The sequence below is a fragment of the Ictidomys tridecemlineatus genome, chromosome 5, assembly GCF_052094955.1.
Source record: "Ictidomys tridecemlineatus isolate mIctTri1 chromosome 5, mIctTri1.hap1, whole genome shotgun sequence".
Taxonomy (NCBI): domain Eukaryota; kingdom Metazoa; phylum Chordata; class Mammalia; order Rodentia; family Sciuridae; genus Ictidomys; species Ictidomys tridecemlineatus.
In genome coordinates, this window is record NC_135481.1 from 103710302 (window position 1) to 104863734 (window position 1153433).

Consider the following 1153433-nt stretch of genomic DNA (forward strand, 5'->3'; position numbering starts at 1 on the left):
AACCATTTGTAAATGATTTTTTTATATATCCTCTTAAATGACAATGAGCTAAACTTAGTGGTTAAGCAAATGGTTTTGGAATCAAACCTGATTAGTTTTCTCCCTTTATTTTTGGACATTCTGCTTAACTTTGGAACATACCTCCTGGGACTCCTGTGCCTCAACTGAAGAAATGGAAGAAGTAATAGTACCCTTTTCTGAGGATTGTGAGCCCATAAAAAGAAACAATTATTCAAACACAATTACTCAGTCGCTGTCAATATGTCAAAGTGCTTGGTAAGAGTTATGGGAAAATATTTCAAATTCTTATAACTGAAAACACTTAAAATTTCCAGTTATAGGCAGATTTGAGTTGTTAGTAATTTTTTTTTCTTTTGGTATTGGGAATTTAATCCAGGAGTGCTTTACCACTGAGTTGCATCCCTGGCCCTTTTAAATTTATAGTTTGAGACAGGGTCTTGCTAAGTTGTTCTTGAACTTGCAATTCTCCTGCTTCAGCCTCCTAAATTGCTGGTATCACAGATGTGTGCCACAGTGCCTCGGGAGCTTTCAGTAATTTATATGTAGCAATATATAGAAGGAGGCTTTGACATTCATGCTGCTTGATTTCATTAAAATTGATGGTTGCCTCTGACAGTCCACGAGAAGGAGCAGGTAGCTTGAATTTCCTTTTTTTCCTTATTCCTTCTCATCCTTCCTGTCTTTTTTTCTTTCCTTCTTTTTGTCTAGGGAAAACAACACTTTCTAAATTGTAGGGCCTAAACACAATATAAGAGGAAAAAGCTTTTGATGGAGTCTTCTTATAACAAAACAAACAAACAGAGTCAGCAAATATTCCATCTCTTTATTCCACAGCTTGAGAAAGTTACATTAATATGCAATCAATGATGGTAACATTTTAGGATAATCTACATGCTAAAACATTCTTGTGTCATACATCAAAATTGTCACCCACTGTGATATCTAAGCAATGGATGAAAGAACCAGAAATCTCACTGATTATCATTGGAAGTGAAACACATTTTCTTGATAAATTTCAGCACTAAGACTTTATTTTCTTAAAATAAAGTTGAATCAGTGCAGAGAAGAAAACTGGTGATGCCAAAAATAAATAAAAACAAATATTTGTACTTTTTTGTGTGCTCACTATGTCTCCTCTCTGTGAATAACTATAGACTTAAATTTCTGGCATGTAGAACATTTCCCATTGCCTTCCATTCTTACCTTCTTTTTATGTTGCAACTTCCTCCAACCTGGCAGAATTCAGTAGTTATGGGAGAATAAGGGATATTATTTTCTGAGTTTTCCAGAATCTTATGTTAGACAACCCAAATTGGTGTCTCCATCTAGCCAAGTATCTGATGGGCCTCAGTGTCCATGAGGTTGGAGAATGAGGGGTAGGGTACATCTCTTGCTCACCTTCATTTACCTCAAAGGCCAATGTGACTTCTGCAGTTCATGCATCTCACCCCTTATACAACCCCGATTGAGGATGATCAAGGATACAGCTGGGGACAAGGAGGGGGTGTTGATATTTCACTATGTGAACAAAGCCAGTACTACTCTGGATGTTCCCCTTTATTTTGGTCTGGGCCTTCACAAATAACGGAACAATACAGTTGCCCTCCCCAAGGGATTTTGTTTTTTTGTTTTTAGGTATACTGAGATTTAAAAAAATTAAAAACCATGGGCATTTGAACACTTGCTATAAACTAGGGCTATGGAAGCTGTAATTTGAAAAGTCTGTGGGTGACAATGTTGTTTAAGAGGGGGAAGAAGAGATAATTATGGAAAGAAAAAACCCCAGACACATGTATCTGGAGCTGCTAATTACATAGATGGTTAATTTAAGTCACTGTATCAGAGTGAAATCTCCTATGACTCAGATCTTAAAGCAGCAGCAAAGTTACCACAGATCCTGGGACACTCTGGCATAAGTTTTGGTGGAATTAAAGTAATAATACTAGTAGTAGCTGATATTTATCTAATCCTTACTATATGCCAACTACTGTGCTTTTTATTGTTTTATCCTATTTATTGCTTAAAATAAACCTTTACGATAAGTATTCTGTTACCATTTCCCCCATCTGTCAGATAAGACAACTGAGGCATGCAGTGGTCACTTATCTTCAGTGCAGACTGAACCTAGGTCTTTCTGACTACAAAGCCATCATTATTTATCAAGAGCTTTTTCCCAAAGAATATTACTAAATTTATGCAGATAAGCAAGTTTATTCAGGTTGCCAAAGTGAACCCAGAATAGTGGGTTCAATAAAACAAGGGAACTTTTGCCACAGTCTGTCTGGGCACAATTCAGGAGCCACTTGTCAAAAGAAACTAACTTTATTTTTAGAACTACAAACGCCAAACAAAACAGCTCCTCAGGAAAAAACCCTCAGAGCCCAACTGCCACCACAGGCTTCCACAAGCCTCTCCCCCCCACACCAGCCTCTCCACCTCCCACAATCCTCCTGCTCTTGAGGCCGATTGGCTGGGTTGTGTGGGCGGAACCAAAGAAGTCCCCCAATGAGCAGCTCCGTGGAGGAGCCAATCAGCTAGATGTTGCTGGGGCCGCTGTGAGCCAATCATCAGCTGGCAGTTGGAAGTTTGCTGGGGCCCCTTTGGCTGTGGCTCTCAACAAGCTTCCAGTAATTTTTATGTAGCAGTATATAGAAGGAGGCTTTGACATTCATGTTGATTGATTTCATTAAAATTGATGGAAGCTAAAAGAAGTCTCCACTCCATCATTTGCTTTTGTATAATATCCTTAATTATTGTTCTTACTATTCTGGAGCTTTTTATTACTGTTAGTCAACTTGAAAACAGCAAAACGTATTTTTAAAAGAATTATTTAGAAAGCAGTAAGGATGTTATTCTTTTTTTTAACATTTATTTTTTAGTTGTAGATGGACACAATACCTTTATTTTACTTTTATGTGGTACAGAGGATTGAACCCAGTGCCTCACATATGCTAGGTGAGTGTTCTTTCCTCTGAGCCACAATCCAACCCTAAAGATATTCTTCTTTACCAAGTTATTAATATAATATTTTTTATAGCTAAACTAAATCAAAATTAAATCTGTCTTTGAGATGCTTACCTTAAAGAGGTGTCTAAATGAGTAATTTGGAAGAAACCTTCCCCAAGGGAAGGTAAAGACACGAATGACTTATGTGTCTTTTGGACTCTAACTTTCTTTCCATTCTTCTCTCTCCCCCACAACCCCTGCCCCGAAGCAGTTTAGAATCAGAGGGATGTGGTCACCCCATTTCTATGTTGATAGTGTCTTTCTCCATGTTAAGACCAACCCCATTTCATCTCTTTAAAATGTATTCACTGGTTTCAGTACAATGACTTTATTTTTTTTTTTAGCATCTCAAATATTTATACCAATTTGTCAGCAGCAAGTATCAGTGACAGGCGGAGATAAAGTATTATTTATGCTGAGATATCCAATTTTTACTTGTTTGGCTGCTTTCTTGAAAGATGATGCTTTGGAAAATAAAATACAACATTTATCATTGTTTGGTTGACTGTTGGGAGGGGGAGTTTGCTCTCTTTGCTGTGACCCAGTTAGTTCACATTGCAGAGCCTTCATATTCCCCTTCTTTATAATTTTCCCCACGCCACCCTTGTAAGCCCCAGCCCAGGAGAGACATTTGAAAAATCATTATTTGAAAAGCAGAACAGTGCTAGGATGAACTATTTTAATACAATTGCAATCCGTTTCAAAGATAGATAAAAATTCATGATTTTTTGGGTTGCATGTGGACTACAACCTCACATGCACTATATATTTGGGGATGAGAAAAAGAAAGAGTGTGAATGTCTGATGGGAAAACAAAGATGGCTGATGGAGTTCCAAAGGGAAAGCATGGGGGATTCTCTATATTTAGCCTTTATCATACCACTATTTCTTATGGAATATTCTGAAAATAATTTAATTTATTCATTTATTCAGCTAATATTTGTCAACAACTCCAACTAGATGCCTTTACACTCTCTGATTCTTGACTTAAGATTTGATGGATTTGATGGATTTGAACAAACCATTAAAATTATCTTTGTGCTGAGTTCAATTTTATTAAACTGTTTAGGGCTTCCCTCTTTTCTGTTTTGCATGATGGTATGATAATTGATTATTTCTTGAGTTTGGATCTTTCTTGACAGTAACTTGCAGATGACATGTGCAATATGTAATTTATTATGTCGGTTTCTTTTTGAGCATTTACTTTTAGTCTAAAAATCCTAAGGAGGACAGATAACCACAGTCAACTGCTCAGTGTACAGGGCTAACATTATGAAATCTCTTTACATTACATTTTTTTTTACCCTACCAGTATTAGACTTCACAGGAAAATTGGAACTGGGCATAGCTTTTTACATTTTTGAGATGTGGCAAAACCTAGGAAGTGGATTTAGTTAACCTTATTTTAAATCAGTTACCTACCATTTTGGTCCATTGAAAAAGAAATATCCCCATGAGTGACATGGTACAAAGAGAATAGAAAATTACACTTTTTGTTTTTGACAATTTACTCAATTAATTGGCCAATTTTGACTTGGTCCACAAATTATGAAGGTGACGTTGTCCTAAATGCTCTTGGTTATTTTAAAGAGCAAGACTAAGTTCTAGCTAATCCCTGAGGAGCTGGGTGATGTTAACCAGATACTAAAACAATTTGAAAAACCTTGACTGGCATGTAAGTAAATTCTAACTCTTATAGTCTAAAGGTCTTGAGGAATTAATTTATAAATCTTCATTAAAAGCATAGGAAACTAAGTCTAGTAAACTAAGTAAAAGTGAAGCTTAAGCTTATTGAGTAACTCACAGGATTACCAGGAGAGCACAAGAATAGAACCCAGAATGAGTTTTCTGAACAAGCCCTAACAGTGTGACATTGAATACCTCTGCTTCGGCTGCCAAACACCAACTTCTAACGCCATGACTACTAATTCTGGACCAGATACTCAACCTGGCATCTGCCACAACACTGGTTGCCATGAATAAAGGGAGTTCCTCGTCTTTCCCTTGTATGCCACTATCTACTGGGTCAAGATTCAGTTTTATGTAAATCTGGTTGGAAGAACCTTGGTCAATATCTGATTTCTAGCAGAAAGGGATTCTAGAAAAATATTGCCATTTCTATTTTCTAAAGGTGGCCTTTATGGTCCACTAAAAACTAATAATTGTGGCTGAGCAGCCTAAATAAGCGATGAATTGGAACTACAAGATTCTAAATAAATATTTTCCTGTTAGCCTTATTATCTGTATCTGCATATGTTGGATATTGTGAAGGAATTATAGGCTTTATATTTTGGGGCTATTCTCTATAAAATTATATTTATTCAACCAATCATCCAATTTTTGTCCTTTTATCTCATATTTTATGTGAAGAATTCCTTAATTATTTCATTTGAATTTTCCCTTTTTAAACAGAAAACTAATGGACAGAAGTGAGGTTACTTGAAGAACAACATTTTAAAAGATTTTCATATTTACTATGGGAAGCATTCTAGCAGGTGAGAGGACGTTTCCTTGTTCTAAAAATCTTAGTGTTTTCTAATCAAAATACTATTTGAGAAAAGATTTCAACCTCTTGAACTATATTAAACAGGAAGAACACATAGAAAACTTTTAGTGAAGCATCACTGAGATTAAGTGGCATGATAAAACATACAGAATTGAAAAAAAATATGGATATCCCAATATAAACAGAAATCCAGCTGGGAATGTGTTCTAAAACTTCCATGTAGTCCCTCAATGAACAAGCAAAACAAAGTCCATGCTGCTGGCTTGGGTTCAGAGCCACACTTTCTAGAAGGGGCCACTACTTCAATCACCAACAACTTTAGAGTGCAGGGAAGCATCATTTCTCTACTTTGAGAAGACTGGTTACCAGGAGGAAGGACAAGAGGTTAGGGATTAGATCTGGCCTCCTAAGACGCATATTATTGGTTGGTAATCAGACTTAATTTAGATCCACATACCAGGGACTTTATGGTCTCAGGACCACTGAACTCCAAGACTTGTGGAATGGACCTCATTTGCCACAACACCTGTGCTCAACTCAATTGAAAAGTTTTGATTCATTATGCCATTTTGCAATGTTCAAAAACCTTTCACAGGTCTCATTCCCCACTGGTGGTGTGAGGGTCTACTAGATGAATATCAAATAATAGATGAAGTACTAGAGTTGATGAATCAAGCACAACCTCTTCCTCAGTGCTTGCAAATGCCACCTGATATAATGTTTTCATCACCTGTGACCTAAGGGTCAATTCCTTACAATGGAAGACGCCCACTGGGGAACAAGAAGAAGTTCTACATGTTTCTCCATTGGTATTTCTAGTTCCACTAGGTTAGGTCAAACTCATTTCTATTAAAGTTTATGGTGATAAAACAAAAAAAATCAATGATTTTCTCACTCTTCCCACAAATTTTTTTTAGGGATGCCTGTGGGTCATCTGTAGTGCAACAGGAGACATTCAGGTGGCATCTAGGTGGCCCTGGTGTCTACCTCTGATTTAGCTAACACACTACTACTTTTATCTTTAATAGTGAGACTTCATTTATAAAAGAGAATTCTAATTTAAAACAGGAAAAAAATCTAGCATAAAGAAACAATTCAAAGTATTTCTTCTTCTTTTTTCTTTTGGTACAACTTTTTATACCAAATGCTCTTTGCTTTCAGGATAATAGTTAACTCATGGTGTTTACTACAAATCAGACACTGTTCTAAGTGATTTGCATATGTTAAATTCACTTAATCCTTAAAACAACCTATATACTGTTTTTAGCCCCTACTTTATAGGTAAGGAGTTTATAGGAACAGAAAGGTTTTGAGGTCTTGCCAGAGTGATACACCCATTGCATGACAGAGCTGGTATTTGAACTTCAGCAGTCTAGTTTCAGAATTTATCTGTTAATCTACTTTGTTCTGTGTTTTTCTGCTGTTTTCCATTCTGTGTTATATTATTTCTCCATACACTTTCTTAGAGTGTATTTTTAAGTAATAATATGATTTTGGTTTAAATGACACTCTTAAGAAACAGGGACTTACTATGGATTTTAGAATGGGATTTTCTGACTATTCAACACAGCATCCTGCACAATTGTTATTTATATCAACAAATTCTTGGAAGTGCATTAAAATATTTTTTGTAGTAAACTGCTGGAGGAAGACTTATGAGTATGGCATGATTATTTCCTCAAATCCTTTTAATAGCCGTGATTAGAAGGCTATTATATTTAAAGCCTCACATATTTGCATATTTCATGCCTTGAAGTTCAGTAGAAGGTGGTCTCTTTGTATTTCTCTCTGCTTTCTAAGAATGTACCTTTCAATTTTCCCTGGGCCTGTGTGTCTGCCCAGATCAAAAGTGTTGCTCACAAAACATAGATGTGTGACAAATGAGATGACTTAAGTATAGCTGTTTAAAATCTCCACATGTATTAATTCATAAGTGCTTGCGTAGCACGTGCAGGGTGCTGGGTTGGATCCTCAGTACCACATAAAAATAAAATAAAGGTATTTGTGTCCAATTACAACTAAAACAAACAAACAAAAAAAAAGTCCATGCTCCCATCTTTCAGACTGTTGTGACGCCTGGACTGGAATTCAGATCTGTCCTACTCATCAGGATAAATCAACAGAGAAATGCTCTGATCTGTGTATCTGCCTTTCTCTTTTGGTATTGTCTTTCTTTCTTCTTATCAGGACCTTCCTTGGAGTATGAAAAACGAATTGCTAATTTCTCAGGAAGGCTTGTGACCCAGTGAAATCATTCTGGATAGCTTTCTCCTACAATACTACAATACTCGTTTTTTCCTTCAATACTACAAAGTTGTAGTTGCCAAACACTGAAATATGAACGGAAGGAAGCAGAGATGGTGGTGAGAAGAAAGAACAGCTGGCCTTTAGTCAGAGCTTACATGCATTTTGCTGGAATCTTTACGTACATCACCATGTCTAATCCTCTTGCCAGCATGTCGGGGAACATACATGGAGTCAATAGATGAACAATGATGCCAGGAAGTAAGATTTTAGTTTTCTATTTCCTGAATAAGGAAAATCATGTTTAACAGGATGAAATAACTTGCCTGAAGTTCCATACAGCTAACCTGTTAGGAGTTGGTTCTGACAAAAATAGCTATTGGAGCAATGCGACTATTTTTCTTTTTCTGCTTAGTTTTAAACTTCAAGGGAATGGAACGTGAATAGAGATGAGTTCAGATGTGTTTGAAGGACAGAGGGGAGAATGGTGTCCTCCCTTTTGGTGGAAATTTGATTCTACGTGAGAGTTTCTATTAAACATTCTCTAGCACCAGGTACATATGGTTCCGTGACAGGCTCTAGAAACCCCTCTTCACGGGGGCTTTTGTTACCTAATAAAAAGAAAGCTTTGCCCATCCCCCAGCTTTCAGTTCTCATCTTCATTTGAGAACAGTCAGAAGTTTATGTTGCGCTTACCTCAGGGACCAGTAGATGGCAGCAAGAGCCCACTCTAGACCTTGGGACTCTTGCTCCTGAGCTCCTGCAAACTGTGAAGCAAAATACAATCATCCACCTCCTTACCTGACACATTGGAGGGGCTGGTTTTCCAGATCACACATGTCTTACTGCTTTTGAAAATAATCATGTGGAAAGACTTTTCATTGTGTTTGTTGCTACATTTCTGCACGGTGGTGACTGTCAAGCCAAAATCAAACTAATAGCAGGAAAAAAAAATAATAATAAAGAAAAAAGATGACGACTCAGTGGAAGTGCAAATAATTTCCATTAAGAATGTCCCTCATGGGTTTTCAAAGAAGTTTTCATCACCAAATCTGATCAGTGAAGCAGTCTTGTTCATAAATTATTTATCAGTCTTCCCTCTGTCTCATCTTTCCCTCCATCATAACAAGCGAAATCCAACTTTGGGTGCATTCTCTTTTAGGAACATATGGAGAGAAACATTTCCCAGCCATCCTCTACTATCAGAAATTAAGTACAACAGTAATGTTAACCCTATACAACAAAAGGTGTTTATTTCTTTTAATTAGAGCTTTATTTTTGAAGTATGTTACTTGTGGTATTTAGTATTTAGCATTGTGTTAGAATTTATTTGGTATTCAGCCTACTGCTGGTTCATTTATCTGGGCAACATGCTCTGGATTTTATGGATGAAAGAGTGTGATTGGCCTGAATTTGAAATAGATTTGTTCCTTGACCTGGGGGGAGAGGGACCTTTGGTGTAGGTACAGTGCTCAGGTATTCGACAAGCAAATAGCCTCTCTAAATCTTTGTTCCATTTTCTTTAAAATGAAAATACGAGTATTTTACATGATTGTTAAGAGGACTATATAAAATGAAATAAGTTAATGCAATGAAGCCCGGGCTTTGTACATTCCCCAAGTTCACAGCTGTGTCAATGGAAGTGAGGAGTGGTGGCTAAGATCCCTGCCACTTTCAAGGGTCTGTGTTTTCATTAGCTCCGTCCTATTTGACCCTGACCGCAGAGTTGCAGATATTCCTTCTACAAAGGGAAGGCACTTGAAGATGCCAAGATGAATGTTCTAGAGGATAAGAGGTGGACTCACTGTGGAGAAGTCTTCTTTTTATGACTAAGAGGTAGCTATGGTTCATCTTTCTCAAAAATTTATCATCCATCAGTGAGACATAATGGCAAAAAAAGAGGAAGAAAAATGGTACCAGGAGGAAGAAAAATGAAAAACAAAGTTTCTGAGGGACTAACAAGGGTCCAATCATCATGATCTGTGCTTGATCTATAGAAAGTTGTCCAGGATTTGAAAAGAGAGGAACTGATGTTTAAGAACTTCAAGAACTAGATAAATTGCCGTATGATATAGAGAGTCTTTACCCCAGAGTCTCTCACATTTTAAATTTTGTCATTTATTTTGGAGTAAAATCCTGCATCAGGAAATAACATCATTCCCTCACCAGTGCCACTCTGGCAACCTATCTTAAATGATTTCCCCCTTCCCCCAGCATTTTGATACAACCCATCCTTTCAATACCATAGCATTTCACAAACATTACCATGCTGCCTAAGTTCCATGTTGCTACAAGCAAGCAGCTATTCAGAGGAACTGACTTGCGGAGGATTGCATGACTTCAGAGTTAGGCTATCAGAGATCTCTGAGTATTTCTCCTTACCACTGCTGCCAGACTACTGACATAGCTACAAATACAATTTGGAAATAGTGATCAAACAGGAAGACTTTGAGGGTGGAGTGAACCTGTGGGTTCCAATCTGCATCGTCATTCCCGGGCTGTGTGACTGCAGCAGTGTTGTCAGGGAGGATGGAGGTGATAAGTCACCCTGGTCAAGGGAGCTGCATCTTTACTGCTTACACATGGTTACTGTAGTTCATCTTTATTCATCTACCAATGAATATTTATTAAAAATAAATAAACAAGAGCTTGAAGAGGAAGCAGATACTTTTGACAAAGACTTTAAAGAAAATAAGAAAGACACTGTCATCATTTTATGCACTGAGGAAGTATGGAGAAAATTACCTAGGATCTGAACAAAAAGGAAATCAAGACCAGCTTGGTATTAAACCCTGGTTGAAATGCTGGCTTCTAACCAGTCAAGTTGGCCACCTTTAAGAGCCTCTTCATCTTAAGATGGTACCAATTATTTTGAGTACAAAATGAGCTTATGTTCATTGTTCATCACAGTGCTGTTGCACAGAGGTGCTTGATAATATAGGTTAGTGTAGAATGAGATGGACATCATTTTCCTAGGTACATGTATGACTGCACATATGGTGTCATGATACATCGCATACAACCATAGAAATGCGAAGTTGTGCTGCAGTTGTGTAAAATGAATCAAGTGCATTCTGCTGTCATATATACCTATTTAAAATACATAAATTAATAAAAAATACAGGTTAGTAATTTCAATCACTACACTATACCACTGCTACTGTTAGAGCTCTTGTCTGTGAGAACTTGGAATTCTTGCCAAGGGCTGAAGGCTAATTTGACATTGAGCATTCAACTTGTTCATATTTAATTTAATCAAGAATAAACTTTCAAAATTTCAATGAAAGGTGCTTTTTCTAAAACAAAACAATTTTCTTCCATAGCAAATATAGTTGTAGCTTACCTTTGTTCTGGTCTTAGTCTTGAAACACATTCATGGGATATGTATACTGTAATTGTTTCTCTTTGACAGTTATTGGTTATGAGCTGGATTTTCTACCCCTTAAAGTAATCTTAATAATGAAAATAAAATAAACCATTATGACATAGTACTCTGAACAATTTTCTGAAAATTAGTACTTATTTAAACACGAAAAAATATGGTTAATATTTTTGATATTGTATATATTTTTTTTGATGAAGCACTGAAACTTTTGACTCAGTTTTACCTTATTTGAAAAAATTTGGGAGATTCACTAATCCTGTTACTATTTCGTTTTCAGCATTTATCACATGCCAGATGTAATAAAATATGTGGTAAGCATATTGAATTATACAACCTTACTAAACTGTGAAGTACATGTTATTTCTGCTGTATAAAGAAAAAAGCTCCACACGTAATAAGCAACTCAAGGTCAAGTCAGCACACAGGTTTTCTGACTTCAAAGCTTGTGTTTATAACTACTGCACAAATCTAACATTACTATGAGGATTGCCTCCATATCTAACATCCTGTGATTGCATTTAAAGTGCTCTTTACTATAGTAGGTAAAAGTGTTTTGACATATGCCTTCAGCTGGAGGGGGAACAAGACAACTTAACGAAAATAAACATAGTGTATCAGGTATAAATTTACACATTACCACTCAGGGGCACAAAAATATAGCTTCTTCGTTTTCCTACTTCAATTCCATTTTGTTCTCAAGTTCCCTCAAGCTGTCTAGAGCAGACGAGGTATTTTCTGGTATTCTGGTATATTCAATCCAAACTAGTTGAATTTGAAGCCATTTTTATTTTAGTTGGAAGCATCTCCACTCTTGAGGGGAAACTCAATATTTCAGGCTTCCGATACCTCACCTTTATTCATCCCTTCTCTTTTTCTTTGTAACACTGGGATCTGGGAAAAGCCATAACTTATAATCATGGAGGGGAGAGGTGTCTTTGGTGTCTTTGTCGCTCCTGGATCTGTGTTGGCCACTGTTGATAATGAAACTATTCTTACTGGTCGTTGGCATGGTCTTATATCTGCTATGGATGAACAAGTTTCATGAACTCTGTATATTATTTGCTCTTACTATATATATAATGCAGTGGAATTTGGGCTGTTATTTATCTCTAATTTGGGGATGTGGAAACTACTGGATCTTCTGCAAGCCATGAAGAGTTGGGCAGTGGAGAAATGGGATAACCTCTCAGCGCCTGTCATACCATACCACACCTTGATGATGGCTACTGCCCTGTGTCCCTGCTCTATGCAAAATACAGAGTGTTCATGGATAGTTGAATACAGAAGCAGCATCAAGCCCTCAACTTGTTGCTTTTAAGCCTCTCTCTGTTCCTGCAGTCCACTTGACCCCCATGTCTTAGGCTAGGCAGAGCCTTTCCTTTTATTCATGGGAACTTTCTTTATACCATATCCCATCCCTTTCCTACTCTGCAATTGCTCTATGTTTATGCCTTCCTGCTTTGCTTCTGTTAGGTAAAAATTCAGCTGAGTTTTTAGGAAACCATATTCTCTTATATGAGGCCTTGCTTTCAGGAATATTGTTTAATTATGAATCTCTGGGAGTCGACTTTGATGAAACAAGAATTTAGAAATGGCTGCCTTGCTCTTGGCATGTCTGTCTAGCCCTGGAAGCAATTACAAATGCCTTAACTATAATTCGTTGAAAGTCTATAATTCTTGAACAATTGGAAACAATTAAGAGTCTTAGGAATAGCAAAGAACCCTTGCTCTCCTAAAATTTGTGTTCATCTTCTTTAGCACGGAGTTTTCACTGGAAAGCAGATATTCAACCTACTTCGGTACTTCCCGCTTACCCTTGTATGAAAATGTGCTCATAGCACTGGTTTTTACTGGAGAAATGAAAAGGAGATATTGTATTCCATTCTGGGTTGACATGGTAAATACATGCATGCGCCTCTTCCGTCCACAAGCTGAAAGTCAATATCAGTGGCGACCTTAGGAATCCTGTGTTAATACTAGTTGATCATCTTTCAGCTTGTGTTGCAGTATGACTATACATAGTGGGAAATCCCTGTCTACTTTCTTGTTCAGTGAAAAATAAACTTTTGTGGTTAGACACTTGAGATATTGGGGTCTAGTTCTGTACCAGGTAGGTCTTCTTCAACTAATGACACAAAATTGAAGAGAATATTGGTATAACATATTTTAAAAAAATTATTCCTGCTAAATAGTCAAGTAAAAATTCCTTAGAGGAATCAAGATGTCTTCAAAAAGAAAAGAAAAAGCCACCCTCTCCAATCTCTATTTGGACTAGACGTACCCATTATACATTGATGTTGGATAGAAGTCAGAGTTTGGCTAACTCTGGCTCATGGCCTGTTTTCATGTGGCTTATGGGCTAAGAATAGTTTTTACATTTTAAGACAGCTGTGCAAAAAAGAAGCAAAACAAAGAAAAATATGTGGCCGAGATCATATGATGCCTGCGCAGGCTAAAATATTTACTGTCTGATCCTTTACAGAAAATTTGCTATCCCCTGGAGTAAATGGTGAAGAGGCCAATGAGCTCAAACTACACAGCACAGGGAAGACTTCTCTGAACAGAAGGAATTAAATATTCTATTCTGAACAGAAAAACTTAAACCTCTGTTCTGGCTTGAACTCTGATGTCATGATTTAGGCCTTTGAAACAGATAGGAGCTATATGGAAATTGTACCCTTGACCCAACAACCCCAGTGGGAAAGTAGAAAGATTTGTTCCATCTTCATTTCTTATGTCTGTGGACTAAAAGCAGCTTGACTTGTTCATATAATTGACTGATTACTTTTGAAGCTGATAGTAAATTTGGTACTATCCAGACACAGCCAGAGAGGAGAAATTGCTCATTTTTGTTTATTTTGGATTGGTGACTCCCTAAACCAAGGCCAGTGACTTTTGGATTTATAGGGTGGATGAAACATTTTCAACACTTCAATAAGGAAAAGAAATTCTCTCGAGGCTCGAGTAACCGAAACATAGTGATGGTCTTTTCTTCCTCTATTTATAGCCCCAGAAAAGCCAAGTGCATTTGTCCAGAATAATCTAGATTAACCATCAGGCTCTAAATTTATTAGAAATATATGACTTTCAGTAGGTTTGCAGCCAAATCTGCCCATTTTATCCCTCTGGGTCATTGATAATAATTAAGAGGCTGTTCTTGTGGCTTCCTAGGGGGACCAAAATCAAGACTGTATTATGATTTAACGTCTGCTTCTGATATGTGCCAGTGAGCAAGATTTGTTTAAGTTGGCAGATTTTAAAGCTTGTGTGAAATATTTTTTATTTTCCTGCCGCTAATTATGTTATGATTAAGTTACATCCACTGGAGTGTAATTATCTATTGCATAATATTTTTTATGCGTGGGTCCCTAGAAATCCGTCACTTCCATAGTGCTGACGCAGAGTTTGCTGCACCTTCTTAATGATAAAACTTTCTTTGACACACTTCAGTTTATCTTCTTATCCCTGGGAACTCCTTAATAATCATTTTCAAAAGAATAAAATTCTATCCTGGGCTGTTTATCTGGCAGATCATTTGTTTTTCTTATGGCCCTTATGAATTCTAGGGTAATCATAAAAATAGACGGTCCTGAGTGGGAGAGGCCCACTCAAACCTGGTACTTGGAACTTTCACCAAGAGATGGCACAGAGGGTTCGTGGCTGTTTTCTTTTCTGTTTTGAAAGTTTTGAGCTTTGTCAGGGTCACAGACCAATGAGATTCTTATATAAGTTTTATAATTGACACTACATATTTCTTTCTCTCTTACATTTTATTTCCTTTTTTGTTTTATATAGTTATAAAATTTCATTTGCTCCTGAGGCTTTTGGTTAGTTTATTGAATGGGTGGGGTAATGTTTCCCCCAAGCCATTTCCATCTTGGATCCTCTTCTCCCTTTTCAGTCCCAGTTGGATGATGAAGGCCATTTCCCTTTCTTATCATTTGATTCCTGAGAATCTAATATAGTGCCTGGCACCTAACAGAAATCCACTGAAAGAATTAATGATGGACATCTCTCCCCTTCAGTGGTTTCTGAGAGTCTCCTCATTTTCCTCTCTGGAGTTTGTTTTATATTTCTAGAAATTGAGTAGTTAGATTAGATCAAGTTCTAATCTTTTATTCCTCTAAGTTCTTGCGAATTTAAATATGCATCTTGTGATTGATTTAATGTATTCATTCAGTTGTTCAGCAAGTATTTATTATGCAATTACTGTGTGCAAACACAGTTGAAAAGGTTCCCAATCTCATGAAACTTCCATTTTTTTTTACTGTGAAAGGAAACTAAATAAATCATAGAATTATTAGTGATGAATCTGCCAAAGAGAATGAAATCAAAGTGTTGTGAAAGAGCATCACTGGGTTGATGCTAGATCAGGGGTTTGGAGAAGGCCTAAGGAAACAGCATAAGCCAGCCTTGCAGGGATGAGGGAGAAGAGCATTCTGAGCAGAAGGAACAGTGAAGGTAAAGTTCTGGTGGCGGGAATGAGAATGACACATTCAAATAAGGCCAATGGAACCTGAGCACATGAGGTAAAGGAAAAGTGGAAGCTTTGAGCACTGTTTGGAGGTGGGTGGTTGGGTATCAAAGTCAGGTGGGGATGTTCTAAAAGTAAAATAAATAATTCATCATGGAAACACTAGTAAGAAGGGTCTTTGGAAAGCATTCTTGGGATAAAGGACACAAGATTAAAAATTAATTCTTGACTTTAGTCCATCTTTTATATTAACATCCAAGTAAGCAGGACAGACTTTGTACTTGTCTAGGCTACAGCACAAAATATCTTTAAAGAGGGACCAGGAAATAAAAAAAAAAAAAAAGGGAAGAAAGAATTCTACAGCATTTAATCCAAAATGGATTCACAGGGGAAGGTCTTTCTTCTTGAAAGCAATTATACTTTACAACATGTTCTTTTCCCTGGTGTTTCAGCTTCCCATGATGCCTGACTTCATTAAAGCAGACAGGAAACAGAATTTTCTGTGATGTGCTGGTAGAATTATATCTTCTGAGCTGCAACTAATTGTTTTGATAAAAACAAAACAAAACTAAAGAAAACCATACAAACACACACAATGTAACACTATCTAAGAAGATCCATGCTTGCTTGCATACTGGCCAAACTGGAAAGAAAACAAACATGAAAAATAACAAAAACACAACACATTGCTTATCTGGCTCATTTTGTTAACATAAAAAAATTAAATGAGGAGGGGACAGCTTAGCTTAATGAGAGATCAGAGAGCCGTTAGAGAAAAACTCCACTGCAGCTTTATCATGTCGTTCTTTTCTTGTTTCCATGGTTCTTCTGTGTGTGTGTGTGTGTGTGTGTGTGTGTGTGTGTGTGTGTGTGTGTGTGTGTGATCTCAGGCAGGTCATTTGCTTATTCTGTTGCTTATTCTGTTTTCTCACTTTGTAAAATGGGGATAGAAATATTTATTGAGACCATATCCCAAAGAATACTGAAAAGTTAAAGTTGTGGTGAAAAGAGGTGGAGTAACTAAATTGATACGTATCTTCTCCATCTTTCAATAACAATGAGATTCAAAGTAAGCCAAGTACTTCTTGTATAGCAGGGAGGAGGATTGGGCTCAGTCTTAGCTTTGCCTCCAAGAGTGAGGGTTTGATCACATTTCCTCCATTCTGGGACCCCTGGCTAGGACAATCAGGATTTATGGGAATCTCTGCTCTGAGGCTTTGTAACTATATACATAGATCATTCATATTTTTATCATGTATTTTGAAAATAAAACCCCAGTGAACCATGACTTATCTCCCAATATTCTGACAGTTGTAACCCAAGATAGGAAATGATTCTGTAAGAGATACTTGATTAGGGGTCTGTTTTTAAAGAACAAAAGGTTTTATGTTCACCGAATCATTTTGACTTCTTGTCACTATAAAAAGAAAACAAAAATCATCATTGGGATTAGAGGGACGATTGGTCTGTTTGAGATTTTTGCTTCTCAAGTGTGGTCTATGGAACAGCAGCATCAAAGTTACCTGGGAGCTCATTAAAAGTGCAGAACCCCAGACTTGCCACATCAGGACCTTCAGTGTAACTGGAGTCCTGGGTGAATCCTTGGCACTTTAAAATTTAAGAAGCCTGATTTTAGATGAGTGTCCAATCAGGATGGTTATTAGCAAATTGTTTTTCTAATTCCAGAGTAGACATGCTGACACTGAAGGACACAGAGCTGCAGAACTCTGCTTGCTCTTGTTTGAGACCTTGAAATTTGACTTCTGAATCACTCACAAACCCTGTAGTATTAAAGAAATAATGCTCTTCCTTCAACTTCAGAACTGAGCCAACTACCCCTGTCTAATGCTCAGAGTGTGACCCTGCATTAAAAGGCAGCTTGCTTTTGTTTTCTGAGATGATCCATGTTGGGGGAAAAAAAATCACCTCAATTCTTCATCTAAAGGGTATAGAATTTGAAAAGCAATCTCTCTTTTCACTCGTTTTTAAAGTAAAATTCAAAATGATTATTTTTTTCCTGCTATGCACACAGTGAATACAGAAGTGTATGGGCGGGGGCAGTGTAGGAAAGGAGACAGGTAAATATTGGCCTCTAATTGAAAATATACTTATTTTTGCTCTGTGTTTGGAGTTTCAGGGCATTGGGCTCAGCAATGATTGTCTGAGGTGGATATTGCTTTTCCAATTATTAAGCCTGAAATTGAATAGGTGATTTTTGTACCCCAGGAATGGTGAATTCACCAAAGAAAGTAAAAATGAGGAACCTGGGATGCTGTTCTGTTGCTCATTATAGCTGAGGTCTGCTATGTGGCTCTGGGAGATTAGAGGTACTTTCAGTGATCACTTGGATGCTTCTTTCTTAGAGAAAAATGACCAGCAAATCTCAAAAGAATGCATACAAGCAATGCTCTTGACTTAAATAGGAGCAGACCACACAATGCAGAAGAAAATCTTACTGGCAAGAAGTGGAAAATCTTCTGAAGTCACAATGGCAATATTTGAGTTGGGCAACAGCAGAAGTCAACAGACCTTGGGATACAGCTATAAAAACTGAACATGTCTTAACTGAGACTGTATGCACTGTGAATCTAAAGACCTCATTCCTAAGGTCAAAGGCTAAACCTATTTTAGATCTTCATTATATATTAGATTTCCTAGAAGAAGGATCTGGAGATATGCTAGTCAATCTGTTTTGTTTTATAGATTAATGTTTTAAGTCCCAATAAGACTGAATGACATGCCAAGTTCGTGGAATTGGCACCAGATTTGGGACAGAATTTAGGTTTCTTGAATTACAAGGCATCATAATTTTTGATACATGAGAAAATACAAGAGAAAGTTGTAGAAGGATATAAGATATTGGACAAGGTTAAGCTACCATGAAGATCCCCCAATTATGAGAAGCTGGGTTCAGTTGTCCAAGATTTCAAATTTCCATGTGCTTAAAAACCAAAGTCAAGGCAAGCTGATTTTGACCTTTTCCAGCTTGGTATATGCATGTGCAAAAGTCTCCTGTGACAAAGGAACATCAGTGGACACCTTCAAATTGAACTGGTATTAGGGAAACCTACCCAAGGTGGAGTGTGCTGAGGGTTTTTCCATCTTTGTTTGTTCAACAAATCTATCTTGACTGTGAACCAGCATTTAAGTTAAGTAGTAATAGTAATATAAAAACAAGGCACATACTCTATCCTCACAAAACTTACAATCCAGAAATGCAGATGGATAAATATGCAATTTATTTTATATATATGTATATATATATATATACACATACATACATACACACACACACACACACACGCAAATATATATGTATACACACGTATGTATGTGTGTGTGCATATATGTGTGTGTGTGTGTGTGTGTGTGTGTGTGTGTGTGTGTGTATCATTGAGTTGCTTAGGGCCTTGCTAAGTTGCTGAGGCTGGTTTTGAACTCACAATCCTCCTGCCTCAGTCTCCCAAGCAGCTGGGATTACAGGTGTGTGTTATGGCACATAGCTTAATATATTTTTTGAAGTCTTTGTCTGGAACTGTGATTGTCTGTATTTCAGGAACAATATAGACTGAGTCTCCTCACTCAAAGAGCTCCTAGAGACCCAAGTCAGCAGGCATTAAAGAAATTCACAAATAATCAGTACTTTGATAAAGTGTTACATCTGAGTTAAGAGTGCTCTGAGTAGGGGCATCTGTCACAAATGAGGACTAGGAGGGATCAGGAAAATCTTTTACTTGACTTTCATCCACGAAGCAGGAGATACAGAGCTGATAGAGTCCCTGGAGGTTAAGGAGCCCTTTTCATAAACCATTGAGAATACAAACAGATGCAGAGAGACTTATTTCCAGTACTTGAAACAATGCCTTCTCACTAGGGCCCTGGGAGCAGAATGAGGCAATCACCTCTTTTGATTTCTTTGGCTAGAAAGGGAGGATTTTTGGCCCTTTCCCCAGAAGGCTGTTTTCCACATTCATCACTTTGTGTGACAGCTTAGTCTTGTGATTAGCAGGTACTGACTGGAGCAGGAAGCATCCTGCTGGATGTAACAGGGCCACAGGGTTTATTGTTTGGGGCTGTTTCCATTGGGATAATGGAGACTTGAGATAGCTTGTTTTTGTTTCTTCTCCCAAAATGCTTCTGTCTGCAGCTTTGGGATTCTGAGTCAGACTCTAAAGTATCATTAAGCTTTCTGTGGAGTCTGTGGATGCTGAATAGAGAAATTCAAAGATTGTTTACAGATGAGGGAATTGAAGTTCAGAGAGGTGAGGAGGAGCCAGCCAAGGTGAGATGAGGAGTGAGGGCCTGAGCTGCAGGACCCCAGACTCCTGTCTCTTGAACCTGGTCCAGACTTTACTTCGTACAGATTCTATCCAAATTTCCAGTCATTTTCCAAGCAATTCATTTGCCAAACTTGCTCCTGGAGACATACTTCTGCGATGTGTGTGTGATGCAATTGTCTTAAAGCAGAAAACAACATTGATAACAGGAACTGGATGTTTTTCATCTTGGCATTTTCAATTCCTTTTTTAAAATTTACATATTTTATTTACTTTTTTTTAGTTGTAGTTGAACACAATATCTTTATTTTATTTATCTGCGTTGAACCCAGGGCCTCGCACATGCTAGGCGAGCGCTCTATTGCTGAGACACAACCCCAGCCCCTAGTATTTTCAATTTCTAACAGTGCTGGCAAGTATGAGGTTTTTAACATTATATTTTATAATTGAAAAACACCAAGATAATATCAGTCAACGGAGCCTGGAATCTTGTCTCCTCAAATGCCACCAACAAGCAGTGTGCTCTTAGCTTTTCTAAGATTCTGTTTCCTCAGCAATAAAAAGGCAGTGTTCATCCATTCATTCACTCAACACATGTTTATTGCTTACTCTAGTCTAGCTCCACAGTCTGTGAATGGTGATGGAATATATAGTTCCTGCTCATTTTTTCTGTCTATGAAATGCAGTTAAAGATTTGATGTAACAGAACAGTTACTTCATTAGTAAAAAGGAGTCAGTTAAGTGATAAATTATAAAAAGCACCTCAAACATTTTATTTTTTGATTGAGGTGAAATATGCATGACATAAAGCCTACCATCTTAACCATTCTAACCTGCACAGTTCAGTGGTATTAAGCACATTCAAATTGTTATACAACCATTACTATCATCCATTTGTAGAACATTTTCTTCTTCTCAATCTGAAACTCTGCACTCATTAAATAATAACTATGCTTTCTCTCCTCCCCTTAGTCCCTGAAAAGCACTGTTTTGTTTCTGTTTATATGATTTTTATTACTGTGGGTGCTTCATTTAAGTGGACTTTGTGACTAGTTTATTTCACTTTGTATAATACCTCATGATTAATGTATATTGTAACATGTCAGAACTCCTTTCCTGAGAAAAAAAGGAATATGTTTCATGGCATGTATATACCACTTCTTGTTTATCCACTGATCCATTGACGGACACCTTGGTTGCTTTCAGCATATTATTTTAACTCATTGTGTTCCGTCATCCCAGATGTGGACCATGTATAAACACTTAAATATAGTATGCAATATAACTGTACAACAAGGATAATATAGTATATCATATCATATCATATCAATATTAATTTATATAATACATATAAGCTCTAGATTATGATTTTAAACCTATTTGAATGCATTTGTGTCATTGTAAGCTGAGTTATTTATAGCAACTGGTATTTTTTATTTTTAAAACATTTAATTTTCATGGAAATAATTCTTATGCATATGCATATGTCAGTAGTTGTATACAACTTAATTGAACCATGTAAGCATAATAACAAGTATATCTGACATCAAAAAGTGTGGGGACAAATGCATTTGATTCTTGGTGCCCACAGATCTTGGATAGCAAAACCCAAAAGACTGCAGACCTGTCAGGAAAGAGTTACCTAACTGAGAATGATCAGCATCCATTGGATATTTTTTTCCAGAAGGAATTGATACATCAGTTTAATCCAACTGACCACCTTAGAGGATGTAGTTTTAAAGAATATTGGTTGTTTAAAAAAAGGGTCAGTGCTACTAAAGGGTTATCACAAAAGGGTACAGAAGCACGTGGCTTCTGAAAGCTTAGTGTAGGGACAATGGAGGTATTAGCCAGAGAGAGCTAGGGCAAAATTAAAGGAATGGCACAATGGTATAAGACAGGGGATGCATGCTAAAAAATAAAAAGAAAGAGAAAGACTGGACTGCTACCTACATGAAGGTTACCATCTAGAGGCAAAGGAGGATGTTTTTCCAACACACAAATGCATGTTCTTCTGTAGGAGATTTGAGAAACAGAGGCTCTAAGTGAACCTACAGTGGGGAGGTAATGTAGCATGGGATTGGCAGTGAGGGGTCAGACAAATGGTTCAGCAACATATTGAAAAGGCTAAAGGTGAATCAGAAAAAAAGAGTACTTCAGGAAGAAGAAACACATGTGCAACAGTCATGTGACAGGAGGCTTTGGGGCAAGTAAGAGACTAAAGCTGGAGAATTGGGCAACTACACAGAGGTTCTGGAGCCACAGTAAAAGGCTGTGAGATTTGGCTGGATGATTTCTAAGCACCTTTCTCATCTCAAACTCTGTTACTCCCCAAATGTCACATGTTAGCCTATTCCTTCTTGCTTGTCTCCATTCTGCAATTGTAGTTTTTTCAAGCTTTTAGGGAGTCAAGAATGCACTTCAATTATATGGTAATTCCTATGTTCTATAGGATTCAAATACTTTGTCACAGAAAGTGAATCTCTGGTGACTTAAAAGAGAAATGAGCTCTTTTTAATGCTTTTTTTTTTCTATAGCTTCACCTTGCTTAGAATCAAGTTCACGAAGGCATCCAATACAGTTTCTTGAGTCCAGATGAGACCATTTTTACTGTCTGCTAAGCATGGCTGAATCCTAATTGCTTGGGTTACCTCAAATGCAGGACACTCATTGCCAACAGCTAACGGGGGCTACGCTTCCTCATTTCCCTTGTGCATAGCTAGTGTCTCACACTTGATTGAGTGATGGCAGTTGATGGTGGTCTACCTTGCTCTATTGGTTTAATTTCCCTGGTAGAATAGTTATACCTCACTTACAAAAGTTCTTTTCCTTAATATCTTCTATGTGCCCCAAACTTTCTCCTTGTTATAAAAATGAAAAGTTAATAGAAACATTCTAGTGCCCACACAAGATGGTCAAATGTTATGATGGGTTTTGTTGCTTTTTAAAGACAAAATAAATATTGATTCTAAACATTTCACTATTTATTTTGGGTATCCCATCAGGGGCCACCAAGGTGAGCATGAGTGGTATTATAAATCATCAATAAAAATAACATTGTTTGATAGTATAATTATGGAAATACTAACTGGTGACAATGCAAGCAGAAAAAAATAACATTTGGTCTGCTCCTAAGGCCAAATTATTTTCCTTGACTTTATTTTTACATGAAATGCATTTTAAAATCCGATCCTTCCTAAGATGTTACAGCTTAACTTATGGGCTTAATTGTGAAATTCACTTCCTTGTAGATTATCATGGACTCAATCAACTTGATTACATTGGAACCTTCTAGTTGCCTTTTAGATTCTCACATGTGTTTCTATAAAGCCAGGTGATGCTGATGCTTGGATAATGAATGTATCCTTAGCATTTTCTAGCCTTATGAGATGACTCTCAACTGTGACAAAGTTCTTCTATACCTCCAGTGTAGAGGCTGTCCCTCATCTCACTGTGATGCTCTTCCTCTCCCTTGCCTGTTGATCACCAACTCGTCCTTTAAGGCTCAAGTGTCATCTACACTGTGAAGACTCTATATCCTCTTCGGCATAGATTCATGCCTCTTTCTCCTGTCCCCAAAATTACTCATCCTTTATCATTACACATATAAATGTTATTCATTCAATAGTTATTGTATTATAATCTACAGGGCATAGGGGTACTAAGAACTACCTCAATCAGTTTATTCACAGGTCTGTGCGGTCCTCAAGGCCAGAGTCTTTCCCTGACTCTGAGTAGGAATTCAGTAAATGCTTGTTGAACATTTAGATCAGTGCTAATAAGTGCAGCTAAGCATCACTGAATCATTAATTTCACTTAGGGCAAGTACCTTACTTTTGCCAATTTATTTAAAGTTTGGAACAATCCTTTGATGTAGATATCATTACATCCATTTACCTTTTAAAAATATCTGAGACATACCAAGGTTAATTAGATTGCCCAAGGTCATCTGGCTACCAAGAGGGAAAATCTAAGCTTTGACCCCCAGTTCTGTGTTATTCCAAAGGCCATAGGAGTTGCCTCCCACTGATATGATTTATGTAGAAATCATAGAAGCAGCTGGACAGAAAAAATGCAAATGGTGATTAATAATAACACATCTGAATAACTCTTTTCCATTTCCATAGTATTTTAACATACATTACCTCATTCAATTAACAATTCTAACTTTAGTACACACATACCACCTTTCCAATTTATAGTAATTACAAATAACATACAAATAAAGAAAGCAATATGCAAATTTTAATATTCAGAGATAACATTCAGCTATATTTTTCATCACTATTTTGGTGTACATTATATGTCTCTCTTACCCTTTTTTTTGTGGGCATATGATACTCTCTGCACAATGTTTCTTTGATAAAATATCAATAAATTTTCTTACATTCACAATATTTCATAGTATTCCATTTTGAAGTTCTGCAATAAATTATCTTGTTGGAATCTATGATGAGACTGTCCCATTTTGGTTCCTGTGGTTTTTGCTTCCTTGTGATGCTGCACTCCAGTGTTTTTGCCCCCAAGGGGAGAGTAGTTGGACCACTTGTTGCTCTATACTGATTACTCTTTTGCTCATTTGCATATGCTTTTTATTATTATAATATTAATAGAACAGTAGTGAGCTCTGACCACAATTCTGACTATGTTTGACCCTCTGCTCCATTAGGTTAAACTCCAGCTATGTTACTGATACAGTCCCCTCTGGAGCCAGAGTTAAGGCAATCCATGCTTCTTCCTTCTGCTTCTGTCAGGTTCAGTGTTCTTAATTTGGCATTCAAGACTTCTAACTATGTGGGTCCAGTTTACCCATTCCCACCCTAGTCCTTAATAATTCATTACAGGGAATACCGTGTCTCATTCTTTTGCATTAGGTTCTTGACTTGTGTGTGCATATTTCTTGGGCTTCAAGGACTTAACCAATTTTACATTTTGGCAATTAAATTTAACTCATTTTATATTCAACTGAATAAATTCTTGTTTTGGTGAACAGAACCCCTCAAATGTTGGGTGTTTGCAAATATTACTTAGTTTTATTGTAGAAGACTGTGAGATCTATAGGGTGAATATTATCTTCATTGCTCATTGTCAAACAAGGTTAAGAAATCTCAAGATTAAGTGATTTAGCTAGAGACATTAGGTAGCAAATGGTAGGTTTAGAACTTGACCAAGTTCCTCTGGCTTTAAATGTGAATGTCTTACCTTTAGTTACACTATAGCTAATGGCAAATACTATTATTAAAAACTTTCATACTAAAGAAGAAGATGTGGGTATTATTTTTGTTATTGAGCTACATTGTATTCTTAGTTTCAAATTTTAAATGAGTTAAAAAGTGGCTAACTGGTTATAACTAAGTTCAGAAACTAATGAGAATTTTATATTCTAACTCCTCTGTTAATGAGATTTCAATGAGAGTTCATTGCCTGCCTTCAGGATAGGTTCAACTTTATTGATTGATTGATTAATTGATTTTATACCAGGGATTGAACCCAAGGGTGCTTAACCACTGAGCTACATACCCAGCTATTTTCATTTTTATATTTTGTTTAAAGACAGGGTGTTGCTGTGTTACTTAGGGCCTTGCTAGGTTGCTGACATTGGCTTTAAACTTGTTATCCTCTGGCTTCAGCCTCCAGAGCCACTGGGATTACATATATGTGCTACCTCATCTGTCAGGTTCAATGTTCTTAATTTAGCATTTAAGACATTTAACTGTGTGGGTCCAATTTACCCACTCCCACCCTAGCCCTTAATAATTCTTTACAGGGAATACCATGTCATTCAAACTTATTTCTGTACTACTTCCCAATACTTCTTGGTTTCTTGATCTTTAGTTCTTTCTCCTCTGTTTATCACCCAATAAATGCATTCTATAACACAGTGTTTAGTGCAAGACAACTGTCATATCCCCAGTGAAGCCTGCCCTTACCAGCCTGGGTGAAAGAGATCATTTATTTCCTTTGAGTCAGACAGGATTTGACACTTTTTAAATTATTTCTTTATGTGACTTGTTGAATTAGTTATATAAGTATTTATAAATGAATCACTTATACTTCAATGGTATTTTACAGATCCTACCTGAGAGAATTGTATTCTGTAAAAATATTTTTGTTTGGCTACAGTGAGGTTACAGGGTAGGACAACCTTAAGCAAAGAGGTAAACTACTGCTTCATATGAGGCTCAAAATTCATTGTATCATTTTAAAATACCTTCCTTATTTCCAATAATGTCTGAAATGTCTTGTGGGAGTAGTCATGGCAGCCCTTTGAAAGCTGTTTTAGAGTCTCATATTTTATGTCAAAATACATTATGGATGGTGCTTTCTGTGTTACCTAACAGAGGAGTATAAATGTAGTGAATTAGAATTGTATAGTTTTTTTTGTATCAGTGTCTGGGGCAGACATGGTGTTTTTCTCAGCTTTTTCATGGCTGAGACTAAAAGATCTGACAATTGTAGAGGAGGAAGGGTTTATTTGGGGGCTCACGGTTTTAAAGGTCTCAGTCCATGGACAGCCAGCGCCATCATGGCCGGAGAATATGGCACAGGGAAACAGCTCACATGATGATCAGGAAGAAGAGAGAGAGAGATAGATAGATAGATAGATAGAGAGAGAGAGAGAGAGAGAGAGAGAGAGAGAGAGAGAGAATCCATTGCCAGATCGAAAATATATGCCCCAAACCATGCCCTCAATGGCCACCTCCTCCAGCTACACCTTACTTGCACCACTTAGTTAATCCCTATCAGGATTAATTCACCAATTGAGTTAAGAGTCTCACAATCCAATAATTTCTCCTTTGAACCTCCTTCCATTGTCTCACACATAAGCTTTTCAGGGACACTCCACATCCAAATCATAATGCATGGCTGAGTCTTCTGTAAGACTGCAATCCTATGGTCTTCCAGGGATAGGTCATACCTAGAGACTTGAATTGGGAGGTATTTACTTCCCAGTTTCTGAAAATTGTTGGTGGGTTTATTTCCGTGCAGCTCTATCATTCAGAGCAGCTAATTTTCTCAAAGCCAGCAATGCATGGAGAAAGACACTAAAGTGGGTACGCTAGCACAACAACCTTATACAACATAACAATCAGGAGGTCATGTTCTCTTTAGTCATATTTGTATTGGTTAGAAGTAAGTTACATTCCTACTTGCACTCAGGGACAGGGGATGATTCTAGGGCATAAATATGAAAAAGTAGAGGTTGGAGTGGGGAGGGCTACTTTGAAGTCTGTCTACCACATTCTGTTCTCTAGCTTCCAGTGACTCATGTTCCTTCCACATTCAAAATACTTAATCATCTCCAAAGGTTCTCAGGAGTCATATCTTGTTTTAATATTAGTACAGAGTAAAAAAACCAAAATCTTATTATATAACCTAGCATCAGAAGCCTGTACATAATTTGTTAATTACAGTTTCTAAGGCACAACTCCTTTCTGCCAGTGGACCTGCAACATAATAGAAACAAGTGTCTGTCCCTAATAGGACAACAAATCTGAGTGAGTCAGTAAAGGATAATAGATGCCAATGAATTTGGTTCAAAAAGGAGGAAAAGGTAAAGTCATTATGAATCACTGGGTAAATGTTGGAAATTCACTGATCAGTTTTCAAGGTTGAGAATGATTTTCTGTGATTCCAGACTCTGCCTCCTGGCTCTTGATTCCATCCTCTGAGGCAAACTTCCTTTTTTTATTATTATTTTTTAAAATTTAAATATGACAGCAAAACACATTAAAATTCACATTACACATATAAAGCACAAATTTTTTTATATCTCTGATTGTATACAAAGTATATTCACACCAATTCATGTCTTCATACATATACTTTGGATAATGATGTCCATCACATTCCACCATCATTTCTAACCCCATCCTTCCTCCCTTCCCCTCCCACCCCTCTGCCCTATCTAGAGTTTGTCTATTCCTCCCAATGCTCCCTTCCCCTAACTAACTATGAATCAGCCTCCTTGTATCAGAGAAAACATTCAGCATTTGGTTTTGGGGATCGGCTAACTTCACTTAGCATTATCTTCTCCAACTTCATCCATTTATCTGCAAATGCCACGATTTTATTTTCTTTTATTGTTGAGTAATATTCCATTGTGTATATATGCCACATTTTCTTATCTATTCATCTACTAAAGGGTATCCAGGTTGGTTCCACAGTTTAGCTATTGTGAATTGTGTTGCTAAAAACATTGATGTGGCTCTTTCCCTGTAGTATGCTGTTTTTAAGTCCTTTGAGTATAGAACTAGGAGAGGGATGGCAAGAGGGATGGTGGGGAAAAAGGTACACTCATACACTGCTGGTGGGACTGCAAATTGGTGAAACCAATATGGAAAGCAGTATGGAGATTCGTTGGAAAATAGGGAATAGAGCAACCATTTGACTCAGCAACCTTCCTTTTTTTTCTTGAAAGGTAACGTGTTTGCCACTGAGTTTTTATCAATCTAATTCCTGCAAGTGGAATTTTAGGAGTTTGACTTTTCATTTTATGCTGTCTCTTGTACTCCAAAGTGGAAGTGTCTCTGCTGAAATAACTTTTTCAAGAACCTGTGGTTCTCCTGTGGATCTTAATGATGTTCTCTCTATTACACAAAAATGACATGTGCAGATCTTTTCAAGATAATTTGTGCTCTAATCTGAGCTCCTATTGAGAGGGCTGAGGCAGTGTGGTATTTGAGAGGGTCTCTGAAACAGACCCTTAATCTTTTAAAAGAATCCCTTATTTAACTGAATACATTGACTTTTTGATCTCTTTGATCTTTCTAAATTTGTAGAAAAGCATCTATGGTCACTTCCTCCAGAACATGCTTTCTCAACTTGGCCATCTTTTGCTCATTTGGTAAGATCATCAAGTCCTGGTTTCTTTTTGTTATCCATTCCCTTAATTTATATTTTATGCATTTTCATTGCTGTTTAGAAGTGTCCTTTTCTAAATAACCAAGGCTATTATATTAAAGTTCTGTTTACTATATCACCTGGGAAACAATTTTCTTAGCCACTACATAGTAAGGATCCACTTTCCTCTAGATTTCAATATTTTATTTCCTTCCTTCTGAACCCTTACTGGTAATATGCCCCCGTACCATATTTTTTACTGTCTGTCTAATACCATTTCAGTCTTCTCTATTAGACTCCTCAAATTCTTTCAGCCTCTGGTACACACTCAGTTTTATAGATAATTCCACATTTTTAGGTATTTGTGATAGGAGCATCTATCTTCATCACAAGTATGAAATCTAATTAGTTATGTGTGCTGTGCACAAGTTGCCACAACTCAGGCTTTAACCACAACTTGTTTCTATCTCAGTTTTTCTATGTCATGATTTTGAGGATGGTTCTACTGTGTCCCCTGCAGAGCTACAAATGATCATCTAAGGCTGGGTTCTCATTTGGAGACAGAGGTCATAGGGCCACCTTGGAGCATCTATCAATTTTGCAAAGTGTCTTCTATGAGTATCCTAAACTGACTTTGGGTAAGGTCCTTTCCAGGTAAGGTGCTTCCTCAATATTATACTTTTGCTTTATTATGTATGTAAAAGAGTATGTTTAATCTGAGAAACTCTCTATATTTCATATGATATGTGATTTCAATTATATATGAAATAAATGAACAAATGATTAATTAGTCTATTAAGAAAAACTAGACAAAATATAGGTGAACATTTTCTGACCCTGCATAATGAATAAAGCTTTAAACATAAAGAAACGAAAAAGGTTAATAAATAAGAACAAAGTATGGATTATTGTGTAAAAATATTAAAAATTCTGATTGTAAGCTGATAAAATGTTTTAAAATAGTGAGACAAGTGTTTGTGGTAAATAACAAAACATTTATATCAGGAGCACATAGAAAGCTTACAGATTGCAAATAGGAAAGAATATGAAACAAATCACAAAAGAGGAAATATAAAGGGCTAGTAAACACATATATTTATACACATATTTATTTTTGTTCATAATTTAAAATATAAAGTGTCAATAATATTCTCAACCATGAAATTAATAAAATAAGATTCAAACTGCTCCAAACTAGTAAAGAGAAGGCAATTGGACTTTTTCTTGCAACTCCGAAGAATGGAAAATTAGCATTACTGTCTTGAAAGCAATGTACTAATCTATTCCAAAAGCCTCATAATTGTACTTATTGTTTTACCTAGTAATTCCTTTTCTAGAAATATCTTTTAATGAAATAACCAGCAAGGCAGAAAAAGATTTATGTACAGTAATGTTCTTTGAAGCACTGCTCGTAATAATAAGGCATTAAAAATAACCTAAACATCCATCAAGAAGAAAAATATTGAGTAAATTATGGAGTATCTATGGTATGGAATATTGTGCAGTCATTAAAATGATATTTTAGATGAATATTTAATGATGTGGAGAGATGCTTAGGTAAGAAAAAGACAGGATGCAAAATTGCTTATGACGTGGAACTAATATGTCAAATAGTTTATTATTAGGAAGAATATTTGAGGATGTTAGAAATCATTTTCTTTGGGGTATGGAGTTATCCCTGTCGTACAAATGTTCTCAATGAAGAGCTAATTGTCTCATTTTGGAGCCTTTACAAGGTTTGCCAGATTATATGCACTTTTCTATATATATAATATAGCAAAAAGTTAATTTTGGAGAAGCACCTTAGCTGTAAATGACCTTACTCAAAGTCAGTTTGGGGTACTCATAGAAGTCACTCAAAATTGGTGCAAATGGAGAAAATAAATAGACTTCATATGTAGTGATTATTCTCAGTTGTGACCTTACCATTGCCAGGGTAGAATGGCATGATAACTAATTCCCAAGTATCAAGACCACTTTAAAAAAACAATAAGGTGAGTAAGGTGTAGTGTTTTGTTTGTTTGCATTATGAATACATTATGTTACCCATGAGAGGAATCAGAAAATAAATATCTTAATTACATGAACGGGTACTTTTGATTTGGGATAAAATATTCAGTGAGCATCATAAACATTTCAAAATGTTTACCTAAAACAGTTTAGTGAAAGCAAAGATGAAGTGTGTCAGGTCATTATAATAGATGAGTACATAATGAGTTTAGATAAAACTATTTTAAAGACTATGAGAAAGAATTTTTTTCTATATTTCATATGATATGTGATTTAATAGGCATAAATAATTAAATTGAGACAGTAAATAGTTTAGGTATATATTCAAATATTCCATTTATATCCCTAATAAGTAAACATTTAGGTTGGCTAAAAATAACAGCCTTAAAAATTCTTATTTATCTTCTCATTGTAAAAATGGAGAATTGTCTGATGCAGTCATGCATGCCATAACTTTTCAGTCAGTGATGGACCTCGTATACAAAGATGGTCCCATAAGATTGTATCACTTAATGACATCAGAGCCATCTTAGTTTGTACTCTATGCCATTTACACAATGATAAAATCATTTAACGATGTATTTCTCAGAATATTTTCCATCATTAACTGACCTATCACTGCACAGAGGCTCACTTTGTATCTGAAATATACTGTTTTATATTTGTATTTTTTCTGCAAAGATGAGAATAAAAAGTCAACAGAAGTTTATATAATTTGAAAAGGAATTTGATGTTACAAATATCTAAGGAGAAGGAAACATCCAAATTTCCATTCTAAATTATTAAATGGATTTCAATTTTCTCACACAGATGGCTTGGAATTATGTAGAAGAGACACAGAAATTCTAGGGAACCTAAAGTGGTAGAGAAAAGAAAGAGGAAAAATAAATACAGAATTCTATGAATGCTGGAGTTAAGCTTCTCATTTTTTTTTTTTTACAATTGTTTAAATTTATGACTTGTTCTCTCATTCGAAGCTGGTATGACTTTTTTCCTTACCATTAAATCTAACACTTAGAACTTTTATTTATTATGTAATGTTAACAAAAATCTAGAAAGACTGTTTTCTCCAGAGAGGGTAGTGCAGCCTCAGGAGCACATTCAGCCGTTGATCTAGAGATGAAAGTTGGGCCTTTGGATTAACTGAGATGGTAGTGGTAGCCTTTGTGTTGTGACCTTCTTTTTTGTAGGTAAACAGCTCCAGTCACATAGCTAAAATTTGGTTGTAGCCAAATTATCTGGAAACTGCTCATAATGAAGATATTAATTTTCTTCTAGATATATTTACAAAAATGATTTCCATGTGAACTTTTATTTTGCTTTGTGTTTTGACTGATAAAGATAGAAGTAAGAATAGTCACTTAGCCAAGCCCAATAGTGGACTAGTGTTTTCCCTCCCTGGGGAGTTGGATGGGCTTGCTCTCTGAGTGCCTATTTGGAAGATACTCCTCTCATTGCAAGAGTAGAATTTTTTAACAATCAACTATTGCAACTCAGAGTTAAACTGAGAATAATAGGAGAAAACAGGATCCTATGCATGTCTCATCTTTCTAGCCTCAAAAGTCTTAGCCTTATCTTACTGAAAATACAATAGAAACAGTTGGAAGAAAAAGGGATGTGTTAAAGGCTTTGGGTCCAAACATTGGGGCCTGAAATACATAAAATAAAGGATGACACAAAGTTGTATATTATAATCTTTGGCTTGATTCTCATTTTTTTTGTATGTTCTCCAGGTCTTTTCTTGACTTTAAAATAAATAAAAAAAAAAGTTTTACTTTAAAGAATAACACTAAAATTGAATATTCCAGAAAAAAACTTTCCTAGTACCAAACAATAATAAAAAAAAAAATTATGCCTTTCTTCAGTCTTCTGCCTCCTCTCCTCTGCACAAAGCAAAAAGAATTAGGCGCAGCATGCTGTTCTTCCCATTAATTACCAACTTTTGGTTAAAACACAGATAAAGACTTTTGTCAGACAAATAATCTTTTGTTCTCGAGTTATTTATACCTTGAACAAGCTCCAAATAATGGATTATCCATCATATCTTCACAGGGGGCTTGAACTTTATTATTCTCATTTAAATGTCATTTCCAAAGTCTTTTCATTTATTTACATTTTTCAAAAAAATGCATAAGAATGTCTAGGTTTTGCTAATTGATTATAGAAATATCTTTCAAAATTATATTGATAATAATGGCACTATTAGTTAATATATCTCTTGTGTTAGAGAAGGGATAATTAAGAACAGAAGTTTTTAAAGGCTTCAAAGCAACTCGGTATGTCTATTAATCTTTTGATATCCATCAAATATTGTGTATTAAGTATTTCAACATACTAATTTAATTTTTAGGGAGGAAAGAATTAGCAGCTTATCTAGAATCTATTGGTTTCCTTTACTAAGACAGTTATTCTTTCTTTTGTTTGGATGTTAGTTTGGATGTTGAGATGCTGAGACCTCCTGGTCATCATCCATGATATTCCCTAGCTGCAATATCTAACTATGATTACTTTTAGAAGGATGTACCCGATATTTATGGAGTAGACTATGATAAACAAACATGGAATGTATTGATTTAAGTGGAGTGGCCCCCTGGAAGATGTTAGGTAAGACATACAATGATTATAAAATGGAAATATATCATTATTGGGCAAGATCTTTTTTGTGTAAGTAATGCTTCTATAGGTATCACTTGTAGACCCTTATGTCAAATATGGGCCACGGTATGTCCTTATGTACACTTATAGTCCCTGCTTTTCCCCTCTCTGCCTATACTTTGTGATTACTTATATGTATAAAATTATTAATATTTGATATCTTTGATTTTTGTGAGTCTTGACATTTCAATTCTTTGTGACATCTCAAATTCAGACCCAATTTAATGCAGAGGGAAGACAGAGAGACCTTAGCTGTATCAAATAGGTGACAGAGGGTAATCCCAACCAGAGCCACCCTGAAGAGTTGTGCAGGTTGGGTGGAAAAGTATTTTCACTGCTGAAAATTCTTACTATTATGCCATCACACAATGACTAAAAATTTAGATGTTAGCACAAAACTGTTCTTTACTTTTACTTTTAAGTTTGGTTTCATCCAGAAGCAAACCCTGAGATTCAAAGTATTTGTGAGGTGATAGGAGCACCCATAGAAACTGGAGGAAGTGATTGAGACAGTCATTAAATGCTGTGCTATTGAGCCATCTTTAACAGTGGATGACTAGAGTTTAATCACATGGGGATGGTCTAGGAATTGATGCCAATCAAACACTTAGAGTTTCTCATCTCAGGATTAAGGCAGCTGAAGTATTTACACACTGAGAGTATTGCATACTTGCTAAAGGATTTGCTTAGTATGCTTTCGGTCACTACAACAAAATATTTGAGACCTGCTAATTTAGAAGGAGGAGAAGTTTCTTTAGTTCACAGTTCTGGAACCTGGGAAGTTCCCAGAGAATAGTGGGGGCATTTGTTCCACATCTGGTGAGGGCTGCATCATAACATGGTAGAGGGCAGACTATGGTAAGACAGAGCAAGCATATGTCACCATAGGTCTCTCTGCCTCTTCTTAAAAAGCCACTCTCCCATCATGAGGGGGGATTCCACCCTGATGACTGTATCTAATCCTAATTACCTCCCCACGGCTTCACCTTCAACCACCATCAATATATGAATTTGGGGATTAAGGTACCAATATATGAAAATTGAAAGACACATCCAAACAATAACAGTGCTATTCTCAGGGACTACTTTTTTCCAGAACTTCTGGTCTGCTATTCTTGAACATCATGGTATTGCCCAAAACACCTCTCAGATACAGACACATTGATACTGGAAGTCAGGAGTCTCTGGAGCTCTTGTTCCAAGATTGTCTACATATTGTTCAAGCAATCTTGTTGACCTCATCTGCTCCACCTGGTTGGCCATAATAGAGTCTCTGTATTCACTCATTCAACAAGTATTTATATTTGTTCTGAGAATAGGAATGAGATGCTGAGAGATGCACAACAAACAAAGTTACTACGGTATGAGGTAGTAAAATGTATTCTTAAGAAAAAAAAATGAGGTTTCTGTGGTAGATTAAAAAATTGTCCCCAAAAGATTTCTTTCCTGGAACCAATAAATGTTACCTTGTTTGGAAGGAGCATCCTTGCAGCTGTGATTAGAATAAAGACTCTGAGACAGGGAGATTATCCTAGATTATCCTCATGGATATTGAATGCCATTACAAATATGCTTAGAAGAGAGAACAGAGGAGGACTGGACATGCGCGCGCGCGCGCACACATACACACACACACACGGAGAAAGCACTATGAAGACACAAAATACAGAAGGAACTGATGTAGTCAGAAACCAAGCAATACTAGTGGCCACCAGAAACTAGAAGAAGCAAGGAATGAATTCTCTCTTAAAGTAAGTACAGGCCTGCAGACACCTTGATTTGGACTCAGTGAAACATATTTATGGTTTCCAGGACTGTAAGTGAATGCATTCTCTTTTTTAAAACTACTGAGATTTTTTTTATGGTAGTTACAGGAAACTAGTTTTTGTGGTTTGTATCTGAAATGCCCCCCAATGGTTCATTTATTTGAAGACTTGGTCCCCAATGGGGCCTTTACGAGGTGATTGCATCATGAAGGATCTAACCTCATTAATGGATTAGTCTGTTGATAGATTAATAACTTAATGGGCTTTGGGGAGGTGGTAGAAAATTTAGGAGGTAAGTCCTACTTGGAGGAAGTAGGTCTTAGAGGGCATGCCCTTGAAGGATATATTTGTCCCTAGTTCCTTTCTCTTTAGCTTTTTCTGCTTCCTGGTGAGCAAATTTGTTCCACCATACACTCCCTGCTCTGGTGTTCTGCCTCACCATATGTCTAGTAACAATGCACCCAGTGACCATGGACTGAAGCCTCTGATACTGTGAGCCAAAATAAATCTTTACTTCTTTAAGTTGATTTTCTCAGGTATATTGTTATGGCAAAGTAAAGATGACTAACAGATTAATTCACAGGACCAAAAGAAAAGCAATTGGCTAGATAGTTGATCTGAGGGATAATCTGTCACATACAGGGGGCATTAAAACAAAAATTTGATTGAAAGTAAGGGAGGAGTCATCTAAGAGAAGGACCGTTCAGGGAGAGGGGCAGCAGATACAAAGATCCTTAGACAGGAGTAAGTACATTATGTCTGATGAACATCAGGGAGGTCAGTGTGGTGGAGTGAAGAGAGATAGGGGAGAGTGGCCAAATGTGGGGTATACTAGGAAATAGGGTCTGGATCACGTTAGGATTTTGCAGCACCTGGAAATTTATTCTTTGTGAAGTTGAAAACAATTGGAAAATCTTTGAGAAGAAAAGTGAAAGTGACAAATTTTGAAGTCCTCTGTCCCACTATATGGCCCCCTGCCTCAGTACATCAGCTGTTAGGTTTCATGCATTTTTCTTCTCAGTAGAAATAAAGGAGGTGCTTCCAATCTTTTGAAGTTCTTGAGGTGAAGGATGTGCAGAGAGAGTCTCCCTAGTTCAGTCCAAGCGTGAACAATCTTCAAGGCAACACAAGTTTCCTCCCAGGAAGGTTTCTCCCTTCCTTTAGCTTAACTCCTCTGCATTTTATCCCAACAGACTCCTCCACGTTGCCCTGTATTTCCATAGCCTGCCTTTTATCATCTTTGTCAGGGTCCAGGAGTGATGTGGCTATGAGTCTTGACACAGATAGGTAGGATAAGAAGGCTGGGGATGAGAGAGTAGGGATGAAACAAATAACCACCCACGCAGCATCCCTAGTTTAAGCATTGGCATGAGCTTCACTACATAAGCATGTGTCTTTTCCTAAACATGTCTGGTGTCATAAACTACCTATAAGGCTATGAACCAAATCTCTGTGCATGTTATGTCCCTTTTAGTATCTAACGCATTGCCTTATGTAAAGTGGTCAGTACCTATTGACAAATTTGTTGTTGATCAGAGTTGAATGCTCTGAGAGAGAAAAAGGGCTAGGTTATGACGTGTAAGAAACAAAACTCATGAATCCTTTATAAAGCAGACCCCCTACACAAATCAGGTTGTAAGAACTGACTGTATTAGACCTTTGTGTTCTTGACATTGAACACCCACCTTCGTCTCCTCCACATGGATGCTCAAGAGAAAGTTACGTGGGTGTCTTTCAGTGTCAGCTGCAGGGTGGCCTTTTCAGTTGGAGTAGCAGAGCTGACTCATTAGCAGTGGTAAATCTCAGAATGACATTAGTATTATCTCCTCCTCTCCACCCACTTCTTCAGACTCAACACATTTTTGGTGAATATCTACTTTTTACGTATTGAACATTCAAGTCAATTTCTCATTGGCCAGATAACTTCAATGCATTTATTCTTTATCTGCTTTATTCCACAAATTTTGAAGCAATTTATATCAATGTGAAGTATATACACAAAGATAAAGAAAAAAATACAAATGTTAGAGAGTGTGATACAGATTAGACTGCAATACAAAGAACACAGGGAATCACAGCAGGAAAAAATCAGGAAAACCTTCTCAGAGGCAATTAATCTATGATGACACTCACTTTCATTTATTCAGGTCCCTGGATTTTATTTTTCTTTAGTTTTCTGCTGAGTTGCTTTTGGACTGATGGCATAAAGGGAATGTTTGCCTTTAACTAATATTCAAATTTTTCATCATGTTTATTTCCAAAGAGAGAGAAAATCAGACACTCCTCTAAAAGATGGGAATGCACTATCTTGCTTTGGTAAAAAGCCTAGATACTTCAGAGAGCACACACAACATTTTAGGATATTATCATAGAAATAGAGAATAGACTTTGGGAGGAGAATCAGAGTTATTCAGAATGAAAAGAAAATCAGGAAAATGGAAGAAATTTCGAGCAAAAGGCAAACTTTTTAAAGGCTCATACTGTGAAAATAAATTACTGTGATCAAACCCGTTCAAAGCTGCTTTTCGTTTTGAAGTTTTAGAACAGGGACAGATCTTAGAGTTCACTTGGTTCAAACCCTTCATTTTACAGATGACAAAGCTGGGACCCAGAGAGGTTAAGTGATTTGCCCATGACCACATCGTCATCATGGTGTGAAACCATACCTGCAGTTAAAGTCATCTGAATCTTGATTCCGGGCTCTTTGTACCACTGCTCACTGTGGCCTCCTGCTGATATCATTTCGGAAAGGAGATATCCAGATACCTCAGCAGCAGCATGGACCTGCAGAAAGATGAGTGGTGCTGGCTGCACAGAAAAGCTGGAGACCAACAGGACCACTGGCAAAAGCTCTAAGACAGTGTGTCAAACTTTGATAGAGTTTTGGCGGAAAGCAAGATCCAGAGACACTCCAATACTTAGGGCAACGAGAGAACCACAGGAGTATGAGTTTTAAATGATGGAGTCTAAAGTTTGAGATCATGACTTTTATTTTCTTTTAAGAATAGTCTCTAATGGTGAGTTGCAGGAGCAAGATATATACCCAAAGGAAGACTCTTGGAAGAACTAAAATAGTATATTGGAAACTCAGAAGCCTAAGTAAAATTAGAAAAAGGTTAACTAAACTCGTGATGGAGCTCAGGTACCCAGTATTGAAAACTTCCAAGTCCCCATTTTATGTGACAGAGAAAGTTTGAGACTTGGAGGAAAGACAGTAACCAGGAATGACTTCTGACAATTAAGTTACTATAAAATCAACAATTATCCCTTGTGTGTATATGAGTGTGGTTGAGGCTGATATTATTTCTTTCTCTTATTAGAAATGACCATTTAGGAGGAGGTGGTGAGCATGTAGATTGGAGACCCACTTAAACTTAGCTGATGGGGACTGTGGGAGGTAAAGGTTGACATCCTAAGGCATATGCATACTGTTTCATCTGGGATGCACTTGAGTACCAGTAACACATCACCTGATTGAAACCTTTTCAAGCTGTAGGAATAGCGTTATGGTTTGGATCTGGAATGCTCCCTCAAAAGCTGATGTGTTGAATGCTTGGTCCCCATGAGACAAGGTTCAGAAGTGGGGCTCTTAGGCAACCAACGATTGGATTATAAGGACTCTGATCTGGATTAATAACTTGATTAATACATTGATAACTGAATGGACGACTTGGAGTCTAAGTCAGAGAAAGTAGATTGCTGGGGGGCATCTTTCTCTCTCTCCCTTCCTCCTTCCCTCCCTCCCTCCCTCCCTCCCTTCCTTCCTTCCTTCCTTTGTTCCTTCCTTCCTTCCTCCCTCCATTCCTTCTTGCCTCCCTTCCTCCTTTTCTCCTCTCTCTCTCTCTTCTGGTTACCATGAGCTAAGGAGCTTTCTTCGGCCATGCTCCTCTGCCATGATGTTTCTCCACTGGAGCCGACTGACCATGCTCTGCATCTCTGAAACCAGGAGTCAAAACAAATATTTTATCCTCTAAGTTGTTCTTGTCAGTATTTTGGTCATAGCAATGAAAATCTGACTAACACACAGATGCTGATATTTTTACTTAATGAGAGGTCTGGAGACAGGCAGTCCCAGGGTTATTTTTGGAGACTCAAAATTTAGTTGTTCAGAAAGCTACCCTACTATTCCTAAGATATTGGTGACTCCTTTCTTAATTGCAGCTCCAGCCATCAAATCTTTATGTGATAGCATTAAAAAAAAAGAATGGAAAAGGGCGGGGGGACCTTTTCTTTGCATGATTCTCTTATCATCAAAAAAAAAAAAAAAAATTTCCTGAGAGGTAGTTTTCCTTGCATTTCACTTTATAGAATTGGGTCATGTGACGTACCCAGACCCACTACAGGCTAATGTCACAGGTTTGCCTCTTAACTTGCTTAATTCATAATTATCTCCTAGGACTAGACATATTTTTTTACTCAACAAATATTTGTTTCTGTGAGCATAGAAAATTGGGAAGAAACTAAAAGTAATCTGCATTTAGTTAACTGATTTAATATTTCTAAAAGTTTTTAAAACAGACTTGACTATATATATTGTCTGATCTATATAAAATTGACATGAGAAATTAAAAATTTAAAGCCAGTTTCCAAGAGATCCATCCATAAATTCAGAAGCCTCCTTTTTGACTTAATGCAGTAATAAGATGTTGAAAAGTTAAAATAACAATAACCACAACAAATATTAGCACATATCTTCTTTCTCAAATCAAAGTTAAATAAGTCAATATAGATGAGGATGAAAATCATACCACATTCCCTTTTCTGTCTCATATTTTCTCTTAAACTTCTTTTTCAATTCTGATCATAGTTTAGCTAATTAAATACAGAACATTTCCATTTTTATATTATTTTTACATGAATTTTTTCATTTCAACTGTTTTTATGTAAGTATTTATTTGATGAAATTTAAAACTAACAACCATGTTTCTAATTTATTTCATCAATAAAAGAAAAATAATTGAATAAATGGATTGTATAGTTACCACTTTTATCCCAGTCAATATATTATGTAGTCACCAAATCCTGCAGCTAAATTCTACCCTTTAGACTAAGATCATGTGACTGAAGTCTAGCCAATGAAATGGCAAGGGAAGAACAATATACTTTCAGTTGCATAGAAAATTCTCCATTGTTATGGATTGAATTATGTAGGGGAGGTCCCTAATCATATATGAGTTATATCCTTATTAGAAAAGGAGAATGCCCATGTTAAGACACAGAAAACCAGGAACAATGCCATCGACATGGGGGACAGATTGAAATGCTGTACCTAGAAGATAAGAAATGCCTGGGTTTCCAAAGCTGGAAAAGTCAATGAAGAATCCTCCCCTAGAGGATTAGATAAGGGCATGATATTGCCAATATTTTGATTATAACTTCCAGTGTCCAGACTGGGAGAGAAGACATTTCTATTGCTTGTACTCACAAATATTGTGGTAATTTTTCATTGCAATTCTAGCATCTTCCATGATCTATCTCTCTTCTATTACCAATTGGATGAATGCAAAGATCATAAAATGGTGCAGTTACTCATTGGAAGAAGCTTCAATCACTAAATAATTAGATCAATGTTATTACAATCATTTTGCGTTGAATAATGGTATGTGAGAAAAATAACCTTTGTTGTGTTAAGTCCTGACATCTATTTTTTTTTTTGGGGGGTAATCTTAATTAGTCTCCTTGATGGATCATATTTTAAAGTCTGCCCTAGAAGGATTGTGAAATTAGGCAATCACAATGTAGATTATGCTAGAGGTCCTATCTTTTTAGATATTGCAGATGGAATTATTCAAAGAATTCTATAGGTCACCCGACTTTTTTTTTTTTTTTAGGAGGTTGTGTATTGTTTTAGTCAGATTTTCACCACTGTGATGGAAGGAACTGACAAGGAAAATACTGAAAAGGAAAAGTTTATTAAGCTTATGGTTTCAGAGGTTCAGTCCATGTTCAGCCAACTTCGTAGCTCTGAGCCCATGCTGAGGCAGAATGTCATTGTGGAGGGGCATAGAGGAAGAAAGTAGCTCAGGACATGTCAATAAGGAAGCAGAGAGAGCTCCTTTTCACCAGGGACAAAATATAAACACCAAAGGCACAGCCCCCCCAATGACCTACTTTCTCCAATAACACTGTAGACACCTATAGTTATCACTCAGTTAATCAATTTCAGTGGGTCTAATCATTTCACTACTGAAAAACTCTTATCTCACACATGAGCTTTTGGGGGTACCTCATATCTAAGACATAACATGCATCAATATGGGGCATCTTTCTGTCTCAGATCCAGTGATCAGGTTGTTGTGTCTCATCAGCTTGAGTGATGATGTGGAGAAGGAGATTGGTTTTGATTTGTGAACATGAAGTTACGCTTTCATCTCCTTTAGTGTTGTGAAAATGTTCAGCTCCTTTAACAGCGTTGTTATTTTCTTCTGAAATTATAGTGGAGAAGAGGAAATTACTATTTATATCTGAAAAATTAAATTTTTTATAATATAATCCACAAATGTAGAAAATTGCACAAGCCTCCTCATCACATTCTCTTATCTTCACCGTACAATATATCTTAGGAAAGTTTTGGGGGTTAAATATTCTATATGATAACTTTTGTTATTTTTGTTTGGGAATGCAGAAAGGTAAAATATTTAAAAAAATATTTCCTGATTTAGCCAGATGCCACCAGCAAGGAATGTCACCGGACCTATATTCAGCAATTAGGACTTGATACCCTCACTGATCATTCACAAGCTGTGTGGCCTAGCAGGAATTTGTTCCGAATCTGGTCTTTCTTTTGACAAGGGATGAGAGAGACTTTTGAAAGTGTTAGAGAAGCCAAAGTCAGAGATTTGCAAGTGTTTCTTCAAAGACTAATCCAAGAAGCTTTTTCCCAGAGTTGCTCTATCTTTATGTATTTCACATGCGGAGAGGTGAGGGGGAAGAAAGTAAAATAATGTAGCCACTATGGAAAACAGTTGTATAGTTCCACAATGACTAAATGCTGAATTACTGTATGATTTATCAATTCCACTCTTACACACATAAGCAAAATAATTGAAAACAGAGACTTAGGCAGATAATTTTTACATGAATGTTCATTGCTGCATTATTCACAATAACCAAAAGGTGGAAACAACTCAATGTCCTTAAACAGATGGAATAGTGAACAAAATGTTGCATGAATGTTATTCAAACATAAGAAGAAAGTTTAAATATAAACTGTGATATTCAGTAATATGGAAAATATGACACTGAGTGAGAAAGGACAAATGCTGTATAATATGATTCCACCCACATTTGGTCTGCTATATCTATGAATTCCATATTTCAGATTCAACCAACCATGAGTCAAAAATAACTGCTGACCACATACAAGCTACTTTGGTCATTGTCTCCTAAATAATATGGTATGACAACTATTTACACAGCATTCATATTATATTAGGTATGTAAAGTAATCTAGAGATGTTACATAGTATATGGGGGGATGTGTGTAGGTTAAATGCAAATACGCCACCATTTTAGTAAGGGATTTGAGCACCACAGTTCTTAGCATCACTGGGGGTACTGGAACCGACTCCTGACAGATATGTAGTTACAACTGTACATGAAATATCTAGAATAGGTAAATTTTCAGAGACATAAAGTAGATGAGAAGTTACCATGGATTAGTGGGGAAGATAAATGGGGAATCATTGCTTAGTGAGGACAGAGTGTCTGGAATGATGGAAAAGTTTTGGAAATAGTTATGATAGTTGCATAGTATTATGAATGTTATTTATGTTATTAAATTGTACATTTAAAGTGGTTACAAATGTTGAATTCAGCAGTACACTCCTATAATCCAAGTGACTCAGGGGGCTGGGAACTGAAGATTGCAGATTTGAGGCCAAACCTTGGCAATTGTGTGAGACCCTTAAAAAGAAAAAAGGACAGGGTTATATAGCTCAGTGTTAGAACCCCCTGGGTTCACAGTCACACACACATAAAGGTTCAAATGACAAGTTTTATGCTCTATATGTTTTGACACAACAAAAAATTAACAATAAAATATATTTTTGCAATTAAACAGAATAATGGGTGTTAAATATTCTCACTCCAAAGATATTATACATACTTGAGGGGGTGGATATGTTAATTAGCCTAATTTGCTCATTCCACAATATATACATGCATTGAAATATGAAAAAGTACTCCAGCAATGTATTCAACTATTTGTCAATTAAAAATAAAATAAAACATTTTTTAAAAACCAACAAAGAAATTGACCAAAGGAGTTTTTCATCCATGAAGACCATTATGACTTTTATTTTCAGAGCACAACCTTTTCTAAGGATTACCAAACTCTTCTGAAATTCGTATTTCACTAGGTGTAAAGATAATTCTACCAAGTCAAGCAAATTTATGGTCAGTCCTGAGTCTCAAAAACAGAGCTGTGCATTGATGTCATTTTGTAGCAAATAATAATTATCTAATAAAGACCCAGGAACTATACTGAATTAGCGATTATATCTTAGGTCAGTAGCAGTTTTGCTGCAAAACTGCTTTTTTTTTTTTTCTTCAGAGAGAGCACATGTAGGTCCAAGAAGTGAGGGTGCTGTTGTGTCTCTAAATATTGAAAGTTCAGCCAGGCCCAGTGGGGTATGCCTATAATTCCAGAGTTTGGGAAGGCTGAGGCAGGAGGGTTGTAAGTTCAAAGCCAGCCTCAGCAAAAGTGAAGCACTAAGAAACTCAGGGGGACTTTGTCTCTAAATAAAATTCAAAATAGGGCTGGGAATGTGGCTCAGTAGTTAAGTGTTCCTGAGTTCAATCCCTGATACAAAAAAGAAGGAGGAGGAGGAGGAGGAGGAGGAGAGGAGTAGTAGTAGTAAATAAAGTCCAGTAGGATAAATGGTGGTGAGGAGGCAGGATGAGACACTTTGAGGTTTTCTTTTCTTTTCTTCCTTCCTATATAAGTAAAAGCACTTTTCCTGAGGAGGAGAATTTTGGATGTTTTATAAAATGGTTGATGTTGCTACGTACTTTCTTGAGAAATTATCCTTACCTTTGATAGTGCCCAACAATAGTGATTATGATTTATAATCTTCAAAGAAGTACATGTTCTTTTATCTTTTCCTTAGTGTATGGTCGACATGTGTGGTGGTTGCCCGAACCTCTAAGTGGATAATCTGGAATATGTTTTCCCCTTCCACATCCCTTTTCTATGCTTATGTTCAGAATCTGTCCACTGACAGCCTGATGAGGAAGGTTTCTTTTATGAGACTGATTGGAACATTGAACAATCAGAAAAACCTTTTATTCTCTCTCTCTCTCTCTCTCTCTCTCTCTCTCTCTCTCTCTCTTTTAAAACTTTTTTATATGATGATGCCCTGTCATTAACTAAATCACTTTTCATTGTTTTGTGTCTTAGGGAAAGAAACTTTTAGACAGATTTCCAGAACCATGAAACAGGTATCAGAAAAATTTACATTTTAGTATTAATCAGGAAGAACATTTGAGTAGTTTATCATTTACCAGTTATAAAGCCTCACATAGCAAAATGGAATGACTGTTCATTTTTTTTCTTGTGCTTTGTGAAATACTATGATATGTCAGTATAAAAGGATGTATTTTGTTTTTGTTAAATAATTGACAATGGGGAAAAAGGCAGTGTTGCTCCCTCTTTAAGGCTATATTACTGCATAAATGTTCTGGGAAAGAATTTACCAGATCTGATAGTTCACTATTAACATTCAACTTTTGCGAAGTGATCACTCTATTTGGCTAAGAGTGCTCCCCAGCCCACCATGCTACTAAATTCAATGTATATATTGAAGATTAGACTCTAGATTCTAAATTTCCAAGAAGTGCTGGGCCCCATTTATAAAAGATAGGGATATGTATCTAAATTGCCATTATCAAAGAATCCTATAGAAACACCATGGTGAATTACACTGGCTAACCTAGGATACATATGACTTTTTTTTGTCTGAATAAAAATAGGCTTTTTAAATGCCCACATACTTTCAAAATTTCATCTCTCTTACTCCAGTTGTTGAGCCTCAAAACTTGCTGGAGGTAGAGGAGACATCAGAGAATTTTAAAAGGTGTAATATTGAGTTAGTGCATGCCAGCTGGGTTATTTCTCCTTAAAGGAGATGGAACCAACAATAAACGTAAGATCACCTTTGATTGTGGTGATGTTAATTATAGTTAAAATTTTTAAGTGCCTATTAGATAGTACTAAATTTCTTGTACTACTTACTTGACACCTCAAAAATGATCCTGCAAAATAAGTACTGTTAGGGTTTGGATGTGAGGTGCCCCTAAATCCTCACGTGTGAGACAATGCAAGAAGGTTCAGAGGAGAAATGATTGGGTTGTAAGACTCTTAACCCAATCAGTGAATTAATCCCCTGATAGGGATTAACTGGTAAGCAAAGGGGTAGCATGTGGTTGGAGGAAGTAGGAATTGGGGGTGTGAATTTGGGGTTCATATTGTATCTGGCAAGTGGAGACATTTTTTTCTCTACTTCTTGATTACTATATGAGCTGCTTCCCTCGGCCATACTTTTCCACTATGGTGCTCTGCCTTACCTTCCACCTTGAGGAATGGAATGTGCTGTCTATAGATTGAGAACTCTGAAACCATGTGCCCTCAAATAAACTTTTTCCTCCTCTACAGCCTTTAAGTCACAGCAGCAAAAAAAGCTGACTAAAACAAGTATTTTGAAGGAAAATGTACATTGTTCTGCATGATTATTTAAGCAAAACATTACTCTAAAATTGTTTTGGAGGAAAAAAAACTTTAAGTGAAAATGTAAAGATGCCTATCCACTAGGACAGTAGAAGGGAGGATATTCTTGGTAAGTGATAGAGGGAAAAGTCCGGAGGGAGTAGGAAGTTGCACAGCCTATTCAAAACACAGAGAACTGAGTCGAGTAGCTGGAGACTAGTAAAGAACAAGGAGAATGACTTCAGACAAGTTGGCAAGGGCCCGATCATGCAAGATCTTAGTCTTTGATCCATCTGGGAAAATTTGTTATTCATATTAATCATTGCATACATGTTGGCTATGCTCTCTACTGTATTGAGTCAGATAGGACCTTCTGCCATTTTTGTTTCTTTTCTGATTACAACAAAAGCAAAACTTACCCAAGTCTTTGGTGAGTGCAGTAGATTTTGTTAGAATTAGGTCTACTGATAAAGTTCTAGTGTGGTCATATAAATAAATTAATATTAGATGCCACCATTTTTCAAAATATCTCACAGTTGTATCTACCAATGTGGGCTCTAGCCTCTCAAAAGTTTAAAGTAGGTGTCTTTCCATGAGGAATTCTCTCTTTTAACTTTTTTTTCCATTTGACTTCCCCCTTTCTCTTAACTTCCATTTCTATCCTTTATTTACTGGTTAGCACACATCTGTTCTGCTCAGTTTGAATACAAATCAGTTTAGCAATATATATATATATATATATATTTTGTTATCCACAAGACCTCACCTTCCATCCCAAGTGAATTCACTGGAAAAATAACTTTATCAAACAATGGCAGGTGTCTTTCTATGAGGAATGATGATATGTTAATTGCCTTTTTTTTTTCCTTTGGTTGTGCTAAGGATTGAACCCAGGGCCTTGTGATATGAGGCAAGCACTCTACCAAATGAGCTATATCCCTAGCCCAAGATAATTGCTTTTATCCTCATACCTATAAGTTATAAAATTTCACTCTTAATAAATCATATACACAAAAAGGCATGCAAAAGACTACCTATTTCTTGCCTTTGGTGGTCAATCTATTATTATGAGCCAAGTTTTATAAACAAATAAACTAGGTAATATTTTGGTTGTACTCTCATTAAAATTATTCAAGATATGTTACTTCCTTGGTCCATTATCCATAATCTAATGACATGCAAGTTCTCTATGTTTATTATATTATCTCTATATTTATCCATTTTGACAACTTGTTGTCTAATCATACCTTTATAGCAGTCTTGCTCTTTGAGTTTTCCTCTTGGTGTAGAAGCAAACCATAGTATCCTCTCTGGCTTAAGCAGAAGATGATATAAGCTATAGAACTTTTAGGTAGCCCATACATTCTCAATATTGCGGGATTACCAGTCTCAAAGGATAGTAGAATGAATTGGGTGTTATTACTCTATGTACATATATGATTACACGATCAGGGTGGTTCTATATCATGTACAACCAGAAGAATGATGTGTATGAGGTGTCAAAATGCATTTTATTCTCATGTATAACTAATTAGAACAAATAAAGAAAAGGGATGGGGTGGGGGTGTGGCTTGGTGGTTAAGTGCCCCTGGGTTCAATCCCTGGTACCAAAAAAAAAAAAAAAAAAAAAAAAATTCAGAAGGCAGAAATTAAATATAAATCAAAGGATTTAACTTAGAGAGCTCAAAGTTGGATGATTCCATTTATTGAACATTGTGAGCATGTGCCACTTGTGGTTACATGATCTTTTGTGAATTTCCTTCCTTTGTTTGGAAAATTCTTACATTATGAATATCATCATACCAAGGTGGAAGTTAGAAACTGTTTTCAAAACTTTCTTTATTGCTGAGTTACATTGCAGGAGACAATTTTCTTGCCCCCAAAAGGAGTAGAATGAGGAAATAGCATGCCCAGAATCAATCTTTCCGTTAGCATGATGGCAGACAGGTTGAATTCTTTAAAAGGAGTCATGGAGCTTTTTGCTTCCAATTTGAAGTGTCTTCATTTAAGCCGCAGTATTGCTGCCAAGAGGCGGGAGCCAGAGCATTTTTGCTGCAACAACTCTAATGGGATATAATTGGGTCTGATTCTTGGCGACATAACTTCCAGTTTTACGGCTGCAGCCTCCAGATTCTCTCCAGCTAATCTTGCTCCCCTGCCAGTCTCTATTTCCCAGTGTAGTCAGAGTCATTCTTTTAAACTGCAAATCTGATAATATTGCTCCCCTAATCAAATCTCACCGTGGCATTTCTCTGACCTGAGTCAAAGCTCCTAAGGAATTATCTTCCCAGGGCTGCCATAATAAATTACCTTAACCTTGGATCGCTTAAAACAAAAGAAATGTATTCTTCCTGGCTCTGGAGGCTAGCAGCCTGAAGTCAAGGTGTTTCCAAACACTACAGGGAAGACTCTCTCTTGCCTCTTCCTGGTTTCTGGTGGTTGACAGCCACCCTTGATGTTCCTTGGGTTGTGGCAGCATAGTTACGATCTTTGTTCTTTGTGCCTCCTTCTTCGCAGGGCCATCTCCCCTCTGTGTGTGTTTCTGAGTCTTCACACGGTGACCTCTTCTTAGAAGGAATCCAGACATATTGAATCAGGACCCACCCTAACTCAGTATGACCTTGATTTAGGCGGATTGACATCTGTAAGATGTTCCAAATAAGGTCACATGCACAAGAATTGGAGATTGAAACTTCAACATATCTTTTGGGGGAACAATTTTAAACCATGACAGTGGCCTATAAGATAAGCCATGGTGTGGCACCTGTGTGCCTTTCCACCCTCGTTTGTTCACTTTCTTCTACACTGATTCTATGATCCATTCACTCTGGACTTCTGCCAGTTTCTTGAAAACACTGTGTTATTATTTCATGCAAGTAGATTCCTTTCCCTGGAATACCTCCTCTGTATACCCCCTATACCCCTCAGTTTATCAATTCTCTGCATCTTTTTACGTATTTCTGACATCCTACTCTAGCTTAGATGTCTCTTCTTCGTGTTTTCATAGCTAATGGGACTTCCCCATCATAACACATGTCATATTTTATGGTGATTATGTGCCAAAATGGCAGCTCCAAGAAATCTGGGATGATATCTATTTTCTCAACAGTAATTGACTTTCAATAAGAAGAAGAAACTTGGCAACTCTGGTAGTTCCCAGGCTCTTGTTGGAATAACCTAGTGGCTGTTTTGGTTAATTTTTTTTTTTTTTTTAACACAGGGACCTCTTAAAGGAATATATTGCCTGTCTTAGAAGGTTGTCACACAAACTTCCTACAGCCTCCTCTGCCTAGGAGTCACCTTGATTAATAGCTCTGTGGCAGTCTCTTATTAGTAAACTTTGTCCTCTAACAACCTAATGAAAATGCAATTCTGTAAAACACTTTTTAGACTTTGCTCATTTCTCTTTGATTTATGAAAGTTGTTTTATGACTTCATTTTATACTAGTCATTACAATGATAATTAATCTATTACTTTCTAATTATTATAATCATTATTAATTTCTAGCAACACCAAGTCATCAAACACCAAATATAAAATCAGTGCTTTGTGCAACCTCCATAGATTTACTGGCGGTTTAGATGAACTGCTTAGCATTCAAGACTAAGATTCCTGATTCCCTTTCTATATTCTATGTCAATGCCTCTCTCAATTACTCACAGTGAAAGAGAAAGGCTTGGTATTCCTCAAATGGCAGCTAATAAAAAATATTTAACATTCATCTTTGGCTTCTGCTTCTGTTCTATGGGTAAATATGAATATGTCTGTTCCTGAAATTCAAAAACATATATGAAAAAACACTAATTTAATATTGAGTCTTATTCTTTGGATGCTCCTGACCTTTCTGCTACCCTTCTGGTTCTCAAGAGAAATGTATTTTTATGTTCTTATCTTTTTTTTTGTTTTTGCTCTTTCTATTGTACTGTAGATTGCGTAAGGAATTAAAAGGACAGAAGAAGTTCAATTTTCTGCTAAATTAACTTAGGAAGTTCTTGAATACCAGCATTATTTATATAATATTTCACAGGGTAACAGATGTTTTTAGCAGTGTCATTCACCAAAAAATTGCTAAATGTTGGAATCCCACATGACACTCGCCACAATGATGCTGACCTTGGCATTCACTGTAATCCATCTAATCCATTTCAGTATTTGCTCAACCACCACATAAATGTACATACACACAAACATGCACATACATGTTTAACTTAAATTGCACAGATGCAGAAATCATTTGTTTTCCACTGTTGTTTTAGTTTAATAAGTTAGTGAATCAACATAGGGACATTGAGATGAATATTAAGAAGTAGAACTGCTCTCCATTATTCCCCCACTGGATGTTTTGCATCCTCCTGTCCCTCTCTAGTTCCATGAATCTGCAGAATGGGTCAAATAATTGGTTGGTAGGTGGGGATAGGATTTGTATAAAAAATGTGATGCGGGGCTGGGGATGTGGCTCAAGCGGTAGCGTGCTCGCCTAGCATGCGTGCGGCCCGGGTTCGATCCTCAGCAGCACCACATACCAACAAAGATGTTGTGTCCGCCAAGAACTAAGAAAAAATAAATAAATGTTAAAATTCTCTCTCTCTCTCTCTCTCTCTCTCTCTCTCTCTCTCTCTCTCTCTCTCCCCCTCTCTCACTCTCTCTTTAAAAAAAAAAAATGTGATGCCTTGGATAAAGAAAATATGGTTTTTAAATGCAGTAAAATATTTTTCATCCGTAAAAACCCAATCAATAAATGGGCCAAGACCTGTACAGACGCTTCTCAGAAGAGGATATAGAATCAATCAACAAATACACGAAAAAATGCTCATCATCTCTGGCAATCAGAGAAATGCAAATTTAAAACTACTCAAAGATACCATCTCACTCCAGTAAGAATGGCAGCCATTATGAAGACAAACAACAACAAGTGCTGGTGAGGATGCGGGGGAAAAGGTACACTTGTACATTGCTGGTGGGACTGCAAATTGGTGCAGCCTTGGAAAGCAGTATGGAGATTCCTTGGAAAGCTGTGAATGGAATCACTAATTGACCTAGCTATTCCTCTTCTTGGACTATACCCCAAAGACCTAAAAACAGCATACTACAGGGACACAGCCACATCAATGTTTATAACAGCACAATTCACAATAGCTAGACTGTGGAGCCAACCTAGATGCCCTTTAATGGATGAATGGATAAAAAAAATGTGGCATATGTACACAATGGAATATTAGCACCAAAGAATAATAAGATCTTGGCATTTGCATGGAAATGGATGGAATTAGAGCAGATTATGCTAAGTGAAGTTAGCTAATCCCAAAAAAATCAAATGCCGAATGTCTTCTCTGATATAAGGGGGGTGACTCAAAATGGGGAAGAGAGAAAGAGTATGGAAAGAAGATTACCTCTACATAGGGAAGAGGGGTGGGAGAGAAAGGGAGGGAGAAAGGGAATTGCATGGATGGTGGATGGAGACCCTCGTTGTTATACAAATTACATGTATGAAGATACGAGAAAAAAGAGAATACCCTATATTAGGTAGAGAGAAGTGATAGGAGGAGAAGGGAGGGGTTGGGGAGATAGGAAGTATAGTAGAATGAAACAGACATTATTATTACTGTGTGCATATATGTGAATGCATGACCAATGTGATTGTGCAACCTGTATACTCAGAAAAATGAGATATTATATCCCATCTGATTCAAATGTATGATATGTCAAGGCCATTGTACTGTCATGTGTAACTAAGTAAAACAAATACCCCCCCCCAAAAAATTCAGACTTCAGTTTCATGTATGTAAATCCTATATTTTTTTTAAAATTAGGTTGTTTTGGCACCTTCAATGGCTCCACATTAAACAAATTAAGAAAAAATGAAGACTATTCTGCCATTTGAAGCCATGTGGACCAACCTAGAAGACATTATATAAAGTAAAATAAACAAGTCAAAGAAGGATGAATATTAAGTGACTGCACTGGTGTGAGATATCTAGTATAATCAAACTCATAGAATAAGAGAATAGAATGAAATGTTAATTTCCAGGGAACTGAGGCAGGGGAAATAGTTATTCAATAGCTATGATGCTTCTGTTGTTCAGGATGAATGAATTCTAGCAATATGCCATTACAACATATTACTTACAGTTAACAATATGGTATTTTGCACTTTAAAATATGTTGTGATATTAAGTCTTCTTACCAACACGCACGCATACATGCAAACCCATAATGGTGCACTTGGAATTTGGGGAGGTGATAGGTACAGTGATACCCTGGTTGTTATAATGGTATCATCGATGTAGACTCATTAAATGTGTGAAATTTTTATATCAATTTGTGGTATTCAGCTTATTGCTGCTGTTACCAAAATACCTGATGGGAGCAACTCAGAAAAAGAAAGATTTATTTTGGCTCATGGTTCCAGACTTTTCTGTTCACAGTCAGGTGACTCCATTGCTTTGGGCCTGTGATGAGGCAGAATATCATGACAGAGGAAAGCTGCTCAGATTATGACAGCCAGCAAGTAGAGAGAGGAAGGGCATGGATAAGATATAGTCCTAAGGGGACACACACACACACACATAATCTACTTCTCCCAACCACAGCCTATATGCATACAAATTACCACTTAGTGGTCCATTGAAATGATTAATCCACCAAATGATCAATTGGCTGGTGTGGCTAGAGCCCTCACCATCCAATCATTTTCTAAAAACACCCCCTCTGGACACTGCTGCATTGGGGATAAAGTTCTTAGCACATGAGACTTTGGAGAACATTCCAGATATAAATCATAACACAGTTGTGTCTTAATAAAGGTTAAAACATACCTTAATGTACCTTAAAGGTTAAAACATATCTTAAAAATAAATATTTTTATCATAATTGATACATAGATCTCGAAGATACTTTTGACATTGTATTAGCTATTTCAGTAAGACCTTATTGTTTAGTACATATGATAGAAGACATGTATCATACTACAAATTATTTTCTTTAAAATTTTTTTTGTTTCCTTTGTAATCAGTTATATTTTATGCATTCAAATATATTATGCTGTCAACAGAATAACAAAGGGATTCATGGAATAAAATGTTTAAGAACTTCTGCTGTAGGCACTGTAAGATGAATTTTTTGATACTTTAATCTTATTTGATAGGCATATTTTCTTGATGCTTTGACAGCTTCCAATATAGAAATTCAAGGGCTATCGTCAGCATGGTTTAGGTGCCATGACCACTCCTGTGAGATCTCAGATGAAAATTCCCATATCCCTCTTTATTCTCAAGACAGTTCCCATCTCCAAACTCATTCTGGCTTCTAGTTGCACATTTGCACATTTACCCCTTCTCTTATTTTAATTGATTGCAGTCATTTACCTTGTAAGCAGTGTGAAAATCTGGGTTCAAGCCCTGCCTCTTTCACTTACTAACATTTTTAGGTAGCTACTTAACCAATCTGTGCCTCAGTTTCCTCATTTGCATGGCTATATTCTTTTATTTATTGGTGCTGAAAATTAAATGAATTAATAATTTGAAGTGCTTAGATGGGTATCTGGCAGGAAAATAATCCTATGTAAGTGTCTGCTACTAGAAGACTCTCTTTATAAGTTTTATAACTGTGTAATAGATAACTATAATTTTAAAAGTCAAGGTAGTGTTTAAAAACGGAAGCCCAGTATTATATGCCACATGAGATTATCTTTGCTTTGCCCTTATTCCAGCTGCTGCTAAGGCAACCAGCAATTTGTGGGCTCTTACTGACACATGCAGATCCATCCTGATAGTACTTCATGTCTTTCTCATGCTACAAACCTCTCATGTTGTGCATTGGAACTTTTCTGTTGATGTAGAGATTTGGAGGCCCTATAAGTGTACCTGTACAGTTAAAAGCCCAAGTCAGAAGCATGGGGTAGTTAATATCCTAAAGGAAGTTGTTTATGAATGTATTTTCCATGTTTATTGGAGTCAGAAGAAGTTCTTTTCCAGAAGTTCTTTTCTGGATTTGAGTTTGTTTCAATTCTCCCCAGTGTCTCTGATAGTACCATTTTCAAAAGGCATGCAGAATGTCTGATTTAATGACAATGTTGCTTTACATCAAGGAATCCATTGGAAAGCACAGAAGAAAAGGAAGATATTAGCTATTGTTTCTCCTATCACCCAGAATTGGCCTAATGGCATGATAATGGATTGTCTATTCAAGATTTGGCTACGCTTCTAGGTCAAAGAAAACAACTGTAGTTTCTGGGTTCAGACCTCCAAAATGCAGTACATGAGCTGAAATAATTTCCAATATATAGTTCTGTGCTTCAGTAGCTAGAATATATAGCTGTAGGAACCGAAGGTTGGAAGTAGAAAGGTCCATTCACAGTAGCTCCCAGGGACCCATTTGGTTTGGAAATTTGTGCTTTCCATCCCATAACTTAAATCTCTGTTCCAACAGTGTTCCCAATTCTCAGAAAGGTACACTTCCCTTAAGAGATAGCAAAGAATTTATTTGATGAACTTGAAACTGAGATTAACACTTAGGTTTTTCAAGCTTGTCATGCTAATGGACCAGCCAGCAAATAAGGAAGCTACTGAGCTAATGAGATAATCATCTTTTATTGCTATGGGGAAATAGGGTTAGTGCTACATAATGACAGGAAGGGAGATGTGTGTCCAGAACCTGAGGGATTCATCTGGGCATCCCTTGGTTCTTCCTTGACGAGTAGTAATGGCGAAGACACAATTCTATTATTCATAGCCCAACAAAGGCAAAAAATTTAAGGGTAAACTCTCCATGCAAACTCACATTCAAAAAAAATGTGGTTCACAAATGGTTTAAGATGTTGAAAAAGGAGTAGAGTTAGAACACCTAAGGAAACTCTGAGATGCTTTAGCACTTGATTCTGATGTGGAATTTAGTGGCACACTATTTAATAACTATATATTCTCACCATGTCTGCAGAATAAACGTGGATTTCCTGTCAGTTTGATAGGATAATGTGAATATTTTTGTTTCATTTGTATTTTTGTGCTGGTACCCTGAAGTGATTTGGGTGGGGGTGGGCCCAGAACAATTGTTTGATTAATTAATGCCTGTTAATTCATTCATTAGCTGTTTTTATTTCCATCCACACCAAGTGAGTTAAAAGCTTGAAAGGAAGAAAAAAAATTGGGGCAATTGCCCATTATAGCAATTCACGTTAGAGTCACTGATAAACAGTCTAATTACCTAGTTTTTCCATGAACTCTGGGTTTTAAAGGGTTTTATCAGGACTATGCTAAAGTGTTCTAAAGTAGTCAGCTTGTTTTTTTTTAATAGTTATTTTCAAAAAGACTTTCATTGTTTAAATATTTTTCATGTAAACACTATTTATATTATCATTTTGACAAATTATGGGGTGAAAGTACAGGGTTTTCATATAATAAAATAAATTGCTCATGCAATTCTATGACTTCTTGATGATCACATAAGCAAGATAAAGAAATTGAGCTTAAGTTCCAGTTCTATCATTTTCTAAGAAAATGATGTGAGCATGTTATTTTACAATTTTGTTTATCATTAAAAAGGGAATGACTTCAATAATAAAACAAAAAAAAAGAGTAAAAAACTTTAACACTCTGAAAGAACCTGTCTTCAGGCAAGTTATGAACTTCACTGTGTTTTGGTTTTCTGATCTGTCAAGCATGGATAATAGCATCTACTTCACAGAACTGTTGTAAGGACTAAGTTAATATATATATATATATATGTATATATACATATATATATGTATATATATATTAATATATATATTAGAATATATATTCTAAGTAATATATATATATATATTACTTAGAATTGTCTGGCATGAAATGAGGAGTGTTTTCCACACCAACACTGTGCCAGCTATTTCCTGTATATTATCTAATCTATTTACCCCTGAACATTTGTTGTTATTTTTGTCACCTGATTTATAAATGGAGAACCTGAGTCCTAAGGAGATTAAGTTACTTGGTAAAGGTTTTGGAGACAATAAGTGGCAAAATCAGGTTCTTTTCAATTATATGGCTTCCCTAACCAGCACTTGATTAATTTCCTGCAAATATTCTAAGAATTTTATGAGATAACTGATGCAGAAATAATAGGGGCATTGTGAACTGCTGTACATAAATTAAGGTTTAAAATATTATGCATAAATAGTGTGGTTATTTTATAGTTACTATTTATAAATTCTCCAATTGGCATTTCAGTGACAATACAATGTTTAAGGAAATTGACATCATATTTTATTTTTTAGAAATTTAGCTATTTCTTAATTGGGGCGTTTTCTTAAATTTATTCTTTGAATAATTTTGTTCCTCTTATAATTCTAGAAATGGATTTGGTCTCCAACCCAATAGGGTAATATGTTGGGTTAGATTCTAGTGTCAATACAGCCTTGTGTGACAGGGAAGGAAACTGAGGCAGATCAATGCTGTAGAACAGGAAATTGGTAGGGGACATAATAAATCTGTGAATGTATTTAGGGCTCTTTTGAGATAAAATAGATGCTAATGCCACAGAAAAAAGAACTCATTTTCAGTGCTGCATAGTTGGTGGTATGGTTTGGATTTGTGGTGTCCCCCTCCCCCTGCCCTCCCGAATGCTTCTGTTAATACAGGAATATTCAGAGGTAAATGATTAGATTAGGAGAGCTGTAAGCTAGTCAGTCCATCCTGGTTTGAATGAACTGACTGACTGGGTGATGACTCTAGACAGGTAGGGCATGGCTAGAGGAGATGGGTCACCAGGGGTGTGCCCTGGAAGGGTACATCTTCTGCAGCCCCTTCCCCTCTCTCTCTGCTTCCTAACCCTGCCATGAGTTGAGCAACTTTCTTCCTCTGGCCCTTTTTTCCACGACATTCTGCCTCACCTTGGGCCCAAAGCAAGGGAATCAACTGTCTATGGACTGAGTGAGATGTCTGAAACCATGAGCCCCAAGTAAACTTTCCTTCATCCAAGTTGTTCTGACCAAGTATTTTGGTCACAGTGACTCAAAAGCTAACTAAAGTAGTTGCATTTATTTATCTGTTTTGCAAATGTGTTGATACTAGGGAAATTTGTGGGTGACAGACTTGTGAAATATTCTGGATCAAAGTGCATTCAGATGTAGAAGCGACTTTATAGGGTTGTTTTAGAGAGTGAAGAAATATAAGAAGAAATAAATAAGAGCCAGGAACACAGCATCTGACACACAGTCATCACTCACTAAATAGTTATTGTTAACTATATTTCAGTGAGGCTTTCACTCTGCGAGAAACTTCCCCATTATTTCTGGAAGCCACAAGGGCATATCCCATGTGGTGCTCACAGAGAAGTTTTCTCAGTATGACATCATGGTTTTCCACTCCCTACTTCCCTTGTTTGCAACCTGCTTCCAGATTCTTCATAGCCTTCTGGGTTATAGGAGCCTCCTCCCCACTGCCTTCTCATGGCGGTTTTCCTGTTGGTTCTGAAGTGCGCCATGATCCTCTAATTGCATGGTGGTTGTGTGGAGTATCTAGTGTACTGATGAGGCGGTGCCTCCCTCCTTTGAGACTGAACTCATTTCTGGTGTCTCAAAATTCTGGCAGCAAAGTGACTACCTCATTTCTCAGCATTTTACACATAGGCATAAATCTTTTAGGTTGTCTTGCTCATGATCTTCAAGGGTGGAAGGATCAGTATGTGGGGGGTTTCCTTGTAAGGCAAATTTGGTTGAAGGATAATGTTCTGTCCTTAATTTTGCTTCTTTGCCTGCCAGGCTTTCACTTTTCTTAAAATGAGTGCCTTCCTGGAAAGCCTATCCATTTCTCCTATGAAAATGGAAAATGCAGACCCGAGATGTGCCCCTTCTACATACCTTTCAGATATTTCTTAAAGTCATTAGTAAATAGTTCTCATCATAAAACCAAATCTGAGCTCCAAAAATGGAACATGTCCAGTAGCTAGACAAGAAAGGGTATTTATCATGGTAGAAGACACTGGCATTTTTTTTTCATTTGAATATTTGTAAGTAGCCTCTTTTTAATTCTAGTAGAGGTTCACTTTTATGACTTAGGGTGATATTGCTTAGTCTAATTCTTTTGTCAATAAAGAGCTGTTTTTATTGAAGGTCATTTTTTCTTTAGGTTTTCTTCTAAACAACACAAGTAGATCATGTTGCTCACTCTCCTTCAGGTATAGGACAATTTGTTCTTCTCTTTTGTGGGTTTGAATATATGATGGCTATTAATGTTTGTGTAGAAAAATGGTGAATACTTTGGAGTTTGTTGTAAAAATAGCTCTAACTGATGAGTTTGTTGGATGCTCCACATTTTTAGGAGGAAGAAGGAGATTTTCATACTTTGTTAGGTATGCTTCGGGCAGAATCCATTTGCAAATAATTTGTTGTTAGTAAGTTATGCAGGGCAAAGTTGAAACCAAGAAACCAGAAGAAACTCAACAGGCACTAAATATTTGCTCTTGACCTTGTGCCACTGTTGATCCCATCATGACAAGGCAGGGGCATGTTTGTTCTGCAATGTCTATTCAGAAATCTCAGTTTTGTACCAATTCTAACTTTTATCAGCAACTCAGTAATATTTATTTCATAGCCTTCATCTACCTTGTTTAACTACAATAGTACAAATAATTTGATGATAAAGACCTTGAATGTTTAGAGTATTTTATTTTTCTAAGGTGTTTATTCTATAAATGATTAAAACAAATTATTGGGTTATGAGTCTATTTTTAATAACATGCAAGAAATTCAGTCTCACTTGTTTTTTTGAACAACCACAGGATAAGTTGTCTATAAAACTATAGTAGTATCTGTAACTTTTCCTAGATAAAAAGAGATTTAAAACCTTGCAGGTTCAAATCTCGTAAACCCAAGATAACTGACATTATACTCAAAAGCTCAAACTTTTTTTTCTTTTACTAATCAATGAATATTTAGTTACAAAGATTTGGTCGTACCTCTCACCCCAAAAAGACCCATGAAGAGGCTTTTTCTTATTATTTTAAAATATAAAATATTCTTTCTAATTCCAAGCCTTCCTTGACTTAGCTAGCTCCTCTGTATTTTTCAAATTCTAGCTTACCTAATGTTTCTTACAGAAGCCTCTTTCTGGATCATAATTTTAGGTGTGCTAACCTCATATATATTCCAATAGGGCTGCTGACTTCTTAAAAAAATCTCCCTTATCATATATATCATTTGTATATATAAATTTCATGTTTACATCTTATTTATTGGATTTCTTTTTTAGAGCAATCCTCCTCGAGGAAACAACTTAAATTTCAAATAAGATATAAGAAAATAGTGTCCTGAAGACCCTGCGGGAGCCACACAAGGCAGGCAGATTGTGGAGGAGAGGTCAAAGTTGGCAAGAAGAAATCAGATCAGAGGAGTTTTTAGTCTTTTGGCTTTTATGCTTCGGGCAAACTGTTATGGTTTAAATCTGAGGGGTCCCCAAAAGCTCTTGTGTGAGACAATGCAAAATGTTGGGAGTGACATGATTGATTGGGTTATGAGAGACCTAAACTAATAAGTGCATTAATCTTTAGATTTGGAAACTGGGTGGTAACTGTAGGCAGGTAGGCCCTGGTTAGAAGAAGTAGGTTACTGGGGTCATGACTTTTAGGGTTTATATTTTGTCCTTGGAGAGCAGGACTCTCTTTCTCTCTGCTTCCTGTTACCATGTACTAAGCTGTCACACTCCTCTGCCACACCATTCTGCCTCATCTTGGGCCCAGAGCCATGGAATCAGCTGTCATGGAATGAGACCCCTGAAACTGTGAGTGCCAGATAAACTTTTCCCCCTCTAGTTGCTCTTGTCAGGTACTCTGGCCACTGCAAAGAAAAAGTTGTAAACAAAGACAGGGTACCTGAAGTCTTTCTGGTCCAATGAACAGACAACAGACTGGGGATACATTAACCATACAAAAGGAGGGGGTTGTTTTTGATATGAAGAGAAGCAGATTTGGAAAGCCACAAGTTATGTGTAAAAAATGCTCTTTCAATCTCTGACTGATCCCTGGCTCATGACTCAAAGCTTCCCAAGTAACAACAAAAGGCAGAACAGAAATTGAGACAGAGTTAGCATACTGGGTGCATGCTACTCAAGAGACAGAGTTAGCATACTGGGCGCATCCTCATTAATTTTTGATAATAACAAAGCATCAGTACTTTTGGGGGGAACTTGATAGAATCCTGAGTCCCTACAACATAGTATTCACCATGTCTGGACACAATACAAAATTATTCACTATATGGAGAATAGACTCAAAAGAAAAGGAATTCAGGAAAGTTAGATCAACTATAAAATGATCCAGATGATGGAATTAGCAGAGGCAGATTTTAAAGTAGTTACAGAATTATACTTAATGAAGTCAATGAAAATAAGCTGATAACACTTGCAAACACAGGAAATCTCAGAAAATAGAATGTGATGGTTAACCTGAATTTTTCACTTCATTGGATTATGAGATGTCTGGGATTAAGAGACTTCTGAGTGTGTTGATGAGGTGTTTCCAGAGATGATTGGCATGTGGGACAGCAAACTAAGTGAGGAGACCCACCTTAAATGCAGGAGGCACAGTCCTATAGGCTTGAGTTCCAGATGGAACAAAGGATAGAAGAAGGAAGAAGCTGCTTTGGATGCAAGTTTGAATCTTCTTGATCTGATTTGTGGATTGTTGTTGCCATCAATCATGGGCATTGAACTCGAGCTCCAACACTCTTCCCATGTGATCTCTGACCCGCTAGAATCCAGCGAGTTTTCAAGCCTTCAGTCTCCAACAGGGCCTACATCATTAGTCCCTTTTTTTCTGAGCCTCCATCCTCTTGGCCTGAGCAGCTTCTGGTTCCTCTAAATTTCCCCTGTGGGGATGGCCATTGTGGGATCACCTAGCTTCTGGTCCTATGAACCAATCTAATAAATCTACTTTCTAATCACGCCTATACATTTCCTGTTCTGTTTCTCTGGAGAATCCCAATACATAGAAACAAATGAAAAGTCTAGAACTGCAATAAAATAACCAAGTTAGAATTCCCTGTGTATGCTCATTAGGAGAATGGAGATGCTATTAGTGAATTTGAATATAAGTTACAGAAAGTGAACCTTAAGAAAAAAAATGAAAAATTTAACAGATCCTTTGGGATTTGTGAGGGCAATAATACTAATAATAGTAAAAATGCATAGCATAATTGAATTGTTGAAAGCCCATGATAAAGAGGAAATCTTGAAGCAGCCAAAGAATAAACGACCTTTCACATACAAGAGAAGAAAAGTTAATCTGTGATAAAAAAAAATTAGAACAGTTAAAGTTAATCTATGATGAAAACAATCAGAGGGATGGGGATAGGAAAAGTCTGGAAATAGACATGAAAAAACCTTGGGGCTAATACGATAGGTTTGAGTTGCATAAGTATGTGCGTTTGTTAAGATGGTAGGTACACAGTTAAATTATAATTAAATTAATATATTTAACTGTGTGAAATTTAAATTTTAAATCAAAAGTAAAAAAAAAAACAACTAGAAAATAAACCATCTCTCCGAATGTGAGGCACTTTGTTCTAATCATTGTATTCCTTCTGCTGACTATAATTTGTGACATGGAAGTAGATGCTCAGTAAATTTTCCTTGAGTTAAATTTAATTCTACATATTTATTTTTTTAAATCTCTACTGACTTAATGCAGCTGAGTAGACAATGACCAAATTCCCAGACAATGAATACAAGAATGAAACAAGGAATCTGTATAATCAAGGGCATCATAGGGTAACAAGAATTCATAGTTGTTGTGGTGTGAACTGATAAAAACAATCATTAAGAGTGTAAGTTATAGGTTATAGATTAGTAAAAAATAGATTATAGATATAAGATTTTGATAAGTGAGAAAAGTGAGATAAAGCAAGACCTGTCATAGACAGGCCTAAGACCCCATTTGCTGCCTTCTATTAAAAAATTTTTTTAAAGAGCTGTTTCTGAGAAACTGAAATGAAAGCTTTTTCTCCTTATAATATATTGTTTTCTGTACTGTATACCCCACAAGATGTACTCAACCCAGGATATGGTGGTCTTGGTGACCCAAGACTTTGAAGTAGATTCTGGCTCCCGCTAACCACCTGCTCAAACTCAAGATACGGTTGTCTAACACCTGCTTGAACCAAGATGCAGTTAACTGAGTTGCAGGTTAACTGCTTTTTTTTTTTTTTTTTTTTTTTTTTTTTAGCTTCTGTAACTTGCTTGCTTGCTAACTGGAAAATTCCAGTCCTGCTTAGGGCTTGCAGGTAACTACTATTTTAGCTTTTGTGATTGGTTTGCTAGCATGATGCTGAGAAAAGCCCCTGAGCTGTGGTTTTCATCCTTACATTCCTGTTAGTCTGTAAACAAGTCAAGATGGCTCCTGGCATTTTGCAGAGGGAGTGGTTTGTGAAGTAACGCCAGCAAGCCATTAAGTGTGGAGATTCCTTATTGGTTGACTGCTGTATCTAGTTTATGTTAATTAAGATAAGCTGTGTGGAATGTATATATACCCCTCCGGTCCTACAATAAACGGCTCCCACTCCTACTGTATGGATCTACACAAGTTGTTTGTCACCCCCCCCCCCCCCGGTTTTTTTTGCTGCGGCCGGACTGCGGCAGATGGTAGCCTGTACCAGGAACCCCGGGACACTCGGGGGTAAGTTGACGAGAAAAAGCTGCCCATCCCTAGATAGGAAGGGAACAAATCTGCTCGTCCCTAGGCAGATAGGGCGATAGGAAAAATGGCCATTTTGAGAAAATGGAGAAGATTGATGCAGTACGTTTGTGTCTTGTTTTGTCTAAGTATATTGTATTGTCTTTGTGACGAAAATATGGAAGGGGTGAGAAGTAAATTACTAAGGGAAGAAGGCACCCCAGTGGAACCAAGAATAGTTAGGGCATGTGTTGATGGAAGCCCAGGAACTCTAATCAGAAAGAAGAAAGTTCAGAGGAGGAAGGATTATCAGGAAAAAAGTTGCGGCAAAAGGCTATTACTGAATACTTTTTGTTACCGGAGGGTGCGTGAATTGGTGCAGACCTGACCCGGAGGCACATTCTCTTCTTGCTCCCTGTGCCCAGTGGCAATTTGAGTCCGGAACACTCCCTGGACTCTCTCCGGGGCCATCTGGGGCTGCCCAGGACACTGAAGGCAGAAGATGGCCCACGTCCCTGAAGTTTCATCATTTCCAAGGCCAGTGACTACAATGGTTCTCCACACCTGGAAGCCAATGAATAATGAGCACTATTAAGGCTTATTTATTAAGGCTTATTTCAAATGTAAAAAACCTTGAGATAATGTACTAAATTGTTCAGAAGGTTGTTTTCTTAGTGCCTGCTGGAATACTATAGGATTTTCTTTAGCATCATTGTTGGAGTTCCTGCCTTCGTCCCAGTGCTGGTGAGGACGAGGGTGAAAGAATTTCCAGTGTTGCTGAGAACCAGACAAGACTTCGGATCAAGCTAGCTGCCTGCAGAACTTACCTGGACTCTGGTTTAAGCTAGCTGCCTGCAGAACTTACCTGGACTGTGATTTACCTGGACTGTGAGTTAATCTATTGAGACACTGCTTTACCTGGACTGAGACAAACTGTACACAGGCAGGGAAATTGCTGTTCTCCCACGGAGCTGCAGTCTCTATAAGTGGGTGACAGTCCCTGGCCAGGTAAATAAAGCTCTCTTTGATTTGAATTCGGATTTAAGAGTGTTTTCTTAAGTGGCTCCTCATAACATAGTGTGTGTAAATGTGTGCAATGTAATAGCATATTATTACATGATAGCACATGTTACAGTTTATACTGTTTTAGAATTTATGTTGCCCTGAAATAGGACAGAAGAGGGTAGACACCCGAGAAATTTTCAGGATTATTGACTGCAGGGTTCAGAGATGGCTCTCACCTAAGAATTCTTCCTCTGAACAAAGATTTGGGAAATTTTTTGAACTTTATACCCACAGTGAGGAGGCAGACATAGGTTCACATGACATGTGCTTTCTGTTCCATCCCCTACACCAGTCACAGGTTTCACAAGTTTTTACCAAGAAAACGGAGATATTATCTTTTTTTTTTTTTTTTTTGTATAACAAGTTTGCAGACTAACTGTGTCATGCCGCTTGTGTGGAAACCTGGCATTTAGAAGAAAGAGGAAATTACCAACCACAATAACTTCTGCAGACATCCTGCTGATCTGACAAGAGGAGAGGCCTAATTATGGCAAGGGTCTTTTGGGTGGGGGGGTTACTGGTCTGCTTCAGCCCTATATCAAGTGTGTAGTGTTAAGTTAGGAGCTTATATATATTAATATTATATATGTTAATACATGATCTCAAAGAACATATACATTATGTATAAGAACACTGCCAAGTAAATGCTATTCATTCTCCATTTTTTTTTTCTAGCTGACCAAATAGAAGCTAAACACAGGTCAAGGATCAACATTATATGACAGATAAATGAGTAGTTGTGTCAGTTGGTATTGTAAGCAACAGTTCTTGATACAGTGAGTTTAATGATGACCTACATGTACAGATGTGGTAGGATAGGGCTATTAAAAAGGAATGATGAAGTACCCTCTAGTAATCTTAGGAACCATTACAACCCCTTAGGTCTGGAGGGACCAAGGCAGGAAATAGTGTTATTAGCCCCTGGTGATATCTGGAACTATGGAGGAGTAGAAGGGCGGTGGGGAATCCAGTCGTGGAGGCATGCAAACAGTGCTCCTGCCAGCAACATAGTTTAGAAGAAGAAAAAGACAAAATGATACCCAACCCTTATCATTCTTGCCTTCTTAGTTCCTGAAGTTGGTTCCCAATGGTTCAGTCCACTGGACGCCAACCTTCAAAGGAGCTCTTGGGGCCAGCCTCCCAGGATACAGAGCAGGTCAGAAAGGAGTACAAAATGGAATGGGGATGGGAGGTAACTGGAAATTGTCAAGCTCGTAGCTGTACCTGTATCGGATTCATTCCCTTACGTCTTATCTGCCCATGTTCTTTCTTACATATCCCATTAACTTTCATTTTAGACACAGGAATTTTAACCACATTTTTTTTTCTTTTTTTCTTTTTCTTTTAATGGCTAGAGATTTGTTGAACTAGGCACTTCCAGTTTCTTTTCTAGCAGTCCGAGGTCATCACATAATTTCTGATTTTAAAGAGAGAGAGGAAGACGGTAATAAAACACCATCACTTAGGTTAGTTCTTGGATCATTAGCTCAGATACCCCTAACCATCTCTCAAATTCAGCACACACTTATCCCCAGGTTAGTGAACTCTTTTAGAACTTTCATATGAATGCAACTGAGTTACTAATTAAATACCATAAGGCTCACTGACGGATGGTTACTCTTTAGTGTGACATTTTAGAGCATGGAAAAGGCAAGGACTAAGATAATTGTTCTCCAGCTTGCTAAATGTAATGCAGCTAAGAAAAAGGACTAGGGTGCAAGGTCTGACTTCAATTATTTCCAGCCCAGCAGGTCTTTTAGAAATGTGTTTTAGAACTGCCAGCCCTCTCCAATTGTCTAGGCTGCATTAGACTCAAACTTTTCCCTCATGAAATTCAGTTGAAGATGCAGGAAAAAAATGGAATATTCCTTTCTAAGTGTTAAACAACTTAATTAGTCTCACTGAGTTTCAGTTTGCTGTAGGCAAAATGTGTATCTCATATGATGGTTGTGAGATCTGGGATTTTTTTTAAGTGCTGGGGATTGATCCCAGGACCTTGCACATACTAGGCAAGTGCTCCATCACTGAGCTGTATCTCCTAGTTTTGATTATGAGATTTAATGAGATTGCAAACCTAAAGTGTTTATAGCAGTGCCTGCAACATAATGAGCACTAAATAAGCATTAGGCATCATCATCATCATTATGATTTTTCTTTGGCCTTATTTCGATGATGAAGTCAATCGTTTTTCTATGTCTTCTGCTTGAAGGATTAGGAAAGCAACTCAAGCCTGGCTGACCAGAAATCCTCAGCTGTTGCTTCAAAGAATGGCCATTAATATCCAGTGGCTGCCATAACACATTGCCATAAATTTGTTGGATTAAAACAACAGAAATTAATTTTCTTACACTTCTAGAAGCCAGAAGTAAAAAATAAAGGTATCAGCAGGGTAGTTCTTTTCTCTAACAGAGGATCTGTTTTATGGCTCTGTCCTACCTTCCCAATGTTACTGGAAATTCTTGGTGTTCCTTGGCTTAGACAACCCACTCCAGTCTCTTCCTCCATCTCCATAGCACCATCTCCTCTGTTTCTTCTTCCTTTCTGTATTTCATAAGGACATGTATTAGTGGAGTTAGGATCCACCTGGCTAATTAAAGACTATCTTATCTACAAATGCTCAGTTTAATTATATATGCAAAGACTCTTTTTCAGGAGAGTCTTACAGGTTCTAGATAAATATTTCTCTTGGGTATCACCATTCAGATGGGTACTTGGTCCAAACAGGACCCAGCTGTGGTCATCAAGGTCATCTCCTAGACAGCCTGCAAAGAACTGAAGATGACATTGAGGAAAGTAGGTCCAGATGATGAGGCAACTTTGAAAAAGAAAGAGAAGGGGAGGGGAGAGAGACAAAGAGAATGAATCAAGGGAACGTCTGGATCCAGCTGAGTCCTAAGTCATTTCTACCTCTGGGTTTCTCAATTCCATGCAAACTAAATTTGTTTTTAATATGTATATATGTCTTGTCCGTCTTTGTTTAAAATTGGTTTTTAATACTTATCTTGAAAGAATTATGAATATACAACTTCAAATACTATCCAATTTAGTTCCTTCTTCTACCTAATTCAAATAGGAGGGGGAGGGGGCCTTTTAGAAGGAGCTTCCTGGTGAATGTTCACTTCAGCTGAAGTTAAAATTGGGAAGACATTAGCCCACTTACACTGTATGGTAGTTTCCTGCTTACCTGTGTCTCTCCTTTGTGTGCTCAAATCCTGTACTGTTCCTTGAAAAAGTGGATAAAGTCTTTGCATGTATTTGTTATAATATTATAGCAAATCTATATAGCAAACCTATGAGACAGATGATATTATTCTCACTTATAGAATAAGAAAAAGGAAGCTCTAAAAGTTTGTTTTGTCCAATTCCTTGTAATTGTAAATGACTATTTCAAACATTGACTATGTTTTCTTCATTGCTGTATCTCAAATATTTGTCCCAGGGTTTGGCACTTAGAGCAACGGTTCTCAAGGTGTATTCCTTAAGAGGCAGCATGAACATTGCCAAGGAACTCCTTAGGAATGTACATTATCAAGCTCTATGTATACATACCAAGTCAAAAACGCTGGGAGTGGGACGCCACTCTAGGTGATTCTGGTGCATTAAATTTGAGGATCAATGAATGGGTTATATTCACTAAGTGTGGAAAACAATGAAAATGTGGACTAGAAATCTGGAAGTCTAAGTTGCAGGGAAAAAAAATAGCATAGAGTCAATCGTTTTCCAAGAAATAATATGATTTTTAACATTAGTATAACAGAATGTTTGCAGGTGCTCTAAAATTACTCTTTTCTTACGTGATCTCAGTTAACAGCTGAGTTATTCCTTTGTGCATAGAGTTCTGAACCGGCTTTCAGTTGACCTCCCTGCCTTCCAGAGAATGGAGGACTCCTGTCTCTTTGCATCTGTGGTCCTGAATTCTGTTTTTGCTATCTCACAGCCATTCCTTAAAGCACCAACTTTCCAGAAAAAAAAATAATCATCTTTTCACACCATTTAGGCCATTGCTCACCTAATGGGACATATAATGTGATGAAATTGCCAACTGGTGGCTCAGATACGGGACAGTTCCCAGGAGTATAATTATACAGGCTGTTATTTAATATTTTATCTGTACCTAGTCCAAAGGCATGTCTATGGAGTTAGTTATGTTATGACAAGCTATAGGTTAGAACTGAGATTTTTGACACTTTTAAATGGCAGAAAGTAGAATTACTAGATTTGGGGGTAAAAAGCCCAGCTATTTGATTTTAGAGAAAAACTCATTATAGATGCAGGCATACAACAGAGAGGATAAGATTTTACTGAAAAACAAAAAGTAACAAGTAATAGCTCAAAATTTGAAAATTTGGTAGAAACATTTGTTTAGAAAACAATGTTGCGTCTTATGAATGTGATATTATATGTGGAAATGATGTAGAATGGACAGAAAGGTTTTTTTTTTTTTTGCAAAAAAATTAAAATTATCTATTTCTAGGAAATCTCAGGATAACTTAGACCTTTTATATACTTACTGGCCCTCCCTATGGAACATTGAAGTCCTACATTAGTCAGGATAGAATAAGGTTGTCGCAAAAACAAATGGACCTGGAAGTATCAGTGATTTAACAATAATAATAATAACAGAAAGATTAATTTCTTTTTGGTTCTATATGTTTGACACAGTTGGTAAGGAATTCATCTCCACAGACCTTCTAAAATCCATGCTGTTGGGCAGCTCTGATGATATATAGTTTCATCGTTTGAACATGAACCTCCAGTGTTACCAGGGCAAAGCAGACGCTCTCCATTGACTCTTCTATTTTCTTATCTGGTTCTGACTCTTCTTACTCTCCACTCATTGGTTAGAATTTATCAATGGTCTCACTCAACTGTGAAATACTTGGAAATATGAGGCAAGTTCATGGAATTTTTGGTGATTAGCAAATGTCTTTGCCCAAAGTACCTACTTGGTAGGTTAATCTGATCTTCTAGTCCATCCTATAGCTCAACTATATGGGCCTGATAGGACTTCAGGTCAAAATCTTCAACTCTCATAGTAAGTTGTCCCTATCTTCTTGGATAGCCAGAACCTATGGATTTTCTTTCCATCGCTGATGTCAGGCTTCTGCCAAAAAGCTAAGAGATAAAAAAAGTTGCCTAAGGACTTACAGGGGCTTTTTCTCCTATTTCTCTAGGACTAAGTAACTTCTTAGAATACAATTAAATACCCAGGAAGTACCATTTCTAGACCTGGTTAACTTCCATAGATATAACTTTGGTGAGTTAACTTTTATATAATGCCTTCACTGTTGATCTGCATAACAAATGCTCTAAATTCCTAAATGCCTTTTGCATAAAGACCTGTGGGATACCATTCTTTTAGGAAATGCAGTGGAATGCATTGGAACAGATGTAGGCTTTGGACTAGCTAGTTAGTTCTGGATTTCAGTCCCGAGTCTGGCAAGTTTTGTCTGTCCCACTGCAGAGAACTAAACTGAGGGCTAGTCCAGGCTTATGGAATCAGGTGTCAAGTTTGAGTTACAGTTCTAACTTAATCTTCTATGCTTTGATTTACCCATCTGTAAAATCATTTGATTTACTTCTCTGTAATAACAGCAGCTATTATTATCATGAAGATTTTATTGGTTGATATGGGTGAAGCCCTTAAAACAATGCCTGGCATATAAGAAGTACTGTATTGGTTAGTGTCTGCTATTAATACCTCTGGTTATTGGTGATGAGTTTTGCTTCCTCCCATGTTAAATTATAGAGAAGCAGGCTGGGGCAAGCATATAAAGCAGGGTTTATTTTAAAAGGGGTAACACAGACTTCTCTTGGGAGGGAGAAGGGGGCCATAGCTGATATCCAGGTAACCCCAGAAGTGAGGTGTTCTGCCCTTTTTATATGTCCTAGACTTCCTTTGTTCTCTTGTTCTTCCTTTTATTCTCTCCTTCTTGCCTGTGTGACAAGGCTCAGGAGATACTTGGTGGGATGGCCAAAAGGTGAAAAGCAGATAGGCTGGGAAGGCCAAGGTGGAGTGATCTGGACAGGAAGGGAGCGTGATTAACAACTTTTATAACTCCCTGTAGGGAGGGACAATCCCTGGGACAGGTTACCTTAATAACAAGTTGGAGCAGGGACAGGTTATGTTGATAAGGGAGGAGGAAGGACTCTGAAGGCATTTCATTCCCTCAGGGGGCAGTCTCCAACTTCCCAGACCCACTCCAGTTGGCCTCGTGATCCGATCTATACTGATTGCCTCTTTTAATTCTGGCTTCATTATTATTGTAATTAAATGACTTGATGTTTGTAAAGAACTTTTTACACAGTAAATGCTTTGTTACATTGAAACAGCACAAATTTAGACATTTGTGAAGATATCAGCTCTTTTATTATTAGGCATGTTCAATGTAAACCTTTGCAGCTTTCTCTCTTTGCCTTCTTAAGGAAATTCAGAACAAGATTTAATGCCCCGTCATAATATCTGCATATCATTACATATATTGACCTATACATGTTTATATAGAATCCTGCAATATACTTTTGAAAATAGACACATTATAATTTTTTAAGTAGTAGAAATATACCAAGACCAAAATACTTTTTAAAACATTATGCAATTATTTCATTTATTTATTTATCTATTTATTGTAAGGCAGGTAGGACTGAAGAACTTTATGCTCTACACTGTCACCTGTCTCGCGGAGCCAACGGTTGTAGGAGTGTGAGACTTTTTTATTTTTTTTAAAGGAAGAAGCTTACTGAATAATACTTTTAAAAATACAAATTAAGTACCTGAAGGTTTTTCTAAAGTTTTTACAGTTATTGACAAGCTTTAATGATTGCTACTCAAGCAATTTTCCTCCTCCCACGCCCTGTGTCAGTCACCATTAGACAAACTGTTGTGCACTCTAAATCCTGTTTCTTCCAGAGAAGTTCATGGGATTAAATTCCCCACCCATCATATGTACAAAGGGGGAAGTAGAACTTGGGGCATTTGTTTCTGATCATATTGGTTTCATTTGGACTGGTTTGATTCCTTTGCCGAGTGAAGAGGCACAGTTCCAGAGAGATATGCCTGCTGGAAAGAATTCAGCAAAATGAAAGAAAATATGGTCTGTGGCAGGTTGGATGTATTGAGTTCTTAGGAACTGTCAGAGGCCAAGTATATAATAAACTTGAGTAAATGACAAGATGATGGGGAAGAATAATTGTCCAGGGGTTTGTGGTGGGTATAAACACCTAGGAGAAAGAAGAAACGGAGGAGAGGGTTTCCGACAGCATGGCTGGGAGCAATTGAAAGACAGGAGGTTCTCTTGCTGTTGAACTCTAAGCACTTATTGTTTATACTTTTCCTTTTGGAATTAGACTTTTTTTTTTGTTATTACCCAGAACATTTCCTGTATGGTTTTGTTTTCTCACCCAAACTTTTACCTGTGTATGTCTTATTTCCAAAATATGATTATAAATTTCAGATGGCAGGAATCACAGCTATCCTTCTTTGTCTTCCTATCAATGAAGAAATCACATGGTTCTAATCCTAGCCGTACTATTCACTAGTGGTACATACTAGGAAAAGTTATGTGACTTTTCCAAGTTTTCATTTCTTCTGCAAAATGGGACAAATGATATCCACAAAGTAGAGCTTTAGGGAAATTTAATGATATATGTAAGGCATATTAAGCCAGATGTAAATGCCAGTTATTATTATTTTCCCCCCTCATAGTGGGTGATCCAGTACATATTATATAGTAAGTATAAACCACACTTAAAAGCATTAGTCAGTCCCATATACAGTGTGTAAATGATGTATAAATATATAGTTTATATGTCTATTCCATTCTTTATATATAGAAATATATAAAGTAAATTCATGTAGCCTATTTACATATTATAAGCTTCAACAACCAGTCACAAACTTTGAAGCTCTCCTTTTTAATGTAACATATGCCTATGCCTATTTTTTTTAAAACATACCTGTTTCCTCAGAAAATGAAATTAGTCTTAACATTTCCCTCTTGGGGGAGGACTGGATAAACCTATATGCCAATCTTATGGTCCAAGATTTGGCTGCGAAGCTGATTTGACTTTATCTTTGTGTCAGGAAAACACCAGGATTAACCAAAGCTAAACTAGGTCAAGTTGTACAAATGGACCATGGGAAGCTAGCTCTCTTTAATGCAGAAGGTTATAAGGAGGTGGGTTGATGTGACATAATGTAGATTTTTTATTTCCAGTTGCTATTTCTATAAGATCTTTCTTAATTGTAGAATCTGAATTCAGAGAGAACAATCAGCTATCAGTAATTTGCTTTTAAACTCTCTGCAGAGCTGAGAAATATTTTTTTTTTCTTTAAGTACTCTCTCTTCTGTGAAGGGAATGAGGCAGCAGAGAGCAGGAGGGTAGGGAGCTGGTTTGCATGCAGTGTGGACAGGCAGATCAATCAGGCTTGAGTGAGTGTCTAATCAGAGGCCTGTGGTTCACTGCAGTGGTGGCTGAGTGCTACCTCCTTGCCAATGGCATCTTTGGTTTAGAGACGCTATTGATTGCTCCTTTCCCCTTCTCTACTGGGAGAGTTTCCGGCTGCAAGGTGATGTCAGGAGAAGGGCAAGAAGAGTGTTTTGTTAACTGTGCATGGGGATTCAGAGCAAGCCTCTGGTTTCCCATGCAGCAAACACAATGCCACTTACTGCAGACTCTTCAGAATGGCAATGAGTTGGAGATGTTTGAGTGAGGAGTGATGAGCTGAGGATGCCAGCAGAAGGGAGGGAGAGTGATTCAGTGAGTGGATTAGAAGTGGATTCAGTTTAGACAAGAAAACAGTGGGCAGTGCTCTGAAGGAGGTCATGCTGAGTGCATTAACTCTGCCTAGAAAAAACAGGAGAGAGTTTTTGGTTCAAAGAGGGTTTTTTTTTTTTTTTAATTTTCTGGAAAAATATAAAATCTGGAAATGAGGCAGCATCCAAGAATATATTGGATCTATTTGTAGCCGCTGCACATAAATCAATATTTCTATGTGGACATTGGCAAGAAAGCAAAAACATTCTTCGAAACTGAAAACCATCAGAGAAGAAACCTAAGTTATTTGAATACGAAATCAGGGGTGAAAAAATGTAGAATTTAATTATTCCTGATTCAGGGTTTTCCATGAGGATGAATAATTGAACACAATCAAGACATTTTTTTCTTCAAGTCAGAGACATAGTGCTAGGGGCGAGACTCAGTGGGAGGGAGACAAACCAATTTGAGATTATAAATGAGGAGATAACATAAATTTGTATATTGAATGGTTATAAAAATCAGGAATGATTCTTTACTGTCTGATTGTTGTTAAGCAGTTTTGAGTCATATACATAAAATGAGACAAATGCAGACTCCACATGCTAGAAAGTAGAAAACTGTGAGAGAAATGGAAAGCATTTTTAGAATGAAAGACATGAGTTCAAGTTTTAGGTCAACTACATAGTGTGTTGCTCAGAATTTCTCATTTTTCTGAAATTCATTTTTTTTTACAGGTAATATAGGGATACATTTGCTAGCTATTCTCCCTCCCACTTTCCAAGTCTGCAATTATTTTTCACCCATCTCTGTCCTGCTCTGGGCTGGAGATGTTGACCTGTGTCATTGCACCCTTAGGTTTTCCTGCTGTCTGACTTCAGACTGAAATTAACTCATGGGAGAAACCAGGAGCCATAGAAAGAAGAGCTCCTGTTGAATGGACCATGTTCTGGTTCCTCTTTCAGTTGGTGTCTAGTAACTTTATTTTCTCTTTTTGCCCATCATTGGGAAGGTCAGGTAAAACCTTCTCACTGCTAATCACTGAGTGTCTCACATCCGTTGTCAGTTCCCTTAATCTTGTCCATCATACATTCATTTGAACCATCAGAGGTGAATCTCATTTTCTGAAGAAACCCTGATGGATACTGAATGCTTATAGAATTTTAAAGAAAATGTCAAAAAGGATCTGCCCAACAAATACAGAAAAACATATGTAATCATTTCTTATAAAGGCTGGTAGGGGCAGGGCATGGTGACACACGCCTGTAATCCCAGCAGTTCTGAAGGCTGAGGCAGGAGGACGGTGAGTTGAAAGCCAGCCTCAGCAAAAGCGAGGTGCTAAGGAACTCATTGAGACTTTGTCTCTAAATGAAATACAAAATAAGGCCAGGGATGTGGCTCAGTGGTCAAGTGTCCCCAAGTTCAACTTCCAGTATGCCTCTCCCCCCACAAAAAAGGCCAGTAGGTTTTATTCTGTGAGTTCTCATACTTGGTATGGTAGGATGTATCATAGACCTCAAAGAGATTAGGTCCTAATACCTGGTACGTGTGACTGTGAATAGATATGGAAAAGGAGATCTGGAAGATGGAATTAAGTAAAGGACCTTGAGACTAGGAAGGTTATCTTGGATGTTCTGGTGAGATTTATAAGCCACCACACATGCCCTTTGAAGAGGCAGGCAGGAGCAAAATTGAGATGCAGACACTGACCAGTGATACTATGCTCTGTCACTGGCTTCAAAGATGGAGGGAGGGACCAAGAGTCTACAATTATGGGGAATGTAGCTACAGAATCTGGAAAAGGCAAGGAAAGAGAGGCTTCCCTAGAGCCTCTGAAAGAGGCACATTCTGAAGGCACCTTGATTTTGCCCAGTGAGTTTAATTTGGAGTTCTGACTTCTGAAATTATGAGAGAATAAGTATGTGCTGTTTTAGGTCCCTGCATTCTGGTCTTGTATTACAGAAGCCACGTGAAACACACAGTGAATACACTACCGTTCAGAGATTAGCTTTCAAATTGCAGCTTCAGAATGAGGTTCTCAGTTACCACATCCCTTTTGGAGAGGCACTCCTGTGAACCACAGTATGAAATTGATGAATAAAATCGCAGTGATGATTCAGTAACTTCTAACTTGAGATACAACTCTCCTGTTGGCTAGTAGACTTGTTTAAATGAGCATTTCATTTTATTGCTATAGGCATGGCAGATAGGCTGGGGAAACTAGTCCATCATTGAGGTACGAGCATACTGACTTATAATGAAAAGATTAAATCCTGACACATAGGTGAGAATGTTCAACATGCGTACAAGCGAGCTGTTTTTCTCTTGCTAGCAGACAAATTAAGAAAGACAGATCATAACTGAAGGTTGTTTGTAGAACATTGACTCTGAACAAGGGCAGTTAGATTAATTACTTGCTGAAAGAGAACAGGATTGGACATCCCAAGACTTGCCCAAGTTTGGAACTGGACAATTTTGAATACCTGGGTCTGGAATTCTGTTGCCCACCTTCCATCTAGGAAAGGCCTTGCCAATGGGATTGGGATGACTATGTTTTATCTGTAAGGATCTCTCACTCTGCTCCATGGTCACTACCAAATTAACCTCTGTGATTCCTTCTCACAGATGGTGAGGTTTGGTGACCATACCTATTTGTGGATGGTTTGATTTGTGCTAGAATCAAGTCCTGCTGGCTCAGGATCCATTTAAAGTAGTGTTGCATATCCCCTTATTTGCTGTCATAATATTAAGTGAAAAATCATATTTTCTTTATTTTCAAGTTATGGTGGGGGAATGTGGTTCAATGTTTTCTATACACAGATAACAAATCTTGTCATCAGAAGAGTTAATGTACATTAAAGTCTCTGCTGTGTACTTTATTGACAGCAATCAATAAATGTAATTTCTTGTACCCATGTTCTCCAGTGTCTGGAGTGTAGTAAGGATGTGTCAGGAGGTTAAAATTCAGAACGGGAACCTCAGAACCTGTCATCCTCTGATGATCTGAAACATCTCGGGGAGGCAGAAAATCCACCATTTGAAGCTCTGCTTCTTTGTTCTTTTGATAAAACATATATTGTTCATGAGAAAAATCTATTTTTTTTCCATTCCACTCTGATCTACCTACAGAGATACTTTCAGGCAGAAGCAAGATTTCATTATTTCAGAGATCTGTGAAACTTTTAGTAGGCAAACACATCTTTAAAAGATAATGTCTCTATTTCTCATGCTGATGCATTATAGAGAATGGAAATTCAATAATAAAGATATTTCATTTAACTTAGAAGTTTATAAATCAGATCATTGTATGATAGTTATCTTTTCCCCATTTATATTATAATTTCTGAAATATACTTTTATCAAAATTAAACATTCATCCCTAGGAATGTAGGAAACTTAGAAATATATAATCAAACAGGGTGTGGTGGTGCATGCCTGAAATTCCAGGTAACTGGGAATCCGAGGCAGGAGAATTGCAAGTTCTAGGACAGCCTGGGAAATTGAGCAAGATCCTATCTCAAAAACATTTCAAAAAATAAATGGCTGGGGTTGTATTTCAGTGGTAGAGTGGTTCCTTAGCATGTGTGAAACCCTTGGTTCAATCCACAGTACCACCTACACACACACACAGAAAGTATATAATAAAACCAATAGTAATAATTTTATAATAAAATATTCTCTCAAAGTATCATATATAATAATATGCTTAGGACATAGTATAGCAGAAGGAAATGAGCTCAGATTTCAGAGTAAAACAGATTTATGTTAATGCTAGTTCAGCACAATATACTTTATCTCTGAAGTGGAGTTGATAAATAAAATCAGATACATAAATAACCTAGGTGATGAGTAGGCATTGTTAATAATAAACATAACAATTGCCCACGTAAAAAATAAGACTGATAAGCTCAGTAATGTATAGGACTAAAAAACCAACAATTATTTATGGGAAAAGAAAAACAAACCTTTTATGAAGAAACTCATGATTATTTTTTTCTTTATTTTCAAATTTAAAAAAGTTTTAAAAAGTCTTTCCCCCTGTACCTATCTTATTCCTATCTTATACTATTACCTGTTTTCACTAGACATTTTCAGTGGGGAAAAAGCTATCATAGAAATACTGTATTATGCTGATTCTTACAATAAGGAAGCACTATTTTTTTTTCTTTTTTTAAATTTAAGAATCAGACAGGGAAGCATGCATTTTGACATCATGGAAAATTCAGATGCCATTCCAGTTTCCGGAGGAGGGAGGTTCTTATTTATTTATTTATTTTTTTAAATCGTACCACAAGATAAGGAGCTAAATCACTATTGGGTGTGACTTAGATACAAGAAATGGAGAGCTGTGATAATGAAAATGAATTTTATTGTCATTTGTAACTAAAAAGAAATAATAAAAAGAAAAAAAAAGCAGTGTGGTGACTGGAAAGAAGTTCATAAAAGCCTTTGTTCACCCAAGTATCTGTATCTCAGGACAAGAGCTCATTTTTCCATCTGTCCTTCTTGTGTTACTGGGTGCAACCCCCTTAATAAACAGAGCAAAACCAGTTGGACAGTTATCAATATTATATACTTACCTTTTGAATTTGTTGTACTTTGAACAAACTTTAAATTTGTTGTATTTATTTAATAACTGATGAAACAGAGGCTTGGTTGGTTTGATAATATTCCACGTTAATTTGGTTGAGCTCTAGATAAGAGTTTCTTTTATTAGGAAAAAAATTGGCTCAACTATTTATAAATAAAGTGGATGGAGCAAAAACAGGCAATGAATGAAAGTATTTGTCTAATAGCATAATGTTAAGATAAATGATTACACTTCCTTTAATGACTAAAAGGAGTTTATGTCACAGTAAATGTCACTACTGCAGAAAGATAATCCAGGCTACTATAAGTAGCCTTACTGTGAGTTCCTTGAGTTAAGACAGTTGTGAACTTTTAGCATATTCTCTTTCTTTCAGAGTTAAGGGGTGGGCACCCTGTGGAGTCTGTGAATTTATTAAGAACTGTGGCCACTTTTTTATTGATGGTAACTATCACTGAGGAAACTTGAAAATGAAATTCAAAATTGAATTGAAGCTAATAGAGTAGCATCCTGAATAGCAAATGTGCACAAAAATTATACTTTGTTTCCAATTTCATACAATATAATGTTTTGCATTTACCTAAATTGATAATTCAGATTCCTACACAGAGATTTTTGATGATCTCCATCCCACCAACAATCCCTACCCTCACTATAATCCCTACTCTCTCTATTATCTTTTTGTTTTCAATTTTCCGAAATCTAGCTCTGAAACCTCAAAAGGCAATAGGAATAGAAACCCCACAGAGGTTATGAGCTCAGCTTTGGAATTAGGTTTGTTTCTAAATTCTAGCCTGGCTATTTCTGAGTTGTGCAAACTTTGACTTGTTACTAAGCTATAGTTCCTTCATCTGTACAACACACACATAGAATCCACCTCCAGAAATAATTGTGGTGACTTGATGACTGAGTGTAAATATCCAAGTCCCAAGCCTGGCATATAATAAGCACTCAATAAATGATAGGTCAGCTGTGGCTGTCATCAATGCTAACCAAAGTCTACTTTCATAACCAAGTGCTTTTAGGTTTAAATTCCTTCAAAATCTTCACCCTGCTTTATCCATTTATTCATTTACTTAATCATTCAATACATATTTTTGATTTTTTATTGATTATTTCAGGAGGACTCTTAATACATCATATAACTAAGTACAAAAGAACCATTAGAAAGACATTGAAAAAGGCTGAGGCAAAATGGCCAATGTTCTTATAATCTCTTCTACTTTTCTGTGAAGGACAGTCATTGATTTAACCAAAACTTCATTTGTCATGTATTATATCGCATGTTCTAGAATACGGATCGCAAAGAAAAGTTGCTATGAACTGTGTTTTATATGGATTCTTTGTTTGTAGGAATTGTTCTTCACAATTATTTGACCTGCATGAGTGGAAAGCCAGTTAATTGTATGTTTGTCCCTGATCTCCTGCCTCAGACTCTGAAAATAAAGGATCTGAGTTTGTTGTTTAAAATGGCATCATTTGCTTTGGACCACAGAGGTGTGCCAAGACCTGAGGCATAAAATGAACACCAAAGAGAAAAAGGAGTGTGTGTTCCACAGAATAGGTCACAGAAGAGAATCTCTCTAGGCTGCAGAATTCCTAAAAGAGAACTGAAAACTGGAGAGAAATCTCTTTACAACATGCCCAAAGGGGCATACTTAGAAAATATCTTCTTTATTTTTACTCCATATATTTAAATGTTCCTCTTACCACGAGGTGGAGGTGAAAACACAACCACCACTCTTACACAAGAAATGGAGCCCTTAGCCAAGGCTGTCTTGATGTGACCTTACATTTCCCCTAATTACTTTCCTTTTATTAATCTTGATCTGCCTATTATGATAGTTCCAGTACATTATGCTTCTAATGACATTGCCTGGGAAGATCAGGAGTTCATTAAACATTTGGAATGCTCCTGAGCAGATGAACTTGTGAAAAAAATGTAGTATTATATTTACAAATATCATAAGCTGGGGATATAGCTCAGTTTGTAGAGTGCTTGCAGCCCTAGCAGGTGGTCATGGACTTCTTCTTGTACAGAAATCCTTGGACTGGACCTGGCTGTTCACCTTCACATCAGTTCAGGTAATGCTAGGAAAAGATGGCTGTGGAAGGGACTGTATGCTCCAAAGCAGATACTGGTATAAAAGAAATAAGCTGTACTGAACAAATGTATTGTGTGTGGGGGGGAGTCAACAAAGGAAGGAATATAAAAATAAATATAGAAGTAAGTACCTTTTTGGCATAGGGCAAGACTCATGGTTCTATAGACCTATGCATTCTGGGACTGTAATTCTCAGTAAGCAGAGAGCATAGTTTAAGAAAGTTGATTCTATTTTTTTCTTTGTTCTTTCTTTCTTTTATCAGCCTAAATTCAAGAGGCTTGAGCTCTTAAAATATTCCAAGTCTTCAATAAGTTATTTTCATTCATGTGTCATGCCATTCTTGAAGGTACCTTTGAGAATTTAAAAAAGAAAATGAATTTTCTTTCCAGGAAACAAACAACAACAACAATAACAACAAAAAAGAAATCAGCATCTGCATACACAGATGTTCACAATTATTTTCAGTGGTTATGTGAGTACATTCTTGGTCTTACTAGCATATTGCCAAATCTCCTTTATAATCATAATTATCAAAGGTCCATTAAAATATGTAGATACCCTGCCTTATCCTGGTAGATTCTGATGAATAGGTTTGAGAGCCAGCCTAATATGTTTGAATTATTGTCCTACATGTAAAATGAAACTAAATAGAAAGAGTCAACAGGTGTGAAAGAAAAGTAATTAAAGACTTTGCAGCAGTTTTTATGCTGTCAAGCCTAAGCCAGAGGAGAATGGATGCATAAATGAATTGGCTATTTGAAAAAGATGTTTCTAGAGTTATATTTTCATTATTTCTCATACTGCTCATAAGAGTCATGAAAAATAGAGTAGATAATGGAAATCTATGGGCAGAAGGAAGGTTTGCAGAATGTAGTGCAGAAGGGATGTTGCAAGATGTGGCACAGGGCAAAGGGACTCTTTCTACAGCTGGTTGCACATGGGGAGTCCCTGGGAGGAAAGCCAATCTGGAGATACAATATTGCTAGACAATGATAGTGTGGATTTCCTTTGTCAATGTGAGTAGTGGAGTGAAAATACTTAGGGCATCTAGAATGTGAAACTAATTAAGGAATCTTGAAAAGATGGTCAGTGATAGGGAAATCCTAAACAATATTTTCCAATGAAACAAAGTAAAAAGAAAACTTGTAAACCAAAGTCCACAGATTTGGCAAGATATGTTTAAAAATTTTTCTTCATGGATTCTCATCAGGAAACAAACTGTAACATTTGCAAGACTTGGTTTTTCACTTCTTTACAAGGAAAAGTTGTAAAGTACAGAGTATTAGGCTGAATATTAGACATGGAAGATCCTTTGAGGTCAAAATGTCTACCCCCATGTGTTGATTTCTTTTCTCTTTTCCAGTTTAGTAGTAAATGCAAAGATTAACTCTCATTTCATTTTCTAATATTAATTAATATTTTAAATGTTGCAAATTTTTATGTGATGAAAAGAACACGTAGGGATTTTCTTTTCCTCATTGGCAGAAAATTTCTGTAACTTTTTCCTGTTAAGTGTCACTTGTTGAGGGAGAAAACACAGAGATATTTTATAGCACAGCTAGTATAAGAAAATTCATTGAACAAGTTTATATGTAAAAGGTGGGGTTGCAGAGTATTATGGAGAATACTACTCTGAAGAGACACGGTATATGGGTTCCTGTTCTTTGGACCCGAAGCAGAAGCATTTTATTTCTCTTCTGAGAGCTTCAGTTTTTATGTATGCACATAAGAAAAAGTTTTGTGTGCCTGGTGGGTGAAATGCTAAATCTGGGAAAATTACCCATTCTTTCAGTAGACATTAATTGAACACTGATTATATTAAAGTATGATGGGAGGTCTTGTGTATACTGATGTAATTATGATTTGGCCTTAGAAAATCTCTGGGTATGGTGGGGCAGAGAGATGGCAGGGGAGAAGAGGAAGGAAATAGAGACAAGTAATATGGACCTCTGAACTACTCTGGGATGAATACCTTTAATTGTTCATACCCCACCTGATAAAAAACCAGGACTTTGGATTATTTTCCCCAACTTTGCCCTCTTTAAAGCAGCTTGGAGATGTTTTCACCCATTTTTTTCTGTAGAAATCGAATGTAGACATTGACTCTGGGGCCCTTGCTGCTCTGCCACTGCAACTGATTTTTAAAACGGACACTTTTCTTTCTCTTCTCTTCTCCCTGCTCCTCCCTAATCTCTCCACTTCCTTGTTCTCAGGGGAAACAGGATGATCTTTCTTCCCCATTTTAGGCAGATGTATTTCTGAGTTTCTCCTTTGCTAGCAAAGAAAAGAGATGCACATAATTCCTTGAGAAGGGGTCTTTGGGTATTATAGGATTTCTAAGCTTTCTTCAATTACATTTTTGTCTTAGTCTATTGTGTGTTGCTGTAACAGAAAATCACAGACTCAGTGATTGATCAAGGAAACACATTTCTACCTTACAGTTCTGGAGGCCGGGAAGTCCAAGATCCAGGAGCTGACATCTTGCAAGAGTCTTCTTGTTAGAGTGAGAGGGAGCTGAACTCTTCCTTTTATAATGAACCACTCCAGGGACAAGGAGCCCAATCTTATAACAGCATCAATCAATTCTTGAAGGTAGGGCCCTCAGGGACTAATGAACACTTAAAGGTTCATTATATTTTGATGTGGCAACTGAATTCCAACATTAGTTTGAGAGAGGAAAATCATTCAAATCATATAATTATTCTACTGGTCCTCTCACCAGACTCACATACTCACACATGAAATACATTCTTTCCCTCTTTATCGCTCTGAAGACTCAACTCATTTCAGAGTCACCTTGACAATTCCAAATCCAGAATCTCATCTGAATCAGATATGGGTGAGGTTCAGGGCACTATTCATCCAGAGAAGAATTCCCTCCCAGCTTGAGCCTGTGAAATTGAAATAAGTTATCTGCTTCCAAAACACAGTGGTTATTGGAGTAAGGATAGATATCCCATTCCAAACGGAAGAAATAATGATAAAGAGATGAGTAACTGTCCCTACATAAATCTAAAAGCCAACAGGGAAAATAGCATTGTCTTAGCACTAAAGAAGAATCTTGGATCCATGCTTGTATCCTGCAGACACTGATGAGGAAGCCTCTGTTGTGTGCCATCCCCGGATGGAACAGCAGAGGGGCAAATGTATCCCCGAGAAGGAATAAAGCACATAAAGGGATGTTGGGAGCTGCGAATGAATCATTGCTTTGAACTCTGTGAACCTGAGCAGTGACATGCCTCTCCTGGAAATACTATGGTGCTAAGGTGCCAAGGGAAATGCCCATTTGCAGATGACTCCTCTTCATAGGGAGAATTCCATGCTTGTCATGGAATTTGCTAGTTCAAAAGCCTTGAATTCAAATCCTAGCTCCCTGAAGGGAGAAGAGATGGGTGCAAACTGATGCGCCCCAACTAAGCTCTTTTGCTCACGATTTCCTCCTGTTTACCTCAAGAAGCCTTTTCACAGTGAGTCCCTTTGATGTTTAAAACTTATATAATGTACATGTGGAGGCTTGCTCATTGTTGAATCAGAACCCATCAGGGCTGATCTACCCACAGAGTCCCACTTTACACCTATAATTGAGTCTTTGTCTTTATTTCAAATAATTTCTTTCTTTTTTAAAAATATTTTTTTAAAAATATATATATTGTAGATGAACACAATTTCTTTATCTATTTATTTTTATGTGGTGCTGAGGGTCGAACCCAGTGCCTCACGAGTGCAAGGCAAGCACTCCACCACTGAGCCACAAACCCTTCACATAATTTCTATTTTCCCAATCCACCCAACACCTGTGTTAGAGAACTGTTCACTTGCCCTGCAGGTCTGCTGATACAGGGACTGGACTTGTTTCTTTATAATCCATATCTGAGAAAAGGAACCCAGCTACTCCTACTAAAGTGGCATTATTCCATTCATGACGGTGGAACCCCCATAATATAAATCACTTCTTAAAGGCTCTGCCCTTAGTAGTGGTTAGAATGACCATTACATTTCAGCATGATTGCGAGTACTCAAACCGTCTCAGTACTGTACTGATCCTGTGAGTTCCTCATTTAAAAATAGTGTTTATTAGACTCTTCTTAAGGTGCCCACTTTGTACCAATTGTTTACCTTTGGAAGCATGAATGACGCAGACGTAAAGGACATTTAATTACTTATATTGTAAGTGAATCCTATCTAAATATTGATGGGAATTTTGGGAACACACACATATACATACCATTAAGAGGAGATAACTTAGAAATACCAGTAGTTGGTGCTTTGGCATTAAGTTAAAGGGAGTGGTACTATCACAGGCACACAGTGAGCTCTTTGAAGTTTCAGGCAAATGAAATAAGATATTTGTGCTAGGGCTGGGGATGTGGCTCAAGTGGTAGCATGCTCGCCTGGCATGTGTGCGGCCCGGGTTCGATCCTCAGCACCACATACCAACGAAGATGTTGTGTCCAACGAGAACTAAAAAATATTAAGAAAAAAATTTTCTCTCTCTCCTCTCTCACTCTCTCTTAAAAAAAAAGTTCACTTTCTTAAAAAAAAAGATATTTGTACTAAAGGGAATTTAGTCCAATAACCACATATTGTAGATGACAAACAGACCTTGTAAGAGGCTGACTTGCATATTGATACCCCATTTTTTTAGTGTCAGAAGCTCAAGTGTGTGAGATCAACAGCTGAGAATCCTATTGAGGCGGCTCCATAAATTAATTAGGTTGCTTGATCTTGTTCTCCATCAAGATGCTATAAACTTCTCCTTTTTCAGCTTTTCCTCAAGTTTTCTCTTTCACTTGATAACTATTTTTTTTTTTTGCACAAGATAGGCCAGCTTGCTTGCTTGCTTTCTCCATATTTCTCTCACCCTTTCTTAAAAAAAAAAAAAAAAAAAAAACTCTTATTTTGTAAGGATCTTTCCAGAAAGGATGAACAAACACAAAGCTAACTTTGAGATATGCAAACATACTAGCTTATATTGGCTTGCTTCCGCAAACCAACTTTGTTTATACTGTGCACGGGTTTCAATCTGGTGCTTCAGGTACATTCCATAGGACATTCACCTTTGTGATCTGGCAAAAAACAAAACAATAAAACAAACCAACCCTCAAAACTGAGAATAATTAGTTCATGGTTGCTAAATGGTTAAAGGCCAATTGGGTATTTCTCAGTATAGCTCAAGGGTTTTCTTCATCATTATCATTTGAGATCTTTTTAGTAAAAATACACCAACCCCAAAAGAATTATTAATCAAAACTGTGTAGGGGTGGTGTCGAGAGCCACCTAAGTTTGAAACTGTGATAGTGGGTTTGGTGGCAGAACTTTGAAATTAAATACATCAATATCATTGAATGCTGTAATCTGATGTTTGTTTGGTTGTTGGTCAAGAAATTCAACTTCTTAAGAAAGACAATGGATAGTTTGGTTTTGGGTGAACAGATAAATTAGGTCCCTGTGTACTTTGAGCTCTGTGCCTTTGGTAACTGACTTGGTTTTCTAGCAACAATAACTTTCTAACTAAGCGGGGCTGAGTGGAAAATACAATCACTGATTGATGGCCAGAACCCTGCGGTGTTTTGAACCTTTAAAGAAGCTAAGACTGGTGGCTGATTGGTGGTTGAAAGGGGCTAAATGTTCTCTCCTGGAGTTCAGGGAACCAGCTGCTTCCTGAGCTGGTGAACAGAGAGAAAACCTTGAGGCAGAAGAGCTTCAATTTGCATGAGATGTACTAAGCAAGCCTCCCATTAGCTGACTGTTGCCTCTCTTGATGACTACCTGAGGGAAGAGATGGGGGTTGTGAACTTTGAAGTGGATTATTAATTATTCATGCCTCCTTCTGCCTGATGGAGGTAACCTGCATCTCAGGAGCCAGGCCCAGAATTCATTATCTTCCTGTCGATGTTTGCAATAAAAATAACACTGAATATTAATCCTTTCACCTTCATTCTTAACTCCCCCTTCCCTCCTCCATTCTCAAGACAAGTTATGCAAAATGCTGCCTCTTCCTTAATTTTCCTCCTCCTGACATCATTTATTGTTTATTCAACTATTTGGAGGTCCATTAAACTGAAAATTAGTTTCAAGGGCTAGTTGCTTACTTGAAACTCCCCAGAAGGCACTATTTTTTTCTACCCAGATTTTCAATTTATTTTTTAGCATGTTGGTGATCATCGTGACATGATTAGTGAGTGACTTGTCACCTGTCCCTTTTTTATTTCTCTGCTTTGAAATGTTAAGAGTTTTAAACATTTCCTTTCCCTTGAGTTCTCTAGAGACTTTACTGTCATGTCAGGTTTAATCAGAGTTTTATATAAAAAGCAGAAGACTTGAGCCCCTGTCAAATGTCGCCTGTGTGTGTGTGTGTGTGTGTGTGTGTGTGCACATGCATATGTATGTGTGCCTTTCACATCTGCCTGTATATTACTTTTTTAAAATCCAATAGACAGATCATTATATCTGAAAAATTTAAGTTGATTAAGTGGAAGATTGTTAAGTCCTAATAAAGAAAAATCTGTCTATCACCTGTTATATTGAGAAAAAGATTGATTCAGAGGTGGATTAAGATTAATTTGCAGAACGTTTGGTGTGAAGATTTTTAAATAGGAAAGAAAGAATGTAACACAAATATTACCATGATATAATAATATGAATTGAATAAATGTAATGACAGTTATGGAGTTAATGCTAAAAAATATATGTGGCAGTAGTTCTACTTCTTGGCTTTGTTCTAGCTTTCCTTTTTTTCCTACTTTGTATTCTCTCTCGTCAGTCATCTTTTTCTTTTTAAAAAATTTTTATTAACTAAAAATTATACCAGAGTGGCCACTATGTTTTATCCATTTTTAGGGATTTTTAAAATCTTTTTTAAAATTTTATTTATTTATTTTTATGTGGTGCTGAGCATAGAACCCAGTGCCTCACACATGCTAGGCAAGTGCTCTACCACTGAGCTACTACCCCAGCTGTTAAATGCATTTTTTTTAAAAAGTTTTAAAATTTGTTTTAATTAGTTATTCGTGATAGTAGAATGCATTTTTGCACTTTGATATAGCATACATAGATGAGATATAATTTTTCATTTTTCTGAGTGTACATGTTATAGAATCACTTTGGTCATGCTGTCACATATATACATAAAATAATAATGTCTGTTTCGTTCTACTGTTTGTCCTATCCCCACATCCTCTCCCTTCACTTCTCTGTACCTAATCTAAGGTAAATCTCTATTCTTCTCTAGTGCCCCACCTCCTTATTGTGAATTAGCATCCACATATTAGAGAAAACATTTGGCTTTTGGTTTTTTGGGGGATTGGCTTATTTTACTCAGCATAATATTTTCCACCTTTATTCATTTACTCACAAATACCATAATTTCATTATTCTTTAAAGCTGAGTAATAGTCCATTGAAATTTTTTACCACATTTCCTTTATCCATTCATCTATTGAAGGACAACTAAGGTTGGTTCCATAGTTTATCTATTGTGAATTGAGCTTCTATAAACATTGACATGGCTGCATTACTGTAGTATACTGATATTAAGTCCTTTGGGTATAATAGGAGTGGAATAGCTGGATCAATAGTGCTTCCATTCCAAGTTTTCTAAGGAATCGCCATAATGTTTTCCATAGTGGTTGTACCAATTTGCAGTCCCACCAGCAATGAATGAATGTACCTTTTCCCCCCATCCTTGCCAACATTTACTGTTGCTTGTATTCTTGATGATTGCCATTCTGACTGGAGTGATATGGAATCTTAGAGTTAGTTTTGATTTGTGTTTCTCAAATTGCTTCAGGTGTTGAACACTTTTTCATATATACTCAATTGTATTTCTTCTTCTCTGAAGTGTCTGTTCAGTTCCTTAACCCATTTAGTGATTGGATTATTATTTTTTTTTTGTGTTAAGTTTTTTGAGTTCTTTATATATCTTAGAGATTAATGCTTTATTGAAGGTGCATGTGGTAAAGATTTTCTCCTAATTTATAGGATCTCTCCTCACATTATTGATTGTTTCCTTTGATGAGAAGAAGCTTTTAAATTTGAATCCATCCCATTTATTGATCCTTTATTTTACTTTTTGCACTTTAGGAGTCTTGTTATGGAAGTCAGATCGTAGGTTGACATGGTGAAGATTTGGGCCTATTTTTTCTTCTATTAAGTACAGGGTGTCTGTTCTAGTGCCTAAGTCTTTGATCCACTTTGAGTTGATTTTTGTGCAGGGTAAAAGATAGAGATTTAATTTCATTTTGCTACATATGAATTTCCAGTTTTGCTATTTAGGTGATCCTGAGCAAATGGCACTTTTTTCTCTAAATTGTAGTTTTCAAGTTATTTGTTTATAAAAAAGAGAATAATAATATTGCTTACTGTTTGAGTAAACTGGAAAACTTATGGAAAGTTCACGTAAGATTATTGTTTTCAACTGAATGTTGGTTTTAATCAGAATTCATATGTTAAAATCCTGCCACCCATTGTAACGGTATTAGGAGGTGAAATATTTGGAGGAAACTAGCTCTTGGAGGTAGAGTCTTCATCAATGGGATTCGTGTCCCATGGAAAGAATTCTAGAGAATTCTTGTTATTTTTATTTAACATTTGAGAAGGGAATAAGAAGTTTGTACTTTGCAACTGGGAAAAGGGCCCTTACTAGAACCCAACAATACTGGCATCTTGACTTAAGAATTCTAGCAACCAGACCATGAGAAATAAATGTTTGTTTTTTAAACCCAACAGTCTGAGGCAATCTGTCACAGCAACCTAAGCTAAAACGATTAAATTCTTAAAAATCCCCATTTACACTTTGTAAGTCTCTATACAATGTTACTTTCTTTTAATTTTTTTCCTCATTTTTCTCACTTGTCTTCTTAACCTTGCTCTTTTTCCCATCCTTAAGTATCAGAGGCATATATTTTGCCAATCAATGGTATAAATGAGTAAATAATTCTTTTATAAAACTGTGTGTAGTTTATTGAATATTGCATATAGGCACCTAAGCCAAATGTCATATTAAAAATTACTTAAATTGACTATACTTAAGTCAAATTAGGGGAGTGAATAATTTCTTTGTTGATTATTCACTTGATATTTTGGTACATTAGCTAGTTAGCTTGGATAACTATTCTTAATATGAGCCCAAGGTCATGTTTTAACCTTAAAATTGATTTGGCAGAGAAACTAATTCCATTTGAGAATTTTATCTCCAATTCTGTCACAGATTTTGGTTGAAAAACTGTATGTTTGCTGAAACAATGATTTTTCAAAGTGTGTTCTGCAGAACCTTTGGGATTTGAAATGTCCTCCTCTTATTCAGTGACAAGGGAGTGGAACTGAGGGATTTGAGGACTATAAGGGTTTTCCCCAACCCATACTGATTTGTCAGAACAACTTTCCTTATGTTAAACTCATTTTCATGTGAACTTGTTTTTGAGGAAATAATTTTGCTGCTAACAAAATGTTTAGACTTATCAAAATGATAAGTAGGAGGAGATAAAGATTCTGAATGAGCTCAGTGTACTGTATATTAGAAACTGGCTCACCTGTTTCCAGCCTGATTCCAGAAAGAAGTATATTAAATGCATTGGCTGTTTTATACATTTAGAAGGCCATTGGATATGTTGTCCCAGGTATGGTGGCTGAATAGTGAACTATTTTTAGAACCTCGGCTTTTATAACTGCTTATGACAGAGTCACTACATCTTGCCAATGATTCAACTCAAGTAGAAAAACACTTACACCCACACTTTAATATGTTTTCTCTCTCACTTGATTTATAAACTTGGCCTTTATAGTTTGAGAGCCAGGAATGTGATATAGACTTGAGACATAAATGATGAGGTTGTTTATTATTCTCTTTCTTCTCCAAAGAGACAGATCAGGCAAGAGTTAGAAGCAAGAATTGTTGGAATGGCAATATAAATGAAGAAGCTTCACTGGAAAAGAACTCAAACCTTCAAATTTTCAATTTATTATTTTTTACTGAGCCATCCTTTACTTGTATTTCTCTAAATGTATGGTCTTAGCCATTTGTTTTGATTAAGATAATGGTATCTTTTTTACTGATTGTATTTGATTTCTAAGTAGATTGTCATTTATTGAAAAACAAGAATCAGTTCTTAGCAGACTAGCAGAATAACTGGGAAAACAACTACATTTAATGAGTACTTACTTTGAATCAGAAAATGTGATAGGCCTTTTGTTTCCATCATGTTTTTTAATCCCCAGAATTCCTGTAAACTATTCATTAATGTGACTATGAGAAAATAAAGACTTTCATATAGGACACCATAGATAATATTTGGTGGAACAGAAATAAAATCTCATTCTATCTGACAAAATGAAAAAGAAAGAAAGAAAAAGTAAAAAATAAAATAAAATAAAACAAAATTTATATAGTCTACAGTGTTTCACTGGTATACACTTCAGAACCCTGGACAGCTCCTTCAAAAAACAATCTGAACTAATCTTTTGAAATCTAGTCATAAAGTATGAGTCAGAATAAGGCAACAGAGTAAAATATCTCCAGGTTTCTTTAAAACTAAATGCCTCCTAATTAAGCAAGGAATTGATATGGGAGTCAAGTTGGAAATCCTTCCTCGTTTCATTTGTGTTTTGACATGGAATAGTTTGGAGTCAAATGAATGTTACGAAGCCCTGTGAATGACATTGGCAGGGATAGGGTGATTCTTGGAGAAGACTTCATAAAGAATGAGTTTTAGAATTTTTCCTTACTATGCCAGAATTAATATGATAAAGATTATCGAATGCTTCTCCCAGCTAAAGTACTAGTGAGGTCATAAATGATATTTTTGTGAAATAGAGAGTAGAATTGTTCCAAGATTCCCACTATCTTTCTCTTGGAATGAAAGTTTACAGAGAGAAAAAACCGCTGACTATCTAGTCATTGGTAAACTTTTCAAAGCAAAGAGTAAAAGGTCCTTGTAAGATTCTTGGTCTGTAAAGATGATTTTCTTTCTAGCTCATACCATTAAAGAGAGGTCTCTTTGATACTAATTTCTTTTCTGACTTTAAATAATGTTTACATCTTACAACCTCTTTTCCTGGTTATTACAAACTTCTGTCTTTCTATCTACAATTTGGGAATTATGAATACATATCACAGATATCATCCCAAAAGGTAAGGTTCCATTAATAACCACAGATCTGGGAAATGGCATACTGAAAGCTCCAAGTTTTTCTCCCACTAACACCTTTTTTTTTCATCATTTCCAAGTTTTTAAATTAAATCATGAGTAAGTGCAGCTGCACTCTGAATTAGGAGTTTTTGAGTGCTAGGCAGTTTTGCTGTCTCTCTGGGACAGACATTTTCTGATTCCAGTCTACTTGTTGTATCAGATTATTGACTGAGAAAACAAGAGCTTAGGGAATTATTGAATAAAATTCAAGACAAACAAGGAAGCCTAGGGAAGCATTAGTTGTTGATTGTTCAAAAAAAAAAAAAAAAAAAGAAAGGAAGAAAGAAAGAAAAAAATGGGGAGAAAAAGAAAATAATAAAAGTAATTTTCTCTCTCAAGATTTTTATTTATTTATTTAATATTTGGGCCAAATCATACATGGGAAGAGCAATATCTGTTGAATATTTTTGAACTACAATTTTTAAAAAATCTGTTTTATTAATTTAGTTTTTTCAGTGTTGGGGATCAAACCCAGGGCCTGGTACATGCTAGGTAATTGCTCAAACCTTGAACCACATCCCTAGTTTCTAGTTACATATTTTTATTCCTGTAAATTAAAATTTGTGTGTGAGCTGTAATTTCTGTATTTTTCCTTTTTACACAAATCAAGTAGAAATTTAGGTTACCAATTGTTAAGGTAAAAGGAAATTATCATAAAGATTTAGGGAGAAGAGAGAATGTGGATTATGAAACAAATCTGAAAGGCAGAGAGTTTCATGGGAATTAAGATAGTTCCCATGATATGTTTCTTGGAATATGTATGTTATTTAAATAATTGCTGCAAAATTTTTATGGAGGAGAAACAAGTACATTCTGGATTTAATCAGGCTCCAAATCATAGAAATGCCATTGAGAGCCTTGAAGGACACAGCAGGATTTGTCTCTTCTTATTAATTAGACAGAGTTGCTAAAGCACTTTAAGGATGAACGGTGTTATATACACAGTAGTCTTGTTATTGGAGGCGTTTCACTAGTATACACGTATGAGTCCGTGTATACTAGTGAAACTGATAAATCTTTCCTAATCTTCATGGGCTGATTTTCTGAGCTGTGTATGTCCCTTATGTTTTTGAAAGTCTTATTACATTTTAAATTGCAGTTTAAAAAAGAACTACACAAAGATGAATACATTGCAACTCTACTTTTGAATCATTATTATAGTCTAGCCTAGAAGATATACATGCATTATTTGGCTTAAAATATATAAAATGTTGATAATTTTTATTTCAAAATTTAAAATTATCTTCGATATTATTATCACATATTTTAGTTATCTTCCCTACTCTGTCAATACTTTTTCCTTCTTTTGTAAACTTAAGTAGTGTAAAGCAGAATAATAACAACTTAATGGCCTACTTCAGTAAATAAGAGTTGAATATCTATTGGTGGTAATGAACTTTTATTACTTTCAATAAAATGTTCTTTATTTTCCTTTTGTGAAAGCAACAGAAAAAATGAGAAGTATATTTGCTAGGTTAAGAACATATAAACTAAAATCTTGGAATTATCAGGAATGTGGAATTCCTGACCTCCTTCTTTCTGAAAAATTTTCTTTGACAATTTTTATATTAGTTGTTATAGATATTTTTGGTTGATATGAATTGACTTTCAATTTGCCAGTGAGTTTATTCTCAACAAGACCCTCTTCATTTCATTAAATAAATATTTTATTTGTTTTATAATATATTTATTTAGGCTTGTTTTATGATATATTTGTTTAGGCTAAAGGATCTCTATGTTAATAACTTTTTAACTCAATAATGTATTTCTTTTAATTGATCAAATAATTTGCTTTAGTGAAAAATACTTGTGAAAACACTCAACATTGAACATTGAAAAAAAGGGAAATATTTCTCAAGTATAATAAAATCCATTCTTATAATTTTCATTTTGTTGACTAAGGATTTTTGATTCAGTTGAGTCTTCAAGAAAATAATTCTAGTTTTTTTTGTAAAAATTAATCTAATCAAACTTACTTTTATTTTTATTCAAATTATTTTGATTTCATACATAACCATTGTTTGAATGACTACTCATAAGAAAGAGACCAAGGAAAAAAAAGATTCCCTTTGAAATGATGAGCCTGTCATGATCAATGTTACTGCTACTGTGACTATGTTCTATTTTTTTTCCTCTAATTTTTATTGTTGGTTGTTCAAAACATTACATAGTTCTTGACATATCATATTTCACACTTTGATTCAAGTGGGTTATGAACTCCCATTGTTACCCCGTATACAGATTGCAGCATCACATCAGTTACACATCCACTGTTTTACATATTGCCATACTAGTGTCTGTTGTATTCTGCTGCCTTTCCTATCCTCTACTATCCCCCATCCCCTTCCCTCTGTGACTACGTTCTAGAGTCCAGTCATTCAATCAAACATTAGTCTGGGTGCAGAGGGCCATGCCTGTAATTCTAGATGCTTGGGAGGCTGAAGCAGGAAGATTACAAGTTTGTGGCCAATCTGGACAATTCAGTGAGATTTCTGTTTCAAAAAAATAAAACATTTGGGGATAGAGCTTAGTTGTAGAGTGCTTTCTTAGCCTGGGTGAGGCTGTGGGTTCAATTCCTAATACTACAAAAAGCAAAACAAATTAAAAACCCCACAAATATAGGTGTTGTTATAAAAATACTTTGTAGATGTGATTAAAGTTTATAATCAGTTTACATTAAGTAATGGAACTTGTTCTGGGTAAGCTGAGTGGGCCTGATCCAATCAATTGGGAGGCTTTAAAAAGGGAACTCGGGTGTCTCTGAGAAAGAAAAAATTCTGTTTGTGGACTATTGGTATCTCTAAGTGGGTTTCTTGATGATCTGCCCTACACAGTACTACACAAAGACTTGGGTTCTTTTTACTTGCCATAGTAGCTCCCATAATCACCATCAAAATTTCTTGCAGTCTCTCCCTGTTTCTTTTCCTTACCCCATAGAAACAGGGAGCATCTGGCTACCTATCAATCTATCATCTATCTATTGTGAAGCATGTCTTGGTTTTTTTTTTTTGTATTTCTGATATTACCCTGATGTATGCAAATCTAATAAACTATTACATGATAATTATCACCAAAATATTCACAAGTAATTCATAAACAATGATTAATAAAACCTCCTAACTTTCTTGTGAAGTAGGGTGTATTAACTATGTGTTTCTTGGTCCTTAAAAGCTTGGAATCTGCTGACCCTGGAACAGCCTCCCCTTCCATGGCTAGTGAGTTCCTACAGATATTAAAATACCCACCAGAAAGAGTGTCTTTCATCCTGTCCAGAGACCACACCACTAACCACATCCTCTACCAGGCTCTCATACTGAGGCCCACTATTCCCCTATCCTGGTTATAGAAACATTCCATTCCTGTTTCTATAAAATAATATTTGAGACTGGGTCATTTATGAAGAACACAAATGTATTTCTCACAGTTCTTGAGGCTGGGAAGCCCAATCAAGTGGCCAGCTGGTTCAGTTGTCTGGTGAGGGCTACTCTGTGCTTCCAAGGTGGCATCTTATTGCTGTATCCTACAGAGAGGAAGAATGGCTCATCTTCACATGGGGGAAGGAAGAAAGGCAAGCAAGATGAAATCTCTCCCTCCAGCTCTTTCATAAGAGCACCTAATCCCATCCATAGGGGCTCCACCCTCATGATCAAACCTCCTTTTAAAAGTCCTACTTCTTTATTATATCACCTTGCAACACCTGAATTTTGGAGGAGACATCTTCAAAACACAGGAGCCAGGGACCTGACAACTAGAGATAATACCTGAGCCCCAAAAGCCACTGACATTATTCAAACTAGTGAACCCTAAGCCTGCTTAGCCTGTCTTTCCTGTGAAACCAGAGTAAAGGTTCATCTTCACATTTTCCCAGATCCCTCTTCTTCCCAATGAACACAGGTGGTTGGTTTCCTGGGCAGATCCCATGGTGTGGAATGCCCCTTCTCAGAATCTCTGAGTAGCTATACTAACCTCATGCTGAATCTGCTTTCATACACCAGTTGGTAAATACATGCCACTATTTAGACTGGGATATCTGCCAGGTCTTTGATTTTGGAAATATTAATATTTCTGTATGGAAAAAATTATGCAATTATTTGACTACTTAATATCAAAATGTCTTTCCTTTTGAAATGAATAGAAAATTGGAAGTGTTAAAAAGAAACTATTAAGCATAAGAAAGTGAAACTTTTAATCTATTTGAATGTTCATTAAATTTAATTTAATTATGAGAGAAAATAAAAAGCTAAATTATGTGAAATCCTAGAAACCTATAATTGAATACAGTTTTTAAAAGGTGAGGTTTAATGATAAATTTATAAGAAGTTATTAAACTGTGGTTTGAGCAATAATTAATAATGTTAAAACTGAATATTTTTAATGCTTCCTTGTCCAAGCATAGCACTAAGAATTATGAATACATTGTATAACATGATCACTACACAACCCATATGAAGTGTGTATCAACAACTGTGAAAGGTCTGAGATTTTCTCTACTTACCGACTAATAATTTAGCATGACATAGATTCATAAGTGCAAGCAGAAGATGTAAGACTCTTGGTGAGAAATAAAGAATTATTTATTAAAGAAATAGCAGGAGCCACGGGATCAACACTGCACCAGTTCCCTAAGTCCAATTCCCATCAGGTCATTTGGTGAAGACCAGGGGATTCTTGGGTTACATTATAGGAAAATTCTAGGTTCAGTAATTCCCATCTTCCAAAGGGTCTATAAGGCAAACCAGCTAGATTTTTGCCCTGAAGGGAAACATTATTGCCCTTATTCTGGGCAGCAAAATATCACCTCTACCCTGGCACTATCTCTATTTTCTAAGATTGTTCGTTAACAAATATTCTTTTTTTTTTGGAAACTATCTTTCTTTCTTTCTAATACATGTCAGTGGAATGCATTACAATTCTTATTACACATATAGAGCACAATTTTTCATATCTCTGGTTGTATATGAATTATGTTTCCACCAATTCATGTCTTCATGCATGTACTTTGGATAGTGATGTCTATCACATTCTTGAAAAGATAATTTGGTACAAAATATTATCAGGGCCTTGAGTCACAAGACAGCTAGAAATATGAGGGACTCAAGGGAAATTATCTTCAACAGTATATGTTTTATTATTTCCAATTTAAAGATAAGGAAACAGACTTGGAGATCTTATGTAATCTGATCAAGTTGTAAAAATTTGTATCAAAACATCACTCTAGTGATCTAAATCCAAAAGGAAGTTTATAGTTCTGCCTAGCTATTGATAGGATTGGAGCTTACCAGAAATTCCTTTGTTTAGAAACATTCCCAGTTATGGTTTACATTTTACTACCTGAGAAACACACACACACACACACACACACACACACACACACACACACACCACACACGCACAATCAGCCTTTTAATTCTAGACTCAACCCTTTGCAATTTTTTCAATCCTAATGTTAAAACCAATTTCTTCTTTACATCCAATTTCCCCCCAACTCAACTGAAATGTTAACTTTCTAAAGTACTGATATTAATTTGTGTAATCTGTAGAAAACCCAAGTCCATGTTGTTACCCTTTCAAATAATTTTAGAAATTGGATAAACTCAAGAAAAACACTAGCAATAAGCCGAGATAGTTAAACAATTTTCTGAAGATAGAATCTTCACTTAATACATGGAAGTATATTACTTTTGCTTTTAGATATCCAACTATCAAGTAGTTTGTTCAAAATGTACTGCACGACTGGAGCTCCTTATGTAAGCATCAATGTTGATAGTGTTCAGGAAGATGATCAAGACCTCACTTCCTATTAATTGGGAATGCCACCGTGGAAGTTTAACATTGTGCTGATGTGTGATGAAAGGAGAGAAGGACAATTCTTAGGCCTTGGGATGACAGAGTCTACAGTCCCTAAACAGGTCTGTCTCCATGATGTGGCCTGAGTGAATTTGTAAGTAAAGAAAAGCAAGGGAGCTTTCTTTCTACTCTTGTTTATTTATATTATTTATGTAAATTGCTCTTGGAATTTAATTTTTGCTCTAAATTGCATGTAAACCATACTTACTGTGAGTGTTAACGAATAAACCCAGCCCACTCAGACAAGATTGGGCGTATTCAGGGTGATATGGCCCTAGATGCAGGCTACTCAGAAGAATAGATAATACTTTGAACAATCCCAAATTGAGTTATTGGGATTTTTATATTTTCTGGACATTATTATTTAAAACCAATTTCTGGATTCTATTCCTATTAAAAGACACATTTCCCTTCTTCTAAATATTATTCTTATTCTATGGTGAGAGAGCAAGTTATGTATCATATTCTTGGGAAATGACATTAGATTGCAGAGTAACTTCTAAGATGTATACATGAACTTGGGGGGGGGTAGTTTGCAACTATACTAATCTACCAATATATACACCATGAGAAGAAAGTGCCCCATCATTTTCATTCAAACACAAAGAGTACCACCGTCCAACCAGAATATATCAATTCTCCATGAAACTAAATATACACATTCCATTCTGTGCAGGGTACATGCAATTTCAGTTGAACTCAGCAAAAAGTTCTACAATACTTTGGGATTTATTGAACAAAATTAACCAGTCATGTTTTCTGAAATACAAATTGTGTTTCTTATATACAGATTAAAATACCAGCAAACACTTCAATGATCTGATCAACTGCCCATAAATTGTGAAAGGTCTCTATCAAATCAGTCCTATCATTTAAATACTCTTCATTTCTGACCTGTGAGAAGAGTCGAGCCTGAATGAAATTTTCTCCAATTTGTGTAATGCATTTCAGAGTAGGTGTCTCTATTTTCAGGCAATGTGTAAGACAGTAACTGAGATATAACAAATTATATCAATTGTGAATTTTTATAAGAATAAAATACATGAAGATATACCAGATATAACCCCAACTTATTAATCTATAATGATACAAATCAAATGCAATTTTGATTATTTATTGGATGTAGAAGAGAGCTAATATTATGAGACCTAGGTTCTTTTTTATGTACATATTATATTTTTTAAAAAGGCTGACATAAATGTTTTGAGATTTCACAGTGAGAATCAGCAATTATTACCACTCTTTTCCCACTTCTGAGGGTAAAGGACATTATCATAAGAGTGTTAGCGATTTCAACTGTGAAGAAATCACCATCTGAGGCTTGAAAAGGATGTTGGGGAGGCTGTAGAATCAAATAATGTTGGAAACATGGAGGTGCAAAATCAGGAAGAAGGAAGCCACATAATTAGAATTGTTGAATGAAGCTGAGTGGGGAGTCTGACATGGGTAAATAAAATATGATGAGCAAACAGTAATCTGTAAAACCATGGAAATAGATTCCCAAACTTGGCAGAGGTAGGCTGAGAAAACCTAGGCACTCATTCTGAAAAATGTGCATGCATATGTTAAACAGTAATGAAAGGAGCCCCCTCTGTGGTTCACCCCAGCTGCAGTGGTTTGTCGTTTTCAATAAAAACTTAATGCCTCTCCCTGAGAATGACTGCGTGCCCTGGTTTATAAAGGGATAATGCACTAGCCTTATTTCCAGTGTCTGACAGATCAGCAAATACACGTAGACACAGCTGCCTATTTGCTATTTACTACTACGGTAAATGGCAAACCATAAAATGCGATCTGTTTAAATTGCATTTTGCAAACAATCCTTACTTGGTGCCATACACTCTGTGAAACATTATTATTATTATTTATGAGGCACCGTTAAAGGTGCTTGGTGCTGGGAGAATTGTGGATTTCTTTACATTTAATTTTGTAGAAGGAAGGGTCCCAGAGATTATTTTGTTGGGGGATTTCATTTTATTGTAGAGGGAACTGAAATATTGCAATAACTTGACCATGATTATGTAGATAACTGGAGTTGTAGGCTCGCTATGAATGCAGGCATCTTTAATTTTTAAGTGGGACTAAAATACTCGTGTTCCTATATTGTAACATTATTGTTAGAGAAAATAAAATTCTCAAGGAGAATAATAATAATAATAGTAATAATAATAATGATTGTCATCATGAGTATTTTTAATGTCATTAAAAAGAACACATGCATATTAATTTTGACCTATATATATAGATGTATATGTACAGATAGAGATAGTAAATTACATGTGGGGTGTGTGTGTGTGTGTGTGTGTGTGTGTGTGTGTGTGTGTGTATGTGTGTGTGTGTATGGCTGTCATGGTTCAGGTATTCTGCTTTGGATAACCTTATCCATTAACGATAGGTTTTCAATATTTATCACGTGAAATGTTAATGGAGATGGAAGGAAATAGAAGATATGGTCTCTCCTTCTATTATCTGAGATAAAGCACACACAGAGAAAAGCACACACATACTGTCTGCACGCTTACATGGTTTTTCCCAAATGAATACACTCAATGTATCTGAATGTTTTTTTTCCCCCAAATAATATTTCCTATGTTTAATGCTTTAAAATCAGGGTACATGGTCTTCATATTTTCTATTTGAAAGAGGAGAAGAACACTTATCTATGGTTAGCTCACTATTAAGAGCAAAGGAGAAAGCTGAGGTGAGCATGCCCAGTTTATTCCTCAAAAACCTCCCTTATCAATTAAGTCACCTGACTTGGGAATGAGTGATAAGTATAGAGAGGTAAAGAGTGCTGTGCTAGTGGGCTCACTCACGGAAGGAAACATCAGGAGTGGGGAAGATGTTGGCTCATTAGAAATGTTTATTTATTTTTATGTACTTATTTTCATCCATTCATCTTTCATTTAGAACTAACCCACTGAATAATTCAGCTACTTTATTAATTCAGTAGTTTCTGGGAAGGAGGAAGGGAACCTGAGACTCACATGGCCTGTACAATTGGTACAACTGGATTTCATCTCCAGATTTTTCTCTGTTTGACTCAGTGGAACCAGAGTGCCCTTCACTCAGTGCTGCAGATGCCTGGCATGGCGTGCCTGAGTTTCTTCTTGTAAACTTTAGAAAGCCTTGCTTCGTACCTGAAGCTTAATTTTGCTGGATACAGAATTCTTGGTTGGCATCCATTGTCTTTCAGTGTTTGAAATACGTTGTTCCAGGATCTTCTCGCTTTCAGCGTCTGTGATGAAAAATCCGTTGTTAACCTTATTGGTTTACCCCTGAATGTAATCTGCCTCCTTTCTCTTGTAGCTTATAATATTTTCTCTTTGTTTTGTATATTGACTATCTTCATAACTTCATAACTTCGGTGTCCTGTATGCATCTACAATTTGTATATCCGTTTCCATTTTTATTTCTGGAAAGTTTTCTGTAATTATTTCATTCATCAGGTTACTCATTCCCTTGGTTTAAATATCTGTATTTTCCTCTATCCCGATGACTCGTAAGTTTGGTTTTTTTTATGTTATCCCATATCTCTTGGATGTTTTTCTCGTGATTTTTTACCAGCCTTTCTGAGTTGGCTAGACTCTTTTCAAGATAATATATTTTGTCTTCATTATCTGATGTTCTGGCTTCTACTTGCTTCACTCTGTTAGTGATACTCTCAATTGAGTTTTTAATTTGGTTTATTATTTCCTTCATGTATGAAATATGATATGTCAAGAGCTTTGTAATGTTTTGAACAACCAATAAAAAAAAAGAAAAAAAAAAGACCCCAGAAACCTCAAAAAAAAAAAAAATAGAAAGCCTTGCTTCATGAGAAAGCCAACTAATGCAGGTCCTAGAGATAATGCTACTTTCTCAAAGGACCTAAAATTTCTGATAAAAAAATTATACTTCTTCCTAATTTCCAATACTTTCACTTTATATTTTTACAGTTTTGTTTATTTTCATCGGACTCTAATGAGGTGGACATGTATAGATACTTACATTCAAATAATATCTGATCTGAAAATACCCTTTCTCACTTTTAAATAAGCTCTCAAACTTTATTTATTTGTACATTTTGAAATTATAGTCTAAATGAAATAACAATGACCTGATTTTTCAGGTTTAAAAAAAATAATATTTTCCCCCTGAATTATTTGAAGACCCATATCCAAAGAGTGTATAGTTTGGGCTCAATATTTCACTTTCCATATATAGTTTTTATTCTAATTTATTCTAACGTTTTTACCTACAATTTTCCCTTGACATATTCTAAGCCATTTGTGTTTTTCTTGAATCTTTATATTTCAAAGTGAAAGGTAGCACATCATTATCATTTTGATCTACCCCTCACTTTTCAGTAAAACCAAAAATCATTCACCTGGCCCATGAGATTCACAGACACGGAAGCTTATCAGAGGTATTACTGAGAAACCAATATTTTCCTAGCTGGCATTTATTTCCCTCATTCACTAAGCTATTAAACTCTGTCATGTTTAAGTGTTTCTTTCCTTAGTAAAAAAAAGAAAAGAAAATATGTATTTGACTCTTGTTGGGCTTTGCTTTCCCCTAGATATGTATATCAAAAGTTGAGGAAATATTAAAAAAACAAAACAAAACATGAACTTTCAGCTTTGAAGTTTAGAGAGCTGATACAGGAATGTTAGTCAGGTAAACAGAATTGAGGTCATTTTATGACTTCATTTTGTGGCTGGGTGATGTGCAATTACAATTTTCTAAGTTTTATAATGTGTCTCCATCTGCAAATTTGAAATACTGTCACTTGTGAATTATTTTGAGGGTAGTTACAGCTATTATAGTTAATCACATCAACCCAGGGTAGTTTTAAATTTGAGTCTCAGATACAATTATTTGAAGATATACATCACAGTCATGGAAAATATCTTTCCCTCTCAAATTTTGTTCTGTTCAGTAACCTGGCATTAACTTAATCATTTTTCAGTGCTGCCTACCTCATTCTGGCTTTATTTTTGATGCTTGACCTGGTTAATATTGAAATATTTACCTGGTTATATTAAAAGTCAAGAGAATAAAAGTAAATGTTATGATTTGTGTTTATCTTTTCTCAGAACAAAAAACAATGGATAAATTCAGTAGGATAAAATGGAAACTTTAGAGCGGTTGCCATTATCTATCAAACAACTGAGTCTTTTCTTTTTTTCAGTAAGAAAGTATTATTGGAAGTTGATTCATACAAGGTTGTGTGTATCCACCCTTAGGGACATATCCTAGTCAGTATAGATTAACAAAATCTGCTAACATTGGGCATCTCAGTGGCAGGAAGGGATTTTATTGCAGTCAGTTGCAAAGAAGCATCTTCCTTCCCAAATGTGAAAGTCAATTTTCATTTATGAATGGAAGGGAGGTTGGAGTAGGGTTTGAAGAAGAGGACAAAGCAGAGATCCTGAAATCACAATAGATGCACCAGCTGCAGGCAAGGTCTGGGAAGAGTAAGTAGGAATGTGCTGGAGTTTCTAAGAATGATATTTCTGCAAGAAATAAAAGGGAGGTAGGAGTTTCCCTTAAGGCATTTCATTTTTATTATCCCATTGAATGAAGCAGGAGGTTGACAGGGAGGGGTAGATTACATATTAGTGATGAGTTTGGGAATGCAAGAAGGTAAGGAACGGGTCAAAAGAATTTTAGTTTACTACAACAAATGGCTGTAGCAATTCAAATAGTACATACGTTATTTTATATATCCCCACCATATTTCCCAGAGACTTCATGTTCTGCAGATGTTGTAGCTGGATTCCTGAAACAGAAAAGACAGCTAGTTGCAGCATAGGCTGGTGTACCACTGGCTTCAGAGGTTGATCTTGGTATGTACATAAATGGCATGGTGGAGGAAGATGGGACAGGTATATGTTTGTCTGGTTTTTAATGTATCCAACATAAGAGTCATTTATAGCTTCCAAAAGTTAATTATTCATGTTTATTTTCTTGTGTAACAAATAGGGTCATGTACTTGAAAGCAGTACTAGTGGCATTGCTACTACAAATCTGTAGACCCCACAGAAACTCCTACCAGACCACAAGTTTCCTGGGGAAAAGTATGAATCTCTGCATTCCCAATGTATAATACTGTGCCTGATACATAACACATTTCTAATACTTTGTGATTAAAAGAATTAATAAATTGAGTCAGAATCCAGTCTCATGGAATTGGGTAGACCTTTACTTTCAAATCCTTTCCTATTGGAAGATTCCATTGAATTTTTGAGGTGAGAAACGGATGCCACCTTGTGTACAGTTCAACCACAGAGATATTGACACCATTTTATTCTGTTGCTTTAAGTGAACTCTGGGGTAATTGGACATGGTCCTCTTGATTAACTGATTGACAAGTAATCTACAAATGACTGCCTGGATTGGCTTATCTACACAAAACTGGTCTGACTCACTCTATCTTGTCCCTTCTTCAGACTCTCAAGATAATGAGATTCTCAGAGTTGCATTTACTTCAGAATAGAATGCTAGAAAAGGGAAATTAAAATTATTTATAAGAAATACTGGGAGGAAAAAAAATTCCTACAATTCTTGATGGCAATGATAGGAGACTCATTTAGAAAAGCAAGTGCACTAATCAATTTATAGTTTTGCTGGTAGAAAAGAGCCAGCTACCTTATTCATGGCCTAAGCATTTTTCTCTAATGTTTTAAAAAATTATGAACAGATGACAAAATACTTCATGAGTAACACATTATGAGGATTGAACATACATGTTTATATTTCATTGTTTTAATCTAATCTAATACAGCACACAGCAAAGTCCTTCACACACATTTAATGGCATGCATAATCATGATTGTGCTGCATAATAATTAGGTATTAGTGATAAGAATTTCCCATAAATTACTATAATTAGTATTACTCTTATAACACCACAGTGATTTTTTTTTTAGGTTTTCCCTTCTAATTTTGTTAATTCTTTAGTATCTATCATCAACACAAATGTCAGCAGTTTCCCTAATGCCATACATGACTTAATTATCATTATTCTTTGCCCAGAGTAAGGTCACAATCAATTTCTGTTGGAACGAGTTGAATAAAGTCCTCACATAGTAGCTAACATTCAGTTACAAGTCAGATAAGTAGCATTTACTCTTCAGAGCTTGGGTCTCTGTATATTCCCAAGGATTAATGCTATCTTTCTCATTCTTACTCTTCTACTCCCTCTTTGATAGAAACATGAGTTTCAGTTCTTAATCAGACATAGGTCAGTTAATGCTTAGCTGGAGCAGAAAATGATGGTCATTGATCAATGTGTTGCTCTGTAGCTCACAGCTCAGGGAACTAGTTCAAAGACTGAACAATGCATGAAGCAAAGGGGAACAATGACAATGTATTCTTGGTACCAAGTATCTGGGTATGTCTGGCTGAGAAATAAGAGATTAATTAAGGTCACCAAAATATTATTGGTTCAAGATTAGCAGAGACCTGGGAAGGAAAGTCGACTATTTAGATACCCTGTGACACCATCTCCATGAGCAACTAGAGACTCAGTACAGGACAAGGAAGATGTTAAGGCTTAGGTAACCTTGGCCTGGAATGGCTGTGGAGTTAGGAGAAAGCCTTTAACTTCAAAATACTTCCTCCTCTACCACTGGCAGGAAACAGAACTTCCTGGGCACTGTTTACAAAAATTACGAATATTCAAATTCTTAACAATATTTATGCATAAATGATTTTCAACCAAACCTTAAAAATGAAATTGAATCTTTTCTTGGATAGTTTAGGAGAGGAGACTAAGAGGAAATGTGTGGAGCAGGCAGAAATGCAGGCTGGGCAAATGTTGATGTCACCCTCATCCACATGACCCAGCCTCTGGTTTCCTTAGTGTCTTCAAAGCAGCTGTATAGAATGATAATATTTTGCTGCTTCTTGATGGGAAAAATTTACAAGGCATGGAGACACTAGGAAGCTATTAGTTTCTTATTATTGCTATAAAAAATTACTGGCTTAAAACAACACAAATTTATTATCTTTTGGTTTAATAGGTTAGAAGTCCAATGAATCCTTTATGGGACAAAAACAAAGTATTGGAAGGGTTGCATTTTTCCCTGCAAGCTTTAGTGTGGAATCCATTTCCTTTCCATTTCCTTACCATTTCCAGCTTCTGGAGATTGTACATGTCCTCGACTTGTGGCCCCTTCCTCCCTCTTCAAAAGTAGCAGGGAAGCCTCTCCACATCCCTCTGCCTCACTCTCACTTATTAGTGATTACATTTAGACCAAACACATAATGCAAGATAATTGCCTTGTCTCAAAATCTTTAATGGCAACTGCAAAATTCCTTTTTTTGTGTGTAAGGTAACACATTTATAGGCCTGGACATTTTTTGTTGTTGGTGGTAGTGGTGTGGAGGGCTGAAGAAACTCATCATTGGTCTGACCCATGGAGATCTAAAATTCCTTAACAAGCTCTCAGAAATTCAAAAGCTATGATAGGGGACTCCCTCCCTTTGGTAGACCAGCCTTCTATTTTTCTAACCTTCTTATGGCCCTTTTCACATTAACATTCATTTTGTAATGGGAAACATTTGCTTGCCTTCTGCTCAATGCAGAAACAGGTTTTTGATCATTGAACTACTATCTTTGCCAAGTTCCCATCCCATAGATTATTCTGCCTGAGTTTCCTCTCATGAATGATTCAGGTAGAAAACATGGAACTAAAAATAGGAATAAAGATTTCTACAGAGACTATTATAAATTAGAAACTGTTTAAAATACTTTATACATATCGACTCATTTAATTTTCACAATGCTCTTTTGGGAGAAGAGCTATAATTGTCACCATTTTGCAGATGAGTAAACCGAGGCCTAGAGAGATTAAGTAAATTGCCAGAGTCCTCATCTGGTAAATAGCAAAGCTGGGATGCAATCGAGGCTGTATGGCTCTGGAGTCAGAGCTTTAAATCACTATACTGTGACTATTACTTCTCACTACACAGAGCTAAAGTTTAATTCAAAAACCCTGACAATGTCATACTAAACTAAAAACCAATGCTGGCGAGAAGAAGGGGGGAGGGAAAATGAAGTGGAGGTTTGAGTAAAAAGTGAGCATGCTCACTCACACACATACACACACACACACACACACACACACACGAGAGGGAGTGGAAGGGAGAGAGGGAAAGGAAGAGGGAGATTGATAGGAAGATACAGAAACAGAACACAGAAAACAGAGAGAAAAAGAAGGAGAGATAGAGAGACAGACAAACACAGAAAAAGAGGGAGAGAGGGAGATTGGGCACATTAGTTATACTCCCAGTAGCTAAGTATTTATAGAAGAGCAGAAGAAGGTCTCATGGTCATCTTGGACTAATGGACCCCAGTGCATTACCAAGAGGAGCAATGAGACTAGTGCAGTGAAGACCTCCCTGTCCATGAAGACCTCCCAGCCCGTGGCCCCCACACCCACTATCTCTGCTCAGACTGGGGAAGACATAGCAGTTCTTCTCTCAGATTAATTTCCCCCTAAGAACTTCAAGATGTTGAACAAGTCCTAAACAGTCCATCTCTCTCTTACAAAGGTATTTAATGTACAATTAAAACACATACCATGAACCAATGAAAGGTAAGGCCTTACTCTAGTTAGATAACACAATATAGAAGACTCAGTCTAATAAAAATGATTTGGTTTGTTGCTTGGTCATACTTAACAGTGTATGCAAATGTCACTCCATAATTTGCATAGGAAAGGTAAACAACACATTTTTTTTTCAAAGTTTCTTAATTTTATCCCCTAATAAAATAACCTTAATTTTTTTAAACTGACAGATTTAAAAAATTTTTAACTCTGATAAAAGTCTTCATATATTTTTCCCTAGTAATATGTATATGTAATTGAATGTTTTATGTTGATGTTATTTACAGCATGATTTAACACCCTTTGGGATAAATATTGACCTCAAACTCCTCATTTTCTTTTTTTCCTGTAAGCATAGTAATTTTTAAAATTGCATCTACAGTTTTTAGGGTTCAGCTCTACAGTGAAAGTAAAGCTATTGCTTAAAGTTCTTCCTTCCCTCCTTCCTTCCTTCCTTCCTTCCTTCCTTCCTTCCTTCCTTCCTTCCTTCCTTCCTTCCTTCCTTCTTTCTTTCCTTCTTTCTTTCCTTCCTTCCTTCCTTCCTTCCTTCCTTCCTTCCTTCCTTCCTTCCTTCCTTCCTTCCTTTCTTTCTTTCTTTCTTTCTTTCTTTCTTCCTTCCTTTCTTTCTTTCTTTCTGCAGTACCAAGGATTGAATGCAGGGAAGTCTACAATGAATACATAGCCTAGCTCTTTTTATTTTTATTTGGTTAAATTTTGAGTCCCTGTCTCACTAAGCTGCTGAGCTTGGCCTCAAACTTGTGATCCTCCTGCCTTGGCCTCTCAACTTGATCAGATTCTAGGTGTGTGCCACCATGCCCAGTTTAAAATCCATTTTAATTATTTAAAAAATATTTTAACACTTGTTTCTCTGTGATATTTTTCCTTAGTGGCCCTCCTCATGTGTAATTCATATTATACAGTGACAAACTGACAATCACATATGCACCAAGATTGATAATGTGAAATACATTATTTGTATCATTCTCATGGGTGGAAAGGCCTGAAGAAGCCTGACAGTATGGCTAAGATCCCTGCACATTCCAACAATAAGGAGACAAGGAAGTAGGAAGGGAGAAAGGATACTTCTGAGATTTTGCTAATAATAATGGCAACCCTCCCTCACCCTCACCCTTTGAAGATCTTTCCTCAAAGTCAGAAGATCTTCAGATGATTATATCTAAGGTACATTTTTCAAAATGAACTTTTGGTTTTAGAATAATTTTTGATTGAAACACATTTACAGTGTACCCCAAAGTTGCCTTTTTTTCCCCTTGTTCGAAGATGCCATGTTATCTAGCAGTAATCTGTTTAAAAGCTAGTGAGTGTATATGAGCAAATTTCCTAAAGTAAAAAAAAAAAATAGACATTTGTTATAGTTTTATCCAAATGTAAAGGCTTGGTCCTCAGGATGGTGGTATTGGGAAGTACTATGGATCTTTAGGAGTTGGGGCATTTTGGGAGGTCATGGGATCATTGAGGGCAGGACCTGGAAAGTGATGTGGGAGCCTACCCATTCTCTTTCTCTCTCTGCCTCCTAGAAAAACTCTCTCCTGAGTGTTTTGCTTCCACCATGATGTGACACCAAAAAAAGGCGAGTGAGGGAGGATTGCCATTATTATTAGCAAAATCTCAGAAGTGCAAAGGCTTTGGGTTGTCTGATCTTGAACATATTCCTTCAGTAACATGAGCTAACATAAAACTCTCTTTGCTTCATAGACTTATGAAGTTTCAGGCATTTTGTTATGGTGGCAGAAATATAACTGATACAATAGTATATTTACAGTTTCCCAAAATATGTTTTCCAGAATCAGGGCTGGCTGTTGATTTTCTATCAAATAAGTATTTAGGGATAAGAATGCTGAGTGGATTGTTACAAGATATGGTACCCAGATACCACTAGCACTTTCACTTATTGGTTGTTAGACTTGTAACTTCATGAATCTTTTTTTTTCTGTATTAAAGGGTTTAAATTTCATGATTTCAAATGGTCCATGTAACTCTAAAATTCTTTGATTATATTTCATTTGTTGAAATATAAATATCTCTACAATGAAGAAATCTTGTCTTCCTTCAAATCTACTTTGAAATGCTGTGGTATCTATAGGTAGTATTTATGCCCCTGCTTAACCTGTTAGATTTACCAACTTCTTAAATAAAAGATGTTCCATATAAAGAACACTAATCATTGATTCATAATGACTAGATAGCAGAAATCCAATAATCAATGAATTTTAATCTTAAAATATTAATTCTTAGTCACTCACTCAGTGGTTAAAATATTTAACAACCTCATATTGGTTCTGCATTAAAGCTGCTCTTCAACACAATAGCTATTTCTGAAAACGCTTGGATGTGGAAAATAATTGCAATTCTATTGAAGCTATTAGAATGAATTACAATTGGATTTCACATAAAAGATTTTAATGCTCAGATATTTCACATATGTTTCTAGGTAAAGGTTTTTCAAATAAAGCTGTTTTTTTTTTCCTCAAGAAATTTTATGTGTGACTCAGATTTACCTCCAGTTAGATCAGACATGCTTGCCTTTTTTCTTTTCTTTTTTTTTTCATTTGCTACTTAAATTGCTTTTAAGAATATTATAATATTGTAGTCATTTTGTAAAAGTAAGATGGACCCCAGTCAAAATTTGGTCTAGAAGTCAAGATTGATGATACCACATGCATACCAAAAGAAGATGAAAAGATGCTAGTACCACAGTGAGGCTTTCCAGGAAGAGCAGCCCTCTCAATGGGAAAATGAGGAAGGAGACTGATTTGGGGCTTTTATGGGCTCCTAGAAACTGGTTTTACCTTCCTAACAGTCATAGGAGGGAACACCAAAGTTTTGTTGTCAGATTGACCAGATCTGGGATGAAAGGATAAGGGAAAGGGGGAGGCTTAAAAAAGTTACCAACTGTCAAAATATTAAAAAAAAAAAATGATTCCAGGGTCTTGATTATTGTCATTGTCATTCATATTAGAAACTATCTTTACAATAAACTTTCTCATCTGTTGTTATTAAAATAAAGGGCAAATTAAATATGCTTCTGTTTTAAAAAATAAAATTATTTATAGCATGGAATAGTGGAAGAAAGGGGACTTTAAAGCCAAATAGATGCAGAATGTAATTTGATGTCTGCTAATTGCCTGTTGCATCAAGTCAGGATTCAGTGCAGGAAACAGAATCCACAGTAGGTTTTTAAAGCAGGAGGGAGTTTAATGCACGGGATTAGGTATTTAAAATTGTTAAAGGGGCTGAATGGATAGACTGAGCTGTGTTCTTTGGAGATACTCCAAGAATGATAGCAAAGCACTACGGTAGAGGCTGCCCCCAGAACTATGCTGGAAGCATTCCTTCTGCCATCCCAACTGCTTTCCAACATCAAAGAGATTGGGCAGTGGCACTGGACTGCTGCTGTAGGAACAGCAACTTACACTGTCAAGGTCTTGCAAACCAGCAACAAAGGTGAGGAGATAGCCTTGACTTCACTCCTGTTGCCTAGTTCCTGCATACTTCCACATGTCAATTCACCCTACCTGATGGGGCTCCTGAGAAAAGCAAACCTGAACACAAGGTGAAATGAAAGTTGACCAAAGCAACCTAGAATAACTTGTACGTTCTCTGTGTGAATTAGAACAAGTGTTTAGACTTTTCTTTCCAACAAAATGGATCATGTACCTAGAACAAATTTCCATTCAAGGACTAGAGATCATGTTTTTCTTTCCTAAACTTAGTGACTAGGGCTCTACAAAAAAAAAATTAGAATGACAAAAAGCCTATAAACCTTGATTAGATTAGGTGTCCCCCAAAAGCTCGTGTGTGAGACAATGCAAGAAGTTTTAGAGGTGAAATGATTGGATTATGAGAGACTGAACCCAATAAGTGCATTAATGCCCTGATAGGGATTAATTTATGGTAACTGTGGGCAAATTGAGTGTGGCTGAAGGAAGTTAGTTAATAGGGGCATACCCTTTGGGTTTTATGTTTTGTCTTGGTTAGGGAAGTCTCTCTTTCTCTCTCAATCTCTGCTCATTCTCTTTTGTGGTGCCATGTGCCAACCTACTTTCTCTGTCATACTCTTCCATTGTGATGACTTGTCCCAACCTGAGCCCCGAGGAATGGAGCCAACTATATGTAGACTGAAATCTCTGAAACTGTGAGCTCCTAAGTAAGCTTTTTCTCCTCTAAATGCTCTTTTTTCAGGTCTTTGGGTCACAGCAGTGAAAAATATCCCCCAAACAATACCCTTTTAACAAAAAATAATAAATTGTGGAGATGTGAAATGCAAAAGAAAAAGGATTTTGAACTATGGGTGGTAAGTTTTGAAGAAAAGACTAGGAAATGGGGTGTGTGTGTATACACATGTGTTTGTGTATATTTATATGCATAGACATAATATGTACATATACATGAGGTATGTGTTCATGTATATGTAACTATATATTATATATGCATAGATATGTATATATACATATTATATGTGTGTAATGGTCACAAAGCTTTCCAGGGATAAGAGATTTATGGCAGTCTTCATTTTTAAGAATTTTCTACTTGTAGTTAGAGAAGGGAAGTTCTGTGAAAGCTTTTCTTCTCTACACGTGGTAGTAGTTGGCCAAATAATCATAGGTATTATTATGACTATATTGAACTATTTCAGAAGTTCAGAAATCATTACACTAAGTGTTAATGAGCACTTGCAAGGTATGCAATCAAAGAATTTTTACTTCAGTATGGTCCATGAGACTGTGTAATCCAAACCCTAATTTTATAGATGAATAATCATAAGTAATATTTCAGTTTATGTCTCATCTTCAAAGAGGCCTTTTACAAATTTGTAATTTGTTGAGAGCCACACTCATGCTTCATTCTATTTATATATGTATTCATTCACTAAATCAAGGGATGCAGAATATTTTGTGCTTGGCACTGCAATTGCTTTGTATACGGAAGAGAAATGAGCATACTAGATCCTGCCCACGAGAGCTTTATAGTTCAGTAGATCAGAGATATGTTAAATAAATAATCACAATTGTAGTGCATTTACTGTGAAGAAAAACTATAGTTTTCTGAGAAAAAAAAGACAATAAGTCAAAATAGGTTCACCAGATTTAGCAAATAAAAATTCAGGATAAGTTTGAAGTAAACTTAAATTTCATATAAATAATGAACAATCTTTTAGTACCAGTATGAGGGATTGAAAGTTATTTCTTGTTTATCTAAAATTCTAATTTAATTAGGAGCCCTGTCTTTCATTTGGCAAGTCTTGAAGAGGGGTGGGGAGTCCAGTAACTTAGAAGGGACTGGTGAAAGAAGAACTTGAAAGATGTGATTAAGAAGAAGAGATCCAGAGAATTAAGAATGGTTATTCATTGGCCAACTGAAAAGTGGTAGAAAAAGATTTGAAAGCAGAAGAAATAGCATATGCAAAGTCTCTGAGGTGGAAAAGAGCTTTTCACACTGAAGGTATGGAAGGAGAGTCAATGCTGCAAGTGGGAAGTGACTAAGAAAGAGAATGTTCCAGAACGGGACTGGAGAGGTAAGCAGGGTCAGACTGAGCAGAAAGTGTGCTTTCTTAAAACACTGCTTTATTTTGACTTATAAAGCCTTTTAAAACCATGTTGTATAGAAGGTCACCCGCATATAACATGTAAGATTGAAGCTCTTCAGATTAAAGGCTGGGGACTAGGAGTGTAGGGGTATTTTGAGGATCCAGATCCCTATATTTGCTCCATAGTTTTCACCCCCTGAAGGAGCAGCCCTTCAAGGTACTAAACTAGGTAAGTTTCAGAACACCAATCATGTCCCCTGCAACTAATACCCAGAGAGGGGAAGCAACTTGACCCAGGTTTAATGTTTCTGGTGAAAACATCAGCTCAGACCATTCAGTGGTGAGGAATGGGAAGCATCTATATTCATCTCTACAGTTAAGATAATTTGAACCACAGAGAATCAACTTAGCACTTGACTTTTGGAAATTTAACTGATGAGAGAGAAATTGGTGTCACATTTTACAATGAGCGCCGCCCTGTGGTGTATGTTAGGAAACTCATGAGTCATGTAATTCTAATATTTGAGTTCCAAAGAGTCTACTTGACCTACACCAGCTCAATCCAGGCATCTCCATGGAAAGAGGTTAATGTTCAATCACTTCACACAATTACTCCAGGCACTTCTCCTGGTGCTTGAAACAGACAATGTCCCATTTTCCTGCCTATAGATGAGGACAGGAAGTTCAGTGAGGCAAAGTGATTTGTTTTATGTTAATCAGGCTTAGGGACAGAATTTGAGTCCAGCCCTGTTTGTCTGCAAAGCAGAAACTGGGGTCTGAGGGAGGTCTGGTTTGAGATACGTCCTTCCTGCTTAGGAAGGCGAGTCTACAGAAGGGACATCGGTTTCTATTTTGCATGTAAGAGTTTTATTTATTATTATTATTTTTTTGTGTGACTGACTTGCCAGAGAATCAACATTCAGGCTTTAGAACAGGTTGTCAATTTCGCATCTGTGAAGATTTTAATTTTCTACAGTCCTTGGGGTGTCAGTCATCTGACACTCTGGGAGGAGTTTTGTCTTCACCTCAGGATCCATCAGACTTCCTGTGGTGGTGTTATAAACACAATCATTAGTTCATGATCACAAAGCACTTCAAAACACGTTTTTACTTTTCATTTCATTTTCATTTAAAAAAAAATCTCCAAATTTTGTACAGAGAATTTGGAATGTTACATATTATTTTGAAACTATGAATATGATTATGATTATTTTGTTCTATGTAAGATACTAGGTAAGACAACTGAGGAGTAATAATAAATGAATAAATATGCAAATTGCACCAACCACATGATCCTGGGTTGAAGCTACTGGCTTTTTATTCCCCTGTCCATCCCAACCCAGAGAGCTAAATCTACTGACCTGTTAAGGCTGAGCAACTGTCTAATAAACAATCTAGATTGGTTTCTCCTACTATCTGCTTCAGTAACACCTGGCCCTTCATTTTCAAATTTATTACTTTTCATATTTATTCATGGATTAGTTGCTGATATCTGCGTTCTCTTCCTCTATAGTTATCTTTCTCAAGTTCTCAGGGAAGGTTCTTAGATTCATTGTTTTATCCTCAGGATTTAGCAGGGTGCCTGGTGCTTAATAAATCTTTTAATAATATGTTAAAAACTCGTAAACACACCTCTCCTTTACTGAAAAAAATAATAGGTAGTGATTCTTGCCTTTTGTTGATGGAAGTTATGAGATGTCTTTCCAGAGCCTTCTTATTTATGTGGGATTCATCATTTCCAAAATATGTTAATTCCCCATTTAAACAGCAAATGTCAACTTTTATTGTGTACTTACCATTTGTCAGACTTTGCACTATTTTACAGAGAATGTTTCAATTAATTCTTACATCTCAAAGAGGTAAGTCCCATTTTATTTTTTAAACTGATAAAGAATCCTTTTAAGAGTGACAAGCTTCCTTACCCAAGTGCACAGATTTAATTGGCAGCAGAATGCAGTCTCAGACAGGATTTTTTTTTTTATCATTCTAGCCTGAGTTTGCACTCTTAACCACTAAAAACCATCTGCTATTTCTATGTTCCCACTAAAGATGAGCAATGGAATTATCCAGTGAAGATACTTCTTCTCCTCTGGTAAGAGTCTGAAATGATCTCAGCTGACTTGAGCTCTGACTTGATGTGAGCAAGGCTTACTTGATGGAACTGGACAAGCTATTTCCCCAACAGCACTATCCATGCTTTGAGAGCCCACATTCCGGCTGCACTTGTTTAGCAATTGGCAGAGCTGTGACTCCAAATTATCTCGTGCATGTTGCAAACCATTTAAATTGTCATTGTAGGATTTTGCCTATTAGCAAAATACCATCCGGTGAATACTGATTATGTAAAATAGCCCAACTGCCTGGTGATAGGAAAGCAGTAACTTCTTGAACATAGACTAGCAGAATAATTGCTCTCTTTTAGTAAATTATAAGGCAGTTAGTTGCATGCATAATAGTCCTTTGTAAGGGGATTCAGGGTATATTCATATTTTGCCACATGTTGGTAAAAAATAAATAGGTAAAGTATTTAAAAATGCTTCATTGAACATCTAGATGTTTTTGTGGTAGTTAGGGCTAAAGAGAGTGAAACATGTCTCGTTTTGCATTCTCTTTTTTCTTTAGTGGCTGCAGTATTTCTATCAGACCTTGAGTTTGCCCAAGAACACCAAACACAGTCGTGGCAGGGGACTTAGTGCTTAACCAGCTGGTCCCAAAGGAAAGTTCTCTGGTAAAATTAGGGACATTAACTAACTAGTGACTGATCAACTGAATTACTCGCTTTAAACTTCATCATTTTCCCATTTAAAGTAATTTCAGTCTGTAAGAGCAAATTATTCTCATCATATCCAAACACTAACACATGTTTAGAAAGCTTGTGGATCAGAAAACAAATAGGACACAAAACCAACACCAATGCCTCATCAGAGACATTTGCACACTATTTTATATAATCATTGCATTTATATCACTCTCCCCACAGACACGAGACAGAACACATATTACGAAGTGAAATACCCTACCTTTGTTTAATTTTCCTTTTTTTTCCTCCATCAGAAACTATACTAATTAGATATAGTTGGGACAGATACCACTTAGGAATTCTGGGTGGTATTCCTGGAAAAGACTAATTCCAAGGAGATCACAAACTTAGGAAACAACTTCCTTTAGGATCAGAATTCCCCACTCACACTGATCTGCAAAGGCCTGACTGAATGGAACTTGCTTGTGGTAAATTAAAGATGGTTGCAAATTCTTTACTACACTGCCCCTTGAGAGATGGAGTTCAATTCACCTCCCTTGAACCTGGGCTCTGTTAGCAATTCACTCCTTCAGAGGAAGTGGTATTGTGAGACTTTCACAGAAAGGTCATAAGAAATCTTGGAGCTTCTGTCCAGGTCTCTCAGAACCCTCTTTCTAAGATTCTTAAGCTGTTGTGTTAAACGGGCCTGAATACTTTGGAATGATAGGGAACTGTTCTTACATGAGAGTCCCAGCAAAGCCCAGTCTTCCGTTCAGAATTTTTAAGGCCCAAGTTTTAAAAATTTCAATTTAAGTTTTATCTTTATTCAGGTATGGTGAGACCACTAGATCAGGAGCCAACTGCTATTGAAAGAATAGTTCATTACTCATTGTTCCCACGAGGAGAAGGCACATCACTTCAGGCAGGGCCACATGGAGGAGATACAAGATTTGGTAGAAACAGAAGGAATGAGGAGAAAGTGTAAACGTTTAGGATTGGTTAATTTTTAAAATAATTTCAGCATGCTTTGGGTGTAGGAGCAACCCAGGTTGTCTGCTATGCGACCTTGAAGTAATTAGGACAGGAAAATTTGGGTAGCAAGCGTAAAAGCTCTGTGACAACTGACCAAGGTGGATGGTTTTGTATTAGTTTGTCTGCATATTGAAAGTTACTCTCATGGTGAGATAATTTGCTGTCTCTGTTTACTTTGGGAAGAACTGTCTCTGGAGTCAGCAAGACTACAGATGCCAGAACATCAAGAATACAGAAAATAACAAATTTGGTATATATCACCAGAAATGCAAGTGAAGCCATCTTATCCTCAAGGCCAGTCTGTTTGCTGACTGAATCTTACTGAAGGTACTCTACTCACACTCTGTGCAACTGAAGAGATCACCTTGCTGTCTTACCCAAGTTTCTGACCCACAGATAAATGTGTTGTTTACAGTCATCTTGTGTGTGGTAGATTTTTATACAGTAATGGTTATCTGAGATGTTGTACCACAACTTAATACTTCCTCTAATTTCTGTCCCCCACACTGAAAATCCATTTAAGTGGTATTCATTCTTAACCAATGCAAAAACTCAGCAAAATTTTAACTAAAGGAGATTTCTTGGAATCTTTCATCACAAGTATACTTAGAAAATATAGCTAACCTGGTTTCCTTGAATGATTTTGGTAAGTAGAAAAATCACATACAAAACTAAAATAATGCAAATGAAAAATAGAAATGACATCTGGGTTTCTGTTTCATAAAACCATAACATTTTCAAATGTGAAGGAGCCATGGAATTCATATATCTTTTTCGAATTCACTTTGTCATAAAGAAGTGGGTGGGGATTCACTGTTGTTATTAGCGAACACGGACCATGAAGATAGTGGTAATGTTGGAAAGAGTGAGATGCATATGAAGAAAACTAATGCTGTCTCTGTTTAATTACAGAGGGTCACAGGGTTCTCCAAATAGTCACTGCACTGAGAACTTCAGAAAAGTGTCTGCTTTTCCCTGTCCCATGGCTGCCTCCATCTGGAGTTTAATATGCATTCATCTCTTTTCTATTCCAGGGGGGATATGTAATGAAAATCTCCATATTAGTCATCAGCTGTCAACATTGGCAAATTTCAATTACCATCCTCCGTAGCAGTTCACACTAGAGAAGGAAATCAGGATGGCACACTGGGATAGCACACTTGTGACAGATCTATTTTAATTGCCTTTCTTATCCACATTTAACCTCTATCATTTTGACAGGAGAAAGAAACTCACAGAGGAGGTAACTTTTCCTGCCAGTGATCAAGGGGGATGGGTTGGGGAAACAGCCTGCTAGGAAGAGACTAGGCAACATCCGTCAATATATAGACCCGCAGTGATTGCTTGGGGATGCTTTCTTTCCCCTATGAGGCCTAAAAGAAACTTTCTGTTATCAAAATACTTTGCATTTAATCAGCTGCCTGGATGGATCTTCCTGCTGATCATTCCATAAATTATTCATTGATGAAAAAGACTTGGCAAAATTTTTTTTGTTTCATTTTCTGAAAGATGAATTTTCAAGGGCCCATAGCAGGAGTTTCCTTTAGTGAATTCTTGTTCCCTCTAATAATTCTGCTCATTTAAAGTCCTGATTGCAGCTTAATGGTTACATCACAGGAGACCCGTCAGGATCTGGTCAAGTACAGTTGTGCTCTCTTGCTTTTGCTTTTTCCTTTTTCTTTAATCCCAAAGGGTCTAAGTGATTTTCCTGAAACAAAGAGGAGGGTTTTTTTTTAATTGAAACATGTTAGTAAAGAATTTATGACCTCCAGTTTTTCATGTACCCATTTCACAGGGGATTTTTCTCTGTGGATTCTGTTTTCTGATTTCTGACTTGATCAAAATTAAATCAAAACATCTTCTGCAACAGTAATTAGGTAATAATTGTTTGCCTCTGACTATGCAATACAGATCATGTAACAAGATTTTTAATCTTCTTAAAACTTCTATGTGGTAGCAACTATTATTCTCTCTACAAAAGACACAGTCAAAGATTATAAGTAGCTCATTCAGGATTATGCACCTAGAAAGTAGTGCTTAAGTTTCGTTTTCAGGGAGTCTAACTCCAGAATTTGTATTTGTATTTCCAATCTCTCTGCTGTGTTATTTAGTGGCAATCCATGTCTTCATTGTTTCATTAATCATTTGAATCATTATAACTGCCCTGCTGAAGAACAAAATTCTTCCTGGGACCTGAAAATTCATTAATCCTTTGAAAACTAGACAAAGAGGATGCTGTAGTTCACCTAACTTCAGGCAAAGACTGTAAGAGCTCAGCCAACTCTCACAAAGAATTGAGAGCCCCAAACAGCTATATTGGGGAACACTACCAAAGACACTTATAGCTTTAGAAAAGAGTAAAACCAGTAGAACCAGATGGACCCAAAGGGGAAAGAAGTATTTGATATCTGTGACTCCTCTGCAGTCTTCACTAGATTCGGAATCACAGCAGTAGCCTGGATACTCTGTCTTTTGTATCCACTTCTCTCCCATTCAGTTCATGTTTGAGCTGGACCTAGAGGATAATAAGGGCTGCATTCACACAGAAGCATACTAAGGGAGCACATGTCCTCCTTATTTTTAATCCTTGAATGGGACAAAATTTGCTAGTCAACAATATTTACTATCTATGCAGTATGTAACTAAAGGAATGTGAAATGTTGTAGTTTTCATGAAACTTTAGAAGATCAAGCAGATGCCTCTTTCAACAGGTGAAAGAACTGAAAAACAAGAATAAGGTGTTAACAAATTTTCAATTTTGAGAAGGTGGCTAGGGTAGGATGGATAGCATATACAGCCATGGATACCAAGCCCAGAAAAGCCCAGAAGGAGGCAAATTACAATCACTTATTAATCATAATGGAATGAAAGAGGTTAAAGAGATAATTAAAATCTTTCCTCTGAATAGAGATTGCAACCTATAAGTTGAAAGAATAGCCTTTGCAGAATTTAATAGAACTCTTGCTAATTATTGAAAGGGTAAACCTCAGCATTTGATAGGGTATTCCTTTTTAAATGCAAGCAAATCAAAACCACCCCAGGGGTATGTGAATTAACTGTGCTCATTAATAAACTGTAAAATGCTTTATATATAAGACAATGTATCAGACAAGCTGAAGACCAATCTATGAATGTACATAGACTTCCTAGTGCTATGATTCTTTATACCTCTTTAGGACATATTGCAAATGAGTTATAATACAATTCTGGAAATATCAGCTCTCCTTTGGTGCAGCTTGGTATAACTGAGAAGTGTAACACAGGATGCCTTTAACATGATTAATATGGAAGCGCAGATTTGAGTGATTAACATAATAGTTATCTGTGCGCCTCTGAGTAAGATACATAAGATACATTTGTCACATAACTCTCCAGCCACTGGAACCTCAGGCTTGCAGAGGAACTCACATGTATTGAGTACATATTATACGTTGGGAAATGTCTATGTTCTGCATATCACTTAATTGAACTCTCAAAGAGAATCTTTCAATAAGGTGCCATTTGTACAATTATGTATATAAGGAGACTGAGACTCTGGGAGCAGAAGGAAAAATGCCCAAAAGTTGTAAGGCTGAAACTGCAGAAGTAGAGTTTAAACCCAAAGTCATAGGTAAAGTATACATTTTCCACTACTATATTAAGCTGTCTTCTAGGGTATAGGCATTTCCTCCACATAGTACATGCTTAATAAATGTTTGTTGTGTAAATTCTGAATAATCAAGCCATGTGTTGTCAATGGATATGAACTGTTATTCCAGAGAACAAGTAAACGTAAAATGAAGTAAAATTAAAAACAAACTGGGAATAATAACGATACACTAGAAATAAACATATATCAGTAATAATGTGTAGAAACTAATTGGAAAATGCTGCTATTGAAACATAGAATTCATGAAGAGACACTTCTCAAAGAAGAAATCTTTGTTTTTTAAAATATTCTGGTTATAATTTTCATATATATATATATGCACTTCATATATGATGTGTGTGTATATATAAGCATATATATATATACATGTGTACACACACGTATATATCTCTCTTCAGAAAAACATTTTATATTTTTTCATTATTATATACTAGAAGGTGCCTAAGAAGCATATTTATTGTGGAGTAATTTTACTGCCACATTGCAATACATTTTTCTTTCAGTAATAAGGCAAGTTAAGCACATTTTCAGGTAATTATTTTCTGACAGACTATGCTGGCAACCATAAGGTTCCCCCAAAGAAACTGTCCTCCAGGGTAATGTTCTTATCTAGGTCCTCAAGATATTTTCAGGACTGACAGCATGTTCTCAGGAATAAATATCTCATTCAAGTAAGGCATGCTTGACCTTGAGAAGCAGCTGGGGATTTGGAACATCGAGCCATGTGACTTCCCAAAGGCCACAATCAATCTATTGCTGACTACAGTGTTGACTCTGTATCATTTCAAGTTTGGACAAAAAAAAGAGGCAGAAGTAGCTTTTGACTTAGTTGATTTAGTTAGAAGGGCCCCTGAAGACCAGTTTGGATGGCAGGGAAGTTAACCCACAGGCTCTCTGTTAGGGATGATTTAATTAAGTCGCTTCAGTTGGCATCTACATAATGAAAAGTGAATTGTGTCAAATTGCAGGGAAGCAATGTTACATTCAAAACCTGCTCCTTACTCTTTATTGCCACCTGGAAAAATATTTCTATTTACCTTATTTTAGATTATTTTCAGATCACTTCTCAGATATCTTTCTTCCTTATTTGTTCCTTTCAAGTTTTGTGTATTTTTAAATTTTATGATAGTAGGTTTTCAGGCAGCTAAAATAAATAAAAATGATAGCATGCAGAAATATGCAATATTTGGTTGATTAATATGTGTAAGACACAAAGATTATACGTAGGTGTGTGTGTGTGCATATATATGTAAATTGGTATAGTATATAAGAGATTGACACGTACATACATGTACATATGTTTTATGTATGCACATAAAATATGAACGTAAAACTAAGTCATATAATAATCCTATGAGTTAGTCTACCATTTATATTTCACAGATGAGTAAACTCAGTTTTAGAAGCTCCAAAGTAAAATTTCAAGGTTATAGACACAACAAAAGGTAGATTTAAGTTTTCAAATTTAGTCTTTTTTTTTTTTTAATTCATGATTATCCCAAGACTCTATACTACTACCCTTCAGCTTAGCTTGGGAAACAACTACAATGTCAGGTGAGTTGTCTCTTTGTCATGTTTCATCAATTTGAGTTCCCTCGTCCAACAGCCGTTTATTTTTGCCACCAATGTTTCATGGCTATCAGAGATGCTGATACAATACGGGCTTTTCTCTGTCCTCAACCTTTTTATGAAAGCTGAAATTCAGTGTGTGATGTCAATTATGATCATCACTAGCATCTATGGTTCAGCTATGTCATATTTCCTTTATTGATCCAAACCAAGCCATTATTTTTTTTCTCAGGGAGTCATAAGCACAATCTAAGTCATTAAGGTTTCTGCTCTTGTCCCCTTAAGCCAGAATTTTCCATCAGGCTACTCAATTTCTCTTGGTCTTTTTGTCCCAGTTTGCTTTCTTCTGTGACATTCTTCAGTTTAGTTTCTTTTCTTGCCTTGATGTTCTTGGGATTGGTGCTCAAAACCTTTCTACTTTCAGATACAGAAGCACCCAAATCTGAATGGTTTTATCTGTCTTATTTACCCTTCTTAGAGAGGTAGACAACAAGAATAATAAAATAATGAATGTTTCATTACCTGTTCTTAAAATACCAATAAACTTGCTTTTTTATTTTTATTTTTTGTATTTCAGAAGAATTCCTGGATTCAGTATCTTCTTACTTGAATAGCAATATACTCAGATTCTTTCATACTACATTTCTTCTCCATTGAAATATTTATTTCAATTCCCTATACGATAACTACAATTGTATGTGTCTGTCACTATATGTTATAAATTCTTTATAGGCAGGAACACTGTCTAATCCATCCTAGCCTTTACGTCTTCTGCACCTAGCATACGGCCAATGAGCAGACATTTAGTAAAGATGGTTGGTGCAAATCCTTTTCTTAACTAATTTACATATTCACTATTCTTTGGAGACACAATGGCAACCCAAATTCGACAAGTTCTCTGGCCTCATGGGGTTTATAACCTTCAAGTTTTTTCAGAAAGGGTAGACAGAAGAAAGGGGGAAGGCAAAGAAGAAATAACTAACATTACATGAGTGGCTATCGTGTGTGAAATGTTAGCTGATGTGTGCTAGCCCATTTAATCTTTCAGCAATACTACATTACAAAAGAAGTAAATAAACTTTTCTTACTAGTTGTGTTATTTGATAATATGAACATAAAACTAAGTCAAACTATTAACAAGGATTGAAGAAACTTCTTTCACCCTCCAAATTCCAGTGGAAGGGCCTACTAGGAGATACAAAAAGTCCCTGCATAGCTATTGGAATGAGAACTTAATTCTTGATGCTTAGACCACTTTCTTGAACTGAAAAGTTATTTCTATTATCTTTCCTCTCCACAAATTTTAAACTTTAGAAGTAAGCTTGGTCAAGATTGTTTTGGGAGGAAGACCACCTCCAGAAAGCTATACATATATATATATTCATTTGACCCATGGTGTTGAAATAACTCTTTTGCCACATGCTTGAAGTCAGGCTCCCATCTCTTGGCTGCAAGTGGAGTTGTAAACACTGACTCTGAAAGGTGCCCTCCTTTGCAAATGAGACAGAACTTACTTTAAAGAAGGTAATGAATGTGTCAGGTTAACACAATTGGCAGCAGTGTGATTAAATTTGGGAGGCAGAGAGTCTCAAACCAGGCCTGATGGAAAGTATAATACCATGTTGTGCTAAAGGTCTTTTAGCAATTAGAGAGACAAGATGACTAGGATCTGTTTACAGATAAAAAGAGATCAACATGGAGTCTTAGGACTTTGATCACAGAATCTTAATGAGCCAAATATTGATTTGGTTTATAAGCAATCACAAGAACCCAAACTGTGCTTAAGTAGAGTAGATGGGAAGAGATGAATAAGCTACTTGCTTGATTCCAAAGAGAAGGTAAATAATATATGCTACTGAAATATAAACTATAAGGCATTGTTGAAAAAATAGGAAATACAACAAGAGGAACTACTTTGAAGGAAGTTCTATCTTCTCATTGATGATAGTTAAGATGAAATATGAGATAAAAAATTTAGTATAATTGAATGCAAGTCTGTGTTCTGTGAGTTTCAACCCTTTGGGGCTCTAGTGCCATTAAAATGCAAAATGTACACTAACTTTTACAACTTAGAGTTTTGGAAGCTTTTGTAAAGGCTTTAATTTGTAAAAAAAATTGTCTTCAAATTTTAATGATTTTTTTCTAATGTAAACAAAGAATCACTTTCAAGGGTTGCCAAAGAATAAAACAGTTTTACTAGTAATTTTTAGTATTTTTTTTAAATAATAAAAGCAAACATTTCCTAAATGCTACCTTCAATAGATTCAGAATATTAAAAGTGTAAATGCCAAAACAGCAGGTTATCTGTGATGTAAAGGAATTAATTTGGGGAAGAAAAGCAAAGTTTAGAAATAGAAGGCAAAAATTAAATTGCCATACAAGGACACAAAGGACTTAAGTGCCATAGAAGAACAATAAAAGTACAAGTATAAAGGGTACAAATAATCAGCTTTGCATGATTTTATATTGTTGAGACTGACATCCTGGGATGTCAAAATGATGCCAAAAGAACACTGAAGCACATAGTATATTCTGTACTAGTCTTAAGCACCTTTTTGTAGGGTGGTATTTTTTATCCATAATTTGAGTAGAACTTGAAGAGAAAGTTTTTAAAAAACATCTTTGATCATAGATGCACTTAAAATACTTATAAAACTTACAGACACCTTACTATGAAAGGACATATGTGTTCCTGCACATAACATTTAAAATAAAAACTATGTTTTCTATGTCAATGACCATGGATCCTCTAGAAGCAGAGGATTGATTAGAGGTGAGGTCTATGGGCAATAACAGGAAAGGAACTAGGGGAAGGAGCAGACGCAGGTCTAACTCAGGTGAAGGAAAAAGAAATTGAAAGGGAGATTGGGTGGAACCACTTTAGACTGTGGTATAGTTCCGAGAAGGTTCATCATGGCTACCAGAGAGTTCCCACATTGAGGAATTGGCTGGAGATATTACCCATCACCCAGGAACAAGCATACCTTAATATCCTTTTCAGGCTCAGAAATTGGCTGGGAGAAGTGTGTGGGATGTGTGCGTTTCATGGGAACACATTAATGAATACCAGGGCAGAAGTCAATTACATTCCCTGCAGTGGAGAACTTGAAAGGCACATTTTCATGATCTCCACACTCATGGGCCCCTGGGGAAAAACCCTGGGCTTTAAGGAAAAGTGAAAGTTTGGTTAGAGAGATGAATTTTGCAAGATAATTTTCAAATGTGTGTATATGACAATCTACAGATAATGAGTTAAAATCGGATCCCAGATATCAATTCAGAAATCCAAATATACCATGGACCTTATCAGATATTATTGATATCATTTGTTTGTTAGAACCTGCTCTAGGCTAGATGTAGTGGTGAACAATTTATATTAATTCAATGTGAGGTACTATTATATCTGATTTCATGGTTTAAGAAATTAAATAATTTACCCATTTATCTAGAAACACAAATATAATCTCAAATTATTTTGTATCTACTTCCAATATTTTTCTACTAACAAACCTGTACAATATAGCAGCCTCAATGGACCATACTACTTTGAGATCATACTACTTCTAGAGGAGTAATAGACTTTGGCATGAAGTTCAATCTCTTTATGAAAAGTCCTCTTCCCCAGTCTGTGAAAGGTCATCACTATTCCTTCCAATCTTGTTTTCTGGCACTGTATCAAGGGAGGAAAGTAGAGCACAGAACTAAGGTAGAAAATAAAACCCATCATAAGGTATAAAGAGATCAAGGCAATGATACTGAAGATTTAAAATCCACCTCAACATACATTAAAGAAAGATATGGAAAACGCATGTATGCTGAAGGTAGTGCAGTAAGAAAAGTCTTCATTTGTAGCAGGAAGATTTAGATTGATTATAAGGAAGAATTCCTTTTTAAGATTACTAATCAAGTGAAATATATATAAATTGAAGGTGAATATGTAAATTGAGAAAAAGGATAAAACAGTATATATTATTTTAAAGGGTGCCACTTCAGAGGATGTACAGGAATAACTCCTTTGTGACAATGGTGCTTTCAAAAAGGATAGCCACTTGGTCCACTGGCTTTCAAACTTGTTTTTACTATCATGTATAGTGAGATGTATATTTTACATAATATAATACACATATGCACACACACATAGCTAACTAGTTATCTGCAATACTTTTTATTTTGTTGATTTTGTTCTATCATATTAAAGAATGCTGGTCACAGTCAATTGATTTCACTACCTCTTAATAGCTAAGCTAATGATTTGGAAGATGATAAGCTCCCTAAAGACAATGTATCCAATGACAAGAATCATGAGACCACTGAGGAAAGAGAGAAGAGATGGGGAATAGTTTTGTGGTACCCTCTTATCAAGAACTTATGGACTATATAGTAGAGATATCTATTTTAGAATGAGAGAAGGGATGGATGATTCTAAGTTATATAGATACTCACCAACTTATAATCGGGTTATATCCTGATGAGGCCATAATAAGTGGAAAATACCACAAGTCAAAAATACATTTAATTCACCTAACCTTCTGAGCATCAATAGCTCAGCAGCATCATATGCTTGTGGGACTGACTATGAGCTGTGGCTGCTGCTGCTACCTAGAATTGCAAGAAGGTTTTGAACTATCTATTGCTAGTGTAGTAGATCAACACTCAAAATTTTGAAGTTCTGTTTTTACTGAATGCATGTCAGTTTTGCACCATTGTAAACATTGTAAAATTGTAATTCCAACCACCAAAAAGCAGAACTGTTGTGTTTTCTAGAGAATGGTTTTCTATGGGCAACAGCCACTGCTGTTCTGTTCTCTCTATCCCAGGTATCACTATAGGATGCTGGGAAATACAAAAAGATAGCCTGAGCTAGCATGGAAGAACTGGAGGATGCTTCAACACTGAAAACAGGAAGACTTCCTTGGGAAAAAAATGGCTGAATTTAGGGCTAAGTTATTAAAGCAATCTGAGCCTAAGGCTCATTACCTCTTTTCTGACATAACAGAATCAGAGGTTGAAGAAGTCACTATAAGCCACAGTGGGGATAGAAGAGCAAATGTCACTGAGACCAAAATCTTTGTCCTGCCAAAATCAATTGGTTATTTTTTCAATAGAGAAAACGAATCATACTTTGCCAAGCGTTGAGCATCCAAAGACAAAACACCTAGTCGCTGACCTCAAAAATCCCACAAGAATGGGACTTCAGATGGTGATTCAGTGTGTGACTCTCTCCTTATCTGCCTGCCCTCCACACCTGAATGCTGATTCCCAAGCTCTGTATGGCAATGTCTCTTGACTTCTAGTTGGGTTGGCCCAAAGGAAAAACAAAAGAGATGATTGGAAGGCAGGAGAAGAGAGGTTCGGCTCTTCTCCCCTCCTCCCTCCTGCTCTGGCCTGTGTTTTCTGGTTAGGAAAAGCGTAGCACCAATGACATGGTGTAAGAACCCACAGTTTTTGTGGGACAGCCTTTCCCCCATTGCTTCACCTCTCAGTGCTACAGTAACACTTTTTGTTCCCTTTGCTCTTTCATACCTTTGGGAACTAGTAAAAGTCTCACTCTTTCTAAACTCTAGGTTCTTAATCCCTTGCTTGACTCATTAACCCTACTGACAGCTTTGTAAATATATTTTCAATTCCCATGAGCTTTTTGAGTACTATTCTGTGCCTGTCAAGACTTTCCATATTGTAGAAGTCATCCATAATATGGGAACAAAAAGGAGGAGTCTCATGATAGAGAGATGCTACACTGACCTTTATAGAAAGATTTTTTTTTTTTTTTGTACAAGCAGAGATGGTGGGTGTAGCTGTTAAGAAAGGCTATTTGACATAGGGTATTGAGAATGTAACACAGGAGTAAGATAGTTAGATGAAGACTTTACAAAATTTAGCCTGACATATATGTTCATTCTGATTTTTACCACTGTGTCTCTTTCTTTAACATTTTGGCTAAATGTCTTTGAGTTCAACAAAATGTTATCACTTTGAAATGTCCATGAGCTCATTTCATATTATTTACTGGTGAAGAATAATGATGTGTTTAAGGACATGATGTGCTTGTAGGCTGGACCCTGGAGCTACGTCCTGGGGAATGTTTTATTATTAATACGAAGTTTGCCTTCATTGAGTATAATACCCTCATTTCATTAAAGACTGAAAAATGGGCACATGTGCTAATGCATGTAGCTGAGAGAGTTTCCTGTGTGTTATTCTATCTGTTTTGTCTTGCTTGGGTGCTATGACCTTTTTACCTTGATCCATTTGACAGGTTGGCTAATTTAGCATGAAACAGTAGCAAGCTATCTTCCTGCACACCGGAGGAAGACATGGGCATGTTAGAGGGAGCTAAACTAACGTGAATCCTTGACCTTCTCCTTTAACTAGGGCTCCAGTCCAGTGAGCTCATTACAGGAAAATCTGTTAGCATCCCTCACATGTTGGCAGACATCTGGCACTGAGCACATGCTGCCAGCCCACCAGGGGATTGGGAGAAGCCCAGTTTGTGCATGACCCATCATTGCTAAATAGCAAATTCCTGTAGTTACTTGCATCACGCAAAACTGCTCAGTGCACTTTAAAGAGAACCTTTTGAACCTCACACTCATTATTTTTTTCCCTCTTTCTTTCCATTTTCTGACTTCTGTGGCGAGGCTCCCTAAAAGTCTCATCATATGTGCTCATACTTTGGGCAGCTAGTGAATATGGATGTTGTTTGTGCTAATTCTTGCAGCTGTAAAAGCCTAGATGTGGAAGAAATGCCAGTTTTTAGCCTCAAGGAAACTTTCAGTAAATAATGCCACTTAGATCTTGTTGAATTCAAAGGGGACATTGGAGTACAAAGAAATGAGGCATGTGGTGTGTCTTTCTCTCTTGTTCTCTAAAAGGAAAAGAAAATGAAAGTTAAGCATGGAGTTCCTTTTCTTTCTTTTACAGAATTAAATATATGATAAAAACTTAAATGTTTATGGGATAAAACAACTGCACTTCTGGTTTATATAGATTTTTTTTAAATTCTAAGTCATTCATTGGTAATTTTCTGCCAAATTCTCCTGATGGTTGTCATTATCTTTGTGTAAAAAGAAAAACGAACATGTTCTAGTCCACCCAGGTCTGTTATCCAGGACGATGGCATAAAGCCTAAAGTTATAGATGGATACAGCTTTTAAAAAAAGACTCAAAGAGATTTCACCTTATTTTAAGAGATGGGGTTAGGGTATATGATTTTTCAGTTTAAGCATTCTGACTTTAATCTTCAGATGAGCCATTTAAAGGTGAAACTAATCTAAATTATAGAAAAATAAGTATGATCAACAATGTAGCTGGCATTATAGTTATTTAGTAGAAGTCACTGATGTAATAGTAAACCTGCCTTCAGGGGAGGGAAAATGTTCTTGTTTGTAGTGTTCGCCAATTTCTGTGATGTAAATATTCCCATTTTGGCCATTTCAAGCTCCCCACAACTTCAAAAGTGGCTTAAAAAATTATAAATATTTAAAAATTGACTCTTGTGAGTGAGAAATTTATAGTATCGATACATGATCTATTTTAGTCAGCTTTTTCACCACTGTGACTAAAAGACCTGACCAGAAAAATTGCAGAGGAGGAAAAGTTTATTTGGGGGCTCAGTTTTGGCAGTCTTAGTCCATAGTAGGCTGGCTCCATTCCTCATCAGGGCTCCAGTTATATATTGATTTTTAAAGTGCACATCACATATACCAGGACTGGAACTATTAAAACTGAGTAGAATAACCTTAATACTCTGTGTTCATATAAATGCACACTCACATAAATACATGCACACACACTCCCTCTCACATATATGGGCAACATGAAATTGCACAGGAAGTACAAGTTACCATTTCATTTAATACTGTCAAAATTCTCAACTCTTCATGGTTGGGAATTGTCATGTCTACAGTAAATTCTCTGCTACCTTTTCAGCAATATGAGGCGTTCTCCAAAGAAATGATGTTGGAGGGAACTATAATTAAATTCGACAGAAGTTTAATGTATTGAAGATTTAACATTGATTTGATTTTGTATTTGCATTCTTAATGTATGCTTATACTTGATTTCCCTAACTGGGTCTGACACCTTCACTGGAATACTTGTGAAATAGAAAAGAATGGCTTACATGAAATATGACAGCACAGTTGGGAGCAGATGGAGGCTTTCTGAACTTATGTGAGATGGCATCTGAAGAGCTGGCAACTGCTGGAATCAATACGCCCATTAACTCAAAGGGAAATCATCACACCCTTGAGATGAGCTGATAACCCCATGCACTATTCTTCTCTTTTCATTGATGATAGCTTTTGGGCTATGTGGTGTACAGACAGCCCGCTTGGTATATCAAATCACATGTGATATAACCCATAAAAAATGAAAGAGGACAACCTTGCGGAATGATGGATGTAGTACCACAGAGATTATGATGATGAGAGGAAGAAATGATACAGATTGTTGGAAGCATTACATACCATATCTCTGTGAATTTAGTGTAAACATAAAACACATCAATTTCTTTTTCTCAATAGTTGCTTCCATTTCTTTATTTGGTCATAGAAGCACCAAAGTCTGGGGAACTAGGTTGCTATGCATTTCTTGTATTTTTTGCCTATTGTCTTGATTTACTTGGCATATGTGTCCTGTTTGAGCTCCTTGAATGTCAATTTCTGTAATCCTAAGACATCTTAAATGATGCAGTTAATTAATCTCTGTACTTTGTTTAAAGAAGGTTTATTAGAGGAGGAAGCTCTTGAGCGGGGGCCTTTATGTAATTGTCATGTGATTTTTGAGTGTACTAGGTTCAGGTAGGTTTGGAGTTAGGGGGCCTGCAGAGCACGCCATTGTCAGTTGATAGGAGCCTGAGTAAATAGGGGAGGGTAGACATTTCCTAGAAAGACCTTGCTTGTACAAGCATGCAGAGTTCTGAGTAGTTACGTTTTCTTTGGCTTTTTATAGCATAAGTATTATTAAACTGTCCCTCTGAGACTTGTTCCTTGAAGTTCCTATCTCCTGACAAATACCATCCACAGCATGACAGAACTTGGCAAGTCACTTCTTTGTGGGCAGAAATTATAGTCCCTTTAAGAACTCCCCCGAAAGTTTAATTTCTAAAGAATTATGAACACTTCTCCAAGTGATAGTTTAATACAAAAGACTATTAGACCATAAATATCCAAATCATTAGGAATACTCATTAAAAACAGGAATTTTAATGAGTAGGAATTCACCTACACGAGAAGGCTTAGAACTCATATTTTTAATAAGAAATTCAGATAATTCTTAATCATCCAGCTATAACATCCTCATATGATTTTTCTTTATGCGTTTCATCCCAATCTGATTATCTTTGATATTGTTAAATCTATACATAGTCTTCCTTTTCTAGGCATAATATAACCTGTTCACTAAGGAGAAAGGAAGAAGAAGTTCTACAACTCCTGCTTAGAAACTCAGGAAATAATAACAACAGAAGTTACTAATAAACAAACAGATGAACAAAAAATAGAACTTACCAATAAAGGAAACGGTAGAGTTGTCTAAGAAATTGATTATACCTGTGTGTGTGCACATGCATGCACACGCATGTGTGCTTACATATGCTTAGTGGTTATTTAAGATAGATGGATATAAATTAGCTGTCTATTGTTCTATACTTCTGCATATTAACTACATAACAATATCTATTGATATTGAGAATTTGAAGGTCCATGTGGCATCTGAGAAAAATGTTTGAGAGCAGGTCTTGAAATGGGTGCCAGAGTGATTTGATTTGAGCAATGAATGCCTCAGTTTGAAAGCTGTGTGTTAACAATTTTTAAAAATATTACAGAAGAATTTCATGTGTTTCATTCATCCAATCATTCAATATTGATGCTTTTTAGAAGGGCCTTTAAAAGCATTTCTAAAGAATGACCTCAATCTGAGCTTCCCACAGGGTTCAATTCTATATCCCAGATGCTCTCGTGCTGTGGAATATTTTGTGCTTCATGGCATGTTTTATTTAAATGCTTCAAAAGATCTTATATGGACAATGCAAGAGTATGTATGGATATTTATATGAAAGACATTTTATTTGCTGATGTTATGATATTTAATTATGTGTTCTGACTCAATGGGGCTGCCACATGGCTTTTATTTGTGGAAGAAAGAATGCACCCTCTGAAGCTGGGCTCTAGCCCATGTCATTGGTGCTAAGCTTTTCCTAACCAAACGAAATGTGGGACACCGAATGCTTCAGGTTCATGAGTTACAAAGCTGTTTCTGAGACGGGGGCCTGGGAAGTTGTTGGTATGCAAGAGAAATAGTGCAGTTGTTATGAGTTGAACAGCATGGGCCATTCTGATTTGGATTGCATGTTTATGGCAAAGTTGCTACTGGAGGCTGTATAAGCAATGTATTAAAGAGACTCTCAAGACTCCTTCATCTGACCATGTATATTTTTCATATTATTGCAGTTCATCAGTGGAGATGGAGTCCATAGTGGAAAGAATCATTTATGGCCAGGTAGTCCTGAGCTAAATTCTGTTCCTCTTTACAGAATCTGTGACATTGGTCAGTTATTGAAACCCTCTTAATCTTTGATTCTTCATCCATAAAACAGGAATAAGCACAAATACACAGATGAAAAATTAAATGAATTGAAGTATGTGTCAAAGGAAGAGAGTCATTTACAGGCAAGACCCTTTTGAAAGGATGAACTTCATTGATCGATGTTCAAATCTGAAACACAATTGCATTTGTAGGATAAACTCCTCCTGATGCATTTTCCATTTATATTTTGCCAGATTTGATTTGCTAGCATTTTGTTCAGGATTTTCTCCCCTAAGCTTATAAAGCATATCATTCTGTAGTTTTCATATGACATTTTTGTCTGACTTAGTATATTGGCTTCATATGAATTCATAATATTTTTTATTTGCATTGTATTTTGGTCAAGATTGTCATAATTTCTTTCTTAAATGTTTGATGGGATCTTATGAGTGAAGCCACCTGGACCTACATTTTTTGGGGGAAACATCTTAAACAACTAATTTAAAAACAAACTGTGCCTCTTGGCCAGAGACACTGTTGCTCTTGCCCCCTGAGTTGGAAAGGATGGGAATAATAGAGTGTGGAAAAATTGCAAATTACCTTTCTAAACCAACATAGCAGTGGTTTTTCATGAATAAATGCTTTTCAAGTTGTTGTCTGCCATTGGTCATTGTCAGATTGTCACGTGATCATTTTGAGTAATTTCAGTCCATGTTCTGCTTCAGGGCATCATCTGATTCCTTCATGATGCCTTTGCTAGAAATAAAATTCTCTGATTTTAGAATTTATTTTTTAATAGGCTTTAAAGTAACTACTTTAGACTCTCTAGCAGCAAGCTTAGGATCAGGCAAATAATAGGAACTCAATAAATATGAACTTCCTTAATTCTAATATGAAACACTGAATATACATGTTGTTAAAAACAAGAGAGCTTTCAGATAAGCAAGAGAGGTAAAATAATATCTGCACTTTAAAGATAAGTAATGGCAAGCTGCTTCTAACAGTCCTCGAATTTTTCAATAAAGATACTTAAGTATCTTCAATATCGTTGCCACACATGTGTATTTGCCAAAGTTATTTGAAGAGATGTCAGTGGCAAAAATCTTAATGAGGTTTTCTACCATTTTACAATTCTGTTCTTTGACTAATTCTACATAATTCATGGAGTGGAACTTTGTCAGTTTTTGAATATTATGTCCTATTTCTGGGAATGAAGTTCTATTAAATTTCAACACACCTTCCCTATCAAGAAATCTTTAGTCATACTTTGTTTTGGAAGCTGTCGAGGCTCTGAAACACTGTCTTTTTATAATTACAAAATATTAATTACTCAATGGAGCAACAAAATTAAAATTGAAGGTACCTTATGAACAAATTAACTGTATAAGGGGAATCTAAGATACTTGAGAAAGAAATGCCAACCAACAAAATATAACTTGGGGATATAAATTAATAGAAATCATTAATGATTTTTTTTAATGAAGAAGAAAGTTCATATTATCAGAGTAGCTGCTGAGAGAACATTTACATAAAAACTTTGGGAACCTGCACCTTTTAATAGAATCTTTCTTTAAATCTTCTGTATTTTATAGATTTTTAGTGGTAGAAAATACAATTAATATACAAGAAGATTTATATTATGATTATTTAGGAATGACGAAAGAGTTGCCTAAAAGTTGCTTTGAGTGGTCAAAACTTAAAGTATGGACATCGTCGTTTACACTCAACCATTGAGCCAAATTCCCAGCTCTATTTTGTATTTTATTTAGAGACAGGGTCTCACTGAGTTCTTAGCACCTGACTTTTGCTAAAGTTGGCTTTGAACTCTTGATTCTCCTGCCTCAGCCTTTCCAGCCACTGGGATTATAGGTATGTGCTACCACCACCTGGCTCTATTACTCTTGATAGAGTGCTCTTAACCATTAAATTTTTTAATAGTTGGTTATTTCAACTATTAAAATTATTTAATATTATTATTATTTCAACTATTAAAAATATTCAATTTACTAGAAAATTCTATATTAAATTATTTTTAAAATAAAGCAGAAAATGGAAAGAGAAAAGAAGAGACAGAGAAGGGGGAGAGAGGGAAAATAATGGATATATGAAAAGAGTTGTATCTTATGAAAATTGTAATCTAAATGATTTTATTATGCAAGGTAAGAAGATCTTTTAAAAAAATCTGTTAAAGATGTACCTTGCAAAATGTGTTTTTTATTTATTGGAACCTTTGGTTCTTATATTACAAAACCATATTTAAGGTTAGATGAAGTGGAGAATATATTAAGAAAAAAATGGAAAATGACTATTTGTCTTATTTATCTAATAATAATAATATTATAATTAAAGGAATTTCCACTGCTTTCCATAGTTTTAATTGTTTTTAAAAATTTTTTCTCTACCATATGTCTATGATAATATTTTTAACTTTTTTTTTTGCTTTTGCTCTCCTGTCCCTAAAATAGATTAAAATTAGTACTTGCTGGGTTGCAAAGTCATCGATTAAAAAATGTATAATTCTTTGAAATTTGAGGTGTATTATTATTTTATTTTCATCTTTCTTTGTTTTATCAATGCCAAAACCAATGTTTTTTTTACTAATTTTTTAACTATGTTTATACAACTATTGATATTGTCTATTAATTGTGAAAGCTGATTCATCCAAATGTAGCAGTTAATCAAAATAAAATCAATTTGGCTGAATTTTTGTTTGTTTCAATCAAGAAAAAAAAACAACTAACTTTGAAAGCAACAAAGATGGATTTGCATTCTGCCATTTACCATATTTGTTGAGGTTAATAGTTGAAAAAATCTTGAAAATAATTTTAGGAAAAGAGCATTTTGTAACAACTTGATATTATCTATTTTGAAAATGGATATTGTTTTCTTAGAAGTGGCATATGAAAGAACTCAAGTAAAGGCAGCTTTAAAAAAATAAAGTGAGGAGCTTTTCATGTTTACTCATTTTCCTTACTGAAACTAGAATTCAGAAATATGAAATAAGATTGAATATTTTTCTTGAATGCTTCAAAAGGTATTCGAATGTGCATCTTTTAAAATATCTTACATCGAATGATTCATTGTTCCCACTTGAATCTGGCAGCTGATGTGGTTCACAGTTAGGAAATGTGCATTTTGAGGTGTAAAGCAGTGGAGAAAATAAGAAAATGACATAAAAATGTAGTTTGGAAACCAAGTCATTCTAGGAGCTTGCTATAGTTTGGATCTTGAATGTCCCCCAGAGGTCCATGTATTAAATAATTAGACCCCTGGATAGTGCTATTGGAAGATGATGGAAACTTTAAGAACTTGAGCCTAGTGTGAGGTTTTAAGTCATGCCTCATGCCCTCAACGAGGATTGAAGGATCTCAGTTTCTTCCTTTTTTTTTTTTTTGTTGTTGTTGTTTCTAGTCTATAAGGTAAAGAGTTTTCCTCTTGCACATGTTCCTATCATTTTGCATTTGCCTTACTGCAAACTCAAAAGCAATGGAGCCAATTTCTTGTGAATCAAAATTTCTAGAATACTGAACCCAAATAAATCTTTTTTTTATAAGTTGTCTCAGATATTTTGTTATAGTGACAGAAAACTGACAACCAATGGAGTAGTATACAAATCCTGAAAAGACATAATTTCCCTCCTATGTGAATGTTAAAGAACATTTTTAAGTCTCATATCTCTTAACAATTTGTCTTTCATAGACATGTTTGCATTGCCTTTTCTCTCACCACATTCTAAGTAGAACTAAAATCACACTGACTAATGCTGAAATTTCAAATACACATAGCTTTAAAACATTTAAAATGCACCACAGTGTTTTAAAGTTGCTGGGTATCCACCTGGTCATTAACATGTAAATTACTGTCTTAATTAGAATACCATCTAATGAAACACTTTGCAGTGTATATTTCTAAGTGTTTTTGAGATAATTAAAATTATCTATTAGATTTGTGTTGCAGTTTTCTGTTGCCTAGAAAAAAGATCTTTTAAAAGCTGTCCCCTTTCTCTTAATCCTACAAAAGCTAAAAAAGAGAAACAGATTGAGAGATAAGATCAAATGTTCTCAGTGCTTACCCTATAAAAAACTAACAAGGACTATTGATGATTTTTGTCTGTGGTATTGAAAACTGAATTGAATTGAACAGTGTTTTATTGCTTGACAGGCAGAATAATGACCCAACACAAAAGGGAGATTTCTTTTTGTCAATTCCCTAGTTTCGAAGCTAGCTGTTGATTCTCACTTACTTTAAAACTGCTTTTAATTCCTTGTTTGGGTGCAATTTCAGCCCCTGAGAATTTTGTTTCCATCTTGTTTCTTAATCCCTACAATTTTATGGCTCTTTACCACCAACACTTATCAGCAATAGAGCTAACTTGGGCTGGTTTGAGTATATTTTTATCTAACCCCACTATGATACGCTGTATCACCCAGGGGACAGAATGCCCTCAGACAATAGGGATATCTTAATTTCTTCCTCGTGTCTAGCAATACCTATCATGGTTGAACACGTACATGTATCAGACACTGAACTAAGACTGAATGAGCTTTACTTCCTGTAATCTTCATCTCCACCTCATGAAGAAGCTGAGGTTGTCATAGGAGAGAAAAATGGGGCCCGAGATAGTTTCTAGAAAGTTAAGTGGCACTGGGAGAGCTACAATTCAGGCTGAGGTCTGAATCCCCCAACAATGCTGTTAACCACTACTCCTGGGTGCCTCCAACATTGGATAGTATCAAGAAATGCACTCATCCATTCTGTAGGAAAACAGTTTTCTACAGTCTTCTTTTGGATTTTCAGAGCTTTTACTCAAGATACATACTTTTCAGCCACTGAGACACATCAAATCCATTTTATCACCTATTTCCGTCTTCTGTAGTGAATCGTTGACTTTCTTCTTCCTTCAACTTTTTCACTTCAAAACCCCAACTTTTTGTTCAGAAACTCTCTGCAAAATAGTTTACTCCAGGTTCCTCTGTGGAGCACCCATTTTCTCAAGACTACCTAGTCTGGCATTGCCTTTCTTTGCTTCTTATCCTGAGGCTATTTTATACCTAGAGACTAAAGATCAAAGTTATGGACTGTACCTTGATATTCCTTTGTAGGGTTTCTGTTTCAGCCAGTGTAAGATGAGTGGGAAAGAAATGGACAGTTACTTAAAGATATTTAAGGGAAATGATGAGGGGAATGGGAAGAATACCCTTGAAATATTATAGAACTAAATTTGATGAGTAATTGTCTATCATTAGAGTATTAATATAACAGAGATGACAAAATTCATGTAATGTTAGCCCTCTTGTTTTATAGTGATGCCTCTGGAGTTCAGAGATGGTAACTAACTTGTCAAAGATTTCTGGCATGGTTATTGGTAAATTTAGAATTAGCTTTCTAGATGAAAAAAAAATGTTCTGTTACAATACACTATTTACTCGTAGTGTTTCCATTGATTTTATCTGTCCATCCATTCATTCATCCATCCATCCATCCATCCTTCAACCTGTGTCTGTATTCAGGACTTATTTATCAAGGACATGCTATGTGCATATTATGTGTACTAGGACCTTGTGAGAGACAGCTATAACATGAGCTTTGTTCTTAGTGATCTAGCAACTCTATGTGATTCTGTGATTCAAGACACTCATATAAGTGACTATATAGCAAGTGTTAGCATAATAATTCACTGTGTTGGTCAGTAAGAAACCAACATGTATGATATGAGAGCAAAGCAAAGCACTTGCTTTGCGTAGCCCAACTTCTGTGATTAAGTCATTGTCTGTCAACCTAGGAAAAGGGAAACCTGGCTCAAAATTAGGAGGTTCTAGGCAGTAGACAAACAGTAGGAATCCTTGAAGGAGCTTTCTGTAGGCTAAGAACTCACTCTGAGGAGGACCTAATTGCATTCTCATGAATGTTTCATGAGCTTGGGTCTGGGGAAAAAGTGGCAGAGACAGGGAGAATTGAAGGAATAGTGTTGGTTATTCTAAAAATTCAGTGTGAACTCAGGCAAGAACTAATGTACTTTAACCAATTGGTCAAGAGACTGAAAGAACAGAATCTATTTTTTCATAAACCATCCCCTAGGGACTGATTAAAGATAGTAATTTTTTTTTAAAAGTGATTCACATAGTTTGATACATTTAGTCCTTAGAATTTTTTCTGGAACCACTGTGGGCAAAATTATTATTCATGTCTTTTTCTGAAACTTGGGATAAGGACTGTGGCTTTAAAGGTAGTAACAGACTGCTTATTAGAGACAGTTGAGATTCATTACATGGGGGTTGGTATTAACATATGAACTTATAAGGATGTGGGTGGGTACGAATCTCTTATTGATTATGTATTAATATAATCATTTATTCCAGAAAGATGGTGTGAACTATCCAAACATTGTAAGAAAACGAGTGATTTAAGATTTTCCTTCAGAGTCTATATTTTTTTCTTCTCACCCATTTTAAATGAGAATTGAAAAGTTAAGGAAGCCATTTAATCATTCAGATATTATATCTATTTTAAACCAACTTTTGGTATATAAGGATGTATTTGGTTATTTTAATTAACTGTTTTGTGTATTTTTGAAAATTCATTAGGCTAAGAATACTGTCTCCTTACAATGTTGTCAGTTATCCTGTATATATTAAGATTTTATCCTCATGCCTCATAAAATTTCTAGGTTTCACCTAACCTAGAAGTTCTTATCTGTTTGTCATTGTGAAAACTTAAAAGTCTGATGAAAAGTGCAGGGTCTACACCCCCACAGAGAGAATAAATATAAAAACCCACAGGAGACAAAGACCTATCTCAAACCCTCTGAAATATGACTTGATCCTTGTTTAAGAACCTCTGACAAAGCTCTTCAAAGAACCCACTCACCCAGGACAAACAAATCATTACACCTATGAGAAACGAAAAGAAAAAAAAAATATGTGGGCCGTTTTAAGAGAAAAGCTCAAAATGGCAGATAATAAAGAACTAGGGGTAATTTAATTAAAAACTAATTAAAAATATCAATTTAATAGTTCTTTCTCATATGCTTGTTTGTATTAACAAGGATAATCTATTCTTAGACTGAGAAAATAAACCTCAAATCTTAGTGGCCTAACGAGAGCTTTAGTTCATCTTTGTGGCACGAAGGATGAGGAGGCTTCACACAGATGTTCTAGGGAATCAAGCTCCACCATCTTGGGGTTGCCCAGTGAGGAAGGAGAAACCAGAGGATTGCATTAATTTTTTTCACTGTCTTAGCCAAGTAATTTTAATGCCACTTCCCATGAACAACAGCAACTTCAAGGGGTCCGGAAAGTTAAATCCTCTATTGGCTATATTCTGATGGAGAGGATTACCAGGTCTGTGTACACATTAGAGTGATTCTGTGAGAAGCAAAAAGAAGCATTATTCCTACTCTCAAGATCTCTACCCAGGAGGATAAGATGAGTATAGCAAAAAGGATATTAACAATATAAATAAGATTAAAAAAAATACAGAAAAAAATTCATGCTACAGGAGAAGTTGCAGAAGGAAGTTCCTTAAAACTTGCTTAGGCTAATTGAAATGTACCCGTGTTGTTCTCAGTTTGTGTTGAAGAGCAAAACTTATAATGGTAGACACTGATATCTCAACTCTCAGGAATCTTTTTTGAAGCCATCTTTGAAATTGGTGACGTTCAAATTCCAGGTTTTCCTGTTGTACTTTGTATAACACGTTTTGCTTCAAGGGAGCTAAGAATTGCAGTGCCCAAGATAGCAAACTTTTTCTGTCCTTACTTTTCTCTGATGATGTTAATTTATTAACACAATGTTCTCACATAATAGATGATGCCTGAATGAAGGACCACGGCATCAAAATTCAGCAATATGCTGTCAACTTGCAATTTTTGCTATTCCAAATATTTCAGCATCAGACTTCTTAGTGAGCCCAGAGAATAACAAATAAGTTCCAAGAAAGACTAATGCCTACCATTTAAGGAATAATCTACTGTATTTATTTCACATTCCTCATTCTGGCAGGAAAAAATCTTTCCAAGCCCACACGCATCCATGTACTCTTACAGGGATCAATAGGTACAATTACTTCCCATTTACCTAGGAATTAAATGTCCAGCAGTTCAGCCTTCTTGAGCATATATATGAAGTCTGCAGAAATGAGCTCCAAGTAGTGAGAAAATTAGCCATTAAGGCTCACATACTATTTCATGGGCATATTATAGAGGAACTCTTAGAAGTTTGTATAAAATCAACCTTAATTTTCAAGTTTCATTGGTCTCCCCACAAACTTCCCATTCATAAGAAGTAGCTTAGGTTGAAATGAAATATATAAAGCAATGCTAGCTAGACTAACACGGTGGCAAATGAAACAGAGGGAGAGGTGACAGTTAATTGTCAGAAAGGCCTGTTAGTAACACTGAAAGCAAACACCAAAGCTCCAAATCAGAACAATTTATCAAGTCATGTAACTAAGATTAACACCAGTACAGTGTCCTTCAGTGTGGTCTGATTGGGATGTTGGTTCTATTCTGTGACCACTATATTCAGTGTCATCTTTAGTTTGGTTTTTCATAGTCCAGGGTCGTGGTGGTAATGGTAAGCTTCTTTTTGTCTTTCATACAGGTGGAAATCTTGTTTTTGTTTTTGCCATATCTGAGCTGTTACCTTTGGCCTAAAGCTGCCTTTGTATTTGTGTGTGTGTGTGTGTGTGTGTGTGTGTGTGTGTGTGTGTGTTTTGCAGCAGATTGAACCCAGGGCTTTGTATATTCAAGGGAAGCACTCTATTAACTGAGCTATATCCCCAACCTGCCTTTGCATCTTTTAAATCTGGCTTTTTTTTTTTAAAGAAAATCTTTAAAAAATTTTTTTTTTAAAAAGGAACAAAAGAAAAATAAAAGGGAAAAGAAAATTCTGTGAACAGGGTCAGTCCATTTTGGCTTTCAGTGTTCTGGTGGTGATCTTGTCCTTCTAATGCCTAACACTGCATCTCGGTCCACAGTGTTCAGCATGGCTTGGGAGATGGTTTCAAACAGGTGTTCTGGATCCATGTTGGGCTCCCAGAAGGACTTTCATATCTATACATTTGCTCAGAACAAGTGCTACTAACTATTAAAGTCGTTGGTCTCCTTAGGTCAGCCAATGAGGTCTAGAGAGCAAATGAAGGGCTTAGGTTTAACCCAGTGATAACTGGCTCTGTGTAGTAGGGGCCACATCTTTTCTCATAGAAGAGGTTGGCCACCATGCTCATGAGGGTATAAGGCTTAATCTGCTGACCTTCCTTCAACTCACATAGGTTTAGCTGGAACTCGAGGTGTGGGCAACTGTCTGGACATCTGTGGTGAGCCCTGCCAGGCCAATGTACAGCGGGCTGCACCTGGATCCCCCTGAAGCACCTGTCTGCAGCGATGGCCACACAGTTCTTCTCCTTCATGATTATGATGGCCCTTCTGATATAAGCCATCATAGACATGATTGCTGTGTACTGGGACCGTGATCACTGCTGCAGTTCCAGTCTGAAGCTGGCCTTAATGTTTCTCTGTACATGGTGTAAGCAAACCACAATCTATTCTAACAAGCAGCTGAGTCTCAGCCAATCACACTGTAAAATTATGCTGAAATAAGACAGATGAGTGCTATAAACAGTTGGGCTATCTCTAGATCTTACTCCTGTTTTCTGTAGATCACTGGCTATAAATACAACCTGCTGTGTGATAGAACAAAGAATTCTGAACCATTTTTGGTCTAGACTGCTGTCTGGTCCTACAATCATGAACATAAGCAAATAAGAATTAGAGAACTAGATTCATTACAATTTTCTTTTAGCAGAACAAATCAATTGCTTTGGTTAGGACAGAGTCACATTCTGATAATGTCATTCTAGAAACAATGACTGTCACAAAAGGAAATCATTGTGATTGGGCATGCCTTGGAATTGGGAGAGAAAGGTCAATGACACCCCCTTTTGCTCATATCACACGATTGATATTCAGGAGAGGTGGTAGAACAATGTTGGGGAGAAAACCATAATATTTAAGACAAAAACAGCAAGCAAGAGGAAAAAATAAACCTAATAAATGATGAAATTCAGTGGTTGCGGCCGTTTAGCTCAGAAAAATCTATCTTTTGCAGTAGCTGCTTAATACAACAGCATACAATAATTCACCCTTCTAAAGATGACATCAAAGAGCAAAACAATGTGAAATTATAATCTCTATATTCTTTTTAGAATTTTCTAATGTCCTCGTATTGAGAAAAAGTTCGATAGAAAAGGAACAATTAATCACTTTTTTTTTTTTTAATTTCAGGTTCATGTTTGATCTCATTTCTATGGAAGGGAGAACATGCGCAGACTTAGAGAAAAGTCCTTAAGTGCCTATGGAAGAGGGATGCTGTTAAGTGTTAGACTTATGTTGAAAGAGTCCTTACAGAGAAGGCAGACGAGATGGCTGCCTGAGCGACACCACATATCACTGGTCCAGTCGTCCACATATCACTGACAAAAAGCTGTCTCCATGGGACAAAACCCTCAATGCATTCTTCATGGGAAGCTTCACTCTTTTTACCAGAAGACAATTAATTACAAATGTTTCTGCCCTTGGTAACAACAGGATAAGCCAGTGTGGCCCTGTGTTAGCACTCTTTCAGAAATAAAAAGAAAGCAAAAATGCCATGGGTAGCAGTATCCATCAGGGTCCTGTAGGAAACACATGCTACCCAAAATTGCTTAATTCACAGAGTTTAAAAAAATAAATAAAATAAAAAATCCAGATAAGTGGCACACAGCTGTAATTCCAGTTACTTGAGAGGCTGAGGAAGCGGCATCACAAGTTCAATAGCAGCCTGGGCAATTTAATGAGACCCTGATTTAAAATAAAAGCAAAAAAGGTTGGGGATGCAACTCAGTGGTAGAGTACCCTTGGGTTCAATCTCCAGCACCCAAATATAAATAAAATAACATCATGTAATATAAAATAAATTTTCGGAGTTTAATAGAGAATATTCACAAAGCTATGGTCAGTATATAGGTAACCACACGGATGGTGTACTTACCCTGGAGCTGGTAGCAGTAGGAGTTATTGATTCTCTTAGGCCCAGAAAGGGCAGGTGGAGGGTGCAGTTGCTGCCTGAAGAAGACTTCTCCATAGGACTGTGGCTTTAGTTCTAGGAAATCCAGCCTTGTGTGAGCCCCAGGGTAAGAAGTCACGAGAATCAACATTGCAATCTCATCTTCCCTTTTGCTCACAGCTCCTGCTAGTGATCTGCATTTGCTAAATTTAACCAAAACTCAGAAGAGATCATGAGACTGGAGTCTCATGGACACAGAACAAGCAGAGAAGAATAGAGAATAAAATTGAGGACCCACACAATAATTACCTGGCATAGTAACATCCCTGGCCTTGTATCTGAAAAATGGCAGTTCAGGATTCAGATAATTTAGTTTAATTTAAAAATCCTCAGAATGATAAGATCCATCTAAAATTTGCGTCAGTAAATAATCCAAATATTATATCTTAATATTTCTTCTTCACTGATCTCTAAGCCATTCAGTGTAGTTAACCTCATGAGTTGGTCTGGTTTTTGTTGCTCTACTATATGATTTCCATAAAAATAAAGATCCTTAGATCTCTAATGCTCTGGTGATTGTGATACAAGCAGAAACATTGTGTGGCCCAAATGTCTATAAACCGAGGACAGTTAAATGATTCAAGAGGTAATACTCAGAAGGTAGGGCAAGGGATAGAGGGGAAACTGAAACAATAAGGTCTTTCCTAGGACTAACTTCTATGTTCACTCTTAGCAAAGGCTGGGAAGGTTGAAAGGCAAATATAAAAATGAGCAATCACAATATACACTATACAGTAATGGTATTGTAAGAAAGGGTGGTGGCATGTGCTGTATAAAGGCGCGATTCCTCCTTGAATGAACAGGGAAATGGACCACAGTTAGCGCATATGAAATTCCCCATCAGATCCTATTGACAGGGGAGAGCTCCCTGTTACTAAACTGGCTATGGCAGGATCAGGCTAACTTCAAGGTCTGAGCTGGTGCCAGAGGATGCCCATAAGCTGTAAGCATCTCTCCTGGGCTCCTGGCACTGATGCAGCATCCTTTATCAGGGTATGTGAAAGAATTGTTGCAAGTGGGCAAAGAAATTGGTGTGAGGTGAATAGAAGATTATTGGTCCTTTCTAGCCAGTTCCAGCACATGGGAAATGGCAGTGATTGCCTTTAACATTTTACCACATATCCTTGAAGAGTTCTAAAGTTAATCAATATTTATGTACCCTCTCCAAAGTAACACATCTTAGTACTATAACTGAGATTATTTCCATTCTCTATTTTAATTCTACCATTTTTAGAAAATAATTAGCCATTAATTTCCAGGATAAGGTTTGATCAGTTTATCTCTTATCTACACTTTGCTTATAATCTTTCCTAAATTAATATCTTACTTCAGAGGTAGTCTTTTTTTCTCTGAGGTTCTCTATTTTTGCCAGGTATGTAATTCTGAATGATTTTATCTTTCATTATTTTGATTATATTATGATATAATAATTGCTGTGGAAAAGTTAGCAATCTTTTTAAAATGATTGTCCTTTTCTTTTGAATTAGTCTTTTTTTAAAATTTTTTTTTAGTCATAGATGGACACAATACCTTTTATTTAATTTTTTATGTTGTGCTGAGGATCGAACCTAGTGCCTTCCACATTCGAGGTAAGTGCTCGAATGAGCTACAACATCAGCCCCTGAACTAGTCTTAATATTTAATTCTTTCCTTAATGTTTTGCAGTATCATTTCAAGTTGTTTATTCATGGAGTTCTTTTTGTTTTTTCTGCTTGGTATATATTGTTTATTTTTTGATTTATTAATTCCCAAATCAAAAAATAAACAATATATACCAAGCAGAAAAAACAGTAAAAGACAATTCTCAGTCACTATATATTCAAATATTGCTTAATCCTCATTCTCTCTTTTAGGATTCTCATTAGGCATATTTTAGATTTATTTCTGTTCTCAATATTTATCAACTCTCCTATTTGTCATATTTTTATCTCTCTGTGCTGTAATATATGCAGAACTACTAGTTCAATAAACATTATTCAGATATGTCTATTCTGCTCTACAAGTTGAGTTTTAATTTCAACTAATTATATTTTGCATTTATAAAACTTCAGGGTTTTAAAATTAATATGTCTACTCTCTTAATTCTATTGTTTGTCACAAATATTTAGACAAAGATAGTCTGTACCTGATATTTCCCATGACTGCCCATGTCTGACTATTTTAGGGACCAGTACTGTGTCTTTTCATCTTTTGGTTTTGTTGACTTTCAGTCATGATGTTCTGTTTTCTTGTAAATTCAAAAATGTTTGTTAGCGAATTTATATTTGACTGAGTTTAAACTTTGGGAAGGCTGAAGGTCTACACTGAGAAAGTTGTTCTTTATAGAACATCATCATTTGTCTTTGCTGGAAGCCAGAAGGCAATTCTGAGTTGCCATTACATAACCCCCAGTATTGCTCTTAGCTTACTACTAGAATCTCAGTTTACCTCCTAACTGGTGCTGGCTCAAGGTCTGGTATTTCCCATTTCTCCTCCTTTTAAAAAAAGTATTTTATTTTCAGAGTAGTTTTAGATTCATAACAAAATTAAGAAGGTTCAGAGATTTCCCATATATACCCTGGCCCCACACATGCACAGCCCCCCCCCCGTTATGAATATTCTTCTAATTGGGTACATTTCTTACATCTGATGAACTTACATTGATGCATCATAATAACTCAAAGTCCCCAGTTTACCTTAAATGTTTGTTCTTAGGAATTGTATATTCTATGGAATCTAACAAATTTATAATGACATGTGTCCACCATTTCATTAGTTTAATGAAACTACAGTACCGTAATGGCAAATCCTTCTGTGTGCCACCTTTCCATCACCCCCAAACTGTGACAACAATTGACCCTTTTTTGTCTCCATAATTTCACCTCTCCAGAATATATATATATATGTTTTTTTTTCCCCCAGCAGCATAAATCGTAATACCTCTTGGGGACTTTCCTTGCCTTTTTAATTAAACATTTTGTATTTAAAAATCTTGAATCTAGGTAATACATATTTACTCACTTGTCAAAAGGACCTAATGGTCTTAATTGATTAAAGTAATGTACAAATAGAAAGATAAAGGATTCTGTGAATAAATTAAAGATAACAGACACAGAGTTGGGAGTCAGTTTCTGAAGTGCTGCTGGCTGAGTCCTTGGCTGCTGAAGTTCAAAGAGGCCCTGGGACCTCAGAACAGACTTTGTTTGGAAGCTGGCTTCTTAATACACGAGGTGATCTGAAACAGAGGCTCCATTTGTTTTCCTGCTGAGACACTGCTGACTGATGGATTGTGTTCTCATGAATGCAGAACTGGATTTGAGTTGTGTGGGTACCTCAGACAGACCAAGGACTGGTGATGCTTCAAAGGGAGATTCTTAAATCTGTGTTCAACACTGATTTAGATGAAAGACAAAAGCATTTTGGGGACATAGTTGAGGAGAACTTGTGGTGGTATGGCCTCCATATTTCCATTCATTTAACATACCAGGAACCCTGCCAGGATCATGTCTTCCCTCCTTGGAAGAGACTTAATGATTCTCTCCTGGTCTGTCACTATGTTGCTCAATGACCTGTGCTACCCTAACCCCCAATGGAGTATCAAAGTGTTTTTTTTTTCTATTTACATATGTTTCCTTATATTAATTCTGGTATATAATTTTTTCTCTACTTCATTATAATACAGTGGATTCTGAAACTTCTGTAAGTTTTTTAGACTCTAATATTATTTCAGCATCCCTTGTAGATGTCCGGTTGGCCAAGGATCAATCAGGACCCATGTCAAGATCAAATTTCCATATTCCTATGCGCTTCATTGTCTTTAGCCAACTCAGCATCCTCACCTCCCTGAATCTAAGGTCTTCTATGCCAGACTGCAGCCCACCTCCATATACTTGTAAGGTAAATTCTGCATTCTTGTTCCCCAGAGAATTGGGCAGGTAGCAGCGTGGGAGGGCAGGAGGTCTGAGCTAGACTCCAGAAAAGCTTACGAGAAGCACTCACCTCACTACTGTGCACTGAATTTGATGGGAACTATATAGTTTCTTAAGATTGTAGAGTTTCTGGGCATATTCTTGAGGCACCCACTTTAATGCTATGGAATGAGATAATTTGCAACTGTTCTATTCCCTTTAATTCTAGCCTTTCTAAGAGCTATATAGGACTCACGTGCCCTGTATCAAATTGCTTCATATGCATTAGATTCTATACATTTCTTATAGCCATCCTCTGAAAGGCTGTAAAATTGCATCAAAAAGCAGATATTTCACAGAGTGATGGATAAAGAATTTATACGCAGGCTCCAATCTTTCCTTGGTCAAAGGTTTTCCCAAGGAGAATTAACTACTTTCATACCTTCAAGCAGATCATTGTCCCTTTAAATTAATAGTAAACCCCAGGGACAGGAGGTGAAGGGTGTGCAGTCTAGGTAAGGCAGGAAACCTCAGGTTCCAGACAGGTGACTTCTCAAATGTTCGCATTGCAGGAAGACAGCTAGCCAGCTCTCAGACATCCTTCTCATCAAGGACTAATCGCAGTAACAAGGGCTCTGCTCTCATGATCCATTACCTCCCAAAGCCCCCTCCTGTAAATATTATCACACTGGGACTTGGGTTTCAACATATGAATTTAATGGGACCAAATCAGTCCATGACACTGACCATATAATTGGCTAATTTTCTTTCTTCTCTGTGAACATCCTGTTTTCTTAACCATTAGATAATTATGATGATAGTAACTAGTAACCTGTGGAATTATTCTGAGGGTTAAAAGAGGTAAAGTATGTAGCATACTTCACATGGTGCCTGGAACAAAATAAATGCTGAATAGATTTTTTTCATGATCATGATTATTCATTGTTTTCCAGAAGATAGTGATTCCAATAAGAGGAAGGATGGGTAGCCCCATGGGGTTTGCTGCTCTTGCATATATAACTTACCATCACTAACACCTTTACTTCAGCTCTGTTCTAAAACTTAAAGGCACCAAAAATTATTTTGCTTTCTCTCTCCTTTCTCCTACAGAGGTTTTTCAGGGATGTGACTACTAGAAAAGGAGTCTTATATTCTCAGTGCAAAGCAAATGAGTGAAGCTCAATTGTTCACATCATGCAAGATCATGATTTTTGTGGGCTAATTCATTTTTGATTTAAATATAATTTGGAAACAAGGACTAGAAACCCAGATGCAATGAGCAAAGGCTCATGGTGTTGGATTTTAATTCTAACAGCCTATAAAATGAAATTTCCATATAAGGGAAAACATGAGCTAAAAAGAAAGTAAAGTGATAAAAAAAACTATGAAGATCTATATGGTAAGATATTAAAATTGAGAGACACCCAATTTAATGAGCTCTTCTTCTTTCTCATCTGTAAAATCAGATTTGGGATTTGATAATATTTACTGGACCTGTTTAGTCTATACTGGTCTTGAACTGTGAATATTTCACACCAGAGAGTTGGTATATTAAAGTAAATTGAAATTACACTAATCAGTTAATTCTGTTATTTATTGCCTCTGTGTAGAGTTTCACACTGCAATAGGAAGCTATAAATTTAAAGGAAAGCTATTTACTGAATAATAGAATTAATATAAAATAGCAAATTGTCAAGATTTGTGATTCCTAGTCTTTTGTATTTTAGGTATTTTTTTTGCTTCCAAAAGAAAAATGTGGTCAATTTTCTTCTCTGTGTGCAGGTGAAAACACTTTCCATCACTTTCCCTTTCCTACCCTGCTTTGTATATACAACACTCTTCTTACTTGAGGGCCTGTTAATCATCCATTATCTGAACCCCAGAGCAAAGTCTTTAGAACAAGTGGAAATTCTCTCCTTGCAAAACTTTGCTAACATTTTCCTTTTAGAGAAAGTTGGTAGTAGCGAAACCTCTTGGTATGCAAGACCTGGAGCTGTGTATGTCTTTGGAGCATCTGATATACCTAAAATTTCTAGGATAAAACAGGAGATGATTCTCTCAGCTGACTAAATTTGTCTGCTCACATCATTAAGTCTGTGCAACAGGTTCTAGTTAAATCCTGTCTGTTTAGAGTGCATTCCATACTATACCCTGGCTGACACAGTTCCTGCCGTGACACCCTATAATTTCAGAAAAAATGACTCAAATTAGTCATTTGATGTCACAAAGGAAAAAAAAATTGTTGATTGCCTAAGTTCTCATTTTTCAGCTGGTTTCTTTGATTTCATTTATCGACACGCATGGTGTATCATCTAGTGAAGTCTCTCCAGCTTCTCTTGATTTTGAAGAATTATGGCAAGACAGCAGATTCAGAGGGGTGATAAAAGATCTTCATTTGAACTCTTTGAAATCAGTTGCATTTGCTGCTTCCATCCACAATTTCCATATTCAGGAGGAAAAGTTGCCACATTGCATTCTTTAAGAATTCAGAGACTGTGAGGAAAGATGCATGTGGACTGTTTAAGATCTTACACTCCCTCATGTGGCTTACACGTGGCCACGAAGGTGAGCCAGCTATTGACTTCTTAAAACACTCTCTTCAGTCAGAAATCTTAGGTTTCTCTTTGGCTGCTGGATAACTGACTTCACCCGACTCTTAAAGTTCGTACTATTTTGTTTATGAATCTTTTTATCTTCCTCTTTCTTTTATATCCTTTTTTTTTACCTTTAATTATGTGCATTCCTGATACTAAGATCTAGAAGATGTACAGGGGCAGCTATTAACAGACATTCATTACCAAAAGTTCTCACTGTTAACTACTGGTGAACAATCACTGAGTATGTGTCCAGGAGTTTATTTTTTTATTTTTTATTTTTAAAGATCTCTTATTTTCTTCTTACTCTTTTGCTTTCTGTAGGTTCCATGGTAGGCCTTGCAAGGACCCACCTGGTATAAGTGTGAAAAAATAATGCTTCCTGTCTCCATTTTATAATAGTTATGGTGCAACTTACAGGGTTCTACACAGAAGTACTTTGGGTCCTTAAGATTCTTCAGAGTGGAGAATTTATACATTTAGGAGATATTTAACCTGGAACATTCTTCTATGAGGCAGTTTTGTGGAATTTCTAGAGATTCTTCTTTTTGCCTCCATTGCTGGAAATATTTCAAATATCTTTCCCTTTATGTGAATGGACGCATCTTTTTGGCTGGTGATTTATTATTTGATTCCTTCAGAATCAAGACATTCCTTTGGCGGAGGACTCCACTCCATTCCAGGCATTTTTCTTAGATAGAATTTCAATAGATATTTTTCCAGTACTTCCCAGTATAACCTGAAAATTTTGGGAACAGAAGCTGTCCCCAAATTAGCAATTTCCCTTTCTCTACCATCAGAGAAGTTATGAAACTACAGTCATTCTCCTAGGCTTCTCAGGCATGTTGTCCGTCTACTATGTACTCCATGTTTCACTAAAAGCAGATAAATCACTCCAGCACAACCCACTGAAGCTGCCTTTCCTGGCATTGTGGAGTCCCTCTGAGCCTTTCTAAGGTATGGGTAAAAAACTCCTAAGTCCCTGAGAGCTCTCTCCCCAAATTCCTTTTTAGATCCATCTTCTCTGAACTCTACAATCTTTATAAAAGAGGATGCGAATTTGAGCTAAGGGTTGAAAAACTTTATTGCCTCTTGTTGGAGAGTCTGGATTAAGAAATCGTTAGCAGTTAACACCTATGGTTTTAGGCTCTTATTTGATTTTTTATTATTTGTTGTATCCTTTGTATATAACAAGAGTGTAAGCTACATATTGGTCTAATTCTATTTGAGTGCAACCATTCTCATTTAGTTTTCTGGTTTTCTTTAGAAATCCCTTTTGTGATGTATGCGGATTGAATAAAAGCTCATTGAGGAATGCAAGATGGTGGGCCAGAGGGAGGCATCATTCTGTGTTGCTCGCTCCATGACTTGGGACTCAACTAGTGAGAATACTGATTCTATGTGAGCAATAGAGGATGCCTTCCCAACCTCCAGCTGCTCCTCTGTAGGAAGCACTGCCTTGTGCCCATGCGTGGCTCCAGGCCCCAGCATCAGAGTAGTACTCCAAACTACTCGCTCTCGCAGGACTACCAGGTACCCAAGCAGGACCACTGGCATCAGCACCTGTGCAGAAGTTTCAACCACCTACCGAGCAGAATCCCGATGCTGCTTCCACCCAGCCCCTACCCACGCTCAGAAACTCTGGCTGCCACTCTTGTGTGGACCTACATTTACCAAAGTAGGGCTCCCCCCTGGTCGCCTCCATATTGGGATTTTGCAGCAATAGAGACAATCCCCTATGAATGGTAGCCTGCCTGTACCAGGGGACATGGCACAGGCTCCAAGCTGCGAGCCATAACACTGCATTCCACAGTGCTCACCTCTGAATACACCTTCCAAAGCCATCGCCTAGTTCCCCTACAGACCCCTGACACACTATTGCTGAAAGCAATGGCCTCCATCTTGGGTCACCTTCCCCACCATCTTTAGTAGGGGCAACTCCCAGTTTGGAACTCTGGCTGATCAAGTACCCTATTTCTTACTTGCCCCTCTTCCCAGCAGCTGCTAAACCAGCACAGTGACTGCCCAATACAAAATAGTTCTCCCCAAAAGGTATGCAACCACCAAAGCCAACACACAGGACCTCCAGAGAGAAAGGTTCCTTATTAGGAAATAGAAAGGGTGGAGATGAGTGAGAGAAACTTTAGAGATTAACATAGAGACCAGGAGCTATGAGGTATACAGGCAAGATAAGGAGACAAGACCAGGTGCCCACATCACATGAGCAGGTCCCAAAGGAGATCCTTGAGGTGCAGTCTCCCTTTGGTGACCACTGGGTGCCACACCCCACCTCCAGGTGCCCTGCACCCAACACCAATCTCTCACCCTGGTAACATTCACCATCTTGAGAACAGAGATACCAGCTAACAACAGACAACCCTGCCTATTGGATGAGAAGGGAAACAGGAAAGATACTGATTTCCAACCAAACCTATCCTTGTTTCTTGCTTTGAGATTTTTTTTCTTCTTCTCCCTTTTTATTATCCTGCCCTCACATCACCAACATATGTGAAACCAATACTTTGCATAAATTAGGATATGAGGACTTGGATATCTGAATAGTATATTACAGTTGTGTTGTATATTCTTTTCCCCCCTTTTCCCCCATTTTTACTATTTAACATTAAAATTTTTTTTCTTAATATATATGTGTGTTTGTTTTATGTACTCTACTGTCTTCCCACTTACTAGTCTACTCCAAATTACTTCCTCTTTTTTCTTCTGCTACTAATCTTCTTCTTTAGATTGCTCCTTCACACTTCCTAAAATATAATAACTCTATATCCTCACCTCCTACCTCTTCAGTGTATTGTCCTACATTTCACCCCCGGTCCTTTGTAAACCTGTTTGCAAATCTACTGATTATATTGTAGATAATAATTGAATTCACCATTTCTGTATACTGTGACCAAACTGTAAACATCTTAATAGCAACTATTTGATTTAAAGTTCTATATTGTGTGTATTGGGATCTGTTAACATTATCTTTACCCTCAAAGAAGAGGTATTAGAACCCTATAGGGGCACTATAAACCTATAGGGTAAAAATGGTAATGCTATGGATCCACAGTGCTTGAAGGGAAGACACAGGGTCAACATGAATAGACAAGGGAAGAAAGTTTCTTGAACAAATCAAGAAAACACATTATTAGAATCCATGGCCAACACAACAGAAGAAATGACAGAGAAGGAGTTCAGGATGTACATAATTAAAATGTTCTGTGAATTAAAGAATGATATAAAAAAGCAAGTACAGGCAGCAAAAGATCAAATATAGGAAGAAAACGTTACCGCACTATGTAGATAGAGGTTCTAAGAAAAAAAACAAACAGAAATCTTTGAAGTAAAAGAAACAATAAACCAAATTAAAAGTTCAATTGAAAAATCACCAAAAGATTAGGCCCCTTATAAGACCTCAGACAAAGAATAAAAAATATATAATCTTGAAAAGAATGTAGGCCACACAGTGAAAATATTAAGAAATCATAAGCAGAACATTCAAGAAATATGAGATAGCATAAAAAGACTAAATTTAAGAGTTATTGGTATACAGGAAGGCACAGAGTTCCAAACCAAAGGAATGAACAATCTATTCAATGAAATAATATCAGAAAATTTACCAAACATGATGAATGAATTGGAAAACCAAATACAAGAGGCTTACATGATGGCAAATGTACAAAATCACAACAGATCCACACCAAGGCACATTATAATAAAAATGCCTAGCATTCAGAATAAGGAGAGACTTTTAAAAGCCACAGGAAAAAGGAATCAGATTACATATCAGGGAAAACCAATTAGGTTAAGTGCAGGTTTTTAAACCCAGACTCTGAAAGCTAGAAAATCCTGGAAAAACATATATCAAGTTCTGAAAGAAAATGGATGCCAACCAAGAATCTTATATCCTGCAAAATTAAGCTTTAGATTTGATGATGAAATAAAAACCTTCCACGATAAACAAAAGTTGAAAGGAATTTACAATTAGAAAACCTGCATTACAGAACATCCTCAGCAAAATATTCCATGAAGAGGAAATGAAAAACAACAATGAAAATCAGCCGAGGGAGGCATTACACTAAAGGAAAAACTAATCAAGGAGAAACCAAGTCACGTTAAATACCCAAAATAAACAAAAATGGCTGGGAATACAAATCTTATCTCAATAAAAACCCCTGAACATTAATGGCCTAAACTCACCAATCAAAAGACTTAGGCTAGCAGATTGAATAATAAAAAAATGACTCAACAATATCAACAATATGCTGCCTCCAAAGATGCATCTCATAGGAAAAGACATACACAGACTGAAGATGAAAAGTTGGAAAAATTATATCACTCCTGTGGACTGTGGAAGCAAGTAAGGATTTCCATACTTATAACAAGTAAAGTAGATTTCAAGCTAAAGTTAATCAAAAGGGATAAAGATAGACATTTCATACTGCTCAAGGGACTCATACACCAACAGGACATAACAATTATAAATATTTATTTCCCAAGTAATGGAACATCTATGTTCATCAAACAAATTCTTCTCAAGTTCAAGAGTCAAATAGACCACAACACAATAATTCTAGGTGATGTTAACACACCTCTTTCACCACTGGATAGATCTTTCAAACAAAAGCTGAAAAAAGAAACTATAGAACTCAGTAATATAATCAATAACAGAGTTAACTGAAATATATAATTTATTCTTCAATGAGTGAATACACTTTCTTCTCAGCAGTACATGGATCCTTCCCTAAAATAGACCATATATTATGCCACAAAACAACTCTTAGCAAATACAAAAAGGTAGAGATACTACCCTGCATTCTATCACATCATAATGGAATGAAATTGGAAATCAATGATAAAATAAGAAATAAAGTTCACTCCAACACCTGGAGAGTAAATAATATGCTACTGAATTAACAATGGGTTGCAAAAGCCATCAAGGAGGAGATTTAAAAATTCTTAGAGGTAAATGAGAACACCTATACAACATATCAAAATCTCTGGGACACTTTGAAGGCAGCACTAAGAGGAAAGTTCATTGCATGGAGTTCATTCCTTAAATAAATAAATAAATAAATAAATAAACATTCAACAAATAAATGACCTACCATTACATCTCAAAGCCCTAGATAAAGAAGAACAAATCAACATCAAAAGCAGTAGAAGAAGGAAATAATTAAAATCAGAGCTTAAATCAATGAAGTTGAAACAAAAGAAACAATTGAAAAAATCGAGAGAATAAAAAGTTGGTTCTTTGAAAAAATAAATAAAATTGACAAATCCTTAGCCATGCTAATAAAGAGGAGGAGAGAGAAAACTCAAATTACTAACATACATGATGAAAAAGGAAATATCACAACAGACACTAGAGAAATACAGATGATAATTAGAAATTATTTTGAAAATTTTTTCTCCAATAAAATAGAAAATACTGAAGGCATTGACAAATTTCTAGAGTCATATGATTTGACCAAATTGAATCAGGATGATATACACAATTTAAACAGATCAATTTTAGGTGATGGAATAGAAGATACCATCAGAAGCCTTCCAACCAAGAAAAGTCTAGGTAGGACCAGATGGATACACAGCTGAGTTCTATAAGACCTTCAAAGAAGAACTAACACCAATACTCCTCAAATTATTCCATGTAATAGAAAAAGAAGGAACACTTCCAAACTCATTCTATGAGGCCAATATCACCCTGGTTCCAATACGAGGCAAAGGCACATCAAAGAAAGAAAACTTTGGACCAAAATCTTTAAAAAAAAACATAGATACAAAAATTCTCAATAAATTTGTAGCAAAATGGATAAAAAAATATTAAAAAGATAATGCACCACAATCATGTGAGTGTCATCCCAGGGATGCAAGGATGTTTCAACATTTGAAATCATGTAATTCATCACATTATAAGGTAAGAATCATATGATCATCTCAATAGATGCAGAAAAAGCATTCAACAAAATACTGCACCCCTTCATGGTCAAAACATAGAAAAACTAGGGATAATAGGAATATATCTCAACATCATAAAAGCTATTTACGCTAAGCCCCAGGCCAACATCATTCTAAATGGAGAAAAATTGAAAGCATTCCCTATAAAAACTGGAACAAGATAGGGATGCCCTCTTTCACTCTTCTATTTAACACAGTTCTTAAAACACCAGCCAGAGCAATTAGATGCAAAAAAATTAAAGGGATATGGATAGGAAAAGAAGAACTCAAATGAGCATTAATTGCCAACTATATGATTACACACCTAGAAGACCCCAAAAATTTCACCAGAAAACTTCTAGAACTAGTAAATGAATTTAGCAAGTAGCAGGATATAAAATCAACAGCCATAAATCAAGGCATTTCTGTATACCAGTGACAAATCCTCTGAAAGGGAAATGAGGGAAACTACCTCATTTATAATAGCCTTAAAAACAAACAAAACAAAACAAAAAACCTTGGGAATCAACTTAATAAAAGAGATGAAAGTCTTCTACAAGGAAAACTACAGACTACAGAACGCTAAAGAAAGAAGTTAGAGAAGACCTTAGAATTTGGAAAGTCCTAGCTTGTTCTTCGATGGGCAGAATTAATATTGTTAAAAATGACCATAATACCAAAAGCAATATACAGCTTTAATGCAATCCCAATCAAAGTCCCAGGACATTCCTCACAGAAATAGAAAAAGCAGTCATGAAATTCATCTGGAAAAATAAGAGACCCAGGATAGCTAAATCAATCCTTAGCAAAAAAAAGTGAAGCAGGTGGCATCAGTGTACCAGACCTTAAACTATACTACAGAGCTAAAGTGACAAAAACAGCATGGTATTTGCACCAAAATAGACTTGCAGACCAATGGTACAGAATAGAGGATACAGAGAATAACCCACATAATTGCAGTTATTTTATATTAGACAAAGGTGCCAAAAACATACATTGGAGATAAGATAGTCTTTTCAACAAGTATTGCTGGGAAAACTGGAAATCCATATGCAACAAATTGAAATTAAACCCCATCTCTCACCATGCATAAAACTCAATGCAAAGTGGATCAAGGACCTACTAATTAAACTAGAGACACTTCGCATTAGAAGAAAAAGTAGGCCCAAATCTCCATCATGTCAGATTAGGCCCAGACTTCCTTAACAAGACTCCTATAGCACAAGACATAAAATCAAGAATCAATAAATGGGATGGATTCAAAATAAAAACTTTCTTCTTGGAAAAAGAAACAATTAGTGAGGTGAATAGAGAGCTTACATTTGGGGAGCAAATTTTTACCACGTATACATCCCATAGAGCACTAATATGTTGGATATATAAAGAATTCAAAAATCTTAACACCAAAAAACACAAAAATCAAAAACCAAATGCCAAATAACCCAATCAAGAAATGGGCCAAGGAATTGAACAGACACTTCACAGAAGATGATATACAATCAATCAACAAATATATATAAAAAAGTTAAATATCTCTAGCAACTAGGCAAATGCAAATCAAAACTACTCTAAGATTTCATCTCTCTCCAGTCATAATGACAGCTATTTTAAGAATACACGCATCAATAAATGTTGGTGAGGATGTGGGGAAAAAGGCACACTTATACACTGCTGGTGGGACTGCAAATTGGTGCAGCCAATATGGAAAACAATCTAGAGATTCCTTGGAAAACTTGGAATGGAGCCATCATTAGATCCAGCTATCCTACTCCTTAATTTATACCCAAAGGACTTAAAAACAGCATACTACATGTAGGCAGCCCCATCAATGTTTACAGTAGCACAATTTACAATAGCTAAACTGTGGAACCAACCGATATGCCCATCAACACATGAGTGGATAAAGAAAATGTGGTATATATACACAATGGAATATTATTCAGCAATAAAAGAGAATAAAATCATGGCATTTGCAAGTAAATGGATGGAGGTAGAGAATAAATTCTAAGGAAAGTTAGCCAATTCCCAAAAAACCAAATGCTGAATGCTTTCTCTGATTTAAGGATGCTGATTCATGATGGGTTTGAGGGAGATCTTGGGAGGATTAGATGAAATCTAGATAGGGTACAGAGGTGGGAGGAGAAGGGAGGGGGGCAAATGGGTAGAAAAGATGGTGGAATGAGATGGACATCACTACCCTAGGTATATGTATAAAGACACGAATGGTTTTAGTATACTTTGTGTACAAACAGAGATATGAAAAATTGTGTTCTATAGTGTAATATGAAATGTAATGCATTCTGCTGTCATTTGCAACAAAGTAGAATAAAAAGTTTTAAAAAAGCTAATTGAACAGATAGACTGTAAGATTCTTAAGATCAGGAACTGCTTTGGCCACCACTTGTGTTCAATTCACATCTTTTAAGCTGTTTTTTTCATTCCAATTATTGCTGTGGCATAGAAATTAGTGCAGGTATAATTGGATTGCATCTTGTCTTATTTTTACTGCAAATCTTTCATTTTTGGTCTCTTTATCTGCTATTTCCAATCGAGATACCTGTAAAAGATTTGCTCAGCCATTTGTATATATGCAGAAGAAAACTAATTTTCCATGGGACAACCCTTAGTCACTGGGATGAAAATTGCTCTTATATTTCTCAGGTGAGCAATTCGGAGGTACCCGTGGTCTTCTGAAGTTTCCTAGTGTAATTGTACTCTAGTTGCTCACTAAGCTGCAATCAGCTCAATGAGGCAACCTTGAGTTAACTTTCCTCTAGTTCTCTATCTTACTCTGTCCTTTCCTACTTCAGTTATTTGGGATTCTTTCCCAAATTAAAATTTATATCTTCAAGCTCTTATTGCATAATCTTGTTTGGAGGGTCCCAGGCTAAGACCATAATTTTTGTTTCCTTTTAAAAAAATTTTTTTTTTCACTGAAGCAATCTAAGCTCTTTGACCAGTGTCTGGGACATAGTGAGACTCATCAAAAATGTGTTGAATAAATTAATGGATTCCAACAGTGTGGTTCCAGAGGATGAACAGGCAAAGCGGTCTTCCTTGCAGAAGGCCTTCTTGAGAAAGCCTATTCCTTCATGGGTTGTGCTACATCTTAAACTGATCATGAATAATGGGTGCAGTCAGGATCCTTGTGATGTATTATCTGAAACATGCTGCACGGCTCTTCTCAAATAGAGGGAGTTGCCTCTTCACACTAGCATCAGGCTCTCAAGGAAAATGATGTTTTACTAGGTGAATTATAGCTGTCTAACACCGAGTCCAGCATGATGTATTGTTCTTTGCTCATAAATAATGCAAAGATGATACCAAGCAAAGATAGAGGCCAGTGATTTACTCCACATAACTTTTATGTAAACCTCATAAATTGTACACAGTGGTGTCTATAAAATGTGACAGCGGCTGTGGCACTGGATCCTGTTGACAATGGCAAGCATTTCACACATGGAGAAGAGGAGCTGAAGAGAATACTTCTTTCCAATCCCCTTGGGGTCTTTCACCAGGAAAAAGCAATAATACTTTCCAATAGAAAAGGAAGAGTCAAGAATTAACAACATTAAAATTTATGTAAAAAAAATCAGGGCTACAAAATGACATTATGTGAGGTCTCATCATGAATAAATTTGTACAAAATTTTATCACTTCCTCTTACAAAATTACAGGAATCTTAAACACACGGACATAAATCGACTTCATTTTTTCTCATTTCTGACACGATTTATACAAATTGTCAACATTCACATATACACTTCCATATTTATATAATATCAGAAAACCTTACCACTTCCACCCTAATGTGAAAGATTTGGTTTTGACATTTATGAAAAGTAGAATGTTAAACTTTTTAGTATTTAATTTCATCGTATTTATTAGTTAAATCGGTAAAGAAAGACACATTGGCAAAGAATTTTAGATAAGGACTGGAATGTAATAACTCTGTCTTCACCCTTCCCTAGACCCTGGAAAACCACAAGTGTGCAATGAAAACGAGGCTCAGAGAAATCATCAGGACTAATGTTTAGAGGAGCTGAAACTTTAAATATGATTAATTCATTGAAAGTTTAATGAGAAAGATATGGATTAGGTATAGAACATGAACAACTAATTCTAAAATGGGGAAAGTCAGAGTAAACAGGGGTAACAACAACTCACACACCCCAGCATAAGCTCAATACAGTGGAGTCTGTTCCATTCTAAAGGTACTGAAATTTCCTGATACAAGAAGTAATATACCACAGTGAAATTTCCAGAACTTATTTGTCTAGATTTATTCAACCTTTCACCTCAATTCTGCCAGACAGCTTCCACGACAATTTCTCTTTTCTTTTTCTGAGGTTCCAAAATCCTTGATGGAATGAGAAGAGATCACAGAGATGTAGCAGAAGCTTAATTAGCTAAATTGACTGAGATAATATTGTTAATTATTTCTGTAGACATTTGGCAAAGGTTAACTTTTAAACTTAAGTAAGAGATGCTGTCATTTGCTTCTAAACAAGAGTGCTGACTCTAGTAAGGAAAACAACAGCAAAAGTCACTGCAGCCTCGTCTGTGGCATTGACCTTCAAAAAGATCGTTTCCACAATGAGCACTGAAGGCTTTGCCTCTCCCTTTGATTGGTATCTGGAATCAAGTTTTGCTTTAGGCATTTTCTTATAACAAACACTATTTTTCTAATTAATTAAAAGGAAACATGACTGCAACATTAAGAATGGGAAGCATCAATATTGAAAATCCAATTTCTAGCAATGGTGTGCAATTACAAAGAAGCTACACAGTTTAGCTATCCTTGATAAAATAACACAAGTTATATATAAAAAAAAGTTCAGCTTCCAAGTCTCTGAAAAAAAGTACCACCATCACACCTTGAAGGTTGACCGTTTTATAGGCTGGCTGTTTGGAATTATATGTCAAAAAAAGCTTAGATATTGCTCTTCATAAATGTAATGTAACTTTCATAGACAAGTATTCATTAAAAAAACATAATATTAAAGATTATTTTCTTAGCAAGTTCATTATTGGTAAAGAATTAATGTTAAAATGTCCATGCTACCCATATGGATTTTCAGATTGAATGCAATCCCCATCAAAATGCCAATAATCTTCATAGAAATAGGAAAAAATATTTTAAAATCAAAAAGGTAGAGAGAGTTTACTTTTACTGGGTATGATATAAATAAAGAAGAATTATCTGGGGCTAGGATTGTGGCTCAGAGGTAGAGCTCTCTCCTAGCATGCGTGAGGCACTGGGTTCGATTCTCAGCACCACATAAAATAAAATATATTGTGTTCACCTACAACTAAATATTAAAAAAGGAATTATCAATAAATTTAGATCTTCCTAGTCTGTGTTCCTGTAACTAGTCACTAAAAAAACTATCCACTTATCCATAGCAATCCTTAGATTAAGTCATCAGGTATATTTATTTGATCCCTACCATATATATGATAGGATGTGGGAAATAGCTAGTGTAACTTATGATCTGAATTCAAAGAGAACAAAAAAAATTCACCTAGTGAGTTATGATAAATGCAAATGACATAAAAAATATTTTAGAATTACTTCACATCTGGATGAATTACATGTATAATTACTACTCTCTCTTCAGTCTACTTTTCAACCAATTTTTGAATCTCATTGATACTTTTCAACTATTTTTTTAAAGTAAGTTTCCCTCTCAAACGTTTTTAACAACTCCCCATTGCTGGTTGGTAAATTATGTACTTAGTTGTACATGAAAAGTAATTATGTGGAGAAGCTCACAGCTTGGTGTTGGGTGACCGTTCTTCATGGGTCTCATTTTTCTGCTCCTGTTTTGAGCAAACAAGCTTTGTTCCAGATTATCTTTCCAAGAATGTTTGTGCAGTGAACAGCCTTGGAAGATACAGATAGTCCCTTCCTTTAGTGCTAATGGCAGGCTTTTTTTTTATTATAAAATATAATGATCTTTCTTCGGGTCAAAAGGCAGGAACTTTACTATGTAGTAAGAAATGTAGTTTTTGTAAGCTGCTTTCTCTCCTGTAATGAAAGGAGGTGTCCTCTGGACTTATTTGCATTTCTCTGCTAGAATTTGGATCTAAAGGGGTTGGGGCTGTGGCTCAGAGGTAGTGGCTCAGTGGTAGAGTGCTTCCCCCCCCACACACACGCGCACACACACACACACACACACACACACACACACACACACACACACACATACTTTTCTGGTGAAAAGCCTGTAGCTGAATTGCTGTCACCTCATAGACTTCTTCAGGGAACACAGAAGATCCTGGAGGTTGTCACGGGCATAGAGTATTCCACAGAGGTCCACCATGCAAGACTTGGAGACTGATAACTAATGGCTGGAAAGCAAACATGACTGCAACATTAAGGTGCTGAGGATGGATCCTGGCTTCGATCCTCAGCACCACATAAAAGTAAATAAAATACATTTATCATATATATATATATATATATATATATATGTTAGTGTTGTGGAGAAAAGAAAATTATAAGAGTACATATGAATGTACTCTTAAAGAAAAAAAGAATTTGGATCTGGAAGATCAACAACAATGCTGCCTCCGTAGCTACTGCGATTTCTGTGAGGAATTGAGTCCCTGTTTTCTATCTCAGGTGCCCTCCCTTCTGTTTGGACCCATGGGCTAGCTCATTAGCTCAGCCTTTCATGGCTCTTAACATTTTGATCCTCCCACTTGTTTTGTTTGTTTATTTAAAGCTCTTCTTGACTGTCTCCACCTGAGGGGGGAGGACAAAAATGGCCCTGGAAAAATTAACCTTCCGCAGTGGCTTTTTATAACAGAGCAGAGCTAAAGGAGTGAGAAAGTATGTGATGAGGAGGAGGATGTTATTTTAAAAGTATAAAACTTGGAATTTTCCACAATTTGTCCTGTCTTTCCAGGCCAAGATTCAGTCTCCTTATTCATGCTCATATATATATGCACACACACATTTCAATTTTATTATTTATATATGTGAATTCACGATCATTCTCACACTGATTTGTGTGACTGAGTTTCATTTTACTCAGATTCTTTCCAAATTCAACTCTTTTTTATTCTATAATTCATATTCTTTTAAAATTCGTATTCTTTTCCCCATACCATCTCTGGGTGTGCCTGGACATGTGATCAAACATAAACCCTCTGTGCACAGAGGGTTTAGCCCTGTCTGGCCCAATAATTCCAAAAATCTTTTTTGATGACTCAAAAGCTGCAGGAAAGTGTTTTTATTATTATTTTTTAAAAATTATTATTACTTTAATTTTGGTGACATATGGGTTTAAGAAGAGTTTATTACATTCTTGTTTTGGTGACGGGGGTAAAGAATCTACAAATTGTGTTGTCAGTGTCCCTTGGATCTTGTTCTGTGCTGTCCAGTGGCTGGTTTGTTGTCCCCAAACTGGTCATTACCAAGTTGAACTGCTTTGCCTGGCCTTCTGTATGTGTTGTGCAAGCACAAAATCCTTAGGTGTGCGATCCAGCCATAGTCATCACTCTCCAAGTCCTTGTATGGTGGACCTCTGTGGAATACTCCATGCCCGTGACAACCTCCAGGATCTGCTGTGTTCCCTGAAGAAGTCTATGACAGCAACTCAGCTACAGGCTTTTCTGGTGTGTGTGTGTGTGTGTGTGTGTGTGTGTGTGTGTGTGTGTGTGTGTGTGTGTGAGAGAGAGAGAGAGAGAGAGAGAGAGAGAGAGAGAGAGAGAGAGAATCCCTACACTCCTGTTCTGTGCTCTCAGTGAAAGGTAGGTTTTGAGTCTTTCCCCTGCTACACCGAGGAAATAACTGCTACCCTTGATAATTTTGGTGTGTTAAAATGCATCAGGACGTTGTGTTTTCCTTTTCTCCCAGATGAGAACAACTTCACAAGCTACTCGACACAGGAAAAAGGTGTCCCTTCTCCAAGACGATGTGAAAAGGACACAGCAAAACTCTGTGATCTAAGCATGGCTTTTATAGGTTAGTGTTGTGCAGAAAAGAAAATTATAAATGAACTTGGTGAAGAAAAGAAAATTTTAAATTACCTTAACAAAGTTTGGCTTTTAACACTATTATCTTATTTCATAATATGATTTTTGGCACAAAAAGCTGAAGAACACTTCCTTCTTTGCATTTCTTCCTTGAAAGTCTTAATTCCCCACCTTGGCATGTCTCCACTTTCATTTAACCACTCAAGGCAGAGAAGTACCTTTGAGTGACTAGCAACAGACTTGTTCATTAAAATGGAAAGAGGAAGATGATATATTTCATGAAAATATTATTCTCTTTATAGTTGTTTCCAATTTCCCAATCTCTTTGTAATCGCATCCTTTGATGCTTTCTCCTGCTCTTTCCAGCAACCTGTGAGACCTCGACCTGGTTCCCTTTATCTACCCAATACTATACCTCTTTTAAAATTCTAATTCAATCTCATTGCTTCTAGGAAGAATTTTCTTACCATTCCAGGTTATGTTTATTTTATTCATTAAATAGAAAATCCCTGGTTCCCTATGGTTTAAGAATCATTTTATTTAGCATGATAAATTTATATGGATGTGTCTCAGGGACCACCTAGAGAGAAGACACCGTATTTCCTGTCTTCACATTTCTAAATTTATCTGTCTGATATGTTCTTGATACATTATTTCATTTTAAAATATGGAGTAATATAAGGTAAAAAAAAGTTAAAATATTTTAAAATTTCAGATTTTTTGGATTAATTTGTAATTAACAATAGGTAATAGTGACCTTATAATAACTCAGTAATTTTCACATCTTACATATTTAATTTAGGTACATCTACTTGTGTATTATGCTAATTATATCATAGGTTCTTTGAAAATAGTGGCTGCGTTTCACCTTCCTGTTTCCTCTGCACCGTTTAATTTGCACACAAGCCTCCAGGTTGATACTATTTGTGATATTGCTTGGCCTTACTATGCTGAAATTTCAGAGTAACTTAGGGAATAAGTCTATTGGACTATTTTTGTAGAGCCTTATTGATTTGATGGGACTTTGTATAGGCCTTCAAGGATGCATAAGGTTTGAAAATATAACTATGAAGGGGAGAAAAATTTATGAAGTATGACAACCTGAAAAAAGTTTTGGAGCTGGAAGAAAAAAAATCAGTCATGTAGCTTTGTATTTTATAACCATATTCTGGTTAGAATGCTTCCTAATCTTCTAAGTAGAGTAAAATACTGGTGGTGTGTCGTTATAGAACAGACTCTCTTAAATATTTGCTGTTTATCACATATTTTTCAGTGTTGTTTGGAGGATAATTGACAAATAGTCATTGTATATATTTAAGGTATACAAAGATTTTTGATATATGTCTACAGTTGTACAATGTAAAATTATCATCACAATCAAGGTAGTTAACATTCCCATCACCTCATATAATTATGATATTTTTCTTCTTCTGTGGTAAGAACACATAAGATATACTTTCCTAGCAAATTTTAAGTGTACGATGGTGTTGTTAGTTATAGTCATCATACTGTCTATTAGAGATTTAGAGTATATTTATCCTGCATAAAGGAAACTTTGTTCACTGTGACCACCATCACTCCATTCCCTCACCTCCCATTCCATAGAAACAACCATTTTAGTTACTGTTTCTATGACTTCAGCTGTTTTTTCTTTCACATATAAATGAAATTATTCACTAGTGTCTTTCTGTATCTAGATTATTTCACTTAATATTATATTCTCTAGGTTCTTCCTTTTGTTGCAAATGCAAAACATTCTTTTTTAAAGGATGTTTAATATTTTATTATATGTGAATTTATGCATGAGATTTATTGAGTTCATTTGTTTGTACAGAAGTTTTTTGGTGTCTTTAAGATTGTCTACATATAGGATCATATCAGAGAAAATTTAATGTTTTTTAAAATATTCAATTATTTATTTATTTATTTATTTTGCATTACAATTCTTAATACACCTTGATACCACAATTTATCATACATTTTTTTTTTCAATTTAGGTACTATTTGTGATTTTGCTTCATTTCATTTAATTGTCTAATCTCTCTAGTTGGAACTTTGAGAATTATGATGAATAGAAGTGGTGACAATGGGCATTTGTATTTGGTTCTAGATTTTAGACAAAAGGCTTTCAATTTCTCACTATTGAGTATAATAGTAGTTACGGGATTCTCATAAATGGCCTTTGCTGTTTTGAGGAACACCTTTCTATACTCATTTCGTGGGGAGCTTTTTTAAATGGGTGTTGAGTTTGCCAAATCTTTTTCTGCATCTATTATATTTCCTTTGGTTAGTGTGGTGAATCATATTAATTGATTTGCATTTATTGTGTCATCCCTTATAGCCTGTGATAAATCTCACTTTATCATAATGTGATAATGACAGACCTACCCTGATTTTCTCTTAAAATTTGGAGCCATCTCAGCCATGAAAAGTTAATTTCGGTTTTACTGTAAATTACTGCAAATTCTGAACTAGCTTGGAATGCTTGCCCGGGCCTTGAACTCACCCATGCCTGGCTCTCTGACCAGATAGCAGCCCTCTCTGAAACTTTAGTGACACCTCATAAATCTTGGCCTTCCTTGGCCAGATAATGACCCTCTCTGAGGCTCTAATGACCTTTATTAATTCTGATGTCAGGGCCATAAAAATGTAAACTAGCCTTTGTGTTATGCTCCTCAAAGTTTTGTTATCTGTAACCTGCCTTTGTGTAACTTTCTGGGCTATAAAGCTAGGCTGCAGGAAAGATGCGGCTGCTGTCTTGTTCCCGCGGTTTTTGTTGGGAGAGGCAGCCCAGCCTGGCCGGTCAAAATAATAAGCTTGCTTAAATTTGATTTTAATTGGAGTCAGTGGTCTTTTCTTGCATCCTGGTCTAACAATATTATTTTGTGTATTTTTTCACCTATGTTCATAGGAATATTGACCTGTTGTTTGTTTTCTTGTGGTGTCTTCATCTGATTTTGATATCAGAGTACTACTAGTCCATAAATTAAATTTGGAACTGATCTATTTTCTTGTATTTTTTGATAATGTTTGATAGAATTCACTTAGAAAGCCATCTCATCTCAGGCTTTTCTTTGTTGAGAAATTTTTAACTTACTACTCATTTTCTTTTGTTAGTCCATTAATGCTTTATATTTCCTCTTAATTCAGGTTCAATAGATTGGGTATCTCTTCTAAGAATTTAAACATTTCTTCTACTTTATCCAATTTATTTATTGTTTGGGGAAGTATCTTAAAAATATTCCTTTATGGTTCACTTTAGTTCAAAGGCATTGTTTGTAATGTTTATTACTGTATTTCTGACTTTATTTGTCTTCTCTCTTTTTTAGGGTAGTTAAATAAAAATTGTTTATTTAAAATTAAACATAGTTTTATTGTTTTTCTGTACTATTTACTTTTCCCTATTTGATTTATTTCTTATTAAATTTTCAGTATTTTTTTTTCCTTCTGATAAGTTAGGGCTTATTTTGGTCTTCTTTGCTAGTTCCTGGAGGTGTAAAGTTCGGGTGTTTATATAAAATCTGTTTTTTTTAATGTAGATATTTATTGCTATGAACTTTCCTTTTAATATAGCTTTTGTTGCATCCTATAGGATTTTTTTTTCATTTTTTGGAAGATATTTTAAAAATTCCCATTGATTTTCTCTTTGACCCAATAGTTAAAGTTTATTGTTAATTTCCATACCTTTTAAGAATTTTCTAATTTTCTTACAGTTATTGAGTTGTTGCCTTATTCCATTTTTGGTTGGAAAAGATTCCTGGAATGATTGTGAACTTTTCATATTTCTTAAGGTCTTTTTAGTGATCTTACATGTGATATTTTGAAAAATGTTCAAAGTACTCTTCAGAAGTACATTCTAATGAAGTACAGAAGAATGTGCATTCTACTGTTGCTTAGAAAGTTCTGTATGTCTTTTAGGTCTATTTTTAGGTCTATTTTGTTGATCAATTTGGCTGTTTCCTTATTGACTTTCTGTCTGCATGATTTACTCATTAGAAGGAATAGGGTGCTGAATTATTTTACTAGGATTGTATTGCCTATTTCTCCCTTTAGCTCTGTTAATATTTGCTTTATATGTTTAGGTTTTATATTGTCTGATATATATATACACACACACACACACACACACACACTATATGTTATGCTTTTGTTGATCCTTATGTTATTACATAATTTCTGAATTCATCATTTGTACAGTTTTTTGGTCTGAAATAAGTATAGCCACTGCTGCTTTCTTTGGTAAATATTTGTTTGAAATTCCTTTCTCACCTCCTCACTAAATATCAGTTTATACATGTCTTTAAATAAAATGTGAGTCTTTTGTAAATAGCTACTCTATATGTCTTTTGATTGGAGAACTTAGTTCATTTACTTTGAAAGTAAGTTTTAAATAGGTAGGAACTTTTGCCATTTTGATAATCATTTCTTTTTTGTTTTATAATAATCTTATTCCTCACTACTTCTCTTGTCTTAAATGTTTTGGTTGATTATTTTTGTGTGGTAGTATTCTTTGATTATTTTCTCTTTGTCTTTTTATAACTCATGTATATTATTTCTTATGGTTTACATGAGTTCAAACCAAATATTTTATACCAGTCTGTTTAATCTACCAACTTATCTTCAACTGTGTACAGGTACTCAATACTTCCCCTCTCTCACAATTTATATAATTGATGTTAAATTTTACTTCTTTTATATTGCTTTCCATTAACAAATTTTTTGGGGTACAATTATTATTCATACCATTTTGTCTCATAATTTATGCATCTATGTTAAAAGTGGTTTATGTGCAAACATTACAGAACTATAAAATTCTGTGTTTCTCTTAATTTTCACCTTTAGTAATGACATTTATATTTTTATATGCTTTCTTGTTTTTGTTTTCAAACTTTTTATTTCAACTTGAGAAATCTCTTTCATCAAATGTTATGGTAGCTTTAGTAGTGATGAACTCCCTCAGTTTTTGTTTGGAGAAGTGTCTTTCCTTATTCATCCTTTGTTGGATAACATATTTTTGCTTAGTTGTTTATTTTGTTTGTTTTCTTCCAGTACTTTGAAATGTATTTTCCCACTTGCTCAGAGCCTGCAATGATTCTGCTGAGAAATATGCTGATGTTCATACAGAAGGCTCTGTTGTATGTGACAAGTTGCTTTACTCATGCTGCTTTCAAAATTCTGTCTTTGACTTTTGAAACTATTATACTATATCTAAGGATATGTGAGCTTTAGGAAGCAAGATGCCTATTTTTCTTCCTGGATTTGGAAACTTTTCAGCCATAGTTTCTTTAAATTACATATTTATCTCTTTCTTTTTCTCTTCACCTTCTAGTACTCCTTTAATGCATATTTTGTTCTCTTGTTGATGGTGTCTCATAGGTTTTCTATGATTTCTTAAATATTTTTTATAACTATCTTTTTCTTCCTTTAGCTGGGTCTCTTTTTCTCTTTCCTTTCATTGATTCTTCTGCATGATTGAATCTGTTGTTGAAGTTCTTTATTGAATTTTTTATTTATTTCATGCTCTAGCTTCAAGATTTATTTGTTCAGTTATTTTTTTATGGTTTCTATTTTTTTTTTAAAAAATAATCTTCTTACTTTGTTCATGTATTTTAGTTCAATTTGATTTAGCCGTGTACCTGTGGTTCTCTTATAGCTCTCTGAGGTTCTTTAAGAGGATTATTTAAAATTCTTTGACAGGATTTGAATCTTCATGTCTTTGGGGTTGGCTACTGGCACATTTTAGTTTCCTTTGGTGGTGTCACATTTGTCTGATTTCTCAATGTTCGTGTAGTTGTGCATTGGTGTCTGAGATTATGAGGAAGTAAACACCTCTACAGTCTTCATAGACTGATTCTGCTAAATAAAGGCCTTTTGCTAGTCCCTAGACAGGTGGGACTGCCTCCAGGACTGTAGTTGAGTAAGGTTAGAGCTGGGTCATTTTGCTCTTAGGTTTTCAGTTGAATCTGGGAGAATTTTACCTTGGGGTACGGGTGGTTATGGTTACTGTGAGATTCCTGGGGAGATGGGATTGCCTCTGAGACTGAAATTGAGCAGAGCAGAGTTGAGTGATGGACCACTTCTGGATCACCAGTCAAGTTTTTAGATGACAAGCATGTTATCAAGGCACATATGGTTGTGGCTCATACTCAGTTGCTTAGTGAGTTTCTTGCTGCCTCTGGATCTCAGTAGAATGGGATAGAAGCTAGATCACGACCTACTTTAAGATCTACAGTTAGGACTGATGTCAGTGGGCCTATTTTTGGATATTTCTTTCTGGATCCCTAGGCAGGCTGGACAATCTCCATACTGTGGCAAAGGATGAGTCACAGGACCACTTTAGTGTCCGCAGTCAAGATCTAGGTTATTGATACTTTCATTAGGAGGATGAATGAGTGTATATCTCACCGGATACCTGAGTGGGCAAGACTGCCCCAGGACCACCTTGGCACAGGGCTGGATCTTGGTCAGAGCTCTGCTTCAGTGTCTACAATTGGAATTACAGTTAGTGGTCTTGACAGTAGGGCCGAGGATGTGCATATCTCCTCTGGGTTTATGAGTAGGAAGTGTAAGGGTCCGGCGAAGCGTCAGAGAAAGAGACCACCAAGAGACCACTCATGCAATTGGCAGAAGGGGATTTATTGAACCAGCATGCTGGGGCTCTGTGCCCACTCAAGAAAGGAGAGCAGCCCAGAGCCCAGAACAGTGGTTGAGCAATGCTTAAGTACACTTTTTGGGGAGGGCCGGGGCTTTGCATACACATCATAGTCTCCTTTAACAAATCACCATACACCGCGGGAAAATCAAACAATAATTCTTAGACTTGATTAGTACATTCATTGGCAGGAACAGACTGGGCAGGGGTGATTGGTCACTTCTAAGCGGGGTACACATTCAAACTGATTGGTTTTGGGGCCTGGATGCCTACGTGCCGGGCTACTCAGAGCCCTTAGTTATTAAACAGCCAGTGGATCAGGAGGAATATTTACTGGGCAGTTCAAGTATTGTCCTAACAGAGGAATTTAACAATACCTGGTCCTTCACTTTTTAACTCAGGCCCTGCAGCTTGGAAACTTTACAATGCCCGGTCTTTTACACTTTAACTTTTACACTTTAACTTCAATTTCTTTTACTCTTACAGGAAGTACTGCTTCAGACTTCAGTAAATCAGGTCTGCAGTCAGGTCATAGTGATGTTTAGGATCCAGCTGAGTCCAGAGTTGATGAGTATTTTACCATAGGCACAGGTGGGAAAATCTTCTCCCAGATTCCTTGGAAGATGGAGCTCCTAATAGGACTGAAGCCAAAGCAATTGGAGCCAATCACACGGGGGAATGGAATTAATTTCAAATTTGTACTATAGCACAGTTGATGAGGTTATCCCCTGGTCATGTGCCTGCATTCTTGAAGCAGTCTTTTGTGTCTTTTAACTTTTGCTAGTGTTTTTCAATCTCCTAAGGGTCCTAAAAATCTTCCAAAGGCACTTTTTCCATGGATGACTGCCCACTTGTTGTTTGGGGTGGGGGATGAGCTAAGGATCTCCTATTCTACTATCTAGCTAAAATCACTTTTCTATAAGCAAATATCTTACTTGGTTCAAAATAATCATGTGTGGCTGGACCAATGAGTCTGTAATTAGCAAAGATTTCTGTCTCTTTCTTTCTTTTTTTTTTTTTTCCTTTTTTTGTAAAATGACAACATGTATTTTTACTAGTTTGAAGCACCCATAAAGATAACTTGAAAGATCCTAGCACTTCAAAACTGGAAGGGTCTTTTGAAAATATATTTAAATAGATGCTGGAAACTCAGTGTCAGAAAGGGCAAGTGAATTCTCCAAGGTCATACAAGTGGTAAACAGCAGAGCAGGGACTCCATGTGGGTCCCTTGACTCTCTGAACCTATATTCTCTTTCTAAAGGAAAACTTCTTCTCCAACTGAGATGAAATATGAGAAATAACGAGAGGGTTAGGCAGTTTGAAACACAGAATGCTCTAAACGCACTATGACAACACTGCTGTCCTCAGGAAATTAGAAAGCAATTTAGAAAAATGAAATGGGTCAGACGAGCTGTCACTGAAACAAAGGCTGTGGATCAACCAGTAAATCAGTAACTGTTCCCTGTGCTTGAGAGTTTCAACCCTCGGGGTGGGAGGTAAACCACGAAATAAATTTAAAAAGATTTCTACTGAGTGTTTCTTGGGAAATTCTGAAGACATTTATATTAAACTCTCTACACCTTTAATTTCCTGTGCAAAACCAGAATTGCACTCACTCTTCTCATGTTTTAAGAGGGTTATTTTGTATCACATTTAAAAAAAAATATCATAAAGCAATTTAGCAAGTGGTGGGTGGAGGGGATTCTCTTAGCAGAATTCAGAAACTCAGATAGGATTCTAACAAACACTAAAATTTCCTTGTTCTGTTTCAGTTTATTGACATCTAGCTGCTGTCTCTTTCTTCCTCTCAGGATTCTAGGGAAGAAAATTAGCCAACAAGATACAGTAGCTGTGATTTAACCTGTGTTTCATATGCAATTTTAATGACAGCTTTACATACACTACTCAACCCTCAGTACACTCAGAGGTCAAATCAGCATTTAAACAGACGTTCTAAATGGAAATGAGGGCCCAGCCATTTATTCATGATCAGTTTGATAGAACAGCAATTCTCCAAATCAGCTCGAGGTAGCAGGAGCCCAGAAAATCAACAGCAACCATTGATTTCTTCGCCCACTTGATTTTAGCAATTGGACTTCAATTGCATGAAAACTCAGGGAAAAAAAGACCTTTTGTGCTATTTTAGTCAGTCGTATATGTACTGATCAATGTGAATTGTGCATTGGTCTATGAATATTATTTTGACTTTGGGTGACTACATCTCCAATTAGTGTGCGGGTTCCTAAAAAGGTTATTTTGACTCTTCACTGAGCCTAGTTAAGTGCTATGAACCTTGTAGTAAACCTTGAATTCCAAGCAGCTGTCAGATGGCGATGGTGAAATTGCTGTTGACTCTGTGCTGATTTCTGGAGTGGATTTGTATCCTATCTAAATAAATGAGCATTTCACTATTAACCACCACAATACTGAGCAGATCTTATCTCAGGATGATGAATCAGAGTGCAGCAAAACATCAGTTACCCAAGACTGTGTTAGGCCGAATTTCAGGTTCCTCTGTAAAAATGTCAGCAACCTATTCCCCAGAGCCTGTGACTGACTAATCTACAAACATGGCAGGAGAGAATGGACGCTCAGCTGGGTTACAGTCATTGATCAGCTCACCTTAATAGAGAAGAATTATGTGCACTATTCCAAGTTGAGCCCTGGTCTTCACAGAGGTCTGTAAAAGATGAGAAGGTAGGGGTGTGGGAGTGATTCCATGTGGGACAGGTTTGATCAGCCAGTGTTGGCTTTTAAATAAGGAAGAAGAGGCCAGGAACCAAGAGATGTGGCTGACCCAGAAGCTGGACAAAACTAGATTACACATTTCCCCTAAAGTCACTAGGATGAATACAGTTCTGCCAACACCTTTATTTTTGCTAGTGAGACTATTTTCAGATTTCTAACTTCCAAGAACTGTTAAATAGAATGCATTTTGTTGTTTTACATCAGAAAGTTTGGGATATTGTGACAGCAATAATGGAAAATGAATATAGGTTATGTGGACTCCACTTATCTAGGTTGACTTAATTGCAGGCATAAATACTATTATGTGATTTCTCATTTATTCACTTTAACTGTGCATAGTTTTTTCTTTTTTCTTTTTTTTTTCCATTGCAGAGGATCAAACCTAGGGCATTGCTTATGGTAGGCAAATTCTCTACTACTAAGCTACACTCCAGTCCTATATAAGCATTTTCTGAATAGAATATACTATACAATGTAACTTTTCAAAGTCTGCTATTACAAACATGCTGCAGTAGCCTCCTCTGAAAGCTTCCTTAGGCTTTTATATGAGGATTTCTCTTGGATATTAACTTGACATAGAATTACTAGGATGTATGAAATGTCCATTTTCAACTCAAACAGATACTGACAAATTGCTCTTTAAGTGGCTGGACCAAATTACAGTCCCACCAGCATTATAAAATTTTGAATTTCTTTATACTCTTGCCTGAACTAGTCATACACTGCTTTTTTTTTTTTTTGGTACCACTGAGCCACATCCTCACACCTATTTTTTTTTGTATTTTATTTAGTGAGATATCAGTTGCTTAGCACCTCGCCATTGCTGAGACTGGCTTTGAACTTGCAATCCTCCTGTCTCAGTCTTCTGTGTCCCTGGCATTACAGGCATGAGCCACCACCAAGTGCCTACTAGTCATACAATTTTTTAATTGAGCTGATATTATGGATTTATATTATAAGTTTCTACATGTGATGTTATATGAAAATTTCAGTTAGCTTCTGACATGTAGTGATGTTTTTAAATATCTCACTTAGAACTCTTGAGTGGGTTTCTTTTTCTTCTTGAGAAGTCAGATTCTTAATGTGGTGCCCTGTTTGTCCAGCCTCATCTCTCCCCACATTGTGCCTTGCCATTTATGGTCTAGTTGTACAAAATGTCTTGTGCCTTTGTGCCCATGTGCTGTTGAGTCTTGATTTTAACATTGTTTTTGTCTCTTTCTTCAACTTGGAGATTCTAGGTTCATCCCTTTCTTTAGTGTGAAAGTTACACAAGATTGGTTCATTGAAAACCAAACCAAACCAAAACAAAATGGCAGCAGGAAACTTTTTCTTTCTTTCTTTATTTGGAATCTGTGTCCAGTTTTTGTTTATCACAATGCATCATCATGTTAAAACATTCTAATACATAACAAAAGTGCATGGCTCAAATATCCAAAATATTAAAAGGTATAAAGTGGAAAATCCAGCTTCTATCACTTTTTCTCATCTGTTTAGTTTCTTTTCTCTTTGAAGGTAATGATTAAGTTTCTGTTTGTCCAAAAAGTCTCTGTACATATGTGTGTATGTAATATTTATATGTATGTAGCTTATGTAGATGTAATTTTCTTCTCACCTTGTTAAGTAGTGATTTGGAAAGTCTCTTTCTGTGAATTAAATCTTTGGATAAATCCCTACAGAATATGAGGTGGCTGGATATGGGAAGGTTCTGGGGAACCAAAGCAAATATCTAGAACACAGACCATGAGGCAGTAGCAATTGTTCCTGCCCATGTTCCAGAATAGTAAGAATGCTCATGAGAGAGTGGAGCAAAGAAAAGACTAATAAATGATAAGGCAACAACACTAGCAAATTTCTATTTTTACTAAAATATATTAGTATTGCAAAGCATTTTACTTTGTTCTGTAACCCAATCTTTTTTAATGTCAATTAAATATGATATATGCTTTGCTGTTCCATAACAATATTTTGGGGGGTACTTTTAATTTTTATGTGTGCATTATACTATTTGAATTTGTTTCATTTTCTCCATTTTTGTATGTGTAGTTCTGATATTTAAGAGGGGGTGCATTCAGTTAAAATAATAAATTTTTGTAATAAATTCAATCCTTTTTTAAAAAAATAAAGAATTGTTGTAAGTGATAACCCAATTAATATATTCTCCTCTCTTTTACCCTTCAATTTTGATCCATTTAAAAGGCTTTTATGATTATTATCATGGTGGGGCTAACTGCTCTTAGTACTTTTATTGTTTGATCTGTCAGCTTTAAATGACATCCTTTGACTCCTGTTAACCATCCAGTGCTCCTGCTTGTCCTGTTTACCATAGTTTTCTCATAGTTACTTCGGGAGACTGAACATTGTCATGTGGTAATTTTTCCAGGAAGACTCATGGGAAACATGTTTATTCGATTTTCATACATTCACCACTAATTTCCCTATAGCCCTTATAGCAGAGGAATCATTGGACTTAAGGCAATTTCCTTGGCTTATGTTTCTTAAAGTTAATTTTGATAGTGGTTAATCTTACAGATTGTGATTATTTCTGTGGATCTTTCTATTATTCATGTTTTAATCTTTTCTTCTGATAAAAGAAATTCTGAAGTCCATACATCTTTGTACCCACTGATGTGGGTCAATTTTTTCAGCATAGATGTACTTTCTTAGCAAGTATATTCAGAATTATTTTATTTCAGGAAAAAATAAATTATGAGTGTATTTTTCCAACAAATTTATTTATTTGAAGGCCCTACTGAGGTGTATGCTGGATTCCCCTTTACCTGTCTTCTCCATTATTTTCCCTCTTTTCCATTTTTGTTTCTTTTTTTCCATTTCCTCTTACAAATTTGCTGTTATTTTTATCCTTTCTGCCTTTACTACGCTTTCTTCAAAACTTTCTTCACTCCTCTGCGTGCCTTCCAGTTTCATTTTACTGCTCTGTTGATTTTACTTTTTGTCGACTTCTTTATTATCTATTATTTCATGTTTTATTTTACTCATCCTATATTTTCTGACGACTTTGATTTCTACTTTGTGATATTACTCCAAAGAGGCAAGAGTCATCCATTTTTCAAAATCATGATAAAATGTTTGCTGACAGTTCTCATTGGATTCCTGGATTCTTTGTCAATAAATTTGTTGTTCTGCATTTTGCATTATTTTAGGTTGAATGGAAAATAAAACTGCTAAATGTTGTTGACAGGTGCTACAGCGAAAGTATGTTGTTTCTTTTTACTTTGCTTATGCTGTTGAATTTTTAAGATCTCAATATATCTCCAATTTTTTTCTGGATTTACTTTTTGGCTTTAAGTGCCTAACATCTGGTTTTATTGACTTAGTTTCGTTTTCTGAATTGATACACATACTTTTTATATGAGGGCATTTAAGATATGTTACCTAGATTCAAGCTGGAGACAGAGTTCTCTATTCTCTAGATTCCTTCCTTGGACCAACATCTGTTCAGAATTTCATGTCTACTCAGGTTTGCTTCATATACTACTAGGCTCTTCGTTTCTTTTTTCTTTTCTTTCTCTTTTTTTCTTTTTTTTTTGAGAATGGGGAACATATATATTTAAAAATTTTTTATTTTTATTTTTTTTATCCTCCTCAGTCTCTTTGTCTTTTCTGTCTTTTCAGAAGGAGGTCCTAAGGGCACGTGTTCTAAGAAATAGAACACATCCTTATCCTGTGGATAGTTGAATCAGCTCTTTCAATAGAAAAGTCTTTTTTTTTTTTTTTGCAATTGACTATATTGATATTAGAAGCCACAAATGAAAAGCCTTCGACTGATTCTTACCTTGTTGCTTATAAAAGTGACTTTCTTCATAAAAAAATAATAATAATAGTTGCTGAGCATGGGGGCACACGCTTATAATCCTAGTGGCTCAGGGGGCTGAGACCGGAGGATCACGAGTTCTAACCAGCCTCAGTAAAAGTGAGGCGCTAAGCAACTCAGTGAGACCCTGACTCTAAATAAAATATAAGATAGGGCTGGGGATGTGGCTCAGTGGTTGAGTGCCCCTGGTTCAATCCTCAGTACCTCCCCAAAAATAGTTATTTACATTTTGTGATTATATAATATCTCACAACTGTAAATCGACTTTGTATGCACTATCATGATTATTATCAATGTGGTAGAAACTATAAACCCCATTTATTGGTAGGGAAACTGACATGCAGTTACTCAAAGTCATATAGCCAGTAATTAGTGGGGCCTAATTACATATGAGGTGTCCGGTTATAAAACAAAGCAAATATCTAGAACACAGACCTTGAAGCAAGTAGCAATTGTGCTTGGGGCTGTCTGATAGAATCCATTTTCTACCCACTATGCCATACTGCTTTACTTTATTAACTCTACTCTGTTTTATATTCTAATTTATCTAGAACTTTTTTTCCAAAATCAGGAGAGTGAAATAGATGCTCTCAAATATTTTTTCCGCCTCCAATATTTTGAGATTCTGGGCGAGATCTTCATTTTGTCTGTATTTTATTTTAAAAAAAAAAGGGTTGATTTTTTATTTTTCATATAGGGAAGCTAGGAATCCACTTTTAACCCTACTCCTGGATATATGGGCTTTCCCACATCTCTAAGGACCCCATCTGAGTTGCTGATGATGAGATGCCAGATAAGGATCCAGTTTGTGACAAATCGCTTCTCCCTGAAAACAGAAGCTGCTGTCTCAAATGAATTAATATTGCAAGCATATTTCTTAGAACACATGCCCTTAGGACCTCCTTAGGAAAGGGGGCGATTTATCTCAGTGGAGAATCTGCTAACCTTCTAATCAGTTTTCCTTCAATTCTTCATCCGCTTGTGTGCTAAATTTAGGGGATGAGTCCATGCAGCAAGTCTCAACTAAACACAAATTCAAGGCCATTTTGTATTCCTGGCCAGTCCTCCTCATAACAACTGGCCCAAGAGTCACAAATGACAGGCAGTCCTAAATTAATCCTATTGGGGCTGATTCTCTGTTGTTATAGATTTCTATGCCGCCAGCTTGCTGCTTAGCAGCACAAGATCTTGCTACCAATGCAGATGCCTCCTTGGCCTGTCATTGTCAGATCTGCTTCAAATCAAACATGCAAAGCATCGGGTCTCATTTAACCCAGCTCTTTTCCCCAAAGAGCTCCTCAGAAAGTGATTTCTGTGGAGGAAAAGACTTTGACTCATCTTTCTGTGTCTTGTGAGATCTGTACTTCATGGAAATTTACAAGCAGGTGAGCTCATCATTAAAACCAAAATAGAACAGGATTTTTAAAGTCTTGGATGATGTTCGCTATAGGATACTTTCTGCCTCCTTTTTTTTTTTTTTATTAGCCAGTTTGTTTAGGAAAATGATATAAAGTGAGGGGTCTAGAAAACTGACAGCTTCTCTGCTTGTCTCTGACCTGGGTTGTGTGTGTGTGGGGGGTCTTCTCTTCAGGAGGCTCCCATTCCTTCACTTCCTTCCCCTTTTGTTACCACCATTTATAACTTTTGTCTTAAATCTTATGAGAACGTCTAGAAACAGCCTTTTATATTCAGTCTAGAGTTGATACTTCACTACAGAGGAAAGCCCACCTTGCTGCAAGTGAGTCCTGGGTTCTCACCTCTATGACCCCGAGTAACTCTCAGCCCTCTTGTCTTTTTCAAACATACCTGCCATTCCAGTGATTTTGGTGATCTCTAAGTCCCTACCAACTTTAAAATTTCTGTGATCCTACTCATCATAAAGAACTACCATCTTAATCTTAGCAGCACATTAACATAAGTCATGAAAACCTTAGTTTCTAAATAGCTGTCTATCATTCCGAATTTTTTTTCTCACATGTAGTCATTCTGGATTGACAGCTAAATTTCCCATCTCTGGTTTGGAGAGTTCCCTGAATGGGAAGTAGAAAGAATAAGATCTGATTTTAAAATAATTCATTTTAAGACTATCAAAATTTTATTTTTGTTGTTGTTGTTGTTGTCGTCTTTTGTAGATTGAATTTTGGTCCGAAGGTCTGCTGGGCTGTTTCACTTGCAATAACAATTCAAAAAGTTTCATTTTTCACATAAAGATATTGATTGGTTACTCAAATAGAAGTTACATCTATTTTTTTTTTCAATTAAAGACTTGAGGGGGTGTGTACTTATCCTGCTGGTTGACAAAATAAAGCTAATTCCATGGAGTGGGATGGCATTTGCACATATAAAACTGCCATGAAAGAGAAGATAAAGGAAAATAGAAAATTTTGAATTTTTGAGGTTTTTTTTTTTTTTAATCCCAAATGCAAATGAGCCACTGTCCTAGCACAGGGACAACTATTTATAAGATATTATTGTATCTTTGGGCAAAAGATACTGATTCTAATCCAGACCCCTGCTTCTATGTTCAGGGTGTGTTCTTCTCTTTTGTTACTCAAACCACTATTTTAAGCCCTGTTCCCTTAAACTTAGGCAAGAAGAACTCCTTTCCTAGACCCTGGGCCTTAGAGGATCCTGCTCTGGTTTCCATCTGGCTGAAACCAGAGGGCATAAGACAAAGAGGGTGTCCACATCTGGTGTCAGTACTTCCCCCGCCACATTGTCCTATAAGTACCTAGGCTCCGTCAGTTTCCAGAGCCTGCGATAGTCTACTAGTTAGTCCTTCCACCTGAAGGCAAACAAAACTACCAGTTTTCTCACCTTCGTGTCCAGGGACTTGAAGGGATTCCACTGAAGACAGGAGAGTAGAGTGCAATCATTACCATGAACAACTGAGCTGGGAAGATTTAGAAAATTGAAGAAGAATTAATTGGTTAAGAAACACAGGCTGTCTGACTCCCAACATGGTTTGTAACTCCACTGACCTTGTTAAAATACTAAAAGAGCCTTCCACCTGTAACTTTCAAAGTTATCTCCCTAAATTTGGCTCCCACTTCCGTTGTGTGGCCCTGTTTTGACCCTGATCTTGATCCTTGGTTGGGCTTCCTGAATGGTGACTGCTGCCTGTGGCTCATAGAGACACAGCCTATATTATAGAAAGAGTGTAGGCTTTGAGATTGAAAACATGAACAGGTGACAGAAGCAGAAGTTTACAGAGGGCGTTATTATTCAAGTTCTGTTTAGGCTTCGATTTCAGCAGGGGGAGTTGGAAGGAAGGTAGGGTTAGAAGTTTAGAGGTGAAATGATTGGGTTATGAGAGCCTTAACCTAATCACTACATGGATCCAATTGATAGGGGTTAACTGGGTGGGGTAACTGTAGGCAGTAGGATGTGGCCAGAGGAGGTGAGTGAGTCAATGGGGACGTGACTTTGGGATTTATATTTTGTTGTGGTGAAGGGAGTTCTCTCTGCTCCTTGGTGCTCTCCTCTTGACCTGATTTTCTCTACCACATACCTCTGCCATGATATTCTGCCTCAACTCACTTCCCAAGGAATGGAGCCAGCCATCTATGGACTGAGACCTCTGAAACGCTGAGCCCCCAAATAAATCTTTCCTCTTTAAAATTGTTCTTTTCAGGTCTTTTGGTCATAGAAGAAAAAAAAAAAACACTGAATAAATCAGCCACTGTTTACCAGGCCAACAATATCTCTAATGTAGGAAAGAGCAACATGTGGGTAACTTATAAACTATCATGGTATGAAAAATGCCAAATATAAACTAGAAGCACAAACTGCAATGAAAGAAAAGAGAGGGAGGGATTAACTTTAAAGCATGAGAGGAGTTGTCACAATTTGTTGAACTCATTGGTGCAGACAGATATTCTTTATTTTCTCCTTAGGTACCATCTACTAAATTATCTAGAAGGAATCTTAATTATATAACACATCCTGGGTTTTTTATTTTTATTTTTTTTCAGTTAGAGAAATGATCAATTAGATCTTTCATTTTTTTTTTTCTGTGAATCATCTTAGCAGTCTCCACTTAGAAGCAAAAGAACCAATTTTTAGTTATGTTTCCTCCTCTTTATTTTTTGACAGGTAATTTAACCATGAGTTGATGGCTTTCTAGCCTAAGGAAAGAGTCATTTCCTTAACATTCTAAACCTAATTATGAATTCTATTAACCTTTGTAATTATGTTTTCTAATTTCAGGATGAGACAGACAGACTTGCAGACAATGGATTTCCTGAATAATATTGCATTTACAAAAGTATGATTTTTTTTATCAAAGAAAAAACTCTATGGAAAATTAGCAAAAATGTAAAGTGATGCATGAAAAATCACATACTTTTTCCCTCTTGGAATATCAACTTCTTGAAGTTTCTGCAGTAAGCTGGTTAGAAAACAGTTTATTAAGGAATGACAGGGTGACTATGATTTCCAAGCTCTCTACATCTATCAGGCAAAGTGATTAAACCTGTATCTATCATTCAGCATAATTAATCAGTAAGACACAACAGCCTATGTTCGTGTGCTGATTAATCTGTAGTTCAGGTGCATACATCTCAGGCTTCAAGTTCATATGAGAAATACATCCATCAGTGCTGCCACATGCTTTGGTGTACCCTATTGCAATTATAAAATAGTAGGGCTTCTTTAAAGAGGAAAGAGTTCTTCAATGGCTGCTAAACTAAAGCCAAAAATCCAGAAAACAGATTTTTTGTTACTTATTTTAGGTTTTTCCTTAATCATACCATGTAATTCTCTACTTCATGAAAACATCTCTCTGCTTAAAAGACTTAGATTCATTTAATATACCTAAGGGGCACAGTAATATAACAAGGTCTTTGCCCCCAAGAAGTACCCAGTCAGTGGTTCAAAGGTCAACATTGTAAGAAAGGTACTACATTAGCACCAGAAGGAGGCGTAACACTTTGTAAGACAGATGCCCTTATAGTTAGTTAACAGAGTGTCTAAATAACAGTTTAAACACATGAAATATCTTTAAAGGTTACAGCAAAATGTTTAACTTTGCTTATATAAAATCCAAATATTTTCTTTGGGTGGGTAACCAGGGATTGAAACCACGGGCACTAAACTGCTGAGTCACATCCCCAGCCCTTTTTATTTTTTTGTTTAATTTTGAGATAGAGTCTCTTTAAGAGCCTCCCTAAGTTGCTGAGGCTGGCTTTGAACTTGTAATCCTCCTGCCTCAACTTCCCCAGCCATTGGCATTAAAGGTGTGCACTGTCACACACGGATCCAAATGTGTTTTGATAGCAGAAGAGATCACAGTGGTCACCTGGTTCAATTCAATCTTTTCACATATTAGATGTCAACATCCAAATGCAGGGTACCTTTTTATAAAATAGATACTGAAATGATTTGATATAGCTTCAACACCAATTTTTTTAAAAAAATAGAGGTTTTTTTACATATTATTTTTAGCACTTTTTTTTTTATTGTAATTATTTTAACAACTCAAACTACACAGAAGTTTAAATCTTTCATATTATTTCCACAGGTATAGAAAGACAAATACATACATATATATATATACATATATGGTTTTCAAAATAAGTTATAAGATTATTGAGGTCTGATATACACACACACACACACATACATATATATATATATATATATATATATATATATACACACACACACAAACACACACTCACTTATATAATGCAATAATTATAACTAATAGTACTGTACTGTGTACTTGAAATGTGTTAAGAGATCCTAAGTGTTCTTACTACACACACACACCCAAAGTTAACTATGTGAGGAGATTGGTATATAAATTAAATTGATTTCATGACATATATGTTTATCAACTCATTACATTATATACCTTTAGTATATGCAATTTTATTAATTAGGCCTCCATAAAACTGGAAAAAGTGAGTGATTATACTTTATATATTGTTTAGCTTGTAAGCATTCCCTTAGTTTCCATTTCTAATGCTTTCATTTCAATCCCACTTTCTAATATACCTATAGGGTGCGTCTAGGTTTCCTCCAACCTAAACTGTCAGTTTTATGTTAAGCAAAAAATAAGCTCTTTTTCATGGCAGGTGTTATAACTGTCCTCTAATGATTTTCAGTGGATTCTTCATTCTCTCCCGTAATATCATTGGATATTGGGCTCTTAGAAGAAGGAAAAGACTAGAAGGGTTTCTGGATGTAGGACTCTATTCTACATCCTTTGTACGGCTGGTCTGGTGGTGATGATTTCTCTCAGCTTTCATTTGTCTGGGATTCTTTAGTTTTCCTTCATTGCTGAATGATGGCTTTGCTAGGTGGTACTCTACGTTATCACTGTTTTTCTTTCAGTATTTGGAATATTTTATTATATTTCCTCCTGGCCTGGGAGTTTTCAACTGAGAAATCTGCTGTTAGTCTAAGAGGTCTCCCCTAAATATGACTGGGGCCCTCCTCCGGCTATTTTTAGAATTCTGTATTTGTCTTATACTTTTGACAGTTTAAATATACTATGTCATGGTGAGGATCTTTTCTGGTGGTCTGTTTGAGGTCCTATGGCTCTCCTGTAGTTGATGTCTACCTTTCCCAAGATGAAAACAATTTTCAGCTATTATTTCATTAAATATATTTCCTATACCTTTTTCTTCCTTTCACCTTGGAACTCTGAAAAATTAAAAGTATATTCATTTGGTAATGTCCCATTAAGTCTCAGGGGCTATCTTAGTTCTTTTTTTTTTTTTTAATTGGGATTTGGGATATTGACAAAAATGTGTCTACAATTTCAGATATTTTTTCTTCTACATGACTCAGTTAATTGTTAAAGTTTTAAGCTGTTTTTGTTGTTGTTGTCGTTGGTACTAGGGATTGAACTCAGGGGCACTCAACCACTAAGCCATGTTTCCAGCCCTATTTTGTATTTTATTTAGAGACAGAGTCTCACTGATTTGCTTAGCACCTCACCATTGCTGAGGATGCCTTTGAACTGGCAATCCTCCTACCTCTGCCTCCTGAGTCACTGGGATTATAGGCAAGCACCACTGTGCCCAGCTTAAGCTGTATTTTTATATGACTTTTTGAGTTATTTCTGAGATTTCTGTTTGGTTCTTTTCCACGGGTTCTTTTCCTTTTCTGAGTTTTCTGTTTGGTTCTTTTCCAGGAGTTCTTTTCCTTTTCTGAGTTTTCTCATTCATATTATGCACTGTTTTCCTAATTTCACTGAATTGTCCTTCAATATTCTCTTGAATCTTGTGGAATTTCCTTAGCACTCTTTTGAATCCCTTATGGAGCAAGTCATCCATGTTTTTTTCCTTGGAGTCTATTATTTTGGAGTTAGTCATTTTGCTCCTTTGAGGGCCACATGGTACTTTGTTTTTTTATACTTATGTTGTACCTATGTTGAGATTTATACACTTGGTGGATCAGTTATTTATATTGCTTTTAGAAGATGGCTTTGGCAGTAAATGACCTTCTCCTGAAGATGTATCTTCGGGTGTTGGTACATTACCTTTCATTCTACTTGGTCACCCTAGGGTTTTTTCCCTGTATCTTTTTCATATATAATCAATGGTGTGGGGTATGTTGCTAGTGACAGTGAAGTCATGGAGCCCTTTTGTCTCCAGGGACAGCATTGGACTGGAGGTATTCTAGCAACCCAGGTGAGTGTTATGTATATGACACTAAAAGTGTTATGTACACCCTCTATGTGGCTGCTCTGGTAATAGGTGTGGTAGAGCCTGGGAGATTGGATGCCTGGGTGCCATGGAGTGCAATGGACATTTCCTCAGAGGTGGAAAAAGTGGTGAAGAGTGTGGAGCATATGGCCTGATGTCTGTTTCAACTTTTCCCCAGCAAAAGGAAATTCCACTGGGTGGGAACTCAGAGTAATGTTCCTAATGTGCTCTATTCTACTCTATGCTTGTTTTCATAGGTCTCCATCCCTAACAGGGTCCCTGTTTCTCCCTCGCTGGGTTCCAGTTTTCTTCCTCAGACACTTAACTCAAAATAAACTAATTATTTGTTGTCCTGTCTCTTTTTAGGCATTAGGTTTGTACTGGACAGTTCTATTTGACCATTCTGGTAGTCTTGTAACTGCTTAATAGCTTTGGGAAGTCTAACCATTTTAAAAAATGTTTTATCTTTCCTGAAATCTTTGTTTTACTGATGTATATATATATATATATTTTTGAGAATGCTCTTTTTTTTTATTATTGGTCGTTCAAAACCTTACACAGTTCTTAATACATCATATTTCACAGTTTGATTCAAGCGGGTTATGAACTCCCAACTTTACCCCGCATACAGATTGCTGTATCACATCAGTTACCCTTCCATTGATTGACATATTGCCTTTCTAGTGTGTAATGTATTCTGCTGTCTGTCCTATTCTCTACTATCCCCCCTCCCCTCCCCTCCCCTCCCCTTTTCTCTCTCTACCCCTTCTACTGTAAATCATTTCTTCCATTTATATTATCTTGTCTTACCCCTCCTTTCCTCTTATATATCATTTTGTATAACCCTGAGGATCGCCTTCCATTTCCATGCGATTTCCCTTCTCACTCCCTTTCCCTCCCACCTCTCATCCCTGTTTAATGTAAATCTTCTTCTCAAGCTCTTCGTCCCTACCTTGTCCTTGTTTACTCCCCTTATATCAAAGGGGTCATTTGGTATTTGTTTTTTAAAGATTGACTAGCTTCACTTAGCATAATCTGCTCTAATGCCATCCATTTCCCTCCAAATTCTATGATTTTGTCATTTTTTAATGCAGAGTAATACTCCATTGTATATAAATGCCACATTTTTTTTTTATCCATTCATCTATTGAAGGGCATCTAGGCTGATTCCATAATCTTGCTATAGTGAATTGTGCTGCTATGAACATCGATGTAGCAGTGTCCCTGTAGCATGCTCTTATTAGGTCTTTAGGGAATAAACCGAGAAGGGGAAAAGCTGGGTCAAATGGTGGTTCCATTCCCAGCTTTCCAAGAAATCTCCATACTGCTTTCCAAATTGGCTGCACCAATTTGCAGTCCCACCAGCAATGAACAAGAGTGCCCTTTTCCCCGCATCCTCTCCAGCACTTATTGTTGTTTGACTTCCTAATGGCTGCCAATCTTACTGGAGTGAGATGGTATCTTAGGGTAGTTTTGATTTGCATTTCTCTGACTGCTAGCGATAGTGAGCATTTTTTCATGTACTTATTGATTGATTGTATGTCCTCCTCTGAGAAGTGTCTGTTCAGGTCCTTGGCCCATTTATTGATTGGGTTATTTGTTATCTTATTGTCTAATTTTTTGAGTTCTTTGTATATTCTGGTTATTAGGGCTCTATTTGAAGTGTGTGGATTAAAGATTTGTTCCCAGGATGTAGGCTCCCTGTTTATCTCTCTTATTGTTTCTTTTGCTGAGAAAAAACCTTTTAGTTTGAGTAAGTCCTATTTGTTGATTCTAGTTGTTAACTCTTGCGCTATGGGTGTCCTATTGAGGAATTTGGGGCCCGATCCCACAGTATGTAGATCATAACCAACTTTTTCTTCTATCAGATGCCTTGTCTCTGATTTAATATCAAGCTCCTTGATCCATTTTGAGTTAACTTTTGTGCATGGCGAGAGATAGGGATTCAGATTCATTTTGATGCAAATGGATTTCCAGTTTTCCCAGCACCGTTTGTTGAAGATGCTATCCTTCCTCCATTGCATGCTTTTAGCCCCTTTATCAAATATAAGATAGTTGTAGTTTTGTGGATTGGTTACTGTGTCCTCTATTCTGTACCATTGGTCCACCCGCCTGTTTTGGTACCAGTACCATGCTGTTTTTGTTACTATTGCTCTGTAGTATAGTTTGAAGTCTGGTATCGCTATACCGCCTGATTCACACTTCCTGCTTAGCATTGTTTTTGCTATTCTGGGTCTTTTATTATTCCATATGAATTTCATGATTCTTTTATCTATTTCTACAAGAAATGCCGTTGGGATTTTGATTGGCATTGCATTGAACTTATAGAGAACTTTTGGTAATATCGCCATTTTGATGATGTTAGTTCTTCCTATCCATGAGCAGGGTATATTTTTCCATCTTCTAAGGTCTTCTTCATCCCGTATGTTAGTAATTTGAGTTCTCTCTCTTCTTCTCTTCGTTAGTATGGCTAAGGGTCTGTCAATTTTATTTATTTTTTCAAAGAACCAACTTTTAGTCTTGTCAATTTTTTCAATTGTTTCTTTTGTTTCAATTTCATTTATTTCAGCTCTGATTTTAATTATTTCTTGCCTTCTACTTCTTTTGCTGTTGTTTTTCTCTTCTTTTTCTAGGATTTTGAGATGAAGTATGAGATCATTTATTTGTTGGTTTTTTCTTTTTTTGAGGAATGAACTCCAAGCAATGAATTTTCCTCTTAGAACTGCTTTCAATGTGTCCCATAGATTCCGATATGTTGTATCTGTGTTTTCATTTAACTCTAGGAAGTTTTTAATTTCCTCCTTGATGTCTTCTAAAACCCATTGATCATTCAGCAACCTATTGTTCATTCTCCAAGTGATGCTTGATTTTTCCTTCCTTCTTTTATCATTGATTTTCAGTTTTATTCCATTATGATCAGATAAGATGCATGGTATTATCTCTACCCCTTTATATTGTCTAAGAGTTGCCCTGTGACATAATATATGGTCTATTTTTGAGAAGGTTCCATGTGCTGCTGAGAAAAAAGTGTAACTACTTGATTTTGGGTGGTATAGTCTATATATGTCAATTAAGTTTAGGTTGTTAATTGTGTTATTGAGTTCTATAGTTTCCTTATTTAACTTTTGTTTGTAAGATCTGTCCAGCGGTGAGAGAGGTGTGTTGAAGTCTCCCATGATTATTGTATGTTGGTCTATTAGACTCTTGAACTTGAGAAGAGTTTGCTTGATGAACACAGCTGCACCATTATTTGGGGCATATATATTTATGATTGTTATGTCTTGTTGGTGTATGGTCCTCTTGAGCAGTATGAAGTGTCCTTCTTTATCCCTTTTGATTAACTTTGGCTTGAAATCTATTTTATTAGATATGAGTATGGACACTCCTGCTTGTTTCCGCATTCCATATGAGTGGTATGATGTTTCCCAACCTTTCACCTTCAGTCTATGAATATCTTTTTCTATCAAATGCGTCTCCTGTAGGCAGCATATTGTTGGGTCTTGTTTTGTGATCCATTCTACTAGCCTGTGTCTCTTAATTGGTGAGTTTAAGCCATTAACATTTAGGGTTATTATTGAGATATGATTTGTTCTTCTAGCCATATTTGTTTATTGATGTTACTAAACCTGATTTGTTATCCTCTTTGACTACTTTCCCCCCGTTTACTGTCCTATCTCCCATTGTTGGTTTTCAATGTTATTTTCCATTTCCTCTTCCTGTAATGTTTTGCCAAGGATTTTTTGAAGAGATGGTTTTCTAGCTGCGAATTCTTTTAACTTTTGTTTATCGTGGAAGGTTTTAATTTCATCTTCTATCCTGAAGCTTAATTTCGACGGATACACGATTCTTGGTTGGAACCCATTTTCTTTCAGTGTTTGAAATATGTTATTCCAGGATCTTCTAGCTTTCAGAGTCTGTGTTGAGAGATCAGCTGTTATCCTGATTGGTTTGCCCCTGAATGTAATCTGCTTTCTTTCTCTTGCAGCTTTTAAAATTCTCTCCTTATTCTGTATGTTGGACATCTTCATTATAATGTGTCTAGGTGTGGATCTCTTATGATTTTGCACATTCGGCGTCCTGTAGGCTTCTAGGATTTGGGATTCTGTTTCATTCTTCAAGTCTGGGAAGTTTTCTCGTATAATTTCACTGAGTAGTCTGTTTATTCCTTTGGTTTGGAGCTCTGTGCCTTCCTGTATCCCAATGACTCTTAAATTTGGTCTTTTGATATTGTCCCATAATATTTGGATGTTCTGCTCATCGTTTCTTAGCAGACTTGCTGAGCTGTCTATGTTCTTTTCCAGTTGAAATACTTTGTCTTCATTGTCTGATGTTCTCTCTTCTAAGTGATCTACTCTGCTGGTAGTATTCTCAATTGAGTTTTTAAGTTGGTTTATGGTTTCCTGCATTTCTAGGATTTCTATTTGTTTGTTTTTTATTACCTCTATCTCCCTGTGAAATTGATCTTTTACTTCCTGGATTTGTTTGTCAATGTGATCTTTCATTGTCTGATTTTGCTGTCTCATGTCTTCCTTGAGACTCCAGATCATCTGAAGCATATATATCCTGTACTTTTTATCTGACATTCCATCTGTTGCAGCTATTACCTCTTCTAAAGTTGAGTTGACCTGCATTGCTTGTGGTCCTTTCTTTCCTTGTCTTTTCATACTGCTCGCATTTCTTTCTGCTTGGTGCAACTGTTGTGTTTTTGAAATTTACCCTCTATTTATTTATATTGCTCTTGTATAGTTGGGAAGTCTCCCTTGCAGGGCGGGTAGTGGCTGTGCTCCTCCTCTAATTAGGGTGGTCTGTCTACCACGCTAATCCGTGGCAGGTCTGCCCCCACTGCGGGCACGGGTGGCTGTTCTGCTCTGACCCCACTCCAATTGTGGTAACGTAACTACCACGCCCTGGGGTCGTTGGTCCTGATCTGGATGTGGGTGGCGGCTCTGCTGGGTCCCCACTCCAATTGGTGTGACGTGTCTACCACGCTGGCAGGCCTCTAGGCTGGTGGGTCGCAGTTCTGCACAGCCCCCACTCCCAATGGGGGTACCTGACTACCTCTCCAACGGGTCGCTGAGCCCCCTCCGGACCCGGGCGGCGACCCTGCTCCACCCCCACTCCAACCAGTGTGACGCGACTGCCTCAGTGTTACGTGTCCACCACGTTGGCAAGCTACCTGGCCTGTCTTGCCAGTGGGCCGCTGGTCTGCCTGCCCTGCTTGCTCAGAAGGCAGCTCTGCACAGCCCGTACTCCAAATGAGGTTACTTGGCTACCGCGCCGCAGGGTCGCTGGTCCTATTCTAGGCGTGGGCGGCTTCTCTCTTTAGCCCCAGCTGCATTTGGGGTGTCATGATACCACGCCGGCGGGTCACTTGGCCTGCTCTGGGCACAGGTGGAAGCTCCACTCTGCCCTCACAGCACCCAGCAGGACCCTGGCTGAGAAGCAGTCACCGCCGGTTCCCTAGCCTTGGGCCAAAGCAGCTTAGGTAGCAAGAACCCTGCCTTTCTGTTCCCGATACACTCTCTGCTGGGAGCTGGCTCCAGCGAGCGACCCCCACGGGTTCCCCAGACCCAGGCCAAAACTGTTCTGGGAGTCAGAACCCAGTCGCCCCAAGCTCAGCGCACACTCCACTTGGAGCTGGCCTCCACTGGCAGTCTCCGCAGATTCCTCAGACCTGGGCCAGGTTAGCCCCGGGAACCGAGTCCCGCTGCTCAGTGCCCGGCGCACGCCTTGCCAGGCACAAGCCTCTAAGAGTATTCTCCACAAGATCCCCCGTCCCAATCCTGAGCAAGAAATCTGTCTGCTAGATGCAGGCAAATACCAGCCTAAAATCCCCTGTTCCGTAGCTGAATGAGCTGAGATCAGTAGAACAATGGGATGATTACATCATCTCACCGAGATGGCGGCTGCTGTCCTCCTCTGTGGTCCAACCGGTGACTGGATCCACCGCTTCTCTCCTCTGTCTCAAAGCCGGAACTCAGCACTAAGTGCTGCCAATGTATCACTGGCGGGAGCCCCCCGAATCCATGTCGCTGTTCCCCCTCTCCGGCACCGTGCCGATCCCCAGCTCGCGCCACAGACTCCAGCCACAGGGCGGTCGCCTATCAAGCTATGCGACCCTCTGTGCGGAGAAATGGAGCTCCCACAGCTGAACCTCGCACGATGGAAATCTGTCCACTAGATTCTGGAGCGCCTCAATTTCACTGGAAATTCCCAACAAGATAGGCTTCAGCCGTTTCTCATCGTCTTTCTCCGGCTCAGTGACGCGGCGCACTGGGGTGATGCACTCCCTTCGCCGCCATCTTCTGGTCCCCCCACTGATGTATATTAATGATACAGAATAGTGAATTTCATTATGGAATATTCACACATGCACCAAACATAATTTGATCAATTTTATTCCCCATTGCCTTACCTTTTTCTCCTCCCTCAAAGTCTGGTCTTCTTACAAAAGCTTTTAGGGAGTGTTATTATTTGAGTTTAAATGTCCCTCCAAAAGCTCTTGTTTTGACAATATGACCACTCTAGCAATGTTCAGAGGTCAGCTTTTAGAAAATGATTAAGGCTCTGACATGATTAGTGGATTAATGCATATGCTGGATCAATCCTTTGGTAGCCATATGTATTAATGGGGTTGGACCTATAGGTGGATGGGGCATGACTGGAAAAGTAGATTGCTGGGGTATGGTTTTGGGAAATGTAACCATCCTTGGCCTCTTTCTTTCTTTCATTCTGCTTTCTGACTGGCTGCCAAGTGCTGAACAGCCTACCTCCGTCTTACCTTTCTGCCATGATGATTCTCTCTTGGAGTCAGCCAACTATAGAACAAATCCTCTGAAACTGTGAGCCAAAAGAAACCTTTTCTCCTTCAAGTTGGTCTTGTCAGGTACTTTGGTGACAGCAATGAAAAGCTGACCAACACATTGAACAAAGGACATTTGTGATGACATTTGGTTTGAATTTTGCCTTCCTAAGCTTGGGAAAGTCACTTCCACAAAATAGATCATTTTCTTATCAGTTTTTACTGATTATCACATAAATTAAACTGCAAAATTTTAACTCTTAAAAAAAATTACAAAATCCATATAATGGATTTTATAAAAAAGAATATAATGCCAAGAAATTCACAATGCAACCCAAAGAGTCCATAATGTTTATATTCTCCTTGAAAAATTCTCTGTATTCTCACAATATTGTATTCCAGTTTATTTTTCTTTTTCTGTTAAGTATTTCAAGCTAATGCACAAAATACCTCATCTTGGGTTACCACCAATTTCCTGACCTTCTCATAAGCTCACACTGTCTAGGTTAAACTAATTGTATTTCTTATTTACATATTTTAGGTAGCTAAGCCAGGTAGATAATTTTTATAATTATCTTTAGAAAAATAGAGATATCCAAAACTATTAGCAGTTTTAGTCAACAAAATCAAAAAAAAGTGTTATTTGGATAAAATTTCAATATTTATAAGTGCATTTTATGTGCTAATCTGTGAGTAGAGTAGCTGTAATATGCTGATATTTAAGCATAGCATGTAGAATATTGTACATATATATATATGTGTATATGTATGTATGTATATTTCTATTATACATAAACAAAACACACACATATACCACATTTATTTGGATCTCTAATTTCATTGAAAAGTGCTTGTTAATTGTCAATTTATTGTTAAGTATTTTATTTTTCACATACCATCAATCATAAATTCAGTATTAAAAATTTTAACTTTCCCATTGTTCACTTCTAATATGTTGAAAAGTTTGAGTTTTGTGTCTTGATCTTATATTTTGCTAAGTTTTTAAATTCACCCATTATTTTTTTAAGCTTCTAGTGTATTCCTTAGGATTTTCTGTGTATATAGTTTTTTCATCTGCAAGTAAAGGCAGTCTTTCTCTTTTCTACAACCTATGCCTTTTATTTGTTTTTAGTGCTTTATTATGCTGGGTAGGGTCTCTGGTAAAATGTTAAATAGCAAAGGTGTTATTAGATATCCTTAAATTTTGTTGATCATTCTCAAAAGTATTCAATAATTTTGTAATTAACATAATTGCCCTAACTTATGTTGAAGATGATTCCAAACACTAGTTTGCTGAGAATGTTTATATAAATCAGAGTTAATTTTTTTCAACTGTTTTGCTCTTCATCTAATAAAATGATCACGTGGTAATTCTTCTTTATTCTATTAACATGGTGAATTGTAATGATTAATTTTCAGATGTGAAGTTTAATTTTCTTTTCTGGGGATAAGTATCATTTGATTACATAGTTTTATATGTTGATACATTTGATTTTGTGAAAGAACTTAATTTTTATGTTCATGAAGAATATTCTACGATTCTCTTCTAGTAATATCCTTTCTGAAGTCTTGGGTCAATAAAATGAATTGTAAATTATTTACTTCTCTATTTTCTAATAAAATTTGTATAGGATTAGTAGTATATTTCTTTTTTAAATGTTTCAGTTCACCAGTACAGCTCTAAATGATGTAGGGGTGTAAGGTTTTCTTTTCCTTCTTTCTTTTTCTTTTTGTAGGGAAATTTTAACTACAAATTTAATTTCTTTGATTAAGACTACTAAAGTTTTCTGTTTCTTCTTCAAAACAGTTTTTTTTTGTAATTTCTGTCTTCCGAGGATTTCTTTTAATTCAAATTTTCAAATTTACTATTGTAAAATGTTTAAAAAATATTCATTCATTCATTTAATCTATCTAGGATTGATAGTCAATCTCCTTTTCATTCATGATATTTGTCATTTGTTCTCTCGCTGTCTCTTTCTCTTTTTCTTATGTAGGGTTGTGCCTTCCTTGATCACGTGAGCTAGATATACTCATTTCATTGGTCATTTCCAGGAAGAAACCTTTGGTTTTATTGATTTTTCTTTCTTCTTTTCTCTTCCTCCCTCTTTTCCTCCTCTTTCTTCCTCCTCTTTCCTTTTGTTTCCTATTTCATTGATTATTTTTTTACTCTTGTCTTCATTACTTTATTCCTTCTATTTTAATCTTTTAGTTTTCACAACTCCGTAAGGTGGTAATTTTAATCATTAATTTGTATCACTCTTCTTTTCTAATATATGAACTGAATTAACTCCTTAACTATTTAAGCTGCATTCCATAAATCTTGTATGTTGTATTTTAAACAATTTTATTTAAATTTAATTGAATATTTAAAGTATGCAGTATGTATGTCTATTATAATATAAAAATCTCACATTCAAAATATTTAACATATATATCACTCCTGAGAGTTTTCCTTATAACCATTTATCCCTTTATAATCTCTTTATCTTGCTTCTCTTCTCTACCCATGCAACCTGCTTATGTATACTGTATATTGTGTGGCATATTTTAGAGTTTTATAGAATCACATTGTCTGTATGATTTTCATTGTGGCTATTTTCACTCAGCATAATTATTTTGTAATTCTTTCATGTTGCAGAATTTAAGAATGATTTGTTTTATTTTTATGATAAATTCCATAATATGGCACAATTGTATTTATACATTCACATTTCATGAAAACTATTTCCAGGTTTTTTTTTATTACAAATCAAACTGATATGAACATTCATGTCCTTACACCTATGATCCATTTTGAATTAATATTTCAATGTGATAAGAAATATGGACCAAAGTTATTCTTTCCACATATGGATACTCAATTGTTGTATTAATATTTATTATAAAGACTATCTTATCACCACTAAATTGCCTTTTCCTTTTTCCAGTATCTGTTGAAATTATATATGTGTCTACATCTAGGCCTCTATAATTAAAGCTAATATTGCATTAAACTTGACCCTGAAGTTTTATAGCATATGTCAATTCTAGGAAGGGTTTGTTTTTAAACTTTGTCTTCCTTCCAAAATTGTTTTAATTATTTTAAATGCTTTGTATTTCTATAGGACTTTAGCTTGGCATTTTGTACACAGAAAGTTTATTGGGTGTTTGAATGAAATTGTGTCAAATCTATAAAGCAGTTGGGGAGAATTAACATATTACTAATATTGAATCTTCTGAACTCAGAAAAAGATAATATTTTCATTAGTTAGGTTTTCTTTAATTGTTTTTAGCAATTCTTTATATTTGTCAGTGTAGAAGTCTTGAATATATTATATCAGATTAGTTCCTAAGTTTTTCACATTTTATATTCTTGTCAATTGTATTCTTTTTCAAGTTAAATTTTATTTACCTACTATTTGTTGCTATTACATACAGAATTGATATTGTGTATTTATCTTATATCCTATGACTTTGCTAAATTCAGTTTTTCTAGTCAATTCTTTGCAGATTCTGTCATACATTTTTCATAGACAAATATGTCTAAAAAATTTCAAACCTTCCACTTATTTTTCTTGTGTTATTGAATTATAGTACAATGATGAATAAAGGACAAAAAAATAGAAATCCTTAGCTTCTCTCTCTCTCTCTCTCTCTCTCTCTCTCTCTCTCTGTGTGTGTGTGTGTGTGTGTGTGTGTGTGTGTGTGTGTCTCTCTCTCTCTCTCTCTCTTTTTGGCGGGGGGGTTTGCTAGGGATTGAACGCAGGACCTTGAGCATTCAAGGCAATCACTCTACTGACTGAGCTATATCCCCAACCCCTATTCATGAAATTAAGGCTGAATCATCCACATTTATTATCTGGGTAAAGAATTGTCTTTTGGTCTTAGTTTGCTAAGTGTTTTAGTCAGTTGTTTCACTGCTGTGACTAAAAGAGCTGACAAGAACAATTCTAAGGAGAAGAAGTTTATTTGGGGGCTCATGGTTTCAGAGTATCAGTCCATAGATGACTCCATTCTTTGGGGCCCAAGGTGAGGTAAAACATCATGGCAGAAAAGTGTGGCAGAGCAAAGCAGCTGGGCATGTGGCACCAAGAAGCAGAGAGAGTGAGCTCTACTCATCAGGGACAAAATGTATACCATAATGGCATGCCCCCATTGACTTGCCTCCTCCCATCACATCCTGCACTGTCTACAGTTACCACCAGGTTATTCCCTATCAGGGGATTAATCCACTGACTAGGTTGTCCTTCCCATAATTAATCATCTCATCTCTGTAAATTCTTGCATTATCTCATACATGAGATACATGAGTTTTGGTGAACACCTGATAGCTAAACCATAACACTGAGTTTTTTTTTTAAATCAGAAATTCAGAAACACATCTTGAATTTTGTCAGATGCTTTTCCTGCATTTTTGTCATGATCATTTTAGTTCATAATTTTAGTTTATTAGTATTCTGTTTCATATTTATTTCAATGTCTATGTAGGCCATGTATTCATGGCATGGTTTCCTTGGAATGTCAGTTTTATTTTGCTATTAGGGTAAGGCTGGAATCATTGAATGAGTTCGAAAGGGTGTTTTTTTTTTTTCCTTTTTGAAATTTCTGACAAAGTTTGTACAGAATTGATATAACTTTTGCTTTTGTATGCAATCAGTTAAACTTTGTATTCCAAATCTGTTTCTAGGGTGGTAACTGTTGTTTTAGTTCAGATATTTTGTCTCAGGGGCTACTTTATGTCCAAGAATAATATGATTCAGGTGGTAGCCTGAGTGGGGGGTAGATAGAAATTGGGGAATTTGGGAATATTTCCTCTGTATGGTGCACTTCTAGGATTCCTTATGACTTGGCCATGTTTATCCCAGATTCAATCTTCTTTTTTTCCCCAAGCCAGAAAGGCTGCAGATTTTACTGTTCCAGTTACTCCAGACATTTTAGTGACTGAAACTGGATTCAAGGTAAAAGCTGTGAAAACAGGAATTCATTTCTTCCAAATCCCCTTACTCCACATATGAACTCTCTTATTGGGACTTCTGCATTGGAAAATGCTTTTTTTATTGTGTCCAAAATTTATAAATGTCATCTGAAGATTACAGTAGAATATTATTCAACCATTACTGGATGTGGAAGTCTTCTGACCTACTATATATATTTTCTCTGATCTTTCCCTATAGTTCAAACTCTCACATTTAAGCCATTGTGTCATTTAGTGTGCTTGCCTCTGACTATATCACTGATACTCCAATGTGCTATACTAACATGATCTGAGCTTAGAAACTACAACTCCCGTTATAGTAGAATTTGATCTAAATTAAGAATAAAAGGTCTCTAAGATAGAGTATGACTATAAAGATGAAGATAAAAATAATATCTTTATAAAGATAAAGAATATGACCTTAATTATGCAAATTTTGTGTAACAAAGTTTGATTGCTTGCACATTCCATTTAACTACTTCCAGGTTTTCATTTTTGTGGTATTATTAAAGTTACAATCTCCCATGAAAAATCTGAAAATTAATATGTTTTTATTATCCACACAAATTCTCACATATAGACATACTCTCATGTTTTACAAATTTGAGCCAAATTACCCAGCATCTTTTCATTGCTTAAGAGAAGCATGTGAAAGGAAACTCTGTAGATACATTTTTTACTAATTATTAGAAGAACATCGTTATTTATGCATATTTCTGTGGTGAGTATATAAGATGAAAACTACAATTAAATTTCAACTACTGATAACCCAGAATGAGGTTTTGAAAAAAGAATTTATTGCTAATCTTATAACAATATTTTTTTGTAAAAATGAAACGTTTGTTATTTTCTTTTTTAACAATGTTTGTAGGATGCCCTTCTAAGTGAAAATATTTAACATAATAGGTTTTATGCCTGTAAATCATTTTCAACAATATTTGTTGACAAAATACACACTAGAAATATGGAGTCTAGGGCTGGTATTGTGGCTCGGTGGCAGAGCACTTGCCTAGCATGTGTGAGGCTCTGAGTTTGATTCTCAGTAGCGTGTATCAATAAATAAAATAAAGGTCCATTCACAACTAAAAAAAAAAGAAATGTGGAGTCTATTCATTGAATCAATATAAGTTGATTTTGCTTCTAAAAATTTGTTCAGTTCTCTATTTTTCTGTTAAGATTTAAGAATATTTTGAATTTTTTCAAATGGAATAAATTTGAAACTTATGGATTTACCAAAATAATATGTGCTTTCAAGCCTTGCCATCTGGTACTAAGAATACATGTCCTTTTTGTTCCAATGCATAAGAATATAGTTTGGTGTTTTGATTTCAGTTTTATCTAAATAATTAATCCATATGGATAGATGAATTCAATATATCTGTTGAACTACATATGTCTTTATATTTTTCAAGTCTCAAGTGATTTTTATTCTATCACAAGCTGAATTCCAGAAGTGAAGAAACTAATCTTCATTTCCCCTTTTCAAATTCCCAGTAGCCAATTAGATAAAAATCACATAGGAGCCTTTTTTTTTCTGATCTCAAAAATAACTGCCCCCAAAGACCAAACAGAAGACAGAAACATGGACTATAAGTTAGACAATTTTTGAGTAATTTAGAGGGAGACTCTTTAACCCATTAGAATATAACATTGATATTGAAGAAATTACTAACAGAACCACGAAAAACCTCCTGTGGCTGAAGGAACTGAAAAATATCCTTTAATTCTTAAACAGATTAGAAGTATTATGGTAGAAAAATCATTTGAGGGTGACCTAAAAGGGTGTAAGTAATAGTAATAAATGATGTTAATTTAAAGAAAATGTGTAATATCAGAAAAATCTCCAATTGGAAGTCTCCAGTGGGAAATTATGGGTACCTTGGGGAAGACTATTTCAGAAAGTATCTTCTCATCCAAGAACAGGACAAAATTCTTTAACAGATTTGAGTTACTTTATTCCTTAGTTCCATGTCATTACAATAATTATAATATGCTACAGTGATTACTGTGGAAATCCATGGAGAATACAATGTATTGACCTTGAAATCTGGCATTGGCTCATAGTCTCTGACCTTTGTGAATTGTGGTAAAGCTCTTAAATGATCATAAGATTATTTAACAGTGAAGATCTTTAACAGTGAAGCAAAAAATCAGTCTTGTGATTTATCATAAGGACAACACATACATGTTATATAAAATATTTTTAAGATATTCATTAATATTAATTTTAATTTTTTGCATGTCTGTTTTTGGTAGATATTAAGCAAAATCAAAACCTACTTTAAATAATTTATATTTCAGTTGTACAACACCTGAAATAGAGAAAAACACAAAACACTGAAGGATTGAAAGAGCAGAGAAAATTTGAAGTACTAACTTGGACATTGGCAATACAATGGGAAGATGAAATGACTTTCTGTTGAATATGAGAAAAGAACAGAAGAAAAGGATAAAAGGTGGCCATTGCAAAATTATAAACTAATCTCTACAGGGGAACAGGGAGGACTGAAAAGGCCAATTGAGCTGCAATTGCTGTTGAATGGCAAGACTCCTGGAATTGTAGAAAGTGGAAATTGTAGCTGACTGTAGCACACCATCCAAGAGCATGGCTGTGGCAGAGAACAACAGGAAGCCAATTCTTCAAAGGCATGTTCTATCTGCTTGCAGAATTCCAGGTACCTTCTGTGTGAAGGAAAGAATACCGCAGATCTTGGTGAAGATGTATTCAATATGGGCCATCAAAAAGGCTGACAATCATGCATTCCATGAAATTTTGTTGGGATATAGCATGCACATTCAGGTTTCTCTTGTGAGGAAGTATTTTATTGATATACAATGTACACATTGAATGTCTTGTATATGGATGTGTGGATAGATAGGTTTAGATTTCAGTCCTGCCCAATCAGAACATGCTTAGAGGCACTCTCTGCCACGTGATAAAATGGATACTCTGAGATAGAGCCATTTCTCCAAACACTAAGGTGCCCTTGCTCACCAGCTAATTTTGTATAAAGTTAAAGCTGGGCTTCTTTGTTCCTTTAATCAATTTTCCAATGTTGTGATATTTGTGTTTTAAGGATATGTGTCTCTTTTGCCTGATAGTATTGTTTGTCCCTGGTACATATTATTTTTACATTACAGAATCCTACAATCACAGTCTCTGAAAGATCTCTTCTGATTTCCTTAGGCAGAATGCATTACCACATATCTGCATCCCCACAGCATTTTATAAAACACTTCTATCATTGCAATTACATTATGATTTTATTTGTCTTTTTCATCCATCTTGTTTACTCTGGTGAAAACAATTGATAAAGTGTCAGTGTTCTATTCATCTATGTATTTCAAAATTTCAAACAAGAGTATATTTTTACTCTACCAGTTTATCCATTGATGTGCAACAAATGACGATAAATATAATTACTTAACACCCACTTACTATCTTACACTTTCTGTGAGTTGGGAGTCCTTGTGAATTTGACTAGGTTCTTTGTTATGGTCTCACAGAACAAAAGCAAGACATATCAGGCTGAGTTCTTATTCCTAGAAATTGAGGAAAATCTGCTTGCAAGCTCATGCAACTTCTTGTTAAAATTGAGTTTCTTGCATTTTAGGATGGATAGGCCATCATTTCTTGGTTTGATCAGCAAGGGGTCACTCTGATCCTATAGGGACTGCCTGCATTTCTCATTCTGGGCACCATCTATTCACAAGTCATATGTGAAGCCTCAATTCCTTCTCATGCATTGATTCTGCCTTCACTTTCTACAAGCCAGGGAAAAGTTCTATCCTTTTAAAAGGGAGCTTATATTATACCCACTCAGCTACCTTTATTTTACCATACAATGTAAAATCATGTTGAGTGACATCATATCCTTGTCATAAGTTCGACTCACATTCAAAAGAGAAGTGGAAACCATGGCTGGTGTCGGGATATTGGGATCATCCTTAAGGTTGTGCCTACAATGTAAACATAAAAATGTATTTAATAACAGACAATCTTCCACACGTTGAATTTTCTTAGCAGATAAATGTTGAAAATGTGAATGTCTTAAATCTTGTATTAATTTTTCAACTATAAAGATCCATGAGACACAATTTCATCTTCTATTATTTTCAGTATTCATTGATCAGAGCAGGACTGAGCTGGACTGATCATCAATGGGTAACTCTATTGAATTTATATAATGTATTTAAAAGCTTCACAACCTCAGAAACATAAGTTTTAAACTTTGAAACTTGCTGTATCAGGTGGGATTATATTAATCTGGGGATGACTGCAAATACTAATAGCAGTGGCTTTAATTGGACAGGCATTTATTTTTCTGGCATCTATAGGTTTCAGGTTGGCAGTTGGAAGGGAGTGGTTATGGTGGGTCTAAAGTGTCAGGCCTCCAGAATTCTCTGGAACAGGCATAGTATGCACACCCATGACGATCTCATGATCTGGAGGTTAGAACACCAGGGTTTGCCTCTGTGTTTTACCCAGTGGGAACGGGGGTAAGCATTGTTATGCCAAACTTGCTTCACACTCCAATAAGGTCATTTTTCAGAAATTGCATATAACCTCTGCTTATATGTCATATTGATGAACCCTTATTATCAGTCACACTTAGTTGCAAGGAAGGCTAGAAAACCTGATACTACTTTAGATTGTCATATGCACTACTGAAAGTTACAGATTATATAACTGTGCCTTATGAGATTTACACACCTTGTGTATGTTGCAATTAAGAGTAAGCATACATATATTTTCTTTGTTTGTCAAGTCTGTTTATCTCACCTAAGAATTCACTCAATGATGAAAGTTCTATTCCCATGACATGTGTCAATATTTAACAAATTAATATTGTAGTTGCCCAAAGTGGCTAAAATACTTAGGGCAAAATTTTCAAAATAAAATCTGGGGGGATAGTGACCAGTCCATAGGAGTCTTTGAGATCATAATACATTCTTAAGGAACTGGAAAATCACCTTTGTGAACAGGAATGTGCATGTGCTTAGGCAAGCTGTTATAGGTCCCTGAAACTTCACACTGTCTGAACCTGAGAGTTTTCAACGCAGCTGATGATGTGGAAGTCAAAGAGTTTCAAACTGCTAGAGAATTGAAAGTATGCCCCAATAGAACAGAGAAAATGTGTATGAGACTTACTGGTTCACTTTATTAAAACGCAAAAACAAAACACATCAAAAAACTCCCCTGTTCCATCATTAGCTAACCACTAAGCCAGAGATTTCACCAGCTTCACACTTCAGTGAGTAAAAACTTTTTAGATTTAATCTAGGAAAGTCACTAAGCAAACAAAGAACAACAAGAGTAAGAAAGAACAACAACAAAATCCAGAAGGAGGTAGAATCTGATGTGCAAAGTTTTCACCTTACTGTCAGCGCTCTGGGTCCACAGGTTCCTCCTCCATGGGTTCTGCACCATTGATCAACCAACCACAGATTGAAAATATTAGGAAAATTTGAGTCTGCACTAAACACATACAGACTTTATTTCTTGCCATTGTTTTCTGAACAACACAATACAACTATTTATATAGTATTTATGTGTTAGGTTTTATGAGTAAACTAGAGATTATTTATAGTATGAAGGAGGATGTTCATAGGTCATAGGTAAATACTACCTCATTTTAAATTAGTGACTTGTGCATCAGCAGATTTGGTATCGTGGGGGATCCTGGAACTGAGGATCCATGAATGCCAAGAAATGACTTCTTATTGTTTAAAATGGATAGTTTTCAACAATAAAATATGATGTGAAATAAATAGGAAAATAGTTTCCATATATGGATAAAAATGAATAAACTGGCCTCGAACAAGTCTATTTTTTTTTTATTTACGAAATACCAGTTCTAAATCAGTTACCTTAAATATGTTTAAAGAACTGAAGGAAATCATACATACAGAATAAAAGGAAAGAGGCAAACAATGTCTCACCCATCAGAAAATACTGATAAAGAGGGCTGGGCTATAGCTCAGTGGTAGGATAGTGAGATAGCACATTCAAATTGCTGAAAGACAAAGAGTATCAACAAGCATTCTAAATCCATCATAGCTGTCCATCTCCTCAAATAAAACAAAAACAGAAACAGCAAAGAGCAACAACAAAAGCAGAAACAGAAAAATTTAAAATATTTCAAGATAAACAAAAGCAGGGAATGCAAATACTAGCAGATCTGCCCTACTAGAAATATTAAAAGCTTTAGGCTAAAATGAAAGGGACACTAGGTAGTAACTTGACTCCACAAGAAGAAATGGAAAGTTCTAGTGAGTCCACTTCAAAAGCAAACACAAAAGATATCTAAACATATATTTGTTGATAAATCTTTGCTTCTATTTGATTCACAACTGTAAAAAATAGTAATTACAAAGCTGTAATTACAGGATGTATAATAATCTTTTACTGTATAATTTATAATGATCTTACAGAGTATGAAGATGTAATTTTGTGACAATAAAGTCCAAGGAGGAGGGAGGGAACAGAATTTATTTTGGAGCAAAGTTGTTGTATACTATTGAAAAAAATTAGTTGGTATTAATTCTAACTAGAATGTTTTAAGATGTTAATTATAATTTCCAGGGAAACTATTAAGAAAATAATTTTAAAATATAGTCAGAAAAAAAGCTAAAAGATATACTTAAATTGGCACACTAGAAAATATATATTTATCACAAAAGAGGGCAGTGATTGAAGAATCAAGGACAAAAGACCCAAGGGCTAAGAAAAAATAATAAAATTACAGATGTAAATCCTACATAAGAAGTATTGACATTGAATATAACTGCATTGAATATTCAGAACAAAAGACAGAATAGAAAACTGTATTGAAGTAAAAATAATTGAACAATATGCTCTCTATAAAAGATATAATTTAGACTCATAACAAAAAGATCTTGGAAGTGAAAGAGTGGGAAAATACATGCCATGCAAATAGTAAATAAAAGAGAACAGAGTGGTTTTACTAAAGTTGGGTAAAAAAGACTAGGACAAAAATTAGTCTTGAAGAGAAAGGCAGACACTAATGGTGATAAAAGAAATAATCCACCACATTACAAAAATATATACTATACACCCAACGACACAGTTTCACCATCCATGCCATTCCTTTTAAACGTATTCTGTTCTGTCTTGCAAAATAACACATAATGTAACCTGAAAATTGTTCCACATGATGGTAGATGGGATCATCCAGATACTCGTTGGATGTAGCTGGTTTATAATGTTGTGAACATCTCTTATTTACTTGCTATCTTCTACCTGTGTGTTCCGTTCATTGTGGAAATTAAAATTAAAACAGGAATACACATTTCAACAATAATGGTTATGGAACTCAATACTCTACTTCTTCCACCACATGGGATATTCTCTAGAATAGATAATACATTAAGCTAAAAAACAAACTAGAAAATTATGTTCTCTATCCACAATGGAATGAAATTAAAAATCAAAAACAAATAAATATGGAAAATCCATAAGTACCTGAAAATTTAAAAGACACTTATTACTAAAATATTAATATGTCAAGGTAAAAATGGAAAAGTTAAAAGAGAAATAATTTGAAATGGAAGAAAATGATGTAAAATATCATAACTTAAGGAATGCAGCTACTGCAATGTCAGATGAAATATATAGTTTTAAATGCCTATATTTAAAAAAATGCCAATAATATTACCTTAGAAATTAGAGGGAAAAGGCAATATAAGCATAAATCCAAAAGCAAAAAGGAAACAATAAAAATTAGACTGGAAATAACTGGAACAGAAAATAATAGAAAAAACCCTCAAAATTGATTCTTTTAATGGGACCACCATTTGATCTAGCTATCCCACTCCTCCGTCTATACCCAAAGGACATTTAAAAACAGCATACTACAGGGACACAGCCACATTAATGTTTATAGCAGCACAATTCACAACAGCTAAACCGTGGAACCAACCTAGATGTCCTTCAATAGATGAATGGATAAAGAAAATGTGGTATATATACACAATGGAGTATGATTCAGCATTAAAAGAGAATAAAATCATGGCATTTGCAGGTAAATGGTTGGAACTGGAGAATATAATGCTAAGCAAAATTAGCCAGTCCCCCGAAACCAAATGCCCAATGATTTATCTGATTAAAGATGCTGATCCATAATATGCTGTGGGGGTGGAGGGCTAACTCTAGATAGGGCAAAGGGGAAAAGGGGAGGGAGGAGAAGACAGGAGGCATAGGGGTAGGAAAGACGGTGAAATGCAGTGGTCATCATTACCCTAAGTACATGTATGAAGACATGAAGGATGTGACTCTACTTTGTGTACAACCAGAGATATGAAAAATTGTGCTCTGTATGTGTAATGTGAATTGTAATGCACCCTGTTGTCATATATAACAAGTTAAAAATAAAAAAGATAGTAAAAAATTAGTTCTTTCAAATGATAAAAAATTACCTAGAAAAATATACAGAAATATAAAATACAGAATTTTAAACCAGGTATAATAAAGGGAACATCACTACAGAACTTATGAAAATAAATACGACACTAAGAGCACACGGTGTGCAACTGTATTCCAACAAATCACCTAATTAGATGAAATGGAGCAAATCATGTAAAGATCAAACTATCAAAAATCAAGAGGAAAAAGAAAATCTGAGTAGACCCCAAACAAATTAAAAAAAAAAAATCAAAGTCTCATGGAGAAAAATCTAGGCTTTACTGATGACTTCTTCTACCATGTTTTTAAAAGTGAATAAAGGTAATGCTTTACAGACTCTTTCAAAACAGAAAAAGTGAGACCACTTATCAAATTGTTCTATAAGATCAGAATCTTTATAAAACCATAACCTAAAACATTACAAGCAAAGAGGGCTAAAGACCACTGTTGTTATAAATATCAACTCAAATTCTTTAACAGATTACTAGTAAACTGAATCTAGTGATGAATAAAGAGGTTTATAAACAATGACCAAAGGAGAATTATTCAGGGAATGATTTTTTTTTAAAAATGTGAGAATCAATCAGTGTCATATATAAAGAATAAAAACCACATAATCATCTCAATAGATATAAAAATAAGTTTGCAAAATAAAGCATTCTTTGGTGACAAAAATCTCTCAGTGACCTAAGAATAAGACTTTTTAAGCTTATAAAGGAAAAATTCATAGTTAACATCATAATGATGAAATATGAACACTTTCACCTCAATATCAGGAACCAGACAAGAGTACTCAATCTCACCATTTCTATGTAACATTGCACTGGATTTTCTAGCCAGGGCAATTTGTCAAGCAAAAGAAAAGTCATCGAGACTAAATTTAAGAAAGCAAAATTACCTCTATTCTCAGATGGTTTTATATAGACATCTTAAAGAACTACACACACACACACACACACACACACACACACACACACACACACAAAATCACTCGAATCGAATCAGTAAACAATCTTGGCAAGGCTTTAAAATTCAAAAGCTAGGGCTGGGGATGTGGCTCAAGCCGTAGTGCACTCGCCTGGCATGCGATCGGCCCAGGTTCGATCCTCAGCACCACATACAAACAAAGATGTGTCCGCCGAGAACTAAAAAATAAATATTAATTTTTTTTTCTCTCTCTCTCTTTAAAAAAAAAAAAGATTCAAAAGCTAGGCTGCAATAACCAGCTTCTAAAGAGAAAAGGTTTAGCTTGGTTCACAGTGTAAGAAGTTCCAGTCTATGAGCAGTTGGCCTTGTTGCTTTTAGGGCTGTGAGATGGCACATTACAGGAGGAGCCTGTGGCAGGATTAAACCCCTTATCTCATAGTCAGGAGGAAAGAAACTACAAAAATGGACTCATCTATTAGTACAACTGAGATCTATGATTTAAAGGATAAAAATTAAAAAAAAATAAATTGAAAAAAAAAAAGAAAGGAAAAGAAGGGCTGGGGTCTCTCCTACAACATCCCTAGAACCTAGGAGACCTCTCACCAGATCCCACCTCTTAAAGTTTCTGCACCTCCCATTAGTGCCAAGCTGGGAATCAACCCTTGAACATGTGTACCTATGGGGGACATTCCAGATGCAAACAGTAGCAATGCATGTACAAATATCTATTTTATTTCTGTATATTAGCTATACACTATTTGAAAATAAAATTAAAAAATTAATTTACAACAATATAAAACTGAATATACTGTTTGAATAAACAAGAGGTGTAAGATTTTTAGACCAAAATCTATAAAATAGTGTTGAATAAAATTTTATAAGAAGCAAAAAAAAAAAAGGAAAAACATTCCATGTTCATGTATTAGAAGATAATATCTCAAAGACAGCATTAAATTCAAAATTTAGCCACAAATTCAATGCATTCTCTTTTTTGTTTGCAGAAGTTGGGAAGCTGAACCTAAAATTCATATGGAAATAAAAGAGATACAAATAGTTTTGGTGAGTGACAAAACAATATTTTATTAAAAAACCATATTTTGGAGAATATGTATTCATACAAATATTCATCTGTACCTCCACTCTTCTCCAATTTTGGGAGCCTTTCATTAGTGAGATTGTTTATAATTCAGGGAAGAATAAATGTAAAATGGCCACGTACTTCCTTCCCTGTCATTGCATATAAACTGTGAGTTTGGCTCAGGGATAAAAAAAAAAAAAAAAAGCAAGAGCCTGGTATAAAAACAGAATTGAGATGTTTTAAATTAGGGAACAGGGACCACTGGAGTGTGTTTACAAAACTTCTGCCCCATGAGGTCTTCCTGAGATGAATTGACATGCCCTTCTCAACATGAGAGAATCGAGCATGGTATTTTGATTTTTAAAATGTCTCCTCACACTCTGCAGTTCTTAGCAGCCCAGTGAGAGAAAGGCAGGCTGCTGCCTCTGGATTTAACTGACAAATGAATTCTGCTCATTCAGAGAAACGACCTGCATGTTGTTAGATGCCACGCTCCACACAGCCTCCTCTCAATGGGATAGACAGACAGTGTCACAGTGCACGAGGTTAGTGGCTGGGGAAGGAATTGTTGCAAGCCATGTGTATCAATCCAAAGAGGAGAAATGGGTGGGAAGATCCAACGTCCTAGAGAAATAAGTGCTTTCACGTGCTCTGAGTTGTTGCCTCACATCACAGTTTGGTTTCTGGTGGCAGGCTCTGTTATTATCCCTATTCTCTTGGTTGTTAAAACCAGGCATGATTTAGGTGAGTGAGGAAACTTTGAAAGAAAAAAACACCTAGGTTTGGGTCCTAGCTCTGGAACTTAAAATGTCAAATGAATTTTTCTAAGTCCCCAATATCTGGTTTACTTGACTGCAAAAATGCTAGTAGCAATAGGATTTTCTTCACTGGATTACTGAAAGAATTAAATGATCTTAAATAAAGAATTTTCTATCCATAAGTGATGATTCTTTTGTTTATTTATTTATTTTTATAGCAGGTGTTGAACCTTCAATTTATTATTATTATTATCTTTTTAAATTTCAAGACTAGGTCTCTGTAAGTTGCCCAGGGCATCAAATAAATTGCTAAGGCTGGCTTTGAACTTGTGATCCTCCTACCTCAGCCTCCCAAGCCTCTGGAATTACAGGTAAGTGCCACCACACCCAGCCATAAGTAATGATTCTTAATATTATTTTTTATTAAATGAGAAACTGATTTTTATTTTAATCAGTGTGCTAGCCAGCTTTCACAGTTTCTAGAGTCTTGAGCCCAATTCCCTGAATCAGATAAGAGATTGATTTGACAGAGCTGTAAAAACTTATTCCCCAGAAGTTATCCTAGGCTTCAACCATGACTAACATCCCAAGCCCTTCACTTTCATGAAATATGGATTTTAATAGGTTATACAAAAGATAAAAGATAAGAGATTATCCTAGTTGCCAAACCCAAGGAATACACATACACTTAAACAGAAAGGAAAATGAGACAGGTGTTCTGGCATGTCAATCTTATAAGGAAGTCAAATACCTGCATTTGGGGACAGAGGGATTATGCATCACCAAATAGGCTGGGAGTGATTATTTTATATTATTATTTTTTAAAGATAAGGAAAGTAAGGTCAAGATGGTTAAGCTACTCAGCAAATAGCAAATAGTTTTTCCATAGTCTACCTTTAAGCAATTCTTCTGATTCTCAGCTTATTGAATTTTACTCTGGGCTGCATAGGAGCAAGAAAGCAGGCAACTCGGCTTGGACACTGATGATGAGAGCTTCCTAAGAAAGTGGAACCATAAATCCCATGGCAATAAGTAGAGGAAGACAAGGAGAGTCTCTAGTTTTCACCTGCTCAATAAAGTCAAGAGTTCTCTTTCTTGCATTGTGTCATCTGCCAGCATGCATATCATACAGCAGGCAAAAGTCATGTTAGAGAGAACTTTCTATTTGTGTCAAATGAAAACATGAGTTGAGAAATTGGGAGAAAAAATGAAACTATGATATTTTTTCTTAACAGGCCAGCAGGTAACCTCATGCTGATTCAAACCCAAGAGAAAGATGTTGAGAGATCAAAGAGGGGAAGGACCAGCAGAGTAGGGACTTGGAGCTGGCAGCTGGCCAGCAGGCTACCGACAAGGAGCTAAATTATGCATCTTATTTAGTACATTTATTAAAAGAACATTTCTAGGCAAACATCCCAAAACAAATGTGACTATCAGTTAAGCGCCCTGCTGTCCTGAGCAGATTTAGTGCATGACAATTTTCTCATAATGGCTTTGTGGGGTTTGCTGAGTTTCATCTCTTTGCAGCATTTTATGAATTATCATTCCATGGGGATTTTAAATAGGCTGAATTTGCCCTTCATTTGTGGTTGTTCAGCAAAGTCAGAAATGGATAAATGTAAAGATGGCAAAGGAATGGTCAGAACATATTTGTCCAAACAATATTCTACTTGTTTTTGATTGACTTTGTCAAAAAATCAAAAATTACCACTCTTCCCTACTGTCCCTTAATTTATTTTAAGAAGCTTTTGAACACCTCTTTTGTAATGAGGCTAAACTCTGATCCTTGGAGCACAAAGATGGATCAGATAATGTTGCTGATATCAGGAAGTATAGCTGTAGGAGATGGAGAAAGAAAAGGTAAAAGAGAAGGCAGACCTGGGTAGACGGACATGTCAAACAGTGTGAGGCATAAAGGGGGTTTTGTTATTCTCCATATAAAGTGATGGAAAGAGCAAGAAAAGCTTTCAGAGAAATGAAGGAGATATCCTTGTTTCAGACATTAAGAACGTGAATTAGCTTGATGGTTTGGGGAAATGAAAGCTCAGAATGGCAGGAGAATAAAGGGAAGGAGATGGGGGCAGATGCAGTCAGAGTAAAGATTGGTCAAAGACCTGAAGGATTGCTTTGTATATTATGTTAAGGGTTAAGACATTTTAATTAGGTCTATTTCTATAGCCAAGACAAGATAAGAGATTATGTAAATGGAATTAAGGCAGCAGCGTTGTGACTGGAGAGGGGAAAAATAAGAGGTATAATATTTAGAAAGACAATAAAATCTGTTGTATTTGATGGCATTTGAGTGGTGTGTGAGAAGAGCCTGTGGAATCTAGACTGGCCTCTGGTTTCTAGCTTGGGTGTCAGGGCTTTCATGTAAAAGGGTTGTGAACCTCATTTGATATCCCAAGCTGGTGAAGTATATAAGCAAAAGAAGCAACAAACACTACCAGAAGAAAGCATAGCAAACATCAAACAGTGGTAATTACTAAGTGATATAATTACAGATTATATTGTATAGTATTTTCAAACAAAACAAAACATGAATTTCTTTTATGACAGGAAAAAATGCAATAAATGTTTCGTTAGTAATTATAAAAAAATATAAAAAGAAGTTTCTATAAAATATTTTCCTTTAAGCTTGCTTGTTACGATAATCTTTTCTATTGAAAAAACAGACCTCTATGAGTATGCTGCAAAGCAATCACCTCTCAGTATTCTTGGAGCTTTTATTCTAGGACCTCCTGTGTTCAAGTTTCTTCTATAAATGGTGTGGAATTTGCATATAACATACATCATTTTTCTATATATTTAAAATCATCTCCAGGTTACTTGTAATACCTAATATAATGTAAATGTTATGTAAGCAGTTGCCATACTATTTTGTTTAGAGAAAAATTATTTAAAAATGCATGCATTTTTAGCAGCCCAATTCATAAGAGCTTAACTGTGGAACTAACCTAGATGCCCTTCAACACATGAAGAATAAAGAAACTGTGGTATATATACACAATGGAATATTACTCAGTATTAAAAGACAATAAAATTATAGCATTTGCAGGTAAATGGATGGAGTTAGAGAATATCATGCTCAGCAAAGTAAACCAATGCCAAAAAAATCAAACGCTGAATATTCTCTCTGATAAGTGAATGCTGATCCATAATGGGGAAGAGAGGGCATGGGAAGAATGGAGAAACTTTGGATTGGGCAAAGAGGAGGGGAGAGGGGAGGGGGAGTAGGTGTAGGTAAGATGGTGGAATGAGACAGACATCATTACCCTAGTTACATATATGATTGCACAAATGGTGTGACTTTACATCTTGCACAACCAGAGAAATGAAGAGTTGTGATCCATTTGTGTACAAGGAAATAAAATGCATTTTGCTGTCCTATATAACTAATTAGAATAAATTAAAGAAATGTAAAAAAATGCATGTTATTAAGAATGCAACTATTGTAGGATTTATTAGTTTATTTTCTGTTGCCTTAAAAAATATCAGGAAATGGATAATGTGTAAAAAGAGAAAGTTTGTTTAGGCCACAGTTTGGGAGGCTAAACGTCTAGGAGAGGGTAGGCCCCATGGGTTTGGCTTTTGGTGAGGGTTACATGGTGAATGGCATCATGCTGGAAGTACACTGAGAGAGGGGGAGATCACAAGATGATGATTATTCAGGACTCCAAAAGAATTTAGGGTTAAGCTTGCTCTTTTGATAATTCTCTTTCCAGGGAGCTAACAGAATCCTGAAAGAACTATATAAATCCCTCCTGAAAGTTGTACCCCCCATAATCTAACCATATTCCATTAGGCCCTATTTTTGAAATGTTCCACCACTTCTCCGCATTGCCACACTGAAGACCAAGTTTCTGGTACATGAACCTTTAGGAGATAATACTCAAAGAACATCCAAGCCAAGCCTCACAGTGTACAGATGAGATGCAAGGTAAACAATGCTCAAACAATGAATGCTGGAGAGGTTGGGGAATCTGAGAAACAGCAGCGGGAGGCAGAAGCAGGGAGTGCTTAAATGTCAGGGTAGTGCTCAGCAGGTGCAGAATCCAAGTATTGCTCTTTAGAAATTTCTGGAAGTTGTTTCCAAATATTTTTGATTCATGTTTAGTTGAACCTGAAGATATGAAACCTCTAGATACGGAAGGTCAACTTTACAAGGATTCCATGGTGGGTAATGATACAGTTTCTTCTTTTTCTAATTTTCAACCCTTATGTTGTTGTTCTCAAATTATATTTAACTAGAAAGCAAATAACATAATAGGGAAAAGCAGTTACAGTCTACTGTATTTAAAATGCTAGGGCGTAGGAAGGAGAAACCTGGAGTAGAGAAAGGATTTTGCTTATTTTCATGGCCCATGACATCTACTGGATACATGGCTCAAAACCAATAACAATTTGGAGTTTCTTCTATAATCATTTCATGAGTTTCAGAAATGCTATTGGAGTCGGGGTACTCCCCAAAGAATATCTGTGAGTCTTTCACATGATATATACTAGAGAAAATATGTCACACAGACCTGGATGCCTTCTTCCAGCTTGATGTTGTCCAAAATGCTTTAGAGTGGCAGTTATTTATTAGCATCTTAAACATAATTTGTTAGCAAATGCTCCAAAAAATTTCAAGCTTTTAGGCATTTGCCAATTGTCCCTTGGATTTCAGTTGATCTCTTATTTTCCAAAATCCTTAAAAGCTCTTAGCTTTAGAGGCTAAAGAGAATTTACTACAGTCAGAAGACACCTTTAAATAAGAATGAAAAAAAGTCAACAGGTGACCTTACTTAATCTATTCTTATTTTAAAGAGACCATTGACTGGTTCTTTTCTATCACTTATGGGTAAACTTGTTTCTTTACCTAATTCTTTTGGTTACAAATTTGTCCTGAGTGATTTTTTTATCCTTTGTCCTTAGTATTACATTTCTCCAAAAGTAAAATAAACCATTCTCTAGAGACCATTGTAAAGCAGAACTGAACACCTGAGTGGATAACACTATTGTGTTCTCTTTCATGATTCTATCCTTCCCATTTTAATCCAGTGTGTTTAAGTGATAAGAGGCACAATCATATTTGCTCTTTTGCCATTTCTAGAAGCAAGCCAAAAGAACACTGATGGACTCCCACTCCCACTGGAGCATTAAAGATTTTAGATATGAGCCATACATCATAAAGTGCACATCCAATCCTGTCTCCTTCTCCAGGAACCTCAGCTGTCTTTTTGCCATGGCTCAATGCTTATTACAATGTTGGAATTTGTGAGTTCTCTTGGGACTCAGAGATTATAGAACAGGGTTATACTCTAGTGGCCGGTGGTCAGATAAAACTACATAATTACACATTTGATAGGAAGAATTAGAAGTGTGGATGCACTTTATGAATGCATTTTACCCAGAGGAGTCATAATGACAAGCCATATCCTGCAATAGATGACTACTGGATGGACCATCCATCGCTGTAGAAGGTGTTTCAATATGGTAAAGTCAGTAGCTAAGAGACCAATTGAACTTTTGAATCAATGAACAGCATGCATCTGGGCATTATATTCTAAGTTCTCATTTTATTATATCCCTATATGTTTGAAGTGCAAGACTAATATTTTATTTCCAAGAGCAAATTTTGACTTAGGCAAACAGAATTTCTTCAGAGTTGTGTGAGAAAATAAGTGGAGGACAAAAAGAGTGAAATGGTTGTTCTTGGCAACTTTGATTCCATTCTCAAACAACATATTCTATAATATCCTGAGGATTTGCAAGGTTTTTCTTTGCCTGTAATTGTGTTGAACTCATATCTGAGCTGATGGCTTGACTTCTCAAAACTATAAATAAGGAAGATATGCACCTCAGCATAAAGGAGGAAGAGTCACTACAATGAAAATGGGACTTGATTTGGGTTGAAAAGATCAGCTTTTGACTTTTATCCCCACCACTTATTGACTGGGTGTTCCCAGCCAAGTCATTTAGCCTAAGCAACACTATTTAGTAGATATAATATTGGGAAATGACTTTGTGGAGTTTAAATAAAATATGTAAAATAAAATTAATGATAGATCTTTCTAACTTGGGAATTAAGACATGATTTAGTTAAATATTATCCATCAGCATAACTTATGCTGTGGTTCTGGCCATAACTTCATTAAAAAACACATTAGATCTCTAATGAAGCAAACAGTAAATTCCAGTTTGCCCATGTCAACCCATCTTGAGGATGTCTTATTTCCATTTCCTTAGATGATAGGTTGTTATTGACATTTTAACAGACATTTGAACTGTTAAAATGCTTTATAATATTCTTTGTAGAAGTTTTGTCCATGACTACTTATCAGTATTGATAGTTATCCTTGAGTTGTCTTCATTTGGAACAAAACAACTCCACAGTTTCCTCTCCCACCATGAAACCATTGCCTATTCAAAGCTGTCTCAGTGTTTGTACATGTGTTACCTAAGTGAACATTTCTTAGTATTCTCCAGATAGCAATCATTTCCATGAAGCTGTGGAAATACCACGTTAATGAGTGTACAGCTCTTGTCTTTGGAATGGAGCACACTACCAAGTAAGGAAGTCCAAACTACTTCATGGTCACCTGGCTGAATTCCACTGAGTCACCAGAGGGAGATGGTAGAAGATGGTTATTTCTTTTTAGGAAGAAAACATCTGGTTGAATGTAAAATCTATGGATTGTGTAATAAAGAAATAATTATAAACATATCAAAGAATACACTAAGAACTGCTGAATTTGCAGAATGAAATTTAAAATCGACACTCTGGAGGACAGTGAATATCCCTAGTCTTGGCCATCATTTTTATAGCATTTCCTCTACTTCTCTGTGATTTACTATGGCAATCCCCTAGTTCCCATATTTTTGCTCTCCTAATCTGCACATCTCACCCATTCCAACTTGAGCCTCCATGGGCTGCGCTAAGCCTTCACCTTCTGGTCCCAGCATTCCAACAGATAACTCCTAAGAGTACTCTTAAGGGACTCCTTTCGTATAATGAATGGCATGTGATTTCTATTAAATAGTCTTAGGAGATTGTGGATCAGTATGTACATAATATTCCACTGATTCTCTCACTGCATGATTGCAGCCTCACTTGAGAAAAGACTCCCCCCGCCCCTGATTGAAAAAGTAAGGCAGGGTATAAAACAATATTCCAGAAGCAGGGAAAGAGAATGCTTCAGAGTTTTGTTTCTGGTTTACACATAGTACAACCCTGCCCATGAAGACTTATCTAGGATTTAACTGTTGTCATGGCCTTAGTGCTTAATTTACAGCTTTGTAAAAAGTGGTTTCTCAAACCCCTGTAAGTCTGCTTCATTTCCTGTAGTCAGAGGTCAGAGGTTTTTTTTTTTTTTTTTTTTTTTTTTTTTTTTTTTTTTTTTCTCAGTAAAGCATGTCTCTGTAGGAATGGTTTGTCAGTCAGGCATGGTCCTGGAAGGAAACAGATGCATGTAACTCAAATTGAGTCTTTGGAGTGAAGTTTACTAAAGGGACCATTTACAAAAATGTAGACAGAGTATAGAGGAGCAACACAGGATGGGACAGTACTCAGGAAAAGTAACAGGGACAATGTAACTACTTCCTAAAGGGATGAGCTTAGGGGAGTTTATGGGAAGAGACGTCACTCTTTTGTGTCTACAAATAGTCTAGGCATGGATGCAGAAGAGAGAGAGAAAAGAGCCAGTGTAATTTTATGCCGTGAATACATTCCTCATCTCTTATTTCCTCAAAGGTCCTATGGGTGCTTTCCATTAAAAGAACCAGACAGAAACCAGTGACAAGGGAGCCTGTTGATACTGTTGATGTGGCCCATATAAATCAGCTTCCTGGGGCAGATCAGAATGGAGATGTTTAGAGAGCAACACTGAGGGAGCAATTTGAAGATGCTCATTCAGCATGTAGGGTTAAGTATGTTTTGGTTCCTGCAGCCACAACCAACAAGTCTGGGGGCACTGATAGTGTCTTGATTATTGAACTGAGAGTTTCTCTAATTAGGAGCTTATTACGTACCCACTAGACGTTCTAAAGTTAATAGTTTAGTTAGGATAAGCCGTGCTCTGGAGTCAAGAATAAGAGGTTAAACTGCAGATCTTTAGTTATTTCCCAGTGAATGTTTTATGATAGTATGCTGGGTTTTCTTGGTTGCTGCACCTCCCCAGATCCATTCTCACCACAGCTCTGCCCAGTTCTGAGTGTCGGGAGGATGACCATTACTGACTGCCTCACAGGACTCCCTGGACCTCTTAGTTCTGGTTGGGGTTTGGTAATGGGAAACTCTAGCTAACATCTGGGCTTTTGTGTTTGTGCTTCCTATACACCAATAAATACCAAGAAGTTGAGGGTTGCATTTCTCATACATTGTTTCTTTCACAAATCCAGAAAAATAAGGATTAATATATATAGGTACTAAATTATTATATATATTATTATTATTATTAAATTCTTAAAAATATATATACTAAAATCATTACTAAATATATGTACTAAATTATGTATATTTACATATAAATATACTAAATTATTGATTCACTGGAAGTTCATAAATTTGTCTGAGCTTGCATTCCAAAGCATAATCCAAAAGTCAATTATGAATGGTGCTGCAGGGAAAGATTTATTTCCCAACATTATTCAATGATTCAACAAATATTAATTGACACTCCCCCTCACTCTGTGCTATTCCTAGCCCTATGAACTGCGAGTGCTGGAGAAACAATACAGACAGAGAACTTGCCTCGATGGCTCTTTGAGAATGACATGGTGATACGAATTTGATTTTCAGAGCCCAACAGATGTGGAGCCTTGGTTCAAAGCCCATCTGGTTTTATGAGACCCTGACCAATTATATAATTTTCTAAAGTTCTGTTTTATTCTTTGTAAAAATGGGTATATTAATGTAAGTTTTGTGAGAATCAAATAAAATAAGCCAAACAGATGACTCATAGATTTGCTGGTTACCTATAGCAGTTATTCTTAACGGTTTTGGATTACTGTAATGAACTCCCCATGGAGACAAGAGAACATGGAGGAGCATGAAGGATGCTAGTAACACAGGCATCAGAATTGAACAATTCCAAGCAATCAACACACCATTTTAATGAAGACTGATACTAAGAGAAGGGACAAACAATAAAACTAGGTTGCTCACTAACTTAAGAACACCTAAGTTCTCAGGGTGTAAGAAAATATTAAGTGTATTGGTTTATTAGGAGGTTTTCCATAGGGATTTGCCTGTCAGCTCAACCTTCGTAGACCCATGTCTGAATCCCACAGTGTGGTGAATATATATAGTGGGAGGGAGATTGAGAGAATGCTTGCCACATGTAAAATAAAATGAAACTCCCACGAGAGAGAGAAGCCTTTTCCAACTCCTACTCTTCCCAATCTGGAAGCTTTGGAGACACTAGAGTGCCCAGGAAGAAGGCAGAATGCAGCAAATTTCAGAGACAGGTTTGCTTCTGATGGAAATCAGAGTGAAAATATTGGTGAGTGTTAGTTGAAAGAAACACTGACCATGCCCTAAGGACCAACCCATGCCCAGTTGAAGCAGAGAGAAAGCAGAAGATGAAGGAAAGAAAAAACAGCCATTATGTGGTAGATTCAGTAGACTGCTCCTCATAAAAAGCAGAAATGTTCCTTAGAAGTGCACAGAAACATTGAGTGATTGAAATTGCAGAGGATTGGTATAGCCAGCGAACCTCACTGGCTTCATGAAAGAAGGTTCGAATCCTGAGCAAAACGCTAGGGAGTTTTAAATTAAAGAGGCAAGACTCCAATTACCTTTAAAACCAGCTCCAGGATGGTTTCTCCTAGCTCCCGCCTCCAGCCACCTAATTTGTGGCGAGGTTTACAGAAGAGGCTAGGGAGAGAGAGAACACGCCAGGGAGTGGACTTTTATTGGGGAACAAAAAATTCCGGGGAAAATCCCATCCAATGAAGGTTAAGTGGGGTAACATCTCAAGGTCAGGGGCGACGATTGGGTCTTTGGGGCAGTGGCCAGACACGCCTCTGCAAAGACAAGCCCTTGGACCTGGAGAAGGGTGGGGAAAGCTCTGACACAGCTGTGTCTAAGCGCCTCTCACCCAGCCAGGGAGGTAACTCAAATCACCTGCGAGGATGGCCTCCCACAGATTGGGGCCGGAATTTCTCTGAAAGTCACATTTTCATTCCCTTTTAGTGATTCCTAGTCATCTAAATATGTTTTATAATATCAAAATGTAGTTCTAAAAGATATAGAATATTGGTAGTATTTTAATAATAATAGAGGATTACTCTGGGATCCACAGTTGATTATAAGATCTATAAAAAGTAGTAATTCACTGTGGACAATGATAATGGGGTCCCAAATTGGGATGTGGTTGATGTAGTTACAAAGTATTCTTTTCTTTACATCCTGCCAGTGTCTCTGTATGATTGCATGTAACTTCAAAGTGATATCTGCTATGATTTAAATACGTCTTGTTCCCTTTGAAATGCATGTTGAAACTTAATCGCCATTATGAGGGTGCCTTTAAAAGATGATTAGGGTTCTTCCCTCATGAGTGGATTGATTCACTCGTGCAATTAATGGAGTCATGGTTTTATAACTGTCTCCAGATTGGGTTTCCTGTAAAAGTCAGTTTGGTTAGGATTTTCATGTTCCCTCTTTCTCACCATGTGATCCCTTGCCAAGCTTTGCCACCCTGCCAGAAAGAAGACCATTATTGAATGCAGCCTCTTGACCTAATAGCAGCACCTGAGACACAACAAACCTCTTTTCTTCATAATGTATCTAGTCTGTGGTATGAAGTTATTAGCAAAAGAGAACAGATTAAGACAACATCAAAATCCAATTTGAAAGTCCTTTAAAACGTAAAAGACACACTAAATGTTTACCTTCCCATTCTCTTTCCTCTCCGTGCCCCATGCCAGGAATATTCTCACTATGGTGCCATAGAAGATGACAAATGCAGGAGTAGTCACAGGCACAGGGGAGTGCTGCTGCTACCCACAGACCAGACCATCTTGTACATCTCATGTCAGACCCACAGTACCCTGAAATGTAGTTATGTGTGTACTCTCTCTGTTTTGTTGACTCTCATTTAATTCTGTTTCCAATGTTGGCTTCTTTCCCTATCATTCTATGAAAACAGTTTTAACTGATGTCATAAGTGACTTATTCATTGACAAACCAATGGTATATACTACTTGACCATGTCAGTCTGCTCTCTGACTCTCTTCTTTCCTTTGGCTTCTTGAATGACCATCTACAATTGCAATTATTGCCCTTTCTATTTAATTGGCCCTACCTTATTCTGTTCCCCTTCTACCATAGATCTGTACTCTTCATCCTGAGTCCCAGGTTGTTCCAAATCTCTTATATTTCCCAGAGGTCTGTGTGTTGTTTGTGTTTGCATTTCTGTGACTAAAATACCAACAAGAACTTCTTAAAGTAGAAAGTTTATTTGGAGCTCAGGTTTCAGAGGTTTAGTCCACGGGTGGCTGAATCCATTCCTCTAGGCCCAAGAAGAGGCAGCACATCATGGTGGAAGGGAGTGGTGGAGGAGCACTGCTCCATTTATGGCAGCAAGAAAGCAGACAGAGACAGGGGAAAAGAGAAGAGGCCACAGAGTAGATGAACTTTTTCAGGGTACATCCCTAGAGACTTACTTCCTACAGTCATACCCCACCTTCCCAGTTACCACCCACATAGTCCATTCAAAATAGGATGAACTGATTAGATTACAACTCTCGAAATCCAATTATTATTACCTCCCAATTATTATTACCTCCCAATTATTACTACCTCCCCAAATTCCTGCATTAACATAAGCTTTTGGGGGACACCTCATGTCCAAACCATAACATCATCAAAAAACAATGTTTGCAACTTTTTTATGACTTAAAATTCAACACTTTGGGCTGAGGATGTGGCTCAAGTGGTAGCGCAGGCTCTCCTGGCATGCTTGCGGCCTGGTTCAACCCTCAGTACCACAAACAAACAAAGATGTTGTGTCTGCCGAAAACTAAAAAATAAATATTAAAAAATTCTCTCTCTCTCTCTCTCTCTCTCTAAAAAAAAAAAAAAAATCAACACTTTGTTGCGGACCCTAAATTTTCTCCTAAGTCTCAAAATTCACACAGCCAACTATCTTTATCTTCTGAGTAACTTTATTACAGTATTATATACTCAACAAATATTTGAAGTAAAATTAAAACAACTTTTTGTATTTACATGCTCCTTCAACAGTTTATTCTAAGTTAAAAGCACCTAAACCACATCCATTGGTACTTTTGAGGTTTTGCTCTTATGTTCCATAATAAATTTCAGTAAGAGTGACTGCTTCATGGTAGTTTTCAATATAGCATTCTCATTGTTTTAGTCTAACTTTTAAAAAATTTCAGAGATCGACTTGGTTACTCCCAACATCTACCATATAGTTTCCATAATTGTCTTCTAAAAAACAAGTATGATCCAACTTCAAAAACCATTAGTGACTCACTGTTGCCTTCACAACTACATTCCAACTTCTTCCAAAAGAATGTAAGAACTTTGATATATTCTTCTGTCCAATAGTATTCTTACAACTCTTTTGCATCTAAGAGAATGCCCAGTTGTTCTTTGATAGGCAGATCAATTGTGAAATTGGTTGAAAATTGTTGAAAACTTTCCTACCCTAGGAAGTATTATTTTTTTTTTCCACACTTAATTGTGTGTTTCTCTGAGCCTCGAATAATGCCTGGTGCATTGAAGGAGTTCTGAAGGCAGTTGAATAATGGAGAATGAATGAAAAATAGTGAAATGTAGGGCTGATGGTAATATTTTGCTTCTTTCATGCCAGTTTTATGGAGTAATAGGCTTGGTTTGTGACATCCATAGTTTCAGTTTCCCCAGACAGAAAATGTCAGAAACAAGGATTTATAAGGAAGCAGAACTCTACTTTACAGGGGCAAGAAATGGAGAAAGCAATGACATTTATCTGGGAATCAGCATGGTATAGTAAATTTATGTGACAGGGTAAAGTGTGCCCAGTCAGGCAGTCAACAAAGGTTTAGTCAATAACTCCTGAACCCAAGGTCACTTTCCTCTGAGACCCCCAATCTCCTTTGACTAGGGGACTGTTGTACATCTTCATTCTATTTCTAATTTAGTGACATTGTTAAAAAAGTATTAATTTAAGTATTCACTTTACTGTGCATTCTATTTACAACGAACTGAGCCAGTTGTTCAGAACTATAAATTATCATCTCTTTGTCATTTTCTAGTTTGTTTTCCACAGCAAACATGCTATTAAAAAGGAAAGCTTTCTTGTGTCCATACAGACTTCCTAGGCTAACGTGGTTTTTGCAGATGGATGACAAACAATTGTAAACAAAGGCAATTTCCTCCATTGTAACCTTGACTCGTGAGGGCCAAGAAATGTATTGTTCATTTAAATAAAATTCATTTTGCTGTCATATTAGTTATGCTTGAAAGTTTTATATCCAGCAGGGATTTTCAGGGACATGCCATTCCTGGAACAGTGAACATGCTAATGCAGATAGATATTAGAACTGTAGAACAAATTTTAACCAGCATAGAAAAATGTAGTGCAACAGGAGTAAAGGAAGAAAGGAAGGAGAGGGAAAGGGAAGAAGAAGAAGAAGAAGAGAGAAAGAGAGAGAGATATAGTGGAAAAGAGAAACAAAAAAAAATGAGGGCAAGTAATCGTGCTTTGTGTTTCCAGGTCTTTTTTTTTTTTTTTTTTTTTTAAAGACTTAAGAATGTCAACCTTTATGGCAGATTGCATTACCTTTTTTATTTAGCAAATATCCACTCCCTTTCCTTACACATCCACACCCTGTTAGGAACTGTGAAAGGTTTGAGATTTCACCCTGTTTACAAGCTAATAATTTAGCTTTGTTGAAGTTTAACAGATATTAAAAGAAGACACAAGATTCTAGGGTCAGAGACCCAGAACTTCATTACTCATAACACATCAAGTATGGTGAGCTTCGTGTTTATATCATTTTTCTTTATTTTCTCCAAGTTGCATAGACCAATGTGGACATGGGTCTAGGTCAATACTGTACACATAGAGGGTCATATCTCAACTGAAGAACTCTGAGTTTAGTGAACCCTCAATTTTATAAGGGACTGGTAGCTAACTTGCACAAATGATGGTTTATGTTCTTTTGGAGGGAGGAATTATCCTCCGTGGCAAAACCATCTGCCCTCTGCCCTAGAGAAGACACTCTGTTTTCAAAAGCTGTTTGATATAAAACTACCCTTAACAAGATAATCCTTATCTTTATAAGAGCTTCCATGATTACTTTTTAAAGCTTTAAATCTGTAAAATTGTAAAAGTTTTCTTGAGTAATGAAGTTTTAATGCATACTAATTAAATATAATAGTAGTATATAGTGGTGAGGTCTTCTAGTTTACATGATACCTTCCTGTTCATTATTGTGTTCAATCATGTTTGAGACTAATGAGAATAATGCAAAATTCCTTCTCGGTTTGTAAGTAATGAACTATGTACATAAGAAGGAGATCTAAAATTTTTTAATAACAAAATCATGTATTAACATGACACAACTGGAAAAGGAGATTGTAAAATTTGTAATAAATTGTGTGTGTGTGTGTGTGTGTGTGTGTGTGTGTGTGTGTGTGTGTGTCTGTGCCTCTCTATTAGTGTTCCTTACCAGGTCACTGCAAAACAAATGTTATAAATTATTCACTTCCATGTACAACTGGATTTATGGCATGTTCCTTAATCAGAATTATTATATTTCATCACAAGGGATAAAATGTGAATTTAACTTAGAAATTTAAAAAATAGCATTATGGGATTTATAAATAATAATCTCCAAAAGTACAAAATTTAAAAATAAAGAAAAACTATGATCATAAATATCAAAGAGAACTTCAGCAAGCTTGGGGTATTTTATAGAGAAGCTCCTCAGCAGCTCATTGTTATCCTTGAGATTTTTCTTCCCTTTCCTTGCAATAGAATCAATATCAATCATGAATCAAAGACACCCAGACTACTAGCATTGGAAAGGCCCCCAAAGAATCCTTCAGTCCAGCTATTCTCAAACATTAGTGTATGCCCATTGGGATCCATTGAGAATCCTTGGAATCAGTAAAAATACTGAAGCCCCTTGGTTTTCTTAGATGTAATAACTTTAAAGAAAACTAATTCTAAAAATTTTATAAATGAAGAAAATATTTATTTATAAAACCTCTAGTTATTTGTTCCAAGCCATTTCTATTACCATCTTTCTAATCTCAATTTGCATTACTCCAGTATCTAGAATAGTACAATAGAAAAATTTAAATGAATATTTGTTAAATTATTGGTGGTTTATGTTCTGCTTTTAGATTATTTTGAATTCTGATAATTATACTGCTTCCAATCAATCCATACTTTGCTTTTGATTATTGCTTTAAAAAGAAGAGCAATCTTAAATGAGAAGGGGATTGTTTATCCATAAGATAGTTGAGATAACTAAGACAAAAGAGGTAAGTGACCTTTTATTTCTCTGAACATAGTGAAGGAAATATTGCTTAGATTAAGAAAATAGCATAACCACAATGGTGTAATTTGTGGGTACTTTATAATATGCATGTCACAACTATTGTGCTTCAAGAAATATGATGGAGAATGAATTGAAACTAGAGGGAATTTGAGAAGTAGAATATTGTAGTGGTTAAGCAGGTGTAGACTGAAGAGAGTCTCATGAGTTAAACTCCCCTCTACCACAGATGACTTCAAGCTGTGTGACCTCAGTGTGTCTTTAAATTTCTAAAAGCCACATTTTTCTTACCCTTAAAATGATATTAGCATTTTTTCTTTTAGAGTTATTATCAGCATTATATGAAGATTAAATATAAAAACATAGAAGATCATCTGGCAAATAATAGAGTCAATAAATTTTAGTTATTGTTAATTATATCACCATCATCATCATTATCATGGTCATTAACATGAGAATATATTCAGAGGTCAGGATTTGCTACCCTTACAGTCATGATGGGATATTGTTTGATAACTAGGACTACGAGTTCTTATAAGGAATTTTAAGTTTAAACCAAAATTAAGAAAATGTTTAATGTTCTGCTATACAAGAAAAGAACAGAGGAACAAGATCAAGTTGCCTAAAAATATTTGATTTCTTTTCTGCTACGTTAGATTCTAAGGTGCCTATTTTTTTGGTTCTCTTGCTCAGGAGTATCTTAAAGTTATTATGAACTGCCTGGCAGTAGTCCATAAATCCATGCATCTCAATTGCTGTCCATTTTTAAAAATACATAAGTCTGATCATTTAAGTTGGAAATGGGAGTACATCTCTTTTGCATATAAACATGACTGCATGGCATAGAATTTAAGAAAATGTTATATTCATAAACTCCTTACTAGATTAGATTCATGGCAACTTGGATTGTTTCCTATGCCCTTCCCTGTCATTGAGAGCCATTCTGTTGACATAAATTTACAAATTAAGAGGCATGAGTGGAACTGTATACTGGTTTACTGAGGTTGTAAATAGGCATTACCACTGTCCATAAAACTTCATTGGCATTGGAAGGATCTAGTGCATCACATGGCTGACCAGTAAGGTCTTGGCAGCTGTGTGGTCAGACACTTGTCAGAGAGATTCAGGGCTCAGAAAAGGAAACATTGCTTTCTTGTCACATGACTGCACATTGCTGTCACCCTTTAGAGGGACTCTTGTAAGGAACTCCAAAAGATTTAGATGAATCACATTAATAGTAACTTAAATTTGGAAAGCATGTCCTTTCAAAACTATATGAATATTCCATTAAATGTAACAAGTACAATAGAAAATATATTTCAATAGAGCTTACTGGATGCTTACTATATAAGTTCTTTATAGGAATTTCTTTATTTAGTTCTTACAGAAATACATGACATAGATAACTTTTAATATGCTTATTTTACAGACAAAGAAATATGAGGCACAGGGAAGTTAAGACATTAAGACCTTTGCTCAAGAATGTCCCTCTAATAAAAAGCTGTTAGAATTTTAACTCAGACCACTCTCAGAGCCCCATTTCTTAAGTATTAACTCAGAGCCCTATTTCTTAAGTATTAACTCTATATTTTCATTAGCATTAGATGTATGTCATTGGTAAGGCATTCATAATTTATTGTTACTTCTTCATTTCACTTAGGAATGCAAAGTATTGATTGTTCAAATTGTTTTTGTAACGTGTTTGTCAGGATAAATTAAACTAAGCTGGGATAATAAACAAATCTCAGACTCTGAGCGGCTTAACAGAAAAACGTTTTATTGCTCACTTACTTCATAAGTACAGTAGCCAATATATTTCAATTGGGCTTACTGTATACTTACTATATAGGTTTTTTGTAGGAATTTCTTCATTTAGTTCTTATAGAAATATATGAAGTAGATAACTTTGATATACTTATTTTACAAAGACAAGAAAGTTTGAGGCACAGTAAGTGTCTTATTTATTTCATAAGTGAGAGATAAATGGCCCTCCCTGCCTGATCTCAAGGGTGAAGCTCTGTCCTGTCCCTCTGCCATGTAGAAAGTCATTGTTTCTGGTTGGACAGATGTGAAAGGAATACCAGGAAGATCACACACCTCTCTCAACAGCCTTTATTGCTCCTCTCCTGTTCCTAATGGTGAAATTTCAGTCCCATTCTGTCAATCTCACATCAGGGAGACTGGGAATTGCAGTTTTCCTATGAGAAAAGGAAATTGAGATGCTGTGGTGAATATACTGCATGTTCTCTTTAAGCAAAAACACAGGTCTTACTACTTTAATTCCTCCTTTTTAAAAGATTATTTGTTATTTTTAGTTATACATGACAGTAGAATGTATTTTGACATATATATATATATATATATATATATATATATATATATATATATATATATATAGAGAGAGAGAGAGAGAGAGAGAGAGAGAGAGAGAGTGAGAGAGTATAACTTCCCAACTTCCCATTTTTGCAATTGTGGATGATGTGGAATTACACTGGTCATGTATTCATATATGAACATAGGAAATCTATGTCGGATTCATTCTATTATCTTTCCCATTCCCATTGCCCCTCCCTTCCTTGCACTTTCCCCCATTCAATCAGATGAACCTCTACCCCCCATATCTATTGTGAGTCAGCATCCACATATCAGAGAGAACATTCAGACTTTGGTTTTTGGAATTGGCTTATTTTGCTTAGCATGACAGTCTCCAGTTGCATCCATTCAACAGTGAATGACATAATTTCATTCTTCTTTATGGCTGAGTAATATTTGACTGTGTATAGATACCACATTTTCTAGGTCCATTCATCTGCTGAAGGGTACCTATATTGGTTCCATAGTTTAACTATTGTGAATTGAGCTCCTATAAACATATGGCCACGTCACTATAGTATGCTGACTTTAAATCCTTTGGGTATATGCTGAAGAGTGGGATAGTTGGGTAAAATGGTGGTTCCATTCCAAGTTTTCTGAGGAATCTTCATATTGCTTCTTAGAGTGTTTGCACCAGTTTGCACCTAACTTGAAGCCTAACTGATTGCACAGAAGAACATCAGAAGATTGTGAGATGCTGAGGGCCATTACCAAGTAGGAATGACACATCGAAATTTCCTTGCCAAGCGTACCCCATGCTGCTTAGAGGACTTTCGATGGGACATTGCATGCATGCTTTAATAAGGTGACCTTGCTCAACGGCCAAGGCGGATCCGGGTTTAGAGCTGATCAGGTTTGAGGAAGTAAAAGGCTCCCTGAGTTTAAGGCGTTGCCAGTTTAAGATAATGGGTTTTAGGGAAGTTAGAGGTTGAAGATTATTGCTGGGATTAGGGTGTTCCTGCTGCTTGTTCCCGTTGAGTTCTCGTGAGATTAAAATGGGATTTGGAGATAGCCTCGTGGAGTAGGTGAATTGTGCGGGAGACAGCAGAACGAGATTGCCCCTGGACCTGTGTGGAGGCGGTGTGAGAGCAGGAATAAAGAATTGCTGATTGAATCTACAAAGCTGTGAGTGCCTCCTGATCTTGTGCCCAGCTGAGACCTTGGCAGTGAGATATAGGAAGCCAACATTTAATGAAAATTTGAAACTATTTTCTTGAATTATACTGAGACAATAAATATATATGACTATTGCACACATAATAATAGAATAACGAGAATTCTCCATAACATCATATATTTTAAAGACTTTTGTACATTCTAGATATAAAGATAGAAAAGTACCTTATTCACTAAAGATTTGGTTATAAAAAAGTGAATGATTTTAATTACTCAGTTCTATATAACTTAGCAGGACTCTGTAATATAGCCTACCACTGAATTTGTGAAGTGTGTGCTGCGTGTGTGTGTGTGTGTGTGTGTGTGTGTGCATGCATAGCTTCACCTCACTAGTGTGATTGATTGAAGTTGATTGAAGTTGGCAAGTATATACCACTTTCGTTTATCCCAAATAGTTTTCTCTTTTATTAAAGCAGAAAAGGTTTTTACAGCATTTGGTATAGAGGATAAACTATTTATGAAAAAAAAAAAACTTTTTATAGTAACCACCCCTCCTTCCACCCATACTCTAAACCAGGTCAAATTGACCATTTTCTTCTCTGTACTTCTCCTATACCCTGTATAATCTTCTATCAGAACACTTATAATATTTTATTGTATTTTTTGTATATGTGTATTCCTTTTAAAGAATAAACTCTTTAATCCTTAAACTTTAAAAGCATTTATTTTATACTCAATGCCCCTTGTTATGTAGAAAGCAATTAACAAATAGTTTGTGTTGGAATTGTAAGTTGAACACATAGAAGAGATGTATATTAGAATACATGAATAGTTGCATATGGTTGACTGGGCTAGACTCACAGATTTAAGAGTCATCAATTTGTCTGAACTGTCTGAAGTTATCAGGTGGGTGAAACTGGGCAAGGGAAGTGAGTGCATAATAGCTTATAATGCGGGGGGGGGGCTGCTCTAGGTTTCTACTGGAAATGAAGCAATCAAAATGAGGACATAGAGCTATATAAAAGTGACAAATTAAAGGAAGAATAAGTTACAAATGTAACAGAACAAGAAAATTTAAGGCAGCTGTTAAATCAAAAAAAAATCTATATCTGCATGAAGAGAAAGCAAGCTTAAGAAATTAGTAGGATTTTTTTTTCCACCCATAGTAACACAGAACCATTGAGACAGATGTTATGAATTCTGTTTTCTTTGGGAGTGTGTCTTCCCTTTAAAAAAAAAAGTAACAATTTAAAGAATCTTTCTGCGCTCAAAATTCATCTTGCTGCTTTTCATTATAACTTTTTTCTTCTCCGTGGTGCCAGAAATGCAGACACTTGAATGTATCGCCTTTGCTAGTAGAGCTAATTTTTCAATTTACATAAATAAATAACCTGCCAAAACTAATTACTTCTCTTCAAAATCTAAATACATTATTTCTCCTCTTTTTCCAGGCTGTCTTGGTTTAATTATTTTCACATCAGTTGTCATTTTAGGAGCTGGTTTAGACTAAAAAGGGATAATCGGATGTGTCTTACTGTTTTAATTTGGCTAATTAAGATCGGTGCTTTTGTCTGGGTTTTTGGAGGCTTATATTACAGCCTGTTCCTAGTGTAGAATAGTGAGAGGAAGGACAATTGATAAAAATAGGCATATGTGCTTTTATGCACTTATACTTACATATGAAGTGACCATTATCTCTGTCCTCCTTTCTTAAACATTTTTTTCTGCTGCCCTCCAGAAATTTACAACCAATTGAGGAAGGGAGGTCAAAATCCTCTTCATCTTGATAGTTCTTTTTTTTTTTTTCCCTAAAGTGAAGAATATCTTAAATATTGCACCTGAGATTTGTGAATCCTCCTCATGGTTTGGATCAAGAAAATTGTGAACGCACCACACGACTGCTCCTAGAAAGCAGATGGTTAGTTGAAAAACCACACCGTTTACAGCTTGTAATTGCTTGGTTGTGAGAAAGATTATACAGCAGCACCTGGGAAACGTATAGGAAGAAGGAGCAGGTGGGAAAGTGGAGTCATCTCCCTGTCAACCATCTAGTTACTGTGTCTGAAGTACTTAAATTTGTGTTCTTCAAAATGAAGCCTGCTTGGATTTATAGAGTACACTGTCTTCCAGACTGATCTTAGAAATTTTATGCTTTGCCTTATTTATCTTTACTACATGATTGTATAAAAGGAATTGGCCACGTAGAGTTCTTATTACTAATGGTGTAACTAAAATAGAGAAGCTTCATTACTGATCCCAAATCTATAGTTAATTAGACTTTGTGTCCGTCTGTGATGCTAGTGATCTAAAGAAGTAGATGTTCTGCTTTGAAAGGTGGTAGTGTGCATTGGACCCCCCCCCACACACACACGTGAACACATATCCTATTTAAGTGCAACAGAATGAAGCCCAGTGAAGGGTACACATTATTTTCTAATAAAAGGTTTCAAAAGTAAAAGTTACATTTAGCCTAATTTTTTTTTTAATTAACACAAGTAATGTCTACTGTTTTGGTGAGATCTCATTAATTATAAGAATAGTTACTGTATCCATTCATTTAGGTTGATTCCACAGTTTAGCTTTTGTGAATTGGGCTGCTGTACACATTGACATGCTTGCCTCCCTGTAGTATACTGGTTTTGAGTCCTTTGGGTATAGACAGAGGAAAGGGATAGCTGGGTCAAAGGGTGATTCCATTCCCAGTTTCCCAAGGAATCTTCATATTGCTTTCATATTGGCTGCACTAAAATTCCAGTCCCACCAGCAAAGTATGAGTGTACCTTTCCCCCCACATCCTCGCTAACACTTATTGTTGTTTGTCTTCATAATAGTTACCATTCTGATTGGAGTGAGATGGAATCTGAGAGTAGTTTTGATATGCATTTCTCTAATTGCTAGTGATAGTGAACACAATGGAATATTACTCAGCAATAAAAGAGAATATAATCATGGCATTTGCAGGTAATTTGAAGATAATGCTAAGTGAAGTTAGCCAATCCCCTCCAAAACAAATGCTAAATGTTTTCTCCGATATAAGGAGGCTGATTCATAGTGGGGTATGGAGGGAGATCATGGGAGGAATAGATGAACTCTAGATAGGGAAGAAGGGTTGGAGGGGAAAGGAAGGGGCATGGGATTAGAAATGATGGTAGAATGCGATGGACATCATTATCCAAAGTACATGTATGAAGGCATGAATTGGAGTGAATATACTTTGTATATAACCAGAGATATGAAAAAAATGTGTTTTATGTGTTACATGAATTGTAATGCATTCTGCTGTCATATATAAATTTTAAAAATTAGTTAAAAAAATAGTTACTACAGACAGGTGCCCAAACAGACATTTGCAAGGTCATCTGATATTTAGTCTGTGAAAGAGTGTTTTAATAAATTATGTGTTTGTAGTTTTGATGACTCATTTCTTAATTTCTACTAAGTTCTTCCTATTCTTCTTGCAGAAACATCATAGGATATTCTTTATATTAGGTAATTGTTTAATTGTTGAACATAGTTGGCAATGTTAGTGTTTGGTTTTGCATTAAAACAACTTTTAATAGCACACCAAATAAGGAATAATAATGGTGCTCAATGATTGACTATTAAATGATAGGTCCTGCTCTTGGTGCTTTATAGATAGGTGTGCTCCCATTAAAACTTTGGGTAAATCTATAAAGCAATATGATTATTACTATCAAGAATTCATACATGAGCTATCCAGAACTTGGAGAAGGTACCTGACTTGACTAGATTCACACATTTAGTAAATCATGGAGACAGAATCTGAACTTTCACTATCAGAGGTTGGAAATCTTGTTTCTGTCAATAAGCATTACAGATGTGATTGTGCCCAGGACACCAGGATGGAAACAGTATTGAGTCCAGTGGCTCAGCAAGGTCTTAAAAGACCAAATGTAGCTCTCTTCCTTGAAGAACTACAGATCCCATGAAATTCCTGTATGTAGTATTTCTTCCAAAATTTTATATCCAGTGGGTATTTTCAGTACAAAGTACAGTCTCAGAGATTTTCTTTTTTACCATTTTTTTATCCTTTTAATACTTATAGATAAAGGAATATGAAAAGAAGGGGAGATGGGATATAATATCACATGGTTTACTTTTCATTCTTTAATGTTTCAACCTTTTCCACTTCAACTTCTTTAATTGAGAGCTTCTTGAATTACAGTCACTTGTGTCGTGTTCATATGCATAGACGACTAATAGATCACATTCTACACGAGCACATTCCTCATGTTCTATGGCTTCGAGTTGCACAGTTTCAGTTGGACTGTGAAGCCTGGTGTTGAAGAGTAATTAAAAGGACAGGAAGGTAAAATCTTGAGTCTCACAAATGTCATATGAATTCATGTTAAAAATACTATCAAGACCATTATTAGAAGTTAAAGAATTACATATTTATATGAAGTAAAGCAATGTTCAACTTACAAATGGAAAAAAAAAAAGGCTTTTTCCATCGTGGGAAAAAAAGGAAGTCAGTTGGAATTCTACCAGACTAAATTTATTTGCAAGTCTATAGAAAAGCATGATTTTGCATTACTATCAGTTATTTTTAGTTTATAACGTTGTAAAGTAGCTCAAAGGTCATAAAAAAATCTACCATCAGATAACCAAAAAGTAAATGTAAGCTTTAAATAATGCATAGATTTTCCCACTCAGGACCCACCTGGATGTGGACACCTGGAGCTGTCCCCCTTTGGAAGATAGGGACAAGATTAATGATAGAGAGATGACTGAACAGGGACTTCTACCAAAGCAACTGATTTTGTTTATTATAAGCACACAGGTTCAAGTGTTTTAAATGCATGGCAAGATTCATCAGTTGTGGTTGTATTTGGAGATTTTAAATAATTGTAAAAATAGAAAGACTTTAAAAGGCATTACTAGTAAGGAATAATTTTACAGGAAGCCAACAAGAAGATAAAAGTAAATTGTTGCAAAGTAATGGGACCCTCACAGTAGAAAATTTAGGATAAGTATAAAAACTGCTAAAGGAAGAAAATGTCAAGATGCAATTTGAATGCCGGTGTTAGAAGAGTCAAGGCCTCGTGATGTTAGATCCACAGCTTTTGAGGACATTCAGTTTGTCATGGTCCTTAGGCCTTTGTGATACACTGCTACTTGTTAGAAGATCATCCAACAGTTAAGGAAAAGGTCACTAAAGTCTGCCGGGGGAATAGGAGGGTGGACAAATTTTTCATGAGAATCAATGTGGTGCATAGCCTTGCTGCTGACGTTGAAATCGAATATTATTATGTGACACTGCTGGTACCTACCTGAGCACTCTACTAACTTGACATCAGTGAATTCAAGCAGTCATTCCCCTATTGTTTCTGAAAACGTCACATGAGGCAGAAGAGGGGCAAACTTGAAGTGCTTGTCTAGAGTCAGCTTGAACAGAAAGACTCAGTTTTCATAAGCAGAAGACTCGGCATGAGAAGTGCTGCTTCTGCAAATTCTGGACAGACCACATTTGACCTTCTGGATCTGTCGCTCGACCGATGGGGTCGCTGGGTCTCACCATGGAAACAGAAGCAGTCTTTTTGATTGAAGACTGAACATTCTGATCATCTAGCTTCACTTGTTAAGAAGGGAATTTAAAAGCTTTCTTTTAATCATATGAATATAAAAGATAAAAGCAAGATAGAGAGATACACACAATTCACATACAACATATTGCCAAAGTTGATGTTTATTAGTAATTCTACTAAAATAACTACTAAAAAAATACATCGGGTCAAGGATTTGATGAATAGTCAAATCATCATCTTAAGCTTGTTTTAAGAAGCAATGAACATTTGCTATTTAATCTGAGTGTTACAGAACCAAGTAATTTTTTTTTTAGTAGCAAATCGTGGTTAATTGGCTTTATTTATGAGATAGTGCCTTCTGATGATGCAAATGGGATCATCAGTGGTGAACAGTCTTCAAGTCCCAAGGGCCACACAGAGTCTTTTTTTTCCTGCAGCTCAGGTAAAGGAGGGATACCTATTGACCACCTGACCCTACTACCTCCCTCTTCCGCTGAAGTTATCTTCAGGGATAGCTTTTGGAAATTGAAGTCAACGGTATTATTATGCTTGCAGCATATTTTCCTCCCTCTCTGGGGACAACAAAAGGGGAGAGTCTATTCAAATGCACTTAAAGATGTAAATATTTTAACAATTCTCCCGTTTGCAAACATCACCTTAGTTAAAAAGTGGAAGCTCTTAAAACATTTTATTTCTCTCTGTGGTTTTCAGCGTAAAGCAGCATTATTTTTTAATTGCTTTTATCTCCAGATGGCTTCTTACTTTCTTGGCCTCCCAACTTCAGAGTGTCCCTCAGCACCTAAATGCCTCATAGACATATCTCCTCTCCTCTGCCTGCGCTAGGACTCTGCATCTCTCAGGCCACAGTCAAAGGATGGAAATGAGCTGGGAAGGGAGTGAGAGTCGAAAATTCTAGACACACAGCCATTAAGGGACAAGACAAGGCCAACACGACTAAACTGGCAGCCTCCGATACAAGCTGTTTGTTGTGTATTTTGTCTCAGACTTTTGCACCAAATAAGCTTTATTTCGCCTTTTACAATCTATGCAAGTTACCTTTGAATCACATTTGAAATAAGTTTTACTTACTCTAGCTTTTTTTTTTTTCTTTAAGTGGATTTGATTGTACTTGTCATGTTTGGAAATATATGGCTATTGTTCACCGTTCTGAGACCATAGGCAAGAAGTGTTTGCAAAATGAAGGTGTAGCTGTTTCGGAGGCATTCAATCTTCAGGATTCCATGCTGGCTTTTAGAAATCTGGCTATTGACCAGACTTCTTGGATGAAATACTCATTTTAACTCATGATATGCAATTCTAATAGCAAGCTTATTGAGGCTTAAGAATATTTCTCCAGGTTTCATAAAACTTGTGGTAGTGGAAAATATTCTTTGAGAATATTCTTTCAGTTTGTGTGATATGAATTCTGCACATAATATCAGCCTTGGTAAGTAAATGCTAACAATTTCAAGTACTACAATTACAAGTTCCTCATTTTTCTTACTGAAAAGATATTTTAGCCTCTTTCCATGCAATTAATTTTAGGTAAAATGGCATTTTCCTACACAGAAAACTTCCCCAAGAAAATACTCTCTCTTTAATTAAATATGAATTGAAAAAACATGTAATATGTAACTACATGTTTCTTTTTGCATAATATGGGAAGCATAGTATAGGTTTCCATGACCATGAGTTGTGTGAGAGGTAAAATGATAGCATAATTAGCTAATATCTGATTTCAACAAGAGCTTAATATGACAGTATATCTGGTCTAGAACATATTGAGTTATGGACACAGGTGATGTATGGTGGAGGACTGTCTTCAAGTTTTTGTAGCACAATGGTAAAAGATCTTCTTGTTTCTAAATAAAATTTACCTTAGAGGCACATGTTGTTTCAAAAGTCTTATAAGATAGCACTTCTATTTATGGTTTTCATAATTTTTACATCATGGGCTTTATTCTATATCTTACCTAAAGATTATTACATAAGAACTTCTCCCATAAAAGGATTCAGTGAGTGCATTCATGCCTTCTTGAAACATTTCTGGTTTTCAAGTCAATCTTCTTGGTGTTTGAAGACAGCTAAATGGAAATTTGATGATCCTAAATAATAGTCAGGCTTTGCAAGTGGTTCTGATAGGAAGACGTAAGATGAAAGAATTGATTGAGCTGAAAAAACTCAGAGTTTATCCTAGTTCATTTATTTTTTAAATGGACAGTGGAGTTAGGTTGTAGAGTGGGTAAGGGCCTGAAGAGAAATTTCCACACCTTGGATGGAGGTCCTATGATAGGCACTGTTGCTTCTTTCTCTGATTCCCATTTTTCTTTTATTTTTACTGACAGTTTCTCAATTTGAAAGGAGCTGGAAATGCATCCAAGCATAGGTACTGGATGATGTGCTTCTATTTTGAAAATTTCTGTTTTCTTGGTAGGAGAGTTCTTTGAATAGTGATGTGATTTCTGGAGCTGTAGCAGCTATTTTGCAGTCTTCTGTCATAAGCATGAGACTGAAAGTTATCCTGTGTAGGATGACATAATCTACAGAAATACAATCATGCATCACTTGACAATGGGCTGTTTTCTGAGAAATGCATCATTAGGCAAGTTTGTCACTGTATGAATGTTAAAGAGTATAATTATGTAAGCCTACATACTGTAGCCTGCAACGCATTGACGACATGGAGGACCCTATTGCTCCTGGGCTAAAACTTGTGGCACAAGCTAACGAGATAAAGAATAAGACATTTAAAATGATGAACAGGAAAATAAATCTATTAATCTTAAGTGTGAATATACCTAGCAATGCAAATATCACTAATTGTCAACTCTTATGACTGTCTTGTGTACCTGAATCACTACTGTAACCCATACAGGCCTTGGGGATAAGTACTTTTGATAATTTACAAAATAGGGAACACAGCATGAGCAATGTTAAGGAATCTTCTCAAGACCCCAAATCAATAATAACTGAAACAGATTTTCTGATGTGAAAACCCCCTACTCTTTCTCTATGTTCTACTAAATGTTATAATGTATCATTAATATTATTATGTCATTATGATAATAGAGCAAACAGTCTTATGTGTGAAACCTTTCTTGTTCTTTCACTTGTGTGTTTATTTATATATGTGGAGAAGCAAAGGCTTCCTACAACTGTCTGCAGGTCATCCTATTTAATACAGTAAAGAAAAATAGAATTATATTTTGTTAGCTTATAAGAAACATTTTTGGAAATACTTCTTCTGCCTTGCACATTTGAAAGTCAAGGGAACTAAGTAGGAAATGAAGAGGAGCAGCTGAGCAATCCAAAAAAATCGGTGAGAAATTTCACAGTTTTATTCTTTCAAAAGATATGCACCAAAGAAAACCGGACAGGCCCAGGTTCAAGCTCCACAATCAAAAGAACATTTTATATCATAAAAGATCACCGGAAGAATAGGCCAGGAAAGACCTTCCATAAACTTTGTAGTCATTCAGAGCAAACCATTTTAAATCAGAAAAAAACTGTAATTTGAAGGAGAGTGCTAAATGAATTAAGATACATAGAAGGTAATGTACACAACATGTTGGTGGCAAGGCAGTTGCTGGGCTACGGTAGTGATTCCCGTAGAAAGCCATCATGGGGGTTACACCGATGAAATCTGTTTTGTTAGATATGTACATTCTTAAGGTTTGACAACTTATTGTCTTTCGTATCATTTTAAATGCTGTTAGTTTGTTTTGGCATCTACTTTGTTTGCTATTAGTATCACTACTCCAGGACTACATTTTTAAAGATTTATTTTATTTTTATTTAACAAAGAATAATTGCATATATTTATGGGATTAGAGCTTTTCTATCATTACCATTTACCTCAAGTATATTTGGAGGTTTTACGAATTTATGGTATATCTCATGTAGAGAACATATGGTGAGGTTTTTAGTTTTTGATAGGCTATACTGATCATTTCTTGAAATGTGTTATTTCATTTATATTTCATGTAATTAATGATATTTCAATATAAATATGCCATCTTGCTGTTTGCTATCAACTTCTTTTCTTGTTTTGACTACCTATAGCTTCTTTGCTAACTGTGTGGAGATAGTAACTACTTTTTAATATTCTACGTTGTTTGCCTATGGGATTTTAAATAATACCTCTTATTTTATTAAGGATTACAAATTATAGGAATGATTATTAATAATTATTAATTTTTAGAGCAATGGTTCTCAATCAGGGCTGATTTTTGCACCCCAGGTAATAATTGGTAAGTCTTGGGGGAGATATTTTTATTTGTTTTAGATGGAAGAAATGAGGCTGCTTCTGGCATCTAACAAGTAGAGGACCAGGATGATGCTGAGGATCCTGCAATGTATTAGAAAATCCTCCTGTTATGGTTTAGGTATGAGATGTCCCCTCATGTGTGGGACAGTGCAATAATGTTCAGAGGTGAAATATTTAAACTATGAGAGGCTTAACCTAATCAGTGGATTAACTGGATGATATGGATTGACTGGGTGGAAACTGTAGGTAGATAGTGTAGGTCACTGGTGACATGCCCATATGCCTTTGTGGGTTTTTTTTTTTTTAATTGTCCCTGGTGAGAGGTGCTCTCTCTGTTTCTTGGTGACCATCTCCTGAGCTGCTTTCCTCTACCACATCCTTTTGCCATGATGATCAACTTTGTCTTGGATCCAAAAGTTTGGAATTGGCTGACCATGAACTGAACCTATAAAACTATGACCCCAAATAAACTTTTCTTTCCATACATTTTTCTTATCAGGTCTTTAGGTTAGACCAATAAAAAGCTGACTAAAATACCCCCACAACAAAGAATTATCTTGCCCCAAATGTCAATTCCGCCAAGGTTCAGAATATCTGCTAACAACATGCATTCTGAAATGATCAAAATCTGTTTAGAGTTAATAGTACACTATTTAACATTCAAAATTTCATACTTGGCCCTTTATATTTCCAACTTCCCACTGCTCACTTAACATTTATCACTTCAAAAGTATAATAAAATGAGAAAAGTATGATTTCATTTACCAATTGCTATTCTAAGTATGATAATTATATCTTTTACTTTATATATTTCAAAAAACCTATTATACTTTAGCTAGTCAAAGAGGAAATTTAAGAATATAATTATATTTTATATTTACTATTTTTTATATCCATTTTTCTTTCCTGGCGAGATATATATATATATATATATATATATATATATATATATATATATATATATATATATCCCACTTTCCAATAAAAGCATCCTTAGCATTTTTAATGATGCAGACCTGCTGATGACAAATTCTACCCATTTTTATCATCATTTATTTGACTTCTATATTGTAAGGTTATTTTCTCTGGTTATAGAATGTGGATTGACAGACTTTTATTGTTATTATTTTTGATTGCTTGTTTTTGTTTTTCTTCTAACATTTCAACTTTCTATTCTACTGTCTATCCTCCCATTTTTGATGTAAAACTGTAGTGGCTTACTATTTCACTATATATAATGTGCCCCTTTTCCTTTTGACTACTTTTAAATATTTGCTATTTACCTTTTGTTTTCAACAGTTTGATAGACTTAGTTTGGAGTTACATTATTCATATCTGCAATGTATTTATTTTCTAAAACTTGATATATAAAGATAATTACACAAAGGCTTTTCTCTATTATGGTTTTGTCAATATTACTTTTTATTTTCAACACTAGTTTGGCTTCTTTCTTTATTATTTTATGTTCTGCACAAAGCATTACAGAAGTTATTTCTTTTTTTCTATGCAGTAAATTTTTACAATGGTAAGTTTCTTCTTTGCATCTTTTATTCTTTTATTTTCAATCTACATTGATATTACTATTATAATTGCTACCATTATTTTGGTTTTTATTCAATGTTTTAAAAACTTACACATGCCTTATTTTACTTATTTTTTTTTCTTATTAGTGACTTTCATTTCTTTGATATTTTATTCTCAGAGACTTTTTTCCAAACATTTTCTCCAAACATAATCAGCATTGTATTAAAATTAAAACTTTAATAATTTGTTTAATATTATATCAATTTTTAAGCATACATAAGAAAAATATTTATATATAATATATATGTGTGCATATATAACTTCAGTAGCTTCCAGTAGGGTGTTAGAAACTTGTTCTTCCTCTTTTACTTTTTGAAATTTATTTTGTTAGAATTACCAAACTTGAAATAATTTTAGAACATCAAATTTAATGAGTTGTTTTGCAACCCCAAAAATGTTAATACTATGATTTAACCTCAGTAATATTTTCTATTATATTAAGAATATTCCTTCTTCCTGTCCTCTTATTCTCCTTCATCATTATTATCATTAATAAAGTAATATAATAAATAATAATTCTTTTCAAATACTTTTCTCCCTAATAATGCATCTCCAGAAACTTCCAATGGCCGTGTTTCCTTGTGGCAGTGATCCAATGGGGGAATGTTGCCACATCAAAAATATTATCAGAATCTCATGGTGAGGATTCTGGTATATCTCTTAGGGATTCTGCACTTCCTCTGGTTGATATTAACTACATATACTACAATTTACATGTTCTGATGAGAAACTTAAGCATCTGACAAATGAATTTCCTTTTTCCAGGTCACATACATGGGATAAATGTTGACGTAAAATTTTGGATCTATAATGTTTTTTCTTACATACTATGGAACCAACCAACATTATCCAGCACCAAGGATTCTGGGGTCAGAAAAAAAAGAACAACAGTCTAATAAGACTAGGGAAGAAGAGCACGAGAAGAAGACCAACATTAAACAAGGAGGAGAGGTGGGAGGGAAAGGGAGAGAGAAGGGAAATTGCATGGAAATGGAAGGAGACCCTCAGGGTTATACAAAATTACATACAAGAGGAAGTGAGGGGAAAGGGAAAAATAATACAAGGGGGAGGAATGAATTACAGTAGTGGGGGTAGAGAAAGAAGAGGGGAGGGGAGGGGAGGGGAGGGGGGATAGTAGAGGATAGGAAAGGCAGCAGAATACAACAGACATGAGTATATCAATATGTAAATCAATGGAAGTGTAACTGATGTGATTCTGCAAGCTGTATATGGGGTAAAATGGGAGTGTATAACCCACTTGAATCAAAATGTGAAATATGATATATGAAGAACTATGTAATGTTTTGAACAACCAACAACAACAACAACAAAAGAAAGAGTTCTCATTTTACAGATACATTAATTGAAATTCAGATTGTGTAGTCAGTGGTCCCATCTGTTATACTGATTAGTGATGAAAATTAGATAAACATTATAATGCCTTTGTTTTTATTTTTCTTAGCAATTTGTTGAAAGGAATGTCTTTATTATAGAGATTCCCAGTGTTCTCTGGATTAATATAAATAACCAAAAGTTGAATCAAGGAAATTAAAAACCTGAAATTACTGCACTCGCAAAAATTTTAAATTCTTGATGAAACTATTTATACTTTATACATACTGTTACAGAGAAAACTAAAAATGAAAAGCTGCCCCTGTACTTTTGCAACATGTAGAATGGTGCTTTGTTTCAGCCAGAATTCTGTAGAAATTAGAGCTGAAGCTGAAACTTATGTGCTCATTCTCTTTTGAAGGATGTAATCTAAAGTAAAGTAAAGAAAAAGGAAATAGAAGTGAGAAAGATAGAGGGGTAGAGAGAGAGAGAAAATTCAAGATGGTATGTTACTAAATCTTGCCACACTTAACAAAACATAAAGCAAAACCACAACTCAAACAATACTGCTGGGTGCTGGATTGTACTGGAAGTTTCTGGACAGATCATATGAAACTTCTATGCTGAGAGCAGTCCTTCAAGGGAAAGAACAACTCTCCTGTCTTCCAATTCTTGTCTTTCCTTAAAGTCTTCTCCATGGGGTTTTAAGTCCTCTACATGTTCTCTTTTCTAGACTGGGTCTGAGAGCTCAGATCTTCCACAAGGTGGGAGTGGGAAAGGCTATACCAAAGCAGTCCTTGCTTATAGAGGAAGACAGACAACCAAGGCTTTCAGGAAATAAGGTGACTGTCAAGCAAGCCTGGATTTTCTGATCTTGGAATGACTTTGACCTCCTGCTGGGTCTTTACGTAAGGTCCTTATTCATCATTAAGCCATATAAACAGCTGATATGCTATATTTACAAAGGAACATTGACATAGAAATATTTTATGAATTATAAGAAAAATAAATCTAATAGTGGAGTCAAGATATAATATGTCATGATCAGAAAGCATGGTAGTTTTTTTTTTTTTTTAAATGTCAGTATAATTTTTGGTACTTCTTTCATGGGTAGCTTGGTCTTTCTGTCTTCTTCCCTGAATTGGAAAAAAGAGTATACAGTATAGTAAAAATGAAGCTGTATTATTTTCAGGGTAAAGTCATAGAATGACAAGCAGCTTCCTTTCTCTTCTCTTGGGGTATTTTTTTTCTGGTGCAAGACAGTTGGGTAAGAAACACCAACAACTTTGAGATCATCAAGATGAGGAGACCATATGTGAGACAGCAGTCATTGGTCTCAATTAAGTTAAAATTGTCTGCCATGCCCCAGACCTGAGACAGAAAGTGAAACCTTTTTGGAAACTCTGGACCAAACCATCTGCTAATTGAGCACCCCTGAGTGACCTCAGTTGTTGCTGTAAGAAGCAAAGGGGTCATCTAGCCATGTCCTTCTCTTCCTACAACTCACAGAATTCATAGAATGAAATGGAGGTTGTTTTTTTAATTTTCATTGTACATGGCATGATTTTTAAATTCAGCAACAATAGATGGAATAGATGAGTTTACCTCATGAAAGAAAGATTTATTTAATGATAACAGATTAAATAAGAAAATCTGTATGATTGACTTCATGGGTGCTGAGAAAATATTTGATGAAATACAAGATGCAATTCTGATTTTTTAAAAAATAGCAGGCAGGTTAAACAAAGAAAGTAAGAGCTTTAATTAAGGATCTGGCTGAATGAATACAATAATTTTAAAAAAAGGTTAAAGATTTTAGATGGAAAGGTGTTTAGTAATTCCTATTTTTTAAAAAAAAATTATAAAGCAATATGCATAAGACTATTATCATCATTCCAAGGGTACACAAATTTTATTTTCATAACATGCAGACTATCTGGAAAGATACACTAGACTGTTATCAAATCTCTGGGGGAGGGATGATGGTGGGATTGGGAAGCTTGGCAATATGTGTAAAGAGATGTATCAAAGATTTTTATATTACTTGGATTCTTCTTTCAATGAATATGAATTTAACCATTTATTGTATGATTTAAAATTAAGCAATTCAACAAACCAAACACACACAAAAAATGAAAAATTGAAAAAGCCTTAAATGCAGCCTGAATACGCGGATCGTTGATTTTATCAATGGTACAGAACCTGGTAGGACCCTGGTTCAGCTTGAGGCATTTCCTGTTTCCCTACTGTTCCATGCTGCCCTGGGTTCTAAACGGGATAAGTGCGTGTCTGTCTTCAGTGGGTTTCTGTGGACATGAAGACAGAGTGCATTTATATTATTACACTAACATAACTTCTCAGACAAAAGCATGTTGAAGTCCTTTCAATTTTATAGAGAACAAAAACATTTTTTCCCCTGTTATTCCACTTTCCCCTGCTGTTCATGGGACTCTTAAATAAGAAAAAAAAAAGATTTTTTGTTGTTGTTTTATGTCAGATAATGTTTCAATTATCTCATTTTTTTTTATTCTGTCTTTGGTCTACCTTTCCCAGTCCACTGTGATCCTGCAGAATAGCCTACAATGAGTGTTTAAACTGAGCATACTTCAAAAACAGAGCCTTTTGTATGAGATCTGAGTCATCCCTATCAGGTGGCCCCTTGAAGCTTTGATTCCCTGCTTTAATTTTCCTCTTATGATATTATTAACAACTAGTTACTTTTCATGTTGCAGTAATTGTGCTCCCTTTGTGCTGATTTTGTTTTCTCAGGTCCTATATTAACAAAATGGATTTTGTCCTCATTTTTCTATTCCTTTTTCCTTGGACACTCCATCTTCTCTAATTGTACGTTCTTGTATTAACATACCTCCTGATTCTCACCTGAGTGCTGGATAGACTTTGTAAGTCAAGAGCCACTGATCCATAGTCATCATCACTGGACATTTCCTCTGTTAATTTAATACCTGCTGAGGGTCTGGAACTGTAAGTGACCCATTCACAAATACCCCTTCCTGTTTTTCAGTTTCACCCATTTTCTTCCTCTTTTCCACCGAAGCATCTATCTGCACTGTCCATTTGCCCTGCTTCCTATTGAGCACATACTACTGTAGATTCTATATCCCATCAAGTTGAATTATAGTGCTCTGACCTTCTTTCCCTATTAAAAATGCTGCAGTGATCTCTATGAGTGTTACAATTTCTTCCAACAATGCAATTTGTTTAATCCTGTCTCTTTATTCTTACAGTTAATGCATCTCTGAGATCCTCCACCTACGGCTTTTCTTAAAAATAAAGAGTGATAATAGTGTAAATAAAACATTTAAAAAATCAGGTCAAATGTTCCCTATGTTCTGCATATCTCTTGTACAACTTTATGTAAGATATACTTAATGGAAATATATTTGTTTTGGTGTCTTTTCAATAGCTGTGAGATCTGTAAAAGAACCCAAATTGCTTCTTTCTTGCCCTTTGAGTATGCAAAAATATCACCTCCATAATACTGTTGATGAGACACAAAGCAGAAAGAACAGAGACATCCTTTCAAGTGATCATTCAGACCTAGAAAGCCACTCAATGCTAACTCCTTGTGAATGTGTTTACTATGGAGCATGCACATTCAAATTAGGACCTGAAAGAACATTGCTTCTCTGTAACAGGCAAGTTAATGGCCTCCAGAGAAGTCCAAGGCGGAATCCATAGAACTTTTGAATGTGTTCCCTTCCTTGACCAAAGGGACTTTGTGTATGTGATTGAGTTTAGGATCTTGAGGTGGAAGTTTATTCAGGTTAGTCTGCTATAATCCAAATGTCTTTAAATGTAAAGACAAGGGAGGCCATAGAGAGATAAATAAAGAGAGGCAAGAGATCAGTGTATTAGTGTTTGAAGTGACAAAGACAAAATATTGTTGACTTTGAATATGGGGAAAGGGACATGGGCCAAAGAATGGAGGAAATCTCTAGAAGATTGAAAAGACAAGGGTTTGTTTCTGTCCAGAAATCCCAGAGGGATAGATGTCTGGGAAACACCTTGACTTTAGCCCACTGAAACCCATTTTGTACTCTAGCACCCAGAACTATAATATACTACATTTTTTGCTTCTTTAAGTCAGTAAAACTTGTGGTGATTTGTTTCAGCATCAACAGGAAACTAATACATTGTCCAAAGAGGCGGTTTCAATAAGTGATTTACTGGTGCAGTAGAAATGTTCAGCTAAGACCCTATAGAGTAAAATAGACTCAAATTACTTTTTGCTTGCACCTTCTAAAATGAGGTTCATTTTTATTTCAACAACACAAATGTCCATCCCCTCTTCTTCCCCTTAGGCTGAACTTTCTTTAATATCTTCAGCTATTCACCACCTCCGCCTACTTCTGCTACAATGACCTAGTCATATAATACAGAAAATCCCTAAGCGTTACTTTCTCTTTCTTCAGCAGAGTGGAGTCAGTGAACCTTGGGAGCCTTTCCTTTTATTGGAGCAATAAATTCTTCCATTGAGATGAAGACTTATTTTTACAACCAATTCCTTTTTTTAATGATAGTACCTACCACAAGGCCAGTTGAGGCTCAGTTGCCGGAAGTATAACATCTGCATTTTCAAGTACAAAAGCATTCCACCACATACATTGATTACTGTAGGAAGAAATGTCTTTATTGTCCATTAAAACACAAGTATATTCAGGAAATAAAGCACTAAGCACTCTTTTTATATCATTGTTTTTCCAGCATGGCAGTTTTGTAATTTTCCTAGGTCCTTTCAGACCTGGTCTTCATTTTAATATCCTGTGCCATTGTTTGTTAAACTATTTCAGTGACTTCATACCTTACGAAATAGAAAATATATGATTACTCTCCCCCATCCTCATGATATTTTATAGAAAAGTGAAACAAAACTACTTGCTATGTTGTTTCCATCTTGAACCCGATTCTGTATTATTGTTTACTGCTGAACAAGTGCATTTTCATTCCAAACTGTAGCTTAATGATACAAACAGTATACTCATTTCATTCCAAACTCTTAATCCACTCACTCATTCTCTTCAAAAAAAGGTTAATTGAAAGTTAATTGAATCACCCTTGTGTATATGTTAATATGCTAGGATTTATGGTGATTAATTTTTTTTAACAAATTCATATCTACGGCTCCTGTCTTCAAAGAGTTTACTTGCACCTTTTACATATAGTGAACAATTAATTAATAGTTTATAATATAATGTTCACCCCCCACACACACACAAAATGGAGCTAAATTCACTAAAAACGACCTCCTTCCCCAACCTATTTGCTTCCTCATTTTTCTCCTTTCATCAAAATGGATAGGTTTCCCCAGTTTTAGGCTTTTGACAGATTCCTTTTAACCCATGCTTTCTTAATTATGGTATTTATACAGATGTTTATATCTATTTCCAGTATAATCTATGTGACATATCACCTAGATTTTTCAAGACAACATAATCCCAGGGTGCCATAACCATGTTCACAGTCTTTAACAAAATCAGCTCTTTCAATTAGCTTTTTCATTTTTTTAGTTAATTATGTCATTTTTTCCCCTAAGCACTTAAGCTGAAACATATCAGCTTCACTGTAATGCATGCCATCCCTTTAATTTAGGATTGACAAGCAAAATACAAGACAGCAAAATAAATTTAGACCTTGGATAGGTGGCAAATGGCATTTATTTTAAGTGTGGCCCATGGAACGTATTGTGATGATATCTGCTCAATATGGCAACTCTGGGCTGGGGATGTGTCTCAAGCAGTAGCGCGCTCTCCTGGCATGCATTCAGCCCAGGTTCGATCCTCATCACCACATACAAACAAAGATATTGTGTCCGCTGAAAACTAAAAAATAAATATTAAAACTCTCTCTCTCTCTCTCTAAAAAAATATGGCAACTCTAATCCAGTGGTTCTCAAATTCCAGTGCATCAGAATCAGCTGGAGGATTAGCAAAGAAACACATTGGTGGATTCCACCCCTGTAATTCAGTAGGTCTGGCTGGATTTTAATGTAACCAATTAGAAATTTTAGATACTGGTTTGCATTTCTAACAAATTTTCAGTTTATGGGGAAGAGGCCAGCACTTTGAGAGTCACTAATCCAATTTAATTCCTTTGATTTCTAGTGGTAGTTCTCTGTCTTGGCTGCACATTACAGTCCTGTGGGGATCTTTTATAAGCATCCAAGTATACAAGTCCTAAACTACATGCTGTGCTTTAATTAATATGGGGTGTGGTTCAGGCTTGGGGTGGTTAAGAAGCTTCTGTGGTGATTTTACTTGATTTAATTAATTCAATTTTGATTAAATTAAGACTGGGCTAATTGTGATGAGTTGTACATATGCAACCTCTGCTGAGCTTCTCTTTGTGGACAGTATCTAACTTATAGATAATTCTAATCCTTATGACTTCTTGCCTCAAGTAGTTTCACAGCACATTCTCAGATTTTCATAGCTTCGCTCTCTGGTTCACCCTTCACACACTGTATATTAATGATTCTGAATCATGACTTTGGTTGTAGGATTGTTTTTTCAAAATGTCTTCAACATCACTGGCCAACTGAATAAACATGGATTTTTTTTTAAGAGAGAGAGAATTTTTTAATATTTATTTTTTAGTTTTCGGTGAACACAACATCTTTATTTTATTTTTATGTGGTGCTGAGGATCGAACCCAGCACCCGGCGCATGCCAGCACTTGAACCACATCCCCAGCCCGTAAACATGGATTTTGAATGTCTGTTGCTGCTTTGGCTCAAGGACTTTGTGTTTGTCTTCATTTCTTTCTTACAGGTAAGTCACCTTACCTGCAGTTTTTGCCTCCCTTTCCTCCCTGTTGAGTTTCTGGAAATGCTGTTTCCTCAAAATCCTTGTTTATAACAATCCTAAAATACTTACTCCAACTCAGATCATTCAATCTTTGACACAATCAGTTCCTGTGCAATCAGTATTTATGAAGTGCCCTTTATGTGCCCTGGGAAGCATCAGTGAGCAAGGAGTCCTCGCTCCTCTGCAGTTTATACTCCTGAGAAAGAGAGATAATCAACATCCAATCATAGGTTAGGTGGTGATACGTAAAGATAAGAAATATGAAGAAGAGGAATAGGGTGCAAAAAAAGGGTAGTAGTGTGGAGTTGTTTTGAAAAGAGTGTTTTGGTCTGGAGTAGTTTCTCTCAGAGTGACACTTTATAGAATCCCTCAGTAAGTGGAGAAATGATCCCACAGATGCCTACGGGATGCTTGGAATACAAAATGACTGATTTGTGCACACTTAGAGGCTCCATACTCAAATGGAGGAGATGGCTTCATTGGAAAGCCAGTGAATAGGTGCTAAGATGCTCAGTTAAGGTACGAGGTCTGTAATGAGAGAAATGTGTGATTCCACTATTTGGATAATTGTTTATTTTATTTATTGGTTTATTTGTTGGTTTGTTCATTGATTTTAAAGAAAGAAAATGTTACAGCTACAGTAGAAGACCCACACATTGAATAGCAATGGACATATTATTTATATATTTAATAATATAGGTACAAATATTTAAGTTGTTGCAGAAATCATGCTGTCTGAATATTTTATTAATTTATGCTATGTTTATGATATGTATCTATGTTATATTGTATAATCTGTTATATGCATCTATGTATTTATGTGGTTATATTATGTATAAACAAGATATTGGGCTTTTCTTAAGTCAATAAGTCGAAGCAACAGAGTCCTGCTCCCCACTCCTCAAATTTGGCTGAATGTTTTGGAGAATGATGAATATAGAAGGGAAATCAGGTTGCATTTCTGATAAAGTTCCTTTTGGGGATCTCAGGAAAAAAAAAGTGACTTCAGTCATTAGTTGTGATTTCTTTCTTCAATTTTAATTTCAATTTATTTGTGTATCTAACTTTTCATTTGCAGTTTTATGTTGTTTACTTTAGAAGACCCGCACATGGAATAGCAATAGACATATTATTTATATATTTAATACATATATGTACAAGTATTTAAGTAGTTACAGAAATCATGCTGTCTGAATATTTTATTAATCTATGTTATGTTTATGATATGTATCCATGTTATAATATATAATCAGTTGTATGCATTTTAATTGCTATATGATAATATGTAATATTTTACCCTGTGATGATGCCACAATTCACTCATTCTTTTGGAAAATTGTCTTCTAATCTTGTTGCAATTGAAGAGAATAAATGTGATGAGAGACACTATGTAACACCTGCTTGAGTTTCTCTAGGTTCTCTACTTAGAAATGTAATTGTATTTTCAAACTAGAGCACAAAACTCAATTTATTTTCAAAATGATTCTGCCAGTCTATACTCCCTTATTTAGTTGAGTAGAGTGCTTGAGATTTCTTTTAATGTATTTCATATGATTACTCATTGTGTTAAGCAGAAACTGATCCTACCTACTACCACTTAAAGAAGTTTACATCCCACACATGGGAACTGTAAATATATGATGTCATTTAGCAAAGAGTGGGTGAAGGTTGCATATTGAATTGAAGTTTTTATTAATGGATGTTAAAATAGGTAACCATTTATATATAGCTAAAAATAGTTTAACTCACAGAGTTAAAGTAGAAGGACAGAGGTGGGCAAGCAGAGAGAAGGAAGTATAAGGAGGTCTTTCCTTGACATTTCTGACTTTAAACAGGAGGCATCTGAAAGTGGGAAAAGAAAAAGAAATAAATCCGTTGTTCCAACAATCTCAAAGAACAAATGCACACTGATGACCCCTTGGTCTTATCCTTCTGAGATTTCCTTCTACTGAATGGTAAGATAATAAATTTGTGTTGTGTTAAGCCACTAGAAAGCAGCCATAAAAAACTAGTCTACTACTGAAGGTCAACTTCTATTCACATGTTTAATGGGCTTTGGAGTTTCCCTTCAGTGAATCACCTGTACCTGTTCATTCTTCCATTAAAGTGTCTTTTCAAAAATTGATATACAGAGCTGGGGTTGTGGCTTAGTGGTAGAGTGCTTGCCTAGCATGTGTGAGGCACTGGGTTTGATTCTCAGCACCACATATAAATAAATAAATAATAAAATAAAGGTCCATGGACAACTAAAACATGTTTTAAAAATGATAGGCAACAGTTTAAGAAATGTATCTCAGGGATTGATTTTCAGTTATGTATATTGTGTTTAGGCATGCTTTTGAGAATGATTTTCTTTAGTATGCAGAGAAGAATGATTTGAAGCATTATCTTTTGGGTTTAATAGTTAATAATTGGTAATTCATATTTAACTTTGTAACATTAAGAGTTAAAAAGCTGAGCCCCTATTTGAGTTTGAAAAGTTGCTTGAAAGGCTTATTTCATCAATATATCTGTAAGTCTAGTAAATTTAGCAACCATTATTAAGGAAATTTTGATCATATTTAGTCTTATATATAAATAAAATATTTCAAAGACTTTGAAATGAATTTATTGACTAAACATATTGAATATAATTTTAAGGACAACTTTTAGGCCCTAGTAGTGGTAAGCATATCCAGTGCTCAAGTTTGGTTTCCTTTTTTTTTTGAATTTTTTTTATTGGTTATTCAAAACATTACAAAGCTCTTGACATATCATATTTCATACATTAGATTCAAGTGGGTTATGAACTCCCATTTTTACCCTGTATACAGATTGCATAATCACATCGGTTACACATCCACATTTTTACATAATGCCATATTAGTAACTGTTGTATTCTGCTGCCTTTCCTATCCCCTACTATCCCCCCTCCCATCCTCTCCCATCTTCTCTCTCTACCCCACCTACTGTAATTCATTTCTCTCCTTGTTCATTCCCCTCACAACCTCTTATATGTAATTTTGTATAAAAATGAGGGTCTCCTTCCATTTCCATGCAATTTCCCTTTTCTCTCCCTTTCCCTCCCACCTCATATCTGTTTAATGTTAATCTTTTCCTCCTGCTCTACCTCCCTGCTCTGTTCTTAGTTGCTCTCATTATATCAAAGAAGACATTTGGCATTTGTTTTTTAGGGATTGGCTAGCTTCACTTAGCATAATCTGCTGTAATGCCATCCATTTCCCTGAAAATTCCATGATTTTGTCATTTTTTAGTGCTGCGTACTACTCCATTGTGTATAAATGCCACATTTTTTTAATCCATTCATCTATTGAAGGGCATCTGGGTTGGTTCCACAGCCTAGCTATTGTGAATTGTGCTGCTATGAACATCGATGTGGCAGTATCTTTGTAGTATGCTCTTTTCAGGTCTTCAGGGAATAGTCCGAGAAGGGCAATAGCTGGGTCAAATGGTGGTTCCATTCCCAGCTTTCCCAGGAATCTCCATACTGCTTTCCAAATTGGCTGCACCAATTTGCAGTCCCACCAGCAATGTAGAAGAGTATCCTTTCCCCCACACCTCGCCAGCACTTGTTGTTGTTTGACTTCATAATGGCTGTCAATCTTACTGGAGTGAGATGGTATCTTAGTGTGGTTTTGATTTGCATTTCTCTGACTGCTAGAGATGGTGAGCATTTTCTCATGTGCTTGTGGATTGATTGTATGTCCTCCTCTGAGAAGTGTCTGTTCAGGTCCTTGGCCCATTTGTTGATTGAATTATTTGTTATCTCATTGTCTAATTTTTTGAGTTCTTTGTATACTCTGGATATTAGGGCTCTATCTGAAGTGTGAGGAGTAAAAATTTGTTCCCAGGATGTAGGCTCCCTATTTACCTCTCTTATTGTTTCTCTTGCTGAGAAAAAACTTTTTAGTTTAAGTAAGTCCCATTTGTTGATTCTTGTTATTAACTCTTGTGCTATGAGGGTCCTATTAAGGAATTTGGACCCCAACCCCACAATATGTAGATGGGAGCCAACTTTTTCTTCTATCAGATGCAGAGTCTCTAATTTGATATCAAGCTCCTTGATCCATTTTGAGTTAACTTTTGTGCATGGTGAGAGAAGGGGATTCAGTTTCATTTTGTTGCATATGGATTTCCAGTTTTCCCAGCACCATTTGTTGAAGATGCTATCCTTCCTACATTTCATGCTTTTAGCCCCTTTATCAAATATAAGATAGTTGTAACTTTGTGGATTAGTCTCTGTGTCCTCTATTCTGTACCATTGGTCCACCGGCCTGTTTTGGTACCAGTACCATGCTGTTTTTGTTACTATTGCTCTGTAGTATAGTTTGAAATCTGGTATCGCTATGCCGCCTGATTCACGCTTCCTGCTTAGAGTTGATTTTGCTATTCTGGGTCTTTTATTTTTCCATATGAATTTCATGATTGCTTTATCTATTTCTACAAGAAATGCCATTGGGATTTTGATTGGCATTGCATTAAACCTATAGAGAACTTTTGGTGATATCGTCATTTTGATGATGTTAGTTCTGCCTATCCATGAACAGGGTATATTTTTCCATCTTCTAAGATCTTCCTCTATTTATCTCTTTAGGGTTCTGTAGTTTTCATTGTATAAATCTTTCACAATATCAATGGATGAAATAGAAGAAGCAATCAAAAGACTACTAAACAAGAAAAGCCCAGGACCAGATGGGTATACAGCAGAGTTTTAAAAAACCTTTAAAGAAGAATTAATACCAATACTTTTCAAGTTATTTCAGGAAATAGAAAAAGAGGGAGCTCTTCCAAATTCATTCTATGAGGCCAACATCACCCTGATTCTGAAACCAGACAAAGACACTTCAAAGAAAGAAAACTACAGACCAATATCTCTAATGAACCTAGATGCAAATATCCTCAATAAAATTCTGGCGAATCGGATACAAAAACACATCAAAAAAATTATGCACCATGATCAAGTAGGATTCATCCCTGGGATGCAAGGATGGTTCAATATATGGAAATCAATAAAGTTATTCACCACATCTATAGACTTAAAGATAAGAACCATATGATCATCTCCATAGATGCAGAAAAAGCATTCGACAAAGTACAGCATCCATTTATGTTCAAAATATTAGAAAAACTAGGGATAACAGGAACTTACCTCGACATTATAAAAGCTATCTATGCTAAGCCTCAGGCTAGCATCATTCTGAATGGAGAAAAATTGAAGGCATTCCCTCTAAAATCTGGAACAAGACAGGGATGCCCTCTCTCACCACTTCTATTCAATATAGTTCTCGAAACACTGTCCAGAACAACTAGACAGATGAAAGAAATTAAAGGCTTAAAAATAGGGAAATAAGAACTTAAATTGTCACTATTTTTGGATGACATAATTCTATACCTAGAAGACCCAAAAGGGTCTACAAAAAAACTACTAGAACTAATAAATGAATTCAGCAAAGTGGCAGGATATAAAATCAACACGCATAAATCAAAGGCATTTCTGTATATCAGCGGACAAATCTTCTGAAATGGAAATGAGGACAACCACCCCATTCACAATATCCTCAAAAAAAAAATACTTGAAAAGTTTGGTTTCTAACACTATCCTCAAATACAAGGAACCAAGTCTTCTTGGAGAAATGGATGATTCTAGAACTGAATGGACAACATCAATTACAAATGAATCTGATGGTACTTTTATTGCCATAATGTTAGGAGATTCTTATTAAAACCTATAACTGTGAGTGTGTTGACAAATGCCAAAGGCAGTCTAAGGATCCCAGGATCTAACAGAAAGAGCTTCCATCACCAACGATTTTTGCAGAAAAAGAAAACCACTGGATTGGAACCCAAAGTATAAAGTAATCTACTATTCCATGCTGAAATAAGTAAATGGTCACATAACACAAGTGAGGGAGAATATGCACATATGCCTTGAACAGTGCTTCCAAATGATTTGTATGGCTACTGTTCCCTCAAGGAGATGGAGTGTTAACTCCACAGTCTCTAAGTGTGGACTGCATACGGTGACTTCCCTTCAGAGTAGAATGTGGGGTAGGGGTGAGGCAGTGAGTGACTTTTTTGTTTTATATTAGTGAAAACTGACAAGCCCTACCTCAACTAGATAATCAAGGCCAGCACCAACAGTGATGTCATTTTGACAAGATATAAGTAGCTTGATAGGGGGAGAATGGTGTTTTATGTGTGTGTTCTTTCCCATGAACCCATTCTCTTGGTTTAAGCAGGACAAAAGTATCGAATGGATATCAGTTGAAGGCCGTTCTATAAACTACCTGACCAGTTCTGCTCAAAACTCTCAGGATCATCAAATATAAGAAAAATTAAAGAAATTGTCACTGTCTACAGGTGCTTACAGAAACATGATGATTAAACATAATTCTTGGATGGGATCCTAAAACATAAAAAGGATGTTAGACAGAAACTAGTGAGATCTGAATAAGTTATGAACTTTAATTAATATTAAATATGCTGATAGTAATACACTCATTGTGACAAATGGACCATATAAATGGAAGAAGCAAGCAGCAGAATGTGGGCCATGTGTGACCTCTGTACTAACATTACACCTTTTCTTTATATCTAAATGTATTTAGGAGAAAAAGTTTGTTTAAACATACAAAATGTTTCCTTGCATATTTGGATTAAATTTTATAATTTGATGAACCTTTGTTACACCCAAAATATATAAACTTAGTCTACTGTCAACAATTCCCAAGTCTAAATCAATTCAACTGTGACCTAAACTGTCAATGATTTTGTAATTTTTGAGAAAATGAGATAAGGCATGTACAATACCAATCACAGAGGTTGTCATATAAAATTACTTGTTGAATGTCAACTCATTTCACTGTGAGAGATTCCTAAGGAACTAGAGATTATGTGATTATGTTATCCTCAGGTCATTTGAAGGGGATGAAGGATAGATTTATCTTGCTTTAAGGAAAAAGGTCCAGGTTATAGAAGCATTCATCCTGGTTACAATATGGGTTTACCATATCGGGTGGCAAGGTACGTTACCTTTCTAAATCTCAGTTTTATTCTATGCCATGTAAATGGTAAGTAAATGGTGATCATAACATTAAACTTTCAAGGTGATTGTAAAAATCAAATATAATATTTGTAAACCGGACTACTGCCTGGCAAGGTGCTTGCAGAAGTTTATTTTCTTTCTATTCTGTTTGAAGAAACTAAGACTTAATCTTCACTAGATCATTCAATTACCTAACAATCCTGTAAATATATAATAGATGCTCAAAAAATTTTCCATGAATGGTCATGAAATGGATAAAAACCAAGCATAGCTAAAGGAATATGAAAAAAAGAAGAAGATGGTAATGATTGCTTTGAGTTTCCGTGTTCCTCCTAACACTGTTATTTTGTTGTCTGTGTGGAATTTATTTTAAGACTCTATTAGTACTAAAGTGTGACACATGTTTTGTATGCAAGTTAACTCTAATTTACACCCTAGGGTAAGTTGCCATGTACAGTACCTTTCTCAGGAATTCACACTTCAGAGGTGGTTAAACAATATATCATAGGAAGCACCTTAATCAGGAAATCAACACCTTTAGAGGTGGCAACTTAGCACTCTTAAGTGGAAATTTACACAAGGGAGGATGTTTATTATTAGCATGTGGTGTTAGAAATAATTTTCCATAGGTGAAATAAAAAAATGTCAAACATGGGTGGTTGCTTAGAAAGTTTTTTATTCTCCATGGCAACTACATAAATGAATCGTAAATTTCAACAAACTTGACAGTGGAAAAACATCAGTGCAGCTTTGGGGTCCTGTGACTCTCTGCTTCATGGACGGTTCTTATCTCCCCTGGCTTCCCTGAAGACCATATGGATCTGCCTTGAGAGTCTCACTAAGTTGACCTGAGAACCTCTCAGGAACTTGATAGTGGGGAGAACTTGGCTCCTAAACACATCTTTGCTTTTGCTTGATAATAAATACTTTAGTGGTGCATAGAGAATTTAGTGTGTTAAACTTGCTTAGATTTAGTATACTGATCAATAGTAAAAGGGGATATTAGTTTCCATTTATCTATTCAAGAGGAGACTCCTAGTATTTACTTAAAGAAATTTTACTTTGGTAAAATACATTTTAAAAAAATTAAACAATGATTTATAGATTTAAAACAGATACATGTTGAAGGTTTTGTGTAACTCTCCAATTAATAAGAACATCAGTATGATGTAATAACTATTTCAAAGGAACAGCTAAAGAATAGACACATTTATAGATACTTCAAATTAAAAAGAATGTGCAAGACCACCCTCATGCTTAATGGTTTTCTAGAGGCACTCAAAGAATTCAAAGTTATTGTTTTCTTGGTTATGAATTATTATAGCAAAAGGATACAGATGAACATTAGTGAAGGGCTTTGTTTCATTTTAAAGAACTTTGAGCAAAGTCTGAGAAAAAAACTAGGTACAGCTTTCCAGATGTCTACTCCCAGTGGAGTCAAGAGGATGAAGTTAATTCTCTCAGCAATGATGTGCAACATATATGCAAAGAGAGGCCACCTGAGTGTGAGTGTCCATGTATATTATTGGGGGTCACTCTCAGAGGCTTGTGGTTCCCATGGACTACTTAGACTATAGCCCAATCCACAGAGCAAAATCAGGATTTCACACTAAATCACATTACTAGGATAAAATGTTCTGAGCAAACTAAAGAGGTCAAACCATAAAAAAAATATAAAATATTCTTATTGTACTATTTTAAGGTCTTAGAGGTTATCTCTCCCCAAATTGACCAAAACTCAGTCCTGAAGAAGAAATGTTTGAAATGTTCAAAATTTGAGCAACTCGGTCCTGCTGAGTTAACCTTACTCTGCCCAAGAATCAAAACTGCTTTTTGATAGGAGAGAGAACTGTCCTCTCACCAAACATAATTCATTTTCATACAAAAATAAGTATTTTGCATTGATACAATTTGCCTACAATTTATAGAGTAGTAAAATAGCCCCCATGGAATCAGAATCAGATAACACAGAAGGGTGAAACACAGAAGATGCTTAGTTATCTACTGAAGTATAACTTTCCCCAAGCTTTCAAGTAAATGGACTTTAGCTTAATTCACCTACTTTTAATATTTCTTGCACTGCATTTGTGTGTGTGTGTGTGTGTGTGTGTGTTAGCCTATGTCTCTGCATTTGTGATTTATAGAGAGCATTAGTCTGATACAGTAGATATGATAGCCCAGAGAAGATCATGGCCCTATTCATATCAGAAAGTGAACCCATAATTCACAGACAGGTCCTTTGTTTCATAAGGTAAAATTACTCTGGAACCTGTCAGAGGTATTTGGAGAAATAAATGCTATAATAAAACAACCAAAATGATTTAATAATGACTCTAAGTCGTTGGTAGAAATCTGAACTTCAGCTTGAGCTGGCATAATTCTCTTCTTTCTTGACTAAGGTGACATAGTCAGGTAAATCCCAAGAATAAGCAGACCTGACTTCTCTCTTCCTCCTGTCTATACACATAGATAAGTGTACTCCTTGGTACAGGCTACAAAGGCAAACCTGTGTTTCTCCTTGGACATCGTAACCCAGTTGTCCAGCAGAATTTCAGCTTCACTGCAATTATCATACCTTAATAAGTTTGTGCAAAATATTTTGGAACATGATGCTAATTTGCAAAATCACAGATTTCTAAGCTTATGATTTTTTTTTTCCTTTAGGAAATACTTGGGTATAGAAAGTACTAATAAAACCCTCCTGTTTCTCCAGGCAATGCAACTCCTTCTCTGAAGCTGTCTTTTGATAGCTTTCAATTTCGTTTTTAAGGTTTTCGTGAACAGGGTGGCAGGGGGGGTTCTTTCTCTACTAGAAGTTTGTTTACATATTTTCAAGTACTTGGTTTGAATGGAAATATATCCAATATGTAAACATTGATTTTTTTTTAACCTGGAAATGGAATGTGCATATGTGTGATTGTCAGTGTGTGTGTTGAAGGGAGACAGAGAGATTGTGTGATTTCCCAGGCAGTGGAGGATTTGACGGACAATACAGAAACAATGGCCTTGTCTGCTAATGTTCTTACGGAGACCAGTCATCTTGAAAGCACAGAGTGAATCTGTGTGTAACCCTTTGTCATTTAGAAATGTGACAAATCAATTTTCCCTTTTCAAAGGGATGTCTGGGCTTTTGAAAGATAAATGGATAATTGTTGGTATAAAGGTATAATATTTATAATTGGGAAAAAATAGTGCTGGTTTTAAAGAATAAGTAGAATGTGGTCTCATTTATGCGCTAATGTAATATGAGTGCATTGAAAAAAGGCTGGCACATATATATTACAGAATTAATAGTTTTCCTGGGTCTGTGGGGATTGTGGATGGTTGTAATTTTCTTTCCTTTGCTTAATAATAATGATTTCTAAATGTTCTCTGATCAACGTTTTTTATTTTTTTAATAAGAAAATGAACAGAAAATATTTTGAAGTCTTAACAAAGTGCAGAGAGAATCACTGAATATCTTACATCATTTCCCACAGTGGCAAATGTCTTTAGCTATTGAAGGAAACAATGAAATGAGCATAATTGGGATATATCTGGGGTTTCATCTACTTTTCCTAAAATCAAATTCTCACTTTGCTCTGTAAGAGCTCAGTAAGATCTCCCTAAAGTCAAAAAAAAATGTTGGGAAAATATGTACTTTATGGCATTGAAACTTGCTGCTATATTCTTGCTGCAGTGAGGGGGAAAATTTAACACTAATAAGGTCCAAAACAAAGAAAACAAACAAAGTGGGTTTATTAGAACCACTTAGACAAATTCCAATATAGACGAATCAATTTGAATAAGGGAGTTTCCAATTTTGGCACTATTGACATATTTGGCCAAATATTTGTTGGTGATTGTTGTGAGGGCTGTGTTGGGTCTCACGTATTGTCACATAGCAGCAGCAACCACCCTTGTGTTAAAACAATCAAAAATGTGTTCAGATATTTTTAGAAGTGCATTGAAATGATATTACCCTTTGTGAGAACCACTACCTTATGTAACACCTGCCTATAGTTTTTGTATATAAAGTTTAATGATAGGATTAGTGTTATGGTTTGGATGTGAGGTGTCCCCCAAAATCTCATGTGTGAGACAATGCAAGAAGGTTTAGAGGAGAAATGATGGGGTTATGAGAGCCCAAACTCAGTCAGTGAATTAATCGCCTTAGGAGATTAACTGATGGTATCTGAAGGCAGGTAGGGTGTGCCTAGAGGAGGTGGGTCCCTGAGAATGTGATTTGGGGGTATACATTTTCTATCTGGATTCTTTCTCTGCTTTCTGATCATCACATGAGCTGCTTCCCTCCACCACACTCTCCCGCCATGATGTTCTGCCTCACCTTGAGCCCCAAGGAATAGAGCCAGCTGTTCTACGGCTATTCGATCAGCCAGCCGACTGATACCTCTGAAATCGTGAGCCCCTAAATAAGCTTTTCCTTCCCTAAAAGGGTTCTTTTCATGTATTTTTAGTCAGAGCAACCAAAAAGCTGACTAAAACAACTAGTTTTGAATGCATGTGACTTACAAGTCCTAAATATTGTTTACTAGAAGAGATGGAAGACTTGTTTCTCCAGATGAAATAGGAGGCAGGAGAAGGTAACTCATAGCTGGTGTGGCAATTCCAGGGACCCACTCCTTTAAGCTTCTGCTCTTCCAATTTCTACACATGGTTTCCTCTCTGAAAGTCACTTCATTGTTCCAACTGCTGCAGACATCCAGCAACCACAACCATTTCCCAGGTAGTCATCAGGAGGTAAAGAACTCTGAGAAGTCTGTATTTGCTCCCAATGAAAGAAAACTCCTTGCAGTCCTGTGCTTTCTTTTTTTCAGCTCATTGGCAGATTAGACACAAAGCTCCACTTACCTGCAGGAAAGACTAAAAAAAATTGGTGTTGTAATTGAGCACATTGTCTTTCTAAATCAGTATGTGGGGGCCATTTAGAAAAGAAAAGGGGGAGTGGATGCTGAAGTTATATTCCTTCAACAATATACTAAATAACCGTAGAAAGTCCTTTCTAAATAGTCCCTTTCTAGATAACATGCTTTGATTTCAACAAAATATCACAAAACTGTTACAGAATATCTGCTGCAAAATAAAACTTTAAGTAGCAAAAAATAACCTTAATTGAATTATCTGCTTATTAGAACAGACTAAAAACCCCATTTTCTCTCTTAATATTTTAGACATTTCAAAGTATCAATGTTCTTCTTAAATAAGAGGACTGTGGTGAATATCATTCAATATTTGGCTTCCTTACAAAGAAACTCTTCTTATCTTATGTTCCCCTGAGAGTAAAGGCTGAGACAAAGGCAGGAGTGAGCCTAGGGCAGGGCAAGGAGAGTGTGAAATGGGGAAAGAGGCAGAGGGAATTGAGGATGTGTTTCCGAGTTAGTCTCTGCTATGGGCAACTGGTGCTTGATTCTGCCAGGCCTCTTGACTAGTCTTTTTTTTTTTTTTTTTTTTTTTTTTTTTTTTTTTTTTTTTATTGATCAAAACATTACAGAGCTCAAGACATATCATCTTTCATACATTCGACTCAATTGGGTTTTGAACTCCCCAAATACATAATACAGACTCACTTCTGTTACATACTCACATTTTTACATAATGGCATATTAGTGACTGTTGTATTCTGCTACCTTTCCTACCCCCTACTATCCCCCCTCCCCTCCCCTCCCCTCCCATCTTCCCTCTCTACCTCCTCTGCTGTTGTTCAATTCTCTCCCCTTTTTTTCCCCCCACCCCCTTGCCCCTCATAACCTCTTATAATTTTGTGTATCACTGAAGGTCTCCTACCATTTCCATATGTTTTCCCTTCTCTCTTCCTTTCTCTCCCCCCATTCGTCTTAGTTTACTGTTAGTCTTTTCCTCATGCTCTTCCTTCCTGTTCTATTCTTAGTGGCTCTCTTTATATCAAAGAAGACATTTGACATTTGTTTTTTAGGGCTTGGCTAGCTTCACTTAGCATAATCTGCTCTAATGTTGAAATGTATTACAACATAATCTGTCTGGAAAACAAAAGGGAAAAGCATTTATCCAATGGTCTGGTCCTCACTGTTCATTGGTAGCTCCTAAGTTATTTTGTCTCCTGGACTTCTGTACTCCTCACCCTCATGTGCCAGGTGCTTGCCAGTTTTCTACTCCTCGGTATCAAAGCAGTTCCTAGCCCTAAAGTGTGGGGATTATGTGACAAAGTAGGGGAGACACCTCCAGACTACCTGTGTGAAGCTGGCTCTTGTGCAGTGGCCAGAGCTTCAGATGAGACATGTAGAACTCACTCAGAGTACAAGAGAAGAAAACACTCTTCTGGTCATGAATTTCACTGTAAAGACCAGATGAAAGAGTTTGGTGTTAGAACATACCCTGTTTATCACTATCCCAGAGAATGGTGATTGGGGTATAGAGTATTATTTGCAGATAATACATAGTACAGGCACACACATGTGACATGTATATACACACAGTTGAACATATACATGAACATGTGCATGTGAGTGCAAATATGAGCACATATGCACACATTCATAAAATGTATACATATTTATTATTTTAGTTAGCTTTTTGTCACTGTGACCAAAATCCCTGTTAAGAACAAAATAGATGAGGAAAAGTTTATTTTGGCTCATGGTTTCAGAGGCGCAGTTCAGAGTTGATTCTGGGTCCAAGTAGAGGCAGAACCTCATGGCAAAAGGGTATGTTAGAGGAAAGCAGCCCAGGAAATGGAAATCAGGAGAGGGGGGGGAGGGTTTACTCTGCTCAACAGGGACAAAATATAAATGATAAAGGAAAGTCCCCAGTGACCTATTTCCTCCAGGCACCTCTTACTTGCCTACAGTTATCTATCACTCAGTTAATCCACATCAGTGGATTAATCTACTAATGAGTTTACAGATCTCACAATCTAATCATTTCACCTCTGAATATTCTTGCATTATCTCATACATGAGTTTTTGGGGCATATCTCATGTCTAAACCATAATATATATATAAGTATATATATATACACACACACTTATTGATATGTTTTCTGTTTGGATAATAGATATTCTAAATAAATAAGATGTATTCTCTCCAAAGTTTATATACCAGACGAGTATGTGCCAATGAATGTAAGTTCTTACGTCTATTGTGTTTTATCATTTGATTCAGTTGAGGTACTATACTTATATACCCCATTTATATCCTCTTTTGGTCATTACTTCATGATCTCATCAATATTTTGAACCCATACTGGATGGAATAGCATAGTGGGCTACATAGTTCTAAGTGACATAAAAAGATTTCAAGAAAGTATATCATGCCTGATGTTGATTTTTTTTTTTAAAAAAATCTTGGTTGGAGAGATGTCATCAAGCTGAATGAAGTGGTGACAGAAATAAATAGTAAAGACACTAATCATTTAGGTAGTGGGGCACTATTTACTATTATGATGGGTACAACCCCCATTAATGAATCATGAGAGAAAGTTGCTGAAATGGTAGATATAGTAGCTAGAAGAAATTGTTGGAAATAACCTGTGTCCAAGCATTTTACCCTAGGTTCAAGTACTAAGTGGTGTAAATCTGAAGATCCAGTTTCTGTTTATTGAGTCACTTCAGGGAAGTTTATCCTCGTTATGCCAATAATCATTTTCCAGTCTCCTAGTTCCGTATGTTTGTATATCTTTTTCATTGAAGCATAAATTGTATGTGCAAATTTTTTTCCTGAATAATAATGCAATGTTATTGGGAATGTATTTGTATAGGGATTTTGCTTTCACAACATTATTCAGAGCTGAATCATTTATGCTTCCAGATCCCTGGAGCTAACTAGAATATGAATATAATCTGTCTTGACCATAAGCGTCCCAGTGAAACTTGACTTTTTGAAAGAATTTTGATACAAATCATACCACTTGCCTACATTACTTGATACATAAATTCAGCCTAAATTCCAATTAACTGAGATTGGGATAATTTTAATTCTTGTTAACAACAACCTCCACTGCCACTGGAGTTAGTTTGTCTCAGCATTATTGCATAGAGTCCAAAAGTGAACAGATGATGGAGATTTTAACTGAGCACCACTTTTAAGTTGAAAGTCCTTCAGCTCCTATTAAACTCCTTCCCACAAATTTTACAGCACACAAAAAAGTACAGTTCTCTGAATGCTAAGAAATGGTTGCTTAGGTCTTGGTGGGAGCTTCTGGCTTTTAGGAAATAAACAGTTTGATTTGAGCTAAAGGGAAGCGCAGGCACAGAAACACAGCTGGGGCATCCATTCAAAAAGCATCGGTAATGAACAGAAGGAAGATCACATTTGCTGGAATTTTCACAGCAAATAAATGAGGTGACAGGAGATATTTGCTGAAAACAGTTGGCTGAAGAGAACCAGTGGTCGAGCACTTTGCTTTTGGTTCAAGTATTAAGTGGGTAAATCTGAAGATCTAGTTTCTGTTTACTGAGTGACTCTGAGGAGGTTTACTTCTATTATGCCAATAATCACCTTCCAGTCTCCAGAAGTTACCTCATTAGCATTTGTGAGAAAAGCCCAAGCAGTTGCAATAAAGAATGCTCAGGGCTAGCCTGAGTTCAGGAATGGTGGGTGTTATTTCCCCACATCAGCTGGTCTTCAGATACTGGAGGCACAAACAATGCCCTTGGGGTGTCCTCCTTAAGTCTTCACTTTTGTAATGAGCTAACCCCTGAATCCCAGCAGACTAATTTTCTTTGGGATCAGATGACTTCTTCATGGATAGCACGTAACCCTTGTTTTGGGGGAATTATGGAATATGTTCCAAAACCTCTGGTGGATGCCTGAAACTATGCATTGTACCAAACTACAAATATATATGTGTGTGTGTGTGTGTGTGTGTGTGTGTGTGTGTCTATATATATATATATATATATATATATATATATATATATATTGCTTTATGATAAAGTTTAACTTATAAATTAATAAATTAAGAGGTCAAAACCAACAGTAATAAAGTATAACAATGATAACAATATACTATAATAAAAGTTATGTGAATGTGGTACCTCTCAAAATATCTTTGCATTATACCCTTCTTGAGATGATGTGAGATGACACACATCATACATATATTGCCTATGTAATGAGATGAAGTGACATGAATTACATAGACATTATGATGTGGCATTACGATGCTCTACAAGGTTTACTTGAATAAATGTACTCTAACACAACCTGTGACATACTAGAATAGTCAATCTTGACTGTCATGCCAATTAAGTGACAAATGGGCAGGTAGCATATACAGTGTGGATACACTGAACTTAAGACTGGTTTACACACTGGGTACAACTGTGTGGCACAATATAAGATTCCATCACATCAGTCAAAATGTTGTGTAATTTGAAACTTCAAAGTATTTGTTTCTAGACTTGTCCATTTAATGTATTTAGACCATAGTTGACTGAAGGTAACTGAAACTATTGAAAGTAAAACTTTAGATACATTTGGGCTATTGCACTATGAGGGGAGACAAGGAAATATTGGAACTTTGTGTGAGTTGATATGACATAAGCTGATTCAACAAATACCTTGTTTGTTCATTTTTGTTTGTGGTTTTGGGGATTGAACTCAAGGACACTCCACCACTGACCTATATCTCATTTATTGTATATATTGAGACAGGGTCTTACTAAGTTATCTAGGTTGGACTGAAACTTGAGATCCTCTTGCCTTATCCTCCCTAGTGGCTGGGATTTTAATCATGACAGTGTGACTGGCTTCAGCAAATATTTTAATAGACTTTAATTAATGTCTCTGAAGAAAAATACAGAGTTACAAATAGGACCTTTGCTTTTTATTGTATATTAGGTTATTATTCAGAAATATTTATTCCCTCTCCCTAATCTCTCCCTGATCAACGTTTTCTCTCCCCCTTGATGTTGGCTTAGTTAAATGACTTCTTTGGTGGGGTGTCAGCAAACAGGAGTTTATCTGAGGCTGGAAATGTACCTGCACCTTTGGGCTTGCCCTATTGTGTTCCCACTTTTCTTCATGATATGATACAACTGCATGAGCCTTTTGTCCAAGGAGCATGAAGAATTTATGGATTGGCCTGAACTGAACCCAGGCTCTAGAATCCTAGTATGATCTGAATTCAGCTCAAACTAAATCAACAAAACTCCAGTAAATCCAAAAAGACAAGATCAACAAATAAAAGCTTGTATGTGAACCACAGACGTTCTTTAATTTCTATGTACAACTTAAGTGATCCTGTCAGATGGATCATATTCAGAGGCTGAGCAGAGGAGGGAGGAAGAGAACACCTTCTCCCTGTCCCATCTCCAAATGTTGGCTTACAAGACTGATGCAGTGTTGGGGGTGGCATTTTACATTGCTTTACTAGAGTAAAAAGGAGAATTATTTTTTGGAGAAGGTGCAAGAAGGGCAAAGATGATGCATAAGAATATATTTGGATAGGAATTACTAATATGCTTTAATTTTAGAGTCTGAAATGCTGTTCTGGGGTGGTTGGAGCTGACTGTGTTCATTCATTCCTGGGGTAAAATACAAAGTATTGTGGATACTGTATTTGGCCTAAAAGGTTAATAATTCTACATGTTTGTATACCTTTCTCACTGAAGCATAAATTGTATGTGCAAATTTTCCCTAAATTCTGATGTAACTGATGTTTTTGAAAAGCACTGTAGCATAGCACAAAATAAATCTTCATAGGTTTGATAAGTTCTTAGCTTGAAGGTACAGTGTCACAGTTAACTGAGCTACTTGCTTCCCTGCTTCTGTCCCTGTCCCTCCCCTTGACAGGGATCCTAGGAGCCATAACTTGCATGCAATAAATAATTCTCTTTCTATTATATGTAACCACATTCTGTTCACTAATATGTATACCTGTTTTTAATAGAAGTAGCTACATGGAAACTACTACTCAAAGTGGTAACTGAAATAAACATAGCTATCCCCTCCGCTCTGTAGATGGGATTCTTCCTGACTACAGGCCCCTGACATGCTTGTTACTTTAGAAAACTTACAATTGGAAACTTTTTTCTTTTCCCCTTTGAGGTGCAAATCTTTTCCCAGGCTCTTGCCATTTTTGCCTCTACTCTTTGGTGAATTTCAAATTGTCAATTAGAAGTATTCAGTATTTGAGACTACCATGTGTGAAAGGAATTTTGAAGAAATAATATCACATTAAAAAAAATCTTAGGATCTCTTTTAAGGCACAAACTTACTACCATCTGTGTTAGTTAGGTTTTCATCTCTGTGAACAAAATACCTGTAAAGAATAACTTAGAGAAGGAAAAATTTAGTTTGGTTACAGTTTTGGAAGTTCAATCCAGGTTCAGGCCATTTTGCTCTGGACCCCAGGCGAGGCAGAGCATCATGGCAGAAAAACATGGTGCAGGAGTACTACTCTGTTGTTCATAACTGCAGGAAGGAAGGAGGGGAGAGTGGGGGAGTGTGCAGTATTTTCCTTAATGCACCCAGTGTCACCGGTGATCCCCCTTTTCCAGGCACCCTCTGACTCTCACAGTCCCTTCAAACAAGGATTGACTGATTAGGTTACAGCTTTCATAATCTAATCATCATTCTACTACTAAATATTCCTGCATTAGCAGCAGACGATTTGGAGAGACTCTGCATATCCAAGTCATATCACCATCCAACAAAGAGCTCTAATGATTTACTTGAAGTCTTTAGATCTAACAGTCTGTATTCTGGTAAGCATTTATCCTTTCCTGGTTTTCCTAAAAGCCAACTGAAGCTGGACTGACAGTTTAAACATTGCATTAAAATTTCCTTTTTAAAAATCATAGCTCTGCGAATTTATCATTGTTCTCATAAAAAAATCTTTACGTGTAGAAATGAAAAATGTTTCTTCCAGTGAGTCTTCTAGTTCATTTTTCTCTGCATGGGTTTTCAGGGTGGTTTCAGACTTGAAAAGCATTTGAATATCAACAAAGACCTTGTGGAGGAATTATTTTAAAGCTATTTGTAACCTTAAAGGGTTTTTCATGAGACTGGATAAAGAATACTCTTCCAGTAAGAATTCTGAGAATTTCACCATCTCAGAATTGCTAGGAAAAGGACTGTGCTTTTCAAGGTAGCTGTTGAAATAATGACATTGATGCTTTGAAAATAAATAAATAGATAAGAAGAAAGTTCGGATTCAGGAGGCAGAAGCTCATCGTCATTATCAGGGAAGAAGTAAGAACTGTTTTTACAGTTATCACCACCTCCCAGCAGGAATTCCCAAGTGAGTGTCACAGGAGAGACTCATACCAACTGATTTGGGTTGAACAGTTGATCTCAAAGTTTCCTGTTTATCTCCAAGCTGGTTGCCACTATGAAAGATTCTCAGTTTATGGTATTCTCAGGACGAAGGAGCACAGGATGATATTTTTACTTATCAGACCTTCTCTGTCACTCAGAGAGGTGATGCCTTATATAAAGAAAAGGTCATCATTTCCACCCACATTCTGTGATCTTGGTTCTATTGGTCATGCCCATAAGAACAAAGGGCCAAAAGCAACCAGTGACTGTGTTTCCACCCCTTCAAGTGCAGTGTAAAATCATGCTTGTACTGTAGTCAGTTTTCTCTGGATAGTATGAAGAACATTTTAGGAGATCCCTTTTGCTTTTGTTAGTCCTTTTTGTTACTTTGAAACATCTTGATGAAATATTATTCCTGCTTTGGAACTCCATTTGTTGTCTCCACCTTCTTCAGAAGGAAAACAAACACACACACACACACACACACACACACACACACGCTTCTGAATGTGGGAACTAGTAAACTTTCAAAAATGCATAATCTTTGTTTCTGAGCAGGACCTTCTACTCTCTCTGCATTACCTATATTGAACTAACCTAGAGGGCACTGGAACTTTAGTCTTCCCCTAACTTTTCCTTTTTACCTTTCATCAAAGCACCTACTTTCCCATGTTTGTGATGTATCATCTGAAGTCGATAGAGGAAAAAAGAAGGAAAAGAATATCATCCCTCTTTTTCATTCCTAGGAAGAAAACCATCCCCCCCACCTCCATTTTTCACGTATTTTATACCACCGCTTTATTTAGCTTACTATAGCTTTCTCTCTGTGGTTAAGTATGTTGCATGCATTAATGGTTAGTCCAGAAACTTCCAACCACAACATTACCTTTCATTTATATCTTGACTTTCTCCAGGTTTCTCTCACTTTTGTGAGAAATATGAGATAAAAATGGGTGAACTTTGGACTTATCATCCAAGAGTGCAGTTCAAGGATCACACAAAGTCAGAAGCAGACACTAGAAATTGAATTCACAGCTCTGCTACACAGTGGCTGTGTGACTTGGGGCAGTTGATTTATCCTTATTAAACATTTCACTTATCTTTGAATTGATAATACTAAATATTTTTATACTATTGTTGTGAAAATAATAGATGCACAGGTAAAATCTATCAAACATACAAAACTTATGTACACAGGTATATTATCTCTGATAAGTACGTTATTAACATGTGATATTGAAAGTTTCCTAAATCTACATGGTGCTTAACTATACTTAATGTGTTGTTCATTAATTTATCTGTTTACTTGTTTCTTCATTTGTTATTTATGTTCTCTGTCTTCCTCAGAATGTCATCCCATCATAATAGAAACTTTGCCTTTTTAATGCTTTGCTCCTGACTGTATTTCTAGATCCCAGTAATAGTTCTTGATATACTGGATGCTCCAAAACTATTCATTGAAATTATAAATGAGTGGATGACAACACTTTTATGTAAACAATTTTTATTATTCATGAGAAATTGTTCAACTTGAAATCTTTTTCCTATTTCATTCCAGATACTGTTCACCTACCATCCTCATTACTATTAGGATTTGAAATCTGAGCATGCAGAAGGTTGTCTTTGCAAGAAGTCACTCCACAAAAAGAATAAGGGACTTTGTCCCTATTTGCTGCTTTCCACCACGATTTTAACTCCAGTCTTTAAAATTTATTATCTCATTTTTTTCACCCAGAATTATTTGTATATGAGCATGTTGTGTGTGTGTGGAGTAACTCATATAATATTGAAGATCTGACTCTGGAAAATGATATGGAGCTATTTGGATGAAGGTAGTATAATATTGTGTGGCACCTGGGATAACAAATGCTTACTTTCACATTCCCTGTATCTCATCAGTTTTATGCAAACAAAGCACAAAGGGGGGGAATATATATAGACATCCTCATGCTTGATATCCACAAAGAAAGTTGTTTGTGCCTTGCTAGAAGTGGTACTGTTGAATATTCATGAAAGAGATCCATTTTAACCCCCTGCAGGCACAAAATATTTGTATAAATATTAAGTCTGTGCATAATTATATGAAAGCAGACATTCCCCAGAGGTTGAATATGCTAACATAATAAGAAAGGTCTTGCCCTCCTGTAGATTTCATTAAATGAATTAAAGTCATCAAAAGCATGTAAATATCAAAGAAGAATATAATACTTTACGGTGGTCCAAATTAGTATAACTAGAAATAATGCTAAGTAAAGACAAGTTACTTGGGAACATTTTTAATGATGTTTTACTCCAAAGCAATGCATTTAGAAATGATTTCAACCTACCATTCACAGTCTAATGAAATCTATTAGGGCTGAAATTACCTTTCTGGGGACCTGATGAAAGTCTTATTCCTTGAAATACTGAATGTGACTTGACTCAAACATTTCCATCCATCTTAAATTTGTGTTGAATGCAGAAAGGCTAAAAAAAATTCACAAATACTTGGTTGTCTTTGCTTTATCAGTGATTAGTGTGTGACCCTGGACAGCCAATTTAATGGCTAACATTCTTTTACTCTTTTTAAGTCATCTTTTACCCTCTATCATGGCTTTAAATATTAAGGTTTTTTATTTTTAATTTTTTTTTTTTGCTATTAGAGGAATTAGTTCTCTGACTTTCAGAGGGAAGGAAATTCTTTTTTTTCTTTTTCTTTCTGAAAGGCTATAGATAGAGGAATGTATAATGCCTTCCAGACACAGATGTACAATAAAAATCCTGCTTTGATTTTGGAATATTTACACCATTAAATGATAGAGGAAAAATAACCCATGCTCCCTGAAGGTATAAGACTGACCAAGTGCCTGCCTCCTGTGTGATCACAATATGTATGACATTTATGGGGCTGTTGAATTGAGAAATGTAGTTTGCAAATCCAAGGGAGAAAGCACACATAAAATAGGGGATAATAGATATGTTTTTCTATTTGTGAGTTTCCTATCTGTTTGGGTCACCTACCTTCTCAAGGGTTGGGATGGACTAAATAGGCTCTAAAAATACAGTAAAATAAAATCTCAAATTAGGAATGATTAATTGACTTGGGTTTTTTTTTCTTACCCCCTTGGTAAGAAGGGGTTAACTATAAACTGGCTAAATCTTTCATGCTCTCTTTCTTCATGTCAACAGCTTCATCAGCAAGCCTCATCTGCTCTGGCTTCATGGACATACTTATCCTTTCTACAGAAGAGGTCACTAGAGATCCTCCAGTTGTGGCTTGGAACAAAATCATTTTGTGGTAGGATCTTCTCACAATGAACTTATTTTTTTCAATTGAATTTGATTTTTTTTCTAATTTTTAAAGTTAAAACTTAAATAAATGGTTGCATAGCTTTCATATTTAATAGCACTACTTAAAACTATTGATTTCTCTCTAAACACCACATCCCACACTTTTGGTATATTATGCTTTTATTGTGGTTACTTTTAATTCATTATGGTTTATCTTGTGGTGTTTGAATCATTAATAATTTAGTTCACAAATATTTGGGGGATTTATATACACATGTGTTATGCTTATTATTTTCAAATTCAGTTCCATCTAGGTCAGATAACACACTCAACATTCAATAGTTTCTGTCTTTTGAAATGAATTAAGACATTTTGGTCCATCATATGGTTTGTTTAGTTGACATAATAAGTGCAATTGAAAAGTAGGTAAATGTGAATTAATTATAATGTAGTGTCCCATGAACTCCAATAAGTCAATTAATAGTGTAGTACCAATTTTCTTCAGCCAATACTATATCCAATTATGATTATGGACTTTTATATTTTGTTTTACAAACCTTAAATCATTCTTAACATTTTCTCCTAACTAATTATCCAATTTATCATTATGGGATGATCCTTTTAATAATTAGTAATGTTTTTTTGTTCTGTAGTCTGCTCAATTTTTAAGATATTAATACATCCACAACAACTTTATACTTTTACCATTAAGACAATATAATTTCTCATGTTTTTTTTTCTTTTTATCTATTTGTGTCTTAAATTTTAAAGTGTACCTCTTGTCACTGAGTCTTGGTTATTGATTCAGTATATTTGCCTAAAATATTCAGCCATTTACATTTAGTATACTGTTGATGTTTGGACTTAAGTACACTCTTTGCTATCCCCGCCCCCCCCCCCCACTGGTTACTTTTGTTTTGTTTGTTCCTCTGTTGATCCATCCTTACTTTCTTTTTGTTTAAATATGTTTTTATTCTTCAATTTTACTTTCTTTCTTGGGTGTTTACTACACTTTTTATACTAACATTTAGTAGTTTTTCTAGGGACAGCAGTATGTGTCCTAAACTATTAAGTCCTTTTAGAAACAAACAGCCTATATAATGACTCTGAGTAAAGATTTGCTAAGGTTATTGAACTCTTGATAGAAATGATCAGAATGTGTTATTTCATAGTTTTTAATCATATAAAACTTTCATTTCATATTCAGTTAGAATTTAGCCAAAAAAGATGATTTAAATGAGGCAAGAGACATTAGCAAGCCTTAAATTCCTATTACACTTATTGGGCAGTCTTGAATAGTCTCAAGGATAAGAGGCAAAGGTATAAAGTTAAAAAAAAATCATATCAATTTAAAGCCAAATTAAGAAGTGATAGGTGCATAAAAACATATTTGTATTTTGTCTTAATTTTAAACAGTTTGATTGTTTTTAAAGCAATATTTTATTCACACTTTTGAAACAGCAGATTGTATTTTAGTAGGAAATATATATTTTAATCATCGTATTAGAAAGTATCTTTGACTTAGTTATTCTCTTCCAAAATATCTAGTTTTTATTGTGTGGACTTATTAAAGAGCTGGGAGACAATTCATCATAAATCTTTAAAGAAAGAATGCATGAAATTTCTGAAAAAAAAACAGTATTTACAATATCATAATTCATAACTATACTAGTTATAGTTATGAATTGCACTATTGCCTCATTACCTTAAAACACAAACTATAGTTTAAAAACTTTAAAATAATCAATGTTTAATTTGTACACATAGATATTTTCTGGATTAATAAAATGTGATACTATTTTTCCTCTGTCTCAATAACTATGTGTTCATATTCAGATTTTGAGTGTGTGGGTAACATTGGAGACCACAGACTCTTTATTCTTGAGATATTCAGTATAATGATGATGGAGGTGAGAAACTAGCTGATAATTCTTCTATCTATTCTATTGTGTTAGAAGATTGGATTAGTATCTATCTACTGTCTATTAAATTGGGTTAGAGATACTTATGGAGCCAACTGTGGAAGAGAGGAGATTAAGCTAAAGATACAGTTCTCCTCGAGAAGGTGAAGCCTCAACTGACTCTCACAGTTGTGCAGGATCCTCTACAAACCACGTACAGAAGCATTACTGTAAAAGGAACATAACATACACAAGAAACTAACAAAGAGGAAAGGACGAAAACAAATCCTGGTTTATTTAAGAAACTATAGAAGGCTTACTGTGATGCTACATGGAGTTATTTTTGAGAAATTGTGAAAGTTGATAATAAAGAGGATCCAAATCAGTAGGAGCCATGCTGAGAGAATTAGAAGTGTGTGTTAGTCAGCTTTCTCAAAGCTGTGAATGAGAGACCTGACAAGAACAGTTATAGAGGAGGAAAAGATTATTTGAGGACTTACAGTTTCAGAGGTCTCAGTCCATGGACAGCAGGCTCCACTTCTCAGGGCTTGAGGTGAGGCAGAATATCATGGCAGAAGAGTGTGGCAAAGGAAAGTGGTTCAAATGATCAGAGAGGAGAGAGAGAGAGAGAGAGAGAGAGAGAGAGAGAGAGAGAGAGAGAGAGAGACACTAAACTCAGCTCACAATATATATATATATATATATATATATATATATATATATATATATATATATACCCCCAAAGCACACCCCCAGTGACCCACCTCTTCCAGCCACACCCTACCCACCTTCAGTTACCACTCAGTCCTATCAGGGGATTAATGCACTGAGTAGGTTACGGCTCTCAAAGCCCAATCATTTCTCCTCTAAATGGTCTTTCATTGTCTCATGTAAGAGTTTTGTGTTTGGATTGTGGTTCCTGATGACTTATAGCTGTGGCATGCTTGGTGCCTGGGAAAGTTTCTGTGCAAAGGTATAGGATGCCCAGTTGCTCTGTGTGCTACAGTCTTATCAGCTTCAACATTAATTTTAGGCACATAACTCCTGGGAATAAAGAAACATGCATGCTTGATAACTACAATGTTTCACCAAGCTCCAGTGATCCTGGATCTGCCTTCCTAACAGTAACTTCAGACAATGGATTTCCTTGAGAACTACACAAAGCTCCTAACGATACATACTGTAACTATAAAATGTAACTGCAGAATAAGCAACCTTACAGATACTCTGAACAATAATGTAGTTATAGTACTAATGACCTAATGTAACCTATAGATATAAATAAGGTTTGGCAGTTTGATCTCTCAGCCACTTTGCCACCTTGCCTGCCTCTGCTCTTGTCTCTCTGTCTCCTTGTTATCATTATTCCTTACAGTCTCACACTTGAGCTTTTGGGAGACACCTCACATCCAAACTGTAACAAACTACATATTGGTGATGGTGCAGAAGTAGGTGAGAGTAAGCAAGGTAGAGGTCATATTTAATACTGGAAATGACACTCTAGTAAAAGTAAGAAGACCATATTAAAGGGCAGTGATATCAGAGGACCAGTTGGTAGGTTTCTGCAATGATTGAGGAGATAAATGGCGAGAACTTAAACTAACACAGTTTCCAAGTATGGAGGATAGAAAATGTATGGGGGAGGTGGGAGAGAGAGAAGGAAAGAGCATGAACCGAATGGGTAAAATCGCTGTGATGACTGACGTAGATTTTTCTAGTTTATTATGAAGTTATGAAGAAAAAATTTTGACTGCACGTATAAGCTGAGTTGACTTGCCTTTTTAAAAAAAGTTCTTTAAAATTAGGATTTTACAAATCTAAAAATGAGAATGATTGGGAAACTAAAGTATTGTATATGAACAAAACTATTATTAGAAAATTTATTTAAATTCATTCTGATAATGATAATGTTAACGGTAAATGGTTCTATGAGAAGAAATAGAATTTTTCTTTACTCTTCTGATATTTTTCTGTTGCTCTATACTATTTGAAAAATTTGACAGTTTTTTTAATGAGGGACTATGTAAAAATTAGAGGGAATTTTCAGTCTTTTTCTGCAACTATTCAAATTTCAGACTTCAATGAAAGGATCCTCAATCATATATTTTGAAAAAATATAGCTCTAGAAACTACTGCAAATGTATTTTACAGCGCATATAAAAATACACAAACAGACTATGTTCTTTTGTACAGGAAGTCTTAGACCAAGAGTTTGTGTATGAATTTGCATGTAGGAAATCTGAATTTACTGGGGAGCTTACTAGATCACTTTGAATTAGGGTGAAAATAAAGGAGAAGGAGGGTTAGGAAAAGGACAAGAAAAGACTCGATAGACTAAATGTCATTTCAAATAGTCTCCATTACTTTTAATTTTTTTTCACTCTTCCTTGCCCTTTGGATTTTCAATTTTGGCAAATTTCGTACCTATGTGTGCCTGATTCATTACAGAACTTTGAATTAGTAGAACTCCATCATATTTATTTATGAATTTATTTTCTCACCTTATACTATAGATCTTGATATATTTACAGTTTACTTTCTTTGCAGGGAAATCATTACACCCATTCAAGAAAATGCCACTCTTAGTCTTCATTAAATGAGATTCTTTTGTTAAAGTTTCATTTCTTGCCAACAATAAATAACATCATGAAAGAGAGTGCATAGAATTCAATGTAAGAGTCTGTATCCCAATTATATCCTGGCTATGTATTGCCATGTATTGGAGAAATATTATTTTCTCTACCTGAGATTTGATTTTCACATCTGGTATTGATAAGATTATTGATAAGATATTATCATCTGTTTTGCAGGATTTTTGGAAAAAATGAAATAAAAAATTTAAGTGAAAGTTTTAGTACACTAACTAGCAGGTATAAGTAGTCAGTTAGCATTTCTGGTTTCCTTTTGTTTTACCTTCTACAAGAAATTCTGCTGTCAATCCTCTTCTTCAAGGCTGGGATTATAGTTGTCATGTGGAAAAGATACCCTTCCTAAGGGAAATGTGAACATCTATTTGTGGGGCTTGGTGGTTGTTACAAGGTTTGGAGGTCACTATTAGCTTTAGTGACTGAGGATCAGATACGTGACATACTGTACATGAATATTCTGCTGGACCTTTTTATAATTATCTAAAACTATTACTTAATTACACTTTACAAATAAACAAAATATTTTTTTTCCTGGCTTTCTGTTTTTAATTTTCCAGTCATGCAACCCATACAGAATTGAGGAAATTTCACTTATATGAGTAGAGTTTTCCTAAGATTTTTTCTACAATGTTGGAAAATAATACCACTAATGATAATACTGAATTTATGTTACAAAATGATATACCTGTGTTGATCTGATTTTTTTTAGATTTCATTTTCATGTTTTTTTGTATATAAATTTAACTATTTCATTATTTTTTGTAGAGAAGTTATAGAGAAAAATAATATAGTGAAGATATTTTTATTATGCATTTTTTATATGACTTTAAGATCACTTACTTAACAATGTCTTTTTAAGTAGACTAAATTAACTGTGAATTGTGCTTCAGGATTTTGAATGTATGATGATGGCATATTTTTTACTTACTTTGGCCTGATGGTTTGAGAACTGGTCCAGTTCACTTACCTTATTCTCCCTAGACATCAGTGAGTTGGGGACCAAAAGCTCCTCATGATGTCATCTTGAGCTGTGTATCAATAGCACCCTGGTGAGTTCTGTCTGCTCTCCTCAGTTGGCTTCCATATTCTTAACCTCAGGGAGGGTGGCCCATTACGTCTGCCCTCTGATTGCTGTGAACTAGTGCTACTAAACCCTGATATCTGTGAATTTGAAAAGACCTAATGAAAAAAGTGTTATAAAAGAATTGCTTTTCAAGCCCTCCAGTCATCTCATTACTGCATTATTTCCTGTTAGCTACCTCCATTTCTGTTCTGACTTCCTCTGAAAGTGGAATTTAATCTGCTCACTTTTATACAACTGCCTTGTAAGTTAAAATAACTTGCATTAAGTCATTTCAAGTCTCCTTAATTTCCTGTGAGGATAAGTATGACTTTTTCAATTTTGATGAGTAATATGAGACACAGCTTACAGCCAGTAAATTCTACAGCAATATTTGTTCCTCTTCTGATTTATATTTTAGTTTTTTTTAATAATACACTCTAGCAACCTATGTGACACTTTCATTACTGTCGACATGCTTGGGGTTAAAGATGAAGCTTGAATGCTATAAAATGCTTTTGGAAAAAAGAACTAGTGTATATTCTTTGATTCTCAATTTTATATCTGTTTAAAAATATCATAGGTAGATTTCAAAAGGTTTAAACAATAGGCTTTTTTTCTCTCCTGACAACAAGAATATATATATATATGTATACTAAATAGCCATTTTTGTTGCAAGATACTTAATTATGACACCTAGAAAAACTGAATTGTCTATATATTTTTGCAACAATTTACCTACTCAAAGTTCTTCTGAGTAGATTTCTCTGTTGAAGGGTGTGTGTGTGTGAGTGTATGTGTGTGTGTGTGTGTGTGTGTGTGTGTGTGTGTGTGTGTGTAAAGATATGGATTTTTTCCTTTAAAGAATATATAATCTGTTTGAGGATAGAGGTCCCCCATTGTCCTGTGGAAACATTTTCTCTTGCAAAGTAGTTAATATTGAGCTTTCTGTGTTTCCTAGAGACTTTGCAAGAAGGTGTTTTAATTCTGGCCCGATTCTAACTCTGATCCATAGTCCATAGATTATTAGTTCCTAGGAGGAAAACACACCCTTTGTAGTAAATAACTGGAATGCATTAAATATCATCTTCATAAGATGGAACTACATTTAGAGAAGAAAAAACATAGATCAGCATATAATTGCTAGAAGCATATGTTGTCAAATAGTAGATTATGCACTACATAGTTAAGGTAATAGTTACAGAAACTTAAATGTAAGAGAGGAAATGCCGTATGGAATGGTTGGAACAACTCTCTAGGGAATTTTTAACATTTCTATATGACTGATCCTATTTTCAGTTTTTACACATACCTTTGCAGCTATAGGCATAATTCTTCAATTTTTTATATATTTTATAATTCATTGATGTATTTAGCATCATCACTCCCCAGGGTCACTTTTTTTATGCCAAAGGGAAACTGCTTTAAATGATATGATTGTGATTGCTGATTGGCAGTAAAGCATCTGAGATTACCATGTTTCTGCTGCCAAGAAGTGACACCTATTAATTTGTGCCTGATGTTGATATGCTTGGAATGTGTACAGGCACAAGAGAGATTTCCTACCTTGCTATATGCTCTTCTACTGCTACTAAGATAACAAAATATCTAATAATCAGAAAAAAAAAAGCTACGAGCTTCAGCATAAGTCAGAAAGAAGTTTAACCTAGATGGGAATTTAACATGCATCTGAAAATATTGCTCCTTTTTAATCATTTATGGCCTAAAAGCTTACAATTATGTGTGTGTGTGTGTGTGTGTGTGTGTGTGTGTGTGTGTTTATGTATGTATGTATGTAGTTGCTTTAAAATAAAGATTAGATTTTAGTTATTTTATATTGGCTTTTCCCTTAAACACCAACAAAATAGATGATTAGCCCTTGTATTTTGCTTTAGGAATTCAGAAATTCCTAAATTTACCTGTCAGAAATTTCAGTTTTCCCTGACAATTGTCTCTTTACTTTTGTGTTATCAGCAGAATTGTGACAATCAAAAGACACTTTAAACGTTTACATTTATGTATTATTATTCTTTTGCTAAGAAAAATTGTCTTTCCTCACATTCAATAAATTTTTTGGAAGTTCACCTATAAAAAATGCTAAAATATCTTGTTGAGTGGCTACTTAAAGAGGTTCCTAGATTATATCCTAAATGAAATGTTGGGCCTTTAGTTCCATATATTAGTATTAGAGTGAACTCCCTGATAATGGGATATATGAAAGTAGAAAGAGAAAGAAAATCTTTCAGGTCCTAGCGGCTCTTTGTGTTAATTAATTTTATGTGTCAACTTGACTTGGTCATTACCTAAATATTCCTTGGTGTGCCTGTGGGTATGGATGATATAAGCATTTGAATCAGGAGACCGAATAAAGCAGATTACCTTTGCCAGTGTGAGTGGGCTTAATCCAATTGGACCACTGAGGTTCCAACAAATGTCTGAAGAATGCAAAATGTACCCATTCTTCCTGATTGGTTGAGCTGGAAGGTAGTCTTCCCCTTTCCTCAGAGTTAAAGTTACACCATTGACTCCACTGATTCTTAGCTTTTCAGTCTTGAACCTAATTATTTCTCAGGATTTCCTAGGTCTTCAGCTTTGAGATGCCACGTTGCAGAAGTTCTCAGCCTTCATAAATGTATGAGTCAAATCTTCCTAATAAATTTCTTTATATATACTATGTATGTAAATTTATATAATATGCATATACATTATATGTGTATATATTATGTATACATACACTGATATATAATATAATATGCATATTATATATTATAATGTATAGTGTATAATGAATCTACTACTATATAATACATATTATATAATATATAGTATGCATGTATATGTGAACATTATATATTTTTGTGTGTTATATCTGTATATTACATATATAATTACATATATTATATATTATATGAGTATACCTGCATGTGAGCATATTTTTAACTTTGCTGAGTCTGTTTCTTTATCTGAGCTAAATCATCAATAATAGCTTCTTATCAATGTTGCTTTATTTTGAGAAGTAGTATATGTAAAATACTTTTTTAAGTGCTTTGGGTAGTCTGAAATTTACTAAGAAGCATATCTCATCAGAAAAATGCCATAATTGGTTTCATGACTCTGGGATCCTCAAAGGTCAATATTATGATTGCAGATAATTAAAATAGCAGTAATTGGAACTGGGAAAAGAGATAAGAGGTTGAGTGACTGGCAAAGTAAGAATATATTTATTTTTTGTAAAGCAGCTATGATAAGTGTATGTGCATTTGATCCTGGGTATGCTAGTGCCTTGGGCATAATCTTTTTGTGTCCTTTAGAGGAGAGGAGGCCAGGTCACTCCAGGTATTTTCCTGTTCCCTGGCATTCATTAACAGACTTCACAGCTGGAGAACAGTGTCTGTTTCCATCCTTCCTTTCAGTAGGACTCTGTCATGTTTGGCATTTTGATGGTATTCTCAAGAACTTGGGACTCCTGGAGATTATAACTATTTTTAAAGTAGAAACTGCCCCCCACCAGAATGAAGGCTTTATGTTAAAGAGTGAATGCTCAGCTGTTCAATACACCCATAGAATTTTCATTCTGTCTATGAGCACATGCAGTCCTTCCATTCCCCAATCACTAGCAAGAAATGTCTTGCTAGACACTTTTTTGCATGGATTCCAGGAAATTTTCCAATCTCTCTTCTTCTTTTACTTCAATATTCTCCCCTTCATTTTTATTTCCCAGGACACTTACTGAACTTAGACTCTTTTCAGAGCAAGAGTTTTTTAACAGCTTCTGCTTCTTACCTTAAAAAAAATCTCAGAGTCAAGGTGTTGCAAAGGGCTTGCTTATTTGCTTGGGTGTTTTGAGTCATGGTTGAAAAGAAGTGGAAGAGATATAGGCATAATAGATAATATTTTAATAAACTATCATGCTATATTGGGATAAAATAGCTTTTTATTTTTTATTTGTTTAATCCCTATGTGCCAAACTATGTGCTCTGGGTTAAAAATTGCATTTAGTCATGTCAACTTTATAAAATCTGATGCAAATAATTCATTTTATCTTCATTAATACAGATATCAATGGAACATCTGGTTCTTAGTGAGAACTTACAATTCTTAGAGGAAAAGACCTAACATCATTTTGACTTTTAGTATAAAGGGAGAAAATATGTTTCGAATCTAGTGTCATTAAGCATGGAAAAGGCTCCATTTAAAAAAAATCATGTGAATGTGATATTTGTAAAGTTACCAAACAGCAGGTATAAAGAATTTTTCTTACAACAGCAATCACATTTTGTAAAAAAAAAAAAAAAATGCACTTAGAGACAGCAGGTATAAGTTATACAAGTGGCCTGGGTTTTTCACATTAGCTAAAAGTTTGGGTTGCTATGACTTCAGAAGCCAAACAAAAGAAACCAGCATCAACAGAAGTTCTCCTTAATGTCTGAACCATTCTATTGCAGCTATATCCCTTACTTACCAAAGTCCTTTTTATTTCATTTCATTTATTTATTTAAAAAACACAGTGTTTATGGGAATTCAACAGCCTGATTTCTGAAAAAGCAGACTCAGGGACTGTGATTGTAAAATAAATCTACAGGGCACAATGGGCATGGGTTGAATTACAAGAGAAAGAAGAGTGCTATTTGCCCCTAGTAAAAGCAATTCTTGATTTATCTTTAGAGTGTTCCCCCAAGTACTGACAAAAAAAGTAAAATTTTTAAAATGTAGAATATTTCTAATAGAAGGAAACTAGACTTGAGCTGATTGGAATAAGCATTTGACTACCAAGATACAAACATCTTGAGAAAGCATTGGCCTGTTTCAAAAGTTACAGCTAGTAATTTCTAATCTACCACCCTGGATCAGGTAAGGTTTCCCATACAATGTCTTGAGCATTAACTATGTCTTACAGGACATCCCTGTAATCAGATAAGGGCAAGCCTATCCATGAAATCAAAAGGATGTAGCAGTTTTTGTTGATCAGTCGAGTGCAGGAGGCTAAAAAAGGATGTGATCAGTTCCAGACACTGTATTCTTGGATCATCTATGGAGCTCTGCTCATCCCCATGTGGTTTGCAAGTTATGTGGACCAAGTTATCTAAGTGCTCCCTCTTGCATGCTGGCTGATATTGCTTCCACAGAAAAACTGGTTTCCCAAGAACATCTGCCTCTATAGTGTATCTGTCACCAGCTCTGGAAATTCAGGCCATCCTAACCTTGGTGTTCTCACTGTTCAGTTTGTGAATGAGCCAGAAATCAAACTATGAGAACCGTCCTATAGTTAAAAGTGTTCACATTAATGTTGAAAGGTGTTAGGGTCTAATTAACAGAAATAATCCAAAAACTAGACTTTTACCAGTGTCACTCTATGTATGAAATTTATCCATGTTAGTCGCATTTTGTTTTCATTGAGAGTATGACAGCGTATGACTCTTTCAACTTGTGTATTTATTTTTGCTAATTAGTATCTAAATAGTTGTCAATTTGGAATTTTTATTAGAGTTCTCTAGGAAAAAAATGGAACCAGTGAGATTTATATAAATATAGAGATGGAAATAGGGAGAGATTGAAAGCAATTAAAGATGTTGGCTCATGTGATTTGCAGGCTGGTTAAGCCCCAAATCTGCAAGGCAGGCCCTCAGGTTGGAGACCCAGGGGAAGATGTACTTCAGTCTTGTGTCTGAAGATGATCTGCTGGCAGGATTCATTCTGTCTTAGGCATCTTGTCTTTCCTCCTACTTGCATTGTAGAGGCAAGTCAGTCCAGTGACTTTAATATTACTCAGATCTTAAATATACATCCACCAGCAACATCTACACTGGTGTTTACCCAAAAACTATGTAAATGTCCAGGCCTAGCTGACATAAAATTAACCGTAACAGGGCTATTATGTTTTTACTGTCTCCATAGTTTTGTCTTTTCCAGACTGTCATGGAGTTTGAATCATACTGCATGTAGCCTTTTTAGACTGGCTTCTTTGACTTAGTAATATTCATTGAGGTTTCCTTCATGTTTTTCCATAGCTTAATGGCTCATTTCTTTTTAAACCTGAATGGTATTCCATTATCAGGGAATACCACAATTATATATTAACTGACTGAAGGACACCTTGATCAATTCCAAATTTTGGTAATTATGAGTAAAACTGTTATAAAAGTTCGCAGGTTTCTCTGTGAACATAAGATTTCAACTCCTGCAGCTAAATACCAAGGAATTCTTTTGCTGGATCTTTTGATAAGAGTATGTTTGGTTTTTGAAGAAACTTCCAAATTGTCTTCACAATGGCTATGGCATTTTGCATTCCCATGAACAAGGAGAATTCCTGTTGCTTTGCCTACTTCCTGGCAGTTAGTATCTGTTCTCAGCATTCTGGATTTGGGAACTTTTAGTAGGTGTATAGTTGTTTCATATGTTGTTTCATTTGCATTTCTCTGGCTACATGTATGTGGTGCATGTTATTGCTTATTTGACATGTTATTGCTTATTTTCTTTATTGATGAGGTTTGCTTAGGTCTTTGTCCCTTTTAAGATATATTTGTTTGTTTTCTTAATGTTGAGTTTAAAAGGTTGTGTGTGTCAGCTTTCATCACTGTGAGCAAAATACCTGAGAAGAACAACTTTGAGATGAAAAAGTTGATTTTGGGATCAAAATGTCAGCGGTTCAGTCCATGGTTGACCAACTCTGAGCCTGAGGTGAGGCAGAACATCAAGGTGGAAGGGCATTGTGGAAAACCTCTGCTCAGCTCCTGGCAGCCAGGAAGCAGATGGAGATTGAGAGAAGCCAGAGATAGACATATTCCTCAAGGGCATGCCTTTGGTGACCTACTTCAGCCATGTCCCACCAGCCCACTGTTACCACTCAGTGTTCTATTCAAATTATTCATACATCAAATGGATCGAGTGGTTACGTTTCAGCTTTCATAAATGATCATTTCACTTCTGAACATTCATGCATCGCCTAACACATGAGCTTTAGTGTAGAACATTAAAGATACAAAACAAGGATTTTCTATATTTTGATGAAAACTTTATCAGATAAAGTGTTTTGTAAATATTTCCTCCCAACTTTGGCTTAGATTTTTATTCTCGGACAGTGTCTTTTGTAGAGCAGACATTTGGATTTCAATGCAGTCTAACATATCAAAATTCTTTCTTTAATGAATTCTTCCTTTGGTGCAAGATCTAAAAAGTCATCGACACACTGAAGGTCATCTAGCTTTTTTCCTATGTTATATTCTAGAAGTTTTATAGCTTGTGTCTCACAGTTAGGGCTGTGATTCATTTTGAGCTAACTTTTCATGAGGGGAGTGAAATCTCTATCTAGATTAATTCTGCAACTTGTAGTTCCAGTGTCATTTGTTGAAAAGACTGTTCCGTTGTTGTGCCTTTACTCCTTTGTCAAAGATCAGTTGACTATATTTATGTGGGAGCCTTTCTTGCCTCTCTGATCTGTTTTATTTATCTGTTATTTTGCCAATAACACCATGCCTTGATTACTGTACCTTTACTGTAAGAATTTAGGGTGTCAGCCCTCCTAGTACAATACTGAAGAAGAATAATTCAGTGCTGTGTTGTCTGATTCTTTAGCTTCTCTCGGTAAAGTTTTAATTAGCTTATTAATATTTGTAAAATAACTGCTAAAATTCTGTTTTGGATTTTGTTGAATCATAGATTGAAGCAAGTTGTGAAGAACTAACACATTGACAACATTGTTTTTCTATTTATGAATATAAAATGTCTCCATTTATTTAGTTCTTTCATCTTTTTCATTAGACTTTTCTAGTTTTTGTATTAAACTTGTACATACTTTCTTACACATCAACCTATTCCACATTTAGGGTGTGCTAGTCTAAATGTTATTATGTTTTTAATTTCAAATTCCATTTGTTATTGCTGGTATATAGAAAAAATATAAAGTTTTGTACATTAGCTCTGTATCTTGCAAACTTGCTGTAAATGATTATTAGTTTCAGGAGATGTTTTGTTGATTCTTTTGGATTTTATATACAGACAATCATATTATGTGTAAGAAATTTTTTTTTCTTCCTTCCCAATTAATGCATCTTTTATTCCCTTTTCTTGTCTTATTGTGTCAAGTAGGACATCCATTTGATGCTGAAAAGCTATGATGACCCAGGTCATCTTTGCCTTATTCCTGAATGCAGTGGGGAAAGCTTAGAGATTATTATCATTAAATCTGTTTGTAGCCACCATATTTTTGTAGCTATTCATTATCAGATTGAAGACATTTCCCTGTTACTCTTAATTACTAAGCACTTTTATTATAAGTGTACACAAGACTTTGTCACATGATTTTTCTCTATTGATATGATAATGTGATTTTCTTTATTCTGTAACTTCAACTGTTGCATTATAATTATACAAAATAGTGGATTTATTATGCCATACTTTTTCATACACATAACTGATTTTTTTCAGTATTCACTAAGTTTTTCGTACGTGGAACAAATCAGACTTGGTCATGGTATGCAATTCTTTTATACACTGTTATAGTTGCTTTGCTAACATTTTATTATGGAATTTTGCATCTATTTCACAAAAAATATTAGTCTTCAGTTTCTTGTAATGTCTTTGTCTAGTTGATTATTAGGGAAATTCTGGCCTCATTGAAGAAGTTATGAAATATTATCTCTTCTTTCTAAAAGAGATTTATAAAATTTGCATTTTTAAAAATTTTCATACAATTTTTTTCATAAAAAAATTTTCACGAAATTCCCATTAAATGCATCTTTACCTGCTGCTTTCTGTTTTGGAAGGTTATTAATTATTGATAAAATTTCTTTAATATATGTTTATGCCTCTTCATATTACCTATCGTCTAATTACTTTTGTGTTGGTATTAGACAATTGTGCCTTTCAAGTAACTTCTCAATTTTATCTAAATTTTCAAATTTGTGGGCATAGAGTTTTTATAGTATTCTTTTATTATCTTTTTTAATGTGTATGTAATCTGAAGTGATGTTGCCTCTTTAATTTCTGATATTAGTAATTTATACCTGTCTCTCTCTTTTTTTCCTAGTCTGACTTGTCTATTGTATCTTTTTATTTGTTGATTTTTCTCTATTGATTTCTGTTCTGATTTTTATTTTCTTCTGTTTACTTTGAATTTAATCTGTTATATTTTGCTAGTTAACTAAGGTTGGTTATACTTTCTTGTTATAATCAAGAATTGTCACAATGGCGATTGTATGTTATATATTATATATCTCGTTATATATTAACTATCATGAATAATTATCTAGGGGACATACTGTTTTGACTTTCATATTTAGATCTGTATCATCTTGGAACTGATTTTGTGTATGATGGGAAATAGTGGTCAATTTTCATTTTTCTCATGTGAGTATTGGATAATCGCAGATCTCTTTTTGTAAGTCTATTCTTTCATTGACTCTTTTGCAGTGCCATCTTTTTCCTAAATACCCACACATACATAGAAATGTGTTGAGTTTGATCCATTAGTTTATATCACCATTCTTGAATCAATACCAAACTATCACAATTATCATTTGTAAAACATTCATAATTGGATTTTGTTTATTGTGCAAGGTAGAGATTCAGTTTAATTTTTTTCATATGAATAACCAACATATAAGGACTGTCTGATGAGAAGCACAAAAATTTCAATAGTTATCTGATATATCAACTTAGCTGAGAGTTTTTATATATGTAAGACTGTCTATTTTCTATTTCATTTCGTTTGTCAGTATTTTTTATTACTTATAGGGTGGAGATCACATTGGAAACTCTGACTATATTCTTATTCCATAATATAGCTTCTTGGGTCTTTTATGCCTACATAAATTGTAGTATTATTTTGTAGCTATTCTTTCAAAAAATTTTATAATTTAAATTACAATTGCAAAATACCTGTAAGTAACTTGGAGAGACTTGACTTATTTGCAATATTTTATATTTATGTTAATGGATGTGATATGCTGCTCTTATATTTAGATTTTTAAAATAAAAGTAAGATATCTCTCCTTCTATTTAGACATTATTTTATATTCCTTCAAACATTTTATTTCATAATATCATATAAATTATTACATTTATATATTATTATGCTTGTTCTTAGGCATGTTAGGATTTTTTTCTGCCTTGACGATAATGATAATTCTAACTGTTTTTTCCTATAAAAAGCAGTTGATTTTTGGTGTTAATCCCACATAGGGTTTTCTCATTAGTCTCATACTCTCTTGTTACCTTCTCATTCTGTGTGTAGCTCTTGGAGAAAGGAATTAAATCATCTGTGTTTTTCTTTTCCCATCATTTTAAATTTTTTTTCTATTTTCATTTGCTTTTGATTTTTTCCACTTCTATATTCAAGATTGTTTCTATAATCATTATAAAGCTGGATTTTTTCTCTACCCAATGTGACATCTGTTGTCTTTTATTGTCATTTATTTCCTACTTACATTTATTATTTTAAGGCTTTTAAACTTCAAAGAACTTCTTTCTTCTTTTTCTGTTTTTCCTTTATATTTTTAGTTTGGTTTTGGTATGTATTATGGATTGAATGTCTCCACAAAAATTAATATCAATATTTAATACCCACTGTAAGCTTTTAGAGGGTAAAAAAGTTAATATGATGATGATATTTGAAAGTGAGATCTAGGAAGGTAATTAATATTACATGTGGCCAAGAGCATGGTGCCCTAACCCATGGAATTTTTGATAATAAGAGTGAAGCATGAGCAAGGATATTCTGTCTCACCAGGTAATGCTGAGTTGTCTTGGAACTTCACAGAGAATCCCTACCAATAGGGAGAACTTCACCAGATATAGTTACCCAGTCTTGAGTTCCTAGCCTTTAGAACCATGAACAAAATAAGCCTTTACTCATTATAGTCTGATGTATTTAGTTATGGCAACACAAAATGGACTAATATATTTTCTTCTAATGCAATGCTTCTATTCTTCAAATTAAATGTAGAAATAAGGGTCATAGGGTAAAAGGGAAATATGAGGAAATAAACTTAGTTTATGTATAAAAATTGTATGTCATGTGTCTAACCCACTAGGTGAAGGTTGTAAAGAGATGGAAAAACTATTTCAGTGCCTCTACAGTGCTTGGCACCTCCTTTCACAATTTGCACATGCTCATGACTAATAAATATCAATTGAATTTGATTATATATGAATGTTTGATCTTGTTTCCTTACGGCTGTCTTTCTTTCAAAATCCCCTAGATTTACTATTCTTTTTCTTGTGCTGAAAATCACATAGTTAGAATTACATTTAAAAACCATGTTGCTTGGCTGTCGTTGTGGCTCAGAGGTAGAGTGCTTGCCTACACATGGGTTGGATCCTCAGCAACACATAAAAATAAATAAATAAAATAAACGTATTGTCTCTAACTACAACTAAAAAGAAGTATTAAAAAATTCTTCTGCTAACAGTTACCTAAAATGATTGCATTTAGTTTTAAGACTCTTTCTGGTGATATTATGTTTCTAACCATCTTGCAATATTTTTGTTAGGCTCTCAATGTTTTTATTGTTTTCTTCCTACTTTGTTTTTTAAAGTTATTTCTCTTCCAATCAATGTGCCTTCTCTTTGACTATTCAAATCATTTTGATTAAAAAATAGCATGCAGTTACTCTAGACATCATGAAAAATAAAGAAAAGCTGAAATAAACGTAATTATCTCAAATTATTGGTTAGGAAAGGCGATGAATTATTGGTTAAAAGGTTTTAGATCACCTAACTGTCTATATTAGTTTTGTCTTAAAGTGCTATGTCTGTCTTAGGTGTGTTTTTACCCACTTCTTTCCCTTATGGAAGTTTCTACTTCCAGGTCAGCATCTTCCTATGTGGACTTGGGACTCAGGAAGTAAGGTGATAAAGAAGTAAGTTAATGAATAGTAGATGAGCAAATATCATTTTTCATTTGACTTGAATCCATTTGGGATGCTGGGCACATTATTTTCAATAAACCATCAGACTAAGATATGTGACCTCTATTTCAGGGGTATTCTTGGCTTCCTTCCTCCTTCAGTTCTAAGTGAATTGCAGTTCCTTGTGTCTGTTCTCTGATGATAACTCATGTATGAAGAGTTAAGAAGAAGATTGATAAGAGTCACACAATTAGGGAACCCAAAATCAAAATGAGTTGGTCAGGGCATAAAATAACAATGTTGATACCAACACCTTTAACATCTGCTATGGGCCAGATGCTTTTCTAAGTAGTTCTTGTATAGTAATGTTTTTAAATTTTACTAACACACTACAAGATAGGTATTCTGTATTTTGAAGGAAGTTAATTAATTTTCCGGAGGTCATAAAGCTAGTTATTATTTTGAATCCACATAATTCTGGCTTCAGAATCTAATCTCTTAGCCTTGACACTCTACTTCCTCCAAGTAGGTAATAGCAGAGGTCTTAAAGTGTCAATTAAAGTCATATTTCTATTCTAAAGAATCATTTCTGTTTGTCAAAGAGCCGACAGATTGGTAGGTATTTATGGTTAGCTAGAATGCATATATACATATTGTTTTATGAGATATAAGATTGGCCTTAGTAATAAATCATTAGGATATTCAATTAGTATCACCTTCTCTTTGTCAGTTACAGTGATTTAGAACAGGGCTTTGACCTAAATTCATTCTTTTTAACATAAGACTTATTGAAGTCCTAAACACTTCACGTTTACCACTTGCCAACATTATTTTATGCGATTAGAAGGGTTGTATTTGCCCTCAGTTTCACTGAGATAAAAGTATCTAGGCATCCTCTAACCACGCAGGGCTTTCTTTTAATTTTGTTGTTTTTGATATAATCATGATCGTATTTGGAGACACACAATGTAACAGAAATGGTATGATAACTTGCTGGTCATGGTTATACTAGATGGACTAGGATGTTGGATAAGAGGACAGTTACCTGAATTCAGATCCCAGAACTCTTAGGTATAAGATATTAAGCAATTTACAAAACTGTCTTCTTGAGCCTCTTCTTTCCCATTTATAAAATATAACCATGATAATATTATAAGTTTATATGTACTATACTTATTAGAATTGAATAAATATCATGGATAAAACTATGTATGCCACCTTGCATAGGGTAGGTGCCACAAATTATTAATAGTCTATCATATCTTTAGTCAGAAAATTTAGTTCTCATATATATATATATGTGTGTGTGTGTGTGTGTGTGTGTGTATGCATACACATGTATATATTTACACACCTACACACACATATATATGTGTATAAATGTCTACAAATATATGCATAGTTATAAACCATAAAAATTGCTCTAAGTGAAGAGTCATTGTGCCATAGAGGATGTAGCAAGAAAACCTGAATTAAGCCTCTGCTACTAAGCCAGAGATTTTAAGGCAAAATGATGGGACTAGATATGTAGCTGAAGGCTAAAGTGCTTGCCTAGCATGCATCAGGCTCTGGGTTCAATATACAGCACTGTAAAAATAAAAAAGAAGAAGGAGAGATTGATGAATAAATGGCAATATGTCCAAATAGTGAGAACGACACTGGCAAAGATCCCATGAGGAAGAAAGAATAACTTGCTCAGAGAATATAAGAGGTCCAGGGTGTTTGAATTTAAAGAAGAAAGAGAAAGTGACAGGAGCTAATCAAAGATAGTGCAGGGCCATGTAGACCACTTACAAATGTGACTTTTATTCCAATAACAACCAGTATCCATTAAGTAGGTGGTTAAATTAATCAGCTATGTTGCCAACATGTTTCTAGCCAACAAATTCTGTTACATCAGATTGCTATATTTTCTCAAATGGCTTTGGAATTCTTCTTTTTGTTCTTTACGTTTAAGGACTAAATTGTGCCATCATCTTCTATCCCTCACCCCCAGACATATGTTGATGCCCTGCCTAGCCCCCCAATACCATAGAATGTGATTATAATGGAGTTATAACCTTTAAAGAAGTAATTAAGTTAAAATGAAGCCATTAGAGAATGCCCTAATCCAACCTGACAGGTATCTTTGTTAAAACAGGATATTAGGACATAAGAGAGACATACAGGATACATACACAAAGAAAAGTCCCTGTGAAGACCCAGTGAAAAGGTGACTATCAACAAGCCAAAGAGAAAGGGCTCAGGAGAATATGTCAACATCTGGATCTGGCAGTTTCTGAACTATGACAAATAAATTTCTCTATTTTAAGACACCCATCTGTGGTGTTTTTGTTTTAACATCCCCAGCAACCTAATACACCCCATCTCCATCTTCCTTTTCTAGTGTTCATTTTTAAGTTTACAATTCTGCAACTGAGGATTGACATGACAAGCCATTTGATTTCCAAAAATAATGAGTTATTATTATTTTAGGAGCAATCTAATATACCATTTCCTGGAGGGTGTTAGTTACTGCTAAAATAAATTCTTTGGGGGGAATAAACATTAATGTGGGAGCGAGTTTTGTGACTTTCATTCTGGCAAAGCTCACAGTGACTTCGTGCAAGTCAGGCAGGCCTGACTAATAGTTGCACCATCCGTAGCTCTGCAGTTGGTGCACTGGGATGGTTTTAATAATTCCTAGCATGACTCTTTCAATAATTAATGCTTCGGTTGTTTTAAACGTTTCAATACAAAAAAAAAAAAATTCCACACATGCGGTGTCAGATCTCCAACTTATAACACAAAATAGATGTTTTGTAGTAATTTGCATGGAATTAATTCCATCCCAGGGTTCTGGTAAAAATTAGAAACCATTTAAAGGCAGAGCTCTGGTACTTTATGTGTCACTAGACTCCCTCTATGGAACCATTTCCTTGTAAATCTTTGTAGTCCATTTGCATCTGTACATACACAGTCTCTTGATGGCTCCGATGGTTCTTAATTGCATTTCTCATAGGCAGTCCCTGTGGTAGGTTTGTTTCAACTAACAACTAGTAGTGATACACCATTTCGGCTAAAGCAACTAGTCTCAATTTAATTATTTATAACAAATGTTTTTCTAGCTCCTTTTTCTAAGAGAATGTGAAAGCGCATTACTTGATTAATTAACAGACCATTTCTGTAAATGAAGCACACATTTATTTGGACAAGTTTTTAATTTCTTATTTCTGTATTTATTTTTTTAACCTCAGGTATCCAAGTGGAGTTAATGACACTTTTTTACTTCCTAAAACAATAGTACTGATCTGCCAAATGACTTTTGCATTTATTTGTGTGTTTATTCTTTATTTTCCTTCATCATTTTCATTTTTCTTCCCTCTTAGGCAATATTCCAAATATGATTTTAAGATATTCTTGTATTTGTTTTGGTTCTCATAAAATATGTACACATATTTTTGATTTGTACAATTGCTATATAATCTATGAGCTCTATTTTCTTTTTTCAGCATGAAGTTTCTTAGGGCTGTTTTTCTTTTTAAAAAATGGATAAAATAGTTTACAAGCCCTCATTTGGAGGGAAAAAGATTGCAAACAACAAAACCTCTGTGTTATGTTAAGCTTACTTTTCTTCAACTTTTACTTCTAATGAAGCACATCATCCTAGACATGTATAAACACGTAATGCAAATTTAACAGGAAAGCAGCCCAGGCATACTTCATGTGGCACACTGACTCCATGGAACCTACTGGAAGAGTCATTGGGGAGCAGAAATATATTTCTGATTGAGACTGAAAATATGATACATATAAAGGTTGGTTCTTGCCAACCAACATAAATACGGTTTCTCGCTTTTTTAAAATGACTGAATGGATTTTGATATGAATGTACTTCTAGTGGAGAGTAGATTAGCTAAGCAGCACCTGATATTTAGTCTCTGTCTTCATAGAAGAAAGTAAGTAGTAACAGAACAACTAAAATAACTCAGCTATAAGGCTCACTGTCTGCAGAATGGAGATACATGGGTATTAGACTAAGGACTAACAATAGATAACTCCTACTAACACTCAGGATATGCAGGGAGCTGGAACCTATACACACAAGCAGCATATCTTGAGCCTTTTCTCTATGCCTATGAAAAGAAATGAATGGTCAATGGAGTGGGTACGATGTTCTGGTTCTGCAAATTAAAACTGCCTCTAAGTTCTTTTCTGCTTTATGAAATCTGTCAACTAATATTTTAAGCATTCTATATTTATGTAATTTATGTTAATTAAAACTATTAATATAATTTAATGATAATAATGCTTGTCCTGATTTCAGATATTCTAAGAAGAGTTAGAAGAGAAAGTAGAGAGTCAAATCCCAAGCAATATTTCATTAAATGCATTTTCCAGGGAAATTAATGCATGAGTGTCCAAATGATCGTGTATTTATAGATAAGTAGATGAATTCTTTGTGTGGGTAGTATGATGCGTTTGACTGGAGCAGAGATTGGAAAATTATGGTGTATGAGCCACAGTTGGTCTGTTACCTGTGTATTAAATGGATTTTATCTAAACGTGGGCATACTTGTTTCTTTACCTATCATCTAGGCTGCTTTTCTGTTAAAATTGCAAAGTTGAGTAGTTGTAATAGAAACCATTTACCTCACAAAACCTAAGATATTTACTCTGTTGCTTTTTGTAAGATTAACAATGCTTTTACTAGATAATGCCAAATCAAGTTTCAGAGGTGAGTGTAAACTAATATGAAGATGCTTGGATAGAAGTCAAAATTTGGAAAGAGACTAAACTTACTTCTTAGCATCATGTTGAGGGTAATTACTTGAAAGCTAGAGAAAATAAAATATAAACAGTGAAGATGAATAGAAAAAGAATATATATATATATATATATATATATATATATATATATATATATATATATTGGTAATGATCTGTAAAAATAAGGGACAAAGTCGATTCTGTAGCTTCCACATAGGATTTGGTAGATTTTTCTACTTTTCATATTTTGATTATTGAAGAGACAAAGATGTAAATGAGACTGTAAGCAATTGTGGTTGAGTCCATTCTCAGAGTACAGGTGCTCAGAAAACAGGCACACAGTTAGGTAATATCAGTTTATTGGCCAGGAGAACATTACAGATGGGTAAGGTTATCTTCCATACTCACTTTGCATTTATTATATATGCCGTACACTCTCGTGATTACATAGAGAGGAGAATATGATATAGTTCTTTCTCCCTGTGAAAGAGAGCACAGTCAGCTTAGAATTCAAGTTTGGTTTTAGAAATATTCTTTTAGAAATCATAGTTTCATCGAAAATATTATCAGCTGTTTAAAAGAATACATGAAGACTTTTAGTGAATGCTCCTGAGATTGTGATACAACTCTGAATAAATCCTTTTGGTCAAAACTTTAGGTCATTGCTGGGCAGAGTGGTGCATGTCTATAATCCCAGCACCTTGGGAAGCTGAAGCTGGAGGAGGATTGCAAGTTCAAAGCTAGTTTTAGCAATTTAGTGAGGCCCGAGGTAATTTAGTGAGACCCTGTCTCAAAATAAAACATAAAAAGGGGTGGAAATGTGGCTCAGTGGTTAAATGCCCTTGCAATTGATCCCTAGTACCAAAAACCCAAAAAACAAACAACAAAAACAACAACAAAAAAGTAAAAACTCCACCACCAACAAAACCTTAGCTCATTGTAAACACTGGTATTGAATTGGATGGAATTTAGGTAAATGGAAGTTTGCATAACACCAAATATGTAAATCCCAATTATTAATCTGAACATAAATGTGCCAGTTACAGGTAATAACTGCTCCCAAGAGGTGAAAAATGGGAGAATAACTAAGGAGGATACTAATTTATCCCGCATTAGCTTCCATTAAAGATAAAACTTCTAATATATTCTTCTCTAAAGTAAAATTGACATGTCTTTAATTAGAAGTCAAATGTTAAATCTGAAGTTTTACATTGACATATTATTTTAAAAATATTTTACAATGATATTTTTAAAGGAGAAGAATATAAAAGAATGAAGTGTAATATTTTGAGAAGGAAGTAATCTAACTAAACACGACATAAGTTTAAATGCTTACATGGATCATCTTTGGAAAGTTCCAATGCTAAATGCAGAAAAACTGAATACATTTCTTTGAAAATGCCTAATTTCCATTAGAAACACCATTGACAGATTTTAACTGAAAACTTTGCAGTTAAATAAACTTTTCTCACCTGGTTTGGAACTCTTGTTGAAAGGCTTTTAATCATAAGACATTTTGTAATCATCTAGAGAAATTTCTAGTCAGTATTGGACTCACAGTCATGGCATTTGTCAGTTTGGAAACCTAAGTGAGTTTGCAGATTAATTAGAAATACATATTTCTACTTAAAACACATTAATATACATTTAATTATTACATATTTATAATTAGAAATGTGTATAATGGGGCTGGGGATGTGGCTCAAGTGGTAACACCTTCGTATGGCATGCGTGGGGCGCTGGGTTTGATCCTCAGAACCACATAAAATAAAATAAAGATGTTGTGTATGCCAAAAACTGAAAAATAAATAGTAAAAAATTCTCTCTCTCTCTCTCTTTAAAAAAAAGAAATGTGTATAATGTTTTGAGTGAAAAGAATTCATAAATTATTGAAAATATTTCAAAATATTCTTTATTTTTTATTTAACAGAATAATATTCAGTATTTTTAAAAGTTATTTATTTATAGTAAAAATATGGGAGAAAAAATTATATGGATTTGGAGGAAGAGTGGTGCTGAGTGTATAAAGATGATTAATGCATGTGTAATCACACCAATATCATGGAATGAGGAGAATCTTTTCAGCCATTATTGTTGGAGTTCACTGAAGAAAATGGGCTTGACTATCAGATCTGAACTGATCAAATGAATAAGGCTCCAGTACCATGATGGGTAGGTTGATTAGATCCTTGGAGAGATTATTCATCATTCATGTTTTAGAACCCTGGGGAAAAACAGTAAGTAGGACTAAATCCTGACAGCCCTTTGGCAATTCTTGGAACACAGTAATTATGACTAATGTTATATCTCATTATTTCCTCTTGAAATTCAGAGATGGTAGATTTTTTACTAGCAATTTCTAATTTTCAAAGAAAAACCATTTTTAATCTAGAAATATCAATACTATTGTTTTTGTGTTTAAGGATCTCCTTTATTGTCCCCTAATGTCCTATGATTGCCAGGGATAGGCAATGGTTTTCAGCAATAGATTTGAATGACATTGTTCACTTTGAAATATGAAACTGAACATTCGGTTTCAGAGATTAGCAAACAGATCTTTACATGTGGACTAACAGTGCTATGATTTGATTGTTTGTATACACACAATCATATGCTGAAAGCTAAACACCAAGGTCATGATATTAAAAGATGCAAATTTGGTATATGATTAGCTCAAGAGGGTTCTATATGTGAATGCAATTTATGTCCTTATACAGCAGTTTCCAGAGGGCTGCTTCACCTTTCACCATGTGAAACTGCTTCTAGAAGATGCAATCTTTGAAACACAAATCAAATCCTCAAATCAAACACAAAATCTGCCAGCATCTTGGTCTTGGATTTTCCATTCTCCCAAATTGTGAGCAATGAATTCTGTTATCTATTATAATCCAGACTCAGATGTTTTATAATGGTAGCCCATATTGATGAGGATATGTGGTGAATCTGCTTTGTGTTCCTGGGTTTTCTTGATAGGCAGCTTCAGAAACAGTGCCACCCAAAGTCATTTTTTCTTCCTTAAGCAAGTCATCAATGTGGACACATTTTTATCTGCCAATAAGTCATTATTTTTTCTTTTATGTTTTATATTATACCTACATTAAAGAAAATCCTATATTAAAGATTCTTTCTGAAGAAAAGCCCAGAACTAAATTGTTGACGAATTTTGGTTTATTTTCCGTACATACATGTAGTCATTGATCACCCTGACATATGAAGCCAAGCCTTCATTCCCAGGCAAAGGTATAATCGTGCTTTCCTGGAAAAGATACTTAACTAAATAAATCGCTCATAAATAAATTGTCCTTACAACATAATTTTATTCCATATTCAATTAGATTATATTTTGAAAGAAAGCTTGCAAGTAGAGAAGTTGTCTGTCTACTTTGGTCTACTTTCCCTGTATGCACAAGTAACAGTTTGTATTAATTTGGGGATTAACAACCTGAGATTACAGTGATGTGTCATGGTACATTTAAATGCAAAATCCTAATAAAGTCTTTTAATGCCTTCCTGACTCTCGGCTGCATATCCATGGGGAGCAACTTCTCCTGGCAGTAATGCATGTGACATGCAAGTCACAGGGGGGCTTGGGTGGAGCATAAATACAAATCTGCCTCTCCTTTGCTCCTGTGGTCTTGCTGGGCTGCTGCACCTGCAGGCAGACTCTCTGCATCCTGATTTTGGTTGCTGTTGCTATTTTGTTAGATGTAAAAGCAAAGAGAAAACCTTGTCACAGGTTCAGTGAATCTAATCATTGAAAGACACTCTCAAGACTACCTAGTTCAAAGTTTAAACCAATGAACACACTAGTTTTCTTGCATCCTTCAGAAATTGGATGAGGTTGCCCTCCCACTCCTGCATAGCCTGAAGCTATGTTATTCTTTCAGACTTTAAAATATTCAACTGTTAGATGTTTCTCTGATGTAATATAAAGGCCCAAATCTATTTTTTTTTTGTAGCTACCATCTTGGTTCTCATTTTGTTGTGAGAAGTCACACAAAATAAGATGAATCTATATTTTTTTTGAAGATTTTTAATCATTTCAGGAAATCTTCCTTTGATTCTATATCAAAACTATTTTCCTAGTGAAATATATGTGATTTCCTCCAACTTTCCTCATATTCTTAGAGCTAGTTTTTGAATAAATAAATATGGCTTAATTTAGCTCCTGTATCATCCAATTTTCTTTATTCTTAATTTCATGAAATATTTTAGTTTCATATTTCTCTTCAAATATCATGTCCAGAAGGAAGTAATATGTTACAGAGTTTTTTTCCTGACTGTTCTACAATAGAAACAAAGTGTTTGCTTTATTGTTATAAAAACTATACTTATTTTTGTCTTCAAATTCTTTAAGTTTTGGCCAGTCCTTCACACCGCTGTTGCATATTGCACTATAATTCATCAATTTACATCTTTCTCTTATAATGTTCTGTTTCATCACCACTCAGTCATTGTATCCATGAGTAATCAGAAAGCATATAGTAGTTTGTTATAATTTAATGTTTGGGAAATACTTCAAAATTTATTAAAATCTTATAGATCTGTTCAGTATTGTTTTGTAAAGTTATAATATGATGATATGATTAATTCCATTATCATCTCCCAAGGTACTGTACAAAACTATCACTTGGAAAATGATTACTTATTGCCCCTGAAAGACCTTGAGTGCCTTTCTTTAGAGAGGATTAATGTCATATCTGAACCTGAAGGGCTACTTAGCTAGAAGTACCATCCTTGAGTTAAGAACATTTAGCTTAATTTGTTTTTTTCTTTTCTTTCTTTTTTTTAATCAGAAATTCATAGTCAGTGGAGCTTAATAGTGCATTTTGCAATTTCTTCTACTCAATTCTTACCTGGTCTAATGTCACCCACTGTGCTACCCCTTGGAGATGCAGAGAAAGCTACTCCATTAAGCAATCCTGCTGTGATATTTCTAATGCTTAAAAGTTTAATGCATTTCTGCAATATATATCCACAGGTGTCTGGTGAATATTTATTGATCTGTAGTAAGCTGGTCACTGAGAAATAGATTTCTACCAGTATACTATAGACTTGAATTATTTTTTTAATCACATCTTCCATCATTAAAACTGTAAGCTGCCACAGTGGTGCTCCTTAGTTAATGGTCTAATTTTTATGAGATTTCTAAAATAACCTTTTCCACCATGTGTTTGTTTATTGCTTCGTGTAAAACTATATGAGCTAAAGATAAGTTTAAAGAATGGTGAATAGAATAATGAAAAATATGCCCACCAACCTCAGGCTTTTGACTACTGAATAAATTGGATGTGGAATTTGCAAGCAACAGAGGGTAAATGTATGACATTTGATTTTGTGAAATTTTATGTTAAATTTCTTTACCATGAGACATGCACGAGCGTGCACACACACATACATTATTCAAAAAATGATGTTCACCATTCTTTACTTTAGGAATATAGCATAGCAAGTCAGTCCTGAATTAGATATTTGAGCCAAAATTTTATCAGAGATCATGAATTAAGAGCAAAAAAAAAAAAAAACATGTAAGCATGGTTATTTGAGGCAATATGGGTGCCTCCAATTCACTCCTGATATGACAAAAAACAGAGAGGTAGACATAGTTCAGTGAGTCTTATTTCCAAAACACGTGTGCAGAGTATCCCTGCACCCCTCGATCCCCTGCCCTGGTAAGATTTTAGTTAGTCACATTGCTTAGTAGAATGTGAGCAGAAGTGATATGTGTGATGTGTGCCACATTCAGGCAGCAACTTTTAGACTCATTCTGTGTGTCTGCCTCTCTTTTTCCTTCTACCATTAGATCAATATGTTACCATTAGAGGTTGTTCCTCAAGATCTTGTCCTAGAATAAATTGGATGTGGCAGGAAACATTGCTGACTTATGTTGGATAGGAATGTAAGAAAGGAATTAAACATTATAATAAAATACAACATAAAATGATTTTGCCACTTAAAAAGAAAAAAAACAAATTTCAGTGTTCAAGGCTAAGAACCAGAACAAAAGCACCTTGGTGGGTGCTAAGTAATAACTTCAAAGTTGTCAACTGTATGTCATATGTAATATGAATATTTTCCAAATTAGAACTTGGGACTATATTATCTAAAAATAATGATTGATTATGGGAATCTAACATAAGCCTTAAATACAATAGTGAGCATAAAGCCTATCCTTGGAAAATTAACAATGGTAATATGATCAAACTATAAACGATAAAACAAAAATAGACCTAAAGTAGTTAAATGGCTGTATTTCTCATTTATAAGAAAGTGTTTGTAGTGAAATATGGAGTAGTCTGTTATCCCAAAGATTACCTTCTAATTCCTGGGACCACTGAATTTTACCTAATATGGCAAAGAGTAAAAATTACCTTAGGTTTTAGTCAATATTCTGGCTTCTGCAACAAGTAAAACAAAAACAATAAAAATAAAACCTGACAAGAACGATTTTAAGGAGGAAAAGTTTATTTGGGGCTCATATTTCAGAAGTTTCAGTCCATAGACAGCTGGCTGTGTCATTCAGGGCTGGAGGCAAAACATCATGGCCCAAGAGAGTGGTGGAGGGAAGGGGAATCAAGACATCACACCAGGAACAGAATCTAAGCTCAGCTCACAAAATATATATCCACAAAGCCACTCTCCCAATGACTTCCTCCTCCAGCCACACCCTACCTGACTACAGTTACTATGCAGTTAATCCCCATCAGGGGATTCATGTACTGTATAGGGTAACCCAATCATTTTACCTGAAATTTCTTGCATTGTTTAACACATGAGCTTTTGAGGGACACCCAAAATCTAAGCCATAACAACTTAAATTCCAAAATTAAGGATCTGGAAACGAACAGAGTTCACTGGGGTTATCTATGTTAATCCTAAGCACAATATGTTTTTGTTTTGTCATTTTCTATATGAATTAGGGAGATGGAGTTTTGAAATAGACATAAAGGGAAGATTATGTAAAGGCAAAGCAGAGACAAATGTAACCAGAAGCTGAGGAATGTTCACAGCCAGCAGAAACAGAGTCAAGAAAATGAATCTCCCTTTAAACCTTAAAGCAGAATAGCTCTAACAACTAGATATTTATAGTTTGGGTCTCCAGAACTGACAGAGTAAATTTCTATTGCTTTAAGCCACTGAATTTATGATAATCTTTAAAAATAGACCTGTGATATTCATATCATGCATGAAATAAGCTAACAATCACCAAATGTACTCAGAAATTCTGGGAAGCTTTCTAAATGTTCAAGATTACAGACATGGAGCTTCTGGTTCAAGTATGTTCTCAGTGGGATCCATATTTGTTTGTTTTTAAGTTTTTCTAAGCAGTGTTAATGATATAAATTTGAATACATGTTTTGGGAACATTTGAAATAGTAATGCAAAGAGAACCTCATAGTTGTGCACAGACCATTTGATATCTTGCAGATACATTATAAATTTCTATGATTCAGCACACAACTTGCTGGTATATGTTACCATTTCTTAAGTCCATATTATCACATTTTTGAAAAAAACAAACTAACAGGTATTTAATCTCTTAAAATTGAGGGCCAAGGGAAGAATGGAGGAACTTTGGGCAAAGGTGGGGAAGGGGAGGGAGCATGGGGGCAGGAAAGATGGTGGAATGAGATGGATATTATTATTCTAGGTATATGTATGACCGCACATATACTGCTACTCTACATCATGTACAACCAGAAAAATGAAAAGTTGTGCTCCATTTGTGTACAATAAATGAAAATGCATTCTGCTGTCATGTAAAACTAATTAGAACAAGTTTAAGAAAAAAGAGAGAAAAAGAAAACCATCTTCATTAAAAGATGACAAAATCTTCTTGAATACTAGGGTTCTACAGTGCATAATAAAGAACATGCAAAATTGCATTCATCAATTAATAAAATGACATAGTCCTGAGAAATATCTAACATCACAGTCTAGTATAAACCTTGCTGTTTCAAATCCTACCAGGGAGAAGAAAATGCCCTTTTCTTGTCTGGAGAATCTAAACTATTAGGATTATTTTGATACAGAGAAGCAGCTTTGATTTTCAACCTAGTTTCAGAGTTTTAGAAAAACAGTTTTTGAACAGAAGATTCTGCATCTTACTAACTTAAAGTTTCTGAGGAAATGGAATCCTAAGTCCTACTTCTCAATCAAAGCTTGATGTTAACCTTTAGCCTTTTACAAATAGGGTGAATTTGCCTTGTGCTCAACAAAAAACTGTCATTTTCTTCATAACTATAGAATAAGTCTCTGTCTGCCTTTGTGAGATACATTATGGCTCACAGTGATGTTTTTTCTTTTTTGTATTGAATTAATAATCATACATCTTGTAGAATATTGGTTCTACCTGGATTTTTGCTGTTGGATCTTATTAAGGGTTTAGAAATGCTGGCTAAGAAAAAAAAAGGTATGAATTCAGAATAAAAGTTAATTGATGAAATAAAACCATCTGATGAGGAATTATGGAGAGATAATTTAAGTGGTACACTAATGGATGTTTTGGATTTATATAGGCAGAGATTTAGAAATAGCATGATATCAACAGTGTAAGCAAAGACAAATGATGAACTATTCCATTACTTAGGACACCTTTACAAACTCTCCTTTCACATGCAGTCCCCTTACCACATCTTCTGCTCCTCTATATCTGCTTTAGTTCCTGTGACACTAAGGCAAGGATTTTCTAACTTGGCTTTATCCTTCAACTTGTGGCCATCTATGGTGTATAAAACACTCAGCAGCCAGGATTCCCATTCAAAATAAAACCTCTGTCATACTTTCCTTCTTTGTGAAAGTCCCCAGTGACTTCTACCACACCTAAAATCTAAAGTCCTTTCATGACTACTAACCTGATATATAATCTCATCTCTAATTACTTGTTAGAATTTATCCCTACCACTTTGCCCTCTCTCACTATGTTCCAGGCATGTTGGCTTGCTTTCTTTTCCTCCATTGGTAAAAGCACTTTCCTATATATTGTTTTTTTTTCCTGCCTGGGGAAGACAGTGAGACTTGACACATATTTGATCACCTTTATGATTATATATATATATATATATCTAATAAATATATATATATATCATAAATATATATATATATATAAACATATATGTATATGTATACTATAATACTATGTGTTAACAAAGATATCAAGTATAACAGTGAGGATTTGTTTTTTATAATCATTTCTATTTTGCATATGGGCACCAAAATCATCACATAAATTTATATAAGATGTTTCTTTTACCTTTTCACTTTTAGGAAAAAAAAATCCACTTAAATAAGGAAACGCTGAAAATTAGACTGTTTGACTCTTGATGGAGCTTAAGATGTTGACATCCTATGACTCAAGTTCCCTTTACATTCCTTTCCTCCTCCCACCTTCATTTATGTTGCCTCAAAAGGACAATGATGTATTACACTTTTGCTACCAAGGCTCATTGAAAGCCCATAAATTTGCATATACTTTCGTTGATTTGACCTAATTAAGAAGTGAGATGAATTTTGTTGAAATCTATGTTCCACAGCCTAATTCTAAGAAAATACTTTTAGCTAACTGCTGTCATGTCTCACTGGAAGAATTTGCTTCCACAAACTGATGTATTGTACATTTTGACTCCATTATTCTGACTGCCCTCAATTCCATCTATAAATTTTCCTTCTCTGTTAGTCAGTAGCAGGTCTTACCATGATAGTTAATGATATTCTACATCCACCTCCACAAACAAGTCTTCCATATATAATAACTATATATTTAGATGAGTGATTCTTTAAAAATGTTTGTGTTTATATCAGTGGAGATAAATAAATTTACAGTATAGAAGTTCAAACATTATCTTACTCTTTATTAACATTTTAATACTAGATATTTAGAACATTCTCATTCACAGGAATTCTACTCTGATACACTTCAATTTAGAAATTTCAGGTCTATTAATCTTTATAATTCAATTTCTAAGTTCCTAAGGTTTATTGTTCTACAAAAGATGTTTGTTTACTACTCTATTTTAATGTTTTATTCTAATCAGCACACAGTTCATAAATGATTCTAATTAAAATCTAGATAAACTGCTAGCCTACCTCTTTATATTTGTTTTTACATGGATATAGAAACTGATAGATTATTATGTTACCATAATGCTGATAATAAATCATAGAAAAACTCCTTCTGAACTTCAAAGAATACCAACTACTCCACTTTTTACTCATAAAGTCAGTAAATTCTTGTAGATTTAGCTGTTTTATATTATGGTAAGTTGATTATGTTGCTTTGAAATTATAGTTTAGACATAATGAATTTAATGTTTTCTAATTTAATTTTCATTAATATTTAGTATTTCAAATTAACATTTACTACATATCTACCAGCAATAGGAATAGCACTAGTGCAGTTCTTAAGAGAACAATATTTGCCTATATATCACCAACACGTATATATTTTACCTTATGATCTTTCTAAACTAATTGTAATTATGGAGATATACTGTCCAACATTAATAAATAAAATAAAAAATAAATACACTCTGTTCCACAGTTTAGCTATTATGAATTGTGCTGCTATACACATTGATGTGGCTGTGTCCCTGTAGTATGCTATTTTTAAGTCCTTTGGGTATAGACCAAGGAGAGGGATATCTGGGGCAAATAGTGGTTCCATTCCAAATTTTCCAAGAAATCTCCATATTGCTTTCCATTTTGGCTGCAACAATTTGCAGTCCCATCATCAGTGTATGAGTGTACCTTTCCCCCCGCATCCTTGCCAACACTTATTGTTGTTTGTACACATAATAGCTGCCATTCTGACTGGAGTGAGATGAAATTTTAGAGTGGTTTTGCATTTCTCTAATTGCTAGGGATGATGAACATTTTTTTTCCATGTATTTGTTGATTAATTGTACATCATCTTCTGAAAAGTGTCTCTTTAGGTCCTTGGCCCATTTGTTGATTGGGTTATTTATTTATTTTGATGTTTAGCCATTTTGAGTTCTTTATATACCCAACAGATTAATGCTCTACCTGATGTGTGAGGGGTAAAGATTTGTTCCCAAGATCTGGGCTCTCTATTCACCTCACAGATCGTTTCCCTTTAATAAATGAATGGATAAAAAATGTGGCATATATATCAATGAAATATCACTCAGCAATAAAAGAGAAGAAAATTATGGCATTTGCAGGTAAGTAGATGGAATTAGAGAAGATAATGCTAAGTGAAGTTTGCCAATCCCCCAAAACCAGATGTTGAAAGTTTTCTCTGATATAAGAAGGCTGATTCATAGTTGGGTAGGGAGAGGGAGCATGGGAGGAATAGATGAACTCTAGATAGGACCGAGTTGTTGGAGGGGAAAGGAGGGGGAATGGGGTTATAAATTATGCCCCAGACCAAGGGAATATGATGATCATTATTATCCAAAGTACATGTATAAAGACATGAATTGCTGAGAATATACTGTATTTACAACCAGGAATATGAAAAATTATGCTCTATACGTGTAATAAGAATTGTATTGCATTCTGCTGTTATATATAAATAATATATATATATATGCATATATATGTGTGTGTGTGTCTATACTTTCTTAATTTGCTCACCTTTTTATCTATGATTGACTAACACAAAATATGTCCATTATCAGAGTAGAAAGTCGGTTCCAATCATTACAAACAGGTTTTTCCATTGCGGACTCAATGAGGCCTACTTTGAATTTGTGCTTAAAAAACCATGAATATACTCACCCCCAAATTCCTTCTGTTTTCTGAAGTAAAGATTTCACTCTGTGAGAAACCCATTTCTTACCATACTTAATTGGAAGGTATAGCAAAATGATTATCCAGAATATTTTAAATGGCTCCTTAACAAAAATGTCTTTTGTAGCAGTTTCTAAAAGGAATAAATGAATATAAGCCCTTTTCAATGATAGGTTTTTGCATTTTTCAAAAGTTTGCATTCAATACCATTCACTGTGGTGTACAATTCTATAGGTTTTGATGAAGTCATAGAATTGTATATCCACCACAGTCACAATAGAGAATGGTTCTGGCATGCACAAAATTACCCTGCTGTGCCTTTATAATCACTGGATTTCACATGTCTAGCTCCTAAATATCACTGAGCTCTTCTCTGTTTCTGTAAACTTATCCTTTTTAGAATATCATATAATTGAAACCATACAATGTGCCATTTTTCAATTCACAAAAGTATTTTAGATTCATCTTTGTATGTGAATCAATAGTTTGGTTTTTTGGTTTATTTGTTTCATTCCTAAATAGCATTTCACCACATAGATGTGCAGCACTTTGTTATATGCTCACCAATTTAAATATTTGTAAGTGATTAGTTTTGGATGGTTATGATTAAATCTTGTTTAAATATTCATGTATTTCTCTGGGTAAAAGTCCATGAGTGGGTTTCCTGAAGTGGATGTTAATATATGTTTGACTTTACATGAAACTTCCAAACAACAATCTGAGGTGTTATGCCTTTTTACATTCCTCCTGGAGGGAGAATATTGTTCTAGATGCTCTGCTTCTGTCAGGATTTAATTACTTTTTACCATGTTTGTTGTTTGGTTTTGTTTTATTGTTTTTTGGTAATTTTAATTGTTATGCCGTGGTTTCTCATTTGGGATTTAAGCTCCATTTTCTTTGTGAAAAATAATGCCTACTGTATCTTTACATATTTATTTGCTATCTTCTATGATGACGTATCAGTTCAGTTTTCTACATTTCAGTATCTATTGAGATTCCTAGTTTTTCTTATCAATAAAATATTAATCAAATTCAATAAATGTCAAAGAATTAAGCCCCAGACCAAGGGCTATTTTCTCTAAGTATGTGAGATTATACCCTTTGAAAATTAATTAGTACACTCATATCAACAGACTAAAGAAGAAAAATCACATGCTCATGTCAATAAATACAGAAAGCATTTCATAAATTTCAATGTCTCTTCATGATAAAAACTCAATAAACTAAGAATAGAGGGAGCTTTCTTAACTTGATGAATGTCTGTAAAATAGCTAACATCATACTTAATGGTGAAAAGCTAAGATCAGAACAAGGCAAGGATGTCTCTTTTCATCATTACTTATTGGAAATGGACCAGAAAGTTCAACAACCAATAAATAAATAAATAGAAATTTTAAAAAATTAAAATAAAAAAAGAATTTATAGAGAAATAAAAGGTAGCAACACAATGGAACATATGTGGTCTTTTCAAAAGGTTTCAGGAAGAGCTGGACATCCAGGGGAACAATAATAAATCTATATTCAGACATTATGTCCTTCACAAAAATTAACTAAAAATGGATCACAGGTCTAAATACAAAATGTAAAGCTCTAAAACTCCTGTGTTTGGTGATGTTATTTTAGCTAACAAAGAGACAATTCATAAAAGAAAGAATTGATAAACTGCAATTCATTAAAATTATAAATATCTACTGCACAAAAGACACTCAAGAAAATGAAAAGGTAATTCAGAGCCTGAGAGAAAATATTTGCAAATCTTAGTTGACAAAGGACTATTATTAATACATATATCCAACATTATATATAACATATGTACTATATTTTATATATAAAATTGTATTATATACTTAGGATATATAATATAAGATTATTATAATATTATTATAAGATGACTTTATAACATCTTGATATTATATATAAATTGGGGCATTAAACCATTGTATTAATATAATAATATTAATATTACATAATGGCACTATAGTTATTATGTAATTAACATTATATTGTTATATATTAATATGACATTAAAATTTTTACTATTATATTAATTAAATATAAATATGCTCATATTACATACAAATATAATAATATAATTTTAATGCACAAATAATACATAATATTAATATATCATATAGCATTATTAAAACATAACATAATGTTGGTATTATAATAATACATTAATATAATAACAATAATATAATTTTTATGCCCCAATAACTCAATAAGTTACAAGTTTAAAATAATAATGTAAAATATTAACATACTATATAATATAAAGTATTATGTGTGTGTGTATGTGTATCTATATATATGTATATATATATATATATATATATATATATATATATATATATATATCTCCCCTAAAAGATGGACAATAAGAAAATAACCTACATTAAAAATGATTCAAAGGCCTGAAGATACCTGACCAAAGATGAAATATGGTGGACACACATATGAGAATATGTTCCACATGACAGTAAATTAAGAGAAACATAAGTTAAAACAATAGTGAGATACTATGGCTATTAGAATGTCCCAAATCCAAAATACCAAAAGCTGGCAACAATGTGAAGCAACAGGGATTCTCATTCATTGCTAGAGAGAATACAAAATAAGACAGTGACATTGGAAGACAGTTTGTTAGGTTCTTCCAAACCTAAACATTCTTACCATAAGATCCAGCAATTGTACAAATTGGTATTTTTCCATCGCAGTTGAAAATTTATTTCCACAGATTCCTGCTCACAGATGTTTATATCAGTTTTATTCATAATTTCCCAAATTTGGAATCAACCAAAATTTCTTCAGTAGAAAAATGGATAAATAAACCATAGTACAAAAAGGAAGTGAGATATTTTTTAGTGCTAAAAATAAATGAGCTATGGAGCTATGGAAACATATGGATATTACCAAGTGAAGGAAGATAATCTAAAAAGGCTGTGCACTCTATAATTCCAACCATATGCCATTCTACAAAAGGCAAAACTCTAGAGACCATAAGAAGAGCAGTGGCTATCAGGAGTTAGTGGAGGGAGAGGAACAGCAGAACAAAGAAGATTTTTAAGACTGTAGAAATATACTGTATTGCCGGGGGGTGACGAATAACTTGTGTACGTTGATACAGCAGGAATGGAAGCCGTTTATTGTAGGACAACAGAGCTATTTATACATTTTGTACAGCTTATCTTAATTAGCATAAACTAGATACATCAGTCAACCAATAAGGAATCTCCACACTTAATGGCTCGCTTTTGTTACTTCTCAAACCACTCCCTCTGGCATTTTGCCAGGCACCATCCAGACTTGTTTACGAACTCTACATTTTTCTGGCAAAATACTAGGTGTTATTTTGACTTGTCTACAGACCTTAACACTGTATGATACAAAAACGGTAGTTGTGTGTCATTGTACTCTTTCCCAAACCTGTATAATGTACAAGACCAAGAGTGAACCCTAACAAAAAATAAACTCAAGTGATAATCCTGGGTTAATGTAAGTTCATGAATTGTAGCAACTGTACCACTCAGAGAAGAATATTGATAAGGTAGAGAGCTATGTAGTTGTGAGAGGAGGAGGTCTATGGCATGGTACCTCTCTCTCAAATTTATTCTGAATCTAAACTTTAATTAAAAACAATGTTTTAAAAATGTCTTTGCTATGGTAGAGTAGTGAGCATTCTGTTGGTGGTACAGTTTGGTTGTGAAATGTTCCCCAAAGGCTCACGTGTTAAAGGCATGATTTCTAATGCATCAATGTTCAGAGGTGGAGATTTGGAGGGACTCATAATTCTATGGTGAAACCTAGTGGTGGTGGAAAGTGTACAAGGCAGAAGGGGCCTAATTGGTGAAAGTGGGCATGCCATGAATGGGTACATTTTGTCCCTGGCTCCCTCCTTAATCTTTAATTCTATCCTGTCTGCTTTCTTGTGTCACGAGGTGAGCAGCTGGCTCTGCCACTTACTTCCACCATGATGGGCTGCCTCTTCACAAACCAGAATGAATGGAGCCAGCCGTCCATGGAATGGAACCTCTGAAACCATGAGCAAGAATAAATCTTTCTTCCTTTCAGTATTTTTTTAAGGTATTTTGTCAGAGTGACAAAAAACTGACTAAAATAGATCATGTATTCTGAATGCAAGTCCTTTATCAGAAATATCATGTGACAAAGTATCATCTGCAAATATCATTTGCAACTATCTTTTCCCAACTGTAACTTTTCATTCTCTTAACCACATCTTTTAAAGAGACCCTTTAAGGGATTTAAAATTTAAGGAAGCAAATCATTAATATTTTTTAAAAATTTTCTAGAGACTGTTCATATATTGGATCATAATATAGTAATTTCGTTTTACCCCATGTCACAATTTTGTTATCTTAATCAACTTTTTATTTTTAATAGTTTTATATTTAAGAAAATTTTGGCAATAGTATAGTGAGATCTCATATACTCAATACCCAGATTTCTCAAAATTAATAAGCTAGGTCAGATACATTGTTATTAACAAAAGTATATATGTAATTTGGATTACCTTTAGTTTTTACCTAATGTCCCTTTGAAAATTCCAGGATCCCATAGATATTTTGACATTCCAAGATACCTCATTAGATACCACACTTTGTGGTCATATCTCCTTAGATTCCTCTTGGCTTTGTCAGTTTCAAAGATTCCCTGGGAAATACAAGATGGAGGGCTAGAGGGAGGCTGCATTCTGTGATGCTCTGTGACCTGGGATATTAGTAGTTGGAATACTGTTTCTCTGCATGTTATTAGAGGACCCTCGACAACTGCTCCTGGACAGGAATCCTGGCCACTGTGCCTGCACAGGTCCCCAGGCCTCAGCATCAGTGTAGGACTTCCTATCCCTCATCCAAGAAGAACCCCTAGCAGATATGCCTGAGCAGGACCACTGGCATCAGCTTCAGCACAGAACCTCTGGCCGTCCACCCATGCAGGAATCCTGGCCGCTGCTTCCACACAGGGCACCTGGCTGCTGCCTGTGTGCAGAACCTCTAACTGCCATTCCTGTGTTGACCCCCATCTACCAACGTGGGGCTTCCCTGGTTGCCATCATGTTGGGCCACTACAGCCACTGACATAGTCCCCTACATGTGGTAACTGTAACTGGGGACAGAGGACAGGGTCTGGAAACAGCTGCCATCAACAACATGGCATGCCACAGAGCTGCATCTCTGAACACACTACAGATGCCAACTCCCAACCCCATCTCTGAAAGCAGCTGCCTCCATCTTGGGACACCTTTGTTTAGGTAAGTCCCAGCTTGGGACACTGGATGGAGCCTAGAAGCAGTATCAAGGTACCTATAGTCCCCAACTACCCTTTCTCACCTGCAGGTACTAACCCGGCACAGTGCTTTCAGCTACAGCAGGTCTGTAGCTTGCAAATCTGGGTCCTGAACTGCCCAATACAAAACAGCTCTCAGAGACAGGTGCACAGCCCCCAGAGCATAGCCCACAAGACCTTAGGAAAGAGAGGTTTCTGATTAGGAAGTGGAAAGTGTGGAGGTGAGTGAGACACAGTTTAGAGGCTAAATTAGAGACCAAAAGTTTGAGGTCTACAGGCAATATAGGGAGATAAGATCAGACGCCCACATCATACAAGAGGGTCCCAAGAGATCCTTGGGGTGCAGTCTCCCATGAGGAACTGGCTAGTGGTATACCCCACCTCCAGGAGCTCCACCCCAAGACCAACACTCCCATTTTAATAAACTTCACCATGCTGAGGGTGGAGATACCAGCAAACAACAGAAAATCCCACCTATTGGATGAGAAGGGAAACAGGAAAGATACTGGACTTCAACAAAAACTATCCTTGTATTTTCCTTTGAATTTTTTTTTCTTCTCTCTCTTTCTCTCTCTTTCTCTGTTTCTCTCTCTCTTTTCTATTTCTTCTTTTGCACTCACATCCTCAACATTTGTGAAACCAAGTACTTTTTATAAATTAGGTTACTGAGGAATGGAATGTCTAAATAGTGTATTACAGTTGTGTTTTATATTCTTTTATCTTCTATTTTTACATTTTTATTTTTCTTAATATTTATGTTTGTTTTTGTTCTCTCTCTCTATTATCTTCCTGCTAACTTGTCTTTCCTAAATCACTTTCTCCTGCTACTAACCAACTTCTTTTGATTCCTAGTTCACACTTCCTAAGATCTAATAAGTCTATATCCTCACCTCCTGCCTCCTTAACATCTCATCCTACACCCCATGCCAGTTCTTTCTTTGTCTAACATCAGAAACTGTAGACCCTTTTTCAAACTTACTATTTATATGGTAGATAATATTTGGACTCACCATTTCTGAAACCATAAATATCTTAATAGGAGCTATTTGGTTTAAGGCTGTATATTGTTTGTATTGGGATCTGTTAATATTGTTCTCTCCCTTAAAGAAGAGGTATTGGAACCCTGCAGGGACACTAAAAACCTATAGGGTAAAAACTGTAACACTTCCGGATCTGCAGTGCTAGAAGATAAGACACACCAACAACATGAAAAAACAAGGGAAGGAAGTGCCCCAAACAAACCAAGACACTACATTATTAGAATCCATGGCCAGCACAGCACAAGAAATTATAGAGAAGGAGTTCAGGATGTACATAATTAAAATGTTCTGTGAATTAAGAGATGATATAAGAGTGCAAATACAGGCAGCAAAAAACATGGACTGGCAGATTGGATTTAAAAAAGACCCAACATATGCTGCCTTGAAGATACTCATCTCAAAATGCTGAAAAAATTAATAAAATTGATAAAACCTTAGCCATGTTACTGAAGGAGAGAGAAAACTCAAATTACTAAATCCATGATGAAAAAAATATATATATCACAAGAGACACTACAGAAATACAGAAGATAATTAGAAATTACTTTGAAAACGTGTACCCCAATAAAATAGAAGATATCAAAGGCACTGACAAATTTCTAGAGTCATATTAATTGCTCAAATTGAATCAGAATGATATACACAAGTTAAACAATCAATTTCAAACAATGAAATATAAGATGCCATCAAAAGCCTACAAATCAAGAAAAGCTTAGGACCATATGGATACACAGCTGAATTCTACAAGACCTTCAAAGAAGAACTAATACCAAAACTTCTCAAAATTTTCCCTGTAATAGAGAAAGAGGGAATACTTTCAAACACATTCTATGAGGCCAATATCACCCTGATTCCAAAACCAGACAAAGACACATCATACCAATATCTCTAATGAACATAGATGCAAAGATTCTCAAATTCTGGCAAGTCAAAAACAAAAACATATCAAAAAGATAGTGCAGCACCATCAAGTTGGGTTCCTCCCAGGGATGCAAGTTTGGTTCAATATACTGAAATCAATAAATAGATCTCATAACATCAATAGACTTTAAAATAAGAATCATAGAATCGTCTCATCAGATGCAGAGAAAGCATTTGACAAAATACAGAACCGCTTCATTTTCAAAACACTAGAAAAACTAGGAATGATAAGAACATATCTCAATATTATAAAAGCTATCTATGTATACTAAGCCTAAGGCCACTATCATTCTAAATGGAGAAAAATTGCAAACATTCCCTCTAAAAACTGGAACAAGACAGGGATGTCCTCTTTTACCACTTCTATTTAACATAGTTTTTGAAACTCTAGCCAGAGCAATTAGACAGATGAAAGAAATTAAAGGAATACGGATAGGAAAAGAAGAACTCAAACTATCACTATTTTCTGATGACATAATTCTATACCTAGAGGATCCCAAAAATTCCACCAGAAAACTTCTAGAACTAACAAATGAATTCAGCAAAATAGCAGGATATAAAATCAACACCCATAAATCAAAGGCATTTCTGTACATCTGTGACAAATCCTCTGAAAGAGAAACTAGGGAAACTACCTCTTTTACAATATCTTCAAACAAAAAATAGAATAATTGAGAATAAAGTTAATGAAAAAGGTAATAAAAAACCCTCTACAATGAAAACTATAAGAATGCTAAAGAAAAAAAATTTAAAAAGATCTTAGAAGATTGTTCTTAGATAAGCAGAATTAATATTGTCAAAATGACCATACTGCCAAAAGAACTCTACAGATTTAATGCAATTCCAATCAAAATCCCAATGAAATTCCTCACAGAAATAGAAAAAGGAATCATAAATTTCATCTGGCAAAATAAGAGACCCAGAGTAGTCAAAGCAATACTTAGCAGGAAGAATGAAGCAGGTGGCATCACTATACCAGACCTTAAACTATACTACAGAGCAAGAGTAACAAAACAGCATGGAATTGGCACCAAAATAGACGTGTAGAACAATGGTACAGAATAGAGGACACAGAGATAAATCCACATAAATACAGTTATCTCATACTAAAAAAAGTTGTTAAAAAAACATACATTGGAAAGAAGATAGCCTCTTCAACAAATGGGGCTGGGAAAACTGGAAATCCATATGCAACAAAATGAAATTAAACCTCTATCTCTCACCATGCACAAAACTCAACACAAAATGGATCAAGGACCTAGGAATTAAATCAGAGACCCTGTGTCTCTTAGAAGAAAAAGTAAGCCCTAATCTTCATCACATCTGGCTTAGACCCCGACTTCCTTAACAAGACTCCTTTAGCACAAGATATAAAGTCAAAAAACAATAAAAGGGATGGATTCAAACTGAAAATCTTCTTTTCAGCAAAAGAAACAATCTGTGAGGTGATGAGAGAGCCTACAGAATGGTAGAAAATTTTTGCCATACACCACAGGTAGAGCCCTAATCTATAGGATATATGAAGAACTCAAAAATTTTAACACCAAAAAAACAAATAACCAAATCAATAATTGGGCTAAGGAATTGAGCAGACACTTCAGAAGATGACATATAATAAATCAACAAATATATGAAAAAATGTTTAACATCTCCAGCAAGAATAGAAATGCAAATCAAAACTACTTTAAGATTTCATCTCACTCCAGTCAAAATGTCAGCTATTGTGCATACAAACAACAATGAGTGTTGGCAGTGATGTGGGGAAAAAGGTACACTCATACCCTGCTGGTGGGACTGCAAATTGGTGCAACCAATATGGAAAGCAGTATGGAGATTTCTTGGATAACTTGGACTAGAAGCAATATTTGACCCAGCTATCCCATTCCTTGGTCTATACCCAAAGGACTTAAAAATAGCATACTACAGTGACACAGCCACATCAGTGTTCATAGCAGCACAATTCACAATAGCTAAGTGGTGGAATCAACCTTTATGCCCATGAATACATGAATGGATAAAGAAACTGTATTATATATACACAATGAAATATTACTCAGCATTAAAAGAGAATAAAATCATCACATTTGCAGGTAAATGGATGGAGTTGGAGAATATCATACTAAGTGAAGTAAGCAAATTCTCAAATCCAAAAGCCAAATGTTTTCTCTGATATGTGGATTCTGATGCATAATTGTGTGGGGTGGGGCATAGGAGGAATGGAGAAACTTTAGATAGGGCAAAGGGGAGGAAAGGGAAAAGAGGGGGTAAGGAGGTAGAAAAGATGATGGAATGAGATTATATCATTACACAAAGTACATGTATGAAGACATAAATGGTGAGATTCTGTGTACAAAAAGAGTAATAAAAATGTGCTCTATATGCATACTATGAATTGAAATGATTCTAATGCCATGTATAACAAATTAGAATAAATAAATAAAATTAAAAAGAAACAAAAGAAAAAAAAGGGCTCTCCTTATTTTTGAAGACCTTTGCAAGCAAAGAGGTACTGACCAGGAATTTTCTTGCATTGAACTCTGTTTTATCACAAGTAGACTGAGGTTACTGGGTTATTAAGAGAAAGACCACATAGAAAGTACAAAGAGGTGAAGTACAAACCTTATCATATCATACCAAGTGTAATTACTATTAATATGAATTGTCACTGATGATGTAAATCTAGACCTCGTGGTTGAGGCAGTATTCATCAAGTATATGTGTGTGTGTGTGTGTGTGTGTGTGTGTGTGTGTGTGTGTGTATGTTATAAAAGACTTCCTTGCCTTCTAGCACTATAAGATGTTTCAGGCTTATTCAACTATAGTCTTAGAGACAGCCCATTCTCCAAGAAGCCCTGGCTATTTTCAGTGGAGAATGGTATCATAAACAAGATCTGGGCTGTGTCAAGGTTTGCCTACTGGGGTGCTGATATCCTCTCAGCTGAGAAAAAGAGAGAGAGAGAGAGAGAGAGAGAGAGAGAGAGAGAGAGAGAGAGAGCGCGCTCAGCACATGCCAGGTCTATATATATTTTATAAGTTCTCATGTTTATATGAAAATAAATATGAGTTTATTCTGAAATCTGCAACTCTAGTTGATTCATAAATGGATTGTTCTTGCCTCCTTGTCTTTCTTATTTTTAAACTCCTGCTTTTCAAATGAGAATATTGATTTCCCACTATCTTCCATCTATTTATAAAATAGTTCAGTTTAGGCATAAAGATAAAGGATTTCAAAATATTTACATTTACCCCTTTGAAAACAAATTTATCAACTAGAGTAAAGTGCTTGTGTGTAATTGTCTTGCCTTCTGTCTCAGACTCCACTTGTGTCCTGAGTTTTATTCAAGCCAAAACTCTCCCACTCTGCTCCCTTCAGAGAGTTTGTTTCAGGGATTTTTGTATACTTACGTTATTCTGCAATGTATGTAGTGCCTACTAGATGTGTGCCTCTATGTTCTAAATGATAATTTTGTTTTTTAAAACTTTCAGGCATTAAGGGTTATTATTTTTATGCCACAAAGTTCTGTGGGGTTTAATAGATGCATAATCATTGATTCTTTCAATGTTGAATCAACTTTGAACTTTTGGAATAAATCACACTTGATTATGCTGCATTGTCCTTATCTATTGCTGGATTTGACATTCTGACACAGAATTTTTGTAACTGTGTTTTTTAAGTTTAGTCCATTTCTAAAGCTGTTAATAGTTTTTTATCCAAGTTTCAGCCTGGTATTATATTCTCTTTGCCTGTAGAACTTCTGCTAAACCTTTAACATTTCTTATAGTGTCACTAGCAGGTCATGAAGTCTATTTCTGTTTGTCTGGAAAAAAAGTTATACTTCTCTTTCATTTAAAAGTACATTTTGAAAGTTATAAACTTCTGGATTATCTATTTTATTTTTATTTCTTTCAGCACAATAAAGATATTACCTTATTACCTTCAGACTTGCAAAATTTCTGACAAAGAGTCGGCAGGAATCTTTAGCTGGTATGTGTAGGTGTGTGGTGTGTGTGTTCTTTTCTTTTTTTTTTTTTTTGCCCTTAATCTTTTCTGTTAGTCTTCATTTTAAACTTTTTGAGTGTAAGATGAATATATGGTTGTTTGATAGTTTTCTTAGTTGTGTTGTGTTATATGGGAAATTTATCATACTCAATGTTTCTTGGTTCTATATCTTTGTTATTAATTTTAGAAAATTCTCAGCCCTAACTATAAATATTTCTTCTCTCTTGTTTTTCTTTCCCCCCTTTAAGGTTCATACTATACATATGTTGTGTCTGACCATTTGATATTGTACCACATCTTCCGAATGCCTTGTCTTCTCCTGACTTGATTTTCTTTTTATGTTTCAGTTTGGAAAGTTTGTGTTTACTTATTTTTCCAATTCATTGATCCTGTTCTCAGCTGTTTCAAGACTTTTGTTGAAGCCTTTAAATTCATTTTTTTAAAAATTTATTACTGTGTTCTTTCTTCTGCTCAGAATTTCCAAATGTTCTTTTCTTGTATCTTCTATATCTCTATTGATATTACATATTTTATCCTTTTTTCCTCAATCTTAACTTATATTGTATTAATTTTTTAATACCTTGTCATATACTTCCAACACCTATGCCATATCTGAATATTGATTTGTTTACCTGTTGGTAATATATTGCCATATGCCTCTTTTTTAATTTCATCCATCTGTAATTTCTGATATCTGAAATGATGTATCAAATCAATAGAATAGGGCAAATCATTTTTTTTTCTTAGAAATGGGCATGAATTTTCTTCTGCTTGCTTTTAATTTTAATTCCAAGATTTGAGCAAATTTAGTAGACTTAATGCTGGACTTGAGTTTGATTGGTAATGTTTTAATCTCAACACCATATATTTCAAACTCCTCTAAGATACCTTGTATTTTGGGTATTCCATGGAGGAAGGGCTGATTTGTCAGAGAGTTTTCCTAAATGTTGAGTCCACCCTCTGTTTAAGATATGTTCTTTGTGCCATGCCTCAGAAAGGTTGTATCCCTGGGCTCTTGCAATTGATGTTTGTTAGCCTGATGATGGGGACATAGAATGGGTACGCTCTATTATTAACCATCCATCTTAGATAGGCATTGAGAATCTAGTATTTGGGATGAAAAACTCTTAGGTCTCTACCCCTGTTCCAACTTTTTGGACTTCCTTCCTTTCCACTAAGTTTTCATTGTTTCCTTTTCCTAGCTGCATAGATTTTTTACCAGTGCCTTCAAGATGACAGCACTGTTAATGCTCCTCACCTCAAACTACAGTATTGGTTCCACAGATGAAATAAGGAGAAGGGTGAAGCTGAACTTCTTGCTTTTCTTGTGACTGTTGCTTTTTTATGCTAGTCATACAGCAAACTCCTTCTCAGTATTCTTACTAAGCTGTGAGTACCCAATAGTATCTAGAGAAAAGCTTAAAGAGCGTGCACACTTCTGTATAGCTATGTCTGCACCCATTTGTCAACTCTTCTATCCAAATCCTTTTTTCCAATGTTCAGGTATGTTTACTTCTGGAAAGCAAATAAAGCGTTCTTTCTCTCCTGGGCTAAATTTATAGGACCTATAACTTATGTTTGTTCTTAACACACGAGTCCCTCTCTTCCCAGCCCTCTACATCTCAAGTAGAAACTGGAAGTCTTGGCTTATATTTTTGTGACATCTTTAATAGAGACACGTATATCAATGTCATTGTTTTTTCTGAGCTATACTAGATTAGAGAGAATTGAGGACCAAGAAACTATAATAATGACAAAATAATATTCTGACATGAGATAAAAGCTAGAAACCTGGACCTCTTATTGCCTTGTGAAGTGTTTCATGTTGTCCTGAAACTACTTCTTGATTTTCTCTAATATTCCCTCAGATAAAAGTGTTGGAGAAAAACAGGGAACTACATCTGCCTCTCATCACATTATGATGTTATGAAGCCAAACACCAGAAAAATTATATGTTTTCATTCTCATGCACTGTCTTGAAGTACAGTATTAATTATTATTATTATTATTATTATTATTATTATTATTATTATTGTAATCACTATAGTCTTATACTAGAAACTAGAGAGAAACAGAAAAGACTAGGCTTATGATGAGGTAGGTAGAGGATGGTGGAGGTGAAATGGCTATAGTTTTCATCACTTCCTAGTAGTCTACTCAAATCATGAGTCTATCAGTGGATTTATCCATCTGTTTATCCATCAATAAGATCAGAGTCCTCAGGATCCAATCACTCACCTAAAGCCCCAGTTTGAACATTGTTACATCAGGGACTAAGCCCTCAACACATGACTCCAGGTCCAAGCCATAACAGTCATTATTTTCATTTATTCAGTCAATTATTCAAAAATACTTTATAAATTCTTTCTGTGTGCCAGGTACTTTGCAGGATGCTCAGAACCAAGTACTGAACAGGCCCGGTTCCCAGACCTGAAAGAATTCACAGTAGAAATCTGACCACTTCTCCCCACTTACAAAGTCTGAATCTGAATGAAAGATGTCATTCATTGAGTTCTTATAAGTGTAGGTCTCTTATGATCATTTTCATAATTTACTCAGGATAATCCTCAGAGGTAGATTAAGACCTCTCTGTTACAGATGAGAAAACTGAAGATATGAATGTTTAAGTGAAACTATCTTTTAAGTACTGGACATACAAGGATAGAATTACAATATTAAATCAGACAGCATCTCTTAATCATATTAGCTCTATTCTCAATTACACAATAACTCTATCTCTACTGAATCTGAACTATGTAAAAGTGGGCATCACTCCACGTATATTTCTCTGTTGGGAGGGGTGGATTTTTTATCTATATAATGTAGATAACTATAGTTTTTATATGCACTTATACGCTTATATATTAATATATTTATTAATTTAAATATAAGAGTAAACCCTTTCATTTGCAACATTGCTTAGACTGATGAAATAAGTATCAGGAAAATAACCAATGAAAACTTAACCAAATATGAAAAATAGTAAAGATGTAACTGATTTAAATACATTTTAAAAATATTTATTACCAAAGAAAACTTGTAATTACCTATACTTGAAATAAGTTTAAAAAAAACAAGAAAATGTGATAATATGTATTTGGGTACTTTTATGTGCTTGACATTAAGGTTAAAAAAATCCCTGTGCATTGCTTTTCACTTTGACAGCTTTGTTTATAATGCTTATTAATAACCAATGCCAGCATTCTTACTAGGTTGAATATCTATGTATGTTTTTCTCTGTGTTTCTCTACAGATAGGCCATTTACTAAACTTGGGTCATGAATGCATATTGCTGATATGCTTGTTCTTTTCATTGCTGTGGCTCTTTCTCTGAGAGCAAGGAATGTATTTTAATAATTTCTATATGTTCAACCAGAGCTTGATAAAATTACCCTAAAACACCTTATCATGATGGTCTTCCAAGCTCTTACCTGTCAGTATTAGGAATTCAATAGGGTGAGATAAGTTGAGGCAGCCTGCAGCCATGAGAAAGGCATCAATGAGGGCCAGACTTGGTGTACATTTCAGCAGGGTTGTGTGACTAAGGGAAGTCTACTTATCTTCCACTGATAATCCTTTGATCTTTAACACGTCAAAAATGTTTGGGAGTAGCTGGGAAAATTTTATGTACTAAAGAAGCAGGTTAGAAGTAGAAATAAATATGCATGTCAATCAATAGAATCAAATTTGCAAACCAAAATTAGCAGAATCAAATAAGAGTTTTCACTTATATAATGGGGGTGATAATCTATTTTGTAGGATGATGTTCATAAAATGAATAATTATATTTATAGCACAAAGGTCAAGATCTGATCCTAAACAAATATTCATACATGGATAAAATTGTTTTGATTTTAATTATTTAAAAGTGCTCCTATTCTTCTATGTACTTATAGTCTGATATGATTATTTTCAATTTTTTAATCATGACATTGAGTAAGAATACATACATATCACTTCCAGTATGTGGTCATTACCTCCTTCATTTTGTTTTCATATTGAGAAAAGAATTTGATGAAGCAGTTTCATCTTCACTGTGTGTAATGAACTTTATTTTCCATCCTCTTGTATCCTGTGCTGTCCTAAGCATTCTTGCCCTATTTCATGATTCACTAAGGAGTTACAACTCATGGTTTCAAAAAATGCTAGCTTAGCAGAAGAAGTGGATGTGTAAGTATCTATAACAAATTCAGAATCAATAGTATTAGATCCATACAAAAAACATATTAATAGTACAATAGAAATAACTGACTCTATCTTGGAATCCTTAAGGACAGATTTATTGGAAAAATCAACAACACATTTCAGGAGGAAATGAGAGTTTGTAAGGTAAATGAATTGAAACCCAGGTAAGTAAATTGCTAGTATACTTGGGGTATAAAACTTATGGAACTTTGGACATTTTAAAACCCTTTAATGTGTCTGGAACATTAAACCCAAGTACACACAATAACTAATAGAAACATAAAAGACTGGAAAATAGAGATATGAAGCAGAATCATGAGTTGTAATAGTATTTAGCTTTGTATTTATTCTATTTGGCAGGCATTGAACACTTTTAAGCAGGGGAAGGAGACCCTTATAATTGTACCTTACAAGAATTCTATATTGGTAGCATGGAGGGTGACTAGGAGTATCTTGGGAAGATGCATTAAGGAGACAATCTGATGAAACAGTAAAAGATAATGAAAGTCTTCAGCAAGATCATAATGCAAGGATAGAGAAAATGGATTGAATATAAATATACGAGAGTGATTGAAATGGTTTAAGATGTTTTCATTATGTGGGCAATGGGAAGAGAGAGATTAAAATGCACCCCCCACACACTTCATTTGATGAAGAACAAGAAGAGATGGCATCCTTTACTGGGAATGAGGACACAGAATAAGTGGGCTACCCAGGATGGGCAACCAGATGGATAGGGAGAAGAGAGAAAAGGATTAATCTATTTTTTAAAAAATTTTATTTAGAGTATGTGCATGTGTGATAGAAAACTCTTAATTCTAAACTTAATTGATTTGCAAAGAAAATCCTCAGTTTTCTCATTCTAAATGTTGGTAATTCAAATAAAGAATCTGAATTTTTGTTGTACTTATTATTTAATAACTATATGTAGGAAATTGTCCTATACCCAAAGGATAAAAGGAGAGATAGGGATATGGAGATGAATCCACTTGACTATAGCTCTCCAGATAAAAATGCTAACATAAAAATAGAATAAATTTAAATTTTTTCCACTTTCTAGCTTTTCGCCATTTCCCAATGACTTTCATGTTTGCTTATAGATGGGATGGGGTGGGATGGGCTTTCAAGGAAGGAAGTCCTTTTGTGACCTGTAGAAGGAATAGGGATTTGAAGCAGGTGCATCTTTGTTGGATGTGGCTTTGAACAATTTTAGATTAGAGGATATGGAGGTATTCAGTAACATAAACTAAGTCAAAACCAAAGGTCAAAAGTTAGACTGACAATATGTATCTGCACAATAAGTTATTAAATTATGTGATGAGGTGATGGGATAGAAAAGCCACACAGCCTAAGAGTTGAGCATTTTCCCTTTCAGCTAAAAGAGAAGCTAGAGGTATACGAGTCACTGTGCAGTGGGAGATGTAGCAATGTTTGGTGGGGGTGAGAGGCATTAATAAGCCTTACTGTAAGCTGTGGATTTTGACCACACCCCTCCCTTTTCATAGTGAGAGTCACCAGTAAAAAACTTGATCTGGACTTTTTTCTTTACTTTCTGACTTTACACTTAGGCAGTTTTATTGTTTCTGTCATCCAGTCTGTCTCACTAAATGATTAGCCGAGGCATTATAAAATCAGACGTCTTTTGTGTTCTTCTTTTGAGAAAAAGTGAGAAAAGAAGAGTCTGGGGAACCGGTGATCTCTCTGAACCAGAATTGGTGAGCAGTGGGTGGAGGTGAGGTGATAAATTCCAGGTAAATCTGGGAATGATGACAGATGGAAAGAGGGAAGGAAATAAAGATGAAACCCAGGAGGATCCTCAGAAGCCAGAAGTGTGCTTGGGGACGGAAGATATATGATCTTCCATAAGGAAAAGAAAAGCTCCATGGTTCAACCACTATGCTTAAAATTATGAGAAGGGTATTGTTCTCTTTTAGACATGGATTAGGTACCCTTATTTCCTTTCTTTTTTTGTTGTTATTAAGAGTTTTTATGAGGAAGTGTTAGTTCAGCTGGAAGCAACTGTTGGAATGTTTTGTGTTTAATAAAATGTGATGAAACTGAGAATCTCCCAAAGAACAGGGTAGCAATCAGCACCTACTTTGAAGCAAGAGCTGGATTCAGTCGAATCTTGGGTTTTGATGAAACGGTATAAAAAGTACCGCCTTCTTGCCTTCATTATTGCACTATCTGATTATGCTAACATGATCTGATTTGTGTCTGTTTCTAGCACTAACATGAGCTCTTTTAAGGTAGGAGCTATTAGCTAGGAGTTATTAGACTCTTTTGCATTCTCTGTGCCTAGAATGGTGTCTGGTACAGATTATGATAATAAAAAATGTTTGTGGAATTGAAAACATGCATGACCTCCTGACCGGCATGGACAGAATATACAAAAATATCATTTATAACTTTGTGTTCATTGTATTTATTTAGATGCTGGGGATTAGGTCCCAGGAATATGAACATTCCAATCAGGTGCTCTGTCACTGAGCTATATTCTCTGCCCTGCTTTTATTTTGTATAAACTGTAAGTATCTCATGCAGAAGGAAAAAAATATATATCATATTTGTTGGCTTTTGCCTTGTTTTGGTTGGAAGAACACTAGATAGATATAACTTCCCCTATAAACTCAGCTCTACCTGGATCCTACACCAGTCTTGATCAGAGAGGCATTAATAATTGTACCTGCATCAATTAAAAGAGCTCAGAATGACAGTTTGAGCTCGAATTGCTGTTTTGAATGAGCTTGACGCCTATATTTATCAAGAATGAAGGGAAGGTCAGGCATATAACTCAGGGGAGGAGCAACTGGCTGCCATGAAGAAGCCCTGGGTTCCATACCCAGCACCATGTGGGGGGAAAATTAAGGGAAAGAGGATTCTTTTTTAAAACTTTGTATTTGAAAGGCTGTTTTTCACTACTCTAGGAATTCTCTGACATGAAAGCTTTGGGCTTTTCAGTTCATACAGGCATTTAGATTTCCTGTCATTAGAGCATTCTAAACTACACTTTTAGGATATTTTAATACTCTGTTGCTTTATTCATAGCCTTCTTTATTTTTAAACATGAACCACGTGGTGGAAGCTGTACGTTGGGGTGTGGTGAGGGATTTAAAATACACTTAAACCTTTAGAGGCAAAATGTTGTGTGGCACCCAAAGTCTGTATTGTCTATTTGGTAACCAAATATTAAGTAGAAGCTGTTAAAAGGAAACAATATCCTTTAATAATGGCATAGAGAACTAAATTGCACTTCAGTCATTAGCAGCTCATTATACTGTCATGTGCTTGTTACATATTTTATTAATCTGTGGGTGGTAAACTTGAACATGATTTGGGGCAGGATTTAAGTTAAGAGGTGGGGCAGCTGCTACCTTTGTTCCTTCAGTGACACTTGCAAATGCTTTTATATAGTGACCTCTAGTTTCAATTTATGTGGCTCACTTAAATGTCAAACAAGCAAAGTGGTGCATTTCATTAATGAAAAATTAATGAAAACCTTGGGTTGGCACGTACTACTTGTTTACAATACATATAATTCATTAGGAAGACATCCGTCAAGCAAAGGCCTTGGCTTGGGTCTGGTGGCATTGTAAATGGACTTTATTTTCTTCCTTCCAGTTAATGAAAGTGCAAGGCTGGGAAAAATACACATAAAACAGATTTAATGAGTCTTTGGGGAAGTTGTACAGAATAGGGTACATGAGTCATAAGTATCGCATACAAAATCCATTTGGCCCAAATTATTTAAGATTGGAAATGGCTATAATTTCATTTTATAATCAAAAAAGGTCCAAGTGTTTACATCAAGAATTTAATTCCACATTTTTAAGGCTCACATTTCTGGGGGGCCGTGTAATTAATTGTGTTTGATGTTGAACAAATCATTTCAGGATATTAGAACTCCAATTTCTCCCTAAATGGAGTCTTTATCCCTAGATATAGGGTATAATCTTTCATTTTCTTTAAGTCTGCAAATAGTGAATATTATTTATATATACACACACACATATGTATGTATATATATACATATATATATGTATGTATACACACACACACACACACACACACACATACATTTTTAAATGATGACTTCAAAGGAATGCTTTATTTCTCCATAGGTTAGTCACTGAATATGCAAGTAACCAGGATGTCACTGGATTTCTGTTTCTGTTTCTTTTATTTTCTTACTTCAATCTTTCTTCACCCTCACTGTTATTTCCTGGTGTGTTCAGATGTTCTATTATTTGCAAGTTGGAAAATATTTCCTGGTGGGAAAATGAACTATTGGTCGTGTAGGCTGCGTGTACTTTTGGTTTTCTTAACATAAACAGAAGGACTTGATATCGAAACAGGGCTCCAGATGAGTTTAATAAATAGCAAAGAAAAGAATGAAATAAGCATATCTTGGGCAGTTGTCCTGAGGAGTTTGTCTAGTAGAGAGATGGAATCTCACCTGCAAACTTTGCTTAAGGTTAGTTACCAGGCTACCTTGGCAATTCTTTTGGCCTGGATCATCAAAAAAGTAACTGGAAAGAGCAGGATTGGGCTTGTACCTTGGAGAATGTGATTGTTATATAACAGCTCTTTATTGCCTATGGCCTCTTTGTGGCAGAAACCCTCCCTAGTGCCTGACACAAGATAAATGCATTCACAGATAGCTCAGGAAGAAGATGTGGAGGGAGAGAAGGCAGTGGGGGCAGAGAAAGGGGGAAATTTATAGAACCCAACAAGAATTTGTATTTGTGACATTAACTGAGGAAATTACAAAAGGGGAAATTTGGTTCCAGTAGAAGAAAAAGTGGAGGGGCTAGCAGGCTGGCAGTGTGTCTCTGGAGCCCGTCTTCCTTTGTTTAATGTCAGCTACTCCCATTGACCACTTTTGTAACTCTGGGCAAAGTGCTTGGTCTCACTCTGGCTCTGTTTCCTCCATTTAAAAATGAATATTACAAAGACAACTCCCTTATAATATTGCTGAGAATATTAAATTAACCTTATTTTAATTAATTAACGTTGTAAAGGGCTAAGAACAATATTTTCCATAGAAGCGTAGTGTTCGTATTTCCTAAAAACAAATATGAGATGAGTTTTAGAGAGATCCTCAGATGAAACTCTTAAACAGAAATACTTCTAGAATTTGATGTAAAGTTGCATTTTGAGTGTCATTTTTCCCTCAATAATTGATGCGCTCAAAAGGAATAGAACAATGTTTCAATTATTTTGACTGTAGGAGGAGAGTAGATTTTGCAACAGGGCATCCTGACATGGTGAAGTATGCAGAAAATCAAATCCTACCCTAGAGGACAGAGCTGGTAGCTACAGTGCTGCATCCAACACACAGATATGTCCTGTTTTCCCCACATGATGGAATTGCAGGACGTTTTTTATTTGAATTACTCAAAATCATTGACAGTTGAGATATATCAATTGTCAAATTCCATATTTTTATTAAAAATGAGGTAATTTGGTCCTTCCCACTAGACACTAATAAATTATAGGTGAGTAGAAGCAGGATCTTCAGAAGGATACATGTGCACCTTTTTGCCAAATGGATTATAAGAATGATGAGGGCAAATCTTTGTCGTTTTATTCTCTCTGATATCCTGGGGTGTTCTTGACTGAGGACAATGATGATATTTTTTTTAAGATGGAACCAGGTGTTATGGGATAGATCAAAGCACTATCTTTTTGCCTATTTGGATTTCATAACTGATCAAGTATCCTATCCTGCATTGCCTCCTATCTGTTTCATTTTCTTAGCAGGATGCCAAGGCTAATGTGATCTCTATGGACTAGATGAAGAATTTTAATGTTATCTCCTTGCTGAGCTGAAATCAACTCTCACCACTGCTTAAGAAAAGGTCGTGTCTGTCAAAACAGCATCACTGCAAGCTAAGGACATCGGAATGGCAGCTGCCAACCTACACAGTGTCTCTCCTCATCAGGAAGCCGAGAGTCATCCACAGACTCTGTGAAACAACAGGATCTGAGGATATCGCCAGATGGGGCAATCTGTCACGCACAGGCTATAGAGGACAGGTTGAAGTTTCTTTATATGAGCTGAGGGTGCCAAGTGCCACACACTTTCAAGAGAGAGGCCAAGGCCTGCCAATCATGACAATCATTGTAATGCAAAAAGGTCAGATAGTCTTGTCTTTGTGTATCAGAAATGCCAACTTTCTGTCAATGAGGAGGTCAAAAATCTGTACTAGATTAAAAGCATTTGTGCCAGGAGCCTCCAACTTCCAAAAGGTCAGTGTTAGTGCCAATCAAAAGTCATGTACAGAATGGAAGTTAACTTCTGCCTAAACTTAAATGAAGTAGTTTCTCTGTTTTATTCCCTAACCAAACAACTAAGCCCACAATTACTATCCAACTCTGCTGTCTCCTGGTTCTCTGTGCAAGCCAGGTTCAGATGTGGTCAAAAAATCTTCTAAATCATTGATTCTCAAAATTGCTTGCAGATCAGATTGGCTTGGAGGGCTTAGTAGAAAACAGACAGCTGTGTACCATACCTAGGTAGGTGATTCAATGCGTCTGGGATGGGGCTCAAGAATTTTCATTTCAAATAAATTCCAAAATGATGCAAACAATATCTAGGGACAATACTTTGGGAACCACTGCTCTCGGTGGTCTAGGAAGAAAAACAAAAGTTAAAGGGCTGTGCTTCCTACATGTAACTAATAGGAATGTTCACAATTCTTGGCTTTTATTTTTATTTCAATTTCTTTTTTCTTGAAGTTTTGGCTGTTTTGTTAGCATTCTTTCAGTAAACATTGTTTTATAGCCAGATGTTTTCTATCATTAAGCTAAGGAAACTTCTGGATGGTTAAACACAGACACGAGCACAAACACTCACGTAAGCACAGGAAAGGAAATATCATTTTCCTTGGCACAGTGATATTAATGATAAATTAGTTTTAGTGATAAAACTCCGGGCCAAAAAACAACTATGGTAAAATGATATTCTGGGTGGTCTATGGGCCACTGGCTTTTAAAATCCAGTCTCCAGTTATTATTGAGCCAACCTTTCTGGTGATCTTTGCAGTTGCATATGTGATGTTTTCCCCGGGGTGAGTAGACAGATATCTCAATAGATGTACAAGTGAATACTTGTGATCTTTTTCTTCCAACTGTGCTCTACTCATGTCTCCATGATTCTTATCTCATGGAATTTTTCAATTACATTCTTGTAATGCCTGAAAAATAGGGACCTTTCTTGTCATTTCCATGTGTTAGTACTGATCTAAAATCAAGTTCTGATGGTTGGTTTTATTTCAAAAATATATATCCTGAAGTGTGTCCATTATCTTTGCTTTCTCCAGTATCAAACAACTTTTGTTGCAATCAACAAACACCTTTACTCATGCTTACTACATTAATCCTTTAAATGTACCAACAATTTCTTTGTGTTTTGTTTTTCAATTTTTTTCTATTTTATTCTTTATTTTTAATATGCTGATACATATTGTTCTCATAAATACTTTAAACAAATCTATATTATGAAACATGAAAATTTTTCCCTTACTACCTTCACCTTCTCCTTTACCCCAAAAGATACTTCTGATAAATATATGGTATATGTCACTGGACACAGTGACTCACAACTGTAATCTCAGCAGCTCAGGTGGCTGATGCAGGAGGATCACAAGTTCAAAGTCAGGTTTAGAAATTTAGTGAGGGCCTAAGCAACTTAGTGAGACCCTGTTTCAAAATTTAAAAAAAATAAGAAAGGGCTGGGGATGTGTCTCAATGGTTGAGCACCACTGGGTTCAATCTCCAGTACTGAAAATGTCCTACGTTCATTTCCATGAGCTAATATAAGTATATATGCAGATATATTATTTAGACAAGTGTCTCCTAAGAGCCCATGTATTAAAGCCAGGGTCTCCATGGTGGCACTAATGACAGTTGGTAGAACCTTGAGGAGGCAGGACCTAGTGAGAGCTCTTTAGATCATTAGAGATGTGTTCTTGAAGGGGATCATGGGAACTCAGTCTCACATGCTTCCTCTGCTTCCTGGCTTCCAAGGTAAGATTGTATGCTTTGCCCTGTGCTCCCATGATGTGTTGCTCTTATCAGAGGCAGAAAACAATAGAACATCCTTTAGACTGGAAGATCCACAACAAGAGCCAAATAAACCCTTTTTTCTTTATAAGTTCCTGGCTTCAAGTATTTCAGTGTAGTAACACAAAGCTAGCTAAACATATGTTTTTTATCTGTATTATTTTGGATGCTTCAAAATGTGTACTCTTCCATCGATTGTTTTCATCTACTCATTCATTTTAAAACTTGAAATAAGTGTGCTATAATACAGATACACCATTTTTATATGGTTATTATTTCATCCATAGATTTTATTTTTAATTTTTTAATTTCCCACAAGCAATACAATGCACCATATTTTTTATATATGTCTCCAGGAACATGGACACGCATTTTCTTTTTCAAATTTTAGGATAAACATAAAACTGGGTCATAGAATTGTTTTGACAATAAATACAACCAGAGAAAGGTTTTTGAGTGTAAATCCAAGTTCTTTGACAAATATGACAAAATCCAAACATCTAGTGCCTGTTTCCTCTTTAATCCTAAAACAATCTCCCTTCTGCACATTCTGTTCCAACTATATTGGCTGTCCTTTAGTGACTTAAATATTCCTTGATTTTTGTTTTTATTCATGTGGTTCTAATTCTTCAGAATACTCTTTCCTGATTTTTTCCCCTGGTAATTTTGTTTTTACCACAAGGTTTCCTTTACATGCTAAACCCTCAGAAATGTGAATCATATTCCGAAGACCACTGTTTCCTCTAATTAAATCATGGGCATAATTACGTGTCATGAATTATGTTTATCTTTAATAATCTTTCCCCTAAGCCTGCATCATAATTTACATAATTATTTGTTTGATATTTGCCCCTCCGCCTCACCCCTTAACCTGTAAAAATCTATGAGGACAAAAACCATATTTTACACATTTTACATGGGTTAGTGAGTCAATGAATATTCTCTTTGATGTTTAATGTTAAACCTGCACTGACCTGGAGCTTTTTAGCATTTATAATTCTCAGACTGTTTGCTTGTTTGCTTTTTTTATGATGCCTCCTGTGTACAGTGGTATGTGGGTCAGGTTGCTTTAGTTCAGCCTGTTTTGTGTTGAAAAAGAGCTCAGATGAACAAAAGAGAATTGATGACATTTCAAAATGCATACTGTCCTCAGCAGTCAGTGTACACCCCTTCTTTTGTTGTATGATTTGTAAAACCTGTTTTATTCCTCATCCCCTCATAGTTCCCTACATGTGTGTTTCCACATGGGCTTTTTATCTTCAACTTCCAGGTTATTATTTATATATACATTTTTTCATACCTTTGTAATAGTAGTGTTATGTGTTTTTTTAGATGACACAAATGTTATCATGTTAGCAATTTTGTACAGTTCTATTTATGTTTTCACATCTCTATGAATAGTTTTATGTAAACAAGATTATTTTTTTCTGATTACTACATAGTATTTTATAAAATCCATAAGGCCCACTTTACTTATTTATCCTCCATTGATGAACAACCAAGTCTCCCTTCACTTTTTTGTGATCACAGAGGAGACATTACTGGACATTTTCATATATGTATCCGAATACATTTTGTATTTTCTCTAGGATGTATAACTCACAGTGGAAATAATGGGTCACCGATAGATACTTATATGGGAGACCGTTTAGTGTTACTCAAATTACCTCCTTTTCTTCCTAGCCTCACATCTTGACTATAGTTCACAGCTTGCTTTGCAGTTGGGAATGGCCACGTGACTTAGTGCAAACCAATGAGAGATAGTGAGAATAAGATGTATCTACCATGCCTGGCCTGTGAAGTCCTTCTCTGTGACTTCCTCCCTGATCCTTTATGGCTGGAATGGTGATGGGCCTCAGAGGAATTTAGGAGCCACATGATAAAGAGAACCAAGTAAAATAACAAAACAATCCTGAGTTCTGGTAACATAGGTTATAGGAAAAGTAACTGATGGGACTGTGATAAGAAGGAGAAAGTATTCTTATAAGTGATTTGCTGACACATTTTTTTTCATTTATACCTAACATCATTTCAACTAGTGTTGTGTTTATACTCAGTATTCTATAATTTCAGATTACTCTCAATAATTACTTTCCCAATGTTAAGAAGATTCTCGTTTTGCCTCATTCTGTGCAATGTTCGATAACTTTTATCTGACTTTCTACTTTTTATTCAAACTGGTAGATTTACAGTGGAATCTCAATTCAGCATTTTTTAATTTGTACTTTTGAGAATGATGAAGTCACTTACCTCTGCATGTATATAATAACCTTATGATTTTCTCTTTATGGATTATAATTCATATCACTATTCCATTAATCCACTTGTTTTCTTTCTCTGTTCATTCTATACATAAAACCTTAATTGATTTTGAATGTAGCAAATATCTTCTCAGCCTGATACCTGCTTTATAATTATATGCCATAATTATAATATAGATTTTAATTGGACTAATATTTTAAATGATATGAAGTTTAATCTATAAATCGTTCTTTAATGACTTGTGCTTTAAGAATAGGTTTAAGAAATCTCTCCAGGACACACATATATTCTCCTGTATTTACTTATGGAAGATTTTAAGAGTTTTTCTTTTACATCTATGACTCAGGTGTATTTATTCACCTTTTGAACAAATGTGGTAGGAATAGAATTTGAAATTCTCCACGTTGAGCTCATTTTCTCAAAGCTGTTCACTAAATAATTAATTGTTCCCAAATTAACATTTACCCAGTTCCCATAGAAATGCATCTTTCTATCTGTATATTTTCTACTATGTGTTCTTGTTTTGTTTATCTATTATTATTTCATAACTATGCAATTTAAATTCTATGAATTTGTTAATGGCTTAATACATTCTAGTATTTAAACACTACTTTTGGCTAGTATTTGAAAGTAATCTATATTAAAACTTTTTCTTTGATTAAAAACTTAAAATGTTATCATTTCTCCCCTAGCTCATAAATATAATTTTGGTTGGAACTGTATTTAATTTTATTTAGTAATTTTCACACAATTGAGAACTTTACAATAATTAATTCCTGCTATGGCTAGGGCTTACCATGTATTTAGTTGTATTATTCTAAATGCACCCTATCAGTTTTAAATTTTTCTCCATACAAGTTCAACACAATATTTATTTGATTAATTACTAGAAACCCTAGATAGGTAAAAAAAGAAAAAAGAAATGGAGATATTATAAGTAGTGCTTATTATTTTATTCTGATTCATTTTCAATTGGTAATTAGTGGGGTATAAGAAACTTAGTAAGCTTATATCTTGATATGTTATCCTGTGTTCCTGCTAAGTTCTTTTACTGTTTTATATTTTGCCTCTTGACATTGTAATCCTTGCATGGTGCATGATGGCCATTTCTTATGCCTCTTTTGGTGTTCTCTGCTTACGTTGCTTGTCCACAATCGCAGGTTCTAGGATGAGCAGTGGCAAGAACAGGAAGTACCCATTTCATTTGTACTACTGGGGAAGGGGTGCTTTTAAAACTTTTCTCTTTAGAGCTGATGCACTCTGCAGGTTAAGTCAGATTGAGTTAATAAGGGAAAGATAATTAATTTCTTATATCTGGGTATTGATGTTTATCAAGGAAGTTTCTTTATCTGTTGAGATAATCAATGAATTTAGCTATGCTATAGGCATCTTGAGAGATGAAGGATAAAAGTGTAATAATACTTCCTTGTGAGTTATATTTTTTACCCACACAAAGGGTACAATGTTCAGCTAGCAATCCACATACAATATAAAGTACTCCAGGAATGAGTAGTTTAGATGTATGGATTTTACTGTATATAAAAAGTACTACCTGCATGGTTTTTCTTACACAAAGCTTTCTGTGCAGTTGAATTTAGTTTTAAAATCTTCATCTTTTGAGTAGGGTGAATTTCAAGATTCTTATACAATTAGTGAAGGACTTGTGATCCTAATGCTTTTTAATAAATCTTGGTTTCTTTATTTCCCCTTTCCCATTTTGATTTTTCATTCCATTCTCTCTGTTTAGAATGATTTTTCAAACTGTCTTCACCTTTTGAATTCCTGCCTATCACTTCAGCCTGAGGTGAAATGTACTCTTCTTTAAGAACAGAAAAAACAAAAACATGCTGTGATTTTAGACTAGCTCTTGCTCTTATAATCTTACTTTTTAAATGTTTTATTAGCTTTAATAAGCATACATTGTGTTGTTATATGTGTTAGGTTCAGAAAATACAAAAATGAAGAGAACATATTGTTCCTGCCCCTAACTAGATCAGTGGTTAGGAAGAGAAATAAACATACTTTCAGACAAAATTTCAGGGGAGAAGCTCAACAATTCCATAAACCAAGGAATCATTAAGACGAAATGATGGCTCGCATAATGAGGGTGGGCATAACTCCACAGAGAAAATGATACTTAAAAGAGAGAAGACTGAAGTCATTTCAGACAGGAACCTCTGTATCTAATAGAGCATTGAGATGAAGCAAGGTATTTTTGCAAAACTATGAAGAACTTAAAACTTTGGTTGTATACTGAGCACATGTGAGAGTGGAGGACAGGTAGAGGGAACAAGGTGAGACTGAGGAAGAAGGGAGCACCCTCTTTGTAATGAACTGTGCATTAAGTGCTAAATATCTTTGAAATCATCTCTTCAGTAATGAGGACCTATTGAGAATTACTGTGGATAGAGCAACATATTGAGAATTACTATGGATAGAGCAACAATCAGATCCATGTTTGGACAGGATAAGAACAATAGAAGGGTGAATGACCTATTATAGATGGAAGAAGAAGGCAATGACAGAAGTCACAATTGCAGATAAGCCAGAAAATGTCCTTTGCATCCTCCTTTCAAGAGGTAGAAGCAGGAAGACTTTGACTCATTAAACGATAAATATGAAGAATTAGAGTTTCCTTTCTTAGGTGCTATTCCAGATGAGATTTACAAAAGGGAGAATTCATTTTGCTGGAGTTGTTCAAGTTTGGATATGAGGAAATACAAAGTGAGAGAGTGTGACTATGAGACTGCAGCTCCTAGGGTTACTATAATAAGAGTGGAAGAACTTAAGGAATATTACACACACACAAAAAAAATCACTTTCTGGATGTTAGTTGCATTCATGGATGTGCTTGAGGTTGATCAGAGTGAATGAGATCTCTAAGAACAAAGTCTTAAAGGATATCAAATTTAATTTGTGGGCTGTGAATGTAGCTTAGTAGTAGAACATTTGCTTAGCATCTGTGAAGCCCAGGGTTCCATTTTCAGCACTGAAAGGAGAGAGAAGAAGGTGGGGAGAGAGAGAGATATATAGACAGGTGGGAGGGAGGGAGGGAGAAAGAGAGAGAAAAAAAAGAAAGAGAAGAACAAATTAGTATGGGAACTGAGAAAGTAAATTGACAAGTATAGATTGAAAAGAATAGTCAAAGATATAGGTGGGAAACAAAATGGTTCATGTTGACATTAAAATAATACTCAATTTCTAAAATATTTCAGCACTTTTTCCTATTTTAAAAAAATGCTGTCACAGTTCTTGTTGTGCTAATATCTCCTCAGATGGCCCTTGCATTGTCTGGTTTCTCAGTTCCCCAATCCAGTCTGCAGGGATTATGTCTTTCAACCTGTCCTTAGCCACTTACGACTATGGCCATATCACGCTGATACTTTTCAAATGTGGCTTGCACCCAGAGAGTTGTTAAATGAATTCAGTGTGTTATAACCAATATTTAACAAATAAAAAAGGTAAGAAAGGAAAGGATACAGAGGATTAGATAAAACATATCAGCAGGTAGCAGACTGTGTCATGAAAATCCTGTCACAGTGAGAGTCTCTTTTTCGTCCCTATACCAAGCAGATACAATCTCCCTCTCTTCCGAACTCCGGAAGCACTTCTCTTGAAACATCTCTCATCAGGTATTGATGAGTTCTGTAGTCCTCCCACTGGAATAGAAAATCCTTGAATGTAGGAATTTTCTCTGTCTGATTCTCTGGAGTATCCTCAGAAACTAGAGCAGTTGGTGATGATTAGATTAAGAAGTTAAATACATAATGAATAAACACATTCTTCCCTGTATTGTGTCATTGTATTATGAGCAGAACCCACTATTACCATAGATACAAACTAGAAATCTGATTGATATGGATTCCTTTATCATTTATGTTTAGTAAATGCTTAGTAAATTTTTCCTACCAAACTGATATCCTATTTTGACACTGTTGTTTTTGTTGATATTCATAACAATTGTATAATATTTATAAAATGAGCTGGAATCATGCTTACTAAAATCAGAATTTAAAAAAAAATAAAGACTCTTTTTGCTTAATCATATTATTATTTCTAAGATGGCATCCCTGACATTCTTCTTTTATATGCTTTGCTGTTTCTATATTTTTCTTGTTTTTCATTTTACAGTGTATTTTTTTAGTGTAATGTACTCACTGTTTTTGATTCCAATTTTTTAATATTTGAGAGCAGATGGCTCTGCTACAAGAGCAATAACATATAAAGAATGGTGTGTACATGAATAAATGAACAGATTTTTGATATATTCAAATGAAACATAAATTGAATGGGTACATGTATAATTATACATCTAATTATTTTACTGCATGATAATTCTACAGAAATGAAAGACACAAAATATATAACATTGCCATATCCAAGCAAATCAAAGATTTTTTTAAAAAAATTATTACTTCCTAAATGTTTATAATTAATCCCATTTTCAAGAACATCTCTTTTCCATATCAGAATCAGGCATGATATACACACACACACACACACACACACACACACACACACACAAGGAAGTCCACTTGACAGCTTCTGTGGAACAATAGGTCTAGGTAAAAATCCACTAAGAAGAAATGATAATTGTAAGCTTGGTTTCCAACTCTAGGGTTTGTGTGTATCCTATGGCAAAAAGAAATATGAAATAAAATCATAACCCCCTACAAACCCTGCACCTCACTTTATTGTACCTGAAGTTATTTTGATTTAGTTTTCATTGGAATCAAAAGAAAACCTCTTGGCCAGAGCAGGCTCATGAGAATTGCATAGAGGAAATAACTCTGTTGTCAATATATGCTATTTGAAAATTCTGGGTCTGCTCTTATGGTACTCAGAAGCAGGAAAATCAAAATAAGATTGGTGAATATTTACATTTAAATCCATGCAAAATCTTTCTTTTAAAAAAATATTCAATTTTTCTTTTTTAAAAAAATATTCAATTAAAATCTCTTGTTTAGTGTTAATTGAATATAAAAGGAAAAATTCCCTGAAATATTGAACTATAAATATATTTTTACTTAATTGCCAAAAATGCCGCCTTTAGTTCTGAAGCAAGTTACGAGCATAAAAATAATAAAGCTTGTATTAAAGGAAATTGAATTTTCAGATAATCTATAGAATGAGGTTTTTTTTTTTTTAATAGGAAATTAAAGTTGTTCTTGTTGCTTGTAAGTGAAATCATGGTTCTATAGGAAGCCATTACTCTGGAAATTAATGGATGCCCTAGTGTTTGTTTATTATAGTGGTGTGTGGGAGCACATAGTACTCACCCATAATGAGGGTATTGTTGCACAGGAAGTGCCAAATTCTTGATTTAAAAAATGTTAAAACACCTCTTTATTTCAAGTACTTGAGCAAAATCAAAGCTGAATTCAAGCAGAAAGCAGAACATACAGTTTCACAGAAGAAAAATTGGCAGTATATACCTAAGACTTTATTTGGACTATAAATTTTAAGCCTGGGGTTATCTCTCTTATTTCTTTTCTAATTAATATCTGAACTAAAGATAAAGATACAAGCATCAATGTAGTTTATTTTTAATATTAAATATCTTCAGTTTCCATTCATGTATTTAATTTTCTCCTGATTTCTATCCCCTTTTTAAACTTTATTTTTCACATTGTTTTTCTCCAGGTCAAGAATGTGAATTATTAGTGACATCTTTTTTTTTTTTTAATGAAATGGATAATTTGCATATTTTTAACTAGAGTCCCAACTCCTGGTTCTACCATTCATACTTTCTCTTGGCTAGAATTGAGTTTAATTTTCTATCCTCATATTTCTCGATTGTGCAACATTGAGAGTTCAAAGAGGTGCCATCTATTGAGGTCAGTGGCTGAGCACATAGGAAATCTTGCATCATGATATTCTAGGATCTGGTTCTGAGCTTCACCATCTCTGGAAACCTGTTGCAGAGCACTTAGAGTTTAATCATATCTCTGCAACTGATTGCTAAATTCACAAAGGCTGATACATAAACTAAAATATCAACTTTGTAATTGGAACTTAAACCATGAAAGGAAGCCAAGTATTTATCTCTAAAAGGAAATGGTCATTGACTGCCAAACTTTGGAGACACAAGCGTGTTTGAGAAGCATGACATTGAGGCAAGGGGAAATTGAGCTGCTTAGTTTGACAGCTTGATATATTCTTCTTTTGGTTAAAGGTTTATGGGACAAGTTGAGCTAGACATCTCTCCAGTAGGTCATGATACCCCCTTTTAATCAATGCAAAAGAGACAATAATTTTTTCTCATATATATTTTCTTTTATCTAGACTCTATAAAAACTACATTGATTCTGCTGACACAATTTTTCTTAAAGCTGAAAACATACAATTATTTAGGTTTTGGTGTAATTGCAGTCATATTGCAAACCAGTTTCTGGAATTCATAATCTTATGCTAATTAGATTGTGGCATGCCTGATAGTCCATAACTTCCTTTTATTTCTCATACTTATATTTACAATAACTTTTGTGTTTTTTCCAGGTTCATCTGCATGGATTTGACTTCAACTGATGAGGATGTTATCACTAATCCCATTGAAATTCCTACCACCACAATTTTTTCCAGATAATGGTTACTGAGCATAAACCAAGTATCAGGTCTAATTTAATCTTCACAACATGTTTAGGGTGAAGGTAAAATTATTGTTATAATATGCATCTTACAAGTGAGGAAACAGATTTATGGAAGTCCAAGGCTAAATAGAAAGTAGCAAAACTAAAATTTCAAATCAGATATAACTGACTTTAATCTATGTTCTAACTCAGAGTAATTTTACTCTGCTTTTATAATAGTGCTTTTTAATATGTAGAGACTTTGAGGTGTACTAACACATATTGAAATTATTTTTTAAGTTAGAAAAATTAAGAAGTTATGTTGGATCTTATATTTTTCTGGATAAAATATTATAAAATAGGTAGCTACTCTAATATGTGTAGATTTAAATTCACCATGGTATAGTGATTCTGGTAAAATTGCTTGCCATTTACAGTTGTCATTATTATTCTGTGAGAATATTTACAGAGTATGGAAAGTATATATGAAGTTTATCAAAGCATAAAGCAGCAAAGACAAGGTGCCTGCTCCAAAGAGGCTGTGATCTAATTGAGATGTAGACAGAATCCTAGATAACTATAAAATACTAACAAAGTTAGTTGGTTGACTCGTGACCTCACTCGTGGTCCATAAATCACATGGTAACACTCTAAACATCTAATGAGCATCTGGGTAGACCATAAAGAGCATTTTTTTGGCTACTATGGCAGCAGCAGGTGGTTTCATTTTAAAATAAAATGGGGAATATCCAAGAAGCCAGAGGAAAAAAATGTAATATAAGACTGTCCTTATTACATGCTATGCAATGCAGCATCCTGGAAGGGATAGAAAGTCATATTCAAAGGAGACTAAATTTCCTTTTGTTCAATGAACACAACTTCATTTCTACACCCCAGAAAGGGATAGTTAAAAAATAAAACATTTAAAGTAAGATACTTTTATCATTACTTATGTTTACTTATATGTTAACAATATGAGTACTCCCAGAAGTCAAGTATGTGAAGAAATATGGGTGGCAGTCACCCAGTTACATTGAAACACAGCAGATAGAGAAGAAGATAGTGCTCTGGAATGGAGTGCTAGGGACTGTTTGCTTCTGGATGACCAGATCTTGATTTCTATTGCTCACTGTTGGCCTCCACCACCCCTAACACACATATAGGTATATACACACAGTTATAAAGGTATGAAAAGGTGTAAAAAGCCCATTTATTCCACTTTTTTTTGCAGAGATTTTTAGAAAGAACTAATATATATAACTAACCACTGTTAGGCTTCCTCTTTTGGACCAGACTGCTTGCTAATCCCATGCATCTCATTTTGTTGTTGTTGTTCTTTCATAGAGCAAGCTCATAAGTCAGGCTCCATCCTAGTTGAAAGTGGCCAGCCATTCTGAGTGGCCAAATAAAAATCAGTAAAAGTATCAGAAACTCTGACTTTGGCCAGATATTTAATTTGTACCAGCTATCTCAGCTTTATCAGTAATAAAACTGTCATTTTTTGCTCCATCTGTTTGATTTTGTTTTGGTCTCAGTCGATTCAAAATTTGGAAGGAAGAAGAAAGGTTGTGATTAAACTTCAAAATATATAACAAATGTCTACTGAATAATTGATTTATGACAAAAAAGAAAAGAAAGCTGAGTAGGTTAAATTTTGTTTGTATCTTTGTTTTAAATAACTATGCATATCATATATGTCTTCACATTTTCTGTTAGATTTTCATTTATTAGATTGTGGGTCCTTTGATGTAATGTTTATATTTTTTTTCATCTTTGCAACAACTAGCACGTAACAGTCGCAATAATATAACAAGTGATAAGTCTATTTAGTATTAGATGGTCTTGCTGCCTCTTAGTTCTAGATTATGTATGTAATCAACCATACACACACACACACACACACACACACACACACACACACACACAGACATTGTTAATCAACTTAAAAAAACAATTTTATATGTCATCTATTACAATCTATTAGTGGGATCACTATTTAGCATTGATTTACAGAAAAAAGTCTACTTAAACAGTTGGATATTTGAGATATCAGCATATAAATCCCATTCCTAGTGGGAGCTATCTAATGGGTCTAAGGACAAGTATTGTATTAAAAGCTAGTTTCAGGAGATTCAATTCTGGAATAGAGAAATAAGAAGTACAGTAAACTGTCTTTCCAACAACCATGTAAATGGAGAAAAGTATTTTAAAAAACTATTTAAAGTCTCTGGAAATTGTAGTTTCTGGTTATAGCTAGCGAAAGGAGAAATATTCATTAGGTTGTATTTCTTGAACTTAAGGATTCAAGTGCCTTCACTTAGATATGTGGAATTAATATCATCAGAAGTTAGAGAACTCAATGTTTAAGAGTTGCTCCTATATTTTCTTATAGCATTGACATTATTTTTGCACTGATTCCTATGTCTTTTGTGTATTTTGAATTGAGTTTTGTGAAAGGTAGGGATGTATTTTCATTCTTTTACATTTGGATATACAGTTTTCCCAGCACCATTTATTTATAAAGGTTGTTTTTTTTTTTCATTTTCTTTTTCTTTTTAATCCCAAGGTGAGTTTGGAGACTCCATAAGGCATGTGTTATTTTTCCATTTCCTCAATCTGGGGATATCTTTGCTTATAAAGTTATTCTCTTGCAAACAATATACAGTTGGATCTTGTTTTTTTTAATCCATTCTACAAATCTATGCCATTTAATAAGAGAGTTGAGAACATTTACATTCAGAATCATTGTGGAAAGATGATTATTATTTCTAGTCATTTTGGTTTCTTTTATAAATTTAATTCATTATTAATTTTTATTTGCTTAATTGCTCTTCAGAAAGCTTTATCCATTTGAGAGATCTGGGGTTTCTCTTTGTAGTTCTTATTTGTGTGGCATTTCTATAAGTATTTTGTAGTGCATGTTTAATAGTCATTAATTATTTTAGTTTATTTCTGATCATGGAAAGCTTTTACTTATTCTTTGTTTCTGAATAATAACTATGCTGGGTTTAGCAATGTTGGCTAGCAAGTGTTTTCATTCAAAGTTTGGATTATCTCATTTCAAGTCCTCCTGGCTTCTAGACTCTGAATTGAGAAATCTGAAATAAGTCTTATTGGTTTATCTTTCAATATATGCTGTCATTTGTCTCTTGCAGCTTTTAAAAGTCTATCCTTATTTTCTCATTAGGTATTCTGATTATGATGTGCCTTGGAGAGATTTTTCTCTTTTTTAAAAAATTTTGTCAGTTTGGATTCTATACGACTCTTGTATGTACATGGATGCACATCTTGTTCCTAGGGTTTGAAAATATTTTTGCTATTATTTCACTGAGAGTTTTCTTGGCGACATGAGTCTATATTTCTATGCCATCTTCTATTCTAATTACTGTTATGTTTGATCTCTTAATGTCCCAAAGTTCACATGTATTCTGATCATGGTCTTTTATTTTATTTTTCTCTATTGTCTAATTAGTGTTTCAGCTCAAATACCCTGTATTCAAGGCCTGAGGTTCTGTTTTCAAGATAATCTAGTCTGTTGGTTGTTCTTTCATGTGATTTTTAAAACTTTGGCTTATTGTTTCTTTCATTTCCAGGAGTTCCTTTTTTCCCCCAGAATATTTTTTATCCTGATTGAAATGTTTTTTCACCTCTGTAATTGCTCTCTTAATTAGTTCCTTAATTTATTCCTTAGATATTTTAGCTCATTAGTCATTTTAATAATAAATTTTTGAAAGTCTTCCTCTGGAATTTTATCCTTTTTTATGTCTGAGTATTTCTTTGATGGGGGACTCTTAACTTTTGTGGGAGACTTGTTTACCTATTACTTCATATTTTCAGAGGACATAGGCTTGCACATCTGTTGAAATGGATTCCTCTTTCTCCTTTGTGAGGATGTCCTTTGGTATGTAGTCATCTTTTTTGTAACAATTGCTGTGCTTTGGTATCTCTTATCTTGAATATAGAGGCTCAGTGTAACTCAATAGTTACTTTAACTTCAAATGCCTCTCAATTTGCTGCTGCAGAACTAGTGATTTAATACATTCCTGCAGAGCTGCTGAAACAATGCTTTTAAGCCATTATTTTGGTGTATTTCTCTGATTTTGTCATATGAGTAGATGTTTTTGAGTGAGACCTGATGCTTCCCTAAATTCATTCCTATCTGAAACCTATCCATTGGTTTGGGGTTTTTTGTCTTTCCTATTCTATGTGTTAAAGTATTGTTGAAGCTTAAGCAGGGTTCATTTGAGTGTGGAGAAAGCTGTGCGATCACTTAGCTGAGTTGAAGGTAGAGTTTGTCTGCAGATTCTCTACCCTGTGAAACCATAGTACTTCAGTTGCCTCCCAGCCCCTCTCATAAAATGGGGAAACAAGCAATAGCCAAAGCAGTAGTGATCAATAGACAGCATTGGAATAAATGTCCAGTGCTTACTATGACATTTACACCATTAATTCAAAGACACCCCATGTTTTTGGATTAAAGAATAAATATTGTTTAGATGGTAATCTTTCTTAAATTATTTTACAGTGTGGTGACTATTATGTTCCCATCTTCTTTGAAGAAAATAGCAAACTGATTCAAAAAATTATGTGCATGTGTTGTGTGTGTAGGTAAGTAGTCAAAACAATCTTGAAAAATATGATCAAATTTTGACTCATACTGTTTGATTTTATACTTACTATATATAGTTACCATAATAAAGACACTATGGTACTAACATTTGGATAGATGTATAGGTCACTAGAATAGAACTGGGAGTTCTGAAATACACCTTACCAATTTAATTTAATTTAATTTCAATTAAATTTGTACAATTTAATTTCAATTTACAAGTCAATGGAGAAAGAATAGCCTTTTCAACAAATAATCAGAGCTGGATATCAATATGCAAATGAATGAAAGTAGACTGTGTCCTTAAGAATTTATAATTTTTCCTAAAAGTCAAAGTATGACTTTTACACACACACACACACACACACACACACACAGCTACAAACATTATCAGACCTAAATCTAAGAACTAAAAGTGTAATACTCTTGAGAAAAAAAAAATGTTAGTAGCTCTTTGTGACCCTCAACTAGGAAAGGGCTTCTTAGATGTTATATCAAAAGCAAAAGAGACAAGTGATACAGAGGGTAAATTAGATTACATTAAAATGAAAAGCTTGTCCTACAAATGATGCCATCAGGACATACAAAAGATAACTCATGATATGGAAGAAAATTTCACAAACTTTACATTTGACAAAGGTTTTCTCTCCTCCACTCCCCACTTATATATAAACAACTCTTACAACTCAATAATTAAACCAATAAATTACACAATTACAAAATGGACAAAGATTAGACATTATGCAAATGCAAATGAAAACTACCATGAGATACCACTTCACTGATCTAGACACTGTAATAATAAAGAGATGTAATAATATGAGCCAATGAAGATTTTGAGAAATTGGAGCTTTCATAAATATTCCCACAGGAAGGTAGCAATTTAAAATGTTGGGGCCACTTTACAAAACACTTTGGCATTTCCTCAAAATGTTCATATACAGTTCTTAGATGACCCAGTAAATCTAACCCTGGTTAGTTGTATATCCAGGAGAAATAAAACACAAGCCTACAAAAAAAGCAGAAAAGGAATGTTCATAGCAGTACTATTTTTAAAAATTTTTATTCTAATTTGTTCTATATGACAGCAGAATATATTACAATTAATATTACACATATAGAGAACAGTTTTCATATCTCTGGTTGTATGCAAAGTATATTCACACCATTCATGTCTTCATACATGTACTTAGGGTAATGATGTTCACTATGAATCAGCCTCCTTATAGCAGAGAAAAACTCAGCATTTGGTTTTTAAATGCCAATTTTTGTTTGTCTTTTGCTTGCTTTATTTATTTATTTTTGTTTCAACATGTCAACTTGGTGCGGCTGCAATGCCCAGTCATTCATTCAGACACTGTTATGGGTGTGTCTGTGAAGGTTTTTCATAAGCCTGATTAAATTCCAAAGTTGTTGACTTTAAGTTAGGCATCTTATTTCAGATCTTCTGAGTAGGCCTGATTTGGTTAGATGAAAGGCCTTACAGCAGAGCTGAAGCTTTGCTGATGAAAAAATTCTGCTTTTATGAACAATAGCTTTAGCCTTTTTCTGGGATATTCTGGAATATTCTCTGCAAAGGGGCAAAGTGCGGTCAAACTTGAACATCTGGTGTTCTATTTTATGAATCTGGCAATAATTTATTTTTGAAAAAGTTTTTAAAATATTGTACTTTTATAAAACACTTTTGTATATGATGAAAAAGTATTGTAATATTTTACTTGATTTTTACTTGAATTAACAATCCTAAGATTGAGTAGGTTCAAGCAACAAAAGAACAAAGCAGATTAAAAGCTTTTGTTTTCTTTGGCCTCCCATTTCTATTGTACTTAAAATCTCACATTCTGCATTTAGGAGTTTAAGAGTGGATATCAAGGAGTTTATATTCCAAAACCTAATCTAATAGGACTTCTCAATCAGTATTTCAAGTGATGAATAAGGATCTTTATATGAAAATTGACATTGAAAACATATTGTGATGAAAATTTTCCAAATCCTAAAAAAAATGATCTATATATATTTTCCGAATTTTAGCCTACATTTTTGCTTTCATCCTTTCATACTATCAATTCTTTTTTTAATTACTTCAACTTTTTGTTTTCTAATATTGATAGCCCTCAGGGTCACTATTTGGTGAGAACTTTTATTCTTGGCTTTAACAATTAATTTTGGTTTTCACCTTTGTTTTCTTAGATTCTTTCATTACATAGGACTCCAGTCCTGGGTGAATTCAAGGCTTTCACGAAGTGAGTGTTTATTTTGTAATATCAACTCAATATTGAATTGGCACATGCCTTAACATTTAATTTGATACTGTTGTTCCTTAGCTTGGAATTAGCTTCTATTGTGGCTTTGGAAGCCTTTCAGCATGAAAAATCAATATGATATGAAAAGGCTAATATGGTGTAAATTATATTGTTATGACCTGGCCAGAAAAGCTGTTCCATGACTTCATTCAGTTTATGTTGTGAAAACAAGTCAGATTGACAAACTGCCAAAAGCAATGCCATGTTTATTTACAAAATCATGAATCAAGGAAAATTGTAAATTGACTTACTAGAGCATAGTTCAATTTTTATAAGAGAGAAAAAAAGTCTTTACATATTTTTAACTCTCTCTTTTAAATAGAACTCCAGTTATCTTTTGTCATGCATTCAGTATGGTCTTTGAGTTCAACTATGACGTATTCTATAATCAGCAAAATACTGTGCTAAGGGTCCATACTTTGTACTTAGACATTGATTCAAATCTCATATCCACATGTTGGCATATTTGATCATACATAATTTACTTAAACCTACTACATCTTCCTTCTTACAGTTTTCCCAAGGTTTGTGTGGAAGAATTAAATAAGGGCACATTTATTAAAAAGTCTCACGTATATACCTTATAACTAATCCATTCAAAATTTTTATATTCTCTTCCCTTTTTATGTATTTTCGGGTAGTTATCCTACAATTCTGTTTCTCACTATGATTTACAATGAAATTAAACTGGAATGTTTCATAAAATTATGCTTTGCTTCAGCAAACAGCTTCTTTTTTTTTTTTTTTTTTTTTTTGTTCATTGTTCCAAGTTACTTCAGGTCAAGATGATAGATGATCCATGCCAACCCACCCCACCTGTTTTTTCTAGCACTGAGTATAAAAAGAAGGGACATGCTACCTCTGAACTACACATGTCCCCAGCACTTTTTACTTTATATTTTAAGATGGAGTCTTGCTGAACTTCAAGGCTGGTCTCAAACTTGCCATATCCCTGCATCAGCCTCCATGGGGGATTCCAGTTGTGTGCCACTGCAGCCTGTTGCTGAGTTCCTTTATGCAAGGGAGGTGACATGACAAAACACCTAAAAAATGAAAGTTAATCACTTAAAGTTAGACTCTGTGCTCTAAAGATACTTTGTCATTCAAATGCATATTTTGGGGAATGTCTGTCAATTCTCTAAGTTCATATGCAAAGAGGACTTTGTCTTGTATTCACAAAAGACAATCCTAAAGAGTGATGCTCTTTGAGTTGTCTGTTCAGTCTATAAAAATGCCACCCTGAAGTCTTTGCAATAAGCTTTACAAAATCCTGGAGTCTAGACCTGGTGAAGGCTCTTCATGTATGCTTCATAAGTGATATCCTTATAGATACCAGTAAAAGGGATGTAGAAGGAATCAAGAATCCTTTATAAAAGTAAACATACGGCTGGGGATGTGGCTCAAGCTGTAGTGTGCTCGCCTGGCATGCATGTGGCCTGGGTTCCATCCTCAGCACCACATAAAAACAAAGATGTTGTGTCTGCCGAAAACTAAAAAATAAATATTAAAAAAAAATTCTCTCTCTCTCTCTCTCTCTTAAAAAAAAAGTAAATATAATTACTGAAATGAGAGATGTTGAGGCCAATTATTGGTAGAAGGATACAGTGGGGTCTTCTAACCTGGCTTTGCTGTTTCAGAGTTCCTGAATTTTGATGGTGTGCTCACTGTAGGCTGAAGAGGTATACTTCTTAACAGTTTCAAATCAAAACTAAAAACAACAGTGAATAAACTTTTTTAAAATTACAAAATTAATACTTTGATATAATTTTATACAAGTTGCTATTAAAAGTCACATCCAACAAAAATGTGAGCATGCAATATATTTTTACATCAGTTTCTTGCTCTTTTAAGTAAGAAACTATTAAACTTCCTTTTAAAGTTTGATGAAACATAGATTAATTTATTGTTTACATATTTTCCTACTGTTATTCTCTGAAAGATTCTCAGTCTAGGAGGATCTGATTACAATTACCATTATTGCACTTTTTAATCCTTAAATCAGGAAAACAGAAGATAAGGGTCCATTTTATTTCATCACCTCACATAACAATTCCATGAAGTAAGGACTGGGAAGTAACTCATGAACCCAGGAAATTCACTGTATAACTGAATGCTATGGTACTCAAAGGTCCCTGTGTTAAAGGCATGGTAGGCGATAGAATCCTTGAGAAATGGGACCTTGTGGGAGGACCTTAGGTCACTAGGAGAAGGAAATATCTTTGAAGGGGATTGTGGAACCTCTGCTTCTCAGTCTTCTTTTGCTAGGAAGCAAAATATAATATATTTGCTATATAATAGCAGTTTGCTCTCCTATACACTCCTATCTTGATGTGCCACCCTCTCCAGGGACCTCACGCAAATGGGACTACCTCATTTTAGACTAGACCCTCTGGAAAGTTGAACCAGAATAAATCTGCTCTCTTCATAAATTAATTGCCTCAGATATTTAATGATAGTCGCATGAAGCTAATACAGACATTCCCATTTCAGCTTAGCAATCAGATCAGAAAGCACAAGAGAATTCTACAATATTGTACCTTTCTTACAATTACATAAGGAGCTGCGCATTTAGTTGTGACTACTAAGACTTCCTTCTTAACAGTCTCCCCAAGCTTTGGTGTAGGAGAAATAAAAAGGGACACATTTACAAAATGTTAAACATGATACCTTATAACAAATAATCATTCAAAAAGTTTGAATTATTACTTATTTTGGGGTATTTACAATTTTAAGAGACTAGTAAACCATCAGTAATTGTTGACGGCTTACTACTTGCTAGAAAAAGTGCCTATTTTAAGGGGATACATGAAGGGTACAGTGTAGTGGAATGTATTCTTGAAATATAAGAGACTCTAATTTGAAAAGAGATTTTTTCATAATTTAACACCATAGTTCTGAGTATTACAAAAATGCTATTTGTGTACCAAGTTTGCAGAGAGAGACAGAAGAGACACAACTACATCCACATAAATATGTAAGAAAGGATGCAACAGAATAAACAATTGCTTTCTCCAATTGTGACTCTTGTTTGCCATGCTCCAAGCTTGTGGTAGGTGCTCAACTCACATTTGTTGAGTTGATGGCAAATAGAATAAAAGAGTAGAACACCAGCTAGGGCTTATTTATTTATCTATCTATCTATCTATCTATTTATTTATTTATTTATTTTTAAGACAACCAATTATTAGACAGGCTTCAAAGAGCAGGAACAGAATTATAAGGAGAGACAGTGGCATGTGCAAAGGCAAAGGGACATAAAGTGGTTCTGCAAAGAGTGGCTACACTGAGCATCTCTTTCATGCATTCACTTAGCAAGCATTTATTGCATACATCCTACATGCCAGGAACAGTTAAGCTACCGGTAGTGAACAGTGCACAAATTTTTATGTGTCCAAATTAAAATGTTTATGGAGAAAATGATAAAACATAATGTCTAGGTAATAGGTGATGCCATATTTCTTGAATGCCCAGCTCAGGAATTTGATTTAAACTGAAGGCCACATAAAGCAAACTCATGTTTAAGAAAGTAATTTGTCAGGATTCCAAAGAAAAGCTTGACGATTTTATACACTTTTCTTTGAAAAAAAAAAAATCCCTAAGAATTTGGAAAATAGAAGAGCAAAATCTTTCAAGCTTAGAAAGCTAACACCGCTATATGGGAGGAGGATATGTGAGGGGAAAGTGGAACAGTGGGACTGACAAGGGCTATGAATCATTCAGTCGAGAAATGAGAGAAACTGACATTGGGTGGTAATTAACAAGTGGGAACAGTTGTGGACTGTTCTGTGGTAGGATTGAGGTGATCCCATGACTGGATGTACCAGGGTCATGTTAGGAGTAAAGCAGGAGATGAGTCACAGGTGAATCTGAGGTTTTTCTTTTTATACACATGGGTTATGCAGTGTGGAGATATTGGCTCAGGCAGCTTGGGGGAAAACACAGATCAATTTGAGAACACAGGAACAGCGTGAACCATTTTGGAAATGGTGGTTTGAGGTGTGTTCAGTAGGCAGTCAGAAATACAGGTGTGGATGGCTGCAAAAGGCTGATGCTGAAAATGTATAATTAGAATTCATTATAATCGAGATTCTTAGCTAAAGCCAGGAAAGCAGATGTGCCCACCCAGGGAGAAAGCAAAACATAAGAAAGGAAATCAGAAGTGCTTTTTCTCAAAAGTGTGGAAAGCCAACCGTTCATGGGAGAGAAGAAGGGAGCTGGAGGGAGGCTGGAAATGCGCAAGCAGAGATAGGTGGCATCCTCACTGGGGCCTCTGCATAAGACTCCTGATTACATTTGTTTACAAGCCTGGCCCAGCAATAATTAACGCTGATGAGCTGAGTTGCTTGCTGATCACAGATTTTGTTGTGCCCTTGACACTGGGAATTAGAAGGCTTCTCTGAAGATTAGAAAACAAAAAGCAGCCTTTGAGGAATTCCAACGCCGACTTTATGAATAAAGCATTCAAGTTTGTCTGATGGAATCCAGAGGCTTGCTTTAACTCTTCTCAAAGAGAAAACTCTTTCTCTGCTTGCTGCTAGGTGTCTGCTTTATCATCTGTGATTTTTTTTTTGTGTGTGTGTGTGTGTGTGATTGTTGTAAAAGTTAATCTCCGCAGATTAAAATAGAATTAAGAATCGCCTTGTGACAGCATATGAGAACAGGAGCCTGGTTATAGGGGACCAGGACTGACTAGGAAAGAGGAAGTAAAGAAATTCTGTTTTAAACGTTTGATCAAGAAATGAAGAGGGGAAAGAGCCTATGTGTCTTAGAAAGATGAAGTTTATTGCTGTCATTTTTACCTCTACTGCTTTCCTGTTTGTATGTGTTATAGTGATGCTTGGATTCTTTCAGGATAATGCTTATTTCAATAATAAAATTTGGATTCACTACTGTTCTGTAAACATATATTTTTTTTCTAAGTGTTTTTACGTTCCCATTAATTTAGCTTTATATTTGAGAAGCTATCCTACACATGGAGAAAAACTCCAAAGTCTTAAACTCTCAGATTAGGAGGCAATGGCCTCTCGTAAACCAGCGCCAGGTTACTGTTGACCACTAGGAGCAGATTGGCTGCAAGCTCCTTGGGCCAGTGACTCAGGGGATTAGTTCTGCTCTAATCCAACTTCTCCTGAGCCAGTGGTTGATGGTATAAATCAAGAACATCTTCAATTCAGGTTGGCATGTCTATAGGTAACTTGTGTCAAAAGGCAGAAATTATAACAAATTCAGTAGCAGACCTAAAAAGTTGGCTTTGTTTGTGATTCATGAATCAGAGTAATCTTCATTCTATAAAATAGATTTCTTACTGGGCACTGGGGAACAGTGGGTTTTACAATGCAGAAACAGGGAAAAGGGAAGATGGGTTAACACGACAGGTGATAGGTTAATACGAGCTATTTCGTGTTAGTTTTTCTTTTTCTTTTTTTACTTCTTTCTATTCCCCCCCCCTCCTCCTTTTTCTTTCATGTTACTTTTTAATGTAAAGGTGAAAGCAGAGGATTCTTCCTTATTACACACATTCAGAAACACTGGGATTTTCTGTTTTCAGGGAAAACTTGTCTGTTTGGAATCTATCTGCTTCTTAAAGTTTCAGTTTGATTATGTGTCATTTAACATGAGTGACTCCATTTTGTCAAGGTATAGTTTGTTGGAGTCACTCACTGTAGGATCTCAAGCCAAAATAATGATCTCTCATAATGCTTGTTTCAAAATAATTTAACTACCCTGAAAAACATTACAATGCAGCTCAGCATAATAGTAACATATCTTGAATTGGGCACTTGAAAGTGTAGGTTTTACTATAATTGAGCAAGTTATCCATTTCTGTGTTTTAGTTCTTAATTATTGTTGTTTTCCTTTGGTTCTTAATTTGCAAAAGAGGCAAGGCAAAACATTTGTAATGAGGAAGATAACAGGACCCGGTTGTATGAATTTTAAGTAAATAAATATATTAAATGTGGCATCTGTGTCCCAGTGCCACATAGGCATATTTACTCGAGTGTCTTTGCTTATCCATTCACCAACCCTTTTAGGCAATTTAACCTTAAAATATTTGAAATAATTTACTGCAAGGGTTATTATAATGATATTTAATACCATCGTCCTTAAATTTCCTCTTAATTTATTTTGACTATTCAAACTCTGTTCGGTTACACTAGGCCTTCACACTTTAGTTTTAACTTCTATAGTTTCTGATACATTTTTTTTTAAAATATTTTTTAGTTGCCAATGGATTTTTTACTCTATTTGTTTATTTGTATGTGGCGCTAAGGATCGAACTCAGGGCCTCACACATGGCAGGCAAGTGCTCTGTCACTGAGTCACAACCCCAGTCCACTCTGATACCTTTTTAAAAGTTAGGTTTTAGAAATTTTAAAATTTATTTCATATTGATATCATTATAGTTTTTAATATTGTAAGAATGAGATATCTGGAGCCAAAGGACATGGATTTTAACCTGGCTCTTCCATTTACATTTTCTTTGACATTAACCAAGTTACAAAAATCTCTTTGCCTCAGTTTCCTTATCTACAAATCAGAATAAATAATACTATGCATTTTATATACTTGTGAGGGTTAAATGACTCAGTATAGACAAAAAGCTTAGAACATTCCTGGTATATACATTTTTTTCTAGTAAGTTATAGAAACTGTACTAGTGATGGATCCACCAATTCAATGCTATGTTGGTAATGAAGATGAAATCACTGCCATGCTTCATTTAGTCTAAATAATTAAGCTATTACATTTAAAAGATTTAAAGTATTTTCAAATTGTTTCTGAATGGAAGGAAAAGACTCATTTACTAACTTTATTCTAAACAATAACTTTTGGCTATTTACCTGGCTCCAAAGCCCTAGGTCTTTGGGTCACTTCAAAAATTGAAAAAATCAGTTCATTAGTGTTAAGATAACTGATAATTGATGAAATCTGTTTGTATCAATTTTTTTAGTTCCCTTAATTTCTTGTCTCAGGATATGTTCAAAATGTTTATTTGCAGAGCTATTAATTTAAAGAGAGAAAAATTCAGACTTCATTTTCCTCTTGGTTATTTTTTTATTTGACAGACGTTTTCTGTTTAATATATATTCTGATCTTACAGTTTTCTTAGTTACTATCATTTTATAAAGGAAAAAAGAGATGCAGTGAATAAAGACCAAAAAAGATGAATGAATTAACATTAAATATAAGAAAGGAAATATCGAAAAAAAAAAAAACTAGGTAAGAACTTGCCCCACTTCATTCTTTTATAATTAAAACTTTTGCCTATAATTGAATTGTTCTACTAATTTATCATTTCCTTTGCTTCATTTACGTCTTTGTTGCACATCTTTTTTTTTTCCTTTTATATTGTATTCTTTGATTTAAGCAGTGATCAAGATAAGCTCTGAAAGAGTCACTCAGTACTATGGAGTCTCACTCTTATTTTTAAAGCTTAGGAAACTAGCCCAGAGTGGTTTGCAATTAGACTCTCCAATCTCAACTATTCCTACAAGGTGGTGTTTCCTCTGCTCACCCACATTTTCCTTCTCAGACTCATTGAATCTTTCAATCTTTTAGATTTTCTATTGTTTTTGATAATAATTTATTTTTATCTTTACTAATTTTCTTTCAGTCTCTGTGTAAAGCATGAAAATGATATTTAGGTTTTTTGGTATTTAGGATTTTTTAAAATGTTGTAATTAATTTTCTATTATTGTTAATTTTTTTGTTCTTTTTAATTATATCTGAAAGTAGGATGTATTTTGACATATCATACATACATGAATATAATTTCCCATTCTTCTGGTTGTATATGATGTGCATTACACTGATCATGTATTCATATATGAACATAAGAAAATTGATTCCAATTCATTCTACTCTCTTTCCCATTCCCATACTACCAACCTTCCCCTCTTCCCCCAGTCCAACCCGTGAATCTCCACTTCCCCCCCATATACTATTGTGTGTTAGCATATGCATATCAAAGAGAACATTTGACCTTTGGTTTCTGGGATTGGCTTATTTCACTTGGCATAATAGTCTCTAGTTCCATGCATTTACCAGCAAATACCATATTTTCATTCTTTTTCTATAGCTGAGCAATATTCCATTGTGTATATATACCAAATTTTATTTATGCATTCATCTGTTCAAGAGCAGCTGGATTGGTTCCTTAGCTTGGCTATTGTGAATTGAGCTATCATAAAACACTAGTGTGACTGATTCATTGTAGCATACTGATTTTAAGTCCATTGGGTATATGCTGGGAAGTAGGATAACAGGGTCAAATGGTGGTTCCATTCCAAGTTTTCTGAGGAATTTCCATACTGCTTTCCAGAGTGGTTGAACCAATTTGCGGTTCTAATTTGCAGCAATGTATGAGTTTACCTTTTCCCCCACATCCTTGCCAACATTTATTGTTACTTGTATTCTTGATAATTACCTAGAGTGAGATGAAATCTGAGGGTAGTTTTAATTTGATTTTCTCTGATCAAATGTTGAACATTTTTTCATAAATTTTTTGACCATTTGAATTTCTTATTCTGTGAAGTGTCTGTTCAGTTCCTTAGATCATTTGTTGAATGAGTTATTTGTTTTTATGGTGTTAAGTATTTTGAGTTATTTGTATGTCCTGGATATTAACATTCTATCATAGGTGGAGGTGGCAAAGAATTTCTCCCATTCTGTAGACTCTCTGTTCATGTTACCTATTGTTTCCTTGGCTGTGAATAGACTTTTTGGTTTGATAAAATCCCATTAATTGACTCTTGATTTTATTGTTGTACATTAGGAGTCTTGTTGAGGAAGTCCATTCCTAAGCTGACATGATAGAGTTTTGAGACTACCTTTTCTTCTAGTAGGCGCAGGGTCTCTGGTCTAATGCCAAGGTCATTGATTCACTTTGAGTTTTGTGCAGGATGAGAGATAGGAGTCTAATTTCATTTTATTATGTATAGTTTTCCATTTTCCAAGCATCATTTGTTGAAGAGGCTATCTTTTCTCCAATGTATGTTTATGGCATTTATGTCTAGTATAAGATAACTGTATTTATGTGGATTTGTCTTTGTGTCTTCTATTCTGCACTATTGGTCTTCATGTCTGTTTTGGTCCCAATACCATGCAGTTTTTGTTACTATAGCTCTGTAATTTAATTTAAGGTTTGATATTGTGATGTTTTGTGCTTCACTTTTCTTACTGAGGAATGCTTTGGCTATTCTGGGTCTCTTATTTTTCCAAATGAATTTCATAACTGCATTTAACTATGTAAAGATCATCATTGGAACCTTAATAGGAATTGCATACTTTTGGTAGTATGATCATTTTGACAATATTTACCCTACCTATCCAAGAACATAGGAGGTCTTTCCATCTTCTAAGTCTTCTTCAATTTATTTCTTTAGTGTTCTGTAGTTTTCATTGTATAGGACTTTTACCTCTTTTGTTGGATTGATTCCTAAATTTTTTCTTTTTCTTTTTCTTCCTTCCTTCCTTCCTTCCTTCCTTCCTTCCTTCCTTCCTTCCTTCCTTCCTTCCTTCCTTCCTTCCTTCCTTCCTTCCTTCCTTCCTGGCTATTTTGAGTAGGATAGTTTCCCTAATTTCCTTCAGTTGACTTATTACTGATCTGCAGAAATGCAGTTGATAATTGATCTATGTACATTAATTTTATATCCTGCTATTTTGCTGATTTTATTTATGTGTTCTGGAAATTTTCTAATGGAGTTTTTTGAGTCTTCTAAATATAGAATCAAGTCATCAGCAACTAGGGTTAATTTGAGGTTTTTTTTTTTCTTCCTATTTATGTCTCTTTAATTTCTTTCTTCTGTCTAATTGTTCTGGCTTGAGTTTCAAGGACTATGTTGAGTAGAAGTGGTGAAAGGGGGCATCCCTGTCTTGTTCCAGTTTTTAGAGGGAATGCTTTCAACTTTTCTCTATTTAAAATGGTGTTGGTTGTATATACTTTGTATAGAACTAGAGATATGAAAAATTGAGCTCTGCATGTGTAATAAGAATTGTAATGCATTCTGCTGTCATATATAAATAAAAAATTTTAAAAATGGTGTTGGTCTTAAGCTTAGCATAGATAGTTTTTATAATGTTAAGATGTGTTGCTAATATCCCTAGTTTTTCTAGTGTTTTAAACCTGAAATAGATGCTGTATTTTGTCAAATGCTTTCTCTGCATCTATTAAGATAATCATGTGATTCTTGTCTTTAAGTTTATTGATGTGATAAATTACATTTATTGATTTCTCTATGTTGAACCAAAATTGCATCCCTGAGATGAACCTCACTTTATCATGGTGCACTATCTTTTTAATATGCTTTTGTATGCAATTTGCCAGTATTTTATTAAGCATTTTTGCATCTATGTTCATCAGGAATACTTGTCTGAAATTTTCTTTTCTACATGTGTCTTTGTCTGGTTTTGGAATCAGGGTAGCACTACCTTCATAGAATGTGTTTTTGAAGGTTCCCTGCTTTTTTATTTAATGGAATAAATTTGTGTTAGTTCTTCTTTGAAGGTATGGTAGAACTTAGCTGAAAATCTGTCTTGTGCTGGGCTTTTCCTTCTTGGTAGAAAGATGTCTTAAGTTTCATTTATTGAAATTGATCTGTTTAAGGTTTCTGTTCCCTCCTGATTCAATGTGGGTAGACATATGTCTCTAGAAATTTGTAGATGTGTTCAAGATTTTCTATTTTATTAGAATATAAATTTTCAAAATATTTTCTGATTATTGTCTATATTTCAGTAGTGTCCACTGTGATATTTACTTTTTCATTGCAAATTTTAGTAATTTGAGTTTTCTATGCATTGCTCTTTGTTAACTTGGCTAAGGGTTTATCAATTTTTTTTTAATTTTTTTTAAAAGTTTTGTCTTGTTGATTTTTTTATTGTTTCTTTTGTTTAAATTTTATTGATTTTTAGCTCTGATTTTAATTATGTCCTGTCTTCTACTACTTTTGATGCTGATTTGATTTTATATTTTTAGGGCTTTGAGATGTAATGTTTAGTTATTTATTCATTGACTTTCTATTCTTTTAATGAAAACACCAATGCAATGAACTTCCCTCTTAGCATTGCCTCCCTAGTGTCCCAGAGATTTTGATATGTTGTGTCACTATTCTCATTCACCTCTAAGTATTTTTTTAAATTTCATCTCTGATTGCTTCTATCTATTCATCATTCAATAGCATGTTATTTAGTCTCTAGGTGTTAGAGTACCTTCTATTTTTAAAATTTTATCATTGATTTCTAATTTCAATCTATTATGGTCTAATAGCATGCAAGGTATTATCTCTGTTTTTTTTTCTTTTTTTTTGTATTGGCTAAGAGTTGCTTTGTAGCTTGAGATGTGGTTTATTTTCAAGAAGGATCCATGTGCTGCTGAGAAGAAAGTATGTTCAGACATTGGTGAATAAAATATTCTATATATGTCTGTTAATTCCAAATTTTTAATTGTATCTTTAGTTCTGTAGCTTTTTATTTAGTTTTTGTCTGGAGGATCTTTCCAGTGGTGAGTAAAGTGTGTTAAAATCACCCAGTATTATTACATTGTGATCTATTTGCTTCTTGAAATTGAGAAGGGTTTGTTTGAAGTATAGAGATGCTTTATTGTTTGGGGCATAAATATTTATGATTGTTATGTCTTATTGATTTATAATTCTCTTAAGCAGTATGAAATGTCCTTTTTTTAGTCCCTTATGATTAACTTTGGCTTGAAGTCCACTTTATCTGATAAGAAGGTAGAACCCCTGCTTGTTTACAAGATCCATGTGAATGGCATGTTTATTCCAGTCTTCAGTCTATGGATGTCTTTGACTACGAGGTGAGTCTCTTGGAGACAGCATATTTTGGGGTCTTGTTTTTTTATTTCAATCTGCCAGTATACATCTCTTGAATGAAAAATTTAGGCTATTTTTATTCAATGCTATTATTGAGGCATAATTTTTATTCTCTATCATGTTGCTTTATATCTGGTTTTTAATTTGATTAATTTTTCCATTGATTTGTTCTTCTTTTGGTGTAGTTTCTTCCTTTGCTGGTTTTCACTTTTATTTTTCATTTTCTCTTCATGAAATATTTTATTGAGCATGTTTTATAGTGTAGGCTTTCAAGTTGTGAATTCTTTTAACTTGTTTTTCATGAAACGGTTTATTTTCAGTTCTGAAGCTTAATTTTGCAGGGTATAATATTCTTGTCTGGCACCCACTTTCTTCAGAGCTTGTTATATATTATTCCAAGAACTCCTACCTTTGAGGATTGAGAGATCAGCTGAGATCCATATCATTTTGCCTCTACATATTACCTGTCATTTTTCTCTGGGAGTCCTGAAAATTCTATTTTTAATCTTTATGTTAGGAATTTTCATGTAATGTGCTTTGTTGTGGGTCTGTTGTAATTTTGTTTGTTTGGGGTCCTGCAAGCTTCCTGTATTTGGTTTTTCATTTTCTTCTTTAAGTTTGGGAATTTTTCTGATATTTGGAAAGCAGTATGGAGATTCCTTGGAAAGCTGGGAATGGAACCACCATTTGACCCAGCTATTCCCCTTCTCATTCTATTCCCTAAAGACCTAAAAAGAGCATACTACAGGGATACTGCTACGTTGATGTTCATAGCAGCACAATTCACAATAGCTATACTGTGGAACCAACCTAGATGCCCTTTAATAGATGAATGGATTAAAAAATGTGGCATTTATACACAATGGAGTATTACTCTGCACTAAAAAATGACAAAATCGTGGAATTTACAGGGAAATGGATGGCATTAGAGCAGATTATGCTAAGTGAAGCTAGCCAATCCCTAAAAAACAAATGCCAAATGTCTTCTTTGATATAAGGAGAACAACTAAGAACACAGCAGGGAGGAAGAGCATGAGAAGAAGATTAACATTAAACAGGGAAGAGAGGAGGGAGGGAAAGGGAGAGAGAAGGGAAATTGCATGGTAAAGGAAGGAGACCCTCATTGTTATACAAAATTACATAGAAGAGGAAGTGAGGGGAAAGAAAAAAAAAGGAGAGAAATGAATTAAAGTAGATGGGGTAGAGAGAGAAGATGGGAGGGGAAGGGGATAGTAGAGAATAGGAAGGGCAGCAGAACACATCAGACACTAGTATGGCAATATGTAAAACAGTGGATGTGTAACCCATGTGATTCTGCAATCTGTATACAGGGTAAAAATGGGAGTTCATAACCCACTTGAATCAAATGTATGAAATATGATGTCAAGAACTATGTAATGTTTTGAACAACCAATAATAAAAATTTTTAAAAAAAGATTGTGCATTACTTTTGTTTGTATCTTTGAGCCTTCATCTAACCCAATAAATCTTAAATTTAGTCTTTTCAGATTATCCCATACTGGGATAGTTCTGTTCATTGTCTCTTAACATCTTTTCTCCACCATCAACTTGGTTTTCAAGATAGTATATTTTGTCCTCATTGCCTGAAACTCTGTTTTCCAAGTCATCTAGTTGGTAATGGTTTCAAATGAAGTTTTATTTTCGTTTATTGATTCTTTCATTTCAAAGATTTATGCTTTTTTTTATTTCTCCAGAATCTCTGTCTCTTTTTTGAAGTGATCTTTCACTTCTTTTATTTTCTCTGATTTCACTCCTTATATCATTATTTACCTTGCAGATCAGTTTCACTATGTACATTCTAAACTCCTTCATATTCAAATATATATTTGATTTCAGCATTTGGTTCAATAATAAGCATTTCAAACCATATATACAATCCATCTAACCGAATATACTCATTATAAGAGTTGAACACGTTATTCTAGCATAGCAGTCAGATGATTAAAAAAATAATTCAAACACATACAAACAAACATGCATGTGACATGATATTTTCTAAGTATAGTAAAATCAAATCAGAGGCCTTATTATCGGAAATCTTAATCTAAATAAGACAAAGAGTAAGTTCTCCTCTAAAATAGAGAATGATTTATTTTATCAGTAGTTTGTGAAACAGAAAAATCTTATATGAATTAGCATTATCAGGATGATGTTGTGAGCGTTTAAATTATTTTGTTTTTAGCAGAGGGTAAAATCATAATTTTTTTCTGATTTAGACTTAATAAACACACAATGATTTCCTTGAATTATAATTTCATATTCTTTTTCCCAGTCCTAACAAAACCATATTATAGTTTGGGTGTAAGATGTCCCCCCAAAAGCTTATGTGTGATACAACGCAAGAGGTTCAGAGAATAAATTATTAGGTTATGAGAGCCTTAACACAATAACTTGAGAATCACTTAGTGGGATTAACTGAATGGTAACTGAAGGTAGGTAGGGTGTGGCTGGAGGAGGTGTGTCATTGGGGGCTTATCTTTGAGGTACTTAGGAAGAGGAGTCTCTTTCTACTTCAGATCATCATGCGAGTGGCTACTCTCCACCAACTTTTCACCATGATTTTCTGCCTCATCTTGAGCCCCAGGGAATGGAGCCTGCTGTCTAAGGATTGAGACATTTGGAGCAATGAGTCTCCCACCAATAAACTTTTCCTCTTCTAAAATTTTCTTTTCAGGTCTTTTAGTACCAGAAATAAAAGGCTGACAAATACAAAGCTTTTAATGCAAATTCACAGAAAGGTAGGGGCTTCCATTTTTTCTTTTTGTAATATATTTCAGCGTATCATTTCTAATGGAGTATTGTTATTACAATCAATCCATTTTAATTAGGTTGCATTGTAGTTTGTAGGTACACACTTGGAAAAAGTATGTATGTAAAATGTACCTATTGATTAACTGAACTCAAAGTAATTTTACACATCCGTGAATGGGAAGTTTTGAAGTAACACCCCTTGGTTTATCTCGATAGAGTTTTTCTAGATTTCTAATGTGCTCTTCTGCATTCACATTGTAGTGATTGTCACAGGAGTTAACTGGAATTTAAATTCTTAACACTGAAGTGGTTTTTTTTTTTCTGAAATGTATACTTTCTTCATATAACATTGAGATAATGTCATAACTCACAAAATACATAAAAAAGGCAAGTGTTTAAATTTTAAGTTCTTTAAAATCCGTATTTTTGTATTGGGATCATATTTTAAAGACAGTAGCAGAATGTTCACTTTCCTCATTTGTGCCCAAAGATCAAACACACACAAAATGTCTCCTGACATTCCTGCTACAATAGTGATTTTATAACTGTTTCAGTCAATTCCTATTGGACTCAGAAACTGAAGAGCACTGAATTCTCAGAAAAATCAGGGAAGAATTATTCAGTAGAATATAACACAGTAGTGATTCTTTAAATTGATCTCATGAGAATATTTTTCATATTCTCTGGCCTCCAACTGAATTTTAATATTTTCAATTTTAGTACACCCCACTTCAGTGTACTTACATCTAATTTTGTTTTTTCATATATGCTAGGCACTTTTTTCTTTCAAATTTTAAGATGCTTGAAGGCAGGATCTTTAACTGTTATAGTAATTGTTTCCCATCCTGAAGAGAGTATACATGGCTTTTGAATTTTTTAATAATTCCAGACTGAATTGTATATGGGTTAAAAATCATTATAAGTATCACATACTCATAATTCAAAAAACATTTAAGCATGTATTGTATTCAGCATGACATTAAGAAGTTGATCACTGGAATTAAGAATAATGATTCTGTCACTCTTTTCAATAGGTCTTTGTGCCAGTTCTTAAACATTTCTGTGCCTCCCTTTCACAAGCTCTAAAAGGGGGACAATTTAGTTCACCCAAGAATAATTAGGAAAGTTTAAGTTTTCATGTAATACATATATTACACAAAATACTACATGTAACATGTATATATTACATAAAATATGCATTTCATAAAGATCACTTAATGCTAAACACAATAAATGTCATCTTCTCTGTGATGTTAATGCAGTGATGATGGTGTTTGTGATAAAGATGAGTTCAGGTACTGAGGACACAGGAACCATTGTCTTTTAAGGAAATGTTCTGCCAGGAATGAGACTGAAATGGAAACCAGGAAAAATGATACACCATTATACACTATGATGCAGAGCTTTGCATAACCAAAGGGAAGCCTAGTAGTAGACCAGCTATGCAACCTAAAAGAATCAGCAAATGCCTCTCATTACTTACTGGGGTTATACTAAATAGATTCCTAAATTGTTCCTAAATAAAGTAGTATGTCAAAATTCTGCCAACAAATATCAAATAAGTATTAGAGATGATAATTTTTGATTGTGAATTTGACTCTCTGTTTAGTCTCCTACTGAGTTGTCTTATGCAACTAGAATCCTCAACTAGGTAATAACAGCAATACAATTTTTAAAAATCTGAGATTGAATAGAGAAGGAAAATACCTTGTCTCATTTTTCATAGTAGAGAATCATTAGATACTAAATATCAAGTGTAAATTTAAAAATATATTAAACAAAACTTGTAATGATTTTTCTTAATTCTGTTCTTTTATAAACTTGTATTTTAATGATCACCAGTTAATATATTTTTCCAAGAAATACTTATCAAGAGGCTAAGACGTTCTTCAATTTCTTTCTTTAGTTTTTTTATTAGGTATGTGAAATTAAATTTGATAACTTTAACACAGCTTGAGAAGTTTAATGCAATTTTTGTATTACAGTTTTATGCAATTTTTCTGATAGTTAATATTTCTATATTTTTCATATAAAAGCACATCTGGAGTGATGTTCTTTAACTGTAAGCACTTTAAAACATTTACAAATTATTGCTATGGGTATCCTTTTACTTGAAAGATTTTTATTGCTTGTATAATTTGTGTAATAAATATACATGATTTATATGCAATACACTTATTTAAAAAGCTGTTTTCAAGGTGGAGACAGGATTGTTAAAAAAGTGGTTCCTGCAGCCTGTTTCCAGCCTCTCCTGGGCCATGAGCCTGTGTTTCTCATGTGACATCATGTCCGCCTTTCCAAGTCTCATCAAGGGCTTCAACCCTAGGCAGCTGCAAAGGCAGGTGGGTACAGATATTAGGATCCATTTATTTTCAGACTCCAAATGCTCAACAATCTTGGATTGATAGTAATGTCAACTCCCAGGACTTCCTCAGTGCTCTGTCTCTGACTGTGTTGCAGATTGCCTCACTCCTCTTTGGCAATTATTAACTTTCAAACTGTTCCAAGCCTTCTGATTTCTTACCACATCCCATTCAGGGCCTCCTTCTATCGGGATTTCCCATCCAACTTTCAGTATGATATTTTCTCTTTTCATTCTTTGCAGGTGGCTTTGGAGTTCTGGTAACTTCACTTAGGGGACAGTTGACCATTGTGGTTAGAAACAATGAACGCAAACTTCAGGGGAAAGGGTGACTTTTGCTTTTCTACCTGTTTCCACTTACGTCTTCCTGTGTTAATGTTTGTCTCCATTTGGTAAAATTGATTAGGTTCCTGTTCCCTACTATTAACCTAATATTAACCCAATAAAGAAGAACTTTCAGAATGTTTGAGGATTTATTTTTTCTCTTCCTATCTTAAACCCATTTCTGAGTTTTAAAATGACATTCGGGTTCTTGATTAAAAATGAAAACAATTGGGCATCGTGGTACACACCTATAATCCCAACTTCTCAGGAGTTTGAAGAAGGAGGATTACGAGTTCAAAGCCAGCCTCAGCAAAAGTGAGAACCTTTATGAAATTCATATTTATATGTAATATATACATATTACATGTACTATTTTGTTTAATATATGTTTATATTACATGAAAGCAAGACACTATTTAGACCCTGTCTTTAAATAAAATACAAAATATGGCTGGGGATGTGCCTCAGTGGTTGATTAGCCCTGAGTACAATCCTTGGTATCTACCTCTCTCCTAAAAAAAGAAAACAAAAACAATATGGACATTCATTTCGGTTTCTCAGACTCTCTGAGTTATACTAGTACTTAGAAGTCTTATACTATTTGCAAGTCACTAGAGTTTTGGGTTAGAATAAGCAATTCTACAATCAGGATACAGTAAGATAAACTTCCAATTAAAATTTTCTGAGGCATTATTGAGATTGTCAAACTGATCCATGACATGACTTTGAAAGCTTTAGGATCAACATGAGGATGAACTGATTTCACTAAAATACACCTAGCTCCCTCAGGGTTTACCAGTGAAGGATAGAAATATGTGACTTTTTCTTTAAATAAAATGTCTGTCCTGTCTCAACAGAGAGAAGGGCTCCAGGGATACGTTATCCAGGCATAGACCTTGCTCTGAAGACCTCACAATCCAATAGGGCAGACAATCCGAAAATTAAAATGCAGGAAGATATGAGCAACAATGAGAGGGCTCAGAACCACTGAGAAGAGCAAACCCACAAAGACTCAGGGGTCAGGGCTTTTCTTGAGAGATGGCATCTCACCTGAGTCTTAAGGCTTTCCTGAGAATAAGCCAGGTAAAATCTAATGAAATTCTCAGCGAGGAGAGGATGTTTAATCTTCCCAGTAGAACAGTTGCGAATGAGAGTGCGGCCTCTTTGCCTTTTGGAGCTTTTCTTCTCCCTGAGGCAATTATAGAGGCAAAATTTCCTGTGTTAAAAAGAAATCAACAGGGACTGGTTTGCAACTTGACTGTGCCATCAGAAAAACCTGCAGCCAAGCCCCCAAGATAGGAGGGTCTTCCATGGAGGTGCGTGAGAGAGAACAGTGCTGGGCTCTCTGAAGACGCTGTTTGTCCTTGACATAGACATAGGGAGAACAGGACGCAAGACACCATATCAAAAAATTCTCTGCCCTGAACAGCAGAGATGGTGAGCAAAGTTGCTGGGTTATCAGGGCTGTGAATAGATGGTGTCAGCTTGACATTTTCCTGCTGGCAGAGACAGAACACCCCTGAGGAAAGACACTGATCTTCGTTTTGTTTATTCAATTGGGGGTGATGTCTTGCCAGGTTTTGATAAATGTGTTTAGAAACTGAAAGGGATATGGTTATTGTGTGGCTTCTGCTTATTGCATCGGAGGAGTGACCCATCTGAATTTCAGAGTGGGTCCCTGCTCGTGGTGCATATTCAAAACAGAAACCATCAGGTCCTCATGGCTGCAGCCAGCGACTGCTAAGATATGCCTCATGATGCCCCTCAAGCTTTCTTTGCCCATTAGCCAGGCCAGGCTGTGTTTAGATGGGATTTTAAGAAAGACACCTTATTCCCTTTAATAGCTGGTCACTGATGTATGAAATTCCTTTAAGTGAGATAAACTTTTCGTTCGGCAAGCTGCAGCAGAGGCTCCTGATGCAAATAGCCCTATAGAGATAAAGCTTTTGATTTTAATACTTTCCTGTGAGTGAGCTGAGCTAAAGCTTATCTTTTAAGAGAAAAAAAAATATTAATACATGTAGGGATGTGAGGTGCTTGTGTATATGAGAAAGCAGAGGAAGGAAGAGAGAGAGGAGAATGAGAATGAGAAAGTGACCCTTGTGAACAAGAGGGTTTGTTTTTTATGTCTCTCCATAGCATCTGTGAGTTTTGCATAGGAAAGGGTGCCATTCTGAATTTATATATATATATATAAAGTACATTCTGAATATATACATGTATTGTGTGTGTGTGTGTGTGTGTGTGTGTGTGTGTGTGTATGACATTTTAGGGAGTGTAGAAAATAAAGCAAGACAACAAAATGTACAAAAATGGCAAGGTAAGGGACATAATTGATGTTCTTACAATTGAATAAGACAGGATGGGGATGAATGTCAGGAAAGGAAATGTGGCTTGCTCCAAGTTTTCCTGAGAGCGGATCTCTGAAGCTCCTTTTCTGCGGTCAAGGTATGAGTGGGCAGCTGATGCCGTGTAGTACAGGTGGCCCTAGGTTCAGTCTGTTTGACCCGTATGCCAATCCGTTTTTCACTTTCAGTTCAATATTCAATAAATCACCTTGAATAACCAACCCTTTAGTATAAAATAGGCTTAGTGTTTGATGATTTTTGCCTAACTCAAGGCTAATTTAACTCTTCTGAGCACATTTAAGGTAGGCTAGGCTAAGCGGTGATGATGGGTAGGTTAAGAGAATTAAATGCATTTGTTTGTTTTGTTTTGTTTTAGGATCACTGATCCATACCCCCAGCCCTTTTAAAATATTTTATTTAGAGACAGGCTCTAAGTTGCAGAGGCTGGCTTTGAACTCATGATACTCCTGGCTCGGCCTCCCCAGCCACTGGGGGATTTTTTGCTTATGATATTTGCTTATTGGGACATAACCCCATCCCAAATTGATGAGTAAATTTATCATGAAAATTATGCTGTTCTAGACTCAAACAGACGTAGATTTAAAATATTTGTTACCACTTATTATTTGTGTGCCTTTGCACCTAACATCTGAGTGCCAGTTTTCTTAACATTAAAATAAAACTGATACTGTCAATATCATAATTCTGATTTGCTGTGATCATGGGAAGTGCTATCACAGGAAGAAATAGATCCAATCAAATTCCTACTGATATCATCAAGCTCGTCCTCCTCCTGCTTATTATGAAACATCTCATCATAAAATGCCCATAGACACCCAACAATACACCTGCTATGTGCTGCCAAGTAGAAACACAGAAAAGGTAATTGCTAATTATTTTATTTTAAGAGTAAGTTTTTGAAGCACATTTCTCCTGGAAGATAGTCAAGTTGTTGAGTGATGAGATTTTAAAAATTTATATTTGTGAATCCAATAGCCGTGTTCAAGTGTTGATACCACCATCCCATGCCATTTAACTTCTTTGTGTCTTATTTTTTAACTGAAGCATGTACCTTCCTCATAGGATTATTAAGAAGATTAAGTGAGGTGATACTTGAAAAATATCTGGCACAAGGTTAATACAATAACACGATAAAGTTTTGATACAAATGCTGCTGGGTTCTGTGTCCTACTGCTTCTTAAGAGTTAACTTCACAACATGGCATTAAAAAAAAAAAAAGAAATGTCCAAAACAAGTGTTTCACATCCAAGAAGATCCACATACAGAGATTTGCTCCTTACAATCTCTAAGATTCCTTTTCCTGATTGGCATTGTGGACACACCAACAGATCCTATCATTTTAAGGATATGGGAGGTAAAGGAAACAGTCCAGGAGTGAAGGTATAAAGCAAGAATGAGAAGAGAAGGAAATCAGAAGCAATGACCCACCAAGTATCACAGTGGGCAGCTGATGCTTGACTCTAGAAGGAATTCTTGCAATATTTGTAAAATAAACTCAAAGACTAGGCAAAGGAGCTGGGATATGTGATCTTAAACTTCTGTGAGCCATTGTTTGAGGGGTACCCCTGGAATCATGGGTTCACCTAGTCTTGTAGCCTCTCCATGGGGAGGCAGAGCTGGCTCCAATCATTAGAAAGCCCTCAGGCAATGAAAGGCAGAGGAGATTGTTGGGAGTTGGACAAGCACTGATACAAACAGAGGGGCTGTGGATGGGTGTGGGCGGGAACCATCTGTCTATCCAGTATTCATTCCGCACTTCCCCCGACATGCCAAACACATGTGATGAATCATGCAATTTATTAATTTTCCTGTTTGCAAATTCAACACAAATATTTGTCCAATTTTAGGGAGCATCTCATTTATAACATCTGTGTTTTTTATTTCTTGGTGATCCACTGTTGAAATCTTATCTATCTCCCTTGCTTTGGAGGGAAAGGACTGAAGAGAGTAACCACAGGGTGTTTAGGTAAGACTGTGGGTTCCCGTTCCAGAAGTTACAGCTCAAGAAAAAAAGCAAAAGTAATGGAAACAAAATTCTCTACTCATAAAACAGCTAAACCCTTCTCTATATATTTCTTGCTGGTGGATGATTACTGTCTTGATACTTGTTTGTTTGTTTTTATGTGGGTTTTTTCCACCTGTATTTTAGACAATATTTACTGTTTAAATTGAGAAATAGGTTACCTTCGTTTTCAAATTAATTTATTTTTTACTTAATGTATCTAACCTACTGAATATCATTGCTGAGCAACATATTATGTTGTATAGAACCAATCATTTACCTTTGTTTTTTGTTTAAATTTTTTTATTGGTGCATTATAATTATACATAATAGTGGGATTCATTATGTTATATTCATATGTGCACATAATTTGATCAAACTCATTACTTAGTATCTTCCCTTCCCCCCCCCGTTCCTTTCCCTGATCTACTTCCTTAATCTACTGATCTTCCTTTTATTATTATTTCAATTCATGCATTATAATTTTATATATATATATATATATATATATATATATATATATATATATATATATATGAATCATTGTGTTATATTCATACATGGACAGCATAATTTGTCAGAGTTTGTTCCCCAGTAGTCTTTTTGCCCTCCCCCTCCCACCCTCTTGACCACCTTCTTTTATTTTTACGATATCGCCTTCTTTATTTCTTCCCCTTCCTTCTAGATTCTGCGTATGAGAGATAATATTCAACCCTTGACTTTCTGCATCTGGCTTACTGCAGAGATGGTTGCTCCTTACATCTCTAAGCTTCCTTTTCCTGATCACCATTGTGGACACACCAACAGATCCTATCATTTTAAGAATACGGGAGGTAAAGGAAACAGACCTTAGTATCTTCCCTTTAGCAGGAAATGACATAATTTTATGCTTCTTTATAGGTGAGTAAGGCTCCTTTGTGCATGTATACCATATTCTCTTTATTCATTCATCTGTTGACAAACAGATAGACTGGTTTCATAACTTAGCTATTGTGAATTGTGCACTTATAAATGATAACGTGTATATATCACTATAGTATGGTGATCTTAGTTCTTTTGATAAATACCAAGAAATGGGATAGCTGGGTCATATGATGGGTCTATTCCTGGTCAGTTTGAGAAACCTCCATACTGCTTTTCAAAGGTGGGAAGTTGGAGTTTAAGAAAAAATAAAAGTCAAATTTTCCATGTTGCCAGCTTAAAAAATATTGCTTATGACACCTTTCTCACAGTTAGCAGGCTTTACTGAAAGGGATTGTGTAAATGTGATAACTTTCTCATTTTTTTATATTAAGTAGTCAACAGCCACTAAAAATGATTGAAACATTCATGAAAACCCAAATGCAAACATACCAAACAAAAACAACAAAAAATGATTCTCATAAAATTATATGCTTTGAATTTGTTTTTTCATTTCAGATCAGTGAGTGGTACTATATGGCCTGAGAGCCAAGTCTATTTTACCACATACTTTTGTAAATAAAGTTTTATTGGAACATATTTCCATGTATTTCTTTAGACTTATCTATGGTACTACAAATGGCAGAGTTGAATGGTTATGTTAAAACCTATGAGGAGTGTGCAAATCTAAAAATAATTACTATATGTTCCCTCATTTATCACTATTTTATAAGAATATTTTGGAAGGTATCATAAGCAATATTTTTTAAGCTGGCAACATGGAAAATTATCAAGAATTATCAAATTTTCGATCATTTTAGTTTCATTTCTGTTATATTATTTGTTAAGGTCAAGTCATATTTTTCAAGATAACAAGTTATGAAAGTATAAAATATACATTGGATGATATGCATTAGATCTACAAGCAATTTTAAAAATGAGTGTGCAGGATTTTCAGAAAAAGCAGTGATATAAATTGAACTGTGGATGGGTCTAGATTCTCCTTGTCCAGGTATGCCTTTTGGTTTTCTAAAGATAAAGACTTGTAAGAAACTGGCAGTCAACTCAGTCTTGGCATTATGTATTTCCTGATTTGAAAACCTGATTATAAATTTTTTTGTCTTATCCTGGTAGGAGACTTTATAATTTTAAAAATAACCATTAAATTCTGTCTTTAAAATAATGTAGCATGATCTTCTTGGGGGTCATGTAAGGTTTTTTTCACTTAATTTTATTCAATCATACATTGAAGGCCAAATGTAATAGACTCAACATATAAATTTGTTATCATTTTGAATGGCTGGTTTGGGTATCCTGCAATGATCCATGTGATTGAAAGGCTGGTTCGAGGGTAGTGAGGTTGGGAGGTGGTAGGACCTTTTTGAGATGGGTCTAGTGGGAGATCCTTGGGTCACTAGGGTCCTGATAAAGTTTTCCTGCAATCTGTATGTGTTATTCAGCTTTTCATTGCTGTGACAGAATACCAGAGGAAAAAAACAAGTTAAAGGAAAACAAATCTATTTTGGCTCAGTTAAAGATGTTTGGTCCATGATCACTTTGCTCCAATAATTCTGGCTATGTTTAGGCAGAATATTATGGCAGGGTTGGTGTGACAGAGCAAAGTTACTCACTTTATGATGGTCAGGAAGCAAAGAGAGAAAAAAGGATCAGGAACAAGAACTTTCCAGGTTACATATCCAGTGACTCTTCCAACTGGGGCCCAAAGTTTCCAACCATCTCCCAATTGTATGATCATCTGGGAACCAAACCTTCAACACCTGAGCCTTTTGGAGAACATTCCAGATTCAAACTGTAATATCCTTGGTAGTTCTCACGAGAGGATTTTATAAAAGGAGCAACTATGGCCCCTCATGCTCTCTTTGTTTCCTAACTCTAGTTATGATCACTTGCTCTAACATGCACTCTTGCCATGACATAGTAGCCATCTGCTGTCAGATCATACTAGAGTCAGAACCCTGACTGATTTTGAACTCTGAACATCTGTAATTGTGAACTAAATAAACCTTTTTTTCTTCATAACTACCTTGTCTTAGGCATTTCATTATAGTAATGAAAAGTTCACTTTTACATCATAGTATGTACTTGAAATTTGGGAAATTCAATTAAAAAAATTTAAGCCAAAATACTCTTTGTATATTAATATAAACTTTGTCTTGTTTTACTCATTCAGTTATATCAAACTTACATATAGATTTTTTAAATAATGAAAAATAATATTCATTATATATAAAAATATAATATAATTGACAAAAAATTTAAAAATAAACTTTTCCAGCAACTAAGTGATTTAACTTTTAAAAGAAAATAGTGGACATTAATTTTTATAATTTAAAAAATGTGTTACTTTTGTATTTGAGCACCTGTAAAATATTCTATATTTTTATAGATGAAAAATGAAGTTGTTAATCAATGCAAATAGATTATAAACAAAAAAATTTGGACTCTATGGAGATTCCTTTATTTTCAAACACATTAGAGTAACAGTGCAAGCAATTTGGAGTAAATTTACTCTTTTTATTTAATGGTACTGAGATGGTACCCAGGGCCTTGAGCAAGCTGGGTAGGTACTCTACCACTGAGCTACTTCCCCAGCCCAATTAAATTTACTCTTGACAAACTTTTTCAATAATCATTAAAATGACATAATATTTAAAGATAAACAACTTTTTTGTCTTAAGTGATCACATCTTGGGTGTTTCAAAAGTATTGGAGATGAGAAATGAGACTTGGATAATGAAAATGGTTTCCTACTATAAACACTGTTATATATTTATGTGTATTTTGTACTAGAAGATTGTGATTAAAAGGAACACAAAGTGATCTGAGTATAAGAATTTGAACAAACCTGTGATTATCTCATGACAATCTACCCTTACAGATAGGGAACAGGAACAGTGTTGTTAGAATAACAGTACTGGGTCCCTGTGACATTTTCTACATTTTCTACCCAGTCCATTGGTGACAACATTGTTGGTAGACAACAAAAATGTTCCATTTGTGCTAGTATTTTTCTTCTTGCAGGGTCACAGATACTTAACCACACAAGATGAAGCAGAAGGGTTCTGTTAGGAAACTAACCATCTGTAAAAGAATCGACATTAGAAATGTATAAAATGCTACTTGCAAGTGGTCAGATGGTTTATGTATTTACTTTCTTTTATCTTATGTAAATGAGGTGAGAAAAAAGCAGAAAATGCAGCAATTTTAAACTTTGGTTCAATGAATAGTTAATTATGCATATACTAGCTCAACGTTCTTTATAGCATAGGATTCTATGTAATTTACATGTAATTATTGATTCTACGTTCCTAAATCTACGAGCAAGATATATAGTACTTCCAGTACCCAAGAGGTATCCCTTGAACTTTTTTCCAAATCAATATCCTTTTAAAGAACCAGTATTCTAACTTTACTATGAATTTTACCATGAATTTACTGTTTGTTCTTGAAATTCATGTAGATAAAAATGTATGTAATTGTTCTGTGTCTGACTTCACTTCTTCATAATGCCAGTCAGATGAACAATTGCACCAATGTTCTTGCATGTTACAGTTGATTCTTTTGGGTTTTTTAAAAATTATTATTTTCATTTAAATTTATATACACATTGATTAATCCATTCTACTATGAGTGAATATTTTCATTGTTTGACATCTGGTTTATTTACATAAAGCATGAACATTCCAGTACATATATTTTCATAAGGAAATGAATTAATACCTTGTAAGTGTTTATATAGGAGGGAAACTAGTCATCTGCCAGCTTTCCATAGTCATTTTACTACCTTACCCTGCTACCAGCAATGCAGTGGAGTTCCATAATTCATAACTACCACATGGGCCAGGTGTCTTTTGTTGTCATTGTAATAGGATTTTTGCATTTTAACGAGTGCTTTAGTGTACATTTCTTTGATGAAATGTGCATTTCTTTTATGGGCACCTCATACATATGATTATTTGATATTTGGTGATGTTCTTTTGCAAAGTGAATTTCAAGTGTTCTGTCCATTTGTTACTGGGTTGTTTGTAATTTTCTTATTGATTACTTATGTTAGAGGGATCCACTTTATGCTCTGAATATAACCCTTGCTTTTCTGTCACTGCCACTTATTTTTAAAATGGATGTGTTTCTTTCTCTTCCTCTCTCCTTGCTCCTCCCTAATCTCTCCCACCTCTGTTAATCTCAGGGGAGATAGGATTACCCTTCTTCACCCATTTTAGGCATATTTATCTGTCCTTTAGTACATACCCATCATAGGAATGAAGTAATATAGACTTTGGGGATGGTACCGAAAGATCTCAGATATGACTCTCTCCAAAATTAACAAAATGAGTTATGACTCCAACAGAGAACATGTGGAATGTAGCCTTTGAATCACCTCTTTAAAAGCCCCGTTTTTGTTGATGGGCAAAATCCCAGCCTCTGGGACAGGAGTCCCCTGTGTTTTTCCGTTGCTAGCAAAGCAATATAACTTCTTTTTCCTGTTTCTCAAAACAGTGTCATTACTAGATTGGCATAGGGGACGAGGACAGAGGTTTTCATAGCACTTAAATTCCAAACACTTGAGGTTTATTACCTCATGTTTATTGATTTCTAGTCCAGTTTAATTGCTATTGAATCAGACTGTTTGTGTTGTAAATATTTTTATATTTCTTAATATCCGTCTTTAAAATTTTGTAACACTGGTCCACATCATGCTTTGAATATAGACCTTGTTGCTCTACCACTTCGACTTATTTTGAAAATGGACATGTTTCTTTCTCCTTTCCTAGACTCCTCCTCCCTAATCTCCCCTCCAAAATCTTGGGAAACAGGATTACCCCTTTACCCGATTCTAGGCTGTGTTATCTGTCCTCCACACACCCATCCCAGGAAGGAAGTAATTTAAATTTCAGCGATAGTGCCAGAATACCTAAGAAATCTTCCACATTAATAAGTGAATTTTGACTCCTCTCAGAGCATACCTGGAATATAACCTTTGAATCACCTTTTTAAAAATCTTCTGGTCCCCCTGATGGGTAGAAGCACAGACTCTGGTCCTAGAGTCTTTTTGTTACCAAAGCAATAAAATAATTTTTCTTTTTCCTTGAAACCATGTCCTTATTGGATTTGTATCAGAAACAAGGACTGACCTTTTGGTAACAATTTGTTGATGTTAACACAGCATATGACTTGTTTTATTAAATATTTTATGTGTATTTGAAAAAAATGCATATTCTGTATTCATTGTGTTCTGAAATGCAATTCACTGAGTTTAAATCTTCTATATTGGTATAATTTGTGTCTCCTCCTATCACTTATTAAAGAAGGTTTACAGTAAAATATGCACTTACTGTTGTGGATTTATCGTCTCACTTTGTTTTTGTTAAACTTTATTTTTTATATTTTAAAGAAATACTATCAGTCAATACAAATTTCAGTGGATTAGTCTTTCTGTTTAATTTAGTTTTTTTCATCACCCTGAAATCTCTCTATATATTTTAAATAATATTTCTTCACTGGAGTCTTTATGCCTCACATTAATAAATCCTTTATAGCTTTCTTTGATTAGTGTTTCTATTACCTAATTCTCTCCTTTGTGTCTTTGTTTCATAATGAATTTCTTGTGAAGTTTGTAGGGGTTGGTTTCATTATTTTTCATGTTTACAAGTCTGACAATATTTTCCTTTAATTAGACTACTTAGTCAGTAGAATGACAGATGTTCTTGGTTTTATGTCTTTTCTCATGCTTTTTTTTTCTATTTGTCTCATCTCAATTCATTCCTTTATTCATCTTTTCTTTCCTTTTTTTTAATTTATCAAACATCTATGGCCTATTTTATACCTCTGTTAATTATGTCATGGCTCTTTATGTGAGTCTCTTGGTTACCTAGGAAACCTAGAAGAGCAAGAGGGCCACACCCTACAGGAAGCCTCTGTTATAAAGGCTTTAATTCTATTTATGAGGGAAGGACCCTCAAGGCTGATCACCTTGAAAATTCCCACTTCGTAATAGCATCCCATTGGACACTAAATTTCGATACTCAGATTTCAAATTTTGGAGGTGACACATTCACAGCAGAGCAACCTCCTTTCTTACAAGGTGGATGACTTGAGTCATCATTATGAAAATCTACTAGTGTTTAATATATTATTTTTGGAAGTACCTCCTTTTTGGAGATGCTAGTACTAAGAGATTTCTTTACCTCTAGCGGCTGTGTTATCTTGGACAAACTTTTCTTAAATCTCAGTTTTCTTTCTGTAAAATGAAGACAGTAATACTTCCATGAGCAATTGTTGTAAGGAATAGAAATATTGTAGTCTCCTTTCATCTCCAATTCCACTTTCTGTGGTTTCAATTATTCATGAATCCAAAACATGGATGAATGATTTTAAAAACAAGCAATTCATATACTTCAATTGCCATTCTGTGTAGTGTAATGTGTGCTGTCCTGAGCCTTGCACTGAACAAGAATCATCCTTTTATCCAACGTATCCACACTGTATATGATACTTACTCTGTGGTAGTTGAGAGAGTGAATAAGAGAGTGGCCACATGCACATAGCATTTATTATAGCATATTGTTATAATTGTTTTATTTTATTAGTTTTTATTGTTATTGTCTTACTGTTCCTAATTTATAAATTCATCTTTACCATAGATATACATGTAGAGAAAATCAAGTATATATAAGGTTCAATACTATCAGTAGCTATAGGCATCCACTGGAAGTCTTAGAAAATGTGCTCTGGTGGTAAGGGAGAGATAGTGTTAATACTGGGAGATGGAAAAAAAAAAACAGACTCATTGTAGATTCTAGTAAATAATGAAGGAAATGATGTGATCTGTGAAAATTACCAAGGCAGAGATTGTTTGCCATTTTTTCCCAACGTTTGAGACTTTAAATGCATGTGTGTGTGTGTGTGTGTGTGTGTGTGTATGAATATGTGTTTATGTACATATCAATATATATGTATGCATAATTTTAAAATTATTTTTCTCTTTCCAGACTTAATGTTGCTAATAACCTCTTCTAGATGCAGGGCACCACTTAAACAGTATCTCCTGGTCTAATTTATTATATTTAATTAACTGAAAGTTTAGAAATTCGAAAGCCCCTTAGCAATATTGTGCTTAGAAAAGGAATAAATAGGCTTTAAAGTATGGCATGGGAATAAGTCTTCTGAGTAAAGTCAATAAACTCGAATACTTTTGCCTTCCTATACTGATTTTAGTTGTTAAGGGTCATTTTTACTCCACTTTTAAAAACTACTGATAGCATTTTGAGTTAATGAAGTTGTGAGATAGCTAGGTTTCAAATGTGTTATTAAACTGTAAATTTTGATATAAGAATTTCTATTTATTTCTTTAAGCCACTTCATTGGGGTTATGATTGATATGTGAAAAACTGTACATATTTGAAGTGTACAACTTGGTGATCTGGGGTTAAGTACATACCTGTGAGACAATCACCACCCATCAAGGCCATAGATAAACCATCACCTCCTAAAGCTTCCTCCCACCCCTCTAATAATAAGACTTTTTTAAAATAATAAGATCAATAAATATAAGATCTACCTTCTTGGTTAATTTCAAGCATAGTATTTATAGGGTATTTATTTTTCAGCTACTAAATACCAGTGTTGTACTGAAATTCATCACTTAGACCAAGATTAGGAAATAAATTATAAAAATCTATTCTACAGTCTTCTAATTATTTCAGACCAGTATTTCTAGAAAGTTTTATCTCTTCATATCCTGTTTTATTTCCTTCAAATTTCAAGCCATTGAGCATTTCCAGGCAGTATATTTAGTTCGCCTGGAAATGGCTGGTGAATTCTATTTCATCCTTCTCAGATCCAGCATCAGCCCCAGAACAGGGGTAATTAAGCATGGTCCTTGCCTGACCAGAAAAAGAATTTACTCACTATATACAACACTGGTGGAGGATGAGCTACATTAATTTGTGAGGCAATGAAAAATGAAAATGAGGGGTTAGTTGCTTAAACTATGAATGATTTCAAAACAGTGTTAGGACAGTATTAGTTCAAACACCTTGCAGTTGGCCTGGGAGGAGGCACTTCCTGATGTGGCCCTGGGTGAGTGTGACTTTGCACCAGGGTTGAACCAACTTTTAGGTCTAAACTGTGTTTCTTCCTAATTACATTTTGAGCAAAGGAAAAGTGGAGGAGACAATTCTTTATTGGTCTTACCTATATGCCAGAAGCTTTCCTGCATCATATTTAATTCTTACAGTACCTCTGTTTGGCCAATGTGGTGACCACATTTTTATATACATAAAAAAGAGTGTCAAGAAATGTGTTTAATTCATCAAGTTTCTAAGTGTTTCTCTCTCTAGGTCTCTGGCTTCTTCCACCACAGTCCTTTCTAGTGGGCAGCTGTTGGGCTTCTCTGTCATTTACATGTGACTGCATCTAAGAGGCAACAGAATGGAATCAGGGAGATGTTTGGATAATACTGTAAGATTCTTTCCAACTCCTTGGGTCTGAAGATTCTCAAATTTAGAACTGAAAACAAGTTTAATTCATAATCTGTATTCTAAAAATACCCAAAGAGTCAAGGGTAGAATGTTTTCCTTCATATGTGGATGTTAGACCAAACTTAGGGAGGGGGGCATCCCATGAAAATAGAAGAGAGATCAGTGGAGTGAAGGTAGGGGATTGAGGGGAATAGAGGGGAGACCAGAAAAGAGAGAGACTGTGGAATGAGACAGTACATATGTGAATATACCACAGTGAATTTCACCTTTGTATATATCTATAAAGCACTAAAAAACAAACAACAACAACCTAAAAAAAAACTATTAATACATATAAGAAAGACCAGTAGAATAGAAGAAAGAAAACAGGTGTGTGTGTGGGAGGGAGACTGGGAAGTACTGGTGGCTGAACTGGAGCAAATTATATTTCATGTTTGTATAATGATCTCAAAATGAACCCCAATATGATGTGTAACTATAATGGAGTAATAATATTTTAAAATCTGTTCTTCTGAAGCTTTTATATAACTAGGCTAACTACCTCATTAAATAGCAAAGATCTATTTAGTGTTTCACACCTGAAGCTCATTAGTTACACAGGCTTTGTGTCTATAAAAATAAAGCAGAACTTATTCACTCTTTAAAATGACTCCTAGTGGCCCCTGGGATTTCTCATTCCTAGTCTCTAAAAGCAAGAATTATATAAAAGAAAGAAAGAAAGAAAAAAAGAAAGAAAGAAAGAAAACTTTCAAAGACCCTTATAATTTCTTAATAAGAAAACATGACAATTCATTTTTAAAAATTCTTTATGAAGCTACATGAAGCAAAAATCACTTTCCTTCCTCTTTGAATAGACATAGTTACTTGAGGTCGTATACATTCTAAAGAATGCTCTTGTACTACCTATTTTCAGGTGTATTAAATTATAAAATAAAACTTAATCTGACAGAAAATTAAATTTAAATTAAAATAATTCTTAAATTCTTGTGATCAGAAGAGGAACAGAAACTATGTGAACCTTTTTCTATTTCTGACCTCCAGTAAACTGATGGAATGAAAGATCTATAAAACTGAAGGGCTTGTTTCTTGAACCTATGTTAATTGGTAGAAGGGAACCTATGTTAATTGCCTAGAAAAATAAATTTCTACCAAAGTAAATCTGAAAATTCAATCTCACAGAAGTCTTTGCATTTCACTAAGCAACCCTAACATGCATCCCTGTTTTGAAAAATTGCTTGGTTGAAAAATGTGGTAAAACAGTGATTATAAATAAAATGAAACTTAAGTTTTTCTTCCTTACAATATCACTGACACAATTCCTGATAATGAATTTAGTAGCTAAGTGTTTTTATTGGGTATAAATAGTCTGCTTTATTTACTTAGCCTTGATAAAAAAAAATCATCAAATACTTTTAAGTGCATTCTTTGCCTATATATTCCTTTAGAGAAGTTACTTTCTTAATGTCCTCTTGATGGCAAACTCTATCAAATAACAACAACAACAATAATAACGATGACAACAACAAACATGAGATTGTGATCACCCAAAAGTGGCGAGGGAAACCAGAGATTAAAGAAGAAGTATATCCCTAGGTATGAATGAGTTGTTTTAAATTGATATTTTTGTGTTTTTCAGTTTGAGTTTTCAATTTTCATTTTTGATGGTGCTGGGGATTGAACCCAGGGCCTTCCACATGCCAGGCAGATGCTCTACCACTGAGTTACATTTCTAGCAAGTTTTCAGTTCTCATTAACACAATTTTAATGTTCAATTGGGAATCAAGGAGTTGTAAATATAATAACAATGCAGCAATTGCCAGAGTATTGAGAGATTACAAATTACTGTGTCGTTTCTTTCATTCACTTATTCAACATGTATTTTTTAAGAACCTAGTTTTCTAGGTTCCTAGACATTAGCATAGGAGTTGGAGATAAAGAAGTGAATGAGACAGAGAAAATCACCATTTGCTTGGATCTTAGGTTCCATAGAATGAACTACAGCACATATACTAAGAAATAAGAGGATGGTCTAAGGCAATATTACACAGTTTTGCTTTCCATGAAAATAAACCAAATACTGAGCTAGAAAGTGACTTGTGTTGTGTATATTTGTAGGGTGCATATGTGCTTGTGTGCTTATGTGGTGTGTGTGTGTGGGTGGGTGTGTGAGTGTTTGCATTTATGTGGTGTGTGTGGGTGTGGGAGTATGTGTGAATGCCTCTTGGAGGAGGTGACATCTGAGCTGAGACTTGAAAGATGAGAACAAGGTATTTTTATAGAAGGATAACTCACTTGATTTCTGATTTACTTGGTGCTATTGTTTGAATGTGTACCCCCAAAAGTACATGTTGGGAATTTAATCTTGGAAGGTGGAACCTATGTAAGCTTAAAAGAAGATAACATCTAACTTTAGGGAAACTCATGGAAATGGAGCCATTGCCTTGCAGTACTCTGTCCTCATAAAAAGGAAATCATATCAACCATCTGTATCTTGGTTTGTAGCAGGAGAAATAGAATATGAGATGGATCACATTACTACGCTTTCTGCCATGATTCTATTCAAGAGCTTTGAGGGAAGGTCGAAAAGGAGAAAGGAAAGTGAAGAAATCAACCAATCAATTATCCATCAATCCGTAGGGAAATGTGTGTGGAATCCCTGCTATGGGCCAGACGTAGTAAGTGAGCTTTAGAAATGAAGTCCTGTGGAACTTCCTGATCAGAAAAAATCTACATTCCTGAAGGTAGTTGAGAATTTTCATGGATATGCGTCCCTTGGAAAAGGAGAAGTACATGTGAGAATAGGGACACTATAAAACTTATCAATTGCTTGGCAATCATATAGTCCTCCCATGCACATATGTAGGCAAACTGAAGTGCATGTGTGGTTTACACACAAACACACAATAATCAAGGCTACTTTTGCTGTGTTTTACCTCCTTAGGCACAACTCGTAACCACTGATACGCTAGAGACTATTCCTACCAGCACCTAATTAAATAAATTTTAGGTATTTTGTAAGGAGTTGGATATTGCATGAATAATTTGAAATTGGGCATGTATAATTACTTACAACACAATAACCTGCAGATGATACATATCAAGGCGTGCTGCCCCCATAGTCAGTCAAAAAGTTTGACCAGCACATCACCAGACTCTAAGTATCAGAAAGATCTCTGCTTGTTTTTCCCCCAGCTCTAACCCTGTTTATCACAGCATGAAGTAGCACAAACGAGTGGCACCCAGGGAGTGATCACTTTCTGATGTCAGAGTCCATCCTGGAAAGAGAAACGAGTTTGGGGAAAAGAGCAGATACTTTCAGCTTTGCACGGAAGTGCCAGTTTCTTCAAGAGTTCCCAAGAGGAGTCTCATGCCCTGAGAGTTCTTCCAGAGTGGTTGACCCTCCTGGGATGGCTCCTGGCTGATTTCCTAGGCCACGGCCTGATGCTTTCTGCTCAGAGGCCCCACTGGCACCTGGGGGAATCAAGTTGGCAAAACAGATGCTAAATGTAGGGCAGCAGCCCACGGGGAACATCACCTTCCTGCTGGTGCTGTTTCCTCAGCTCAGACTGTTTTCATGCATTTTCATGTACCAGGTGTTCTGGACAACATGTGCCTTGTGCTCTAGTTTATAGAGGTTTATAGAATCATTTGATTGGTGGCTTCTCTACTGTAATTCCTTATATCGCATGTATCTATTGTAAGAGTATGTAGTCCTGTCCTCAGAGTTGTCCTCAATGACATCTTTTTTCTCTTTTTCTTCCTTATTCTGCTTCCTATACTAATTCCATCATTTAACATCAGGCCTATTATTATATCTCTGAATCTCATAACTGATTTTTCTTCAATTTTTCCATGTGCTTCTAGTGTGGATGGCTTTGGAGTTTGGGGGAACCGACTATGTTCCCAAAGTCAGCACTTTTGGGAGATGTGACTTTGGTGAAATAATTGAATGCTGCTATCTGTGCATTGGGTTTTCAACATTTCTTTCCCATAGACCTCTTGAGGAAATTGTGTGAGTAAGCGAGATCTTGTGAGATGTTGTGTACTGCCTAACGAACAGAATGCATTTGTGCAAATAACAAGAATGCCATTTCTTGAGATGCATGCACAGCCCCTGTCTCCCTCCTTGCCTCTGCTGTACTTAAACAGCCCAATACATCTTTTTTGCCTGTTCACCAATCCTCCTAGGCCATTTGTTGCTCTTATGTGAGCTGAGTTTTCTGTTTCTTCCACTTAGCGTTGATTTCAACATTGATCTTTTTGAATCTATTGACCTCGTTACAGTATGGTTCTGAGATTACAATTCAGCCTTGAAATGTTATCCTCAGGATGAGACATGAGTTCCTAACATGTGACTCCCTCTCTCCATATCACCCCACCCTCACCACCCTTCACTCCCATCTCAGCATCCTTTATAAAACACCTTTCTCAAGACTCACACAAACTAAGCTGTGTGCCATCTGTATTTCCCTCCTGCCCTGTCTGCTGCTACCGTCTGCTTCACGGCTTCAGCAACTGAAACACGGAATGGGCTCTTTCTGAGGTTTTGCCAATTACATTAAAGAGGGAGGGAAGAACAAAATGGGATGAGCGGCACCTGGGGACAGTGATGGTGGGATTGCACAGCCTTTCTTGTTCATTGACAAGTTTAAATGGAAATCTCAAGCTGCTCTTTCAAGTAAATGTCTGTGTTGTTGCTTTCTGGTCTTCACGCGGCCTCTTTAGTTTCTCTCGGCACTCATTACTTTGTGTATAATTTCTCTAACTCTCGTTTCCCCAACTTTCACAAGGCACAGGGAATGAATGACTTTAATAAGCACAGACTGCTGTAGGAGGGTCTGAAGTCAGCACTATTTAGTTAGAAGGATTCCCCTCTACCAGATGTCCAGCTCTCTCTCTACTTTTCTATCTGATAGCGAAACCATGAAATGACTGCTTTCACTTGGCCTCTTTCTTTAAGATTTCCACTTACCTTATTTGAGGAATTTATTAGGATGATCAACAACCCAGAATAGCTGGAGACCTTCATGGATCTATCACTTAAAGTCCTACATTATGGGAAAATCCCTCAGTCCTGGGAAAACTGACAAGGTTGATCATTTTATCTCTGATTGATCAGTTAGGGAACATAAAAGGAATGGTATATCGTATTGTGCTGCATTCAGCCTTTTAATTGAATTTGATCTTGTTCCCATCAAGTGGACAAGCCATACCCCATCAACCAAATTCAGCCTTCAACCTGACCTAAGAAGGTTTACATGTTAGTAAAAGTTGTTTCCAAAAAAATGAATATATGACAAAGACCAGGCAGCTTACCTAGTAAAAAGCACTATCTTCTGATCATTTACAGAAAAGCTTAATAGATCCATGGCTCAAACACTTCTTCCTTTGCAATGCCTCAAGGTTTAGGATGCACAAACAATGTCCATTTTGCTAATGAGATGAGGAGAGAAAATTGTGATCATTGAGATTGTTGAAAAAACATTCTAGGAATGGCACCCATACCATTTGTTAATTGTCAATATGTATATTTATTATTATGCAAGAAAGGAAAACATTTTCACCCTGAATAACAGAGAATTTTATAAAGAAGTTGCTTTAAATCCAAGACTAAAGTTTGATTTCTGCACATAAGTTGCTGATAACTTTCTAGTATATATTGTGGATGATCTTCCAACAGCTGCTTGCTGGAGATGACTAGTCTAAACCAACAAACATTTCCTGGTCTAGGTAAAATATGTCCTATATTGAACCAACCAGACCAAGAATTTTCATTCCATGTATATTATCAAAGACATGTGCATCTGCAGCCGGCACCTGTGTGAAAGTTTAAAAATTCGATAAGTCAAAGAGGATTTGTTTTCTTCTCTATTTGTTAAATAAGCTTTTTTCCTGTGTGCAGACCAAAGAGAGAAATAAAATCTTAGGAGTTAAAATCTGTTGAGATAGTTGAATTTCTGTAGCAACTTGTGGTCACTTGTAATTTGTTTTATAGTCTTGACTTCAGGATAATTCTTATTTTCATCTTTTATTGCCTCTTTACATGGTTTATGGGTAAACCCCAATAATTGTAATCTGAAGACAGCCCTGCATAGCCTTCCTCTGGTTAGCATAACCCAGGGAATACAGAAGCTGTTGGAAGAATTAGAAAAGAGGTTATTCAACTGCAGTATCTGTTTTATTTTATATTCTCTCTAATGATATATATATATATATATATATATATATATATATATATATATATATATATATATATAATGTTTCCAATTGCTTTGTTATAAGAACATTCTTTCAATCCTAATTAATATGGTTTTAAACAATAGAACTGTGGAGGTTGGTTTTATATATTGCTCTCTGAAACTGTGATACTTATCCATTCCCTTTAAAATGTTTTTTGTTGAGGCTCAGTGTGACCTGGGTCCTGGCAAGGGTCAGCAGCCAGACTACCCATAAGTGACAAGTCCATTTTTCTATTTCATATTCTCTCATTAAAATATTTTCCAAAGTTGAAAATGGTTTTCAAACCCACTTTAACATTGTAAGGGTTCTCTAGAGGAACAGAATCAACAGGAAATATCATTATAAAAAGAGGATTTATTAGAAGCTGGTTAGTTCACAATGGCCATCTGCAGGTTGGAGAGTTGGAAGAACCAGTTGCTGTACAGTACAAGAGACTGAAGCCCCAGAACAAGAAGGGTCAATGGTGCTACCCTAGTCTGAGATCAAAGTCTTCTGGGGAATCCCTGGAAGAGTCTACTTTGGAAGAGTGAAGAAGCCAGAGTCCCATATCCTCAGATGATTGCAGCAGGAATCAAGAACCCATTCAAGAAGAACTGAGCTTCTATCCACTTCTGCTTCTTTGCTCTTCCAACTTTTATTTTATCCAAGCCATTTAACAATGCTTAGGAATGGTCTTCATTTCAGTTGGCTATCCCACATGCCAACCACTCCTAGACCACCCTCATTAACACACCCAGAAACCTCTTAATCAATAAGAATCTTTTTTGGGGGGAGGGGGGATACTGGGAATTGAACTCAGGGATACTCAACCACTGAGCCACATCCCCATCTCCAGCCCTATTTTGTATTTTATTTAGAGCTAGGGTCTCACTGAGTTGCTTAGCACCTCACGTTTGCTGAGCCTGGCTTTGAACTCACAATCCTCCTGCTTTAGCCCCACCCTGCTAGCTGTTGGGATTATAGGCATGAGCCACCATGCCCGGCCCTCACTGGCATCTCTTAATCCAATCAAGTTGACAAATCAAACATAGAGGCTTTTAGTCAGTGGTCAGTTGATGCCTAGCAAGTTCATAGAGAGGCTTTATGAACTTGCTTTAAATTGCATGTAGTGGATATGTGCATTACAGGGAGGAGAGACCATATACTAATGAAATTCTTCAAGTGCTGATAAATAGATATAAAATGGTTCTAAGCTATTCATTCTTACAAATGGGTAAATTGAGACATCATTTTTATGGGACTGCTGATGATCAACTAACTAATTAGATATTCAATACCAGACCAAAATGAAGGATATCCAACTTCTGGCTAGGGGGTCTTATCTTTTGAGAAAAAACCTTTGTGTGTGTGTATAAAGTAAGGAAGGTAAAATAGCTCTCAAACATATATTTCTTGCAATGCAATATGTCTCTTTGTAGGGTAGGCATTCCAGAAATGTGATTGATTCTTACATGTGGCTTGGGAAACCAGCCTGTTCTTCCATATGCCCCAATCTAATATATGACAAAATTGGGCTCATTATTATAATGAATACATTAGCAGATGATGTCATAGCTTTAAATATTTAAAATGAAGCCTATAAAACTTAAAGTTTAGCTTAAAAATTAACTATCATATAAGTTGCCCATCTGTAGATAAGTTGAAACCTGTGCCAGTCTAATTAACAATCAGGAATATGGTAATTATTTTTGGCATATGAATATGGAAAACTTCTCTGGAGTAAAATAGTGCCAAGTTGTGCATTTCTGTGCCTTTTTTCTTTCAGATTAGAGTGTTAATATTCTAATAATATAGTATTTGGCATTATGTTTGATATTTTAAATAGATTTTTTGTTTTAATTTTTTAACAGAAAAGGACTATCCTATGTGTGTCTACATATCTATCTGCCTATCTTCATATATATATATATATATATATATATATATATATATATCATCAACCTATCTTCTTATGTGCAGAGCAGGGGTCATTAACTTGAGCACAGCTAACCTTTTGAAATGATGATTCTTTTTCATTGCAGCTGTCCTCTACATTGTCGGATGCTTGCCAGCATACCTTGCCACTGCTAGATTCTGGAATCCTTTCTCTAATAATCATGACAGTAAAAATGTCTATAGATATTACTTCCAGATGAGAAAACAGTTAGTGTATCTATTCTATAACTGAGAATTCTTAAATGTATCAAAGTTATGATGAATGCTTCAAGGAAAATGGCATCTTCAAGTCCATAGAAACAAACAAACAAACTTAAGAATATGCTTAGCTTATTCACAACTCCCATGGAGATACCAAATTATTTCTAGAAAAAAATGTTTTCATTAATGTATGCCTGCATCATATTTCCTATTTGAAAGACCAAAAAATATAATTTATGCATGTATTAACTTGTTTTACTACAAGTGTTTAACTTTTGCATAGTCATGCTTTTACTACATTTTCACAACTAAAATTTCTTTTCATGTTTTTTTAATTTATTTGTGTGTGTGTGTGTGTGTGTGTGTATAATATTAGCAGTGTAATGAAGACTGTGAACTATTACATTATTTCACTGGGGAGACTTTGTGATGATAGTAGCTATTGTGTTTAGGTGGATCCCCCAGCTATTAGAACAACCAAAAACTTGGGATAATCTTAGATATTCACCTGGGTGAGGCCTCTGGCATTTGCAAAGATTCTTTGTGTTATGCCAGGTTGCTAGGAAACAAAGAGGTAGGGAAGACCTTTATGAGGAGAAACAAGTACCCAGTTACACTGTTAGGCAATCTTGAAAAGCAGTCTCCACTTCTATCAAGTATCCCCTGAGAAAATGTATGTTTCCATTTAGCCTTTGAGACACTTGACTTTCAAGTACATTTTCAGGAATATGTTTAGTAAGAAAGTAGAGGACATGTTTTTATTTTCCTTTTATCTGTGATAAAAAAGTATTCAGTAGATGTAGATAGTTTTATTTATTTATTTATTAATTCATTTAATTTTCCCCTGCATCAGCTTCTGTGTTGGCTATGTCATGGAGATAGTCAAACTTCTCTTCTATACTCAGCCTTGATAATGTGCTCCTTAATCCGATGGTGAGTTCCCCAGGACTGATTCTCAGCTGTTTGGCTATGTAAAAGACACCTCTTTGGAAAGCATTTCATCTTTCTTTGTGTCATATCATTTGAGGAGCAATGAAATACAATTATCCTCTATGATGATATGTGAAATAACAAATGGGTTTGACATCTACTCAGCAATTCTGAAGACAGCCCATTTTTATTTCTCTCCCTATGTAGTTAAAGTCATCATAGATTTTGGACTTTGATTCTCCTTTGTCACAGCCTAAGCAAGGTTGATTAACTCCGCCCCCCAAAAAAAAATTGGGGTAAGAATAATCTTCATTACATTGTAGGATGAATGGTGTTTGAACCTAAGCATTTCATTGAGAGATCAAGATAGTTAAGTAGCCAGTACTTTTTCAGGTACATTCACTTATTTATTTAACTATATTTCCTGAGCTTTGTTGTGTGAAGGCTATTTTTTCTACATGCAATGGATAATGATGTCAGTCAGGCACCCAATTTCCTTACTCTCATGGCAGAGCTAGCCACAAAGAACTAAACCAATACATAAGCCAGGCAATTGCTGATGGGAAAAACCCCTATGAACAGAGTTATAATCTATGGGATAAAAAGGGCTACAGGGAATGTTCCTTCAGAGAATCAGAAGGCAACATATAGACTGAGTTAAGAATAGAAAAGAGTGAGCTCTTCCAATGCAGGGGTGATTAAAGAGTATCAAAATACAGCACACCAAAATATACCACTTGGACCTAAGGGATATTTTGAGCTAAAAGAGATTTCAAAATAACAAACACAGAGATCTCTGCACTCCCCCTTCCTATATAAAAGGGCATGCATTTACCTCCACGAAGGCAACATAAATTTCCATTTTTAATAGTGCTCTCTTTTCATTCCCATGAAGAGAACTATTCTTAATTACAGGAGAGGACTCTCATCACTGTCAAAAGCACCCAGATGAGCCTGCATGCTGCGCCTTCTGAAGCAGCCCTTTGCTCTCATACATCTCCTGATCAGCGTCCCACAGTTTACCAACCCTGAAAGCCCACACTTCCCTCCTTGGATTATATCTTTACAATTTATCTCCCTTTGTTAAAAATGGCATATAAGCATTGAATCTAACGACTACTTTGTGTTTCCACCCTGTGTGTAGCTCCCATGAACATAAAATTAAAACTGTTGGTTAAATCTGTGTGCCTTTACACCAGTTCGTCTGCCTTTTGTCAGTCTGATTCACAGTTCCAGGTACAAAACCTGAACAGGTAAAGGGAATATATTTTTCTCTCCTGTACCAGGATAGCATTCCCTAAAAGAGGGAGATACTAAATCAGAGCCCCTGAGTCAGAAGCAACCTTGGCAAGTTTAAAAAGAAAGAAGTACAGCACGTGGGCTTGAAAAGTAGATCAGGGTAGATCTACTATTAGATCATAGATGGTTATAATCAATGGGAAAATATTTGGGTGTTTTTTTTATATGCACATCTATGTACATACTTAGGCCTAAATGTGAGAACAAACTATTGAAGAAGCAAGGCATGAAAGTGGCATAAGCTTCATTTTATTTGTTTATAGTTTAGCCTGTTGTGCTGGCTGTTCTGAGAAAAGTGGGTGACAGGAAGTGGGAGAAGGGAGAGGATTCTGAGAATATGGTAATGGTGTCAAGACAGGTCTTTCAGTCTCTCTGACTTGCCACATATCATGGATAGAGCAACTAGATATCAAAGCAAAAAAAAAAAAAAACGTGGACAAGATAAAATGAAGTTAGATGACAAGTTACTGTTAGAGAATAATCACTGAATGGCATTTTTCAAACATGACATGGAGTACTTTATTCAGGAATAGGAGTGGGGCCATGGGGACTATTGGATTTTGCAGTGACAACGAGAGATTGGGTCCAACTCCAAATACAGTAAGGGCAAGTGGGAATTTATAGCCAAGTAACAGCATGAGGGTCTGTGGGATCGAAATCCTCATGGTTTAAATTCCCCCTTCAAAACTCATGTTGAAATTTAATTGCTATTGTAACAGAATTGAAAGGTAGAAATTTTAAGAGGTGACTAGGACACCAGGGCTGGGCCTTCATGAATTGATTAATGCTGTAATCTTGGGATTAGTAGGTTGGTCAGGAGTAGGTTCCTGGTAGAAAGAATCAGTGTGGCCTGCCTCCTATCTGCCTGGTATGTGGTCACTTCTGCCATTCACCACAGGAAGATGAAGCTCAAATTCCCTACCAGATGCTGGCACCATACTCTTGGATTTCCCGACTTTCCAAACCATGAGCCAAATAAACTTCTATTATTTATAAATTATCCAGTCTATGGTGTTCCGTTATAGCAGCAGAAAACAAACTAAGACAAAGTGTAAGGGGAATTCTGGATAATCTGACCAACAGGATTCTGGCTAAAAAAGGCCAAGATGATCAGGCATCACCTGGGGAACATGAAAGATGAAGACCCTGATCATATATCCAAGGTGGAAGTTCTGGTTAAGGAGATTCTGGCTAAACCAATCCAATAGGATTGGTGCTAGATCTGGCTTCTACAAGCAAGTACATAGATGAGCCAAGGAGCCTAAATAGAGTTTGGTCAAGCAAAGAGTCTTTGACAGCTCTCGTAAGAACCTCTGCATATAAGGGATCAGAGATAATCCATATGGTCACCGATAGCATGTGTGTGCAGGAGGGAGTAAGTGGAGAGATAAAGTACATCAGTTTTAGAAGAGCAACTCTGAAATAAGGGTCTTCTCTCTCCACCACTCCATCACCAGGTGAGGGCAAGGGCCTTCAATAAGAAGCACAGAAGAGGCTAGAACATATTCGTGATCCTCAACTGCTTCTCTAGGGCTCCTTCCTAGGATATCCCACACGGAGGAGCAATTGCTACAGGAGCTGTAGGAGTGAAATCGAGTACTAAAGAGACAACAAAGATCTAGAAAGGAGAAGGTCTAGATCCAAGTGAGGGAGGAGATCAGCATCAGGACATCTCAGAAAGCAAAGTCCCTTTATTCTATTTTAACCATAAACATACAACAGAAGAGGGAGGCCTGTGAAGCATGAAAAATTTTTTCTGAATCTTGCCTCTCTCATAAAGTTCAGAATCACTGATTTCAAATAAAAATATTTATGGTGGTGGAACGTTATCTTCAATGGGGCAGTGAATATGAAAAAAAAAGAACAGTGGAGGATATATTTGGATTAAAAAATATGGTGATCAAAATAGGCTATAGACCACATGCCCTTGTAGATAAATGCTGCTACTCTGAGAATAACAATTGACCAATTGATTTATCCACCTTGGCTCCTAGTAAGCAGCCAAGACTAGATGCCTTGGTGGTGCCTTAGTCACCATAGCAACCGTTTTATTTAGTTATAAATTCTGTTTTCCAAGAAGTCTGTGTGAGGCTTGTATAGCATTTGCATTCATCTTTTATTCAAATTTAGCAATTGCTTAGCCAACCAAGTATGTATGCTCACAGGAATCCTTGGTCAACTAAGCCAGGAAAAGCCATGGTAGGCTGTTTTAATGTTTATTGTGTTAGACTTTGGGGTTTTCATCAAAGCTGAAATGTTAAGGCTTAGATATACAAACCTATACCACATGATCATTATTTGCATTTATTTTTAGGCTCTTATTTTATCCCTTTAGATAGTCCCAGCTTGAACTGGCAGTTGTAGCTTTCTTTTACAAGGAAATCAACGCTTCAACACAAGTTTACTGTTACAAAACCTGTAACATGAGTTTTCTACCAAAGTGTCCAACAGCCAAGTAAGCACTTTCTATGATATTGGAGGAAAAAATGGAATAGGCAAATTAAACAGGAAAAAAAACAGGAAGACATAGAAAGAAACCCTAGACGTTCTCCTAATAGTACTTGACTGTTGAGCTTTCAACTTCTATAAACGACAGCTAATATCTGTTCTGCACACCAATGTTCCCAGCTGTCTTTGAGTGGAGCCCCCACCACTGCTATTGAGACACAAAGAGAGCTACAGGAGTGATACTTATACCCAAGGAAGACAAAGACTTTGAGGTCTAGGTACCAATATATAATAAGCTCTTATGAGCCATGACCATCATTTCTATCCTAGGGATGAACCTTACTCAAACTCTCATAAGATTTGTTAGAAGTTTCTGACTCCCTAATCAATCCCACCAGTATACATGAAGAGAAAAATCTGATCATATTTTCTTATGGAAAAATTGGACCCTTTATTTTTAGTGCAGAGGAGAATTATGTATACGTGGTAACTCCTCCTGATATCTCCTATTGGAATCTAGGTGTATTTTTCCACAGATATGATAACCATATTTAACGGAAAATACTTTCATTATCATACCTGTTTGAGATTATCATCTTCTTCTCCTTGTTGTGTCCTACTAAAGCCTCCCAAGAATATAATGAGATAGGAACAGTGAGTCGGTATTTTATCCCTTTAACTGAAATAGCTGATATGAAAAAATTAGAGGATAAAAAATTATTTTGACACGTGGTTTCAGAAGTTTCAATCTGGCATGGAAGAAGATGGAAGAGAGAATCTGTTCAAGGCATCTGGGAAGCAGAAAGGGTAGAGAGAGGCTGGGAACAGGTACAGTCTCCAAGAGCATGCCCTCAGCAACCTAATTACCCCACCCATGTTCCATCTGCTTAGAGCCTTTATCTCCTCCAGGTAGTCCATTTAACTACCCATGAATTAATCCACCCATGAGACCAGAACCCTCACAATCTAATCATTTCCCCTGAAACCCCACTTTTGGACATAGTTGCATTAGGGACTGAATCTTCAATACACAAGCTTTTGTAAGACATTCCAGATCCAAACCATTTTAGGCAGAAAAGATTACACTCACTGAGTCTCCTTCCACCCCTGTGCTTCATCTATTTTAAATTGCGCTCACATATTGACATGCACAGTATTTTCTCTTCCCCAAGATTTTGTACATCCTGTCCCTTCTTGAAAATTTTCTATCACTTAGCCTAACATTTCCTGTTATCATTCAGATAACAATTTTGTGTGTGTGTTATTTCCTTTAAGTAGCCTTTCTAAACCTAATTCTAAACCTACTGGGCCATTGTATACTGGTCCAGTCTCTGTTCTAGTATTCATCAAACCTCATATTTGTCCTACTAATAACTATATTATAATTGCTTATTTAATTGTCTGTACCAATTAGACTGCAAATTCCTTGAGAGTAAATGCCATGTCTGTTCTGTTTATTATTAAATTCCATGTCTACTTAATGCCTTTTAAAAATGGATGCTTATTAAATATTTGTTGAATTAATGAATTAACAATGTGTAACATAAACCTCAGTAATAACTTTGATCATTCACCATTCATTATTTTAGGTACTTTCAATATGTAATCTCATCTTTATAGAATCTTCAATATAATTGTAAGTAAATTGCTATTATCCATATTTTAAAATAAAGAAACAGACTTGGAGAGTAAGGTTGCCAAAGATTTCACTATTAATATTGGGAAATGATATCAGCAAAAATATATTGATATATTGTGTGCATGCAGGAATCTATAGCAACAAATCCCACCATTGTGTATAACTAAATACACCAATAAAAATATGGAAAAAATGAAAAAATAAAATGGGGCCACTTTGCAGGTTCTCTGAAGGATTTATGTGTTTTTCACCCCATATGCTTCTTTTTATAAATCATTTGGCATACTATCATTGTACAGCTGTACTCTCTGTTAAGAACTCTGTAAAATCCATATTTTTGTAGAAATAGAAAAGTACATTTACCAAGAGTCAACAAGCAGACCCCTCCAGTGGTTCAAACTTAAAAGGCAGACATCTGAATCTTTGAGGAACGATTCACCTTGACATTCTCTCACCTTGATTGACAAGTCTGCTGTTGGTTACATGCTGAGATAAGAAGGATTTTCAGAGTATAATATGCAGGTCATTGGTTTTAAGTCGGGTCCATCATAATTTACCGGAGTCTTGACAGTTCTAGGTGATATAGAGAAGAAAGATTGGCTTTATTAGGTGATTTTCTCGTCTTCAGTAGGCTACTTTAACAGATAATAATGGTTAACAACTTGATGACATTTCCCTGATTTTACTTTAGCATTTGGAAGTTGATGAGTTCTGGATCTCAGTAATATTGGAATGAGCTCACAGCCCAAAATAGTGAGTCTGGGAGCATCAAAAAGTCCATTTTTCCTAAACTTCAGCCCTCTGGCTTTAGCTCTGTGCCTCTCCAAGTACAACCTGACATTTGCATCTGATTGGTTGAGAGCTGTTAGAAGCAGTAAGAACACACTTGGATACCCATCCATAAATTCCAATTGAATATATTTCAGCAGAAAGAGAAACCCAAGTGATTTTTTGCCAAGTTTGGAGAAGGCTTTGGATACCCGTTTATATTTAGAACCCACTTTATATCTAAGTAGCCTGGTGACTTTTGGGGGCTTTTGACAGGGAAAATTTCAGGAGCACTGGAATGGGACTTGTCCCCCCAAACTCCTATTATTTATTCTTAAACCCCAAAATTGAAACATGGGAAAAGCTACACACATCTTGATTAACAATGAGGTTGCAAATAACAAATACTAACACCTTGGCTTTCATTAGTGCTTTCACATACACAACTGTCAGGACAGCTAGCTCTGTCCCTGCAGTCTTGGATAGGGAGAGAGTGAAAGAACTTCAGAGCCCCAGCTATCTGAAAGCAGGGCAGGGAAAAGTTGGTGCAATGAGGAAAGATTACTGTGTTACATGTTTCCGAAGAGCTACCTCTCTTGGGTCTCATCTGTCCTCAGTGTCTTCTTCTGGTTTTGGAATCACGTGCCTTCAAACTCCCTTTTGAGAGTAGAATTTTAGAGCAAAGCTTGCTCTTCACTGGGAAGAAGATATAAGATTTACAAAATTTCAAGAAATAATTTCCCAAAAACCTTCCCCTTGAGTGATGGTAAGACACAATGGCCTATCTTTCCCATGATTATATTACTTCTTATGGTTAAAGGACAATTTTCTAAATGAACCAATATTATTACATTAGCCCTTTAGAAGTAGGGTTTTCTTTACTTTTTGGCAAAAGTAAATTCAGAGATTCAAAGTACAAGAGGAATCAGATGCACCTTTGTTGACTTTCAAGATGGATGGGGACACATGCCAAGGAATGCTGGTGGCATCTTACAGCAGACAGTGGCTCCGAGCTGTCTTTCCTGCAAGTTCAAGAAACTGGGAGCTTCCAACAACCTAAAATTTGCAAGTGGATTCTTTCCCAAATGTTTCAAATAAAATCTCAGTGTCATCAATCCATTGATGTCAATGTGTAAGACCTTAAGTAGATAATCAAGTTTAGCCCACATAGATGTATTCCCTACAGAATTATGAGACAACAATTGGATATTGTTCTGCACCATCTAATTTGTGGCAATTTGTTAAATATCATATATGGCATTCTTATTTCTCCTGCACACATGGAAATATTTGCTAATTCATTCTGCAGTTTAAAAAACTAGGTTATCAGCTGTTTAAAGACATAATATTATCTATATGTGTGTCATAGAGGTCATTTTGTGATTTTACTGTTTTGTTCACTTTTAATAAATAACTATTTTCTTCATTTATGTAAAAATTATTTTAAAGCTTTTTTAAGAGTACATCTCTGTGTCAATAGAGATGGTAGGCATTAAAATGTGTTGATATTAAAATTATTATTATTATACACAATCATTACCATCATTATGTATTTTCATAATAGATTTTCTTTTCCAGATATGCAATAACTATGGGATCCTAGAGTTGGAGGCACCTTGCTGAGGGCCATTGCCAAGTAGGAATGACGCATGGAAATTTCCTTGCCAGTGTACCCCATGTTAAATGGACTTGCCTTGGAATTTCGCTGTTGACATTGCATGTAAGGTGACCTTGCTGAAGGACCAGGGCGGATCTGGGTTTAGAGCTGATCAGGTTTGAGGAAGTATCCTGCTCCTTGAGTTTAAGGCGTTCCGGTTTAAGACAATAGGGGTTTTAGGGAAGTTGGAGGTTGAAGATTATTGCTGCTGGGATTAGGGTGTTCCTGCTGCTTGTTCCCATTGAGTTCTCATGAGATTCAAATGGGATTTGAAAAAAACGCCTCGTGGAGTAGGTGAATTGGGCTGGGAGAATTTTGGATTTCCCCTGAACGTGTTTGTGTAGAGGCCAGTGTGAGTTCGGGAATAAAGAATTGCTGTTTGAATCTACAAAGCTCTGAGTGGCTCGTGATTCAGTGCCAAGCCGAGACATTGGCAGCACCTTAAAGATACAGGATCCAATGTTCTTAGTCCCAGTGAGCAAAAGCACAACTCTCACAATGGGACGTCATTTTTTAGAAAGAATTAGGTAGAAGGATACATTGAAACTTCAATTAAAATTTTTTAATTCATATCCTAATTTGACAAACAACAAATATCAAATTTCCTTATGTTTTGGATGTGAAAACAAATCCAGGAATATTAAGTACAATGTTGTACCATAGGAGTAGGACCTAAAGATCAGAGTTTATTCTGTGTTGCACTTTGCTACCTCTGGTGTTTCTCAAGACTCCCCAATAATCTACATAGTCAGCATGTCACGAGAGCTCTTCCAGAGCAGTAGTGATTCCCCAGAATTGAATTCACCAAAGTTGCTTGTAAAAGCCATCAGCATCAGCATCACTCTTTCTGTCTCCTCGAAGTAAAGAGGTCCTTGATGATTTAGAAAATATCCTGTCTATGCCTTTAGAAACAGAAAAGTCTCTTTTCCTGCTACCACTCAGGAGTAATAAAAGACTCCTGACATTTTAATGTGAATTTGTCTTTAAATGAAAAGCATGTTTAGTAAACACAGGAGAAAGAAATGACAAAGTTATGTTTCTAAGAAAGTAAATAAATGTGTCAACAGAAAAAAGAATAGGGCCAGTATTACTGAAGTCAAGGGTTAATAATCACAGTATGATTAAATATGTCCTTGGATCTTCCCAGTCCAACAACACCAGGAGTGTGCTAAAATAGTGAATCTTGAACTTGAGTGTATATCAGTATTACTTGGAGTACTTGTCAAGTTACAGCTGTTGGGCTGTGCACCTTCAGTTTCTGATTCAGTGGGTTGGTGCAAGGCCAAGAGTTTGCAGTTTCTACAATTTCCCAGGAGATACTGCTGTGGGAGTTCTGGGAACTGCACTTTGAAAACTAGAGGTTACTATCTAAACTGCACCAGCTATCTCCTGAAGACCAGCAGGCCTCTGGTAGAATTCAGAGCCTTCTGGGACTTGATGAAACTTAAGGTTGTAAATACAGGCATTCCTGGGAAAAAAAGGGCAGTGGCTTATTCATTTATTAAACATTTACTAGAGAATTTCTGTGGCCAAGCTCTGTGTCTGGCTTCATAAATATACAGTCATTATCTCAGAGAAAGAAGAATTCAAACAATAAAATGTAATATAATGTGGAACTATGTTATAATTCACATATACCGTATGACTATTTAAGGACTGAAGTGAACTCATTGTGGTTCAGAATGACAAAGTTGGAACTACTCACAATATTGAGGAAGGAATGGACCGTGAGTCCATTGTCAACCTTCAATAAAATAGCTGATGTGCGATTCAATGCCATGCTAAGCAAAATTCATTGCCTAATTTTCATTCCAGACACACACATACATATGCACACAGACATGAATTTAGTTAAATGTTATGAGTTTTTGATTGTTGGACTAGATTTTATCCCTGGTTACCTACTCAGGGATATGAATCAGAAGTTTCTTCAGCCTTTGCTCTATTATCAGTTTTTCTTTTCCTATTAGATTATTTCCATCAGCAGAGCTCCATCTTATTATTCTTCAGTGTGAGAAAAGAAACTTCTCTTTGGGCTACACTTTCTTCTCTAGTAACTTACTCAAGTCTCCCTTTTGCTCAACAACAACTACTTAAAAATCTATGGTGGTTTGTCAATTCTTCTTCTGAACTTTCATTAAAGATTATCAGGGGCCACCACTTCACCTAAATTGTTCTAATCAGTCATTAATGATTTCTACTGTGCTACATCTAATGGTCAGCTCACAGTCACTCGTATTTGCCACAGTAGATCAATTCTGAAGATTCTGTGATGTAACTAGTACATTTCTGTCATAAAACACATTCTTCACTTGGTTTCTGAGCTATCATATAATTTCTCTCCCAACTCTTTGACTGCTTTTTCTTTGTTAATTCCTTTTAATTGTTATTATTTTAAATACCATACCACATTGACATATATGTCATATATGTCATAATTTATATATAAAACTGTATTAAGTCTGCAGCTAAATGAATTCTGACAAATGTATGTAGTATATGACCATCACCCAATGGAGGTGAAATACTACCTTCACACTGGTTATATCCAGTATGATACTGAAATTACACCTGAACTAATTTCTACGACAACACCTAGTTTGGGCTGGTTTTGACCTTCATATAACTGGAATATCTGATGTACAGTTAACTTTCCATATCCATAGGCTCTGTGTCTGTGAATCAAACAGCAATGTGTCAAAAATAATGGAAAAGGGGCTGGGAATGTGGCTCAAGCAGTAGCATGCTCACTTGGCATGCATGAGGCCCGGGTTCGATCCTCAGCACAACTACAAACAAAGATGTTGTGTGTCTGCCGAAAACTAAAAAATAAATATTAAACTCTCTCTCTCTCTCTCTCTCTCTCTCTCTCTCTAAAAAAAAATAATGGAAAATATTTGCATCTGTAAAATTTACATTTTTTTCCTTGCCATGCCCCCCAAAAAACTAGAATAGCAACTATTTGCATGCCATTTACCTTGTATAAAGAATTTTAAGCAATTTAGAGATGATTTAAAAGAATCAGAGGAACTGAATACATTATATGGAAATACTACACAATTGTATACAAAGGACCTGAAAAACTGAGAATTTTGGACACCCCACAGATATAAAAGCATAACTATAGTTTTTTATATCTGATTTTTTGGCTTAAAAATATTTTTGAATCCATCCATGTTGGTGCATGTAACAGATAATTATTCCTATTGTTTAATATTCCATTGTATGCTATCTCTTGTTTACACACAGACATTTGGGTTGTGTCCTGTTTTTGACTCTCATGAATGAGGCAACTATGAGTATTTTTGAGGAAATTTCCGTGGGACAGTTTTTCACTTCCCTTGGGTGAATATCATGGGGTAGAATCACTGGGGTATTGGATGATTGTACGTTTGGCTTTATAAGAAGTGGCCAGTTTTTCAAAGTGATTGCACCATATTAAATAGCATGAGCAAGTGTGATAGTTACTGTTCCTTGTCTTGAATTCTACTCTGTCTGATAGGAATACAGCCACACCAACATTCTTTCTGCTTAGAATCTTGTTTTATTTTTAGGGTCTCCATATGCAACAAATTTTGAACCAAAAATGTACTTTGGGAGGAAAACTAGTACACCTAAGATGAAGTGATAATCTTTGTAAAGCTCAACCAGAGCCACTATGATAAATTAAAGGTCCTTAAGTAGACCAGCCATAATAGTTGAATAATCAAACTGTTAGTTTTATTGTCCAGAGCTATTGTTTACCTACTATGTGCCACCCACTATTCTAAACATAAGGAAACATTTGACAATCAAGTCCCCTCTCTTATAGAGTTTTATCCTAGGATACAGATAAAATAGGCAGATAAATGAATAAATAAGCAAGAGAATTTCAGATAAGAAATAAAACTATAAAGAAAATTAGAATTAGAATAGAAACTGATTCAGGAGGAGGAGTGGTCTTCCCACTGAATGGACATTGTTGGCTTCTTAGTTAATGTGGCTTCTGTTAACTTATATTCATTTTGTGAATTAGAATGCATATGTGTTCCTTATGGGGGTAAAAACTGTGACAAACATTTTGCAAAATAGTTTGAATATATTTTCACTGCATGATTTCATTGTGAAGATATAGTCATTTTTAAACCCTCTCCCTGGAAGGGATATCTTTTTCAATTCTTTCCTTTTCACTCTCACTGGGAATGTAACTAGATCATCACATGGAGATTCAATATTGGGCCACAGTGACAGCAACAACCATCATAATTCTTCCACAAACTTAGTAACAGATGTGATCCTTATCATGTGTCGAACACTGTTTTAAGAGCATTAGCAAAATTAATTCATTTACTCCAGTGAAACAAAAGCAAAACCTATGCCTATTTTTCTTATAAAAAAATGTGAAGGAAACTGCTCAAGTTTTCATAGCCTCCCAGTGATGCAATCAGGTAATCTGGCCCCTGAACCCCTAAATCCCAGATCCCAAACCACTACATGGTACTGTGCTTGTCAAGGAGGTGTTGAAGGAGCAGGGTGATCCTATCAAGAATCAATAAATGGGATGGATTCAAACTAAAAAGCTTCTTCTCGGCAAAAGAAACAATTAGTGAGGTCAATAGAGAGCTAGCATGTTGGGAGCAAATTTTTACCACTCTCATATCAGATAAAACACTAATCTCTAGGGTATATAAAGAACTCAAAAAGCTAAACACCAAAACCAAATAAACAAACAAAACAAATAACCCAATCAATAAATTGGCCAAGGACCGGAACAGACACCTCTCAGAAGATGATATACAATCAATCAAAAAATATATGAAGAAATGTTTAATATCTCAGATTTCATCTCACTCCAGTCAGAATGGCAGCTATTAAGAACATAAACAACAATAAGTGTTGGCAAGGATGTAGGGAAAGAGGCATATTCTTACATTGCTGGTGGGTCTGCAAATTGGTGCAGTCAATATGGAAAGCAGTATGGAGATTCCTTGGAAAGTTGGGAATGAAACCACCTTTTGACCCAGCTATCCCACTTCTTGGTCTATACACAAAGGACTTAAAAACAGCATACTACAGAGACATAGCCACACCAATGTTTATAGCAGCACAATTCACAATAGCTAAACTATGAAAACAACCTAGTCGTCCTTCAATAGATGAATGGATTAAAAAAATGTAGCATATATACACAATGGAATTTTACTCAAATAAAAGAGAATAAAATCATGGCATTTACAGGTAAGTGGATGGAGTTGGAGAATATAATGCTAAGTGAAGTTAGCCAATCCCAAAATACCAAACACCAAATGTTTTCTAGAATATAAGGAGGCTGATTCATATTGGGCTTGAGATGGAGAGCATGGGGATTAGAGGAACTTTAGATAAGGCAAAGGGGTGAGAGGGAAAGGGAAAGGGTATGGGGATAAATTAGATGGTGAAATGAGATGGTTATCATTACCCTAAGTACATGTATGAAGCCATGAATGGTGTGAATATATTTTATATACAACAAGAGATATGAAAAATTGTGCTGTATATATGTAATATGAATTGTAATGCATTCTGTTATCATATATAACAAATTATAATAAAAAAATAAATTTAAAAAAGAGAGAAAGAAACAGAGGTCATAGGAGTAAATAGATCTCTTCTCAAATTCCAATAGCACCATTTAGGGGGTTGATGACATTGGAAAATCTTTTTTATAATGGTGAAATTAATTCTCTCTAGTATGTAGATGAAAATAACTGTTGTTTTATTTTGAGTTCTTCTGAAAGCAAAGCCTGAGACAAGAACTTGGGTGAAGATATTTTATTTAGAATTTAATCTGAGAAGGCAAAAAGAGTGTGTAAAGGATGACACAGGAGGGAGAGAACTGTATGTTATTAAGTTATGAAGGTATGTTATTAAGGTTCTATTGTGGACACTGGGAGCTAGTTTCTCCATGACTTCCTTCAAAGAGTATGCAGAATGCCTCCCAGAACTGATGACCCCATGTCATGAGACTGGAGCACTTACATACTAATTCCTGTCCATGGTGGTTGAGGGAGGCTTGCCCTGGGCCGCTAACCCCTCTGAACTTGTAGGCTGTATGTGAACTCTGAGTGAAGAATTTGAGGTGCATTGCACAGTGTGTTAAGGTCATGCCAATGTTTTAAAACTTTTCCTGTAAACCACTGTTTCCTTACATTTAAAGTTTGTCTCTTATAAAGGGAAATTTTATTTTTGTCCTTGTATTTTCATCTAGTTTGATAATCAGTTTTTAAATTAGTCTATTTGCATTTAATGTGATTTCTGATTTGATTGGCTCAAGTCTCCCATTCTGTTTTTGTCTATGTGTTCTGCCTGTTTATTCTTTTATCTCTTTTTCTGTATGTTTGGACAAATTGAGTAATTGATTTAGTACTCCATTTTATGTGTTCTGTTGGCCTTTTAGGTACCTGTTTTGTATTATTTTTATTTTCGTAATTGCTCTAGGGAAATAATGTACATTCTGAACTCATTATACTTTGTATTAATAAAGTGAAACTCTGTAAACAATGTAGGATAATTACAATTACATAATTTCATTTTACCATACTTCTAACGCTTCTTTTATTTTTTTCCTATAGTTGGTTTTTGACCACTTTATCATTTCTTCATTTCTAATGGTGAAGAGGCCATGGAATAAATCCTTGGATCTTTTTGCTCTTGGTTCTGTACTCCTTCTCTTAATGATTGCATGCTGATGAGCCACCAAATTATATATTTAGCCCTAATGTCTCCCATAGACTTTGGACTCATTAATGGGCATATTAATTAAATGTCTAATGGGAAACCAAATATTTTCTTCTCAAAGTGCTGTTCTCATGATATTCCTCATTTCGTTTAATTGTACTTTATGCTGATAGTTTCTCAGAATCAAAAACCAATTGTCTTCAACTCTTCTCTGTATCTCACATCAACATCTACTCCTTCAATAAATCTGTTCAGTTTGATTGCCCAGATGTACCCCCAAATCTGAAAAATTTTATCACTTCCACTGCTACAAGTCCTAGTCTGGGTCACCATTACCAAAACCTTGAAGTCACACTGACCTTTGAAATGATCTCCCTCCTTGTTTTTCCACCATGCCCACTACAATTTAGTAACCATAGAGATCATATTAGATGTATTTTGGATCAAAGCCTTCCACGAGTGTCTTATCACACGAAAAGTAAAATCTCAGTCCTCACTGTGATCTAAACGGTCCTTTGTGCCCTCTGGACATGTCTTCCCTTCCCTCTTATTCCTTTCCTGCCTTACTTCTGAGCCTGTAGCACTCATTCTCAGAGTTTGCACACTTGTTCTCCAGACTAGAAATGCTCTTCCCACGATATTAGGTGGAGAACTGACACTGATTTCTTTTTCATTTATTTACTCAGATGTGTAAGTGAAGATTTTCAGTGACGTTCTTCCCTATTGTTTCTAGCCACTTATAATGCATTATTTTATGTTGAAGAGCTCTTCACTATTTGACTTATATCTTGTTGTTTGGATCTTCTACTAAAATGGAAATTCCATAAGAGTAAAGATATCTATCCATTTTGTCCATTGCTATATGAACCCAGAAAATATTTTAGGGATATAAGTCAATAAAAATTAACCTTCCACTTTATTATGAACAAATTGAGGCTTTTAGAAGTTAAATGACTTTCCAGTGGCAATGAAATCAGTTTTTGTTTTGTAGAATGGTTGTGAATAGGATAACTTAATGAATGTTGGAGCCAATGAAGGCATTCATAGCAATGTGAACAATGGCAACGAATTTGAGCAGTAGGTTGTACAAAGGATAATCTAAGCAACTTGGTGTTGATAAGAGATGAACATCTCTTCTTCCTAGGAACTTGGACTAAGATATGACAGAGAATTTTAAAGAATAAGGCAAAAAGGGACCTGGTTGCAGTGAAAGAAGGAAATTGATGAGTCACATTTTGAATATGTTGAATACTGTGCAACATTTAGAAGTCTTTTTAGGAATTTTTTTAGTGTTATTTTTGTATTTTCATTGTTTTGGGTAAGGAATCTGTAAGGAAGAGCACATAGAGGTTTTAGGTTACTTATGTAATTGCCTCTGTTTCTTAAATTAAAATAAGTAGTGATTTGTCCAAATTGTGATCACCTTGTTTATAGGAAACAAACAGATTTTCCAAAATATCCTCATTCCTAATTTGTCTGCCAATACATCTTTCAACTATCCTAGGACAAAGAAACCTGTGCTATAAGCATCTTGCTGAGTTTATAGTGACTCAGGCTGTGTCTTGGCTCCAAAACCATGATTTTACTCCATATTGCTAAACTTGAATCATCCTGAGTTAGTTTCCATAAAAGATAAATGCATATGGCTATGGCTGGGGCAGAGGGCTTTGTCTGCCTTTTATACAGTGATATCCATATATCCATATCTATGCTTTGGGTTTTCTAGGATTCTCTCTCATACTTGCTTCAGAATTTTTCTAATATGGAGCTGATGAGAAATTAGGGTTTTCATCAATGCTGCTGAATTCTGCTATCCTCTGATCTTCGGTCCAGTATCCAGTGTTCTTGACTTTCCCCAGTCACCGATAACTTAATTTTTTATTTTATTTAAAAAATTTAGTCCTAGAGACTTAAAGGAACTGAGGAAGTCCATCTTCCTCTTTCCAAAATCTCCAGTCATCTTCTACCCCATTTATCCCATCCTAAGCACCCACAATAGGCATACTTCCCTTACTTATTCTGAACTCCTTGACCTAAATTTTCCATTTGAGATAATATACCCAGAGCTCAGTTATTCAGATACATTGAAAACATTGAACCATAATATGAATATTTTACATCTTTAACGAGTGTTCAGATACCCTTACCTCCACCTCCCGTATATTTGGATTTCACCTATAAGTTAAACTTTAACTTGACTGACACTTAAAACAAGAAGAAAAAGAAACCCTAACCTGAAACCTGACCATTGTTTTTAATGAGATAGTTCATCCTGACCAATTAACATTTAAATACTGCTTTATAGTTTACAAGGGGTATCTTATATATGATTTTATTTTTTTCCAGCAAACAACTAAGTGAAGTAATAAAGTAGTGATTATCTATTTATCCCTATTTTAAAGATGAAAAAAAAAAACACCCTGAATTTTAAGGCGGCTATGAGATTCTGACAAATGACACTTAGGCAGTAATCAGAGGAGCTAAACATGAACCAGATTTTCCAAACCTGGAAAGGTTGTATATTTTCTCTTGTTACTCTGTCTCAGCCTTGGGCAGTGCAAAAAGAAAACACCTGATAAAAAGTCAAGTCACAGTTAAGCGAAAATGGTTATATGTTAGGGTTAAATCAGATGTCTTGCAGGAAGAGACAAAGGCATCTCCGGGAGCTGTGGGAGCTGTAACAGGGTTTGGATGACAGCAGAGCAGGACTCGCTGCTCCCTGTATTATCAGCAGGCCACCTTGGCTGCCTGTGTTTGAGATTTGGATGGGATTTTTATAGCAATGTTTACTTCATCCCATATGTGCAACGTTTTGTGCAAGCCATTTACTTGTGCTTTGGGATTCAGCACTGTATACTGCAGGTTGCACAGCAAAATTCCCCACAGCTACTCTGAAGAAAATTTCAACATGATGAAGACCCTTAAATCCCCAGGAGGTTCACCCCAGACATAAAGTCAGTGATTTGGAGCCACATCAGGGCCATTTCCTGTTGCTACCTAACAGGGGAACAGTTTATTTTCTAGGCAGGAGACATGAATCCTTGACAATATTCTATTATGATGTTATCTTGAATTAGATATGTTGATTTGATAAATACAAATGCAGAAGATTGGCAGTTACTACATTTTATCTCTTTAAAAGGATTTGAATTTTTAAAGGGAATTCAGTTTAGGGGAATAACATCAGATTCGTATCCCTTGAGTCAGAACAGCAATCTTGTGACCTTCTTATTATCCTGAATCCCAGGAATCTAGTCCTTATTCCTCATTTAAAGAAGTCCACTAAAATCTGATGTGTATCTACATAATGCTTTCCCACAAATTATATCAATGGATACATAAAATAGAAGAAGAAGTAAAACTGGATATGTGATATTCTTTAGAGTAGGACTAAAATAATTTTGTGTTCAGCTTAAAATTTTACAGTGGGCTTAATAGACAGTGGTGATATCATGCTGGAAGAAACCAACTATATATGCTCTTTAGGTTCAGATACCACAAAGGAAAGGTTTTAGCTTTGAGTCTGGGTTGGGGAATTACTAATGGAACAGACCTGTTTACTTTTTCTCTTTGTTCCTTCCACTATGATAGGCAAAGCATGAATGTTAAATATATTTGTCAAAATGATTCCTTTGCATTTTTATTTTTATTTTTTTTAAATTTTTATTATTAGTTGTTCAAAACATTACAAAGCTCTTGACATAACATATTTCATACATTTGATTCACACGGATTATGAACTCCCATTTTTACCCCGTATACAAATTGCAGATTCACATCGGTATCGCATCCACTTTTTTACATATTGCCATACTAGTGTAATGACTGAAAAAGTAAGTCCAGAGAAACATTTGTAAGAGAGGACTTATCATTTGATGACTAGAAGAGAACATTCTTCCTTTCATTTTGACCTTTTATCACACAAATGAGAAAACTAAAGCCCAAGGACATTCTATGATTTGTCTAAAATTTCCAAAGAGATTGAGGTAGGATTGGTATTGAAGTATTTAGCCAGTTAGTTCCGGTGGTCCTGAAACCACTGGGAGAGAAAGTACATTCTTGACTATATAATGTCCCATGTCATTCTACAAATCTTTTGGTGGAACAAATTAAATGTGTTGGCTGCTTTCTTTGTTCTTCTTAGAATTTAAAGTTATTTAAAATTGTCCAATTATAACAAGAAGCAGAATTTCCATTTCTGGATATAATACTAATCCTAGTCTATCGTTTAGCTTTTGTTTTTTAAGGTACTTGATATTTGAGAGGATAGAGACTAATGTGTGGTTCCCATTTTTCTTTTTCCATTCAATCACTGCAACTAAGCTTTGTTTTATTTGATTATTTTATTTTATTTTGTCTTTGGACAATTTCTGTATAATGTTTTACTGCTAATAAATAACATCACAATTAAATGCTATTTATTTTATTTTATTAAATAAATAAAATCTTGAAGGAATAATTTCTGACAATGAAATTATTGTTTCCTTACTAGAAGTGGAAATAGAATGTAGTCAGGCATTTTTTGTGACCTGGGGGAAATGAAAGGGATGGGCATTATGAGTCAGAGTTAAAAGCATTACTGAAGAAAAATATCCCATTTCCCCCTCATGCTAATGGCGTAAATGTGTGTGTGATTGTGGTGATGACCATTTCTCATGAGGTTTATAGCCACAGTATGTCTCGAAAATGACTTCTTACTCACATGCCAAATTATTCCTTCTAATTCTAAGTCTCAGATACTTCAATATCCTAAATGTACAAATTTAGTTTTGTTTGGTATAAAATTAGGGAAAGTCAATATAAACCTCTAGTAAACTATGATCCTGAAAGGATGCATAAATAGGATCCTTTAAAAAATATTTTTAAATTGAATGCTCACCTACTCCCCTTCATTGCACCCACAGGAGTTTAAAATGTGACATGTCAGAAACATCTGCTAAAGAAGATCCACTTCTGACTGATATATCCAGCCAATTTCCATCTCTACTGAAGAACAATATGGCCACAATTGCCAGTGCATAAATTAGCCCTGGTTATAGGTAGAAATACTCCCTTGCAAGTTAAAATAGTATCACCCCAAAATAACTCTGATAGCTTATAAATAAAGAAGTCTCTTTCTCTCACCCAGGGCAGGAAATAAACTACAACAGAGACAGGATGAGTACTTCCAAATCTAACACTCCAAGTTACAGTTAAATTCTGGAATCATTACTTTTTTATTCGTGATCAGCTACAAATTATTTTTCTGAACTTCAGTGTTTCTCTTCTTAAATCTTTAAACTTGGATGAAATCATTTTCCCTATGGTATAGTTGTAAAGTTTAAATGAGAAGAAATGTATCTGTGTTTGTTGTCATTAAATGTTAATTGCTCTCTCTTCTTGCACTGTATTGAGAGTATTTCATGCAGAAGCCAGATTCTGATATTGCGATAATGATTCGAAAGAAGTTAAAGATTATTCCACAAATATAACTTCTATTCACCAAGTGGTTATTTTATGCTGTGTGATAAGTAAAAATTGCTAACATGTATTCATTCTTCCCAATCATCTGTGAAAGAGTAGACCCAGTTTGAAACGAAGAACGTAGAGGGCAGAGAAAATATAGTATCTGATGAATTGTCAATTATGTATAATTTAAATTTGGTTTCTACAGATATTTATGGAGCCTAGTGTGTGCCCAACACACACAGGAATACGTGGAGAAGAAAACATAAAATGTCAGATTCATGACATTCCTGTAGGGAAGACAAACTGAAATGAGCTGACACGTTGTGATAAGGACTATAAAATATAAAAGTGAGCTGAAATGGAAGCACTTAATAAATGAGGTAACTTGGAGAAGAAAAATGGTAGAATCTGGGTTGGAACCCAGGGCCCCTAATCTCTGTGCATGGAAGAACTAGTAAGGGTAAAAGCAGGCAGGAATCCTACTATGACCCAGAGATGCTTCTGTAGGGCATATCTGCTAAGAGGCAAAGGAGCTTCTAGGAGGAGATCCAAGTCTCAGGATTTAATGTAGAAGTCAAAGGGAAGGGTCATTTAGAGACAAGTAAAATGGAGGAAGTATTTTGTTGGGTAAAATGTGAGCATGCTCAAACCTGTCACAGGTACCTGAGGGAAGGGAAAAAGTAAAGGGGACTCCAGATCCTGATAGTTCTGTTTGGGTGTAACTGAAACAGATGCACTGGGGAAGCCTGCGATCCCCAGGCCCCTCCTTTTAGAAGCAGACAAAAATGTCTTTTCCATATTTCGTAAAAGATATGGGCATCATAGCGACATGCAGACATCTGGACCTGATTCACTGCTCCTTTGGCACTACTAAATCTCAAACACTCAGCCGGCAATCAATGGTGCTCATTTTCTAGAGAGCATGGATTATGGCTATTTCCATGCAAAGCAGTTTTTACACAATATATGGGGGATTTTTAGTTGGCTCTACACATTCTAATCTTTGTAGCTGCCTTCTGTACTTGGGCCTTTTCATTTATCTTTTTCTAGGTTGCCTATCTTTAAAAAAAAAAAAAAACGGGCCTTTTCCTTTTTCCTTTTCTGTGTGTGCAGACATGCCGATCAGCCAGCAGATGCTGCCCTCCTGCACAAAACCCGAGCAGAGATGGTTGTCTTGCAGCTCCAGTTATCAATTCCCAGCTAAGCCAGCTGTGGAGGTTGGCAAATGCACTCATCGACACTTGAGGTTTTAAAGAACAAAGTGCTACCAAAAGAGTCTTTCAAATTCTCAGATATATTTTGACTTAAATGGTACTCCCTTGCTAGGAAATATTTAGATGGAGTCTCCTTGTTAATAGAGAATAACTGGAAGGATCCAGGATCCTCACACTGAAGGTTAACAATGAAATATAAATGAAGCAGTGCATTACCAGGTAGAAGAAAAATTTCACACACATATGTCAAGTGATTCAGAGCTCAATTTCAGGAGGTCGAGAGACCTGAAATCGGGTTTTTCCAAAGTGGAGTTGTGTGAGACTTTGGGCAAGTTTGTTCATAGAATTATGAGAACAAAAAGAGATTATGCATGTAGCATATTGACAGGTTAGAATTGATTGCTAAATAATTTCAGATTTCTAACATTGTTCATAGTATTGATCATAATGATTACTGTTACTAAGTATCCAGTAGCAAGAAAAATGATGACCTCAGATCATGCAGTCTTTTGATTATCCATATAGAAAGAATTTGGAGTATGTGTTTACTTTTTATAAATAAAGCATCAGAAATGATTTATAAAATTGCTCATTTATTTTGCTATCAGTTTTCATCTAGCCTCTTAATTTTTAAACCAAATGTACTTATTTTTAGAATAATTTAGTGTTGTTAGATTTTTAAATAACATACAGAGACATCAAGACCTACTTTTTTTTTAATCACTGTACTTTTTGATACTCCCAATGAAGCTGAGAAAATGGTTTGAAGTCTCATCTCTCTCTGCTAATTCTCAGTAGGCTGAGGAGTTGGCCACTCTGTTTCTTACTTTCTGAGTATTTATTCTGAAAATAACAATCTCTACCTACTTCTAAGATCAGGTATAAAGAGTAAAAATTTCAATGGATCTAAAATTCTGGTATACATATACATAATATTATTAATTCAACACCTAGGACTGCAGCTTAGTTCTTGTTATGGTCTTGGCATGGTTGGAATGTGTTCCCCGCAAATCCATGTGCTGTAGGTTGGTCACCAGTGTGGTGGTGTCAGAAAGTGGAACCTGTAAAAAATGGGACTTACAGCGTGCTGGGGATGTGGCTCAAGCGGTAGCGTGCTTGCCTGGCATGCCTGGGGTGCTGGGTTCGATCCTCAGGACCACATAAAAATAAAATAAAAGATGTTGTGTTCACCGAAAACTAAAAAATAAATATTAAAAAATTCTCTCTCTCTCAAAAAAAAAAAAAAAAAGTTTGGAGCTCCAGTGGCCCAATCGGTTAGCGCATGGGTAATTGTAAGAAATGGGACTTTTTCAGAAAAGGAAGCCCTCATCACATGTGGAAGAGATCAATGGAATTCACAATGGTTGATTCCAATGAGAATGACATGTAACAAAGACTGTTCCTTAAATCTCTTTGCCTTCCTGACTTGCACTGCCTTTGTTATGTTGTGAGAAAGCTGGGGTTACCCTCACCACAGGTAGAAAAAAAGAGGCTTCTTGATATAACTTGCAAAACTGTAAGCCAAAAAAAAAAAATCTCATTTGTTTTTGGGTATTGGTTTTAGATATTTTGTGATAGATACAGAAAATCAACTAATTCAGTCCCCATATCAAAAATTAATTTGTACTGTCTTCTCATTCATAAAAACAAAATGCCTACAAAGATGGAGAATACATATGTAAATAATTGGCATATAAAGGCAACCATCTATAATTTGGAAAATGTGTACTTTTTCTTGATGGTAAATTCTCTAAAATTTGGAGTTTTTCTTTTAATCCTAGGGCTCTTCTAACACCTATACATCTTAATATTATTGTATCAACTAAGACATGTATAGTTGGACTGATAAAAGTTATGATTTAGTAAGGTAAGGTAAGGTGTCTGCTTGGGAGATCCTACAAAGTAACCCAAATCAACAAAACGTTTCCTAGAAGGGTGTGTGCTATGTGCGTTTGTGTAATTTTACTTTAGGAAAAATTAAAATCAAAGGCTGTCTGTCTAGCATATGGAAACTTCCTTTCATGGACGTAATTTTGAGATTATATCCGTTGACATTTTAGTATGGGAAAGTTTCAGATCTTTTTATAATAGTACATTCCATTGTGGACAATTTGAGAAAAGAGGTACACCATAAAAGGATATATAGACTTCAAAATGTAAGAACAAGCTTCTTAACTTTTCCCAATAATGTAATTTTGAATGAAAGGAAAAGTACCAGTAAAAGATGGTTAAAGCAAGGGAGCAGAATCAGACTTCAGAAAATGAATGCCCAGTGAATGAGACTTTGTCTATCAAGTCTCAAAACTAATATTTGAAAGGGAAAATTATTATATAAAATGTAGCACCATCTAAAGGCACATTCTTTAAAATTATTTCAACTTAAAACAATATTAATTTTAACCAAACTGATTTATATTTAAAATTGATGAACCAGTGTGTCAAAGCTCATCTGAGAAGAAAAATAAGTTCAAGGAGGAAGAAGTTAAAAGAAAGAGTATTCAAACCCATAGGGTTATTTTCCCCCTGAGCAAGATGAAAATAAATCTATTCACAAACATTGTTGGCTTCTGAAGGTCCCATCTCCAGGGACTGTGGGGCAGTGATGGGCTGGGTAACTGCTAAACCTCTACCTTCCCATGAATGATTATCTCCGTCCAGAGTGCTTGCCAGCATGACACGTCTTCATTTCATTAAGGAAAGAAGGACAGTCTGGAATTGGCAATGGCAGAATTCATTTATCACATTTTAATGGAGAAACAGCTCAGGAAGGGTGGGTCTAATGAGATATTTCTAAAGAAATTAGCCAGTTTCTATTAAAGGGCCGTCTCCTCTCTGTCCATGTTAATGATGGATCACAAGGGCCCAGCTCAGGGAGAATTTCCATCCTCCCCTTTGCTTTGCTTTCCTAAGATGTATGATCACTTCTGCATGATCTATCTTACCCATGCTTGAATGAGTCATTGTTGCAAAATTATAGCAAATTTTAACGTTCAGAAAAAGGACTTGATTTGTGTTTCTGGATTTAATGTATGGAGACAGGTATATCAGGATATCCAGGATTTGGATAATAGCACTATAACTGCTCATGCACCAAACCTGCAAAGTAAGTAGAAAGTTATCTCTCAGTTTTGTTATTTTTTTTTGTATCCATGAAGTAAGTGCAATCAAGTTTATTCTGATAGATTTCCCCTTTTGAAAACCTCTGAATATGCCCCAAATTACTAATTGTATTTGGATTCAAACTCAATTTGCTAAAATGTCATGTGCATGGCACTTATAGCAGCAAGTATCATAATCTCACATTCTATGTTCCCTCCTCTTCCATCATGGTTCCAATGTGACCGGCAATCCGAGGCTCTGAGGTGCATCAAAGAAATGTGAATGAATAACTAATTGTGTGAGTGATACACCACTACTGTTCTATTACTAGAAAAGGAGATTTGTACTAATGTTAAAAGACGAAATTCAGATAAATTTAGTAGATTCTATTTGAGCAGAGAAAGGCTCATGAATCAGCCAGTACTGAAAGCTAGAAAAGTTTCTGAGAACTCTATGCGGATAGTGCTATTTGATATGAGTAGATATTCCAAAAAATATCTGGTTAGTGGCCTGCTCAGTTCACAACCTGTTATTGGCTGCAACGTGGCTGGTAGTGATTGGGTGAAAAATACCTGGTTATTACACTCTTAAGTAAGTTTTCCTGTTTGATCATGTGCTAAGTTAGGTTGCAGTTTGTAAGGTAAGAAATCAAATAGAGAGAATGACCTCAGGTCAGTGGTATCCTGATTAATACAATAAATCTTTTATATAGAACTGTTGATAGGCAGGAGGAAGTTTAGAATACATATTATTTTCAAAAAGAGAATTACAAAACACAATTGATGGTACTTTGTGCTAAAGAAGCACAAAAATCATTTATTTACACAATTATATTTATTTAGCATTTACTTTAGGAGAGACATTGTGCAGGCAATGGGAAGATATAGGTGTACAAAGTTTTTTCCTAAATAAATTTACATTGTTATGATAGATACACACAATAAATTAATTCATACTATGTGATGTTAGCTGAGTTACCGTAGAAACCTCAATGGATTATTTGTATAATAGATATGGGATCTCTAAAGATTACTTATATAAAGTTTTGTTATTATGAACAATATTTCACCAAAAGTATTGATATGAGTAGATATTCCAAAAAAATTAGTATATAAATAAATTTAAGAAAATATATGACAACATATTAAAAAATACTTTGTCATAAAGAAAGCCAGTTCAGCACTGTTCATATTTTCAGAGACAATAAGAAGATATTGATTCAACATACATTGAGGGGAAAAAATGGTAAAAAACAAAAAGAAAATAAAATATCCCATATGATTTAAATGTATGATATGTCAAGATCACTGTACTATCATGTGTAACTAAGTAAAGCAAATGAAAAAAAAAACATTCTGGGGCAAGAAAATTGGAGAGACAGACATATTGGCAAAAAAAAAAAGCAGTGATCTTGGCAGAAATATATTGGAGAGATTCAAACAAAAAGTGAACAGCACAGCTAGGAAACAGAAGGTTATGAGAAGTATAGTTGGAAATGTGCTGGGTATGAACAACATGTTTGGCTTTTTGCCTTATCAGGTCTCCATCTGTTGTTCAAACTTTGCAGAATCTCAATTGTCCCTGAGACTTGACATCGTTTCCGTACAAAATAATATATTTCTCTTGAGTTACCATAAAGGCTGCAAAGACTGTCCAATATGGTAATCACTAAGCACATGTGACCTTAAAAAATTATTTACAAATAAAAAGAATCCCTTAGTCACACTAATAGTATTTTGAGGGCTCAGTAAATGCACATAGTCTGCATAGTAGATGGTGCAGGAATTGCAGGTCATTTCTATCATTGTAGAAAGTTCTTTTTGGTAGTACTGCTTTAGAAGGACTGAGAATGGGGATTCAACTGGTATCTGTGGGATGGGTGATTAATAAATGGAATGTACACTGCTCTAATATCAGCTCCTCAGAGAACTTACCCTAAGGTATTTTTTGCCTCTGTTCCTTCTTCATTTTACTTTTAACAGTGCAGTTATCCATAACTTGTGTTATTCCTATGTAATATTTGCCTCCCTCAACTAATTGCATAGATTGTAATGGCAAGAGGCTATTTCTTTCTTTTTGGTGCCATTATCCATATCTTAACACTCTGAGTTCCAAGAGTATGTAGTTTCAATGAAATAATAGAAACTGGCTTGAAAGAGGTGGTATATTATTGTGAGTTTGATTCTTCACAAAATTTTGACTGCAGCCAACTATATTGCACAGAAATTCACAAGCCAATCTAGGACTACAGGATATACAGGTGGTGTATCTATTCCCTTCTATATTAGCTGCTTGGACCTATTTTGGTGTCCTGAACTACAATTAAATTCAGGTAGTCACTGAGTAGGAGCTGAATGCCCACTTTGCAGATGTTAGCCTTAGGGAATCAAGTCTGAGATAAGGAAGCACTATCCCTGATCCACGGAGTGACTATGGCATTAGGAGAAAATTATTCAGGAACAAATAATTAATCTTTATTTAGTATTCCAATGCAGTGTAGGAGAATTCTTAGGTACATCTGCCAGGGTTCTTTGAGTAATGACATGATTCCTTTTTGAAGTCACAGGGAAGGAGAATTGAAGACTCCTTCTGAAACAGGTCATCACATTATGTGTTCTCAGATGCTGTTTTGAAAGAGGTCAATGTTCCCATCTGTTTGTCCAGGGAGCCTATTTAGTATAAGAGTAAAAGCTGAGTCTCTGACAGAAAAAGATGCTATAGCAATCTTTGGGAAACTGTGTTCTTCAGGGTTGGCAGAACATCGTTGGGAATGTATTAAAATGCAAATTCTCATGACCCTGTGGGTACAAACTAATAAAGCAGGTTTCAACAAGTTCCCCAAGTGATTCTGAGTAGCATAATATTTGGAGGACCACAGACTAGAGTAAAGTGAAGGGCTGCCACACTCCTACCTATATTGGCCTTGGATAGGAGTTCAGGTCACCTTCCCTACTTCTCTACATGCTAAGGGAATATGCTAAGGTATATCCTTCAAAAGAGGCCATCTCCTAGCTTCAAACTCATATTCTCCAGATCCTCAGCCTTTTCAGGAGAAAGAGGAGTGTTGAATGATGAGGTTCTCCACTACTGGGGTAGAATCTGCCAGGACTCAAGCTGGTGACAGAAGACCTGTTAAGCTGAGAACTGAAGAATACTGCCTTCCTGTCTCCAAGAGAACTATCTCCTTCCCAAGATAAAGCAGTTTCTGCACTTAACATCCATTAACACAAATATCTTGAAACTAGGGGGCGGGGGAAGAACCAAAACGAAACAAAATTCAGCAATAATTCACTCTAGTGGATAATTTTCTTGTATGGAAAAACACTGAAATGTTTGAATTAAAAGGAATTAATCTTTTTCTCCATCTTGTTTGTGTCTTTAAATATCTGACTATCAAACCCGATGATTATATTCAGAAAATAAAATTAGAGAGCTTGCCTTGGTTATACATCTTAGTCAGGAAGTTCCTCTTGTCTACCCTGAATTCCTGACCCTAACAAGTTTTCTCTTTATGGTCATAAGTAGAAATGAAGAAAGAAAGCAGATGCTCAGCATCTTCCACACCATTGCTACCATATTTCCACTTACTCTTGGTGACAGAGTGGTTAACCATCCACAGTGGAAGAGATTTTAGAGATGGACACCATGAAAAAGACACCAAATTTCACTCAAATAAAATTCTCAGAGTAATTTTGATCAGTTCCCAATTAACAAAATGTTTCTAATTTTTTTGAGAATCAGAATCAAATAGAAGGGAATTATGAACACATTCTCACAGTGAGCTCCATCTGAACATAAGCAGACCCTTTGAGAAAAACAAGTCTGCTAAGCCCACTGAAGCACCTTCCCTATCTAGGTAGGTCGATGTGAGCCAATGTAAACCATGATAGTGAAAAATTCCAATTTTCAGAGTGTGGGAAACTCAGACTATAATTCAAAGAACAGAAGACTAATTCTGATTTGACTGTGATGTCATTACGGCTTATGGGTCTGATCCAATAGATTGTTTTTTGAAACTGTTGTAAGATACAAGAAATGGTCATTGTTTCCAAGCTTCTTAAAACAAGATACTTGTAGTGAGAGCTCTAAAGTCATTAACATTTTTCTTCCTTGTTATTCTATTACATTTAAACAAAATTAATGCTCGAAAGATGATCCCAGAAAAAAGATGCTACAGCAATCAATGGGAAACTGTATTCTTCAGGGTTGCCAAAGCATTATTGGGAATGTGTTAAAATGAAAATTCTCAGGACTATGTGGGTATAATCCAATAAAGCAGGTTTCAACAAGTTCTCCAAGTGACTGAGAAAAAGCACAATGCTTTGAATACCACAGGCTAGGGAAAAGTGAAGGGCTGACACACCGCTACCTATATTGGCCTTGGAGAGGAGCCCAAGTCCTCCTCTCTACTTCTCCACATGCTAAGAGAATATGCTAAATATATCCTTCAAAAGAGGCCATCTCCTATAAAAGAAAGATTGAATTATTCTCATTGAACTGAATTATTAATTAACTGAACTTTAATTTTTAATTAAAGAAATACAGGATTGGCAAAGTTTTCAGAGGTTAGAAATGAAAAGAAGGTAAAATGAATATGATCATCAATGGTAGCTAAAAATCTTACATAAAATACTAGAGAAAAAGATAGTCATAGTTTCAAAACATAACTCCATAGATTATTCAACTGCTATTGGATAAATGGGGATACATGGTGACCATCACCTTGTCAGTGTCACCAAAATTAATATCAATGGTAATGGAAGAATTTGACAATAGCTATCCTTCAACAAAATGTAACTTGAAGATATAGGAAGTGAAAGGTCAATTCAATAAAGAGGTGGAGGTTCTGGGGGGAAAAGCAGAAATCCTGGAAATGAAGGATATAATAACCAAACATAAAGTTCAATAGAAAGTATCACCAAGAGACTAGGCAACTTGGAAGATAGAACCTCAGGAAATGAAGATAGAATACATGATCTTGAAAATAGAGTTGACCATGGAGAGAAGATGTTAAGAAACCATGAACAGAACATCTAAGAATTATGGGATAAAATGAAAAGACCAAATTTAAGATTTATTGGAATAGATGAAGGAATGAAGATACAAATCAAAGGAATGCACAATATTTTCAATGAAATAATGTCAGAAAATTGCCCAAACCTAAAGAATAAAATGAAAAAATCAAACACAAGAGGTTTACAGGACCCCAAATGAAAAAATTCCAACAGACCCACACCAAGTCACAGTATAATGAAAATGCCTAACATACAGAATATGAATCAAATTTTAAAGACTGCAAGACATTTTTTTTTACTTTGAAGATCATTTTTATTGATTTTATTATTATTTTTAAATACATGACAACAGTAGGATACATTACAATCCTTATTACACATATAGAGCACAATTTTTCATATCTCTGTATATAAAGTATGTTCATGCCAATTTATGCCATTATACATGTACTTTTGCATTACAATTCTTAATACACATATATACCAGTTTTTCATATCTCTGTTTGTAAATAAGGTATGTTGACACCCAATTCAAGTCTTCATACATGTACTTTGTATAATGATGACCATAACATTCCACAATCCTTGCTAATCCCCTTCCCCCTCCTTTTCCCTCCTACCTCTCTTCCCTATCTAGAATTAATCTAATCCTCCCATGCTCTCCCTCTCTACTCCACTATGAGTCATCCCCCTTATATCAGATATAACATTCTGCATTTGTTTTCTTTGGGGGGGGGGATTGGCTAACTTCACAACAACATACTAAACTTAAACAACATACTACAGGGACACATCCACATCAATGTTTATAGCAGCACAATCCACAATAGCTAAACTGTCCAGCCAACCTAGATGTCCTTCAGTGAATGAATGGATAAAAAAATGTGGCATTTATACACAATGGAATATTGCTCAGCATTAAAAAAAATCATGGCATTTGAAGGTAAATGGATGGCATTGAAGAAGATAATGCAAGAGAAAATTATCAGATTACATATAGGGGAAAACCAATTCAGACCTCAGCTTATTTCCCAACCCAGACCTTCAAAACTTGGAGGTCCTGGAATAACATATACCAAACTCTGAAAGAAAATGGATGCCATACAAGAATTCTATAACCAGCAAAATTAAGCTTCAGATCTGAAGATGAAATAAAAACCTTCCATGATAAACAGAGTTAAAAGAATTCACAATTAGAAAGCCCACACTACAGAATATTCTCCCTCAAAAAATATTCCAAGAAGATGAAATGAGAAAAAAAAATTGAAAACAAACAAAGGGAGGAACAATACTAAAGGAATAGTCATCAAAAGAGAAACTAAATAAAATTCAAAACTAGAAATAAACCAAAATGACTGGGAATACAAGTCACATGTCAATAATAATCTTGAAAGTTAATAGCCTAAACTCATCAATCAAAAGACACACACTGGCAGATCATATTTTAAAAAAACAAGACCTAATGTATGCTGTCTCGAAGAGATTCACTTCATAGGCAAACACATCCACAGACTGAAGGTGAAAGGATGGGAAAAACATAATACTCACACAGACTGCATAAACAAGCAGGGAATCCTATCCTCATATTAGATAAAGTAGACTTCAATCCAGAGTTAATCAGAAGGGACAAAGAAGGACATTTCATACCGCTAAGGGAAGAATATACCAACAAGACATACCAATCATAAATATTTATGTCTGAAACAATGGAGTATCTACATTCAACAAACAAACTCTTCTCAAATTCAAGAATCAAATAGACCCCAGCACAATAATAATGGGTGTATTTAACACACCTTTCTAACTACTTGATGGACCCTACAAACAAAAACTAAACAAAGAAACTATAAAACTAAATAATGCAATCAGTAATTCAGACATAACAGACACACATAGAATGTTTCCTTCTATTTGTTTATTTATTTGGGGGGGGATACCAAGGATTGAATGCAAGGTCACTCAATCAGTGAGGCATATCCCCACCCCAATTTTGTATTTTATTTAGAGACTGAGTTGCTTACTTCTTCACTTTTGCTAAGGCTGGCTTTGAACTTGAGATCCTCCTACCTCAGCCTCCTGAGCTGCTGGGATTACTGGTGTGCACCACCACGCCCAGCTAGAATATTTCATACATCAAGGAGCAAATACACTTTTTTCTCCACAGCACATGAATCCTTCTCTAAAATAAACCATATCTTATGTCAAAAAACAACTCTTACCAAATAAAAACAAAAAAGACTGTACCCTGTCTTTTATAAAAAAATAATGGAATGAAATTAGAGATTAAAGATAGAGTAAAAAATAGAAGCTATTTTAATGTCTGGAGAGTAAATAATAATAGATAGCTGAATAAATCAGGAAGGAAATAAAAAAATAATTAGAGGTAAATGAAAACACTGATAGAACATATCAAAATCTCTGGAACAATATGAAGGCAGTACTAAGAGGAAAGTCATTGCACAGAGCTCATTTATTAAAAAAATATAAAGTTGACGAACAAATGACTAGCATTACATCAATAAGCCTTAGAAAAAAGGAAAACAAAGCAACAGCAAAAGCAGTAGAAGACAGGAAATAATTAACATCAGAGCTGAAATCAATGAAGATGAAATAAAAGAAATAATTCAAAAAATTGAAAAAATAAAAATCATATTTTGAAAAAAAAATAAAAATGATAAATCCTTAGTCACACTAATGAAAGGAAAGAAAATTCAAATTACTAAAATTCATAGTGGAAAAAGGAAATATCACAATAGACACTATTGAAATACAGAAGATAATTAGAAACAATTTTGAAAATTTATACTCCAATAAAATAGAAAATCTCGAAGACATCAACAAATTTCTAGAGAAACATTACCTACCTAATCTGAATCAAGATAACAAACAATTTAAACAGATCAATTTCAAGCAATGAAATAGAACACACCATCCAAATCCTACCTATTAAGAAAAGTTCAGGAACAGACGGATTCTCAGCCAGTTTTACAAGACCTTCAAAGAAGGTATGTTTAATTCACAATAAGGGGGGGAGAAAAAAAATAATGTAACTTGAAGGTCACAGAATTTCCTATAAATCATTTTTGCCTAAAGTGTTCAGTCTAGATTTCCTCAAGTCTTGAGACCAAATCTGTAAGAAATGTACAATTTACAAGAAGCAGCACCACAGAGAACTAACAGGTAATCCAGACTGAGTGGCAATGTTTAGCACCAGGGGTATGGATTCTTCAAAGGATCTGTATCACACACATACCAAGGCAGGTTGAAAAATGGTCCATCAAGAACCTAGTCCTCAGGGTTCAGTCCCCAGCACCACACACACACACACACACACACACACACACACACACACACACACTCACAGAATCTAGTCCTCAGAACCTGTGAACATTTCCTTCTACAACAAAAGGGACTTTGCAGATATGTTTAAGGATCCTGAGGTGGGGAGATTATTCTGATTTACCTGAGTGGATCATAAATGTAATCTCATGTGTCCTTATAAAAAGAATCCAGTAGAGAAGAAGGTGATGTGCCCACAGAAGCAGAGTTTACAGAAATATAGCTGGAGCCAACCAACTATATTTACGTCTACATGTAGAAGAGGTAAAGAACAGATTCTATCATTAACCCTCTGAAGGAGGAACCAGTTTTAATGACATTTTTTTGCCAACATGTTTAAATAAAATTTATTTCTACAGAATTAAAATTAAGAGTGCATTGTAGAAGCAGTAAATATTTTAATATATGTCTTTATCACATCGATAAAATTAATAAAATAATTTTAAATGAATAGAAAATAAAGATGTAGAGAAAATAATGTAGATATTCTTTGAAAAATTTAGGCCCAGGAAAACTGAAAATACCAAGGGAAAACAAGAATATAACAATTTTAGTATTGATCCACACCTAGATATGTTAACATTGATCTACAGATATGTTAACATTGATCTGTTGGTCTTTATTGATGAAATTATTTAATTGAAAGATGACACAATAAGCCTCAATAAAACTTGTTTACATACAGCTTTATGAAAATGTTAGATTAAAAATAAGTATAATAAAAATAAATTTATTTTTATTATACTTATTTTTTATTATACTAATTTATGTTTTCCTTTTATGACTCATTTTGGGCTTCTGAATTCCAGAATTATAAAATCATATGTTTGTATTTCTTTAAGCCTTGAAGTTTCTGGTAATTTGTTATAGTGGCAATAGGAAATGAATATACACATAAACAAAAAGCCTAATAATAAATAAATAGAGGAAGCAGTACTCTTCTGAACAAATGACATAACAACTAGATGTAGTGCCTGGACTTTGATGAGTATTCCAGTTTATAGAAAGCAGGTATAAAGTGCAACTGTTACAATAACTAGAGACTTTCGGTGTGAACTAGGTATTACATAACAATAGAAAACCTTGGTAATCTTTTTTTTTACATGTTAAAAGATGCTTTCTAAAGTGTTTTAGGAAAAATGTGTCATGATTGCTATAACTTACCTTCAAAATTAAAAATTAAAAACTCAATGAATATGTGCAGAGAGAATCATAATGCAAATGTGACATAACGCCAATTGTTGTCAGTAGGTGTTAGTATTCGGATTCCTTGCCAAATCTCTTGTTTTAGTATGTGTTTAAAACATTCTTACAATAAAAATGCATGTAATAATTTTTTTTTCAAAATCAGTTAAAATTGTTCATTAAATAAGATACCACAAGTTTAGTTAAGGTCAGCTAGCTGGTATAACTTGAAGCCCCTTCATTTCAATCACTGGTCTCCTGGGCATTTTTGCACAAAATGATATCATGGGTCCTTGTCTATCTGCTGGTGGCAGATCAAGAGAAAGCAAACATCACAGAGTAGATTGTTTTGTGAGTCTGGCCTAGAAGTGTGAACCATAACTTCATCACTGATTTGCTCTTAGTCACCAGCTACATCTAATTGCAGAGAAGTCCAAATTTTTACCTACCAATAACTTTAAGACAAAACTTCCCATTGACATGTAATAATCCGTGGTACAAACTCTTTCTCTTCTATGACAGGGTAGTACCACAATTTCTTCAAAGTAAATGTATTAGAGAAATGTACACTGTCCACTGCATTCTATCGACCACAAATCTAAACTAAAACAAACAAGAGAAGCTGTTAAAATTATCCCACTCTAAATGCTTACTAATTTCATAAAATACAAAATTTATTAAACTAGGTTAATATTATGATGTCAGTTTATATATACATATATATGCATGCATGAATACTAAACTATTTCTACCAAAACGGAAATGCACTTTTAGATGATACCATTTTTCCCCTAAAATCACATAAATGTAGCCACATTTGACTAGCCCCTTATAGAGCAAGTGATAAACTGCCTTGCTCCCTGTCTCTCCAAAGTCACATATTTTTCATGGTGACTATGTTGCCATTTGAACTAGTCTCAGTTACTCATTCTTTCAAGTACTTGTTAAGAACCTGTAGCTGAACACTCTAGTAGGAGCCCTGTAAGAACAATGTCACAGTCATCTAAAACATTGGAAGTAATACAGGCAATGAAAGTTAAGAGACAAACTTTTCATAAAATTTTAAGGTGATCTCATAGATACAAATGTCACAAATTCAGAAGAGAAGAGTTGTCCATTTTAGAAATGAATGGAGGTCAAGACAAATTTTCCAATGGAGTGATGCTAGACAAAATTTTTAAAAATGAATATGTATTTTCTAGGCTAATATGATAAAAAATTACTTGGCAGAGTTGTCTGTTATAGAGGTGTGCTAGTCAAATATTTTTGTAGGAAATTTTGTTTTATACAACACTTCTTTCGATAACATTTTGAGAACCATCGAAAAGTACTTATTATTCTTGTTCCCTATGAAGAAAACTAAAAAACAAAAAGAAAAGGAAGCTAAGTAAGTTTATCAAGGACAAGTAGTTGCTTCAGAGATGGATATGGGTCATAATTTATCTTATTCCAGAAATTTCACCCTATTCCCCATGTATAGTATTGTCTTCAATGATAAACAAATTTATCATGTGACTAGAAAGAGTGTTAGGGGCTTATATTTTTAATAAATGACAAGAAATGAAAAGTTGCAACTTTATATCAGTAGGTTTGTATTGCTAGCAATTTATCTTGGCAAAATAATTCCTAATGCAAGCTGATTCTTTGCTTTACAGAGTCTGGAATTCCAACCTATCAATGCCACAGGCATAGTCAGATAAGGTGAACAAAAACTTGTGAAGTATCATTGTGTTAAGAGGCAAAAAAAAAAAAAAAAAAAAAAAAACCTTGGTCCATCTAACAGGTCTTGTTTTTAATGGAGACAGGACATAAGAATAAAAACTTGGCAAAATCCTCTGATTTATCTGAACCCCCAAATATGTTCAGAAATTCAAACCCACACCCACACACCCACACACAGAGGTACATTTTTAGTTAAACTTTCTGAGGTGTAGCTTCTAGAAATGTATTATAATTCATAATAGCCTACTAAGGAAACTTAAATCTTTGAGGATCACTAAGCTCTCTTAGAATTCATGATTTCTGATTGTGTTAACGTTTATGAGATGGCATTCATTATATGAAACATGTATTTAATAATGACATTTTATATTTTAATGATGTTTATGGAAACAGCTTTGCATCTGACATTTCGGTAATTCTGGCCTTGCTATAGAACTGGACCTAAAAGGACGACATGACCAATGAGGGTAATGAACCACAGGCAATGATTTTCATACTTGGCTTCAGCCTTTCTCTTGTACACAGAAGACCATGAGGGATTGACTTGGCTGAAATCCAGCCATTTTGCTCATGAAATCTCACTTTGCTGGTTTTGTCTTTTTCTGCATCACTTGTGATCCTTGCAATTTAGTATTTAAATTTAACTAAAAGATAAATGTGCCGAAAAAGTGGAGTAAACACAAACTATGTGTATGGGTCTTGCAAAATAGGATAGGATGGATATGATTAGCATTCACATTTGTTTTCACATGAGGACTCACATCCACAGGGACTGTTGGTACAACCCCAACCTAGAAGAGTGGGCCAGGGACTTCCCAACACCAGATATACAATCTAAAAATAGTGATTAAAGTCAAACATAGCTGTTTTGTTAAAGACTCCTTCCTTCCTTCCTTCCTTCCTTCCTTCCTTCCTTCCTTCCTTCCTTCCTTCCTTCCTTCCTTCCTTCCTTCCTTCCTTCCTTCCTTCCTTCCTTCCTTCCTTCCTTCCTTCCTTCCTTCCTTCCTTCCACCAGGGACTGAACCCAGGGCCACTTATCCATTGAGCCATTTCCAGAACTTCCTTTTTAAAATTTTGAGACAATGTCTCATTAGGTTTCTGAAGGTCTTGCTAAATTGGTAAGGCTGACCTGGAGCCTTCAGTCCTTCTGCCTCAGCCTCCCCAATTGCTCATCTTAAAGACACCTTTTAAAGGCATTAAAATCAGAAATGGAAATTTGGTCATACAACACATATAGTACCTAAAACCTTTTTAAGATTAATTTTAACTTTTATGTATTTTTCAAAGTGGCATAAATATAGATATGAAGAATTAATTTTGCAAAATTTTGTTTTTCCATTTAGCAAATGTAAAAATCATGTACTTGTAAAAATCATGAGAATTATCTTGTAAGACTGAAATCAATTGTGTCTTCTTTGCTTTTAGCATTTTAGCTAGGAAATGTGTCACAGGGAGTTAATATGAATAAATATACCTTAAGTATAACAGAAATGACCATTAGTTAAAAAAATGATAGAAAAATAAAGAATTAATTTATCAACCTTTCACAATTAAAATGTTTAAACAAGAAATGGAGAAAGGTGCAGAATGCAGAAAAACATCTACCAATTCTTGTACAATGTTTGTGGGAATATATTGGTGTGAAAACAATTAATAACTGATGATATATATCACAGTTTTTTGAAAATTCATGTTAGAAATATATCACTTTATTTAAATCATTTTATTTATGGGTAGCTCCTGGTAAAACACACTATTATTTTCTTCATGCTCAATCTTAACTTTCAAGTTGAAAACAAGTTTACATTTTTGTAATTTATCATTGTTTACTCCTAAATCATTCCATTTAGCAAGAAAGTGATCCAAGTCAAAGCCTGAGAATCCATGGTGATTCTCTTTCAGCTATGATGATTTCAGTTTGAATACATTTTAAATCAAATTTAGTTTTTATTTCTTCAAATTTAAATTTGAAATCAAATTTAAACTTGATTTCAGCTTGAGATGAATTGGTGATGATGATTCATTTTGTGGATAAGAAAATTTATTTTTCTCTATACCTGACAAGTGACTCTTGAATTTAGTTTTCAAGTGTTATATTTTCCTGAAAAACTTCATAGTCATATTTATTATACTTACAAATAATAATATATTATTATTATTATATTATTATTTAATACATTATTATTATAATAATACATTATTCTTGAAATCTTTAAAGGAAAAGTTTCATTATTTTGTCATCTTAGCTGAATGAAGTCATTATTTAACAACAAAAATATTTTTAGATTTGTGAAAAATAGAGTCTAGATAATTTCACAATTAGTAATTTCTAACCTTGGACAACCCTAGCCTAAAAAGCAATGCACAAACACCTTCTTTTCTTCTGCTTTCCTGAATAATCATACAAGGCATTTGTTCAATGATTATAAGTAGTGGTACCTCATAAGCTATAGTAATAAAAAATATCATGATACTGGTAAAAATAAAAGTAGACATGAAAGTCAGTGGAACAAATCAGCAAGCCCAGAAATAAATCCAAACATATATGTTACCTAATTTTTGAGAAGAGTAGCAAGAGGTTACATTGGGGAGATTAAAGTCTCTTCAATAAATGTTGAGAAAATTGGATTTCCATAGACAAAGAATGAAACTTGACCTTTATTTTACACCATGAGCAAAAATCAACTCAAAATGGATTTTAAAAAACATAAAACAGAAGAGCAAAATCTATAACACTTCTAAAAGAGAACATGGCAGAAAAGCTCCTGGACACTGATCTTGGCAATGATTTTTAGCTATCATACCCAAAACTCAGGCCACATAAACCAAAATAAATAAATGTAGCAACATGATAGCACAGAGCTTCGACACAGCAGAAACAACCAAGAAAATGAAATGACTATGGACTGGGAAAATGTTTTGAAAATTACGTATCTGATAAGAGGTCCATAAGTCTATATCCAAAATTCACAAAGAACTTCTATTCAATAGCAAAAACCAATAAACAAATAAACAATCCAATGTCAAAAATGGTAAATAACACCTAATAAATATTTCTAAAGGAAATTAGATTAAAATGGCTGACAGGTATATGAAAACGTGCTCAGTGTCATTATGAAGATGTAAATCAAAACCACGATCACATACCACTTCACACACATTGGGGTGACTACTTAGAAAAAAGTCAACAAATGCACCACTCAATATCAGGAATTTTTTGATCAAGATACATTTGAGAAACAACACGGGCAAGAAACACATTCCAACCTTCCTTTTTTCCCTCTAAATTAGTGTGACTAAAAAACTATGTGGGAGACTGAGGGTATAGCTCAGTTGGTAGAGTACTTGCCTAGCATTCAGAAGGCCCTGGGTTCAATCCCCAGCATTGTCCCCCCAAAAAGAAAAAAATGAACAAACAAACAAACAACAACAACAACAAAACACTTCTGAAAGATATCTTTGCTTTACCAGGAGAAAGGAACATTTTTTGATGGAGAGTAATGGCCAAGATTATTCTCTACAAACCGACCTTTTTAAAAATCTCTCAATTTTAAGCCTCCCCATGTAAGTTCCACAACTGCCTCTCTTTGTTCAACCTCATTTTAGGATTTTTCACTTTTTGGGGACCTCATTTCCTTTCGAGGGGTCCAGTGTCATATGAAATATACTAAGTTTGTAGGCTTTACTCCTATTATCCTGTCTTATATTAATTTAATTCTCAGGACCATCCCGGATTCTGAGAGGGTAGAGAAGAAGTATAGAACTCTTCTCTAGTTCTCACAATATTATCTGAACTGTAATGCAAATAAACAGGAAAACTACATCTAACAACATGGATGGATTCTCTTCTACATAAATGATAAAGAGAAGAAGTTAGATCCAAAAAAGGATATATCTCTAGCTTCACTTATCCAAAGCCCAATAACCAAGCTAGGCTCTCAGAAGTTGGAATAGCAGTTTTCCCTATGGAGCAAGCATTAACTAGAAAGGGGAGAATAAGTTGGGACTTCTGATGCTGGAAATGTCCTGTTTCTTAATCTGATTGCCCCTTTTTCACTGTACCTAAATGTGAAAATCTATGAATTTGCACATTCATGAGATGTATATATTTTTTTTCCTGTGCTGCATTAAAGGTAAGCATAAATACCATGTAACTTCTCACGTTCAGGGGGCAGTTTCTATTTCCATTCCTCTTGAATACGAGCCAGTCTCGGTGATGAAATCGTTAAAATGAAGCTCATGTGACATTTGGAGACTGTTGAGGCTGAGTCATCAACAGCCTGGCAGCTTTTGTCCAGGCCTTTTGTGTGGAGTCCTGAGCCATCCCACGTGGCCAGTACCCTGAGGCTGCCAAGCTGTGAGGAAACCCAGGCCTCTAGGAGCCAGGGGTGGGCAAGCTGGTGGACTATTTCCTATTCATCATTACAAAGGCAAAAGACATGTGAGGGAAGCTGTTTAGATCCTCTGGACCAGACCATCTGTTAGCTGATGATCACCAGACAGCCCAGCTGATGTCACACAAAAAGAACGAATCACTCAGCTGATTCCTATGCAAAATCCTGCCCATCAGATGGCATGACATATAAAATATAACTGTGGGCTTCAGGCAGTTTGAGAGTAGTTTGTTTTTAGCAGTACATAACCAAACATATACTTTTAATAAAAACTTTTTTTTTTGAATCTCAAGAAAGTGATTTATGATTTTTTAAATGTTAAATGTCCCCTGACTTTTTGTGGAACTGAAGATTGATCTCATAATTTCACACGTGCTGGGCAAGCACTCTATCACTAACCTATACCCCCAGCCCTTTATACTTTAGAGATAGGGTCTCTCTAATTTGTCCATGCAGCCTTGAATTTGTGATCCTCCTGCCATAGCCTCCCAAGTGACTGAGGTTACAGGTGTGTGCTACTATCCATGCTGTAACTTACAGAAGATTACTAGTTTGGACACTGTTAAGGAAAACAAAACAAAACAAAACAAAAATTAAATGAGGCTGGGTATAGGGCACCTAAGTGGTAGAGCACTTGCCCAGCATGTACTAGGTTTGATCCCCATTACAAAAAATAATAATAATAATAAATAAAAGGAAGAAAGAAAAACCTTTAAACTGAAAACACATGGAACTCATTGAAATGACTTTGAGACTGCAGCTTAGGTAAGTATTATGCTTTTTCACAATATTGTATTGTCCCCAACTACAGAATATTTGAACAATATTTTTGAGAATAATTATTTAAAAAGTCAAGTTGAGTACAGTTCCAATGATATATGATAAATAACACTGATAATTAGATTAGATTTTAATAAAGGTGTTCTCATACCATAATTTATGATTGCATGATTTTGTAATAGCTGATATGGTTTTCCTGTTTTGTTACCTCCTAAAGGACTAGGCATCATTTATTTCTTCAAAATGATTCTGTTGACTTGAAAATATGATAAAGTCTTCTTTATTTTCCAAACTTTCATTTTATAAGAAACATATAACAAAACTTAGAATAATTTTTTTTGTCATCTGAGCTTTTAAATTTTAACTTTAAGTAAAACCAAAATGTTCTCTTATCTGTGAGATAGATAATAGACTCAAAAATTATATCTTATGTTTTCAAAAAGTGTATTTTACAAACAATTAGCTAAAAATATAAAATCTGAAGTTCAACATATTTTAAAAGAAAAAAAGGGCAAGAAAATATGAAATTTTGATGCATGCAATAAAGAATAGAAATAACTTCGAAGGATGAATCCAACCCTTCAGTAGACTCCACAATGGCACAAAAAGTGACCTTCAAGTGGAAAAAAAAACACAAAGACAAAACTAACTACTGGCTCTTACCTTGCTGTTTATTCTACATATTCCATACTTTCAGAATTGGAATTGGTACACTTGCTTCGACATTGCAACAGAATGAAACTCCAGATGCTCACAGATGGTAAGCCTACAAACTTAATTAAAACTCATGCTTTATTATCCCAAAACAAGAAAATTGAGAAAGCCTTGCCCAAAGAAAATGTTTATGTTTTCTCCCTTTCATCTCCAACCATCCAGAAAACTTTAGGGGTCATAGACTTGGAATAAAAATCTCTTTTTGTTGCCAGAAAAGAGTGTATAATAGAGTTACAAACCATTAGCCTAAACACTGATTCAAATTCAAGTTCAACAATTATGAATTGTGTACTATGTACCTAGCACTGTACTGCTGATTTAATCAGGGTTTGAGAATATTAGAAAAAGAAAATAAATGTACAAGCTTGTTTTGACAAATATTATTGAAAACATCATATTCTGGACATTATGTATATTTTATTATAAATGTATTATTTTTAGTTTTGAAGGCACAATTTAACTTTCTTAGGTGTATTTATATATAGACTCTTAACAGTTTGTTTTTTTCTTTTTCTTATAAACACTTAGTATGTGTTTATTTGGCTCATATCTAATAAACAATAATAAAGACATCAAGGAGGGAGACAGAATTCAAACTACATTACACCAACTAAGCAATACTTTAACCAATATAACATTTTTATCTGGATTTCAGATTTCTTGTTATAAATATAGCTACTTTGTATAAATACTTTGTTGTTTTTTAAAGAATAATTTTGAAGACTGTTACATATTTGAGCCATCTTATATACTGTGATTTTTCTATTTAGAATGATGGTTGAATTCTAAGCAGAGAATTTTTTTTTTAGTTTTTTGTTCATCTCTGTGTTTTGGGAAGTTTTTCAATTAGGCATCTTCTTCTATAATGATGAAGGTTTTTGTCTTCACTTCTACAATATTTATATTAGTGTCCTTGCCTAATTATATTAACTAGTATTTCCAGAAAAATATTTTTTAAAATGGCACTTCTAAATAACTTTTTGGTATCTTCTTACTGCAACAAGAATGGATATACCACCTCACACTGAGGAACACTGATAGTATGTATTCATCAACAATGAGTGCATGACAATCTCAAATAGACTTGTATGATGATATATATGATAAATATATTCATAAAGAATCCCAAATTGGAAATAAATTAAATATCTGTCAATGAAAGAATGGATAAATTAAACAGTGCTATATTCATAGAGTGAAAAACTACATACCACTACAAATAACAGCATGATTCAAGCAAATGTCTGCACAAATCTAAAATATGTTGCTTGAAGAAAGTTGACACAAAGGCTAATTGTATATTGTATGATTCCATGTTCTGGAATTCAGAAACAGGTAAAATTAGTCAAAGAAGACAGAGGTTAGTATGATGATTTTCTGTAGGATGGAGCATATTATTTACTGAAAGAATTCTCCAGAGAACTTCTATGATCAGACATATTCCACATCTTAATATTTTAATCTGAGGCAGTTACACAAGTGCATACTTATGTAATAATGTATTTAGCTGTGTATTTACCACTTGTATACTCAACTACATCTGTTTTACTTTAAAAATGGGTAAAATCAATGGACAGTACAAGAATAGAACATAGAACTTGCACTTTTAGCCAAGATACAGAAGCTTGTGATAGATAAAGCAAGAAACTAGATAGGTCACATTAAATTAGAGAAAGCAATTTGAGAACATCAATGAGCTTTCTTGGTAACTAGGACTGGAGGATCCAAGACTTACGTATCTGTGAGCCATTTTTTGTTAAACTCATGGAGCAAAACAAGGGTTGGGGAAATCTAGACAGAGACCTATGGCTAAGAGGTAAGCAAGCTGGAAGAGCTTTGAGGGACTACATGATTCTGAAGAAGCCTAAATTAAAATTCAGTGCTGTCAAGACAACTAGGACTTACAAGGACTGTATCATGGTGAGTTGATTTGAAATAATTTAGGTTTTTGAGTTTTTTTCTATCTGTAAGATATTTATTTGCAGGTTATGTTTCCATGCAAGGAATTAAAGAGCTAAACAGCCATTGGAAAGTATAGCAGCAGAATTTTTAATTTCAAAGAGTTGAAGAGACAAAAATTTGAGCCAATAAACAACCAAATACTAATAGCCCTAGTTATCACCCAAAACTTTCAGGTGGAAAGCATCTACTTAGTAGGGAAGGTATGTAGGCAGAACCAAGCCTTATTATTATTAATAAATTATTATCTATTAATTATTATTAATAAATTATTAAACCAAAAGAGTATTGAAATCAGTTTGATAATCTTTTGGTTTAATATAGTTTCCTATCAGAGGACTGGATAAACTTTCTCTGGTGTTAGTAAAAGCACATCTTCCAGAATCCCCACAATTTTTCATAAATGATGGCAGATTTTTAAAAAGTAATTTGCCAGCTATATCAACAGTAGGAACAGAAAGAAAAAGATGAATGCAGGAGAAATTGACAAAAATAACATTATTGTTAAAGTTATTAAGACAAAAATATTAATGTAATATGATTAATATTCTGAGGAAAATAAATAACAAGATGGATTTTATCAGAGTCCTAGAAAATATAAAAAGAATATATAATGAGATTTTAGAATTTAAAAATGGAATAATTGACATCAATATTGTTTAATGAGTTATGATATTTGTACCTTACTAATGTCAAATAAGAATAATGGGGGAACCTCAATATAGGGCACATGGGAACCCTCTGACTTATCTATGCAACTTCTCTATAAATCAGAATCTTTTGTAAAATTAAATGTTTATTTCAAAGAAATACAGCAACTTAATTATGAGCTCGATTACTGGGTTACAAGCAGATTTGAGAGAAAAAAATAAAGGATTAATTAAAAGAACAACAATAAACTGATATCTATACGTAAATGTACACACATATGAAATAGAATATGAAACATATTTTTAGTAGAGAAAGTCATGTCATTTGTGATAATATGGGTGAAACTAATGAGCATTGTGTTGAATGAAATAAGCCAGCCACAGGAAAAAACATGTTGTCTCTTAAATGTAGAACCAACAAAAAAGTTAAATGAACAGGAACAAAATTGAAGCGTAAATTCTAGAGGGTGTGTCGGAGAGAAAGTGACATGAGCATCAAAATATGTTGCTCACCTTAAATTTATACAGTACAAAATGGATGATGAGTCAGGACCTGTGTCATTTGCCTCTTTCCGCTTGATTATTATGTCCATTTTCACTGTTTTATTTTTTTGTCATATGAGAATTTCTCACTTATTTTCCAATTTAAAAATGAAATTTTAGCAATATTTAATTGGCTATTCAAATATATTTTTCAATCTTGAATAAGTCATCAAAGTGGCTACAAAATTGTATTATGTAGGATGAATAAATAAATCTAGAGATCTAACATACAACATAAATATAGTTAATGATATTATATACTGGATATATTCTGAGCTTAGATTGAAATGTTCTTACAAACCAAATTAAAAAGTTGGATATGTGAGATGATGATGGATAAATTAAGTTACCTACTTGTAGTTATCATTTCACTATATGTACATGGGTATCAAAATATGTTGCTCACGGACCAGAGCCCACCTGAGCCAGAGGTGGGAGGAGGCACAGTCAGACTTCCGCTCTGCCAGCCCGCTCGGTAGGCAGACTACTGGAGCCAAGCTGGAGGCAGGAGGGGACTAGGGTTCGGAGAGACTTTTTTTTTTCTTTTCTTTCCTCACTTTTTTCCCTCCCTCTTTTTTTCTTTCTTTCCTTGTAATTTTTTCTTTTCTCCTCCTCCTCCTCCTCCTTCTCCTCCTCCTCCTCCTCCTCCTCCTCCTCCTCCTCCTCCTCCTCCTCCTCTTCCTCCTCCTCCTCCTCCTCCTCCTCCTCCTCCTCCTCCTCCTCCTCCTCCTCCTCCTCCTCCTTCTTCTTCTTCTTCTTTTTCTTCTTCTTCCTCCCTCTATCCCACTTTCAACCCCCTAAATTTTACTATCTATAAGTAGGGTAATCTTCTAAATACAGAGAGGAGTGTGAATCTATACATTCTTCCATTAATTACCCGTCTATTGGTTAGAGCTCTCCAAAGTTGCTAAGTTAGATCAACCCCATACCCTCACTCTTTTCCCCCTAAACATAGTGTCCTACACCTGAAATTCAGTTTTCTTCATGCAACTAGAAATGGTAGGCCTTTTATGAAACTAAGGACTATATTTTTAAATGATGATTGAAACTAACATCAGTAGACATAGAGCCTAGGTATAATTGTATTAATAATGAAAACTTGTGCTTAGATGATGTACTATTGATATTGGAAACTGGTAACAATTTTTTCTCCACAAAAGAGGGACTTTGGAACTAAAAAAAAGCAATATAAATATATAAGGGGGAAACCAATAACACAACAGTTTCACAAAGCTGGAAAGAAACATGAGCAGTATGAAAAGACAAGAAAAGAAAGGGCCACAAATAATGAAGGTCAATTCAACTTTAGAAGAGGTAATATCTGCAGCAGATGGAATGTCAGATAAAGAGTTCAGGACATACATGCTTCAGATGATCTGGAGTTTCAAGGAAGACATTAGACAGCAAATTCAGACAATGAAAGATCACCTTGACAAGAAATGACACAAACAATTCCAAGAAGCAAAAGATCAACTTTTCAGAGAGATAGAGGATATTAAAAAAAAAAAAACCCAGAAATCCTGGAATTGAAGGAAACAATAAACCAAATTAAAAACTCAAATGAGAGTATTACTAGCAGAGTAGAACACTTAGAAGATATAACATCAGACAACGAAGACAAAGTACTTCAACTTGAAAAGAATAGATAGCTCAACGAGACTGTTAAGAAACCATGAGCAGAACATCCAAAAAATATGGGATAATATAAAAAGACCAAACTTAAGAGTTATTGGGATACAGGAAGGTATAGAGGTCCAAATCAAAGAAATGAGCAACTGTTCAATGAAATAATACTAGAAAACTTCCAAGACTTGAAGAATGAAACAGAATGATGAATGTGCAAAATCACAAGAGATCCACACCAAGACACATTATAATGAAGATGCCCAACATAGAGAATAAGAAGAGAATTTTAAAAGCTACAAGAGAAAGGAAGCAGATTACATTTAGAGGGATGCAAGGCTGGTGCAATATACGGAAATCAATAAATGTCATTCACCACATCAATAGACTTAAAGATAAGAACCATATGATCATCTTGATAGACGCAGAAAAAGCATTCGAGAAAGTACAGCATCACTTCATGTTTAAAACACCAGAAAAACTAGGGATAACAGGAACATACCTTAACATTGTAAAAGGTATTTATGATAAGCCTCAGGCTAGCATCATTCTAAATGGAGAAAAATTGAAGGCATTCCCTCTAAAATCTGTAACAAGACAGGGATGCCCTCTCTTACCACTTCTATTCAACATAGTTCTCGAAACACTGGCTAGAGCAATTAGATGAAAGAAATTAAAGGCATAAAGATAGAAAAAGAATAACTTAAATTAGCACTACTTGTGGATGACATGATCCTATGCCTAGAAGATCCAAAAGGTTCTACCAAGAAACTTCTAGAACTAGTAAATGAATTTAGCAAAGTGGTAGGATATAAAATCAACATGCATAAATCAAAGGCATTCTTGAATATCAGTGACAAATCCTTTGAAATGGAAATGAGAACAACGACCTCATTCACAGTATCCTCAAAAAATAAAATAATATACTTGGGAATTAACCTAACAAAAGAGTTGAAAGACTTATACAATGAAAACTAAGAACCCTAAAGAGAGAAATAGAAGAAGACCTTAGAAGATGGAAAGATATACCTTGTTCATGGATAGGCAGAACTAATATCATTAAAATGGCGATATTACCAAAAGTTCTCTATAGGTTTAATGCAATCCCAATCAAAATCCCAACAGCATTCCTTGCAGAAATAGAAAAAGCAATCATGAAATTCATCTGGAAAATAAAAGATCTATAATAGCAAAAGCAATTCTAAACAGGAAGAATGAAACTGGCAGTTTAGCAATACCAGAGAAACAATAAGAGAGGTAAATAGGGAGCCTACATCCTGGAAACAAATATTTACCCCTCACACTTCAGATAGAGCCCTAATATCCAGAGTATACAAAGAACTCAAAAAATTACACAACAAGAAAACAAATAACCCAATCAACAAATGGGCCAAGGATCTGTACAGACACTTCTCAGAGGAGGATATACAATCAATCAACAAATACACGAAAAAAATGCTCACCATCTCTAGCAGTCAGAGAAATGCAAATCAAAACCTCCCTAAGATACCATCTCACTCCAGTAAGATTGGCAGCCATTATGAAGTCAAACAACAAGTGCTGGCGAGGATGTGGGGAAAAGGGTACACTTGTACATTGCTGGTGGAACTGCAAATTGGTGAAGCCAATTTGGAAAGCAGTATGGAGATTTCTTGGAAAGCTGGGAATGGAACTACCATTTGACCCAGCTATTCCCCTTCTCGTACTATTCCCAAAAGACCTTTGAAAAGCATATTACAGGGCCAGAGCTACATCAATGTTCATAGCAGCACAATTCACAATAGCTAGACTGTGGAACCAACCCAGATGCCCTTTAATAGATGAATGGATTAAAAATGTGCATTTTATACACAATGGAATATTACTCAGAACTAAAAAATAACAAAATCATGGCATTTGCAGGGAAATGGATGGCATTAGAGCAGATTACGCTGAGTGAAGCTAGCTAATTCCTAAGGAGCAAGTGCCGATTGTCTTCTTTGATATAATTGGGGTGACTCAAAACATAGCAGGGAGGAAGAGCATGAGAAGAAGATTACCATTAAATAGGGATGAGAGATGCATGGGAATGGGAGAGAGAAGGTTAATCACATGGAAGATGGAAGGAGACCCCCACTGTTATGTAAAATTACATATAAGATGGTGTGAGGAAGAAAAAAAGAGAGAGAGAAAATTGTCATAGAGTGGGTAGAGAGAGGTGATGGGAGGGGACAGGAGGGGAAGGGGGAATAAGAAGGGTAGCAGAATACAATAGACACTAATATGGCTGTATGTATAAATGTGGCTGTAAAACCAATGTGATACTGCAATCTGTATATGTGGAAAAAAAAATTCATACCCCACTTGAATCAAATGTATGATATGTCAAGGTCATTGTAATGTTTTGAGCAACTAATAAAAAAATATGTTGCTCACCTTAAATTGATACAGTACAAAATGGATGATGAGTCAGTGGAAATTATACCCGTGGAAGTATAAAAAACAGCTAGATAAAAAAATTCAGAAAATAATATAACATAAATATGGAAAGAGTGAAAAATCCCAACTATTGTAATTGAAGCTACAGAGGAAGTGGAGAAAAAATAAGGACCATGAACACTATCTGATGGGATAGTGAATAAAAATTTTCCAAAACTGAAGAAAGGTGTCAAGTGACAGACTCAAAAGTTCTGCACAGTGATCAGAACAAAGATGTAGAACATGACACCTGGACACTTTGAAGTATCACTATGGAACCTCATATGAGAAAACTCAAAAGTATCCAGCAAGCCAAGCCATTAAAACACATATAAATAGCTGTTTTATAACAGCTGTTCAAGAACTCCACACTCCATGAAAACATCCTGTAAAAGTGAAAGCAAGAGGACGTTTCCAAACAAACAAAATCTACACCATCAAATTCCTTCCCCAAATTCAAAGAACTTCTTTAGAAGAAAAATATAACTGGATAGAAAAATAAAAATGGAACACAATGAAAAAGGTTAATAGGTCAATATCAACTTTTGTGCCTGTTTGTTAACAAATGTTTGTTGATGTGACAGAGTTGGTTCATGGACAGGTTGCTATGTGGCATAAAACCTAGAGGACCTTGAAACCTCTGGTTGTGGTCTAGGAACAGAGGTGGCGAGGTCACAAGATAATGTTATTCAGGATGATAGCATGAGCAGATTGATATTTTAGAGAGGTCAGTGGTCAGTATGGATGTAGTGCTTTTAAAAGCTTATAAATAGGGAGGAGTGGGGAATAGTCAGGAGAAGGATACTGTTACCTATTAAGACATCTGTTCCCTAAACTAGGATAGAGGTGGTGGGGAGGGAAGAACTGGGTTGGATTCAAATTCTACTCTGTCAAATTATATTGACTTGGTTAATTACTGGATATGAAACTATATGAAACCCATTAACTATATTTATGTTGTATGTTAGGTCTCTAGATTTATTTATTCATCTTACATAATACAATTTTGTACCCTTTGACACCCATCTCACTTTGTCTCCCCAACACACCCTCTAGAATTTATGCTTCAGTTCTGTTCCTGTTTATTTAACTTTTTTATTGGAACAACTTGCTAAAGTGTTGAACAATGGTGAAGAACTGACTACAAGAAGTTGGTATCATTCTTATGTACATTTGGATGACTTGCATTTTCAGAATATCAGAATTTTTATTGTTTTTCTTATGTAATAGCAAGTTACTTTATTATCCTCTAAATCTCAACTGTTTCTCAATCTATGATATTTGTTTTTCTTCATTTTACTTGATTAACATTGTATGATAGTGTCTATTAGTTAATTTTAAAAAATCAATCTTCCACTTGTTTTCAATTTTGTTTTCATTTCTACTTTAAACAAACTGATTCTTGCTTTGTACTTGCTATTTTATTTAGGTTCATTTAATTGTTCTTTTTGTAGGGTTTATGTGAGTACTTAAGTCTTTATTTTTGGCTTTCCTTAAAGCTTAAAAACCATAACTGATTTCTTTAGTTCATTCTACAATTCTATACTTATTTTCTAAAAACTATATGATTACAGTATTAGATTCTTTTTCATGACTTTTTTAAAAAGCTGACTTATTTTTTAATTAGGTGATAATTTTGATTATTCGTCAGGATTAGTTTTAATTATCAATTATTTTGTGAACCTAAAATAGGTAATATTGATTTGATTATAGTTTATGTTCCCTGTTCCATTCTCCTCACATAAAATTAAATATATATTATACACATATGTATTTTAGATGTCTAAATGTTTCCTCTATTTTTTTTACATTGTTGATTATTTTTGTTACTTTAAACTGTTAAAATTTATATTAATCAAAATGCACAAATGCTAATTATATAGACTGAGAAACTTTTGTAAACATACATTTTTGGACAATAATAATACAAGACATGCTATATAATATAACCATCACTCTAGAATTTTCTCTCTTGTCCCTTTAGAATCAATATTCCCCATATAAAATATTTTATTATGTATATATGTAGTTCTAATTTTTGTTTGACTTCTTTTATTTATAATAGTTTGCTGATGCAATTCATCTACTTTATTAAGTGTAACAATAGTCCATTCTATTTTTTAGTGTTATTACTACTTAATTGTATGAATATGTCATTTTTTTTGTGGCTGAGATACTTGGGTTGTTTTGAGATTTTGTTTTAATGGATACTGCTTTTATTTAAATTATATACATAATATTTTTACAAATTCACTTATTATTCTTGGGTATAAAATCAAGGAGATAAAATTATAGAGTGGGCATATTTTTTGCATTAGTGAAATATCACCAAGCACCCAATTTGTACTCTTTACAAAAGTGTATGAGAGTTCCAGTTGCTATACATTTTTGCAAACATTTGGTAATTTTTGGTTTTGAGGGTACTAAGTATTGAACTCAGGAGTAATCAACCACAGAGCAATATTCCCAGTTGTATTTTGTATTTTATTTAGAGACAGGGTCTCACTGAGTTGCTTAGTACCTCGCTTTTGCTGAGGCTGGCTTTGAACTAGCAATTCTCCTGCCTCAGCATCCCAAGCTGCTGGTATTACAGGTGTGCCCTACCACACCTGGCAACATTTGGTAATTTTAATTTTATTTTTCAACTTAGTTTTGTTTTAATTTCAGTCAGTCACTCAAATTGATGTGAAATGAGTCAATTATTTTCCTAAGATGCTGAGCACATCTTTCATAGGCTATTGGTCATTTGGATAACCTTTTCTGTGAAGGACCTGTGTCGTTTGACTCTTTCCACTGGATTATTATGGCCATTTTCACTGTTTTTTTTTTTTTGTCATATGAGATTTTCTCACTTATTTTCCAATTTAAAAACGAAATTTTAGCAATATTTAATCGGCTATTCAAATCCACTTTTCAATCTTGAATAAGTCATCGAAGTGGCCAAGCTTACTCACACAATTGGACACACATTAAGTTAGTATGGATTCTCCAGACGAAGGAAGCAAGGATCATCAAGTTCTCTAAAGGCTCACTACTCTTATCCTTAAGGTTCAGGACTACATTGGTCCAGTAGTTGGAATGGACACATTTTTTTTTTCTTTGAGGGATTGTACTAGTGCTTTATCAATTACTGGAATAAAGATGAAGGAGACAATTCACATTATTTGGTTTTATTTTTTTCCTTCAGTTTAATTCAGAAAAGCAGAAGAATAAAAGGAATGCCTAATCACTGCAATACCACTATAGAAGGTACCTTTATGAGCTGACTGGTGGGTCTGTCTTCTCAATTTACAGTGTACCCTGAAGTTCCTGGAGGGCATAAATCAACTCCTCTGTGATTTGCAGGACTTACAAGTATCACTTTGCAGTATCCCACCCCATTTTCATTAGTGGATTGCCATGCAATGTGGAGTCCAGGAATCAACATTCTGGCAAATAGCCCAACACTAATCCCACTCCCAACACACTGGCCCTCTGCCTATTCTCATTCCCCCCGATGAAGGCTCAAAACCCAGATGTGATTGCACTGATGAAACCTCAAGGAGCCAGACAGTTAGGTAAGTTGCTGCTACCAGAGTCACTTGTGCACTATGGCTACAATCATTGCTGGAAATGTCAAGTTTATGTCCCAGGGATGGCATTCTGTTGATTTCTATCACTAACAAAATTCTTATCCATTTCCTCCTTTTATCAGTTATTTCAGTATGGTCTGGAAGACAAATCCTGTCATAAATTGAAGACAGATTGAAATATTCCTATTCGCAAACATCCTGGATGTAGCTCTTACTCTGAGCAATCAGGGCCAAAGCATTGGTATAATGTCCTGTTGTTACAGATACTCTATCTGTTGTAGGACCAAAACAAAAAAAAATTAAGTGTGTAATGATTATTTGGCACTTTTAAGTTGCATTCTTTCCACTTAAAAGGAGAACAATAAAAAGCAAACCATGCAATAAAGTGATAACTCTGCCTTTGAATAAAATTCAATAACATATCAGCCAGGTGTGTTATTCCCCCAACTTAATATATAATGGACATTTGCATTATTTCCATGAATATTTACTTTTTTTTCTAACTAGCATATTTGAAGGTTGCTTAAATTTGCAATCATGTAAAAATCTTCAAGAACAGATAAAAGTAACAAGTTTTCAGCGACAGGTCATAGGGACATCACAGTTCTGAGAGGGCAGAGTGGTTCATTATCTAAGTGGATGATTCTAGGGGGCCCAATTCTTATAGTTACCTGTTTCCTCTCTAGCACAGAGCACTCATTGCCTTACAAAGGAACTCTGATCTTGAAGAGGAAATTGTAGTCAGGAGAATTGAGTCCATTCTTATGTCTCATCTTTGAAATAATTTTAAAGGACATACGTCTTTCAAATAATACTGTTGGATTTGATGGCGCCAACAAGAGGTCAGTAAATATATTAATGATTGAAAGAAGAGACAGAAATGTATGAAAGCAGAAATCCCAAATCACAGCTATAAATTTCTTCTCTTACAATGCTGACACATAAAAAGAATGCCATCAGAGAAACTAAAATCAGCAACCTTTGGAAAGTACTTTGTATCTTTTTTTTTCCTCCCTTCTTTCTCTTTTGTATGTGTTTTGTTTTGTTTTCAGTCTAACAGAAAACTTTCTGGAAAATATTTATTGGTTTGAAGTTCCCACCAATAATCAAGTCCTATTCAGAAAGATGTTTGGAGAGTCAAGTTTGTCTGGTACTTTTGGCATCCCCATCCATGGGCGACTCAGGACCTATGAGAATCAATGAAACTTTATTGACTATTTTCCCTGCCTGCTTCCCCCCTCCATGGCTCACACAATACCTCCTGTGTACTGGGACCAAGCGATGGCTATGCTTGTTCAAATTGATTTGCTTGTAGATGAATAGCTTCTACTACACAGAGTTCCTTAAGGGCAAGGACGATTTCTTATTCAGCTCTGTATCTCCAGCATCTAACACAGTGCTGTCCAAGTGGAGTTTAATACAAATTTTTGAAATAAATCATTTATGAGAGCTGAAATTTTAATTTGAAGGTAGAGTGTGTTATCATCTCTCTTCTAGTAATTCATTGAATATCTCATTTTCCATATAGAGTTTTAGAAACATGCTTGATTGGTAGATGATATCAAGAAAAGTAAGTGCAGTTGTTAGGAGAAAAGGAAGTGCTTTGAGGTCAACATCTAGTAACCTGATTAATATGTACCACCAAATATTCTAGATTCTGAAGTTTCCTTGTAAAGATATTTCCACAGTAGGAACAAGGTGTTGGACAAGAAAATCATCAAAGAAAATGCATTCTTGAGAGGGGAGATAAACAATTAACTTCTTATCAGTACATAAAGCAGGACACTAGGTACTATGAAGAGTAAAAGAGAGGGTGAATTAGCCCACAGGCATCCCAGCTAATGTAGTCTGAAAAGTGTTTTCCCAAGAGGTGATGTGTGATTTAAGACCTGATAGATGGAAAGGAAGAGACCATATGAATATGTGGAAAAGAGATTTTTGAAACTAAGGGAACAGTAAAGGAAGATGTTTGATATTGGAAGGAGCCTCATATGTTCAAGAAATAGAAGGAAAATGCTACTGTGGATGAGTTTATAGAATAAGGGGTAGCATAAGTGGAGATCTTTGAAGATGAAGAAAGAAAACAGATCCTAGGAGATTTCACAGAAGATTACCCTTCTCTGCTTACATACTTGGTACTTAGGGATGGTAGTTGTCAAAAACATTGAAATATTGAACATTATTTGACAAGGAGTGGACAACACTCTCAAAATATTTATTTAGGTGACCCCAACTCATATCTTAGGACACCATGTCCTCCCCATGGTTTGGCAACTAAAGGGTCAGTGAGATTCACAACAGGCAGCATTTAGGGTCTCTCTCCAGCATGCTCATCTGTGCACAGCCAGGCTGATAATTGTTCATCCTTCACCTAGAGAAAAGTAGTTTGAATATCATTTATTAAACAATTTTGAACAATAGAGAAAGATGCATGTAGATTGTATTAAAATAACTATTGGAAATTTTCCACAAAGAAGAACCATGACCTGATTGAAACTTAAAAAAATAAAATAAAATAAAATACTTTGACTGCTATGAGGAAAGTGCATAGTACTATTTAAAATAATAAAAATGAAATCCCAATAAGATCAGGGGATTTATGAGAAAAAGTGATGGTGACTTAGAGTTGAAGCATTAGAGAAAACAAAAAAATTCAAGATACAATTCATCAGAATTACTATTTATGTTTTAATGTTTTGAATATGGGATTAGAAAGACAGAGAAGAGTCAAGACTGATTTTTAAATTATTTATCTGGTAAAATAAGTGTGAATAATTCATTTTATAGAGGCTGAACATACATAGGGGATGTGTAGAAAGTTTTTAGGGGAGTAGGAATCAATAGTTACATTTAATTAGTACACAAATACTGCAACCTGCCAGCAACAGAAACCTACACCAAGCTCCTCACTATGGTACTAATCCAAAAAAAAAAAAAAAAGGTCATCTAAAGGCAAAGTGATTATATGTGCAAGTTCCAATAGGGTACAGGCCCTTAGCTAGTACTGTGTTCGAAGGCTTATGACACTTTGTGTGCAGATGCAGGATTCCACATCATATCACAACACACTATAAACTGACATCACAGCAAAATTGGTCCACCAAAGGATTCATACCCATGGTATCAACCTGTCTTATCATGTGGCACACCAAGAAGTTGTCTTACAAGAGAACACAGAAGCATCCCACTGAATTGAATCATAGCTCCTTATTGGAAGGGATTCTTTTTAGCCATAGGATTCCATCCATCAGGATACAGTACCTATGTTGAATCTTTCTTTATATGATGCTTTCTCCCCAGTGGGAAGAATGCATGGGTTCAAAGCTCAAATGCTCCAATTGTTTACCTGCACATATTTCCACTTGGGGAATCTGTGCTTTTTGTTCCCATAGCTCTAGACTGAACACTTCAGAAGTCCTAGTCCTTAGTGAGGGGCACTTAGGACAGAGAGCATGGAAAAAGTCTTTTCGTAATCTTGACTTCTAACTGAGCATTTGGAGATCTTTTTGTTCAAGGGCCACCAAGAATAATAGAGCTATCATGTTGAAGGTATTACTAAATACTGGTCATCAAAAGGAAGGTAGTACTGCTGTTAAACAACACAGATAGGGTGGGATATGTTGAATATTAAAGTGACACAATTAATTTTTTATACTGTCTTTCCCTGATTATAATGGTTAATTGTGACGTCAGCAATCACAACACTTAGTTCAGAGAGGAACTGGACAGCATCAGCAGCTAAACTCCTAACACAAGCAGAGTTATTCCCTGATAATACAGAGAATCTATACTGGATAATAGGAAACAGAAATAATGGGTATCTATTGTGATAATCAGAACAAAGGTGACTGGGAAGGGGCTACTGCATCTTGACTTCCTACTCTTTCCCCTACAGATTTCCCCTAGCAGAGAGGTTTATCAGAAAATTAAAGCATCTCCTCCCTCCCCAGACACATGAAAAATGGGATTGAGCAGTACAAGGGGTGGACTTGGTAGACCTGGAGAGGCGTACCTCAGCTCTTGAGGTTCCTTCTGCTGGGAATGTGGTTGGCAAACAGTCTGCGGCTGTCAGCTAATTCAGGAATGACCTCGGCTGCAGGGACTGCCAATAGCCAGCCCATACCCTTTTTGTAGCAATCCATATTTTACATCTGCTCGAGGAAGAATTATAAGGGCCTGAACAATTTGACTCATTGCATGACACGTCAGGAGGGGCATTTATGTTACCTAACTTACCATGGTGTTGGATGAAATTACTGGGGCTCTACAAAGGCTATATTTCTCCTTCTACCCAATCCTGCATCCTTCTCTCCATCAGTGGTGAGTTGAAGGTCACCTATTAATAAACTTACTGAGCAATAAAGTCTGATTTGGCTTCCTGGAGAACTCAAACCGCAGAATGCAAAGAATGGCTACAATGATACAAATTGTTACTAAATCCAGTCTCTCTGAATTTATTTCCTTAGGATTCTCTTAGTAGTGCTTCATATGAACTAACCATACTAAGCATGTTTCTTTTAAAAAATAAGAATAAAAATGTTTTTATGTTTCTGTTTTAATATTATTACTAGAATTTATAAAGTCTTAATAAAGTTGACATGTAATGACAAAATGACAAATTCTTAACCATTAGATGAAGAAAGATAGAAATAAATGTAAGGAAGGAACACTATTCCAAAGCACATTCATCTTTTGAAAAGAATCAAAACTGGAGTCTTAAACAACCTAATATGAAATGTATGGAACTTACTCATTTAACTTCTAACTCAATCTAATATTTTAATACTTTATATTGCATATTAAACTATAGAAAAAGTGAGTCAAACTTTCACATTGCTTAAAAAAAGTCAATTTATGTTTGAAACCAAAGATCATATTCATTTCTTCATCTGAAATCTTCACTTAATTGCATCTTAATAGTGTAGCAAAATAGTCCATATGGTGGTAACCACATAATATATTTATGAAATGGCAATTTTCCACATATAAGATGTGTCAATTTTCTAAGAGCAGAGGAATTTCTTAATTACTGTGTCTGCTCCTTATCACTACTTTAGAAATTTCCTTCTTCATTCAAATCTACTGGGACATAGTTTATCTATGCAAAGAAGCAACTCCAAGCTTCAATACACATTTGCATATGTAAAGTGAAACTCATGTTTGCAAGCAATGCTATTTACATTCATCCTAGCAGTCTCATGCAAATCCATTCATAAAGCAAACTTTCACATACATTCATAGAATTGGAGGTGCATGGTAAAAGTCTGTTTTTCTCTAGAGTATCTATGAAACTATATAATAACTCTGGAAGAAGTCACTATGTAAAAATGTGTCTCCACAAAGTAACATTTATGCCAAGGCTTTGTTTAGAATGGATATGTAAAGCTATGTCACATGTGTTGCTTAATAAATAAAGAGATGTACATATATATGTTTTGTCATAACTAGCAAATAAAGCCGCCCGGGCAAGCTTGAATTTGCTCAAATGGATCATGTAAACTCTATAGGTTCTGAACTCAATTTTTTCTGGTTTCAGACTTAGAAGTATGGAGGTAGATGAAGGAAAAGGATTATGATTTTAACAATCTGAGTAAGACAAAAATAATAAACATGGGATATTTGAGCTTTACGGGTATGAAGAGAGTCTGTTCTAGATTCCTGGAAACCTATGTCTTGACTCCAGATAGATGCCATTGTCCAGATGTTGGAAAATAAATAGTGATTGAGACAAAGTGATGTCAGTCCTTTCGAAAGCAGATCAAATTTTACAATGAAAATAACAACAATAAACACTTCTGCCGGTAGACCACCATTGAGGACACCTACTAGTCAACCCAATCTCTTACTTTTTATGAATGAGACTCCTGAACTTGGTGATTGCAGAGCCTGTAATATTGACACTGAGACTTTTTATGGACAATCTAATAGCATCAATGCCTCCTGACATCCAGTGTACAGTTGTTTCTCTCAGATGTTGATTTTTTTGAACTTGAGTAAATATTTCTCTCTTCAACTGTACACTTTTACATTCCACGAAGAACTTAACAATTATTTTCAGATGCAACTGTCATGTACCACAGATTCATTACCATCTAAGCCCCTTACAATTATGTTTTCTGGGATATCCAGATTGTGAGGCAAGTAAAATACATGATGTCAGAAAGAAATTCTGTGTATTTATCTCTTCAGTGAAAAATAATTTCTGTTGGAGAAATTCTGCTAATGTTCCCATGTGGTGGTATTTTTAGTTTCTAAGTCAGACATGTCAATGCACAAGAAAAGAAAGCAATTTACAAGTCTGCAAAGAAATACAGGCTCTTCCACTTCATTTGTGTTTCATCTTGATTATCAACACATTTGTCATCCCTCTGTAATTTATTCATTATTTTTACCAGAGGAATATGAAGGGGAAAAAGAAGATAAGTGCACTTGTCAAAATGTGAAACAGATGCTCTAACAATGATTGGAGACAATTAATGTTCCCTGGAAGAAGCAACAGGCTGGGTTTGTGTTTAGCTTCAGTTTTTTACAGCAAACAGACTTGGGGAAAATGCAAATGTGAAATAAAGGTTTTATATTTCAAGCAAAAAAAAAAAAGGCAGTATTTTCTGATTACACTGTTGTACATTTGTTAGCATCTGACAGTTTAGATCTTTTCAGCTAAATCTTTAAGAACAATGGGAGCAGGATGTAAATGGACCAACATTGAAGTGATTCAGTGACTTTTCCTTCTAAGTCACCAAACTTTCCTCTGATGGGAAGGGGTAGGGGAGAGCAGGTTGCCAAGGAGCATGAAGATTAATGTGTCTAATCAACCCTCAAGTCCTGTTGCGCACAACAAATGAGAGTGCCTAATATTTTCATTTGCTTTTCTTTGTATTGGAGTGGAGATCTTTTGGTCTCATCAGCTTCTGACTCCAGCAATTCTTTTCTCCACAGGGCTAGTCTCCTACTCTAGACCTTGATATCCCAATTTCCTCCTTTCTTGACCATCACCTCCGAACCTTGTAGCTGACTTACAATCTTGTTTGCTCATCCAATTTTATGCCCAAAAGAAATTCATTATTTCTGTTATAAATGCTCAATTCTCTTCTGCTTTAAGACTCCTGTGAGGATCATTCTACACTCTACCCAGGGGATAGTTGTAAGTGCAAATAGCAGACATGTTCTCAATGCTAATAACCAACAAAGGTGTTAGTAGATCAGGCTGTGGGAAAAATAGGCTGTGCTATACATAGTTCCACAGAATTTACATTGACTTAGTAGTCCAACATGGATCTTCTGGTCAGGTCAGGACAGGAGTGTCTTCTGCAGGTGAATTCCACTCTCTTCTGGCTTTATCACTTCCAATGGCTTAGTCATTGAAACCAACTGGAAGAACAGACAAAAAGAGGCATGGATTGGGTTCCTCTATTTCTTGTGAGTCTTGTTTGAAAACAAAACATCTCTCTACCCATGTGCTAATAGAAGTGTTAGAGGCTCCGTGGGTGGCCACCATATTTTGAAAGCAATCTGGAGAATGTAATCTAGTTTTGTGGCCCAGAAGAAGAGGTATGTAAAGTATGGTTAAGGCTCACAGAAACTAGTTACCAACAGTGGGGGAGAAAAAAAAATCAGCTACCTGAAAAATAAAAGTATAATCCGAGTTATTTGACTTTGATGTGAGGGTCTTATTATAATAAGCTCAGATATTTGTAAAGACCTTTTTTTGAATAAATCATCTATTTGTTTCTTTCTGAATAAATATAATGTTAGGAACACAAGCACCTCTTCATTTGATTTTCAGAATGCATTTCTAGAGGCCTGGCAAAATGCTCAGTTATGAATTTTCATGATTGTAGATATATAAGGTGAAAAAAACCTTTCGTAAATCTATACTGGCTCAAGGCTACATCTTGGGAGTAATTTGAAGTGTTTATTTAAAAGATTCCCTCATAAAATCTTCCTTTTCTTTCACTCTTTAGTGCAGCAGTTTAATTTTATGGCACTCTATTTGCATTTTTCTTTTGTAAGAAGAAAAAACACATTTGCTATATTATTGACTATAAAAGTAAGGCATGCCTGTAATAGAAAACATGGAAAACACAAAAGAATATTAAAAAATAATCACATTTAACCTTCCTACCTAGGCATAAGAGTTTTGAACAGTTTTGTTTATTTTCTGCTGTTATTAACTGAAATATATTTTTCCTTGGGTGTCCACAGATCCATTTTTGTTGGCTATTGTGTCTTCAAACACTATCAGAGTTCTAGATACATAGTAATGGCTCAAAAATGTACTTTTTATAGAAAATAATAGAATTCATACAATTTCTCTCAACACATTTTATATAAATAGGATTGTTCTCTATTAATAATAATGTGATACACATTTAGCATCTTTATCTGGATATCTGGATGCCTCTTAAATTATGAAAAGAATTTGAAGACATCATATTTAATATTTACATAAGACCACACTCATATGAATATATTAAATACTATCCAATTGGGTCTCATTTTTAATCATTTAAATGGTCTGACAATTTCCCCTCTTGTACTCATCAATGGACACTGCTGTCTATCTTTCGAGATGTGCTGCTTTCCTCGCTGCATACACACACCCCATCTTTAGTTCCATGCAATGGAGCTAAAATCACTTGCTTGATCATCCAGGGACTGTGCAGCCTCTCCTTCAGGTAGGTGTTCCCAGGTGACTAACTTCTTGCCAATAAAATATGACTGGTGTCTTGTACCTCTTTTAGGACAAACCTCACATGCATATGATATAAGTAACCTGAATCCCTACACCTTGAACTGGAATAGTGATCTCTGAAGATTATAAGAAAGAGGATTCTGTGTTCCTGAACTGACATTATTATTTATTCTCTCGTTAAAGTGGCTCTGTCTTTTCGGTAATGAGTATATTCACACCTCCCATCACTGAATATGTCTCAACTTGCAATGGATCATGCTTGGATCATTTGTTGTGATCTTGATCCACAAGTGTTGCTATCTAAAGCAGGAAAGCTGTTTCCAGAAATTGCTTTGCTTGTATGATTTCAGATTAGAGTTTACAAGTAAATTTCCACTTGGAAGTCTATGGCTGGAAAATAAATTTACTACCTGCTTTGTTGGGCTCAGGCACATTCTCCAACAATGGTTCTTAAATTATGGGAGGCATCAGAATTACCTGGAAGGCTAAAACATGGGTTGCTGAGACCAGCCCAGAGTTTCTGGTACATAGATAAGAGTGAGATATGATAACATGCATTTTTAAAATAAGGCCTTTTTTTTTTTTGTAGTGAAGTTTGAAGTTCACAGCAAAATTGAGAGGAAGGTTCAGTTTTCTCATATCCTCCCAGTCCCACAATAATATACATCTTCAATATGTTTCTAGATAATGCTGATGTTGCTGGTACCGAGATTGTATTTTCAGAACCATTGTTCTTAAGGAACACATACATTCTTCCAGAGTGACAAAGAGAGAGAGCCGAGAGAAAGAGAGAGAGGGAGAGAGAGCGAGAGGGAGAGGGAGAGAGAGAGAGAATAAAATAATACCTTCCTCATTTCTATAGAATGAATTTTAAAGAAACTTGATAAAAGTCAGAATTTTTCTCTTTGCAACTCTAATTATTCAAGCTACTTCACTTGTCTTCATTTGTCTAAGTAGGTGATAAATACTTTGAACATGGACTCTACTTGCTGCCTTTTGTTCTTTCCCTGAGGCAATTCTGGTGAACATGTGGAGGAACTAACGCAGCTGAAACCAAAATGATCTTCATATCTACTGGATCACTGGTCTGTGACACAGAATGCTTTTCTCCCCTGCTAGCTTGTTCCAAACATCAGATGGTTAGCTTATCGCTGATGCTTAACACTTTAAATGATCCACTTGTCTTGTAGGGCTATTAATCTTCATGGTTTAACAGAGGATTCTAGACATCAAAAAATGGAAGAGAAATCTGACCACTGAAAACTCACAGCATATTACGCTTCACACCCGCAGTTTGGATGTTTCGCTGGCTTTGAGAGTTGAACTGCCTAGTTCAGCACGAGGCAAGGTGTATTTAGAGACCTATCTCAAGTCTGAAAGAGAAGCTACCTACCAGATAAGAGGCTAAATTGGGTATCACACGATTTATTGCACGACTCCTTCGAGAGACCTTTCTGAACCATGCCATGTTCCTATTAAGGAGACTACATTGTCATCCATATTGCAGTCTGGATCAAGGTAAAATGGTTTTATTCTCCTTTGGCAAAATTGACATTTGGAAAAGGAAAGGCTATTCCAATCATTAAAACCAGCTAATGCTACAATGACTTAAAATGTTTCTAACATATCTGTTTCAATGACACAAAATAGATATTAGTCATGTTTTCAATTCTGTCTCCATTCTGTGCAGAAGATGTGTCAAAAATAAATGCAGTGATTACTGTTTATACAATGCCACATGCTTCAAAAGAGAAAGTAACTCTTGAACAAGGTTTTAAAATCTTGCACTTTATGATTAAGGCCCATGTCTTTTTGGTAGTGGCATTGCCAGGAAAATTGTTATCCTCTATAACATTATGTATAATAATAAGCTCTTTCATCTAGGAGGGTCAGTGTATGACAGAAAATCCTGAGTATGGGCAACTGTGAAACTTTTACTGGATAAATATACTTAGAGGAGTAAATCATGGGTTTCTAATTTAGGTCCTTTAATCACACAAGTTTTACATTGCGAATCTTCAAGATCTTTATTTTTAATATAATACCATTTTATATACCTGTCCTAGAAGAGAGACAAAGTCACAACCTTCCTGCATTTCCAGGCCTTAAGAGAATTACTATAGGTCACTATTATGACCCAGACTGAAAATCTTCATATCTTCGCTTTTAAAAAATTTAAACAGGTCACAGAAGCAGTGACAGCTATTGGCATTTTACATTTTCCCTGGAGGCATCAAAAGACTCTGAATGCAATGGCCTCAGGCAAAGCAGCTGACCCAAGAAATCCGCAGATCAGCTACAATGGCCCAGTAAACTTACTTGTCAATTTCTGTGTAATGACAAACCTCACTAAGAGAGGGACCCTTACCCCTTACCGTGTTTCACACCTATTACAATGCTATTGTGTGTGTGTGTGTGTGTGTGTGTGCTTTGTACTGGGGATCAAATTCAAGTGTGCTGTTCCACTGAACTACATTCCTGCTTTTTGTATTCTAAGACACTAAATTGCTCAGAATGGCCCCAAATATGTGATCTTCCTCCCTCAGTCTCCTAAATATCTGGAATAATAAGAGTATGCCATTGTGCTCCACTTTAATAATTCTATTTTAAATAAACATACCAAAAATATTTACTTCAAAGGGAATCCATAATAGGTACATCAGATATTTGCTGTCAAATTATTTGAGTATTTTGGAAGTTCACATCTGATGAAATTTGTATCACATCATTCTTAAAGCTTGGGTTAATTCACTCTTTGATTTCAATCCCATTTTAATAGTAAGAATGACCCCCATTATTATACTTCATTACACAGCACTTGAAGCTGTCCCATCACAAGTGATAGACAGCTTAGAAGCAGGTATCTGGGATTGGAATCTCTGTATTGCCATTTGCTAATTGTCTGGGTCTGGGCAAATAAATTATTTTCCTTGAGTTGAATACTATAATAAATGCCACTAAGTAGTATCCAAAATTTTCACCTTTAACAAGGTAAATTTATTCTGTCTTCACAGTAAGTACATTAAATTGATACTTTATCATCATTCATCCTCATTTTAGAAATAAGAACCTGTAGTACAGAGTTCTAGTGATTTACTCAAGATCGCATAGTCAATTGTAGGGCCAACTTCAAATCGGGTCCTCTGTGATTCCTGATCTTAACCACTCAGGTTTTTCAGACAATAATATTTCTATGTACATATGAACTAAACATATTGACCTCAGAAACGTGAAAATCTATTCAGTGTCATTAGAAATCTCACCCTCATTTCTAGACTCCTTTTTGTTGCGTTGTTCATGTTTATTGATATATTTGCAGAGCGCCACTGACTAATATTATTTTTATCTCTATATTTACTTTTCCTTATTCCTTAAACAACTTCTATAGAAAGATAGGAAATTTACTTGAGTGATAAGATGTATATAATCTTTAACATTATTTGTCAACTCTGCTTTCTGTAATTGGGTCTAAACTTTCCTTGTTTTGTTAAATTTCTTGAGACTCAAATGTGTTTTATTTTTCTCTTACATTATCTGAACTTAAAGCCTGAAAAATACATTCAGCTGTTCTAGCACTGGAATAAATGCAGGACATATTTTATTTAAATCTCACAATAATTCACTGTGTTTGCTAGCATATTAGTCCAATTTCGTAGCTTATAATCCTAAAGCTTTTAAATAGCAAAAAATAGATCAAAGCATTCTATAACATTATTGCATATGAGATGGAGAATAGGTCAAATCTGAATACAGGTTTATTAAAAGCCAAAGAGCAACGTCTTGGCTTTCTGGTGGGTCCAATGTGAACAATGCGTTCTTATGTGAGTTACTCAGATTCTCTGACTTAGCACGAACATATATGAATATATGAAGAATTTCATAATTTGTATAATATTTAAAAAGATGAATAAATAACTATCCATTTATTACGGTAGCTGTGAAGTGTTTGGAGACATCGAAACTGAAGCAACTTACTATTATAGCATCATTAGCAAAGAACACTAAACATTTGTTAAAAATGAAGATACCCATATAATCGCCACAGAGAACTTTTAAGAATTCCTGCAGAAAAATTTAAGTCTTTGAATGACTCTTGAAATTAAAAATGTTCTGTATAGACAAATATTAATATAAATACCATTTTCCTCCAGAAATACTCCATATCATTTGTAATGTTAAACTTAGACAATTTTTGGCCAATACTTACTAGTTTGGGTTAGTATTTTAAACAATCCTTAAAACTACCAGGTCCCTACATACAAGTAGGCTGTGTCATATAAGAATTATGAAACAAGAGAGAAAGAATTGCATTATTTAAAAACATAGCTATTGCTTTGGCTTTAGGGAAAAAGAGGAATCAAAATAGAGTGGTGTTTTCATCTGTGTTCTTGTTTGTTTTGTTCAGTTTGGAAGCTGATTTCACTTCTGATGTAAACTTGGTTTTAATCTTTGGACTTCCTTCCCTTTGAGTTCCTTATTTAATTACCAACATGAAATCCTCTGGGCTTCATCCTCAGCCTCTTCAGCACTCCTCTCACTTGACCTCACCAGCAGACTCTGAGCTCCACTCTCTGACCTTGACCTAAGGTTGGAGGGATTAGCGAAGGAGCCAGGTTCCCTGGGACTCAACATCTGTGGGTCCAGCCACACCTGTGCCACCTCCTTTCTCTTTGCTTCTGGGTCTTGTCCAATTGGATCAGTTTCTGCATTATTTTCTCTTTACTCGAACCCCTCGTTTTTAAGTGGTCTCACACGAGGAAATATTTGTCAAACTTCATTTACTCAGTGCTATTTTTGTGATTGTTGGTCTTCAAGTTGCATTTGTGTGGTTGCTTACATAATACATTATTTCAAATTATGTAAAATTATTCTATGTTTGCTAATTTTTCTAACTCAAATGGGTTTTGAAAGCAAGCTTGATATGACTAAGCTATGAGAAAATAATATCCTTTAGTTTAAAAAAGAGTAACTTCACAAACAATTTCAATGAAGACAAAAATCACATGCTCAAACTCTCTCTAGATATTGTTGCTCTTCTGAAGTTTAGTCTCTGCTTGAAGAAATAAAAAAATGGCCCCAATGGAATGATATTACTGATCACAATGGCAATAAATTACAGTCCTCTCTTTTCCTCAGTAGAATGAATAAAGAAAACAGGACTGATAGAGGTGACAAAGTTAGACAGCCGTGTAGAACTTCCTAACCTTCCAATTTCTAATGCAATTTTATAATCAGTAATAAACATTAAATCTAATAATCACTAATCACTAAATAAGGGAAGGTGCATAACTCAATATAACAAATATTCCAAGCTAATGATCCAGGGGAAATTCAGAAGACACTCCGACAGAGTGAAGGGTGAAAATATTCTGGCTCCATTTCTATCCTGGTTGTCCATAAGCCCTAGTGAGGGGGTCATAATGTTACTCCCTGACATGAACAGAAAACCAAAAAAAAAAAAAAAAAAAAAAACAATATATTTAAAGAATTTCTCTATTTTTAAGGACTATTGCTATTTTATGATTATGTACTATATAATTTTATGTATGGTGTTCTTGGTTAGCTTTTTAACATTTCTTTTCTTGCTTTTTTTTCCTTTTTGCAATGACACTACATAAAACACAAAATATAAAAATTATTAAGGTAAGTCCAGGGCATAAGGAAGGTTATGTACCGAACATCTCTGTGATTAACTGAAAAGTCTTTATGCTCCAAAATGCTTGCCTATGTAGTCTCTGAAGTTCATTTTAATTTATATACCCTAAACTGTGTTCAGTTTCAGTTATGAAATTCTTTAATAAAAAGAGTTGCCAAAACTTTACACGATTAAAAAGGAAGTCCTTCCAAGCTGAAATTTTACAAAGCACATCTTATAGCTGATGATATATTAAATAAAAGGTTACTTTAATAATAATTTTTTTTTGCCAGCACAGCTTCAATGCCATATAAATGTTTCCTATTCAATTACCTGCTCACATTTTTCATCTTCACTGATTTTGCAATGATCAGAATATTTCTCTTAAACCCCACTACATTAATCCATCAAAGTGCTTTTTTCATTAGGTGATGAAGTTTCCCACCTAGATTATTGCCAAGGAGGATGATGACATTTCCTATTATTCCACTTCTAGACTGCTACTTGTGAGGATATTTTTATTCCTCTAATTTCCCATTATTCCAAAAGCATATGGGGTTCACTGTGCAGAGGGAAAGTTGGAAATCACCCAGAACAGACTCCTCAAATCCTTCAAAGGATCCTTCTCTGCCTAACCTTAGTGTCTTGCAGATTTACTTAATAAATACTTTTCTGTTCATTAATTACTTGATAGAGTTTGTCAGTGGAATGTTCATTTAATGCAGAGTCAAGCTCAAAAAACATCTAAAGAAAAAGAAAAGAAAATATGCACATTGTAGCAAATATCAGAACATCAAACAAAGAAGATATCAAAAGCTCCTTTGGGAGGGTTGGTGACTAAAAGTGATAAACAAAATCCCTTCAAAGACTAAACTACTCAAAAAGACATCCCCTCACACTAGATAGTAGGCAGAGAATACTCAGTTCTGTGATTCAGTTTTTATGTTGTTGGTTTCTTCTTTTGTTTATTAGGTTATCCTACTATTTGGATGACAGAGAATTAACTGGTTTGCCAGGAGCAAACCAGTATCCATAAGGTTTCATCAAAAGAAGGAACTGTAAACAATGGCAGCAAAGTGTTATGCTGGGTTGGTACTGAGAGCAATGAATGAATGCTTTTTGTGTTGAATTGAAGTCAAAATGAAAGATATCTCTGTCTCCCCCAAAGCATTTTCTTTTGCTTTCCTTTTGGAGAACCTGTATTCGTACTTTTAAAATATCTCCTTGAAGGTCTATGAGCTTTGACAAAATGCGACAGTACCTGAGTTAGTTAGGGGCTAGGGTCAGGTCAAAACAACCTATTGTTTTGAGATAGCAAGCAGGGTGGGAGAATAGGACCACAGAAGACCTGAAATAATGCATCATCTAAAATCTACACTATAGTGCTGCATAGCGATGTCTTGGTCAACCACAGATTACATATGCAAAAGTGGCCCACAAGTTTATAATGAAAAAAAATCCTGACCTTCCAGTGAGGTTGTGGTTGTTATTAACATTGAGCACAACACATTACTCTTCTATTTGTAGTGATACTGGTATTAACATACCTACCAAGTTGTCAGTTTTATAAAAGTATAGCATATACAGTTACATGCAGTATTTAATATTTTTTACCTTTATGAGATTGACAGTAATCTTATTAATTAAAAAGATAAAAGTTTACTGTGAAATAGAATGCATGTTACTGCAGAGGCAGCCTTACATATTCAGTGTTTATTATGTTTCTTGATGGCTTCAAGAGGTCATATGGATAATAATCAAGAGGAGAACAACGGAGTAGACAAAGAGTTTCAAAGGTCATGGAGGAGGGATGTGTAAAGGGAGCAACTATAGAATAAAATGTACTAAATTATGGTATGTGAATATATGAATGCGTGACAATTAATTCAAAAATTTGTGTATGTCTATAATGCACCAATTAATAAATAATAAGAAATAAATAGAAAGAAGGCAATAGAGGAAGGGGAAGGGGAAGGGATGGAGATTAGGAATGAACAAACTTTGTTATATGAATTTATGTCAAAATGAACCCCACAGATATATATATATAATCTACCAATAAAAATATTAGAAATTGGCCATGTTGAGAGACCTATATGAGCTAGGTTTCTGTAAACATACTCTAATCATCTAATAATGCATCTCTCAGAATGTATCCCTGCTATTCAATGATGCATACCTGTATTTTACAATTTACCTTAGACTAATTCTGCTGATCAATTTCCTCAGCAACAGCTACTTATCAAGTTCCATATAGGGCAGTATGCTATTATAGGAAGAAGCCCTCTCCTTATATAAAAATGCATACTACCGTGAAAATACATAAATAAATGTGAAATGCAACATTATAAGAAAGATATTCCTTCCAATGGAGGTTTTGAAATGGGAAAATTCAACATGAGCTAAAGAACCCAGAGACATTTTCTTATAAAAGCAATAATTCCCTAGGTTTTGAAATATAAGCAGAGTTTTTGAGTCAGGGACTGTTTTTTCAATGGTGGCTGGAAGGAATATTTTTTAGTTTTGTTTTGTTTTCCTGTGTGACAAATACCTGAGAAAAACAGCTTAGAGGAGTAAAAATTTATTTTGGCTCACAGTTTCATAGGTTTCAGTCTAGAGTTCAGCATCTCCATTGCTTTGAGCTTGAAAGGAAATAGAACATCATGGTGGAAGGATGTGATGGAGGAAGGCTACTGAATTCTGAGATACCAGCCACAAGAATGGAAAAGGAGCCAGGCACAAGATATAGTCTCTAAGGGAAAAATATCAATGACCTACTTCCTCCAACAATGTCCCACGTGCCTACAGTTTCTAGCTCCCCCCAGTTGTCCATTCAGACTATTAATCCATCAAATGGATTAATACAATGATGAAGTCCTATTCCTCAAGATCCAATCATCTCTGAATATTATTGCATTGTGTGACAAACATTGAAACATATGATTCAGGTGACATTTTTGATCCAAACCATAATGGAAGGCAAAAAAGAAAAAGAAAGAAAAAAAAAAGTTCTAGAACTCAATAATGTTTGCAAATGGAGAGAGTATTTCTGGCTCTCTCTAAGTTTGCATTTAATTCCCAAAGCAAATGAAAGGAATGGAAGAAATGTTGAACTTTAGATGTTAACAAAAAAGATTAGAAACATTCTAAATTTTACTTGTGATACCATGCTCATTGAGTTAATTGAAGGTAGTTATTAATGACTTGAAGTATGGAGTCCCAAAACTTCATCCTTAAGATGGGCTAAATTTTTCATTGAAATACAGTAGATTTGTTGCTCTGAAGCTGAAACTTTCCTAAGACCTGGTACATCTGACAAATTCCATAGATCTTCTAATTTTTTTCTCCTGTTTTCATTTTTTTCCTTCTGAAACTTCTTTCAATACCAGAGTTGTTGTATCCAGAGCTCCTCAAGAAATTGAAAAGGAAATGTATTACTAATCATGATCTTTGATGTGAGGGAATAAATATCACAGTCAAGCAGGCATAGATCAAACACAAGACTACAGGCAGGTGCACCCACAGATATCAGGATCTCATGAGGCATGTGAAAAATGCTGAGTTTATTATAAAATACACAAAAGTGTGAGTGCGAATGTTTAATATTGGGCAATCTTAACAAGATAAAGCTAAGGAGTAATCCCTCTTCTCATATTCCACATCATTTAGGCCTTAGGGAAATTTCTGGTACCAAAAAATTGCTCTACATTCAAAACCCAAGAAAAACAAAGTATCTGTTTTTATTGAGTTTACCCTAAGATGATAGGGAAGCAACAAATGAAATCATTTCACAGTTATGTTGCAGTGAAAGAGTATCTGAAGGAGGTGTGCTGGAGAGAGGGAGAGGTTTGGATGGAGGGTGGCATGATGGTGGTCAAGGGGTAATGCTTTGTATTGCGAATCTGGAAAATTTCCCTGATTAGTTGAAGTAATGTTAATATTTCCCAGTACCCTTTTTAAAAACAATAGAACAAAGCAATTACATTCGTTAGTAGCAACAACTTTTTGATAGATTTTTGCCATAAAAGCAATTTATAAAAGTTAGTATAATTGTATGAATTATAAAACATAGTGTGTTTTGCAAAAGGAAGCAGATTCATGATAACAATGTTATCCGGGGAATGAACTGTATTATGTAAAAGGTATGAGAAGAAAAAATGAATTGCATTAAAATTTTAGAGTTTGCTTGAGAATTCAAAGATTTATGAATTGGGATTTCATCAGAACACAGGGACCTGGCAGTCCAGTTACAGAGAAACCAGAAGAGAAACTTTTATAAAACATTTGTAGAAATAAGACAAGGAAAAAAAATTTAATCCTGGAAAGTTTCCAGTTGGATGTTAGTTGATCATTTCTAATTGGTGCCTGTTTTAGTCAGCCTTTTCAGTGCTACGACCAAAAGACCTGACAAGAACAATTAAAGGAGGAAAAGTTTATTTTGGAGCTCATGGATTCAGAGTTCTCATTCCATTGATGGCTAATATCATTCAGGGCCCAGAGTGAGGCAGAACAATATGGAAACAATGTGTGATGGAGAATGTAGCTCAGGTCATTATACAGGAAGCAGGGAGAGATGGCTCTGCTCAACAAGGACAAAATATAACCTTCAAAGGCAAGCCCCCAGAGACCCACCTCCTCCAACCACTTCCTACATGCCTATTCTCACTATTAGTCAATCTATATCAGAGGATTAGGCTAAGGTTCTCCTAACCAAATCATATCATTCCAATCATTTCACCTCTAAACCTTCTTGGATTGTCTTTCATATGAGCTTTTTTAGGGTACCTGATATTTAAACCATGACAGTGACTTTGCTAGTGACAAGTAACTGTTTAAATTGGGATTTGGTTTGTTCAAATAGGAAATAGGAATTGAAGTGTCGGAGATGTCCCAGTCTAGTGACCTTACAAGAACTGTTTTGAAATTATAACATCTCATACATACTACACATGTATACAAAAGAAGTGGATCATATCATTCATCACTTGCACCAATGCTTAAAACATTATCGGATGCATTGAAATTAATAGCAACATTGGTTATTCTGATTGTGCACTTTGATAAGTCATGTCTCAAAAGTAACTAATCTGTCTAGGAACAACCCAATAAACTAATTGTGCAGCATTCATCAGAAAACTATGAAAATGAATAGTCCTTCAGATAGAATTGTTATAAAGATAGATCTTGAACATCCAGAGTTAAAGAGGTATTTAAGTGTAGTTAGTTATATTTAATCTTTTAATTGTTCACCTTGAGGCAAATTACTTTCAAGTGAAAACTGAACATCTATTTCCTCAGTCAGCTTTTGAATGAATGCATTCTTTAGTTATTTTCTTTTTCCTCAACTTTAATTGTTGATTCTAAGCTCTGGACATGAATCCCAAAATTTCTAACTGGAGTTTTACAGAAAGGCCTCATATTACAATCCCTCAATTTGTAAAGTTCACCAGTTGTGGAAAGTTTGGATAAAGTTTTGATAGAATAGCATCGGGGAGAGTAAAAGAAGAAAGGGAATGGCTTCAGTTTTGAAATATAAGTGACTTTACACCTTATAATAAAACTTACAGAAGTAAATACTATAACTTTATTTTTTAAAGCAGGTATTGAAAGTGGCAAATACAAGGATGTTCACACAAACACTCAAAGAAAATCAAGTGGTGTGTTTGTTGTCGGTCAGGTTCAGAGAAAAGCTGTGTATGTGGATTTCAAGGGGGCTTTATTAAGAGAGGATTCCAGAAAGTATGAGGAGGGAGGAAAGCAAGATTGGGCAGAGGTTGGAGGCAGGATGCTGTTGAAATAGAGGCCTGAGCCTCTTCGGGGAGCTAGCACCTGCCATGATTCTTCAAAGGCCTGTTTCCCTTTGAGGTCAAAGTTCCAAGCCCTTATGATGCTGCATCAATCAGTCACTAGACTCAGACTATGCCTCCGAGAGGTCATGATGTTGGCTCTGGAGAAAACCACCCCTGTAGAGGGACTCCACTAGAACCACCGGCCCTCATTCTCATTAACTAAGGGAATACAAAGCTGAGTTTTTGGCAGAAGACCCAGCTAGCTTCCACAGTGGAGAATTTCATATTACTGGAAAATGATGATATTTGTAAAATCCTTTCTTTGATTTTATTTAAGGAGCTATAATAAAATATACAAATAAAAGTACAACAAAAATTCATGATAGGAAAGAGTTCATCTCCTAAAAACAAATCTCAAAATGTAAGTTCCTGAGGCAGATGATTTCATCTATTCAGTTTACTACTAAAATTCCTTTAAAATAGCAATGTCACTTGCAAGTGTGAGGAACATATTCATTGGCATAACAAAGATGTAAGTTATCCTTGGGTTCTTTATGAAATCAATAAATACAATCTGCCATAAACAACATGCAGATAGTCTCCATTGGTTACTTGGTTGGGGTTTTGCAATCTGCTTTCTACAGTGAATTACTTGTTCTCATTAAAAACAACCTCATGGCAATGGATGCCGTGGCAGACCTTTCAGAAGGGACAGAAAGGAATCATCTAGAGACAATCAGGTTTTCTTTAGGCTAGAGTTTACATCCACATTGCTCTGAGTCAGTTCCTGGTTTCAAACTCAGTCTAAATAATACAATATCAGTGTGACCAACAGCAATATCTCAGTCTCTCAGTCTTAGATACAAAATAAGAATGTTAATAGGAACCTTGCAGACTTGTGTGATTTTTCAATTAAATTGGTCTGCAGAGCTAAAAGAATATTTGGGAAAATTTTTTAAATAATTACATCAAAGTAATAGAGAAAGCACACAATGTAGGCATCATAAAGCAAAAGTTTGCAGAGCTTAAATTTACAAAACAAAAAAAATATTTGCAACATTGGAAGGAAGGCTAATATTTTAAATATATCAAAGCCTTTTATAAAATATCGAAGACAGAGCCAAGAGCCAATTAAAACATGGAGAAAGAATATACAGATACAATTCCAAGGACACAAAAGTGAATATGAACACATGCAAAAACTGTCCAAATTCATTCATAATTAAAAAATTAAAAAATTAAAACAATAATATGATACATCATTTCACTTTCCGAAAGCAAAACTACAATAGAAATGAAGGAAGTTATAGAATGCTCTAGGTTGGTGAAGGTTCAACCTTCAGATTCATGGTTGATGTAAGTGTAAATTATTTTAACAAGAAATTGATCCCTTTAAGTTTGTCAGTTATGGACATATTCTCTCTGGAAATAGGTATTCAAATACATGCACTTTTGACACAGTCATTTAATCTTCAAAAAATGAATAATACTGATAAATGTAGGCCTGGATGAATATTTGTTGCATCACTGTCTGTAGTAGGAAAATGATTTTTAAAAACCCTCCATTTATCTTAGTAAGGTGTAATTTGAATATTAATTATATATGCATTTAATAGATTATGTTCTATAAACAATAAGAGGGTACTCTCTATGTTGTTGTAGAAGAATGTAAATCAAATTGTTAAAGGAAAACTATAAAAAAATATATAGAAGACTGTAAAATGTGCTTCCAAATACATACACAATGATATAAGGATATATGTAAGTATACTTGTTTGTAAATTATATTGCAAAAGATAAATGTGGATGTTTACGAATATTTTTCTTTTAGGAGAGAAAATTGAGGATATAGGATAAGAAAGAGACATAATTTTTCATTTTGCATACTTTATACAGATTGAATTTATAAAATATATGCATGGATTATTTAGAAATTTGAAATATAATGACTTAAAATGGAAACTTTGGAAAGCACAAACCTGCTCCATCTCACTACAATCCAACTCCCTGGATTTCTGTTTAGCACATAGTAAATATCCAATTTGTTGAATGAATGAATATATAAATATTACATAGGGTGATTCCAATCTTTGCTATATTATTTCCAGTCCCAGATCTTCTCTGGAGTTCTAAATATGCATTTCAACTTTGCTTCTCGAACCTCTATTTAAATATCTCACAGCTGCTTCATACATAGCACATTCAAAACTTAGGTCCTTAGCTTTCCTCTAAAATCTGTTCTTTTGAGCTCTTGGTAAAAGGTACTACAATCTATTAACAGCACACACTAGAAATTGATCCCTTTAAGTTTGTCAGTTATGGACATTAATTTTGCACAAAGGGATGTTTTTGAGTGCAGTTTTCGTCACGTAATTCCCCAGTTGAAAACTCTTTAATGATCTCCTAAAACCTGCAGGATGAAGCCCACGTGTTGTCCATGACTCATAAGGTGCTCCATGTTTAATTTCCATGATCACTCCAGCCTTACCTATAGACACTTCTACACAAACCAAATTGGTTTTATTGTACATGCTACATGTTATTTTGTGCTTTTAAACACTCTCTGCTTTAAATAAACTTGTTCTCCTTTTAATTTCCTAGAAAAATAGCCTTTCATCCCCTAATGTATAGCATAGGCAGGATGACCCTTGAGAATCTATTGGTCAGGTCAGTGATTTGGTTTGGATTTGGAATGTCCTCAAAAAACTCATGCATTGAAAGCATGATTCACAAGACCACAAGATTCAGATATAAGGCTATTAGACCAAAAATAGGGATCTGACTTCATCAGTTGGTTAATCTACTTGCTGGATTAATCCATTGGTCGATTACTACACTATAGAAGGTGGGACCTAGTGGGAAGTAGTAGGTTATTGGGGATGTGCCCTGGAAGGGCTTATGTAGTCCCTGGTCTCCTCTTCTCTCTCTTTCTCTATGCTTCTTTGCTCCCATGAGCTGAGCAGCTTTATTCAACCACACCTTTCTGCCATAACATTCTGCCTTACATCAGGTCTAGAGCAATGAAGTCTGCAAACTATGAACTGAACCTCTGAAACAATGGATCCAAAATAAACTTTCCACCCATTAAGTTGTTTTTGTTGGGATTTTTTGGTCACAGAAATGAAAACCTGACTAACACAACCAGATATGTATATATCTCCAAATGGACTACACATAAAAAATACCGAGGTGAAAGGGAAAAGTACGATTTGGCTAAACCCCAGAATCGAAGAGTAACAAAGTTTCCTCTGACAACATACTGTCCAAGAGAAGAAGTAATGACCCTATGAAAACAGGCTTCCTATCCTGTTTAATTTCCTAACTTCTTTCCCCCAGAAAGAAAATTTATATTTTTATAACTTTCTGTTATTAAGTGAATTCTTGGTAAGAGTTGCTTCAAATCAGCTTGCCAGAGTCTATGTCTTTTGAAATGCTTATTTCAAAGTACATTTTGATGAAAGTTAAATATGGAAAGTCAGTGTTTGTTCAAATCTTTTTCTCTGACCTCTGGAAATCTGCTTTGAAGAATAAAAACATAATAGGCAAGTTACAAAACCGCAGAGTGTCAGTATCACACACAGCTGAATATATGTGCAAATTTTACTTGGTTTATTTCATCCTCGAGGAGCAGAAAATGCTTTATCATGAGCAGAAATTATTTCATAAGAGATCATTCATCACTTACATAATACAGGCCCTTTCAGAGCAAACAAGCACATTATTATTTAAAACTGAAAGGCAACTTTTTTAAAGGTCTAAAACTGAAGGTCATCTTTGCCCTTCTCGTTTTCTAAGCCTTGGCAAATTTTCACCAGGGTTCTAGCATCATTCTTTCCTATTATGTATGTACAAATTAAACCAGAAAGCTAATGATTTCACCTGCAGCACAAATGTAACAGTCTAACATAATATTAATAAAAATACAGCTTCCTCTCATTATGTTTTCTGCAATGACCAAGCCTTGATCTAGGTTGATTATTTAATATGCATGCTTACTAATTGCATGATCTTAGTCACTATCTAAAATAGAGGTCAACAAACAATTATGTGTGGACCCAAGTTAGCCATCTACCTCGTTTTATCGGACACACACACACTAGGAATGGTTTACATGCTGGCATTATTTTAAAAAATCAACCAAGAATGTTTCATGGCACATAAGAAATATGATATTCAAGTTCGAGTGTCCGTAAATAAAGCTTCATCAAAATATAGTTATATTCATTCACTAAAGCTGCCTTTGCACAAGAATGGCCAAATTAAGTACTTGTGAGAGAGATTAAAATGGTTCAGAAAACCTAAAATATTTACTATCTTTTACAAAAGAAAGTTTGCTGACTTCTGTTGTAAAGCAAAATTAAAGAGCATTTTTCAATAAGAAAAAAAAATTCAAAATGGAAATGCTTTCTCTCAGACCAGTGTAGTGTGGATGGCATTGTCCCTCAAATAATATGATTAAGAATTCATGTTTCATAACTATCCCTTGCTGAGTCTGAGCAACAGTAACCTGATAATTACTTCCTCACATTTCAACCTCTGAATGCCCTAAGAAAAGTAAAAAGTGAGAAAACATGAAAGCAAATAAAACTTTATTGATTATATCTGAAACAATCTGTAGAAAAATCACACACATTGTATTACCTAATGATTTTAAAAATTCAACATCTTCCAGCTGGCTATATTTTGCTTTTAGTTTACAACTTGTACAGATTTAGCACAAATGATATCGATGACAGTGAACACATGAAATCTTCTCATAAGGGAATGTGTAGCATATTGTATATGACAAATGTATATGACTTGATAATTTTTGTCTATAATGACACAGGAAAATGTTTAAGCAAAATCAAATGCAATAACACAAATGCATAGGCATCTGAACAAACTTCAAATCCCATTACTTCTGTTCCAGGATGTGGCTTAAACATCTTCATCCATCACTGAAACCTATAGACTCCCAGAGTTAATTTAGACTTGCTGACAGCTGTGTGGGAGGAATGGCGTCAAAAATACAGCCATACGGTTTGCACCTCTTAGTTAAATGTCACTCACGGTTTCCAGCACAAGCCTTTTATTGACTGAGATTTCACCTCCGAGGTGAAGTTTGGCAGCTTGGAATGCCTGGTTGTTTTCGATTGGTTATTTGTTTGATGCAGAGTCAAATAAATGCCAAATAAATCAAGAAGATTCCATGCTTTTGAATTTTCAGGGTGCGAAAAAACTTTGCCTTTGAAAGGACAGCAAATTTAACTTCATATTGCAAGACCCACATCTGTTTCATTAAAAGCACCATTTTTCAAATGGTTCCTATGTAGAAGATTAAACAACAATAAATATATATATATATATATATACACACACACACACACATAATGAATCCTGGCCAGCATTCTGACGTCTTTCCTTAGGGATTTAATACAAAATTGTTGCCATTAGTTCATAATGTGAATTGATGCCACAGGATACTTTTATGGAAGAAAAATCTTAAAACAAGTGAGACATATTCATCTAAAAAAGCTACAGGCAAAACATGTTATTGATTGTGACAAACTGTGATGTAACTTTTAAGTGACTCCCAATTTCAAGTTCTAATACTTCATGCTTTCTTCTGCAAACTAGAGGTAACATAGTCCTTAATCAAGTACAAATAATGAAAACACTCATATCAGAAATGCAATTAAAATAACCTTTGTAAGTTGTACAGTGCATATAGTTAAATTTTATGGACCTGGATATCAATCTTCTATATTAGAGGAAGTAGACTACCAATAATATCAGGCATGCATATTTTTTTTAAATTTTATTTTAATTGACAAATAATAATTATGCATATTTATGGAGTATAATTTCATGTTTTAATGTACATATTCATTGTTTGATAAGTAAATCAGTCTAAATAGCATACTTGATTTTTTATTTTGTTATTTAATGTGCCTTATTATTTCTTACTAAGAACAAGGTCCTAGAAACTGAGGGTTTTTATTTTACTACTGTAGGTATCGGAGGTCAGTTTATTGCAGTATTAAGTGGAGATTTCAAAGGTTATTTTTGAGGGTTATTTTAACCAGAGTTTTAAGTGCAAGATAATTGATATAAATACACATTCTCTGAACAGCTAGAACATTTGGAAATATCAGATTTTATATAATGGGAAAGAAAAATAATACTATTTACTCCATAAATGGAAGCCAGGTGTCCTTTGTTAGCCAGATGACATGATTAACAGAAGGTTTGGGTGGGATTATTCATAATGGTTGATGTTACACTTTGAATATAATTCCGAGTATTGATTTTAAACCGAATTCTAAGATACAGGTTGGCAATCTCACAAGCTGACATAGGCATAGAAGAGAAAATATATTGTATGGCCCTTTACTATTAGTTAAATTGAGAGCACAAACGTAAAAAATACAGCATCATCTGAAGGCAACTAAAATATCTACTTTTGCATAAAATTTCTAAGTTCAATATAATAGGATAGAGATGAAGGGGAGGTGAAGGAAGGAAACATGGTTATTTCCTTTCCTATATATTTGGCTCTCTGGAATTATCTTCTTTTCTTATATTTCCACTTATTCTTGTAAGTTTGAAGCCTTATGTTTTCTGATTTATCAATAAGTTGGTCAACCAACCTTGCTGAAATAGAAGTGAGAGAGAGTACACATTGAAAGAAATGAAAAACAAAATGCGTCCTTGGAAAGAGTAAAGGGAATTGTCCCCTGATGTGAGGGGAAGGGATTGGTGGGAGCCACTGCTTAGGGTGGAGAACAGGAGTACAGTTTGGTGAAAACTCAAGTGTGTTCTTGCCTCTGTTATCTTGGATGATCATCTTCTAACCCAATATCTAATAACTCAGGCCATCTTGTATCTTAATCAAGAGAAGCTTCAAATGTAACAAAAGTTATTTAAATAATTCTGAATATTACATAAGTAAAATTGTGAGCCTATACTTCTATAGACAGCCAATTTTTCACTTAATGTAAATGAATAATAATAATAATAAAATTCTCAAAAATTTTGCAAAGAACCCCACATTAAAACATTTTTGGTGAAATATTTCAGATAAATAAATTCAGAAAGCTTTTACAAGTCATATGGAAATAAGGATCATGATATAATTTAAGAAAATTTATTGCTGTCAGAAAGTAAAGAATAAATAGAAGGGAAAAACTGTCACCATAAACACATCTAGCAAAATTAGTTTTAGCCTGCGGAAGAAGGTAGGGAAAAGGAGTTGATAGGTAAGCTAATATACCTAATCAGGAGGGCACAAGTCATCTGTGAACGTGAGAAGCTGGACTAGTAGACTCGAGAATGGATCTTAATATAAACAGCAGAGTAGCATAAAAATGAAAATACAAAATATAATTTTTGCATTTGAAAAAACAGTCATTCAAGAAAATGTAGTAAAGGAGAAACAAACCTATAAAGATCCCAATCAAAATTGAAATTCTGGAATAAGATGACAAATTTCTAATATGTAGCTAAAGTAAATTGAAATTTACCATTAGCCAAATAAAGAAATAAATAAATAAAAGAAAAAACTAGGAGCCCAATCTAAATTAAAATAAAATGTAAGAAATTTTCAATACAAAAATCACAAATGTGATGAACAACAAATTTATGCCAGGAAGTTGTGGGAAGGGAGAGATGGAAAGAATGAGGGGACAAAGAAAGAAAAGGAACAGGAAGGCAGGGAGAAAGGAAGAAGAAAATGTTACTATCAGGCAAAATAGGATGAAGGGAAAAAATATCATGATAGAAGACAATGAGTTGCTAAATTAAAATTATAATGAGAAGACATAATTCTTCCTATATACACGAACTCGAAATAAAACACCAAATGCACAGCAACCAGAATTGGAGAGAAATAACCCTCTGTAGCTGAGTCTAGATATTCTAGAACTTTCCTCTAAGGAAGGGATCAGATGAAGCTTAAAAACAGAGTTGAAGAAAATTGGAATAATAGATGTAAATAATCAATCTGGCAAACGTCAGTCATTTATGAAAGATAGCTTTAAAACAATTCAAAGAAAGGCTATTCTGAATGAATAGACATTCATTTCATGTGCTTAGGTGAAACAACTCATTGAAAATCTTTTAGTTTTTACCAAATTCATTTGAATTTAAAACAATCATGAAAACAAATGAAACCAAGAAACTCCAAGCAGTCGGCTACCATCCCTTCTGTTGTGGCAGAGATTCACAGACAGGCAGAGGAGAGCCAAAGTTCTGTAGTAGAGAAAAGGGAAGGCTAGACGTGTCCTCTCATGGGAGGTGGGTAGCCAAGGGAAGCTGGAGGCAGGCTAACTGAAGCAGGGCATCCGATAAGACTGATGAAGAGAATCTATTTTGTTTTTTCTGTTTGTTCCTAAGTTAGAAATGAGGAAAAAAATTTAAAAAGCTGTCAGTTGATAATCAAGCCCTGGCTACTGGGTGTGATAGTTACCAGTGTTGTTAGAGGTGGTGGCCTGACTTCCCCTAAGTCTGGCTTAGGGCGGGATGGATTTCTTAGCTGAATATTCAAGACAACAGATTGTTTACCTGGGGCTGATGATGCAGATTGTGACAGGGTTCAATTTTTATATACGGTTTGGACATTGTGTATTTGTAAAATGAGTCATTCAAAATAAAAATAATTGGTTCAAATGGGTTTTAGGGGAGATATTGAGAAATTTATTCAATCATTTTTTATTGGGCATTGAATAAGATAGAAGAAATATTTAACTTTTAAAATGAGCAAAAACATAGGGCTTGAGATGCAATACATTCTCAGAGTCATGTTAATAAAAACAACTTATTAACAGAACAGTAGGATTTAGCATATAACGAAGGAAAGGTATTTCAGGAAAAGTTTCATGTTCAGGAAACTAATATTCCATGAATGAAGCAGTGTCACAAACAGGTGGTAGAGAACATAGTGTCCATCAAGCAGCATGGAGGACAGTATTATTAGGAGAAAATAAAACCAAACTTTTAACTACCCTCATATAAATTTCAAAGATAAATCTGCAAATTTAGTAGAACACCAAAAGAGAAAGTGCCTTTTAAAATAAAACTACAAGAATACATATTATAAAGTGAATAAGTAAATATGGTACCAAAATCAGTCATCTTTTCTTAGTATACAAAGGCCAAGTTTAATAAATAAATGTGAATTTTAGAGATAATTCTTGGAATCTCGAATCTATAAAAGTATTCATTAATAAAATCTAAAATGTACCAGGTTACCACGAAGAATAGAATTTTGAGCAAGAAAATTGAAGAGGCATTTTATAGATGAAAATGCCAAAAAGTAAGTACTGTGATTTAAATGTGTCCCTATGAAATTCATAGTTTGAAACCAAATCACTAATGTCAGTATCAAGAGGTGGGACCTTAAGAAGGTGATTATGTGATGAGGACAAAATTTTCATTAGCAGGATTTCTGCCCTTATCAAAAACACTGAGGGGCTTGGTCTTGTCCTCTGTCATGTGAGGATGCAGCAACAAAACCATCTTTGAAGCTAAGAGAGCAAGCCTTCACCAGGCACTGAATCTGCTCGCATCTTGATCTTGGATTTCCCAACTTCCAGAATTGTGAGAAATGGATTTATCTTATTTATAAATTTCCCCATCTAAAGTATTTTTCTATAGTAGCCCAAAGGTACTAATACCACAATGAAGCACACCAATAAATGCTCACAGTCATGGAGAAAAAAACAGAAATTATAACAATACAATGCCACCCTGACCCAGCAGGTTGGGAAAAAATGTGTACATTACTGAATATTGTTGTTTGGGCATGTTGGACCTATAGAAACTCTCCTCTATGTAAATATAAACTGGTACAGACATTTTGAAGAATAATCTGGCAGTTATTAGTCGAAGTTAGTGTGTGTGTATGTGTGTGTGTGTGTGTTTGTGTGTAGGTGTGTGTGTATGTGTGTGTGGTGTATCTTCTGATTTAGTAATCTCCCTTCTTCAAAAATATTCCAGAGTAATGCTTATATGGGAACATACCAATAGAATATGTTCCTCACAGTGTCATTTGTAAGCTGAGACTTGGAGGGCTTTTACATAGTCATCATACAATGAATGATTAAGTTAAAACATGATGGCAATTCACTGTGGAGCATGCCTAACAGTTGAAGGAACATAATAAATGTGCACATAGCAATATGGTAAGAGTATAGTGCTAAGTGAAAAGAGTAATAAATTTATTTAAAAAGTTTTATAAATTGCATATTTACAAAATGCATTTTTATTTATAAATGAACATAAAAGTAAAGTCAAGGACACCAAACACAGCAGAATGTTTGCATATAGGGGAACATAAGAGTAAGGACAAATTCATATGAAATGAGTAAATTAATAAATGGAATGAGACAGAACTAATTCAAGCCAGTAATGAAACTGTTTTACTAAGAAACTAGAGTAACCCCATTCTGCTCTTCTTGATCACTGAATATATATATATATACACACACACACATATACATATGCTAAGCACCCTCTAGCAAAAACTACTCCAAGACTTGAATGAGAGCATGGTGTTGTCATAGTGGTGGTGCCATCAATGCCATGATTGGTAACTTCAAGATTGACAGACAGCAGGGGAATGGTCAATTCCAGAACCTACATAAGAGAAAAGAAGGGAGGAACTGACATTTCCCTACCACTGCAAGAATTCAATGGGAATGATTGTTTTCTAGAAACAAAATAAAAAACAAACAAATAATAACAACAACAAAAACTGAGAAAGAAACTTAGATCACCTTATCTGATAAACTTCATGCATCATCGAAATTAATAGCTGGTGGATGGGTGCACAAGAAAGGTGCAGCCTGCCTTTTCCCTTTGAGATCCTCTTAGGCTATGAATCATGTTGGTCAAACTGGATGACTCGCTCTCAGTCATTATCATTAATAGCCTTTAGATATTTGCAGGAAAAGACAGATTTTATGATTTTTTAAAAAGTTCCTTTCTTACAATATGAGTAAAAATGTTTTCACTTATAAACAATTTAGGAATGGACTGTACATTTTGCACAAGTGCACCTGCTTTATTTAAACATTTTATGTCCGTGGTTGCCTGAAGCAGTTAGTCTTTAATTCCAACAAATATTTAAGAATTGTTTGGGCATGATACCACACTGAGTGTAAATAATAAGACTAAGAAATGTTCTAATTTCTCAAAAAGCTCATAGATACACGTACAATTCATATAATAATTATAACTAAAAGTGTAAATATAAAACTACAACAAAACAAAGGATTCTTATTACCAAGTGAGGAGAGGTGGGTAGACAGATGAACTAATATGTTCACAAACAGCAGCTGGAGAGTTTAACATATTTATGCAATGTTGAGTTTTTATTTTTCTACCATGGAAGACCAGTTCTTTGGGAGGAGTCAGGAAAATGGATTGTGACTAGTTGTAGGTACCATGACCAGGAACCAAGACCTCAGTAGAAAAAAAATGAAGACATTATCTAAGGGTTTTAAGAGGAAACACTTTGTATTTTTGAACATTAACCTATTAATGAGCCCTTTCTAGGCTGAAAATTAAGGTATAGTAATAAATAAGGGCAGAAGGAAAAATAGGTGCATTTCACTTATAAAGAGAGAGAATATAATCCTATTATTCCCCCTGACACACACACACACACACACACACACACACACACACACACACATAACCAAACACTGATTAACACATTTCTTTAAAAATTGTTTCTTGAAATCTATTTGTTTCATAGCAATATTAAGTATTAACTATTTACCAAAGCAGCTCAATACAAATTTTATTTTTCTGCTAAGCTATTAACGGATTTGCTTTTAATATGACTCATATGTTTCACATATTTTTGCATTTGTTCTGCAAAAGTGCAATCATTAATCAGGTTCTTGTATTTGCCATACAAAATTGTTTGACCTTGGGAATGCCAAGAAAAAGTTGGAGGCTTGTGACTCCATTGAGTATTGTTTAGTTACTTTTCCTCTTATCTCTGCCTTTTACTATTAAACAGAAAAAAAATTTAAAAGGAAGAAAAAGAGAAAAAATGAAAGGAGAGCAAGAAATGGGGAGGAAATAAATGAAAAAAAGAACAATGTTTTAAAAGAATATCTTGAACATGTAAATATGACAATGTGTATTTAAGTATAAATGTTCAGATGTGTTATTTCATAGTATATCTGAACAAATTTTCATTTCTACATGGAATTTCAGACAGATTTTTTCCCTTTTCTGTTATTTTTTTTATTTTTGGTTTTCCTTTCTTTTTTAGAAAAAATAACTTATAGTACCGTCAGCTTGAAAGAGACCACCTGATGAGCGTTGAGAGACCCATAAGTAATTAGAATACATGTTATTGGCAGCAAGTTTAAATGTCTATTTGTTTTATTGATAATATATTTATCACTTTTAAAATCACCTAGGCATATCTTCTCTTTAGAGTTTTCTCCTTTGACACCTATTTTATTGAAATTTTAGTATTTTATAAATGGTTATACTTAATATGTCCAGATTTTGTTTTTTTATTTGAAGTTCATGAGTAGAACTCATTTAATGATTTTTGCTTGTGCATATTTTATAACATATTATTTTATGATGTTCATTTGCTTTGCTGTTGTATTTGTGATCATTGTTCCATTTTATTTCTTGTGTATCATTGTTTCAGACCAGTTCTTAAAAATACTATACTCCTGAATTTTATTTTGGCCCATTTTGTCTTCTAATAGTGAAATTTAACTCATTTACACTTATTGTTTTATTAATATACTCACTTTTGAATCTGCCAACTTTTTATTTTAATGTTAAATTATATTACAAATTAATGTTATATATTTTATATACTAATGTTATATAGTTTGCTGATTTTTTCCACTCACATAATTTTTCAAAGTATAGTTAATGTTTTCTATTTTTTAAACCTCCTTTCTCTCTGTAACTACTTATTTCTTTAGAATAATAAAATTTTAACTTAAATTAACCTTTTATCTAATTTCAGTATCAGCACTAAAACATATCAGGTATTTGATTCAAAATTGTATTTGTCTAAATCTTTCCTGGAACTTCTTTAGTATCCCACTAAAATGCACATAAAAACTGGGATCAACCCTGACAATTGGATTTTATAATATTTGAAAAATATCCACTGCTTACCAGTACAATGTGAATTAAAATTTCTTATGTGTCCTCTGTCACAGTGTAATTCAGAAGAAAGATTTCTAGGGGAAAAGGAAAATAGAATGTAAAAGGAATTCTGTCCTTTCATGAATAATACAAAACTTCTGACTCTGAACCACTAGAAAAATTATATGGCTGCACATAGAAGAGAGAAGGAAATATGGTACAAATGAAAAGAGGAAGTAGCATTGCTCCTCTAGAAGGAAACACAGATGAAAAATAAATTATCATTTGCAATGTAAAGAAAATAACCCAGAGAATAGGACAATACCCAAATATTCTTTAGCTAAAGAAAGGATTGCATTTGTGAATATTGGGACCAATAGGACTTTGAAAAGTCAGGTGAAATTCTTGTAAAGAAATCAACATATTATTTTTTTCTGGTATTATTTGCAAAAATAAGTATATCAATAAAAGGATTATTTAAGATACTTTAAAAAATTGCTTTACTTTTTAGAAAGGGATTTAATTGCAACCAAATGACCCAAGTGCAAGAACAAAATGTATTCCAGGAACCCCAGATTAGTAGCTGTAGAAGTTTCATATTTCAAAGGCTCAAAGCATTTGGTTACCAGAAATCAAAAGAAAAAATGTTGAATAAAGCAGAATGCATTTTGTGACAAGTGACCTTCACTCAAGGGCTCAGCCAAGTTGAGGCAACTTCAGAGTGATGGACACAGGGAAATTCAGTTTTTCTCTCTTCCCTCCCTAAGACTTCCTTCAATGTCTTAAGGCATGATTGACGGGATGATTATGTGATAGATACGTGCATAAGTCAATCTCCTCGATAAAGAACATGTGGAGAAAGAAGGAGAATTAATTGTGTTTGGCAAATGTAAGATAAAGTCTTCAGGCATGTACAGTTCTATATTGTTCTTAATAAATGTCTACTGTGAATGTCAAGTATAGTAATAGTCAATATGGATGATTATTGAGCTTAAAGCTATTTATTCTCATGTACAAAACTAGCTTGAGAAAACACTAACAATTTATCAAGATATGAATAGTAAATATTTTTATTACAATACCTTTTAAACTAATTGGCCTCTTTGCTAAAGGGCAAATACATTCACTTAGAAAAAAATATGCATTATATGCTGGCTCTGAGGGGATGGCATCATAGAATAGACTGGAAGTGAGCAAATTAGCAAGGATCAGAACTCTGAATTTGAAGCAGCATTTAAATTAACATGAGTGCCCAAAATTGAGTATATATGTATGCTACTAAAACCAATCAAAAGTTGTGAAGGATAACAAATCCCATGTAGTTAATATTCTTTTGGAAAACTGGAAAAAGAAAATCCCTCTCCTGAATTGTGTATCTCAAAGATTTCATTCAGCAAGAACATGTCTCCTAAGTCAATTCCTTAGTGTCTTTCTTTAGAGATACTCCACCAAATACCCTTCCACATGGGTTGGCCAAGTATGAATCTTGTAGGGAAGACTGAAATGATGATGATGATGATGAAGATGATAATAAAATCCACTACTAAATAAGACATAGATGCCCTTAATTCTAGGACAAGTGATTTATACATATTACTGAATTAAGCCTTACAACAATTGTATTAATATCCTCATTTCACAGATGACAAAAATGCTCACAAGAGAAAGTTATTTGAAATAACACAGTTACAAACAAACTATCTAGGAGTTAATGCAAGCTGTTGATTCCCAATACAATTCTGAACCTCTTAGCCCCTTGTCAATGTGCATATCACATACCATATCAGGCCATTTATGTGCTTGCTCCAAGATTTGGTTGTGTTCCCACAAAGAATAATGTTGTTAAAAAAAAGTACATTTTCTGCAATTCCCATGAAACCTTTTTAACTGAGCAACATTTCTGGTCCATTACTATTAGGAGGTAGAATTTTCACCAAAGAAATAATGGGGGTCCCTTCCATTGTCTTCTTCTACACAGAATGTAGTTGTTTTATACTTTTCACTTCTGTTTCACCGAAATGTGTAATTCATTTTCTTTTTATAAAATCCTTATAGGAAGGCTAGAAAGTTTCTAATACAACTTATTAGAAAAGTATAACTTTTCTATCATTTGTATTCTCACTTGTATTCAAGAACTACAAAACAATTCATTGGCTAAAGTATGAATCCAATTTGATTTTCTTTTATGATCAATAATTTTTTCCTACTTTCTTTCTGCTCTCCACACCATCAATTAAATTGTCCCACATTTGTTTCTTCCTAATGAAACATGATGAATGCAGTACAAATTATTTGTGTCTCTTAAGAAAGTCTGGAAAATTATTCTGTAATTAAAAAGAATATCCCTAGGAATGAGTATTTGGGGGGCCATACTGGATTGACAAAAGCGCTACTTGAAACAAGAGAACAATCTCATTACATAAGTAAATACCTGCTTGCAAGAGAAAGTCATGTGTATGACTGTTTGTAGATGACTGAATTTAATGTTTTTCCTCCCCATAGTTAGAGAGAAGAGAAAACCAATCAATATTGGAACCATGTAGACAATATAATGATCTAGTTCAGCCACTTTTGATTTTGAACACAATGATTAATCTTTTTAAGCCTCAATTTCTTTACTATTAAATAAAGGTAATTATATACACAGGACTTGATAGAAGTAGATAAAATGAACATAAAGTACCTAGCACAGGTGTTCTGACTTCAATATACTACTTAGATTAATTTTTTAATCGTTTTCCTTGTCTTTCTATTTCTCTATTTCTTCCATGTCACTTTCATAATATTATTACATAATTTCTATAAAAACAATGCTGGGGCCTTCTATGTATTTGTGTGTATATTTTACTATAGGCAGTCTTTCACAAGGTAGAGATCCATATTACTACCTCTACATAGGGAAGTCATCTGAACCAAACATATTTTTATGGGACAGAAAGGACTCAGTTTCCTTCAGCATGGTTGTTGGAAGTAGTTTCTCCAATGATAACATTACCAAAGTTCTGGTTTCACATCTATACTACAGTGGTTCCTCCAGCCAAGTAGAAATTATACTGTGAGTCCCAGAACAACTGAGGTTTGTTTTTTATGAACTAATAAAATCATTAAAAATTTATAGATATAAACAATGACTTGTAATTTAAAAATGTTTGTTAATATATTACATGAACTCACACATATATATACATACATATAACAAGCATAACTAAAAATTTACAAACATATTGATAGTTCACTTATCAACAGTTCAAAAAGCCCTGTGATATTTTATTCTAATAAAATGTGTATACATTTATATTTTGGATATATATATATATTATATATTATATATGTTATATATAATATATATATTGCTGTATTTGGTAAATCAAATACTTTTTCTTTGCTTGTAAGACACATTTCTGTTACAATAAACAATATTATGATCCTGTGATGTATTTCTAACAAAGACTTATAATGTTCTTGCATCTGTGACAGTTATCACATGGATTTTGTAATTTTAAGACTTTGTATCATGGTACTTTAATTGAGCAATTGTTTGTTCTTTTAATATTTTTAGTTGTAGATGGACACAATATCTGTATTTATTTTTCATGAGCCTCACATGTGCTAGGCAAGCACTCCATCACTGAGTCACCCAGCCTCAGCATAGTTTTTAATTGAGGCAAGCTAACCAAACTCACAAGAGATTACTAAGAAAACTAGAATTCTGATGTGTTGTCATATACTATATATGTCAAAAGCAGCATAATATTTTACCAGCTGATACACTTCCATCAGGGAAAACTTATTAATTAATACACAATCAAATGATTGCTTGCTAAATACCATTTTAGAGCAGAGAGAATTAGCAAACTAATTTTGATGACTACTCCAAAAAGTCTGACAGATCCATCTCTACTATTAGGTAATATATTATTTTCTTAGGGCTGCTGTAAAAAAATTACAACTTGGGTGGCTTAAAACAACAGAAATTTGCCCTTTCACAGTTCTGGAGGCCGTATGTATAAAGTTGGGTTGTCAGTAGAAGTCTGCTTCCTCTGGAGGCTCTAGGGAAATATCTCTCCTGTCTCTTTCAGCTTCTGGTGGCTGTCAGCACTTCTTGGATTTCTTGTCCTGTGGCCACATCACCCCCATCTCTGTCCCCATCCCCTTCTTGTTTTTGTTCTTTACTCTTCTCTCTCTTATAAGAGCTATTCTTTCATTACATTATTCCTTGGGCTAAGGGCCCACTCAGGTAAATCAGGATAATCCCATTTGCAGGTATAACCTAGTTATATTTACAAAGATCTTATTTTACCAACAAGTGACAATAACAATTGTCAAGAATTTTAATGTAAACATTTTTCTCTGAGGTCAACATTCAACCTATTGTAGATAATGTCTTGGGAATTGGAATACTAATATTCGTTCATCAAGGTACTTGCTAAACTGAAAGGTATAGAAGATGCACATAGACCATGGACATATTATTTTACCTTGACTTCTTCGTTTTATGATGTTATATGGAGCTCCCTCACTTCATTAAATTATTTCATATACTTTAGAGATTGAGAGAAGACCAGTGTGATTAAAATATAATATAAAAGTGAATAAATGGCATGGAATGAGTTGTACAGATGAACAGTGATTGAATGATGACTCTTTTTGAAAGCCATAGAAGAAAAGTGTGGATATTGCTCAATGTGGGGGAGCACTTAAGACTAGTGAAAGCTGCTACATTTGTCCCCATTGTATCCATATAGATCAGCAAGGATCCAGGTTCCAAAACACTTTGTTTTCTGTCTAGATATAATATGGGCACTATGAATGCTGATCAGGTTGAAAATATGGGGAACAAGTTAACATGGAAAGATATGTTAACAATTTTATGTCTTCATGTCTTACAGTTCTACTTTTTTGTTCATTTTTGCTAACCTGTTTTAGTTGCTGAATGGTTAGTGTTAACTGGTTGGATTTAAAAGATGAATAAGCAGTCCTTTATTCTGGGCCAGGGGAAAAGAACTGTGTTTCCATTTCCAATTTTGCTATTGCTATCCATTTAACTTCTGTATCAACCCTAGATTTGGGTTGGCCAAATATCATGTCCCTGAATGCCCCTTTTCTGTTCCCAAAAATCCTATCTAAGTTTCATGAATAATAACAAGGCCGGACTGGGTAAGTGAAGAAAATATACGCAGTGGGAACTAGAGAAAGTTAGTGTTATCCATGGAAAGTTATTTTTCTTACCTGTACACCAGGACAATTGCTCTTTGGGATGCTGGTCCTATAAGCACACTAAGCATGCTGATGATATTGCTGTTTCTGCAGTCTAACATATAAAATCCCTCTCTAAATTGAGACTAGTAGAGAATGGAGGGCACTTGTAGAAAGAAAATTTGCCCCTGGTCCATTCAACCACCACTAAACAAAGCATCATGAAGCATGGTACCCTGAGGAAATCTTGCTGAAGCAGTCACTGGTCTCTTGTAAGCTTTCCCAGTAAATCCTGTGTCCCCCATGCTGATTCAAGCACTTTATTTGGCTTTCACACAACCTACCCCACTGTGCTGGAACAACTGTAGATGAGAAAACTTCTGAACTTTATATACTCTATATTCTGAATTGTAGACCCCAGAAAGTGCTAAGTACCTTTCCACTATCTCTCCTACTCCCCACTGTATTTTATATACATCTATTTTTTTCCTTCATTGTGATTATACCATTGTTCTTTCCCCTTCTTTTTAGCCTTCTCTCAAACCAGACCCGGTTACCACACAATCCCCTTTCCTCCTCTCAAACGGTTCCTAGAATCTCATTCCATCTTTCAACTTGTCAATGATTGATTAAAATACAAAGAAATGTCCCGCATCTATGCTGCTTCTTTATTCCTCTCCCAGAATATCTAAATACTCACGCTCTTGAACTTCCATTTCACTCATCACTTCACAGAATATACTGATTTCATTGTGAATATGTACTGCTAAGAGTTTATTTTATGTTTCTGTTCAGTGTTTGCACAGTTGTCTGAATGGGGCTCTCCATCTGTCCACACAGAGGACCAGACATTCCACATTATGTCAATGGGTTGTTTCCAGTGACAAGTGGATTCAGATGGAATGTGAAAATGAGGCTGCATAAAGTTTAATCCATATGTGCAAAGAGAAAGAACATTTATGTTAATACACATCTTATTATCCAACTATTTGCAGCATATGGTGGTCAATCCATTCTATGGTGTCAAGAATTTTACAGGAAAAAGAATACACAGTCTTTACCTGCCGCAGTCTGGCTGGGCACAAATCACGAGCCACTGAAGCAGTGCAAGAAAAAACCTCACACATGCTCCTGGGGAATTTTCCCCAATGCCACGGGGCTCATCCAGCAACCCCCAGCCGGAAATATCGCTCCCGGAAATCCCTCCTCCTGCACTTGCTCAACCAATGGAAACTCTGGTGGAATCCCTGGAAATCCCCACCATCACTCCAAAATAGTGCGAGAACTCAAAAGTAGCGGCAGAGGCGGATAGTAATGCCTCGCTTGTCAATCAATACTGTTGGCAAAATGCTAGGGGCCATACAGACTCAGCCGTGGCTCTTATCATTTACCATTTTGGAAGTTTAAAGAATGAGTGAGTGCACGTCACCAGAAATAGAAGCTACACAGAGTGAATTAGACAGATCTTAGTATTTGTTAGGGCCAGTACACATGAATTACCCGATTCCAGAAGGATCTGAAGAGTTTTGAAATGTCATAATGTATGTGTGGGGGTCAGGCATTGTGGAAATTTGGCTGCATCACTCATAAATAGGTTTCCACAAATTTCCTGTTTTTATCTGTGAAATGGAAAGGTTGACACTCTCTCTTTGCAGAACTGCTATGAATATTAAATAAATTTGTGTATGTAAAATATCTGGCACATAGAGTAGTTGGTTATATACTAATTTCCTGCCATCCCCACATCTATCATGATGTAAATGTAGAGTCCACATTATAAATTCAGCATCACAAAACTTACATCTTGATGATGACCATGTCAAGGTGAATATAGAAGAGATAGTTAAAATGATGTCAGGCATCTAATAAATAATTTGGAGAGGTATCTGTGCGAAGGCAATTTTACTTTTGTCTTAAATACAAATGTCAATGACATAAACAGATTAACATACCCCAATGAGTATATGCAAGTTTGACTTTGAGATATTTTCAAAAATAACGTTTTTGTGATCTCTGTTTTATAGTTTTCAGAATTGGTGAGGTTTAAACATTACTTTTTTCTTTTTTAAAAATGTTTCTTAAACAAATACACCAGTGACATTCTTGTGTAGGATATTCTTCAAGTTAAGTACAAATATTAGGAATTGCTAGCGTAATCTATTTATAAGCAATGCTGGTGGCTGTTATATTAAAGTTCTAGATAATATGCAATTGAATATATACCTTTTGAGGACATAGGATCAAATCTTATGCGTTTACTTTAGATTAATTAAACTTGCTTGTTCACATAAGAGTATTGAAATTACAGGGATATGAGACCTGAGGTATATTCTAATATCCTTTTTAAAGCTAGAGTAAACTAGCTTTTTTGGAAGTGGAAGAGGATAAAAGGTTGTGTGCATGGAATGAACCATATAAAAAAACCCAGCATGTGCATAAATTTTCTCATAGATTTTCTTTATGAGTTCAATAAAACAAATAGGAATGCAATGCATACATGCCCCTCCCTGCTCCCCTCCCTCCTCATGAATCTTCACCTGCTCAGTTTCTAAATCAGCTCTGGTTTCCTGCTCTGGACTGGGCACACTTCCTCACTTAACCCCTCATTAGTATTTTTTCTTTTCTTTTCTTTTTGTCAGACTGGGGATTGAACCTGGTGTCTCTCACACTGGCTTTCCCACAGAACTATAAAACCCAGCACCTGTTATGTTTTCTTTTGAGACTGGACCTCAGTAAGTTGCCTCAAATTTGAGATCCTCCTGCCTTGGGCTCCAGAGTGACAGATACTCCAGGCCTGCGACATGCCAGGCTGTTAGTGCATATTAGTTGTACAAAATAATGAGATTCGTGGTGATGAGCTCCTATGTTTGTATAAAATACTTTGATGGTATCTTCCTTCCCTTTGTCCCTCTGCTCTTTCTCTTTCTATGACCTCTGTGAGATCTGATCCACTTGCACAATGTTAATTTTCTTTTTTAAGATTTTGATTCTTAACAACCAGATCCACCTCAGATTTTTCCTTCAACCAGAATTATATTTACAACCGCCTAGTGAGCTTTCTAACCTGGAGGGTTTGGTGAATGTGAAAGATTAAAATTATCTAAAAAATAGAAATATATTTTTATTTGTAATTTTTATTTTTATTTTTATTTTTTTAAACGATACATTTGTTTATTTTTTTAAGAGAGAGAGAGAGAGAGAGGAGAGAGAGAGAGAATTTTTAATATTTATTTTTTTTTAGTTCTCAGCGGACACAACATCTTTGTTGGTATGTGGTGCTGAGGATCGATCCCGGGCCGCACGCATGCCAGGGGAGCGTGCTACCGCTTGAGCCACATCCCCAGCCCTATTTGTAATTTTTAGACATACATGACAGTAGAATGCATTTTGACTATTATACATACATGGGGTGCAACCCATTATAATTTTGAGTACTATTCCCTTGTGTAAATATAACAAATTTTCTTTATCTATTCATCCATTAAGGACAGCTAAGTTGGTTTCTTAGCATGACTATCATGAACTGAGCTGCTATAAACATTGATGTGGCTGCAACAGAGTAATATGCTGATTTTAAGTCCTTTGGGTATAAGCTGAAGAGTAAGATAACTGGGTGAAATTGTGGCTTCATTACAAGTTTTCTGATTACTCTGTAGTAATCTTCATACTGATTTACATAGTGGTTGCACCAATTTTCAGTCCAACCAGCAATGTATGAGTGAATATTTTTTCCCACTTTCTTGCCAACTTTTATTTTTGATAATTGCCATTATGACTGTAGTGAGATGGAATCTCTGTGTAGTTTTAATTTTGCATTTATCTAATTGCTAGAGATGTTGAACATTTTTTTTCATATTTTTTGACCACTCATATTTATTCTTCTGTGAAGTGCCTATTCAGTTCCTTTGCCCATTTATTGATTGGTTTATTTATTTATTTGGTGTTACATTTTTTGGAGTTCTTTGTATACTCTGGAGATTAATACTCTATCTGAAGTACAGGTGGCAAAGATTTTCTCCCATTCTGTAGGCTCTCTCTTCATGTTGATGATTGTTTCCTTTGCTGAGAAGAAGCTTTTTGATTTGATAGAATCCCATTTATTGAATCTTGATTTTTGCTTCTTGTGCTTTAAGAGTATTTTTGAAGAATTCAGTTCCTAAGCTGACATGATGGTGATTTAGGCACAGGGTCCTTGGTCTAATGCCTAGGTCCTTGGCCCACTTTGAGTTGCATTTTGTGCAGGATATGCCATGGGGTTCTAATTTGATTTTGCAACATATGGATTTCCAATTTTCCCAGCATCATTTGTTGAAGAGGCTATCTTTTTCCCAATGGATGTTTATGGCCCCTTTATCTAATATGAGATAACTGTACTTAGGTGGTATGTCTCTGTCTTCTATTTTGTACTATTGGTCTACATGTCTGTTTGGGTGCCAATACCATGCCGCTTTTGTTACTATAGCTCTGTAGTATAACTTAAGGTCTAGTATTGTGATGCCTGCTGATTTACTTTTCTTGCTAAGGATGGTTTTGGCTACTCTGGGTCTCTTACTTTTCCAAATGAATTTCATGATTGCTTTTTCTATTTCTATGAAGAACATAATTTAAATTTTAATGAGGATTACATTAAATCTGTATAGTGCTTTTGGTAATATAGCTATTTTGACAATTTTTATTCTGCTTGTCCAAGAACATGGGATAAAATATATCTTCTTCAATTTATTTTATTAATGTTCTGTAGTTTCAATTGTAGAGGGCTTTCACCTCTTTTGTTAGATTGAAATATTAACAAATATTAACAAATATTTTTGTTAGATTGAAATATTTTTTGAGGCTATTATGAATTGGATAGTTTTTCTAATTTCTCTTTCAGTTGATTCATCGCTGATGTATAGGAATGCAATTGATTTATGTGTGTTAATTTATATGAATTCATTTATGAGTTCTAGAAGGTTTTGGTTGGAGTGTTTTTTTTTTTTTTCATCTTCTAAATAAAAATCATGTCTTGTCAAACCGGGATAGTTTGAGTTATTTTCCTATTCATAACCCTTTAGTTTATTTCTTGTGTCTAATTTCTCTGGCTAGAGTTTCAAGTTTTATATTGAATAGAAGTCCACCATGCCCTTTTGCCATAATGTTCTGCCTCACCTTGGCCCCAGAATTATGGAGTTGGCCATCTGTGGACTGTGATCTCTGAAACTGAGAGTCGAAATAAACTTGTTCCTCTATGTTGCTCTTGCTAGGTCTTTTGGTCACAGTGACAGAAAAAGCTGATTTAAAAATAGACCTTGTTGTTTTGGGGCAGAATATAGTTAACAGTTACTGATTTATAAATCACTATTTTTATTTTGTTTATTTTTTCACACATAGAGAATATTGTTTATGATATGCCTTCTGGCAGATTATTTTCTCTGTTTCTTATTTTTAATTATGTCTTAGTAATATTTTTTCTCTCTACCACAATCATCCAGTTAATAGGAATTCTACCCAATTCAATCACTGGAACTTCAATAGTAATAAAATATTTTCAAAGGCTACTGTTAAAATACTTTTTATTATTCCTTCCTTTTACACACTGGAACACTAACCTTGTTGAGGCTTTCAATCTACTAGTCATAAGCCTGTCATCTGTCCTGCCTTTTCTCCTCAGAGCTTCACATCCTTATTCAAAATATATTTCACATTCCAGTGTTAGATACACTTGCTTGAGAACTTCTTTATTTTTTTCTGTCTCTTCCAAGAAGCTTTTCTTGACAAACTTACGTTGCATTGACATATAGCATCAGAGCAATGCTGAAAACAAACAAACAAACAAACAAAAAAAAAACCTCAGAATATCCTGATGGCTAGATTATTTTTAAATTTATAACCACAGATTGCAACACTCAACACTGACAGAAAATTCTATCTTACTTATCTGGCAAATTCACTTTCTCATTCTCAAGAATTGTTCACTTGAGTCTCCTTTCTTTCCCAATCTTCTGTAATAAGTTTGAGCTGATGACACTACAACACATTTTATTAAGAAAATGCATTATCAGGGAAGACTACCATAATTTCACCAACTCCATAAATTTTTACTTAAATAGTCTTACTTCTTTCTTGCTTCAGTGAATTGTTTCTAGTTATAGCTAACTGGATTAATCAACTTGGGCTTATGTCTGCTTTCTTAACAATTTTAAAGCATGTTTTTCTAGAAATCAGCTCCTATATCTCCTTCATTAGGATTTTTTTTTTCTGTCTCTGGTGGGTTATTCACAATGGTCCTCTTACCAGGTTTGTCCTCACGTCAGCTCAATGCTAAAATTTTCTCTGAACCATCCACAGTAATTATTTGCTTTTCATCACCGTAACACTCTCTTAATTAGTTGTCCATGCTGGCTGTCTCAATTTCATTTTCTCTAATTCTCAAAATTCTCCAATTGGACTTATATCCCATGCATGATGGGAAGAGATTAATGATAGTCGAAATGAAAGTTTGGCACTGTTGAACATCTATCCCAACCTTAACTTAGTGAATGAAACATGTTACCTGCAGCCTTTTGTTCCCTTTCATATACATATTTGCCTCTTAACTTGATGAACTAGGTCTTTTGTTCTTTTTCAGGCTTATACTCCTCAACCAGATTTCTAAATGATATAGAGCTCCTGGTCTTCTAATTTTTAAACTCCCTAAGAAATTTTTATCCAGTTCTGTGTTTCAAAGACCATCTGTAGGTTGATGAATCTCCAACTTACCCTTCCCTCTTCCTCCTTACCTTTTCAATTAACTTCTTCTGTCAATTCTACTTAAATATTAATAACAAGGAAAGGAAGAAAACATCTGAGTGGGCAGAAAATGAGAGTAGACTTTGACTGAAAACACACTAAATTTATGTTGTTTTAATTTTAAAAGTAGCACTTATGTGGTAATTCATAAATAAAAGGAATATAAGAAAAGATGATGTCCATGAATTGAGGAAAAAAAGAGAAAATGAAAGGAGGCCAGAAAGACAGGCAAAGCCTTCAGAAAAAATATGGTACAAGTACTTACTTTGAAGCCTTCAGCCCTTTGTTTTTCTTTGGTTAGTTTTAAAATAATTTAGCATTGAAGATATTGTTCATTGGGATCTAAGGACTATAAAGTCTTCAATGTTTATACCAGCTCTAGGTAAAACTTTATTGTTCTTTTTGAACATAATTTGCATAATTAAAAGCACTAAAATTATATGAAAGGTCAAAAAATTCATCTAACTTTTATTATTACCTAAACTTAACAGGGCACCAAGGCAGCCAAACTGTTGTAGCTTATAAGACAATGTACGATTACACTTTAAAATTTATTTTTAGTGAGAAGTCATTGAAATTGTGGATTTTGAAAGGCCACAGAACTTAATTGCCAAGTAGAGTTTCTGACTAGGTTTCTAGAAAGAACTTAAACAGGATTTGCTAGGAGATGGGGCATTACATTTAAGCTCACATATTGCTCTTGGCATTTCATGAAAATCAATAAGTAAAATATATATATATATATTATATATATATAATATTTCAGAAAAATCTTCTTAGACTATCACCTTTTTGAAAAATCTAATAGTTCTGCACTTTTGTTCTTTCAATTAATAAGCTTCCTTGAATTAGACTAATGAGCCTTCCTACTATTGTGTTTTAATTTTTAAGAATACTGATTCAGTCAAACTCCATTTTACTGTCTATAGTTTGGTGTTTGATGATCGAGAGGGACTCCTTGTTTCTTCTGATCCTTGAGAAATACCACTCAGCCCTACCTCTATCACATGAATGGACAGCAGCTAATCACAGTCTTTGTGTCTTTGAGAATTTCTTTTTTCATCTTTTTCATGTTCATATTCAAATTATTTTCTTTATAAAAAAGAAGCTACTTTTTGCTATATTTCATAAAAAGTCTTTAGGCCTATGTTGAATCTCTTATTTATTTTCATAATATCTTAAAATTATAAGCACAAAATGTTACGGTTTGTATTTTGCCTACTCAATATGAATTTTGGAGAAATCCTTTTGAATACTAAAGTATAATAAATAACACAATATCAAAAAAGTTCCAGACCATGAAGCAGATTTAATTTAATTAGCTGAATTATTTAAAGAGATAATCCTTTGTTATACATATACAATTCCTGGAAACTTGCTTTCTAAATCTTGAAACAGAAGCCCATAAACACCTTTGTAATTTCTAAATTAAAAAGAAGATGGTGAGGAAGAAAAGAATACAAAATAACTTATAAAAAATAAAATTTGTTAACATTTCTTAAATTAAAAGCTATATTTTTCCATAAATAGATTAAGCAAATTAAGTGAAAATATACAGCTATTTTGGGCTTCATGAAGAAATAATGATATATTATGACAATAACAATGATTTTTTTGCCTTTGTTTATTTCATGTAATCTGCAAAATCCTTTGAGGAAAATCTTAGATCTGATTCTAAAATAATGTAGTATGCGGAAAAGTATGAGACATATCTCTTTGTCCTCCAAGATATCTCTGAAATAAGCGTTATTAAATCCCAAGTTCACAAACATGGGAATGGAGTTGAAGAGGAAGTTAAGTGATTTAAATTCACAAGCTTGATTGCCTGATCTATTGAGTAGCAACAGCAAAACTCATTATTTTTCAAAAACTGAAGGTTACCATTTAATTTATTGAAAGTTTCCATAAAGCATTTTATTAATGCTACCACTTGAAGTTAGTTTTTTACATAAGAGTATATATTCACATATCTCTTTTTTCCCCCTCACATCTTCATACATGTATTTTGTATAATGATGAGAATCTCCTTCCATCTTCCGTGCAATTCCCCTTCTCCCTCCCTTTCTCTCCTACCTCTCTTCCTTATCTAGAGGTAATTTTCTTCTCATGCTCTTCCTCCCTACCCCGTTTTGAGTCGCCTAACTTACTGTATAACCAATGTTATTCTGCAACCTGTACACTCAGAAAAATGAGAAATTATACCTCATTTGATTCAAATGTATGATATGTCAAAATCATTGTATTGTCATGTGCAACTAATAATAAAAAAAAATATATTCACATCTCTGTTGAATCATCCTTTCAAGTATTGTATTATTTAGGGACTTGTTGTTGCAGCCAAAAATGCCTGACAAGAACAACTTAGCAGTGGAAAGATCTATTTTCGGGTCATGGATTCATAGGTCTCAGTCTATGGTTGGCACATACCATTGGTGTGGGCCTGAGATGGGGCAGAACATCATGGTGGAAGTGTATAGCAGAGAAAATCATCTCATGGTGGTGAAGAAACAAAGAGAAAAATATCAGGTACAAGATACAGTCCCAACCACATTCCCAATGACTTACTTCCTCCAAATGTGCTGCATGTGTCTGGAGTTACTACCCGGTATTCTGCTCAAATTATTAATGTACTAAGTTGACTAATCCACTGATAAAGTTACAGCTTTCATAATTTAATCATTTCCTCTGACCATTCTTGCATTACACATGAGCTATTAGGGGAACATTAAAATCCAAACCATAACAAATACTCTGGTAATTGAGGTAGGAAAAATAATTTGATATTTCCCATATTTTATTTCTCCTGATGTAAATAGTCAGTATGCTTTTTTTTTTACAAAAGAAAGATTATTCTGGTGTACCCTGACCTAATAAGGTGAATCTTAAATAGGGACATTTCTCTGCCCGATTAGAGAGGAAGAAGTCAGAGAAGCACTCCTGACAGCTTGGAAGAAAATACACATCTGTGTTGTGACCTGTCAATGTAGAATCCATGTGGAAAAAAATTCTGAATGGCATTTAAGACCTGAAAGTAATCTTTGCTGATTACCAAGGAAATGGGATATATATATATATATTACAATATAGGTATTAGGACATATATTCCAACAAGCACAGACTCCAGACAACTAGGACCCTTGAGATAATAAATGTGTTATTTTAAGCTAAATTTGGGGTGTTTTCTTCAGCATCCATGGAAATATATTAGTGATCTTACATGATGATGTCATTATGCACATCAAATGTTGTCTTATTTTCAAATGACTATCAAGTTCAATGTAGAACAACAACAAAAACAACAAACATAATTAAGGAAATATTAGACTAGTGGGTCTATATTTTTTCCCCTTAGCTTTACAAGTCACATTTGTAAGACACATTTCTACAAATGGTACAAAGATTTCTGAGTATCTTGCTGGAAGCTACTTATCACTGAGTTGCATCAGCAACTTTATATTCAAGACTTTCTTCAGTGCGTTTTTCTCTGTGTATTTCTTTATCCAGAGATATTTCTCTGGATATCTCTGCTATGTTTTGCTCTTTAGTAAATATTGATTATTGGATGTTTTTTCTTTCTTAGTTGCAAGGCATTCAGATAATTCCTTGGAACTTGAATGCTAGAAACAAGTTTCTGATACAGACAAGTTTCTCTGCTCATCTCATATGCAATATAATCATTCAGTGTTCCATGATGTGTAAACAGATGGCAGTGTAGATGCTTGAATCCTGTAGTACCTTTGAGAAAAGTAGTCATAGGATCAGTGCTTCCTCAAATAAGAGTAAGGATATGGATTTCAATATTAAAATAATGCAGGATGTGGAAAAGTATGAGACATATCTTTTTGTCCTCCAAGAGTTGGAATTCAGGAGTGCCACATTCCTTTTGTAGAGGTTTTTCCCATGAAAATGGATGCTAATTTTGCTATCTTTTCCTGGGTTAGATAAAATATAAGAAGGCATAGCACATATATTTCACCTATTGGCCAATTCTACCTAATTGGTAATGATAACTGATCCTCTTTAATGGAAAGGATTCCAAAACCAAAATCTATGTGTGAATATGTACACTCATTGATTAATAATGTCTTCAATTGTCATGGAATAAAAGACATATCTACATAAATTATATGCATGATAATTTCAATAACCATAATTATCAATCCATAAATTATCTCAAAAATATGTATTGATTATATTATAGCTTTTGAGAAAGAAAAAATATGTAATTGATGGAAACATTCTTATTAATAAGATTTTCTTCATTTATTATCTAGATTGATACAAACCAATGGATACGTGTTGTGTTATTGCTTTGATCTGGAATGTCCCTCAAAGTATCACGTGTGTAGAGGTGGGGCTTTTAGGCAATAATTGAATCATGAGGATATCGACCTCCTCCGTGGATTAATCCATTGATGGCTAAATAGACTACTGGGAAGTGGGACCTAATTGAAGGAAGTAGGTCATGGCAGGCATACCTTGGAAGGGCTTATATTCTCTTGAGAGTCTTGCCCTCTGATTTACAGCTGCCATGAAATAAGGAGATGTCTTCTACCATGCCCTTCCACCATGATGTTTCTACAATAGAGCCAACCAACCAAGAACAATGCCACTAAAACCATCAACTAACATCAATCTTTTTGGGCTAGGGATATAGCTCAATTGGTAGAGTGTTTGTCTCCCACACATAGGGCCCTGAGTTCAATCCACAGCACCACAAAAAAAAATCAACCTTTTCTTCTCTAATTAGTTCTTGTTTCTATTTTGGTCACAGCACTGAAGAGCTGGTAAACACACTTCTTCTTTTCATACAATTATAAAATCCACACAGATTTCCCATTAGATTTCATTTTAAGATTAGTAATTAATTTTCCTAATTGGGTAATTTTCTGAACCTTGTAAATGTCTTCAATAGATGATGCATGAAGTATCCTCCCAACCTTTGAATGTTTCATTTTTATAACAATGTCTAGAGGCCTACACATGAAAGTAAGGGCTTGAGGAATCACAGCATAGTTATTGTTTATCATTATGTACAACTCTCTTTTCCTCTTCAACTCTGTGGTTAGAAGTTGTAAAGGAACATCATTTGGCAACATTTACTTTATTTTTCTATATTGTAGAAGGAGACTAAATTAAAGCTATTTATGTACCCCTCCATTTAAAGGCTAAGGGGAGTGGTGGGGCTTATTTATGAACTATTTAGGCCATGAAATTTTTTTAACAGTCTGCCTAATATTTCCTAGAGAACATAGGAAAGAGAGGTTACTTATACTATAGTCCTCAAAAGACATATGATGGAACTTATAGAGAGATGATAATCTCTGTAGTGATAAATATGAAAGGTGGCCACATAGTCTATGGTTTGGATGTACAATGTGAGTTTCTACAGAATTATTTTTCCAAGATCAATAAACAAACCCAGACTATCTTAGCCAAAGTATATCTATGGTGCTCACAGGCAGAGACATGGCTCATTTTATCACACATGGATGGTCTTGTGTACATGCAGAGATGAACAGCTGTTTCTATACTATGATTTCACAGACCACAGGAAGATTTTCTTCTAGAAAAATAGCAGTTGGCCTAATTGTCAATCCAGTGGCATAGTCAGTGGATTATAAGTACAATTTAAACCTCAATATTTTGGCTGCTGCTTAGCATTATACCTTATTAGTATCCTATCAATTGTAATTTTAGAAATTCCTCCATAATGAATTTTCTTCATTTCCCTCATATTTTAGTGTAAGCTAACAGCATCTCTTGTATGGATTATTTTCACAAACTTCTAATTTTTTATTTTGGGTATGTGGATTTAACAGAGAGGCACTTTTTACACTGAAATACATTCCAAGACCTACTTATTTATTATATTTTTAGTTGTAGATGGACACAATGTCTTTATTTTATTTATTTATGTGGTGCTGAGAATCAAAACCAGTGCCTCACATGTGCTAGGCAAGCATTATATCACTGCACCACAATCCCTTCTTCTATTTTCTATTTTGAGACAGGGTCTAAATTGCTCACTAAATTGCTGAGGCTGGCCTTGAACTTTGGATCTTACTGTGTGTCAGCCTTCTGAGTTTAAAAGTATGTACAACTGGGATTAAAAGTATGTACAACTGTGCCCAGTTTTTCACAAGCTTCTTAGTAATACAACAATTAATGATAAGTTAATATTTATTATGTATTTTAGTATTAATAGGATCTGAAATCATTTATTTATACACATTGAATCATTTAATTCTCAAAGAAACCTCCTGAGTTTGGCAATACTTTTATGTGCATTTTCACATGATGCAAATGTAAAGGTCACATTGCCAATTAAGTTTTGGAGCTATGCTATGAGCCATTCTCTACTCCAATTTGTCACTGAGAGTCACAAAATCAGATGTCTATAGGATTCGGCAGGTAATAGAAGGTCCTAATATAAGCAGTTTTTAAATAGTTTTGTTGTGCTTAAATATAGGTATTACTTAGTGACATTATCTTGTAAAATATAGTTTTGACTAAAAAAAATCAGGACCAAATAAAGGATAAAGGATGCTAGTTTTCAATTTTTGGCATGTTTCTTTATGTGGTAATCAGTATACTATTAATACAAATTTAGACATATGTACCTTCTAAAATTTTCATTGGGCTCTATGATATATTTAAGATTGAATACATAGGCTGTTGGAGCACAAGAAAGCCACTCACTCTGTGCCTATAAGATATCTCACATCTCCTACCTAGCTGGCAAGACAACCCCTGGTTCAATCACAGCACCCCAATTTCCCTGATTAACTCTTTCCTTTAATATTTTGTCTCTGCAATTGCTGTTCCCTCTACTTAAAATACTCTTTTTTATTGCCACCTTGATCATACCTATTCATCATTTAAGATGCATCCCCCTCATCAGCAGAACTTTATAAAAGTGATTTCTAATTTGCATGAAAATACCGTAAGGAGTTGACATCTAGATAATGATGCTAGGTGAGTACAGAATTAGAGTTTGAGTCTGTCCTTAGAGGGAGAATTGTTTGAGGCAGGTTTATCCAAAGTCTTATCTGAGAAAGGTGTTCAAAAATAAATAACTTGATTTCCAATTAACCTGAAATGTTGTGTGCTCATTTACCTATTTGAAACAAACCAAAAGATCTTTTATTTCTGAGACAAAGATGCTAAGGACAAAAGATAAATCCATCATTAGGGTAATGAGAAATCTCATTTATAGATCTCTACTGTATTGGTATTGGGTCTTTGGCACTGCTGTGGAGAAACAATAGGTAGAATGATAACAGTTAGATAGCTTGATCCATCAATATATGTTCATGTCAGTGCTCAAAGACAGACTATCTATCTATCTATCTAGTTATCTATATTGATTTTTGTATACAATTTGGATTGGAAATAAAATTTTAAATATCTAGAAATGTGAAATACAATATGATTCTTTTTTTTGAATTTCAAAAGTGTTAATATTTGAAATATTTATTTTCTCAAATGCGCACCAACACAGATGAGAAATATGACAGAAACAACGCACTTCTCTAATACTGAATCACTATGTACAAATACAGGAAAAGGTGAAGACAAATTATTTGATAACAATTACCTTTGTAATTAAAGCAAAGTGACCTGAAAAATGCCAACAAAGACAAAAACAAAACAACCCAAACCCAACAAATACAGTTTGTAAACACAAGCATAAATAGATTCTGTATTGTAAGATAGCCTCTGCAGGTTGGGAAAAGGGAACCAACTCCCACTTTCACCAAAATATTATAAAACACATGGGCAGATAGAACTGGGTAACAAGAGAATCCTTGTTTCTTGGCTTTATCTTCTACCGCCAGTAATTTTTATGACTATACTTTAAAAAAATTAATCTCTTTTTTCTTCTCATAGGACTAGTATGTTTTCACCATTGTGGGAGATTATTTTAAAATATGTGAATTTATTCTATTTAAGATTTGATTTCCCAGGCTCTTCCTGAACCTGAGGCAATCTGACCTTAAAAAAAATAAAGGCTGTTTACCTAAAAGATATGTATATTATGTTATTAATGCTCTTTTAACCCAAACCAGTTAGTGTTTAACATGATGTGGCTTCTAAAACAACCAGAACCTTGGGACGTGTGATTAATACACTCACATCTCAGTTAAAAGTACAGATTTGACTCTGTTGGATCTTTGCAAACAGAATTCCTTTACAGTCTGAAAGCTGAGTTCACAAAGGAAGAAAAAAAAAAGGAACAAAATGGCAACAGCTATGTGCTCAGGAAACAAAGACCTCCTGGTTTGTGCTATTGGTCCACTCAGAAATAAAAACAACCAGAGAGAAAGAAGAAAAACCTATGTGCCCACAATGTAAACTACAGTTACAGCGTCCCCCAAAGAAAAGAAAACAGGAGGCACAATCCAAAGTGCTTTCACTCACATTCATTTTCTCTCTCTCTCTCTCTCTCTCTTTCTCTCTCTCTCTCTCTCTCTCTCTTTCACTCACACACACACACACACACACACACACACACACACACACATACACACAAAGTCAATCAAATTCAAGATCCCAATTTGTTGGATTTTTTTCCCCAACAAGTGTAATTACTCTAAATTGTTACTACTAAATTTACTTGGTTTTATTTATTTTCTTTCTAGTCAATATTGATGCAAGAAAATATTTCCGTTTTCAACCTGGTAATCTACTGCAGAGTCTGTTCCATGGTGGAGTGGGGGCGGGGGGATACTGAAAGGCATTGCTTTAAAGCCTTAATCCAGATTTAAATGAAATATCTCAAAAAAAAAAAAAAAAGTACATTGGTGATTACTGTTGTAAGGGTCCAGGGAGAAAGAGACCACACAAGAGGCTGGCTCCATGCAATTAGCAAAAGGGGATTTATTGGGGATTCATTCCAGCGCGCTGGGGCTCCGTGCTCACTCAAGAAGGGAGAGCAGCCCAGAGCCCAGAGCAGAGGTCAAGCAGAGCTTAAGTACACTTTTTGGAGAGGGTGGTGGGCTTTGCATACATCAGAACAAATCATCATGAGGCGCGGGAAAATTGAACAACAACTCTGAGACAGGATTAGTACATTCATTGGTAGGAACAATCTGGGCAGGGGTGATTGGTCATTCCTAAGCGGGGTACACATTTAAACTGATTGGTTTTGGAGCCTAGATGCTTACGTGCCAAGTTACCTGGAGCCCTTAGCTATTAAACAACCAGGGAATCAATGGAGATATTTACTGGGCAGTTCCCACATTGTCCTAACAACTACAGAGATTACAGGTTCCGGGGTAGCAGAGGAATTGTAACAATGCCTTGTCTTTTACTTTTTAGCCCAGGCCTTGTAATCTAGAAACCTTACAATGCCCGGTCTTTTGCACTTTAACTCAGACTTTTGCAGTTTAGAATCAGCTTAGAAATTTTACCTTTACACTGTTTCCCTTAAAATATATTTCAAGAAATGCAGAAGAAACCATAGAATTTAAAATGAAAATAAAAAGTGCTCTCAGGGGAATCTGAGAAAACAGCACCAAATATAATATTTTAAAAATTAAATATTATTTACAAAAGTATATTTCATAAGCAACTTTTTTCATATATATATATATATATATATATATATGTGATATATCTACTTGAAAATCTTATTATAAAGGGGACACCTCTTTTGCACACACTAATCCACCTGTAAAGACTCACTTTACCCTGTATATGTGATCTTAGGGTCACAGGAGCTGGGGTAGTACTCTGGGCATCAAGTTTGGTTCTATTTGATTCATGTTAAATCAACCCATCAGCAGCCTGAGACTAATATCCCCAGGGTGGGGGTGGAGGCCTGGGTGCACTTCAGGGTGGTCAAGGCCATATGACCTAGGGTGGTGCGGGGGGCTGGAACACAAATCTGCCAGCTAGACTTCAGTTCAAAATGAAGGCAGCTGCTGGCTGAGGTATAGAACTTCCTGCTTTTCCTTTCTCACTTCTCCTGTCCCCTTCCCATCTTCCTCTACCCCACCCCCCAAATTTAACCAACAAAATCCAATTCCCTGAACCTACTTAGGGTGAATGAATGAGGTCTTTGGTTATGCTCTCGGTCAATAATTTGGTGAGAAAATTAAAGAATAAACTGACCAAGGCCATGGGTTGATGGGTCTTCATTGCTCAGCTGTGGCCTCTCCAATACTGCTAAATGTTAGATAGACAAACCACAAATAGAGCTAGTTATAACAAGCACTTTTGGTTTCACTGACACAAAGGGAAGCCTAATGAGTTGTTTTGTCCCCTGTAGTTATGGAAAAACCTACACTCTACTCAGATCTCTTGCACCAAGTATGGTGCCATCCACCCACTGGACGCTCAATGGATGGTGACTGGAAAAAAACCAACAGCTGGGTCTGATTGGAAACTGCTCTGATCCATGCAACAGTCAAAGGCCCCCTCTCCAAAGAAGAACAGTGGCACATTGGTCTCCTTCTCTGCCCCTTGACAATTCTAGGACATCCCATGTCCAGCTTCGGTACATCATTACCTTAAAACTGTAGATTTAAAGACAAAACACCTGCCTTCATTTAACCCCACTTTCTTTTTATGAAAGGGACTCTTAATAGCCAGGATAGTCCCTGAGCAAAGGGTCTAATTGAATTCATAAATGAAGGCCACTTGCTTCAGGAAGAATAAAGAGGGGAAATCCATGATTTCTGTCATGGCAAGCCAGCTTAGGAATGTGAAAGTTGGAAAATGTTTGTAAACTTGGCCCTGGGAGCCTAAAATAAATATTTCTGAACCTTAATCTTCCTTGCAATAAAGTGGGGAGAACAACTTAATCTCTAGGGCTGCTTCTTCGACAAGAAGCCCTGGAGAACAAAATTCATTTTTTTCCCCCTTGGTACTAGGGACTGAACCCAGGGGCACTCTACCACTAAACTACGTCCCTAGCCCTTTTTATTTTGAGATAGGGTCTCAATAAGTTGCTGAGGCTGGTCTGGAACTTGAGGTCTTCCTGCCTCAGCCTCTCAAATTGCTGGGATTATAGTGGTATGCCTCCATGCCTGGCCAAAATTCAATTTCTAGAAATCCTTCTGTCTTTAAAGAGGAGGGGCATGCTTATTGCCAAACATGTTTTCTGTCGTCCTGCCATGTGCCAGTGGCAGGGCAGGATGATGGCTGTCTCAAATCTCTCATTCTACAGTCAGCACATGGAGACACAATCTCCATGAACCCACTCTTTGTGAGGCTGTTCAGGTGAATTTTCCTATAGGAGCAACCTGCTTGGAGATATACAATATGATTCTTGTTATGTGTTTTGCTTTCTCCTTGGTTTGTTGAGTATGAGGACGTATTACATTTTCTCTCATAGAACTGGAATAAATTACTGACTTTTTAACATGGTTTGGGAAACTCTTGCCATTCAAATATAGCCATTTGAACTAATGCAAATCACAGTATATAGGATACATTAGAAAATCAACTATCTGAAACACGTGGTAAGGCATACCAACCTGAAGAAAATTCATCACATATAAATATGGAGAGATATTTTGCAATAATAGAGGTTTGAAGCTAATTTTAATTGTCAATAATCACGATGACTCCTAAAGACCCTCTACTCATTTGGTTAGAGGATGGAGAGGGATAGTTATAATATGGTAAAACAAAGAGAAAAAGTTAAACTAACATGATTCATATCTACGTATCTATCTGTGTAACTACTTATTTGTATCTATCTATCTTTATCTGTCCTTATAGCTCTTCCTACATACATACTAACCTACCTACCTATTAAAATAGTCTATCTTCCATGTCTCTACATATCTATTTGTCAATTTTGCCATATACTCATATAGAATCAATTTATCTATTTGAGTATTTTGTCGAGCAAACAGAATTTAAAGGATTTCATCATAAGGACACCATTTTCTTTTTTCCTATCCCCTCTGAAGTTGCTTTGTGAGCTACTTCTTTTCTCTGTCCCATAGATAAAAATTCAACTAATCTCATGACTTTCCTAGTATCTTATTTATTTACTTGTTTATTTTTCATATTTATAATTTCAAAGTAGTTTCAGTTTATGAACTCTGATTAATGCTTTGGATGATGGAAATACTTCCCAGGTCCCTTTAAGTAGCTCTGGTGAAGTAATTTAAAATGACTAATTTCACATTATTATAAAAATGTCAACCTTGATTTAGTTTAAAATGATTTTCCCAACTCAGACCTGACTACCTGCGAAGTCTGCAGACTTGAAGTGGAACATGACTGGGCTCTTCTCCCTCCACTGCAAGCCCCATCCTCCTGTCCTTTCTTATTAACTAACCTTTAAATTTTTTCAGGATTGGGTTAAGGAAGAGGAAGCCCTTATTTGTCTGACCTGCACATGAAGATCTAATTATGGGGCTTTCTGATCCTGACAGGTCCTTCAGATGTCTAAAATCTACTCTCCCCTGAGAATCATCATGGATTTTCCAAAGAGCCCACAGTCTTTCTCCATAGAACTGAATGTCCCTGGCTGTCAGAATTTTCCTTTGCTGATCACAAAGGAAACTTAATTCTTACCAGTTGATTACTCCTGGGTCAATGCTAGACATCCAACAGTGCTTTCCATTTCTTTTTCATTTATGTTCATCTCACTCAGAATCCCTTTGGACAGACCCCAAGACAAACTCATTCTGGTCTCTATCCCAAGTGGCCCTCATGTAGTCTAAGTATGATTGACAGACATATTCAGGCAAGCAGTTCTGTTTGAATTTCAAATATGCCAGTAATAATTGTTTGCATAATTATGCCACGTAATATATGTATATCAAACTTTTTTACATTGTTTATCTGAAATTTAAATTTTACTGGAAACCAGTCTTTTAATTGCTAAGTCTTGTAACAATGTAAGAAATACATTCACCTAAACTTTACCTTAATAAATTAGTCATACAGACCTGAAATAAAAACTTTTTGTTTGCTTCACTACAGGTACTCAACCAGCTTATTTTCCTATATATGATTTCCTAGACAGGAATCAGACACTAACTTGGGAGTACAGGACTTATAGCATACAAGAAGCATTTTTCAAGCAACTTTAATAATTTAAAAATCTAATACTCCCAGCCATTAAATAACCTTATTCCAATTTTCAGTCTCTGATCTTTGTTTCTTTAACATGGTGAGGGGTTAAAAGACAATAACTGGTCTTCATACAGCTCCCATGTAAATGCAGTATTACAGCTTCTTATTTCACTTTGGAATGCTGATTCATTGTTTGCTATGTCTGATAAAACTTTTATTTCGATATCCAGTTTGAAAAAAACAACAACACATCGGCACGCATATGCGCGTGCACACACACACACACACACACACACACACTACTAAACATGTTTCTTACTAATTGGGGGAAAATATGCTTATATTTTTCTCTATTTGAATGCTTTCCACAGTGATTATATATTGTTTATTATCCTCAAACTTATATAATGTAAATGAGGTCTTGAAAATAGAGTAATGATTGATTTATGACAAAGAAACACAAGATTTAAACTTTGAAAAATATTGTATGAAAACTATGACAAAATATTAAATAATAAAATATAGTAAAACCAATACATAAATGTATATATAACTGCTCAAGTTTTCAAGTGGTTGTATATTAGTGGTGGAATGTGGAGTAGTTTTATTTTCCTTATGTTTATTTTCTTTTATAATTTTGAAATATTGTATATTGTTTTTATGATCATAAAAGGTCAAAAATATTAATGGTATAATGTAGAACTAAGTACACCTCAAACTTACTGAGAATGTACGAGAATTACAACAACACGTGACTGATTGTGCTAGTTTGGTTTATTGAGCTTAACATTCAACACTCATTACTTTAAGAAAGTAATGAATCATGTAGTCACTTCTCCACCAATTTTCTATAGAAAAAGAAAATTCTGAATTTTGGAAACAAATCTATAAATGGAAGTTCGCTTTAGTTTCTTTTTCCTTCCCCAGAGTCAGTGAGCATTTTTTTAAATATAAAAGTTAATCTTTCATCTTATTTTTTAATACTTGAAATTATTCACAAATCAAACCTACATATCATGCTTTTAAATTAAAGAAACCCTCCAAAGGTGATGAAGTTAACTAATTTAGGTGATATTTTTGTTATGGAATTGGTTAAAGTAGACAAAGAATCTGTTGATTGTCTTGTCATAGTTTCATATGAACCCAAATAGCTCATTGTCCCTTGTAAGAAAAGAGATTCAATTTCTAGCCATTTGAATTATATATGTGTGTGTGTGTGTGTGTATACACATGTGTATATATGTACATGTATATATATGTGTGTGTGTTTGTGTGTATATATATATATATATATATATATATATATATATATATATATATATATAAAATTTTAATCTATGTGCTGGACCAAAAAAATCTCAAATTCCACATTATAAATTATCATAGATCTCTTTATCAGAGATGGTGAAATGCCTTGGAAAATAATTTATTCTGTCATCTGAAAAGGAGATTACAATATTGTTTATAATTGGGCTTTTAAATCTCCTAAGATTTTCAGTCTGGAATTTCACATTTGATTCTAATGCAAATTATTTTCTTTAACTCAATCTCCCTCTTATTTTTCCATTCAATAGAAGAAAAGGCAATAATAAGGCTGTATATAACCCACAGGTAAAGACTGAAGAACTTTTAAATGGTCTCTTTGCTTTCTTAGGTAAAAATTAAAGCAAAACAATTTCTTACTACCATAGGATAGCTTTATTGTTTGGATGACTCCAAAGACAGAAACAAGGACATTATTTCTTGTATTTTTAATTATTGGGAGAGTTAAGAAATGTCCTGAACAGAGAAAACCAGTAGTGGACTAGCAAGGCTGGTTTTATTGATCACCATCTGGGGAACTGGATTCATCCATTATTTTACCATCTAGCATTTGTTTATTTGCTTGCTGTAAATGGAGATGATAAGAATAACTACTTGGCTCTTCTGGATTTCAAATCTGAAAACTTTACTGAAAGAATCACAAACATTGCATAAAGTGCTTTCGTTTAAGTTTAATACTTTCCAAAAATTAACCTTCCATTTTTTGTACTCAAACATAGACTAGGCGAAAAAAAAAGTACACCAATATTCTTCAATAATTGGAATTATTTCTTCAATGTGACTTGAAGAGTCATCAGTCATACTTTTCTATGAATCAAAATGATCTCCTTGAAGTTATATTGTTAATATATTATTAACATCTTACAATTCTACTAGTATGCATTTATTTCTCATACTTTACTTGGATCAAAGCTTAAACCTCTGTGTTTTATTATAAATGCACAAATGATAACACTTGGCTATTGTTTGCAACTTATTGCAATGAAACCTAGAAGACATTTTACTCCAGAAAATTTTAGAAATGAAGAATCATGGTAATAGGATTTTTGCATGTTCTGTTTAAGGGGTGGGTAGAACTACAGAACAAAGAAGAATAATAAAACAGATACAAGTGAGCAACATTACATCTATTCATAAAGAATACTGATTTGTCATCATAGATTGGATCCATATACTTCAATACAACATTGAATCTCTCCAAATTTTAATTTTTCCATTTTAAAAATAGAGATATGAAGATATATATTTTTAAAAGTTAAAATTTATAATAAATTTCTTAAGCATTCACTAAAACTAAGATATTTACTACTACAATAATGAAGTACATATTTAAAAAATTTGAATTCTTCCCCCCTCCCCCAAATTGCCTGAGATTGTTTGCTTAAGATGGATCTCCTGCTAGGTGAGCTTACTTGGAGCTCATCCAGAAATTTTCAATTATGTGCAAAAATTTTTTTGTAAAACCATAGGTTTTTATAGTCAGTTTCCTATAAGTTTCATGTACTCTAATCTTTCATAAATTTTTGTAATGATAAATTATATTGACATCACCTAGATTTTATCTGGAAGATGTAATTAGCATTGACAAAATAGTTGGAAATTAGAGTGGATGTCTTATTGTAAAAGAGGCAGCATTATGTAGGCCTAAACTATTATTTATCATCTATTCAATGTGAAGTGATGTTACATAGGAAAAAAATATGAAAATTGTAGAGCAAGGAAGGCACAGATTCACCATGTCTCAGAAAGACAAAGGCTTTCCTTTACATCACTTGACATTGTTATTACAGGTCATATATACTTGTCAAGTGTTGAAAAGTTCAGGTAATTAACTGTGGCTCTTAACAGGTGCCATTTATTTGTCTTCATTTTATCCTAAATGGAGGTCATTTCATTAATATCTCACTGAGTCTGTGAGCTCTTCTGGCAGTTTTTGCACTGTATACTTTTGGAGTAAATTAATTTCTATTGGGGAGTGTCTGAATTAAAACTATGCCTACTCTCATAATCCTAGCAGCTGAGGAGGCTCAGACAGAAGGATCACAAGTTCAAAGCCATCCCCAGTAACTTTACGAGGTCCTAAATAACAGTGAGATGGCCCTGGACCCTGCCTCAAAACAAAGAATAAAAAAAAGATGGGGATGTGGCTCAGTGATTAAATACCCCTGGGTTCAATTCCCAGTACCCCAAACCAAAACAAAACTAAAGACTATGCCTGGTCTCATTTGAGGGGGCAATCTCTGTATTCTAGGCTTTGTCCTCCTGAGCTTTTGTTTACTATGCATACTTGATTTGACCAAGATGTTTTATATAACTTATTTCCCATGGCCAACACTTTATACATACATGATTCCAATATGGGGGAAGATTTTAATAACTATAAAGTCATATGGGTCAAGTTCTACTTCTAGCTTGAAATTGACAGTTATGAGAAAAGTTCTAGCTGTCTTTGCAGATGAGGATATCTGCAAAGGATACACTGCGTATTCTTCATTTTCTTGAGTTTTAATGTAAACCAGTACAGTTCAACCAAACTAAGGAAAAAAACCCAACTCAATCTTATTTTCAAAATATTACACACACAGGCTCGCTCGCGCGCATGTGCGCGCGCACACACACACACACACGCACACACACACATGCACATGAAAAAACAAATTTCAGCAGGCTAAAAGACACCCCAAACTTGCAGCTTTGAGGATACAAGGACCTTTTCTACATGGTCCTCACTTTCTCTTCTAATGATGCTCCTCTTTATTCTCCTAAAAATCGCATCTTGCCAGTGACAGACTCAGTTGCTCACAGTTCTTCACTTGTGAGCTATCAATGAGGTAATGCTCAAGTAAAATGCTTTCACACAATATAAAACATGATATAGTTTATGAGCTATTATTATTATTATTTATTGGTCATTTATTTTATGATGTAGGTCAAGTCTGATTTCTTCCACAAAGCCTTTCCTCACCAGCCGAGGTCACAGCTATTAATCTATTTTTCTGAATTCCCATGGGAGATGTGGTACTTCTCATTTGCCACTTAGAATGAGTCACAGCATAAAGTGGAGTGCAGGTTCAGCAATCAGAGAGGCCAAGTCTCATTTATCTTTGAGTTGCACAGTGTCAGGAGCAAGGTCTCCAATACTGTAAGATTAATGCATATTTGTTGATGACTATGTGCAGTACCCAGATGTCAATTAAGGCCTTTCATTTAATAAACAAGCTACTCATTCGAACAGTTTATGCATTCCACTTTAATATAGCCCCTTCTTTTAATTTCTCATGTGAAAATAATTCACACCAAGAATAATATGTACCTTCTCGTCACATGCTGAACTAGACATGAGTGCAATTTTAGTGTTCTCGCCTCCATCACCTCAATATCTGTTCTTATTCTCATCACAAATCCAATCTGATTTCATAACCTCATGTTTTTCTGCTTTCCAAATGCTTGAATGTGGAGTGTGGATAAAATTGATCAGGTAACAAACCGGCTCAAACAAAAGAGTTTATTTTTATTTATTTTTTAAAAATTTTTTGGTACCTGGGATTGAACTCAGGGGTACTTAACGACTGAGCCATATCTTCAGTCTTGTTTTTTGCATTTTATTTAGAGAAAGGGTCTCACTAAGTTACTTAATGCCTCACCATTGCTGAGGCTGGATTTGAATTCACAGTCTCCTGCCTCAGCCTCCTGAACCGCTGGGATTACAGATTTATACGACCTTGCCGGGCAAGAGTTTCTTAATATCATTTTTATTTGAAAACCTTTTTCTCTTTTATGAGTGAACACTATTTTAAAAAAATCAATACAAACTATTCCATTCTTGATATCATGTTTTTCTTTTAATGAGGACCTGAAGAAAGCAGAAATTGTATTTCATATTCAAACATCCCAGAGGCCTTCTTCTCTTTTGTATTTTATCTTTTCTCCTGTGGTCTTTCCAATCCATTTCCTGCTGTCACTCCCTCTCATGGCCAACTAATAAACAATCCTTTTAAAATAATGTAAATATTGATACTTGAAGTAATGGAATTTCTTTTGTAAAGAGAATTGTGAGATTTAGAGGCAAATGAAAATTTGATCTTTGGAACAGCCTAAAGAATTCTGCTTTCTTTTCTTTCTTTCTTTTTTAAACAAGATTGAAGAAGTAGAAGGAGATAGTTCCTTTTATACATAAACAGTAGGTGGTTTTACCACTTATCTCAAGTTAGAATCAGTCCCTGTGTAGACAAGTACAGACTGTATCTTTTTAAGAAGAATATATCATTACAGATATATCACTAGATTAAAAAGAGTCTTCAAACTGTATCTGAAATTGCCAAAACATAAGATATTTTATCATGATAGTTTGATATCAACAATATAGTTTATCATAGTTTTTTAAATACTAAATACCAAAAACTCATTCAAAATTTTTCTAAAGCTTCAGGACTTACATTTGATCAGCCATTATTTATAAACTATCTTTCATGTTCTTTATCCTTTTAAACATACTGGAAATATAGAGGTTAAGATGTCACCTTTCTTACTCTGAGGATTGTATAGAGTTGACGGAAGAAATTTTATCTGTCATATTTCAACACATAAAAAATTTGCCAAACTAGTTTCTGGACAGAACACAGCCTTACCTCCTTTGTCACCAATGGGTTGCTTGCGGTTAATCTTCTTTTCATGATGTTGTTACTTCAAGTATCACCAGGGCAATAAATTTTACTTGACATTATTATGATGGATGGATTACTAAGACATTATAAATGATGTAAACATCTCAATAGCATTAGGAAGTCAAAGTCAAATGTTTATTGCAGAAGATGTGTAGTATGTCTAGACATAACAATGCAATAAAGAGCTGCAGAGAATAAAATTAATCCTGTTCAAATGCTAATCGCAAGAATTATGCAGTAAATAGGAACAAATAACTGCATTTGAACTGAATTAAAGTGACAGTAGTAAAATTGTAAAGTTTTGTGGTTACTGTTTGAAATTGTTAAAATAGATATGAAGGGCGAATCATAAGGATGGAAAGGTTAGCTATCTAAAAAGTGTCCCTTAAATAAGATGTGCCTTACAGTATTAGTCACACCAACAAAAATTTATCTGGTTTGTGGTTCATTATAGAATTTCCATAGAACAAAAGTTGTATGTGTATGTCAGGCTTTGGCAAGGAAGAATTGTCCTGAACCAGGCTTCTTTCTAATTCATCAGCTCTTATTAAAATATTCTTTTGTGTTAATCTTTAGATTGCTTTGTACAAATACACTTAGTGGATTTTTGCTATCCAAAATCAGAGTTGGCCATGCTCTCATATTGACCTCAGTGGAAAGTAATCCCATTCACCAATTATACTAACTAGAGTGAAAATTAAATTTTCGGTTATTTCAAATCATTTAAAATTTAAATAAATATAGTAAGTAACTAGTTACATTTACAGTAAAATCTCTTTCTCATATGCTTCCACTGGGAAGATAAAATCTGCATGAAAAATAAGTAATTCAAAATCACAACCAAATGGTGGCTTACTTTAAGTCATATTTAATGGGGTAAAGGAGTCCAATCAAATAACTTGGATAGATTCTTGGAATATGTTCAAATGTTGTTGAATTCTCAGTATACCTCACAAGAAGCAGTAGCTTTATCTTGTTTTGACAATGTAATACACACATATAGAAGTTAGTTTAAAATTAACTAGGAATAGCTTGGGGTATATCATTTTGATCAAATGCAACCTCAGACAATTACATAAGGCAAACCAGTCATTTGGGACTTGGATATATGTGGATGTCAAAAGAATGGTAGTTACAAATTTTGTCTTTGAATCCAGAGTTCTTGCATTTAAATCTTGGCTTTCTTAATGACTAGTTATGTTATCTTAGGTAGTTAGTTTAATCTCTCAGTGCCTCTGTTTCATCGTATAAAATATTGGAGTGAGATTAGCCTTCATGTGTGGTTTGTGCATAGGAGAGCACTGGGCAGAAGGGGCATTTCATGTGTTCACTCTTAAAGGTATGACATTTTGTCATGATAATATCCGTAGCACTTTTCCTTTATGCATCCATCAGTCTTGGGCTCAAACCAGAGTTCCTTGTTTTTTTTTTTTTTTTTTTTTTTTTTTTACAAAAAAAAGAAGGACTCAAATTCCTTTCCTTAAATTTCCCAATGTTGGTATATAACTAGTGACATTCTAGATGCCCAGTAGAATGGTTGTTTTATCCCATACAATGGATTCTGAGATAGGCTGGGAAGTGTGTCTCTGCCCCAAAGAAAAAGAAATCCTTACATATTTATCATGAGCTGAATTGTGTCCCTTCAAAATTCTTGACTTGAAGTCCTAAAGGTCAGTACATCAGAATGTAAGAATGGATATATGTTCTACAGAGAGATCATTATTTTAAAATAAAGTTATTAAGGTGGGCCCTAATCCAATATGACTAGTGTCCTTCTAGGAAGATATTAGGACATAGACATATATAGAGAGGAGACTATGTACAGACATAGGGAGAAGATGGCTATCTAAAGGCCAAATGAGAAGACTTCAAAAAATCAACCAAGTTGACACCTTGAGCTCATGTATTAGAAAATACTTGCATTGTGAGAAAATAAATAAATTCATGATGTTTATGCCACCCTGTTTATAGCACTTTGTTAAGGCAGTCTGAGAAAACTAATATCCAACACCTTGGAAACTATATTGTGCACATCAGTATATTACTCTTCCAAGATAATCAAGGTTTTTTTTTTTTTTTTTTTTTTTTTGAGAGAGAGAGAGAGAGAGAGAGAGAATTAATTTTTAATTTTTTTTTTAGTTTTCGGCAGACACAACATCTTTGTTTGTATGTGATGCTGAGGATAGAACCCAGACCGCATGCATGCCAGGAGAGCCACATCCCCAGCCCATCAAGTTCTTAATTTTGTAAAATTGCAGAATATCGTGACATTCTTTTTCGCTTAATATAAATGTTCAGTGAATGAAGCTAGACACATTATATGGTGAGAATCATCCTTATTTTTGCATGTCCTTGCAGTTTATTTGTTCAAACTACTATACAGGTTTGGACGAGGAAGCCTGGCACCAAGCCAAACTATTATACAGGTTTAATTCAATGAATATATCACGGTTTATTATTCATTCAACTCTTGATGGATATTTGAGTTCCTTCAAGTGTTGCCTCTATCAACATCTTTACAAATGACATTCAGTGAACATACATAAACATTTTTGTTGAATATCAATCTAGCAGTGGGTTATGTGTATGTTCATTTGGGTCAGTATCAATTTGTACTTCTATCAGCAGTACTTGAATGTTCTGTTTTTCATAAATGATTTTTTAATGATTAATAGCCATAAACCATAATTGAATTAACTTGAAGTATTAATGATATAGAACAAATTTTACCAATAAATGAAGAATGTGATAGGTATAGATATATTTATCCAGTCAACATCCATAATTGCGATCAAGTCCACCATGCCCTCTGTAATTGCTTGTCCATTCCTAGCCATGGATCTTTGCCACAGAAGAAATCTACCTTTACTAAATTTTCATATAAAATATAACCTTAAATTGTATTCTGTTTACTCTTCTTTTTTTTTTACTCAGCCAATTTTTGTTATTCAGTCATTTTGTTGTATGGATCAATAGTTCATGTTTGTCTGTTCTAAATAGAATTTCATTGTAAAGATAAACTGCAAAGTGTCTATTTTTCAAATGTTGATGAGTGTGAGCATTTGAGTTGTTTACAGTTTGGGACTATTACAAGGTAACCTTTTCAGGAACATTCTTTTGCAAATATTTATGCTACCTATTTTCACCTTTCATGGGATAATAGCTAGGGGTGGAATATTAGTGTTTTTTGGTGAATACTTCTAGAGTTTTATGACTCAATTTTCAAACTCTTTTCACAGTAGTTGTACTATTTTACTTTACCAACAATTTGGTAAAAGGTACCACTGCTTCCTGTACTTTCCAATTGTTCATATCAAATGGGTTTGCAGTGGAATCTAATTTTGACTCAATTGATGTTAATATCATCATAGTTCATGGTGTCTATCAATAACAAGCATCTTTTCATGGACTTATTGACATTTTACTTGGTTTCTCTTGGATTGTTTTGTAAATATTGAGTTGTAACAGTGCCTTGCAGATTCTGGACAAAAGTCTTTGATCAGATAAATAAATTAAAAATATTTTCTTCCAATCTATGCCTTGATTTTTTTATAACTTTAAAATTTTTACTTTTAGTGAATTTTTATTTGCTAATTTGTAATTTAAAGAAATGTGCATTTTGTGTCTATTTAGGAAATTTTTCCCTATCTCTGAATTATAAGAATTTCTTTTATAAATTGCTAGTCTTTGCTCTCACTCTTAAAATCGTGATATATATAAATTTTCTATATGGAGACAAGTTTTCTATTTTTTTCTTATGCTGATATCAAATTATTTCAGTATCATTTATGGAGATGTCAATTCTGTCCCTGAACAAATGCTTGTGCACCTTTTTCAAAAAGCAAATGATCGAACTGGGGCTGTGGCTCAGTGGCAGAAAGGTTACCTGGCATGTGTGAGTCATTTGGTTTGATCTTTAGCACCACATACAAAAATAAGCAAATAAAATAAAGACATGTTGTCCATCCACAACTACAAAAAAGAAGCAAATGACCATATAGACATGGAAGTGTATTTCTAAGCTTTTTTTCTTTTGTACTGAATATGTGTGTGTTTTTATATTTGTGATATATATGAACACATATATTTTTGAGAGACATATAAAAGTATATATGTATATATGATATATAAAAGAATGTGTATTATATAATTGTGTCTGCCCTTTTTCATATAGCACGATGCTCGTGAAATTCATTTATAATGTTGCATATGCCAGTGTTGTTGCTGAGCTATTCACTACATGTTATGCAGATAAATTACAGGTTGTATATTCCAATGCTGAGGAACATGTGGGTCGTTCCTTATTTCTGTTAATAATGAATTACTTTCCAACTAAGATCTGAGGAGATAGATTTTGGTATTCACTCTGAGTATTTCCTTTCTCTCAGGGATCACATTCTTGAGCTGTGTGTCACCCAATGACAGAGAATAATTGCTTTTCAAGTTTTTGCAGTCTTTAGTAGGTTACAGTGAGACAGCAAGGCTGTCCCAATTATTTCTATTCTGGCTAGAATTTGAACTTCTTCATTTTGGTTTCATTTCCATTTTCATAATGAGTAATTATGTTGAGAACCTCTTTTAAATGTGTCCATTGGCTATTTGTGCATGTTTTATTTTATGAAGCACTTATTAAATTGTTCCTCATTTATATACTAAATAGTGTGCCTTTTTCATATGGGTTGTTCAGATTTCTTTTTATATTCTAAACACAAGCTCTTTGACAGCTGTATGTTGTACAAATATGTTCTCTCAATCTATGACTTACTTTTTAAATGTTTAATGTTATCTTTTGATGAGATGTTCTTAGGTTTAATAAGTTTTCCATTGACCTTTTCTTTTTTTTTCTTTGTTAGCATTTCATGTTTGTGAGAAGTCTTTGACAATGTGAGGTCACAAAAATATTTTCTTATGTTTTAGTTTAAAAGCTTTATTGTTTCACCTTGCAAATTTATATTTATAATCCATCTAAAATAGACTTTTATGTATGATGTGCAGTAGGAGTGGAAATGCAATTTCCCAGCACCATTTAATAAAAAGGCCATTCCTTCTCCACTGAATTTGTTTATCATATATATATATATATATATCTCATATATGTGTGGAACACAATAGATGGTCTGTATTTCACAAACTATATTAATAGGGTATTCTTTTTTCATCTTTTTGTATTAGTAAAATTGACAATATTTTAAATAAATGTTACATCTGGTATATAATTTGGGGGGTTTGGTTTGTTCTTTTCTTTCAAAATTGTCTTGCATATTTGGACATCATATATTTCCATCAAATTTAAAATCAGCTAATTTTCATGTGCAAAATAAAAACCAAAATACAAACCAGAAAACAAAAGCTATGATAGTACATTGACTGTAGATCAGTGAGTAGAGATTCCACTTTTTATTAATGTTGAAAATCCAGTACCCAAACATGTTACATTTCTCCAATTATTTTGATTTGTAAAATTCTCTCATGTTTTACTAGGATTAGTTAGACACTTGAACTTTCTTGCTGATGCTGTAAGATGAGTATATTTCTCAAAATTTTCATTTCTATTTGTGAGTGATATAAAAAATATAGTTGAATTCTATATTTACCCTATAACTGGAAACCTTGTCTAATCACTTATTGAAACTCACAAGTTTTTTTTTTTCATTTTTTATTTGCATGTCATATTAAATGCAAATTGTAAATGTATATATACAGAACAATACAAAACTATGGTAGATATATAAATGAAATATATAATCATATTATTTATCGCAAAACATATAACACTTTAATTTGTAATTGTTCATTATGAATATATAGATGTAAAATAAAGTTTTGAAGAATTAACTTGTATCCTATGAATATGAAAAATAATTTATTATTTCTAGAACCCTTTACTGTGGAATCTTCACATATTTTAAGGCAGGCCCAACATCATGACAATAAATAACATTTTTTTCCCAATCTGTATGCATTTTATTTCTTATTTGTTTTTCATGAATTATTGTACTGCCTAAAACTTCTGTATAATAATTCATAGGAGGGTTGAGACAGGATAGCAATGTCTTATCATATTGTTCTATAATGTTAAGTATGGGTTTCTGTAGATTGCTATGTTTAGCTTCATTTTTAGTTTTCTGATCATTTTTATCCTGAATAGATATCAAATATTTTAAAATGTTTTCTACATCTTTTGGCAAGATTACTACTCTTTTTTAGTCTGTTGATAATGCTGAGTTATATTGATCGGTTTTAAAATATTAAAAGTCATGTATTCTAAAATTCCTATTTGATTATTTTGAAGATAAGAATCACCCAGAATAAATTCTTCATATTTCATCAATGTCTTCGTTTTTTTCTAAATTCTTAAAAATATAAACATAGTTCTTCAGTTCTTTATAATTTAATCCAGTGTCTAGAACATTTGCTGAGTGCTCTAGTTGTCTGTTATCTGTTAGATTTTTGGCATGCTGCCTATGCTGACATGTGGAGTAATTTTTGATTGAATCTGAAATTGTGCATTAAAAGTCATATGTCAAGTTAGTCCTTTTCCAGAGAGAACATTGCCTTCCAATTTGCTAGGTTTCAAGAACAGAGATTGCTCTCATTAATCTAGGCAGAGACAGTGCTGAGTCGGGGCCAGGTTGTTCTCTCTGTGAAGCTTGGTATCCCCACCTCTGTTCAAGGACCTGCCTGTCTCTTACCTGGTTGTGCACATTTTCAGCAGACAACCTGGAGATTTTAACTTAGCACCTCACCCCAAATGAGTATAGAACTCTCATCTTTGTTCAGGAGACAGTGATGGTTCTGCTCTTTCTTTTAAAAGTCCTTCTTTGAAAGACTGTAGCCTTCCAAGCTGTGTGTGCTACCCCTAAACATGGCCAGCTGTCTTCTTAGGCCTGCCCTTCTGTCTGTCCTGAACACCACCAACCTCAGCCCTCTGAGGATAATTCTCAGTTTTTTAATGAAAATGTCCTCAGCTCAAAGGTAACTGCAGTGACCAAATCACCTTCTAGAGCTTTTTCCCTTTCTGGAATCTTGGTCCATCCAGTTTTCACTGTTTCTGTACTTTTATGTTACCCTCAAACAAATGATTTTTTAATTCTATGTAGGTTTACTTTTGTTTTTGATATTTGTAGTTTCTTTTAACAGGAGCATTGGTCTGTCACGTAGCGTTACACATCATCCAGAGATTTCCTCCAATTTTTTAAAACTTTACATTTTACAATGAGATCAGGCCCTTCTTTAACATTCTTCTGATTTCCAAATCATAAGAAGTTTCTTGCAGAAAGTGGATTCTTATTGAGTATCTACCTGGTGGTTGAATAACCAATATTTTTCCAACAAAAAGGCATGCCCGTTTAAAAATGTCACATTATTTTTTTGGGGGGGGGGTGTGGGTGTGGTAGAGATGATTGAACTCAGGAATACTTGATCACTGAGCCACATCCCCAGCCCTATTTTATATTTTATTAGAGACAGGGTCTCACTGAGTTGCTTAGCAACTCCCTATTCCTGATGTTGGCTTTGTGATCCTCCTCTCTCAGCCTCCTGAGCTGCTGGGATTACAGGCATGTGCCACCACGCCCAGCATGTTGCAATATTTCAAATGAGACTCTTTAACTTTGAAAAACTAAAGTTTACATTGCCAATATATCCAAATACTATTTGATGTTTATTATTGGTGTAGTTGCTCAATAATCTTGGATATTTCATTATAGTACCTAGAAGATATTCTGTCATTATTTTGTTTAATTGTGGATATTAAAAATAGTATAAGGGGCCAAAAATCTGCAATAATAATACATACACTTATTAAAGACATCTTATAGAGTATATATTAAACAAATGTTTGACTTAGACATTTAATTCAAAGAAATGATTTTCCTGAAATAGTTATTGTGTCAATATTTCCAGAAATACCAATATTATTTCCAACAATTTTTGTGTAAATATAAGTGAGAAGGAAAAATCAGAATCCCAATGAATATCCCCACTCAGAAGAATATAATATGTAAATAGTGCAGTTTTTTTTTTTTTAATTTCTACTAAGATATCTTGATGTATTTTGCCAGCATAAACTTCCACAGCAGGAAACAGACAAAATTTGTTCCTGGAATAATTTTCCAGTGTATTTTTGAAAGCATCATTTAAATCGGTTATCCTGAAGGTGACAGAAATCAAGAGTTGGGATCACCTCGAAATTTTGCTCACCATTAGGATAAAAACAAAAAAAAATCATTTCCTGAAATGTTTAATGCAGGCCTTGAAATAAGCCCAAGAATCTGAAAGTTATCTTGAGTTTCCAAAGTAAGCACATCATTTCTGTGTTGCTTACATTACTTTTTATTTGACTGTAAGTTGATCATAAAAAGAATACTTATTATGGGACAGTGAATGCCCACCATTAGACAGAAAACAACTCAGTGGGAGCAGAACTCACACCACAAGGAGCCCTCCACCTACCAGTTATTGCTAAGATTTGATCATCTCTTACTGTGGGCTGTTGGGAGATGTGTACCGGTGTGCATGTGCTGATGTCTATGTTTGTACAATCCTTTGCATGATGCCAGGAAGAGTTGCCCAATAATTGTTTTATTTTGATTTAATTTGTTTATTCTCATTTTATCATCATCCATAACATCATTGGCTTATTACTGAATTTGATAAAATAAATAATAAAAGATCTTTTTCTAAATTGTGCAAGTCATAAAAAATTCTTCTGAAATCAGCTCCCCAAAACTAGACTGCAAGCTTTACATTACATTTCACAGCATGAGAGAACAGCTTTAATCTCTCAATCTGAAATATCCAAATGACCCTAGGCTGCTCATTTTATATTAAAGCATTAATAGTCCCATTGCCTGTGGCTGTACAACTTCATTTCTCACTTGTGTGAAGCAGCAGCCTTAAAGGGGCCATGGTTCTTATTTAAGGACTTTTCAAAAGGAAAGCTGACACCACCAAATAAACACATTTAATGAAGTGAGATTACTAGTCACTAAGGCGCTAATGAACTGTAAGATTAGCTGCAGCAAACAAAATTTCTCCCATGTCCCCTCCTGCCAATATCAAGGACTCTGGCTGGGAGATAAGATGTAGAATTATCTGGAGTTCAATAATCAGACAGCTGAGGTAGGGTCCTTCCTTTGGAGTCATATGCTGTCAAAGTGACAGCAGAGTTCTAGGTCAAAATTAATACGAAATGAGAGGTAGGGAAGTTTGATTTGTTGGTTTATTTTACTTTTATAAAGAAGAGTTCCTCCTTAGAGTCATGGAAATACGCAATCTATATATCAATATACATTTTTTCCTGATTCTCCAAAATTCTTTCATACCATGTTATAAACATATAACATTATAGCTATATGAGTATGATGCATTGCAAAGTCATCTAAGCCTGTGGTAAGCAAACTATTATGATGAAATTAGACACAATAAAATAAACAAGCACAGATTACATCATTCCTTTTGTAAGGGATGGAGGGACAGAGAGAAGAAGAGTCAAGGATGAACATGAAAGAGGGAGGAAGCATGAGATATTCACAGAACAAGAGTTTTAAAAGGCCTACTAACCAAATATGAAGGCATGGTCTATTGACCCACAGCCAGTAAACCAAGTGCATAGTTATGATGGTAGTATTCACAAAATATTCCTTATAGTCTTTATTTTTTGTTGTCTAAAGAATTGCTGCATCACCAACTCAGCTGCAGCAGTTTGGACTGACAAACAGATCAGCTGTAGAGAGGGGTCCAGATCATTTGCTCACGTGGGCAGTCGGCTTTTGGGGTGGTGCAAGTTACTCACTGATACCCAGATACTGTTGCACTACCATCTCCTGTCTTCCTCTTAACCTCTCCATTCATACCTATTGCACTGGGGTTCTTCTTTGTGAGCAGCACCATGAGGCTGCTTAACATCATAACTTCAATACATTCTGGTCAAGGAGGGACAGGGATAACAAGCTCAGCATATTCTCCCTGTGGGATCCGATAGGCTTTGTGAGATTTCAACGGTTCAGTTATTTTCAGCCTCCTGGAAGAAATTCAATGTCAAAAAGCACATTTTTTAATATACTGTGCTCACCTCCCACCCTTTGTTCTGAAGCATCCTGCCTCATCCTTTCTACATCTGCTTTTATTACATCTCTAGATGGTCATGAATTTCAGCTTATTGTGTAAAGAAAAAAAACTTACCAATGTGAATCATTCCTACATCATTTACAAAAGGAGATGCCCAGAAAAGCCCTTCTAGAGATGGAGATAAAGAATAAGTAAAATAGGCAGCAAAGGAGAGCTTTAATTTGGACCTCATATCAAAGAATGTTTGTATGTTTTTCAGCCGCATAAGCAATGACAGCAAGTTCTTGCTTCTTTTACACCTTTTTTTTTTCTTGTACTATACTTATTTTATAAACAATCACACATCAGAGATTCTTTCTAGAAAAAGAGTGTATGTATGCAAATACAGTTTAGACAGTTTTAGAATTCACAATGAACTTTGTATTTAACCCTTATCACTTATGCTCCCATAAAAAGAGTTAGTGAAATTCAGAGATATAGTATAATTCAACCTATGTCATTTTGGAAAATTTAGAAATTAAACTCCTTTAGAAACTAAAGGTTTTCTTATTTATTTATTTATTTATTTATCTATCTATTTATTTACTTATTTATTGTTTTTAGTACTGGGGATGGAACTAAAGGTTTTCAATGAACTCTGATCACTTTAGTAGTTCGGCTCTTTTTAACTTTTACAAATCCCCTCCCCCCCCACTCCAGTTTTTACAATGGCAGACAGAGCGGTCCATTACCCAGTCCTTGTCCAATCAGCTGAATCTATTTTCCATCTATCTGTACTTTTCTGCAATCTTTTCTTTCTGTCTTTTTTTTCCCTGGTACTGGAAATTGAACCCAGGGGTGATTTACTACTGAGCCACCTGCCCACAGTCCTTTATTAAATTTTTAAATTTTTAATTTTTTTTAATATTTATTTTTTAGTATTTGGCGGACACAACATCTTTGTATGTGGTGCTGAGGATGGAACCCGGGCTGCATGCATGCCAGGCGAGCACGCTACCGCTTGAGCCACATCCCCAGCCCCATTAAATTTTTAATTTTGACACAGGTTCTCACTAAGTTGCTAAGGGTCTCACTAAATTCCTGAGGCTGGCTTCAAACTTGGGATCCTTCGGTCTCAACCTCCCAGGTTTCTGAGATGACAGCCGTGGACCACCATACCCAGCTTCTGCAATGTTTTCTAAGCACACAAAATTTCCATTTAGTTCTTAAAAATGCTCTTTTTCTTATAGCCATTCATTCTGCTTTCTGTTCCTTTCTGGATCTAACTCAATTTCCCCTCTGCCTGGATAATTATTTTTAATTTAAATGGGTAGCAACATGTAACCAGGGTGGCTAGTCTTGGTAAAGATCTCATCACTTCACTCCCAGCTTTGCAACTTCTATTAAGTGAGTTCAGCTGTCTGTACCTCAGTGCCCTTGCTTGCCATATGAGGTCGGTGACTACACTGTAAAAGAGTTAATCTATATAAAACAGGACAGTTCCTAATTAACCAGAGTCCAGAACAGTGCCTAACTTCTATATGTATTTCACATATCTCACAACAAATTACTATATTCTGATACTATTTCCTCTTCTAAATTCCCTCTGCCAGTACTGTAATCCAGGCCCTTATCACTAATTGGTTGGATTTGTGTAATTTTCTCCTAAGTGCTCTGAACTAAGGCACATCCAAGATATTCTCTACATGGTTGCCAGTGTGGTCTTTCTAAACCCCACATCTCATCAGTTCACTGACATGCTTAAAACTTCAACAACACCCTGTGGCTTTCAGCTTATGTGCTTAAACCTCTGCTTTACCCTGTAATGCCGTCCATCTAAGTGTGTCTTTATCTCCTGTATTAGTGCTCTCCAGGGAGACACAGGCAATAGGAAACATATATAGATAGGAGAGTGGATTTATTAGGGAGTTGGCTCACATTGATCCTGGAGGTTGAGAATTCCGGTGACTGGCCAACTGCAGGCAGGAGACCCTGGGGTTCTCATTGTGCGGTTCAATCCAAGACCAGAGGTTCATACCCAAGGAATTTGATAACGAAACTTTCAGTTCTCGGTTGAAAGTCTGAGAACTTGGGTACTGCTGGTGTAGGTCCTGGAGTCCAAGGGCCAGGAGCCTAGAGTTCTGATGTTCATGTCAAAAGGAAAAAAAAAAAAGAATTTATCCCAGCTTTCAGAGTAGAGACCAGTTCATCATGTCTTTTTACTCTCTGCTGGCCTCTGGCCTGGTCCACTCAGACTGCTATGTTAATCTACTCTGCAAACATTCTCACAGAAAAACCTAAATGAATGCTTTAACAAGTTTTCAGGTATTCCTCAATTCAGTCGAGTTGACACCTAAAATTAACCAAAACTTCTAATTTGCAGAGGGTTCTAATAAAAGTGAATGAATGGATTAAAATGTTTGACTGACCATCAAGTCACGGTATAAGCATATCCACTGGACACTATAAAATATGTCCTTTTGGATCTGATCTCTACAAAAAAATAAAATTATCCACTGGACACTATAAAAGATGTCCTTTTTGATCTGATGTCTATGAAAAAAGACACAATTTATGTCCTAGGCAGGATTAGAGCAGGAATTTCCATGATCCGACCCCTAGTAAAATGTGTTGGCTACAAATAAAATGCTTGATCTTGCCTTTGGGACCAGTGATTTCAGGATCTGGGGAGGGGAAAGCGCAGGTGACAGAAAACTACCCGTTTTTCTACACAGTGTTTCCTTCCATTTGTTTGTAAACATACTACCTTTGGGAGTCGTGGACCTCCCTTGCATTCCTTCTTAGTGTAGGAATCTGATATTTCTCTCACTACTTAAAAGTTCAGTCTAAATCCATGCACAAAGTTTAAAAATGAACTTAGATTTATATTTCATGTGTTTTCACATCTGTCTCTATCTTTGTCATGACCATTCAAAGGAAGATGAGCACTGCAAGCATCCAAAGATGCTTCCAAGTTCTCCATCCAAGCGAATACCCAGGCACACTACAGAGGTCCCCTGACTAGCCTGGTTTCTCCCTCCTTCAGGCAGTTGTTGAGTCTTTCTAACTTAATATAAATGGGATTACATAATATGTGTAGCCTTTGTGTCTGGTACCTTTCACACCACAGAAGATCTATGAGATCTATCAAAGATCCTTTGTGTGACAGCAGTTGGTCCCTTGTTATTACAACATAGTATTCCACTGTATAAATACACCAGAACTTGGTTTTCCAGTGTACTCCCAGTCCAAGGTCATGATGAATACACATACCTGCATTTCTCTCTTGCAAGAATTTCTCAAAAGTGGCTTAAAAGTGAACCTCTTGGATCATAGGGGAATATGACTCTTAACATTTGTGGAGGTTTTTTTGCACATTTCCATTTTTTTTCTTCCTATGTTCTTATATACGGAACAGGTCTTTCTGAAATTTTAATCTCTATTGAAAAATCATATTATTTTTCACAAATGTCCTTTCTTTACACAGTGTCCATTTCTTTTTAAATAGGCAGCCAATTCTATACAATGAACAATTTAAAGATTTAATAATACAAAGAATATGTGACAAAAAAACAACTTGAGAGGTTGGAGATTTACATTTTCATTTTGTTTGTTTTCATATCCTTGTACTTTTGAAGGACATTCTGAAATATTACAAACCATTGATGTGTGCATAAAAGTTAAACATTTGTTTGAAATATTTTTAGTTTGGAATTTTATCTGTGTAGACTAATCATTAATTTCGACTCTTTAAATAAAGATCCTGGCTATTAATGCAACTAATTTGAGATTTTTATGTTGATTATCTTGACATTTTGACAGGTGAATGAATGTTCCTTGCATATCTTCTATCCTTCACTATTTTTCCGAAGGTTCTTTTTGGTTTTCTTTTATTCTATGTCATTTTTTTTAGGTTATAAGTATTAACACTTGTGATTGTATCCTAAAACACTTCTCTTAGATTCTTAGCCTCAATCCTTTCAGTGTAATTCTAAATAGCTAGGTAGGATATTCAGAATTATCAGTGCCCTTCACCTCCTTCCTGTCTCCAAAACAACCAGTTTTATGTTCTTGTGATTCTCTGATTTTCTCTGGAAGATTCTTAGTGATTCTGCAAGGAAATCTCCAGCTTCACTTTAGCTGTAACAGTTTTGGAAGAAAAACTTAAGAACTAAAGAAAAAAAATGCTTCAGCAGAATTGGAAATAAAAAGGGGAAAATGGGCTTTTAGAAGGTTAAGACACCAGATAATAGTGCTTCTTTGTTCTTTCTGGGAAATGCAAGTGATAAATATCAGACAGAATGAAGCATATGATAAACAAGAACAAAATCTAAAGCAAGAAAGTAATCCTTGATGCTGCTGATAGTGGCAATAAAATCACACTCACACTTACAAGAACTCCTTACTAAAATATAGGGATTAGAAATCACTCAGAATTTAAGCTTATTCAGATGTAATGAAACTTTCCACACAAAACCAAAGATTATCTCATAAAAATTCATTTTCTCTGATTTACCCAGGACAACTTGAAAGCACTGGTATCTGGTTATCAGTCTAGCAAAAACTTTGCCCTAGCTCAGATTTCTAGAGGGTCAAACTAGTATTTTGGTGTCATATTTATACTGCTAAGGTTATCAAAACAGATTCTATGTGTCCTTCCCTTTTTCATTGTTTGCCTGAGACCAATCATAACTTCATTGCTGAGAAGTGACAAAGTGTCATTTTGCCCTTGGAAGGAATTTTGAGAATCTGAGTTGCTAGGAGTCCACAGAAGGCTTTTCTGTCAGAGAAGCTTAAAGCTCCACACAGATCTTACCGCTTCTTCCCTTAGCAAGGTCCTTATGTTTTCTGTGTTGCCGCAACTTGTCTCAGACAGTTCAAACACAATTAGAGACATAATTAAAATGGAGAATATCATCATCTAATGTTTGTTTCCAAATTTACTTCCTCATTGTGAAAACAGCATTACCCTGGGATTCAGACAGATCACAGTCCTCTTCTGAGTCTAGCCTACTGGTTAGGTGACCTTGATTAGATTAGATATAGTCTCTGAGTCTTGGCTTTCCCTTATCGATAACACAGAGCCAATTATGTCCCCATCTTACATAAACTATAATTGTAATTAAACTAATAATGAATATGGAAAACCTGGCATCAAAATATAGTAAGATTAGCTCCCTCACAATGATAATTTTACTTCACATACTTAAAAAATGAGGTAGATGCAGGGAACACAATGTGACTTTGGAGGGCAGCAAGCTACAGACAAAAGAAAAAAACAAAATAAACAACCGAAAAACAACCATAACCGACATGGTAGTCACACTTACTCAGGTTGTGGTGACAGTCCACCACTGATGTTTGAAAGTTAGTTAACCTTTTTGAATCTTACTTTTTTTTTTCAACAAAAAAAAATGCATGTTATGATGACTTAATGGGATATTTTGAGGAAAAGATCAAAAAAGGTGATACACAGGAATGATTCTGGTATGATGCACTTTGCAATGGCTTAAAACATTCTGAGTGCTTTTCATAAAATGGGGTTAAAAATATGATGGTCTTTAATATACCATAAGACTTCCCACCACTTAGAATTACATTACACTCCTCTTTTTGAAGGGTACTTCCTGTCTCTAAGTCCTCATCTTTCAGCATCTTCTGTGTTGGCTCTGATTCAACCAGCCCAGCCTTCTTCCTGGTCAACACACAAACCAAGCTCATTTTCAATTTAGCAAAGTTCCTGTGGTTTCACTTCCTTTGATTGAAGGTTCTCCTCCCACCGATTTGTAAGGCTCATTTCCTTGTGTCATGTATACCTCACATATCTACTCCACCCTATGTGACATTGGAATTCATTCATCATAAGTGAGTTCTGTCCTAATCAAATATTCCAGTTTTCTTTAACTATTTAGTCACTGTCTTCATTTCTCTTTAGCCATTAATGCTAAACTTTAATAGGGTTGTCAATTCCTTAGGCTGGAGAGAGAATTTCTGCACAAATATTCTTCTATTTATTCCAGTGAGTGATTGAATGCGAACTCACTTTATTTGGGAAACTGGCAGAAAAAAATCGTATAAAACAACAAAACTTCTCTAAAACAAGAATAAAACAAGGAAAGAAGAATAGTGAAGAATGAAACTCATCAAAAACAACTGTAGAAAGTCCATCCATTCACATAGGACACATGAATGTCCATATGAAGGTTTATTTGTGGAAATCAATAGCAATTATTGAACATCTATCAAATGAGTTACTCGCAAAGTGATTAAGACATTATTATTTCCATGTTAGAAAAGAAAGTGAAATGTGAACAAGAAAACAGGTATTACATTGCAGATTGCAGACCTGATCCCACCTCCCCTGTTAGTGTAAGATATACTGCTTTTGAAGAACTTATATTTGAAGATGATAAATAGTAAAAACATCAATATTTATTTATGAAGGCAAAACCACAGAAGTCTCAGGGTACCATAGAACAATTCCTGTGAATGAGCCAATGTGGACTGATTTCACATGGTGGTGGTGGTGGGTGTATACAGCCAGGCCTTGGAAGATGCATTCAATCTGCTTCGTGGTTTCAGGTTGCATCTACTGAATGCTTCCTCTGTACCAGGTGATTTTTCACTCATCTTTTATCAATTTATCAATATAATCCTTGCAAGAACTCTATGAAATGTGTACTGTGATTTTTCCCCCCACTTACTACATAGGAGATTAGGCAGAGTCAAAGTAAAAAACTTGCCTAAGACCAACCTTGCATTGAGCGTCAGAGCAAAGGATGGAATCCAGATAGTTTTAGCAAGAACCTGTATTTCAAAACACTACTTTATTTTCATAAGAAAAGAAAAAAAAATATCCTTTTTTTGAGGGGGAGAGGGCGGGTACTAGGGATTGAACTCAGTCATGGGCACTCAACCACTGAGCCACATCCCCAGCCCTATTTTGAATTTTATTTAGAGACAGGGTCTCACTGATTTGCTAAGCACTGTGCCATTGCAGAGGCTGGCTTTGAACTCAGTATCCTCCTGACTTAGCTTCCTGAGCTGCTAGGATTAGAAGCATGTGCCACCACACCCAGCTTAGGAAAAAGAATCTAAATATGTATATCTTCATTTGCTGTCTTCAGTTCCTCCTCTTTCATTCTCACTGTAACTGACTGTTCAGCCTTTTGTCCCCTGACTTCCTTAAGATGGCTAGAGCCAGTAGCAGCCTTGGCATTCACAAAGCTGTCCGGGTTGCACCATCCTCAGGGTTTTTTCCTAACATCTCAGGACTAGTTGCTCCAGTCTTTCCCTCTTCTCTCCTCATTTGAAGTCCAAGTTCAGTGCTTTTCTACTTTTCCTAGTGTATAACTGCTTGCTATTGTATTGTTTTCCTCGACTACATCTCGTCCTCTAAACTCTGATATTAGGCTGTCACAGGGTCAGTCCTTGTACCTCTTCTCTATAAATATTCATTTCCTAGTTGATTTGTGCAGTCTCAGAGAGAGAAATAGTGTTTACATGGTGAAGATCCCCTGATTTTGTCCAGAATTCCCCCTGCACTGTTCTCTTACTTGACCTTCAATTATGTAACAAATCCTCCTGTTGTTTTTTGAACAACCACTGGCACTGCATTCCCATCTAAGGACTTTCATGTTTCATTATGTCCTTTGACTGGAGGACTCTTTTCTAAAGACTTCATGGGGCCAGCTCAGATCTGCTCTCAGAGTCACAGTTTAGATTGCTCTCTGACTTAATAGAGAGAGAATCAATCCTTGACACAGTGCCTACACAGCCTGATGTGGAATTCTGCTTTCCTCTCTCGGGTTACATTTTTTTCTATTGGACAAATAACATTCACGTATGATTTATATTTCAGTTAATTTCCGATTCCCTGAACTCTAGTTTAGATCATAATTCCACCAGATTATCATATTTTGTGGTTGGTGATGACCAGTGCAATCTCTTAAGACCTAAAATAAAGTCTGACATGCAGCAGGCACTTACTTAACATGTATAGATGAATCAATGAAATAAACCAATAATATGAAAGTTTGATGCAAGGAAACACCTAACAACCAGAACTTTTAAGACTTGTTAGAAAAATTTTTTAAATCAATTTATTTGAAAAAAATTAAAAGAGACTACCCAAAATAATAGTGGAAAATACATCAGGAAAAAATCCTCCCCTCGTTTTTAAGGTTGTACACTGAAGAAACGGTCCAAAATATGAAAATTATTGACATAAGTATTCAAAATTTTTACATCAATACTTTTTGTGTCGATAAATTTTTAAGTAGAGCTATAAAAATTTTAATGATCCTTTTTATTGTTTAACTTCCTTATCATACTTATTTTCTATGAAATGGGGAAATAACCATTCCTGCTCTTATAGTTATTATGATATTAAATATAGTAGTAAATGAGTGTGTGTACAGTAGTAAATGAGTGAGTAATAAATGAGTAAATGAGTTACTAAATATAGTAGTAAATGAATGATATTAAATATAGTAGTAAATTAGTGTGTATATACCCAAAGATTACATGGAAAATAGTAAAATACCAACAAAAATAATGTAATATAAAAATTCTTATTTATTGTTAGTTTATTAGGAAAATAACCATAAATCCTATAAATCACAGTTTAGGTCACTTTGAACATGTAAGCATCTAACAGAAGTAAACATAAGGTTTGGGGTTAGCCCTTGATGGGTGTGACAGTTTTTTGTTTTTTTTTTTTGGTTGGACATCACAGACCACAGACTTAATGCTGAATTTTAGAGTGTTTTAATTTCTGGGTGTATTAGCTTGATGTATCTGTTAAAAATCACCCCATAGTTAAACAAGATCCAAGACATAATCAGGAGAATCAGTGTTTTAAATATTTAGCTGGAATGTTATACAATTTTCATTACATAAATAGGTCCCATATATACCAGGTTATCTATTAGGTACTAGGACATTTTTTCATTGGATTCTTTATTTTATCAAGTTGTATTAAACAGGATCATTTTCTTTCAGTGATTATTAATGGATAAATCTCAGGCTTTTTCTTTTCCTTAGTTATTGCTTGACAACGTGCATAAGAATGAAGAATCACTTCATAGCTGAAATATATTCACCTTGGAAAAAACTAAAATGACTCTTTTATGTGATTATTTTAATGGTGTGACTCCTTTAGGAAGAAGAATATTCTTTGGCCTCTGACATTTTCAGAATGGGGTTGGCACAATAAAAAAGAATCTTGTTCTTTCCTCTTGCATATGATTCTCATTTATGAGAGTTTGGTGTTTATAACTGGTTCTATAGAATATAGGGATTATTCAGATGTAATGTGAATAAAATAATGTCTGGGCAGAGAGTGGACAAAATATTTATATAATTTAGATGAGTACACAGTACTCATAGACCAAGAGCTCTCAGAGAAAAATATTTTACCAGAATTACCATTGTTTGATAACTCTTAATGGAACACAACATTACATTAAAGCCATGAAAATCATAAGTATATATGAATTTTCCAGTAACTTTGAATTAATCAAGAAAGCAAAACAGTATGCCATATGGATCTCAAATCAGTTGGTTACTGAACAGGAAAGATTTAACTTTCAAAGTAGTGTTGGTTAACAGAAATATAAGGTAAGTCACATATGTAATTAAAATTTTTCTAATAGCTACTATAAGAAAGTTAAAAAAAGATTAAATTAAAATCAATAATATATTTTTTCAACATAAGATATCAAATATCTAATTTAAGTGCATTGAATAAAAATTCCTGAGATATTTCATATTTTTTCATACTAAATATTTGAAGTCATATACTTTATAATTATAACACTTCTCAAATAGGAAGCTAATATTATATTAGAAATACCTTAGCTGTATAAGATGTCTTACAATTTTATTTCTAAAATTAGGTACACATTCTCAAGATGTCTAAATATTTCTCAAAGTATTCAAATAACTGAATTGTTCTGTCCAAATAATTTCCCTTTAATATTTGTAATCAGGTTAAAACTGGTTTCTCTTTTGTGGAAGAGTTGAATTTTAAATGAGCATCTTATTAGTCCCAACCTTTTTCTGTCTAAGTTAGACTCTTTATCAATTCAGTATTGTTAATATTGATTTCAAAAGAAAGTTGCCCAAATTAATAAGCAATTCTTAAATTATGAATGCCAATACTTTTCTTATACTTTGGAGTCCATTTACATTATAATGTGAATAAAATTTAAAATATTTAACCTATTGATTTTTATTAGAGGAATTTATAAAATCATTATTATAGGTATATGTCAAAAAGTTTCAATTTCACCCAAAGTTCTTTTTACCCGTTTAGCTGGTTCACTAGATTTTTGTTTTCTTGCTTGGAACTTCAAGTTTATTTATTTTTATGTAGTCTGCAATTGTTGAGGAAATATAACTCACATTCCCATTTTTACTATTATTGTTAGAATTGGGAAAACATCCTTTTTATGTCAAGAAAAAATTAAATTTTAGCTAAATTCAACAAATCTTTGTAAAAGTCTCCCATGTCTCATTTAATAATTATTGTTAAAGAGCAGTATTCACTTAATTCTTTCAATAGTTACATGACATTCATAATTCTTTTCTATATACCTAACAGTTTAACTGTATCCATGACACTCATAATTTGTTAGGAAAACTGAGAACATAGCATTTTCCTATAGTTTTTAAAATATACCACAATGGATTTCATCAATTAAAAAAAGCAAAAAGTTAGAAATTAATGTATTTCATATATATCTAAAATTCTTTTATAACTGATAAAAATTTTAAAAAATCTATACCACAAATGCATTTTTTCTAGATATCAAAATGAGAAAAATTCTTCCTGCATTTAAAAGTTAATTTAGTCAATATATACATGAAACCGGGCATTATGTCTTATATCACATAACTAATGTAAATCCAAAAAGAGTGCTTACATTTTTTCAAGTTTTAGGTAAATTGACTAATACTGTTAATAATCCACAGGATTTTTATCACTAAAGATATTTCTAATTTTTTGAAGAACTATTTTTTAGCATTTTCTTTGTTATCTAATAAAATTTTCACAACAGAATAATAATTTTATTTACTATCTTTATATCTAACAAAGACTTTTTTTGATGTAAGATTTCAAATAACTGGCTAAAAAGCCCTTAAATAATTTTGTTAGAAATTTTATTTTGATTTCAGAAAATCAATTTTATTTAGATTTTTCTGACAGCTGAGACAATATGTCTTATAAAATTCCTATGTGCTTGAATAAAATATTTCTCAACATCGTGTTTTATTATATTTAGTTTTTTCCATTATTTATGAATAAAAAATTTTGTTTTGTTTTTGACAGAAAATTGCTAATATTTTCATGGTGAAATTTGTAACACATTGTTTGAATCACTTTTATTCTGCCTGTCTAATCATATTAGATTCTAAAGCTGCATTTAATTCTAAACTGGTAAGTTTTCTTTTCACAATTTTAGAATTTTTCTATACTTATTATTTTGGGGGATGAGGGTACTAGGAATTGAACTCAGGGGCACTCAACCACTGAGCCACATCCAAGCCTTCTTTTGTGTTTTATTTAGAGATGGAGTCTCACTAAATTGTTTAACACCTCACTGTTGCTGTGGCTGGCTGGCTTTGAACTTGCAATTCTCCCACCTGAGCCTCCTAAACTGCTGATATCATAGTTGTGAACCACTATGCTAAGCTATACTTATTTTTTTTTAATTAGAAAAAAAATATTAGCAGTAGTCTCTACCTATCTGAGAGGGACATCTTTTAAGAACCCTAGTGGATTACTGAGGATAGCTTCAAAACACACACACACACACACACACACACACACAGACAAACATTGATGCTTTTCCTATGTATAAATATGCATTGCCTTAGTCTGTTTTCTGATGCTATAACAAAAGTACCTGAGACTGAGTGACTTTCAAAGAAAACACAGTAGGATAAATGAGTTAAATCAGACCTTGATTGGCTTCTAGTGAGGAACATGTAGTTTTGACACATCATGGCAGATGGCAACATGGAGAAAGTGAATTTGAAAGGGAGAGATCATATGGCAAGACAGGAAGCCAGGAAGACATTAAGAGATCAGGTTTACTCTTTTATAACTACTCACTCTTATGAGAACTATGCCAGGTCCCCTGAAAACTACCTTAATCCTTTCAAAGTACAGTGCCCCCATAACCTGATTATCTCCCAATAGGTCCCATCTCTTCAAGGTTCCACTCCCTTCCTTTAAATCAAGAGCCAAATCTCCAGCATATAAACCCTTGGAAGACAATCTACATCTAAGTCATAGCAGCTATGATAAAATTCAATTTATTAATTAAGCATAGTGAGAAGTTAAAAATAATGGTCAATGACAAAATAGAACAATTATAATGATATACTACAATAAATTGCTAGCATCACACTCATGCACTTTGGGGTCATTTTTATATTAAATAAGTGCTATTTGCACACCCACACATTCTGATATACTATGACAGTTGAACTTATATCCAAGATACCTGCTAAGTGGTTAGTCCCTGGACAGGACAGAGTGGGATCACACAAGATTTTTTTGTCATGCATGCAACTTAAAATTCATAAATTATTTACTTTAGACATTTTCCATTTCATATTCCTGGATTATTCTGAGGATAGGAAACTTAAACCAAAGAAAGTTAAACTGAGGATAAAAAAGAGCACTTACAACTAAAAATTAGCATTTTAACTTAAAATGTCTATATTTCTTCATACATAATTCAAATAAACTCTCTAAAATGTTACCTCAGCCTTTCAGCAGATGAATGGATAAAGAAAATGTGGCATATATACACAATGGGGTATTACACAGCCATTAAGAAGAATGAAATTATGGCATTTGCCAATAAATGGATGAAACTGGAGGCTATCATGCTAGGTGAAATTAAGCCAATCCCAAAGAACCAAAGGCCAAATGTTCTCCTTGATATGCAGATGCTGACTCACAATAAGGGGTTGAATGGGGGACAATAGAAATTTATTGCATTAAACAATGGGGAAGGAGAGGGATGGGAATAGGAAAGACTATGGAATTAATCAGACATGACTTTCTTATGTTCATATATGAAAACATGACCAGTGTAACTCCACGTCATATACAACCCTAAGAGTGAGAAGTTATACTTTGTGAATATATAATATGTCAAAATACATTCTAATGATTCTAATGTCAAATATATCTAAAAATAATTTTTTAAAAAGAAATAAAAAGTTATATCAGTGTGTAAAAAATTAATTTTGTGAAATCAGTCTATTGACACTGACTAGAATAGTGATGTATTTAAATACAATACCACATCCAACACAGGCACGTGCCTCACACATAGATATTATAAGGATACCTTTATGATGACACAATTAAGTGAAAAGTAATTTACCAAAAGTTGAGCTTTATTTAAAAAAGCTCATGATGTTTAAATATTTAAATTTAAATTAGTTAAAATTAAATTAGAATTTAGTTCATTAGTTATATAAACCACAGTTTACATGTTTATCAGTCATATATGTTTTCTACCACACTGGACCATGGAGCTCTAGAAAACTTAGATTTAAGAGGAACTTAAAATTTTCACAGGATGGATTAAAATTAAAACATATTTCTTAATTGAAATTTCAGTTATTAAGTCATAAAAAGATATATGAAGAAGGACAAAACCATGCCCTTGATGGTCCTTGAAGGAAATCTTCAACATTGTATTTGACATGGAGGTTAAGATCAAAGCTTTTGAGGGTGTTTCCTGTGTTTCTAAACCACAGGCTTCCTACTTAACCCAGGATAGATGGTTAATCTATCATTTGATAAGTGTTCAATAAAAGTTTTACAAGTATAATTATTGCAGTATTATTGCCAACATTACTTCAGTGATAGGCAAGCGATGTCATGATGGGATCACTTTTGTTCAGATTTTAATCTTGTGTAAAAGCAAAGCATCAGAAGGTTATGTAAGCACAATTTTCCTCTGTTCCAACAGAAATTTATACTCCGAATTTGCATAACTCTCTCTTTTTTTTTCTTACAACTCTGCTGATTTTCTCACTTTTGTTTCTGTTTAAAAATAACTTGGAGCTTCGGTGGTGCTCAGTGGCAGAGCACTTGCCTCGCACGTGTGGGAAACTGGGTTCCATCCACAGCACCACGTAAAAGTAAACAAGTGCAATAAAGTTATTGTGTCCATCTGTGACTAAAAACAGAAAAAAAATTAAAACAACAACAACAACAAATAACATTAGGTGGCGAATTAAACTAAATATAATTGTTTAATTCTGATTCTTTTTATTGTTTTTTGAAATATTTAACCTAGGTAGGATAGACAAAGTGCTAGATGGATAAAAATAAATGGGGTGCAGCAAATGGAGACTAAGAAACATCTAAGATGCTACGTGCAACATTTTTACTTGAAGAGAGAAGTTCTGGGACTTGCATGATTAATAGATCTCATTAGATCACAAAGGCTGAAAATCAAGGTTATCTAATGGCCAATTCAATCTACAGTGAATTCCTAGGTAGAATCAATATGATAATGATCATTCTTTTCTCGGTTGAGAGAAATGTTGAGTGCAGCAATTGCATGTGTGTGGTGGTGAGGGGAGGTGGTGGGTTGGGATGGGTGCAGAGCAGAAAACACCCAGGCATGGCTTTTGGGCTGCCTTTGGTGAGATTTTTCAAATATTAGACACTGCCTCTGTCTTCTTTGAATCGAATTGCTGTGGAACATAGTAAAAATAGAAGATAATGGAAATATAGATCTCTTGGGAAACAGGAGGAAAAGTGAACACAGAATTTTATTGTTAGACACAAGGATCTCTGCAACTTTAAGAAGCGAGGGCGATCTCTTAAATACATGCATTCACTTTTATTCTCTCTAAAAATTCTTCAATCCAAAATAGGATATTGAAAGACAATTGTTACAAAAAGACAGAAATTTGCATAAAATGTTTTCACAAGGTGTCAAGTAGTTTTAGAACAAAGGAATGAATATCTATGTTAAAATATGTCTTACTTAACTGGCTATCTTCATCAAAATACCTTTCTTAGTCTTTAATTTTCTTTGAGGTGTATGTACAAAAATTGTACAAATCATGTAGTGAAGAAACAGATAGGTAATAACTAATGTGTTTATTTTATAGTGAATATTATTATGACCAAATGTCCCAACTGAAATATAGAATGGCATTTAAATCAATATAGTATATTATATATACATACAGATAGGTATAGCATATAGTATACTACAGTTTATCTATTATGGAAATTTTCCATAGTATTAAATATAATTTCAAAAAGCTTATTTTTCCAGGCCATGTAATATGATGGTAGGACATCTACCCATTCATTTGAAGTCTTGATTTCCAATTTTGCTCCATAATTTATTAATTTTATGATGTAGATAACCAACTTAACTTTCATTAGCCTCAATTTCACCTCTGGAAAAAGTGATGAGGCCAATAATTCCCTTTCTGACTTCCTATAGAGTGCTCTTAAGATACCTGGAATAAGAAAGTAGATAATAAGGTGCATAATATTTATATAAAACTCTATTTTAAAAGTATTATTATCATAAATTTTATTATTAGCTAAGGATAGACAGAAGTAGGGTAACTAAGACAAAAATTAACATAATAATTAAAGAATTATAAAGAAAATAAGAATGGGAAGGGAACATGCTTTCAGTTTCTTTAAGTCCTGGCTGGTATAGCTCATAGCAAGTACTAGAGAGGGAATCAGAATGGTCTTAGATTTTAAATTCAAGTGCTGTCACTAGCTAATGGTCTACTGGGTATAATACCTAGCTTACAAGGTTGTTTTAAAAGTAAAAGAAAATATGTTTTTTAAGCATGTAATACAGCAGCTGGCACATAGCTCTCAATAATTGTAACTAATAAAAATTAATTATGGAGTAATTCCACTTGAATATTAAAAAAAATCTAGAGATTTACCATGCTTTGGTCAATAAAAAGGCAGCATTTCAGAGATATGTGGATCATATGGCAATATCTGTCCCAGTGATTCAGTATGGCAATACAGTCAATGCAACTCTAATAAATTAAAACCAGATTCATCATACCTCTAAAAGTAAATACAACAACCAGCAATAATGACAAATATGAATCATACTGTTAAAGTCCACCTCTGAATTGAAATTGCTTGGCTAGGTATCACATCATTAATTCTCTTACCCTCAAGATAAATGGACCAATTTTATAATCTTAAGAGCACTGAATTATATTTCAGAGAATAATCAGAATTATTGCTAGAAAAGAACATACTTGAAATCTCTTTGATTCCCTAAGGTTTTTCATTTTGGTGCAAACCCAAGGTATTTTAAGAAGTTGAATTCTGTTTATGGTTTGAATTTTTTAAAAAATCTTCATTAATGAGGAAAGAGTGAAAATGCTTCATAAAAGGGCACATCGAATGACTCTCACTTGGCTGTGTTTTATGATTTTTGTATGAATTAATCACAGACATAGAGGTAAAATTTTCCTTGACATACATATGGGTATTTTTAGTTCATGAGATAATATGCTGGGGAAAAAATATTGCCTTTGGAGAAGGCAACCAAAAGATTCAAAATGTTTTCAAACAATGTCTTTGCCAAAAGAAAAAAAAAAAAAGAAAGGAAAAATATATTTTTCAGACATAAAGCCCAATACTTTCTGAGATTTTTTTTCTAAGTAATAATCATTTGGATTTGCTCCTAGAACTTAATGATTAAAATTGCCCTGTGTATGGAAGAATATCAAAATTGTCCAAAACCTGGAGTTCTAGGAAGACTTTGGATTTTTGTGTATAATTGTGTATGGGGAGCTAACAAAAGAATTAGTGGGGAAATGTAGCTTAAAGCGAAGCTAGAATCAAGCTTGTAGGTTACTATAGCTGAGAAAAACGGGAAGAGGGCCCTAAAACCATGAAACTTGAGAGCATCATATATTACCTGTTAAAATTACTGAATCTCCATAGAAAATTTTATTTTGCAGCATAAAATGGAAGGGCTGCTCTGCCAAATAAACTTGAAACCCACCACATTTTAAGCAAACATCTATGAAAAGTAGTCCAGGATTGTGGAATACAATTAGGGTTGAATTTTGAAACTGGAGAAATTCTGTCAAATTCATTACACAAGTATGCTTTAGAAACTTTTCTTGGTGTTAATGATGATGGGGAATTGGATGAGGAGAAGGAAGATGCTGGTGATGTCAGTGGCCATGGTGATGAGAAGAATGTATGTGTGTTCTTATCTGTGTTAATACATAGCATGTCTTTGGATGTTGACATTTTTTCAAACATTCGTAACTTTTCTTACACTGAGAAATTATGTAGCTGTTGCCTCAGTTCATACTATTTTGAGAATGCTCAAGCTGTAAGCTCAAAACTGAATATTTCCAGTGCCTTATCTTAAATATGTTTTTATATGGGGAAAGCCTACTTCAATCACTAGGAATATCACATTCTCTAGGAAGAAGATGCCAACCCCCAAAATTCTCCCCCTATTTTCCTTTCATTTTTAGATCAGCAAACAATCTGTATGTGTTGGTCAACATTAGGACCAGTATGACAGTAATCTTTCCATTTTGTGAAACTAAATTACCATAATTTCATGCCAAGAGTTTGTCTAAACTTAGAGCCTTTGATAAATGAGACATTTCAGAAGACACAGGACATATTTTGTTTTCCCATCTCTAGAGAAAAAGAAATCATAGTGTTGGGTTTCACCAGACATTAACCAATGGATACTCCCTTTCCATACCCTTTCATCAAAATTGATTGTTTTCTTCCTCTTCTCTTCTCCAACCATACTTAGTAAAAAAGGTCTCATAGTATAAAGCATGATTTTTTCCTAGAGCTAGCTGCATTTCTGAGCATTAGTAGTAGAGTAATTTGGTGGGGAAAGGCATGATCAACGAACTCATGATCAGGGGAAAATCTACAAAGATCTGGATTCAATTCATGCTCAGAAATTCTCATAATTTGATACTCCATGTGTATACAGAAAATCATTTAACTCTATGCCTCAATGTGGCTTGTTGCAATGAACAATCTCTGTGAAGATGCTAATCAAGTCTTTGAAGATGACAGGTGCTTAATAAACAGGATGGCCTATGACATCCACCACATTATGACTGAGCGGCAGTTGCAAGCACTGACTATGGATTAGGGAAATAGAATGATTCCCACAATTGGTTTTTGTCCATACAGATGAATTCCTTGTTGGTTTGAAAGAGACTAAACATAGATTTTCTTTTTTTTTTTTTGCTCTATCTTTTAGATGAACTCCCCCTACCCCCGCCCAATGTTGAGGTCTAATTGAATTCTCCATTGTAGGAAAACTGCTCTGTTTGTGTTTCTCTTTAGACTTAGCATTCAAAAACTGACAGTACCTGGAAACTCTATAAGCCCTTATAATCTATAGACATAGGCCTTTCTTCAATAAAGCGAGTCTCTATTATGTTTTGTTCTCTCTTCTTTATGATTTCTGTACCGTGGAACACTGTTTAGAGATACTACATTTTCTATAAATACCCATTATTAATACTTTCTTCATGATTTTTACCTCTTTATATCTACGTTGACAATGTTTTTCTATCCATCTGATAAATTGATTTAATAGAAAAGATGTTTTTGATGCTATAAAGAGGCACTTTCTAGGAACAAGGAAGAGGTAAATTTGAATCTATAATGTCTTTAGTACTCTTATTAGTTTCCCTTTTTAACTTAACTTTGGAGTATAAAATGTGTAACTGTAAAGGAACAACTAAATCAATTTTTACATCTATCTATCTATCTATCTATCTATCTATCTATCTATCTATCTATCTATCTATCTCTTCAAACTGTGGTAAAATCATCCCAGATGCTTCCTTTATTCTCTCACATATTCAATACTCTCTCCAAAATTACTTTTTTGACTCAGCCATCAGTGAATTATTTGGTCTGAGTCTGAGTTCCTGTCTCCCTCCCTCCCTTTCTTTCTTTCTTTCTTGCTGGTGGGGTATTGGGTATTGAACTCGGGGCACTCAACCACTGAGCCACATTCACAGCCCTATTCTGTATTTTTTATTTAGAGACAATACAATGTCTCACTGAGTTCCTCAGCACCTCGCCATTGCTGAGGCTGGCTTTGAATTTGTGATCCTCCTGTCTCATCCTCCTGAGTGCCTGGGATTACAGGTATGTGCCACCACACTGGAATATCTGAGTTTCTTATGAATGCAATCATGGAATCATATAGTAGGTCCTCTTTTATGTTTGGCTTATAGAATTAGGTTTACAAAAATCGTTGATGTCACTCTGGACAGCAATTTTGCATCATTGTTATGCATTACCCCATTATAGAAATTCACCATGCACTAATACACCACTATAGAAATACACCATATACTAATAAAATTCTAATCTTTAAGGACTCACAAATTGCTTCACATTTCTGCCTATGATAAGTAAAGTGTCAATGAACATTTTGCACATATTTTGCATAACACATATGTAATCACTACTGTTGGAATTCTGGAATAAAACTTCTAGACCAGCAAGGATAGATATTTTCACCTTGAGAAAATATTATCAACTTTATACTATCTTTGTGCCAACTTTAATTCTTACTAGCAGTGGATAAAAAATAACAATTTAATTGATAAATATTAAAATATTTTTAGTTTGATTTTAATTTCTATTTCTTCTTTGAGTTATTGTTAATCTAGTATATTTTCCATCATTTCTGTTAGTCAGCTTTCCATCACTGTAAAAATATACCTGAAGATAATCAACTAAAAAATAGATAAAGTTTGTTTTAAATTACAGTTTTGAAGGGTTTTAGTCAATGATTGGTTGGTGCTGTGTTTTTAGACATGTGGTGAGACAGAACATCTTGATGAGAGTGTGAGGCATAAGTTGCTCTCCCCTCATGTCAAGAAGGAAAGACAGAGAGAAGAATGGGCTATAGTCCTAATATTCCTTTCATGAGCAAGCATCCAATCCCCATACATCCTTCCACGAGGCACCACCTACTAAAGTTGAACCACCTCCCAACAGAACCCTGGGTTGTGGATCAAGCCTTTAATACCTGTGCCTTTGGGGAACATTCAAGATGTAGGCTGTAATGCTGACTTTTCTTTTGCTGTCAAGACTCTTCAATGGGTTACTATCATTCCTTGCTCCCATATTGGATTCTCTGAGTGGTAGTTTCTAAAGGAACTGTAGAAAAGAATGTTTCTTTTTCTATGTGAATTCTTGATAGAAACCGTTCAATCTTATGACTCTATCAAAGCATCTGGATGGTGCACATCAATTCCACATCTACTGGTACTCTTCATAGAGAACTTCATGGAGAACTTACTCTATATTAAGTTTATTTTGCTCAGAGTGATTTAACTCACATATACAGGCACAATGCCAATCTTCCCAGTGAAGTCATCAGCTAAATGCATGATGAAGACCTCCCATTATGAGATTATGTCTTCAAGCCCTCTTCATGAGATTTTAATTCTGAAACCAGAGAGTTACCCATATTCCTAGGCAATAGAACTGTACACTATTTCCACTTAACTGCTGTAAAACATTCAAACCTCTTAGAGCATATGTAATTCAGTTTTCCAGAAAGCTAGTTACCCCGGCAAAACTGTTCCATCTCTCTAACACACATTATGTTCTATATTCCTTTCAAATGACCTGAAAATTTCATTGTTCTCTCTGCATTTTATACTAAGGAGAAATAGTATCCTTTGTCATACTTAGTAATTCATTCCAGTTCCTATTAAAATGAGTTGTTCTTTTCAGAGACAAATAATGAATTAATGTGAAAAGTAAAGAAGAGAAATTCCAATTAGCACCTTGTACCTGATTGATTTCCCATACTATGATTGACAAGCAAAAACATCTGTAAGATCCAGGGTATTTGGACGGCCAGAGAAGGATGTCAATTGCTAAGTACAAATGATAATATTTGCTTGATATTAGCCTAGGCTGTCTAGCTGGTGGCTGGCTTTTTAATAATACTGTATTATAAACAAAATATAGTTAAATGTTGATCTCTGGAGCCACTTGAGGTTTTTACAGCTTTCTGAAACCTATCATAAAATACAGACTTGCATATTTCCCTTGATATATATTTTGTAGTTCAGTTTATGGATAGCTTATAAATCATCATATATATGTACAGAAATATGGATGAATTATAAGCACATATATTCCTTCTCCCACTATATAATTCTAAGAGTAATTTAGCCAAAGCTCTTTATGTGAGTTTCAGATTATTTTTACTTGCAATAATTTTTGTTTTAGACTATTAATTCAAGATGTTCTTTATTTTAGTCTTCTCCCAAGAGGAAGAATTTCTAAATCATGAGCAGGCAAACTTGAAATTATTCAAAACAGTAATTTATTAATCATTTGGTCAAAAAAGCATATATGAAGAAGAAGAATCTCAAGATTCAATGAAACCCTGAAGTCATCTACACTGAACCGCCACTTCATTGCTCAAATGTTCATAATTCCAGGATTCTGTGCAAAAGTGTAAATCTATGTTGAATAAAGTTCTGCTTGAGAACATGGTTGCTCTGTTCCAGATTGTACCTTCAGAACCACACAGCACAGCATTAAACTATCTTCCACAGACAACTCCAGGAGTAGTTCAGGACTAGTCTTGAATCGTCACTGTGACATAACTTTTTGGTTTCTATCCCTAGTTCCATCTACTATTTCTCCTACATTGGATTTTGATTCCCTCCCTAAATCCCATGTCTGTCTTCCATGTGCACTTTACTTTGTGGCAAAAATAAATAATTTCATGTTTAGTTTTGAGCTGGACACCAGAAGCAGGCCTTCATTGTTGACCCTAGACAATTTTGATGGGTTTATATTTGTATTAATATTTTTAATTCTCTCTAGTCTCTCCTTCTCCTCTCCCACCGTGTGTGTGTGTGTGTGTGTGTGTGTGTACGCGCTCATGTGCAATATTGCTCACAAAGCAATATTGCTCACTAGTGTGAAGATTATTATTAAAACATCAAGTCTATTTTACATATGTTGTTATTCATTATTATACTTTAGGAAGCTGTGACATGTTAAGGACAGCATTAGTGGGTGGTAGATTGGGAACATACTAATACATACATATGTCTAACATTGTAAATCTTTTTAATTCAATCCATTGTTTAACCCTGTCAAGGTCTTGGTGAATTCTGATTGAGTCCTTCTTCCAGTTTCATATCCTCCAGGAATTTGAGCAGCATTCATGCAGTGTTCTTATCTAAATCTTTGGTTTCAAAATTTATTGAGAATTTTTAATCATATCCAATATGCTATAATCCATATTCTTTGAATAAAACCAACGAGTCAGGTATAAATTTATCCTAGCTACACTGAGAATTGAATTTTGTAAAATATTACCCAGCTCTGAGGCAGTCTCATGACGACAGCACAGGGCACTGAAAACCTGTGGCCCCTCGTGGAACTGATCACTAAGGAGAAGGCATCTTTGCTCCTCACAACTTTCTACCTGTTCGTCCTCAGGTGGTATGTGCTGCGGAAGAAAGCAAAGTTCCAAACACAGTAAAACCATCAATGCCATATTATTTTTTTTATCTAGAACATTTACATAATCATAAAATCGAATGCATTAATATTTACATATTATGCCAAATTACCAGAAAAAGTGTGGGTTATTAATCTGGTCTGACTTTGTTCTTATTTCTAAGTTTTCTTGATTCCTCAACAACAATATCAACAACCAAAAAACATGTTGGTCAAAAAGTTTAGACATTTATTTAATACTGCTAGCATCTGAATGTGTCCTCTCTAAAATTCAGATGTTTCCAGTGTTACAGTATTAAAATTGGTACCTTTAAGAAAGTAGCAGTCTGTGTGGACTGCTCTCTCATGAATAGGATTAAAGCGGTTATAATAGAGGCTTTGTGCACAATTTGGTTCTTTTGCCCTCTGCATTGTTCCAAGTGAGATCAGAGTATTTCTCCTGTCTAAGAGGCACATCCCTCACCAGACAATGGAACCTCCTGGTACTTTGATCTTAGACTTCTTAGGCTCCACAACTGTGGAGGGAAAAATCTCTTCTTTACAAATTACTTAGTCTTTGTACTCATGGTATAGCAGCACAAAAAGGACTAAGGGAATATTTGGTACTAGTGGGGTGTTGCTATCACTACCTAAAAATGTGGAAATGGCTTTGGAACTGGGAAAGGGATGAAAGGAACCATTTTGAAGTGAATGTTTGGAAATGTTTATTTTGCCATTATATGAATCTTATGGTAAGGGCTGAGAAGAAGAGAGAGCTGTAGGAAAAATCAGACTCTTCTGAGAGATTACATAAGTGTGGCCACAGTGAAAACTTCTAATAAGTTGTCATACAGAAATGAGGGATGGAGTACTGGAAACTGGAAGAAGTCCTGACCTTGTCACAAAGAGGCAAAGGACTTGGCTGAATTATTCCTATTTTGAGACATCTATCCATTCATATTTCTATATCCCTTTAGAATACCAATGATGCCATAGAAAAATTACTTCAGTTTTGTGGTTTGAACTTCACAGTTTCTAAGTACAAATTCTGGGCTCTGGGAAAAGTCAATATCAAGCTCAACAGTGAGGAGCTGAACATTGCTTTGGTCAGATTTTTCACTGCTATGATTAAAGATCAGACCAGAACAATTTTATGGGAGGAAATGTTTATTTGGGGGTCTCATGGCTTCAGAGGTCTCAGTTGACAGCAGGCTTCATTCCTGGGGGCTCAAGGTCAGGCTGAGAGTACATGGCAGCAGAGTGGCAGAAGGCGTCCGCTCACATCATAATCAGAAGGAGAGAGAGAGAGAGAGAGAGAGAGAGAGAGAGAGAGAGAGAGAGTCCACTCACCAGACACAAATACATACATCAAAGCCACATCCCCAATCCTCTACCTCCTCCAACCACATCCCACCAGTCTTCAGTCACCAGTTAATATCATCAGAGATTAATTCATTGATTAGTTTAAGCTCTCACAACCTAATCATTTCCCTTCTGAATCCTCTCACACGTTTCATGCATAAGTTTTGAGGGTCATCTCACATTCAAACCATAACATTCTGCCCCTCAATCCCCAAAGCCCAAACTCATCTGACAACCCAAAGTACATTTAGTTCATTCCCAACAGTTCCCATAGTCTCAATAGTTTCAAGATTGATCAAAGTTCAAATCTAAAGTTTTCTCTGAGGCTCAAGGAAACCTTGCATTGTGAGCTCCTGTAAAATTAAAAGCAATTTAGAAATATCCAATATATAAAGGTACTGAATAAACATTTCCATTCATAAGAATAAGGGAATAGAAATAAAGGATGGGACCAAAGGGAGACCAAAATCCTACTGGGCAAACAGGTCCTCTAGTACTGTGTCTGGCATCTGAAGCACATAGCATGATGTACTCTCCAAAGGGCTTGTGTAGCTCTGCCCCGTGGCCTCCTTGGTTGCAGCCCAAGTGGCTTTTCTGTTGGCTTGTCTATGGTCAATTCCTGCAGCTTTCCTAGTACAATTTTCCATGTTACTGGCATTTCTTAGTCTCAAGGGTCTCCACTGCAGCTTTGGCATCCTCCACACATCTCTACACTTTGACTTCTTATCCGGTGCCCACAGAGATTTCAATCCTGTTGCACATTGCCTAGCTTTTCAGGCCTTCTTTTCAAATCTTGGTGGAAGCCTCCATGACCCCCTAACTCCAGCATTCTGCAGATCCAGCATCATGTGTTTGATGCCAAGGTCTGCTGCCATCTTGAATAATAGCCAAGCTTCCAGGGACCATAGCTGCAGAGACTCTGAGTCTCTCAGTGCCTGAGCATGTTGAAAAAACATTCTAGGCTCCCTCTTGCAAGAAGGATTCCCCAGTGGTCTTAAGAGAATTTTCACCTTTACTTCCTTGAGCTTGAGACGGATGTGGTCTTGCCAGCTCCTGAGCTGCTCTAAAACTATTTTTCTTATTGTCTCTGGGCAAAGTCTATAGCATTTCTTTAGTGGCAGTAATGTCTTTAACAACTGCAACTTCTTTAGCTCCAGTTTTACTTGCCTTTAAGTTCAAGCTTTTCAAATATTTTCACTCAGCTTTCTGATCCCAAATATCACAATAAATTTTGCTCAAAGCTGCCAGCAATATCCATGCCACTGCCTGAATGCTATGCTGCCTAGACATTTCTTCCACCGGATTAAGAAGCCCATTGTTTCTAAAATCAGATTCACAGAAAGTCTCTGGACATGGGCAAAATGTAGATATCGTCTCAGCGGAGAACATACAACAAATGGCTTCTACTCCAAATTGCAATATAGTCCTCCTCTGAATTCTCTTAAGCCCTGTCTTCATTGTCCCTGGTCCTATTGTCATCCAGGTCTTCTGAGCTCCTACCAGAATCAGCTATTAATTCAGCTTACAACAATATAAAGCATTTTCAGCTTGCACTGCTGAGCATCTGAAAAGTCTTTTTACCAATTCCAAAAAGCTCAAAAAGCTTATGATCCACATGGTCTGGTTAGTCACAACAAAGACTCAACTCTTAGTATCCATTTCTGTTTTAGTGGATAGCAAGCTGGATTCATCAGGGCCCAAGTAGAAGCTGGACATCATGGTGGAGTTTGGCACAGGGAAGCAGCTCATATCATGGTTAGGAAGCAGAGAGAGAAAAAGGTACTCCACTCTCCACATACCAAATATATACCTCATAGCCATGCCCCCAATAAACCACTTTCTCCAGCCACATTGCACCTGCCTCCAGTCACCACTCAGTTAATCCCATCAGGGATTAATTGATTAGCTTGATTAACTTAAGCTAGAACCAATCATTTCTCCTCCAAACCTTCTTTCATTGTTTCAAAGTGAGTTTTGGAGGACACTTCATATCCAAACTATATTTGACAAGTTTAGCTACGGTTTCAATGACTATTCTGGATATTGTTTCTAGAAAGACATTCTTTTTCAAATTGGCCAGTTCTGATCTATCTGCACAAACCTCCTCAGTGAATCAGCCACCACTAGGATTCATTTCTTTACAGATTTGAAGCCTTTTCACACTTAAAGTTGTATTAATCACTCCATTTGGCACTGAGTAGACTCCAAGGGAGAAAAGAGGTCATTATTGAAGGATATGGACAACAACCACCCCAGGGAGAAAACAAAACAAAACTAAACAAACAAAAAAAAAGCACAAAAATAAGTCCTAGGAAGAGAAGGAAAACAATGGGTTCTGGATTTTCACAAGACACCCCTCCCCTGTTCTACTCCCCTCCCCCCCACACACAAAGTGCCCAATCTACTTACTCTGCTATAATTCAGTCTAACTAAACCTACAGAACTCAGACCCCTAGTGTAACCAGTTGCCATTTTCTGTCTTGAAAATGTGCCCCTTCAGTGCTTACTAAAGCATCGCTAATCCATTGATGTCTACCTCTGTTTCTTTAACTTTCTCTTTCATTTTGTTTTTAGTCAATGTTTCAGAACTTTGGATTTCTAAAAAAATGTTGTGTACAATACTATTTATTGGAACTTCATGAAGCTAATTTAGTACTTATAAAGTCCCAGGCATTCTTTCAGATCTTTTGCATCTTTTAACTTTATCCATCCTAGGTAGCTATTCATTTCTGTAACTCATAGAAAAAATAAGATTTATGGAGTTTATTGACAATATATTTTGTTTCAAGATTGTTATCTACTAAATATTGTAACCAGAATTTCTTAAGAGGCTTATTCTTAATTTCAAAATATCTTCTCTACCTGGGAAACATATGGACTTTTCTCTGGAAGGTCTGCATTATCCATGAATAAACCATGTCATGTATTTTACAGCTATATCACCACAGATTCTATTCCTTTCACACTTAAGAGCCATTTCTTTAAATATCTGCCAACCCCTTTGCATCAGTTTTGATTTTAGGGTTGAAAATCGACCATTTATGAAAAAAAAAAAGAGAATAGCTGAGTCTATCAGAGGTTATAAGCTGCTTACATTTGTTCACTGATTCCTTTGCTGTCTCATTATTTGGGTGAGTATTGCAAAATCACCATGAGACCTGTGAGAGAAGCTTTGTGGTTCAATCCTGATCACAAGTTCTTTATAAGTCCATATCTCTTTCAACAACTCCTGAAAAGCTGAGAAGTTTCACAAAATTCCCATAAAGCATTGTGAAATCCTGTCCTCCATTCACTGTTACCATTCAGGACTCTCTCTTGAACAACACCACAAGAAATTGTGTCTTCCCTCTTGCTTTGGATGTTCTGTTGTTTGGCTTTCATGCTTGCACTGTGCAATTTGCTTTCTTATGGTAATTCATCTTGTCAAGCAGATTCTTGAGGAAGTTGCATTGTACATATGTAATCATGTCTTTTGACTCTCTTTAAAATTAATTGGTGAATTTCTTGCATATAGAATTCTATTTGTCCATAAAATTCCTGTCTCCCTTTGCTCTCTGTTTCTTTCACTTCTTTTGCTTTGTTTGCCTTTGTTTCTATTTGTTATATAGTGTAAGTTTTGTGCATCCTCAGCAATAAGTGTGAAATAAGTGCACACAGACGGAGGTTGTGGATGTGAGAATACAGTAGAGTAATCCAGAAGCCAATTTCACTGGGAACATCAGATCTTCATTACGTGAAGTCTTTTCCCAGGGATTTTCTGAGATTGGTGTGTTAGTATAGTTTTATTTCTCCCCCTCTCTCTCTCAATTAAAAAAAAATAAGGAGATCTTTTTACCCTCAAACTAGTAAAGCACATAATTGAACTGGTTTGAAATTGACATGACAAAATGTCTGGGAGTGAAATCAAAAGATTCAATAGGAAAGCTATACATGGATTCCTCTTCCTAAGTGATGTTCTTGGAGAGAAAGTAAACAATGGAAAAGTGTGGTCAGATGGTACGTTGCTCAAGTGTTTCTCTTATTGTAAAGATGAGTGATGTTTACCTGCTTCAGTTCAGTTAGTTCTGTCATTATTTTTCCCTGTAATTGGTTAGACCAACTCTGAATTTAATTACCACACTTCAGTTAGACATTTACATAAAGCCAAACTTTTCCTGGTTTCTTTTTTTTCTTCCACATAAGAATTTAAATCCATAAGTGAATAGATTTAGAAAACGTGAACAAGACTAAACTCTATTAACTTTGCTCACTTTCTCCATTCTAAAGTCAGTAGTAGAGAAAAATATTTAAATATGTATATATATATATATATATATATATATATAAAATTTTATCAAAATTACTAATTATCTTTAATGGTATAACTCCATGATTTGAAGAGAGATTTCTCTTTAGCCATTAAGTGTTATAACATGGATTTTGTAGCTATCAGTAGTCTTGGACCAGTTTCTGTAGCAAGAAAAATCTGATCAGTGTCTTTGTGCTACTGCTCTATTGGAAAGTACAACTCCAGGAATCAGAGATGAGGAGAACAGGGTGTCTTAGTTTTCTAGGGTTGCAATAATAAAATGCCACAGACTGGAGGACACACACAACATAAAATTCTTTTCTCGTAGTTCTGGAAGCTGGAAGTCCAAGATCAAGATGTCCAAGGTTTGTTTTTTTCTGAGGTGATTCTGTGTTTATTGAAGGCCACCTTTTCATTTTGTGTCCTCAAATGCTCTTTCCTCTCTGTGTATGCATCCCTAATATTCTTCTATGTGTCTTAATTTCCTTTCCTATAAGGTCCTCATCCATAAGAGAGTAGAGCCTATCCTAATTGCTTCTTGTTAATTTCATCACCTGTTTAAAGATCCTATCTTCAAATACAGCATATTCTGATATACTAAAGATTAGAACATCAAAACATGAATTTGGGAAAGACACAATTTAACCCAAAACAAGATGTATAGGGAAGGAAGACAAACCAATAAAAGATGCTGGCCAATGATAATTTCCTTATTTTATGGCACTTCTTTTGAAAGGCTGTTATAAACAAACAATGCCTTTTCAGGACCCTCCATGCTGAAGAAGGAAAAGATGATAGCATATCCTCCAATGCCTGTCTTCCACTGGTTCATGTTTTGTACCAGGACTGATGACTTCCCAACACCTTCTGGGTTATCTATGCTTGGTGCAGAACAGATGAAGGAGGAGCATACCTTAGGGTCAATCTGAAGCACAGTGATGGTTTTGCATGAGGCTGTTTTAGGTCCCTACTCAGCTGTGTTTGCTAAGGCTCTTTCGGGGCCCTCATTGCTGGCGGATGGGAACAGTTTGAAGAAGTAGAATCATCTGAGCTCAGGAGTGCTGGGTGGTCAGGTGTTAGGCTGAACAATTTTCCACTCTAGACTGATATTGTCATGTACAACACTGTAAGTGGAATACAAGAAACTGGCAAAGGGCAGGAGGCAAGTGAGGTCAGGGTGCCTGAGATAATCTCCTAGAATTTTAATCTTTTAAAATCTTCATTTCCTTTTATGTAAAATAGGGTTCTTATAGTGATTAAAACAGCTAATACATGTTAAGTGCTTAACCTGAAGTCTGGCACTTTAAATATTTTGAATAAATGTGAACTAGTGTTATTGCTAAAGTCCCTGATCTATTAAATTGAAAGAGTTATTTGTTGGATTAGAGTTAATATATGCAGGGTACAAGAGAATGTTTAGAATGTAGTTGAAGCTAGGTAGCTTAACCTTATGTTTGTCATTATTACCATTCACTTTTATTATTATTAAGCCTTACATACATTAAAACTCATCTTCTATTAAGAAATTTTGAAGATTCATAGAATTAAAAATCCATTAATCAAGTTTCTGATGTAAAGTCAGAGAATGACAATTTAGAGGAGGTATATTATTTTTAAAAGCATTCCTATTTTTCAAAAAATCAGCAGTATGGTAGCACTTTTAAAGATTGATGATCTGTTTCTTTCTACATAGGTTAAGCCAAAATAGATAAGTAAAACACACCCATATTGCCAGGGGTTCCTGGCAGAGTATAAATTGCCATTCACATCTAATCAGCACTCTGGCTTCCAAAGGAGTTTTCTGTGTGATTATTAATAGCATGGTGATATTTACATGGTATTCACAGTCTGGCTTAAAGGAATATGAGAAAATAGGCAGACACCTTATCATGGAGTCCCAGACATGGATAAATGGCTTACAGGAAGCTCTCAAGTAAAAAGAAATTGCAATACCGATCCTTTTGTATAGTATTGTGTTGCTTACCAGAAGAAATTGTTTAAATATACTCAGCTGTCTATCAAATAGCGTTTATCTCGTGAAGTCTGTTTAAAGAGTATTTTGTAATGTTTTACAAAATACCATCCAGAAAACACTGAGCAACAGTCTCTGTGCTATGACTTGATATATGGAGATACAGCTATTAAAAATGGCAGTTATGAATAACCAAACACATGTACATGATTACTATGAAGGTAGGATGAAGAGATGAAACAAAGACACCCTGTGAGGAATGAAGAGATGGAATGCCATTGTACAACTAAGAGCACAGCTAGGAAAATACTTTCTAAACAAGCTCCACAAAGTTCCCTAAGTTTTTGTATCTTTGAAGTATAAGAATAGTTCATTTTTGATAAATGGAACACAGACTCACAGAGCTTCTTGGATACAACAGAGGAAGGAGAGGAATTTCATGAAAGTTAGAATTAAGTTTTCTGAGGAAGTATTAATTTGGGGAGAGAAAGTTCATGACAAGTATTGATAGTGGTTGTTACCTTAAAAAGACTTGGTTATCAAAACAATTATTTTAGAGATGAAAAATATACAATGGGCTTGAAAATATCTTTTATGATATGTCCATTATTTTCAATGTAGATGTTCAGACATTTTGAATAGAAATAACTGTTAAGTTGAAGATCTAAAAATAATGTGCATTTCTTTTTTTAAGTTTTATGCCATTATTGCCATATATGTCATTTGATTATCTTCATTGTTAACCAAAAGTCTTTGATGGTAAAATAACAGTTGAAAATCCCCCAAATTATCTCTTGAGCAACAATCATTCTTGCCATTTTATTTTTTGTTTTTCTTTATGTGTCATTAATAAATGAATTAGCTAATATATTTATTTAAAAATAGTTTGGCTCTTATGGCCATCCTTTCAATCCCAAATTTATAAATACCCCTTATAAATGATTGTTGACAGAATAAATTTCCTTTTTGTGGGGAAGTTATTAGGATGCATTATAGTACATAGCTAGCATATATGCTGTAACTCTTCAGGATGAAATAAAATCTTCAAAACATTATACAATAGTTTAAATGTTTCTCTGTGTATTTCTAAAACTTTTATTCTATAATCATCTGAAATTATACAAAAGAATAAAGAATAAACATGTTGGTTTCACGAATGAATAAATAAACCAATTTATTTAGTTTTTTATCTCATTTAATTCTCAATAGCTATTGAAAACCCCAATGTGTACATGAGGAAACTAAACTAAGAAGTATGCTGGTGTGTCTTTCAATATGTAATGTTGACAAATCTTATTCATGTTTAATTCTCCCTTTTGAGTTTTGACCAACCACTTGAAATATATTTATCATTAGATATTTTACATGAATCTTGCTTAAAACATATAAGGAAGTTTTCTGTCTCCTAACCTACTTCTTCTTGAAGAAACATATTTCACAAATTGTCTAGTTCAAGTTATCTCAAACCTAGTGCTAAATGTAGAGTTTTAATGCACTGCATGAATCAAAACAGTTTTCTGATCTAGTACTATTTCTTAAATTCGTTTATTTAGACCTTATGTTTAAAGAATATTTCCCAAGAGATTAACAAATAGCAAATGAATGGGTAGGTTAGAAGCACTGTGTTCTACATTCAGTAATAATCAAGGAAATATATTTACAATCATATGAGAAAGATCAGGTACTACATAGATTCTAGTCTTCTTTTTCCGAAATATTTATTCACAAATTGGTACAATAGACTCCTACTTGGAGACTCTGCCAAGAAATGTATCAAATATAAATTCAGCAGGGTGAAGCTGAATAGTAAAATAAATACAATTTTATAAAAAAGACTTTTTTCCCAAAACAAATGATAAATCCTAGAAGCATATCTACCAATCATTTTTGACAATGAAATCTGAAATTCCTTAACTGTTGCTCATATGTTGCTCACAATTAGCATTTGATCAAAATGCAGGTATTTGCTGGCTGCTGTGTGAGTGGTTCATGCCTGTAATCTCAGCAGCTTGGGAGGCTGAGGCAGGAGGATTGTGAGTTTGAGAACAACCTCAGCAAATTAGCTAGGTCCTAAGGAACTCAGTGAGACCCTGTTAAAAAGAAAAAAAAAGTGGGGGGGGGGACCAGATATGTGGCTCAGTGGTTAAATGCCTTTGGGTTCAATACTCAGTACAGAAAATGATGATGATGATGATGATGATGATGATGATAGTAATAATAATAATAATAATAATAAAGCATTTTTTAAACAAGAAACTTTAGTTTCATTATTCCAATTATACATAATTTGGTAAGTGGATAATTTTAGGTCATGATATTAGTCATTACCTTGCATCATGTACCATCTGCTGAAAGAAGAAAGGAAGAAGGAGAAGGTACAGGTGAGCTATTTTATCATTACTGGCATACAAATAAGGATTTAATGTTATAATTTGAAATCAAATTCTATACAAGTTGATGATTTGGGAATTTTATTAGATTTTACATGTTTTTGATCACAGAAAATGAAATAATTTCTTGTGAATCAGTAAAAGGGATACACCTAACCACTACTGGTTATCACATTTTCTGATTAAGTCTCTGGAATCTTTGCTCTGACAATTACAGAAGATTTGAAAACTTTAGAGAAACTCAAATTGTATTTATATTTTCCAAATTCCTTATCAAATAGTCAGATTTTTAAGGCAAATATTTCACTGTATTAATTGCAAACTATTGCACATTTAATGAATGATATCATCCATAAAGCAAAAATTTGTTGAAATTTAATGTTGCCTTTCATTACTCAGGGACATACATAAACCAGATGATTCATAAATGTACGTAATGCAGATAATTCAACTTTTAGCACATTTCCTTTAGGTAGTTATGGTTCACCTTTAAAAGATGCAAAAACAAAAGCTTGAGAAGATTAAGAATTTTGTTTGAGTTCTCATATCCCTGACTGGTAAGAGGCAACACTCAAGCTCAAATCTATTGAATTTCAAAAACAAGAGACTGGAACAAGAGAGGGATGCCCACTGTCACCACTTCTATTTAATATACTTCTTGAAACTTTAGCAAACCAATTAGACAAACAAAAGAAAGTAAAGGGATATGGATAGGAAAAGAAGAACTCAAATTATCACTATCTGCCAATGTTATGATTCTATACCTAGAAGACCCAAAAAAGTCCATAAGAAATTTTCCAGAACTACTAAATGAATTCAGCAAAGTAGAGGATATAAAATCAACACCCATAAATCAAAGGCATTTCTGTACATCAGTGACAAATCCTCAGAAAGAGAAACTAGGAAAACCATCCCACTTATAATAGCTTCAAAAAAAAAAAAAAAAACCCTAAAAACAACAACAACAAAAACACTTGGGAATCAACTTAATGAAAGAGGTGAAAGACCTCAACAATGAAAACTACAGAATGCTAAAGAAAGACATTAAAAAAGACCTTGTTCTTGTATAGGCAGAATTAATATTGTCAAAATGACAATACTACAAAAAGCACTATACAGATTCAGTACAATCCCAATTAAAATCTCAATGACATTACTTATAGAAATAGAAGGAGCAATCATAAAATTTATCTGGAAAAATACGAGACCCAGAATAACCAAAGCAATACTTAGCAAGAAGAGTAAAGCTGGTGGCATTACTATTCCAGTCCTTAAACTATACTACAGAGCAATAGTAACAAAAACAGCATGCTATTGGCACCAAAATAGACCTGTAGACCAATGGTACAGAATAGAGGACACAGAATCTAACCCACATAACTAGAGTTATCATATATTAGACAAAGGCACCAAAAAAGTACATTGGAGAAAAGATAGCCTCTTCAACAAATAGTGCTGGGAAAACTGGAAATCCACATGTAACAAAAGGAAATTAAACCACTATCTCTCACCATGTGTAAAACTCAACTCAAAGTGGATCAAGGACCTACGAATTAAACTAGAGACCTTGTGCCTAATGGAAGAAAAAGTAAGCCCAAATCTTCATCATGTGAGATTAGGCCCAAACTTTCTTAATAAAACTTCTATAGTGCAATAATTAAAACCAAGAATCAATAAATGGGATGGATTCAACTAAAAAGTTTCTTCTCAGCAAAAGAAACAATCAGTGAGGTGAATAGAGAGCCTAAAGAATGGAAGCAAATCTTTACCACAAGCACATCAGATAGAGCACTAATTTCTAGGATATATCAATCACTCAAAAACCTTAACACCAAAAAAATAAATAACCTAATCAAAAATGGGACAAGGAACTGAACAGACAGTTCTAACAAGAGGATATACAATTGATCAATAAATATAGGAAAAAATGTTCAACATCTCTAGCAACTAGAGAAATGGAAATCAAAACAACTCTAAGATTTCACCTCATACCAGTCAGAATGGCAGCTATCAAGAATACAAACAACAAAAAATGTTGGCAATGATGTGGGGGGAAAGGCACACTCATACATTGCTGGTGGGACTGCAAATTGGTGCAGCCAACCTGGAAAACATTAGGGAGATTCCTTGGAAAACTTGAAATGGAACCATCATTTGACACAGCTATCCCACTTCTCGGTTTATACCCAAAGGACTTAAAAACAGCATACGACAGAAACACAGCGATATCAGTGCTTATAGCAGCACAATTCACAATAGCTAAATTATGGAACCAATCTAGATGCCCTTCAGTAGATGAGTGGATAGGGAAAATTTGGTATATATACACAATGGAACATTACTCAGCATTAAAAGAGAATACAATCATGTCATTCATAGGTAAATGGATGGAATTGGAGAATACAATGCTAAGTGAAGCAAGCCAATCCCCAAAAACCAAAGGCCAAAAGTTTTCTTTGATTTGAGGGTACAGATTCTTAAGGAAGATTGGGTCAGGGGTGGGGGTTGTGGAGCATGGGAAGAATGGAGGAACTTTATATAAGGCAAAGGGGAAGGAAGGGAATAGAGGGGGCAAAGGGGTAGAAATGATGGTGGAATGAGTTAGACATCATTACCCTTGGTACATGTATGAAGACAAGAATGATGTGAAAATACTTCCTGTACAACCAGTGACATGAAAAATTATGCTCTATATGTATAATATGAAATGAATTGCATTCTGCCATCCTATATCACAAATTAGAATAAATAATTAAAAAAAAACAAGGCTGAAAAAACTACACTTCTGCTGGAGTGTTATCCAAAAATGTGTCTTAATCTTATTCAAACTAACATGTAGGCATATCTTCTATGATGGAATTATAAGCATTTCTCAAAACATTGATTTAGGACTAATTAAAAATAAAATTTTGTATTCTTTATTCATGTAGCTAGGGAGTTTAAATCCAAAGTGAAAGCAGATCAGTGGTTGCCTAAATCCAGTGAGATGGGGTCATGGTGAAGGCCAAGAAAAATAGACAACAAAGGAGCAGGAAGATTCACTTGGGAGTGATAAATAGTGACTCCATAGTACTTATCATTTCACAGGTGTATGCATATGTCAAAACATATCAAATTCTGTATATTTTAAAATGTGAAGTGTATGTGTGACAGTTACATCTCAACAAATCTGTTTTTTTTTTTTTAAATAAAGACAATCCTTAGGGAATGGAAAGAAAAGTCATGAACTAGAGATTCCTGTTTCGAAAAGGTTGGCATTCAGAATAAACTTAAACATTCTCAAAATATTAGAAGTGAGGTACATAATTGAACAGACACTTTGAAAAAGAGATATACATCCTTGATATTAATAATCATTAAATTCATACAAATGAACTCCAACATTAGGTATCCTTATCACTAATCATTGCAAAAAGAAAGAGAAAAGATAAAAAAGAAGTGAAGAAAGAAAAGAAGGAAGGAACATAAAGCAAAAAAAAGAGAAACCTGACCATATTAAGGGCTATTGAGGGAGTAGGAGAACTTGAAACTCCACATTTTGCAAGTAGGATTGTAAAATAGTACAGTGTATCCAACGCATTGGTATTTTCTTCAAAGTTAAGGAAATGATGAGCATATGGCCCAGAGATCCCAATTTTAGGACTTTACTCAAGTGAAATTAAAGCTTATGTTTATATGTAAACCTATACACAAACAGTTATAATAGCTCTAATCATAATCTCCTGAAACTGGAAATAAAACAAAGATTCTTCATAGGCGAGGAGCAAACTGTAAAAGTACACAATAGAATACTGTACAATAATAAAATGAATGAAGATGCACACAATGAAATGAAAAGGCAATATACAAGGTAAGACACAAGGGTCATACTGTGTGATTCCATTACATAACATCATGCAATAAGTAAGATATTATGGACAGAAAAAAGATGTGATTGACAGTGCTTGCTGTTGGAGATGGAGGATGATTATAAATGAGCATTAGAGAATAAGTTGGGGTGATGTAACTGTACTACATTTCCAGTGTATGGTGGTGACATTATCATATGTGTGCAACTCAGAACTATATTCCAAAAATGATAAATTTTGGTATATGCAAATTACTCAATGCAACATGCACATGTTCCTATGAAATCTAATGCTTCAGACTAATGGAAAAAAAAGGATGAGCATATTTATTAGTTACATTATTCTTTCTTGTATTAGCTTATCAGGGATTCTATAACATATTGCCACAAGTCTGGTGACTTAAAACAGCAAAAATTCATTCTCCCAATTCTGGAGTCTTAGAAGTCTGAAATCAAAGTAGGTATCCACTAGGAGATACTTGCTTTGAAAATTCTTGGAAGAGTCCTGTCTTGATGCCTCTAGTTTTCAGTGTCTCCAGTGTTCTGGTAGCATCATCTCAACCTTCACCTCCTTCTGTACATGACTTTCTTGTATGTGTCTGCATGTCCCCTTCTCTGATCATAAAGACACTACTTACAGGACTTAAGTCTCATTCTAATCCAATATGATTGCATCTGAACTAATTATACCTATAAAAATTGTATCTTCAAGTCAGGAACACTCAACCACTGGGCCACATCCCCAGCCCTTTTTTTGTATTTTACTTAGAGACAGGGTCTCACTGAGTTGCTTAGTGCCTCACTTTTGCTGAGGCTGGCTTTGAACTCATGATCCTCTTGCCTCGGCCCCCTGAGCTGCTGTGATTACAGCCATGTGTCACTGTGCCTGCCTCTTCAAGTCATATTCTGAGGTTTTGAATGATTATGAATTTAGGAAGGGGAGAAGGTGCTTTTTAAAATCTAGAAACTTCCTTGAAATTGTAAGGTTCAAATTTTTTTTTTTGGTATGGTTATCTTATGCAGATATTCCCAGGATTTTTATATGCAATTTATAATCATAAGAAACAAACTTCAGTGCTGGAAATTCATATATTTTACTTGTTTATAACAAATTTTAAAGTGATGTGGAATGTGAACAAGAAAGCTGGGCTCAAAATCAAAGTATATACCAGCTGGGCACATTTGGCAAATGATTAAAAGCCTCTAAACAAAAATTATAAAAACATCCTAAATAATTTTAGCTGTTTTATAAAAAAGCCAGAGGACCATTTTTTTTTTTTATTTTGTCAGAGTTTCTCTATATCTTTTGTTGAGGAGCAACAATTCTGGCAGTACTGGTTCAAATGACTTCATCCACTAATCCCCCCAAATCCCAGTTTTTTTCTAGAATTCTGGCAAATTACCTACAGGAAAAATAACTATGGTTACATAACACATCTCTGAGAAAAAGTAGATAAAACTTCATTCCTAATAAGAATATAAACATTTCCGTCTATTCGTCAAATGCCTATTAACAATCATGTTTTCTGTGCAAAAAAGTTCAATTCCAATTCCTCATCTTTAACCAGTGACGTGATTAAAATTTCACCAAATGATGTTTTGATAAAATTCAAGAATATTTCTCAAAAAAGTACCATATGCTTTATTCTTTGGAACTCAGCCTACACAAATCAAGACTGGTTTTCTGTGCATTGAGAGACGTATTATCTACTTATCACTTCATCCTTAACCTGGAGGCTATGGTTCATTGATGTAATCCAAGCAACTAGGGAGGCTGAGGCAGGAGGATCACAAGTTCACAGTCAGTGTGGGCAATTTAGCAAGACCATGTCTCAAAATTAAAAATAGAAACACAGACATACCAACCAGTCCATCTAACATCAGCCAAACCTGGCACAGGTCAGCAGATCTACTCAGCCTACTCACAAACATGAGAACAATAACAAATGCTAATTGTTGTAAGGCACATGTTTGACAGTGGCTTGTTGTTAGCATGCATATTGATAGAGTAGGGTTAAGAACTATCTACAAATACCATAAGAAAATATTTAATGATCACTTATTAGGTTACTGGAGATTTGTTTCCACATTTTATTCCAGTAAAAAAGAGAGAATCTTCAGGACTTTATTAATGAGATCAAACATCCCATAATCAATTACTTCCTAAATTAATATATCCTGTGGTCAGTCATTTGCCTTCAGTTAACTGCTTGACATATGATTTTTATTAAACTAAGATTCTATAAAATGTTTAATTTTAATATAGTATTGATTTTTTTCTTTGCTATAGTTTTCTGTATCTTCTTTTACTGTTCAGAATATGACTACCACAAAAGACTAAGTATTCACTGTGGCAATATCCACCTGAAGCATTCAACCAGCTGCCAAAATTATTTCATTCACATTACAGGATGAAAAGTTCCCATATGTATGGCAGACATACAATCTTCCATGAAATTGGCTGCGTCTCTTTTTCTTTTCTCTCCAGTTGTCTAAAAGGTTTGACTAACTCCTTTCCCTGCTCACGTTTCCCCTGTAATTTCTTCAGCCAAAGAATCTTGCTCTGGTTGTGTTTGTTTTCGATTTGCTTGGACCTTCTGGGTGATGTCAAAATTGTAGTCACTAAATTGTTTTTTAGTTACCTTAATTCTAACACAGATCATGCCTTCTGTCCACAATCCTGAACAAAGAAGATCACAAAATTCACTAGATAGTTTTAGGAAAGATCATTCAACTGCATTGTAATGTTCTAAGTCAGGAGGATGGTATATAAAATTGAAGCCAAAATACAAAATTATTTTCACTGGAAAACTGGCTTTCTTTGCGGTATATCATTTCTGCAAAGAAGACCAGTTTTAATTTATAAAAAGAGCATTATTAATTTATTAAAGGATACTTGGGACAAAAAAATGAAGACCTACAATAATGACAGATTGATGATGAAGTCATAATAATATATTTTTTAAAATGTTAACCCAGAAATATAAAGATGTCTATGAAAATAAGATTGACTTTTATGTATCAATTAATGTCAAACCTTTACCTTTTTATAGTAGCTCAAATAAAAGCTACACATGTTTAAAGGTTAATTATCATTTGGTGATTATGGCTTGACAAATAGACTGACTTTGTGCCTTTTTCCCATTTTTGACAGTAATTGACCCTTTAGTGACTTCACAAAGCCAATAGCCAAATAAACCTTGGGAGTGGGCTTCATTTTCATCACACATGTGGTTCTTTGCTTTACTAATAGGCACAACTTGTAAGTTTTTGGCCTTGTTCCTACATGCAAAGTGTGGAAAGAATGAAAATCACTTTCTGAGGAGAAAGAACATCAATATCTTATTTTAAATCATGATTCCTCTAGGGCTGTCTGTTGTGTATTTCGATTCTCCTTAACACTTATGAAAATGTTTTCAAACTCTATTCCTACTTCCAAGGATTAAGGTTTTCTATTATAGGATTTATGAATTTCAAAAACTTTCCTTCAATTTTTCTGAAAAATAAAATAATCCAAGTGTAACCCCAGGTCACTATCCTATCTTTCTGTGACAGCTATCAGCTCCAGCCATTTAAATCCTGCCACTTTTAGCTCTGATATGGCTCCAGAAATGCAGATGAACTTTAAAACATGAAAATGGAAATAACAGAGTAAAATTAATCCTCAGCTGAGAGCAGCTGTCTGAAGCAAACTAGAGGATTCATAGAAGTTGGTCTCAAAACAATTTTCCACCAATCAAAGCTCTATCATCTTGACTGGCTCCAAGACACTTTGTGTCAGAGTTGAAAAGTTTTCACCAAGGTCCAATTATGGAGCCATACTCTGAAAACACTGTTTTGGAAACACTTTAGAAAAAATGAAAATCATTCACAGTTTGTGGTACACGTGTTAATTTCCCTCTATTTCTCTAAAGTCTAAATTGTTATTTTCTGTCATTCCCTAACTATTTTTTTTCCCCTTCTGGCTATTACCTCTTCCCCCATTGCCTGCAGCATTATGCTTTTAAAAAATATACTTTCGAAAGATTGGCATAATTTTTCTTTAAAGAATTGCCTTTCTTTTAATTTGGGGGTATTTCTGTACTTTGTTTAAAATTCTGAGTACATTTAAACAATATAAAAGTAATCCAAATAAAAACACAACAACATTAAAAAAATCTAGAAGAAATAATTTGGAACATTGCTGTGGAGGTAGATCAATTGTTCTCTTTAAATAACAATGAACTTTAAGTGGTTTGAGAAAGTTATAGGATAAATTTAATGTTTAACAATTCAAAGTTGTGAACTGTTGACGATCAATAATAAAAATAAGTCCAGTTCCAACACAGTATTTTTAGTATGGCAGCATGGGAAGACATTATGGTTTAGTTATGAGATTTTCATCCAAAGTTCATGTGAGAAAATGCAAGAAGGTTTAGAGGCGAAATGATCCCATTATGAGAGCCTTAATCCAATCAGTGCATTAATCCCCTGACAGGGATTAACTGAGTGGTAATTGAGGGCAGGTAGGCTGTGGCTGGAGGAGGTGGGAATTGGGAGCATGGCTTTGTGTATATGTTCTTCTTGAGCAGAGCGCTCCCCCCCCCCTCTCTGTCTCTGTCTTTCTCTCCTTCCTGTTATGACGTCTCAAGGTGCTTTCTTCTGCTTGCAAATAAACATTTCCTCCTCTACAATTGTTTCAGTCAGGTCTTTTGGTCACAGCAGCAAAAAAAAGTTGATTAAAACAGAGGGCATAGTTAATTTGGAGCACAGTTTCCAAGAGCTGGTATGCTTTAGATATTTGTGAAAGTTTTCTGTTTATTAAAGATTTGCTACCTGAAAGAGAAGAAATTATTTATTGTGCTCTTCAGCTTGCATTTTGGAAATAATTATAAAAATATGTTCTCTAAACTGCTTGTATATTACTAAAAAGTAGGAATTCATTTTAAAAATATGTTGGACTTCTTAGTTCTTCCTGTTGCTCTTGAGAACCAGCAGTGAAAACTCAGAGCACAGAAAAAAAAACAGTTCTGTGTTCTTGCTGAAAGATTATGTACCATTCATGTAACTCAATTAAGAATTAGAGCCAAGTTTACAAAAAGAATATGGTAAAATCTGCACAAATTTGTTACATAGTTGTATCTGTATTCCCAAATTTAATATGGTCCCCATCTATAGTGCAATTGGAGATGAGGAATATCACAAATTAGATCAGTCTTCAGATCAAGTGAATTAACATGCTTAATTCTTCATTTTTCACCTTTAACTTGCATGCACTTTGCAGAAAGGCAGTTTATAGACCAGTCCAAGCTTTCAAAGTACATCTAAATATGTGCAAAGAGTTCAAATTCTCTTAAGTGCCATCTATTAGATATTTTAACTTTTAAAATTTGATTATTCCAGTAAGAAAATTTTTGAAAAAGAAGGTATTTATTTAGTTATTCTTGCTGTAGAAGCTTACCCTGAGTGTAATACTAGTTTGCTACTCAAAAATTCATGATGAATCAGCATACTACAGTGACACAGCTACATAAATGATTATAACAGCTTAATTCTCAATAGTCAAACTATGGAACAAACCTAGATACCCTTCAATAAATGAATGAATTTTAAAAATGTGGTATATATACAAAGGAATATGACTCAGCCTTAAAGAAGAATGAAATTATGGCATTTGCAATTAAATGGATGGAATTGGAGAATATCATGCTAAGCAAAATAAGCCAACATGTTTCCTCTGATGTGCAGATACTAATTCACAATAAGAGAGTGGAGATAGGCAAAAATAGATACTTTGGAATAGAGAGAGGGGAGTTAAGGGAGGGGAGGAGGTATGGGGATAGGAAGGATAGTAGAATGAATCAGACGTTATTACCCTATGTGCATATATGACTACACAACGAGTGTAATTCCACATCACATACAACCGGAAGAATGAGAAGTTATACTCTATTTATATATGATGTGTCAAAATGCATTCTAATGTCATGTATAACTAAGTAGAACAAATAAAAAACAATTCATGATGCTTTACTCTAGCAGACATAAAAAAATATTCTTTCTTATTTTGTTACTATTTTTATCATGTAAACAGAAAAAAGTGCTTTAATTCATTGGTAGAATCTTTGCTTTATCCATTAAATCAGATTCGTTGATACTTAGTTAAGAAATTAAATATATGTTATATATACACAACACACATTCAGAATTGGTTTCAGAGAAGATTTACAGAGTCCTGAATGCATTGATTATTTTATCTTTGTTTACATGTGAAAAATATACAGATTAGTATATAAAAACAGAATTTAACAGTCCTGGTTTATGATTAGAGTTGTACTATAAGATACTAATTCTAATATGAGCTCTAATACTAGTTGTAGATTCTTTATCAAGTAATATAGCTTGTTTCATTAATAAAAATTTATTTCCTATAAATATTTTTTTCAATGTTTAAAAATAAGTTCATGGATCAAATATTCTAAAATATTGTATAAACTCAAAAATGTAATATATGTGTATTGGTATCAATTCCTATGAGGGCTATTATCCCTGAAATCTAATAGCATACCCCTGGGGGGAACATGTTTCTTGAATCTCAGAATTCCTTCATGCCTGGCCCTGTCCACATGTAATTTAGTGTGTATCTCCTCTGCTATGAAAGCACTATGTTGATTTATATATGGACATTTTCCACAAATCAAGGGCTACCTCTCTTAAAGATGTAATTTGCTAACTATAGTTGGAGAAAAATGAATGTGAATTTTTATAATTGAGTAAATTAGGCTTTCCTTATATTCTACTCTTTATTTATTACTTTGCTAATCATAAGATTAAGTCAATCTAAAATAGGTGGGAGAGACCAGAATTATAAAAAAATCTGTAGACAATTGAAATGTGAACGTAAATTCTTAAGAGTATCCAGAAACAAGAAGTGTATCATCAAAATTCATTGTAGACATTGTCAGTTAAGACCAAGAGATGAAATCAGTGTCTCTTCCAATAAAACAGCACATTGCTTCATGTCATTAGACTGTCCAGGCAGAACCCCACATGCCAAGTTAATAAAATATGTTGGGAGAAAAATCAAGCAATTCAAGTAACTTTTACAAGTCAAATTAAACTTCAGAGAAAAATCAATCAAACCCAGATGTGATATACTTCATTCTGTCATCAGAATCATGTGGCCTAGAAATGTGAAGGGAAAAATTAATCTCTCATATCATGGAAGAACAGATTAATTATGGAATAGTTAATAAGAATATGGACTGTTTGTGCATGTGCATGTGAAGGCATTTTTATTTGTGTCTATATGTGTGTGATGTTTGAATTTTCCCTACAAACTTCCTTCATTTAGCTTAAAAATGAACAAATCTGCTTTCTGTGGATAGCTAAAATTTATTAATTTCTTGTTTGTCATAAAAAAAAACCCTCAGGGCTATTTTAATTTAGTTAAGATGAAGGTCCAATTTCAAGCGCAAGCAAACTTAAGAAAGATAGATAATATTAACCAATGGATTTAATAAAAATTAAAGCCAAAACTTTATTTGGATGGAGTAGACATGAGCAGCTGGATTGAATCTGGTAATTCTCATCCAAAGACAGAACTGCCCAGTGACCTTAATATCAAAAGAGGTCTCTGGATGGAAGAAAGAATTAGAACTCATCTTTGAAATTTTGCTTGACTGACACATCTGTGAGTCTCTCTCATGATCCAGCTGACCCACCTTGATGGAAAGCCCAGCTATATTTCCAGGATCTAATGAAAGACGGCTATGTTGCTCTTCTAAAGTTAGGAGCAATCTTTCATTTAATAGTGTGGGTTAAACAGGGGAGAAGCAACTGTTGGAAGAGACTGCAGTTTTTGTTTCCAAGACTTATCTTATTACTTGCCTTTAAGCTGTTGAAAGAAAAACTTAAAGATGATTTTAAACTTTTTATAGTTTGTCTGTGTCTTTGACCTTACAGATGGGAAATCACTGCAATATTGTTTAAAATTATTTTCATTTGACAATTTCTTTCAGTATAACAAAGATTACAAGGTCTCTGTCTGCATTCCATGTACATAAATCTGCAGGAAACCATTCCAGAGAAATTTAATATTTAACATTTTGAAATTAATTAATTAGAATAGGGTTTAGGTTATAGCTGGTAGTTGTGGTGATTGATTCTGAAGTTCATTTTTTACTGTGTACAGGGTTTTGTAATGTAAATTGAAGTTAGAGCAAAGTGATTCTACTATATACTTTTTACTTCTCTCAAAGAAGGCATGTTAGTGGCTGACACCCAAATTCTGATCTGCCTTTTGGCTTAAGTCAAAGCTTATTTTAGTAGTAATGCTCCATGGATATTATTTTCACTCCTTCCCATCTCTTCTCAAATATTTTAGACAACTTCAAAAATAAAACTTTTATTTAACTAATTTAGTAGAGATCATAGCACAATGAGTCATTTGTTACTTTCATGCTTTTTTGAGAGTCTTATCTTTCAGATTATCATAAAATGAAACATATTCTCTTATATATGTTTAGCAATTGTTCACAAAGAACTATGCAGCATTAATAAAACTACCAAACATTTATTAAACACTTGTCAGGCATAGTATTAAGGGCTTTCTAAGCATCAGCTTGCAAAATCTGCCAATTTTATCATGAGATACACAGTCCTTATATTAAAGATGATGAAATTGTGGCTTAGCTGTGATAAATAGTTCACTCCACATTTACCTGGTACAGATGAGACAGAGCTGAGATTTAGGCCAGATTTGACTCCAGGTACCACGATGTCTCTCAGTGTGCCAGGCCCATTGTTAAGTGTGTATATCCAAGCTTGAACCAAGCAGAATGGTATCAACTCTTAAAAGACTACGTGTACATAAGAAGAGGAGAAAATAAGAAATATGCCAGATAGAAAATTAGAAATGGTATGACCAGGAGAAGTACGTATACCATATGGGAGAAAACACAGGAGAACCTCATCTGGCTTAGGGATGAAGGACAACTGCTAAAGGGAAGTGACATTTATACCAAGAATTAGGAAGCAAAGGATGAGCAGGATTAGCCAACAGATTAGTTGGGGAGGAGGGTGGAACTGATCAGGCTGAAAGGGCAACAAATGGGTCTACAAAATAAGATAACTAAAGGATAATTTGATAAAAATGATATTTAGAAAATGCAGGTATAGTGTCTGGAACTACAGCCAGAAGAATAAAGTCTTTGTCATTAACCTGCAGTTACTAGTCCTTTTCCCCACTGACCAAGCCCACCTACAAGCAAAAGGCACTAGACCTATAGATGTTAACTGAGCAGGACATGCTCTGGAGGCACTCAACAGAGAGAGGAGCCAAATCTAGCACAGGAGTACATGAGAGCCATTGAAAGTTGATAAAATAATGCATGATACTGGAAAATGGGAACACTGCATATCTGAATCAAGAACATTAAAGATATTAAGAGAGGTAAACATAGAGAGTGCTTAAGGATGGGTTGGTGCACAATTTTGATTCCATGGGACATGCTTGACTATTATAGGATCAGAAATTTCTGAACTCTAAGGCTATGCAAAAATGTTTATATTTTATCCAAGGAAAAAGACAGAGACTATGAAGGATGTGGAGCCCAGGAATTGACATGAATCTATATATTAAAAAATTCACTCGGGTGACAGCATAGAGAATAAATATGAGGGAGTAAAATCAGGATGATAAAGAGTCCATTTAAACAGCTATTTTAATACAATAAGAAATGATGTTGGCATAAATTGAGGACAGGCCATGAAAAAAACAAATGCTATGTGCTCATTTCCACACATTTGAATTCATGTGCTTGGCCAAAAAGAAAAAAAAGAAAGCAGATAAAGGAAAGAAGAAGAGAGAGGGAGAGAGAGAAAAAGAGAGAGAGAGGCAGACAGACACATAGTGTGTGTGGGGCCAATATAAATCAGAGAGCATGCTATAGAAAGTTAGAACAATTTAAAGAGTGGTCAGATATGACAACCTTTATGAACAATACATATTTATGTTCTGAAGTGAGTGAGATGGGAGATATAAATCTAATGTTCATTAAGTCACTCTTAGTTTCTCTACTTTATCTAAATGAACAATTTTTGGGGTTAGAACTTAACACTGTGAAAGAGGTAAGAGGCAGGATCAATTGTTTTGATGATTAGGTATAAGGGATCAAGGAGGAGGAAGAGTTGATGGCAATGCCTGCTTTTTGGCCTAGACTACTTGCTAGATAATCATGCTTTCTGATATTAGAGAAGACTCAGGAGGAGAATGCATTCAAGAGGATGAAAATACATGAAGTCTGGATAACAGGAGTTTGATGTACCTCTTTGATTGCCACATAGAATGTTCAGTCTGCAGTTGGCTAGGTGGGTAAGTTGGTGAGACGCTGGGAAAGAGCTCACTATTTCAAACTGATATAGAGCAAAACATTAGCGTTACACGATAGCAAAACTATACCCAGGCAGCTAAAGTATTGTAAAAGAGTTTTGGAGCCAGCGTGCAGATATTGGAATTTTAACAAAATGGATTTGGAAAATGTTTTCAAAGAAATTTGGGAAGAAAGAGGTCCTAGGAAACTCCTGATATTTATGTTTGCCATGTCTTTCAATTTCTGAAATTATCCAAATTCATAAAAATGGGTGTTTTGCTAGTACTTTTTTGGGGGGGTACTGGGGATTGAACTCAGGGGTATTCAGCCACTGAGCCACATTTCCAGCCTTGTTTTGTATTTTATTTGGAGACAGCATCTCTTGGAGTTGCTTGGTGCCTTGCTTTTGCTGAGGCTGCCTTTGAACTCTTGTTCCTCCTCTTTGAACTTTCAAGCCTCCCAATCTGCTGAGATATAGGCATGCAGCATGGAGACAGGTACTAGGACTTCTTCCTACTTAGAAATCTCTCTACTGAGAATCCTTGTTGAGTAGCATAGCTTCCATGTATATCCTTAAAGCACAACTTCAGCTACATTGTGTTCACTTGGGAGGCAAAACAGTGTGTGGAATTTGGTGTTGGAGAGACCTAGGTTCCAATTTCAGCTTTATCAAATATGAGCTGAATGGCTATGGGAAAGCTCTTGAGTCTCTTTAAACATTTTTTGGTTATCTAATTCATAAAATAGGAATTGACTCTTGGGTTTGTTATAAAACTTAGATGATAATGTAGCCCCTATTAATTCAGGAAACACTTTCTATTGTAACAAAGCAAGTCTATCTTTAACTCACATGGCTTGAGAGCAGTTGATATGTCAACAGACTCACTATTTCTGTGAAGTTGCATTTGTATCCTGAAGAACACTGAGATGTTCCCGTTTTTCAGTAGTGTTGGCTGGCAGGCTCCCACTATCTATTTCCCCCATGGAGTTTAATTAAAAGCCTTGCTCCTCTGGGTTAATTTGAGTGACTGTATTCTTTGAACCTGAAAAAGAAAAATCCATTGCCTTTCAAATATTCCTCAGATGTGATGGAAACCTGGACCTCTTGGTTAATTCCTTGACAATGGACTCTCGGTTTAGTTTAATGCCAAGCATTTAGCTAAGAAGTATGCTTTTAAACCTCATGGGCATTTGTATGCTCACCTGGGGAGTTGAAATCCAGTGTTAAATCCACAGATGTCAATATTCTGCAGTACTTTTAGCCACTTTTTTTGTTGAGAATTAAAGCTATTTATACAAGAGCTAAATAGTCAACATTGTATGTGATCTTGAGAAGTGTATAGCTCATTTCCTCATTATGAACTAAATAATAATTTGGTGAATGTACCTCGTGATTTCCAGTCATAAGGATATTTGCTAAATGTTAAGCTTAGGTTTCTTTCTTCTTCCATAACTTCACTCTATTGATTACAGCCTATAAATAAAAACCATTTGCTTAGGTTTCAGAAAATTTTAGATATTTTATGAAGATTTGTTTTCCAACTCTTTAGCCTTTTATAGAGATGTGATTTACACAGATTAAGAGTAGAATATATTTTTTTAAAAAATGTGCTGGATTTTGAATCTTAAGTATTAAGAGGAATTAATTGAAATTCAGAGATAATACTGAAAGCATACCAAGTGAGCATAACATGTATGAGGAAATAGAAATTAAGACAAAAAGAATAAACACATCGAAATAAATAGAGCTAAAATATGTAGAAAGAAAGCAGAGCTGGCCTTGGGTATGTTCACAACCTTGCCTAAAATTTCATGTTATAAAGTACCTTGATTTGTCATTCAAATCTTCATGGTCTTAGAAGATGAGCAAAACAGGGATGAGAGTTGACCAATAGGTAACTAAGTTATAGTTAGAAGCAGGCAGTTCTGATAAGCAAGACATCTTTAAAAAACAGATCTCTTTAGTCCTCAAATGAAACTGTGTGCAACTTGAACATTCAGTTGAGATCTTTAGATTTTCTGGAGAAAGATCTTCTTCCTTCCCTTTAAAAACTGTTCTTTCATGAAAAACAGCTTTAGAACTCCGAACATGGATGAGAATTCACCAAATGACTGCAGTTTCATAGAAGTCTCCTTTTCATAACTTCAAACTTCAAATCTATAAATTATCATCAGTTACTCTCTTAATTATTTTTGTATCTGTAAACTGACAAATATGTTTTTGCATCTGCCAATCTATCATGCAAGAATTTCAAGAAGACAAGATATTTTTCTTATTATCATCATTTGCTAAGATACAGGTTCCCAGGATGTTAGCTGGAATGGACTTGGGAAGTTGAGAAATATATTAAGCAGACCCAGCATCGTGTGGATTTGGCTTTGTTTTGTTATTCTTCTCTCAAATATTCCAAGTGAGATTATGCACTAAACCTCTCTCAATTTTCTTTTCAGTCCATTTTATTCTGCCATGAAAAAATACCCGAGTCTAGGTAATTTATAAATAACAGAAATTTATTTCTTCACATTTATGGAGGCAGGAAAGTCGAGATCAATGTACCAGCAGGTTCACTTATGTGGTAAGGGCCTTCTTTGAAGTGAGGTATGGAGGAGAATGGAACTAACTATCCCAATCAAGCTGTTTTAGAAGGGCACCAAATCCTGTTCACAAGGGGAGCAGCCCTCACCAACTGATCAGGCTCCACCTCTTAATACTGTCACATTGACCATTATTTTTCAAAATATGGATTTTGGAAGGGGCACATTCAAACCAAAATCTTCAAAATATTATGAGATGACCAACTCACATACTTATTTCACTAATACTTTTATTTGCCATACATAACAAACATAATAAAGAGTAAGGCCAGTTACCAATAATGTCTTTCCCTAGAGAAAATAGACAAAGATCATTGTGATTTTTATCCATTCATGTTCACGTTTAAATAAAGTCTTAAAATTACATTACCCTATTGTTTTAAAATGTTTATCTTAGGATGTTCATATTTAGATCAAATTAAATGTTCATTTTATCTTGCTAAAATTCACAAACATTTAATTGGCCTGTACTCTCTGCAAAGTGCTTTATATTTTTAACATTTATTATTATTTACAAAAACATTTTTGTTTGTCTATGAGATAGCAAGGGAGTAGATCAACCAACTCCTAGTTATTAGCAGCTCTGCATGATGATTTCAGTAGAACCTTGACCACCTCGTGCAGAAATACCGAATCTTAGGGGACTCACCCAGGATGCTGAGTAATTGAATCATCATCAGCTATTGTCTCTTCTGTTCAGAGCGGGGAGCATAAAGAGGCAACAGTTTATGCAGCATGAACATCAATACTATTTCATTTTATGTTGCTCTTTACCAATAAATAGTGTAATCATTAGTTTTTATATTTCTCAATATTTTCCCATGTCCTTTACTTTGTTTATTTACTTCTTTACTAAATATCTGTTTCTCAGTATAAAAAATGCCACCTCTCTGTTGCCTTATTTTCCCATAAATATGTTATTTTTTCCCCTCTACCTCTTGATTGAACTTTTGTCTCAGCTCTTATATTTTATAATCACTGAATTCAGAATCTCTACTTTCTTCTTTACCTGTTACTTAATTTTGTATTCTGTACAGATGATGAGCATTATGGAAATATGAATATATAAAACTGATTGCATATAAGATTCTTCATACTAAAATATCATTTATTTTCCACTGTACAAAACACTGACTCTTACTGGCTATAAATCTAAACACACCTTAGGGACAGGGTTATAGCTCATAGTAGAGAGCTTTCCTAGCAAGGGCAAGAAATTCAGTTCCATGCCCAGAACCCATCATCAGCAAAAACAAAAACAAAAACAAAACCAACCCAAATACCATGAATCCCATTAATGATATAGCAATGATTAGCTCCTAGTTCTTTTATTCAAATTAAACAATTATTTTCAAGCAGATGTTAAATGCTGTGTGTGGAAGATGGGTGAGGGAGAGGAAAATCTCTTCCTACTCCTGACCTAAGTTTTATGTGTGGATTCATGGGAGATAATATAGGGCCCTAGGGCAGCAAGGCACAGAGTGGTTTGGTTCAATGACCATACTACTAAGATCCTCTTCTCTTTCAATTAATATAATGTCTTGTACTAAATTTAGCTATCTTTGCTACACACTCATCCAAACTTCAGTGCCAACAATGGTACATATTTTCATCTCAGAAATATTCATGTTTTTAAAGGATTAGAGAAAAGAGATGAGATTCAATCAATAGTTACTAAGTTATAGTTAAGGGCAAGAAGTTCTAATGTACTATTATTCCATGGGATGATTAGAGACGATGATAACTTACTATATACTTTTAAAAATTGGAAGAAAGGATTTTGAGTGTTTTCACTGTAAAGAAATGATTTTTGACATGAAAGATATGTTTAAATTAATTTAAACATTACACAAAGTATATGTGGATCAAAACCTCATATGGTGACCCATTAACTTGTACATGTTTTATATTTTAAAAGTTTTTAATAAAACAATATTTTACAAATTAAGCATCAGAAAATAGTGGCAATATTTAACATATTTATAAAATGTTGTGATTACAGTGGAATTTCACTCAAGAAAGAGATCTATCCTCTGCCTTTTGAGATTCTAGTTGTTTGTGTCACCATTCTGACTTTCCCTTACAACTTAATTGCTCATGGAGCACAGCAATATATTTTTAATATAAGTTAAAATCTTCAGCAAGTGGTTGACTTGCCTGAAGTGCTACTATACCAATAATACTCCCAAAGCCTTGGAGTGTGACCAAAGTAATTAAAATTTGTGAAACAAATTTAGGAATAATATCTCTTTTACCCTAAAGCAAATTCTAACCTTGTTGATAAACTGAGTCACTACTTTGCTGTATTAAATTGGTGGTTTCCAAATACTGTACTAACAAAAGTGAATTATTTCTTCATTATACGAACACTTTATTATATAAATATCCTTATTATCCTTGTGATGAGTAATATATACTTACTGTATAAGACTAATGAAGAAGTTAGAAAAAGAAGTGAGAAAAATTTAGGTCATTCTAGAGTTTTTAACAAAGTAAAATCATGTTTCTGTTGCACAATTCTGTGAGGTTTGACAAATGTATGGGGTAGCAGAAGCACTAAAAAGGGAAGGTCTCCTGTGTGACCGGTATCCTAACAGGACTCCCAAACAACCACTGATGTTTTCTGCAACTGTGTAAATTTGCTATTTTCAGAATGTTTGATAAATGAAATTCTCTAGCATGTGATCTCTTGAGTCTGTTTTCTTGCACTTAGCATATTTAAGATTAATCTATACTGTTGCATGGGTCAAAACTCAATTATTTTATAGTACTGAGTAGTATTCCACTGTATGGATGTGTTTAATTACCTATTCAACAGGTGAAGACATTGGAGTTGTCTTCAGTTTTTGCCAATTATAAATAAAGCTGAGACAAACATTCATATACTTTGTTTTCTATTACTCTTGTGTAAATGACTAGAAGCAGGTTGGTGCATCATATGACAATTATATATTAAATTTGTTAGAAAATAGCAAACTGCTTCTTAGAAGAATTGAAGAATGTGCATAACTGCTATTTTAGTGAGAGATCCCATTGGTCTGTTGCTGCACTATTTGCTATCTGTTTGCTGGTGTATTTATTTTCAGCCACCCTAATAGATGCATGATGGTATCATATTGTAGTTTTAATTGATATTCTCCTAATGACTTGAGATTTTGGACATCTTTTCATATGTTCATGCACTATGCATATGCTTATCTAGTAAAGTGTCTGAACAACCGCCTTTACCACTTCTAAACTGAGATTTGTGTTTGTTATTGTTGTTGCTCTATTTAAAGAATTTTTAACATATGTTTTGAATAAAAGTTCAATGTCAGATAAGCAATTTACAAATATATTCTTCTAGTCTAAGTTTTACTTTTCCAATCATCTAACAGTGTCCTTCAGAAGAATATATTTTTAATTTAGATGAAATACAATTTTTGTCCCCCCCCATGAATTATACTTATTGTTATTTCATCTAAAAACTCTGTGCCTAACTTACAGTCACGTTTTTTTTCTAATTTTCTTATAAATTTTAGCATTTTTCATCTTACATTTGGTATGAGACCCATTTTTTTAATGTTAAAAAATAAAATTTGTTGGCACTGGGTTGTGGCTCAGTGGTAGAGCGCCTGCCTGGCATGTGTGAGGCACTGGATTCGATTCTCGGCACCACATATAAATAAATAAATATAAAAAGATTCATTGACAATTAAAAAATAGTTTTAAAAATAAGGTTTGAGATGGCAGTCAAGATTCATTTTCTTATATATAAATAACAAATTATATTAAAATAATTTGTTTGAAAGGCTATCTTTTTTCCATTTTATCTCCAAAATGCATTGCATTGACAAAATTCTGAGGTGTCTATTTCTATGTTCCGTTTTCTGTTAATCTCTATCTGTATCTATCAATCAATCAATCAATCTATGTATACTTTTGTCAACATTACACTTTTTTGTTTATTGTATTTTATAGTACATCTGAAAATAGAATTCTCCAACTATAATCTCTTGGTAACATTTATTATATTATTTTTCGTTTCAACCAACTTTTTAGAACTTTTTTGTAAATGTTGACATAATCTTACTGGAATTATGTTTGTAATCATGAGGAAACTATGAATTAATTTAGGCAGAATTGAATCACTGCAATTCATGAACATGATGTATCTCTACATTTATTTTAATATGAATTGCTTTGTGTATTTAGTTTACAGCATCAAAATCACATTTTGTTAGGCTTATACTTATGCATTTTGCATTTTGGTGTTATTATAAATGATGTTGTTTACTGAATTTCAGAGTTCAATATTCATTGCTAGAATAGAGGAACAAAATATATTAGTCTTATATCTTGTACCCTTCATAAACTCAATTAGAATTCAAGAATATTTACATTCTTTGCAATTTTCTATATAGACAATGACCTTGTCTGAAGTGTACAAGAGTTTTATTCCTTTCCTACAAATCTGTATGCTTTTTATTCTTTGCTTTATCTTATTTAACTTGCTAGAATGTCCAGCATGTTGCTGATTTACAGTGCTGATAATAGATATCTTTGTCTTATTACCAATCATGGGAATAAAATATTCAGTCTTTTACTATTTTGTTTGGTATTATCTAGTGTTTTCTACAAGTGATCTTTGCAAGTGTAAGTATGTTTCCTTCTATTTAAAATTCTGAGAGTTATCATGAGTACATATTGAGTTAGAAAAATGAATTTTCTCTTCAAGTTGACCTAAATTTTTTTATTTAATTTTTATGAGTTATATTTATGATTTCTTATGTGAATTATCTTGGTATTCTCAGCATAAACTCTATTTCATCTGGATGCATTATCTTTTTTGTACATTTGTGGATGTATTGGAGATTTTTTTCCCTATGTTAGGGAAGGGTATTGGTCTGTGCCTTTTCTATTCATTAGTGGATGTATTGGAGATTTTTTTCCCTATGTTAGGGAAGGGTATTGGTCTGTGCCTTTTCTATTTCACTATATCTTTCATTAGGATAATACTGACTTCATAAATTGAATTGGAGAGTCTTGGGATTACCTACATTCTGGAAGAGATTGTGGAGACTTGCTATTATTTTATTTTTAAATAATATGTAAACTTTGCCTTTGAGCAATGATCTCAATGAATTTAATACCTAGACAGCAACTTAACTACTTGTGTAAATTTTAATAGAGGTTGTCTATCAATGAAATGGCACATTTAATCAAATTGTATAATTATAGGCAGAGAGCTGTAATTATTTTTCTTCTTATCTTTTAGAGATGTATATTCTCTAGTGATTCCCCTCTTTCAATCTTAACAATGATTAAGTTGTATCTAACTAAAAGTTAATTTATTGGTCTTTCCAAAAAAACTTGCTGTGACTTTCAAATATTTTCTCTATAGCTTTTTTGTTTTCATTTTTATTTATTTTAATTTTTATGTTATTAAATTCATATATCTTCATTTTTTGTTTTTTGTATTTATGTATATTTATAAAACTGTATTTATTTATTTATTTATTATTTATTTTTATGTGGGTAGTGATGATTGAACCCAGGGCCTTGCACATGTGAGGCAAGCGTTCTACCACTAAGCCACAAACCCAACTCCTATTTAATATCTTTTCTTTTTCAAGTTTCATACTGTAGAAATTGAGAATGGTTAAAGACTTTTCGTACAATGTAATTCTTTAATGAAGTGAATTTTATTGAGACACTTATTTTGATATGTTACTTGATTATTATTCAGTTCAAAGTATTTCCTAATATGTTTGAAAATTTATCTTTGTACTGATGTGTTATTTAGAAAGATTTTATTTACTTTATTAAGCAATTAGAGATTTTTCTGTTTTGTTTCTGTAACTCACTTCTTAACTGTGGTATAAAGAACATAGTTTTTTATGGTTTATATTCTATCAAATATGTTAAGGTTTATTTTATGGTTCAGTTTATGGTGTGCTTTGGCATGATCAATGTGCACCTGAGAAGAATTCTGGACTTGTATAAAATGATCACAAAATAAAATCCATTAGTCAAGTTGGTGGATAGTGTTGCTTACATCCACTATAAACTTGCAAATTGTGTTTTCCTTTTGTAGCAATTACTGAGAAAGGAATATAAAAGGACTCATAAATAATCATGGGTTTTCTTTTTCTCCTTCAAATTCTACAAATTTTGTTCCACTTATTTTGATACTTGGCAATTGTAAGTTCAAACCTGTTTTATATTGTGTTTTCTAGCTTAATTGATCTTTTTATCATTTTGTAAGACTCCATTTTTCTATGAGTAATGTTTTTATCCTGAAGTCTTCTTTAATATTAATATAGTCATATCAAACTTTTAAAGATTTCTGATCACATAGTCTATTAGGATGTGTTCTTTGTAAAACAAATCTTTCCTCCACAGTTTTTTTCCATTTTGTGTATTCTGCTCCTAAAATAATTCTGTTTCAATTTGTTGTTGACTACATTGTTTAAACTCAGACATTGTAATTGTTATTTCTAATATTTCCATTGGTTCTTTTAAGTAATTTTTTTTTTGCTTGCCTGCCAAGAAATCTGACCTTTACATTTATTTTTAGTTTTTCATCTTTTCCTCTTGGAATACAATTTTCATAGATATAATAAAGTCTTTGGCTAATAATTTCAATATCTTACATCATCTCAGAGTTGGCTTAGAATTTGTTAATTATGGTTTTCCTTGAGAACTTGTATGAGGTAAAACTATATGTGAATATAGTCTTTTTTCTTTAAATAAATTGATCAATTTTGGACTGTACCCTAGACATCTATAGTCCTTTTTGAGGCTCTATGTATTCTTCCAATTCTTTCTGACTATATATTTGGTTTTCTTTCAGAAGTCCACTACATTGGTTGGGTTTAGGCTGTATTTCTGCATTCATTTTTGTGGGTGGTCTTTCTAGTATTAGTTCAGTTTTGGAAGTATTGCTATTCTGCTTTTGGTCTTTCCTATGCATCTAGAAGTCAGGCATAAAATCTCTTGGTTTATATAGCTTCATATACAATATTGGGGGTACTTTTCCATTCCTCTCCAGGAATGATTCTGTAACCTTTTTCCTAGTCCTTTGCCAAAAAAATGGCAGGTTTTTTTTGTTAGAATTTCAACTTTTAGTACCACTCCACTGTGATTGGGACTGCCATCTGGACAATGGAATTCCAGAAAAAAATATATATAAGAGATTCACTCAAAGCCTTTAGTGCATAGGTTATATGCATTTTAGAATCTCTAAACAGTAAGATTTTCTGCTCTCAGGATGAAACAATGTCTGCTGTTCCTGAAACCACAGATCTTCTACTGAGGCCACCCCTCCAGGAAAGGGCTATAAGGAGAATCAGGAAGAGAAAGCAAGGCAAAGGGACTTAGTCTTTTGCTTCTAGAAGTTCCTTGTCCTGGCGCCACACCAGAAATAGATTGACACTACACTGCAGACTGGACAGTTCCTCAAAGGCTGTGCTTAGACCAGAATTGGTAAACAGATAATGATATTAATAATAGAAAACTCACCACTTAAAACCATTATTCAACTTTATTTCCCGTGTCCATTCTGCCTGACTTCTCATAATCCTAGGAGAGTTGTTTTTATATTTTATTCACAGATTTAAGGTCTCATAATTATGAGAAAGAAGCTATCATGATTTTACTCCACCCTGTCACCAAAAGTGTTCCATATAAAATTTTAATATAAATAGATTCTTATTTTTTTCTTTATACCAGCACTCCACCATCTCTCACAAACAGAAAGACACACCACATAATTTTCTTAGGATATTAATAAACTCACTGAATTTTATATGGTTCATGTACATTCAGAAGATGCAACTTGTTCTATCATCACTAAAAGAGCTACAGTTAATATATTTGTATATACATCTCTAATAAGAAGTATCCATATTTTGATAACTTTTTAATTATCTACTTAAGTTTCAAAGTGAAATTATTAGTAAAAGGTCAAAGTTTTTGAAAATATGATCCATGTTACTCTTTCTCTTTCTAAAATGAAACCTTACTACCAGTGCATAGCCTTCCTTTTCTAATTTCAAAAATAATGGATATGAACACTTGTTGCACAAATTTATAGTCTAATAAGTAGAAAATATTATTTTTAATCTTAACTTCCTTTTAAATCTAGGGATAATAATTTTTTGTTTCTTGTTTTATTGATATCTTTCATTTTGATTCTATTTGTTTTATAATAATTTTTATTCTATTACATAAAACTTAAACAGTTTGACCCTTTGATGCAACTGCTTATGTTTGCTCTTCAGTTTTATTCTCATGCATTTGGCTCAATAAAAATTTTTACTTTTTTATTTGTTTTACTTAGTTACACAGGCAGTACAATGACCTTGACATATCATTCATTTGAATCAGATGGAATATAATTTCTCATTTTTCTGAGTATAGAGGTTGCAGAATCACATTGGTCATGCAGTCACATATATACACATAGTACTAATAATGTCTATTTTATTCCACTATCCTTCCTATCTCCCCAACGCTTCTCCTCCCCTCCTATCACTTCTAATCTAGAGTAATGCTATTCTTTTTTTTTCCTCACATCTTTGTACATGTATTTTGTATAAAAATGAGGGTCTCCTTCCACCATCCATGCAATTCCCTTTCTCCCTCCCTTTCCCTCCCACCCACTTTCCCTATGTTGAGGTAATCTTCTTCCCATGCTCTTCCTCTCTTCCCCAGTTTGAGTCACCCCGCTTATATCAGAGAAGATATTCAGCATTTGTTTTTTTGGGGGGATTGACTAACTTCACTTTGCATAATCTGCTCTAATGCCATCCATTTCCCTGCAAATGCCATGATCTTATTATTTTTTAGTGCTGAGTAATATTCCATTGTATATATATGCCACATTTTTTAATCCATTCATCCATTGAAAGGCATCTAGGTTGGCTCCACAGTGTAGCTATTGTGAATTGTGCTGCTATAAACATTGATGTAGCTGTGTCTTTGTAGTATGCTCTTTTTAGTTCTTTAACTCAAAATGGATCAAGGATCTAGGAATTAAACTATAGACTCTGCATCTAATAGAAGAAAAAGTATTCCTTAATCTCCATCACATGGGATTAGCCCCTGATTTCCTTAATAAGACACCTATAGCACAAGAATTAAAACCAAGAATCAACAAATGGGATGAATTCAAACTAAGAATATTTTTCTCAGCAAGAGAAATAATATGTGAGGTGAATAGAGAGCCTACATCCTGGGAACAAATTTTTACCCCTCACACATTAGATAGAGCTCTAATCTCTAGGGTATACAAAGAATCAAAAAGCTATGCACCAAAAACTCAAATAACCGAATCAACAAATGGGCCAAGGACCTGAACAGACACTTCTCAGAAGAGGATATACAATCAATCAACAGATATACAAAAAAAATGCTCATCATCTCTAGCAATCAAAGAAGTGTAAATTAAAACTACTGTAAAATATCATTTCACTCCAGTAAGAATGGCAGCCATGATGAAGACAAACAAGTGCTGGCGAAGATGCGGGGGAAAAAGGTACTCTCATACATTGCTGGTGGGACTGCAAATTGTTGCAGCCAATTTGGAAATCAGTATGGAGATTCCTTGGAAAGCTGGGAATGGAACCACCATTTGACCCAGCTATTCCTCTTCTCTGACTATACCCCAAATTCTTACTTTTAATATAGTCAATCTATTAATAATTTCTTGTATTGTTTCCATTCTGATGTCACACTTAGAAAATCCTTACATCCTCCTAAACAGGATTGCTTGCAACTAAATTGAATGATGTTTGTGTAAGATAAAGGTTTAGTTTTATTTCTGTATTGTCCAAAAGTGAAAGCTTTTTTCTTAGGTATCCATAGTTATTTACTGGTCAAAATGTACATATAAACACTTGATAGTTGACTTCTAAGAGTCATGATTAAATTAGAGCTGTTTTGAGCTGGAAATATTCTAGCTAAATATTTTTTAAAAATGGATTATAATCCAATGTTGGATTTAATGTGTTATTTTTGGCAACATATTCTGAAATTTTAAAAATGTCACTCAAATTCTTATTGGTACCTGTAGAGTCCTAAGAGTTCTTACTGCTTTGGTTTCACGAATTTGGAAAGCACTAAACTAAAATGGTCCCTCTTATTTCTGAAAGCATGTATGTAATTTCCTAAGTGGGGCAAACTAACAGGAAGAGAGAATTTTGTTTTGACAAATAAATATCAGGATACTAAAATATATGAAAATCATATTCATTTAATAGTATTTTAAATGATCTTCTCTCTTACACACTTAAGAAAAAGTTCAAATTATCAACCAAAAAAATGGCAGCGAGAAATTCTCTGACCATTTAATAGAAGAAAAAAAAACTAAAAAAATTGAATCATGACTCAGATTTATTTTTTATTTTTTTATTTTTTTGGACAAGACCAGACAATAGCAAGGAATCTGTATTGAACTTTGGGGAGTAGAGTGACCTTAGTAATCATGGGTAGTCTTCAGTATGGTCTTTTCGTATTTTGGTGCAATGTAGACTTTTGGTTCTTGCTGGAGACAGCACCTTCGACTGCTGGACTAGGCTTTGACAGGTCACTATAATAAAACAAAAAGGAGGAGGTGAAGTGAATTGAACCGCAGGTGAAAAGTAACTGGATTCTGGAAGATGTAGCACCATGGATGCTAGGGGCCAAGGGCTGAGCATCCCATTGAACATCATATTTCTGATGATTCCATCCTATTACTGTAATGAATCAGGTTAATATATGAATGGTTTTCTTTTTATTGCTGGGCCAGTTTCATATGATGGTTGGGATTTTAATATTATATTAATATTGCTATAGATTCAGAACAGGAAGAAAATGAGGAAATAACTAACCCTGAGAATAACTGACCTAATCTTGGGTAATATTCACATAGAGCTTTACCTGGAATTTCACTGAGCAATGTGCAAAAGAATGACTTATATGTAGGAAAGAGAACAATTGAACAAGTGCTTCAGCATGGTCTAAGGCTTAAATTAAGTCTGGACAGTCAAGATTGATGAAGGCAATCGGAACAGCTGTATATATTTGTACTGAGTCTGGAGAGCTGGGAATTAAATATTTCTAAAGTGGTTTGTGAAAGATAAGTATAAGAAGTCCAAACCAGAAACATAAAACTTCTGCCTTAGTTTGGCATGAAAACACCAGAGTACAACTTGGAGGTTGCCAGATTTAGCAGATGTAAATACAGAACACCCTGTACTCAAATTTCAGATAAACAATAAATGTTGTTATAGCATAAGTATATCTCAAATATTACATGAGATATATTAAAATATTTGGTGTTTGTCTAAAATTCAAATTTAACTGTGAATCTTATGTTTGGCAGTTATACTCCCAATCAAACACAATTTCCTTGTCAATTTATGATACTCTGAGTGAATTATCTGGGATGTTCTCAGAGACACTGAATTCTTGATATTTTTACATTCATCATAAAGGGGAATCTACTGATGCTGCATGGGTTAAGAAGACTAAAAGATTCAGCACAATTGCAGACCTTAAACTTCTTTTAGGAAAAGTGCAAATTTGTAAGTCTTCTAATTAACTTAACCACCCTGGTCTTGTAAAAATATTCTTAATAATAAAATACTCCAGTCAGAATATCAGCTATTATGAAGACAAACAGCAATAAGTGTTGGTGAGGATGTGGAGGAAAAGGCACACTCATACATTGATTGTAGGACAGCAAATTGGTGCAGCCAATATGGAAAGCAGAATGCAGATTCCTTGGAAAACTGGGAATGGAACCACCATTTGATCCAGCTATCCCTCTCCTCGGTCTATACCCAAAGGACTTAAAAACAGCATACTACAGGGACACAGCCACATCAGTGTTATAGCAGCACAATTCACAATAGCTAAACTGTGGAGCCAACCTAGATGCCCTTCAGTAGATGAATGGATTAAAATAAATGTGGCATATATACACAATGGAAAATTATTCATCAATAAAAGAGAATAAAATCATGACATTTGCAGGTAAATGGATGGAGTTGGAAAAGATAATGCTAAGTGAAGTCAGCCAATCACCCCCCCAAAAAACTAATGCTGAATGTTTTCTCTGATATAAGGTGACTGACTCATAGTGGGGTAGGGAGGGGGAGCATGGGAGGAATAGATGAACTCTAGATAGGGAAGAGAGTTGGAAAGGGAAGGGAGTGGGCAGGGGGTTAGCAATGATGATGGAATGTGATGGACATCATTATCCAAAGTACATGTATGAAGACATGAATTGGTGTGAATATACTTTATATACAGAGATATGAAAAATTGTGCTCTATATGTATAATAAGAATTTAATGCATTCTACTTTCATGTATTTAAAAATAATATCAATTAAAAAATACCAGGAATTTCTTCTACAGATTATTTCTACAGGGTCCTCAGTATATAATAAAACAAAGAGGCCATATCTTCCAAAAAATACATTGTTGGAATAATCAAGTAGCTGAAAATGTCTAAAATCACTCCATTTTGACCTATAGATTCCAACCAATTGATGTCTCCAGATACATACCTTTTCCACATCATATTGTTTGTGAACTTCTGTTCTTGGTAGAAAAACTTTTGATATTACTTTTATTCTTCATAGGAAGATATGCATATAGTCATGTGTGAAATAATTTTGAACATCTTAATGATGATGTATCATCCAATGTTCACTGATAGGCCAGTGATTTTTGACAAATGCATGTAAGTGATGATAGAACATCAGAGTAACTGCATCTTCACCAAGTTTGGGTTCTTGGGTAAAAACTTTTTGAAAATAATTCATCTTCAAAAAATTATAGGTCATGCCATGGTGTTAGGTTAGAATGAGTAACATGAGATGAGGTTGAAGTTTTGGACAATAGTCCTTCCCCCCAACCTGCCCTGCAGCTTTGCCAGGAGTCTCTAGTCCAGGTGTGGATACTGTATCCTGCTGCACCTGGGTATAGAGGTCTGTAGAGCAGAGAATAAGTCTATAGTATTCCTAGGCTGAGACACAGAGCTGCATTTGCCACCACTCTGACTATTCTGATTGAAAGGACACGAATTCTCCCTGGTGGCTCAGTCTCAACTTATTGATGATGATATCACTTATCGGATTTGGCTGTAATAAGCTGCCTTATTGACTTCTCTGCCTTGTCACTCCTGCTGCTGGCTCCTTGTCACAGGCACCACTGCTTTGCATCAGTGTGCCTTTGCTTTATTGGCTTATTGATAGTCCCATCCATCTTCTTCAAGTAGGTGACAGGCGGGCATGTGGCTCTTCTGTCTTCCCATGATTTTGCAGCCTGCGGGATGGCTTCCTCAAGTCTCTGGAAGTTTGCCCACATGGGCAGGATGCAAACTGTTCCTCTCTATTACACAGAGGGATTTTTACAAATCTATCATTGCAAAATATATGAAATTGTTGACAATTTTTTTTTCTGTGAGTATTAAAGTGCAAGAGGAAACTAATATTTGACCTAGTAATGGTGGTAAACAGCTTCAGACTGCTTTTCCAGGTGCTCCCCATGAGAGTTCTGTGATGGTTGCACTAACAGAGTCATGTTTTCCCCAAGGTATCTAAACAGAGCCAAATAGCCACAGGGGTGTGAACTGATTCCTTTTTCACTTTGTAAAACATCAAAACCATGTCAGAGGAACACTGATGACAAGATTCTTTGTTACCAACAGCAAGGAAAAACTAATCCCTGGTACTAACCTCATTCAATTTCAAAGACAGAATAATAACCATCTGCTTTTCTTTTTTTTAATTTAAGGTCAATGTTTATGCCTGTGGCATGTGAGTCAATCATTTGATTTGTAAACTGAATATGTTTAATTTGAAACCATTCAGAAAATGATACAGCATGATGTAATGGGAGCTTTTATAGGAACAGAAAACAAAGATTTTGTAATGGGAAATCTTTCATAGATGCATGCTGCTATATATGATTAAACATTAATTTTTTTGACCCCATTTTTACTGGATCTCTGCACAAAAATCATCTGGGTAACATCAAGTGCAACTAGGAGTCTAGTTTTGTGTGTGTGTGTGTGTATGTGTGTGTGTGTGTGTGTGTGTGTGTGTGTGTGTGTTAACTCAAACTAGTTGCTTTAGGAATTTGCAGCAGTCTATGGGGTGAGCTTCACACCAAACTCATAAAACATGCACTTTTCATTTGGGGAACTAAGATGCCTCCTGAGAGGGTGGATGAAAGAAGTTTTTTTAAAAAAACATATGAGAACAAGAGCTTCCACTGATGGGAAGATGATTATTACACTAAAGTCTTTACTAAAGTCTTTACAAGGTAAAGTTTAGTTTCCCACTATTAGATGAAGAAATCGAGGTATCATAAAGATAACAGAGTTGCTAAAGTTGACACCGTAAGTGAGTAAGATAAACTAGGATTCAATGCTGCTCTCTCTCCTTCCAAACCCAGTCTTACAAATGCTGCATGACTTTATCTGCACCCTGTGCATACATATTTCTATTTTTTATCCTTAATGTTTGAAACAATAAAATCCAGATATCTTAGGCAGTCTCTGTTATGTCTGGGAGCAACAATAAATATAAACTTTAAACTAATTTGATATTTCAGAACGATAAGGAAACAGTGAAAATAAAATGTCATTATGAGAAAGTGGTACAATATCAATAGGGAAATCTTTATTTTTTAATCTAAAACATGGCAACATGAATTTACATTCAACCCATTGCTCCGTGACTTTATATAAACCACTAAAATGTCCCCACCCTGTCTTACTGTGTTTTAGTCTCTCTCCACTATAGGTTTATTTCTTGCTGTGATTCATTTTGTGATATAAAATTTCTATTTCATACTCACTCTTCTCTGTTTGTGGAATACATGTTTACAACTTTTTGACAATTTTCATTATTTTCTGATAGATGGCATAATAGGGAATTTTCAATAGCTTAATGTGCAGAACAAAGCAGTATTGTCTGTGAATAACTAAACATTCAGAGCAATCTGAACTCAACATCATATCTTCAACCACCCACTTGAAGTGAAGAATGTTAGAAACCAAATATTATTACATGATAGTGCTTCACAAACACTGATAAGCCATTACAAGGAAAACTCCTTGTTCCTTAAAGTGGGTAGGGAAGATCAACAAATGGCTATGACGAATACCTCATATGAGGAATAGCCTCAACAACCTTGTGTATTATTAAGTATTCACATAGAAATCTCATTTTCTTATACAATGACAGTTTTCTTTTTATAAATATAGGACTGAATTAGAGTCAAGCATTCTATATTTGCTGTGGTCTGAGTTTACGTACCCCCAGAACTCATGTGATAAATTGTAACTTTCAAGGACAGAATTAGAGAGTGAGGGCTTTTGGAAAGTGAATAGTTCTGAGGACACCGGTCCCATCTTTGGGATTAATGCCCCTTTAAAATATACCCAAGGGAGCTTATTCATCCCTGTATCTATGTGAGGACACCATGAGAAAGCACCATCCATGAAAAAGCATGTCCTCATCAGACAATGAATCAGCACCGTGGTCTTGAACTCTCCAGACTCTAGAATTATGTGAAGTAAATTTCTATTGTTTATAAGCCACCTCAACTATAGTTTTGTTATAGCCACCCAAATGGACTAAGACTGATTTATTTTTAGGGTTTCCATAATAAATTATCATAAAGCAAGTGGTTTAACAAAACAGATATTTATTCTTCCACCGTTATGGTAGCTAAATATCTGAAATCAAAGTGTCAGCAGGAAGGTTCTGGGTAGGATTATTCCTTGCCTTTTTCTTCTGATAGCCAGCAATAGTTATCCACTTCTAGGTTTGTGCCAGTCCAATTTCTTCCCCCATCATCACACAGCCGTCTTCTCCATGTGTGTCTCTGTCTACATATTCAAATGTCTACCTTTTATGAGAATATCTGACATGTTGCATCACTGCCTATCGTAAAGACTTGACTTTAACCTGGTTACTTCTATAATGATCCTATTTCCAAAAGGGATCACATTCTGAAGTGCTAGGAGTTAGGAATTCAACATTTTCTTTTTCTTATGAACCCAATTCAACTCATAACACATGCCATAAGATGCAGAGCAAATATATTTAATGACCACAGTAAAAGGGCTTGAATTACACATTGGTAAGAGAAGAAAGTAGAAGAAAAGGGGCTTTTCTCCAAACTAGTGAAAGACACTGTCATTGGACACGAGGACAAGCCAACTTTACTTAATTCTGTTACTCTTAGAAACTCCATGTTCAAAATAGTCATGAGGAGCTCTTTCTGTGTTCTCTGCTTGCTCTCCATCAGCAGTTGAGCAGATGCCCTTTGATGACCAGTTGCATAACAGTCCATCCCTTTGTCCACAAGAAACATGCTCCATCAGCCTCCTTAGTTCTTCTCCTCAGAAAGAAAATCAGCAGTCACCATTGATTTCAGCCTCGTACCCAAAGGTTTTAGGGATGGGCAGTGTGGTGACACTGGAGAGAATCACTCACCTCTGACACCCAGTTGCTTCTCAGTTCAGGTGAGGTAACAGGATTCTCAATTATGTTGCTGAGAAATAATCACTTCCTGATGTACAGTGGTATCTGGATCATTTAACTTGAAAAAATAGTGGAAAAAGAAGTTACTCAAACCGGACTAAAATGGACTGAATTTGACCTCCAAAACATGAAAGAGTAATGCACTTTATTGTGATTTAATAGTAGGCATGGCAAGCATCTGTACAGAAAAAAAAAACAAAAAAACAGTAGAGAACTTTGAGGTTTGCATAATCTCCACTTATCTTTCATATGGGTACTGTACAGATAGGGATCAAATTAAATATAATTTCAAGACATCTTCTTGCCAGGAGTACATTATCATTTAGTAAAATTGAATAAAGCAAAAAAAATTCATTAATAATACTGAATTATAATTTCTTGGAAAAAATGACATTATTTAAAAAGAGGTAATTCCATTTCTTTTTCTTTATGTTTTTACATTCCTTTTTAATTGTTTTTTAAAAACATATATTCAATGTCTAAAGTAATATTAACTTAGTCCCTACTATGTTCCAACTGACACACTTGGTCATGGGATACCAAAGCTAAAGAAAGGTCTCAGCTGAATATTGCATATTTTTATTTTTACCATTTTGTACTTTGTAATGTCAACATTAGGTACTGTTTTAAGGGCAAGAAGAAATAACATTAACTGAAGACTACACTTATTAAATTAAAGAAAGATCATATGCATGGATAATTTCTGTTGTTAAGTGGAGCTCTTGAAATAAAACTAAACCACTCTTCCGAAATTTTTAGACATTGCAAATAAAGCAATGATTTTTCTTTAGATATTTTTTCCTCCTCGAATGGTCTAGTGCTTTGCAAGAATTTTCAAACCCTGTGAAAGGTATTTAAATCAGGTTTAAAAACATTTTTTTCTGACTATTGTGGAAAATTAAACAATTAATAAGATAACACCATTATTATGAATTTTTTTCATTATCTTTGTTATTGGGTGATAAAAATGTTTTAAGGTATGCCCTTCCCATTAATGTTAATTAGGGATATAAAACAAACAAGTGGCCATAGTGTCATGCATTCTCTTCTCCATTAGTAAGAGCAACATGCACTTGAGGAAGTGAGAGGAGGAAGGCTATTGTGCTAGATGACCTGGGCAGAGGGCAAAAGTTCCTCCCATGGGTTAGGAGAGGATTTGTTTAGCTCACATCATTCTCAGTTGACTCCTCACCTACATGTCTAGTCTTTGGGAAGAAAGTGAGCACAGTTCTCCATATACCATTCTTCCTTCTTGGTGGAACTGCTTTGGCACAGATTTGTGAGTTATTATGAAATTATTTACTCCCACGAGTTTTATTATGTCTTATTCATACATTTTCCTTAAAATAGAGTTGAAATTGTCACAGTGTCTCTGAGCTGTGGTTTTTGACCCAGCCAAACCCAAAATTTACCAGCAACCAACTTTCTGTATTTCTCTATTATGTATTTCAGAGTTGGCAGAGTGTACATTGCTCAAGGCGTCTGTTTGCCTTTCCATTCTGCAGTCACAGATGGGGCTTTTGGGAAATAGGTACCAGATTTAGTAGGCTAAACTGTTTAGATTTACTAAACTTTTTTAGTAAATCTAATCAATATAAATAAATTGGAATTTGGTTGATTTGTTTCTCAGGTTCTAATAAAAGGATCCTGGTCTCCTTTGACCTATTTGAAGTTGAGATTAGCTCTTCATCCTGAGCCTTTTGTTCTTTGTTATGATTGTGTTCACAATTCAAGAATTTACAGAGGCTGGAGTTGTGGCTCAGCAGTAGAGTGCTTGCCTCGAACATGCGAGGCTCTGGGTTCAATCTTCATAATCGCATAAACATAAATAAAATAAAGATGTTGTGTTCAACTACAATTAAAAATAAATATTTAAGAAAAAAAGAACTTACAGAAACACATTTATTAGTTAGATTATTTGCTCCTCATAAAACACATGATGGATAAACAACTTTTTTATTGGTAAAAAATAATATTTCTTTTTTCTTATTCCTAGTATAACTGCATCTTCTATTCCTTTCCTGTTTTAATTTTTCCTATTAGCCAAAATATCACTAACAGTCTCTTTTGTGAATGTTCATGATAGCCAGTCTCCCAGAGATTTTCTTGTCAAAAGCATTATACTGGTAAGAGTTCCTGACCCCAAACCAAGAAGTTCAGACCTATTGACTTAAGAAGAAAAAGAATTTGAGTAAAGAAAGAGTAAAAATGATCTCACATACATTCAGGAAAACCTGGGGCACAGGAATCGGTGGTGATTAGATATTAAGTACTCCAGCCCTTTCACTTGCAGAGTGACATTATTGTCAATGTTGCTCTACTGCAAATCCACTTGGTATCATCACCATGGCAGACAAATCCCCCTGTTTCCATGTGAATATGGGTTCTCTATTTTTCCTTGGATAATTCAATAAATACAAAATTATATCCCAAAGTGTCCAACTAATCAAACTGTGCCCATATTCTTACAGTCAGTGTTATAGTCAGCTTTTTATTGCTATGACCAAAAAAATTAACCAGAACAAAACTGAAAAGGAAACATTTAATTAGGGTTTATAGTTTCAGAGATTCAGTCCATGGTAGGCCAACACCATAGCTTTGGGCTAAAGGTGAGGCAGAACTCATGGTGGAAGTGTGTGGAGGAGGAAGTTAACTCAGGACATGCTAACCAGGAAGAAGAGAAAGGGGGAGAGGGGAGAGAGAAACACAACTCACAGGGACAAAATACAAACCCCAAAGGCATGCCCTTCTTAACCTATCTCCTATACCCACAACCTACCTGCCTAGAGTTACTGCTTAGTTAATCTATATCAATGGATTAATAAACTGATGAGATTATATGCTCATAATCTAATCATTTCATCACTGAAAATTCATGCATTGTCTCATACATGAACTTTCAGGAAAAAGCTCATCTTATCTAAATCATAATAGCCAGGAACCAGGGAAACACAGAGGCAGGCTTTTGTATTTTTTTAAACTAGCAGTGATATGCTGTCCTCCATTAAGAATTATACAATAGTTAATTCCCAAAATGTAGAAGAATATCCTACCCTGAGCATACAAAAAAACAAAAGGGCAGATTTAATTTGCTGGAAAAATTCTCTAACATGGGCACATCACACAGAAATAACTAGGATATGGCTTCTGTCATTGAGAAATTCACAATACATTTGGACAAACATTGACAAGTCAAAAACATGGTGTTCTTTTATATAAGATGGCATTTTTTCACACATTACTAGATTACTTTAGGATCAGAGCAGAAGGTGCAAAGGATTCTTCACATAGTCATCAAGAAAAAAATTTTCACAGGAGGTACTATTTAATGAATAATACTAATGCTTATTTAATAATTGCTATTGTTCTTAAATTATCAATATGTGTATTTTTCACAAACATCAATATTTTCAAATCTTTTTTCCCAGCATTTAAAAGCAGATATTATTGTGGCTATTTTGAAGACAGTAACCAAAGTGATATTTGCAAGGTTAACTATCAGCAAATGATTAAGTCAGAATGTAAACTCAGGCTTTATTGATACTCCTTATCTTTTAACTACCATATAAGTATGAGAAGGAAGACAAAGAATAACCAAGCTCAGTGCTCATGATGGGGAAAGATGAGATCTATGAAAAGTCTGTGAAAGTTTGAGAATTATGAAAGACCAATAAAATAGTAACTGAAGCAAGCTATAAGCTAAATCTAGATTCAAAGACTTTTCATGTCCTGCTCATTTAATACTTACACCAACCACAAACTGAGTATTATAGAATTCCAATTTTGCTAATGGAGAAACTGAATACTGATAAGGTCAAATGATTACCAACGTGTCAGAGTTAGGATGAGTTTTTGCAAGCTATTGTTATAAAACAAACCAAACTGAAATGCAGTGGCTTTAATGAAAGAAAAACAGCATTTGTGTTAGTAATTTTCTTTTTGTTTTACCCTCACCAAAATTGCAAACTTAGTTGAGGAAAAGTTTTATTTGGGTTCATGGTTTCAGAGGTTCAGTTCATGGTCAACCAACTCCATCATTCTGAGTCTGAAATGAAAGCGGAGCATCATGGCATAAGTCTGGGCAGGAAGCTGCAGAACCCATGGCAGCCAGGAAGCAGAGAGAGAGGAAGGGCCAAGGATACAGATGACCACACCCACTGTGAACTGTTGCCTCCAGTTATACCCTACCCTCCTGTAGTTACTATGTAGTAGTGCATTCAAATTCTTAATCCATCAAATTGTTTGAATTGTTTAATGCACTGATGTAGTTATAGCTTTCATAATCTACTCATTTCACCTCTGAACATTTCTACCTTGCCAAACACATGAGCTTCTTGGAGGATGTTATATAGATCCAAATCATAACAATATTTTCTTTTCTTTCATAATGGGGATCAGCTGGGGCATTCTTTCAACATGCATGAGTTGGAATGCTCAAAATGGCTCACTTATATACCTGGTGACTTTGTGAAGATGGCTTGGAAGGGTGCAACTTCCTCAACCTGTAGTTTTAAGACCCCTTAATCTCCAGTTATACTCTGGATAAGCTTGGTATGTTCCTGTCCTCTCTTGTAGGTGATAATTGGATCTTTTAAAGAGCTATTTAGAGCTCCCAAAAGCACAGAAGCAGAAGCTATTAGACTTTCTAAGGCTTATATATGAAAGTGGAATAGTCTCACTTCTACTGCACTCTATCAACTATAATGAGTTATAGGCCCAGAATAGGAAAACATACAGGAGTATACATTTGTGTGTGAGGGAAACATACAAGAATATACAAGAATATGAATTTAGGGGAGGCAAAGTGCATGAGACTACTTGATTAAAAACATCTACTACATCGTATCATGTATTTAGGGTTGACAATCAGCTTTCCTGATTTTGGAGCTTATTACTTTTTAATACCAAGTTTGTGGAAGTTAGAAATGAAAGAGGGTGGGAGAATGAAGAAGAATGATGTAATATAGTCATGGTCCTAGGTCAGGAAACAAAGGTACTATATGTCAAAGTAAGCAACTTTTTCCTTACTGAGGTCAGAAAGCAAAGGATCTATATACCAATCTGGGAACCTTTTCCTTCCTGTTTATTTGATCACCAGTAGTTTGTGCTTAAACTTCTTCTTTATAACTGTATGATGTACAGGGGATGAGAAAAAAAAATTTACATGTTCTAAACAAAAATCGTTATCTTTTTCTCCTAAATCAGAAGCACTGCCCTGCCCACACCCATTGTGGTTCATATAAATGGAGAAATGTCCTGGATGAGAAGAGGGAGAAGGAGAATATTTGCTGAGAAATCTGTTCAGAAATCAGACTCTAAATTTAATGTTTCTCTTGCTGTGAAACAAATGTTTGTGTTCCTATCCTCATTCATATATGGAAAATCTTACTTCCAAAGTGATGGAAGAGGTAGGATGCTTAAGGAGTAATTCTGATTTCAGGGTGTAATCTTCAAAATGGGATTATTTCCCTTAAAAATCACACTCAAGACAAATCCTTCATCCCTTCCACTTTGTGAGGATGCAGTAAGAATATGCTGTCTGTGGACCAGAGAGCACAAGTTCTGAAGACCCTGAACCTCCTTTGACCTAGGACTCATCAGTCTCCAAAAGTGTGATGAATAAATTTATGTTTTTTATTAAGCTACTGGTCTATTGTTTTCTTATAGTAGTCAGAATTGGCAAAGATACTCTTAATCTGTTCCATTTTTCCTTTTTTAAATTTTATGATAGTTAATTCCAAAAGTAGCATAAATTTGTATTGTTATGTTTCCAAAAATTAGTGTACTATTCCCCTGTTGTTTTCTGAGACATCTAATGGTATCACACTGAGGAATATGCATTTAAGGGATTTCACAGGGTGCAGTGACAACATGCCAAAGAGCAAATCAGGAGTGTGTGTGTCCAGGGAATCAATGATTGACATGACTCCTTTTGAAAAGCAACAATGCAGAAAAAGTGTTGTAGTCAGCTTGTTCATCACTGGGACCAAAAAGCCCTCACAATAACAACATATAAGAGGGGGAATTTAGTTGAGGCTCATGGTTTCAGAAGTCTCAGTCCATAGATAGCTGGCTCGTTTGATCTGGGTCAGAGGTAAGGCTGAATATCATGATAGAAGGGTGTGGCAGAGGAAAACAGAGGGTATAGCAATCAGGAAGCAGAGCATGCTCTCCTTACTAGGTACAAAAATATTTACCCCAAAGGTTCAGCCCCAATGATATCCCTCCTCCAACTACACCCTACTTACCTATTGTTAAATTCAGTTAATCTATTCAGTGTGTTAAAATACCAAATAGGCTAAGGGTCTCATAACCCAGTCATTTCACCTCTAAGTTTTCTTGGATTGTCACACACATGAGTTTTTGGGGGACTACTCATATATAAAACATCAAAGAAGGACAGAAACACAATTAAGTTCAGTTGCCAAAATGTTTAGAAAATTTTGATAGTGGTGAAATTGTTGTGTGGCTCTGCTAGCAATCTTCAGAAGTTCAAAACTTTCACAGCTGAACATACATTGTTTTCAATTACTGTCACCTGCTGACTCCTGATAACATTTGCAATTCTTCAAGACCAAATTCCAAATTATCTCAAATGAAAAAGGAATATTTATAAATTAATCAGCAACCACATTCCAAAGCATTTTTTATGAATTTTATGCCATTGTCTTAGTTCATTTAAATGTAATAAAATTTGCATTCTTTAACAAGATATGTGATTATTTAGTAATTTCTTTCTCATAGAAAAGTTCTTCTAAATCTTATATTATAAAGCAAGAAGACTAGTTTATTATCAGGATAGAAAGAAAGTTAATTAGAAGTAGTTTTGTGGGGTCAAAATAAGTCTACATATAAAATAGAATGAATTTGAAACAAAAAGCCAAAGTTCCATCTTTGTGAGTTTCCTATTACTGAACAGAATATTAGGAAAAGTCTTTGGTAATTCTTTCATTGTTTAACAAGTGATTTTAAAATAGTTTCTCTTTTATTTTTAATTAAAATTTTATGAGTATAGATATAGGTCCATTTCATTGGATAAAACATGCCAATCAAATACAATGTTTTTTCATTATTTATTTCCTAAACCACAAGGGATATAAATGATTTATTAAGTTGTCAGTGGTAAAACTGGAAGTTAAGGTAGGTACTAAAGTATCAATTACGTACAGAGAAGAGGTGGAATTTATTTTTTCATTCTATGGTACATATTTTGTTCCACACTTTTTCTTAATTCTTGAATTTACTGAATTAAGATGCCCTCTAGCTCCCAAAACTTCATTCTGTTGTTTGGTAATATTAATGACTGTATTTTTTTTACCTTCTCTAATTTCTTTACTGCTGAGAAGAACTCATAATGTATAATAGAAAAATGGCAAAAAATATATACCTATATCTGAAATAATAGTCATTTAATAAAGTTCTTAAAGATTTGGGTTTGGAATCAAACTACTTAGATTTAATATTATGTTTTCCTTATACTGATGATCTAACTTCTCCAAGCTTGATACTCACCGGTCTCATCCATAAAAGGGGAATAAAGATAACACCTACATACCCTCATTCAATCACCTAAAATTACAGAGGGTATATATGATGTACCTACCACTATTATATGAGTCTGCAATACAGAACAAAATACAGTCGCTTCTTTCAATGTCCTTATATTCTTCTGGCAGAGACAGTCAATAAGTCAGCAGCAACAACAACAACAAAAGTACATTGAACATCAAATATTTATAAACATTATTTTAAGCCAAGTGAAGGACAAAGTGTAAGAAAATGTGTGATATAAAATAGCATGGCCAAATATTCTTTCACAATAAAAATGACCAAAAAAATGATAAATGCAAAGGAAGAACATTAGATAAAGTTCATCTAAGAAAACTTAGGGAATATCATACTCATTAGTGAAATACTGAATATTTTCTCCTTGAGTTCAAGAACAAGGCAGAGATTTTCAGCCTCACCACTTCTGCTCAACACTGGACTGGGTGTAGATCCTACCAAAGCAATTAAACAAGAAAAATTTTTAAAAGTCATCATAATAGAAAAATAAAAGTGATATATCAGAAGATATGATCTTGTGTTTGCAAAAATAGTATGAAATCCAATAAGAATGATAATCACAAACTCAAAAGCTATCAATAAAATGTTCAAGAAAGGGGCTGGGGATGTGGCTCAAGCGGTAGTGCGCTCGCCTGGCATGCGTGTGGCCTGGGTTCGATCCTCAGCACCACATACCAATAAAGATGTTGTGTCCGCCGAGAACTAAAAAATAAATATTAAAAAAAAATTCTCTCTCTCTCTCTCTCAAAAAAAAAAAAGAAAGAAAGTTGCAAAATGCAAGATCAATTAAAAGTCAAGTATATTTTTATACCTTAAGATTAATAATCCAAAATTTTTAATGGAATTAAGAAATCAATGTCTCTTGAAATATTGATATCAAAAAGAATAAAATACTTGGAAAAATTTTAACAAAAGAAAAGTAAGACATGTATACTAAAAACTACAAAAATCATAGAAAAAGTGGAAATACTATTCAGCTTGATGTTCTAGAGGACATGATTTTTCATAGATGGCCTTTATCAAGTCAAGGTTCTTCTTTTCTATCATAGGTTGTTGGACACTTTTTATTAGGTATTTTTATCAAGAAAGCATATTTGGCATTCTATTTAATATCATATATTTTCTTACATTTTGACCCCACATGGGTCAAAATAATGTTTATAAACATTTGATATTTAATAGTCATGGATATAAAAACCTCATATTATCAAATGGTAATATACAAATTGATACATAAATTCATCATAACCACAATCAAAATTCTAACCACTGTTTTTTATGCTGTTATATAAATAAAATTGTATGCCTACTTCACAGAATTCAAAGAAATTAACTCAAAATGAATCATAGACCTAAATAATTGTAGGAGGTAAACCTGTGAAACTCACAGAAATAAACAGGAGTATATCTTCATTTTTTCTTAAACATGTGACTAAACCAAAAAGCAACAAATAACAGAAGAGATGATGGACTTCTTAAAAAAAACAAATCAAAACAAAAAACCAAAGCAAATTCAAAGAATTCCATGGAGAACCTGAAAAGTCAACAACCTACCTAGTGCGTGATAACATTTGCCAATTACATATTGGATGAGGGAGTAATATCCACAATATCCAGAGAACAGTCACAATCAAATAATAAGAAAATACATTTAAAATTAGGCAAATAAACTTTTATTCAAGGAATAAATGCAAATGATCAATAATAATTAATCCATCATAATTAATAAACCAATTAGTCCAACATTAATAGTTGCTAAGGAAATAATAATCAAAACTGCAGGTATTTTTTTCATATCTACTATTTTAGTTAGCTTCTTTGCTGCTGTGACTAAAAAAAATCTGAACAGAACAATTTTGCAGGAGGAAAAGTTTATTGAGGTCTCATAGTTTCAGAGGTGACAGTCCATAGGCAGCCAGCTCTATTCCCTGGGCCTCAAGGTGAAGTAGAATTTCATGGCAGAAGAGTGTAGTAGAGGGAAGCAGCTCACATCATGATCAGAAGGCAGAGAGAATACACTCACCAGATAAAAAATATCTGGTCCCAAAGGAATGGCCCTAATGACCCACCTCTGCCAGGAACACCATACTTGGCTTTTGGTTTCCACTCTATTAACCCTATCATGGAATTAATTCACAGATTGGATCAAGGCTCTCATAATCTCATCTTTTCTTCTCTAAACCTTGTTGCACTGTTTCACATATGAGCTTTTGGGGGACACCTCACATCCAGACACTCTAACACAGACCTTCACAGCTATACTCAAAAAGGCAAATATTAATAAGTGTGATGAGGGGGTAGAGTAAAAGATTCCTTATAAATTGCTAACAGTGTAGTAAAATTTCCAAACAGCTTGGAAGTTTCTAAAAAAAGTTAAAATCAGTTATTATATGACCTGACAGTTCCATTCCTGGGTATATTCCTAAGATGCATGAAATCATACATCCAAATGCAAAGTTGTCTACAAATTTTCTTCACAGCATTATTCATAATTGTTGAAAAGCAGAAATATCCTGACTGCCCATCTACTTATGAATCAATGAATACATGTAGAATATGTTTAATGGAATATTGCTCTGTTAACAAAGAAGTGATGACATATACTAGAATATGGATAAATGAGAACCTTTCAACTAAATGAAAGAAACCAGGCTCAAAGCAGACACATATTATGGCTCTGTTTTGCTTGTTCTGTTGGAAGTCACTCTCCGCTAACAGACTCCCCAGCACTCCCTGCCACATGGCCCTTTCATTTTCCAAATCAGGAACAAAGAAATTGCCAGCATCAAAGTTTCTCACACCAAATATTTGTCTTTAGAAAAGGCTTAGGTTCTCTTATTAACCTCCTCTGACAGCCCCCTGGGAAATCTCCCCATCCATTGATTTGAGACCTTAATCATATCTCATTCAAAATTTCTTTTACCATATAACAAAAAAATTATATTTTGTCTCATCACAAGTTCTATGCCCACTCAAAGTAAGGAGATCACAAAAAGTCAAGGGTAATAGGGAGTCATTTCAGATCTATGCTTACTACAGTATGTAGGAAATAAAATCTTCTTAGCATTTACTATCATATGACTGACAATAATAAGTAAAGAGTTATTATGGAATACATAAACCACAAAAACACTTCCAGGCTCCAGAATAGGTACTACTAATTCAACAAATACAGGCTAAATCCTCAATAAATGATGGTAAATTCCAACCACCAGAATAATCATAGGATGTTGACAGCAATGATACTTTGTACTAAAAGAGAATAAAATCCAGAATTAGAAATAAGTTAATGAAATTTTAAGATCATTTCTAGAAATTCCTCTGACCACTTTATACCTTCTTCCAGGTGGATGGGGGTGTGTATCAGAGTGTAGATGAGCTCAGATCAGAGGACTGACCTAAGGTGTCACCTAAGTTACCAATAATTTTTTAACAGTTATCATCCATACTACTAAATAACCTGAATCATCATTCCATTTGCTTTTACAGAAAACATTATGAAATCACTGTAAAATGAAATGGTATGAAAAGATTATGTAGATAAAACCATATAGAAAAAAATATGCTAACGATTTGATCTAAGCAATTAACTGATGATGAAAATAATTATAATCATGGGTTAATACCATGCTTCTGGGTTTTCAGTGTTTGTCTATTAATCAACTTAAAATACATTTTTGTATAATATCTTATTCAATTTAAAATAAATATTTATTTTGTGTCTAATTTTTATTTTTACATTTATATTATTTTTCTTAAAATCAAGCTCTAACTAAAATGTATAATGTACAAAACCTAGAACTAAAATAGATGCAGAAAAAGTATTTGACAAAATAGAGCACCCCTTCATGTTCAAAACACTAGAAAAAGAAGGGATAGTTGGAACATACCTCAATATTGTAAAAGCTATTTATGTTAAGCCTAAGGCCAACATCATTCTAAACAGAGAAAAATTGAGAGTATTACTTCAAAATACTGGAACAAGACAAGGATGCCCGCTAAAACCACTCCTATTCAACACATAATCCTTGAAACTCTAGCAAGAACAATTAGACAGAAAAAGAAATTAAAGGGATAAGAATAGGAAAACTACCTATTTGCTGATGTCATGATTCTATATTAGAATATCAAAAAAATTCCACCAGAAAACTTTTAGAACTAATAAGTGAATTTAGCAAATAGTAGGAGATAAAATCATCAACTATAAATCAAACACATTCTTTTTTTTTAAGAGAGAGAGAGAACTTTTAATATTTTATTTTTAGTTTTCAGCAGACACAACATCGTTGTTTGTATGTGGTGCTGAGGATTGAACCCAGGCTGCAGGCATGCCAGGCGAGCACGCTACCGCTTGAGCCACATCCCCAGCCCCAAATACATTCTTATACATGAGAAATTAATTCATTGAGAGAGAAATTAGGAAAACTATTCTGTTCACAATAGCCTCAAAAAAAAATAAAATAAAATACTTGGGAATTATTCTAGCAAAAGAGGTAACAGACCTTTGCAATGAAAACTACAGAACACTAGAGAAAAATTGAAGAAGACATTAGAAGATGGAAAGATCTTCCATGCTCTTATATAGGCAGAATTAATATTGTCAAAATGGCCATACTACCAAAAGTGTTATACAGATTTAATTCAATTACTATTAAAATCCCAATGATATTCTTCATAGAACTAGAAAAAGCAGAATAGCTAAAGCAATCCTTGGCAAAAAGAAAAAAAAAAAGTAAAGCAGAATGCATCACAATACTGGAACTTAAACTATGCTACTGAATTATAGTAAAAAAAAATATATCATGGTATTGGCACCAAAACACACATGTAGCCCAGTGATATAGAATAGAAGACACAGAGACAAACCCACATAAATACAATTATCTCATATTAGAGAAAAGAGCCAAAAACATTTATTGGAGAATAGATAGCCTCTTCAACAAATTGTGCTGAGAAAATGGGAAATCCTTATTTAACAAAATGAAGTTAAACCCATATCTCTCACCCTGTACAAATCTCAACTCAAAGTAGATCAAAGACTTAGGCACTAGACCAGAGACACTGTGCCTAATAGAAGAAAAAGTAGGAACAAATCTTCACCATGTCGGCTTAGGAGATTCCTAAACACAAACATGAGAAGTAAAATCAAGAATCACTTAGTGGGATGGATTAAAACTATAAAACTTCTTCTCAGAAAAGGAAACAGTCAATAATGTGAAGAAAGAGCCTACAGAATGGGATCAAAACTTTTCCACATGCATCTCAGATAGAGCATTAATTTGCAGGTATAAAAAGAACTCAAAAAACTCAACACCAAAACAACAACAACAAAAAAATAATAATAACCCAATTAGTAAATAGGGTAAGCAACTGAATAGACACTTCACAGAAGAATCAACAAATATATAAAAAAGTTCAACATCATTAGCAATTAGAAAAATGCAAATTAAAACTACTCTAATATTTCATCTCATTCAAGTCAAAATGGCAATTATCAAAAATAAAGCAAAAATAAATGTTGATGAGGATGTGTGGAAAATGTACACTCATACATTGCTGGTGGGACTGCAAATTGGTGCGATCATCATGGAAAACAATTATGGAGGTTCCTTAGAAAACTTGGAATGGAATCACCATATGACATAACTATACTTAAAATCATACTACAGTGACACAGCCACGTCAATGCTTATAGCAGATCAATTCACAATAGCTAAACTATGAAACCAATCTAGGTGCCCTTCAATAGATGACTAGATAAATAAAATGTAGTTTGTATACACAATTTCTCAGCCGTAAAGAAAACTGAAATTATGGCATTTGCAGGTAAATGGATGGATTTGGAGAATATCATGCTAAGCGAAATAAAGCAATCCCCCCAAAACAAAGGCTGAATGTTTTCTCTGATATGCAGATGCTAATTCACAATAATTTGGGGTGGGGTTTAGGGAAACAGAGGTACTTTGTATTAAGCAAAGGGGAGTGAAGGGAGGGGAGGGAGTTTATTGGTAGGAAGGATAGTAGAATGAATTGGACATTATTACCCTTTGTACTTATATGATTAAATGACTGATGTGGTTCTACAAGATATACAACCAGAAGAATGAGAATTATACTCCATTTATGTGTGATGTGTCAAAATGCATTCTAATGTTGCATACAACTAATTAGAACAAATAAAAAAGTAGATCCGTATGTAAGTATTATAAATACCTTGTCTTTTGTAGTAAAATAATGACAAATATATCCCTAAAAGGTTACGTTTTAAGCCTCAAAAACAAAAAAAACCCACAATAAATTTTATCAGATTTATGAGGATTTGCTTTTGTGCTAAATCACAGTAGATTTGACACTTCAACTAGAATAAGTTGGTTTTGATTTAACATCTTGGTCAGTAATAGTATGGGATGGCACTATAATTTGGGGGAACATAAATTTCACTAAAATTTATAGAAATAAACTCTTTAACTCTGTTCATAAGGTTATCCTTTTTGTAACTCTTCTTTAACATCCATACACAATGAATTAGCATAGAAACTGTGCACAGTACTTCCCCACCCAAGAGTGCTCAGTGATGCTTCCTCAGTACCTTTAAAAATTACATCTTTCCAAAGCTATCAGAAATATGTTCTTATGTCATTGATATGTCTATGTTCCTTTTATTCTATAAATTTTATATACACGTGTGGCTTGTTTTTTTTTAAATAACTGATATAACTTAAATAGTGCTTTGCAATTTGGATTTTAGCCCATAAAATATAGATGTGGCATATTTTTTAATTTCTACGTGCAAGGTTTTGACAGACATTTTAAAAGCATTCATCTGTTGACTATAAATCTAAAACTTTAAAAGTTTTGTTATTACATCCAGTGAAATAAAGGGTGTTACTGTGTATATGTCATATCTAAATAAGTTATGAAATGAATGCTAAAAGTGAAATAATTTGAACCATGTGACTTTTACATGTTCACATTTTCTAGTTGTTCTCCAGAGAAATACACAAATGTGCCTCTCCCCTGACATTCTCTAGTATTTGTTGTCAGTTATTGTCTTGCAAATTGGTAGCTGAAAAATGGAACCATGCATTTTATCCTAACTTTTCATTATGAGATTTTCTTTTTAAAAACAAATTTCATAGATACATTAAGATTATACATATTTACACAGCACTCTGTGATGTTTCAATACAATATGTACACGTCACATGTTTAACTCTGGCTAACCCTAACTATTCACAAGTGTATAATTTCATCATGGTGGAGACATTCAAAACCATTTCTTTTAGATTTTTCTTTTGAATTACACAATATGTTATTCTTTCTATATTCACACTATTTTGCAATAGAAACCAGGACTTTGAAGTTTTCATACATGCAGAGTAGTTTAAAGAATTTTAAATGAGTTCCCATACAATCAGTACCCAAAGAGCTGTATTGCATATTCCTGTGCAACTCACTAAAATATGTGGCCTTATCTTACATTTTGTTTTATTGTGAGAAAAAGGAAAAAGGATTAATCTCCATATTATAAAACTGATTTTTGTGCTCCATTTCCATATTCATTTGAGTGTATCTGTTGATTTCATTTTCTCTTTCATTTAGTGCACATAATTTTAGTTATTGAAAATTTAGAATTTATATTAATATTTGTTTATTAATTTTCCTTCCCACTGTCATTCTCCTGCCATTTTTTCCTGACAGTACTGCATCTTTATTTTTAAATATCATCTTTAAGATCATTTAGAAAGTTTAAGGTAATTTTTGGAAGAATATTGTTAAATTTTTTGATATAGATTTATAGTGGAAAATTGGCATATTCATATGGCTCAGTTTTTTCTATTAAAATGATATGCCTTTTATTTGATGACTTTTTTTCCTTTTTGTCCTCCTGTGCCATTTCATTATTATTCCTAGGGATTTTGCACTTTCTTCAATTTTTTCTGTCTCTCTCTTGTTTTAAAGTTGCTACTGAAAATGGGATCTTTTATTTTTATCTTCCAATTGTTTCACCCTTTACTATATTCATGCTATTTTTTCTGTATATTGATAAACAAAGCATTTTTCTAAATTTTATTTTTATAGATCAGCAGTTTTTATTGCTGTTTATGTAAAAACTGTATATTTTATTTATTTTTTAGTTTTACCAATCATTTCTCTCTAAATGTGTCAAGTGCTATGTTTCTAAATGTGTTAACAGATACCCCAGTATAATATGACAGTAGTATAAACATCCAGTTTTAATTTTTGACTGTCTGTTCTAGTATTTTTGCTATTGTACATATTATTTGTTTGGGGTTGAAATATGTATATTTCTTAGAGATAGATAGGTATATAAATAAAGTTTAAAAGTAAGTTTTACAAACAAATGCATAGTTTTATGTACAAATATATACATGTAAGTTTCTATTTTATATATGTATATATATATATATATGTAAGGTTCTATTATATATATTATATATATATTACATGTATACATTTCATATATATATGAAATTATATTGCCATATATATGGCATGAATATATTGATAATATTTATATGTGCATATTATCAAAAATAAGCATATATTTAGAAATTGAAAATACTATAAAAATTAAGAGTTAATACTGAATTCAAGTACCCTTTCTCCAACTATGGAGATAATAATGACTTTCAAATTAATCTATTAATAAAACACAGGCACATTTATATATATATATATATATATATATATATATATATATATATATATATATATATCATATCAGTTGAAATATTTTGTTTCTGAAACAAGCCACATTAAGATAAGGTATATGGTTCTTTTAACAGGCATCTAAATTATGCCTTAAAGATTATAAGTGATTTCTATGTCAGTGTTAAACTAAAATTTGTCTTCAGTTTCTTTTGTGTTATTTTTGTAAGATTTTGATAGCAATGTTACCTAGGATTTTCAGAAAGAAATTTCTCTTACATTTTACTCTGTGAAATAATCTACATACACTTGAAGTCATTGGTTTCTTTTTTTTTTTAGCCTTTTAAGAAAATTAATATATTTATTTTAATTAGGTATATATGACAGCAGAATGCATTTTGATTCATTGTATACAATTGCAGCACCACATGACATGACTACAAATTTTTTTCTAGTCATTTTAAAAATGTATTCTAATTTGTTATATAAAGTCATTGGTTTCTTAAAGGTTCAATGAATAGCTAAGCACAACTTGTGAGGACCTTACTTTTCTGGTTCTTCCTTAGTAATGACTGTTGAGGATTTGTATCTCTTAGGGGCATGGTGGCAGATGCCTACAATCCCAATGACTCTGGGGGCTGAAGCAGGGGCATCATGAATATAAAGCCAGCCCTAGCAATTTATTAAGGCCCTAAGCACCTTAGCAAGACCCTGTCTCAAAGTAAAAAAAATAATAATAAAAAGGACAGGAGATGTGGCTCAGTGGTTAAGTGCTCTTGGGTTCAATCCCTGGTTCAAAAAAGAAAAAAAAAAGAATTTCTACCTCTCATAATTTTGATTATTCATATCCTAGTGAATCATATATTTCACTTAATTGGAAATTAATTTACATAAAGCTAGGAGAACTAGCCCTTATGATTTTCTAATTTCTCCTGGATCTTTAGTTGTTTCAAACTTGTAATTTCTCATTTTGCATATTTATGCTTTCTTCCCTTTTCACCTTTTATCATTTAAATATAGATAACTCTTTTTCTCCCCACAATGAACCATGTCTTGGATATTTTCATCCAAAAACATTTTTTTTCATTCTATTCTGCTTCATTTCTGCTTTTATCTGTATTGACTTCTCCATTTATCCCTTCACTTGTTATATTTTACAATGCTAGAAGTCTACTACATATTCATATATTTACTTTCTTTCAAACTTATTAATATATGCATTTAGAATAACTTTTCCTGCAACCACGTTTTTTCTTCCTACATGTTCTGATTTATGATGTCTTCATCATTGTCATTTTATCCATATTGGGCAATTTTGATGCTTTTTAATTTTTATTTAAATCTGCTAATTTGGTCTTGCTTATTTTTAAACAAAGACTATTAAAATTCCTATTTATGATAATGTGTTAGATTTTACCTCTTCACACTTATTTTTTTTCTATTCTGTTAATTATTCCTGATTTTATTACATGATGACTAGAGAATGCTGGCCATGTAATTATTCCATTGTGGAAATTTATTTAACATTAGCTTAATTGTCATTGCTATTCTTTTCAAGTTTTCTGCTCCAAGGATAAAACGTTCAACAATGAAGGGTGTCAATCTAAGATAAAGATCTGACTCTCTAAAAAAGAGAAAACTTTGTTTGAAACAAGGCTAAAAGTTTTTTGAGGAAAGTGTTCGCCATCCACTTCTGTCACACCAGCTGCAGCCCATGGTGCACGAGAGCAAACGAAATGCCTGGGCTCTTCTTAAGTAGTTGCAAACTGTCACTGAAAGAGCATCAAATTCACAGCCACATGAAGACCTTCCTAGAAGGGAAGGTCGTCATCTATCTAGAGATGTGACTTGACTTTGAGTCCCAGATTTGTGAGTTTTTTTCCACTTAAGAAGGAGCACTTTAGTTCTCAAGCATGACACCTCAGGGCAGAGCTTGATTTCCCAAGATCAGAGAATATTTATTGTCCCCTTGTCATTCTGTCAACTGTGTTTCATTACTTGTCTCGGTTTGAAGAGAGAAAGAAATAAATAAGGACTATGTGATGATACCTGAAAAGTGTGGTACTTTTTTCTCTCATAGACCTAAGTGTAAAGGCTTCACATTGTGTTTTCCTCATATATAATTTAATCTTAACTAAAACTCTGTGCTTCTGTGACCCATGATATAATGCAGTTCACAAATCAAGGATCATAGGAACATGCTGCAAAGGTCCAACTAAACTTTGAAATGCTACCTTACAAGGGGAGTTTAAATTCGTGCACATACACATTTGCATGTGCCCCCCCCCACATTACATCAACTTTCACTTAGAATCACCCCCACATATTACAGTTTTCATTGTTACAAGCATTCTAGATTAAGCCGGGCATGGTGGCACATGTCTGTAATCCCAGTAACTCAGGAAATTCAGGCAGGAGGATTATAAGTTCAAAGCCAGCCTCAGCAATTTAATGAGGCCCTAAGCAATTTAGGGAGACCATGTCTCAAAATTAAATCAAATAATAAAATAAATAAATTAATAAATAAATAGGGTTGGGAATGTGGGTCAGTGGTTAAGCACCTCTTGATTCAAACTCTGGTACTAAAAAAAAAAAGAAAAAGAAGATAAAAGAATTTTAGATTGAACTAGAAAAATAAAATTGGATCTTAATTACTAAAGAAAATATTAGCATTACCATTTTTTTCTGATATAGTAGTCTGGTTTACTGACAACCTTATTGGCTGACACTTTTCATCTTCAGGATAAACTAGGTGAGTCAAAGCTTACCATATATGGCTACAAGCTGCACTAATGAATGAAGGAAAATGATCAATACCTTTTAATCTGCAAAATATCCAGAGACTGTAGACAAATTGTTTTCCATATTCAATACTTTGGTGTCCAAGTTTCTCCTCCTTCAACTTCACAGCCTGATAAATCCCATTTCCATGACCCCTTGAAGGCACAATATACTTTGTGACCTTTAAAAACCAAAGAAAATCCAAAATCTGTTATTATCTTCTGGCCCTCACAAAGGGCTCCTGTGACTTATGTAAATATAATAAACATTTATTGAGGAAAGTTTTAGCTTAGAGTTTTAAAATTTCTCATGTGAGGTTTTATTAGTATCATCATTCACATATTGTAATGAAGGAAGATGATTTCTCTCAGAAATTGTTCCCTGTGAGAACACAATTATTAAATACCATGATCACTGATAATAATTAAACTTTTATTATCTCAGTTTCAAACCTGTCAGATCAGGCTCCCCAGAGGGGTGACTGTGTGAGAGGTTTTAGAAAACAGTAGAGTGAGTAGTACAGTTAGAACTCACAGAAGAACTGAGAGGGGATCTAGTGTGGCAGGCTGAAGGCTGTGAGAAAGTCCTCTTTGGACAGTCTATGAGGTTTTTACTCATGACAATTCTGATACCAAATGAATGGGTCTGGTTACACCAAACCATTTTCCAACTCTTCAGACTGCACACCTGGGTGTCTATGATTTCACTTGATTCTGACACTCTCTTCACTCAGAGTAAGACTTCGCAAATGAAGGGCTCAGCCCCACAGAACCTCCCCTCTTCAGAATTCGTGGGCACTCTGAATTATCATCTTCCTGACCCCCTGGTGGTAATTCTCACCAGCTAGCCTCAGGTTTGATGATTTATGAGAACAACTTGCAGAACCCAAGGAAGACACTTCTTACAAAGTGGCGAATCCACTTTGTAAGAAAGAATGGGTTCTATCCTCAACACCACATAAAAATGAATTAATAAAAAATAAAGGTATAAAAATAAAATAAAATGCATTGTGTTGTTTTTCCATGGATTTGCCACTTTGTAAGGAAGTATGCCACTCAAGGATAGGCGAAAGGAAGACATGCCCATTGCAAGCTGTGGGGCCCACAGAATAGACTTCCTGTTCTCTCCGGTAAGCCACTGCCCACCATCTTGATATATCCAGCAACACAGGAGCTCTCTGAACCCTTACATTTAGGGTTTCCAAGAGGTTTCATCACTTGGGCGCAATTGATTAAAACATTGGCCTTTGGTGATTAACTCAGTCTTCAGCATTTCTCTCCTCCTTTCTTACTATGGAACTGATGATTCCTATAGACTTATCAGGTGATGGGTGTCTCTGGCAACCTACAAGCATCCTGAAGCTATTTAGGAACCACCAAGAGTCATCTTTTAAATATAAACTTGGGGATTTAAAAGGGGATTATTATAAATAACAAAATAAATTCCTCTTATCCCTATCACTCAAGAAATTCAAAGAGTTTTTAAAGACTCTGGTATTGAAAACTGAGGATGAAGATAAAATATGTATTTCTTATTATATCCAAATAACACAGTTTGTGGCACAATTCTCTTTTTCTCATGCTGTATTTTATCAAAGTCTGGGAAAGTTAAGCTGTTCCCAGTGAGGGATAAGAACACTAGAAATGAAATATAAAACAGATTAAAGGAAAATTATCAAAAAGATTGTTAAGAGAGAGTGAACATATCCATTGCTTTCAAATATCAGCTTAGTGCTGGACACTTCTTTTGAAAACATGCAAAAGGAACTGAGACAGAGCTACTGAAAATAAGTGGTTTTCTGGAAATTTGATTAGTTAATTATTGGAGAAATTATACAAACCCAGAACTACCTGCTTCAAGGTCCATGATTTTTTAAAATTGTTTATTTAAAATATATTGTGTTGTTGGGGCTGGGGTTGTGGCTCAGCGGTAGAGCGCTTGCCTAGCACATGTGATGCACTGGGTTCGATTCTCAACACCACATAAAAATAAATTAATAAAAATAAAGGCATAAAAATAAAATAAAATGTATTGTGTTGTTTTTCACTGGACAAAGGAAGAAAAATATACATGTGAGGGAGAAAACTGAGCAAGAATCCATTTCTGTGCCGTTGGTAGATATTTGGCTGTAGTTGGCTTTAAATTTGACATTGAACTGTGCAGTACTTATGCTGACTGCCTTGAGGATGCCTGCACTAAGATTGCTAAAATGAGGGATGGTTATCAAATTTGTGAACTCAAAGAGGAGATCAGGTGAGGAGGGAGAAGTAAAGGATAATTTTGCACTCCTAGAGCTGAAAAGATAAACTACCCAGATTTGCTGGTCGGTGGAATGTCAGTGTAACCTATTGTGGCCTCGATGTCACCTGACTATTCCAAGGTACAGCAGCCATAATCATCTTACCTTCACACTTCTTACAGGTGCAGAATTTTAAAAAATGTCCTGTTCGTTCTTAAGTATTGTGTTTCTCCTCATGGTTTTCCTCATTGGAGTTGAATTTTTTTAGATCTTGATTTCTTACGTTTCATGGAATTTTACTAAATGAATGACTAAAAATTCCAACCAAACACAAACCCTCAGTAATAAATCTGAAGGATGAACTAGCAACAGGTCAATGAATCAGGGGCTGTGGGAAATGGAGGCATTTTTCATGACCTCCAACTTCAGTTATTCCTCCATCAGTCCTAATGGGTTAAAATAGAAGAAAGGAAAGAAAGTCATAGATGGCTTGTGGAAGGTGCAGAGAAGTCCAAAATCACAATGGAAAAAGGAAGAAGATACAAGAGGATGCAGAAAGAAGAGATGGGGAAAGCAGGGAGTGAAAAGGAAAAAATGTTGTGTTCAAATTTATAATTCTGGACTGTTAGGTGTGTGGTAGTCAGAGACACAAGGTTTAGTAAAAGAGGTAAAGCTGTCCCAAGAAAAGGGCTTAAAGCTAAGAGGAAGAGGTGGCCTTCCTCTGAGGATGTCTGCTCCCTGAGATCTGAATCTGGGAGGCCCCATCTTTGTTACCTAGGGTTGTTCTCCATTCTAGCTTTGTTGAATTTTGCTGCCATCCTGAGCCTAACTCCCTATCTCTGAAAAATGGGAGCTATGATTTGTTCCCAGGAATACTGAGTTTTCATATTTGTCAAGGATGGTTTTGGAAATGATTTGCTTCTGTATTGATTTGCATACAGTGTTTATTTTGAAGTTCCAGAGAGTAAACTTTTTGTTCCTCAATGTTTGAAAATTTGATTTGTACCTGTGTTATCACAATTTGATTCTACTCTCTAACCTGTGTCTAGTTAATATTACTTAGATCTCTAAAGAAGTTCTACCTCCTGATGATGTGGCATACAGTTGTCATTCACATTAATGAAATTAGGTAGTCGTCAAAAAGATAACACACCCTGTAGGAAAAGCTACTGAACTTACTTTATAACATGTCAAAACCAAAGTCCCTAAACAATAACAAAGATTGACCCTCTAAATCTCCTTAGAAATTTTTTGTCAAAGTCAATGGCATCCAGAGGAGATGTTCAGATGATTACTATCTGAATTTCTTAAACTTCACATGAAACCAAAAACTATAGCTATATGCAGTTGATAATGAAGCTAGCGAAACTTAAGCTTGAGGATCCTCATCTGCACAGGCCCATTTTGGGGCTAGATACAAAAATTTTAATTTGTAAACATTGCATTTTTCATAAAGTGGTTCTCCTAAAATATGAGAGTTACAAGTAGGGTTGACAGATTTTACAAAAACCAAAAAAATCAAACAAACCATAAATGAAAATCTAGAACATTTGGTTAAATTTAAATTTCAGAAAAAAACAAAGAACTATGTGATATATGGGGAAATTTCATACTAAAATATGCTTGTTTATCTGACAATATTTACAAGCACTGGGGAACCAACCAGAAGTGAACACAACAAACAATGGTGTTATGTTTCATGGAATTTATAAACAATGAGTCGATAAGTAAACTATGCCATGTTTATGATACTCATTCTATTTTGTATCGATGGAAATAAGTCAATAAATGCTTCTCTTTAGAAATAAGATTGAAGAAAGAGGAAAAGTGGAAGTGTCATTATCAAGAGGAGGAGAGGAAGGAGGACCGCTTACAAACAAATGTGAAGGCAATATGAAAAACGGAGAGCAATATGTTATTTTGTGAACTCAACTTTACTTATTATAATCCTTTTAGGTTTGCAGCAAACTAGAGAAGAGAGTACAGAGGATTTCTGTGTCCACCATACTTGGTTCCTTCTATGAAATCAAAACTGTTGAGGAATGATCAAAAAGAGCAATCATCCTTTTTCTGAGACTCTTAGATTTTCTGTTGGGGTCAGGATGCCAGGAAGCCTTGTTGACAACTGAATCTGCTGGAGAGAACAATTTTCTATAATCTAACAATAACTTGCAAGGCTTGGGAGATAATCTGAGTGAGCAATTTGCTTCCTGACACAGACATCCCAATGGACTTACAAAAATTTACAACCACCCTAATTTGCATAATATTTCAATCACTGAACTTGCTTCATTCCTCTTTATCTCCCCTGCATATTCTCACTTGTAAAAATTCCATCATCTTCCTATTTTGGAGCGCTCAGTCACTAGCTAAAACTGTTTTCCTGATTTGCAAATGTGCCTTGTGTCCAAATAAAACTTTTATTTTATCCACATTTGTGATTTCCTTGGTTCACAATACACGTATATATAACTACTTCTATATGTAATTGTTTGCATATATATTAAGCTAAGTTGAACTTTGTAATGATGTCTCCAACTTGAATTTATTATCTCACAGATGGTGTTAGTTTGCTTCTCTTCTTTATCTGTAAACTCCCACTCTAGCAATGAGAAGAAATCTGATTCCCACATTGGCCATTCGTTACTCAGTTGTTCAGTTCCAGTGCATTTATTCAATAGTCTCAGAATTCTTAACTGATACCCTCTGAGATATAACTTTATCAAACAGAATACAGTGCTTATGTGCAGCAATGCTCTGCATATAGACTTTCATCATTTACAAAGTTACCTAAGTCAGTATCTCCTCCCATTCCCTTCCTTATATTTGTTTCAGATATTTGCAATGCAATTAGATGATCTTGAATGTCATTGTTCCTTCCTATGATTTCCTGACCTCCGAATTGATTTTTTTTAATTTCAATATTAAGGTTTCTATCTTGTGCTGTCAAGTTTAATGTATTTTGACAAAGACATTATATCACCTACCCATCAATTCATCATTATATGAAAAGAAAGGTTTTGCTGCCATAGAACAATCTTATATTTACCTATTCATACCTACTCTTAAACCCAACCTCTGGCAATCATTTTGCTGTCTGAGACTTTTGTCTTTTTTGTGGGGGTGACAAATAGTTAGAATGCTATAATATGTACTCTTTACTTTCACTTACCAGTGTGCTCTTTACTTTCACTTAGCAATCAGTGCTCATGTAAGATTCTTTCTTTTTTTATGACTTGATAACTTACTTTTTTTATCACTGAATAATATCCCATTGCCTGAACATACTATACTTTGTTTATCCATTTACTTATTGGAGGAAATCTTTGTTGTTCTAGTTTTTATTTTTCTTGTTGTTGTTGTTGTTGTTTGGTCAGTATGAATGACAATTGACCAAGCTGATCTAGAGCTCCTGGGCTCAAGAGATCCTCCTACTTCATCCTCCCAAGCTTGGGGGTAAGAGTAAGTCTGAATAGGTAAACAGAGTGTGTTCAAATAAACATTCACATGTAGGTTATTGTATGTGCATAAATTTTCAACTGGATTTATTAAATAGCAGGAGCACAACTGCTTGATTGTACAGTAACATTATGTAGGTTTGTCAAACTGCCAAAGTAATCTGGGCATAATGGTGCACACCTATAATACCATATCACCTACCCACCAACTCAACATTATATGAAAAGGAAGGTTTTGCTGCCATAAAACAATCCTCGGTTTACCTATTCTGACCTACTCTTATCCCCAACCTTGGGAAGATGAAATGGAGGATCTCTTGAGCCCAGGACCTCTAGAACAGCTTGGTCAATATAATGAAAGCCCATCGCTAAAAAAATAAAATGAAGACACTTAAAAAAAACAATAAATTGCCAAACTTATGATCTTCTAAAATGATTGCACTATTTTTAAATCAATCCCACCAGCAAAAAAAAGAACTTTAATTGTTCACATGTTCTATAGATTATTTGATTTGATCCAGTGTAATAGTATTAGCAATAGCTCAGTTTTGCTTTGCAGCTTCATGATGATAAATAATATTGAGCACCTTGAAATTATAAAACCAGTTTTAATAGATATTTTAGAGTAAAGATTTGTAAAAATAAAGGGATATCAAAGTAAAAACTAATCTCCTCGTCCTCTTCCTCCTCCTCTTCCTCCTCCTCCTCCTCATCATCATCATAAACTTCAAGCTCTAGAATTCCTTTTTGGCATTTGTGAAGGTAGGGAGAAAAGTCACATACTCGATTGTCGTAACAAAAGTGTTGCACATTTCAAACTCTCCTGTGTAAAGTACTCATATATAGAGAAAAAGAGAAATTTAATTGTTTTTATAGTGAGGAATGAGTCAGTTAGAATAGTTTGGAAAAGTTAGCAATAGTCACCCAAAGTTTATTTGGTTGTTAAGAAAGGCTTCCTTTAACAGAAAGCTCCATTTTAGTGCAGCCTTTGTGCTGAGAATAACTTTTATTTCTATTTATAGAGCACTTACTAGATGCCAAGATCTCAGATCAACCTTCTCTATGCATTAAATCCCTTTTTTTCCCATCATCCTTTATGTGGGGGCACCTATTAAAACTTAAGTTAAGCAAAAAATGTACCACATATGGCAACATAGAAATAATTATTATGCTTTAGAGGTTTATTATCTTGGAAAAAAGTAATAAATGAAGGATTAGAGTGTTTTAAAATACTTGTAAATACACTGTGAGAATGGCATAAACTTTTCTACAAAAGTCAGTCCTACTGAAAATTCAATTCAATAAAATATTAGACACATCACTGATATGTAATGGAAGAAATGCCTTCACTGAAGTATTTTCTGTAACTATATTGTCGTTTCATTTTGAGGAATGCACTGTATTTCAAATTATCAATGTTCAAAAATAGCTGTCCTATGAATAGGACACAAGGGACAATGTGTACTACATAGTGACATAGTACACTGTATTGATGCCTGACAAATTCTAACATGTTGCTACTGTGGTCATTTGTTCATAATTTGAAACCTGTGTTTCTATACACTAAAGAATAAACCAGAAAAAAAAACTATACTTAATGCTTAAGAAAAGTAAAATTTGAGGTAAAATTTTTGTGTCTTTGATAAATGTTTGTGTCTTTGATAATTATTTAAAATATTTTAAATAATTATCAGATGTTATATGCACAGTTCACTGAATTAATTTATAAAATTTGGTTATAAATTCTAAGCCCTGCCCAAATTATCAAGATATTGCTATAAAACTTTGACTTATATTATGGAAAAAGTGCTCAAAAAGAATCCCAGGACGATCTTTCGCATGGTAGTCATAGTTCTACAAATGTTTGAAGTGTTATAAAATCCATGATTATACTCTAGTTTTTTTTGGCAATCTATTCGTAAATGAAAGCTTATTGGTACACCTTTGAAATATTGGATTCCAAACTACAGGCACCAAGAGAGAAGACAGACTAAACAAGAGAGTTCTAAAACTGTCAACATCGGCAAGAAAAGAAGCAAGATTGTTATATGATTAGAGATTGATATAACCAAGGAAATTATCTTAAAATGGCCAGAAACGAAATGAGCCATTGTTGGAATGAACAACACAGAGGAACTGCTTGGCAAAGTTCAATGATGGAAAAAAGAAAGTGAAGTCGTTGTTTCTGAACCAAAGGTAGTGGGTACCTATAGCAACTTCAATTGTGGTGTGCATAAACGTGATTGGTAAGTCTCTAACTATTCCACTTCTGTGAGAGTAAAAAAAAAAATGGTATTGACATTTGTATGCACAAATCATTTATAGGCATATCATGGATTATTAACATGGATTATTAACAGATTCATGAACAAAGACAAGAAAGATAAATTTGTTGGATTTCAAAAGAGACATCAACTGAGCATAGCTAAAAAGATGCAATGCGAGCCCATTAGGAGAAAGAATGCAATACTCCCAGACCTACTACTGTCTACAATGATTTCAGACTTAATATGGGAAGCAATGTTATTCTCAAAGAGCAAGAACGATGACAGTGTCAAAATAAGTCACAAGCCATACCAGTAATCTATTGTCAAAATATAATACAACCTTTTGTTTGGAGTATGCTGTGGTTTAGATGTGAGGTGTTCCCCAAAATCTTACGTGTGAAACAATGGAAGAAAAATTAGATTTGAAATTAGTTATGAGAGTTTTAACCTAATCAGTGTATTGATCCCCTGATAGGGCTTAACTTGGTGGTACCTGTAGGTAGGTAGAGTGTGGCTGGAGGAGGTGGGTCCCTGGGGATATATCCCTTTGGGATTTATATTTTTGTCTTGGTGAGAAGAGCTCTTTCTCTCTCTGCTTCCTGGTGCAATGTCCTGCATTGCTTTCCTCTGCCACACACTTCTGCCATGATGTCCTGCCTCACCCCAGGCCCCAAGAAATGGAGTCTGCTGTCTATGGACTTGGACCTGTGAAACCGTGAGCTCCAAATTAAACTTTCTCTCTGAAATTGTTCTTGTCAGGTCTTTCAGTCCCAGCAGGGGAAAAAAAACAACTAAAGAAAAATATTTTGCTCCTTTCCACCAAAATTAATTTTTAAACAAATAATGGAAGTCACTTCTTTGGACATAATGTAGTGTATAAACGATGACTTATTTGCCCCATGTCCTATTGAGAGGCTTATATATATATAAAAGATATTATGTTGTCCCTATGTCTTATCTATAGGAAAATCTGTATGTCTGTTCTTGATGATATTTAAAGGGTATATTAACTTCAGATTAGTATTTCCTTCCCTTTTTAATACACCTATGAAATATTCATAGAACTGAAAACTTGGAACTAAATAGATTAATAACAAAATGTGGAGAGACCTTTGAAATTAGGTTCTGTTAATCTTCCCATGACTTTTGACAAAAACTAAGGGACAGACCAGCTAAATATCTTTCTAAAGTCCCCAGCAACGTGTGGCAAAGCCTGGATATAAAATCAGGCAATTAGGTATAGACTATGGCTTTTGTAAAATCTGACTATTTTTTTTAATCAATGGTATAGATTATATGGAAGGGAGGGTTTCCTCATGCCATATAAATGCATGAACATAACATAATTTGATCAACTTCACTCTGACATTTTTGTCACAGCAAATCCCTCGTCTCACAGAATGGATCCTATCACGTGTTAGGAGGAAAAGCTGAACAATAGGAGACCCTTCTCAAAAATGGAGTTGCAATCACCCCTTCAAGAAAGACAAATTCTCAGCTCAGTCGGTCTTTTGTGATTATAGAAATTCAGGATTTGAGTTCTGGAATAAATCTAAATATCATCCTATTTTTTTTTCCTTTTGATATATGAGGACACATTCATTGTCATACCTAATAATTGCAAGAGTTCTCCACAACGAGTAAGTTTTTCTACTGCATCTTACTTTTTATATGAACATTACAAAAATGATGGATTAACCATTGTTTCTTCTGGTCAGTTTGTTATTTTGTAGTCAGAGACTCTGCTGTGGCTTGCATAATTGTCCCCTAAATCTTCATGTATTAAAGGCTCGGTCCCCATGATGGTGCCACTGGGAGTTGGAACCTTTAGGAAGGGAGAGGCTGTTGGTGACTGGGGGTATACCCTCAATGAGGGTTATAAGAATCAAGTCTCTTCCTTCTCCTTTTTACTTTCTGACTGATAATGTAGCACTTTTGTTCTGCTACAAATCCCTGTGCTGCCTTGTCAGAGGCCTGAAGCTTTATCTCCCTTCCCACTAACCCTGAATCTATAGATTCTGTCTAGAAACTCCTGAACATGAATACAAATAAACCATTTATCTTCATAAGTTTAATTATCTCAGGTGTTTTCTTATAGTAATGCAAAGCTGAACAATACAGCCTCAAGTGCCTTAATAGCAAGTTAGAAACTAGAACTCCACAGGCATTTCTACTCTTCAAAAACTTGCTGCATGCCTGGCTGCCATCAGAATCTCTTATGCTAATGATCACTTCATTTAAATATAAATTCTGTTTTTCCTTCTAGAACAAGTCATGTAAATCTTACAGAGAGTATTTGTTTTCTTTCCCAAGTGATGCATGCAGCAATGCCACAGTAATTTGAGCTTGATTACTATAATAACAAAGAAAACTTGTGAGTGAGGTTATTTTTCTTTTTTTAAAGAGATCGAGCAAAAGGTGATCCATAGCTATGTGCCTTTGATTCCTTTGGTTGCATCCTGATCTCATTACAAGACCAGAAAATGAGAGAGAGGTAGCTAGAAATAATGAATCTAATTATTTTGCTATTAAGATTTTATGGGTAGAATAGGGAGGGGAAATCAACTAAGAAAACAAAGCTCAAGTTAATTCCAATTCATAGCTTTCATGGCGTTTGATAAATCTTCCAGGGAAATAAATACTAGCAAGAGAGAGTGAGCTGGGGAATCCTTTCAGTTTGTTTTATAAATGGGGGTCGGAGATTGGACAGTAATTAAAAGCTTTAATAATGTAATTAATGTAATTTTGGATGTGTCTATTACTGGGTATTAATTATCCTGTACTTACTAGAACAGATAAAAATGACATCATTCTTTGTGTTTAGTGTGGGATGTATCTTCCACATATGAATACAGTATAACCAAGATAAATTGATTATCAAATTAAGCATTTTTCAAAATATCAAATATCAGCTTAAGGTGTTGGAAAATGGTGGAATCTGTTAATGGAATCTCTTTTCTCACTAGACAGTGTTTATGAACAATCCAAGGAAAAATAATCAATAAACTTAGGTGGAAAAGAATATGCCATAAGAAGAAAAAAAATCTTTAAAATTAAATAAAACAGAAGGACATACTGAATTAGGAGAGAATTATTGATAGTATATAATAAAAACTGAAATAGAATATATGAAATATTAGCAAGATTAATAGAAATAAAAACAAGCAGGTGATAGACAATGCTTAATTCTGTCTATGAGTCAGTTCAATTCACAATAAAGCCTGTGTGTTGTGTTGGATCTCTAGATTCCCTAAGGTTATTGCTCCAATATGCCACCTGTGTCCTGGAAAGGAGACCTATTCATTGCATTCTTGACATTGTACAGTTTCCAAGTTCAGCTGCTTTTCAAGGCAGGAAGACATGACTGACACACGTTTCTAACTGTGTATCTAAGCCATAGACTGTCTTGAGTCATGGGAAAAAAATACACACTGCACTAGATGTGTTGGAATGCCAAGGCTGCCAAATAAATCACCCCAAACCTCAATAATACACGATAAGAAAAACTGATTTATCATGCATGTACTGAGTTCACCACAAGATTGTCTTACCAAGGCTGCATACAACTGGATAATTCTTTTTCTAATATCCCTTATCCCAGTGGACCAGTCCAGGCTTGGCCATCTTTTGGCTATGGCAGAAGTTCAAGAGTGAATCTAACTGCATAAGTACTTTCATTCATGCAAGTATTTTTTATAGTGACAACATGCCTGCTAACACATTATTGGCCAGAAAATGTCATGTGGTTTGGCCTAGACTCAAGGAGTGAAGACATACTTTTAACAGAGTAGTGGGAGTTACGGAAAAGTCACATGGCCCTTAATGCAGTGTACGGTAGGAAGAAAACAGTCATATTGAGTGTAAACAGTCAAGAGTAACATTAAAGTGCTTTTACGAAATGAATTCTATAATTTAGGTTAAATCTGCAAATCACTCTATAATTATAATCGTTAGTTATCCTCTCATTGTGTTAGTGTCAATTGGAACTATCTCAAGATTGAAATGACTCTTGTGGGTAACAGATATTCAGAGAAAATAAGTATGACCTAATTTTTTTCCTATTCTTTCTACAATATGATTTTTTTAACCCTACTTAAAAAAATGTGAATTTTATCTTCATGAGATAGTTGCTCCAGAATGAGAGATTAGTAAGTAATCAGTATGAACTCTAAGAATCAAAGTCAAAGTAAAAAGTAAACTCTTAATATTATAGAAGTTCTTTCCTGCATTTTACAGATGATAGTACTAAAATACAAAGTGAATGTATAACTTGCAAATTCTTAGATGAGATAGTTTGGAGCAAAAAACTGTTAATTAGTGGTAAAATATCACTTTACATTTCATGATTGCTTTAGCTTTTGATCACTCTGACCAAAATCCCCAACATGAACAACTTAGAGGAAGAAAAGGATTATTTTTAGCTCACAGTTCCGAGGTTTAGTCCATGGTGAGCCACCTCTGTTGCTCTGAGCCCAAGTGAGGCAGAAAATCATGGCAGAAGGGCATGGAGGAGGGAAGGTGCTTAGGAGGTAGTAGTTGGGAAGCAGAGAGAGGGAAAAAGCTTTAGGGAAGATGAAACCTTCCATAGTACATCCCCAGTGATCATACCTCCTCCATCGGCCTCCCACCTGCCTACCTACAGTTATCACTTGCTCTATATTAGGATCAACTGATTATGTTAAAGCTCTCACAATCCAATGATCTCACCTACTACCATTCTTGCATTGATACAGAAGTTTTTGAGGAGCACCTCTTATCCAAACCATAACAATAGTTTCCTGAGCAAGTTGATACAAAACCAATCCATTTTGCTTCTCCATTTTACTTATACTATATCATACATAACTCTTAACCTTCAAGTAAATGTCTACAAAAATTAACTAAAAATGTTGACTGCATTTTATTCCTTCTTATCAACAAAGTTTTTTTTCCTATAAATAATCATTAGCTTTTTAAAATATTTCCTACACTTTACTGTGTTAAAATATAATTTTCTGCCTAAATAATTGTTGGGGATTGTGGATATGGGTCTAGTCAAGATCATTTGTTTATATAAGAGACATATTTTGTTGATATACACCCTCAGAAGTTCCTGGGGGAGAAGGTATACAGCAGGTCAAATGGGGACATTTATGTGTGGAGATTTGGGATGTGGAAGATCCATTCCATTGAATCTGAGGTATGTGTATGTTGAGCTGATAACTCAAAGAGCACTAATTCTAAGGATAGAAATGTTTCCCTGGGACTATCATTGCCCCCCAGGTCACTAGAATTCCATCAGTATTATGAGAAATCTATAAGTAATAGACGAAACCCATAGCAATTTTCCCTGGACCAGAGCACTGGATTCCAAAATAACCATGACATGCTTATGTAACTCCAATTATTTGCTTCTCATATTAAGACAGCAGCTGTTGAAATAATGATACAAAAAAAGTGGTCCAAGATTTTTCCCCATGACTCAAGACAAGCATTTACATTATTTAGACACTCAATGTCTCTTCTGACTTATGATTGCCTTACAATGTATGGAATATATTTAGTGTCCCTGTGGAAGCAATTATGCATAAAGCATCAGCATATATTTATATAGTAGACAGCAGTTTCATGGGTCCCTGCAGTGTATTTTAACAGTAGTGGAAACTAAAGTTTTGGAGTAATGTGTTTTATCTATCATTCAGATCGAAGAATATAGAGTACTTTTAAATTTTAGAAAGCATTTGAACATTGGATGAAGTTGTAGAAAGTATTAAGGTGGTAGAAATTCATTAAAAATTTTAGGATGGATATATAATAAGAAGATGTAGTTTTAATGTTTAGCTTCTATAAAATATTTTTTTAAATTTTTAATATAATCCTCATAATGAATTGGTAATCAAAACAATTTTCAGGTAATTTATGCTTGAAAACAACATTTATTACCCCCCCCCAAAATCCAGCATTAGTTATCTACTTGATAATAGATTTCTTTAGATTCTTGTAGAATTTGGTGAATCTAAAATAAAATGAGGATCCAAAAGGTGGAATTATCTCAAAATAATGAACACTTCTCAATTAAGGAATTATACTTTTTTTCTGATAACTTGGGAATTTTTGATTATTTGAAAAAGCACTTATATCACGAAATTCAAATAGAAATAACACTTTGGCATTAAGGCCTTTCAATGTGGATATCTGATTGATGTGAGCTTTGGGTTATGTTTTGCCTGGAGTGGGTCACCAAATCCATCACCAGAGGTTTTAGTGCAATGAAGATAGTCCTTCAGGGATCACAAAGGAAGAGGTTTTGCTACCTACTCTTACAACATATTTGCTATAATGTACACAAATTTGGGTTTACACCAATAAAGAGATCACTGTTAAAAGATACATTAGATGTTTCTGGCTCAAGAAAACTTTTGTGTGTGTGTGTGTGTGTGTGTGTGTGTGTGTGTGTGTGTATGAAACTAAACTGTAGTAACTCAAAAGGGAATTTAGTCTCATTTGTTATTCTCTAACAATATTAAAAATATTTTATTAATAAAAGTTTAAAGATATTAAAAGTGAGCAAATAACAGAAAATGTCTTGTATATAAAAATATTGAGAAATGGTGTCTTACAAAATAACTTTGGTGAAAAACTGAGTAATTCACTTGATAAACTTCCATGAATTAGATAGACTTTTGAAGGTCTTTCAGTAATTAATATTCTCTATGTAAAGAGAACAGAATAAAGAACAGAAGAGTTTATATCCTTTGTTCCAATTTCAAGAATAAATTACTAAGGTATAATTAATTTTTCAGTGATTTAATCATAGATAAACCAATGCTATTTATTCTCAATATAAATATTCATTTCTAGAGGAAATAAATGAATTGAGTATATCCATACTAAGAAATACTATGCAATTATTAAAATAAATCTTATAATTTCTTAAAGAAAATAAATAAGAAAAATGTTGTATAGTTTATTCATGATATTGGTCTTGAGATAAAAATAAGTAATACTATATACAGAGTGGAAGGAAATTAAATAAAATATCCAAATTTGTGATGTTATTGCAGACTATTGTTATTTTCATTTGATGCTTTTCTATTGTTTTTACACTGTATCTATATAGTTCTAGGATTATCTTTTAAATCACTGAAAAATTAAAATTATTATTATATTTTCAAATGTCTAAAAAAGTGAAGTTTGTATATGTTGAGAACTGGTATACGGATTTTCTATTCACAGCTTTCTGTTTCTATTTTGTTTTTAAAATACTGGATTGTTATGTATTATAACCGAATGCAAGAGATTATTTAAGTTACTATTATTACATGCCTTTTAACAATTTGGAATTTTTTTTGAGAATCTAGTTAATTTCATGTCTTAAAGAAACCATCTTCACATGTCTAAACATGTCTCAAAAACAGATTTTCCATGATTTTTTATTAGCTGTCCAAGGAACCCCAAATAACTTTATACCAATGTAGTATTCTTAGCTTGCTTGCTTACTGCAATTTTTGGTTTAAATAATACTTATTTAAAATTCAGAATCAATTATAAGTCTTTAAAAATGCTTTTTAAACAAGTTCTTATCTTCTTAGTCAATTTTCCAAAAGATAAGAGAGTTTTACATTTTTTTTGCCTTGATTTTAATTGTCTATCTCCTTTTTGAAACAAAGATGCATTTTGGCAGCATATCTTTTTCAAGCATATATGCAATTATAAGGGAATTAATGGTGGGTTTTTTTTTTTTCAGGAAAGAAGTGAACTTCTGTCTGAACCAAAACCCAAGAGAAAACGTCACTGCACAGAATCCCAAAGATATCCAAGCTCTTCATTCTCTCCAAACTAAGTTTTCGCTGATTTTTCAAAGTATGAATATTTAAAAGTCAGTTTTCTGAGATTAGCAGTAGAATTCCAACTTTTCCAATTCAAATAACTTCAAAACCCTTCCCACTGAGCATATTTCTATTCTTATGCCTGAGCCTCCAACAACCATCAGCAGTGTCTTGTTTTGTAATGTAATGTGTGGCAAAGACAAGATGAGATGGACAAAGGAGAAATGAAGTTGGAAATGTGAATGGTAACAACTGAGGCCAACCCTGAAGTTAGTGGAGAGAAAGGACAGAGGAGATGGTCCTATTACAGCATCATTCCACAAAACAGCATTTTCATTACTGTACGACTGGATTTTCTGTAATTTGTCATATGTTTCTAAAGTGATCCGAAGACTACATAACTCTCAAGGTCATCCCAGGCAGCACTCAGGAGGAAATGGCTTCTGCAGAAAACATCATTAACTCCTTTTGGCAGAATCAGAGAGTGCTTAGAGAAGAAATGCCCTACAAGCAAGGGGATTTTTTATTAGAAAGGACTTATCCACTTGGAATGAAAACAGTATAGCAGAAGCTAACATCACCAATCACAGAAAAAAGGATTGTAGAGTCAGAACAGAGAAGCACTGCAATTCATCTAGATCTTTCCTCAAGCTCCAGAGAGGTTTATAATTAATTCAAAGATTGTGAACTAAACAATTCTGCTAACTCTAACATTGACCAGTTAGCTTCCCCGTTATAATTTTGCATCCAATGCCATAGATTTTGTGGACATTCGATAGCTATTGATTATTACTAATGACTCTATATCTTGAGTGAATTATTGACCTGCTCTAAAATTCTTTCAGTGTCTGTTCTAAAACTTTTCTTTGACAACTAATTTAGCTTATTTTATATTTGTTGTAAATGGAACATATCATGAAAGGAAAATGATGAATGGCCTCTTTAGACAGTAGCTTCTTATATACAAGGTCATATCATGGCCACTATTTTCTCTGAGCTTTAAATATTTACTATTCATCTCAATTTTTAGTCCATCATTCACTCCATCTTCCATGAAATCAATGCCAGTAAAACATCACGGAAAATTATTTGTTACAAAATATTCTCCTGCACTAAAGTCAAGGCATAAAAGGAAAGCCATTATTTATATTTGTATTAATAAAATTTAAGGAGGCCCTTTTCTGAACCTTTTAACTGTACACCTAGAATTTAAATTCTATTTTTCCACCATTATTTATCACTGTGTATGCATCAAGAAGGACACTTGGAGATTTAGACTAGGCAATATTGTACCTTCTTAAATCATAAATTGAACTGGCAATGAATTTGGGTCTTCTTAGATATTCTCCATGAACTGAATTACTAAATCTGGCTTATTGCTTTTCCTACAGTTCATGATGTGATCGGAGAGCAAAGGCATTTGGCTGAAGATAATTCTGAAATAATGTAGATATATTTGAGGGTTTTGAAGATACTTCAAAGGAAATTTGTTTAAAAAATTGTTCAACTGTGTTACATAAAAACAGTATTTCTACAGATAGTTTAATTTTTAATGCCTTCAGGAAGAATCCATCCCTAATGTTATTATAAGCATAGTAATAATTTAATAATGACCTAGGTATGCCCAATGAGAAAGTATTTTGTATTTGTAGATTACTACTAGTAAGTGGAGATATAGTATATCTTTAATCGTTTTGAAAGGAATGGTAAAAGGTGATTTCCATTCATGCATGGTTTCAAGGCTTATAAAACTCTTTAAGAGACAAGTACCTCTTTTTACAGAAATTTATGCAATATATAAAAGACATACAAAACAAACCTGGAGGGTAGACGTGATATCTGGTCATATAGGTAAAGATGCTCATCTAAGTCAAGTTTGGGGGACCATATTTAGGAAATATATTTAGGACTGAGATGTAACCAACCTGGTTTAATGACAGATACAATCAGAAAATTTTGCAGTAATATATTATATTCTTTGTCTTAGAATCATACTGTACATTAGCATATAAAGTCTATGAATGGTCTTACAGTAAATACAAGAGATTAACTTAATTAGTGAAAGAATCTGTATCATATTAAAACTTTTAGCATCCTATCATAAAAACATTCCTTGAAAGTATTTTTAAGAAATTTATTCTCACCCAGCCTCTTTATTTATAAGAAAAATAAGTTCCTAGTTAAAAATCTCATCCAAGTTTACACTTGGTAACTGGCAGAAATTAATGTCAACTCTGATAGCCTGAACTTATTCATATATATATAAATAAAATATATGTAATATATTATATATATATATTATATATATTTGTTCATTCCCTTTATCACCCTGTGTTTGTAATGATTACTCTGTAATTGCAAATTAAGTATCTTTTCCAAGTATACTAGAATTTACCAAAAAATTATCCCCAGGTTGAGTAAATAGCTAAAATGGCTTAAGAGTTTCTACCTTTTAAAAATCTTATTCTTAATATATGCATAAGTAAATCACATTCAATGAAATTGATTGCGCTCTATGACAGATAACATAATGTTTTTCTAGTGAATTTCATAAAGCATAAACTTCAAAAAATTGACTCAAATGGAATATCACTTAGCCATAAAGAAGAATGAAATTATGGCATTGGTCCATAAATGGATGGAACTGGGAACTATCGTGCTAAATGAAATAAGCCAATCTCCCAAATCAAAGCCCAAATATTCTCTATGATAGGTGATGCTAACACACAATGGAGGGTGGACAGGGATAGAAGTTCCTTGAATTAGAGAAAGGGGAATGAAAGGAAGGGACGGGGAGAGGGGACTAGGAAAGATAGTAGAATGGATTGGACATACCTTTCTAATGTTCATGTATGATTACATGACCAGTGTTACTCCACATCATGTACAACCACAAGAATGGGAAGTTATATTTCATGTTTGAACAATATGTCAAAATACGTTCTACTGTCATGTATAACTACAAAGAAGAAATAAAAGCAGATTTAAAAAATTATCTCAGTTCCTCAAACTTGACTTAGATGAACATCTATATGACCAGATGTCATGTCCACACTCCAGGTTTGTTTCATATTTCTGCTCTCCCTATTTTTCCTGCCTTCCAATAGTCTGTGGTGTTAGAATTTCTTTCTCTTCAGAGTTAAGAGTAATGACATCATTTTTTAATTTTATTTATTTTTTTTTTTGGTACTTTGGTATGCTTACTGCTTGTCTTACAATTTGTACAGCTGAGCAAAATCTCCTTAAAAAAAAAACACAAATAAAATGGAATGAATCTTCTTTTCCATATGGGTGGTAAAATCATCCTCATTGCTCAATGAGGGTACATTTTAGGGGGAGTCATTTGTACACCCTCAAAGGATTCATTTGAGGAAACGTGCCAGCCTTATTATCCGATGCCTGCTATAAGCCATTATTTTGCACAGGGAGATGCGACATGCACTTCCAGCTTTCCGAAAGCTCATATTTTCAGAAGGAAGATAAGATACACAGATAAGTAAATAGAATATGATATCACATATATTATCACTGAGTGTATACAGGATAGCCAGAGAGCAGAGAAACTCTAGTGGAGCTAATGTCAGGTCTGTGATGGAGTTCAGCACCACTTATCCATATTTTTTTCAACTTTCTTTTTCTTTTTAAAAAAAGGAAATGCAAGAAAATTAATATTTTTTAATTAATTTTTTTTCTCTGAAATTAAGTGTGTGTGTGTGTGTGTGTGTGTGTGTGTGTTTGTGTGCGGGTGTGCTCACTAATAACCTTTACTTCAATCTAAAAGTATATTTTGTTGGAGCAAGTCCATAAATTTTAGTGCCAAAATGATGCCTGTGTTTCAGGGGTCATTGGTTTCTGCAGTTATGTACTAATCTGCATATAAAAAAGCAGTGGTGGCTGGGGGTTCCACTGGCTCCATTACAGCCCTCATTTGTCAGTGCTCACAGAGGATGCCCTTTCCTTTCTTGCCCCCAAAGACGCTCATCAGGAATTTTGTTTAAATCTTCCAGAGGCTACATGGAATATAGAGGGAACTAGGAAAAGGCTCTAATCTTCTGTCTTACAATCCCATAAACACTCTGACCAATCATTTACTTAGCTTGATATTTTATCCTCCACTGCACTAACTTGCAACTAAAATTCAGAACAGGCTGCCAGACAAAGTCAAGCAAGCTCTGAGAAGCAAAAGGATTAGCTGAACCTCTGAGTTCTGCTAGGTGTCCCTGAACAAGAATCACTTAACAGATTTTAAATCATCAGATTTTTAATATCAATCTTTTCTGTGGTTAATTATCAGGAACATGAACAAGCCTCAACTTAACCATATAAAACTTGAAAACAGATCATAAAAGGACACATAGTGAAAAAAATTGAGATAAATTTCTTTTCATTCTTTTTGTAAATATCTAAGTGTACTCATTATGATATTCGACAACTAAAAGTAAGTGTAGATGATGATTTTAGCTGCAAACATTCAAATGACCTATGAAATTCATGACATTGTTTATGAAGGATTGGCAGTAAACTGCAGTTCTGTTCTGAAATTCTGTATTTTCCCTCTATCTTCCAATTTATGATTAAAACATCTGGAATTAAAATAAGCAAATAACCAAAATCAGAGCTCAAGTTCACCACACACTACCTGAACAAACCATTAAATTACATTATATTTCACTGGAAACACTGAATCATTTGGACTTGATGTGTCTTTCCCTACTAGAGATGATGCTAATAAGCATAAGCAAATCAAGGGGAAAATTAATTTCACCAGCCGTTTTACTACTGTGATGGGCAGAGTGATATCTGAGATAGACAAGGATTTCACCTTTTCTTTCTCAATCAGCATCCCTTTTCACACCTCAAGTATATTAGGGTTTTCCATAGTAAAAAAAACAATTACACACAAACACACACACACACACATACACACATATATATACACATATATATGTATATATATGTACATATATATAATTGAGTAATGTATATAATGTATATACACACATATATGTATACATATACATACATAAACATTTAGCCTTTTTTTGCTTGTAAATGATCAGGTGTTGATAATTCTGAATCTCTTTGTATTCCTTCTATCAGATCTACCTAGGATTTGTGTAAAATTTAATTGGTCATGTTATTGAAATTGTCTATGTAGCCTGTTGTCAGTAATTTACTGATATACTTCAAGCCTGTTCCACAGTTGCAAGGTTATGTTTTGAAGTGGAATGGTACACACACACACACACACACACACACACACACACACACACACTATACCTTTCTCAGAGAGAGGAAGAGAAAGTTATTTTATGTTGGTGGCCCATGTGATGTTGGATGTGAGAAGGCCCTTGAACTGTTTTCTGTGAGCTGGAGGACAAGGAAAGCTGGTGGTGTGCTTTGAAGTTCTCAGAGCCAGGGATACATGGTGTAGACTCCACTGAGAGGATTAGAGGTTGAAAGCTGGAGGCCCATGGCCAGGGGAAGCTGTCCTGTAGCTCAAGCACTCAGGCAGAAAGCCAGGCAATTATCTTTCCCTCTACCATCTTACTGTATTCAGGCCCTAAATGGATTGAAGGATGCCCACCCACTTTGTGAAGGATGATCTGCTTGATCTACCAATTCAATGGTAATTTATTTGGGAAATACCCTCACATTTAATCCAGAAATAATGTTTTAGCAGATATGCGGGCTTCCCATATTTCACTGAGGTCTCTACCATAATTTGTAAAAGACCATGAAAGCTTTATCTTTGTCACTTTTCCTTAAGAACCACTAAATTGTAGGGCTCATAGTTGCAATAATATATATATAGATATATATATATATATACATATATATATATATATATATTTAGTTGTAGATGACTCTTTATTTTATTTATTTATATGTGGTGCTGAGAATCAAACCCAGTGCCTCATACATGCCAAGCGAGTGCTCTACCACTGAGTCACAAGCCCAGCCCTGCATAATAATACTCTTTAGATAATATTGGCAGCCTATTGACACGGATCCTGCTATCTCTGTGTCAGAGTGATGTCTTTATGATCCAAAAGAGGATATTGTCTGATGAATGGCATCAACAAAGTTATACAATAGACCAATGTTCCTTGCCTACAAGATTACTGAGAAAAGTAAAGGATCGATTTATTGTATATGTCGCCCAGATCTTATATACTATAATCATATTGCCTCGGTAATCAATATCAATGATATCATCTATATCACTAAAATCACAAGAAATGTGGTTATCGTTGGGGACATATTAATGCAAATAAATATTGACTCTCTGTGTCCTTTCTTCATATGATCTCATTTTAGTAAATTGGGAGGAAAATGTGGGTCTTTTAAGTCTAAAAATATCTGGTTGTATCATAGGGGTTGGTTTTCTTAATGATTTCCAGGTTCAAATATTAAGTCTCTATATTCTAGTTTCTATATTCACCATAAAGTATTTCACTTTGCTTCATCATATACTCAATATCTATATTTTTTTTTCAAATGACAGGTCATAGATATGCAAACTCACTGCCCAAGTTCACAAGACCTTAACTAAATTGAATTCCTGTTGTGTGTATTACCCAGAGGTTCCCAATTTGTGTTTCTATTTAGTGGAAATTCACTGTTTTATCACTAAAATTATAGCAGTCCTCAAATATTAGCATCACATCACTTTAAATAGTGACCTTACCTTTCTACCAATTAACTCATTCAAATGGGCCTTGGCACAATTTGAAGATATAAAGGTCAACAGTACAGGATAAGTATATATTTATTGGTGATAAGACTGAGGCTTCAAAAGTTCAATTATCTGTTATGAGGACAAATAAGGCAAAAAGAAATTGAATATGATTAAGAGAAAAATCAATAATGTTCAGTGAAACCTGAGTAGAAAGTTAAATAGAGTCAGCTATAGTATGTGTGCATTTCTATAAAATCATTATTAAGCAATGAAACACCAAAGGTTCCCACTGAATGTTATTAAAAATATGTATATAATATTACCCTTCCACTCTGAAATATATTCATTCTTCTATGAAAAAAGCTTGAAGTTTATCAATAAATGACATAACGATAGACTACATGACCAATTAAATTTCATGTAAGAACAAAATCCAATTAAAAAAATACATACAAATACAGAATTGTCATCTCCTCATTTTTACCAACAACAGTAACAAAAAAGTCACATTCCTTAGAAAAGAGAGACATGATAGAATAAAATTTGAAAGAGGACACTGACTATGAATTATTTATCCTAATGTCCTGCAAGTCTCATTAAGCTTTCTTTCAAAGGAAAGATGATATATTCATTTATATCATGAAATTTATTTAATTTTTATACAATTTTAGTTATTACCAAGGAATCTGAAAAAAAATATTATGGTTCCAACTTGCTTTCACATATGGCTACTCAAGGGATTGTTTAAGGACAATGTTCTTTCCGATAAATCAGCATTTTCACAGAACACCCCCATCAGATACTTGGAAGTACCCCTGCCTTCAAAATAAGATCCTTGCTGAGCATATGTGGAAATTGAGAGACTGTGCATATTGGTTGAACTAGAATTGAAGCAGTTGGCCAACATGTGGGAGACATCAGGGAAAGTTATTTCAATGATCTCACATGGGCAAATATGGTGCTGTATTTCCAGAATAAACAGATCAGTCTGTCTGAGTGTGCACACTCTCATGTGAACACATGCAGACACAGGGATTTGAAGAAACAGTGCAATGAACTAGAGCAGAGCCCAGGAAAGAGGGAAGATTTTCTCCCCTGAATATCTATTATCAAGCAAGAAAACCTGTTCCAAGACTCAAATAGTTGAATAAAGATGGACACTTGAAAGGAAATATAGAGGAGGAACTGAGGAAGTAGAAGTAGATTTCATTTTCTGCTTCACCTGAACACCATTCGTATATATTCTGGGCCACACTAAAATCTTAAGAATTAGGAAAACGTGGCATCTAAATGACCCAGTCTTAAAATTCACCTTGATAAAATACACAGGTGTGAGAAGGACAAGCATAGAATGTATTGGCTGCTTTTTTTTTTTTTATTTCCTGAAGGTATTTGGCTGTGTCCTTCTACTCATAAGTTCCCTTATGAATAACATTAATGTAGAAGAAAGACACTTGTATATTGAAAGTCCTGACCAAGGAAAGCAGGAAATACCTTGGGTGTAGTCAGGCCTTGGACACTCTTCAAAAACTGCTGAAACTAAAGGCAGGTTTGGCTTCATGAAAGTTCTTTCTTACTTGGAACATTACTTTTGATTTAGGAAGTCAGTTATTAATGTTATCAAAACTAAGAAAAATATACTCCAGCCTTTTTCCCATTTTACTTTTCAAAATGTCTAAGTGATATGCTATCAATTTGGGGGGAAGGACTCAGCCTGTCATTGACCAGAATGGTGGAAAATGTCAATGTACCAAGAAAAAGAAAATGAGTCTTTCCACTATCCATCTCCTGCAATTCCACATAAAGTCATCTCCATAGTAATTTTATATTTCATTTAGTCAATAACAGTCTCAACAGCCAAACAAGTTAATCTGCAAAACGGGAGTGATAACACTTTTGTGATATTTTATAGTAGATATTTGGCCAATGTGCTTGCTTGATTCCAGTTAAGTAAATTTTAAATACAGTATAATCTGTCAATAAATTCCATATTTTTTAAAAATGCAAAGTTTAGTCTCAAGGAAATTGGATGTGGGTAAGAGGAGGAAATATTTACTTTGGGTTTCATTTTTTTTCATCATTCTATTTTCCATTAATGTTGCATAAAATATAATGTAAGAAATGTAAGTGCAAATTAAGCTTGTTACTTTGGTAAAATTTTTAAACAAGTGCGTCAGTTAAAATTCCACATAGTTGGGTTGAAGAGAAACCAACAATCACCATAGTCTAGACAAGACAGGAATGTATTTATTATTCATATCAGTTATATAAGTAAACCATTACTGCATGTAAGCTGTGAAGTCCACAGGAAACTCATTTATTTCTGGTTGACCACTTCACAATCTATGAGGTATCGTTCATCCCTATGGTTCAAGATTGTGGCATCTGTATCTTTTTTTTTTTTTTCTTTTTTTTTTTGAGAGAGAGAGAGAGAGAGAGAGAGAGAGAGAGAGAGAGAGAGAGAGAGAGAGAGAGAGAGAGAATTTTAATATTTATTTTTAGTTTTCTGCGGGCACAACATCTTTGTTTGTATGTGGTGCTGAGGATCGAACCCGGGCCGCATGCATGCCAGGCGAGCGCACTACCGCTTGAGCCACATCCCCAGCCCAAGGCAACTGTATCTTAATGAAAGAAGAGAGAAAGACAAAGGAGTGGAAGAAGGATGGAGATGGGGGTGATGGAGGCGGACAAGCACCAAGAGTACCTTAAAGACAATCAGAGAAGATAACATGAGAAATTTACATTTATATCCTTTTGACCAATGATTAGCCAGCCACTCCTCTTAAGTACAGCTACAAAGTAAGCTGCTCAATATTTTCATTATTCTCAGTGTCTTAAATTATATTCTTATGAAAGAGGGATACACAGAGAGACAAACAATTCTATCCCGGAATATGTCTAGTTTGAAAGTCTGTGACAAGCAATCTGTATTTTTCTTTACAACAGTCTAAGAAGATCAACAACTATGACCAGTTCAAACAACTAACCCATTTGTGAATATTTCATCAGAGAGTAAATCAGTAAATATAATTGTCACTGTGACATTTTGTACCTTATAAATTAAAAAAAAAAAAATAGAATGCACCAAAATATTCACTTTTATCTAGTAGGATACACCTTTTGAATTCCCTTGGGTTTGCACAGATCTTGCAGTGAGATGCTTCAGTTATGTTTATTGAGTTAACATAAAGGGTCTTCCATGGCCATAGGATTCGGATACCTACATTGACACTCCTAACAGGTAAAATGTTTTTATACATGACAAAAATGGATCCAGAGGGAGAGTTAATAAAAAAAATCACTTTTAGCACATGTATCTCCTGAACATGCAAGCTGAGGATTCGTCTAATTTTGTAATTTGATTTATTTTTACTGAGAACTAGAATGTCCTGAGATTTTCTAAATCCAGAATAGATAAAATACAAGACAGTGTGAGAGCAAATAAGCCAGCAGGTAAAAATATGGCTGTATTTGGTACCTCAAAATTCCAAAATGTGGTCAATTTTTTTACCATTAATATTTGTCCAATGACTATTATATACTTAATGGCCAAATACTTGATAAAATAAATAAAGCAGAAAAGATTGAAGTTCTTTAATTCTTCTGAATCAAAAAAAGTCTTTCGGGTTGGGGGATAGTTCACTGAGAGAGTGGCTATTTAGCATGCACACTCCCTGAGTTCCATCCCCAGTGACACACACAAGTTGTCTATTGAAGTTTTATATAAAAGTCATATTTTTCTTGTGTAAGAAGATTTATAATATTCATGTTTGCAATGTCAAATTTACTGTAGCTTGGAAGATGGAAGAGTGTTATAACATTCAGGAGAGAGAAAATGGAAATCCATATGCTTAGCCACATGTGTAGTCAGCTGCCATGGGAGACTTGGGGCCTTTTAGAAATGTGAGCATTACATTAATCTTACTCACAAATGAAGTTCATTGATGATGCCATTGCCTCACTTTTTTGTTGTTTCATTTCTTAAATTTGAACTATGTTTATTTCTGAAATCATAAAAAAAAATGAGTGTTCAGGAAAAACAAATAGCAACACCAACTAATGAATACAGCCATTTTGTTTGACCAGAAACCAAAGTATATCTTGACAGTACAGGTCAAGGAAAAATACGTTTTGTTTCAAGTGTACAACTTTGAAAAGTTCAATCTTTTTATGGAGAAAACAACAGTGGCTTTATTGATATACTTTTATCTTCAAGGACAAGAACATTAGGAACAAAATATATGTGAGTAGCTTTTCCTTTCTGCTGGTTGTTTCTGTTTACTCTCTTCAGAAGTGAGACCCTCTTGTTATTTGAAAGGAAGAAATTAAGTATATCAAAGATTTAAATATCTGTCAAGCTGTATAAAAAAGAGTTTTCTAAAGCTTTATAATCCCATAGAATTAGGAATCACAAAGAAAATATAAGTAATGTCATAAGCAAACTATTGTTTTCATAATCTCTTCTGATTGGCAAGAAGCAAATCAAATATCTTCAGATTGCTAATATGTGATGATGATTCAGCTAGGATTTAAAATAGGAATCTATTTCCTTATTCAATATACTTAATTGCTAATAATATAAGCATAATCTAGAATTTAGGAGGAAAAACATAGCAATTTTTATGAAATATACTAAAGTTTACAAATGTAGAATATTACACATTGAGAAGGAAAAAGGGCAAATAATTTGACTTATGTAAATGACCACATTTGAAGATAGTCCAACCTAAATATTTGATACAATAGTTCTGATTATATAGACAATCTCTATTTAGTTGCAAAAGTTAATTTATTTTTAAACAATTGACTTAGGATAAGGTTATTGTGAAATTATCTTGTGCTATTCACTCTGGTAGGTGCTGGTGATTCAGTGGTGAGTCATTGAGAATATGTCTCTTCCAAGAAATTACTTTCAAATAGGGAAATTGAGTGAGTATACAAAAGAATTTAATAAAGTCAGCACTTGAATATAATAAGTAAGAATTACCATTATGATATGGAGATGATATCATCACCATCATCATCATCATAATCATCATTATCATCATCATCAAGGGAATTCTCCATGAGGAGGAAATAATATGTTATTTTTAGCAAAGGTGTCTTTTTCATTCAATCCTAAATATAAAAGTATTGTCCATCCGTGTAGTACTTTATTACAGAGAGCCTTCATTGGAAAGAAGACTGAGATGAATTAGCATGCAAAATATTTACTGGGAATGCCTTAAAGATGAACCTCTGTGGTAAGGACAAAGGAGCCAATGGAGAAGAAAGGAAAGTTAATCTTCAAGGAAGTCACAAGTGTCAGCTGCTTTATGGGACACTTGGAAGCTACAGTATGAATTCAAAGTTGTTAAAAGTGGGGCAAGGATCATCCTAATGACATGGATCAGGCATTAATGAAAATAACCAACGAAAATTTTAGGAAGATTATGTTTTCAGTTTAAAAGCAAATCTGGACATCATTGAACATTACCCGCTGCTGTCCACTGTTTGTACAAAAAACCTGTAACCCCATAGATGGAGCTGGTGATAAGGCCACCACTAATCAGTGCTTTATCCTCTGCTACCATTTCTAGATTCCCCTTAGCTGTGACTTGTCCTCCTGTTATCTTAGTGGCTTACCCAATGGGGTGACACAGACCCTCAGTGATAAGGATCTGAGTCCTGGTCACCAAGCTCTTCTCAAGTTAACCGAACTAGATCTTCTTCACATTTGCCATCAAAAGTAGGAAAGTGGATAATCAAGACCCTAAAGGGGATCAGCTGAGACCATCCAAATTTCCCCTTTGACCCCATTTAATACCTAAAAACTTATTTTAGCTTTAATTTGTGTAGAAAACAAATGTTAGGAAGGCAAGGACAAAAGCTGAAAAGCTAGTAGATTTTGACTCAAGTACAGAATAGGAAAATTAATATCAGAGCTTGGACAAAAGTAGTAGTATAAAGTGGCAAAAGCCCAATTCTGGGTATGTTTTGATGGAAGAGACAAAAAACAGTGTGTTGATAGAGTGGATATAAAGTGGACATTGGGGTGGTGAATGATTATTTTCTAAAATATAAAAAGTTTAAGGGTCCTTTTTTTTTTTTTTGGACTGGGATCTGCTTTTATATGCTGAAGATTTCATCTTGGAAACTTCCTATAGAATGGGATTTATACTTAAGTAACACCTCTGACAACAATGTCAACCATATTCTCTGAGCATACCCTCTACAAACTGATTGGCTCATATCAGATACCTTGATACACTAGATCCACTTGCCAAGTGGACTTAAAAAAAATTCTAAAATTGAACAAAAAATTTTACAGGTGATTCCACAGACTTCTTCAGCTTTATCTTTCATCAGTTTTCTTTTTCTTTTTTTTTTTATTATTATTTTTTTATTTTTTTTTTATTTTTTTTATTTTATTTTTTTTTAATTTTTTATTTTTTTATTGGTTGTTCACAACATTACAAATCTCTTGACATATCATATTTCATACATTAGATTGAAGTGGGTTATGAACTCCCAATTTTACCCCAAATGCAGATTGCAGAATCACGTCGGTTATACATCCACAATTTTACATAATGCCCAATTAGTAATTGTTGTATTCTGCTACCTTTCCTATCCCCTACTATCCCCCCTCCTCTCCCCTCCCCTCCCTTCTTCTCTCTCTACCCCATCTACTGTAATTCATTAGTCTCCTTGTTTATTTTCCCATTCCCCTCACAACCTCTTATATGTAATTTTGTATAGCAATGAGGGTCTCCCTTCATCAGTTTTCAACTTGTGTTTTCTGATCCAGCAATAACAGAACAAATTGCATTGCCTGAAAAGTCCATGATCTCTCTTACCACTACGCAAAACCTCTCATCCCCTAGAACCCGCTTTGTCTGGTCTGTGATGTCCATTCTTCCAGAAAATCTTTTTTTAACAGCTCTACCCCCAGACTTCCCTGAAGTTCTCATTGTATTGGATACTGACGTCTCTCATAGCATTTCATTGATTATATTGGATTTGAATCATCTCTCTAGACCTAGAGCACCATGAATGCAGAATATTCATCAAGTTAGTCCTGGTGTCCTCAATACCTTGGGCATCCAACAAATATTTGTAAAATATATGAGACTCCTATCTTAGTTTTAAAGAAGAAATTACTACCTATCTACTTAGAGATGTATCAGACAATTGCTTTAAAATCAAATTTAGAGCAAGTGATCAAATAATTATCTAAATAATTAATTAAAATAGTAATAATTAAAATTAATAATTAAAAATAATTAATCAAATAGTATTAATTATCTAAATAATCAATTAAAAATAAATGTCAATGCACCACATTTTTAGAGATTCTGATACTGTATGTTTAAACCTGGGCCACCAATGGTTTTGTTATAGGAATTTGATAGGCCCATCTTAACAGAACAATTGATCTGAAGTTCCCAGAGAATAAAAGGCAAGAAAAAAAGTCCCATCTAACCAGTTATAATAGTATAAGTGGCAGCTGGAATTCTGAAGATAGAGATCTGAATTTGAACCCTATTTTATTATACTAACCACATTTTTATTATACTTACAAAAATATGCTTAATTTTAAAAAAGAGTTAAAATAGAATGCATTAGTGATACACAAAAGCTAGGCCAATTTGATCTATAAATTTAAGAGCATTCATTTTGAAAACTTTGACAGTGAAAATATACTGAAAATTTTATATTGTTCTGTATTATCTTTTAACCCTCAAACAGCATATAATTATACCAAAGATTTTAATCTCGAGGCTGATGCTTAATGCATTAAAACGGCTTAATGTATTAAAACTGAAATGTTAATTTTTGATAATTTTTCGAACCTACTTACCTTTTCAAGTTCTAGAGGATAACCTTTCACATCCATATTGGGTACATTTTTATCAACTCCTCTTTCTTATGGTGAGGTATAAATGTTGGCACTCCTCAGATAAATTTATGACTTGATTCCTGTTAAGCTTGAATTGTCTCTCTATTGCTTTTCTAAGGAAGAAAATAATGTCCTTTTTCTTTCCCCTAGGGGAAAACATTTCTAAAAATGGGGTGTTTTCAAATCTATCTTTGAACAGGAGAAGAAGTGACAAGAATTCAGAGTGGAAACACCTTGAGCTATATGAGACTCTTCATTTTTCAGCAATATAAGAAGACAATGAACTAGGATGTCTCTAGGGAAAACTAAAATGCTGTATGTGTTAATATTTCTATTTCTTTTCTATCAGTGAGTCCTAAGTAAATGACCATGGGCCTTTAAGTTTACTTTAGTACACAAAGTACTACCTTTAAATGTTATGTCTTTGGGATTTTTTAAAAAAACCTTCATTTTTATACTAAGCTTTTTTTTTTTCCTCAAAAGAACAGATCTCAGATTTTCCCTTGAAATATTTGAACGATTCAATTGCCAATAAATTCAAGTGAATTAGTAAATAAATTGACCACTGGTTGTAGCCAACCTGATAAGAGTATTATCCAAATTCCTTTGCAGGTACCTTTATTCTCCTGCTGTGCACTTGGAGTTTCCCATGCATTTGACCCGGAGGAAAACATTCATTTAGCAATGTACTTCATACATTGACACAGGACTCCAAATAAGTAAATCGAAAACAGTGTAGAATTTATGATGAAACTCTCAGTTGCTCATTTTGCTCCTTTTGGTTTATCAAGAGCAGCTTTAAATGACTTCCCTCAATCTAGTTCCTCTCATCTTTATTTCCTCCTGAAGCTATAGGCTGATTAATCTTCCTAGAACTTCATGTTGTCCATGTCACCTCATATTCAAGAATCCATGTGACTCAACATTGCTTATAAAATAAAGGATAAGCTGTATTCTTTCTAGGCTATGCCACTGATTACATCATCTATTCATTCATATTACACATACTTACTCAACCTAGACTGCGGTTCAATAAGAAAAAGTTAAAAAAAAAAAAAAAAAGCATCGCAATGGCATTTTGCAGCTCCTCCCAGTCAGAGTTGTAGGTTTCCCTGCTCCTAGAGCCCTGGGCTGGTAACATGACCTGCTTTGATCAATACCTGCACCAAAAGTGATATTGCAAAGGTCTGGTGCTGGGCTTAAAGAATGATACAGATTCTGTCTTTACTCTCTTGCTCCTGAGAATGCTTCATAAGGAAAACAGGATTATGTAGTGGAGAGAAAGAGACCATGTGGAGAAATGAGTCTTCCTAGCTGACAGCCACCACTAATTACCATAGGTGAGGCCATCTTGTATTTTCTAATGCAGGTGATCCTCATCCTAAGTTCAGCCACAATGATGAATAAATATTATGTTGTTTTATCACTAAGTATATGATAGTAAATGCTATTAATTTATCATGCAGCAAAAGAGTGGACATATTTGCAGGCATCCATTCATAGACACACACACACACACACACACACACACACACACACACACACACACAAAACAAGGACCCTGATGCCATAGCATTTAAGGACATGTAAGCAGAGAGAAAAATAAATATCTAACAAAATGAATATGTAAATAAGCATATGAAGTCATGACATATTTTTCATAAGTAATTATAACAGTGCTACCTAAAAGAGAAAGATTGACAGTAAGGAAAGCCCATTCTGATGTAGTAAATTGGGAATTCAGCAAGGAGTCAAGTCTAAAAAGGAGTTTTGGTTCAATGGAATGGAGCTTTAAATTCCTGCTGTTTTACTTTTGATAAATGCAAATGCTTTTAAGTGAAGCATGCTGTTTTAACTTAGATTACAATCTCCCTCTGCCCCTTAAATCTTGACTTTTCATGCATTTTATACATATACATATATATATGATTCTGCATTACCTTGTATGTAGAACTTTTTGTTTTGTACAGTTTTTCCCACATATATCATGGTTTTTCCTTCTCAATATTTACAACTCAGTTAGAATCTTATTTCTCTGAATAAATCTACCTCCCCTCAAAAGTACATTTGCTCTACAAAATTGTGAAATGGAGATATCATGTCACAATAACATCTATCCTGGTGATTTTGGTGAATATTATGGGTATTTATGTTAAGTGTCAAACTACCTCTTGGCATAGCACAATTAAAATAAATGATGAAAATTGTCATCACGATCATCATCATATTTAATCATCTGCTCACTCAAATATTTTATTTAGTGTCTTTAAATGTTAATTATGGTGCTAGGTGCTAAAAAGACAAATGAGTTTTTCTTTGATCCAAAAGAATTATGTTATCCACCTGGGTTTCATGACTACAGTCAATGGAGCACTGCAATTGGAGGGCCTGCGATCTTATCCTGCACAAATGTTTTGGGGGAGCCCTATCTAGACCTCTCAAGTCACACCCCTTCATAAGCGGCTGGAGTCCCTAGGGTCAAGGAAACATGTCTGCTTATCTTTGTCTTCTAGGCCAGTACTTTTCAAACTACATGTGGTAAAGAGCTAGTTTTTGTTTTTTCCTTTAATTTACAATCTGCTGTGGACAAATTCTTTGTGATATATAATAAAGATTAATTACTGGAGAAATTAAATTTTAAAGGGTGCCATCTAAAATGCAAGACTCAATTTTTTATTATAAGATTCAACAGAAATTAAATTACTTTTCCAAATTACTATAGAACTTTCTAATGTCTTGCATCAACTTTGTCCCTTATCTTATAGAATAATAAACTTCTCACAAACTGAGAGTAGTCAGTAGACTGAATTTTGAGTATCACTGTGATACTCAAAAGTATCCTGGGAACCTGAGATTTCCACCCTCAAATAAACAAGTAACAAATATTTACTTTTTTCCCACATTTCTGGGGACTGAACCAACGGCTTTTGCATGTAAGCATCTGTGTATCACTGAGCTAAACCCCCAGCCTTCAGTAACAAGTGTTGGAGTTAAGTAACAATAGTAGAAAGGCAAATGACAGAATGGGCTTAGGAAATATTATGCAGATGGAAATGCTGAGCATCAAGTTCTGCCTGTTATGTTTATTTGACTGATTATTTAACTTTATTCTGAACAAAAATTTCTTTTTTTGTTGTTTTTGCCTCTAATATGTGGCAGGAACTGGACCATATTTATGCTGAACATAGTACTAGCAGAATTAGGAGCTTCCTACTCACTTGGGATTGGCTCACTTCTAAGATTCTGCTTTTTGCTTCATACAACTTCCATCATTTCTTCATTTTATTATGAATAAATAATAAATATAATATTAATAAAATTAGTATTATTAAAATTAATAATGAATAACATAAATAATAATAAGAAGAACTGCTTCTTTAGTCCTTGGAATCCCTGGTACCACATACCTTTGCAGACAGTTGACACGAGAAGACATGAAAAGCAAAAGGTTGTGATACCCACTCTGTGTGCCAACGCATCCTAGGATGCCGTGGGATTTTCCAAGTAACCCAGAGAAACACTGCCACATCTGCTGGACAACTCAAGAAATATTAGCTTTAGGTCACTCACAATCTTAGGTGGAGATTTTCTCTTGGTGGTATAATAAACTTGTCAAACATTTGGGGAGATCACTGAGATAAAACATTAAATATCACATGAAAATGTGGAACAGCAATTTTTGTGACGGGATCTAGCCAGTCACCAAGATTTGAGAAAGTGTTCAGTGTCCAACATCCCATTAACATGTGATTGAAATTATATGAGAATGAATAGAAACATTTTTTTCTTTGAAGTTATGTTTAGTGTTTCTTAAGTGGCTCCTAAGTTTGGAGGCCATAAACATTAGGATTCTTGTATGTACTCACCTAGCAACTGAACTGTGTGGTATTTCTTCTAGCTTAATGCACTATAAAAAATTAGATAAATACAAAGGGTACCATGAACAAAAAAAGTTTTGAAGACTCTTTATTAGATATTTACATCCAATCTTTCTTTACTTCCTGATTTCATGGTCTTAGTCCTGAAACTAACTTTCCAATGCCTCCATTTCAGTTTTTGTTAAATGAAGATAATCATAGTACCTTCAAGTTTTTCTTCAAGGATTAGGTGAAATAATTCTTAGAACACAGGCTCTTATATGGTAAGTGTTCAATGGATATATTCTTATATTATTTTAATTGTTGTGACTTTTCAGGTCCAGTCCACACTCATTCAAGGCTTTGAGATACTTTATAAACCCAGCATCTCAATTCAAGCTTTGTGAGTTAAGGAACTACTCCAAATTAATATAATTTTGGTACAAAAATGTGGGATATTCTAACAGAAGCTATAGGTACCAACCCTACCTGTTATAGAATGAGATAATTAGATTAATGGATACATTGGGATATGTTTTTCTTGTTTGCTGTTTTCTACTTTATTTGACAAGGTAACTTTACAGAAAGTGGCAAAGGTGCTCCTTGGAACACAGCTGGATGGAAATATATCATGAACAAAGCTATCAAAAGACAGTCTCTCTGTTTGTCTGACTCTCAGCTACATGGTTAGTGATGCCTAAAAAGGAAGACAAAAGAAATTCATATAGAGGTAGCTTTATGAAATCTACAGGCAGGATACTATTAATATGAGTGTCTTTTTCTCCAGCTTCATGTTAAAGCAAACCATCTGGAATCCTTTCCAGGGATTGAACAAAGCAGGTGGAAGTGGAGAAGCTGAGCTGATATTCAAGCTTGTTTCCAGGTGGGAGAAGTCAATAAGGGTATCCACAAAGCACTCTCCAAGCCAGAGTGCCACCATTGGCTCCTGCTAAAGGTGCCCTTTCTTTGCAGCTAACTCTATATGTTTATGACTGAGATAACAGTGCAATACAGAAAAATAACTATCCAGCAAGGCCTCTCTTTTCTTCATGCTGTCAAACTTTCGTAAATGTTCTTTAAATTTTTACTACAATATGTTCTAGATATTTTTCTATAAAAACATGGTTGCTTTTGCTGTTACTCTAACAATGTATCCCTTGCCTGACTTACTAAAGAGTCACAAAACTATTTTGGTAAATGTGAGAGATTAAATCCTTTAGGCTTTGTGGGCTGCATAGTTTCTATGGCTATACAGTTCTGCAACCACAGCACAATAGCAACCCACAGACAATAATTGTGCCACTGAATGTGACTGTGTTCCAAGAAAGACTTGTTTACAACAGGCAGGTGACTGGTCACATTTGGCTCTTGGGCCATAGTTTGTCAATGTCTGTTCTAAGGTAAAGAAAGAAATAATATTAATAATTAGATGGACTGCCTAAGTGGACCTATAGTTTGAGGATGTGAAAAACATTTTGGAACTATGTAAAAATTGAAAACCAGAAAGTCAGGGATTGATTTTCATTAATTTACTCAATCTTGCAAATTGTATTGCTTACACGCTATAATCCAAACACTAATTTGGGTAATCTCTTGTGATGTACTATATCCATTTCAGAATGAAATATTTATTCCCTACTGTAGATGCTTCCTTCCCTAATGATGCAGCTTGATCCTCTCTTTCCTCTCATTGATTCCTCTCAAGAGAAGAGCAGTATTTTAATCTGATTTGTTATTTTGAAGAGAAAAAAAATGGGCATGTATCATTCAGCTTCTGCCTCTTCCATTATATTTGGAAATGAGTTGCTCCAAGCAGGTTTTATTTATTTTTTGCTTCGGAAGAGAGAGGCGGATCTGACCTGAATATCTAAGTCTGTCTAGCTCTGGGAACAAGTTTTATGGAGCTCATATGTTCATAGATGTAACCAAATTCTTCAACTTAAATTGTTTCAATATAAAAGAGATATTTTGGTTTCCATGAACCTACTCCTTCGCCTTATTTCTAAATCAATTTAGAACTTAGGTGAGAAAGAGGGATGGTCTTTGTAAAATGACTTAGAGACTCAGAGTGGAGGTTGACAAACATGGACATCACTTCCATAGGGACCAGAGGGAGGGAGGTACTTTTGGAGAAAACTAAAGGACTACAAACTGATGATATGCCCTAAGGGTGAAAAATAAAGATAACCAACAGGAAATATAGCTGATGAATGCTAGCCACTGAGTTTAAAAAGTAGTGAGTGTTGTCCCTGATAATAGCAATGGAGCATATAGTATTCCAGGGTCAAACTAACTGGAAACATAGGCAGAGTTAAGAAGGAAGAGAAGATTCTGCAGCTGCAAGAAAAAGCCTGTGAATGGAAATACTTTCATGATTTAGGGCATTTAAACACTTGAGGTGTTAAAGAACAATGGAGAGCTATGGGACTTTTACAAGATATGCAGTTCCATTCTTGGATTTATTTATTTTTTTAAGAAAGCTACTCTAGATACTTGAAAGAAAGGTTTTAAATAGGGACAAAAATTGAATGGTGATTGTAGACTTAGGGGTATAATAAGCAACCACTGAAATCCTCATCCCTTTTTTGTTTATTTTTCCATTCCTTTGTGATCTTGTTTCATGTTTAACTAAGAAGATAAGGGAAATTAAAAGAAAACATGCATATACTTCCATCGTCATCTATTTTTTTAATATTTATTTTTCTTAGGTGTAGATGGATACAACACAATGCCTTTATTTCTACGTGGTGCTGAGGATCGCTAGGTGAGTGCATTATAGCGGAGCCACAATCCCAGCTCCATCACCATCTATTTTTAATAGCAAAGATCTGCCAGTGTCCATCAATGGATAAGGAAATTATACAAATACACTATGGAGTTTTATTCTGCCTTAAAAAAAGAATTAAATTCTAATCATTTGCAGGAAAATGGATAGAACTTGATAGCATCATTAAGCAAATTAAACCAAATTCATAAAGTCAAGAGTCATATGCTTTCTCTCATATTTGGAAGCCAGCGGAAAAAAAAGGGGGTAAAAACCAGTGTATATCATTAAAATATAAGGGACACTAGTCTAGGAAAGGGACCAGGGAGAAGGAGAAGGGAATAAAAGGAGAAACACTGGAAAATGATTTTGACCAAATTAAATTTTTTCTATTATGTGCATATGTGAACGAATAACAGTGAATCCCACTATTATGTAAAATTATGATGTACCACTCAAAAAACAAAGAAAATAAATAGAATGTCTCAAAACTCAATACAGTCTTCTTTTATGTTTCATTTCTTTTCCTTTCCTTTCCTTTCTGTTCCCTTTCTTTTGCTTTTCTTGTGTTGAAACATATTTCCTTGTGGTTCTTACCCACTAGGAGGACTTCACATGCCATTTGTTTTCTGTTGATTTCCAATTTAACTCTCTTCTCTGAATGCTAAACCCATATACAGCCACACCCTCATGTGGAGGCTATTGGAAGCTCTGACAAGAATGATTAGCGTGGATCAGTACAAATTTAAACAGGATTGGAATGAGTTCTGTGACCAGAATCAAAAGTCTTCAATATCTCTGCAGTTGTGATTCTCTGTCAAGCCAACTCCCATGTCTTTCTAGACCATTTCTATAGCCTCTAATTTGTTTTCCATTTCCATCCTTCCTTCCTACATCTATTCTTCACATGCCAGGCAACAAAACCTCTTAAAAAATAAATAAAAGGATGATATATTTTGGTAAATTCTTCAAAAGACTTTCTTTCATGGAATAAAATACAAAGATCTTTTCCTGGTCTGCCAGGTGCAGCCTGCTCTAGTCCCTGCTTATCTCTCCCACCTCCTATCCTGTCCCTATACCCCTCTCCTGCTGCACTGAAGCCATGATGAGATCCATGGTGCTCCTAGAACATACTTCTTGCTGCAGAGTCTTACATGTTTTGTTTCCCTGATTGTTCTTTCCCCACTATCAACATTTTTTTTCCATTCACACCTGTTTAATATCTTTTTTGTCCTTTAATTTTTAGTTTATCCTTATAATAAGGTAAGTTTATGGTAAGAATTTTATTTTAAAAGGTGATCTAGAACATGCTTGTACATTAGCTAAATAAACACAAAAATACCCAACACACAGAATGGGAGAAAATTTTTGTCACCTGTACCTCAGAGAGAGCATTAATCTCCAGGATAAATAAAGAACTAAAAAAAAAAAATTAACCACCAAAAAAACAAATCACCCAATCAATAAATTGGCTAAGGATATGAACAGACACTTGACAGAAGAAGAAATATAAATGGTCAATAAATATATGAAAAAAATGTTCCATATTTCTAGCAATTAGATGAATGCAAATTAAAACTATGAGATTTCATCTTGCGCCACTCATAATGGCAGTTATCAAGAATACAAGTAATAATAATTGCTAGTGAGGATGTGAGGCAAAAGGTTCACTCATACATTGCTGGTAGGCCTAAAAATTTGTGCAACCACTATGAAAAGCAGTATGGAGATTTTTCAGAAAACTTGGAATGGAACCACCATTTGACCCAGTTATCCCACTCCTCAGTTTATACCCCAAAGACTTAAAAGCAGTATACTATAGTGACACAGCCACATTGATGTTGATAGCAGCTCCATTCACAATAGCTCAATGATGGAATCAACCTAGGTGCCCTCAAAAGATTAATGAATAAAGAAAATGTGATATATATACACAATGGAATATTGCTCAGCCATAAATAAGAGTAAAATTATAGCATTTACCTGTAAATAGATAGAATTGGAGAATATCATGCTAAGTGAAATAAGCCAGTCTCAAAAAACCAAAAGCCAAATGTTTTCTCTGGTATGCAGATGCTAACTCACAATGAGGTGGGGGATGACTAGGGAGGAATTAGACAAAGGAGAATGAAGGGAAGGAGGGGGAATGGAAATGGGAAAGACAGTAGAATGAATCTGATTATTACTATCCTATGTGCATATATGATTACACAACCAAGGTAATTCTAGATCTTGTCCAACCAGAAGAATGAGAAGTTATATTCCATATATATAGAATATGTCAAATATATTCTACTGATCTGGGAATATAGCTCAGTTGGTAGAGTGCTTGCTTCACATGCACAAGGACCTGGGTTCAATCCTCAGCACCCCCACCCCCATAAAATATATATAAATAGATATATAGATATAGATATACACACATATATATCTAACATCAAATAAAACATAAAAAAATATGTTATAAAAAGAAATTACATAAGATTATATTTCAAACTAATATAGTTTATAGATAAGTAATTTGGCTTATGTAATTTGGCTTAACTTACCTTAAATACATTGGACTCTATAATATTACTGTCACAAAGAATATTTGACCTTTTAACTAAGAAATTGTGTGATAATTCAGGACACTAACTTCCAAAGCTGCTAACAGGAATGCTATTAAGTAGAAAGTCATGCTATAGCAGGACTGAGCCCCTGGTCTCCTGGCCACCAGGTCTAAGAGGGAATTTTGAGGGAATCAAAGAGTGGTAACCTTGAGTCCAAAAGCAAGGAGATGAAGGTCATCTTTCAAGCCAAGTCACTACCTCTTGGGCTCTGCCTCCCTCTTACTTTCAATTTTTTCTTAATTAAACTCTAAAAATAGGAAGACAATAAAAATTAAAGATTTTGTTGAGGAAAACCTGAGGCAATATTACCTGAATGTCAAATAATAGTAGTTATACATTGCAGGAAAAATACAAGTTTGATTAGATACAGTTGAGAATGCGAGAGTTAAACCATCATGTAGGTTCACTTACTTTAGGGCTCTTCAATATATAATAATGTGCATTTTATTGCTCACAAAGTTATCTAAAATTCAGATGATACAAAACATTTTTGACAATGCAGTCCTTGTTTTGTTTTAAAGTCAAGAAATCATTAATGGGACATATTTTGAGACAAGTTGGTACAAATTATTTTGCAATACATGTTAAAAATTTCTTTCTTGAAAACGGAAATATCATTAAGGAAGACCCCCCAAAAAGGCATAAAGATCACTGTGGCATGCTTCTCATTCTCATGTCAGGCTGCAAACATTGTAGCTATTGATTTGGAAAAAAAAAAAAAAAGAGCTAACAAACAGCATAGAATAGAGAACTAAAAAGAAGACCATATTATGTTCTGCAGAATCACAAAGTTTTCATGAGTGCAAGCATTTCTAAGGTTTGAGGATTTTTGATTTTCACTTGCATTTCTTCCTCTCTGTGTTTACTCGCCTCTTCCTCTAATCTTTAAGCATAGTCTTCACTCTGCATTCCTTTTAGGCCAGGAATGATTACCGGTGCACAGATACAGATGTCAGAGTTGAGACAACCAGAGAATTTACACATTGCTTTTATTTTCAAAAGTGTCTTCCATAATTGAGGCTCAATTTTCTTTCTTTTTTTCTCTTTTTTTTCTGTTTGATTTTTTCCTTAGTTGTATATTTATTTATTTATGTTTCTAAGATATTTGTGGCTAAACGTTTAATGACTTCTCTTAAATAACATTACCCTTATTTGAATCAAAGCAGAATTTCTTACCAACTACCACATTCACAGGGTAGATGAGATGAGCAGGAATATCACATGTGTATTTCTACTTCTGCAATATTTTAGGTGGTTACATCCAAATGTACTCATTCAAAACTGACATAATCTGTTTGAAGAGCTCTGAGGGATTTTGTTGTGGTTATAGATAAAACTCAAAATATATTATTAAGTATATAATTAAATATTTGGTCTCTGAAGCTGAGGAGGTTGCTGACAGAGAAGAACATTTCACACATCTGTAATGTTATTTGTTACAAAGAGGCATGTTTGTGTAAAGGTTAAATTTAAGTTTTTCTCTCCTGTTAAGTTTAAGTTTGCTTTTCTGTAAGTTTAAGTTCTGTTTTCCTGGAACCCGAAACTTATGTTAAGAACAGTTACTTATGTCAAAATGTACCCTGACCCAACACCCCCTGACAAAACGCATGATTATTCTGTAATGGTCATTTTGTAACAACCCCACTCTCGCACCCTAACTGCCATATGAACTTCCCTGTTTAAACACTGTATAAAAACTCTGCTTAAGCTGTACTCAGGGCTCCAGTTTCTCTCAGGAGAACTCTGGGCCCCAGCATGCTGGTCCCCTCCCCCCAATAAACCCCTTTGCTTTTGCTTGAGACGAGTCTCTTGGTGGTCTCTTCCTCCGACATTTGCCAGACCCTAACATTTGCATTTTTAGCTGAGAAAAAAAAAAAAAGAAATATATCTTTACTTTATTTAACTCAACCTATACAATTCCTGAAATACAGTAGGTGTCCAGTAGCTTTCAAAGAGTTGTGTTACTAGACTTAATGCAGTTGAAACTTTCCATAGTATTATTTTTCCATTTAAACCTGAACAAAATAGTTAAAAAGGGGTATATGGTGTCTTTTTTATAAAAGATAATAGATAAATATGATGGTGGGCAGATGAGGTATGCAATTCATGGAGGAACCAGGAATATATCATTGCAATAAAATTTTAAGAAATAGGATGATTTTTATACTATAAATACCATAACATACTGAAATAGTGTTGCTGTTTTCATACAATGCCTGCATAATTTGCTTTGTAGGAATTATCCATCAATAAGAAATTTTGATAGTTGATAAATGAGTGTCAAGCCATACCATGTAGAGATTAAAAAAAAAAACATGTCTAGAAAAGTGCAGTTTGCCACTTGACTGATTAGCACTCTATGTAAGAAAATTATGCCAGACTGAGAAAAGAACCACCAGAAATGATCAGATGGAGTAGGGTTTGACATTCATACAGGACCTAGAAATGTGTTCATTCTACTGGGCACACTGGGAAAGCTATTATTCATGGGAAATTCATTGATAGAGCACATAGATAGTTATTTTCTCTGTAGCAGGGGAAATACAGCCCTAGAATAAGCACAGCTCTCTCTGGTCTATACAAGCAAATCTTAAAAGCAAGTCCTCTCTTCTATTAAAATCAAACTGTTTCCTAGTAGCATAATTGTGCCCCAGAACAAAGCTCAGGAATATAAAGAGAATTTAAAAAAAAAAATTCTAGTTTCTAACAAGGTAAGATCCAAAATGTCTGGCATTAAATTAAAACAAAAAATACCCCAGACATTCATAGTCAGAAAAATATTACTCATAATGAGAAGATAAATCAAAAGCAAAATCAAACTAAATGTCACCCATTAAAATGACACTCAATTAAAATTAACAGACAGTGATTTTAAAACAGAAATAGCCAGGTGAGACGGTGCACACCTGTAATCCCAGCAGCTTGGGAGACTGAGACAGGAGGATAGCAAGTTCAAAGCCAGCCTCAGCAACTGGGAGGCAATAAGCAACTCAGGGAGACCCTGTCTCTAAATAAAATACAAAATAGGGTTGGGGATGAGGTTTAGTGGTCAAATGCCCTTGAGTTCAATCCCCAGTACTAAAAAAAAGAAAAAAGAAAAAGAAAAAAAAATACATTCAGGTAAATTGGTAGAATAGAACAATGTTGTATTGAAGCTCAAGTTCTCAGTATATGGCATTATTCTTCCCATGCTGCATTCTTTTAACTCTCAACTAATGACAAAGAGCAGTGAATACATTCATGACCAAATATCCTCAGTTCCCAAGTGAGACAATTGAAGTTTTACTGTGTCTCTCAGGAGCTTACGGTGCTCCTGAGAATGAATCCCTTTAGCTCAGAATATATACTGTCTTGGGAATGCACCCTTTATTTCGCTGCCCTTAGAATCTCTGCCTCATCTAATCACATCTCATGTATCACCTCTTAAATTAATTTTCTGTACTCAAATCCTTGCTTGGGGTCAGCTTCTGGAGAGATACATATCAGGACAGTGATTATTTTGGAAGATTATACTAAATATCTAGCTCAAGAGTTTGTTGCTGTTCGGAAAGCAAATGACAAACTTGGTCAAAATTCCTCTGACTTAGGCTTTTCTTCCTTTTTCCTTTTGTTATTTCAGTTAAGTGATTTAGTTCTCTGATGTGCACAGCTGACTTCAAACTTTTTCCTTACATGCTCTGTGTAGGAGTAGTAGTGATGGTGCCAGAGCGCACAGTTCTCTTCCCTCCTTACACATTAACATCCTGCAAACCTAAGCTTTGAAAATATAAAGATGGCTTCCAAGCTGAAAAACGCAATTGCAGACTAGCACTTTTACATTGATCGGAGCTAAATATAAAAGAAGCATCTTCAAACACATTTTTTATTTAAACATTATCTAAATCTTTCATTGGTGGGCCACTGGGGGCTGTGCTCCTTCTTCCCCTTCTGCTTTCTTGCTGCCAGGAGGGTAGTAGATTATACTAAAAGGTCACACCCTTCTCCATAATATTCTGCCTCCCCTTTGGCCCAGAGTAATGGCATCAGCTGTCTATGGACCGAGACCTCTGAAACTGTGAGCCCCAAATAAACATTTCTTCCTCTATCTTGTTCTTGTCAGGTGTTTTGGTCACAGTGAAGCAAAGGGGACTAAAACAGAAACTGAACTGGTATCTAAAGTGGGGTCATGGCTATGGCTACACTGCTCAGGTATTTCAGAAGCCTTTGGAAGTTGTGGAAGGAATTTGAAAAATGTTTGGTAATGCAAGCCGGAAAAGCCTTAGAATGTTGAAAGCAGAGCTTTTACGGGCAATTCTGGTGAGAGCTCAGTTGAGCAGGGTGCATATAGGAATATATACTGTGCTCATGAGATTTCAGAAAAAAATGAGGACTTGACAAGGAACTGGTCTAGAGGACATTCATGCTACATACTGACAAAGAGGTTGTCTACATTTTTTTCAATGTCCTGAAATTTTGTGTGAGGTTAAAATTTAAAAATGATGGACGAATAATAATCTGGTAAAGGAAATTCCAAGGCAGCATAGCTTTCAGTCAGTAGTGTGAATACTACTGAAGGCTTTTATCCTGGCTTACTGAGAAAATCAGGAGCAAAATGCAGAGCTGAAGAATTTCAGAACTTTGCTATTAGACCAGAAAAGTGCTGATAAAACTAGGGCAAAGGAAAATGTGGTTGTTAAAGAAATTACAACCACTAAAGAGATGCTAGGTGCTTTGACAGAGGTGATAGGAAAAGTGGCTTGAGGGCATCTCATGAATCTGTAAGACCAAAACCATTGCTGGTCTCAAGTTGTAAAAAGGAAAGTTCTTTTGAGAAAGATATTGAGGGTAACCTGCTTGCATATGGAGGCCTAGGAAGTTTCTTCACCTTACTCAGCCACCCAAGTACTCAGAGGTCACTATTACCATGATTTTAGGGGTCCGATCATTATGGGAGCTGTCAGTCAACCTGGGTGACATTCACATGGTGCTGGTTCTGCAAGAATGCATAAAGCTCACATAAAGGGGTCATGGAAGCCTCCACTGAGACTTCAAATGAATGCCAGGGAATCTTACAATGTGTAGCAGGATCAAAGTCTCTATGGGCTGCCCCTGAGAAGGTGATGCATGAAGCTATAAAGGCACAGTCAAAGCTGGAATGGAGACCCCAGAATTAAGAAATTCCAGTAGCATGGATTGTCTGCTGAGAAAAGCTGCCAGCTCTGGAGAGAGATAGGCTAAAAGAGAGCCTACATGCACTGTAATGTAAAGGGCAGAACTGCCCAACCTCTTTGGGAATAATCTCTTACAGCCATCTGTATAAGATGCTCTACATGGAATTATGAATTGAATTTTGGGACCTGTTTGTTCAGGTGGACTTTAGGCTTTCTTGAAATTATGGGATCTGTTTGTTCAGTTGGATTTGGGGCTTGCTTTAACCCCCATACCTTATTACTATGCACCTATTCCACTTTTAGAAATGGTAATGTTTATTCTGTACCACTGTATACTGGATATGCAAGTTGCTTTTGATTTTTACAGGGGCTCAGAGAAAAGAGTTTGCCTTGCGTCTCAGAAGAATCTTTGGACATGGACTTTTGGGCAACGCTGGAACTCTGAGAACTATGGCAGCTTAGAGAGAATTAAGTGCATTTGACTAGGAGGTGGATATGAGTTTTAGGGGCCAGGGGCAGAATGTTATGGTTTAGATAAGAGGTATCTCCCCCAAAGCTCCTCTGTTGATGAAAGTATATTCAGAGGTGAAATGACAATAGTAGTCAGAAGGTGAGCATGATTAGAGGACAGGGGTTACTGAGGGTGTGCCTTGAAAGGGTGCATCATCCCTGTGGCCCTTTCTTTCTTCCCCCTCTGCTTTCTTGCTGCCATGAGTAGAGCAGTTCCCCTCCACCACCCATCCCTCATGATGATCTGCTTTACCTTGAGCTCAGAGCAATGGAGTCCATCATTTATGGATTGAGACTTCTGTAACTGTGAGAATCAAATAAGCTTTTCCTCCTCTACACAGTCCTTCTCCGGTATTTTGGTTGTGGGTAAAGCAAAGCTAACTAAAACAGATACCCAATAGTCAATTCAAGCTGTTTAAAGCTAAAGAGAGCTTTAGTTTTACTTTATTGGACAAAGAAAATCACATGTCTGTCCAAATCAAATTGTTCTAGGGTCCTGTACAAAATGGTAAGGCTAACAAGATTACAATTAGAGCAACACTCTTCTTATATGTGAATGGACTTCAGTACAAGGGCTCTTAGGAATATCCTTCATAATTTGTAACCTTATTAAAATATGGGTTTTCAGAACTACATAGAGTGAGAAATTAGAGTTGATATTTATTGAATAGACATTGATTCTTCCTTCCCAGAGCATTTCTAACAGAAATCTTATGACTTGGATACTCTTTAACCTGGGAAGAGGAGTGGCCTAGTGATTATTGATAAACTCTCAAAGCCAAGGACTCAGGCTCTGAGAACCACAAAACTCAAAGGCTGGAGGGTCAGGAAAATTGTCCTCAAGACTACCACACAAAAACATGAACCAGTGAGTGGCAGGAGAACCACCCTCCCATCCCCAAGCAGTGTTCATCTACCTTCAGGGGTGGAGGGAGGCTCTGCATAGATCTCCTCATGCAGGTATCCATGTGTGATTTCACCAACCACAGCCATCCAGGAGAGCCACAGAGGGAAAAGTTCAGTGTTCAGCAGAGTTGGTGACTTAAGAACAAAGCAGCCCCAGGGGGAATATTATCTTTCTTTTTGTCAACAGCAGCAGCAACAACAAAAGGGGATAAAATTTCTGATGTAGGATTGTTTTAATTTTGGAGAGTGTGGCTACGGGATGTGTGGTATACAAGCCAGTTTTAAGACCTACTCAAGCAATGTGCCTTTCCAAACTTCAGGGCTTGCCCCTTCAAACACATCTCACAGCATATCTTTATCACTGATTTCACACTTGAGATGTTATCATTAAGTATGACCCTTGTAACTTATTTTTTGTCCCCTCTCAATTGAGCCCAAAAACTTATTGAGGGTAAACATGAATGCTATGTATCTTTTCCAACCTCTAGTTAAATAGCGGTACCTCATGTACTTCCTACAAACTTTTGAAGTTGAACTATTTCCTCTGAAAAGGTCTGAATTTTGATTCCTTTTTATTTTACTATAGTAGATAGAGGCAACTTCTGTTTTATTAACCCTCTTTAGTATTTTTCCCACTATTCCTGTGTAAGATGTAACAATAAGATACACTTACTTTAAATTTGTGTTTGAGAGATCAAGATGCTGAAAAACAAGTCAGCTATAACATCCAGGAATAAAATTCAAGACTGAAAAAATTATGGTAAGAAGTCAGAGTAGAAGTATTTAGATCGCTGAGGAGTGGTCTGGGGAAAGAGATAGATTTACACCCTATTCCTGTCTTTTACGTCAGCAGTTGGGTCATTTACAGTCAGCTATAAAAACGATGAAAACAGTACAATAATTTCAAAAATTATAAGTGGAAAACTGAAAGATAATACCAGCAAGGAGACCAATGATTTACAGGAACATCATGTTAGGGCTCCTAATTTTGTATCCCAGTAAACCACAACATCACAGTATCCCTTCTAAAGACACAATTAGTCTTTCTTTCCCCAACTCTGGGCAATACTGAGAGATAGTTTGTCTATTACCTTTGTCATTACAGTATTCTCTCACAATATAATATGCTGTCTGAAAGTCAGGCTTCATCCCACCTACACGTGATATGGTCACTCAGGGATATGTGTGGTTTTAGGCAAATACTCACAGAGTTTTACTGTAACCAAGCAACTAGAGTATGTACTCCTCCAAAAGGAGGCTGTTAAATTTGATGTGACCAATAGCAGATTAGTTTAATCCTTTTTTTAAAAAAAAATACACATATATTTATTTTTATTACAGTCTTCTTAACTTCATGAATGTAAGTTTTATTTTACTTTTTAATGTCATCTAACCTGGAAATCAGAGGCTAGAGGAGTACTGAAACTCAAACGTGAAAACAAACTAGACTCAGTTCTTATTTCTGGAATGTATTGATTATGCAACCTGGGAAAAAATCATTTGCCTTTTCTGAACTTGCTTTTATCCTTAAAAGTGAATTAATATCTTGTAGTACCATTAAAAACTCCCGTTTAGTACTTGGGAAGGCCTATGTCATACAGATGGACAAAGTTACAGTCTAAAGCAATCCTGACATGCCTCCTTAAGACACAGTATTCAGGGCTATACTGAGATTTTTTTGTCTGCCATGACATAAGATGGGCCATGGAAATAAAGGATAACTATTTCATATATTATAGTATGTACTTTATTATCTGCCTTCTATCAAAGAATATACACAAATGCACAGACTTATTCACACACATGCAGAGCACCAAAAATGTTAGTAGATTTGAAATATAGAATATAGTTATTTTATTTTGGTTAAGGCTGTTCCTAATTTCTAAATTTTTATGTAATATACATGTCTTTTCAGAAACAGAATCATACTGAACAAAATAACTGCAATTTATTAAACACTTAATAGGACAACTTTATGTGATGGAGAAAACTGCAGAATGTCTGAGCTCATTTTGCAGCAGGGATTCCTAAGAAGGCTCATCCTTCCTTCTTTATTAGGACAAAGAATACATGATATCTCATTCCCTCATCTTTGAAATTTAAATTTAAAAAGTACCTCTTGGAGATATTTTATCTGCAAAGGTCTACTCAAATATTTGTTATTTGTTATTATCTCAGTGACCTCATTATTTCTAAGAGAAAAAATACATAGTATTTAATCTTTTGTACACAGATCTTAAAAAAACTTAATATTCCTGAATTTAAAACCAGTATTTTGATTTCTAAAGCAATTTCTACTAAGATGATCATTAGTTGCTAGTACACAAAATTTAATTGCAACCTTAAAATATTTTTTTCATAATATTAAATAAAAAAGTGTAAACCACCTAAATTGATGATTCTCAACAGGACAGTCATGGCACTTTTGGTGGAAAATTCTTCATATGTGTGCCTAGGCATTACAGTAAATTTAACATTACTTTTTTTTTTAACCCATCAAATTCCAGAAATGCCATATACCAATCTTTGTGACAACAAAAAAAATGTTCCCCTCACAGCATTTCCCCCCTTTCTGGGAATAATATTGCTCTTGTTTGAGAAGATGTAGTAGAAATATTTGCAGTGGGTCACGGGTTAAATAAATGTCAGTACAGTCATGCCCATATAATGACATTTTGATCAATGACAGATAAGATACACAATGATAGTCCCATAAGCTTGTATTTCTTCATGCTGCTAAGGCCATCTCATTTTGTGTAAGAACACTCTAGGATGTCCACAGAACATGGAAATCCCTAAAAAATGTGTCTCTCTGAATGTATCTTCATGATTAAAGGACATGCAACTGTATATCTATCTATGAAACATACATATTGCACTTTAAAAGATTATTTCTTGTGTTGGGAGTGTAGCTTGCAATATAATTTATAGTACAGGTACATATATACTCACATACAAATATAATGGGTTTGCATTTAGATGTCTCCAAAAACTCAACCGTCTACACAAGCAATGCCATTTATTGCAAAGATTTGTGAAGTTGGTAGTCTGGGTAGTTTTATTTCAGCTAAAAATAGTCTGTGATTTCTTCCTCAAGGTCACAGATAATTTCCCTAATCCTGGGAATTATATCTTCCCTACCAAAAGGAGGGGGGATGGAAGAAAAGAATGAATGGTAGCATGTCAAAGGGATCTACTTTCTTAACAACCCATTGGCAGAAGTACATCACACGGCCACACATAGCCACAAGGAAGTCTGAGGAATCGAACCCTTGTAAAGGCCCACTGCCAACCCGAACAAAATGAATATTTTGCTTCATTAGAAGAAAAGGATCCTTGAAATGGGATAAGTGACCATCAGATTCTACCACTTTACATAAATATATAACTGTCCCTATTTCTGCCACGAGACCAGCGCTGGCTTCGTGAAAGAAGATTCGATTCATAAGTAATTGCTAGGAAGTTTTAAGTTAAAGAGACAAGACTCTCATTACCTTTAACACAGCTTCAGGACAGCTTCTCCTAGCTCCCGCCTCCAGCCACCTAATGCAGTGGCGAGGTTTACAGAAGAGGCTAGCACGAGAGAGATCACGCCAGGGAGTGGGCTTTTATTGGGGAACAAAAAATTCAAGGGAAAATCCCATCCAATGAAGGTTAAGGGGGGAAGCATCCCAAGGTCAGGGGCTATGATTGGGTCTTGGGGCAGTGGCCAGACACGCCTCTGTACAGACAAGCCCTGGGACCTGGAGAAGGGTGGGGAAAGCTTTGACACAGCTGTGTCTAAGCGCCTCTCACCCAGCCAGGGAGGTAACTCAAATCACTTGCGAGGATGACCTCCCACACCTATTTCCTATTATTCTTCTTTAAATCAATGTACTTATTTGTTCAGATTAGTTGTATATGACAGCAGAATGCATTTCTAATCATAGTATGCAAATGGAGCATAATTTTTCTTTTCTCTGCTTGTACACAAAGTAGAGTTATTTGTCTCATCATACATGTTCCTAGGGTAATGATGACCATCTCATTTGCTGTTATTCTTATTTACATTTTTTAATATATTTCATTGTTCCTCTTGATTATAGAAGTAGGTTATGGGTTGTAGTTTCTCCCTAACATCTAGTATACCTCTTTCCCCTGCCATACACACTGGAAGGATCTTTGACAAAAAGAATCGATTCTACCTCATTAAAAAGAAATTTTATGCAAGGGACAATCAAGAAATATTGGAGGGAACATGGGTCAAAAGAAAGAAACAGCTCATCTAGATTAATATGACGAGACAGGTACCCTAAATGTAGAATTGAGGGGCAGAAGTAGAAATGAATGGTGGAATTCAGGAGACTAGAAATTAGATTTGAGAAGACTCAGTAGGAGGGGGTAGAAGCATTCCTCAGACCACAATCAACGGCAAACATACAATGTAGAGGGATATCAAAAGATTCAAAAAAGAACAAAAATTGGAAAGATGCTACCAAGTCATGAGGCTTCCTTTGCTCTACATTTCAAAAATCTAAGCACTTGGTACAAAGGCAGACAGAGCACTGAGGTGAAGGCTAGTGATTCTGTACTTTCTAAAACATATTTCCTGGTTATATGTTAGTCTGATCACTGAAGTTTATTTCACATCTTTTCCATTCTCCTGAAGGGCTGCTTCATGAGCCGTACTTAGGAAAATATGAAGTGACAAAATTCCCCTGGAAGAGAATTTTGAGAGACAATGAAAATGGTAGCCTTTGCTACACCCTGCTTTACAAATCTTCTCAGAGATCTTTTCAGGCTTGCAAAGGGGAAGCTGCTGTACGCAGAGACTTCAGGCAAATAAAATATGCCTTCCCTGCTGTTCTTTCAAAAAGCAACAATACATGGAGAATGAATACCTGGAAAAGAAATCTAGTCATTTTTATTGAACTAGTTTGTCAAAGAGTCTTAATTAAGTATTTTATATTCTTGTTATTTTCTTTTCCGCTAATCTCCGGGAAGCAGAGTATTTACATCAACTCAAAAGATTTGAATATGAGGAACAGAAGTATTGGGCATATTGATCTTAATGAGTAGGCTTACTGGTGAAGGCCTGCCTTCGTTTCCTCTCTCTTTACTTTTTTTTTTTTTTTTAAAGAGAGAGTGAGGGGGGGGACAGAGAGAGAGAGAGAGAGAGAGAGAATTTTAACATTTATTTATTTTTTCTTAGTTCTCGGCGGACACAACATCTTTGTTGGTATGTGGTGCTGCTGAGGATCGAACCCGGGCCGCACGCATGCTAGGCGAGCGCGCTACCACTTGAGCCACATCCCCAGCCCCTCTCTTTACTTTTACTTATTGAAGCTATTTTTCGTGCTTCTTCATGACTCAAACTCTGCAGAGCAGCCTTAGAAGGATCATTCTCACCACATAGACATGGTTCATGCTTACACAAGTGTCTGTTCTAACTCCAGCGCACAGTCCGAAATTGATTGGAGTAAAGTCTTAATTTGTGCTCTTAAGCAGACACTCTCTCTCCCCAGGAAACAGATACATGAGCATCCATTCAGTACTGCTGTAAACACAGGGAATTTAAGAATGTCAAAGATATACCAGGTTGTAATGTCTCCTATTATTCCTTTCTATTCTCTAAAATCTTGTTTAAACTCTTGATTGGAGTCTGACTTTGGAACTAGGGTATCTTGGTTTTACTACTCTCATGGATAATCATTCTCTGAACAATTTTGGTTATCTTGTCTGGGCTTTTTGCTAATCTTCAAGATTAGCACTTTGAAGCACATAATGAAAATTCTCCTTTGGAAAGTAATGTCATTATTCCAGATTCTATTCAAATCCCTAGCTTTCTGTTTTCTACAAATAAAATAGGGTTTTCACCAAAACCTATATATTTTTCAAATCATAGAGTTAATGCTTTTCTGAAAACATAATAGCTCCAAATATGGAGTAGACTTATTTTAGTTTGCATGTTTTTCTTTTCTATTACATACCTACTTCTTTGTATTCCAACTCACCTTTTTCACTCTTTCCTCTCAAATACAGGGCCTCAGACTTGCAACCTGTGATAAGTGATGTGGTCCAGCCCAAAGCTTATAGCTACAATCCTGGTTCTTTGCCTGGATGTACTAGAGAAGCCCACACAATGTGGGCCTGCCCTAAAAAGTTTCTGGAAATAAAACTAACACAAGTTTAAAAATAAAAATCATTTTAATATTCTTCATGTTTGTTTCAAATTGCATAGTAAAATTTGAGAGACATAATATCATAACCACGTCATTTGCTTCAACCAAAAGAAAAAAAAAGTGCTATTTCCAAGGTAAATTTCAATGCATAAGAAATCTCCTCCACAGCATTCACTTTGGAGATAAAGAAATATTACCAGTGAAACTGTCCAGTAAAAAAAAAAAAAAATACACTTGACTCTTGAAAAAGAACAATTGGAGAACTCTCACTTCCGAATTTCAGAGTTTACTCATAAAGCTATTCTAATAAAGTCTATGTGGTACTGACATAAGAATGGACACAGAGATCAAGGCAAATGACTTGAACATCCAAAATGTATCCTTATATTTTAATCAATTAGTTTTCAACAAGGGTATCACAAGAATTAATTGGGGATGATACAGTCTTTTCAAAAAATGATCTATACAACTGAATAATCACATACAATAGAATAGAATTATAATTTTTTCTTACACTGACACAAAAATCACAGTAGATCATAGACCTAAATAAATGTAAGTGCTAAAATTAAATTTAGAAGAAAATAGAGGAGTTGATCTTCATGATCTTGGTGTAAATACTGTCTTCTATAAACCCCCCCCCCACACACACACAAGCACACACAACAGATAATTTGAGCTTCATGAAAACTAAAACCATTTGCACTGCAAATGATTTTGTCAAGAAAGTAAAAGATAAGCCCATGGAATTGGAAAAAAACGCTTACAAGTCATGTTTGGTAGGTAATCAGTATTCAAGCTATGCAAAGTACTTTTATAACTTGATATTTAAGAGCTTCATGACCCAATTAATCTTTTGCCAAAGAACTGAGTCGTCAATTCTCCAAAGAAGTCACACAAATGGTCAATAGCATATGGAAAGATTCCTTGCTTCATTAGCCACAAGAGAAATGCAAATCAAGCCCAAATCACCATGAGATACCATCTCATACCCACCAGGATGCTTATCATAAAAAGGATTTGCAACAACAATACTGGAAAAACTAGAAGTCCGAATGCTCTTATGTCACTGGTAGGAAGGGTAAAATGGTGGAGTTGCTTTGGAAAACAGTTAGCATTGCCCTAAAAGAACAAACTCAGAGTTATCATATGATTAAGTGATTCCACTCTTAGGTGTACATCCAAGAGAAATGGAAAACTCAAATATGAACGTTCATGGCAACAAGATTCCAAGTCATCAAAAAATGTCAAATTCCTATCAAATGAAATGGATAAATAAAATGTAATATCTACATACAATAAAATTTTTTCAACCATAAAAACAGTGAGCTATTGATACATGCTATGACATGGGTGAAATTTAAAGATACTATGTTAAATAAAATAAGATTGTAACAACATATCACCTGTCATATGATAGTATTTATTTTAAGAAATGTTCAGAAAAGGCATCTCTATAGGGATAGAAAATAGACTAGTGGTTTCCTAATACTGGGACCTGGAGGTAAAGAAGAAAAATGGAAAAATGGCTACAAATTTGTATTGGATTTCTTTTAGGGGTGACAAAAATTTTCTAAAGAGATTTTTGTGATGCTTACACAACTGTTTGAAAATACAAAAAAAACATTGAATTATGCAACTTTACATGGCTGAAGTGTATAGTATGTGAATTATAGGTCACTAAGGGAGTTTAAAAATAAGAGAGAAAGTGGAAATGACAAATCCAACCCCGCTGTGTAGAAGGAAATACAGATATGATTCATTTAAAGGAAACAAACAATTTCAGTGAAGTCAAATTAAGAAACTCAAATATGGTCACTTGATAAGTGTTTCACTTGTGGAATAGAAATTTTATTTTTCCTGTCTCTGTAATAAATTTGACTATATTGATTTAAAATAAATGGGAGTAGACATTTTATTTTGATCATTTTAACTTATCAAATCTGTTGAATGCCACAGATTGAAAAGGGACACACTAGAATCTAATCAAATTATTTAACTATTACATAAACAGATGAGTAGATATATAAATAGATAAAGATAGGCAGGCAACCTACCAAAAACGGTAAAGGGAGTGTTTATGTAATCCACAATATAGTGGATTACTTTTGAGATGCCTCTGAATTGTAACTTCATTAATATTAGGTATTGTGAATGTGCAGGGAAATAACATCATTGTAAGATACTTTCATTTTTTAATAATATTGAAATACTAGGACTTATGTAAAATCTTTTGAGAAAAATTAGATTAGTGACATCCATGCAGAAAGTTAAATTACATGGTTTAAGAGAATAATCTTTCCCTAGAATAAGTCAGATCTTAATTTAGGCTTAAAAGCATTTTTTTTTAACTGTAGTTTTTCCACATGGCATGAAGACAAGGGCAAGAACATTTGGTTTTCTTTTACTTACTTATTCAAAATTAGTTGAATCCAGAACTAGAGGATGTTACATACATAGTAGAAAATTGCTTTAATATATATGCAGCTCCTACAGATTTTTGAGGCACATTAATAACCTAGAAACTACAAAGACCCGGGTTATGTTAACAGATATATCCTTTTTTTTTCTTCAAATTTCCTGTTCATATATTTTCCAGCATATGTCTCTCTATATTATAAATACAGATAAAATCACAATGTCCCTTCAACTTAATATAAATGGAAAACAAGAAAGGGTACATTTGACTACGTATGAACCACTATTTTAAAAGGTAGACAAAACAGACAGATTATACCAGCTCCAAAATAAAGAGTCACTGTTTAATATTTGAAGACAGTATAAATCACATTAACTGCATAGGAAATGAAGGCAGAGGCTGAGACCCACCTATACCCGAAATAAACCAGATAATTTTTCCTCCTTAATTGCAAAAGATCAATGGGAATAATTAATTGGGCCTTTTGCTTTGTTTGATTTCTCCTCCCTCTCATAACCATGAACCCACAGATCTGATGGCCCCAATACACACACACACACACACACACACACACACACACACACACACACATAATAGTCCTTGTTTTGCTAGAGATAAAAAAGAATAAACAGAGAAAATTGTGAACGATGTTTGCTTAAATGAATTCCTGAATGTTGTTTTGTTTGTTTGTTTGTTTGTTTTGGTTTGTTACTGCCCTTTACTTGTGTGTCTTGGAATCCAAGACTCAGCTGAGCACCTTAGAACTAAACTTCACCAGGAGAGAGCTGGAGGGGCTTGGACAGTATCACCTGTAGAGGGCAGTAAAGTACCATGAACAAAACAGCTGGAGCTAAAGCTCCCAAACTGGCCATGCAACCTGTAGTTAATAAAGAACTGGGCAGAGGAGCAAAATAACCAGGTTTAGAAGAGATTTATTTGAACTACATGAGCAAGAGAGTTATACAGTTCCCCAGAAAACTCCATCTGTGGAATTCACAGCAGGGCAAAGTGTGTTGGTGATCAAAGGCTACAGCAAAAGCTCTAAATCATGTTGTTCCCCATACTCCCCGCCTCCGTCCATGCTGCAAACCCCTTGAAGACTGAGACAAATGATTCTGCAGTTTTAATAACAGAAAGAGGATCGCCTTTTTGACTTCTGATTTGGGAAAATGCATAGTTTAAAAATAAATCTGAATTCAGAAGCTATAGACTTGTGTCCAAAAAAAGAGGAGAAATGTGGGTTATTGCACTAGCTTTGTAAATAAAAGGTTTGTTACTCAAGGCAAATCTCTTAATTAACCTCTCTGAAACTAGGTTTCAACAGTTAAATAATGAGCTGGGTTAGACAAATATGAAAACAATTATAGCTCTATTATCCTATATGCTTGTGTATCTGTGGTGGGGGAGTCGTCATTAGCATTTCTCCCAGAACATTCAGAAGAAAAACACAATTGTTCCTTCAATACCTTTGATTATCTGTGATAGGCAGTGCATTTAAAGTATGACAAGCAGCTACTAGTGTAGAATTATTCTGTGACTAGAAGAATATTGAAGCTTTCCTGGTGATTTTCAGGGATTTAGACTGAAGAGACTCCTACTTCTCAGGCACCACCCTTGGTTTCCTTTCTGCTTGAACGTTGCTTCGCTAGAACTTGCTTGAAAGTCCAATTCAAGTGTGTATCAGACAAAGCTCTGGAAAATTTTATCTCAGATATATATTTAATTAGGCATGAGCTATGGGACTTATTTACTGGTATTTTTATCAGTTAATTGTTTGCTGACATTTCAAAATTGGGAAACTTCCCATAAGAGTCTTGATTTCTGAATTTCTTTTTTTTTTTTTTTTTGAAAAACAACAACAACAAAAAGACAAAAACCGAAATAAAACAAAACAGAACAACAACAAAACCAAAGAAACAGGAATCACTGTGCTGTGGGCCCTTTCTACATTTCAGACAGTTGCCAGAGCTCCAGGGTCTTCCCTTTGGGATCACCACATTGGTTCACCTTGATTGTCTGCCATGGGCTTCTCACCCTTAAGGACCATTCCTGTCCACTGCAGGCATTACAGTGTGTGACCCTCAGAGGAACACCAATTCTAAAGTCTATTTTTTTTTTTATTTCAACTGATTGTTTAAAAGCAAAGACTTTGGTTTCTGTTTCTTTCATCATCTTGCTGGAGTTCCGTTGCTCACCAGAGAGATCTCTAATTCCAATCAACCCATCATACATACCTTCATCTCACCACTGTGTTAGTGATAAGTTCTTAGTGAGCAAATTAAGAATGAACAAATGTAATAGTTTATCAATGAGGAAAGTAACCCAAAGAAGCAGAATTAGCAGTGGATTCTGCACTGTGTATGCCAAAGAGCTGGTTTGGATCTTGAAGTTGGCTGCTTCCATTAACCTGGGAAGTTGTTGGGCATTCTGTTATTAAATCGCTGTTGTTATTTATCTATGTTTGTCTTTTCTAAGGCATGGTTACTCCTCTTTTGGGACATTGGTCATACCTTGTTCACCTCAAAGATTCTCCTGTGACTTGCCCCATAGCTTGCTGTGATATTAAATCTTACTGGAATGAGATGGATATTGAATGCTGTGACAGGCAGCTAAGTCCTTGTTATGACAAATACACTAAATTCCAAAACAATATCTGGGAGTGGCATGGCAGCGGCATCATAGATAACATCTGTGCACACAGCTAAAGCCAAAATATCTAAGCACTTTTGGGGAAATGAAAAGAAGATAAAAGTGATAGTATTTGCAAATAAAACGTCCTGTGGGCACATCCCAAATATCCAAGCTGCCATGTCTGGACTAAAGTAAAAAACCATTAAGAGAAATCCTTTAAGTCTTATTGATTTTTGTGCACAAAATAATAACATATTTGAGATGACAAAGTGATGGAGCCAGTAAGTAAAGGTGTGAGGAATCACAAGCCACTGCAGGGACTATAATTATTGATGGATTTTAAAAATAAAATCTGGGTTCCAATAACATATGTGCTTTTCCTGTAGAAAGCATGAGAGAACCAATATGCTTTCCAAGTTGAGTCCTACGTGGCTTCAAGGGCAATAATAATGCAGTGAGCTTAGCATCAAAAAGAGTATTTATTTTGAAAGAGACTACAACATGGTAACCAATGGGCTTTCCTGCCCTCTTTCTATAAGTCATTTGCTGGTGTCTAATGTTGAGCTCAACACTCAGTGAGTACCTTATGTACAGTAGTCATAAAATGGATAATCTCAAATTCAAGAACCTAAAAACTTTTATCTTATGGACTAGAAAATTGAATACCTCAAACCACAAACTTCACCCATGTTATGCCAAGTTCAAATAAGAGTTTAAATCTTTGTCTTCTGACTTTAAACCTAGTCTGTTGATCCATTGATGCAAGAGTATTATGTTTTGGATTTTTAATATTCTCCAGAAAGCACATGTATTGGAAGGATGGGTCTCAGTGCAACAAGGTTCAGAGGTGGGACTTTCAGTCAATGGTAATGGATATAACCTCATCAGTGGATTAATCCAAATGGATTAATAATCTGAATGGCCTACTTGGTGGTAATCCATTCCTATAGGCAGGTAAGACTTGTTTAAGGAAATAGGTCACTAGGGGTTTTTCCCTTCAGTATGATATCTTGTCCTGTTTTTTTTTTTTTAATTGTCTCCTTTGCTTCCCACCTGCCATGAGCTGAATAGCCTTCCTCTGCCACATCCTTCCACCATGATGTTCTACCTTATATCAGGCTCAGAGCAATGGAGTTGGCTGACTAGGGGTTTATGAAATCATGAGCCAAAATGAAAGCTTTTCCTCCTTTAAGTTGTTGTAATCAGGGATTTTCGTCACTGTGAGGAAAAGTTGGCAAACACAAACAGTATTAAATTGCCAGAAATAAAGAGCATAAAAATTCAAAGACATAGGGTACTCATAGACTTAGAAAACATTGCTTCAAAAACGAAAGCATAGCCATTTCCTTTGAATACAATGCAAGTTCAAGATTATTTTTCAAAATCACCCCTTATCTTAACCTGTTTGTGCTGATATGAAAAAAAAATGCCAAAATCCATGTAGCTGATAAACAGCAGAAATTATTTCTCATAGTCCTTGAGGCTGGGAAGTCTGAAATCAGGGGAAGGCATGTTCTGTATCTAGTGATGGCTCATTTTACCAGACACTATTGTTCCTAGCTATGTCTCAGCCTAGTAGAAAAGTCCAAGTGCATTCTGCTGTCATGTACACCAAATTAGAATAAATAAATAAATTAATTTTAAAAACTGTAAAACATTGGGCTGGGGATGTGTCTCAAGCGGTAGCGCGCTCGCCTGGCATGCGTGCGACCCGGGTTCGATCCTCAGCACCACATACAAACAAAGATGTTGTGACCACCGAAAATTAAAAATAAATATTAAAATTCTCTCTCTCTCCCTCTCTCTCCCTCTCTCTTAAAAAAAAAAAAAAACTGGAAAACAGGGATCTCAAATCTCCTTTATAAGAGAAAAACTAGAGTTTGGATTCAATATGGTTTTCAAAGGCCCATATGTGAAATAAATGGTCCCTTGCTTGACACTCGTGGGGTATGGTGCAAACTTTGAGAGATAGGAGCCAGTGAGAGGCGTTCAGGTCACTGAGGGTATCCATCAAAGGGGACTGTGGACCCCACTTCTTCCTGTGTTTTACTTTCACTTCCTGGCCATGAGGTGAGAAGTTCATTCCACCATGTCCTCCTAACCATGATGTTCTGCCTTGCTACAGACCCAAAAGCAAAGGGAGAAACCCACCTTATACTGGAACCTCCAAAACTGTGAACCAAAATAAACATTCTCTCTTGAGAAGCTGAGTATCTTTGTTAGTTATTACAGTGGTAGAAAGATGACTGATAGAGGGGCTGATTTCACTCATGAGGACTAACTACCTCCCAAAGCATCATCCTCTTAGCCAGGAAGATTTTAACTTAAGAATTTGGTAGAGGGGGAAGCACATACTCAGATAAGAGCATCCCCCAAAACAAACGCTAACATTTTTAAACACCTGCATGTCCCTCCCATTTCCTGTCAGGTAGGCCTTATATAGAAGTGACCAGCAGACCAGGCCTTGGAGTCAAGTTCTATTTACTTCTTCTGTAACCTCAGGTCATTTATTAACCATTCTGTGCCTTATATCCTGAGTTATAAAATGGTGACAGTAGTATATACCTCATAGGAGTACTCTGAAGATTGAATTTTATACACTTAAAACACTACTTGACATATAACTATTATTACTATTAAGAAATACTTGCAGATTTTTAAACATACTCATTTTAAGGAATCCTTATCTCCAGGTCACCAGGTTGATTGAGTTTCTTCTTTGGAAGGATTTTTGGAACCTGCCATCATAGCAGTTATCACGGTTAATCACCAAATTTCTCATTTCTGTCAGTTTTTACAATTCCATTATCTATTTCTGCAAAAAAACACAGGAACTATTCCAAGACAGAGAAATTTTCTCTATCCTAAGAGCATACAGAGTTTACTTAATTAGATAATAAAAGTCAAGGAGAATATTCCAGGGACTGAAGCATGTGACTTTGTAGGACAAAGAAGGGCGGGTCTTTGTGGAGGTGTGCATATTTTGGGACATTCTAAATTTATGCTTGTGTTCAAGGACTGTTCTATTCTGCAAATGCGCCAACACATTTTTCCAAATAAAGCAATAGTTCTGGGTGGCATTAAGGATGACACAGCAAGGCTGTGCTCTGAAGTGGGAAGTGAAAGTGGAGCACCCTGCTGTCACCCTCTGCCCTGCCCCCAGTCCTCCTGAGTCTCTGAGGAAGAACTGAATGTCAGGGGTCAGAAAGACCAGGCAGTCAAAGTGATTTCAGCCTATTCATCAAGAAAAGCCGAAGTGGGATTATTTGTTTGGTGGGGTAAAAACAAAATCAAAAAGTTCCCTCTTCTCTAGGAAACAGAAACAGGATTTTTCCACACTATTTCAGACCTTATGTGCACCACTGCCCTGGAGTAGGCTACAACACAGGACTCTCCCACTCTTCTGAACTATCCAGTCCCCTCTCTCTTTCTGTCTCTCTCTTACATTATCTGCTGTCATTAACCTTTAGGAGCACAACATTATCAAGTGCCTACAGATACATAAAGTTAAAAAACAGACTGGCCTTATCTATCTCTGACCTTAAATAACTAATAACTAACTTTGTCATCCCAGGGAACTCTGTGAAGGTTTCTCTTACCACATACACACACACACACACACACACACACACACACACACACACACATCCTGATACCTGTATCATTGAAAGAGCCTGGGTCTGGCTTGCCTTCCAGTTCTGGAATTCTGAAAGTTTCATGACTTTCTAATAATGTCTCTCATCCAAGTGATCAGTAAATATTGGTTGTTAATAAAATAGATGAGTATTGTGAGCAGGACTCCTGAGGAGAAAAAGAAGACAGGAATATGTAGAATATTAGAAAACTCAATTACAACATTTTGGGGATTGACTTGAGGAAATATTTATGAAGTATTCCTCTAGAGAAGAGTTAAACAATGGATTATCCATTTGATTTAAATGTTAATCCCCAGTATAAGACCAGTGAATTATGGAAATGGAGAAAATTGGCACTCATCATGTCAAGCTACCTGTGAAAAATATTTTGCGTAACTATTGGAAAATATGTGTATAAACATTTATTTTCAGTCTGCATATGTGTGTATCGATCCATGTGTACAGATATTATAAACTGTATATGTAAATTGCTATGTATCAATATTTTAAGCAAAGAATTAATATATTAAATATATTAACAACCTGTTAATATATTAAATCTATTAAACAATATATTAATTTTTTAACTTGAAAAATTCAATAATACAAATGATTTAAAAAAAAACTTACCTAAATATAAAGTTACAAAGAGATACAATTCCTCACCTACCACATGAATGAAACTTAAGTCTTCCCCTCCAAGCATTCTTTAGGATGTGGCACACAGGTGCTGAACAAAGTGATGGTACAATGTAGAGAAAGGGGATTCTCATACACTGTGAATAATGTGTAAAGTGTTGAAACTGTTTTAGAAAACAGCTGGGGATTTTCTAGTTCAGTGGACAATAACCATGGTCGATGATCCCCCAAGTTCACCTCTGGGAATATCCCTTTGAGGGTGTTATGCATGATACATGGGAAAGGATGTTCATGGCAAGATTCTTTGTAATAACCCATCTAAAATTAAATGGCCCAGAAAGACAATTCTTGTTGCTCTTGCTTGTCTTTTTATTCTGCATTGTGTCAGAAGAACACTGTGTTTTTAACAAAGAAAGTTTGCTGTCCCCTGATAGATACACACAATGAATGAGAAACCTTGGATCCTAAACAGGATTTGGCATATTACAATGGGGAGGTAAGAGGATGAATAAGATAATGCCAGTTTCATGGGTTCCCCAAAGATGTGACTTTATCAGAAGATGTGAATTTATCAGGAAGGTGTCATTGAGGCTCACAAATCCAGGGGCAGGTGTAAAGTGAAAGCAGAGTGGTCTTCATGGCTCTAGGACAGGGTGCACCCTCACTCTCTGCTGAGTGCTGCCAGCTAGAGGATATTCCATGATTCACTATCCCATGAAATTTCTGACAAGCCCTGTCTGGGATTGCTCAGGGAAGAGTCCCTTGTCCTTTTTTTTTTTTTGTTTTCAATCTATGTTATAATTCTTCATATTTTTTTATATATATTATTTCATCTATAAAAAGGACTACAGACCAAAACCTTAGGGGCAGTATAGATTGATCTTTGGGAAGAAAACATAATTCTCAACCAGAGAACCTGGAATAATTCTTGCAACTAGTGTAAAACTCATAAGACTTCACCTTTAAGTGTTTAGGTTTTTTATTTTTTTAATTGAGATCCCACTATATACAAGACACTCCTCATTGAACATCCAATTGATGTTCTGAATTCAATTGCATATTAGTGTTTTCACTGAATCAAAGGAAGTGATTCTGAATATTGTAAGAAAGGAGAAAATATACAGGGATTGTCTTTTACTCCATAGCGGGCATTTCATTAGACTGCATTTATGTCTTAGTGCCTTTTTTTTTTTTTTTTTGTCCTTTGAATTTTTTTTTACTTACTCAGGAACATGGAGTCATTTTTGAATAAAGAGGAAAAAACTTCCAGGTATCTTGGTGTATACAGAGCAGACAGTCATAAATTATATTCATGTGTTAGAAATTTATAAAGTCAATTTCAATGGGATTATTTACCAACCTTTTATAAACTAAAGAAAACATTCCATGATGCATTCTGAATAATGAAAGTAAATAAATAAATTTTACTTTTCAAAATGGGTCTCAGCCACTTCCTGTGAATTTCATTCTCCATTAGCCCACATGTGTGCTTGTTAACTCCTCAAGCAACAAATGATTGCTTCCAGTCTGAGAACATATTTTCTACCATTGCCTGGACAGAAAGAACAATGACATGACTCCTTACTTCAAGAGGAAGAGAATTTATGTGAATGCAGATTTAGAAAATATTCGAGTACTGAATTCAGGACAATGTCTAGACCCTCCTATGGTTATGAACTTTAATATATTTTGTAATGCATAGCTTTGACTTTACACCTTATTTTTTCTTCCTTCTAATTATTCATGGAGAAAAAAATGTCCTCTCCAGTTCTATAGCTATGGATGATGAAGAAAAGGTCATATTTGGAAATTACATTTGTTTTAGACTTCTGAGGATGAAGGCCAGGTAAGACCTTTAAATCTGGCTACATGAGAATGAGGAAATGGAAGAGGACATTCTTCTAAATAAGATATTTGGATCTCATTGTAACACTAAAATACACTTATTATAGAAAATTTATAAAATATAGAGAAATACAAGAAAAAGTCAACTATAGGCCCTACACTTAATCATAAATACTGCTAACATCTTTAAGGTTCTTTTTTTTCTCTCGTGAAATAAAACACTCCTTGAATATTTCACACAATTTTATAGAATTAAAATGCTGTTATTTATAGATATTTCCCTTGTTTTTTTATTTTTTGGTGGCGATTTTACCATCCAATGAAATGTTCTTTGAAAATATGCTTCTTGTTAAGTGTCTGAGAAATATTTCATTCTATGCAAGTGTCCCAATGTATGTTTGCTAATAAAAAACCAGTTACTACCTAAACCTCAGAATACTTTTAAAACACTAAATATCTGTGCAAAATACTCTTGAAGTTGATCAAAGATAATTATTAATCCACTCTCAAGTGTTCTGATTGCCTCAAATATTTTCATCATTAATTAGAAAAAGAAGAATGTGGATCTGAGAGCACTATTTTTGTGCTGCAGCAAGACTTACTTAGTAGATTAAGTAACTTAATTTGTTCATTTTCACTTCATTGTTGTGTTTTGAAACACTCAGATGTTCAGTACCACCTGGGAAAGCATTCTGCTTACATATTTTTAGAACATTGGTTTTTAGTCCTGTATTGTTTTGGTTTGGCCAACACACTATAACATGTGGCCCTAAGTTTATGAAATGTGTTCAAATCCATTATGTACTTCACCACCATTTGACGTGGTCCTGGGTTTATATCCTTGGAGCTGCTAGTGTCCATGTATTTCTCCTTTTTGTAATGATGTTTCAAATTTGTACTGATTTTTTTTCTCTCACATTATTCCCTTGTATTTGAAATAAGCTAATTCTATCACCAGCTCAAGGAATGGCTAAAAAGCCTCACTCCTGTATCGCCATTTGTTGATCCAGGAACTGGCATGGGCCTCATGTGGGGATAATGAGACCAGTGTAGATGTTTGCTGAGATCTATGGGAAAGGATCTTCATTATTCTTCTTTGTAACTACCTAAAAAGATGATTTTCCAGCATCTTTGGATCTTTTGCAGCATCTTTTCCAGCATCGTGGATGAGACTAAAGAGATTTCCAGGAGGTAAGCCTGCTTGGTATTGAACCTGGTACTTTCCATTCTAGTCTTCCCTATTGTGTCATTGCCAAAGCAAACATTGCTGTCATCATTGCTATTTTCCTTTCTTTTATTCTTTTTTCCTTTCTTGACACCTTTGTTAGACCAAGACAGGAAAAGTTTGCCAAGAAAAAAAGTAAAATCCTGAAAGAGATTCATGAAATAGAAGAGGATTAAAATAAAATGACTTCTTACGATTTGAAGGGCTGGATGGACCCCAACCTGCAGACTTTTTAATACAAAAAGCTAATTAATTCCTTAGCTATTTAAGCACTCAAGTTAGTTGTTGGATTATTTGCAAATTTTAATATCTCAAATATCCAGACATAAATTTTTCAAAATGAGAATAGCCATCAATAGAAATTAAATGCATAAAATAACCAAAGAAGTAAACATTAGAGCAGGACTTAAACTTGGGACTATGGAGTTTGAATGTAAAGCTGAATTATTTCTCCCTCATGGGTGATGGCATGGTTCTCAAAGAGTGTTTATTTTCTTATTTTGCAAATATTTCTAATGCAAATATTTATAACCCTTTTCTATTGTGTGGCCGAAGAATTTTTCTTAAGTTTATGTGCTTCTCTGGACCAGGAACATCTGAATGCAGCCACCAGATGAACCATTTTTCTCCTTTCTACATATACAAAAGGGAACGAGACTTGGTGACCTAACAGGTTGTTGTTCCCAACTTCAGGAGCTAAAATCTTAGACCTAGTAATTGCCCCCTCAGGAGTAATATAATCTTTGTCTCTCTGCAATTAACAATATGTCAACACCAGCATGGTTTCAAGGGATAAGAAGCCTGCTCTGGTGATCAGTGTTTCACACAGTCTCTTTTCTTCTTGCAAAATTGTCCTTTGTCCCTGTTTGATTCAGAACATAGTTGCAGCAAGTTTCCAAGTCAAGGGTAGAGTGGCTTTTGCTTTCAGACAGACACTGTTAAACCAGGGCAGCTTTCACTGTACAATTGCCAAATTCTACCAGATGGGAACTGGGGAGAGGACTAACAGGGCAGAGTTGTATTTTTTCTTGCTAGCTAGATTTTGTTTTCACCTAACACTCAGGAAGAGCAAAACCATCTATTATTGTTTGCTGGTTTTGAGTGTTTTCTGAGGGAATGTGCTACACAGTCCAAGCTGTAACACAGATGGCTTAGGAGGTGTGGATGTTTGCTGTGAAGCCCACTATCTCCTGTACTCCAGTCCAGGTGGGGGCTTCCCAGGCCGAGTCTCCATCTGACCAATAGATCAGTAGATTACAAATGTTATATTTGATTTTGTTTTGCCACTCCCAACTTAAGTTTAATTTACTGATTCACACTTTTCACCCCTTTGTATGATAAAAAAATAACTAATATTTTATTCATAAAATGTTTCAATTTACAGAAAGATTTGAAGAACTGACCATGAACATTCATATACATGATCTCTAAATTCAACAACTTCCATTTGCTACATCTGTATCATCATGTATCTATCCATCCCTATCCCCTATCCACTTATCAATTAATCTTTTTTTGGTGCATTTCAAAATCAGTTTCAGATTTCAGTACTCTATGTAATATCTAAATATTCCAGCAATATTTAAAACTTTTTGGATCTTTTTTTTTCAGGGTGTAAAATGTATGTACAATTAAATGCACAAGTCCTAAGTGAACTTTTGAGTTTTGAAAAATGGGTATGCCTGTGTAAACCAATTCCTTATAAACCCAGAATTTCCCTCATATCTTTTTTTCCAGCAATTCTCAACCCTGTTATCTTGGAAACTATTATTTTGGTTTATTTCAACATAAAATGGTTAGATGTTTCTAAAACATTGTATAAAGGATATCAAACAGTAACTAACTTTATTTTAAAGCTTCTTTTACTTACTTATGATATTTTTTGAGATCTCCTTATAATATGGATTGTCATGTAGGTTGAGTTTATTTTCACTGCTGAGTAGTATTTTATTAAATGAATGTGTTTCAACTCATCTATCATGATCTCATTGATGTAACCTATTTTAGATTTTGTTATTTCATTTCTTCATAAAGTTTCTGTGAATCTGATTGCACAAGTATTTTGTGGATATACATTTTCTGTTTGTGGGTGGGGACAGAGTAAATACCTAGGAATTAAATTATTAGATCACAGGACTGGCATATATTGAGGTTTAAAAGAAGCTTCCATATTTTTTCCAGTATGATTTTTAACATTTTAAATTTCCCAAGAAAAAGATATTCTGAATGTTGTATACTCCTGACAATATTTGGTGTTGTCAGTCTTTTAATTTTATGTTCCTATGAGGACCTAGTGGTATCTCATTGTGGCTTTAATTTACAGTTTTTCTAATGCTTAATAATGTTGAATGCTTCTTTGTGGGCTAATTAACCATTTATAAGTATTCCTTGTTGAAGTGTCCATACTATTCGCGTTTATTCATTTTTCTTTTTAATTTAATAAATATGTACTGATTGCTTATCACAGGCATGGTGTCATTTGAATTTAGGGAAACAATGGTAAAAACAAACAGAAAAAGTAGAATCCTTGCTTTTATGGAGCAAAGCAGCTAGATAGATAGAAAAATGGAACCACGGGCGGTGTCTAAAGGGATGCATGTGTCAGAGGGTCACCTGACTTTCCTGATGGGGGTAGCATAGGGAGGACATCGTGCAAGACTCCAGTTAAACATGACAAGGTAGGATTTGTCCGTTATTGATGGACAGTGTGTTCATTTCCTAGGGCTGCTGTAACACAATTATACCAAATTAAGTGGCTTAAAACCACAGACATTTATTGTCACATAGTTCTGGAAGCTAAGAGTCTGAAATAAAGGAGCAAGCAAGGTCATGCTCACAATGAAAGCTCTAGGGAGACCCTTTCTAACTTCTGGTGGTTGCTAATAGTTATTCCTTATTTTATGGTTGCTTCATGCCAATCTCTGCCTCCCTATTCACGTAGCCTTCTCTATTTCTTTTCTATATCTGGATGCAAATTTCTGTCATTTTTAATGCAGACACTAGTCATTGAGTTTAGGGTTCCCTTATCCAGCATAGTCTCAATTTAACTTGGATACAATTACAAAGCTCCTATTTCTAAATAATGTTGCATTCACCTATACCAGGGATAAGAACCTGAATATATTAATGGGGCATAGAAATCAATCAACCTACCACTGATGACAATGCAGGATATAAACCATGGAGCATAGGTCATCCTAAAGAACCTGACAACACCAAATCCTGTTCCCAGTTTTGTTTCTGTCAAGTTCTGAGAAATTGAGTAATTCATTTCAACTATCTGCACCTCATATGACTCATTTTAAAAAGGAAATTTGATTTGACAATATTTAGGGCTAGTACCTTGCCTTGCTTTTACCCTGCTGCCTCAACACTGTGCTACAGTGTGAGTGCCCCTCCTAGTGAGTCTATACCACCCTAGGCATATTGATATCATAATATCTACTACAAGCCTATCATCATTACTAAAATGTAGCATGTAAGCTTTCCTTTGCAAGAAAAACACTTATGCAATTGTATTCTAGTTCAGTGATGTTGTCTTTTATTTTGGATCAATTCCATTGCCTCCCTCATTTTGTAAATGGAAAATATATTCTAGATTACTTGAATTCAGTAAATGCACTGCACTCAGCCTGCTCCTCATTGTTTCATATCTATCAGTTATCTTCCAGTGCCAGTTTTAACCCCCCGAGGTTAGTATTCTGACTGCTCAAGTGAAGAGAATGTCTAATCTAAACAGTCAACTCTCATCACATTTTGTTCTTCTATTCTGACAAGTGTGGTTCAGTTTTTATTTATAAAAAATGCCTCCCAGTAACCAGTAAGTGTGCTGCAATATATTGTGTGAAAATAACAGCATCTGAGTAATAGAAACCAACGCAATTCCCTGAAAATAATCTGGTGTCCACATTGGTAAGCAAGAGAAATGTGGTTTGCATAGATAATGCAAAATTACATTGCATATTCAAATTAGTCATGCAAATGTCCTTCCACTGTATTCCTAGGAGAAATAAAATAATAACACAATGAGGTAAGTGCTAAAGAGGCAATAAAGGGCTAAAGCAAGAATTAGGGGTGGGTGGAATATAATACTCAGAGCAGGTGGTCAGGAAAAGTCTGCTGAAGATATGACATTAAATCTAAGACATAATGGGGCGCAGGATCTAGACATGTAAATTGTGCCTGTGTGTGTGTGGTGTGTTGCAATGTTTTCCAAAGAGTGAAAACACCATACACTTTGTATCAGGAAAGCGTTTGCAACAATAATAGCATGGTTGGACTGACTAATGAAGAAAGCTAGTTGTACATAAGAAAGTTTTGCAAGATTTTATAAGGGCAAAATCATGTAGGATTTTTTTATACCATGCAATAAATTGACATTTTTTTTCTATGTGTTAAGTCACCAACAAAGTCTCGAAAGAGACAGAGTATGATTTAATTTGAAGAGATCATTTTGATTTTTTTTCTGGAGTGGGTTGATCTGGATCAAGGAGATTATAAGTACTGCTACAGAGACAGTGGGATTGAAAGATGATTTATAACAAAAAATGTTATAAATGCTCAGGATGTACAGGCACTTCTAAAATGAAAATGCAGGTGATGCTATAGATAGGGGAATTGCTTGAGAGTTTGGATACGAAAAACTTAGAGTACTAAGTCCCCTTCCCCACTCACCTCAGACTAGTAACTGAACTTCATTAACTATCAAAGAAAATTAGAAATTTGCTATTTAAAGAGGTTTGGTTAACCTGTGAGATTCTCAATTTGGGAAGCAAAAAATCCAAGCTTGTAAGAAGAGAGTTAAGGTGACAGCCTTCTACAAAGTAGGAAAACCCTAAAGATTTTCCTCTTTAAATTCCAGAAATGGAGAGCCAGGCTGATACTGTCCAAGAAGAAAATCAGAAAATTCTTTTGAGGCCCCATAACTTCTAGAGAGGAGAATTTTAGTCACTGACCATTGCAGAATTCCAGAAAGAGACCAGCCAGGATATCTACGATGACCTAGAACAGACATCATTTTTAGTGCATTATTTTAAAATCTGACCAACATTAAATGATTACCAAGTATATGAGAAAATCTGAAAACATTATATATCCAAAGCAGAAATTATACGAAAAACAGCAAAGAAAAAAAAAAAACCTACTGCAGATGTAAAAGAAAATGGCATATTCACTAAATGGCAATGTGTTTCTATTAAAAAACGCAAATATTCAGAGATTTTGAGAAGTCTATGCAAAACAAAAATCAAAGGGCACATATGAAATTCAATAGAAAAGTACGAGTGGGGATAGAATTTAAGAAATGATTTGCAAAAAAAAAAGTTATAAAATTATAGTAAGTAGAAAAAATGTGATTAGCTGTCATCTCAATAATTATAAAAATAACTATATCAAAAAGATTTAAAGAAATGAAAACAGAAAAAAATATCAAATAATTTGATAAAACTTTCCATAACTATAGTTTCTGATGTTTTAATTTGAGAGGACTCCAATAGGATGACTGATGGTCTTGGTTTTTCTGGGAATGAGGTGAGTTTTCTTAAGATATAGAACTTTTAGTTTTAAAATCAGAATATCCCAAGGAATGCTTGGAAGAATGGTTCACTGTGCCCACCAAATGTCAGTATAATGAGAAAAAAACATTTCAAATAATATACCATCATAGAACCAATAAGATGATATCTTATATAAATTCAGAAAGAGGGTTTTCCTATCCAAGACAGAGACCCAGAAAAGCATCAAACTATTCAATAACAACACCAGAAATTGGAAGACAATGGAGCAAGAAAATCAAAATTCTAAAAATAAATAATTTTCAACCCAGAATTCTATACCTAAAGACACTTTTAGATATACAAATTCTCAAAATATTTTCCCCACATACATCTTTTACTGGAAATATACTGAAGAATACACTCCACTAAGATGAAGGGACACGCTAATGTATTAGTTTTCCATTGTGTGACAAAGTAAATAAAAAAAGATAACTTAAAAGAGAAAGATGGTGGATCATAGTTTCAGAGGTTTTAGTTTATGTTCAGCTGACTCCATTGTTTCTGGGTCTGTGGTGGCACAGAACATCATGGTAAACGGTGGAGCAACACTGCTTACCTCATGGTGTCTGGAAAGCAGACAGAGAGAAGAGGGTATTGAGTCAAGTTATACCCTTCAAGGACATGCCCCAGTATCTCTGCCTCCCTCAGTCAGGCCCTACTTCCTACACTTTTTTATGACCTCCCAATATTTCATTCAATTTTGAACCCATCAATGGATTAATCCATTGAGGAAAATAGAGTCTTCATAATCCAACCACTTCCAAAAGGCCCCACCTATGAACATCGCTGAATTGGAGACCAAGACTTCAACACGTGAGCCTTTGGAGGAGATTTCAGATTCAAAGTATAATATCTAGGAAAGTAGAAATAAGAGGATTTAGAACCCTGGGAATCTCACATGTAAGAAAGAAGGTGAGAATTTCTACAGTGATGGAAAAAAAATGATAGTCTGAGATATTGACAAAAGGATATATTGAGATTATTTATTGAAGGAGCCATTTACACAAATGCAGAGAAATTAAAAAAAAAAATACTGTCATGGGTTGGTGACACATTCTGGGGCTAGGAAGGGAGGGAAGCCATTGTCAGCCTCAAGCCAAAAGTGACAAAGGAAGAAAATGACCAATGAACTCCAGCAAGACCTGTGCAATGTCACAATGCAGCCTTGCAGAGAATGTAGAGAAATTCAAACTTGGAGTCTGCTGAAATAAACCAGCTATGAACAGATTAACAAGAAAATGATGTGTAAATTTGTTAATAGGTCCATGTGCTTGGGAGTCATAAACAATGTACCAGATTCTAAGAAGAGTCAGATGATTGAAGCTTAAATACTTTCTTTATAGGGAAGAGAAAAATGTGGAGGGAGGGGGTTATAAGCAACTTAAGAGGGGTAATAAATAACTTTTTTTAGAAGAATTGAACAAACTCTGAGAACAGACGATAACCTGGGGCAAAGTTCCTCTCGGGTGTAAGCATGGTGTACATGTAGGCTTGGAGACTTTTAGTCTCCTCCTCTGTGACATGAATTCATGGTTAATAAAATTGCCAAAAGATTGAAGATTATTGTGATAAGTTTTGGTAGATCTGGTCTTTAGGTATATAAGGAAATCTCAGCAAATCCCTTCCTGTGATTTTAGAAAGAAAGAGGATCTCGAGATAGGTGGGGAAAGTCAGAAAGGAACCAGCATCTTGGTTCATCTTCTTCAATCTCCTACTAGTATGATGAAGTCAATCAAAAGCCCAAAGGCCAAGCAGCCCAAGTGATACAAATAATAGATGCTTTTCTGGGGGCAGAGCTGAAAAGAAAAGTTTGAAATTTTCTTGGACAGAAAAATAGAAACTATCCAGCAGAGTGTTATGAATCTAAATGAGCTGCTGTCATAATCCATTTTGTTGTTTTTCTACATTTTCTCTCTTCTAGTTGACTTTCTTACCATGTACATTTTTATAGCCTCTGTGCAAGTGTTCTTTTGGTCTACTAACTCTCTGGTTATCTCATGAGTCACAGTAATCTCTCCAGCCTATGTCTAATTTATGAGTATTTTGAATTATGTCCAAAGACAAACTGCCTGGCTTTTACACTTTCTTAATTGTAATACCTATGTAGAAGAATCCTTTTGGACCACTTGGTCCCTATTTTGATAGAGTTTTCTCACCAGGCCATCTTATAGCCCATTGGTTAACTCCTGGACTTGCCATCTTCTGTCCATTTCTCTCTAACCAGAGGGGATATGTGGGATAGTAAAACAACCATCCTACATACTGTCCTGAAAAAAGAGATGAATGGTAGAAAGATTGCTTTAGAAAGCATTGTGGGTAAAAAAGAAGATCAGAACTAGCATTTCTAAAGCTAAATTCACATTTGGTGAGAGCTTTCATATGCATTAATTCTTGCATGTGAAAGAGACACATGAAAACATATATTTAAATGACTTATCCAAAGACACTCAGAAAAATTATAGCTGAACCAGAACAGATAGGAATTTAAGTACCATTTAATGAAATTTACAGTGATAGCACCTAGAGGAATCAATTGAAAAAATATTCCAATACACGAAAATACTGCATTACATTAAAAGCCAGAGTCATATATATATATATATATATATATATATATATATATATATATATATATATATATATAAAGAGATTACAAGAAGATGAATTGTGGACCCAGGAATTATGATCTAAGGTGAAAAGAAATGGAATCTAATACAAAAGATCCCAGCCCCCCACCAAGAAAGAAGTAAAAATAGTGGAAGCAAATTAAGATAGTAGGATATTAGCAATTGCAATGAAGCATAGAAAATGAATTTTTAGAATGGTATATATCTCATCCTTCCTCTTTTGTTTTTGCTGGGTTAGGATGGGCCAAGCACAGAAGTAAAGAATTAGAACTTGGCCCTATATGACTCATGGAAAAGGCACGCTGTGGTAAGATTGGGAGAAGAGGAAGAAACCTGAAGGAATTTGGGGACCTAAGCAGAGAAGATAGTGAGTGAGAAATGGAAACATGTAGGTCATTTTGGGATTGGCAAGCTGCAGATAACCTGTGCTTTAAAAAGCATCTGTAGCAATTTCTATGTATACTCTGTACACAGAGCTCAGTCCCTTCACACGTTAATCATAGCAATGCCAAGGTTCCACTAGATCATTTTATAATCCATATTTAATGTGACTAATGCAGGAGACATCAGTAAATTCTGTCTCAAGTGCTCCCCGATAGGAAAGGTGGAATAAAGCTCAATTTTGTCAAATCAGTTAGCCAGCGTTGTCTAATTATTTAGTTTTGAGACTTCTTAAACTGTTCTTTCCTAACACTGTGAATATTTTTCTTCTCTTTCTCTTTCCTGGTGAGGTATTTCATCAATTGGAAGTCTCTAAGTAGCTTACTGTGAAGAAGTCTCTCATTCTGAGTTATTGTTTGACTAAAAGAAAGTACCCAATCGGTCCTTTTCCTCCAACTCCACTCATTTTATAAGGTAAAATAATTCACTCTTTGATATGACAAATCGAAGGTCAATGAATAAGGAAATAGCTATTAAGAGAATAAACCAATATTTTGAAATAAGTGGCTAGAGTCCATCATCAGGGTTAAGAAAGTATTTTTAACAATGGGCACATGTGTTCTTATCACAAGTATATGTAGTATTGCATCAGAAATGATGGAGATGAAAAAAGCAAAGCCTTCATAAATAGTTCAGTAGTTATGCCTGAACTCCTTTATTTCTTTCCAATTGCAATTGTTCCCCTAGAAAATTTTTAGAAGCTGAGTCTTAATTGAGATATACTGAACTGTGTGCATATGTGCATATTAAATTACACTGATTCTTTTTTTTTCAAATTACCTTTGGGAAGAGTTTTAAGTTATCATTTTTTTAAAAAAGTATAGTAATACATTCTAGTTATTTATTTTGACATGCAATAATGAAAAGCCAAAAAGACCTCAGTATAATACAAATAACTATTCCTCACTGGTCAGTTACTTTAAGAGAGATCACTTAATTGGACTTTAGTTTCCTCATTTTAAACAACAACAACAATTACAACAACAAAAAACCTATAATATCCCTTTATATTATCCCTTTATATTCCTGGGTTCTAAAACTTCTATTTAGACACATGTGGACTTACTGAATTTGCTTATTTGTTTGTTTTTTATTGATGAAGGGAGAGGGAAAAGCATGAAGATTTATACATTGATCTTTTGTGTAGGATGCAGCTTCTACACAGAGTCTATATTTAGTTGTTTAATGGTATTTGACCTGTATATTAAGAAAGACTGTTTCTTGGGTCATTTTATTCCTGGTGCTTTGCTATTTTCCTATGTATAGCTACATGTTTGGATTCTTAATTTGTAAATGTAATGTATTTCAAAACTCAAATGAAAGAATAAGAAGAGTGGGCTGTTCACTGCTTAAAAAAATGATGGTGAATGATGAAGATATTTGCTTTCCCATGAGGCCTTCTGCCATCATCTGATTTACAGGTCAGTCTCAAATTCTGAAGTTGTAGGAAATAATTTTTCTCCCTCATGAAGGAGAAGGTTTGTTGCCAGTGGTTTTTCTCGGAGCATTCCATCCTATGTTTCTGAGAAGCAATTTTTTTTGTTTTGTTTTATTTTATTCTCCCCTCTGGGATCCCATTCCATGAGAGGAAAAGCAGACCTGATGGGAAGTAATAGCAGGCTTTTTATGGGCTGTAATTGATGAAAGAATGAAATGCATTAACTAATTGAGAACAGAAAATTGGAGCCCAGGATCCCATTAGAAATCTCTTCTACTTCCTAGATCTTTTTAAAGATTTTCAGAATGATTTTGGTTGGCCCCCTTACTGCTTTCCATCTGCTCTGCTTTTCTAACTAGCTTTCCATTCAACTAAAACAATGAATTTGCCCCTAAAGCCAAGCAGATGATTTTTTTTTTTCAGAAAGATTAGGGGAAAAAAGTAAAGAGAGAATGATTTCCTAATTAGGTAATCATCCATCACCTCAGGCAACTAAGGATCTACCATTAACTACTTACAATAACAGGGCAGCATGAAAAATTGAACAGAATGCACTATGAATGTGTTTTATGAGGGTGTAAGTGTTGGTCCTGAAGAGTCATCATAGCCTTAATATTCCCTGAAATTATCAATTTTTACACGTTGGATGAGAGCAGAATTACGGACACTAATTCAGAACTTCATAGTTCACAAAATTTTTTCAAGCTTTTGTGTATGGATTTCTTATGCTGACTCTACAAAATCCACACATTTATACATTTTTCAAAATAGAAAAGTGGTGGCTGGGAGATCCCATAGTTCAAGGTTATACTAATGGAGGATATTCACCCAACCCTTTTCTCCCTCCATGCATGGGAAGTTGATGTTCCCTCTCTCAGACTCTAGAAAAAGATCATCAGTTCCTAGGGTTCACAAACAAGTTCCTATGACAGTCCACACCCAGTGCCTTTTCCCAAGAGCATCTGAGCAGAATATGTATTTTATTGACCAGGGTTACGATCTTATCTCTGCCCCGTTTTTCATGCCTAGGACAACATTTGGATATGCTTGATTCCTGAAGCATTTCCAAGCAAATTGGGAAAGAATAGTGTCTATTTAATAATTTTAATGTCAGTAAGAGGTTGGAAATGAGGAGTTGTTTTCCACATTTGAGTGGTAAGACTAAAATAAACAAGGATATCAAGGAAAGATGTCTAAATCTACTCAAAGCTTTCTCTGAAGTTGACATTCACAAAAGAAGTGACTTGACCAATGCTACATAACTCATATAAGGGAGGGCAACATTGAATACTGGTGGTGGATTCTAAAGCCCTTCTTCATAATTGCATGAACTGTGGTTATGCATTTTACACAATTTTTTGATTACATTTACCAACCTAAAATTTTAATTCATTAGTGAGAAAGACTGCACTTTTAAAATGTTAGATCAATTAATAAGCTCCAAGTTATAGAGAAATTATACAAGATATCTGAAAGTATTCAACAAAACTACCAATTAACTATATGTAATGAAGCAGATCTGAAGCATGAGTATATTACTGACCAACTGGAGAGAGCTCTAAGATTAATCCCAGGCAAGTCACTTTATTTCTCTATACTTCACTTGCCTCATCTTTGTAAAGAACTTCTCAACTATTACAGAATGGTAGAATAATTTTAAAGATTCTTTTAAAAAGTAACGAAAAGACAAACAGAAGGCAATACTGGTGCCTATGAAACACCCCATTTCTACAATGGTTGTGAGGCTAGCAGAGAATCTCTCAAAATTTCCAAGAAAAAGAAAATTACCTGGTAAGAGAAACATTTCAGGAAGATTCTTTTGATTTCAATGTAGGAAATGTATCAAAGACAGGAAAGAGGAAAAGATAAATGAACCGAGAAAGAATTCTAGGAAAAAAGTGACGGTGGTCCTGAGCAGGGCAGTGGAGCAGGTGATCTTTGATGTAATAGTTAGAGAAGAATCAATGGATCTCAGTGATTGATCGGCAGAAAGAGCTGATGGAGAAAGAGAAGTCTAAATGTAGAAATGAATTGATAACAGTCGAGATAAGGATGCAAAAGGGTGAACTACTAAGGGAGTAAGCCATTGTAATAGAGAGCTGTGGATGTCAAATCCCTGAGAAGTCCCCTTGGAAATGTCTAAAGCTGGTGGGGACTGAGTAGGGAGTCATCAGCATACATAAGGGATTTGAACTGTAGAAATAGGAGGTCCACTAGGCAGGAACAAGTGAGAAGAAAACCAGACAGGGCCTGCAGAGAAATGCCAAGAATTAAGGGGAAAAGAAAGAAAGTAAAACCATAAGGAAGAATAAAAACTCCAGTGAAGGGAAATAGCAGCTTGAAAATGTATCACGGACACTTTGTTTTGCGTATTTCAAGAACTGAGTTGTAACTATGGATCTCAAAAGGTTAGTGAGAAGAATACATAGATGAGATGGGTAACGGTGTTCCTACAAATAGTAGAGACTCTAGAGAATTTAAAATTTCTTATATCTATAATCATAGATTTTCTTCGGATCCCCTGCCCTACATTCTCTCTGCTCTTTCAAAATATAACATTTCTAATGAAAAGGAAGTTTGGGTTTCCGACTCTGTGGTTTTACACACTTTGACAACTCCTGATCTAAACCGGGGCTAACAAATCAGCGTAGACCTTGCCAGTCATTAATGGCTGTGCATCTGTGTGACTGCCCAGGGAGCTGGCCACCAGGAAGATCATGATTTATCCTGTAAAATGGAACAAATTAAATCTGGACACCAGTCGTAAATTCTTATTTCCAGTTTCCTGTCTGCCTTGCAGTGCAGTTTATTTCTTCTTAGTATCCTAATCTATTCTGTCCTTCATTTTTTTATTTTTCTTGTAACAGGTGAACATTTGGCTCAAGTAAACAGAATATTTTCAAAGTAATAAGTACATTTCTTGACTTCATGTAAGAGAAACCTGAAACACTCAGGACAGATCTAATTTTAGAAAAGAAGAAGAAGAAAAGAAAAAGAAAAAGATGATGCTGTATTAATAGATTGGCTGCCATTTTGAGATATTCCTTTATGCACTGATTCTTGTGTGCTTATATAGACTTCTTTATCATGCTCAAAGACTTAAAGTCTGATAACTCTGCAAGGTATTCCAGACACTAGGAACTAAATTTACACAGTTTGAGCATCTTGTGCAATGTTTTGAGAATTAAGAGGGCAACATCAGGTAAGTCCATGACAAGAATTCAGGTTCTTGATAACATAACAGTCATTGATTTCTCATATAAAGGGTTCAGATGTGATTTTATAAGAACAGAATTTAACCAGGACCTCACTCCATTCATTGTTGTCTTCTCTTCTTTCTTCTCTTTTCCCTGGATATTACATCATTTACAAGTACTGTGTTATATCTATCTCATTCATTTTTTTTTCTCCTAAACCATGAACAGTTACCTATAAACAGAGATTCTTGTTTCTTCCTTATTTCTCTATGGTCTTTGCACAGAAACTCTTCTCAGAGAGATCCAGGCCCTTGGACTTAAGTCATTATTTTCCTAGACCTGTATTCTGCATTAATCAGTATTCACCATTTCTTCTCTGTTATAACTTCTCTTAGATCTCATCATACACTGCCTCTTGCTTATTTTCAGAAAATCTGGTCCTTTTGTCATTTAGACCTGCGTTCCACTGTATTCTGATGTCACATTCATGAATTCGAAAAACTGCAGATCAAAAATATGTGGAAAAAATTTCACTGCTCATCATCATGTATTGACTGTTTTCCTTGTCATTATTCGCTAAATAATCGAGTATAACTTCTATTTGCACAGTGTGTTCACATTGCATTAGGTGTTATAAATAATTCAGAGATGATTTAAAGTATCTAAATGGATATAGAAAAGTTATATGGAAGTATTACATTATTTTATATAAGGGATATGAATATCTGTGTATTTTGGTATCTGGTGTTGCTTAATTCTAAGGCCTCCTTATAAATCTTTTAATTCACCATCTTCAATGGACTGAGTATGATTCTGGTTCATCAATGACTTTCATCGTTTCTTAAGATGGTGACTTGCAACCCTAATTAGCAGAATGGACATTCCTATAAGGCAATATAGAGTGAGGTAGAAGAAATGTAAACATGGGAAAAATAGAATTTGAGTTTCAACTATGAGTTTTTATGTCACAATCAGCAATTTGACATTCAGCAAATTGTCTTTGGTAAGTCTCACTTCCCTTATCTATAAATGAGGACATGAATATTGATCTTGACAGAATGTTGTAACCAACCCATAAGATATGTCCACAGAATGTCTAGCAGACTGCTTGGATGGACCAATGATAATTAAACTGCAAAATATTTTTTGTTCATTTGCTTTTTGTTGTTATTATTACTGCAGTTTAAGTCTCTGTTTTCGGTACTCAAAAGTACCGATTGGTTATGTTCTCATATTTTCCTTGTTTAAAAATGTGTGTGCTCCTGTGGTTGATAGCATCATGGTATGACAGTGGCTTTCACCTGTGTAATTTATAAAAGTTAATGCCACAATTGACACTAAGCTTGCACTCCTTCATTATTGATTTTAGATAGCAGATACCTGAACTGAAACAACCTTTTTATCATGTCTCTGTATTGTCAGTACCTGGGAAAACAGGGTTAATTGAGGGAGATAATCACTAATACCTGTTCATATGTTGTAAATATATAAACATTGAATCTAATTATTTTCATCTTTTTTCTCTTTAGCTTAAAAGATGGTAGGTACGGGGCTGGGGTTATGGCTCAGCAGTAGAGTGCTTGCATAGCACGTGCAAGGCCCTGGGTTCAATCTTCAGCACCATATAAAAATAAATAAAATAAAGGTATTAAAAAAAGATGGTAGTTATAGCCAAAAAGTTCTCTTTCCTTTGATGAGGTTTTGGGCATTTGTACCAGCCTGGAATAAAGTATGAATAAACTATTATTGGCCAAGAGAATAGGACTTCCGACATTAAAGTTATGTTTCTCCAAGAGTTGGGCTTACTTTTAAGGTACAGTACCAGAAATTTAAGTTATAAATTTCAAAAACTGTAACTCACAGGCTGTGTTTTCTGGGTGACACTAGAAAAGACACTGGAAGAAATAAAGTGATTTGAGACCTGTGCTGCTCTGTAAGCTTTCTTCTCATGATAGCATATGACAATCAAAATAAAATTCCTTGTCAAACCCAACAAATCTCCAGAAAAAGTCAGCAAAACTAAAACTGGATTTCCCTGATTTACTGTACAGAAGAATGGAGCCTTTGTGACAATCTCATAATTCCATTCTATCACACTTATTGCAAAGTGTTGGTTTTTTTTTGTTTTGTTTTTGTTATTGAACACTAAGATATAGAAATAAGTCAAATATGGGGAAATAAATTAAATGTCTCCCAGACAAGTTCCACAGTGGAGCGAACATTTTCCTTAATAAACCCTCTCACCATGACATGAACAGAAGTGTCCCCAGCCATTTGGCAAGATTTCTGTCTTCTTCCTTGCTTGTCTTCTGTCTTCTTTGACACTGTTCGCTTGACTACTGGAGTTGTGACTTCATTTTTCATCTTCTGCTCTGTTCTTTGTTCGCTTCATTTAATAACTTGCTGTGCTCGGTTAGTCTCTTGTGTGAAAGATAATGTGTACAGTGGTGTTTTGTAATGTTTTACACTGGTAAGTCATTTATACACATCACTGGTACTTTATACCTCAAAAGACTGAAATAATTACGTGGGGCTTTTTTTGTTTGTTTGTTTTGTTTTGTTTTTGATTTTGATGCACTTTAGTGTAAGCTTTGGCTTGAAACGTACCAAGCTTAAACCTTGATTTCTCCATTTAGTCAAATCCACACGATTGGTAAGCCACATAATCTCTATGAATCTTAATTCTCTTAATGGTTATGTGGAAGACATTATATGTATTTCAGAGTCATTGTAGTAATTAAATAGAATAGTTAATATGAATTGGGTACAATTGTTAAATAGTGCTCCTTTAATTCATCTGAAGTCTATTTTAAGTTTGTAGTATTAAAAAAAAAAAGCATCACCCTGTTATCAGAAGATGATCATAGGAATAGTCATAAGCCAATAATAAGATAATCTGGTTCTACACATAATTTCACACTTATACATTTGATGACTTAGGCAAATTATGTATATTCTTTGTCAATAGAGTTGTAATAATCATGGGCTAATTTTCTGAGGTGTTTAAAAATATATATAAGACAGGATGTTCAATTGTTCATCTTCTACCCCAGAGAAAGGAGTCTCAGTTGTCCATGCATGGGTGGATGTACTTAGCTGTCCCATTTAGGGAAGCCAGTGAGAATTCTGAACTAGGTAACCAGACTTAATGAACTCTCCAAGAGAAACTCAACATCCCTCATTTCTCTTAAAGAAACCTATTGCAAATCATCCTTTCTTCTATAAAAGAAAATGTTACCAATACAGAGCTCCTTGTAGCCAGGGATCTGAATGATTTCTTTGACCCTAACACCTATTGAAGTGCTTAATGGTTATAGGCACTTCATGGACATTTCCAATTGCTTGAACAGATACAAGAATGGATGAATATTTCTATGCCACTAGCTGTTGTGCATAATTTATATGAATTTTCATATCAAAACAAATGTATGAGTCTTTTTCCTCCCTGTACCTCTGAGCAAAACCAGTGAATTTCTATGGGATAGTATCAGACCAGGGTTTTAAACATTGTCCTGTCATGAATTAACTTTAGAATCAAAGCAAATAACTCAGGTGGCATGCTTTATTAGGAAATAAAAGCTGAACTTTATCTCCAAGACATTTTTCACATCTAACTGATGTCAGAATTAATATTTCTTCGTGGGAATTAGAAATTTATTCTATTTTAAACTGAACTAGTTCCAGAGCATAGCTAATGACCAACCTAGAAGCTGAACTTTATCCTAAATAAAACAGGGAAATTCTTAAGGTAGGCAGTCTAGGGCAAGTTCTGATTTTTGACAGAGCATGTCAAAAGTCAAGAAAACTGTCTTCAAGCTCTGCATTCTATCTAGAATTCCAAGTTCTTCCTCAGAGGCCAGAGCTGTCTCCATTCTTTTCATCAAGCTCAGCAGGAGCAGAGGGAATAACAAATACTTCCTCCAGGAACTTGTCTCTGCTGTTTATTTGGAGATTGTAGATATTTTTAGCTCTACATTCTCCTGGAAGTTCAGTAGAACATGTATAAAACTCATCCATCCTTTCTGAGAAATCTGTGCATCATACATTGTTCTTTTCAACCAGCAGTAATGAGCTGATTTGTCTCTTGCTCCTCAGAACCTTCCTTGTGTTATTAAAAAAGTAGTTCCTTATAGATGAAAGTAAAGGCTTAACAACAGAACATGCAATTAAAATTAAAGTTTCCCAGAGTTCAAAAGAACCCACAAAATTATTATTATTATTTTTTTTTAATTAAAAGTTCATAAGAGAGAGTTCAATGGTTTGGAATAAGAACTCACAAAAGAGGAAATAAAATATATCTGTGTTGAAAATCTGTAGTGATATATGAAAATGTGTTTATTGTTAAATTATTTTTGTCTGTGAAAGGCCAGGAAATATCTCTCACTATATCATTATACTGACTTCTAACTGTGAGTTTTCACCCTAAGTTTCCAAATTAGGAAAGAAAACTGGACCAGAAAATCTGTTCATGGTTTTATTCTCTCCACGATTAAAAATGATAAAATAAACCTTTTTCTACATTCATGATCAGTTCTTTTCTTTAGTGTGTGCAATCTATGAATGTCTATGTGGCCATTTGTGTTTGTAAGAAATAGCACCATTATTCTGTATGATGAACTTATCATAAAATGCTATGATTTTGTGAAATAATTGGAAGTATTGCTAGTGTCCCTGATAATGGAAATAATACACCACCAGTAGAAATTTCTCATATGTACTTTCATGTAAATGCAGATTTGACTAACAAATGTAAATTTTAAAAAGAAAAGTTGAAGACATAATAATCATCCATTGCTTTCTGATAAAAGAGATAATGATTATTTACTTATAATTTTATTGTTGTTGTTTTAAAATTAAGCACTATACTTACAGTATGTTATATCATTAATAGATTTAAACAAGATAAATTGTTTTAAAATTGTGTTATTGTAGGGCTGGGGTTGTAGCTCAGTGGTAGAGCACTTGCTTAGCATGCATGAGGCACTGGGTTCCATCCCTGGCACCACATAAAAATAAATAAATAATAAAATAAAATAAAATAAAGGTATTGTGTCCATCTACAACTAAAAAAAATAAATATTAAAAATTGTCTCATTGTAAATAATTCTCAAAAAAATTAAAGTAATGGTCTTGAGTATTTTAATTAAATAAATGATAATATGTTTGCAGTTAGAAGTTTAATTTTTTTAAATAAATGCTTTCCAGTATATCCAAAAGGTACCCATGAATTCCTATCATAATTGTTTGTATCATGGTTATGATTTCATGTTGATGTAAGGGTTTGGTATGTTATTAATTATTTTAGAAACATGCAATTCTAATTTAATAATTGACCAGATTTTTAAAAAATCAGTACATATGTACTAATTATAAGTGAAAGAAATATGAGTTCAATGGTAATAGAATTAAAGTGATTTTAAAGAAATAAAATTAACAATTTTTTAATGTTACCTAAGACTATGTCTAGAAAAAAAATACAGATTTATGCATTCTGGAATGATAATTTTTTTTCTTTTCTTTATTTCAAGATCCTTTAAGTGTCTTTGCAAGGTACTGAGAACCACCATAACAGGTAAGATTTTGGAGAATATGCCTAATCACACAAATAGGTAACTAATTGATATTTTATCTTGAAATTAGAAATATTCAATATAATTTATCTCTGTAACCAAACCTGTTTATCTACACTTAAAATATTTTGAAATCTTTGCCTAAAATGAGGAGGTTCTGGGTTCCATCCCTAGTGTTGTAGGGACAGACGAGGCAAGGCAGGAAGACAGCAGGAAACAGTTTTATTTGGTTCAGAGGGCACAGCTTTTGCTGTAATCAATCAATCCTCTGAACTCTGAGTTCAGGTAGTTTCAGAATTTTATACCCATCATGTAAGGGGAGGGGCTCAGAAGTTCAGAGTCTGCAGAAGTTCACATAAAAGCAGTTTTTTCTTTCACTCTTCTGGGCAAGTTAACCCTTCAAGGACAATACCTGAGAAGGGGAGAGCTTCTTCTCCCCTTTCTTTCCTCCCTCCAGCTGTTACCATGGATCCCAGTTGGTAATTTCTCTTATCTTAGAAATGTAGACATCTCTGTGAAGCTCCAGCTCAAGGCCAGAGGCCTTGTTTACACATTTCTACAAACTACTATACTGGGTACATGTTTGTGAACAACTAGTAAGGGGGTGTCTAGCACCTGGAGTACTGATTTCTTCCAATCTAGCGGCCAAGTAAAATAGGGCAACATGAAAATAAGAAGTTTATCTACATTGACCCTTTTGTAGAGACTCTTTTGTTGACAGTCCTAAAAATCAGCCGTGGTGAAGATTTTTGGAGAAATCCAGTTAAGATTTTCTGTGGAGAAAGGGGGTATCACTACACTAGAACTTAAAAAAAAAAGTATTTTGAAATCTAAAAAGTATATTCTTAGTCATAGTAATTCCTATAAGAACACACTCAACAGGAAGGTGCTAATTGTGAAATACGGAGTTAGAGGACTTAGAGGATTATTAACTGAATAAAAATGAACACAAAAAACTTATATGTCCCTAAAGAGCTTAAAAATGCTAAATAAAACATCCTAGCTTGGTTGCATTTTATAACTTTAATATCAAGTCAATTGCATCATTTAAAATTAACCTACAAAATATTTTCATGTTCACTCTGCAATTAAAAGGATGATCAAATCTCAGCAGTCTTAAAGGTGGTACTTAAATCACATTAAATATCTTAATATAAATTAAATATATTCTGGATCTTATTTACATCATATTAACCTGAAAGTAGATGAAATTCAAAGATTCAGTCAGGTAGCTATATGTTTCTAAACTTGTTCTTGCTTTCAGGTCAGTATCAACCTTTTGATTTAATTTTTATCAAGCACCACTGACACTTGCTACATGGAGGCTGTTGATTTGAGGTATAGAGTAATTCTTCTAAACTTTTTTTTAATGATACATGAGCCATGGTTAGAAATCTTATGTGAAAACATTTGTGTTTTGTGTTCATGGAATCACAGTGTTTTGTATAAATAGTATAACAAACAAGTTAATTGGAACCGGTAGAGATGATAATGGTCATGACATTGGTGGTGATGATCATGGTGATGATAGTTCTACACGCAGTTGATTTCTAGTGTTCACTACTGCTATAAGGTATACTTTAGAGAATTTTTAATCATAAAATGAACTTGCAAAGTAGAATTTTCTCCTCTTTTAAATTATAAGTGAAAAAAAGTAACACGGAGTGAAAATAAATGGATTCTCCAAGAATGAAGGCAGGAGAAAAAGCTTGTCTCAAAGCCAGACTTCACCAATCCCACTAATCAGAGTCTTAGATGATGGATAATCAAAACAATCAAGAGAAATAAAGCTGGATTGAGACAAACTTAATCAATTCACTTAGTGATATTTGTTTGAACATAAGTGAGCTAAGTAATGAAGTAAAGAATGAATCACAATGCCGAGTACTGACCACACTATACATTCAAGGTAAGAGTGAATGTGACATATAAATACAAGAAAACCATCACAGAATCATTTTGTTTGAAAAAGCTTGCAACCTGATCAGGAAAAAAAAACTTAAAAGGATTTCATAAATATCAGTGATTAATAATATCCTTTATCTAATGCTATCAAATTTGAGAACATTACTTAAATCAAATTATCACTGAAACTACAGGCATACATCCTAGTTGTTAAATAATATAGAAATATGTTACAGATATGGAAGAAAATGTTGTATTTCTCTTGTAAGTTTAATGTAAACTCCCTCCCGGGAAAGGATGTTTCAGTTCATGGAGAATGTTCTCAGTTGAATAATACTCTCAGGAAGCATTGTTTCTGCTGTGTTGACTGACATAACAATGAACCTGAGATGAAAGAAATGGACTGTCTTCATGGAATTTAAAAACTGAAAAGAATTAAATCTACATGTGCTTCTACTCATGCTCTTTGGAATTTATTATTGTATTCCATAAGAGGTATAGACTTGAAGTTAGAAAAAAATGTTATTTATTATTGATTCATTTGCCTTTTTTTGACTTATTATGTGAACAATTTAAGGAAAACATCGATCACTGAGACATGCTATTCTTTGGTGGCATTCAATTAAATGTTCATTACATGTCTCCCTACTGTTAGGACAAGGAGATACACAAAATTCTCTCTGGTGAGTGGAATCTGTTATCACTGTGGAAACCCAAGTCTTCTGTGGCCAGACTGCTTATGTGCCTGCTGGGGAGCTCTGCCCTCAAAGAGCACTATAATCTTGGACAAGGGATATCATTATTCTGTGCCTCAGTCTTCTCCATTAAATGAAATAATTTATTTCATTTAATAGTTTAAAATAGTTTATTTCCTTATTGATCCATTGTGAGCATTAAGTGAATTGCATAATAAAGTGCTTAGAACAACATTTGACACACAAATCTATTGTCATCATCATTATTATTGTTAGTATCATCATCTTGATAGGTCTCATGGTCTTTGATGCACCTGCCTGTATTGTGAATAACCTGGGTGACACTCATCCAAGTTAGTCTATAATTCTTTGGCTAACATTAAGTGAGAATTAGCTCAATGAGAATCTTAAGTGAAAAGGGCAAGACATTCATGAGAGGGAGATGGGTAATGTCACTCAAAAGGCAAAGAAGAAAATGCTATCAATATTCCTTGGCCCAGTGGCTCTTAACCTAGAGGAAGAACTGTTAACCTAGAGGAAGATCAGAAGAATATATTTTAGAGCCCTGCAGTCCTTCACCCAGCAAGTACAGGGTGCAGGAACTCAACGTTATCAATGATTCCAAAGCCCAAAGCATAAGAATTGTTGGAGATACTGTGGTATTGTATGTTATCATTTATGTATTTTACATCAAAGTATAATAGAAGGAGGAAGAGGAGGTCGGAAAGAGAAAGGAGAAAATATTATGCTTAAAGTAACATACTTAAGATTCAGAAATTATTTAAAGTATGCAAACTTACTGAAAAATAAAAGGTTATTCTTGTTGCTATAAACTCTGTCCAAGGTGACTCATATAACCAGCATTTATAGTATGACCACAAATTTTTGTAGAGGAGTATGTGTATGCATACATGTTGACCTGACAGGATATAGGTATTGAGTTATCTCTGCCTTTGTTTTTGATATACACTGAAAGGTGCTCTTAATGGCAGGGATGATTTCTGAGGGCAATCTCCAATGCCTCCCTCTTGTCCTTTTCCTTAATTCAAAGGTAGCCTTTTTTTTAAACTTCTAATGGTATTACCTGATTTTGTCCTTCAACAAGTTGAATTATACTATATAATTATACTGTTTTAGCTTTATCTGGCTTATATCTCATGATGCTATGTTTGGGAGTTGCATTTTTCTTTTCTTTTTTCAGAGGGTGTACCAGGAATTGAACCCAGGGATGCTTAAAAACTGAGCCACGGATGTAGGCTCCCTATTTACCTCTCTTATTGTTTCTTTTGCTGAGAAAAAAACTTTTTAGTTTGAGTAAGTCCCATTTGTTGATTCTAGATATTAACTCTTGTGCTATGGGTGTCCTATTGAGGAATTTGGAGCCCGACCCCACAGTATGTAGGTCGTAGCCAACTTTTTCTTCTATCAGATGCCCTGACTCTGATTTGATATCAAGCTCCTTGATCCATTTTGAGTTAACTTTTGTGCATGGCGAGAGAAAGGGATTCAGTTTCATTTTGTTGCATATGGATTTCCAGTTTTCCCAGCACCATTTGTTGAAGATGCTATCCTTCCTCCATTGCATGCTTTTAGCCCCTTTATCAAATATAAGAAAGTTGTAGTTTTGTGGGTTGGTTTCTGTGTCCTCTATTCTGTACCATTGGTCCACCCACCTGTTTTGGTACAGTACCATGCTGTTTTTGTTACTATTGCTCTGTAGTATAGTTTGAAGTCTGGTATCGCTATACCACCTGATTCACACTTCCTGCTTAGCATTGTTTTTACTATTCTGGGTCTTTTATTTTTTCATATGAATTTCATGATTGCTTTCTCTATTTCTACAAGAAATGCCGTTGGGATTTTGATTGGCATTGCATTAAATCTATAGAAAACTTTTGATACTATCGCCATTTTGATGAATTGTTCTGCCTATCCATGAACAGGGTATATTTTTCCATTGTCTAAGATCTTCTTCAATTTCTCCCTTTAGGGTTCTGTAGTTTTCATTGTATAAATCTTTCACCTCTTTTGTTAGGTTGATTCCCAAGTATTTTTTTTTTTTTTTTGAGGATATTGTGTATGGAGTGGTTGTCCTCATTTCCATTTCAGAGGATTTGTCACTGATATACAGGAATGCCTTACTCCTCACACTTCAGATAGAGCCCTAATATCCAGAGTATACAAAGAACTCAAAAAATTAGACAATAAGATAACAAATAACCCAATCAACAAATGGGCCAAGGACCTGAACAGACACTTCTCTGAGGAGGACATACAATCAATCAACAAGTACATGAAAAAATGCTCACCATCTCTACCAGTCAGAGAAATGCAAATCAAAACCACCCTAAGATACCATCTCACTCCAGTAAGATTGGCAGCCATTATGAAGTCAAACAACAACAAGTGCTGGCGAGGATGTGGGGAAAAGGGTACACTTGTACATTGTTGGTGGCACTGCAAATTGGTGCAGCCAATTTGGAAAGCAGTATGGAGATTTCTTGGAAAGCTGGGAATGGAACCACCATTTTACCCAGCTATTCCCCTTCTCGGTCTATTCGCTAAAGACCTAAAAAGATCATGCTACAGGGACACTGCTACATCGATGTTCATAGCAGCACAATTCACAATAGCAAGACTGTGGAACCAACCTAGATGCCCTTCAATAGACGAATGGATAAAAAAAATGTGGCATTTATACACAATGGAGTATTACTCTGCATTAAAAAATGACAAAATCATAGAATTTGGAGGGAAATGGATGGCATTAGAGCAGATTATGCTAAGTGAAGCTAACCAATCCCTAAAAACCAAATGCCAAATGTCTTCTTTGATATAAGGAGAGTAACTAAGAACAGAGTAGGGAAGAAGAGCATGAGAAGAAGACTAACATTAAACAGGGACGAGAGGTGGGAGGGAAAGGGAGAGAGAAGGGAAATTGCATGGAAATGGAAGGAGACCCTCAGGGTTATACAAAATTACATACAAGAGGTAGTGAGGGGAAAGGGAAAAATAATACAAGGGGGAGAAATGAATTACAGTAGAGGGAGTAGAGAGAGAAGAGGGGAGGGGAGGGGAGGGGAGGGGGGATAGTAGAGGATAGGAAAGGCAGCAGAATACAACAGACACTAGTATGTCAATATATAAATCAATGGAAGTGTAACTGATGTGATTCTGCAATCTGTATACGGGGTAAAAATGGGAGTTCATAACCCACTTGAATCAAAGTGTGAAATATGATATATCAAGAACTATGTAATGTTTTGAACAACCAACAATAAAAAAAAGAAAAAAAAAACTGAGCCACATCCCCAGCCCGTTTTGTGTTTTATTTAGAGACAGGGTCTCACTGATTTGTTTAGTGCCTAGCTTTTTGCTGAGTCTGGTTTTGAACTCATGATCCACCTGTCTCAGCCTCCTGAGCATTTGTATCTTTGTATGTTGTTATAGGCTATTCATCTTACTGTATTACATTCTATTATATAAGTATATAACTTTAGGACTAAATTATGTTGCTTGTGGTCATTTGTTTCATTTCTAGTTTTAGCTATTAAAAATAGTGCTATCAACATTCTAATACATGCCATTTGGGGTCTACTTTATTACAACCTTTGCAATTAAATGGTGAAAATTTAAACAAATATTATATTTGAACCTAACTGATGGATACTGAAAATGAAAGCCTTTGGATGGCATATTTCAATATTTTTTTTTTTTTTTTTTTTTTTTTTTTTTTTTTTTTTTTTTTTTTTTTTAAAGAGAGAGGAGAGAGAGAGAGAGAGAGAGAGAGAGAGAGAGAGAGAGAGAGAATTTTTAATATTTATTTCTTAGTTCTCGGCAGACATAACATCTTTGTTGGTATATGGTGCTGAGGATCGAACCCGGGCCGCACGCATGCCAGTCGAGCGCGCTACCGCTGAGCCACATCCCCAGCCCCGGCATATTTCAATATTAACATCAAACCACACACTTGAAATTAAGCCATAAAAACTTTTATAGTGAAATAACAAAACAAGAATTCTATTACAAAGGAAAATTTTAATATCTCCTTTTACAATAACAAATGCATGAAAGTGATACAGGTATTAAGTCTCTTCATTAAGTATAGATTTTTTTCTAGATTAGACAAGTAATTTTTATGTCTCTGTGCCTGGGTTTCCTCATCTGTAAAATAGGGATAAGAGCCATTATACTTAGTAGTGCTGGTAATACATAAAAAGCACTTGGCACAGTACCTGGCATGTGGTGACTGTTTATGATACTCGTTTTTATTGTGCTGAATGAAGACTACAGCTCAGGAATTCATCCTAAAGATATAAACAGAACATGGAAATTTATCCAGGGATTGTGAAGCCATTAGTCCTTCAAGAGAATGAAGCTTACTCATTTACAAAATTCTTTCATCTGCCTTCCCAGGGAATTTTATTATTCCTGTTTTATAAGAGAATGCTGCATCTCAGGAAATATATTTATTTAGTTAGGCATTTACTTTTTGTTTTCTCCTTAGAGTAAAAAAAAATGAGATTCACCACAGAAATGGATAGATACAAAAGTAAACATTAGGTAAGGAAACATGGTAAATATGGTAAATGACAGGACTGTAAGAGGAAGAAAAGATAAAATGAGTTATTGGACTGTACACCATACCCTAATATCCAGCTACTAGAGAGCAGAAAAAGATCTCATTCTGAATGGGCACAGTGGTGCATGCCTATAATCCCCCTTGCTCAGGAGGCTGAGGTGGGAGAATCATAAGTTGAAAGCCAGCCTCAGCAAAAAGTGAGGTACTACACCTCTAAATAAAATACAAAAAAAAAAATAAAAAATAAAATAAAATAGGGCTAGGGATGTGGCTTAGTGGTTAAGTGTCCCTGAGTCCTGGTACTCTCTGAAAAAAAAAAAACTCCTTCTATACCTTAGTAACTAATACAAAAAAAAAAACATGTAATCACTTCAACATCACCATGCTTTAAAGAACACACACTCAGTGATGCATGATCAGCATGATCAGTTTCACATACCCACTTATGTTCTTACTTATACATGCCTTCACATACACAGGCACACAGACATATATACACAGATGCTGATTGAGATTTCAAAACTATTATTATTCTCCTTTATAGAAGAGGTGAAGTGGGATAAAGTGACCTGCATCCTTGCAATCACCCACATAAAATATGAAATACTTTTGGAAGCCATAGACACAACAGAACATCCAACTGCAATGAATCCAACTTTCTGAGAAGACCATTCATCTCTGATGATCTGGCTGAAGGCATAAATAACTTTTTATCAGAAAACTTCTAGTTACAACCAATTGTTCACCATGGAAACAGAAATTTCAGTCCTTTAGTTATGAGACAGCTAATTTTGAGAAGTGTAAATCCCTGATGTTGGGTAAAAGAAACTGCTATTGGGATATGTCCTGTTATTGCAAGCTGCTGGATATAAAACAATTAAATATCATAGAAATCCTTGTTCAAACTCTGAAAGCAGAATGATTGATCCTGATTCCCATTCCCACCTTTTCCAAGAAAAAGATATGCATTATGTTACCTAAGTGTTTCTAATAGTTTTCCTCATCTCTAGACCTAATATCATCTAACAGAGATGAAGATTAAATGGAATGAGCTATGTAAATTGCTGAACATAATGACTAGTATGTAATAAGGACTCAATATCAGCAATTATTGATTTTATTATTACTAAAAAACAGTTTAAGAGATAGCGTAATTGAGACATTCTTTCTGCTAATTAGCTTCACTTTTTTTAGCATTTATTTTAAATTGATGATAAAGTTCAATACTGTTGCCCCAAAGGAGAATAATGTCTTCAGATAGTGAGCATGTATTTCATTTAGAGACAATGCAAATTTTTAAGAAATGGTTATCTATACACATTCTTATAGAGTTCACAATGATAAGTTAACGTGTTGTGATAAAATGCCTGCCTCTGAGGATAAGGAATAAGACTCTATCAGCAACTATAACTCACATTGACTGAAAGAACTACTCTTGGCATGAATTAATTGACTTCATAATGCTTTCCCTATAATAAAATTTGTATTTAATCAATATATTCTATAAATAATCAGATACTATTTTTGAAAACCTTTCTCCTGGAGGTAATAAAGTATATTACAACTAGAATACTAGTTGATAAATAAAAATAAAGCTGCTTTCCTACGGATGGATGCCTGTGTCCGTATGCCAGAGTGTATGGAGCTTTAGAAAGCAGGCTTGCCATGGACAAAGAAGAATTCAGCAAATGGTTTAGAACAGCTAGTAAAATTTAGAACCTAAAAATATAGGGGACAACACTTTAAATTTGTTTTGCATTCTGAGTTAATCAAGCAGAAATTATTAGAATCAACACTGGAAAGATCCATTCTCTTGATTAACATGAGGTCATAAAGGTAGTAAATTCCCAACTTTTGAATCAAATATATGTTTTCTATCTCACAATTATTATTATTTTTTACTTAATCACTTTCAAATTCTTAACAAATGTCCATTTGTGGAGCCAACTCTTAATCAGAATCCCAGAATATGATATAAATACAGAGATGCCTGCAGATTTGGGGCTATGAATCCTTATTCATGCTCCTGAATCTCCCCAATACCTCTCAAAAGGAATTGATGAATCTCATCAAAGCTGTAGGTCTTCATAATAACACTGAAACCCTGTTGTATGCAATACATTTTCTGATTATTTAGTATGCTTCATAAGATCTTTTAATTATAATAAGATATTTCGTGTCCATAAAAAATAGTATATCAATAGATATTATCTTCTCTCTTTTGTACAAAATGCAACACATAGGAGATTATGTGTTCTGCTTATAGTCACAACCAACTAGTAGATGACAAAGTAAGAAATAAAATCCAGGTCACTCACACCATAACACAATGGTTATTAATCAATTTTTGTTATCCTAGGATTAGTTCTTGTCTATTATAATGATCAAGGTAAAAATTAGTTTCTTGAATTAGGGATTAAATAAAACAAAGACATAGTAATAACTAATTTCATTCCTTATTTTTTAACTGTGAATTCTGAAAACTTCTAGTTTTGATTGAACATGTTATTCTTACCTGTTAAGTGCCCTACTGTAGTTAATGTCTTCTTCCATTTTATCTTCTCTCAATGCAAAGAAGGGGTTACTGGTGTCTGCTAAGAATAATACAACCATACGAAGCATGCAGGTGTGATCTTCACACTTAGAGGCAGAATCATCTCTGAGGGAAGCAAAAAGTCAGGCATTAGGTTACTGCCAGCTCTATTTTGTTAGATAATACCAGAATCAAAACTTTTGATACTCTCTGACATAGTCTAGCTGTTACGGAAGACAAAGATAGGAAGGCATTTGGACCTGAAAAGAAAGAATATACAAGGACAGGAAAGAGTTGTACAATAGGATATCAGGGTAATTGATCATATGTGGAATTCTTTTGATAAGATGCAGGTTGGATTTTTTGTCCATGTGGGACAATTATTAAGTTTTGGTTACAGATAAAATTTTGGTATGTTCTTTCACATGCTTAGATGCTTTTCACTTAGAATAATGCGAAGCCAATGGAAAGTCCTGAGCTGACAGGCTGGGTGACCATGGCAGGGCATCGCAGGCTTCTTGGAGCTCACCAGTGTGCCTCAAGAACAACTTTAACTGTTCTGACTGGAATCTGGAAGACAGAGTTCCAAGGAGCAGTTACTGCATAATAAAATTACACTGAAAACCTTGATTTTGTTTGGTTCTACTTCAAAAATGGTTAAAATATATTATATAGAACCAAAATTGCATCTCAGTGGTATCACTGAAGGATGGGAGATATCTGAGTTTTGCCTAAATTGAAATAGAGAGGCTGAAAATGCCATAATAAAATTAAGAGGGTTGTAATGTAAAACAAAATGAGGAAGCACTGAGATACTCCTGGGGAATTATTCTGGGAAATGATATCAGTGTAATAGGAGTCCTTCTTTAGCAAGGATGCTAATGCTAATGCTCACAATCAGAGCATTCCCAACAAGTTTAGGAGAGAGATCTCAATACAACTAATCCCAAAGAAGGACTATTTGCCAGCAATTTTACCCCAGCAGAACTTCTTTGAAAAGTACCCTTTTTAATTTTAAAAGATAGGTCGACAAACAGCACTCTTTGTACCAAAGCTGATACTTCACAGTTATTTGTAATGTGCAAATTGTATTGAAACAGAGACACACTCATGTATCACCTACAGCTGTTCCCACACACAATGGCAGAGTTTTATAGTGGTCACAAAGATAATCTGGCCTGCAATACAAAAAAATATTACTTTTTGGTCTTTTAAGAACTAGCTTACAAATCCTTACTCTAAAACATATTTCATGAATCTCTCTAACTATATCTAACATTTAATTAATAGTATAAGTAACATTTTTATACATCAAGATAGGAAGTAACAATGTATGAACAAAAGGATAATATCCACTCTATAACCATGTTAAGAAGTTAAATAGAGAAGTGTTATCAACTTTTAGTAGTTAAATACTACTAGTTCTCTCTTTTTTGCTTATATGAACAGAATATGTTTAAATATCTATTTCTTTTGTAAAATAAGTAAGATTCTTATAAATAAAAACTCCCTGTTATTCATTTTTTTGTTAATTCTTTTATTCGATTGTAAATTTTTGAGCATCTATTATCTATTGAGTAGTTTTTTAGATGTTAGGGATATAGATATGAATTAAGGGCAGAAGTCCCTACCCTCACTATGCTTCTCTTTATCCTGAGGCCCAGGGCCTGCTAGGCTGGGCAATGAGAATTAATGAATGAGTCACTGATAAAGAAATATACAAGGTCTTTGAAATAGGAAACATGATTGTCAGAAGATATAGGGGAAAAGTCAAAGAATCACCATAATGATAGTCTTTAGACCAGTTTTTACACTTTTGAAAATTATGATACTTTAACATATTGGACTTGCTTTCTTATACATGCATTTGTTGATTTATTTATGCATCTGTTAACTTGTGAAGAAATTCTGTAAATCAAAACTACTTAACATACATGGGAATAGAATTCTTGGAAATTAGAATCCTTAAAATGATTTTGTCAATCAAGAGTAAGATTAAAATCTGTTTTAAAGGGAAAAGTATGCTTTTTTTTTACCTAAACAAATTCCTTCCATGAAGAATATTTAAAAATGAAGATGCTAGAATCCTTAAAACTTCTTTTAAATATGAGCTCTTTTCATTATTTTGATAAATTCTTTATTTTATGTTTAGTATATTTAAAACAAAGTGCAGCTAAATAGAAAACTTGGTTGTTTCTATGAGTTTTCAACCATCACACTTGATATTTCCCATTTTAATAATAATCAAATAATATTATACTTTTTTTATAAATAGTTTCTTTACCTTTCTTGAATGTTGACTTACAATATTGTGTAAAAGTGATTTGCTTTTCAAGTTTTTGTAGATGATCTTCAAGTAAAACATCCACTCAAATTTGAATTCTGAATATGAGACCACCAGTCAAAATTTTATTTAAAAATCCATATTCCTTGGAATGCTATCATTTTGGGAATGAAGGGAAAGACTGCACACTATCCTCTACTTTGAAGGAAGCAGATTGAGTTTCCCAGTAACTACACATACACATTGTTAAAACTTTGGCATTTACCCTATTTTCTAAACACTGTTTATCCCCATGGCCGTGACAAAATATTGCTCTCCCATTTTAATAATCAGATCTGCAAATTTCGACTTAGCATCACATCCAAACAATCCAATCTAAAGGTGATTGACATCCCTGTTTGTGCATCAAAATCTATTAAACCAGATGTTTCACCTCTCCCCCTGCCAAGAATGATCATCTTTTTATGATCAGTTGTCAAGGTAAGTCTGTCCTCAAGGCATCACTGAAGTTTAGGTAGAAAAGCATAAGTCAATCAAACGCAATCATTCTATATGCTCTATCTAGATTGTTACCATTTCACAACTGGATTTTTTTTCAAGATGAAAATAAGTTGTGTTTTCCTTGAAAATATCTGCTAATGTCAGAAAATACCTTCTGACCCTTAACAATATAATCTTCTAATTGCAATCAAAGTGAAGATCTGTTTATATAAGGGCATAACTTGATATAGAAATGGCTAATTATTCTGAAAAATTCCATAGTTTTTAGTTTAGGAGCATGGAAGAACTATAAATTTTCTTTAAAAAATACATACTTTCTTCTCTGATACACCAGGGGGACAAAAATTGGGAAATATAGTTGTATAGCAAATAATGTTCCATATTATCCCATCCCCATTACCTTCCCTCCATAAAATGATATATTTTTAATGAACAAAAGAAGATGACATTTTAACATGGAATAGTGTCATACTGATAACATCAACAAGAAAATTTTATCTCCGACTCTTAAAACAAATGGAATATATGCTGCATGTCTTCAAAGACTGGGAAAAAATGATAAAGATAGATACTTATTACCTTTGGAGAACATTTCTTAGCTACCTGAAGGGACCTTTGGAAGATATTTAGTTCAAACTTTATTCTGAAATAAAATATGAATGGAATAGCAGTTTATTTTGAAATGGTTTAGGAATAGTAGTAGAATCTTACATTTAAACAGTCACATTTTATTTCATTCTGAATGATCTCAAAATTCAAACAATTTCCCCTTGGACAGTGTGCTGTATATACATATATACATTTATGTGACAATGCTAGAGCTAATATAATAAAAAAGGAAAATTGGTCAATATTTTTGAGAGAATACAGAAGAAAAGCCTCTAAAAACTAGAATAATCTCTTTGAGGTTCAAGAGAGCTACATTCAGAAACAGGGAGTGCCATGTATGTTACTTTCTTAATAAGAAGCACATTTATAAGATTACAATATGAAAGATCACTAATGCTTCAATACATCTGTCAACATTAGCTATGCTAATGTGAGAAAGTCAAGATTGGACTCATTCTCCAATAAATGAAAGCATTAGTTAGTTTGCCTTTCTAGCAACATCCCTTTAAGAGACACAGTCTGCAAAAAAGATCAACTAAATGTTGGCACACCATGATCATGTCTGCTTACTATATACAATTACAGTGGTGGAGTTACACAAAAGGAGACACTGAAAGCTTTGCGACATTATATTTTCTCAGTCTTAATCTTTTACAGAGTATTTTCTTCCCATTCTTTCAACCTCTTTCTTCTCTTTTACTCATTCATCATACATAGGTCAAATATTTGGTAAGAATTAAATCCAAAGATTGCAAAGCAGCTTAACAACACAAAGATCAAAATATGTGTTTTAATTACATGTAAGGTTTTAACAGCAATCTGGGCATAAAGAATTCATATAGAAATGAATGAACCTAAATGCATCCAAGTGAAATATAGCAGTAAGGTTTCCCCGAAATTTGGAGAAACTGAGTTTTAGTTGGCAGCAAAGCATATATTGGGTTCAGGTAAGAATGAACCTCTCAAGAGTCTCAATAAATCCATAAAAATCTTTCACACTTGCCCGAGCATGTCCCTGAGCAGGGTACATTTCCCAGAAAATGATTTGCTGGAATCTATGATCTCCATAACAACCTGACTCAGACATGAGCAGAAAGAGAACATTCTCCCCTACCTAGAATGTTCACCCTTTGTCCTTAAATCACACTGCTTGTTCTCAGGATAATTTCCCATCAGTAATGATGATACTGTCTAAGTCAGTTTCATTCCACATGGAGTCTTTGTGGCTCTTATCCCACAGGGACTAGAGAAGCTAGCATGCATGGTGGGAAATTTAAGTCAGTGATACTTGTTTAGCAGGATCTTGAAACTTAATGAGTCCCTTCAGAACTCTGTGGGGAAGAGATGCTGGTGGCTGGTGCTTCCGAAGACATAAATCTGGACTACATCAATGTTGTCCCTGAGGTCATCTGCTGTAGAGAGCCTACATTTTCTAGGAAGAAAGTGGCAAAGAGCACTGTTGTTTACTGAGGTTAGAAAAAAATCTCCTTTTGTTCTCTGTTGTCTTCATCTCTGCAAGTGCTTCCCATTGTTGTAAGAGAATTGCTGCAAACTGTTGTAGAAGAATCAGAAGCCCCAAAGCCAGGGAGAGAAAGAAAGGAAGCTTTTGTAATGAAACATAAATATGTGATCTCTCCTGTTTTAAGGTAGCAAAATATTTTGTTCATTATTTGTTACGATCTTGAATGTTTAGTTGTATCCATGTACTCAGAATTGGTGGGATGGTCAAGAATAGCAGATAATTCAGAGCTGACATGTCCAGCATTTGGAGATTATTTTAGCATAATAATTAAGGAGATTTGAATACAAGTTAATAAATAAATAAGGCAAAAACTACCATTGTGTTGATATAGTCTGTATTTAAAAAAAAAAAGTTCTGCACACCTTTTGTCATTGCCTGGTGTTGTCATATGGGCTAACAATTTCTATTGCTCCACTGTTGCTCTCTGGTTGATGTGATCATGTCCAAATCTACAAAGCATGATAATAGACTGTCTTGTTCTGGTCTTTCCTAATGGGAAGCATTTAGTGACTGAAGACCATTTACATCATTTCAGCAACAGTACTCTCCTCAATAACTGTGCCCCAGTTTGTTTCAGGTATAGAAACTAAAGATTGAATTTCATGAGTTCTAACAATGTTCTCCCTAGAGAGATATTTCAAGGTACAAATACTTCACAAAGTTTGTAAATTCTCTACTGAACAAGTAAGATTTCTTCATTGACTCTGCATACAATTAATTGAGTCTGATATTGTTTCTTTAAAAAGGTCAAGAAAGCAAACAAGAATGCACAAAAATTATGTTCTTAGATAAAAAATTATGTTCTTAGATAAAAAATTATGTTCTTAGATAAAAATTATGTTCTTAGATAAAAAATAAATTAACTTCAAAAAAGTAAAACAGTTGCCAGGTGTGGTGGTGTATGCCTCTGATCCCAGTGGCTTGGGAAACTAAGGCAGGAGGATCACAATTTCAAAGTCAAGCTCAACAACTTAGTGAGACCCTGTCTCTAAATAAAATATAAATAAATAAAAAGGGCTGGGGATGTGGCTCAGTGATTAAATGCCCCTGAGTTCAAACCCTGGTACCAAAATAAATAAAAAAACAACCATGAGTGTATTATAAAAGTTCATTAGATACTTGGAAAAATTAATCCACGCACAGCAGTTCTGAGAAATACTAGTGTTCATCCACTGACTTTAAAGTTTAAAAATATAAATTGCCAGGACCTCTGAATCAGAAAGGAGCAAAAAGTAATGTAAAAGTGCAACAAATTAGATTTCATCAGAATTTTCAGAAACAGCATACAAAGCAAGGCAAAAAAAATTTTAAAAAGGAAGAGAATTCTATAAAAAACAAAACCCTCAATAAAACAAATGTAATTGTTGTGGTGTGAACTGATCAATACAATCAATAAGTCATAGGCACAGGTTATAGATTATATGAATAAGGTAAGACAACATAGATAGGCAACAGTAAGACATAAGATTTAAGTCATAGGAAATAAGGAACTAGATAATATAAGATGATAAGTGAAGGTTAGTGAGTTAAAAAAACATAGGCATAGATAAGGTTAGATCAATATAGCTGTGAACAAATGTCAGTAGCAAATGATAGGTAAGTGTGCAGTGTGCGTGTGAGTAGGTCATAAGATAGCTGTTGTTTTAAGTATCAAATAAGTTAATACTGGGATAGTGGGGATAGAGTCACTGTGGCTATATGAACAGAAAAGTGTGGCCATAGGGACCCCACCTTAGCTGTTCTAGACTCCATCTTAGTTTTCTGTTACTGCTTCTGTGAAGAGGAAAATGCATGACCCATTTCTGAGAAACAGAAACAAAAAGCTGTTTTCTTATTTTTAAAAAATGTTTTTTAATACTTTGTGCCCCACAAGATGTACCCAACTCAGGATATGGCGGTGGTCCTCGTGAACTACAGCATGACTTTGAAGTAGATTCTTATCCCCGATGACCCGTGCTCCATCAAGCTCAGGATATGGTTGTCTAACACCTGCTCCAACCAAGGTGCGGTTTATAAGATAGCCGCTTTTTACCTGCTTGCTCCTCATCTGGAAAATTCCAGTCCTGTTTAGGGCTCTCGGGTTCTGCTAACTGCTGTTTTAGCTTCTGTGGTTGGCTTGCTTGCACGATGCTGAAAAAAGCCACTAAGCTGTGATTTTTGTCTTTAAATTCTCAAGGAAAGCCACGAGGGGCTGCTGTCCTCCCCCAATGCTTCAGTCTTTACCGGTAGGTGACAGCCCCTGGCCGGGTCAATAAAGTTCTCTCTTCTGTTTACATTAAAACTTAGTGTGTTTCTGAGGCAGCTCCGTATAACAGTATGCCCCTTGAATTTTATATATACCCAAGATATTCTTTATGTGTAAAAGCTGTAAAAATTAAAGCTTTAGTCATATAATAATTTAGGAATTCACCCTACATCATGTACAGCCAGAGAAATGAAAAGTTGTGCTGCAATTGTGTACAATGAATAAAAATGCATTCTGCTATCATATATACCTAATTAAAACAAATAAATTAAAAAAAATAATTTATGAATTCTTTACCCATGTGCCTTTCTTGAGGATCTACTTCAGCCAATACATAGATGGCTAAGAAACACTTCAGTAAAAGAGCTTATGTTAATCAGTTGAGGATTAAGACAAAGGTGAGAACTAGGTGGAAGCCTAATGTGCAAATGTAATGCAACAAAGTAGGTATAATGCACCAAAAATAGCAAGATAAGGAGGGATGCAGGACACTGCAAAGTTGAATAAGCTCTCTAATTGCTTTCACACAACAGGAAGGAAATAGAGTACTGAAAACATAGAATACACAGTGAACCTTTGAATAAGGAAACATTGGTCTAAAGCATTTTCTAAAAGTATGTATAAAAAGATATTCACCATAACAAAAATATAAACAAGTAAATGCAATAAAGTCAATAATAACAGTACAAAGATTGTATAATCCATATTGAACAGAAAAAGAAACACACTTGATATACACCATTCAAAAATATTATGAAGGTTAAGATGAAATATATTGGCCCCATAACTGGGCTGTTATAAATTGTGCTACTATAAACATTGACATACCTGAGTCACTGTAGCAGGCTGATTTTAGTTCTTTTGGATAAACTTGGTATACATGCCCAATGAAGTATTAGTCAGCCTTACATAAGAATGCAATTATGGCATTTGCTTATAAATGAATGAACTAGAGAACATCATGGTAAGTGAAAAAAAAACAGATTTTGAAATTTTGAGGTTTGAATTTTGTTTCTCATCTGCAGAAGCTAGACAAAAATAAAGGAAAAAAAAGTAGGTGGGAACTACATGAAAATAGAAGGTAGATCAGTAGAGCAGAGGAAGGTATAGAGGGGTTGGGTGGAGGGATGGAAAAAGGGAGAAACCATGGATTGAAATTGACCAAACTGTGCTACTATGCTGTGTACATATATAAATATATGACAGTAATTTTTGTTTACATATATCTGTAATGTACTAATAAATAAAACTATAAATAATAGAAGGAATGTGTGTGTGCGTGTGTATCTTTGTCTTATCATGAAATGTTCATGGGCTTGATTCATCTATTAAAAGAAAAATGTGAAATTTAGCTTAAAAATAAAGGCCCAAGTATATTTTGCATAAATTAAATAACTCTAAACAAAGAAAGTAATTTCAGAAAATAAGGTATGGATGAAAGTATATGAACATATAAAAGCAATGCTTTTCATAATGCAGGAGTAGTAATTGTGATAGTGGAAAAAATGAAGTTCCCATCAGAAAATATCAAACATAACAAAGATAAACATATTTCATGCTTAAAGGTGGAATTAATAAAGAAGGTATGACACCTAAATCTATGCAGCAAGTAACATGGTAAACACTTCTATGAAACAAAAACTACCACAGATACAAGGAGACTAATGATGTTAAGACATTAATGTACTATTCTTGGTTAAGACATATCATGTGAGAACAAGAGAAAAGACTATTTTCTTAAAAATTTATAGAAATAAAGAAAAACAAATAGGAAAAGAAATAAAAGACAACAGTTCATAGAAAAAAAAGGGAATATTAATGACCTATAAATATATAAAAAGATGTTCAGAGCTGCCCATTATTATAGAAAGTCATATCAATGAGGTAACTTTGGTACTGCCAGATTGAAAAATAAAATTATAAATCTTTATAAAATAAGTCTTATTAAGTATGTGATTTTGGCTTGATTATTTTTTATAATTTTGGAGAAAACTGTGTTCATATTCACTCAAATTTAAATTATGTGAATTTTTATTAAGTACTTGCATTTTAAGTGATTCCTAAATAAATTATCAAAGTCATCTGTATAAAGGAGGCTTATGCAGGAATAAGATAACCAAATATTGATGAGAAGAAAACTAAGAATTATGAAATATTTAAACAGAGTTTGGTATTTTAAAATAATATAATTATTCTAGGTATTGATATGGAAATATTTTTAAGATATATCATTAAATAAGTTAATGTGGATATTTACAACTACCTAAAATTGTGAGTGATGTGTGCATGCTTGTGAACAAAATAAACAAGAAATTTATGTAAGGACATCTAAGAAATTATTGTCCTATATTTAGAAGAAAAATCTATTTTCCTATATATTTTAATTTTATTCTATTTTATAATGGTTATGTATTATTTTTCTAGTAATTATAATAACAGTGAAAAGTAGATTCATCAGTGTTGACTTAGAAGATGAAAGAGAGAACACTAAGAAAATTTTGTACAGGTAAAGAGTTGGAGAAATTGTGCAAGCTTCTAAATACAGAAATAGGCAGTTAAATGAGTCCTCCCAACCCCATCTGTAAATGTTGGTTTGATCTTATTGACTTATGTCTGAATCATTGCCACTAAATTGTCCTTTGATTTGGAAGTGTGGATTTCTCATGTTGCAAGATTATATAATGTAACTCTTCATTTTATTGATAAGAACAGTAGAATATTCAATGACTTGCTGAGATTCATAGGCAACATCAAGAGTAGGACACTAAGGAGTATTTTCTGACTGGGTCATTGGAAGTCTTGCTACTAAACAATAAGGGAAGATCTATGTATCATTTGCAAGGTGACCCATCTGCTAATTGAGTAACATTACCAAGTAACTTGTGTTTGTTTCATTAATTTTGTGCTGATAATTATGCCTATGAAACATGTTTCTAAATCAGTTTAAAAAACACAGAAAAATGATAAGATTAAGATACGTGTGCCTTTCCATGTATATAGTGAATTGTGCATAGACATATTTTACCCATTTGATGTAAGTAATCAACTTACCTTTAAAAATTTGGAAATAAACAGATTAAAAATTAAAGTCACATGAATTTAGAGTCATTACAGCCTCAGTCTGAGGTCTTATTTCAAAATGGTCTTAAATAATAATACATAAGAAAAAGTGGTCCAGGTTATTTTCAATCACCGAGAGTAAAGACCCATTAAAAGCTGGAGATAAACGACAGAAAGTCCTTATATTTCCAACAACATTTCCTGCACTTTCCTAAACTTATCGTTCAGACTTTGTTTCAACTCTAAGAATATTATTTTTACTGCCACTAAACCACTAAACTGGCTATTTCTTAGTTCCCAAAATTCTTGTATGTTTCAGGCCTTTTCCACCTGTACGCATATTTTTGAAATCTTCTTTTGTCTTCCGTAGCCCAACTAAGGACTCAAACTCAGGGCCAGGCTCAAGTTAAGTGCACTCTTGTCAGTGAGGTTTATGTTTACTCCTACCTAGATTGTTCTGATTCATAGCATGGTGATGCTATTGATGATCCCGAGAAACCAACACAACATGACCAAGAGCTCCTGTCACCCACATAAAGCCCCAGAAAAGGAAAATGGCAGCACCTCTGCCTTACTCCCCCACATTCTGCTGAGTCTGAGTCTGCCCAGATCATTGAGAGGGTGAGAAAAGGAGGGGAAGAATATTTTCTTCCAGGGTCTTCGTCATGCTTGTGGCAACTGGTAGATGTGCTTCAGGGATGTGAGTGCTGATTGGTCCAGCTGATGTAGGCAGAAGGGGCCTCCAGTGCAAGCCATCTCTGTCAGAATTCTCCCACACCACAAGTTGGTTCCACAAATCAACAATCACAGGGCAGATTTTCCAGACTCATTTGTGACCTTCTGAGCTACAAATAGAATGGAATTTCTTCTGCTGAGAAGTTAAGATATAATGACTATCCTGGGGCGAAATTCAATACAACATAAAATAAAAATCAATAATAAGACATCCATTGTCACATTAATGGAGCTGAACTATGAGTATTCTATCAAGTCCACTTTCTTAGGAAGTAGAAGTTTGTAAAGGGCCAGGGTCCTTTCATATTTATATTTGTTTTGATTTATTACTTGTTTTTTGTTTGTTTTCTTGTCCAAATATTTATATCACAACACAAACTAAAGCTAAGTGAACAGACATCATATTTTAAATTGTTAAGAAAACTATTAGATTAAGACATGCATTACATTATAAAATAGCCAAGTTTATGAAAAACAATGATATTGTTGTTATCCTCATTCATGTTACTCCTTTGATTTCTCCAATTACTGAGTGGAATCATAACAGATAACACTTTCTAGAGTGTCATATGTCGTATCCTATTCCAAGAACTTTGCAAGCATTAAAACCATTAACACTTCTACCAACTCTGCAAGGAAGGTGCTATTGTTGTACTTCTTACTTTACAAAGGAGGAAGCAAATGGTTAAGTCAGTTCATGAAGGCCACACTGCTGAGAAGAGACAGAATCCATAGCATATAGTCGCTGCTACAGGACATCTCTATAGAGAGCCAAGTGGGCCTTGCTCTCAAGACACTCTGCTGTTTACACAACAGAGAAGGCCTGGTAGAATAGGGGAATAAAACCATAAACCAAATTAGCAGCATCTTTCACAAGTTTTAAGGCTACGCATATTATCAGACATTCTTCAAATCCCTTTGTATTATGACTTCCTTAATTTCATCTTTCAGAGTGCCTTCCCTGTTTGCCTGTGTCCATTTGTCTGGGGTCCCTGTGCCTGCCAGTCTCTGTAAATGCTACCTGGTCCTGTCTAGTCTGTCAATTCTATGCCATCTATTTGAGACTGACTTTTGCGGACATAACCCCCAGTCTCTAAAATTTATTAGTTGGAAAGAGGTAATTAATAGAATGAGGAATAGAATATTTTACTATTCTATGTGTTTTTAGAGCTTGAACTTGAATTGAAAGCAAGGTGAAATGGTCATGCAGAAGGAAAGGTTTAGCAGAAACTCTCTGTGATTTCTGGAATCAAGCAGGTGGTGAGTTCCTGCTCTGTCTATATTGGTAAGTGTGGTCCGATGCTGAGGTCACGTCCTGTGAAGAAGTCCTGGGACATTAACTCCCTTTCCATGACAATCAAACAATCAATTAGATACTGAATTACTACTATGCTACACTGCTATGGTGGTCCTAAGTCTTTCAAAATCTGGCCAAATGCAGAGTACTGGTTCTATTTTCCTCAATATGCAATCCTCCTGGTATTTGCAGATGCTGTTCCTCAGCCTGGAATAGCCTTCCTGTCCTTCCTTGCTGCTCTATCCTGAACCACTTTTTTTATGGCAGTGCTGGTACAGGTATAGATATAGGTACAAGAGTCTCCACATAAGCTCATTCCACCCAGCAGCATGAAAGGTCTTTCCTCTGTGATTCACACTTACTTTCTAAAGTTCTCCTTAGGAACTAGGGTGCACTTTGTATCACAAATCAACAAGGACTTTTGAAAATATAATTTTTGAACATATGCAGGGCATCCTTTCTACTTTGATTAATTTTTTCACACACAATTTTCTTTGCTTTATATTTAGAATTTTCTAAATCCAAGCTATTATCTCTCCCAAGCCATATGAACACTAAATTCTCCTGTATTAAGTCAATATAAAAAAATTTTAAAAATGGGATTTAAGGATAATTATTGTCTGTTATTGTATTTTATGAGGGAAGAAGATAGATAGGTAACCTAATTGCCTAGAAAATTAGCTCAAATCTGTAATTCACTTTGCCACTTAGGAGCTGCTAAGGAAGATATTTTTATTACTCAAGGTAAAATAAGAGAAGGAAGCAAATATATTTAAATATCATGTATTTTAATTTAATTCTATTGAATGTTTAAGTATTTACTATGAGCTAGTTATTATTCTAGATATAAGAAATACAGAGTTCCATAAAAAGTAAAAGTGAATCTGGTTTAATATTTTTAAATATTAACCTGTAAATGGAGGCTGAATTGTAATTTCATTTCAGTCTCTAAGGATTCATTTTTTCTTGTCATGTTTACAAGTTCCCATGAACCTATCTGAGTTCTAATGTCTGTACTTTTGTGAGAATTGATGAACCTGGGTAAATGCAGATAACTAAAGTAGAAAGCACTAGAAGATGCTACAATTAGAGACTACAGTAGAAGAAGAATATGGGACAATGAGAGAAAAGATTGGACAAAGAATCTGTGCCTTGATTTAAGACTTTCACTGCGATTCCATTAATGCAGGTACAGAAAACCAATCTGGATATTGCTCCTGTGTGCTTCCTGGCAGATAGATTATTAGTTATCATCAAAGCATCAAGGGAGGAAAGAAAAAAGGAAGAAAGGATAGAAGGAAGGGGGAGGGATCTTTTATGAAGGGTGCACTTGTAATGTATTCAACTTGGATCAATACTTTCTGAAGAGACCATACCTCTCACTCTGAATTTTCTCACATTATTGTTACAAAACCCTTCTCAGAAAATTCGTCTCTTTTTTGGTGGTCTTCTTGTTAAATTTTCTTCCCTATACTTTGATACAAATAGATAAGCCTAAATAGAGCCTATTTTTTCAGGTGGTGTGGTGAAAATCACATATGATGCCCTCCTCTGTGGGGACATGGCTGAACATTAGGTCATTCTCTCCTGTTTCCTGTGTTATTTTTGAAGTCACTCGAGTAGCAGCTGTGGCCACTGTTAGAGTGCAAGATACACCTCTTTCCCAGGTGCTACTCTCCCATCTCACTAATATTTTCTTTCCACATCCTGTGTGTACTGGCTAGCTCTTGCCAAGTATAATATTCTCCCTTTATGCAGAAAGTCATTTTCAATGCTCACATCCATCTGAGAATGACCTGCAAACTTGTATCAAAGATGCTCACTCTGCCAGAGTGGACATATTTTCCTAGGAAGAATGTTTATAGGGCTCCTTACACCTAGATTTTCAGCTGCTTGATTTTATTATGGCATTTATTAGAAAAAAAATATAAGAAGTGGTATTTGGTCATCTTAAAATTCGTAGAGATGTTTTGAAGTAACTGAGATTCTGGCAATTTTTCAAGAACAGAAACTGCCTACGTGGAACAAAAAGTGTGTTATTAGACGTGAATAGAAGGTCAAAATCCAGTCATAGAAATTTTTAAAAATCAATTAAATAGATTATAGTCTCTACTGAAAGTATGTTCTATCTTGATCAGATTTTATTTATCAGAGTTTAAATTTCCTGGGTTTAAGAAGAGGTTAATCTCGGAACCTGTTTATCCTGTGTATGGAAGACAAGAGGCCACAGTTACAGAAACTGGAGGAATAAGGTGGCAGGGATCAAGCTCCTTTGTATAAAATAAAGATAATCCACTCAAGCTGTGGACATCACAATCTCTCAGAGACTCTAGAAAGAACTAGCAATAAAAGGCATCCTAATATCCTTCCTGGAATTAGACCTGCAGAATCATAGAGTTCATTTTAGTGTATTGGAGTGACAGAGCATGAACTACTTTGGGTAGGATTGAGAATGATTTCACTAAGGGAAGGGAAACCAAGGGTAACATGAATCAATAAAGAAGCATATTTCATAGGAATTCTATTAACATAATGCCTTGAAAGTGGAGTACCAGTTTATTATTTGGATGAAATTCTGAACCTCCAAACTCTCTACAACATGAAATGTCATAAAAAATTTATTTCTTGATTTCCATTATTGCTAGGAACAAAAAATATATATCAGGTAAATTTAAAAGACAGATACAGTCACTTTAATGTTGTATTAGTTCAAATGCAATAAGTATCATCTCTTGTGTCTTTCAGTTACCCTCTTGCAGTGGGCAGATTCTCCTACCTCCAGACTTTGTGAAATGTTTTGATCATACCCCTAAAACTATGATATCTGTAAATAGTAGCCATTGTCTTTAAAAACTTAAATATTGAGTTAAATATGCTACAACAGTAGCATGAATTCTTTTTTGAATCCAACTTTATAACTAAATGCCAGTAATATTTTCATATCTATTTCAGATTACTTTTTCTCTGGGATTAGAATGTCAACCAAATATTATTATGAGAAAAAGCAACTGGCCTAAACATAGATAATATAATCATGGTAGTTTTTGCTTAAACATAAACTATAAAAGAAAGCATTAATATAGCATAAAACAAAGCACAACAATAAAGTGTCACTTATTTTTTTTATCAGAATTACATTAGTATCTACTATGTATCAGATCATGTACCCTCACCTGCTTATAGATACGTTTCATTGCCATCAGGATAAACTACCATTTTCTTACTGTTCGCTTTGTGGTCTGACATAAACACACCATCTCTAACCCACTGCTCCACCAAATAAAATGCCCCTTTGTTTCTATAAATCTCCAGAATCCAGAATGTTTCACTTTCTGTTATAACTCTTGCTACACTCCTTCCCTCTCTACCTGTGGCTCCATGTCTCCCCCTTAAATCATTGCTCCTTTTCAACCAAACTCAAGGGTCATGTCCTTAAAGTGACTTGTTGACCCACTTTATTTGATTTCTATCATATTTCTTTCTTGCTATTTGTCCTTTCCTGTTATATGTTTCCTTGTGTGCTTTTTGACTTCCTCCTCCTTGCAGTGGGGAATTTGTAGATTTTGAACTTACTATATGCTGAGTATCTGGAACAGTGCCCATGACAAAACCAGTTTTCAGTGTGTCTTATGTGTCCCAGTTTTAATTGGGGATTTAATTGCCAACATGGACTCATGGGTTCAGACTTAACAGAATTTATGATTTCTCAGTAAGTAGACACCACTTTCAAAGATGTAGCCAAACGAAGGTGTATTGCCACTGTTGCTTTTCATCTATGCTATCCAGTCTCACAATAGGAACACATAGTGGCACATGGAGAGCTGCAGCTCTGGAATTTTTCTTAAGTCAGTGAATTTCTTCAAATATAAAAGTAGAAGAAAAAATACACAGCCAGCATACGGTAAAGAAAGAGAACATTCAAGTTTGGAATATTCTTTTCAAGAAAATTATGATAGATTTTCCTGTCTCATTATGCCTAGTATACACATATGACTTTATTCCAATTTTATTAAAATAAAAAAAAGAAAGTGTTTATCTTTCTATTGTTGGGATTCTGAACATTATATATAGAGAGGGAATAAAAGTGTTTGGGAACATTAAAATGAAAGTATGGTTATATTATACTTTGAAAGGTTTATGGATAACAATGTGTCTGTAGGTTAATGAATATCAGGTAATAAATAAAGCTTTATTTAATTGTTAAGATGTTTAAATATAACATATAAAATAGATATGCTTTTAAAACTTCTCATATTTTCTATTCTTAAGAAATGAGAGTTCAGCAGATATCCAAAATTTTTTTTAATTTTTAAATTTTAAACTTTTAAAAACCTTGTTTAGCTATTCTGTAAAACTTTTTTTTAAAATCAAGTCTTTGCTCCTGATGTTTTTTTTTTTTTTTTCCCAATTTGCTCTATTCTCTCTCTACCTTCTGAACCTTATGTGGAAACTCCATCAGTATACAGTGGGAGCAGTTTCTCTATTACCCCAAGGAAATATGAGTATTCTCTCAGTCCTCATAGACCAGGGCCATGCCCAAACATCTTACTCTGGTCAGCTTTTTTGACTATCGGTCACAGATAAAAGGTTCTAAGATGACTGAAATCAGGTAGTGTTTTTCACCCATCTTTGCCTCCCAGTATCCCCTACCATAGATTCTGGGATGCAACATTGTTCCATAAATATTTCATAAATCAAATATCTCTCTGTCTTCATTTCCAAGAGTGATGTTTGAAAAGGTCAAATCTTGAGAGCCAGATGCAGAGAACAAGTTATGGCTAACAAAGGTAACACCAAAAAAATGCTGTTCCTCCATAAATAAAGCATACATCTTCCCCCTGAACCCAAGATCAACAACAATGGAAAAAAAAACACACCATGAATTTAAACCAATAAAATGCTAACAAGCAAACTGAAAATATCACATATTAAACTATGAAAAGGTAAAATTTCATGTAACATTTCAATGTCTCAGTGACTTATCAAGGAAATTTCAAATCAAATGAAGCAATCCTTTTTAGGACAAAACACCTGCTCTATAGTTCTCATTTTGCATATTAAATCACATACAGTATAAGGAAGAAATTTTTTTCCTTTTTAAAAGGAGTTTTAAAGGCTAGCAAATATATTCATTTGCAAATATATCCCACAATGAGATCTATTTCTCTGTATAAATATTATATATATATATATATATATATATATATATATATATATATATATATATCCAGTAGAGTACAGAAGATATATATATTCACATATATGTGTGTATATATATATATCCAGTAGAGTACAGGATGGGAGTCAGGGGATCAGGGAGTTGTAGGCGGAAAGAGGAGGATTTAGAGTACAAGATTGATCAAATTATGTTACATTCATGTATGATTATGTCATAAGGAATCCCACTATTATGTATTATGATAATTAACTAACTTAAACAATAAAAAATGCCTGGAGACTCCACAAATAATAAAGGTCAGCAAATTTGTCTTTATTAAAATAATTATTAATTTTACTGATTCCTTGCCATCTCTTACTATAGTATGTACTAAATATACTATTTTAGAAAATGGCCCCTGTAAACTGTGGTATTTAACTCTTTTCTGCCAGTTTGTCATCCCCTTAATTGAGACTTATATTTCTCTCATTTCCATAAAAGTATCTTAATCAGTCATTCTTTCTTTCATACACACCACTCTTTCAAACATCACACGATGTTGTCACTGCGGTGTTCTATCTTAACATCCAAATATAATCCTATCACTCTCCTGGTTAAACTCCAACAGCTACTCTCTTACCCTCCCCCACACTGCATTCAGCATAAAGAACACACTTTTAGGCCCAATTATCCCTGCCCATTCTTCCTTGCAGCCACACTTACTCATTTACTGCTTCATAGAAATACTGATTGAATCATTTTCTCTCTTGCAAATGCTATGCCTATGCTCATGCACATCCTCATATACTTTTTCCAGTTGTAGACCCTATTGATGTCCCAACTAGCTCTGCTTTGTTTTCCCCATTGCGCATGGAATCCCCTGTTGCTGTGAGAGTTGGCTGCTGATAGCTAATGGAGACATGTTTGCCATCAGTTGGGGGCCACCTCAACCAGAAGGTTGTGCATTGTTCACTACACCCCTCCTTCCACCTGTAATTAATGATGGATGGGGCCAGTCAACTTGCCTCAGAGTGAGACCAACTGGACATTTCATGCTCCGAAGTTTTCCATGGGATCAGATGAGGCTATTAGTTTGAGGACAGACCTTTGCTAAGCTTATGCTTTTGTGTTTTCCTCATGCTTTCCATTCCTCTTCTGAGAGCACTCTGAAACCTTAGCTCAAGAATTTGTCTCTGGAAAATCAAATCTAAGCCATTCCTCAAATAAACTTCATGAAGGTAGTATTACTACTGCCATTTCACAGATGAGAAAATTGAAGTTGAAAAGGAATGTTATTTCTTTCTCTATTCTTTCATAACATTATTCTTTTATAACATTATTCCCAAGTGATTGGCAAGTAAATATGGTCAGTAACTAAAACACATAACTTGGGATTCAGGCAGGTAACATGCTCATGGATAATCTGAGGTAGTAGACAATATAACAGCAGAATTGTTGTTGAAACTGGATCTGGGATCACCACAAAATCCACTTTGATTTTCTTTTAACAACCAAGTATCCATAAGCCCCTGTATATCTTTGCACTTTGAATTTGTGAATTCAGTTCCAAAGTTCTAAATCCATTAAGGTTCATGTTTTGATACACTTACTCTATTTATACAGTAGAGTAAATGGTTTAGTGTATAATCTGTCTAAACCTTCACTATCCTATCTAAATGGGATATTTTTGGTAGACAACTACTGTTCTTTGTGTTGCTTACAACAAGCTCTTCCTCTACTTGACTCTGCCAGCAGAGCTTCCTTTGTAACAAAATGGATGAAAATGGAAGACTCTCAGACAGTGTTGAGCCTAGGGATAGCCATGTGAACCTGTTCTCTCCTTTGGAATCCTGGGAATAATTCTCCTTGATGAAAGAGAAAGATGTCCACTCAGAAAGTGCTGCCCATCATTCCCTACTTTTCTGTGAGAACATGAAACACAGACTGCTATATGCATCTTATGACCACAAAGATTGACACTCACCACACTGTGAGGATTGAGAGCAGAGTGATGGGAAGTGTCAAGGTACTTGATGATGAAGACAAACCTGAGGACCAAAACAACTCCCAGGTTTCTTCCTTCTGATTTCTTGCTACATCAATCTAAAGAAGTAGCAAGCACTCTTGTTTGAGCCATTTTTAGTTGGTGTTCCATTACTTGTAGCAAAAAGCATCATAAATGACCTGACAGGAGAAAAATAAGTCTCCGAGAATTTTAGTAGCTTGACCAATTTCACACAGATGACTGGCAATAGTGTAAGCACTTATACTCAGGGCACCTGGCACTCCTGTGCAGAGGATCCTTCCTTCCATTGAATGTAATATTCGTGAAGGCTTTTACTTTTCATCAAGCTTTCTTCAGACTTTCTTCAAATGCTATGTGGACCAAATAGTTTGGGATGTCTGGGATTCTCAGTGAAATAATATGAATAAGGGAGGATTTTCATCTAAGTAATAAGGATGAGCATCTAGCTTATTTTTATTCATTTCAGAGTATGAAAATAAACTTCCTATCTGAAGTGGTAGAATCTCAAAAATGACACATTTTCCTACCTTCTGCTCACATTTTCTCAGAAAACAAAAGGAAGAATATATTATTTGGGTAAAGAGCAATATAATTTGATTTGAATATTGATTCTCAATTTTTCAAAATATAATGTTCAAAAGGCACATTTTAACAATCTGGAACATTCACCTCCCTACTACAGTAAATGCAATAAATATATGAAAGTGAAGACAGGAATATTTTCCTGAAATTTAACTCTCCAGGTTGTCTTTGGGAGGTACAAATGCCCAGATTTAACAGGGGATTTGTATTAAATCGCCATGAGACATATTTACATTAAATAATATTTTTCATCAGTCAGGCATTTTCTGTTTAAAAGTTTGACTTTGAAAGAGTGGGGGATGTTTATGATCAACTTTGCAATTCAGGGAACTTTATAGATTGTGAGATGCTTCCAAATTCTTTCTAAACAATACCTCTTAATGAGGCTTGATAATGATGGTCTTATTACTTCAGTAAAATAGCCTTCCAATGTACCACATGTAATCATTGTTGTAGCAGAAAAGTCAGAAAATAATAAATATCCACTGGCAAAGAATTTAGTAGGAAGATGTTTATTATTAAGATAAAAGAGAAAGGGTAAATGAATCATAAACAGTTCATTATTAGAAAAAAATTAATGATTTCCCAATCAAGGAAGTATTTCCTTTTGGAATATATCAGAATATTTTGAAACACTCTAAAGTGATTTTTCCTGATAAAAAGGAAAATAATTTGTTTTGTGTAGTTCTTTGTAATTTAAAATGGATTACTATATGGATTTTCGCCTTTGATAGTTACAAATGAAGTGTATTGGCTAAGAATTATTATTATTTTATTATTTTACAGATTAAGAAACTTAGGTAGAAAAAGATACTTGTCAGATCACAGGCACCATTTGACAGATCTTGGTCCAAACCCTCAATTCTATTCTACAGTTTATACAAGTACCACTGTTAGAAGCTCTAAAGCACTGAACTTGAAAAGAATGTGCAGGTTTCTGAAGTTTTATATTTTAGGTTGTTAATCAAAAGAGTATCTTTAAAAAATATTTCAAGGATTTTCCAATTTATTGTAATAGAAAAATATAGAAAACAAAGAATCACATGACCTCCTCTAAAATTGAGAAAGATAGTAGGTGATAAAATTCCATCATAAACTAGAAATACTTTATGTCTTAATCTGAGAGATAATTGCATGGAGTTTACACATTTGGAAAATTATCAAACTCTACGTTTAAGATTTGCATACTTTACTGAAGATTTTTCTTGATGTAAAAAGAAAAATAAACATGCAAATATATTCATACATGTGTACATATGTACTCGCATCTATAATGATTCTAAGCGTACATATGAACCTTTCTGTGTATAAAATTAATGTTTCAGGCACTTTTATCTAATTCTTACTTTGTTACTTAAGTACAAAAGTATAACTACTTTTAAAAACTGTACATATAGTAAACTATTCAAGAATATAAAACCCATAATTAGTCATGGGGAAAATGCCCAAATTGCAAATAATAAGTTTTTTATTTCTTATTTTTTTCATCACTTCTAATGTATACAAGACCAATGGGCACATAGGAGATAGTCAATGAACTTACACCCATTGATCAAACAAAAGAAACTTTTTTTAAAAAAATACAGAGCATGCCTTTGACAAATCTTCTAAGCCCCAATTCTCTTATGCAGAATGCATCTCAACTTGGTGTGAAAGAAAGGTCCAATGTCTTGTTGCCCAAGACATTGGACCTTTCTTGGACAATGTCCCTCAATGATCCAAAGCTTTCCATAATATTGTGCCGACTTGTCAAAACAAAGCATATGTGCACATAATCACCATCTGGACTCTTAACTGTGAGGTGATTTCAGTTGTGGGAAGATGAATAAGATGTGAGTGTGTGTGTGTTTGTGTGTGTGTGTGTGTGTGTGTGGTGGGTGGCAGTGAGTTGATGACAGATGCTCTCTCAAGCATCGCAACTGGATGTGTTACATATCTTAATAAATTCTCACAACATGGCAAGATAAGAATTCATCTCAAAGTAATTAAATATCATGCCCATGTATTTCAATATCAAAAGAGGTTGAGAAGAAAAAACAAGTTTGTCTCATTTTGAAGGACATTCTATTGTATCAGCCTTCTTATTCACAATCTACTAGCACTATTGAACTCTAAGGTGCTTTGGGACTTACCTATAACTACATTTATAGATTCCCAGAAAGGTGACTTGCTCAAGATTTCATAGTAAGTTAACAAGATAATTAGGATTAAATCATAGAATTTTCAGTTACTATTTATAAAAAATAATTTTGTTTATAAGAAAAACTAAGGTGCTAACTGTTCATCTAACAACAATATTTCTTGTGATAGTAATGATATTTTTAAAACATTCTTAGAAATAAACAAATATAAATTTGAAGTAAAGAATAAAATCCTTAATGATACTATAGTCCTATTCTTTCCTTATGTATATTGTAGCTCATTTATTACTATATTTGAATCATTTGTATTTTCTTTCTCTATTATTTGATTTTGCTTTTAATTTTAGATCAGTGTTCAGCACATATTAGTTGCTTAATATGGTTTGTTGAAGGAGCAAATAAATAAATCATGTGTTGGGTTAAAAGTGGCATTCCCATTACCACCATAATAAGTGATGATTTTTTTAATACAAAGGAATCTTTTGGGCCCCCTTGAAAATGTCACTTTTGTGACAGTTTACTTAAACTGTAGGTATGAACAGCAGCCATAGTAGAAATGCCTGTCATTTCCAGAGAGGCCATCAGTCATTATGAAAAGTGTGTATGATCTATTCCTAAGGAGAAATATTGCCTTCCTTCAATGGATTTCCTTCCAAGAGAAGAAAGTTGGTCAAACAACTCAGAATCTTAGCCAAACAGACAAGTTAGCTTTAATTGACTTCTGCAATTAATCATTTTGGAAAGGTTATCAAAGTCTGTTGAAATTTATTTTATGTTTTTATAAGAATAATTTATTTGTGTTAAGTGGGAAAAAATAAAGACTATTCCCCTTAATTTGTTTATAAATGATGACAGCTATTCTTGTCTTCTCGATGATCAATGTTGAATATGCCTTCCCTAAAGGCCTGGCTAAATAAGATCAGATGCAAGGCCAAATTCTTCTCACTGGTGAATGTGTTTGTTACATGAGGGAAGTGGTTTGGGGGCGGAGCTTGAAATTATGGATGTGGATATAGGTAATTGTCAAAAGGATAAGGCAGATTTTATTTGCTGGAAATAACTGAAAATTTTCCAGTAAAATAATACATTTGATTAAGGATTTTCATTGCATACTAATTAGATTTAAGTATTAAAGGTAGTTTGTCAAGTCACTGAAACTTTCAACTGAATGCCCTTACTATCTGAAATGACACTGACACAATGAAATGTTACTGCCTGCATTCCAGAGAGCAGATGCCTGGCTCTTTTGGTCATCATGAGAAATATTAGCACATTAGCTCAAAGGAGAAAAAGAAAAATGGACAACTCTATAGATAAATTAAATGATTAGGCAGATTAACTATTTTAGTTGTGTGGGGGTATTAACAAGGGCTTTTACAAAAATGGATTCTATTCGTGTGTCACTGAAACTGACAACTGCTAAAAGGGAGAAACAATTCTCTACATAGTGAAAACAGAAAGGTTGTGTCATTGGGTTTAACTCTGTAGAAGAGCCACTTCTTTCAAAGGGTCCCTTTATGCCTTTCTGATGGCCACATTCTTCAGACTGGCTCCTTCCAACCTAATGTTGATGGGAGTTTCAACATTTAGAACAGTTGGGTATATTAGGAATGTGTTCTTTGCCAGACTTGGTGGCTCAAGCCTCTAATCCCAGTGGCTCTGGAGGCTGAGAGAGGAGGATCCCGAGTTCAAAGCCAACCTCAGCAACGGGGAGGAGCTAAGCAATTCTGTGAGACACTGTCTCTAAAATAAAAATACAAAATAGGGCTAGAGAGGTGGCTTAGTGGTGGAGTGTCCCTGAGTTCAAACCCTGGTGCCAAAAAAAAAAAAAAAAAGAGGAACGTGTTCTTTATTTTCTCATATGTAAACTGCCCCTGTGTCATCTTATAAACCCTCAACTTCAGGCCATGGAATGGGGAGAAAGTGCCACTATGCAATGGAACCAAGAAGGGAGCTTCCTTAATATCAAGGATTGGAAATAATTGTTTCTTCTGTGACCTTTCCACTCAAGGTGTCAACATATCGTCTGAAATAGGTTTGGCTTACTTGGCCCCATCTACCTCTGTCAATTCCTAAACAATCTCTTGTTATTTGTTTAACTTATAATTTTACATAATTTTATTTTCTAAAATGACTTGAACCTCTACTGAGAAAAGTGAATTATATAGTGCTTTCCCTACAGTTATTTTTATGATTATAATGATATAATAGTCTGCTATTCACCTTCCATGGTATTTTAATAGTATATTCAAATCTTCATCAGTATCTAGTTAAGAATCTTTGATTTGTTGTAATTAAGAGTATTTTTTTTAAATGTATAATTATCCTTGTCTCTTTTTTTTAGAACAGTTTCTCTTCAATCTTTTAGGACTCATTTCTTCATGTGGACATTGGAAGAGGTCTTTAAGGAGGCACCTTGCATCTAAATCCAGGTGAGGGTGTTTGGTCCTGTCAAGCATCACAAGAGTGATTCCTGGTGACCTTTCTGTGACTAGCACCACACATCCAGTAATGTAGCATCACACACAGCTTGAGAAGCACCTTGGTGTCAAAGACAATGGCTTTGGAAATGTCCTCGCTGGTTGAGGTCTTGACTCTGTGAACTTCACAATGACCTTGTCCTTATATTCTTGGACACACATCACAGTTTTTGTTTTGTTTTGTTTGTTGTTGCTGTTGTTTTTTCACTACCGGAGATTGAACCCAGGGAACCACTGAGCTATATTCCCAACTAAGTTGCCCAGGATGGCCTCAAACTTGTGATCCTCCTGCCTCAGCCTCCTGAGTAACTGGGATTACAGAGGTGTGCCACTACCAGACTCAGGCAGTTTTTGGCACATATGCTGTTTTTTTTCTTTTCTTCATCATCATGGAAGCAAGAATGCAAGAAAAGAGAGTCTTTGTGACTTAAATCTCCTGTTCCTACAACTCCTTATTTTTCCTTCCTCCTCCTCCTCTTCCTCTTTTCCTCCACTTTTACATTCTTCTTTCCAAATTTTGTAGGTGTTCTTTTATACGCAAAGTTTATTAATAAAGATGCCAATCACGTTATGTGCCTAAGGGTCTTGTGCACTGGCATTTTTATTAACATTTGCATGTCTGTTTGAAGTTGATAGTCCTTCCTTTCCAAAGCTTTACAATTGAGTTGAAAAGAAAAACAATACAGAAAATGGTATCTGTTGTGATGCTAAGAACATTGACTCTAAAGGAGACAACCAATTAAGTGAATGAAGGCAGGGAATCACATGTTGCTAGGCTGTAATTGGTGTGTTCATGGAATAGAGGTAATGCTGGACATGTGGAAAGACAGGTTGAAGACAACTTACATAAGTACTGCATGTTAGGTTCAGTGATTTCAAATAATTCTAGCTGTCCTGGAGTCCTACTTCAGAGCTTTGAGAAATAAAGGGCTTCACTCAGATCTTTAGTTGAAAAAAAAATTCAAATTCAATGATATGTATACATTATGAATTCGTCCCATATCTTTAAATTTAGTGTCTTGGAAGAAAATGGCAGGTAGTTGGGTTCTAGATTAGACCAAGTACTAGTTAGAGATTAGAGGCAGATGGACTTAAGAGGGAGCCCAGCTGAGGTGTGATTAACTGAGGATCTTCACCAGCACAATCATTATATGGAAATTGATAGCAAAAGGTGAGAGGTGACTTAGTGTTTTGGGGCTACTCTAATGAACACCATAGACTGGGTGGCTTTTTTGCCAAAAGCTTGATCCTTGTCCCCAGTGCCAACCCAATAATAAGGCCCCGGATTTGAGAAAAAGGAACAAGAAGGTTTATTGCTTTATTAGCAAAGGAGAAACATAGGAGGATCCTGTCCCAAAGGCTATGATTCTGCCCATCAGCAGGAAAAAGAGGCTTTTAAAGAGGAAACTCAAAGGTTACATTCCGCATGCTCTCTGTTGGAGTTGTAATTCACTTATTAATTTGGGGGATAGTAATTTCTGAGATCTTTGGTACCATCTCCCAAGTATGGATTACTTCACTGCTCTGGTGGGTGTGTACTCAGGGACAGATAACTCTGCCTAGGATGGGGAAGAAAGGTAATCCTGTTTCCCTTGAGAAGGGAAGAGATGAGAAAGGATCAGGGAGAGAGGAAGAGAAAGAAATATGTTCCTTTTAAAAATAAGTTGCAAAAAAAAAGAGAAAAAGAAAATTATTAGCAGTGGCAGAGCAGCAAGGGTTATATTCAAACCATAAAATGGACCCTTGGTACAGCTTCAACAATGGGTTTACTTTTTATCAGTTCTGAAGGCTGGGAAGTCCAAGATGAAGGAGGTAGACAACTTAGTTTCTATTGATGACTCTTCCTGGTGAGTGAGCATCTAATGTAACTCTGCATATGGCAGAAGGAGAGGGAACTAGCTATCTGGTGTCTCTTCTCCAGAAATCCTATTAGATCAGGGCTCCGGACATCAGTTAACCTTACCTGCTTCCTGATGGGCCCTATTTCCAAATACAGTCACATTGGAGGGTTTGGCATTAAGATAGGACTATTGGGGGATGGGGACACAATTTATCCATGGCAGAGGAAAGGAAACTTAATCTAGCTGATCTCTTCTAAATTTTTCTCTATCCAGAAGTTCAAATGTTTATGTCACATATAATAGTTTTAATCTAGACCCTGGAAAGACTTTACTTAATATTTTTAAAATATGAAAATAATCTTATACAGTACTAAAAATGTTATAATAATGAGAAAGAAAAGAGTTTCAGGAAATGGTGAGACAGAAGAAATGTCTTCTGTATAAAATCTCCCTATTGTTCACAGGCAATTATTATGCACTTTAAAGCCTCCAAAGAGCCTAAACTGGAATATGCAAATGTTTTCCAGATTTAAGGCAGAGACCAAGAAAGCTTCTAACCCTATAATGCTAGGAAATCACATTATACTTTTATTTCCTATATTCCATATGTGTGTTGGGGGGGCTTTCTGTGTGTGTGTGTGTGTGTGTGTGTGTGTGTGTGTGTGTGTGTATGTGTATTTCTACATAGAGGCTGTAAGTCAATTCAGACATAACCCCAACTGGGAAGATCTTGTCACTCACATGGGGAAGTTCAATTCCAAGGATTGGAATCCTTTGACTACATTTCTCCAGGCCAGAGATGACCTGGCAGGAGGGAGAGTCCTATCTCTTTCAGGATCTCCTTCATCCTGGGATGTGTGCTTTCCTGCTTTCTCTTCTAAAAATCTCATTAAGAGGCAATGGTGGAAGTGCTCAGGGCAGAAACATACAGGCAGCTGGTGGTATGTTTTTGTAGCATGTTCTCAAAATTAAGTACTGGTCCCCACTTCCAATGTTTCTGGCCCACAGTCAGTGACAGTTGGACTGTTTCATTCTAGGCTTAGTGCAGGGTTTATTGGTCCAACTATTCAAAATTCTAAGTTGCAGAATCCTATCTCCTTTCAAATATAAGACTCATGATTATATATCAAATATTATATAAAAACAGCAGGTAATGTGACAGCTTTCTCAACTACTCCCTGTCATTCCACATGACCTGCATTTCAGGAACCTTCTAGCATGTGCATTATTCTTAAAATTTTCATAATATAAGGTTATGATATCATGCAATAGGGAGAAATATTTACAAAACAACTCCCTATATGCCCCCTTCCTCTACTTTGAGGGAATTAAACTGGTTTGATCCTCTAACAAGGAAATTAGAATCAATTGTAATTGAGGCATCTTTATATTTCATTTGATCTTAAACACAAATGTACATCTCTACTAAATGAGCATTTATCTACAATATCATGATTTCCTCAGGACATGATGCAGATTCCTAGAATGGATAATTTGTACTCATTGCATCAATTTTGTTTTGTTATTTGATACAGAATTCATAGTACAGAGAATATAAGTATGATTAAATTTTCATTTTTCTTCCTGTGGCATATTGGCTTATGATTGTATGGTTGGGTTGGGGAAAGCTTTGGAAAAGTACCCAGAGACATGGGACCTATTAACTCGAACCACATATTCAAGTAAATATTCCATTTATTCAGTCCTGAGTATGTTACATGTACATTTTTGTTATTATTGTTGTTGCTACTACCAGGAATTAAACTCAGAGGTCTTAACCACTGAGCTACTTGCTCAGCCTTTTCTATTTTTGTTTTTCAAATTCTGAGACAGGTTCTCACAAAGTTGCTTAGGTCTTGCAACTTGCTAAGTTGCTAGGGCTGGCTTTGGATTTGCAATCCTCCTGCCTCAGCCTCCTGAGTGGCTTCGGGGATTACAGGTGTGCACCTATGTGCCCAGCTACGTGTACATTTTATAATTAACTTTCTATTATTATTAAGCTCAGCTTATTATGCAGAGAAGTCTTGTCTCAAAGAATGTTTACAGTGAACATAGGGTTAAAGATCCAGGATGTGTGCTGACTTTTACCAACAGCAAACAAATGATTTGATTTGAATCAGCCTTTGTCATCAGTTTGTCTTGTCTCCAATAATAAAATCTGAGGATTACCCTAATTTTGATAAGGTCATTCCTTCTTCATTCACTCTGCCTTGTAGTAGAAAGTAAAGGATGAGGAAGCGAGGCAGGGAGTGTTTATAATACTGTTGAGGAGTTAGAAAGAGATAACGAGAAAGTAGATGGAAGCCAGAGGGGATGTAGGATCAAGTGGATTCTTTTTTTTTTTTTTTTTGCATAACAGATTAAACCCAGAGATTTAACTACTGAGCCACATCTGATACCCTTTTAATGTTTCTTTTTTTAAATTTTGATTCAGGGCTTCTCTAAGTTCTTTAAGGTCTCACTAATTTGCTGAGGCTGCCTTTGAATGCTCCATCCTCCTGCCTTAGCCTCCCAAGGTACTGGGATTACAGGTGTGCACCATTGTGCCCAGCCAAGTGGGGCTTTGCTGCGTTCATTTCCTTTTTATTTAAGGCAGTATGTTCTATACTAAGTTGGTAAGATGCCAAAGTCAGCTACAATATGAATGTAGCTGGAGAGAGGAATCCAGACAGCTACCTGAGGAGCAGAATTAACAAAGATTCCATTGTCATAAAAATTCATCCATTTCCTTGGCTGGATGCTTTCTAAGTACAAATGAGTTATGCCATTTCCAAGTCCCATTGCTTCAATATCTGCCCCGTTCCTTTCCAGTGCTGTCTGTTTCTGATAGAATCTTACATATAAAATTAAGTCACATCAAGAATGAACTCAAAGATATCTTACTGAATTTGTTCCATTTAAAATCATCCTTGCTCACATGACCTTGCCTGTGGATGAGCCTGCTGAACTTGTAGATTTACAGTGAAATGGAGGGAAAGCTTAGGCTGAGCATTGGCTATGAAACAGCTTCTGTACACATGCTTCTACATGGTAGCAGCCGAGCTGAATACGTTGCTTCATTTATTCCTCACCCACCCCATGTGAAAATTTTAGTATTCCCATGTTACCAAAACGGAGACTGAGATTTAGAAACATTGAAGGTTTTCAACTACTTAAAGGACTGGTTTACAGTTAGAGCTTAAGACTTCCTAAGTTCTCTCCCAAGGTTGTCTTTGGTCTTGTTTATCTCACTGATAAATAAAGTTTTTCAGAGTGTTTGGGGAGAGAATTTGGTCCAGGTGGACAACTGAATGATAGTGGCTGATATTATTAATATCTATGAAGATCTTAGTAAAATGAAAGCAGATTACCTGATGACTTGTAAGAATAGATAATCATTTTCCTGATATGGTATAGTCATAATCCGGTAACTAAAATAATTGTCAAAATTTCTTCAGAGTTGGATGCTGTTTGATTGACTCAGGGCCTTATTATTTGAACTATAATAGCTGTAAAACGTTAATTGTAATGATCCACAGATGTGTTAGGCTCATTTGTAGCCATCAAGTCACTGATTCTCATCACTGAATTTGAACCTAAAGAAAACAGAATTTTAAAAGATGGCCGCGTATACATAGGATGTCATCTGCCAATGCAAGCTCTTAGAAATACTGCACCAGGGTCCGCATTCTCTTTTCCAAAGCAGTCATAATCCCAGAGTCCATTTCCCTCTAAAGCCTGAAGGCAGAACAAAAATCTCATGTTCAATTTAGCACAGCAAAATCACTCAGACTGTGTATGAATGAGTAGGAGAGTTTGTTGAATAATCCAAATGTCATTGCTTTTCTTTAGCTCTCCAGTGCTATGGGGCCAGAAGCCTTCCAATTCCTGTGATATTTGTAAGACTTATATGAGAAATCTTCCTTAGCATTTTACCTCTGAAAGATACATTGTGGTCATATACAGTTAGGACCAGATTGTTTTCATTATGGAAGAAAAACAGAGATTTAAGGAAAACCTTTTTCTTGAGGATAAACCATAGAAAACTTTCAAGGATGCAGAAGGATTCTTTTCTTAGTAAACAATTTCAGCTTCCATTTATTTGACTGCCAAGAATCCAGGCTATTTCAGGGAACTGAATGGAAGTTTACTTTTGAAAATCAACTCTTTGTGACGATGGTTTATTACCCAACTGCAAGGAAAAAAAAATCAATAATCAACAAATTTAAATCAGTTGCCCAGATTTACATTATGCATTGATAGGAATTAAAGAGTTTTAGAGGGCGATGCATCTAAAAGATTATCATGTTTGTCAAATGTGGAAGCTAAATCTCAGGGCAAAGAATGCATGGGGCTTTGTTCCAAATCAAAAAGCAGGTGACTGGCAGATCTGGAACTAGTGCCACTAGCCATCTTAGTGCTGTATTTATTTCTCTATAGAACTACCTAACTGTCATGTCTGATTCACAGATGAAGAGCTCAGAGTTTAGATGAGAATATAAGAATACAAAATATTTAGAAATAAAAAAATCAATCAAGTTAAGCATTTGTGCCCTTTTTCAACTCTGTTGTAGAAAGTCCCAAACTCTGAGACTTTGTATCAAATCTGCTTCATAAGTCTGTTAATGGTGAGAATGTAAGGCTCAGCACGTGAATTCTTTTCACCAAAGGCCCCTAATTTAGGATGGCATTTTGAAAATTTATTAGTAGGTTACCTTTGAATATGTCCTGAAAGCAAGTTAAATATATGTTATTGTAAATCCATTAAATGCTGAAGCAACAAGCAAAGAGAAAGTGAGTACATTCTGCCCTTGTTTCTTGCACTTAGTTTGTATCTTCCTGATTTCGTGGAAGTTAGCTAAAACCCAGAGATCCAGTAAGTTCTGACATTGTCTTGGAAAAAAAACAAATAACAGTCCACAGTGACAAACTTGGCAATGAGGAGGGAGCCCAGCTCCCACTCAGGATGTTCAGTCTTTCTTCAGGGACCTAATTGATTTACTCCCAACTCTCCCCAGATAAGGGTGAATTGTCCTGATTTTCCCACTCCATGAAACAGATCTCTTCTTTTCTGGAACTCCTGATTCCTCGAAGGGCCTTAGAATTGAATTTAATCAAAATCCAGGTCTGACTAGTGCTAAGGAAACATTTCCCTATACTAGAAAATAGTTATATACAAGAAATAAAAAATTGAAGGAAAAGTTGAAGAGAACAGAAATCTACTGAAGGCCCCACCTTCCCAGAATGTTTAAGCACATTCTTCCACCTAGTACTTTTAAAAGTTTGTGAATTCCTGCAATAACATTGAAAAATGTTTGTTATGTAATGTACAGTGGGAAAAAAAGAAGACACATGCTTTTACAGTCAGTATGATAATTATGTAATGAAAAACCTTTGCATAAACATGTTGGAAGGATTTACACAAATATATTAATGGTGTTTTCACATGAGTAGTGGCATTTTGGCTGATTTAAAAGTAACTCCTACTTTTACACATTTCTCAAATTCTGTTTAACTTATTCAGTCAATAAATATTTATAGATCACAAATATATATGTCAGGTCCCTGACTAAGTGTTACAGAAAGAATTGTGATCAAGATAGGCAGAGAGAGCTAGCTAACCAAATGCCAAGACTAATGAAAAATACAAATCAAAAACAACTAGCACATGATAAATCAAACTCTATGGTGGTATAAGCCACGTTTTTAAGAACACAATAAAGAATGGCACCCAAAATGTAGAAGGCAGGGAAAAAATGGGGGTGTGAATTAGGATGTCTTCAGCTGCTATTTAAAGAAGAATGACACAAAGTCACAAAGTATTTTTTTTTTATTTTGACACAAAGTGTTTTAAAACATAAGAAATGTATTGGTTCATGAAGGTTGAGCTGTGTCCCTCAAAAATATATTTTGAATTCCTAACTCCTGTACCTATAACTCTCACATTAAGTAGGGGTTTTTTTGCAGGTGTTATCAAGTTAAAAATGAGGTCATCCTGGATGAAGCTGTCCAATGACCAGTGTTCTTATTAAGGAAAGAGATTCGAGAGAGAGGGAAATAGAGGAGATACATACACAGCTGTCTGTGCCCTCTTCTTGATAATAGCAGTGTCCTTTTCTGGTGAAAAAAATAACTGTAGCAATATGTAGCTTCAGATGCATAAAACACATGCCGAGGAAAAATGAGGTTGCCTCTTTGAGGGACTGTTCCTTTCAAATGAAGGAGGAGAGTTTGTAGAAACCTCTCACCAACTTCACGTTGTGTTTGATTAACCCAAATGCCTGGCCCTAAATCAATGTCCTAACTGACTTAAGCCTGGCTCCTACTCACTGGAAAGACAAATAGATTAAGTCACCCCAGGAGCTGTGGGAGTCCTCTACTGAGGCACCTGGTCCTCTGGGAACATGGTGGACCGCTGAACAAAAGTGGTCCGGGAGACAGAAGTCCAGGAGTGGGTAGAACAGATGATGGACGCTGAGGAGGCAACTGTGCCACTGTTCAGTTTTCTGCTCCCCCCTCAATCCAGTGAGATGGGAAAAATGGAAAGATAAATAGGATAAAAATGGCAAAACAGAAAGCACCAGGTGAGAAGCCTGACAGTGGCCTGAGGACACACAGGAGGGACCACCCCAGTGCTGTTTGAAAAGACTCTGGATTCAGGGCAGGATGGGAGGTAAAGTTGGGCCAGTGACCAGAGCCTTGCAAATCCCTTATAGATATTTTGGGCTTTATCTTAAGAACTACAGGAGCATTTTAAAAGAGAATTATGTAGGCGGTGTTACTATAATATTTGTGTTTTCGCTCCAACCCTCTAGTTTCAACACGAGAATATTTTAGAAGTTAAATCCAGAAATGATCATGTTGAAGGCGGGAGATTATTGCACTAATTCAATAAGAGAATTATAGCCTATTCTTGGTGTTCGTCTCCAAGATGGAAAGAAAAGGATGGGTTTGGATTCATACAAAATGAACATCCTAGAATACTGTTGCAGTGGAAAAGCTTAGGTCCATAGTTCCAGGGAACCCAAGGATTGGTTAAATGAGGGTTTGCCTGAACCAGTTTATAATCTTCCCAATTCTTACACTATCAGGAAATGTAATCCAAAATTTCCCACGAGTGCCATCTCTGCATATATTAGATAGCAAATATTTTCTTTTTTTATTATTTTTCTTTTTCACCCATTCCTCCTGATGGTCTCTCCTCCTTTCAAAAATGTGTTGAATCCACACGTCATCATTCCAAAGGAATTTGGGACAAGTGTAGTGCCTATTGTAACATATAGTACTTTAACATTGTTTTCAAAGTCCAATTTCCTTGTAAAACTAAGGAGTCATATTCTTGTTGGTGATATATAAGAAAGAGGTATATTTCTAGATAAATACAAAGTCCCTTCATAATACAAGGGATAATACAAGCGAATGATAGAAATATCATTCCCAGTAGTACTGAATGGAAAGGAGGGAAACAAATAAGGAGGGATAGTGGATAGGAGGAAGAGAGAAAGAGTTTTATGGGTTTCTAGTGCAAGATGAAAACCAGTATCCAACATCTTGCTTCTTGGAAGTACCATCAGGAAGGGTCACGACTCTCTTTAGAGACTCTCTTGAGCTGTGGCATACATCCAGGCAAATGGGATTAGAGACAATTTCACAACATTCTGTTGACCCTGGGTAGATAAGGAAGCAGCATAAATCCCCTGGAATCGTAGAGGACACATTGACAGGTGTAATTTCCATTTAACCTGAGCGAGCCAATGTGAGGGACTGATGGAACTTTCCTTTATCCTTACCCATACCTTGACACAGCATAAGACCTCATAACTGTGTGATAAACTTAATTGAAAAAGACAAGAGTTTTTATCCTGATGCCTAGTAGAGTAAAAATATAGTTACTTTATTTGCCCACCTGAATTTGTAGATTAGAATTTATATCAATATGCCCTTTTGTAGAGTTCTATTATCACCTATTTTGAATTCAGTGCTTTTTTAAAAAATATATTTTTGTTGTAGGGGAACACAGTACCTTTATTTTATTTTTATGTGGTACTGAGGATCAAACCCAGTGCCTCATTTGTGCTAGGTGAGTGCTCTATCACTGAGTCACAAACCCAGCCCTCTAGTGCTATTTTTAATGGGTTGTTATTATCCAGCAAATAACAGAAGCATGACTTAAGCATACATTTTTTTTTGTTTGTCTAGTTTATTTACTTCTTCTTTTCCCCTGAATGATAAAAGGGAGACATTTGCAGGCGTTGGGTCCCATCATTCAATGGTGTCATGCAGGCAATAACTTCTGTCATGCCTACTATGTTGTGTGTCACTCTTATGCTGCTTGTCACCTTATTACCATGACCCAGACATCATGCATATGTTCAAAGTGAACAAGTGGTTTGGTAGCAGCTGTGTTTATACCTAAACCTTTTCATTAGAAACGCAAGAAATTTCCCAGGGAGCTCTAGTTCCTCGCATTGAACATCTAATGCTATATCTAGCTACAAGGAATATGGGGGCAAAGTACATTGCTATGATAGATAAAATCTGGTTTTCATTAGTAAAGAATCTGGGGGAATGGTTATGGGTTATGCAACTGACATTGTTCCCAGTTAACTAATGGAGAAATAGGAATAACGGGGTAGGGAGCCTCTCCTAATTATTTTCTATTACTTGTCAACAGTTTCTTTTATAAGCCCAAATTTGTTTAAACATTGGCAGGACAGGACAATAAAGCCAGTAATATAATATGGTTATGTGCTGATGATAGACTTTAGGTCCATTATTTGATTATTTTCCCACTGTCATCTTTGTTTATCAAACACTGATTGGTCTCAGAGATCTAAGTCTGATTTAAAAAAAGAAAAAAAAATCTTGGCTCTTTTTCTGTTTATTTTCTATTTATACTTTTTGAATTAAAATAAATTTTAGCCATGAGCATAAGCCATATTCTGTAAGGGTTGGTGAATTTTGATAATACTGGAAAAAATCCTAAATTGAGAATGAACAATGAGGGCTGATTAGGAATCCCAAAGGCATAAAAACCTCCCCGTAGCCATTCCCATATGTGAGGAGAAAGAGCAGAGAGTCAAATATTGGAGACAGTCCTTCAAAAGACTTTCTCAGGACCCTGTCATTGACAATGATATGTTGACCAAAGTCAAATCTATGACACCTTGTCCAATATGCCTTACAAAAATGCAGGCAGACAGAGAAAAAAGAGAAAAGATAGTGTGCCTTCACAGAGTTCCTGTGGGTCCCTGTTCTGAAGCCATGAGAGCAGTGATGAATGTCAGCCCTGATGTTAAGAGTGATGAAATCTAATTCTGTGTATTTTTCTCCTTTGGAGGGGACAGAGGATGCCAGTAAAATCTATGTTGTACTCTGGCTTTTTTGTATATTTACCATTATAGTCAAGCTCACATTTGCCACTGAATTAATAAAGACTTCATTGGAAATAACAGATTTTCTAATCATGAGCAGCATATGCCATATCACTTTTATTTTGTATTTGTTAGTCTATATTGAGATTCGGAAACGACACAGTAGGTATCCTCACTTTATTTAGTTATCTGCCTATTCATTCATTTATTTATTCTTTCATTCAGTGTGATGAGATTCATCCTAGAGTATCTAGTCACATTAATTTACTCACACACTTCTACTTGTTAACATTCACTTACATACTTGGTGCTCCATGTAGTGTGGCAAGCAAGACAATGGCCTTCAGGACTGATACAGCTTTGTGTGTGACAACCTCGCAGCAGGCAGAATTTATGTTGTCATAGGCTCTGTTCCTGCCCATAGATGGATCACTCAACCTTAGTGTTTCTCCCTCCAGACTTGATCCTGAGCTTACTTACACGTGTGAGGACAGATGCCTAGTCTTCATCTGACGTGGGGTGAGAGAGAAGAGAGGAGAAAGTGGCCTGCTAAGCATAACTTGAGTTCATGCTCCTCGGGCACTGATAAAAAGTATCTTTCAGATTTTGCAGCCCCAGAACCTCTCACAAGACTCCAATTTCAAGATTGTGCATTTTGTAAATTAAACTTAGTCTCTAGTGCTTGGGAATTTGTTGGATCTCTACGTGTCTACTTTCCCTTTATTTCTATAGTTTGGGACATGTTTAACTTACCCTTTATTTCTACATTTTGGGACATAATATTTATATGCTTATCAGGGGGTGTGGAGGGATATAAATGTTTGGACATTGTGGGGTTTTTGTGGTTTTAAACAACTATCAGAATAATCTGGAAACAAAGGACTCTCATTAGGTTGGCAGGTCTGGAAGACAATGAGTACAGGGAGGAGAGAGGACAGGAACCATAAGGTAGGTCTCACTCATTTGAGCAGCCATCTAAAGACCAGGCCTGAGTGTCGCAATGAGTTCTGAGCTACAAGGCTCTCGCCCTTTTCTTTCACTGACTTGAACTAGTCTTGAAAGCTAATTTCACTGAGCTGTGGGCCCCGGTCCCTTGCAGGCACTTGATTTTCACCATTGAACACTCTAGCTTCATACATTGTCTCGATAAAAACAAAGAAGAGCTCTTTCCACTGCAGTTTATCTCTTCATTCTTGCCCTCATTCAAAATGCCATGATTTTGTGTCATTGGAAAAGTGTGACTGCCACCACATGCTATGTCACTTCAACTTAATTGTCCTCAGCCCTCAATCATCAGAGATACTGAATTGCCAATAAGAAGGATTTATTAAAGAAAGCAGGCTTCCCAGAAGCTTTGTCAAACTGCTTCAGATCTCCTAAGTCATTTAGTGTTAGCTTAATTCCAATTTTGAGGTAAATGTGTATAATATGTAGACAGGAAAAAAACTGGGCAGTTTTACAAAATGTTTACATCACAGTATAATTCTCTTACTTGGCAAGTCAAAGACATTTCAATATTTTTTTAAATATTGACTTCATGTTAGTCCAAGAATAATAATAGTTAAGAATTTTTTTTGTGTGTTTGTGTGTGTGTGTGTGTTTTCTACAGTGAAAATGACCTCAGGAGATCATCTAAATTAACTGCTGCCTTTAGGCGATCATTACATTTTACGAAATTGCAACTGAGGCTGTAAAGATTAAATGGTTTGCCAAAGGCCTCACAGGGTCTTCCAGTAAGTGAAGGTTTCTGGCTTGTGTTCCTTTATTTCTTTATCATGCTAACTTTCTTGTATTTGGAAAAAACTTGGGTTGTCACCTCAGACTGACTTGTGTCTGTATTGTTGATCTACCTCTTACCAGCTATACAACCCTCAACAATTTGCTTAATTGGGGAGCTAAAATTGTCTTGTTTCATAAAGTGCAGGAAACTTCTACTTGGAGTGAAGTCTGTAAGGTTTAGAGATTACATATGTAAAGCCCTTTGAACAAAGATGCCTAAATAATGATTGAGATTTTTCTGTCACTGAATACACAAAATTTATTGAGTACTACCTACTCTATAAGAAAATGTCAGGTGATAGGGAAACAGGATGAACCAGGCATTGTCATATATGAAAAGAACTCATAGAGTCATGGTGTTAAAAAAAAATGATTACTTTGCAAAACAACATGAAAACTTCCTTAAGTAGCATCACAAATCCTCCTGAGATGCTTACACTTAGCCTTTCTTAGCTTATGTTTTGATAGCACAGGTGACTTCAGACAGGATAGCAGGAGCCTGCCTGGGGGAGTTTATGAGTTTCCAAGTGGTGGTAATAGAGTGATTTTGCTCATATGTTTGTTCAAAATGTTGAACCCCTTTTCAAGCATTCTCACTTGGTCTCACATAGAGAAATATTGGGTAAGGACAAACTTCTTTTAGTTCAGCTGGTTAATTACTCATGGCAAATAGTTATTTACATTCCCAGACTTTACCAAGGTCACTGAAACCAGGGCACTTACTTTTGAGTCAGTCCTGCTAAGGGAGAGTGCCTGGCCTCTGATAAAGTATTTCCATAATCTCCTGACCTTAATCTGACAGGATATTCAGAGATATTTGGGCAAAAAATCTACAATTCCTCCAAATGCATGTTTGCCCTCCAGTTCCGCATCCCTCTGCCTGAGGGACCGGCAGTCCTGAACTGTTCTTCTTTTATCACCTGCAGGTTGCTCTGGCATTTCTGCTTCAGACCATCAAATTTTAAAGGATCCTGAGGACCCTGAGCCAACTCTGGAAAAGTATGCCCTTTCTGGTCCAGCACCCGCCTGTTTGCTTGGCTTCATAAACTGCTGACTTATAAAGAGCTACTCACACAATGTGTGGATAATCCAATTACTGAAGCTTAGCCGGGAGGGTTTATCCCAAACAAAGCACATTGGCATTGGAGAGAGAGGGGACATGCAAGAGAGGAAAGGAGAGTCAAAAACTTTGGAGTTACCAGAGCAGCAGTGCAAAGTGACTGATTAAATCCTTTTTGTCTTTTCAATCAGAGCTTTCACATAAAGAGTAAAGAGCATCTCTGCTTGCTGCAAATCCGGGTGTCTTGACAGCCAGATTTAATTCAGCCTCGCTTTCTGCCTGATGTACAGTGACATGCAATAGGGGCTGGACTGGCGTATCAGATGGATGGAATTGCACGCAAGCCTTTTCAGCACCGGTCTCTGCCCTCTTTTCTAATCTTAGGCAAGAATGGAGGTGCAAGGTACGGCATGTGGGTCGCAGGATTGAAGGTGGCACTTTCTCTCTGGAGGAAGTCTCTGCAAGCAGATGGAATTGAATTGACAGGTGACATTACTGTTCATCTTTACTCTGCAGGTTTTGAATTGAATTCTGCCACTTCCCGGTGGCTACAGACTTCAGAAAGCTATTTCACACCTGTTAGCCTCAGTTTTCTCACTCCTAAAATGGGGAAATTAGTAGTTCATACTTTATGAGGTTGTGAGAACTAATTCCCAACATGCTGCTGGTTTAATATCTGACAAAGATTAAGGATTTCATTCATTTGATTTTACAATTAATAAAATGTATTTTAATTTTATGCTACTCATAATAGAGTCTTATTCTGTGATTCCAAGATTTAAACAATTTAAACATTTGGCTGCCTCTATCCTATAGATGGTATGCCTAATGAAAATTGTAACTTTGGGTCTCTGAAAAGCAATTGAAGGTTGTTATCTTTTATTTAATATAAACAAGATTAGTATTTTGCAAAGCCTTGTGGAATCTTTGATTGTTAACCTGTAAGTAATTTGATTTCTCTACAAAGCAGGCATATTGGCCTCTGGAATGGAAGCCCAGTCACAGATGAGTGTGGGAAACTGGGTGAGTGTAGTGGGGGACACACCATCCTTCACTGAGTTAGCACCCCAGAAAAAAGATAGGCAGGGGACAAGCTAAGGTTGATTTTTTTCTTGCCAGGATCTTTCCATTCACAGTGCTATTTGCTCTCTCAAAGTAAAACACACAGCTTTAGGGAAAGGTTTATATGGCAGCAAGAGAGTGAAGTAAAGTCTAGAAATCAATGTGGCACTCTGGCTACTATGTTCCTTCAAATTTAAAGGATCTTAACCACTTTGGAAAACAAATGCATTTTTCTGCCTCCTAATATTTCTTCCTCTTTAAACTGACATAGCAAAGGATTAATGAATTGAGCAATCTGAACTCTAAACAAGAGGTGCCAAACTTGAACTTGTATAAAAGTATCTACATATGTAATATGTTAATTTAAATGTGTCTGTGAGCATGATATGCAAATCTCTACCTTCTTGGACTTTCAGAAATTATCATTTCCAATAATTTCTACATTCTGTATCTTCTGGCATTCAGAGTATCGTCAGGTGGGCTTGTGTGTCCTTGGCTTTTGGCCCCATCCAGTTTCTGTTCTTAATATCTGTGAAGGCTTAGTGTCTCCTCTCTCTTCCTTCCCCACAGTCAAAATTCATCTCACTCAGTCTTTTTTTAATGTAGTGAAATTTTTCCTGACTATTGTTCTTTTTAGCCTCTTATTTGCTAAAAAGTTACTGAAGATTCTAAACAGTGTGATTTCATTCTTTTTCTTTCCTTTTCTCTTCTATTTCCCTGCCCCTAGGCACCCATGTGTCCATTTCCATTGGTAATGGAGAATAAAATCCTTGCAACTTCATTATGAGATGCCTTTTAACTTACTAAATGGAATTTCTACCATTATCCACAACTTTATGTGTATATTCTTAAAGTCATTAAAGTAATTTGAAAGCACACAGCACATCTATCCTAGGTTTCAAATGGCCTTGTTTTGCTTTTTAAGTCATACTGTGTTCCACATTTATAAATAAGTATCCTTACCATAAGAGCTTGTCCCAGAGACATTGTGTGGCTGTGGAAATAGTTCTTCCATTTACAAGAATGCAGTATTTGTGCAAGTGATAATGGTAAGCACGAGCATTTGCAGGGAGCTTGAAGTCTTCCAGGCACTGTGTCAAACACTTTACTTGTCTCAATTAGTAAATCTTTGCAAAAAGCTTTGGAGGGAAATGCTATTATTTTTCCCCATCTTACATCTGAGGAAATTGAGACTTGGAGAGGAGAAGTAATTGACTAAATGTTCCAGTGATTAAATTGAAGAGGAAGCTTTGCTGGTCAGGTCTGATTCTGGAGCGCTTACTGCTGTCACTATGTGACTCCACTGTCAATCTTAGCCATTCAAGAATTACTGGACCCTAAAGAGGGAATCTACACCTATGTACTCAGCCTTCTTTTGAATACCGAAACCAACCTAATTAATGGGCCATTTGTTTTCTGACTATGGCACAGTAGGATGTTAGTAGAAAGAGAATGAGAGAGAATGATAGAAACAGTAAGGGATATGACATTAGGAAAATAATGTAACTGAGTCACAATTTTTCATCTGAGAATTAGAGATATGATAATTTTATGTCTTTAAGCATCAAAATTAAACTAGAAAAAATGGAAAATTTTTCTTGAAATGTGAAAATTCCATCAAAATGCTTGCCATATGTCCAGTGTATTATTTTTATTATTTTCTTTCCAAAAGAGTTGCATATATCGTGTGTGACTGCACACAACCTATCTGTCCTTGGCTTTATTGTTACATTAAAAAAAACCTGTCATTCAATATCTATTAAATTTTGCAAAATGTAACAGATTTTTTGCAAACTGAGTTATGAAGACAGAACTACTCAGACACTTGTGTTTCTGAATTTAATACCACTTTTAATTGCATTAAAACCTCAGTAATGTCACAGTTCATACTACTCCCCATAGAAAGTCCCAGAAGAAGATGGAATTAAAAAAACTTTCTTCTCTCTAGCACTCATGTATTTTGTAAATAGCTTATGGAAACCTCAGGGCAAGTGCAATTGTGGTTTCAGGATTTGGGCAAAGCTGAAGTTAGATCCTACATGCCAGAGTCTTGGATTCTTCCTGCAGACTTTACTTTTGGGGATGAATTTCAAAGTAGATTCATTATCCAACATTGTCCAGGGTCACTTGCAGTGTGTGGGGGTATTAGCATAAGTAGGCATTGCAGCATTGCAGAATCAAAGAAAGATTCCCTCCTTTTTCAACTGAAGGAAGATGAAATTTTTATTTCTCTTAAAAATGAGTCATACATGTACTAGTGTTTCTTCTTAAGCAATGAATTTATCCTTTCCTACCATTAGGAAATAGAGGAACACTCAAAACTTAACCACAATCATCACAGTCATTTCAATAATTTTTCTCTTAAATATAATATCCTAGATCTCCAAGGAACGTCTTTGCTACCAGTGTTGTTTCTTGATGTTTCCATAGGTGTGCTCACTAGATCATATGCTTATAGTCACAGTGCCTTGACAACAGTTTTCCTAATGCCCAACACTGATATTAGTGTTGGTAGCTAGAGTGACAAGAGTGTCTCCAAGGAGAGCTGGACAGGATGACAGAACATTTTCATCAGTTAGTGGCACAAACACCTACTAAATTGTGTCCCAGAACAAAACAACAGGGAAACAAGGGAATAACCAAAGTTTCCTTGCAATATTTTCCCTCTATTGTATGTATTGCCTGATACTAAGCAAAATCTCATTAAATGGTGCTTAGAGCACATGTAATAGAATGTCAGATTAAAGAATAACTTATTGAATAAATGAAAAGAAGTCTGATCCTTAGGCTCACTTCTGTTCTCAAGTTGATACTCCTTTTCTGTGATTACTTTTTCTATCTATTTCCTTTCCAAAACAATCCTGTAGTTCATTTAAGTAGATACACACACATACACACACACACACACACACTCACACACACAAACCCCAAATCTGGGTTAATCAAGTAGGTGAAGAACATGATAGGATTTGTACAATAATTGGATTGATGTCTTTAAGACTGACCTCAACTTCACTCAAAGCACTTCATTCAGCAACTGCCTTCACAGATGGCTACCATGTAAACAAACCCAGGTGGAGGAGTAACTGTCTTGTATTTTCTCATTCTCCATCCAGAGTTTCTATTCGCCTAAGGCTGAAGGCAGGGTCTGACTCTAGCAAAAGCCTTGCTTTGTTACCGATAATAATAAGAATAATGAAGGTAAAGGTTTTAACACAGAGGACTTGGCCTTGCTCCTTTGGCTTTCACACATGCTATCATAAATAAGAAATACGTCCACAGGTCACCTTCTTTATTACAATCTATTCTCAGCCAAAGGGCTATAAGAGGAGAAATGTTATTTAATGGGATTTTCTAGAAGCACTCAAAGATATAGAAACCTGAGTTGGTAACGCTTTCTGAAGATGGTGGAGTGGTTAGAAATAGCAAGTATCTCCTCAAGGCTTTGGTACTTTTCCTTGGAAATATATTAGAGTCTTTAGTTATAATTTTATTATGTTTAAGTAAAAAATATTTCTATATTAGAAGTTATAGACATTTATGAATATTATATATATATACATATATGTGTATATGTGTGTGTATATATATATATGAGATACTCGGCCTATGCATGCCTAGTTTTACTTACATACAAACATAAAATGTTTCAGTACATTAGCAAGTACAAATCTCTTGTGAGTTTTGTAAATGAGGGCAAATTTGCTTTACTTTGTTACTGCTGGTAGCTATGCCTTTTGTCTAACCAACAGTTTTATTGTTCTTTTCTCTGTAATAACATTAATCTTTTCCATTTGCCCTTCCCCAATTTCTCATTCTCTAGTCATTAGTCACTCATGGTGTCCTACCTCTCATGGCCATATAGATGGGGTACTAACCAGGACTGGCCTGTCACCCTAGCCCATCCTCTATATTGCCTCCCACTGCCACACACACAATGAGTTCCAGCATGCATCTCTGATTCCAACAGGCCATTTTCTGCAGAATTTTCTGCAGAAAGTTTTAGGAGGACCTAAAAACTTAAATAGTTATTGTCTTTTCTGCCTATAGAGTGACACTTTATGAAGCCTAAAGCTTTAGAGGAAGAAAAAAGTCCAAACTTGATGATTATTTTTTTTTATCTTTTCCTTAAGTGTTTGTATATAAGTTTGATCTGAGCAAAAGCCATACTCTTATGTATGGAAGTCATGGCATCTAAAGGGATTAAAAATGATATTTGTAATAATTGATTAGTAAAATGGGCAATTTTTGTAATTTTATAGATGGGTATTGAATTTTTTCTTCTTTTTGGGGGTAAATAGCTTGATAAGTCTATTTGGGTAAGTCAGTTTGAACTAAGATTTCTCACTAGGGAGCAGTTACTCTGAAGAACACAGAAGATTGTGCATCATTCTGGAACCTTCCAGGAGGAAGGGTGTCAACAGCAAATAGAAGACATAGGGAGGAAAAACATGAGAAGAAAGCCCACGTGAACACAAGGAGGGTCATCTAACAATTTGATTGTGGTATACCCAGTTCTAACTGCCCTTCTCAGGTTTGATCCAACATGCTTTTTTAAAAATTTATTTCTTACATACACGACAATAGTGGAATGCATTACATTCATAATTACCCATTCATAGCACAATTTTTTTGTAACTCTGTATATAAAGTATGTTCATGCCAAATTATGCCATTATACATCAACTCTTTTTTGCATTACAATTCTTAATACACCTTGATACCACAATTTATCACATCTCTGTTTGTATATAGATATGTTGCACAAAATACACGTATGAAGATGTGAATCGGGTGTCAACATACCAACATGCATTTTGAGGGGAGAAAGTGCACTTTCAGTGGGCTTGAAAGTGTCAGGGAAGCTAGCTGCACATCTCTACCAGTTTCCGCAGGCAAAACATAGGAATTTGGGTAAGCACATCACATCAGTCTTTCTTCAAGGACTCAGTGGTATTCTTAAAAATACTCAGGGTGTGGGGTCTGCATGCTTTTGTATAAGATGTTGAAGGGTGATCCCTTCATAGGGAGATGAGCACATACAGTCCAGGTTGATGCTGGTCCTCAATTACAACTTCATTAACCTTAGAGTGGAAACAAAAGCACCTTTATGATGAGATTTGGATTCTGACATACTCTACAAGCAATCGCTAACTCATTATGCAAAGATTTCCAAGAGTTTAGTGTCCACTACCTAAAGCTGTGTAGAGTTGGGAACTGAACAGATAATGCTGCAAACACTGAAAAATTAATAAAGCAGTAGATTTTTCATTTTGAGGAAGATGGTTCTCCATAGGCCCAATTCCAGGATGATATTACATATATTACGTCTGTTGAGAATCCTCATGAATACTGGTGTAAAGTCCAGTAATGCTTGTGGCTTTTCAACTTTATATATGTTATGATGTTACCCAGATGATAAACTGGGTTACAAATAGGAAAATTGAATTACCTAGTGCTTAACCAAATTCCTATGTTTTGCCTGGAGACACTGGTCGAGATGTGGAGCTATCTTCCCTGACACTCTCAAGCACACTGAAAATGCACTTTCTCCCCTCAAAATGAATGTTGGATCAAACCTGAGAAGGGCAGAATTAGTTATCAAATTGCATGGCCAGTAAAACCTCCTCCATTCTCTTCCTACTAAATGTCTTGGCAGAAGAACAGTTTAACTATTAAACCTGACCACTCAGGTCTTGCCAACTCTGAGAGGCTCTCAATCCTCTCCTTCCTTTCTTCTTTTGCTCACTCTATTAGATCTTGAACTGTGTTCTCTCCCCACCACTATCACAAAATGCCTGATATAATCAACTTATAAATGCCTGATATAATCACTGTGCACGAAAGTCAACTCAAAATGGATCAAAGACCTAAGAATTAGACCAGAAGTTATATGAGACTCTTAGAAGAAAACGTAGGTTCAACACTCCAACATGTAGGCTCAGGCAACAACTTTCTCAATAGGACCCCTAAAGCTCAGGAAATAATGACAAGAATTAATAACTGGGACGGAATCAAATGTAACAGCTTCTGCACAGCAAAGGAAACAATTAAGAATGTGAAGAGAGACGCTACAGAATGAGAGAAAATCTTTGTCAGCTACTGTTCAAACAGAAAATTAATATCCAAAATATACAAATAATTCAAAATCCTTCACATGCACACTCCGCCCAACACACACATATAATCACCCCAAATAACCCAATTAATAAATGGAAAAATGAACTAAACAAACACTTCTCAAAAGAAGAAAAACAAATGGCCAACAAATTTATGAAAAACTGTTCAACGTTATTACCAATTAAGGAAATGCAAATCAAAAAGCACACTGAGACTTCATTTCACACAATCAGAATGTCAGTCATCAAAAATATAAATAATAACAAATGCTGCACAGGATATAGAGAAAAAGGAACATCGTTTCACTGTTGATGGGATTGCAAATTAGTACAACCACGATGAAGTTCAGTATGAATGATCTTCAAAAGACTAGGTCTAGAACCATCATTTGACCAAGCTGTCTCCCTTCTTGGTATTTATATTAAAGAATTAAAGTTGTCCTACTACAGTGATACATGCATACCATGTTTATGGCAGCCAAATTCACAATGGTCGAACTGTGGAACCAGCCTAGGTATCTGTCAACAGATGAATGGATTAAGAAAGATGAGATGTGTGTGTGTGTGTATGTGTGCGTGTGTGCACCCACATGCTCACATATACACACACAATGGAGTTTTATCCAACCATAAAGAATAATGAAATTATGCCATTTGTGGTAAAATAGATGGAACTTGAGAAGATTATATTAACCAAAATAAGCTGAACTAAGAGTTTTAAGTGTAGTATGTTTTTTCTCAGATGGGGAAACTAGAGTTGAAAAAGGAAAAAAAAAAAGATGGTGCAGGAAAGAAATCTCATGAAAATTGAAGGGAGATCACAAGAGTAGAAGAAAGAGACCAGGGGGAGAGGGGAGGAGGGCAAAGGGAGGAATACTGGGGAAATGCTATTGGCCAAATTAAATTGTTACGTGAAACAGTGAATCCCACCATTATGTACAGCTATAATACACCAATAAAAAATTATGTGAAAAAATAGTTTAGACACACCAAAAAAATGAAAGAAAAGAGGTCTATTTTGGCTCACAGTTTTGGAGGTTTCAGTTTGATTAGACCCTATTGTTTTGACCCCATAGTGAAGAAAAATATTGTGGAAGAAGGATGTGAAGGAACAAAACATCTTGCCTCATGGTGAGGAAAAATACGAAAGAGGAAAAGACCAGTGTCCCTAGTAGCCTTTAAGGGCACCCTCTCAAGACCTAAAAGTCTCCCACAGTCCCCAGCACTCAAAGGATCCCCATTTCCCAGTAGCTCCCTCTGGGGACCAAGCCTTTAGCATGCAGGGCTTTGAGGGACTTTCGAGATTCAAACTATAGCAAACTCCTTTTGTCAGCACAGATACCCTCTCTGAATATGCAATATATACTTGTAACTTACAATTTGGCAAAAATACTACCTCTTCCAAGAAGATTTCTGGCTCTCTTTCATCTTCTATATTACATATCAAAGTTTTTCTCCATTACTTCTGTCAGCATTCAAACAGCTAGAACATTGGCTGAATTCATCTTCCATGCCTTCTCCCTATTTTCTACCACTAGCCCATTCCTCATTAAAGAACTCACTGTCTGCTTTAGCTGCTCAAGTGTCTCATCTATTAGTCTTGTCTTAGTTTAATCAAACTTGTCATTCCTCCAGATCACACTCAAAGCCATGAGTGACCTCTACTCTGTACAATTTGTTAACTTCTTGATTTTTTTTCTTGCTATACCTCTTTACCCTGTTAGATAACCTTGAACAATGCATATTATATACTGGGGAGTTCTAGCAATGATACTGCTACATATCTAATAATAACTATTGCCACAGAGTTGAGGATGAACTGAAGCAGAACATATGAAAGTATCTGAAAAAAATAATCACAATGTACAATTGTTGGGAGTGTTATACAAAATATAATATACTATATATTTTTAAAACTAGTAGAGATGAAGAAATATACAGAAATGTATGCCATACCTTAATCTTGAAAATCCCTTCTCTGCAGCAAGATATTTTATTTTCTCTATTTAAGAAGGAATATCCATTTTATGCAATTTACCATTGTGATTTTGCTTCACTCCCTTTCTGGAAAGCAGTATAGTAATGCAAATAATTTTTTGCAGAACATAAAGATGTAAACAGCTGTGATTTAGCTTTCAGAATAAAACTGTGTCAAATGCACATCTGCCATTTCATGTTCAGGTACACATTCCTATTACAATGGTCCTAGCATTTGATTTTCCAATGCCATACTTTGGAAAGTAGGAGTGAATATTCTGCTTGGAAAGAGACACCAGAAAAAAAAATTAAAAAACAGTTTAAGCGCACCATTTTGTAGATACAGAGGTAATATGTCATAGTAGATGCTAGTGAATTGCCACTACTATGACTAATGAGTATTGATGCTTTAGCCTCTATCCTTCTTTTGCTATCTTGATCACCTCTCCTAAGCACAGTAGTATGTTAAATAAATACAATTTTACCAAAGTGAGAGCTAGATGAAGTGGCACACATTTATGATCCCAGCTACGTGGAGGACTGAGTTGGGAGGATTGCAAATTCAAGACCAGCTCAGCAATTTAGTGAGACCTAGTCTCAAAATAAATTTCCAAAAGAAAGAATTGAGGGTGTGGCATATTGGTGCAATTCTTGCCTAGCATGTGCAAAGCCCTAGGTCTCATCCCCAGTTCTATTAAAAAAAAAAAAGATTTTTAAATTGATTTCACAAAGCGTTATCTAGAGAAGACTCATACCTTTCCTCTTTTTTGGGGAGGTTACAGGGGATTGAACTCAGGGCACTCAACCACTGAGCCACATCCCCAGTCCTATTTTGTATTTTATTTAGAGCCAGGCTCTCACTGAGTTGCTTAGCACCTTGCCCTTGCTGAGGTTGGCTTTGAACTTGGGATCCTCCTGCTTCAGCCTCCCAAGATACAGGGATTACAGGCATGCACCACCATGCCCAGCTCATGCCCATCTTAATAAAACTGTATTGTTTAAACTAAAGCAATTATTCCTTATACCAAATTATTTCTATGAAGATTGAGTCTATAAATTGGTAGTTTAGGGCTGGAGAAATGTATGTATACTCTCTTTCCCCACTTCCAGTTCTAAGGAAGATGCTCTAAAGATCCATCCATTTTTTTTAAATAGATGTGGCTGAGATTGGATGTGATTTCAGTTATCTCTTTAAGTGTGATTTGTTTGCACAGGTACCTGCATTTGGTTGCTTTCCTTATTATCATGTGGAAAATTAATGTGTTAATTAGACTTCAAATAGTCAACTGGAATAACCACCATTTACTTTCTTCTCAACCCATTTGCTATCTTCCCCTACATGTGCACTTGACGAATTCCTAAAGATCTCTACTGAATCAAAACGTTATTGATCATTGGCTCATCTGTCACTCAGAGTTAATTTTGATGGATATTAAATTTGAGGATAAATATACATGATATCCAGCCTTAGCATAGCTGATGTGACATTTCTTTTCTTTTCTTTTTTTTTTCTTTCCTTGAGGAACAAGTTGAAAAAGTTCAGGAAATGCTATCTGAAAATTTCCTGCATGAGTGTATTGATTATTTTGTGTTGAGAGCACTTGAAGAACTGCAAATGGAAGAAGGGGACTGAAGACAGATCTTCTGAAAGAACTCCATTCTCATCAGTCCCCTCCCTGGGAACCACAGCAACCAGGGAAGATGATCTATTTTGTTAGTTTTTTTTTAAGACAAAGTAATTTTTAAAAAATTATTTTATTCATTCATTTATTTATTTTTTTATGTGGTGCTAAGGATCAAACTCAGTGCCTCACATATACTAGGTAAGCACTCTGCCACTGAGGTGCAGCCCCAGCCCCAAGACAAAGTAATTTTTATTTTTACAAATTATAATCATATGTAATAACAAGGTGCATAGCAATGTTATAATGTATAAATACAGAGAGGGGGGCTGGGGATGTGGCTCAAGCGGTAGCGCGCTGGCCTGGCATGCGTGCGACCGACCCGGGTTCGATCTTCAGCACCACATACCAACAAAGATGTTGTGTCCGCCGAGAACTAAAAATAAATAAATAAATATTAAAAATTCTCTCTCTCTCTCTCTCTCTCTCTCTCTCTCCTCTCTCACTCTCTCTTTAAAAAAAATAAAAAAATAAATACAGAGAGGGTGATTGAATCAAGTAATTAACATAGTCATCACCTTAGGTACTTCTTATTGATTCCTCCCATCTAACTTTGACTTTGTACCATTTACTCTTTGAAGGTTTCCTTGTTATCCTCACACCATAAGGTCAACTCTCATCACAGGAGAGAAGACATCGTATTGATACCACATGCAAACTGTTGTAAACTATGATCTGTTCTTCAGAGGTCCATTCCTCTTCCCCCCCCAAAATCACTGATTCTCTTCTAAGTTGCCTACATTCCCCCTTCCACCTCCCCTAAACCTCACTTGTTTTGGGTGTGTTCATTTTTCTTTCTGGTGATGATCGCATGTATGTAACTAATGTGAGTACCCTTCCTCCAGTTAATCTTCTGGTGATGAATTTATTTCACAGACTCAGTTATGAAGCCTTCCAAGGGTACAGGGAACATTCCCTCCCATCAAGGCCATACCCATATCCTCTAAGAAATTCTCATTCACGGATATGTCATTATCCTTTTTGTTACTTTGATGGTGAGATTTTTAGGAAACAGCCACTATTACAACAGCAAATATTATTGTTTATAAGGGTGACCAAAGTGAAACAAAGCAAAATACTAGTTAAATGTAGCAAACATAGATATTACTCAATGATAACTACTACAGTAGGAAAAGAGTTATTAATATACTAAGTTCAACTTCTATCACAACAGGCAGGAGAGGCACTGATGGGTAATTAAGGGAGTTTGGTCTTTGTGACTCTGGTATAGAGATTTGCTAATAGGCACTTATCTCAGGGAGAAAGAAACTTCTCATAACTATGACAGGAGGTAGTTGTGCAGGTTAGAAGGTGAAGCACACTGCCCTGTGTACACAAGTTAGGCTCTGAGCCCAACTCAAAGAGATGCTTGCATTTCAAAGAGACTTCCCCTGGTTCCTTAAAGTGACAGTTCTGGCAGCAGAAGATTTACATCTCAAATGAGGAAAGAATGGGTTTGTAATTACAAAGTTTCTAAGGTAATTGCTTTAAGAAGAGGTCAAGAACTTATCAGCCCATTGTGGTTTTGGTGGTAACATACAGTATATTCTCCTGGCAGCATCCAGATTTCTCAGGCAGATAGATGTTTGCTAGAGGATGAAGTTCTTCCTGGGGTCAACCTTATGCCCAGATATGCTAGTTTGGTCAAGTCTTTTAGTGCTGGTATTTGGACAGAGTTGTCTTGTGCTGAGTTTTTTGCAATTTTTCAGGCCTCTTCTGAGTCAGGTGTAGAATTTGCTGGAACACAGCATGTGATATTGCAAATCCTCCCCCGTGCCCTGAGATGGGCTACTTTCAGTTCCTTCAACATCTGAGGTAATACCTGTTTCATAAAAACATCACATGCTTACTAAGTGGTAGGCTTAGGATTTATACCCAGTCACAATCTTACTGATTTTCTGAGCATAAACATCTCTAAACTTGGTAATATTTTTAGATTCTTGCTCGAAGAAAACTGTTCTGATGCAGTACTTTTCCTCATATTTACTTCTAATTACCTTCTGATGGGTTTTGAGATTTAACATATTTTGTACCATTATTCTTTTAAATTGAATTAGATCTTTGAGTACAGAGAAATGAAGAGTAAATGAGGTTATTTATTTATCGACTTATTTCCTCTATGCTCCTTAACTTTGTTTTCTCTATCCATTTAGGTTTTTCTCTTTGTTAAGGGAAAAGGTAGTGCCTAGCTGAAGAAAAATAATATGAGAACAAAATTAGATGAAAGCAAAGAAATGAGAAAATCTTCAGAATTATTCAAAACCAGGAAAAATGTGGGTTTCTTCTTTTCAGTATTGACACCTTAAAGCCAGATGATTCTTTGCTTCGCAGGACTGTTCTGTGCATTGCAAGATGTTCAGTGGCAACCCTGTGCTTTCCCCACTAGATGCCAGCAGCAACCTCCCCCTGGTTGTGATAACCACAAAGCCCCAGATATTGCCAAATGTCCTCTGGGAGGCAAAATCATCCCAGTTAAGAAATATTTTATAGAAGGATAGAAAAAAGATTTAATTTTTTTTTTTTTAAAAAAAACCCATTCTTCATCATTACTGCTGCTCTGTTTTATTTTGCAAAACCTTAAAAGTCCCACTGTGGTGCTTCTGGACCCTGACCTGTTACAAATTCTGCCTGAAGTTCATGAACAGGTCGGTCTGATCCTCTGTAACCCCATTTTTTGGCCTAGACGCCCCTTCCTCATGGAATCCTTGCTTCATTCCTTTGGTCTCATGCCCCAGTTGGACTTGATTCAATTTTCAACATTAAATCACCAACATTTCCAGGTTGACTAACCTGCCTCTCCAATGTTCTTGACTCAGACCTTAATTTCACCTGCCTGGCCTCTTAAGGACTGGCTGCATATCTGCTGGGCCCTCAGCACTTCTCTGCTGGACTTTGTCTTTCTGCCTAGGCCTCTCTTTCTTGTATGCCACTTAATGCATAAAGCCCTTCTCGGGTGCATTTCAAAAATGAAGAGCCAAGAACAAAAGAATTAATCCTCCCCAAATTGCAAGGACTGGAAAAAAAATAACAGAATTTGTTTACATGGGAAAATAAGACTAATTAGCCTCAGTAAAGGGACCACACATGTGTGCAGAAAGTATCCTCAGAGTTATAATGAAGTGACCAAGGGAACAGAGTTAGCTAAAAATCAAAATAAATCAGGATGCTCCCATTAGTAAATTTCTGTCTCAGGTCAACTTCCTCCCCCGCCCCCTTTTTTTTGTACAGGCCTCTTCAGTGTTATTGATCGTTTTCCAAGTTATATTAGGAATATTACATATGCCCTGTGGTTGGGAGGATGTGCTAACTGGGTCCTTGATTGGTTCTCATCTCCCTTGATAGGGGTTCAGATGCCATGTTGTTGAGAGCCACAGCCAAAGGGGCCCCAGCAAACTTCCAGCTGCCAGCTGATGATCCAGCTGCCAGCAAACTTCCAGCTGCCGGCTGAAGATTGGCTCACAGTGGCCCCAGCAACATCTAGCTGATTGGCTCCTCTGCGGTGATGTTCATTGGGCTGTTTCCCTGCCCTTCAGACTGCCAGCTGATGATTGGCTCACAGTGGCCCCAGCAACATCTAGCTGATTGGCTCCTCTGCGGTGATGTTCATTGGGCTGTTTCCCTGCCCTTCAGACTGCCAGCTGATGATTGGCTCACAGCGGCCCCAGCAACATCTAGCTGATTGGCTCCTCCACGGAGCTGCTCATTGGGTGACTTCTTTGGCTCTGCCCACGCAACCCAGCCAATCGGCCTCAAGAGCAGGAGGATTGTGGGAGGTGGAGAGGCTGGTGTGGGGGTGAGAGGGTGTGGAAGCCGGTGGTGGCAGTTGGGCTCTGAGGGTTTTTTCCCTGAGGAGCTGTTTTGTTTGGCGTTTGTAGTTCTAAAAATAAAGTTAGTTTCTTTTGACAAGTGGCTCCTGATTTGTGCCAAGCCAGACTTCGGCACCATGTTATTCAACAACAGCTAAAAGGATCACTCAGTTGAATGAGAAAGAATAAGTATCTGCTTTATTCAGAACTAAAGAAAGAAGAAAACCTTGGAATCAAATCAACAATCCTAGGAATTGAATCAATAAATAAGCAAATCATTTTGCTCTGCTATTTTATTTCAAAGCTCCTTCCACGCCTCACTTACCTGATCACCATTCCTTCACCCAGCAAGCAATTGGGGAAATTTATTCCATTTCGTGGTAGCCACCTTCATCGCAGTCTCTTGATTTAAAGCTGGGCTGGAGTAATTCAATTTAACTGAAACTCCATCTTCTAAGGGATGACAAATAATATATCACTTATTTTGTACTTTTATCTGAAAAGTACATGGAGATACTTAGTAATCCACATGTTTATATCATCTTTACTGGAAGGCCTTGTTCCATAATAAATTTAGAACAGAATACCTTCTAGATAACTTAATGCATTTGGACTAAAATATACTCACAGAGGACTCTGACTGGCTTGCAGAAATTGGGTGTTTTGTAAAAAAAAAATGTTTAATGCTTTGGAAAACTTCTGTTCTTGTATAAGTGATATGGTCCAATTGCAAATCTAGAAATATAAAATTAGTGATATATTTCTTTCTGATTTTTTCTTCACTGTTTACATTAATCAAGTATAATTCTTGTTCATAAAATGGTTTTGTTCTGTTTCATTTAGATTCATTTTCTGAAGAATTTTTTAGATCTTTTTCCTCTTTAAATAATTAGAAACCAGATAGTGATATCACAAACACTAACATCCAATTTGCATGCAATCTAAATTCATTGATTGGAATATGTAAACTTTTTTCTCTCATTTCTTTGGTTAACTTAAAGTTACCATTATTTATTTGTAATGTACTTGGTTTTTTAAAATTTTTTTAAATTAATTAATTATTTTTTTTGCTGGTGCTGGGAATTGAACCCAGGGCCCCATGCAAGGCAAGTCCTCTACCAACTGAGCTATATCCCCAGCCCTATTTTTTTTTTATGCTCACAAACTGTTTATAAAACTATAATAAAAGAAGTAAAATACCTTAAGGACAGGATATTTTGATATGTTTAATAGGTGCACAATACAACCTCAATTAATCAAGAGAATAAGAGGAAGTAACCAAACATAATTTCTTAAGGTTCAAAACTCAAACACACAATGCTGTGTTTGATAAGTTGAATGTGTTTTCAAATAGAGGCCATAATATTAGGCTTGGTGAGTAATTGTGAAAACATTTCCCTATTTCAGAAAATAAATAATAGCACATTTAAAAATTTTTTCAATTCTAACAATAGTAAGCCTGAGTGCACACAGTGGTAGACACAGCTCTGGCTCTATCATGCAAACGTGAAGGGAAGGAACCATCTGTGACCATGTCATAGGTTTAGGATGGAAAATTCCACAGCACAATGAGTTAATCACGTATTATCACTGTCATCCATTGTAACAAAATATAACCACATGACAACCCAATATACTAAACAAACCAGTTCCTAGGATATAATCCTTAGAGAGTTTTTGTTGCTATTATTGTTTTGCATTTTTAAAAAAAATTCCTCCTTGTTCTAAATCCTCCAGAAAACAAAATCTTTCCTTGCCTTAGGATGAAAATTTGAAAGTCGCTTAACACTTACACTTAAGTCTTAAAACACAATCTCCACTAGTAATAAAAACATCCATTCTTATGACCTACTTATGATATACTATAAGTATATAGTCAATCCGATTGAAAGTTGACAAAGGTATTTTTGTTTTCCCATCTCAAATCTCAGAGGAATACTGAAATTTGGCATAGACAGCAGTAATCTGTATTTATTGTCTTTTGAATTCTACCGCTTCCCTCTGTCCTCCCAAGTTCACTCCTTTTTCTCTTTTTCCTCTGCAACAGTCCTACTTCTCCTTACCATCAGCTTCTGGAGTAGTGGTTTGAAGCAGAAGAGGTAAATGGACACCATGCTACCTGGAGCCCTCTGCATCTGGCCAATGCTCAAAGCTGACACTTTGGTAGGCTCTTCAGAGACTCTCCTTATCTATTTTGAGGGATCATTCACCCTGAGTCTGAGCACATGCAGCTGTCCTCTGCTAGTCTCCTCGTCTTTCATCACCACTGAGAGTCTACACCAGTTCTGGTTCTTCTCTGCTGACACCTGCTTGTCCTTGTAGACTTCTTTTGGAAATGAAGCCAAATGACCCATCAAAGTTCTTTCTCATGATTGTCCTGTAGGTGATTCACATTTGTACCAACAAGCTCTTTGAGAACATGTTTTATCTAGCTCAACAATCTCTTCTTCACCATGGCTTCAAAGCAGTTAGCTAACACTGTCTTGCTCTTGGATCTTCCAGGTTTTAGTCAGACATCAATCTTTGTATTTCTTGAACTTAAGGAATAAACACTGAGTTTTTGTTTGCTTGTTTGTTTTAACTTTTGTCAAATGAGGGATTGAATCTATTGCCTCCTGTATGGGCTCTACCACTGAGCCACACCCTTAGCTCCTACACATTAAGATTACATGTTCTAAAACTTCTTATTGTTAAAGGATTATTACTGCACACTGTTTTTTGAACATCAGTGACCCCCAGCACAACTAAAAATCTCTCTACACATATCATTATATGGATAATTTCCTGAAAACCTGGGGCATTTTGAAATGATTTTTGGAGTTAGGAGCCCTGACCTATACTTACTTAGTGGAGCCAGGCAAAGGGAGATATTCACAGCGCAATTCATTTGGAATAAACCTTTGAAAACACCCTAACTGTTACCTGTTTCAACCTTCTTACAAGTGAGGGGTGAGAGGTCATCTGACACATTTCATTAACTATTCTAAACATTCAGATTGTTTTTTAGTGCTATATTTGGAATATATCTCACCAATTTAGGTGTTTTCATCTGAATGTTAAACAATTTTCACTCATTCTTTTTACTTTTGGAATTATTTTGGAAGAACCATTTTATTTATTTTTTGTTATAATTCTTTTATGATTTTTATATAAAAATGTCCCCCCAAAAAACTCCTGTGTAAATGCAGGAATGTTGAGAGGTAAAATGATCAGATTATAATGGCTGTTACCTAGCTGGTCTATTCTCATTTGAATGAACTGACTGGGTGGTAACTGTAGGCAGGTGGGGTGTGGTTGGAGAAGGTAGGTCAGTGGGGAAATGCCCTGGAAGCATGCAGTTGACCTGTAGCCCCTTCTCAATCTCTCTCTCTCTCTCTCTCTCTCTCTCTCTCTCTCTCTCTCTCTCTCTCCTTCCTGATCTGGCCATGAGCTGAATAATTTTTCTCTGCTGGGCCCTTATACCATAACGTGCTGCCTGATCTTGAATACAGAGCAATGGAGTTGGTGGTCTGTGAACTAAGACCTCTAAACCTGTGAATCCCAAATAAACTTTTCCTCCCCTTAATTATTCTGGTCAGGTATTTTGGTCACCATGATACAAAGCTGGCTGAAATAATCCTTAAAGCTGTTAAATGCTCTGGCCATGTCTTTTCCTGACATGGACTGCAACTCTCTTCATCTTAATCAAAATAATATCATGTCTCATTATCAAAACAAGTCATTTTCTTCTAAAATCTCTTAATATCCTCCTCCCTCCATTAAAACATCATCAATCTCTAAATCATGGTGAATGAAGGAAAAGTTCACCCACTTCTATAGGCATGTTGCAAAATTAATTACAACTTTGTTGAGGAAAGATTGATATAAATTGGGATGGATACACTAAGTGAAATGATACTGAAATGATAGATGTCGTCTCTTGAGTAATATTTAATCCTACTGACTTTCTGGGGACATTCATTCTCCATATTTAAATTTTAGGCAATGATTCATGATGAAGCACATCCCATCACTGTGGATAACTCTCATTACATGGTCATATTTAAGAAAAGATGCTAATGTTGAAGACCTTAAATGCTCTTAAACCTAGCTATGTTATTTGCTTAAATGTCTTGGATAGCATTTGGAAATTAATAAATGATAAATGAATATTGTCTCATTTTGTTCCAAGGTTTTGCTTTGATGACAAAGAGGAAATCTTTCTTTTCCTTTCTTCCTTCTCTCCTTCCTTCCTTCCCTGCCTCTCTCCTTCCTACGTGGATATGTTTGTTTTAAGTAAAAGAAAGTTTCTGTATGAATTTTTTCTCCAAATTATACCATCAGCAATCTATATGACATATACCCAAATATTTCTTATAATCAAGTGTCCTCAGACCTTTTAATATGGAAGTTAGTTGTTACAAGTCAGAAAGTATCTGTTATTTCTACCTATTCCTCAATCTTTTCCCTCTATGCAGAGAAAAGACAAAGTGAAGAGTTTGTTCCCAAATGCTTGGTGTTTTGCAAGAAAAAAAAGAAGAGAGGTAATTGGGAAGTGCTCTTAAAAGAAATTAGTTTCTCTTGTCAACTGTCATCAAGATGGATTACACTCAGCTGCTTCGCAGAAGCAGAAATGAAATCTAACATATTTGTGGCTAAGACAATAGTGTGCATATTTTTAAATTGCATCAGGTAGGGCTTATTATTTAAGATTCGTTGCTACTGTCATTGTCACAACATCCTACATTATTCAAACCCAGCATCAATTCCATTAGTCAGTCTCTCCTTTGCTGTCAAAGATGCAAATACAGGCTTGTGTTACTTCGAGTAAATGCATCATCTGAATGGGAAATGTGTCAGGAAATATTAAATAATATAAGGTAGGATTCTGAAACAAAATTAAACAAATAGATGAGCCCTCTTTCCAAAAAGAGAAAATTCTTCTTGTGTTTATGTGTGTGTGTGTGAGTGTGTGTGAGAGTGTGTGTGTGTGTGTGTGAGTGTGTGTGTGGGTGTGTCTACGTGTCTGCATGTGGAGGCTCTAAGGTGCTCAACAACCTGGTGCTCATGGGTGCTCAGCATACATGTTATGAAAGAACAACTTACTTGAATGAATGGATGAGTAAATGAGTGAAAATCAGAGGATAATTGCTTAACATGTTGACAGTACATTAAGGACATAAGGACATGATTTGGTCTATAAACATTTTCCTGGGTGTTCAGGAAAATATGAAATAAATTTGCAACTTTCCAAATTACCCAATATTTTATAATGAGCCATGTTATGTCAGCTTGTATGCTTGGGGATTAGAACTACTTTAGTCTGTTGAGCAAAGGTGAAGTGTTCCCATAATTAACACTATTTGGATAGATTTTCTCACATACTTACTACTTGCAAGGTTTTATCAGCACATACATTTGTGAATACAAACTACGAGGGCAAATCATGTTTTCTGTCATTGAGAAAGACTAGCACAAGACTCACTTCATGAGTTGAGATGGAACACCAGTTTTCTCAGAGCTAATATTTAGGAAAAATATCAAATATGGATATTGTTCAACCGATTAAAAGATTTCTGGTTTTTCTATTTTAAAAATGATTCTATTAAAAGGTAAATGCTATTAGTTAAACTTATTCAGGTTAATAAAAATAGACTATCTAATTTGTTAAAAAATAAATAAATTGAATAAATATTTTGATTTATTGTATTGATATGATTATTTCCTACTACAGTGTCTATGTAGTTAGACTACAGTCTGCTTATTTTAATTTACTACTGTTATTTCCTATATGAATTTTTGATCACTAGTTTGAAATTGAGACACAATATCTCATGGACCTTGATAGCTTGAACTGACTTTGGAAAACATAACCAAAAGCAACTATTGTTTACTAAGGATCAATTATGCTTCATTTGCTTTATATATGTGATTTTTATCCTTATTAAAAATCAATGAGTTTGATGTTATATTCCTTATTTTATTATTGGAGAAGACACTCAAAAGTTTGAACAGCTTACCCATATCCAAACAACTAGTGATCATGTTTAGCTCTGAGTCTGTGTTTTTCTCTAGGTGAAACCTCCACATGAAATGACTAAAAGACTCTCTTTCAAGGATTTCACTGTCAGGCAAGTTGTATACCACCTCCAAAAACATTCTGCACGTTTTCATGAAGGTCTTTACTCAAATTCAAAACCAAAGGAGCAAACTATTCATAAATAAGTATGTAGCAAGTTGTGGGATATGTGTAATCTCCAGTCTGTTAGCAGCGTGGTTCATCTGAAGGAAGCTCACCAGTGTAACATTCCTATCCTCTCTTTGTTCCTTTGTTCAGTCTGGTTCAGGGATGGAGTTGTGACTTTCCTGACTGATAGACTTGGAAAAGTAGATTTAAAGAAATAAGGTTTGTCTCAGCAGCTTCGTTATTTCTCTTAGGAGCAAGCTACCTGTTAAGCTCAGTCTCTTTGATGTCTTAAGTCTTTTAGTGCCTTGTTCTTTTATGTCTTAAGTACTACCTGGGTAAACCTCACCTGTTCCCACAGACAGGGATGCCTGACTTGGGATATGGATGCTAGGCCCACTTATTCTCATGCTAAGCAGTGTCTTCCATTTAAGCTTTTATCAGAAATATCAATGTTGTTTGCCTAGCATTTAATATTCCTTTGTATACATTTTGGATTTTTATAAAGGCTACTTCCTAAACTAATAAATTTAGTAAGTGGCCTTTATAAAAGACTCAGAGACTTCAACTAATAATAAGATAATCATCAAGTAAATTTACATATATATACACTTATATACATCTTCAAGCATCAAAACAGAAATACGGAAAAATTGCAACAAAATTGTATTAATGGCTGATTTGCTTTTTTTAAGGTAGGATTTACATGTAGCAAATTAGCATTAGACTTACTTTTACTGACCTAGTTTTAATTCCAGTTTCCAAACATATCGATAGTATGTGTAGTGCGACTTTTATTTAACTTTTTTTGTACTTTCCAAATTATATATAACACATGTATGGTGTTTTTGTTAGAATCAAACGAAAAACGCTTAAAAAAAGAAAAGACCACTTTTATCATGCTTTATGTAAGTAGCAACCTGCTCTGTTGTAAACCTGAGAAAGGAAGAAGTGATACATGCTAGTTATTCTGTTTAACCATATTGTAAAACATACACTTAACTACAAATTACATAAATATTGACATACAAATGTCTATTCATATGTCTGAGAATGAATTATTTAATTTCAATGTCCTAAATGTTTTACATTAGCATCTGTTTTTGTAGGAATTTGCTAATGGACTTCTTTGCCATCTCTCTCTGAATAGCATAGATTAGGAAACCCATAGGGTCCAGTCACATATGTATGTTTATATTAGAGAGGTCATATATTTTTCTCATTATTTTGGTAGGCCTGCTATATTTCCAATTAACTTCACAATAATAATATGGCACCTTTAGGATATGTAAGATGGTATAACTAGATCATTATAGCACTAGATGATTTATGCCAAAAGTTATTTCTAAGGAATTCTTGGATTCTAAGCAAGAGTGAAGATAATAAAACAGAACTTTAAACATTGGTGTTCAGAATGGAGATTTATTCTCCCATTACATATGGCTTAGGTGTGTTCTTTTGTATTAGCTCCTCTCTTCTCGCTTTCCCACTAACAGTACTGTGACATAACACATGCTTTATACAAGATGTAGATTAAAAAGCTAGCTTTAATAACTAACTTTTACAATCAAGGTTAGCTCTGTAATGATATACACAGCCCCAAAATACATGTTTGGAGAGTAAGATTGATTATGTAAAATGAACAGGAATTCTTTCTGGATGACTTGGCCTGCTAGAGTAGCACAGCAACACTTGGATATCTAATGAAAACATGAAAATTGTGTAAGATGTGTGTGTGTGTGTGTGTGTGTATATATAACTCATAAAAATACACTATCCTTTGCCTTTATTGTGTGTTGACAATGAAACTAGTAAATACAGGCCTTCATATTTCCTATATAAAAGTCACAGAAAAGACATGAAAACCTTGAGGTTTTGCAAAGATATGGCATGTGGTTATGCACAAAATTACCAGCACTTGCAAACTAAAAGAGGTTTCTTCTAATATATAAAGTCAATGAATATGAATAAAATATAGTCAACAGATTTGAAAAGAATTTTTAAAGAATGTTTTAAAATGAGCACACTTTTTTAGAGTGGCAGGATTGTCACACCAGCTCCTGAATATTTATAAGAGGTTGTTGATCTGGCAAACAATTTTTTTTTTTTTTTGGTACCAGGGATTGAACCCAAGTGTGCTTAACCACTGAATCACATCCCTTGCTCTTTTTTATTTTGAGTCAGAGTCTTACTAAATGGCTTAGGACATTGCTAAACTGCTGAGGCTGGCCTTAAACTTGTGATCCTCCAATCTCAGCCTCCTGAGTCACTGGGATTACAGGTCTATGCCATGGTGTCTGACTTGGCCGGGATTTTCTAAGGGTTACCAAAGTTTAACCTCTTATTATAAACTGATACAGACTTAGATAAAATGTATGCAGCAACTGTTCCCAGGCATTGTATGATATGGACTTTGGTGGGATATGGTTCTTAAGAGAACATCACAGGATGAGCTCCACATTCACCCTGGCATTCTGTGGAGAGGAACCTGCTAAACAGAGGCAGTAGTGGGAGCCCAAAGGGAGCAGGCATCTGGATGGGCAGAGGAAACAGAGATTTAGGTTAGGGAATGTAGAAAAAAATGAGAAAGGGGAAGAAAATAAAAGAAGGAGGGAAAATGGAGGAGGGAAGTGAAACAGAAGGTGAAGGACGAAAGCAGGAGGGGGAGACAGGAAGGGAAAAAGAAGAGGAAACAAAAACCAGCACATTTGGACCAGAGGAGTGAAACCTTTTTCTTTAATGGGGGGAAAAAGATTACATGAGTGTGTACCTATAAAATGATAAGGAACCTAATGCAAGGGGCACAGCATATTCACATCAGGTGCTTTTGAATGATTAAAAATGTGAATTATCACCTACTCTTCACCAGCACAGCAGGGAGAGTCATTGGTGTCTCTCCCAATCCTTTCTTTGAATAAGAAAGACCTGAACAGTTTAAAAGCATTAGGTATTTTAGGATAGGAAAGAAGAGAAAATGGCATATATATATGTATGGGTATATATATATACACATACACACATGTATATATATGCACACACAGATACATAAACAATTAGAAACATAGGTAAAACTCAATAAAAGAAGAATTTTTCTACTATTGAGAATGCTAAAATTAATAATTAAGTATATCATTTCAGTCTTTGTATGCTTCTTAAAAATAAAATAAAGAACAATGAATAAAGTTAGCATTACAGTCTACATGTCAGGTCTCCACAAAAATTCCTATGTTGAAACACTAAGCCCCAAGGTGATGACATTGGAAGGTAGAGTCTCTCTGGGAGAGTGATAAGATATTGAAGATTGAGAGCATCCATGAACAGGGTCCCTGTTCAATACTGAATCAGCCGGTGCCTTTATTTTTGTGTTTCCTAGTCTCCAGGATTAAGAAAAAGAAATTTCTGTTACTTAAAATTCATAGAAGCCTGAATGGACTAGTTAATCATAGTGAAAAAATATAAACACCTGGCCTCTAAAAGCAGCTATTTTGAAGAGGAATATTCTCATTTAGGTGTAACATTTCTCATCTATCTGCAAAGACAATTCCCTGTCCTGTTATTTATGTATGCTAAAAAGATAATTGTCACAAAGAAGATTGCACACATAGGATAAAGAGTTGGCATACCTTGCAGACCTCCTCAGCAGGTTCATAAGTGGTCTGGTTTAGCCAGTAGTCATCAGTCACCCCCTTGTTTGAATGGTGTCTCTTCTAAATAAAAAAAAAAAATGCCTTCATTCCAAGTATTTCACTAATTAACTTCTGATATTTTCCACAAGATTTTATACAATGTGAGCAATTCTATGATGCCAGTAGTTTCAAATATTAACATAATGTATCATAAATATAGTTTTTTATCATGAGCAAATAATTTAAAATGTTATTCCAGGCACAGTAATGCATACCTCTAATCCCAGAGACTCAGGAGACTGAGGCAGGAGAATCTCAAGTTGAAGATCATCCTGGCAATTTAGTGAGACCCTGTCTGAAAATTTAAAAATTTAAAGGACTGGAAATGCACCTCAGTGGTAGAGCAGCCCTGGGTTCAATTTCCATTGCCAAAGAAAAGAGGAATAATTTTTAAAAAATATTACGTGGCTATGACTACATAATGTTTAAGAGATCGCCATGGATTCAAATTGCTTTCGTTCAAATACTGGTTCTGCTACATATTATTATGTTTTTGTTTTTGATATTTTTGGTTTTTTTTTTATTCTTGATAAGATTAACCTATGACTTTGTTTCCTCACATGTAAAATATTAGTGGTTATAATTTACTATTTCATTGTATTATTGTGAAAAGTGAATTCACTGATACATGGGAAAAGTTTAATATGTAAACATGTCATTTCTGATCCATAGAGAGTTCATATGTGTTCACTACTAATTTCACAGGCCTTCTCTGTCACATGTATTGTCACTTTGTCTTTCTCTTCTTATAATTGATCTGGTCTCAAATGCTACTTTGAGTTACATTACTATCTTCTTTGCTATCTTTTGGATGTGGTTGTTTCCAAAAAGACTCATGTGTTGGAAGGTTGGTCCCTGGTGTGGCAATGCTGAGGTACGAGGAACCTCAGTTATTGGAGATGTGCTCTCAGAAGGGACTATCTTAGTTCGTGCGGGACCTTACTTAGTACCTGAAATGGTGAGTTATTACTGGCCCCTCACCCAAGCTCTGTCTTTCTATTCTCAACCACCAGGAGGTCCACACCAGGCTCAGCTAATGCTAGCACCAAGCCCTCAACTTTCAGAATTGTGAGCTAAATGAATCTTTTTCCTTTATAAAGTTATCTAACCTCAGGTATTTTATTATAGAAATAAAAAATATTTAATGGATGTATTATAATGAGTCTATTAGTTGTGATTAGTTGATCACCTGATACATACAGGCTACTGTAATATACACATTTTTTAATTTATTTATTCCTCCCAAAAATCCTAAAAAATAGGTATCACTAAAGTTTAACTAATGGGATAAATGAGTTTCATAGAATTTAATTAATGCTGTTTTCAAGGTTCAAACTCAGGCTTCTCTAAGTTTCTAAGCATTATTCCTTCCATTAAGATTGTTAATTAATTTCTCACATTTTTTACTCTCTGGCCTTCTATCCTCACAAATCCCTGCTTATGGAATAAGAACTTATTTATAACTCCCATAAATGAGCAAGGAAAATAGCAGTAATGTGTAGCCTTTCTTGCTTTCCTTCCTATACTATATAAAGCATTGCTAATAATACTAATAGTCTATAAAGGCACAGCTATTGCCAAACAGGATCCTGATAGCATAGATAAGCTACTTGTACTGAAAAACAAGAAGCAAAGGTAAACAAAATGTTAATCTTCCAATGGAAAGAAAGTCATTTATCTAAAAACATTGAACTCAGAATTTGAAAGCATAATAATATTTGAAAACAAAATAAAAGAAAACTGAATCAGTGGCACTTTACTAGGGGACCCACTGAAGCGGGGTGGGCTCATGGGTATTATGGAGCACATCTCCCTCTGCATGGGATGTCCTTCTATGGCCCCTTGAGCTGCTTGCTTTTTGCAGATCCATTCTTTGATAATGCAAAAAGGAAGGATGACCTTTCCATTTATCCTCCCATGGAAGTTCCCATTTCCCAATCATAATTAGTATCATTAAGCCATAAAGAGAAAGCTAGCATCTGCATTACAGGATTCCACACCAAGCCGCGGATGAGTTATGGCTCTGCGTAACCTCAAGTAGTACTGACATTTAAAAAATCGAGCTTCTTAAGACATATGCATAAATCTCTAATGTTGAAATTTCAAAGGTAATGTTTTTGAGCAAAAGGTTCCTCCTGGAGACTATAAAAGTGTTACATCTGGGTGAGAAGAGTCATGATTCAATTTAAAGATAGTCTTGTGCTTTCTATGGGCAGTTTTTCATGGAGAGTTGATGTGCCCCTACAATACCATTACTCGTCATTAAGATCATCAACCTGGCCTTTTCAAACCCATTCTTACAGTTCAATCTTTTAACAGAAGAACAGGAAGTCTGTTGTCCTTGCTTTTAGTTCAAAATCGCATTCAGTAGACATACATAAGAGTGTGTTCTCCACAAAGTGATGCATGCCTACAGTCACCTGTCTCTGAGTGCCGCCTTCTCCATCTTGCTGTTCACAGTCTGGCTAACTCCTCAAAATTTTAGTCAGAGCTGCAATGTCACCTCTTGCAGAGAGATTTTTAAAAGTCAGTAAAGTAATTCTATAGTTCATCAATGTATTCACAATGTATTTCCTTTAGAAATATGTACTTCTTGTGGGCAGCAATGGTCCCACGTCCACTTTTATGTCCCCAACACATAGAAAATTTGTGAGAAATGAATGAGTGTGGCAGAGGTGCCATGAGGACAATAGCAAGGACTGTCAAGAGTGTCAGGAGGCTTCTACTTTAGTCAAGATTATATTAGTTTATTAAAATGAAAAAAGTAAAAGCAAATGAACATCTAAGTCATGTGCAGATAACATGTTCTGGAAATGCATAACTTTCTGTTTTCAGTCACTATCTGGAAAGTCAGTGGAAATATATCTTTCCTCTTTCTAAAATTATTCACCTTTTTACTTTTTTACAAGAGCTACCATAACTTAGTGTTTATCAAAAATAAATAGGACTATTTATAATACGAAATACAGTTCTTGGTCACTCAGTATCCACTGGGGATTGGTTCCAGGACACCCATGAGTACCCAAATCCACTGATGCTCAAGTCTTATATAAAATGATGTAGTATATTTTTCATCCTATTTACTATTTTTAAGCATATTTCAATTACTTATAACACCTAATATGATGTAAATGCTATGAAAATAATTATACTATACATTTAAGAATTCATGACAAGAATAAAAACCCATATATACTCAGTACAGCTGACAGACATTGTAGGTGATCTACAGAGTACACAAATGAGAGAGGAGGCAATCCATGAGTCCTGGAGACTGCTGGTCTGAGAAATATCAGGAGGCTACAGCAAGGCCAGCCTACACTTCACTTCATTCATGTCAGCACTGGGCAAATTAAAGTTTTGCTTTTTTTTTTTTTTGGAAAAAAAATAACATTTTTGGAAACGTTTGGAAATAAAAAAAAATTTTAACTTGCATTTACTTCTATCTGCAGATGTAGAAACTGTTGGTATGGAGGACTGATTGTACTTTTATATTAGTTTCCATAGACTCAAATCCCTTGGGAAATTTCCATCAGTTTTTTTTAAAACCATTTATGGTATATAGGTTGGTTGCACAAATGAGTGGCTGAGCTATGTCAGTGGCTAATGTGAAGTAAGTGATTCATAACCTTGAGACATCCCACTGGAGGGAAAAATCATCATTGTTGATACACTAACATAATAGAAGGATTGAGAGGAATTCAGACAATTGCCTGTCGTATCACAACTGAGCCACCATCCCTGGATGGCTATGTTCTGGTTTATATATTGCATTAAAATACAGTAAAACACCTGGAGGTAAACAATCAACTTGGTGAGAAATCACAAGCATCATTTTATAGTGATGCTGAAAAATGTTACATTGTCAGCATTTATGAGAAAATTGTCAAGACCACATGATTCCTGTTATGTAAAGAGGGAGAGGCATCATGGTGCTATTTGTTTTGTGATGTCATTAGCATTACCATATTTGTATAGAGAAATTAAATGTAGAAAAACCGCAAGTACTAAAAAGAACTAGTTGTCTAATATCTCTGTTTTCAAAAAGCTGTTCTGCCTCTAGGATGTTTGCCTTTATTGGCTGAAAATTGAACAGTTTGAAAATGAAAGTACAGGGAGACATTCCCCACCATTAAAAGCTAGGGGTTGGTATAACTAAGGCAGAGACATGAATTTTTTTACATTCTGTGGGTTGGGAAGGTCTGGATTCAACTTGTTGGGTGCTCGGAGGTACAACAATTTTATTGAAGACCTTCAGATTATATAAGGGCAATAACATCAACTGGCATGTGTGTCTTAGGAGAGCTCTGGAGACCTCTGTTTTATGAGGCTAATTGGGTATAATACTGGCTGTTATTAAATGCAACCAGGTATTCAAAAGCGGGCTGCCGAGAGCAAAGCAAATGTCGATCATTTTAAACTAGACTTCTAAGGTCAATTCCATTCCTTCATTTTAGACATAGCATTGAGCCAAAATGTATGTTACTTTATTAATATAAAATTTCATCATCCTAATTTTAATTGAGTTTTAGATTTTGATTTATTTGAGTATGGTCAAGTGACCTCCCAGGAAAAAAGCTTATGAAATAGAGGCATTTCTTGGGGGAGTTCAGAATCCAATCACAAATTACTTTTTGGGATACATATCAATGCAAAGACCTGGAATCCTGAGCACAGGGTGATGAATAAGCCACCATTCACAAAGCTTCTCTTCCCTGTCCCCATATACAAGCTTCTCAAATCTTGCTATGTCTAAACAGGAATTCAGGTTACATAAGAACAGGCCTAATAAAAAAATAATAATAACAGGCTAGGAGGCCCTAATGTAAAAATCTGAAATCTTGAAAATATCAAATCCTGAATCTTTTTGAGTGTTATACTTTAGAGAATTTAAGGGGTTGATCTTTGGATTAGGGATCTTCAACTGGTAAAACATTTGCAAAGATTACAAAATAAAAATCCTCAAATATCAGAAACATTTCTGTTTCCAAACTTTTCATCCTGTTAGAGCCAATACATGTTAAATATTTACCATGTTCAGGTGTTGTTTCATACATTATTTTCAACTTTTTATTTAGGAAAATTTTACATGTACAGAAAATTTACAAAGATAACACAAAAATGGTTTTTATACCTTCTCACGATCTGCCCTATCATTTAGATCCTATATTAATATGATATATATGTCAGAACTAATGAATCAATATTAAAACATTATAATTCTTTTTTTGTTTTTACCTAATATTAATTTTTCTGTTCAAAAATGTCATCCAGGATACCCAAATATTGTGTATCCATGGCTATGAAAGCTTCTTGGACTTGCTATGATTTTGATGACTTTGACAGCTTTAAGAAGTATTGGTCTGGCATTTGGTAGACTGTTCCTCAGTTATGATTTGTCTGATTCCTCAGTGGTAGAGCATCACTGGATTCAATCCCCAGTACCCAAAACAAAACAAACCAATAACAACAACAACAAAAAAGTAACATTTTCATTCTTTCCTCAAAGCATAGTAATTTTTATCATTTTGAATTATAATAATTACATAAATGTGAAGACATATCAACTCTTTCAGTCTTATTTTAGGAAGTTAACTACAAAATTAGGGGCAAAATATAACGTAAGCACCTTTAAAAAGTGAACATGTATATCCCTATATAAAATAGAATAAAGATGTTGAATATACTATGTCCTAATATCAGTGTAAATAAGCATTATGTACACTTTTCCTGAAGGAATGCATTGAATTTTCAACAAAAACCCAATGAGTCAGTAATATGATTATCCCATTTCATGGGTAGGAAAGCAGAGACTTATACAAGTTTGAGTAGAGGAAGCTTCCCCACAATTGCATATTTGAAGTGGCTGATCTTGATCTTGATCATAATCTTGATAAAACTGGTTTTACATCCTGAGTTCAAAGTTAAATATGTCTCTGATTAACTCACACAAGTAAAGGCCAAGCGGTTATCTGATCATTAAAGTCAAGTAGCTGAAGCTTATTATAGAAAAGAAACTAGATTTATACTGAGTATTTGAAAAGAAAAAATAGAGCTGAGACCAATGGAGAGGATTTATAAAGAGATGCAATTCAATCCTAAATAAAGACACAAGATTCTGAAAAATATTGAGAAATAAAATTGGACAAAAAACTTAAATGAAATGTAGGTGCACTTGGAAGAAAGGATAAAATACTGTAATAAGAACAAAGACTTTCCTTCACCTACAAAGATTCTCCCACTCCTAAGTGCCTTACACACACTAATTTATGAATTAGTCACAGCACCCTCTAAGTAGAGTATCATCAACAAAGATAAAATTGGAAACATGGAGTCTAAATAATTTTTACAAGTCAGCACAACCTAGTAAGTATCAGGTCAACATTCAAACTCAAGCAATTTTGCTTTTTTCACATGAACAGAAGTACTTCCCAGCTGCAAGATGCTGTGGTGTTTCAGTTTGTTCTTAACCAACTTACCTAAAGGTGCTGGTCCTTCATCATTGTAAAATTTATAACCAGCCCATTGGTGAAAGCCCATTAACCAAGCTACTTAGGAGACTAAGGCAGGGTGATCTCTATTTCAACCTAGGCTACTTGGTGAGAATCTGTCTCAAAATAAAATATAAAAAGGACTGGATTTAATCCTTAGCACCAAAACAAAAACAAAACAAAACCAAAACACACAAGTAACACTTTCATCCTTTCCTCAATGCCTAGTAATTTTTATCTTTTTGAATTTATAATCATTATATAAATGTAAAGACATACCAACTCTTTTTAGTCTTATTTCAGGAAGTTAACTACAAAATTAGGGGCAAAATATAAAGTAAGCACTTTAAAAAAGTGAACATGTACATCCCTATATAAAATAGAATAAAGATGTTGAATATACTCTGGTCCTCATAATGCCTAGTGATATTTTTGTGTGTATGTGATATTGGGGATGGAATCCAGGGCCTCTCTATCACTGAGCTGCATCCCCAATTTTTATTCTTTGAAAGTCTTGCTAAATTGCTCAGGCTGGTTTCAAACTTGTAATCCTCCTGCCTCAGCTTCCCAAGTAATGGATTATACATGTTTGCCACCACATATGGTTAACAGTGGTTTTATTATTATTATTATTATTATTATTATTATTATAAAATAAAAAATTCTGCTTCTGGAGATAAAAAATAAAAGCCATCATCTTGATTTTCTGCTTGTATAATATTTATGATTATTAATTAATTCATTTAATTAATTATTTTGAACACACATAGAGACGAGGCATAATAGCTAGGTTTCCTTCCAGATGCTAAGGATTTAAAGACATGGCAAGAATAAAAATATTTTTAAAAGTTTAAAAACATCTTGGTTTCCAAATTAAGTCTACTTAGCAAAATTCTATTCTTTACCAGAACAAAAGGAGCTGATCAGCAGGGCAAGAGCCCTTCTAGATGCACAAAAATACACTACCTTTTCCCAATCGATGACATCATTACATTCAGTTAAATGAGTGAGAAATCTAAGTTTGATGCAGAAGAGAAGAAAGAAAGAAGTTATTTTGTGAACCTCTCTCTCCCAGGACTGAATCGCAGCCTGAGCAATGTAACAAGCAGAGAAGATAAATGCAATCCCGTGGTTCACCTTTTAGATTTCTGTACTGGAACATTAGTTCAGGCCTACAGAATTGATCTGGGTAATGCCTGGAAACAGGAGGCCTTCAGGAAGTGCCAGTAATGAAAGAGCTTCATCTCCTACCCACACAGTGAACCGGGATGCTGACAAAGTGGAATCCATTTGGTTTCTCCTGATTGACACCTGTGGTTAATTGAGTGTCACATTGTGTTCATGTTACCTCTGTTCTGAAGCACACAACAAGAGATCGCCCCTGACAAGTGATAGCTTAGAGTGAGCATAAATAAAGCATTTTCATTGATCTGGCAATGGCTGTAGGTAGAACCCACAGCCCATCTGCTTGACAGCCATTGCAAATTGCAAGAGCATTGTAATCCTTTCCCCTTTCTCTTTCCTTTCCAACATTGTTAAACCACAAGGCCACTTATGCTGATTTAGTGGCCACTAAGACAATGATGCTTTATCTACAACAGGATTATAAGCTCCCCTCCTAACCCACTCCACTGCACCCCTGCCCATGCCTTTGCTTCATTGAAAGATTGCTTTTCAGGAAGGAATGCTCCAAGTACTTTCCCAAACCTCTTGGACGAAGACATACATGAAGTATCAATAATCTTTTTCAGGGGACCCTACACTAAGCATACTGGTTTGGAAGTGGGAAAGAGGGGACGATAAGGAGAAAGGAAGAAGCAGACGTTTAAAGTTGGTACAACAATATTAGTCAGATATTGTCCATCTAGGCCTGCCTGATTCTCCCAGTTTGTCACATTAATCATCTCTGTTACTATGGCAATCAAGCATATCTATTATATTATAATTATCTTTATTAAACTAGACTTCTAATACTGGACCTGGGCTTTCTGAAAGCGACATCATTGCTATTACAGATGTTGTGCAAAGAAGAGCAAAGAGAAAGCCTTTACTAGGGATTTGGCCAGAGAATATACAAGTGCCAAAAAGGACAGTGTTAAGAAAAAAGCATAGTATATTCCTTCATGTAAATTGGGTCCTCCAGCCTTATCTCTAGATTTCTTTAGAATCTTGAAGATGTTAACCACCCAGAATGCTTTGGCCTATATAAAGTACTTCTATTTATATTTGCCATATTAGAAAGCTAAGATATTTTAAAAATATTTAATGAGGGTTGGAGGGTATAGGTCCCATCTAGCATCTATGAGGCCCTGGGTTGATCACCAGCACTGCAAAAGTTAATTAATTAATTAATTATAAATAGATTTATTGCTAAGTGATTTCAAACAGTAATAAACCCATCACATAATAATGGAGTTTTACGAAACCCTTCTATAATATCTATAAGAAAAGTAGTTCATGTGAAGAGTAGTTTCTGTCAACATTTTTGCAAGTCTGGTTTAAAAGCTAGATGTTCATATTGTTCTAGGCAATCACTCTCTTGCTGTCTTAGGGTCTTATTTCTTTTTCTGTTACTGTAATGGAACTCCACAGACTAGGTAATTAGAAACAACAGAAGTTTATTTGATTCACAATTTTAAAGTCTGGGAAGTCCAAAAGTGTGGTGCTGGTACCTGGAGAGTGTCTTTGTGGTCCTGAAAGGCAAAGGAGCATGTGCAAGATGGAGGAAAGAGATTGAATTGAACTCAGCCTATCAGGAACTCAGTCCTGAGATAACAAAACCACTCTCACCAAAAAAAAAAAAAAAAAAAAATAGAATTAATGAATTCATGAGGGCAGAGCCTCCTGATCTAACCATCTCTTAATACATCCCACACCTTAGCACCATTACAATGGCAATTAAATTTGCTTCTGAGATTTGGAGGTACCAATGTGAAAATCAAGTTGAGGCTCACCAAGTAGAACAAAAAGTTCAGTGGTGGCAAAGTGAAGATGACCACCAGAAAACACGTATTCTAATTGCCCTGAACATGTGCTCCAAAATGGCATCTAAGGGTTCTGGTTTTATAGACAAAGAAAGGAAAATAAGGGAGTTACAGAAAGCAGGTTGTTATAAATACATTGGTTGTTAAGTATAGTACAGGTTGTTGATTGGACATTGTTGGATGATTTTATGAAGAATTATGAAAAGTAGGTAAATGCTTTCATGAAGCTTATTTATGATCATTATGGTATTAGCGAGCCAGCAGAGACCAACTGTGATTGGTCAGAATGACCAAGGTGACCTGGGTATTGCCCTTCATGCTCCCTCAGGCTAAGGAACTTTGTAACCTGGTTCTTGCAGCATTTAAAATCTTTCCTCATTAGAGACTTTGAGAGCTTTGAGAGGGTAGGGACTGTGATATCACGTGGGGCCTCTGTAATACTCCATTGTACACTCTTAATGAAAATGAAAAAAAGACAATTACTTAGTACTAGTATAGAAATGAAAACCCTGAAAGAGACTCAAGGACCCTCAAGGGTTCCAAGGTGACACTTTGAGAACCCTTGAACAAGACTTTTGAAACTCCACTCAAAGAATCTGTGACCACTCAATTCCAATGAATTGCTGGTTGGAGAAAGACAACACATTGATCCTCACAATCTATGTGACCTTGATCCTCAGGAACATACTGGTAAGTTGTAAGTGTTTTTCAAGGTGGAACTTCACACTGAACCTGTGCATTTGCATGCCAGCCATTATGCAAGTTCATTGCTCAAAAAGAATGGGGCCTCAAAATATTGGCAGCCATCTTTAATCCCCTCTTCCAATGAATACCCCTTATTGCCTATGGGATGCCATCATCTCCAGCAAAACATGGGATTCTAAAACTTCAAAGACATGGAAATTGGGAAATACATAAAAGTTACAACAACTATTTGGAAATTAAGAATAAACAAGAACTAAAAGAAAAAAAAAATTACCTGGAAGCCTGCAGATTGCAGCTGTCAATCTTGGCTCTTTGGTACTATCTAAATCTAGTTCCAATTAAATAAGTATGTGATTTCCAATACCCTTAATAGCAGAATCATATGGCCTCTTACAGCTAAGTGGATCTTTAAAAGGAAAGAGCAAATCAGAAACTCCCACCCAAGGACACGGAAGCTAACCCTATCGAATTGACTATCAATAATTAAGGCCTTTGATGACTCAAATCATTTAGATAATAAGATTGCTTTGAAGTAAATAAATATCAAATTAGGATTTGTGGCAGTCACAGGTGTTTGGCAGGGCTGGCCTATAATCACAGAGAAAATGAATGCATTTTATTCAGCATAATTAGACAAAGAAATGAAGTTTATATGCAAATTGTATACCACTTTAGTCAAAGATAACCGGTCAGACTGCTTTTGGTAATTTAAACTTTCATTTAGATGAGAATTTGCGAAGTATCTATTTTCAATGCAATTGGAGTGCAGCTGGTTGCACTCTCTCAGTCATCTGAAAGAGAAATTTAAATGTCCCTGATAACCCTCCAGTCTTGCTGTGGTCCTGACAGAACATGTGCATTTTTTAAACTTGACTTCTCCTATACTTGTCTATATGAAGAATCTGTTCCAGAAGTTTACATATGAGGGTTTTTTTTTTTTAGCATCCAGCACTTGACCCAAAATGAGTATGTAGAAAGTTGGTGGGGCAAAACGGTAGATTAGGAAGAAAAAATTTGCTGCAATGCTGTGAAATATGAGATTTTAAAACAATTTGGAAATGAAAACATTGCTTTTGTTTTTTTCCCTTTTAGATAAGCTTTGTGCTTCCCAACTTCTGTTAAGTCTGCCATCTTTCTGTAATGAGTTTCTACTTTTTCTATCTTCTTCCTGTTGGACCATAATGTTGAGTTATTCATCTCAATGTTACCTGAGTGGCCTAGGCTATTTCTTTTGGTTTTTAAATAGACATTTGTAAAGATAAATTGAACTATTGACCTAGACTAAAGTCAAGGTATACAAATCAAGGAGAAAAAAAATGTACCTTTTTTCCTCAGGGAAGAGATGTAACATCTGAAAAGCAGCAGGTGATTTATTAAACATACATGCTTCAATTTCTATTGTTTGTTTTCCTTTCTTTTATTTTTTCTTCTTATTGAATAGTTTCTAGTTGGCTGCAATGTGCTGGCTTCCTGAATTTCAACTTTACCTGTCTGTTTATTTTATTTCATTAGTCATTATCAATCACAAATAATCCAACTATGTGACTGAACACACTAATTCTAAATCAGTGTACTAGTGCTGTAGTCTCTTTTATAAATATTAAGTGACACCTACCCTTTAAGGGGTATGTTCCATATTATGTTCTCAGAATTATGTGGGCATCATAATAATTTATGGATATTATTGGAAATACAGGTATCTGGGCCTACTTAAGACCAACTGAATCAGAATCTCTAAATATCAAGTGGAACTCAAAGGGGTAATAAACATTAGAGGAATTCATGTTTTAAAAGCATGCAGCATGATGCTTAGGATAGATGGCAGCTATTTTTATATTTTCTGTTTTGGTTATTAGATCCATAATATAGTTATGAATGAAAAGAGTGGACTTATGAATGAATGCTCAAAGGACTGTACTATATACATGTGGAAAGTACCAGAGAAAATGATCTATCACTAAATCTGTGGATAAAGATTCCATGTCCACTTTCTTTCTGCTCATTTCCTCTACTTATTTCAAACACAGCCTTATTAATAACAAGGTGGCTGTGAACTAAGTGTGTGATATTTACTCATTAAACCAACAAGGAGAGTTGGAGGGCCTTTGATGATGTGGTGCTAAGAGAAGATGGCTTGATGGGACAATGTCCAATCAATCAAATGTCAGGTACCTGAGAGCCACGCCCACTTTTTTCCAGTTGTGAATATTGGCTCCTTTACAAATGAACAACCACCCAAGTAAATGTTAAGGAATGGGGTACTCTTGAATTCTTCCCTTCTTTGCACCCGACTTGTGTCTTCATTATTGAATCTCAACATGAATAAATAGCATGTGGCCCAAGAAAAGAAGCCTATAAAGGTAAGGCTTTTGATTACTGTAACAACTGAGATGAGAATCTTGTTGTTAAGCATATGTGTTATTTATTATGGCATAAACAATCACCCCTAAAATATAGCAGCTTTAAGCAATGAACAATTATTGTCTCTTAGTAGGTGTGGGTCAGGAATCAGATGTGGGTTTGCTTATTTTTGACTCAGGCCTCCAATAAGTTTTCGGGATGTCACCTGGGAATACTATCATCTCAAATTTCTATGGTGATATAACCATTTCTTCAGCCTACTAACAAGGCTCTTAATCTAACACCCTTAAGATTCCCTAGCTATTGGAAAACAGTTTTTCCTCTCTTCTTTGCCACACAGGCCTAAACATAGGGAAACCTACAAAACACAATATGGTTTCCCTATAGTCATAGAAAGGGTGCCATCATTGTCATTTATAACCTGTTCTTGGCAGTGTCGTCCCATCACTTTTGCCATATTCTATTGGTTAGAAGCAAGTTACTAAATTTCATCCACCTTTGAGAGGCGAGGACTGTACACAAGCATTAATACCAGTATGTAGGGGTCATTGAGAGCCATATTAGAAGCTACCTGCCATTTGAGGGAGCCCAACCTCTCTTTATCAAATTCATACAGATACTATTCGCCTAATTTTCAGTCCTCAAAGTGTCAATAGTGAGTTTTCTTCAATTCATAAAATTTGATTTAAAATTTTAGTATGTGAGGCTGATCAGACACATTTTTTACTATCAGTTTATTTTCAGAAACATTCCACTAATAATCTATACCATATGGCATGACATTCAGGAAGCTAAATGTAGGAAGTGTACCTGCCTTTGAGTGGGTCCTGCCTACTTTTGTAATTGCACATTTTGTCTTTCCCTCACTAAAAGTACAATATATTAGTATTGGATTGTTTGTAGTTTCCCAGTAAATTATGCATATGTTTATATTATTTCTAATATACGGAAAGAATCTGTATACTTTCTAGCCATATGACTTTCTCTTACTCAAATTTTAAAAATTAGCCCCAGTATACCTCTTCTGCAAATCTTTCCCAACCTTCTCCCTGGGCTACTTTGCCCATGATCTCCATTTCCATAACATCTTATTCCTACCCCTGTTGCTATATTATCTATTTTGTTCAAAAGTTTATGGAATTAATGATCATCAAGAACTTAATATTTTCAGTTTTGCATACTTAACACCAAAAACAAACCCTGGGCTGCAATACATTACAATACATGCTTATGGAATAACAGTGAAGGTAGAAGGAAGACTACAAGTCGGCGGGGGGAGGGGGGAAAAAGAAGGAAGGCAGGAAGAAAGCAAGGCAGCAAGGAGGGGAGGAAATTAAAAGGTGAGTCTTCAAGCAACATAAAGACAAAATATTAACACTCATTGCTCTTAAGTACCCCTAGGAAGTGATGAATGAAATCCAGTTGTTCAATGCAATTACCATATAGTTGATTAAATTCTTTACTTATGGCTCTACATTTTAAGATGTCTAAAAATAGGTAAAATATCTGAAGAGTTTCTGCCCTAATACGTTTTAAAGATCATGTTGTTTTAAACAATATTTCCAGTGGTTAAAAGGAGTTATAGAGTTTCAGGTTCATTGTTACAAAACAATACTAAGAGCCTCAACAGAAATTTCACTAAAGAAACCATACTTTTGCATAGTCCCTTTTATGGATGTATTCACACTTTTCTCAAGAGGAAAGCTTTTCTTTATAGCAAGAATACAGTGGTTTTCACTTACGCTCCTCCTTTCTTTATTCTTTCTTAGGCTAAACAACACACAAACCACTAGAGCTAAGTGACTGTGCTCTTTAGCTATCTAGTTGACAATGGAAGTAACCACTGTCCTTCCTCCAGTGATGATGATCCCATTACTACAAGTAAAATAAATTACATTTCTAATCAAGTGTTCAATTAGATCCAACTGACTTGACCCAAAATGGTGTTTTTGAAGAAAATCCAAAGGTTTTTGAATTTTCGGATGTATATTGGTAATTGATATTTCTGACATATATTGGTAATTATAATCAGAAAAAAATTTAAATAATTTTATATAATATGGTAAATAGTATTTTATTTCTTCCCTCTTTTTTCTATTGTTTTCAATCCAAGAAATTGCAATCTTCACTATCTTTGAAGTAAAACTTCATATAAGTTAAAAGTAAAGAGTTGATTTGAGAAAAGAATTAATCATGAATCTGGCAATCCTCAAAACCAACAGAGGTTCAGAAAGCTCCACCCAGCAATGTGGGCAAGCAGTGTTGATAGAAAAAAGAGACATATGGATACAGATTAACTGGATAGAGCTCAGCATTTGCTTAATGAGGCATGGTGTGCTGAAGAGACTTGCCTTATATGGACATGGTATGATTGGTTGGCAGCCTATATGATTGGCTCAAGCTTGACTACTATGAGTAGTTGAGATTCATCTATTTGTTACAAGATACACTCATAATTGGGTTGCAGTTTGTTTACATATTAAGATTGCACTTTACTACGAATGCAGGCAGCTGTAGACCAAATTCAGTTTAATTTAACAGCATCAAAATGAATCATGTGCACTCATGTTTTCCCTTTTATCTATGTGCATTCCGTTCTTTTATTTATAGTTTTTAATTCCAGCACCATCCGGAAATCATAGCTCATGTTCTCCTTAACTCAATGTGAATGGGCTTCTAAGTCATTGTCATTTCTAACAGGAAAGTCTTGGTTGGAGAATTTGGGAAGGCTGAAAAATACAGGGAGTAGCAGGTGCACCAGTAACTCAGAGTCTGGTTAAGGATGGCTCTAGTCAGAAACTATTCTGGATGCAAATGCCCCAAGGACAGGAGTGGTCAGTAAAATCTCTTCAAAGTAGTAGGTGCTTGTCCTGTGGAATCATTATTTCTTCTTTGTATCTAAGATGTTGAAATTTTACTCCCCTAACCACCTCCTTGCACTAAAGCTGGTAACCCCCTCATTTGGCTCAGAATTTATTTTTCCAATGAGCACTGAAGCACTCTGCCTTTATAGATTCTTTTGTTTGCGATTTCCCAACTGATTATGCCAAATCCAGAATCTTCCTTAATTAGTTTTTTCAGCACAATTTTTTCCTACCCAATAAACTTGCTTATTAAATTAGACTTACATCCTGAGCTGTAGCTTTTGCTTAATTAATATGTGCAAATATAAAAAAGTAGAATAATTAAAGGATTATTTATAAATACAAAAGAAAAAGTGATTTAGTAACTAAAGAATTTTTACTAAACCTTATTTGCAAATTGCCTCCTCCTTCCAGCCTCCTATGGAAAGTCTCAGTTGTCAGAGTATTTACTGAAGAAGTCAAATATAGATGGGAGTCTGATGACTTTCACTTTTGGAGTTCTTTTATGATGCTCAACTCTTGGGAACTACTCTCTGGCTGCCAGTGATTTCTCATTAAGATGATAACATGATGGAAACTTTACCACAGCCAAAAGCTGCCAAGCATATATATTTCAAAGTTGTAGGAGTGGATGCTCTTCAAGAGAGATACCTGCCCCTCTTTCCCTTGTTAAGTGATTTTATTAGCTTACATACATATTTAAATATGCTTACTTGCTTATATGTTCTTCTCCGCCTGATTAGATACATAATATGTTTAGGCGAATAGTAACAATTGCCTAAGATTTTTTAAAACAGTTCGTGTTAAAACATAAACGCCTCTGATTCTAAGGCAGCAATATCACTGTACAATCCTATAGCTTCAAACCCTGTCACCATCAAGAAAACATTATATTTTAAGCCTGCCAAAATGTTCTGAAATGAGAGGCCCTATGAAGATGCTGATACTATGATGGAAGAGAAAATTCAGGATCTGAACTAGGGAAATTATCTGAAAGTTTATCAGAGGATGAGCAAAATCCAACCTACCCCCATGATTACATGACCTTTGTAATACTGCAGGAAAGGCCAAATATTCAGTTAAATATTTCCCACTTCGATTGCTATCTCTTCCTCTCTCATGTCCTCAGGCTTCTTATGTGATGTCAAAATATGAACTGCTCAAAAGAGACAAATAATAGCTTTTTGATTTTCAGAGAGGAAAACAAAGTTAAATCATCCACATCAAATGAGTCCTGACCGAAAACCCAAAGAAATACAAGATGAAAATGGATAAAAAGACACATGATTAACATGCAGCTATACATCCTCTTCCGAACATGAATTAAAAAAAAAAAAAAGAACAGAAAAGAAATTGAAAGAATGACTGTACCAAAGACCACAAAAGGAAAAAAAAGGAAGTAAGAGAAATAGCCTCAACATTTATATAAACAATCCAATCTGAAAGAAAATATAAAGCAGGAATGAATGCAAAAGTTTTCCATGAATGTTTTATGACAGAGGAAAGCTTAATAAAAACATGAATTCAACAACACACAATTCAAAAAGATATTAAAATAACAAAATGAAAGAATAAAGGGTTGAACTATTACTCCCAAAGATATATCCTTCCAGAACATTAGAATGTACCTTCTTTGGATAAAGCATCTTTGCAAACTTAATGCAGGTAAAAAGAAATCTCTGGTGATATCATTCTAAATTAGGGTGGGCTTAAATCTAATGACATACAAGCCTATTTATTTATTTATTTACTTATGTATATTGAGGATTGAACCCTAGGAGCTCTATGATTAAGCGACATTCCCAGATCTTTTATTTTTTATTTTTATTTATTTATTTTTTTAAAATTTTCAGACAGGGACTTTTAAAACAATATTTCTTTTTTTTAGTTGTAGTTGGACACAATACCCCCATGTAATTATTTTTATGTGGTGCTGAGGATTGAACCCAGGGCCTCACACATGCTAGGTGAGTGCTCTAGCACTGAGCCACAACACCAGCCCCAGACAGGTTCCAGGGTCTTTCTAAATGACTTCTAACTAGATGGACCTCTAACTTGGGTTCCTCCTCTCTCAGCCTCCCCAAAAGCTGGGATTACAAGTATATGCCACCATACATGGAGAAGATAGAGGCATAGGATTGATAATAGGTGTAGATAAATGGGAGAAAGTCCATGTGAAGACAAAGTTAGCAGTGATGTAGCTACAAGTTGACAGATGACAAGAATTACCAGCATAAGTTCATAAAAAGGCATAAAACAAACAGGTCTTCCTCCGAACCTCCAGAAGAAACCAACTCTGCTGATGCATTGATCTTGGATTTCTGGTCTCTGCAACTGGGAGAATATAAATTTCTGTTCTTCAAGGGTTAGCAAGTTTGTGGTGATTGTTAAGACAACGAGGACAGATTGGTCGAAAATGGAATTATGACAGAAAATGTAGCAAAAACTCCTACTTTCCTCCAAATGCTTCTGCACCATTTTGTTTGCAAAGGGAAGTCTTTTAAAATGCATTTCTTATCTTCTTTGCAACTTGATTTAAATTTCAGTTCTTTTCCTGAGGTGTCAGTGGAAGTATAAAAGTAACTTAGGAAAAGCATCTTTAAAGAATGGACACTTATCTTAATCTCTCCACTTTCTCACTGGGTGACAGGCAAGGACTGTGGACAGAAATAGAGTGACCATCTTACACTTGGAGATCGTCCATGGTTAGCCTCACAGGGCAGAGAGGGAAGCCAGCTGGGTGTCTGACAGAGAGCAGTTCCATATCAGCCCTAAGTAGCTTCTGCTGAGCTTGCTGGTTGGAAGAAGGATGCACTGTCGTCTTGTTTAGACCACTTAAATATTTAAGCCTTGGTTACAGAAGCAAGAAATTTTACTTAAAGTAGTGTATCCTATTATTCATATCAATATATTTGAAATTATATTCAGAGTTCATTAATGATTGTCTAGTTAACTTTTCATAATATATGTTTTTACATATGGAAAAGGAAAAGTCTTTGAAATTAGACCAGGATTTAAATTATTGAGCTATCACTTGCTAAATGGTAGATTTTTTTTTCAGTGAATAAGTACACGTATTTGAACCTAGTTCTTCATCTATGAAGTAAGGTACATACCTATTTAACTATTTAATTTATAGGTACCTTTTTATTATTTATAGGTACCTATTTAATTTACAGTTACTACCTATTTAACCTTCTTGTACTTCAGCTTACTAAATTATAAAATGGAGGTAATGATATTTCCTATTTCAGAACAATGTTTTGGGATGTGCAGTTGGCCCTAGGTATCCACAGGTTCCACATCTGTGGATTCAAATAAAAGCAGATCAAACGTATTTTCAAAGATGTGCATGAACTGAACATGTAACATTTTTTCTTGTAATTATTCCATACACAATATGTATCAAGAACTATTTATGTATGTAGCATTTACTTCGTCTACAGTATCATAGGAAATCTGGAGGCCAATTTAATATATAAGAGAAGAAGTATGTAGGCAAATACAGCAACACATCAGGTGCCCACCAATTTTGGATATGAAGAGTCTTCTAGAAGCATGCCCACATGGGTTCAGAGGGATGATTATTTGATGTGCTTAGAATAGTGCTGGCCTCAATTAAACATTATATAATTTTCAGCTGTCCTCATCATAATTATTTTTACTATTGACTGTTAAAATGTGAAAATTCACAGCAAGGATTATGTAATGTGAAGCTTAATACCTGATAATAACAAACACCGACTAAATGGTAGTCATATTATTTTGACCATGATTCAGTGAGCACATTGAATCATCTTTTCTCATTAGTCCCCTGCTGTCCTGCTAATTGAGGTCACTTATTATAGAGCATGATCTTGGTTTCCTATTCAATATTCTGATATGTTTACTTCTAGCATCTACTCCCGCTTCAACTCAATAACCTAGTTATTTTTGTCTGATTAGCTCTCTTAAAGGTTGGCTTGGTAAAATCACTGTCTACTCCTTGTAGTTAAAAGAACCAAATGAAATTCTTCATCTTGTCTCCTAAATAATATAATTCCAATTTTTCTTCTAATTTGACCCCTTTGATTTTTATCCCGTGTTCTATATTTAGACAGTGTGGCCATCTTTTCCTGAATATTTCTCACAACTTTTTCTCTCCACACCTTTACATCTTTTTGTGCTACTGCTCAAATAAGGTGTCTTATTTTCTCTATCTACACACACATTGGAGGTCTTTCAAAGTACTAACTTTCAAAGTATTAACTCCTCTATCAGGTCTCTCTAGGCATTATGTACTTTTTTCTCTTCATATTTTTTTAATCTTTTTAATTTTTTGTTTTAATTAGTTATATATGAAAGTAGAATTTACTTATGCACTTTTATATATCATACATAGATGGTATATAATTTCTTATTTTTCTGAGTGTCCATATTGTAGAATCATATTGGTCATGCAGTCACATATATACATAAAGTAAAAATGTCTGTTTCATTCTACTATCTTTCCTATCCCCACATCCCCTCCCCTCTCCTCCCTTGACTTCCTTCTACCTAATCTAAGGAAATGCTTTTCTTTTCTAGTGCCCCCTGCCTTATTGCAAATTATCATCTACATATTAGAGAAATCATTAAGCTTTTTTTTGTGGGGGTGGGGATTGGCTTATTTTGCTTGGCATGATATTCTTCAACTCCATCTGTTTACTGGCAAATGCTATAATTTTATTTGTCTTTAAAGCTGAGTAATATTCCATTGAATATATGTACCATATTTTCTTGATCATGATGAGACGAGAATTGTTACCTAGGTCTGCTATCTCGCTTTAGTCACCTTTAAGTACCAGGAAAAAATTAGCTAAACATACAGGAGAAAAGAGCTAGGAAATGAGGTTCTTCCCCACCAGCTCCTTTCTCCCTCTGGGTTGGCTGATATAACAGAGATGAGCAAGACAACTTACAACCCAGCTCCCATTACTACATCCGAGGCAACCTCTTTAAATCGACCCTCCTAACCAACTCCATGAACAAGGATTACCACTCTGGCTCCACCCTCTCATTTCAGCCAGATGAGCAGAAAAAGACAGGGATGTGAACCCCATGGCAGACCAGACTGTCACACACTTGAGTGTCCACAGCTATCACTTAGGGATCTTGATCAGTCACAAATTCGGATCAGTAAATGTGGGATTCATCCCCAATTTCTTCATTTCCAGTAGGCTCCGAGGTCATGACAATGCTGTTTACCCATGTCCCACACCCTGAGTGACACATCTGTCCATAAAAAGTTAGGCTGTTAAAATGAGCTTACTCTGTGGGGTCTTGGGGAGGAGATGGGGAAAGAGGATCTGTTCACTGTGTTTGTTTGCACAGGAGCTTTTTCTACCATGAATTCAAGACGTGGCCAATGAGACAATGTAATTAATCTTCCCATAGTAAAAATGAGACAGGGGAAACCATACTTTTTTTTTTTATTTTTCTGTGACTTTCTGAATAGAGTGAATAAGGATTGCTGGAAGGTCCATGATAGACAGACACAGAGATTATGTGGATGATCCAAAAATATTTTCCCAGTTACAATTATGTGCCTTCCCCATCTTTTTATTGTATTCTGCTTCACATTCTGTACTCTTAGCACGTTGCACAGTTTACATGAGCTCTGTGATGCAGAGGGATGGTGTTTATTGTCCTTGTGTCTCAGTCAATGCTGCATGGTAACATTTTAAACAAGTTGTTGGATTAAATCAAGTAGTTGTTTCAGACTTATTTCTGGAATCTCATGACTCTCACATTGAAGAAGTTTATAAAAAGATCATTTCTTTCAAGACGGGAAACTAAAGTGCAGCTATTATGATAAAGTCCTCTTTTTGGTGAGGGAGGCAGTAAATAACTACTGAGAAACTGTACTATCATAGAAAGAGCTCTGACTATTTAAGATTGAGATAACAAATTGGAATGCCTGATTTATCTAAATTCTAGTAATAACAATAATAATATTATTCATGCTGATGAAGGATGCAATGAAACAAATTATGTAAATTTGATTAACATAGGACCTGAAATATAATAGATGCTCAGTAAATGTTGGAGCGCCCCCACCTTTCCACCCAAAGAGGTCCTGAATAATGGAAGGAAATACGATTTAGAATTGAGTCGCTTTCCTTGCTTCCATTCTAATGCTACTTTTGTTTCTGCTCTTGCAGAGAAAAAAATCCAGTGGACATATCTATTTGCTGATTAGATGATATATTTAGCAAGCAACCTTTAAGGGCCATTCTTTACCCTATAAGTTACTAGTATTTTGTCCCAAATGTTTTATAAACGGAATGGCTTGTTGTGCTCAAGTTTATATATATATATATAATTTTAAGTACTTAGTCACACAGTTCTCTGCCAACATATACTTAAAATAGAAGAGGAAAGAATGTAATAGTTGTACCTATGTATATCTGTAAAGGGCACAAATAAAGGTGTGTACATGTGTGTGTGTGTGTGTGTGTGTGTGTGTGTGTGTGTATCTGTACCTATTGAGAGAGTAAGAAAATAAAAGAGGGAGATAAACTGTCTAATTTTGTTCATAACAAACCTATATTTTAAGAGTAGGGGAAATAAAACAACTAAAGCATAAAAAATCCTCTGGAGTTTTTTAAAGACTGATTTTTGAGTTAGTTGTATTTTAGAAAGGGTTAGTCAATAGAGAATAAAATGATCTTCCAGTTAACTGGATTTACTCACAAGCCAACAGGCATCAGCCTCTGTGGCTGTCCAACATGGACACCTTTTTTCTAGTCTTCCCTTGTTTCATCACCGTCACAGATCCCTACAACCTTGTATCCCCACTTACCAACAGTATACGTGTTCTATTTTTCTTGTTCATTTCATATTTCCAAAAACTGGGTGTGGATGAAGGACCTTCTCCGCATTTGCAATCGTTATATACTAGGTCAGCGTGAGGTTCTCTCAATGCCTTCGACCTCTCCTTTCACATTTCTCCCCCATTCATCTCCCTTCCCTTGTCCTCCCCACCTTTCTCTCTCTTCCTTCCTAGAAGATTGAAACTATTGTGTCTTGGGAAAAGATATAGTCACTAAAATGCCACTTAGAAAAACAATGGACCACTAAAATCACTGAGATAGTAATATGGATAACTGCTTAACGTGTAACTACTATCTAGTGTCTTTGTACCTTAGATTTTCTTTTCCACCTGAACAAGTTCCAAAAGTTGGATGTGTTATTTTCTAGTTGGTGGAGGAGACTCTCCAAAATTCATGACATGTTTGTGATCTCCACACTATTCCTCCTGCAGGACCTTTAGTGTCAAATTTAGTGTTTCAAACCAGGCAATTTCCTTAGAAATGTATGGTTGACTACACTTGTACATTGCTGGTGGGACTGCAAATTGGTTCAGCCAATTTGGAAAGCAGTATGGAGATTCCTTGGAAAGCTGAGAATGGAACCACCATTTGACCCAGCTATTCCCCTTCTTGGACTATACCCAAAAGACCTAAAAAGAGAATACAACAAGGACACAGTTACATCAATGTTCATAGCAGCACAATTCACAATAGCTAGACTGTGGAACCAACCCAGATGCCCTTCAATAGATGAATGGATAAAAAAATGTGGCATTTATACACAATGGAATATTACTCAGCACTAAAAAACAACAAAATCATGACATTTGAAAGGAAATGGATGGCATTAGAGCAGATTATGCTAAGTGAAGCTAGTGAATCCCTAAAAATCAAGTGCAGAATGTCTTCTTTGATATAAGGGGGGGTGACTCAAAACAGAGCAGGGAGGAAGAGCATGAGAAGAAGATTACCATTAAATAGGGACTCCAGGTGCATGGGAATGGGAGAGAGAAGGGGAATTGCACAGAAGATGGTAGAAGACCCTCATTGTTATGCAAAATTACATATAAGATGGTGTGAGGGGGAAGATAAAAGAGAGAGAGAGAAATGTGTCACAGTAGATTGGGTAGGAAGAGGGGAGGGGAGGGGGGATAGGAAGGGCAGCACAATACATACATGGCCCTATGTATAAACGTGGCTGTATAACCACTGTGATCCTGCAATCTGTACACATGGAAAAATAAGATTAAGATTATGTACCCCATTTGAATCAAATGTATGATATGTCAAGATCATTGTAATGTTAAGTCAATAGGGAGTCAACTAACTGTGATGGAGGAAGGGTGGGGAGACTGATTTCTCCTGTTCTTTTTGGTACCTGAATGTGAAAGTCACACATATTGTCAAAAATTCCTTCTAAAAGGAATAGAGTTATGCAGATGACAAGGACAGTGTTTTTTTTTTCTCCCTGTTTTTTTTAATCACTGTCTTTTGCTGTCCTACTTAAATATATTGTAATTAGTCCTCACTGATGATTCTCTGCCTCCTTCAAAAATTTTATGATCTTTTTTTCAAAACAAGGAAGGCATTGATTGGACTTTAATGCTTGAGTAGGTTACAGTGTTACAATTTTCTTATCAAGAGAATCTGATGTCTCTGAGCAACCACAGAGGGTCTTGGTGTTTTTATTTAGGCTAGAATCTGGGAATTAATTTGCTGTGCTTCTTGGTTCTCTGTCATTCATCTTGGATGGTAAAAATAAGTAAGTAAATAAATAAATAAAATGAAGTGCAGGAGCTAGATAGATTGACAGAACTGAAATAAGTCTGCTGGAAAATTGTCATTGAAAACTGCAGCCATGCCTATCATTATAGAGACATTTTAACTTCTTTTGATAGCTTAATTCAACTAAATAAGCATTTAATATGCATTTAGTATATAGCTTGATATTAGGGCAAGCACAGTACCTAGAATTTGAAATTAACCCTTCCTTCAAAATCATGAGAAATCTTGATAATTTGAAAGAACACTCTTCAAGAATACCTGAATATTCTCTCGGGTTCTTGATCTGCAAACCCTTAAAAGGTCAGGCAGGAACTATATATGAATTGGGAATGGTACCTGGACTATAAGCAGGTGGTCACACAGTCCCAGACTCATCACTAAAATTTATACTCCATACATATTGTAATTAGTCCTCACTGATGATTCTCTGCCTCCTACTCAAGCATTAAAGTCCAATCAATGCCTTCCTTGTTTTGAAAAAAAGATCATAAAATTTTTGGTCTCAATTTCATAGTCTGTAGGATGAAACAGGTGCACTAAGTTGACCTCTATGGATCCTTTTCCCCCTCATTTCCATGATTCTTGAAATAAGAATAATAGAAGACTTCAAGTCACATTGTGCCAAATCTAATATAAAACACAACCTTTCCAGGTGAGATGGCTAATGTTATGTGTGATCAGAAAATGGAAAAAAGGCAACTGCAGTAGTCAGAAAGACCTGAAAGATGATGCAAAAAATAGCAATCTTAGCAATAATAACAAAATAGAAGTTTGGGAAGGGGTAGATGGCCTAACAGAGAAGAAACAAATGGCTTAGCATATTTCATGAATATGAACAGTTTGATCAGTTATAAGACTCTATTATTTTATGTACTGTTAAAAGGGAAAATTCTTCCATTTAAACAATAACGTTGAGCTTTTCTATGTTTAATTATTTTTTAAATTGCATGTATTTAAAAATATTCTTTACTCAATTGAATGTAGGAACAACTAGGACCAAGATTTTTTTTCAAAAATCAATAACAAAAGTATACCCTTAACTGCCACTTGACCAATAGATAGGATAAAATATTATTAAAACATAACCAATTTCTAAAAATAATTTCTAAAAAAACTCTTATCCCAGGGTGACTGAGAAATAATTTTTAGCAAATAATTTCAATCAGTAAAAATGGTCAGCATGCATTTTATAGATGAAACTATTCAGTTGCCAGTGTCGGAAGTTGCCTGTGTACCACAAGTTGATGAACCATTAGAATCCTGGTGAATTCATGAACACTGTTTCTAGGAAAAATCATTAAGTCTAAGGCTGAAAAATGCTGTATTCAGGATTTATAGAAGGTGTAATACTTAGAACCAAGGTAGATTCAAAGTTTTGTTAAAATGTACTTCCCAATGAAATTCTCTAATATGTGTTCTATACCTTGGTTATGGAGACTTTTCTAAGTGGGAGATTGATTTCTCAAAGTCTCATTATAAATGAAACAATACCTCCAGTTAATAATTTAATAAAAAATAGCCAGATTTATACAATAGTAGCATTTGTTTATATGGAATATGCTTTCATCTTGGTTCTCAGGGAGAAAAATAAAGGACTTAATATTTTAAAAGTATCCTCTGCTTTACAGAGTATGGAAGAAAAGGACATTTTCAACTGTTTTCCCACTGAAGCAGCTATGAATCATTTCATATTCTCATTCAAATCTTCCAGTGAAGGTACTAATATAAAATCTCTTCCAGAATGCAACCAAATGCCTGCAAGCAATCTAGAAGAGGACTAGTCAAAAAAGAGTATGACTTCTTCAGTCATGAGCAATATTTAAGATTTGTATTTTCCACTATTTTAACAAACAAACTATTCTCTGCAGTGGAGACTGGGGAGTGAATTTCATTATTCAACCCAAGGTCACAGGTGGTTTTGTAGCAAAGCATAATTAAATTGTGTGGAATGAATTTAAATGGTTTAGCAAATAAGGTCTTCTTATTTGGGCTGAATAGAATAGACAATATGCAGCACCATGTTTTCCCCTACAACCAGGCAACACTTGAGCCCAGAGAGATTAATCTGGAGTGTAATCACTTGATCATCCCTGTGTATGAATACTTAGTTGAAATTATTCCTCAGTCACCCTGGGATGGGAAAAGCAATCACTCGTAATTAGTAGGTCACATTTTTATAGGAATATTTATGCAGGGCACGGGGAGGAAGGAATAAGAGAAAACCCCTCTTGTTTAGGGAAAAATTGATATGTGGTGCTTGGGATGAACGCGATAATCAAAAACTATTAAAGGGTAAGGGAAGTTATTAAGGATGAAGAGGTCCACCTAATTGTATACTTTTACATGTGCCTTTTTAGGTGATAGAAGGTACCACTGGTGCAAGTGGGTAGCAGAGTAGAAAGACAAGATTTTCTGGGAGAAATGGGTTCTTTTCAGCTAGATTTTTGAAGAAGGCACAAATAAGCCGATTTAAAATTTTCTTCATGTCTCTTTCCCCTAAAGAAATGATACCATTTTTGCCTTTAGGAAAGAGAAATATAGAACAAATCATATATCCTTAAATTATAAAAGACTACAATGTATCTCCTGTTCTGTCATGATTTATCATTTAACAATTTCTACACTATTCCAATTATCTTTTTGTTTAGTGAAGAAATTAGAATCTCCAAGACAAACACTTCAATCAGACATTTTATTTTTGACAATAGCTTCAGAATACATTATGGAATATTGACTTGCATTATATAGTTATTTGCATTATAAAAACACGTGAGGTATATGTTATATAGTAGTCAGAGTCAAATAACCCCAGGAGCAAATGGGAGGAACCAGAAGAGTCAGCCATTGGCTTAATAAATAGAAAAATACAAAATCTTTTAGTAATGTACCAAGAATATTTGAATATTCATTTAAAAGATTGTTCCCTGAAGAGAACTTTTGAAAAATTTAGGGCAGCAGTTCATCATGGATTCACCATATTGTCAAATTCTAAAATTTTCAGTGGATATAAAAATTATTTTATGTCTCTATTGACAGTCAGATATAAAGTTTATAATAACTAGCTATTATTTTTTAAATGCATGTTATTCTGATATAGTGAGAGAATTCAGGGTACATGAATTCAGAACAGAATTTTCAAGACTACTACCTTGCCTCTCACTTAATTCAGACATCTTTTTCTGGGTCTTCATCCAGCATTTGATGTTAAGTTAGGTTCTAAGAGAAGCACAGAAGATTAAACTAATTCAAACTCACATGAATGGCTGATATTAATTAATCTATGTAAGAAATACATAAAAAATTTATGGTGGATTAGTTTTAGCCTAATAAGCGTTCACATACATGAACAAACCAAGTCAATAATTCTAAGTAGTTTGAAAACATTAAAGAAACTCAAAGATATTTTGCAATTGACAACCGCTTTTAAAGTTGTCCAACCTTGGCTTTTTGACCAGCTTTCTAAAACTATGATTGGTTTTCTCAGTTTCTCTTTCTTCATAGAAACACATTTGAACCGCATGCTTTAGTTTATTTCTTTATTATAAAAATACTACATCCACATGTATATTCATTGTAAGTTGCTAGAAGGAATTATGAGTGATGAGGTTGAGAAGGACGTCCTTTATGAGAGTGACTCTCAGTCTGCTGTAGCCTTTAAAGTCTGAATTCTATACTCATAGGGTAAAGACACACGGTGCTCCTGAGGCCGTCATGGCTCATATGAGGCCCAGTTTTCAGTCCAGTGTAGCATTTGTCCCTAATTTATCCTTTCTGGAATGATGGATTATTGTCAATAGTTGCATTTCAATAAGGCATCATGAGTTTACTAGATGTCTAATTTGCATATATACATAATGTTACTTATGCATATATATGCATACTATGACATAATGTTACTTCTTTGATAGGGATAGCATTAAGGACATTTGTTAATTAAAGCAAATTCCTTTGGAAACAAATGTCTACTGATGTCTAGCTTCTTCAAGTAGGAATGATGGTTATAGAAGAAATTGAGACAGTCAAGCTTGCATCAGAATGCATGCACCATGACCATGACCGGCAAAGAGGCCATCAGATTAACAAAAAGCAATGATAGTGCGAATCAGTACAAGATAGTTTTCCATTAAATATGTTTGGGAAATAGATGCTAAATAGTTTTACCATAGTTTATAAAAAAAGGATAGTCAGAATGATTTTGCTAACTATTTTTATCATTTATTTTAAGGTATGAAGCTGTAAACATTTAATTTATTGCTCATTAATTATTATTAAAATATACATAGTTTAATATTATAGTTCTGTAAAGTCTCTGAACTATTGCAGCCTAGGAACAAACTTTTACTATGTGATCCAGTTTTTTAATTATATAGTTTCAGATTTCATTGACATGGCCCATGACTCTGATATTTCTAAATTTGATGAAATCTATGTTTAAATCATAATAGAAGGAACTCACTTGAAAAATATGTAGAAATAAATCAGTACTTATATACATATTTAAATATAGTATATACTCCTATTACTATGAATAGAGGCAAAGATACAGTAGCAGTGAAAATAGTTTCATTTAAATATGTGTATAAGTTTATATGAACACTGGTAAAATTTAAAACAATCTTTTTTTTTCTTTTTGCTTCTCCCTATTTATAACAAATATTCTGCTTCCACAATTCTCCCCAGTCAAAAATTCTTTGAGACCATGTCATCTGCCTTGACCCATCGGAGAACGAGGTCATTTGACTCACCCATCCTGAGAATGGCTTCGCAGCGTAGGTTTTAAACTGGCCATTAAACCTGCCAGTGACCTTGTCTACCTCAGTCATGCTGATCTGGATGGACACATGGCCCTTGGCATCAATGGTGTGGTTGCTGGTGGACCATTTCTGTGGTGTGTACAGGTCTTGTTATTCCCATCCCTGAATTCTTTCTGGTCATTTGTGTATTTGCCATGAATATTTTTTGATATATGCTTAGAACACTCAGGGAAATCCTGCCTTCAAATATTTTGGGTTCCCTGTAGGTAAACTTTGGAAGACAGATCAACAAGACTGAGACTCCGAAACAAACTCCAATGTTCTTGCTGAATATATACATAAAAATACTCTGTTAACATTTATTAAACGTGGACAAACAAATAGCATGTCAGTCTTTTCTTAAGTGTCAGATATATTGGTTTGCTTACTATCAAATTAAATATATATATTAAATATAAATTAAATAGTAATTATATATGTATATATATCTGGATATATATGTGTATATATTCATATATACATATATATGTATACATTCCCAAGTAAAGATTTTGTCCAGGATAAAATAGATCCCTAGCCAATACAAAGACCCTGAATTTGTCAATTTAGAATAGCGAAGTACGAATTCCATAGTCAAATTGGGGGAAAAAATTAACCATAGTCCTTTCTACCTTTCTAATTAAATTATTTACTTCTTCTCATGCTAGTTAGAATCAGCTACTTTTAGAATGTGCTGTAAGTTGCATTCAGCCTAACTGTGTTATAGGAGGACAATTAATCTACTTCTTTTCTCTTTTTCCTCAGAACTTCTTCGATGACTCCCTCTATCCTCCACCCCTTAGAACTTTGTTAGCAAGACCTTTTAGAGCCAAAGGTTGGGTGAGCAAAAGACTTATTCTAGCTTCTTTCGTTGGCAGAATATTTTCACTGCTGAAAGCATCAGCCTCAGCTCACTATTGATTTTTATGGATTTCGTTAGCCATTCCCAGTCCATCTGTCTGCAATAAAACAAAGATCCCTTCAACCCTAAAGAATTTCAAAGCTGTGAAAACTCAGAAAATGCCACCTGGGAGATTACCTCTCTTTTTGGCAAAGATGAAAATGCTCTTCTGGGATTAATTTGTGTTCATCCAAGCTTTTGAATAGCTATTTTCCTCAAAACTTTTTTGAAAAAAAATTTCTTTCCAGTATATCCTCTCTCATGAACATATATATGCTGGAAAGACATACTATAATATACTGTAATAAGACCCAGTGTAACCTTGAAAAACTCAGAGAAAACATCTTTGCATCTCTTCCTCATTTGCTCTAATGATGCATCTTCTGTTTTAACCCAGCATTTATTTAAATGTGCTCCAATAGGAACACAGTTCTAGTTTTCCTTTTCCACATCATTTCAGCAGGGTGTAATAAAAAGAACAGAAAAATCTTGCTAGGGCTTGAAAAGAGCTTCTTGTTGGAATTAGCCTGCCACTGTGGCAATGTTGGGAAGTGGGGGTTCAGGAGGTGATTAGGTCCTTATGAGGGATTAATAATGCCTTTTTGGAGGGAGTGGGTTTATTCTGGTGAGAGCAGGTTACTATAAAGCAAGGCTGCCCTGTGCTTTGGCTCTTCCAGGCATACTAATTTGCCTTTCACTTTCTGGCATGTTATGATGACCAAATATAGACACCTCATTTTGGTGATTCATCCTCCACAACCATGCACTAAGATAATTTCTTTCTTTTATAAATTATCCAGTCTCAGGTATTCTTTGTTTCATAACAGACAATGGACTGAAGCCGATGCTAACTCTGTGGATTCTTAGGTTAAAGTCATGTCCTACTTTTTGTTTGATAATCAAGGTTATAATGACAGTGTTTCTGCCCTTGACTCCATAAACGTAGAGAAATATTTTATTCTACATTTGAAGTATCATGAAAACTTTCAAAAACGTTTAGGCAGATTTCCCAGGGTAGAACACTGGGAAGTGGGATGTTTAGAAGTATATATAAAAAACATTTCAATTCTTCAACAAGACTGAGACTCTAAAAACAAACTCCAGGCTCTATCTAACTTATATCTTTTATCCTTAAGCTCTTTTCCCAACTCAGTGGGGCCAAAGTAGGCTCCTAACTCTAGCTCTGAAAGCCTTCCGTTTCTGGAACACTTGCAGATTCAAGCTTAAGGAAAACAAATGCCAAGATGCTGTGGCTACCATGATTTATTTCTTTATTCATTATCATTAATATTTTTCTTCTCTAGCATAAATGCCTAGCAACTGCCACATGAAATCTAAGGAATGTTATTGCTCAAACAACAAAGGGAATAGAGCAACTTAATGTATTTTATCATTTTACAGGAGGCAAACTAAAATGAGTAAGTACCGTGCATCATAAAAGGAACCATATTTTTTTAAAAGCAAAATAGAGAGGTGCTAATAAAAATGAAGGCTTTCCTATTTCACTGAGTCCCCTGCAGAGAAAGAAAAAGGAAGCAGTGAAGCTGAGGTGCTCTGCCCTCTGAGCCAGGGATCATTCACAGATGTCTAGCTATTGCTGCTTAGCCTTGCCTTCTAAGCTAAGTGTGGAAATGTGCCTCTGATAGAACAGCTGAGACCTTCCTAAAGGTTTGAAGGATTTTATCAACCTCTCAAAGGATGAGATAAAGACATGCTTGGGGCTGGACATGTTCACCGCCAAAGATCGGTTGCGCCTGTGAGATTCTGAGCCCAGTCTGGTGATTTCCCCCTTCACTTTTCCAAAGCAGCCCAGTGTCTGTGACCGCTGCTATTAGAAACACAGAGAAAGCTCCAACAGGGATTACCTTTCTAGCAGCTGATCAGTGAAGGAGTAATTAGGATCATCCAGTTAACTGACAGTGGTTACAGAAAAGGCCCCGTCTTCTTTCAGGATAGAATTTTCAATTGCAGCAACAGTACAACACTCAGATGTTCCATTCTGCACGTGGCACGAAGCGAAGCCATCAGGCTCATCTGATTTAGGACTGGGAACCTGGCTTCCATGTAGATCTCAAAAGAACAAGGTCAAGACTTCTGGTTTGAAGTAATTCAGCACTCCTTTTCTCCAGCTGCAAATTTCCCTCGGAATTGTCTTTCATGTTAGGGCATCTACGGAATTGTGCTCGTAAAAGAAAGAGGCACAGATGTTTCTTCTAATGCCCTGAATACAGGGTTGATGGGTCAACTCATCGGATTCTGCATATTTTAAAACATGATGTGGTTATGGTTTTAGAAAAGAAAAAAAAATTCAGGGCATGCCACTGAATATTTTATATTAATGATTTTCATATAAGAAAGAACTGGTCAAATAATGAAAAAGATGCATATATGTTGGTGCCGATATGCAGCCTTCCAGAGACATACTGCAAAAGTCAACAGCCAAAAGAAGCCAAAGACAAGAAAATATGTCCAGATGGGCAAGTGCAGAATGTCACTATGCCTGTGATAACCAAAGGGGTGAAATTGGTGGGAAAAATAATGAGCTATAGTTTGAATAAGCTTTCCAGCTTTACAAATGTTGTCTCGTATTTGACCAGCAGGAGGTGTTCTGTGCAAAGGGCTAAAGTACAAACTAGTGCCATACAATGGACACATAAATCAGTTTGGGTAGTAGGTTGAATTATGTTCTTAATCATGTAAGGATACTTTTGCTTGAAACTATTCTTTCTCATATTTCTGGCAGTCTCTCTTATTTATGGGCATGCTGGAATCTAGCCAAAGCTTTCCTCCTAGGTAAAAATGACAACATCTTAATTAGGAATGTTTGGTCTGTGGCTTGAGTTGCCAAAGAGCGGCCCCATTGTTCTAATGCACAGACATTCATCATCAGCTGCTCCTCATACCTACAGCTTCATGGTGAAGCACATTCCCCAGAGGAGGATTTCAGCTATGCTGTCTTTTAAGTGACCAATTCTTATAAGGGTGGTTATAAAAAATAAAGAAATTTAAATCAAAAGAATCATTTAAAAAATAGGAATGGCACAAACAAGCAGAAAGTAATGTCAATATTTTTTCTATATGAAATGATTCATTATAGTTCTCAGGGGAGCAAATAAATGTTAGGATTCCAGCTAATTCCTTAGCAATATGATAAAGAATCTGAATTCTTTTGTGCAATAAGATGGGGCTAAAGACCATTCATCTTCAAAAGCTGCAGAAAAAATGTATTTTATGTGTTCAAGAGATATTTGTGGATGTAGGGACTGAGGGTTTAGTCCCTGATTGAGTACATACTTAGCATGCACAAGGCCTTTGGTTTTATCCCACACATACACCCACAAAAAATTAGAAAAACAGAAAAGAGAAATGTTTGCAAATGTTAAAGATAAGGCCTGATAGCAAGTCAAAACCAAGCAAAAATGCTAATTAGAAATCCAAAACAAAATACTTCTTTCCCTCTTGAATTTCTTGATGTGACAATCATAATTTACAATAAGAAGATAAACAATGATCTAGGACAAATCTCATGACATCATTTTGAACATCCCAAATATAAAAAAATATAATAGTTTCTACTTTTTAAATTTAGCTTTTTATCTAGGAAATTCTTCAGACTATAAAGGACACTTAAAATGTTGATGTGTGAGCATCAGTGTCTAAGTTTGCATGTGTGTGACCTATGCGTGAGGTTGCTGTATGACATGGTAGGTAGGAGGGGTTCTCAATTCGGGACAAACACGAGGATGTGTTGGATGGTATCAAATTTTAGTTATTTCAGATAAAAGAAAGATCCAGCTATGTGAGGTACACACTAAGCTATACAACTTATGACAAAATATTTTGGTACTGTGAAGATTGGCAGTTGTCAAACTTTATTCAAAAGTATTTTAATCATCAAGCCTGTCACCTTTGTCAAATCCTTTAGAAGTGCAAATTAAGGGTTCTGAAGAAAGACCTTGGCAAATATAAAGACCTGCTCTGCTGCCACCAGGTAAAAATGTTGAATTTTAAAACAGCTGCAAAATTATGCCTGAAGCTACTAAAAAAAATGATGCAAAGATCAAAAACATTCAAATATGCTTCAAATTAAGAAGACCAACTCCTTATTAGTAGTTTTGTCAAATCTGGTATTACTTATCAGGAGGTAATAATTAATGAAATGCAAGTGCTGCTTTGTTAAAGTTAAAATATTTGAAAGAAAAATATTCTGCATGGTTATTTTTTTTACCAACTTTTGTTATTCATTGTTTTCAAAGATTAAGTGACTATCCCTTTACTTTTCTCTGAGAATTTAAAAAACAAATAATGATAGCTTAAATACTTTTTGTTTTTATAAATACTATTTATTTTGAAATAGGTTGAGACTCACTTGAAGTTGCCCTATTTGTATAGAATGTTCCTGTGAATAATTCACCCAGCTTCCCCCAAAAACATCTTACACAACTGAAATACATTGTCGAAACCAGGATATTCACTGACAAAAATTCTATAAAATACAGACTTTCTTTGGATTTCACTGGGTTTTAAAATCTTTTTTGTTTCTTTCTCTTCTGGGAATCTTTAAGTTACTCAAATCTCTTACTGGTTATCAATAATAAATATTATGTGATAAAAAGCAAATCATTGTCTAGCAGTGACATTAACATGACGAATGCTATGCTATAGGTCCCATCTGTTTTCACTTATTTCAGAAGGGTCCTGACTTTAGTCTACTTAATCATTCCTACCCCTTTACCCCCTTAAATGTCTCTCCCAACACCAGTATTCAGATAGCAACAGCCAAAAACAAAGTTTGACATCTTTGAGTGCTTTATCTTTGAAAAGCTCAAAGGGGTCATTTCAATAAATTCCACAGGTCCTTCCTGACATTAATACGGACAAATGAAAGAAATGAACACAATTTATAAACCTAAGAGCAATAGTTTCATCTACCTTATCAAAGAGAGAGGATCACTTCTACTTGGAGAACACCTGGGTTCCACTTGTACAGAGCAATAAATGCCATTGTTTAGAATGAAAAGTCCTGTCTAAAGCAGACCCTCCTGTCCCTGAGTGGGCACCAAGGCAGTACTTTGGGAGTGACACTTGAGGATGACATACATTAAGTATGTCATGTTTTAAAATTAGAGAAAGAAAGATACCATGGCCATTTTGTAATTCAAATATATGTTTTCTTGTGGACTAAATTGTTAATAATCATTAGAATTTATTTTATCATCAGAAAGATTTAAAAGGCTTCATAAAGTAAAGTTGAACCACACAGAGATGAGCGAATAGATAAGAAAATCACTAGCATTTTTCACAAATGGAAGAAAATTAGATCCGTTCACTAAATTTATATCAACTGGATAGTCTATTAAACCCAAAATAGTTAACTTTGTAACCATTTCTTTAAAATTCTTCAGTAGAAAAGCGCAAGACCAGAGTCACTTTTCATAAGCTGTCATCCGGGTGGCATAAAAGACAAAAAGTAGGACTTCTATAAAAGGAATACTTAAATGTTTTTCAGACTTCTAAAATGCTAGAACACCTTTTTGGAAGATGATGATCCTCTTTAAACGATTTCCTATGTATCTAACTAATTGAGGAAAATTAAACGTAATTGTAATGGATCACTCGACTTTCATACTGCAATTTTCACCAAGTTCAGACCTGTCTAGTTAATAACATCTATTATCACTCTCATAAATGAGGAAGAAGGCTACCAGACTAGCAAATCCAGGTGGTTAATGATTGCTTGGGGTAGGGTATCATGAGGTTAGCAAACCCTCAAGGTTAAGTTTATGATTGGGGGTACACACAGGCAAGAGCCTTCAAGTAACAAAGGAGAACAAATAGCTTTGTAGAGAGATTTTGTCCCGTATTACATAGGAATGCAAAAGAATATCCATGATGAAGTAGTATGAAAAATTTGATGCCAATTGCAGGCATTAAGGTCATTGAAATAGAAGAATCATGGGGCATCTTAACAGTAAAAAGAAATTTATAGTGTACTGTTACCCAACTAGGCCTCTGTCCTTTGTGGGAACTTTGAAATGCATAAGTACAGAAGATTAGGACTTCCATCATCTCAAAATTGTTCACACAAAAATTTGGCCAGTAAGTTTTATTGGATTGTGAAGATAAGGTGGTGAATTATTGGACTCAGGGGGCCTTGCATTTCAGGCTATGGAATTCAATTTTGAAATGGAAGTCTTTATCAAATACTATCTGAAATCAAAATTCAACTATAAGCGGTCAGAACTTCGGGGGAGGGCAGCTATGATACTCTTTAGATTTGTGCCTATGAAAATTGGTGTATTTAGGTTTCCACTATAAGGACTCATTCATTATCAACCATTAAATCAATAATACGTAATATAAAATGTAATATACAACATAAAAAAAAATCAGACACCAGAAATAAAGAAACAAACCTTTATCAGCCAGAGTTTGCCATCTGGGTTTAGATAGGCAAAAAAATACACAGTTGTCAAGCAGGGTTAGAGTGCAATGATCACACAGATGCCATAGGAACGCAGAGTGAGGTTACCTGACTGTAGAGGATGAGGAAGGTGTATAGGACCCCCCAAGGCTCTGAGATACTCTGACATTCATTCTATGCAGCATATAAAAATGAGACTTTCATCAAAGCTCTTTTCATAATTACCATTCTTCTCTAAACCAAGAGTAGCCATTGTCTATGTCTTTCATGGAACACTTATATTCTGTTACCTTATTTTTCTTTCTTATTTTGAGACAGTGTCTCACTGTGTTGCCCAGGCTAGTCTGGAGCTCTTGGGCTTAAGTGATCCTTCTGTCTCAGCCTCCTGCAAAGCTGGGACCACAGGCAAACACTATCAAGCCCAGAGATTCTGTTATATCAGCATGCATATTACTCTATCATCCCTGTTATATTGGAGCCCTGAGAAGGCAAAGGCCTGCTTCCTCAAACCTCTCCAGCTGAATACAAATGAGGTCTCATTAGTTACATATTCAAAAACTCCTGCCCCACCTGTGTTGTGGCAGTGACCTTGGTGCATAATTCAGATTCACAAGCTGATTTCGGAACTGTCACTACATCTCACTCTCTGACACAGCACTGTGCCATCTTCTGCACCCACACGTCCAGCATCCCATCATCACTGCTGGCACTTGCTGACCAGTACCACAGGTGTTGTCTCTCAGCATTCTCCAAGTCCCAGGAATATCCTCTCAAATCTCATTTTGCTCCTTGAGTCGTGATACTGCTGAGATTGTAGCCTTGTGTCATTGAGTCTCAAATAAAACAGTTCCTGTTCTTTGATTGCATCCACTCCATGTGTGTGTTTAGTCCCTGAAGTAGGGCATGGAGAATTGTGTCCCACTTTCTTTTTCCCTTTCCTGCCTATTTGCCCAAATTGTAACCACCTCTGAATGTAGCAACTTTACTCTCTCCTGTAAATCAGTTCATGCAAACCGACATGAAGGGCTACTCAAAGCACTGCTTTGGAAGATACACTCTTTACCCTCAGCTTGGCTACCAGTTACATTAGCATCCCTACTCACACCCTGCATGATGGCCCATATATATTCTATTCCCAATCAATATGAATGTTTACTAATTGATGCATAATTACATCCAATGCAAAATAGCACCATCTAATATGGTAAAGTTGGTGGGGACTTTTTCTATACCTGGAAACTAAAGCAGATATATATGAATAAATGACACGAGAGGGAAAACATGCAACTCACTGTGCTGCAAGACTAAGAATATGGCAGTAATATGTGTCTGCCAAACTGCCATCTCCACGAATTAATCTTTCATTTCATCTCTGGATTTACTATTGCACTTCAGCTGGAAGTACAGTTATGAGTGAATTGAGATTTTTTTATCCTCATTCTTCATGCTACAACATAATAAAGATTTTTATTGTTGCACTTTTTTGATGCATATATTGTTCAAAATTACAGAATTTGTCTTATAGTTGACTGTAAGGAATAAAAAGGAAGTAAGACTTTTTAAGGTATGGGGTACATGAAAAAGGGTTACATCAAATGTCTTCAAATATCCACACATAGAATGGGACAGTCTCTAGTGCTTTAAAAATGAAATCTACTCCATTCTCTATTTTAAGTTCTATCTCACGTTTCCCTCAAGTCAATTAATTATCCCTCACCAAAAAACGTTTATCACTTGTTAATACCAATTTGATATGAGGAGCAGAATATTGACCACCATTTACTGAGAAACTCAGTATTTATCCATGAATGTGTAATGTAAGGATGATAACAATAAAATTATTCTAGAACATAAGACAATATATGAGATTTTTTGTATAATACTCATGCAAATCAATTTTTGATCATTGTTACTGGAAATAGCAAGCTAATAACTAATTTTGTTTCTCAGGGTGATCATAGAAGTAAGAAAGGACACCAGAAACAATGTCATTTATGCATCATACTATGAGCTAATGCAAGTTTAAGTGGGCAATCCTAGGTTCAAACAAAAGAGAAACCAACCCTCCCATTATGATTTACTGGAAAATGTATGGAAGAAGGGGGAAAAATGACAAATTTGCACCAATACATCAGTCTACTGCTTTATAATTTCATGTCCTGTTTCTATTTCTAGTCTGATTTTCTGACTTGATTGAATTAATGTTTTATGCAAAGTTAAACTTAAGAATCAGAAAAAAGGTTTGTCATGATTCTTCCCCAAGTAAAAGATAATATATAGAGAGAGGCTGAGAACACATCCATGATCTCAAGACCTTTTTTTTTAAAGTTTTTACAGGAGTGTGGCTATAGCTCTATAATTTTTTCAGTTTTGAATAACATTAAAAGGGAACATACTGTAATCCACCAAGTAGGTTATTAAGGGTCACTAAAAGCCAGTCTTCCAAAACATGGGCACATGGTTCAAATTTACTGAAGGTTGCAAGTTCACTATTATAAGAAGCCTTACTGTATACTACATTAGACAGTCATTTGAAGCTCCTTACATGCATTGCTAATAAAAGAAAAAATATAGAACTCCCCAAAGTAGGGGCAAGGATGCTTTGATATTGTTTTATTTGATATTGTTTTAATGGAAAATGGTGTGGAATCGCAGCTTTTCTTACTTTTTAATTACAAATAATTTATCTTAATTGTCATTACCTTTTTTGTTGTGCGTGTACTCATAAACTATACACTGTCACTTAATGTTTTTGCAGCAATAGCATTTTTAGACATGTAATGGCTTTGCAAAGACTTTGTTATGGCAAATTGGTAATGGGTTTCAAATAATATTTAGAATTCTGTTTCTATAGCATAAAGGTACAAAGTTCTCTCCCCCTTTTCTCTTGAACACACATATCATCAGAAAATGATGTACAAAATGGCAATTTTCACAACAGAATGACTTTTCAATTGGGAAGTAGTAATGAATTTCCTAGATGTAGCATGGAGTTATGTATGCAGCTTCATGGGATATAGCTTGATGTTTTTTTTCTGGATCATCATATACTGTGTTATTAGGCCAGATTCAGGAAGTCTATAAATGAAACCTGAAACTTGGAAATGCTTTCAACACTTTCAACAAAATGTCACTAATTTTACCTTTCTAGTCTTGTGTACTGTAGGCAGCATTCCCAACTACATAGTTAATGTTCAGATAGTGTGTGACACTGGGGATTTTACTTACACAATTCCTAAGTTATTAATGAAATAAAAAAGTCATTTGTGCAATTATCTGGATATTTCTAACCACACAGATGCTTCTCTCAACATGTGCATGTTTGACATCAGTATTTGAAGTTTTCAATTTTAAGCAAGATATTCTGGTGTTATTAGCGGTAGGATTATTATAATCTGACTTTTCCAGGACTTCGGTATGCATAAGAAAATCACTTGTTTTCTTTCTCTTCCTTCTCCTACTTCAAAGTACAATGGTGACAGGAAACCCACTCAGATTTCAAAAGCTGAACTGCGATTCATAAAGTGTCTTGACAAATGTAAAAGAATGTTGTTAAGAGTATATAATAGCTTAGATATTTGTTTACCTTCATATTTTATATTTAGATATTGTATACTATACCTTGGACTGACTTATAGAGAATTATTTAAAATTTCTGATTTAAAACTTGGAGAATCTTAAGGCACATACTTAGGATTTATGATGTTAAATCTTCATGTATTAAATTGTGTATTAAAATAGCTGCATGCAGTGGAAACAAACCTAGGCTTTGGAGTCATAGAGAAATGTTTCAGATATCACTTTAGAATGGTGTAATAGGAACAGGTCACTTAGCATCAGTAAAATATAGCTTACTTTTAAATGTTACACAATGTATACCCATGTATTATAATAACACCAAATACTACCCTATAAGTACAGTTTTTTTAACATTTACATATATATCAGTTAAAATGTGATTTAAATAAAAAACATACTTAGGTTCTAACAAGAGACTTGGGGAAAATGCCTACCTTGTGAGATGCCTATGATGATTAATGGTGGCTTATGGACAATGATTTTTTTTTATTAAACTCTAATTTAATTTTACACTTGCTGTTCTAAATTGGGAAATAACTAAATGTTACCCATAAAGTGACTCACATTAATTTGATGAACTGAGGTTTATAAAATAATGAGTAAATGCTTGTATTAAAATGGTTAGACTTTCATGTTTATCCCCTCTGTAGCTCTCCTCAACTTTGAAACGGTTAGTTCAGAAACCTTAGGATGCTGATGAATTGATTGTACCAAAAAGAAAGAAGAAGCTCATTCGAGAAGGAGTGAAATGCTTATGCAATTAGGATCTTGATTGAAAGAAGAAATTTTGAGGTAAAACATAGTTGAACTAAGACCCTAGCTACTGCTATTTTTTCCCCTCAAAAACATAGGCTGATTCTGTTTTTATGGATGGGTCTCATCAATGTCTAAAAGGTTATTCTGCTTACACGTGTACTGAATGAAGAGTAGAGCCAGACTTCAATATATGAAAGTTCCTCATCCAAGGATCCAATTAAAACTAGATCAAAAATATTGAAATGATGCTGCCATACCACAGGCCCTAAAGCCATGGAGCCAATTTCTCGTGAATAGAAACCTCTGATACCATAAGCCAAAATAAATCTTTCCTCCTTTTAGGTTCATGTCTCAGGTACTTTGTCATAGTAATGAAAGATGACTAACACAACAAAAAGGACCAGCAACCTCCAGCAGAACACAATTGAAGGAGACGGCTGATCTCAGAGTGACTACTCCACTCCAAGGAATAAACTCACTTTGGGGGTCCCTAAACCCCACACCCAAGCTACTACAATAGCCACTGTTCTACACCATCCTCCTTTAGGGGCCACGAGAAAACCCTCTGATGTTGCCAGAAAACTTGGATCAATATACAGCTCACAGGGCAGGGGACAGAACACTCAGTGTTCTGTAGCTTCAAGTATTGGTGATTGACAAAACCACAAGCCTTAAACCCACCTGCACATGCCCCGCTGGAACTAAGTATAGTCTCCTTCCTAATCCACAATGTTGGGACCTTGGATGCTGGTACCCAAAGCCCTGGTGTCACCTGCATTTGTCCCCAGGGCCTGGGAAGATGACTCCTAGGTTTTATAAGAAGAGTGTCACAAGCCTTGTTCCACCCACATTCACCCTATAGGATCTAGAAAGGTCTCTTTTAGGTCCTACAGCCCAGGACTGGGGCTGAAATGCAGTAAGTCCTGGTGTAATCTGCAGTTTGCTCCCGTGAGACCTAGTGAAGGTCTTCTCGGTGCCCCATGGCCTTTGGACTGAAGTTTCTGGTATCAAAAAGCCTCAGCATCACCCCATTCACCTCCTGGGAACTAGGGAAGATCCCACTCATGTTCTGCAGGTCCATGACTGTGTACCCAAAGTCACAGCTCCAACTTCACCAGCACTAGCCCTGTGTGATCAGATGTCAGCCTCATTCATGTCCTACGGATCTAGCACCACAGAATCCAAAGCCACATGCCCCAGCCCCAACCACACTTGCCCAGGAGGAATTATGGGGGGGGTCTCCTCTATGGCCCTTAGCCTTTGCACCAGGGTAGATGGTGCCAAAGCCCCCAACATCACATGGGCTTGGCTCTTGGAACCTGAGAAAGGTCTTATCCAGGTTCCTCAGCTACAGGAATGCGACTGCTAGTGCTGCAGGTACCAGTGTTACCTACACTCACGTTGTGGCGTTCTGAGGAAGTTCCCGTCTATATTCCGTAGTTCCAGAACTGTAGCTACCAGTGCACAAGCACTAATGCTACCCCTTGTGCCCAGTGGAACTTAGGGAAGTTTCCTTTTGCATTTTACAATATTTTCTGATACCACTGGCCTCAGCATTGCCTATGCTCATCCTGTAGGACATGAAAAACTGCCCATGTATGTCCTTTAGCTCCATAACTGAAAGTGCAGGTGCTACAAGTTTAGGGATCTTCTGAATTTACCTCAAATAACTTAAGGAAGGTTCCCTTTATATGCTATGGCTCTGGGACTAGGGCACTAACTCCATAACCCTTGGTGTTATCCATGCTTGTCCTGTGGGACCTAGACACAGTCCCCTCCATATCCTATACTATTAAGAAAGTGGTAGCTGCCATAACAAGCTCCAGTGTCATTAGTGCTTGATTCTGTGGGGGTAAGGACATTCATCTTTGGAAGCCTATGTCCACTACAGTGTCTTATAACTACTTTTTTGAATGACTGCAGTCTAGACTGAGGGCCACTGGTGGACACTGCTGACGTCAATTATAGTTGAGGAAATCAGAGAGGCTATACTTCTCAGCTCATGTACAACCAAAACCAAAGCAATATCCAACTGACACATATATCCCAACTAATGATGGAAAATAAAAATGTGGTATATGTATGCAATGAAATTCAGTCATTAAAAAAAAGTGAAATCCTGACATTTGCAGAAACATTGATGGAAGTGAAGATCCTTATGTTAAGTGAAATTCGTCAACACAGAAAGACAAATATCACATGTTCTCATTTATTTGTGGAAACGACAAATTCAATTTCATAGAAAAATGGAATGGAATAGTGGTCACTAGAGACTGAGATGGACACAAGGGTGAGGGATGAAATGGAATTAGAAAAGAAGTATCAAAACACAAGAAAATTTAGTTCTGTTTTTCTATAGCACAGTTGAGTTACTTTGGTTCTGACAATCTGTGACATATTTTAAAATAATTATAAGAGTATGAAATTTACAGCACAAAAACAATTATCATTTGAGGAGATGCAATAGATTATAATCCTGATTTGACCATTACATATTATATACATTCATCAAATTATTATAATTACCCCATAAATATGTACAAATACTGTAAATTCTGTGCTTCAACAAAAATAATTTAGAACCTTTGTAAAAAAATTTAAAAAGTTCTAAAAAAGCAAAATAAAAATCTTTCTTATACTAAGCAGTATACTGAATCTATAAAAATAAAGTGATAAGTAGGTGTGCCCTGTATTAGGTGTTACAAACAATCCATAAATGGTTCAAAGTATTTAATAAGATAGTGTAGACTATACGCAAATATTATGTCTTTTTATATGATGCAATTTAACATCAATGGAGTTTGGTATAGGGGGAATGTCGGGACCAGGTCACCCCATGTAGACCCAGAGATAATTACAATGACAAGTTTACAACCAGAAAGAGTTAAGCATAAAGCTAACAGAAGAATAAATTTTTTTTGAAACCAAATTATCACTCATATTATTTTTTAGGTGGAAAATAATATGAATTGATGTTAATTTTTAACTATTATTTTTTGTATTCCAGGGTAAGGAAACACTAATGTAATGGATTATAAGAGACTAGTTATAGTGATTGTAAAAGTTTTTTTTTTCAAATTTTCTTTATTTCCACAAAACCTAAAATTAAAACAATGATCCTTTTATTTTAAAAGGGTACTGAGATATTGTAGTCATAATTAACTGATTACAGTAATTGATGAAACTGATATAACACCATTGGTTACTGATTATGAATTAATGAATTTAATCAGGTTTAAGCTTAAACTTCATTCTTTTAATATTTTTGTAATCATAAGAATATATACAAATGCATATATGTATACAAGTAGATACTTTTAAAACAAATACATGTATTGGCTTCAAGATATCATCTTGTAAAGGATGTCTACATTAGAATGAGACTACTTGAGTATGAGACTTTCTCTATCAGAGGACTTATAACTGAGTATCCATGCCATTTTATTTTCTTTTCATTGTTACCCAATGTGCAAAAGTGAGATAGGGACTGAACATAGGTGTGTGTGGGAGTGAGAGGTGGGAGACTGAAGATAGCCAATCACATATCCTCACTCACTCCTCTGTTCTTGAATGGGGAATAAAAATTTCCAGAATCCTCTTGGTATAAAGGAGAATATCCAGAGACATTACTGTAAATTGTTCAAAGCCCAATTTTCTCTGAAGAGAGTCTGAGAGATGATGCCTTACAATTCATACATCTTCACAGTCTTATAGCCACATCTTTGATTTGGTCTTACTCCTGTAAGTGTATATTTGAATTTTTTCCTGAAGCCATTTTTACTTTGAGAATCTTTTGCTGAAAGAATAAATTATTTTCCAACCTAGCACGTCCAGATTCTACAGTGTCTCCTGTAGATCTAGAGTAAAAACTAACTAGTTACTTCTGTTAGGTAACTAGTTAGCCATGAATGGTGTACAGGGAAAAGACAATGAAAGGTAGTCAACTGAAAGCCATAGGGAGACTTATCTGAAAGATAAGCATCTAGAAGATGGAAACTTGGTATGTTAAAATCTCTCCCAGTCATAATTACATCCCCTTAGGAAAAGCTATGGTCTCAGGATCATGCCACCCCCTACCAGGTGGCCTGGACCCTCCCTTATCACAAACTGTCACAATCCCCAATCACACTGGCAACTAAAACATCAAAGCCTTCACAAAGGAAGTTTGCTGAGAGCTATTCAAAGGGTTAAAATAAACCCATTTAAGGGGGCAGAAACTGAGGCAAAAATAGGGGAACGCAATTTCCTCAGTATCTCCAACTCTGTGAACACCGAACCATTCTCTCTTGGAGATGGTCCATGCAGTTCCTCTTCTGTCAGTCAAAAGTCAAGAGGTAGACATTGGCAGGGGGAGTCTTTGGAAAATTCCCTGATACCCCTAATAAATTTGGAGGGCAGGACTGTGCGCAGTACTTTCCTCTCTGATAGGACCCACTCTCTGCCTTGAGAGTATCCCCTTTTCGTATCCCTTCTAATAAATTCACACCTGTGATTCTGAGTGACATGTCTGAAATCTTTCTGGCGTGAGTTCAAGAACTTGGATACAAGGGGGGCCCTTCACAGATGCCTCAGCCCCCTGATGGGCCTCTGCCCTGTAACAATTCTTACCTCATAATTCCTCAGACACAGAAAAAGAAGGCAGCGAGCATTTGAAGCATTCTACCTGGAAATTCCCTTCACAAAATTCATGAGTTTATCATAGACACTATTTGTGAGTCAAAGGAGGCAATCTTTGAGGGTCACTGGTGGTTACTAATTATCCTCTCAGAGAAATGGAGGTGTGTGGACGTCCCATAGTTCAACCAAGGAAGCATCAAGTATGAAGAGCCCTTTAAATGATTAGAACAGAGCCAGTGGAGTCTCCTTTACATGACAGTGAAGGTTGCAGTTGGGGGAAAATAACCAAGGGCAAAAAAAAAAAAAAAAAGAAAGAAAAAAAGAAAGAAAAAAGATATAAAGAATTTTTACTTTTAACATTTAGATAGCCAAGAACTACAGCTCTTCTAATCTCTATCCTGCATGCCATTTTACCTGTATGTGGGTGCCAATGTGGGGGACATTATATTAACCAGAGACTATCCTCTCAGGGCAGAGCAGAAATGACAAGAGAAAGAGGGACCCAGGAATCCCAGAATCAAAAGAATCTGAAAGCATAGTTCTTGGATGGCTCTTGTGCATACAATTATTCAATTATTGAGACACACTGAAAAAATTTTCCACCTCTCTTGTGAAAGACTATGGCATATGGAAGTGACAAATAATTTAAAAATATTGAAACTGAAGGAAAATCTGAATAAGCAATCTAAATTCTTTTGCTTCTACTTACTTGATACATTACTGATTTTCAATATCTCTTAGGTAAGTGATAGATAGGTACTGACTACTACTTTACACACAATGTTGTATGGTCACTATGGTAACAATTATTTACCATTATTTTTTAGAAATATGGCCGTACCTTGTCTTGCTTAAAACAGTTTAATCCATGGGCCCTTTCATTTGGTCCTGTGCAAATATCCAAAGGGTGAATATTTGTCTTCAGTGAGTATAAAACTCCTCCCTAACACTAACACTAACACTAACACTAACACTAACACTAACTCCCCCCTAACTCCCCCCTAACACTAACAGATAACACTAACACCACCATTTTGTGAACATGCCTCCTAAGGAAAAAAACATAAAATTTATTACACATGCACAGATCACCAATTGCTTCACTTTTCCTTACTTCCAATCACCTTTTTACTTGTCTTAGATGATCCTGTTTTTTTTTTTTTCATTTGCAAATACTTAAACCCTATCCCAGGAGAAGATGGATTTAAGGCATAGTCCTCATTTTCTTCTTTGGTACTTTCTCAATTAAATGTTTTCTACTCAAACACTGGTGCTCAGGTGTTGGTATTTCCTGTATACCTGGAACAATATCTGTTATTTCTTTTCCCAAATTATCTGGTCAATAGTCTATTTTTATGAATAAAATTTTATTTGACTACATCTAAACTTACTTAAATTTCTATTTTCTATGTTTACTTTCCTTCTTTAATAGCAGAACTTAGTAGTAACAGCAGACACTATATCGCTCATATTTTAGTCATTTTTTTTAATCACTATGGCCAAAAAACCTGACAAAAATAATATAGAGGAAGAAAAGTTTATTTGGTCTTATTTTTTGTTGTTATTGTTGTTTATTATTTTTAGATATACGTAACACTATAGTGTATTTTCACATATTATACATACATGGTGTATAACTTATTCTAATTAAGATATCAATCTTGTGGTTGTACATGATGTGAAGTTTCACTGGTCATATACTCATATATAAACACAGGAAAGTTCTGTCTGATTCATTCTACCATCTCTTCTGTTACCATCCTTCCTGCCTTCACTTTATTTCCATTTGTCTAATCAAATGAACTTCTATCCTTCTCTTGCCCCACCCCTTATTGTGTGTTAGCATTCACATAACAGAGAAAACATTTGGTCTTTGGGTGTTTTGTGCAGGATTGGCTTATTTCAATTAGCATGATAGTGTCCAGTTCCATTCATTTACCTGCAAATGCCATCATTTTATTCTTCTTTATGGCTGAAAAATATTTGATTGTGTATAAATACCACATTTTCTTTATCCATTCATCTGTTGAGGGCACCTAGGTTGGTTCCATAGCTTTGCTGTTGTGAATTGAGCTGCTGTAAACATGGAGGTGTTTGCATCACTGTAGTAGGCTGATTTTAAATCCTTTGGGTATATGCCAAGGAGTGGGATAATTGTGTCAAATGGTGGTTCCATTCCAAGTTTTCTGAGAAATCTCCATTCTTCTTTTCAGGGTGGTTCATCAATTTGCAGTTCCAGTAGCCATGTATTAGTGTACGTTTTCCCTCACATCGTCACCAACATTTATTGTTGCTTGTATTCTTGATAATTAACATTTTGACTGGAGTGAGATAAGATCTCAGTGTAGATTTAATATTGCATTTCTCTAATTTCTAGAGATACTGAACATTTTTTTTTCATATATTTGTTGACCATTTATCTTCCTTCTTCTGTGAAGTGCTTACTCAGTTCTGATTGGGCTATGTTTTTCTTTTTTTTTTTTTTCTTTTGGTGTTAAGTTTTTTGAGTTCTTTATATATCCTGGAGATTAATGCTCTTTCTGAGGTGCAGGTGGCAGAGATTTTCTCTCCTATTCAGTAGGTTCTCTCTTCATGGTGTTAATTGTTTCCTCTGCCATGAAGAAGCATCTTAGTTGATACCATCCCAGTTTTTTATTTTACTCCGTGCACTTTAGGAGTCTTGTTGAGAAAGTTGGTTCCTAAGCTAACATGATTGAGAGTTAGGCCTACATTTTCTTTTAGTAGATGCAGGGCCTGTGGTCTAATGCCTAGGTCCTTGATTCATTTTAAGTTGAGTTTTGTGCAGGGCGAGGGATAGGAGTTCAATTTCTTTCTACTACATATGGATTTCCAGTTTTCCTAGCACCATTTGTTGAAGAGGCTATCTTTTATCAAAAGTATGTTTATTGCAACTTTCTGCAGTATGAATTAACTGTATATATGTGGGTTTGCTTCTATGTCTTCTTCTGTTCTGTTGGTCTTCATGCCCGTTTTTATGCCAATATCATGACATTTTTGTTACTATAGTTCTGTGGTATAATTTAAGCTCTGGTATTGTGATGCCTCTTACTTTACTTTTTTGCTGAGGATTGCTTTGGCTATTCTGGGCCTCTTATTTTTTAAAATTTAATACATGCTTTTTTCTCTATGAAAAAAATCATTGGATTTTAATAGGAATTATATTAAATCTGTATTATGCTTTTGGTAGTAGAGTCATCTTGACAATATTATTTCTGCCCCTTCCCAAAGCATGGGAGATCTTTTCATCTTCTAAGGTTTTCTTCAGTTTATTTAGTGAATGATTACACTAATATAAATGGTGAAGGAGAGCATTCGGGTCTTCTTCCAGTTTTTATAGAGAATGCTTTCAATTTTTCTCCATTTAGAATAATGTTGGCCTTTGCTTTGGAATATATCAGTTTTAAAGTGGTGAATTTTGTTTCTACTATCCCTAGTTTTTCTAATATTCTGAACATGAATGGATGCTGAATTTTGTCAAAAGATTTTTCTGCCTCTATTGAGATAATTATGTAATTCTTGTCTTTTAAGTCTATTGATGTGATGAATTATTTTTATTGCTTTCCATTTATTGAACCAACCTTGCATCCCTGGGATGAATCCCACTTGATCATGGTGCACTTTTTTTTTTTATATGTTTTGTATCTGATTTTTCAGTACTTTATTAATTAAGAATTTTATTTATTTATTCAAGAATTTTATTTATTTGTTTTATTTATTAATATTTTTTGGGCTGGGGATGTGGCTCAAGTGGTAGCGCGCTCATCTGACATGCGTGCGGCCCAGGTTCCATCCTCAGTACCACATACAAACAAAGATGTTGTGCCCTCCAAAAACTAAAAAATAAATATTAAAAAATTCTCTCTCTCTCTCTCTCTCTCTCTCTCTCTCTCTCTCTCTGTCTCTCACTCTCTTTAAAAAAAAAGAAAATATTGAAAAAAAAGAAAAAAGATTTTTTGCATCTATGTTCATCAGGGATATTGGTTTGAAGTTTTGTTCCTTAATTAATTTTTGTCTGGTTTTGATTTCAGGGAATACTAGATTCATAAAACAAATATGGAATGTTTTCTATTTGATGAGATAATTTGAGAAGTATCATGAAGACATTGACAAATTTCTAGAGACATATCATCTACACAAATTGAATCAGGTGGACATAGAAAATTTAAACAGATCAATTTCCAGCAATGGAATTGAAGATGCCATCAAAAACCTACTAATAAAGAAAAGACCAGGATCAGATAATATTCCAGCTGAGCTCTACTAGACCTGGCTTATGGTTTTAGAGGTCTCAGTTTATAGATAGCCAACTCTATAGCTGTGAGCCTAAGGTGAAGCATAAAACCATATTAGAAAAAATTAACAGCAGAAATTAGCTCAGGATATGGCAAACAGGAAGCAGAAAGAGAGTTCTGCTCACCAGGGACAAAATCCCAAATCCAAAGGCATGTTCCTAGTAGCTTATCTCCTCTAGTCAAAACCTATCTATCAACAGTAACTACCAGTTCATCCAGAGTAGTGTATTAATCCACTAATTAGATTAAGGCTTTCAATAACCAAATCATTTCATGTCTGAAAATTCTTGTATTATCTCACACATGAGCCTCTGAAGGATACTAAGCTATAACTGCCCATAAAGCTGAAAATATTTACTATATAGCTTTATAGAGGAAAAAGTGCTTTGCTACCCCTCATTTGAGCAACCTCCTGGAAAAAAATGCCACTTGTCTAAACTTCACGTATTGGTCCATCTTCATATAGCTCAGATGACTAAGAAGGAACTCCATTTCTGTACCACCTTGCTTTCTACATAGAAAGTAATTAATGAGTAAACATAGGAAGGTACAAACCTGTGATACTTGTCCATTGAGTTTTTAACTCAAAGCAAATAGAAAAATATTCTGTAAATACTCTGAGTGACATAATGTGTCAATTTATGATTTCATTTAGAAATTTAAAAGATTATTATAAGGACATAGCATTAAAAATCATGATTTCATTGGCAAATTAATAAACAAAATTAATTGAAAACTCTGTTCAAACCTAATGTGTGCTTTACTTTATACCTTTGAAATGATAACACATACCCCAGAATTAATAATTGGAACACCAACAAATGTATAAAATATCATAGGCATCAGAATAAGTACAAAAATAATTTCTATCATTTGGCTGTTGCTGGAGTCCTAGGTTTGATGGAGGGATCTGACTTTAGGGACTCCCAATATATCAGGTCTGGCCACTTGCCTACACCACCCCCTACCACCACCACAAGGAATCGTGAAGTAAGATAGGAATTTATTATCCAGGATAGCCATACTGGGAATACAATGGACTTCCGGTTTCCTAGAGCTAACTAGAATTCCAGATGGTATGGGGTAGAAGGTTAGAATTATGCATAGTTAAGAAGTCTTGGTCAAACTCTGGTCTGATTGATTATTAGCTCAGGATGGCCATGGCCATGAGCACTCTTGTTGGCAGTAGTTGTTTTGGGGAGGTGTAGGTGTAGTTTTGACTCATCATCACAGGATGGTTATTTATCAGAACTCCTGCTGGAATCCAAGTTCACCGAAGGAGAGAATGACTCAGAGAAAAGTACAAATCAGGAAAATAGGATGAAGCTAATTAGAGCCTTTAATGATTTAGGGCAATGGTGTAATGACTGCAGAATTCTAGGTGCTCTTCTGGGGTTCTGAAATAGGATCATGTAAAAGCTGGTAGTTGAAAAATCTATTGTTCATGATGTCCATGAAAATTCTGAAGACAGGGATACCAAACTTTATCCTGTTTTTATTTTTTATATTTTTATTTTTGAGAGCAAAGTAACAGAATTTATTCGAATAATAGAAAGAAGGTCTCCCAAATGAGGAAGATTCCCAAGAGGATACCCTTATCCTGTTTTTAGTTACTCATCAATCATCTGCAGGTCCAAATGAAGAGATAGACTTTTTAGCAAAAGGAGCATGTACAACCAGATTTTAAAAAGTACATACAAATGTCCTTAAAACCTCAGTAATAAAAATAATCATAGCGAAGTCATTACATTTTAAGTAGAATTATTAGTATTGGAACAATGTACTAAATCTACTTACATTATACTGCACTGGGAGGAGGAGGTCCCATATCAGTCCAAACTGCTAAAATTCATTTTGAGCAAACTCAATTTTAAAATAAAAATCTATAATAATAACAGTCTTCAATAATTTGTAATGTGCTAATCTCTGTGAAAAAAGGGTGTCTGTTGTTACCCCAGATTACAGATGAGATTTCAGAAGGAATTAGAAAGAAGTCAGGGTATTAGGTATGATTACAATATTTGTGCACTTAACTCCCAGTTGTGCTATATCAGGAATTTGAGAAGGAAGGTGTTGGGGTTTAGAGAACAATACCCCCATATATGATCTTTTGTCATAATGAGTAATTAGATTTAAAGGGAAAGGATTCCCTTCATTAGCCTTAAGAGCACACTGCAAAAGGAAAGACAATCACTTTCCAACCCTTCCTTAAAATCCCATTACCTATCTCAGAAAAGAAGACTGAAGAATATAATCACACCTGGATGGATTTCCAGTACAAGATAATATTTTTCCCTTGGCCTCATTGAAATTGCAAAATGACTGTCTCCTGGACCCTTCATTTATTTAATAATCATTTGCAGGTTCCAACAATTGTACGTATTTCCTACTTCTGCCCTCCCCTATAGAAAAAAAAGATGCATCTACATCTGTGAATAAGGGGAAGTTGGTAGGTAATTATACTCCAGTGATTTTTTTCCTCCTTGCAATGAAATCTCTCCCCCTTTTTGAATGCTATTCGTGGAAATACATAAATTTTAGTATAGAGATACTGGGAATACATTTTTATACATTTGTAATTGGTGCATGATAATTTTACATAATTATGAGATTTGTTGTTACATATTTAGATGTGCTCAAAATATGACAATATGACTTGTTTATATCATTCCCCAGCACTTTCCCCCTCTCACCCCACTTCTCACCTGTTGGTCCCTTCACTCTACTGATCTACCTTTGATTTTCATGAGATCCAGCCCCACCTTTCTTTTCTTTTTCTTCTCTAGCTTCTGCATATGGCGTGTGTTTGACTTATTTCCCTTAACATGAAGATCCATTTTCCTGCAAGTGGCATAATTTCATTTTTCTTTACAGATGAATAAAATGCATATATATATATATGAATGATTTTTTGCATAAGTTAATGCATTTATGCCTTTCCTTCTATTTTATTTCTCCATGTATTATATTGACTCTTCAAAGGGCACTGAGAAAATTTCCCTTCACTTCTACAAAGGAATGAAAATAGGTTTTCACAAAGGGACATCTATATCATGAAGAACTTAAAGCACTTGTTTTAGAATATAGATCCCATGAAAGAAATAATCTCAATGCATTTATGTTTGCTTTCTTATCACATATTTTATTGTACCTTCTATAAACATGATGGTTGATAAATGTTTCCAGAAGTGAGAAAGTCACTTTGGTTTTATTTCAAAAATTACATTGCTGAAAAAGTTTTTAAGAATTAACATTAGCAAGAAAGCTTATATTAAAAATATCTATTTTTTTTTTGCAATCCAGAGAGTTGATAATGTTCTTTTAAAAATGTATTAAGTAATTAACCTAATGAACTTCTTTTATAGGCATTGTATAAAAATCATAGTTCAAATGTCTTGCTCCTTGATCCTAATTAACTTGGGTAAGAATTTATATATGAGGTGACTGTCAGCTCCCTTGGATATCTCGACAATTTCTGTAACAGCTTATGAGATTTATAACACCTCTTTGTAATATTTTTACTTTTACATGTAGAATCACAAATTATGCAAAAACTGAGTACTGTCAGAATTTTAATTGTCACAAATTCTAACAGTTCCCATGCCAGACTTAAGGAATTGGTCTTCATCCTTACATCTTCTCATCATATATTATAAAATGGTCCTCTTACTCCTTGGTCTAAGATACTGATGGATACAAACTCGATAACAGCTTCAAGACCTTGGACCCAAAGATCAAAGATGCATCTAGTTCTATACTTTACATTCAATTTCAACACATGCTTCTTTGTCTTAATACTTAACATTTTATCAGTATCCTTTCACCTGCATTTTTCTCTAAGTAAAATCCATCTTATTAGCCAGGTACTTTTTAGAGTAGGCTCCCATACTTACCAGTGAAATCTGCCTGTCCCTTTAAAAGAATAATACTGAGCCTTCAAAGTTGTTATTCTCTTTATTTAAGCAAAGTATCTTTAGAGAAAACTTTAAAGAGGCAACCAGACCACCAAGTCACCAAAGAATGTGGCTCATTCTTAAGTGACCTGAAATACGTTTTTCTCTTTACAATACTAAATTCTTGCCCAGTGGCTTTTATGTTTGTCATTATTATTATTTTTGAACATGTGATTATGACCCTGAACAGTGAATATTCAGGAATGTGCACACTACATGTGATAATGTGTCTTCCTTATAAATAAATAAATATGTCATTTTCATATGTGAAGGCTAAAAATAATTAATTTATTCAATCTTAAAATGGATTTTGCCAAATAAATATATTTTTCCTTTAAAAGAAACTTAGAAACATACTCATTGCTAAGTAATAATTGCTAAATTAGTTGATTATACACATGAATAAACAATTGGTCCCATCTTTATTTATGTTACTTTTTAATCCAACATCTTTAAATAGTAATAATTAGGTAATTTGTAGAGATTAACAGCACATTTAGTGTTTATAACTTAGTAGAATTTTTACAATATATAGACAAATACACTGCATATGAATATGATATAATTATACATGGGAAAACAGGTAAATGTAAAATATATAAATAAATATATTTCCAAATATGATTTCAAATATTTTTCTAAATAAATAATTTATATTTTTAAAATGATGAATATATTATTCTTTTAACTAATACATTAAATTGCTGAGCTGTTCTTTGTTATAGGCCCTAGAAAAAATAATAGTAAATCCCCCAGAAATAGTTTTACCTTCATAAACCTTACATTCTAGTGGTAAATTAAGAGAATTATCCGAGAATATCAAATAAATAATATTGTTATATGTACTCAGTAATTATTTATTCTAATGTTTATAGAGTTAAATTTTTAGATCTCATTCATAATACTTGAAATAAAGAAGGTGGTCTGCAAAAATATATCTTTCAATGATACACATATGCATTATAATATATGTAAATATTTATGCAATTTTAAAAGCATCCTTGACTTAACAATATTTTAAACAAATCACAGTTATTTACCTGTACAGAGAAATATTTGGTGTTTTTTAGGTAAAGAAACAATTTTAGTTTTCTGTACTTTCTAATCTTTCCATGTAACATATTTACAATTTCATCAAGGATGTTTCATTCTAAATAAATATCATTGAAATGATATTATGGTTTGCATATGAGGTATGCCCCCAAAGCTCCTGTTAATGCATGAATACTCAGAGGTAAGATTATTAAATTATGAGAATCTTAACTGTAGGTGAGTAGGGCATAGCTAAAGGAGGTGGGTCACAGGGGACATGCCCTTATTTTCCCTCTGGCACTTCCCATTTTTCTTTCTGTTTCCTAATTTCCATGAGTTGACTAGTTTTCCTCTGCTAGTTCTTCCTGCCAGGATGTTCTGCCTTACCTTGGACCCAGAGCAATGGAGTTGGCCTGGTGATGGATGGAACCTCTGAAACTGTGAACCCAAAATAAACTTTACTTTCTCTCAGTTGTTCTTTCAGATATTTGGTCATAGACATGAAAAGTTGACTAACACAGAAATTGATACTGAGAAGTGGAGTCTTTGCTGTGACTAACCTGATCAGGTAGTTCAGAAGTATTTGGAGCACCCCAGAATGGTGGTGCAATACCCATAATCCCAGTGGCTCTGGAGGCTGACAGGTAGGAGGATCATGAGTTCAAAGCCAGCCTTAGCAACTTAGCAAGACTCTGTCTCTAAATAAAATACATATATGTAATACATATGTAAAAAAAAAAACACCCGAGTTCAATTTCTGATATCTGTCCCAACAAAGAAAAAAATATATTTTGAAGCAGGTTTTCAGGAGGAATTCGGAAAGCTTTGGAGATATAGGTTAGGGAAGTTTTACAAAGTAGCAAGCAGAGCTTAAAAACTGATTCTTGTAGGCACTCAGAGAACCAGAACTCCTGTAAGAGTGCACAGTAAAGACTGTATTCATGAAGATTTAGAGTGGAACAAGGATCATGTTGGGAATTGAACAGAATATAACTCAGATTATATTCTGTCAAAGAATTTGTCTACATTTTCCCTGTGTCCTGAGACTTTCTGTGAGGTTGAATTTAAAGGTGATGGACTAAGTCATCAAATGGAGGAAATTTCAGGGCAGGACATTATTCAGGTGGTTGCATGGATTTTTCTTGCAGTATGTATCTGTTCAAATTGGATGCAGAAAGCAGAGAAGGACGATTTTGAAAACTTACAATTTGGCAAGAAAATTGTAAAATTGGAGTCAAAGAAGATGTGCTTGATGAAGAGGTTATCATCATTAAAGAAAAGTTAAGAACTTTTTAGAGACACAATAGGAAAGATAAGTTGTGAGCACCTTAGGAATTTGCAAAACCACACCCATTGCCAGCTCAAAGAGTAAACTTTGATAACTGGGGCATCCCATTACTGGGGTATTCTGCTCACACAGGGGGAAGCCTAAGAAATTGTTTCATCACATTGAGCAGACTAGGCACTCAGGGGCCGCTGCATCTGGGCTTAGTGAGGGCCCAGCTGCTGCATGAACTGGCCATGGACTTTTACATTCTCCACCAGCAGCTGGTTCTGCAGGAGTGCAGGATGCTAAAGTTAAGTGATCATGGATGCTTCTACCAAATTTTTAAAGGAAGGGCCTAGAAGGCCAGGCAAAGTATAGCAACATCAAAATCCCTATGGGAAGCTCATGAGAGGGTTTTGTGTAAAGCTGTGAGGCAAAAACTGAAGCCGGAATGAAGATTCCAGGAATTAAGATTTTCCAATTACATGGACTGTCTGTCAGGAAAAGCTGAGGACTGTGGAGAGAACCAGGCTAAAAGAGAACTTATGTGCACTGCAAACAGGCAGACCAAGGGGGACAGAACTGCTCAAGTCCTTTGAAAAGCTCATCTTGCTGCCATGTGTCCTAGATGCTATATGTGGAGTTCTAGAACCTATTTGCCTGGCTAGATTTTTGTGTAGTTTTATCCTCTCTCTTTTCTCTATTCCTCCCTTTTAGAATGGGGATGTTTCCTCTGTACCATTATATATTGGATATATGTAACTTGCTTTTAATTTTTACAGGGACTCACAGCCAAGAGTTTGCCTTAATTCTCAGAGGAAACTTTGACTTCAGGGCAATGTTGTAACTGTTGATAGCATGGGATCTCTTTGAAATGGACTAATGCATTTTGCATTGTGAGATTGACATGAGCTTTTGGAGGCCGGGGGCAGTTTACAGTTTGAATATGAAGTATCCCTTCAAAGCACTTGTGTTAATGCAGGACTATTCAGAGGTGAAATGATTTGATCGTGAGAGCCATTATCCAATCAGTCCATCTTAGTTTAAGTGCACTAAATGGGTGGTAACTGAGGCAGGTAGGATGTTGCTAAAGTAGATGTGTCAATGGAGGTGTGGCTGGGATTTGGTTCTGCAGGAATGCAGGATGAAGCACCTTCCCTGAAGCACCTTCCCTTTTTATCTTTGCTTCCTGGCTACCATGTGTTCAGTAGGTTTCCTCTTCCAGACTCTTCTTCCATGATGTCCCACCTCACCTCAGGCCCAGAGCAATGGAATCTGCCAACCATAAACTGAAAATGCACGTCTGAAACCAGGGGTCCAAAATAAACTTTTCTCCTTCTAAGTTTTACTTATCATTTTTATCACAGCAACAAAATGTTGATTAATAGAGTAATTGGTATAGAGAAGTGGAATTATGCTGTGACTAATCTGACCATGTGATTTTGAAGTGTAGGAATTGGTTTGAGGAAGGAGTTTGGAACAATCTGGAGAAGTCTATAATCAGAACAAAATGACAATTCTGTTAGGGGCTGAGCAGACCCGAGTGCTGACAGGAATGTGAACAGTAAAGACTGTGCTAATGAGTTTGGACTAGAGGCCATTCATGTTACATTAGGGAAAATGACATGTCTACATTTTTTTTTCCATGCATCGAAACTACTGTGGAGTTTAAAGGCGATGGACTAATTAATCTGCCAGGAGAAATTTCGAGATAACATAGCATTCAGACTGTAGCATAGGTATTGTTGATTTTATGTTAAGATTTGGGTACAAAAAAGCATAGCAAAAAAAACCAAAAAAACAAAAAGGAAAACTTCAGACTTGGTGAGAAAAGAAAAACATATTTAAATGTATAAACAAGCAAGGTATAGAGACTGGTGCCATTTAAAAAAAGTCAAGTGTTTTGCACCAGGAAATAGGAAATATGACTTCAAAGAAATTCATGAATCTACAAAATCTCACCCATATCAGACTCAAACTTGTAAAAATAAACATTTCAAAGACTATATTTTGAGATAAGTACAGGACCAGCCAGGAAATTGTTTCTCTCCAAGTAATGTCTCTTGTCTCCCGCCAGCAAATATTCAGAGGCTTCTTCTGTCATGGTTAAAGCAGAATCAAATATGGCTCGCACTGGTGACAGATCTTGGTCTCACCTATGTTGTGCTACTTTTGTTGGTATGCACAATGCAAGAGCTATGTGCTTATAGAACCTGTTTCTATCAAGATTTCAAAGAAACAATTCAGAGACAAGGCAGTGTGAGGGTCAGGGTCAGAGTTCCTGAAAGCAGCCCACAACAGGGTTATGTATGAAACTGTGAGAGTGAAGCTAAGAGTACAATGGAAATCCTAGGAAGTTGGCGATAAAATCAATGTGTAATGCCTGACAAGGGAAAGTTGAAGACAGCAAGCAGTCAGCCCCAAATTCATAACATGTGGGCTTCAAACATCAAAGCTGTAGGGGTAGATCTACTCAAAACTCTTGGAGCTCATATCACACCACAATGTGACCCAAATTCTGGACAAGGAGTTATAGAATTTAATGTATGCTGGACTTGGTTTTGGTCTTCCATTCACACAGTTTCATCCTGCAATTTTCCCATTGTTTGGGGGAATGGGAATGTATTCTGTGTGCCATTGTATCCTAGAAGTATGTAACTTGATACTTGAATTGTTGCTGAGCTTTCTGTTAAAGGTTTGCCTGGACTTTTAGAGGAATCTTTGAACTTTGTACTTTTGAGCGATGTTGGAATCATTGAGTTTGGAAACTCTTGAAGATAGACTGAATGCATTTTGCTTTACAAGAGGGACATGAGTCTTTGGAACTCAGGGAAAGAATTCTATGGTCTGGATCTTAAATGACCCCCAAGATCCCATATGCTCAAGGCAACATTGTTCTCTAGCCTGTAGTGCTGTATAGAAAGATGGTATCCACTTTAAAGCCTGGTGAAAGGAAGTGAGGTTGCGTCAGGGGTGCCTTTGAATGAAATATCGAAACTTTAGTCCCTTCCTTTCATTAATTTTGCTTCCCAACAGCCATGAGGTGAACAACTTTACGGAACCATTTATTCCCTGCCTTGCCACAGGTTCAAAAGCAAATAGCCAACTGACTATAGTCTGAAACCTCTGAAAACACGAACCAAAGTAAATCTGTCCTCCTTATAACTGATTACCTCAAGTATTTTTTTCATAATAATGGAAATTTGACTAACACAGGCTATTATGGTCCAAAGATTTTAACTATCAAGTATGTTCCCTGATAGTCTTTCATTGGCTTGTAGGATGCAGACATCAGGAAGATTCTAGAGGATGAAATAACTACAGAGTGGAAAACTTTGGTCTCTAAATTACCACTTGGAGAAAAGTTTATGCTCACTTTGTCATAGTTCTGTGAGTGAAGAAATAAATTTCTAAAGTATTTGAGCTATTGCGCACACACAGCTAGTATTCTTCTAATGTTATAGTTATAGCAATAGCTCATTCTTTTTTCAATGCTCCATTTCAAGTACAAACATACAAAATTTATTATTTTATTCTTATGTTAACACATATTTGGCTTTATTTTTCCTATAATTTGTCATTCTTATAAACAGTACTACAAGAAAATAATATGTATTATTACTTCTACAGTGAGATTTTTACTAGGGTCTGCAGGTCTGAATGGATTGTTGGATTTTTGTCACCGTGGATCTCCATAATTCTTCAATTTTAAAATCTACTGGATATTTTTAACACCATAGGAATGCCTTTGGAACATTAAAAAGCTTTGTGTTTCTGTTTTGAATGACAAGCTCATTTTTATATCTTATCACTTGTTTCACTGTGGAATGGGGTAGAATAAAAACAAAAATAGTGAATTGTTACTCTGGTCACTTATCGTTTTGATATCGTGTAATAATCTTATCAACTCTTGAATGTAGTCAGCAGTTCATAAATAATTCCTTTCAGAAATAAGAAAAATGATTCAAAGTACAGGACCTCTACTCTGAAGGCATCAGTTAGAATTTGCTCACTTCTGGGGAATAAACTGAAGAAATATCAACCTGTGAGTTCACTCAAGATGCTTGCAGATTTGATTTCCTTAAAATGACAGAACAACCAACCCCAGCTCACTTTAGTAAGACACCTACCACCCCAGCTCTTAAGAGTCCATTCATATTTTCTTTCAACTGAAATTTTTGTTTATTCCTTTGTTTGTTTAATAAGGTTGTTTATTTCATCACACTCTAAAAGATAATCTCTAGATCTAGTTTGAAGGTCTTGGAACTTTAACAGTTGTATCCCAAATATGGGACTTTGTCATGCTGAGTGCTTCCAATGAAAGGGACTAGACAGCTTCAGAAAGCAGGTTGAAAACAAAGTCTCTCTCGGATTTCTTCCTTTCTTCTCTCGACTGCCCCTTTCTTAAAGAAAGGAAATCATAGAAAGCAGAATTCCTGTTCCCCAAGGATGAGCCATAGAAATTAGAACCCATTATACCCATAGCAAGCCAGAAAAACTAGAATATTACTCAAACTCTATCCCACAATTTTCTGTATTGAATAGCCATAAGGAAACTCTCTGGCCTACCTGTCTGCTAGTAGATGATAAGACCTTCTTCACTGAGGTACCCTGCCCTACATAGACTGATGAGAAAGAATACTACAATAGAAAGGTCAAAATGAATCTGACTCACAGGTCTTGTGGAGTTTCTCCTCTTCAGTCTGCCCAGCCACCTTCATACATGGCTGTCTATTCTTTATCAGACCTAAGCATAAAAATAACTTCCTTGAGTCTTTGAGTCTTCATTTCTGAAGTCTCCTGTGTCATATAAAATTTTTATGAAATAAATTTGCTTTGCTTTTATCTTGTTAACTCTTTGTTATATGAATGAGTCTCATCCTTATGATGAATAAGGAAAAGTATCACATTTCCATCCTTGTAAGAGTCTTTAAGTAGAGATTGCTAAAAAGAGATATTTACAATGTGATGTCATTACATTGCATCATCATTCCTTAGATAGAAACTAGTCACAGATTGACCCATATTCAATGAGAGGAAATTAACACCGGAATTACGACCAAGAGCTGGGGTTCCTGGAAAACCTAGAGTCAATTTTATCACATAAAAGACAATATAATGGATGGTTGACGTGATAACTGTCCTAATACAAATTACCAATAAACCCAACAAATAGTATCCTAATGTTCTTTTATGCAGTGTGATGATTAAATTTGGTTGTCAACTTGACTATGCTGAGACAGGCCAAGAAAATTGGTAAATGACGATTCTGGATGTGTCTATGAGAGTATTTACAGATGAGATTGGCTTGTGGGACAGTGAACTGGGTGAAGTCTACCCACCCTCAACATGGTCAACAATATCCAATTGATTGGATATTTGTTAAGAGACCTACCACCCCAGCTCTTAGAGGGAAAGGGGGACACTGCAGGCACACATGGTGGACAGTTTTTGAGCAGGTCCATATTTTTTTTGTTGGTACTGCTGTTGCTCATGCACATCTAACTAAATCCTGATTCTCCAGCCTTTGAACATAAGCCTGCACCTATGACTCTACAGGGTACTTTCAGGCCTGTGGCCTCAGACTAGGGCTGCATCCCTGTCTTCTCTCTTATTGTGAGCTTTCCAGCCTCTTAGACTGAAAAGCTACTCATTTCCCTGGCTCCCAAGCCTGCAGATGGCCCTTATGGGCTTATCCAGCTTCTGATCAAGTAAGCCAATCTAATAAGTCCTCTATATAGTTGGTTAGTTAGTTAGTTGTTTTTCTCTGAGGGAATTTAATAATACACACAGAATCTCATATATAGTAGTATGAATTGCTTGTCTTATATGCATTATGTTTATTTTTTTCACCTTTCAAGGTAGTCTTCAATTTCTTTATCTATAAAATAGTGTCAAATTTTTAAGAACAATCTATTTCTACAAATATTTGAAGACTGCTTATCAGATAGTCATGAAAATTTTGAATGAATCCTTAGTTGTTTCCTTTTTAATCAACCACACAACTCTCAGATGCAACGGGAAGGAAAATTTACTTCTTTTGAATTTAAGTTGTGCTGAGATAAATTCCTAGTCAGCAAGATATGTAATTCAGAGAGGTTATGTAAATAATTAACCTTTGGAAATAACACTTACTACGCAAGCACACATATCAATAAAAATAATTGCCAGATTCTATTCACCTTTAGCCAAAGATTGCAGTGGGTAATTTAGAAAACATTTAAAATATTTGCATATCAGTTAGGGTGTTACATTTTCTCTGGTTCTCAATCTCAATAGACCGAGCCAGTAAAGTTTATTTTTATCAGTGTATAAAAGCTGCACAGTGATCATTTGATTGAAAATAGTAACCTCTCTCTCATAAGAAAACCAATATTGTGCATTTTTTTTGTTAAAGATTTACGACAACAAGCTGATTTCATATGATATCAATGTTAGTTATTAAAGAGTAATAGAATTTTCCAACAGCAAAAAAGGGGCATGTATAAAATATTGTTTAAGAATAGAAGGTTCCTTACAAAATTGTTTATTTGTTAATCAATATGTTCTATTCACAAAGGATAATATTTAGGCGTATAAACAGTAACTTATTTTGGATATAAAATATAAAGCATTTGATCAGTTATTTAATTATTCAAATTTTTTGCAGGCATTATTGCAATTCTCTTTGCTTTGTGACTCTTTCAATTAGATTTTAAATAACTTTTATCTTCATCCTTTTAAATGCATGTGAAACAAGGTTATAATGATTCCATCATTATGATGAACCTCCAATCTCCATGATTCAAGGAGAACAGCACACCTTTCAAGTAAAAGAAGTCACCACAAAAGCTTTAGTCTTTTCTATTTCCAAAGATTTATTTTATTCACATTGCACTGAAGTATTTTCCTGTCACTTCCCAGGATAACACTTTGCTTCCCTTCCTTCAGGAATCTGTTTTATGATTCACCCGTAAGTGGAATACTGTAAACTTCATGTACCTCATGTGTAAAGGATTTCGATGTAATACAGTTGAGTCTGGGGATTAATTGAAGAAATGATAGCATTTACCAACAACATACCACTGGGAAAGTTTCTTGAAATGATGTTAATATATTAAGACCAGAGTTCTAGAACTACTTCCCAGACATTAACCAATTTATCAAAAAAAAAAATAGATACATAAATAAATAAAAATAAGGAATTGTTTTGTGAACATAGAACTCTGGGGTGCGGGGAATACAAAAATTGAGGAATGTCTATTAAATCTTGTGTAGAAGAGACATGGTTGCTGCTGAGCAGCACAGAGCTGTCTTTCTTGTGCATCACGGTCAGTTCCTGCCAGCCTGTTCACAAGAAGCCTATTTATAACCCCAATAAAGGTGTTTGGCAAACTAGTATGCAAATTCAGTAAATGAAAAGTAGGTGAAACTCAGAAATAACCTCACATGAAATAAATGAAGAATTAGGTAAAGCCATTTTCAAGAGAGATCTGGATCTCCCTCTTTCTCTGGAGAATTTTCCACTTCAAGGATTATTTGAGAACTCCTGCTGTGGGCCTTATTAGAAAAACAAAAATATGAATAAAGTCTGCAACTAAGTAACCCAGTGTTCTATCATTTTTTTTATTTCTTGAATTTGACATTATACTTTGGTTATATAAGATGCTAATAACTGGGAAAACTGATTTAGGAGGATATGAGAACTTTGCATTTTTTTTCAATTTCCTATGTGAGTATAAATTATATAAAAATTATTACAGCTATACAAATAAGACAATTCTAATTTCTCAGAAACAAAATTCCTTCAATGAAAGAGAAGTATTACTTTTGGTACATGCTTTCCTTAGCTACCTTGGATGACAGGTAAATATCCTAAGAAATTTCTTAAATCATACAAGATAATCCATGAGCTAAATTATAAATTAATGGGCAGAGCACTTATTTTCTTGGATATTTTTAATCATAAGAGATAAAGTAGAATTCTTCCCAACATCATAGGATATGAAAGGGATAAACCAGGAAGGTAGGTGAGATGATTGGTAACCAGAGAGGGCCTTTGGATAAATAACTGTGATGTCTAAATGAGGATATGTTTTCTGTTTATATTTGCAATGTGATGTGACTTCTCTTGCCTATGTCTCCATGACATTCTCAATGAACTAGTTTTCTTACTAATGTATCAGGAAATATATATATATATATTGTGTGTGTGTGTGTATGTGTGTAGGATTAAGATAAGGGTCTAAGTGTGTTTCCACAGCTATCTCAGGGAAGCTCTCTAACATTAACGAAACTCAGGAGATGTTTCTCTCTTTCAACGATTGGTAAGGAAGAGAGGACAAATGTGTTGAGAAGGAAGATGAAGCCCAGATCAGAGGTTCAGGAGAAGCATCCATATGTCCTTGTGGGTTGTGTAAACCTTGCAAAAGTGCACAGAGACACAGATGAATGTTCAAATGTGTAGCCATAAAACTGACTTTGAGGAAGCCACCCCCTGGCATTTCTCCTAAATGAGGCCCCTTTTCAATAAATGTCACAGGAATATCCACACTTCATAGCTCTGTCAAAACCTTTCTTTCTCTTTCCACAAGACCTAAGAGAAACCAGAAACTTCATTTGATCCTTGACCCCTCACTAACAATAACATGCGGGTCAAAAAGCTTTTCAGCCTTCAACTCATTAGTGTTTAATTCAAAATGGCACTTATTTATCAAATAACCTAGTATTGGCTGGAAAATTTAATTTGAGTTATGGAATACAAGGAACATAAAGGTGTCTTTCTTTCTGTTGTTGTGACACATTTGTCCTACATATTTTACCATCTGAACTCATGAGTTTTTTTAAAATTTATTTACCTTTCTTTCTGACTTTCTGATCCTAAGATAACTTGAATTTCAATTACTTACCAGCTCTTTAGTCATACTGATTTTTATACCTGTCTTTACCATAGGTATGCCATTCTTTTAATCATGATTTGTTTACACAGAATCAAATCCTTGTCTTATTGTCTGTATCAAAATGTGTCTACCAACCAACTGGGGCCATTTCTTAACTTAGCCCTAACATAATGCCTAGGTACTTCTTCATTCAATCAGTATCTACTAAATGTGTCGGAAAAAGGGGACGTAATCTTCCTGTTTCTTTCCTATGAGCACATCCTTCTGTGTCCTCCCTCCACCCCTTCCTCCTGAAGGTAGTTTAAGATGCTGGCAAACAGAGAAGCTTGTCTTCCCCTACTAAAACACAAACAAATTCTTTGGGCAAGTCTCATTGATAAGATAGAGAAGAAAACATCAGCTTGGAAAAGTCAATAATGGAATGTAAATTGAGCCTCAATTTTTCCTTTTTCTTTTAAGATAATGAGAGTAAATTTAGCTCCAATGTGTTTCTGCTGTCTTGTTTATTTGGGGGCAATTTACGAACTAATTCTCCACTGTAAGGTTCATGTTCCACTTCAAAATCATCAGTTTAGCAGTGGTGAGCTGTTATCGCCAAGTAAATTCAGATTCAATTTCAGTGGATAAAGATACAAAGTAACTCAAATTGCCATCTTCCTGGTTCGGAGATAATTCTCAGGAAATTGGAAGCTAGGTGACAGGAGACAATTTTCTCTAAAGTTAATTTAAATTAACAGATTCAATTTCACATGTGTTATGAGCTACTTGAGTTTCCAGATGGAGACTTTAACATTTAAACAGAAATCCCACTCAGAAGTCATTCCCTACACTGGAATACAATCTCAGTAAAATCATCTCTCAGAAACACATCAACACAGGTGCAGTGGAATAGAATCGTCATCATTTTCCACGTCAGATGTGACTTTGGTAAGAATGCAGACAGACTGGAAAGGAATCACCAAAGACTTCAGTGGTATTGTAATTCAGACAGTCTTGTTTCAGATGAGAGCAGTATTTGTTAATATTGCTACTGGAAGAAATCAAATAATACAAATTATACTACTTGATAAGACTAAAACCAGAATTCCAAAGTACAATAATGAATGTAAAAAATTGTTGCAGTGTTTATAAATGATGCTTAAATTATTGCTTCTGAGGTAGTTTTCACTTTTTAAACTACATTTTTAGGTAGTAATATTTCATAATGTTAGAATTGGCAAATATGAAATCTAAATGTATTTGATTACCTTTGTGATAACTGAGTTAAATTTTAGGTGATAGTAATTGAGAAAATCCTTCAAGTAAAATATGGATGATGAATGGGCAATTATTTAAAGTTACATACATCCACTGACAACTATGATTGCGCTTATCTATATCTTAAATTGTGATATAAAGTATATTTTATCTTTAAAACAAGATTACATACAGATCTAAAATTCAAACTAACATTTAACAGTATGGTGATTGCCACTTGAATACTCATCATGCACCAATTTCTCTTAACTTTCTTATCTAATTTCAAATAGATATCAAGTCATTTAGATCTTTCATGCCACATCATAATATAAAAGGTCCATACTTAATCTTATTGATAATCTAGACATTATTCCCCAAAGTCATTTTCATCAGCTTAAATATATTCATGTAGAATATTCTCACTATGACATCAGTGAGAACATGTCATCAGTCTTTCTTCAAAATACTTCAATAGACATTTAATAGGTCACAAGGGCTGTACACCATTGGACTCTTTCTGGTAGACACTTTCTAACTCTAATGTAATCTCTGACATTAGACATGTATATCAGAATCTCATCGAGACACATGCTGACTCTCATTGAGCATCAGGTGTACAAGCCAATAAGGCAACACTTACTTTCTCTGTCACAAGAGGTTAGTACTTATGGATTTCTCACAGAAAATTTTGTCACCTTGAATACATGGGCAGATGACCATGGGTAATAGCTAGTTTCAAAAGACAGCTGTGCAGTGAATCAATCTTTCCAGGATTCTTGCTCTATTATGTTTGTTTTTTGAACTTTGGTTGCCCCTTGAATCCTGAACCAGGAAGACAGAGTGCTATGACTTTGGGGAGGGGGGGGGACCATCAGATAAAGACTTGAGATTACAGCTGGATCTGTTTGAATTTTTCTTGTTGGAACTATCTGAGAACCAGTTAGTCTGCTCTTAGCAGCCCAAGGCACAGGGAGGGAGATACCAAGTGAAGGTGCTCTGTGACATTCCCAGCAGAGGTCCCAGCTAACAATTCTGGTCTATGGTCTGCCCTGTGATGGAACCTGTTTTCCTCAGATATTTCACTACTGTGCCTAAAAGATCTGACCAGAATAATTGTAGTTGAGGAATAGTTTATTTGAGGGCTCACAGTTTCAGATGTCTCAGTCCATCAAAGGTCAGCTCCGTTCTCTGGGGTTTGAGGTGAGGCTGAAAATCATGGAGACAGAGGGTGGTGGAGGGAAGCTGCTCACATCATGGTGATAACAAAGGAGAGAGAGAAAGAGAGAGAGAGAAAGAGAGAGAAAGAGGGAGGAGAGAGAGAGAGAGAGAGAGAGAGAGAGAGAGAGAGAGAGAGACTCCACTCACCAGATACAAATATATAACCCAAAGCTACGCCCCCTAATTCCCACCTTGTCCAACCATACCCTATCACTTCAGTTACCACTCAACTAATCCCTGTCAGGGGATTAAATCACTGATTGGGTTAAGACTCTCAAAACCTAATCATTTCTCCTCCGCACCTTCTTGTACTGTCCCACATGTGAGCTTTTGAGGACACCTCCCATCTAAATCATAACAGAGCCATCATGGACATGCAGCTTAGCAGAGCCTCTGTCTAACCCCCAGGTAAAAACTGTGCAACTGAGCCAGATCAAATCATAGATATGTGAAAGAAAAAAATAAATTATTTTACTAAGGCAGAAAGTATCAAAGTGGTTTGCCACCAAACAACAGATAACCTAATTATCACACAAGGAAAATACTGTTGTTCAGATTTGCCCAAATCTAATAAATAACAACCATAAAAATACTATTAGCAACTGGCACTGAAAGTCACTCATTTTGCTAAAAAAGAATTGTTCAGCTAATAAATTGTTTCAATTCGTTTTACTAATTCTGTATTGAGAAGACAATAAAAGCAATGATCTCTAACAATGGGAAAGCAGATATGAGGAAATAATACGTAAATAAATAATTTTTGAGAACAAGATACTGTATGATTTATTGAATGCATTAAGTTAACTATATTTGTATGCAATAGTGCCAACATTTTCCAAGTCAGTGAATATAATTTAAATTAACCATTAACTGTAATTTATATCAAGTAACTTATTTATTTGTGTGTCTTTAGCCTATTTGAACTTTATTCTGTTAAATCAAGCTAAGACAGTGTAGTTAAATGTTATTTAAATGAAGAGTGCATAAATATGGTCCCTTATTAAAGTCCAAATGTTAGCCTTTTAGAGATGCCATTTTGATGACATTTTAAAATTTACCCACAGACACAACATTCACAAATTGCTGTTCTATTTCACAGAATTTACTATTTCCTAGAATTTCTAATTTATTTTCTTGATTTTTGTCCCTGCCATTTTTGGAATGTAAAACTCATGAGAAGAGATTCTTGGCCTCTCCTGTTATCCCTAAGATATATGTTCCTTGGGGTTCCATTGTGCTCCTTAGGGACTGAATGCTGCCTGGGACAGATTCTTTCCTCAAAATATACTTGTCATTAAGTTAATAAAATAGTCTTTCAAAAGAGTTCAATCTGGACCTCTATCTTGCAAGAAGATTAAAAACAAACACACAAAAAATGAAATTTTCTTAAATGAAAGAAATATTTTCCCACTTTTTAAATTATTTATTGTTATTGTCAGTTTTTAAAACAATTTTTCTTAGTGTTTTTCAACAAGTTTAATAATTTGATAGAAAAGGTATAATAAAATCATGATATCTGTGTTGTAGAAGGTCTTAACATCAGTTAGATATATGATCAAATCAAGTACAAGGATCTTTTCTTAGAATATTTTATTACTAGAATTTGTAAAGCCATACTTGTATTTGTGATAATAAGTGTAGTTCTGAATATCTAACAAAAAAAAATCCATACAAGGCTCTTTGAAAAGTTATAGAGATAATAGCAAAGAAAGTAACACTTGCTAATTCTAATATCCTTAAATCAAAATTAAAATATATTTTTTTACTATTCATTTTTATGATCCTGGTAATGTCAACTAATTTTATGAAGCTCAATCAATTTTTTCCAGTTACCTGTTTTTCAAAAATAGTTTCATTTTTAAAAACACAGGTATTTCATATTCCATGACAGCCTTGTTTCATGTGTGTAAACTATACATGTGTGGGTGTGTGTACACACACACACACACACACACACACACACACACATATATATATATATATATATACATATACATATATACACAAACATCCTACATATCTCTCATTTCTTTATAATGTGAGAAAATTCAATTGAAATTTATTTTAATTCAGGGAAATTAACTTATTGATTTATTGACTTATTAATTTATTGACATATAGCTATTTTGAGTCCTAACTCTGAGCTTATTGTGCACTCTTAGTTGTGTGAAAATAATCCCTAAACAAAACCGACACATATTATTTCCCTTAAGAATTTATATTCTAGTTTGAATTTAAAAGCCTAATCAGGCATCGAAATCTGTACATTATCGTCATTATTAAAAACATGTAATTCATTTGCCATTAAAATAATTAACTCCAAAAAATCAAAATAAATCATCCAGGTGGTGGTGCATGCCTGTAATCCCAGAAACTGTGGAGATTGACGTGGGAGGATTTTAAGTTCAAGGCCATTCTCAGCAACTTCGTGAGGCCCTAAGCAACTTAGTAAGACTTTGTCTCAAAATAAAAAATAAAAATGGATGGGAATATGGTTCAGTGATTAAGTGCCCCTGGTTTCAATTCCCAGTTCAGACAGAAAAAAATTTAAAAAATACAAAAGAAACAATATCCAGTCATATCTGTCCCTTTAATAGATTTCTATTGCTGTTCTAGGAGTCTGAGAAACACTACCTGGAATCTTAAGATCCTCAGGGTGGGGACAAGTTCTCTAGTATCATCATGAATGTGTGTTTGTCTGCATAGCCTAGCAATACTGAGATGGACAACTAGCTACGTACTGGGAAAACACCTGTTCCTGCTGCCTGCTTGGTCCCATGTCACCGATAACCCTGTTGTTACTGAAGCATGTAATTGTGTGGCTTGCTGTAAATGAACCTGAATGGTGAGCAAGGAATGAGTTTGTAATCTTAGATTCACTATGGGATGGCCTCTTTGAACTAGATTAAGGAAATGATCCTTTTTATTTTTATTTTTAATTTTTCTCCAGATCTTATACTTGCATTATTAGCCTTTCAGAGGCAGAGTAAAATTATGATTTGATATAGAATCAGTTGGAAATTGGTAACAAAGGCTAGTAGAGGCTGGGAAGAGTAATGATAGGGAAAGAATGTTTAATAATCCCAGGGACTCGGGGGACTGAGGCAGGAGGATTTCAAGTTCAAAGCCAGCCTCAGTAAGGGCAAGGCACTTTGCAACTAGGTAAGACCCTGTCTCTAAAATAAATAAATAAATAAATAAATAAATAAATAAAATACAAAAATAGGGCTGGTGATGTGGCTAAGTGGTTGAATGCCCCTGAGTTCAATCCCTGGTATCAAATAAAAACCAAAAAGCAAACAAACTAAAAGAATGTTTAATAACTCCCTTAGAAGTTTTAGACTTGCAGACATAAACATAAGTAATTTACCTTAGACTGAGAAAATGACAAGGGCTAATCTTCCTCAGAACCATAAGCCAAGAGAAATGATTAATTGGGCAGTAAGTAATACTGTCAGGTACATTGATTTTACAGATGAGCCAGAGATACTTGACATGGAAAAGTTGAAGTAAAACACCAGTTACATCTCTCCAATTTCTATTCTGAGACATTCTCAGAATGTCTACTAGTAGTCACAGAATCAAAACTATCAAAACACAACCAAGCAGTTGGTGAAAACAATATAGATGTTATATTCTTCTTGTATTTCTAAAGCGCATCAATCACATTGTAATCAATCCTGTAAAATATAAAAGAGATGACTCTTCAGGTCTATGAAGTACTAGTTCTCAGAAAGGGTTAGCTCCTTTCACAGATTAACGACGAATCCTGTCATTTCCTTAGGTCTCCATGACAATATAGAAACCAGATGGAAGCAACCTTACCCATAGCACTTCACTAGCACCCACATGTCCCTTTCACCAATTGTTCCTATCGACATTTAGGCATTCTGTTTTTCCAAAAGCCCAATTTAAAAATATAAATCCATTATTGTCATCATCGCCCTTACTATATACAGTGAGTTTATCAGGTTTGCACAGTAGCATCAATTAAAATTCTATGTGTGACAATTCTTTGTCACTTTTTAAGCATAACAAGATTTCCTTAGTAATTATTTACCTTTTAATCTCCTGACAGAATGAGGCACAAACATGTTTTGATGCGGTGACCATAGTAAAGCAACTGCCTCCCTCAATATGAGCTACTTCTGTGGAAGGGAACATTGGAAAGTTCACCAGCTGAAGCTTGTAGTTTGAAGTACGTGGAGGACAAAGCTCTAAAGGAAAGCAAGGACAAAAGAAGAAGACGTGGAGTGTAAATGATCACTGCTATGTGAGTGTCTCTTCCCTCCACCCTAGTTTATGATTTTGATTGAAGTCAGAAACAAGGGAGACCAACATCCTTTATATATGCATGTGCTGGGAAGCTTTCATGAAAATGAGTGAAAAAACTTTTGAAAAATGAACGTTTCTTAATAATACCAGTAAAATGGTATAACCCAGGAATACAATGTCCTTGGAGTCAACATTATATACTCAGGCTCATCTTATCTGGCTGCATTCTACATATTCATAGTCCTTTTGGTACATACTCATCACTGACAGCTCAACTCGTTACGGCAGTGCAAAGCAGACAGGAAACATAGTGCAAACATATATCTCAGGCCTCGCATTGTCAGTGAAGGACAAAGTCATAACATAGGGAAATTTCTCCTTGCAGAAGTTGGGCAATATTCAGTCCTATGTATTCAGTTCTGTTCTGTTCTAAGTGACATACAAAGCAATAGGACTTTGTAGTTTTTATTGAAATTTAGAATAACTTTAATAACACATGAGGGTGAATGGAATAAAAAGGTGAATAGAAGGAGCTACAAGGCAAAGGAGAATTATTTATGAATAAAGAATTTAAAATGTTAGGTTTTTTTTTGAGTGGCAAACATAGAATAAGTGATCAGAGTAAGAGATAATTAATAATTGCTAATGAAATTAAATAAGAAGTTCAATTAATATCTTGTTTATGACTCATGATAAACATATGAAGCATTGGAATTAATATGTTCACATATAATATGTATATAAGAGGAAATATACTCATGTTCCTCTATTGAAAAACAAAGAAATAAAAATTAGTATTACTAGAAAAAGAAGAACAAATTTATAATAGTGAAGTGGCAGAACAAGTATGGCATGGAGCTCTGAGTACACTATAGGGGGACACCCTAGCAAAGCCAGGCTGCACATGTGGCAGCCAGGGTCCCAGTACAAAGGGGTTCTAGCCCTGAATTTTAGAGTTTTAGGTAAAAAAGTCTGATGTGAGTTTAAAGAATGAAATAAGATCCTTAATCAAGAATGTAGCCTCCTTAGAAATGGAGGGTATGAAGTCCAAGGGCAGGTCCCTTCACTAAACTCACTGGTCTTTATTGACCAAAGAAGCATATAGACTTTCAGATAAGAATCTGCATATCTACAGTTGGCCTTATGATCGCTGTTACAGATGTGCAAGCAGATTCTTACAGACTACTGTAAATTGTTCAACCAAGACCACAGAGTGTTTAATAAAAGATGAAGAGCAGTGGGTTTGGCTCAGTGGTAGAGCACTTAGCAAGCATGAGCGAGGTACTGGGTTCAATCCCCAGGACTGAAAAAACAAAAGCCAAAAAAAACAACAACAACAACAACAACAAAAAAAACCCAAAAGCAATTCCAGAAATAAAACAGAGATAAAGTATTAGAAGTAAAATGGGTCCATAATTTATTTCTTTTACCCATTGTCATCATATAGTGCATTGAAGAACTTTCTTCACTACTGAAATTATTTGAGTAAAATAAGTTTTCGGATTGTTTTGAGTTTTGCAAAATTTGTGTGAGGAAATCATTGGTAGTTGGTTTTATTTCCATTGGGGTGGTGGAGGTAGTCAAGAATTGTTGATTAACTCTTTAATTTCTTTATTTGCTATACTTTTAGGCTTTCTGTATCTTCCTGTGTTAATTTTCAGAAGTAATACTTGTCTAGAAAAATTTCCATTTTAATTACATTTATAATTTCATTGATATAAAAGTGTTCCTAGAATTTAAAAATAATCCCTTCTGCATGCATATTCCTTTCCTCATATAGTCTATTTTGGTTTTCTTGTCTTTATTGATAAATCTTCCAAAATTTATCTGTCTCTCAGTTAAGACCTTATTTGATTTCTTGACATGGGTTAAATGCCTTTTCTGCTCAATCCATCATCTTTATTATTTATCAGTGCATTTCTGTTGGCTATTTTTTTTCTACTGATTTTTACTGTTACACTTACTGTTTGCCAGGTCTGGTAATTCTGTATTGGATTTCTGAAGTGGGAAACGGCACATGTCTGAAAGTGTGAGTTTGTTGTCTTCCTCTACAGAGCACTGAATTTCAATTTGGCAGCCTTGATCATTTTCACATCTTGTTTTGGTTGTTATTTTTGAAATGTTTATGAGTGCATTATACGTGTGCATAATAGTGGGGTTCATTTTGACATATTCATAAATGCATAAAACATAATTTGCTCCATTTCAATCTCTAGTATCTCTCCTTTCCTTCCTTTCTTCCATCTCTCTATAGGTCTTTCTTCTATTTGTTTATTGCTTTTCTAATTGGTAAATTATGGTAATACATAAAAGTACAAATCATAACACAAACACACACATTTAAACATAGCATAGTTTGGTCAATTTCATTCTTCATTTACCCATCTTTTACCCATATCTCCCCATTGGTCCCCTTCCTCTACTCTGCTATTTTTATTTCTTTTTTTCATAATGGAGGATATCTACTCAGACACAAAGAACCATGCAACTATGTCATTTGTTGGTGAATGCATGGACCTGAGATGATCATGCTCAGTTAAATAAGCAAGACTCTGAAAATAAAGGGTCAAATGTTTTCTCTCATATGCCAAAGCTAGAGCAAAATAGGGAATTTTTAAAAGAAGATCTGTCATGAAATTACAAGGCTCTGTTTTAAGTATCGGACAAGACTAAAGGCGTTCTTATTCTATGGTGATTTAGTCTTACTCCTAAAGCATAAATCTTTCCCTGGTTTCTACTCATTTCCCAGAATATTATATGAGATTTCTACTGTCTGACTGTTTTGAACTTAGATATTTCTCAGACCTCTATGAGGTCAAGAAATTGTTTATCTTTAGCTTACCATATTTGCTATTTATGTATCCATATAGAGTTTATTTTACATTACACAAATTAAGATGAAATTCAAGATTGTAGAGAGGATATAATGACAAGTTCAGGAGTCCTATCTTTGCCTAGAATATTCCATATGCCTTCACCCCTGAAACTCATCCACATCTTCAGAAGTCACTAACACTATCATCATCTGTTCACCTTCTTGGAAGAGAACTTTGGTCCAGAAATTTCCTTCAGGAAGAAAGCCAGAGCAATTGGAGAAATGAAAATGTTTCCCTTCTCTTGAAGATCACAATGCTGTTCTGCTTTTTGCTTACTGTTCCACTATCTAAAAACACCTGTTTCTTGTACTTTCCCCACCTCTAGTCCATTTCAATTTTGGAAAAGTGGCCTTGTCACTCTGTTATAATTGGGAGTAGAACTATATCTCATTTGTTTTAATAAATCATTTTTTAAATTAATCTTTCATCCCATATAATCCTCAGAATCTTTCTTTAAATATGGAACAATTTAGAAATGACACTTTAAGTTTCCAAAAGTGTGTTTGTGTTTTCAGAAGGTGATCTTTACTATTGCATTATAGGTATATATAACTTTCACCAGAATATATGAGTTGACTTTCTCATTGGTATCAGTTCTATTTGAGATAGTCTCTGAATATATGTGAAATTATGTACTAATTATTGTTTGCAAGATTCTTTATTAATGACACATATTACTATTGAAATACTATTTATCCACAAAGATTTTGGGTATACATTCTAGCCATTTGATACTGAAGATATAACAATTTTCAAAGAGGATTATTTAATATGTCTAATTCTGCTCTGTGCAATTTTTGCCATATAGTAAGGTATGTTGACATTCAGAGTATATCTATGTTTCTGGTAAGCTTTTTCTAATAACATTATGTAAGTAAAAGATAATATTCCAATAATACATATTTTCTCTTAGTAGATTGTGACTTATGATGAGCTTTTTTAAAAACTTTTTAACTTTCTTCTGTCATTTCTTAAAAATCTTCTCAGTCTTCATGTTTTGTATATTCCACTTTAAAGGAGAGATGTAAATACAATCTGCAATCTGTCTTCACTCATTTATTTATTTATTTTTGCTTTTAGAGTTATGACATGATATTCAATAAATATTGCAAATTAAATAAAATCAAGTATTAAATAAAAATTTTACACACACACACACACACACACACACACACACACACACACATGCACACACACTTATATAGCCGGATAGAGAAATAAAATGTATCTTTAAAGTTAAGAAATGGCCCACATTATATTACAAAACTAAAAGAATAACAAAAACCTAAAATCTATGCCACAGTATAAAATAAATTTGAATAAATTATTTTACATTTTATTTAAAAAGATTGAATGCAGTCATATAAATTTCTGAAAAGCAAAATGATTATAAAGAAATTTTTAAATTATAAAATTTCAAAAAATATAGAAATATTCTCTTTATAAAACAAATTTTTAAAATAAGGAGGTTTCTTTATAGAGTAAAAGTAAATTTCAGAGGTTATCAGTACCCAGAAAACAAAACAACATAAAAACCCTACTTTATTTAATCTAGTTTAAAACAAATATTACACTTGTACTTCCATTTGAATTACAGAAGCTGTAAGTTGAAAAATCTAAACTGTGAGGGTGGAACCCAAATAATGTTTTACCTACAAGGAAAAAATCTGTAGGAAAACCAACGGCTTTGGGTTCCTACAGGTGACAGTTTGGATCTGGAATTCAAACCTGAAGTCTCATATTGAAAGCAAGGTCCCAATCCAACCAGATTCAGAAGTGGGCTTTCAGACAAAGCCTGGATCACAAGGGCTGTGACCTCATCAGTGGATTAATCCATTGATGGCTGAATGGATAACAGGGAGATAGGACCTAGTTCGAGGAAATAGGTCACTGAAGGTGACCTCACCAAGAAAGGATTTATTTTCTCTCTAGCCCCTGTATGCCCTTCTCTCTTTTTCTCTCTCTGCTTCCTGGCTGCCATGAACTAAGCTTGTTTCTTCCACCAAGCCCTTCCACCATGATGTTCTGTTTCATACTCCACCAGCCCTAGAAAAATGGAGCCAGCTGACTATGGACTGAGATCTCTAAACGTATGAACCAAAATAAACATTTCTTCATCTAAGTTATTCTTGTCAAGTACTTTGGTTACATCCTATATTAAAAAAAAAAAAACTGAAGACCAGTGTAAACAGTACAATGAAATAAGTTGAAACTCTGAGACCCTCCCAACTATCTCATTAGGTACTGTACACTGGGCCTCACCCAAATAAGGTAAAGGTCTAGCTGGAGCCAATCAAGTAGTCTCTTAACTTTGCTTTTGTTTTTCAGACTGTAGAAGCCTGCTACTCACGCTTCTTTAGTGAAGCTCTCCCAACCTCTTACTCTATTAAGACCTAACCAGTTTATGAATCTTTTAATGGTGAGATAAACTCTGCTAAAAGCTTTCTCTAAAACCTTTCTTTTGACACATCAAACGGCAGCATGTTATAGTCATTAATTGCACAGATCTGGTAGTCAGACTTTATGGAATCAAATCTCTCTCTCTCTCTCTCTCTCTTTCTTCTTCTTCTTCTTCTCCTTCTCCTTCTCTTTCTTCTCTTTCTTCTTTTCTTTCTCCTTCTTCTGTCTTTTTTCCTTCAGTACTGGGGACGGAACTTGCATAGCTCATATTTTACCAATGAGCTATATCCCTAGCCCCTAGAGTCAAATCTTGATCTTGCTATTTATATTCACGTTATTGGGCAAGTGAAGTATCTTTTCTACTACTCATTTTCTTTTTTTTTTAAATTAGAATAATAATAGCAACTGATAGAATTGAATTAAGTGACTTAATATTTATTAATTGCTTATAATAATGCTGAATAAATATTAAGAACAGTAGGTTTGATACTTAGGCAAATGTGGGAGTTGATGATAAACCTTTATATGTACTGTGTTTTATGTCTTATTCCACTCCTAAATTTGAATGTTAGGTAGCATTTCAACAAAAATTGCAGGAATTAATTCTTTTGTCCTTCAAGGAGAATCCAAATACCACAACACCCTTTTGTACACCATATTATATCTTTTTCCTCTCTTTTTTTTATGTTACTCTAAGCATCTTTTTATTTTCAGCATGAAAGAAAAAATCATAATTAAGAAGATATAATTATTTTTTCTCATTTGTAATTATTTTCCTTTAAAAGTCTTTGTAGTTCAAAACATATGAATTTTCTTCCTGAAGAATTTACAATAAAATTAACACATCAATGGAGTTGTAATTCTTCACTGTTCACATGGCAAGTGGCAGCAGGGGACCAGCAGGAGTCTAGTATCATATGCTCAGGAGTCAGTTAAATGCTCTGCTCAGAGGATTTGTAGCATTTGTTCAAAATATTACTTACAATAGAAATTTGCCATATTTTTCCTACAACTTCCAGTGTTAAGATAGAAAGGTCAAAGCTAAGGTAGAGAAATACCATGAACTAAAAGTTATTGTTGAATTTTATAAAATAATTGCTTCTTTTTTAAAGCTGAAAGAATTTTTATCAAATATCATAAGCTAAAATCCATGGAAAAGCTTGAAAGACAAAGGCTGAATATAAAAATGATTTGAAATTTTGCTCAAGACCATTGTACAGATTCTTAATCCTTTGTAATCCTTTTATTCATCAATGCAACACAAATTTAGTTTAGTAATATTTGAAGAGATCTTAACAAGATTGTCCCTTCCCGCTACTTGGAAGATGATTTTACTTTTCCAGCTATTGTTTTAAATTCAAACACAATTGGAAATGCAATCAAAACAGTCTTGCAATATGATGGGTCAAGAAGAATAAAGTTTCAAATGGGATACCTTATTAAAATAAGAAATATCAACACAATATTGGAGGCATGAGGTAAGGACATAAAATCAGCCCAAGTCATTTATTCATTCAACAAACAACATGAACTGCTCATTGAACTCTCATTCTAGTATGAAAGACAGTCAATTTTTTTTTTTTTTAAAAAAAGAAAAGCACAAGGGAAATAGGTGTTGAAAAGTGATTTTTTTCTGTGGAAAAGTAGTTGTAAAAAATGAGATGTTCTACGGTATTGAACTTTGGCATAAGTCATCTGGAGAAACCTCATTGAGATGTTTTGGAGGCATGTGAAGGAAGTGCTAGGGAAACTTTGTGGATATTTAGGGAATAAGCGTGTTGATCACTTAGAGGAACAGCGGAAAAGGTCACAAGGCAGGAACATGCCTGAGCATTCACCACACATGTGGGAGAGCAGGATGCATGACGTCGGGGGCAAATGAAATAATAACCTGTCCCTGAAATGGTATAAATGGAATAACAATCTGTTTATATCCTGTAGAGTCTTATACATTTCAGTAAGAAATTTCCACTTCATGAGAGAGGGAAAGTTTGACCAGAAAATTATCTGGTATTTTATTTAAAAATAAAAAAGTTTGAATACTGCATGAGGTATGAATTATGAAGAAGAGGTAGATAACCAATCAGGAGATTATGGCCAAAGTCCAGAATATAGTGGCTTGGATTTGGTGAGCAGTGGAGAGAGTGAGAAGAAATCAGAAGATGAATACATTTTTAAAGAACAACTTGATGCGTTTACTGATGAATTGAAAGTAGTATATGAGAAAATCATAGAAGAATAAATGTTTTGCACTGAGAAATTAGAAGGAAGGAATTATTACCCTGAAAAACATTATCATAGTCCATGATAATTCGAACAATTCAAACCAAAATTGAATGCGTGGAGTTGGAATGAATTACAAAGGTTTCTTACAAACTAGTTTAGAAAACGGAGAAACTAGGGGGGAGCAATATGTAAATATAAATTCTTGTCTCCATTTCTTTTTTTAATATTGTTTCAGTTGTAGACAGACACAATACCTTTATTTTATTTATTTGTTGTTATGTAGTGCTAAGGATCAAACCCAATGCCTCACACATGAAAGGGAAATGCTCTACCAACTGAACTACAACCCAGCCCTCCATTTCTTTTCAGTATGTCCGAGGTAGACATTCTCTCTCTCTCTCTCTCTCTCTCTCTCTCTCTCTCTGTGTGTGTGTGTGTGCACGCGTGTGTGTGTGTGTGTGTGTGTGTGTGTGTGTGTATAAACAACTATACTGACAAGAGGAAAAATGGAAAAATAATAATGTTCTCATTTTAATATCCCAATGTAGAGGTATTTCCCAATTCACTGATGGGAAAACTATACTACTTTGAGGCCAGCTGTTTGTTTGGTGAATAAGGATATTTTGGAGTATAGCCATACTCGTTTGTTTATACATTGTTTGTGACTTCTTTCAAGTTACAACAGCATATTTAAGTAGTAATGACAGAGACTATATGGATCACAAACCTAAAATATGGAAAAAAGTTCATGGACTTCTATCTTAAATAAAGATATCCATAAAAGAAAGTATATATTTTGTAGTAAAGAAAATGGAATTGAGATTGGATAATTCAGAACAACAGATAGTAATCTGAAGCTGGACAGTAGATTTTAGTAGCTGGTTTAATTCAAAGTGTGATTTTATAAATGTGCATCGATCACTTATTTTTGTTTACACCTGTTATATGATCTAAACTTCTGGACAACATGACTGCTCTCAGGACCATCAATGAAGTACAGATATTTAGATTGTGCTGGAACAACCCTGGGGACCATTTACATTATAGATTAGAAAGCAATTCATGTTCCTTAGTTTTGTGTAATGTGATGGCACTGGTGGTCTTGTCTCTCTGAGACGTTCCTCACATAACTGAAGGTATCGACCTCAGCATTTGAAGAACAGTCTTGAGTTGATGGAAGATTTTCCCATGCAAACTTCTTTTATACTACCCAGAAGCTTTAACAAAATATCACTGCTGGGTCAATGATATCTGAGAAACTTCTCTTTTCCCATGATTTTCAAATGGTCTTGCATTAAACTTCTGTGATGTAGAAAAACAAAGACTCTGGTGTTTTGCTTAATCTATTGCTACACAATAGCAAAATAACAGGAAAGCAAACAGCGAATAGTTGGCACATCCCATCAAAATAACTGAATACTTATGAATTGGTCACCAAAGCACTGTTTTTTTTTTTTTTGTTGTTGTTGTTGTCTATTTATTTATTTGTGGAAGACAGGAAATTGAGCCCAGGGTGTATGCTAAGTAAGTGCTCTAGACCAAGCTACATGCACCAGCCTTTATCAAAGCACTTTGTCCTATAGAAGAAGATTGCAAAACCAAACCATAAAAGCTAATGAATGATATGTGGCACTCTCAAGATTACTGATGAAATGTCTTTAAAAAAGAGGAATATTTTAAATCCCATCAATTTAATTTCTGCTGGTTGTCTGTCAACATTTGTGTAGAGGAATTTTCCAGAGTGGGTATGAAGAAGTAGAAAACACATGAAGTGAAATCAGGGTCTATCCCAGAAGCTATGAGTTACGTAAACATAGTATGTATTACGCTCTAAATGTTACTTATTTTACAAAAAAAAACCCAATAAATACAAAGGAACACACTTCATTTTTATAGAAGCAAAAACTCTTAGATTTTAGTGCTGTTTAGGAACACATACCTGCATTGCATAATACTAAATGCTCTGCCCTTTGGATAAATAGGTTGCAGTACATTTTAAAGAAGAAATGTCAACCATACACACACACACACACACACACACACACACACACACAATATTACTCTCTTCCTTAAATGCTGACTGCCTCTTGGTCCGACAGGGTAGGTCAGTTGACCCACAGCATGTATATCAGTCGAGATCTTCTCAAGAAATATTTCAAATCAAATTGATAAAATATATCTGCATGCATGAGGGACTGCTCAAAGAGGTGTGGCAGGTTGAGAGATCACTATAAGAGACTGAGGCAAGACACTCTGAGACTAGCAGGAGAAGAAAGTCATCACTCTCTTACACTGAAGGCACAGAGGAGGAAAGGCATGTATCTGGTGGCTGCCATCAGAAAATATATCCTGGAGGGACACAATCACTGTCATCAAATGGGTTCTGAGTCAGGAATGGTCCTGGGGAAAGCATATCCAACCTCTCTTGTTCTCCATCCTATGAATATTTCTTGGTGCCGTGAATTAAACAAGCCCAACTTGAAATCTGACCAAGAAGCCTAGTGGTCTGAGTTCAGAATATAAAACAGGGTAGAGGAGGATGCAGGATCCCTTGAGCTTGTCAGTGATGGAGTGTGTGAAGCAAATGGAGCATTAATTGCACATCAGGAAAAGACAACAGGCAACACTTCGATCCATGTTCATTCTTGGTATCTTTTTGCAGATTTTTTTTTCTATTCCATTTTTTATTCTAATATGTACATTAACAATTTTTGAGAGGAAGATAACAAAATAATGAAGTCCCCAAGTTAATTTAGCTTCTTTTCAAAATATGCACACTAAAGGAATCCACAAGTGTGATATAACATTTACCGCTCTCCACAATTTTTCCCTGCGGAACATCAGGCACCCTGCAGAATGAAATATGCCCACTGAAAGTGCCCTGAGTAGAGCCTAATAAATCTTAGACTAGCCGACAGTTGAAACAGGAAGATGCACTGAGCTCCCGTGCAGGAAGGTCTAATCCACTGGATAAATTGTTCCAAGAAGAACTCATCCTTGTGAAAACATATTATCCTTATGACAATACCAAGGCCATTGTCCAAGGCAGTTATTGGCTGTCAAATGCCAGTATCGAGAGTGAAATATACCAGGAGAATGAAGGTAAAGAAAGAAGTGGGTGATCATATAAAATAGAGAGGAACAGATCTCATCTGCCCTGCCAGTCTTACTGCTAAGAAATGGAACTTCTATGGGGTGCCTCAGGTGGTATCCCCAAACTACATGTCCAGATATACTTACAAGATAAGTTTGGAGAATTTCCTCCATGTCAGTAAATTATGAATCCTGGGATGAATAAATTAACTTAGAAGCCAAGACAGGGTGTACAGAGAACTACAGTGTTTAATACACACACACACACACACACACATATATATATATATATATATACATATAAATACATATATATACACACAGATATATGTATATATAATTTAAATATTTTATATCATTTATATTATATATATATATATATATATATATATATATATATATATATATATATATTCATTCACAGGATGAGATTATCAGCCTTGGAGAGGAAATAGTCTTGTCCTTTGCTTCATTTGATGAATAGCTTTTAAAAATGATCTAATAAAATGCTTTATAAAAGTGTGGTCCATGTGGCTTACTCCATATACCTAAAATGAAATACAAGCAAAATTAATTTTCTGGGTGACTCAAGAAAAATAATTCTGAAGAAAATTATTTTGCTTTTAGTAGTGGTGCATGAGGGGATGGGCTACTAGTAATAATATCAGAGAAGTACATGTAAGCTGAGCAGGGTGGTACATACCTATAATCCCAGTGACTAAAGAGGCTGAGGCAGGAGGATCCCAAGTTTGAGGCCAAACTCTGCAACTTATCAAGACTCAGTCAAAATAAAAACTAAAAAGAGCTGTGGTTGTAGCTCAGTGGTAGGGCACCCCTGGGTTCAATCACTGATACAAAAATCAAAATAAACCAAATGAAATGGAAGTGAACTATCATCATTGATTGATCTCAATACTAAAACCTCATTTTACCTGCAGAGATACTGTTTTAGAAAATGTACTTTGCCAAAACATAGAGATTACTAAATTCATATTAAACTGAAAATTGGGGTGAATATATATTTTAAGTGAAAATATTCACAAAGCAAAATATTTGGGGCTTCTTACTTAACTGGATATTTTACATGTGTTTATAAATCTTGTGAGCTAACCCTCAATATGTAATGAGCTTGTTTAATGGAAAACAGGAAAAGATTCGGACCTTTCCACATTGAGAGACTGCTCATATCCCCAATTGTAGGGACATGTTTAATGACCTAGTCTGCTCAGCTACACAGCAAACTCAATGATGCATTAACCTCCAGTTCTTTCCAAATCCCCACTGCAAACCATCATGCAGACCATTCCTGTGCCATAGATTCATGGGATAATAGGCCAAAATGTCATTTTCTAACCTTGGTTTCCAATCTCAGTTCAGTCACTTCATGGCATATCTATGTCCTACCTATGATAACTTATTCCATCAATTTATGCCTGATTTTTATTGTCTCAGGATGGATCTATCTCTGCCCCATTATAATAATAAGGTTATATGGAAATTCTGTAGTAAAAAAATCAAAGTATATTTATAAAAATAACAGATCATTAGTATTAGCAAGAAATAGTTAAAATCTCTAAGTCTTTTGGCTAGTTAATTTAATAATGAAACTAACTTTCCTTCCAAGCTTCTTTAAACAACATATGATTTTTCTAAAAATTAGAATACATATACATTGAAGATAATATTTAAAGTATGAAGGTATGAGGAATAAAATGAAACTTCCATACCAACAGATAATTTTGTACCCATGAATACATACAGTTGATAAGTAAACTTAGTCCTATCTAGACCTACATTTTCTTTTCCCCTTAGATTTACATTTTAGTAGAATATGATCATTTTATTCTTCACACTAACACCATATTACAAGTATTTTCACATATTACAATTATTTTGAAAAGCTATTCTTAATAATGACATAAGGTGTCATTCTATGCACATATCATAGTTTGGTAACTAATCTCCCTATTTTTAGAAATACATTTTTTAATATTTTATTTTTTTTGTTACTAAAAGCAATATTTTGACAAACACCAAAGAGAAAAGAACAGGAATCTCTGTGGACATCTCTGGTAATTGTAGGGCCCATTATTTTCAAGTGGAACTTTTAGGTAAATACTTATCAATATTTTTATAGTTTTGATTCTGTGAACCAAATTGTTTTCTAATGATTTACACTAGATTGTTTCCACCTTCATAAGATATTTGCTAATATTTACACCAGTTGTAAATGCTTTTTTCTTATTTTGTTAAGCAATTTCACCATAGAGACTTAAAAATGAGAAGATAATATCATGAATTATTATATTGTATTGATTTTCAAAGACTCCAAGAAGGATTATATGCATGCGCACACACACACATACTCACACACACAAACAAAACACACAAATGAAAGTCCTTGCCTCAGTGAATGCCAAGATCTGAGACATTATTCAAACCAGCAACAAATATATATCTGATCAGAAGACCTATTGTATTTTATCACCTTTCTTCTACAATGTGGGTGAATTCTGTGAAAAATAGAAAGTATGATCTTATTGTGTGAGTTCAGTAATATTAAACTAAAATTGAACCTATCAGCTTAGCAATATTTACAGGTCCTGAAAATAGCAAGTGTTGACATAGATGTGGATCAATGTAAATTATCATGAATAACAAGTAGAAAATGGTACAAAGTAGAAAATGCATAAGTACAAGTAGAAAATGGCAAAGGATAAAATCACGTTATATAGGTTTAGGGGTAATTGTTCAAATGGCAAAAAATGGGCATATTCTTTCATTCACTAATCTCTGTCCAAAATATATACCCTGAAGAAGTTAAGCACATCCACAAGGCTCATGTGCAAGAACTTTCATCACCGCAATAGAAATGCACTTAAAGAGACAAATAATATAATATTACATGTACACAAATAGGAGCACTATATCACAGTTAAAACAAATTTAATATGTTACCTGAAAGATGACAATGATGAAAGATTAGTGATAAAGAGATATTTCTGCAACTACTGTAGTATCATGCTAGCTGGGTACAGGGATACACATACGTGATCTCAGCTACTTGCAAAACTGAGGCAGAAGAATGACAAATTCAAGGACAGCCAGGGAAACTTAGCAAAGCTTTGTTTCAACACAAAAATTTAGGAATATGTAGCTCAGTGGTAGAGTGAGCCTCGGTTCAATCCCCACTATCATAAAAACTATGTATGTATTGTACTTATTGCAATTTAAAGAAGCGTGAGATTGATTTAAACACATAGGAACAAACTGGAGTAGAAGTTACTTTTAAATGGGAGAAAATGAAATCAGTGACACATACAAAGGGGAGTGGAATTCTACCTTTACTGTTTAATACTTTAAGGATGGTGGAATTAAAACTAAAGCAAAATGTCCAAATATGACAAAATCGAAATAAGCAAATGTGGACATCTAATTAGTCTTTCTCTGTGTTTGAAACATTTATTTTGAAGAAACTATGGGGAAAAATGCTGATATATCTCCATAAAAAAAAAATTAGAGTTCCTAAATTTTTGTCTACCCATGTAAACACACTCAACCCATCTTTCCCTGTCTTTCTTTCTCATTTCTGTCTTTGCTGTAGAAGGAAACATTCACAAAGATTTTCATGCTATTTTTATTTCATATTTTCCAGGCTGGGTTCCACCAGAGACTCATAATTTAAAGCTCTCCACTCAGTTCCAACCATCCCTCCCTACCTTTCTTTCCCTTATAGCCTCATCCAATCCCTGCCATGTTCATCTTCGACCATGAGTTTACCTCCGACCTACCAATTCGTTGGCACTTTATGATCTCATGAGCTTCCTTACTGAATAGAACTGCTCTGAGATAATCTACTTTTACTTCACCCTACCCATCTGCTAGAATGTATGTTGCGCCCAAAATCTCAGCACCAGCGATGAACTTTTAAAATATGGTACTAGAATACCACCTTCCCCACTCTATATGTTGATGGTGTTTAACCTTTTTTTCTAGAAAAAAAATCCTCTCTGCTTTTTCTGATCTGCAGGGTGAGCTCAGCAGGAGCTACCTGTTGTAGCTTTCACCCAAATCTTCATATAAATGGCTTCTACCCTTTTCCCATCGCTAGAAGGATCAGTCTTCAAATGATGCCATTCCATCATTACTTCTCTTTGTGATCATCATCCCCAAATTCTTTTTTTTTTCACACTAGAAATAAACTCCATGAGAGTGGAGACCATATGTTCTTCTTTACTTTTTTCCTTTAAATCATAATTACAGCCCCCAAACTGAAATGTGTCTGCCATGTAAGTGATGCATAGTAAACATGTTGAATAACAGAGTGAAAGAATGAGACATACATGTCCATGCCATTAAGCAATGCACATTTTTTTCCTAGTTGATTCTTATCTAATTCACCACAACACCTACTTCAAAGCTTTTCTAGTTCCCTAAACTTCCCAGCATAATTTTGTTTCCCTAATTCTCAAAAAATTATTTGGTTGCCTACTAGACTATAAAAATTAGATTACTTGATATTTTCTCAATTTCCTTTTAAATCAATTTGCTCTGTTTTTCTGCTTCATTTTTCTCAATTCTCCTTCTCAGAAAGACAATTATTATTACTTTTCACTTTGCTAAGGTCAATCCTTGCATCTTTGCAAGATATTATAAATGACACCATCTGTTTGTTCTTCAGTTTCTTCATACTGTGCTGTGTTTTTCTCCCTGCAACAAATGTGTTTAATTTGGTTATGTCCCAAACAAAATAGAGCAGCAGTAAATCCTCTTTTAATTCTATTTTCTCAAAAGAGAGTAATCTTTTTTTCTGTTCACCAACACATATTTTAACTAATCATCCTAAATTCTATCCATTCCCTCTTTTCTTATCAATTCTTCCTTCTCTTGTAATTGACATCATCTTTACACCTCTGCTCTTTTGAAAATCCTAAACCAAAAATTACCAATTACTTATAGTCATCAAACCCACAGGGCTTCTTCTAAAAACTTGTTCTGGATGTTGTTTGATGCTAAGTTCCGTTCTAATTTTCTCAACTAACTCCTGAAATCCAAGGCTGCATATCTGCAAACTGTACCTCCACACTCTTCAGCTGGATTCTTGCTCTACTCTGCTTAAGAGTGAGATTTGGAGTGTTGAAAAAGAAGAAAAGTTTTTGTGAGGCATCAGTGCATTTTTTCTATGTTGGTCTGCGTAGCCTCCCGGGAATCACCTACATTCCTGCTGCAGGTGCTCAAATGTTTATGCTTTTAGGAACTCTGAATATCTGACTGGAAATTACTTTAAAGGATGGCAATTCGTGTTTTAAACTTTTTACACATGAGACGACAACTCATGCAGCTTCTTTTCTGTGACTGCATTTGATAGATAGAGTCCCTGCATTACAGACATAGTCACTCTTCTCTGGAACATTACACAAGGTTGTTGCTATTTGCTTTTCTCAAATCATCTTTTCTTAATATTTGAGCTTTCCTGCATTCCTAAATTACTTTTCCCTCTACTTCCTGATGTTCATGGCATTCTTTCTCACTCATTCTTAATCTTCACTTCCTGAGGAATAGCATTTTCTATAATTATTTACTCAATTTCTTTTGTTTAATATGTGAATATTTGTCTATTTATTTTATGCAATTCTATGCCATCTTTTATTAAACATGTACCAATATTTCCTTCTTTAGGTCTCACTTCCCTTCTGAATTCTTTACTGACACTGATACTGTTATTAAGTATATTTCTAAGCGTCTTATATAGGCCTTTAATTTTTTAATTTTTAAATTTATTTTATAGTAGAATGCATGTTGACACATTGTACACAAATGGAGCACAAATTATTCCTCTGGCTGTACATGGTGCAGAGTCACTCCAGTAATGCATGTATATAGGGTAATAACATGTATCTCATTCTACTGTCCTTCCCATTACCATAAGTCCACTCCTCCCTTCACTCCCCTCAACACAAACCAAAATTCTTTCATTCTTACTTATCCCCCTGCCCCACTATTGGTCAACATCTACTTATCAAAGAAAATATTCAGCTTCTGTTTTGGGGGGGTTGTATTATTTCACTTAGACTGATGTTCTTGAGTTCCATTCATTTACCTGCAAATCCATAGCTTCATTCTTCTTTAAGGCTGAGTAATAGTCCATTGTGTGTGTGTGTGTGTGTGTGTGTGTGTGTGTGTGTGTGTATATATATATATATATAATTTTCTTTATCTATTTATCTGTTGAAGAGCAGTTAGAGTGTTAATCTCCAGGATATATATAAAGAACTCAAAAAACTTAACACCAAAAAAATCAATAAATGAGCTAAGGAACTAAACAGACACTTCACAGAAGAGGAAATATAATTTATTGACAAGCTTAAAAAAATGTTCATTATCTCTAGCAATTAGAGAAATGTAAAAAAAAATACTGTAAGATTTCGTCTCACTTTAGTCAGAATGGCAACTATCAAGAACACAGGCAATAATAATTGTTGGTGAGGATGTGGGGGAAAATATACACTCATACATTGTTAGTGGGACTGCAAACTGGTGTAACCACTATGGAAAGCGGTATAGAGATACCTCAGAAAACTTGGAATGGATCTACTATTCAACTTAGCAACCCCACTCCCCAATTTATATCCAAAGGATTTAAAAATAGCATCCTACTGTCACACAGCCACATCAATGTTTATTGTAGCTCAACTCCCAATAGTTATACTATGGAACCAATCTAGGCCTTTAAATTTTAATATTTATATCTAACTTTCTTAACTCCTCTTAGGTTTGAAATGTTGACTAATTCCCTCGGTTATTCAGGTTTTATACTAATTGTCCCTCAACTGTACAATCTAGAAATAGTTCTCTTATACCCTTCATCTTACTATTTAGATACATCTTATCTTTTCCTATTTATTTTCTTCTTGGGTCACTATTCAGTTTACTTTCTAATTATCTTCTGTCCTAATGAGTTTCCTTCTTCGGATCACCACCTCCTTCACCTGACTCTTCATCTTCTTAACACTCATCTCTGATCATGGAATTACCAGGCTCCATGTTTTCTGAAGCCACATAACAATGCAAAAATAATACATAAAATTACTAAAAATCTGGTGTCCTCTGCCTGGAATTTAATGTCTTCTTGTATTCGGAGCTCAACTTAACTTTCGAGTCACTCTTCTCCTCTTACAATATTCCCTGCTGATATATATTCACTGCCTTGCATCTTATTGTTCAGTAATAATGGCTAATTCATGATTCTCCAATCATTTATCATTTCTGAAATCTAATATGGACTATACATCCCACACCTTTTTCTGAGTGACAAACCCATATTTGTAAGTCAATTTCAAAAGTCACTTTCCATGTAAAAATGTGTTAGAAGGCCACACCCATCCACTAATAAAAATCAGACTTTCCTTTTGGCCAGTGTTTAAATTGAACGTATTCTATTTCCTGTGGAGATTCTAACTGATTCCTTTCTTTAAACCTATGCATTTTCCTGCCTTGTTTTTTTTATCAGACTGTAGGAGTCAGAAGCTCAGAGCTGATTCATCTTAATTTCCCCTGCCACCCCCTAAAAGAGTATCAGGGGCATTGCAAACACACCACATGTGTGGGTTGAATTTATTTGAACTTCACAGAAACTTGAATCGGTGTCCACTCTAGGGGACACTGAGAGAGCCACCCAGGATGCCTCCCCTCAGAACAGCCTGCCAGCAGCCAGGCCCTGAAGCACACTTCCTAGATCACACCTGGATGAAAGGGAAGCACATGAAAGGAATCAAAGAGCCTTCCTAAGTGGCAGAGGTGCTAGGCAGAGGGCAGACATCACCCGGTGGGTGTGCTCATTGCACTGGAGCAGCCACTGCGGTGCCCTCGAGCCAGAAGGCAGGTGCAGAATTACTTGCACTTTTGAATTTCAGTATGATGGACAGCAACCTGATGTGGCTCCAGGCTTCTCAGGTTTTTTTCCCCCTTCATTTACTTCAGATTCAATTAAGACAGATACTTAGGAATAATAAGTGTAATCAGCAACATTCAAAATGATCACAGCTCCAACTTTTGGAAGCTGACTTGCATAGACATGATTTGGGGACTTTGAACTTCAAATTAGGTAGCCAACATGGTTCTCTTTAGTTAACCTTTAGTTTTTATTATTCTATTAGCAGTCTTGGGGGTATTTATTTTTAAGGTGTGATGACTAAGAATCTGCTGCTTCCCTGTGAAGACTATGGATTCTAGAGTCAACAGGATGCAAATCTAAAGTTCATGTTAGTCACCCCCAGTGTGAATCTTCGAGTATTCCCCTATACAAGGTTGGTTTCTTTCTTTAGAAAGATGCTAACAATATTAATGATACATAGGGATGCTGGGAGGACAAAATGACCAATGACATTCCATCCATTTGGGTACTCCCAGATAGTAGAGGCAGCTGGAGATTATGAATAATAAAGAACTTGGGAGGCCAATGCTATTTTAAGTCATGGTTCTAACTTTAGAAATTTTGCATCCTTATATGTCTTTCTGAGTCATATTTCCATTATTTGAGAAGATGAGGCTGGTCCTGGCAGTCATTATTTTTATGAATATTAAAAGACATAGTAAATTTCAAAGTCTAGCGTCAGATATGGAGCTGTGTTTGCAGGATCATTCAAATAGATAAGAGCTACATTCATCTTTCAATAAGCTTCCCTCAATTTTCACTTGTGAAGTGCAGATAAATAATACCTCTAAAGTTTCAGGTGTTTCTTTCTTTATTTATTTGCATCAAATTAGACAAGGAGTGATCTTCCACAAAATTCTAAAGTGTTTAGTTTGCATACGATTTGGATTTTTCTATTTATCTATCACTAAATATATCACATTTTTGTGCAAAAATATAGATCTGGCCACATTGTATGATCTTATCTAAACCCACACTATCCAAGTACCTGCCAAAATTGGACTGGAGGTGATCCTTACAAGTTATTATTATTATTATTAAGAAGACAAGTTGCACTTCTGCTCAAACCCTTGAAAGATTCTGTATTTCAATCAGAGAAAGAGTCACATTAGCTTGTTGTGCAATTGCATTATCTTTCTGGTTTCATTAAGTGCTAATCTTCCCTCTGATCATTCTGTTTCTTTCATATTTGCATCCATGAAGTTCTTTGAATGCCTCACCCATACTCTTGCCTTGGATCTTTGACCAGTGATTCTTCTGCCACCTAGAACTCTGTTCCCTTCTGAGAAAGTGTGGCTAATCCCTCACCATCTTCAAATTTTTTCACCAAATGTCACCATTTAACAAAGTCCCTCTTGTCTCCACTCTCTAATTTGCTTCCTCTTTCATTCCTTACATCCTTTATCCTGCTCCTTTCTTTTTGTTGATCTTACTAATTAACTTATATTATTCATTTATTTAGAAAGTTTATGTTTCATCCTCTGCCTCATCTCACAGGAATATTAATTCTATTAGGGATCTAAATTTCATTAATTCTTTTGAATTCAAGCTTCTAGAACAAATCATAAATAAATGTTTATTGAAATAAATTGATAGAGATGGGGGCGCTATTTTAAAATGAATTTCTAGGTCATTTTCAATAGGTTCAGTATCTGCTATAGCATTATGCATATATGGAGCAGTGATTGGAGCATTATCACTTACAGTTGCCCCTTTAATATCTGGACCTTCCAGATACAGCCTCTCCTTTCTGTAATTGGAGCTGCTGCCCACAATTACATTTGCATCTCTTGAAATAAATGGAAACAGGGAGCTGACTTCAGAGCTCTGATAAAAAATGCATTGCTCTATGGTTGAGTGCACTTAATTTTCTTATATATTAGAAGCTAATGCTTACATCCCACATGAAGGCAAAACCAAATGCCAGGTAGTTATATATCCCTGGAGAATGTTATCCAAAATTGCAAGCTAGTTTGCATTAAAGGGACTAAGTGCTCAAACTCTACTAACAAAAAAGTATAGCATTTTTTTAAAGAAAATAAGTATAATGCACCTTCAATATAAATGTACATATTACAGTGTTTAATAATAATTAAAAATGAATCATAATTTCGATTATATTTTGTAATTTGTGTTAATGATGATTTTTATGGTTGTGAAATACTTATGACTCCAATACATGCAGTCTTACTATAACGGGATATAGAATCTAGGCTGAGGAGAAACCCAACTTAAAATACTTTGCTGTAGTATGGAAAATTAGCAGATTCCCTTCTTGCCACAAAACTATTTGATGGAATTATATGGTAAAATTATGAGAAGAGAGAGATAATGAGACTAAACTTCCCAGGGTGAGAGCATTGACATTGGAAGGCAATAAAGCTTGGGTCAGGGTTGTGATACAGAATGAGAATGAGGTATTCTGACAGCTAAAATATATATATCTATTTACTGAGTTAGTCATCTTTCTATCACGCTAGCAAAATACTCGAGATGATCCACTCAGAATGAGGAAAGATGCCTTTTGGCTCACAGCTTTGGAGTTTTGGGTCCATGGTTGGTTGGTCCTGTTTTTCTGGGGCCTGGGTTGAGGCAGAACATTATGGTGGGGGTGCCTGACAGAGGAGGCTCCCCACCTTGTGGCAGCCAGGAAGCAAAGAGAGAGTAAGGGAAGGAGCCAGGGATTCAATATCCTCTATCCTCCTCCAGAGTACACCCTCAGTGATCTAAGATCTCCCATTAGGCTCCATCTCTTAAAGGTTCCACCACCTCCCAGAAGTGCCACAGGTTGGGGATCAAGTCTTTTATACATACATGGGTCTCTTCAGGATGTCCCAGATCCAAACTATATAGTGTTCACTTTTCATAGAGGAAATTTTAATTGTATTTCCATCTTCCTTGCTTGCTTCCTCCTCGCCTCATGATTCTAATTCAATTCCAGGTGTATTCTCACATGGTCCTGAGGGTGTGTTTATGTGTGTGTGTGTGTGTGTGTGTGTGTGTGTGTGTGTGTGTGTAGAGTGGCAATAATGATCAAGGTTGAAGACAAGTTGGTTCAGGACATGTGGACAGTGATGGATGGAGCTGTGACCAGACTTTCATTAGATCCATCTCCCCTTCTCCCTTCTCTTCTCCATTCTGTCCTCTAAGAACCAACTGAGTTTTCCTCACAATAGTAGTGAATATTGAACATTGATAATGAGAGTCATCTCTCTGTCTGCCCAAACGCAGGTAATTCCAGGAAATCATTTTCAGATACTTTGAGGGAAATAAATTGTTCATTGTTCTCTACATTCTTGGGTCAGAATTGTTTCAGAGAAGAGATCCAGACAACATGATGGGAAAAAATAAACTGCACTTTTGTTTACAATGTGTATCTTTTAAGAAAAGACCCATAAGCCATTTTTAGAAAAGTAACTGTAGGCTTTAGGAAAAAAACTGTTATCCTCAGAGCAATCAGAAAAGATTTATTTGGTTTGTTGAAATGGCGGAAGGTAAGGGGAACAAATTTTCCATGTAACTTTGACATCCATGGGGGAAGAAAAGCTCACCAAGTCCTGGAGCTGCTTCTTTGAAACCAATAGTACATTAGTGCTATCAATATAGTACACATGATCCAGCAGAAGACAGAAGTGAGCTTTACCACAGGACTTGTCTTACCATAGGCAAGACGCCACTGATAATATCCAGATATATTGTCTCAATTATCTGAAATGAGACTCTGTTTCATTTTGTTCATTTTTCTGCAAATGTTGTTAGAAAGAAAAAAACAAACTAGAAGCAGACAAGACAGGGACAAAGAACAAACACAAACATGCCCTTAGTAAAAAAAAGATTCCGATTAGACATTTTGATTAAAGATGTAATAAGCAGACATTGAAATCCATATATTGGAAAATTCTCAAATCTATGACCAACAGTTCAAGTGACCGTAGGGCACATATTTATGAAGTAATATAGCAAAACATTGCTAGATATCATCTTTCCGGACTAAAAGGAGCAAGACTTTCTTTGCCATGGCAATTTAAAGAGGGTAAAAGGAGAGAAAAGAAAACTAGATTCTGCATTAGATGCTTTGATTGCCAAGATGGGAAAGCTGAGTTGAGTTATCCAAATCTCCATGAGAAAAGACATTTTCTAAGAATGAGATATTGAGGGATTAGGGAAAGAAATGTTGTAAATCACTTGCAGCTAGGTATTTTCCAGCTCATGTCAGTAATGTAGTTAAGCTATGTGGATTTAAAAATTAAGGTGATGGTTCAAATAAAATGCAGTCATAACAAATCTGCATTTCAAAACATAATTAAAGGAATGTCAGTATATAATGCAAAATGCAAACACAGTGTATTACTCCAAAATGTATTTCTCTATGGATTTACAAAAATCTCAACTCAACTGAAGGCAACGTTTCAAAATAAATAAGAATGGACTTCACTTAAATGACTACACAATAAAATATCTACAAAAATGTAATGAAAAATTACTTTCCCTGAGTGTCCCATATATTATTACAAATTCTTACCTCACCCAGAGGAACTATTTTAATGAGGAGACAGCATTCAATTCTGTGGTTTTCTTACAAATTCTGGTACGAAACCCAATTTTAAAAACTTTTTGTATTTTTTTGCATCTTGTTTTTTCTGCACATGTGAAATAACTTGATTATCAATTCGTTAAGCCAACTAATGCTTGGTACAATAAGAATCTGACTTTCAAGAAAATCACAGAGTACTTAATGACTACATGTCACAACTTAATTACCCACCTGTATGTCATATTAAGATCACACACACACACACACACACACACACACACACACACACATACATTTTTCATCACATAATCACAATGTATTTATAAATCATTTAATCTAAATATTAACTCATGGAGATCATCATATGAAATAAAGTTTAAGACAATGTCTTTGTAATTTAGTGCAGGAAAATTTATTCTCACAGTCACTGAAACCAATGCCCCTTTTCACAAACCTCTCTATCTACTTAGGCTTACCATAGCTCTTGAGCACATACTATTCCGAGGTACTTGCACTGGTGCATATGACAGTGATTTAATCCATGTTTTTCAAGTCAGGACATCTTTGAAACCCCAAATTTGGTGTCTTTAACTAACAGACAATTGACAAAAATATTTCAATCAAGTCCTGTAAATCATGAAACTTAAATTTAACATTGAACAATACTTTCTCTAAACAGAACTTTTGGTTATAAGATGGTATGAAATTTAGGAGTAAAACAGATAAGGAATAGAACTGAACTCTGGATTTACATCTTTAAGATGTGAACTGAATTTCAAAATGTTAGAGGCAGATTGAAGTTCAAGGTATAGAGTGATCCAGGCATAGTGCTACACACTAGTAATCCTAGCATTTGGGAGACTGAGAGAAAAGGATCTTAAGTTCAAGGCCGTAGTCAGTATTAGTGAGATCCTCAGCAACTTGGCAAGACCCTGTCTCAGAATAAAAAATAAAAAGGGCTGGGAGTATAGCTCAGTGGTAAAGTACCCCTGGTTGAATCACTAATACCCCTGCCTCAAAAAAAATGTAGATTGAAAAATTGAGAATTCAAGGCCCTTTTTGCCTCCAAAAATATTATTACATTATCTATGGTGTATTACATATATCAAGAGCTCTCTCTCTTCTCTCTCTCTCTCTCTCTCTCTCTCTCTCTCTCTCTCTCTCTCTCTCTGTGTATGTGTGTGTGTATTATATATATGTCATCATTAGATAAAACAATACAACAAGATCCTTGAAGATGCACCTTTGATCAAAAATATTTACTAAAGTCTGGTTTGTTTGTGGCTATGTATCCCTCCAAATATAGAACAGTTTTTAGAAGATAGGCTACTGAAAACATGTTTGTTTTCTAGTTAAGACAGTGAAGATACAACTTGGAACTTAGAAAACTTGTGGCAAGATCTAAAGCAAACATTGAGACAATTTGCCTTTGTGGTAAGCCAAGAGGTCCCAGGATGGGAGTCAGAACATAGAGAAGGCTAAAGAGAGAGTGACATTTGATAGGAGAATGTACCTGTAGGTCAGTATGTGGAATGCATGTAGCAATGCACTTCCTCTCCTTCCTTTTAGATATATATATATATATTTTTCTAAAATATCAAGAGGCAATTTATTGTTCTAAGGCAAAACCAAAAGTTTCCCTCTCATGAAATTAACTCAGCTTTTGGTGAGGTCTAGATCTGCAAGGACCGTAATTGGTGCTTCAGAGCAAAGTTCTTGGATTTCTAATATAAACAATAAAAAGACAAAACAGAGGTTAAAGAAAATATGAAATACAGATAATTAATCAAGGATGTCTGACTAACAGGAGTTTTATAAAGAAAGAAAAAGAAATGGAGATGGGACAATAGCCAAAGAGATACAGGAGGACATGTCCAGGGAATATGAACAACACAATTATTTACAGTTTGGATCTTGAATATTTACAGTTTGGATCTTGAAGGCCAGTGTGTGTTTTACTACTGGGAGATGAAGCAACCTTAAAGAGCTGGGGCCTTGTGGAAAGATTTTATTTTATTGGGGGCATGGCCCCTAAGGGAATATTTGGGCCCTGGCCTCTATCTGTCCTTCTAACTACCTTGAGATGAGAGGTTTCCTCTACCAGGGACTTTCTCCCATGATACTTTGCCTTGGCACAGGACAAAAGGCAACCAAGGGCTTCAGTTCACGGATCTGAAATTATGAGTCAAAATTAATCTTTTCTCTACAAGTTTTTTTTCCTCCCCCCAGGTATTTGTTCACAGTGATGGAAAGCTTTCTAACATATAAATGGTTTATTAAAAGCCTCTATGAAATACCAAACCAGACCAATGGAGAAATACTGCAAGAGCCTTCATAGAAAGAAGAAAGGAGAGATCCTAAAAAATTTAAGAGGAAAAAAAATGACTTAAATACAAAGAAATCATCATCAGGTGCTTTCATTTTCTCAAAAAGAAGAGATATTAGAAAAAATAACAGAAATACCATCAAATTTTTGAGGTCTTCTGATTTTTAGTCTACATTTCTATCATAAGCTAGAGGATTAGTCAAAGTTGATAACAAAGCAAATGTTCTCAGACTTCCAAATACTTTGTATTAGATCTAATAAACATTTGTTGAATTACTGCTGTGTTACAGTGATTCTTTTAGCCAATGACGATAGAATAGTGAGTGAGTAAGGCAGCTAAATGAATCATGTACTCTAGAGGCAGGAGACGCAAAAGAAAAAAAAAATCAACAGGAAATAGTGATACATAAAAATAGAAAACATCCTTTCAAATTCAATCTCAGATTATTGTTCTCTGTGGATAAAAATATCGGTACCAAATGCGTTGCCTCAAATCATGATTGTCTTAACACCCTTGTTTGGATTATAATTATCTAACACCAGATAAGTCTTCTCTGATAGATTGGCACCGTTTATGGATGTATTTATCTCTCTCTCTTTCACTTTTTTTATATCCAATTTCCTTGAGTCTGTGATAGTTGAAGTACTGTAGAGTCTCTCTTAAATTTGTCTCTCATTCTGAGTGCCATTAAACAACTGCTCTCAATTGTTTACTATTATTCTCTTTTTGAACCAGTCCTAAGGTCACAAGTCACTGTACTAAATAAGTTTGTGTTACTATTTTTCTCCCTGAATTTCACTGTTATTGTATCTATGTGATTTTCTTGGACTCTTTTTTTTCATCCTTAACATTTTTTGTGGTCTCTTATTTTCTTTTTTTTTAAAAAAAAATCAGTTCCTTTTTCTAACTACCATAGGAATTCTCCCCAAGCTTCGGGTCTGTTTGCTATTTTGGGTGATGCATGCCTCTCTGCTCCCTGCTGGGATTCATAATTGTTCCTTGGCAGATGGATACTGGCATGCCTAATCATTGCTCTGAACTTTCCCCAAGTTCAATTAGCAAACAGCAGTAGTGTAGGGGCTGCTTCTCCAGCACATCTCACAGCCGCCCTCCGTGCGTTTTCAAATTTGCAGTGAGCTCACTATAATAATAGCTTTTCATGATTACAAATCATTTGTGTCTATGGAGGGTTTAATCATGATATTATATTATTCTTATGCCTCTGAACCTAGACGAGGCCATTGCTTATTAAAGAGCACAGATCTACCTCAGTAAATATTTGCCAGAGATTAGTTGATAGGATTCTTAATATTCTAAGCAAAGTCTTTTTTTTGATTCAAGGAAGGCACAAAGAGCAGAGGGCTAGGATTTACCAAAGGCCTTTGCAAATAATATCGCCATGAAAAGTAACTTGCTAAATGAAGAATACAATGATGAAAGGTCATTGCACCTACCTTTCCATTCCTTGATACACGCTACTGTCAATGTGGGGTGAGTTCAGCATTAAAAATAATAATGAGACATGATGCATTCTTCTCAGATTAACTTGAGGATTTTACAGATATGGTTTGGGATTTTGAGGAGGGATAGTTAAGTTTCTCGGTATCAAGGTATCTCCTTGGTTTTTCCACGCTCATCCAACAGGGAAACAATGTGGTATAGTGTAAAATCATAGACAGGGAAGGAAAGAGGCCAGATGGACCGCTGTATTGTGCCATTGACCACGGGGCATTTAACTGTTGGGCAAATTACTGATATAAATCAGCCTCAGGTACCCAGCATGGGGATAACAGTGTCTGCCTTGCAGAGCTTTAATGAGGATTGAAAGCAATGGAAGTAAAGCTCAATGACACCATTAATGGTCAATAAGTGGCAGGTTATTATCAAAAGCCTGTTGTTAAGTTCCAAGAAAAAGAGGGCATTTGTTAAGGTTTTGGATCATTGCTCTTTTACTTGACCGAAGATAAGATTCTCAAGGAGTCAAACAATTTTAAAACTGTAGATTTCTATACTGAGAGAAGCAATATAGGGTTTGACCATTGCCAATGAAAACTTTCTGTTCTAAACTGGGCACTTATGAACTGGAGGTGTAGCTTGGTAATAGAACATGTGCCTTGCATGAGCAAGAATTTGGTTCAATACCCAGTAAAACACACAAACACAAACACACACACACACACACACACATCAAATAAAATAAACACAGCTTATCTTTAAGCTGTGAAGTAACCCTGTTTAACCTTTTACAAACAAGGAAGTAGCTAATATTATTTGCTGGCAGTTCATAATTCTCTATTAAAAGTACATAGATACAGATTCAATGTGATCCTAATAAAAATTGCAGAAATTTGTTTTGTAAATATCCATGTATTGATACTAAAATTTATATGAAGATATAAATGACCTAAAACAATGCTGAAGGAGAAAAAGACAAAGCACCGGCATTATCTAATTTCAAGATAAATTTATCTTGGTGAAGCTACTGTAATCAAGACATTGTGGGACTGACAGGAAAATAGACAAACCAGTGGAATAGAACAGAGCCTAAAAATAGATCCACACCAATATAGTGACTTGATCTTGAGAAAGGAGTAAAGACAATAAAGTGGAAGAAATTCTTTTCCAAGAAAATGCTGTTGGGACAAGTGGATATACATGTGCAAAAATATTAATCTAGACACAGATCTTATGCCCTTCACAAAAATTAACAGAAAATGGATCATAAACCTAAAGGTAAAATGCAAAACTATAACTCTAGAAGATAATGTAGGAGAAAATTTAGCACTTGAGTTTGGCAATTACTTCTTAGATACAACACTAAGGAGTACTTGCTTGCTTGTAGAACAAAAACAAGAAGTATGCAATTGCATGTATAAAGGTTCATGCAACAGTAGATGGTCAGTAACCACGTGAAACCCAGAAATTAATATAGTTAGAAAAACAGAAAGCCCCAATACTGAGTGCTCCATGGTTCAGCATCTGGGGAGAAGGGAGTACCTCCATGATTGAGGCACAGATGAAAGGGTCCTGGTGATCTTCACCAATACAGAATCCAGCACCAGAGAAAGATATAGTCTAAATACATGAGACCTGTAATCTACACAGAAAACTGGCCCTGGAGAAGTAATCCTTGCATTTCCCAGCATATTCATACAGTATGGTAACTGTGAACCATCCTAGGAAGGCTCCTATTGTTTGAGTTTGCTGCTGGATGATCAGCAAAACCATGAATTTCTTTTTCTTCAAAGTCAAACATCCTCTTCTCTACACTGGCTCCATGACCAATGACCTTAAGAAATGATTTTGGCCATGGAGCAGTGACTCTGAAATAAATGTGCAGATAATTCTCAGTGATGGGATCTGTGGGCTACAATGTGGATGAAAGCAAAAGGTGTTTCCCTTTAAAGAATGGCCAGTTCATGAGATATGCTAATAGATACCTGGAGAGATGGCAGGTTGGTGTGATTTTGCATGAAATAAAATTTGAGGAGCTCAGGAAAATGGGTGTCTTATCTTATGAAATCAGCTACCTCCTTTCCCAGAAGAAATCTTTGCAGGCCCCAGGCTTCCCACATGGCAGCTCCCAGAGATTTGCCCCAGCATCTGCCCAAGCTCAAAGGATGTAGCCCAGGGAGCTCCTGAAAGGACTCCTGCCTAGTGAGCTCTACATTTCATTCCAAATGTGCAAAGCAGCTGAGAGGAATTCCCAAAAATTTCAGCAGGAACTTCCTCCCTCCACTCACTTCCTGTGAGCAGCAAAGGGGAAAAGAACCAGATGTTGAACAACCCTTGGCCTTTGCTTTATTATTTTCCCTTCTTCTTTCTTTACTTTTTTGGTTCTCCTCTTTTTAATATTTTTTTTAATCTCTTTTCCATGTTTCTTCTATTTTATACACTTTGTTAAAAAAAATTTCAGTTTTTTTTGTATGTTTTCTATTAATGTTGTTTAGAATTGTTGTGTTGGTTTATCTTTTAAAAGTTTTTCTTTTCTTTATTTTTCTTCCATATTTTTCTACACTTTCTTTTCTTTTGTTGTTTTGTTGTATTAATTTAATTATTTTACCTGGGTTGGGGATTGAGCCCAGAATTTAGCATACATGTGAAGGATGCTATTCCACTGAGATATGTCCCCAGCCCAGCAGAAAAAAAAAATGCATCTAGCTCCAGTCACAACTTAAGTCTTGGCTGAACATTGGCAGATACTTCAGTTTAAAGAATCAAGGGGACAAAAGCCCCCACTCAGTGATACACCTACAAGTGGACACAGCCAGGAGGGTCTGACCTCCCACTCTTGGACAGTCAATTCCACAGGGACAGCCAGAAGGAACAGCATAGTTTTTGTGCATACCATACTTACAAGGGTTCCCAGCATCCACCTGTTGGACTATATATTGCTGAGAAGACAGGATGTAAGTGCCAAAGTAAGAGCAGGAGACCTCTGGTCCTGTCCTTGGTATTTTACATAAAACAGGAATTGAATTAAGTGTTTAAACAGGGGATAAAAATTTCAAGTCCTTTTCCACAACTGGAATAAACTTCAGAATCACTTTGAAGTACCAGAGTCAACAGCAGCGCTTTTGGAAATCCCAACCTCAAATTGGAGTATTTGTTCCCATCGTAGGAATAACCATCCAAGTTGCACCTGATATACTCTGCAATTTACACTACACAAACTAAATTACCAGAGGGACCTCATTGTTGCATGTCCTACAGAGAACGTGGGTCCCTCAGATTCTGAAATGGTAAGCATTCTGAAAAAATCTCATTAAATCCAGCCAAATAAGCCACCTGGAGATTACACTATAAAGCTCAATCAGAAGTAAACTCAATACTACAGAATAAACTAATGCACCAAGACACATCACCAAGAGAAGTTTGCTTATTAAGAAAGCCCTTACAATAAAAGCAGAAGGGGAGCTGGGTTTGTGGCTCAGCCGTGGAGTGTTCACCTAATATGTTAATATGTGCGGGGCACTAGGTTAGATTTTCAGCAACACATAAAAATGGATGAATAAAGTGAAGGTATTGTGTCCAACTACAAATATGTGTATATATATATATATATATATATATATATATATATATATATATACATATATGTTTATATATATATGTATATGTATGGGGATACATACATATGTATTTATATATAATATATTATGTGTTATATATATTATATGTTATATATAATAAACATATATATATATATATATATATATATATATATATATATATAAATAAATCAGAAGGGATATATGACCCAATAGATAGACCAATATCCACATAAGAAATAATACTAAGCTTCTAACATTCATAATTCTATAGTAACAGAAAAAATATTAAAATAGATGAAATTCTGGATGAAATTTTTTTAAAAAAATTATTTTTAAAAAGCTCAATGAATTCTGTAAAAAAATAGTGAGTTAAGGAATATAGAATATGAATGAAAAATTCAAAAGAAAGATTGAGGTTATGAAATTATGTCAGACAAAAATTTTGGGGCTGAGGATGTGGCTCAAGCGGTAGCGCGCTCACCTGGCATGTGTGGCCCGGGTTTGATCCTCAGCACCACATACAAACAAAGATGTTGTGTCTGCCGAAAACTAAAAAATAAATATTAACATTCTCTCTCTCTGTCTTAATCTCTCTCTCTAAAAAAAAAAAATCTTAGAAATCTCAATAAATAAGGTAAAATATTTTTGTTGAAAACCTTGCAAAGAGACTAAATCAAGTGGATCAAAGTACATCAGAAGTCTCTGGGACATCATCAAATATATATGAATAGGTGAGGTGTAAGAGTCACAGACTGAAGGCATATAAAACCCATTTAATAAAATATTAGCCAAAAATTTCCTAAATCTTGGGAAAGATGTGAACATCCAAGTAAAGGATACATTAGAGCCCCAAATAGACATAATAGGAAAAGAAATTTCCCATGACAGATTGGAGCTAAATTGCCAAAAATGCAGAACAAAGAAATAATATTAAAATTTGCAAGATCAAAGTAGCAAGTCACATTTGGAAACAAACCTATTAGATTATCAGCAGATTTTCTTCTCAAAACTCTAAAGTCTTCAATGGGGGAACAACTCTCAACCAAGATTATTGTACCCTGTCCTTCAGAATCCAAGAATGCAAACAGACCTTCCAAGATAAGAATAAACTGAGAATTCATGAACATTAGATCAGTATTACAGAAGAAACTCAAAGGAAGCTTACACCCAGAAGAGAAAGAAAAATAAACAAAATCACGAGATTATGTAAAGAAATAAGTCCCACTAGAAGAATAGACACACAAATGAAAATTAGAAAAGAATCAAAGAAAATAGGTACAGCAGCACATGTTTATAATCCCAGTGGCTCTGGAGTCTGAGGCAGGAGATCACACATTTAAAGCCAACCTCAGCAAAATTGAGGCACTTGTCTAAATAAAATACAAAATAAGGCTGGGGATGTGGCTCAGTGGTAAAGTACCCCTGAGTTTAATCCCCAGTATGCCCCCCCAAAATAAAAGAATCAAACATTAATACAGTGAACCATAAATCTTCTAAGATGAAGAAAAATAACAAAAATAAACATAGATAATTCAAACCAACCAGAAAAAAAAACAGTAAAATGATAAAAACAAGTACATGCATTTCAATAATAACCTTGAATGTAAATGGTCTCATTTCTCCAATTAAAGCATGGAGACTGGATGAATGGGTTATAAAACAAGACCTAGCACTATGCTGTATACAAGAAACTCATGTCAGCAACAAAGAAAAACACATTTTACTAAAGTAAAAATATATTTCAAGTTGAAGGAGCCTGAGAACAAGAAAGAGCAGTGTACTAACATCTAACAAAATAGACTTTAAAACAAAATCATTCAGAAATGACAAAGAAGGTCATTATTTATTGTTCAAGGGAATATGTTAAAAGATATAATGATTCTAAATTTTTGTGTGCCAAATACCAGAGCATCTAGTTTTATAAAACAAGCACTACTAGACATAAAGGTATAAGTGGTTCCCAATTTAATAAACTTGGTTGACTTCAGTACCCCATCCTCAACAATAGATACATCATTCAGACCAAAAAAATCAAAAAAGAAATATCACATTTAAATTATAATATAGATGATGTGGACTTAACAAACAAACACAGAATATTCCATATAAAAACAATAGAACATATGTTCTTTTTAGTGGCAGAGGGAACTTTTTCCAAAATAAACCATATATTAGACCACAGAACAAGTTTTAAAAAATAAAGCTATAAAATATTATTGCATCTTACTGATCATGGTTCAGTGTAACTAGAAATCAACAAGAGAAACTGCAGAATTTATTCAAACCCATGCAGAATGAACATCACATTATTATACAAACAGTGGGTCACTGAAAAAGTCATAAGAAAATTTTTTAAAAATTCCTTGAATCAAATGAATATGGAAACAAAAGATATTGTAATGAATGGAATATAACAGAGCAGTATTAAAGAGAAGTAAGTTTATAGCCATAAATATCTATACCAAAAAAAAGATCTCAAATATATAATCTATTAACACATCTCAAAGCCTGAGATGCTTAGTAGATCAGACAAAGAGAAATAAAGGGAAGCAGGGGGGTATGAAAAGAAAGGAGAGTGGGAAGAATCTGACATAACTTTCCTATGTATGTACATGATTAAGTCACAGTGAATCTCACCACAGTGTACATCCACAAAAAAAATAATTTAAAAAATAACTATGGTTAAATGGCAGAAAGATCAACAGAGGAAAGGGAGAAGGGAGTGGGGATAGGGAAGGGAAAGGAGAGGTACTGGGGTCTGAATGAGAACAAGATACATTCCCTGCTTATAAAATTATGTCAAAATAGATTCCACTGTCATATATAACTAAAAAAAGGAAAAAAGAGAAAATAAATAAAGAGCAAACTAAACCTATAACCAACAGAATAAAATAATCATCATTAGAGCAAAGAGAAGTGAAATGGAGGCTAAAAGATAATTAAAAGCATCAATGAAACAAATAGTTGATTCTTTAAAAAGATAAAAATTGACACCTTCAATTAAATTAACTTAAATAGATAAAAGATGCAAATAAATAAAATTAGAGATGAAAGGGAGACATTATAATAGATACTACTGAAATTTAAATGATCATTAAGGAATATTTAAAATATATATGCCAATAAACTGGAAAATCTAGATGGAATTAACAAATTTCTGGGCATATATGGCCTACAAACATTAATCCGAGAGTATATAAAAACAGAAATAGATCAATAACAATTAATGAATTTCGAAGAGTAAAACATCTCCCAACAATGATGATCCCCAGGCCGTGTCCCAAGCTGTTTTCCGCCACCCCACTCTTCAGCCATGATTTTCTCCCTCACCTCAGACCCCAAGCAATGAAGTCAGCAGTCCGTCCGTAGACAAAGACTTCTGAAACTGTTAGCCCAAATGAACTTTTCCTCCTCTAATAGATCTTTTCAGGTCTTTTGGTCTCAGCAACAAGAAAGCTGATTAAAGGACTGGGGTTATGTCTCAGTGGTAGAGTGCTTGCCTAGCACATATGAGGTCCTAAGTTCTATCCTCAGCTCTAAATAAAATAAAGGTATTGTGTTCACCTACAACAAACAAACAAATTATAAATAAATAAATAAAATTTAGAAAGCTGACTAAAACAGGTATAAAAGGATCTTACTTCAGCATCATAAAGATTATACATAACAACTCCATAACCAAAATCATACTATGTGAGGAAAATCTGAAAACATTTTCTTCAAGATCAGGAACAAGATAGGGTGTCCACTATGCTGTAAGACTAGAAACTTTGACACTATTAGAAAGAAAATGTAAGCAAAATAATTTGAGATATTGGTAAAGGCAATGATTCTCTGGACAGGGCTCTAATAGTTCAGATAACTAAAACAAGAATTACCAAATGGTATTATATAAAATTAGAACATTTTTTCATAATAAAAGAAATGATAAAGAGAGTGAAGGAATAATCTATAGAGTGGGAGAAAAGCCTTACTAGCTCTTCACCTGACAGAAGTTTAATATCCAAAATATACAAAGAAATAAAGAAAAAAATTACACAAAAAGAACAGGTATGCCAAACAATAAATGGACAAATGAGCTGAACAAACATTTCTCAAGAAAGAGTACAAATGGCCAATAAATTTATGAAAAAATGATCAACCTCTTTAGCTATTAGGGAAATGCAGATAAGAACTACATGAGATTCCATCTCAACCTTGTAAGAATATTTATTATCAAATAAACAAAAAATTAACAAATACTTGTGAGGGTGTGGCATTATAAGAACTCTTATACACTGTTTGGGGGAATATAAATTACTAGAGCCACTAGGACAGTAAGTAGGGAGGTTCCTCCAACATTAGAAATTGCATTTCCATATGATTCAGCTAGTCCTGGATACATATACAAAGGAAATGAAATCACTCTACAAAATATACATCTTCATAACCCATGTCTGTTGTGGCACGATTCATAATAACCATGATATGAAATCAGCTTAAGTGCCTATCAGTAGATCAATGGGTAGATAAAATGTGGTATCTACACATAAGGCAATGTTATTCAGCCTTAAAGAATGAGATTACCTCATTTGCAGGATTAGAACTGGAAGACATCATGTTGAGCAAAATAGGTCAGACATGGTAAAAGAAGTATCATATTTTTCTTCTCACACGTAGAAACTAAAACAAACAAATACAAACACCTGATAGTAGAAGAGGGACCATTTGGGATTGAGAAGGATTTGTTGGGGTGCTGGGGAGTGTGGAGAGAGGTAAAAAGGATAGTAGACATGATCAATGCACAATGTCTGCATGTATGGAAATGTCACACTGAAACCCTTTAATTTGTACAAGTAACATGTGTTAGTAAAACCAAGTCAGTATCCTTGAAAGAAATATTTGGTAAGCTAGACTTCATCAAAATTTAAAATCTCTGCTGGCACTGGCAACTGTTAAGCAAATGAGAAGATGAACCACAGACTGGGAGAAAATATTTGCAAAAGACGTATCTGATAAAGAAAAGGCTATCCAAAATATACCATGAACTCTTAAAAACCCAAATTAAGAAAAAAGAAACTAATGAATGGCAAAATATAAGTATACAGCCAACCAAAGAATATACAGGTGATAAATCAGCACATGAAAAGTTATGAACCATTGTATGTCATTAGGGAATGGCAAATTAAAATAACGAGATGCCAGTACATCAGTACATACCTACTACAATGGTGAAAAATTCAAAACATTAATGTCAACAAATGATAGGAGGGATGTGGACCAATCAGAATGTTTATTCATTACTGTTGGGAATGTAAAACTAATGCAAAATCATATATTTGGGCAGGTTTTCAAGTTGAAGTATCCCAATGTGTTGCAGGGTTGAGGCAACACACATGTATTTCTGAACTGCTTGCCAGAATACACATTGCATAGACCAACAATACGTTTCTTTGTGATATAGTGTGAAATTACTTCCTATGTTAACTAAGGCACTTTTGACATAATTTCAGAATAAATAATGAGAATAGAAACAACACCATAAAATTCTATATTTGTCCTGAAAGATATTACAAGTAAACAAGATTTTAAACAAATAAATATTTTGTTTCCATTTACTGAGATTATATTAGTTAATTTGTGTGTGTGGACATGATTGGACAGGCATCAGGATAATCTCGCTATCATGTATGAGTACATACTATGTTGCATACATTGAGATGAGATGTGTTATATTATGTCATTTAATATTATGATAACCTGTGGGTTTGGTGAAATTATCACCATCATTGCACAGATGTGAAAACAGGGGCTATAAATTACTTCTTCTTATTTGGGGTTCATTCAATTTTCAGTGAAGTTTCTCTTTCCCACTATGTAGTAAGCAAGTACCATCTTATTTTTGCACATCATTATATTTTTGAAAAGCATTTTGGCACCACAGGCAGAGTATATGTTCAAAACACATTTTGTAAATGATTTATCCCTCTCATAGACTTCGTTAGCAATTTTAGTGATGAATTTGCTGGAATTGATAGTTTAATATTTATATTTAATACATAGTCATCTCTTCCCAAAGATAAAGCATTCTTTGTACAAATGGTTGATAATTTGGGGAGGTGTGTTAACTTTTTATGGAACAAACTACCCTTATTGACTTGAACAGGTTATTTAACTAAAGGAGGTCACAGTTTTTATTTATAATTGCTGAAGGGTTTTAGACTAATTTTTCATATTATAATATATTTTATATGCTATATTTCTGGCATTAAATTTAGCAAACCCTCCAAATCTGTGGGTTCTTCATCTACAGATCCAACCAATTATTAATAGATTATACATATTTTTAACATGTCTGTATTAAACATGTATAAACTTCTCTTTCATTGTTTCTTTTTTTCTTTTCTCTTTTTTTCTCTTTTTTTTTATATTTGGTATTGAGGATTGAACCAAGGGGTACTTAACCATTGAGCCACATCCCCAGCCCTTTTTATATTTTAGAGACAGAGTCTCACTAAGTTGCTTAAGGCTTCACATTAAGTTGCTGAGGCTGGCTTTGAACTTGCAATACTCTCTTCTCAGCCTCCCAAGTCTCTGGGATTACAGGTGTGTGCCACCACACCAGGCCTTGTCATAGTTTTCTAAACAAAATAGTTTGACAATCATTTACATGGGATTTATATTATAATAGGTATTATAAATAATCTAGATATGATTTACAGTTTACGGGAGTTTGTGTTGTAGGCTTTATGAAAATACTGTGGCACTTTACATGAGGTACTTGACCATTTGCAGATTCTGGTGTCTGAGATGTTCTGTTACCAGTTTTTGATAGAGTGACCTAGAAGACTTGGGTGACTTTACACTGATCCTTAGAATAAATATATGGCATGCTTTCTTGAAGGAAGTTGAACAATCAAAAAGGCCAGGGAAAACAAAATTCCCCTTGATGAGGGTAGTCCTTGGAATCATTGTCACTGGTACTGTACATGGGAACATAAAGTTTACTGAAAATGAAGCAAAATGTCATTGAAGTGCTTCCAGAGTTAGACTCAGACAACATTTATCTTTAGTACACATTATCCCAACCCCGACCAACAGGACTTAGCATTCTTATTCCTGATAGTGAAAAAAAATTGCTTTCTGTGATTCAGGAGGAGTGGAGTCTACCAGGCTACCTAACTTCAAGTTTCACACATGAGGTCATTTACTGCTATATGGTAATATAAATTTAATTAGAACCTGAAATTGTGCCTCAATCCAGTGCTGAGAGTCCATTTAATCATGGGAAATTATACATTTTCTCATCTATAAGAAAAATCCCCCATCTTGATCATCTTAGAATTTGTCATGAGCATTGAAAGAAATGTTGGATCTTTTAGATTTTGTTTGTTCGTTTCCAGATAGCAGGCATTATCCAAGGTTGAGGCATTTTTTAGTAATTCACATGGTGTACAAAATAAATATACCTAAGCACAACACAAAGATGAACAATAAAACGGAGGGTCAGGTACACAGTGTGGGAACAGGAAAAATGGAATTACATAGACACAACTAGACACCACTCCAGAAATGTCAATTTCCTTGCTCTAAGTTTTGCAAACTTACATTAATGTTTTAGGGAGAATAGGGCCAACAAGTAGAAAAATAATCAAAATCCTGGGGTTGTCAATTTGACACATTGTCTCTCTACCTTCCATGGGCATTTTTTAATTGCTCATCCAAATAACATTTTAAGTGTCTAGTATGTCCCATCCATTATCATTAACCCCATTTTTTAAAAAAGACACAGTGTTTGGAAGGAAAATTAAATACTAGGGAACATTCTAAGGTTAATTGCCAATTACTGAGGATGCTTTTAGAAAAAAATTTTAAAGCAGTCCGTTTCTCATTTATGGAGCTATTTGAACATAGCTCAGCCGGGTCAGGATCTGTTGACCTAAATTCAGGATATTCTCTGAAGATGGAAACAATGGCAGCTATCCTGCAGAGAAGAAATCAAGAGAAATGTCACATTTCAAAAGAGAAAATGAGTTGTTTTTCCATCCATCTGATTGCTAGAACTTTGGCTGGGGCAAGTTTGAAGAGGCAGACTTCTTTCTGAATATAAATACAACCAGTTCTCTAATAATCCATATTCTAAATGCCCTAAATGTCCTCAGTCACTTTCTTTTAATCTCCATTTTTAAATAATTAATGTAACTTGCTATTAACATTTACTTCTGTTTTGCTGGAAACGTTTTCTCCATATATAAGACACACAAAAATGAGACCAGGCAGAATAGATTCATTTTTCATTTCTTTTTTCTCTTACAAAAAAATATACTCCCTAAAAATTTCATTGCAAAATTCAGATTGTCAAAAAATGTGGCCTTTTTGTCTACATGCTCACTAGTAGCCATTTTTAGAGCATGTATTCTTCCCTGTGGCAGAAACAAATTATTGATAAAATAAATAATTTCTCCCTTTTCCCCTAAATCAGCATCTCAGTTCAGGGTGGTCAGTGTTAAGCTTGTGATGTCAGGAGGGAGAAGTCTCTGGGTTTCTTTCCTGTGCACTGTGATTTAAGTACGTTGGTTAGGATATCATCTCCACAGGTCACTGTTAAGTCACCTCTGTTGGGGTCTGCCAGGTGTCCTGGCTCAAGCTTCTATGTACCTCCTGAGGGCAGAGGAAGCCTTTGCCTGCTGCATCACCACCCAGCTTTTCTGTGATTGGTACTCACTGATTCTGGCCAAAGTATTTTTCCTTTATTGTGCTACTTTTGAATTCACCAGAAATTATTCTATTGATCTTGGATCTTGCTGGAAACATACAGAGGTTTGCCTCAGAAACTTGGACATACCTGTGTCATCCAACCATGCTTGCTTCTGCCCATTGATGACTGCAGTTGAGCATGCATAGGGCTGGTATGGAGAGTATAATAATGGTGGTTTTTAAAGCTGTATCTGGGAGCTAAGGCTCAAGTCTTTTCTCTTCTTGAGGAATCAGGCATTTTGTAGTGCCATGACTGATGGTTAGGAGACTAAGGTGGAGGAGTAATAGAGTCTTTCAATCTCTAAATATTTTGTATCTCTCATTATTCTCATTGTTCTTTGGAAGGCAGCCTTGACATTCTAATTGATTTCAAAGATCTTTGTGTTCTCCCTTCTCAGGGACCATGAAAAGAGTATGCCTCACTGCTGAAATCTGGGGAAAGGCAGGGAAAATAAGAAATACAAAGGGCTGTGAGTCGATGTAATTATAACAAGAGTCCACCAATTGATACTGAAGATATTTCATGGTTACACTATTTTTCAGTGGTGAGTAGCACTGTATTATTTGTATACATCATGTTTATATAGGTAACACATTTTCAATGAAATGATATTTAGATTCATTTTATTCTTTTTACAAATATTACTATATGAAACAGCCATATGCCTCCATTATCATCCATGTATGACAATACATATTTTTAGTTAAATCCCTGGAAATGGAATTCCTGGGTCAATGGATAAATATATTTTGCATTTTGTAAGTCATTGCCAAATTGCCCTCCAAAGAAGTTGAAATAATGTAAAAGTTCATTAGCAAAGTATCAGCTGAATAATAAATATATTTATATATATAATTAAATTCACATATCACAATTTTTACTCTAAAGGAGGCATAGAATTTAATAATTTAATTAAAGGATTAATTTGACATATAATCTGCCTGGGATTATTTAAAATATTCATGACAAGAAAGTTAATTGTGTTTTCATTTTGCAATGAATTTCCTTACATAGTATTTTTTTTTGTTAAGAAAAACATAAAATTTTCTTAAAAATTCACTGAAATATAAATTGTATATGGGGAAGGAAGCCAGTTCATTGCTTTAGGTCAAGAGTGTGTGCTCAATAAATGAATGATTGAATAAATGCATGAACACAAATATACAAATACAAAATAAAAAAACTCTGATTTCCAGAAATATAATACCAGTTTAAATACCTGTGATTCACTTCTCTTCATGGAGAACACTGCCTGAGCAATGAGCTCTTCAGAGTTCTTTTTGTGATCGTCATTATTAACTTAAATGAAGTGAAAAACCCAAAATACATCAAGGTAAGAGAGATGCAAAGAAATGATCCCAAATTTCATATTTTGGGAACTGAAGCCTTGGAGCAACAGTGCCAAGGGGTGGAACATTTAAGTGGTGATGGAGTCATGATGGCAGAAGATGGATTAAGGTCATTATCACTGGGGTGGGTTTCTGATATTAAGAATGAGTTTCACTCAGTTTCCTCTCTCTGCCTTACATGTGCCTGATTGCTTTTCTGCCTTGGTGTGATAAGCACAGAATCTCTCCCCAGATGTAGCACCATGCTTTTTGGATGTACTAGCTTCCAGACCCATGGACCCAATGGGCTTCCATTACTTATTATAACCAGTGTGCATAGTTTACCCAGCCCCTGGTATTCTGTTTCAGTGGCAGAAAAAGTACTAAGACAGATGAGGAGTGAAGAAGCAACGACACAGGACTACATGTTTCCAGTTCCTTCTCCTTGAATCTCTGAGTTGGTTCTATTCATAACCCTAAAGTTACTATGAAATAGCTCCTGAGGAATTCCATTTTATTTTGGAACAGTAGTGAATATTTCAAAACATTTGCTTATTAACTTTAAATCTGCCTAAATTTGGCTTCTCCATTGGTTCACAGACTTCTTCTTGTAAGGAATATCTGCATTTTAAATTATCAATATTATAAGAAACATTTATGTTTCCCAGAATCTCTTTTGGTTGCATGATACAAATTAAATAATCCCATATCCTTGTGCTTTCTACCATGGTCAGTTCCACAGAGTTATTCCAATTCCTGTCTTTACTCATCATTGCTCATCCTGAGCTGGTAGGAAAAACTCTCCCATATAAACAAAGGTATAATAAATAAGCTAGCACTGTGCATTTACAGTATGCCTGAGTTACTTGAGATCTCTGGGAAAGAGAAAACAAATAAGATCTCAATAAAGATTTGCATTTTAATATCTCTATAAAGGACAAAATAGAATGTGATATGTAATTGAACTGCAGTCAACTACTAGAATTGAGTATGCATTGAGCTGTGGCCCTTGAAATGCTTTTTGACACAGGATATTAATCTTTTTCAGATTGTACTCTTATAAAATAAAATAAAATTATCATAAGTATGTCTAACCAAGCTTCTCATGAGATTGAAGCTTGAATTTGCCCTGCCTTTGTGATCTAAAATTTTAACTATTAAAATAATTTTAAATAGTTCTTGGTGAAGAATAAGCCTGGAATGCTTGATGTACATTAGGAGTTTGGGGATGTCATTATTGACCTACTGTTAGTTTTGTTGAAGAGGAGCTGAATCTGAATTAGCTAGACAATGGCAGAAGGGACATGGTCTAAATGGGAATGAGGAGGTATCACAAACATGGAGAAAAGCATTAAGTGGTAGAACTATAGTATGCATATCATAAAATAAGATGTTTGGGTTGATTTGTCATAAAGAGAAATTTAAAATTTAAGAAAAACAAAACATTGTCAAAATTTTGAAGTACAGATTATATGTAAATGAAACATCAATATTTTACTAAGTAATGTAAAATATTAAAAAAAATAATCTGAAGAAGACATGAGCATCTTTGAAGAACACACAGGAAGTCCTATAGAATGAAGATTAAGAAGTTGAGAATATAAAAACTATACTGGAATACAAGTTTACAATGTCCAGATGATCAAGTCTTGATTATTCAGAATTTATTTCTTATGTGTTACAAAAGGAATGATCAAAATGAGTTTGGGAGAGGTAAAATTACAGTGATACTTCTTGAGAAGTTTTTAGATTAGATGAAATGATAAAATTTTCTTGCAACATAAATACGTGTTCAATGCATACTAAGTGTATTTGCTGTTTATTGCTATGTGAGAAATTACCCCAGATTATCCTCAAACTTTGTGGCTCCAAAAATTGACACTTATTTTTACAGAATTGGTGTGTGTCAGGAATTCATCTATTCTTTCAACGATTTCAGGCAAGATGTTGGCCTAAGCGACAGTCATCTGAAGCTTTCTTTTCATCTGGAGATCCACTTGCAAGGTGCCCTTAAAATGTTTGGCAAGTTCCACAGAATGAAGCCTCTTCCAAGGATGCTCCCCCGACATTCCAAGGACATCCTCATCTTAAGAAGATGATTTTCCCCAGAATACATAAGCCGGCAAAGAGAAAAAGAAAGATGGATGTATTTCCCAGTCCCAGAAGTCACATAGCATCACTTCCACTGTAATTTAGTATTTAGAATTGAAGCAGGATGTCTTGCCACCTTCAGGGAAGAAGTGACAAATTTGTAGACATATTGCAAAACCACCTCACCTAGGTCTATGCAAATAACACCACAAGCACCCAAGAGGCAGCCCAAAGAGCCAAATGTCAAGATAAATTTGTAAAAATAATTCAGAAGTGTGTTTAAAGAAATAATAGACAGCCACTTTTAAAATAATATTTGGAGGGCATTTGGATAGTATCTTGAAAGAGTTGAGGAAAAAAAAACTACTAATGTTAAAATTCATAATCCCATACACAATGATTCAAAATCGAGTAAAAAAAAAAAAAAATCACAGAAGTTTTCCAACAGCCAATAAGCTGCAACATTTACCTTCACCAGAAATTTCCTGAAAGTGCTACACAGAATCAGAGAAGAAGAAAAATAGTTTAAGGATTCAAAATAAGGAAAAAATAAAGCAAATATATGCTTATATACAGATACCTGTTAAGTCTTCAAAATAATAGTGGTATTACTAACCTGGCGTGGATCAAAACAAAGGAAAGTACATAGAGGTAATAAGGGAGTAATGTTCAAAGTTAAGGCAGTCTAGCACTGTTTGGAGATGGCTAATAATTTTACTCATTGTTGATGCTATTAACTTAATGAAATAGTTCAAGTGGAATATAGACAAACAGTGCAGAAGAAGGAGAGTAATAACACTTATTCATTACAAGAGACAGCAGCATAAACAAAGGCATATTTATGTACTGTAATTAGAAAGCACAAAATAAGATGGAAGAAACAAATATTGATTTATACTTATCACAGAACAAGCTAAATAAACAAGCAAATTAAAACTTATAATATCGCCAAATGGATATTCTCCATCTATTTTGCTACATTTAAAATCAAAGGAATAAGAAATAAAAAGATTAAGGAGATAGACCACAGGTAAGAAATAGATGAAAAGGTCAATCCATTAGGCATGTATAAAAGCTTATAAAATCCTAAATATGTTATTATTTTAATAATCTTAGATAAAAAGCGTGAAATATTTTTCAAAATTATACCAAGAAAAATTAACAAATTGTCAAACATAGTGAGAAAGTTGATCATTTCTTTGTAATCAATAAAACAAAGAAAAAAATATAAAGCTATAGAATATTTGATAAACAAATTTTTTTTAATATTTGACTAAGAAACAAACAAACAAAAAAAGAAAAACAAGAAAAATTATCTGTCTCTTTCTAGATATCTCCCTCTTTTTTCCCTTGCTCGCTCACTCTCTCTCTATCTGTATATTTATATATTATGTATATAACATAATGTATATATATACACACACACATGTCTTCTAGATAGTAATAAAACATTTTAAAGTCCTAAGATTTAACATGTGGCTGTTTTACAATACAGTTAGATAGATGAATAAATGAAACAAAAATGAAAGCCTAAGAACATAACAATGCATATTTTATAAAAATAAAAAAACTTGAAAAATGAAAGATGAAAAATTTTAAGTCTATAGGGAAATTGAAGTCTATTCCACTGGGTACTGAGGCAACTGTTTATCCGTATGACAAATAAAGAAACTGCCCAAAGAGATGCTTGTGTCACCAGAAATAAAAATCATTTCCAGATGAATTAAAAACATAAATCTGAAGTGAACACATTATACTTTTAATGGAAAAGAAGAAATTATCTTTATGATGTTATGGTAAGTACAAATTTCTATACAAGAAAAATAAAAGAGAAAGTGATGAATGCAAATTAATAAACAATATGTTGTCTGCATTTAAGACATCAGTACTCGAAATGTTACTGTAAACAAAGGGAAGAGAGATACTATAGAATAGCCAACTTGTATGGAAAAAAAGAAAACTGTCAGTCTATATAGAAAAAAATGCTTTATACTTTGCAATGCATTATCTTCTACAAGTTATGAAAAAAAGAAACAAGTACAAAAACACAGTAGCAACACATGCATTGTCTATGAAAGGAAATTCAAATAGAAACAAATACTAATAACAATGTAAATTAAAATAGCAATACAATTTATTTTTACTCCATAAGAATGTAAAAACTTTTTTTTTTATTTTATTTTTTTACTTTATTGTTGGTCGTTCAAAACATTACACAGTTCTTAATACATCATCTTTCACAGTTTGATTCAAGTGGGTTATGAACTCCCAACTTTACCCCGTATACAAATTGCTGTATCACATCAGTTACCCTTCCATTGATTGACATATTGCCTTTCTAGTACTAAAGAAGAATGTAAAAACTTTGATGCATTTTTTCAGTATAGTTTATGACAATAGAATACATTAAAAATGTAAAAAATGTTTTGCTTTCTGTTAAAATGAAAATTGGCAATGAATATTGGATACATTGATTTGGAATGTCAGGGCACAAATATGCATATCCACAGTCCTAAATATAAGTAGTAAATTTGCTAAATTGTAGCACATTCATGCAGTCAATTCAATTTTCTCAGAATATTAAAATTCATACCAGCTCATTTGGCAAAATTTTATTCACATTTTGATATATTCACTACTGATGTATGCTACTTAATAGAAAAATTACAATTTAATTTCTCCTCTGAAGGCAATTAGTATTTTATGGGAATTGTGCCATTTATTTGTTCTTATGAAATTTAAGAATTTTTAATATATAATTACAGTTGTTTTCATATGTTTTATGTTTCTAAAAATTATATCCTATAGGTCAATAAAGGGCTTGCTATAAAATTTTCTATTATTTTTCAAAAAACACCTTGGATAAAGTAGGTACTTAAAAAAAATCTTTGTTGAATAAGTTACTTGTTATGTTTTCTGTTATTTGCAACTGAAAGCCTTTTTTTTCCCCCATAGTGGTATGATAAATCCTTTTTTCTAATGTAGGTAACTAAGAAAGTTCACGCAAATGTCCCATCTTAATCAAGTACTGTGGAGATGGAGAAAATAGTTAGGGCCCAATTTCCAATCAAAGCAGAGCCATAGAGTACTGTCTTACTTTTCTCCTATTTGTCTTACTATTAGGAAATATTTTGTAGAACTAGGAACACCTCTCTGTGCTTTCTTTCATAGAATCTATTTCATAGGCTCTTCCCAGAAATATACTCTCCAGGAGTTATCAGTAGGGGTATTGTGTTTACTAGTTTTCCCTTACTAATATGTCCTTACCCTTTTCTCCACAAAATGCACACTTTATTTGTGGTTCACAAATTTCCATTTGATATTAATTTTATTATTGAAGAATAGCAGTATGTAACAGATTTTTGAGGAAATGTTATAATATTCAGTATTCTGAAGGTTCTCAAGTGGTAAAAACCAGTTTGATAAATTTAATATTTGATTCTTTCCTTCTAAGAAGACTAAGGAAAAGTAAAGGAACTATTTTTTATACATTTTTCTCTAAAGAAACTTTATTGAACCAATTATAAAATTATTTTACTTAATAATGAAATTAGATGACTTCAGCAAGGAGAAAAATAAGGTAACTTTTTTTTTCCTTTTAAGTATGCAATTCTATTAATAAGGAGGGACATGTTTTGATCTGTCCTCACAGACCACAGAATCAGCTTTTCTTGGAATCAACCTTGCTTTTATCTCCTGATGATGATGATAGGGATCGAACACTGGCAAATGTGCTACCATTCTCACATGGGCCACGGGCAATGGTACTGTTTTTTGTGAAGATCTTGCTTTTGCCTTATATTTCTGAAAAATAAAACAAGGAAGGAACATAGGGTTAATCACACTAATTCAAGGCTTTTCATTCCATTTACATAACTGAGAAACTGGAAAAAGGATTATCTGGTGTCAGACACCAGGTGCATAGCTATATTAAGAGATGAGGAGAGGGTAGTGATTAGGAAAGACCATGACGTAAATTTCTGAAACTAGTAATATTCTAGTTCTTCAGCTGGTTATATTCAGAAGTTAATTTTGTCATTGCTTGATCATTTAATGTATGCAGTTTTCTATATGTGCTATGCTTTAATTAAAGCCATGAAACAAACAAATATGAAGAAAACCAAATAACCCACAGCCTCTTTGTCTTGAAGTATTCATTCATAAGAGTAGTTATGAGCTGCAGTAGACATGATTGTATGCAGACATATATATATATATATATATATATATATATATATATATATATATATATATATATATATATATCACCCACAGCATACAGAAGAAAAATATGTACTCCAAATTGTCTGGGAGTCAACCCTAGAAAAGGTCAATATTCAAAATGGCTACAAAGCCAGGAAAAGAAAATTTCTTCTGGGCTAAGTTCTGTGATGCCTCTGTCCTTGGTCTATACTCTTTTCTGTCATGCTCTATAACTGAAGAGTGGCAAGGCAAAGCTAACTGTAAGCTCAGTGCCAATGAATGTGAGTGGTCCCCCAGGTCATCACAAATGGTGAATATAAACATCAGAAATGCCTTCTGTCCACATTGTGCGCCTAATCAGGAATAGGAGAAGGGCTTAACCAATACCAAGGGTATCAGCTCCATTACTTTCCTTATTCCTATCACTCCAGCTGCAACTAGGAAGTGAAGCATCAAACCTGCAGGCGTGGTACTGCTGTTCCTTTATTTTTTGTGTCTTACTGTGTTTATCTTGGGACCCTTGTAATCAGCCCTGGATATTCTATTAGCACTGTGAGTCAGGGTTTTGGTTACAAGAAAACTAGACTGATATTACAAAATGGAGGTATAGCTTATAGAGAGTTAAAGTGAAAGAATCTGTCTGTAAATAGTTTTGTTGATCACAAGGCAGTGCCTCAATAGTTTGAACAAAATTTACCCCTTGTCATTTACTTAGGAAATAGAGGCACGTCCACATTTGGAACAAGTGCTTTGGAGCCCTGCCATACATTTTTCACATAAAGCTACAAGGGAGAAAGGAATAATGGACACTGATTTATTCATGAATGAGGAGGCTCTGACTTTCTATCCATAGGCTTTGAGATAAAAGAAAACACAGAAAAGGAAGCAGTTAAGTATTCAGGAGTAGGAGACTTGCACAAAACCCTCTGTTTGATCTCATTTTTTCCCTGCTGTTTTAAGTGAAGGCAAAGAATCCAAACGCACCTTGGCAGGTTTAGAGCACAAAGGGCACAATGATAGAATCTAAGCATTTGTACTGTGACCTTCTCTCAAGTTAAGTGCTCTCCTACTATCTGCCTGTAGGTAATTTGTTTATTCACATCATTTTTGAACAATAAGAAAATTCTTCAACTATTATATAAATTAAAATGTCATAAGTGGCCATTAGAGGTCATTAGATGTCTCAATTAGGATTTACTTAGGAAAAATACATATTTCAAATCTCTATTACCATATGTGAAAATAGCAATTGCATAAATTCACTAATGCTTGATAAAAAAGAGGAAAACATTTTTAAGAAGACTTTTTTTTTTAAATAGTGGGTTTAAAAACGTATCTATGACAATTTAATCACTAGGAGAAATTTAAAATACATTAATATCCAATCCTTACACTCATTCAGTTTTTGGCAAGATCAAGGACTTAACCTATTAGTTTTTAAAAGAACATTAATGCAATCTCTGTACATAATTATAATTTACTTTGTTAAGAGTATAGGGATGGTAACTAAAATGAATTTTAAATTAACATCAACCAGGTGAAGAATAGGGCATGTTGTCTTTAAATAGTGTGTTTTTTCCTCTTAAATTCTAGCCATCATCTTTGCTTCCTTCCATCTTTCATTCTTGATTGCTACTTCCATTTGGATTTCATTCCATTGATTATGGAGAACTACCACAATTCAAAACCTGTCATAAATATTATAAATGCACCCAGATATCTTTCCTTTTTTTAGGGTTCATCTTTAACCTTTGGGTGTGATTAGGTTACTCATAAATAACAGCTAAATACTATTAGGAAATTACTGTGTTTCAGAAACTAAGATATTTATTAAAACATATCATTTACCCCACAGTCACTTTGAAGTGAACACTAAAGTTGCCTCAATTTTACAGTATTTGTAAAATTGAGTTTAGAGACATTAGGTATATTAGACATTAGGCAGGCTATTTGGCTTTAAAGAATGTGGTCTTAATTTTGGCCTTGCCATTGACTTTCCAGTACTTTTCTGCAAAAGGTCTAGAATTTGCTGCTTAGGCTAAGTGGATTTTAGATGATATTTTCTTTTTTGTCTTCTCTGATCACTGTGTCCTGTGAATTCTTGATGCTTTGTTATCTATCTTAGCTTCCAAGGACCAAATAAAAAAAAATTACAATGAAGTTGGTGTCTTAAAAATAACAGATATTTTTAATATGATAGTTTTAATCCAAAAGTTCAAAATAAAAGTGTCCACAGGTTAGCTCTATCTGGAAGCCCTAAAGAACAACCTTTCCTACCCCTCTCTACCAGCTTCTCCTCTTTGCCTAACAATCTTTGGTGTTCCTCGACTTCTAGATGTTTCAGTCCAATCTCTGTCCCTGTGTTGATTCCATACCATATGATGTGTTACTGCATGTCCTCTTCTGTCTCTTACAAGGAGATTCTCTTTAGATTTAGAGTCCATCCTATTCTAATAAAAACTCAATTCAATTCCTACCTCACTTATCTATGCAAATACCCTATTTAAAATGAGGTCACATTCAGAAGTTCTGGATTGATATGAACTATGCATGATACTACTTAATTCACTATAGTTTCCTGGTCTCTTCAGCTCTATCTACTGAAGTCATAGATTTCGTAAGCCTCCACCTGAGTTCCCAGGAGTGATGCCTAAGTTTGGAAACTCTTCAAGTAGTAAACAGGAACAATTTTAATGGGTCACATTGTTGGCTTCCTATTTCTTGGTGATTCTTGTTCTTCATTTGTTAATGTCCAATGACCTAAATATTTTGTCTGATTTTTTCTGTGGGATAGTAGGTGGGAATGTGCACCTATTCCTTTTACTCAATCCTAGCCCCAAACGAGTTTTATCATTTATTTATTTATTTATTTATTTATATTGAGATTTAAGTTGTTTTATGGTTAGCTACGTGACCGTACCTTATTTCTAAGTCACATAAATATTTTATATAAGCTAAAATTATGTGATTTTCATACATTTTTATTATTTTAAACCATTGATTATTAAAAATTCTTTGTGACTTTTTTAAAAGATACTTTTTAGTTGTACATGGACACAATACCTTAATTTTATTTATTTTTATGTGATACTGAGGATTGAACCCAGTATCTTATATGTGTGAGACAAAGACTCTACTGCTATGCCACAATCCTGGCCCTTCTTTGTGGCTCTTTTACTGGACCCAGATCCGTGACAGGAAAAGCATTAGCAGAGATTTAAAAAGGGGAAAAAATAAACAATAAGTCTTGTGTTCTTAAGGTAAAATTATTAGTGACAAATTATATATGTGTATATGCATATTCAAATTTTGAAAGTCATAATTTTCTGAACACACAGCTATTTGAAAGAATTACATTCAAGAATGTGTAGGTGGGCTGGGGCTGGGGCACAGTGGTAGCACACTTGCCTGGCATATGTGAGGTACTGGGTTCAATTCTCAGCACCACATATAAATAAATAAATAAATAAAGGTCTATCAACAACTTAAAAAATATTTTAAAAAAAGAATGTATGGGTTATCCCAGGGGCTCAGGAGGCTGAGGCAGAAGGATCATGAGTTTAAAGACAGTCTCAGCATTTTAGTGAATACCTAAGCTACCCATTGAGTCCTTGTCTCTAAATAAAATTAACAACAACAATAAAAATGGCAGTGGATATGGCTTAGTGGATAAGTGCTCCTTGGTTCAATCACCAGTACCTAAATAAATAAATAAATAAATAAATAAATAAAATCATGGGTTAGAACAAAGTGGTATAATCTGAATTGATTCTATATTTCATATATACTGTAGGCATATATAGTAATAAATACTACACATATACCACAGAAATATGAGAGAATATGTATTGATACATTTTTCACATACTTAAGAAGTTCAGAATTATAGTGTTTATAATGTTTTCCCATTATCCTTTTCTTTATCCAACTACTCCACAACAGTTATGCTCTTCTAACTTCCATATGTGCCCCAGATAGTACACATAACTCATTGTTTTTACTAATACTGTCTACCTGAAAGTATGATCAAGAACAATTCTTTTTGCTTTTTTTCATTTAATTCTTTGTATTTACTTAAAAAGTACATGTGTATATCCGTGTGTATCTATGTGTTTGTGCTTATACACACAAATCCATGCTATGATTTTCCTCAAACAAAAAATTCATTTATATATTAAAAAATGTCCAAGAGTTGAAGTACTGCATTGATGTCTTCAAAAGCTCTTGATTATTTTCAGTACATTTTGAAAAATTCTTGAATAAAGCACCATACTCACTGGTTTCTAAGGCAAAAATTTTCATAAACATCAAAAGAATCAAACTATAAGTTGCAGTACATTTTTTGCCACAACATTTGCTGGTAGACACAGTTTGTTGTTTAATATAAATTCAAAATAATTTTTCCCCACTGTTTTCAAAGACTTAACATAAATATTCTTACAAAAAATTCATTGATAAGACTACTAGTATAGTTGTGATTTAAAAATCTCATTGAGTAACATTTATCCAAGATCATCTCACAGCACTGTATCACCAAATCATCACAGAATTTATTATTCAATTGCAAAATAAGATGTTTATAATGTTATCTGTGCTTTTTAATCCTATTCTCAGACTACATTCTTTGGTAACAGGGTCTTGGTTACATTTTTTGTTGGTATAGAATATACCAACAAAAATATAATATAGAATATATTAAACAAGTATAAATTAAATGTTGGAAGAGCATTTAATTCAGATTCTTGTGATGATCACTCTTCTAACATATCAATGTCATAATTCACTCTGTTTGTCTCCCATATAAACTCAGGCTCTGATCATGTTTCCTAAAGAAATATGGGACATCATTACATAAAACACTAGATTTTCAAAGTTGCTACAAATACAAACAAACACAGTATTTTTTCCCTTAAAAACAGCAATCAAGTAAAGGAAAATGTTTCACTTAATATTTCTATTTTTGCCATATGGGAGCATTCTTAGGTAGCAGAAAATATAAACCAGTAATAATTCAGATTATTGTGCTTAAAAAGAACCACTTAATTATATTTGCGTGTATTTATAAATGAATAAATTATATGTTGATAAAATCTAAAGGAATAATTTGATCAATGTTATTGCTCCCTGCATAAGTGTGTGTATACAGTCTTGAAAAACATATTTCTCCCGATATTCACGAGTAATGAAATTCAATGTTTTAACATAGGAAATACTATGGTTTAGATATGAGACATCCTCTAAAACCTCATGTGTAAGACAAAACAAGAAAGTTCAGATGTAAAATAATTGGATTATGAGAGTTGTAATCTAATCAGTGGATTAATCTCATTTTATGGATTTACTGGGTGCTAACTATTGGTCATTGGGGGTTTATATTTTGTCTTTGATGTGCAGAGTTCTCTCTCTTTCTGCTTCCTCTCTCTTTCTGCTTGCTGATTGTCTTGTCCTGAGCTTCTTTCCTCCACTACATCCTTCTGTCACAATATTGTGCCTCTGGCCCAGAGCTATGAATTTGGCCATCTATTGTACTAAGACCTCTGAAAATATGTCAAATAAACTTTTCCTCCTCTAATTGTTCTTATAAGGTCTTTGATTACAGAGGCAAAAGAGCTGCCTAAAGCAGGTGGTTTATACTTAAGATGGGAGTCAAGAACATTTCTTACCTCTTAACTAGTTATAGTATCCTCTTCTTTATACTATTGGAAATAGTAAAAGAGACATTTCCAACAGAAGTTAATTACAATTGAGAGATCACAAACAATACCTGATCTTTGAGAAAATAATGTGCTAATGACACCAGGAAAAGGTAATTAAATTATGTTTCTAGATCAGTTCATGTATAAGAACAAAATTTCCTGTTCTTTTGTTCAATAAAATAAAACAGAACTGACAACAAACACAGGAATTCCAACTGCACAGAAGAGAACCACTAATATTCTAAAATATTTCTGTATAACCAAGTGTAAAGATTGTAGTTCATATTGTATGAATAGGGAAGAAATTTTGCATCAAATTACTAATTGAATAGATGCTGGAACAGAAGGGGAAAAAAATCTTTCACACATGAAGTGGGTATTTTTGTATCAATGGGAGGAATTTTTTACTAAAAGAGTATTGAATAATGGATTTTTGTAAAAATACATCTGCACATATTAGCCTGGATTACAACTAGTCTTTGAACATTAAGAATTCACTCTATTTCCATTAAAATTCAGATCCCCTTACAAGAAGATTAATACACATCATACAATTAAGAGTAGGAAAGAGAGTTAAGAAAACTAAGAGTAACTTTATTTTGTATAATATTTATTTCAGACAAAGTTAAGCTTTCAAACTAAGAATGAAATGTAGCACAATTCCATATTAACCTTCATTGTTCTTTATTGTAGAAAAATATCATTTCTCTGAATAATCCTTGTAAACACATTAATGAGTGTTTCATACATTCTAATTTGGTCAAAGACAGTTTAGAAGGAAATTATTGTTAATAACAGCACAACACACACAAAAGCTTCACACCAGTTTTTTTCCAAAATAAAATAAAATAAATCCCCACAAATAAATGGCATAAAATCTCCAACAATTAAGCAATAAAAGATGGAACTTGAAAAATTCAAATGACTTTTTGTTATGTTTTGAACATGAGGTATTATCCAAAGATCTTCAGTTAATCCAGGAATGTTAGAGTGAAAGGATTAGATTATGATGGCTGTAACGCAATCAGTGGATTAATCCATTTGGTAGATTAATCATTTGGATGGACTAGCTGGTTAATAACTATAGGCAGGTACAGCATGGGGGAAGGATATAGATCACTGGGGGCATGACTTAAATTTTGGATTTTGTCCCAAGCACTGCTTTACCTCTGCTTATTGGACACCATAACCTGAGCAGCTTTTCACCACCATAATGCTTTGCCACATCCAGGAGCCAGAGCAATGGAGTTGGCCTACCACAGACTGAACCTCTCACACCATGAACCCAAAATGAACTTTTCTTCTCTAAATTATTCTGGTTAGTTATTTTGGTCATGGAAAGCAAAGCTGACCTAAAAACTTTTTAAAATTAAAGAACTGGACCTCTGATTGAATCACTTGGAGATTTCTTTTATTTCAGGCAAGAAACACTGAGCAATATTTAATTAAATTCCTTTATGAAATGTTTGGGGAAAGCTTCCAGAATACTTTCAAGGTATTTGTCTCAAACTATACTTCTTTGGTTATATAATTTTTGTCTTAATTGTTCAAGATTCAATTTTTCACTCCACATCACTTTTTCATTCAATAACACCCTTATTAATAGTATGTCCACATAGTCCAAGATATAATTGCCCTCTTTACTCCCACATATTTTTCATCATCACTTATTAATTTAAGACAGATAGATCAATGATACATTAACCAAGAGGGAGCAGAAGTGGTCCACATTTGTTATCCAATCGAAAGAAAATGCAAGGCAAAATTACATCAGAGAACATACTCAGCTCTTTCACACCTTCTGTCCTGCCATTATAACACTGTGGTGAAGAGCATCCACTCAGCCCTAAAACCACCTAGGGTCACATCTCAGCTATGTGATCCTGTTTTCTCATCTCAAAAATGGGGAAAATAACAGTAATTATGCCATTATCTTGCTGATTAAATTAGTTAATTCATATCAAACTGTGAAGGAGTGATATTTATGTAATAAGTTCTCAATAAGTCTAAGCTGTCCCTAGGCCACCTTTGCTCTGGGCTACAACTGCTGCATCCTCTGTCCTATCTTGCACAGTGTCAATCATTTAGCTGCTGAAGATCTGGGACCACGGCTCTGTTATGTTTGTGTTTCCAACATTGAATATCAGTTCTGTAGCAGCCACTTGGGCAGTGTGTGTTTCAGACATAAACAGATTTCATGTAACATCCTATGGTTGCCTCTTCATGAAGCCACCTCATCCTACCAAGAAGATGTTTAAAAACTTTCTTTGTAACCATCTTCTCACCAAGTGCCTCTCTCATAGTACTTTTAACATTTTGTTATTTGAAATTTTTTATTTGTGTGTGTATTATTTGTTACTATGTAGCCAATTATCCCAGAAAGTTTTCATCCAATATAAAGTTATGGGTCACAGTATCTGAGAGTCTAAAGTCCAGGTACAGTCCCCTGTGCAGGGTCTCAGCACAGGATATCAAGGTGTTAACTGAGGTTTCAACCTTCTTTAAGTTTCCATTCTCTCCTCCAACTTATTGGTGTAATGCAGAATTCATCCTGTGTTATTTTATCTTAAGGTCACATTTTCTTGCTAGCTCTTGCCAGGGCCTCTGTTTGTAGAGGCCACCCTCTGGTCTTTGTCACAGGTTGGTTCCCTTTTCAACAAGGCAGCTTCCTCTCAAGTTCTGCTACCACTGCTTGTCTCTTTTAAGGGCTTACCTGATTAAGTCAGCCAATTATGATTACCTCCTTTGTAATTAACTTAAAGTTATCTGATTAAGTACTTTAGTCACATCTGGAAGATTTTTTTTATACTAACTTATACAACATAGCTATAGGAGTCATATCCATCATATTTACAAATTCAGCCTCCATTCACAGGGAGGATGCTTTGTATTCTTAAAAATCTTAAAATTCTCCTCTCTGCAGTCCCTCAGTACTCTGTAAACTAAATAAATGTAGGGGTTGCATCCAATTTTTCTCTGTGTTCATATCATTTGGAGTGGTACCCAATCAATATTTTTTGAACAAAATAAAACAATAAGCAATTGAATGAAAGAATATGATGCTTATAACTCAGTTGTGTGTTGCTCAGGCATTGAAACAACTAAAATTTTGCAAATATTTCAGACTTTAAGGTACTGGTAAAGTGGTAATTTTGAGTTTGTTTGCTTTGGATCTTAATGATGATAAGCAGATTGGAGGTCCTATATGTTTTTCCTAAAGACAAAATCCAATAAAAATTGGTATGGATTCTCTAATTCAGACTAATTTTTCTACCCCATCCTAAGTTATTGCTGTCTGAAAACATTTTCAAACTGCACTCATAACCTGTTTGTTAAGTGGAGGGTCTTAGGATACTCTGTAATTGGCTGACATATAATTGTTTTAGATCCATCAGAGTATGAGAACTAGAAATCTGTGGATATGGATTAGAAGGGTTTGCAAAAATGAATAAATGTATGTATAAATGAATAAATGTATGTATGTATGTATGTATGTATGTTTATTAATATATTTCTTTGTTAACATTGTTCCAAATTAGTTTGGTCTATGTCCCTAGTATTTAGATTTCGAATGTCCCTCAAAATATAAAACAACAATGTGAACATGACCTATGAATTGGATCAAGGAGAACACAACTGAGCATAACTGTTGAAAATTCAAAGTAGGAAACATTCACTTGGATTCCACATATGATACAAACTTCTAATTTTCCTATACCAGTAGTACAGGGCAAGTGAATAAAATCCAACCTATTGGTTTAAAGTTTCTTACATTCAAAGCAACTTCTTTAAACCTTTGTTTTAAAGCATCCTAACAGGATTTATACACAAGGTGGACAGAACATGCTAACTTCCCAGTTCTTTTAATCAACTTCTGGAGAGTTCAGGGGAAAGCTAATCCCATTAACATCTCTCCCTCCTTCTTCCTGAGATGTTTCTTTTGTTCCAATTCATAGGTCATGGTCACTTTTGTTGTTTTATATTTTGAGGAACTTTCGAAATCTCAATACTAGGGACATAGACCAAACTAATTTGGAACAATGTTAACAAAGACACAAAAAAACAATAGCACCATTCCACAAACAAAAGGAAAGCAGTTGGGCCTAAAAGTGGATTTCATTCTTGTATTTGCATAATTTTTCTGTACACCTGGCAATTAACCTCAAGCCTTTTGCCTTCACAGATTTCTTTTCTTAACAGGGTAGACAGTTTGTTGTTTTGTCTAAAAAAAAAAAAAAAAAAAAACTACTTCTATTTTAGCATCTTTAAGCTTGGCCTGGTGAGAATAGTTAGTATTTCTACTGAAGAATATGCAGGAAGGAGGCACTTGTTCTAACTTATATCTAGAAGAAGCCACTTTTGTATAAATCAATTTACTAGAAGGGTATAGGCTGCACTATGCTGCAGAGTCTTTGTCAGAAAGTGTTTAAAGATGGAGCTCTGAGACTATTTCAGTTCTTTCTAAAATTGTGGATATTTAGAAGATCTAGGCTCATATCATTTTATACACCTTTAGTAATTTGAAAATTTTGCTCCCAGTAAACTTAATACTGTAGGACAAAAAAAAAAATCACATCAAATTTTCTTAAACCTCCTGCAAAATTATTTTATTACTTAGTTCTTCCCTTGGAACCTTGTTAAATTGATTTAGAATAGATTTTAAATAAGCTTTAGAGCTTGAAGGAGTGATTTTTAGTTATCTCCACAATGCACATATGGGGTTAATCCCATTGCCACGAGATTTTTTAAATGATTACTTAATCTGTATGTTCAAACTGCTTTGGCAAACAGAGAAAGTCACATGGTAACTGAGGGACCTTGTGTTAATAATACAACACAAGTTGTATTAGATATTCTATTCACTCTATTTCTTCTCATAACTCAAGCAGTACTTCTCAAAACTAGTTACCTATTAGAATCACATTTATTATTATTATTTTTCAATTAGTGCCCATACTGGTCTTCACAATATACCAACTGAATAAAAAATTCTTTAGATAGGTTCAATATGAGTAATGACTAAAAATATTTCCAGAGGCTTCTAATGTGAAGAAAGGGTTTATAATCACTGGAATAAAAACTATTATTCTGATATGAATAAACACATAATCAATAAGTCATTATAATCTATATAACCACTTAAATACTTTATTAAAGATATTTATCACATTTAATAAAATGTATTAACTCAGTCAATGTTGGAAGATGTAGAGAGAAATGGGATAAAGATGATTTCTATTTTGCATCCATAGAGTGAGGCATGCCAAGAACAGAGTTGAAGCTTGGGTACCTGGTATATGAGATCCTTTAGTCAATTTCACCCAAATACCATGACAAAACTCAGTGCAAAGCTACAGGGATCCACTAAACAAACAAACAAACAAACAAAATCCACATAGATCAGCATTTCTATTAACAACTAAATGTACAATGACAAAATGATTGATTTTAGCAAGACCCTTAACAAAACAATTTTATCCTTTAAGATGATGCATGTTCAATTTTCTTAACAAGGGAAATGCATAGAATATACTTTCAGAAATAATTCAGGATATAGAATTATACTTTAATTACAATGTCAAATTCATGTATAAAAAATGAGAAACATTTAAATATTCACATGTTTTTCTCTAGGTGGGGAGATTTTGTATGACTTCTATTATCTTTGTAGTATGTAAGAATATTTCCTAACAATTGTAAAAGCTTATTCTATTATTTTATATTTGAGAAAAAAATTAATTATGCAGACTCATCAAAAGAAGATGATTTGTTGGTGCTCTCTAAGAAGGAAGGAGAAGTTTTTAGCAAGTCTTTCTCTGAGATAGTTATCTTTTTGCCAACTCATTCCTGCTGCCTCTTCACATTCTACCCTTAAATTATAGACATTACTGCGTCATACACCTATCTATCTATCTATCTACCTACCTATCATCTAGTGTTTTTTTTTCTATTTATACATGTACACATTGAATGCCTTTGCCATCTTAAAAGTACACACTGATGCACTGTCACAATAAGATCTACAGTCTGAGATGACATCAAAACTGACACAAATTTGTTTTCCCTTCTTTACAATTTTGTAGACATATTCATTCTTATCAAAGATCTTAGGAGACTCAAGCATATAATTATTTTTTCTCAAGTCAATAATTCACATTTTCATATGAAGGACATATTCCACATGTTCTATTTGGAATACCTGAACGGCCACTGTTTCTGGTTTTGTGCTTAAGGGCCATTATTAAGTAAAACAAGGATGCTTATTTTAACACAATATATTCCCACCATTAATTTGATAAGACAGGCAGCTACTTGAAACATAATGGCAGGGTGGGGTATATAGTATGGATACACTGGGCACAAAGACCTGATTCATGTGCTGTGTGGGACAGAGTGGAAACAGAGGGAATTGTGTCATACTCTTCATTAGGGTACACAATTTAAAAATTGTTGATTTATTTTTTAGAATTTTAATTTATTTATTTATTAATTTTGGTACCAGGACTTTAAATCAGGGTGCTTTGCCACTGAGCTAAGTCCCTAATCCCCTAGTCATTTTTATATTATTTTTTTAATTTGAGACAGTGTCTTGCTAAGGTGCTTTGGGCCTCACTTAGTTGTTGAGACAGACCTCAAACTTGTGATCCTCCTGTCTCAGCCTCCTAACCCACTGGGATTACAAGTGTCCACCAATGTGATAGGCTTCAATTTAATTTTTGACCACAGTTGACCAAAGGCAACTGAAACCATGAAAAGTGAAGCTATAGATGGGGGTGGTAGACTGTTATATTATGTCACAAATTCTCATTCCCTTAGCTCATGGTTAGTATGGGAAAAAATAGTTTTTATTAAGGCTCCTCAAAACTCTTGCTCCCATTCCTAAGTCATTCTGCTACAGGACTGGCTCTTGCTTTTCTTATAAGCAGAAGTTTCCTGGGTTCCAACAAAGCCCATTATTATTCCAATCCAGTTTTCACTGAGGTACACAGTGTTTTAAAATCAGAATTTATTGAATACAATCTTTTTTTTATATTCAACATAATTCAAGAACATTTTGACAACACAATAATTCTGCCCAGTTGTGGGAGGAAATTCAGCTCCTGAATCTGATACAATTTGCCCCTTGCTCAATGAGAAATTGACAACTGTAGTAAGAAAGGTAAATGTTTCATTTTGCCTACTCAAATGCAAAAGTTCAACTTGGCTGCCACATATGAGCAATGAAAACCTGCCCACCCAAGGTATAATAAAAAAACAAACAATTTCTCAGACTACACATTTCTGTATACTCATCCCAAATATGTATAAAAAAGTCACTACTCCATTGCCTTTCACCATTTCTCTTAAGAAATCCACTTGTTTATAGTAAGTTTAAGATCACTGTGAACTTGTATCTGAAGTTCTGAGCTTCTGAGATTCAGAAGCAGGTGAATTTTATTCTAAAAATACTATCCTGCCTAAAAATAGTTTCAGGTTAATTACAAAGTTCTTGTAGCCAGTATTAACAAATAATTAACTGAACAGATTAACTAAAATTTCAAAAGGATATCAATTTCAAAATGAAGCTTCATTACCAAAAATTATCATTTTATTATCAAAGTGATAAAAAACATATTAGGGAGAAAGTAAGCAGAGTTCAAATGATACTTTCTCAACTCAAACCGTTATATATAGATAGATATAAATATATAGATATAGATAGATACAAAGAAAACACACATATATGTATATATACATACTTTTATCATAGAAATTATTAGTACAATATGGAATATAAGTGGATTCTACTTAGTTTTTAGAACTCAAGGAACTTCTCCACGTGAGGGACTTGCCTATTTTTTATGGAGTGAAACTTTTACAGGGCTGGCTAAGAAGAAAGGGCAGAGAAGATGTAGCAGCATGGAATCAAATGTCCTCTAGACCAACTGCATAGTAAAAACCTTCTGTCCTATATTCAGAAAGAAGACTCTGAAATAAACTCAAGGTGTTTGTATTCTTTAGAACCCATCTGAGACTCAGAGAATCAACAATTTTGTCTTGAGACAAAAGTGGATGTTACTGCATTGTTGGTTGGAATGGATGTTTTTCATTTGTGTCTGAATTTCAGCATCACTGCGAAATTGGAAAATAGCATCGTCACATTCATCACAGTTGCTAGTGCAGTTTTGAGGGTGCTGGGAATTGTTCCTCAAGACAGAAAGATAAGCAGTGCTCCCATTGAAAGCAGCAGGGCTGCACTCTGCCAAAAGAAACTTACTTGGCCATAAGCACATATAAGACAGGCCTGGGCTTCTCAAAAATACCTGGAGAAATTTCCTCTGGAGGGCTGAAACCTTGTGGTATTTCACATGAAGACTTCTTTCTTAGTCTCAGATTTCTGATGCTGATCGATATTAATTTTTTCACAAATATGTGGTAAAAACTTGACATGTTCAATTTTCTTATTATGAATGCATTATCATTCTTGTGCTAATACAAGTAAATTATATCTCAGAGAAATCAAGAAATTGTTTATTTTCATCCAGCCAGCAGATAGTACAGTCTTTCAGTTTGTAAATCCTAAATGTTTTCATTGCACATACCAGAACTTAAAATCTTCATGTCTGGCAGAATGAAATGCTATTTCTTCAAATGATTTAATTATCTCTGGGATTAATTGGGGCATATTCCTCTCCTTTTCTTATATCATCTATTAATTCTTCAAGAAAGAAATGTCAATAATGGTTATCATTAGTGGATACAAAAAAAGTCACTCATACATTTTCAGGATTAATCTAAGCAACCAATTTACATAAAAGTTAGATGAGAAGTTCCATGTGAAGTTTGGCTCACACATGAAACTTGTACAAGTCACTCCTATTTGCCACTCTACTTTGTGATTCATGTGACAGTAATTTCTTCTGTTTCATCATGGTACCTCTGAATTTCAGGGACTGGTTCACTGCCAACTCTTCTTGAGTCTCCAGGGAACTGTTGAATATAAACCTTTCATTTCAGGAAAATATAGGAACTACACATATTAAAATAAAATGTATAATGAAATTATGCTGAAGTAGGGCCAGAAGTCATGAAATTTTCATATTAATCTATAACTAAAGAAGCTATGCCTGAAATTTGGAGAATTTATTGCAAGGTCACATAGCCACTTAGCGTTGGCAATTCTTTCAGGTCTCATCATATAGATTTCTGTATCTATTTGGACACCAGTTATCAAAGAATCAACCAATCTCTTCCTTCTCTTAACTCATTTCATTAAGAAGTCTTTAGTAATAGTAACATCAGTGTAATCAAACTTCTAAGAGTTTCCTGACTCAGTACCAGTACTTTGCTCCCTCCAAACTCAATGTCCAAGAATTGTTTATGGACTTCTGATTCTTTCTATCTGCAGGAAGGGAACATTATTCTTCAGATATTGTTCATTCACCTTTTTCTGTTGTAATATCATGAGTACAAGATGGATGTTTCCCTTGAGAAGTTTGCAAGGTTCATTTAATTGAGAATAAGGCTTGGCAGTGATGATCTGCTAGTAGCTTGGCAGGGTTGATAAGAGTGCCTGATGAAGCAAATGAAGATTCCTGGCCACTGAGATTATTTGGGTCTTTTGATTTTGTTTTAGATAAACATCATTTGTGAGACCAAAGAATATTAGAGAATTTTCATAAATATTTGTGGTTAGCATGTCTGACACCCATTGCTGCTACTTCTAGCAAGAGTCTCAATTTCCACTCAAGAATCCTCCACTTCCCAACTCTTAATCCATATGTTCCAAATGGAGTTTCATTTCCACATGTTATTTACCAAACTAGATAGTGTATTTTATTTTCTTTGACACACAATTGGCTCAAGCATAGTAGGTACACATTCTTGTTCTATATGATTGGCAGGAATTTTGTGGACCAAACTTAAGAGATGAAATTTTTGCCAATAATATTTAACATAAGAGTGTATGACATTAATATTGCCATAGACAAATTGCAATATGTGTATTACAATAGAGGACATGGTGACCATCACATTCCACCTTCTCAAATTGGTGTGAATATACCTTGTACACAAACAGAGATATGACAAATTGTGTTCTATATGTGTAATATGAATTGTAATACATTTCACTGTCATGTATAAATTTTAAAAAATAATTTTAAAAAACACATATAAATGTTATCTCAAGAATAATAATTACATTAACCTTCCAAAAGCTATTACCCACTGGCTGGGGTTGTAGCTCAGTGGTAGAGCACATGCATTGCATGTGTGAGGCACTGGGTTCGATCCTCAGTACCACATAAAATAAATAAATAAATAAATAAATAAATAAATAAATAAAGGCATTTTCTTATGTTTAACTAAAATAAATAAATAAATAAATGGGCTATTACCCATAAATTCCGTTGTAGCAATGGCTTTATCAAGAAGGTTTTACCAAATTCTAATTGTTAACCTCATTTTTGAAAATAAAATTTTTCTCAAGTGAAAAAACAAAAATAAAACCAACCAACAAACAAAAACAATAAAGGACATGGCATGGGCCTCCAAATGAGGTCAGAGAATGAAGTCAACACAGGAAAAACAACAGAACTCTTACAGAACTTAACTCACAAAGACTTTGTTGGAACCTAGTATCAAGATAATTCTAGGTCCTCCATTTTTATTTTTTTATGAAAGCCACTTTCCAAGGTTTAAGAATTCTATTTGAACAGGAAGGAACAGGTGGGAAGTTGGTATAATTCTGGTTATTTTCTGTAAGTAATGATTCTTAAATTAATGCTTAAGTAGAAAGGGATTCATTATTGCAGGTATTACTAGCTTCAGGCCTCAAAATCACCACATAACTAGAACTCCATGACCTTTATCAAAGGTGCAGAAAACTGTACTTTGTTATTGCTGTGCTCACAATTGGAGTTTGATGCGGATTCTAAAGAAAAAACTAAAACCAATATTGTACAACCCAACAACCTTCAAGGGGAGGGTGTCCAGGCATAATCAGCATAGATCAGAAGGGAAAAATACTGTGAGACAATTCTCCAAAAATACAAAAAGTCCTCATAAGTTTCTTGCCAAACTACTGACTCTGCCATTTGGCCTTGCCTTATGGCTGCCCTTTCCTGTCACCTGTTGGGATTTAATTCCTTTCTCTTTTCTGTGATTCAGGGAATATATTTGATGCTTCAGCAGTTTTCTCTACTTCCCAGAGCTCTCCTTAATACTATGTAAAATAAGCCACAGAGGACAAAATGTTCTCACACTTCCCTTGGATATAGCAGGAACATACTTCAATCCACATGTTGCTCTGGTACCATCTTAGCTGTTTGGTAGACATTTCCTTAATTTGGAGAAATGTAGAGGAACCCTTTGAAAACTTGCAAGTGTAATTACTGAAGAAAGCAAACAAAATAAGTAAATGTCTTTGGAAATTACAGCAATATTGATGACTTGAAATGTAGTTTTGCCATTACTGTAAAACTGAGTTATTTTTATATCCACTTTTCCTAATTTTTACAATGATAAATAATTGTTAAAAATACAGATTAAATACAGTTCTTAATACTGATTAAGTACTAATTACTCAGTACAAAGTTTTCTGAGACACTAAGAAATAGGGACAAAAAGACACGTTTTAAATGATAAAATCATTTGTATTGAGAGCTTTTTATTTTTTAGGTACTGTACTGTTTTAAGTTCATAGTCACATTTAATACAAATCAGTAATATATAATAATTGTTTTATAGATGAAAAAGCATAAGAAATTAAAGAAAATTGTCAAGTTGACAAAGACACTAAGTGGCTGTTATGGTTTGGATCTGGAAGTGTCCCCCCAAATGCTTAGGTTTGAAAACATGATCCCCCAATGCAGAAAGGCTCAGAATGGGTGTTTTAGGCAATGATGAGAACTGTAACCTCGCCAGTGGATTAATCCCTTTGCTAGGTTAAGATTCTGAATGGTTCACTGGGTAGTAACTGTAGGCAGGTGGGGCATGGATGGAGGAAGTAGGTCACTGGGCACATACCCTGGGGGATTATTTCTTGTCTCTAGTTCCTCTTCCTCTCTGCTTTTGGGCTGCAATGAGCTGAGAAGCTTTACTCTTCCATTACCTTCCACTGTGGTGTTCTACCTCACTACAAGCCCAGAGCAATGGAGTTGGCTGACCATGAGCTAAAATAAATCTTTCATACTCTAAATTGTTCTTGTCAGGTACTTTAAGCACAGTAATGAAAAAACAATTAATGCAGTGGTGATTCACTATACAGTGTGTAGGTATCTCTTTCAAAATCTATGTTCTAAATGACTATATTGTATCTGTAGTTTGCAATTGTATTATTACCTGTAGTATCACATTAGCTTCATAGTACCTCAAAAGATCTAAATTGATATAGCTTTAAAAATGTTTCTGTACATAGATGGTTATTATAAGCAACTAATGAAATAAAATTAGTTTTAATTTTTCTGCTGAGGAATACTGAACAACACTTACCTCTTTATGGTGCACCATGAGCAGTCACCCACACCCCCTTCTTTTTCTGTACCTTCCCTCCTGGTCCTCCAGATCTCTCCCTTTCAACACCTGCTGTATGGTACCATCAAACACCTCACTGAATTTTCATCAATTTGGAGACATGTTCTTGTTATTGCAAGCCTGGAGATTTCGTAGAAAAGAAATGTTCTATTTCTTTGTTTATAATGCTATTTTTCTCCCTTTATAATATTACAATTTTAAATATATAGCTTAAGTATATGATTTTAAGAATCTAACGCCAATTCTGACCATAGATAAAGTCTGTTTGCATCCCAGTGAGGGCCTTCACATGTTTTCATTCATCATCAGTATATTATAGTTGCACAATTTACATAGTAATACCAACAGAAAAATAAATGGAATTACCAGAAACACTCAAAACCCCAGGGTCTGAAAATTCCGATGACTAAATTCTTGTATTCGTGTCTTCCTCTGACAATTATATGAGCTAAAGAGAGTCACATGACCCAAGGTCATGACTTTATCCTGAAGTCAGGACCCATTAAATAACAGGTTGATCTGGACACGAAGACCCAGCTACCTCATGTCAATAGGAGCTACTTAACAATACCCTGACAGCCCCAGAGCTCTTCATAATCTCTGTCTCAGTTGATTCCTGGTGCACTGAGGGTGCCACCTTTATTTCTACTCAACAAGCCATCTCTCAATAAGACAAAAAGATTCCTCTGCAAAAATCAACCTACATGAAAATGGACCTAAATTGAGATTCCCGTCAAAACTTAGGAATCCTGAATGGAGTTCAGTCATTAGTTATGCATTATTTCACTGATTTTTTTATAGAGAATTCCATGAGAAAAAAAAAGTAGTCAAAAAAAGAATAGAAAGGTGTATCAAGGATGTCATAATGCCATGATGGGGAATTTTAACATTGTCCCTTTAACATATAGAGGATTATGAGGCAACCAGAACCTCACCAGGGTAATTTTTCCTGTTCAGGAGGGGGTAAGCCACCTGAGAAAATAAAATCTAAAATAGTTGGTGAAGAAATAAGACAAAGTCAGAATCAGTTTTAAGGAAGCACCTGATAGGAATTTCCAGCCCTTACCGGAGCTGGAACAGAACAATTAGAATATGACTCTGGTGGTTTACTTAAGGGGGTACATCAAAGGCAGAGACAAGGTTCCAGGGTTGGGGTCTTGTTTCGTGATCTCTTGCAGTCAACAGGTTGATTGGCATCTTGGGAAGCCACACCCATCTCTGAGAGTCTGTGTGCCCTATCTCTGATGCTGAGTTGGAACTGACAGAACTGAATAGAAATTCACATGTATCTGGGAGGTCTTAACCAACAGGATTGCCACTGGAAGTTCCCAGATATCAGATTTTCCTACTCATTGGTTGCAATGTTGGTTTAGTCCCTGCAAAGTTCACAGATGGCTCTCGACAATACAGTATACAGCCATATCCACATATAACCATGCACCATTCTAGTAAGGTATTATTTGCAACAAACAATGATTTCTCTAAAATATTCCAAATTCTGTTCCCTCTGCTTAGAACATCCTCTACATTCCAACTCCTTTGCTCTCCTTTAAAATTCTGTTCAGATTTGATCTCTTCTAAGAAGATGTGTTAGCTTAGTTTTAGACTGTCTGATGGCTTGTTGCTATATGCCAAGAGCACCACGGACTTCAAAGCCTCAACCTGAATTATATTTGATAACTATGTCTTCTCCAGTGCACTATGATGTCTTTGCTGAATCATTATCTAACACCTATTTTGTCTAATACTGAATCCATAAAAAAATCCTGTTGTGTAATATATTTCCAATTGCATTTTCAAATGTCAGTTGCTTATTATTAAAAACATCAGCATGTCTCCATTTATATATATATATATTGATATATCATTGTATTCTTAATTATAAATTGTTGTTTTATTGGTGTATCTGTTCTCTAAAATGAATCATAAATTGTTCATGGATAAGTTAGGATTTATACTTCACTTTTATTCTTGCTTAATTAGTATTATGTTAAACCCATAGCAAAATTTTGACTTGGTAATTAATTAATTGGTGTAATAAAATGTAGTTTGTTTTCTTTCATAAGTATAAACATCATCCAGATTATCTGTGCTTTAGTATAACAGGAAATCTTTTACTTTTGTTGTTAGCAAAGGGAAAGTAGCTTTGAAATGAACATTTGTCTCAAGTTTCCGAAATAATAATCTATTTCACTGAGATAAAATATCCGTAGAAGAAAAATTATTTTTTTACTGAAATTTCCCAAATTATTCCTTAAAGGAAAAATATCATTTATTTGTCTTTATTTTTTGTGGGAAAAATAAAAACCTCATCAGTGGCATTATTTTGTAATTACATACAAATCTATCTATGCATACTGAAATGTGAAAGCTTTAATATTCGTCTAATTTGCTTCCCGAGTTACAGTAAATATCATTAGCAGGGATTTCATACTCAGACCTTTAAGATAATTATATGTGCACTAGGCTGATCGTTATTTTGGCATTGGTTATGAGTAACCAATGTACTCAGAAAATATAAGCCTTGTATAAATGCAATTTTATAGGCTATATTTATATTCTGAGGAAAAATGTTTCAGTGGTCTTATAATTTGTATTATGTTTTCTTTATCCAAGTTCAAATATCACCTATATATAAAAAAACAAAAGTCCTAGATGAAAGTAAAGTGGGTAAAAAATTCTCTGAGGACCCCAAATAGGAAGCACATATTTCACATTCATAAGCTACCCTTTTAGTCAACCATTGCAAATCTAGTCACATAATTTTAAAAAAGCACTTTTGCTTAGAGTCCTGGTCACACAAGCTAGAGAGTACAACAATACAATGGGGAAGGGTATTAATGAAGCAACTGAATAACAGGATAACACTCTTATCTGGCTGGTGGACAGTAAGAGGGAATTCACAAAACAGTTAAAGAGGAAAAACACACAAATTCAACATGCAGCCATTTTTGTATTATTCATGTTGAAATAAATACATTGAGAAATGTAACTTGTGTTTTACTTGATAAAATGTCTCATCTCTTTCTAATGGTTAACAAATACTTACTAAGCATCAAGTTTTACATTTTATAAAGTGATTTTCATATGCACACAAGTCTGATGGTTAATATCATTGTGATTAGATGTTACCATTTCTTTACTAGCTTTTTAATAGTTTTTGTATTACTACTGTATGATTTCTATTATATCCTTTAAAAAAATCTTTATTTCAGTTGTTTTTGCTGCAAAAGTATATAATATATATATATATGCTGATATATGTGTGTATCTATAAATATGAAATATGTTTACATTATTCAAATATATATACTTAAGTGATTAACACTTTTGTTTTATAAAAACCAAGAACTCTGGAGTTAGCACATGCTTAAGAATCTCAGGCTCTTTCCAGGTTTCATTTTGAAGTTTTAAGGAGGTTCTCTTCATATTCAACCTTGTTTTTACATGTCTTCAACATTGCTACCACTATTCCAGCTGGATAAATTTATCCAACAGGATAAATTCTATTCCGAGAAGACGAAATATTCCTCACACATGTGTTCTGTGAGAGCTAGGTGCCTGCTCTCCAAAGATCTGTGCTCTTAACATGTTAGTAAATATTTTCAAGGAAATTACTGGTCAGCCAAGGGTTAGATTATTTTTCCCCCTTAGGCTAATTTCGCTTTTCTTTCCCTACACTCCACCCTCTGGTAAGAAACTCCATTACTTTTGTTTCTAGACTGAAAGGTATATTCCCATTCTCTATTCAGATGTCCAGATATAAGATACAGTGAAATCACAAGGGAATTCTTGATTCATAGACTGGAAGAGCCTAGAGCCTGAATCTCCATGTGAAACACAACAGTCACCCAGAAACAGAAGCATTATTCTGATACATATGAATGAGCAATGTATTCTTTTGTGTTAGCACAATATGTAGAAGTTACCCCACAAAAATTTGGAATTTATTGCTAAAGTAGCTACATGCTTAACTTATATCCATCCCATTCAAATAGATAATGGACATTTTTCCAAGAGGTGTCAAAAGGCTTCTCAGGAGTACTTTGCTAAGGACTGGGACATAAACTCATACGCATGGGAAAATAGACAGGACTACAGATTTAAAATGCTTTGATTGAGCACCAGGCAATAGGCTAGAGGCAACTCATTTCTAATGATCAGTAATCTTCTAAACCTTCCAGTGTTAATGTGGTATAATCTTGTCTTTATGTATAGAAATACCATCTGAGTAGTCCAAACACCATTTAAGAGCCTCTTCTATATTTTAATTATCCTGCAGAACATACCCTCAGTTGCAATCACCAGAGAAATGAGAACAAGCTAGAGAACATCATCTTCATATTAACCTTCATTTTCATGAATACCTTAAAAAAACAATCCTTATTTTTCTCATGTTAAATGCTCTGTGTCTTCTCATTTTAAAAATTCTGATGCTGCAACTTTCATTCTCTAGCTATGACTTTTTTGGACTTACTACTAAAGGTCTTTGGCTTTAGTAGTCACCTGGGAAATGAGGAAATTCGATAAAATTATCTCAATTGTCTTCCAGCTACAAGTAATTAAGAAATTACTTTTATGATCTCTGCTTATGTATGGATAGATAGCATATCTATCCCTCTTCTGTTCACGCTTGCTGATAAGTGTCATCTACCTGTTCAGAAGTGATACTTCTAGCTAAAATTTCATGGAAATTGTGTAGTTGATTCCTATTGGTGGTTTCTTTTCTTTTTCACTGTACTCTAATTTTATTAAGAGGCAACAGTTAAACTTGCATGGCCTTCAAACTTGCATTTTCAACAAAGTAAAATGTAGATCAAGGTTAAAAACAATAGTATAAATCTGCAGATTTATATACCCTCTATAATGCATGCACATATATTCATTGAAGTACATACTATCTCTTCTTCCTTAAAATAAAAAAAGTATTTAGAAGGATTGAATAAAGTTCTTCAAGTTTTTATCATAAAAAACAATTAAACTATGTTAGTCCTCAACCAGAAAATTAAACTAAGCAGAATACCCCGCTTGTTCTTGAAGCCAAAAAATAAAAAGTATTTAAAAAAGATGTAATTGGTTTTCAGTTAGCAATATGTACATATGTTTATATAGGGCTCTCCAGAAACATTTGCATTAAAATGGCCCAATCCAATAAAGCTCTGTTGTTGAGCTTGAGAAAATAAAATGCCTAATTCTTACACAGAAACGAATATACAATTGTTTTCTGAGAAAGAAAAGTTTTGAGCAACTTGAGAGGAGCTCAATTAAGCCTTGTATTTAGTGGATAACTCAGCTACAACTGAAGTAGCAACCCAAGGTAAACCATTGTTACAGCATCAAGAGAGTACATGATAGTTTTAGTCAATAAACTCTCAGTGGGTGCTTAGCATAAGGAAAACTGAAAGGGGTGAGGAAAACAAACAAAAAAAAATTAAAACTCATGAATTTTGTATTCTTTTGAAAATTAAAAATGTTTCATTATTAGGTAATTGTCTAGAGGTGGTTGATTAAAATGACTTTATACCACTTCATCAGCAATTAGGTCTCTGACAAGGCTCACTGGCATACGTGTTGGAAGGTGTCAAAAGGGCCATCAATTTCGTAAGTTGCTTTCATTTCACATTTGGGGTTCAGCTTGTTGGGCTCTATTAATTTGCTATATTAATTACAGGAGAAAACACCTAGTTTAATAGCAGTTTTAGAAAGTCCAGGTATTTGTTATGCTGCAAAAAATATTAATCCTCTATTTCATACTGAGCAAATGCAAATGTCATTACGTGGAAGGGAACTTTATCCAATGAAAAACAGATAAAGAAATGCCCTTATAACTTGTCATCTGGCAATTTTAATGTTTCAGAATGCAAAAGTCAACCAGTTTTTGTTTATACTTCTCTTGGCTCACTTGAAATACTTAGTTCTGATTAGAAATTTTAACATATGAAGGCAGCCTGAGAAAATTTAGAGCTGCCTTGGAATTTCATCTCTCCCTGCTCTGGGATCTTGGCCATGATTCTGAAGCACGTTTTTACATTAACTATTTATGATGGCTTAAAAACCATGCGAATCACTGTTATTATTTTATTTAATACTACAAACTTGTGCTGTTCTTTCTATTAGATCCATTTTGAAGATCAAGAAGGATGTCATTCCACTGAGCATCCCCTGTGTTTTGTGTCCCATCACACTGCTTGATTTGTCTTTATTGCCTTAGTGTCACCTCATGTTTAATGGCTGGCTCCTTCAATTCAAACGTACAAGGTAAATGAGGGCAGTTTTCTTACTCTTACCCTCCCACTGATTTTCTACAGCCTGGAATAATGTTTGCACAGTAAGCCCTTAAAAGTTATTTATTAAGTAGAGTGATATATATTTTGGTTTGTCAGGTTAAAAAAAAATAATATCCTCAAATTGCAATAATCTGTCACTATACAAGTACTATTTGATAGAGCAAATTAGTAATGCAGGATTATGAAAGGGCATAAGTAAACTATTGGGGGTCATGAAAATGTTCACCTTGCTTGTGGCAATTGTTTCAATGGATATAGACATATGTGATGATTTATCAAATTGTATATATGTGTCATTTATTAGATGTCAATAACATATAAACAAAGGTGTTAAAAGCAATGGCAGACTAAAGTTATGAAACAAAGGATTGAGTGAGTTAATTAAATTTACTTTAGAAAAATATTACCCAGTGTTTCTTATTTGTGATTCCTTTTTTAATCCATCATATGATTCTGACACACTGGCTTTTAGGACATAGTAGATTGAATAAGAGACATCTTATAATAGTGATTCCATACACTGGCACTTGCTCCAGAGTCAGTGAGTTTAACTATTAAATGATGAAATATCTCATCTCCTTGCCTCTATTTCATTTTCTATGAAATAAGTTGTACTAAAGAATATGAAGTACCTTGAAATTTCTCTAAATATAGTTTCTGTCCATATCTAAATTGTGAAAAATGCACATGCATTACAACACCTATTGCTGTAATATATATATTAAAACAAAGAATAATGGTCTCTTCAAACTACAGAGAAGATCTTACATATGAATTTGTATTTGTTACTCCCTGCTGTGTTTTAACACCAAGTATACAACTTATCATTGTTATTATTACTCATTTTTCTAATTAAAATTTTGCATGGGACAGGTAATCCCAAACAGAATAATGTAAAGAAACATTCGTATTTGCTTGTAGACTACCAGGGAAGCAAGGGAAATAAGTATAGATTAAAAATGGAATTCCACATGTGGACAATCACAATCATCTGTGTGTCTAGATAACAAATTTCCTAGCCTAACAAGCTTACTGAGTTAGCTAATGAAGCTGCAATGAGAGAGTCTTAGGATATCAAAGGCATATTTAAGATTTTGTTAAATAGACCAGGGAGGAAAAAACAAATCTAGCACTATTTCTCATATTTCTAGACTCTCTTTATATAATGTTGATATACCTAATGAAAACCACTTCTGTATGTCAGTAATTCAGTAGTTTTTGAAATAGTAATAAATGATATTTTGATTTTGTATTAAATGTTCAATTACTTCATATGAATTGATAGAGCCTAGGAATATAAAATTGAATCATATGTGCTAACAGCCAGGCTCTATTGATTGACCATTGGTGACATAACATCTAAGGAAAATCCAAATTCTTTATTTATCAAGAAAGGCAAATAATTATATAACTATGAACAATTAATACTGGAATAGTATTTGGTTTATCAACTCCTTAGGGAAAAATTTATGACTGTTTAGCATTTAGTCATAGTTGCTACTGAAATAAAGTTTCATATTACAACTCTGGAGATGGAACCTATGATTAAATTTCTTGGCTTGGCAGAACAGAAGAGTAAAAAAAAATAAAAAAATTTAAACATACTAAGGGATTTTTTAACCTTCTCAAATCACTGGGTAAATAAGTGATTTTTAGTTCAAAAGTAGAGATAAAAAGGGGGATAAAATGAAATGAGTCTTGTTCCTGATCCTGCAGCCATTTACCTTACCCCACTCCCAAACTAATTCACACCTTGCACATACAACACAGTTGTGTCACAGGAATGGATTGTTTTTTCTGTATTCCTTAAAGAAAAAGATCATTTTTGACAATATAAGCAAATTGTGTGTGTGTATGTGTATCCTTTGATAGAAGTACTATTTTAATACTGTATTCTCAATCTTTCTTGTTTTTCCCACTTGACAATGCATCTTTAAAATCTTTTCACATTGGTGCATAAAAGAATCCTTCACTTTTCTTTGAATTTGCTCGATGTTTGGATGGAAAATGGATAAATTGGTCGAGAGATATATTGATGGGCACAATGGTCATTTTTCAACTTTCTATTACAAACTAATGCATATATGCTACATATAAAATTATATATGATTTTATATAAAGGTCATTTCTTGATTGTAGAGATACAATTGTAGGGTAAATATGTAGAATACACAGAGATAATACTGAAAGTGCTAGAATTTGGCACTTGAATGTCCCTTCAAGTCTCAGGTGTTTCAAGTTTGGTCCCCAGAGTGGTACTATTGGAAAGTGGTTGAAACTTTGAGAGGTAGGGTCCTTTTAGATCATTAGAGGTATACCCTTACCCTTATAAGGGATTAAGGGACTCTGGATCCATTCTCTCTCTCTCTCTCTCTCTCTCTCTCTCTCTCTCTCTCTCTTCCTGGACATGAGGTAAGTAAGTGGTTTTGCTTCATCATGTGTTCGTATTCTGATGTACCCAAAGAAATGAGCCAACTGATTTCTGGAAACATCAAAACTGTGAGCCTTGAGCCGAAATAATCCTTTTCTCTTTTTAACTTGATTATGTAATGTATTTTGTTATGGTTTCAGAAAGCTAGTTAAAATAATGTGACAAAACTGGAATGTATCTTGCCAAGGGTTCTTCCATATATGTTGCATGAATTTGAACTGTCATCTTAAACTTACAGAATGCTGACCTTCCTAGCCTATATAAAAAAGTATATTTTCAAACCCGGATTGTTATAATCTTATATATTTAATAAATATATTACTATGGTTTTAATTTTTCACACAGTGAGAGATGTTGAACACCTGTTCATAAAATTTCATTCGTATTGTCTTCTATACAATCTATCTATTTAATAGATTTCAATTAGTTTTCTTGTGAATTGTGCTTTTTTTCATGCATTTAGGATCACTGCATGTATCAGGAGCATTTCCCCCCATTAAATGTATTATAAATGCTTTCATAATTTCATGTTTTATTGACAGTGCTTATGGTATTATTGTGCCACTAAATTCTTCACATCACTATTTTATTTAACTATATGTTTAAATGTTTCTTCAGTTTTCTCTATATCCAAGCATCATAACAAATGTCTCCTCATAAAAATAATACAAATGAATATGTTGATGTTTTTATTGTTTTACAGTTATGTTATAGTCTTTCTTTTTTTACATAAAATTATTTACAATATTCATAGCATTTGGATCAATCAATATTCATCCTAATTTACCATGTCGAGCTTCAACTTATTTTTAGTTGCTTGACTAAGTATTTCTTTCACTTATTAAATAGTCTTTTCTTCTTCTTGTAATTTAGCAATATTTATAATAAAGTCAATTCTCACATGTGATTGAATGTGTTTTTAGACATTTAAATTAAAAAAAAAACATTGTGCTGTATCTTTCTTGAGAATCAATTCTACATTTTCTAAGTATTGTGTTTTTTGATATATACAAATATTGGATAAGGCCTGTACTCCCATATAGTTTTCTTCTATTATATTTTAGATTTCATGCCTGTTATTCTTACATATAAACAAAATTATAGTTGTTTGTTATTGAAATTTACATTGTTTAGTGTGTCTACATTTCTGTAATGGTATACACAGGTACAACACAAGCATGGACAAGATTTTCCATACAAACTTTCACTGAATTAACTTTCCCTCATTTATGGTCATGAAGGATGTATTTTAGTAAGCACATATATTTCTGGAGGACTTTTCACATGGTATATATTTGAATGTGTACATTTGGAGTGGTATGTAGCAATTCCTACGATTTAGAATCCCAGGTTCAATTCCAAAGTTGTCTTTCCTATATATGTGACTGAGAACAACAAGTAACTAAATATTCCACAGTCTCAGTTTGCTTATAAGTAAAATAGCTTTCCAACTTCACAGGGTTATGGGAAACAGTAACTGAGACTATGAAAGGAAAACCCTTGTTAGAGGAAACAAATTTTAGCTCTTATAATGGATACTATATATCAAAGAGTCTAGGACTTTGCAGCCATGACACCAACTGTTCCCTTCTCAGTAGTCTCCAGTACTCTTTTGGGGAAAACTTTTGGTTGTAGCTCTACAACTGAAAACATTAGAGGTCTCTGGTGCTCCCATTCAGCAGATCTTTGCTCTGATTGGCTCAGATAAGGAAGGTCATGCAGCATAATATATCAAACTCATATTTCCAGCTTGCTGAAGATGCTAAGTAGAACTAGAGGCAAGGAGAGTGGTTTGGAAAGATGGGGTGGTTGCAATCGTCCTTTCTGGAGTTGGTCCCTGGTCAGCAACTATGACTTATTTCTGGCACTGAAAACATAGATAACTTCCCTTTTTCATTTCTAAACTCATTTGTCTTTCTTCCCTTTTACTTTAAGAACTTCTTATTCTTTTTTTTTTTTTTTAAAGAGAGAGTGAGACAGGGGGGAGAGAGAGAGAGTGAGAGAGAGAGAGAGAGAGAGAGAGAGAGAGAGAGAGAGAGAGAATTTTTAATATTTATTTTTTAGTTCTTGTCGGACACAACATCTTTGTTGGTATGTGGTGCTGAGGATCGAACCCGGGCCGCACGCATGCCAGGCGAGCGTGCTACCGCTTGAGCCACCTCCCCAGCCCAAGAACTTCTTATTCTTCCAATAAAATCCTTTTGAAATAAACTTAGCTGACATGATTTGTTTACAATGTAAAGGGTCCTAACCTATAAGACTGCCATTTCAGAAAATTAAAACTTTTGAAATTTCAATAATATTCCCCAGGTCATGCAACTAGAAGTGTTCTATGCACTATAATTAAACAGCAAAACCTACATTTAAACTTATAGTGTCTTAATTTGACATTCAAAACAGTCTACTTTTAGAGTTGGGAAAGGAGTTCAGTGGTAGAGCATTTTCTACGCATGCCTAAAGCCCTTGATTCAATTTCCAGCACCACAAAAGTTAATGAATCAATGAATAGATTTTTAATATATGCTATGTCTGATTTATATATCATTGTTGTTTTTTTTTTTTTTTGTGTGTGTGTGTGTGTGTCTGATCACTCAAAAATTCTGTGCTGGAAATCTTCCAAGGTAAACCCACCTAATTCCATTGTCTTTATTCTCAGCAATACTATTGAATATGTTATTAAGGTTGACCTTCCTCAGTGATTTTAATATATTTTTTCCATACCTTCAACTGCCTCTTTCAACATAACCATTCATTGTGGTCCAATTATAAGCTTTCCATTTACTATGAAGTTAATAAGACTCACTAAATTGTGATGAACCAAGATTGACTTTATTTTCTGGAAACTGATGCTGTTTCAGAAGTTCTTGTTGCATGGGGGATGTAGCTCAGCGGTAGAGTGCCTGGCTAGCACATGTGAGACCTGTGTTTGATACTCAGCATCACACACACAAAAATAGTCACTGGAAATTCATATTCAAAATAAGCTTCAATGAATGAACTTCTTTGAAGTAGTAATTGGAAAAGAATTAACTAATTTGTTTAAAAAATTACTGGCCTGACTCAAGGCCAAGTACTTCTGGTCTTTGGAGACCTGAGTGCTTCCTTCCAGATAGGACCTGCCCCTAGCACAGGTGAGCAGGAGAACTATGAGGAAACAAGACTGCTTGACAAGGAGCAGAGAGCAACAGATTTCCTTCTCTACATTCTTAGTTCTGCTTCAGGTCATTGGACTTTGATTCTATATTGAAATTCAAATGTATAAATATTGTGGAAAGCTTGTTATGTAAATCATGAGCATATAGTTATTTTTTTCTATTTATTAAACATCCTCTGATCTTCTCATGTGAATCGTCAGCTAAATAATCTAGATAATTATGGTCCTGTTGACTTCCCTGGAAGGTACCTTTTTCTCAGACTCATAACATTTAATTACTGTCAGGTGTGTTAACTGTAGAGTGGGAAAAAAAAAAAACTTAAAAAAAAATACCAAAAGAAGAAAATGTCAAACACCAACCTACAGAAATGATTTAATTTTCAATTTGGTTGCATGGACATTTGAGGATTCAATGTGGAATTTCTTGAAGATAACTCTTGTCCTAAAGTGCCACTTGGGGCAAAAATGGGTGATATTCATCATGCATACTATCATCATTCAGGAAACACATGTAATTCTAAGCAGAAATTAATTATTAACATCACCTTCAAACCAGTCTCATCCAGTTTTGAAAGCTTTGCAGGTGGATTCCCAGCCTCACTCTAATTGAAGAACAACTGGTTAATAAAGAGGCCAATTTAATATCCAGGTAATGGGAGATAGGGGAAGGTAAAATAGAAACCCAGCTGACAAGCCTCAGAGGAGACAAGTCAGATGAGAGTTCCACAATTTAATAATTACCAAATTCTTCTAAGATTTGGTTTTCTCATACACAAAGTGGATAATAATGTCCTTGGAGGGCATTTGGGGTGTATTAAGTGAATCATGTGTAAAGCACATTAAATTATATTTGTATCATAAATGTGATTGCAGGTATTTTCCCCACACATTGTCACTTGCAAAATCAAAAAGAAAGGAAGTCAAAATTTACCATAAATGTTTCAACATTATTAAAATAGAACCTCTTGCCAGTATGCCTAAAATTGTACACTTTTTATTGAGGATGGGTCATCCAAATTCAAAGTTTTAAAAGACCTTCTAGTCCCAGCCTCTGACTGAACCCAAATAGTCTAGCCTTCTGGACATAGATGAGATAGTCAAGAATAGAAGAAAATCAACCGAAATTGGCAAGCAAATTATTCACTTGTCAATCTTTTCAGACAAGAATAAGGTTCATATTTTTTTTGACCAGTCAGATACAACTTTTTCTTTGCAAATTGCCAATTCCAAATGTAAAGAACACATGAGCCTGAACACTCTTTTTTTTTTTTTTTTTTTTTTTTTTTTTTTTTTTGCTTTTCTGCTACAGTAGGATTTAGTAATGATTTTACACTAGAGATAACCTCGGATTTTCACAATTGCTATAACCTCAAGACCCAAATGGAGTGAAAATGAGGTCTCAGGCTCCAAAGATATTACGATGATAAATCACAAATATGTAATTGTCAGATAAGAGGAGAGGTACAGGACGAGCATGTGATAGCAGGAATAGAACAAGACAGAATCTTAGAAAAGTGTTCTATCAAGATGAAAAATGAAAAAGGCAATACGTTTTTGAATTACTTGTTTTTAGCATTGAAGATTGATTGCAAGAAGCTATCCTCTTCTTGGTTGTTTAGGAGGCACTAAATAGATCTTCATCTGCAAGCTAGTTTAACTGTTCTTTTAGCAATGATAACAAGAGGGCTCTTGACTAGTAATTCAGAATAGAAGCTCTTAAATTAGAAGAAAACTGTATTTTAAGCAGTTTTTTTTTCTTTCAGACTGTTCAACATCTGGTGAACATGACTATTCTTTTATTTGTATCAATTTTCTTTTCTGTAACTAATGAGGTTTACCTCATAGGGAACCACCCTCATAAGATTAAAAGGGAAAATGGGAAATGAAATATATAAGACTTTCATTCCAGCATCTAGTACACAGTATGATCTTTTTTTTTTATTCTTTTTTTTAAATTTTTTTTATTGTTGGTCGTTCAAAACATTACACAGTATGATCTTGATGAGCAAGTATTATTATTATTATCCTAGTATTTACCACGTGCTAGGTACTATAGTTAACATTTCATAAAAGTGGCTTGGTAGAAAATGCTAAATCTTTTTCTAAAAATAAGGAGCCTAAGACCCAGAAAACACATACATTGGCCCACATTTACCCAGATGTGGTAGACCATGAACTGAACTGAAGCTTTCTCACTTCCAAGCCTTCACACTGCCATGTCCTTTCTTTTCCCACGACCTTGTTATTATTCTGCTCTGAAGCTCTCATTTTAAAGATGTAATGGCTTCTCTGCAGCCCTAGTTGCAAATTATTTAAAGCCAGTTTAAATAAGCTGTTCTCTGGTTATCCTTGCATGTCTGTCTCCTGCTGAAGAATTTTGTTGATTTTTCCAAAGTTATCAATGAGTCAAAAACATATTTCTATCATCATTTCACCTGTGACAGAATCAATACACAGGTGCATGACAAATGTTTAAAAAATGGCAAATTAAAACAGTATAAATAACATAGACTATATTTTGATACGATGTTATTCAAGTTAGGAGAAACATTTGATGCATCTTCTCATCTTCAATATCTAAAATGTCTAAACTAATTCGAAAATACTAAATGAGTTCAAACAATGAGGAAATAACTCAAATTTATTTTAAAGAATATTATTTATTCCACAAATTTTTAGTGGAATAATTGTTTATAAAATGCCTTTGTATACTTAATTTTTTTCTCATTTTGAATAAATATCTTTAAAGCACTGAAACTTCTAGAAATAGAAAGAGAATCATTGCTTGAATCAACATTTGCTTTCTTTCAAGGGTAGTGATTCTGATTTACAGTGAGATTGATTAATTTCTGTGTTATGATTTTACATGTGCATTTAAGTTGCCTTATGTGATGTCCTTAAAATAAAAATAAAATAAACAAGGCCTTTGATTAAACCGACTCAATTTCAGATTTGTGTTTCACTACCTGTGTGATGCTGTCCTTTCTTATAGAAAATTGAGGGAATAATTGAAGTCTCTCTGGGAGAATTTGGTGCCTAAGACATCTATATTGGCAAAGAACCACAGTAAAAAATATATGTAATCACTGTGTCTGTGTGTGTATGTGTGTGTGTGTGTGTGTGTGTGTGTGTGTGAGAGAGAGAGAGAGAGTTCTCTTTACTTCCCAATCACCGAGTCAATAAGCATTTATTTAATACATACTGTATATTAGACACTGCTAAATGTTTTGGAGAAGCAAATTCATGATCTAGTTCTTGTCATATAAATTTATATTAAATATTTTGAACTTGAATGAAACTAAAGAAAGGTTTAATGTATTACAATGTTTAAATTAAGTCTATAACACCTAGCATGATTTATTTTCTAGTAAATGGTGTAAAAAAAAATTCAATAGGTGTTAGAAAAAGAGAGCTCATTTTGGACATGGGATTTATGGGGAAGTTTGAGTCTTTGACTCCCATCCTTGGCCTAGTCATGTTTTTCCAGCAGCTGCTAAAAATCTTTTTAGGAGTTGAACTCCTAAAATCTTGGAAGAACCTATAGTTTCATTTATGCCTTGCTCTTGTTCTCTGCCTGCTTGGGTACATTTGGGCTTTGAGATCTTCTCTGGCTCTCTAGCTTCTAGTCCACTTTATAGTTACATGGGTTGTGCTTTACCTGGAAAGGGAGGTGCCCATCCTGTAACCCAGATAGGTATTTTCTTTTTCTAAGCTGTCTCTTTCCCATTGAGAATGAAATAGTTTATTCTTCCTGGGTTACACCATTCTGGGACCAGGCATAATTCCCTAGTTCTCTCTTAAACGTACTAAAACCAAGCAGTACTTTATCCATCCATAAATCTTTCTCAATTTAGCCGTTTCTCCACTTTCTAAGACACAGCTTAAAGTCATGTGATAAGGGTTCTAGGACTCTAGGTGCACTCTTTCTACTTTGTTGGCTTTGAGATACTAAGCAGGCTATGCCAATTGGGTGTTCTCTGTTACTACGAGGGTCTAATGAAAGAGATTTTCAGGGGAGTTCAAAATCCATACCCTCTGACTAGGGTTTCCTTTCTCATGTTTTACGCTCCTTAGTCATACTTGGCCTCAAATGGAATGGTAACTAAATAATTTAAGCCGTGAGAGCTTTGATAATTATGGACTGGTTATATTCTAAAGGGCAACACAGAAAAAAGTAAAAACGCAGCAAGAAGAGAATTCCAAAATCCACAAGCAAAATGTAGGTTCTGGGTTGAGAAGGAGTTATTTAAGCTCTGAGTCTAAAATTATAAGGTTCCACAGGTAGATGAAAGCTGTATTTTCCTTCTTGATTTATTATATATATATTTAATAATTGTTAATCTGTCTGTCAGATGTGAATATAACAGGTTTACATATATTTTTATTTAATTATTTATTTTTTGCATTTTATAGCTAATATGCTAACTTACAGAAATGTTACTTATGTCTTTAGGTACACTTTGGGTACAGAGTTAGGGATTGGGAAGGAAAAGGAAGTCCAGATAGTATTAAGTACTGAATCTTTAAGCCTCTATCAATCAATCAATCAATCAATCATTTATTTATTTATTTATTTGTACCAGAGATTAAACTCAAGGGCACTTGACCCATGAGCCACATCCCTAGTCCTTTTTTATCTTTTATTTTTAGATAAGGTCTTACTAATTTGGTTAAACTTTGTTATGTTGCAGAGGCTGGCTTTGAACTTGCAGTCTTCTTGCCACAGCCTCCTGAGTCACTGGGATTACAGGCATATGCCACCAATTGCACACAGCTTCATTCCCTACCTTCATGAAATGCAATGAGATTTTGCTTGTATAAAAGAGGTGTAGGGACATGTTGATTGTGATAATATTTGAAACCTTCACCAGATGGTTATGAATGATATATTCATATTTTATTATGAATTTAAGTATAATTTAATAACTTTCAGTGTCATCAATTGTGCATGCGAATTTATTGGATAATAATTTTATGTTAAATGCATGAGCAACCCTTTGCTTGAAAATCCTGAATATCCCCATGTATTATCACCATTTAAAGTTTTATTTTTACATATTTTTAAGACAAATTTGGAGAGATGAAAATAATAAAACTCTTGACTTTAGTGCTCCTTATAAAGTGCTTAGTTACTTACTTTTTAAAACAAGGACATATTTTTCTAATAAAAATGATTGGGGCTATAGAACAAAATTATATGTGTCACTTTGTCCTCATTTCCAGGGTCCTTCTCCTTTATGCTGTGATTTTAATTGTCTTCAGTTTTATATTACCAGGCATAGTGAATTGAAAAAATAAACCACTATTATGATTGAGGTTGGAGGTGATGGTTTTATTCTTGGTTGGTAGGGAATTGGGACAATATATATACAGTATGGTTATGACTCAATATATAGAATTGTACTTTGAACCATGTATATTGTATGGTATTTTAAAGGCTTGAAATATAACTTACCATTCAACTTTCATTAAATGCTTTGTAAGAGCTACAAAAATCCATTTTTTGAGCCACATAACCTATGCTCATTGACTTTTGTTCTTGTGAGTGTAACACTTCTTTTGTGATCTCCTTTGCCTCATGTTCTTCTAAAGTTCTCTCGACTCTGGTGACACAATGATCTTCCTAAAATGAAAGAACAACTTTAACCTTTTATTGCAACCATTTCCATTGCAATAAAAAAGTAAAATTTATGAGAAATATATAAAAAGGTGCTCAACATTACAAATCATCAGGGAAATGCAAATCAGAAAGATAATGAGACAACACTTCACACCTGCCATGGCAGTTATTATTAAAAAGTGGCATATATACACAATGGAATATTATTCATCAATAAAAGAGAATAAAATCATGTCATTTGCAGGTAAATGGATGGAGTTAGAGAAGATAATGCTAAGTAAAGTTAGCTAATCCCCCCAAAACAAATTCTGAATATTTTCTTTGATATAAGGAGTCTTATTCCTAATGGGATAGAGAGAGGGAGCATGGGAGAAATAGACAAACTCTATATAGGGCAGAGTTGTTGGAGGGGAAGAGAGGGGGTATGGGGTTATAAATGATGGTGGAGTGTGACGATCACTATTATCCAAAGTACATGTATGAAAACAAGAATTGGTGTGAATAAACTTTGTATATAGCCAGAGATATGAAAAATTGTGCTCTATATGTGTAATAGAAATTGCAATGCATTCCTCTGTCATATATAAATTAAAAAAAAAGTTAAGTTGGGCTGGGGCTGTATCTCAGTGGTAGAGTGCTTTCCTAGCATGTGTGAGGCACTGTGTTTGATCCTCAGCACCACATAAAATTAAATAAATAAAATAAAGTCTTTGTGTACATCTACAAATATTTTTTTAAGTGTTGGCAAGGATGTGGAGTAAAAAATAATTCATATACAATGTTGTAGGAATGATACTGTAACAATCACTACAGAAAACACTTTGAACATTCTTCAAAAAATCGAAAATGTAACTATCTTATATTATAGAAATTCCATTTCTGGGTATATATCCCAAAGTACTGAAATCAAGATCTCAAATATATCTCTATACCTTTTCACTTTTTGCAGTGTTATTCAGAATAGGAAGATATGAAAACAATCTAAGTGTCCAAATGAGTGGATAAAGAAAATGTGATATATACACACCTACACACACTGTAAACACACAGAGGATATTATTTAGTCTTCAAAGAAAAGAAGGGAACTTCTGCCTTCTGAGAAAACATATAGGAACCCGGAGGACATTATGCTATGGGAAATAAGCCAGACAGAGAAAGACAAGTACTACATGATCTTCTATGAGGAATCTAAAAGAGTCAAAGTCAAAGATACAGATGGAATGATAAGGGTAAAATGGCAAGGTGTTGCTCAAAGAGTAGAAAGTTCTAATCACATATGATGAAAGTATGTCTTAGAAATCTGCTGTAGAGTGTAATACCTATAATTATAACATGTGATTGTTTATTTAAACATTCTCTAAGTGTGTAGATTTTGTATGTATTCTTATCACTAAAATAATAATAAATAAATAAGGGCATGAGGATACTTTTAGGGTTGATAGATAGCTTTATGATATAGATTGTCATGAAGATTCCATGAGTATGTGTCTCCAAACACATGAAATTGTATACACTAAATTCTTCTTCTGTCTGTTCATCATACTGCAATGAAGTAGTTTTTAAGAAAGCGAAAGGTAACCTGCCTTCCAAGACTTCCAGTGTCCTCCACTATTGGAAAACAGCTACCTTGCATTAAAACCACGATTATGGGGTTGGGGGTGTGGCTCAAGTGGTAGCTGGATGCCCTGGCATGCACGAGACACTGGGTTCGATCCTCAGCACCACATAAAAATAAAGATATTGTGTCTACCTAAAACAACAACAAAAAATAAATATTAAAAAAACAGGATTATGTTCTTTTAATTTTGTGGTTACCCTGTGCATTGCCTCGGTGTTTGGACCCTCTCTGGTTTGTTAATGCCTTTTGTCTTCATAGTTCACTACTATTGAGAGCTCTAAACTGTCTACTTCATCATAATTAGATACATGGGCTTCTGCATGTACTTTCTTCTTTAAATCTCTCTTTAGCATGTGATGGTTTTCTCCTGTCTTATCAACTTAGCACATTGTTTCCATGAGGGCTTTTCATCCTTGAAGGTAGGAAAGGTTTTACTCATCCATATACCCAAGAAAAAACTAGCTGTTATGGAGCTGGGAATTTCTGAGAAACTGAGGCAGGACAAAGACCCCTCTTCAAATCTTGCTTTTCATGACCAAGTCAGAAAGAGTTTAGACATGTTGCTCAGAGTAAAAGGAATGTTTTTTTGAAGGGTTAGACAAAAGGGAAAGGGGATCCTCTTAGGGAGAGAAGGAATTCTTTCAGAGAGGAGAAGGACAAGGTGGCCCTCCTGTATTCCAGTTATATTGGGGGATCCTAGAGAAGTTTCCAGAGAGTCTCATCGAGGTCCATATCTTGAGTTTTGACTGACAGCAAGGTGATATCAGACTTTCAAGTTCCCACTACTATGACGACTCTAGGTCACCTTGGCCTATGCTGACCTGTTCTAACTGGATTCCTTAGGATACATTCTTACAGATTTTATGATTAGGAGGAACTATCCTTATTTCTCTGATTTTAAGGATCTTCTCACAAAAGTTTCTTCTTTCAGAGTAATATGAGTTCCTCTTATTAACATTATTTTGGCCCTGTGTGAACAGGTGGATTGCTGAAAAATGTGACATATCCTGTCCACCAAGGCCAGCCCGGATGCAAGTAAATTGCTTCTTGGAAAAAAAAAAAAAAGCATGTGGGGGGTCAGCACAGTAGGTCCATTTTGTGGAGTTATATGCTTAACCTCATGTCCCCACCATTGGCAACTATCTGCTCCCTAACATTACCACAGTAATTTCCAAAATTGTGTATTTTACCAAAATTAAATTGCAAGGAATGAAGAATTTTCAGTGATTAATTATTTTCAGAGTGGTATGTAAATAGTGTGATGTACAATATCTAATAAAGAAAATAGAACCACAGAAGGTTTGGACATTTTAATGTGAAGATGAGATATTAAGACACAAACACATTATTTAATTTCTCTTTGAGAAAAACGTAAGAGAAATTAATACTTCTCAGTTTCTGAAGACAAATGTGGCAAGGAAAGATATACAGTAGCACTAATATGAAAAATTGTGAAAATTTTTGCATTATAATTTTGTCAAAGAAGACCAAACATCAGGATTGGAAAATTTCATTTTAAGTCTAATAAAAGGAAAACTCATTGAGATAAGCAAATAATAATGTAACACAAGTAACTAGAAATGTGTTGAGGACATGTCATCCTAAAATGTGCTGTTATGACACATTGATCATTCTGAGCTGACATCATTTGAATGGCAGCAGTTGCAGGAATGAAATGTGAGCTACCTTTCTTACCTGTAGCAAGCTGTAAAAGATTCTTATAAGAAAGGTTCCTTCCTTATAGCAACATGCATGGATAAGCCTTATCACAAGTGACTAGAAAAGAATGCTCTACCAGATCTGCAGGAATGTACCAAAGATACCCTGATCTCACACTAATTCTTAAATTCCTCTCATACCTTCAAGTGACTTTCCTAAGAATTTGCTGCCCATAGTTGAGATACCATTTTCTTGTTATTTCCTCACAAATATATCATTCTTTATCTAAACTATAAAAAAGCTTTCTGCTTTGGCCATTTCTTTGAGTGAGACTCCACTCTCTTCTGAGGGTTCCTATGTACATGTAAAACTACAAATTCGGTGCTTTTCTCCTGGTAATTTGTCTTGTGCCAACTGGATTCCTAGATTCAACCACGAATCTTAGTTAAGAACTAAGTGGTTGTCTTTAGTCTCCCATATAACAAAATATTCTAGAAAGATTTAGAAAAATATCATGCTTACTGAAAATTTAAAAACCAACTATATTTAGAAAAATGTTGGTTATTTTAAGGATATATAAAAAAGTAATATATTGCTGAAGAAATAAGTAATAATATTTTAAAATTATGATTGAATTTAGAAATTCAATCACAATTTCTAAATATTAATGTCACTAAAATTAGCAAGGATAGGATATATACCAATAGCATAAATGGATAATTCACCAGGAAATCTATAACAATGTGGGGTAGCCAAAATCCACCTTCCTAGGACATAACATTAAGAAATACATACAGAAATTCCCAAACACCATTCTTTCAGCATAAATAGAAGCCAAGACATATGAGAACTTTAAGTTATCTGCAGCTTGAAGAAATAAAGGAAATTAAATACCAAGCCTTTTTGCCACAGACTCTGTTATGAACAACAGTTATCCAGGGAAAAGTGTACAAAAACAAGGGAGACACAGCAGTTACTTCAAATAGTTCCATAATTGCCACATGAAGGTCAACTCTACCCTCTCATTGGAGTTAGTAAACTGGGAGACCAGAGCATTGTTTAAAGGGCTTAAAAGCTCAGGCCATTTGAGGTGATCATCTTTTAAAAGTATAATTCCTGGGGGAAAAACAGGTAAAAATGTATTATGAGGTAACACTAGGCAACTTATTATGAATAGAAAAAGGAACAAAATTGAAAATTTAGGGTAAGGGGCTGGGGATGTGGCTCAAGCGGTAGTGCGCTCGCCTAGCATGCGTGCGGCCCGGGTTCGATCCTCAGCAGCACCACATACCAACAAAGATGTTGTGTCCGCCGAGAACTAAGAAAAAATAAATAAATGTTAAAATTCTCTCGATCTGTCCCTCTCTCTCTCACTCTCTCTAAAAAAAAAAAAAAAAAGAAAAAGAAAAAAAGAAAATTTAGGGTAAGAAAAATAAAAATGAGAAGAAAAAGTAATGGACTAAATACAATTCCTCCCTGCATACTAAATAAACTTATAAACCTAACAGAGTGAACCTTGTTTTATGGACACAGGATAATACTGTTGAGTTAGGAATTATCACAAATCCACAAATGCCTAGACAGAAAGTAAAATCAAATAATATTATAATATTTAAAACACACCTGAGCTGACAAAATTCACCCCCAAACTGAATTCTGTATATTCAAGCTGATTTACATATATATATATATATATATATATATATATATATATATATATTTCTAAAAGTGTGTGGGTAAATTAGAAAATGTATTATTTACAAAATCAGAACTTAATAATAAAAGGCTAATGAAAAGAACCTTGATTAGAAGAAAAGGATATCACTTCTCTAATAGAAAACTTTATAGCATTCCAAAATAGAATGGATTCAAATGAAAGTGTGATATGTTCTTAAAGACAGTTAAAAACAGAACCACAGAGATAAATTAAATTGTAAGAAGTCAGAGATAAAGTGGTAAAAATAGTGAAATAATAATAATAATAATAATCAGCAATAGAATAATTGAGGACTCTGAAAAAGTCAAACAAAAAAGACAGAAGAGAATTAATGTTTTAATAAATAATATAAGACAACTGCCAAACAACAGAATATCCGATAGAATATATTGGAAGGGCATATTAGTTATTGTGAAACATTTACCAAGTATGATCAACAAAGTTTTATACTGATAAAAACCATACATTTTAAAAGAGTCTTCAAGGGCCGGGGTTGTAGCTCAGTGGTAGAACATTTGCCTAGCATGTTTGAGGCACTGGGTTCAATCCTCAGCACCTCATAAAAATAAATAAATAAAAATAAAGGTTTTGTGTCCAACTGCAACTAGAAAAAAAAAAAAAAGGAAAAGGAAAAGAACCTCCGAGGTCTTCAAGCAAATTAAAAACAAACAAACAAACAAAAAAAAACTTGCAAAGATAAAAATAGTAAACTGGCCATGTCGGCCCACAACCAGTGAGAACACCTCATTCCAAGATCTCATTTTCTGAATGCACACTTAGTCTCCAATGAAAAAATTTAAAAAATAATCCAGAGCTTCTTGGAGAAATGATGAACTCTCTGCAAGGGAAAGAAAAGCATGAAAACGAGCCTGAAACATCCTACAGTCCCTTAAAATAAAGAAGCAGAGTGCTTCTTTCCATATATATATACATATATATATTTTAATTATATGGAAAACAGTCTTCCTGCCAAGTTAAAAAAATAGGAAACTGGATTCAACATCCAAAGACAAAAATAACAATTACAGTTACAACAACAAAACAGACACAATATATAAAATGATGATTTAAACACCTGGAGAGTGTTTCAAGGACTAAGCTCAGGAATGGGGAACCTAGATGGAGCTCAGAAGATGCCATGAGTTAAGGACATACAAGAAAGAGTCAAGTGATGTCAAGCTGGCTGTAGTCAGCAGGGAAAATCACTGACAATGGATTTATTTTGAGAGCCAGAGAAGGCAATGAATGTCCTACAAATGTTTCCCAGATTTGTCTTTGTGATGAGTCTCTTTGACTTTTTTGCTATGCATGTGTCCTCACACTCTACCAGGGATATGTACGTAGCTAAGGTACTCGCCAATTCTCCCAAGAGTCTGTCAATTCTTGCTTATGCACAGAGCCTTCCAGAACATTGCAGTTGTATGAGAGTTTATCAGAGCACTCTGTACCTGTTCAATCCCCAGAGGGCCCTGAACAGTTTCTGACCAGTCTGCCAGTTTCTTGGTTTTCTCTGTCAGGATTGCAACCAGAGGCTGGCAGCAATGTCGCCCTCCTCCAGTCATTTTCCCTTGGCATTGCCACAGTTACCATGCCCAGGGCCATGAGGCCCATTAATCTTATGCTTTAATTCATTCAGCAAACCTGATGGTTTTCTCAGCACTACTTTGCCAACATAGAAATTGGTGGGAAGAATAGGGGTAGAGTGGGGAGCAGCTACAGCTAACTTTGCAGGTTTCTGGTCTTTCTACTTCTACAAAAACTGCCTCTAAGTTTGCTCTTAGCTTTAATTTTAAGAACTGTTCCTGATAATTTCATCAGTCTTTTTTTTTCATCATTGATTTGTGGTGAGAATTTTTGTTTCTTTTTCATTTGCTTTCCCAGCCAGTCTGGAGTTCTCCTGATCAGAGTCATTGGTTTCTAGTAACAGGCTTCTTGGCTGAAATGAATGTCTCTGCTTTGCCACATGAACATCCCTGGCTGCCATTTCCAGTCAGCATTGCTAATAAAATGATGGAAAAGCTGGGGAAGTGCTTAACTAGAAGAAATCCCACCCTCAAATTATTTGTGTTGGGTTCTATTTATATGGCAGAAAAGGCATTATATTAACCCATAGATTGCTAATTTTTTTTGTCTTAACTTGACTGCAAAACATGTGTAAATATGAGCTGTTCATTTTTATGTCCAGATCTACAATTTCTTATGTATAAAACAGAAGAATTCATGTAAAATTTTTGAAAGACTTCTTTCATCTCAGAAATTGAATGGTCCCATGAGAAAATAGATAGGGTTCCAGTTTTTACAACAAATTTTTGGGAAGCCTAAATTAAATGTTATTGGTGCATGAATTGTCCTTAACCCTGGAAATTAGAGAATGGAACTGAATTCCTCTTGCTATATGTGAATGTTAATCATGTAATCAGTGTTTAATTTGAGATATGCTGGTTGTACATAACAAATCTTAGAAGGTCAATCATGAAAAAGGTTGTACTTGCCAGGAACCTTTTCAGTGGAGACTTATAAAAGAGGGGAATGTGAAAAAATAGTGGGAACTAGAAGAAATGACATTGAACTTTCAGGAGACAGGCTAATGTATCTTCAACATTGAATCTCAGCAAGCCCCCAGATGGATATTAGCAAGGTTTGGCCACCATTAAGTTGAACAATTTTCCTTCAAAATTTTCCTTAAATGAGTTTAATTTTCTTAATTAATAATACTAAATATAAAATCATTTCATGGCTTAAAGGTCAAATACTTTTTGTATTTTAAGAACTGTAAAACTATTCAAATTGAATGATTTAGTATAAAGGAAATTAAATTTAATTATTCATTTGAGGAAACTGCAAAAGATTATCTTTGATATTTGTAGCCCCTGTGAAATATTGGTACTGGAAAATAAATTTGCCTTGGGTTATGACAGAAATGCAGTACAAGAAAATAATTATTATTCTAAATGTCCAAGACTGTAAAGAAGTGAAGGATTCCTAAAATCAGACTCAAAAAGTCCAATAATGTGAAGCAAATTATATACACATAAACTAATATTCTCCACTAATTTTTAAGTACTTCTTTCCATAATGAAATAAATAATATGATAGTGTGGATATATAAAAATGTAATAGCATAAAACACATAAAATCAACACAAAGCTGTAGTTGAATTTTCCTAATAAGCTATTTCAGTAACTTCTCAGGAATTATTCATTGGGTTCCTAACATATGTTTGTAATTTGGTAACTTGCTATGCATTAATGATAGGAAATATAAAATGAGAAAGTTAAACTTCTGTATTTTATAGTTAAAGTTGGGCATTTTTAATTTTATAGTTTGGTTAAAATCATAGTAGAATTACATAGTTTGATTATATATTATACTATCCCTTGCCTTTGATGTGCATCCTAATTATCTAGAGATCTGTTAAAATGCTATTCTGCTTTGGTAGATCTGGAATAGGATTTAAGACTCAATGCTTCACCCAAGCTTCCAAGTAATGCCAATTCCACTGGTTCATGAACTCTACCCTTAGACTAGCCAGGCTGAGGGACATCTTTAATTTCTTCCACAAAAAGTTACAAGAGGTCCCTTTTAGAATCAGATCATAAGATACACATAATGATGATCATGTTGTGTATAAAAGTCTTCCTTTTATACTTTATTCTTCATGAATAAATATTTTAATAAGACGATAAAAGAAATGAGCAATAAATTATTATTCTCTATGTTTTTGCTGCATTCAAATATTTGTATGTTTAGTTCTGTTCCTCCCAATTTTTAAAATGTATTCTATTTAGTTACTGTATGTACTTAATCTTTATTTCCCAAACAACTAGCCCATTTGTTTTATAAACAAGTTTTCTTTGAAGAGATTGAATGCCCATCAAATACTGAGGAGTTTGCTTTGCCAAAATAGGCATGAGGCATCTAACTTAGAACTGGAGATGTTGGAAGCAACGCTAAATAAGTCAAGTTCAAAGAAATTACTTTTGTTCCAAAAATAAAACACTGTAGTCTATTAAGCCCTTAAGAAAATAGAATCTTGTTTTTTTTTCATTTCTGATTTGAATTTAGAAACATTTATAAAATCTTAAAAAATGCTAGACATGTATTCCCTTTAATGTTTTCCCATGTGTTTCTCATGCTAAGGCTGGTGTTTCTCTGAGCCCCACTTTCTTTGCCATTGCTTGGACGGTTTCCTTTTACTCTCTTTGGGAACATTTTATTAATGATCTGAATCCAATCAGTCTTGGCTTTTGCCTTGAACTCCCTCCCTGTTTCCCCCCCTTTGCTCTTTTGGGCAAATGCCTACAGTATTCCAAATCCTAAATATGGCCAGGACATTTATGAATGGATTCTCTTCTCAGATTTCACCTTGGTATAAATATTAGCATAGCAGAGACACTGACGGGAATAAAAAATGAAAATGAAAATCAGAACTTCATTAGAGTTAGTTTTTCTCTGGGGATTGGTAATCACTTCAAAATCGGTAATCATTGCAAATCACTAAAAATGTTACTCTTAAACAAGTTGATTATAAACAACAGGAAGTCATGGGGCAGCTTCCCTAATGAATGAGTTCATCTTACCTCCCAGCCAACCAAGAATCCAAGAAGAGGCAGGGATTAGATTCCCTCCCCACTCCCTGACTGATTAAAAGGCTGACTCTGTACTTAAGCTTCCCTGGAGATCTCAGGAAGAGAGACAGGTGGAAGACTTAAAAATGCAAAATATTAAAACCCAAAGTGGGGTAAGGAGATAGGGAAAGAAGCAAATTTTCCCCTTTGGGGAAAATATGAAAGAGATTTCTTGGGAAACAAATATATTCTCATAGCATTCAGTGCATTCACTACTTACATGAAGTTTCCAATAGCATCTCATTAATTCAGATGCATGCAATTAAGATTCTACATTTCAGTAAAACAGAGGAAGGTCTCACAAAAAAATAATGTTAAGACAAACAGAAGGACAGTAAGGTCAGAAGGAAAAAAAAAACTCCTTAATGGAGTAGAGACCTGTCCCCTTAGGAAAAGGACCATTTTTCACTGTTTGTATCATTTAACAAGGCATGCAAATCTCAGATCATGTGAAAAAAAAATCTGTTTGGTTTAATAAAGTGCTAACACATACTATTCAAGGTGTATATACAGAGACAAATTATTCTGTCAATCATCTAAAAATAGGTAATGCTATTATATCCCTTAAATGGAAAGGGGAGAGCAAGGGGTCAGATTGGAGTGAGCATTCTGTGTCATTGTTTATGCAATAAATGACAAGGGCTATAAGAAAAAAAAAAAGAAACTGATCATTCAATTGAAAGCAATTGGATTTCTTCTCAGCTAAGACAAAAGTACACAGAAACTGCTCTGACAGAATTAGAAGGTCAACATCTGGCTGAATTCAAATGCCTACAGGATTATTCAAGTGACATTAACAGGTAAAATATTTCAAATAAATAAAGGCTTGGATAAAAATATGCTATGCATTTCATTACAACTTATTGTTATCTGAAGATAGGCAGAATTCTGAGATGGCCAACAAAATTCTCACACTCTTGTATGTGTCCTTCTCCATGAGTGTGGGCAGGACCTTGAATATGATGAATTTCATATCCATAATTAGATTGTTTTTCATGTTAAAGGTAAAAAGATTTTGCATACACAATTATGGTCTCAATTCAGGTTATCTTGAGTTAATTAAAACTGAGATTGCCATAAGTGGATCTGAACTGGTCATATGAGACTTTCAAAAGGTTTTGGTCCTTCCTGAAGTTGGAGATATATGAATGATAAGAGAATTTCTCCTGTAGGAATTAAAAAAAATACATAAACTGCTCAGTTCTGAGAAGATCCATGGAGCCATAGAGGTGATTATGTGGCAAATCACAATCATAGAGGTGATTATGTATGGGCAGTACCTGAGAGTTGAGGGAATCTCTTACCAGAAACAGTCAAAACAGACCTTCTGTCTTACAACAGTAAGGAATTAAATTTGGACCAAAACCCAAGTAGATTTCATGAAAACCTGGAGCCTCAGATGAGACCCTGTCTTGAGCAGCTGACAAGGTGATTTTCTCCCTGTGAGACCCTGAACAAGGAACCAGCTAACACATTCCAGACTCCTGGCCTGTAGATTCTGCAAGATAAACAAATGAATGTTAATTAAAACTTCAAAATGGTAGCACCATTTTGGAAGACAGATTATCAATTTCTCAAAGGCTGGATATAGTCTTACTATACAATTCAGCAAATGTGTTCCTTGACCCATTTAAATTTGAAAATTAAGTCCATGCGAAAAAATATACGCAAATGTTCACAGCACCTTTATTCAAAATTACCTCAAGAATGGAAGCAAGCAAGATGAGAATGGATGAACAAACTGTGATAAATATATCCAATAGGATATTATCAATTTTAAGGCAAACATAAAAAATTAGCAACCAAGCCATGAAAAAATGTGGAAGAGACTTAGTGCATATTCTTAAGTAAAAAAGCTAAATTGAAAAGGCTGCCTACTTTGTGCCTATAATTATGTGAAATTATAGAAAAGGCCACAATCTAACCATATTTAAAATGTGAATGGTTGTCAAAGGTTTCATTCATAGGTAAAACAGGAGGGATTCTTTGGGTAGGGGAACAGTATAGAAATTCTCAAAATTCATATAACTTTACAGTGTAAAGAATAAAACTAAATATAGAATTTAGTTATTATTGTCATGTTACTGTTGATTAATCAATTTTAACAAAGGTTCTTCACCAGTGGAAGATGTTAGCATTAGGGGAACTGAGGTGTACAAGGAAGGGTGTTTGAAGCTATTTCCTGCTTAATGTTTCTGTGAATCTAAAACTCTTTAAAAATTGGTGGAATTGAAAAAATAGCATCTCAAGTATAAAAGAATAGGTCATAGTGAGCAGGAGTGGACTGGAGATTCCATACCTCCTTTGGAGGGGGCTTCTTTTTTTATGAACTTCTATTTATTTATGTATTTATTGATTGATTCATTCATTCTAATTTGTTATATATGACAGCAGAGTGCATTTTAATTCATATTACACGTATAGAACACATTTTTTCATGTCTCTGGTTCTACACAAAGTAGAGTCACACCATTCATGTCTTCACACATGTACTTAAGGTAATGATGCCTATCTCATTTCACTGTGTTTCCTACCCCCATGCCCCATTCTTTCCCCTTGCTCCCCTTTGCCCTATCTAAAGTTCCTGAATTCCTCCTATGCTCCCCACCACATCCCCATTATGGATCAGCAGCCTCATATCAGAGAAACCATTCAGCATTTGATTTTTGGGGATTAGCTTACTTCACTTAGCATCATATTCTCCAACACGTGAAAACTTGTATGCAAATGTTCACAGCACCTTTATTCATAATTACCTCAAGAATGGGAACAAGCAAGAGGAGAATGGATTAACAAACCATGATAAATATAGCCAATAGGATATTATCAGTTTTAAGACAAACATAAAAAATCAGCAACCACATGAATAATGTGACTCTACTTTGTGTAGAACCAGGGACATGAAAAACTGTGCTCTATATGTGTAATATGAATTGAAATGCACTCTGCTGTCATATATAACAAATTAGAATAAATAAATAAATTAATAAATAAATAAAATAGGACTAATGAGAGAGAAGTCCAGAGAGTTAGTGAAAAATCCAAGTTTTAGACTATACTTAAAGAAAGAAATTTCACTTCCAAACACATAAAGAGTTGCAAGCAGTAAAGCAAAGTAGTGTTTAAGACATTTTCTTAAGTCATTAGCTAAAGTGGTAATAAAAATACAAATACACTTTGTGCCCTAGACGAATAATGTGTTTGACTAATGGGGAAAAAATGCAGTGAAAGAGGAAACTGGAATTTTACATTGTTTCAAGGTAGCTCTCTGTTATAAAATAGAAATCAATTCTTTAACATGCTGTAGACATCAAATTATGGAGAGAGAGAGAGAGAGAGAGAGAGAGAGAGAGAGAGAGAGAGAGAGAGAGAGAGAGGAGACCCTGTGTTGCGCAGCTGACATGGTGATTTTCTCCCTGTGAGACCCCAACAAGGACCCAGCTAACACATTCCAGACTCCTGGCCTGTAGATTCTGAAAGATAACAAATGAATGTTAATTAAAATTGTAAAATGGTAGTACCATTTGGAAGACAGTTTACCAATTTCTCAAAGGCTGGATATATATATATATATATATATATATATATATATATATATATATTGCACAAAGTTTATTTGTATTTTTATTACCACTCTAGCTAATGACTTAAGAAAGTGTCTTAAACACAGTACTTTGCTTTACTGCTTGCAATATATATATATATATATATATATATATATATATATATATAGAGAGAGAGAGAGAGAGAGAGAGAGAGAGAGAGAAATTTTCAAAACATTGGAAGTAAATTCAGCGTAAAAATGTAAAATACAATTTTGAACTAGATTTAGACCAAAATCAAATTCCTTCTACCTTTATCTATAGAAAATTTACCTTTATCTATAGAAAGAATTTACTTTTATTATAAAAATATTATAAAAATTTACTTTTATCTATAGAAAATTCACTGGTTTGTGAAATGGTGTTAACAAATAGTTGTGACAAGTTTCATTTTTTAAAATATTTGCACAGACAAAAGTACCAAAATAAATCACTAAAGGCATGTCTCACTGTCTTCTCTTATATAGGCCATGTCCCTAGAAGTTGATCACCTTGAAAGCAATGATCCAAAGATGCTATCTAGTATTTTCTTTTTAGGTTATTCAACAAAATCTAATTTAGTGGCAATGAACCCTTTTCCTAAGTACAGGAAATGCTCTTCCTCCATCAGAGGAGTTACAAATTATGCCATTATAAAGATCTATGGTAGTTTTACTACTCAAATGGTGGGTACATTGCAGACTAAAAAGACATTTCTGAAATGAATGGTGGCCTTTAAATCCCTTGATCTCCATCTTAGCCTTAGTTAAGCAAAAGTGCTATTGTGTGTCTAACTCACTGTATTTTTCTAGCCAGAGGGCTAATGAGAGAGAAGTCCAGAGAGTTAGTGAAAAATTCAAGTTTTAGACTACATTTAAAGAAAGAAATTTCACTTCCAAACACATAAAGGAGTTGCAAGCAGTAAAGCCAAGTAGTGTTTAAGACACTTTCTTAAGTCATTAGCTAGAGTGGTAATATAAATATGCATTAAAGAAAAAAGGCAAGTATTACAACTTGTAGAAGTAAAATTTTGAAAATATAGCCTACTTGATGATACTTTAAATTTTTACTTATTAAAAATACTAGCAATTCTAAATTAGTATCTACCTGATCAGCAATCATACCAATTCTTATAATTTGGTATCTCTGAAGTTTTACTTATCATTGAATATGAAAAATAACTAGATGAGCTTTATAGAGAATGCAACAGTAAGACTGGCCACTTCTCTTAAAGTCTTTACATTTTATGGAATTAAGCAGGTCTGTGCACAGTTATCACACACACACACACACACACACACACACACACACACACACACACGTCATGCCTTGAGAACCCCTGGGCAGGGGGACGAACTTCAAATAGAAACAAGAAGTTGTGAACAACCAATAAAAAAAATAAAATAAAATAAAAAAAAAAAGGTATTTTTGCTTCTTAGTAAGTATGTATTTTACCTGGATGATTTAGAACTAAGGAAAGATGGGTGAGTAAGTGAATATAATCACTCTCTGTTTTTGTGTTAAGAAGGAATTCATGCATAGTTGATACGTTGTATTACAATTATAAAGTCATCTGTATTTGTCATTTTTCCATTACTGTCATGGAACACCTCAGGCTTAGTAGCTTATTTTATTTTTTAATTTTTTAATATATTTTTTTTGCATTTGGAATTGAAGCCAGGGATACTTTTTCCCTGAGCTATGTCTCCAACCCTTTTTATCTTTTTTGAGACAGGGTCTTAGTAGTTGCAGAAGCAGGCTTTGAACTTGTGATCTTCCTGCCTTAGCTTCCTGAGTAGCTGGGGTTACAGGCATGGAGTTTGGGGTAATTTTGTAAAGAAAAAAAGGCTCATTTTGTTTTGTCTGTTGGCTCAGACAGATAATTAGAAACAAGCAAATAAAACCCAATGGATATTCCCCTAGATCTAGATTAATATAGTTTGAAAATTTAGGGTAAAAATAACTGAATTTGTAAATAAGAACAAATTATTTAAAGTATCTTAAAGTTGAATGTTATAATTTACTGATGTAGAAGTTAAATAAAAAGGGCTGGAGTTGTGGCTCAGTGGTAGCACATTTGCCCAGCATGTGTGAGGCACTGAGTTCGATTTTCAGCACCCATATAAATAAATAAAATACAAGTCCATCAACAACTAAAAAGTATTTTTTTAAAAAAGTTAAATAAAAATATTAGTAAATGACTGTAAAAGTGTAAGAAAAAATTAAAGTTTTGAAAATATAATTGGTAAAATGTAACTAAACATTCATAAAAGTAAATTTCTGCATTATCTCTTCTGTAAATAAAACTGTTCTTACAGACATTAAAAAACATCAACAATGAAAAAAAAAAAAGAAATAAGAAGTTTCCTTAAGATGAGGTGGCACTTGAGCTTCATTAGCAATGGGTAGGGTTTTTTAACAAAGGAGCAGAGAGAATAAATACAAACACAGAGTTTTAAAAATACAAATCAACTTTATGCCCTAGACAAATAATGTGTTTGACTAATGGGGAAAAAATGCAGTAAAAGAGGAAACTGAAATTTTACATTGTTTCAAGGTAGCTCTCTGTTATAAAATAGAAATCAGTTCTTTAACATGCTGTGGACATAAAATTATGGAATTATTTCTGACACCTATGTATCTTTGCTTATGCAACATGTGTATCTCCAAAGTTGCTGCCATAATTAAAAGGATATTCTAATTCTGAGAAGTACTAGAAATAGTATTTTCACAAGATTTTGAACAGCGTATATCACCCAAATCTGCCCAAATAAAGAGCTTGTTATTTTTCAGGTGGAAACAAACAAACAAAAAAGATACACTCAGAATCACTGAAAGATCCTATCTATGCCAAAAGCATAGAAAAATGTGGGCTTCATGGAGAGGGAAGAAATGTGCTGGACTAGTCTAGAGATTAATCAGTTGTGAGCATATCTTTGTTCTGTGAAATTGAGATAGTGTCCCTCCTTCCTTGCCCCTGTGCCATTCCACTGCTAAAATCAATGTAATGATGAACACAGAAGGTGCTAGTAGATGCATATCAAAGGGTATTTACCTGGCCAGCTAATCAGGTTAACAATATATTATGAGAAGTCTTCTGGGTATCATATAAAAATGATACGGATAAAGTTTCTAATATTCAAAATTCCCTATTTGATATCTCATGCATACTTCAACATCTTGTATGTATAATTCAATAACATGGATCAAAAAGCCACTAAAGTTAGTGGCAGTGTCAGGATAAACAGATTGCTTGATTTGCGTGTTTGGTTGAGAATAATGTACGCAATTAATACATGTTAGTTATCAAACTTTGAAAATAAGAACAGATATAAGAAAGAAAGGAAAGAAATATTTAGAGTCCTAGTACTCTAAAGCAACCAATACTAACATTTAGTGTTAAATGTTAATTTAACATGATGCTAAAAATTTAACATGATGCTAAAAAATCATAGATGTCAAAATATAAAAAGGATGAATGACAGGATAGATGGGCAGATGGGACAATAATTAGAAGGAATGGATCAAATTATAACTGTTACTGTTAAGAAAACATTTGCTCCATCAAGTTAATTTGAATATATACAAGAAAAAAGGAATTAAAGTAAAAGGGATAACCGAAATGTGATGAGATTAAATTCTCATCACACAGTGGATAAAGTAGTTGAATGATCCTTCTAATTGTTAAAAGATAATTATTATAACAGCTGAGTACAGTGTACACACCTGTAATTCCAGCAGTTTGGGAGGCTAAGGCAGGAGGATCACAAGTTCAAAGCCAGCCTCAGCAAAAGGGAGGTGTTAAGCAACTCAGTGAGACCCTGTCTCTGAATAAAATACAAAATAGTGCTGGGGATGTGGCTCAGTGTTCAAGTGCCCCTGAGTTCAATCACTCATTCAAAAAAAAAAAAAAAAAGATGACTACAACAAGAAATATTTCCTTTCAACATCTCTAGCAATTAGAGAAATACTAGTATTTCTCTAATTTAATTAAAGAAATTAACTACACTGAGATTTCACCTTACTTAACCAGAATGGCAGTTATCAAAAATATGTGTTCAACCAGAGTCATGAAAAATTGTGCTGTATATGTGCACTATGAATTGAAATGCACTCTGCTGTCATATATAACAAATTAGAATAAATAAATAAATTTAATTTAAAAAATAATACAAGTAAAAATAAATGTTGGTAAGGATGTGGGGTAAAGGTATACTCATACACTATTGGTGGGACTGCAAATTGATGCAACCCTTCTGGAAAGCAGTATGGAAATTCCTCAAAAAAAAAAAAACTAGGAGTGGAACCATTATTAAAGTCATTCACCCCACTCCCAGGCATATATCCAAAGGATTCAAAATCACCATACTATAGTGACACAGCCACATCAATGTTTACAGCAGCACAATTCACATTAGCTATGCCATGGAACAAACATGCATGCCCTTTGATAGATAAATGAATAAATAATGTGACGTATATATACACAATAGAATATTACTCAGCCATAAAGAAGAATGACTTTATGACATTAGCCAGTAAATGGATGGATCTGGAGATTATCATGTTAAGTGAAATAAGCCAATCCAAAAAAGTCAAGGGTTGAATGTTTTCTCGGATATGTGCAAGCTAACCCACAATAAGGGAAGAGAGGGAGCGATTAACAAAAAAGAATAGAAGTTCAGTGGAAAAGACAAAGAGCAATCAAGGCAAGGGAGAAGGAATGGGAAAAGGAAAGACAACAAAATGAATCTGACATACAATTCCTATGAATACACCACAGTGACTCTTACCATCATGTACATCCACAAGAAATAACTGTGGGTAAAAGATATAAAGATCAGTTGAAGAAAGGGAACAGGAGTAGGAGGAGGGGAGGGGAAGGGAAGGGAAAGTTCTGGGGACAGATTTAGAATAAGTTATATTCCAAACTTTTGTGTCAAAATGGATTCTACTGTCATGCAGAACTAAAAAGTACCAATAAAAATTTTAAAACAGATGGTTTAACAGATTAAAACATATGATTCTTTTTTAAATAAATAATTCGACTTAAAGAGTCTTTCTACATATTTACTCAGATAGAGTATGCAATTCAATTTTACATTTCCTCCCACCTTCGTCCATCTTCCATTTTTAATGCAGAATTATTTTATTAACTTGTCAGAGATTTTAATGCTTACTTTTCATTTTAAATACAGTTTTAGTTATTTTTTTCCTCAATTTTGTGTTTGAATGAATTTAATATTTACACTATTTTTCTACATCACCCTGCACACCCTTCATTTTCTACTTATTTCATTGTTTATTTAATTTTATTGCATTCTCAAGTAGGTTTTTTTTTCTTTTAAGGATTCTGTGAACCCAATGGTACAATATCTTTTCACTTGTTTTTATGATCCTAAATGTCTAGGCATCTCCTTTTAATTCAAAGAATGCTTCACTGGATGTGTTTGCATAGAACTTTTTTTTTTTTTTCTCTAGCAGTCTATGTAGGTATCAACTCATGGAATTTTGACTTTAAATATTACAGAAATCTGATGTCAATCTAATTTTTACCTCTTGCAGGTGTCAGGCTTTTGCCTACCTGGAGGCCTGAATGAATATCACATTCATCTGTCTGACAATTTAATTAATTTAACCAGGTTTTACCTAGGTGTTGAAGTGGTGTTATAAATCAAGTCTTGCTGCTTTTTAAACACATTCTATTCTTTTCTTCCCTGATACCTAAGGACTCAGATTTTTTGTTGTTGTTTCATTCTGATGTTCAATAGTTTAATTATAGCATGTTTTGATGTTGAGCACTCTGAATCATTTTTTTGCTGTTATAGGTATGATATCTGTTTTCACCATCGATTTGATTAGCATTTTCATAACAATTTTTGTGTATTTTATTTCTGAATAATATTTTTGTTCAATATTGTATTTGTTAGTCCAGGCTAAGATAGCAAATCACCAGAGACTCAGTAGTTTAAATAACAGAAATTAAATTTCTCACAGTTCTGGAGGCTGGAAAGTCCAAGGTCAAGGTCAAATGTAGTTGGGTTCTGGTGAGGGCTCTTTTTCAGGCTAGCAGAGAGCCACATTATCCCTGAATCCTTACATGATAAAGAAAGAGTGAAGATGCAGACTCTCTGCTATTTCTTCTTAGAAGAACATTAATTTTATTATGAGGATCCTGTTCTTATCACCTCATTTAAACCTTATTATTGTCTCTTAAAAACCCCATCTCCCAACACTATCACATTTGGGTTAGAGTTTGAACAATATGAATTTTGAGAGGACAAAAACTTTCATACCATAGCAAATATTGAGCTATATATACTTGTGTGTGCATACATCTACACACATAAATTGTAGATACATCTATAACAAATACATTGCACTTTCAAGAGATACATGTGAATTACATTTATGTGGATTATGTATCACTTTGTATTATGGTATTATCTTTCTTTTAAAAATTCCTTCACAGTGATTGTCTCAAGTTTTTCTTCCATGACACACATTTTTAATTAAATGGTTTGAACCATTTCTACTTTTATGTTTCCTGTTCTCAGTGCACAATTAATATTTTATGCTCAATATATCCCCTTAGTTATGCTTTTCTAAAATCTCATTGTACCCTTTCATAAATAAATTTTCATTGTAAAGATTTCATTGCATTCCAATTATCAGTAAGTTCTCAACAAATTTTACTATCTCAGAGATCTCTTTCATAGAATTTGTTTTCATTTCTGTGGTTATATGTTGTCTCAGACTAAGTACGAAAATAACATTGATTTTTTATTATGTATCTTAACGTAGGCAGCTAGTTCATATTAACTATGTGTTATAATACTGTTTGGGCAATTCTTTTTGACATCTTGTTGGGTTTGTATACTAGACCACTTATTGGTCTAGCATACAAACTAGTGGTCCTGCTTTTTAAAGTATTGGGCATATTATTGCTCCTCTTTATTAAATTGTTGCTGATCACAGTATGACAGTTTTAATATTTTTATTTTTTTCTCCTATTTAATTATGAATTGAAGTGGGAGCTATTTCTGAATCTTCATTTTTTCATCTTTACCCATCAACTCCAAGTTTGTAAAATCTAAATGTAGTTATGGCTAGGTTAGATTTTTAGAATACAAAACCCAATATGAGTAGTGGGCAAAAAGAAATATAGGTAAAAGCCAGTTAATTAAACTGAGAAAAAAACTTGAAGAGAGAGGAGTAAAGCCAAGGTCTTTTTCCAGAACTTGGTATAAAGTAAAGGATTGCAATTTATCTGAATATATTCTATGGGTTTTAGAAAACAATAGTAATGGTTCAATTGAGTCATTTCAATTAATGATGAATGCTTTTGCATTATGTTTCTGCCAATGAACGAACAAGGATGAGTAACTAAGAAAGAAATGTCAGTTTGCTATAAGATATGTGGAAGGCCCAGATAAATTTTATATTCAAAATGGATATATGTTAATAATCCACGATAAACTCTATGAGTATTATCTTGAGGATATGAGCTCAATTATTAAAAGAAATGACATTTATGAACTATGTAAATTGATATCCAATTAACTTGCAGCAGCTATCTTATTAAGTGCCAATTAAGTGTATTAGCATTCTTTACAATTTCATATATCAATGTGAATTTAACTGTACCTTTATTGCCATTGTAATTTTGAGTTAATTACATAGCTGGTTGATTTATCTTTTGTGTAATTATTAAGCCTTAGTCTCTATGCTTCAAAAAAATAAAAATAAAATTGATAGCTTTATAAATTCAAGTCCCCAAAGCATCACTAATTTTCTGGCTTTGTACAAATGTTTGTTTTGAAGCACAATGCAGATTTCACATGGCTTGTGTTAGCTGAGTAATCATTTTAATTCTTCATTAAAAATAAAATATTAAGCACATACATAATGCATTCCCCCAAACCATCATTTGGACTTTCAAATCGTTTTCCTTGCTTTTATGATTTGGTTAGTGTCTGTCTGATTATAAGAAAAAAATTTTGACAAATGAATGGTAGTTTAATAAAACATGATAAGAAATAGCTATTAAACACATATATTCTATGCATTTGATAAAGTTTTTTTTTAATTTACTTTTAATTTACAATCTCTCAATGTCTCACATGGCCAGGCACTTACCAAGTTTGACATAGTTTGAAAAATTATGGACTTTGTGTCAGATAACATGGAGATCAATTAGCTCCCTGTTTCTATTTCTTCATTTTTTTTGGGGGGGGGTGGACCATATTGATGTCATTTTAACTTATTTACTTATCATCCAATGTGAATGGTGACTATTACATATGATTACACTGAACATTAAACTTAATTATATGTGTATATGCATGAAAGCATAGTAATATAAACAATAATCATGAAAATCCATAGTCCTTAACACTATGTAGTATTACAATAGCTTATATATGTTTTGATTTTTGAAAGGCAAATCAATCATTCAAATTTGAGCATATAAAAGACTGTTAACTTTGTTTCATTTGCTTTATTAATACAAAAGTTAAGTATTTAATAATTATTCCTATGCTTATACTAACAGGAACTATTAGATTTGTATTTCTTTATGGTTCAAGAGTTTGTTCATTGCTGAATCCAAATCTGAATAGTTGTGAGGAAGAATGTCAGAGAATCAGCTCCTAACTATGTCACCCAAGCAGCCATTCAATGCCATCTAAGTAAGTTTGATGTGGTTCCTTTGCTTTTTGCATTAGCCTCACACACTCAGCCTTCTCTGTGAGCTTGGCCTGGTCAAGACTTTTTACACAGCTTGGCCTGCGTAAAAAGACTGCAAAGTGGAAATCAGGCTCCTGACCTTATCTCCCCTTCCCCTGCTGAACAAGGCTGGTCATTTCTCCCTTGCTATTATAATTTGTTTCCTTGCTAACTTCATCCAGTTTAAGTATTCTAAAAATCTCCAATAAAATCACCAATAAAGCCATCAGGTGTCAAGTGCAATAATAAATGTCCCTGGAAATAAAATCTCACTAATGGAATGGAAGGAAACCTAAAATCCTTGCTCATGTGCTTCCAATTAAAAATGTTTCCTCTGGCTTGTCATTATTTATAGCACTGTTAATGATGGAATTCACACTGAAATAAATGTCTTTCTTGTTGGAGATTATTCATGAGGCCCATGTGCAATATAAGCACCTCAAACAGAACGTTCTGTATGGTGATTTGAGATTGGGGGTCACTGGGGGTTGATGTAGAAGGCTGAAAAAGGATTTCACCTGTGGTTTCACAATGGCTCTGTTGAGCTTTTGGGTCTGACTGATAAGGATGAACAATTGTGACCACTGGAGGTAAATTTATGGAAATTAGTTGAACAATTCCAGTGTGGCTCTGTGATATCAAAATTACAATTTGTACAGATGGTGACTCTTTCCAGTCAACTAAGCAATGAAAATAAAGCTGCGAGACTTGTCAGGATACCAGCATTTAGATGAAAAGCTTGTATTGTCCCTTGCCCACAAGGCAGGCAGGTAGTGGGCGCAATCCTGAATTGAAAGCTGCTGGATTTTTATTTTCTGATTTAAGAGCCTACCGTCATATTTTATTGCTCCCCAGAGTTCTTAATTTAAATAGGAATTTTAAGGATGTCTTCCCTATTTCATGACCACAAAAGACAACTATGAAAAGAGAAGAACATTACTAGTGCTAATGATAGCATTCATATATTGACTATTTCTTCAGGCATTTAATATATTCTTGGCTTACAAAACAGGTCTGCTGCAATGTAGGTCATTTGTAACTTGCTTTTACACATGAGAAAACTATACCTAAGAGACCAATCACAGAGTAGGCTATTATCCAAACAAACCTATTTGTGCCTGGAACCCACATTCTTGGAGCTACCCGACTGTGCTTATGCGTTAATTGACTACCCCATAAATCCATCTTTTCCACATCATCACTGATCTCATTCCTATTAACATATATTCAAAACCCCCATAATTTCCTTGCATAATTCCTTTTGATACTTTTGTCTGGAGGAGTCAGTACGACGTTACTCAAAAGCATTTTCTTCTATGTGGGTTATCCTCTCATTTCTATACCCTGCACAAGCTCTAATAATCTGGTTCTGAAGGATGCTGCCTGGTGACTTATTCTAGTAGAACTCATGAAGAATAAACACATGAATGTTATGCTTCACTTTACATGCAGAATATGGAGAGTTTAGGTGAGTGTTCATTGACTCAAATATATATCTCTATATCTATGTTTAAATGTTAGTTGAGATGTAACAGCCTACATTTCATTTCCCCATTTTTTGGAGGGGAGGACAGGCATCTTTTTGCATTTTTCCTCCTCTGAAGAACATGGATATATATGAATATTCAGTCCTCTAAACTCTATCCAGAAATAATTATAGGCTTGATGATCATGCCAGCAAAAGGTCTTAATTTAGGGTAATAAAAATACTTTATTTAAATTAACATTTTTTTTCTGTGTAACCGATGTGAATCTGCAATATGTATATGGAGTAAAAATGGGAGTTCATAATCCGCTTGAATCAAATGTATGAAATATGATATGTCAAGAGCTTTGTAATGTTTTGAACAAATAATAATAATAAAAATTAAAAAAAGACATCCTTGAAAAAACTGAAGAAATATTCATGCAAAATATTAACCATTGTTTGCTTTGAGTTGATAACATGTTGCTCAATGTAATCTGTAAAATCTAAACAAGTTTTCAATAGAGTCTTCTGCCTTACCTTTGGTTATTAATGATAGTACTTTCTATAGCACTTCAATTTATAAACTCCTTTGATAAAAGATTTCATTATGTAATATTCAGTGACAAGGGTCATTTGTCAATACTGCTGACCATGTCGAAAATTGGTAAGAATGTTTGATATCACTAAAATTTAATTTTAAATATTCAGTTGATTAGAAATATTCAGGTTGCATTCAGCATCAACTTTTCTATGTATAAATATCAAGATATTGACTAGGGCATTTAACAACAAATGGAAAGTTTGGCAATGTCAACTACTTCTTAATCCTGGCTGTTGTAGAACTTCTAAACATCTCTATTTTAGGCCTTTGGAATGAACCATTTTGCTGCCCACACTATTAAAGGCTAACTTCTAGGGGTTTTTGTACTGTAGTAACCCACATAAAGTTCCTGTATATCTTGCCAAAGTCATAAACAAACTATTTTTCTTTTATTGCAGCTTTTATTTACAGCAAGAAACCATTGCTGATCCTTTGTGAAGGTTTCAGGGAATTTATTTATGCTAAGGCCATCACCTTTCTTTTCTAAAAGTCATTTTCTCTGCTGACTGAATGATCCAATCACTCCTAGGCTTCTTAGTTTGCCATTATGACACCTTCCTGGATTCCAGTCTTCATAGACTTAACTGTCATTCAACATGAAGACAGGGCATCAAAATCAGGGGACAATTGTGCCATTATAGTGAAGGAGGCTGGTACCACTTTTTCTTCTTCTATGCTTTTCCTACAGGGTAGGAAAGACGTTTATAGCTTTAATTGGACTCTGAAGATTTGTGAGTCGAAATTGGACAAGCTGATCCTTTGTGCATATATTTAGGTGTTATAAGTAGGTAGACTTTCATTGGCATTTAAAATTCAATGGTGGGGGGGAACAAAAGCTTTCAGAAGATGACACAGGAGAATATCCTCATGACTTGGGGTGGGCAAACATTGCATTTATTTATTTATTTATTTTTGGTGGGGGGATTGCTAGGGAACCAAAACCAGGACCCTGAGCTTTCTAGGCAAGCGCTTTACCACTGAAATATACACCTAGTCTTATAAATGTTTCTTTAATAAAACAATATTTAAGAAAGAAATGCTTAATAAAATGAATATAATTAAAATTAAGAATTGATTTTTATAAAATGAAAGTATTAAGAAAAATGAAAAGTGAAGTAAAGGAAACAAGATGTATTCAATATCTGACATAAAACTTATATTCAGAATATATAAAATAGACTGTCTTCAAAGCAATAAAGAAAAAACAAATAACTCCTTCAAGGTAAAACAAAAATAAAATTTCAGGCAGCTCACAAAAGACATATGTAAAGTTTCACAAGATAATTCTTCATTATGAAAATGCCAATTAAAATCACAATGAGATAAACAATATACAATAATATCGTAACTGGAATGGCTTAAATTAAGAAAATAAAGATAAAACAAGTAGAAAACAAACTGACAATACCAAGTGCTAAGTAGCATGTTGAGCAAATGTAAATATACTAGGGATGGTAATAGTAATTATTATACTCACTTGACAAAATTCATTTGTATAATCAGAAATAACACATCTAGCATAATCTATTCACACATGCACATAGAAATGATAGCTTGCAGTGTTGTGTGTGTGTGTGTGTGTGTGTGTGTATCAATCCATAGCCATGTTCACCTATGTGCATGAAAGGCATTCACAAGAATACCTATAGCAGCATCATTCATAGTTTCAAATAAAATTAAGAAAATCCAACATCCATCACTAATAGGTTGAATAGATGAAGTGTGTTGTGGCCATATAATAGAATATTGTACATTCATAAAAATACTATTTCAACTTGCAAAAAATAGAGATGAATCACACACACACGATTTTGAGTGAAAGAAGTCACTGACAAAAGCTTGCATGTAATGGTGTCTATATATATATATTATACAAAACAGGGAAAATAATATGAGGTTAAAAGCCATAATAGTAGCTACTTTTCCACAGTTGGGTGGTGATTATAAAGGGGCATGAAACAAGTGTCTGGGAGGTCAGGAATGCCCTTCATTTGGGTGGAAGCTAGCCTAGTATGTTTAGCTTTTAAATTTAATAAAATTATTCAAATGATATCAATTCATTTTATGTGTTTTGTTTTAATAAATTAAAGTAAAAAAATATTAAAATCTTAATGCATAGCTCTTACCTAGATATTTCCAAGGAAATAGTATTTTTCTGTTTTGTCATTGTTCTGTATTCAGAGAGGAGTTAAATATGATGAAAACAGCCTGCTAGGTACAATGTGTAGATATTATTTTGAAAAAAGAAGTATTTATCCTTTCCCCTTCTCCCATTGGAAAGTTTTATTTTATGACAATAGAATGTGTTTTGACATATCATGCATACAATGAATATAACTTAGGGGAAAGTTTAGTGATATAAAGCAAAGAATGCTTATCATCGTTTTGGGTACCAAGCACATTTGGTAGATATTACTATCACTATCATCTTCATGTTTACCTATATTATTTTTGCAGCACACAGTTGATATTTTCCATTATAAATTTTAAAGGTATATTTTTAATTTTTAAAGAGGTGATATTGTTTTCTTACCTCTTCTACATATTTACATTTCATTTAAGTGTGTTATGACGAACAATTATAAAATTATTGGGGCTCTGTAAAATGCTGCTAGTTTAAGGGAAATAAAGGTAATACTGTTTAATAAAAATAAACACAAAGGTATTTCTTATCATAGAAATACTTGCAGTTTTTAGCAGTTTCTCCCAAAATGTTAACATCCATGGAGTAAAACCAACCAACAGCTCAAGATAAACCAACATATGCAGTGCTATTTCTATTTGGAGCAGTTTTATCTTGATAACTAATTTAAATCAAACTTAATTTTGATCAGATCCTTTGGCTGTGTTTACTGTCCACATTTGGATAGCAAAACAAGCAAACAAAAAAGATTCCAATGGAATAATTCTGTTCAGCTGTACAATTTGGATTTTCTAAGAATCAGTTGCATTTTGTCAAAAGGCATGATCATGAAACCAGTACTTCAGAATGTCATCTTAATTCATAAAAGATGGATTTTTTTTTTACAGGAGATTGAACCCAGGAATACTTAACTCCTGAGATTGAACCCAGGAGTGCTTCACTATATCCCCAACCCCTTTTTTTATATTTTTATTTAGAGACATGGTCTCCCTGAGTTGCTGGGGACCTCCTTAAGTTGCTAAGGCTGGCTTTGAACTTGGGATCCTCCTGCTTCATCTCCCCCCCTCCCCCCGCAACAGTCTCTGGGATTAAAAGCATGTACCACCACACCTGGCTAGAAGATGGACTTCTAACATTACAAGGTTTTTAGGAATTATAATCTTAATGGATATCCGTGATGGTACCCAGGAGGAAACGGAAATCCAGGAAGGTTAAGAACTTGCTTTGAGTCATTTTGCATAGGACAGAGAACTAGAACCCAGGTCCCCAGACCCGAAATTCTCTGCACTTTCATTTTGTACACCCTATTTTTGTATGCTCTTTCTGAGATGGGAATAAGAAAAAGTTGTTCAAAGGATCAAATAGTAGATACAGATTATCTAACTCAAAGACGTCTGGTTGATAGCTGAGATCATAACACAAACTTGAAGGTTTAATTAAGTGTGGTCTACTCCTCTTTTAATCATGAATTATCAACACAAATGTTAACATTAACAATCAAGAGAACCCAGAAAGAAGAAAAGATGAGGGCTCTTCTGAGAGCTTCTTTTTGTCAGGAGGTTTTTATACAGACAACGTGGATGATGATTTTCTTTCTGGAGAAATTTTAAGGCATTGATTCCTGTAATTGTGCGAGGGCAGAGTTGCCTATGGTAGTTCCATACCAGAGCTAGAAAAGACCTCCAGAATAAATACATCATGCAGCTGGTAATGAAAGGGTGAAGCCACATTTTTCTGTAATCACAGTTCTTTCTGAAGTCGTACAGTCCCTCTAAATGAGATAATAAAGTAACTCACATTGGTTCCTTCAGTCCCCTGGAGTTTAAAGTGTATTAATGGCTATTGGATTCAGAATAAATAAACTGGATGGAAAAATCATTATGTGAGTTCTATTTTCCAAATATCAATTTGGTTTCTAAGCACTCCAATAATTTACCTTTAATTTCTAGCTTGAAGCTTCTGGGAAAAATAGTTGAAATTTGGGGCATCATTTATTTTTCCCACTTATAATAATGGGATATGAATTCAGTGACTGAGGTTATTGAATTTGACTTTAGAAACTGATTCATCCCTTTAAAAAACATGTATTTTACATATTGAATTTCATCCTTTGGGAAATAACAAACAATAAAAAAATGCATTGAAAAAATTAGTTGAAATGTTTGGATGAATAGACTCTTTCTCCTCTTTATGGTATCATGTGAACTTCCAGTGTTTCTGCCAAGATTTAACACTGGGAATTAGTGAGCAAAGTTGTAAAACAGAGTTATATTCTTCCTTAAAATATAAGTTTAAATGTTCTTATTTTAGTTTGCATAAATTCAGCTTTTTATATTTCACTATGCCAAAAGTAGAGAGGTCAGAAATGGTGGATCACCATAAGGGAGGTTTAATAGTTGTGCCACTTGGGAAGTATGTGTTGTATATAGGTTTAAATGTGCATGGATTTAGGCATAACCTGCAGACAAAAAAAAATGCATTTTGTATCATTAATTTCATTTCCATGGAAACGGAAACAAGAGTTAAAAAAGAATAAGAATAACTGTAGCACAGGATCCAGTTCATCAATTCATATGGTCATTACAGTGCTCAAAATATTCAGCAGACTTTAATGTTTATATTCAGCGTGCAGAGCTCCTACCACTTGTGTATATTATTATTATTATTATTATTATTATTATTATTATTCACTAAATCTTCTTTTCAATTAAGGCAAATCATGAGCTAATTTGTCTTGTAATGTTTTCTGCTTTAAAAATAATTTATTTCAATGGCAGAAGAAATATTTAGGAAGTACAGGATATATATATACTCAATAGATCTTCTAATTCACAAATTCAGTGGCAATTCTTCCCTTTCCTTTCCCTTTCTCCTTCCTTCTCTCCCTGCCTCCTTCTTCCTTTGTATCTTCCTTCCTTCCTTTTGTACACTCAGTCTCCTTTCTCTTTTCTCCCTGCATTCTTTTCTTTCTTTCTTCTACCTCCCTTACATTTTTTATTTTTATTATCAAATCAACCCCCATAACTATCAGAAAACTAGAAGAATCACAAAATTACCAATAATTTCACCTCCCAAATAGAGTAAAAATAATCCTTTGATAAAATAAATTCCAAAATTTCTTCTACATGCTAAATATTTGTTGAGCAAACAAATGTGATAATCTTGAGATGTTACTAAATTAGAAATAAAATTTGCAATAATTCGGGTAGAAGACATGTCTTTCTTACTGATACTGTTTTTATTGACAAAAAATCCTAATTATTTTCTCTCTACATCTTTGTACAACAAACAGATATATATCCTGAGACACAGACTTCATATAATATTTCTCCAGGTGCAACTTCTTTTTAAATTTGAGCATGAATATATTATGTTGTCTGTAAGTATTTCTTCAACATTTAAATTTTCTCTGTTCATTCTTTCTCATATATTAATGTTTCATAAAGAAAAAGAACACCCTTAATTTTTAGTGGTATGAGATTTCTCAAGATTTCCGTATCACCATATCTTCTACAAATTTATATGGTTCTGTAGAAAAACTCTTGATCGTGCGTACATGTGCACACACACACACAAACACACACACACACACACACAAACTAATTTTTCTGTTTGTTGGAAAGAACTCTACATTCATCAGAGCTCCTACAAATAAATTTTTCTGTTTGTTGGAAAGAACTCTACATTCATCAGAGCTCTAATTATAAATTTCATTTGCAAAACTGGCTGTCCTACCCAACTCTTCCCAGCAAGATGACCAGTTTTCTTCTCTCTTCCTTGGATATATTGTACATTACCAAAAGTTTTCTCTCTGCACAATTTTTACATTCAGAGGGCAAGAACTATGTCTTGCCCAGTTCTTGCCCTGTACTGGGCATCACAAATTCAGAGATTTTTATTAAATGAATGAATGGATGGATGGATGGATGGATGGATGAATGGATATGTTAATATGATCAAGGTGCATGCTTGACACTAAACAAAAGTCTTTTACCTCTATGTTAGGCAAGAGAATTGCTGTGGATGGAGAAATGATGGAAAACATCAAAGGAGGCTAAATGGAAAGAAAATAAAGGACAATTATTTGAACAATCTGAAAACAATTTAGTTCATTCATTGGAGTCTATAAGGGAGCAATGAAACAGTGACTTTCTTGTATAAAGGGAAAGAGCAGGGCAAGGGTGAATGTGTGGGTTATCAAGAGGTTAATGAAAAATTGTGACCCACAGTTAAGTGGCCACGGTGCAGCTGCCACGTCAATGTATCTAAACACCCCAATTCTCCAGGCTTCACTACTCAATCCTTCAGCAAATTGCATTTTTAACAAGGAAGAAACTTCATTATAGTGAAGCAATCCCGTGATGACACCAGATATCTTCACCAAAATAAGTATTCACTTAATTTAAAGCACTTGATTAAAATATCTGTGCTCCAGTACCTGAATTTTTCACTTTTCAAAACACTTTGGTAGACATTTCTACTTTGGAGGTTTAAGTAGACATGAATAAAAGTGGAGAGAAGAAAAATAGCCACAAGGTTAAAAAGTGAGGAAAATGCTAAATGGAAACCAACACAGCTGCCCAGGCCATAGAAAAAAAAGCCTTTGGGGGATCTATAATAAATGAACATAGGTGATTAAATTTAATTCAGTAGTTGATGGTTCCCAGGGGCCAAGCTTGCCTCTCAGTACATAAAATATATGACACTGTGTTGACTACACACTCGATGCCCTGCTGTCGGAAGCACATGTAATTCTACCTCTAACCATCTTTCACGTGAGAAGTAATTTATTAAAGACCTTGCCCTTCCCGTTGGTACACAGCTCAGGTCACCTGTTTCTCTTCGATCGTCATTGTATTATTTTTCTGGGAAATTTCCACGGGCAAGGGATGAGGTCAACGACTTCACCATCCTCTCCTTATTGTGGCCTCCTTGATCAACTGAGAAAGGTCTTTTGTGTCTGCGTTAGAAGTACATAAAAATAAAGACAATCATTCTTTCATAGAGCCAACATTTTTTTTGAGCCCCTTTTATGTGCCAGGCCTCGGGTATTTAGACATTCATCAGGGACAAATGTATCTCCAGCAAGCTTACATCTCAGAAGGAAGAGTGATAAAGAAATAAATAATAATCAAAGAAAAAGAAAGAATAAAAACATAACCACTATGCAAGCTGAAGTTCTGTCCTCAGATGCTGGTCATTTGAAAGGCAGAAGTGTCTAGAGACTTGTTAGTCTAGTGTCATGTTCTGTTTGTTTTTGAGAAAGAGAGTTGAGAGGAAAAATGGAGGATACTATGCTGCCTAGACATAGTATTATGTCTATAACTTGGATTAGAAGTTCTTAATCCAAAGAATTCTACACAGTGACTGGTATCAGGATGCTTATTATATCACCAATTTTCATGTCATGCAAAGAGTGTCAGGTCTTCATTATGATATGATATGTTTGACGGAGTCACATTTGATTTCTTATGTTTTATATACATGTTTTGTTCCAGTACTCCAGTAAGGTGCTCTATCACTGAAATACAACCCCACATATATTTTTTTTTTAATTTTGAGATAGTCTTGTCAAACCTGACTTTGAATGTGTGATCCTCCTGCTTCAGCCTCTCAAGTCACTGGGATTACAGTTGTGTACCACAGCAATTAGCTTAAGTAACTTTAATCTATGTACAGGATCAAATATCTACTCCCTTCTGAATGGTTGATTGATTTTTAACTGCCCCAAACCTAATTATATGCCTCAATATTGAGTTTTCTTTTTATTTTAAATAACTGACATCAGAATTTACAAATTGTTTTTCATATACAGTCATGAAAACCACAAAACATGATTACAAATACCTAATTTGAATGAGTTTAGTTCTACAGAATGTACCAAAACTGTTACATGTACGAATTGCATAGACTGGTTTCCCTTCCCCTGGTCTTGTGGCCAGATAGAGCTTAAATTTTCCTTGAATTTTATGCATCTTGACAATATTATAGGTTCATGTCCCAGTGCAAATTTTACTCTGAGAACTCACAATATCATACTTTGTCTATCATACCTACATTTATATATTAAATATTAAATATTGTTTTTAAGATATACTTTAATAGCGGAAATTCATGTAGACGTAGGACTTTAAAAAGCAATTATATCACCATCTTAAAAATCCCTGAGGATGTTAATGTTAAGCATTGCTATCATGGCTTATTTAATTTCTTACCCAAATGTCTCTATGGATCAATAGATGACATTTTTATATGTATGCACGTAATTTTCATATAAGATTATAAGTTAATACTATTTCATATTCCTTTTGCTTATCCTACTTCTGCATTTCTTATAAGAACTTCCTTATTCTAACTTGTTAACAGGATAAAAGTAGAACATAAATGTCCTTCAAAAATGATTCAATATTTTATCCCTAAATCTTTCCTGTCAAATCTTTCTTTCCTTGACATTGCCATTTAATCCATCACTTATGTTTGGATTTACAAAAAACAATACTGATATGCTTTTATATAGAAAAAGTATGAAACATTGAGTGATAAATGGAACATTCTACAACCATGTATTCTGTAGAATAGAATTCTGTAGAATAGAATTCTATTCTGCAGAAGAGAATTAAGGCTCTAGGCAATGAGGTTGACGGGAAGAAAGAATTTGAACTGTTCCTGTTCCATAATAGGAAAATGGAGTTCCTAAGTGTTACTGATTGGCTAATTATACCTGGGTTTGACCACAGGTGAGCATAAGTTATCTAGAGATGTTCTGCTGCATCCATGAAGTGCCCCTGAGATCATGGTGTCCAGTGGCCTAAATCAAGTTGATGGGGGCTCATTAGTTCTGCACGGCTGATAGCAGTCATGATGGCCAGGTTAAGGTAATGCTGTCTTTCATTTTAAGAGAATAAAATAAAATGTTAAAATTATTATATAATTTTCCTTTTGCCAGTCTCACTTGTTGCTTTTGCACTCATTCTATGAGCAAATAGATTCATTAATATAATGATATGCACTTGAGAATTTTTTATTTTAATCATGACCCTCTTAGTTCAAACCTATAGTGATCAAATGTGAATATCTGTAAGCTACTGTAGCAGGTATTTCTTTATAGGCAAAATATTAGTAATGGATGAAATTACATGTTTCTTTTACTTTTTTTTCTACATCTTGAAATTAAATTAAGTCATCCTTGGAGCCCTTTATTAGAACAATAGGATTTTTCAACCTTAAACTTATTGATGCATAGCCAATATCTGTGTAGGTGAGTGTGCATATATGTATATGTATGTATCTATATGGTGATAGCTATATTGTACTTATATATTTTACAGTATCCTTGGTTTTTACAAGAAGATTCTTGTAATGACACCCACTCCTAGCTGCCACACAAAATTATATTTAAAGCTTACCAAATACCCACCCCCGACCCACGTGTCAAAGATTACTTTCCAGTGACACTACTGTACTAGGTTGGTAGAAATACCAATTCCCTGTCATTATTTCTCCTTGCAGTCCTGTAGGCTTATGGAAAAGACCTCGAAATCTGTAAGTAAGTCATTTGGAAGGATATTCATAGCATGGGATTATTATCACTAAGACATTTGTATTACCTGAATGGGTAGTAACTATTTGGGGACTCTTCTGGTGGTAGAGCAAGACCTGCTGCATCTGAAAGTTCCCATTGCTAGAAACATTGTCCCTCATTTTTTTCCTAGATCCTTTGAATATATGGTTTTCTCCCTGAGAGCAGAAAATGGGTCTATTAGTTGAGAAAACTGTCTCTTTCCTCTTTTCTAGCTCTCTGAGACCTGACTGTATTCTTTTTCTGATCAGTTTTCAAGCCTAATCCTGGAAGTAGGTACACATTGATAAATAAGGGTAAAAGAAACATTTCATGTCATCCAGATAAGTGACAGTGTCAATGCTCTGGAATAGGAAGGAGGAAAAAAGATAGAGAGGACGTGTGTGTGCGTGTGTGTGTGTGTGTGTGTGTGTGTTTAAAATTTGGAGCAGGAGTAAAAATCTTTGAATCAGAAAAACATATATGGTCCTGAGGAAATTGTTAGTTTTATATATTTAAATGTTCCATCTCTGTCCTTGAGGACAGCAAACTGGAAGTGTATTTTGTTAAGGAAAAAATATGTATAACACTTCTTTGTTAAGCAATATGAAGACAGAGGATTTTTAAAACTTTACTATTAATTTGTTTTATTGGTACACTGTAATTGTTTCTAATAGTGGGATTTATTATGTCATATGCAATCATTTACATAAAATCATTCCCCAATATCTTCCTTTTCTTTTCCCTTTTTCTTCTCCCATGATCCATTTGCTCCCAGATAATAGATTTTTTAATCTATTCAGAATTTGTCTTTATTTATTTTTTTAATGGGAACCTGGTATTGAAAACCCTAAGGTGGCTGGGTATGACAGTGCATGCCTATAGTTCTGCTACTTGGGAGACTGAGGCAAGAAGATATCAAGTTCAAGGCCAGCCTGGGAAAGTTAAGGACACCCTATCTGTATTAAAATAAAAAGTGTTGGGATTTGTAGATAGATAGTAATTACATCCCTGGGGTCAACCCTCAGTAACCCCTCCCCTCAAAAAATAGTGATGAACCCTGATATGAATAAGATGAGATTTCAAGATGGTTGAATACATACCTTGGAGATAGACTGTAGAGGTTCAATATCCAGTTCTGTCCCTCATACAACTTGTTATTATATCTATGACTCAGTTTCCTCCATGAGACTAATAAAATTACCTACTTCATAAGGTAATTCTAGAATAAAATAAGTTAACTCACAAATGCTTTATCTCTGGTCAGCACTGTATAAATTAATACAATATTATTTCCTTAATAAAAAGAAATAAGCCCTTTTAAAATGAATCGGACCACCAGAAAGAAATAGAAATAAGCTAGAGGCTAGAGAATATTCTACCACTGTTATTAAACCAAGTCCCTTTTAACCAACACACGAAATACCATTACCAAAATAACAAGATTTACAAAATAGAAAGTTTTAACAAACACACGAAATACCATTACTTAAATAACAAGATTTATAAAATAGAAAGTTTATTTGCAAAGTGGTTAAGCATGGAGTTGGGAGATTCATATCTTAGATCCACCTCCCCAGGTATAATATTTGCGGACATTTATGGAATAAAGAATCAGGGTGGTCTGAGGAATGAAGAAAGGTGATTAGAGATGAAATAACCGGTGGTCTGGGCATGTTTCATCAAACTTCTATAGCTCTCATAGACTGCATGTTTTAAAATTGTAAGAAAAACAAAAGGAGACACAGAGCAAGATGCAGAGGCAGGAAAGGTAAGAATGAGTGGCCGCCCCTCCAAGTAGCCCTGTTTGGTATATCAAAAGTTACATAACTCCTTAGTACCATGACTACATTATTATTTAATATTCCCTTAATTCCAGGTGCTAAATAATTGAGATCAAAGTCAGGGCTGATTAAGACAGCCACCTTTTCACCTGTATAGTTATCTTAGTAGCTTCAAAGAGAAATTGTTGGGCATTCCAAGTGTGGGAAACGGAGTGCCTGCTACCCCCTGGGAGTTTGCTCACCAGAGGAATACTTCCCTGTATATTTCCACGGTCAGAATACCTACAAATCCCTATATTCCCAGGAGCTGTGTGCCTGAGATGAAGGTCAAAACTGACAAGGCTCCAGCACAGAGTTTCCTCATGAAGAACATTGCTATAGCAGCCAGGCATGCTGTGTCTTTACAAAGGAATTTCCCAGCAGCCAGGCATTCCTTCCCTCTGCACAGAAACTTCTTAGTCACCAGCATGCCAGAATCAGGAAGTTTATAAGAGACCCCAATCCAAAACACAGAACTCCTACATAAAATGGCCAGGTTGGCATGATCTGAACATAGACTTTTTGGCCTATTGATAGCAGAATGTCACCCATCAGACACCAGTGCAGGCACAGTTACAGTCGGTGGTTTCAATGAAAGTGGCTCTTGAGTCTCTGGAAAGTAACTTAGGCCACCATTACCATCACCATCTACATGTCAGAGGTTTTCAAATAGAAGAATAATAGTATATAGCTATTATGTATAATAGTATTATATAGCTATTATACAGAAGAACAATCGTATATAGCCATGTGAACTGAAGAACTAGTGATTTTTAAGGCCAACAAAATGCAAGTAACTAAGGGGAGCCTGGAGGGTCAGAATAAGAGAAGTAAAAAGGACAGAGGGTTGATTAGTGTAAGTGACACTGGCCAGCTGTGGGTTTTGGTTGGTAACTATCAAAGACAGCATACTTTCCTCCTGTGGAGTTTTAGAGACTAGGGAATCTCCACACTAAAGAGGGATGGTATCTTTGAGACTCTTCTTTTGATGGTTATAATCTTGAGAATGGCTGTCAGGTCCTTGAGAGATGGTTCTGAGCTGTGAACAGTATGCATTTATGACTCTAAGTCCTTATTTTAGTAAATGCCCAGCAGATGATTGTGGCCCATTGAGTGAGGTCTGTTTTAAGTTAACCCAGAGTGACACAGAAGAAAAATCTCAAAGAGTGTTTAGAATCTATCCATGCCTGCCAAAACCTTTTCCTGAACTATTAATCCAAAGGCTCATTTAGGTTTGTGACTAATCCACTGCTCTTAGTTGTCTGCAACTGATCTATCAGAAAGAAAATGTACCTCACACACAGCATCTAGTTTAACTTTATATAGGCTGACCTCAGATAACCCCAGTACTTTCTAATACCTACTTCTACCTGACCTCAGCCCAGCCAAATGTTGATGCCAGTTACTCTCTGGATCCCTGGGCCAGTTGCCAAGACATCAAATGCTTAGCACCTAGTTAGAGACACTTTGGAATAAAGAAATCTTTTAAACTTCATTTCACTCCAATTTTTCAAACATTATTTCACCCATAAGTCCTTGTGGCATTTTTCATTAAAGGACTATCAGCACTTTGTGGAACTGTGATTCTAAAGAACAGAGTTGTGACACGCAATCTAATGTCGCTTTTCATACTGACTAAAACATGCTCTGTTCTCTGGTCACTATTTTCATTCTATGGGTTAACTTTTTATTAGCCTTTTTGCCAACCTGTGCTTAATACAATTTGATCCCACCTCACATTCATTAAGCTGTCTCATGGTTTCTACATATTATAATAAACAGCAGCTCTACCGACTGCTTCTCCACATGAACACCTAACTCGGGACATGTCTCGTTACCCAGCACATTTCTGCACTTTTCACCTGATCCTATGTGTCTCCTTCTCACCTGTGTCTGCTCCCATGATAGAGGCCATTTTGAGGCAATTAGAGCTTCCCTGTTTAATCACTTTGTCTTTAATCATGGTTGACCAGGAAAGGTTCACATTAAATTACATCTAAGTACTAATGTGCTTTTCTGAAACTAATGAGCCTCTTGTGCCTCAAGAGAAGAAAAAAGAAAATACGGCTGGTTTTGTGAAAGAATGTTCAGCAGTTTCAGCATTCCTTATTTATGGATCAGATGGAAATAGCTCACATATACTTATTCTTAAGATATTTCAGGACACAAGTATTATTTTTTTTCACAACTCTCTCCTAATCTAAATCCATTTGGTTGGAATGGACAACCACTTGGGCATATCAAACAGCCTGACAAACCAGAGCCCCACATCACCCAATCACCTTGGTGTGCTTTGGAAAGTTACAGAGGACAGAAGTTGAGCTAACGAGAGACAGCCCTGAGATTCTTCCATCTGTGTGAGAAATACTTGACCTTCATTCATGCTCTTGAGAGAAAGTGCTAAGTGAATGGATTATGCATGAAATACATGTACAAAATTCATGGCATGCTCGGGATAATTTTAAAGGAATTTAAGAATGAGACTATTTGCAATCAAGTGGCTTGAATCCATTCCAGGAAAAACTTGCATCAGCCTGAAGGGGGTGTTGATAGAAAGTTTAACTTAAAGAACTAGAATGGGTTTTAAAGATACTTTTTACATCTCTGTATCAAGTCATAACTCACAAGAACTCCCTCCAGGAATGATGTGATTAGATTCCTTTTTCATTCAACTAGTTTAGTTTTTGATTTACTTACAAACTGACTTATCACAGAAACTGACTTATCACACAAATTCTAATGGATGCCAATTAGGATAAAACATTTTAAATACAAAGCATCAGAACACTGAGGAAAATCTCACATGAAGAACAGGAAACCTAGTAACATTTACATGGAAAATTTTTATAGTCTTTTCTTGTGGTTTTTCTTTTATCAGATTCACAATCATAGGGATAAAAAAATTTTAATGGTTATATGCAAAGGTTTTCTCTTTAATATGCAAATACACATAAACTAGGCAGCATTAAAATAGCATTCTGTTACAACAAAAAAATAACATTATTCTTTTCTTTTTAGGATGACAGCTATTAAGTAGACCATAGTATTGGAAAGATTTGATGCAACATACTTGTCACATACTACTAATAGGAATATCAATGTCTACAATTCCTGGGTCACAACCAAAACTATTTATCAATTTTAAAAAGTCATACTCAGTGATCCAACTTTCTTAGTGGGAGAATAAAGATAAGAGTATAATATGTATAAGCCAGAACTTTGCTGTGACATTATTTATGATAGGAAAAGATGAAGGAAATGAATTAATCTTCATATTCCTAAAACCAATGAATATCATGTGATATACCATAATATAGTACTTGACTCAATAGAACTGCTTGACACTATGGCCATCTACATCCTTGAAAGTGCTACTCTATTTGAGTACTGTTCTAACTTCCCCTGGGCTACAGCTTTCTGACTCCTCCTCAGGATCATCTCGATGCAGTTGAGGGGCTCTGGATTCAGACTCCCTTCTGTCACTCTATAGTCACAAGACATGAAAAAAAAAAAAAAACATTTTCCCCTCCAAGGTTTAGTTTCTACATTACTTAAAATGTAATATGTTGTCTAGATTAGTAAATATAAATTACATTATTAATATTTTTAATATTAATTACATTATTAATATTTTTAATATTAAAGTGTTTATATTCTCTAAAATTCGATCCTAGGTCTTTTCACATTTATATATTTTGTTTCCTCTAAAGTATCATAATTCTTATGGATCCAATTTTTAAATAAATACAAAATTTATATTTCCAGGCCTGACCACTCTGTTATAGTTTGGATGCAGATATTCAAAATCCTACTGAATATTTTTTTTTAATATTTTTAATTAAATATTAAATTTATTTTAATATTTTTTTAAATTGATGTCATATTTTGAAGGAAACTTATCCAATCAAAACCAACTCTACTTTTCTTCCCTAACACAGACCCAAATGCTTCCATATGTTGTTCTCTTCTAACTTGACCTAATGCAGTTATTATGATCACCATTTGTGTGAGAAATACTTGACCTCATCAATGCCCTTGTGAAAAAGTGCTGAGCGAATGGATTATGCATTAAGATACTTGTCCAAAATTCATAGATAATTTTAAGAGAATTTGAGACTAGTACTATTTGCATTCAATGGTCCCAGGCTGGAATGGTGCAGTTCCTACACGTGGTAGCCCATTCTAGGTCGACAGGGAGAACGTGGAAGGGGTATATAGCAGATTCAGAAAGAAGAGTAGGGAGAGGGCCACTGAATAGGGGTTATAATTTCTGGTTATGTGGTGTAGCCATGTTACAATGGCCACCATGGGAACAAAGAAAATGAGTACTCCTGTTCTCCTTCCCTTCTCTTTTTCAAGGCCACTACCAGGGATCTTCATTGGTAAAATCCAAGTCAAAACCAGAAGGTAGGAAAATCTCTGGAGTCCATACAGATCAGCCTCCAGATGCACAGGGCAGGTAGAGAGATGATGTATATTGGATGGCAAAGGGATAGAATATTTTCAGTACAATTCTCTATATCCGAACTACACAGCACATCTTCTAAAACAGCTTCAATTGAATTTGTATATGAAATAGTAGATCCCTTCTTGTATCAGTTAGCTTTCTGTCACTGTAACAAAATAACTGGGGTAATCAAGTCACAGGAGAAAAGATTTGCTTTGGAGTTTGAGGAAGAAATCTCTCTCTGTCTCTCTGTCTCTGTCTCTGTCTCTCTCTCTCTCTCTCTCTCTCTCACACACACACACACACACACACACACACACACACACACACACGGAGAAGGATGTGACTTGGCTTATGGTTTCATTGTTTTTAGTCAACAATTCACTTGACCCTGTCACTTTGCGCCTGAGGTGAGATGGAACATCATGGCAGAGAGCAAAAGCTGCTCACCTCATGATGACCTAGGAGAGAAAAAGAAAAAATAAATATGCTCTTTGACAGCATGGTCCCAGTGACCTGTTTCCTTTTACTAGGCCCCATTTCACAAACCTCAAGCTCCAATAGCACCAGGAGTTTTGGATCAAGCATTCAAAACATGAGCATTTGGGGAACACTTCAGATACAAAACACAGATCTTATAGACACCTTTTTTGATGAAATTTAATATGCACTGCTGCATCTTTTATCCTTGACTCACAACACTGTTATTTCCTAGATTGCTTATGCTCAGGATTTTCAAATTCTCTCTCTCTCTCTCTCTCTCTCTCTCTCTCTCTCTCTCTCTCTCTCTCTCTCTCTCTCTCTCTCTTCCCTCTCCCTCCTGTCTCCTTCTCCTTTTTTATCTCTCCTCTTCCCTAGAGAGTGAAATTTTCTGAGGGCAAATAAAATTCCAATACATTTTTTGTCTAATACTTTCCATTTGTTTCAGTTTTCTATTGCTAAGTATTTACCAAGAACTTTGTGACTTAATACAATACCTATTTATTATCTTACAGTCTTATAGATCAGCTATACAAATAGACTCAATTAGATTAACCACTCATTATCTCGAAGTCCAAATCAAAGTGTCATTGGGCTGGGATCTTATCTGGAGACTGGGAAAACATTCATCTCTAACCCTGTTCCTGTTATTGGCAGAATTTTGTTTCTCCCACTTGTGTAACTGAAGTCCCTGCTTCTTCACTGAAGGACAGCTAGAGATGACACCCATCACCTTGAGCTGCCCAGACACCCTGGAATGAAGCCCCTTCAAACACTGGAATGAAGAATGGTATACTGAATTTTTCTCATGCTTCAAATTTCTCCACTCCTGCTGATACAACCAGCAGGAGAAAACTCCAAACAGCTAATGTGATTAGATTGGTTCTACCTTTTTGTCACATGAAGTAACATAATCTTGGGAATGCACTAGTTTTCTTGAGGGGAGAGCCTTAGAAAGAGTGTAGTTCATTGGGTGCCATTCCTGGAATCCTTCTTTTCACATTACTCTCAGTCACCACCAAGCTTCTCTCCATGGTCCCAGTGACCTGTCACATGGGCATCTCTCCCATCTCTGTACATCCTTTTTTTTCTTTTTTTTTTTTTCTGTTGGACATGCCTGCCAACTTCTTTAAGCCTTTCAAATATTTCCAAGGAAAACACTATCTGCTACCACCCTATTCTCCAAACCTGTGCTCTAAACTTCCCCAATGCCCACCCACAGAGTATGGCCAAGAACTTGGGAGAATATGCTTCTGTATTTGTGCAGAGAAAATGATCAAGAATAATATATTTTAAAATACTAGCAATTATATGCAGTAGGTTTGTTGATAATTCCAATTGGATCCATAAACTTTCTACACATCTGATCTGTGTTATGAGTATAAATGACAAACATAATCATTTATAGGCTGATTTTATTTTCAAGTTTATAATAAAATCTTAACATGGACCAAATATTTCTAAGAAACTATTTACAGGTAACTCACCAATAATTATATATTATTGGACTTCAATATTAATTTTATATTAACCAGCTATTATTAAGTTCAATAATATATGCACAATAAAAATAAATATGTAAATGTTGACAAATCAATCCAATAAATGCCAGTAATTCTAACTAATAGTAGAATTTTATTCCTATAATTCTAATTACAAGAGGTTGAGTCTGATTGTAAACTTCTGTTTTTATAAACATAAACATATTGATACACTTGAAATTCCAATGAAATCTATGTTGTGACTTTATAGAATCATGTGAGAAATAATATAATTATTAAGTGCCACAGGAAATTTGAACATAAAACTTACAGATATGCAGTCATATAATATTACATTCTACAAAATTTGGGCCATTAAAAATTCCCTTTTAATTATTGAAGAGTGTATAGATGGATAACTTTTTTCCTTGAAGAATTATGTAATAGTTTCAGGTGATTATAGACCTTCCATAAAGAATGAGAGAGGAATTTTTGACTGGAAGAGAAAGCCACAATTTCAGTTTTTCATATTTTTGTCAGTCTTATTATATATTCATAATAGAAAACTGTGCCACAACCAAAATAATTCAATTACTGAATCTAATGAGAAAGAGCTAATAGTGGAAAAAATTGAAATGTTAAATACTCAGTGAAATCTGATGAATTCCTGACATATATGACATATGTTTATTTGTAGAATCAGAATACAATTTGAATAATGTTTGGATGTGAAAGAAGAATGAATCTTTGGTACTTTATATTGTGCTCCTATTTAATTTCTCTCTCTTTTACTTACATGCACTCAGACAAATAAAAAGGATAACTTTCCTTCATGTCTTATTCTTTGATTTCAATTAAGAACATATTTATTAAGTGCCTCTAATGAACTTGTGTTTGGCCTACTCCCTGGTTATGCCAGGGTTACGCTGAAGCTTATAGAAATTAAGGCATTCATATGGGCATGTTCTTATATGATCATCACGATGATACTCTCAGGTAGGTTTCCTTCACTCCATAGATGAATAATCCAAGATCCACTCAGGGATTAAATGGCAGTGGTCTTTCAGTGCATTTTCTTGCAGAGATGCAAGAATTTTGAATGTCACACTTTTTGCTATTGATTGACTCATTATGGCATACCTGATTAACCTGAGCAGGATCACTTTTAAAGACTGAAGTTTGTTCTGTTGGTTCTTTCATTATTTTATATAAATAATATTTTTATCTACATGTCTAGAGCACTATCCATTCATTTGTTCATTCTTTTATTAACTCTGCCTTTATTAAGCAGTTATCTAAGGCAAGCTACATAGTCCCAGGAAAATTAAAGATTAAAGAAACTGTAAAACAAATTGCTGAAGTTCAGAGGCTTATTCTAAAGAAAGTAAAAAAGTAAATGAAGTATGCATAACCAAGTGTTAGTCAATGTCATGCTCCTAAAATCTAAAGCAAGATGGAGTCGGTTTAAAATTTATAGTGGAGTGGGAAATTGCTCAGTTTTTTTGGTTTATTTGATTTTGTTTTGTCTAAGATATATTCATAAACCTTCTTTTGGAAATAATATGCCAATTTGTTCTTGGTAATCTATCTTTTTTTTTTCCAATTGTTTCAATATCAAATGACTTTATCTGTCATGTTAACCATGAACATACAGTCAGGTATGGCCAATCAAAACATTTTCTCCCTGTACATATAATCCACTTCAGAGATAATAACTATGCAGATCAAGAAAATCCAGACCAATTCAATGAAATTTTTTTGGAATGGTTGTGACCAAAAGATACAGTTTTGCTGCTCAAATTGAGCATGAGAAATGGAGCACAGGTAGTCTCCTGTTGTGTTGCTACTTTGAGGAGGGAGCCAGTTCTGAATAGGAAACAGAAATATGACCCTTGGTGACATTGATTATACCCTGATTTAAGACATATTGAGATCAGAATCACATATGATTTCTTGATGATTACATTAAGGCTGTTTTTATTTTTCTTCCCATAATATTCTTTGTATTAACCTTTTATTCCATTAAACCACACACACATAAGATTCATGCAGTTGACTTTCAGTGGACTCTAGGAATTAAATTGGAAAAAGTTATAGTATGGTAAGATGGAGAATTACATTTAATCTATGTTCATTCGGAAATTTTCTGTAAGCTTCATGGTCTACTAATGTATGTTGTATCCTCTTCTTTACTAACTCTCGTCTCTGCTAAATGTGTGAGTAAAGTTAAATTTGAATTCAAATATACAACTGAGAATTTTGTGTTTAAAGTATAACCATGTTTTCCATAGTACTTAGTTATATTAAAGATATTTATTCAATAAAATTTAATCTAGAACCCTGTATATTTATTTCTTAAATAGATCAACCTTAAAGAGATATTTTCTCTACTATCAGTCCTTGCTCTGAGGACCTCCATTATCAAGTATTTTTAAAAATAGTTCCTTATAATTTTTCCAGGTAAAAATTATTAAAATCTCATTTAATAGCAAAAATTAAGTTATTGTTACATGGTTATTAATTATTTTTTTTCTTTGTGTTCAGGCAAAAAAAGAGCCAAATAGATGAATATGACAGCTAAAGATCTTTCTCCAACTCCCATTTCCCTGGGGCTCCGGATCCCTTTCTGCAAAGGTCTGCTTCCCAGTCTTCTACAGCTCTTGATATAACACACACACATTCACTCTTACCTTCAGCCAATTTTTCCATAACTCTTCCAGCTTCTCTATTTTTGGCTACATCAAACTAGTTTCAGGGATGAGATGTTTTTAACTCATTCCAATCTAAGTGGGATCCTGTCGCTTTCATTTCTGAACCTAAAATTTTTCTAAAAAGATATTCATAGTTATCATTATGAATGTCTTTTATCCCAAACATGAGGAATATTTCTGACAATTTTAATTCATCTAGAAATCTGTGACTTATCTTCCAGGCTAGCTTGGATTGATGTGAAATAACTGACAACTTTTATAAGGTCTGCCTATTTCAGATGTGGAATTCGCTGACCTCCTCTTTATGACTTTGCACACATAGAAAATTTATTTTCTTATGCACCTTTCATGTTCACTTCTAAATATAATCCTGGCAGTAAGCTAAACAAACAAACAAGCAATTAAAACAACCAAGCATAATTCAATCCATCATGATTCTGATATTTCATATTGTGGGAGGGTTATTATTCTGCATATTGGGCTGTTAGCTGAGAGGTACAGAGCCAGCACATTGTATCTTTACAGTGATAAGTACCCTGTGAGATATTAATGAAGGTTTCAGAAAATCGTGGTTGCAATTTCACACAGGGCAATTCAGGAGATGGAATTTCTCTTATAGATAGTGGGTTTTATGCCTCATACTTCTCTAATGCCATTTTCTTGATATGCTTTTTGCAAAATACAGGTTTCTTTCTTTAAAACTAAATATCCCTAGCAACCAGCAGGCTACAGGTATGAAAGATCAAAATCTGTGTTAAGAAAGAATTTGGGATTTTTCAAGAGAGACACCCATTCAATAAGTCTTTACACAATTATATATTTTAGATGAATAGATGTGCCTGGAGAATGTACAACAATTGCAAAGACTTAGTTAATGCATTTCCTGTACACTCTTCCCCATACACTTGTCTTTAGTAACCCCACCTTAACTTCTAAGATATTTGTTATTTTGAGTTTTTTACATTTTCTTCCTTTCTGGTGACCCAAGACTGATAGTGGAGTTGGTAATATAATTTATCCATTGGTTTGGGATCCTCAAACATAAATAGCCTCGGGGTGCATACCAGATTGTAAGCCTGTCCTTGCAACTCTGTGGAGAATGGTTCTTCTTGCCAAAAATAAAGATGGCTTCTCTACAATGAATTCCTATTGTGTATGCTGACTTGGGCTAGTCTGTTGCTACAAAAGACCAGATTATCTGGATTCATCTTGAACATTATGGGAGCTCAACAGCAGACATTTCTGAGCTTGTAAATGCAATAAAGAGTTGATGGTGCCACAGTGACTAGAGCCCTGATGCTGAGACGCAGCATTGACTGAAAAGTTTTCATGCTTCTGTGGGGGGAAAAAATCCTAGTTTTAGGTGTTACAGTTGTTTCTTTTAAATCATTTATTCATGTGGCAAACTGACATATTAAGCATCAGTACCCAACATTCTTGATACATTAGCCTAAAGTTCTGAATAACTCTGAGATGGGTAAGGCTGAGTACCAAATTATCTGCTTCTTAGAACCTTCTCTCTTTCCCACTCCTACCAGTTCACCATTATACCCTACTATGAACTGAATGTCTACAGTTCCCCAAAATTCATATATTAAAGCATTTATCCGCACTGTGATAGTAGAAAAACTAGAGACAACCTATGTAGAGAGATTATATCAACTTCCTTGCACAGAATGACTTGGAGCTCAATGAGTGACAGATTAGTGAAGAAAATGACAATTGAAGCAGCAAGACTTTGATGTTGAACAGGAGGGGTAAGTGATTTGTAGTAGGAAACCAGTAGCTGGGAAGGTATCTACCCTTGTCCTCACTGTGAAGTGCACAGTCTATGTGAAAGAACAAAAAAGCAGCCCCCACCCTAGGGAAATGGCATTCTCATGGTGTGGCTATTTGAGGTAAAGTGAAGATGTACAGCAAGCATTCAGAGAAGAGACTGAGAATACAGGCTGGGCCACACATCAGTGAACACACTTTACTTTCTGAGGATGTGGCCACTGTTTCACTGGAGGCAGAGGTGTTCACAAAACACATTTTTTTCAGGACAGACAGGAAATGGATCAGAGGCCAGGAAGCAAAGCAAGATGGATGCAAAAAAAAAAAAAAAAAAGAAAAGAAACAAAATAACAATAGAAGACACATATAGCCAGAGCTGTTATCTTTTCTTATATGCATAACATTGAATATTAAAAATAAAATACACAAGATGAATATTCTTGGATAATTCATAGGCATAATCAGACTGTAAGACCCAACAACAGTAACTCATTTCTCATTACAGTTAAAATGGTGTGACGCTCACCATCTTTGTTCTTGTTTCTTCAATTTTAAAAGGAAAAAAAAATAAAATAAAAGGTAAAGCTCAATTTAAGAAAAGCTGAAACAATCTCCACGAATGTCAAATCTGTTTTGACACATTGCAATGAGTATAATTTGAACATAAAATGATGTTTGTGCAGATATGACACAAAGTAATCTCATTATAATCTCTAGGTACTATATTCACTCAAAGTAACTTTCTTGATCCATTTATTTTGATAGTCTTTGATCTTATGGTAGCTGTTTGATCAAACTTTTTGACCACAATTTATTTATTTTCCTAAGCTAAATGATATCTTTGGCAAAAACTGTTCTCAAAACATTCATAAGAAGATAATAATGAAAATTTATGAATACCAGGAGACCACTATCCTAGAAGAATATCCACATTATTTTTAACCTATTGGAATTGTTCCACAACTTAAGTGGGGATTATAATAAGATAATAGCAGCTATAACTTATCAAATGCTAAGTGCAATTCATTTATTAACTTATTAATCCTGATTAACTTTCCAGGTATATGCCGTTGTTCCAGTTCACACAGGAGATGAAAGGAACACATTCCTGAGGTAGAGTCATAAGTAGGCCCAGAACTAGAATTTGATCCCAAGTCTTTCTGATACCAAGCCCAAACTCAAGACTATTCTATGTCACTGTTTTATTCTCAGAAGCAAGATCCATAAAGGTGAGTAGTCCTTTGTGCCATATAAATACTTAGGAAACTTGTAGAAACTATTTCCATTGATTATTGCAACAATCAGTGGTAAAGTTATAGACACTGTTTAGAAAATTCTGTTGATGAAATTGTGTGACATCTAGATAAGGAAAATGAGGACCAGACATAATTGTTAATGGAAATCCTCCTGCTGATTCTATTTCTTTTTCATTATTGATTTTGAAATTGTTTTATAAGAAGACCTATTAAGTATTGTAGGAACCATTGGCAACAATAGAGTTCTGACTGAGCCCACAATAAAAAAGGCCATATACCCAATCTTCAAGAAATTTTTCAGTAGCATCATCTATGTAGATAATTTCTCAATGAATAGTTAAGATCCAGTTTTCTTAGACAATAGTAAAAGAAAAAAAAACTTAGAGACAATGCATTTTCTTTCCTGTTTTCCCTATGAATGTGAGTTTTTTGGTCTGTTAAGTAATTCTTTATTTTAAATATCTATAATTTTATAATGCAGTAATAACTATGATATTGCTAGAAGATACCTGACTGGCTACTTACCTCCCTGACAAAGTCACAAAGGTTTTTCTCAGTACTTATTTTTTTTTTGTAAATTTTTTTAGCATCTAATGGGAGCTGTGATCTCTATTGGGATCCTGGTAAGTAAAGTTGGTATTTAAAAAGCCTATCGGGTAAAAGAAAGTATAACGGAAAATCTTAGATGTTATATTTGAATTCATAAATTATGATCAGTTAACTCAAATGCCCAATTTTTTAATGGCAAAATTATTCAGTGGCAAAGAGCATCATAGATATGACCAAACATTTTACTCATGAATCTGATGAAAGAAGACAATTTTGTTCAAAATAACAATGACAGAAAAAATAAGATCAGAAGTTTGAGGTGTTGATAATCAACCTTTCATAAATGGACTTCAGATATCAGTTACTGTAAATTACTCAGGGCCAAAGGAAATTAACCATTAAAAAAAGTGAATACTGAACAATTCTTTATACCTGAAAGTAGATATGAGAGGTAGACTTTAAAAATACAGCAGCAGTCCAAGTAGTCAGAAGATTCATATTAATATAATGGTACTCCCCCATGATGCTCTTGAGTGGAAAGTAACTATATCAGGTTCAGCAATATTAACTTTAATAATTACAATCTTCTGGGTTATACAGGATTGCTCAAAATATGTGACTCTATACACTTTTTAGTCTTTTGTGGAAAACTTTCTATGAAGTACTCTAATTGTCCTTAAATTTCAGTCCCAAAGGATTGTAGTCAGTGCAAAGGAAACACCTAGTTTAATTAAGAAAAAACAGAATTTCTCTGATACTTTGTAAACAAATCATATGTAACCATATCTACTTATAAGCAAATCCAGTCACTTATGATTTATCATTTCATTCCTTACTTGGAAGAAGGGCTCAATTTTTTTGTTTATTTTACTAGTAATTTATGATTCTTAACTTTGGACCCAATTAAAATACATTTTTATATCATCTTAAATTTCTAAATATCATAAGAATTCTAGTAAATAAATAAAGCCATGATTTCTAACAAAAACCACAGGAAAACTTAAAGGTAATATTAATGTGTATTGAAAAGCATGTTTCAAGAGAAAGCCAAACGGCCAACGCATGGGAGTCAAACTGACTTGAAACATTAATTTTACCCTAACTTCATCAGTGGTAAATAAGTATGCAGCATACCTTTATTTAAGGAGGGACAAACCAATCTATAGGTACAGTCAACAATGCCCAACATAACATGAGCATGTTGAAAAGTGACAGTTTAATCACTGTTGCAGAGCAGATCTTTTAATAAAATACGCTCTTAATTAATAAATTATGTTATTAATGGTACTTCATGTAGCTACCATTTTAGTGAATATTTTATTTCACTAAAATAAATTATATAAAAATAGTAGGAATATTCCTTGTTGAACTTTTTATTCAACTAGAATTTGTTTCTTAAGACATTACAAGGAACTGGATTGTTCTTTGCTACAACATTAATAGATATGCCTGAATCATTTAATAATCATCTATTGGTTATTGGAAAACTATTAAATTATATACTGGATTTTAGATGACTCTTTAACAAAAAGCTGAAATTAAAATTGATGAATAGTTGCAATAAGATGATTACTTTATGTGCAAAATCTTATAAAGACTAAGAGCATGATGAATACATTTGGAATTTTCATGCTAATTGTTTAGTGAAAGCTAATACTGTGTCAAAGGAATAGGACAATGTATAAGCAATTCAGTATAAGACAGCCAAAATCCCTGGGATTTCCCTTAAAAATATGTGATCCAAGTATGACAAGTATAAATGTATAATAACTGTTATTATCTTCATGAACACTCATCAAAAGGATAATCAATTCCTGCGGTTATGGTTTTACAAGCATTTGCAAACTACACTAGCAATGACCTAAAGATTAGAGATAAAAGACTCATATTAAGGTTGAATTCAGTATATAGCTTTAACTTGGTTGTTCCTAATGGGACTCTGTAAGATTTTGCCAAAGCATTTTTTTATATCACTTACAGAATAAGTGTTGTACCATTTTTTAGAGACAGGTAGCTTGATGCTGTTTCAAGGAGAGTAATTCCTTTCTCTACTCATCAGTCTAAAGAATTTGAATTACTGTGTTCTGTGGTTACTTGTAAGGATTAAGACAAAATTAGCGCCTTAATTTTTAGTGCTATGATTCTGTGTTTTTCATATACATGTTATTAGTAATAATTTATTTTGCTGATTCAAGGGAAAATGTTTAAGTCTTTTGACTTTGTGTCTCATTTATTAAATATATAATGTCTTCCATTATGTTTCCAAAAAATGGTTTCATGGAATGCATAAATAGCATAATGAAATAAATAGAAATATTTTAATGATGATGGACTGGACTATATTTTATTTTAATTTGAAATTATTAAGTGTGAGACATAAAAGTGCATACATTTAAGAACAGAAATTTAAAATGTTACTTAGTTTAAATGAATTGTGTTGCAAACCACTTTAGGTAGGGAATAACACAAACCTTATGTTTCACAAGTTAGAACACTTAGCTTCTTAATCACTTTTCTACTTTAAAAAAATATTTTGCCAATTATGCACCTTCTGGAAAATTTAAACCATACAGATTCACAGAAAAGCCACTTTTAATGATGGAATAAGCAACAGAAATGCAGCTTCCACCAAAAATGGTACAAAATACTCAAGCCTGAAAACTTGAGATGCTGTAGCTACAGTGGATATTTAATAAAGTTCTGCAGAAAGATGTACACTTTAAACAACTGGAAATCACATTTAGTTCATGCCCCATACAGGAATTATCAAAGGGTTGGGTCACACAGAAAGTAAAATATTTGGATGCAGAATGAAAAATAAACACTATAGAAATAGATGTCATTGTTGACTTAACAAGTTAGGAGCAGAGAAGGCTGAGAGGATAATCTTTTTAAAAATCTACTGAAATTTAAGTATGGGCATCAATTTTTAGAGAGAAAAACTGAAGACATTTTCCTTCTTTACACCTAGTGAAAATCAGAGTTATATGCATTTAAAAGAATGCATCCATAATAATGTACAGAAAAGGAGGAAATCACTACCAGAATCAGGATCAAGTTTCAGTAATGACAAACCAAATAGAAGAAATTACAGTGCTGAAAATTTTTAGAAAATGTGTGCAGTGCCCATAGATATCCTGCTAGGCTCCAAACTCCTGTTAGTAGTTGTTGAGAATATATATATTTATAAATCAAGAAGCATGATAAACAAATACTATAGTCAGCCATAGGGAAGGAGGTGATAGACAGTTAAAGATACAAAGCACAAAACAAAAGACTTATAGCGAATATCCTGAGTTATTCAAGACAATATTGTTTTCTTCTTCATAAATTGGTATCATGCTGGTATAAAAGTTGATAAAACAAAAAGAAAGAAAAGAAAAACAAGACTTGGCACTTGAAACTTTAAAAAATTATATATTTTTTTCTTTTAAAAATTAAAGAAGTTTAGGAAATAGTTCAATTTACATCTTACCAATTAAAAGAATATCCTTTTCCAACCATGTTGTATTATCGAGAGTGTTTTCATATTTATGGTTCAAACAACTGAAAAACTAAGGAAAATATGTGGAGCGATTATTTTCAGGCATTGAATATTAGGTATGACCTTAAAATAAATGAGAAAAGTGAGGTGAGTTATATAGTCACCCCAACAATTTGGAGATATATTACAAATATACAGCAGAAAAAAAGTAGCCCAAATAAAGCACAGGCCTCTTGCTGAGTTTGAAACATAGAGATCAGAGTACAGGGAGCCATTCGGAAATTGTTATAGGATTCACTTTGAGTTTTGCAGAAAAGTAAAATGTGTATGCAAAAGGGCAAAAGTGCCATGATGGTACCTGAGGACATGTCACAACACTGGAACCTTAGAGATTCCCAGGTCACATCCATGATAAGACATCAAGATCTGGACCAACCTGAGTGGGAGGCTGTTTTAATCACTCAGAAAATTTAGTAAAGATCCTAAAAGGTCCACATTTTAGCAGAGGCTCAAATATTGACATGGTAAAGCTATGCTAGACCCAGCTACCAATATTAAAATCCAGACTTAAAATAATATATTAAATCACAAGTAACAATATATTACCAGAAAAAAATGTAACTTAACATTTTTCAACACGATACAAAGAAAATCCTACATACAAACAACATAAACCTCACAATGCTAGCACCCATTAAAACCAGAGGGAAAATCAACCTATAAAAACAGTTCCAGAAACAGTAAGTAGACAAGATGCTAAAATAGCTGTTAATGTCATGATTACATATGTAAAGGAATAGTTGAACATCAACTAAAGAAATAGGGACAGGGGTTGTAGCTCAGTGGTAAAGTACATGCTTAGCATATCAGGGGTCCTGGTTCAATCTCAAGCACAAAACAAAAGATGAAATAAAATATTTAAAATAACCAAGACAAAGGACCTTCTGGAGATGGAAAATGCAATATCACTTAAAACTGAACTGGATAATATCAGCAGTAAGTGAGGAAGCATAGTAGATTAATTTGAAGAGATAACAATAGAAAATAAGCTGAAAAAAATTAAGAAGAACTTCTGAGCCAATATAAAGTAGATTAATATATCTGTAATAAGAAACATAAAAGGTGAAGATATAAAGAATTGCAGTATACTTATAAATATACAAATTTATGGTTAAGATATTTTTGCATCCTAAATATTCATTTTTTTGTCCTTTTGGGGATAATATTACCTCTGCAGAAAGGCATGGTGTATGATATGACATGATTTTTAGTAATTGGTAACATTCAAAACATATAATCCATTAGAGAATGACAGGAAGTTTGAATCATTTTCATTTTGTTGGGAGATATTTTTACATGGATTACCTTCTCTTCTTTGTCGGTCACACTAAGTCTTGGACGTGAAGTATATTATGAAAACAAACATATCTAACCATTGCATGAGAGTGATAATTTCCTTATCTTACATAGAAAAGGCCAGAAGAGACTTCTATATGACTGGGTTTTTGAAGTTATGTGTCTTATTATCTTGTAATAATAGAACAGGAGAAGATAATCATTTGACACTTAAATGACTGCAAATCAGATAATTTCTATAATTGACAATAATGACCATCAAAATCACCAGGGACTGTGGGCCAGGACCACTCCATTAGACTCATTGGGGCTGATGATTAAAAACTGAAGAGACACTGAAATTCTCTTTAGACTACTAAATCAGACTCACATGAAAGCTGGGTTTAGAGGTCTATATTAAAATAATAATAATAATCTTCACCAGGAAACTGTATGCAATCTAACCTTGTGTGAAATTGCTTAAATTGGAAATAAAATATCCCCAGTCATGTCTTGCTCAGTATTTACTAAATGTCTAGTGAGGAAGAAGGAAATTTCTATGACACTGAGATGGAGTATCTATAATTTGTGTGTAGTAATTTGCTCAAATTCATGTCAAAGGGAGTCACTTCTCATGCTATGGCATGTGTCATATCAACTAGGGTACTGCATCTTCTGTGTAGCCTGAAGGCAGACCAAGCCTAGAGGCTTAGTCAGTCTTATGTACTCATAAAATGCAAACTCAATCACACACTCAGTCATGATCTGAACACCTCGTAGAGGCCCTTACTTACACTGATTTTCAATTATATCAATATAGAAAATAGTCAAGGTATAAGAATATGCTAGATATATAACATTCATTGCTACTCACTGAATAATTAATATAATCTGATATTTGTGCAGAATAGCTAAAGATTAATTTTATGTTTAAGCAATAAGTACAAAAATGGACATACCCCAAATAAGGAGTTTTTTTCTCTTTTTTGTGGATGGTGTTGGGCCTCAGGAAACGATACCCCCCTAGAATGATGCTTTGCATACAGAGCACACAAGACATTTAAAGACCCACCTCAGAATCAAAGTCCCTCTCACTTTACCTTCATTCCGTCCCCCTCCCAGAATGGAGAGGTACTCTGCATATTTCTCTTATCTACATAAAAGGGGAACCCAATTGCCTTCAGTCTTTTTAATGAAATTCCATTAACCAGAAAGGGCTAAATTCAGATGTCAAGAAGGAAGACTGAAATTGGTCAATATACCTGGTCAGACTTGTCACACAAAGTTGACCTCTCATTCATTCCTATGGAAAATCATTTACAATCCATTATCCTGTGGCTCCATGGGACTTTGTCACATACTGTTTTATGTTCTCATAGCACTTTGAGTTCCCCTAAGAACCACTTACTGTTCTTCTTAAAGATGTCTGTGTTCCTCATCATCTCCCTCCACTACAGAAAAGGAGATATATTTGTTTCTGAATTACATTGGGATAGGGAATAATCACACTCCTCAGATTTTTTCTCATGCTTTGATTTTCCCCTTTTGCTTGTTGATAGATTTGTGTGTCTTTCCTCCTAATAAATCTGTCTTTTGTCATTTCATTCCAGCAAACGTTCAGGGGATTGAGGGGAAATCTGCCTTTGCCCCTAAAATGAAGTAGTGTAACTAAATTATAGATTGAGGTTGAGTGGCACATTAAAATTCTTTAATATGCAGGATATGGAACTTTCTCTGAATAAAGGAGAAATAAAAGAAAAGCATTTATAAAAGGTTTTTGCTTTGCAACTGAGAAATTAGACAAAACAATTAATCAAGGTCATTGGCATGATCCTACCTAGAACTGGATATTTCATTATATTGTACCAAGAATTAGATGCTTTATAGGTGCAACAATTAAAATCATTTAGGAAGAGTTAACATTTTATTGATGTCCAAGTCTTGTGATTAAGTAAACTGATTAAATATTTGTAAATATTTGGGTTGGTTTATTTTCCAGTATTATAGGATAGTATTGTTTAGTACTGATTTTTTTAAAAAAATTAATAACAAAATCTTAAACATTTGGACAACTTTTGAAAACTCTGGCATTTTAAACTTGCACATCCCTTTAGTGTTGGACAGCTGAGGCTCTTTTTTAGAGGGGCCAGAACTATAACAAACCTTGGATTTGATTTAAAGCTCTGGGGTTTAAAATAGGGTGAGACTCTTAGTGGTAGGGAGATTCCCAGCATGAGCAAAATTTAGAAATATTAACTTAGGATGGGTGAACCACAAAAGGTTCCAAAGTTCAGTGTAAATATAAATATACATGATCTTGGACACTTAGTCTAACTTCTTTATTTTGGAAATGCACCAAGAATACTATGCCCTGGAAGATTACCAGTATTTACTAATGCAGTAATGGTGAGAAAATTTGTGACAATCTGATTGCTCTGTGATCTACTTAGCTGTTAGCCCATCATCACAAAGACTTAATCAAGAGTGTTTTCAGTTCATAATAACTTGAGTTTCAAGTTTGTTCATGATTCTGAAAAATGATACATATCGTTTTGTAAAGTTTCTTTCCACAAATATTATGTATCCTAAACTACTTTTATTTTTATGGGGTCTGCCTTCTCAGTAGGAACTCTTCTGTCAGATATCCAACAAAACCATTTTTAATCACATTTATAATGCCTTCCTGTGGTTGGAAAATAGCAGACATTGGACTTAGTGACTTCAAGGTGAAGGAAGAAACCAAGACTGTGTCTCCCTTATAGGAACCAGGGTTACATTCCTTCCATAATGATATTTTCAGATTGCTCTGCCCTTATAAATAATACTGGTTCACAACAGGGGTATGCACCAGGTAGTCTTTCTCCAAACCTAGAACTTCATTCTTCTCCAGATGGCATTCAATAATTCAGCATCTAGTTATTTTATTCTGACTGGTGACTTATAACTTAAACATGCCAGAGTTTGTGAGTAATATTATGAAAAGTAAAATACAATAGAGGTTCAATCAGTCCCTTTCTAAAGCATTCATTTGCCAGGATAAATGGTGTGGGACATATTTGAGTTAATGCAAGTAATATTCAGAAGTTTAAGAAAAGAAAACTTGTTACAAATGTCACTTTAAATAACTACGTTAAAGAAATAGGAGAATGAGAGAGAGTAGGTGTGTGTGGCAGAAAGAGGAAAAGGAGAGGGAGGGAGAGAAGAGAAAATAAAAACTTACCTGGTAAGCTTTGGCTTTGTAAAATTTAGCAAATGATAGTCTTAAACAAAGTGAAACAATAACCAGTAATCTAGCATGTCTTTTAAAGAAAACCTATAATTCTAGACACTGAATCTTCATTCAGTGAATTTTGCTAATTCTTGAGAAAGAACTAATGATTTCTGAAAACTGAATCTTTCCTGTGCATCACAAGAAGAAAGAGTTGAAAAGCAGAATCAGATCAAAGGAAGAAGATAAGAGTTTCAGGAATCATTGAACCTTAGGATATCAGGAACCCCAGAGAGGATACATACTTTAACATCCATGGCACAAGAAGTTACTGACATTCACAGCTTCTATTATTATTTAAAAAAAATACTCTCTGATTTCTAAAGAAAATTAAAGTTGATAAATGAGCAATTACTTCGTTTACATAACAAAAGAGAAATGGGTGTGCTATATAACTCATATGTATACCTTTAGATACCAGATTGTTTTATCTAATTTCAGCAAAATCACATGAGCTTAAGTACTAAGTAAAATAAGAATTTCAGTTTTATAGAGTGATTTTTAAAGATAATAATGAATTGTTCTAATCATAAACCATAGCTTTATTCTTGAAAGTCAATAATCACCTTCATATTTATACAGTTATGTATATTATTCTTTTTTTTTTCAGAGTAGAAATTAGAAGTTTATTAAAGGACAGAAGAAAAGACTTCTCCCGGAGGAGGAAGGGGACCCAAGAGGTGGAATCCCTGTATATTATTCTATTTAGTCTGTTACAAGAGAGTACTACAGACCAGATGGTTTAAGCAACAGAGATCTATTTCATACAGTTCAAGAGGTTTATAAGTCCAAGATCAATGTGCAGAAAGACCCAGAGTCTGGTGAAGGCTCACTTCTTAGTTTAGAATCAACCATTTTTCTCTCTGATCCCTCGTATGACCTAAAAAAAGTAATTTCTCTCATGTCTCTTACCATAAGGGCACTAATCACATTCATAAGAATTCCATAGCCATGACCTTATTACCTCCCAAAGACCCCTTCCTAATATGCTAGGTCTTATGATTTCAACCTATAATGAATTTTCAGAGACTCATATAAATAGAGTGTAATAGCTCATGAATTTTACTGTTTATAATTTCCATAACTCAAACAATATCTTTTAACAGAAATGTAGTTTTGGAGTCAGAAGTAATATCAATTTGCACTGTTAATCCCTACCTAGGTTAAGATTTATAAATAAATGATTCATTTGTGAAGTCTTTATTATAACTAATTATTTCTTATTTTTTATATAGACTCTGAAAGCTTTTGGGGAGCAGTAATCATATTTTTCAATTTTTCATTGAGGTTGTTCCCATGACAACCTACATAGTGATGGATGGAAAGTAGGGATTTATACAATTTACATTGTATTATATATTGCAATGAGCATCAAATACTATAACAAAATGATAAAGAATAAAACTTTAATATGGGCTCCTTATTGAATTGTTCCTCAAATTTACACTGCTGATCTTAAAAAGTAGACTTACACATTCAATGAAGATCATGTAACAGAGAACATACTTACATCTCTCCCCAAAACAATGAATTAAAAAATGAAAGTACGAAACGATGATTTGTAGAAAAATGGCAAGTCAATGAACACCAAAGATAAGAAAAACATTTTAGATAGGAAAAGTTAGTAAGGTGCAGGCAACATTTATGTCAGGTTAATGGCCAGAATGAATTTTCAACTTATGGCACAGTGAGAGGGAACACACACACACACACGCGCACACACACACACACACACACACACACACACACACACACATATGCATACACCTACCTAGCTGTTACTCAAATCTGAGAATATAGGGTTTTGAGTCCAGGGAAACAAAGACAGCAGGAATTTACAAAATGGAGCACTGTAGAAAAATTCCAGCACACAAAAAAAATATAAAGAAAGCCTTCTAGTGGTCCCCATGAGACTAGGTCCAGGAAAAGCAGCTCCCAAGAGGATAAGGGGAACAATTCCGTGGAGATCCTGTAAGAGTGAGAATATTCCATGTTCTTACCAACTGGAAAGGAAAAATCTCCTGCCAACTCAGAGGACATGAGTAATAATGCTCAGCATTTTATAGCTACAATGGTGGAGAATAAATAGGATAGAGAAGGATTGTTCTGATTGTATCTAAATAAAAATTTGAATGGAAAATATGAAAAGGGTAAAATTGTCCCCAAATTAAACTACTGTGTACTAGAAAAAAGTTCAAGAATATTTAGAGGAATAAAAATATCAAACATCCATAAGGTAAGATTCCAATATCTAGTAACTCATAATTTTTTAGGAGTGTGAAGACATTGGAAATATACTCTATTATGAGGAAAATATCAATTAATAGGAACAGGAACAATTTTTAAAATATTTATTGTGAATATATGAAGAGAAAGTTAAGTATGGAAATGGAAGATAAGGTCACATAGGAAAAGTTTAAAAAAACATAGTAAGATGGTAGGTAGTTTTAAGCTTAGCCATGTCCAACTTAATGTTAAATGAAAATAATACAAATATCATGATTAAAGGAAGTAGTCCATATTGTGGACTGAAATACCAAGTATTAAAAAGTTTTAAGTAGGTTCTCTAACCTCATGGAATTAAATTAGAACCTAATTAAGACAAATATCTGGAGAATTCCCAAATATTTCAAAAGTAAATAGCATACTTCTAAATTACTCATGAGATAATGAAGAAATCAGAAGTTATTAAAACCTTTTTAACTGAATGAAACTGAAAACATAGGATATCAACATTTGAGGAGCAGTTAAAGCAGTACTTAGGTGGAAATTTGTAGCAATAAATGTGTCCATTAAGAGCAATCTCAAATCAAGGATTTCAGCTTACTTCTTAGAAAACAACAAACTCAGAGAAATTTGAAGCCGAAATGAGTAGTATAAATAGCATGATGAGTATCAAACAGATCATACAAGGAAAAACATAGAAAACCAACAAAAAAGAATCAACAAAAGCAAAAGGTATTTCTTTGAGAAGATAAGGAAACTGGATATACTTCTGGTGGTATCATTGGTTTCCATGTGTATAAAATTCTTGAAAATGCAAACTAACTTAGAATGATGGAAAGAAGATCATCAGTCGCTTACATCTGGGGGATTCAAGCACATGAATGAGGGAAGTATTGCAAAAGCATACAAGGAGACTCTTAGAATGAAGGGCATGTTCATTACCTTGGATACGTTGGAAGTTTTAATTCTAAGTTTTTTATATGTCCAGTTTATTTTAGGTTAATCATAGGCCAAGAAAGCTCTTAAATAAGACAATTCACTTTAACGTCATGACTCAAGGCATTTCAAAGAGTCTTAATTTGAACCATACATTGAAATAAGAAAAAGAATTTTTAATTAAGTTTTTCCACAAATGATACCACAGGACATTAAGTGAAATAAGCCAGACACAGAAAGACAAATGTCTCATATTCTTACCCATATTTGAAAGCCAAAAACATGGATCTCAAAAAAAGAGAGTAGAATAGTAATTACTTGAAGCCAGGAAGGATAATGAGTAGGTATGATACAGGGAATTTACATAAAATAGAGAAAAGTTACCAAAATACAAGTAAATATGAGGGATATATTTTAGCATTCTGCAGCATGGTAAGGTGAACAAGTTTACACCAACTTATTGCAGATTTGTGGAAGAGCTAGAAGAGAGGAGTTGGAAGGCTTCTAACATAAATGATAATGAGATAGAGATGGTAATTATCTGTTTTGATGATTATGCCTTGTGTATATGATTATCACATTGCTCCAAAAATATGTATAATTATTATGTCAATTAAAAAGAAAAAAATAATTTTTAAAGTGAAGTAAAAATGAGTCCTATTTAACTCTTTGTTATATATCAAATAAATAACAGACAAAAAATAAAAAAGTTTTAAAGGAAACTAAAGAAGAATACAGACAGTGTAAAGACAGAATCTATAGCTTTAGAATGAATAAATGTATTTTTAAAAATAGAATTGTAGAATAAATTGTATAATTGCTTTATCAAAACTCCTTTTTGTTTCCTTTTGTGGCTAAAGTCAAAGGATGGGGGACAGATAAATATTACATTTTCTTTCTTCAAGTGGTTCATAAACTCCTATGACCAGACACCAACATTAATTTACTTCATTATTTTAACTGCAGAAAAAAATAGGTGCTATTCTCCATTTTAGAATATTTCAGGTTTTCATATGGATATATAAGAAATTAAAATCCAAATGATAAGTGATATCTCAACCCATCTGGCTTACAATGCAAACAGGCAAGAAAAACATAAACTACTGGTAAGTAATACTAATAAGGTAAATCTTTCCCTCCTTACAGGGCTTTATAGCCATGAATTCTAAAATGGAGATGAGTATGGGAAATGGGGCAGGGAGGTTTCATGGATAGGTGTGGGAGAACCTACAGACACAGGAATGGGTGACAAGATTTCACACAATAAGGACTCAAACATGACCTCACCTGTGTGATGTCTCTTATAGCTGCCTCTTCTCTCAAGAAGAACCCCAATTGTTCTTGCCTTATGCATTTACAAGGAGTCCCTAAGTAGAAAATATAAAGCTTAAGCTCAAACAGGGTGTTCTTTATGAGCTGAATTGTGGAATAAAAGAAAGCAAAATAGCGGGAATTATGAACTTCAAGCCAACTCCTTAAATCATATTAGCACAAAATATTCCAGAGATCACAGTGTTTCAAACTACACATAGCAGTAACTCAGCAAGTCCAGTGTTTTAATTACTTCAAAAACTTGAATCAACACTGAATGCTATAGGAAGCAAAATGAATGTACATTAATCATAAACTACTTTGGTCACATGGCATCTTTAATCCCAGAAAGGTTCACAACCTCTGGATCTGTTTCTCATCACAGTTAACCAGGAAACTGGACCAATAGTAGCTTTGGAGAGACTAAATGGGAGAAGGTTGAAAAATTAAATTTGATAGAGCTACATAAGGGTTGCAAAAGAGAAAGTGTTTTTTTTTATTGAGACTCATTTCTAGATTTGTCATATAATAATAAAGAAGTAGACTATGGCAACATGGGGGGTAAAAATAAGTCTTAGGAGGAATTTGCAATATCCACCTAACAGAAGACTTACTATTATCAAGTATTGTTTCTGCAATAAAAATTTATGAATATTTTTATTGTTCTGTAAAGTGATGTTATTAGTAACACTGGAAATACTCATGGTAAATCAAGCACATAGAAGTATGCATATGATATTGCTGATTTAGACATAACAGACAATTAAATTCTCTGAAAAGTTTCTGATTTGCTTTCATCACCTCACTATATTGGAATTTTCTTTAAAGCTTTCACTGTTAAAACTGCTGGTTACTAATATGTTGTAAAAATATACTATTATGCATTTTGATTTTTACAAAAAAATGCTTAAATTTAATTTGATTTTCATAGATTAAAAAAGCTTCAAAATCTTATGCTATCCTCAGAAATAATTACCTTACTCTCCTTTTTATGGTTCTGAGTGAAATATGATTTGAAATACCATCTTCCCTAATAACAGAGTTGGAAACTATGTTTTTATAGTAAATTTGGGGATGGAACAGAAGATTGACTGTTTATTCATTCTGAAGTTCTTTTATTTATTTCATTCTGAAATATTTAATGGATCATTACCCTAATCTAGATCCCATATTAACTTCTGGGATTGGTTCAGGGTCTTTTTTGAAATAACCTCAGGCTACAGAGTGAAATATGTATGTGAACAAATGCAGTTTTGACATTGTCTGGCCAATCACTTAGGTATAATGAAAGGCATCTTTCTGATTTTGAGTCATATATAGTTAAATTTTATATCCTCTGTTATGATTATAATTTTGTATTTCTCATTTTCCTACTCCACCCAGCCATGGCTTTACTTGAGGTTGTGTTTTCTTTCTTTGTGAAATACACAGTGCTAATGTGTTAAGGAGAAAAACAGTTACTCTGATATTCTTCTATTGGCACAGGCAGTAGAAGAAACATCTATCCTGTTCCAGTATGATAACTCATCTATTAAATTTTGTTAAACTGTCCTTTCCTGTTTTCAGGGACCCAGATTTAAAAAACAGCTTTCTCTGATAATTGTGTGCTCCTTTTGGTCACATATCAGATTTGCTTTATTATAGTCAAAAACCAGCAGAAGACTAGGTTAATTTTTTTTCAAAATATTTTGCACTTTGTGTGTGTGTGTGTGTGTGTGTGTGTGTTTAAATTGAAGCATTATTGTCGTACATACTGATGGGATTTTTTGTTACATATTTGTACATGCACACAATATACTATAAGAGAGATAATTTTGTCAAAATATCTCTCCTTGGTGCTTCCTCCCTCTCTTCCTTCCTCACTACCCCATCCCTTTTCTCTACTGATCTCCCTTTGATTTTCCTGAGAATCACCCCCCACCTTTCCTTTCCTTTTTCCTCTCTAGCTTCCACATATGTAACAAAACATAATGACCCTTAAACTTCAGAGTTTTATTTATTTCTCTTTCATAATGGTCTCTAGATTTGTCCATTTTCTTGCCAATAACAAAATTTCATTTTTCTTTATGACTAAATAGAACTCCACTGTTTATTTACACCATATTTCCTTATCCATTCATCCATTGATGGACATCTAGCCTGGTTCCACTGTTTGGTTATTGTGAATTGTGCTGCTATAAACATGGGCATGCATGTATCACTGTAGTAAGATGACTTTTAATTCTTCAGGAGAAAAACTGAACATTGTATAGCTGAGTTATATGGTGGTTCCATGCCTAGTTTTTTTTTTTTTTAATTGAGGAAACTCCACTCTTGCACTAATTTGCAATTCCACCAAAATAGTGTAGAAGTGTTCCTTTTATTCCATATCCCCTCCAACATTTATTATTTTTATTCTTGATGACTGCATTCTTACAGGTGTGATAAGAAAGCTCAGTGTAGTTTTGATTTACATTTCCCTAATTGCTAATGACATTGAGAATTTTTTTCATATATTTGTTGGCCATTTGTATTTCTTCTTTTGAGACTTGTCTGTTTAATTCATTTGCATATTTATTATATAGAATAACTAGGTTATTTGATTTTTTTGTGTAAAGTCTTTTTTGAGTTCTTTATATATTCTAGATATTAATCCTCTGTCAGAAGAGTAGCTGGCAAAATTTTTCTCCCATTCTGTAATTTTTCTCTTCACATTCTGACTTGTTTCCTTTGCTGTGTAGAAGATTTTTAATTTGATAAAATTCCATATATTAACTATAGGCATTATTTCCTGAGCCTTATGGGTCCTATTATGAAAGTCATTGCCTGTGCCTAAAACCTGGAGTGTTAACCCTATAGTTTCTTCTAGGATTTGCATGGTTTCTGGTCTAATTCTTATGTCTTTGAACCACTTTGAGTTTGGAGATTAACTTTTAAGTAGAAGTGGGAAAAATAAAGGTTGAAGCCAGAAAATAAATGAGGGAAATAGTCACTAACAAATTATTTTAGTTATACTATCCTAATATAGGAAATTGCAATTAGGAAAAGCAAGAGATAAAAAATCAAAAACAGCACCACCAACAAAGGAAAACAGGGATAAAAATGTGTTAAGTCGTTTTTCCATTACTGTAACAAAATAACTGAAATAGTAAACTTAAAAGGAGGAAAGGTTTATTTTGGCTCACAGTTTTGGAGGTTTCATTCAATGCTGAATTGGCACCACTTTTGGGGGGGTCTGTGGAGAGAACATACATCACTGTGGGAGTAGATGAGGCTTCCTCATTAGAGCAGGGAAGTGAAAGAGTAAAAGGGACCAAGGGCTCAACCCCCAGTATTCTAATCTCCTCCAACTAGGCTCCACCTTTTAAAGGTCCCACCAACTCCCAGCAGTATCCATACTGGCAACACAGTGTTTAATACATGGGGTTGTGGTGATATTTTAGATTCAAACAGCAAGTAGCACAAAAATGTGAAAGGTCAGCTGTTCATTGGAATAAGGCAACTAGGTGGTATTCAGAGAAATCTTCTTAGAATAAGGGTGAATGTTCACTGACCTGAGGATTCTGTGACTTTCACTATTTTTATTCAAGCCCTCACTCTCTGAAGGTTTCTCTGGATTTAGTGTCCTTGCAACATGCTGTTCCAAACTTTTCTGCAGAGGAATTTATCCTTAGAAGTTTATCCTGAAGTGTTAGTGGGCTTAGTAAGGCCTATCTCAGTTTTAAATATCTTATATGCTTTTGAAAAATGCTCTCATTGATTGTTCTGTAAATGGTTAACTAGAAGAATATGGACTTTCTAGTCAGGCACGTGAGTATGCTGAAATCTTTTTTTTTCTTATTATTTTTAAAAACTTATTTATTCTAATTAGGTATATATGATAGCAGAATGCATTTTGACTCATTTTGCACAATTGCAGCACAACTTTTCATTTCTCTGGTTGTACATGATGTAGTGTTGCACCATATGTGTATTCCACATGTATCTCTGGTAATAATAATGTCCATCTCATTCCACTATATTTCCTGCCTCCATGCCCTCTCTCTTCCCCTCAGTCTCCTTTGACTTGATATCATGGACATCATTTACTAAATGGAGAATGTAACAAGAGTTAATTTCTCTGAATTTCATTTTTCTCAATTATAAAATTTTGATAAAATTTTAAAAAAGGATAAAATGATTGTTAGACTGCAACACAAAGACAATTTAATATGATACAGTATTAAATGGTAGTTTATTATGCAGTATAGCTATAGTGATATGAAAAAATAATCACTATAGCCCACAATAAACAAGAAGATACTCCATAGCTGTAAAACTCAGTTTGTTTCCTATGAACTTTTAAGTAAACCACCAAACATTTGATCTTTTTGTGGTCTCATAAAATCACAAAACCTGGAAGCCTCCAATTCTGTCACTTTGAGTAATAATTATAATAATTAATAGACTTTTTTTCATTCCTAAAATAAATCCAAAACTTTACATGAAGAATGAATTGTGTAGGTTAGTTTTCAGAAAGTTAAGATTTAAATTTAATCCTTTTAGATGAATGATCAATAAAAATTTAGTATTGTTAAATTTAGAAGAATAAACCAAACAATACAAATTACTTTTTTAAATGATGCATATTTCATCAGTTCTATTCAGTATTTATTACACTTATTACAAGTAAATGTTTAGTAACATAAACATTGATTTGCAAATATTTCCTTTCAAAATTGTGTTATTTCTATGCTCTTAGTAGAATAATTTATGAAACAGGCTAAAATGCCAATATTAGTTACTTTATATATATATATATATATAAATATATCACTCAGTAACTTTCTTGATCAACTTCAAACCTATAACTTAAACACCAGATTATATCACAGATGGCTATAATTGACCTCAAATTAAATACTTTGTAAGAGATGGAGCATAGACCAATAATAAAGAAGGAAGTGAAAATAATCTACAGACTTTAAATTATTCACATTATTGTCTCAGACTAATATGTCCAGAAGCAGAGCCTAAAAAAGTTCTGGTTTGGCTATTTTTTTTTTGTAGAAAAATTCTAGCCACCAGCAATTTAGGGAAAAAAAAGTGAATCCAGATGTCTAGAAAAAAAAGCAGTAAATAAAAACAAATAAGATAAAAAAACACTAAAGGATTGTAAAATTGCTTAAAAGCTCTATATCACTGATAGTTATATACTTCATTCTAATCATAATCTTGGTATTGAGAAAATATTTTTTTTAACTTTCATTAATTGACACATTTAATTTCTCCTAGTGTTCTCACCGATATTTTTGCAGGGAAATCAAAATGAAAGTCACCTTTGAAGGTGACAAGTGAGTGAACATAATGCATCAAAATTTCCTTCCGGATTAGGGAAATTTTATAAAGCCTGTCCTCCAGCCCCATTGAACTAAGGGAAGGAAAAATACCATAGAGGTTAAGGAAGCAACTGTGAATAATTTCAATTCTTTGGATTCAAATTTCAGACGAAGGGATATAGTCGATGCAAAAGGGGAAAATCATGAGTGATTTGGCTCTGACTTCCTTTTCAAACATAATTTACAGGGGTTCTGTGGTACTGAACATGTAGGAAATTGTTGATTGAAGACATAGATTGAGAAAGCACTTTCTGCCTAACCATGGTTCCTATGTGGCATACAAAGGCATCAAAAGATCCACTTTGACTCTGTGTAAGTAAAAAAATAACTGATTTATGGATGGTGGTGGTGATGGGATTGCCACTAGGAATGTATTTGCAAAGGGACATGGTAAGCATTTGTCCAGAGCTATAGGGAGAGTTATTAAGGCCTGGGAATTTTTAATAGACATCAGGGTCAGACCCTAAAGTCATACATTGCCAGGAAGAGTTGAGATGAACCAGTCAGTAAAAGGAGATAGCCACACTGGGTTATTCTCTCAGCATGGGGACCATGGGTTGAATCCCACCAAGCAGAAATATTGGGACATCAAGCATCAAGAGAGCCAGGAATAGACTCTATAGAATTTGCCATCCAATGTGTGCGTGCATACATGTGCACGTGCGCACATGCATGCACATCACTGAACTGACTGGTTCATTTAAGGATGAGTATCAGATAGAGAACCCTCTCCCATCCCATGCACTTCTGTCCTTTAAATATGTACTTTATCTTAGGACCACACTTCATCTTGAAGAGGAATAGAGGAAGATGGAAATAGTTTTATCACATAATTTGCCTTACAAAGTGACAGAATAAATGATACGATTTAAATGATACTATTTAAACAAGGGAAGATTGAAATATAATTAACTGATACTTTTTAAAATTATTTTTTAGTTGTAGTTGGACACAATACCTTTATTTTATTTATTTATTTTTGTGTGGTGCTGCAAATTGAATCCAGCACCTTGCACATGCTAAGTGAGTGCTCTATTGCTGAACAACCCTCAGCCCTCATTAATTTATATTTTTAGAATCGTTCTAACCTACTGCTCCCACCAGTATGGAAGATTAAATTATTAGAAATTTTTTTTTTAAAGAGAGAGTAACAGAGGAGAGAGAGAGAGAGAGAGAGAGAGAGAGAGAGAGAGAGAGAGATATTTTTTTAATATTTATTTTTTAGTTCTCGGCGGACACAACATCTTTGTTGGTATGTGGTGCTGAGGATCGAACCCAGGCTGCACGTATGCCAGGCAAGCGCGCTACCGCTTGAGCCACATCCCCAGCCCAAATTATTAGAAATTTTAAGATGTTGCTTATCTTAGTTTTATGAGTAAGTTTGCTGTCCTTCTAAAATATGATATTTTTCTTTCTAATTTAAATGTAAAGCTTATAAAGGCATTTAAAGTATTCTTTAAAATTTTATTTGTACAAACCTTTATCTGATAAGTAGTGAATTAGAAATAACCTGTTTTTAACAGATAAGATTGCTATTGACTACACAAATATCTTAAATATTTTAACATCTATTTGTAAAAAAAAATTTACAACACATGTGAAAATATAGAGTGAAAAGTAACAAATTAAAAAAAAAATAATTAAGACAACTAACAAAAGCATACAGCACAGATACCTCAACAACTTCTTCACTTAATAAACTTTACCCACTTAGTTCTGGGATATATAACACTCTGAAAATTTCATGAAAGGTAAATAAATAGTATTAATCTGTGAATGAATTATTAAATTCATCATAACTATTAAAACAAAGATTATGAATTGGTTCATTTCTTTGTGTGTTCTGCCATTTGGGGAATTCACATGATAATTAATTAAAATATTTTCTCTAATAATTTTAGGTCCTTTTTCAGTGCTAACTAGTCCACTAGAGCAGCCAGCAATAGTGAATTTCAAGGTCGAACAGAAGGCAAATGTTGTGACTCTGGAGGGGACATAGTCATGTTGGCAGGTAATTGGAGTGACAAAGCAAGACAATGCAGAGTGCCCTGCAATGAGGCTCAAGTTAACAGAGAAGGAAAAGCTCTTACTACAAACATGATGTTTGCCTTACATTACTTTAAGAAGAAAAACTACAAGGCTTAAATATTTAGGTCAAAATCAGGTTCTCTTGAATATTATGGTAGGAAAGATGCCCCAGGAAGAAGAACTAGTTTGAACAAAGAATAGATAAATTTAGAGAATATGTTAAGTCTCTATTAGATTATTCATTTTGGAAACAAATTCCAGTACAAAGTGATTCCAAATAAAAACAAGTCTGTATTTCAACCCTAAGAAACGTAGGTATTGATCTTCCACGGACTGAACCTGGAAGATAGTGAAGACGTTACTGAAATAGGAAAATCTCAGTTCTTATAGTTCATTCCTCAAAGGAGCCAGTTATTCATGATGGATAAGATGTTATTTAAAATATTATTAAACTTTAATTCTATATTTTATTTTACAGGTTGATCAATTAAATTTGTTATTTCTAAAAATCAATTAAATTCCATTTATTTTCTTGGTCAAATGGCATTATAATCTCTTTACTATTGGACAATGATCAGTTTTCTGGCTGACTTATAAAAACAGTAACAACAACAAAAATATTATTTTGCCCAGTATTAAAGCTTATTTTTTTAAAGATGATATGCTATTGCAATTATTGTGTTTCAGTTATATTTCCATCTGTGAATGTTTTATCCTCCAACTTATGTGACGCCTGCTTCCATCTCATTTTTCTTTCCACTAAACTTCACAAATCACTTTCATGAATTCCTATAGTGCCCCATGTCTCCAAGCCCAGTGTCCCAGTGAACAATTGTTAGTCATATGTAGCTTTGATGAAATCTAAGACTTAATTTTTAACCCACTGCTTAGATTCCTTTGTATACTTACAGATGGAACTGCCTACCAGATATTCCTGCTTAGATATAGTAGGCATCTTAATGTATTCACTTTAGCTTAAAGTCTCACATTAGCACACATTTCTGTTATTTCCAACATGTTTTTAATTTTAGAAAATGACACAGCATTAAAAATATACCCCAGATAGATTTCAGCACTTTCACTACTGCTACCCGCAGCAAGCCAACATCCATCATCTCTTGCCTTGGTCAAGCAACAGTCTACTGATTTGTCTTGGTCTTGCCACATTTGTTTCTATCCATAGTTTATTCTGCCATTCAATAGTCAGTTTGACTATTTTGATATGAAATTCTTGTTCCCAACTCTCTGAAGTTATTCCAACTTCTTTTCATGAAGTGCTTTCCTTGATATGACCCGGTTTATGCTCCCATCCAATTTTATCCTGTGTTTATTCTCACTCTCCCCAATCTACTTCAACCACTCTGACCACTTCTCTGTTCCTCTAATATGTGAAGCATAATTCTAACTTTTCTGGAATGTTCCCTTCCCTAGAAAACTCCAGCATCTCTCCCTCACCTTATTTATGCGACTGCTCAGAGAGCACCATCTTCCCTTATCCTGGTCGTATCCACATAGGCACCTTTATTTTCTGTATACTCCTTGTCATTATTTGACATTATGTTGTTTACATATTTGTTTCATTTGGCCTTTTGCTTTTTTACCCCATTTTCCTCACTACAATATAAGTGACCAGAAGATAAAAGATTGAACAACATTCTTAGAAAAATAATGACTAACTGAATGCTTTTCTTCACCTAACTACTTTGTATAAATCTGTCTTTGGAAGCCTAAGCTCAATGAGTTGAATTTTATAAGTTGAGAGTCACATGTCTTAAAAGAAACCTGGGTACAATCACTTAAAGCACATTGAAGTTTTTTATAGCTTATAATTGTTCTACTATTGCCATAGAAACAACAGTCTGATTGTCATGTTTCTAAAAAGATCATTTAAATATTTCCCACATTAGCAAGAAAGATTACAAGGAAATTTCTTGCTTCTAGATATGTCACCTTCCAAAGAAAAACTTTAGGGATGAGGCTGTAGCTCAGTGGCAGTACACTTGCCTGACATATGTGAAGCACTGGGTTCAATCTTTAGCACCACATAAAAATAAATAAAATAAAGCCATTCTGTCCATCTACAGCTACAAAATAAAGAAAGAAAGAAAAGAAAAGAAGAGAAAAACTTTAATGCAATAAGGTGAGCTGATAGAATAAGAGGGCTTTAGGATTTGAAAAAAAAATGAGGTATTATTTCCCCAGAAAGATGAGGGGAATTTAAAAGTATCAGTAACAGTGTTGATGTATAAAAGATAAGTATTTGAAGATAACAAACAGCTTTTGTATTCTGGACATTTTTCAAGAACTTCCATATCTTTGCCATAAATAAACTGCTATAAATCATGCTAAGTATTTTATTAATGTAAGAGCTTTAATATTATTTGAAAAAATTCTGAAAATTAAGTTATCAAGTATATAAGTCTCTCATAAAGTTAATATACCTGAAGAAGTCTGATTATATTTGGTTATCACCTTCTGTAAGCTTGGCAGAGATATCAACAAGAATTCACTATTGACAAGAATGAAGAATTGGGAAAATTACTGTGAAATCTCTGATATTTTAAGTTCCACAATCAAGAAACACAAAGATTCCTTAAACAATCTTACTTGAATTTCTAATGATAATCATTTTTCTTTATGTAATTTCCTAAGAAGATTTTCTGCAGGTTTCCATCCATTCTGCACATCTTAGTACTGTTGATTCTTTATAACTGACATGATTTGAAACTTGAACTTCACACATTGATCCAGCTGCTCATACAGTGTAAAATCTTGAAATAGTTACTGTGCAACTTGATCCCTTGGCTACTTTTAATACAAGGTAGAAAGGGCATATTATGAAGTTTATTTGTGCACTTGACACCTATATCACTGTTCATCCTTTTTTTCCTGCTCAATTGCTTATTATACTCACATTATGCAAATTAGCCCATCAAGATGATGATCTGGGTGTGTCAGAAACCTTGTTTTGGACACAGTGATTTTCCTGAGTAAATATCTTGAATTTTTTTTCCTTCATATATGCTTTGTCTTTGCCAAACATTTTCAGACTAAAAAATGAGGCTTTCATTTAGTTAAGTATATTCTGTGGTAAACTAAGTACAGTTTTCCAATATCTGAGAAAGATATTGAATTTCTAAGATATACAAGAGTCATGAGGAAATACAGAATAGAACAGATTTCATGATGGGAGACAGGCAATGTTCTACCAAATTATCCAAAGCAAGGACATTTTAATGTCTAGATGTTAGTGTGGCCTTAGCAATAATCCAGGCTGGAATAGTGAAGTATATAAGATAATGTGTCTTTTATACCATCTATCTTTGATCAATAGATCTAATAAACTATATACCTATATTTAATTTTAAATATTTCAGATTTTTAAAAGTGTAACTTTTATTGTAAATTTAATATGCAATTAAAATATATTCATATATGATATTTTTATTAATGAAGAATTCATGTCTCAATGAGTTGATATACTTTTTTGTATATTTTCTTTCGTTCGTTCTTTCTTTCTTTCTTTCTTTCTTTCTTTCTTTCTTTCTTCTTTCTTTCTTTCTTTTTCTTTGCATATGTAAACTCATGAACAGAGTCTTCCTTTCCTTCTATAATGCAGTTTACTTTGCACACCAAAGCAGTTCTCCCTGACCACACTAATGTCTTTTGTTCTAGCTGCCCTTGGAAGTCTTTGACATTGGATAATGCATTGACTGGTGCCAGAGGGGGAAATGTTCCTGAATCTCTGATTTAAAATGTACTGTTTTGAATGAAAAGAATCCCCCAGAGGTGCTTTACAAATCTCTTTTAGATATATTTTTTCTGCTGGCCATCAACTCTACATTTATCATTTTGTCTATGCCTTTATTATATATAATGTACTTCAAATGATGTTTTATGGTGATGTTTAACAGTTACATCCTTAGCATGTCTTCCTGATTGTTAAGATCAGCACACTTAACTGCTTGCCCATGAGTGTGTTAGCTTGATTTGTAGTAGTTCATTTAAATTCTTGCACCTATTTACTCTGTTTTAACAATTGTGTATTGATTTTTTTTCCCAATTGAAACAAACCAGGTTTGTGCTGGGCATATGCCAAAGAATAAAATACATGTAGCTCTACATTTTACATTTCTACTGTGGATGAGGCAAGCACCAAAATAAGTCATTTAATTATTTAAATGTGATTACTATAAAAATGATAAAGCAGCAATTCCATTTTACAATTTCTGTTGCAAATCACAATAGATGTTTGTCATGGATCGATAGATAGATGAATGTCATGGTAAAAGAAGCCAAGGATAGCCCGTTTACCAAAGCAGATGCCACCTGATACCCACTTACTAGAGCAGAATTAACCTTTGTAAGAATCAATCAGATTAGGGCAGTGCTTAAATTAGGTGAGCTTATCTCCATAGCCAAAGAAAAAAGTATAATCTATTTGTGTAAGCATGAGATGGAGAACATTTTATGCAGTGTTTTTTCACTTCATCCTACTTTTCGAATCCATTAAAGGTGTTATAATACATTTCAGATATTATAATAAACTGCATGTAGCTTAGTCATATAAGATTGAGATCATAATAAAATAGTCAACATAGATACAGAGCTGTTGCTTCAGGCTGAAGTTAATGGAACTTTGAAAATACGTAAAATGAGTTATGCTTTTGGTGTTGTTTACAATACTTTTATTTTCTGTAATGAAACCGGTTTCTGTAGGCAAATAAGTGGATAGTGGAGGTTTCTTATTTTAATTTATTCTGGAGGTGATGGGTCAAAAAAAGCAAATATTTTCTGTTGGAACAAGTTTATTTAATGAAGAAAACATATTAATTTTTAAGCTTAGGACATGTTTATTCCAGGTTTATGAATGCACGATTGACAAAAATTGCATATATTTAAGGTGTAAATATGATACATGATTAAATGATGCAATTATCAAGAAAGTTAACATACTGATTAATCACACAGTTTTTTTTCTATTTGTGTATGTGTTTTGGATGGTGAATAGAAAACTTAATACTACTCTCTTAAGACATTTCAAATACATAATACATTATAATTAACTTTAGCACACTACTATACATGAGACCTCCAGAATTTATTCAATTTATAATTAAAAGCTGGTATTCTGACTAGTTTTGCCTCTTTATTCTTATTCTCTAGTTCCAGGTAACAACTATTCTATTATTTTTCAATGATTTCTGTTATTCTAAATTCCAAATATAAGCTATATCCTACAGTATTTGTCTCTGTCTGGCTTACTTAACATCATCCCTTCCAGATTCACCCATTTGGTCAGAAATGGAATGATCTCTTTCCTTTTTAAGGTTAAATAATATTACATTCATATGTTTGTTTGTGTGTGTGTGTATGTGTGTGAGTATATCATGTATTTTTGTTCATTCACTCATTGTGAATAATGCTACTATGAACATGAGAGAGCAGATATCTCTTTAAGATGGTGATTTTAATTTCTTTGAATATATGTGCAGAAGTGGCATTGCTGGGCTTCATGGGAGTTATATTTTTAAAATTTTTAAAGAACTTTAAAGAGCTTCCATATTATAATAACCATACCAATTTATATCCCCACCAAGAGTGGACAAGGGAGTCCCTTTTGCCACATCTTATCTAACAGATACTATCCAATTCATTTTGATAATGTCCATCCAAACATATGGAAATTGATATCTCAAGTTTAATTTACATTTGTCTGATGGCTAGTGATGTTGAGCACCTTTTCATATACTGTGGATATTTGTATTCTTATAGAAGTAAATATACAGGTCTTAGTTCATCTTTTTTCCAATTTAATTTTATTTTGGAAATTAATCTCTTGTGTGATATATGGTTTGCCAATATTTTCTTTTTTCATGTAAGTGGTCTATGTATTTTGTCATTTCTTTATCTGTGAAGATACTAGAATTTGATGCAGTTTTACTTATTTACTTTTGTTTTTGTTGCTTATACTTTTAGCATCACATGTAGAAATATCGTTGCCAAGATTAATGTCAAGTAAGTTTTCTTCTAGGAATTTTATAGTTTCAGCTCTTACCTTTAGGTCTTTTATACATTTTAAAATTTATTTTTGTCTATAACATTAGGGTTCAATTTTACTCTTTTTCAAGTAGATATTGAGTTTTCCCAGCAACTTATTAAAGAGGCTCTCTTTCTGCTGCTTGGTATTCTTGATCCTTGTTTAAGGAAGACTTGACTGTGTATGTGTGGGTTTATTTTTGAACTTTGCATTACATTCATTGGTATATATGTTTGCTTTTATTCTAATACCATGCTGTTTTGAGTACTATATCTTTTTAAGATAATTTGGAATAAGCAAGCATGATGTATCGACTTTTGTTATTTTAAAGATTGTATTAATGATATGATGTGTTTGGGGTTCCATATTAATTCTAGGATTTTTTTTTTGTCTATGAAAAATGCTATTAAAATTTTGATAGGGATAATATTGAATCTGTAGTTTACTTTTGGCAGTAGGGATAGTTTAACAGTGTAATTATTCCAATACACTAATAAGGAATATTTTTGAATTAATTTTCATCTTCAATCTATTTCAACAATATCTTTTGATTTTCAGTGTGCAGATCATTCAATTCCTTGGTTATATTTATTCTTAATATTTTATTCTTTTGATGCTATTGCAAATGGTATTACTTTCTTACACTAGTTTTAAGATAGGTCATTGTTTATGTAGAAACTCAACAATTGAATTTCATGTTATTTTTGATCTTTTAAATTTACTGAATTTGTTTATTATTTCTAACAATTGTAGGGTGGAGTCTTCACTGTTTTCTCTGTAGGAAATTATAGCATCTGTACAAAGAGTCAATACTGGTTCTTTCATTGTGATTTGAATACCTCTTATTTGCTTTTATTATCTAATTGTTTTGACTAAGACTTCCGGTACTATGTAGAACAGTAATGGAGAGAGTAGGTATCCATGTCAAGTTCCTGGTCTTGGAGGAAAGGTTTTCAGCATTTCTCCATTGAACACGATGTTATTGGTGGTCTTGTTTTATGTGAATTTTGTAATGTGGAACTATATTTTTTTACTAATTTGATAATAACTTTTATTGTGAAAGGATATTGAACTTAATCGTATTCCATAAGTACTGAGATGATTATATGACATTTTAACTTTCATTATGTCAATGTAGTACATCACTTTGATCTGCCTTTGTTGAGCCATCCTTGAATCATAGACATAGATCCCATTTGATCGTGGTGTATAAAACTTTTAATGTACTATTAATACAGAATTTTTATATCTATTCTCATTGTCGATATCAGCTTGTAATTTTCTTGTAATGTTGGTGTTTCACTTTAATATAAGGTAATTATGGTCTCATAAATCGAATTTAAGAATATGTCTTCTACAATTTATGGAAGAGTTTAAGAAGAATAGGTACTAATTCTTCTTTAAATGTTTGATAGAATTTTTCAGTAAAATATCTGGTTGTAGATTTTTCATTCTTGGATGATTTCTTATTTTTGATCCAATTTTTAAATTCATCATTGGTATGTTCAGATTTTCTACTTCTTCGTGATTCACTCTTTGTAGGTGTGTACTTCTAGTAATGGATTTAGTTTTTTATTTTTCCTCTAGTATATCCAATTTGTTAGCATAGGATCAATTGTTCATAACAATGTCTTATGATCCTTTATATAGCTTTGGTATCATATAAAATGTCTCTTTCATTTTTTATTTATTTGGGTCCTCTCTCCTTTTTTATTTTTAGTTAGGCTAGGCAAACATTTGTTGATTTAAAATGTCTAACACCAAGTTTTGTTGATATTTTATGTTGTTAGTCTCATCTTTATTTTTTGTATGCTGTGATATGTATTTTCTAATTTCTGCTAACTTCATTTATTTATTTCATTTTGCTTTTGCTTTTGTGGTGATGGATATGGAATCCAGAGTCTCTGCACTCCAGGTAAGCACTGTGCCACTGAGCTATACTACTGAACACTCAGCTAATTTTGCACCTACTTCTTTTGAGGTCTTTGATGTTTCAAAATTAGGGTGCATATTTGAGATTTTTGTTTTAATTCCATTTAATTTTTGGTACCAGGAATAGAACCCAGGAGTGTTTATTCACTGAGTCATATAACCAGATCTTTTTATATCATATTTTGAGATAGGGTTCCGTTAGTTGCTTGGGCCCTTGCTAAGTTGCTGAGGCTGGCTTTGAATTTGTGATTCTCCTGCCTTAGTTTCACAAGCAGCTGGGATTATGGGGGTGCTGAGATTTTTTTTTAATAGTATAGATGGTTTTAATTATATATTTTCCTCTTAGCATATCTCTTGCTATATCCTATAAGCTGGAGTATGTTTTTCTACCATTCCTTTTGCCTCAATTATATTTTTGTTTCCCTTCTGATTTTTTTTCTTTGACCCCTGGTTGCTGTTTAGGAGCATGTTGTTGAATTTCAATGTATTTGTGAATTTTCCGTTTTTTATTCCATGAGTGATTTTTACTTTCTTACCATTGTATTAGAAAAATTTCTTAATATGATCTCAATTGTCTTTAAGTTTGCTAAAACTTGTTTTTCAGTTTAATGTATGATATACCCAAAAGAACACTCCATGTGTGCTGGAGAAAAATATGTATTTCTTGTTGTGGAGAGAGTGGGAGAATATACATATTTTTCTTTTAGTCTCAAGTGTAGTTCCTGTTCAATTGCCTCTTATTGCTTTTAATTCATGATGATCTGTCCATTATTGGAAGTAAGGTATATATAGTCTTCTACTATTGTTGTATTTTATTGCTCTCTATTTCTTCTTTCGGATCAGTTAATATCTGTTTCATATATTTAAGTATTCTAATGTTGGATGGACACATATTTATAATTTTTATATCCTCGTGATAAGTTGACTCATTTTTCATTATACAATGAGACCCTTAACTTTGTTACAGATTTTGACTTGAGCTATGCCTGCTTTCTATTGTCTTCATTTGCAAGGAATATCTTTTTTACATCCCTAAATTTTAGCTTATGTTTGTCTTTAAAGCTAATGCGAGTCTCTTTTATGAAGTCATATGGTTAGGTCTAAAAGTCTATTCAGTTACTCTATATTTATTTTGATTAAGAATATAGTTTTTTTTAAATTTAGATTAGCTATTGATAGGGAATTATTTACTTTTGACAATGTGTTGTTTTTGACCATTTCATGGTTTATTTGTTTCTTCTCTGTTTTGTGTTTTGATGATTCTTTTTTTTTTTTTGTAGCAATGTTTGATTTTTCTTCCTGTTTATTTTTTTGTGTATCTACTATGGTTCTTATTTTGTGGTTCTCATAGGGCTTATATAAATCATCTTATAACAGTGTAATTAAGCTCATTATAACTTATCTTCAATTACACAAGGAAGCTCTACAGTTTTTCATGCCTCTATATTTTGTTTCTAATGTCAGAATATACTTTTTAAAATTTTCATGCATTCAAAAAATTGTTATAGACATGAGTTTTTATTCATTTATTTGTCACACTTGAGACCAAACCCAGGGCCTCACATAAGTGTCCTATCAATATACTGCAAACTCAGCCCTTTCCATTGCTTAATATTCATTTTTTGAGACAGGTTCTCACTAAGTTGCCCAGACTGGTCTTGAACTGGTGATATCCCCACTGAGATTATAGATTCGCACCACTGTGACACTTTTATTACTTTGTCTTTAAACCTTCATATTGGAGATAAAAAATATCATTACAGTATTAGAGCATTATGAAGTTGGCTACACGATTACCCTTATCAGTCAGATTCATAGAGTCATGTTATCCATTAGCATTCTTTCATGTTACTAATTAGCATTCTTTCATCTTAGTTTGAAGAAATTTTAGCATTTATTATAAGACAGGTCTAGTCATTATTAATTCTTTGAGAGATTTTTTTTGTATGAGTGCCTATATCTTTCTTTGTTTCTGATAGACACATAAAATATACCTGATTGACAGGAAATTTTTTGTTTTTTTTTCTTTTATTAACTTTAAATATATCATCACACTCTTTCTTAGCCTAAAACATTTTTGTTGAGAAGTCTCTCCTTTCTCTTGCTCCTTTCAGAATTTCAATTTTTTGACTTTAAACATTTTGATTAAAATTTGTCTCAGTGAAGCCCTCTTCAGTTGAATCTGAGGTTCTTTGAGTCTATAAATCCAGATGTTCATATACCTCAGATGATTTTGGAAATTTTCAGCCATTTTTAAATAAAATTTTTGCCGTTTTTAGCTACCTCTTCTCGTTGGAGATCTCCATAATGTATTTACTAATTATTATTGGTGCTTCCTTTATTCCTTTACATTCATTCTTTCTTCTTGCTTAGGCCCTTGCTAAGTTGCTGAGGCTTACCTGTTTCAATTTACCTGTTTTCAAATTCATAGATAATTCTTTCTACTTGAGCAAGCTTATTCCTGAAACTCTTCATTCCACTTTTATTTCATTCTTTATATAATTTTTCTCATTGTTAGAGATTAAACCCAGGGCTTCACACATAACAGAAAAGCCCTACTACCTCTAATCTACACTTCCAGACCTATTCATTATATTTTTAAACTGCAGCATTTGAGTCTAAAAAAAAAAAAAAAAAAAAAAAAAAACTTCAAATTTTGTTCATTTAAATCATTTTCCTGATTTAATTCAGCTATATTTCTGTGTTCTCTTGTGGCTTACAAAGCTTTTTTAGAACATTTATGTCAGTTTTTTGTCATGCAATTAACAGATCTGCATTTCTTTAAGGTGGATTACTAGAAAATCTGGGGGCTCCTTTGGAGGTATCACATTTTCTTGGTTTGTCATGTTCTTTGAAGTCTTGCACTACTTTCATTGAATTTGAGGATGGAAATGACCCTCTATGCTGACTGGCTCTGAAAGAGAAAAAACCTCATCATTCAGTGTAGCTATATATTCTGAGGTTCTTTCATATGTTTTCTATGGATGTTTTACTCTATCTTCTCTTTTCTCTCTAAGAGGGAATCTTAAGATTGTGTATTATCGCTTAATACCACAAAGCCAGGCTAAGAGCTGAGATTCCCTCATTGTGTTCCCTAGGGTAGTGCCTTGAAGCACTAAGGCTTATATTACATTCCTTCTCTCCTTCCCACTGCATTCAGCCAACTCACTGAGCATGCTTACAAGTCAGCTGCAGAAGCTCACACTATTCTGGTAATATCTAACATATCCTGTTGGTATCTTTAACGATTTTTAAAAAGGAATTACAGTGTATGGATTAACCAATAAAAATAGTAAGTAGAATAAAAATATATATTGCCAGGTGTGGTGGCACACAGCTGTAATCCCTAGAACCCCTCAAATAATAATAAGCATATATACACATATATATGAATATAAAATTTGTATATGTGTGTACATATAGATATATATGTACACACACAAAAAGTACCTCCACAGTTATTTTTCAGGTAACCCCCTCTTCCTAGCTATTTCCCAACTTTTAGTTATGTTATAAATATATATGGTGGATAATGGGCTTCAATATTTGTAGTGGCTTCTATCACTGATTATTTATCATTCAAACTTGTCAAGGATACAGTGGATAAAGACAAATTTGCCATCTATTTTTACATGCATTTTAAAATTTGAAATGCAATAATAACTGTAATATCAAAACTGATTTATTAAAATAAGTTCTCTTAAGATCAGAACCACTGCATTTAACAAAATAAAAGTTAGAAATGACATGTTTTATTATAAATGAACTTAACCAGTCGAATTGAAACATTTAAAATATATATTTTTTTTTTTAAAGAGAGAGAGAGAGAGGAGAGAGAGAGAGAGAGAATTTTTAATATTTATTTTTTAGTTCTCGGTGGACACAACATCTTTGTTGGTATGTGGTGCTGAGGATTGAACCCGGGCCGCACGTATGCCAGGCGAGCGTGCTACCGCTTGAGCCACATCCCCAGCCCCTTAAAATATATTAAACCATCTTTCATTTGTAGTTATGCTATCATCAATAAAATGTATGAATACACTTTCATGTCATAGGAGATTTCCAGAAAGAGCATTTTATGTATTACATTATTTATTTATATAATTTTAATCAGGTGTCAAGACTACTATCTCCCACCTTAAATTGTACAGAATAAAATTCAGTACATTTTAATAAATGCAAACACAACTTCTTAAGTATTTTATGCAAAATACATTTCAAGATCAGTGTGTTATGTATTGGAAGAGGTGTGAGATACCACTAGCAGTGTAACATATGCCACATCCAGTTACTCACCTGTAGATAAGAAAGTACTAGTCTATATTTCCTTGTGAAAATGAAATTCTTGAGGTAGACTTTATAAAGGAAAAGTTTATTTAGCTTACTGTTTTGGAGACAGTAGATAGAAACAACACCTTGCAGGCTTTTGAGATGTCTCTAGGCCCATGGTGGTAGAATGGAATCACACTGTTAAAGAAGAAGCCAGGGAGAGAGCAGACATAGGTTTTTGTAATGACAAGTTCACTCAAGAACTCTTTCTGGGAGATCGGTAGACCTTTCCCAAGGTCAGTTATACCAATGACCAAGGTCAGGTCTTACAGTTTCCTTCCCAAAGTTTCTAAGACCTGATAGGCCTAGAAGGGGAGCTACACTTGGAAAAATGAGAAATCTTTCCACAGATGAACATCTCAGGGACAAATCAAATTTGAAACATAGAATCTTTCCTTCTTCTCCACAGTTTATATTCATCTCCCAATTAAAATGTAACAATTCTATCTAAAATTGACCCAAAGTCTTAGCTATTCCAGCACCACTCAAAAGTCCAAGTTTAAAATCTCTTCTGAAACTCAAGGCAAATTATTTCCACTGTGAGCTCCTATAATATAAAAGGAAAACAAAACAAACTAAAACCCAATTTCAAACTCCTAGAATACAATGGTGGGAAAGGTAAAGGATAAATAGTTGCTTATAATAGGCTCTAACAATCCTTTGCATTTCTATGGTATCAGATGTAAGGTCTTTTTTTAATCTTTAATCTTATTTATTTGGGTTTTCTATTATTATATTTTTCTTGGTCTAGCTAAAAGTTTGATTTTTATATTAAAATTGCCTGGTGGATGAGGATAGGATACAACTGGTGATGATATACTTTCTCTGGGTTTAAGGTAGACCATTTAAATATGTAAATACACACTCATGTGCATGTGTGCCTGTACCTGTGATCTGCCAATACATAATTAATTAATATTAACTTAATTGTTAATTTAATTGTTTCTTTAATTAGAAAACATCGAAAATGTGGCACACCTATCACGACCAACAATAATAAAACAATAAAAGTGTCATAAATAGGCAAGTAGAAAGGATTAATTGACCCAAAACAAGACCAAAACCCAGCCCTGCAGGACAAATATTAAATCCTAAAACTTCAAGTCCTGTATTTTGTGTATACTGTGACAAGGTCTGGGGCCCCAAAGCCATGGGAAGCCTGTCCTTATGACTTTGGTGGTTGCTATCCACGTGGCTACTTTCTTGGTCTGCATGTGGTTTTAAGTACCATCATGGGAGTGACATGTCACTCTACCTGTTTTGAGTCTGCACAGAAGCCCTACTCCACCAGCATCACTATCCATCACCCAATCAGAGGAGCTCCAAAGGGGTTTTGACACTAAATGGAACTTCCTGCTAGCATCCCAGGATTTCTATTGAAATTTCAGTGGCAGCCATCATGACCCAATAATTCCAATATACATACTTGCAAAACCAGCAGCACATGGATACAAATTTCTGCTGCTTGCCTGAGCTTTGCTTGGGCTCCCTTGAATTACAGGTGCAGCCAGGAAATACTTTGCTAACTGAATATAGTGAAATTAATCCTAAGGAGGACCTGAGTACCTAGCTACTAGAGAGCACCTTGAGGTTTCATGAAACAATTCTGCCCTGGAAGTTTTCTGGTCCTATAATGAGAGAGGCACCCCTGAAGATTTTGTGTTGCCATGGAGGACTTTTTTCCAATTGTCCTAAAGCAATGCACTTGGCTTCTTTTTATCCATAATAGTTTCTTCAGAAAATAGCATTGGATATACCCTTGCAGTTCAAATATGCTTTTTAATTTCTTTCCTGGCCAGGCTGTGAATTTCCCAAATCTTTCCATTAAGTTCCCTTTTGCTCTGAAATAGCACTGTAAATTGTTCTTAATTTGGGCATTCCATAGAGTGATGGGTATGGACAAAATTCAATCAGCCTGTTTATCATGTTGTAACAGGGTAGCCTTTAGTCTCATTTCCAAAACAATTGGTTACCTAGTTCCTTGTCTTCTGAATCTTCACCAGAATTTCCCCTAACACTCTACCTAGTGTACTCTGAAATTTTTTCCAGCATGCTTCTGTACCCATTTTCAGGTACAGTTATAGTGAAAGCCTCAATTCTCCATAGCAGTTTTCTAGATTAGTCCATTTTGCATTTTTGTAATGAAATACTTGAGGTGAACTAACTTGTTTTGGTAGGTCTGTTGAGGGCCTCATCACAGATGATGGGAACATACTCAGGAAGAGAGAATCATTGCCAAATAGGGAGACTAGGGAGTCAAAGAGAAATTCAGTGACCAGATTCAAATTTTTATAATAGCTTACCCTCAATAGAGTTGACTCCAGGAGATCAATATTCCCTTCTGAGTGCAGATCCCTCAATGATGCAGGGACCCCCTAAGAAACCCCACCATGTAAAGTTTCCACAGCTCCCAAACTGCTACACTAGAGCTTCCAGATCATGGAACTTTGGGGGAAGCTTTAAAAATATACCAATACTGTAGAAGATGGCAATATTTACCCTGAAGTTTCTTTAAGGAGTATATGAAATAATATACAGATAACAGTGAGCTTGATGCCCCACCTTTAATGAATGTCCAATAAAAAATGCTGTTCTTCAAAATAGCTAAAAAAGAACTACTTGGATGAAAATTGTCCCACGTTAAACAATGATATATATGAATTGTCAAGATCATTGTACTGTCATGTGTAATTAATAAAAAAATGATAAATAAGTCAAATGAGCTATGATTTCATAATACTAATATGAAGGTGGAATAGTTTACTAACAATCAAGACTGGATAAATAGGGAGCCAGATACATGAATTTACAAGACATATGGAACTATCAAATAATTAGGTTAAGTTGAAACAAAAAATAAAGTGCACTTTTATTTTTTTCATTCTTTTTCTAATGTAATAGTAGACTAACTATTCAGACAAAAACACTTTTGATATAGAAAACCCAGAATGTTAGCAAAATTAAAAGAAAAAAAAATTTACAAATACATGTTCAACTCACTGGAAAAATAAGAGAAACAGGGGTCAAATGAACAAGCCAATTATATTGTCCATAAGAAACACAGTAGATTTTCACAGTTTATATATATATATATATATATATATATATATATATATATATATATATATATATTAACTTCTGACAGATTAAATCTTGTCACTCACAAATTAATAGGAAAAAGAAAGACATAGATCAAAGCAAAATAAAAGCTGAGATTATGATTACTTTTTATAAAGTTAGGGACTCTTAAAGCATTTTTTGAGGGAGGATCAGGGGATGGAACCCAGGAGCATTTAACCACTGGGCCACATCCTCAGCCCTTTTTTGTGTTTTATTTAGAGACATAGTCTCAATGAGTTGCTTAGGACCTTGCTGCTGAGGCTGGATTTGAACTCCTGATCCTCCTGCCTCAGCTTCCTGAGCTGTTGGGATTATAGGTATATACCACCGAACCTGACATTGCAATGAGTACTCTGGACAAAAACCTACCTTGAGAATTATATCCACTGAGATTTAACTATTAACATGTCTGCTATGATAGGTCTTTGGAATCTATATTCAAACTGCTTTTAGGACCCTGAAAATCCAAACAAAATTTTTGTTTAAGGTGATTCTATGTATTAGTGCTACTTAGCGGAAGTATCTATTATTTGTTAGTATCTCCTGAATTTTAGCAGAAACAATGACAGTCTTGGCAAGCCATGCTTAAACATGGAGATCAAAAATCCTCAGGCATAAAATTCTAAGAAATGCAAACTCACAAAGAGAAATCAAAAGGAGCATAGAAGAAAGAAGCCACATGAATCTGAAGTAAGGAGAAGCAACAGGCAAGAGACTCAGGCCTGTATAAACTGCAGACATTTGAAATGTGGAATAAAGAATATTAAAGTTTGTTCAACGTGTTTAAAGGAAATCTTAAAAATCACGTTAAGCATATAATGAAGACTGAATTTTGATGGACTGAATTACATTCCCCTAAAACTTGTATGTTGAAATCCCAATCTTCAGTATTCTGGATTATGTCTCTATTTTATGACAGAGCCTTTAAAGAGGTGGTGGAGTTACATAAAGCCATTGGAATGATTCCTAGATTAACATGACTGATGTCTTTATAAAAAGAGGAAATTTAAATACAAAGAGAGATGCCAGGGGTACCACTGACAGAATAAAGCCATGTGAAGACATAGACAGGCAGCCACCTGCAAGCCAGCTATTGAGGTCACAGAATGAAGCAAGTCACTGACACCTTCATCTTGGACTTTTAGCCTCGAGAAATGTGAGAAAAAAAATTCTGTGTTTTAAACTATCTAATTTGTGATAGTTTGCTAAAGCATCCCCAACAAAGTATAAAAAATGAGGACATGTATTAAAAATAAGATTTTGGGTATGAAACATAAATACTTAGAAATCAAAAAATTAATTGATTACACTAAAATAATCCAAGACACTGGTGAAAAGAAAAAATGAGGAGGGAAATCTTGCCTTATAGAATACCAAGATGTATTTGAGCATGTGCATGGCCTCACATTCAGTTCCCAGCATACATATTTCTTTACTAGTTCAGACTGTGTGGAATCATGATAAACACAAGGAAAAAGACTAAATTGGTTATATATATAGTTTATAATTTGAAGGTAGAGTAATTATTTATCTCAATTTTTCTGAGACAGCCCAATTTATACTAGTTGTCATTTAGTTTAGCAATTAGCACTTTCAAAACTTAATTTGGATTATAAATGATAGCACCTGTTGTTAATCTTTGTGGAAAGGGATTAACTAGTAAGTAAATGGTACTGACAAAATGATTGTCCTTAAATTTAAAAAAGTTCAATTAGATGCCTACCCATACAAAACACCAAATTCAATCAATACAAATATTTTGGAAGTATTTCAGCATCACTGAATGAGAGATGAAATGGAGTAAATGATTATCTACTCAGGTTCTATGCCCTGGCTCTCCACCCTGAGGAAAGCTGTCATTTTTACACCTGTTTGCTGGGGGAAAAAAAAAAACTGCATCCTTTTGGTCTATCAAGCAGAGGACACCTCTTGCCATTCAGCCTTCCTGGAGAAGCACTTTTCTTTGAATTTCTTTTCTCCCAAAGGCTCCGAAGGTAATAGCAGTTGCCTTGGTTAGACTTGCAATCTAGGTCTTAGCTATCTAAGATCATTTTAATCTTAAATGTTAGAATTCTCAATACAGACTCACATTTTATTTATTCACTGTTGTTTGTCTTAGGCCATTTTCATGTGTGCTACTACCTAACCATTATCTTCTACTTATTGTTATAATCTGCATAGTTATGAATTTCAGTCAAAGTGCATAATATATTCTGAAATCATGCTCTATTCAGAATCTTTATTTTGGACATCAAGAAGTACTTTATCCTTCAGAACTTTGACTTTGAAATCTATAAAACATGTTTGCACTCCCCAGGATTGTGGTGAAAATTAAATGAGATAATCTATGAACCCATGAAAAGCTCTTTCTTGTATCACAAATCTAACAGTGCTTAATTGAAGCTGCCTCTTTCATTTATGTTGTGCTTATCTTCATTAAATTTAATTAATTATATTCATCACTTCCACCAGAAAATGCAGGTTTGCTTTCTGATTTTGCCATCTGTAGCAAACTTAATTATATTATCAAAGTATTCAATATTTAAAATAGTTCATATGCAATTATCCAAATAATTGCAACAAATTATGAAATACTTTGAGTCTTAATACCAGAGTTCTTGGTACCATGAAGCACAATTGGCCCTTGCTGAATATTCATTAATTCACACTAAATATTGAAATTCAACAAGTTATTTATTTATTTATTTTACTTGAATTCAGTGTATATTATGATCAGTGTTATTGTCCTTAGTTAAAAAATAAAAAAGGACTGAGAGACTGAGAAAAGGATTTAAAATTTTTGAGTTTTTCAGTAAGTCAAGCACAGACTTTGAGATAGATCTGAGTTCCATAGCACAAAAATAATATAAATACCCCTGTAACATTTTCAGTAAAAATATGCTTCTATCATGAGTGCAGTGCTAAATCTACATGATGTCTTATTACTGGGCACTTGACATCATTGCTCATGATACTACACTTCTTCATTAGGTATATTTAAAATGCTGATAAAATTGAATTTTCTCTCCTTCATATTGGCTACTAGAAAATATCAAAAAGATTGGATTTGTAAAGATGTATGTTTAAAATGTATAATTCTAAATTTGAATACATGCATAAGAACAATGTTTCTGAAGGGACATGCAGCTGTGGCTAATTTGCTTTTTCAAAGAGCCCTGAGGGCTGAGTAATAGATTAAACCCTTGTTAGCCACCCTGAATGTTATAATTATATTGAACTTTCTCTGAAAGTCAAAAAAAAAATAGGAAAAACAAAGTTTTAGAACACATAGAATGTGTTAATTGCTTAAGTATAAAGACTAGTTTTTAATTACTTTAAACCTTTCAAAATTAGGGAAATACGGACACTCTGATGTCAGACTGGAAAAATTTGTTAATAACATATTGACATTCTTTAAAAAAATTCAAAACAAAATTCCAAAGTTGTTAATAATGCTGGTTCTCAGCAAATTTTCTAAGGGAAAAATTTATCAAAAATATAAGCTTCCTGGGGATATAGTTACTATCTAAGCAAATGAGGTAAAGGTTAGCATGTAATTGGCCAGTTTTAAAACATACCTTCTACTGAGTCTTTTTGTGAGAAAGTTCTAAAGCTTGAAGCAAAGGATGAAACATATACATACATATATGTGTATATATGAGTGTGTGTATCTATCTATCTATCTATCTATTTATCTATTTATCTATCTATTTATTTATTTATTTATTTCAGAGGGAGTCTCTCTATGTTGCTCAGGCTGGTTTGGAATTCCTGAGCTAACATGACCCTCCTTCCTCAATCTCCTCCATAGAAACTTGTTTATAAAAATGAAATACCAACTATATTAAATATTTTACAAAATGAAAGTAAAGTCATTTATAATGTTTTCTTCTACTACAATTTTTTTGTATTTCTTCATATCATATCAGTTTGAAAATATATTTTTCTAGTCAAAATACTAATTTATATTTTGAAACTAAAATACAATGAGATGGTATAGGAGGTGACTAGGTCACAAGGGCAGGGCCCTAGGAAGCTTTTTGTCCTTTGCCACCATGGAAGAGTATAGAGAGCAGAGCAAGGACTGAAGGAATAGAAAAGCCAGTTGAGTAGACAAAGGTAAGAGATTAGAACAGCCGTGGTCATGGAGGTCGAGTCAGTATATGATCAATCATAAGGAGATCTGAGCAGGAATGTGGCATCAACATTATTTACATTCTACAAAGTGGGTCTGGTTATTACAAGGGCAATGGAAGATTAAAAGTAAGGGGGGAAAAAAGTAGGAGACCCAGATAAAACCCTTAAATAGTGGACAAAATAGTGGCAACTTGAAGTAGGGTGCAGAGTTTGGAGATGAATGAAGGTGGATAAATGGGTATTATGCTTTTTAGATAAATTAAACTGTAGTTTAGAACTAGAATTGATGTGCAAGAGGGCTGGGGATATAGCTCAAATTGAAAATACCGAAGAATCATAAATCACCCTATTCTGTCCCAACTTAAGTATATTTAAGAATTTTCACGTTAATTAAAACAACAAAAATGCAAACCAAAACAAATCAAACTTTCAAAATTTTTGCTAGCCAATATCTCCTAAGATTCTGCATGTTTAATACTTAGTAAAAACAAAACAAAGTGCATCAGAAAATTATGGTGATCCATGCATTCTAGTGTTTGTAGATGTGAAATCCACGTAGTGAAATTATGAAACAAGCTTAGGTGTCCATTCATGGATGAATGATTTAAAAAAATGTGGAGTTCTGCACAATGGAATTTTATTCAGCCATAGAAAAGAATGAAATTATGTCATTTGCTGGTAAATGGATGAAACTGGAGAAAATCATGCTAAGTAAAATGATCTAGACTCAGAAAGCCAAGGACCAAAAATTTTTCCTCATATGCAGAAACTGTAGATTAAAAAAAAGAATTATAAGGGGGGGGACAATCTCACAAAAATACCAGGTAGATATAAAAAAGATGTAGGAGTTCAAAGGAAAGGGAGAAAGGAATGAAAGAGGAAATACTGGGGGATAACATCAACCAAATTGTCACATATACATGTATGGACACATCACAATAAATTCACTTTTATGTATTATTGTAATGTACTAATAAAAATATACATGCAAGTGAGTAGTATGAAAACCAGAAGAGTAGAGGAAGGGAGACAGAGAACGAACGGAGGAGGAGAGAAAAAGAGGAAGTGTTGGGGAATAAATCTGAGCAAATTATGTTATGTGAATATACGAATATGTCACAATGCACCTCATTATTATGTATAATTACGATGAAATAATAAAAACATGAAAGTAATCTACTTTTTTGAGGCAGTAGTAAGGAGAAACACTCATTGTTCACTGCATTATATAAAGCCACAAAGAGAACTGTCTAAATCCTTGGGTACACAAAGCACCTGTAGAACAAAATTATTGATCATAACTCAAACCCACCCACGATGATGGAGCAATGCACCCCTCAATGACTATTCTATTCTTCATCAACAATTTAATATGTTGTCAATCATCAGAAAGGTCTAGAGTTTAAAGCTTTTATTAAACTGATTTAAGAAAAGATATTCTTCACACAGTGTTTGTGTGTGGGTGAGACTGTGTGCAAGTATGTTATAGAACTCAGATGACATGTGTATGCATAACATATACTTTTCAGCTATTATTCTCATTTGCAGTTCATTGAATCACCAGATGAAGGTTACAAAGGATGGGTCTGTGATCCCAAGATATTAGCCTTCACTATAAAGCATTCTCAGAAAAAATATCTATTAAAATAGGCTTGTTTAGTTAGGCTGCATTTATCACTTAAGCTGCCTCAGTCTTCAGTAGCTGCCTCCCATTATGCCAGGTCCTAAGAAAAGCTTGAAAGAGGCAAGGCCAAGAAAAGACATACATTCTTTGTTAGTTAGAGGACTTTGTTGACAAAATTCAGTAAAATCTTCTATTGAATCTAATTTAGTCCAATATTTGTTAACATTGAAGGTCTCCTTCCTTGACTGTCAATAGATCTATAGTCTATATATAAAGCAATGCTGGTGTTTCTGTTTCTCTTAGGCCTGCACCTTAACCTTGATCCTTTAACTATCTGCCTGTTCATATTGAAGAAATGACTATTTGGCAGTATCATTATTAAAGCATGAACCATCAGTGTGACTCTGGAAATCTTTTCTTTTGGAAGGAAATTTTAAAATAACAATTATTGAAGTTATGTTCTTTCATGAACATCAGTGTTAGAAGAGCAGTGAGGGGCTAATGGGAAGATAGATTGAAAGAAGAAAATGCTTTCTTAACATTCAAAGAAGAAGCCAGATCTTTATAATGCATCATAAATCAAAGATTCAAATTACCCATTCCCAAATAATGTGATACCTTCTAAACACCAGCCTTTTATTTAGGAAGGTGATCTTTGGAAAGATGTGACACTACGCTATCTCCCCGCTACTTCCTTCAAAAGACATAATAATTTGCTACTTACGTTGCTCTTCAAATCACTTTTTCAATTTTTAATGGAATGCTTTGATTTTCCAAATAAATTTCACTACATAGCAGATCAAAGAGGATAATGCCTTTCACCAAAGAAGTACAATACACCAATTAGCATTTCATCTATTAGAAGTTCTATATATTATTTTTTCTTCAGTAAGTCCTACCAGTGCCTATAATATGCCCAGAATATGTGATAGGACTAAGTGGGTGTGTTTCCACTGACAGATGAATAGACCGCAGCCAGGCAAAATGTGCTGAGAACAAAAGGTGTTAAAGTTCTATCATTATCATAAAAATGCTTTGTATTATTAATAATGCTAATACTGATAACTATTATTAAACAGCTATTTTATTCCATGGTTTCTTCCTCTTGAAAATATATCACAGACTGAGATAAAAATGTTAAATGAGGTAAGTGAATTACAGAGAGAACTGTTCTATTTTTTCCATAAGTAGAGCTAGAAATCTAAGTCTAAAAGCCTGGAGTTGATCAGAGGAAAGAGCACACCTGTGAAGTATAACTTGAGTTTGCTCAAAGAGAGGGCCAGCCAGATGCTTTCCTCCATACTTCAGCAACTTACCCTCTTTGGAAGGATTCTGACTGTGTTTGTGAGAACTGTATGTGCAATCCACAGAGCCAAATCACACTGGCCAAGGACTTAGAGTATGATTAAATATCCCACCATTTTTGAAAGAGTGAAATAATGTCTCAGAATTTTATGAGCTGAATATATGTTCAAGGAATGAGTGTGAGGGTTTTTCAATTATACTTTGGCCTGGGGAACTTAAATCCCTTGGGATGTTACAAGAATATTTAAAATTTACCAATACCCATATTCTCTCATTTTTTTATGAGAAAGTGCTACAATGCTACCCCTCAAAAGATCTTTTGATAAATATCACTTGACACACACTTCAAAATGCTTTCTCAAAAAATTACTCTTCTAGATTCCAGTTGAAATTATATATATATATATATATATATATATATATATATATATATATATATATATATAAACTCAATAGAGTTTTACTAGGAATTCCTTTTGCACTTTTAAAAGAAGCAGAGGCATTAGGTGAAATTTTTCCATGTTCATTTTTTAGAGTAGTATGATATTAGTTATCTATTGCTTTTTAAAAAATTACCCTAACACTTGTTAGTTACAACAATAAACTTTTTTTCCTCACATTTTTTGTGGGTTAGAAGTCCAGGGTACATTTGTCAGTGATTTTGGACCATGAACGCTCCTTACGTTACTATCAAGTTGTTGACTCGTGGTCATCCTTAGAAGGCTTGATTTGGAGTGAAATATTCACCTCCAAGGTTGAGCCCTTAGATGACCTTTTGCAGAAGGCCTCAATTCTTTGCTGGCTGATAACAGAGGACTTAGTTCTTTGCCACGTGGAACTTTCATTAGGGCTGTTAAAGGACCCACTACTTGCCACAGCAAGAACTCTTTGAGAACAGAAAAGGCAATATTTTTTATGAGATAGTCTCTTTCGCTCTCTTAGTACTTGGAGTAAGACATTTGCATGTCTGACAGAAAATGTAACTACCAATGATTTATAAACATAATATTTAATTAGGAGCAGTATGCAAGATAATGCACAGAAATTAGGTTGAGTGCACAGCAGTTTACTGTGTATTGTTTCCAGCCATCATAAGATGCAATTCAAAAGGCACTAATCTTAGCATCAAAGACAGAAATTTAAATATATACAGCATCATTCTTATTTGGGAAACCTAGACAAGTTAAACAGTCAGTTTGCATGTCAGTTGATTAATTTATTTAAATGAATTCTCACAATAGCTCTGTGAGGTATGTAATATTTCTCCATTTCATAAGAAGTTGAAATTCAGTATATTACAACTAGGAAGTGGCAGAGGCAATATTACAACTCAAGTTTCCATGATGCTGAAACTTCCTTTTTTTGTCTTGTGTCTTCTGAGACACAAGGACAATTTGTAAATTAGTCCAATGCTATAAAATATACAAAAGTGGGTTATATTTTATTATTAATAAAATTATCTACAAAAAAAAACCCAGAGTCCCATAAAGGCAAGTCATTTCTTTGGAGAAAGAATTAATATGTGTTTATTTAAATCAACAGAATTTAAAATATTGTCAAGTGCTTTTAACTTAAAATTTTGAGTTAGAGTAAGCAACCAAGCAGCATACAACTTTGCAGTTATCCAACTCTACTGATTTTCACTTTATAATTTCTGAAGTATCATCAAGATGTAGATAGAATAATGGGGTAAGGGAAAGGTCACACATAACCCAGACATTGCATAACTGTTCTCTGTCTACTGCTTTGGACCAAGTATTTAGAGCCCTAGTTGAATGGCCCTGAATGGAATCAATCAAATTAAGATCTATGCAACTCAGATGGATGCCTGATGATTCAAAATCATTGATTCTACTTTGAACACTGCAGTCTTATCTGGGGAAAAAAATAATTTATTGAATATTTAAGCTTCTTGGTAGTCTTAAACCCTTAGTCATAAATTTGGAGATCCCAGCAAAAGAATTAAATACCCTAATAGGACAAATATTAGCCCCAATAAAACACAGAGATAGTAGCATTCATGGGAATGTTGGTCTCTATCCTTTAGATTTCAGCTAGCTTATACTGGATTTTAACAAGTTACAGAGATATTGAATGTTTAATATCACTAACATTTATTACATGACATCATATTAGAGCTGAAAAAGTGATAGATATAAAAATTTTTTCCTTAATATTTAGGAAGTTGGTTGTACACTGAGCAAGTATGAATCATAATATAATAAATATACCAGAAGATTGTAACTAACAAAAATTGTTATATGAATAAAAATGAATTATACAGTATTTTGAGGACATGGACCATCAAATCACTTTGCAAAGGACTAAATGTCAAGCTAAATAATGATTGTTTATACATATTTCTTCCATGGATCATTACTGCTTCAGCAACATTGCTTTAAAATGTTTTATATTCACTGTGCTTTCACTTGCAGCATTTACTCCAACCGGCCCCATTATCTTTAAGCACCAACCTAAATTTCCCAGGAAAAAGAATATTTTAAATTTCAGGTTTCAATAAGGACTGTTTTCTTGTTCTAATTGGAGAGATAACTAAGGACAGTTGAGGAATGAAGAGGGCATTGCTGTAGGTGAAGGATCATGCAGAAAAGAGCTCCCTTTAAGTTACTTTGACCTTTGTAGTAGAAGGAATTTAATTGAACTAATGTTCAAACACAGACTGAGAGATTAAAAATCCAGGGTTGGGACTGTGGTCCAGCAGTAGTGCATTTGCCTGGCATGTATGAGGCACTGGGTTCGATTCTCAGCACCATGTATAAATAAAATAAAGATCTATCAAGAACTAAGAAAAAATTTTTTAAAAAATCCATAAATTGACAACCTGTGTTTTAAGGGGTAAATATGGACTGAGATGTGGAAGGAGGAAGACTGTATTGACTGATACAAATATAATGACGATATGAGTAAGTAGTGAATTCTTAGAAGTGTATGTTGCCTTGACATTCATTTTGAATGTAAGCTTAACCATCTTGCACCAGAGTGAGGCTCAGTCCTCTTGACAGTGTTACTAGCTTCACCTCTCCTCCCGGTTCCTCATCATCAGTTTGGATATCTGCCATGTGCAATTGCTGTTTCTTGACCTCTCCCCAATGGGACGGCTAGATGGAATCTACTTGCTTTGCCCACTGACCTCCAAATCCTAAGTGGACTGTGCAAATATGCCTACATGACCATCTTTCAGGCAGTATGACCCCCTGAAACTAGTGCCTTCTTGCTTTAAATCCACCAATTAAGAGTCCCCACAGGAAATCTTTCTGGATAATTTCCTTGACCCTCGAAAAGTGTTGGTCCTAAGATGGCCAACCCTCAATTGTGTTTGCTCCTTGAACTCTGTGTGTGTGGCCTCTGCTTGTGTTGTGCATCCCATCCTCAGGAGCTTTAAGTAATATAATCCTTATTTCAATCTGGTGTCTCTTCTAAGCATTAGTGGGATGCTCTCCATCTTCAGGATCCTCAGTTCAAACACAGTAGTGGTAATTGTCATCATCATTATCCTTATTATTTTGTATATTGACGTTGTTGCAGGTTCTTTCCATAAATTATTTAATTTTTAAACCCCACTTTCAATGAGATAGGATTCTACTCTCATTTTTAGAGATGGGTGATCCATCACTCAGAGCAGCTGAGTGAAGCCACCCAGCAGAATGGCCATGGAAGTTTTACATAAACAAAGGACAGTCCTATTCTAAATGTGGTAGATGTATCACCCCATCTCCTGACTGCATGATACCATATCCTTTGGGACCTCTTTCCTTTCTGAATCACTTCAAGTGACACAGATCTCAAATGTCTTTTCCTATTGTGATCCCTTAAGACCTGGTGTTACCTCTTGTTTGACCTCATGCAACCATTGTTTTTTTCAGCTCATTCTGTGAGTTGTTTTTTCTCCCACCGTGCACCTGTTAGGTGGAGCAAACAATGTGTTCCTTCTCTCAAGGGTGGAATGGAGTAGAGTACTTGTTTCAACCATGTCTGTCTAAAACACAGGGATGGAACCAGGTTTCTGCCAGTGTTGGGAAGTAAAGACTTCAAAAACCAGAAAGTTCAGAATGAGAAAGGATTTCTAGGACATGACATGTTATCAGAAACCTAATTTCAGTAGGCAAGACAGGAAAATTTGGCAAGGGAAAATAACCATAAATGATCATGAGGACACAAACAAGAACTGGCTGAGATTAGGACTAAAATGGCAGAATATTTTCCAGCACTGAAGAGGATTAGTGAAATAATTCAGATCTTAGCAGAAAACTAAGTCAAGCACTGCTTCATGAAAGCCCCAGTCCACAGAGGGAATTCTGTTAAAGATATACAGAGATCAGTTTCTAGAACCAGAGTATAGAATCTGAGAGAGCAGCTTGATGGGGAATGGCCAATATACTTATTTTGGGCTGACTTTTTATACGATTGAGCAAAGTTCTTCACTCCTAAACAAAAATTCAAAAAAGACCAGTGATTTTGCATTAATGAAAAAGAGAATCAGAAAAAAAGCAGCTACAATATTAAACAACTTAATGATAAACTCAGCTTCTTATTTTGACATTCTATCATATGCAGATGTAAGCTCCTTGTCAATAAAATTTCTAAAATTGGTTAACATTTTTATGACTTTTATTCCTAAATGGTAAATGTTTGGAAGTTTGTATTTCAAAATCTATTTATGAATTTGACATGTAAATTCCTATTATAAAAAAAAAACATTTTGGGGAGGTTTTGATTTGGGTTCTGAAACTCAATTTTTTTTTGTTTTTGTTTTTATCATATTGTTGTTTGTTTTATCCTTATAACTAAAGATTGGCATACTACAATCTTAATAAAATGGCAATAACTATCTTTCAAAGTTCTGATGGGCTCAAGTGTGGTCAAAGTATCTTATATGAATCACCATACTTAATCCTCACATCAGCCCGTCTGAAAGTTGGTTTTCCTTAGTGTTTAGAGAGGTTCAGTAAACTTGTTTATGATAATAACTAAGAATAGGGTATCTTAAGATTCAAACTTTGGGCTAGGGTGGTGGTTCAAGTGCTGGAGTGCTCACCTAGCATGCATGAGGCACTAGGTTAGTTCCTCAGCACCACATAAAAATAAAATAAAGTTTAAAAAAAATGATTCAAAGTTAGTTGTATAACCCAAAGTTTCATCTTTCAACACTTACAACTATAAAATATAGGCATTTATTACACCAATATAAGGTTACTAATAGCCTTTAATCTCATTGTATGATAGTATGGAAAAAATTAAGTTTTCATTGGAGAAGAAGGACAATGGTAACTACAATCTATTTTGTCCTTCTCTGTATTTACAAAGATAATTTAAAATTTCATTAAAATGTTACCATTGTCTTGAATAAAAAAAAACCATAGTCCATGGGTTTCTAATTAACTAATTTTAATTTTTATATTTGAATAAAAAACATTTCCTATTTTTTAAAAATTTCAATGTTTTTCTCTTTTTTTTTTTTAAACAACCTACAATTATTTAAAAATCTGAAAGTCTATTATAAGGTAGATGAAATTTTTGGATTGTCTAGAAAGAGAAATCTTAGACATAAAATTTCTTTTCTTTATATGTCACCCAACAAATGTCATTTTGTTATCAGATTTTGAGTGCTCTAAGACAAGACAGAGTCTACATTTTCTGATTTTCAGGCAACAATCAATTTCTGTTTCCTATCCTTCTTCCTGAGCTTGATAAAGTTGAATGACAGATTTATCTTATATATTTTCACATTTATGCCCTATATACTAAATAACACTTGCTTTTGATGATCTCTTATCTCCAATAGAAGTCATGAACTGTGACATTTTTTTTTCAGGATTTCTGGACTACAAATAGATTAGTTTAATGGATCATTAAAAATGAAATAGAAATGAAAGGACATTCTTGGAAAAAAAATGTGGAATGGCATAAAAACATTTTTTGAGCCCATTGTGAATGACAAAATTTGTAGAAATAGGAAATTTTTATGATGATTATTTTCCATGTTTCCTCTGAAAAAAAGAGAAATATCACCAAGAAGATATGAGTTCCTTTAGGCTTCTCCCTTTACTCCTTAAAAATCAGATGTATGTCTGTGTGTCAGTTTCCCATTTCAGATGTAACAATTTATCATAAATATGGTGACTTTAGACAACATAAATTTATTCTCTTATAGTTTGTGGAGTCCAGAAACCAAGAACATTGGCAATGTTGGTTCCCTCTGGAGATTCTAGGATAAAATCTATTCTATGTCTTCTCCTGCTGACAGAGGATGCCTGCAGTCCCCTTCCCCACATCCCTCCAACCACTTGTTTCCCTTCCTCTCATCTCACCTGCCACTTCTATTCTGATTCGCCTGTGTCTCTCTTTTAAGGGACCTTGTGATTATACTGGGCTCATTTTGATACTCTATCTCAAACTGAGATACAATATCTCAAACCTTTAATCCAATAAAAGTTCAGAGTCTCTTCTGCCACATAGGTAAAATATTTACAGGGTCTGGTGATTAAATTGTGTTCATGGGGAACATGGCTATATTTGGCCTACCATGATCTTCTATAAACATGATACTTAATCTTATTTTAACTGTGCCTCCCAGATTTCACAAATTGATGTTTAAAGTCTGTTCACTTTCCTGCTACAGCCTGGTTGGCCTTTCCCACTACTATTCTGCTGTGAATGAGGGATAGATTTGTTGTGACAACAATCCATTTTGTACAAGGTCAGCATTAATCCTATAGGCTAATGTGTTATCTCAGTTCATTAGCACTCAAAATATACCCGTGAACTGAGACACATGAGCCTGAATGCGAAGAATTTTCATTAGAGATTGATTGTTTCAGTTAGCATGTTAACACCTTTACATTTTTCAGATTCATACAAAATTTATGCTATATAAAACAGATAAGATCAAAAGTAGTAACTGTAATAAAAAAAAACTTTAGGACAGGCATTACATCCTATAATGAAGTAGCTAGAGGGCATATATGTCACATAGCAACTATATTCCTAGGATAGCTTAATAGTTTTTCACTGTCTGGTATGTATTTCATTTAGTGTATTCGCATAGATACAAGTCTAGCATATAGGAGGTAAAGATATTTGCACTAATATTCTTGTGGTTGTTTAAAATTGCAGACTTCTAAAAAATACAGACATATTATACAGAGACCTTTTGTTAATTATATTATCAACCATATTTTTGAAACAGTTTGTGTGTGTGTGTGTGTGTGTGTGTAGATGTTCTGTGGAAATGTTTTACAGACTACCTATATGAATAAATATATATGAAAGACTGGAAGAAAGAAATCTTCAAAAATAAGTTGAAGTCTCACTCACATCCTTTTGCCCCTGTGAGTGAGTGCCTCATAGCAACAACTGTCTAAAATGTTATGTTATGAATCTTGAGTAAGCAAGTAGAAGAAGGAGTGAGAGAAAATTGGGGAAAAAATATGAAAATGTAACTAGATGGAGATTAGAAAGACTTTCCCAAACTGGATCATTGTAAAACACTATGAATTTTAAAGTTAATTTTCAAACAAATGTGAGATTTCTCCTTTCCTGAGGACGTAGTTGCACGATGGACAGAAAATCCAGCGTCTTTCAACCCCATTCAAACTAGCATATTTGAAATTAGATAGTTCTTAACGGCTCAAAAAGAGTCATTCAGTTTGAATTATTTTTAAGGCCCTAAAATTGAAGGGGCAGAACACAGAAAGATAAAGATGCTTTAACTTAAAATATACCATTGTTTTAAGTGGGAGCAAGTAATACCAAAATAAAAATAAAGTCAATACTGAAGACATATTGGGAATATTTTTTCCTATTGAAGAGGATTACAGGATTCTCAAGCCCAAGCTCTAAAATGTCAGAAGAGGAGCAGAGAGATGTATGGAGAAGGTGGGTGATCCTGTAATAATCGTGACAGATTGGCAGAACTCAGCTGGGTGATTTTCCTACTTTATGAACTGCAGTAGCTATACAAACCAGGCCACACCACATGCCAATCTGTAAAACCGCCGCAGCCTGTGTAGAGTTCAATTTAGCTGTGCCTTAATCCATTATCTTGTTGCAATTTAGACAGGACTTTTATGAAATGGGTAATTGCAGCAATTCTTCACCCAATTCAGAAGGAAAGCTCCTCTCAAACAACACTTTGACAATAAGGGAGGGATTATGGTAAGCCTGACTTCACTACCTAACTATAAACTGACCAAATGATTTGGGTTTTCTACAAAATTCCTAAAGTCTTAAAAGGTTTTTACAAAGTAGTTCAAAGGATTATATGAAATCTACATGCCAGGCCCTATGATGTGCTCATATCAAGTAGAGTACCAGAGTGTTCTTAGACAATAGTAGGCTTATATTCTGCTTGAGAAAATAGAACTTTTAAAAATAAGGGTGCTTTGCTTATTGTGTAACTAATATAGTTTAATTTATTTCATTCCAAAATAATTTCTTAATTTTTTTTTACACAGAATAAGTTTTTTTGACCAAGTATATGTCCCAATTAATTTTTTTAAAAATAATTTCACCATACCAACATTAAACCTTATTATTTATTGAAAAATAAAATCACACATAAATGTCATATTCTTCATTTTTCAGTATTCAGTTTCTTTGGATTTTTTTGTCTCAAACCTACAGGATTGACTTTTGAATACTACCATGGTCCCTTTGGTACCATTAACACTATCTTCAGCTCCAAACACACAAACTGTGCAAAAAGAATTTTTAAAAAATTCAAATTATATAGTGGACTTTGGACAAGGATCTGAAATAATTCAAATTACAGATAATTGTCCAAATATGAAAAAAAAATCTACACTTTATTCTGTCCATGTTGATTCAGCTTCAACGCCTACAAATGAACCGCATTTTGATCCAGTCTAAATAAACTTTTGCCAAACTCTTACCACTTTAGAAAGGCCAAGTTCCCACATTTGTTTTTCTTGGGTCATGTTAAATTTCTCAAATTATGATATTACTCATTGCTAATGAGCTGAATTTTCATTAGCATGGTTCCCCTTTCTTATCCTAATACTTATTTAGATATTATCCTACTTGACTTTGTGTTTCAATGGCAGTTATTAAGCCGTATAATTAAATAGATCCTGGTTTATTAGTTTTAATAGGTTCACTTGAATAGCCTTTTAACTGCTAGGTTCCCAACTACTTCTAGGCAATTTGACAGAAAATGAGGAATTTAACTGTTACAACATTTCATGTTTTGGGCCCAGACTATTTTGGCTTGAGACTTTGGTGGAAATTTATTAATGAGATCATATGACTTCAGTAGTTCCTTTCCAAATTACAAAAATTTTTTAATGTTTTTTTGCTCATCATCAACTAAATTAAAACCAACTTGAATATAGATTTTTTTAAATATTATTTGCCTTGTCTTTAATATCTCTTTCTCTCTCTCAGAAACATAATGAATAAATTTAGTTAAGCAGTGTTTTATAAATGTGGGGATTTAGTCATTGAGTGTGCAGTTAAATGCTTTTAAAGCAGTTTTGTGTTAAAGAGTATTGAAAATAGATATTTATTGATGTGAAATTTCGAAGTTGCATTCAACTTTCACTTGAATTACTACTATACATGAGGGTTACCGAAATTATTCACTTCATCAACTAACATTATAAAGGCTTTTAAGCTCTTAAAGAAACCATAACACTCTGTAAGTTATATATTATTTAGGATTTAAAAATGTAAAATTATTACAAAAGTATATTCCTTATTTTTAGTGTCTGGTGTATAATTAAAAAATAATAATAATAAATAATCATTCATGAATGACTGTATGGAAAGTACTTAAGTATAAAAGATAAAATTGTTAGTATTAGATATTACTTTAAAATATGTAATTATAAAAGGTGATTGATTTTTTAAAAAATAATTTTTTAGTTATACATGTACACAATATCTTTATTTTATTTATTTATTTTTATGTGGTGCTGAGGATCGAACCCAGTTTCTCACACATGCAAGGTGAACACTCTACCGCTGAGCCTCAATCCTAGCCCAAGGTGATGGATTTAATTAGCTTGTTTGTGGTAACAATGTCACAGGTGTACTTGCACCAAAACATCATTCTTTTTAAAAAAATCTTTATTAGAGACAGGGTCTCACTGAGTTGTTTAGGGCCTTTCTAAATTGCTGAGGCTGGCTTTAAACTTGTGATCCTCCTTCTTCAGCCATCCGGATTACAGGAATGTGCCACTGCACTCAAAACATTCTATTTTATACTCTGAATGTGCAATTTTTATTTTTCAATCATATATAAATAAAGCTGTAAAAAGTAAACAAAGATTACTTTGGTGAGAGAATATGAAATATTTAATTTGAACATTTTTCTAAATTAAAAATTTCATTAAGAAAAACAAATATTGCTACTACTCATTATAAACTCAGAAATTAGCTTCTCTTTCTTCACCCATATCCCTGCCTCTCTGTTTAATATGAAGCTGTACCCATTTGATAGCACATTTCTCTCCATGCATGCAAAGGAGGAGAGCATGGGTTTTTCAAAACAGAATCACATGTTACTTACTCTGCTATATGGAAAGTGTGCATAGTCATAGTTAATCACCATCACTCTGTCACATTCCTGGCTTTTACTCCTTTGAACACCTAGGAGGTCTATAGTAGAAAAAGGTGCAGGGTAGCAAGTGGTTACATGGAACATGTAATAACTTCTCAAAACATATTTAATAAATCAATGAATGAATGAATGAGTTTGATTTTAGGAAAATAATGAAGAGAAAATAATAACTCTTTGTGAGACAGAAAAAATAAAACGATTCTCTCTATATGCAAACATGCAAAATGTACAGCCTCCTTCTGATCTGTCATTCTTAGGAAGGCTTTAGGCTAGAGATAGAGATAACAGGAGAGGGGAAGTACTATCCATGAAATACATTGGAAGAAACAAGGTGTAAAAAGGATTCTAGGAGACTAGCCATGATTAAAGAGATCATGAGGTTATGATCCAAGTTAGCAATCAAAGAGGATGCTGGAGGTCATGTGCACAATATAACCAGAACGAAGGAAGAATAATGATGTGTGTCTTTAATGACAAAAATGATGTTCCATGAAGTCCAAACAAGGTCCTAGGATTCATTCCTGAAATTTGGGATATTATCTTTGATGTCATAATGTTTCTGCTATTTTTTCCCTTTCATCATCATATCATCAACATCACTACCCATGAAGCTACCATTTATTAAATTTCTACTATTGCCAGGTACTGGGTTTAGTCATTTTTACATATTCTTAAATGCCATTCTCAAAATCACTGTGATAAATTACTATCCAATTTTACATATGTGTATATCTTAGCTATATTACATAACTATAACAACAACAGCTCAATCTTTACCTTATTATTACCCACTCATATTTCTTCCTATTTCCACTAATGCAAAAATTGAAAGTGAACTCAAACTTTAATTAGAACCTTTTATTAAATCAGTAATTCCAAATTATATTCCTTTGAAATATTTGTTTTAAAATATCTTCTGCAATACAAACAAAATAATTGAACGATTATTTGATCTATAGAATGTTCTTCCCTTAGAAATTGATAATGTATCTTTCTAAAAGGTTGTATAAAGTGTTACATTGTTCAACCCCATTTGTTTAGATTACATTCAACCTCTTATGCAAATGCATAGTAAATAAACTTTCTTCAATCCTTTTGCTAAGCTTACATAGCTTTTAACTTCTCATACCAACCAACATCATAGAGAAATTTCCAGGAAAATTCTTTAGGAATCTTTGCAACATTACTTGAAAGAGTTCCCAGACATGTAATAACTTCTCAAAATGTATTTAACAAATCAATGAATGAATGAATGAGTTTGACTTTAAGAAATTAGTGAAAGGAAAATAATAACTCTTGGTGAGATAGAAAAAATAAAACAATTTTCTCTCAACCTTTCTCTCTTTCACTTATCTTATTTTCCCATGTTTTTCTTAGTTACCTCTTTTATTGATACATGTAGACCAACTGTGGAAGTCTTGCTCTAAAATCCCCCTTGAACCCAAACCCTCATTGGTGTTCTTATATGATAGAGCAAAAAGGCATTTGAAGAAGACAGTAGAGTAGATGATGAAAGGCCTAAAAAAACCTGGTAAAGTCCAACAATAAACTTAAGATATGCATGCAGATGAGATACATAGAGCATTCTTCTTTCCTTGATGAGCCATATGGCGGAGAAAATCTCATCATCACATGAACAACTGCCAGAACATGGAAGCCTGGCCAGGAGCCAATTCACCACAAATGCAAATGAATGAAGTAATTAAAATTAATGAATATTGAACTGCCTCCATACCCTAAAGCATTCAACACCAAAGTTCACCTTCTTATCACACTCTACAAAACCTGAGTTCACAGAAATTTTCCATTGAGAATTATAAAAATTGACTATTGAAGAGATGGACTTCAATTAATTTCCTAGGGCTGGGGATGTGGCTCTAGAAGTAGCTAGCTTGCCTGGCATGCGTGTGGCCCCAGTTCGATCCTCAGCACCACATACAAACAAAGATGTTGTGTCCGCTGAAAACTAAAAAATGAATATTAAAAAATAATTCTCTCTCTCTCTCTCTCTCTCTCTATATATATATATATATATATATATATATATATCTTTAAAAAATTTGTCTTTATTAGCAATAGAAGTCAAATAAAAAATTTCCTAGATTTATGCATCTATGATATCATTTTAAATTAAAATCTTTGACTGAAAACAGATTAACTATCATCTAAAAGAATTTATAACTTAAGAAGACATCTCAGGTTTTCATAACAGTCGGGCATTGCTCCATTCTGACATATCAAGAGGGAAGAACAATAAAAATACTCTCCTTCCTGTTAGGTACTGTTAAAGACAAAAAAAAGCCAAATAAAATTCTGTGGTCCAGAAGAGCAGATTAAGGATCATGTAAAAATTTATTTTTTTTAAATGAAAGGATTCTTTTTTGTCTTATACACTTGATAATTTGCATCCCAAATCATTCCACACTAGTAAACCTCAAAAATTTAATGCAAATTTTACATTCTATATAGATACAATTCCATATGATGTCTAATAGTTGGTTAGACAGCTTACCAGTCACAAAAATGTGTGAAGTAAATTGGCTCATTAGAATTTCTAAAGTCTCAAATTGATTTATTTGAAAAACTTAGCTCAGTTAACTACACAAAGAAATATACATTAATTTTATTAATGATTATACATGCAACAGATTATATAAATAATTGTTAAATATTAAGTATTGTTAAAACAATAAAGGCATTAATAAGGAAAATATCCATAGTCCCACAACAGAAGTTAACCAGCAACTCCAAGGGGAAAAATATGCCTATTCTTAGTCCAATATCTCTCTCTCCATTCCAGATTTTTCCTATATCCTTACACAACATATTGCTTTATTTTTGTGTTTCTGCACCTTTATAGAATAGAATTACATTTAATATGTTATCCTAAGGCATTCTGTTACATTTTGGTATTATTTTTAAGTTATTTTCCATGGTACTGTGTAGTACTGTACTGTTAAGGTTATTGATTTTCTCCAGTTCTTCATTAACACAAACAATAGTGGTGGCATCTTATTGTAAATATACAAGAACTTCTCCAGGGCATACATCTAGGATACATTCACTGGAGCATAGGATGTGGGCATCTTCAATGTGGTAGATTATTTCAAATCCTTTTCCAAAGTGTTTGTAACATTGTATATACCAACATAGTATGAGGCTACCCATTTTCCATTGTACACACTAACATTTGATAAGACTTGGCCTCATATTTACCAGTCTTATATTCTTTGAAGTATTAATAGTTTGCAAAATTACTAATGAAGTTTAGAAACTGTATCCTTCTATTGGCCATCTCTGCCTCTAATTCTGTGAATTGCCTAATCATATATTTTACCAACTTTTTAATAGCCATGTTAGTTAGTGCTTATTAGATATTCTCTAATTAATTTTATTTGGATACTATCCATACCACATTTTATTTGGATGCTAATACAAATTTGGATACTAATAATATCAGTAATTTAAATATGATTTCTCTGGTCAGTAATATATGTTGTAAAAAATTCTGTGTCTTAGCTTGTGTTTTTATTGAAGTACATATAGCATAGTTAGAAGTTCTCAAACTTAATAGAATAAAAATTGTTGACGTTATATATTTTTACATCTAGTGATGAATTTTTCTCAAATATCCTGAAAAATGTTCTATATTTTCTCTAATATTTTGGCATTTTGTTGATAACACTCATATATTTATTCTCCAAAGTAGTCATTGAGAAGGTGTAAAATCTTATAGGAATTAAAGAATAACTAATTGAGAAATATATCATCTTTATGGGTTTGAGAATATAATTTGATAATGATATTACTTCCTACCAAAATAATCTATAATACTAGTCACAATCCCTGTGAAATTCACAAAGAAAACATGAAGTGGGATTCTTACCTTTCATATACAAAATAATTCATTCCATGGAGAATAAATTTCTCAATTAGTTATTCTTTAATACCTATAAGATTTTACAACTTCTCAATGACTACTTTGCACCTTTTGTGGGATAAATTACTAGTTACATTTTATTTCATTTTTATTATATTCTTGGTGGTATGTATTTTAATTATTTAATTATATATTTTATAAACTTCTGAATAGCACTTACTATATGCCAGTCACCATTCTATGTGATAAGCCAGTATATAAATATAATGACTGTAGAGTCATAGAACTTCTCTTTTGTGGTTTTTAGTTGAAATCAACTTATTCACTGATATTGGTGCATCATTTTAAATTGATGGTGAATTTTCCTAAATACTAGATAAACTAAAGCTACAATAATCAATTTGTAACCATATGCCAAATATTCAGTTTCTGAGATCCCAGTGAACAGACAGTCAGTTGCCAAAATGATTAACATTGTCATAAATTTGATGTCCATCTTTATAGATACCAGTTATTGGCTAATTTATATGCTAACAGATTAGCAATCAAGAATTATTGTGACGAGTATGGCAATATGTAAATCAATGGAAGTGTAACTGATGTGATTCTGAAATCTGTATACGGGGTAAAAATGGGAGTTCATAACCCACTTGAATCAAAGTGTGAAATATGATATATCAAGAACTATGTAATGTTTTGAACAACCAACAATAAAAAAAAAGAATACAGACAACAATAAATGTTGGAGAGAATGTGGGGAAAAAGGTACACTCATACATTGTTGGTGGGACTGAAAATTAGTGTAACCACTCTGGAAAGCAGTATGGAGAAAAAAAAAGAAAAGAAAAAAAAAAGAATTATTGTGCCTTCCCATTCCCTTTAAAATCTTGAACAAGGCAGAGTTGCCTTCTTTCACCACTTGTAATCAACATAGTCCTTGAAACTTCCAGAGTAGTTAGGCACAAAAAAGGAATTAAAGGGATAAGAATAGGAAAATAAGAGCTCAAACTATCCCTATTTACTCATGATATGATTCTATATTAAGAAGATCCAAAAAAAAACACCTCCAGAAAACTTCTATAACTAATAAACAAATTCAGCAAAATAGCAGGATATAAAATTAGTATCATAAATCAATTGGCATTCCTTTATAACAATGATGAGTCAACTGAAAGAGAAAGTAGGAAAACTATATTCTTTTCCCAATATCCTCATAAAAAGCAAACAAACTAACAGACTTGGGACTCAATTAACAAAAGAGGTGAGAGATTTCTATAATGAAAATAGCAGAACACTAAAGAAAGAAATTGAAGATGACTTTAGAATATGGAAAGATTGTCCATGTTTTTGATTAGGCAGAATTAATATTGTCAAAATTGGGACTGGAATTGTGACTCAGTGGTGGAGTGCTCGCCTAGCATGGACGGGACCTGGGTTCAATCCTCAGCACCACATAAAAATAAAGGCCTTGTATTGTGTCCATCTACACCTAAAAAAAATAAATATTAAAAAAATATTGTCAAAATGCCCATACTACCATACAGGTTTAATGTGATTCCTATGAAAATTTTAAGATTGTCCTTCCTAGAAAAAGAAAAAGTAGTCATAAAATTTACTTGGAAAAATAAGAGACTCAGAATAGCCAACCAATACTTAGTGAGAAAAGTGAAGCAAGAGGCATCACAATACCAGACTTGTTATACTACAGAGTTATCATTACAAAAATGGCATGGTATTGGCACTAAAAGAGATATGAAGACTAATAGAACAGAACAGAAGACACAGAGACAAACCCACATAAATACAGTTATCTCATACCAGACAAATTTATCATAAAAATATATTGGAGGAAAGATAGCCTCTTTAACAACTGGTGCTGGGAAAACTGAAATTCTACATGTAATAGAATGAAATTTACCCCCTTTCTCTCACAGGGCAGAAAACTCAAAGCAAAGTAGATCAAGGACCTAGGCATTAGACCAGAGACCCTGCACCTAATGCAAAATAATGTAGATTCAAATCTCCATCATATCAGCTTAGAAACCAACTTCCTCAATAAAACGCCTAAAAGCTCAAAAAGTTAAAAAAAAAATCAATACATGGGATTGCACTGAACTAAAAAACTTCTTCACAGTCCAGGAAACAGTAAAGATTATGAAGAGAGAGCCTACACAATGGGAGAAAAATTTTGCCACTTTCACTACTGATAGAAACTTAATCTCCAAGATATATAAAAAAATTTAAAAAACTTAACACCAATAACACAAATAACTCAATAAATAAATGGACATTAACTCAATAAATTAATAGGAATTTCACAGAAGAGGAAATACAAATAGTCAACAAATAAATTGATTTACTCAGCTTTTCTCCATTATAACTGAAAGACACAACCAGAACAATTGTAGAGGAGAAAAGTTTATTTGGGGGCTCACAGTTTCAGAGGTCTCAACCCATAGACAGCAGGCTCTGTTCCTCAGGGCTTAGGTGAGGCAGGGTATTGTGAGATCAGGCAAGGCCCTCAGGGAGCAAAGGAGGAAGATTTAAAACGACCACCCAAGGGGCCTTTATTTGAGATATCACTCCCAGGAGGAACCAACAGTGTAGACAGGAGAAGGGTCTGAGGAGAAACCGGGTGGGAGCTCTACTGGACTGGAATTTTATGGGGTTTAGGCAGGAAGGAAAGGGACTGGGACAGGAAAAGGTGTTTTAGAGTCCCTTGTCTCCCTGGAGTTGGTCCCGGGAGCTGGCTGAACTCCAGGATTGGCCAGGGGGCTGCTGATTGACAGATGTCAATCAGGAGATCCCGCTGATTGTAAGGCATTTTCATCCATGTCTGATTGAGGGTTCTTTCCTGTGTGGGTTGCTTTGTCCTGAGTCACTGCCTCCGACCTGACAGGTATCATGGTGGAGGAGTGTGGTAGAGGGAAGCAGTTCACAAGAAGATCAGAAAGGAGAGGGAGAGGGAGGGGAGGGGAAGGGGGAGGGGGAGGGGGAGGGGAGAGGGGGAAAAGGAGAGGGGGAGGGGGAGGGGGAGGGAGGGGGAGGGGGAGAGGGAGAGGGAGAGGGAGAGGGAGAGGGAAAAGGAGAGGGGGAGGAGGAGGGGGAGGGAGGGGGAGAGGGAGAGGGAGAGGGAGAGGGAAAAGGAGAGGGGGAGGAGGAGGGGGAGGGAGGGGGAGAGGGAGAGGGAGAGGGAGAGGGAAAAGGAGAGGGGGAGGAGGAGGGGGAGGGAGGGGGAGAGGGAGAGGGAGAGGGAGAGGGAAAAGGAGAGGGGGAGGGGGAGGGGGGAGGGAGAGGGAAGTGGAAAGGGAGAGGGAAAAGGGGAGGGGGAGGGGGGAGAGAGGGGGAGAGAGAGAGAGAGAGAGAGAGAGAGACTGACTCCATTTGCCTAATACAAATATATACCCCAAAGTAATCCCCCTAATGACCTACTTCCTCCCAACACACCTTACCTGCCTTCAATTACCACTTAATTAATCCCACCAGGGGATTCATTCTCTAATTGAGTTCATGTTCTCCCAACACAATCATTTCTCCTTTGGACCCTCTTGCAATGTCTCACACGTGAGCTTTTGGGGAACACTCACACCCAAACCATATTATATATGAAGAAATAAATATTTAACATCTCCAGGAATTAAAGAAATGAAAATTAAAACTATACTGAGATTCTATCTCATTCCAGTCAGAATAGCAATTATCAAGAATACAAGTAACTATAAATGTTGGCGAGAATGTAGGGGAAAATGTTCACTCATACATTGCTGGTGGGACTACAAATTAGTGAGACCACTCTGGAAAGCTGTATGGGCGGTTCCTCAGAAAACTTGGAATGAAACCCCCACTTGACTCACTTGTTGGTATATTCTGAAAGGACTTTAAATCAGGATAATACAGGGACACAGCCACATCAATGTTTATAGCAGCTCAACTCACAATAGGTAAGCTATGGAACCAACCCAGGTACCCTTCAACAGATGAATGGATAAAGAAATGGTGGTATATATACACAATAGAATATTAATCAGCCATAAGGAAAAATGGAATTCTGGCATTTTCTGGTACATGGATGGAACTTAAGAATAACATGCTAAGTGAAATAAAGCAATCCCCCCCAAAACAGTCTTATTGTGTACATGCAGATGATAATAAATAATAAGAAGGGTGAAGAAAGAATAGAATTTCATTGAATTAAACAAAGCTGAATGAAGGGAAGTGAGGGGGAATAGGAATAGGAAAGACAGCAGAATGAATCAGACATAACTTTTCTAGGTTCATATATGAATACATGACCAGTGAAACTCCACATCATGTATAACCACAAGAATGCATTCCTAATTAGAATAAGTCATACTCCCCCTTTGTATGTCAAAATACACTCTACTGTCATGTATATCTAAAAAGAACAAATTTTAAAAGTGAAGGAAAAAAAATAGTCTTCTTTCATTCATTTTACTAGTCAGAAACCAAAGACTTGTTAGTATGTTTCATAACAATAATGATGATGACAATGCAGAAAGCTAGCTCCCACCTTCAGCTTTTATCTGGGAATTGTTGCATTGACTGGATCATGGATTGATTGTCTATCATTCTTTACCTTTCACTATAGTGGGATTGTCTCTCAATAGGGCATATAATAAAATCCGTAGCAAGACTTAGGAAAATAATCACAATTATGTGCTAGGCATTGTTCTAAATTCCATGCTTACTACTTAGAAACACTTTAAAATAGGTGCTGAGACAACAGTAGCAATGAAAGAGATCAAACACCTCATCAAGCAGGTCAGAAGGGACACAGAGACTATGGCCGGCTCAGAGCAGTCTAACTGAAGAGCTTGCTCCTGTTAGCTCAATTTAAAGTGGTCACATCTGTTCTTCCTGATGTTGGAGACTCTCTTTATTCTATGATAACATAATGTCATTTGTGTGATTTGCTTTATGTTAGGTTTCATGCCAAAGACCATTTTCTTAGAAAAGTATGTTTTCCCTTGTTTTTGCTGGAAGTAATTCGACCATTTCTTACATACTATTAAAAATCTTTGTTAATATTGCTGTGATTAACATAACAGAACAGAAGCTTGTGTGAATACTAAGTGTCCCAGGGTATTCCATATCATCTATTTACAGATGCATGTAGTTTATTTTCATTTCTAAAAAATTACTTTATCTAGAAAAAAAATGAATAAATACATAGAAAAATAAAACACCAAATAGAAGAAAGAAATGATCCAACTGATTGTTATCATAAGGTTGCCATAATATGTTGCTACAGATTTGATAGTTTAAAACAGGAGGAAATTATTCTCTCACAGTTTTGCAGGCCAGAAATTCACAATCAGTCAGGGCCACATGCCCTCCAGGGTTTCCTGAAATGAATCTGTTCCTTGTCTCTTATAGCTTCTCCTGGCTGCCAACAATTCTGCCGTGATGGTTTATTCCATGTCAACTTGATTGGGCTACAGGTCCCAATTAGCTAGCCAAACATTATCATTGATGTGAATGTTCTTGGCTGATATTTACTTTTTCCTTTGCCACAGTATGGGTGGTGCTCATCCAACCAATTAAAGACATAAATTCCATCACCTGATGGCCTTCAGACTTCAGGGACTTTTTCCCTGCTTCTGCAGTCTGACTGCCTTTGGACTTGAACTGAAATCATTTCCTGATTCTCCAGACTTTGAGCTCCAAAGACTCCACAATTGCATGAGCCAATTTCTTAAAATTAGTCAACATAGCCAGCATTAGTGGCACACACCTGTGATTCCAGTGGCTCAGGAGGCTGAGGCAGGAGGATCCTGAGTTCAAAGCCATCCTCAGCAAAAGAAAGGCACTAAGCAACTCAGTGAGATCCTGTCTCTAAATAAAACATAAAATAGGGCTGGGGATGTGATCAGTGGTTGAGTGTCCTTGAGTTCAATTTCTGGTACAAAAAAAAAAAATTAGTCAACATCATAAATATTCTATTGATTCTATTTCTCTGGAGACTTTTAATACACTGTGTTTATAGCCACATACCTCTCTTCCCTGCCTCCTTCTTCACTGTGTCTGAGCTTCTGTGACTGATCATCCCATCCTTTTCTCTTATAAGGATACAAGGATACTCACGATGGCATGTGGGGTCCATTCAAATGTTTTAAGTTTCTCTCTTCCCTTCAAGATTCTTAATTTAATTGTGCTCGCAAAATCTCTTTTTTTCTGAATGAGGTGATATTTACAAATTCCAGAAATTAGAACTTGATATCGTGTGGTGCCATTATCCAATTTTCCAATGACTTATGCCTTTTAAAAAGTCTTAATAAAATATAAGTTTGTGCAAAAATTTAATATCAGGATATTGCTCTTCTAAAAACTTTCTATTATCAGTTACTGGGATAAGAATGGATTTAGAGTTAACTTTGTGAGATTCTTTCATGACTTTTGCTTTTTGAGGGTAAATATCTCATAGACGCTTGTGTGTGTGTGTGTGTGTGTGTGTGTGTGTGTGTGTGTGTGTAGTTATTGATTGTTAGCTTTTTTCTCAGAGCTTACAATTTTGGGGTATTCCTTCCACACACACTAATATGTTTGGGTTGATAAAGCCTCACAACAGATTGTTTCTAACACTCAATTTGCTGTGTGACTTTGGGTAAGTCATTTTCTTGACCTCATCTTTCTGATCAATAAAATGTGTCAGTCTAATATATTCTTTGTGGTGCTTTGTCAGTTCTACCATTTTTATGAACTTGGGTCTACAAAGCTCTTTTATGATGCTGTCTCTTCATGGAAGCATAGCTAATCCAGCTGCTTCTGATTATCCATCTTTACCTACAGCTTGGTTGTCAGAGTGAATTACTGGAATATTCTAAAAGTGACTCAACAATTTGACATTTTAAAGAGGCCAAATCATTTTGAAATACAGCCAACATATGTTAAACAATGTTAACCCATTTAACATATCATATTTATGTCAAGCTAAAACAGAATATATTTTATGTCAATATTAAAATCTCAAACCACAGATGATAACTTTTTTACACTGGTAATATAATAAATTTCAGGTAAAATAAGAATATTGTTTACTAACAATTATGCCAAAAGTTTATTTTTTTTTCTATCAGCTCATATAACAAAGGTAAGTTTTAAAAAGATGTTAATAAATGTCATGGATTTTTTTCAAAATTTCTACCAATAATCCACTTACTATCTAATTTAAAAAATAGAAATTAGAAGACAAAATCATTCCCCTTTATTTTTTAAAGATTCAAAAAAGTAGTCATTAAACTATTTTTAAAGAAAATATTGATGACTAAAGTATTGAAAAAAGTAGCCAGTTAGCATTATTTTGCAATTATGTCAATAACTCAGGTGTAATAGTTGAAATTCTAGTAGTGCTAAAAAATACAAATGAATGTTAACATTTGAGGATATACAATATTAATCAAGATTTTTTTAAAATATGTGATTCTTGCATAAAAAAATATTTCAAAAAGAGATTCCTAGACCATTTCAATTAAGAATTGGATATAGTTTAATTTCATTAAAATATCCTTATTATCTTAATATATACTGTTACTCTCATATAGTTCATTATGAAGCAGAGTTTAAATTAGTTGAAATAGAAAAAAATATTTTTAATATATTTATTATTTATGTCGTCAGTTAGTTAGTTAGTTAATGTGGTGCTGAGAATCGAACCCAGTGCCTCACACATGCTCAGCAGGCACTCCACCATTGAGCCACAACCCTAGCCTTGAAATAGACAACTTTTAATTTTAGATGAAGCATTTCAAATGCATCTTGCATTCTTTCTCCATATTTACACTTTCACTGACTTGGTCTTATCTTATTAGTGCTCTGTAAGCATGATTTCTGCTGATACTTCCTAAGGAATGTCATTGTCCTTGCCAAATTCAGGAAATTCAGTTGCTTCCCGGGATTTCTTTTTGGTGTTATTTTCAGTGGGCACATTGCCAGCATAATCAAACAAGCTTGTGATTTCTAGAACATGTGAGTGGAACGAATGTTTATGTGAGGAAAGAAGATCAAACTGTCTGCATTCTATAGAGTAAGAAATATCGACTTATTCTTGACTCCTTTTAGGAAGGCAGCAAGTTCAGTATCTCAGTGGATGAGGAATGCCTGTGTTGCACTGTCAGCTCCTATACTCATAGCTGGGTAACACTGGAAAACTTGCTACACTTCTTTGTGCCTTGATTTCTGCAACAGTTAAATGGAAATAATAGCCAGATCCATGTCACAGGTTTAAATTGAAGATTCATCCCCAAGGATGAGGATAAACTCAAAACCAGAAACAAGTGAAAATTGTAGCTCAGAGATAGAGTGCTCACCTAACATGCTTGAGGCACTGGGTTCCATCCTCAGAACCACATAAAGTAAAATAAAAGACATTGTGTCCACCTATAACTTAAAAAAGTAATATTTTTTTAAAAATATTATCATGTTACCAATACTTATACAAATTACTCCTTTGCATAAATAGAAAAATCAATATTCTACTTTCTTTGCTTTTCCCCTGGTATTGGGGATTGTCCATTTTCTAAAGGCATTTGCCCAATGGGCTATGGCTCATGGGGCAGAGTATGTTTTCTAAAAAGAACTGTAGCAATAAGTTTGGTTTCATACACTCTTCCAAATTTTGCATCCTTTCAAAAAAAAAAAAAAAGATGAAGTTGATTTTCCCCTTGAGCTTTTCTGGTCTTAATGACTCATTCTGCTGGGGCAACTGAGAAGGCTTCTGAGAACAGGTTATATTGAACAATATGGCTTCTTCCTCTCTCTTGCTCCTCTTTCTCTTCTCCCCATCTATCTGTACTGCTAGATGATTGGCAGGAGCCCAGGCCACATGGAGAATGTAGCTGTTCCAGCTGACAGTTTCAGCCAAGGACTCACTGGGGCCTGACATGAGAGGGAGCCCTGCTTCAGATAATCCCAGGTTTGAGCCATGGCAACTGATGCCAGTGGAGCTGAGTGGAGCTACCCTTGCCAAAACCTGCCCACATTACAGATTAATGAATAAAATCAATGTTATCATGGCTTTAAACTGCATGTTTGTTGAAAATTGATTATACAGCTTTAGTAACTGGAAGAGTAGGCAAAGCAAATAAATGGTGTCTTATAAAGAACCTCCAAAATTATAAGGGGGCGATGCATGAGCCTACCCAGGCATTTCTAATGACATGGTACAAATTTTCCCTGGCTGGATAAATTTGTGCATGTTATTTTTTCCCCTTTTATTTATTTATCTATTTATTTGCCTGAATTTCCTGGGGGCAAAATAGAAAATTCCTCTGTCTTTATCTTCCTCTGTGTTCCTAAAGTTAGCATCTTGGTTTTATTTATCTTTTAACTCAGTTTTCCCCCACCCCGGAATTCAGAAAGCTCTCATTTGAAATTTTAAAAGTGAATAAACGCTTAATTCTCCAAATTAAATTTATCGTGGAATAGATAAATTGAGTTTGTCTTTCTCATAAATGATTCACTTACTCAAGTTCCCTATAGAATGAAACAATTATAAAAGAGAGACTTGGTGTCACCCTTTGTAACACAGCCCTACATTAACGAATGTACTCAGGGGCAGTAATTTATAACCTATTTTCTTTTCATAGAACAGTACTTAGAAAAGAAAATGGGTGAGGGTCAGCTTTTTTTAAAAAAAAATTGCCAAATATTTGGTTTGGAAATGAAATATGAATAGGGGAAATTGACTAGCAGGAAAAACTGGTACTTCATTGACAGTGAGATCAAATAAATGGCTTTTTTGGGAGGGGAACAGGAGGTGAAGAAAATGGATTTTCCATCATAGGGTCACGTCAGGTTTTGCTATAAGTATTCTACATGTTTTACCAGTTTAAGGTGGCAGAGGAGTGAAGAAAGAAAGGTCAAATTCACAAAATCTGCTGCAATTTGATTTGTAGCATTTTTTTTTAATTTGCCAACTGCTCACATTTTTCTGTGAACATTTTTATAAAAGAAAAATCTAATTCTTCACAGCTATCACTGAATAATTTGATTTATTAATGCAACTGACTAGTAAGCAACTCAATTCAGACTGAGCACTCTACTACTATTAGTAGTTTAGTGAAAGTGGCCTGTTTCTAGCTCCCAGGCCTAGCTGTCCATTCAAGTTAGAGAGGGTCACTTCAGTTTGCTCTCTCTCTCTCATTATTCTTCTTAATGCTCTGAGAAAAGATCTTGACAGTCATTTCGGTGGTAGAGGACTGATTTTCCTTCACTGTACTTTGACCATGTAATGGAATTTCACTGAAAACTTGGGTGTCAAGTATTTATCTTAACCTTCATACATTTCCCTCATTGACTATGTAAAGCTCTCCAGGGTTTCAACATCATGAATTGGTCAAAGCATTCCCTAGGAGCACTGTTGCTTAGTCTGAATGATGAACGGCTCCCTTTGCTTTACCTACTTAGGATTGGCTCACTCAGCTTCCCTTGGCTTCACCCATATGTGATCACCCAACAGACTCATCTGTATGACAAACTGTCTACTGTGCAAGTTCTTTGTAACAAAAGCTCCCAGAATGAGAAAAACAAAGGGCGGGGGAGGTCATCTAACTTGACTTGAGACATATCTGACCTCATTTTCTATTAAGCTGGGGCATTTTGTGATATTGATATGAAGTTTAGTAATGAGTGTGTGTGTGTGTAATAGGAGAGTGGGAGAATGGATAGCACCAATAGGAATAAGTAATACATACATTCCAATCTAGATAGTAAAATAAAACACACTAGTTCTTTAAGTCAGAAACTCTCAACTGTACATAAATGCATTTACGATACCTGGAAACATTTTTTTATGTACGTGACTAGGAAAGAGGATACTACTCACATCTTTTGGGTACAGACAGAAAATGTTACTAAGCATCTTATGAGAAATCCTACACTAAGTGAATTATAGACACTGTCACACAGTTATAGAGTTGGACATTCCTGGAGTACATATAGAACATTAACAACATTGTGGACAAAGAAAGACTTATGCATGGTCCCTACTTTCACAGATCTTATTTTCTGGGAGGAGATACACTCCCTCAATGATTCTCCCTAAGAATGATGGGAATTACAAGACAGGTAGAACATAGTGTTCATCAGAACAAAATAGGAGAAAATATTTAGTAAAAATAAGAATTAAATAGTAATTTTTATTTGTTCTCCACATCAATATTTCATAGCAAAAACTCATTAAAGCCATGCCATTTTACTCAAAATAGCACAATAAAAAATAGTTTTATTTAGCCAACTAAATGTAGCTTTCTCAGCTAATGAATAGATGTAATAATCCATGTCCCCTTCTCAAACATGCTTCCTCCCTCTCCTCTCCCATCATCCCTAATTTGTTCTCAGAATTTGGGATGAGTTTTTGGATTTACTGCAGAGAAAATAAATAATTTTTGATATCAGATCAGAAATATATGCTTTTTGTACCTCTAAGCCATAAGATTTTTTTTTCTGTTATTTGTATGGTTTTTTTTCCCCTTATATACAGGGAAATAGTCTCAGTTCTCTCTTTCTGTTTCTTTCTCCCTGCCTTTCTCTCAAAAGCTCTTATAAGGTCATTAACATCTGTTTACATTGACAATAAATAAAAGGCATCTGCAGGGATGAAGATACACTGATATGTTTTCAAACTTTATGACTCTTCTCCTAGCATTTGATCTTCATAATGTGCACTTTCTGCTATGATCCAATTAATCTTAAACACGATGCCAGGCGTGTGGACTGTTTGGTTTTAATTTACTAGGTTATAACTAGTGGTATATTCTCCTTGGGTATTGCTCTGCACCCATAAATTATTTGGTAGCAATTATCTCTTAAAATGCATCCAAATGTTTTTTTTACTTGCTTTTTGAATTCCAAGTAAGCCTTCATTTAAGATATTTGTAAGAACTTATTTTAATGTTCTTTTGTTCCTTCCTCTAACTGAGAGATATATGGATTTATTTTTTATTTTTTGCTTGCAATGTGTGTAATTTGAGTATTGCTGAGAGCTAGCCAGACCAAAAATAATTCCAACTGTGTGCAATTTCAAAATACCTTATTCCATTCCAAATTTTTTTAAAAAAATGTGTTTAAACATGAAAACACTCTGATAACATCAGATTTTCAGATAAGCTGCAAAAATTAGAATTTAAATAAATCAAATTTTGGGAAAGTTAAAAGCCTAGTTAGTTACAATAGATCTTTCCTGTGTGGGTCACAAATGCCACTGCTTGTGTAAACAGATGAACCTATACCAGAGTCAGTGGGATGAAATATAAGGAATTTTATCAGCAGAGAATCTTATCTTTGAATTCTCAATGTGTCACTTACAGGCTGCATTTCTAAAGCTCCCACGCTTCTCTAATAATGAGATTCCTACTATTAAATGACCATTGTACAGATGAAAAGTAATGGTAATGGTTATACTAAACTTTTCTGAACTTTTGCCTTGTACTATCTCATTGAATCTTTGCAACCTATAAGGTGTACAACAAAAAAATTACAAAGAGTTTAAGTAATTTGCCTCAATTTTTGCAGACACTAAGATGTAGGGTTGGTATATAAGAAGTACTATTCAAGTAGTGTAGGACAGAGTCCATATTTGTCACTACATTAAAAATAGCACCATACATATTTAAATCAGGCACTCAAAAATTATTAGGAACTGATTATTCAATGTCCAAAGAAAAGGTAATAAGTATGAGCAATATCAGCACTCCTGTTTCTTTGCAGCGAGATTCATGGTAATCAAAATATAGAATAAAGTGCTAAAGGTGTGGCTCAGTGGTAGAGCAAGTGCCTAACATGTGCAAAGCCATGGGTTCAATCCCTTTTATGGGGGGCGGGAGGCATGAAATCAACTTTAGTGTTTATTAACAGATAATTGGATAAAGAAAATGTGGTGTTATATATACTTAATAGAATATTATTCAACCAATAAAATAGTAAAATTCTGTCATTTTCAGTGACATGAATAAGCCTGAAGAATATTATGTTAAGTACATGAAATTGGCACAGAAAGGAGAAATACTGCATTTTGTTTTTTCCTCAAAGGAGTAAGTAAAAAAAAAAAAGTGTATTTTCTAGAAGTAGAAAATATAAAATGGCTATCAGAGGCTAAGAAAACTAGGGGAAATATGGGATAGAGAATGGTCACTAATTGTATGCAATTACACTTAGGTAGTAGTTCTAGGTAAGAGTGACAATAAATTACTATATATTTCAAAATCACTAGAAGACATGTTTTGTAAAATGTTTTTGAGAGGGTACTGATGTTTGAACCCAGGAAGCACTTAACCACTGATCCACATTCCCAGCCCTTTTATTTCCTTATTTTGAGATAAGTTCTCACTAAGTTGTTGAGGCTAGCCTTGAACTTGCAATCCTGTTGCTTCAACTGCCCAATGGAATTACAGGCTTGCACCACCATTCCTGGCTAGTAAAGATATTTTGAATGTTTCCAACACACACACCCACAAAAATAAAAAAAAGAAAAATATTTAAGTTACCTATATGGTAATTACCCTTATCTGATAGTTTCAAAATATATGTGTATCAAAAATCACAATGTACCTCATAAATATATATAATTCTGTGTGTCAATTAAAATTTTAATACAATTATTATGATCAGTAAATATGATGTAAAAAGAAAAAAAGAGTAATTGGCCTAAAATACTGCAATCAACATCATCATTTATTTTCTTATATACTATGGTCAGACATACTAGAAAATTATACTTAGGCTTTTCCATGCCCTACAACTACTATTAACCAAACTGTATGTTGACAGCTAACTGTGTGTTAGAATGGGTCACCAAAGTGAATAATTGTCTAAGCTTATTTCTATGCATGAGGTCTAGGAATTAGTTCCTAAACTAAATTTGCTTTCCTTAATTATCTAAATCAATTGTTTGAATGGTGCCATATCTACACAGTAACAGCACAATTTCACAGTTAATTTTAATTAGCTAAACATAAAGTAGCTGGATGGCAATTGAACAGATGGAAAATATATAGTATTGAACCTACACTGCCCTAAATATTGGGGACCATCAAACAAAGAAGTCTGTTTTTGCCTCCTCTGTGCCTGGAAATTATATATCTATATCTATATATACATATTTTTTTCTGTGAAATGCTTAGCAGAACTTGTTGATCTACTTTTGTTTTAAATACTACATGAACAATGGGACATAAGCACACTGAAATAGCACATCCAACACCTGTTCACAAGCTTGGTACTGGAACATGCCTGAGGTCCTAAATAATTTTGGAGTTGTAGGTTTTCAAATAGATAATGAGCCTGGAAGTATCGCCATACATTGCATAATAGAAAGATGCCAAATTAAATCAGATCATAAAGTCATCATTGGATAACGTAGGAAAAGGAAAATATGATATCTTGGGGGGATTTATCAGATGATGCTCATATGTCATAAGTCCATGAAGAAACAGATACTGCTCTTTAGATTTGCAGTCTCGGTAATACTACAGTTTAGTATCAAAGTTTATTTTATAACAAAGAATCCAGTTAACCCATATTACATGGATAATATGGTAATTTCTTAGCATATGGTGAAAGATTATTGGATAGGGTAGGGATTGGCACACTTTCTCTAAGGGGTCAAGTGGGGTTTGTCACATTCACTCAGCTCTGCATCTGTAGTAGAAAAATAATCATAAACTACGTATAAAACAATGGGTAAGGCTATGTTCCAATTAAATTTTGCTTATGGACATAAAATTGAATTTTATATAATTTTCATGTCAATAAATATAATTGAAGTTATTGTTCAAATTGGGGGGCACTTTAGGGTGAAGCATTTTGCAAAATGATTAAAATCATATACAACAGTTTCTAAAAAAAACTTGAAGCAGAATTATTTCCATTGCAAATAGAAAAGTGTCAAAATTAATAGCCAATAACTAATACACAAACATCTAGCATTGGACTAGTAACATAGTGGCTCCATTGCTTCAGTCATCTGAAGTTTGAGGAAATGATATTTTCCACATGGAATTCTGCATCAGGTAAGTCATGGACCCCAGCATAAAGGAACAAGAAAGACATCTTCAGTGTCATAAGGGCTCAGTGAATTTACATATAAAAAATTTAAAAGAAGTAACTTTATGATACATCCTAGGCAAAAGGAGGCTTGGTTGAGACAAATACAGGGGTCTAGGAAACAGTAGATTCAGTCTAGAATAGAAACAAAAGGAAAGCCCCAAATATAATCTTTGGAATAGGGCTAGAAGACAGGGTGCACTATTTGGAGAAGGAACATATAGGGTTAAGGCAGACAGGTAAAAAGAAGGATTATGTGGGTAGGGCTTTGGACTTGATACTATTATTGAAACTGGAAGAAATTAAAAAAAAGGAGACAGAAGATAAAGACAAAATATTCAAGAACAAAAGAAAGGCAATTAAGATCTGAGAAGCAGAGTTATGGAAAGAATCCATAGATGAAAGCAAATGTAATCATCAGCAATGACTATTTACATAGTAAGGGTTTTTTATTTCAAAATTAGTTATAGTTACAGAAGAGCAAATGTTACCAGCCTTGAAACTATAAGAGTAAAAATACAGATGACAGAATTTTTAAGGTGGAAGTTTCCAGGGGTGGGAGAAATTGGAAAGAAGGTTAAGAGCTACTTGTAGCCTGAATTTTCAAAACTGAGAATATTCAAATAGTGTTTTCAGTTTTTGGAGGAAGAGATCAAGATAGTCTGTAACTTTTATTTTAAAATATTGCCATATGACCTCTAAGAGAAAGTGATCTAACTACATCAAAAAAGGAAATAAATAGCAGCAGAGAAACTTAAACAATAAGCTAAGAGTTAATATCAAAAATTGCCAAAGCTTGCAGTAACAGTTTAAAAATACCACTTAATCCTATAGTGGTGACCATGAGAAGCAATGGTCATTAAAAGAGTCTCCTGGGAGTTGGGACGAGAATCAACAGCAGTAGAACAGGGAGCTTCCTTTTTATTTATTTTTTTTAAGAAATCCAAAATAATGTGTAAATGTTGAATATTTTAATAATAAAGGAAAATGTTAAACAATGGAACCAAAGCAAAGGGAGTTGGTTGAGTAAGATATCGAAAGATCTTAGCCATGTGTTTGTGTCTTTGGCCATGGTTACTCTTACCTTGCAGGCCTGTCTCTGCCTTCCTGTTGTGATGGCCCTGTTGTCTCCTTGAGTTTCTAGAGCTCCCTGGGCTGTTCCTGCACCCAAGTCTTTGTGCATGTGGACACCCAGCCTGGATGTTCCTCACCCAGTAGTTGGCAGAGCTCACACAGAGCTCCCATTTTAGCATGCAATTCACCAAACTAGGCTCAAACTTGCCTTTTCTCCAAAATACCCTTTCCCTTTCCCTTCTTTATTTTTCTCCATAGTATGCACTACCAGCTCACCTGTTATATATATATTTTAGAGGCAATTTTATATATTGTCTGACTGCCACCATTAGAAGGTAAGCTTCAGGAAGATAGAAAATTCTTCCCATTATGTTCTCTGTTGTATCTCTGTCATTTTGAACAGTTGTAGTAAACACGTGTTATGGTTTGGATGTCACCCAAAAGCTCATGTGTAGACAATGCAAGAAGGTTATAAGAGCTTTAACCCAATCAGTAAAATAATTCTGTGGTGGATGGGATTATCTGAGTAGTGACTGAAGGTGAGTAGGTGTGGCTGGAGGAGGTGGATCAGTGGCTTTGTGCTTTGGGGGTACATATTTTATATCTGGAGAGTGAGGTTCTCTCTGTCTCTTTCTGCTTTCTGGTCATCCTATGAACCACTTCCCTCCACTACACTCTTCTACCTTGAAGTACTTCAAACCCTGAGAAATGGAGCCTGTTGTCTATGGATCAAGACCTCTGAAAACATGAGTCCCTAAATAAACATTTCCTTCCCTAAAAATTTTGTGGTTGAGTCTTTAGTCACAGTCATGAAAATGCTGACTAAAATAACAGATAGCACACATTTGATGAATGGATGACTTTCAAATATCCTTACTAAAGTGATAGGATTACTGGTGGTTGATGGACAGGGGAAGACTGTCTGTTGGCCACTATTAAAAGGATCTCTGGCACTATCTGCCATTACTTTGCTTTCGTAGCCAGTTAAGTTCAGATTCTTTGTTTATTCCTATCATTGCTTGCCAAGTATTTCATGTTGTTTCTAAGCATTTAAATACCTTCCCATATAATCTTAATAACTATACTAAATAAATGTTATAATACCCATTTTAGAGAAGATAAAAACCTCAAATGAAAAAATAAGCCACTTAAGTTAGTCTCTTGCCTAGCGTTTTCCAGAACTTATATACTAAATCAAGTCATACTCATGCTTATCAAGCCAGGAGACAATTTTAAATGATTTTGCATTGAGTGTGTATTGGTTAGAAGTTTCTGTTTGCAAATTATAGCAAAATCAACTCCAACTGACTTAAATAATGAAAGACTATTTATTTATCCATATAAGCAAACTGAATGGGTGTAGGACAACTACAGTAAAGGTCTTCTAAGTACCTGTAATTCCTTTAGCTCTGCCCTATTTTAGGTGTGTACTTTATACCTACTTGGTTTTTCTTCTGGTCCACAGCTTTGTCTCTTTCTTCTTTGCAGATATTTTTAATTTTCTCATTACTATGTAAAATTTAAGGTTTTCCCTCCGTTTCAAATGCTTGGGGCCAATATTCTGATTGGTTGAAGATTTTCCTATCCAACTCGAGATGAATATCATCCATCAAAACCACTCAGTGGAAATATTCAGAATGTATATTATGTGGCCAGCCAGGACTTCAATGTGGAGTTCAGCTTGTTCCCCCGAGTTTTACATTTTATAAAATCTTTCCCATGAGCCCTACGTGTAATGACAACACAGTATGTATAAACTACAAGAGGCCACAGAAATCACCATGTTCGCATTTGTTTTTACCAAGCCCCAAATTCAAGGGTTGAATGTTTTCACTCATATGTAGAAGCTAGATGAAAACAAGAAAAAAATAATAAAAAGAAGAGAAAGGAAAGGGAAAGGGGGTGAATGGAAGAAGGATCAGTGGAGTAGAGGAAGGGAATTGGAGCTGTGGGACAAGGGATAGAAAAAGGGAGGAACAATGGAATAAATCTGATCAAATTTTTCTATATACAAATATGAATATATCACAGTGAATTTCACCTTTATGTATATCCATAATGTACTAATAAAAAAAAACTAAACCTAAATAGAAGAAAGATCAGTAGAGTTGAGGAAAGGGAATAGGGAGAAGAGAGGAGAGGGAAAGGAGAAAAACTAGTGACTGAACTGCAGCCAATTGTATTTCACACTTGTGTGATTATGTCAAAATGAGCCATAATATCTATAGTTATAATGAACTAATAAAATAAATGAAAAAAAAAAACTACTTTCTTACTGTAACAATGACTAATACAAACAAGGGGCAGGAACCTTACCAAAACATGAAAAAGAAAATTAGGGGAAGAAAAAAATGGAAAGAGAAGTAGGTAGTTTTATGGGGGGAGAGGCCAATAGGAAAGGAGAAGCAATCCTCTCAGGAGGTAAAAAACAAAGAAATATTCCAGACAGATCTCACTTTGATTACAGTGTTTTGAGATGAATTTTTGAGTGGGATTTTATCCTTTATTTGGTGAAGAGACAGGATTTAGGATGTTTAACACCAGGGAAAAGGAGCATTCTAGCTTGTTAAATGTAACCGAATTAAAAATGTGTGGCCATGCCTTCTAGCATGGCCTCTTACTGAGGTGGCAGCCACAATCAAAACGGTGTCTATTAAGTAGAATGTTTCCGTTGACTCAGACAAATAATTCGTTCCTCAAAACCAGATTGTTTTTCAGATGAATTTAACAGGTACAAACGTAATTGACAGGACCAGAGATAGAATTCCCTCCATTAGTTTACAGAACAGGTATCTCATATGTATTATTCTGACTATATCAGTGTCTGAAGCAGAGGATACAACAGTGAGCTGAGCAATTTACATTAAGAGACAGAAAATATTTTTCTTCTGGACATTTACAATCCAGAGCAACTTAGAAATATACACAAATGCATTCTCATTCATAATCTGCCAGAAACAGTTATAAAACTATTGGTGTTGTGTATGCATTTGTGTGTGCACGTGTGTGTGTGTGTGTGTGTGTGTGCAGCATTTATTAATTTGGTAATTACAGCGTTTAGTGAGGTAACTCAACATTATAAATGTATGGAAATTTAAAAAATTCTATTCTCTTAGTTTGCCTGAATGAAATTATAATGTCTGTGAACAATGAACTGACATGTGACAATGACAACAGGCAGGAGCCCAGCTGTGGCTGTCTTTTTAGATGAACACCTTCTCTTCCCTTTGGCCAGTTTTTCTCTGTATGAAATAACATCACCTTCTTTACAAACTGTACTGTTCTCTACATATTCAGTAGGACCTATGTCAAAGAGGAATAGCACTGGACACTTGGTAAACTTTGTGAGATTTTATTCAGAGGGCTGCAGCAGAGAGAGAGACACTGGTGTAAACTGAGCTCCCCACTCCAACCAATATAGCAGTATGTGGATTAAAAGGGGAAATCAAGAGAGCAAAAAGGACCAAGAGGAATTGAAAACACTGGAATAGAATAGGGCTAGGAGGACCATGGACAAAAAAAAGTATGATGGGTTGGCATGGGGGGCTCTAGGGAAATGAGAATGTATAGAAGGAGGTTGAGAGGAAATTCCTTAAAATTTCTAGGCCATATAGTTTGGTATATTCTTAACATCCAAGGTGTGTTTTGGAGTTTGGCCTTATTGTACTTTATTAAGTAAAGATTCTACCCAGGGGCCATGATCGGCTTTAGTGGTCTGGTTGAGTACAGGCAGAAAGTGTTGAGTCTCTTATCATAAATGCTCAAGTCCTTTTTGTTTTGTGGGAGCTCACAGTTCATCCCTGACTTCAAGTTGAGATTCAAAGGAGTTGATCAACAAGAAGGCAAAGGAAGGGATAGAGGAGTAATCCATGGTCCAGGATGCAAGTCTTCCTTATGAAATGCTCTGAAGCTGAAAGCCTGTATACCCTAGAAGGGTGGGGATCATTCTAAGGTTCTCAAAACCACAAAACAAATGTTGCTTATTGCCCTGGAGTAGTAACTAGCAAAGAAGTCATATTGAGCACATTTTAAATACCCACTCCGCTCCAAGGCAACCCAGGATTTATCTGTCCTGCACACTGTTATCCCAGAATTTATCATGTCAGGTTTCTATTATATTTTTTCCCTCCTCCTCTTTCTCTTACTCCTCCTTTTCCTATTATACCTTCTATTTTCTTTCCTTTATAATTCTTTAACTTTTATTTTATATTATAGAATGTTTGAAAAATTAAGAATAAAGAATAACTTTTTCATTCTACATTTCTGGAATGTTAGTCATTAAAACTTCAGTCCTTATAATCAAGAAATACATGTATATATAGTAAGGATATATATATATATATATTATATATATATATATATATAGAGAGAGAGAGAGAGAGAGAATGAGATGTTCTGAAGTCAAAAGAGTTCAAAAGATAATGATTGTTTTGCCCTTTTTGACATACCATTTTGTTTCAAATTTTTGGATTATTTACCTTTCTATTTGAAAATGTTTTATGGCATAATTTTAATGTATATCCTTTTAATAATTAAAAAACACAGTACTGAATATTTTTTCACACACAGAAGTCAAAGTATCAAATAGTAATTTGAGAACATTAAAAACTTGAGTTCAGTTGAAATCACTTTCTAAGATGTTTAATGTAGGCTTGATAATTTATTCAGATTTTTCTGGTCTTTCAAATTTAGCCTGAAAACTTGCCAAAAGGGATATCATTTTTCCCCATAACTTTCTGCTCCCATTTAGAATGCAAATTATTTCACAGCCACATCTTACGTGATATTGTAACTCTTTCACTTCACTTTTCCCTGCTAAACTGTAAAGAATAAGAATCTGTGTCACTCTTACATGTTAACTCTTAATTGTTGAGATGAAGTGGATTTTGAGAAGACCCGTGGAAAATATCAGAGTCACAGTAATGGTGGCTTTATTTTTCTATTTTTTGAGTTTGCTTTCTGAAACCCAGAATTTTATTACTCATATTTCTTCTTGATGGAGAGGCTGGCTGACTGACAGGCCTGTATCAGATGCATGTCTCAGAACTTACAAGCTGTCATTTCTTTTTTTCTAAGCAGCACCTTTTGTTAAAAACGATAAAACAAATCCCTTGGAGATTTTATTTTTTTTAATTTAAATCTGGGGGAGTGAAAGATTCCCATAGCTACCGCTATTATTATCAAATTTATTTTAATTTTTTTTTAAATGCCAACCTTTGGCTGATAAAGTGTTTACTTCCTAGGATGATTGCTATGAGGTCAGTATCACATCTGTCACTGTGCAGCAGCCTCAGTATGTCCTTTATTAAAAATCACAAAGAGAATTTTCTTCTCTGCTTGTTTGAATTGTAAGACAGCGCTGATAATTTTTCAATTCTTTCTAGTAAGGTAAACTCTTTACTCTTTAGCTACGCAGAACTTAAAAATACAAAGGAAAAAGACTCCTGTTAGTTTATGAATAACATTCATTAAAACTATTGCTCTTGGTGAGACAGGTAAAAAGATCATGATTAACTAAAGAGAGAAATTTGTTTTTACTTCTACTTTACAAATGAGGAAACTATGGCAAATTGTTATTAATAATAAACTTTACAAAGCACCAGATATGCGTCAATTGAAATGTTAAGATTTGAGGATATATAGATGAATAGATCTCATTTTCTACCACCAAAGAATTAGAGATTGAAAGAGGAGGTAAAACATGTAAACACTTAATTTAAAAATATGCTTGCAATAAAATGGGTATAAATAAATATTAATAAGAGTGCAGATGTGAGATCTTAATCTCTCTAAGGTTTATGCAAAGACTTTGTGGGAATGGCCTTGACTGACAGAGGACAATGATGGATAGTGGGAAAGGGAAGGAGAGAGTGTTATCTACCATGTGCCAGGTGGTTGTCATTATAGGATGATCGAAGGTCAGACAAGGGGGCACATAAGAGTTTTGCAGCAGCCATTTGGTCATAATATGAGAGAAAATAAGGAAAAGTGGTGAGAAAACAGGGTTAGTAAGGATGGTTTCCAAGTGAACCCACCTTGAAGGGCCACACAGAGCACAGGATCCCTTTAAATGGTATAACATAGGGAAAACAAAGAAGACATTCTACATACACAAGGTGTATTAGTCAGCTTGCATTGCATTTTGCATTGCATTGCAAAATCCTGGATAGAAAGTACTTAGAGGAGGAGAAGTTTATTTTGGCTCACAGTTTCAGAAGTTCAGTCATGCTCAGTCATCGCTCTGGAACCAAGTGAGGTGGAGCATTATGGCAAAAGGGAATAGAGGAGGAAAGTTGCTCACCTCATGATAATCAGGGACAGGGGGAGAGAGAGAGAGAGAGAGAGAGAGAGAGAGAGAGAGAGAGAGAGAGAGAGAGAGAGAAAACCAGGAACAAAATATACAATCCTCAAGCCATGTCCCAGCAGTCCTCCTCCTTTAGCCATGCCCCACTTGTCTATAGTTACCACACAGTAATCTATTCAAATTGCTAATTCAAGGTGGGTTTGGTGATGCACTCCTTTAATCCCAGTGAGTTGGAAGGCTGAGGTACAAGGATCACAAGTTCCAGGTCAACCTATCAATTTAGCTAGGCCCTAAGCAACTGAGGGAGACCATGTCTCAACATAAAAAATATAAAAAGGGTTGGGAAATGGATTCTACTGTCATGTAAACTAAAAACAACCAATATAAAAGGGGTTGGGAGATGTAGCTCAGTGGTGAAGCATCTCTAGGTTCAATCCCAAGTTCAAAAAAACAAAATTATGAATCTGTACAATGGATTAATACAGTGACTATGTCATAGCTTTTATAATCTAATCAATTCACCTCTTGCATTAACATGGGAGTTATGGGGTGACATGTCATATTCAATATTCAAATAAAAAAATCAGCAAAAGACATTTCTGGGGGAAAGCTGACCCAGGGGAAAGATTCCACTGCAGTCTTTACTTGGGATCATAAGAAAAGATAAGAACACACTAAGATAAAGGAGTAGGAGCTTTGTCATGCAGGGAACAACAAAAGGCTCAATTGCAAGCTCAAAGAAGAGAGAGATTTATGCAAAGCTCTCCTGAAGAAAGATTAATCTGGCATAGTGAGACAGTTTGGAAGGATATGGAAGAGAAGAATCATGGCTGGGAATGAGTTATTTATTTAAATCTAAAGTTATCACTTTAGAGTTGCAGTGAAGGTAGAATCCAGGAAATAAGATCACACAATGTACATAAGGAATGTTCTTACAATACACAGTATAACTTCTTATTCTTCTGTTCTTCCAAGTAGCTCTATTAGATCAAGTAGCTCCCTACACTTTTGGGTGTGTGGCCAGAATGAATCTCGGTCATGGCTGGCAATTATTTTACACAAGAGCACCACCTTACTTTTATTTACTTTTTCTAGCACAGAATACTGCCAGATCTTGTGGTTTTGGAAAAAGAAATAAATCAGACCAAAAAGGAGCAGCTTGCTCAGCACTACAATGATTAGGAAGAAGGAAATGGGAAAGGTCATTTTGTATTCACTTACTCTTTCAGAGGGGAGTGTCCAAGCACATCCCTCTTGTGCTTGAGCTTTAAGTCAGGGAAAAGCAGATCAATGCAGTAGCAAGGTCTGTGATGAAATAAAATGCAGGCTGTCCCTTCATGACACCCAGCCTCAGAAAAATAAACTCCTTCTGCATGGCTTAGAGGGTCTCTGGTTCATTCAGATGCATAACTAAGGAGGCCCAAAACAAAAACAATGAAAACAAAAAAAATCCATCACCACCACCAACAAAAACCACTGGGAGGTGAAGGGGACAAGAATGCCTGATATTCTGAACACCAGGGGAGGGAATTCTGCTGAATAATTCACTGAATAGAAGGCAAACAAGCTCCAATTGGCAAATAATTCCCTTTCATCCTACTGATTTATCTGGAAATTAAACAGTCTTACTCAAGTCAAAATAGCAATATAAATTTACAGGACTCAGAATGTGAATTAGAGTAAAACATTTAAAACCTACACCAAGAGAGCATTATGGAAATGAAACTAAAGAACTATTATTTAAATATTAAAAAGAAAGAAAGAAAGAAAGAAATCTATGGGCTACTGCCATTTACATTGAGTTCATCATGGAAAACTGCATTGTAATGATATATAGATGCTATTAAGGTATAGATAGTGGGGCTATATTCTGATCCCCAAGAGCTGCTAATTAAATTGTTTCTATGATAATGGATAGATGTTGAATAGCTCTATGCAGAAGGAAAAAAAAATAGATTTCCTGTGATCCATTTTACACTCAACCCATAGGCAAAACAAACTAAAGACATTTAGCATTTTATTCAATCTCTGCAGGTTCCCATCCTAAAGGTAACATTTCAACCACGTTCCTAAATGATGATAAATACATGAAGCCAAGAGATCCAAAGGATGGAATTGTTTTATCAAAGTTAATTCCTCCATGGAATCACCACCTTAAAGTTTTCTGTCAAAGGTGAGTGGCCCAGGCAGAATTGAATCACGTTACCTAGGCAAGAGGAGGAAAAGAGGAGATAATGTGTGAAAGATTTGATACTATCTCTAATAGGCTTTTTCCTTTCTGACAGAGTTGGTTTAGCTATTTTCCAGAAATGTGCTTGAGAGGTGCATCTATGTGTGAGAGGGAGGAAGCTCACACATATGCACTGTATGCATAAGAGCCTCTAAAGTCATTTAAGACTTTTAAATTCAGATAATTAGAGGTTTTATAAAGTCTGGTTGCCCTCCTGATTTACCCCAAGGATGAAAAAAAATCAGTAAATATGTATTATAAAATGTAATACAAATTTATAGGATATGTGGGTAGCAATGAAATAAATTCACATGGCTTCAAGGTTTCATTTGAGCACACTTATGAAAATTCAATAGCTTTCTTGAAATCTTTCCCATCCATTTCTGCATGCAAAATTGGCTCCCAAGTGATACTCTTGGCATCTAAACATTTAACACCTAATGAATTCCAAAAGTGAGACACCACATTAAAATGGGAAAGCATGGTAAAATATGTTCAAATAATGGCAACATAAATGAAAATCACAAATGTTGAGGATTGTAATGAGATTGCAGGATAGGGGAACTACTTATATATTTTATAAAAAAACTAAACAATGTTTTTTTCCCCTAAATAATTAAAGTCATTTTCCTTTCCTCCTTCCTTTGGATCTCTTATCATCAGGCTATACCAACATATGCTCTTTACCTAATGGGGGTTATCTACAGGCCCTGTGTCACATGTCATCACTCATCTGCACAGTATGGTTAGAGTAGGATAGCAATAGCTTATTGTCTTTGTCTCCCCAAATTTCCTTTATGTTTCTTACCTCCTTCTCATTAACTCTTTACTCAAAGGGTATTTTTTGCAATCTTTTATCAAAAGATTATCATTCCCATGACCCTGACCAAGATACCCGGGCCTGCTCTATTTTTCCACTATTGTTATCTATTAATAAATATACATCTTACATACAACTCTTATGAATTCCAAGCTTCTTCCTACCTCAAATATAATCTCTAGAGGAAATGGTATTTAAAATTGAGTCTTGCACATAATAAACAGAAAATAAATACTTCCTACATGAAACAATGTTTTTTTTCTTTGGAAAGAACTCACCCCAGGAAATTTTCTTTTCTTTTGTTTTTTTTTTTTTTTTTTTTTTTTTTTTTTGGTTAACAATTGGCAAAAATGTTATTTCTAAGCTGCTAATGAATCTGAGAATGTGAGAATGAGGCAACACAGTGATATAAATCAGGAGAGAGGAGGGAAAATGAATTTCCTTTAATTTTGAAATGTCCTATCTCTGAAAGAGAAAATCTATCAAAATATACATTTCAATGTAATTTAAAACTAAGATTTAAAGGATACTACATACTTCTATAGCATCAATTAGAAGTCAATTAAACTCAAACTAATAGAGACTTTATAAATATATTTCCATTCAGGTTTAAAAAATATAGAAGTAAAAGAACAGACATTAACATTGTTTTGATTTGTGTTTACAATTTTGAAAAAAAAAAAAGCAGCAAGATTGGAAGAAAGTGGGAATGTCATCCCTATTATACAGACCATGATTTCAGTATATAGAAATCCCTGGGTCTCCATGAAAGCATTGGTTTCAGGCTTCTGGAGGAAAAATTTAGAGATGCTTAAGTTTATCATATAAAATGGTGTATTTTGCAATTTTTCTAAAAATGAAATAATTCCAGTATATACTCAAGTCACTCTTTGTCTTTATGTGACACCTGTCAGCTCTGCATTTTTAATTGTACCACTGAATCCTGACATGAATCCAGAAATGTAGATTAACTTTGGAGTCTGGAAACAGAAATATAGAACAAAATTAGTCCTCAACTGAAAGCAGTTCTATGAAGGTAACTTGAATGATCAACAAAGGTTGGTCTCAATATAATTTTTTCATGTACAATGCTATATAATTTTGATTGGATTCAAGATGTTCCTGTCAGGGTTGAACACTTGAAACCAGGGCCACTTAGGGAGCCACATGCTCTGATTACACCCTTTAGACCACTTCCCTTTAGAAATAAAGACATAAGTAATATTTGCAATTTGCATTTCATTATTTATATTCCCCTTTCTTTAAAAGCTACATGGTTATATCTTTCCACCCACTGTCCATTTTCTCTGTCTGGCTACTATGTTTTCCTAATTATGTATAACAGTATGTGTGTATAAAAAGAGAGATTTTTCTAAAGCTCTGTACAATTTTCTTTATTGTTTTTCTTTAAATTTTGAGTGTTTTCCTACCATATTTAACACTCTATAAATATCCAAGAAACAAACAAAAGACAGTGGTAATTGGGAATATTACTATGAAGGTGGGTCAATTGTTCTCATTAAATATGAATTTTATTTAGGTTGTTGTAGGACAGTTTTACTGCTTAACAATAAAATGTTGTGGATTATTTAAGATCTAATAACAAACATAATCGAGATACAATCCAGAGGTGTAGTATCAAGAAGATACATGAAGTTCAGAACATAGCTTCTGAGAGTTACCCTGGGAACAAGCAAAAGGAAAATGGAGAATTCAGGAAAATGGCCTAAGTTAAGAATCACGAAAGGAGTAGACAAGTTAATGTTTGGGTTATGTTTAATCTACATTAATCTCTGTTTAGAAGAGGATATAAAATACAATGGATATGATTGACTATTATGCAAGTGGAAATCAAGAATCAAAGGCTGCTATAAGATGAATATTATGGGTCTTAATTTAATATCATCATTGCAGTGTTTAAATGAAAATCTTATGGAATTTGAACATATCAACCAAGGGAAAAGAGACACATAATACAAGTTTTTGCTTTCCATGAGGGACTACTTCTAGGACTCTGGCATAGAGAGCAAAATCCACAGACTCAATTATTTTATATAAACTGGTATAGTGTTTGAATATAATCTACCTACATTTTTCAGTATACTTTGAATCATCTCTAGTTCATTTATAGTATATAGTATTATTCAAATTTTATGTAGATAGTTGAGATTCCAAATTGCTTAGGAAATAATGATGTTATGGTTTAGATATGAAATGTTCCCCAAAGTGCTCCTGTGACAAATCAGGAATACTCAGTGGTGAAGCAATTATGAAGGTGTATTCTAATCAGAGGATTAATACATTTGATATATTAATAGTAATTTGATGGGTTTCTGAGCAGTAACTGTAGGTAGGTAAGGCATGACTGGAATAAGTCAGTCACTGAGGCATGCCTTTGCAATTATATTTTGTTCCTAGCTTGTTTCTCAACTCTCTCTCTCTCCCTCTCTCTCTCTATGTGTGTGTGTTTCTCTGTCTCTGCCTCTTACTCTCCTTCCTGGCTACTTGAGTTGAAAGCTTTCCTCTGCCAGTCCCTTCCACCATGTTGTTTTGTCTCATCTAAGGCCCACAGCAATGGTGTCGGTTGACTATGGACTGAACCTCTGAAACCATGAGAACAAAATGAATTTTTCCCTTTTTATGTGTTATTCTTTTCAGGTGTTTTGGTCACAGAAATGAAAATAAAACTAACACAAATGGCAAAAAATAAAATAATAAAAAGTCTGCATGTTCACTATAGGCACAAGAAGATGCAGAACCTAAATAGATGGAGGATAAACTCGACTAGGACAAAGTGCTCCTAACTTAGTAAAATTGATTAAACCATTTTAAAGTTGCCATGTCCAAGAAATGTTATCCCTAAGATGATAAGGTAAGAGACAACACATGCATAAATGTATGTAAACTTAAATAAATACATGGAAGCACAACTAGAATAGTAAAACAAATGAGTACAAACTGAAGGATGAAAACTGACTTAAAGAATGTACAGCAGCTCTTAAATATTTTCATGATCATCAAGATAGAATGAGAAGGATGTTCAAGAGATTAGAGGTGTAGGTCATTTGTAGAACATATTACAAGGTCTTGGATATAAACCCCAGGACACCCCCCAAAAGCAGTTTGAATTCTATTGCCTCATACAATATACACATATATATTATATATAATATGTGTATATATATATATGTAATCATACCACACACACACAAATATATATATGTATATTAATTCCATTCACTGCTAGCCCTTGTACTAAATTATGTGGGTAAACACATGGATAATAGTTACAGCTTCTGCTCTGCTTCAGTTACCATTGTTATGGAAGTATCAGGATCAAATGGACTGAATTTAGAAGAGTGTATTAAATATTGGGGAAGAAAAATATAGCTTAATAGATAAATGTTGTCTTCCAAAATGAACTATATTACTTGTGAAGTACCAAGTTCCTTAACATTATAAACATTTGAGTAGAAGTTCATCAGTGACTTTAAGGGAATTCTTTCACATAGCTGAAGGAGAATATATTAGACCACTGACCACTAAGTACTTTCCAAACTAAATTCTGCGATTCCATATTAAAGGGGTTCAATATTCTTCATAGAAATATTCAGTTTACTAAGTACATTATACAGCAGTGGGAGAGATTTACAATCAAATTAATTGCCTAACTAGCTCTTGGAAACTATGCAGCCCTGTGTCTCTCCAATTATTACAACTGAATATGTAATATAATATGTAAATTGCCAACTTTTGTTTTTGATTGGCTTTGCAGGAGTTTAATCAGCAGTCTTATCTCTTCACATTTTTATAGATGTTCTCTTTGTGATTGCAAAAAAATGCCCAGCAAGACATGTTTTCATTGGCTTCTTGAAAATAGAATGGAATGGTTTGTGGATACCATCCAGGGCTGTGGTTATAAAGTTCTCCTTAACCATTTCTCACTGCATAAGTTTTTATGGAAGCCTTTTTTATTTGATCTGTGATGTACTGTGATGCACATTGTGCTTATGAATCCATATAATTGAGACCCCTGACAAATGGCATCCAGCTTTATTTGTGACAATTGCCAGAAGGATAGGCTGCATTTTGATAACTCTTAATAAGTGATAAATGTGGCACTGAGCTGAGTTTACATAGCACACCTGGTGCAGCAAACCCACACAGCTGTTACCAGGTGTGAACACTTGTTTACCAGCATCGCTGGCGCTTTGCTCATTTGAGTCAGCCTCCCAGGTTCACCACTGCTGCTAAATGAGTCAAACTCATCTTAATAGCAGTGCTGCTAGTGTCTGTGCTTCTAACCCCCCTGCATTTAGAAGAAATCAGCATGATTGAAAAGTGACTTTCTTACAGTTCATCTCCCTTTGACCTTCCCAGATTGGGAACTTCATTTCCTATGCACATATCTGCTTACTCTGGGGTTTCTGCCAAAGAAGAGAGTCTGCCATCCAGGAACACATTTACAAGGATCAGACCTTGCTGGAGGGGAATATTCATAAATTGGAAAACTGCCGGAATTTACCCAGGAAGAAAGTTCAGAGATTGGGGAAAAAAGGGACTCTTTCCGAGGAGCCTTTTAAAGCAGGTTAGTCTCTGGATTCACCTTGCAAGGTTCAAAATATATTGTCTTTCTTGAGCGGCAACTTTCTTTGCAACAACATTCCTTTGTGCCTTGGAGGATTAAGGTTTCATGCTCACTGTAAGAGTTAAACTTTGCTTAAGCTTTTAGGGAACAACTCTACTCCAAGTGCTTTTGATCCTAATTCCTTCAGCTGTACTGTACGTGTAGACATTGAGACAATTTGACAGTATTTGAGTTGTATTTGACAAATGAGACAACCAGTACATGATTCTCTGCTCTGGGTGGGAAGGGTTTCCCAGGCGGGAATGTGAATTGTGGTTGGTAAAGAGTTCAATGTAGAAAGATGAAATGTTTAAGCTAAACCACCTTGCCCTCAATTGAAAGTAGAGTGCACTCCAAGTTCAAATGGAAATTGGGTTGATAAATTATGAGATAAAGGGATGAGGAGGTAGTGTTTTCCCCATTGAGTCCTAATCAAGGAGAAAAGCAGCAATGGGAGGTGAGAATGTGTGGCTGAGAATAAGCACTTGATACATGGCGATCCCCTTTATAGTACATTTCATAAGGTGGGTTTCATTAAAAGCAGAACCCTGCCCCCACAATACAAAAATCAATTATGAAACAATTATATCCATGTTTTTAAGAATAATTCTTATGAATAATTAAATCAGGCAAAAACTTGGCAAAACCAGAGATGGCTTCTACTTCAAAATTCACAAAAGGGGTAAATAGCTGAGGCTGGAGCTGAGTTTCTTAGCCAAATGCGATCTTATTATTATCCTTGGGCCAATTCCTTCTTAGCAATGTTTACTAATCCTTTATGCAGTGTTATCTTCCAATGTTATTAAAATCACCATAGATGATTAGGAAGATCAAATGTTAGGGCTGATTTTTAAAAGCACAGTCATTTGCTTTTGTTCTCAAGCCAAATTTAGCATCCTTTCATGTTCTTCATAATTAGTATCTTGGCTCAGATTATAGCCTCGCCTCCTCGAATGTGTCAAATGCGGGTGTCACTGTGAAAAGAGACAGGCAGGCCTCAGCTTGAGCAAACTACGCTTAAAGATGGCAGCATTCTGAAAAAGAAGTGACATTGTGTTACCTACTTTAATTGAAAAATTCTTTTCCTAAGTTATTTTTACATTATCCTACCAATAATATCCTGTAGGAGTGTATAAAAAAAGTTCAACTAGGACATTGTCAGCAGAGCATTCTTTTTTCTTGAAAGGACCACAGACTCAGAGTGTAGATGACCAATTATTGAAACACAGACTTCCTCACCTGCCTTCCCCATGTTGGGAAGTAACAGGAGAATGATCCCAGGGCTGTGGGGTGAGATTCTGTTGAAGTGATCACTTGCAAATCAGATAGGCTTATAGAAATACAGAATGTGAAAGCCACTAATCAGCCATACGTTGTACAATACACATGTTTGTTTGTATTTTTCAAAATGCATCTTCCTGAATCTTCTTTTAAAATGTTTCCTCCTTTCAAGATAGTAAATGAAAAAAATAATGCTAGAATGTATGACCACTTTTATAGATGAACACAGAACTTAAGAGTACATAAGAGAAGAGCCTTTGATACTGAAGAAAATAAAACTAAACATTTCCTTTGTGTTCTTAAGATCCAGGTCACTCACATTACTGTAAAAACTAGTTGAATGAGCTTTTAACCTACCAAAAGGCCAGGAAGGGGATTTCCCACGGATTTCATCTTTCTACAGGAATTTTCTGTTTAATTTCTATCAGTGCCATCATACTTGCCTCTTACTTTAGTTTAAGCACTCGCACAATGATCCTTTATTTATTCCCTTCAAATCATCTGAGCAAGGTGTGAATCTCAGGGGGAAAAGAAAAAAAAAAACTAATCTCATTGCCATGTGTTATCCAAATTTCATTTTTGTCCAAATTCCTGATTTCGGGGAGCAGAATGCTGATTGTTCTAGTCCCAGTCGAAAACAGTGGGAGGAAATGCATTTCAATTTTGATATGCAATTGTTACTCCTGGTGCTAGATCAATTTCCAGACTGAGGAAAACAGTTGTCATCTGTAGGGTATTGATAATTGAAAACATGCGTAAACATCTCCAGAGCTGAGAGAGCAGTTTCCTAAATAAGATGATTTTATTTAAAAAAATAATAATAATCTTTGGAGCATTACTTCAACCATGAGATTACCAGACAGAGATAATGCAAATGTGTGAAAATAAGGCCATGCATACCTACATTTATCCTATTTCAACCTACTTCAAAGAAAATACTAAACCAAACCCTGTGGGAAGATAAACATAGGGAAACACATTCCTAATTAATCTAGAAGAACTTGATGACATGATTTATTACCATCTGAAATAAGCATAATCCTACTTTATCAGAAATCAGATTATTCTTAGGGAACTAGCTAGAATTTCCTGAGAGGACATGAACAATGGTGAAAATATATACATATATATTACCTTAACTTCAAAAATCCTTGCTAGGGCTGGGGTTGTACTCAGTGGTAGAGTGCTTGTCTTGTATGTGTGAGGCAATGGGCTCCATCCTCAGCACCATTTAAAAATAAATAAATAAAATAAATGTATTGGATCCATATACAACTAATTTTTTTTAAAAAAACCCTGCTATTTATTAAGTTGCTACTGCATTTCAACCAGAATCCTAATTATTTATGTAAATTACCTAATTTAACCTCTACACTATCTGTTTAATGTTTTTAGAATTTCAAAGTTATTAAGGGCACTTAATTTTTAACCACTATGTTATAAGGAAATTTAGAACTCTTTAGATTATTAAAACTAGGAAATATTTCATGTATTTCTCCAAATTATTCAAACTTTTAGAAATTACAATAAACTGAGCATGGCATTTAATGACTTGCCTATGAATAGCTATTCTTTCTAGCTGAAATGTCACAGGGAACTTTTGCAGTATGATTTCACTAATGTACCTGTTCACATAGTTTATTGTTTTGATATCCCATAATTTGGGTTATTCATTATTGACATGCACACATTCTCTTCTTCCTAAGTAGTCTATAGTGATATTTTCTATGGTATCTATTTAGGTAAGACAGTCCTATGACTAACAATCTTTTTTCCACTTTCAACAAATGAATCTTGAATGAGTAATATTTTGTAGATACTAATACTGCTGGATACACACCTTTATCTTGCAATCTCTACCAAGGAAGTGTGAGAACCTACATGACTACTATATAGTAGGCTGTCTTCTCGCCCATTCCACCCCTGAAAGTCATCTGCATTTGAGCTTCTCTCCCCCAGAAATTTTATAGATAACTGATAGGTCTGACTTAGAAGTGACTTATTGCTGAGAGCCATAGCTAAGTAAGAATGATGCATGGCAATTTCTTTGTCAGCGTACCCAATGTTGCTTAGAGGGAGGACTCTCCATTTTGGAAATGGGCTTGCCTTGGACTCAGGTCATTTGCAGGGACATTGCATGAAAGGTGACCTTGCTCAAGGACCAGGGCGGATCCAGGTTTAGGGCAGATCAGGGTTTAGTATGATAGGGTTTAGGGCCATTTGGGTTTAGGGCGGTTCCAGGTTTAAGGTGTATTCTGCTGGGAATAGGGCGTATGCTGCTGCCTCAGGCGCCCGCCCACTCCTTGAGTTCCATTTCTCTCGGGATTCAGAGAGTATTTTGGGATGCAGAGTCCAGTGGAAGTGTGGATTTTCCCAGAACGTGCGTGTAGAGTGCCGGTGAGAGTTTGGGAATAAAGAATTGCTGTTTGAATCTACAAGGCTGTGAGTGGCTCCTGATTTTGTGCCCAGCCAGACTGCGGCAACTTATCATTAGTTAAGTAAAATGAATATTATTAAGAGAAACATAGAAAGATCCAGAATATCATATTACCTTGGCCTTTTCCTGAGTTAAGATTGCAATCATATTTATCCTGTTCCATTAAAGAATGAAAGAGAATGCTTGAGCATTTGAGAATCTTACATTCTCCAAACGTAAATCTTGGCATTATTTAACTACATTCTTTTATTTTTAATTTTATTCTTCCCTACAGAATTCTCAGAGTCTTCAAATACATTTTCATACATGATGTCATCTAGCAAAAATTATGAGAAATATGTATTCTTAATATAATATTTACTTACCTAGAGCCAATGAAATCAGTTCTTTGCATTATTTTTTTCTTTCTCATAGGATACTGTATGAGTCAGCAATGATTGTGTTTTGCTGATTAACTCCCAAATCTCAATATATTTAACACAAATCTAAAACACATTTTGAGAGTGGAGGATGTGTCAGTTCCACAGAAACACTCAGGGACTCAGGCTAATGAAGTTTACTATAACCTAGGACAATGACAACATGTGACTTCCAATGTTGCCACAGCAGAGTAAAAGAGAATAAGTAAACTTTACACCAACTCAGATTTACCATAGGTTGACCATATCACAGTATTTCTGCACACAGCCCATTGACCAGAATAATTCATGTGGTCCCAAGCTATCCTGGTCTACAGAGGAAGAATGAAAGAGGAAACTGTATGACATATTTGATATATCATAGAATTATTTCCATTGGTAATTTATTTATTACTTTGGAACCTGATGAATGTCCTTGGGCTTGTTAAAACTCTGATATTTCTTACTTGGGCAAATTAATTTAATGACTTCTGTGTTTAATTTTCTAAAAATTCAGATAATCTAATGTACTTTTAGGCTTTTTGAGATCTTTAATGAAATTATACACATGAAAGTGTTTAGCACAATCTATTATATAGTAAGCACTCAATACTATTAACTAATTAAAAATTCATTTGACCACATTTATAATCAGCAACTGAAGAGCTAAGGACCAGTAGGTGAAGAAAAGGAAAGCAGACACTGCTTTCATGAAAATCATTATATATCAGAAGAAAAAGATATTCCTATGAATTTTGAAAAAGTATTTGCTCATTTAATTTCAAATAAATTATTGAGGTTTACTAGCACAATAGTGAGAGGTAGTGATAACCTGTTTCAAAGAAGGAAAATAATCAAATTGTTTCTAAGAGAACAAGTCTTTAAAACAAGGATTTTCATTCTCGGGGGAAAAAAATTCACAAGTGAAATACATCATTTTGAAGAAGTGAAAGTGTCCCTGTTTCTGTGACTAAAATAGGTTTATGTGGAGAAACTGAGAATTAAGTGGCATTCATTGGAATAGCTGAAAAAAAATGAGCTATTTGATTTATAAAAGCATCAAATGTTTGTCTCATATGTTGATAAATTACAATTTGGTGACTAATATTAAAATTAAGTACTGTTGGAAATCTGCTTACCATTGCAGGATCTTTTTTTGTTTGTTTCTCATTGAGTCAAGACTGGATTGTTGATACTGGGCTAAATTCTCCCAGCCTAAAATAAAACAAAACAAAAATATAATAGTAATGAATAAAAATTTAGTGAAAGAACCGGAGCTCAGAAGTGGTAATATTTTCTAAGGCTGTAGATTGAGTCATATGAACTTTATAATCAGGCTTTAGAAGAAAAGCCAGGTCAAATTTTATTTCAATTAACCTCTTGAGAGTCTCATTAATCAAAACCCACTTAAAGTGATTTTCTTTTGCTAAGCACAATATGATGCAAAATACACACTGTTTATGAATCCTCATTAGTGTCATAGAAGTTGATTTTTGTTTGTTTCTGCTAGTTCAATTGGTTTTGGTTTTATTTCTTTGCTCTGACTTTCAAGATGTTTATGAGGAAAGAATTATCTATCCATTTCATGGTGTGCATCTTTCTGTTTACTAGTTCACTGCTTTAGGAAATATAAGATACATACAAAAGAGGAAGTTAGTTTAAATTTAAAATGTGTAAGTCATGGTAGACAAGCAGCTCAGAGATTGTATCCATGCTATTACAGTCACTGAGAGATTCTGGGGAAAAAAAAAAAAAAAAGAAGGATCTGATCAGAACAGCGAAGTCTCCTGCCCTACCCTCTCCCTAACATTTATATATTCAGTTAGATATGACTGAAACTGTAATTTAAGAGTTTTACTCCCAAGTAGCCACAAGCATACAAATGACACATGCATAGGTCATACTAATTTTAAAGAGAATTTTGTTATAGTGCATTTTGGGTAAATATGCAAATTATAAAGAAAGCAGAGATAATTGAATTTTCTCAAATCAGAATAAAGGGCCATTTTTTTAAATTGAACTCCCTTCTGAGGGAATATTCAAATTCAATGTTATATTCATTGATGTAAGAGTATGTCTTGTTTTCATAAAGTTGAGTTTAACAGATAAAAGATTAAGAAGTCTGAGAATTGAAAATAGGAAAAAAATGAGCAAAGAAATTAAGGCAAAGAACATAGTAGCGATGCATATCATCTTTTTCTCAATATTGCAATTATTTAGATAAATCATAGACACTCTAAATTAAATCAGAAAACTTTATCGAAGTAAACAAAAAGAAGTGATAATGAGTATTAACTGGAGGTGGAACTGGGATAACAATTATACTTTTCAGGAAAAATTGTGCAAATCTATGTATATAAATTTGATATACCTGCATAAATTATAGAGTGTATATATATATATATATATTTTTTTTCAGGTCACATTTTCATCATAACCTGACACCTAGTATAATATTTGGAAAGTAAGACAGACTTAATGAATATTTATTGAATCGATAACTAAATAAAAGAATAAAATAATTTTCTATAGTTTTTTTATTCTATTTACCTCTGAGACTCAATGTAAATGTCTAAAATATTGCTATTCATCTAATACAATTGGAAATGTAATTTTATCTAAATCAGATTTCTCAGTGAAATATTGGGCTTGGATTGATGAAAAGCAAGATTTGGAGTCTTATTCAGGCATATGTGTATGTGTGGTTTTCCTACCTCAACATCTTTCGACTTGCCAAAGCTTATTTCTGCCACCTCCTGTCAGTTCTACCTTCCCTGAGATCAGGAGATTATCTTGACTTTTAATGTCAGCAACATAATTGCAAAATGAGCTTTGGTTTATAAATCAGTGTTAATATTCAGAAGTGTGAATAGGAAGATCTGCGACTTGAGGCCATCTTGTGGTTTCTCCAGGCTTTGTGGTGTCAAAGACAAGGAGGTAATTGGCATTTACTCTTAATAGTATCTGCAGCTATTCTGTGATGCAAAGAAACTTTGTGGTCTAAAGAGGTGAGAGGTATGTGTGAAGTTCTCCAAGTTAGCCATTAAGATTTCAAGGTTTATTCAAAGAGCAATTCTATCAGGTTTAAGAAGCCCTGTCCTACAGTCCTACAGCCCATGTTTTAACATAGGGGAAAGGCATCATTGTGGCTGCTGTACAGTGGGTGTGGCTCTTCTTCCCTGGCTCATCCCATTAGGTCCTTGCCAAGCCCTGCCCCGAAACTCTCTCCTCTTTCAGTCACCTCTTCCCCCAAAGTATGTATCCTAAAAAATTCTTGCCAAATGAAAATTAGTAAAAAAAAAAAAAAAAAAAAAAAAAAAAAGAACCATCTGAATCTGACGATATAGATTAAATGTCCAGGAAAAGTCCAGAAAGAGTCAGGAGAAGGTTTGACTTAAAAAGGACATGGCAATGTCTTTTTATGACAAATATAATGGCTTTGGAAATTTATCACTTTATTTTTAGTCTCAAATTCTTATTCTGCTCTGAACCCCAATATTCAGCCCCTGTTCTAGGTGAAAAGACTAAGCTTCAGCCTTCAGCACTCCAGTTTAACTAACTACTCTTTGTCACCATGCAGAAAATGCTAGACCCATCATTAGCCTTTTCCTGGTTTTCTGAACATGTTGATCTACTTAATACCTTTCATCTATATCACCCCTCATGTCTGGGTCTAGATCTTTAGCACATAACTATTCTCTGTCTTCTACTGGACTTGTCTTTCTCTGAGGAGAATTCTCTTTCTTTCTGTACTCACCATCACATTCTGAGATACAATTTCTTATCAAGTTGCAATCCTTCTCTCTTGCGCTCTCTTTTAAATTCATTCCAATGTGTTCACTTTGTCTCAACACCATTTTATCCTATTTTTTCCTCTTTCAACTAGTTCATGTTGTAAATTCACAACTATTTACTGCTTGAGTTGACCCTTAGTTGTCAGTTCTGCCTGATTTTATTCTAAGAATGAATCTCCTTACTGATGAAATGTGTGAGGCTGAATTATGAAGAAAATGAACTAACAAATGTAGTCAAATTAATGGAAACAAACTAACCTCATTTATTTCTTAAATATTAATACAGCCAATCTTGGAAAATACTCTTATTAAGATATTTTAATGAGTATAAATCAGATACTGATTTTTATTCTTGATATTGTTAATTCTAAACAGACATAATTCCTTGAAGACAAGTCATGGGATCAAGATGACAGAACAACTTATAAATCTTGATGGACAATGGTTCCTAATCAACTTTATCATTGAGCTCTTAAACTATATTTCTTTTTTTAAGCACTTGTAGAAAGTTGACCTGTTGTTAATCATTTACTTATTCCTTTTTGCTTTTATATTTCCTACCTAAGCTTTCCATGTGACTGAATTATAGAAATAAGAACATTTATAAAAGTGATATATGTTGAAAGACCCCCGTCCAATGAAAGACCCCCGTATCCCTGTCCAAGGAGAATCACACGAAACACTGGCTGCAAAAGCAAGAGGTTTTATTGGGACACAGGCGCCTGCGGGTGCCCAGCAGAACCTCAGCCGGAGCTTTGGTGAACTGGCACCCCGGGCTTGGGGATACAGAGATTGGCACAATGCCAATCTTCCCAGTGAAGTCATTAGCTAAATGCATGATGAAGACCTCCCATTATGAGATTATGTCTTCAAGCCTTCTTCATGAGATTTTAATTCTGAAAGACTAATATCTACCTCAAAAATTCAGGATGATGCTATTTATGGCAGAGCATCTGACTCAGGGCACACTCAGAAGAAGTAAATATATGAAGGGGCCCTGTAGAGGGTAAAGAGTACCAGGATCAATATAAGACAAAACTTGGTTTAATCTTTGAATCTGTCACTTCTTTATCCCATGAATTTATGAGAATTAATTTCTCTCAAACTTAGTTCTTTTATTGGGGATTTTTAAAAATTTTTTAGTACTGGGGATTAAACAGGTCTTGGATTATGCTATGCAAGCACTCTACTACTAAGCTACATTCCTACCCCTTAGTTCCTTCATTTGTAAAAGCATAACAATTTTGACCTATAAAAGCTGTTGTATTAGCATATAAGATACATAAACATGTGCATATATATGTATATATGCATATGTATATGTGTGTGTGTGTGTGTGTGTGTGTGTGTATTCCTATCACATGGAATGCTTTATTCCGCTTTTACACTGCTGTGATTAAAACACCTGACAAGAAGAATTTTAAGTTTAATTGAGGTTTATGGTTTTATAGGCCTCATTCCATAAATGGCTGCCTCAAATCTTTGGGGCTAAAATGAGGTAGAACATTATGGCAGAAGGAAAGTAGCTGGTAATATTGAACCAGGAAGGAGAGAGAGAGAGAGAGAGAGAGAGAGAGAGAGAGAGAGAGAGAGAGAGAGAGAGAGAGAGAGAGAAGAGAGAGAGAGAGAGAGAGAGACACTCCCCTCACCAAGGACAAGATATATACCCCAAAGGCATACCTTCAATGACCCACCTCCTTCAGCCTTCAGTCACCCCTGCCTGCCTAGTTACCACCAGTTTAATCCTTAATCCTTATCAGAGAAGTAATGCACTGAATAGATTAAGGTTCTCATAACCCAATTATTTTACTTCTAAGCTTTCTTACATGAGCTTTTGAGGGACACATATGAGCTTTTGAGGGTCACTTTATATCTAAACCATTACATGGAAACATCCAATTAATTAATTATCAAAGCTTAAAGTTTTAAATATTGAGATAGTTTAGAATAAGATGTTTTCTAGATACTCAGTGTGCTGAACATTTGTTCCTGCATCCTGGCTTTTCCTTTCTCTTTTCTTTTCCTTCCTTTCCTTTCCTTTCCTTTCCTTCCCTTTCCTTTCCTTTCCTTTCTTTTCTTTTCTTTTCTTTTTTTGGCACTGGGGATTGAACTCAAGGGCACTCAACCACTGAGCCACATCCCCACCCCTTTTTCTATTTTACTTAGAGACAGGGTCTCACTGAGTTGCTTAGCGCCTTGCTGTTGTTAAGGCTAGCTTTGAACTCAAGATCCTCCTGCCTCAGTCTCCAGACCCTGTGCTCTTTTTTAAAGATCTACTGTATGAGTGCATTGTGTCTCAACAAATTCCTGTTGAGGTCCTAAGTCCCAGCACCTCAAGTCTTTCAGAGAAAATCAGGTTAAAATTAGATCACTAAAACATTGCTTTTATTTAAAGGGAAAATTTGAAGTTAGAGACTCACATAAGAAAGACACCAGGTGAACATCAAGACAGCCATGTACAAGCCAATGAGAAAAGAGTGGAATAAGTCCTTCTGTCACCAACCTCAAGGGGAACCAACCCTGCCACCACCTGGATTTCAGACATCTGGGCTACAGACCTGAATGACAATGGATCTCTGTCATTTATGCCATCTAGTTTGTGGTACTCTCTTTTAATAGTACCATCAAACTAATACAAATTTGACAATTGAGAGACTTTCAGGTATGGAAATATAATATAAAATTATCCCAGCAACTGGGAAACAATAATTTCAGACAAAGTGATTCATCATCCATTCCTAGTATCAATGAAAAACTCAGCCCAATGGACCTTAGTGTGGCATGAACCCTCTGGTGTCCCAATGGGAAGAGGCTCAAATAAAATATTGATCTCAAGGACCTTCAGTGCTCTTCTGAAGATAACAACAGCCATCATAATATGTGGCCAAGTCCCTATTTCTTGTACCTCTGCATGTAAAAAACTTCATATGGTAGATAAAGTAGAAGGGTATCACAAATCATAAATATTCTGGAAAAAGTGAGTGCTCATTTCATTTGAGGAGCACATTTGCTCCTTAAGGTTTTTATTTTGTGGAATCTGAAAAGAAAGTATTTAAACAAATTTCCGAGTTAAATTTCAAAGTTCAAACATATTGGTTTCATTGAGAAAAAATTTGATCTTTTAGTTTTTTTAATTCAGTTTTTTTATTCATACATCAACTTCTTCCTAACATTTTTTTTTATTCATTATCTTTTAAAGTTTCTGTAAATAATATTAGAACTAAGGATGCTACTGGTAGACCACAGGTGCACTCATTGTTGATAGGACTAGTGTTTTCCTCTCATTGGCAGGTGCTGTCCTCAGCAACTATAAAAAGAAATCTACCTGGTATAAACTACAGGAGTAAAAGCTAGTATAACTTTGGAGGCCAGAAAAGACATGGTCTACTAAGAATTCCTTTTTTTAAAAAAAAAAAAACCTTTATTTTTTATTTATTTTTATGTGGTGCTGAGGATGGAACCCAGCACCTTGCACATGCTAGGCAAGCGCTCTATCGCTGAGCCACAGCCCCCAGAATTCCTTTTTAGACTTAGCATCCTTCATATTTAATTAAATAATTTTGCATGTTAGGTCAATTTTTTTTAAATTTTGTATTTTAAAAATTACTCTTGTGCATTTTCATTTATTTAAAAACTCAGACCCAATTTGAATTTTGAGTATTAGTAAATATATAGCTCCAAGGAGAAAAGAATATTCTCAGATAACAAATAATATCCCCCCCCCTTTTTTTTTCTAGGATTCTTTGACTTAACATCACTGTTATTATCACTTTTATCTTAGATATAAGTCTCAGAACAACTTGCCACTCCACTAAGTCATATGGAAGAACCTCAGAAGAACCTTGCCATTCCATTGAGGGTCCTACAGTACATGTGTCAACCTCCATACTTATACTGTATTTTTATTGTTATGATTAAAAGCCCTTCTTTGTTGTAACTGATAGTCCAGCTCTAACTTACATTTCTACTGTCAAAGACATTTTTTCTGTAACTTACCAAATAACTACCTCCTGAAGATGAAGGTTTTAGTAGTTCTTTCAAAGGAACAGTGCCATCAGCTTCAAATTAGCTCATGGTCAGTGTCCCAACAACCCAGTGCAAGATTGTCTTGACAACCTCCTACTTCTGAACACTGTTGATGCTTTTATCAACTATTTTCTGGGACAAACAGACTTTAATCTTAAGTACTCATTGAACGATTATTCACCAAATTTCGTGAGTGAACACCTGCAACTTCTATAGAACTCAGCATCACACAAAAGGTATGATAGGAAGGACAGGGCCCATATATTCACCTTCCCTGTCAAACTCACTGCATATCTTGATAAAGAAACAGACAAACAAAACCCACATATTTAAGTAGTCTTTCCTTCCTTACACAACTTACCACCATATCTACCACCATTTACTTCTTGCTAACTTTATTATGTATTTATTTGTTTGTTTTGCATACCAGGGATTGAACTCAAGGGTGCTTACCCACATAGCCATATCCCCAACCCTTTGTATTTTTTTATTTAGAGACAGAGTCTCCCTTAATTGCTTAGGGCCTCACTAAGTTGCTGAAGCTTGCTTTGAACTTGTGATCCTCCTGCATCAGCCTCCTGAGCTGCTTAGATTACAGGAATGTGCCATTACATCCATCAAATTCCTCCTAACTTTATACTGTATCTTATTCCTGTATCATTTCTCACCAACAACCCCTTAATTAATTGGATATATCCATGTCTTTTATATTCACCTGACTGTCAATTTTCTGGGGTGTTTTGCTATTTATATGAGATTCCAACTTTCTCATCACATAACCTTTATGAAAGGATTGCAGTTGTTTTTCTCACTTTTAAAGATGAAAAAAATTACACACAATCATCAAACTACTTTGTGAACAGTGATTCTTTTCTAAGTAATAAAAGTACCAATACTGTGTTATTCTTCAAAGAACTAGCTTTAAGAATGCTGTAGTGTAGCAAACTTTATAAGCAAAGACTCTTTAAAAATATGCAACAATGAATTTCACTATTATACATAATTATAATCCAATAAACCTCCAAGAAAGCAAAAATAACAATGAAGTCTTGACAGCAGTTGAAATAAGTTATTAAAAATAATTCTGGTTTCACATATAATAAATTTAGAAAGATAGCAAAGTTTTGGCCCTATGCTTAATTTTAAATGTGTTAGAGGGGAAGAAGTAAGGTTTAGGCTTAGGGTAGAGCTTCTACACTATGATTTCTAATTTAACCAAGCCTCAGCTGAGAATAGAATAACTTGCATGACTATCTATAGAAGAATCCTCTTTTTAGGGTCTTACTTTAGCTAAGACATGATCTAAATGGTAGAGTGCAATTATATCATCAAGTGTGGTATCCTCTGAAGCAGGAAGGCTCAGCTATGAGAGTTTCTTCCTCCAGGGCTAAGGATGGAAGACAAGATAAAGACTGTTATGATCACTACATTCTTCTTTTATACTGCAATCATTTTCTTTCCTTTTTCATAATTTATTGACTAATTCAACATTAGTGGCTATTTGGGTACTCTTCATCTTTGAGTTATTATAAATAATAATTCTGCCATTAAACATTCTAGTTCATTGTTTTGGGGAACATATATAAACATTTCTGCAAATAGGTTTCATTCTCTCTAATGTTACTTTTTCTAGATAAAGGGATTCTCAAACATTAAAATGAAGATAAATCATCCCGACTGTCCATCTCTTCTATAGCCATGCACCATTCCTCTGCTCACATTTACAAAAAACGTCAGAGAGAAGATTATCTATAAGCTTTCAATTTCCTCTTGATCTTTATCTCAGCTGAAATGAAGGATCAGCATGTCATAGTGAACTCACGGAGATCTTTCTCCATGTCAAGCTTCACTAATACTTTTCAAGGATAGAAGCAATCAAGGGTCACAGGCATACCAGGGTGGTTGCCCTGTCCTTCATCTGTCTGACTCAAAGAAGTGGTTTCCAACTGAAATGGGAAGTGACCTTTAACACTAAGACAGATTTACACATCAAAATAGCTCCATTGTATTGTTGGAGAGCTTATGTGATATTTTCCAGTTACTCAGCCTTCATAAATATAGAGATGCTAAACTCATTTACATATGTCACTAAACTGCTGTTACTGTACTAATCTATAATTCAGTGGGTGAGAACTCTTCTCCAACACCATTAGTTGCCTAGGAGTTTATCCCTGAAGTTAGTTGGGCTCTCATTCTTACTTAGAACCTTCACCCAGGTAGAGATAAACACAAGAATCACAGGTCAGTCACTTAATGTCCTGGCTCAGTTTTTTAGTGCTGCTCCAGCTAGATACATCAGCAGCACTTGGCGTAGCTATTATTTTATTATGCTTTTCTTAGATAGCTTCCCAGGCAGAATTTCTGCCTTTCTCATCTTTTTTTTTCTTAGACCTCATTGGCAGCTAAATTATTAATTTCTCTATGGTTCCTTCTTAGCTTTTAGGTCTCTTGAGATGAGACTACAGTGTGGGGCCTCCTCCGTAGAATTCTTTCCTATTCACTTGTAATTTCAAAATGTATTTTGACTTTAAGTCTCATGTAGGTGTCGAAGACTCTGAAATTCTTTTCCTTTCCAGTCTTTTCTCTTGATCTCCAGACTCATGTCTTAGCTGCCTCTCTTGACATCTGTGTTTGTACACCAGTGCCCATCAGAAAATTTAAACGTCAAAACGAATTTCTGTTCTAATTCTCAGATGTTCCTTCTATAGATATCTTGATCCGAGACATAAGTAAATTAAATCAGAAAATGACAGCTCTCTCCTTACAGTAACGCAAAATAAACCACGGTGCTTTCCTTGCTTTGTTTTTTTTTTTTTGCCTTATACCCCTATCCAATCTACATCAATCTTTATATTGATGCATCAATATTTATAAGAAACAGATTACTTCTTCCCATCTACACATACAAACATAGATTTAATAAACTTTCAGCTTCACTGCCCCTCACCCACAGAGGCCCTTTCTGTCCCTCCAGGGGTTCAGGAGTCTTCTAGCCATGGGACAGAGACCAGTATCCCGTTTGCCTTATAATACATACTGGTGATGGACCTGAGGCTAGAAGTAGGCAGCAGCATGCTGGCAATAATTAGTCCACACCATCAAGTCCAGAGTAACACTTGCAATTTGAATTGCTTCTGGGACCTACCACTCACTCCAAGTAGAGGGTTCAGAAGGCACCATGGTACTTCTCTCTGCTGAATGCCTGTCAAGACCCTGGCTTACCTATCTCCTATAGACTGACCCAGTGTAGCAATAGTAGTTGAAAGTGAGGTACCTCAAGAGATGAGGTTAGGCCAAACTGGGCCAGTATTTGGGTAGTGAGTGTTCCCAGGGGTCAAAGATGTGAAGAGGTCTAGAGGTTCAGAAGCTTCCCTCCAGCAATAGCACAGCCTGGCCAGGAACTGCAGAGGAGGTTACAAAATTGAAAGTTGTTTTTCTAAACTGTCAAAAATAAAAAGGCATACTTTGTTCAAGCAAGCTTGAACAAAGCGTAACAAGTTTTGTTATTTTTTTTTTTTAGTGATAGAATTTTCTTTCTGTTTTCTCTACCATAAAATTGTTCTATGACAAGGTGACCAAAAAAGTGCTTCTAAAAGTGTAGGGGGAAAAAAAAGCAGAATAGAGAGTTAGCAAACAGGTAACAGTAACTGCACTAATAATTATTTATAAATTCTGAGACTTTTATGATACCTGTATTTTTCGGCAACTTTTAAACATTTGTAATACCTTCACTTATTCTAAATAAATATTTACTTCTGTAACTGACCATGTAGCAATAATTTTGTTTTATAACAGAGCTCTGCAAAACCCACATCTGCTCCTCTGCATTGCTTTCTCTTTATACCAAGTGTCCATCAATCCCTCGTAAGGATTAACTGAGGGACCTCCTAACCTCCCTGATTTGCTCTGCCAATATACCAAAAGAAAGCAAGGGTGATTATTTCCTAACTGTGGTCGTGTTTAACTCTCTGACCTCAGCTGGTTTTTATCTCCTCTTGCTCACGCAGCTTCATTCAGGTTGTTCTGTTTCATGTTCTCATAACATGCCAGTCATGTTCCTACCTTGAGAACATTGTATCTGAGGCCCTCTTCCTATTTCCTAAGATACCCTTTGAGTCTTTTGTTTTTACTTTCTTAGCCAATATGCCTATCAACAAAAGCATCTGTGTTAGTCAGCTTTGCATGGCAATGATCAAAATATCCAACAAGAATAACTCAAAGGAAGAAAAGTTTATTTTGGGCTTACAGTTCAGAGGTTCAGTCCAGATTGATTGATTCCTTGCTCTGGGTCTGAGGCAGAACATCGTGGCAGAAGGAAGTGGCCAAGGAAGGCTGCTCAACTCATGGCTGCCAGGAAGCATAGAGAAAGAGTGGAAGGGACCACCGTTGGGAATAATCCGTCTAACATCCCCAGTGACTTACTTCCTCCAGCCATGCCCCACTTGCCCACAGTGACCATCCAGTGATCCATTCCCATTGTTAATTCATCAAATGGATCAATTCACTGATGATGTTATAGCTCTCATAATCTGCCTATTTCACCTCTGAAATTTCCTGCGTTTCCTAACACAAGAGTTTTGCAGAGGACATTAAAGACCCACAGCATGACAGCATCTCAGTGAGAACTCCCTGGTCATCCTCTGTAAAACTGATTCCTCAACACTCACAGAGAAAGACATCTTTTCCTGATTTCTGCTTTTTTTTTTTTTTTCATATCATCATGACCTTGTAAAAAACTCTAAATTCAACTAGCTTATTTTTTAATTTTATTTTTCCTGTCACTACTCTAGAAGAGCAGAGATATTTGATTCGCCTGGTTTGTTCACTTTCTATTGACACTTCTAAAACCTAATTAAGGTCTGGCATATTGTTGGCCCTTCATTAATGTGTGTTGTCTCATGAATGAGTAAATGAGTGAACAGTTTATGCTTCCTACACTCATGTTGCTCAGAGGGTAGGTACAAATGTCTCAAATTCCCCAGTTATTGTTTTAGTCCTTTGTATAGCAGACAGTCACTAAAGACTTGTGACTTTTCAAGTAAAAGCTATAGATCTGTGTTTATGGAAGATAGTTTTGAAAACACCTTCGAAGATAGCCTGTTTGGGGTAAAGCTAAGAGACCAACTAGAAGTAATGTGATAATCTGTACTACAGCAAGAGAAATAGATGTTGTGGTTTCTGACATATAAATCCTGAGAATTCCATGAATGATTTCTCTGTTTTGTTTTGTTTATTTTATACAAATATTTGGCTTGATAGAAGAAATCACTAAATTGAAAATAAGTCAATGATACCCAATGAATCCACATCTGTCATTGTCAGGGGTGGAAACATACTTTCAGGAAGTTTTCCTCTAGGAATAAAAAAAAAATTACTTGACAATATGTGATCCATTTGCCACCAATGCTTCCACCTTTGTGGAATATGACCTGGGTGGGCTTCATGATGGCACATGGCACATATATTCATTCCATCTACCTGCAAAACAGCAGAGTCCTATTCTATGAAGAACACAGATAGCAGTGGGAAGAGGAGGTATTTCTTAATTCTTGTTTCCCAGAATTCATGTGCCTGTCCTCCCCCAAAACTGAAGATAGCAAACTGCTCTTCACAGACCAAAACATACACATGAGAGGCTGGAGAAAATGGGAAACAGATGGAAAGGAAAGAGGAGGGGGTGGAAGGAAATGAAAGGGAAGCAGGCTGCCACCTGTTTTCCAGCACAATGATCATTAAAGTTATCACATGTTATGCCAGAAGCTTTATTTTAAATACCCTTGTCTGCTACCTTCTGAGTTAAGCAAATAGTTTTGAATATGCATGTCATATGTAATTTAAATTACTTTCCATCACAGTCAATGACTGCAGTTTAATTTACTGAGCAAGTTTGAATCCTTTTGAAAAAACAATAAAGGATATATATATATATATATACACTCCCTCTATCTTGTTCATTCAGGAACATTCATTGTTTCTGAATGGAAACTATCATATCAGTACCTAAGTAAATGCTTTAAATGCTTCCCGATAGGGCCACCTATTAGTAATCTTTAAAAACCAAATAAGCATTCTAGATCAAAGTGAATAAATGTCAGGACCTGCAATAATTTAACAGATTCATACAGGACCCAAGAAAGTTTTTACTATGAAACTAAGATTAATCTTCAATTGAAAATTTCTGGATATCCAAGCCATACATACTTCAACTTAATTTTTTAACCAACATATAGACCAGTGTGCTGTACTGATTCAGGTGTTGTGGAACTATACATCAGGGTTGATAAACACAAGGCCTGTCTATATAGCAAGATTTCCAAGTTGTTTTTATTTTTAATATGCATATTCTTGACTTACTAACCATTATGTGAATGTGATAATTTTTGCTTAGAACCACAGTTGAATTCTGTTTTTCTCTTCAAGTTTTTATGTGTTTGTTGGAATAAACACAATAATTTGATGTTTGGAAAACATAAAGTTATCAGGGTGCAAAGAATTTTTGTCTCTAAACTGCTATTCTATTGATTTAACTAGAAGCTATAGGATTTATTACAAGGCCTTATTGTAACTGCTAATTTTTAGGTTATTGATAAATGTACGTTTAATTTAAAATGAGTATTCTCAGATGAAAATGAACCAAATTATGAGAATATTTAACCAGGATCTTAAGAGCTCAGTTTCATCATTTTTTTTTGTTATCTATACACATTTACTTGAATTAATTAGTATCAGTTCCCTTATACACAGATCGGGGGTTATGTTTTGGTAATTAAATGATCAGCTGCTATCAGAACATTATTCCTTCCCTGCTCAAAGAAAATAATTGCAAAATCTGGACATAATACCCAAAACTGGTAAGCTAGATAGTAATCAGCCAAAGTCAGCCTGTAGAGAATACACACACTGGATGGAGGAGAATAGTAGAAGCAAACAGAATTCCCAGTCCTGTGATTACAGCCAGGGAACAATTATCATGGTGGAAGCAGAGGGTATGCTACTATTAGTATAGTAACTGCAGTGTTTTGACCAAGGGAATCACAAGAATGAAGCCAGGAAAGCTCTGGCTATGGAAGAGAAAGGAGGAATTCCTGGAAGGGAGAACTGATCACACATTCTACCATTTACCCTGAGTTATACATATGTAGTGCAGATAAAAAGCAGCTAATGCAAGAAAAAAGAGTTCTCTGAGATGAGCTTCTGCCCAAGAAACAGAGCTCACATTTCTAATCTATTTCCTTGCTAAAGCAGGTAAATTGCACTAATCAGAGAAAATAATAGAATCTGCACAACTTAGCCATTCATAATGCTCACAGTGCATTAAAATATTCCTCAATGTAAGAGTAGAACACACTTCCAAGGGAAAATAAAATTGATTCTGAAATGGCACTGAGGATGGAATAGCCGACAGAAGTTTTAACATAGCTATTATAGAGCCTTTTTATTAAGTAAACTGTGCTTATAGCAATGAAAATAAAAAAGTTCAGCAGAGTAATATAGACAGATAATAGAATACACGAGATTTGAGTGAAAGTACTAGCACTATACATACACACTTGATATTTATTACCATGTGAATTTATTAACAGCCTAGATGGAAATAGTAGATTATTCGGGAAACTAAAAGATAAATCAAGGGAAATTATCCAATGTGAAAAACACAGAAAAATAAAGATTATCAAAAACTAAAAGGCCTCAGTGATTTTTAAGACAATATCAATTGGTCTAACAAGTGCAGAGCTTCAAATGTAAAATTGGGAAAATCAAAGGGAGAAATGGTTAATTCCACAACCATAGATAAATATTTTAATACCATTCTCTCACAATTGATAGAACAGCTAGACAAAAGAAGAGACTTGGAAGATCTCAATAGTACTAGATTTGTGTCCTTCTTCCACATCTTAAGTAAAATCCACATCTAAAAATGGCAGTGTTTGTGTTCTTCCAAGTATGTGTAATAATTTTAAATATTAATAACAGGTATTCCATAGCAAAGTCTTAATAAGTTCAAAAAGATTAAAATCATATAAAAATGTTTTGAGCAAATTAATAACAGAATTAATGACAAAATGGTGCTTTAAAAAGCCCTAAATATTTTTAAAATATAGCACACACATCTAAAATTTTCATAAGGCCAAAAAGTATCACTAGGTAACTTTGAGTTACACTATAAAAAATTCAACAGATAAAAGTTACAAAGGTACAGGTAAAGAGGTTTGAAAATTTAAACCAATGTATAAAAAGAAAACTCTGAAATCAATAATCTGAGATCACACATTACAAAATAGATAAAGAACAAATTAAATCCACAGTATAGGGAAGGAGATAATATATATCAGAGTAGATAGCCATAAAATATAATAAAAAATAGTAATGATGAATTGATAAACTTTTGAAAAATTTGATTAGAATTAAGGAAAGAAGAAATAAATTACCAGTATCAATTAAAATTATGCACCAATAAAAATTCTAAAAACATTAATGGCAATAAGGATACATTGTAAATTTATAGTAAAACATTTGATGAAGTAAAGGGAATGAACAAACCCTATAAAAGAGAAATTTTACCAAAACAGATACAATAATTTTACCAAAACAGATACCATAAAAATGTAAAAAATTACAAGATTTTTCATAAAATTGACTCTAGAATTAGATGGTCATATTGGTTAATTTTGACAAATATAGTATATTTGAATAGTATGAATACTACAAAAAAACAGTATAAATCTTCCCAAAACTGTTTCAGAAAATGTGAGAACTGAGACTAAGTTCTCAATCTCCTTTTATGAATTATACATATATGTGTGTGTGTTTGTATGCATATTTATACACACACACACAGACACACACACAGACACACACACACACACATACATATATATATATACATACATACATACATATATATTTATACATGAAGAATGGAAAATTATAGACCAAAACTATTCATGAACATGGACATCAAGAAGTGCACAAAATTTAGCAAATGAAATTCTGTAATCTATAATAGGGATACATATACTATTCTAATAAAGATAATGTTACTCATAGACTGCAAAACTGATTTAATATCTAAAGATTCAAGCAATGTAATTAAGAAAATAAAGGGAAAAATCATAAAATTCTAGCAGATTCAGAAAAAGAATTTGACAAAATTTAACACCCAGATATAATAATGTTCACTAAACTACCATGAAAGAGAAAGTCATGAAGCTCATAAAGAATAGCTATGATTTGAACATGTTTTGTCCTCTGTGAAATTAATGTTAAAATTTAATTCCCATTATGAGCTATTAAGAGGTGGGAAGTTTAGGAGGTTCAGGGCTCTGCCCACATGAATGAATCAATCACTTCATGTGATTAATAAATTAATTGGCTAATGAATTATTTCAAGACTGAGTCTGCTCTAAAAGCCAAGGTGGCTACATCTCTTGCACGCACTCTGCCTCAGGACTCTAACACAAGAAGGCTATCACAGATGTGGCCACTAAGCCCTGACCCCAAACTGTAAGTCAAAATAAACCTCTTTACTTTATAACCTACCAGTCTTTGGTATTTTCTTACAAGAAAAAGCTGTGTGGGTACATTTGATTATCTATATAGAAAGGAAAGAGGAACGAAATGGCTTAAAAGCAGACTTTATAACTCCAATGTAAGCAGAGTAGAAAGATTTGACTTGAAAAGGAAGAAATTGAAAAAGGATGGTTAAAAATCTCCTTTGCTAAGGAGATTACTAGGGATGGAAGAAAGCCCTGGTACTGGACATCAAAACAATGGAAAAAGCCTTCAAGGCATCTCAGAAATCTCCTGGGATTTTCTTTCCATTTTAGGACCAGAGACATAGATGGGCAGGATGTTTTCTGAAAAGAAGTTCAGAGGCTATGCCACTGGCTCACTGCTTTCCTGTGAGGTGCTCTACAAGCAACCCAGAGTTGACTCAAATGAGCCAAACCAATCGGAAGGCAGCAAGCCACAGACTGGTGGCATCAGGTGGTGGTACTAACTCCTCAGGTATGCAGAGCGCAGGAGCTATGGGGCGATGAAAGCTGTTATGGGGTAATAACTTGTTCCCAACCTGTTTATTCTGATGTTTGCAAAACACGAATGTGATAATTGCTTGATAGAATTTCCAGGTTGGTCATTTGGTTGACAAATTGTTATTTTCTGTGTTCTTGCAACAGATGCACAACTTTGAAGGTGAAAAATATCTTGGCCAATAGGAAGTGATGAGCGTTGAAAGGTAAAACTAGTTTTACGTGGGGGAATCATCGAGTGCTATTCCTGTATTTCAGCATTGAAATACTTACCAGTTTTTCTCTCAAGGGTTCAGACCTTAGGTCAACAGGACAATTAAAATGTCTATCTAATCTTCATTAAAACGGAACAGCAAATTGGTGCTTTTTCACAATCAGAAGGTGTGAGACTGAGAAAGCCCAGGTCTCCTGGACACATATCCTAATCCTGCCCTGGAGTTGGCATCATGACAAGAGGTTTGTTGTCAGAGAGGGAGTGAGGCTGGGAAAGAGAGCTGTTGCCAGCCACTGCTCTCTAGGAAGCCCCACTAAGACCATGGGAAAACAAAACCATTTCCAAAGATCACAGGCTGTGGATTAATAGAACCCAAGGAAAAGCACAGAGTGGTGTGAAAGTTATGAAACGAGATGGTTCCACGGGTTCCATTTAGGGAGTGTGAGCCTGTCTGACAGGCGCATTCCAAGCAGGCCAAACACCTCGGCCCCCATTAACAAATGTAGTCCTTCGGGTTTCTAACACAGTTGGCTTTTCAGTTATGTGTTAACCACTCTTTAACTAGCAAAGTAGGAGGGCAAAGTACAAGGAAAACTCTGAGGGTGAGAAAATCTCAGATGTCAACTTTTAAAGCACAATGACACTAATTTTAAGTCAAACTTAAAAAAAAAATCTAGTTAGTATTGCTACGTGCCCAAATCGACAGATTTCAGTCATTCATGAATACATTCCTCTATGTTGGACCTCAGAATCCCTTTGGCTAGAAACTAGTAGATGGAATTTCTAATTAAAAAGAAAAAAATAGAGCTCCCATCAATTTAACCCCAAGTTACTTTGTCAAACCTTCACCCTCATACTAGAAGCACCTCCATAGCCTCTTATTCATATTGACAATTTGAACTTGACGGCACCCATGGAGGAACTGACAGCTTTTCTCCAAAAGCAACAACATCCGTGCTGAAGTTGCTTCAACACCTCAAAATTTACCTTTCGAATTGAAAGGTTTCATACATGGTGAGTAATAGAATTCACAAAGGAACTATTTATAAAAGGATTCCCTCTGCCCCGGGTGATAGTTGCTAAAGTAATTTTCTTTTACTTTGGGTCAAGGCTGGGGAGAATTTTGACTTCATAGAACCCTCTTGTATTTACACAGATGTGAAATGCCTCATATTTTATTCATGGTTGCCTCTCCAAAGCTAATGCTTTGTCTCTTCTTTTCTCTTCCAGTCTGTCTGTCTACATACCTCTCTCACACTCCAGTTCCTCCGTTATTAAGAAAATAAGGGTGATGAAGGTTCTATGAAATACCTACTGGAAAGTTCATTACAATTCAGTGAAGTCTCTATTCCAGATTTTTTTTTGCCAAGGAGACAAATGTTAAAATGGTTTCATTATGTTTATTGGCAAGTTGGTTCATGGGGGCTTTTCTGAACTTGTTTAGGATTTCCCACAGGTAGCTAATAAGAATAAGGTAAATATGCCATCTTTCAAAGTAATGTTTACAATTTATTTTGGTCCTTGATCAGAGTCATAGGAGTTATTCGGTATCCAATCACAACTCTGAATGGCAGGATTCTCTCTCTTTTTAAATTGAATGTACTCAGTATATATTTAAGAGAATAACCACAATCTTGGAGAATGACTTAGGAAAAGTATCGTTATTTGTATTTCTTCAGATTCACTTAGGAAAATTTCATCACTGGACATTTTGTTTCAGACAACATAATATGTTTTAATTTCCATTTTTGTTAATGTATAAAATAGAACTTATTTCAAGTAATCAAAAATCCAAAAGAATAGCTCCTTTTGGTCTCTCTTGAGACATTTCTTCTAAATTCAAAGCCAAGGAAAGTATCCTTTCTTTAGTGTTCTTATTAGCAATAGAGATAAGGAGTTAAGAAAATATGTAGTGGTGTGGTATGGGTAGGCTTTAAAATAAATTAGCAGTACTCTAACCATTGCTAAGGGGCAGTAGAACATTAAGAAGAGATATTACAGTTATAAAACTGAATAAGGCCCAACTTTATACTAATAGTTCCCTCTTTAGATGGGTCTGATAGTCTTCCTTCAGTTTCTTTCAACTATTGTTAAAATAATTTCTTTTACCACCTGTTCTTTCTGCTTTAGGCCATTTTGACATTAACTATATACAGAAGAATGTGCCTATTAGGGGCTATAGTGCACAGGCTATTTTATTAATAGAGAATCCCAATTAGAATATCTTTTATTCTGTTTAGCTGTCATTGTAGATTACATCAATGAGGATTGACCCTTTGTAAATTTCAGTTATATAGTGAGCATTGATTTTCTTCCATCAAAGCCCATAAATTATTTTTCTTAGTCTATGAGAGACTCTAAAGCTTAATCACAATTCAAGCTGTGACTTATGACTGTGATACTCAAATAGAAAGGCATAATAATATTTTTATATTAAGTTTGAATAGAGGCCTAGATATTTGGGAATGTTGGTTTCTGATTATCAGTGATAATATTATTTTGAGTTTTACCAAGAAATGTAACTGGGTGGGCTCTTAATGTTTAATACATAAAGCAAAATACAAAAGTTTAACTTTCTTGATGGAGTCACCCCAATAAAATCAGGAAGGCTTTAATTATAAATTAACTAGTCATATACCTTCTAGAAAGAAAGCTTTCTTAAGTTAATATGTTGGATGTTTTGTTTGTCTCTGATTAGTATAACCATGTTAGGCTTTTTGTACACATCACTCTAGTTTTCTTGCCCACAATTTTTAAATCAGGAAAATATTCCCTTAGAAGCATTGATGGTCCTGACTTGTAGTGAATATTTACATAAAGTCACTGAGATATGAAAAATAGTGGAGCACTGCTGAATTTTAATTATTTTTTGAATATTTTCCCATGTAGTTACTGTACATAGGGCATCATTTTAAAAAGAAACAGATGGAGAGACAAAGTAGATCTACAAGATACAGAAAACCATTTAATTTCTTATTGATACATAGCAATTTATCCCACCATAATCTAGTTCCATGTATTGTTTCCCATATTAGGCAGTATGAGAAATTTGCACATGCTATTGTCTTTTATGTTTTGTTTTGTTCAAATAAACTTAAAGTAATGGAAATCTTTGCAAATATAGACGGTTAGAAGCAGATTACAGAATAACACTGGCTTTTTGTCATGGAAATTTACATATTGTCACTGAGAGATTGAGGATGGTGAACCTCTTTCTTATGTAGTTTGTATAAGTTTTTAAAAAGTCTTTCAGAAAGTGATTGTGAAATTGTCACCATGTTAGATACTAAATCCTATGACCTAAATTCTGAAAATCATTGCATTTGGAGGCTTATGAACACCTCAGACATGCCCAAATTTAAGACAAGGAGTTCAAGGACTACCTTCCTATTTCTTCCTAAAAATAGTTTTATTGGAGAGCAATCTGGACACATTGACAGGATCATTTTGTTCTATTCCTAGGATGTTCTCAAGTTTTAAAAAAATCTGCAAATTATTTGAATCCTTATAATCATTATGTGAATATACATCTCTCACATTTCCAAATGTTTAGAAGAAAAATAGATATTAGGCTGACTTTCAATAAACAGCTTGTATTTTTTTCTATTGATTTAAAAAATGAATGAATTAATGAATGAATGACAATGGAATGCATTACAATTCTTATTACACAAAAATATCACAACTTTTCAAATCTTTGTTTGTATATAAAGTATTTTGACACCCAATTTGTGCCTTCTTACATGTACTTTGGATAATGATGTCTATCACATTCCACCATCCTTGCTAATCCCCTGCCCCCTCCTTTTCCCTCCCACCCCTCGGAAGAGAATTATCTAGAATTCACCTATTCTTCCCATGCTCCATCCCACTATGAGTCAGCTCCTTACATCAGAGAAAACCTTCACCATTTGTTTTTTTTTTTTGGGGGGGGGGGAATTGGCTAACTTTACTTAGCATTATCTAAATAGTTTGTATTTTAGTGCTGCTTCCTCAACTTTTGTTTTGTTTTGGGCCAGAATTTTCTTCATACATGAAATAGGGTAATTATTGTCAACTCGTAATATTAGAGTAAAGAATACATGAGATAATGCTTTCAAAGTATTTGCAAAATACCAGACAATTGATAATTTGTACATTAAAATAATATAGCTTGTTTTACTTCTCCTTGTTAAACAGGAATTAAGAAACTACTATGTGCAAACCTCTCTCTAAAGAAAAATGTATATAAACTACCTAATAAAGAGAGATTAGAATGTGAAAGATCTGAATTGAGTTTCATGTTCAGAGGGTAAAGAAGTTTATAATTGGGATGAAACAAAATATGAATGTCTGAATGTAATGAAGATAGATTGGGTTGGGATAACCCATTAGCAGTCTTAAATTACAGTTTAACAAGTTTGAATCACAGTTTTAGACAATGTGGCTTCCGAGTAATGGAAACAACAACTGATTTCACTTTATACTACCAAGTGGACAACAGCAGAACAGATAAGAAGACAGAACCAAGAAATGGAAAAATTAAAAATAAAGGTTATAATGTAGAAAAACTTTTAAAGATGAAATCAATTCAGCTTTCAAGAGAGATCACATAAGGAATGGTCAAAGAATTTTAAATTATCTTGAAATTATTGCTTCTATGTTAGAAAAAAATCAGCTGGCTTTCTGGAGAGCTTATGGATTCTGTTCTGTTATCATAAATGGTTGAAGCACCAGTAGGATATTGAAATAGGAAAAGTAAGAGGGAGGCTAGAAAATAACATTGAAAAGAGAAATAAAAGTCGTGTGTCTTTCAAATACAGGTCAATTATTGTACATAATCACTGGAGAGGATCATGCTTCTGCTTGCCATTGAGAGTAGAATTGACCACATGACTGGGTTTGGTCAGTGCAGTACTAGGGGGAGTAATGTGGGACTTCCAGGAAGGGCCTAAAGAGTCATTTTCTGCTTGGTCACAGTCTCTTTTTCTTCTTCACATCAAACAGAAATATTCCCCATGGTGTAGGTCTATGTCTCAGAGTATAGAAAATGACATTGAATAACACCTAGTACCTCATCCTCTGCCTGTCCCACTTCACACCACTCTCACTGCCACCACAGTGATGTGACCACAGCTGTACCTCCTGTTAGGCAGGTACCATTTTGAAAATTGACCTATGCTGTTGGAGATCACTACAGTATCAGGTTATTTATGTAATATTACTCTATGTTTTTTGGTGGATATCAATAGAGGTCACCACAAATCTCCTGAGATGGATGGTATTTGAAACAAGAAAATATCCAGAGATGAGGAAAAGCCGGAGAGTGAACCTTAGAAAATAATTTTAGCCAGGGGCACTGTCATATGCCTGTAATCCCAGCAACTTAGGAGGCTCAGGGATGCAAGTTTAAAGCCAGTCTCAGTAATTTAGCAAGGCTCTAAATAACTTAGTGAAATCCTGGGTCAAAATAAAATAATAATAATAATAATAATATAAAGGGCTGGGATGTTGCTCAATGGTAAAGGGTCTCTGGGTTCAAGCATCAGTACCACACCCCCCAAAAAGAAAATAATTCTAGAGGATAAATAAGAAGATAAATCAGTAAGTGAAAAAAGGTCACCAAATTCAAGAAGAGGTTTCTCAAGAAAAATATTTTTCAAGAACATTAAATATTGTAAAGAAATAAAGTAAATATTTGTTCAATAACATTAAATATTGTAAAGAAAGTAGCAGGAGGAGAATTAAAATGTGTATGAAATTCTGCTGAAGAAGCTTTAACCTCAATACTCCTCAGAAATAACTCTCAATGTTTCTGCACTTTCTTGCCAGAAAAGCATTTAAAATTGCCAACATTTATAGAGAGGAAGAAAGAAGAGAAAGAAAGAAAGAAAGAAAGAAAGAAAGAAAGAAAGAAAGAAAGAAAGAAAGAAAGAAAGGAAAATATCAACACATGTAATCTGTCAGCTTCGTTAGAAATATTATATTCTATCCTTTTATCAAAAGTATTGCCATCAAAATCATCCTGAACTTCATTTGCTTATAATTTCCATTTCTCCATTGCTACCATCGCCACCAATAGAATTTACTTTTAATTAATTCATACGTAAAAGCAGTTTCTTCATTTTTTCTGTAGTGTTAAATATTATGATCTTTTGATCCTAAAAGTAGTCTGGCTTGGATCATATCAAGGAAAATGGAATTTTGTAGAAATACCAGTGACATGAACCTATAATTAGATTGTCATCAGTTACTGAGGAATCCCCAGAGAAGAGTTAAGGTACTCTGGTCCCCTTGGCATTTACCCATTCACTACTGTCTGTGTGAAGTGAAGGACTGACCTCTCGGCTAGGTAGAATTAATCAAGGTACTATGTTCCTCTTTCATTGATCTCTTGGGAGACAACCTGCCAACATTTTTACTGGTAGAGATTCCTTAATATGACCATTTTATGAGAGAAACATTCTCCCATTTATATGTACATTTCTCTTTCATATTCTCCTTTTGTAAATGAATTAATATATGTAAAATATTCACAAAAGTGTCTGGCGTGCACAAAATACCACTGAATTATTTTCTATTATTATCCAGATGATGATTCTTCACAAATGGTTGCAACATGGTCCAGTCCTGAAGCTTTCTCTTTTTTTCCATCCTCTGTATTTCATCTAGATAAATTATCCCTAAATTACAAACAGGACCACACTGAAAGTTTTGCTGACACTATGGTTTGATTCTGGAATGTCCCCCAAGATTCATGTGCTAAAGACTCGATGCGATGCCCAACCTAGGGAACTTCTAAGAGGTGGTAGAAGAGTTAAGAGGCAGGCTTAGTGAGAGGCCTTATGTCATTGGGGGTACGTCCTCAAAGGGAACTGAGATATCCCACTGTGTCACTTTCTCTTTCTTTGCTTCTCAGGCACTGACAAGTTACTTAGATTCACCGTGGGTTTCCTGAGGTGATGTATTGCTTTGTAACAAGCCCCAAAGCAACAGCACAAAGCACCTGTGGACTGAAATCTCTGAAACTGTGAGCCAAAATAAGTGTTGCAATTCAAAAAGTTGACTATTTCAGGTATTCTGTTATGAAAATAAAAAGAATACCACAACCTCCAAGACAAACCCTAAGCTACCTTCTCAAGGCCACTAGACCTTTACTTCCATGCTGAAGACTAACTCTGTAACCTCATGTAGTCTTTGACTGTGGTCCCCATTCTGTACCATAGATCTCTTGAACTTTTTCATTCTCTTTGAAATATCCCCTCTGCACAGTGTCTCCTTAACATCTCCTTTTCATCTTTTATGGTTGATCTCCCATAGTATCTTTTTCAAAAAAAGTTTTCCTGAACCTTCTTCCCCAGTGTGGCTTCTCAATATTTCTATCATTCAGTCATTACAGTGATCATGTTATAAATAATGTTTGAAGATTTTTTTTCCCTCAACTACACTACTTCTTAAAGGCAAACTATGTCAGTTTTTTTTTTTTTTTTTACAAACTCAGCACCCTTCAAATTTTCAGACAAATAGTAAGTGTTTGCAAACTTTGAAGCAAAGAATGAAAGGTGTCCCTGTGTGTAAAGCAACAAATCAGGTGTCCTTTTGGAACCTCTGTTGACATGTTTTCTGTTTTCCATAGTTTTGATATATTGTCTCTTTAATATTTTCTGTTTCGAGTTCTTTCTGAAGCTAGGCAGGGTGCATATTTAATACATGACCGTAAAGTCTTAGCATTATATGAACTCTTAGAGACAAATTAGCATAAATCTCTTAATAGATGAGGAAATTAAGGAAGAGGAATTAAGTGATTTGCCTGGCTGGACAAATGTTGGCAATGGTACCAGAAGGTTCTCTAAAAGCTAAAACATCTCAGGCACAAGTTCAGTTATATTTCTATTAAGTTGCACTCATTTTGTCCTTTATAGGTCAGCATTGTTGGCAAATTACACCCAAATCCAGAGTAATGATGTAATGAGAAACACAGATATTATTTTCTGCTGCCTAATTATTTTTAACTAATATCCTTTGACTTCCTACACTGTGCCAGGCATTTAAGGTATATTACTTTCTTGAGTTAATTGAGCCCGGAAGGCTAAGTCTGATACTCTCTCATTTATGTTTAAGAAAACTGAAAGCACAGATTTCATGTAAGATTCCTAAGTGTCAAAGAGCTGATAAATTGAAAACAGGGATGATCTGCTTCCAGATTCAGACTTTATCAAAGTTGGGCTAAAACAGACATACTAAACAAACAGAATCTGCTTCTATTTCTTTATCCATTAAAATTATATATCCATATTGGGGAGCAAATGGGTGAATGGGAAAGAAACAAGAAATAAGATGGAAAATTAAAATGTAAAAATAGACATGTCATTCCATGATCATTGATGGGAAAAGTAGATGGTCACCATATATTTGTCAACTACTATGTGCCAGCTGTCCTTCTCCAGCTGCATAGAAATGTAGATATTTTACTCCCACTTCAGACCTATAAAAATTGAAGTTTAAACTCAATTCAGTAACTTTCTCTACTCAAAAATTTATCTGGGCTTTGTGCCAATAGAGTGCAAATTAAAACTGGTTGAACTTCAAAACCCAAAAGTGAAGAAAGGCAGAAGGTTTTTTCCAGTGAAAGATCTAAAATCAAGTTAATAAAAAGAAGAAAGCATAGTATGTGTTGAGAAATAAGAAGCAGAATAGAAGTTGCAAGAAGAAATATAATAGGAGATAAGGTAAGAATGGGAAGCTGAGTTCCTTAGGTGAAAAGTTATGGGTGGCAGACTCATGGGTCTAATTTTCAGTTCAGCAGGCAAGAGGGATGCATAGAATCAAGAAGTGACTAGAAAGAGTGAGATGAGACAGATGGTTATTAGAACATTTTAATCAATAAAATTAATAATGATGAGATTCAAATTATGCTATTAGTAATAAAGAGAGAAGGCAACAGACAAATATGGACTAAGGAGGCTTCTGTGTGCACCTGAGACATGATTTGAACCACAATATAGCTGAATCTACACAATCATTGTGTGTATTTATTGTTTTTCTGTATCCAATGACTGAAATTCATTCAATCTGAAAATAGTGCAGGAAATACTCATTTGTTTCCTGTAATCACATAACTATGATATGTAATGGTATGCCAAACACATGGTAGTTAAGCTATTCCTGCCCAGAACCTGCCAACCACATGGGAAAAGTTGCAAAACACATTTGAAAGTGCCACGTGGATTTATTTTTTAAAAACTCCATGTGCATTTATTACAAAGGCGATAGCTTCAGTGATACATAAGTCAAACCAATGTGTGTTTAAAAGTTTGGTAAACCTACCTCAGATTCCCTTTAACACAACGTGCTTTCTCACAAGGTCAAGTTTTGCTTAAACATTCCTCTTTCACGTGGCAACTAGCATCTGTTAGTGTCCGGCTCGCCTGTGCACTGGTAGTGGCTGGGCTATTTGTTATTTAGGACATTTGGTGGAGGGGAGAAATGATCAAATATTTATGAGTTTCTGAATGTGTCCAGAAACCAATATTCTACAGTTATACCCTAAAACCTTTTATTCACTTCTACTGTGTTACTTCTTCAATGAAGATTAAATAAATGCCTTCCTCATATCTCTTTGGATTAAGCTAATTCACTTAACATTTGCTTTTTGCATCTGCTTTAAAGACACACTTTTCTAGAAATCTCTACACCACATCTGAGCTGATGTTCCACATGTACATACCTTGAATATCCATCTTTACTATAATTTTGTTCCCCTTTTAATCATGGAGTTAAAAGGAGACAAATATTGGGTTTTTATTATGTGATTCCAAGATGTTTTAACAACAGACAACGTGGAAAGCAGAGAGGAGGCATGTGGAGAAGAAGCACCCATATTTCTTGACTTTAAAGTGAACAGTAAAGAATAAATAATTCACTCCATAGCCATCACCTACCTGTATTTATTACCTTTTAAAAAGCCAGAGGTACTGAAATGTAAGTGGAAGGAACTACTGTGAATTCGGACAACCTCCACCCCACTCACGTAGCTATGAAAAAATGCATTTATTTTGAAAACACTGTGTGCATTTTTAATCCTTTTGCTTTGGTTATGTCAAACAACAAAAAAACTTGTCTTAGAATTTCAAACAATCTGTAAGTATATATAGTAAAAGGTGTAAGCACTCTCTGCCTTCTTTGCTGTTAGTAGTTTTATGTTTATTAACTTTTGAGAAATTGTGTGTATAAATATGCATCATATGTTAAAATAGGATTTTGTATTGGTCTTTTGAAGAGGTTGGGACTCTCATGAACATTGTTCTGTAGTTTTCTATTTTATTTAACAATATGTAGTGGATATTTTTCTTAATTAGATCTAATTCAATTATTTTAATGGCTGCACAGTGTTCCATTTATGGATGTTATGTAGTTTACCTCTTTTTCTCTCTCACACTTGACACTTACCCATACATACACACACATACACACACTCATTTTCATTTCATTGGCAATGTTGCTCTGAGTTTCCTTGTACATATATTTGCATATATGTGCTCAAGCATTTTTTCTTTAAATTAGCAGAGTTTATTTGAGCAAATAATGATCCAAAATTGGGAACCACTTAGTGTTAGGAGATGTTCAGAGAACTTCATCCAAGAATGAGGAGAGGTAGTACTATAAACAGAAAAAAAGTAGTGGTGTACAGAAATAACTTCACAGATTACAGTTCAGCATTTTGTAGAAAGTAGATTCCTATAAATTTTTCAGCATTTAAAAATGTTTTCCCCTTCACATAGTGAATGAGAGACTCACACACATCTCTTTTCTGTGTCTCAGTCTCAATTATCTCACAGCAATAAATTTTAGACAAATATTTGAAAACTTTAGAGTGATAAACATGGTGAGCTATAATTCTCAGTAATGAAATATTTCTATATATTGTCCGGTTAACACTGCTATCTTCTTAACTCCAAGGATTCATGACAATACTTAAATATTGTCTTCTCTTTCTGTATCAGCACCCATGACCATATGTGCTTCCTGTTCCAGTATCTATCTCTACTTAACATTTATTAAACTGCTTAAATGCTATTTTATTTTTTCTCTTTTCTTTAAGCTGTTTTTCGTATCAGCCTGTCTCTGCAGTAAAGAACAAAGCTACAGTGGAAATGACAGCTTCCCTAGAAGCCATCTAAGTACCTTCCTACGCTCTGGGTTTGTTTGTTCTCTTTAGAAAATCAGAGAATATAAAACATGGTCTACATCAGACAAGATGCTGAGTTGAACTCATTTTTAGCAGATTTCATGCTGTGGCTGACAGTTTTGTAGCCAAAAGAGTGAGTTGGGACAAAAGAAAGGAGAATGGGACATTATTACAATTCTTAATATTTTCTTTGCCACCTCATTGATTTTTTTTTAAGAAATACCTGGTGGTATAACAAAGTATTTCCAGTTTTGTTGGGAAAAAAGATCACAAAGTTGAAGTGATTCTGGTTTTATTTTTTTAAAAAATGAACAATTTAATTGTAAAGGATGGAAATTTTATGTGTGCTTATAATCATGGCAAGAATTAGATACAAATATCAAAAGTGGAAAACTAAAAGTAACTATTTTTATAGTTATTATGTAAGATATTATGTAAGAATAGCTTATGAGTTTTTATGTAAGAAGTTCTAGAATTAAAGTAGTAGCTTAACAGAAAGGAACTATGTTTCTAAATCTATAGTGAGAATTAAAAATAAACAAAGTGTAAAAAACCATGTTTTTTTAAGTAAGTGTTAATTTCTGAAGATAATAATACTTGGGGGTTATATTATGCATTTATTAGGGAACTTATTAAAATAGCCCAAGCCACCTGTTTCTGCATATCCCATTAACAATTTCAAACAACCTAGAAATTGTTACTGGTAAAAATGTAGGTTGCACTGACAACATGAAACTGTACAGATTGAAATGATTATTCTATTTATACTGGGTCGCTCTCACAGAGGAGAAAAACAACAATTGAATCAGGTCAGTTGCCTTAATATGCAAAAGAAAACTATTTTAAGCCAAAAACTGCATTTATTTCAGTTAATTGGCACCCGTTGAAAATCAATTTGATGGAACTCCACGCTGTTCTACATTATCTGTATCATTTGGTTTCTTTGCTTCAGGAACATTATGTAGCCACCACCAAGGCAACCAGGGAGGAAGGTGTTATTTATGCAGCCCACCTAACTGCTTCTGTGGCTATAGTATTTAAATAGACTTAAGCCTGTGAACTCTAAAATTCAGAATTGAAATAGTACAGTGTGTATGGTCTGATGTTTAGCAGTAACAAAGGGGGAAGTACAAAAGGCAAGATATTCTCTTTTTTCCCTTCCTATTTGCATATTATCTATATTCTACAATAAACAGGGATAAAACTGATTGTTCTCATCTCTCATTCACGAGCATTATATATTAGCTAGCTAAGACAGTTGTCCTCAATATTGAAATTATGCCAGTCTAAATACAATATTGCCTTTTACCTTTCAACAACTTGAATTACTCTGTGAAAGGAGCAATTTACCTAAATACCTGAGCATCTAGACACAGGTCTTATATTTATAATTTTCCTCTCAAGACAAGTTGTTAAGAATTTCCAGAAAATGATAACTAGGTTTTCAAGATAGGAAGTCCAAAGTAAATTATGATTCAGAAAACCCATTTGGCTAAAGTGAAATTTTAGGCAACTAAATCCATACAGTCAATACATTGGCAACCTATTTAGGCTGTTCCTAAGCTTTGGGACTATGGCCAATATACCTAAAATGGAAAATAATTCTGCTTTTTCAAGGTGAGTGCCTCTTCCATAGCAGAATGTAGATGTCATGATTCTGGAATGCCTTATCATAGTCTAGATCCAGGTCATATGGAGTTATGTGATGCTGTCTTCAAGTTTTTGTTAACTTTTTTTTTTTTAAGACAAAGGCACTTGTTTCTCTTAAGGTGAATGCGTTAGGTTCACTTAAAAGTATAGGTCCTAAACAAAATTCAAACATCCATTTCATTTTGGATCTTTCAGGGCCATTATTTGCTCATTTGACACTTTATCATGAAATAGAGAAAAGAGTTTCTAGGAATGGACATATCCTAGCACTGCCTGCCAGACCTTTTCTCCTCATTTGGGCACTATTTTTGTGCAGCCACAGTCTGCTCAATTGTCCAAGTCAGCTCTGCATCTTCAATTAGTCTCTAATTTAAATTCATCACATTATTTCCTGAACATCCTACTGATCTTAAGCCTTAAACTACACCCAGAACACTCTGATCCTCTGCCAAACATTTGGTTTATATTTTAATAAAATAAATTATTTAAAGGTACCTGATTTATATTTTTTGACTTGTACTTTATTTACATCAAATGAATATTTCTCCATTCTCCTCCAAGTGAAGGAAGTAGTCCTTCGTCCACCTGGGATTCCTCCTCAGTGTTCCCCCTCCTCCTGGGATAAATATCGTTTCCAGTCTTCCTCTCCTGATTTTGCATGGTTGAGATTTTCCTACTTTTGGTATGCTTTTATTTTCAAACTTCCACTATCTAAACCTGTCTTTACTGATGCAGTTTCTTCTACCTGGAGCAAATTTCATGATTTAAGTATACCTGAGCCCTGCCTCTCTTAAATGTGCATTTTGCAAATATCTTCTCCCAGTTGTTATACATACATTCTTCATCTCTGACATTACATCGTGCAGAGCAGAAGTTTTCAATTTTATTGAAGTCCAGCTTACCAATTATTTCTTTCATTGATCATGCCTTTGCTATTGTATTTAAATTGTCCTCATCAGACCTGAGGGCCTCTGGATATTCTCCCAAGTTATATTGGAGGAATTTTGTTTGTTTATTTATTTATTTATTTATTTTGGTACCAAATATTGAACTCAGAGGCACTCGGCCACTGAGACACATCCTCAGCCCTATTTTGTATTTTATTTAGAGACAGGGTCTCACTGAGTTGCTTAGTGCCTCACTTTTGCTAAGGCTGGCTTTGAACATTTGATCCTCCTTGCTCACCCTCAAAGCTGTTGGGATTACAGGTGTGCACTAGCACACCCAGCTCTAGGAGTTTTATTATTTCTCATTTACATATAGGTCTATGATCCATTTTAATGCTTATTTCACTGCATGATTTTTGAAAAAAATGTCAGTGTTTGCTCTTGGCTTTATCATACATATTTTAATTTTGTCTCTCTTTGAAAGCTAATTTGACTGAATATAAAATTCTAGGTAAAATATTATGTTGGTTTTAAACATTTTTAATCTGTTATCCCACTACCTTAAATCCAGTGTTCTTATTTCTTAGAAGTTCTATTGGTCTTTCTCAATTTTTGTTGTTACTGTTCTTTAGCTTAATTCACTTCTTTAAATATATGTTCAAGTTCACTAACTTTCATACTTCTTTTAATTCTTTTGTTCTAATCTACCAGTTAAAATCTACTGGCAAGTGCCTCTAATGATTTTACTTTATTCAGTTATTGTACTCTTTAACTGCAAAATTTCCATGTGATTAATGTTTATTATTTTTATCATTATGTTAATATTCTGACTTTATGACATTGTTATACCTTCTTTTGCTTCCTTTATCATGCTTTTATTTAATTCTGTGAGAATGTTTATGAGAGATACTTTGATTCTTGTTTACTGTTGTTAAATTGAAGATCTGGTAGCTCTCATAGACAGTGTGTGTTGCCTGCTTTTCTTTTGGTTATATCAGTTATACTTCTCAAGGTTTTGTTTTCCTATTAACTAATATATTGAAACATCTCTGAGTATTTTCCCCTTGGACTTTCTACTGTTAATAGCTTATTATTTTTTTCAGTGGATGACTTTATTATTTTGGTGAACATTATTCACCACTGCCCAATCCCCAATGGTCAATCGGTGTGGTTCTTCTGGGAAATTGAAGTTGGGTAGGCCCACAGACCTTTAAAGACAATGGAATTTGTTGGATACTGTTTCTCTGCTTATGTTCAGCTCTTGAACTCTCCCAGGGACACCTCTTCTTAGGAGGTGAACACTCAATCAAGAGGATCAGGTGCCTGAGGTCTTCCTGGTGTGTAAGCCACAGTTGCACAGTGTTTACTATAGGACACATCCAAGAGAGAGGTAGATGGCAGAAGAGAAACAACTCTCATTCATACTTGTCTGGGACAGCCTCAGCAAGAGTTGCTGAGAACTAGATGGAAAACTTGGAAGGTCTGCTTCTTCTAAGAAGAAAGCACTTCACCTGGGAGTGGGATTAAGTCTGATGTCAATGGCAGAAAGAAAGTCTTAATCTCTAGTCCATTGATCTGAGACAAAGGAGAGAGGAAATATTCTTAGTTTAAAGACAACAGACTCTCAACTTTCCTAACAAATTTTCACAGGTTTTTATGAGTATATGTCTTGTTTTTGCTCAGGATCATTATATTAGGATTATTTCTAGAGGCTTTAGTTGTTGTTCTTATAATCTGAATATAGTATCCTATACTTAGAAGCAGGTCAGCAAAACCTCTCGTGGTGTCATTTTAACTAATCTTCTGTGCCTTCATACAGAAGATTAATTATGTATGTATTTCTACATACAGGAAATTTGGTTGTAGTGTTCTTTCCATTTTTCCATGAAGGGATTACTTGTAGAATTTTATCATGATATATAATGTTGACTTGAAAAGTTCAGTGGAAATCTCTCTAGATACTAAGATAAATATTTGAAAGTAGTTAATCAACATCATTCTTTCCTGAGTATTTGAAATTTCATCAAAAAAAGACAGTCATAAGGAATATAAAGTGGTGAGGAATTTATCAAAATATAACAATGTATATGTGCATATATTATATATGCATATATATACACATTCTATATGTGTGTATACATTTTTGCACTTGTATGTATGTGTTCTTCTATGTGTACCTTTGAAGTAATTATAGAAAAATATTTTGAAGAATAAGAATGAAGTGGGAATATAATCATTTTCTTATGTTGTTTCTGATGTTTAGAATCTCTTCGCAAAATTTTGTATTTGGATGTTAGAAATGAACAAATCATATTTTTATAAATTTAAGTAAATTTACAATTATTTATCTTGGTAAGATAGAGATCACTCCAAGTTGAAAGTGTAGGCAAATTGGCTTCATTGCCAGCTCTATAACTAACTGTCCCTGCTAATTTACATAGGTCTCATAATATTTATCTGCTTGCCTATGTGTAAAATTAGATTAATTAAACCTGAATTATGTACCATACAGAGCCATTAGAGGATCAAAAGCAATAATATAAGCATACCATATAAATGCAAATTGTCTACAAATCATATGGTTAACTAATATCCATAAAAAGAGGGAAAAAAATCTTCATGGATTCCAAATATTTATTGAGTGTTCACTCTTTTAGACAGACAACTTTGAACAGTGAGGATTAAATGTTCATGGAATATATCTTGACTGATAGAGACAGAAAACAACATAAATCCATAAATGCAATTTAATTCTAACTTTACATAAAATACCATGAGTTTTAATTCCAATTCCAGTTTAAACAGAGATAAGAGGGAACACTGAAATTGACACATTTCTGAAGTAATGATTTCTGTACCTTGAATGAACTATATAGGAAAGGAAGTTCTCTTAGAAATACTTATCTAAACATAGTATTGCACTGTTTTGTGGGGTTCATACATTAATTGGATTACTTTTATTTATGTTCTGATGAAATAAAGTATTTCATTTTATTCAAACTTATAATCTACCTATAATTCATAAATCTATATTAAGTTTTAACAATGTTAAGGCCTTGCTTGGCATAAGTGGTATGATTTTAGAGCCTGCCTAGAAAAGTCTTGCCCCATGATGATGGATGAAGTATCAAATATCTCTTGTAACAGAGACTTAAGAATCGCAGCAATGTAAAATAACCAACAGCAGCCCTTTTTCCTGAAAGAAGCCTTTGATAAAATAGAACATGGAAGGAAGCATGAATATGGTGTATACTTTCATAGGAAGGAGCCATTGGACCAATACTATAAAGGAAAAAGGACACAGCAGTGGTAACTCTGAGGATGTTTATTTGTAGTCTCATAAATGCAAATATTTTTTTTCAATGAAAATATTGAGCTCTTATTATATGTCTGTTTCTCTACTTCGACCAGTGAAGCAAGATGAACAGGGCATGGGTTGTAGCTGCAAGATGTCTACAGTAAATTAATGTCAACTTTGGAAATATACATACAGCTGGAGACCGCTGTAATGCCTGAACTGCAAGTAGTCACAAAGAGGAAGAAACTGATTCCTTAAAGGCAAATGGGAGATTCTATAAAAAGCAGGCAATGGTTGAGCTGACTTTGGAAAGAAAATATATTCACCTGAGATACACAGGGCACCTGGAGTGACAATGGCAGCAGGAAAGGGTCCTGAAAGTTTTCAAGAGACAGGAGAAGCAGTGTGAGAAATGTGCACACTTTCAAAAAGGAGGAATCCAGGAAATGCTTTTACTTTTACATCTACAAAATTTCATGAAAACATGCACTCATTTAGGTTGCTCTTCAATGTGTTCTAGCTATCATCCTGTAATGACTTGCTCTATTTTTCCCAACCCACAGATAAAGAATAAGACTACCTTATTATATGACATTACGCTCAATACGATTTATTGAAGATCTTTTAACATATTTTTAAAAACTCAAAGGGAAATGCTATGCACCTCCTAGGATTACAAAATATTACCCAAAGAATTGAAAGAAAATGTCAGTCCTATCAAGCCAAAATATTGGAAACTATTTGACATTATAAAAACATGGGTTTTTTTCCATTTTCAAGATACTGTGCATTATAGGAATCTAAAATATTATTGAAGAATATCACAGGTTAGCAATGGAGAGACGTTGTACAGAATACAAATTCCAAAACTTGGGATACACTTTTTTGTTCTAAGATCTACAAAAAGCATACAAGAAGATGTAAAATGTTATACCCCCTGAAGAAGAGTATTTTATTGTCGTTTGGTAGGGACAACTATTACGTAAAAGGAAAACATGCTCCAGAAAAGCTCTATTCTGCTTGAATGTGAAATACATAAAAAGCCTTTACAGGACTTGATTTTTCCTCTTAAATATTCATGATCACTGTTCACTTAACATCAAGCTGACATTTAATATTCAGTTGGTTCAGTGAAGGTAGAAGGGATCTATTTGTACCATGGAAACTTTTGTTAGTAAATAGATGTTTGTTTGTTTTTTTCCTGAGTTAGCAGAATGAAACTTTTCATGTTCGTACAATGTTTTGGTAGGAAAGTATGAGTAATGGATATAAGGCTTCTTTTCCTAAAAATTAAAAGCAAAAGTAATTTTCCACCTATAAAGAGTTGGATCTGAAATAAAAATGTTTCTTCATTCAAAATGTGCCCACCACCTCGAAAGACATGCTTTTCTCCACTGAGAAAAATTTCAGCAACACAAATCAAATGCAGCTGATGTTCCAGTTCCAAACGTATATTGTGGGATATGAGCAGGGCAGGAAGGAACCTTGGAAAATAAAAGGGACTCTGGAGGCTTGTGCCCAAAGAAGTTTTCAATCACACTTTAAAATTAAGTGTCTTAAATCAGGATTTAATTTACAGTTTAAGATTTAATAACACAGTCATTGCATGTTAATTAAACAGCAATGGATCATTTACCAACCTGTTTAATGAGGTGTAACAACTATTGCATATAAAACATAACCGACATTATTATTACATTCCCATTAAATTTCAATAAATCTGTTTGAATAATTATTGGTATTTAAGTACTATAAAATTGCTAACATAACTAGGCATACCTATTTATATTTAATAAAACAGGAATTTTATTGTAGGAATAATTAAATTCCCAGGACTTCATTCCTATTTTTGCTTGGTGAACAAATCCTCTTTACAAGAGTTGAAGTTACTGTTCCACTAAATGAAGATTTAAGGAGAGAAGAATTCAGCCCACACTGAAGGAGTTATTCTAGTCATAAGTTTGAGGATCTCACCTTTCTTTAGGGCCATAGCTTGCATTTCATTTTAACTAATAAATAAAAGTGGAAGAACCATCTCTCCACTACTCTTTTTTTAAAATATTTTTTTCAGTTGTAGATAGACACAATACCTTCATTTTATTTGTTTTTATTTATTTTTTGGTGTGGTGCTGGGAATCAAACCCAGTGCCTCACACATGCTAGGCAAGCGCTCTACCACTGAGCCACAAACCCAGCCCTACACACTCTTTTGACTGGAGGTTCATAAATCCTCATGCTACTTCCCTTCTAATACAGGATGACTGGAGAGTCCTTGCCAAGAAATGTGATTTTATTTCAGGTGCAAAAAAGCAATCATCTTTAGGTTGGGAGGATTTGGGGTAGCTAGGGAGAAGAATAGCCTACTGACGAAATTAAGCACAGATAATGAATTCCATTTGGTGTGCATTTCACTAGGCTGCCCTTGTCATGAGGAAGTAGGATGCTCTATGGAAATAATCTATTCTAAATAATAAAGCTATGGTACTGCCAAGAGCAATCTCAAATGCAAGTGCATGGACAGAGTTTAGTGAGTTGGTGGGACTGTGAAACTGCATGTAGGATAGTCTTCAATATTTATGAATTGAGAGATTTGCATTCTTAATATATAATTTTAGAGGCTAATTTATAAATATAATATCTTCTCCTTTGTCCAGAATTTTAAATAAAAATGTGCTGAGATACTACAGTGAGTAAATGAATCTGTGAGAACTTTTTATGGAACGCAGACAATATGTATTGGACCCAGGGAAGGGATTCAGTGAAAGCTAGATATTAGGCCAAAAGCCGGAAGGGAAAGGGAAAATAGGCAAAGAACACAATTAAGATTTCAGAGTTCAATTGTTTTTCTCCCTCTTAACAAATTTTTAACAGAGCAATATAATACTCAAGAGTATACATACAAGATTTTAAAGCTGATCTCTAGAATTTATTTTTCTTACATAACTGACACATCTTTTTTGCCTGTTGGCCAACAACCTACAATTTCTGCCTAACACAGGTCCTGACAACTACCACTTTACTCTTGAAGAAAATATAGTATATACATGCAGTGACATAGTACAGAGCCTTCAAAAGAAGGGAATCTTGCCATATACAACAACATGGATAAAATTGGAAGACACTTTGTTAAGTAAAACCAGTCAGTCAGAGAAGGACAGATTTGATTCTATGTTTATGAGGTCTCTAAAATCATCAGAATCAAATCCTTTTACACAAATTTTAAAAGTAAGTGGACCTCTGCAAAGCTCAGAGAATTAGGGAAATGAAGCATCTGACACTTGAGTAACACATGTATTTGTTAATTTCAGCAAAACTTAATGAGGTGCTAAATGTTGTGGGGAGAGCAGGAGGTTAAAAAAATGTGACTGTCATAAAGCTGGGGAGGCATGCATTATACAAATACAACAATAGAGAAGAGGGGGAAAGTCTATTTTTAAATATTAAATATGTATCATAAAAGTTTCACAGAGAAGGAATCTGAAAAAGTACAGAGTGGATAAAGACTTGGAGTGCTCTGTGGGGCAGGAATTTGGATTATGCCATGAGAAAGAGAGATTGCATAAGGACAGGAGAATAAACCAAGTATTTCAAGGCAAGAAAAAAGCTTGACAGAATGTGTGGAAATGTGTTGGCATAATTGGAAAATATCATGCCACTTAGAAAGTAAGCCAGTAAAATCTGTATTCTTATTAAGGGGAGATTCAAGGTAGAATTGCTACTTGTCTTGCTATTATGTTTACATTTCTATGAAAAGAAACAATGAACCACTAATAGATTGAGTCAAAAAATGCCATGTCAAAAATGACCTCCTATGTTTATCATTGCTTATTACCAATGTGTGGGTTGCAACTCAAGAGACTCCGGCTACAGTTTGCAGCTTCATTTCCTTGAATGGCTAATTAGTTTCTGCAAACAGGTCAACATAGCCTTATCGCAACATGCCCTGGCTGCTTTGCATATTGTTCTGACAAACTTTCATCCATTCAAAGACAAGTTTTCCCCTTTCACAAAGAGCCACCCAGATCAGGCACTGCACCTGCAGTAGACTCAATGTTTCCATTAAGCTTAGTTAGAGCAAACAACTGAAATATTATCTTTCTGGAGTTATAGAATAAAGGAATCCTGGCAGAAGAAAATTCTGTAGGAATTATAAAGATTGGGGCTTATTACAGGAGAAAATCAAGGAAAGGATGAATATTCCAAATGTATTAAAGTAGGTTCTTTATCTGCTTTAAAAAGGTATGAACCACCCCTCAAATAGAACAGGATGCAAAGAGCCATCAGGTGTTCTAAATTCTAGGAAGGCTGTTTTGAAAACAGTACTGTCTATTTCATACAATTCAAACAAGAAATTCTTAGGCAATATAGATCCTTGGAAGGAAAAGAAACTTTGAAGTAGAGAAACACCACCTCACCCACAATAATATCAGAATTATACATGTATAAGTGCACACATACATGCATTCACACACACCTCTGGCAGTGGGGGAGTGGATAGTGAGAAACTTGTAAGAATAATAGATTTTAATCCTATAAGAAGTTTGGTTTCTCTTTGAAAAAATAATTTTTTTACTGTGTATCAGTATTTGCCTAGATAACTTACGAGGAACTTGATTATAATTATCGTATAGTAAATTACCTGGATTCTGAACTATCATTCCTCATTTGACAGTACCAGAATCTATCCATTTGCAAAACAAGCTAATGGTCCCTCTGACATAGGAAGGTCCCTGATAATGACTGCCTAAAACAGAGAGCCTATATGTATATTTTGGATGTGCAAGAATGTCAGGATACCTATCTCATTTGGGGCACATTGATGTTTCCCAAAAGAGAATGAGGGGGGCATTAAATCATAGAGGGAATAGGAGCATTGTTTTAAACATGAATTATAAGAGAATTCAAATAACATTCATTGTGGTGTGGTAAGTATATGTTTGAAGACATAAGATGCTGTAAGCATATTTTAATGGTAAGTAACATTTAGAAAGAGAAAGTCAAGCAACCAAAGTCAAGCTGAAAATGATTTATGTTTCCATGGACATGAAACCAGAGGTGAATGGAGTTGCAGGTAGTGGTAGATGTGAGTTTAGTTCTTGGAGAACAATAGGAATCAAAACTTCTAAAATGAGGGAGAAACTAAGCCCACCAAGTATACAGAAACTTCGTGCAAATTAGAAACATTTTCTACCATTAATATTCAGAGAGGGTAGCATCACATAATGGACTATGTTCTTCTGCCCAGAGATGATATAGATGTTACTTCCACCCAAACTTCACTGAAAAGAACAAGTCACATGGCAAGTCTGACAGTACTAGAACTAAGAAGTGTAATCTTTCTGAAAGGAGGGGCACTAGGGTAAGGGCTAAGCAGGGCAAGGCAGAGACAATATCAGAATTGTTCAGGAGAAAACATATCATAGGACACTACAAATGATTAAATATATCTATAATCACAAAACGGTATGAAGATGAAAGACAGGATTTCAATTTTTTTTTATGAAAATGTGGCTTAGAAAAAGAACCCTAAGACTATTACAGACAGTAAGTATAAAATAGGTTAATTAAGGCTGGGCATGAGGGTACATCCCTGGAATCCCAGCAGTTATGGATGCTGAGGCATGAGGATCGCTGCAGGTTCAAAGCTAGACTGAGCAACTTAGTGAGGCTGTAAGCAACCTAGTGAGACCCTTTCTCAAAATAAAAAATCAATCAATAAATAAAAAGGGCTGAGGATGTTGCTCAGTGGTAAACCCCACCTTGGTTCAATCCCTGGTAACAACAACAACCAAATAATGTTAATGAAAACATACGTTTATTCTTGATAAAAATGAGTAATAGAAAAGTAAATAAAAGCTAATATTTTAAGAGTAATAACAGAAAAAATAGATCTTATAAGTAATCTTAACAGAAATAGAGAATCACTAGTGAAAATATTCGCCAAGTAAATATAAACATCACAAATATTTTGCATCAAAAATACGTTTTCAAAAAAATATAAATAACACCAAAATCAATAAAATTTACAAACATAGCAGATTCAAATATATCTCTATCAAAACATGATTATTGCGACAGAATTTGGTAATTGTAATGAATTCCATAATTAAATTAAAATATTTTTTTTTGTAGAGAGATAGCAGATGGTAGATAGTATAGCTTTAACATATATTTATATAATCTTCCACTTAACCAATTAGTTTATGCATTCAATTTAAGGATGCACTGACATTTACAAATATTGACTGCAAATAAATAACAAAGTAAATGTAAATAAATATTAAATAATATTATACCAATACTTTCTTAAATTATAAAATAGAGATTAAATGGTAGTAAAATGGTCTCTATTAAAAATAAATATATGAGTTAAATATATTTTGAAGTAGATTCAAATAAAATGACTGTGTAGAAAAAATAAAAGGACGAATATGGTAATCTTTTGGAGAAAAATACCTCAAGACAAAATTTACAAAAAAGTTTTTGGGAAAATGATGAGTTTTCCTACATATCTCATTTCTTTGTAGAGTCCAACTGCTCTGAGCATGAGAAAGCTGTATCAAGGAGACATCTAAAGGGATAATAGGACTGTGGCCTGGTGTCACACTTGGGAGACAAACACAGTCAATACTGAGAAGACTGAAGCTCTGCACAACTTCCATCTTGATATGTCACCCTCAGAATCTTCACAGGAGTGCCAGTGGGAAATCGAAAGAGTGTTCATTTTCCTATTATTTAAAACACAAAATGCTTCTTAACTTACAATGGGATTATGACCCCATAAACCCATTGCAAGTCAAAAATATTGTAATCTTAAAATAAACTTAATACCTTTAATATGTTAACTTATCAAACACCTTGACTTAGCCTACCTTCCCTTGAACTTGCTGAGAATAATTGCACTAGACTAAGGTTTGGCAGGATCATCTAACAGAAAGGCTATTTTGTGATAAAGTGTTGAATATTTCATGTAATTTATTGAGTACTTGCATGGAAAACAAAGCTGGCTGCAGCGCACTAAGGAGTATTGGTTATTTACCCTCATGATCACATGGCTTGCTGGGGCTGTGACTCACTAGACAGCCACCATATCACTTACCCAATCATCTTCACACATTTTACTGAAATAACAGAATGCCATAGTCTGGGCAATTTATGAATAGTAAATTATAAAGCTCACAGTTCTGGACTATGAAAAGTTCATTATTAAGCTGTAGTCATCCAATAAGACCCTTGTTGCTGTGTCATAGCCATGCAGAAAGCATCACCTGAGGAGCAAGTGGGCAGGATGAAGAAAAAAACTGAAGAAGCTGAACTTTGTTTTATAACAAAGCCACTCCTATCATAACTGAACCACTGCTAGACAGTGGACTTGACCCATGCATGATGATGGTGCCCTCACGAAATAATCATGTCTTAAAGGTCCCTTCTCCAAACACAGTCACAGTGGCAATTATATTTCAATATGAATTTTGGAGGGGAGACTAAAACATTAGCAACAGGGAATTATCAAATTTCTAAAATTTGAAGAATCACTCCCATCAGACTATTGTCAAATCAAAAAAAAAATGGTAAATTGAACCATTGTTAAGTCAGGAATCAACTGTAATGAAAAATTCACAAAAAATCCTAAACTAAGGAATTTATAAATAATTATGGAATTTTCATGAAGTACAATTCTAATCAGCAACTGAATTTAATGAACCAGATCTCCATGAATTGAATGCATGAAATTATGGAACAATGTGAAGTGAAAACAGGCAGGTAGTGCAATGATTACTACGAGAGTATGGGAACATTTATAAAAATTTAAAGAGAGCAATAATGTTGATTGTCTATTTGCATTAAAGAATAACAGCACAACAAAATTAGGATATATAGCCATTACAATTTTGTGGTGTAGGCTAGGGAATGTGCTTAAGGAATCGTTCTCAGAGCATTGCAGAACTGTACTTATAAAATTTAACTTCATAAAAATATAAAATTAAAATACATAAAGCAAATAAAACATCAGACTAAGGATCATTTACCTGAATGAAAGGTACATGATTGTGTGCCATCTTAGTTTCTTGAATTTTTGATAAGAATAAAGTATTTCATGATATCGGTAAAAGAGAAATGGAGAAGCCACAGTGAGACCCAGTGCTCACTATCACCTGTTCTTTCCTCACTGCTTTAGCTGGACCACATGTTCATCAAGGTGACCCTGAGCTTTATTATTCCCCCAAGTGTGAACAAGCACTAAAATGTAGAATATCCCCTATACAGCTTATCCTAACCAGAATGGGAAACATTTTCTCTCAGACCACTTGGATCATATTCTCTATTCACCTCTTCATTTGCCCAGTTTCTGCACATGATGGTTTACCCTAGCCTATCTTAGACTTTCTCAGAGTATTTACATTAGCCTAAATATGAAATTTTCTGCTAGCCCTGCTTACCCCTCTTATAAAAATAAAAAGAGCCTTTTTATCTTTCATTTTGAGATGCTTGAAGATCCTGAAATCAGATATGATGGTTCTCTCTATTGCTATAATATTTGAATAAAATCTCTACTTATCTCAGTCTGGAATTTTTATTTAAGAGGGAATTTTTGGCAATGGGATAAAAATTGGATATGGTCACAAATCCTGATTCATGTATTTGGCCCCACTTTAGTTATTACTGAAGTTACTGAGGTAATATTTGTGTAAGGAAATTTCAACTTTATAAAAAAATCTGACAAAAATAGTTCACAGACGTTTAACATCTTTTCATTTTTTCTTTTTCCTACAAGATAAGATCATCATTGTACATTTCGTTGTTGCTGGGATGGAGTATACCATAAACATTTACATCTATTGTAGGCTGATTAACATCTGTTATTTACTTTTAGCACCCCTCTCATTTTCTTATTTTTCTCATTTTTTAATGGGGCCTCAGTTTGGGTGTGGAATTATACAGCCAACCCACTTCAAAGCAGAAACATATTTAGACTTGAGCATGTTCTATACCCAGAAATTAATAAGAGTAAATAATTCAGAAGACAAAACTAATCTCCTGCCTTTCTCTTCTGCCCTTTCCTTCTGGCTGAAATTCTGCATGGTTAGGTGCTGGTGTGTGCTATCTTGCTTCCCTTTTCTCTTTGGTTTCTGCCATGTTGGAGTGGGAAACAAGGAAGAAAAGAGGCTAAGATCAAGTATACTCTGACAGCCTGTATATTCTGATCTGGACTGCAGTTAGTCCTGAGGTGAGTCTGCTGGACACTGAGGTCCTATGAAGCTCCTTTGCAGGCCTGATATGTTCTGCATGGTGTCTGTGCCTGGTAAGAATACTATCTCATCACCACGCAGTTCCCTCTCTAGTTAGACATCTTTATTTTTTTTTTCTTCTTTTTTATTGGTTGTTCACAACATTACAAAGCTCTTGACATATCATATTTCATACATTAGATTGAAGTGGGTTATGAACTCCCAATTTTACCCCAAATGCAGATTGCAGAATCACGTCGGTTACACATCCACAATTTTAAATAATGCCCTATTAGTAATTGTTGTATTCTGGTACCTTTCCTATCCCCTATTATCCCTCCTCCCCTTCCCTCACATCTTCTCTCTCTACCCCATCTACTGTAATTCATTTCTCTCCTTATTTATTTTCCCATTCCCCTCACAACCTCTTATATGTAATTTTGTATAGCAATGAGGGTCTCCCTTCATTTCCATGCAATTTCCCTTTTCTCTCCCTTTCCCTCCCATCTCATGTCTCTGTTTAATATTAATCTTTTCTTCCTGGTCTTCCTCCCTGCTCTGTTCTTAGTTGCTCTCATTATATCAAAGAAGACATTTGGTATTTGTTTTTTAGGGATTGGCTAGCTTCACTAAGCATAATCTGCTCTAGTGCCATCCATTTCCCTGCAAATTCCATGATTTTGTCATTTTTTTAGTGCTGCGTAATATTCCATGGTGTATAAATGCCACATTTTTTTTTATCCATTCATCTATTGAAGGGCATCTGGGTTGGTTCCATAGTCTAGCAATTGTGAATTATGCTGCTATGAACATCGATGTGGCAGTATCCCTGTAGCATGCTGTTTTAAGGTCTTCAGGGAATAGTCCGAGAAGGGCAATAGCAGGGTCAAATGGTGGTTCCATTCCCAGCTTTCCTAGGAATCTCCATACTGCTTTCCAAATTGGCCGTACCAATTTGCAGTCCCACCAGCAATGTACAAGAGTACCCTTTTCCCCACATCTTCACCAGCACTTGTTGTTGTTTGACTTCATAGTGGCTGCCAATCTTACTGGAGTGAGATGGTATCTTAGGGTGGTTTTGATTTGCATTTCTCTGACTGCTAGAGATGGTGAGCATTTTTTCATGTACTTGTTGATTGATTGTCGCCCCAGATCCATGTCAGCTCAGCATTGCCTAGTGATCCTGCTCAGAGCAAGCAGCATTCTCAGTCTGTTTAGACATCTTTAAATGGTGCCGAGGAGCAGTAGTCCTGAAGCAGGTTTATGCCTTCAAAAAAATTCCTTTAAGAATTTTCCAGTTCAGAAAGCATCACACTTTAGAAGGTACCTGGAATTTCTCGACCTTCTTATCTCATTACACAGCATCAGGAAATCTGCCCCAACATACTGTTGACAGCCATGACTGGATGTCGGAAAGGGACAAAGAAACTGAGTAGCATCCTCTGTGGCCTACTGGGTAGTAGATATTATTTATAAACTGAGAGTTTTAAAAAATTCGATTCCTGAGTCAGCTTCCTATTATATGGAGAAATAGTCCCTCTTTCAGTTCAGAAAGGAGCCCACTTGCAGAGCACAAAATGTAGACTCAAGTATATATTGGGATATTAATTAAAATCAAATTTTAATTTGCTTTTTAAAAATAACGTTATGACTCTTCACTAAGAGGACAGAATGGGCTATTTCTTCAGTCTTAGTAAGGGCAAATATGAGTAATAAAAATAATAAGAGACGTGGATAGGAAAAGTTCATTTATTTCCCTAAATAAATGATTTAGATAAAATACGTAGGTTATCTCTACCATCCTGCCAGGTAGCAATTAAAAAAAAAAATGTGCACGTTGGAAGTTATCCATGGGAAAAATATCTTGGCTATAGGTGTCTTGTTTTTAACTTGTCATAGTTAATTTCATGTCAACCAGACTGAGATGCAGGGCGCCCTGATATTTGGTGAAACATAATTCTGGTTGTATCTCTGAAGGTATTTCTGGATGATATTAACATTTGAATTGGTAGAATCAGTAAAGCTGATTTTTCCACCCAATGCACGAGAGGCATAAATGGATAGAAAGCAGGGCAATGAAGAATTCACTCTCTCCTCCTCTTAACTAAATAGGGTATCATTTCTCTTGCATTTAAACTAGAACTTGCAACTTCTGGCCCTCACGCCTGAAGACTTGAACTAGACTGTGCTTCAGCTGTTTAAGGTCTCTGGGTTACAGAGAGTACACTGGAAATTCTTAGGCTTTGTAATTGTGTGAGCCAATGTAGATTTGTGTGCACACACCTACATGTACACATCCATATATACATGTGAAAACACACTGGGTACACACACATAACCATACACATACACACACACACACACACACACACACACACACACAAACACACAATTTCTCATTAATTCTGTTCCTCTGGAGAACTCCAATATTCCTGTATTCAATGAGACTTCTCTGTGGTTTTTTCTGAATTTGACAGTCCAAGAGTATTTGACCAGAAGAGACTGGCATCTTTTTGGTAATTTAATTTTGCTTTTAAAATTATGTAGAAGACAAATTAATTCAGTAGAAAGGATAGAGTTCATATCCATGAATTCAGAGAACATTTGTGATTACCTGAGCTAAGGACCATTAAAATTCAATAAGTATATGTGGAGTATAATGCTATTGATAGTTTAAAAGTTGACCACTATGGCTTTAATAAATTTCTTAAATAAAAATAAAATTAATGATAATATCTAATATTAAAACCATATATGTACAGTTTGGGATAATTGTCATCATTTGTATGATATAAGAAATTAAATATGTACATGCCTACAGAGTGTATCATGTACATTTTTGGGGGGAGGATGATCCAAGGGATTGAACCTAGGGCTACTTTACCACTGAGCTACAGCCCTACCCAGTTTACTCTGAGACAGGGCCTCATTAAGTTTCTGAAGCTGGCTTTAAAGATTGGCTTATATATTTCCATAATGAAAGTAATATTTATGCTATCACAGAAATACAGAATATATACACTGCCTTTCTTGCTTATAAATGCATGTTTAATATATAAACAGTTTAAAACCAAAATAAACTATTAGGCAACATAATCTTTGTGATTCTGCAAACCTGTATACTCAGAAAAAAGAGAGATTATATCCCATCTGATTTAAATGTGTGATATGTCAAGGTCATTGTACCGTCATGTGTAACTAATTAAAACAAATTTAAAAAATCTTAGCATTTGCTATTTGGGTTTAAATTTTATAAGATCTTCTTTAAAATTGTGTCCTTTTTTGAACTTTTAGGGGGAAAAAATGTTTTCCAACAGTCACAACAGGGTAATTAGGACAATAAGGATCACATAGAATGGATGGGAAAAATGCATGAGCAAATGTGCTAGAGCTGAGCCTTTTCAGCCTCACATTTGTTTGTGATAAGTAGTGGTTTGAAATAGCTTTTTGGATAGTGCATCAGAGAGCTTCAAACTAAGAGCAGATGGAAGGAAATGTCTGACTCTTTAATTTCTACAGTTTTAGGGACCTTTGAAATGCTGGTGTTCTAGACTCAGCTGGTCCACAGGTGGAAGGTAAGCATTCAACACCTGCTCTGTTCCTGCTACTGCCGCATGGCATGCTTAGGAATGCCTGCATCGATCATCATTTATTAATTACTTAATCAGTAAGCTCTGTACATGGTGATCATAATTATCCCACAAGGTCACTGAAGTAAAGGACAGTAAGGTTTCAGGGCAATAAGGTCTAGACTAAAATCTATTTATCTGAAACTACAAGACAAGATGTTGTTTTTTATCCCTGCCTTGAATTTCAAATTAGCATCCAGTTGAAGTGATTGTTTTGAAAAATGAATCCATAATAAAAGAATTTCCCTTGGAGTTGTTTCTCTGCTGCCATTGGTAATGAATAATGGGATATGTGTTCCTTCAGGCAACACCAATGCCCTTTGACTATCTTCTTTCAGGAATATCTTAGAATGGTGATAATGTCTTGTAATTCTAAGCACCCAGTAGTCAAACAAGTGTTTCAGAAACTCTGATTTATCTAGAGAAAATCCAGAAAGCAGAGTAAAAATCTTTGTATACACTATGTTCCTACTTGCAGAAAAATAACTCTGTATATACCATTTTTCACTTTGCTGTTTGACTTTATATATACAGAGCACATAGTTTCTGAAACACTTGATTAATCATTGAATTGTGACAAATGCAACATACATGGATAGATATACTTGCATACATACATTTGTTTTATATGTATAAATATATTTGTATACAGATACATAAATGGATATATTCTGAAAGCATGCCAATAATTTTTTTTAATCATAATTTTTGCTGCTTTATGTTATTATTTTTGTTTTCAATTAGTTTTTGGATGTGTAATTTACAGATAATAAAATGTGTGAACTTAAGTTCACAATTCAATGAGTTTTGTAAAATCTATCACAACCTGAACATAAGGTCAAATAACTAAAATCATAATACACAATTGCATTTTTGAAGACAACAGCAAAACCAAATGTGTATAGTGTTTGAGCACTGGAAAGGTGGATAGTACAACATGGTGAAAGATAACATTTTGAATTTATTAGATTAAATTAAATGTGTTGCTATTAAATTTAATTAGACATCTTATTACCTTTTTATGTAGCTAACAGATATTTTAGAATCACAATATTCAGCTTGCATATTTCCATAAAACGGCATAGAACATTTTCGTCAACACAGTTTCCTCATGTCCCTTGTCATTGAAATCCTAAGTCCCTGACAGCCAAAAATATAATTTCCTTTTCCAGTTTTGATTTTCTATAATTTCTTATATTCAAGTATGTCATATTTCTGTCCAGCTGCTTTTATTTTGCCTAGGACTTGTGAAATACATTAACACTTCCACAGCAATATTTCATTCCTTTTTACTTCTTAGTGATACTCAATGTATGGATAAACCAACATCTGCTAATACATTCCCAAGTAGATAATTCAGGCTGTATCTACTTTGGGGCTAAGTTTAATAATGTCCTTGTATAGATTTGCATTTTATTGAAGCTTGAAAAAATTCCTAGAAATCAAGTGAGTAGATCATATGGAAAGAGTAAGAAACAGTGAAACTGTGCTCCAACATTTTTGTACCATTTTGTTTTCCAACAGTTTGTGCCAGTTCTAGTTTCTCCCAACAATTCCCATGAATGTGTATCCTATCTTAAATAAGAAATGAAACTCTTCTCATGTGATTATTTACCATGTAAACCTTGATTTCTGAGATGTTTAATTTTTGTTGATTTATAAAATTGGTTAATATTTGATATAGAAATTAGTCATTGATCTGACACATTTTGTAAATATTTTCTATTCTACAATGTGACTGCTTTGAACTTTATCTTTTTGGGGGTGGGGAGATACCCCCAACTGTATTTTGTATTTTATTTAGAGAGAGGGTGTCACTGAGTTGCTTAGCACCTCGCTAACTTGCTGAGGTTGGCTTTGAACTCATGATCCTCCTGCTTCAGTTTTCCAAGATGCTGGGTTTGTAGGCATGCACCAACGTACCCAGCTTAACGTTATCTTTTAAAGAGCTAACTTTTTGATTTTCATAAATTTTGATTTTACTTTAATTTATAGCCAACAATTTTATTATAAGAAAATAAAAATATTTTCTTGTATGTTTTCATCAAGAATTTTTGCACTTTACATACCACAAGTGTATATAATTTTAAAGTCAATAATTCAGTGGATTGTGTATATTCACAAAGTTATGAAATCATCAGTGCTGTCTAAACTCAGAGTACTTTATTATTCCAAAAGAAATCATAATGTCATTACCAGTTATTCCCATTCCCCTCACTCTAACCCTAGAAAACCATTAATTTTTTTTTCTGTCTTGGTGAGTTTGCATAATCTAGACATCTTATGCAGTCTGACTTCCCTCACTTATTTAAAATGTTCATCCATGTAATCACATAATTAGTGATTTATTATTTGTTACTACTCACTAGCTAAATAATTATACATTGCATGGATGTACCATATTTGTTTATTTATTCATCAATTGATGACATTTGACTTATTCAAGTTTTTGCTACCCTTTATAATACTGATGTGAATATTCATGTACATTTTGTGCATACATAAGCTTTTAATTTTTGGGGGTATATATGCATCAGTAGAATTGCTGAGTTGCTTGCTAACTCAGTCTTTAACTTTTTGATGAACTGCCCAACCCTTTTCCAAACAGCTGCACCACATCACTTCCTGTCTCTGAAGCAATGTAAGAGAAATCTATTTTCTCTAAATCTTCAACATTTGTTGTTGTCTGTCTTTTTTTTACTATAATCATTCTAATGGCTGTGAAATCTTTTCATAGGCTTATTTTTCATTTGTACATCTTATTTGGAGGCATAACTATTTAAAATATATTGATTGCTTTTTAAGTTGAAAAGATTTATTTTTAGTTTCAGGATGTCTTTATAATCTGGATTCTAGTCCCTTATCAGATATGTGTTTTGTGTACATGTTTTCTATTCAATGGGTTGTCTTTTTAGAGAGAGAGAGAGAGAGAGAGAGAGAGAGAGAGAAAGAGAGAGAGAGAGAGAGAGAGATTTTTTAATATTTATTTTTTAGTTTTCAGTGGACACAACATCTTTATTTTATTTTTATGCAGTACTAAGGATGGAACCCAGTGCCCCACACATGCCAGGCAAGCGTGCTACAGCTTAAGCCACATCCCCAGCCCTATGGGGTTGTCTTTGAAACAAAAGAGATTTAAATCTTGCTAACGTCCAATTTACGTTTTTTTATGTTACTTATGGTCTTGCTGTCACATTTCAAAAACCATTACCTAAAGTCATGAAATTTATCTTATTTTCTTTTAACAAAATACAGGTCAAGCTCATAAATTTAGAACTTTCACAAACTTTAAATTAATTTTCTGTAGATAGTATAAAGTAGAATTACAAAATCATTGTTTTGAATGTGTATATGCATTGTCCCAGAACAATTTGTCAGAAAGTCATTTTTCCCCCAATGAATGTCCTCGGAGGACAATTATTGATAATAAGCTCATGAAGGATGAATTTAATATGTTCGAGTCCTCTAGCTTTGTTCTTTTTCAAGAGTATTTTGACTATTCTGGGCATCTTGCGTTTCTACATAAGCCTTCAATTTAACTTGTCTGCTTCTACAGGGAGAAAAGGCTTCTAGAATTTTTTTTTTTTTTAAATACAAGTGTTACATTGCATCTGTAGATCATTTGAGAAGTAATGCCATTTTTTTTTTTTTTCTGGTACCAGGGATTGACGACAGGGGCACTCAACCACTGAGCCACATCCCCAGCTCTATTTTGTATTTTGTTTAGAGATTGGATCTCACTGAGTTGCTTAGCACCTTGCTTTTGCTGAGGCAGTCTTTGAACTCACAATCCTGCCTCAGCCTTCCAACCTGCTGGGATTACAGGCATATGCCAATGCACACAGTGTGTATTGTCATTTTAACAGTAGTAAGTCCTCCAACCTATGAACATAACGTGTTTTTCTATGTTCTTATTTCTTGTTTAATTCATTTCAACAATATTTTATACAATTCAGTGTCCAGGTCTAGCATATTTTTATTAAATTTATTAAGTATTTTATTCTTTTTAGTGTAATTTTATATGGAATTATTTTCTTAATATAAATTTTGAACTTTTTATTGCTGGTCTATAAAATTACAATGGTATTTTTTATAGAAGTTTGCTGTTTAATTTCCACATAGCAAATATCCAACTGAGAATTCTTAAATTCCGTTTTGCCACTCATTTGTAGCTTAATTTGATAGGTGTCAGAGAACACATTGTGTAAGATTTCAATTCTTTGAAATTTATTTTGAACAGATCATATCCTAATATATGGACTATCCTGGAAAATGCCTCAAATGCTTTTAAGAAAATCTGTATTTTTCTGTTACAAATAGTGTTGTATAGATGTTCGGTTCTAGCTGCATTTTAGTGTGCTCGTTCTATTTATTATTTATTTTTACTTTCAGGATGTCTTTATAATCTAGATCCAAATCCCTTGAATTTTGTTTAGAGACTTGATCTTCTGTCTAAATTTTTATGACATTTTTTAAAATAGGCATTGAGATCTCCAACTAATATTTATAATTCAGTATTTCTTCAATTCTCTCATTCTTTTCTTTAAGTGTTTTGGAGCACTGTTGTTAAGAACATATAACTGTATAATTTTATGTATTCTGGATGAATTGATTATTTTATAATTATAAAATGATCCTATTTGTCTCTAATATCAACTAATAAGGGATGGATTAGGTCTTATTGCAAACCTATGAACTTAATTTTTTTATTTCATAATTCATGTTGGAGCTTTAACTATTTACTTGAGAGTATGAGAGATAGGCACTTTAAGTCATTAATTAAAGTTAAATGAAGTCATAAGGGTGGATCTTTGATGTAGTAGTACCAGTGTCCTTAGAGGAAGAGAATGTGGCACCAGAGTTCTTCCTCTACCATTTTAGGGCACTGTGATAAAATAGCCATCTGCAAGCCAAGAAGAGACCTCCTAATCACACTACCCACTCAGCCACGCTAGTTAGTTCCCTGATATCAGATTTCCAGTTTTCAGAACTCTAGAAAATAATTTTTATGATATAAGTCATCAAGTCTATAACATTTTGTTAGGAAGCCCAACCTGACTAATGTGCTTTCTCATAGTTTTTAACCCATTTTTGAATGTATTTATCATAACTAACTTGAAGTATTTATCTGAAAATTTCAGTTTCTGGTTTTCATAGGAACAATTTTTCTTTTCCTGCATATGAACAAAATTTTCTTGTTTCTTTGAATATTTTACATTGTTGTTTACTAAAAACTTCACATTTAAAATAACAATGTGTCAACTCTTTAAAATTATTTTTTTGTTGCTGTTGGTATATTTAGTGGTTTTCCTAAAACAATTTAGTAATGTCAGTATGTGGGGTCACTGAAGTCTCTGCTTGATTATACTAGTGGTCATTTATTGATTGAGCAAATATTTCCTAAATGCCTAGAATCAATGAATTTTCCAGAATTTGTCAACAGACTCTATAGATGTCAGCTCAAACCACCAAAATATGCGTGAGGAGTTAATAATTCTGTCTTACTCTTCACTTTATACTTATGCAAAACTTCAAAGTGGATCAGAAGTGAATGTTTAAAGCTCTCTGGAGTCTCTGCTATGAAAGCTCACAACCCTAGTCAGGGCATAACTCTAAACATGTATGTGAACTTCCAATTTGTTAGGAATATTTCAAAAACATTTCAAAGCTCTTTATGAACATTTAATTCCCTGTGCTTCACTTAAAATTTTTTGGTATTTCTTATTTTTCCCTCTGGCTTTCATTGTCAGACAGTTGGTAAACAATTGTCACTGATTGTCTTTGACAAACATTCTTATGGAAAAGATTGTATGCATCAAGCAAAATCCAATTGAGGTTAAATGAAGACAAACTCTGTGAATGAGGATTCCCAGGAAATTACCAGATGTATCAAATAATGTGATATTCTAAGAGTGGTGTTTAAGTTCTAAAATTGTGATGTCTACTACAGTGGATATTCAGGTTTGCAGTGTGTTTTCAAGTCCATTATTTATCCATGCAAATATGGAATGGGAGACAAGGAGAAGAAATGAAGCTAAATAACATGCTTCTCTTACCAAAATTCAGCTGTTCTTATGGAGATTCAAGTGTTTATCTTGAATGAATATCCCTTGAATTGTTGAAAGCCTCTGCTTTTATCTCAGAATTCTAAAAATGTTCAATTTTTACAGTTTTCTAGCTTTATTGCTTTGCTGAAATACAACATTTTTTAAGTAATTTACTCTACCAGTACTGCTGATCTCACTTAGCAATATATTCTTGTTTCTAGTACACAGGTCTTCTTTGTTAAATGGACATATATGCCTTATTTCTAATCTTCACCAGAATATATTCAGTCTTTTACCATTAAGTTTGATGTTGTTCATATATATTTTAAAGACACTTTTAATACTTTGAGGATAACTTCCCTTCTAAATATTCTGAGTGATTTAATCTTAATGTTATTGAATTTTGTTAAATCCACTTTTTCTTTATCATTTTTCATATGATCATATGTTTTTTTTATTTTCTAATACACTGGTTTTGTTGTAGTCATTCCCCTTAATACATGAGGTTGAATATTCTTTGAGTATCTGGCTGCTTTTGAATGTATCCAGGTGAATGAATTTTACATTGATAAATGTTGATTTTGTCATATTCTTTTAAATATTATTGATCTTAAATATGGAGGCTGTTAAAATACTTGGAATCAATTTGATATTTATGAGATATTTTTAGAAAATAAATTAGGATGTGTCCTGAAAATCTTATCTTTATTAAGGTATAACCACTTCAAGTACACTGATGATGACATCTTGTGATTATATGGTCTTTCAAGTCTGACTGATTGCAGTAAAAACTATTCCCAATATAGGTACAATCTGGAAATTTTTGTGCCCACTGCTTCCTAATAGTTTTTCTTTTTTCCCTGCTCAGATTATTTACTTTCAAAATTTTCATGCATGCGGGAGATCTGTACTCAAACAAAACACTTTGAGTTCTTTTTTTGCAGATCTCTCTGTCTCTCTCAAAGTCTACCCTGTAAATTCTAGTTTTTTTTAACCTCCCTGTCCTTCCTTCAATCTTTATCCCTCTCTGCTTGGCAAGTTTGAAGTTCTCTGTTTATGTTTACGTTCTATTTAACCTAGAAAGTTGGTTCTAGGCAACAAGAAGAGAGAATTATTGTGTTCACTTTGATATTTTTTCTTTCTCTCAGCTGTCTCATTAAAAAACTACTTATTATTAATTGTCTAAAAGCTATGATTTATATTTTTTATATTTTATAACATGCAAGAGTAATATATATGGTCCATATTATGCTGTGGAAGAAGGGCAAAATAATTATGTTTTTCTTTAAATTTTGGTACCAGGTATTAAACCCAGGGGCACTTAAGCACTGAGTCATACATATTCCCACATCCCCAGGCATATTTTTTTGTTTTGTATTTTATTTAGAGAAAAGTTCTCACTGAGTTGCTTAAGGCCTTGCTCAATTGCTAAGGCTGGCTTTGAACTCAAAATCCTCCTGCCTCAGCTTCCTGAGTTGCTGGGATTATAGGCATGCACCACCACACCTGGCACATAATAATCTGAATTATGCTTTTATTCATGTTTCCTAAATAAGGTGACTCATATTTACTTTACAGTTATTTCATGAAGTTCTTTTCCCTTATAAAGATTAGCAGTAATATCTACTTGAAAATCCTTAAGTTTATTTTAGGTTATATCTTAGATTCAAGAACTATTTGGCAAGAGCACAGAAAATGGCAGGCAAGATGTATTCAGTAAGTACCAGCTGCTCCCAGAAGTGGAATTAAATCAACAAGTGTGAGGCTGCATTGATGAATTGGGATGCCATTCAAAAGTGGTGAAGAACAATTTGAGAGAGTCAGTGACAAAATGAAACTGAAAATATTGGTTTTTAGGATAATAAGAAAACTAATAGAATAATTAAACTTTACCAATGACAGGTGTACAGTGCCTTCTGGGGAAGCACCCTTTAAGTGGAGTGGAAGACAGAAACCCAGCAATACCCCCCCCCCCGGCAAAAATGCAGACTCTGCTCTCAGACAAACATGCAGTCTGAACACTTAGAATTGGATTCTGTTTAACTAGCTGGAGCAGGAAGAGGTTCTGTGCACTTTCCTACAAATTCAGATAGTGCCATGAATGGGAGCCACTTTAAGAAGGGCTTCATTGTCTAGGCTTTCTGCATGGTCATCAGAAACCCTGGCCTTTCTTCTAACTCCAAGAACCAGTGGCCATTTTCTTTTTTCCCCACTGGTTCAGTGTGTACATGACCTAAAGGTCAGTGGAGAACCAGGAGAGAAACTGTAGCATAAACCCACTGAGAACTTTGAGTGGCAGAAACATGATATGTTAGACAGCTGATCTACCAAATAGAGAGGGTGCTTCCATATGAAATTGGCAGTTTGGGACCAGGTGGAATCCCACCAGCCAAGCCTGCACTGACTCCGGGGCTGAGTACGGGAGTTTAGACGGGGAAGGAAGCGGTACAGTCCCATCCCCTGCAGCGGACACTCCACCAAGGGAATCAGCAGTCAGCATCTTGAACAGCTGATATATCCACCCATTCTCCGACAGATCTCAACAACAAAACAGGTGTGTGGCACTCAGCCCATCCCCCATACATCGGGAACTCGCATAAATTCTCTCCTAGGCTTGCCAGGGGAGGGAGAATCAGAGTGAGCCTGCATAAAGACTAGGGGGGAACTAGAGGCACCTGACCTGCAACCCCCCCTACCCATCTGCAGCCAAAAGGAAATCTGTCTGGCTAGAGCTGGGGGTGGGGCAAGCAGGAAAAATCCAAAGGACAGAGTGCCTGGGATCCCAATTGCCAACTGTGGGACCCCGGAGATCCAGGCCCACTGATTCATGCGGCCTGCCCTGCGGCTACAGAAGGCTAACAGGAGAAACCAGGAAGCTAGAGGCAAGGCCCTCAAGACTGGGCAGCTGGAAATTGCAGGCCCGCCGGCGACAGTTCACCCACTGCCCGCATAGCTGGGCGGTAGGAGAACACCCGGCCGCAGGTGACCGATCACCCGCCCACGGCCTGTGATACTGGGCGGCTAGAGACCGCCTGCCTGCCGCGACTGGGAGCTGAAATCAAACAGAGACAGTCCAGTCACACCACCTCATCAGGACACCCAGGCAAGGAACTGGGGCCGGTCATAGCAAAGTAGTGTCGTCACTGGAGCTGGGACGTCGGATCTTCCTTCACAGTGGAATCCACGTCAGCAGGCATAGTTTAACAACACTAAGGAGAGGCATCAGAGTAAAACAGAACCAAAACAAATCTATAGAAGAGAGTAGAAAGACGACAATCAAATAGAGCTGGAAAGCAACGGGGACAACATGAGAAAACAAGGGAAAAAAGGAGTACAAACAATGCAAGACAACTTAATTCTACAAGAGGACATAGAAACATCAGAAGCAGGGATAGGGAAAGAACTCAAGGCATTCCTAACTCAAATGGAAAGGAATATTAGAGAAGACATGAGGCAGCAAGTCCAAGCAATAAAAATATATTTTGAAAATGAATTAAACAAACAAATTCAAATGGCAAAGAACGAGCTCTACCAGGAGATAGAGATCTTAAAAAAGAATCAAACTATAATCCTAGAATTGCAGGAAACTATAAACCAAATTAAAAACTCAAACGAGAATATTACAAATAGACTTGATCAAGTAGAAGTCAGAACATCAGATAATGAAGACAAGATTTATCAACTTGAAAAGAGTATAGTCAACACAGAAAAGATGCTTAAATCCCATGAGCAATCTATTCAAGAGATATGGGATGTCATTAAAAAACCAAATTTGAGAGTCATCGGGATAGAAGAAGGCACAGAGATTCAAACCAAAGGAATGGACAGCATATTAAATGAAATAATTGTAGAAAACTTCCCAGAGATGAAAGATGGAATGGATTGCCAAATCCTGGAAGCCTACAGGACCCCAAACATTCAAAACTATAATAGACCAACTCCAAGACACATAATTATGAAGATAGCCAACATACAGGACAAGGAGAGAATATTAAAAGCTACCAGAGAAAAGAGACAGATTACATTCAGGGGTAAACCAATTAGGTTAACGACTGATTTCTCAGCACAGACTTTGAAAGCGAGAAGATCCTGGAACAATGTATTTCAAACGCTGAAAAATAATGGATTTCAACCAAGAATACTGTATCCAGCAAAATTGAGCTTCAGATTTGACAACGAAATTAAAATCTTTCACGATAAACAAAAGCTAAAAGAATTTGCAGCAAGAAAACCAGCACTGCAAAGCATTCTGAGCAATATACTACAAGAAGAGGAATTGAAAAATAGTGCCCAAAACTAACAACAAGAGGTATCTCAGTAAAGGAGGAGGAAAATAACCAAAAAAGTAAAACTAGCCAAACTAAAATAAATAAATAAAGAAGCATGACTGGAAGTACAAATCATATCTCAATTGTAACTTTAAATGTTAATGGCCTAAACTCACCAATCAAGAGACATAGGCTAGCAACCTGGATCAAAAAAACAAATCCAACAATATGCTGCCTTCAGGAGACTCATATGATAGGAAAAGACATACACAGGCTGAAGGTAAAAGGTTGGGAAAAATCATACCACTCACATGGCCCTCGGAAGCAAGCAGGAGTGGCCATACTCATATCAAATAAAATCAACTTCAAACCTAAGTTAATTAAGAAGGATAAAGAAGGACACTATATACTGTTAAAAGGGACCATCCACCAACAAGACATAACAATTATCAATTTGTATGCACCAAACAATGGAGCTGCAATCTACATAAAACAAACGCTCCTCAAGTTCAAGAGTCAACTAGACCATAACACAATAATTACGGGTGACTTCAACACACCGCTCTCGCCATTAGACAGATCCTCTAGACAAAAGCTGAATAAAGAAACTATAGAACTCAACAGCACAATCAATAACCTAGACCTAACTGACATATATAGAATATACCAACCATCATCAAGTGGATACACGTTCTTCTCAGCAGCACATGGATCCTACTCAAAAATAGACCATATATTATGCCATAAGGCAAATCTTAGTAAATATAAAAGTGTGGAGATAATACCATGCACCATATCTGACCATAATGGAATGAAATTGGAAATCAATGATAAAAAAAGGAAGGAAAAATCCTACACCACATGGAAAATGAACAATATGTTATTGAATGATCAATGGGTTACAGAAGACATAAAGGAAGAGATAAAAAAATTCTTAGAGTCAAATGATAATACAGACACAACATACCGGAATCTATGGGACACAATGAAAGCAGTTTTAAGAGGGAAATTCATATCCTGGAGTTCTTTCATCTAAAAAAGAAAAAACCAACAAATAAATGAACTCACACTACACCTCAAAAACCTAGAAAAGGAAGAACAAAACAACAGCAATTGTAGTAGAAGACAAGAAATAATTAAAATTAGAGCAGAAATAAACGAAATTGAAACAAAAAAAACCATTGAAAAAATTGATAAAACTAAAAGTTGGTTCTTTGAAAAAATAAATAAGATAGACAAGCCCTTAGCTATGCTAACAAAAAGAAGAAGAGAGAGAACTCAAATTACTAATATACGGGATGAAAAAGGCAATATCACAACAGACACTACAGAAATACAGAAGATAATTAGAAAGTATTTTGAAACCCTATATTCTAATAAAATAGAAGATAGCGAGGATATCGATAAATTTCTTAAGGCATATGATTTGCCCAGATTGAGACAGGAAGACACACACAATTTAAACAGACCAATAACAAAGGAAGAAATAGAAGAAGCCATCCAAAGTCTACCAACCAAGAAAAGCCCTGGACCTGATGGGTATACAGCGGAGTTCTACAAAACCTTCAAAGAAGAACTAATACCAATACTTTTCAAACTATTTCAAGAAATAGAAAAAGAAGGAGCTCTTCCAAATTCATTCTATGAGGCCAACATCACCCTGATCCCAAAACCAGACAAAGACACTTCAAAGAAAGAAAACTACAGACCAATATCTCTAATGAACTTGGATGCAAAAATTCTCAATAAAATTCTGGCGAATCGAATACAAAAACATATCAGAAAACTTGTGCACCATGATCAAGTAGGATTCATCCCTGGGATGCAAGGCTGGTTCAATATACGGAAATCAATACATGCTATTCACCACATCAATAGGCTTAAAGACAAGAACCATATGATCATCTCGATAGATGCAGAAAAAGCATTTGACAAAATACAACATCCCTTTATGTTCAAAACATTAGAAAAACTAGGGATATCAGGAACTTACCTCAACATTGTAAAAGCTATATATGCTAAACCTCAGGCTAGCATCATCCTAAACGGAGAAAAACTGAAGGCATTCCCTCTAAAATCTGGAACAAGACAGGGATGTCCTCTATCACCACTTCTATTCAATTTAGTTCTCGAAGTACTAGCCAGAGCAATTAGACAGACAAAAGAAATTAAAGGCATAAAAATAGGAAAAGAAGAAATTAAATTATCGCTATTTGCAGATGACATGATAATTTACTTAACAGACCCAAAAGGATCTACAAAGAAGCTGCTAGAGTTAATAAATGAATTCAGCAAAGTGGCAGGATATAAAATCAACACGCACAAATCAAAGGCATTCCTGTATATCAGCAACAAAACCTCTGAAATGGAAATAAGGAAAACCACTCCATTCACAATATCCTCAAAGAAAATAAGATACTTGGGAATCAACCTAACAAAAGAGGTGAAAGATTTATACAATGAAAACTACAGAACCTTAAAGAGAGAGATAGAAGAAGATCTCAGAAGATGGAAAAATGTACCCTGTTCATGGATAGGCAGAACTAACATCATCAAAATGGCGATATTACCCAAAGTTCTCTACAGGTTTAATGCGATGCCAATCAGAATCCCAAAGACATTTCTTGTAGAAATAGATAAAGCAATCATGAAATTCATATGGAAAAACAAAAGACCCAGAATAGCAAAAGCAATTCTAAGCAGGAAGTGTGAATCTGGAGGTATAGCGATACCAGAGCTCAAACTGTACTACAAAGCAATAGTAACAAAAACAGCATGGTACTGGTACCAAAACAGGCAGGTGGACCAATGGTACAGAATAGAGGACACAGAGACTAATCCACAAAGTTACAACTATCTTATATTTGATAAAGGGGCTAAAAACATGCAATGGAGGAAGGATAGCATCTTCAACAAATGGTGCTGGGAAAATTGGAAATCCATATGCAACAAAATGAAATTGAATCCCTTTCTCTCGCCAGCCACAAAAGTTAACTCAAAATGAATCAAGGAGCTAGATATAAAAACAGAGACACTGCGTCTGATAGAAGGAAAAGTTGGCTACGATCTACATATTGTGGGGTCGGGCTCCAAATTCCTTAATAGAACGCCCGTAGCCCAAGAGTTAATGACAAGAATAAATAAATGGGACCTACTTAAACTAAAAAGTTTTTTCTCAGCAAGAGAAACAGTAAAAGAGGTAAATAGAGAGCCTACATCCTGGGAACAAATTTTTACCCCTCACACCTCAGATAGAGCCCTAATATCCAGAATGTACAAAGAACTCAAAAAATTAAACAATAAGATAACAAATAATCCAATCAACAAATGGGCCAAGGACCTGAACAGACACTTCTCAGAGGAGGACATACAATCAATCCACAAGCACATGAGAAAATGCTCAACATCTCTAGCAATCAGAGAAATGCAAATCAAAACCACCCTAAGATACCATTTCACTCCTGTAAGATTGGCAGCCATTATGAAGTCAAACAACAATAAGTGTTGGCGAGGATGTGGGGAAAAGGGCACACTTGTTCACTGCTGGTGGGACTGCAAAATGGTGAGGCCAATTTGGAAAGCAGTATGGAGATTCCTGGGAAAGCTGGGAATGGATCCACCATTTGACCCAGCTATTGCCCTTCTCTGACTATTCCCTGAAGACCTTAAAAGAGCACACTATACGGATACGGCCACATCAATGATTATAGCAGCACAATTCACAATAGCTAGACTGTGGAACCAACCTAGATGCCCTTCAATAGATGAGTGGATAAAAAAATTGTGGCAGCTATACACAATGGAGTATTATGCAGCACTAAGAAACGACAAAATCATAGAATTTGCAGGGAAATGGATGGCATTAGAGCAGATTATGCTAAGTGAAGCTAGCCAAGCCCTAAAAAACAAATGTCAAATGTCTTCTTTGATATAAAGAGAGCCACTAAGAATAGAACAGGAAGGAAGAGCATGAGGAAAAGACTAACAGTAAACTAAGACGAATGGGGGGAGAGAAAGGAAGAGAGAAGGGAAAACATATGGAAATGGTAGGAGACCTTCAGTGATACACAAAATTATAAGAGGTTATGAGGGGCAAGGGGGTGGGGGGGGAAAAAAAAGGGGAGAGAATTGAACAACAGCAGAGGAGGTAGAGAGGGAAGATGGGAGGGGAGGGGTAGGGAGGGGGGATAGTAGGGGATAGGAAAGGTAGCAGAATACAACAGTCACTAATATGCCATTATGTAAAAATGTGAGTATGTAACAGAAGTGAGTCTGTATTATGTATTTGGGGAGTTCAAAACCCAATTGAGTCGAATGTATGAAAGATGATATGTCTTGAGCTCTGTAATGTTTTGAACAATCAATAAAAAAATAAATAAATTAAAAAAAAAAAAAGAAATTGGCAGTTTGAATTTGAGGACAGGGAGGGAGCTGAGTTATACAGGGATTGTGAGGGAGTTCATCCAGGTGTGCTACTGTTGAGTCTGGTGGAAATCTTGATGCCGGCAACTCCCCACCTCAGCACAGACTCCACAGATCCTCCCACCTCTACCATGTTTAGAGGTGTTTGGAGGATTCACTGCTTCAGTGTGGACCCTTGCCATGCCTCTGAGGATAGAAACTGAGGATCTCAGGATTTGGGATGGGTGACAATCCAGACAAGTCATCAGGCTTCACAAGCAATGGATTAGCCTAATGGCTCCTACTAGCCTTGCCCTCACCCTGGGCGCAAAAAACTGCCATGTCAAGGGTGAATTTAGGTCTGCATCCTACACTGTTTCTTCAATATTTGCTGACAGACAAGAAAGGGTGAAAATCACCATCAGTGTACCTCTGTTTGGATTAGAGCTCCAAAGAAACAAACTGAGAAGTATTTGGTCCCATAAACCTCACCCCTATAACTGGTGGATTATAAAATTAGAAGTTTCATAATTTTAATCACCTTGGTAAGGAGAAATCTTACTCTTTTTGTATGTTCATTTTTTTTTAAACTTTGTCTCATTTTCTGATATCATTTTTTTTTGTATTTCTGTCTAAATTAATGCATTCTAAAATTCATTGATTGGGTTTTTCTTGGTCCCAAGAAATAATAGTGGGTGATTTTAATAACTCACTCTAATATTCATTCACACAAAAAATCAACAAACAAAAGACTTAAACTACACTATAAATAAAATTAACTTAGAAGACATCTATAGAATATTCCACCTAGATATATGAAAATGCATATTCTTTCCAGAAATGTATGGAGATTTTCCCCAAATATATATTTTAGTCAATAAGCAAGTCTTAGCAAATTTTTAAAAATTGAAATAATTTCCTGCATCTTATCAGATCATAAAGAAATGAAATTAGAATTCAATAGCAAGAGAAACTATAGAAAATATGAAACACATAAAGATTGAACAGTACACTTTTGAGCTATCTGTGAGTCATTGAAAAAAAGTCAAAGGGTAAATTAAGAAGTTCCTAGAACCCAATGAAAATGAAAACACAACTTAACATACCAAAATCTGTGAAATACAATGAAGGCAGATCTAAGAAGAAGGTCAATAGCTGGATGCCTACATTAAAAAGTCAGATTGATTTAAATAAATAGCTTAATGATTCATGTCAAATTAAGAAAGATAGGGGAAAAAAGGACAAATCAAACAAAAAATCAGTAGAAGGAAAAAAAATAATGATAATCAGAGATGAGACTAATGAAATGTAGAATAAAAAAACAATAAAAAGGATCAATAAATCAGGGTTGCTTCATTGAAATGATAAACAAGATTGATGAATCCTTAGCCAAACTAACTAAAATAAAGAGATAGAAGCAACAAATTAGTAAAATTGGAAGTGAAAAGGGGCTAATGCAACAGAGACCTCTGAAATCCAGAGAATCATTTGACACTATTTTGAAAGTTTATGTTTTAATAAATTGTAGAATCTAGAAGAAATGGATAAATTTCTGTACACATGCAGCCTACCAAAACTGAACAAAAGCAAAAAACACAAAGAGATTAATAATGAGCAGTCATACTGAAACAATAAGAAAAAGTCTCCAAGCAGCCATGGGCAGTGGTGCACACCTAAAATCCCAGCAATTCAGGAGGCTTTTGCAATAGGATTGCAAGTTCCAGGCCATCTTCAGCAACTTGGTGAGGCCACAAACAACTTGGTGAAAACCTGCCTCAAAAAAAAAAAAAAAAAAAAATATATATATATATATATATATATATATATATATATAGCGTTGGGTATGTGACTCAGTAGTAAAGCATCACTGGGTTCTATTTCAAGCACAATAATAAACAAATAAATCTCCCAACAAATAAGTCCCAGAAACATGAATTCATGTTTGAATATTCCCAGACCTTTAAAGAAGAACTAAGCAGTTCTGAGCTGAAATCATGAAATTTACAGGAGAATGGATGGAACTAGAGATCATCATGTTGAGTCAAATACACAGCCTCAGAAGGACAAGTTTCTTGTGTTTTCTTTCATATGCAGAATGTAAGAAATTTTAAAGAAAAGATGGCATGAATGTAGAAGTGACACTATCAGTGATAAGGATGGGGATGAGTAAAGGCTGAATGTGGGTAATGGAGGTTAGATCAAAACATGAATGAAACCCGTTGTCTGTATAACACACATGCACTTACTTAAAAAAAAAAGTGACATGTCTTTAATTCTTCTTTATATGCAGTAAGTGGAATTAAGAGGGACTTGGGTATGAGGGGGGGATTAACCAAGGAAAGTGAGTGCTGAAGTTCTTGAAAACCCCAATAATCTTGCTGAAGAAATCATGAACTGAAAAAACAGAGGACTGGCTGAAGATTTAGGTGAAGAAATGAAAAGCCTGAATGAGGGCACTGAAAAAGAAATTCAGACAGAAATAATTAAAAAAAATTAATGGGAATATATAACACAATCTAAGAAGTATACTAAAATTGTTGCTTTAAAATATTATAGATACTTCAATAGCTAAAAAAAATTAAAAATTTTCTATTTTTAAAAAAATGCATCAAGATGCCATGAAATTTTTCAAAAATTTAAATGAGTAAAGTTTTTACATGACATGTAAAAACATGCCATAGAGGGTTTTTGTTTCTCTGGACTAAATATCCGCCTGCCAGTACCATTTGGAGACTGGTGTTAATATTTAAAATGGTATCTGTTTCCCAAAGCAGAATGAGCAATTTATATGACTGCATTAAGGATACTTCTTAAGTGCATGGAAAAATGACAAAGCACTTTTCAGAAGAAGCGCAAATTCACATCCTTATGCAGTGTCAGCAGCTGTCCTCCGATGTATTTGACATAGCCATTTCCTGCACTGTCTGATGGCAACTATTGTTGAAGTACGAACACATTCTTGTTACTTCTTCCTCCCATCAAGAACTTCATCTCCCGATTTTCACCATGCTGTATTGGGAAAGATTTAATACCATAAGAAGCTGATTTCATAATTTTTGGAAACTAGAGTACTATAGAAAGCCATTCTCTACACCAGAAAAGTTTCAGGCTCTTAAATTTATTAATTTCTTATAAAATATCACCATTTAGTTTAGAAAATAACTCTAGATAGGGCAGACGGGTGGGAGGGGAGGAGAGGAGGAATGGGGTTAGCAATAATGGTGGAATGTGATGGACATCATTATCCAAAGTACATGTAAGAAGACATGAATTGGTGTGAACATAATTTATATGCAAACAGAGATATGAAAATTGTGCTCTATATGTGTAATAAGAATTGTAATGCATTCTGATGTCATGTATTTAAAAAATAAAATAAATTTTAAAAAATAACAAATTTTGTCCCATTGTCCCAGATGTGAAGCATTGATAAAAACTTAAATGTTGCATATAATACAAAATATAAATATATAATACAGTATAATAGTAAAAATTTTAATACACTAATATAAATTAACATTAATTAATATAACATATATATATATAAGCTCCTGATTATTATTACCAATCTCTTTTTTTGTACTTATGTCAATTTTCATTGCGTCCTTGAGACTTAATGGTTAAGGATGAGGCTTCACCCTTTCTTGCAAAAGTGAATTAACAAATAATGGTTGAGTTGAATATTTCAATAAAGGTAATGACAGTAGTAAAAGAAGCTCAAGTAAGAAGAAGGGACTTAGATGTTAGTTGAAGGTCTAGGTGACCAGGGGTCTTTACAAAGCTATTAATCTTTATAAATCTATCTATGCCTTAATTCCTTTGTCTTAACCATGAAGAAACTATCATGAATCACCTCTAAGGCTGTTTTTTCCATTGTTGGAATTCAAGAGTTAGTTTTGTTATGGTTTGAATGTAGGATATTCCCCAAAAGTTCATATATGAGACAATGAAGAAGGTTTAGAGGAGCAATGATTGCATTATGAGAGCTTTAACACAATCACTGAATTAATCGCCTGATGAGATTAATTGAGTTGTAACTGAAGGATGGTGGGGTGTGGCTGAAGGAGGGGAGGCATTGGGGGCCTGGTTTTGAGGTATATATTTGTTTTTTTTTTTAAAGATAGAGTGAGAGAGGGAGAGAGAAAGAGAGAGAAAAAGAGAGAGAGAGAGAATTTTTCAATATTTATTTTTTAGTTATTGGCGGACACTGCTTAAGCCACATCCCCAACCATTGAGGTATATATTTGTATCTGGAAAGTTGAGTCTCTCTCTGCTTTCTGATCATCATGTGAGCTGCTTCCCTCCGCCACACGCTTTTATCATGATGTCCTGCCTCACCTTGAGCCTGAAGGAATGAAGCCAGCTATTCATGCACTGAGACCCCTGAAACCAGGAGCCCCCAAATAAATCTTTCCTCCTCTGCTATTGTTCTGACTGGGGCCGTGAAAAAACTGACTAAAACAAGTCTGTACACTGCAGATGTATAAATGTTTCCATATATCTGGGTCCTTTAAAAAGACAATTATGTTATCCACATGCAAATTTCTATACCTCTTGTCCCAAACAAAACTATAATGACTGTTTATCTTAGGGAACCTTTAAAAGGTTATTTTCTTGCAATCATTTTCTTCCATACCTATTCTCCCTTTCTGAATTACTGATGCTCATGCTGAGATGTCAAGGCTATTATGTATGAGACCTCAGAGTTACTGACAACATTTCTGTTAGTTGTCAGATCTACCATTTTCAGGTCTCCTACGTCTGCAGCTCCCAGTGTTTGGGAAATTTTAGTGAAAGATTTCTTTTCGTTATTTCTTTTAACATTTCTCAGATAAACCTGAGGTGATCAGAAACAAATCTTTGTTAAGAAAGTTAGAAGACAAGAGGAATGACAAAATTATTCTGGAATCATATTCTAACTTTCAGGAAAATTCATAGAATTCTACCTTGAAGAACCATGAGGAATTCCTGCCACTAATTTCCCAGACAAGCTTAGAGTCTGAATCTAGGGTAAGTACAACTCAGACTTAAGCCAGAGGCCACGCTAAAGATGTGCTCAGAGCAGAATAGGCCTCTGCATTTAGTGAACTGTTACTCCCAAATAATTTTCAAAGTACATGTGGATTTGACAAGATAGGAGATAACTTAATTAACAACAACTGAACTATTTTCATTCTCTGAGCCACATGAGGTATGACCTTTCAGTTTATAGCTTTCCACTGGCCTTTACAACGGAAGTAGCTTATATATAATGTGATCTTTAGCAGCTTCAGAGACAGGCACTCTCTCAGGAGTGAGAATTGTTAGTTGCAAGTGCTCTGTCACCCATGGTGGGAGCCTTGGTACAAATCACAAGGTATTTGGCATGGCATGAAAACTTAAATGACCAAACCCTGATCCATGCTTGACAATGTATGCAAATACAAAGTATAGGCTCTCAAGCCTATAAAATGGTTATTTTAAAAATGATAATAGTTGTTTAGTATTGCTGAAATAAAAGCTGCTGATTGTAAGTGCTGAGTGTACAATATACTCTAAACATGAGCTACCTTATTTTGATTTCTACTTCATAAAATTTTCTTATGTATTTCAACTGATGGCATATGATGAGAATACCTGTGAGAGTACAGAATTTAAGTACTTATAAATTATTTGAAAATATTGATTATCAGTTAGATGATTAATATTTTTAACCTAATTCCTATACCTTATTTCTGCATTTATTATATCATTTTAAATATTTGGCACGGTGAAATTTGAACATTATTATTTTAACAGGTCCAGTAGAAAGGCCTCAAATATTCTTCTCATCTTGTTGAACTGATTACTATTAAAATAATAAAATTCTACTCCTTCATGTTACAAGGACATATAAGGGAAAAAAGAAAAGAAATATGGAGATTTTTTAGTTTGTAAGTTTTTTACTACAAAAGATATTATGTCACTTGCAAGGTAAACATAAAAGTATATTTTAGTTTCTTAAGTAATTTTTACAAAAATAAGTTCAAAATATTTGGGCAAATTTTACATGCCTGCGTGGGGACCATTATTAAACAAGTTCCCCGACTTTGCATAATGCTTATTTTTCTCTTAAAATATGGGGGATTCCTTTTGTGCTGGAATGATATGTATCTGATCATGAACACCTTGATACCAGCATCACTATCAAATCCGATGCAGGGAAAGAGACTGTCCTTGTGGTGCTCAGCAAATGAAAGAGGCATTTTGAAATCTGTATGGGAAAATGTATTAGGATGAATTTATGTTTTTTGGATATAAGTTTCAGCCAAGTTTCTTATCATGGAAACACTAACAGGATAAATGCATTTTAGGTAAATAAAGAATAAAGGTTTATTTATCTGCAGATAAAGAAGAAAGGTTTGCAGTTATTATATTCAAATCTATGTGTTTGTGTAAATACATCAGCGTACACAATTAAATTTTATCTCTCTATCTATCGATCTATCTATCTATCTATCTATCTATATATATATATGATAAAGTGGTCCTAAATCATCTATGCTGCTTACCTTGATTAAATCATTTTAAAAACAAACAAACAAACAAGAAACAGGAGTTTCATGTTCAGTGCTCCATGTCTCCATTTGCACTGAACTTAACTGAGGCCCAAGTAAGGTAAATACAATTCAATATAGATTAAAAATGTACATTAATGTCTTCCTTTCAGATTTCCTGAATATGCAGCTCCCTATGGTTTGTGGAGATTTTAGTGAAAGATATTTTCCTCATTTCTTTTCACATTTTAAAGATAAACTTTGCTGAAGAATCATAAGGAAATCTTTGTTAAGAAAGTTAGAAGGCAAGTGGGATGACAAAATCATTCTGGAATCATCTTCTAACTAACAGGAAAATTCTACATTAAAGAACCATGAGAAATTCCTGCCACCAATTTCCCACACAAGGCTAGAGTCTGAATCTAGGGTAAGCAAAACTCAGACTTCATCCAGAGGCCACACTAAAGATGTGCTCACAGGGCTGGGGATGTGGCTCAAGCGGTAGCGCACTTGCCTGGCATGCATGCGTCCCGGGTTTGATCCTCAGCACACATACAAACAAAGATGTTGTGCCCATCGAAAACTAAAAAATAAATATTAAAAAATTCTCTCTTTCTCTCTCTCTCTCAAAAATAAAAAAAAAAAAAAAGATGTGCAAAAGATGTGCTCACAGCAAAGCAGACCTCCTCATTCGGTGAAATGTAACTCCCCAATAATTTTCAAAGTACATGTAGATTTGACAAGATACTAGAATGCTTAATTAGTAACAACTGAAGTCTTTCCATTCTCTGAGTCACATTAGATAGGAACTTTCAGTCTGCGATTTCCACTGGCTGCAATTGCGATTCAAAATTGGCTGTTATTCCAAAATTATTTTGCATCATGTTTTTTATTTCCTGAGCACTTTTTTAAATTTTAATTTGCAAAAGCATGTTTTTAAAGGAAACTTAATCTTTTTATTTTTCACAATTTGCATTGATATCAATAAGATATTATTTGTCGAATCTATTTGAATCTCAGGAAACCTTTTAAGGATTCTATAAATAACATCTTCTTTTTGAATAATCGACTTTTGTCAGAGCAGAATGTTGTGTTTTCAGCAAATACCAGTGAAATTGAAAATAAAATTTCCACATTTAGTTGGGAAAACTGAACTAAAAACTTAAGTCCTCTAGAAAGTTGGAAAATATATTACTCAGCCTGCAAACCTCCAATATTGATGAGGGAATATGCAAAGATTTTTCAGGCAAGTAATCCAATAGAATACAATTATCATTAACATTGCTCATAGAGGTTAAAGACAATCAATGAACACATGCCTGTGTTATTTGAATTTAATACAATAAAAATATCAGGACATTCTTCTCACTATTTATGTCATTGAAGTGCAAGATTTACTGACACTCAGTAGGCAATACTCTCAGGTTATGTGAAACTTCTACTCCTAGCATCTCATATTTTAAGACACTCCTCCAGGATTGCAGTGTAGCTCAGTGACAGTTTCTACATGTGAGTTTCTGAGCTTCATCTGTAGCATCAAAAATAAAATAAAATAAAATAAACAAAAAAATACAGTTTTCCTCAAGTGCAAAATGACACATTTGTTTGCTTTTGTGTAGATACCCAATTAATCCTTCTTGTCTGATTGTACATTCTCTTCCATGATATAGTATAATAATGATATAAAATAAAATGTAATGTGACAATCAATTTTTTTCTCCCTCTCATAATATTGTTTAGATATCCCCATGAACAGTGTAAATAATTTGGGGAAAGAAATTTTTATCTTCTACTGAGTCTAGTACCAGGTGGCTAGTACCACCTATACTTAATATATAATTGAATCAGTATATACTTCTTATTTTAGTACTGGGTTGCTTTTGTTTGTCTCATGTTGGAAATGAATCATGATTAGAAAATTTTTTATAAAAACAAAAGAGCTTAAAGTTGTTAGGACATCTTAGTGATATAAAGAAAGTGCAAAGTTCCTATTTGGTCCTAAATATATTTTGAACTATTAATGCTGAATGAACACTTTACACAAAACTACAAAGGAGCAGAATGGCACATATGTTCCTATTTGTTTCCTATTCTAGTGTTAGTTCAACTTCTATCCATGTAATCTTGACCAAGTCACTTAATTTTTTTTAGTTCTTCAAAAATAAAATGAATAAATTTCTCTAGATTTGTTGAAGTTTTTGAACTTCACTACCAAGAGCACCAAAAGAGAATTTTAAGTTCATCTTAGATATGGGAGGATAAATTGAACAAAGTCCTAGCCATTATTTCCATGTCCATAGAACTCTTCTCCTTGAAATATTATTCTTTCTTATATAGTTCATTTAGGAGGAAAATCCATTTTAAAGCACAAAGCAAGTTTATATGATTGAAATGGATTGTTTGAAAAGATTCCTTCTATTTTAAGATCAGTGAACGGAGGCCATTGTAACCAAGGAAGTTGCTTCTTGAAAGGCCCATGATTTTGATTTTTACTGTTTTTTTTTATTTTATTTTTTTATCCTTCAATGTGGTCTTTCTAAATGACTCTACAATATTGCACAATAGAACCAGAGTGGAGAAAGTTCTCATTAGCCTCTTAATGAAATGTACCTCTTTGTTCTATTTTCACAGAAGAAGAAATATAATCAATCAACAAATATATAAAAAAATGTCCAATATCTCTAGCAATTAGAGAAATGAAAATCAGAACTACTCTAAAATTTCACCCACACTAGTCAGAATGCCAATTATCAAGAATTCATGCAACAATCAATGTTGGTGAGGATGTAAGGAAAAAGCTAAACTCATACATTGCTGATGGGATCCCAAGTAAGTGCCACCACTATGGAAAGCAGTATGGAGAGTCCTCAGAAAACTTGAAATGGAACCACCATTTGACCTAGTTATCCCACTTCTCAGTTTATACCCAAAGGACTTAAAATCAGGATATTACAGTAACACTGCCACATCAATGTTTATAGTAGCTCAACTAACAATTGCTAAGCTATGAAACCAACCTAGTTGTCCTTCAGGGATGAATGAATAAAGAAAATGTGATACACACACACACACACACATATGTGTATATATATACAATGTGTATATATATATCACAATAGAGTTATATATACATATATATAATAGACTATTATTCATCCTTAATAAGAATGAAATCATGGCATTTGCCAGTAAATGGATGGAGCTGGAGAAACATGCTAAGTGAAATAAGCTAGTCCCCCCAAACCAAAGGCTGAATGTTTTCTCTGATATGCTAATTCACAATAAGGGCAGGGTGGAATGGAGGTTAGGAAAGAATGGAATTACATTCAATTAGGTAGAGGGGACTGAAGAAATGGGAGGGGTATGGGGGAAGGAAGCATAGTAGTATGAATCAGACATTATTACCCTAGGTACATATATGACTACATGACCAGTGTGATTCTACATCATGTACAACTAGAAGAATGAGAAATTATACTTCATGTACGTATGATGTGTCAATGTGCATTCTACTTTCATGTATAACGAATTAAAACAGATTTTTAAAATTCTTAAAAAAAATGGAGTAAATCAATTGTTTATCCCTCAATTTTTTCCTTAAATCTATCTTTAAGCTTTTGATTGTATTATTGACAATTTCTTTGAATTAGACCTTGTTCTGACCAATAGAAAAAATTATAGTCTCTGTTTAGTCCATCTAAATAATTTGCTTCCCATTAAGAGTTTGTAGGGATCAAGCAATAAAGTTTTAGTTAAAAGAAGGAAAGATTTCCATAGTTATTTCTGCATAACAGCCTTTTTGGATTAAGAATGTTGCCTAGTGAGTGACAATATTTGCCAAAAGAGTATCTTGATATTTTGTATTTGTATTAATTTCAATTAATAAATGCATATGTTCATTGATTCTCTTGAACCTCTGAAAACATTTTGGGTATAAACTGGAGACACAAAAGAGCATTTGTGCTTCTCATATTTTGGTTGACCTTAAAATTTTTTAACAAAAACATAAGAAAGTACTAAATGAGTCTATGCTTCATAATCTTATATTCACAACCCAAAGAAACAAGACTGCATCCTTGAGTTTTTTGTAGTTAAATATCATTGTGCAACTCAGTGCTCTCTCTGCTGAAAAATGCATATGACATTTTCCAGGGCTGTCATTGTATACTTTCATTAACAATGTGCTCCCTGATGAAGACAAATGTGGTAAAGATAATGCAGAAATCCTTCTTGATGTCTTATTTTCTTTTCATCAAAACCTGCCACATGTGGTGATATATTGCTAGAGAAGGCGGTGTGTTAAATGCACACCCACAGACTCACATGTCAGAGTCATTTCTTGCATTGCAAAGTATGTTTGTAGCAATACAACCAATGACATTAAGCATGGAAAATATTAATGGCACTGACAATTATATCACAATAAATTAAGTTTATAACCTTGAAAATAGCTTTTTATTAAACTTAACGAACATCAATTTGACTGTATTTGAAGGGACGACATAAATCTAGTCAAGGGTGTTAGGATGGGAGGGAGACAGACAAAGAGAAGCTGACTTAAATTACTTTGACCTGAGAAAATGTGCAAGATAACACATTAGGCGGATTTGGGGGTCTATAGAGAGTAAAGTGAAGCTGGTAATGAATTATCCACAGGTTTTGACAATCCATGAATAATGTAAAATTCTGGTGTTATTGAAACTACTACAGGTGGAACAGAAACTGACTGGCAGTGACATGGATTTGTGACAAAATGGTTATCTCCTCGGGTTATAGGATGTGCACTAGATTGATTTTGAGGGAAGCAATTTTTATGACAATCTCTCTTACTAATTACTTTTCTATACATAGATAAGCCTAGAGAAATTCTCATAAATAAGATGAAATTATACTAGTTTTTACAATACAGTTCAGATCAACAAGAAAACATTTTAGAAACATCAGAGGAGTTACTTTTGATGGAATTACATGAAAACAGAATGTATTCCACTGTTTGGTAATGAGAACCTTCAGAGATCATTTCCAAACAATCAAAATGGCCTTTTATTGGGGATTTTGTATTTATCTGAGAGGTTTGTGCAAAAGGTATTTTACCTCTAGGATTCTTTCAAAAGCAGAGTCATTCCAAATCTTTGATTTCATCTCTCTGAGTTTCAGTTTCCTAATTTGTAAAAATTGAGTCCAATCCTCAGTGGATCTCTGAGATCCCTTCCAGCACCAAAGTTATGTGATTGTCACGTAATTTGTCATCTTCTATGTGCTCAATTACTTTATATCTCCCAGTAAAGAATTGGTGAGTAATCGATGTCAGAATGATAGTAGTATAGATTCAAATTGCTACTGAGAATGGAGTAAGATAGCATCTGGCACAGGTTTTTCTTTTTGAATGATATTTACCAAGTCGAAGATAGGGTGAGAACTGCTAACCAAGGAATAACTTGTACCCATCATTTATTCTTTACCCCCCACCACACAGCCACACTAGCCCCCACCACATCTAGTTTGTTTGGGAACAACACATACAACTCTGTAACATATTTGTCATCTGGGTACAAATTCTGAATTGAGGCTGAGGAAAAATGTACCATAGTGATAAAAATGACAGCAATAATAATTATTAGTAGTAATAGCACCAATAGTTATTAGGTGACATTGCTTACGAAGAATATATCGTCCCATGGCATTTGCTATGTCCAAGAACAATTCACTACACTTTATATAAAATAACTCATTTGGTAATCATGACAACTCTGTTATACGTACTATTATTATTTATCACCATTTAGAAAAAATGATACATAAAATATATAAGTAACCATTTACTGTGTTTTATTATATGATAGATCCTATTAAACCTTTTTAAATTCTCCATATTTTATTCACTCTCCATGGCAATCTTGGTTGGCAAATAATGCATTTCCATTTTGTGAATGGAGGAAACTGAGGCTCAATCAGTTAAACAATATTCCAAAAGGCAGGGGCTAGATAATAATAAGAAGGTATCTGCATATATCTATTTGACTCCATAATTAGAGTCTTAACCACAACATTTAGGGCTTTCCTGGGAGATTCCTTTTCAGTAAGTCTAGTGGTTCAACCTCTGCCCAGGAGAGAAAAAAAAATAATTAAAAAATGTTTTAAACTGTTATACTCAAGCTTCTTCAAATGTACATGAAACCACTCACTTTCTAAAATAAAGTGTACATTTCATCCACAGCTGATGTTCCAAAGTAAAACTGATATATTAGGTTGAACCATAGGAAACTGCCCATACATGACCATTTCTGACCCATAACAACAGCAATTTCATAATTTGACCCCATACATGGTCCCTGCAGCAAATTTGGCGTAATACTTTGTCATTTCAATTAAACATTAGTTGTTGATTGATTGACAAAGAGGAAGCCTCCTGGCAGCTAATTTGTAATGTATACCTTGATTATGCTAGAATTGAGATCTCCTTGGCATTATTACATTTAATGATTCATGATTTTAAAGTCAGACGTTGCCTGTTCATTTACTTTTCCTTACATGAGTGGTTCCAAATTACCAAATGCCAGGGGGCTTTAGAATTTATAATTTTACCTTTATGTTAACAGACTTTATGTACTCAGTATTCTTGCTTTAACTGAGGCTTGGAAATAAGCCCCGCATGTGAACAAGCAGAACAAATTGCCCAGCCACCTAGTGCACTACCAACTGCTTGTCTGTACTGCAAGTTCTGATGAGAAAGGCCCTCAAAGGGCAACAGCTCTTCCCCTGTCTGTTCAAGGAGCTGTTGTTTCTCAACTATAAATCTTCCCTGCTGTGCTCAGCTGTGTGTTGCTGGCGCTGAGATTCTGCAAACTGCATTTGTTTTTCCCTTTAGGCTGGCACCTTCTGAGCTTCTGCTTAGGAAGAACTTTTCACCCAGCAGACCCAGTTACTATCAGTTGATTTCTAGTTTCCAGTGTCTTCTACCAATCTCAGAACCACTATCAAGGACCCATCTCAGAGGAACCACCAGTAACTATACCGTCCTCCTTCTTCAAAGATCTGAATCCCAGATCTAGAGGCCCAGCCTCTCAGCTTCTAAATCCTTATAAATCAAAACTCCCACCTTTTAACCTCAGTGCTAGAAGGACTGCTCTCATTCCTATATCAATGTTCACTCAAAGTTCTCTTTTATTTTCTTTTAATATTACCTAAACCAATGCACTACAGGGTATTCTGCTGAAACAATTAGCACGTTTTTTGTTTCCCTACCTGATACATCCTCAATGTTTTGACTGGTGATGTCAATAAGTTATTTCTTTAGAATTAAGTTTTTTGTTGAAATCCTGATAAGGGAGAATGTTACTTAGGAATTAAATGTGTTTGCTAGATAGGAAGGAAACTAGTGGTTAGCAAACATTTGACAATTCTAATATTCAGTATCTAATATATAGTATTTTCTAATATTTAGTATTCACTTACGAATTGAATGCATTTGCTAGATAGGAAACTTGTGGTTAGCAAACATTTGACAATCGTAATATTTAGTATCAATTTGCAGTGATGAATTTAAAAAGACAAGAAACCAAAAATAATTTTTACTAAAGTTACTATGTAAATTTATGCTGCACAATCAAATGTTAAAAGTTAATTTGTTTCATGGGCTGACTGAACAGGTGATTTTAAGGATATTGTATACTTACATGTTTTGTGAAGGCATTTGTTCTCTCTTTACCCATCTTTGCATTTGGTCCTTTAGTTGCTTTTTATTTTTAAAGAGTAACCTTCCCAAAGTATGCTGTTTGGTGGCTTGCATTTTAATTGTTCATCAAACCACATCCTTAAATGTACTTTAAAAATGTCATGAATTGAGGCTCTGTTTGAATCAATTCCTTGCTTCCCCCTTTCCCATTTATCTTTCATGTACCATGACACACATGGAAGCCTGTTCCTTCCAAAATGATGAGCTTTCTTCTTGAGTGTTAGCAATAGCACAACCGGGCTTAAATAATGGGGCGCTGATCCAAAAGCTGCTTTCTCACTAAATCCTTATTATTCATCTAAGGTTGGTAGCATGTTAACTCGGGTTTCAGAATTCTGCATTATCCAGACATTTAAGGTCTTGCATGCGCTCAACTTTTTCTGTCCTGTCACTTAAAATATCAGATATTTAATCAGCCTCTCTCCTGATATTGATGCCGAAACAGCTTTATTTTTGGAGTTTTAAGATTTCTGTCTTGAAGCATTTCTGGATTCCTGTGTGAACTTATCATCTCTGTCTCTTTTGTAAGTTAAATGAATCCCTAAAGAAATTAAAACATGACAAAGCAATGCCCTGGCGACATAGAGCCTGCAGCCTGCTGCCCTGGGCTCTTATCCTTACCCTGTGTTCTCCAGCCACATCTGAACAATTAGCAATTCCCGGAAGAGTCTTTGCTTTCCTTTACCTCCATTTCCTTAGCATCTTTCTGCTTCTTCCTGGAAATCCACCATACCGCATCGCTTCTTCCCATCAAGCAACCACTGTCCCATTGGTAGAAAAGGGCGTAAGTACCCACTCTTCCCGTAAACACTTAGGATTCCTTTGGGTCCCACTGTGTAGTTGTTAGTACAGCACTTTGAGTTTTCCTCTCTCATAAATCTTATTTCAATCTGTCCTAAATGACTTTTTAAGCCTTTCTTCTGACTTACCAAAGAATAGCTGCTCCATTTATGTATATTATAAACATAAGAGAAAGTGAACTCACCAACCAAACTAAGAACTAAAATTTTACTAAATCTTCCATTTTATTATGGATTTTCCCTTATCACAGGTGTCTAACACCCTTCTCAGAAGCATCCACTATCTTTGTCTTGATTTATATATCTTACTTCATTTTTACATTGCATAAACCTTAAAGATATTTTGTAATCATTCTTTAATTAGTGACATACTTGTATGTACAGCATACACATACATATAAGCTATGTGTAAGTCTGTAGGTGTGTCTAGCCTTCTGGAAAATATTTAGCCTACGTGTTTTGGAGATTGACATATGTTTTACATGTCTAGTCTCCTTACTTCCATTTTTAAAATTGTATAAATATCTTAACTTTTGTTTAGCCATTTTCCTATTGGTGGACATTTAGGCTGTTTTGGGTTGTATCATCCTTCTATGAACAATGAGATATGAAGTATCCTGGTACACATGTTCAAAATCTCTGTGGGGTATTTAGAAAGAAATGGAAATTTAATGTCACAATGCACAAATATTTAACTTTCCAAGGATTTGAAGACCTTCTGTTATTTGGAATTAATTTCTGTGTATGGTGTGGAAGAGGATTAATTTTTTTCCTTTCATATTCTTTTCTCCTATATACAAAACTAATAGTCCCAATACAATGTTCTTTAATAGTCTTCTTTTTCTCCGGAGATTTGTAAGGCCTTGACAGAATTTTGAAACTGTATGTCTGTATCAAAGGTCTTTATTCACTTTTTAAACAACCTGCCATTTTTTTTGTTTGTTTATTTTCTTTTTGTTTTACCTTCCAATTCTTTCTGTAGGTATTGCTGCTATTTCTTGCCCCTCAGGAATAAGATTCACTTAAAAAAAAAAGTTTAAAGAAACAGGATATAGTTTTGCTTGGCTAGTTAAGACTCTTCATGTGACAGATGTATAATTGTTGGGTTTCTCTGGTTATTTTATGGACTATTAACTTCAGTTCCCTTAAAATTAACCAGATCTTGGTTCTTGTAGGCTACTGGTCATTTTCTGACAAATGATGCATTATGGAATTCTCTCATTGGGGTAATGCTGTGGGTCTAACAGATATATGAACAAACTCATTCATTTTTGCCCTAACATCAGTAAAAAATGAATTTACTCTCCAGTATAGCTTTTGTATTCTCTTTTGTTGATAGATAATTCTAGCTTCAAAACATTGTATTTGATCTTTCATTTTATTAACAAATAGTAATTGAGCATGTACTGTGTATATATCAATGTTTTAAATTTTAAGGCTTTATTAATTAACTAAAGAGACATCTCTGGACCTATGGAGCTTATATTTTATTAAGAAATCCAAAAGGAAATAAAATGACTTACAAATCTATACTATATAAGAACGTAATAAGTTCTATGGAGAATATAAATTAGGGAAAAGGCCTAGATTGGACAAGTTGATTGAAGTTTCAAAGGGTCTCATTAAGATATCTACTAAGCAAGGTGTAGATATTTTCTGGTATTTCCTAAACTCCAAAAGGAATGTACTCCTTGCATTCCTACTCACCTGGTTTAACATAAGAGAGAATGGCCTGACTTCCAAGCCTGAGAGAGATGGTAGAATAGGAAGCACAAAATTCTGTGAACTTTTTCCAAATGAATTTTTTCCTTTTACAATCTTTTCTCTTTTATAGAGTGTAAAAGGTTGCTTGCGGGGATCACAGAACAGTTTTGTAGTTCTTAGCATATTTTGAATTCTTTATTAGGGGCCTAATGCGGAATATATTATTTTCTGTCTTTAGAGTTTCAATTGAAATTAAGCAGAAAATTTCTCATTTCAATTTTCTGTTCCAAAGCAAATTTAAATAAAAAGAAAGTAGATGCTGAATAATCTTAGCACAAAGATAAGTTACTCCTAGCTTCAGTGAAATTTATACTTGCCAGGTATTATGAATAACTGACCCTGCTATTCTCATAGGTCTCATCATATACCAACTTCATGCAATAAACCAACTGGATCCTGGAAATTCAGTAGTAAAGAACATAGGGGTAGTCCCTAAGTCTTGGAACTCTGGTAAATTGTAAAACATCACACTAAGCAAATAGTTGTTTAAGTGAGAAACATCTCAAATTCTCAAAAGAAAAAAAAAAAAAACCCTGGCACTCTGGCTATATTTGCTATGGCATTTGGACGTTTGGAGTTATCAGTGAATGCTTCCTTGAGGAAATTCCATTGAAGCTGCATACTAAAGCATGAGAAGGAATCCGGCAGCGGGGGTTTACTCTGGGAATGTCCCTTGTGAAAGGCAGAGAACCTGGCATATGCAGAGAGAGGAACAGACAGTGTACTTTCTAAAGGACAAGTCAACTAACTCTCAGAGTAAGAGAGTTGTATCTGGAACACCACTCATGACTCCTTAGGCCATTCCTTCCTTTATGGGACATACCTTCTCTGGTCCAGAGTAAGAGAGAAAGAATCCCTCACACAGTCGGGACAGATAGTTTGTGAAACATATCATTATATATCCAAGAATGTTTATACCTGAAATTATTTTAACCAGGAGCCCTATCTAACCAATTAATAGGTGGTATGCTGATAAGCATCTCTAAACCTGGGATATCGGAGGAAAGCATTTCATAGATAGGAAATTTTCTATTAGAGAATAGCATTAGTGCCTGTTTCCTAGAGTTCCAGTTGTCCAGGCCACAGGGAAATTAGGCTGGTTACTTACTTATTTTCTTGACTGCAGACATTCTCCAAGTAATGAGAAGACTGGATTCCAGGCCAGTGGATTTATCTCTGTCCTGCCCATGCGTTCAATAGATATTTTCATGACTTTTTTCATTATATTTTTAATCTTTCGATAAACAGATATATCTTCTTCCCCATACTGAGGCCCCAAATCATGAGTGAGCAGAGGTAACTTTTTAACTTAAATTTTGAAGGAGATTCTGTGGAATCCTTTGACAGTAGTGGATAAGAACTCCAAAGTCTCAGGCAGGTAAGAAAATAACCGCAGCAATTTCTTTAATCAAATTCTCTCTGATTCATAGTCTGAACTCTTGACTGTAGGGCAATACACGTTAATCGTAGGACTTATCAGGTTGTCCTTTATCCTTTGAATTTTGCAAATGTTCTAGGCAATTGATCCAAAGGAAAACATGCACGAGGAGTCCTCTGATCTTCAGTTTAGGTGGATACTGTGTAGATGCCTCTTGTCCAGTCCCCGGTGAGCCCTCAGAAGAATAGGAACCTGGAACTCCATTTGCCAAGTCACTTTGTAATGAGTATCTGTAATAGAGGCACATAGTTTATTTTTATTCATTGTTCATCTTCAGCTTTGCAGTTTAGTGAGACCAGGACAGATTCCAGTTAAAGACTGAACAAAATGGACATGCTTTACTTTAGGGTTAAAACAGAAGAATAAGTGTGAGTCCTCAGCATGCTCTTTCCCTTGCTTCATCAAACTGAAGCAAATGTTTAAGACAGAGGACCCTCTACTGATTTGAGTTTCTGGGTAACTCTGAAACAGGACTGTACAACCTGTAAAATTAGTTGGTCATAAAGATTTGTTGTGACAGCCAGCGGAGACCTAGGGCTTGTTTATTACTTCAGCTTGTCCCAATGTAACACATCTATATATTTTGGCTATAAGCCTAGGTTTCTAAGGTCCAGGTTATTCTATGAATAATTTAGATATTTCCTCTGAGGTTAGTATCACCTTGGTGAATCTCTAAAGAGGAAGCTGTCATTGAATTCCACCATTTGTGGAATCCACAGTCTTTGACACATTGTCCAGACATGAAGGACATTATTGATAATTAGTGTATGCCCAAGTTGATGCCATCTATCCCTTCCTCTAAAATGAAAACTCTTCCTCCTAAAACTTTTGGGTAGCATGAAGGTATTATTGTCTCTATGTGAGTATATATCTCAATAAATTATACTGCTACTCAACTAGGGCAATTAATAACTGGACCCTGTGTTTTGACATCCCACAGATTGCGAATGACTGGTAGGCATTAAACTTGTGAATAAAATGATAATATACAGCCTTTGCAAAGGATAATTTTATGATATTAAATACACTTTGTGTCTCCCACATTGACCTTTGGACAATTGATATTCTTGGGAAGGAAGAGATATAGACCTAGAACCCTAGTTCATGACTGGAAATTTTTTTTCTTATACTTTATCTTTCTTTCCATTCAATTTTTGGGTCCTTCTCCTTTTTTTAAATTCTTTTCAATTTATGTTTCTCTTTTGCCCCTGGTTTTGAGTATGAGGAATACCTACCTTCACTAAATACAACTGCTTTTAGAACCTATGTCCATTGTTTTTTTTTGTTTTGGGGGGTTTTGTTTTGTTTTGTTTTGTTTTAGGGAGGGCATTGACTATTTAATTTTTAATTTTAATAGGAAAAAATCTTTAAAATAATCTCATTTATCTTCTTCATAATGTTAAAAATATAAGGTTACATTTTGTATAAATGCAGAGGGAAGAGGGAGATATTGAGGGTTAACATTCAGTTTACATGGTGTGAACAAGTGGATTCACTGCTGTGTTTGGAATATCTCCAAGGAATCATCTCCTGAAGAAACAGTATGTTCTACTTTAAGTAAGACTCTTGCAAAATGTGATATCGCTGCCTCAATGCATTAGCTATGCTTTACAATCTGACCAAGTTAGTGAGCAAAGGTGTACATTAAAAAACCTTTTTATTCAGATCACCATTTTCAAAGCTTCTTTCCTAGTCTTTTTGGAAAACAAGACAACCCTTGAACACCCTCCCCCTTAATTAAAAAAAAATCATATAAAGGAGTTCAAATTAATTTGTTAGTCTTTTTAGTGTTTTTTTAAGAATTTTTTTTTTTTTTTTTTTTTTTTTACAATTTGAGAGATAATTGCTATGAGGAAATAGCAATGATCCAAACAATGAATACAAATTGTGATCATTCACATGGGGGGTTCTTTAACAGAAATCATTGAGGTATCTGTAAAAGTGGATCATGTATGAGACCACTACTGCTGGTGAACTAAAGTTGATTTCTAAGAGTAAGAGAGTTTTAAAATATTGATTTTGTGAATGAAGATAGAAATCTAGAACACACCATGAAAATTTGATGCTAGATATTAGACATAATAAATAATTAAAATAAGTTTCCACAGATGTATTCACCTTCACATGATCATGTCTCAACAACTAGTTTTGTTTGGGGAAGGTACACAATTCACACAATGCAAGCTTCTATTCAGGAGTAATGTGCAGTATTGAATTTTGCTGACTTGAAAAGTATTCTTTATTTTTATTTTTTACTGAGACATAGTGTAGCAGTGAAACATCTATAAATGAATATTACCGGCTTGCGTTAATAAGCAATTGGCATGAGACAAATGCTCAGGGGATTATGTTTTCTCAATTTTCTTCTATTCTTAGATTGAGGTCACTTCATTCTTCAGATATTGCTAAGATTCTAGTATGTTTCTCCCACCCTCTTTCTGCACATTTGAAGTTTCTTCCTACACATAAATTATGAATAATGTATTTTGTCTTTAGAATATATTCAGTAGTGATTTAGAAGCAGTATTTTAGCACTGCAAGACTGAGTTCCACAAGGCAAGGATTGCGTCTACCATGTTCACTTTGGTCTCCCTTGAGACTAGGAGAGTTCCTGGCATCAAACATGATTCTAATGTGTGTTTTTGAAAAATAGGACCCAGCAATGGCAGCTTTAAATTACTTTAATGTTCTTTTTTACACCTCTCCCTAAATATGTAAGCTTTGGTCTTAAAATGAATGCAGGGCTCTCTTGATTTTCACTGGACTTAAGATCCAACCACAACAGATTTCACTTCTGAACATATTCTCCTAAATGGTTCTGTATTTGTTATAATATAAAATATAAATAAATAAATAAATAAGCATGACAGTAGATGTTTTGGTTGGTCCTATCACTGTTAGCCAAATACTTCGCACCCTTCAATTTCCAGCATTATGGTGGGATTATACTACCTTATTTCCTTGTGTTTTTATTGACATTGATATTAGTTCCATCTAAGGAATTTTGAGATAAATGACAAGTATAATTTCAAAACAAAGCGTAGATTTATTAGTGCTAAAATCTCCAGAAATCAATAATCGTTATCTATTTCTCTCTCTCTCTCTCTCACTCTCTCTCTCTCTCCCTTGTGTGGTAATTGTTTGCAGTAAAAAAGGTGGCTGTTCTGTAGGTTTGAGATCCTGAGTGACTAGGATGAAACAGAATTTCTAAACTCATAATAGACTTTGCTCTATTAATCTCTGAGTTTGGGGATTGTTACTATAGCCTAATGTATATCCTACCTGGTACAGATAATTTCTCATGTGTTAAAATTTTCAATACAATGATTTAAAACCTCCCTGCACTATTTGAAATACCAGGTTTTATTATCGGTGCTTTTGAAATGAACATTTTAAATATGGTCTGTATTCTGCTTTTATATTTTGCATATTTACAACCACCTGTTTTCATACTTCTCAGGTATCAAATATACGTATCTTAAAGCAAAGTCTCTTAAAATTTTTAAAGTTTCTCCACCCTGAAACATTTGCCTCCCACTGGGGACTGGCGTCTCTTCATTCAATGAGATTTCATGTCTGCTTTGAGAATGAGGCACAGTCTCTTCTGTCTGACGGCAAATCTATGCATTAATGCTCTTATGAGCCTGTATGGACACAGTTTCCATTTCATCAGATACATACAGACAAATGGCAATGTACAAGCACGGATTTTCAAATAAGAACATTTCACAAGATATAACAGCACTACTCTATTTTTTGCATTCTAGAATTTAATTTAGAGTTCCATTAACACATCTTCTGTGGAAGACCCTTAAGTTGTTTTACGTCCATATACCAGAGGCTTTCAATTCCTCGACATAGAACACATGCAGCCTGATAGCCACTGAATCTGGCTTCAGAAACCATCCCCTCTGCCTTTCTAAATTTTATGACCATTTTTCTTTCAGAATAATCTTTGATCTTTATAAACCACCAGGAAATTCTGACCGATCTACTTTGAGCAGTCTTTTGAATCTCTTCATGTTCTTTCAATCAACAAGTAGACAAGGGAAGAGAGGCATTATCCTACTTTTCACTAAAAACACACATGTGCCAGATTTGCCAAATGCATCTGTAATGAGAAGAAGATGCGAGGTGAGAGAAGAAAGACTATGAGTCACACCAGCCTACTTCAGGGGGCTGCATTTCCTTAAAATGTTTCATGTGTTTGTGTTTCTTATCCACTTTAAACAATGGTTATAAATTCTTGGAAGAAAAGGAAAATCTGATTTCTGATGCTTTATGCCCCCTTATTCTAGCCAAGAGGGGTACCAAATAAAATGCAGATATTTAATTAATTTTAAATTTTAGAAAACATCCGCAAGCATATTTTTTTTAAATATAGTTATGTTCTGTGAAATATTTGGTATACATTTATATTGAAAAATACCATTTATCTGAAATTCAAATTCAACAGAATACCCTATATTTTTACTTGCTAAGCCCAACAACTCTACAGTAGAGTTAAATAAACAAAAAAGGCATTCGAAGAAAACCTAACTCTCTTTACCATTACCAGAGGAGCTAGTGCTGGAATTCGATCCAGAGTTTTCTAATTCCTTTGCCAGAAATCTTTTTTCCACATCAGACTTGTCTTTCCTGAAGGACAGAGAAGTCCACTTCATTGGCTTTGGAGAAAATCTATCTGGTTCAGCTATTGGATCCACAAACTACTAGCTTTTCAATTTTGTGCAATACACACACACACACACACACACACACACACACACACACACACACACATAGTCTTTTTCTCATTTTTTCATCAATGAAGCAACAATTAAAATAAAATTCTGAATATATATGAGATAAAGTACTTGACTTGAAAATAGTTAATCTTTCACATAAATAGAAATTATGTATGAGTACTTATTTTCCTTTTGGTATTCAAAGTCATTTTTCAAGTTCTGATGAAATCAGAGAAACTCTCAAATGTATATATTAAAAATCATTTTCTTAATAATTTCAGAAAGTCACAGACTCTCTGAAGCCCAAGTCCGATGAAGACTGAATAAATCTATTACCAGTTTTACATATAATTTAGAACTCTTTATATTCAAAAGAGACTCTTAAATAAGGTAGCTTCATAAACACAATAAAGGTGCTCTTTTGCCAAAGTAGAACTACCATTTCTTAACCTTGGTATCCCCAGTAATTCTTTCTTATAAGGGGCCAAGGAGGTAAACTGGAGCTTAGTTGATGGCACGTTGCTGACTGATGTGTTCTCTAGAGGGCTTCAAATTCACTTACAGCATTTTTCTCATTGGGCACACATTGAATTTTCTTGGCACTGTATTCAATGATCTGTAGTTTTGAACTTACATAGTAAATTTTTCAGGGACATTTCATCATGTGCTTTATACAGCAGAACACAAACTATAAATAGGGTAACTCTTCAGAAAGTGCTCTTAAAACTTAATTGCATAACCCAGTATGATTTTACATTATGTATTATTTAAATGTACTTTGTCTTATAAAATAATTACAGTTTACTCTCTAAATATTAAAAAAATCCATATAATTTCATTATTTTGTCTATGCTACCACTATACTTGGATAGGAGAAAGGAAAGGATATAGGAAAAAATATAAATGATACGTCTATATGCAACCACTGCTACTTACTTGAATGTTACACTAAATTGCACAGGAAGGAAAAAAAAATACCGCAAATTAATCTATAAGCCTTTACCTTTAAGATGTCCAGAGTCATGAACTAAAGACCAGATCATTCCATACGAATTTTTAAGTCTGGCAATGTTCTACATTATAGAGGCCATTGCAGATGGATTTGCAGTGTAAGAGGAACATTCTCTAGTTAGCAATAAAATAGCAAAGGAGCACATCTGCTTTAGCTAGGCACAGATTTTACTTAAGTCAGATGGGAGGACTTTCATCCTTATATACTATTATGAGATAACCTTAATGAGCACAAGGAGATTAACCAACTTTTCCAAGTTTACAAGCTGATAAGTTTCAGAGCAGGATTTTAACATAAGAAGACTAAATATTGTAGATGATATGCTGCTGCTGCTGAAAAGTCCTCATTAATTGTACACATACACAGATTGAACTCATAATTTTACCATGTGCTTTTAAAGATAATGTAAGTCCATCTTCATGATATATGATGTGTGGGATGCCCTTGTAATCTATTTGAACAATTAAAAACTACTGACATTTAGAAAGATGAGAGTAGCACATAGGATATCAGGGATGAATCTAGGATTTGAAATACTACATTCTACCATTTCTAATTTTTTTCATTTTATCATTTTATTTACTCTTCTTTCTTTTTTTTTAAATCTACATCTCTAAAATCAGGATGTATTTTATGATCACATTCAGTTAGAACACAAGGGTGACATACTTGTCATTGCCTGTCAGTGATTAAACTTGGTCATAGCCACTCTCAATGTCACCTCTCAACTGAGTTATGTACATTGTTAAAACTACAGATGTTGAGTGTAATTGACATTAAAAATATCTTCAAAGACATTGCATTATCCTGTGGTTCAGCACTAAAACTAAAAGCTATGGGTTAATTATTTACTTTCTTTTTCAATGATGAACATAAAATAATGATGCTTTTTAAAATTTAGACATTTAGATTTGTCCAAATTGAATAGTTATGTTTGTACCCAAACCACAGAATAAGCATAATAATGTTGTTCATTCTTTGAATTTCTAAGACTTCCCACAAAATTAATATTATATACATGTATATATAATATTAATTAATATATATACATATATAATGCTGTGCAAGTACCATATATATAATTTATACATATATATACATATATATATATATATACACAGATATATATATATATATATACAATGTTGTGCAAGTACATAGAAGTATAGTATTATTTTAAAACAAACAGATGTAATTAAACATAAAAGTGCTATATAAATTGTTAGGAATTATAGAGTAGGTATGCTCTTGATAAATGGATGAAATATTTTCTCTTTAAAGATATTGTTTTTCCAGTGGTAATTTTTGGTTACTTATTAAAAACGTTGAGACAGAACCAAGCTGTGAGTGGATTTTGTTAATTATTCAAAGCCCTTCCCTTAACACACTTCAACCATTTCTTTATGTCAACATAATAAAATTAGGAAAAGAAAAGTGAACTGAGAAGAGTATGTTCTTTCTTTTCATGTGCCAGGGCACCTAGACACATAGCTAACATTTTAAGGAGAATAAATTGACCTTAAAAATTAAACTGAATAAGTAAAATCCTTCTCTGGAATTATTTTATGCAGCTTTTCAGCAACAAAAAAAAATCCACATGTCATACACACACACGCACAAAACACTCAAAAATAATTACTAAATAGTTGCAGATCAAATGTTGTTTTCCTCTGCTTAGAAAATTTTATTTGCAACATTTCTTATTTTCATATTGCTTTAATGATACTGCCCAGTATTGATAATTAATCTAGATAATGACATTCCCAAATACGATGCCACATCTCTGGACCCTGAAGTGTGTCCAAAATGCCATTAAAATCCTATTAAAGCTTTATTTAACAGCCTCAAATTAAAAATAAACATTGGTGGTACATAAGAGAGAATAATGATCACACTGACCTTGGGATGTTCTTTCTTGAAAGCTTCAGTACTGAAATAGCGGTTATCTAAGGCTGGAAGATTTGGAGAAGGAAATCTAACTAGCAAAGACCTTCCATATCAGCCATTCCTTATTTATCTTTAGTAAATATAATTTAGGAAGTTCTGAAAGAGATGAGTTATCAGGAAAAAAAACATTCTGTTGTTTACATGTTTGTTGTTGTGAAGATGTCATGTGTATAAATGATGTAACACAAACATTACTACATAAAAGTAAATTTTGTGTACTTGCAGCCTTCTGGAATCTAGGTTGAACTGAGAAAGGGAAGAACTGTTTGGTGAAATAGTGAAATAGTTTCCAAGATATTTCCATTTTTTGAAACTTAAAGAAACTTTGGAACAATGTTCAAGTTGTGTATAATGTTATAAGTTTATCTTCATCTTAGTGCATTTAACAAACTTCTATGATAGGCCACTAAGATTTTGTTTGTAGGGGGTCAGGACCTGTCTCTCTGATAGGGTTAATCCTATGGAAAGAAGTAACTTCAAGTCATGAATGTCATGTGGAAATGAAATATGGATCCTCAACGGATTGGGATATGAATAGAGCACTGACTTCTATCGAAATATGTTTGTTTCCTATGTTCAGCGGTGCAAAACCAAGTCTTTGAGATGAGGTGGTTGTCAGTTAGCCTACCAAAGACTATTTGATTAAGCTCTGGAATACTTTGAAACCCCAGCTTTCATCCTTCATGACTCCTAAGATCATACTGCAACATTAAATAAATGATTGACTCTTCCCAGTGCTGTCATGGAACACCATACAGCTTTGATGATTCAATGATCATTGGGTACAGTAAAAAAGCTGGAGTAGGTGTTACACTGTGGAGCCAATTAACGGAGCAATAGGTATTCCTGCTGTGACAATCAAAGGTGGCACCCTCCAGGGAACTTCTGCCTATCTGAAGCATCAAGAGAAACTCTGGTTTTCAGGAAAAGAATACTAAAGAATGATAATAGTCTCTGACAAAGGAATGTGAGACTCTCCATAACACATACAGGGAATTCAAATAAATACTTCAAAGTGGGTTGAGTTTTGCTAGGGATTATAGGTCCTGGTTAGCAGATGAATATTGCAGACCAGTAGATATAGTTCTCAGGAAACTTAAAAGCTTGCAAAGATGGTTCATGTTCATTTGAGGTATACACTTTTCTGCCTTGATTGCTTTGTAATATTACAGGAACAAAGAAAAGAACTATAAGATATTCTCATTGTTCTTTAAAAGTGAAGCCAGAGATTTTGTTGCTTTTTTTCAACACCAAAACCCATTCTTTTTTCAATTTTCCACCACCAATAAGGTCTAACAATACAGTGATTTAGATACGGTTTAAATGCCCAATTCAGGAGCATTGCCCCTACTTTAGATAACAGTTACAAATCCTAACAGCTCAGAGCTCCCTTGTCCTCTTCCATTTGTGCAGCCTTCCAAGCACATCAGAATGTTCTTCAGTGCTGACACAACCCAAGAACCATCATTTTGAAGTTCTGAATGGAGTTTCCATTATATACAACAGTTAGTTAAACCACTGGCCATTGATGATTACCCTTAAGGTACAGTCGATCTCCCTTCCCCAGAAGTCAATAGGGGGCATTGTAGGTCCCAATCCTATAACAAATGCTATGCCTTTCTGATGATCAGTTCCCATCATAAAGTTATTTAGCCTCCTGTCTAGGCATGATCTAAATAGCATATAAAAGAAGATTCCAAAGACTTCAGGAATATTTTTGTTCTATGGACCATGAACAAAGACCAAATATTTAATCTCGTATCATAAAATTAAGGGAAAAGATAATGTCCTACTACAGGATGTTATACAGTAGGCATGACTAACATGGGCCTTCCAGCCACACTCTCTGAGGGCAAAAAGGAACTATTCACTAAGGTCTAAAGTCTTAGGCCTTGAAACCTTGACAAGTTTATTTTCAACTTGTGTTAGAAACGCGTGATTATAAGCAAAACTTAAAGTGAATATTCTGAGCATTGGAAATATGTCTTTCAGGAGAAAGAGAGAGAGAGAGAGAGAGAGAGAGAGAGAGAGAGAGAGAGAGAGAGAGAGAGAGAAGGAGAGGTAGGGAGGGAGGGAGGGAGAGAGAGAGAGAGAGACAGGGAGAGGGAGGGAGGGTGGGAGGGAGGGAGAAAGGGAGGAAGGAAGAAAGAAAGCAAGCAATTGGGATTATTTAAGTATATAAGGACTGAAAAGTTCTTGTCACATTAGAGAAAGATCCTCTGGTAACTTTTTGATTAATTTTTGCTTGCCATTCTCACAGTAGTAGGGTTCAAAGACCGAAATCTGAGTTTCATGCCATAGACCTAATTTTTAATTTAACCAGAATGAACATCAGATAATATTTTAGCAAAATTGTTAGATTAATTTTTGCTGATATATTTTGATGGTCAGTAACACAAGACAAACATACATAATGTGATGTAAAGCAAATCTACAAAATATTAGAGTTTATTCCAACAATATATAAATCTATACTCATAACCATATTTCTTTTGATATTTTAAATAGATCAAGGTATTTTTTAATTTTGTATTTTAAAAATCATGTTTATACTTATACCACACATTCCAAAAACTAATTACGAAATTGTCAAAAAGTTTACAAATTGAATCATTAGGTTAAGACTGAAAATAGCAAGCTATTATTTAAAAGTATTTTTAAGCCAAATTATAAGAAACTGTAATGTAGAGTCTGAAATGTAACTTATCAAATAATTATTATAAAGTTATTAGGTTAATATTAGGCTTAGGAGAGTTATCTAAGAAGTGAGAATAAAAAATATAAAGTATTTTTTTAGATGTTAAAGGTATTTGAAAAAATTGCTTTTGATTTAAATATGTGTATAATTCCTTACTGTCTAGATAATCTCAGCAATTTCTCTTTCTTATATGTTTATCTTCTTAAAATTTTCATTTTACTGTAAGAAGACAGTAGACAAGTGTAATGTTTCAATACATTCTTGTAAAATACTCCCTGAATAATTCATTGTTATTCTCAGAATCTGTTGGAGCAATTTAAAATGCCAGAAGAAATTTTTTAATGCCTCAGTGACTCCTAGTTATACAATCAAGTTGCACAAAAATAGAATCAAATAATAAAAAGGAAACACCTGCAATTAAGAAAGTTAACTTTTAAAATATCCAAAATATTAATCCTAGAAAAAAATGAGTTGGAAGAAAGTGATTTTTTTAATAATTTTCTTTTTAGATACCTCAAGGTAATTTTGCCTTCTCCAAAAACACTTGAATGGTATGTATGACTCTTTGCTGTGAAGTGAAGCATTTAAAAAAAAGAAGTAAAAAATTAAATTATTATTATTTATGACTTAATTAGATTTGTTTGTATCATGATCATAGAATTAAAAATAAAAACTGAATTTTAATTTTCTATAGGTTTCATTACCTAATTTATTTTTTTAATTCTTTTTTTAGTCACACGTGATAGGGAAATTGGGCCTTTGCTAATACAAATTCTTTTCTCTCTGAATGTCATTTTTTATTTTATTCTTTTTTTCCTGTCAAAATTCCCTACTTCAGTAAGACTCATATAATTCATATTGCATGTAATATAAGGATATAATTAAGGTGCCTCTCCACATTACTCTACCCACAGACACAGGCTGAACAACCAGAATTAGTAGGTGTTAAGAGGGTCTTTCTCTTTACCATAGGTTTTGGGAAGTCATATACCAAGTAATGATATGAGAATTTGGGTCAGAATGAATACTCAATTCAGTTGAAAGAATTTAGAAGATATAAGATCCAAGGAACACTTCAATATAGTTCTGCTTAAAAATCCTCAGATTTATAGGGCATAACAAAATGAAAAGAACATAAAATTTAAAAAAATAAAAAGTCACCATTTAACAACTGAAGTGAAGGAAGTTAGCTGGAATATATTTTGATATACTTTAAGATAAAAGGAAAATTTAATTTGAATTCAAATTTCATGGCTGGACTGAATGATATAACTAAAAAACTATGCTTTTATTTATCTTGCATCATATAATTTAATAATATTTTATATGTGCATAGAAAAATGTGTTCAAAAGTTTTTCAAAATAATTCTCCATCTGCAGTTTCACAAATATGTTCTTGGATTGTGGAAATTTCAGGATTACCACTTTGCCCTTAAAGACTCATTTTAAATCAAGTGGTCAAGAGCTTTTGAAAGCACCTGATGAGTTGTGATACATCTGGAATTCTAACAGAGGTCTTCTGAATCTTTGACCCAGACTCTTTTTGCAATAAAATAATAGAAGTAACATTCTGCACATTTATATTATTTAACAAAGAAATCAGAAAAAAAGTAAAGTCTTCTCAGGATCCTTAGAGAATATTTTGTTCAGATTGTTTCAGGATGCAAATTAGTAGGTACATAAATAAATAAACAGCCATGCCTAATGCTTTTTACCCTAGTTTTGAAAACCCAGCTTTGAATTCACTTTTGAAAATGTTTCTGCAATGGAAAGCTGTGGAGTTTTCTCTTTCATTTATTAGGAGCTGATTAGACAGATGTTAGGTGTTGTCAGGAAACTGACATGAAGTAGTGAATATTAATTGCCTGATATGTTCATGGAACTTTGGGCAGTTGATATTTGATGGTAATTATAATTTTAATTATTTCAGTTCATTAAAAATATAAATGCTTCCTTGCTAGGAAAAAGTGTAACTTTTATTAGCGTCAAATGTAGTCTTTTGAATACCTAAAATGCTGTCTTCCAACATGTTACTCATAGAAACCTAGAAAAGAACATATATCCGCAGAGTTTCCATCTTAAAAAACATGCTTAGGCCACATACTGCTGGACAGGGGACAACATGGCTGCTCTTTGGCAGAGATATTTTCAGTGTCTGTAACATTCTTCATCCATAGAGAAAGGAGGGCAGGTGCTAGTTGGTGCATGGTAGCAATGACATCTACTGAACCTTGGGAATGGCTAGTTATAAACAAAGAACTCTGTCAGTGGTTTTATTTTAATTATTTTATTTATGTATTCATTTATTTTTTTATCAGTTCTAGGAAACACAAAGAAATAAGCTTCAGAGAACATCAATTTTTGTCTCTCAGTGGGTAGTTAACACATAGGGCAATTTTGTTTCACGTTTTTCAACTTATTAAAAAGAAAGTATATTTGTTGTGAATCATAGAGAACAAATCTCATTATCTCAATTGGTCAACTTCAAATAAACAGAGTGGTGTGCCCCTACATCAGGACTTCAGGGGCATGGAGTTTGGAGGTTGGAAGATCTAATATTGAATATCTATCAGTTTCCATCTTATAAACCACTCCTATTAAGGTTGATTTCAAATTAACAACAGATCACTGAATGTGCCTTGGAATAAAATGTGCTCACTGAGTGAACACATGATATGTCATCAAAAGTTGTACAGTTTTTCTATCTCAAGGGCACTATTAATATTCAGTCTGGGACAGCAAATATAAATTATAATATACTCAAGGAAATGAGAATATAAATGCCACTACTCTAATAGAAGATAAGCATCTATAAGTTAATTAAGAAACATTCCTTTAAAAACAAGACGTTGGGATTCACTGTCATATTGAAGTAGAAACACTGCACGAGAATGTTTCTGAAAAGATCTTTTTTAGTTTTTAAGGGAAATGAGGTTCACAGCAAAACTGAGAGGAAGGCACAGAGATTTTCCATATATTACCTGCCAGCATATGGTCGTCTCCCCTATTATCAACATTTTCCACCAGTGGGGTACTTGTGTTAAAATTGATGGAAATTACAGACACATATTATTATCACCATTTATATAAAATTTCATTCTTGATATTCTACCTTCCATAGGTTTGGGAAAATTTAAAATGGCCTATACTCACTGTTACAGGACCATACAAGGTAATTCTGTGGCACTGAATTTCATCTGTGCTCCTCTGCTTTCCTTTTTATCTCTTCTCCTCCTGGCAACCACTGATGTTTTTACTGACTCTGTAGTTTTGTCTTTTGAATCATAGCACACAAACCTCCAGATCGGCTTTTTTCACTTAATAATATGTCTCTAAGTCCTCAATGTCTTTTCATGGCTTGGTATCTGGCACTGAATCATACTCCATTGCCCAGATTTACCAGAGTTTATTTTTTTTCATGATTCTACTGAAAGGCATCTTGGTATCTTCCAACTTTTGTTAATTTTAAATAAACTTGCTATAAACATCCACATGCAGGTTTTTGAAGACACAGATATTTCAGGGTCTTTGGGTTAATATCAAGGAAAACAATTATTAGATCATAAGGTAAAAACTATGCTTACTTTTAAAGAAACTACCAAATCATCTTTCACAGTAGATGTACCATTTTATCCCATCACCAAAGATAGGTTCTTGTTATTATATATTGCCTTCCATATTCTGCATTATCAGAGTTCTGGAATTTGAAAATTCTAATAGATGTATAGTGACAATTTATTGTTGTAATAATTCACTGTTCATGGATGAGATAGGATGTAGAGCTTCTTACCATATATTTAACTGCCAACTGCATGTTTTCTTTTATGAGGTGTCTGTTAAGGTCCTTGTCTGTTTTTTTTTTAATGAGGATTTATTTTCTTATTGTTGATTTTTAAGAGTTATTTGTATATTTTTGATAACATTCCTATATCAGATAAAGCTTTTGCAAGTATCCTCTCAGTTGGCAACCTGCTTGTCTTTTCCTTCTCCTGACACTATCTTTCACAGAGAAGAAAATTTTAATGAAATCCAGTTATTCTTTCTTTCATGGATTACACCTTTGGTGTTGTATCTAACAAATTATTAACAAACATAAGGCTATCCAGACTTTTTGTGTTATAATCTAAGAATTTGTATTTTACATTTTAGTCCGTGATTTATTGTGAGTTAATTTTTGTGAAAGATGAAAGGTCTATGTTTAGCTTTATTTATTTATTTTTTACATGTAGATACTCAGTTGTTCCAGTATCCTATGTTTTAAGGTTACTTTGCCCACTATGTTGTCTTTGCTTCTTCTTCAAATATCAGTTGACCCTTCATACAAAGATCTATTTCTGGCCTTTTCCAATGACCTATCTATTATTTCACCATTTCCAGACATTTTTTTAAGATGGACACAATATATTTACATTATTTATTTTATTTATTTTATGTGGTGCTAGGGATCCACCCCAGTGCCTCATATGTGTGAGGCAAGCACTCTACTGCTGAGCTATAACCCCAGCCCCTCCACACATTCTAGCTCATTGAATTTTTTTTTAAAGATAGAGTGAGAGAGGAGAGAGAGAGAGAGAGAGAGAGAGAGAGAGAGAGAGAGAGAGAGAGAGAATGAGAATTTTTCAATATTTATTTTTTAGTTTTCGGCGGACACAACATCTTTGTATGTGGTGCTGAGGATCGAACCCGGGCTGCACACATGCCAGACGAGCGTGCTACTGCTTGCTAGCTCATTGAATTTTTATAATAATTTTCATAACGAATAATGTCAGTCCTCCAATTTTCTTCTTCTTCATCATGGTGTTGGATCCTGGAACCTTTCTATAATCACTTATTTGTTCCAGCAGGGTTTTTTGTTTGAACATTTTTATTCTTTTGGATTTCCTACATGCATATATGATAATCATTTCATGTGTAAGGGGCTAAAAACATGTAATGGAGGAAGGATAGCATCTTCAACAAATGGTGCTGGGAAAATTGGAAATCCATATGCAACAAAATGAAACTGAATCCCTTTCTCTCGCCATGCACAAAAGTTAACTCAAAATGGATCAAGGAGCTAGATATCAAATCAGAGACACTGCGTCTGATAGAAGAAAAAGTTGGCTATGATCTACAGGGGGTCGGGCTCCAAATTCCTTAATAGGACACCCATAGCACAAGAGTTAATAACAAGAATAAACAAATGGGACTTACTTAAACTAAAAAGTTTTTTCTCAGCAAGAGAAACAATAAAAGAGGTAAATAGAGACCCTACATCCTGGGAACAAATTTTTACCCCTCACACCTCAGATAGAGCCCTAATATCCAGAGTATACAAAGAACTCAAAAAATTAAACAATAAGATAACAAATAACCCAATCAACAAATGGGCCAAGGACCTGAACAGACACTTCTCAGAGGAGGACATACAATCAATCAACAAGTACATGAAAAAATGCTCACCATCTCTAGCAGTCAGAGAAATGCAAATCAAAACCACCCTAAGATACCATCTCACTCCAGTAAGATTGGCAGCCACCATGAAGTCAAACAACAATAAGTGCTGGTGAGGATGTGGGGAAAAGGGTACACTTGTACACTGCTGGTGGGACTGCAAATTGGTGCGGCCAATTTGGAAAGCAGTTTGGAGATTCCTGGGAAAGCTGGGAATGGTTCCACCATTTGACACAGCTATCACCCTTCTCGGACTATTATTCCCTGAGGACCTTAAAAGAGTGCACTATAGGGATACGGCCACATCAATGATTATAGCGGCATGATTCACAATAGCTAGACTGTGGAACCAACCTAGATGCCCTTCAATAGATGAATGAATAAAAAAAAATGTGGCATCTATAAACAATGGAGTATTATGCAGCTCTAAGAAATGACAAAATCATAGAATTTGCAGGGAAATGGATGGCATTAGAGCAGATTATGCTAAGTGAAGCTAGCCAAGCCCTAAAAAACAAATGCCAAATGTCTTCTTTGATATAAAGAGAGCAACTAAGAACAGAACAGGAAGGAAGAGCATGAGGAAAAGACTAACAGTAAACAAATTCGAATGGGGGGAGAGAAAGGGAAAGAGAAGGGAAAGCATATGGAAATGGTAGGAGACCTTCAAGGATACACAAAATTATAAGAGGTTGTGAGGGGCAAGAGGGAGGGAAAAAAAGGGGGAGACAATTAAGCAGAGACTATTTTAGTTCTTCACTCCTAAGTGAGCACTTCAGCAAGGTGAATAGCAGAGGTGAGAGAGAACATCCTTGGCTTGTTATTAATGTGAGTGGGGAAGGTATGAGTTAGTTTGTCACCAGTATGTGTAGGATTTTTATAGACATCTTTTATCAAATTAAGTGAGTTCCCCTCTATCTTTAGTTTATTGAGAATTTTAATATGAATGAATGTTAGGTTTCATTGCATTATTTTATGTTTTTATTGAAATGATCATGTCAATTTTACTCTTTATGCTGTTGATGTGATGAATTGCATTATTTGATTTTTAAATATCGAACCAGCCTTGTGCACCTGGATAAATCACACCTGAATATGCTGTAAAATTATTTATACATCATTGGATATAAATTACTAATATTTTACTGAGTATTTTTCATCTTTGTTCATGAGAGGCATTGGTCTGTAGTTTTCTTATAATGTCTTTGTCTGTTTTTACCATTAGGGTAATGTGGATCTTATAAAATGAGTTGGGAAGAAGTCTCTGCTTCTATCTTTTGAATTGATATAATTTACTATCAAACATTTGGTAGCGTTCACCTGTGAATCCATTTGGGTTAGGCATATTCTGTTGTGGAAAACTTAATTCTTGGCTTGATTTCCTTAACATATACAGATCATTGAAGTTGCCAAGTTTTATGTGTGTGAGTTTTGACAGATTGTGTCCTTCAAGGATTAATCCATTATATCTAGATTATCAAATTTGTGAGTATAGAATTTTTAGAAAATTCCTTTGTTATTTTAACATCTACTAAATTTCTCGTGATGCTCTATTTCAATTGTGATATCAGTAATTTGTACTTTTTCTCATATTTTCTTACTCTGATTATAATATTATTGATTTTATTGATCTTAGAAAAAGAAAACACCTTTGGTTTCATTGATTGTTTCTCCTTTAATTTTCTGTTTTGGGCATCACTGATTTCTACTCTAACGTTTATTATTCATTTCCTCGTGTTTATTTGTATTAATTTGTTCTTCTTTACCTGGCTTCCTAAGTTATAATGTTGGTTGCTTTATTTTAGTTTCTTTCTGCACATGAAGTATGTTTTATTTCCCTCTAACAATTGCTTTCACTGTACTCCATAAAGTTTGATGATATTTTTGTTTTCTTTAAGTTCAAAATACTTTTTAATTTTTTTTGAGATTTTCTCCTTTGATTTACAACACCATTTGGAAGTTTGTTTATGTTCAAATATTTGGAAATTTTCTAAATAACTTTTTATATTGATTATTTAACTCCATTGTATTTTGAGAGTAGACAGACACATGCACACACACACACACATATATATATATGATTTTTTTAAAGTGTGTTTTATAGCCAAGCATGTGGTCTATATTGGTGAGTACTTCAAGTGAGTTTGAGAAGACAAGTGTATTTTGCTACCATTGGATGAAGTAGTTTATTGATGTCCCTTTAATCCAGTTGATTGATGATACTGCCGTGTAACTATGTGCTAACTCAATTTCTGCCTCCTGCATCTATCCATTTTTGATAGAAGGATGTTGCAGTCTCTACTATAACAGTGGATTCATACTTATATCCTTGAAGTACTATCAGGATTGGGCTCACACATTTTAACACTCCATTGTCAGGTACATGAGGTTAAGGGTTATTCTTGCAGAATTGACCCCTTTTATCATTATGTGGTGACTCTTGGTCATCCCTGACAACTTTCCTGACTTTGAAGTCTGCTCTGTATAAAATTAATAAAGCTAATTCCACTTTCCTTTGATTAACATATCCTTTTAGAACTTGATAATCATGCACCAACTAGTTTTGTTTCTTGATTTTAAAACTTTAGTGGACTTTCTCAGGATGAAAAAATCCAAACTTCCCTTGAAGTAGCTTTCCTTTAACTTCTAATACTTATAATCTTTGAAGCTGCCCCAAACCCAGTAATTCCTACAATCTGATGGTTCACTTCTTTATTTCATTGGTATCACACCGTGAAATGCCATCTATAAATTTCCAATATTAGTAATCAATTCCTCTTTTTATTTTCTTTCCTTGAATTGGCTAGAGTGTTTCTATTGCTTGCAACCACCATCACAGTGGTTGTTGAGATGTTATATAATAAAAGAAAGTTTACATATAAGTCTTTTGATACACTCTCACACACACTTCAGGCAGGAAATGCAGCTTGAAATAATTCTTCCAGAACTCCAAGAAACTTTAGGAAAGAAATGTGAATAGGAGTTCTGTAAAGAAAATATTGGTGTTCATTTGTATAATCCATGCTTCATGGACAAAAACAAAAATCCTAGATAATGACAAAAGTAAGATTCACACTCAGTTACTGTCCTGTATTTCTTCCCCTGTGGAGACTGCATGCACCTGATTACACCTCTTTAAAGTGTTCAGGTTGGGCCTGCAAATGATTCTGTCAAGCTGATAAGTTTATGTTTCACAGAATTAATAACCAAACTAAACTATGTTCCACCTGGTTTATTTATTGTTTCAAATTCTCTTTTCCAAGAATATATGATAGGAAATTTTATGACATTTTTTTTCTCCACAGTATTTCATATAAAATTCAGTGTAAACATATTCAGGAAAGGAAATAAGTTTTCTTCAACACTCATTCATCTATTCTTTATTTATGATCATTATTATTTTACTAGTTTGTGTCCTAAGAACTTGAACAAATCTATGAATCAGTCCTAACTAGATTATATCAGGACATATTCCTGCTTTCTCCTAGTAAGAACGAAAGTAGCTGACCTTTGATTTTTATTTTAAAATTACATCTGGAAAGCTTACTGGAGATTGGCTCAAATTGAGCAGATGAGAATAACTGAGTCATCATTGGGAGGAATGACTCCTTCCCAGGAACGTTTCTATGCTGAGATGGACAGAATAATAGAAGACAGAGCTCAGTACTTGCTCCTCTGTTCTCTGGGAGGAGGGAAGTTTTCTTCGTTACCCCATCATCATTTCTTTGATGCCTTATTCTGTGGAGATAAAGAGAGTTATATGGTTGTGGTTGGCAGCACTGATGACCATTTCTGGACTGGGTTGAATTAATTATTAAGCATCCTTAGCATAAGAAATCAGGTGTTTGTCTCTTTTTTCTTCCTCGCTGAACCAGAAAAAAAAAAAAAGCAGCAATTTCAGCAACTGTGAGTTGTGTCTCCTCCACAGAATCAAACTTTCTCATAAGTGAACTTTTAAATGGCCATAAAAGAGAGGAAGATGTGGAGAATTCAGAAACCCATTTTCACTCTCAAATGAGCTACCTTCCCAAATAGCCTTTTAATAATACAGGTGTTATTTTCTCTCCCTGATGATTCCTTTGAGGCATTTCTAAAGTTCAGGATTGTAGTGAGGAACTCGATTTTTTTTTTCACATCTTAAGAATGCTCATTTCCAATTGCAGTGCAGTTGTTGGATAAAGTTAAATGTATTAAACGAGCAGTGTCAAGTTTAGAAGCAGTCAAATTTCTGTATTGATTACATGAGGACTTAGGTTGAAGTCTGTACTTTAGGCCACCTGGGCAGTATTTGTGCTGCTGTTTTGAAAAGAATCACTATGAAAGCCTAACTTCTAATTCACAACATTCTGCTGATCTTTTCAGAAATAAAAATCAAAGTGAAAAATAGACTGGAATCAGATGTTACACAAAAAGGAAAAAAGCAGGCATCAGCAATATTATCTCATAAAGAAAGTGCATCGAAAGTAAATTAGTTGGATTCCTTATATTATTTTTAATATATTTCCCCAGTATTAAAGTTGAAATTGTCAATGAAGCTTTAGCATAGCTGATAAAAATGAGGTAGACAGTAATTGAAGAAACAAAAGAATCTGATGACCTCTGTTACTTAAGTCCATACAAATCAAAAATAATCCATAGCAATTTGCTGTTTAGTTGTTTCCTCCATGATCATTAGTTTCCAAAGATTATAAGAGCAAAACACACTTCCAGATGTAAGTAGCATTCAAAATACAGGGGGAGAGGCTGCATTCAAAATGGAATCTCAGTGGGCTGAGCTTGTGGCTCAGTGGGTAGAGTGCTTGCCTAGTGAGTATAATGCACTGTGTTTGATTTTCAGCACTGCATATAAATAAAGAAAATAAAGGTCTATCAAAAACTAAAAAAAAAACCCAAAAAACAAATAAAAAACACAATACTTAAAAACAGTAGTGGAACCTCAATGCTATTTATGTCCTTTTCCACATTAACAGGACTCTTTCTTAGTATCATATGAAAATATGTCTCCATACCCCACTCATCAAAATTAAAATGATTTTTCATGATAAAAATTATATTCTCAGTCTAGTTTAACATATTAAATGGAAATAGTTTTGAGTTCAGTTTAATAATGCCAATATTCTTGTTTTTATAACACCTTTAAGTTCCTTATACCCATTTAAAAAGATATGAAAATGTAGAAATGATCATTACAATTTAACTGAGCTTTTACTCATGTATTTATATTTGTGATCACAGTTTATACTCAGAAATAAGATCTCCAATGTTGGTGCAAATATCCTGAGTTGGCTATCAAAAACCCAAACCTTACAGAAGTTAAGTAACTTTCCTAATTTTATAAACCTTGAAAGAGTCACATCTGGGTTGAATTTAATGATATTCTCATCACGCAAACAAAATTTCTATTTGGATTGTAACATGCTTCTGTTTTTGTATGTATATACATATCCCAAATTGTGATAAAAATATGTAAATTTATAACAAACATTGCTTACCCCAGTAGATAAATATATTTAGTAAATATTATTTTTAGAATCATATTAAAATTTCAATTTTTTGTACCAGGAATGAACTCAGGGCACTCGACCACTGAGCCACACCCCCAGCCCTATTTTCTATTTTATTTAGGGACAGGGTCTCTCTGAGAAGTTTAGCACCTCACTTTTGCTGAGGCTGGCTTTGAACTCATGACCCTCCTGCCTCAGCCTCCCTCCCGAGCTGCTGGGATTACAGGTGTGAGCCACCTTACCTAGCAAACTTCATTATTTTTGAGTCATCATTATTTAAAAAGTTTATCTACCTTTCAATTTTTTTAATAAATAAGACTGATGTGAACATCTTTGCATTTTAATGGGTTTTCAATTCTCTATATCAAAGTGAATTATGGATTAATTAGGAAAGAATGTTTTCCAGGTTATTTATTTTGGGCCACATGGAAAATAATAAGCTGCCTTTCTATATCCTGTGGAGGATACCTGAAACGAGCATAACTGAGCCACAAAGAAAGCAAGAGAAAGCCCAGGCACCACAGTAGAGGTCCTGAAACCAGGGCCATCAGTAGGGCCCACTGTGAGTGACCGTCAGGAAGCACTTCTAGCTGCTGGTGGCCAATGGCAATCGTTTTTTGAGAAATCTCCATACTGATTTTTATATTGACTGCACCAATTTGCAGTTCTGCCAGCAAAGTACGAGTGCACCTCTTTCCCAACATTGTTGCCAACATTTATTGTTGCCTGTATTCTTGATGGTTACCATTCTGACAGGAGTGAGGTAAAATCTTAGAATAGTTTTGATTTGCATAGAGATGTTGAACACTTTTTCATATATTTGTTGATCAATTGTATTTCTTCTTCTGTGAAGTGTCTGTTCAGTTCCTTAGCCCATTTATTATTTGGGTTATTTGTTTTTTTGTGTTGTTATTTGAGTTCTTTATATATCCTAGAGATTAATGCTTCACCGGAGGTGCATGTGGTAAAGATTTTCTCCCAATCTGTAGGCTCTCTCCTCACATTATTGTTACAGAATAACCGACCTTAAACTACACTACAGAGGTATAGTAACAAAAATGGCATGGTATTGGCACCAAAATAGACTTGTAGACCAATGGTACAGAATACAGGACACAGAGAAAAACCCACATAAATATGGTTATCTCATACTAGACAAGGACACCAAAAATGTTCACTGGAGAAAAGTTAGCCTATTCAACAAATGGTGCTAGCAAAACTGGAAATCCATGTGTAGCAAAATGAAATTACACCTCTAGCTCTCATCCTGCATAAAAATCAACTCAAAGTGGATTAAAGGCACTATAATAGAGACTCGGGTCCTAACAGAAGAAAAAATAGGCCCAAATCTGCAGCATGTCAGCATTTTTTTTTAATGAACTCAAAAGAGCTAATGCACCTGCTATGAATATTCCCAAATAATGCAGTTCAAAATATCATCATGATTGACCTAATTGTCGATAAATGGATAATGGATAAAGAAACTGGTAGTTATAAATAATGGAATATTATTCAGTTTTTTAAAAGAAGAAAATCCTGCCATTTTCAAGAATATGGATGAATATGGAAGACATCATATTAAATGAAATAAACCAGTTATAGAAAAAAATCTCACTTATATTTGGAATCTAAAATGTTGAACAGAGAAGCAAGAGCAGAATTACTGTCACCAGGGCCATGTTCCCTACATGGCCCTGGTGACAGTCATTGTTGGTCAAAGGGTATAAGATTTAAGATACTCAAGAAGAAATAGTTCAAGAGATACATTGTAGAACATGGTGATTATAGTTAATAACATATTTATATTTAAAGATCAATAAGATATTTAAACATTTCTACATATTAAATAACCATGTTAATGAGTATTGTGTAGCTTTTCTACAATGTGTGTATATACATATTTGAAAACATCATGTTGTGGATCACAAATTTTTATTTGCTAATTAAAATGTTTTATAAATACGACTATAATATAAGCCTCCCTGAGACATGTACTGCATAAGGAAGATAATTTGAGACATAAAGATAAACACTGGTTGCTCCAAAGTAGTTTCCGATCTTGACATTTACCAGCATCACCCACATTAGGGCTTGTTTTATAACTGGTGAGTGCAAGCATAAACCTGCACTCTCATGGTTCCTTCTTTCTTCACTCCAGTTATAAATCACCAAAATTAATGTTCTTTGTTCATTTTCCATATTTGGAATTCAAATATTCTATTTTATTTTTCCAGTACTGGGGATTGAGCCCAGGTGTACTCCACCATTGTGTTACATCCCCAGTATTTTTTATTTTTTTTAATGAGATAGGGTCTTCCTAAATGGCTGAGGGTCTCACTAATTATATTTTATTTACTTATTTATTTTGGTACCAGGGATTGAATCCAGGGGAGCTTAACCCCTGAGCCACATCCCCAGCCCTTTTCATTTTTTATTTTGAGACAGTCTTACTAAGTTGCTTAGGGCCTTGCTAAGTTGCTGAGGCTGGCCTCAAACTTGCAATTCTCCTGCCTTAGCCTCTGACTCATTGAAATTACAGGTGTGCACCACTGCACCAGGCCATTTATTCATACTTTTCTAAAAAAAAAAAAAAGAGAGAGAGATTTTTAATATTTTAAATTTATAGTTCAGCCACTTTCTAAACAAATGATAAAAAATAATTAGGATATTGACATTGGATTGGTACAATGTGTATTTATTAGCATTGCCCTATTTGAGGACAAATATGTCAGAAAGTTAGCAATCAAGTCAACACAATAGTTCCTAATTTGAGATCATAAGAATTACAATACATGTGAAAAAATAAACACACTTCCCATTAGATATTTGTATACATTCACAATGGCAGACATCAAAGTTTACCTTTATTGACACATAAAAAGTTATTGTAGATTGTTATGACACATTACTTCTTGCTGCTTTTTTTTCTTAATGACTTTCCTAAGACAATGTGATATAAATTGCTACTACCATAAAACACATTTCCAGCAATAGATAAAAGCATTTTCTTGGTTTCAAGCAACAGATATTTCAACACCTGCTTCAGGCAGAACACATTGAATTTTTTTTTGACTTCTATTATTATTTGAGTAATGTAACCCTAGTTGTTTCTCTATGGGGAACAAAAATACTAATATCTTAATGTTTGAAACTTCAATATTATTTTAATGAGTGAGGCATAATTGTAAAACTTGCTAATATAATAAAAACTGAGATGTCTTTAATAAATTAGCAATATCAGCAAATTAAGGCTTAAAGGAATTATCAAACTGTACCCAAAGATAAATCATCCACTCTCTTTAGAATTGTAGTCACTATAAAGAGTTCTTTCCTCTTTTTAATTCAGTTGATTTTCTATAATGTTATGGCCTATAGCTTCTATGTTAAAAATAGTTGTATAAAATAAAGTAACATTTAAAGCTGCATTTTATTAATTAAAATATTAAGAAATAATGCTAAGTTCTAGCTATGAAGCCTGTGTCTGAAACTGTAGAGAGGAATAATTCAACTTCGTAGACCTTGAAGGCAATATTAAAGGATTCAGGGGAGTGCAAGAACTGTTGAGAACAGGCATTGTGAATGAGGTGCTGGGGATTCAGAAAAAAACTTCTCAGCATGGCTAAAAAAAAAAAAAACAAACAGGTTGAGTACCAGTTATACCTATGGTGTTAGAGAAGCAAAACTACAGCAGCTCAGGGCTGAGAGAAAACCTGACAGATCCCAGGAATGTGTAATCCTGTGTGGTTTGAGTGTGCATGTGAAGGGGAGAAGACAGTTGAGGCCCATCACAGACACACTGTGTAACCACACTAAAAAATAAATTGGATTTATCCTAAAAGTTACAGAGAGTTAATGAAGAAAGGCTCTAATGTAGGACACTGATGTGTTCCGATTTGCTACTCACTTTGGTAATATTATCAAGAGTAGATCAAGGAGCGTGACAGATGTCACATTAATTCTGGTAGCAGATGACAAGGGCCTGAAATGAAATAAATGTAACATGTGAGTAGGGGTGGCATTTTCCTATTTAATATAATTCTGTTTCTTAATCATGCTTAATAAATTTATTATATATCTAGTAATTTTTAGGCAATAGAATGGGCATTGAGTAGGTAAACTGTGGAAGATACAGATCAATCATGCCTATATAGATAAAAATATATTTCCCTCAGTCCATTTAGCCAAAATCTTTTACTCCAAAAAGGCAAAGCTCTTTTCTGTTGGTGCACAATTACTGAGCAAGTGCGTGACTCACATTTAATCCTTAGGCAATACCTTCTTTCATTCTGACTAATACCTGTGAGGTAGGGACTAATTTCTTTGACAGTGATGGAGGAACTAAGGTATACAGACATGTGCTAGTTTCCAAGGCTTCATTTCAGAGCAGGTCCTGGAATGAAAATCCTATCTGTCTGTCTTCAAAGATAACGGGTTTAAGCATTATGGAATATGACCTTCTCCTAATTCATGTATTTTGAGTTTTTCTCTAGTCAATTCCACACTGAAGTTGAAATCACTAACAGTAGGTAAGGCTTCCGAGCTAAGTGATTGAATTCTGGCTTGTGTAAAGTCTTTAGGTAACAGAGAGACTAGCCTGCAGGTGCTATGGCTGCACATTTGCAGCTTAATGACTAAGGAGGGCTGATGAGCAGCCATGGTGACAAGTGTTGCTACCAGGGAACGGGAGGGAAATGAGGACAGACTGCTGTGAGGTGAGAGCAGAGGCTGGAAGCACTAATACAATCAATATTAATGCTGGTTGTAATGTGAGCTCAGTGCCAAGGAGGCTGGTGAAGTGGGCGCCCAGGAGAGGCTAATAGCCACATCCGATCATCAAAGGGCAGATGTTAAATGTGATTCCGATGAAAAGTGAGAGGCACTGCTGACAGGGGCAGAGCTGAAGAGACAGGCAGACACACGTGGTGGTGGTGGAAATTGTCAAACACAAGTGTGTTCTTGGGAGAAAAGCAGAGACAGAGAGAGGGAGGAGACTCAAACCTCAAAATCCACCATATTGTTTTTAGACCAAGTTATTAAAGAGCAGAACAAATTAACAGGTATTTAACCATTCACCACACCTAACGGTTAAAGAGAAAATCAAATCAAGTGGTTTCTTCCCAAGGAAATCTGTGGCATTATAAGGGGAGTGAGTTTCCACACACACAAAAAAAGATCTTTTACTGACTAAAGGAAAGAATAAAAAAAATAAAAGCAACTAAAAAACTTAATGTTCCAATGCTCTATTTCTTTTGTTTTTTACCCATATAGCTACAGATTTGTTTTACAGGGCACCTGCTCCTATCTCCTGGGAGCATTTGCATTTGTTGCTAAGGAATTCTGCTGAGACTAGCAGGAATTTCTCATGGGTGGTTGCTAGAACAGGATTTAGTAGGAGTTGTTATTCTGTGGATTGTAGAACTCTTCCTGCAGCACTTCAATCAGTTTACCCATTAAGATGAAAGATCCCTATTTCAAAGAATGCAAAAGAGTACATTATACTGTTCCTGAGAGCATGCAAGTATACTCAACATTGACCTCCTGCATCACCTAGCAGAGTGAAGAATCTTTCACTGACGCTAACATCACTACACAGTAAAACTGCAGAAACTAGAACAAATCACACTTGCAGGCAAAGAAATGTCCTTAAAAGTCTGATCTGTAGTCATAGCTGTTAGTGAATTTCTACCCAAGGCAAGTAGTTTAGAAGGAAATGTGAAATGACTATCTCAGTTATTTGCAATATAATAGCCAATAGAAAAAGTCACCCTCCATATTGGAGGGGAACGGCAGTGAGACTGAAAATAAAGTTATGAAGGCATGGATTATACGATGTTTAGCATTAGAGCAGTGATACTTGCTTTCTATAGCTGAGCACACATCACACTCACTCGACATAAATAAGAATAGAGGAGACACGTGAGACATAGAAGTGCAGAACTGAACAAATATAAGATGAGGAAATACAAAGACCCAAAAGTACATTAATACTGAGTATTCACAGTATAGATATGGTTCCTTCATACATATTTGGTTGATAAAACAAGAAAGAAATTGTGAGGCAGGGGGAGGAAGCACAGACTTCAGTAGCTTTAGATCTTCACATTGCCCTTGATCCGTCTTTTCAATTCCTGCTTTATTTAAATATCACTAATTTAGTCAAGTTGCTCACCTCACCCAGAGACTGTCTACGTCCCCATCTAGAACAGTGACCAGCGTATCCTGAGAAGGCAATAGCCATTGGTTGAGTTAAAGAATAAGTGTAACACTAAACAGGCTTTTCTACTCTTATACTTACATTTTTGTTTGACTTTTCATCTTTTAAGCTGCCCTCCTTCAATCTTGTACTAATGATGCAAGATCCTTGTAAAACTTCTTGCCTGCTGGATGTGGTGGCACATGCCTGTAATCCCAGTGGATAGGAGGCTGAGGCAGGAGGATCACAAATTCAAAGCCAGCCTCAGTAAAAGCAAGGTGCTAAGCAACTCAGTGAGACCCTGTCTCTAAATAAAAAATACAAAAAATAGGGCTGGGGATGTAGCTCAGTGGATGAGTGTCTCTGAGGTCAATACCCCCCCAAAAATGCTTCTCACCTTTTTTTAGTCTTATTTTGGGCAGATTTTAGACTTGTTTTAAATCAATATATTCTCTCTTGTAAGACTAAAATATTTATTTTTGTTTCTATTAAAGTAACAAAGTGCATTCTGTGTGTAGACATTTTATAGTTATTTTGCAGTACATCTTTTATTTTCCGTCTATGTGTATGTGTGCTGTGGTCCAAAAGTGTATGTTCCCATTCATATGCTAGAACTTAGTATAATACTATGAAAGGTGATACTAATTTGGGGGATAATCAGGTCTTGATGATGAAGTCCTCACAAACAAGATTAGAGATCCTTAGAGAGCTAGCTTAGTTTACCTCATCCATATGAGGACACAGTGAAAAGTTTCCATACATGAACAAAAAAAGCATATCTGATGGATACAGAAACTATTCTAGCCTTGATCTTGAATTTCACAACTTCCAGAACAGTGAAAATAACTTTCTGTTGTTTGTGAGTTACCAAATCTATGGTATTTTGTTGTAGCAGCTTCACTGTACTACGAAAATGATTTTATATTGGCATAATGCCACATAAGTTTCCCAATAATTAGGAGCTCATTGTTATATATTTTGCTTAACTGTTCATCCCTAGAATAATATTATGTCACAGTGTGGGCTCATAATCATTGAAGGAAATGGAAGAATCATTGAACCAATGGCAGAATTACAGTAACGAATTGAGTGAAGCTAAATCCTGCATCCTTTTTTTATCTACTTCTCTGGGAGATGACAAAAAGTAATTGTTGAATATTTTTTTTTCTTCAAATTAAGTTACAAGAGGAAAACTGAATGAATGATTTCACTACATTTTTTTTCTCAGTAATGGAGCTACAAAGGCCCAAAGACTCAGCCATACAAAAACATTTCTATCAAGGCAAATATTCCAATGGCTGAGGATTTATTTTCCAGGAATCAGACAAGGTTGAGTCTTGAATATAGACCTATCACGAGAATGTGCAAGGTTTGAGCAAACTAGGCCTTCTCAGTTCACCCTTTGTCTCATAGAGATAATAATGGAATTTTAGTTATATTAAAAATGAATTTTATATTTGAGAATTTGTATCAAAGTATGTAAGTATGAAATAATATAGTGCCTGGATTTTGCTTCTATAATAAATGATGGGGAAAGGAGTTATCTTGGGCTATAGATAAGACAAAATTTATCTTGTTTTTGATACTAAAGCCTTAATATAAATACTTGGGTTTATTATGTTGAGCTATTGTTTTATATTATAGATTTGTAACTTTTTGTACTAGTGTTAAAATATACATTAAAAAAAAACAATTAACCTTACACAATTCCTCTTTATATGAATGGGTGCCACATTCTTCTCCAAACAATATAGAATACTGGAGGTGTACTCTTTGATGGTATAGATAAAAGGAACCCACAACTGGAGAACAGTACTCAAGGATGGAGAAGCACCATTTAAAACAGGAAAACTAATTAAATTTTAATAAAATTGGAATATGACATCTAATTATCACTTGCATTTAAGTACTTACATAAATGAACAAGAAAGAAAATTATCAAGAAAAAAATATTTTTTTTCCTTCAGATTTGAAGGTACATGTCACATATGCCTCAAAATTGAAGTTTGGGTCTTTTTTTAGATGATTATTTGTACAAGATGCAGCAACCTATTTTTCACTTTAGTGGAAATAGGTCAATGTATTCCACACAGACTTGGAGAAAATATTATAGCAAAGTATTGGAGTTTAGGAATTTCTACAAAAAGATTCTTTGAGACACAGTAAATAATTTACTTTTGCTATTTCATGTACTGATTTAGTATTCATTGATGATTCTTGTTTGAATAAAATATTACTATAAGAGTTGATCAATGATGATATTCTAATGCCTAATAAAAAGCTATTAGTTAGCTTTTTATTGTAAGTCAGAGACTTCCTTCCCCCTTTGTACATTGGTCATTTTACTGATTTATGAAATTAAAAACTATGTTAGTAATCTATGTCTATGAGTATTGGTTTTGATATTCATCAAAGATTGACCAGTAGGAGTAACTTCAAAAAATCTTTTTCGTTATTTTGAAACCTCCTCATCATTATTTGAGCAATTATGTACCACAAGATAAATTATCCATTATGCCAAGGAGTTCTGATTGCCTTTAGTAGGAAGAGTATTTGCTAATCTGAGGTTGGATTTTTTTTTCCTTTTGACTCTTTCGATTGCCAAAGCTGAGAAATATATGTATGTGCAAGCAAAAATCTTCCCGCAGATACATAAAATCTCTATCTAATCTGTTTCCCATCTAGCTTCAATTATGAATCATTACTTTACACCAATATTGCCTAAACCAATATGAGCTTACTGAATTTTTGGCTTCTTACATTTCTACATCATTTCTCCAAGAATGACAAAGCATCCTGACTATCCGTGATGCTTTCACTGATTTTATGAAATTTTCTCAAATTCTCTCAAATTATCTTCTAAGATCTGCTCCCCGCAAACCTTGTTCATGTACTTTCTTTTCTGGCTCTGAAGTCATCAAATTCACAGGCTGAACCTTCTGAATTCACTCTGGCCCAGAATTGCCACCAGTCAGTGTGTCCCTACTGGGAGTGTAACAGCATAGCTTTCACACCGGAGAACGTATAAGTGAATGGATTTACTAAATTCTATGCTTAACATCACCTAAATGCCACAATATAATAAGTGTTTGACTGAAATTAGTTACTCTAAAATTTACATTATACCTACTGTTTTGTATGCTTTATAAAATGTAATATTTAAAGAGAAAAAGGTTTTGAATGAAAAACTAGTTTACAAAGATTTTTTTTTCCCCAACCTTATCTTTTGGAGAGGAAAAATGAGGAGAAAGTAAAGTGGGAAGAGGAAGAGTTGGAGGAGAGAACTCAATTATTTTCAACGTAGCTCTACTACAAAAACTTAACAC

The 1153433-nt window shown here is 34.8% G+C and overlaps 1 pseudogene; it reads right to left on the reverse strand.

The window, feature by feature from the left end:
* Positions 1–139643: 139643 nt before the first annotated feature.
* LOC101972457 (proteasome subunit beta type-3 pseudogene) lies at positions 139644–140190 on the reverse strand (annotated as a pseudogene).
* Between the last annotated feature and the right edge of the window lie 1013243 nt (positions 140191–1153433).